Source organism: Melospiza georgiana, chromosome 1, assembly GCF_028018845.1.
Source record: "Melospiza georgiana isolate bMelGeo1 chromosome 1, bMelGeo1.pri, whole genome shotgun sequence".
NCBI classification, from domain to species: domain Eukaryota; kingdom Metazoa; phylum Chordata; class Aves; order Passeriformes; family Passerellidae; genus Melospiza; species Melospiza georgiana.
The window spans coordinates 77548218-78701650 of NC_080430.1; the positions used below are offsets into that span (position 1 = coordinate 77548218).

The 1153433-nt window shown below is 36.3% G+C and overlaps 1 protein-coding gene across 3 annotated transcripts; it reads left to right on the forward strand.

Moving 5' to 3' along the window:
- The first annotated feature begins 121240 nt into the window (after positions 1–121240).
- CDH12 (cadherin 12) lies at positions 121241–661042 on the forward strand. Of its 3 annotated transcripts, none has more exons than XM_058021180.1 (13): positions 121241–121460; positions 439789–439925; positions 505778–506193; positions 537729–538023; positions 584611–584730; positions 590468–590635; positions 609316–609503; positions 619594–619847; positions 642886–643022; positions 649662–649783; positions 650401–650518; positions 654806–655057; positions 658573–661042. In XM_058021180.1, the coding sequence occupies exons 3-13, from the start codon at positions 505963–505965 to the stop codon at positions 659067–659069; spliced, it is 2382 nt and encodes a 793-aa protein (XP_057877163.1). In that variant the 5' UTR covers positions 121241–121460; positions 439789–439925; positions 505778–505962; the 3' UTR covers positions 659070–661042. The 3 variants fall into 3 exon arrangements, with proteins under 3 accessions (XP_057877163.1, XP_057877172.1, XP_057877181.1); XM_058021198.1 differs by lacking the exons at positions 121241–121460; positions 439789–439925 and adding exons at positions 189491–189540; positions 236220–236368; XM_058021189.1 differs by lacking the exon at positions 439789–439925.
- Positions 661043–1153433: the final 492391 nt, after the last annotated feature.

A 1153433-nucleotide genomic window follows, 5' to 3' on the forward strand; every position in this document is an offset into this window, starting at 1 on the left:
AGGGTCCTCAGCACAAGAAAGACATGGACCTTTTGGAGTGAGTCCAGAGGAGGGCAAAGAAGAGAATGAGAGGGAAGAGTACCTCTCCTACAATAAAATGCTGATACTTTTTTTCTACGTCTTCTTTACTCCTTTCTTACATGCCTTAGATTCATCTGGGTCTGCTCCTATGTGTTTTCTAACATGTATTGTAAACTTTCCTTTCGTTAGTCTGCAGCTCCATGCTACATCTCAATAGATCCCTTTCTGGATGTTAGATGCTCTTAGGTATGAGTTCCCTTTGTTCTTTTTAAAACCAAGCCAATTTTGTCTAGCTCCAGTTTACATGTCTTTAACTGGCATGTGGAAAGTTGCTTACCATGAAGAAATCTCCTCTCCAGCCTGTGTCCCAGCTCTTCTCATTGCATGCCTGTGTTCCTCAGTGCTGCGTCCTGGATCTCCTGATATGAGGACACCTCCTGGTTTGAGCTTTCTGCTCTCACACCAGGCTTATTTTTCTCTATGCTGCAACATTACATTTGAGTCATAAGTATCTCATTGAAGCATAGTTGCCTGCTACTGTCATCTCTAGAACTATGATCACACCATGAAAACATCAACAAAACAAATTATCCACAGCTACCCCATGTCAATTAGAAAGAGGATTATTGCAGCTAAACCAAGAAAAACAAAGGTGCAGGCAGATGAAAATTTCAGACAGAGGTAGCCTGACAAGTTCTGAGACTTCCAAAGTCAGTAAAAATCTTGTGACCTGTTAATATCAATGACATTACTCTGTATTACAGGGCTACAGGGTCACAAAACTCAGGGTAAAGATACCATAAAAAGTCTGTTCTGGTAGATAATTGGAAATACTGTACTGTGTTGTCATCTAGTAGAGCACAATATAAAGTATATTTTCATTCCTTTTATGTACTGATGCAATGGTTATATAATTAGGTTTTTATATATATATATATTATATATATGTCTTATTTCACTTTGAAAATATTCATGGCTTGCTTTTATTTTGAATCTGCAGTCTTATTAATTCGATACTGAAGAGATAGTAATCTCTCTTTTGTTTTGTTGCTTTCTTTTTATTTGTGACATCAGTAATTGTGCTAGTGTGTTTTCATAGTATGTTATCATAGTATGTTCTATGGAAATATATTAAAGTAGGAAATTTATGCTACATTCATCTAATGCTTTACCACATGCCAGCCATACCCATTTGGAATATTTCTTCTTCTTTGCCTGTCTTTTGACAAGAATGACTGTTTCTATAAGTGAATACTGGTGTAGTGGAGTCTCAGAGGAGAAAGATGGTTTTGCTGTGCAAGAGGAGGCATGCAATGTGTTAAGGCTGACAAGAGAGCATGGGGCAGTGGCCTTGGTGAGATAGTACAGTCCCACATAACATATGTCAGAGAATGGAAAGATTGATGTTTCAAGACATTTTGGAATGCCTGTGTGTGTGTGGTAGGGGGTGGTGAGACAGTGCCCTGTCCCCCATGCCCCCCAGGCCGACAGTGTCTCTCAGCCATAGCACACTGGAGGCAGCCCCTTGATGCCTTTCTACTGGTCCTAAAATCATGAGCCAGACACACTTAGGTGATAAAAAGTGGTTACCTTTATAAGGATCCATATGGTGCACTGCTTGCTGGATGGAAAGCACTGAAGATGTATATGTAACATAAAATGGAGACAACTTCTGTATGTTTAGAAAATTAACACAGCTGACAAGAATCCCCATTTAGAGACATAAGTGATGAGGTGTTTTGTCCCTGGTTCTGCCCTCTTCTGCATTCCCCCTGCAGTTCCTCCTTAGATAGGAACTAAAGTTTCTTTATGAAAATATGTCTCAGAGAGCTGGTTTCAACCTTGGCTCCCAGAGAGCCTTACCTTGGACCCCCAAGGATTGGAGCTGCTTTTGCTTTTCTGTCTATTAATAGAGTAGGTAAGATGAGAGCTATGACTACAATAATAGGGTAGAGAGCTACAAATATATATGTAAGGAATATAGAGAATGCATAAAAGCACAAAGGCAAAAATCAATTCAGCATCACCCTCAGTGTTTCTAACCATGCCCTGGGTGTCTGAGAGACTGGAAGTTCCATCTGGGGAAAATTTCATAAGAGGCCAAGGGTTTTAGAGGGGTCACTGGGAGATAAGCATGTTGTTCTTTAACATTTCCTTCATCTTGGAGTTTTCTATCCGTTACATTGCTGGAACCCAGAAGCTAGTAGCTATATGTTTGTCTTCCTATATGTTTCTTGTACTTTCTCTCTTCCATCTCTAACACTCTCTTCATGGAATGTAACATCAAAGGGGTGAAAACAAAAGTTAGTTTACTAAGTTGAATGGGCCAAGTCCAATCAAGTGATAAATATTTTATGTTGTACTAAGTCTTTTGCCCGTCCCTTGATTTTTTGTATTTTCCCAGAAAAAACTTTTGTTTAGTTTTCACTTCTTGAGAATATCTGCTTGGAATCTCTCCCTTGTGGCTACTAAGAGCAGAGGAACCTCAGTTTAACCCATACATTTAAGTGTCCGGGGTATTACAACATGTAGTGACAGTAACCACAGTGGTTGTGTGACCAAAACACTGCTCAGCAGATGCAGGGTGCTGTGGTAGGGAAAAGCATCCCCTGAAAGATCCTGGCCTTTGTCTTCAAAGTCTGAGCATGCCTTCCTGCAGCAAGCCAATCCCCAGCCCAGGCTGAGCTTGGAGAGCCCTGTGGTGGCCTTGGGGCTCTGGCTGTTAGCTGAGAGAGGAAATACCATGATCCATCTAAAGGGACAGAAATGTATAAAATAAATTCACAATAAATACAAAAGTGTTTGTAGAGATCCTGATTTTGATGTAAGATATTTAGCTTCATGGCAAACAATTTGAAGCATTTAGCTGTGTAAACTTTTATCTTCCAACAATAATTGACTTCTTCAGGTTTTTCATAGCACTTAATCATAGGTTCCTCCTTTCCCATGTTCATTTCAAACTTGAAAAATGTGTTTACTTTTGTAATGAGTAAGTTGTATGAATGCTTATAATTTATGAATGATACAGCAGTATAGTGCTCTACATCCCAGGGTTAGTCTTATTTTTTCTAAAAAAAACCAGAAGCAACTTTTTTCAACATCCAGAAATTTTGGATTGATAGGTGGTTAAGGTGATTGCTGTAATTGCCCAAAGGAGTGCACAAAAAGAACTTCTTATGTCTTCAACTGAACACTTACAAACCATAAGCAAAATATAGCCACCATTTAGCTTTCTTTTCAATGTGAAAGTGATTGTGTGCTAATTCTTCTCTTTTTTCTCTTTTATTCTTTTATCTTGTTTTTATTTCTGGCTTTTCACATTTTATTTCATATTGAGTGATGTTTGAATCCAAGATAACATGCCATGTTAGAAGAGATTCTGATTTGGGAAAATTAACTCAAGTCATAGGCCAAATTTATTCAAACTTTTCAATTTAATTTTTTGAAATGTTTTAGAAACATCCTGCCACATTAGGTAACTTACAGTCTTCACTTTTTACATCCTTGATCAAATTATTTCAGAATATGGTTGACATTTAGATCATGTTCATTTTCTTATCTTTTTTCGTAAGTATTTAAGAATAGTACCTAACACATGCTGAATTATTGCAATAAAGTGAAATTTAAGATTCTTTTAGGATCTATTTATACTTGAAAACTAATGCTGTGAAGTCAGTTATTTTTAATCACTTTCCAAAGTTTTCATGAAAAGGATAGGACATTTGTTATTTAATAATGTATTTTTTTTAATTTAGTGTGCTATTAGTAGAAAATTAATTGCACCTAAATATTACTTGATGAAAGGGAACACTATCTCAGTTTTTGTCTTGCTCTTAATATTTCTTTCTCCTGGGCATTCTAATACTGCAAATATTATATATTCTTAATAGGTTCTTAGCTAGTTTGCTGAACATTGAAAATACCAATTTCCTAGTTTCAATGCATTTTTATCATTAGAATCAAAGCAGTAGCATGCAGCAGGATTTGTGTGAGACACAGCTCTACATCTAGTGTCCTGCATTGATGAATGGGGTCCTGTGTTTTATAAAAAAAAACATGTATGTCCTATGAAGTCAGACATATCACCCTCAATCTTACTATTACTGGTATAACTAATTCAGGTTACTCAATTATCTCAGTTTGTTCACCAGAAAAATTCCTATGTGAGGTGCTAGGAGAGATCGAATGGTTTGAAGGGTTGTCAGCATTAACTGTGGCCTTCATAGGAAAATGCATTTTATTTCATCATCCTTGCTACATGGAATGCAAGCTAATGTTATAAATTTGCATTCATCTCCTTGACCTTCCCTTGTACAGAGGAAATTGTGAGAAAAAATATCCCCAATACAACTAGTTTTTACTAGAGTTTTCCTGGCTGTTATTTGGAGTCCATAACAGAGGTAATTTTTTTCCCCTTTTTGCATATTCATTCATGTTCTTGGTGAAATGGCATTGCACTTAATTTACATTGGCTAATCAGAAGATTTTCACAGTTTTGACTACCGTGCATAATACAACAGGAAAGATACTTACCATATCTCTACTAAAAAGCCTGTAGCATGAGTTTAATCATGCTATTTAATTGCTAGGCTTAATTTGAAAATAATTGTTCACAGCAATTAAGTAAATGCCCCAATTTCATTAACAGACTTTCTAATTAGAAAGTACAACATAAAAGTGCTAATGTTGCTTCATTAGGCTTGAATTACGGGTCCTAATACTACTTTTTTTTACTGTCTATACGATTTCTCTCTGCAGTAGAATATCAGCCTAATAACTGGTACTAGATTAGTAACCAATTTCCTGTTGTAGCACAGTCATGTCCTAGCCAAATATGCAATATCTTATTACAAAGGAGACTCAAGTCTGTATTTTAAATTTTAAGTATAGTCTGAAATTTAAAGAACTCTGAGATATAGCAATGTGAGATAAAAATATGTAGGAATTAATTTCTTTGAAGAAGAATACAAGATTTTTTTCAAAATTTTATGTGCCAATATGTTTGCCACTTGCTATGTAAGAAACTATATATGAGAAATAAATGAGAAGTAAAAAAATAGTAAATGTGGCTGCTGATAATGTATAGTGATGACCAAAATAATTTGGACAATGTCACAAGATGTCATTATAGATGCCACATGACATGTCATCTTTAACTGTCAAGGCTCTTGTTTCTTTACATTATTGAGGAATCATTATAATATTTTTCTCTATTACTGTAAATTTGTGTAAGAAGGAAAAAGGATATTTCTATTTCAATCAGAAAGATTCCTTTTTTGCAAATAAAAAGTATCAGTATTCAGTAGCTTTATCATGCCATGGAGTGGAGAAAGGAAATTGTAAAGGAAAAAGTTTCACATAAAAGCAATAAGAAGAAATCTAAAAGACTGTAAAAATACTTAAAAGCACAAAATAGAATAGCCCTAGCTGTTTCTAAGTTACCTTCAAGTTTTCACTCAATTTCCTTTATTATTTCCCATACTGTCTCTTGCTTAAAATATAAGGATGATTAAATATAGGTTACTAAGAAAGACATATTGATATATTTCTTGTGAAATCCTGCCAACTGTCTTGTGTGCTGATCATTAGTAGCTGAATGTAGCATTGACAACATTTATGTAACTATGTATTTTAATATTTGTAAAAATATGCATATAGCTAGAGTTTGTGATTTTTTTAAAGTTTTGGATTGCAACATCTTGTCTCATTCATGCATGCATATGTATATACAAATTGTAAAGGTCATAAACAGGAAAAGAATAATTTTGACGTACTACTCTCCATCTAAAAATACAATATCCTGATTATGTGTACGGAATGTGGCAATGGAGAAAAAATTATAACTATGTGGAAATGTTGCAAATAGACCATGGTGTTCAAGTCATGGTTCAAGAGGAGATAGAGAGAATTTTCCCTACTGAAAGATGGAATCAAACTCTTCTTGTTACTGAAAGAGTGTTCAGCAAAAAATTAATGTCTTGGTCTGGATTGCCTCTCCAGGATATCCAGCCTGTGTTTTTGCCTAGGACCGGTGTAAGCCTGCACACATACCATAGTTGTGAGAGCAGGGAAGTCAATATTCACTGTTTAAAAATGCTAACAGAATTAGTTATGCGTGTGTGTGCATTTACACATATAGTTGCTGAAACAGGTTCACCCTGATTCAATAAAGCAGCAAAGCAGCGTATCTTCATTTCTTTCCTGATTGTCAAAACCCAGAAAAGTACTGCAGAATTTACTCTTACATTCTCTCTGGTGGTTCACTGTATTTAGCAAGATTTTTTTTTTTGAATAACCAAATGTAATGAGGACCACTTTAAGTAATGTCCTGCCTAGACAAGAGCTGATTTTATACAAGGACTATTTGTAACTGCAGTTTAGTTACATGTGATTCCAGCTTCCAGAAGTGCCAAAATAACCTGGATTTTAATTAATTACTAGAATGATATTCAACTTACTCTTACCTCTTCCAGGCTAAAGCAAGGAAAAATATACTCAGCACATACTAAAAGAAGTTTCCAATGCTGCAGTCCATCTTCTGTAACATACAAGAGTGAAAACAGAAAACTGCACGGTTTTTGCTTCTTATGCTGTTGAGTTTTAACACCTTTAACCTTTCTGGAGGTCTTAGAGTGCTGCTATTATTTTCTCTCTGTTTGCTGCTACCCATATCATGCAAGAAATTTCTTTTACAAACTCATCAGCCAGAGTTTTGTTTTATTCATGTCTTTAATGAAATTTTTGTATCATGACCGAAAACTTATGGTAATTAGCATAGCTGGAATTGTCTGTCTTTCAGCCCCCATTTCTTTTACTTACTCATTATTTCCTCATTTTGAATCTGTGAGAATATGGGTCTTACTGTGTCTCTGTAGTTGGTTTTTGATTGCAGCTAAGATTCTGTATAAACAGACACCTCTACAGCAACCCTCTCAGTGACCCCTACAGAACTAAAATTACAGTTCTTATCTCTCCTTTAGACAGTTTCCAAAGTTGTTTTCTCCCTTCTTCTCTTACCTCTGAGCCAATAGATTCTTTCTGACATTATTAAAATTAGTAGTATAAGGGGGAAGTTAGAGAATCAGGCCTTGCATCTGTGTACATCCACTCACATGTTGAGCTTAAATTGCTTTTTCTCCATATTTGTTGATTTTTTTCCTCCATGTTCAGTTAACATCATAAGATAAAATAAGCCAGATAGTATTTCAATTTCAAATGGAAATGTAGAGTTTAATGTTTTCCACTGGTTATGAATAAAAAAAGGAAAGAACCTTTTTTAAAAAATAGTGCTAATAGGATATTGTATAATATTTAAACATGTATTCATAGGAAATGGATCAGAATGTAATTGGCTTTTGCTACTTTACTTATTATTAGATTTCAATTTGGATGTCAGAAAGATATTTTATGATAACCATTTTTATTTTTTGTGTTATTTGTCATCTGTCTTATGACAAGTTCTTTATTTTTTCATCATTTAAATCTGATATTTCTAAATGAGAAATTTTGGACGGAATGAGACCATAGTAAAGTTTTGGAATGTTGCAAAGTTGATAACTTTAAAGGGTCTGTTTGAATAGGAATGAAAACTAAATTAAAGCAATGTAAGTTCTCCCAGGGAAATCCTATGTAGGTTTTCTCAGTGAAAAACTATTGAATACCAATATGTATAAAGGGGGGATTTTTATATGTGCTCCTATGTTAAATTGAAATTCAGCCAGCTCTCTTGGCTCTCACTTGTCTCTCATAATTATATCCCATGAAGTTCCTCCAAGTAGGTCTCTGGACAGTCCAAAGTCTGCTCTCATGAAATCTAGGATTGTGATCCTGGCTTTTGTCTTGCTCCCTTCTCTTGGGATTTCAAACTCCAGCATCTCACTGCTGTTAAAGCTGTCCCTGACCCTCACATCCTCAGCCAGTTCTTCATTGTTTGTCAGCGGGGTGTCAACTTTTCAATCATCTATGTCAAAATGTCGTCACCAGTGCTTGCATCAGGTATGGATTGTGCCCTGCTGCGTTGCCCCTTCAGCTGATCCTGAAGCAACAAAGCTGATTTGATTTCAGAATTATATGACATATTTTGGCAGTCTGAAAAAATTTGGGATTTTTTCATTTTCTTTCTTGTGGTGTACCATGGGAAGCATAAAGTGAGCCAGACAGATATGTGACTTTTCACTCACTTCATCAACAGCTCAGCAGGCAGGAGGTGCTACTTGCAAATTATGACTATAGGACCTGAAGGAAAAATATTCAGTGCCATTAAATGGTCGTGATATGAAGCAGTTAATGAGAACTCAATTGTGATGTCTTTGGTTGCCTTCACACTGGAAATTATCATTGTACTATCAAACAGTTTTTACAGCAGCTTCAGTAGATATTCGAGTAACTGACCTGGCAGTATCAATAGTAGCAGGATGTGAAGGACTTGCTCTTTATGAGTTTTAGATTAAGGGCTACTGGTATGAGAAAACTGCTGCAGACTTTGGTTATCCAGCAATTGCTCTGGAGAATCAAGATGACAGAGAGCTTACCTGAGATTCTTTCTCATGCATCAACAGCAAACCAGTATTGAAATTTCTATTCCACTGTTTATTAGCCTGCAGAAACATGATTTGACTTTACTACACAGCTTAATGTGCCTGAAATGATGAGAAAACCATTACTTTAAAAAAAAATTGCTGAGGGACAGATTACATAATTTGCCATGTGTCAGTTGTGCAGTACTTTATTCACATAGGTTTCCCAACTCTACACAAAGGAGGAAACCAGGTTCCTGTTTTTCATCCTTTCCTTCCTCAGTGTTTATAAACACTGTTTTCTCTGATCATGTATACACTGTGGAACTCATGTCTTTATATATATTTGATTTTTGTTTAGTCCTATAAGTATTAATGGTGTTGATACTCTGCAATTTTGGCTGATGAAATCTTACCCGGAGCATTAAACATTGTTCCAAATAATTACTTAATTGGCTGGGAAAAAAAAAAAAAAAGTCAAAATAATGTATTTAGAAGACATGGTGGCCTTTCCATGAACCACATCAGGTTGTTCTGCATAGTCTGTATCCTGAAGGAAATTTGAATATTATATTTTCCTCCTTACCCTCAAGATCGAAGGTGATGAGAAATCTGAGATCTCTCTGAAGCTTTTCCACGCACAGAACTTCAGGATAGGCCGCTGGATGTCACCCTCAAGATCCTACATGCTCAATTTATGGGTGCCAATATTCTTACCTTCAAGACTGGGTGCACTGTTCTTTTTTTTTATTACATAATAATGAACTTGCAAGGCCTGGTATTTCACATGTAGGGGATTTGGCTTTTTACACCCTGAAATAGAATCTTCTTATCACAATTCTTCAGTTTTAATAAATTCAATAAAAAAACTAAGTGCATCTTACAGGAAAATGTGAGTCATTCAAGATAGTATATTTTTAAAACAGAAACTGTTGAACAAATGATTATAGCATAAAGAAAACAAGTTTTGAAACCTGTTTTGCTTCTAAAGTTCCATCTTTTTGATTGATTGTGTAAATATGTAAGTGTGGCTTTCTGCATGGTTACTCTTCTAATGAGTAGATTGAGATACTGGTTTAAAATGACTCTAGGAGATGGATGATGGACCTCTAGAACTCCTTGCTCTTACGGATCAGTGTATTGAAAAATGATGGCAATAATGGTGTTCATTTAGCACTATCACTTTATGCCACTTTCAGTGTTTGTTTATGTAATGGTGATTTAAACAAGCTGGTTTCAATGGAATTTTTTTTTTGTGCTCTAAAATCTTTCCAAGTTGGGTTTTTGAGAGCTTTTCCTACCAAATCACATCAAGACTGCTCAGCCATCAGCTTCAGATCATTTAGATATTCTTCCCTGCTCTTTTTCAGACCAAAGAAACCCCTTCCAACCCTTCTTAGCCTGACTTTAAAATCTCCAAATATAACCTCTTTGCCTTCCTTATTTTCTTTCTATATGTGACAGGTGTTGGAAATCTACTAATGATTCTGTACTTCATGTTACCCTAGCAAATATGGCAGGCCTGTAAGAAGTACAGAGAAAAACCCCAGAAGTTATTGGGGTTTTTGGTTCAGTTTCCATGGAAACAAATATAGAAATAAATCATCAGTTTTGTGCTTCCTTTCTTCTGACTTCTTCCCACAAACCATATGAATTTTACCCCTCTTACTTCTGCATTTTGGTACCCTGCTTTGTCTAATGCCTGAGATAATTTTGTGGACCTTGCCTGGGGAGCTTGGCTGCAGAGCATCTTTGAGTGATGCAGAAGTGCACTCACTGCAGGGATCTTGGATGAGTAAGGACAGGGACTGCAGATCTGCAGGAGCATCTTATGTCAGAGGACTTGGAACTGATTTGTGAGGAGAAAAAGCAGAAAGTATATCAGAAAAAAGTGAGTATGTGTTAGCAGGATATAGAGAAATATTATGTTACAAGTACTATTGGACTGGTAGTACACCTGGGAGAGAGCAGCTCTATCATGTAAGAAGCAAAACAAAAAAACACTCTGCTTGAATCATTGTACAGCACACTGTCATGTAGAAAAAGATGTACTGAAAGTCCAGTTTTGCAATTATTTTCTTTAGAGTGATGAGCGTTAACATTGTTCTTCACGTCTTCTATCGCTGTTTCTGTGTTTATATATTTGTAGGCAACTGTATGCCATGACATATGCCCTAAATGTTTGTAGTTTAAATGATATTTATGCTATCTGATAAAGTGGCTACATAAAATGCTATCAACTATGTCTTATAAAACACCTCAATAAAAAGCTGTGGAATTTACCTCATACAGTGATGATACAATGCTACAAAGTTTACCTCATAAAGTCCTAGGAAACGGACAGCTAGGGCACTGACCAAACTGTGAAACAAATTAATTTGGATGGATTCTAGTTTTGCGGTACTCAAATATATTTATTTAGAAACTAGTATAATTCTGATCTCCCAGCTGGAAGAGAAAGAGGAAGGACAGCTCAAAGTCACCGTTTTGAGCACATTAAGAAAGAAAAGGCATGACAGGCTGCTTGTCTAGGAGTGAGCTGGACTAGGAACTATAAATAAATAGGCAAAGTCAGACAACACTATAAAACACATTGTTCTTGTGACAATATAAATCAGCTCCTCAGGCTGATGTAAATGCAGTTTATCCTGTCCAGGCAGGAGGAGAATAACCTTAAAAATACCAGCATGTATCAGCACATCATGGATATTTCATTAGGCAAAAAAACCAGGTTAGCCTGTTATACATTATTATTCATATTACACACAAACAGTAAAAAATAGGATTAACTTAACAGAAAGGACACCATCCAGTGTCTGTGTTTTGTAGCTTCCTTATAGTCTGTCTTCAGAATCTGAAGTCAAGAAAAAAATTGGGACTTCTAAGAGAGAACTAATTGTTAGAGTGATAATGGTCTTCTTGTCTGTGGGTTTTATTATTGCTCTGTGCACTCTCACAGAAAAGTAAAACTTGCTGATTGCATTCCTAGTCAAAATTTATCCTTGCTTCTTTTTCTATAGATATAAGCATCTCCCTTAGGTCCAAATTAATTGCTGTCTTCCAAGGAATTTTCTCTCCCTTGCTCTTGTTCCAGAGGTATCCTAGGTGTCACTCCTGTATGCTCTTCCATTCTAAGTGCCTTCATTATTCCAGCAGTGACTTACTAAGGTTTTCTAAATATTTTTCAGTCCCTGGAAATAAAGGTGACCCAGGATCTCTGGTGATCTCCAAGGAGTTGAGTGATGTATGGCATAAAACTCAATATTATCACTCATGCAGGGAAAAACTTCTCTGTTCACTTGATTTGAGCTAAATCAGGGTTGAAGCATTTATGAGCAACAAGTAGTTAATGAGTAACGAGAGAAGAACATCTTCAGGATTATTGCCAGCAATACAACAGATAGACCACAGTAATACATATTTAGGATGTGTTTGCAAAAGACCTACAGAATTGTAAATACACCTCAATACCTAATTTCTTCCAAACTGTGACATGCAGAAAGCACTGCAGACATGACCCCTGTGGTGGATATTAAACATAAAGTGGCCTTGATGTTACTTCATGTCGTGGTTCTGTGCATGACCCCTGGAGTGCTGAACACCTGTTGGAGCACCACAGGCCTGTAGAGAGTTTCTCATGCTAGTGGTTTGTTATATGCTTATTGTAATCACATAAGAATATGAAAACTGTACTATTATTTAAGCCTGTTAGTCAAAGTAAGGAAATTTCTTAACTGTCTGCATTAACGCTTTAATTAACCTTGTGCCAAAAAGCCTGTTAGTTTAAAGGCCTAACCTAGTCAGATTCCTCAGGCTTTGGAGATGCAGGAGGAAGTATGGCTTTGCAGCATTTTATACCAGAGGCAAAAGACTATAATATGTAGAGAACTAGAAAGCTTATATATCCTGAATATCCTGAAATACATCAAGTCCAATACCAAGAATGCATTTACATAATACTTAGATTTAATTTGATGATTGCCTGGGTTATCTTAGGAAGGCTTATACATTTTGTTTTCTGCTCATTGAATTTACTGTTTCAAAAGGAACAGCTTTAGGAAAGCTGGAGAATTAAATCCCTTTATCTGTCCACTGAATTAGTTCAACTGTGGGGACAGTTGTACTTATCTGTTGGATTTAAACCAAAAGCTATTCAACAGAGAAGGTGCTTCTGTCTGCTGAGACCACTGACAAGAATGCCAACAGGGATACAACTTTCTGAGCCAGTAACTTCAAAGAGAACTGTGCTTTCATTTCAGCACAAGTTAAGGATGTATAGCCAGCAATTTTGCAAAAATCTGTGCCTTGGCATTACTGTAAACCATCTTCTGCCAAATGTTGTCAACAGCAAAAAGGTTATAATGTGTAAGGGGTTCTTTAAGAAATAAAGCAATGTTTCTGGCACACTTTCCTACCCATAAATCTGAAAAAACCCTGCTTGCTTCCCTTGAGGGTCTTTATAAGACTAAGCTTCTAAACCTAGAAATACTGAATCTATGTACAACACCAAAAATCAACTGTCTGTCGGAAAAAAATACAGAATAGACTTATGCAAGCTCATAAACTCCATCAAACTGTCATCTGAAGATGAGGGAACATATGATAACAAAGAAATATGTGCATTATTTGTGGCAATATGGTGTGGAATTGCAGGCCTGCTAAAAAAATAGATGACATAGATTTAAGGCTGTCCACTTTGAATGAAAGATCAGATGATACTAGGCAATGAAATACGTCTGTGCAGTTAATTTCCTTAGCAGATGAAGTTCTTTATAATGCTGCTGCCCCCATGCTCTTGTTTCTTATTTGTTGTTTCTTTGATGATGGGCTGTGGAAAGGCTTTTGTGCTTGAAATCTTATGGTTTTTTCCCCCAACTGTATCAGTACGTCTATGTAAAAGATGCTTATCTTCCAGACAACCTTGTCTTTTGTATCACCATAATATTTAAATAATCTAGCAGCAATTTTTTGCCTGACACCATTGTGCCAGGCAAAAAACGGAAGCAAATCTGTGCCGTGAAGAGCAATTCTGTGGATATAGCAGTGATCTTATTCTGTGTGAAGATGTAAAATTCATTATTTGTTATTGTAAATGCTACCAACATCAGTCACTAAAATGCTGCATTCTCCATGGTCAACCTTTTTACCTTAGTTTCTTCTCTCCTCAAATGACATAAAATTTAAATCAAACCATCCATACAGGCTCTGTGCCTGCAATCTCAGGAGATGATCTATGCATGTGAAAAAAGTCAAGAGTTGAGATGCATAAGCAGGAGAGCAACAGTTTTGCTATATGCATACATGAGATGCTTTAAAAGTGCCAAATGAATATATGTAAAATATGATACATTTTTACACATTAAAATGTATTTTAAGCTATGAAACTATGCTCCAAGTGAACGCTGCACCTGAAAAAAAAATTAATAGTGCATTGAAAGAGATACAGTCTTGCTGTTAGTTTTCTTGTGTTTCTACATGACAAAAAGCCATAAATATTAATGTATAACAAAATTATGTTCCGTTGAGAAGTAGCAGAATATGTTTGACACATCGAAGGATGTGAACAAAAAGGAAATGGTAACAATTCACATTGCTTAATGTATGACTAATCATTTTTTATCCATCCTTTTATTTTCAGTAACTATAGATTCACAAATTCAGTATCAAACAACTTTTCATTATTTAATGAAAAAATTTTGAAAAGATAGGTTTTTAGATTAATGTGTCAGTTCTTTTATGAATAGAGAATGGCAAATTTCTTGGCCTACTATCTTATTTTAAGAAATTGCCTGGAGTCCAAATGGCCATCTCCTTGACTGCCATGTCAGCAGAGCATAGAGGATTCTGAAGCTCTAACACAAATTTGTAAGTGTAATGAAAGCAAATTTAACAGAATATAGCCTAAAAATCTCTAGTAGAGCAAATGTACAAGCGTAAGCACACTGTCAGTGGTTTCTGAAATGGCAGAAACTGAAATTTCAGTATGTGATTAAAGCCAGTTTGTTACCGTCAAAGACATCATTCAAGTTTCTGGATAAGTTTACTGGATATTACTTAGATAAATTCATTTATATAAACTCTAGTATCAAATTGGATCATAGTTTGTCTTATCTGAGAGTGAAGCCTATGTTCGGCCAGTGATTTAACTTTATGCCCCAGAAAATTTAAGTTAAACTGTACACACTTAGCATTGACTCACATCAATCAAACCACACTGCAACACTTCAGTATAAGAAAAGTCAATGACTTTTCAAGTTGCTGTGGGATTCAGACAGTAGTAAGTAATAAAAAGAATGCACATAAAAATAGTTATGTTGATTTTGGACAAAATACTGAAGTGTCATCTGTGAAATGTGGATCTTGTCAAATGCAAATTAGTTTTACTCAAATAGGGTGCCAGCATGTAAACAATAAAACTAAGGAAGCTACCAGGAATGCTAAACTGCTTAAATAACATGAAAAGCATTATATTTTTTGAGAACAAATTTTATTTCACTTCTACACCTGCTATGGTAAATAGGATTCCTGTGTTGTTTTTACAGGTGTTGGAAATTTAGGAGTGATGATTCCATAGGAACTGTTCTCAAGTTGCCCATGCTGTGCCACCTCACACACACCCACCCAAGCTGAGTGAGAAATGCCACATGACACTGGGCATTATGTGCCTGCGTGGCTCCTCTGTTGCACTTCTCAAGCTTCAGCATCATGGAAGACTCTAATTCTTACGTGGCCTTCTGTACTCCTGCTTTCACTCCTGGAGTGACATGACAGGGTGGAATTTGACTCATCATCCAGTGAAAGCTGTTGGATAGACAAAGCCAGAACCAAGGCATTAGTAAACCACAGGAGATTATGAAATAGTAAAAGCTGAAATAATTATAAATCATGGCTGATCCTGTGAGAAGCAATTAAGAAAATCAAAGCTGTCCTTAATCCATTACATTTAGTCACCCTGATATCAAATATACAGCAATAAACAAAAAGCAATGGTCTGTGCATCCTAGTTTGGAATGGAAGAGGCTAACAGAAAATACACAACATTAGATTTGTCCAAGTACTTGTGAGCTGACTGATCCCCAAATACCTGAAAGCATTTATTCCTGGTCTGAATGAAAGGTGGATTGTTGGAATCCATGAAGATCGAGGGTTTTTAGGAAATGGTTAAAAAAGTATAGGCCTCAGACTGAAGTTTTGTTAGCATTGCAGATATAGCAGAAAAGTTTCCCAAGCAAGCAGAAAAGTTTCCCAAGCAGTAGAGTATACCTGACAAATAACAATAGGCCTCTGTAGAATTGGCTTAAGGATGGCAACAAGGTTATTTAATGTATATCTTTAGAAGGGTAGCATGAATAGAGCTCTGTTCTTTGTCTCTTATGAACCAGTCTACGTGTGTTTTATAAGATTGCTTATAAATGATAGAATGCTTGTCAATATGTGTTGTTCTATGTGTGATTGGCTGAAATCTAGACTGAGATGGTTTTACGTCATTCTGTAATACCCCACCTTCTCTGACATTCCTTGTGGATCAGCGAGCTGTTAACATCCTGTCTCCATTGTCTAACAATGTCTTGAGACTGATGTGCTGAAAGTAAAAAATAGCTCTTCACTGGTCTGGTTTGTCCAGTGTTGTCCATATCTGGATGTAATTCCCGCAGCAAGTGGGTTCCTTTTTTAAGACGTGGGTTCCTGGCACAATCGGACATATATTTCCCATATATACCTGACCCCCGCAGTGGATCATGTTACATCACAGCCAGTCTGTGTTGTGGGAGATCCATCCTATTTGTCTGCACCCACACCCCAAACAGTCTAATCACCCAAAACTTCATCACTGTCATTCTTCTAAAGCCATTACAAGACTGCCAGAATTAGGAGGAGATAGTAAGTTTCTCCTTCTAGAAGAGAGAGAGAGATTTGGAAAGAAAAAGCACATACACAAGATATTGTTAAACAGGAAGATGTCAGTGATGTGCAAAGAAAAGCACTTAAGACAAAAGAAAATAATCTACCTGACATATACAGGAAGCTGAATGATTCTGAAGCCAGTAAGTTTTTCTAATTTTGAGGGAAACATCACTTTTATTTTTATTTTCATTTCAAGGAAATAAATTTAATATGGTCATCTAATATTTGAGTGAGGAATCCTGTTCAAAGAATTACAAACTTCCTTAGAAGTCACCATGAATGTAAAATTGAAGATCCAAGTCAAAGAAACACAGAATATACATATTTGGGTATGCAATATCTATAACAAAATTAATTATATATATGTATAAATTTTCATCAAGAAAGAACAGACAGCTAGGTCAAAACATGATATTGCCTGTGGGAAAGCAGAACATGTTGAGGGACCTAATAAAAGTGTTAGCAATAGTCTCTAAAGCTGCAAGCAATAGTCCCTTTATAGAGTCATTAATGGTGTTATAATTACTCAGAACAGTTTTTACAATACTTGTGTTCACTCAAATAAATAACAAACTAATGGATGTGGTGACTAATTTTTTGTAAAGTACTGAGCTGTAACATTAACTTCTAAAACCAAATATCAATCCTGATTTTCATCACGTACCCATTATTAAAACATTAAAGCATTAATAAAATGCTTTGTATGCATTTTATCTTTACCTTTTTTATGTTTAATTTGGAGCTCTTGCCCTGTTCTTTCACAGTGGGTGTCTGCACAAGTGGTTTAAGTACCTTTTGTCTTTTTTTTTCTGTCTTTTCTTCAGAAATGCCACCTGTGTTCATTGCTCTGTTTCATTCTGTAAGTTTCTCATACATCACCCCTTGTCTCTGCCTTTTCTCTACATTTCTTTGATCCTCTATTAATTTCTTTCAGAGCTAAATCCTGATTATGGAGTGCATTGATGCTTGGCTTGCATGTATCAAAAATTGAGGCTGCAGATGTGTCCGAATCTTGGTTTTCATTTGCTACAGTTTTTAAGGCACACCCATTTTTGTAGGCAGTACAAGTGGGAAGCAGGATACACAGATTTACATCCACTAGCCTTAGGCACTCCAGTCTAATATTGAATACACTACTGGATGTGAACCCATGAAATACAACCTTCAATATATACTCAGAGGAGAGACTGATGAACTTTCTCAGGAGGCTGCTGTGGAATTTGCACTATGGTTGTGACTCTAGTGGTGTACATACTTTATTTTAATGGAAAGAAAAGTTATGCTAGAAGAGGCTTCAGTTGCTGCATCCTCTGTAAAACATAGCAGATCATATACATTCAATTTGGCAGTGAAGTGGAAGGTAAGTAAAAAATGGCCAAAGGAGGGGTTTGGCTATCTGGGAGGTATGTAGCAGAGAAACAGCTAGGCCAACTCCTTTCTGTTGTGTTTATTAATTAATCTACCCCTGCACATAACCAAAAGAATAACATATCTTTGGAATAAAACACCACTTTAAACACCAGACAATTTACTGCATTTTAACTAGGAAACTCTAACCTCCCATATCCCATTTCTATTTCAGCTTGCAGAAACTGACAAATATCAGCAGTCAAGGCACCAATTGTTGCCTCATCTTTCACAGCAGTGCAGGGGAAGGTATTGATGCACAGCTGTGCCTTATCAGATATACTTAGGGAAATCAGGCCACTCCATAAGATGCTCCCTCAGGAAAGGAATAGGAGAATTTTTTGTTAATGAAGTGAAGGAGTCTTTTCTCTGGTAAGATGGGATTTTTTTGTTTGTTTTTGCAAGTGTTTGTGTGGTAACATTGTTAGGGTCTTGGTTTTTTGATCAGTCGATATTTATTGCCTGCCTCAATGAGGCAACCTATATTTCTGTTTTCAGTTTAAAATTTGGTTCAGTTGCAGAAAGCAGTGAGGGACAATGCATATTTGTGGTAGTCTGTTTTGTTGGGGTTTTTTTCATTGGTCAGCAAAGGAGACTAATAAAATTACTTGTCTTTAAAGGTCCTAAAATCTGTTTGTAGTCTGGTAGGTTAATAACTGAATGCAATTATGTGGTCCAAATAGTTCTCCTGGTGAAAAAGGATGTTTCTTGATTAAAAAAATAAAAATAAAAAAAACCCCCAGAAAACAAAACTACAACGTGCTTTAGGGAGTTGTGTAAGTTAAGCCTTTTGCTGGAAAAGAAGGTTATTTTATATTCAAAGGTATCAAAGATCTTAACTATAAGATCTAGATAGGTAGAGGAGGAAACTGGGCTTTTGCACGAGGTTGAACTTGTATCCCACGGATGGCGATGGATGTCTGAATTTCCTTTTAAGAACTACCAACTTCAACTTGCTCCAAAGCCTTATTTTTTCAAAAATGATTGTGTAAAATAGGAGATTCTTTCTAATATGTTTGTTTGTTATGTTGAAAAGTTGAAGCCCTTTCAATTGAAATTTATCTGTATGACAGTTATGACAACTTGTTTGGTGTTGTTTCTGGCACTGTTTAGTTTTATTATCAATTATGAGACTGAAGTACTACATGTAAGAGAAATGTTGGCTGATCTATACAACCAAATTCCTTAAAATTTTAAAGAAGAAAAAGTAAATGGGAGAAATTATTTTCTTTTTCTCTTTCTCTATGCAGTGTTTTTAGATAGTTGTTGCTCTCTATATTAAATTCTATGAAGTATATGCTAGAATTTCTAAGGGAAGGGTAGATACTCATAACATATTATCACTGACTGATCTACAGATTTTTTTTTTTTCTAAGAACTAGGGGGTTTGTTTGTTTTGGTCTTATTGTTGTTTTTTTTTTTTTTAATATGTCTAGATATCTATAAGGAATCAAAATTTTAGATTCTTTTCAGTATCTCCCTAGGCCTTGCTTGGATATATAACTGAAAAAATCTTCTTTTAGTCTCCTTTGTGTCCTAGGGAGATTAATCTCCTTGGTAAAAGGAGATAAAGTAGGGGTCTAAGGAGCTGGGAAGATTGCTTATATACAGTTGTAGCCATTTCCTTTGGTAAACTTGTTTGAAGTTACACCTCAGTTATATAGCGTAACGTGAGGTGCATCCTTTTCCCTTTTTTTATTTGCTCAATCTTTTTCTGGAGATGTATGAGATGTGTTGCCTTCCCATGTTGCTGTGGACCCCTTCAGCTGTGCAGTAGTGACTGCCCTAAATATAGCTGTTGCCTGGAAACCCCTTTATACTCGGGTAACACAGAAGAAAGCCTAAATTCCATCTGACATTGGTGTAATCATGTCTTCCCTGTGCTTGCACAAGAAAACTGAGAAAGAGTAGTGCTTAGAGTGTGTAATGTCTGTTATATTTGTACTGTCAATGGATTCTTCCTCACTGTGTGAGTAAATTGTAATAACTGTACACTTAATCTCCATCCACTTCCAATACCCTTGTTGAAACATCTTATTTCTATCTTTGATTTGTGTGGCCTGTGATAGTAGTTATTTTCCATTATGTATTTTTTTAAAGAAGCGGTACTGTATGCTTTCTTCTGACACTCAGGATATTTATGCTTTGCACTTTTTCTCTTGAAGCAGAAAAGGCATGAAGATGTATTTGAAGTTGTTTAGAGGGCAAGGTGGGAAATAATTGAAACAGTGCAAGCATTCTTCCTGCCTCAGCAATTCCCTTATGTGACCTTTAAAAAGGAAGAGTTTTCCTTTGCTATAGAACCCTGCCTAGAAACTGGTATAGAATGACAGGACACAATTATTACCTAATACAGTCTGTGATTTTAACATGATCGCTAAAAAAAAAATAAAAATTACTGTTTTACTGGACCATGATGGAAAATATTTTGCATGCAGTCTTTGGTGTCTTCTCTAAATGAACTGCTTAGAATGTTCGTTAGAATGAACTGTCTAAAATTTTCTTTCTGTTTGTTAATCAGCTTTTACATATAAATGGACTACTTACAGGTGCTTAACAAGTCTTTTTGCTTGTTGTATTGTTGTCAGAGGTATGCAGGGAATCATTTTAATGTCTTGATGTCAAAATGTCAAAGACATTTTAATGTCTTGATGTCTTTTGACTCTGAAGTGGCTGATATCTTCAGCAGAGAGGATTTTGCTGGTTGAATTGTAATGTTATTGCTTTATAAATAGAAAAAACAAAAAGTATGAAGGCCAGACACTTAAAAAGTTTGATTGAAAAATCAGCTGAAAGCAAGCATGGATACTCTGTCATAAACACAGCTAGACTGAATGCCTTTCAGAATTTTTTGTAAGGCATTTTTATGGTGTTTTTAGCAATATCAAAATTTTTACTGTTAAGTCTGGACTATCCAGGTCACAATCACTTTTGCTAGGTAAATAGATGGCCTATTTTCTGAAATTGTTAATGTAACTTCATAATGCATTTTTTATCAGGTATGTGGTTTTGTTGTGCTTTAGTTTTTTTTCCCCAGTGTGTTGGACCTGTACAGAGTACAAGCAACTCTTGTGAAGAGTGGCTTGTGTCATAGAGATCTGCAAAATAAAGTGAAAGCTTGACAGTTTTGTTAGTTTGCCATTTTTTGCTAATGAAACTGGAGCAACAGTATTAGGATTAATTATCCTATAAATAAATTTGAATTCCTGTCTTTGTCATAACTGCTTTTTGAAGATCATTGGAGATCCTCTAGAGTTGGGCCTAACTAATACATTAAAGGTGGAAATGAATGAGCTTAATTTCTGAGTTCCTCGAGTAGTTTTTTCAATACTTGAGAGTTGAGCTTAAATACAGTTTTGTGATTACCCTCTAGAGATTTTGCAAAAGTTCCTAGAAGCCCTTTTTTTTTTTTTTTTGTGTAATTGCTAGAAATGCAGAGAGTTTAGTTTTGCAAAAGAAATTTAATCCACCTTTTTGAAAAGATTGTTTTCATATGTAGTTTTTCCTTTAAGACTTCAGTGCCTGTTTGCTTATTTCAGTAAATACTGGTTTGTGAAATGTGTTATGAAATTACTGGCTATGCTACTTTACAGCCTGCGTAGCAAGCTGCAAATTTAAGATTTTTTTTTTTCCTTATTGCTGAACTATTCTGAAAACATGTCCTGATGCTAATACTGAACCTTTCAGAAAATGCAGCTTCAGTAATTTCCTTTTCATCAGTGCTTTTATTTCATTTGGGTCGGCACCCTTTTTTCACTTTAACATACTGCATTAGGGTTCTTCTTGGGAATTTTTTATCTGTTTAATGTGGGTCTTGAAGCAGGGATGAAAACACATCTCTTTCAAGGCAGTCATAGCAACACATCAAAAACAGCAGCAAAGGGAAGCACTCTAATATTTTTTCTCTATATAGCCCATATGCTATCAAGAGGCATTTGATGTATATGTGCCATCCTATGGAGACTAAAATTTTCTCAATATTGACAGAGCTTTGCAGCTATGACTAATGCAAAAGCCTGACTATTCTTACACAGTGCTAGCTATGATGGCACACTGTTTATTTGGGAGGAAATCCCTTATGTACAAATAAATATGATGTCTGGCACTGCAGGTCCCTTGGAATTAGTAGGGTTGAAGTTCTTTACTAAGGCACAATAAAACTGTTGAGGTAGAGTTTTCCAGGGCCTCTGTAGCCCTGTTTTTCTTTCTTTTCTGTCATGTTGTTAATCTCAGATTGCTGGTCTTGTGCTCTGTACCTGATAATGTTGTTGTGGCAGGTTCATGAGGCAAGTGACAGCCACTGATATAAAATTCATCTTTCCCCCCTCTAGTTTTTTGGGGGGTTTTTTGTGTGTGTTTTGTAGGTTTGAGTTTTTACTATTTTGTGCACGTGAGACTGGGCAATTAAAGATTAATGACTCATTTGCCCATTTGTGGTGGTGTCAGGGTATTTGGCTGAGGCCAGCAGGAGGTGAGTTTTGGATGTGTAATGGCCTAAGACAGAGGGTGAAGATACAGGGCAGCCTTTGATTCATTTACGAGGCAAATTCTGCAAGGTGAGATGGTCCCTCTTATCATGTCAATTGCCCTCCCTTCATGGGCTTTTTGACCTTGCACTTATGCAACTTTTTTCAGATTTATTTTAAATGTGTGGTTTTCTTTTCATTGATTGCCTGTTCCTTTAACACAGGCATGTTCTTGGGGTTTTTTTATTGCTAGTTTGCAGCTCTTTAAAAGGCAATAAACTAGTTATAGTAGCTTTTAGAGGATAAAAGAATGGTCAACATTTCTAGACATTAAGGCTAGTTGGGCAAATGAAAACAAAGGAGTTAAAAGTATTTAGACATAGGGATTATCCAAGTTTGCCATGTATTTCTTCAGGGCAAAAATGACTTACTGAGAGAGTATAAGAAGAAAATGCTAACCAGAAAATGAAGCACAGAAAATTTAATTATAGGTTAATGCTCTCCAATTGAAGCAAGAGCTGGAAGATCTAATGATGAGATGGAGTTGTGACTTCAAGGTTGCTCTTGAGAAGAAATATGGGAGGTTTGAAAGGGATATGACAAAGACAGCCTCCATGATCTGTAGGGTGTTGCATAACTTACTAAACAACTGTTTAGTATGTAAAGCACAAGATATAATTTTCTAAACTACTAGACATTTCAGGGAAAAAAAATCCTCATTAACCTTTTAGAAACTCTTGGAAGCTGTGGCAAATATGTACAGGCTTATATGAGGCCTCTTGCAATAGACATCTGGAAGTAGCCCTACAGTATTGGTTCATAATACTGCATACTAATTTCATTGATAGTCCATTGGTATCTTCATTAGCACTTTATTTACAGGTGGAGAGACTAATTTTTTTTCACAATTACTAAAAAATAGCAGAGCACATATCTGTAATTGGCCACTACTGATATATATTAAATGCATAGTGTTTTTCTGTGCATCTCATTCTACTAAATTTTTCCTTCCCTTTACAGTGATTTTTACTCAAAGCTCATCTTAGTGAATATTCACCTGAAACTATTGAGTAAAAAATTTCTGCTGAAGGAAGAGAGCATGCATTAAGCTATTGTTACTAGTCAGATTTAGAGGCTGCAGGTAGATGCCTGGAAAGAAAAAAATTAATTCTTGTCATGACTGTTTTGTCATCAAGATATGTTATTGGTTTTACTTCTCAGTCTGCAGGGAGAAAGGAATGCTACTTTAAAAGACTGCTTCTAGTACCTAGGTTAATACACCACACTGCTTCAATTGGAAGATCATATATATAAAGGTATAAATATTTTTTAAATGGTGCATTAATAAAATCACTGACTCCAATAACGAGCTGTTTTCTATTTCTACTTTCAGGTGGCTCCCATAAGGGGAATAATACAGCTTCAAATTACTCCAAAAAGGGAAGAGACTGATTAGTATAGAACACTATATATATGTATATAGGCTGGTTGGCTTACATTATTTAAACCCTCTGTTCTTCTGGAAATCTCAGTATTAAGGAGATAGTCAATATTTGAAGATGCTTTAGGGTCTATGTTTAGGTATCCATCTGAACAGCGTCACTTCTGTAAACAGCTCTTTGTGTTAGGGTGTCCTTAAGCAGTTAAAACTTATTGTTCAGGAAAATGGATTTCTCTTAGTCTGCTCAATCATCTATCCTAAAATGACTGTGCTGTCATTCTTTAGTATTAATCACTAGGTATCCTATAGAGCTGTGAATAGGTACCTTTTTGCTAGGTGAAATTTTGCTAGAATGAAATATGACTCTTGCCAGCGCTTGTAGGTCAGGGTTTTCTTCCCCTGCGCTGAAGATGAAAAATAAGAATAAATCTAAAATTGAGATTCTCTTCATGTGGTACAGAGGGTTTGCATTTTTGGCCTCTCTCTTTTCTTGCTTAAATTTTTATGAATACGTTTAAAAAATATCTGAATCTTTGGCTATATAAAAAGGATTTCATTTAGTCAGCTGGACATGCCAAACTCTTGTTGACATCTGAATTTTTTGCTTTGAGAAGTACTTTTTGGGGATTTTTTGTGTATGCCTACATTGATGTATTAAATAAGTCTATGGGTATGTCATGAGTACAACTGTACTGTGTCAGCTAGCCTTAATGCCAGAACACTAGAATCGTAGTCTTTAAAAATATAATTGCTGTTTCTAAATTGGCATTTGGGAGAAGTTTCTGAACATTTCCAATTCCTGAATTGTGCCCAAGAATAGTTTGGGAGAGCACTGTTTAATCCTGGCCAAAAACCATGCCAGACAGGACTGCTCTAACAATTAAAAGCACAGATAATTGAATTCCAATGCTGTGGAACACTTCCTAGTACTTCTAATGAAATAGTATATATCTAGCCAATATAATAAGCTAAAAAGTGTTTTAGTTTTGTACATTTCAATTTGTCAGTTAACTTCAGAATTGGCACTTATGGAGGTATACACAAACTGCCTTAATAAGGAAGCATGTTATGAGTTTAAGCTGCAGACAAAATAATTGACACAGCCTTGAACAGTTCAGTTCACTCATGTAGCTAATCAAGTAATGATTTTGTAAAATGGCATGTTTTCTTTGTTTTCATTTGTCTTTTATTTGTTTTCTGTTAATGTTCTGTTTCATTATATTAGACTATTTCAAATATCAGAGTGCTAAGAGTTGGAGAAAAGTACCTTTAGACTCAGGATTAACCAATGGTGAATATATTGCACATATAATCTTCCTGCTTAGTGGTCTTCTCCTCCTTTTGTTAAGGCTGTAGGTCTTTTGAGCATCTTCAGTGGGAGCAGAAACTGAAATCAGAACTTCTGTCTTTCAGCTACCAACATATGATAACATACCTCTTCTGTAAAATAGTGAGCAAGTGTTTCCCCACTGCTGTACAAACTTCAGGTGTTTATATAGCATGTGTTCATGTTCAGCCCTTGAATGTTCATCAATGTTTCTGGAGCACCTAATTGGTGCAATTATAGGAAGAATTTTATAGAAAAGAGTCAACTGCTGTAACTGGTACTCTGCTATCAAAAGGAATTTGTTAAAAAGTAGAAAACTTTTTAACCTTGCTGTGAGACTTCACTCATTTGTGCCAGAGAAGCTTGTCATCCCTGCTGTCCATATTATACAGACATTCAGTTTTCTGTTTTTAAGGAGAAAACATGAGATTATTGTTTTGAATTTTTCTGTATATTTGATATACCTCAGAGTCCCAAAATGGATGTGAAAAGCTGATGAACAAGAATGGTTAAATGCAGTATGCGCTGACTAAAATATGGCTTTCAATTACCTCTTCAGTGGATCATCAACTATGAGAGGCAGAATATTTTGAGGGAGAGTAGATTTATAGAGCAGTGGAAACATCAGCCATCAGTATAGTTTTCTAACAAAGGATTTCTGAAGTGATGAGAAACCACTTGGGGGAAAAAAAGAAAGACGAGAGAGAAAGGAAAGATTTAAGTGCAGTTTTATGAAAGATTTAAATATACTGTTACAAGAGGCAGTCAATCCCATTTCCAGTGTTAGCACCAGCACTCCTTGGTCTGACTGCAAGTTAGCTGTGTCAAATAAACAAAGCTGGAGCTGTTTCTCTTGACCAAAAGCAACTGTATTGTACTACCCCTTGGTAGTACTAGGAACCTTCTTTGCACAAGCAAGGAGATCTGAAAAAAATTAGATCATCAGTGAGCTTCAGGAAAGCTGGGAGCCTCTCTATACAGCAGCGATGCTGATTGGTTTGTCAAACTGCACTACTTTGGCATTGCTTTGAAAAATGTGGAATCTGCCTGAAACAGGTTGTTGCAGAGCTTTTTTTTTCTTTTATGTTTTGTTTTTAAGAAAGCAATTTAAAGACCCCTCAGACACTTTGAAAAAGTTATTTTTCATGAACAGATCAATCCATATATCTGGAGCAAGATCTTTCTATTACAGACTTATGTATGCCCTTGTTATGGATCAGCACATCCCTGGTTGCTATCAAGATGTTTTTAAGATTAAAACTGGATGGCTTGACCTCGGGACGCTTTTCTTCCGTTTTCCAAATGCATAGACGTTGCCTAACCACAGCTGACCTCCTCTCCAGACACAGATAGAAAGGTGAGGGAAGGGAAAACATTCTTAGAAAACAAGCAGAACTGCTCGACACCTAGGAGTCACAACATAATACTACATGAAAACTATATCAACAAATACCTGTAAGGAGTATTCAAGAAGATATTCACAGCAAGGGTCTGGAACAATACCTTCTAACCTGTCCCCTTAAATGGGTTGTAGCATTGCATCAACATCCTCTGGAGAAGTATAGAAACAGTCTAGAGAAATTACTTCAGGATTTCTGCATTTAAAATAGCTTATATGCAACTACAGGGGAAAAATATCCTGTTATTTTACAGGGGGCGGGTTTTTCTTTAGCAGAATTGGGCAGTCATTAGGATGCTCAAAATTCAACAAGCAGGAAACAGATGTCAAAGGAAATGGTATCCTTCAGCATTGTTGTTTTAAAACTTAATAATGCACGCAGTACTGAAAAAGTAAACTATTACATATTGGCAAGTAGTGCTGCAGTTTATTACTGTATCTCCTGTTTAAAACATGTTGGCAGTTTCCTAGTCAGACTTGGCAGTAAGATATTCCACGCTTCATGTGAAGCCTTCATTTTACCAGAGTAGAACATAATGATTTAAGGAGTTATGGCATTAAACATCACTGATTGTGAGATCATTTTAATAATTCTCTTTATATCATGGTAGGAAATATGTTAACTTTATTAATAACCTTATCTTGCATATCCATCCTGATAAGCTGACATTTTGTGCAAAGTAATTCATTTAAATACCCCATTTTCATTTTTTTCCTTTCTGGGTGTATTAGGTATAAAGTTTAAAATCATACTTGTAACAGTGGAGGTTGGCTCAATGAGAACTGCCTTTAAAATTCTGTTCATTTGTGACTTAATAGCATAATGGCTTTTTTCAGGTAACTCTATTTCTTCTTCCAGCAGTCAGTAGATGAGGATAAATAGACTGAAACCCCAACGGAATAAATTATCTTCAAATGAAATAATCATGTGTCAGAAGGATGAAGGGTAATGTCTTGATTTATAATGTGAATTCTTTCTGTTGGGGAGTGTGAGGTAACTGAAATATATATTTGATAGGCCAAGCTGTCTTTGATTTTTAGTGGTGTCATGGCTAACCCCAGCCAGCAACCAAGCACCATGCAGGTTCTCACCCAGTGGGATGGGCTAGAGAATAGGGAGAGCAAATGAAAACTCATGGTTTGAAATAAAGTCAGTTTAATAGGGAAATATAGTCAGTTTAATGGCTATGTGCCCGCAATCAAAGCAAACCAAGGAAATAATTCATCACTTCCAAGGGCAGGCAAGTGTTCACACACCTCCAGGAGATGGCTAACTCACTCTCTCCAGGAGAGCAGGGCTCCATCACATGTAGCAGTGGTGAGTTGTGAAGACAAAGGTCCTCACATCAAACATCCCCCTCCCTATTTCCCTCTTCTCCCAGCTTTATAAACTGGTCATGATGTCCTACTGTATGGAATATCTGTTTGGTCAGTTGGTGTCATCTGTCCCAGTTGAGTCCCTTTCCAACTCCTTCTGCACCCCCAGAGCCCTTGCCAGCAGGGCAGTACTAAAAGAAATTAAGACCTTGACATTGTGGAAGCCCTGCTCAGCAATAACATAAAATAAAAGAAATAAAAAACCAAAAAACAAAAACCCAAAAAAAACATTCCTGTCTTATCAACACTGTTTCCAACACTAACCCAAGACACAGCCCTGTGCTAGCTCTGATGAAGACAATTAATGCTACCCCAGTTCAAACAGGGACAAGTTGCTAGCTTTAGGTTCATTCAGACTTATTCTCTAGTATGAGAGTGTATTATCGTGTTTTTGCCTATAAATGCATTATCTGACAACCCCATGTGGAACAGGTCATATAAATGATATTGACTATTTTATCATCAATTTGAAATAACTGAGAAGCCATTCATTCTTCATTTTTTGAGTAATGAAGCATATTTAGGGTTTTACTTCAATAAGATTAGACTTAGAAGTGCCTATTTCTTTCCTTACAATTTTGGGCTTTGTTAAGGAAGGAAAGAGAACACAGAATAGTGTTTCATCACATCACACCTGTTAAAATGCATTGACTCTTTCAGAAATTTGTTCTTCATAGGATATGGAGTGGGTGGGGAACGCATGGGGAGTTGGAGGCACTTTCATGTAGGATAGTGCTTGACTGACATTTAATATAATACCTGATCCCAGTTTAAGCCTTCAGATTTATCATGCGTTGCGCTGCTACACCTGAAACAGCTTCTGGTTCTATTAAGAGCACAGATCCTGTGCTGTTTCTCTGGGAGCAGCAGGGAAATGGTGAATATATCTTGCTGGTTACAACAGCTCTTACAAGAGGAAAAATGTATCTCATCTTTGAAGCTTATAACAGTAAGATGTTTTTACATGCCAGTCTTGTCAGTTTTTCCCCCTGCAGAAGGAAATGAGTTTGGAGAAAATCATCCTTGCAGTGGAGACCAAAACAAGTATGTCTAAGGGGTAAAGAAGTGAAGTGAAAAGAAAGTGTGACAGAAGAATATCTCTTAAGTTGAAACATCTTGGCCTCCCCTCATATTACAATATTGCATTGTAACTGCAAGTGCTACAAGTATGACAAGTGATGCCATCCAAAATGTGACAGTAAAAACTTGCTCTGCAGTTGAAGCACCTCTAGACTTGTGTGTTCTTAAACAATGAAAGCTATTCATAGCATGTAAAAAATTCTCAAAATTGATTCAGTCATTCTTTCTTTCTGTTTTATTTTTTGAAGACTTCTCACGTGATAAATTAATCTAGGTACATTATTTATTCTTTGCAACATAGTTGCTGTGTTCTATGCTTTACCTGTCATATCTTTTTTGCAGCTTTAGGACGTACTTTGGAGAAAAGCAATTTGCTTTCCTATAGTCTATATAACCCAGTGGGATTAAAATTCCTACTGGTATTACTGCATGCTTGTAAAGTAGTAGGTGGAGGGGGCATGTGGAGAAAAAGTGAACTGTTTGCTACCAGAGGCCGGAGAGAATGCAGGAAGCCTGTTTTTGAGAAGGCTTTACTAATTCTTACTCCAGTTACCCGCTCATATGCTTGATTTTGAACTCAGCAGCAGAAGGAGGGGGCTGCAAAGACAGGAATAGGCTTTGTGAAGCAGCAGACCTTGCTAGAATGGCTGGTTGCTCTCCTCTTAGATGTAAGTTAAGGAGATGGTCTGCAGGCTTAGCAGCCTTCCCTTTTTATTCTTTCTTTTTTTTTTTTTTAATTTAAACAAAAAGAAAAAAAAAATTTAAATATACTTTAATCTGCAAATTGTAAGATTTGTCACATACGTTAGTCCATTTTCTATTCAAAGCACCATTGTGAAACAAAAAACTCCTGTGTACAAGTGGGTTTACATGTTAAAGTGCAAGGCCAGCAGGAGTTGAATTCTCAAGAGTACAGGCATCATTGCCTAGCACAGAACTGTCCTTAGCCAGATTAATCTCTCTTTTAATGTCTACTGGGGAGTTATTTGGGTCCTTAAAGTGAGTGACACTCTTCCTTAGGACAGAATTTGCATTAAGTATGCACATACAGGAATATATTCTGTTCTACTACAGAATCAGTTAGGTTGGGATAAAGTCCAACCTATGACCAAACACCATCTTGTCAACTGAATCAATGGATTAAGTGCCACATCCAGTCTTTCCTTAAATGCTTCCAGGGATGGTGACTCCACCACCTCCCTGGGCAGTCCATTCTAATGCCCAGTCACTATTTCTGTGAAGAATTTCTTCCTAATGTCCAACCTGGACCATCCCTGGTGCAGCTTAAGGCTGTGTCCTCTTGTCCTGTCACTGGTTACTTGGGAGAAGAGACCAGCCCCCACCTGGCTACACCTTCCTTTCAGGCCATTGTAGAGAGTGATGAAATCTTCCCGAGCCTCCTTTTCTCCAGGCTAAACAACTCCAGCTCCCTCAGCTGCCCCAAGCCCTTCACCAGCTTTGCTGCCCTTCTCTGGACATGCCCCAGCACCTCAATGTTCTTCCTTAATTAAGGGACTCAAAATTAGACACAGAATTCAACAGGCAGCCTCACTAGTACAAGGTGGTGATTGTTGCCTTCATCCCGTTGGCTGCACAATTTCTTATACAGGCCTGGATGCTCTTGGTTTTCTTGGCCACTGCTGGCTCATGAGTCCAGTAAATGTGCAATCTGTCTTCCTGCTATTTTGCAGTTTTAAGTAATGACCCAGACCTTTTCCCATTACTTTCATGGAATTATGCTTGGAAGTAAACTAATTTGTAAACTAATTTTGTTTCTGATTAGTTTTGTTTGTCTTTCCCATTCTTATCCAGTTAAGTTGATATATGTCAAAGTGCAAAATTCAATGCCAAATAATGTGTCATCAGTCTGGTAAGGTGGTGCAATTAGATTTGAACAAATTAACAGGACAGTAAAAAATTAGGAGGAAAATGAAATATACTACCTTTCACTTGAGACCAGTACTGGAGGCTTTGAGAATCAAAGGCAATCACACACTGACTTTAAGACCATCAACAAAGATGCACTTGGCTGTCTCCTGGAATTGCATTTTTAAATTTCTGAAATAGTTAACTAACTGGAGAAAGCAGTATTTATTAGCTGAGTAAAATTCATATAATAAATCTATAAACTTTATAGATTTTGAGAAACTGCATTGGTGCTTTATTTTGTGGAGTGGGTTTTATCTCTTTAAACTGAATGTGGATGTGAACTTACAACAACAAAAGGGGAAGAGACAAACCCAAAGGCATTAAAATATGAAATTCTATAATTTAATAAAACGCCTCAATGATGCCTACTTCTCCTGATGTGATGTGGCTGTCCTGGGCAACCAAGGACAACTGAGTTGCTTGTCCATTTTAGAAATTCCTCCCCTGCTCCCATCTATATTATGGTTGCATTTGAATCTGGGTTTGATATTTGTGTTTTTCATCTAGTTTAAATGTTACCTTTGAAGTTAGATGCTGTTTCTAATTGAATTTGCCTGATGCTCACCAATCATCCTTTGATAGCTTTTTGTCTTTATGGTAATAGGGGCCAGTGAGTGGGGAATGCTATTTTAACTTAAACCTAAGAACTGAAGAAAACCTGCAATCGTGAAGAAGAAATCTACAAATCTTGTATAAAAACTATTCTTCACTAGTTATGGTGCATCAAACAAAAAGAAATCTGAGAATGTTTCTTGTGTTACAAAGTGGAGAAGAAAGAAAAAATCAAGAAAAAAGTATTAGTCATAAGAATAGGAACAGGGAGACTTAGAAACACAAAGTGTAGCAGCCTTAGTGGGCGATCTCTCTATATTTTGCATAGAAAAGTTTCTGGTTCCAGTTTGGGTCATTATTCTTTATAACAAGCACTTACTTTAAAAAATAAGTCAGAAATTACGGGGAAGCTCTGTTTCTGTCATACTTTTGGCCTTACCATACATCTGTAGGGAAGCTCTACATACATGAGGAGGAGTTGAATGAAGGTGGCTAAATAACTTCAGAATAATCCAGAGGGGATTAATATGACAGCATTCAGCATTTTCCTAAACTTATTTCCTTGAGTGGCTGCTTGTCATGGGTTTTTAAACTTTATGTAGCTGGTCCAGCCTGGGATCTCGTTGTACTTTACTCTTGGGGAAATCCATGAGTCTTGCAAAACTTCTCAGTTTTTGCAACTCTAGAAAAATCTTTCCTGGGTGTCTTGCAGGGACTGCCTTCTCAAATCCCCTTGAGATGTTTCTTTATCAGGTAACTAGACATCTCTTGTAACACAGTGACAAGGCCGCCTCCAGCCTTCATGAACACAAGCAGCATCTGAAAAAAATTTTGGACGATGTTCATTGCATATGGAATGCATTCTGAAAATGTTAAGATACTCTTCTCATAAGATGATGTCTTTTATACCTCTTGTTATGCCTCTTATTCCAACCACTGAGAGAAAGAAATGTGCTCTATATAGTGCACTTGCCTTGTTTTGTTACTGTAGCTTTAAGATACTAAAACTTGACATTTAGTTTCTGAAATTAAATTGTTATTGATATCCAATCATAAGATTTAGTCTCTGAAGTAAAATTTTTATTGCTATCTAGTCATAAAACAACCCTTGAGCCATTCAGTTGAAAACTGACTGTGCAGTGCAGCTTTTGAATGCATCCTGTTCTTGCAGTGAAGTTTTAGTTTTATCCACAGAACACTTTTGAGGAAATATTTACTACATAATGCAATTCTTTACTATTTCAAACACATTAGTACAACAGATTTCTGTCACTTAGTTATATAATGCTTGAACAGTACCCTCATTAACAGCTCGAATGGGGAAATTAAATTATTTGACAATTGACTGTTCTTTCTAATGCAAGCATGATAAAATGTCTTGTGACAGCAATAATGCAACTTAAAAGTATTTCAATTGCAGTAGAAGCTTGCAAAAATGAGTTCTAGCACCTCATTTTTGTCAGAGAGTGACCAAAACTTCCCTTATTCTCTACCTTTAACTAGCTTTAAGCCTCTTGATTACTCTGTAAGTTGCTACTTTCTTCATTAAATATAAGAACTTAGATTTTTGTCTACTTTATATTCATAGTTCAATTAATCTGCTTTGTCCTGCCATGAAGGTAAGTTTATGAAATACTTAGCATTATCGTGAGAAAAGCTACTCAAGTACACAAACCAGAAATGTTTATAAAGTACAAAACCAAGAAAAACCAAGTCATTGCTTTGGATTTTTTAGTCTAAGAAAAGCTTGTTATAGTCTCAGAGAGGGAACAAGGAGGAGAGGAAAACAATGTTTATTAAATAGTGAAGGAAATATTTCTGTTCTTACTTTGTGGGAAGAAAATCTTAACTTTTGAATTGAGTAATTTACCTTTCCAGCTATCCAGGTGAATTCAACTATTTCCAGAGCTGTCATGCTCTGCTTGGTACAGAGACAGAAAATTCAAACAGAATTCTGTTGACCAAATAAGAAAGAAAAAGCATTGTATTATAGAAGGGAAAGATAGAAGAAGAAAACATTCTTACACAGGGTTCATCAATTTAATTTGATGCCTAGTCATTTCATGTGACTGTTTATTAATCTTGTTTGAAGTAATTTTAGGCCAAGTGAATGAAAGAGTTAAAAGAAGAAAAAACAAAAGCTACACTGTAAAGGCTAGCATTAACTGACTTTGAAAGGGAGAAAAGGTAAATACTATTTCATTGATGGGGAAAAGTGATAAGTGGTTACCAAAACAGATTAACAACAGACTGTGGTTACAAACAAAGACCTCAACTACAGTCCTTCCAAAAGGACAGACTGTCTTGTGCAGGGCAACAAGATTAAGTAAGGATGGTCAGCTTTGTGTGCCACCTACTATCTCCTAGGAACAGCATTATTAAAAACATTCTTGTATAGACTGTAGTCTATTTTCTGACAGCATCTTGAACTTGTAATATGGTCAAAATGCTAGTATCTAACATTCCCTTTTTTCCAGTCTGTGTATTGGCAGTAAACAACAATATCGCTCACATGTCCTATGAAAGATAAAAGGTATGTGGAAATGTAGTCAGATGAAGGTCCAGTATGGTGACTTACATGGGATGCCTGAATGCTGATAGCGCAAGTGACACTAACTAGTTTTTTATACTTCTGGCATTCACTTGATGCTCATTCAACACACAGTTAAGCAAAGTCAAGGTGTTTTCTAGTTCAGGTCTTAACTATTTGACAAGACTTAGCAGTGTCAAGATCTTCATGTTGGCTTTCAGATAAATTACACTTGATAGATTACTTGTAACTATAATCTGAGTTATTATAGAATTATTAAAATTAATAGGATATCTGTGTATAATAATATAATTATCAGTAATAATAATATAATTCATATTATAATAATACTATTATCTTAATATTATTGTCTAAGATAATAGGCTATTAAAACCCTCCAATAATTTTAAGTGAGAAATGTTTATTTGTATGTTTCACTACTATTACTGCTTGTATGCAACCCTTAAGAAGAGCTCAGGCATACAAGGCAACCATTCTGAGGTGACAAAAAGCTCAGTTAAAGCTACCTGTATGCATGCTTATATGGTAACATAACAGTTGCAAAACTACCCAAGCTCACTTTGCTTAGGTTCTGAAAAAAGGCTACTAACTCAAATTTCTTTCAACTGAAATGCATCTATTTAACATGAGAGAGGTAATTTATTGTATTGGAACTCATATTGCCAAAAAGAGGAAATAAAACCTTCTGTGATGAGTACTTATTTGTATAAACTGTCAAAATCTCCAAATACTTTGGTAATTTCAAGGAGTAAATAACAATGTATGTTACAGATAGATAGGGCGAAACAGAAAAATCTAGAAATCTTACTCATGCTTATCAGATTACATGGAAAAAATAATCTCTTTTTTTACAAATTTAAAAAGAAAAAGTTTAAGTTTTACTTTAGAATCTACTTTTTTAGCCTTTTGTCTTTTGATTAGTTCAGCTTTATTTTAGACAATTCTTGGTCCCACTAAGGTAACACATTACTTAGAATCATTACTTTGATACAACTACTGTTATATCCTTATAAAGCACTGAACATGCAGGAGATACAGAATTTTTGCATGGTTTTAGGTTTAATATCTTTGCCACTAACTTAGGAAAAGGATGATCTTAATTATATCACAAACAGGCTAGCAGGTACATATCTCACTTACCTTAACAAGTTATGGCTCTATAATGATCAATTAAGTAAATACAGTACCTTGAAATTTGAATTTGAAGGGAAAGCTCTAATTTTAGTGCTGGTGTTCCTCAATTATTAAACTCTTAAGCCCTAATTTTTAAAAAAAAATAATTTCTTAGGAGTTTTTTAATCTCTGAATACCTAAATAATCCCCAAGGATACATGTTTATCCTTGGACAGGTGGTTCATAGAATATTTTTTCTTTAGAGAATTGTGTCAATTTGTCAAAAAGTGAAATGGTAAAATTAAAACCAAATTCTTGCACTGCTTCTGAGACTGGATCCATTGAAGAGTATGTTGTAATAAGATCATGAACACTCTCTCTTAGCAAAATAAACACAAAAAATCCCCAAACCAACCAACCAAAACTCAAAAGAAACCCACAGAAACCCAAATACCAGATGTTAGCAGCTGAAAGATGAAATAATTAATGCATACGATCTTAATATTACCAAAGGAGAAAAAAAAAGATATTTTGACAACTTATAGGTGTCATCAATCTTATCCAGATCTGATTTTAAATATTAAGGTTTGAGAACTGATGCAAATTACAATTGTCTTATGCTTTCATTTCATCAGAGCTCTGCTAGAGGTTGGGGGTGACTGGATGCAGAATAAAATGTGATGTCACTGAACTGAGAAAGACTACATACTTGATAATTAAAAATGTTGAAATTGAAGTTACTGGGAAAAAAATAAGGTGCAAAACTTATGGGGAAATACATTAAAGCAGGAATTTAAAAGTTGCGTGAGTATAGGAAGTTAAATAAATGTTCAGGTGACAGCTATTCTAAAAAGCTCAATAATGGACCCCTAGCTGAGCCATAACCCAGGGATATCCTGCTGTTCTGGGGAAAAAAAGTTAATACTGTGTTCTGGTAAAAGTGAATCTACATTCTGTAAGGCCTTTTGAAATAATCCTGCTCTACAGAATACTGGGAGGATATTGGAGGATATTGGCTTCTGTCCAGTTCTGAGCTTTGCACAATTGGAGAAAGCTCAGAGGGGATAATAAGGGTGAGCATAGGTCAACTAAACATGGCTTACAACAAAAAATATGATTCAATAATGTTATTCTGCTTAAGATGATACTCTTAAACATGTAAAACACTGTTACAAAGAAAATTGGAATAATTCTTTTCCATGTCCATGAGAAGACAAAAGATAATTAATTCATGAAATGATAAGAAAGATTAAGGTTAGATATTTTAATTTTTTTTTTCAAAATGTGTAAGAAGGTAAGCACCGAAATAAATTGCTTCTAACTGTGGAAGAGAAGTAGATAAGCAGGTCACAGAAATTATGTAGATCAAAAAATTAACGTAAGGAAATAGACTTAAATGATAATGCAGCGTGTCTTTAAACCCGGTAATTTTGTGGTAAATGAGGAATAGGTGTGACAGTCCTTTAGCCTTAAATAATGGAAAAGCTTTCAATTATCTTCCTCTCACATTTGTGTCAAGGGTAGAGAATCCTGCACCCCTTTTTCTCTCCCTCTGTAGCTGCTTGTAACCTTCTCTGGCTGTTCCTCTCAATCTCGGATATTCCTTGCCTGTAACAAGGTAGCAGTCAGAATACTTCAGTCTTGCTCATGCTTTTCACCTTGGGATTCAGGCATAAGAAAGGCTATCCCTTTCTATCCCAGCAGAGAAATTACCCTTGGACGATCTCCACTGAAGGAGGTAAGGTGTTTTGTTTAGCTTTTTGTTCGCTTTTTCTCAATTATCATTTTATTTTCTCCTTGATCATGAAGTTAGGATGAATGTTCATTTATGGAAGTCATTCTTTTGATTCACCCAACTTTTTTGTTCACACACTATTAAATGTTTCCGTGACATGTTTTAAGGATTTCTGTGGTTTTTAACACCAGGCCAACATCTATATTGTCCTGAAACAGTTCTCTGCCAGTAATATTGTCCATCCTATTGATTTGATGAATTCAGCTGGAATGTGCAGAAGACAAGTGAGTTTCTAAAGCAGAAGACAGTATTTGTCAAAAGCTATATAGTTCAGGTGATCTAATTTACCTCCTGCTTTTCAAGAAATCTGATTGTGTTGACCAGACTGAGGTTAAAGCTTCTTTTCAATTGACATAGATATTGCGGGACTGTACCATGGAGCTGTATACCAGAAACACACAAGTCTTCATAAGATCTGTAGACCATTAAAGGTTTGATACATCTGCAATAGGAAGCAAATATTACACTTTCTAAAGATCTAAGAGCTCATATTTAACCAGTTACATAATCTGTTGCCTTTATGTAACAAAGACTCCAATTCTGTCACTGAAAGATACTGAATCATGTCTTATGTGCAAATATTTCTGCTGACTTTCTCACAGTTCCTTTGGTTTGTAAAATACACAGAAGCTGAGGTTCTCTTATGCCCTCTTGTCTTCCCCTACTTTTCATAACTTGATTCAGTTTGGCCACTTCAACCCATTAACTACTGCATGAATAATGAGCAAAATACTGTCTTTAATACATACTTACTGTGAAATGAGGTTTTCAAAAGGATGTTGACTTTCTAGGAGACTTGCAGTACATCACGGTATTTTTAGTCCCGAAATGAAGATATTCATGAGCAATCAGCATGATTACTGAGGATCTATGCTTATCTATTAAAGTATGTGAATGCTAGGACACTGGATTCCAGACGCTCTCTTAGTTCTCAAAAATATTTTCCCTCTGAATCTAACTTACATGCAGCTAAGTCCAAAAAATCAAAAAATGGTTTATAAATTTTAATTTTTATCTTAATGATCTTATCACAATTTTTTTTTTTTTAATTTAGTTAGAAAGTGGAGTTTTGGGGGTTTTGATTAGCTGGGAAGGCATTAGATTTATGTTCCCTGCTTTTTTATTTCTTGGAGAATACTACCACCAATTCTTGATTTTATATTGCCACTCGTATGTCCTTATTTGCAAGAGTAACATTTATATTCCAGGCAGTGTGTGGGATGTGCCGCTATTTGTAAACCAGTCTAATTAACTTATTCTCCAGCTTAAGTATCGCATTAAGTAAACAAAACCCAATTATCATCTGGTTGTAACAGAATTAATTTCACTCCTTTCATTGACTCCTCATCACTCCTTCATTGCTATGAAGGAAGAGCACTTGGTTTTCTTCCAGAATACAAAGATATTCCAGTAAAAATCAATCTCCTGAATTTTTTTTTAAATAAAATATTATTCAAGACCTTGGTAAATACATAATTCTGTGAAAAATACAACCTAAGCATTTTATTGCTTCTAACTTCAGCTACTTTCCTCCCAAGAGATGTGTAACTTCTTTACATTTAAGCAAAATGTGTGTCATAAATATTGAGATATAATTGTGAGCTTTAATAGTTAGGTTATTTGTACTGTGATTAATAACAGAGATCTCAATAATGCTTTTTTAGATGGCCTCTAAGAGATGCTTTTCTGTGTAGAAATTACAACATACTTGCATGCACCATACTTCAAAAACAGGTGTACTGGCTTTGCTTCAAAACCAATATTTCCTGTCTTTCCATTATGATTTTGCAGATGGCCAAAAAGTAAAATCCATTTGTAATTTTGTACAGTAAGAAATAGTTCTTTCTAGAATGTGAGCATAGGAAGAGAATATGGACTGAAATACAGACTTAATAGTGTTAGTGAAAGGGATCCATATTTTTCCCTGAAAGAATTTTTAAAATATTCTTAGATTTTCCCTTTATTCCTGGTCTGGAAACTGCAGACTAAGGCAGTTAAAAGTGACTTTCCATTTAGGAAGGAAGCATTAGTAGGTTGTTTCCTGAATGGCCTTACTAGTAGCTTGTACTGTAGACAATGAACTGCAACAGGAAAAACATTTCTGTATCTTGTGGTCTTTGTAAGCCCTCACATCTGCAGTTCTGAAGGATGCTCTAGAAAACTAGTGTGAATCTTTCTATTGCCAGTCTTGCACACTGTTGCAAAGCATTGAGAAAACATAGTTTTCAAAAAGTTATTCTGTTTATGGAATTGTTTTGTTGGTTTTTTGGTTGTTTTGATTTTTGTTTTTTGTTTTTTTTGGACAACATCTCTAAGAGCATCAACTTCAACTGTTAACCCAGAACTAAGTCCACTATTAAACTATGTTCCTAAGTGCCACATCTATGTGCCTTTAAAATACCTCCAGGAATGGTGACTCAACCACTTCTGGGGACAGGCTGTTCCCGTTGTGAACAACACTTTCCATGAAAAAAAATTTTTGTTATAACTAATCTAAACCTTCCCTGGTACAAATTGATGCTGCATCCCCTTGTCCTGTTTCTTGCAGCTTGGGAGAAGAGGCCAACACCCACCAGGCCACAACCTCCTTTCAGGTAGTTGGAGAGAGAGAGGAGGTTACCCCTCAAAAACTGTCAAAAACTTCTCATGATATATGAGATTTGTGAAATGCAATTGTACAATATTGCAGATAATTTTTGGTTGTTTTACTGGAATTCCTACTCTCTTGGGACTAATTGTTCAGCCAAAAAAGAGGGAATTAATATTACATAATTTATTTACCCGGAACAGCAAAGGAACAAAATAATCTTATTTATATTCCTTCTTCTCTGAAAGTGTCTCAGTCTTCCTTCTCCCTCCCTAAATCCCTTTCTTGAATTGTGTGAGTGCTTGAATGCAATCATGTCTGACAACTGGATATTTTATATAGAGGCATGTATGAAGCATAATCATTGGTGCACTTCAAACTTTCCAGTTTTGTATTTGCTGTTGCTTTTTTCTTATATCCAGGATATGTATACCTGCCTTCTCATTCTGTATATAACACTCAAATCATGTCCCTGCAATCTAATTGGCAACTTTTGCATCTCATTCTTTGACTGTGGTTAAGGTTATCAGAATAATTTACATATGGGAAAGGTTTGCTTTGCTTTGTTTTGGTAGGGTTTATTTTGTGTTTTCCTCCCCTTTGCTCTCCTCCCTTCCCTTCCCATCTTCCCCCTCCAGTAGGCTTAAGTTGTACTCTAAATATGCCTACATGGGTAAAAATCAGTTTGTGAAATTTCAGAATTCTGATCCCAGTGTGATCAGAATAGTCACACTGGGAAAAGACTTGTAATTAAGGAGGAAAAGTTTAGGAGGAAAGAAGAATCATGTTCATTGTGAACTGGATGATTGAAACACAAGAGTAAAGTATACATATTCATGCATAGCAATCAGTGACTGGCAGGGTAGGCATTTAAACCAAGATCTTCAGAGAATTGGAAGTCTCTCTCCTTTTACTTTTACAAATCATTAAACTGCACACAAAAATTCAAATGCAAATTTTATAATTTTTTCTAAACTGACAAATACGAATTCCTTATTGCTCATGAGTGATTTGATGGATGGTGTAGAGTTTGTTTTCTAACTATCCAATCATTAAAAGCAATTTTGGAAAAGAAAAACTATAATAATAGCACACTTTTTTGAGCAGGTGTTTCCTTGCAAATGTTGAAAATGCAAAGAGGTAGCAATTGCAGGTGGGAAATTATGGCTTGTTAGCACTGGTTAGGTAAGAAATGTCAAGTATACCTATGCAGAAACCTGAGCTATGTTTCTGAGATCATTCATTAAGAGCCTGATAAGAAGCTCTGATACCTACAAAAAAATCAGTGGTGACAGTAACCAATTTTAGACCAAAGCTGCTCCCTTTCTCTATACTCACAAAATTATTGTGTATCTGACTTGCAACATGGCCTGACAAGTAGGAAAGTATAATTTTGTTTTAAGCCTTTTTATAATCTATTAATGACATATTTGAGATCAAGAGGCTTTATCCCATCCTTTTTCAACAAATGAATTTTCAACTGAAGCTCATTTTGTGATGAAGTACTAGATAGCAAAGAATGAGATGTAATGTTGAGTATGAAATTTTCATCTCGCTGAATAATTTTTCCTAAATGCATTCCTTGAATATGCAGTGTTGTAACTGTATATTTTGGGCTATCTTTCAAGGGGTTTTTTGTACGATAAATGTAGTAAAAATAATTGAGTCTTATGAAATAAAATTCTTCATATTAAGCACTATCAAAGATAAGATCACTGATATAAGTTGTCTTTTTATGATACTTCCATGAGACCACCTATTTTTCTGTTGGTTAGTAGCAGGAATAAGCAACTACTAATTACTAGCAATTTCAAAAAATGCTATTTTAGGACTAAGAAGGATTTTGCATCAGCAGGTACCATTTTCTGCTAAAAATCCTAGGTGTTTTTTGAAAAAGATTGTGAACTGATTTTCAATCATGCATTATTTTATTAGCCTTTTGATGGAACTTCAGAACTTTAAAAAATTAGTTCCCAACAAATAATATTTTGAAATAGGTTTCAAAAACTTGCTCAGGCTGAACAAGGAATTTTAAGAATGGAAACATGTAAGTGGTAATAATAAAGCTTTTGATGCATGCCGCTGTTATCTTGAAATAAAGCCAATGTATAAACACTATTATACATAACACTACCGTAACAAATAAATTTACTAGTTTTTAGTTCAACTCTCTACTTGAAATTTACTCCCCGTGGCAAAATTAATGGTCCATGTTGTTTACCAGAAGAAAATGGTGTACTGATATTCTTCATGTAAAACAGAAGCTGAGGATCAGTAATCCCAAATTCAATTGCACACTGCCTAGTTTTTACTGGTAATGATCTAGCAATAATTCTTAAGTTGCTTGTACAGTTTTTAATGCTTCAGTTGAAGGAGAGTATGCTTTCCAGTGCTACATGCACTCTCTCTTAATCAGTACAAGCAACAATCAAAAGGAGCAGGGTTTTATCCTTCTTTAAAGTAAGGATTTGCTATTTTAATCAAAGAGGGAAATTGCCAGTACTAGAAAACCTTTTTTTTTGTAACTAAAGCACTCTGTCTTTAATTAAGAGGTGACCAGACTGTTGCAGGAGGAATGAAAAATTGGTTTAGCATGAAGGACTTAGGAGCCCTTGGTAGAAGAATTCAAGAGAATGCTCAGCTCTAGAAATAACACTGCTGTTAATGCCACCACCATCCAGCAAATCTGAGAAAAGGGCTCCTTTGCAAAAACCCTCTGAGAATACCGTGAAGGTGTCTAAAAATGGCCTAATGATTGGTTCATTGCCTTCTATAATTTCCTAAATAAGTATCATCTGTAGCATAATGGAAGTCTAAAGCACATAATACTAATTCTGATTATACAGAGAGTATAGGGAAAGTAGTGAGGATTTTTATAGCATGTTAGTGTGAGCATGCTACACTTAGGCTCTTATTTGTCTTTAATGTTTAAATTGGTTTTGGTTTAATGTTTAGAAAAAGCTTTTATTTGCATTACTCTTACTTTAGATTAACCTGAATGTTTTTAAAGATTTTTTTTAAAAAAAACAAGACATTGATAATATAAGGGTGTCGTGAATTTTTATCTTCAAAATTTTAAGCCAGACCACACTTTTCAAAGTGTGGTCTGGCTTAAAAGGATTTGAGGGGCAAACTTAATTCTGACTTCTTGTAACACTGAAGGCTTTTTTGTATGCAGTGAAATACTGGGCTATGCACTTGAACATCCAAGTCACAAGAGGAATATTATGCTCATAACAGATAATTGGTTAACAAAATTAAAAAGAAAAAAACTAATTTGCTAGTCATTCATCTAAATATATTTACTTTTTCATGAAGTATATGAATATGAAATTTGAAGATTGGACTATATCTTCAGGTACAAATCCTGTGTTATTTTTATTTTCCAAAGTGGACCATATTTCTTTTTCCTGACAATCATCTTTCTTTTGTCCTAATGAAGTCTGATATAATCATATTCAAAATGCCTAAAAACAGAAGAACTGCATCTCTGAATTGAACTTAGGGTTCATTCGCTGATTACTGCCTTCAGTAGTGCTCAACTAAGGACAAAAAACTTGTAATTGCAATTAGATAGGACATGGTGAATGAAGCCTGAATCGTCAGATATAGCAGCTCTTCTAATCTGCTTTGAATTATTAAGAGTACTTTGTCCTTTTTCAGTATCTACTCACTTTTTTGAAGTTCTGTGGCAATCATGGCTTTATTCTGCCATCCTGTGACAATGTGCAATAAGGTGGTCGTACAAGATGGTCATACATAGTGCAGGAGCAAATAGAAGAATGCAGTCAGTTATTCTAAATTTACCAGCCCTTAAGCTCAGAGGATACAGAAGTTCTTGTTCTACCAGAACTTGAACTTCTACCAGAAGTTCTTGTTATTTTACCATTGCTACACTACATTTGATTATTTTAATTTTCCCTTGCACAACCTCATGACATCCTTACATGACCTACTGGCATCCCTGTAGTCCCTTCTCCCTGAGGTGAAATCAGTGTTCAACCAGAGGAGTGAGGAAAGGTAATCTTCCATGTCATATATCCTAATCTCCCATGAGGCCTGTCCCAGAGAAGGCAGATCCAGACAGACAGATCTTTCTTGGATTCCTCCACCTACCCCCCAGAGCTCTGTCACTAAGAGAAGCTTCTCTACCTAAGAAACTCTTATTTCTTCCCTCTAGAAAGAAGAATTGGAGGGAAATGTTCTTATTTTTTCAGTTAAAGCAGCAGGATTTGAAAAATAATAAGTCATAAAGTGGTAAAAGCAGAGCAGTTAAACATTGTATTTTAGAGCCAAATTTAATACAGTTCATGTATCTCTGTTTCTTTTGTTTTCGATTGTCCTCCTCTTTCCATGGGGATAGCACAGGAGACTAGTCAGAAAAATACATTTCTTGTTTGACTGGCTTTGCCTTTACTTAAGAATGGGTTGCATAAATGTCCCCAGTGTTTGTAACTCCTTTGAAAGGGACATGGGAGAGATAACCTCCTGTTTAGGAGATCCATGGATGTTCTGCATTTGAGAACTTCTAGTTTTGGCCCAGCTTAACTAATGATTTCATTTCTCACAGAGATGTTGTGAGGAGGGAACTCAGGACACCTAGCATACTGAGAGTTCAGTATGGAGCAAGAATTGCAGGAAATTACATTTCTGCATATAAAAACAAGTTAGTGCTTCTTTATCAGTTAGCCACTTTTCTTTCCTGGAACTCCCAAAAATTTTTGTAGGTTATTTAATGCAAACTGTAATAGTACATTTGTCAGCCATGCAAACTCATATTCCAGGAGTCTCTTGGAGAAGCATATACCTGTGACAGTTTCAGGATTTTTAAATCATATTACTCAGTTATAATTATCCTGTGAAAAGCTGATGGAAGAGAAATAAATGGATACTATCTCTACCCCATTCTTAAAATTCATTGAAATGGAAAATATGTCCTTATAATATGTCACTTCTATAATTATTGTAGTCCTCAGCATAGTCAGTTGTGGTTGGAAGTTGTGATAGGGGGTTCTAAAGAGTTATACACCCGGATTTCACTTGGTATAGTTTTTGAGTGCTTGGATACTGGAGGAATGTTTGTAACTCTGAGATTCAAAGATTTTGACTGCACTAGGATTTTGTAGTCAATATTGAGTGTTTATCTACATTAGAAGTTCTGATTTAAATAATCAAACTCTCAGCTACCTGTAAACACTTAAGTAAGCTATGATGATAGAACATAATTTAATCTCATTTTAAGGAAAAAGTTCCCCAGTGTCAGCCTTATCTTTGCTTTTTAACTACTGTAATATTAATAATTTCCATTTTTGAGTAATCAAAAATGACTGGGCTGAATAAATGGCATTCTTAATTGGCTAATTAAAGAGTTCCTTAGTGAACAAAGTTTAAATATTGAAATTTACAGATTTTGAGATGTAAGAAGCAAATATTTTTATTTTTATTACTATGTTTAGTACCTCATTAGATAGGATCATTACTTAACTTTAATTTTTGAGGTAAACAAGACCTCATCAAGACACAAATGATACTAGAAACCTGGTGCAGTGAAAGAAGTTATTCCCTGTTGAATTATAGAGTTAATGAAGTATGAAAATGATGGCATTTAATATCTTAAATGAAAGCTGCTTTAGTGAATGCTTCAGCACTTTAAACTGGTAACATAATTTGATCTCACCTGGCTAATTCAATATCACAATACAGCTGCCAACTTTACAAACTCCAAGTTTTGGTACTGCTATCAGATTTAGAAGGAAAAAGATAATAGGACAACATGCAACAATAAATGTGATAGTTACAGATATTTCTAATCAGGACATTTTATGAGCTGTAATATTTATGCAGTTTAAAAAGACATTCATTAAAGCATACTGTAATATGACTACTACTTCAGTTAGAGAAATTTACCTAGTTGTATAGCTTTTCCATTTCTCTGATATTGATGAAATATTAAAGAAGGTGAAGTCTTCATACTTCTATATCCAAATAAATTGTCTTCCTAAAGGAAATGTATGATGGAGATTTTGGGAGGATTGCTAAACCCACAGTAAAAATTTCAAGAAAAATCAAAATAATGTTATAATTTTGGAACTTAATTTCATAATCTATCTCGACCTTGAAGGGGGCAGTATTTTTTTCTATGTAAAATATTCCATTACTTACTTTGGAGAGTAGATAAGTCTCATTCTACCAACCCTTAAACGTGACATGTTTTGAAGGAGTGGGTCCTGCCCTTGGCTCACAATCACCCCAGGCAGATCTGCAGGCTGGGGGCAGAGTGGTTGGAAATCTGCCCACTGGAAGAGGACATAGGGGTGCTGGATGTAATCCCACTGTGCCCAGATGTCCAAGAAGGCCAAAGACATCCTGGCCTGTATCAGCAACAGTGTGGCCAGCAGAATGAGGGCAGTGATTGTCCCCCTGCACTCAGCACTGGTGAAGCTGCACCTTGAGTTCAGTTTTGGGCACCTCACTTCAGGGAAGACATTGAGGTGCAGGAGCCTGTCCAGACAAGAGCAACAAAGCTGAAGGGTCTGGAGCAAAAGTCCTGTGAGGAGTGGCTGAGAGAGCTGGGATTGTGTAGCCTGGAAAAGAGGAGGCTCAGGGGAGACCTTTTTGCTCTCTCCAATTACATGAAAGGAGGTTGTAGAGATATGGGGGTCAGTCTTTTTTCCAGTGAAGCAAGTGACAGAACCAGAGGAAATGGCTTTAAGTTATACCAAGGGAGGTTTATATTAAATATTAGGAAAATTTTTTTCCGAGATTGTTGTCAAACCTTGATGCTAGCTGCTCAGAGAAGTGGTGGAATCACTGTCCCTGAAAGTGTTCAAAAAACATGTGGATATGACTCCTGGGACATGATTTGGTAGTGAAAATGGAAGTGCTAGCTTGATGGTTTAACTTGAGGATCTTGGAGGCCTTTTCCAACCCTAAGGATTCCATTATTCTTTATACTTCTTTTGTTTACTACAAGAGCACAGTATTATTGGGGGGAAAATTCTTTTTAAATCAGGTTTCTTTTGTTTGATGTTCATGCACTGAGATAGTGTTATAGATATTTATTAATAAAATCTAGTTGCTTGCAAGCCTCTTTAGACTTGCAAACAGAAAAGGCAAGTATGTACATTACGGAGATCATGGAGCCTGAGTAGCTTTGCATTTTTGACTAATATGAATATACACTTAGACATTTGCATGTGGCGGGGTAACTTTTAGCATCAAATTTACTGAAAAAAATGTAGCATAAGCACTGTTTCAAAATTAGGGGAAAATAGTAAATGCATGCATTAAAAATAGCTATCTTTCTCTGTTTCTCTATGCTAGAATAAGAAGAAAAGACCTAACACAGGGATGCTAAGAGCTCTAGCATATCTGTATCAGAATACATAATGGTAATTGTTTCCCACTCTGCAATTTCATAAATGTACAAATTTTGTTGGATCTCTTCCTTGTCCTTACCAAACTAATGGAACATGTTTTATCTCAGAGAGAAGGAGAAGTATATGTAAGACAATGGAGCATAAAAGTAGCATGCAGTCATGTTTGATTTGCTCATAATATTCATTGTATTTCCTACTTTATTATGTCTTAAATTGCTGAGATTTTACTCTTCTTTGACTTGTTACTTATAAAGGCTTAATGCTTCTTTTAAATGAAAACAGTAAATACTTAACAACACAAATCAATTTTTAGGGGAAAATTACAGAAGCAGCACATGTTACAGGAATTAAATGTCTAAAATCCAAGATATTGTCCTAAAAATTCTCAGGTTTAGTACAAAGAAAAGTAACTCTAAGAGGTAATTCTACAAAGGCATGTTTTTTCCAACTACATATATTGTTTCTAATTGCAGTCCAATTCAGAACTTCTCACAACTAGCTGTTAAAACTGTTTTTTCAGCAGTATTTCACACTTCATATTTTCTAATGCAATTAAACTTAACATGTTTACTTATCTTCCATGTGAAAAATAAAGCCACCCTCTGTTCTAATTGGAGCAGTAGAATGTGCTGCAGATACTCAGATTGGTTTTGTTCTGAGGGGAAAGACGCCTTAAAAGTTCTGTTTTCTTGCATAGTTACTTCACCTGCAGGAGTTAAGGTTAGATTTAGATGATTCATACTGTGTTCTGAATCTAGCTGAAACCAACAAAATTTTAGAAGCCTGCTTATATCTAATGCTTATATCTAATTTATAGGCAGAAAAACCAGTGTAGTCTGTTGGGGAACACAGTGAGGGGAAGTATCTTGTATGTTCAACTAAATATCAATATAAAGCTGAGAGCTTACATGTGGGAGATCTACCCAGCAAAGAGTCAAGCTGGAGTGAAGAGGGAGAAAGCAGTAGGTCTAGGGGAACACTGGTTGTGCTGCTGTCAATTAGTATGAATATCAGTGCACCAAGTGATGTTTTTGATCACTACAAAGGCATTTTTTTTTTTAAAAAAAGGCCTTTTAACTCTACATTTTAGTCTAGCAGACCTTTACGATGATCCCCTCATATTAATGAATCACATGTGCTTAGCTCTGAAATTTTTATCGTCTTTCCAACTATTAATATTCATCATGCTGGGCTTTATGGTTGTAGACCACATTGTTATTAATAAAACATTAATTGCAGATTGAACAGCAGGCACATTCTGTAGCAGTGCAGGGTATCGTAGTGTATGGAGGGAAAGAGTGGTCCTGACCCAGGGAAAACCCAGGCAGTGCTGAGACCTGCAAGGAAGTGGCAGCTCTCATGTGAGCGGCTGATGAGGTGTGCATGTGGGGGGCCAGGAGGAATGGTGTGACCCCCAATGCCCACAGAGAGCAGCCCTGGGGAGCACAAGGAGCAGAGTGGGCAAACAGGACCTGGCATGTCAGCCAGGTCATGGTTGGACAGCGTTCAGGCGGAAAGGGACCGGGGGATCTGGTGGACTGCTGGTTGAATATGAGCCAGCAGTGTGCCTTAGTGGCCAAGAAGGCCAATGGCATCCTGGCCTGCATTAGGAATTGTGTGGCCAGCAGGAGCAGGGAGGTCATCCTTCTCCTGTACTTGGCACTGCTGAGATCACACCTTGAGTGCTGTGTCCAGTCCTGGCCCCTCAGTTTGGGAACGACATTGAAATGCTTGAGCGTGTCCAGAGGAGAGCAATGAGGCCGGTGAGGGGCTTGGAACACAAGCCCTAAGAGGAATGTTTGAAGGAACTGGGGTTGTTTAGCCTGGAGAAGAGGAGGCTTAGAGGTGACCTTATTGCTCTCTACAGCTTCCTGGAGGGAGGTTGTAGACAGGTGGGGATCTGTCTCTTCCACCAGGCATCATCAGACAGAACCAGAGGATTCAGTCTCAAGCTACGTCAGGGATGGTATAGGTTGGATATTAGGAAAAAAAATTCACAAAAAGAATAATAAAGTACTGGAAAGCTCTTCCCAGGAAGGTGGTGGAATTGCCATGTCTGGATGTGTTTAAAAAATGACTGGCCGTGGCACTTGGTGCTATAGTCTAGTTGAGGTGTTAGGGCATAGGTTGGACTCGATGATCTTAGAGGTCTCTTCCAACCTCATTATTCTGTGGTCTGTTGGAGGTTCCTGGAATTCCTTAACAATAGCATCATACTCCATGTGATAGAGGAGCCAACAAGGAGAAGTGCTTTGCTGAACCCTGTTCTTACTAAGAGGTGCTATAGGGTATGTGCATCTGGTTACAGCTGCTGTAACCATCAAATTGCTGATTTCAAGGTACTGAAGGTTGTGAGGAGGGTGCACACCAAACTCTGTATACCCTGGGCTTTAGAAGAACAAACTTTGGCCTCTCCAGGAGTCTGCTTGGTAGAGTAGCATGGAATAAAGCCCTGGAGGGAAGAGGAGTCCAAGCAAGTTAGTTGATATTCAAGGATCACTTCCACCAAGTTCAGGAGTTATGCATCGCAACAAAGAGGAGGACAGACAAAATGACCAGGAGGTTAATGGAGGGAAAAGAGGTCTCCTGGACAAAAACAAGCACAAAGCAAGCATGGAAGCAGGGACAGACAGTCTGGGAGGAATATAAAGAGATTGCCTGGACAGACAGGGATCAGGTTAGGAAACCTAATGCCCTGATAGAATTAAACCTGACTACCGGTGTCAATGGCAAGAAGTAAAGGTCCTGTGGGTTATGTCTGTAATAAAATGAAGACTAGGGAAAATATGGCCCCACTTCATAAGGAAAAGAGAAATCTACTTTTCTGGGATTTGAAGAAGGTAGAAGTGCTCAACAAATTTTTTGTCTCAGTCTTTCCTGACAAGTGCTTCAGCTGTGCTGTCTGAGCCACACACACAGAAAGTAAAGGCAGGAACTGAGAGAGTGAAGAACCACCTGCTGTAGGAGAAGATCAGGTCTGAGACCAGCTAAGAAACAAGAGAGCGCACAAACCCATGGAACCTGATAAGACAAATCTGTGTGTCCTGAGGAAACTGCTGGAGAAAGTAGCTAAATTGCTATCCATATTTGAGAAGCCACAGCAGTTTGGTGGAGTTCCCAGTGCCTGGTGCCTGGTAGTTACCCCTTCAAAAATAGAGGATATTAGGATATTAACTCTCCAACAGTGAAGGTGGGCAGGCACTGGAATGTGTTGCCCAAGGAAGGTGTGGATGCCTTGTCCCTGGAGGTGTTCAAAACCATGTTGGACGGGATTTCATGCAACCTGGTCTAGTGGAAGGTGTCCCTGGCACAGGGTTATTACTAGGTGATACAAGCTCTCTTCCATATCAAACAATTCTATGCTTCAATGATTAAAAGATGGCTAAGACAAGAATCAGGAACTTTTAATAGCTGTGATTTGATGTAAGTAAAGGGAAACTGTGGCAAGGAATTTTTTTCTGGGTGGTGAAGGAAAGGCTAAAACACATTCCTTTGCTAATCATGAAGGCAGAGACTAACCAACTTTTAATTCTTCCTCTCCTCACCTGTTTGTTCATTTAATTTTTTTTTAACAGGGAAAAAGTGTTTTTCTTATGCTGTGACTTCAAGCTGCAATAAGCTATATAGAAGGGTTTTCTGGGTGATTTTACTTTCTTGATAGCAAAGACTTTTCAAACTTTATTCATGCATAATTTAAGGATTTCAGGAAACCTATTCAGTGCTTCTTTGGTAAAAAGGTACAATACAGAATAAAGCTAAATACAAAGTTCTTCTAAAGCTGATTTCCAGTATATCGTAAATACAACTCCATGAATGTTTTTGCAGTTGTCTTTATTTGATAGTTCCCTGAAATTATGTAGGCTAGCATAAGTGTTAAGTGTGGAGCATGTGTATGTCCTACTACAAATAGCTTATTGTTCAAATAGACAACTGTGGGAGGGGAAAGGAATAGTTTTTAGCTCACACATGGAAGGTATGACCAAGGTCTTAGAACAGGAGCTAGATATTGACTTGCATCTAGTTTTGCTTTGGAGTGTTCCCATTCATTTTATTGTTATGGTGACAGTTATTAAAACAATATATAACTTGACATTCCATTTGATCAGGGAAGCATAAGCTGACAGTATTTCATAACACTTTGTTTGCCTTATCAGCCACCTACAGATTTTTAAGGACTTAGTGACATGGTAAGTCTATTAACAGCTTTTTGCTTTAATTAACCTCTAATGGCTCACACATTAGTAGATGTAAAGCACAATCACAATTCAAGAGACGACTGACATCCTGTGACAGCATGGCTAATCAATAGAAAAGCAGCTGAGACAACACAGCTCTGGCACTGTAATAAACTCCCTCCTTTAGGTGTACAGGTTTCCCATAAACTGTTGAATTCCAGACTTTCACTTCTATTTCAAAGTAAACAAACCCAATTATATACATCTTGAATATTGACATTTCTTTTTGTAAAAAAATATCTGTTTTGAAGTTTTCTTTTGTATGATTCTTCTTGCACAGTTATAAAGATCACAATGGTATTTTGAAAAACTCCACACAAATAATCCATTCTAGTTTTAGTTCTGCATATGCATTTTAATAAATTTTTTGTATGAAACATTTTTGTTCTTGCAGTCATAAACTGGAAATATCTGAGTTTCTAGTCTAATACTAAAATGTGAAAAATAACAAACCTGATAAAAATATAATGAAGAGATTGCTTATATGAGAAAGCCATGACTTGTTTCTCTTTCAATCTGTCATCACCTTTTTACAGCTATTATCCTATCTTCATAGTTTTTTCTTTCTCTGACTTTGATTTTTTGGCTGAAGTGAAGGTTTTGGATATCTTGTGGTTGCTGTGACTTTGAATCATAAACACTTCAAAGTGGTTATAGGGGACCTAAATGAGACTTTGAAATGCTTCCTTCTTGTACTGCAACTTTGCTGTGATGTCTCCTTTCAGGAATGGGATAAAGGCTTGTTTTTAAAAGAAGTCTCTGAATGTTTATTGTTTCAGCTATAAATGAACTACTCAAATCCAGGCATGATGCTATGTCCAGCAGGGTTTGGATGTATCAGAGTAAACCTGACCTGTGTATTTACATAGAACCAGAGGCTGGCCCATCAGGTACCTCAATTTCTTTAAATGCTGTTTAGCAGAGGAAATGCTTAAGTGTAAGGGGCAGCATAAACAAGGCTTGATCGATGTGCTGGAATGCTTCCTAAAGTTTAGACAGAATTATGGAGGTTAAACCTAGAGTACCATATATTTGCCTTGTAAATACTCAGGAATAGAGATTACAAATAATTTAAAAACCTAACTTCCATTTAATTTCACTAGTGCGTGGACTCCAGAGTGCCATAACAACTGGAGCTTTGTAAAACCAGCTGCATTTAAAAATGGATCATGAAGGTGGCTGTGAATTCCTCTAATGCACAGAATTACCTGTTTAGATAAAACTCTGCTGTTTGCATGATTGAAGAAAAGAATGTCCTCTTTCATAAGAGAAAGATGAAAACGAGAGAGGACGGTAAGCCAGGGGAATGTTTTCTTCCATTTCAGTGTAGCTAATGAAGGCGAACAAAGTTAATAAAGATTAATATCCTTAAGCTTGAAAAATTGATTTTGATATCAGAGGCTGTGGATGTGTTCACTCATCAGAGTTTAGTAATCTAAATTCAGTATCTTAAAGCAGGATACCTATGCCCTTTCTAAAATGAATAGCTATGGAATAGCCTTTGAAATGGTTGAATGATCTGGAGAAGAAATCTCACACAGGCAAGACACCTATGCAATGTTATAAAGGACCTTAATTTTTTTTTTTGTGCTCTTATTTCAAGTGGTTAAAGCTGGCTGTGTATCCTTTCTTTCCAATATGTATTACATTCTGATCTCATATTATGTATGTTGGTCATATAACTGGAGCTGTGACTGTAATGAAATGATTCCTCCCCTGAGGAAAACACAAGACCTTCATCTCTTCTGTAGACATTAATCTTTGCTGTGTTATGCATGGCCACACTTTCTTCAAAGTGCACTCTGTTAGTGTACATCATTCAAAGCACTGCCAGGAATTAAGGGTACTCTTAAGCAAAGCACTTAATTCCTCTACTTCACTTACAGCTAGGGTAGTCCAAAAGAACAAATAAGATCATCTACCTCCTTAAACTGAGGGTAATAGGTGCCTTGGTTACTTGGAAGTTACTTTTAGTAATTTTAGAACTTGTTTGTCTCTGTGTTATTTGATCGTTGGAAGATGATTTGTTGTAGATTCTAAGTCAGCTGAGGATTAATTATCTATAAAGCATGAAAATTCAGATATGCTTATGAGAGAATGAAAAGTCATGAGAAAGTGAATAATTTTAATTTTTATTCTTGCTAGCTACATATTTCCCAGATCTCATATATTGAATGATAATTGTAATACTTAAAGGTTCATATGAAGGTTGCTGTGAAAAATTCAGCTCCTCTGGGAAAATAGTATGGGAATACTTATATTAGTAGTATATATACTTCTATAAATAGTATGGAAAAGTATATATTAATGTATGAACAGGATTTCATATGGAAATGGGTGTGTTTGGGATTTTCTGCATTTGTAAATTTGACTTTGCAAAGTCAAATTCCTTTAATATGTCATTTTGGGCAAAAGATTTCTTCACAATATGCAATAAAATGGGATAATAATATTTGAAGTACAAAGAAAGATTGCTTGTCTTTAAAACATGGAAGGAGAAGTGTTATTCAACTAGGCAGTGTATCCTTTGTTATTTCAAGTAGCAGGTTGAAAAAAAATAGGTGTTTTGAAAATTGCTGGTTTTATTCTCACACTCTAACTTCTAAATATATATTGAATAAATAACTTGACCTCCAAGTGCTGAAGTGTATAGATGTGTACAGGTTACCTAGAAGTATTTTAAGAAATATTGGTCTCCAAACATTTGGAAAAATATGTATTTGAAAGTAAGCAGTGAATGATATTATATAAAAAAATCAATACCTCAAACTCCACTTCTATACATTACTGTAATATTTTTCACATGTGAATATAAAAAGCTTTTATGAATCCTGTTTGCACTGCAGAATATCTAAATGAAGATTTTTGTTTCTACACAATTTAGAACTTGTGAGTACTGTTCTATGATAGTTTTTGCAGATAAAATCTATGGAATATTCTCCAGTAGGTATATGATTGGAATGTGGGGATTTTAGTGTTATGGTTTAGTTTAAGTTTGTAGGGGTGTTTTTCCCCCAGCAGATATAATTGTTTAGCAGTAAAAACTCTGTGTAATTCGTAAAATTATAGTAAGACTAAACCTTTTCTTTTCTTTTTTTTTTTTTTTTTTTTTTTATGAGGAAGGAGAATAGTTGGGATATATAAAGATTCAGGCCCAAGGATTAGTTTGAGTAGGAACAACCCACCTTTTACTATCTTACCCTACCTGGCATCTGAGCTAAGAAGATTAGCTCACAGAAAGCTAAATAGCCTAAGCTGATTAACACAATTTTGTAAACCTTTGTCTCAGCTTTATGGAGCTCTGATCATGAAAATACAATCTGTAGTCTGTATCAATATAGTATTTCCCTTCTCTAATTCCTTGTTTAGACTTGATATCTGAATACCAACCACTAAACAACATACCAGCAGGGAATTTGGGGACTGTGAGTCCCAGGATCGTGTTTCTTCACAGTTACAATTGTCCACAGTCTCTCAGTGATGTAACCAGGCACTTGTTACTATTGGTATTCCTACTTGGAATAGCATAGCACAACTTTAGCACTTAAGGATACTAAAATGGTGAAGGATCCTTATGAATAGAGAGCCCAGAACAAGTTGTATGAAGTGGATTTATTTAGTCCCCTGTAATTTTGACTTTTTCTTTGGCAATGGGGAAAAGATCACTAAATGCCTGTTAAAATAGCTTGTATTCTGGGCTGCAGATATGCTGTGCATCAGCCTGTTTGTTTTTTTTTGGGGGGGGGGGATTTAAAGTCTGCTAGAAATTGCCCTAGTGTTGGCTCAGAGATCAAACAAAAGAGGCATTACTCCCACTTCATGTTTCAAGACCTCATATGTTCAATCAATTTTTCCTTTCAGTTTATAGAAGCTTTTGGAACAGGGCTTTCTCTCTGTGTATCTGTAATTCTGTACATGTTTCATGTTCACAGGGTAGATTAGGCAGAAACCAAGTAATTTAGTTATCATTCAAACCATAGAGAATCACAGAATTGCAGGATCAATTAGGCTGGAAAGGATCTCTGAGTTCATCAAATCCAACCTATAACCAAACACCACCTTTTTCACTGGACCATGCACTAAATGCCACATCCAGCCATTCCTTGAACACCTTCAGGGATAGTGACTCCTCCACCTCCCTGGGTACGCAAGAGATCTAACCAGCCTTTCTGTAAAGAATTTCTTCCTAAAGAAAGATGGTCTTTGGGATCCATGATCTTTTGGAGTAGTCTCTCAAGTAGATGAGCTTCAGTCTTTGGATTGCTTGGTAAACATAAGCACGTGTATCATGGGTTTGCTCTTGTGCTAACTAAAAGAAATGAAACTTCAAAATTATTACTTTTTTTCTTTTTTTTAATGAGAAACTCTGGTCTACTTCATTATGATAATTAATCCTCTGATATCACATTAATTATTGGAACCAATGCTGAGGAAAGTGAAACAGTCATCAACAGGAAGTATTTAATTTACAAACCAGTGTACTGAATAATATCAATTTTACAACACTAAAAACACAAAGTAAAAGTGAATTATTAATATATAATCAATTTACTTTGTATTAAAAAAAAAATAAACAGTCATACAATGAAAAACATGAAAGGGACTAAACACTGTCCTGATAACAGACCATTACATTACTTCATTACTTCCATAGCCATTGAACACCTGCTTCATTTTTTCCTTTATTTTTTTTTTTCCTCAAACAATATGCCTGTATGTTATGGGTTTTTTTCTGTTAGTGGCATCTCTTCCACTGATGTAAAAAAATGTTGAACACTGGCTGGTAAGGAACCTGGTATCCATAGGAAAGGGATAAAGGTATTTTTCAAAAGCTCCCTCTGCTCAAGGCCAAATGGTGATAAAAGTTGCTCTTACTATTGAAACCTGATCATGTAAAAAATGCTATTGCTATGGAATCTGCTATATGGCTAAACTAACAAGCAATAATCTGCAAGAGTATTTATCTTTTTTTTTTTTTGATAATTTATGCTAGTGCATATTTTACAACTATTTATGGAAAGATGTCATCTTTTAATGGCATTAAAAGATATAGGTAATTATTATCTATAGTTTCCAAGTCAGAATGGAATTCTATTATAATAACTCCAGTAAACACAAATTATCCCTTTCTATTTTTAAAGCAAATTAGAATTTGGTATATTTAAGAAATGCAGTGACTTTAAAATGTGAAGAAACCAATCTCATTATCATGCTAGTCATGTTATCATTATTTTTCATGTTTTGGTAAGTATGTTACTGAAAATGCTCAATAAAAAAATGCAAACAAGATTACTAGTACTGCAAGCTGTTATATTTTGCTCTATTGCCATAGAAAGCTGCTGTGCCATTTTAATATGGCTTGGTGGTTGTAAGGTACAGAATGGTTGCTGAAATGGATAGTCCTTATATAAATGGCAGTGAAAACCAAATGCTTCTCCTTTATTCAGCTCTGGAACTAGCCTACAGAATTGCTTTAAATATTTGGATGGCTTTGTCAAGACTTAATGAATTCTGGCCATCATAAATCTCAGATGCCCTCCCCGAGTAAAACCCAAAATTATCAGAGTTTCATAGCTTAAACTGCCCTTGCCATATGGCGAGTGCAAATGTTTCTAAAGCAGCAAATGTTCTGTCAAGAGTTCCCAGTGATGTTTTGATTGGATTGCTCTATTATCTGAATAAGTCTGCCAAAAGAAAGCACCTGCACAATGAGAAGTGTGCAGAAGCTGCCAGTCTGTAGCAAGGGAAGGAAAGTGAAGCGTCTAGTGACAAGTTACCTATCATTAGAAGATGTGCTGGCTGCATAGGTTATAATAGATTCTACAGCACACCTGATCTCACAAAATGTCTCTCGCAAAAAAAGAAAGGAGGGGAGTGTGTGTGTGAAAGAGCTAACCTAGCTCCAGTAAACCTCGTCCCCTGAAGGTGCCAAGTCACAGCTTCATGTGCTGTAACAGCTCACAAAACAATGAACTCCTCTGTGGCTTCTTAGCCAGACCTTTCCAGAGAGGTTATCAAACAATAACTCCAGAGAGGTTAGATATGTTCCTTTTCCATATTCAGTTTTGCTTCAGTTCTAAGATGCCAATGCTGTATGCAGATTTTTATTCTCTTGGACAGTCTGGCCTGGAGCGTATTATTCACTTGTTATAATTGATAGCTGAATATGCAAATGCATTAAAGAACTGACAGAAGTAGAATTATTTTTTTCTCTTCTGAGAGGGAATACTTAATGAGATCCCTTTGCTATAGTCCACTTTTCTGGACTGTATTTCATCTTTAAGTTGATAAAAGTTATATTTTGCACCAAAAAAAGTTTCACATGAACATATGACAACTGTTATCTGTTATGTATGTAGGTTTACAGGTCATTACCATTTCTGTCACTGAGAAGGATATGTAGCTATCCTGCACCTGCTGTTCTTAACAAACAATAAAATTTAATCTTACCTAGTAGCCAGAAATGTGTGAAGTGTTACCAGGACATGATCTCTGTGCAAATCCCTTGACTCGGCCCTAGTACTGTAAATTTTGCTGTGTACTCTGTCATGGAACTGAGGGAAGAGAAGCGATGCAGAGAGGGAATTGTAGATCAGATCAAGGAAACAGAAATAGACTCTGTCAGGAAAAAAAACAAGGCAACTGGATGGTGGAAATAGGGTGGGGGTTGGGAGATTTTTCTTTCAGTAAGGTAGATTGGAGTTGAGTGAGAAAATCCGGGGGGAGGTGGGAAATGGAGGAAGATAGATGGCATTAACAGTTTTATGAAGACCTTTTGGGATAGATTTTTTTATTTTATCCCCACTGTAGAAATGGATCAATTCATCTGTTAATGGATTTTAAAATTCCAGTTTAAGGTCAATAAAATTTAATTGTCCTCCCAGACATACCTTTGCATATTGTAGTTCTAAATTTTTCCCATGGTAAAATTTCATCAAAAATTAAAGGGAGAACTGGAGTATAATAAAAGTGAGTTGCCTCAGTAAAATATTGTTTCAGTATTGTCTGATCTACCTCTCACAGGGCCAACGCAGCTGTTACACAGACACTGCATCAAATGTCAGTTGTGCACTGTCCAAATTCTAACTATGTAGATGTTTTGAAAGAATTATGTTCTAGACCATGCTGTTACAAACCTCATCAAACATGGCATCAGTCTTGGGACTTGCAATGTTTTAGCTCTCAGTAAAACATTCTGTTAAATAAGCTAGTTCAAAGTTCCTGGAGGATGTGTCTTACTCTTTAAAATTCCAACTTGGAATAAAAGCAAATGTGAAAAAAATTTATATTGTCTTTGGAGATCGGTTTGATAGAGGCAGAATGATCTCTGCTACCAGTATTTCCATAATTCATGGAGTGTTGAAGTGATATTCTCACTTTCCCTTTCCCAAAGTATGCTTGGGGTATTTAATGACAATCGATTTTGACTTTTCTTTATTCTACTCTGTGCATCCTTTCATAGTTCACCTGAGTATGAAGTTGACCAACTAGGAGAAAAAGCATAATGCTGTTTTGCAAAAGCTTTTTGCACATTCTCTCACCTCACCATCACTCCACATTTGCCTGATGGTTTTCTTCTTTTCTCTCTTAGTGTACTATTATCCAAACCAAATCACAATCCAATGCAAGATTGTTTATTCTCACATCAATGATGTATCCCATACACTATAATTATTTTCCACAAGCTTTTCTGCACCTTTAAAATTGTATTTTTTCCTCCATGGATGCTAGGTATGATTTAGGGTTTTCAGAGTGCTTAAGGCAGTAGAAATTAATATTTTGTGGGTTTTAACCTTACTTAATACTGGAATCCATAACTGTTTTCTTCCTCCTTTTTCATTATTGCCCTACTTAAAGTAGGGCATTTTGTAAAATAAAAAGGCTCAGAAAGAGGGAAAAAGAGTTCTGTGATTACAATGCCTTGGATGCTGCAAATATGCAAGCAGATCTCTAGAGACTATCTCTAAAGACTACACAGAGTACTTCTTAGTTATCACTGCATAATTCAATAATAATGATATGAATACAACGGGTCAGAATACTCATCCAAAAATACCCTACTAAGATTATCCCTTTTTCTGAAAGATCAATTTGAAAAGCAGCAAAATTAACAATGATGGAAGGAAATGCATTATATTATCTTTTAAAATTTGCTGTTCTTTAACTTTCAGGCATTTTTCGGAAGTTTTTCTTTAGTTACATGTGTTTGGGGACAGTGGAGAGAATGTATGCACCATGATCTGGAAGTACCCACATTATAAGAAAGAAAATGTCTGTGACAAGGTAAATGTATTAATTTATTTATATGGTAGTTTTGACATTTTCCATGAAGCAATAGAATTTAGCCACTGGGTTAATCAAACTGTATTTGTTTTTTTTAAATAAACTTGTATTTGTTTTTTTATTTTGTATGAATGGCCAGAGGTGAAAAATGTCTTGTTTTGCTTATACAGGGCTATTAATTTTAATGACATGGAATTAATGCTAAAACCAGTCTAGGTACAGAGGACTGTAACTCTTATAAGCCACTGCACTACAGACATTTCTTAATGTATGTTTTGAAGAGAAAAGCACTTAAAGCAAGTATTTTATAAATCAAAGGAAACACTTCACTCACAACTGTTGCTGGAGGATCCACAAAACTGGTACACCTGCATGACAAGCATGTACCCTAGCGATGCCAAAATAAGGAAGAAATCTAGGCACCTGGTGACTGGCCATTTTGTTGCTAGACTTAGACACATTCATCAACCAGCAGGTTTATATTGGATCCATTAAGTGTAAAAAAAAATATTTGGGGATGTTTATTCTAAAAATTGCAGACAACTTGCTGCACTTGTTTTTTTTGAGAGAACAATATTCAGACAAAGAAAAAGGTTATTTCATTCCCTCATGCTTTAATTCAATTATATCCTAAAACTCATTGTGTGCTTCAAAAATAAATTAACTTGAGATGTTATTCTGCTCTCCATCTGCTGCATTTCTTTAAATGTATTACTTCCACTCCTAGATCAGTTTAAGTGATTTTTTTCCTATCAAACCCATAAGCATATTTTCTTTTTTGTTTTTATTGCCTCTGTTCTAGAAATTGCCCCATAAACCATGTGACTCTCTAGTTTACTCTTTTTTCCCTTGCATGAAAAGCAGCCAGTAAAATGGAGCTAATGGCTGTTTTATGTCAATGCTGCTGTAGACTTTGTAACAGCATGCTTCATGTTTTCCATCTGTGGTCTGTGTCTCATTTGCAGAAGAGGCTGTGTGATTGTAGGGCAAATGATTAGAGTACGGTTGCATTTTTGCCCCTTGATGTTGAGAGGCAAAAGAGGCTACTTGAGATAAGCAGACCTTGGGTCATAATTCAGCTGGTTTCCTCACTCTTGGATGTTCCCTTCCAAAGCATTTCTGATTTAGTTTGATCAGCTGGTACAGATGCTCAAGATTTCCACTGTAGTTTTAGCCATGCTAAATAAAAGATGTAAAATGTCTTCATAGCAGAGTGTTTCCTGTCTGCTCTTCATGATGCATGTGCAGCTTTAAGAGCAGTGAAGGAGTAGAATAAACTTGTGCAGATTTCTCCCAAGTATTAAATGAATCTTGAATTAGTAGCATAGCTAAATGCTTATGGTTAACTAATAAATCACAATTATACCTGGTTAATAGGAGCTTGAGGAAAAACATTCACTGGTTACCAAACAGGGACTGGTCAGAAAAACTGCAGTACTTTTCCTAAGCATTTTAAATACTGTAAGATATAGTAGTATTGTGCAACTTTGAAATCTCTTCATACTTTTATATTCAAATTATTATACATGGAAATCAACCATGCTTTCATTGGATTAAGGGTAGCTGGTCTGAGACTTGTCCAGGAGGCCAAAGAAGTTGGTACAATTTCTTTAAATACATGATTTGAGGCTGGGCAAACCATTTATTCTTGCATTTATTTTTCTCTATGTAAAATACATGTAGTACTTGTGTACTTGGAAAACTTTTTATTATGTGCAATTTGCATTTTTAAAATTGCTTGGCATCCTTAGATGAAGATTTATTAAGAAATACAGAAATAAACAAATCTTCAAGATAGATATATGTGCAGTTGAACAGATGTCTGTCTTGATACCTTTATGCTGCTCTAATACTGCCTTCATAGAGACAAAAATTGAACATCTGTTGAGTTTTCAAATTATGTAGTGAAGCTGAGTATTCATATCATGCTGATAGGAATCCTAAAACCAAAAAAGACCAGTTTCATGCCACTGCTCCAGTATTTAGTACAATTAGTCTTGAGAAGTCCTATGTAATTGGTTTGTCTAACTGTGTTAGCTGAGGTATTGAGCTTTGAATAACTGATTCAAATCCTACCACCTTCCCAGTAAAGCCCATAACTTTTAGAAATCTGTTTCATATTTTTCACTGTTTGTTGTACATAGGTGTGCTGGTTTTGTCTAGGGTAGAATTCAATCCCATCACAGTAGCTGGTAGGGGCTGTATCTTGGATTTGTGTTGAAAACAGGGCTGATAACACAGCTTCCACTATAGCTGAGCAGGGTTTGCCCAGAGCCAAGAGCTTTTCTGGCCCTCATCCCACCCCCCTCCACCAGCGGGGAGACTGGGGGTGCCCATGAGGACAGAGAAGGGACAGAGAAGGCTGGGACAGCTGACCCTGCTGAGCAAAGGGATATCCCATACCATGTGGTGTCATGCTTAGCATAAGTATCAGGGGAAGAAGGAAGGGAGAGGACACATCTAGAGTGATGATATTTGTCTTCCCAAGTCATCACAACAGGGGATGGACCCCTGCTTTCCCAAAGATGGCTGAATACCTGCCTGAATACCACAGGAAGTGATGTTCCTTATTTTGCTTTGCTTGTGTGTGAAGGTTTTACCTTGCCTATTAAACTGTCTTTATCTCAGTCCACGAGACTTTTCCTATTTCCTCCCCCATTCCACAGGGAGAATGAGTGAGAGGCTGTGTGGGGCTTAGCTGCTTGCTGGGGTTAACCTATGACAATGGCTTATGAGATTCAGAGGTTTCTAGATGGGTTACAAAGGAGGCTGGGACACAAAGATTCTGTCTGAAACACATACACTATTCAAGTTTTCTTTAGTCTGTGTCTGTATTTTCTAAATCGGAGTGAGAACACTCTAACTGTAAAGGGCAGAAATCAAATCTGATTTGAATCACCTCTCTTTCGGCACAAGACTGTATATCCTAAGGGGTTATTCACCGTTTTTTTTTGTATCAACCAGACCAATTTTTCTGAGGAAGGAAGCTGCTATTGTCCTTTTCTCTTCTCACTTTGCCTGGGATGTTCTCTATATCGCTGGTATTTAATGAATCCCAAAGCATCCTCCCCAAAAGAGAAAATATTGGAAATTTTCAATCTTCTTTTGGGAAAGAAGGTTCCTTGTTGAAACAGAAAGTGAACTTAGAGGCTGCAGTAATTTTCTCCTAACAACACTTACGTTTCTCAAGGGAAATGACTTCCAGCCCAGAAGGTGAATACTGTAGGTAAGCAATGAAAACATTAGGAAATTACTTATTATCATCTTAGATTCTTATTTCTAAATAGCCACGTGTTTCATCATTAAAACTTTGTAATGATTTAGCTACTGTGTATGAGGAAGTGGTAAAAAAATAAGATATGTTAGCTGTCAGTGAGATGTAAGAAAAATATAGTAGCATAGAAAAAAATCCCTTCATCTTTAGTGATCAAGTGATTCAGTCCTCTGAAATATTAATCTAAGTATAATGGTGACCTTTAAAATAGTTTTATTTTATTCTAATCTATTTTCTAAGACTATATTTTTGAGTTTAGTGATGTATTTGTTGTTTCTAATTTTCATAAAATGTAAAAATGGACACATAAACCACTTTTTTCTTGATTTACTACACAGGCCACTAACTCAAATAACTAAGGTAGTTGAACCAAGGTATTTTTAGTTATTTCACTCTGTTTAGACTAACATCTGCCTTCTTCAAGGATTCTACTTCAAATCAAGTCCTAAGTAATTTCCCCTTCATCAATTTTTGCTTAAAAACTGCTTCCAAACCCTTCTCAAAAACAGCCTCTGAAGATGAAACTATTTCCTTTCCAAAGCTTCACTGCCAAAAATGTGATAATTCCCAGTATGTGTAATAAGAGATCAGTTTTTTGTAAAATAAAGGTAGATGTGAAATACTTCATAGTTAAAAGTTCTGTAAGTGAATAAGTTATCAATAAATGCTATTAAATTATTGCATTTTGCTAAGAAAATATATCAGCATTTCTAGATGTACTTTTGATACTGTGAAAATTAGGAACACAAAATTACTCCAGTTAACTGTTTCATATTCCATTACAACACATGGAAAAATACTAGTTTGTTCAATTATGCTAGTTATAGGTTTTCACAAATTGCAATATTCAATGACAGAAATCAATAAATAATGAGAAGGTATAGAAAAGTGTAAATAGTAAATTAGTTTTGCACTGCCAGAAATAAATGAGGACTGAAATATGATAAATTCTTATATTATTGAGGAAAACATGCAAGTCTGCAGGTGAATCAGCTGATCCAGTGACAGCAATGTGGATGAGAATTTTTAAACTGTATGATCTTAATAATTTTTACCCAATCTTGTCAGTTCTTTCTAGCCAGGAGATCTCACAGTATTTTACCAAGAGGTCAGTATATGTTTTTGTTTTGTGTGTTGGAAAAACTAAGGTACAAAGAATAATAACTGGATGTTCTGGGTACTCACCATGCCACAGTGGAGTGTCTACAATAGTGGAGTGGAAATACAGTTTGCATCTTGTGAGTCCTCTCTCTTGATTGAGTGGAAGGAAATAGTTGCTATGCTAAAATTTCAGAGCTTAATTCATGCTGTTGAGTAAACTTACTGATTCTACCAAAATTCAGAAGTACTTCACATTATTTGAGGCTGAGTTTCATGCAGTCGAACTACATGCCCGTAATTACGGGATTTGCATTAACTTATCTCCAATTATCCTTGATATTCATTGATCTATTTATACACATGTAAAAACTATTATGAGAAGTTACTATTAGGTCATTAAGGCAAAAACTTTACATCTCCAGCTTGACATTTAAAAGCCAGAGTTAGAAATTTAATGGCTCAGTATGATAGATTTGTATCCCAAGAAAAGCTCTGGTATCTGTGATGAGAAACTATGCTGGACCTTATTAGTGGTTTGTTTTGGTTTTTTTTTTAACACTCTCCTGAACCTAGATGTCTCATAATAATTAGGGAGCAGGTGTAAAACCAATTTTCACTCCATGTGCTTTTGGACCAGGTAGAAAACCAATTAATCTGATTCTAATAGACTGTAATGGGGAAAGTAAAATTTTAAGTGGTGGTCCAGACTTTCTGCAGAACTCAAAAATCATGGGAAATGTCTTGCAATTTTTTTATGCTTCTGTCTCTAGTTGAACATAAGAAAAAATTGTCTTGAAACAAAGTAAAAATAGTGGAAGACTAATCACCCATCCATTTTCCAGTGTTCAGTCCTAAATTATACTAAGAATCTGTGAAGGAGAATGAAAAACATTGTGTGTCCAAATTACCATCTCCAAGAAGCTGTGTGATGAAATCCAGATATAGGAAGTGGACAGCATCTTGCTGCAGTTAATCGAGAGCCACAGAAAGGAGTTGTAGAGGTGAGAAAGGAAGGAAAGGGTGAATCACTCCTAATTACTGAGATATCTTCCAGATGTCACCTCTCATAGGCACTTCCACTGGAGTAGTGGGGGGAGAAATGCAGCAGCTGAGATGCTATGAAACTGATGGAGCAACCACCATTAGCCATGGCAATTAAACTGTGGGAATGACATATTCCATCAAAAGTTATAGGTAGCTGGGATGGTACATAAGCACAATTAAGTTTTTCATAAAACAAGATCAAGAATGTCTCACAGACCATTTCTCCTACATGAGTAAACCAATATGATATTTTTAAAGTATTGTATGCCCTCTTTCCCCATCCCCCAGAAAGCAAATTTGCATTTTCACAGAATCAGAGTAGAAAAATACAAGTATCTTATTCTAAACAGACAAGTAATGTGCAATAATCATGCAAAGGAGAGCTTTTCATCCAGAGAATGAAATTCTTAGTAGCAGAGGTGATCAGAAAATCCCATGTTTATGAATCTTTAAGCAGCTGAAACCGATGGGATTAACACAGTGGTTTAATAGAGGATGAGAAGAGAGAACATAGGCAAAGAACTTTTCAAATCCTGGCAAACAGAATAATAAAAAGGCAGCAATTCATAGCTTGAGGAAATTGTATTGTGAAGAAATGATTTTCAAAGCTATCTGAATGGAAAACTTGTTCAACAAAATATCATTTCTCTAGTGCCAGTCTTAAGAGTGCTTAAATGGACTATTTTCCATTAACAGAGCTTATAGTTATTGTAACAGCAAAATAAACTGTAATTGTTGGCAGACGTAGGAATTTTAGAGATCTCTTGTGCCACCCTGCATTTCCCAATAACACACTGTTTTTCTTGGAAGTTGCACCACTTTCTGTACTGTAGGAATTAATAAGTCTCTCCATGGATGTTGAATGTTTTTAGCCTTTCTCTGCATAGTTTTGTGACCAAACCTGCCACACACCAGCAGATCTTGTCACTACCAAAGGACAAGAGCAAGTGAAGTCCATGTATCAGCAGGCATTTTGGGTTGCATCTGTGTGTAACATTTGAAGTTTAAATTTTCCATTGATTTTTTTCTTCCATCAGAAAATGAGAATTTTGTTGTTTTTATGTCACTGAAGAAATTTTAATTACTTTTCATGTCATTTTTTGTTTTATTGTAGCATTTTAATTTACATATAAAGGTCATACATTAATTCTCTAGACAACTCCTGTATGAAGCAATCATAAACACCATAAGGTATGACAGGAATGCCACCCCTGCCACAAAGAAATTAATTCAAGCCTACTGAAAGATATTACTATTAAAGCAAAACCCATTTGCAACAGGAGCTGCCAAAATGTCTGACATGCCCATTGTCAGTATCAACTTTTTGAACTAAATCAAACAACAAAGCATTTAGAACTCCATTTAGAGTCCTCTGTAAATGTTTTTTGACAAATCTTCTTCCCAATAAAAGGAAAAGTGTGGCTGAATTAAGTAGATATTCCTCTTAACATATGCAAACACAAATGGGCAGCATTAGTGGTGTTTGTTTTCTTAAGAAAAAGATAACTGAATATTTACTGGCTGTGAAAGTGAGCATGAGACAAAGCAAACAATCACAGAGTTACTGAAAGAGGAGTTACTGTAGAGTCTCTGTCACTGAGAAAAAAAAATTACCTGCAAGAAATGTATTTTTTTTCTTCTAAGGCATTTCTGTACAAAAGGATAAACACATATCTATGCAGATATGTAGATGGATAAATATATCTCATTTTCTATGACTAGAAACATGTATGAAAATTACTGTTTAAATAATCTCGTAGTAATTCTTAATTAAAACAGCTGTTCTGATTCCAAGAACATCTTCAAATAAACAATTGGAAGTATAAATATTTGTTTCTCTATATTTTCTTCCAATGCTGTGCATTTCATATCATTACATTTACTAGTGTCAAAATTGATGAAAGCTGATCATTGTGGAAATAGGCTATTAAAGGACATACACAATGAAAAAAGTATCTAAAATTTTAAAAATTATTTATTTAATTTATATACTAATTTCTTTGGCTTTAAAGGGGAGCAACCTTTGTTTTGGGTAATGACATAAACTGTGAATTCGATTTTGATCTCTGTTCCACACCTTTGTTCCCTAATGTTACAAACTACTGTGTAATCTAGGTCAAATTTGCTTTGAAGAATGGGTTTATCATCTTTCTTCAGTTTGTCTTGTTTATTTAAATTTTAGAAAAATATATTCTACTGCTTGCCTTTTGTTTTACAGTGGCACAATTCTTACACTAATACTCTAGTCCCAATGGGGGCTTTTAGATGCTGTTGGAATACAGATTCTTTTTTTTCTTGAAATTTATTCCATCATTCTCAAGAAAAAGCACTTTGAGATAAATTTAGATCTCTTCCTAGAAGAGTAACTATGGAGGTGCCTGTAAAATTAAAGTGAGTATATCATGGACTTTACTTGCTAATATAAATACCTGACTTTAATGGGTGCTTAAGTATTCATCAGTTCTTGGTGTTTTATCCTCAAACCACTCGACTTAGTGGGGTCTCACTGCAGCTTATTTGACAGCAGCAGAAATCTAATTCACTGAAGTCTAATTCTAAATTATTAACTAGTTTGTCAGCCTTATGGCAGATCTAACATCAACAGTGTTCTCTTTGATAACAGCAAGCAATGTAGGTTGAGTAGATTATAGTCATCAGCTAAACTGCATCCACAGCTATTCTGTTTTACCAAAACAGCATTAAAGTAGCTGAAGTGTATTCTCAAATATCTCTTTACCTCTTTAGTGCCAGTCCCTCATTTTTCTTCCACAGCCACAATATCCCTCATGAAGACACTGTGTGTTCCTTTTCAATGCTGTTAACATACACATTGCTATATCTGTCCTTTTCCTCTACCTCATCTGTTCTTATTTGACACACTGGCAGCTGTCTTGGGAAAGAAAGGAGAAAACACATTTCCTAAGGACTGGGAAGAGCTAAAGGTCTTTCATGGCTGTAGATATGCACTGGTGTGCTGGGAAGTGCTCAGGTGCTGGCCTGGATATGTTAGGGAGGTGGGCAAATGAAATTATTGTTCTGGAAATTGAACGCATTCAAGGCACTCCATGAGCCAGGTGACAATATGATATAATGTGGGAGTGAAGTAGCCAAACCTTATTTCTTTCTATATATACATTGTCACAAGCACAGGTTACATGTAAGCATACTTGGTAGTGTTTCTAAGTTCTAGACTACTTGGGAGGAAAAAACAAAGTGCTCAGTCAAGTTGAATGCAATGGAGAATTATTGAAAATAAATAGTCTTACTTATACAGTCATACTGGGCTTCTAGATATTTGTAATTTGTCTATCTTTAGAGAAATTACATGAAATTTCTGTTCCAAGAAATGTCCAAGTTTCCTTCTGAAGTGACTGCATCTCATTGCTCTTTACAGCACTGAAACAAACTGTCACTTTCCAAAAAATCCTGTCTCTTGCTTTTTCCCTGAGGAATAAAAGCTAGGAGATGTTTGAGCATCTTACACTGCTAGAAGTCGCAGTCACGTTGATAAGAGTGTGAGGTAGAAGCCATTTTGCAGCTGGATAGTCCTTTATGGAATTTCCGTTTTGGAAAACACTCGCAAGTCTCCAGTGTTGAACCTTCAAAACACAAGAGAAAAGAAGCTATTATTTAAAAAATAATTTTTAAAAAGTTAATTAAAATTTTAGAGAAACGTTCTGAAAGTTCTGAAATTTTCAGTGTACAGTTTTTAAGAGTTTATGTACTTTAGGGGGAACAGTCAAGGGAACTGCACAAAGCACTGCTTTTTCTATAGACTCTGTGTCGTATTTAAAGGATTTATCTGTAAATGGATACACTTTTCAGTGAAAATAGGTGTAAGATGAAATCTCCCCAGCCATCAAAAGAGGGACTGAGTCAGCATTGCTTTGTTTTATTACCTGAACAATACATCTACATATTTACTATATGGGATGTATTCATTGGTGCTCACTGTAGCACCATCAGTATTTCACATGTGGGTTTGGTTTACCTCAGCACCTACTTTACTATGAAACTGGATTCTCAGGCATTGGATTTCTACAGGTGCACGTGTGTGTGTGTGTGTAGTGGTTGTTCAAGAAAGGCTTTGTGGCCAGGGTGACCAAGGTGTGGTATTATTGTCACATGAATCTTCCCAAGAAGCAATTTGTGATTGGTTTTGTGTTCTTCATGGAAGATTGTTCTCAGAGGTTTTCCTTTTTGCTATTCAGTACTGAAAAATTATGAAGACACTTTTTTAAGACTAAACAAGCTTCTATCTCCAGAATGGATTTTTTTTTTTAAATTCATCTGAGTATTTTAATTTCATTTTTTTTCACCCCATGGAGTGACAAGTGACTTGTCATAACTCAGGAAACTGTAGTGTACTGGCACATGACTGCAAAGATAAAAAAAGTATATAATATCCTTTTGACAGAAAATATTGAAAGCTCTCATTAAAGATATCTGTTGATACATCAATCATGACATGTTGGTTTATGTAATTTGGCGTTATATAGCCACTTCTGTATAGTTTCCTATTTAATGATCAGGAAAGGATATTTTCCTGTATGTGCCTTCTATTGTATTGTGGCTGAATATTTCCTGCCTTTTTTTTTTACCTGAAGCTCCTTACATTTCTTGTTTCTAATTGGGAAAAAAAGAGTCTTTTGCATATAGAAGTGAAAAATTTCGTGATCTGTAATGTGTAAGGTTATTGACTTGATGCACATTTTGTCCTTATATTCTTGGCATAGGTATCTTTAACTTGACTATGTTCAGGGGACAAGAAGCATGGTTCTTGTGCCAGTAGATCCATGATGATCAATACTAATCTGCTGTTTGTCTACTTCTGCCCAGAGTGAGTGCTGTACCAAACAAAAACAGACTTGGTGGGGTAGAGGCCAACTCCCAGGGCAGCTCCATCAAAGCTGCTTACATGATAAGCATGATATTTCCATTCTTTAACAAAGGGTACAACACAGTCTTTTGCATTGCTGGTAGCAGGGTACGGCAGGTAAAGCTTCCCATAGGTGCTCAAAACATGTAAAAGGAATTAAAAATGAAAATAGCCTTAAAATGTGAGAGGATTCTTGTGTAATTGATGCTCATTTTGGACATGTGAATTAAAGTATTAAATTAGTTCTAAGGGCCAAAGGAAGGCGTTTCTAGTTTGCTAGCTCTAACAGTCAAATGACATAGTTTCCTTCCCAGAACTCTCTTTGGAAGGACTTTCTCTTTTTTAAATTTTATAAGAGACAATGAGACTATGTCATTGCTGTGGTGATCCTGTCTAATGAATGCTTTATGTCTCCCTGCCCAATTGGCCCTGCACAGCTGACATCAGGAGCCCGCTGTTTCTAAAGCAGAAATGCTGAATGCACACTGAACACCACAAGTGGGACAACTGTGAATGACAAATATGTTTCAGACACCTTTGTGTGTTTTCTTTTTGGCATGTGTAACATATACACTTCTCTAGTTTGTGCACACATCATGCGTTAAAAGTGATGTGAGCCCTGAGTACCACCAGTAATTTGTTACCACTTATGATGGTTGTGACAACAGAGCAGTTCTCCGTTCTTCTGCTGAGACCTCTGCCTTAGCTGCTTTCATTAATCATATTCCTGATGTCAGAAGCATGCCCACTGTTTCAAGCTGAGAAACCTAACTTTTCAGGAGGATGGTAGACAAGCTACTGCAGAGTGGGTATAACCTGCAGGAAGTGGTGCCCCTAGGCATACCACAGGAGAAGAAACAAATTATAAATATGTGATGACCCATCAGTCGCTGTATGTTAGTAGTGAAACCATCTGGGTCATCTCCTACAGGCATATTTCTGTTGTTTAGAAGCTGTGATCAGGGAGACAACACTCACTGGTGGGATGGGGCAGAAATCGGCACCTGACATGACAGTTAGCATTTAGGAAATATAAAGTGCACATGTGTGGATGTCTCCCTAAAGGTGCCTTGTTCTTGTTACAGAGCACAAGCTCACTTTCTTAGAGTTAATGCATTAATAAAGAGGCTGCCATCAGCAGCCTTTTAATATTTGTGCTCTTTCTAAAATAACAAAATAGAAAATAGAAGTGTCTGAATCCCACCTTTCATCTCACAGATGGGATCCACTTCCAGGTCCCACACTAGCTGTAGCACAAACTAGGAGGCTGACAAAGCAACCTCTGTGCCTGGAGATCTGCCCTGAAATGACAGAATATATTTGTAAATGTTAATAGAAAAAAACAAAAGCGCATTTTTCTCATATCATTTCTCATAGTCTTGTGTATAAAGTGATGAGTGTAGTGGTTTGTATTCTTGTAAGGAGATGTGCTGCTGCACCAGGATGAGGATTCATGGAACACTCATGTAATTGCAGCATACCAGAGGAGCACAGCCTTGTAACCCTCAGCACCTGATAGAGCAGCTGCATTTGGTTAGGCTCAGAAACTCACAAAAACTCATTGAGGTGTGAGTCAACACATGGGTTGAAGATACATGAAATAAGAAAGGTTTAAATAAATAAAAGGTAGATAGCAAATATTCACAAGACATAATTATCAGAGGATGTCATAATAGTGCTTAGCCTAACTCCTTAATCCTAGCCTTTTAGGTGAATTAGCTACTAAAAGATTGCTTTCTACTACTTAGATGGTGTTTACTGTTCTCTCAAAATTTAGGACTTTCATCTTCCTCAGAAGAGATGCTTAGTATTTTTAGAAACAGGTGATCAATGTCAGAGATCAAGACTAAGTTTTTTGTCATCAATAAATTCAGCTAAATGGTGGGAAAATAATTTTAAATTTAAATAGATTTGTAGTGATAATTGTTAATTTTATTTATTGTTTCAGACAATCATGTCCTTTCCTCATCCAGCCTCAGTTTCCTCTATGGCTTGAATTTTAGTTTCAAATCTTCAGTAAACTTTATTGACCTCTTAACCCTCCAATTAACTTTTTATCTTAAATGTCCTCTTTCCCTTCACATTCCTCAAAATCTGCATCTTAAGTGTTAAACTTTTAGCTGTGGATTTTAAATAAGCAGGTGCACTTGGTTTAAAGATTGAACAAATCATAGTCAGAAAACAGAGAATTTAAAAATTTTTAGATTCATGAAGCTGGAGTCAGCCAACTGGTCATTCTTATGACATTACTCCCTCAAAAGCCACACCCTGTCTTTATTTAAAGTTTGTTTCAATATGTTTTTCAGAGGTGAAAACTTTTTCCACAGACTTGGGGGTTTTTTTATGTTTTCTCAGGGAAGTTTTTACTTTTCTCCTGTTTGGAGCCAAGGTATGCTGACCAGGCAGGATTCTGCTGCCTGCCCTTTGTGACTATGGGACAGCAGCGTGTGCCTGTGCTCTGGTGCATGGCCACAGCTCCAAGCTGGCCACCCTGTGCCACAAGGAGAGCTCCTTGGGAAAGCTCATCCAGGCTTTTGCAGGGCAGTGGAAGATATGCAACAGCTGGTAATCACCCATGGAAATTGATAATTATCTAATTATCCTCTATCTGAGAACAGACTTGCTGTCTTCTTTTATTCTGAGGTATTATTTACACTCAAACCAGTCTTATATGTAGATGCTCTGATACTGTGAATGTTTTAAGATTTTTAGATGTAATTCCACAAAGAAAGAGATACATCAAGCTCTAATTCTACAAATTCAATTTTGTTCTTTCAGCCTGAATTTCTTCTAATCCAGCTGAAGTGAGAGAAAAAATTAGACTGTCACATTTTGCCTTCAGAGGGTCCCTCATTTTCATGGGATTAGCAGGTCAGTCCCTGTATGTGCCTTGCTTATTCTGCCACTTCATTAGACAATTCAATGCTGCAATATTATAGCAGGAGCAATTTGCACACTACATTTGAATTTTAAAATAAGTAGTTTTTGAATATTATCAGTGTTCCAGGAAGGAAGATGTTTAGAACTGTTTCATAGATAAGGGAAATGGATGACCTTATTAAAGTATTTGGCTCTAAACTTTAAAATTTTGTTACAGAAATGACCTATACTGTGTTTTACTGCAAAAATGAATATTTGTGGAAAATAAAAGTAGATCAAAAGAAGGAACTTAAAAATGAAACCCGTTTGAAGGTCTGCTGCATTTGCTGGTAGCATGAACTGCTTTGCTTACACATGCATATTTATCATTTTCTTCTCCAGAAGCCAAACACAAAGCAGAAAATTTCTTTTTATCTGATATCAGTGAAAGTGATAACCCTTACTGATATCACTCTGCTTTCTAAATGCAGTGTTTCTGCCCTATCCTTGTCTGAGATAACTGCCTATAACCAATATATGAATACAGAGTAACATTGATATTTTTCTTTCTTTGTAAGCATGCTTCCGTGAATATACAAACACAGACACATTATAAATATATATAGTCTATGCAGATGCAGAAAATGCAAGGTAAGATCCATTTCTAAGGGGGTTTTTTTAACATTTGCAAATCCTACAGCTATATTACCTAGCCTAATGTTCTCAGCAGATTCTGTGAAGAGATTCACACAATTTATGTAGTGTTTTGCATGCAGGAACTCTATAAAATTATGTAGGCATCTGTTCCTGCAGATGCTTTTGGAGACATGTTGAGCTCTTAGATTGAATGCAGTTACAGTATGCACACTCTAAAAATTATGAATGTGTTGAATCCTCTCCAGGTAGGAGCTAAAAATTGATGTTTCATTTGTTTCCTAAGTCCCACATATACATATATGTGTGTGTGTGAAGGCACATATAGAACACAGATTTAGTGACTTTTCAATGACTTCGGGTTTTGAGACAACAAATTAACATCCTTTTCATTGCTCTCTTAATGAATACTGGGCTGCTGACTTTTCCTTCTTGCATGAATAAAAATAGAACATAAAAAGAATTAAAATATCTGCCCCTTTTTCTAGCTTCAGGTAGATAGGAGCCTATCAAATACCAGGTGTTTTTGAAGCAGAAAGATACTGAATTTCTGCTGCTTTTTCAGTCCTCACAACAAGGTTTGTGTTCAGGCAGATGGGAAAGACGCTTTTTTTTTCAAACTCATTAATACTGTTGAAAATACTATCAGAATTTTAAACTATTGATAAGCTACTGTGGTTTTGGAACATTTTAGAATGCATAGTTGATAATACATCCCACTTGTAAAATCACAAGCCAACACTATTTCAGATTACAAACAAGAAAATAAAGTTAGGAGTTACAAGTATAGGCATTGATTTGAGGTGTAGAAATATTGTGCAACTTGGTAAAAAATAATAAATCCAAAAAGTGGGAAAAAATACAGGACTGAAAGGCATGAAGTTGAAATTAGATAGTGTGTTGACAGGGGATTTAAATATCACCTATATCAGGAAAAGTCAACTATGATTTTTAGCTGCTCTCACCAATGCCAAGAATTGGAGAAGCAATGAATTTTTCTTAAGCCTCAACACTTCTGCTGCAAATGCATTGTTGCCATATTTTTTTAAAGTATCTCACCAGAATGCTATTCATGAGATTAATGTTCTGAAAAGGGTAATGAAAGTTATTGGTAAGAAGAAAGAAAAATATCTGAAAGGAGAAAAACAAGAAACATGCAACATGGAGAAGTGTTTGACTTAATTTTAACAAGCTCATACATATATTAATTACCTGATTAATGATATAACAATACAATTAGCAGATGTAAATATTCAGATGTTAAATATTCAGATGTTTTAACAGTTGAGAAATTGTTTAATGTAATCTATCTTTTAGCATAGGAGTGTGTGTGCTTGGGATTTATAGTTTGACTTTTTCCTACCGAAATTCTGACTCTGTGGAAAGAACAACCTTCTAGGAGTTATTTGAAGCTTAATTTAATTTTATGCCATCATTCATTTTCTATTGCCATGTCATATTTTACTTTATATCTTCTCTATAGTGAACTGCCTATGAAATAACAGGTGGACGCCTTTATTCATCTTGAAAATTCCCTTCCAGGAGGAGAGATGAAAAATTATCTCCATTTGACAGGTGGAGAAATGGCACAAGACAAGGTAAAAATTGTTCAAAACATCCAGTGATTTTGAATCTTAATCTAAAATGACAAAAGCTTAATTTTTTCAAATAATTTACCATTTGACTAATATTTAGTAATTATTGAGCCACTTCTGTGATATTCATGGGTACTCACTAAGCTTTGTCAATCAATTCTGTATTTTGGTCATTTAATGAGATATAACATGAAAATGATGGTCATTTGTGAAAGGCTGTACCAGGAGAAAAGGTTGTTAACCATTGCACAGAAATTCTGAAAGAGAAGACAGCACCTACTTCCATGGGCTGAAGTGCAGCTGCTCACGGCTGTAATGCATTGTCTCTGTTTTGCAAGAGGCTTTTTTTCTGCATCCTTCCCACTGGAAATAAATACCTCAGTGTTCAGTCATTGGCTTGTTCCTTGAAGTGCCCAGTTCTATGTATAAAGCAAGAAAAATCTGAAGAGAATTGACTGTTCTAAGGAGAATGCCCATTAGAATTGGACAGGCAACTTTAATTCTTCTAAAATGTTGTGATCCCTGAGTTTGTTACCTTTTTCATACACGTTCTAAAAATAGTCAGGAAAATTATGCATTTTAAAACTTAGACCACAATTAGAACTGTGAAATATTTCTGAGATTGACAGATAAGTTTCCTGACTGGTGGGCAATACTCACAGATCACATTTTTTTTAGTTTGGGGTCAGATCTTTTTGTGTTTGGGAGTACTATTAACTGTAGTCTCTTTCTACCACCTCCTACACGTATTTTTGCAAGAAGGCAGGAGAGCACAGAGAGCCTGGGAGGGCAGGACCATTGCTCCTCTGGCAGCCTCAGCTGCGCCAGCAAGCAGGCAGGTCCTGTTCTCCAGAGGAATGAGCAAGGGCATGTCCCTGACAGACTGACAACTGTGTGTTAAAATTCAAACTAGTACAGCACCAGAAAATCAGCTGTGAACTAGCAAAACAACAATAAAAAGGGTAAATATCATTTCTTTACTGTAATTGTGGAAAAAGCTTCCTTTTTTGCTACTTTAAAAATTAATAGTAAAGTATTATATGATAAGGCAAATAGCTGCCATGGAAAGTTTTAGCCTTCATATATGAAGTTTAACAAAATTATAAGAATCTGTAAACAGATCCAAGTATTGGAAAATGGCATACAGGATTAAGTACAAGAGAGCTAATATTTATAAGTTGAGCAATGATCCAGAGATAGATTCTGCAGATGAAGTTGAAGTTTAAAAATTACAGAGGATGATATATCTATTCCTTTTCAAGAAAAGGAAGAATAATCATAAAATTATTTGGGTTGGACGTGACCTTAAAAATCAGGTTTCAACTCCCCTGACATGAGTAGAGACATCTTCCAGTAGACCAGGTTGCTCAAATACCATTGAACACTTCCAGGGATGGAGCATCTGGATCTTCTTTTGGCAACCTGCCCCAGTGCCTCATTACCCTCACAGCAAAGAATTTCCTCCTAATATCTAGTTTAAACCTATTTTAACCTATTCTCTTTTCATTTTCTCCCTGTGCTATCACTAAATGCACTTGTATATTTTGTAGGAAGATCTATTTTATATCAAGGCATATTTTGAGATTCAGTTACTGAGAAATGCCTCTGTCTCTGTCCAAATTAAAGAGCAAACAAGACCATATGCCAAAATCACTAACACAGATTTTTTTTTTTTTTTTACAACAAATGTGAGGTAGAGAGATATAAAGAATAAAAAAGAAAGAAGAGAAAGAGATCAAGTACAAGATAGTCAACACCTGTGGATCCAGTATTGTCTTGATGGTCTCTCTTCACTCTGGACTTCTTAGTGGTGGGGATCCTGAGGTTGTTGAAAACTTTTCACCCCTTATACATTTTAGCAAACAAAGGAATCAATGTTCATTGGCTACACAGTTCTCCTATTCTATTGGTTAAATTCTGCCTTTGCTTCTAGTGCTAACTAGTCCACAGGCTCAGTCTTTCTCTTCTTTGGTGGGTGTTTGAGTTGGTGGGTTGTGATCTTCCCCTGCCAGAATTACCTTGTATACAATCAGAGCTGATTCAGCACAGTTTCTAAGTTGGCTTTTCTTGTGGTTCATAAATTTTGTATTCTTTGTGTCGAATATCAGTGATGTGCTCTTCTCCCTCAATTTTGCTAACTTCCTGCTAGGTCTGAGAAGACACCCAGACAACAGTGCCCCCTTATCTTATCCCAAGTTCTCTCTGCGATGGCTTAACTTGCAGTCAAAGTTCTGGGTATCCATGCAGGAATATTTGGGGGTGCTTTGGTGTTCATTGGCTACAAATGCCATCTGTCCCATAACTTGGGATGCTCTTTGTCTGAGCAGTGATATGTGTACAAGCAGTTACTTCACACAGTTTGCCATAGTGGTAATTTCTACCCAGATGTGCTAACCAGGATGAGCTAGCCAGAGCTCACCTCTGTCAGGCCTGGGGTTCATGCCATTCTGCTTCTCCATTCTGTTCTTATCTCATGGCAAAGTCCTTCTGTGGCTTGAAGAGTGTTTGAGACAGGCACCTGTGTTCTTTAACTCCTTACAGTATAAGACACATTTTTGACCTTACAAGTGAGTCTGTAACACAAAGCTCATGATTCTTTTGTAATAAGCCAGTAACACATAAGGCCTTACAAAGAGTACACAGAGAAATTCAGCATTGTTCAGTCTTTCTTCTCATAAATTTCTAACACCTCCAGAAGTAATATCATTCTAAGTGACATTAGGAGTCTATTGCTGTCTCTGGGGCATAGCACATAGACTGGCTCGCCAGTTTTATATGCATCTGGAACTGCTTTGTTGTACTCATATTCATAATTCATCCAAAAAATGTTTTAAATACTAATATTGATTATTTGTCCAAATTTCTTCCGGGGACACTTTGAATGACTAATTTAGTACTCATCAGAAACATTCAAACTCCCTTGGCTTCTATTTTCTAATGCAAAACTTGTTTATTATGGACAAAGGGTTTCATTGTTATCTACTTTTCATGGAAGTCTAGAGGAACTTTAAGGCATTAAGGAAATAATAGGCAGAATTCTCTTCTGACTTGTGTCAATATAAACATGTTTCAGAAGTCCTATGATAATTTAAGCATTGCAAAGTTTTTTAACAGTGTCACGGCATGTCACTGAAACCTAATTGTGTATAGTGTATTCCCACATCTGCAATTATCTCATCTCACTGGCATGAAACTTCATTAATATAGAGTATCTCATGCTGTTGTGTTCTGAACAGCAAGCAGTGAGGGGGAGATTGCAGGCAAGACCCTGAAGCCTGAAGTTTGGCTCATTCATGGCAGTTTGTCAATTTCTCACCTAAAGGTTTTGTTCTGTTCATAGTGTGAGGTTATGACTGTCAAGAGAATTTCTGTAAAATGAAATTTTACTTTCTTCTACATGTCTCTGGAGCTGAAGAAAGATCAAGCCTGGCATATTTATAGCTCTGCATAAGAACATCTTTGGCCATCACTGTCAGCATTATGTAAAACTTGCATGGAGGAGCATGAAAAGACTATTAAAAAATAAAGTAGGCATAGTGTGGACACAGAAACCAGCAAAAACCCCTTAGTACACAAAACTACTCAGTGGTTTTCATTATGGTCTCTTAAAAATTCTGAGTTTATGTTGAACCAAGATGTCCATCCTATTTACTACCATTCATTGCATGGCAAGGTGGATTTTTTTTTTTTATACTTTGGCAATCAACAGAAGTTTTGAAATGTTGTGCCTATCATCACTCAAATATAATTATAATTTCACAAGGCTAACTCTTTGGTAAGAATTTTTTTGTGAATTGATAAAAATACATAATCTTTGGCCCACAGACCATATATTACTTGCATAAATTAATATTGCTTGTCCATATGTGCCAGAAATAATCTCATAATTTTTGCATGAAATGGTCAATGGTCACATATTCAAAAACATGGTTCTCCAGCACTGCAGCATTACATGCATGATTTGTGCAATAGAACAGTATTCACTGGCTTCTTGTTCCTCCCACACAGAGTAATGTCAATCTTCCTAAAGCAGAATTGTCTTATTTCATCTGTTAATCATAGCATTTGTCTTCTGAATTTTGGTATAATTTGATGATAATTGAAATCACTGTTACATTTTTCTTCCCCAAATTGTACTGGCATGCTACAGAGAATGATTGCAATGGATTTTCTCTTAAAATTTATCAAGGAGGGATAGGTAACATAATGCCTGACTTATGTGACTGCAAGATATTTCCTTGTTTTTCAGCTGTCAATTTTCCATGAAATTGAATTAATATATTTCTTCCAACTAACAAAATTGTAGTGATATTACACTGACTTTTATTGCCTAGAAGCAATGCATTAGATCTTTATCTGATTAGAGCATTCGCCACCTTATTGATTACATCAGTATTATCCTTCCGTGAGAGCTCTGTAAAAATCACCATCTTACAGAAATAGCCTATTAGCTATGGAAATTATTAGTATGCTGGCCACTGGCTGGCAGAGTCAGACTGTGCCCAAGTTAGTAAGGCTTCCTTTTATTTAGCCTTGTTCTCCTTTGTACTGTCAGAAAGTTCAAATAAGATACTTTTAACGAGATTCTTCAGAAACTCTGTCTTCTGTAAATTTGAATTGCCCTCTTGATCACATATAAGAGCATCTGACAGGCATAATAGAGATGCAACTCACAGTGTCACTTTTGATTATTTAAAATTTAAATTGAATTGTTCAAATATACTGTGAATAGTTGTGGATACCATTAGACATTTCTCTTATGGCTTTAGAAGTTTCAGTGTAGTGTATTCCTTTATTATATCTTTTCCAATTTAAGCTTCATAATTTTTTTAAATAACTTTTTCTATAATAGCATTTCTAAATAATCATTCAGGTCCATATAGAAAACATTCCTAAATACTGCTATTCTCCAAATCTTGAGTTTCAGCAATCTTACATGACAAGTGAACACTGCAAAAATCCTAGAAAATTATTTTGAGAGGAATCAAAGGAGAATACTTAAATAGATGTTCTGTAATCCTTGCAGTTAGTGACTCGGACTAGAAACCATATTTCAGAGCAAGGAAGCATAGGTCAGAGGATGTTGAGCTGTCACTTATGGGCATAAATATTCACAAAAATACTGATTTATTTTTAAACATAACAACAGGTTTGTCCTTAATACTTCTTTAGAAATGCATACTTTAGAACTCACAGAATCACTAAGATGAAGACTGCTGATGAAGCAAAATGATGTTTTGTACTTGAAGTAAAAACAACATAAACTTCAGCAATTATTCGAATTCATTCCACAAACCATGTATCACATAGCCCAAGTATTATATTGCAAACGTAATACTTCCAGCCAGTGCCCTAAAAATGTAACAATATTTTTATAAGCTTGTCCTCTTTCCAAAGAAAGCTAAACCAGAAATTTTAAAAGTATATAATAGATGGTCATTATTCTTTTGCTAGATTAAGGTTACTTAAAAAGCAAACAAGCAATTTGTTTCTTACCCTTTACAATTTAAGTAGGTAGGTCAGATGAAAAGTGAGATAGTAGTGTCACAGTAGATACTGCAATTATTCTCGCACCATGGTTGCTATTTACTTTTATTTGAAGATGAAGATGTTAAGGTAGGGAGCACAACACAAGAATAGGACAGTGAAGCAGCAGCATTAAAAATTTGAAGAAGGGGAGTCTGTAAACCGACACAGAATTGTGGAATTTTAGATCTAATTATTTTAGTAAGTTCTTCGTATAATTTATAAAAATGTGTTTCCTGCTTCAGTGGCAGTTTTATCTTATGCATCTGGAGGGCCTATGGTTTCCCTCAATGACCTTTGGATATTCAAACAGGGATAGTCAACAGTTTGGTGCTTCCCTTAGCAACTCTCAGTATAGCAGTAAATTTAAGAATTTGCTGATTCCCTTTCAATGCAATGAGTTTTCTTTACCTATTTTGTCTGTAGAGTATTTTGTGACATCCTGAGAGAAGCTCATAGGTTATACTTTCTCATTCCTACTTTTGTCAATATTCATCATTGTACAATCAATAATTTATCAGCTGCTTTCCTACAGCAACACAAAGTAAGTGACACAAAGCCAGCTCAAGAATATCTGTGTTATTCATGGCTCCCTCATTCACTTGCTTTTAGTGTCACATCTCAGCAGTGTCTTTATTTATGCAGTTATCATGCTGCTACTGTGGACCTTTGGCCCAAAGCTATGCTCTAAGTCACTGGTGCCCATTTTGCACAATCCATTTTACTAAGTGGATGCAATACATCCTGGGAGAGGTGCATTTCAGTGATGAGTAACAAGGCAGAATCTTAAAGGAAACAAAATCTTTTTGCTGTTTTGTTGTAAACAGTAGTTTTCAAAGTTGTGCATCAATTATTATTGATCTCATTGGGATGCTTTTATAGCAGTTGTTACCATGCTGCATGAATGGTCTGAAATGAGATCAAGGAAGAGTATTACCAGCATAGAAGAGCCATACCAACACTCCTTGCAGTAGGACTATGCCTTGCTCCTGGAGAGGAAGGTACTCCCACGGTGATTAAAGATTATTCTAATCATTATTTCTTAAACAGATTTAGAAATGAGGGCCCCTCTTTGGCTGAGCTTTCTCTTGGGCTGTATTTGCAAGTATTCAGAGAGCCAAGAGAAGTAATTCTTCCCCTCTGGCATCTATAAGACTGTGTCTGGAGTACCAGAGCTACTTTTGAGCTCCACAGAGCAGGATGGTCTGTGGCATGGTCACGGAAGGCAGCGGGGAAAGCTAATTTCTCTATAGAGGTGAGAGGGTACAGAAAAACCAGAATCAGCCCCCTCTAGGAGGTGCACAGCAGTAGCACATGAGGCAACAAAACCAACTTGACGTTAGGAAAGGTTGGTTAGATATTAAAGAAAAAGGAATTGACCCTGAGTGCGGTCCAACACTGGCACAGGTTGCCCATACCGGCTGTTAAATCTTTATCATGGACATATTCAAAACAAAACAATATAAAGTCCAAAACAACCTGATCTAAGTCGAGCTATTTAGAGCAGGAGGCTGGTCTGGGTGACCTTCTCAAGTACTTTTTAAAATGTAAGACTTAGATATCAATGACTCCATAAAAAACCCCAAATGACAGCCTAAAGGAATGCTTTACAATATGAAAGTGATAAAGAGAACACTACAAAATTTTATATCCAAATTGTCTAATCTGTGTAACAGATGCCAATATTTGGATCAGGAGGGAAAATATAAAACCATTAAAATATATAAAAGTATAATACCATACATGTTTACCAAAATGCTTGATTATTACCAAAGTAACTAAGGAAATAATATCACATATTTAGGGCACCTAAATTATGTTTATTGTAATTGTGCTTGTCATTGCAGTACATTTACATTGTAATTGATACTCTTGGCTTCAGGTGCTCTGTGGCTGCTCTGCTGGCATCATATTTTATCTTATTTGTCAACCACAGCTTGTAATGTATTATGACATGACATAAAGCTGTGCAACATAAAAAAGGGTGAAAAAAGGCAAATAATCCACACTGACATAATTTCTGTAGTGAAAAACAATTTTTTATTCTAATTCAAGCCTCAGAAAAAAATACATATCAATTGTAAATCACGACTTCTGTTAATGCAAATCTATTACCTCCTGAAAGAAAAATAAGGTTTCAGAGATACCATTTTTATTTTGTTATAAACATTATTTCTCTGGGTTTTATTATATAAGGAGATTAGATGTCCTACATAAAACACATTAAAAGTGCACTTCCAAAACTCTTTGTTTTAACAGATAATTTTAATTACTCTGCAAGTTTCTTTTCCATCACAACGGCTACTATGATAGTAGAAGATAAAATATATGTTAAATCCTAAAACTAGCAGATCAAGGCACACTAATTCGAGTGAAAATAAAGTCTGGAAAAATAATGGAATTGGAAACAGGTTCACTGAAGACAAAAAATATCCTTTGAAGAAATACTTTCAGTATTTTTCTTCTTATAATGTCCATGATATCATCTCCCATATGTTGATAAATTTTTCATCACATGCACATTTTCAAATAGAATTGCAATAAATGTTTTTTTGCTTACTTCTTAATAGACTATCCTCCATCTACTGCAGTTTGAAGCTTCATAGTTAGAGTTGCTACAGGATTTTAATTTTTTTCTGGAAAGATTGCATATATACCACTTCTAATAATTTTGTGAATGCACTATATTTTAAGGACTTTATTGACAAAAAATTTAATGCCTTTTTAAGTGTTGTGATGATAGATTTATTGTGCTTTCATAGAAACTAGCTCTTACATTCAAATGATAATCCTTCTGGTAATATAAGAATGACTGTCTCTGTAATACACATAATGTGCAATCAGTTGGTGGTTTGCATACCCAGTTTCATATGTGTAGATTTCTGTCTTTAAATACAGCTGTAGCAGTAGGCCAAAGGACACCTAAATACTTGGATTAGCTCAGACAATCTCAAACCACAATGGCAAAGAGTATCAGCAAGAGGAAGAAATTGTCAACTCTCTTCTCTGGATGACTTCATAATGCATGCAATGTAAAGTTACATGTATGAATGTTTAAATTGCTCTTTTATTCACAAATCAAGTATGGGCATAATGAAATTTTGGTATCATTCTATATAAGATTTTGAATTCAAGGATTTTGAATTCAAGGATTTTTTTTCTGAAATTAAAACTCAAACTAGTTCCATCAAATAACCCAGGTGATTGGCTAAGTAGAGAAGGTCTAAGATCTAAGATTTGTCTTAGATGGGTTTAAAGAATGATAATTTATGTTAGAAATTTTTATAAACTCGCTGTTCTTACTCTCCATTAAGCTTTCATGTTTATCTTTATAACCAATAGATGAGAAATTGTGTGGGGGGATAGAATATAAGAAAATAAAGATAGTGAAGGAGGTAATCTCACCCCTGAAGAGTTGCAGCTGTAGTAATTACCAAAGAATGGGAACAGGCCTGCCCTTAACAGGCCACAGCTGTGTTTAATATAAGGATGAGTGCTATAAAAAAGTGGGCTAGCTGGGTGAGGAGAGAGCTGGGGTTTGTTGGCTGTGCTCTGAGGAGGTGCCCATGAGAAATCCCCAAGAAGGTATGGAACTTTTGCAATAGGATGACAACAAAATTGAATCCTTTTATGGAGATCCAATATTTAGCAGTTGTATTTTCCATAATAAAATTTTGTACTTTGATTTAAGTGTGCTTCAAATATTTAGGACATTAAAACAAAAGTCATTGAGTTACCCTGGTACATTTATAGTGTCTACTGTATTCTTAATTGGACATGTCCTATACAAGATAGGTTCTAATAGCCTGGCATTACAAGCTTTTATATTTGTATTTTTGAAATGAATTATTTTTCATATGAAACAGGCTGGAAAATCTACCCTATATATTTTTTTTCTACTTTACTTTATTTTTCTGTCATAAAAATGCTTGATTACCTTTCTATAGCAAAAAAGCAGCTTAAAGGCAGGAAAGCTTTCCTCCACATTTCATTTAATGTTCTCTTAGAAACTTCTAAGAGATTGAAATACAGTGAAGGACAAAATTATGTCTATTTTTTCATTCATTAAAGGTTTTCTCTTCTAACTTATGTCCTGAGTTTTCTGGCTGGGATTTCAGCATATAAACTTGAATTTAGTAAACTCTGTTTCCTACAGTCTTGTGTCCCCTTGCCTGGAAGAGCCTGAGAGACTGGCTCGTTCCTGGTCAAGTTTGGGTAAAGCCTGGGGCCCATCGACTGAGCAGATATTCCATTCTCTAATTTAAAATGTCCATCCAGACAGACCAAAAAATTCCTTGGAGAGCTTTAGAGGCAAGACATCCATGTTGTTCTGGTCTTCCACCACAGGACCTTCTAATCATTTGCAGAGGCACAACTACAGTACAATTCCTCTTCTTTTAAGGTTTAGCCTTCAAAGAATCATCCTTCTGGAATGATCCTATTAGGTAATTTAGAAAGGAAGATAATGTTGCTTGTAAAAATGCTAGTGGGGAAAACTGAGACATTCCTAAAAATAATGCCAGAAATGAGAGGAATTTACAAGACTGATTCTAAAAGTAATTATTATTATCATAAGACAACTTTTTCTAAAGAAATAATAACTAAGGAGAAAAGCAGCAATGGAAATAAGGCAGATTCACCTCAGCTGGCTGCTGTGTGCCTGCTCAGCTGCTATCTCTGTCCTCCTCCTCAACAGGATGGGGACACACAAGATTTAAAAAACTCATGGGTCAGGAAAAAAGGCAGTATAATGAATGAAAGTAAAGGAAGGAAGAAACAAATCAGACCCAAAAGATTTTTTCTCCTTTTTTTCCACCAAAAGGCAGAGTCCAGCCACTTCCTAAAACCCGGGGACTGAGTATGTAATTCAGTTACTTTGGAAGACAAATCTCTCTATAACAAATGCCCCCTCCAGGCCTTCCTCTTTTCTCTCAGCTTGTATTAATGAACATTACATTATATGGTATGGAATATCCCAGGAAAAGCACTGCTTTGTACCCCTTTCTACCTGCCAATGCAGACAGCTCTATGAAACCTGCTATGGTGATCATTAACTCCATTCCAGACACGGTCAATACAGAATGTTTGGATATTTGGTGGTTATTCATTGTTTTTAGAGAAAAGGAGAGTGAGTCTAATACACCAGGATGTCAGCTTATGTATCAATCACTTTTACAAGTTCATTGCTCATGTAGGCAAATACAATCTTGCTTCATGTCTGTCCACTGAGTGCTGATACCTTATAATTTTATAACCAGTTTTATTTCATCGTGTTATTCTTCTCTCTCCATCCATTTTCAGTTTCCCTTTCTTAATAATGTAAAATAGTACAAGCTTATCACTGTCACTCTGAGGTTGATTAGTTCATCGTCCACCTTTCCTGTCATCTCTAATTTATAATCACAAATGTTGGTGTGGACTGCCAGTTTTTGCTGGCAGCTTCCCTCATGCTCCTCATTTAAGCACAACCAGGTTTTTATTTACTCTTTCCCATCATTGTGCCTAAAAAAAGGAGAGCAGACTAAATGTTTGTCTTTTCAAAAGTCTCCTTAAGTTTTTCTTGTGTTGTGTTGCTAATAATCTAAATGTTCTGTGCTCTTCTCTACTACAATTCTTCCTGTAGTTTCATTGTTTAAATTTCCTTTTAGACAATTCTCAGTGTTTGTGCAGCATGAAGCTCAATGGAGTTAGGGTCTCTGAAGAGGACCATATGTTATTCTGGTATTGTACTGATAAATGAAAACCCACATGATTCACAACCAAAGCGTGGTGATGAGTTGGAATTTTTTTCCTGTTTAACTAGCTGCAGCTAATTATTAGGAGCTTTAGACAGCTTTTAAATTAATGGATTTATAAATGAAATGAAAGGCAGCTTTTGCTATAATGATGAACGTTTACAGATTTGTAATAGAAATTATTAAAATAATAAAGACAGTTATAAGTACTCAGTGATTTTGTATTCAACTGAAATCAGAGGTAAGGAAAACGTTTTAAATAATAAATCATTCAGTGTACATTTTGTTCCTGCTTGTTTTGGCAGAGCTTGGTGCTACTGCCACACTGGCTTGCTTATACAAAATATATTATTTCACAGTGTGGTGTATGAGCAAGTAAGGAAGAGAATTTTGAAGTGATGGTTGTTTGGAATATTTATTTTTGCTAGTAAAATATTGCAAATTGGCTTTTCTGTCAAGATTTAAAACCTGCTATTAACAGCTGTATTCTTTCCACTGCTCATATACTGAGGGAATTTAGTTAGTTTGCATATTTTATAAACAGAAAGAAAAATAAAATAAAAAAGAAAATAAAATCAGGAAGCAGTCCATGTTTCTAGAGGCATTGCCAAAGGATTTGCTGCCTGAAGACAGTTTAAAAAACAAACTAACAAGCCAAAACAACTAATAAGCAAATAACAAACTTACACTGAGACATTTTAATCTCAGTATAACATAGCCATCATCAGCCTGAGGAATGCCGAGTGAGAGATTAAGTATGTTTACTAACTTGAGCTCTAATTAAAAAACTGTGTGACAAAAGAAATTAGGGAAAACATTTCTTATGAAAAAAATTCTTGAAATTAAATCCTAGCTGCTGACAGAACTTGGACTAAGAATAAAGCTGCGGAGTTAGATTTTATTCAATGTTGAAGACAGGCACATAGCAGTGTTCCAGTCTGTGGCAGATGCATAAAATCTATTAATTTAAATGAAAATACATATATAGATTTTGTCTTATACCCTACTCACCTCCAGCAGACATCTGTTTGGTTTTATGAAAACAAGTAATTTTTGAAGAAATACCTTTATGCACAGAAATGATTATGTTTGTTGTTGAAGTAATTGAAAAGGCAATTGAGGGCTTTCAGAAGACTATCAGCCTTTTAATGAGTCGAAAACCCATCTTTCACTAATAGGTTAGAATAATTAGCCTGATTTCTTAAAATCTGCTAAATTAAAAACATGCCAGTGAAATAATCAGAAGTGAGTTGATGGGAAGATGAAGGGTCTAAGTTCTTAGTGAAAGAATAATGATTTTTGGGGCACAGACGTCAGCTTTCCCTGTGCTTATTTCTCCCTGCAAGGGTGCAATTAGGTTACATCTGCCCCTACTTTAGTTGGACATTTGCAAGAGTCATTCTAGCCCATTGCAAAAATTGTTACAATGGCAACAATGTCATGGTATCAAATACTATTTCATGTATAAGGGTGTTAAATTCTATTGGGAAAGTTGCCTGAAGTACTTGCATCATTTTTTAGAACCTCATTTGAATGAGCATTTTAATTTCCCTCCCCAAATTCCAGTTATTTACTTATTTTCCAAAGACCGATGACTTATAAGCATGAAACATCCTGTAATCTGTTTCAGGAATGTTCCAGTCTTTTTGAATCTTTATGTCCTTCAGCAGCTTTCCCTTACTTTTTGAGAGTTTCTCTCTTTCTATATCTCACTGGTGTTTGATAGATTCAAGTAGGTGCACCCGGTGGTGGTGTACTTTTTCCTTAACATTCATTAGTTTCTATTTTCCTCAAATTCTATCATCACAGTACTTATAGTAGAGGCAATGTTAACAGGTTAACTTCATGGTTTATATGAAAAGATTTAATTTTCTTTGTTCAAAAGCAATGAATTTACAATGTTTCTTTGTCTCTTGATGTTTATATTATACCTTTTTGTTAATATTATTAAATTAATTGTAAATTTTATATATATATATAATTATATATATAGAACCACAAAAAAACCCCTCTAAAATTATTGAGTCCAGGTATTAACCTGGTTCTGCTGAGTTCACCACTGAACCATGCTCCCAAGTGCCCCATCCACACCCCTTTTGGACACTTCCAGGGATGGTGACTCAATCACTTCCCTGGGCAGCCTGTTCCAAGGCCTGATAACCTTTTATATGAAGAAATTTTTCTAATATGCAATCAAAACCTCCCTTGACGCAACCTAAGGCCATTTACTCTTTTCCTATCCCTTGTTACTTGTGAGAAAAGATTGACCTCTCCTCTTGCTACAGCCTGATTTCAGTTGTTGGCAAGCAAAAAGTTCCCTCCTGTGCTTTATTTTTCCCCAGACTGAACAACTCCAGCTCCCTCAGCTGTTCTTGCCAAGACCTGTACTCCAGACATCTCTGTGTGTTGGTGAAAGCACTGTACATTGATTGAAAAACTCACTGATATTGGTGTTATTAGATGAGGCACCAATTAGAATGGTAATTGTAACTAAAATAATTTGAAAATAAGCCTATGTTTGGGTTCATTTCAGAGCAGAACTTAACTACTTAATGAGTATTTTTGCTTCTCTTAGATAGCTTAGAAATACAATATTTAATACTTTAGACTTCGCCTAGACAGATTACTCAAAGAGTGGGTGAAAATACTATCTTTAACAAATAAGATTGTCAACTGTTCTATATTGATTTTAATGTGTCATTTTAAATATTACAATATTGTTAAATTTTAGGCAAAGATGTAGAGGAGAACCTATGCTCCTTAGGTGTAACCAGCGACACACCTTTAGACTCGGTTCATAAATTAATATTTTTTTTATTTATTCAGTCATTTTAAAAGCACCTATTGTTCTTGGAAGATTTAATAGTGGAAAAAAAAAAAAGCTGGAGTATGACTCCAGTGGTTCCATATTCTGAAAAGAAATAGAAACATGATCACAGGAAGGACAAGGAACATGCCTGCAACATTTTTCAGAATTTCAGCTTGTCTTGAAGGAGACAGGAATAAAATTATTAATGACATAGCAAGTCAAAAACATTCATTGTTTTGGAGACAGGAAAGACTAGGATTGGATAGACTTTTTTAGTATTCTTTGTGTCTTCTGCTTATGTTGGTTTTGGTAGAGTGGGGTCACAGAGGTGGCTCCTGTGAGAAGCTGTTGAAGCTTCCACCATGTCCAGCAGAGCCAATCCCTGATGGGTTTGAGTATGGACATGCTGCTCATCAGGGCTGGGCCAATTACAGATGGTGGTAACACCTCCATGAGAACAAATTTAAGGAGAAAATCAAAGCAAAGTTTGGTGCAGTATTAATTCCAGACAGAGAAGAAGAGGAGGTGAGACCATGTGGGGGAAACCACATGGAGACACCAAGGTCAGTGGAGAAGGAGGGACAGGAGGTGCTGGAGCTGAGGTTCCTCTGCAGGCTGTGGTGAGACCATGGGGAAGCAGCTGTGCCCTGCAGCCCGTGGGGATCCATGGGGGATGCAGAGATCCACCCACAGCCCGTGGGGATCCACGGGGGATGCAGAGATCCACCCACAGCCCGTGGGGAGGTGCCCATGCTGGAGCAATGGATGCCTGGAGGGGGCTGTGATCCAATGGGAGACCCAGTGGAGAGAGGGGGCCTGCTTCCAGGCTGGAGCAACCTGGTAATATAGGACTGTACCCTGTTGAAGGAGTGACCCATGCTGCAGCAGTTTGGGAGGAGTGTGCCCATGGGAGGGACTCACCTTTGCAGCAGGTGCAGTAGGGCTGCTGCTCCTGAGAGTGGAACCATGTGGGAGAAGAACTGTCTCTGTGGGAGGGACCCCGCGGTCTCACAGGGGAATGACTCCTCTCCTTGGGCAGCAGAGGAAAACCTCGGCTGATGAACTGACCAAAATCCCCACGCCCTGTCTCCTGTGCTGTCGGTGGGAAGGAGGGAGTAAAAAGGTGTTTTAGGGGCCTATTTTACTTCTCATTATCCTCCTCTGATTTTTTAGCAATAAATTCACATTTTACCTTTACCTGTTTTGCCCTTAGAGTGTTTTCTCCTGGTCCTTATCTCATGAACCCTTTGTTAATTTTTTCTCTCCTCTGCCCAACAGTGACGGGGAGGGTAAGTGAGTGACTTTTGTGGCTGACTGGTGTTTGGCCAGTGTCAAGCCATGACAGTTTTACTTTGAGTTATGCAGATGTTCGGGCTGTGTACACAAGTTCCTTTTTAACAATGAGGTGGAAAGCTGTTTGTTTTACATCATCCCAAATGTTTTATAGCTTGTGGAGGTTATTTAATGGTTGTTTGGAGTGCCAAACATAGTTTTTAATCCTGATTTCTTTGTTTGAAAGGTATATTCAATGAAACAATTTCCTTAAAGTCCAATCTTCTTCAGTCAATATCTACCTTCAAAAACACCTCACCTCTGAAATGAACTTAAAGATCATTCATTTGAAAGATCGGGTTATTTCACACACAGAGAACTGCTGGTGACTTTAATTTTGCCAACTGACATCTAATCCATATTACTGTTATTTTCTTTATAAGTGGCTGATAGGTGATACTTGAGGCTGAGCTGATAAGTAGTAATAGATCTTTATTGCATTTGAGAATTTACAGATATTCAAACTAAATTAATGTCTTAAGCTCTTCTTAATTTTCTACTATGACATTCAAGTTTTGAAGAGCGTTGTAGTTTGGATACATGACCAAATGTGAAAAAGATGGCAAATGTTAATATCCCAAGGTGGAAATAAAACTTTTTTCTTCCCATTTAAATATTACCATCTAACATTTTATGAAATATAATAGCCTATGGTGCCCAGGTGGCTTCCTCCCCTGGTATCTTGATTAAATATTTACTTTGTTTAAGAGTCAACATAGGACAGAAAATCTCAGAAAATGCATTTTTAAACATTCTCTAAAGGTTCATATTAAATAGGAATTTTAAACAGAACTCTGTAAAATGCATTTTATTTGCATTGGAAAAATATTTCACATCCTGTTTCTTGAAAATTTAGACAGTTGCACAAGCTTAGGTTTTAAATTATTCATTTCCAGATATTTGCTATGTAGAGACATAGAGGGGAAATTAAAAACACCAACCAAAAAAAAAAAACCAAAAACAAACAAAAAAGCCCAAAACAAACCCCAGATCCTGTTTCAGATGTCTTAAATGCCAATTAGCAGTTACAAATAAATTACATCAAGCACGGCTACATGAGTTCAGCATAATCCCATGAGAGAAAATAATTCTATTCACTTTGGATAGGGGCTCCAAGAAATCTGATTTTGCCCATGCTCATTGCATGGGCATAGGGCTACATGATCTTTAAAGGTCCTTTCCAGCCCAAAATATTTTATAATTCTATGATCTGCAATTTATTATTTTAAAAAATGACATGCAATTTTGGGGAAGGAATTTGTGCAAAGGAAGTCTACAAAAATGGGATATTATTGCAAAATTGCAGTGGTATTATATTAATCTACAGTAGTTTGTTCTTTTTGCTGAAATATTCCCAGAATGAGATGGTGTTTATAAATTCTAATGAATTTCAAAGAATGGAAGAAATTAAATATCCAACTTCATTTAAATAGGAAGTACAGGTATAAGTAAGACTTGTCAAAAGATAGAGAAGTTGTCTGTGGCTATGCCATAAGAGAAAACCTGTTCTTTCTCTGGAGGATTTGCTCAATAACTACTATCAAAATGCAGTCTTTCTTACTACTGTGGCAAAATAAAACACCAGCTGTAATCTGATGGCTTCATTTATTAGAGGTTATCATGTGACCTAATCTCTTTTCTGGAATAAGCAGAAGGCAAGATTTCCTTCTGCATGAATTTTATTTATACTGCTGTGATAAATAAAGAAGCGTGGTAGGAATCACACTGAAATAACCAGGTTTTTTTTCCACAGGCCTTAGAAGGATGATTTGATATTAAGATATATTTCCAGCATTTCACCACTGTCAGACCTATGCAAAGATTGTTAGTTTCCAAAGAAAGTATGAATGGACCTTAACCTCATGAGATTAGACATCTAAAATAATCTTGTTAGCCTTAATATTTTCTTTTTCTAGCATAAATTTCTGTCCCATTTTAAGATTATAAAAATTGGTAAAATACTGTTTGAGCTTCATCTTTAAAAATCAGATTCATTATAGATAGTTAAAAAAACCCACTCCAACATGATTCAAAACAGAAGAGCAAATTAAAATATCCATCATGAACCCATGAGGGAAGACATTTCATGTGAAGGAGGCAGAAGATAAAGCTTGGGAATATGCCTCAGGTGGGCACTATGTGTTCAGCACAGACTGTTTTGCCCATAGAGAAGAAAAAATTCCATTACTTTTTTTTTTAGCTGTATCACTGGTCTCTTACCAGTTAACAAAAACTGAAACAATGAAACAAGGCCCCCAAAACAAATAAACAAATGACCAAATAAACAAAAGATAAAATATAGTCAAAGTTCACTCTCAAGGAAATGATCAAATGATCCTATTCAATCGTGGCTCAGAAGCTGAGGTGAATCAAACCAGTAGGCAACTTCCAAGAATGATAGATCTTAGGGTTTTGCTTAACCAGCAAAAAATGTGATTAATAAAATCACAGTTGCTCTGTGAGCAGTTTTTAATGTCTGAAGACTGGTAAAATTGCTGAGATTAGGAAAGTAAAAAAAATTATTTATTTTTGACAAGTTAACATGAACTTTTACGGTCCAGTGCTATGCTTTGAAATATGTTTGCCAACAAGTCACTGTCACTTATTTCTCTTGCTGTTTTGAAAGTCCTGCTTTTAAAGCATTATTTCTAGTGCAATTCATATTTGTTCCGGTCTGGTGTATATATCTACAAAGTGCTGAGGGGAAAAATGTGTTTTTTGAACAACATCCAGAATCACACTTCCCAGACCAACAACAAAGACTTGTTTAGAGATAATTGAGATGCAAGATGCAAGAATTTTAATTATTCATCTGAAATAACCTGGTTTTTGTTTATTTCTTCTTTTATAGTAATTTCTTCCATATTCTTATTCATAGTTGATGCAATAATACTTTTAAAATTTATTTCATAGAATGTCCTGTCTTTTTTAAATGGAATGCTTATTATGTAATAAAATGTGCAAATAGATTTCATAGTTATAGATGTTTCTATTTTAATAGCCTGGCATCATTTTTTAATGGACTTTGCAAACCAGTCCTGTAGACAATTTCATTGAAGAGTTTCCTTTGTTGTAAAGAACTTGTTATATTAGTCATAGTTGTCTTTCTGTAAATGCAAAATGAATCTAAACATAAGAAAAAAATAGCAGCAGAAAAAAATTGAGGATGATTTTTTAGTCCAGTGGAACTACTGTTGCCATATTATGGAAACCTTTTTATGTTTGGAGGGGGTTTTGGTTTTTTGGTTTGGTCTGTTAGGGTATTTTTTGGTTCTTTTCTTGTTATTTTTTTGGTAGAAATGCAGACATTGAAATTGTGATAAACATGAAAATGCTTATGGAATTAATCTCGTGTGACAAAAGCAACTGGGACTATTAAAAAGACTGTATTTTTATTTGAGAAAAAACTACTTCAAGAATCAATTTGTAGTACAAAGCATAGAATATCCAAGTGTTTTTCCTCTTCTATCAGACAGTTAAAAAAAAAGAGAGAACAGAATCAAAACAAGGAGACCTTCAGTGTTGAAACAGGCAAACAAGCAGAAAGAATTTGGTAAATGAAATCATCTATACTAAAATCTATGCTGAGGTGTTGGTTACTACTGAGATTTAATTAACAACTCAGTACTGGGAGAAGAAGAAATTATACAGGCACAGAGATTTAACTAGGGAGGCTGAATCCTCAGCTACCTCAACCTTAAAAAAGATTCTTGTTTAGAGACAGAAAGATATTTTTTCTTTCCATGTTTGTTTTCAAAAAAGTAGCCAAACCACTGACAATAATTCCCAAAAAGATTGGAAATTAATTTTATTTTGGATTGCTATGCAAATTTTAGGAGTGTTTCCAAATGTATTTCAGCATGCTAAAGTTATAAACCTTAATAAAGGTTGCCGCCCCCACACAAATTTTCTGTATGTGTTATGGCTGTTTCATATTTGTGACAGAGTAGTGAGCTGATCTTTCTCTAGGTATAGACCCAGGAAAACCAGAAAACATGAAAAGTCATCCAATATAAAATCATAAATAAGTCTTCCTTATTTTTTAACACATTCAAAATTACCTTCAAATTTTTCACAAATGTTTCTTTCCCTTTTCTATTACTAGATGATGCTTATTGTTTAAACGTTTCCTCTTTATTGGACTATAGTATACTACTTGATCAATGAAAAGAAGATTATTGGTTACTTTGTATTTACTATTTTGATAAGTAAAGCTTATTAAAATTCTTCATTTACAGCCTTTAATTCTGAAATGCACATGATTTTAACTACAGGAAAAGCTAATTGGTAGCACAAGTACCTCCTTAAGTTTCTACAGTACTTTCATCCTCAAATCTCTGCATTGATTGTCTACAGATATGACATTAAATTAATTGTTGTTCAGTAGTCATCAAATTCTTTAGTCATAAAGATTGAGTTTGCTCTTAGACCTACTGCTGCCTTTAACTAGAATTCTCTCAGTTGTTCCCAAAGACAAGCAAGTGTTGAGTATCTGACACTTCTAGGACAAGAACTAGAAATTCTTGAGAATCTGAGATTTCTACCGTTTTCCATCTGTGAAGTCAATGGTTCTGAGTTCTTCAGGCTTGTGTTTAAATCCAACTGATGGGGTTTGATCCATTTGTTTTTAGCTACTGCCCTTACATTGCTGTAATCTGGTATGTAGGAAAAAGAAGCTGGATAAAGCCCAGCCACATAAAACTAGCAAAAGGAACAGGTTCAGAACCTTCATATCCAAAAATTAGTGGTCACATGCACCTTTTGAATGTGTCAATGATCCAATTTTGTCTGTGGTTTATGACCACATTTGTGGTTCAATGGAGCAGCTATTTAGATGGGAAAGAGTCTGGAGGTGGAAAAGGTGTCGACTTGTATTTTTTCATCAAAACATGCTCTAGGAGAAAGAGTATTTTTATGTATTTTTCTCATAGCATGATGATTCTAGCCCTATCACTGTGGTTATCTCCTCAGAAAAGTTGTTGCTGTCTGCAATTAATAGTTTAAACCCAGATATAGTTAAAAATCTTGATTAACCAACAGCACATCTATTTAAATCGTGTTTTGGTCTGACTTGTTGACCAGAAGGAAAACATTGGTTTTCAATGTGAATCTCCAATATCTTAGATTTTATAGTGTCTCATTGAAGATGCAATTTTTTTCTTGTCTGTATCCCTGCAGAGTCTAATTTCTTGGTCAGCCTGTATCTTTCAGAAAGTCATAAATTAATGTGTAGATACTGAGTTACCAATACTCAGTGTCATGATCATAGAAGTCCATGAGACTAGAGAAAAAGACATTTTGAATACCTGTATCTAGAGAATTCTGATTGCAACAAAATCTATATGAATAATATAATTTGATTCAGTATAAGTATAGAAATCCAGAGTTGTTTGGGACATCTGGATGCTTAGCACAACAGGCAATAAAATTAGCAGTTTCCTAACAAGGAGATTTTTAAATACTCATAGTAAAAAGTATAATTCCACAAAATATACATCAACAAAGCACAACTTTGAGGTTTATGTGCTTTGTTCCCTGAAAACTACTGTCCGTCAGTATTTAGAGCTAAAAGTGTCTGTTCACCTTGTAAGGTGTTATAAAAGTCCCTACTGCTTTTCTAAGTAAATTATTTCTCTGTAGCCTGAAGCTGCTAACAGTACCTGAAGAATTAATAATGGTTTTGGCACAGATCAGCTTGTATCCTGCCAGTTCTCTCTCCCACTGGGCACACACTCTAATACAGGACTTGTGACTCCAGTGGGGTTTATTGCACTTGCTTATGGTGAAGATGGTGGAAATCTTAAGTGCCTGGAGAAACAGGAGACCACTAAAAAAAGTGTTGCTGAAATAGAACAACAAAGGAAATGGAAATTTTCTGGACTCCATCAAAAAGCCCTTGGAAGAGTTGGGATTATCACGTACACCCTCTGTGCTCCACTGAGGAATTTCTTCTTCATTCCGTGAGAATCTGGCAAATTTAACTGATTTAACCTTCCTGAAATTTTAGACAGGAGTTTGAAAAATCAAAATAATAAAATCTAATGTTAATTAATAGATGACATTTGGTTAGCTGCCTGTTTATTAGTGTATTGAATAATCATCTTTCTAGTAGGTTTGAAAAGTCAGGTGATGTTCCAGTATGCTTAATGGGGCCAGGAAGGTTATGTTTTCTTCAGGCTTCCTTGTAAGAGTTCATGAAGCTGCTCTGGAGACTGGATTCAGAAGTTTTAGGAAAATTTGATTCATAAGGCTGAGCACTTTCTCATTATGATTGGTTTTACTTTTCTTTCCTGCTATGAAAATGAGGCCAGAGCAGGGTCCCATTACAGAAGTCACTAAGCAAACATATAATAAAATGCTAATCCCTGTCATAGAGACTGCACAATCTAAAAAATAGCCTGACATTTCAACAATGATAATATAAGGTATATAAGTGAAATTTTATTCTCATAGCAAAAGAGATATTTAAGCCTTAAGAAATGCATATGAGTATGAAAACAACTTGCCTTACAAATGAATATATTTTAAATTATAATTTAAATTAAAATTATAAAATTATGATAAATTAAAAATTATAATTTTAATAAAGTGGAATAATTTTGAAGTGATGGATTTTGTGTTAAAGCAAGATCTCAATTTTCTTAATATAAGAGGTAAATTTTTGCAAATATTATTTTTTTAGAGAACATTTTTTAAAAATTATGGAAACAATCAGATATTTTCCGTACAAAAACATGTTAAAATTCTCCCTTTGGGGAGATCTTACATAAACTTGGCACTAGGTTTTCACTCATTAGTTAAATTACTGTATTGCTAGTTCTAAGGATCAACCATATATTGAACCATGAAGAGTTTGTTTGATCACTACCTTCATTTCTGTGCTATCCAAACAGAAGTAATGAATTTTATTTTGCAAAAGCTGTTCTGACCCGGTTTGGACATGTCACCCTAACTTTAGTGATGCTACCAGAGTACCGGCAGACTGTTCAAGCTGCCAAGAAGGATCAGGTGAAGCGAAGGGTAACCCATGAAAGCGATGCTCACCCCCCAGCAGCGGTGTGCGCTGGCAGCAGGTGGTGCTGTACCTTTAAATTAAGGAGAACTGCAGCTCCCCCATCACATCTGCCTGCGTAGAAAAGTTCGGGTCAAGCTTCACCTGCCTTCCTTGGTAGGAAGGCACCTGAAACCTGAAGTGCATTTTTTGTTGTGTTTTGTTTTGTTTTAGCCGGTATAGATTCTTATAAATGTGTTTATATATATGGTAGATGCTATTTCTGGTTGGTTTTGTTTTTAGTTTAGAAGTTCTTGTGGGAGTTTTCCTCTTTGCGAGGCTTTACAGAGCTAGCAGTCAGGTGGTTAATGTTCCAGTTAGAATTAATCTTCTCAGATATGACGCTCTTCCTACAGAGGAGAAACCTCCTGGTTATTTATGTAATGCTTTAGAGCCTGAGGTGGATAAGGCATATGGAGCTGCCTACAGTGGAACAGCTCACATCTGTGACAGGTTTTACTTTGGTCATGATTGCTGTTTTTAAGTGCCTTGAATGCTTTTTGTGGGGGGTGTTTTTTTTGTGGTTTTTGGTTTATTTGGGCTTGGTTTTTGTTTGTTTGTTTTGGGGGTTTTGTTTGTTTTTTATGGTTGCTTTTGTTTTTTATGATTGTTCTTTTTTTGTTTGTTTGTTTGTTTTTGTTTTTTCAATGCCAGATATGCTGAAGGGCAAGCCAGGCACAGCCATATTTAATTTTCCTGGGGAAGTTGTGGGCTGCCCTCCTCAAACAAGTTGAACTCCCTCTCCAGCTGTATGGTTTAATTAAGGAATAGATCTGTAGATGGTGGTGCATTGTTTCAGTTCTCTGTGTAGAACTGAAGCTGAATTTAAATGTCTCTGACAGAAACAATCCAAGCAAGCAGTAAATTACAACAAATTACCACGTTCCTAGAGGATCTTGTGAAGATATCCCAGTGAATAGTTTTTTATATGAAATATAAACCAATTCATTTAACCTGTCCCAAGGGAGGGCTAATCAGATGCACAGAATGTTTTAAATCTCTTGAGATTTCTCCCTCCATAATACTTTTCAAATACAATGTTTCCTTTCTGTATTCATATAACTCCACTGGCAAAAAAAGAGGTTCAAATGGAATATCATATATGGGAAAAAGGGTCTACAGGCAGTCTCTGAAAGAGTTCATGGCTCTTGATGAGATCTAATATGCAAATTCTGTATCTCCTGTTAAAATATAGTGACTAAATTTATTAATTTCCCTATTGTGGAGTATTATGAATGATGAGACACAAAATGGACTTGCCAATTAAAATCCAGCTGAGCATTATAAGAGTATCACTACCACTGCATTGACTACACCTACAGAGATTCCTTTTGTATTTATTGAGACAAAAAAAAAAAGAGGTTAGTATTGCATCCTTTACATGCTGATGGTACCTAAAACAATTACCAAAGTAACCTACTGAATACCTATTTAAATACTTGCCTGCTAAAGCTAAATGAAAATCACAGTATTTATTGTATTCAATTTACACTCAAATGGATGCAAGGAAGAACATTACTGACAACCTAATTATCACTTAGAGCTGGATGTGTGATACACTTATTCTTGAAACTTAGGGACCTTTCAGTTCTATTGATAGAGAAGCAAAGTGATGAATTCTTTCAATAAAAGCAGTGGTTTATATTAGGGTTGAACTGCATACTGTATTATTATTGTTTTGCAGTTCAAACAAAAGAAATATTAATAAGAGATTGATCTAATTACTTTTAACATAAATGGAGAAAATAAAAGAGATTTCTTAGCATTTCTTTAGCTTTCTTATATATGCTAATTAAAAATATGTTTTGATTATATAACTGTTTTCAGGAATGCTGCTCGAGTTTTTTTCTTAGGTAGTGTTAAAAATTAGGACAAACCAAAATAAATACAACTTTTTTTTTTCTTTTTGCTGCACTGCATATAGCTAAGATTTAATTTGACATTTTTTATATGAGTCAATTAAGACCCTAGTGTTTCTCATCCTGTGAGATATGGTAGGTACTATCCAAGCAGCATGGGTTAGAATCTCATAAAGGATTTCATTGTTTTTAAAAGTTTCTCTTAAGCATACATTATTTGCATGCACTTCAATTCTTATTTAATTTTTAGATAAAATATATTTTCCTTTTTTTATTGCATCTGAATATGCATCATATTTGTTCAAAGTGAGTATTACTATGAAAATGTATATTCTATAAGGAAACATCCTGTGTTTCCTGATGCTAAATTCATAAATTTTGCAAAAGATCAATTTAAAAAAACCCCAACAAACAAACATGCAATATGCAAAATTCATTTGCCTCCTTTTAATAATGTTCTTTTCATCATATGCTGAATCTTGTTTAAAGTTAGACATTTACCTAACTCCTTCTTCAGGGCTGGTGTTGTATTAATCATCTTATAGGTGAAAATATTATTTCATTAAAATTTCAGAAAATATTTGGAATAATGTCATGCTTGCAGTAAATGTCACTGGAGTTCACTACAGCTCTTTTGGAACAAAGTTGGTACTGTCATTAGCAGGGAAACCCAGAAACAGCTTGTACAGCTTTAAAAGTATGCCTGTCTAGACAGCAGATGAATGGAGAAGAAATTCTTCCTGCATTGGCCTTGAGCAAACTCTACACAAAATCACAAGTACTTATATAAGCCAAGACTGCAGTGACCAGACAGGAGAACTTAAAATCCTCACTGTAGATTATATTTTATGCAATCATGACTTGATTACATGTTATAAATGAATGTATGTCATATGTGTTAGGTGCTCTGCTATAGTATAATGCATGGCTCATGGAAGCCCAATGTTAAAAATCTATACACAGAAAGAAATAACTCCACAGAAGGAGTAATGATAGTATTCTTTCATCTCTCACTGTGTGCCATGCTTGGCAGAAAAAATAAGCTGCAGGACAGAGCCATTAATCCAATCTTTGGTACACAGCAACATTTGGAGTGGTCCTGCAGGCTGACAAGAACTGTGAGCCTTCCCAGTGAAATCCTTGTACTTGCTTCCCCAAGGAAGTGTAGACCAGAAGGGTCAGTTCTTTGACAGGGAAGCCATCCTCTTCCTCCAGGGAATTTCTGACATCCTAAATAGGCTGTGAAACATGAGCAAAGAGACACAGAAAATCCCAACACTTGGTTCTGTCCTAAAGTCACCAAGAAAGAGAGCTGTTGGCTGATGGCTTTCACTTCCTGAGGGCAAGGGAGCTCTTGTTCAAATTTTCCCTCCCTTCCCCCTTCACTAGTGTGGAGGCAAATATTTCCTCTGGTGGATGTTTGCATTGCAGTCAAAATATGTCATGAATAGAGCTAAGTGCATATATCTGCACATTTAATTCATATATAGTATAGCTTAACCCATAGTGAAAGAGTTCAGAAAAATCACGTTACTTCCCTATTGTTGTAAGCTAAAAACATGCAGTGAATGTGAAAGGTAGCTCAGCAGATGCTTGGTAAGCCACAGTAACTTGATTCATTATCAATTCCCCGGGAAGCAAGGCCACAAATCGTATAAAGTTGCACAGGTTAAACTCTCAAGAGGTTTTCACAGATTCCTGGCATAATGTACTCGATATATGACTGTCAACATATCGACATTTGTGAGTTTTAGCTGAACTCTTTAAAAACAGCTTCAAAAGAGAAATTCTGCTCAAGATTTATTATTATAAATTACAAAGATGGTGCAGCAGATACTTGATGTATCAGAGTATGGGGTCAAACCTCAGGAATCAGGCAAGGAAGATGTAATCAACACCATCTCTAAGTGTTGGCATGGACTTGATAAAAACCTCGGGGGGAAGCAAGGAAAGATAGCAGCTTGAGCAGCTGTTTTCACAGTGTGCCAGCATAATGTCAATGGGAAGTAAAAACTGGACAGAGAGGATTGATCTTGTGCTGCTAGTGCAGAACCTGGAGAGGTTCCCCTAGGTCAGCACACACAGAGAACCTGGTGCCATTCCAAAAGCACTGCATTATGAGCTGTGAGGAAAAGCAATCAAGAATGGTGGTAAGGAGCTCAGTGCAGCAGCGATCTCACTGAGCCATCTCTGCCACTCAGCTCTGACTTGGGAAGATCAAAGACTGAATAGTGACATGCCTTAACTGGAGGAAGCTTAATACAAAGCACACATATATTCAGCCCTGTTAAGTCAGCCTCTCAATCCAAAGACAGAGGCAAAAAAAAGAGGCATTTTCAAGCACAGAATACTTCATGTTCTCCTGATGCCCAAGCTTACATAATTTTCCATTTGCACAGTTAATACAGAGGTAAAATATGTGGAATCTGCTTGTCACATGAAAAATTAAAAAGGGGGCAGCACACTGGGATGAGTTCTGTGTAGCTGATATTTTCCAGATTGTAGCAGAGGGTTAAATGATGTGTTTCTCCAAGAATCCCAGCAGTGACATAAGCCACTGACTGTCAAAATTTTCTTTGATCTATTCTCAATTGAAAAAATAATACTAACTTTAACATGTTCACCATGTCAGATATTGGACTTTTTTATACTCAGTCTGCTCTATTTTGAGGAATTTTTCCACACCTCACTGATTGGAAGATGGAAGAGTAAGCAAAACTTGGTCAGCAAGCAACAGTTTCCTGAGATTTCCATTTAGGTTCTGGACGTTTCTTAAATTCATTAAGTCATTCAGAGCAGTCACCCAAAAGTCACTTTAGGGAATCACATTGGCAAAAGGGAAAGTAAGGTTCATTATTGTCTTTATTAATAAAATAAATAAAACTTAAGAGGAATTAATGTTTGCAGCCTTTACAGAATAGGCACAAAATGAGGAGCGTTAATATAAAACTTTACGGAACAGTTAAAGAAAAATCATTAGTTTTGTTTCCTTTCCAAATCAGAAAATGTTCATGGTTATTACTTCTCATGGTATATAATATAAGGAACCTGGCAGTAAATTCAGGATAGTATACTTGGTTAATTTGTCGTGTTAATTTGAATTCATATGAAAAAAAAATTACATGTCTTTTTATCTGTCTTAACAACTAAGATTTCCTTTTACTAAGGAAGTAAATCTACATACCATTTTTCTCTGTAGTCTTTAATGAGCCTCAGACCTTAGAAGCAATTGGATTTTCTTCTACTAGACACCTTGCTTCTCTTGCCAATGTTAATAAAGCTCTTAATTTTATTTTATTTTTCTATTGGCAGGAAAAAGGTGAATAGGAGCTCTCAGTCACAGCCTTCTCCTCAAGATTTCTGTATTCCCAGCTTTCCCAGAACAGGCAGAGACAAGCTGGCAGTCAGCCTGGAGGAGGAGGAGGGGTTGACAGTCAGGGCACTTAGGCTCCAACAACTTGCCAGAGAAGTGCATGCCAATTTTACACTACCCTGCAGTGAGAAAATTAGTTGGATAAAAGCCTTTCAGACAGGCAACAGTCAAACTACTTTTTTTTTCCATTTGTACACCCAGTATGGGATTTTTCTAGAAATGATCCTCTCTCTTCTCATCTCACTGATTTTAAAAACATTATCTTTATCCCAATTTGCACCATCAAAAATACCTACAAAAAAACATGGAAGGAGAAACAGATGGAGGCAGATAGTGTTGGAGAGAAGACTGAAGGCTGAGTAGCTTTGTATGGTTAATTGGCTGGTTAATAACTCATATCACTTTACAGTATTACACAGCAGCTGGAAGATTCCTGTCGAGGTGGAGTTGGTTGAAGGAAGTGCTGCACAGGATTTCAGAGGTCCAGTGGACTTACAGAAAAAAAAAAAAAAAAGGTGCTGATTAGTAAAAATAAAGAATGTTTAGAGGAAGAACAGCCACATTGTGTATGTGATGGAATCTCTCATCTAACCTTATTATTTGCTAAAATATGTCAATTAATGGATTTGGTTAAACTTCAATATGTGTACTGCAACAATATAGGAAATGCAAAGAGCAGCTTTGGGGACCAGCAACTAGGCTGTAGGAAAGAAAAAATCATTCAGCAGCTGTGTGCCTAAATAGTATGGAAGAAGACACTGCGTCCTATCTTCTGTAATTGCTAGTTACAGAGCTTCTGGAATTTACAGACCACAGTGTGCTACTGCGGTTTCTTCCAAAGCAAGACCCTGAAGAAGTTTTAAATAAATGTTTACAGTTAATCATAAACTTGGAACATGTAGTGTAGTTGCATATACTTAGTTTGTCGCAATGAGGCAACATTTTGTGTTCATATTCCTTAAAGAACAGTGTAAGGACTCTGAGCTTCTTCAGCAGAAGTAGGCAAAAATTTTGTGTCCTTCATGCTTCTTCATGTGAGTGATAACAAGGATATTTCTGTAACTTCCATTATTGACTTTAAAATGTGATTCTGGATTGCATAAAAGTGGGGAAAAATCTAGCATTGATTTATTTCCAGGATATTACTGTTACTTGTGTATTTTGTTTAAACCACACTCCCTGCTCCTGGATTCAGTTTTCTGAGATTTTTTTTTGGATTCTTACATAGGTTGTTTTCTTGGAAAACATGATGCTGATTTTTTATTTATTTTTAGGCTCTGAAGTGTCCTGTAATCAATTGAAAATATGACTAAAATATGTCTTGAATTTTCATTTATGTTTGTTGGAGTTAATTTTATTTTAAGAAAGAAATCAGCTGAACTCCAAAGCCATGGTTGGTTTTTTTGTTGTTTTATTTTTTTTCATTACTCTTAAGACAGTCTTGAGATTTTGGAAGGAGAGCTGATACTGAATTCTTGTGGCTACTAGCACTGTGATAACAAATATGTGGCTACATTAGGAAAAAGAAAAATTCAAGCAGTGTGTCACGTTATTTAAACTGATTGTGGACGAGAGAATTTAAAATTTAGTTCTCGACTTTTTACAGAAGTATGTTGGATTTCATGCTAGTCAGAGACAGGAGGCTCAGATGAGAGACAGGATGGTACCTTTATACCTAAAAAATTATGAGGGGTGACACAGGGCTGGCTGCACTTGCTAAATAAACATTTGGCCTTTCTGAGGACTGGTCTGGTTGGGCATAAGCCAGTAAATTGCAGAGGTACTGGCACCACAACAGGCTCACAGAGGATTAAATGCTCACTGTTTCTTTGCTGTGAAGAATGTGGTGGTTATAACTTGGGCTAAGGAGAAGATGAGATACAACTTGTGGTTTTGGTATTAGATCACGGAAATAGCTAGTTTCTCCAGAACTCCTTACAGAAAACCATACACTGGACAGACTTTTTGCAAGTGAAGATATTCATTTATCACTAAGTTTTAAGAGCTGTGCCAATGTTCATCAATCAAAGATCTCCTTGACTAGGAAATATGGAAATAAAAGAAATCAAAATTCAGCCCTAAGCCACATCATGAGATCTCTCTGGGTATTACCTTTTGCTTTCTTCTCAGGTGTGGTTAATCACTTTCATGGTATTTCTTAACTGGACAAGTGAACTGTTGAAGAGGGAAAAAATGAAGAATAACAGTGTTGACTTATGGGATATAATGTTAAACTTTTACCAAATTTTATTAGATATTAATATTTTTAATTCTCAGAATAAGCAACCCCATCAAGTGCATAGTACAACCAAGAGGTCAGCTGGGCACAATTGTATAGTGGTGTTTCAGGGACTACCCCTGATGGGTGGATGGTGCTTAGCAAAAAGAGAGACTGAAGTGTTCTTGAGGAAAGAATAGAGGTGTGAACGTAATATTTGACATCTGACACCAAAAGACAGTTGTCTATATTAAAAGGTGAACCTTTTGCAAAGTTATGATTTCTCAAAGGAGCAAAGCCCCTCCTAAAGGTGTGACTTGAGTTTAAGTGAAGTGAACTTCAGAAGAGGATTTTTTGTTGCCATGTATATGTTTGCCCAAGGACATGAGAGGCAGACCAGGGCTGATGCAGCAGGTAAAGGATGTCCTTTTGCACTCTCAGCAGTCTGGCCAGGGGCCAGTCCTATTGCACTCTCCAATGGCCAGGGGCTACTATTCACATTGCAGCTACTGGTCCTGATTGCAACAGTTTTGGCAAAAGAACCTTTGTCCATATTTTGTTACAGCTCAGACATAAACCGCAGCTGCGTATCTCCCCTGTATCTATTTTTTTTTTTCATTTCACTCTTGAAATGCATATAACCCTGATAGAACAAAACTAGAATTTGGAAGAATCATTGGGGAAAGATCATAGGAATGTAGTTAAATCATAGTATCAAATTGTTCCAGCAAAATGGAGACTGTAAGTAAGGCCGTAACACAGGCTAAATGAGCTTATATTAGCAGTTGTATGGCCACCCTGTACTCCGCACGTGTGAGGTCACACTTCAAATCCTACATTCAATTTTGGGTCCCTCACTACAAGACAGACATTGAGGTGCTGGAGCCTGTACAACGAAGTGCAATGGAACTCGTGAAGGGTCTGGACCACAAATCTTATGAAGAGGAGCTGAGGGAGCTGTGCTTGTTCAGCCTGGAGAAAAGGAGACTCAGAGGAGATCTTATCACTCTCTACAACTGCCCGAGAGGAGGTTGTAGCCAGCTGGGAATCAGTCTCTTCTCCCCACTAACAAGCAACAGGACAAGAGGAAACAGCCTCAAGTGGCACCAGGAGAGGTTTAGACTGGATATTCAGGAAAAATTTCTTCACTGAAATGGTGCTCAAATAGTAGAACAGCTGCCCAGGGAAGTGCTGGAATCAACATCCCTGGAGGTATTTAAGAGATGTGTACACGTGTTTCAGTGGTGAACTTGGTAGTACTGGGTTAACAGTTGAACTCAATGATCCCAAAGGTTTTTTAAACCTAAATAGTTCTGCAATTCTATGTAATTTGTGTACAATTGTTTAGCAGACAAAGATCTAAACATATCTTTCTTCTCTATCTGAAATTATTCCTCTTCTGTTTGGCTGAGAAATTCACCTGATTTGGAAGCCGTAGCTATAAATCTATAGTATTGGCAGAAGCCTATTCATAAAACGTGGAGATTTCACTGTAAGTTCTGGAGGAAAGTCAATGTTGCAAAGTGAAGTGTAAAATTATTCCTGTCTCAGTGTTATTTTTGAGTCATATATCTCTGCCTTTTATGAACAGCAGGCATATTTGGAAGAATTATGTCTGAGTCATAAATCCCTATTTGCCTGGGACATGACTAATAGGTGTCTTTAACACAGTAAGATGATATTACTGTCTTAGCTTGCAATTTTTTTTAACCTCTGAAACACATACAACAGATGAAGTTTAAACAGTACAATGACATTAATCTATGGTCTGTCAGGATGTTGTTACTACCCTCCTTTTCTGGTCCATTGATTCCAGCCTGCAGATGCTGTAATTTATATGAGTCCCAAAATTTATTATTTCAATATTTAGCAAGCACAATCAGCATGGTTGCTTTCAGAACCTGCTGAGTGTGGTGGTCTGTGGGAGAAAAGGAGCGAGCAAGTCGAGGCAGGGAAGGAGGGAGGAGATCATTGTTCCTGCACTCCCTCACGCTGCGTCGGCTGAGCTGTGACCAGGGAAAACAAAAGTCTGTTTAAATGAATAATGTTGCGGGTCTTCCTCCTGTAGCAACCAGTGGGGGCCAGTCTGTTTGTAAGCCATTACCAAGCCCTTGTGTTTTGAATCGCTATGCATCTTAAATGCAAGAAAATAATCTTCAAGAGCTGGTTTCTGTCATCCTCAATGCCGGTAGAAAAGACAGAGAACAACTCTAACAACACAACTTAATATAAATATTTAATATTTGTGCATATCTCTGCTAGTCTAAAGGCTGCCAAGCATTGCATATGAATAGCTTCTGAATTTTATAGAAGAGCTTATTATTACAGTGGAAACAACACCACCTTCTCTTTATGCCTTTACTAGCTGCCTCCTTGCCATTATCACTATTATTAGCTTTTTATTTAACTATTGTAGGTTAGACTGTGCACTCCCGCATAGCATTGTGTGTGGTTACATAGTTGCCCCAAACTTATTCCCCTAAAAAGCCAATCTCTTCATGACTGTGTATATATGTACAATGAGTTACATGACACAGCGATAAATATTATATCACATAACAGGAATGAACAATACTTGGTGTTTCCTGAACATTCTCAATTGTTCCTGAAAGTGTGTTACCTGCAATATTAATTTCTCTTGACTGTGCAATGTGTAAATACTATCAAGAAGTTTTTGTGGGAAATTTAGATTTTTTTTTTTTTGAATACTGAAGTTTGCACTTCAATATTCCTGATATGTGATTTGTCCCTTAAATCACAATGCATTGAATTTGCTCAGTCAATTAGATGGCCTAAATTCCTAAAAGAAAATAACTGTTGAGGAATAATTAATGAGAAATATTATATAATACATCCTTAATATGAAAATTAATCAAAATTTATGCAGAAACTCACAAGCCCTTCAGAAATTATCAGCATTTTTTATAAATAAAATGGTAGCTGCCCAAGTGTTTACAAACAAATAACATGCCCTACCACTATTACGGGCCTAACTGATTATATGTGCTAAAGCATCAACAAATTATGGTTTATGCTGTTCAATCAATTCTAATTAATTCTAGATGTTCCTCAAGGGAGATTCTGTTCAAATGAACTGATTATTAGCAGCGATGAGAGCTGCATGGTGACAAATGTATCCTTTTCTAGAGTCTTCAGGAATGGGATAGCATTTGGTTGGAGATGAAATAAGGCAGTGTTTTGTGTATTTAAATATGACACATAAAAGAGATTTTCTTCTTCTGATAGGAAGGACCATGAGAGGCTTTGTGTGTTTATTTCTTCCCACACCCTTTTAGTTAGAAACAGAGTGCAAGATAATGCTGCAACCCCCTCAGCCAGAAAGTGACTGACTGTGTTTAGGATTCAGGTCGCCAGCACCTACCTCCAGATAAAGCATGCTGGTGGTTATTTAGTTTAGTACTGAGTAGGAGTTTATAGTTTTTACACTGAAGGATGACTTTGTGAGCTTTGGGCTCTGCTTGAAGAAGAAATGCCATCTTGAGGTACCAAAAAGTACACATTTAAAACAAACAGCTGAAATGACAGCAGCTGTTGCCCCCAGGCTGATCAAGCTGAGCACTGAAAAGGATGATTTTATCCCTGTGCTGTGAAGACTGTCACTTTCTGATGCAAACAACTAACATGCAGCATTTCTTCTTATAATTGCAGGCAACATGCCACAATTGAAAGAGAAACTGTGCTACTGCATCTGCCAGCCCTTGAAGGCTACAAGTGAGGACAGTGGCTCCAAAATTTAGACAATTACTTGAATTCCTTTTAATTTCATTAAGCTAAACTGTTTTAGTGGAAGAATCAAAAAAGAACAGCTGTGAGAAAACTGCAAGGACAAAGTTAATAATTTTTGCTTTGTCTCCAAAGTAAAAACTACCTTATTTTCCTTAATTTTAAATATCCATTTAGACATATTTGGAATGTGAATTTCTAGCTTCAGAGATCTAGCTTCCTCAGATACCATTGCTTATTGAGTGCAATTATCAAATATTCATCCAATTTCTTTGTGATTGAATTTTCTTCATTACTAAAATTTCATACTACTTTTCTACATCTGTAATGTCCCTTGTAATTATTCCATGTTCTTAGTGTTCTTTCTCACAGAATCCCACAGTTTACATATTTTTCAGATTTTTACAGAGCTTATAACTATTTTATGTCTTGTGAGGTCTGGAATGGGCTTTGGCAAAAGCATGGAGATAGAATTAATCAGTGATTGAAATGCACCTTCATCAGAAAGCCAGTTTCCTATGTTAAGAGAAATTAAACACCTGGAGTGACTGCAGATGTTCCTTCATGCTACTTTTAATCAAGGGCATTTGCTTAATACTAAAAATACCTTTTGAATAGACAGTGCTTGTCAAATATTTTCATTTTTAATTAAAAAGGTTGTTTTTGTTTCAGAAAGTAATAATTTCTGATCTCATTTCTGACCATACCTTGCACTCCACTTACCAAAGAACTCTCAGATTGTAGTCCCCATTCAGAACCAAAATGAGTTACAACCAAACTGTGTCATTGACTATGGAGATCAGAAACTTCACAACTAGGCTCCCAGACTGCTTGAAAACTTCCTTCAGGAAGTTTACTATTTTAATTGCATGTGTAATCACAAAGAAAAGCAACAAACAAAAATCTGGCTTAAATTTCTTAATGGAAATGGTAAGGAGCAGTGGAATGGAATGGAATGGAAATGGAAAAGAGCAGTCAAAATCAATGTATTCTGAAAGGTTTCTGAAGAACCACTGAAATATTCCAAGTGCTTTTTACAAGTTTAAAATGCAATCTCATTATCATACTACTGAGGTAACAAGAAAAAAATATTCAAATTCAAATGTTTGTGTTCAAGTGCAGAGAGAGCAAATAACTCTGCAGAGAATTTGAAAAAATTAACTTTTTGTTTTGACATATGCTGTGTATACTGTTGGCTCAGCAACCTGCAAGGGAGAGAAAAAAGAGGAAAAATATCCACCTTAGTTGAAGTGTGATTGTATATATATTACTGAGTAGGTGAGATATCATAATCTTGCCAACAGTAGCTCTCTGTTGGCAATGTAAGCACTGGGGTTTTTTTGACAGAAGCTTATACAGGACCAATGCACTAAAGAAACTACAAAGCTTTCTGCCTTACACATCATTAAAGATCTTCTTAAGATCTTGTGGTAGTCATGTAGGAATTGCAAGCGAAATGTAACTTTGATGTCAGATTTCTTTTTTGGCTGGTATATAAAATTATCATTTTGGGACCCATAAATATCACAGCAGAGCACTAAAGGAGAAAAGCTCTGAGTTCCCATAGAGTTTTGTTATAACATTCCTACTAATTCAAGTTGGTCAGTGAAAATTAACTCTGGAGACAGAGTTAATACCAGAAATACCATTTTGTCACAGTGGAAGAAATCAAATGCATTGTTTTAGTGAGGATTCAACTCCGAAACAAATTCCTCTGGAGGTTAACAGTGCCATGTAAGAGTACTCCCCTGCAGTAATTTAAGTGGAATACCTACAGACATGCACTTGATTGAGTTCAAATTACTGCTGTTTTATTCATTGATGATCAGGCCTGCTAAATCTACCATTGCTTTCTCTCCATAGGTTTTCTTTATAGTCAGTCAAATTTTATCAGAATATTTCTGCCTCACATCTCTAGCCAGCACGGAGCACGACATTTCTAAAGTTTTTTCTGTCATTTCTAGGATAGAAAGGTCTAGTCCCAGAATACTCCCTTTTATTTTTTATTTCTGAGAAGCTGGTGTCTTTTCACCTTCCTGAGAAAGTGGCAGTGAATACAGAGGAAAAGGTTTAGAACCTGGGTTGGAAGCTGAGTATTTTTCTGGCAATGGAGAGTTTTAGTAGTTTGAAAAAGCACTGATGCTTACCCAAATGAAAAGTTTCTGAAATTCTCCTTTGTTAGATTTATGTTTAAATCTTCTGTTTGTACATCCATTTATGGTGACTTACTACACATTGCAGTGGTGTGGATGGCTTATTTGTATCCATGATAGCTTCTTTAAAAGTTAGAGGCATATTTCTACTGGGAGTAATAAAACAAAACCAAAATCTGCTCAAGAGCTACTGCATTTCCTCTGTCTTTGAGATAAAGGATAGCTGATGGATATATAGTCCCTAGTGAGTTTTTACATGAGTCTTGGACTAGAATTTTAGCACAATCTAACCTCCTTCTGCAGAGAGACATAAGTCTTGCTGCTTTAGCTGCTGCTAGCAAGAAGAACACCCTCCATTATCACCAGCGTATTCCTAGATACAAATTTATTTGCCTTTATAGAGATGGTGTTAGTCATAAAAATCGTAGTAGACTTTTTTACTTTACTGTGTTCCTCTCCCAGTTCAGCAAAATGCATTGTGATCTCCCCAAATCAGTACGATTTCACTGATTAAACATATTTTTCACTAGAAGGATGTAGCTAAGAATTACCGGGAACCAGTTTTCCAAGATTTATCTCAGCTTCAAGCTTCATTAAAACACTAAGGATATAATGTCATTAGAATTTTATCTCGGACATCTAATTTAATCAGAATTATTTCTCACTCTATTTTTTCAGCTCTATAAACTTGACTTATGCAAGGTATTCTTAATGTTTTCCAGTTGCAGAACAATCAAAATCAAAGCTTTCTAAATGAAACAGAACTGGTGGAAATTCCTGTATTTTTAATGATACTCCTTTCCATTTATTATATTTTAGTTAATTTTATGCTTATTTTCTTTGCCAGTGTTTTTTGTTGTTGGTTGGTTTATTTTTTTTTTCTTTTTTTTTTTTTTTTTTGTTTTGTTGGCTTTTTTTTTTTTTTGTATTGAAAAGAGTCTCCCTGGTATGTATTTGAATAGGTAAAGTGCCAAAGCATATGAGAAATTAAAAATAAAATTATTGCCTTTTCCACCCAAGTAAATTTCCACAGTCTATACACAGTTTCTTAATTACTTACTAGTTTCAGTTTCTCAGGTATACTTATGCAATATTATAATTACCTGGCACTAGAAATTTAATACTTTATAGTAGTGTTTGCCTCTGTCTGCTCAGTTCTTCTCATTGCTTGAAGGCTATGTCTTGAAGAAAACTAGAATTAACCAAAAGTGAGTCGAAAGAAATAGATGATATTGAGACAGTCTGACTGTTCAGTTGGCAAAAGAAGGAAAACCAATTTTTCCCATGTTCAAAAATCAGGTGCTCTGTGATTTTCTCTGTAAAGCAACAACCTTCCCGGAAATAAATACATAAGATAGCAGATCCTTGCAAAAAGATGACTTGATACCACCAAGATACTTGATATCACCAAGATATTCAGCCAAATCTAAGAGTATCAAGTCTTACCTTTCTCTCAATAGCGGAACAATGTTCATATGTGAGGGGGATTACAAAATGAATTACACATACTGTAATTTCCTTCATCTTTATAACATCCTTTCTTACTCATTTCTGGGAGCAGGTACCAGACTTTAAGCAGTGTATTTTAATTACCACAGGTATCATAGGATTATAAAACAATATCTTTGCACCCTTTACTACCTTGTCTGTAAATTCTTTTCATTTCTGTCATGATAAAAGAAATCTGCAATAATTTCTTTATATATGTTCAATGTTCTGAAGCAGAACAACAAACCTGCATTTCTTAATATATTAAAATTCTCTTTAATGTTTTTACATAATAGAATTTCACCTCTCTTTGGAAGAGTGTCTATACATAGAATTAGACCTCAGGGGAAAAAACCTAACAAACTAGTGTGTATGTGGGGGGTGTAAATGAAAAAATAACTGTTTTATTCACAACTCTGTTTTGATTTTCATGACTCATCTACTTAAAAATGACATAAGGATGTTTCCTTTGGTCCTCATTGTGCTTGTTACATAAAAGGAAGAAGTGGTTAGGACACACTCTGTCCCAAACAGAGTCAACTTCTTTTGGTAGCAGTGGTACTATGTGTTGTCTGCTCAAAGTTCTTTTGAAACTGCAGTGTTGGAAAAAATTACAAATATTTCAAGATTTTAAACCTAAGTCTTAGACCACTATTTCAGTATTCTCTTTGTATAGAAAATTGTTCAAGAATACTTTTAATCGAAAATGGAATCAGAAAATGAACCATTTTCTAGTGTTTGAGACAAATATCAATCAGCTGGCCTCTTTTGTTTCTTTTGTGAGTGGAAAAAGAGCCAGAGGGAGGACAGAATACAACATTTCAGTAACTGAAAAAAAAAATCAGGTGTTTCTTTGATTTGTAAAGTCATATTTCTAAAGTTTGATTTCTAAGTTATATGTAAAATTAAGAGAATTATGTACTACTTTCTTATCTGTAGCTATTAATGGACCTTGCAATAATATTGTACAGACAGCTGTATTTTATGTTGCAACATGCACTTAGACCACATCTGTATAAGTCACTGGCCCAATTTTTGTTCCATCATATTTTTAGTCCAATTTCTATTAATGCTCTTGGAAGCTGGAGTAAGCAGTCTGAGTATATATACAAAATTAATGTGAACAGTACTGAAAATTTGTTGAAACAAATTCTGCAAAGCATTCAAAAATTTTAATATGTAAGTTTAGAGACAGCAATTTCCACATGCTACAAGATGCAATTAAATTTGAAAAAAAAGACAATAGTTTCCATTCATATTTTCAGTAATATTAATTTGCTTCTATTCTAAGACTGATAAATGTTCATTGTTTATTTTTGGCAGGGACTGTCAAGAATCATTTGTGCTTTTATTTCCCACTGACTACTTTTTTTCACCTAGTAGTAGCGGCCTGTTTTCAGTAAGATGGATGGATGCGCTGGCCTATGTACATCAACAGTAACCAAGGTGCAGAATCAAAGAAATAACTCCCAACTAATAGATGTGTTGTGGACTGCAAACATACGTTCTGTGAACATAGGGCTTGGAGATCCCTTGATGTTTCTCAGGCAACTTTGTGGAGAAAACTGGATGAAATACTACTGTGCTGTATACTATATTCACTTATCCAGAGGCCGATAAATCTTGCCACCTCCAAAAGCCTTAGGAGAAGAGGGTAATGAATATCGGGGTGATGTAAAGGTACACAGTAGAAACAAAAGGAAGGGCACTCTCTGGTTCCAACTGACTGATGTTAGAGCGCAAACTGGATGTGAGTAGACTAGAGGAAGCAGGAACTTATTGAATTGCTGCCCCTCAAAGAGAGCCAAAATATCCTCTAAGTATTTTTACTCTCTGTAAGCTCTAAGGCAAGACTTCATCCTTGTGTACGTATGCTCAGGCTCAATGGGTTTTGTCTAACTTGAGTTCCAGGAAAAACCTTCTGACTATTTGGTAATTATATGGCCCTTTTCAGTGCCCCAATACCTAGTGCTTCACTATGAAAAATATCCAATCTTCTCCCAGAATAGTTTCTATCTTAATGAAAGCGTCTGTATTCAAATTTCATGCATTAGTGTGAAAAAAACGTAAATGAGAGAATTTGTTAAAAGTTGCAAGAAACTTGTAAAAACAGTATGTTGATTTTTGAGGTCAGAACAATAATTGCATCCATTTTCATCAGTAGATATAAAAACACCTTAGATAGGTACATGCAAAATTCATGCTGCTCTTATTTGAGGATTTGCAAACAAGTACGTGATATGACTTTTTTAAGGTCTGCCATGTTGTTCCAGTTCAGTTATTTAACACTCATGTCTTTTTTGTTTATAGAAAGTATTCCCTCTTTTTTTCTTTCTTTATTATTTCCTTGTGAAAATAGTGCTGCTACTGCTATGAAGACTAATTTTAGATCTACATGTATAAAATTGTTATTCAAGTGTAATATACATGGGGTAAACGCTTGATGGAGATGAGTACATGGCACATAGAACACACTTGCAATCGCACCAAGACAGAAATGTAATTTTAAGAAGTATAAAGAATGGCTACTTATTTAGAAACGTGGGTAAGTTTATTGGGTTTCTTCAGAGAATCTTTGCCTGGATGTATCATCTAGATAAGTATATAAAATGACAACCTACTTTTATAAGTTGCCTTGGAAATTAAAATAACTGCAACAAAATATAACATTGTTTTAAAGATAATGTCTACTGCTTAGAAGAGGTATTGTATTGGGATTTAAGAGTTTCTGAGTTGCAGTAAAATAAATTTACCTCTCAGTGAAATAAATTCACTGTCTTGTTAGAGATGCAGTAAAATAAGAAATGTCTAAAAATGGATTATGTTAATATGTATGTATTTATAATTGCACTCCTGTGAAAAAGCTTGCAAAAACCTAAAGTTAGTGATAACAATTTATGGAGATATACTTATCCCCAGAGGAAACTGTGATAACTTGCTAGAACACAACAGTTTCAACAGTACTATGAAAATATGTAATGTAGAAAACTTACAATTTAGGAAATGTGGGTCAATAGAATACATTATTTAAAAGTAAAGTTTATACCAAAATTTAAAAAACTTAATTAAAAGTTAACTATTTTATGAACTACTGCCTGTGTACATTAGGGCTGATTTCCATTCTGTGATAACCACACATAGTTCTCATCTGTGCTACTGACATAACTTTGTATTTCTTCATAACTGCTATAGCCTTTGCTGTCCCTCTCATGATATTAATTAAATTCACACAGAGCCTGGTTTAGTTTGCATCAATCTGACATATTTCATACCTGTATGAGTTACCTCTATGGTTCTATTTGACTTACTTTTGTGAATGCTTTTGTGAATGCATCAAAACCTGACTCTTACTGAAAAGTGAGATGAGTAATCGTTTATTGATAATGTTGGTGGAGAGCAAAGCTAACTGAAATAGTAGGTAGGCCTTAAATGGGGATAAGCCACAAAAGAAGCATGCAAGAAGATTGTCCTGATGCTTTGTTTCATGTTTTCAGTAGGACAGGCAAAGTGTGACTCAGTGCTGGAATCACCAGCAAGGAAAACTATTCGGCTCGTGAAATCTGCTCTCCTGTTTTTAGCAGTCATGATGTCTGAAATACAAGAGTAAAAAAAAAAAAATCAACAAATCCACAGAACATGTTCTAAGAGGTAGCATCAATTGTAAAGTTGAAAAAACCCAGGTGACTACACATTTTATTAAAAGATTTACAAATTAAATGTGACACAGGTTATGCTTTGTGTCTAAAGGTACATCTTCCAATGGGTAGATAGACAAAAAGCACTACAATCTGCAGACATTGTGGGAAGTAGGCAGCTGGATGAGACAAAGATAGTGGCATAGACATTGGCAAACTGAAAGCTTTGTGTAAGGATGTAGTAAGAAATATGAGAAGCTCAAAATGCCTCATGCAAACACTATTGCACCTTATTGTTTTGTCTCTCATTTCCTGTGTTGACGATGACAATTAAACAGTCATGCCTGCACTGGTCTGTTCATAGTGTGCTGCTGCACTGATTGCATCTGAGAGTTCTCTCTTATGTTTTGTTTAAAGTGCAAGTTCTTTAGAGGAGGACTGATTATTGGGATAACAGCATGACAAAGAGAAGAATGGCATTGACCCTGAATAAAGACAGTACTCAAATTTGAAGGCATTACTTTTCTAATAATCCTCAGGATGTGCCTTACCAGCACAGAGCACAGCAGCTCTATTGTATCCAGTATTAAACATTTAATTTTAGGAAACAGGAAATCTGTTGAATAGAGAAGAGAGCAGAGTGAAAAGAATGCTCAGAATCTAGGAAGCAAAAATTCCTGTGAAGAGAGATGGAAGGAATGGGGATTGTTAGAGATGAGATATCTGTATTTCATATCTGCATGATGTGAAATATCATAGGAAAAAGGAAGAGAATAATACGCATTATGCTAAACCAGAGTATATGTAGAGCAAAACCCAGAGGACTTAAATTTCAACCAGGCAGTTTCATGTTAAGCACCTGGAAAATCTTTCACTTGTAAATGCAGCTGAAATGTGGAAGAGGCTAGTTGAGAGACTGTGAATTCTCTGTCCTCAGAGATTTCTAGGACAGATTAGACATCATCTAGAAATGACACCTGTGGTTTCTGACTCTGCTTGTGACCTTAGGGAGGGATTTCAAATACTGTCCTGCTCTCTTAGGATAATGCTGGATCTTTGGTTGGTTTCTCTAGGTGTCACTATAACAATCTGTATTTATAACTACAGTAAAACCAGAGGCCTGATGGCTGCATGGATAACAAGGTGGGAAATCACTTAAGAGGCAGGTTACCACTTTATTAATGTAATATGCTGGTTTAACTTCAGGGAGGTCTAACTGCAGAAGTTTCAGAAATTATGGAAGATACCACAGATTTCTAGTAAGTATACCCATAAAATTAAGCTTTCTCTTTGAATCTTGGCTAGAATAAGGTTGCCCAACAAAAAGAAACTCTCAATCAAAGACTGCTTGGCTGATCAATTTAAAATGTTCACAAGTGAAATCTGAGATCCCTTTTACCTATGTTGTGCAGCATGTGGGCTTTTAATCCTAGTTTTACATGTGTAAATGAATGAATTCTCCTCAGAAATGGCTAAATCTTGAATTCTACCATGCAAAAGTCAGGCAAATAAGTATGAGTTAGTTATCCTTATAAATGTGTTTCCATGATGCTGCAAGGCTAAAAATCTCAGACTTTGTTTTATATGGCATGGGAAATCTTTTAGACTCTGTAAAGGGTATTTGTCCAGCCTGCATTTTCTTAACAGAAATTTTTGAAAACTCCTAGGAGTAGCAAGAAAAAGAAGAAACTTGAGTTATCTGGACCAATATTAGAAGAATTTTTAGGGATACAGGGGCAATATGCAATCATATTTGCTTCTACTGGCATGCAAGTATTTTTTTCAAAAAAGGAGGAATTCCATTTCTTCTGGATGCATTTTCTTCCATGCTACATACACTTTCAACTTTAATAAGTATTCTCTCATAAATAAGTAGCTCTATCTCTCCTTTAGAGTGACACTAAGAAATGAGCTATTCATGCTTCAGTGTTTTCTAAAAAAATATTTTTAAAAACAAATGGAATTTTAAACCACACACATACTTCTTTATGACAGATAGCAAAATTGGAGTCTAAAATTAGCAATTTAACTTAGTGGCTTTGCAAGGACTTGCAAACTTCTTTGTAAATTATATTGGTCTGTTTTCTAGGGTTTATTTTGAACTTTTAATTGTCAAATTTTAAATCAAACTGTAAAGCTGAAGTAAAGATAGTTTAAAGTAAGCCTTTAAGTGTTTCTATAGTTTTGCAGCTAGTATGAGCTTTATTATTGGTATACTCCATTATAAGGGAATTACTACACTGAATGAACTTTTTATAACCACCTCTATATTATCCTTTAAGGAAGTGCAATAACAACATTTTCCTTGTCATCAGTTAATGGAATTGACAAACATTAAAATTATACTTGCTGATGATCTAGATTTAAATTATGGAACATCAACTCTTTTCCAGTCACTACACATGAAAACTGCAATGCTTGGAGGACACTTTCATGGCTTGTTCACATGGTGGACAAAATTATTTCATTTTTAAGTCCCTAGAAAGTATTTCAATGTCATGACGCCCACAGCTTTTCACACAACAAAGATAGGACTCTGTGTAAGAGGAGAACCTAGTGGCTTTGATAATCTGTACGAACAGCTCTTAGGGCATGAGTTTTTTCTGGTGAACTACCATCATTTTCACACACAATGCAGTAACTGACTGTTTTGGGGAAGCTGGACTTTGAGAAATAGCTCATGTATTAGTTCAAGTATACATCATACCTGGATGAGAGAGAGCTACAAGACTAGACTGCTGCAGGACTGGGAGGGCTGACCAGCTGTGGAGGACACCATTTCCCTACTATCAATATTAGAATCTTTCATCTTCATGGGCTTGGTGCTTACTGGGAGGAAAAGCCTTTAATTTAGTCATGCTCCTTTTTCCACATGATAGCTCCAATCTATTAACTCTGGAAAAAGAAATGCCCTTTTTTCATATTATCTAGTGCACAGAAAACCATGCAAGGAAAGCCAGTGTCCAAAAAGGAGACAGAGGAGTCCTGCAACTTTATTTGAATAAGGGGAGAGAGTCCATTGGGACACATGCCCGCGGGGTTTTCTCTTTTGAGGTTTCAGAGGGCCGCAGTCTCCTTTAATCCTAAACTCCTGTCCCTGTGTTGTCCTCTTCCTTTCCCCATCGGCTGAGGTACCAGGAAGGTACAGCCTTACCAAACCACCTACCACATATCCTTCCCTTAACCTACTATTTTACCCCCAAGTCCGTAAGTTCAGGCTTGTGCAGACCCCCTTGTTTGTTTCAGAAGCCAAGGTGTCTGTGCTCTGTAACAAACCTGCTGCTTGAAGTGATTGAGACACTAATGGCCATTTCAAGGACATTAACACCCATCCCTTCACCCTTAGAATTGTTTGTAAAGACATTAGCACACATCTTCCCTATCACTGGGAAATTGGTTTTAGCAAGTATCACAGCTACATGCAGTTTGATTTCCATTGTAATATGGTGTGTGGCATGGGCAGAGACAGACAATCTTAATTTGTCATAGCTTAGCCTAATATCTGTGGTTTTATGACTTTGTTTTGCTGGAAAGCTCACCAATCTCCTGCAACTGGATGGCAGTATGAGGTGTTCTCCACAATATAGCCAGTTATGCATATATGTGTGTGCATATAGGGATGCACAGTATGATCAATTTGGCAATGTCCCTTGTGCTTCTGAACTTTATGATGGTGTCCCCCAGATATACCATATATCTTTTATTTCTGCAGCACATATTCTGCCTACCTTTTACTCTCTACAAAATGTTCTTAGACTTGATCTGAGAAGCACACATGAGCAGATAAAGACTGATAAAGACTTTTTAGGGCTCCTCCAATGATAAACCGTGGATCAGGTGCATTTTTCATTTGCAGATACCACATTCAGAACTGGAACTACTTTGGGGAAGCAATTCCCTGAAAGGGAGCTCGAAGCAGTCCTGCAGCCACTACCAGAACAGCTCAGCACACTCTACTGTCTTCCACAAGTTATTCTTGGAGAAGAGAGCAGCTGAAACTGAGCCTAGAGGTCATACAAATTATCCTAACAGGCTGCAAGTCACCCATGAGGCAGAAGCTTAATGTCCTGAACTATGTCTTTGTAATGCAGAAAGTGTTCCATATTTTGACTGAGAGGAAGGCCTTACCTCATAGGTGATAGCTGCTTTGTGTTTCCCAGAGTAGCTAGGCCTGTTTCCCTATTTGACTAAAAATAATGAAATTGCTGACTGCCACATTAAAATGCAGGCATGTATCTGTAATTTATTTGCCTGCCTCTGTCAAATGAATATTATGTTATATATAGCACTGCACTTTTTTTCAACTAAATGGAGGGAAACCCAAGTGTGTTTTTACTAGGCAGGCTATTTAATTTGCAAGTACAAACTTAAGAATATTGAAATGCTATGAAGATTGTATTATCCACATGGAAGGGGAAGTGCTAATGTTACATGATTAACTTACCTCTGTGTATTTTAGTCAGGTTTGTTGAAAATTTAAGTCTTTTTAAAATGTTATATTTTTGTAGTCATTCATGTAGCATGCCTTTTACTTTAAGTCAGAAAAAAAGGTCTCAGGATTAATCTATTTTAAAACAGCTCTTGCCTTCATATATACATCAAGAAACAAACAAGAAGGTGGTGTATTTACTATGAGGGTCTAGAAATAAAGTTGTAGGGCTCTACAAGTAAAGTTATTTCTTCAAATGTAAAGCATTCAATGTCCTTGATAAAATGGTGAAGTCCTATCCACTAAATAAAATTCAGGACTGGCCAAAATAAAAATTTCTCTTCTCTAGGTATGTTATTGTTACTGTATATGCCATCTTTTTTCTTATTTGATTGAAGTATAGGCATATTTTTGGTCAGAAATATGGGGAGTTTATGGAGAAAAATTATGATGATGATGTCTGGATGATAGATTTGAGGGTTTTTTGGTTTTGGTGAGGGAGCAGTTTTTTGTGTGTTTTGTTTTGGTTTTTTTTTCCTTGTGTGTTTTGGTTTTTATTTGGGGGGTTGTGGTGTAGTTTTTTTGGGTTTTGATTTTTTTTGTTTTGTTTGTTTGTTTGGGTTTTGATGATTTTTTGTTTTTATTTGGTGGGTTTTATTTTGTTGATTTTTCTGTTTGTTTGTTTGTTTTGTTTTGGGGTGTTTTTTTTTTTTGTTTTTGGTCATGGGCTATATCTACTAGATTGCAAAAACATCATCCTCCCAGTCAGTCAATCAATCAGTCAGTTGATTGCCAGGTCAGGTGTTTTAGTTTTCTCACTGACTGTTACCCAGCTTAAAAGCGTTCAGGTGAGGATAGTTTGGAAAGTCAGAGGTTTTTTTAATGCAAAAATAAAAAATGAGATTATCGGGAGCTCCAAAAGCACAGGGTGGTTTTCAAGCAAGGGGTTAAAACTACTTTTCACAACTCAGAAATTTCAGATGCAGACGGTGTATTTTTGTGGGAGGGGGTTGCCGAAAGGGAATCCTCAATACCAATTGGCTGCTCTCTATCAGCCGCAGCTGAGCTCAGGCTGCTGCTCAAGTGCAGTATCGATCTGAAGGGTGAATGTGTCGGGAGCCTCAGAGAGCCATTCAGAGGCGTTCTGAGCAGGGAACCGACCTCTTCCAGTAAGCAAGTGGTTGCTACCTGCCTTTGCCGCCCGCGACATCCTCGGTGAATGAAGGGGAAGGCGAGAAAAGGCAGTGCTGCTGCTGCGGAGATTGAGCGAGCGGGCTGCTGCCGCTGCGGTCGCTGCTGCCGCCGCTCCGCCTGCTGCCGCTGCAGCTCCATGTAGCAGGTAAGGCGGCTTTTCCCGGGAAGGGGGAGAGCCCGGGATGGCCCCCCGGTGGCCGGGGCTGTGTGTGGGGCCCCCGGAGCCGGGCACCCAGGGACGGACGCTGCCTCGGCCGGAGGAGCGGCAGGGCCCCAGGCGAGGAGCCCGGCCGTGCGGATGGAGCAGCCTCCATTCCCTGCTCATCCCGGTCTGGAGCAGCAAAACTTCCCTAAGTTCCCAACAAAGTGTGCGAGCCCGCGGTGCCTGCGGGGAGAGGGAGCCGAGCAGGGGCAGGAAGGAGCCGCAGGTGCCCGGGCCGCCGTGCGGGGGTGCAGCGCTCCCAGGGCCGGGCAGCACCTGGGCGCCACAGAGGTGAGGGCGTGAGGGCGGGCGGGCGGGTGTGTGGGTGCCGGCACCGCGGCTCTGCTGAACGCTGGGCTCGCAGGAGGGAACGCAGCGTGCCAAACCGGGCACTCAGCTAAAAGGGAGAATAGCTGAGAGATGGTGTGAAACTCGTGGGACTGGAGATGTATGTGCCGTTTTTTATGTCCCCCTTTTTTTTTTTTTATTATCTATTTTTTGAGCGCTCAGTACTCTGTGTGTGTATGTGAAGACAGGGAGGCAGGGGGGGAATTTCTGCAGCGCTGACGTTTGAAGTAATAAGGTTTAATTACAGGAAAGAAGGTAAGGAATGTGCATTCGACTTGAAACAACTTTGAAAACACCTGAGCAGCCTCCCCCTTCAAACAAACAAACAAAAAAAGGCACTGCAGAAAAATTTTAATGGGGAGAAATAAAAATTTAGCCCTGGCACAAGGTTTTCAAATGCGAGCCATGATTTTTCTTTATAATGTTTCAAACTGATCTTCTATGAGTTAGTCATGTGATGAACAGTATGACATGCATAATCTTTATACAAACGTTTTAATAGTGGGGTTTGCTCTGAATTACAAATCATGCTGCAAGTGTGCCTGTGACAGCGATGTGTGAAGGTGCTTACCTTGAGTATTTCATGTGATTTTTGATGATAATGGCTATGTGGCTTTGGTATTTCAATTCTTAATATTCAGTCTAGAGTAAGGAGGAAACATAGTCTCTTGCCTTTTAAATACTCATTTCAAAGCATGCTATGGTGTAGTGGTGATGATGGACTTTTTGCAAATGTCTGTGTTTATTGAGTGATGGCTAACTGGGTTTTTTTCTGTATCTGCAAATATCTGTACAGAGCTAAATAGGATGCTGGATAGCATGAATGGTTGAGGTTATTGGTATTTCTTTCCCTATTTTCAAATCCAAATATAAATAGCAAAAACTGAACAATTCAAGAATACTAAGTAGGTCTTATTATAATGCACCTTTTGCTGTGTATGTGATTGCATTTCAGATTCAAAGTAAATCAGTATTAAGGTATTTCCATGAAACCGTGCTTTTATGAAATTAGCAAATTTGTCAGGACGTTTTTATTTCTGTCTTCTGAACATGTTAAACCTTTGATTGATGACAGTGTGTTTTCAAGAGGTTTCAAGGCTTCTTACAAAATACTTTGCCAGATATGAAAGCTGATGGTTGCATTGCAGAAGTCATAGGCAGTTAATTGCTAAACTGATTTGAGTGCTCAAGAGCATACCAGCATGCAGACCAAAGTCTTCCTACAAAACTGATCAAACTTGTTACCTGATGTTGCTCTTTTTGGAGATTGAGGCCCCTGTGGGAGACTGCAGAGGGAGCAGATTCTCCTTTGGGGAAGCAATAAACAAAATACTTTGTTTTGAAAAGACAGTTTTATAAGCAAATTTATTTTTTTCATTCTTGCATCTATCCCATAGATGACATTCATCCTTGAGTTTGTTTTATTTTAATTAATTTGTGCCTGTCCTGCCCCCCTCTCCCTCCAACCTGTTCTGAATGTCAGGTCTGTGGTATTTGTTTATCCACTGTTCTGGAGAGATCTCCCACAATTTTTATTCATCATACATAGACAGAATTCCCTTAAAGTGTTCAGTACTTTGTAATATTTTCTTCCAAATATATAAGAAGAAATAATATTTCAGTTGCAATGACATGCAATAGAAAGCAGGTAACAGAATAACAAATATAAAGGCTACAGGTGTCTCTCTAGATGCAGTTTCTCATTTTGCACCCATCAGTTGGAGATTTGTTCTTCTGAAGAAAAACATTACTTGTAATCAGTATTCAGCAGGAAAACATATGCTTATTTTGCTTTCTGTCAACCTTAAGTAACCCATTAGTTCAATAGTAGTGCTTGAGATGATTAAAAAAATGTATAGGTTAGCAAATTCCTAAATTTCTTTTCTGTGAGTGAGTTTTAGACTAACAGCTTTTTCAGTGTTCAAATTATTTTAAACACTTTTGTATAAGAGAATGTTTTAGAAATCATTGGCATTTGTGTAATAAGAAAATGCCATGATGTTTTTGTCTTTATCTAGATGCTACTATAACAGTATTATAAAGATTTGGTTGAAAATATTTCATTAAAGGCTGTAAAATTGTGCTTAAGTATTTAAGCAGTTATCACAGAATTAGAGAAGGGAGTAACTTACATGTAACTGTGCAAAGCATCATGATCAAATTTTTCAAATATTCTTATAATCACCCACAGCTCAGGTAAATCGCCTTTCATATGTTTAGAGGATCTGCTAGTCTCATATAAACTTTTCTAGACTATTCTGATGTGGACGTGCAGTGTGAAGCCTTACAGTAAAACAGAGCAGCTAAAGTCAGGCTGGAACATGTGCTGAAGCACATGTCTTTGTGTGATGAAGCACAGAGGCTCAGGGTGGGCGCACAGCCTGGTGCTGCCTGTAGGAGCCAGACTCCGGAGTACCTGGAGACACCTTCCCAAGGTGGGGAGCAGGGCTCTCCTTGCCGTGTGCCCTGCTGCGAAACTGGTAAAGCACTCATTGTTTCCTGTGCGATTTTAGACTGAGTCTTAGATTGTAACCAGAAAGATTATTTGCAGCACAGTTTTCTCATTAGGCATAATATCATAAACACCAGCTTTCTTGAGAGAGCCATCTGAAGGGAATTTCTGCACACACGTTTCTTCACAACTCTGCCTGCTCAGAGGGATCTTACCTCTTCCTCTGGAATGTATTGCTTTTACTTATGCTTTTAAAGATTGTGCATGTGCACATTGCAAGTCTTCTCCTTATTTTCTATCTATAATAAAGTTGTCTGAAACAACAAAGAAAAATAATATATTTCCAATTTGGTTATATTTATTTTAAAAGCTTTATTTTTGTAATATATTCTACTTCTGATTCCAACAACATGTATCAGTTTTAATATAAAAATATTCAAAATTTACTAAAATCTTTGCCTCTATTTCTCACGCTTCATTACCAGAAATTATTTACTAATATTGATACTTATGTTATTATTTAATAGTGTAAGTATTATACTGAATACTGTGTGAAATAATCTTGTGATGACAACTGGCATTTTGATTAAATTACAGCAGTTGTAGCATTCACAGTCATAAGGCTTTGAAAAATGATTGCATATACATATTGCTGTTGAGAATCTCTTCTTCTTTTAGGAATACCAAACTGTTTTCAGGATATTTTTCTTAGCATTGACCAACAGCGATGTGTGTCTGTGTGTGTGTGTACTGGACTATACGCATGTCCAGAAAAGGGCAACAAAACTAGCAAAGGGTCTGCAGCACAAGTTTTGTGAGGAGCAGCTGAGGGAGCAGAGGTTGTTTAGCCCAGATAAAAGGAACCCCAGGAGGGACCTTATCACTCTCTACAGCTGCCTGAAAGGAGGGTGCAACCTGCTGGGGTTGGTTTTTCTCCTAGTCAACAAGTGGTACAGGACAGAGAGAACAGCCTCTAGCTGCACCAGGGGAGGTTTAGATTGGATGTTAGGGAAAGTTTCTTCACTGGGGCCATGGTCAGACATTGAGATAGGCTGCCTGAGGAAGTGGTGGAATGGTCATCCCTGGATGAGTTCAAAAGGCATGTGGATGTGTTGCATTCTGACATGGTTTGGTAGTGAGCATGGCAGAACCATGTTAGAAGTTGGACTCAATGATTTTAGACCTCTCTTCCAACGTAAACAATTCCATTATAAACTATAAATTCAAAGTCAAATACAAGCAAATTGATGCTAGTTCTACTGGAGTTATTCAACAATTTTTGAAAGGTTGGAAAGGAAACACAATTCAATTTTAGTGTGAATTGTTTTAAGCAGTAAAAATCCTGATTTTTTCCCAGTATGTTGCTGAGTGGAACAGCATATTTTAATCTTATTTCCACATTGTCATTAATTTCTGAGAGCTTATGTATTTGAACCTGTATATTGAAGACTCCTAATAAAAAAAAAACCAAAAAAAAAAAACAGGAGAGAAACACAGAACAAAAAATAATTAAAGCTGATGCCAGAGTGTATTTGACTTTTCTTAATTTAACCAAGGTTTTCTATTCATGTGTTAAGAGAAAAAACTAATACCTTTGCAATTGCTCCCCTTCAAATCATATGTGTTTACCCACAGCATCAGTATCTTTGTTGGTTTCCAAGCTATCCATTTGCAAAGCTCTTTGAGGTATCTTGAGTGTGAAAATTGTTACGAAGCCAAGTGCTGTTCTCCTTTTAAGTGACTAATAAAAATGCCTCCACTTAAAGCATTTTATGTATACATCAGTTTATGTACACATACCCTTTAAATGAAGCAATTTTTATAAGACATTTTAAAATGTGAACATGATTTGAGTTTGTATAACACGTTGAGTTGAAGGCATTGCAAGGAATGAAGTATGGTTCAGGGTGGCAAAAAATAGACAAATGCTACTAAGAAGGTATGTTACATGAAGTGTTATGTTTTATAACTGCATTGTGAAAAGTATCATGTGATCTTTCCTTTTTCTTAGGTACTGTTCACTAAAGGAACTGGAATATAATGTCTGTTATAAGAGATGGCGCCTCTTTTCAGCTCTAGATTTCACTTTTAGAAAAGTCTTTGTGGAGGGAGGTTTATGGTCTGCTGTGGTACTCTGGTTTCTCTCAGCATATTCACTCCTACTGGACTGCATTTAGGAGCTGTATGATACAAGTGATTGTATCATAGCTGTGGAAATAAAGTTGGGTGTGTTTTCACATGCACGTTATTTTGTATTGTGATACTGTCAGATTTCACAGAGTAAATATAACAGTGTGCCTACTTCTCAAGGGAAAAATGAGGGTACAAGGGTACAGATTCTGTCATCCCTCATTAATACAATTTGCTGCTCAGAGACCTAAATTTCAGAAAGATAATTAAGTCTGTCTCGTTTTAGGATGCCACTTAAGAATCTGCCTCTTGTTAAGAGATAATTCCTTTACATGTCAGTATGGTTCTAAGAAGCTGTTTGCTAAAGTACTCTTTTTCCCTGAGACATAGTACAAGATATTAATCACCTCTCATCACTGAAAAGCTTACATTGCTATTGAATAAGACAGGGCTAAGATACACTATTTTGGCCTCTTTGTTTTAAAAGAACTTCTTTCCTAATTTCATTGTTCTTTATTGGTTTATCGTGGCTGATTTGTTTTCTTCTACTCAGTAAAACCAATTGTGAGGTACTCTGAAATTGCTACTTTGCTAAACTCCAGAAAGGAATTGCATTTCCTTGACAGATCAAGTCAACCTGTCATAGCTTGTTATATCTACCTCCTTTTTGAAATCTTGTAACAAATATTTTGCTTCCTTTTTTTTTTTTTTTTTGCTTTGTGTTTATTCTCTTCTTTGTCTTAGTGCATACATTCTTAATATCTACTATAAAATTTAGTTATAAACTGAATTTTGAGATGTCCTGACCACTGCTTCAGTGTAGACACTCCTGTTGCACTTACTGTTTTAATTCCCACTGTCAGTCAGGAAATGACAGATCTTTTTTTTCCCCCCAAACATCTGTCCTCTAGTAGCAGTCAGAGGTGGTAGACTGTGCAATGCCTTCACTCACAGAAGCAGTCTCTTTTTTCTGTTCTGTTCTGTACTTTGCATCTTTCTTATAAACCACTGAAAACTCTGGCAACAGCATGATAAACAATGGGATTTTTGTGGAATTAGAGATTAAGCTTGAAAACTACTTCAGCCATGGGAAAACACTTCAAAAAACAAAATGGGCCCCATGGATAATGTGTTAATGATCTGATGGATTGAACTGCATAATAAAAACTACTGATGGTAGATGGGGAAATAACACCAAGGTAGAAGAAGAGAAATAAAACCTATCTAAAGTTAAATGAAAGCTCTTTGCTTCAACTTTCCAGTCATTGATGGAAATAGCTCTAGTTCTGGTCCTTGTCAGGGAAATAAAGCTGCATGATTCACTGAAAAAGACAGCTCAATGAACAAGCATGACAGTCTTGATTCATCAAAATCTTTCCTGTTGCATTCCAGTAGTAATTATTTATTCCTATAGAAATTTGCTTTGAAGCTGGATTTTTGGCCAGGTTGATTCTCTAGCCTCTTTAGGAGCACAGAGCAGGAATAAATCTGGCTTAACCTTGGCTGCAGAATCCTTCAGTCAAAAAGCTTGTACTGTTCTGTGGCTGGCAAACAGCAGCCCTTTGGCCAGGCAGAGAGTTTGGCCTCTGTGCTCCTGCCCTGCTTATTGCATACCTGCTGGTCGGGCTTCTTCTGGGAGCTGCTGTTAATATGGTTGTAGGGAAGCCCTTAAACTAGTGCTCTTTAAAAGCTTTATCAATGACATAGACAGTGAAATCCAGTGTGCCATTAGCAAGTTTGCAGATGGCCCCAAGCTGAGTGACCCTGAAGGACAGGGTGCCGTCCAGGCAAGCTCAGGAAGTGACAACCTCATGTGGTTCAACAAGTCCGAGTGCAAGGTGCTGCACCAGGGTCGAGGCAATCCCAAACATGAGCACAGACGGAGCTGAGCTCATTGAAAGCAGCCTTGTGAGAAGGACCTGGGCTATGGGTAAGTGCAAAGCCCAGTGTCCATGTGCGCTTGCAGCCCAGACAGCCAAATGCATCGTGAGCTGCATTAAAAAGAAATGAGGCCAGCAGATTGAGGGAGGTGATTGTCCCTCACTACTCTGCTCTTGTGAGACCTCGTTTTGAAGTACTGTGTGCAGCTCGGGAGTCCTTAGTGCAGAAAACATGTAGACCTGTTGGAGTGGGTCCAGAGGAGGGCCACCAGGGATGATCAGAGGGCTGGAAAGTCTCTCCTACCCAGGCACACTGAGAGTTGGGGTTGCTCAGCCTGGAGAAGAGAAGGCTCCATGTAAACCTTTAGCAGCTTTTCAGTGCTTAAAGGGGGCTTATAAAAAGAGGGACAGCGACTGGGCAGATATTGATAGAGAAAGCAACTAAAGGAAATTTTAAACTAAAAGAAGAGGGATTTAAATTATATATTAGGAAGAAATTCTTTACCTTTGAGACTAGTGAGATGCTGGCACAGGTTGTCCAGGGAGACTGTGTGTGCCGTATCCTTCAGAGTGCTCAAGACTGGAATGGATGGGGCTTTGAGCAATCTGATCTAGTGGATGATATCCCTACCCATTGCAGGGGTTTTGGATCCAGATAATTTTTAAGGTTCCTCCCAATCTTAACCACTCCACATTTCTATGAAATACTGGTATTCATTCTCTTTTTACTTCTGATAGCATAGTAACTTGGTGATAGGAACAAAGACTAATTCTATTTATAAACAAGTATCAGTATAAAAGAAAAAACAAAAGAGAAAAAAAAAAACCAAAATGTTGCTAACATTGGATTCCAAAAGCTCATCCATATAAGTCAGGAGACAAGAATGAACTTTTCAGGACAATGCACCTGTTATTTCTACAGTGTGCAAGTCAAAAGAAAATGAATTAGGTGTCAGCATCATTTGTTTGGCTGTGACAGAGAGAGAGATGATCAAAGAGTAGGTTGCAGATTTTTTTGTCCTATATTCATAATGCTTGTCGTAAGCAGTTGTGTTGATTTCTATACATTCTTCCCTAATTTATTAGTTGCCCTTTTACACTGAGACAATGCACTTTCATTTTTTATTTAATTACTAGATCAAACAGAAATCAAGAACTTTTCAGTGGCCTGCATACAATCCTAACTAATCCTAATTTAAAAGTCTTCTACCTTCAAAAGTTGATATGCTGTTTATATTTTAGAGACAGTCATAGATCTCACCAGGGAGGTTCCAGAAACACAAGTGTAAGTCAGACTTCAAAGCTAGAGGAGGGTCTGATAGAGCAGCTTACTCCAGCATCTAACATTCTGCAAAGGCTGTGTGTGGTTCATGGGAATTTTGTTATTATGCACAGGAAAGGTGTTTCACTGGAATTTTTTTCCCATAGCTGTAGAGTGGGAGTGTAGAGTGAACTGAGTTGTTTAACATGAATATGAATCTCTGTCTTGAAGCTGTGACCAGAGAAAAAAATTACACAGTTATACTTGTCAGTAAAAGCAGCATGCCCCAGTGAATTTCAGCCCATCTGGGGGAAGTGTCAGAGGGTCTTGAGGAAGTCTGCAGGTAATGAGTATATAATTGAAGACTATCAAAAGAAAAGCGTGTCCCAACAAAGAATTTAGCTAAAAAAACAGTAATATATAGTAATTTATTCTGGTAAACCTTTAGAAATGTTACCAAAATTATTCTGTGTGAACGCCCTAGAATTCACAAAAAGTGCTACAACACACAGTCCCTTCAAACACCTTAAATATTCTCGGAACAGCTGTTTAACAGAGTCATATAGCAAATGGTCACAGATATTTTCAGTTTTTCAGGGTATAAGTGAAGAATGTGGGAGCTAATTATCAGTCCTCCCTAGAAGGAAATAGAAGTGTTTTCAAGTGATTACTTATTTATCACTGTTTATCAAGTTCTTTGGCATTTGCTCCTCCCAAGTTATCCATGCAGTACTTGGAGAGGATCTTCTCTTCCCAACTGTGAAGCCCATTCCTGCCTTTTTCAGGCAAAACTGGTTTGATAGTGTATAAAGATTTGATTAAAAGATTCTTTCATTTCCTTCCCTTATTGCAAAGAATTGCTATAAGAATATAGTTGTAAAAATAAAACTTTTTTTGTAAAGAGATATAGAATATGTGATTTAAACTTGATTTCAGGCGTATTTAGGGGGAAAATAATTCCTTCTCTTTTATGGTCCAGCAGTCTCAGAAGATGCCCATAGTTCCTTGTTGTGTCCATAACTGAATAAAGATGTCAGCGTACCATAAGAATAGGAGGGTCATGGGAGTCCTTGAAAGGTTTGTCTTAGCTGGTTTTGAAGCTCAGTCCTGTTATCTAAACTGAACACCGAAGAACTGGTATTAACACCTGGACTTCTGTCTATTTAAAATCCAGAGTTCCTAAAGTAGCAATTAATTGGCTTAATTCTGAATTGTGAATCTCTTTTCTGAAGGACAATCTTAATTTGTCATGTAGTGCTGATTCAGAACAACTGGAAGTGCATTAATTTTCTACATTCCCAAAGTCTTTACTCCTTGCATTATGGAAATTTGTGAAGGAAAAAAAAAAAGAAATCAAATTAGTGATTATTTTCTTTCTTCTTTAAGACAAAACTAAAATTAGGACACATAAGAATACCTTCCTGTATATGTGCAAATAAGTGTTTTATTCAAGTCTAAATCTTAGGTTTTCCCTTCACTGTTACCTATCCTTAAAAAACACACTTAGAACCTCAGTTGTACTTGGGCTGTATGCTCTAATAAAATATAAGACCTTGGAGCATTAACAAATCTCTCAGCTTTTAAATAGACTGTGACCTATTAATTTACAGGGCTACTTCAATAAAGCAATAGCTCACTTAGGTTAATGATGGATCATGGTGTGATTCGATTTGCAGAGTGCAGACTTGCCTATTATCCCCTAATGTTTGTATGGGTCATGTTATCACATCCAAATAATGATTCATGCCACCCCTTGTTCCTGGAGATATCACAGTGATTACAGGGAAGCTCAGCGTGCTAGTACATAAAGCCTTTAGGGTTCTGTTGGATGCTGTTGAATTATTATTTTTGGCTAGAGAATGATAAAGCAGGGAAGCCTCAGTCTTCTCTGTGACACCTTCCTCTTGTGATTCAATTGGCCATCTGGCTGAGCAGACGGGCTGGACATTTGCAGAAATCAGATCTGTCTCTCCCTGTCTTGTGCTTCTTTCTTTTTCCTTCATTTAGGTGAGGAAAGTTAGCTGGCCCTGACCTGCTGTGACAGATTATTTACAAGTCAAGTGCCTTATGACTTTCCCCGCTGTACCCCCCTCACAGCTTGAGTTTCTGACATGAAAATGGAGCAATTTCCAGCAGGAAGAAAACATCAATACTGTGTCCTGCTGTAGTTACCCACAGGAGAGGCTCAGGCTGGTAGGCACACTGAGAAGGGAATAAAAGGATATGTTTTCTAGTTGTGGATGCACTGTGAGTATCAACATAATTTCTTCTCCCAGTGTCGCCACATTGTTGTTTACACTGAAGAACTGTTGTCACTTAGGCATAGCAATTCAAAACAGTCTAAGGGATAGGATGAGAAGACGTTTTGGATGTGATTGTAAATGTTTGTACAGTGCTCTTAAGGTTTATTTTTACTTCCCATTTTTGGGGATGGTCTGGGTTTTCTCACCGTACCACTGTGTGCTGACTGGTTCTGCTGCTCACTGGTTCTGCTGCTGACAAACACTAAATCTTGATAAATGCTTCCAATAAAACTGCCATAAACCTCACTAGCTCTAAACTCTCCTAGACATAAACCACTCCTAGTTAATATATAGTACAGGTAAAACATGAATGGGTAGAGGAATAGTTGCCTTATAGTTGCCTACAAAGATATAAGGTCTATGGAAATTAAAAAGACGAACTTTGTTTTCTACCAAGTGCACATGCAACCTAGATACAGAAGAAATTGCCATAAGAAATAGTGCTGTCTTCAAATAAATTAATTTTCTGATAGCTGAATTTAAACATTCTCCAACAGCTTCTGTCACTAAGGAAATATAATAATTTCACTCAGTTAACATTTTTCCAAGGAAAGCCACTGAGTGAAAAAAATCTAACTTGAAAGTACCTGTTAACCACTTTCTCTGCTTCTACACTTCGGCAAACAGGCACATTCAACAGCATCAAGTAGTGATGAAATGCTTAAAAATATGCACTTTTTTAACCCATTTGACTTTTCCTCATCCACTCATAAAAATATTTCCTAAAGAGTTTGGATACTATAGAAGGAGTTTGTTGTTCAAATCAGGCATTAGAAATAGAATTGTGATTGAAATAATATTGCTGTGTTGACCTTTTTGGCATGGAATATGGTAAAAAGATAGGCACTTAAATTATTTAATATATTTGGCTCTCATTATGTAATATTTTTATTTTGTTTTAGAAGTATTATACAAGGACCTTCCCAGAAACAGTGCCAAGGATCTCAAAACTGTAAGCAGATTTCAAACCTAAATTAGGTTTCCCAGCTGCTTAGTGGTATATACTCACATTCAAATAGTGAAAAATGGCTTTTGAAATGTGTACTACATTAAAACTCTGAGAAGTTTTATGTATTTTAATTTTCTGAGTGTTGCAGCAAATTTCAGACTTGAAAGTCTCTTGTGATTGCTGCCTGAAGCATTTATAGAAAGAGATTTTCTTCCTTTTCCCTCCCCTTGCATCCACAGTATAATGATTTTTGAGGATCAATATTGTATTTCTGCATTTGGAAGCTTAAACTCATGCAATTTTATTTCTGTCCAATGTTTTCCTACTTAAGCATGTTGAGCTTATTGAAATTTGAAAGGATATTCAAACTCATCATTTCCAAAGACCAAAATCCAAGGTCATTCTCTCTCCTTCACAGATCCCATTTCCAGTGATAAATTTATCAAAAAAATCCTGGTGTTTTAGTCATATCTAAGAAATATATAGACTTAGTTTATAATCTGAATACAATGACCAATCCTTCAAGCTTAATGGACTAATAACAGGAAAGTGTGCTTTTTTGCAGGCAAGGCAAAGATTTTCACTTAAACTATAACCATAGGTGTAATTATTATTAACAATTTTAGTTTAATAATTTGACAACGGAGTGATTTTTTTGCAATCAAACAGAAAAACGCTTCAAGATTTCAAAGTCTGTGTTAATGCTGTTAGTTGTAGATTAAGCTGGCTGCCAGGTGAAATGCAAAAAACATAGGATTTTTATTTTTATCTTTATCATCAGTGCCTAAATTTAATGTGGCATATCTGTATCACTGTATTCTTATTTTCTTTACATTGAAAACAGCACAATGAAAACATGTCCTGAAACAAACTCCTGGTTCTATTATTTTTCATATAGACTAGTGGAATCTATCCCAGGAAAGAAGGAATTGTAAATGTCACCACTATGAAATATCTACATAGGAATTTGTGAACTTGTTTATTTTCTGTGTGAAAATGTAGATGTTTAAACGGTTATTATTTTTATTGTCATTGATATGATAGAATTAGGGTTCTTGTTCTCATGTCTTGATATTTTAAATGGGAAATGATCCTTAGAGAATTTAGGGCCACAATACCGTTTTGTTGCATTCTAGCTCTCAGGTAGGAGATGAGTACTCAGATTTTTTTGAGGCTTTAAGTTAAAATGTTATATAGAGACTGAACCCCAATAAGAAGAAGTGCAAAGCAAGAAATGATGCTTTTTATGTCAAGTGCAAAGTGGAAAGCTTTGCTTTGGAATCTGTCAAATATCTCTTGCCTGTGTCTTACCTAAATACCCACAGACATGTAGACTTACCCCTGTCAGGGGAAGCTCATTAAAACCCACTCTTAGACAGAACACCTGACAGGAAAAGAATCTTCCTCTCTCAGCTTCTCCTGGAAGTTTCTTTATGTCATGAGATTTTTCCTCTATGAAGAATAGACTTTTCAAACTTTTCTGGACTTAGTTTAGAATTATAACATTTCACTTTCTTGTCCAATTAATTTAAAATTACATGTGAAATGTTATTTCTGCCTGAGATATAATTTAGCAGTTCTGAGAAAAACTTGCTGTCATGGTATATTGGTAAAAGGAATGACTAAGAGAAAAAAAATGACATTATTTTGGAAATAATGGTGCTTTCCTGATGACCAGTATCATTGTATAATTTCAATTCAGTTTACTCATTTATTTATGTAATATGTGAGACTATTCAGCACTAATGCTGAAGGTAATATAAATTAATTTTTGTGGTTCAGCTTATTTTGATGCTAGGCATCTAATCCGGGTGCCCTATACTTCTATACTGTATGTGACAATTTCTTATTTTGAAACTTTTCTTCCCCTGTTAAAGTCACACAGTTGCAACAATAGATGTTGGCATAATGAGATTCTTATTTAAAAAAAAAAAAAAGGAAAATTAAGCCAGTGGAAACATAAAATCATGGTGATTTGAATGCTATCTAATATTAAGTAAATGTACAGATGTGTTTGTTAGCTTTCACATGTGGGGAAATAAGAGGAGAATTACTTTGTGAATTCTCAACAATGAGTCAGTGTTTTCAGCCTTGGGATGAGCTGTAGCAGCAGCCCTGGTCAAAACCTTCCTGAAAGAAATATTTTTCTTTTGAGAATTTGATTTGTAGCTGAAAAAATCATTTTGCGAACAGAATTTTCTTTCCTGGAGAAGGAAAAAAAGGAAATAAATAAATAGTGGAAGCAAAATATTCTGCCGACAGAGACGTAAAAACTGACAGCATTTAATTCAGGAACTTTGCATTGTGGCTATTGACATTGACATTGTGGCTATTGCCTCATGCTCCTGACTGAAAAGCTGAAATGCTCTTCCTGTGTCCCTCCATGTAATGCTTCAAGGCCTTGTCAGTCTTGTTCCCTAAGGAGAGTGTTGGTCTCTGGAACAGCATGGAGAAAACAGGGAGTAGGAGCAATGCCATTAAAAAAAAGAGTAGGACTGTAAATCTGAACTATCTCATATAAGATCAACAAAAATTACATTTTGTATTTTGGCCCCTCTTTTATCTAAAAAGAAAATGCCTTCATTTTGAAGATTCTTTAACTCTCTTATTTAATACTACCTTAGTTCACACTTTTGGTATAAGATTTAAGCCCCCAAAGTATATTTTATTTGTTGCTTGTGAGCTTAATAATGTGGAAAGTTGTGTTTATCCATCTTCTTTATAGAGGTTTTCACCTCTAGTTCATTCACCACTCACTTTATTCTATTGCTTCTTCACTCCACATCAAGACTTGGAGGAGTACAAGTGACACCACAGACTAAATTGTAGAAATTTAAGAGCTTGGAAGAATTATTAGGCCCTAGCTGTTGTCTGAAAACCTAAATGATTATTTTAACATCAAGGCTTGACCCTCTTCTACACTTAGTGAAAAGACTGCATGCTGTTTTGTCATTCTTGTAACAGCTAAGGCAGATTATTTTAATCTCTCCTTGAGGATATTTATCAGATAGATAGCTTAATGTTGGTACCTTATGATTTCTTGACAGCTGGCCATAAAACCTGATAAATGCTCCTGCCAACAAAACAACACGTGGGTTCCAAAAAAAAGTTTGTAATTTTTAATAAGGTAGATTATTTGATTGATGTGCAGTATGCATTCTAATTACAAAAATAAAAAAAATAAAAAAAACAGAGGAAGAGGAAATTTGTCACTTCCCCATTCATTATTCCCTAATTAGACTATAACTAATCAGAATTTATGATTGGGTAAAATAACCCCAGATTTAATTTACTGCACTGCCATTACAGACAGATAAAAAGAATCATGAATTATGTCTCACTGCCAAGACAGTATAAAAGAAGAAGGAAATTGGATAAACCTTGAACTATTGTAAACATGACTCTGTCTTGCAGTCTCTCAGATTAGTAATTTATTTCAGCAAGTGAAATGCTTCTCTTGTGAAATGACAGAGTATATTTTTTTAAATATGCAATATTTATATATATTCTGAATACCAGAGTAGTACGTGAGACCAGTGCATTTATTTTGGTTTTGCAGTACCAGTACTGCCTGTGAGACCAAAGCATTTTATTTTGTTTTTGGCTTGTGTAACAGCATTTTGCATACTTAACATCAAAATACATGAACTGGACCAAATGGGTGGTGATGATAAAATGGCTCTGACATTGTTACTGCTTTATTGTGGATCTGAAATGTAGAATGGAAACTTTCATTTAGATGTGTTTTTTCCATATGTCAGCTTTATTCTACCAGTCTGAGTTTGCTGTGGTGTCTGTTATGTGCTTCCACTACCTGCATTGCTGTCTCTGTTTTAATGTGTGTATATTAGGAGAAGACAGTAGGACAAAAAAGAGAGAGTAAATTTTCCTCATTACATTCTCATTTGTACTCGTTGTCTTGCATGGTGGTGTCAAAGTAACTTGTCTCTCCATGATATAGTCATGTGCATATAAAAACAATATATTTGTTTTCATATGGGAATCTGCTGAGTATACAGGCAAACACATCAGGTGCCTGTGGTACAAGGTATGGAAAATTCTGATTAGTCAAAGTTAGTTCTTTTTCTGAAGTAGTCATTGTTTTATGTGCCCAGTAGAGGAAAAGAGAGATAGAAAGAAAGATGTCAAAGCAGAAATTGGCACAATGGTTAGCAGTTAAGGAATACTTTTGGGCTGTAAGAAAATAAAGTTTAAATCCCTGTTTGCTTCAACTTTAACTCAGGTCTCATTTTAAGTAATTTTGCCTCCAAATTTTACAGCCTGAGTCTCTCCAAGGAAGTTATTTGAGTTTTTATAAAAGCTAAAAGATTATTGGTAGGGACAGGAATTGTAAATTAGTCAGTAGCACAGTGGGCAGAATACTTACCCACTCTTTCAGAGGCAGGTTGGGCTTCTGTTCTGAATCAATCCAAGCACAGGCTTCAAACCTTGGTCTCCCTAACTCAGATAAGTTGCCTTCTGCAATATTATTTGGTCTAAAATTTAGCTTGATGCTTTTTATAGATGATTCAATACTTCCTGTGAGGAGTGTTCCCACTTGAAATCTGAAAAAGTATATAAGTACAAAAGATACATGTTAACTACATTACTTCTTTCAACCTTTTTGGAGTTATAGTCTAGGGAATGTGTTTTGGCTGAATTTATTTTCTTGTAATTTTCTTTATTTTATATATTTTTCTTTATTTTATTTTATATCTTTTTCTTTATTTTATATCTTCATTCTCTTTATTTTCTTTTCAGATCCAAAATGCTTCAAAAATAAAGGCAGACAGTGAGACACTGTAATCTGATGGTTTGTAGTCCTTGAGTGCAAAAGCTCTCAAGGTCCTGGCTACAATTAAACAAAGTCATTGGAAATGCTGATGTCCTTGTAATCCAGCTGCACACACCAACAGCTGTTGTGACTCACTGTGGGCTCAGCAACAAGCCACGGGGTCATTTTTATTTCCTCTGATTCTATGTCTTGTAATTATGTAGGTGCAGTGCATAAGATTGAGTCATGTACGGGCGACCATTGGTTCTTACTGCTTTAAATAGCATATAAAAATGATCAGTTCAGTGGGCTGTCATTAACAAGAATCACTGAAAATGGCAGAAAACTGTGCACTTGTCTCAGTTTCTTCAGTAAGAGTTTTTTTTGCCTGTTTTTCCAGGCAGAGCTGGACCATGATGTGCAGGGCATCTTTTCTGTGTATGTGTGCACAAGCGAGATCTCAGCAGCCTGCTAGTCCTGCTGCTGATGTTCTTATTATCCCTTTTTCTTCTTTCTTCTAAGCTTTTGGTATTTTTTTTTTTTTTTTTTTTTGTTTTTTTTGGTTTGGTTTTTCTTGTTTTGTTTTGTTTTTTTTTTCTTTCTCTTGCATATTTCTTTTCTTCCATTAATTTCTACCTCCCTGGTCTTTCTGTATTTTCCCTTCTCTCATTGGAAAGAGGTAATGAAGTTCAGTAATGCTAGTGTATTAGATTTAAGGAACCTTCTGCTTCGTGCCAAGAAAGCTGGGTCACATCTGCAGCAAACAATAGTTCTCAAGTGCATCAGATACAGAGAAAGAAGCCTGAGGCTTCATGTAGCACAAAAAGAGCTGGAATATTTCTGTAGTGAACTTCATTTGCATCATGCCTCTACCTTAGTAGACATCTCCCATTTGATTGCATATCTATTTTTACTTCTGTACTTTGCAGCTATGCACAATTGCACCAAGGAATTGAGGATGTGAAGACACATCCAATCTCTATAAATATTTGTCTGTAATGACAAGAAAATATGTAAATAATTAATGAAAACTATGATGGACATCTATATCTATATAATATGGACTGATCTATGAGGAAATTATTTAAAGGATCAGCCTGGCAACTCCTAGATAAAGGTAATCAATACAACTGTATTTCTGCAAAAGTTCTGATAGCATTTTATTGTGCAAAGCTGAATCTTAATTCTGATTATTAAAGAATTATGAATTAGAATGTCTTCTTCATTACACAAGAAATATTTTCCGAATTATTTTTTCATTATTGAGGCATTTTAATGATTAGGCATCCAGCAAAAAAGAAATGGGACCGCCTATCTAGGCTAAGCCTAGACTCTTATGCTTTTGGAAAGATGCAAAATTATTTTTGTTATGTTCATGTACTTCAGGCACCTTCTGCTTGGCAAGACTTGGAATGAGGACTTTTACAATATGATTTCAAGAAAAATGGATGGAATTGAAATTTCCACATGGATTCATACATCTCAGCAATCTTTCAAGATGCCCAGTGTTTTATTTTTCAAGGAATTTAGCTTATTTCTGTCAAATATACAAGCTCTGGTTTTATTTTGCTTGTTGGGAATTTTGAATGCTTTCCAGGTGCTGCTGTGTCTCTTGAAAAACTAAAACAATAGCTTTGCAAGTGATGCCATCTGCCTGCATCCTTTGAAATATGTTAACTGAAAACAAGTAGCCTTGGAAAAGGATTAACTCTTTCAGTGCTGACCGTAGAGGCTGCAGCTGAACCCTTGATACTGCAGAAAGCCAGCCTGCAGCTGGGGCTGCAGAGCCACACAGGAGCTTCTCTGCTGTGCCACTGAGACCGTGACTGCCACAGCAGGTGGGCTCTAAGGAGCTCTGCGGCCTTCTCAGACAAGAAAATCTGTACCAAATAATGCGTAGCTAAAAATGGTTTCAGTAGGTTCAATGTTTCGTTGTTTCTTAGTTTAGTGAGGATTTGCACAGGTGAAAAAATGAATGCTGTGTCACATATTGCCAAACAGGATGAGACAAGAAAGTGTTAAATAGGAAAGATGGAAGAGAATGTAGTTTTGAGCACTTGGCCATGTGAATAGACACTGCACAGAAGTTAGTTGATGAGTTTAAAATTGCTAATTGAGTGGTCCAGTGGATACTTTAATTAAAATTTTTCCCCAAGGGAAACTATCCTTACTTAATTTTTCTACAAACCCTTTTTCTGAATGTGTCTTGCTCATCATATGGAATATATTAATACTTTGACCTGTACAATATTTTGTTTGCTCATATGGCTAACACCTATGGGCATTAACTTCAAATGTAAGGTTTTAGTGAGACAAAGTAGAGTAATTTTACTGATAATATCTTAAAAAAAAGCTTGGAAGTATTTTCCAAAATGTATTTGACTCTATATTATTTATTAAAAAAAATGTGTAAAACTTCATCTAATAGTTACACCTGCCATAATTACTTTTACAGTAATTACTTTTGGCATAATTAATTTTGCTGTTTATCCATATGATGAAAATCAGATTTTGCCCACTTTGAGTTTAATCAAAAGGCTGCAGCTGATTAACTTTCTTTTGTGGAGTTCTTCCACAATGGAATCCCCATGACACCAAACAAAAAAATAACTTATTGGTCAGCTGCCACTTACAATTTCTTCCTTTACACTGGCTTTTTCTGAAAATGGCTTTTTCTCCTTAGCCTGAGGCATAATCCTGAGACATGCACACAGTTAGGGATGATAAAGCTGCAGGACAGAGTAATCAACTCATATAGATGTAGTGACAAAGAAAATAGGTCCCCTGTGTTCTTTCTGTGGCTTGATTTTTGTTAAAAATCTTATTTACACACTGCAGGGGGTAAGTAAAGGATAAAACTATGCAAACATGCTGTCATGAGCATGGATGGATACAGATTCTACAAACACTGTGTGTATTAGAAAGCTAAAAGCATAGAAAAGCACAACATTGATACCATGATGAAATGGTCTGCATCCTAGGGGTTACACAATATATCATGTATTTGTATTTTGTAGATCATATTCTTCCTGAAAAGTGGCATAGCTGGCAGCATCCTAAATCGGGATTTGTGACAGTGTGCAGGTGAGAGTCTATGTAGAGCCTAAGAGTTCTGGGAAGGAGAGGTATCTTGGAGGACTCTGTCATAGTCATTAGCAGAAAGTACACTGCCCTAAATAGAGCAGATAAATGGTATTTTTTCAAGCAAGTGTGTGCATTTTATAATGTATTATTACATAATCTGTGCTTCTGAAAATACAGCAGATTTATTCTTTCAAGATGTCTTGTTTCTGACTCTTTCCCTGAATTTTTCTTCTCTTGGTGAATTGAAAGAGCATTGCTTTTATCCTCTGAGAACGAAACAGTCTGTTGTTGCAAGTATTCTTTCAGAAGTGAATGTCTTCCTCCAGCTTTAATGAGACCTGACTTAGTGACATCGAAGTTTTGAGAATGTATTTTCCGATACCTTTACATAGATAGAAGTACAATATTTACTTCCACCTTGCCTTGCTTAGCTGCGCACTTCATTCTCTCTAAATGCACTTTTCCCATGTTAACAGGTTTCTGTTTCTATTTCCCATTCAGTTTGTTCATTACATGTTGGATTTAATCAAATCATCTTACCTCCTAAAAAAAGCATTATCCCTTAGTTCTGTAAGAAGTTCATTTAAGACGAACTTACTCCCTCCTACTTGACTTGGTGGGCAACAACAGACAGAACAAGAGGACGCAGTCTCAAGCTGCGCCAAGGGAGATACAGGCTAGAATTAAGGAGGGAGTATTTTACAGAAAGAGTGGTCAAATACTGGAATCATCTACCCAGGGAGGTGGTGGAGTCACCATCCCTCAAAGAGTTTAAAAAAAGACTGGATGTGGCACTTGGTGCCATGATCTAGTTGAGGTGTTAGAACATGGGTTGGACTCAATGATCTTAAAGGTCTCTTCCAACCTAGAACTTCTGTGATTCTGTGACTTGCTCACGTTATATGTGGTAGAGTTATCCTCTTTGGAACAGAGTAGGGCTTTCATAGGTCATTAAATCTGTGTTGCCATAAAAACAGCTTTCTTTAGGAGGCTTTTTATTAGCTGTAGACAAACTGAAATTCTATCTTTGGTACCTGGTATCATATTTGGTATAATATTCTTCTGTCTATAAGGGGCCAAGTGCTGTGAAACAGAGAGGTAGCAGTGAAGCAGAGCTGATAGTGTGGCATCTAGGGAGTAACCAGGAGGTTTACTTCTGCAAGCATAATAATTTCAGTTAGCAAATACTGTACCACAGCTATCCTCAAAGCAGTATTTGCCTCTGTGTCCCTTGGAGCTTTATACCTAAAAGGGCAGCAGCAGAATAAAGACAGTCACAATAATGAACCAACAGTGAAAGTGCTACTTTTACAGAAGTTCCTGTTCCCTCAGCTCATGAGGGTGTGCAAGCCTCTCTGTGCTGGAAAAATGGAAAGAGGAGAAAATTTTCATTATTTTATTGTCCTTTGGGATCTTAAATTTGTATTCAAGCTGTCCTAATGGTTAAATTGCCTTGCTTTTTATAGCTATATTTTCATTATATATGAAAATATATATATATTATATATATTATATATATTTCATATATATATATTTATAGCTATATTTTCATTATATATATAATATTTTCATTATTTTATTGTCCTTTGGGATCTTAAATTTGTATTCAAGCTGTCCTAATGGTTAAATTGCCTTGCTGGGGTTTTTATAGCTGCATTGTTGACCATTTGAATTTCAATTCTCAATTATTAGGGAGCTTGTTATAGGGAGGACTGAGATGCATTTTACTCCTTTGAACATAATCTCTGCAAAGAAGAGGAACCTCTGTGTTCACTCAGTGCATTTGTGCAATATTGTTTCTCATAAAAAGACCTGTTTTATCAAGAAAAACCAGTAAACCAGTTAAAATAAAAAACATTTTAAGGCAATTTACCACACAATTACTATGAATTCCTTCTGTTTCTGGAGGAATGCTTTCTAAAAATTATCAGTCAGAAAGTAAAGATGTATAAAAGATAGTGGTAGCTGCTGTTAGCCTACAGACTATCAATATATTAGACAAAATAATTTTCTTACAGTGTAATTAACTATTACACATCTCTACAAGCAGATGAAATTTTTTGCATGGATTTATATGTCCTTGAATGTCTTCCTCATGCATTTCAGAGTGCTTTAAATGCAGTTAATTTGCAGTTTAAATATTCAGTTGTTTTTCAAGATCTGTGTTTGTTGATATGGGCTTAGTCTGTTATTGAGCATTTCAGAATTTAGGATTTGTGAATTGCCAAATTGAAGTAATAGAACTGGTGCTCAATTTGCCATAGAACTGTGATGGACTATACTGTTATTTGGGAAGAGAAGAAGTAAAATATGTCTGTCACTGCACTGGCAGATAAATGTAACCACTGCTCTGTGGTATTACAGAATCAGAAAAAAATATTTATCTCTGAAAGTCTTTTCTAGCATTACATGTTATTTCTGACTTCATTACATCACCTTACCCGAATTTCAGTTGCCTTGACATAAGTGCTCCTAAATGACCACTGAAGCTTAGCTTAAATAGAGGTCATGAAAGATTTATTAGAGGTTTTGAAAGCTTTTGTCTGAAAATACAGCTTTTGATTCTGTACTTATTTCCATCAGCTTTTCAGTAGTGTCACCTGATGGTTTTAAGCAAGTAAGTTTTTGAGTTTTGGCAGAGCAAATGAAAGCAAAACCAGTTTGAGGTCTTACTTTGCATCTAACTGGTTAAAAAATGAAAAATGAAAAATAAAAATCTTCATCAGGCAAGAGGGGCTGTGTTTTACTGTGCTGGCAATTCCCAGTATAAGAAGTTATTTCTCTTCTAATGATACATCATCCACTAGCACTACAGTAAAGCCCATAATCCACAAAGCAAAAAAGAGGACATAGAAAGAGGTTTTTTAGCTCAGTCTAAACCTGTCTTCTCTACAGAGATAACAAAGGTGAAATACAATGTCTATGTACACTTTCATTAAGATCTTAAAATACCTGAATGCCCATGTCTCAGTTATACCTCTTGCTTCCCTTGGTTCTCCTTAGAAAGGTGCTGAAGAAGAGGAGTAATAACCCTACAAAACTGTCTAAAACAGTTGGCATACAATTTTTCATGCAGGAACACGTCTCTAGACACTGACACCCATTGCTAAAGTGCAAAGGAATTTCAAGTGGCAGGTAGCATGTTGTGTGTTCATTTATCAATCCTAGTCTGCTGGGCTTTGGTTTATTAAAAATGTAACTTCAGAATTGGCTGCTGCTGAAAACTGCTACCAGTTTTACAACAACATCTCTGAACCACACTTTTTTTCTGTGTACACATTTGTAATATGCAAACTCTGAAAACTCACTTGATATAAATGTTCATTGTTCAGTAGTATTTTCAGTTTCTTGTATTTCCCCTATTGACCTATTCTATAGAAATTTAACTCAGTTTTTTCTTCACATTAAGTAATCTTTTTCCTGCTTTCCCAAAGATGTCTTATCAGTTTCTGAACTACATATAGCTACACTTCCTAATGTTTGATATGATATGTATTATTCAAGATGCACTCGTATATATTTATGTGTATATATGGGACAGGGACCAAGTGACCTGGGAGACCTCAGAGAAACTGAGGAGGGCTTATCCAGTAATGAGTAAGAAAATGAGCAAGGAAAGCAGAACAAATTGTTTCTTCAACTGAAGAAATTATTAGAGACGGTTTGGGGGCAACTGCACTAAGTTTTCACTGTCACAGATTCTTGGCAGTAGCTGTCCTAGTTTCAACAGAATGAAGTGTCTGAATTTATAGCTGGTGTGAAATTACGCTCTGGTATCAGCAAACAGAAATACTGAGTTCAGATCATTCCTAAGTGCTTCAAAATCTAGAGCTCTGAAATAGATGTTTAGGTATCTAATTTTAGGCAGTCTGATTTGAAAATGGACCTATTATTTGTATATGTTTTGAAGACCAGCTGACAATTTATCTCACCACTTTAAATCTCCAATATTTCAGACAGTTTCACATTGCTAGAAGGTATGATATTTGAAAGGCACTTTACTGTGTAGCAAAGCACTCATTCTTACTTCAATGAAAGCTGCAATAAATTTGATGGAAGTAAACAGATTTGAAATGTAATAGACTGACAGCTCACTAGTTATATCTGAAATATCTGACCATGAGCAGTCTAAATTTCAAACCAGTTTTTCAGTGTCAGAAAATGTATTTGGGTTTTAGCTGAAGGGCAACTAAATGGTTCCATTTCCTGCTCAGATCGAACTGTATTATTTTGTGGGACGACAAGGACAAGAATAAAATTTAGAACTAAATTAATTTTAGGATAAACAGCAATAATCAGTGATTGTTATTGAGTCATAATAAAAAATTAAAATTGTTGTCTCTCCAACTGCAACATTAAAGACTAGAACCCATCAAAATGGGTATTTTCAGTTTTAATAAATATACTAACACTGAGGCCACAAGAGCTGAATAAACTTGGGGCATTTTGGGAAACAGAGAACACACAGCTCACAAAAAATCAGTCATATTGCACAGGTTTGAAGAATTAATGTTAGATACTAGAGTTTCAATCAAATACTTTTATAGTGAAGATAAATCTAAATTTTAAAATTATAATAAATGTAAATTCTAAAAATATTTCCAAAAACACACATATTTTGAAATTGTTTCAATGTCAAGTTGACATTGCTTTTGTGTTTTTCCAAAAATTCAGCCTTTTGCACAACTGTAAAGAAACGATTAATACATGGCACCTTTAACAGCTGGGATTTTGTGTGTGTAAGACTTTTGTTATAAGGGATAGTGATATCAAATTTTGAAGTGGACTTTTCAGCAGCCTTTGAACTAGCAGGGCATTTACATATATGACCAGGTTGCTCAAATAAATTACCTCCCTTGCTGATTTGGTCTAGCAAAGCCTTTTCAGCTGTCCTAAGTTTTTGCACTTAGGTTGCTTTGTGATGAAGGTTTGGAGGAAAGGTGCATACAACTCTACAGCGAACTGAACCAAAGATTTTAATGTAATTCCACAACAAATTGCAGAGTTAGAGCTGATGTAATATTGCAAACAAAGCTCTTTAGAAGAGCTTTATGTAATAACTCTCTAATTGCATATATATATATATATATATGTGTGTGTATGTATGTTTAAAAGGAGTCATCTCATTAGGAAAAATCAATGGCATTTTAGAAGAATCCTATAAATGTCAAGGTAAAGGCAGTCTTGAGGAAACATTAATATCCTCTTAATGTTGCAGTCAAAAATTAAATTATCAGAATGGAAAATAATTAAAATTAGCTGATTGGTTTTGTGGATGTTTGAAGTGTGAATAGTATCAGCACTTTTGGCAGAGTGGCAAAACTGAGAAGATCTTTTCATTAGAAAAACAGTGTGGCATGGCGAAAATCCTTTCCTTTTGTGCCTACAAAGTTCTTTCTTATGTGCATAAAAAAAATAATCTTTCTTTTGGCATAAAATACTTGCAGTAAGACTGTATAGCTGGTCAGAAAATGCTGGTATGGTTTGGGTTTTTAATTTTTTCTTTTTTTCCCAAAAAAGCTGGAGTATACTCAACAGGGATTTTCTCAGGAGCCATTGTCAGCTGTAGCACAGCTTGCAAGTATTACAGTACAGGCTGTGTGTGGATGAATGTGAGAATAGAGTTATATGCAGGAACCAAAATGTTCACCTCTGATACACAAATCGCAGGCTGAAGTCTTGGTTCCAATTGGCAGAACAAGGATTTCAATTTGCATTGGAGTCTTGAAATAGAAGACTTGTGAGGGAGAAATGCAAACATCATAGACACAAGAGAGCATTTCTTTACAAGAGGTGGTATTTCAGTATTTTTAAAAGGTGGAAGAACATAAAATATTAAACAAGGCATTTACTTCCAAGCTCTGTGGTCACAGACCTTACAGTGTATAAAATAAACAAATTAAATCCTCTAGATAAATAAAGCAGACATTCACCTGTGTCTTCTGTGGCCCAGGTGACCAGTCTAACCACTGTGCCCCTAGCCATACAAGCACAAGAAAAAACCTTTTTGACAGGAAACAATGTATTGAATTTTCGGGAGAAAGCAGCATGACTGCAGAACATCCTGCTTGTTGCTTGTGTTGAGCAATGGGAGGAAACAAATGGCTGCTGTACATGCTTAGACAAAGCTGTCGGTCCTCTGTGGTTCTAAAGCAAAATATTTTGAATGAAAGTTCCTTGGATCCACTGATTTTTTTAATCCTTCCTCACTAGTGTTCTTAAAACCATTTTCTATTTAATTTCAATATTTTTAAAAATCTTGGAATTCCTGTGGAACATCCTGCATTTTGTTTAGTTGTACTCAGAGTTTCCATTTATCTCCTCCATGTACCATGTACTGATGTGAAACAGTTGTTCTAGGTTCAAATTGCTTTCCCGTATTAAGAAAAAAAAACCAATCAAACAACAACAACAACAAAAAAGCCTGGAAAAAAACCCCAGTGAAAACTGGTTTTTGTCTGATCTTAGTCATCAGTGGGTTGCAGATCTGTGCCAAATACCATTGAATTTGATGAGGTGACCTGCTTAAAGGTGCCATTATGGCATATTAGGACATAAATTTTTAAAACAGAAGAAAACTTACACAGATATTTAAGTAAGAATATTAACACACTTGAAATATCCAAATTAAAAAAAAAAAAAACCCACACTTTTATAATTGGTAAAAAAATATAGCCTAAAAAGAAATTTCCAGTAATTACTCTATGTACAGTCTTACTCATCCAGTGGACCTTGTTTAATTAATGCATTAATAATAAAGCTACACTTGGCTTTAACTTTTTACTTTTCTGCATTTTGGGCAGTCAATAATTGTACATCTAGTAGAATTATTGCTAATATTAGCTGCCTAGCATACTTTAAGAATAAAATAACCTGTTTTGTACTTGGACAAAAAACAGTGTTTGCCATTTGGTTATCTGTTTGAATCTGGAAGATTGAGGCAGTTTTTCACTTCTGCTATTTACTGCTAATAGTCTTTGATGGATACATAAATCAGGTGACACTATTTCAGCTTCCTAATTAGGGAACTGATGTTATTTAGGGGGAAAGATTGTAAAAAAAAAATCAGTAAATTCTTTATTTTGCATGTGTATGCACACATTATTCATGTCTTTGATGGGAACTTCTGTCAATGCTCATGCATTTCATGTAGAATTATTGTAAATAGGATTACAGAGAAGGGAAAACAAATCGTGTCCTGTCGTGTATGGAAAGTTTTTTAAGCAGAAATTTTCCATTTGATTTTCCTTTCTGGAAGAAAAAAAAAAAATCTCAAAATTTACAACTAGAAAACCTCACATCTGTCTCAGGGAACCCCTGGTGCAAAAATTGTTGAAGGGTGGGATGATATTATTGGGAAAAACCACTAGATGTTTGCCGTGTTCTTACACTCTTCCCCCAGGCACATTTTGTTGATCACTGGAAGAGACACTACACTGACATAGATGGATGTTTTATTTTGACCTAACTGTGTTATCCAAAGTGATGATTTCCAACATTTCCTAGTCCTCTATACGACAACTATATTATCCAACAACCTATCCTCTGTACGCATCTCAGCATGTCAGTGGCCTTCTCCAAAACTTGTCATGCTTGGATATTTTCATGAGATTGATTTAGAAATTCCTCATGAATGAAATATGCTATAAGATCACAAGAACCTGGAAATTAGATTAATATTTTGGAATAAAGTATGAATAAAGTTAAAACTGATCTAAGAAATAAAATTTATCTTCATACAATACCGAATTCAAACAAAAAATAGAAATATTTAATGGAAAAATTATCACTAAAACTCCTTTTTTTTCTGGGTGCAGAAGAAATTTTGAGTTGGTATTTATTTTCCCTTACAGTAGTTTGGATCATTGTCACTGGCAGCATTTAAACTTGCAAAAGATGGAAAACTGAAAGCTTCTAAGCAGCTTGTTCCTCAAGCCTTCTGAAAGTAATTTATCCTCCAACAAATATTGTGACAAAGGTAGTACTTTGGGGCCTTATGTTCAACAAGTCCAAATCAACATTCCAATCCTATGTGATATCTGAAATTCACAAAGGTTATCCTAAGAAAGCAAACTGTTGGAGGTTTATTGGGACTACTATAAAAAGCATTTAGAAGTTTTTTAACTTGTTGGGTTGGCTGTTTTTCTGTCTTCATCTTTTTGTGGACTGTTTCTTCTCTGTGCACCATCATAAATAATCTATTTAAAGTAGGTTTGTTAAGTTCTCCTAAGTTTTTTTTCTTTATTTTGAAATACTACATGATAAATAAAAATATTGTTGCTGCCACTGAGGACATCCTTGCTAACCAGAACTGGAGATGAAGTGCACTGAAATGTTTCAGTGCTAATTATGTTCGGAGTCTGGTTTTTGTAATAAGAGATTAAGTATCAATTTTTGTCTGACTTCTCAAGATACATGCCGCTGATAATGTCTGTGGATTAAGCTGGCAGGGCTTTTAATTCATCCTTAGATATGTGTTGTGCAGCATAATTTACATATTTTCTAATGTTTCAAATCTGCCATAGTGAAATAAAAATAAGTTTTAGTGTCTATTACCAAAAGACACTAAATTTAATAAAAATGTGGAAAAACATAAGTACTATAAAAATCCCTTTGTAGTGTAAGGGTATCTTTACTTTTAAAACCCAAGAAGGGCGTTTTTAAAGTTAGGATAAAATTGTGCATGGTTGTCTCAATACATTTCATTGGCAATACAGTGAAAAATAAGTTAAACTTTCAAATATTTATTACTTTAATTTTGTTTGGTTCCTTGCTTACAAATGTATGTGCCTTTCCTCCCTTCCTTCTGGAAACATCTGGATCATAGGTATTTATATTGTATCATATGATTGAGGTGCAATGAACAGTTATTGGGTTATAGGACTATTTTGAGCTAGGAAAAAACACTAAACTATTAGTAAAATATACATACATTTGCTGTTCTAGCCACACATGAAGTATGTATGTCCTGCTGTGGGAAGACATGAAAGTTGCATTAAAGAAGCATTTCTTCTCTGGTCTTAATATTTTCTTAATCTTGTAGTATTTTTTTGGACTTTGAGATTCATTTTAGGGACTTATGAAACCACTACGTCTTATGTTCAAGACTGGATTAAACCTGGTCTAGTTGAAGATGTCCCTGTCCATGGCAGGGGAATTGGGACTGGATCATCTTTAACGTCCTTTCCAACCCCTTAACATTCTATTATTCCATACTTCTGTGAAATTAAATTTATAGTTTGTATGGACTTCGCATGGAGTGCAATAAATGCAGATTACAGTGGAAATGTAGTATCAGAGTTTACCAAAGAAGTTTTTTCTGCAACTATTTTGAATGTAAGTTTGACAAAGATATTTTTAGACATCTGGACAGTGAAAAAACTGTAAGGAACAGTAACTTTTTTCTTTTTTTCTTTTTCATGCTGAAATGAAAACTAAATCTAATTATGTCCCCTTAATACTTGATTATGCACTGACCATTTATAATGCTTTCTAGAGAAACTATACACAATCTGGACTTATGTTAAAGGATCAAAAAATGAAGTATATACTGAATAATCAGATTTAATTAATTTAAAACTGATTCCAGTTGTCTATATGAAGAAATATCAAGGTGTCTGACATGATAAAATATTATCCCTTTAGGAAGGACTGTAGATTTACTCCTGGTTAGTGGGAGGCAATAGGCCCCACTTTAGCAGTGTTTTCAAAGATAATAAATACCATGGCTTCCTCCAAGGCAAAGTTCTGTTTGAATCATACTATTTTTTTTCTTTTTCTTTTTTCTTTTTTTTTTTTTTTTGGTTCTATTTTTGTCTTTTCTGGACCACTTACATTTACTATAAACTATTTTAGTTCTTTTTCTCTTTTTGTAATCTAAACTCCAGCTCCTGTGTTCCTTAAAAGTTCAAGCTTAACAATGGAAGCTATGGATAATGTGCTAATTATGCTGGTTCTTTTATTGTTTCTGGTTGAACTAGGGCATATGACATGAAAGGTCAATGATACCTAACTGAAACATTGATTAAAGTGCTGGAAATCATCTCTGGACAGAGATGTTCCCTCTTAAAAATCAAGAGAACAGGCTGTCATTAGGCTGTCCTGTTGCATTCTTGTATCGAACCATTTTTTAACCCTCTAGCACTTTAAAATAAATTATATAAGATTGAAATTTAGATTTAAGGAAACAAGTAGAGAGTTAGCTCTCTGACACTGTGTCTGGTCCACAAGCCATTTCGTATGCTGCAGTCAAAAAGAATTTTATGATCTCTTCAGCAAACAGAACTACCTGGACAAATATTGTTATATTGCAGTTTAGCACATTTACATGCTACAGAAATTGAATTTATGTCCTTTCCAATAGTCATAAATGTGATCACTTTTTCCCCCCAAGGATTCTGGGAAAATTATCTTGAGATCCTTGAGATCTCAAGGACTTGTTTCGTGTTTTTGGAAGGCAACTTATTAGTTTCATTAAAGATATCAGTATTCATTGAAGATTAGATATGGTCAAAAAATATGGCTATGTAAGTACCAGGAGAATCAAAGTAGATTTTTTTGTTTTTTTCTTTTTACTTTGGGGTTAAATTTATATGGAAGGATTATTTTACCATCTTTCTTCCCCTGAGAAACGGTATAGACCTAGAGATAATTTTAGAATTTCTTTTTAGAAGTTCATTGACTTTTTAAAAAATTCTTTTGGTTTCTAAGGGCTGCTTGGTTAGAATTCTGTATTTTTCAGTGATTTCTTCTTCCTTGCCCATTAACATTTACTGGTTTTTTATGTTCTTGGTTATTTTTATGCCTAGAATATATTCTGTAAATGACAATGTTGGAAGGCCACAAGGATATTATTTTATCATGTAATACTCTTCCTGATTGCTGTGTAATCTTTTTTACTATTTTGATAATTGTCTTCTTCAGTAACAGTCTCCGTTTTAATGTACAGTTCCTGCTTGTCTTCAAATGTAGAGTATGCTGAGTTTTTGATAGGAGGTAAACTACAGGTGTTTCAAATAGAATAATTTATGCTAGCTTATTAAAAAGTTTTTTGTGGGAAGTGGGCCAATGTATGAATAATTTCTGCTACAAAACCTTCCTGAGTCCATCATAAATCTCTGAGGAAGGCATGTTCTCATACATCTTAAATAGTCAAATCCTATAGAATATGGTTCTCTTAAATGACAGGAAGTTACAGAGTCCATCTCATTCTCTACCCTGCCTTGCAAAAACTAGATGGAGAGAGACTTTTTTGAACAACTTACAGGATACTTATTGTGACAGAAACATCGAGTCTGAGATGCTGGTAGAATAGCTGGCAGATTGTAGAAATCGTTACCATTCCACTGATAGTGTTAATAGCAAAATATCTGTCTTTTAGTGATTGTTAAAATCTTAAGCATTTTTTTGGGGGGAATGAGGTGACTATTATTTGTATTTTTAGTCATATTTTTTGGTTTCTTCCAGTTATTTAAATGTTTTTAAAAACCTTCATGTTATCCAGAAATGGCACCACAGTGTCTTCTCTCTTTTCAATAATTATTTTGAGGTATTTATACCAAATACAAAGTTAATTTTCTTCTCATCACTTCCTTACTCTTACCAAATACCAGTCATGAGTAGTAAAGCTGGTTTCACTGGTATCTTTAACCAATAATCATGAAGCTAACATTGATATATTTTCATTTGCTTATGCTCACCTGTCTGCCTGTCAGGTAGAAGTACATTCATACAGTCCATACAAGAGCTTTTTGGTAAAACTATTGCTAAGTTCAACTGGGTCTTCCACCAGGAAGGAGCGTTCCACAGGCAATGGTGCAGCATAGAAGCTCTTTAGGATAGGAACGAAGAGTGTCTGCCTCAGCTCAGATTTTCAGACAGCCTTCAGTAGAAAGCCTGAAGAGAAAGTATGAAATGAGAGAAAACTTCCATCACAAATCAAAATCAGCCTCAGTCTGGGCAAAACCTTGAGATGATGCGCTGACAAATACTATCTCTTCTTTCCTGTTACTTGCTAATACATCAGGAATTCTCAAGAAGTAGCACATGGATACCTGCTCCCCAGTGCTGCAACAGCTCCTTTAAAAGCTGGCCCCAAAAATAAGAAAGTGTCTCCCATGGCTATTGATGCCATCGGGAGACACCAATTGGCAGGTCTGATCTGAGTTCATACACAAACTGAAATGAAGGACTTCCTCAGATTAATTTTTATTTCCAATCAGGCATCATTCTTGATTTACAAATTCCTGGTTTGGATAGTTCTTGGTGGTATTTGGCCAGTGGATCCAGTGGCTATTTACTGCCATTATGGAAACCAGCATGTGTTTTATTTGCAGAATATATTCAGCTAACATTAGCTTACAGACATGTTTTTTTTTTGTTGTTGTTGTTGTGTTATCATCTTTTCATAATTTTTACCTGATAGAATGCAGTACAATATTCTTTCATAGTTTAAAGTGAGGAAGAAAAAGCTGCAAGTGCATCAGAGACCCAAGTCAGTAGTAAAATAAAGCAGTAAAATAAGAAAATCAGGTACAGTAGATTATCAGATGGTATGTGTGGTAACATTCGTTTAAGATTATTTCCTCTGAATGTCCTTAATTCTAAGCACATTTTTACACTGCAGCTATAAATATGGCAGTATTAGCTAAATTTATAAGATATTTTATTGAGAAGGGTAGAAGAGGGTTAAACTACTGTCTGAAACTACTGAAAATCAAAATGAAATTTGAAAACCAAAATAGATTAACAGATTTTGTTTTGGATTTGGCGAAAATAATTTTAGTTGCATCTTGTCCTTGACTGCCATAGACTAGAACGGTCAAAATAGAACATGTAAAGGATGACATTTTTAAAGAAGCTAAACCAAGAGAGACTCTTTGGACTTGAGGCATTGCTTCCTCTTCCCCTTCTCCAGAAACATAGGATAGAGTGTCTTAATATTGGCTGGTGCTTAGAAATATAAACAACATATATATGTTCGAAACCATCAAGCTGTGAAGTTACATCTTACATGAAAATGATCTTAGAGATTGTAAAATGTTAGCAATATTTTGTTTTCTTACCAGATGTGACACAGTCTGACATAGATCAGGGATACTGTAAACTCAAACCCATGAAATGCTGTGTCAAACATAAAATGAAATTCTTGGAATAATTTTAATTTCTAAAAATTAGTTTTGGTTGGTTTTTTGTTTTTTTACCAGATAAAAAATTCTTCCTTTATTCTGAAGTTGAAGTTAACTGCACAATAGTTATTTCCCAAATAGGTCATCAATACTTCATGCTGCTACATTATTCCCTTACTCTTCCCTCCCCAATCTCTCCAGTTAGTTACAGAGTCATTTTTCTGCATATGAAGCCACATGTAAGCTCTCTCTGGTGTTGTTCTTTGTCTAAGCTTTCTGTAATCTTAATTCATAAAATCCTCAGTGACTGTGCTTTGTTTGCTTTGCTTTGCTTTGCAGCTAGAGCATCTGCCATATCCAAGTGGCCTCATGCATAAGCCAGGGACAGAAGATACTCACTCTGGTCTCTCTCTCTCAGGCTTTGGTATTCATACAGCCCTGGTTATTATAGTTCAGTCTGTTTACACTCCCTAACGAATTCATGCAAAATTCCTTTGAGATACAGAGGATGTACTGCTGTTCCCTTTTTATAAGTGGCTGTTGAAGCACCACAAAAAAAACCAACTGTGATTCCTTTTGGAAAAGAATGAATTGTTGTTTCTTTTGCTTTATATGACATTCAACACTTAGATCTCTAAAATCAAGATTCAAATGTAACCCTAATTCCAACTGATCCCTAATGACTGGCTGGGAGGTTGTGTGACAGAGAAATTGATATGGCTGATGGCCCCATCTGGTGTGGTTAAACCCTGTAATCTGGATGACTTCAGCTCTGTCCTCATCAGGCTGCCTAGCTGGGACAAAATGTGAGTCATCAGCAGACAGAACTTCCTATTTGGCAAGATCTGCCCTGGCTTTAAATCATAGCTTTCTAGGCTGTGTATTTCCTTATGGACACCTCTCTTGTATTTTGACCTTCATCTTCTTGATGGACTGGGATCTGGCTCTTGAATGGTGACCATAGAAATTACTGGATCATAGCCAGATTTTCTTTTCCATATTTCCTCTTTTTGTTGTTGCTCTTTTTCAGATTTTTCTAGCAATGAAAAGCATTAGAATCTGAGTGAAATTCTCCTCATTAGTGCACAGGTGACTTAAGGAGATGTTTTACACTCTTCAAGAGATGTTTTATTAACTCTCCTAAATTTTGCAGAGTTGAACATTGAAATACTTTAAACATCTTGTATGTTTATCTTTCCCAAGATCAAATAGGAGTGTTTCAAATCATATTTCAAATTTGCCACCAAGATTTTTTCTTTTTGCTGTTTTATGGATCCATGCCTGAAATGCTGTACATGGAATAAAAACTACCAGTATATTAATTTTTCATTGCAAGAAAAGGATTCTTACAAGATGGTGCACTGAAAATAAATGACCTCTCTTGACAAACACACTCTCTGTGAGGTTCTGAAATGTATATCTATATTTTCACCTCAATTTCGCACTCCAATTTTGCTATCACTACCAATTAAGAGTGAATTAGGGTGAATTAGGCTGAATTGAATTAAGAGTGAATTAAGGTGAATTGAAATTGAGTAAAAAATAGTGTGGAAGTGTGAAAATATACATGGGTTTTGTAAAAATACTTCTGCTGTGAGAATCTGGTTCTTTAGCACACCTTATTTATCCTCTTTAATGCAGAAAAAAGGAAAGAAAGAAAATTTGAAGTTGTTTTAGAATGAATGGCAAATCTGAAGTTTTTGATGTTTCTTGTTTTGAAGTAAACAAAGCAAAATATATAATCAGGATTAGTATTAGCCACTTAATTTAGTTGAATTATAACTGGTTAGTTTTTAATTTATGTAAATTCATTTATTAATCTTAACACTGAAGAACTTTCCGGGGAGAAATTTCTTTTGAAAAGGGATTTATTATTTTATATGCTCAGTTCATCCTTACGCAGTACTAAGTACTCACTTTTATTTTGATACACAAGATCTGACTTTCATTCTCACTGTAATGAATTAATTTGTAGCAAGAATGAGAGAGGGTAAAAAATTATTTATCTGGGTGGCTGAAGGAAACCTGAGTAACTGTTTGCAGTAGGCAGAGTCCAGAGTGAAAGGATTGCTAGAGAGTTACATGGCTAAATGGGGAGGTGTTAGAATCCTGTGTGTGCTGTAGGGAAAGCAAGAAGGTTGCCATGGCTTGTTTAAGGCTTAGAGCCCACTTCGCTCTAAGCCTGAGGATCACATTCTTTTTTTCAGTAATAACAAGGGTTTAGATGTATTCAGTTTCTTTTCATGACTCTTACTCTACTTGTGAGCGAGCTCTCAAAATTGGATTTAGAATGTTCCGGCCCAATCTTTGCAGTTAAGCCAACAGTCTTCTTTAATCATCAAATAAAGCATAGAGTTATCAAATTCATACATAATTTATAGAGAATATCATTAGTTTAGCCAGACATATCTGTTTTCCTGTAGAGGATAATCTATCCTTTATATGAATTAAATTTTATTTCATATGAATAATGTTTTTTGTTGCTACATAGGGGCCTAGTTATTCAATTATCAAAGTTATTGAAGGAAATATTAAGGGCCTATTTGATATGATTAGGAAAAAGGAAAAAAAAAATCAGATTGTTCGGAGTTTTAATCAGTTTCAATGCCTTGCATTTGGTAGAGTTAATACAAGTAAAACATTGTAATGTTATGTTTCATGCACAGGTAAAATATCTCTTCTTGCATTTTCAGTGGCTTGCCCTTTTTCAAGCTTCTGCATGAGAACCCAAACTCTGCTAGAGGTCAGCCTGGTGCAGGAGATACCAGTAGATAAAGCAGATGGATGTATCTTACCTGAAATGAGGCATTATCTTTCCTGTTCATGTGTGTGTATTTATCTCCACGGTCATTATAGCTACTGCTAAAAGCAATGAATCTTTTCAGAGAAAATATCTAGCTGAGAAAAAAAGAGGGGAATGAGGAAAAAAAGAGGGGAATGAGAAAAAAACAGTGCCCCCACACCTGGAAATCTGCTTAAATAGTTGATGTCAGCAAAACAGTTTGGACATCTAAGTATCTGCTGCTCATTTAAAGCAATCACTAAAGAGTTTTACTGAATTTAGACTTCAGAAAGTGTAAGACAGCTCTTACCTGTGGTCTTTCACTTAGTTTTAGAAAATCAAGTTTTACTAGGAAAAGGTAAAGCTTTATGAAGCATTTCTGTGGAGTGTAATAATGCCAATAAGATGCTAATGTTTGTAGGACCTTTATTATCTTTGTAGATTTGGCAGAATTGTGGGTTTCTGAACAGGAAAAAAAAGTATCACTTATATGTATGCAAGAGCACAGAAGAGAAAACAATACCAGATGTAATTTTGAGAAATGAGATTTGCATAAGGTCTTGGTTCACAGTGTTTGCAGATGTTGTGGCAAGGGCAAAATAAATTATTTAGGCATGTCAAGGTGAGGAGAGAACCCACATTTATATCAAAATACTTGTCACAGTGGACAGAAAACCCAGCAAGGGAAAAGAAGGTTCCTTTTCAATGCAAGAGAGTCTAAGTATGAAAAAGAAGTACAATAATGGCTAAGGAAGGAAAAGGTACCAAAAAGAAGAAAATGCTTTTAAGTGAGTGGGGAACAGCTATAAAAATATAAAATCAAAAAAGTACAAGGGTTTTTAAAATTTATATTGGGAAATTGAAATTATAAAATATGATACTATGAAGAGAAAATGGGAATCTAACATGTTGAATTCAGAAGCAGTGTTAAAATACCAAGAAAAACCCCATGAAACTCTGAAAGCTTTAACCCTTGAATGAATACTATGAATACTGCTACTGCTACTAAAGGTAAGTTAATTTTTTAAAAAAGTCATCCAAATCATAAATGTTCCTTACTAATTTTGAAAACAAGGAATCTGAAACATCAGCAGACTGTAAATAAAATAGCCTTTAAAATGGGAGCTGGTCAGAAAATGACAAAACCAGTTCAGGATTGTAACATTACTCTGTTAAACTGTAGTGATCAAGAGAGTGGTAGATATTGAGATTTCACCCACTTAATGTTTTGTCCTTTCTCGAGGACACAAGAGTATAATTTCATTATCTCATAGTGCTGATTACTGGACTGATTAAAATTAGCCAGGATAGTCACAACTGAGACTTGTACTTGTTCAGCCTTGTATTGAGAACCTGTAAGGGTTCTCCAGGAGAATCTAAACTCAGTCTCTGTGTGGTGCAGGATTGTGAAAGCATTTGTGATGAGCTCAGGCTGCAGCTGGAAGCTTGATGTCTATTTTCAGTTTCCAGTCTTAGGTTATGTGTTTTATACACCTCCACCTAAACTAAATGTAACTTATAGAATCATAGAACTGCTGAGTTTAAAGGGGCCCACAAGGATCATCAGAGTCCAGCTTTTGGCCCTGCATAGGGCCATGCCCAAGAGTTACACCATGCACCTTGGAGTATTGCCCCAAAATGCTTCTTGAACAACCATGCTTGGTACTGTGGCCACTTTCCCGGGGAGCCTGTTCCAGTGCCCAAACACTCTCTGGGTGAATAAACCTTTTCCTGATACGCAACCTAAACCTCCCCTGACTCAGCTTCATGCCATTTTTTTGAGTCCAGTCATGAGTGAAGAGATCAGTGTCTGCCCCTCCTTTTCCCCTCACAAGGAAGTTGTAACTGCAATGAGGTCTCCCCTCAGTCTCCTCTCCAGGCTGAACAGACCAAGTGCCCTCAGACACTCCTCAAACAGCTTCCTCTCCATACCTTTCACCACTTCATTGCCCTAATTTGGATGCTCCCTTATAGTCTAATGTCTTTTTTATATTGTGACACCCAAAACTGCCCCCAGCACTGGAGGTGAGGATGCCCCAGCTCAGAGCAGAGCAGGACAATCCCCTCCCTTGCCCAGCTGGTGATGCTGTGCCTGATGCCCCAAGGACAGGGCTGGCCCTCCTGGCTGCCAGGGCACTGCTGGCTCATGTCCCACTTGACAGTGACCAGGACCCCAGGTCCCTTTCTGCAGCTGTTTTCCAGCCTCTCATTCTCCAGTCCATACTCACAGCCAGGTGCAGAATATGGAACTTGCTCCTGTTAAACTTGCTACAGTTGGTGATTGTCCATCTCTAATTTTTTTGAGGTCTCTCTGCCCCAAGGGAGGCTCTGTGTTTCATCATATCAACAATTGCAGAAATACAGTAAATATTTGGATAAAGTTTGAACCCATATAATTTGAGCAATTTAAAATGGTATTATATATATTCATGCATGAAAAAAATTGACAGAATGAAGGACAATAAATTTTAACAAAAGAATAGGCAGCGAGATATTGAAGTTTTAAAATTTTCTAGCCAAGAACTGCATAATATTTCAGTTTCATCTCAGTCTCCTACCCCTTTTAACTGAGAAGAAATGTATATTGACAGAAAAAAGGATTCATAGGTTAGCCTAGAGCAAAATGTTCTTATTTTTCAGAATCTTCCACTGCATTTGAGAAGATGGCCAGTAGTATGGTTTATATTTTTCTGACATCTCCACTTTTCTCTTTTGCCTAAAGCAGAGTGAAAGTGTAGGCAAGAAGGAACTGTAGAATCCGCCTTGCAAAAAATGCTGAAGGCTTGCTGCTCCTCAAAGGGGAATTTTTCAAAGGACAATTAAGAGTTTCTGACTCCCAACTAAAAACTTATTTAAATCCGAATCAAGATGTAACCTAGAAGTTTTGAGTCTTCTGTTTTAAGGATAGGAGAGCATTACTTAGTGGAGTGAAAGACTTCCACTTCTTTAAATAATTGAAGTTTCTTATTAGATAAAAGGAGCTGTGTTAAACAAGTCAGTTATACAATATTACTGACACATAGGAGAACTCAAAAGTGTGCTGATAAACATTACATCATGATTCACAGAAATTCGCATATTTTTTTCTTTACGGAATAGCTGTTTTCTTTCTTTAAAAAGATGTTAAATATTTTACATGAGCTGTGTGAATGAAACAGATGTACTGAGAGGATATGGAAGAATATTATAAAGAAATAATAACAAAAATTAAGTCTAGATTATTTTTTCATTATTGTGTTTAGGAGTTGTACATTTTTGGCATTTCAGACTTATGTCAGAATGTATTGCAAGATTTGCAAGGATGGGCATGGGGAAAATACTTCACATCTAGTTTCTAAAGGAGATTAAAATCTCTGTGCATACAAAAAATGTAACCCAAAACTTGTATAACAATACCAAGAACAGTGAATCTTATGTTCAATTTTCTTTTTACCACTCAAAGACCCTCACAGATTGCACTGTGAGTGCATTCAGTCAACTAATATGTGGAAATGATGTGACTTTTTTAACATTTAAGATAGTCTGTCAAAAGGGATTTGAGGTTTAAATTAAGAGATTCGATATTTATTGCTAGTGGAATTTTGTCTGAGGTATTCTAACTTTCTAACCAGAAAAAATACCCTGCAAGCTTTTCTGGACAGAATAAAAGTCTTGAGAAAAGTTTTTTTGAAGGATGTTATTTGCTTCAGGATGGTGCTTCCCCCACACTCAGCTGTGGGAAGTGCAGTACAGTTTACAAGATGTTCTTTCAGCTCAATTACCAACACAATTTGCTAGATGTTCCAGAGATTCTTCCCTCATTCAAGCATTTCCCTCATTCAAGAAAGATGAGTTCCTCATCTTTCTACTAGGATAAAAGGATGTGACTGCAAACCAAGACAAAAGAAAACATACAGATCCAGGAAGCACTGGATTTAGGCTCAGTACTTTAGGTATAACATGTTCAGTGAAATTGCAAACACTTGAGATACAGATGTAATTTCAATATATACTTTATTAGCACACTAAGTGGCAATACTCAGTATATTCAGCTTCTGTGAATAGCAGTTATAAAAATTTTGCTGAAGTTCGGATAAATTGAATATAAAAATGGTTTTGCTTTAGTACTGATGCTTATCATTTGTTTATTATGTTCTATTCCAGGAACTGGATGTAGTTCATTTATTCTATTTGTTTCCAAAATGAAGATATTTCACAAGACTATTATCTTACTGCATGAAGGAAATCAAAAAGCTTGATAGAACTAATATTAATCAGGCTACATCCTACCTAAATGTGTGCACGTCTATATGGGCATAATTTACACGTATATATAGTATACATATTTGTGTGCAGTATGTAAATTTGGTTGGAGATACATTTATACATATATTACATTTATCTTCAAGTGCAATAACTGTAGATGAGTGAATTGTGTAATAAAGGCTGTTTCTCTACCAAGTATTGACATGTAGATATTAAAGTACCTTCCTGGTTGTAAATTACTGTAATATTCCTAACTTTCAAAAAGGCTTGTTCTTTTCTCCTCACTGATGTACCACTTTCCTGCCTTAGGTAGGATTTATAGCCAAGAGTTGTAACTTTTCATTTTATAAATTTACTTGACCTAAGGTTGAGTGTCAGATTTACCAGTTATCTCTTTTACTTCTCTAGTAAAAAGTCCTTCCATCTTTGTGATCTTCTATTATCTGCTGGGAGATAAGAGGGAAGCCTTTGGGAGTTATGTTGCTTCAACTTTGTCAGTCCCTAATTAGTTATTTCTCATGCCCCTGTGAGCAGCATATCAAAGTTTTGTATTGCCAAGAGCCACAAGACAGAGTTCATACTGTGTAGCTAGCCAGAAGAGAAATATGCGGGCGCTCCTGAGAAAAGAGTTAACTATAACTATGGTTTCACAGAGCATGCCGTACTCAAGTGAGGCAGGACATGTGATTGGATTTTTCCAGGCACTAAGTGCAAGTATTTAGCCTACAGCCAGGAAATAGAGCAGTTTGGATATCAACAGCCATTGCTGGCTCAAATCCCTCACAGATGCATGTCTCAGTTTCCTTTTGCCCATACACCATCTTCCTTGACTGAATGGTGTCATCTTGGACACAGTTGGGCTGCCTGAGCTGCATGCAGTCAACAGCCACTGGGTATTCACATCTCACCTAATGTTATATAGATCAAAGGGAAAAATTATCTCTAGACCCAGCTTCTTTTTAAAGCAGTTGTATCTAGACCCAGCTTCTTCCCAACAGAGCAGTTGTATCTGGGAAGATTAAACATTGCTCCAACATGAAGTGTCGTCTCTAGCAAAAAGTGGCCAAAAGTTGTAGCCTAAAATAGTGTCAAATGAGGCCCACACATAGAATCAAACATGATGATTGAGGTTGGAAGACACTTCTGGAGAAATACCAGGACCAGTCTCCCCAGAGCAGGGCCAGTTGAAGCAAGTTGCTCAGGATTGTGTCTCATTGAGCTTTGAATATCTCCAGGAATGGAGACTTCAGAACCTCTCTGTGTCATCAGTCTCAGTGTTTGCTCATCCTCCTAGTATAAAAGCACATATGGCATATGCTTTTGTTTTGTGAAGGGGGTTTTTATTTTTGTGATTGTTTCTTTTTATGGTTTGAATGGGGCTTTTTCATATCATTTTATGCCCGTTGTCTGTTGCCCTGTGAACAGATATTACTGTAGAAAGTCTAGCTCTTTATTCTTAAGTCCTCCCATCAGCTATAAACAATGATAAGATCCTCCCGAGCCTTCTCTTCTCTGGGCTGAACAGTCCCAGCCCTCTTTTGGCTTCTCCTTCTATGTCAGATGCCCCAGTTCCTCAATCCTTTTCATGGTCTTTGCTGGACATGCCCTAGAAAATCCATATCTGTGTTGTACTGGGAAGCCCAAAACTGGATGCAATATTCTAGACATGTCTTGTCAGGGCTGGGCAGATGGAAAGGATCTTCTCCTTTGAGTTACCATCAAAGGTTTTCCATATACTGCCCAGATGCTGTTCATCTTTACTTTAAGCACACAGTTGTTAGTTCATGGTCAACTTGTTGTATTATGTGTTGTATTATATGTTGTCAGTAATGGAAAATGCGTGTAGAGGAATGAAACTATGTTGTATTCCCTCTACATGCAATTTCCATTACTGAACTTCATTGCCTTCCTGTCAGCCCACACCTTCAGCCTGCTGAGGCCCCTCTGAATGGAAGCACGATGCTCTGGTGTATCAAAAATTCCTCCCAGTTTTGTATCTTCTCCAAACTTGAATCCGTTGCCCAGGTCACTGATAAAAACATCATAGACAATTGTTTGTTGTGGTGTCAGCCCTTGGGGCACATCCTAGCTCCATCCTCAAGGTTCAGCTCACTGACTTCCTGACTATAAATTTAGTATTTTCAAAAGTATGTATGAATTTGTCTGTCATGAACTTTTCCTCACCTCACTTAAGCGAGGCACTTGCTAGCAGAGGTAACTTGCCTGGATGTCAGTGCTGCTCAGGATTTCAGACCTGTCAACAGAAAGCCACAGGAGGGTCACTAGAGTGCTTTCAATTCCCAACCGTCACATTATTTTTTCTAAGAGACGCTTGCTTATTGAACTTTTAAAATTCATATAGTGGCAGAACTCACGTAGTCACAGTTGGTAAATTTATTACAGTTTCTGCTTATAAAGTGAAAATGGGAGAGCTTAGACATTGTGAGATATCTTTTGGCAAGTACTGTCACAAATAGCAACTACGGTACTCATTTATAAGTACTGTTTAATTATAAGCTTTTTAAAATGATTGCACCCAAGTTATATAAAATTTGCATTTTTAATATACCAGTTATTAAGAAAATTGCCTCTGAAAATCAGAAAAAAATTTATAATAATTCACTAATTATAAAATAACTCAATTTGTGTTTAGCTGATGCTTTTTCCAAGAGACTGACAAATCAATAGAAATTGAAATCAGTTTGTTGGCTGAATCATTTTGAAGCTCAAATTTCAGCTAAATGGTCTAAGTGGAATTAAGTTTATCAGATTTTTAAAAGTTGATTGACGTGTGAGGGAAAAATCTATTACAGTAGTATAGTACTTGAACACTTTGCAATGTGTAAGAAGCACACAATTATCGATGATAAATATGGATGAATGTAATGGCTTGTGGTAATTATTTTTAAAATTTTGCCAGGGTTATCAAAACCAGAGTGATAGTAAGAAATTACAACTCTAAACATGAGTATAGACTGGTCAGCATTTTTCTATAATTTTTTTTTTAAATTTGAAAAAAAATTGTGCATCATTGTTTTTCTACATTTCCATCAGCTTTTTGTTTAATCAGTGAACACTTTTCAGAAACACAGCAACACTATCCTTTTATTATACACGTCTGGCTCCTGGACAGTCTAGCTTAAAAGTCTTTAAAAAAATATTGATAGCAAACCATTAATTTCACACACATGTTCCTAATTTCATGATATGACAGTGGTAATTTGGAATGCCTTTCTCATGGCAGTGATACACTGTATGCAACAATAACACAAATTTCTGTTCATTCACGATATCTCAACTTTCACCTTTTTTCAAATGATAGTAAATTAGATGGTTGGATCATGATATTCTGTGACCTAGAATGTGAGTCTGATCTGAGTTCAGCATTGAAAAGCTAGACTTGCCCATGCCTTTGAGACCAAATAGGGTAGCAAGTGATTTATTATCTTTTATGACTTGACTCCTGAAAAGCTGAGATAGACAAAAAAAAATCAAAATATACTTATTTATAGAAAAGGAAACAAAGTTTTTAGATAATAATTTTTCTGTTGTCAAAATCTTTGCTGTAGTAAACAAAATTTTACTTGTACATTTAGGAACACGTACTTGCAACAATAGCAAAGTGCTGAAATTCAACCAAGTGTGTTTAATTTGTCAGTTAATGTACAATTCAGGTGTGTTCTATGGCTGAGTGCTTTTACCACCTGATGTTTGTATTAATAGGCTAATAAAAAATGCCCTGGAATGTTTTAGTACTCTTACTGTATGTCTCTTTAAGCATCAATTAATTTATTTAAACTATGTTTTTAAAACATTTTTTCTCTTAAGATTATTTCGTTCTACATAAAATTAAAATCCCTCTAGCAGTGAAAGAATAAAATAGGAAACACACTTTTTTAATGTCAATAGTATTTTTTCATTCACTACATATTATTTTATAAAATATTTTAATTTGTATTCCCTTTCCTGTATTACATTTGAATCTTACTGTCTTTTTCCTATCCTTCAAGTGTAGCTCTGCTTTCTCCTTTCATTGCTTTTCCAATTCTTCGTATTTTTTTTTCACATTACAGCAAATGTTCTCTGCTGCACAATTTCTTAGTTATCTTTTGTTTTTACCAGCAACTGTAATTTTCATTATATTTTAAGCTACTGAATGGCTTAAGAGCTATCCTAAGCTTTTCAGAACCTCTAGGGTTTTTTTTGTTTGGCTTAATCAAAATGGCCTAAATAAAAATGGTAGTTATAGAAGGATGGAAATTTGTGCTGAATCTTATATAGACAACTGTTCTACTTGTGGTCTGTCAGGTCCCTCATGGGTTGAAGAGATGTGTTGGCTATTTTAAGCCCTCGCAGACCATATGAGCTGTGCCCTTTAAATTCTGTGAAAGTCAATGGTAAAAATGTATAATGTATCCGGAAAAATATTCCGCTTAGGAAATTGTTATGCAGCAGAATTCTAGTATGTTTGACCTTTTCCTTAGTTGTGTAGATGTCACCATACAAATATAATGAAGTGCAAGCTGCCAGCTACTTTAAACAAAGTAGTTATATGGAGTAAATTTTAATCATAGCATATTTCAAAGAAGCATTGGATTTTTTTTATCATTTCTATGGAATCATTGTCACTTAAAGTTAGACCATCCACTTTTTAAAAATAGTTTCTGTTGACTTCTTTTAGATAGATGCTATGCTGTCCCCTATGGATGTCAATCGAGGTATAAAATGAAAAATTAGTGTGTCTCTACATGTATGTCAGGAAAGTTCATGACTGCCATTTAAGAGTATAAAAGGCTTTTAAAGTCCAGCTACAATTTTAAGAGCTAGGTTGGGAGCTTCCACGTATCTTTCTATGGGAAATCAAAATGGCAAGTAAATCATTTCAACATGTCTGAAATGCTAATGAGAAGAGCAGCCAAGCTTCAAAGAAAATTGTCATCTAATTCTGGAGTCCACCAGTTACATCTTCTCTCAGTCAGCTCGACTGCTGAAAGGCCTGCCTTTCACCACAGAGGTAAATTAGCTCTCTCTGAAGTGCTACAGCCAGGTAGGAAGGGCACTTTCTCTTTGAAGTTTGACCACTAGCACTTCTTTCTTGAGGAGCTGAACTTCAAAGGGAATTATTGTTTCTCTTCTTTTTTGGATGTTGTATTCAGTTGTATATGAGACGCAGCTGCCCTATGTGTGTGGGGAGAAAAGCATTCTTTTAAACAATATTTCTGCAAACATATTAAATTTAAGTTTCAGATTGTTTTCTCTGTGATACAATAAGCTGAATAGTGGTTGGGAAGAGCTACTAGAGACTTAAAACTCTCTAATTAACAGAATTTTTAAGAATGGATAAGAAAGAGAGAAAATACCAAAATGGTATTTTTTCTTACTGGCATTCAATTTTATTTACAGTAGGGATCAACTCTGCCAAAGAAACCTCCAAATCCAATGACTGCTCATCTGGTTTAACTTTTGTACTTTACAGGATAATATTTAGGAGTTTGTTGTAGAAATGGTGGTTAGAAACACGTATGAAAATGTGAGAGCAAACTCCTGCTCTCAGCAAGATTATCACCAATAGATCACACCAGCTGTGGTTTGGTCTAATGAAGTCTTAGAAATGGCCAGTGATGGAAGCTATGCTGCTTCCCTAGGTTACCTGTTCTACAGCTGCTATAACCTCGAAATATCTAATTTGAAGCTCTCAGGCAGGTAATTTTAGCCGTTTCCCCTTTGACTTTGCGGTCTGCCACCTTTAGAAAAAGTTAGAACATTCCTTGAAGTGCTCTGATTTTCTCTTAAACTGCCCTTTGACCTTGGCTTCTCCAGATGAAATAAGCACATCTCCTTCAACTTCTCTTGAAGGTCATCACCTTTTTCAACTGTGGGCCCAAAAGTGGTCACAGTAGTCCAAGTTTGGGTCCATTGCCACTGAGTAGAGTGGTATAAATGGTCTGGTGGTCGCAGTCCTTATCATGGAATTAAACATGCTGGTTCGTTTATTTGTGACAAGCGAGCACTGCTGGATTATATTCAGTTTTGTGTCAATTGCAATACTCACTTTCTTTTCAGCTGGTTTCCATGGAGCAGTAAAGCTATCATAACTGCAGCTGGTCTGATTCATACCAAGCAGCCCCAGTAATATGCCACGGCAGTCAGAGAAGGCGTAGTTTGTCATTAATACAGCTATCTGGAACATTTCCATTTAGACAAAGCTTAAGTAATGCTGCTCATAAGCTCCACACTTTTCCTTTGCATGAGAGTGTTTCTTGCACATTAATAATATCCTGAAATTCGGAAGAATGAGCACCAGCTGTAATGATGGAAAGAGCACTAGAGTCTTCAAGACCTCATGAATTATCTTTAGAACTTTTTTCTCTCATGATTAAGCGCTTATAATCTAGACTTACAAGAAACGGACTTACATCCTTGAAATATTTAACAGTTTTGTATAGAATAGATGAGCTGTAAAATTACATGAAGTCTTTCACAATTGACCATTTTCAATTAACTTCAAGGAAGAATGTTAGGAGTAACTTAAATTTTTACTGCATGCTGTAGCAGTTAAGATCAATAGGGAACTCTCACTGACTTCAGTAGGTCTGGAGGGAAAGGTAGAACACTGATGCATACTGTTCCAAATGAAGAGTTGAATGGTGCAGCCCCAAGTCCCACCACTTCTTTCAAGAGTAATATGGTACAAAGTCAAAACAATCACAGCATATTTCAAATATTGAAATAGAATATAGCTAAACTGTGTTCTACAGTGACAAGGAGAGGCTTATAGCCGTGTTAAATTTTTTGCAGTCTCCAACATCAATTAAAAGTCCCATTAATCTCTGTTATTCTTGATCACACTTTCTTACCTGTGTGTTTCAGTTTCTGTTTGGTTTTACTTAATTGTAGTTAATTAATCATAATTTACGCAAGCATTTTTATCTTAGCCTACTTTTGAATATTATTGTTATGTATAGGAGAGACAGAAGTTGCATTGTTTGGCATCAGAATTATGCTTGAAATCTTTCATAGCAAAAGAGTCTAGTAAGATTTTCTGATAAAATTTTTTTAAAACTTGAAATTTATAATTTTTCTGTGCAAGGTTTTTGTTCTGTTATATTAATTCTAAATATGCCAGTATTGTAGAAAAAGGAACCTAGACAACAGAAGTAAACAAAATGTGCTGTAAGCCTGATCATTTTGCTATAGCATGAGTCAAATATTTTGCTTTGTTTTCATTCAGTGTTAGATTTTGTAGGCATTGTTTTATGACAGAGTGTTCTAGCTGACTGTGCTTCTGTACTTCTCTTATGGAGATATACTTGGTTCACTGAGGTGCTTGCTAAAACAGGAGTAGTTTCTTTTAGCAGTCTTCAGGTTTTCTTGTACATCATCCCTGTAAACAGAACTGTAGAATTTCTGGGTGAAAGGAAAAGATTCTGAATTCATATTTTCAGCTCCTGGAATGAATAATTTAAATTAAAGAGCGGATAGATCAAGCAACACAGTAGTTTGTTTAAAAAAAACAAACTGCAATTCATCAAATAAAAATATTATTTTCCCACCAGTATATAAGAAGAAGAAAACAGTGAAGATTTCTTTTCTGTTAGACAAAGCTGTAAAGATAAATCTTGGGAGATACGTATGAGATTTATCCAAGTTCTTGTAAAATTGTGGTAGGTAAGTCTTGGCTAACAGTCAGATCCCCACACAGCTGCTTTCTCACTCCCCCTATGAGGGGACAGAATAAAACAAGAAATCTTACAGATTAAGGCAGAGATAGGGAGATTGCTTACAGTTAGTGTACTATGGTAAAAAAGGCTCTATATGGTGGAAATTAATTTTTTGTCAATTTAAATAAATTTAAGTGGTGAGCAACAAAAGACAAAAAAAAAGTAACACCTTTCCTTACCTGCTTGTCATGCCTAACTTCACCTCTCCACTCCCAAGCCCTCTCCAAGCACGAGTGGAAGGTATGGGTGAAGAAGTAGTGCTACCTTCAATTTTTATTTTTTTTAGTCTTTCATGTCAGCTGTAGAAAACAGATGGTACCTGGTTTGACAATATGAGGGGTTTTTCCCAAATTATTTAAATATCAGATTGAACCTTTACCAACTAAATGCTTTGCATGATATAATCGACATTTTTTATTTTAACCTAAACCTAAATCATTCTGAACTACTAACCTGATTCTTCTGGAAGCTATTTACCAATTTATTCCTCAATTATCATGGAATGCTGCTGGAAAATATAAACTTTTTATATCGATATATACACTTACATCAGACTGATAATCTGATTTTTAATGATACGTTTTGACAATATTTTGAAGTTCTTCTTCATTACAGTGCATTTGATTGCTTCACCATTTCTGAAAGACGGGCACTGTTTTGAGATGTTTCCACTGAAAAATACTCAAAGGTAGATGAGTTTACTGTAAGTAATGTCAATTGACATTTTATTACCAGAGTGATATATTTTACCACTCTGTCAAGTGCTTTAGGAAATGAAGCAATGTAACGTAACAGAGATATTGCTTCAGAAAAGTCAGTTCTCTACAGTAGGTGGCTTGAAATGTGTGTGCCAAATAAAATGGAAAAACAAACCAGAACAAAACAACTCTTCGTAAGCCTGTGCTTCCCAGTATGAACTTTATAGTTGACACCCTGGGTTTTCATTGTCAGTAATCTTACATTGAAACAGTCTCAGTCTCATAACCCTGCAGTTGTTTTTCAGAAGCTCTCTCATTAATTCTTGCTTGAAGGCATATAATTAAAACCTCACAAGGTGTTTCTTGGTAAAAGATGAGTACCTTTTACACGAAGATGGAACACAAATCCCACTCTTAATACAATGGACCTTCTCACCTGGCCCTCTCATAAAACCAAGATGTTGCCAAGTAAATTGGCTGCGAGTGCTATCAGTGCCCTGCAGTGCTTTTGTTAATTATATTGCCATAGTGCCTGACACAGATAGCAATCTTTCCAAAAGAGCAGGAAGATTTAAAGAGGCAGAATTAATTAAAATTGATTTTTGCAGTCTGTCATGTTGAGCTCTGCTGGGAGAGTTTTCTTTCCCCTTCTCTCAGTAATTCCTACTGTAGTAGTACATGTAACAGGTAGTTGCCTCCCCTTGGATTACTAATTATGGTGAATGAATGGTTTTGTCTGATGTGATAGGTATAGTACAGTGCAGGATTAGAAGACATCAAAATTTACTTCATTTGAGTACCACCCAGAGAAAATACCTTTTTTTTCCCCAACTTTTGGGGTTCACTAAAACAGGGGAGTAAAACAAAAAATTCCAAGGTCAGAATTTTTTCAGTTGAGGTCATAATTTGGTTTAGTATGCCCAAAGATTCAAGGCTATAAACCTTTGTTGCAGATATGTTAAAAAATAGCAGTGGAAGGTGTGCAAGAATGAAAATATTCCAAAAATATACAGAGAAAGCCCATGTGAACAGTGAATTAATTTCCTGTGTATGAGGCTCATTATCAAGAAATATTGCTCAAGAATTCCTGAGCTCCTTTATCCAGTTCAAATTTTATATAGAATTCTTCTCATATTTAAAATATCAAAAAGTTGAGCATTTATAAATAACCTGAAAGAAAATGTCAGTTGTTTCTTTTATAGAAATTTGCCTGTCCTACTGGCAAATAATAGACATATGTGGGAAGAATTCATGTTCTTTAAGTATTTACATCAAGTCACTCCAAAATGCATTTTCAAGAACTTGCTTCTTTGAAAAATCCTTCAATTTTAGATTTAGTATATGGTTTGCAGCCAGTTTTTTCCAACCATGATCTATGTCTATAAAAGTATTTTTTAAATTTTGACAAGGATAGCTAGGGATAGGATGAAGACATAAACTATAAAGCCAAGCTTCTCCTTATATTAAACAATTTTTTCCAATGTTAGGGGAAAAAAAGTGTATTTAACATAAGTGCTAAAATGTATTATTAAAAAGGGGTCTATCAAGCAAGACCTGATACATTCAGTAGATTTTTTTAATCCTTTCCTGGACTTTTTTAACTGCAAAAGCTTTCCCTGGGTTTCTGGTGTTGATGTTGCAATTTTAAAATAATGTCTCAATCTATCATTTAAAAAGGATTGTAATTTGTATTTACTGTGAGATTTTGGATGGGTATTTAAAACAAAAAAATTGCTTTCATGCACCTATTTACTGAATCAAAGTTTGAAAAATGTATTTAAAGTGCCCACAATTGTTGAAAACTGACACAGAAACTGCTTGTGTTGCACTTTCTTAAATTCTTATAGTCTCTGACTGGATTAAAAACCAGGAAAGAATCAGGCCCGATATGCTTCAATTATTATTTCCATATCTAAATCTAACAAGCCTGCTGTTTCAATTGAAACTGGCTATTCATGAGCAGGATTTGCTTTATGTTGCATCACAGTTATAGAGATTCACCTGGGGGTAAGGGCAGAAGGGGAAATCTGTTGTAAGAATATGAAAAAGAGGCAGACACAGTAACAAATAAAGTAGAAAGAAGCTAGAAACTAAGCTAAATATGCAAATATAGCCAGTACATGCCAAGATGAGTATTTTGCCTGATGGATTTCTTTCATGACCATCTTTTGAGCCTGGCATTTCGACCAGCTTTTAGTCTATTTCACTCTCTGTTTATTTTGTCTGTACTTCATCCAACTAAGTCCAAAAAACCAGTTTGTTTATAAGGATGGTGCAGGAGAAACTGTTAAAATCGAAATTACTAAAGTGCAGATAAACCACTTTTTTCTCCTGAATTAGTATCCTGACAGAATAGTTTTCTATTACTCCTTTTAAGTAAATGATGCTATATAAAGTGTATCATGAGTGTTTAAGATAATGTTTAATCAGAAAAAACCTAGTGAAATTTATGGGTCAGACATTAAAATATAACTTGTAACAATAATATTAATTATTGGGATGCTTAGGATTTATCTTCATTTGCAGTGCAACTTTTTAACTGGCCTCAACCAGTCTCTGATGATTTCCAGTATATTCACTATCTCTTTAAGACTGATAAGCTTTATTGAAAAATTACATTTTAGAAGTCTTTTTTGAGACTAAAAAATCTGCTTTGAAAGTCTTTCAGTCATGTAGATAAGTGTGTGAAGTTGTCTGAAACAAAAGTTAAATTCCTGCTATAGCCTGATGAAGCCAATTAGAAATCTTGAACAGTAAGCTGAATGGAATAATGAATTAAAGCTCATAAGAAGATAAAAATACTTTTTACCATATAGAATAGTTGAAAAGAATTCACAGGACCATTACATTTGTAGTAGATTGGTTGTACAGAATGGCCAGTTACTGAAAACTTAAACAATGACAGTATTGAGATAATACAAATGCAATGTCCTCCTTTGATTCAGATTAAACTCTTTTGTAAGACAAGAGAATTTTTATTTTCATCAACCATTTTCCAGTGACAGATGGAATTATAACAAACCTTCTACCCAAATAACTGAATTGATGTGCAGTTAGAACTCAGCAGATGTAAATACTTTGATGGCAAAAGACTTTAAACCACAGACCTATGAAAATTGATTGTCTTGAACTTCTCTATTTGCTTAAAATATTTTTATCATGATGAATTAAAGTATTTTTTTAAGCAAAGACAATCTTATTGTTTAAATAGGGATTAGGAACACAGGTTTCACAGCAAGTTTGCTAATGACTAAGTGTTACTATATGTTATTTTTATCTAAAATACAGTGCTTTCAGGTGAAGGTAATTTCCAGGCTTCTGAGGAGCCCTTTAATTATTTCTCTTTTGAATTTCAGCAAGCAGATTGAGGCTAAAACAGTGGAAAAAATTTATTTTAAATTATCCTAACAAGAAGCTGCAAGCTATTCAAATAGAAAGGATTAAATCAGAAAATGAAAGCTGCACTATCTACCCAGTAATAGAGCAGTACAAAAAAATCAGTCAGTTTCTTACATTATATGAACCACTATTCCCCATTTAAAATCAGTTAAGTTACACTGATGTACATCATGTGGAAACTAGAATTTCTTTATTTTTAGGAAAATACCACTGAGATGCCTTTAGTAAATGACTGATACTTATATAGATCCCAGGTCAGCAGCAGTGTTTCAACAAACCTTGATAAGTTTGGAGAAACCTGTACTGTATTTCTTTGCTGACAGTTAGGAAAAAGCTAGGAAACAAACAGGAATGGAATAATGTCCTTAGAGTTTCAGGTAAGAGAAGCTATACTGGAATTTTCTGATTTCCTAGCAGACCTAGAAGCTGAATGCAAACCTAGTGAGTGACTTGGGAGAAATCAATTCTGACATCTATGCTTCAATTTTCCTTTCTGCCCTTGCCTCTCTTATTTGTTCATATTCATCTTTTTTGAACCTGCCTTATTCTGGGCAAGGAATTTTCAGTTGCAGTAATATGAAATAATTGCTGGGAAACAGAGATATTTGATTGCTCAAAGTGATCCTCAGAGGAGCATGTACAATGATCATGAACGCCCCTTTTCTAGGAATGGGGCATCCAAGATGAGGAAAGCAGCTTTAAAACCATAATCTTGGCTAAATGTACTCATCTATGTTTTTAAACAAATCACACATTTTTTTTAACATATACATGTATTAGAGACAAACAAGAAAAGAAAATATAATCCTAATGGTTCTAATATTCAATGACAGTCCAGACACATTGCTCCCTTCAGATTTAACAGATTTTCTAACTATGGACTAATGGTACCAAAGTGGAAAACAAGTAACAAACATTTATTTAAATGTTTTTTTTCTTAATGAGGAAAGAAATAAAAAACAAGACACAAAGAAGCAGAACAATTGTTCCATACTGAGATCTCTTAATCACAGTTTCTTATTAATATCTTTCAATTAAGGTTAGAATTACACCTGGGATATCTCATATCATATATGAGATATATCATCAATTAAATTAAGGTGCTACACATGTATTTATAAATTTTCTTCTGGACAAGATGACTTCCAGAGGTCCCTTCTAAGCTACACCATTCTGTGGTTGTATGATTCTTTGAAATATCCAATAAAATTCAAAATAACTAGGAGAGTTCCATTTAAGTATTAGGGGAATAGGGAGTCCTATTTAGTCCTATATGGAACCTTACAATGCAGTTAATTTACCATAACTCCATCCTGTGAAAACTAGTTCAGAAATCCTTCAATTCACTTTAAAAAGTTATCTTCAACACAATATCGACAACAACAAAAAAAGAAAAAAAATGTATTAAGCTCTCTGTATTCCAGGTTGAAACTTATTATTAATTTTAGCAAACAAAGTTTCAATTCTTAAACACCTCTTCATTAATATGCAGCATAACAACCTGGCACTTGAACAGAAGTTGTTAAGTGGTAAATACAATGACTTTGAGATTTGTGACAGGAAAAATTCAAGATTAGTCTTCTGCAATGCTTTTATTTGCATCCTTTCCCTAGTCATGGCAGTTTGTGCTCTGCTCCCTCACACATAAAACAAGCTAAAGTAGGGAGTTAAACACTCTTGAGTCATCAGTAACTCTGTCAAATTTTACTTTATCACTTATTAATATTGATGTTGGTGTGTTAACAAAGCTTTCAAGCAGTGCAAATATTGAGAACCATTAATGACAAAAGGATCATTAACAGTAACCAATCTGGGTTACTTGGAATTAGACCTACAAGAAATCTGAAAAGAAAAAATATTCAGAGATTTGAAAATGGAATAATTTTCTTTTCCTGTTTTGGTCTATGCGGTCTTTGAGAATTTACTCCTATGGCTTTTTTTCTTTAGGACAGACAGTAACCAGAATTGTAAAGGGCAATGGTCTGAAGTGCAGTTCACCATTATGGTTCTCAAAATCATTGCAGTTTCTCAAAAAGAGAAAAAGAGAACCCACAAAAGCTATCTAACTTTTAGATGCACTTTTATAACACCAAATAAAAATATATGAAGCATTAAATATTGTGGAACTTTAAAAGCTGGACTTCCAATTCTATGGAATGGACCTCACAGTGATACCAGCAAGGGGTATATACCTGGAAGATTTTCATGCCTGTATGCATTGAAGGAGAACTAAGATTTACCTTAAAGCAGTCTTATTCAATTAGCCTGAACTCTGTATTTAATGTAATGAACTACCAAAGACAAGAGCTATGTTTTTCCAGAATTACATCTGAGAGAAGTGTCTCCTACAATTGAATAAAAGCAAAGATGATTTTACAATACATAATATCTTTTTTTCCCCCCTCTTTATTAAAATTTTCTGCACATAGTTACACCAAATTGCCCTTCTGCAGACTTTGATATATGTGCTTATAAAGCCTGTTTTTCAGATTTCTTGTGTTTTAATAATATTTGGCAGTAGGGTAAGTACTTGTACTATGGATTCAGGCATTTTCAATTAATTCCTGAATATCTAAATGTATAATGACATAAATAGGAATCTGGTGAAAACTCAGGACTTCTTTTAACAAACTCTTTCCTGAGCTACATGACCAGGTCCACTAGTTCACACCTTGAAGCAGATTCAATGTCTCACAATCAAATTTTCCTTTGGGAAAGTCCACAGTCCAAGTCCACAGAAATAAATATGTATTTTTTAGTCCTTGTTAATCATTATTGAAGGTAATTTGCCGTGAGCTTTTGAGAGTGTTCTGCTTGAAGGCCATCTAAAATACTAATTTAGACCATTGGTCATTCACACTAAAGCTTAAACATGGAACTCCTTGAGTCCTTGAGTAGCTTACGAGGGTAGTGCTTTTCAGAGGCATCCCATGGAGTCCCAGAGGTGCCGCCACAGCTCTGGTGTGGGGCTACACAAAATATATTGGCTGCAACTCTCACAGTAGTCACCATGGTATTTTGTTTATGGCTCTGTGTTTAACTCTTCAGATATTCTGCAGATTGTATAGCATACACAAAGATTATGCTATGTAATCATTTGAAAGGGAAAGAAAACTACCCTGAGCAGCATTATTTGCATTGGTAGTCTGTCTTTCTGTCGTCCTCATCTGCTTCATTAAACACACAAAGTGATTTCCCTGACCAGCTGAATGTGAGGTGTCTTTGCTATCTCCAGCAGCACTCTGCAGTGTTTAAATGCTTAGCATTTTCCAGGATTTCACTCTTACTATTTACCTGAGTCTTGCTTCAATGAATAAAGAGAAGGTTGGTTAGAAGAGAGTATTCCCTGAATATTCTCTTAGAGACATGTCCCTGAATATTTCCCGAAATATTCTATTTTGATTCAGCAAAAATGACTATTCTTTTTCCAATAGTAGCATGGAAAATTTCTGAAACCAGCTTGAGTTTTAGTGCAAAGATGATTGTTTTCTTTAATTTCTAGATATGAGTATTAAGTATTCTGATTGTAAATACAAGAGGATCCATGTATGAAACAGTATTCTCAATGTCAATTTTGTTCTTGAGAGATACTAATTAAAATATTGTAAGTGATCACATTTAATTTTGTAAGAATTCCTATTGACTATATACATGGAATTTTTTACCTTTTGCCTTACCTTTTTAATGAAATAAGTGTTTATACTACTATGACTCATACTATTACATAAATATTGTTCAGTATATAGAGAGGACAATTTTTGCTACTTTTAAAGAATCTAAAATAATGTCACAGAGACTGTGTTACCTAAATGCTTTTTCTACGTTCTGAGGAAAGATTTAGCGCTTAATGAGGAGATGTTTTTAGTTTGTAAGTGATGTTTTAAAAGGTAAGTCACTGCATATTACAGAGTTTTTCTATTGCTTTGTCTTGTGTTTTGGAGTGATTGCTGAACATTTTCATTTTCCCTTTCCAAGTTTAAATAATTTGTGGCAGAAAATACAGCTGGCTGCTTGTACTGAAAAATGTTTTTAATTAGCTCTTAAAGTCCTCTTCTCTGAAGGGTGTTAGGATTCTCTCACAGATCAGTTGTTACTTTATTTCTCCCATCCATCTTCTTCAGGCATCATGACATTTTATGGTGCATTATTTTTTACACACCTTGAATTGAAGCTCTTAACCTGATCCTAGAAAGAGTATTTTTCACTGAAGAGGGAAAAAAAGGACTTTTGGTTTTGATCAGACAATCTCTGGGCCACCTGCCTTAGTGGTACATGATCAACTGCTGCGCCATACTTCTATTCAAGTCTGTGTCTAAAGAAAATGCCACATAGGCTTACATTTATTTAAAGAACTGACAAATTTTTTATTGGTGCCTGTTAATGAAAAGACAAGGTGACCTTATTATTTTCTTCTTTTAAAAATCTTTTTGTTGTTTTGGGACTGGGGCTACAGATAATTGCCATACTTCTTAACAGTCTCTAAAGACCAATTAACAACAGGGAGCCATGTACTCTGCCAGTCTGAGTTTCAATTAAATGTCTGCTCCAGGAGGAGCTAAACTAACACACAGCTATTGAGCAGCAGTTTCACTATTCATATAGCTGAGTCCACCACAGAGGACAAAGACTGCTGCTTCACGACAGATGGCCTAATGCTCTGGCAATTAATACATTTTTATGGCTTTTAAATCTTTCTGACCTTTTACTTTTCTGTCTGAATTAGTAGGGCACAGTTTTATTAGTAGAAAGGAAGTTTAGGAACATATTTATGTGACATCTTTTGAGAAACTGCTTTTTTTTTTAATGTAAAATATATTCTGTTGGCAAGACTTAGCAGCCCGATTTTTAATCATTCAGGAATGCAATGTGCTTATTCTGACTGTGGGGAAGGTGGCTATTTCTAGTGAGATCCTGTTGTTTTATTATAGCTGGGCTGCCAAGGAAGCTAGAGATTAGGGAACAGAAATAATTAGTAAATGTTATTAAGAACTCAGTGATGAACACACATGCAATGGAATTTCCATGCAATGGAATCCTTACTCTTCATGCCCTGGAGTTTTATGCTGGAAATACAGTTTTCCAAACAATAGAAACTTAAAAATCAAATCAACATTGCAGATATTACCATGTAAACATTCTTTCAAATTTCCAGCTACAGTTTAGAAGTGTCAGCAAATTTTTGTTAACTTATACAGTAAGATGGAATCTAAGAAAATGCATCAATTTAGCATTATCATAAATCATTCCAATATTATGAAATGCACCAGACTTTCACTCATTCGCTTGTTTCTTCCCCCCAAATATCATCCATAGAAAGTTAAAATAGTAACAATAGTAGTTAAAAAGGAGAATAATACATTTCTCTTAGGCATACTTTATCCTGTGTGGGGGGCCTGAATATATGCATTGCTATGGAGAGAGTCCCTGTTAAGATCTATGTATGTGGGTCCTAGTTACTCCAAACGAGGTACAGCTGCCAAGTCCTTAGTTGGGCAGCAGCTGTAGCTCGTGAAGGTAATTGGAATAAATAGGGGCGGGTCGAGAGCCCAGGAGGAGCACCTGAGAAGACACATGAAGGACTGTGCTGCAGAGAAGAACAGCTCGGTACAGTATGGGACTTGAGAAATATGAATACAACAGTAACCAGCAAAGCAACTGCAAAGCTTCCAGTAGAAAAAGAGCATCTCCCATTGAGAGTCACTGTTGTCCTGCCCCATGCCATTTGCACAGTGGAATTGGCAACCCAGCTATGCTGGGTTGCATTTCTCTCAGACGTTGCCCTGGTTTCTTTGAGGTCTCTGTGACTGCATGTCTTTGTGTTAAGTGGTGCTCAGAGGAGGTTTCAACTGGAGAGCTGGAGGGAATGGGAAGAACAAGCCAGAGAGCTGGGACTTTGGAATATCAGCCAGAGAACTGGGACTATAGAAGAAAGAACAGCTGAGAGCTGTGGCAGGCTGAGGGCTGGGACTGTATGTGTATTGTAATTGTATAATTGTCAAAAGAAAAGGGGGGAAATGTGGGGGGCCTGAATATATGCATTGTTATGGAGAGAGTCCCTGTTAAGATCTATGTATTGTAGGATCTATGTATTAAATAAGTGGGTCCTTATGGAGAGAGTCCCTGTTAAGATCTATGTATGTGGGTCCTACATAGATCCTGAGAAGACACATGGAGAACTGTGCTGCAGAGGGGAACAGCTTGGTACAGTATGGGACTTGAGAAATATGAAGACAACATGAATACAACAATCCTGACTCAGTTTTTCAATATGGCTAGAAAGAAATTGTAAGTTCTTGGTATTTGTGAAACAAACACGCACCTGAAACCACAGAAAAAATGATGAAAGATACAAATTATTGTGTGCCTGTCACATACTGAGAGTGCTTTTAAGCATTAATTAATTGCTACTCCTCTAATTTTTTAATAGAATAAGATTTGGACTAATTGTGTATACGCAAAATGCAATATTTCAATATGTCTTTATGTGACATCTTTTCACTCTTTCTATCAAATAGGCATCATCTGAACAATGAAATCAATTGAAAGAAAACAAAGAACACTTACAGTTATGCATTGACTTTATTTATAGACTGCAGAAATATTGCTAGTTTGTTTAAACTTATATTTGTGTTCTAAGGCAAAGTATTTTCATTTAAACCCATTTATTTGTTTGTGGTTTTCCCTAAAATCTAAGTATCAAGATGATCTGTAATGAATTTCCAGTACTAATTTATAAAAAGTTTTTGGTATTATTTGCCTACAGATAGCTTGAACAATGCACTTTTGCCAGTGCTAACAAGGAAGCAACCCTCAGAAAAAAGCAATTATAAACTTTTTTGTTCTATAAAGGATTATTTAGATTATAAAAGTCCACATATGTGTCTCCGCCTTGCCCCCCAGTACACACACATATTCTTAGAAATTAAGATTTTATTTCTCCACAGATTTATTGAAAATCTTAAAAGACTGAAGTGTTAAACTTTTTTCATCCAAATCAACCTCTTGGGGATGTCATAAGTAGTTGCTTCTAACATCAGCAGAAAATTAGACAACTTAGTCAAGCTTCTAGTTAAAGCAGCCATAAACTTTTGGAACTAGTCAGCTGACCAAACTCCATGTGCTCTGTGAAATTCACTGATTTTCATTGGTTATACTTTATAGCAAATTAAAGTTTCTCCACCTAAATTGCATGCAAAGTTTTTAATGACTGCATTTTTCTGTCCAAAAGTGTATCTACTTTCCATCTGTTACGGTATCTAGAAGTAAGATTCATTGTGATACTTCCTGGGGATATAATTATTTTCCAGTATTTTTTGTGTATGTGCACAATTTTCATTGTGCAGACAAGAATCTAGTAAGGTTTTGTCTTAGAAAAATAAAATTTAAAAGATCAGGGCTGAAAATTCTATTCTCCGTGTTTCTAAGATGGCCAAGGTGAACTCTGAATCTAGATTTATTCTTTTTAAAGAGTGTCAGACTATCACTCTTATTTTTTTTTAAGAGTGTCAAGGAGTTGACACTCCCATTGTTCTGTACTAAACATAGACACTAGTTATTTCTTGTAAGTGATCTAAATAAATGAATAAATAATTGAATTAATAAAGCCACCACAAAACCTTTAAAAGATTGACTAAAGAGACACAGTTGTTTTATCTCTATTTTGTTGGGTGTATATACAAGGCCCTCAGTTCTCAAGCAGGCCTTTTCTAAACTAATTAACCATTCACAAGGGAAAGAGGAGCAACAGATTAAAGATACCAGAAGCCTTTTTTTAATATATAGGAACAGATAAACTATGGGTGAATATTTGCCTATCTAGAGATAAATTGAAGGTTTACCAAGCAAACAAAACCTTAGAATTATGCCCACGGTTATGAAAAGGAGATTTATTTGGAAGTGGAAGAGGTTGATTTGTTGTCTTCAGAAACTTCAGGTATACTCTAAAACCTATAATTATTCCTGTCTTATAAGAAGTGGTTTTGATTTCAGTACACATCTTTACAAGTTAACGTACTGTTTTTAATATCTCATCCCATGTGAACAAACCTTTCTCTAATTTGGAAAAGTTTACTTTGCTCTTATGACTGTGGAAATGTATTGGTGTTGAATTTCCTTTCTTTTTTTTCTCTTCAGTATCCTAAGACAAGGAACCTGTAAATGGGTAGAAACTTTAAAGTTTTGTCTTTGAAATAGTGTTTTTCTATAGTTTCCATTAGTCTGCAGTGATAACTTTGTTCACATATGAGTCTGTTATCTCCATTTTACAAAGTAACTTCTAACCTTGGCTTTTATCTTTCATAGACTTTTGGTTTGGGAGATTTATGGGCATGTGAGAAACCATGTGAGAAATGTGCATTTTACTTTCCACCTAGGTATTTGCTGTTCCTAGCAAGTGATTATTGAATGGAAGAATTGAAAATCAGTTTTTATTAATAGCTTGGTTATAATTTTATTGCTCACAGAGCACTCCAAGCTGGCAGCACTCTAGAATGCTATCAGTTGCTTAGCTGGGTGTAAGTACAGGATCATTAAATCTATGCTTTTGATAGTCCTATTTATTGAAATTCCATCTCCACTTAGGTGTATGATACCTTTGGGACCAAGAGTTTATAACCATTCTCAAAGCTAGTTCAAGGTGTGTGAAGACCTACCTCTATAGTGCACGGCTCATATGGTTTGGTAGGATTTGATCTTCTTCACGCCTTCCTCTTTCAGTCTTCCTTCCTTATTTCTTGCAGCCTTCTTTGACACATCCCCTTTTCCCTTCCCTTCTCTTCAATCTCTAAAACAAACCACATCCGACACTGAACTTCTCACCATTTCCTGCTATCTGATTGAAATAAAATTATGTTATATCAATCTACAAACATGCTGTGAGGGAAGGTCTAAGGAACTGTAGATCTGTTGGTCTAACTGTAGCTCCTTGAAAAATTATGGAGATGATCCTGCTGGATACTAGTGTAAGTTGTTAATAGAATAATACAGTCATCATGCACAGTCAACACAGATTCAACACAGAGAGGGAAAGTCCTGTTTCAGTAATTTGATATCCTTCTAGGATAAGGTCACTCCCCTAGTGGATTACTGGAAAGTTGTGGATGCAGTTACCTGGATTTTAGTAAAGCTTTTGGTGCTGACCCTCACAGTGGCCTTTTGAACAAGTTGTCCAGCTGCGGGATGTGTGGGTTCACAGCACTCTGGGTGAAGAACTGGCTGAAGGGCAGAGCTCAGGGGGCTGTGGTGAGTGAAGTTATCTCTGACTGGTGACCAGTCACCAGCAGTGTTTCTCAGGGTGCAGTTCCAGAGCCAGTCCTGTCAATCTGTTTATCAATGATCTGGATGAACCTATGATGAGCTTGTTGATGATCCCAAATTGGAAGACTGGTAGGTGGTGTTGACTCTCTTGAATGACAGGAGGCCTTGCAGAGGGATCTAGATGGATTAGTCGTGCTTTGGGCTATGATTATTGGGATGAAATTTCAAACGTTCAAATACCATTGTTCAGCTTTGAGACAAATTTAAAAGACACTCTGCAGTGAGTAGTCTCCTCTAAAGGTTACAGTAATCCCTCTCCACCAACATAAAAATGAATGCTAAGGAAAGTTAAAAAAAAAAAACAAACCAAATGGTTTATTAACAACATGCTCACAGAACTCACCCTCTGCCCCACACTGTCACAGGAACAAAGCCCCAAATATGCCCAGAGAATGAGGCAAAGGTTAAAGAAATACCCCTGACATATGGTGTGAGAAGGTGCTGGTTTTTATGCTGAGGGAAGTGGAACTTCCATGGAAGAGTTTCAGCAGTAGGCAGAAACCTGGTGGCTCTCTGGCATTGACCTCACCATGGCACTCATGGTAAGCAAAAGAGCTGAGCTGGAGCCTCTTGATGTACTTTCTCCCTGGCTTGGCTGCCCAAGGCTTAGGGCTGGAATGGGGTGGCCCCACTCCCACTTCTCTAGTCTCGGACTAGCAGCAGTTCCATTCACCTTAGCTGAAAGATTGCTGCTGCACCTTCTCCCAGCCAGGGGAGGGAAATACTTTTTGCTTGGGCCAAGAAAACCAAGCAAAACTAAAACACCCTGCACCACAGAATGCCTGGGCCATGAGGTTTTGTAAAATGCTCTCCAAAAAGCCCAGAGCTGGCCATTTTCCCTGGCCCCAAACACATCCAGTCCCCGGCATTAAAGGTGTTCTGCCATTTTTTGAGCATAAAGCAGAGAATCTTGGAATGGACTAGCATCATAAATTGCTCCATACTGATGGCTCCATACAGAATATGGCTCCAACAGCCATATTCTGCACCTAGGATGGAGTTATGATGGGGAACAGTATAGGTGGAGAGAGGCTGGAGAGCAGTCCTGCAGGTAGGGATCTGGGGCTGCTGGTCAGTGTGAGCCAGCAGTGTGTGCCCTGGCAGTCCAGAGGGCAAACCACGTCCTGGGATGCATCAAACATAGCATCACCAGCCAGTCAAAAGAGGCGATTATCCCACTGTATTCAGTGTTGTTATGGCCCCAAAATATTGCGTGCAGTTCAGGACCTCACCATTAAAGAAGAATGTGAAGGTCCTTCAGTGTGTCCAGAGGACAACAAAGTTGGCCAGAGAGGTGGAAGGAATGTCCTGTGAAAAGCAGCTGAGGACTTTATGCTTGTCTAGTTTGGAGAGAAAAAGGCTGAGGGGGAGACTTCATTGTTCTCCACACCTCTTGAGGAAGGGAAATGGAAAGGAAAGTCCTGATCTCTTCTCCCTGCTGTTCAGTGGTAGGATGGAATGGGAAGGTTTCATAAATGCACCAGAAAAGGTTTAGAGTATACGCTAGAAAGCATCCCTTTACCGAGAGGGTAGTTAAACATTGGAACAGGCTTCTGGAGAGGTGGTTGATGCCTCATGACTGTCAGTGTTTAAGTATTTGGATTTGACAACTTGGTCAGCCCTGACATGGTCAGGCAGTTGGTCTAGATGATTGTTCTATGTTTATTCCAACTGATACAGTCTGTTCTGGTCTGTTCTGTTCTTACTCTGTGCATTTGTAGGGAGATTAATCTGAAAAATAAAACTGGCAAGTATTTAATTATGTATACAAACCCCTTTTACCTTAAAACACAAAGTGTTGAACAGATACATGCTTTTAAATAGCAGTGAACAAAATATCAACTTCACAGGAATATGAATATCCCAATTTTGAATTTGTTCCTACTCCAGTATTGTTTTTGAAGCTGCACTTGTTTAGAGGTTTGAAAATGTTAACACCATGATAAGCTCAAGTATTCAAACATCTGTTCAAAGCTTACAGATGGTCTTTTGTGTTATCTCTGGGCACTGTATAATTATATGTGACACTGTGCTTCTCAGGGAGGTGTTGCAATGCACAGATATATTACAATTGAAATGTTCCAAAGGGCTTTCCTTAATACTTATTATTATCTATTCCTCAGTGCATCCACCATAACCTCAAGACCAAAGATTATATTCTTGTACATTGATTTGTTCTTGTCATAGAATTCCTGCAGCTGGAAATGACTGTCTTTTTAGGTTAAAAATATCATAAAGCTTTCCTCCTCTTTCTGCATAATTTAATAGAAAAAACCCTCCTGATTTTGAGCTTTTCAAACCATGCTACAGAAAATTATGCCTTTGATATTTGCATAAAATGCATTAAATAAATATTAAAAAATTACTTTCTAGTAACATCAGCATAAACCTTTTGGTTCATGTTTGCTTCTTTATTATTGTTAGACTTTCAAGTTTCTCTCCTCAGTGAGAATGCCTCCTTTGTTCTTTCTCAAGTAGGTTAGCTGTCTTAGAAATGTTTCTTCTGTTTGACTCTCAGAATCTCCCTGGTTAACCTCACAGGATAAACATGAAAGGGTTAAATATCGCAATGTGAATCTGAAGTTGATTGAAGAACCATGTGGAATTTCTTATGGATGAGATTTTGTACACCTGAGTATTGAAGCAAAAAGGAAGAGAACTATCTTGAATTATTTATTCTCATAGATTCTAACAGCACCTTTTTTTTAAAAAAAAGGCTCTTTTCTTTTTGAATAAATAACTGATTCCCAAAGGTATGCCTGCTACAGTTGAATCATATTAATCCTAATATGAAGGACAGGAAGACATTTAAGCAACCAAAACACCATGCAATGTATGAGGGAGAAGTGGCAATATTGTAGACAATATCTGTAGAGGAAAAAAAAAAAGCTGCAAGATATTGCTAGAAGTGTACTATATATTTTATACTTTCAAATCTCTATGAGTAACTTGAATATTGTTAGGTTTTCTGTTTCTTAATACATCTTTGTGCTGCAACGAGCATGGAAGCACTGTTGTATTACTGCAATTCCACAGTAACTAAAACTGTTTTGTTTTGTTTGAATTGCTAATTAGAAGATCAGGATAATTAGATAACTGCTTCTGCTGTCTACAACAGGGCCTTGCAAATAGGTGTATAATCTGTTGTTGATCTACTCTTTTCATTCTCAGTATTTCTTGACACTTTAATCATCAGGATGAGAACTGAGTAGATTTTGTGTTCATTACTTATAAAGCTTGCTGCAACTTCATCGATGCAGAACTTTGCTCAGTTGAAAGCACAGGATAAGCAAATATTGGCCAAATTAAGATGTTCTTGCTATTTTCTGCTGAGTTTTCATTTAGTCCTTACCAAGAACTCCTTGTGTGAACTCTGAGTTTTTAGTCATATTTTAGAGCAGTTCAGCTCCATCGGAGCTATGTATAGTATTCATTGTAGAAGAATCATAAATTCACTAATTGAAACTGCTGTTTTCAGAAAAAAAAAAAAATATTTTCATTATATTTTTAAGTGTAAAGGTTTTTTCAGCTGTCTATATTCAGCAAAATAATTACCGCAGCTTTTCTTAATTCTAGTGACTTTGGTGATAACCTGGGTGTTCAAAACCAAAATAACAATTCAGCCTTCCAGTTCATTGTAAAGAAATACTTTTTCTTATTAAATGCTTTCCTTTTTAAATCATTTTCCTTTCTGTTCTCATTAGAACCATTACAATATAATGAATGAAAAAAAAAGGATAAAAAGTGCAGGATTTTCTGATGTTTTTAATTTGGTATTTAATGTCATTTACCTTTCAGAATGTGAATGACCATAAATGTGTATTTATGTCAAGCAACTGACGACATTAAAAGAAACCCCTCCATGCAAACCTATTAAGTGTATTTTTTCTTTAATATAGCCATGAAATGTGCAGGTAAGGGGAGCAATGCACACTGAGGTAAAAGTTACTTGTACAAGATTATTCTGGTAAAAACCCTCAGCATTTTGACTCAAAGGGCATAGTACTTTGAGGCATAATAGTTTTTCTTAATAATTTCTGTTCATCATGTATTTCTGTGGAGTTACATAAAGTTTTGCAGGATTTAAAAGTGGTGTTGACTTTCAGAATTGGGCTGCGTGAATGTTGGTCTTGTTTTTTTTACTTAAAATAAGCAAACTTCCATGACAAAAAGAAATTTTATTAATGTATTAGTTACTAATAATTACAGAGAGAAAATATACTAATTAAAAAAATGTTTTTCAGGCCATTGTAAAATATATTCCAAGAAAATAAACCAAACAAACAAGACAGTAAAACAAACAAATAGAGCACTGATTTTTGAAAACTATTTCTTACATTTATTGACTAAGGGAACTCAATTATCAGTAAAAGTCAAAGCACCAAGTAAAAGCCTTTAAATTTTATCCCACTTCCCTTGACAAGACAATATTTTCAATGGAAAATTGTAGAATCAAATCAGATTTTTATTAGAACTGATGGCATGTGAACATAATTTTTTTCTCCGGCATGCGTTTCTATCAATTTAGCTAGAAATTTGAACTTTATCATTATAGACAGGTCTCATGACCACAATTTATTCAGTTGCATCTTTTAACCAACTTCTGCAGCATGTTGTAAATGGTAATAAGCTAAAATACAAAGTCTTAATAAACCCAAATGCTGTTGCCTGGTTCCATATAGATACATTGCATCAATTATTTAAGAATGTAGTTCACTTTAAAAATGAGATTTTGAGATAGATATCCACAATTGTGCTGAGTTTCCACTCTGAGAACAATTTTTCTTCTCATGAAGTAGCTGACACCAGCCAGAAAAAGTTCTTTCTAGATGATCTTAAGTTATGTGGGACAACCTTGTTTTCCCTTCAGCCATAAGTTAAGCAGAAAAAACAGGGAGAAGAATGAGTTTGAAAAGCGACCAATTGACAGCCAGTTAAGGTTGAAACTTTTAAGCAGTTTAATGATTTAGGCAAATATTCAATCCTCATATCACAAACAAAATTAGACTACTCTATATCTTACCTGAAAAACAAAAATTACAAAATTCATGATCATGTGGAAATAGACCGCTTTCTGCAGAAATACCTAAACAAGGGAAAATACACAAGAAACATGGTAATAGAATAGACATAAAAATACCTGCAATGCATTGCAGAAATACCTTTGCAGAATACTTCATGCCTTTAGAGATTATCTGGAAGGGAGAATTAACTGTTTATCAATGAAATTGCACATCACACTAGGGTGGAATTGTTTGCATTAATCAAAAAAAAAAAGAGGAATAGGAAATTAAAGGGTATTCAAACATGAACAAAAACAAGATGAAAGTCATCCTGGGGAAGGAAACAGTGTAACCAAGGAAAACAAACAGCATGCTCACTGTCAGCTGGAAGGCAGTAACACCTGGAAGAACAAGGCTTACTGTCATCACAGGAGACACTACATTTCTGTGAGCACATCAGGAAAAATCAAAGGAAAGGCTAATGAATGTTAGGCTTTTTGAATAACAGAACATTAGTAATGACAGTAACAGACCGTTTAAATGTGGTCCAAGTGTGACCACATCCTGCCACATTACTTGGATTGATTAGTGTTATTTATGCAGTTATTCTAGCATAGTTCAATGAAATAATAAGGAAAGAAATAAATAAAAATAGAAGGCAGGCTTTTCATTGTAAACATAATTGCTCTTCTGCTTAAATGAGAATCTTTTATTTTTCCCCTAGAAGTAGTAAAATCTGCATCCCTTCAAACACTAAAACCCTTAAAATATCTCAGCAGATCAATCTTTCTCATCCCGAGAAGAGGGACTACTTAGTGGATGTTTTCCATTTCACATTTGGATATTTCTAAAAAGAGGACATAGTTACTTTGTCATACATATTTCAAGTCTGTCTTCATTCTGTACATCCATGTCTATGGAACAGCTAGGTTTCCAGCATCCTAAAGAAGTCATTTTCCTGTATTACTATGCCTCCACATCCACTATAGGAATCACCCAGCTGGCCAAGCAGTATGTCCATTGGCACAGTGACATATGACTGCAAGTAGGACTTATCTGGTTATTCTGTGACTGATGTTGTACACTAAAAGAATTCATAAAACCTGAAATGCTAAAAAACTTTTCCATTTCTGGCAGCACGCATTCTTCACTTTGTATCAACATTTATTTAAAGGCATTCTTCTAAATTGTAGCATTACAATGTCCTTTTGAGGATGAATATTGAATCTTTAGAATTGCTTCAAGCAATTTTTATGCACCACCTACAACTCATATTCAGGCCAAAGATGTGTGTCATGAAAGCTGAGTTTTAAATCACCTCTTCATAACTTGCATATCCCAAAGGCAGTTCTGGACTTCAATCTCTGCTCCTAACCATTTTAAACAAAAGAGAAATATTGGCACTTCTATATATGTGTGTGACTACACTTGGGCATGGAATTATTCAAAGAATAAAAGTCAGAGAGGACAAATATTCCAGCACTATAAGAATGAAAGCACACTCTTAGAATAGCAAAATGTAAGCAAGTTTAATTATCATTGCTACCAGTAGTCCTGCTGTAATACTGTTTTTTGCTTAACTTTTAAACTTTTCTTTGAAAAAAGAGCCTTCTACCCGTAAAGAAAGCATAATACAGTGACAAGTATTGCCCTGCGTGTCACACTTTAGACTGGTTGACTACCTGTAGTAGTAGACAATGGGTGTAGAAGAAAGTTGTTCTTATTTGGATACTTTCAGAGTGCTTTTCTGCTTTTTAGATAATTTGAAATAATTTTTATCAGTTTCTTTCAATTAGGAGTGATTAGTCATTAATAAATTGTTCTTAGAAAAAATAACTCCTCAGAAATATTAAAAAAAATAGATTTAGCTATAATATGTGGCATGGGGACTACTCTCTGTGACCCTGAACTAGCCTCCATGAATATAAGAAGGATAATGCCAGAGGCATTTTTAGTAGATTAGAGAATGACTATGCCTTGTATTGGTATGTTAGGGATATCTGCTTCTATGGACTTGTTTAGTGAATTGACACAGCTTTTCAACAGTGAGTTCTTTGATCTGATCCTGTGCAAATTGTCATCACTGCCATCTTTAAATTCTACCATGGATTTATGTAAAGATACTTAAAAATTTAGGGTGCAATTTAGATGTGCAGAATTATAATTTTAAATACAAGAAAAGGCAGAGAATTTTTCCTGGGGTGGATTGTAATGATCAGCAGTACTACACATAGTCAAAGCAGGAGAGAGAAACATATGGTCTTCCAGCTGTGGCAATACAGGTTGCTAAAGTCAGTAATAACTTAATAAAAAACTAAAATCTGTATGTTACATTGCACAGCTATTCACTATGCATGCAAGTATTTAGGGGCAGAATAACACATAGTTATCTGTTTAAACTCTAGGGGAAAGAATCTTCACGCTTAAATAAAAGAATACAATTTTGTCATGTGTTTATCATGCTCCCTCCTTCTTTTCAGACCTCCTGAAATTTTCTGAATGAGAAGGATGAGATGTTGCATTATTACCCCCCTACTCATCATAGTGCACAGGTAATTATCCTACTCAAATCACAGTTCCTGTAGCACTGATAATCCTTTTAACTCAGGATGGCACTGCTGAAAAAAAAAAAAAAAAGGAAGCCTCTTCAAGCCTTCAGCTTCATTAGGTCTTTGTGTTCTTTACACTTCAGTTTGTATTTCTTTTTAGGCATTTGAGATATCAAGAAACCATTTTCTCAAGAAACTCTCAAACCAGAGGACATCTTCATTATAAAGAAAAGGTGTGAGTTTCTGAGGAAAGGGCATATGGTCAGCTATGAAAAGACATATCTCATTATCTATCTAGTGAAATACTTCTTTGTCAGCCTCCTCCTGTGCCAGAGCTGCCCTGCAGTAGGATTCAGATGATTTATCAGCAAAAGTCAGACTAGAGCCAGAGTCCAGAGCAGCTTGCAGCACTGAAAGGACTGTGGTGGATGAGGGCAAGTTCAAGACCTAAGTTAACACAGATAAGAAACATAGCTGGGGACTTCCATCTCTGCAGACTTTGAATGAAAGCCAGATTCCAGACTATTTGATAGCACCTATAAGATATGTTAGTATTTTTAAAAAATATTAATTTATATAACATGTTGAAAGTGACTCCAACAGAAAATATGCCCAATATCTTAAGTTAATCAGTATCTAAATCAAAATTAGCTCTCCAGCCTCAGAGTTATCTAGCCTCAAGAAGAGGGAAAAAAAAATCAGTCTTAATTGTCATTTGTCATATGTTTGCATTTTATAGTAGGATGTGGTCATGATTTTCATATTCTAGAATAACAAAAGGTGTGAGTGGTCAAGTATAGTATGTCAAGTATCACAACTGAACAGAAAGTTCATAACAGGAAGATCTTATTTACAGTAAGATTCCTGTGTGCTGGAGCAGATTGCCCAGAGAGATTGTGGAGTCTCCCTCATTGGAGATATCCAGGAACCATCTGGACACAATCCTGTGCCACGTGCTCTAGGTTGACCCTGCTTGAGCAGGGAGGTTGGACCAGATGACCACTGTGTCCCCTTCCAGCCTGACTCACTCTGTGATTCTGTGAAAGTTTTCAGCAGTCATATATACAGTAAAGGTGAACAGTTGCCTGAGCATTTCAGAACATTGTTATCTGTGCCTTCTGCCAAACAGAGAGTTTAAAAAACCACACGGATTTTCTAAAGAAAAAAATTAAATTATTTTTAAAAACTAGTCCCAAATTATAAAATTACTTTAAAACTACCATGTGAAAAAACTTAAGCATTCATTCTAATTGGAAAACAGTACATCCTTGTGCTTTTTTTCCTTTTTCTTTTTGCTGTTCTTGTTTGTTTGCTTGCAGAAGAGAGTTGCTTGGGTATTTTTGTGGTTGGTTGGTTGGTTGTTTTCTTAGAACTTAAAAGTTAAGATATTTAGAAGGGCAAAACAGGTAATTTTGCCAGCAAATTGTTATATATTTAGAATAGTTTTCTGCAGCTGAGAATCTCCAATCTTAATTTGTGGTGCTATCTCAAGAGAAACAAACTGGTATTTCATCTTTAAATGTACTGAGCAATACAAAATAATATATTTTCCTATTTCTATTAATTTGTTGCTTTACTTTCATTTTCTTATCATACCAAAATGAGGTAGAGATTAAGGCAGTTCTTAGACTATGTAAAAGAAAACCCAGCTTGCTGAAGTGAATGCAATGTTTGCAATTTACATTAGATTGATTCTGTTTATCTCATGTAAGTTTATTTATAAATATACCTTAGCCTGGCTCTTTTTATCGTGATTGTAACTGAGAAAACTAAAAAGTGATTTTGTTTTTCTGAATGCTTACTTATCTAGTATGTTTGTGTCATTATCTGTTCATTACTCGGTTTGTGCAAAATTAATATGTAGAACTAGGTAAAACATTTTGTTTAGTGGTATATGTGGCATTAAACAAGTAGAATTATTTAATCAAAGCCAGAAGCAGGAGCGTGGGTTTGCAGAGCCCAGCAGCAGTGATTGCACATGGAATTGCGTCCACATACATCCAACAATATTCAATCCGTGTTCTTTGGACAGTTAAATTAGGAGCAATTATTATAATGCCTCCGATGAACATAAGGGATACCATCCCCATGGATGCATCATAACCAGCTCCTGGTTTGCATGGCTATCAAATTTCTGCTCTTCAAACAAATTTCAGTTCTGGATAACTCCTACTTTTATTGTAAAAGAGACTAACTGAAATGTTTTTCTGCATAATTTTATGAGTTAACTAAAAATATTGATGACTTTTTCTTTGTTTGTTTTGGTTCCTTTTGTTTTGCTTTGTTTTTTCTGGATTATAGCAAAACATTTTTACCATCTGAAATTTAATATGTTTTTATTTATTTCTTCATCTAGAGTTTTAAATAAGCTGCATGGATTAATTTAAACTAGGATAGGATGAATCTAATTGAAATTTCTTCTTGGGGGAATTAGTTTTGAATATAGCTCATACATTTTAAATCCTAAATTTTATTGTAAAATGCAGATAATTAATTTTAGTCTAAAGAGTTAATCAAAATAAAAACTGGATTTCTTAAACTTACCTTCTTAAAAGTTTAAGAAGTCACAAGGACTTCTTAAAAGTTCTTGTGAATATTTGTCAGTATATCATGATTCATATTCCTGAATCTGTCTCTTTAAACATATGTGGCATATTTTTTCATCCTGTAGAGTAAATCACAAAATTCCTGGGCAGAAATTACTTAGGAAAAAAATGCTTAATGAATATCTAGTACTTCTGAGCTTAAGCTTGAATAAAGATTTTTGATTTGCTTCTACAGAAACCAGAATTACCTAGACAAATAAATCTGTATTTGTATTCGAGTTCTGTGGATTCCATGGAAAGTAGAAATTCTATGGCAGATGTAACAGGAAAACAGGAAACATAACAGATTCCTAAACTAACAGTGCTTTTCATTCTTCCAAGTAAGGAATAGTTCAGTTTTCTCTAACATACTAGATGTGCTTTAATATTTAGTCTGATTGCCAGAATATATTGTATTAGTAAGGGCTTTTATTTGACAACAGGAATGACACCTTTCCCCCATGCCATTTTTTTAATATGTCATTATTTATAGTTTCTAAGGAAAGACTGGCACAAAGATATTTGCAGTGTCTAACAAGAGCTATGATAAAACAAGTATGAAAGAATTTTTTGATGTTTAAATGCCTTGCATTCTTACCACATCCCCAGCTGTTACAACAATTTTCTTAAAGAGAAAATTTAATAGAGAAACATTGTGTCACATGGTTATATTGTTTCAGCTACAGCTTTTTCAATGATATAATAACTTTTAAACAAAAAAGCTGAAAATCAGAAAGGCTTTTCATTTTTCTTATCTCATTATAAGATCCAGTTGTTGAATACACTTTATGCATTTCAAGATTTAATATTTTAGTTAGATTGGAACTCCAAATATCAAAACTTTCTCTTTTGCATTTCTTCTGTAAGAGAATGTTTCTAGCTTTCAATATTTCTTGGAAAGCCTAAGTAAAAACTTAGAGATAATTGATGAAAACTACCCATTTTGGCAGAGACCATATATTCTGAAACAATTCAGAAGTCCTTCCAAAGTTAGCTTTCTCTAGGAAGTTATGATTAAAACAAAATATTTCTTTTATTTCCAGCATTATGTCCCAATCATTTTAGCTGATAGAAAGAGAAGTGAAGTATGTGTGGCATGTAATTACAGGAGACTAATTGAGCTGTTTCTGAAAAGGGAACATATTTACCTGCTGAAAGTTAAAAAAAATACAAGAAGACAATGCACAATTGAGTGATGATGATAATAATGATAATAACATCATCTCTGATCTTTGTGTAAGCCCAGGAACAAATTAACCATGAATGACAGAGTGCAATGAATCCAAAGTAAATACCTTACATCCATTATTAGAAAAACCCCTTATCTGCTAAAATGTCTTTCTGACTTATCTGCTAAATGTCTTTCTGAATTATTAACCTTATCAATTATTAACCTTATCAAAAGACTTAGGTTTTTTTCTCTATTCACAATGTCTTTCCTACAATAATACTAATACTAAAAAGTGGAGAAGGAAATGGCTTTCCAATATTTACCACAGTGCAACAATAAGAGAAAATGTCATGGCAGTTTTAGGCAGGCTTAAAGCAAATAAATCAGGTTACATTTTAAAGACTAAAAGTAGCTCTGATTGCCCTGGAATGTTATCAAGACTAAAAGTATGTTTAGGATAGCCCTATAGCTGTGACCAATAACAAATGTCATCCAGACACAGTCTCATTTTCAGTCACATACTTAAATATTTAATTCTGTCTCTCAAAGAATTAACATTTTCTGTGCTTCCTCCTCTGCTCCTTCCTGCAGTGTCTGCTGCTCATCCTTCTCAGGATTTCAGGCTACACAGACCTTTAATACGGGCAATTACAGGCATTTTAATGTTCACATTATTCCAGTTTTGCTTTCTGCCTGGTTTCATTTAGCTCTTTTCCACCACTTGTGATCTCCATTAGAGCCTGAACATCTGTAACTTCCTTTGCCATAGTTAGATTCAGAATCTTCCTTCTCAATGAGTTCTTTCTTTCTTTCTTTCTTTCTTTCTTTCTTTCTTTCTTTCTTTCTTTCTTTCTTTCTTTCTTTCTTTCTTTCTTTCTTTCTTTCTTTCTTTCTTTCTTTCTTTCTTTCTTTCTTTCTTTCTTTCTTTCTTTCTTTCTTTCTTTCTTTCTTTCTTTCTTTCTTTCTTTCTTTCTTTCTTTCTTTCTTTCTTTCTTTCTTTCTTTCTTTCTTTCTTTCTTTCTTTCTTTCTTTCTTTCTTTCTTTCTTTCTTTCTTTCTTTCTTTCTTTCTTTCTTTCTTTCTTTCTTTCTCTCTCTCTCTCTCTCTCTCTCTCTCTCTCTTTCTCTTTCTCTTTCTCTTTCTCTCTCTTTCTCTCTCTTTCTTTCTCCCTTCCTGCCGGCCTGCCTTCCCTCCTTCCTTCCTTGCCTCTCTCCCTTGATCTCTTAGCCTTTTCTCCTAGCATGTGGAGAGGGCATTTGCATTCTTGCCTCTTTTCATTGTGGTGTTGAATGATCTGAAAGTGTTTTTGGTTGAGCTTTATCTCATCTCCTATATTTTGGGGTTAAGCTGTGAAAAGTCTGCGTAGCTGTGGCCTGTGGGAATTATAACAAGGGTATCCAAGGATGCCAGCTTAGTGGAACTGAATCTGAGGAGTTGCTAAAACACTGCAGTATTTTGAGGTTTGATTAGGCCCAGCAGTCCTTTGGTATCACAGGCACTGCCTTGGGACAGCTCAGGCAAAGTCATTTCAGGTTGTTTGCTGATCAGCAGCTGTGCAGTGGGACAGGGGCTGGGACAAGGGACAGCCACTGGCAGAATAGCAATCCAGTCAGAGAGGTGAGGCTGACAGAAGCTTCAATTGCAGCTCTCAGACAACATAAAATATAAGAAAAGGCTCTGGGGCTTTGTACGATTAGCAAAACCTGAGACAAATACCAAACAAATTTCATGTGCAGTAGAAGGTTATGTTTTTCTGATTTAACAGCTTGTTTTTGTCCTCTAAATTACCTTCTAAGTTATCTCAGCTCTTGTATAATAGGAAATATATACTCATGGAGAAATTAATCTGCAGCCTTTTGAGAGAAGAAAAGATTGTTTTCTGTGTTTCTATTTGTGAACGCTGAAGAAATTCTGGAGGCCAGGAAGTGCCATGTTTTTCTTTTTTAACAAGCAGTAATTAAAACCCTAGAATACAAGTTGTATTCAATGTTGTTAGTTTTGTGGGGGGGGTTTTTTTTTTGGTTTTTTTTTTTTTTTTTTTTTGGGGGGTCATTTCTGAGGGTATTAACAAGCATTAGAGTGATTTGAGTGCCTGGGGGAGAGGATTTTTTGTTTCCTACTAAATTTCAGGCTTTCTCTTTTTTGCTTCCTAAACCTATCATTTCTTTATCATTTCTTTCACTATGTTAAGTTGTCAGTTTTTCTAATATTTCAAAGCTTCAGCAATCAACACACACCCCACTGATGAAATCTTTGGAAAATGCATAGCATGTCCAGGCTTCAGAAACTCCAAACAAGATTCAGATGAATTTTAGCTGGATGTGGAGATAAAAGAAAGGGTTAAGACAGGACACAAAATGAAGAGCTATGGGATGAGGGGGAGAGAAAATGACAGTCTGCAGTGGGAAAAGATGCAAAACTTTTATAATTGTCAGAGACTTCTGAGAAAGGTTTTCACTGCTGGTATCTCATGAAAGAGGGTCATGGACAGTATTCCCTTTTCTCTGAAAATCAAGATCCTTGCTAAGGCCTATGAGGGAAGTGAACAACATGCACAGGACAGCTGTCCCACGCACTCTCAACCACTATCTCCCTTTATGAATTAGCACAGTACCCCTTATGTTTTGATAATTATGATTTATTTTCTCTTCCTTGTCTCCCCTTATGTTTTCCACACTTTGATTTACTTCTAGTGACTCTGCAGCCTTTTGCCTTTTCTAATAGAATTCTTCTGAATATCCTTTTTAAATACATTTTATAAAAAAACTTTTGTTCTTAGGGGTTTTCCTTTCCTTTCCCAGAAGTTGAAATTGAATATGATTATGATGCAGGTCTTCTAAACAACCAAATTTGTTCTGAGCCAAATAAAGTACTTTCCAAAATCAGCCAGCAGATCATTTCTCAGCCTGTCATTACTTTCACATCTGCTGCTGCTGATAGAATCTTCTGCATTGAAAATGTATGCTTGAGATGAGCGCTGCACACAAATGGCAGGACATAAGGAAATATAATGAATGTAAACGAACAATAAAACCCACTTTCAAATGCCATTTATGGGCTCAATCTTGCAGAGAATATAAAGGGCAATCTGTACTTCTGAGGGAGTGGTCTGGATCTTAGCAGACCAAGATCTGTAAGACTGCGACCTTCCCTTCAAAATTACTGTAAGAAAAAAATCTTCCTATTGCCAAGATAGAAGTCTGACAGAAGAGAGTAAAAGCATGCAGGCTTATTGTGATGTGAAAACACAGCTCTAGCCTACTAAAATTCAGTAATTCATTGGAAAGGTCAGCCACCTTCTGTTGACATTTCAAATGTCTTTTTTAATTTCTAAAATAGTAAAAAAAGTAAATTTTTGACTCTCAAACTGATTTTTGAACAAAATATAAATCAGTGGACAGGCCTGTCACTAAACCCAAAGATCTATAACAAATTTGAATTCTATCAAAAGTCCTAAATTGTATCTAATAATGTGTGGGCATTTCTTGTGGCAAAAGTAGAGTGGCACCATCATTGTATCATTCCCTGCTGGAAGGAGAGTGGGTCACTGTTCTGGACTATTTGTTTCTCTTCTGCAAGGCTGACATATCTCTGCTCATCTGCTTCCCATGCTGTATTTTTTTTAAATCTATTATATTCTTTACTGGGATGTCAAACCATGAATACAGCTTGTTTGTGTGTTTTTTGTCTCAGCACTAGTTGGTTCATAAATCATGATAATAACAGGCCTATCAATATTTTATTCTGTATTAGTTTTTCTGTCATAAGTCTTTGTTTCTGTCTGTGTTTAGTATTGCCAGAATTTGTTCTGATGATAATATAGTCCATTATTGCAGTCCTCTTCAGTCTTACTGTTTGTGAAATAAGTTTTAAGACAAAAGATTTACTAATATGTTAAGAAAATAAGCAGAGTATTATTTACCCAACAAATTCCATTGCTTTTTGGTGTTTTGCCAACTGATTTTTATGTGAGGCCAAGCTGCATTTTTTTTCAATATAAAGGTCTATAAAGACCACCATCTTTTTGTCCTATCTATATCTGAAAAATAAGACTTTTGATATCCTTATTTTTTTCAATTCCATGATAATAAATTACTTTTCTAAAATAATTTGCTGAATGGATTGGAGGTGCCAGTTATGTCTCATATACCATAGCTCTGATATTATTTCAGTTGATTTTCATCGCAATTTTTTGGATGTCAGACTTCTAGAAATAATTTCTTGAAAAGATCTCTAATGCCCATCCCCTCACTCCCTCCTTCTTCCCTCTCCCTTCCCTCTCCCCCAGTTACTAATTAGTCTGACTGAAGTCTAATTAATTCAGCAGCAAAATTTGGGCCCTTTTTTAATAAGACTATGAATGTGTCTGCTCAATAACTATGTGATGCTTTTAAGAGAAGTTCTCAGAATCAGAAGTTCTCTGCCTGTAGTGTAAGCAATTATTTATACGGGACTAAAACATTCATCAGGTTTAATTTATTGTCTGGCTGAAAAAAATTCCCATGCTACCATACAGTATTTATTCAAATGATAGAGTTCTATGTAGGCTACCTAAAAGATCCGTCAGGTTGAAGGAGGTGAGTGACAGAGCAATATCTTGAACCATGGAAATATGTGAAGGAGTGATACTGAACAAGTTGTTCTGTGAGCTCCATCCTTGGTTCTCTTCCTGAGCTGGTGACACCAGACAAGAAGGAATAATCTATTGACAAAGGGAGAAAGCTTCAGAAGCAATCTTTAGACTTTCATTTTCATTTATCTGTACTTGAGTTGGTGTATTGTTTCATTCCTTCAATATGTCATAAAGCCTATTTGGATGACTTGATAGACTTGTTTTCCATTTTTATCAATAACAGAAGGACTCATTTAGGAGTGGTGATACTTTGTTATCAAATTATAAGCAAAACAATGTTACTGGGTGGTCTAGATCCTCTATCCTGCCCCTCTTTGCTACTGAAAATTTAGAGATTCATTTAGAAGAAAAGACAGCAGGATTTAGCCTGAGTTTGTGGGCTTTAAATTGCAGTAAGCAAGTGTTAAAAGAACAAAACAAAAATAAGCTTTGGAAAAGAAATAAAGTCTCTCCAGAGGCAGTGATGGTATCTCTAATTAGTAACATTGGCCATGGCATTTATTTTTAGGGAAAGGCACATGCTGCTTTTATCCCTACTCAGCAGAATAAAAGTGAAGGAATCTAGGATTTTATTAGCCACTTATTGTAGCTCTTCATTATTTATGAAGACTAGCCATTTGATCATTGGAGGAATGTCAATAGGAGGAAAATATACCAGTGTGTAGCTGCTAGGGAATATCCTTCTCTTAGACCCCTTTATAAAGAACTGTGCATGAAGAATGTGTGCAAGCAACAGAAGAATGCACTCAGAAGATCCCAACAGTAAAAGGTTAGGCTACTATTTTAAGTGACTACTGTATGCTTTCTCATTTGAGCCTAAGAATTGCTGGAGATTTCCAATGCAAATTTGGCTTTCCTTTAAAGACAGTTTTACTTTGCTTATGCTCAAGATGGCTGAACTAAGTCTGCAGAGAGCATCTGAATTCTGGCATTCCCTGTCTTATCTATACCAAATTTAAAAACTTCTGATGTCCCAGTATGTTGTTGTGCATTAGTTCATATACAGAAAACAAAGCTTCCCTTCCTGCATTTGTCAGTCTAGGCTGTTACGTAAACTGACCTCTGAACAGGTTACCTATCACCAGGTAGCCAAGAGGGAATTTGGCTAACACGTTTTGCAGTTTAGGGTAACAGACTGACAGACTTTATGGATTTCTGCAAGAACATATGTACAGTTAATTACAGATGCTGTTTCTTGCACTTTCCCCTGACTCTAATCTAATCTTAGCTACCCTAACCTCTAACTGCTGTTTCTTCACATTTCCTCTACTGTTGCATTTCCATTTCTTACTAGGGTATTTTGTCCCCATTTGGCCTCCTAGTGCCTGCATTACAGCATGGGCAGCTCTGAGGAAAAATACACAGTGAAACAGGCTAGCATCTGGTTATTGTCCATATGTATTTATCAGATGGACTTCAATGTAAACAGTACTTGGAAAGTTTTTCTATATAGCTTTGCTGACAGACAGGAGGTGCTACTGCTGAAATACCATAAAACTGTCTTTTAGTATTATATTTTTTGGTATTTACACTTAGGAACTCTGTATTGTTATATATTGCCTGGTTGTATAATGAAATAGATTTGCCCCAGGAAGTTTGTTGTGTATGATGTGATTTATTCAGATTTTTAGACCTTTGATCTTTGAAGATAATGAAAGATAACATTCCAAACCTAGGATATCTAAATAAGATTCTCACTGCTTTGGCTTTGAACCTCACAATTTTACAATTAGAAGACCTGTAAGATTGTGCAGTCTTCCCATTCTGAGATCTGAATTTTATCAATCTTTTTAAATGCCTTGTTTCCTGTTAAAGCCATACTCTTGCCTGATTCATTACCAGTAGACATAGACTTTAATTTCTAAAACCAAAACTCAGAAGCGATTATGATCCTATACAAGGAACAACCTGAGGGAATAAACCACCGTATCATATAGGCTTGAAACCGCTTACCTGTACTCTCAATGTCTTTACTGCTTTGCTGGTGACATATTTTTCAAATAAAGCTACCTTTCTTCATGCTTGTATTTATAACCTCAATTCACATCTAAAATATTTTATGTTCCTTCTGCCATCTATTCCAACAAAAACATTTTCATGTAGTTCCAAGGGTAACAATATGGTACTAATCTCTTTGAGGAAAGGAAATGCTTTACAGACTCAAGTGGGATGCACAGATTGATGTACATCCCACTTCAGTCTGTAAAGCATTTCCTTTTCTGAAAACGCAACTGATTCAAAATAGATTCCAGTATTCAGAGGATTTACACCGACTAAAATTCTTTGTTCTTCCCCAGCTAGTGCTGCCTTCTAAACTTCTAGAAGTCTTTTAATAAGAAACAATCAAAACAACTTATATTTTTAAGAAGGGGAAAAAGACCTGGGGAGCTACAGGTGGTCAGTTCCACCTCTGTGCCTGGTGTGACCATTGATCAGATGCTCCTGGAAACTGTGCTAAAGCGTATGAAAAACAGTGCAGTGATTGCTGACAGCCAGAATGGCTTCACTAAGGGCAAACCATGCCTGAAAAATATGGTGGCCTTCAATAATGTCCGTTGTGATTACAAGGATTATGACATCCTTGTCTCTAAAATGGAGAGACAGAGAGTCGATGGGCAGACAAGTCACTGGATAAAGAATTGGCTGGATGGTGTCACACTCAAAATGTATTCAGTGGCTCCATGTCCAAGGGGAGACCAGGTATAAATGGCATCCTCAGGATTGCATAATGGCTCCAGTACTTTTTAATATCTTTTTTGGGGACGTGGACAGCAGGATTGAGTGCACTCTCAGTGAGCTTGTGGATGGCATCAAGCTGTGTGGTGTGGTCAGCATGCTGGAGGGAAGAGATGCTTGTCAGGCAGAGGGATCTTGAAAGGCTTTAGAGATGGGCCTGTGACAACCTCATGAATGTCAACATGGCCAAATGCAACGTCCTGCAGCTGGATCAGGACAGTCCCAAATATGGATACAGTATCTGGGCAGCAAGTGGATTGAGAGCGGCACCATAGAGAGGATGTGGGGTTTATTGGTGGATGAAAAGTTTGACATGAGCCTCAGTGTGTGCTTGCAACCCAGAGAGCCAACTGCATCTTAGGCTGCAACAAAAGCAGTGTGACCAGCAGGGTGTAGGAGGGGATTCTCCCCCTCCACTATTGAATCTGCCCTCAATAGACTCCACCTGGGGTGCTGCATGCAGCTCTGGGGTTGCTAACATGAAAAGGTCACCGACCTGTTGGAGAGAGTCCTGGGGAAAAGCCACAAGGATGATCAGATGGATGGAGCACTCCTCCTGTGAAGACAGGCTGAGAGACGAGAGAGTTGGGGTTGGGTAGCATGGAGAAGGTAAGGCTTCAGGGAGACCTTCTAGCATCCTTCCACTACCTAAAGGGGCTTACAAGAAATCTGGGAAAGGTTTTTTTACAAGGGCATGGAGTGATAGGGCAAGGGGTGATGGCTTTAACCTGAAAGAGGGTCAGTTTAGATTAGATATTATGAAGAAGTTCTTCACTGACAGAGGTTGCCTAGGGAAGTTGTGGATGTCCCATCCCTGTAAGTACTCAAGGACAGGTTGGATGGGGCTTTGAACAGCTTAACCCAGTAAAAGGATACCTACCCACAGCAGGAGGGACTGGAACAAATTATCCTTAAGGATCCTTCCAAGCCAGACTGTCTTTTGATTGGCTGATTTCATTGTTTGGCTAATTTGTTAACAAGTAGATACCTACTACAGATTTGAAATTCAATTTGGAAGAATAGTCATGTGTGTTAGACTTCCTAGTAATTGATAGTCTGTTTGAACTATTTAATAATAAGTAACAAAGCCCTTTAAAAACATACACATTGAAAGACAAATGAGTCATCTTTGCTCAATTGTTCTTTCCTAGCTGTGTTAACAAGCAGATGGTTATCCTGATGGTATAGCAGCAGCTTCTGTGTAGTTTTTTCAGCTGGAGGTACACCTGTGTATTTCACCTAGGGTTGAATATTGAATATGTATTTCACCACATTGAATGTATGCACATCTTATGTGAGCTTAATTTGGTCTAATTTAGTTCAATGTTCACAGAATCACGGAATCATTTAAGTTGGAAAAGACCTCTAAGATCATCAAGACCAACCTTTGACCGAACACATCAACTACACCACATCACTAAGCGCCACATCCAGTTATTTCTTGAACACTTACAGGATTGGTGACTCCACCACCTCTCAGGGGAGCTTTTCCCAATGCTGCAAAACCATTTCCATGAAGAAATTCTTCCTGATGCCTCTGGCACAGCTTGAAGTTATGTCAACTCACCCTATCACTAGTAGCCTGGGAGAAGGGACTGACCCCCACCTTGCTGCAGCCTCCTGTCAGGTACCTGTAAGGAGTGATAAGGCCACCCCTGAGCCTCCTCTTCTTCAGGTTGAACAACTCAAGCTCCCTGAACTCAGCTGTTCCTCATAGGGGTCACTCTCTAGACTCTTCACCAGCTCCATTGTCCTTCTCTGGACATGATCCAGCACCTCAGAGTCTGTCTTGCTGTGAGGAGCCCATAACTGGACACAGGACAGTGTGGACTGTGAAGTGTAGCTTTAGCAGTGCTGAGGACATGAGATCAATCACTGCCCTGGTCCTGCTGGTCCTGCTGGCCACACTATTGCTGATACAGAACAGGATGCCATTGGCCTTCTTGGCCACCTTGGGCACAGCTGGACCATGTTCAGCTGCTGTCAGCCAGCACCACCAGGTCCTTTTCCACTGGGCAGATTTCCAGTCACTCTTCTCACAGCCTTCAGCACTGCCTGGGATTGTTGTGACCCAAGTAAAGGACCTACCACTTCACCCTATTGAACCTCATCCCTTGGCCTCATTCTATCAATCCAGATCTGTTTGCAGAGCCTTCCTACTCTCCAGAAGATCAACCATCCCACCCAACTTAGTATTGTCTGCAAACTTGGTGAGGGTGTACTCAATCCCCTCATCCAGATGATCAGTAAAGATTTTAAACAGGACTGAGCCCAATACTGAGCCCTGAGGAACCCCAATAGCAACCTGACTCCAGATGAATGCAGTACCATTCACCACCACTCTCTTTTAACACGGTGAAGAGAGAACCTGTCCAAGCCATAGGCTGCCAGCTTTTCCAGGAGATTGCCATGGAAGACATTATCCAAGGCTTTGCTGAAGTCCAGGTATTGTTATTATGTTTACCTGAATTTCATTTTGGTTTTATATGGTTTGGTTTTCTTTGATCAGGGGCTAGCTTTCATTAAAAGAGGAGGAACATAAAGGCAATATCAGATTAATAACTGACTTGAAAGATGCTAAGATTAAGAAGAGAATGGAAAGAGGAACTGATTAGAAAGGGAAAAAGGAAATTAAGTCTGTGTTTTAGAGCTCAATAATGAATAAAGTAAGAAGTGCCAAAAGTCAGGTTTGCAGAGGAATTAAAATGAGAACCACTATTTCTCCAAATGTATTCATAAAATAAGATAAAAAAGGAAAGAAATAGTGAGACGGCTATGTAGTGGGGATTGGGCAGAAATTAAAGGAAATCCTTATTTGTCTTGATTTTCAGTAAAGATAATAACGGAGCTCATGGAATCAAACTAAAATGCCCCATGAGGCAGAACAAAAGCAAAATGAAAACATAAAACATAACCAAAAATAGGAAATTTCAAGGCAGATGAATCATAAAAAATTAACTCTGGAAAAGGTTTATTCTGCCTGGAGAATAAAGGGCTTCAGGAGAACCTAAAAACAGCCTCCTTGTACTTGTGTGGGTATACTGAGAAGACAGAGATGGGCTCTTTATAGAACTACACAGTCAGAGGAGAAGATCAACCTAGTCTGACTTCAGAGCTGACCCTGCTCTGAGCAGAGGGTGGGATTAGGGACCTCCTAGAGGTCCCTTCCAGCCTGAATGAAACAAAGTGAAAATATTGCCCCAATTTAACATGAGGCCTGAGAGAGCACAGTCACTGTCCCAGATTATGTATGACACTGAACAGAAGGAAGAAATGTTAAGAGAATTACTGTCTCAAGAGCAAATAAATATGCATACATTGACCTTGAGTCAGCTCAGTCTGGAGTGAAAAGATTTCTACCTGTTAGGGTCATGAAGATTCTGAAACTGCCTTCCAAATTGCAATAGTGAGGCCCAAGACAAAGCTTGTTTTGTCTTGGAACTTAATTCCTATATAGAAAGAATTATAGTATGTGTCTTCCTGCTATAGCATGTAACTCCAGTCTGTGTCTAGGCTGATCTTCATAAGACACATCTTTTTCCTAAGAAAACTCCTTTGTTGTGACCTACTCTTGAATACCCAGGGGTCTATAAAATTTGTTTTAAAAACTTGACGCAACAGACTTTTAACATCCTCCCTCTGTGGGCAATCAGTTGGAGATGTTATTAAGAGGTAAGCAGAAGAAATCCATGCATTCACCAAATAGAAAAAGAAATCTTGTTCTACCAGTCATCATTTGTTCACACTCATCATGCTCAGTTGAGTAGCTCTTTGAGATGCAGGGGCTATTGCTCCATTGTCGTTAGTGTTCAAGGATTCATTCCTATTTGGTTGTTGTTAAACAGGTTTGCATTAATGTCTTTCCTTTTTAATTGAAATTGAGTATAATAATTTTGAGAGTTCTTAATGAAATACTGTTGTGTTCTCTTCCTACTAATAGTAATGCTTTCTAGACTCTTAAATTCAGCTCTGCAAAACATAAAAGTTGTGTGTAAACACTTCTAGAGCTCTAGATCATTTAAAGCAAGAGTTTCAAAACTTGAAAAGATAAGGGGGGAGAGAGATTGAGAACAAATTTGAGTCTTTCTATAGAATTATTCTTTTCATATTTCTGTGGTGTACTTACATTTGGAGCAATTTTTTTAAAGAACAAACCTAAACCATCTGGTAGCATAATACTTGTTTAGTGCTTCATATCTATGTACTGGATGCACAGAAAAGCTTTGATTTACGCAATGTCTTTCTGAGGCAAATGAGATACACAATGCATAATTCATGGCTGTACATCTTGGCGTTGCATGGCAGTCTTGATTCTGATGTTAGAACCATTTTCTTTTTCAGAATATTGTGACTCTTTAGGAACATGATTACAGTTAAGTGCACTGATGAGTGTCAGATATAATGAGAGGTTGTATCTCTGTCTTATATCTCTGTTCTGAGTTTGGCGTTTCAGGGCAGCCACAAGCTGCAGGCCCTCATGCCAGTAATCCAGTAATGAAGCGTGGATGGGTGACGTAACCAGTATGCCTGCAGAAAAACAGTGAAATTTGAGAAGAGTTTGTTCCAATCTTTGGATAATTCTTTGCCCCAAAAAAAAAAAAAAAAAAAAAAAAAAAAAGCCTTAATTGAGGTAAAAAATCATAACTTTAAAGATTTTAGAAAGCCATTGCAGTTGTCGGCCATATTGCTTTATAGATGGGTTATGCACCTGCCTCATGCCACTCATTAACCCTTACATTTGCTTTAGTCTGAAAACTGATAGAGGACTTGGAAGGGTTGCAGAGATGCATTTTAGGACCTCTGTGGTTTGCACGTGAAGTGCTTCTTGTTTGGCAGATCAGTGGAGGGAATGATTCCCTTCAGGATGCTTTTGGGTTGATCCTAATACTAACTTCGGTGACTGTTGACATAACACTGAAGTTGTTGTCCCATCTGTTCAAAAAGTGTGATGTCCTTCACTGTGGAGGGAAGTTAATGTTTTCCCCACACACACATTTCTAGGACTATATATTTTCTCAGTGAATCTCATTGTAGTTCCAGTCTTGATTTCTCTCCTCTCTAGATTCTTCCTCATTATGTTGGTTTAACCCAGTGATAGAAACATCTTCTGTAACAAATGTTGTGTTTATGCATTCTCCTGGATTATTAATGGAGTTGTTTCATAAAATAAATTCAATCTCTGAGAAATGCAGTAGTCTAGCAGATTAATATCCAGACTCAACATATAGCAATGTCCTTCAAGGTCTTTTGTCATCAGCTGCAATGATATGGCTTTCATTACTTCCTAATTGTCCATAACATTTCCTTGTATTTCTCTCATTAGAGTTAGCTTTAAAAAGCAGCCTGGTGGCTGAGAGTGTCCAGAATCATCAGTAATCTAACCTTCTTCTGGAAGGTTGCACAATGACGACCCTGTAAATCCTTTATTTAAAATAAAGGAAATATGATACAAGCAGCAGTAAAGATGTTTTTGTCTCAGAGCTATTCCCACCTGCTAGATATGAACATCCTTGAGGGGCAATTCCCCAAGCCTATTTAGACTTTGGCTTCTCTTATGAAATTACTTCTAGGACTGCAAATTAGCTTGCTAATAATAGTGAGACAGACAACTTGCACATGAATTCATAAATACCTTTCCCACTTATTAATAAAAACCTTTGAAGCCATCAAAGTTAGAGAAGACATAACCTTGTGCTTTTAACATTAACATTTTTTTTGTATTAGCTTTTCACCATTTAATGTTGTACTCAAATCTTATTATATATCCTCCATATTTTCCATTTTTATTTGTGGTAATGCTTGGGACATATTTTTTTTCCTGTTTCTACAGCATTTAGAGAAATGAGTCTCAGGATGTTGGCTGGGATTTCTCTTCTAGTAGAAGAGATTTCACAGCATGCAATATATAATTACTTTTCTAAAACGCATCAAAGAAAAAAAAGTCTTACATTATATGGCAAATATGAAAGAATATACCCAAAAGGGACCATCTTTTTCATCCTCTTGCCTCAACTGTTCCTGACAGTTATTTCAAATCCTGGTAAATACCTCCAATGATGGAAATCTCACAGTCTCAATTTAATTTAGTGCTTAGCTGTCTTTACAGTTAAAAGTTTTACTAATGTATAATCAAACTTAAGGCTTCAATTTAAGCCTCTTACTCCATGTTCTATTCCCAGTAGACATTAACAACAAGTTATTCATTCCTTATGGGCAACATCCATGTAAATGTACAAGGCTGTGAATGCTGCTCTTACTGTAAGCCATCCAAAGTCCCCTCTCTCTTCATACACTGCTTTGTCTCTAATTGATCTCTTTCTCATCTAATGTTTATACATTTTGGGCAATGAAGAAATGGCCTCCTAAATTCCCTATATATGGCATTTCTACATTTGATAACTTAATTCACACCCTGATTCTAAACTCATAATTTTTATTATGAATATCTAAATCCTGAATTTGTAAAAATTTGTTGATAAAGCTTGAATGTCTTTGATTTTTTCACAATTCATTTTATGATTACTCTTCATGAGATGATGTTGTCTTGAAAGGAAATTCTAGTTGTACAATTCTGGAAGTCAAGCACCCTGAAATTACTTGGGTTAGCAAATGGATATATTAGCTATACTTGTGTACCTCCCATGCCACTGGTAGATTTATCTTTGTTTAATGAGATCAGCATCTTGAATAGAGTTTTTAAAAACCCTTTTTTAAACTTCAATTAACAACTTTATTTCTTCAATTAATGCTAAGTCAGCCACTATAATGAGAAGTGGGTATTTGTCAATAATTCTTAATTCTGTGCAGTGAACTATTAAATATTAATCTTTGTAAAACAGCTGCCTAATGTTGGTAGACATCCATGCCATTTATATTGTCCTTGTCCCTTGTCCAGGGCAATACCAACTGTGTACTAAGTTCACTTAAAAATTTATACTTTAATGGAGCATTAATACCTCTGCTTACAACCCACAAAATCTATAAATTTGAAATGTTTTTTCTTTCTTGGGACATTAATGAGGTGCATGGAATTAAGTAGATCAATCTGATCCTTCAGGTATGCAAAAAAGCAAGTGCAGTGATGCAACCCACTCAAAATTTAGAAAATCTATATTAAACCTGAATTTACCAAGTTTAATGCCTCACAGGTTTGTGGATGTTACTTGGTGCCCATGAAAGCACATGTGAATACTGAGTCCACTTTTAGGGTCCCAACACTGAAAATAGTGATGGACTTGAGTAAATTCATCTGGCTGGGATCTGGAGCCATTATCCCATGAGGAGGTGCTGAGGAACCAGGGTTTGTTCAGCCTGGAGGGGTGGCTCCAGGGTGCCCTGGAGCAATACCCACCACCTGCCCCAACACCTGTGAGAAGATGGAACTAGGTTCTTCACAGTACATAAGGTGAAAAAAGGGAGGATCAGGCCATAAGAGGGGTGGAAATCACCCTGAGGACAGTCCAGAAGGGGAGAACCTTCCCTAGAAATGTTGTTCAGTCTCCATCCTTGGAGTTTTTAAAGACAAAACCAGACAAATACCTGAGCAGCCTGACCTGACCCTGTGTCTGACCCTGTTCTGACATCCCTTTCATCCTGAATCACTATGTGAATACAAACTATAGATAATTTAGTCTCTGTATTTTTAAAACTTATTTGAAAATACTATGGAAATGCAATTGCTCAGTGTCAACTGTGCTTGTTTTTTTGCATTTACTTGTGGTTAAGTTTAAATAGTCCTTAGTACTGGTTTTGGGGGGTTTTTTGGATGATGATGCAATTACTTTTACAGTCTTCTTTAGAGATTAGTCAGATCGTTGGACATGTCAAAGAGTTCATTGCAGAATTTCAGCCCATTTCCTGAGGTAGTGAAAGATAAATTGTTAAAGCCATCATAAACAATTATATTTTCTCTCCATCTCAGGAGCTGCTTCTTCATATGATTCTGAAAAGCTCAGTTGCATGGGTTTTTTAGCAAATGGGTATCATTCATTTCTGTATACTTGAACTGATTAATTTGCAGAAGCCCTGACACATAAACCCTAAAGTTAACCAGACCTGTGAGAAGTGTTCTGTAAAACCATACTTTTGATGTTACTTACCAGATACTTCTGACAGTCTTGTCTTAATTTTCCGAGTTGTAAAACGAAAATCTAAATCCAGATAACATTAGGGAAATGTTGATATCAGTGTTTCACTTTCCCATGAAACTTTGAAGAAATAAAAAGACATGTGGAGTAAGTCTTCATTGGATGAGACAGGGACTTTGTGGAAAACAAATTTATATCACAATGTCATAGTGTGTGCAAAGTGGATAATAATCAACCTGTTCTAGTCATTTTTTGGGGGTTTTTTTTCAGTCAATATTTTTTAAGTAGTTTAGGATTCTTTATTATTGTTACAAAAAATTACTTGAGGCTTTACTAAGTTATGCAGTTTGATTAGAAATCCATTATATGATCTAAATGCAGGAGAACCTAATATAAATTTAGAAAACTGGTATTTGGATTGGACAAGAGAGACTTGTTTCATTGTCACAGCATTGAAAGAAAGTTTCCTAATAACCACACTCAAAACTCCTTTTTCCTTTGCAGTCTATTTTAGCTTCTTTCACATGAGTGGAGATTGAGGTAGTCATACCTCACTGATATCCATATCACTATTTTGCAAGTGAATTCATTGTATTGTCTTTCACTTCAATGCACATCTCATATATTTCTCCAGCAGAATACACAACTCTCTGTTAAGGAGAACAGCATAGCAAACTAAAGAAACCCACAGACAACAGAAGCCATCTCTAGTCACACACCACAGGTCATTATTAGTGTTGCTTTGCTATCATCTTGGTTTTCTCTGTCTTGTGTCTCCTCTTGGGTGGAGAGAGCACATCTGGCTATAAAACCAGAGTTTTTTTCTTTACTGAGGAAAACATTTCTATATTAGACATTCTTGTGATGTTTTTTCCCCTTGGTTATGAACTAAAAACCATCTGTCCAACAGTAGTGAGAGGCATGCTTGAAACAGTATCCTTGAGGGTACATAATTTGCAGAATGTTTTCTTCTAGAACAGGAAGTTTGCAGACTAGATATCTAGAATCTGCATATATATAATCTGCTATCCCTCCATTCTCTCATATCTAACACAAAACTGTTTAAATAATTAGTATAATTGACCTGTTCCCTGTTGCTTCATACTTTTGGTCAACTTGGTTTCATTTCTAGAAATGAGGGTTTTGAAATTCTGCAGCAGAATAATCGGACATTTTTTATGTTGTTTATATAAGCAAGCAGAAGTCAAACCCAGTGTCTCTTGACCTGGATATTCATCTTAGTAAATGTGTATTGAGACTGTGCTACCAGACAATCACAGTTGTACTTTAATTTTTCAAAGAAGTGTTGCCACCTTATGTAGCAGTCAAAACTCATTTTCAATCAGAAACTTGCTTTCTCTATATTTACAAAATCTGTGTCTAGCTTTAAACCAATGAGTAAGGCTATGCACTTAGTATATTTACATTATGTCACCTTGAATCTTTTCTCCCTGACAATTTAATGCAATCTGCTTTTCTGTTTCTTGTGGAAAGGAGTGCCATACCAATACATATCACTCAGTGATGGGTTTCTCTAGGCTGTTTACCCAGCAATAATATTCCCTCCAAAGTGCAATGCTAGTTTAACCTCTTTCCATTACTGAATTCACCAATTATCTAGGAAGCAATTCAGGGATAACATAAGGTATTAGGACTAATCTTGTTAATTTGAGTTTATGGAGATGTAAGTCAGAGGCCTGACCCTACGCTAATTTTGAGAATAAGTCATAGAAGTCAGACAGTTTGCGACTCATTAGGGTGCCTAGGCTGTAAAATGATCCCTTCTCAGTATTTCTTTGGGAACAACAACTCCCAAGGACAATTAATAGAGGTGGAATTCCTAGCCTTGTTCCTTCCTTTGCTGAAATAAGGGCTGATGCACAATATATAAACATTCATGTGAAAAGGCCGGATGAAGGAAAAACAAAGAAAAAGAGAAAACCTATAATGTGAGACTCTGGGAAGGGCACAGTCTTTAAGGCACATGTTCCTCTGAGGTTTTTCAGATGAGTCAAGAGATGATGTCAGCTGATAAACTGACATCTTCAGTTTTCATAACACTTTTCTAGTCCTATGCCAATAAAAGCTATTTAATAGTTGGCAGCATGAAGCTGAAAGTAATTTGTCCCAAAGATAGGGGAAGGGAAAGAAGTAAGCCAAATTAAAATGTGTTCTGCAACTGGTTTTGTAGTAGACTTTTTTAATAAATAAATTTACAAAACATATTTCAACATGTTTAACACTGTAGGAAAGTGTACAGCAAAAAAAATGAATAACAGGGGACTTTGTGAGGCATTTATTTGTCTTTCAGGACTTCTCTTCAGTTGTCTGAAATAATATAACTGAGATAATTCTAGTGCTTTCCTATGCAATTGAGATCAAATTACTAAGATGCCTTCTTTATTTCTGAAAATGTTACAAACCGGTAAAGATCATTTTCTGCTGACACCTTCCTATCTTTATTCTTCTTCATGATCTCACTCTCATTAATTAAAACTCTTTTATAATGGAATATCATTTCATAAGAATGGAAGATTCCATATTATCAGGAGAATATTTGTATTCTTTCATAGGGCTTCTATTTTCTTTGAAATTATAGTATCCCTTTTTATTATACCAATAATACCTATACTTTCGCATCTATGTTTAAGTTTATTTCTACTTAGCTAGAAATTATTGTTAAAAAAAATTGAAACTTTATGGAAGTATTATAATGTATATTGAAACCTTTTTAATCACACTGAAGACAAACCACTATCATAATTAGTCAGGTTAGTGTTATGCATGGAAGGTTCACAGTTTGTTCTTAGAGGAACAACCATTAATTTTATTTCCTCATGTTATACATGAATATATTTGTATATTTATAAAAAAAAAAAAATCAGAGATTGCTGTAATGGGAGTATCTAGAAGACTGATGCCATGACTTCAGCATGTCATCTCATCCACTTCCACAAAAGGGTTATTAATGTCATTGTCCAAATATCTCATCATCACCAACAGTCATGGGGCATCCACCACCACTACAGGAAGCCTGCTCCAATGTTGGACCTCCATCATGGTAAAGAGTTGTTTCATAACGTCCTTCTCCCCTAGTGCAGCTTTCCACACATCCTGTTACTGGATAGAGGATCTCAGTATTTCCCTCTCCTCCTTCCCTCTTCAGGAAGCTGTAAAGGGCAATGAAGTCACTCTTTGCCTCCTTCTCTCCAAACTAGACAAGCATAAGTCCTCAGCAGCTTCTCACAAGGTATTCTTTCCAGCCCTTTCGCCAGCTTTGTTAGCCTTTTGCAGGCACTTTCAGAGACCTTCATACCCTTTTTAAACTGGGGAGCCCAGAACTGCACACTGTACTTAGGGTGGGGCCACACCAACGCTGAATACAGTGGGATAATCGCCTCTTTTGCCTGGCTGGTGATGCTATGTTTGATGCACCCCAGGACGTGATTTGCCCTCTGGACTGCCAGGGTACACACTGCTGGCTCACACTGAGTTGCTGCTGATCAGCAGCCTCAGTTCCCTACCTGAAGAGCTGCTCTCCAGCCACTGTTCCCCATCATTTACACTCTTCCCCAGCATTTCTGTGTCCTAGTTCAGAGATTCAGAGTCCAGCATCTGAACAAGTCAAATTTCATTGCATTAATCATAGCCCAAAGCACCTATCTCTCTAGATCCCTCTGCAGGGCCTCCTGTCCCTCAAGACAGTCAATGGCACCTCCCAGTTTGGGATCATCAGCAAACCTTTTAATGGTGCATTCAACTCCTGCATCCAGATCACTGATAAACAGATTGAAAAGGTGTTCCTGCACCTGAGGAACACCACCTGTCACCACTCTTCAGTCAGTTCTTCTACCAACACTCTGTGAATCCACACATCCCACAGTTGGACAACTTGTTCAGAAGGCTGCTGTGAGGGTCAGTATCAAAAGCCTTATTAAAATCTGGTAAAACTACACCTATCACTTTCCCTTTTTTCTCTAGGGGGGTGACCTTATCCTAGGAGGATATCAAATTACTGAAACAGGACCTTCCCTCTATGAACCCATGTTGACTATACCTGGTGACTGCATTATTCTTTAAATAACTTCCATTAGTTCTCAGTATGATCTCTGTAATTTTTGAGTTTAGGAGTTGAGGTTAGAATTAATAGGTTGGTAGTTCCTTGGGTCTTTTATAATGCTCATCTTGTAAACTGGAATAGCATTGGCCAGCTTCCAGTCAGTAGGGACCTCTCCAGACTCCCAAAACCTTCTGTAGAGGATCAAGAATGGTCCTGCCATTACATCCTTCAGTAAACTGGGATGAATCCCCATGAACTTGTGAACTTTCAGAACATACATCTGGTCTCTTATGATTTCAATATCCACAAATATATCCAGTGACAAGTGGTATTCCTCAGAGGCTGGTATTGACATAGGCATTGGTTAATACCCAGAGGGCTTTGGAGGTGGCCTGTGTACTCAGGGAGATGATGTGCCTATTTGTATTCCCTTGTACTTATCCAGCTCTCTTTTGGTTAATTTGGATTATTTGGATGCCTCCTTTGGGCAGCTTCAATGACCTTTTGGTAGCCACATTGCATGTGAAATAATTTATATGATATTTTCTGTATTTGTTGGATATTTCTTCTCTGTTTTGTTGATCTAGAAGAATATTTTGCCTATCTCCCAGGGTTACATCCTGATAATGGCATGTAATGCATATTGTTGAGTCATTCATAGCTCTTCATTTTATCCGGTCCTGGTGCTCCCAAGGCTTATGCTGCCATCCCATGCCTCTACTCAAATCACATGGCTATGCTACTGTGCCCCTTCTTTCTGTACAGAGTAATTGCACACTATCATAGCTTACTGCTTTCCAGAAAGTTATTACAACAGGCATAACACGCAGTTTTTCAAAGCTGAGAAAAACTGAAGAGAATTAGGCAATAATAACCTGATTTGTGATAATTGCTAATAGAGCAAAACAAGTAGAAAGAAAGAACTTGGGAATTGTAAGGAAGGCCAGACAAACCAAGAGAAGCAGGTTGTGTTTCTGAGCTCTTGCAGGCCATTAATACAGCATTAATACATTCTTATCAGTGATGGGAATTTTTCTTGCTGAGGTACAGGGAAATGTGTTTCTTAGAAGATGGATTTAACTGCATGCTTGTAGCAGATTAACTACATAATCAATAGGGAAAATAGTTTGAACAATATATTTAATGCTAAATATTTGTATATAACAACTGACATATTAATGGAATCTGTACACTTTTTAGAAGGAAGAATGAAATGTTGGATATTGAAAACATTGACTTTTTTCTACTTTTATCCAACTACAAAATATAAAACCTGAAACATATTTTTGCTGGTGAACAGAGATGAGTTCCAAGGCTGGGTTCAGCTCTATGTGCAAACAGAATGATGGGAGAAGAGTTTGTTCCTGTTGTGGGATCCCAGACTAATAATGAACCCGACTGCTAGGAGTGCTTGTAAGAAAGATACCACAGAAGGTAACTGAGGCATGATAGCAATAAACTGGAAATGGTGCAAACTGAGTTTGTACATACAGATACACACCCCACATGTATATGTGTACACACACAAATATCTCTGTATACAAAACAGAAAGTCTTTCTTCTGAGACAAGTCCTATATCTTCCAGCCATTTGCCTCTGCCAAGGCACCATAAATCTATTTTTCTCAGGTAATGTGTTTATGTTTTTTCTTAGCTCCTCTGGTTAAAAACTACCAAATTTATGCATATTCACATATATTCATATATTCACACAATAATAGCTAAAAATTCACCGATTAAGACATATGTCTGTCGAGTCTATGTAGGTGGAAGTATAAGACACTTCCATATACAGAAAGTGTCATTTGACTAGCAGAGATGGTCCTTATGATAAGGACTAGAAGATTTATGTGTTAACATAACAGTGTTTTGTTGTCTTACAAGCCGAATGATTTGATACAATACGTTTGAATTTCAAAAGTCCAATACCTTAGGTTTCTAAGAAATATTACTAAGTCAAAAAAAAAAAAAAAAAAAACCAAAAAAACCCCAGAAAATCAGAAAACAAGAAAGATTACAAAATAACTTAAAAATAAATCCAGAATTTGAGCCAAGAACTAAATCAGTCTTTACAGAACCAAGGACTGTACCTATCTTTAGGTCTTTAAGAATAAAACTGTAGCTTTCTGTGAATCTAAAATACAAAACCCACACTTAAAAGACAGGTTGTCTCAGCAAAGAAAATATAGCTGTTTGCTAAGGCAGATAGTATCTGTTTCCTAAGATCCCATAAACTGTTCTTCCCAGCAAAGTACTTATGTATAAAAATTTACTGACTGTGTGATAATCAGTGAACTTCAAATGCTACAGGGTCTGAGGCTGATCATTTTATTGGTGGGTTGTGCAACAAATGAGACTTCCCACAAGGCCTTACTATTGCAGCAGTGTCTCCGTGCTTTGGTACAGCTGTCTAATTGAAGATTTTAATTTATAACAATACTTGGCCTTAACAGAACCCAGTTTTCTGAAATTTCTCATGTATCCAGAAATGATCCAAATTAATTTTTCATGTCAATGAACTACAGAATTGCCCCCAAGAGCTGCTGCTGTTGCTGGAGAGGAGGATTTGGGAAAGTAGGAAAAGGCAATTTCATATAATATTTTGAAATAGTCTCACATGGTAAAGTTGAGAAACATTCAGAAACACTGTACAGTAGCTGCAGGCCAGACTGGAAACTGAAGTGATGGGCTGGGTGTGAAGGGAGAAGGAATCAAAACTGGGAATTGGAGACAGAGGGGCAGGTGACTTCTTGGCTCAGCAGGTCAGGGCTTCCCACTGCCCTGGGATTTGTGTGGGGCTCCTGGGCAACTGAGAATGAGCAGAAAAAGGGAAAAAAAAAAGGGAAAAATAGAGGGAGCTTTTCCTCTGAGAGGTCAGTTGGAGTTTTCATCAAATTTAGATTGAGATTTTATCTGTTGCTGTGGTGTCTGCCCTCAGTCCATCCTCAGATGGACTCAGATCTTATCTCCTGTTTCCCATCTCATTATGGTAATACCGGACTATAAGGAAACAGCCTTAAATGATGTTCAGGAAAATGCCCTGCAGAATAAAGGGAAGAATTCAGGGAAATATGTATATATTCATGTATAAATTCAAAAGAATCTGAGAAAATTTTAGTCCTGAATATTTTCAGTTTTCTTTAGCATTGTGTGAAATTAATATTTTCTGAATACATTTATTGCTTTTGAAGACAGGGAATGTAGGAAACTGAAAGGAAGCCCCACTTCACCTTTCTTTCTCATTCTTCTTTGTCTGTTTCTCAAGAAAAGCAAATAGGGTGAAAATGAAAAGACCCGGAAAACAAACTTGTAATCCAAAATCACAATCTGAAATATTTGTGTTTCCTAAGAAAGTAATATTAGTACAAGTAAAATGCAAATTTTCATTTTAATTCAGAACACAAAATATTAACTCTAAAGTTATTACAGGCAGTAACTAACATATTCAAGCTTTGAAATTATTGTTATATTTTTTTTTTCTCAAAAAATTTTTCAAGGAGCCATATTCAAATCAGACATATAGAACTATAAATGAAAACATTCTCTTCTAAAAATTGTAGTGGAAGGTGAGGATAATTTTTTCATTTATATTTAGATTTGTGTTTTTATTTGTATTTATATACATGCCATTTACCTGTAGATAATTCAAATAACAGTGTAGTATAATAAATATTCCTATTCTGAAACATTGAGAATTTAGAAGGAAAAGGGAAGGAGATTTTAATTCCTTAGTCTTCAGCTTCATGTTGATAAAGGAAGACAAAATATTAGGTTTTATTATCCATACTGCTCAATTTCCTATTTACATTGTTCAGGAACTGGCAATTCAGCTAAGTAGTACTGCAGGTTTTGGTTTTTTGGTGCAGTGAACATTGGGATGTTGAGAAGTTGCTTGTTTCTGTGATTTTTTCCATGTTCAAATGAAATGCATGAATGGTAGAAGTTTATTTCAGTTTATTGCCTCTCTCTCACCTTACTAGATTACATTTGTGCTAACCAAAGTCGCTGTTTACACTTATTTAACAGTATTGACTGAAGTAACACTGAATCTCTTTCAGTGAGGGCTGATTTAGCTACAAATCACTGTTCCAGCCCCAAGATCATTCATCAGCCTCAGGCACTAGATCCATTATGTGGATATTCAGTATAGAGAAAATATTAACAGCTCCACAGAAGAAATGTTACCATCAGATTAGCTCTGACTCCCTGCTGGAGCAGCAAATTACTCTGAAGTAATAATTATAATACATTAGTAGAGGTTTAATTTCCAATAAGTGCTGTCTATTTAAGGGATGGCAATCTCTCCATACTTCACAGAACAATAGATCATGTTATCAGCAGGAAAAATCTACATGGAATTTAAAAAGAAAAAAAAAAAAAAAGAAAGACAATAAAAAATTCATTACAGTCTCCAAATTGAAAAAAAAAAAAAAGTCCACAGAACTTTCCTAGCTAGAGCTTTATGGAAAAAAATCCTATTAGTCTATTTGCAAAAAACTTTCCCGCAGTGAGTAAGCAAGGATACACATTTTACCTGTAAATAAGGCCTGATTATGCAAACTCCAGCCTTCATTTCAATAGTCATTTCTGGAACAGGCTGACATTTGGTTTAGGGTATATATAAAGCAAGAAGAAATAAAGGTGTGGTGTGCCTGAAGTATTTAGCTCAATTGAGCATAGCACATTGACTTTGATGGAGTTTACCATAGCTCAGAGTCTGGACTTCTGTCTATATCCTTAATCCTGGGTATGAAAGGATTTGATTAATTTGCACAGAGCCACTGCAAACCACGGAGTTTTTCTTGAGAATCAGTAACAGCAAAAAATTTTTGTGTGGTTATATTTTGTTAATTTCTTGTGCCTCTCTGCAGATATTCAACACTTAAAAACTTCAAGTCAGAAAGTCTGTGCTTAATGACATTTTAAGTCCATATGTTGGCATCCTAAGGAAATAAAATCAACTAATTCCATCCACATGGTGGCTTTGAAGTAGTCAGTGCAGCTCTGATCAATGCTATTGTCTAAAATCAGCAACTAGAAATTTAAAAACCCCTCAATATCTGATAACTATGGAGGTGTTCCTGGAATGACCTGTTGCAATGTATTGCCTTTCTGTACTCTGATTGTGAGGTTTTGGGGAGAAAGGGGGAATGGGAAAAACAAAGATGCTGGATTGCGAGGGAAGAGGGGCAACATGACTATCATGATGTGAGAATTAATGTATTTAGCTACAAGATATGACCTACTGTGCCTTTATTTGCAGGTATTGTATCCTGCTTTGCCATTTGAATCAGTTCCTTTGCACAGAAAAATAAAATAAAATTTCTGGGTCCTGGGGTGGAGTAAAGCTGATAAGAGTAAATACTACAGAATCCAGATAAATAACCTCACCTAGCTGTTCCATGGCTGCCACCTTTGCCTCAGATGGGATCAGAAATGATAATGGACACAATTTTTATTAACATGAGACAGATTTGCTGTCTTGGCAGAGGAATACATCTGCTTCTCTGAAGATGAGCAGACTGGCAAAAATTGTGACCCAAAATACATTTCTAGACAGGGAATCAAGGTAGAACAGCATTGAAAAAGCCACACTAGATGTACTCCCCTCCTCTCATTCTGTAACAAGAATGATCATTCTGACTTATCTCACTTTATTTTGAAATGAAAAAAAAAATTTAAAAAAATCAGCTTGTTATGTAGCAAAAATATCTGTAAGGACATTTGCTCAAACCCTATTTAGCTCAGGCTTGATTTTTCCTGTAGACCAAGCTGATTTTGAAGGTAAATCTGAGGCCTTCAGGATCAGTGAGTTCAGGAGCTTCTTCTCTTTCTATTGTATTGACATTTAATTTTTTTTAATGTTATCTAAATCTGATCGCATATTCTGAGAATTGCTCTCCATTTTCACTTAAACCTTGATTTATGGGTTTCTTTGTGGCTCCATTATAATTGTAAAGAGATTAATATCTTTTAATTCTGTAGATTTCTGATTTGATTTTTATCTCTCAAGAATATATACACTTGAAGGTTTTTCCTGTTCTCTTTTCTTTCCACTTTGAAAACATTTAAAGCCATATTGGCAAATACAGAATAAATACAAGCTGTGCTGTCTGGATATAAGCTTTTATAGCGGAATTAAAAATACAATGTTGAGATGATTTTGGGTTCAGATCACTTAAGTTTCAGAGTTTACATTACAGAAATGAATTAATTTTATTCAGAAAAGAAATAATTCTCAGTTCCACTGGTACAGCGATTTTTGAGATTTAAAAATAGTTGAGCATTCTAATTTCTTTGTGTACTGTCACCATTTCAAACTAGGCAATGAACTGGAAGAGACTATCACAATGTTTCAAGACATGCTGTTTTCTTTGTATATGTGATCAAATCAGAATTATTCTTTGAACTGCTTACACTCAAATTAATTCTTGTATCCTTTAATAGCCCTGTTACATTAGGAGAAATCCCTCAGCTTTAAAATGCTTATGTGAATCTCCAATATTGAGACAGGCTTAAAGCATCAAAACTGCATTCATTATGTCATACAGCCCCATGTAGGAACGAGGATACTTACACATAATTAGAGCTTCTGTGAATAGCTGAAATAGTAGAATAAACAGAAAATTCTATGAATTGAAAATAGAGATGGACAACCCTAGAAAATATTTCTTAAAATCTAGTACTTATGTAGCAGTCTGAAATATTTCTGCACCTCTGTCTTCCAGAATTAATCCATCACTTCTGATTTTCTTTGTAGCTATAAGTTTGACTCATTCAGTCAAAATAAATATAGATTTGTAGCTTATTTGTTTGATTACAAAGAGAGAGAACAAAACTATAAGAAGCTTTACTTCCTCTCCTGCAATAGTGGATAGCAACCAAATTCTGAATATTATGCACTTCAAATACTTGTAAAGAGAATTCTATTTACCTTCTTTTAAGTCTCACTCTTTTTCAATGCAAAATGATAAACTGTACAATCCCAGACATGCATATTATTATAAATGTGAGTGCAGGAGATAACCATACTCAAAAATGCATAGTATATAGCATATATAGATTTTTTAGCAAATCATCATTATTGCAAACTCTGAAACATGGAATTCATATAAGCTAATAGATTGCAAGTATTTTACTCTGTAACTTCAGGAAAACAGTATTTTATTTCTTTTATTAGTAGGTCTTTTTCTACCTGAATTCTATTGACAGAACTTAGGTACTGTTTGCATGAGTATGTGTTATGTTGAATCAATGCATGAAAACCAGGCATAATTCCTCGAGTGCAGGTGGGTCATGGTAAGTTCTTTACTGAGTCTCTTGCAGCTAGAATGGGATGATAGACCATAGTCCAAGAAGAATTTCATGTAAAAGAAAGTATTGGAAACAGTTGGCAAGATATGTTCTTATAATATTCTGAGTATTATTTTGAAAATTGTATCTTTATGGCCTTCCTCTTTTCTCCTTCTCTTTACTGAGAAAGGAAGAGAAAATAGAGAAAGAAAAAGAGGGAGAAAATAAACCCTCTTTCCCACTACACTCCTGACCTTCAAAGATTAGAGGAAAAAACCCCTTCTTGGTATCAAAGAATTGTTTTGTAAGCTTCCATTTCATTTTAGCTACAGAAAGCCTGTATGAAAAAAGGTGATTTTTGCTATCCCTGAAATTTAATATATCTTAACATTGAATCTCAAATCCCCATCACAAATAGAATTTGTTTTCAAGAATCTATACAGTTCTGTTCAGGGGAGTGGTAAAAAGTTTAAAAAATCAATTGCAGCTCCTAGGACTCTGAGTCTTGATTCCAAAGCTATTGATCTTATCTTGCAGTACACTCATCAGACTCACTACCTCAGCTGCTATTTTGGAGACTACAAGCTGAGTTTTATAGCTTACTGCACACTTGCACTGATTTAAGACAAATAGGCAGAACTGAGTATGAAAACTCTTGTGCTCACTTTTTATGCTGTCCTCAAAGTAAAGACAGGGGATTCTGGTCTTCTCAGTTTAATAGCATAATCAAAAAGATAATTAATTACAAGTTTATGGAAAACCAAAGCACTCTTTCCTTCAAACACCCTCCATCCTTTTCTCTGTCTCCTATAGGTGATAGTAAATAGCTTCCAGTCTGAACAGTATGCTGCCACGTTTTTCAGTATTTCATCTGCAGGCCCATAAAAATTTGTTTCTGTAGATTTCTGAAGCAGTTTTATGCAGAAATCCTATTAAATTTTCATTTTGCTAGAGAATACGTTCTGTAAATTGCAGGTGAAATTGCAAAAATAAGTTCCATACTTTTACACTCTCTTTGTTATTTATTCCAGATTAAATATCACTGGTAAAAATATGAGATTAGGTAAAGCTTACAAAGCTTACCAAAATTGAAGATAAAGAACATCTTTTGAAACTCACTTTTCATCTACTGAATACCAAAGAATGACATTGTTTTATTACTATTACTTAAAAATAGGATGATTTTCAAATTTGCAGGTTGAGGTTTCTTTTTCATTTTTACACTATATAAACATTAAGACCATCACATGATTCTAATGAAATCTGCTTATGAAATAGGTGTAAGCATGATAATGTATCATAAAGTATTGATTTACTTTCAATTGACTACCTCAAGTTCCAGGATCAGGAGATGCAACTTCAAGATATAAAAAAGTCCTACTCTACTATCACAAGCACAGTGTTCCAAAATACTTTGAGAAAACACTTCCAAAGAATCAAAATAGTTAGAAATCAAAACTAATATTATAAATTTGAAAAACAAAGATGTTTCAAGATGTTCGCTCTTATAAAAATAGCAGTTCACACAGGCATTGGTTTATCTAACTTTCAGACTCAAACTTTTTAAACTTCTCATGTTTATTAGCCCTTTGGTTTGAATTCATCTCTGTCTTCAGATGAAGACTATCTTCTGAAACCTTCCAGCATTTTTCATCCTTTCAAACTTTTAGAAGTACAGCAGACGCTGATTTCTCTTCAAGGTGATGATGTGAGAATAGACTTGCTGCCTGAACTGTTACAGACATTGGGAATTGTCATTCATTTCATCATTTTCTCCACTGAAAAGGGAAAAAAGCTATTTATGGACCCCAAGAGAGACTCAAGCATTTGAAGCAGAGAGATCTTTTAAAATTTTAATTAGTACTAAGCATCTTAATAAGAGGTTCAGCCACCACAGCACCAGGTAAACAATTAATCAATGTCAACTGTTGGAAAATTATGACTAGGCCTAGAGCAATTTATTTTTTGTCTCACTGACTTTGATATGGTCACCTATTTGCAAATTATAACACTTTACTAAAATTCCTTTGTTGCATTTTCTTACTATATTATATATGTCACTAGTTGTGACATTTTTTCATTTATATTACAAACCAGAGAAGACGATGACACCCATTTTTAAGGTACAAAAAGTCTAAATTTATTATACTTTTTTTTTTAAATCGAGTAGAACAAAACATTTTCCATGATAAATTACTGGTGAGCCTGTTAGTTGCAAAGAGATCAGATAAAGCTCCTCATCATGTTTGGTGGAACTTACCATTCATAAAATGCGAAGGTGCTCAGGGTCTTAATGATGACTTCAGAATCTAATGTGCACAAAGTGGACAAGAGCAAGAGCCCCAAACAGACTTTCTACTCACTTCTGATTGTCAGAGTAAAATGCTGTGTACCTCCTATTGAGGGAGAATTAGCTGTGGACTGTAAATTTGAGACCCAGTGGCAAGGTGTTCTACAGACTTCCAATTACCTAATCAATCTATTTGATCAAATTTATTTCTTGGGAGACAAAATTATTTGGTGATCCTTTGGATCGGTGCAGAGAAGAGAGATGAAAATAAAAAGTGAATGAGCATAACTTGTGAAAATCACACCCATACTCTAAAAGCCCTCATGAAGATGGAGTATAGACAGAGGGTATTTTCAGCTATTTGAAGAACAGCTGATGCGTCTTCTGATTCTGGAAGGGTATTACCTTGAGAGAGTTGTCGTGAAATGGAACATCAGTATTGGGCTGCTCATGGTGCCAATTTACTTAAACATCAGATGTCCTACAATATGGGGCTACTTAATACCCTTTCTAGGGTAGTTCTAGAGCAAATAGAAAGACTTAATCATCAAGAACTGTGAGCCTCATGGGAGCTCACAGAGCCATAAAATGTGCATGGACTAATCAGATGTTAAAAATATCTTAATTGGCATTGATTAGGATTGTACCTAATAAGTGTATTGTTCTTTAGAAACGAACTGTATTTTTTGTTGATGTGAGCATGGAAACCCAAACTGTCAAGAACTCTGCAATAAGTTCCAAATTGCCATTGTTTAATGCCAGCTGTCAACTAAGCTGCACACAGCCATTCCCTCACCCCCCTCAGTGGGATGTGGGAGAGAATCTGAGGAGTAAAAGTAGAAGAACTCCTGGGCTGAGGAGACAGTTCAAAACAGAAAGCAAAAGTTGCACACACAAAAGCAAAGCAAAACCAGGAATTAGTTCACTGCTTCGCATGGACAGGCAGGTCTTCAGCCATTGCCAGGAGAGCAGGGCCCCATCACATGTAACAGGGACTTGGGAATACACACACCATCACTCCAAATGTCCCCTCTCTTCCTCCTTTTTCCCCCTACTCTATTTACTGCACACGACATAAGACATGGAATATTCTTTTGGTCAGCTGTCCCAGATGTGTCCCCTCAGAACTTTTCATGCACCCCTGGCCTTCTCACTGGTGAGGCGCTGTGAAGAGCAGAAAAGGGGTTGACTCTGTGCAAGCCCTGCTCAGCAATGACAAAATCATCCCTGTCTTGTCAACACTATTACATAGCCTGGTTCTAGGTACTGAGAAGAAAATTAGTTCTATCCCACACACACAAAAAAAAAAAAAACAAAAACCAAAAAAACCCAAACAAACAAAAAAAAAAAAAAAAAAAAAAGAGCACACAAGCAAACTCTCTGTTTCTTGATTTATGCTCTTGGTTCATCCCCTTTAATAGCCACAAATAAAATTAGAGATATCATAGCAGAGTATATTTAAATGAAGCAGATTTGATAGATCTTCACTGTAATATATTACTCTGTTTAAAATATACATCTTTCTACACATACACAAAAACACATATATATGTATACTAAGGTTTTATTAAGGTAACTGGGCTTGTTAGAAGAATCAAAGAATCAAAGTCTGTTTTAACAGCAGAAGATATTATATCCTCAAGTCAGACACAATACCTGTGGTAAGATACACAGTGACCTTGAGTGAGACTGTATTTCATGCTTCTGTTATCCCATTTTACTCACTGTATTCATTATACATGTGATATAGCAATAACCTCTAGTAAGCATGGAATAATGTATTTTATTACATACTGTAAGTGCATTCATACCCACAAAGTGATATTCCATAATGTTTATTTAAGCTAAATAAATTTTTCCCCTTTGGGCAATTGAAAATGAGCTATTTTTAACAGATGTTGACATACCTGCTTTATATTTTCAGACCCTCTTATCTAAATTTTTCTATCTATATTTTCACACCCTCTATACTTGACTTCCATCTTACTGCAAAAATTTATTTTCTTTGTAAATAATTTCTTTTCTTTATAAGTTCTGATTTGGAGTTTTCCTGATCAAAAGTCAGTTTTCCTTAGTATAGTCTCCAGTCTAATCAAGGCAATTGAGTTTTTCCTTTTTAAACATTTTTTTTTGTTTTGTTTTTAATGTTACTTCATCTTCTCCCTCCAAAAAAAAGCTTATTTTTACTTTCCAAAAACTTTATCACTTTTTTTTTAATCTTAACTAACACCTTCTAAATAGACAACATCACAGAGAATACGGGAATACTGTTATGCTCCCAGGGACAATTTAAAGGGAAACTCCTTCTTGAATATCCTCTTTTTACTGAAAACTAGGTGGGGTAAGCATAGCTGAAAATTTCACTACTGAGTGTAGTGAATTAAAGCAGGACAGCTTATGTGATAGATAAGAGGAAATCAATTAGCCCTTGTCTCTTCATTAACCTGTATTGGGGAAACACCTGGGATCAATGTGAGAGGTTCTACTGTATGAGGAAGTGACAGGCAGGTGGTTTGGGTGGGATTGGATGTGATGGAACTATTTATGGGTGCTCCTGGGATAGTCCTTGTGTTGCTGAATTGTTTTATGGTAAGTTGTGGTTGAAGCAAGTTCTGTGTAATTGTTTCTAAAATCTTGTGTTGCAGAGCAATTGGGTTGGTAGGGGAATTTGGGATTATTTGCTGTCTGTGTGCTGAGGTTTTATTGAAGAGTTTCTTACTGGAGCAGTAACTTGGAACAACCAAAATGGTATTATTGAGCAGCATGATAGGACTTGGTTTTGTTTGGTATGCTTGTAGGGAGTATAAGAAGACTTTCTTGAGAATTTTGTTCTTCAAACTTTTGATTGAAGTCTCTGAGCAAAGAATATTTACAAGGCTCTGTGGTTTGTTTGTAGGAGTGGGTTGTTGTGTTTTTGGCATGAATTCTATTTAGATGTTTTTCTACTACTCACAACCTCTCTTCTCTTCTTTGATGTAATTCTTAGAGATTTAAAAATGGAGAGAAGGTTATAGGTGTGGGCCTTGGGTAATTACTACAATTTTCATGGATATGATATTTCAAAGGCTTTCAAAGGCTGTTTCCTTTTTTTAATACTTGCGCTATTGACTGCAGCTGTATGGACTTTACCTCTGTTCAACCTTATTTTTTTTTCATAAAGCCTGAACACCACACAGAGCATCAGTCCTAAAGGATGTTCCTGTTGAGGGCATTAATTGTTTGATGTTTTAGGAAACACTGTGTTAAAAAGCAACAAAAACAAAACAAACCCCAAACCAAAAAGCAAACAGCCCCCAAACTTTTATTTCAAATATTTCAATAAAATAATCATCAAAGCCTTGAGATGTAAGGATAGGGCTCAGATATCTGTACTTCTAAAGAGCTTGGATGAATTTCCTTTCATGAATGAGAATTCCACCAGATATTTTAGGTGTTTGATTAAATTTTATTGATCTCAAATGTAAGCATATGCTGAAGTAGCTTGATTACTAAAGCTTTATTAAAAAAAAAAAAAAACAAACCAAAAAACCAAAACTGTCCGACATTGGCAGTATTAATAGGATGATATTTGAAAAGCAAGCATGTATGTATCCATAGGTATAACGTGAATCGCTTCTTACATTCATGAAATATTCACTTCATTTCTTGGGCTTTTTGGCTTAGTTCTGGGAAATGTTTTTATGTTAGCCTAGTTGATACTTTGGAAAAAAATTTTAGTCCCTTCTGAAAACTCAGGCTTCTGTTTTATGCCTGGTTTCAGACTTCTCTGTGCCTCACAAAGAGGAACCGGTGTTCTGAAACTTTGGCATGCTGAGTGAGAAATGCGTTAGGGATTGTTTTAAGTTATTTTAAATTATTATTGTTTGTTTATTCTCAAGTTTCTTTGTGCCTTCATTACCTGCAGCAACATACCAAACCCAGTAATATTTTGAGATTTTTTTTTTGCTCTTCTTTTTATTAACTAATATTAAAAATTGCGATATAAATGAAATACGGATATGCTGTATTAGAAATGTTAGTATTTAATTTCAACTGATGAGCAAAAATGTGGCCATGTTACTATTTTCTCCTTTTTATTGCCTCTTTTTATTGCTAAAATTGCTGAGTTCATAAATACACATATCATGTGCAACTCTTGTTAACTAATTTGTTACTTTAGTTGTCAATTCATGTTGAAAGTTATGGACAGAACACAGTCCAGTTTCTATTCCTAGTAATTTTACCAACCAATATCAATCTGGAATGTTACTAGAAGAGAACATGCTCTCTCACAAGTGTGTTATATACAATTAATTAACGACAGCCTAGTCCTGAAGTGTAAGGAGCTCTTGCTGTATGCAGAAGAAGGATAGTTTTGACAGGAGACTGCCTTCTAGGAGGGATGGAGGGCCCAATGTACAGACTGGAGCCAGCTCCCAGGAAAGTCTGCTGTCTCCCAGGGGCTCGGATAAGGAACATCAATGGAAAACTCTCTAGTAAGGTCCTCTGATTACTATCTGTTATTGGCTGTTCAAGCTGGCAGCATTGAAATAACAAAGTTCAAGGGAAATCAAGAGACTTCGGGGCCCTGGGAGAATTGGTAGAGGTATAAGGAGCATGGATTGTGATTTTCAATTTTTTTCAGTACCAGCAGATAATAGGAATAGGCAGGTCCACTGCATCAATCTGTGGCTACAAGGTTGGTGTCAGCAAAAATGTTTTGTTTCCTGACCACAGGATTTTCTATTCAACACCTGGTCTACTGACACGTGACCAGATATGCCCTTCTCATAAGGTGAAAAGAATTCTAGCACAGGAGTAGCAGAGCTCATTGACAGAGGTTGAAAGTAGCTTGGAATGGGGGAAAGGGACAAACCTGGGTTGCCAGTGATAAGCAATGGGATGGTGTGCCAAAACTTGAAGAGATGAGTACTGATTGATGAGTACTCAGTATGTTTGAGGAGTAGTTGGCTACAAACAAGGTACCACACCTGAAATGTTTGTATACTAATGCACACAGCAAGTGGAAGCTTGAGGCTTTGGCCAGTCCAAGATTTGACATCATTGGTATAAGTGAAACCTGTGGGGATGAGTCCAGTGGCTGGAGTGCCCTTTTGGATGGTTACAGGCTCTTTAGGAGAGATAAGGCAGAAGAGGTGGAGGGGTGGCATTGTGTGCAACAGAGTGTTGGAATAAAGGGAGCTCACAGCTGGCAATGGCGCAGTTGAGAGCCTCTAGGTGAGAATCAAGAGGCAAACAAATAATGTGGGAGTCTACTATAGAATTCCTGGCCAGAACAGTGACACTGATGAATTATCCTATGAGGAACTAAGGAATACTTCCAAGGTGATTGCCTTTGCCTTTATGGGGAACTTCAACTTGCCAGAAATCAACTAGGAGCATCACAGAGCTGGTGCAGCCCAAGCCAGAATATTCTTAAAACACCTGAATGACAACTTTGTGCTGAGGAGGAGGAGGACCTAAGGGAGCTGACTCAGAAAGATACCCTCCTTGATCTGCTGCTAGTCAACAGAGGAGCTCCTGAGAGCAAGGTGGTAGTTTAACTACTAAAAGGATCTAAAATGATTGCTTTCTTTGCTTCCAACCAACTGTTAAGGCAGATATTATCAAATATGACTGGTTTTTTTTCCCCGTTGTTGTGTCGTTTTTTCTTCATCCTATGCCTTCTCTGTCTTTTTTTTTTTGTCTTTCAGAAGTAACATTTTCTGGCTAATGCTGGGTAATTAGAAGTATAGCAGTATAAGAATTTCTTTGCTTGTGTCAAATAATTTTTTTATATTCTTATGCTACATCTTAGTTTTGTTACTGAATGTTTGCTATCCTTGGAGTGTCTGATCCAATTATACAGTTAGCTGAGCTTTGATACAGACAGCTAAATTAGCATGTGATAAGAACCATGCTTTAGAATTGTTCATAAACAGATAAGTGTTTTGTTAAAGCTCTGCTGGATGTCATCCTTGTTGATTAATACCTGTAAAAGAATAATCATAAAGGAGTAATTAGTAAGGATAAGAGACATGATTTCATTAGATATCCTAAATTTTCATCTTATTAACAAACATCCCTGCTATTTTTATGTCAAAGAAAAAAGTCCAAAGAATAAGTACAGGTTTTATTGTGTTTTTTTGAACCTAGAAATATTGCTTTCAACAGGAGCCAGTCATACTTAAAAAATATTTTGTGAATGCAGATGTAATGAGTAGTTAATTAATAATTTATCTGGTCACCTAGCTGGCTAACCTAAATTTTAGACAACATTTATCAATCTTCATTTTCCATGGGCTTTGTGGCATTTCCTGCTGATTGACTTTCACGTTCAAGACCTGACTTTCACAGAGGGAGAGCCATTAAGAGCTTCTCCTGAGCATCTTGTAGTGCAATTCCAATGCATGCTCCAACATTAATCTGCTGCACTTACAGCTTCCTGTAATGTTGAAGCTTTAAGAATAGATAATTTCTTGTCAGAGTAAAAATACACAGTGCTTGGCCAATTTCTAAAGAACTCAGGAGTTTAAAGTTTTTGTGCTCTGTCTCAGCTTTTTTTTGTAACTACACAGCCTTAGAAGGTAGTATCAGTTTTTATAACTGTGTTTAAGCCTTTCAAATGAATTTTGGTTTTGTTTTTTTTTTTTTTTAGTTAATATATTCCAGAGAGATGCAAGAGGTGGGAGAGCAATTACTTATTTTTCTGTGTCACCTGCAATCAAATTCTTTGGGATGGTTTTGATGCATATCACGCTGTGATAGATTTGTAACACTTCCGAAATATTAGATTTTTAGATCATGCTGATGCTTATACATTTTCACTATCCTAGCATCTAGTTAGATCAGCTGCATCCTTAATTACTGTTGTACTGTGTGATGTTGCATAATCAGAATATAATGCTGCTACAGCTACAGGCCTTTCATTATTGTTGCTGGTGAATGACTGTATTCAGTTTTGTGTATTCCACTCCAGGGAATACAGCAGACATCCTTTTTACAGATTCTAAAGCCCTGTTAAAAACACTTGAATTTTCCTTCCATTCAGTTTGGGCTTTAACTGGTTCCATGTATAAGTTCAATAAGTTGCATATATAAGCACTGCATCAAACAAATTGCATAGAGCTTCTGATCCATTAACATGAATATGAACAATTTTGAAGAGTGTCTAGAATGCATTGAAAGTGCCAAGGTAATATTGATTTTTTTTTTTAAATATGCTTATTTACCCCATCAGGATTAGAGGAGGCTAAGTACAGGAATGCGAGATGTAAGAGAACAGTTCTCTTTGGTTTTATTTAATCAGCATTTTGGGTGAAGCTGCCAAACTTGTAGAAACCTTTGAGGCTCACTGAGCAATGACTGTGTCATATAAACAAGAGGTATTCTCCACACTTCTGTCAAACTGGGATGTGCAGCCTAAGAGAAGGCTCTGACCTATCCATCTTGCTTCTGTCCAATTAGTGCTCTGATATTATGGGTTTGTTTTGGGTGGGGGGATTAGACTTCACTCTCCTTATGAAGACTTACTTATTTTTTGTCTACCCCAAATTATTAAAAATTTAAAAAGTGAAGCAACTTCATATTTTGAAAGTAGACAGGAAAGAGAGTTAAATACCACTCTTTGGGTTGTGGGGGATCTTAAGGGATTGTTCCTAGGTGCCTTCAGCTACTACTGGAGGCTTTCAGGCCTGCTCTTTTTAGCTCCTCTGTCTGGTTGCCTCATGCAGAGTTTTGTAAACTTCTGATATGTGCTTCTCTCTTTACTCATCTCCCCACTTTTACTTGTGTAGTAAATGTTTCTTGGGTTTTTATGCTCTCAGAGGACATGAAGGCACTTAACCCCAGTCACTTAGTGTTGTACAGAAACAGAGCTGAGTAACAAGCCTTTGGAAATGCAGGATTAACTACTCTGTTTAAAAAATTCAAATTTCAATATTAAGAAAACAACAGTTTGCTGATGGTAAGGAGTGTATTATGGTCTGATACTGCAGAAGATTTGAATCATTAAAGTGAAATCAGTTCACTGGTTTATAAAAAAATGTACAAATGCTACTAAATTATACTAAATTATATATAAATTATAATATTTCCCAGAAAAATCAGTGTGGGTTTTAAAGAAAAAGAAAAATCTAGTTGCATGTACTGAAGTGAACCTTTTTTTTTAATATGAAATTTAGAAAGAATGGGAAACATGAGAGCTGACTACTCTTGTAGTAGATGGTTTCAGCTCAGTTGATTTTTCTTGTGGTATATGTCATTTCAGTTCATCTTTCCTTAGTCTTTTCATACATCTTGTTTCTAGATTGGAGCTTCCATTTGGAAGTTATTTGATAAGCTATAGTAAGTTGTAGGTTGTTTAAAGTTGTACTGCTTATGTATGAAGCATGATTGGTACAGTTCAAGTGTATTTACACAGTGTTGTGTTTAAATATTAGGTTTTGGGAAATAAAATATTCTCATTTGTTAAAAAAAAATACCACTGTAACCCTTTAAAGGAATTTCTCTTTTAATGGTTTTTGAAGCTACAGAACATTTTGTTTCCAGGATAATATCTGTATGGCAAAATAATTTTCTGTGAACACACATTAGTGAATTTGAGCTAAGTGTTTGGTTGAAAATGTCAGATTCTTTCTAACTGGAGTTTAAATCTACTTCTCTCCCTCCAGTGAACAAAAGAGATAAGAAAGTGATGTTTGCCATTAAAGCTCATTATTTGATCCCCTAGCTACTAATAGCAACAGCCAGGATAGCCAGTTTTTTTGTATGACCTCAATATCAGAAGTAACTAAATCTTTTACTTGAGGAAGAAACAAATTGGCTAATGGCTTATAAAATGATGAATGATGCTGAATTAATCATTTTATACTCATTTTTTATGTCTCGTGATGCAAGAATGAATGACAAAAAGAATAATAAAGCAGGAGGTAGAGAACAAACAGAAATATGTATTTATCACACAAAATGCAATTGAACTTTGGGAATCTTCTTGCCAGCAGTCAGCATGGTAAAGCAAAGTGTAACTTCCCAGACAGAATAGACAAACTCATGAGTTCTTCAAGAGATGCTAAACACCAAGGTGAAGACTCTAACTGCTTTAAAGAGTCCAGGAAATGTAGATTAACATATCTCAGAACAGTGTGTTCCCAAGTTTGTCTTCTCAAGCACACAGCATCCTTTGGCACAGCTGGGAGGTCATTCTTCCCCTGTACTCGGCACTGGTGAGGCCTCACCTGCAGTATTGGTCCAGTTCTGGGCCCCTCACTTTAGGAGGGACGTTGAGATGCTTGAGCGTGTCTAGAGGAGAGCAACGAGGCTGGTGAGGGGCTGGGAACACAAGCCATATGAAGAACGACTGAGGGAGCTGGGGGTGTTCAGCCTGGAGAAAAGGAGACTCAGGGGTGACCTTATCACTCTCTACAACTTCCTGAAGGGTGGCTGTGGTGAGCTGGGGGTCGGTCTCTTTCTCCGGGCAACAACAGACAGAACAAGAGGACACAGTCTCAAGCTGCGCCAAGGGAGATACAGGCTAGAATTAAGGAGGGAGTATTTTACAGAAAGAGTGGTCAAATACTGGAATCATCTACACAGGGAGGTGGTGGAGTCACCATCCCTCGAAGAGTTTAAAAAAAGACTGGATGTGGCACTTGGTGCCGTGATCTAGTTGAGGTGTTAGAACGTGGGTTGGACTCGATGATCTTAAAGGTCTCTTCCAACCTAGAATTTCTGTGATTCTGCTGGTTCCTTAGTCAGACTGGATGCATCCTACTCGGTCAAGTAAATCAAAATCCTTTCTGAGATTCCAGAATATGAATCAACTTACTGCAGAAGATAAACGCGGGGGGGGGGGGGGGGGGGGAATGGGGATAAGGGAGGAGCAAGAGTTTTTCCAAGAAACAAAACAAAAAACTACTACATGAATTCTGAAAGAGGTGAGCAGGTAGGGCAACTGGGGAAAAAAAAACAAACAAAAAAAAAACCAACCAAACAAACAAAAAAAAAAAAACAACCCAGACCTAAAATCCTCCAGTACTTGCTGAAGGCATCCAAGAGGCCAATATGCTTTGCCTAGAGGCAGAAATATACTGAGGGAATATATATAGAGAAAGAAAACATATAGGGGAAAAGTAGATTTGTGGATAACCCTGACAAGCTTCTGGCAATTGCTAATGAAGAGCCAGCACTCTAATTATTCTGTTTTGGTATTGATTTTTTATGTGTGTTCCTGGTGCTAATTGTTGACACAGATAGCTTGTTTAGTCTTAATTCAGTTCTAAGTTTGTTTGAACATACAGTATTGCTTTCCTTCCAGCATGGGTTAGTTTAGCTTTCCTGGCAAATTGTTTATTCTGGATATATTTGTCTTCATTTCATCAAAATTCTGATGTGCCTTGTATATCAAGACCTTCTTTGGAGCTAGATATGCCAGCTCCTTTCTCTTAAGTTTTCTTTTTTGCTGATCCCTGTGTCTGTCTTAGGGGCTTGTGCTCTTCTGCCTTTTCAGGTTGCTTGAGCATCTATTGGCTTCATTCAGAGGCCTTTCACTTCAATAAATTAAAAACTCAAGGGGAAAAGGAGGATAGCTGTGAGTCTTGTAAAATTAGAAACTTGAAGTAACTGAAAGAGGAGTAAGCAGACCTTCCCCAGCAGTACTCTTTGATCCCAAAGGTATCCAGATAGATGAAGCCTCAGTGACCTAAGAGCAGCAACAGATTTCACCTTGCTCAAGATCCTTGTGACTGTCTTGGCCAGAGCAGGAAAGAGGTTTGAGGAAGAGCTCCTGTAACTTGCTGAGGTCTTCATGAGTGACAATTTATGAATTGTGAAGTGCATCCTGATGAGCTCCGAAAGGAGAGCAGCATGCCAGTGAGTGCTGTGCAAAATGTCTGTGTCCAAGAGCACTGCCAAGGTGCCTGCACCTGGTTCTTGAGAAGCAGCAGGTACCAGAACCAAGCCTGACCTTCAGGGCTCCTCTGCTCTGCCACACTGTTTGCAAGGTGTCATCTGTGTTTGGTGGGAGACACAGGGAATGCTGACTTGTTAAATGTGTTTGTGGCTCCCCCCAACCCTCTGTCTGTAAGAATAGGCTGCCCAACATTACCTGAAGTTTCTACTTGTTGGCTGATGATTTCTCCAAATGTTATTAATTTTGTGATTTAGCACTTTGAAGAGTTACCCTTCTTACTTTCTCACTCCCCCCAGAAACTAATTACTCTGCTGCTTTCCTACTTTCCTTGGCGGATGTAGAAGGGAGAAACTATTCTGATGCCCAGACTGGCTGACAGTAGCAACATCTCCAGGTTACTTGAACCTTCTTTCTTCTTTGTTTTCTTGCACCAATCTCTCTCTGTAAGTTCTGGAAAAATACTTTTATTCCTGCTTCATAGCAGTATCTGTGAAAAGGAGAAATATCAAGATAGAGCCTGCTAAACTTTGATTTCTCTGAATGCCTAGTTTCTATATGTTCTATAGAGGCGTCATTTTAAATTTCATTTATGATTTTGAAGGTATCAGACCATTGTTCTGACATTTTTTTGTTATAATTGCCTGTACCAAATGTGCTCGAGCATTCCATTTGCATTCCTAATATCTGACAACCAAACTCATTAACTTGTCTGTGGAGAAGTCCAAGATTTATGCTAACAAAAAGGGAAAGAAAAATCACTGAGAAATTCAAGAATGGTTCTGGAGGTTTCTTATCCTCTGTTCACTGGGAACACAAGTTGTAATACTCATGTTACATTTCATGTACTATCATCTTGCTTGTTTTGTAACAGAAGCAGTGTAGTGGCACTGGGGAAATGTCATCCATTTGCTAGCTATTTCCGTTTCCAAATCATTGACTGCATAGACCCATGAGATTTTTCTGTTTAAAAATAGCTGTGGTTGTTTTGAGGAATAACTTTTAAACTTTATTTCCGATTGCTTAATTAGTTTCTAAATCAAGATATTTGCCCCTTAGAAAACTACCTAGCACACAGCTGGGGACATGAAGCTAAATAATTTATATCCTTATGTGTAATTACAAATAAATTAATATTCCTTTAGGAAAGATCTCATTATATTATTTTTGAAAACTGAAGTTAATTAAGCCCATTTTCATTTACTCCCTTTCCTTCCCCCTGCCGCCCCCCCCCCAGTTTTATGTGTGTTTGCTAAAAAGTACCTCTACTGGATTAAAGGAGTGAGATTTCTTTCTCCTCTACCCTTTTCCCCTTTACTGGAGCCATGCTGGCTTGAGTCTATCAAATCATATTTATCCAACTGTTCTGCCATCCTATCTTTAATAAGATTCTCTATCAGTTTACTCAGTAATAGGACAAATCTCACCAGGCTGTAAATTTTAGATTATTTTTTAGCAGCATTATTTAAAATTAGGTACTGCATTATTATTTTCTTCATTATTCATCAGCAATTTAAGTGCTTCTCTAAGGATGTTATGCAGATTTCTGTTTCAGCACTTTTTAAAATATTTTTTTGTTTGATGCTGCAGTTTGTTCTCAACCTTTTCTCAAGTACCACCCAATCTTTAATCCTCGTCTTCTGTAGATAAAACTTGTTTGTCTGATGTCAAGTCACTGGTTTTAAACTAGTGATTTGAAGAATAACATCTGCATCCATAAGGGATACTTCAGAAAGGAGTCTTTATTGACCAACATTTACATTTCCAGTGGAAGGCTCAGCATTTTATTGTGGAAACATTGTGAACACACACTTCAGTAAAGCCCTTTACAATAACTGGTTTGAGCAATTTCTCTCTTCTTCTGGTCTTTGCACTTTATAGCTAATTGTGCATTTAGAGTTTGCATTTCCATTTGGAAAAGAAAATGCAATGTGAATACAGTCAAAGATGAAATAGAAGGCAGTTAATTGCAAGGCCAAAATTTTCACACTTGTGCCCACATGGAGCAATGCAGATGATCTGATTTACTTAACTTTAGTCATATATAGCCTCATTTGTGTGCATAGTAGAAAAAAAATGCTTTAAATTGACTCACAAGCACTTTCACACTAGCCCCTTATTAAAATTTTATTTGAAATATAATTTTTACAAATTAATCTTGAAGCAATATTTTTATTAAAAGAAAAAGTGGGGGCATGTGTTCTGATAGAGTTAGTGTTTCAGCTTGGTTTCAACTGAAGTTGTTCTCACTGCTTTACCACAAATATGTTTTCATTGCTGCTTATGTTAAACTTAGCACACCTGTATCATGCACAGTCTTTTGCTGGAAATTAATGCCTTTTAACTTAATGGGTTTGCTTATGATACTTGATTTTGTATCAATCATATTCAGTTTAATTTGCATGTATAGAGCTAAACTTTTTAACACCATATTAATATGCAGTATCTGGATATTTGTGAGCAAGGGGATTAGCTGCAAAGTCAAAAGTAGCAGGAGGGGGATTACTTGTTTTTTATCTGTATATGGACCAGAAGGCTTGAATTTTAGGATTCCTTGCTATGTCCAAAATATGATGATAAATCAGAATATCTTTATTCTGTCCTCTGATTCTGGAGGAAAGGAAAAAAATATTTGGTCATGAGGAGTTCTGAATATTCTGCTGTGACAGGTAGATAGCTGCATGGCCACCAGATGCCTGCCCAGATGCTCTCTCACTCCCTCACTGGGAGAGATGCTGCCATGGAAGACTGTGGGTTTAAGCAGCGGGTGGAATCCCTTAGGCGTTACTATCAGGCAAAACAGATTTGACTGTGGGAGAAGCTGTATCACCATTTTAAATAGATCTGAGCTGTAAGGAACAAAGACAGAGTTTAGAACAACACTTTTCTTGCCCTGCCCTTTCCTGGGCTGAGCCTCACTCCAAGCTCTTTGATGCATCCTCAGGTGGCCCTGGTGCAGTGTGGGGGATTGGATTGTGGTCAGCCCAAAACAGCTCCTCTGCATCTCCTTTCTCCTCATACTTCTGCCTGCTCCACCTGGGTACCTTCCACTGCCTGGAGCTCCTCTTCCCTCTCTCCCCTTGGGATTTGGAGGTACAGTTCCCAGTCTCATTTGTTCTGGGTAAACTGAGTCATGTGTCTTAATATGTGGGGTTTTTTTGGTAGGGAGGATAACATTTCCTGCTTTCAGACATTGGTTTATATGATTTAGGGGCACTTTTACTGTAGTGAAGGAAGAAGCACTTGAATTCTTGCTTTCTGACACCACCTGTGTCGAGAACTGCATGCAAATAAAGAAGACGACTTCAGTTTCTAGACCTAAATTCTGCCCTTTGGGTGTTTCTTTTAATCTTTGTTTGTTTTGGTCAGGTTGTTGTTTTGGGCTTTTTATGAACTGTTGATCTGTTTTTAAACAACTCGCATTGCAATTATGCTGCTTTAAATTCAAGGTCTCTTCAATGAAAATGGTGTTTTTACTCTGTAGGTGATAAAACCTCTTTTCTTTCTTAAAAAAACCACTTTAGGACTAAAGAGCTTGTATCAAATTGCAATTAGAAAAGTAAAAACCTAGATGTAGCTTAATGAGTAAATGAAGAGTTGGATAATGGTTGTCCCTTGTAAGAGATTTTAATGTGGAAAATACTCTTTAATCATCTGATGATTATAGAAGAAGAGTGGTAATCTGTGCCACTTTGATGCCCTGGCAAGGTAATTTACTGTATTTTACTTTCTTGCTGTGAAACTGAATAGCCTCATTCTGTGCCCACACAGCAATCTGAAACATCTGGAGTCTGCTGTATTCAGAAGTCTTTTTTATTTTCAAGTGTTCATCCCAAATTGAGTGAATGGAGAGCGGGTGCTTTCTGCTGCTGATGCACAGAAACGTACAGGGCCGTGGATGTAGTTAGGTATAGCATTATTGCAAGGTACATTTTGTAAGCACTTTGCTTTTCAGAGAATCTTTATGCTTATTTCTGAAAGCTGTTTTTTTCTAGGAAGTGAGCCAAATGCTTCGACTGGCTGTCTCAAAATGAAAAGCAGCAGCCCCCACCAAACGCTTTTCTGGTGCCACAGTGAATGAACATGCCTTTAAAGCTAAAGGCTCTGAAGTGTTGTGGCACTTTCTTCACATAGTGAAATACATAAGGGGTTAAGCTTTTAGATTCTCCCTTCTGTATCTAAGTGACAAACTAAGGATGGGTGAAGAACCAGTCTGTGTGTGATCATCCCCCTGTTTGTTATAGAGGGAAAGGAAAGGAAAAGAGGCTTCTCACCTTTGCTCCACAAGAGTATCTTCTTAATATCTAGTATAAACCTACTCTCAGCTTAAAATACTATCCCTTTTTCTATGCTGCTGTGAAAAGTCCCTCTCCAGCTTTTTTGTAGGCCTTTTGAGTTACTGAAAGGCCACAGTTAGGTCACCCTGAACCTCTTCTCCAGGCTGAACCTCAGCTTTCTCAGCCTTCCTTCATAGGAGAGGTCTACAACCATCTTGACATCCCTCCACTAGACTAGCTCCAACAATCCCATGTCCTTCCAATGTTGGGGACCCCAGAGCTGATGCAGCACTGCAGGTGGGGTCTCACCAGAGCAGAGCAGAGGGACAGAATCCCTTCCTTGGCCCTGCTGCCCACACTGCTTTGGATGCAGCCCAGGACACGTTTGGCTTTCTGGGCTGGGAGTTCATATTGCCAGGTCGTGTCCTGCCTCTCATTCACTAACACCCCAAGGCCTTCTCATCAGGGCTGTTCTTGATCTGTTCATCCCCCTGCGTTGATAGTGGATTGTCTCAACCCAGATACACCACCTTGCACTTGGCTCTGTTAAATTTCATGATGTTCCCGTGATCCCACTTCTCAAGTTTGCCCAGGTCCCTCTGGATGGTGTCCCATCTGTCAGGTGTGTCAACTGCACCACTCAGCTTGGTGTTGGGTGCAAAACTGCTGAGGGTGCACTCCAACATGGTTATGATGAAAATGAGTTAAATATAAATATATGTATATATTTCTCACATTGTTTTCTAAGTATTTTCTGGCTGCTTTGTTATTTTTAAGGATTTCTTTAGTGTCAAGTCCTGTGTTATGATGTTATGACTCTTCTACTGCAAGTGGTTACTTTGTGTGTATAACACTATAATCTTATGGCTGCTAATTGTTCTTGTAGAATTCTTCTGGTAGAACCCATTAAAAAAAATTCCAAAGCAACCAAAACATCTAAGCCGTCTCTGTGTGTAAGAATATCTGTTACTAGGCTATCTGAAAACCTGTGAAGGACACTTTTATGTCATGATGACAAGATAAAGTTAACCTTTGAAAGACTGATCATATTTGTCATTAATGGAAGCCTAATTAGATGGTTATCATGTATGTAAAGTCAAAAGAAGCGCTCTGATTGCGTTTTTATTATTTAATTATCACAACTTCTTCTAGAATAGTACGTAGATGCTAGATTTTCTAAAACATTGTTTAAAAAAATAGGAAAAGAAGAAAAGTCAAAGCAGAGATTCCACAAAGTTATGGATTCAAACACCTGGGGTTTTATTGTGGGCTGGTTTTTTTCTTTTTTTCCCTCTCCTTTTGCCCTCTGTGCTTTAAAGAAAACAATGGCTGTGCAGAGTTTTGGTTGAAAAAGCAAAAGCTGTGTAATGAGAATACTATAGTAATCTTAGTGCAATTCCATTGTACTGCTGTGTCCGTGTCCCACTTTTCCAATAAATCATAATAACCAGCTGACAATGCAAATATCGCAGCATGTTGTCTGGGAAATATTCTGATTAGTTTGTAACTTGCAAAGGCTCCTCTCACTCTTGAGCAGTGAGTTTTTCTCTTATGGTTGCTATGTTTCCCTGATACTTTGTGTCATAAGAGATACTGAGATTGCAGCGGCCATAATTCTGGTTCAAAGGTGGTTGCAACAGATCAGATTTGTTGTGTTTCAGGGCTTTGGGGAGTATGCTGTTAATACAGAAGATTTTTTTTTTTTACCATCTTTTCTTACAGACTATCTATAACTAGATTTTTAAATCCCTGTATAGAGCTTTGATTTTAAATATCACACAAAGACAAAAATGTATATTAAAGCACTGTAGGAACATACAGTCTACATATGTTTGTAATGTGTCTGGAATTTTATAACTTCTGTAGAGGAAAAAACATTGTTAAATTTTAATTCTTTTATTTTTTTTCCTTTTATTTTTCTCACAGAAATAACAAGGTTCTTGCTCTCGAAAGTATGGATTTATATAATTTTTTTTAACTTAATATATTTTGTGTCTTACTGCTGTAATGATTTCTGTGTAATAAGTCATGGTGGTCTTTTCTGGGAATTTACTGTGTGCTGAAAGCCTGTATTCTCTGATGTAATGAAAATATGAGACTTTGACTCCAACATAAAGCTTGGAAATATGTGCTAGGGTTGTGGAAAAAATGAATAGAAAAGTTTAAAAGTATGCATCTAAAAAATCTATTTAAATAGATCTTTTCTGGTCTAAAAGTTTAACTAGAATTACAGTGTTTGAAGTTATCACAGCATCTTATAGGGTGACCACAGTGAAAGATCTACCAAAGCTTCTAGAATTGTTGTCCATTGTGAAAAACCTTAGATAAGACAAAGTAACCAGCTCATGTGGTCATGTTAATTTTCTGACCTCCTTCTCTTGAGGTGTTTAGTCTTATTATTGAAAACACACAAACATCAATTTTTTCAAAATAGTTTGTCCAGATAAACTTGTAGTATTTGTGTTCTTGCATACATCATTAGTATTTATTGCATATGTTTTGGCTAGGAATCCAGTTTAAGCATCTAGATTCTATTTCTCACTCTGCCACAAATTTCTCAAGCTGTCTTGAGTAAGTAATTTAACTTTCCTATAGCTCAATCTTCAATCTAATGTGATAGATTATCATTTAATAAATATTCTTCCCATTGTGAGAGAATACGCTCTGTAACTGTGCTTACTATGGGTTCCAAAATGTTTAGGAAGTGTGGAGTGTGGGATGGATCCACATGCCAGAGGTGGATGGGTAAAGAAGTAGTTATGTGCCCCAGTATGACAAATGAGTTCAAGCAAACAGCCTTTTCCCAGCATATATTTGAAATATTTGGAGAGTTCTGCTAGCTTCGTGTTAATTGTAGGCCCCTTGCAATGTTAACAGAGTAGGTTTTGGTTTTAGGGAAAAATATCAACTCTACTTGTTTTCAGAGGATTACAGTATCACCATCTGCTCATCATGAAAGAAATTTTAGCTTGTAAGTATTTACTTTGTAGAGGAAGACAAATTTCATAAAATTATGGAGGTGAAATATGGAGACACTACAAATTCACTGTATTGCAAACCATAGAGTCATAGAATAGTTTGGGTTGGAAGGGACCTTTAAAGATCATCTAGGCCAACCTCCTTGGCATAAGCAGGGACATTTTCAACTAGATAGGTTTTCTCAGTCTGACCCTGTCCAGTGGGGCACCTTCCACTTCTTTGGACAACCTATTTCAGTGTTTTACCAGCCTCATTATAAAAAAATTTCTTCTAATACTTACAGTGAATTTGTCCTCTTTTAGTTTAAAACCTTTACCCCATGTCTTTCCAAAGCAGGACCTGCTAAAAGTCTTACCATTATGCTATTTTCTTATGGAAGTGTACTTGGTTTTAAACATAAAAAGAGAATGGTTTTTGCTTCATTTATTAGAGTATAAATAAAAATTCCATTCCTGGGTAAATGTTTTTTTTTTTCTCCTACTTTTCTCAAGATGCATTCCTGGCAACAAACAGATAAAGTTATTAGAAAAATCTACAAAGAGCAACTGCTTCACTACCAAAATATAAAAAGAAATTCAGCAGAAAAAGCAATTTAATTGGGAGAGAGCTAGTGGGCAAAGAACTAGAAGGAAGGCCCCATGCTTCAAGATTTCTCTGAGGAAAGAATCTAAAAGAAAGCTAGGTTTTTTTAGAAAGAACCATGGGCACATCTGAACGTTTTAGATAAATGTTTTATTGGATGAATCCCATTCTAGTAGCATATGCTGGCAGCAGGGGTTACGACTGAACTACAGCAAATGCCAAGATTTAGTTAAATATGTTTCAGAATGGCTGGGCTGGACTCTAATTGCCTACTGTAAAAATAAGAAATTGTCATGTCTGGTGTTGTGGTTTAAACCCAGACAGCAGCTGAACACCACTCGCTCAGCCCCCAGCCTGGGGTGTGATGGGAGAGAGAATTGCAAGGGTCAAACTGAGAGCTCATGGGGTGAGACAGGGACAATTGAATAGGGAGAGAAAAAGCCATGCTCTCCTGGCTCTGGCCAGGCCAGAGTTAATTTGGGTTAAAGAAGGGGCAGAGCTAGGACATGGCAGCAATTCTATATCACTTCACATCATTCTCTGGGGATAAGAGAAGGGGCTCCCTCTGGGTTAGCGTAGCATGGTGGTGATTGGATCAGAGTCCATGGTGACAATTTTCATTCGGATTTCTTGCCTCTCTCTTTTACACTTTTGTTATTAATATTGTTGCTGTTAGTGTTCATTTTCTTGTCTCATTGCTGTTTCCAATAAATTGTATTTATCTCAACCCTTGAGCTGTACCTATTGTGCCTCCACTTCTCATCTCCAGCCCATTGTAGGGTGAGGGGAGGGGGAGTGGGTGAGTGCTGCATAGTTTCAGTGGGAACACTAAAATGGAGAATACTGTTCCTAAACCATGACGCACACATGAGCAAAACAAGTAATTCATTCCCTATTTCCTATGGGCAGGCAAGTGCTCAGCCATGATGCACAGAGCAGGGCCCCATCACTTACAACAGTGACTTGGGAAGACAAATCCCATCACTCTTCCCTTCTCCTCTGCTTTATCTATTAAGCATGGAATATCTCTCTGATCAGTTGGGATCAGCTGTCCTGGCTGTGTGCCCTCCCAACCTCTTATGCATCCCCCAGCCTCCTTGCTGCTGCTGTGAGAAGCAGAAAAGCCTTGGTGCTGTGTAAGCTCTGCTCAGCAGTAGTGAAAACATCCTGGTTATTGGCACTTTCCACCACAAAAACATAGCCCCATACCAGCTGCTGTGCAGAAAATTTTGCTCAATTGTAGCCCAAACCAGTATAGCTGCTGATACTGGAAGCAGCAGCATCTGGAATTTGTACATTCAACACAGCAGAGTATCCAAAAGGGTCATGGATAGGCAGCTCACCTGCTGCTCGCTGTAACATCTTGTGCTACTTCTTTGAAGGTTGGGTGCCCACCTGTATTTTTGCATCTCCTCTGAGTTTGTGGAGATGGGCCTGCGATGGGCAGATGCCTCCTGGGATGGATCTGAGTGCAGCTGAGTGCTCCCATTCCTGCCATTGCCTCTGAGCTCCCTTGTGGTTCCGGGGATTAGCTTTATCACACAACCTAGCAGTAATGAATGCAGCATAATGCCTTGTGAATAGCAGGCTGTGTTTGCTAGTTAGTTATAATGGAGGATTACTGTTATACAAGTTGCAATGTATGCAAGTCTCCAGAGAGGAAGATGTCCCAAATTGAAATAATTGTAAGTTAGATTGTTTTGCTGACAATATTATGTTGTTTGCCTTTTTCTTGTCCTTAAAATACTCTTCATAACTGATCCTTTTGACTTCTGGTTTTAATGATTTTTCTTCAGAATACTTCAGCAAACTGTAGATTGTCTTTCACAAATGAGTTTGTAAAGGGGAATTAAATTCACTTTGTTCTCTTTACTCTTCCATAGCTATCTGTAATGCTGGTTATTTACAAGGTTATGCTGTATTCTACCAATTGTTGAGTTATTCTGGCATGACATTGTTTCATGTAGAAGTTTTGCCTGGTATAAAGTCAGCAGGAAAACAAGTTTAGACAGTTCTGTGATTCAGAGCTTTAAAAGGATCAGTCTCCAGTGCACAAAACTGCCTGTCACTGTTGCAGCAAGATGAAGCTGAATGGGCCCTGAGAGAGAAGGATAAGTGCTCTTTATTGGGGAATCGAGACCCTTCGGTAAGGTGCCAACCAACTGGGAACACACAGCATGAGGATATATGCCCTGCAGATGTAACTCTTATTTTTGTGTTTTGTTTGATTTCAAAAATCAGTGACAGGGTGATAGGCAATGGAAAAGATTATAATTCAGTAAGTGCCCTTTTGGCTAATGTAATATTTAAAAAAAACAGAAAAAAGGAAAAGCTTCCAGAATCAGAGAAGCTAAAACAGTCAGCTGGTGTGCTATCCCAGGATTTTAGCTGTAGTCATTGACCTGAGTTCTCAGTTTGTCTGTTTGAGATGGGCATAAGAATTTATCTGCTGGTTGGTGAGTGTTTGGTTCCTTGTTGGTTATCTGCAAGGAAACACATGGTTTTTATAAGCAGGTAATGTAAAACAAAGGAAATACTCAAAAGTGCTTATGGGAAGGCCTTTATGAGTTGAGCTTGACTAATTATATTCAGCTGGTTGTGGGGAAGTAGAGATGTGAAGCTTTCACTGGTGGATGCCAGTCTCTGGAATATGTGTTTAAATAGGTTTGAGTATGTGGGGAACTGCCTTTTCTCAAACTCTACCTACATCTTATCATTGGTATGAGAAGCCATGGTGAAAATATTGATTAAAACCAGCTTGTAACTGAAGTAAATCCCTTCAGTAACTGTATTTGTCAGATCTCCCCTTCTATGAGGTGTTCAGGGGGTTTTAGAGGGAGGTAGAAGTGTTAAAACACAGCTACGTCTTACGCTATTTAAATCTGCACAGATGATAAAGATTTAGTACTTTCCAATCTTTTTTATAAACTCATGTCCACAAAAAGTTGGAGTCAGTGTAATTTTAACATTCATATATTCTGGTAGCTTCTTATTAATGGGTTTCTTTCAAACTATCTTAGAGCAATCCATCAACAAACAGGGATGAGAGGTAGTGATGGGTGTTGCAGAATGAGAATGTGAACAAAGAGCTCAATGTTCAGATGAAAGGATTTTTATGTAAGTATATCTCATTCAGGCTTAACTGCTTGAAAATTAGCCATTATTCCAGCATCTTCATAGGTTGACTTTTTAGCATTTTAGCTTATAATGGGCAATCTGTGACTACCCTTAAATGATCTAAAAAGGGGTCTGGGAGTTTGGCTGTGTATTTGATGTAATAGATGTATCAATGGCTACAGAGGTAACTGCTATTACCAGTTTAATGTGCAAATCCAGTGTTTTCAGACTCTCTGTTTGTAAGATTGCAGTGCTGTAATCTTACAAATATTAAAGTCGTAAGAATAAATTTAGACTTTGAAAACATCAGTTAGAAGAGCTGGATGGTGCCTTCTGAACAGGTTCCAGCCACTAGTGGTTTAAAAAAAAACTGGAATCTGCAAAATTTTTATAGCAGTTAGTTTTACAGAGAACATTATAATAATATTTATGTGACTTGTTAGAATTTTCTGAAAATTGTTAAAAATCCAAACAACTAAGTTTCCACAACTTAGTATCAAAGCCCCTTAAAATGCCTTCTTTTTTTTTCTTCCTCATATCTCATTAATTGTTTGAAAAAGTTTTCAGAGACTCACTTGATGATATCCCACCTATAATGAAAAAAGTGCTCTGTAGATAGAGGTGTCTTGAAGAGATCTCAAAAGGTCATATTGTCATTATCCCTACTTAATGAAAACAGGAGAGGAGCTTTGTTTGGGTATTTCAACAGCCACTTGCAGCATACATATGTTTTTTCTGTTGAAATCTTGGAATAACTACGTGCTGTAAGATGCAAAGTCCACTAATTAGTGTTAATAAACTTCAAAGACAGCAGCATAGGAAAGTGTGTGGTACAAATGTAATTACAAGCTGTTATGATAGTTTACAAAAATATGTACGTGCTTTATGTTGCTTTCTGCTTTGATTTTTCCGTGGAGGTTACAACAAATAAAATTGTCTCCAGAGATTTTCTCTTGCTGCTGAGAAAGCACATCTCATACTTACTATGCAGCTTTCTAATTCTCCACTGTTTCCTTTCCTTTGGGTATTAGCTTTTATCCTGTAAAAATGGGGGTTTAACATTCTGAGTCTTAAATGTTGGAACAGTTCTGCCTGCCACCTATTTTCCCCACTGTATTTTATGCACCAAGTGGTTTGTAACTCAGCATGGCTTGTGTTTCCAGCACTAGCTGGATTCCAGCACTTTCAGAAATAAGCTGTGCTCTGACTGTGAGCGACAGCTGCAGTTGTGCCACTGTTTGCTGCTTACAATGAATGTTGGGAAAATAGGAATATTCTTGCCTTCCCTGAGGTAAAAAAATGACTGGCAAATTGGTGTTGTGTTTGAATATGAAGCAGTCATACAAGTTCAGATCTCCCCATTTAGTAAGATTCGCATTAACAGTCCATGGAAATAACTCTTGCATTAATGTTAACAAAATTTAACTATGTAAAATACACAAGTCTTCAGTGCTAAGGAATGTACAGGATTGGACAGAACCATCTTTTATGATGTCCAGTTTTTCATAGCTGTAATTTTACATGTAAAATTTTCCCTATCATTATTATTGATGTATTCTGTTCAAAAAATTATTTATGCGAAAACATAGGTTTGGAATTCTAATATTCCAAAAATTTATTTTTCTGTTTACCTATGCAATTATTTAAATAGTTCTATTACCTGAGAAAAGAATAAATAATAATTGGAGTTTGTTTTGTTTTGTTTATTTTTGCCAAAGGAACAATTCCATGATGTGATAAGATACAGCTGGTCATGCTATCAGATATGTTGATGAGTGGCAAGTGATATTTAGATTTAGGACAAGGTTGTTTTCTTCTCTTAACCATTATCTGCCGCATGTCATAATGCCTTAGCCCATCTAGGACATGCCTGATGCTTGCCTTTTTTTTTTTTTTTTTTTTTTTTTTAATCTATGGAAAACCAGAATCTTATCTTGCAAGGCTTTTTTGATTTGGGTGTATTATGTCATTCTGGATGTACCCATCTCATTCTCTAGCTGTAGAATAAAAATGCCATTACCAGTAACTGAAAAAGGAAATACGAGTACGCTGTATTTTACAGAAGTATTGTTGAGAGCTGAATAAACAAAAAGCTGAATAAACTAGAATCACAAAGGGGTTTGGGTTGGAAGAGAATTATGGTCATCTAGTTCAACCCCTGACATGGGCAAGGACACCTGCCACTAGAGCAGGTTGCTCAAAGTTCTGCCTCAAACACATACAGAGGTGGGGCATCCACAAGTTCTCTGGTCCATTTCTGTCCTAGTGTCTCATGACTTTCATTGTGTAAAATTGAACATGTAAACAAAACCTAATAAAATACCCCAAAATTCCTAACAAACAAATTCCTTCCTTGTATCCTATCTAAATCTATCCAAAATATACCATCTTTCAGTTTAAAACTGTTGCCCCATGTCCTGTTTCTACTCTCTTCCAGTCTGTCCTGTAAGCCTTCATGCATTGAAAGGACACAATGAGGTCTCCCTGGAGCCTTCTCCAGGCTGAGCAACCCCAGCTCTCTCAGCCTGTTCTTGCAGGAGAGATGTTCCACCTGTCTGACCGGTAATAGATTTACAGTTACATTATGTGCTGAAGACTTTTCAAATTACTGTATTGAATGTTGAACAAAGACTCTAACTATACTTCATGTAAGTAATCCGGAGACTAAACAAGTGGATCCCAAAAAATGTCTTTATTATTTAAGCACATCTACATTGTGACAGACAAGAGTCGTTTTGCCTGTTGCTTTTGATGACTTTTTCAGCAGCATAAAATCTTTCTGAATTAAATTGCATTAATGATAATTTTATTTTTTAAATTATTATTCGGAAAAATAGATATCCTTATCAGGTTGCAAAATCAATTGGCAAGCGACAGAAATGGGTCTGCTGAGAAGATTGTTGTTAAAGTGGCACAAAGTACACATATATGCAAGTTCTTACAGCCTAGATTTGAACCTAGAAATCAGGCAAGCATATTAAAACAACACAGAAGTTGTGGATTTCCTGAAAAATGAGGATTTATTATATATAGTTGATTCAGAAAATTCATCCCATTTCAAGGTTGTGGATGATGCCAGCTAGAGAAATACAATTTTTGTTAGGATCCTGGGCTAAAATTGATAAATGCTTCTACTGCTGTTCAGGAAGCAATGGTTTTCCTTAGAACTCTTTAACAGTGATTTCAACTTTTGTTGTATAAGCCTTACTGGAGACTTAAGCAGGTACCTCTTTCTTATGCAGTTTTTATTTAACACTTTCTAAAATTCTCAGTAAAACCAAGATTTTGGGAAGTGCATTGACAGTGTTGACTGTCCAGTTACTAAGTTGCTATTCGTCCAACAGCATCAAGGAGGTACCATGAAGAGTCAATAATTCTAATCGGGGGCAACTAGAATTTTTTTCAAGTGAAGCCCTAGTATAAATTGATCTTCACATTCATTTAACAAATCTGTTTATAATGGTTTAAAATTGCATCATTAATGTGTTAACACATCATAATGGTCTGGTCTCTCTCCCTGTATTGCACTTAGCAATACTGTTTTTAAAAAAAAACCTGAATGTTCCAGAAAATTGATACCAAACTCCTGGGAACGATTACTGAGCAATGAATTATTGCAAGAAACCAGTTGATATGGCATGCTTCAACAAATTAATTTTGTGTTTTGCTGGAGATATATCTGCTTTCTTAAAGCTGTCTACCAAGCCTCCAAGCCTGAAAGGAAAAATTATCTTGGAAAAGAGTGATTTTTTTTTTTTCCTCTTCTTGATTGCTTTGTTTCCATTCAACTGTCTGTCGTCTGTAAGCATAATGAAAGGCAAACAAATGAAACCAGTGCATGACAGGAACTGAAACAGCGCTACCTGGAAAACTATTTGTAAACTGTTAGGAGTCCAAATTTTTTCATGTTTTCCATAAGCATACTGTAACTGTACATAAAGAAAACAATCCTGAGTTTCCAAGATGAAGGGATACCTAGAATAACAAATATTACATGCAATTAAGAAAAAGCTTTTGCTGGGAAAGAGGTAGATATGTCATAATGAGAAATCTATTCCAAGCATATATGATAAACTATGCGAGGTGAGAAGAAGTGTGTGTTTCATGGAAATTTGTGAGAAGTTTGAGCGCAAAAAGTAGTGCATGTATACACAAGAAAAGCATAAACCTGAATTGAAGATGGTACAAAGCCGAGCCTTAAGCTAATAAAGAGAATATATCTTTTTAAATAAAGTAGAAATTCCCTTGCACTTTCTTACTGCCTGATGCACCTATGACCACCATTTTTTTCCCTAATTTTCAATTTTTCCTTTGAAATGGGAATTTTTTTGGTGCATGTTCTGTAGTCACTACTGAGGCTGGATAGATGAGTTTGACTTCCGGACAAATCAGTGCTACTTCTCGCAAATTTATTTTGGTGTTTCACTGTTGTTATTTTATGACATCTCTGTCTACTTAGGATGAGTTGATAGCTAAAGCCTTAGGGAGCCTTACTGTCATCTGCCTTCTTGACATATTGCTTGCTCCTAAATTTCTTTGTTTTCACTATAAATGAGAATAAGGTAAATTTTTTCTCAATTTCAGCCCTGTAATAGAACATGGAAGAAATCAAATTTATTGTTTCTTATATTGGTAGACTTAGATAAGTCTGATCCCTTCTACTGCAGAAAAACCTTGTGTTGTAAAATGAAGCAATATGGTGATATCTTTTGTCCAATAGTAATGATATTTCTTATAAGTGAAGCATGCATGGTTAGACAACTTTACTTATTCAGTGTCCTTCTTATAGACTTTCCCTGTATAATGTCTTTTTCCCCCAGTTACCTTCTGGGATTGGTTTATTTCATCTGAGAGCTCTTGTAGCACATAACTTCGTGCTTTACAACCAGGGTTCCAAACCTTGTTTGCCTTCTGAGAAGATCCCTTCCTTGTTATTGATAAGGATGCCTGTTTGAAATTATAACTCAACGTAATCGGTTCCATTCCTATATCTGCTCATGGACTCATTCCATGCAGAATGAAGCCATTTTTTTCTTCTTTTTCCAAAAATCTAAAGAGAGTTAGATAAATTAATCTGGTATTGTAGTTGTACTAATATTTGTTCTGTTGAACTCCAGTCTAAATTGATGTCTACTTTTGTCTAACAGCAAAATTGCCTGTAACTGCTCATGACTCCATAGCTGAAAATGAACACCAAATTAGTATTGATGCTTTATTAGAATGTTCAAATTAGTTTTAATTTGAAGTGTGTATGTATGTGTCTTAGCATCACAGCATACTCTGAAATTTGAAAATGGAATAGACATCAAAAATAAAGATTGAATTGTTAATGAAAATTGGGCTTGTTTTCATTTTTAAAATTAATTGACTCGGTCTCCTGATTATAACTAATTGACTCGGTATTTTAGGCCTGAACTTCACGCCTGAGTATCACCCCTCTTCCTATGAACTTAATTAACCAACTTACTTTAATTACAGTACTGTAAACAGCCTGATAAAGTTCAAAAAATTCATTCCCTCAAAAATGGCGAAACAGTGTGTGCATACTACTATATTATTCTGTTATTGGTGGGAATAGACTTGAGTACATGCAACTGGGAAAAACCATGAAAGAGAATTAAGCCCATAGTAAAAACATCGTATGGAGTGGTGTGTTTGAACCCTGGCTAGTTTGTAACTGTGCATGTGGATGCATTTCAAATGCTAGTAGGCATGTCTGTCTACACATAGGTTTAAAGGAAAGGGTTAAACTAAAAGAAAAATCAACAAAATCCCTTTGTGTTTTAGCAGTGCTGCACTGGGAGCCGGTTGAGATTCCAGTCACATGTTCTGTTTCTCCTGAAGTTTTTCTTTTATTTTCTGCAGTTTTTAAACAGAGGCAGTTTGTAACCGGAGACTGCTGCCTGCTACGTCTTCAGATTAGTCAAGACAACCACCAAAATCAAAGGCTCTATTTCTGCTGAAAATATGTGTGTATAATTCTGCATTACAATCATAGAGTAATTGGGTTCAAAGGGGCCTTGGGAGGTCCCCTAGTCTGACTTCTTGCTCAAAGCAGGATCAACACAGAGTCAAGACCAGATCTTAAAAATCTTCAAGGATGGAAACTGCGCAACCTCTTTGGAGTACTTGTTCTACTGCCTAATTATCCCCACAGTGATTTCTCTGCTCCCCGCCACAAGTCCTTTCCCCCCTTATATCAAACTGCAATCTGTGTTTTTTACTTCATGTTCATTGTGTCTCATCTTCCAGCTCAGTGCAAAGAGCTCCTTCCCAAAGGGCAAGAGCTCAGCTTAGCCCTCCCTTGCTGAACTTGACTCAGTTATTCAACATCTGCTTTGTGCCCAGGGTCCAGAACTGGACACAGTATTCCAAATATTGTCTCACTAGCACTGACTAGGAGAGACTAATCCTCCCTCCAGCCTCCTGGCTGTGCTCCTGTTAGCGCACGGCAGGATGCCGCTGGCATTCCTTGCGGCCAGGACACCCTGCTAACTCAGGCTGAAATATAAACATCCCTGCTTGTCTCTTGGGAATATAAAGTTTGCCACGCAAGGCTGAATTTTTTTCTTTGGACTTCACCTGTGTGCAATATTTCAGATGAAAGTAGGAAGAGTCATGGGGTTCTAAATTGGAGCACAATAAATTCTCTGATCAATTCGCTGCCTGACGCATGGGTGTTCTGACTAATCTGTATATTGTTCTAAAACTGAAAAATCCCTTTTTGGCTATATGAGTGTTAGCATTGACTTTCACAGCTCCTTTACCAAGGACAAAATGATACTGGCTTGCATAAACGGAACCTTTAACTTTTTTCATCCTACAAAAAAATACACTTCGAACTTCTTTCTTCCACATGTATTTAATACAGTCAAAATATATCCTGAGGGTTTGGTTGTTTTTTGGTTTTTTTTTGTTTTTTTTTTTTTTGGGGGGGGGTGTTATTTAAAGAAAAAAAATAAAAAAGGTCACTCAGGCAAGTATCTAATTATTTATGTTGAATTGTACCTTTAAGGCATATGATGCATCTTCTTTTGAAGTAGTATTCATATTTGGAAATAGTTATTCATTTCAAATTGCCTCAAGCTGGTGGAAAGTTCCTCTAAGATTTAATCGAATTCAAGTTATTTGCTTTAGGAATCTGACAGAAAAATAGTTTATTCCTGACACATTTTTAATTGCTCTGCTATAAAGTAGAAAACAGTTCTCTTCACTAACTTTCTGTAGAATAAGCTAAAAAATTGTTCTATTTAAAGACCTTTTTTATAATAGATAAAATGAACAGAAAAGCTCTTTATGCTACTTTTCTGGCTGCTTGTCCCCTTTCAGGTTAGTACTGGTAATACATTTCATCTGTTATCATAAAAGAAAGTCAGCCAAAGGCAGAAGAAGTTTATATATTGTTTTGTGGCTTTTGTCCTATCAACTCAGCCAACATATACATCATGTCAATTGAATTTATCTTTGAAATGTCTTGAGCCCAAAACAAGGAGTGCAGTTATAATGAGAAATTTATAAGAGGTTATCTTTGAAATAAAAGATAAATTAATTACTCTAACAATTTATTATTCTAACAAATAGCTAAAGAATAAAATGTTATATGTATATCAACATTTTAATCAGAATTGCTTGTAGCTGTTGAGCCAAATATTCTGTTCATGAAGTTCAGTGATAACTGAAAGAAAAGACAGTAAATCTACTTGTGAAATCTTTCATTTTGCATTCAATTTCTTTTCATAAATCCCTACATTGATATCAACTTCTTTTGACAGTTGCACTTATATTAGCTTGTTTCATTCTTAGTAATTAAATTTAATTTTGACCTTCTTATGGTTCTTGTCTTTTGCCCACCAGTAATTGTAAATCATTAGGTGGTGGGAAAACTACTTGCAGAATTGTTATCCTTTCTCAAAAAGCTAACTGGTTTGTGCATAACTATGCTTAAGGGATAAATCTTGTCTGCCTTGGACTTCTGAACTAGCCAAAATTCATTCACAACAGATGCTGGTAATTTACTTTGCATCTTTAACTTCTACTTCTTCCTTTTTTCCATTTAACCTAAATGAGATGATTTTTTTAGAATTAGAGAGAGAAGTTAATAAGACATTTAACTTTTTATTATCTATTCTAATACTTTTTCTTTCATAGATTCCTAACTTTGAAATCCTCTCTAATTTTACTCTAGTTTGTCTGAAACTTTCAGTGTAGATGACCTGAAACTTGGTTTCAGGAGAAAGAAAAAAAAAAAAGGCAATATTGCTTTTTATCTGTATTTTACCATCTATACAGCCTTTTCTTTTATATAAATTAGTGATCTGCTTGAGTTTTTTTCTCTCACTCTGTCAAGGCTTTTATACTTCAGGCTTGGCTTCCTCCAGCCTATCTGTCTACCTTCATCTGTTGTAAAGAAACACTCATAAGGGAAACTTCAAGAGGAACTTGTGATAAAACATAGAATAAACGATCAAATTTCTCTGTGTAATCATGGTCTTATATAAAGGAACTGTTCATTGTGTACAGGATTTTCTTCCTTGCACCTTTGGTTGCTGCTCACATAAAACAATCCTGAAATACTCTACAACTTCTATAGAGGTGCAGCTAGTAATTAGCTGCTCTGGTCTGTAATGCAAGAGAACGCCTAAGTACATGGACCATAGTGGTAAACTTTAAGGTCAAGTAGATGGAAGGGGGAACTAAAGTCAAAATTATGGAACTGGTTTAGGCATATTACTTTTGGAACCAAGTTCAGCTACTATTGAGGCTTTAATGCTTTAGAAACTCTTCAAGGGTTTGCATTTTAAGAGGATTTTTAGTGTGGAGGGTTGTTGGTTGGTTTTTTTTTTTTTTTTGTTTTGTTTGTTTTTTTTTTTTTTTTTTTTTGGGGGGTTTTTTCCTTCCAAAAATAATTGGAATTTTTGTTGGTAAGTTTACGCTTTTGTTTATGAGAGATTCTTGCTAGTGCTAGTTGTGCTGTATCATGTTTCCTTGCAACTTCATGTGAGTTTTTAACCTAAGCAGTTGGGTGCCATTCATAGTCCTTATGGTCACTAATTAAATTAAAAGAGACAAAAAATTCAACACCTGATGACTGCTTCAGGATGTATATTTGTCAAGCACATAAGGTGGTTTTATGTGACTCTAAAACACTGCTTACAGTAGTTCCAATACAACCAAATTCTAATTTGGAAAATTTCCCAAGGCCAGGAATGGTGTCTAATGACTGCAATTAGAAAAAACACGTCAGTATTATACCAGTTACTCATGCTTATGTTATTTTCATCACTTGACTAATTTAATTTTTGTTTAACTTGTCTCCTCCTTTATCTGCAGCTATATATGTTTGCAGCTGAAAATCTTGTGCTGCATATGTTTGTTCTGACATGCTCCCTTGTCAGAGTCTGTCTGTGCTCAGCCTGGTGCCGGTTGCTGTTGCCAAGGCCCAGTTCTGCTCTGCTGTCCCTGACAGCCGACTGAAGTGATGGAGAAGCCAACATGCAGAGCTGTAGATGCCTATCCCTGTGGGAGGCTGAGCCATCCAAAACACTCTGACCAGCGCTACCTCTGTCCTTGCTGGAGTGCTGCGTGCTCACAGGTGTGATAACTAGCCACCTGGCAAGATATTTTCTTTCTTTACTATTAAATTACCAAAATAGCCCATTGCTATTAACACAATGCAGAGTTTTAAAGAAAGTTTCGTGAGCATGAACTGAAATCCAAAAATATCTGGATTGTATGACTCAAGAAACTGTAGTATTAGATTATTAATGTGTTTTGGGCTTCAGAACACTACAGTATTTTCACTTGCTTTAGCTTTTCAGGTAAGGAAAAGTTTTGAAAATCATGTGAATTAAAAGTCTTTTGGCAAAAAGAGACTAGCATACTTTTGGCTTTGTAAATCACTTGCCCTCTTAATTTGTATACTAATTAATACAATTGAAGGCTTATGTGGGAAACTTAGTATGATAGATAAAATTAAAGAGGAGTTTTTCAGCATATTTACTTGCTTATATAGGCAATATTGCCTACAGAATTATGAAGGATGTAGATCATGACATGGAATTCTATCATCTGTGAAAAAGTCATGGGAAATAAAGGAGTTCAGGGAACAATGAAGAAGTCAGTTTAAATTGTGTAATTATTGTCAACCTGCTAATAATTATGCAGAGACAAAAACATTGCCTTGTGAAGTGTAACAGTATGAATAAGTAATATTTCATCATCACAATAATAATAATAGATAAAAATGTATTGTATTTCCTGTTTGTGAAGTAATTGAGTAGCAGTAAACATGGGGCAAACTGATAACTGCTGGAATGAACACAAACAAATAGAAAATAATTACACCTTTTGTAGACAGAATTAAAACATTCCCGCTCCTGCATAATAATAGGAATTAAGATTAATCTAGATGTAGAAAAGAAATTCTGCTAATTTGCATGATCATCACCATGCCTGGTTTATTCAGGTACAGGTGCTGATAATATTCACAAGAACCTTACTAAAAATGTCTTTACACTGGTATTGTAATGTGCACACATACCATAGAATTTATATGCCTAATTCAAGCTGTGCACTAGGTAAAAGGAAAAGCCATATGTTTCATTTTGAAAGGAAAATCACATTCTGTGACATTTCCAGTGTATGCCTACATGCCTCATGACAACCCTGCAAAATTGTTGTGAAATATACAACTCAAAACCAAAATTTTATTGCAGGGTTATAAACATGAAGAAAACAAATTCTGTGATGTCTCACCATTTAAAAAGATTGTTTTAGAATGAGTGGAATTTTTCTGATGTATCAGTAAGTTGTATAAGTGTGCTTTTAGGCTTGGCAGAAATCAGGCGAGAGGTAAGTCAGTCTTCCAAATCCTGGGATCAGTATTCATCCAATAGACTTATTTTTTTTTTTACTGTTATGCAGAGCAGACTGTTGTTTTTGTTTTGATCTACTGAATATACCAGCCTTTTCTTGTGGATAGCTTCCAAGGAATATAGGTGAATTTTTATTCATAACAGCCAGTGAACACCAGCTTAAAAGAATCACCTTAGTTTCCTTTATTTCCTTATCATAAGAAGTAGCTTTAGTAAGCAATTTTGTGCTGTATGAAAACCAGAGAGTAAGCTGGGATTTTTTGGAGGTTTTTTTGGATGGTTCTCAAAAAGGGGTGATTACAGAATGTTGGAAGATACTGTGATAGAGTAATTATATGCATATCCTAAGTGGGTAAAAAAGCTCCTTGATGCTGGTATTTGTACCCTCAGCCTGGTCTATTATTCACAGTCAGACTTATAGTGCACAAAAAGCCCTGTAAATTACATCATTTCTGCTCACAGGTCCAATATTTTAAAGCCTATCCAAAGCCTGTCTTGGCATACATTAGGCAAGATACCTAACATACCTATGATGTGTTAATATAGCTAGAATATATTAAATTCAATGTCTGCCACATCTCTGAGCATGTTACTATGGATGACAATTTTCAACATTTTTACACTTTTTTTCCTAATAAGTGCTTTTCCATATTTTTCATGCTAGCTTCAATAAAAATGATCCTAAAGATAAGCTTTCATAAAAAATCTGAGTGGTTTATAGAACCTAGCCCATCAGTTCTTTTGTTAATGAAGAAAAATCCTGGTGTCTATCTTGATATGTTTAGCACATCAATGCTTTTAAACATGTGCATAATATATATGCAGCAGTTCAGAGTTTTTGGTTATTTTTGTGGCTGTACTGCAGAGCTGTACCATTTGAACAGAGTGTTACACAGCTTGGTTGACTGCAACCAGCTTTATTCTTCTTGTTGTAATTGGTGGTAAAAGGACGTGAAATATGTGTTTGGACTGACAGCAATGCAGAACTCTGGTTGTCACAACACTTGAGCACCTTTGTTGGTTGCTGTAGTGGTATTGGCATTTTTATGTTTTTGGAATATTGCTGAATAATTGTAGCCTGAATTACCAATGCAAAAAAGGATTTGTTGCACATCAGCTTTCCTAACTGGATTCTTAAGTGTGCACACATATTTATTGATATGTCAATTTTTAAATGTGAGAATATATGTGTATTATGTATTTATTAAACCAACATTTCATTTCCTGCATTTAAAATGCTAGATGTGCACCATTGTGCTTGCCGCCATTGCAGACACCTGACTTTTACTAGATAGATACTTTTTTTCCTGAATTTACAAGCTGAGGAAACAGGCAATTTCATAACTCTAGACAGTACATCTGTGCTGGATTAAATATTTTGCCAGTTGTGATAGATAATTTGTTTAAGCCTAAAGAAGTTCAGAGTAAAAAGGAAAATATTCTCTGAAGGAAAATATATAGAGAAGTAAAATGATTGAGTACCTAATAAAGGACTGCTAAATCTAGCTTTGCTTATAAGCACCCTCATCTTTTTCTCAAGTACTTTAATATGACTGGATTCCCTCTGCCAGAGTGTAGTACAGTTGGGATACAGGACAGTGCAATGGCTGCCTGTTGTATGCAACCACACAAATGCACAGCAAAAAATATAATTTGGCTATGCCAGATCATGGTCTTGTCATAAGGCAAGTGACCAATTTCAAACAAGGTGCTGTCCATACTCATACATATGTGCATATATCTTTATATATATATCTGTATATATCTGTATAAATATGTGCACGTCAACTTTTCCTCTGTGTGTTGCTCTCATACCATGATGACCAGTCCTGTGTCCCTTTTGCTTAGGTAAAACAAAAAGGGATTTTTGTGGACAAGGTTTCAAACCTTTTGGTGTTTCAAATAGGGAAACTGACCTCTCTATAAATTTCTTGGTCATTACTTGATACTAGTCATTATTAAAAATAGAAGGCTATTCAAATTTGTCTTCTGTAGTTTGGAATATGATCTGTACTTACAGTTAAAAAAAGCATAATTTGGGCAGTCTCTCCATCTGCTTACTAATTTGTGCATCTGTGGTCTTGTAGGGCATGAAATCTGTATGTTAATAGAGTGTGGCTTTGGTTTTCTGAAGTTTAGGAAATTGTACTTATTTCTGCAGCTGAATTACCAGTCTGTGCTGAAGTTCCTGAGTATACCAGTGAGAGCCTATGTCTGTATAAACTATATTGGTTTGAACTGGGCTTTTTTGTTCTCACCTTGCTCCTTTTTTAGCCAACATGGTTTCTTCTCTGCTGATCCATGGGAAGATGTGGATAACAAAGCTCTGGGCTTCCTATGGGAAAATTTCTTGTCTTGCATTTGCCATTTATGTGTGATTCCCCTCTCACCTGATGTTGGAAGCATAAATGTTCATGTCTAATATAAGTTATATATCTGAGCCTCCTCCTAAGTCATGTGTATTGCAGTAAGGACTCTCCCACCAGCCTTTCAGCAGGAAGACCTGTCCTTTTGGCTATGGTTCTCTGTTTCCAGACTAAGGACCTCTGGGGTCAGCTAAGGTGGAAAGCTGCACTGTTACAAGCCAGCTCAAGTCAGCCCCACTGACCTTGACTTCTCATGGAGCAAAGGCCCAGATGCAGCTATGCCAGCTGGCTGGATTTCTTGCTTCAGATGCCAACTGAGTGAACACCTGATTGTGAATTAAACCATCATGGTATTCCTGCTAAACCAGAGGGAGCAAGCAGCTAGCTTCTTACTGCCTTTCCTTCTAGTACCTTATGCCAATACAGCAGGAGAAATTTCTGCTACCAGGCACTGCAAGGACATAGAAGTGTCAGTAATTCTTTCAAAGTTGTAGTTTCTTAACTTTTTACTACTTCTTTTGAAATTGCATTTACGCAATTTTGCCACCTTTACCAGCTGCTGTCAAACCTAAACCTAGAAGGTTCTTCTTTGGGATATTTGGGTTTTTGCACGTTTCATCAGTTCCCCTTAGGTGCTTTGATCTGTTGTTTTAGAGCAGATAGCAAGACCAGGGTCTAAGGGGAGAAGGCTGTAAAAGGAAAAATGTTCTCAAGTGATGCTGCCTCTTATGTAGTACGTGAACAGCTTTTGTTAGTACCAGACATTTCTTCAAAGGATATTATTTGTCTCTGTCTAGTAGTGTTAGACAAAAAAAACTAGCAAAGAATTGATGATTAGGTGTCATGATATTTCTTGACTTCTGTGTTTCTTGTAGCTAGTGCTGTCTGTTCAGCCCAAGCCAAAGTGGCGACTATCCATTATTTTTCTTTTGCTACCTCCTCCTCCTGCAATTAATTATTGACTCTGCTTTGCTATAAGCCAGTTCATAATGAGTGTTAAGATTTTTGGAAATTATTTTAGGCTCTGTAAAAAGAAATAGCTAATTAAAATTACTAAATGGCGTTAAATTTCTGAAGATGTTATGTATTGGTGGTGAAATCTCCTACAAATGCAACCTTTCGGTCTAAGAAACCAACAGTGGTCCAAGCAATCACAAATTGGCTGTACAATACTAACAAAAAACTGAATCTACATATAGAGACCCCACTCATGTAAACGCCACCCCCAAAATGAAAATGTTGTATGTTGTTTATTGCATTCAATACATATGATTTCTTTGAGCCAAGAAATGTTAGGTGTATCCTTCAGAAAGCTCTTACAGTAAAATGTGGTTCTGTGATTACATCTCTAAGATAACAAACAAAACAAAACAATTTTTATCTAAAAATTATTTATCATTAGATTACTATAATTGGCCTTAAAAGCAGACTAAAGACCATGTAGGAACATTGTTGATGTTTCAAGAGGCTTAAAATTATATTTTGGAAGATGCAGTTTGGAGATGGTTTTCTCATTGTGTGGTAAGCAACTCTTACAATACAATAATTTATCCTTATAAATAAAACAAATGCAAGTTGGGGAGCTCAGTGTTAAAATCTGAAGTTGTCTTAAGGTGGTTGAGTCATCCCTATGTCATAGTACTGTAAAAAGAAGTTAGAGAAGTACTTGACAGACTTCTAAGCAGGAAAAACTAAAAATGTTAACATAGTTTATCCTCAAGTGGAGAATATTCCATGTGTAGTTTATTCTATTGTTTCAAAGGTTTATATTCCTTTTTCCTTTGTCTGCATTTCAATATTGCCTTTAAATTATTTTTTGAAATGAAAAAATACACAAAATAGATTTATTTTTGAATGGTTTGTGTACTGCTTTTGGTGACTGCATCTTGAAGTTGTTTTCCACTAGTAAATGTGTTCACTCGTTTAAAAAAATAATGAGAAATTTCAAAACAAACTTTGTGTAATGAACCAGTGCTTCTAAATTTTTGGTACACATTTAAATATGCTGATGTAGCTATTCTGAAGATGCATTGTTAGCTAAGGAAATGACCTATAATTCTGCTGTATTTGAGTTCAAGGACACCACAGCTGGAACACAGTACATAGACTAAAACAATATAAAAACAATTAATATCTTTTTTGTGGTTGCTCAGCCAAACTCTGAAGCCAGAGTAGGACCATGATTTCTGACACCACTAAATTTGTTAAACTAGTTTTTAGAAACTTCAGGAGGCACTCTTGCTGTTGGGAGAAAAACATTCAGGGCAGTTTTTTCTGAGGCATTACCTCCCTGGTACCTGTTAATTCCCTGAATCATTCTCTGACTTTAATGATAGCTTTATAACCCTGGAATTAATTTAGTAATTGATTCACATAACCTTCATTACAGTGTGAAGTAATGGAACTCTGATTGTACATGAGCCAGACTATAATCAGTGATGCATGCACTCTGGAAGAAAAATCCTGTCAGAAGTGAATGATCTTTATGGGCTGTAGATATTTAAAAGTACAAGATGACAACAAAAAAAATCCAAATAAATAATCAATATCTTCTTTAACTAATGGAAATCCAGTTTAAGAGAATTCTGTTGGGTCTGTATATATCAGGAAATTCAGCATAATTTTAATCATTTACTGGCTTTCCAATAGAGTCACAGTGTCTGTGTCTGTCAGTTTTCTGTGATAGCTTTTGAATATATTGGCCAGTTCATCTTTAATTTGTCAGGCAGTAGAAGCCTTCAGGCAGTGAAGGAGTTTTGGCAAGTGCTGTGAAATTCTGAGGTGGGAGAGGAGTCTGTGCCTCTGTCCATGCAGAGTGCAGCACTGCAGGAAGGGCAGCCCAATGGTCTGGCCCCTGGTGCCGTGCCCAAGGCAGACACTGCCGGGGCTTTGACATGGATCTGACTTCCATTTTAGCTGTCTAGCCAAAAATGGAAACAAGGAGTGGGAGGAAGCAAAATGCAAGGTTTTAGATGGCACAGAGGAAAAGGGGGAAAATAACACTGTGGGAAAGAGGTGAGGGGAAGTGAGGCACATGCTTGTAGTGAAAGAAGCTACTGCTGTATGGACAGAGGACCCTGCTTACTGAAATGTCCACACATTTTTAAGAAGACTTAAAGACACATTAATTTTTGATCTACTGCTCCATATAGAAAGATCAGGAAGCTTTATCACTAATTGTGTACAGAGACTGTATGTCAAATCTTGACCTGCATACATCAGGTATCTGCCCTATCTAATGCAAACTGAGATCGAAAAATAAGTTTTGTTTCTCGGAATACATGTGTAAAAATCGGTTGTTTATTGGAAAGAAGTTTGTAGAAAATGGATAACTGCTGACAGTTAATCCAAACTACAAGTTTTTTGTTATCTATTGTAGCTCTAGGAGATAAATAGGTAAGAAATTTACATCTGCCCTGGTTTTGACATTTTCAGCTATTCATTTGAATATCCTATAGGGTAAAAATCTATCTGTCTCTGTCTGTCCTTCCAACAGACCTAGGACGTGTTTTTGAAATGTGAGCAGGTGCTGGAGACAGTCTGAAAAAGTGTCTATATATCTATGTCTATCTATCTATCTATATATATATATAAACACTTGGACTGCTTGGGAGAATGAAAAGCAGTATAACTAATATATATTAGTCTGAATCTCACTAAAAAAAGGGTATTATTAAATAACAGAACTCCTTAAAGAATTTTTGGACCTGTTTGCTCCCAATAAAAGTAATGTCGAGAGAAAAAGAATTGCAAAGAAAAGTAAATCTGTTTGCAAAAACAAGTTTCTTTCCAATTTCTGATTGCATAGTACCTACAGAATCTGAATATTACTTATATATTCAATTACTTATACGTTAGATACTATATTTTGAAAGACTGGCAGCAGTCACCTTGACAGAAGAGGTTACAGTGACAGTGCTACTTTGTTGCCAGTAGCAACATCTGTGTTAAATGTGCTTTAATTAAGTTTGAATTTTGAAGTTTATGGCTGTCACAGTACTTGGTGACATTTTGTGAAAACGAGGTGGGAATATTAACACAGCTCATCAGCCAGGTAGCCTCTGCCCGCTGCTCTCTCTGCCAACTTGATGCTCCACATCCACTGTCCTCAAGAGAAAGGTGACATCCTGCTGGAAGACATCTAGTGGGAAAGGGTAGAAAATTCTGGGGTCACGTAATGTTGCATTCAGACACATAAGTCAGGTTCACTTAGATTAACTCCCTTCACGGGTTAACTCCAGTGTGTAACTCATGAACTTCTTTGAGTATAGAATCCAGTGAATTCATAGGGCTTCATCTTTTCCTACTACATTTGCAAAGTTACACATTGTTTAAATTGTCCTCTTACTACTGAGTTTAACCTGGCTCACTGTTTGAGACTCTCCTGGTTACTAGAAGCTCAAGTGGAAAAAGTAACAAGGATTTACAAAACCTACCAGGCAGAGAGAGGTTCCATTTTACCTGAAATCCACATTACTAATGACTATAGTGCAGATGCAATTGTGCTCAGAAAGGAGTGAGACTATGTAAAAGAACAAAGAAAATCCTCCTGTGATGAGCTGGCCATATCTCCCACTCCCTGCCTCCTTCCACCACTGGTGCAAGATGGTAGAGCCCCTGAAGGAAGGAAGAGTGGGATGAAGGTTTTTTTAAGATTCATTTTAATTCTCATTATCCTGCTCTAATTTTGATTGGTTATAAATTCAATTAATATCATCAAGTCTACTTTGCCTGTGACAGTAATTGATGAGTGATCTCTTCCTGTCCTCATTCATCTTTCTCATTCATCTTTCATTATAATTGTTTCCCTCTGCCCAGTTGCAGGGGTGAGTGATAGAGCACCTTTGGTGGTGGCTGAGCATCCAGGCAGGACCAAAGACTACACTTAGGCTATTTTATTATGTCCTGTTGCTGAGGAAAAGAAGCATGTTGGTAAACTAAAGTTGCATGCAGTGCTCTGTGGTTTTTTGATAGTGCTGGGGTTTTTTTCTCTTTTTTTTTTTTTTTTTTTTTTTTTTTCTGTTGTGTTGGGGTTTTTTGTTTTGTTTTGGTATTTTAGTGGGAGGTTTGTGAGAGGCAATTTTTCAGCTTTCGTCAGATAAGTATACAAGTGTCAGCAGTGCTGAATGAATGTGTGTACTTTAATGAAATACAAGACTGAAATGTTGAACTCTTCTGGATCCACTATTTGGATTCGATGTATACGTAAAAACTGTAATACTTGTGTATTTGGTTTTCATTTGATATATTGGCTTATTTGGGGTTTTAGGTGCATGAGACAAGTAAGATTAATAGGGTTCTTTCATGCAAATATGCAAAAAAATAGGAAAAAATTAGTGGAAATTCTATCTTGAAAATGGAGAAATACTCTTAATTATGTTATGTAAAGACCTTTCAATTTGCTACTTAATCTGTTTAACTGACTAACCTATCACTTTTTTTTCTATTCAATATAGTGCTCTTTTCTAAAGAGGGAAGTGAAGGTTGATGTTAGAGAATATTAGTGTAATTGTTATTATTTATGTGGTTTTTGGCAGTGAGACTTTTAGTATAAGGATGAGGCTGATTCAAACATTCACAGATGTGTCTCTGGTTTTGTTGGTTCTTTTCTGATACAAGTTGGATGAATATGTGAGATGAAGCATATTGATGAATAGTGCTGGAAGTTTGTATGCTTTGCCAATGTTGAAAAATATTAGCTATCTCTGCTAATTCTTTTGTTCTTTTACCACAGATCTTTTTATTTACAGCTTTTCTTCACTGAGGTAGATTTAAACCTCATTTTTGTTCACCCAATATATAACCAGTGAATTTCCTATGTTGCCACTACAAAACCATATGTATGTACAGACAGAAATTGTTCATATATAAATATTGTTCAACAATGCAATTCTTTATTGCCTATTGCCATTTTTCTGTAATAAATGCATTTTCTACACTTGAAATGCAGGACCAATTTTTTAATTGCTGTTATTGGTTCAGTGTAAAAATAACAGTTTTTAAAAAGCAGTCCAAATTAAAAATTGCATGTTGCATCTTTTTCTGTTCTCTGTGGAAGACGAAGAAGTTAATTTCCCTATTGATGTTTTTGATGCCATATTACTTAAGAAAATGAGCAGGAATATAAAAGCCTGTGTATAGATTTTGAAGGCATAATTGTGATGATCAAAACCTTATGGGAAAACAATTCTAAATGAACTTAAAATTCAATTTCTCAGGAAACAAAAGAGCTCTGAAAGCTCAGTGTCACTCTGAACAAAGCAATTCATTACCAGCCTGTTGAAACATCAGCTTTATTCTAATAGAAAACATGCACACAACCCATAATTGGGAGGTACTATTTGAAATAAATAGATATTTTTGTTTTAAAGCTGCCAAAATTATAGTAGATTCTAGTGTGAGTTATTAGTTTAATGGCTGAAATGCCTGCATCAAGCCCACGAAAGTTAATGTGAGTTGTCTTTGCCATGTGTATCACCAATTGGAACTGTGGCAAGATAAAACTCATTTCTTGCAGGTGCAAAGCTGGAGATCTGGGCAATGTGTTCCCAGGAGTGTTGGTGTTGGCCAGATCAGCAACAGAGTCTTTCAATTTGCCACACTTCTGAGCAGCTGTTACTCACAAGTGAAAAGCATTCACAAGGCTCCCTGCATCCATTCCCTTTACCTGCAGGCCAGAGGTGGCAGGTTTCTGTGTGCCTTATCAGCAGTTGTTTCACTGTGATATATGATAATGGGTTATCAATGAAATGGAAGTTAACCAGGCCAATAATCTATAGAAGGAAAACTTATTGCAATCACTGCAAGGACTGAATAATCAGTTGAAAGAAAAAACTCAAGTACTTGTTTTAAGGAGAGCCTCAATAACTGCTCACAGTGGAATTATTATTGTTTGACAAACAGTAAATATTGAACAGAACAAGTTATGCATCTATAAAATACCTGCATGCAAAAAGTATTTGTGTGAAGCTAAACAGTGTCGATTGCAACATGAATATAAATTGGCAGGAAACGATAAATACCACGTACAGCTGAGAATTGTGTTTCACTCTTTATGCACGTTACGAGAAGACCAGTGGACTTCTGGATTGATGGCAGTTCTCAAAACTAGAAAGGAGAGCTTGCCATCCCTTCTAAATGCCAGGCTGCCACTTTTTCTCTCCTGTTATCCGTAACACACCAGTGTACATACCCCTGACACACACACTGTGAATGGGGCTGGCTGTAAGAACATCCCTCCTGTTGTTCAGGTGTCCCAGACCCACAAACAGCCCTCACATAAGCCTGAACTGCACGTGTCGATCTTTTTCTTACCCACTGGCTAAACATGTTCAAACTTGCACACAAAATTCCCTCTGGTAGCTCTTCTTTGACCTACATTCACACTCATATCCAGTTGCAGATTTACAGCCTCTCCTATCTTCACTTCCTTGCTGCCTAGTTAAGTTTGAAATTTGCAAGCATCTTGCTGGAGCACACATGGAATAGACAACACGCTCCTGAAGGTGTAGTGAGTTTGGTGTAGGGATTAACAAGAAGACAGGAGGGACTGCTATGTTCAGGCACAAGACTTGCTCATGCCTGCATTCAGCCAGCTGCTTTCATTCCTGCTTCTGTCCTCCTTGCTGTGCCTGCTACCTCTGAGTCACCTTAATCCCTCTGGTTTTCATCCTATCTCCTCACAGATAAACAACTTGCCCCAATTGACTTTAAACCTTTAGGGCCATTTTTTACTAAAGACATTCTCCATTTTGTTATTTCTGGTGTTACCAAACGTAATCTCAGACTCATTGTAGCCTTATGATGTTTGCCAGAGCTCTGTTGGTTTACGAGAATCCCTAAAATGTTTCAGTGATCCCCATTGAGTTATTCATGTACCTGTTTCTCCCACTCCCACCCTCTTGAACCATTCAATGAAATGAATTTCAGCCCTTCCTCATGGCACCAGGTGAAAATCTTACTAATTTATTGACGAGGACTGTATTGTGTCCAGGAGATTCTCACACGATATTCGGGAGTTTCTCTCATCCTCCTCAGTAAGCTTAACCTTACTTCAGGTTTAAAAATAATTTCAGGTTTGAAAATTGATTGATTAGTTTATCAGCAAAGCTGATAAATGTTCCAGGTATTTCTGTAATTTTAGTTTGTGTGGGAAAAACAAAACAAAACAGTCTGAATTCACTTGCCTCCTTGATTTTGATAAATTCAAATGAAGTTATTATAAAATAGGTCAGGCCTTCAGGAAGCTTATAGTATATTTTCAGTAAACAAAGGAAAAATCATTCCTACTCTTTCTTTATAAAGCATTCCTACTCTTTCTTTATTCAACATCAGATGGAATTGAGAATTTCTGAAAGATACTTGAGAGTGGCCTCTGAAGATTTTACATCCGTCAGTAACTGGCAGATAATGTGACACTATTAAGAAAGACTCAAGCTCCTTAACTTTGTCACACAATAATGTCACCAATGTAATCCAAGTATAATGGCCCTCTATATGCCATAAACCTGGCCATTCTTCACAAGTACCTTGCCTTTCTGGAATATGAAGATGGGCACTGTCATACAGGTATAAAATATTGAAAAATTACATAAAAGTATATCATTATTTCACATGATCTACCGCTAATCCTTTCAAGTAACGATTCTCTCCTGCCACTTGTGTAGGCTCCATTTGATCTGATATTTTTTTATATCAGATCAAATGGAGCCTACACAAGTGAAATATGATCTTTCCCCAGTGTTCCTGGTACTGTTTTATGTTTTACTATTTTTTCTTGTTTTTATATTTTAATCAATCCGTGATGAAATTTAACAGTAAATGAAAAGGAATTATGTTGTAGTTAAGGAATATGAATGGCAGAACCATATCCTACTAATTTAGCACCATGTTTACCACTCTGTAGCTGGTAGAAAAATCAATAACTTACTGAGTTCACAAAGCAACCAGTAAACTATGATGTGTGACTCCTTGCATGGTGTGAGATTGTTCAGGCTGTGGCTTCTTCTTTAACAATGCAAAGCTTATTATTAAACATTGGAGCTATGAGCCCAGAAACAGTAATGCAGCATTTAACAGTGGGATTCTCATTAGACCTGAAGATAATAATTTCTCTCACTCAATATTAGCTGTCCTCAGCAATGATAGACTACACAGGATCCCTTCTAAGAGGAAAGACAATTTCAGTCTTCCACATTCATGGTGTTTATCACTTAAAAAGGAAAAAAAAAAAAAAAAAAGGGAAATTTTAGTTTAGTGGTTTAGTGATATTGATAATTCACAGTAGTAGAAAGGAAAATGAAATGGTAAATTCTGCCAATGTGAATATTATTCTTCTTTATTAATTCTCCATGCCTCATTTTAAGAGCTGTGGATTATATCAACAAAACTTGAAGAAAGCTGGTTACTATGAGCCTGAGTAGGCACAAGTGTAAAAAGAGTAAGCATCAAATTTTAAGAGCTGAAAGATCCTTTCACAATTCTTCTCTTTTGATTCTTGAAAGTGCAGTAGTGGAATTTATGTTTAAATGCTCACAGCCCTTTCCCTTTTGTGCAGAATAGTGAAAATGTTTTGTGGATGCCTCACCCTTGCAGTCAAAATACTGTGGACAAAAGAGAATGTACCATAGACCTGTACTGGCTTAATTGCAGTCAAAATAAAATCTACATGTGAAACGAAGTTATTATTAATCTATTTGCAATAATAATTATTGCAGTCCAAAATAATGCAGGGCAGCCTTATGAATACTGCATTGTAAAGTTATTACACATTAACTTGCTGGCACCTTACTTATGTTTGTCAGTGTCCAGTGCTCCCATGCCTCTTTGGGCTTCCTGTAGCAGAACAGTGCTGAGGTGCTGCAGGACATTGTCAGCAGCTGGGAGATGTTTGATGCTGGTGGTGACAGCCACGTGTTCCTTAGTTTGAGGGTCTGTGTTGGGGTTTTTTTATAATGGAGGGATTATATTTGAATCTCCTGAAAGGTTTGTGAATAATCCTTTTCAAAAACTTCTGTGTCTTAGAATCCATGAGAGTGGAGGAGAATTAAAAGGAGTTTGGAGGTACTGGAGATGGTAATCCCAGTGGCACTCACGAGTTGTGTGTGTATTTATTAGTTTTAAAAGCTCATTCTTTCATTAAGCATTTGTTTCTGTCCTATTTGCTGACAGAGAGTATGTTTTTTGAAGCTAATTATTTGGAGCTGGCCTTACAAAACCAAGCTTTCTTATTTAAAGGTTAGCTCTTATTTATGACTTGCTAACTTCATATATTTTATTAGAAGTAGAAAAGCCAAAGAAATTCTTGAATCGTTGCATAGTATCTCAATTAGGAGTTTGAAGAGGAATTTCTGTTATGCACTTTTCCCTTGAACCAGCTCTTGCTGAATTTCTTACGCAGTTTTAGTGAGACTACAGACTGGAGTTATAAAAAATTTGAAAAGGAGATTCAGAGAAAGGTACACCTATGGGTGGTAGTTCTTCTGAAAATTGGAAAGTAGGACATGGAGGGCTGTTTCCTACTTTTGTTCTTAAAAGAAGCTTCTTTGGGTCGTCGGTAGTGCAAAGGTCATCACACCTGATGATTTTAATTGTAAGGTTTGCTGTAGTTGTAGCTGTTTTTCTAAAACCCAGGCTTCTGATAAAAAGGAACAAATGAATCTTGGGTTTCCTTAAAAAAGAGCATTCTTCTGATGTCTGTAGTTTAGGAGAAAAGTTTGAAAATATGTTCTGTGTTGCAGAATTATAAAGATAATCTGAGAAGAAAGCCGTTACTCTTCTGCTTTCTTAAAAACACGGTCTCTTAGTAATCAGGCTGTATTGCATTCCTAGTTTGGAATTTCCTAATTGTGGTATCTCTGGAAAATTAAACTATTGCTTTCCTTTTTATAGAATTAGTGGGTGAAATAGCTTAATACTTGAAAAATATTTGCTTTCTATGTTAGATATTTTTTGCTTTTTGTTTTTTGTTTTGATTTGGGTTTTTTGTTTTGATTTGGGTTTTTTGTGGTTTTTTTTTCTGTTTTTCTTTTTTTAATTTTAGGACTGCAACTATATTAAGATATTGGCAACAAACATGCCTTTTAAAATATCCCTAAGTATTATCTATTTTTAACATTGACTTCTTCAGTTATATATGTTTATTTTTTTAAAGTAATTCTATGCCAACTTTAAATGTCTGTTTTCACACTGAAGAAGATGAATTTAATTTACCTTGCATCTCCTGCACTGGTATCATTATCCATGGAGTTGGACTGGGCCATGGTGTTCTAGGATACAATTCAAAGTTCACATTTTTGTGGACATGACTTTTATCAAATGTTAATTGCTGCTCTACATATTTTTGACAAGATCTGAATCTAGGATAATTTTTAAGTATATCTGCTGGCACTTTTTCTTTAAAATAAATGCACTGAAAATACTGAAAATCTTCCAGCTGAAGTTTAAAGAAGCATCAACTGGAACAAGGTGTATTTTTTTTGGAATGAGACTAAAATTCAGCTTTTGACATCTGGAAATCACAGGAGCTGGAATCACTGTCTCCCTGCTTATTTTGCTCTTCTAGAGCAGTTTGGGTTTTTCTTTTTCCATGGTGTGGCTCTCAAGTGATTTCCAGTTCTTCGCACATATACCTCTAGATCCAAAGTTATTCTAACTTTGTCTGCCTCCTCTGAAAACTTGGCAGTGCTCCCTGCCAAGGGACTATATGTTCCCTTTATCTCCTTAAGAGTTTCTCAGCATGCACGCTGTCTGCGAGTTCTTTCTGCGCTCTGATGCTGTTTCTGCCCATCACATCTTGCACTTCAGGAAGCTTTCTCAGATTTAGCATCCTCATTTGCTCTCAAAGCCATCTCTTCACCCATCCAGCATGTCTGCTTAACACAGCACGCAAGCACAACAGTTCTTGTGCTTCAAAGAAATGGAGTGTGCATTAGAAGATGGATGAACAAGCAAAAAAAAAAAAAAAAAAAAAGAAAAAGAAACCAAAAATCTTTATTAAGAACATGTGAAATGGACAATCAAATCCAAAGACTTGTTCATCATCACTCCCAGAGGTTAAAGGTAACCCTGTTAAACTGTAATGTGAATTGGCACAGCTTTCCCTCTCTAGCTAATCTGTGTAGGAAGTGTGGAGTTACATGACATGCTAATATCCTTTTGGATGAGATTAAAAAAAGCATCAGACGATACTGTTACAGGAAAAAATGTCCAGGGTAACATTTTTAGAAATGTTTTTAAGACTTACCTCATTTAATTTTGTTTTTTTTTTCTTCAAAACGAAGATGGTAAATGCTTTGGCTTCATAGGGCACTGTTCCTTCCTTGTTCAGCAAACCTAGCTTTACTGATGTAAGTACATCCTCCATTTATATATAAGTATTTTAAGAGAAACTTGGAAACAGGTTATGCCTGCTGGCAAGCATTGGCAAGTGTCTGACAGTTGTCTGAAAACACATGTACAGACTTGTGATGTTTTATGGCCTGTCATTATCTTCTCACTGCAGAGTATCTGTGCCATAACTCACTGAAGCCATGCTACATGGAATACAAATACTCAAGGAGGAACAATACAGTCTTTTAACAATATTTTCATTTAAAAAAACTATATGTTCAATGAAAATAATGTTATGATTTTTATGATTTTGAGAATTCAATCCTATCCTTCAGAAGAGAATATGGTAACTGGAAAGATTTTCTAGTCTTTCAGCATTGAAGCTTCTTATTTGTTCCTGATTTTCCATATATTCCACCTGCCTGTTGAAAAGGGTTGTTTCCAGTTGTTATGATTTCAGCCTGAGATGCATGTAGGTGATGTGTATATATCTGACCATGACCACATGTGGTCCACAAGACAGCTCCTGCTGCTCCATTTGCTAATTAGCTAGGGTGGGAAGCAGTGTTGGAAAGGCAGTGAGCATGGAGTTGTGCAGGGCATCTGCAGCTGCCCTGGCGCTTTCTTTGCCAGTTACAACACTGCTGTTGAGCATCAGTACAGCTGGGCCATGTGGGATCACCTCCTTGTTGTCTAGAGCCACTGCTCTAAGCAAAGCTCGTTAGTGGGGTGGTTGAGGAGAGGCAGGCTGAGCTCTGGGTGGGAGCTTGAGACAAGATGCTGTGAAGGGCCAGCCCTTTGGTTAACAAAGGGCATGTAGACCAGTCCCACCAGCAAGGAGAGAGGACACTCAGAGGTACAAGAGAAGCCAAGGACTCATCTGGAAGAGCACAGACTATGCTATGCCACTGTGACTGTGAGGGTATTAGAAATCCAGGGGTTCCTTTGTCAGGGGTCTCTCTTCAGAGGCACCAGTTTGGGCTGTTTATGTGTTACTGCACCATAAATAAGTGGCTTTATGGGAAGAGAGAGCTCAGGTTGTGCTAAAGGAAACCTAAGGTAAAACCAGTCATGAAACCTGGTCTAACTGTGTGAGGGAGGGATGTGTAGGGAGTTTAATGGGCACCCACCACTCACTGGACCTGTGAAGGGCTTTGGGTCCAGCAGTGAAAGTTTCTGGTGGTGGCAACATGACTGGCAGAGTGCCTTCTGAATGGTCACAGTGAGAAGCTTCCTTACCAGTGGTCACGTACCGTAGGTGCTGCTGTCCACATGGGCACTCTGACTTTGCAGCTGCCTTTGCGATACAGGCAAAGTAAAAATGAGATGTCCAAACAGACTGACCCAGCCGTCTTAGACAAAGACACAGGATGTCACACTTAAACTGGTGACTCCAGTGATTAGCACTGAAGCCAAGCTTTCCTGCTAAGAGGTATCCTAGCCCCCTGCTCACATCCTAAGTGCTTCTTAAAATTAACAAGCTTTGTAAGGTTAGACATCCAAGATAGGATTAGGTGTACCTTGCCTTTAGATGTTAATATAAATTACCATAAGAAAGCCAAGTCCCAAACTGAGATGCAATTAATTTTCATTTATAGAGATGGGTTTTTTTTGTTTGCTTTATCTTCATGAGAGGTTAAATACAGAACCTTCAGATGCAGTTTCTTTACACTTAGCTCAGATGCAAATCCTGAAGACTCACCAAAAACTCTTGTGAAAAGTGATTGTATTAAATGAGCTTTAAAGTTCTGCTGCTGCATATAGTTTGTAAGGTTTAGAGATATTTGCAAAAATGCATGCAGAGAAGATAAGAACTTGGAAATCCATTCAGGCATGTGGTTGCATGAGAAAAATGAGTGTGAAATTGAAGATTTCATTTGTACCAATTAGACTTTATTTTGTGTGTGTGTATTTCTACTTTCTGAATGGCTAGCTGAGTGTAATAAATTGAGTACACAGGTGCACACATAAGTGAGGGCCTGAATAGTTATGCTTTATAGAGCTGATTAAGACTTTAGATCATGTCAGAATGTAGATTTTCCTAAGTTGCAAAGACTTGAAACTATATTCCCTCCCTAGGTAAAGTACTTATCTTGCAAGTAATTATTTTTTATCCATGCACGTATGAACAGTAACTGGAAAATTACCTGTTATTGCCATGGAAATTCCACCCTACCGGATGATCCCAATCAAGTTACATAAAGAATTACTCATAAACGTTATCAGGAGGCAAACTGAACCAGCACAGTAATACGGCTCTAAAGAAGTTTCAGCAATTGGATTCATGTCAGATCTGTTATGTTTGGAACAGCAAGATGTTGCAGAACAGAAAATTAACTTTGGAACTTTGTGTTCCTGAATTATGAGATGATCTAATGTCTTCTACTCTGTCCAATTTTTTAATCTCTATTTACAGTGTAAAATCCACTCCAGGAAAGTGAAAACCTGTAAACCCTAATATTTTACACTGCTCTAACGGGAAAGTGTACAGAAGCATGAAATTCAAGCCACACTCTGTGATCCTCTGACTGTTGACATGTGATATATACATATTATAGCTGTCCACCCTTGGAGAATTCCAGCCAGGATTCATCATTTCATTCATTACTAACAAAGTTAGTAATTTTAAAATTTTAAACAATTCATCCTTTATCATCACAGCTTTTAATTTTCTCCATATTAATAATGTAATATTTAGTTTAGATGAATGATAAAATATTGCAGGATCAAGGCTTTACTTAAGCGCTGTAAAGCTAGTATATAGCCCCATATTTTGGGAACAGGCAGGTTTACACAGTGTGCTTCTGTTTTTACAAGGAGATAATTTTATATAAATGTCTCTTAAATGTATAAAAAGATTCTCAATACCACTTCATTTGTTTTCTGTAAGCTGTACAGTACCTTGCTGTTTTCAGGCTTTAAAAAAAACTCAAAGGGTTTGGTTGTTTTATAGTATTTTGCTTGGGTCTTTTTAAATTTTGTTTATTTGGAGTGGGGTTTTTTGTTTTGTTTGTTCTTTCGGTTGGTTTTTGGTTTTTAAATTAAAGAGAGAAATTTAGATTCAATCTTATGGAGACAGTTTATATTTGGCCAAGACATTGACAAGAGAATAGAAGTATAAATTTATATTGATGTACTTAATCATAAAAATTTTTCAGATACTTCTGTTTCTCTGACATTAGGAAAGAGCCTTAAGATTGGACTATGGCAGAAGAACATAAAGTTCTACATGTATGTGTAGTGTGACACTTCTGCCGATTGGTTTGATATGAAAATCAGAGTTTGGAATAATTTTGGAATAATGAACTATGTTATTGTTACACATAACATAGTTATAGAATGCTCAGCACTCTTTCATGGGATTTTTTTTAACTTCCATGTTTTTCTGTAGATAAATTTCCACCTCTCTGTTTCCAGTCTTGCTCGACTGTGGTGTTCAAGACAGATACTGTGAAGGCAGATGCTGTGTTGAAGTGTTGGGTACCTAAGATGACTCAGGATGGATCACAGCTAGTTGTGCCCAGTTTTTCCTGTGGGACTCCTCCTCCATTGGCCCAGGTTGTTGCTGCTGTAGTAGTTCCTCTAAAATACAACTCAAATTGAAGGTTATTTTTCCCTAAAATGAAATCTCTTTGAGATGCACACTTGATTTCCTCACCAAGTTCAGCAAGGTCCTCTGCAACCTCATGGAGGTTTGCCCAAGGAGCGATGCAGTTGATTCACAGCCCAGTCAGTGCCACGTGTGGACTGTGATGACAAAGTGTACAGGGGCTTTGCTTGGGCAGGGCCTGGCCATGTGGCCTCTAGTGCTAACAAGGTGCCTTCAGCGTTAATTCAAGACCTCCAAAAAGGGATAAAACTGTTAGCTTGGATGTGATTTTGCTATGCTCCTTTGAATGTGTTGGCAGATAAAACTTGTAGTACTTTTCTCTGTTTAGTGTATTCCTTGTCACTCCTTGTCAATTGTTGCCGCAAAATTCTTGCAGTAAAACAACTCTACAAAGACAGAGGTTTTTTTTCTTTGTAAGCAGTTAAAAATTCTTTAGTAGTAGTTTAGAATTCTTGAGAAGTAGTTTTCAAGGCTTAATGAACTCAATGGGAACATGCCCAGTCATGTGACCCAGACCACATATGTTTTACTCTTTTGATTACAGTGTTCTAAATCCCCCTGATAAGCTTCAACTTTAATTTACTATCTGTAAAACCAAACTTTAAAATATATGGGGTTTGTTTTCAAATTAAAGATTTTGGCTACTATCTTTTGGGTAATATGTTAGTAATAATACAAAATATGTTAGATATTTTGTATTAGTTCTGAGGAAGCATGCAAGCACGCCTTTAATTAGAGGGCATTTCTCCAGAGAGGGAGCCAAAAAATAAACTTTCATTCATGTATTTTGTTCAGAAAGAAGACACACTCAGAATCTTAAATTTTAGTATGTGCTCTGAAGATATGGGGGATTCTTTGCATATACCAAATACAAGCTGGATTCTTCAGTTTACTAATTTTAGCAAAACTCCTTGGAAGAATGACCCAGGTGGAATGGAGAAGTTGTTCAATGTAGATTGATGTATTTTCTTTATTTTATTGAAGTTTTGAAGAAGGAGAGAAGCAGCACTTGTAAATGTAGCAATTTCTGAGAACTTGTACACTAAGTTTTTAATTAGGTGTCAGTTTAATTTACAATGGTGTATGTAGAGACAGGTTTCTGCCAGAATTCTGCCAGAAAGCTGAAAGTGCTTTTGCCCAATTTTTGTCATCGTTCAACAACACCCAGTAGGTGGCACAAGTACACAAAGAATTTGTAAAATTCTTTTCTTGTCGGAGTTCTTTTATGTTTGATTGATTGATTTAAAGGATTCTAATTAAAATGCAATTATTTCACTTTTCTCTTTCTTTACAATGCTGTGCAACTTGTTATTATAATTTTTAGGTAACAGTTTGTATTTTGCATGATAGCAGGAAGTTAGTATTTTGGAACACATATCAACTGATGTCCTTTATCATAGCAAAAGCCCTCAAACCTTCATCAATGAGTAAGTCACACATGAGACTGATTTGAGACATGGGGAATGATGAGGATGTTTTCACTTCCACTTTCACTGTCATTTCATCTTTTGTAGCAAAATGTCTACATCTTGAGTACATATTTTTTTCTCATTGTCTTCCTTACAAAACTAAAGGTGTTTCCCTGAAAAAACTAAAGGGGTTAGTTTTCTATGAAAACTTACAAGGAAGCACAGAGGAAGGAATTTGGGTTATAATTTTATTTTCCAAGTAACTGGTCGTAGATGGAACACATTAATTATGAGGAACAGAGAAAAAGCTGTAGTGCCTTATTGCAAAGATACAGTCCAGACATGTTGTCTATCTACTGAATTAATATTTATCAGTTATTTGTGTAGTTGTCTGTTTCTTCTCAGATTACCAAAATAAGAAAAGGCAACTGTTATTTTACTATTATGCAATTTATAAAGTGTTGTGAAGAACAGTGCACTTTAAGACCAGCATGTCTCTACAACGTAAGTGCACCATATTTATATTGCATATTTAATGCTGTCCAGATCTACATACTTAAGAGATTTCTTTGCCTCAGAATATATCATTAGATCCCATTCTTCATGCACAGAGACATTTAGATATGGTAGCTGTAGCTCATCATTTTACATGAGGAAAGAGAGCCAATGTAGTTCTAAGGAAGCCCAGACATGATGAGAGAAAATAGATCTAAGAAGACTGCTGAAAAGCTATCCTTTAAATCCTTCTGTGAGAAGACTTTATCAATGGGTAAACTCCATGGGCTCCTGCTGTAGTTGGAAAACTTCAGAGAGGAGGCTGTACACGGAGCTTGTGCTGCCCCCCTGAGCAGCAAAGGCACAAGGACTACTCAGTTTACTCACAGCAGCAGGCTTGTAAAAACGTCTTGCTAAAACAGAACCCAATCTCAAGTATCATGTTGCTTGGCTTGTAAAAATGTGAAGACAGCTATCATACTGTTTTTAATTTACTCCCTTGGCCTGTAACTATGATAGTCTGTGTAACATTGTGTCAGTAGTGCTTCCTTTCAGAATACCAATTCACCATACCACTGTGGTGACAGTGGCTGCGGCTGCTGCGTTTTCCCATTCTTTTCTTTACTGGCATCTGAATGTCAAATGATGGGTTCCTTGGAAACCACAACTCACAATGTACCTGTATTTTAACTTACATTATTAGATAAGAGCTCCTGCTTTAAGAGTTAGTGCCAAAATATGATAAATTTTACAAATTATTATATGGTGTATTTTTTTGCTTTGTTGTTTGGTTCTTCTTTTGGAGAGCATTTGTTTGCTTCTGCAAGCGATGTAGCTCTTGTAGTAAGAAGAAACTATCTCCAGGTGATCCAAGAATCACATTGAAGGATTCTAAAGTTCAACTTTGATTTCTTGTTAATTTTGTTGTTAAAATAAGAAAACAGTGACAGAGTTGACTGCAATAGGTTTTCTCCGTAATTTTTATTTACCTTAAACTCCTAAAAAAATCTTCATTAAAGTAAGAAAATAGTGAGGTAGTGCTTGCATTAGCAGTTATAAACCTCAGCTTTACAAAAGTGAAACCATATGATAGCATCTAATAACTTTAATTTCTTCCATGCTGCCTGCTGTAATGATGGAATTAGTTCATAACTTGTCTATCCAAAAAAGGCCAAAAATAAAGTGCCTCTCTATCCAGAAAGGTATCCTGGTGGGATTTGTTTTGGTTTGGAGTTTGTTTCATGGTTGGTTTGAAATATCGTATATTTGAAATAGAAAGAAAAAGCAACATAGAATCTGAGAAGTGAAATAACATAAATCAATGGTTTGGTTTGCTTCTAGGATACTAATTCTATGTAATTTAATGTATTTTGTGTATGGGAAGACATTAATATGGTAAGAGTTCTTACAGTTATGAAATATAATTGAAAAATACTTTTAAAATTATGAAGTTTTACTTGAAGTGTTTTCTACACTCAAAGATTAATACCCCAATTAGAGAACATTTCAGTAAACTAACCTTGTTAAATTGATAATTTTGTAAAAAATGTGTGTAAATTGCTAGGTTATTTAAATTTATTTCAAAGTTATTTTTAATGCCTGTCTTGCAATGAATCCTAAAACTACTTGTTTTTTGCCAAGAGAATGTGGAGGAAAACTGTGTGATATGGCTTTTTATCCATCCTGATCAGTCTGTTGCCTTCTAGACCAAGGCAGGCGACCTGGTTCTGAGGTACAGCTCGACAGCCCTCTCTCTAGGGCCGTTCGGGCCAATGACATACGCAGACACCAATGTGGTGGACGGTCAAAAGGCGTTTATTACTTCTTCTCATGGGGTCTTATAGTCTTAGGGGTCTCTACGTCAAAAAAGGGGTTTGTCCTTCTTTCCTATGGTTAGCAGGGGATGGAAAAGTACTGGGTAAGGGATGGAAAGTTACTGGCTTCAGTGGGGCAACATTCCTATTGTTAGTGGGACCACATTCCTATGTTAATTTCTTATCTATGAGTACCTGAGGGTCTTATCTATGGGGAACCGAAGGTCCTAGCTTCCCGTGACATCGCGAAATCTTCCGCAGCGCCTCTTCCCTAGCTACCACATCTCCCCCTCCCTTTTCACAAATGAATGAGGTAGTCGTGTACATGGATACTGAATTGAGGTATAAAGTTGTGACTTGACAAGGGAAAGGGATTTTGGGAAACCTGAGTAAGCTTTTGCCAGACAAGTTTTGAAAATCTTGTGACTGGCAGTGTTCTTTGGTTGAATTCCCTGGTTGAATTCACAGCAGTTGTCGTCGCCCTATGAACAGGATGTTTGTCCGTTCCAGGCGGCTCTGAACGAATGAGACCAGCTTGTTCAGCAGGCATGGTCCGAAGGTGACTGTTAGAAACAGCATCGCCAATGGACCTATCAGGGCAGAAATCAGAGTGGTTAGCCAAGGTGATTGATTGAACCAGGACTCGTACCAGCTCTGTTGGGCCTCCCTGTCTTTCTGCCTCTGGGCCAGTCTGTTCCGGAGTTCTGCCATGGAGTCTCTCACGACTCCCGTGTGGTCTGCATAGAAACAGCACTCTTCTTTCAAGGCGGCACATAGGCCCCCTTGCTGCATGAACAGGAGGTCCAGGCCCCGCCTGTTCTGCAAGACCACTTCTGAGAGTGAGGAAACTGACTTCTCTAGATAGGAGATGGATTTCTCAATCCTCTGCAGGTCTTCGTCAATCGTTGCCTGCAGTTGTGACAGTCCTTGGTGCTGCGTCGCTAGGGCTGAGACACCCGTGGCCGTTCCTGCTGCTCCCAGGCCGAGCAGCATTGCAATAGTTATACCTGTCATTATTTCTCTTTTGTGGATCCGGCTGGGTCCCTCAAGAAGATGGTACATCTCTTCGTCTGAGTGGTACAAGACCCTAGGAACAATCAGAACTTGGACACAGAAGTCGTTAGAATCATTGAATTTGGGAAGGAACACACAAGGACTCACTCCGGATCGCTGGCAAACCCACATCCCCGATGCGGATGGGACTGCCCACTTATTGTTTTTCCTGTTCAGCCTGCCAATTTTGGTGCAGATGTTACCTCCCCGCTTAGCTAGGGTTGAATTGCCAAAGCATCTGCCTCGGCCTGTGACTTGACTCAGGGTGATTCCTTTGCGAGGGGTATCCCATCTGCACTGGTGAGGGGCGTCGGCTGTGGAATAACTGAAGGGAGTGTCTAAAGCGACTCCTTCGTAAAAGGGGGGTTTGACGTCGTAACAAAGCCAGCAGGATTCGGTTAGGTTAGGGTTGGATTCGTTCAGGGATACAAAGGTAGCCTCTAACATACGAAGGATTGGGTCTGCGTCTGACCCGGTTAAGCGACTCATCTGGAAGGTTTCCGCTTGACCGGTCGGGACATTGCTGACCCCTGTGGGTAAGGTTTTGGGGTAGGTTATGTTTCTCCCTTTCGGCATGCTTTTAATCACTTTGTTGGGTCCGACTGCTCGGGGTGTTGACGGCTGGAGCCTGATAATTTGCACGTTCACCCTCTCTTTTGACCCTTGAAGGACCACTGTCCATGTTCTGCCTGTGGCCCAGCTAGGGTGGTCTGGCTGCAGGACCGTCATGTTGTAATCAGTGCATGCCCGAAAGTTAGGGATTTTAATTTGGTTTCGATGGGGGTTTTCGCGAAAGAAGAAGGGTATTTTGCAGCCGTTGGGTGCCCAGGTGAACTGTAAGAATTTGTCTGGCTCTTGTGGGTCCCACCCAGGCCCCGACGGTCTGGCATCTGTAACTATGGTTTCGCAGCCCCAGTGCCCACAATATCCCCACCCTGGGTGATTGCAGTAGCTTTTCCCAGGGTTTGAAGCTGGGCACCAGTAGGATAGGTACGAGTGTTTGGCGTGTAGGGAATAGGGGTTTGCCCTTGGCTGTCCTGGAAACAGGTCGGTGATGCGGAGCACGAAGGATGGAGTGTTCGGTGTGGTGATTTCTCTGAGTGCTTTGCCACTACCAAGGTGTCGCATGACCCACCTGAAGGGCTGATGGGGGTAGTGGTCTGGGCTGGCTTGCCCTCTGGTGACAAGCCCCAACAGCAAAATCACACAGAAACACCCTTGGTGCTTGGGTCTCACCCGTGCGGGTCTCTCGGGTGCTGCCTGACGGCTTGGTGGTCTGTCACTTTCGTCTGGAACCGGGATGTACGCGTCACGAGGACGTCCCACGAGCAGGTCCTGTAAACAAAGACTCGCAATTCTCGTCAGTCTCATTCTGCTCGCTATGAAGGTCCGGTTTAATCGACTTAAGTGGACACCACCTGATTTTGCCGTCCTTTTTGACAGCTGCGTACCCTCTCCCCGTGAGCATCAGCCTCCAACCCCGTTCCCACTCGCCTAGTTCGTTTCTGATTACCACCTGTGGGCCCTCTTCTAGCGCTCGAGTGGCCCAATGTTTTTGGACGGGACTGTTTGTTTCGTCTCCCCTAGGGAATTGATTCAGTGCCAGCAAAGCGGTTGCCAGCATACGTGCCTGATCTCCTGGGGGAATGGCATTGGCAAAGCCCTCTGCTTTTGCCAATACTTCTATCTTGGTTTTCAGGGTCTGGTTTGCTCTCTCAACTATGGCTTGCCCGGTACTGTTGTGTGGGATGCCTTGCACTAACGTGATGCCCCATTTCGCAGCGAATTCCTGTACTTGTTTAGAGATGAAATTGGAGCCATTGTCCGTTTTGATCTGCTTGGGGATACCAAGCCAAGCCATGGCTGTCAGCCAGTGCTGAATTGTGTTTTTGGAGTTGGTTTTGGGGTGCTGTGTGGCTATGATCGTCCCGCTATAAGTGTCTACTGTCACTGCAAGCCATGCTCGGGGCTTCATCGGTTCGCACCAGGTGAAGTCTGACTGCCAGATTTCTGAGGGCTTGAGACCTCTCGGGTTGACTCCGTAGGTCCAAAGGGGTGACTTCTGGCAGTGAGGGCAGGTGGCTACCACATGTTTCGCGTCCGCTGTCAGGATTCCGCATCTCTTCGCCAGTGCTTTGACTCCGATGTGGAGCGACTCGTGCAGTTGACGAGCTCTTTGCAGGGTCCAAACGCCTTTCGCTGCGGCGTCCGCTTTATCGTTGCCGGTCTGGAAGTAGCCTTTGACTGGGTCATGGCTGTTGATGTGGATGACTGACACGGTGCCCTGTCGCGAGGAAAGTGCTTCTTCCAGCATTAGGGCTGCTGCTGATGTCGACACTCCTGGTCCTGCCATGGACAGGCAGAGCCTTGCCACGAATATAGAGTCCGTTACGATGTTGAGGTGTTCGTCTTGGAAGAGTCCGCACGCCAAAACCACTGCTGCTGCCTCCAGCTGTTGCACCGACAGTGTGGGGTCACACGCTTTGACGCAGTGCCATTGCTCTCCTGCCTGCCACACTGCTGCTGCGGTTGAAGTCGTGGAGGAAGCGTCTGTGAAGACCGTTGGTCCCGGCTGCGGTCTGTCCTTGACCTTCGGTGGCACGTCCACGTCGACTACGGTCAGCAGCTTCGTCCAGGGTGGCTTGGAGGAGTAGAAGATTTCTCCTCTGAAACCGGAGAGAGCAAGGGCCAGGTACTCTGATATTGTGGCTGACTCCGAGGTCGGCTGCTTGCGAAACGGAAGGTGGATGCTTGTCGGCTCTGTCCCTAGGTGTTTCAAGGCGAGTCTCCTGCCTTTCATGATGAGACTGGCGATGCATTCGATTCCCGGGGAAAATGCACGAGCGGGTCTTCCGAGGACCACCCATTGGATCGGTCGGGCCTTTTCAGCGAGTCCTTGAGCCAGTGCTCCCACTCCTCCCTTCGGTGTAAAGTGGACGTACAAGTCCAGTGGCATGGCTGGGTTCCACCTGGCAAGCGTGCCAGTGGACATCTGGTTTTCGATGAAGTCGAGGGAGCTCGTTGCTTGCGGTGTCAGCTCCTTGGGATCCCAGGGGTTCTTCCCTTTCAGGAGTTCGTACAGAGGGTGCATGACTTCGGGAGGAATCAGGACAACGTTGCGAAGCCACTGCAGCGATCCCACCAGGCGTTGCACGTCGTGGAGCGTCTTGACTTCTCGGTTGATCTTCATCTCGGGGGGTGTCACGTAGGAGCTTGTGATTCCTACTCCCAGGAAGGTCACGCAGGGTCCTCTCTTGATCTTTGCGCTCGCGATCTCGAAGCCGTTGGCCTGAAGGGTCTCTGTGATTGTGGTCACCAGGTCATCTACTTGGCTTGTTGATGGTGCTGCAACTAGGATGTCGTCCATGTACTGGATGATGGTTGCGGTGGGATTGGAGTGTCGGACCGGCGTCAGTGCTTTGTCCACGGTGATCTGGCATATGGTCGGGCTGTCGACTAGGCCTTGTGGAAGCACTCTCCATTGGAAGCGAAGGTTGGGCCACTCGCCGTTCCGAAACGCCACGGAAAAGGCAAATCGTTCTCTGTCCTCAGGGTGCAGGGGTATTGAAAAGAAGCAGTCCTTGATGTCCAGTACTGCACACGGCTGCCCTTCGGGGATGGCTGAATTCGCGGGTAGCAGTGTCTGGACTGGACCCAGGGGTCGGATCGTCTTGTTCACCTCTCTCAGGTCGTGGACGAGACGATAGCCTTGTCCGGACCTCTTGGGGATCACGAATACAGGGGTGTTCCATGGGCTGGTGGAGGGTTCTATGTGACCCTTTTGCAGTTCGCGGTCGACCAGTTCCAGCAAGGCTGCCATTCGAGGCTCTGTCAGGGGCCACTGCTCAACCCATACAGGGTCTGATGATTTCCAAGTCAATTTGATTGGCAGCGCAGGGTGCACGGCAGTGGCCCTTAGGATAAATTTGTGATCCGAAATCCTAGCAAGGAAAGAACATCCCTTCCCAACAGGGGTGGAGAATTTTGCAAAATGTAGGGGTAAATTGCTACTGTCTGCTCTGGTCCCTTTTTCGTGTGAAGTGTTATAGCCACCAGCTGGGTGCTTTTCCATGCCCGGGACTGCCCCCCCACTCCATTCACTGGAGGGACTTCTTTGATTTGCCAATGTCCGGGCCAGTGTGCTTGGGGAATAATCGTGCAGTCTGATCCCGTGTCCGCCCAGAACTGGAACCCTATGACGTGTGGATCTTGACTACCATAAAGGCGGCATGTCCCCCACACCATCAGGGGTTCCTTCCCTATTTTCATGACCAAGGCCACCCAGGGATCGCGCTCTGGGACGTCCCTTGCTGTTCCTGTGACTCCGGCGCGGCTTGTGGCGGTGGGGGATGCGAGGGTATTGAGGGCGGTGCTGCGCAACTCTGCCATTGTATTGCTGGGGGGGATGCAAAGTTGACTGCTCCCTGTGGGGGCATAGGGTATGAGGGTCCCCTGCCCCACTGGGGGTTGTTGTAGCTGGGCCGCTGCATGTTCCAGGTGGGAGGGGGCTGGATACGGCCTGGCTGCCCCCTCCCTCTCCCGTTTCCCTGAAACCTGGATCTGCATTCCTTAGCTAAATGCCCCTTCCTTCCGCACACCCAGCACGGCCCCCTACCTCCCCCTTGGCGTGGTGGAGCATCTGCTGATAGGCGCCTTGGCTGGGGGCAGTTTACTGCCAAGTGGCCTGCCTGGCCGCACTTAAGGCACGCCATCACACTGGTTATTGCGGTGTGAACTGCTGCTTGAATGGGAACTAGATGTTCCTCCTTTGCAACGTGTCTGATCATGGCAGCTACATTGGACCCCTGTGGCAGTGACCTTAAAATGTCTTTGGTGGCTGAGTTACATTGCTGGCGTAGGCAGTCTGCCAGCACGGGACCCTTCGCCTCTGGGGGTAACGCAGAGGAATCTAATGCAGCCTGAAGTTTGTCCACAAACTGAGTGAAACTTTCACTCTCACCCTGTTTTATGAGAGACCACGGGGATGGTTTAGCTACCACTTTCGAAGTGTCACGGATGGCTTCTCGGGCAGCTCGGGTGGTTGTCATGACCTCATGGGCACGCAAGCCCTCAGCCTGTTGCTGGGGGGTGATCATAGTGGGGTCTGTGCCCATTAGCCTCTGTATGCTGGAGCCGTGCAGTGGGTGGTCTGCCCCCGTTACCAAGGCTAGCTGTTTGAGGCAATTATCCTCCCATTCTTGTTTAAAAACGATCATCCCCGCACCATCAAATATCATTCTACACGTCTGCTTAATATCAAAGGGAAGCATATCGTCCCCACCAAAAAGGCCGTCAATGAGTGTGTGAACCATGGCAGAATTAATTCCCTTATCCGCAATCGCTTTAACAATTGCCTGCACATCTTTTGGATTAACCGGTGAATAAATCCTTTGGTTTCCGCCTGCCCCCCCCACACGAACCGGGAACACCAGAGTGGCAGACGGAGCCCATTCCGCGCAAGCCATTTTTATTTTCCGCCAGTTTGTAAGCGGGGTTCGGTTTTTCTCTGGTAACCCCTTCACCCATGCAGGAGCGTTGTGGCTAGTGACCTTACATGCCGCTGCTCTCTCTCTGTTAGGGCTAGAATCTGAGTCGGAATCCTCCGACCCTGTCTCGGGCTCCGAGCTCGCGTCTGAGTCCGAGCCGGAAGTTGAGTAAAGAGACGCTTCCGGGCTGCTCTGCCTTTTCCTCGGGCTCCGACCCCGCCCCTTCTTGCGGGGGTCGGGCCGTTCCCTCCCCCTGGGGTCCCCCCACCTCCTGCTGGGGGAGGTCCTTGCCCTACAAGGACTTAATTTGAATAAAGCGCTCTGATTGGTCTTACGCGCCTCCGCGGGGGCCGCCCCGTCCCCCCGCTCGCCCGCGCATGCGTTGTTCAGCGGGCTGACTGCGTTTCCGCCCCCCGCCTCCTCCTTTCCGCCCTGACCATGCGGTCCGGCGCCATTTTCAAACGCATATGGTGGGGGGGCGTTTCTATCGGTCCCTATGGGGTCCGACATTCTGGCCGCGTTCCGCGCCTCCTCCGCGAGCCCCCGCCAGAACACCCGCGTGTGCTCCCCCCCCTCCGATGGTGAGTCCGCTCCCTGAGGGGGATCCGGCGTTCGCGCCTCCGCGCGCCCGCCCGGGTCAAGCACCTCCGCGGTTTGTGTCGCCGCCCCCACCCCCAACTGCGGCACGGCTAATAAACAAGCTCGCGCGGCTTTCCAGGTTTCTTGCTCTTGTCGAGCTTTTTTCAGAGCCTGGACAACTCTGCCCCACGATTTTAGGGCTTTCCCTGAGCCCAAGGACATAGCGTCCTCCGCCAGGGCTTTTGTACAGTTATCCCACACGTCCGAATGTAGGACGTCCACGGGGCTTTCAATAGCCCCAAGATTAATCAATCTCGTCAATGCGAGAGTTAAATCCTTAAGTTTACATTCTATACCCCATTGCGCATGCATCTCTGTTACGACCTTCGCTATGGCTTCCATCGTCCAAGCTGGTCCGGGAGCGTCCTCCCCACTGCGATCAGTCCCGCTGTCGCAGTCGCCGTCCTCGTTCCAGGAGTGTCCCCGTTCCCCGGGCGCAAGCCGCTGTCCCGGGTTTCTGGCACCAAATGTTGCCTTCTAGACCAAGGCAGGCGACCTGGTTCTGAGGTACAGCTCGACAGCCCTCTCTCTAGGGCCGTTCGGGCCAATGACATACGCAGACACCAATGTGGTGGACGGTCAAAAGGCGTTTATTACTTCTTCTCATGGGGTCTTATAGTCTTAGGGGTCTCTACGTCAAAAAAGGGGTTTGTCCTTCTTTCCTATGGTTAGCAGGGGATGGAAAAGTACTGGGTAAGGGATGGAAAGTTACTGGCTTCAGTGGGGCAACATTCCTATTGTTAGTGGGACCACATTCCTATGTTAATTTCTTATCTATGAGTACCTGAGGGTCTTATCTATGGGGAACCGAAGGTCCTAGCTTCCCGTGACATCGCGAAATCTTCCGCAGCGCCTCTTCCCTAGCTACCACATCAGTCTTCCTAGAAATAGCTAGTTGTTTGGGTTTTTTACAGGCTCCAGGACAGTGTTTTTACCAGTTGCTATCAAATGCTTCAGATAAATCTTTTCCTGACATGAGGATTAATTACTGTTAAATTACATCTTATGAGAAAACAATAGTATTAAGTATTAAATTGACTATTTTGCCATCATACAGCATAATGTCCCACCTGACACTGCAGCTGCACAAAGCTTTGGCAGTTTTCTAAAATGTCTTATTTCCAGCCCTCAACCTTTGTTGTTTTGTTTTTTTTTTTCTTTTTTCTTTTTTTAATACTAGGATTAGAAACAGTTCAAATCTTAATTTTCAGCTCTTATTTTTGTATGTGTTTCTAGAACTCGTTGCTTTCCTGGATAGGCACTTTCAAAAAGAATCAATGTAGTCCTAGGGAAGGGTGGACTTAAAGGGGATCTTTTTCATGTCATCTTTCAGAGAGTGGTAGAACACATCTGAATGTAAATGTAAACATTAAGAAATGCCAAGCAGGTTTTACAGATAGTTTCATTTGACCTTTATCTGATGTGTACCTTAACTGGATGTTGTATGTAAACAGATACTTTTGAAGTTGAAATATTTAGTAGTCCATAGGACAATCTGATTTATAAGTTCCAAATATCTGAGGAAATGCCTATCAAATAGAATATATTTTTAAATAAGAAGTTTGTTTTAACCTAATTTTTTCAACTAGCTTCTCAAAGAAATAATGAATAAAATGAGTGAGTTCTGCCAATAATTGTCATATCAGTATGCTGAATAGGGTGGCTTTGTCACTTTACAGACAAACTAACTCAGATCAATATTACTCCAGAATTGTTGAGTGCAGATCTTTTCCTTTTTCTGGTGACCAACACTAGGAATTGCCTCAGGAGCAGTCTAATAACTGAGAACCCTCCTGTGGTGCCTGAATGCTGATGAGAGGAATATGGTGGAAGCACCATCCTCTTCCACCAATTGTGACTCTCAGTGGCCGCTATGTTACATCAATTTCATTCAACAGTATGGGATAAGCTTCAACTATTGCCAGGTTTTTCCTACTGTCCTCATTGTGAACTAAAAATAGGAGAAGAAATTGATTAAAATAATCAGAGTTAGATGAAATAGACTTATTGTAGCCAAATTAAACCTTTGCTAATGTGAAATAGATTTCACAGATGGCTATCAATTTCTTATTGAATGTGATTGTAGTAAATATGCCAAGAAAAACTCATATAGTCTATCAATGGCACTTCTAAAAAATTCTTTGACTAAAAATGAGTGAATGGAATTAAAAAAATAGTGTGTATATATATATATATATATATATATATATATATATATATATATATATATATAAAATATTCCAAGAAACATCTAGAGGTGTAGTGGGTTTTAGAGGAGGTTTTTGTTCCATCAAGTGATGACAAAATAATGATAGGTTTCTTTGATCGAAGCTGATTTCATTTGGCATGTATCATAGCGATGCAGTGACTTTCCATCCCTTCCCATCACTCATAACAGGAAATTAAGATCTACTAATAATACACTGAGACAAAATTACCATGGTTAGGTTGAAATCCAGCCCACTAATTTTGCTTTTTCTGACTGCAAAGTGGATGATGTATGTAAATTTGGCTACTTGGGAGCAAACATCCTGGCAGATTAGTAGACAGGATAGATCCTGAATCCTGGGAAGGTTTATAGTGAAATGCATATTAATAAAATGAGCAAGTGTTGCTTTTACTATTAACAGGTGAAGGAGAAGGGGATGTGTGTGTATGTTCCGTGGTTAGATTAGTACAAAGATTGCATAATCATACACTAAAAACAAGATTAAAAGACTGGTAGCTTAACTGAAGATAATAGAACTTGTGTTTGTCCTGCAATAAAAGTTACTAGTGAAGAAATCTAAGCTAATAGCTTTAAAATAACCTGAATGCATGAAGAAACACATGGCAGGTCACGTGCAGGAGGATTCTCAGTCACCAAGGATGGATCCCTGTAGGTCATGTATTTTGTAGCTAAGTTGCGTAGGGTACACACATATTCAATTACACATCTCTTTGGTATGAAAATTAGGGTTACACCTAGCCCCCAACTGGCTGTGGGAGTCAGAAATTTAAATGGGGTTCCCAGATAATCAGTAATTGTTTACTCTCTGTTGGCCAAAATGCAACCATTCATGGCTCATGTGTTCTCCATCATTAGTGAATTATGGAGTTGCTAGTCTCAGTGCCAAAGGTGTATTGCTCCTGCTTCCAATGTGTCTGAGAGTTTTGATTTGACAGAGCAGATTATGGGATAGTACAGAGAAGAGAAAGGAATCAAAAAGAGGGTTATTTTCCAGTTCTTTGTCTTGTCTCATAGCCATACTCTTGAAGATAAAAACATTAGAGGACCATCTCATCCTCTGCAATCATAGATGCTGTGAGCATTGGTAATGGGTGCATCACTCAGAGCTGAGAAGAAACCTGGGTCAGGAGCTGTATTTTAATAGAACTGCAAAGACATGCCTAGTGTTTCATTAAGCACTTCAGTTTGACTTCCTAGCTTCAGACAGTGCTGTTACTGACACTGATGCTTGCTCCAGTGAACTAGGGAAACAGAGAGAAGAGCGCAGTTTGTGTTTGTTTGTTCTATTGTTCCAGCTGGATTAAGATAAATTATTCTCATCTCAGTGACTTGCTGCAGACATAAAGGGTTGTGGTTCTTACTCTGTTGATAAACAAGAACATTGCCTCTGCTCCAAAACATCTTGTTTGTTTTTTCTCTTTTTTCTTTTTTTTTTTCTTTTTTTTTTTTTTTCCTTATGCATAATGTGTTCCTCCGATGTTTGGTAGTTAAGTGAATCATAAACTTTTCATGCTCTGCAGTGGGTACATTCATATGTAAAATTACTACTATGCTTGTCATGAAATTGTAATAGGACATAGCACTTATCACAGCTGTGGACTTTTTCCCAACCATCTGAATCTCCAGGTGTGCCCTTGAATTGACAATAACAAGGTGATATGCTACTGTTAGAACTTTACTGTTATTTTATGTCACTGTCTGGGAAAATAGTTTCGTAAGAAAGAGTTAATGTGGGTTCCTGTTCCTAACTTTTTTGCAAGATTCATATTTTTTACATGTTAGGAATTTTGCGTGAAAACATATAAATGCATAGATGCAAAAAAAAATATATGAAGGTTCATAAACTTTATGGATTAAAATGATAAATTTCAATAAAGTAATAAGATCTTTTATATTTCAGAATGATTAAAATATTCTATAAAACTGAAAGCAAAGATTTTATATTGTTGAGCATAGTTTCTGGCTGCTTAATCATTTGCGTCGGTGTAAATCATAATGACCTGTAATTAGAACACTCGAATTCCACTCTCTTTGCAAGAAAGGAATGAATGGCAAATATAACTTTTCTGCCTTATGGAAAATTCATATACATCTGGGGGTTTCTTAGTTTCAAACTCTGACTGCTCCCTCCCCCTGATCCCCCCAGCTCAGAATTCCATTATCTTTGTTTAGTATTTCTCAAAATAAAGGGCGAAATTCTTACACAGTTCATCAGCAGAAAGCCCTTTATTGCCACTGCATTTTTCATGTAGCTGGAGAAGGAACACAGACAAAAGGAGTCTGGGGTTACATTAGGACTACCTGTTCTCTCCCTGGTACATCTGTGTAGTTTTAGCTGTTGGCATTACAGCAAAATGGACTTCTGCTGCCACTTTTTCAGATGCTCCAGGGGACATTTGGGCTACTCAATGACTTCCAAATGCCATCACGTTGCTGGAATAATTTCACAGGACTTTATCTTCACAGGTGTTTTTTCAGCAACGTTCTATTTCATAAACACCAGAACAGAAGAAAGTAATTTGAAAGAACTAAGTGGATTTTGAAGTGTTCTTTGTTAGTTGATTTCTATTAGTCTGATTAGTATTGGATGTTTTTGGAGGGATTGTTGGGGTTTTTCTTTGTACTGAGAACTAATACTTTGGATGATGTGAAGTATTACTACTACTGATCCTGATTTTAAAATATTAAAATTACATGTTTATTGTTTCCACTTCACATTTGTAAAATTCCTATAATTAAAAAAAAATCTTAAGGAAATTACTAATAAAAGATCTTTTAATTTATAGCATAGACGTCTGGTTACTTACGCACAAACACCTTCTAGTGATATACTATTTTCTGATGGGAGAAGGGAAGAAACTGTTTTCTCTTATTTTTTCTTAAAAGTGGACATATTCATCTGTAATCTGACATTGTTTGCTGATGAACTATTGTTCTGCTATAGTTGCTATTCCTTCCCTTGAGGTTAAGAGAGTTTGCATTGTTGAGACCAGATTTAGGTGTTGAGTCTGCAGAGTTTTGATCCCTAGCTTGCCCACAGCCACCAGCTTTTGGATGAATCTAGGCCTAACCACAGAATTTTGTTACACAGCCTCCTCAAAATAAGATCTTGCCATACCTGCACATGCTGTTGTATGTAAAAAATGTGCCTTGCATTGGTATCTTGGCTTAGCATTTTCTGTAGATCACAGCATTTTTTGTTTTGCCTTAAGTTTCTACAATACTTACGCGTAAAGGGACTAATGCCTAAATCACATAAAACCTGAATCTCATAGAATGAATTGTGAATCACTAATACACAGTAAAGTGAATTTTCCTTGGGAATGTGGGATTTTGAGCTATGATAATTAGTGATGCATTTTTTCTTTTAAACAATATAATTTTGAGACTATAGAGGAGCCAGCTGAGCTGTTAAAATGGAAAATCTTTCAAGATTTTTACCCTTTCATTCATTTATAGTTATTTTTAGGGGAGAATATTTTGTCTTTAAAACTTGAAAATTACAGCTCTTATATCTGCAACTGTTTGCCCTTTTCTTGAGAAATAACTTCATAAATAAATTCACCAAAATATTTTACTCTCTTTGAAAATCTACTTGCCAAAAGCAACCACATAAAATTTTAAGCTGGCATGTCTGTTGTGGAAAGCCTTATAAAAAAGAAATGGAGCCTGGAACCCCCAGGAACAGTCATGACTGGTGAAGCTGTGCATGTAATGGGGGAATAAAGCACTATTAACACTGTCATTATGTTTAATAGAAGTGCTTAGATCAGTTCTTACCACAGAGATAAAAGAAAAAGAAATAACCTAGTATAAGACATAACTGATAACCACAATCTTTGAACAATGATTTTTTTTTTCAATTTTAAAATTGAAAAGCATAATTGTAAATTGTAAAATTGAAAAGCTGTTGTGCAGAAAAGTTAATTTTCAGCATTGGAGTCTAACCCAAGACAGAAAACATACTTTTTTGAACATTGAGAAAGGTTCAAGTGCACTGCTGGTGAAAACCCTGGGTTCTGATAATGTGAAAGAAAGACAGCGACTTCTGGGAAGTAAAAATAAAAGGCAGCGCACTGCAAAAAGCTGCTATGTTTGGTGATGGTTTGTGGAAGAAAGCAAGCAATTTTGGTTTCCTCAAGCTATAAAGTGACAGTAAAAATGATCTCAAATCCTGAGAGGTTTTCAAAACAGAAGATAAAGTCGCCTTTGTACAGGTGGGCTTAACTTATCTTCAGAGAGCTTGTCTCTGGACATGAGTAGACGCTGTATCATGGCTCCAGATGCCTAGCTGAAACTGAGGCAGGCTGCTTGTTCATTCAAACTTGTGCAGAATAGATCTGAGGAGGGTACAACATTGCATGGTCATCCCATTTTCAAAATGGGATATTTTCAATATTTCCTACTGTTAATTTAAAAATAAATTTCGGGGTGGATAGTATTTAAATGTGCTGCATAATGGCCACCTTATGAATTCAATTCGGATCTGTTGTGTTAGACTAATAAGACTAGAAAAAGCATGGTAATGTACTATATCAAATAAGAACATATGGCTTCATTACATTATATTTCTTTTAATGCTACTGCATTTTTACATTGCCCATGTGCTTAATGGAAATAGTGTTAGATTGATAGTAGAGGCAATGTTCCTTTTTTCCATTAATTTAGACTTCTAATATTTTTATAAAATAAATCAATTAAAGTTACTGGAAAAAAGAAAAAGTAACAATGAAAAACATGCTAAATATAAGAAAAAAACCCTATGTCATAAAAATCATTATGTAGTGGAAAGAAATTGTATTTGTACGTTTATGAGTCTGTGTAAGTAGGTTCTTACAGAGGGAATGGAGAGAAACTAAGAGAATACCCATTTGTTTTTCCACTTAGATAAATTATCTTTTTACAGCCATTAACCAAGTAGACATATGGTATGATTTCACAGAAGAATTTATGTATAGCAAATTATTCGCCAATTCCCTGTTGTTCCTGAAACAGGCATGCAGCACAAGTGTTGTGTGAGTGTTGTGTGAACTGTTCCAAAAGAAAAAGATGTAAAAATATTTTGAGAGTCCATGATGATTTATTCTAAGAAGTAAGCAATATATATTTAGAAGTAATCTTCAAATTCTTTTTTTTTTCTTTACTAGAACTTTAAAAAGAACATCTCATTTCTCTTGAGGCATGTGTATGATATAAAAGGACATGAGAAAGACCAAAAACTACCTAGAAAATCGCTGTACTTTTGATCTGGAGATAGCAATAAACTGGCTAGTATCACAAATAGTCTAGCATGATCTTAGATAATCCTGTCATGCTTATCCTTCTGCTAAATTATATCTTTATGGGGGAAGAAGATTAAGGCAGATAGACCAGAGTCCACAAGGCGGGTTTCAGAAGGCCAAGTATAGATTTTTCTATGTATCTCAAGAATTGTGTCAAAATTTTGACTGCCTAATGATAAGTCCAAATACTTTTAGATGCCATATTGCACTCTCGGTCTTTGAAACCACATGAAAACCTGTCTAGAAATTGAGACAAAATACAGATGTTTTAGAAACCATGAAATAAATTTAGTGTAGTGACAGAGTTCTTTATCTTAATTCCTAGACAAATCTTGAACAGTCAATATTTAATTTTTTAGTAATATTTATAGAAGAAATTTTATTATGGTTTTCTTGACTCATTTCTGTGAAGAAGGAGCTGTAGGATGGAAGTAAATGTCAGAGCCAAAGGCTTATTTGATTAAACTATGGCAACAGCATTAATCTTCAAAAGGAAAACAAGATAATAGGGGGGTCTGGATGGACCAGGAGATTGATAATTGGTTATAAAGCTTTTGACCTTTGAGCCGGTAGTTCAGATTCAAGCTAAGCCAGTAGTGACTGAAAATCATTACTCTCTGATAGCAGTGCAATTGCTGTGTGAAATGGGTGATTGGTTTCATTCCACTTTCTAGCAAACTGGTACTCATGTTGCAAAAATAGCTAGTGCCATTGTCAGGGGCTTAAAGAAGAAAAGGATGAGAAAGTTCTTTGCATGCTTATCTTAGGAAGTGTTTTGGGCAGGGAGGGATAGGAGAAGATGCAGTCCATCGGCACATTGAAAACATCAACACTGTGTCAAGGCTCTTGTTAAGGAATTAAAGCCATCTGTTTTGTCCACATGACACCTCTCATTGACCTCAGTAAAAGAGAAAATTTTGTACGTGATGCAACTCTGTACACCTTTATAAAAATATTTCTCATTCTCATGAATTGTTTTCACCATTTTTAGTATGAAAGAATGTGGGTTTTGGGGGTTTTTTTTGTTTCTTTTTGTCACTTGTAATTCACAGAAAAAACCTGTCATTTAAGTAATTTATGTGAATCTGTTTGACCTTGGAGCTGTGCTTGACCTGTTTTAAGTGAATGGATGACTCATACCTGAATTGAGTTGCTAAAGATTTGTAACTGCTTGTCTGTGTTGGGTTGTGTTCTTCCTCCTTAATTGGATGACCTGATGTTAATAATTAATGCCACCTGAAACCAGCACAATTCAATTCTGTAAGAAATCATTTCAGTTGCTGGCAATCTCAAAAACCACAGAGTCATATTAAAATGTTGGAGCATTACAAACTTGGTAGTTCTGGGTTAATGGCTGGACTTGATGATCTTAAAGGTCTTTTCTAACCTAAATAATTTTATGATTCGTCCTCCTGTTACTCTTCTAATTAAAAGTTATATATATCATTTCCTTCACTATGCATTATTTTTCATTCTTTTTAACTGTGGGGAATGGGGAAAAATTGCTCACTCAGGCACTCTTCTGACTTCCTTTAGGTTTGCCAGTTTGTCCAGTCTGATTTTTGAATCCTGAGCAAACCAGGAGGAATTCTCTTGCTTCAGCATTCTTGTATTCCCATGACTTTTATAGGATTTATGTTTAATTTAATTATGTGTCTACTCTTGCCTATTTCTCTATCACCTTTTCTTTTAAATGTCTTAAAATTTATAGTTTGACTGTTTAATGTGTATTGTCACTGCAAGCTATTTGGTTCCTTTTATTCCAAATATAGCCACCCTGCCTCACCTGGAACCCCTCCCAAATCCTCAGAATTTAAACTGTAATTAACCCCTGTCTCATTTTTTTGTAGCTAGTCCAACTAGTGGACTTGACTAGTAGGGATTTTTGTGTTGCATTTTGTTCCAGAGTAAAAAAAAAAAAATAAGAAAAAACATAGGAGAGGAAAAAAATAACATTGGACCATTTAAAACTCAAAGCTCATGTTGTTTTTGCAAAAATTACGTTAAAAGATGCTGATTCAGAGGTTGCTGCATTCTTCTATCCATGGAGAAAAAGCTGGTTTAGAAACCCACTGGACTGTTGTAGGGTTTTTGGAATCTTTTCAGATATGTCTTTGTAAAATACAAAGTGCTAAAAGGGCGAAGAAAAATGATAATTTTATAGCAAATGCTGTAGGTTGTTTTAGTGTAATGAGTGGTTCCAGACTGCCACAGCAATGTCAGGAAACAACCTCCATCTACTGCAGGCAGAAGAAACAGGGAAAACGCAGGGGTGGATGCAAAGAGTTACCCGGAAGTGCTGCAATTCATGAAAGCTTTATTACTGAATTCTGCCACAGGAATCCCAGAATTCAGCAAAAGAGTTAATGCTGCGTGTTTTATTATTGACTTGTCAATAAGTAAACATGAAAGCATTATTAGCTGTACATTGTTGCATAATTGTGTTGGAAGCATATTTATCAAATAAGCCCAGAAGGAAATGTTGTTCTTTACAAAATTGACTATTATGGTTTTGAAGAGTGTGTTTGACTGCCAAATATCTGTAAACACACTAGTGCAGTAAAACGAAAAACTAAGAATATTGAAAAGTAGAAGGAGAAGCGAGGCCTTTCAGTCTATAATTAAGTTCTTTCTGAATGACCTTGTGTGTGAGGAGTTTTTTGCCCGAAGACATTTATTTCTGGAGAAGAAATGTTGATATAAAGGGAATCTGAAAAAACCCCTAAAACATAGGGGTTGAACCCAGATGCCAGGTTCACAAAGGATGAATCATCACCGTCATTAGCAGTTGTGATCCACCTCTCCCCAGTGGGGGCAAGGGAGCACAGACAGAAAAGCGCTATGAAATTCAGTACCCCTGCTAAACAAAAGAGAGTAAGGGACCATAATTTCATGTAACAAAATTTAGGTGACTTCTAGTTAAATATTTTACTGTGAAAAATATCTGTAAATGAAAGTGACATTTCACCAAACATGTGCATTCTTTTTCACTTGATACTTTTTGTAGTTTCACAGATGATAATCCTGACAGCTTTAACTTTGTTTTGTAAATGTGTTCAAAATGTTCTCTGAATTTGATATGTTCCAAGGTACTCAATCGCACCATAGTTCCCAGTCAGTCTCCTCGGGTTAGATGATTATTGCAAACTGTATATTACAGTTTTCATGCTGTACTTTTCCTTCAACTAAGTAAACTAGATTATTTGCAGAAAAGATTTTTCAAATTTAATCAATGCAACTGAGAAAAAAATCAATAAGGTTTACAGAACCACTCCAGTCTTGATTTGCAGTAAGAGTCATTGGGATCTCTTTTTCATTGCCAATGTTTTTGGTAAGACGTGCCAAGCAATAAATAACTAGGGCTATATGCTGCATTTAACGAATATTTTTAAGGAGTTAGGAACTTGCTATGCTAACACCAAAAAGCTTGATTTTTTTCTCTTGGCTTTAATGAGGTTCTTTATTTATTTTTACATCAGCAGACTCTAGAGCCCTGCAATGTATGTAGTTCTGGGGATGCATGTTTCAGCTGCTCTTTTGAACTGATGTCAAGTGTTATTCATCCATTAAGTTAATATTGTTGCTATCATATCCAAGGACATGAAGAACTAACTGAGAAAGAGCAAGTTGTTTTGTTTACAACTTCTGTTTTCTCTTAGGGGTTTCTGCAATAAAAGGAGTTTGTACGGTGTTGGGATTCTTCTCCTTTTGGACTGCTTCTTTTTGTTTGTAAGTTTGGTTTCTGGCAGGTGTATTAAATTTTTAGTGTAAGGACCACAGGTAAATTCTTCAAAAGAAAAGGGAATGTGTTTGATTTAGTAGACTTGAAATAAATAATGTGATTCAAATCCTGTTTGCATTAGCAAGAAACTAAAAAAGATTTCTCCTGTTAAGTGGGTAGGTTTGTTTCTGGTGCTGCCTTCCTCACAAATATGGTCAATTTAAAGGGTGAAATAGAATCACCACATCCACGTGCAGCGAGTGTTTGAATAGCTATTGCACTGGAGTCAATAACTCCTACAGTAAGTTCATTGTCAGTGAATAGAATGCCTTGGGCATAAAAAAAATGTAGTTGAACGAAGTTATATATTTATAACTTTTATATATGCGGTTTATGTTGTTGTGTATTATTAGGTTTTCTTTTAATGTTTTCTTGAAGTATGAAGACTTGGGCTGTTGACGTGTTATGAATGTCTTATTCTCCTCTGCAGGCATAAATTCACCTGAAACTCCCAAGTTTGTACACTCTTAAAAGCTTCAATTTAATATAATCTAAAGGTTTGGCTCAGAGTGGGTGCTATGCCTCTCTCTAATAACCTCTTATCTTGGGTAAGGACACTGCCTGGGATATGAAAAAAGACAGAGAGAGTCACCAACTCAGCTGCTTGTCTTCCCTTGAGTTTTCATTTGTTTTATAGTTTTGTATCTGAATTCCATCTAACTCTAAATATCCCTCTAGTCTTGGATTTGGAATCTTATATATTTTAATTTCTTTTTTTCTCTTTCCCTCTTTTTATTTAGCTTTCTGTCCATCTGCATTTAAAAAAATCCATTATGCAAGCAACTAGACAATAAATAAAAGCAGCAAAGAATCTTCCAACTTTTCATCCCATTGAAGTAATTGAAAATATTTTCCAGTATTTTTTGTTTGCTTCCTCCCATCCCCATCATCTAAATATCAGCTTGAGGTTCAACTAACAATGTGTTTCAGAGCTGTAATAGGAGCCAGATCACAATGGGCCAGTTATAGAAGTTGCTTCTGTGAGTTGCAGAATTGCATTTAAGAGAAAAATTGCAATCTTGCCATATAGGATACTGATTTATACGATTATAGCAGTGAAAAAACTTGCTGTAAAACCATTGTGAAAAGAACAAATCATTATATGAGATGTCCCTAGCTCGTATTATCGCTACTCCATCCTTTTCAAAAAGGTCTTTGTATGTTTATTTTCATGCTGTGATGAATGATAGCTGACACAAAGGAAGCCCAGCCAAGGCAATGCATACAAATCAGAGCTGTAATATGATGTTCTGCAGTAATGCCTACTGGCAGTAAAATCCCCCAAGTTTTAGACAGCTATAAAGAATGTGAGTAGCTTAAATCTGAGTGTTTGCTCAGTGGGGTCCATCAGCTTCAAGGGACATCTGTGTCCTGCTCCTCACCTTGCCCTATTCAGTCAAGAGGCAAAAAAATGTGCTGTGTGGTGATCTGAAATATTTTTTTTATGCTAGATTGAATTTCTAATAACACATCATTGTGATTTGGCTTTTCTTCTTCCCGTTTTCATGAGGAACAATCATTAACAATGACAATTTAACATACATAATTTTGTATGTTTGTTACAGAGTTTAGTGACCCAGTCTGTTGAGGATTGTGGTGAATATGGCCAGCTAAGGGCTGAACTTTATTTGTATAAGGTCTTGGAAGATGTGGCATCATATTCACAGGCATCATTTTAAAAAGATGTCTCTGTCATCTCAAAGAAATCTGTAATAATTGTGATGACCTTACTATGTTCAACCTGGAATATTCACTTCTCAATTTTAAGTTGGTGAAGTTTTTCATTATATGTTTGCTTGCTGTTATTTATGTATTAAACAGAATTTAGTTTTAGGCCCGCTTAACTGAGCTCAAGAAATTGAGGATTATGATGATCTTTGCTGGCATATCTCAACAAAAATACTTGATGCAGTCTAGAGATATTTCACTGCTACAGACCAATTCACTATTTACAGAGAGCTGCATTGTATGCTACATTCTTCAGACTATTTCAATTTAAATGTAGATTGGAGAAAATAAAGGTACCTTTGCAGTCTATTCTGTACTTCTTAAAAGACAGAAACTAGTTTTCTCTCTGAGCTTTATTTTCATGATGCTTTTTTCCTTGTATTTGTATGGTATTATTTTTGCCAAATGGTATTTGTCTGCTTTCAAAGGCATGCCTTGGCAGAACCCTTTCACAGAAGTAAAAACCAGTGTCATAGACTTCCTCATGTTTATTAATACACTATTGTTTGCTTCAGTTGTTGCATATGGAGTGTACTGTAAACTGATCTTATTATATTCTGGACAGGAATTTAATGCTGGGAATGACCAAAAAAAAAATCAATTAGATATGAAGGTATGAATTTTATAACTTTAGCTATAATGTATTTTGAAGTAAAAGCCTAAATGAGTTTAAAGTACAGTCTCCAGAAGATGGCAAAGGTTGGGGAATTTTTTGGGGTTATAATTTTTTTTTAGTGATTTGGTCTGTTAATCTTGGTTAAAAATGTCTGGACCCTAGGTTTTTGGGTTTTTTGCTTGCTCAAGTCTGTCTTTGTTGTCTTTGGGACAAAGAGCACAAGGCAATTTTCAGTTATGCATCTTCTCTTACAAAACTCTGGGCTTCTGACTAGTCAAAAGAAATTAGGAAATTGAGATTATATCTCAGTAACTCTGACAAATAAATGAAAAGAACTTCTCTGATGTCAATGTGATCAGCACTTGCTATCTTGACTAGGCTTGCTGGAAATGTGCCAGAAGAGCTTAGGATGTGACTATCTTTCCTGCTTAGTAAAACGGTCTGATGACATATTTCCACGCACTTTGCCTTTAAAACATTATTTTTTTGACACTTGGATTGAAATTTAAATTGCATTTTTTTCAGGACACTCAGGTAGACAGTGTGGGAATACAATGAGAAGGATAATAGAGAGCAAGTAATGTAGAATTATTTTATAAAATTTTATTTGAAATTTAATGGCATCAGCACTGAGTAGACTGTCTTCTAAGAATGCCTGTGTGTGGACAAAGACAAATCTTGGCATGCTCAGTTTATGATTTGTTGTTGACAATGAGTTTGTATTCTCACTACATTTATTATGAAATAAAATTTTAAACTGCTTGATTATAAAATTAGGCACATAATTAAAAGTCTGACTCAGCTTTTCATATGGCTTACATAACCCTTTAAGTGTTTCATAAGTTTATATTGGTACATGCACATAAGTAGAGGTGTGGAAATCAACATATTAATGAATATGTAATAGAGAGCTAGTAGAATAACAAAAATATGTATTCACCTCATTCATAATGTGTCTAAGTGTTCATATGTTAGGTTTAGCTATGTATATTTTTGGAGGAGGAAAATAATCTCCAGGTTTGTGAATTGTGAACTTTGAAGAACTTCATGGAAAAAACACACATTATGTAGCTGCCTGCTCTGTCCTTCATAGCTCATTCCCTCCTCTTCTTTTTACTGTGGGTTTTTACAGTGGAACATCTTGGTTGAAAGTGAGCAGAGCAGGCAGTAATCAAGGTCATCATAGCATCACCCAGTCTGGAAAAACAAGAGTGATAAACAAGGGTAAAAAAAGCCTTTTGCTGCTATCAAAGAAATACTACAGCAGAGATCAGGAGGCAGCTTGATTGTGGGACAACAATCCATAATTTACTTTGCAGATGTCTCTGTAATTTAAGCAGCAGGCAGAACAACCGCACAGTTGTGGATGCTCTGGGGAAAGGATACCCAGAGCCTCGTAAATCATGGTAAGGATTAAAAGCAATGAACATTCATCTTCTTAACCTCATAGGGTGGTATTGCAAAGCCAAGGATTATAACTTACTGTGTGTGTAATCTTTCTTCGGGGATGGAGGGTGGGGAATTTTTTCAATGCTTCTCTCAATTAACAGTAACACTTTTTGAAAGGGGAAAAAAATTGTAAAGCGGATCTTTCAAGAATTTCTGCTATTAAAGGAATACTTAACATTTCCTGCAAAAGAGGGGAAAAAAAAATTGATTCCTGCAAAAGAAGGAAAAAAAATATTTTGTTTGTTTCTAATCCCTGCTCTGCTTTTAAAAGTTAGAATTTATAAATATGTTTTAAAACCTTGCCTAATAGATGCAAGACAAAAAAAAATACTAACCTTTCCCATTTTAAATTGGTGGACTCCTGAGCAACCCTTTGCCTTTGAATTGAATTTCCCTTTACCTTTGCTTGAATGCAGCTACTTTTTCAAGTATAAGTCTTCAACTCAAATATTCATGATGATTGAAGAACAACCTCACAATGAAAACACATAATATGCATGCAGTCTGCTAAATAAGCACCATAAAGCCTGAATTTATCTGTTAGGTTTGTAGATGTTGCCAGTATACCTGCAAATATATTTTGTCTACCAATGTATTGAAAATATTTTACTTACTCAGAATGCCAGTGTAGAGGGACTGAAAACATTTGTAAGAGAACTGAATGTATGTGATGTCAAATGGAGCCCCTTTCACAGCCCTGCAAACTAAGAAAATCAGGGAAGCAAGAGATTTTGGCTTTTGGTTTGGTTTTGGTTTTTTTTGGTTTTATTTTTTTTTTCTGATATGTGACTCAAAATTCTATGCATTTCTGTCAGGGAAAGAAATACAGTTATATAATGTTCAGCAGAGTTCTGTACTGCATGACTGACAATGCTGGTGATCAGTTTCATGTATTATGAACAAAAAAAATGCTTGAAACTTCAAAAGCTCTAATCCATTTCATAAGTAGCACAGTAAACTGAGAAATTAAGAGAGATGGAGAGAGACCTTTTACATGGACATGTACTGACAGGACAAGGGGGAATGGCATCAAACTGAAAGAGGCTTAGATTAGATATTAGGAAAAAAATAGCTTTACTGTGAGGGTGATGGGGCACTGGAACAAGTTGCTAGTAGAAGTTGTGGATTCCTTATCCCTGGAAGTGCTGAAATCAAGGTTGGATAGGCCCTGAGCAGCCTGGTCTAGTGAAAGGTGTCCATACTCATGGCAGAAGGATTAGAAAGAGATGTTCTCCAAGGTTCTTTCCAACCCAGGCTGTTCTATGATTCTGTAATCTAAAGGTGAAAGATAAAGTTGGACTACAATGTTATGTCTTGATGACTAAACAAAAAAAGAAAAAAAAAAAAGGTGTGTGTGCCATTTGAGTTTTCTTGATAATTCAAACCTTTGATTTGCCAACAGACAGGCAAACATGGCATTAGGATGTTTATATTCAGTCATTATTAAGAGAAAGTATTTTCTAGAGAGCACTTCCTGAGTACTGTCAGAAGATCACAATCAGGAGAATATTCGTTTGTCAACTGCTTCAGGCCAGACTGCTTGATAGCTGATTAAACAGTGCTGTAAAGTTTTACAGGCCCCCAATAAGAGTTTTTTCATCTCTTCAGGATAGCTGTTTCCTCTAATTAGCTTATAGAGATAGTACTGGAAATGTCTTCCTAGGTAGATTTTCTGTGGTGATTTTTCTTTTAATGCAATTATTTTCCTTTCTTAGCTTTTTTCCTGCTTTGATGAAATAAAAGTTCATTTATTTTCTAGTATTCCATTGGGATGTTTGATTACTCTAGAAATCAAGCCAATAAAACAGATGATGCAGGAAGAGAGAGTTTGCTTATCCATCTACCATGCTAGTCAGGAATGATGCAGTTGCTATGAAACTAAACACTGGCCTTGAATACTATTTGTAGATAAACTGTTTCCTTTCTCTCATTTCATGTAAACTTGAAAATTAGTTCTTTATGATAAAACTTCTTTTTCATACTATAAATATGTGCTACATGCACAGTTTCTTATCTTCATAAAACACATCATTGGAATGGGTCACAGATTGAGTTCATGATTCACAAGAACCATTAGAGTAAAACTATGAAGGAAACAGCTGTCTATTTAGTGAACTGGCAGAAACTGCTCTTTGTTTAGGAAGTTTAATTTGGCCCAATGTAAATGTCTTTGTTTTCTTTTTGATAAAGCCTTCTGTAATTTGTACTACGCATGACAGACATAGAACATGCTCTTTTGAGAAAGCAGGATGATTAGGTTACAAATGCATATCAGAGACATGTTTTTATAATCTCATGTTCCAACATATTCCCCTTTCAATGCCAGTTACTAATTTGGAATTCCTTAGATTTTAGTGCCAATTTGATATAATTTTAAAAAACATTAATTTTCTGAGCATGCATCAGAAACAAGCTGATTGAAAACAAGCTTCCAAGAATAAACCTGATGAAATGGTGAATTCAAAAATTAAAGTAGTAATCTAATCCAAGTTAATCAAGTTTTTTAGAAATTATGAATTTGTTTCTCATTATTGAAAGAGCTAAATTAAACTGGAAATATTCAATATCCTTATTCACCTGAAACAAATAATTAAAATGGCAAGTTGTTGTTGCAATGCCACAAAAATTTTTCAATGCTTTGTAAAATTTTAAAATTTTACAAGAAGAATGGAATATTTGGGGGATTATAAGTTTCCTTAGATATAAAAAAATAAAATTGCATAATCAAAAAATTGCTTGTAAGTAATTATTTTGTCTCTATTTTTGCCTATCCATTTTCTTGTGAAATCACACTGTCATCCATATCTCAGAAAAGATTGCTTGGTTAGCTACTTTGACAACATAGGCCTGTTGAATTTCTATTACAGTGACCAGGTGAAAACAGGAAATCTGTATTCCCCAGTGATGTAAAACAAAACAAAACAAGCAAAAAAATATCCTTAATTGCTTTCTTCTATCGACCATTCACCTGACCAAGCCAAAAATCTTTATTTGTTAAAACCTCTGCTGTAAAAGTTATATATGGAATCAATGTCACTATAACATAGTTCTAATCTTTATACATAATGCTTCTAGTTTGCTGGTAAGTGACCTCACTTATAACATTTTTCTTCAGATATGAGAGCTAAAAAATAAATTAAATTGTAGAAATTCACATATTTGAATAAATTATGTCAAAGATCTCTAATCTTATAGCCTTATGGAGAGAGGAAAAAACAGGTGCCTTAAATCCTGACTAAGAATTTTGGTAGTGTTTTGCTTTGTGTTTTAATCTGTTTTTAATCTAGATGTGTCAACAAAGAGAAAGCACAAAGTTGGTGGCAGAACTTTCTTTGTAATGAAAAGATATCTTATATTTGGTGTGAAAGTGTGTGGTCATAAGGATCTTGTTATGAGCTTTGACCTGGCTTTATTCGATATTATCATAAAGCTGATGGGTGATTAAATAGAAACCTGCATTTCTTATCAATTTTGTAAAGATATATTTGTAAATTTTGCAAAGATAAATTTACCGTCTACAAAGCTGATGGGAATTAAGAGTGTGTAGAGGCTAGACTCTGAATTCAAAATAACCATGAGGAGCAGAGAAGTAACCACTAAAATCTGTGGTGAAACTTAAAAAAATTGAATATCCTTGCATAAAAATCACCGGAGACAAAATACAGACTGAGGAAAAATTGATTCAGTAATGATTCAGGGGAAGGAAGGAAGGAAGAGAGGAGGGATTGCAAACTGAAGATAATGCTCTAAAATTTTTTCAGAATGGAACACGAAAGATTTGGGACATGATCTGGTGACTGAGGAAAAGCAAATTTTGCACACATCTTCCAAACAAGACCCAAAAGACAGTACAGGAAATTACTGTATAGACATCTCATATTGGTTTCTGAGGAAATAATGGAGTTCTGAAGCTCACATCTGGGCCCCTGAAGAATGCAGGGGTTGGGAACAGTCAGGCTCCCATTAATGCCTGGCCAACCTAATCACTTTCTGTTTCGTGAGCATGGAGAAAGAAATGGGTAATATTTGCCTTGACTTGTATAAGTTTTACATTGTTAAACATTATACTGTCAATGGTAGAAAACTAGATGGATAAAAAGCTGGTTGGATGGCTGAGACAAAAGCATAAATCATGTGCTGCTTGAAGGCCTGTGATAAATTAAATATGTGAGGGATCTAACCTGGACCAGCAGAGGTGGCATCTAGCCTGTAGTCATAGGGAAACAGAAAGGAGATTGAGGGAGCAGGATTATCCCTCTGCTGTTCAGAGCTTGTGAGACCTCATCTAGCTACTGCTTACAGTTTTGGGCTCCTCAGTAGAAGAAAGACGTCAATTAGCTGAATTGGGATTAGCAGATGATCCCCCAAGATGATCTCAGGAGGTGGAGAAGTTTTTCTTTGACGAGAGGATGGAGGATCAGGGCTTGTTCAGCCTGAGAAGAGATGGCTTTGGAAGAACTTGTCAGCAGCTTGCCCATGCCAGCAAGACAGTTAGCAAAAAGATGGATCTGGGCTCTTCATGGCCATGCATCAGAGAGAATGAAAGGCTACAGGTATAAAGTGAAACAAGTGAAGTTCAGACTGGATATATGGAAAGATCTTAAAAGTCATAGGACAGTCAAAGTGTGGAACAGTTTTTTCAGAGAGACCGTTTAGTCTCTCTGTTCTTGGACATATTCAAGACCAGACTGAATAAAACCCTGAGCATAGTGCTCTGACCTCACAGCTTACTACTGCTCTGAGTTGAAAATTGGACAAAAGATGTCCTGATGTCTCTTCAGCCTAAATAATTCTGTGATTCTATAAATAGTTTAGGAGAGGATTTTTCATCTCTATTCAGCTCCTGTAATACTTTTGTAGTGTTTTTGACATTATACTTTGAGATATCTGATTGGTTACAAAAACCATACTCATTGCATGAGGCAACCTTTGAACAAGTATGCCTTCAAAGTAAAGGGAAGATGGAAAAAATTAGATATCCTAATCTGCCATGATAAGTTCCTGAAAGAGGGAAGAATAACTTGTTTTTTCCCAGGACAAATCGGGCAAGAATTAAGCACTTTTAACTTTATAGCAAGAGAGATTTGGATTACATAGAATTAAAAATCTTATTATGGAAAATACCATTGAAATAGACTGTGTAGGAGAATCATGAATTCTTCATTATTAAAGGTATTTAGGAACATAAGCATCTGTCAGAAACAGTGATTTAGAGAGTAGAAAATGGAATATTTGAATATATTTTGTATTGTGCATTGAAGGCTATGCTGAAATGATTTTAAGCTTTCCTGACCTCAAGCCTCTATTGTTTGCAGTATAACTGGGAGGTAATATTTTAAAAAACCTTCAGACACTGAGTGTGTCAGGATTTCTTGAAAGACTGACTTAGCTGTCGGTTTCACTCCTTTTCTCTGTAAGATTTATGTCAAATCATGTTAAAATATAACAGTACATTTTTACACATGTCTATGTAAAAAACACCCAATCTTCTTAGAGTTTGGACTGCTGCAATTCAAGCATTCACAGCATGTATCCTTAAAAGCTTCTAATAAAATACTTATATAATGCTTTTTTTTTTCTGCACCTCGTTAAAAGAGTGAAAAGCAAGCCATTAAGCTGTTATCATCTTGCAAAGTTTAGATATCTGACCCAGGAACTAGTGATCCTATTTATTTCAGGTGTTTTGGAACCTCAACTGTTCATTTTCCACCACTCAGGCAGGCCAAGATAGCCTTGTCTGAAGTATGGCTTTCTGATGCTTCTTTTTCAGGTCCCTTTAAGTCTGTTTTATTGCTGGAACACAGTCAAGCTGGAGATGAGAATTAGGGTAGACTGCTAGTCTGCCTATATGGAGATGAGGGTGAAGACTCTAATTCTTGGAAGATTAAAGGCTTTAAGTGAAATGAATTGCAAAGGGAATAATCTCTTTCCTATATTGTCAAGGTTGATAACTACTCTAAAGGTCAAACCTCAGTTTTAGTCTAAAGGGTCTCTGAAGCAGACATATCATCTTATGCAAGGACTGACTCATGGACCAAGTAATTTTAGAACTGGATAAACAAAGGAAGAAAAATAAATTTTATTACAATGTGCCCTCTACGCTGTGTTTTTAAGGTGCCGTTTTGCTCCACAGTCCTGTTGCATTTTTTTTTTTTCAGCCATACCTCACAGACTCCATTAGGAACTAATTAGAAGCAAAAAAAAAACACAAACCCCCCCCCCCCCCCCCCTTCTCTTTAGTTGTAGACTATGTGAGTTACAGTGGTATTTCACCCAACTGGTCAGGTGAAAGAGAGAGAACAGGGGAAAAATAAAAGGTAAAATAAACTTTTAGTTCTGTTTGGCTTAATATTCCTTTGGATGGCATTGTGGTGTAGAATATATGTGAGCCGGAAGCACATCTGATATATCTTGGATGGTTTCTCTGTGAAAATGCAGGTTTGTACTAAGTAAACTGGCAAATATTTCCATGTTAATGGACAACTCCTGTTTCTTACCTTTGTAAATCATGATAATGCCTGTGGGCTTATTCCACGCACCTAATGTCTGATGACACTGGAAGAGAAATGTGTTCTGATTGACTTGTTTGCTCTTCAGAGTGTCAATAGTAGTGTTTAAAGTGGTGACTCTCATGAGATCTCATGAGTCTGAGGTTTTCCCTCCCCCCTGACAGTCTTACATGAATATTATCAGTAGGGAGAGCTCCACTAATTGCCTGATCTAATTGCCTGGAAGGGCATCCTTATTAGAAAAAACAAAAGATTTTCCATTTTTTTACTGAAGTCCTGGTATTCTCATCTGACATGCCCGATGTTGAGTTTATGCTATAATCACAGTTTGTGTATTTTTATTGCTCATTTGATTTAAGTTGAATTTTGCATTGATTTATTTATATTGATAAAGATAATAGTGGCTCCTGGAATTTTACTGCATTATATATTATTATATGAAATACTATAATAGTACAGGATACAATTATACAATTTATGAGCTTTGCAACCAAGGCTGGTGTGGTAGCATGTTAGAGAAAACTGAAAAGATTAACAACCCAGTAAGAATGTTAGTTTGGATTCATTCTGGTTGTTCTCTCACCTACCAAGACCTTTGACATCTGCAGTTCATTTTGTGTCCTGTAACTTATGGTATCAAGATCAGATGGGTGTGTTGACTTTACAAGCTAGACAAGTGGTGTACAATGAAATATCATCTGGGGCTCACCTAGCATCACCTGGTGATTTGTATAAGATCTTCTGTGCTGAACCTATAGGCACTTAATTTTGTAGTAAAGGTTTCCTCCTATTTTGACTTTTCCAGTAGGGTGGGTGTATGATTTTTTCCTAAAAATTGGCATTCTTGCCTCATGCTGAGGAAATGGTGTCCTCTCCGTTGCTACAGATACTTGAAAGAAGTGGAGAATAATCCGTCAGTGTGGTTTCAGGGTGTTGCTAATTAGAAGTACTTTCAGCTACTTCTTGGTTCTACCTCTCATTTCAAATGGAAGGCTCAAAGATGTGTTTAGAAAAGTTGGGAGTTTTTTGTTACTTTATAAAATTAAAAGAAAGAATATTGGAACTGTGTAATACCCTAGGTAGAAATATCTTGAACAAAACGTCAAGTTAGAGTTCATATCTTGAGTCTGGGAGAAGAGTGAAACATTAAAATTCAGAAGTTATATAAAATTTCAGACTAACAGATCAGAGTGGGAAATCTTGAGTGAATAAAAATTGTCACAGTAGAAGATTCATCTTTCTGGAGTCAGAGGCACTCACCAAGTAATGCAATGACTGATTATGAAATAAAGGAAAGATAATGAAATCCCAAAGTAGAATATAGAAGAGCCTACATTGATGTTCAGTTGATCCGAACACTTCCTTACCTGGATACAAGGAATGGATTAGGGAGGCACACAGAACAAGTAACAATATATAAAGTACCTTTTTGCCCCAGTCGTATTCTATCAGGAAAAAAAGATTTGTTCTGTGGCTGAAGAAGGAAATGGGCTAGAAAAGACAAATATTTAACTATATGAAAGTACTAATACTTTGAGGCAGTTCTATGCAAAATATAAGATAAGAAATAGAGTAAATGCCAGCTTTGCCTCCTTCTGGAGGCAACCAGCTGGATTGGTAAGAACATTAATTATTTTTTGTGAATAAATGTGGAAGCTTGATAAAAAATTTTGCATACTTACGTGATCAGCTGTTGGTATTAATAAATGTAGCAGACCTCTGTGGATGAAAAAGGAATATAACAGTGAAATATATGAAAGTGAGGCAAAAAGAATGCTTTATTCTAAACTTTAGCAAGGGAGGACTCCTTTTACAATATTATGTGTTTTTCTTACTAAAGTGTATTTCTGCTTTCATTACCCCCCAAAGCTGCCATGTACAGACCAGCTATAAGGTGCTTCAGTGCATCACTTACAGCTGAGTTTTTCATAAATGTTGATGTATTTCAATGCGTTTTTCCATAAATTCACTGCATTTTTAAAAGTTTTGTATGACAATCAATTCTGTTTATGGAAAATATTTTTTTCACCATGGACACGTGGCAGTGGAGATAACAAATTTGCAAAAGTTTTAAGAAATTGAGATGGCTATGATTTGAGAATAAGTGTCAGATTCTTTCATAATACTAGACATCTGAAGCATTTCTCTGAATCTCTCATAATCCCTAAACAAATGATCTGCATAAAACCTTTTTCTGAATTTCCCAGCTTTAAAGAGAGTCTCTGATTTTTTTTGAACACTTATTTTAAAGAAATTAATAATGAAATCAAGATAATTTTGTTTTCTGAACAAAAGCTTGTAGGATTACTGTGTGAAATCTCTTTCCCATCTCTTCTTTTTTTGCTATGATGTATTTTAGAAAAGTGGATGGGTAGGTGTCAGGGTAGAGCCAATATTTTAAAATATACAAATCTGTATTCAGGACTGAAAAATTGAAACATTTCCTATAATTCAAAGATACCTTTTAGCAGTTGGTTATAAAAAGAGTTGAAAAGTCTTCTTGTGTAAGGTTCAAGATCTCATATATGAGCCATGCATGGGAATTTTTTGTTATCCTTGAAGTGTTATCAGGTGACAGAAAGTTAAGTCATGATCTGTGTCATTAATCCTAGATATTATTATATTTTTATGTTGCTCTTTCACAGATGTTTTGCTGACAGCAATCCAGTTTTCTATAGTTGCATATTTTATTAATAAGAGTTTTGAGGTTTTTCTTATATGCGTAGTAGAAGTTTTTGTGGGATCTGTTACATTTACATGACTTTTTATACTTGTCCCTGATGAGCTGAAAAGCCACTACTACGCCAAGTATGATAGCTTTGTTACAATTACTGCTAAATAATGTAAAATAATCTCTAGTCAACCTATAAAGTGTAGAATTATTTTTTTCTTTTAGATGGATTTTTGACCATCATAGTTTTTTTCTGACCTATGTAAGGAGAGAAGCTAATGTACAGAAATTCATAAGTAATTCCTAGGTCATGATCATTACAATCTTTCTCAGTATGGGATGACAATAGGTTCAGAATATGAAGTCAGTATTTAGTGCCTGCTAAAATTTTAATGTCAATTCATTGACTTGTAAGTAGATTTAAATGCCATGAGTCTGACTATAGGAAATGCTCTTACTGAAAAAGAGTAGGCTTGGATTAGATCTCCTATAAGGAATCTTGGAAGTCAGGATTTCCTTTGCAATTAATTTAGTAAGAATTGGAGTAAGTAAATAAATGTGGCATCATGTGGTTTTAATTTACAGCTGAAAAAAATAACTTTTGTGTGACATGGTAAAATTGATTTATAGTCTGGCAGTGATTTCTAGTTTTTTGGTTTTATTATTCCTGTTGTGACCTCATTTTTTGTATTACAAGTACTATTTACTGTTTTTTTCAAATGGGCCATCCCTTTAATTTTCTGGATAGTCTTTTTTTCTCCAGAAACCTCATCCTCTAATAAGTTTAATGGGAAAACTGTCTTTTTTTTCTCTTCCATTCCATGACTCTGAAATTACATTCCACCTTTCCCTTAGTTGAAAAGCACCAAACAGCACAGCACAGAAAAAGCACGAGGTAAAATCTTGCCTTACCTAGTGCTCACTGAGCCTGAATGGAAATTTCAGGAATGGTTTAGTAATACTTCCATGCATGAGCTTCTAGACTTTACCAAAAGGAATTGAGTTTGTGTTACAAAACCATGATCTGCACACAATACTGAGAGTTTTCAGTAAAATATACTAGTGCCTTTGTAGAAGCAGCATTTTCTGTCAGTGTAATTGGGTTTTCTAACAACACTGTGCATGTATGGGTTACACCTACAGGCATCCAGGGTGTGTAGGAATGATAAAATTTTAAATATAATCTTATATTTAGTGTTTATTGTAGTACAGGCTTGGATTAATCTGTTTGCTTATGTTGGTTTGTCAGTGTGTTTTTTTGTGGGTTGTTTTTTCAATCACTACATTTATTCAGATATTCTACACCATATAAAAGTTTAAATAGCAATTATGCATATTGCTGAGTAGTAATTTACTTTTTTCTGGTTTTATGTGACAAAAATTTATGAGACTTTCTTTAAGAGTTCGGGGATCTCCCCACAGCAGTGTGTGGAGCTCTATTGTATAAGCAATAGAAAGAGGTAAATAAATGAAAAAACTGTAATTCTCAAGCCGTTATTTGATAATCAGTTCATTCTGAAATCAATGCAGTGAAAGCCTTTTAGGGAAAAGGGAATTCATTTTAATTTGGTTGTAAATTGGGGAAGTGCAGAGAGAGGTTTTGAGGATGGAAAGCCCCATCCTCTATGTTGATACTGGAAGAAATGTTTTTCATTATCACGTAATTTTATTCTGCAGTTCAGTGTGCATCATGACCTGGTTATGTGCTCTGGATTGAGATGAAAGAAGTCCCACTTAAATGATTAAATGTTAAATGATAAAAGACATCAAATTATAAGTGAACATATGCTGGGAAGGAGAAAAGCTAGTGGAATAAAAGGGGAAATATAACAGTTTGTCTCTTCTGAAATCTGTATGCTGTATTGCACAATAATAATTATAAATTGACAAAATCTTAGTGACATTTAGCAAAATGTGGAAGATGTGGAGTGGCTGTTAAAATGAGGAGGACTGCTGTGTGTTTATTGACACCTTTTAGGATAAGAGATCTTTGGTGGTCAAAATCTGGTCTCAAATAAATTACTTCTGCAGCTCACTGGTCCAGCTTAAGCATAAGGAGATTGCACAGAGTTGTGAAACTCTAGGAGTAAAATTATATCCAAATAATTGGTAATGGTAATAAAAGAATAAAAATTGAATTCTAATTTCTTTCCAATTTTGTGTGTTAGTATTTTCAGAAAAGATATTTTAAAAGTAGCCAGAACTACTGAGTATCTACAGTTACACAGACAAACTGAAGGTTTTTTTACTTTCTGAGATTTTTTTGATAATTCTTTTGAAATCTTAGAAAAAATCCACTCAATGCTCAAGTTCAGTTTTTTTACCAAACACTTTGTATTGCTTACCACATATTTCTTAGACTAGGGTTTAAAAGAACAGATCTCCATTGCTGTAAGGGCTTTGCTAGGTATTTCTACATTGCTCTGTTAATGGCTTGTCCTGGTTCCAGCTCAGATCAGCAGAAGAGGGCAAGGCCAAGACATTTTGTTATTCAATTACAGATTAGGTCATTGACAGGGACAGGGAGCAGCTTCCAGAAAAGAGGGTCATGCTTTTCCAGTGGAACAAGTGTGACTGTTGCAGCAGTGGGGTAATGCTGGTCCTGACCAGAGAGAGCAGCTTGGGTGGAATGGCTGTGGCCAGACTGGGCTTCTGCATCCTCCTTTTGTATAATTTTGTTATTAATGTTGATGCTGGTACTGATTACTTTCTTATCTCATTGCTGTTTCAAGTGAACTATTTTTATCTCAACCCGTGATCTTTACCTATTGTGCCTTCAGCTCTCCTCTTTCCACCCATGGAGAAAGAGGGCAGGAGAGAAGAAGAGTGTGAGTAGTATGTGGTTTTGGAGTCTTGGAGGTGGGGGAGCAATAAATTGAGGACTACCATTCCTAAGCCATGATATGTTTAAAGAAAATTAATTTAATGTGTAGATTATAAAATTCAACAACACTTGGAAGCTTCTCTTATATATATATATTGTCTATATATAAATGTAGAATTTGTATTTTATAACAATTGTATTTTCTATAGCCTGGGTATATGACATTCTGCTGGTTGAAACTGTCCGGACCAAAAAAAAAAAGTTAAATCCATTTTCACATGTGTTTTTTTGTGCAAACTCTTTATCTTTAACATTATATGTAGAGGCAACAGCATTACTGTTCTTTTTTGTGAGCCCAAATGAAAGCTGGTATCATTGCTATGCTTGTGTGAACTTCATTTTCTAAATGCGGGTACACTTCATCATCTTAAGGAGTCTTCAGATGAAGATTGACACTAAGTCATCTGGAGACTTTGAGGCTAATCCACATGAGTACAGAGGCATTCAGGAAACACTCTTTTTGATTGGGGCTATTTATGGGCTTAGGCTTGAATTTGAGGATGAGACTGCTTAACTCGAAAGATCTTCCCAAATGCTGTTTGTGTTTCTTACCTTTTTTTTTTCCCCACTTTTTGCTAGTTCTGTGTTTCCAAAAGGGAGATGGTAGCATTATTCACATTGCTGCAATGTGTCTGTGCATTGCACTGGTGTTTATAAAGGGAAATCAAAACTTTCCTACGTGGCTCTCGGAAGCACCTTTATTGACTTTGGCAGTCACTTCACATGGGGTTTAGTTGAGCATCTGCCACTGACACATCCTGTATTTTGGGTTTTTTTCCTATTCAATTCCAAGATCATTTGGCTTACTGCAATGATTCTCAGTTGCTTGTTTGTTGCCTAGTACGCTGTGCTCAGTCAAACATAATTTTAAACTGCTTTGGAAGCCTAGTTTCTATCTTGCTATAGGGACATATATTTGCATGACACCTTTTGTTTCCTTTGTTGCAGCTGGTTTTTATTATTGCCTCAAAGGAAGAAGTACACATAGGACATATTAGATCAAGAAGGATGGAAAACAAAGAACAGAGGTAAAAGAGTTTCAGGAGCAAAAGGGGAACTGAAGAAAAAGATAGAATAAGCAGTGAAAGCATGAGATTTTTTTGGGACATGTGCACACGAGTTGAGTTCAGAGAAAGGAAGACACATTCAACACTTGCCAAAGCATTTTGACTTTTATGTTTGGAAACATTCTACTCAAACAACTTCCAGCATGAAATCACACATTAATAAATGCTGAAAATGGGTGTAATAATCACATTGTTGCAAAATGTGACTCAAAGAGGGACCCTTAATTATTAGATAAGAAGTTTTTTCCTGTGAATTGGTATCTTAAAGTTGTTATCCCAGGTAGAAGGCTCAAACTAGTACATGAAGTAAAAAGACATTTTCCATCTCTTGTTTATTTGTAGGTGTCTGAATAACATGGCCTCAATTCTGTGGGTGGGAATAGGGATAGGTGTGAGTGTTTGTTATTGGACTTCAGCAAGGAAGTTTCTTTAAGTTTGCTACATTAGAGCTCTCTTTTGGTGCAGCAAATATGTGAGGTTTTGTTTCCTGGTTTTTGTTGGTTTGTTTTGGTGGGGTGTTTTTTTTTTTTTGTTTGCTTGTTTGGCTTTTTCCAAGAAGATCAGAGAGTGAGAGTTAAAATGGTAGATAAATTGGGCATTACATGACGATGTGGACATTTTCAATTTTTAATTGTAAGAGTAGAGAAAACACACTGAAAAGTAGATAATTTCAATGCATGTGTTTAGATATAATTCTGCTTGTTTTGAAGATGTTTTTTTCTCAAGCTACTGCCTTCTTTTGGAAAACTTAAAGCTTATAGTATTATTATGATTTTCTGCAAAACCAGTTGTGAAGACACAGGACCTATATTGAGATGTCAGATCAGGAAACAAATGTATTAAAATAAAAGTCCATGATTTATAGAATAGACTATGAATAGGATTTGATTCCCCTTTCTTCTGGTCCGTAAATAAGCATTAAAGAAACAAATTTTTGCTTATATTTCTAACAATTTCACCATGTGGAAACACACAGTCATACTGTACATCTATTATATATCACAGTTTCCTTATCTCTTGGGCTCTTTTTGTTACAAACATTTACTCCTTATTTTATTATTACAATCTCTGGTTTACATCTATCACTAAATAATTGTTTAGGAAAGAAGAGAGGTGTTTTTTTTATGTTTTTTGAAAGGACACATTTTAGCACTAATAAGTACATGATTTTGTTGTTCTTTTTTTCTGGAATTTCATAGAAACCATGTGCTTTCCACCTTGTCATTGAATATTCTTATTCATGGGAAACAGAATTCAGTGAGGTTTTATTCATAATCCTCTCAGGTAGCACTACAAGCTAAACACCCAACTAAAAAACTCCTAAACAAAAAACATAAACGAGAAAAAAACCCCAACCTTGGTGCAAAAGCATAATTTCCATTCCTCAGGCATTATGTATAAGAACAGACACTAAGCAGGAGTGCAGAATTTCAAAGCTATTGTAATAGCAGAAAAAATCCATTTGCTGTCTTTATCAGAGAAATTATTATTGTGATGTCTGTAATCAAATATTTTTCATATTCAAAATCATCTGTTCAGACCTGAATTCTTCCTTCTTGTGACTTTTCATATATTTACTTTATTTGAATTTCTATAGTACACTACAAAATATGTTTAGCATTGAGTTCTTTGAGCTTTTTTTCAAGGGAGCATTGTACTATTGCAGAGAGTTCTAAACCTATAATCTCCTGAAGAGCTGGAGGTAATGGCCAAAAAACACTCTAAATCACATTCTCTTCTTAAAAACCTAAAATAAATATTATGCACAAATAAAGTTTGATAATGATTAAGCATGGAATACAAAAGGTTGCAAGTTTTGTAACTTGTGCCATAAACCAGAGTTGGATTAATTGAGTTCAGAGGCTTAACACACAGTTGAAGGTCTTTTCTAGAAACTGGCAGTTCCTCAGTCTGAAGTAACTTGAATTGTGGAAGTTAATTTCCCTTCCTTACTGCAGAATTCTGATACATCCAGAGAAGGTTTTTCAAACTGTGCTTATCCCTTGAGAAAATATTTTGAAGACAAATAATGTCACCTGTACCTCCTCTGGAAATGAACACAAAGGTGAACCCATACTTGGGGAACTTCTTGTTACAGGCCTGTAATGAAAAAGCAGGATTTTCTCCCCTGGGGCATTTTTATTTTCTCTGTAGATCCAAGACATACTAAGCATAAACTGATTGTAACCTTTGGATAAAAAGCAACAAGGAATCAAAATTATTTCATATTGGATTTCATATCAGTGTCTTTACTAGAGGCCATATGTAGCTAATAATATGGGAAAGCTAAAGCCCACCTGGAGTTGAATGTTCCAGGGGATGTAGGAAGAAATATCCAATTTTACAAGTACATAAACAAAAGAAACACTAAGGAAAAGGTATTTGCTCACTTAGTTATTGAATATTTATATTGACAAGAAACAGGATTGGGCGCAGTTCCATAAAGAATTTTTTTGGGTAGTACAACAAACCAAAAACCTAAACAAAAAATCTTCCAAACTAAGAACATCAAAAGTGGGCCTGCTGCTGAATGCATCTGATAAACTGCAGACAAAGAATGTGGTAAAGGCAAAGATGTTTAATGCTTTTTCCTGCTCAGTCTTTACTGGTATGTCAGCATTCAGGAACTGTAAGAAACTAGGCATATATATAACTCCATGAAGCTTGATATGTGGCACTCACAAGCGCTGAGGGAGCTGGTTGATGTCACTGTGGAGCTGTGGTTATCTTTGAAAGGTCATGGCATTCAGGAGAGATCCTTGAACAATATAAGAGGACAAATATCATTCATATTCAAGAAAGCAAAGGCTAAAGATCTGGGAACTGCTACTGGTTGGTCTCACCTTAGTGCCTGGGAGGCCAGTGGAACAACTGATCCTGGAAACCATTTCTAAATGTGAATGAGAAGCAGGTGCTCAGGGGTAGTCAGTGTTAATTTATGTGAATGAGAAACCATGCTTAGCCACCTTGATAGTCTTCTACAATGAGGTGGCTGGCTTCGTAGATAAAGAGAGAGCACTAGATCTTTTTTTTTACCTGGACTTTAGTAAATTCTTTGACAATGTTTCCCATAGCATCCTTAGATAAAACTAAACATGGATTAGATAATTAGACAAAGAGATTGATTGACAATTGACTGAGTGACTTGTCCTAGAGGATGATGGTCAGTGACAAAAAGTCCAGTTAGAGACAAGTCACTAGTGCAGTAACTGAGGGGTCAAGGATGGAGCCAATACTGTTTAACATCTTCATTAATGAGATAGATAATTAGGCACAATGTGTGCTCAGATAGTTTCCAGACAATGAAAAAACTGTGAGAAGTAGCTGATCCATTGTTTGCATATTATTCACCAAGCTGAACTCAAGTTCAGTGGTGGGCAGAGATGAATCTCATGAAATTCAACAGTAGGAAATTCCAAGTTCTGCTGTTGGGGAGGAGTAACAAGGCACTGGTAGAACCTTGGGGTCATTAGGGACACCAAGCTCACCATGAGCCAGCCAGAGTGCCTGTATGGCAAAGGTCAGCGACAGCTTCTCAGGCTGCATGTAGAAAAATGTTGCCAGTAAAGGAAGGTGGTTCTTCTTCTTGGCACTGACCAGACCAACTCTGGGAGTGCTGGGTCCAGTTCTGGCTCCCCCAGTCCAAAAAAGATATAGACTTTACTAGAATATGTCCATTGAAGGGCCACAAAGATATAAAAGCAGCTAGAAGGAGAGGCTGAGAGACCTGGGACTGTTTAGCATGAAACAAAGAAGGCTCAAGGGGATCTTATAAATTTGGAAAAGTACCTGATAGAGAGGGAGTGAAGGAGAGCTCACGTCAGTGGTGCCCAGTGACAGGCTAAGAAGCAATGGATGTAAATTTGAAAATATGAAAACACATCTGAACACAAATTCCATGATTCTGTAAAAATGGCCATACAGACAAAGGAAAGAAATAGAAAATCCTTCCTATGTAGGTGCCATGATATCATAATGATATCATTATTGATTTAATTTAATTTGAAACAGCAGTCTTCTATTCACAGTGAATAAGAACTTACTGAGCTCTGATACAGTGTAAGACTAAAAGTCATTGACGTGACGAAGAACGACAATCTCTGTTTCATCATTCATTATTGTGGACAGTTTGTGACAATAATAAAAGATGAAGCCATTGCTCCATATACACATAGACAAAAGAGGAAAAGCTGAAATATGAATAACCCTATTTATGCTTCATAGTTTTCTTGCCACAGAAACCTCAATGCTTCAGTTAGTCCTGTACATAACAAGTCAAACCAAAGGTTTATCACTCTCTAGTCTTGTTAGGGTAGAGATCCTGTTGTCAGGAGCAGTCTAAAATGACTGATAGCAAGGGTAGTTTGTGTGCATCAAGCTGAATGATAAGTAGCATGTTGATGTAGTACATGGATATCATTAAATTAGTTGTAAGGCTGTTCTGCCCTGTTCATTTTTACTGCATACAAAACTAAAAACCTCAGTGGTGGTTACATAATATGGGATATATATTTTTCCTTGACTTTTTTCATAGAGTGTACATATAGGTCATAGTCATGAAAGAAATTCAGCTCTTTTTTTATAGCAGATAACTATCCAGAATTCCTTTACAACATTGCTTTTGCCACATCCTTCAAAGACAATTTTAACTTGAGGCTTCATTGAAGTAAAAATAAGGCCAAAAGTATTTTCACTTCTAATATTCAGTGCATAGGTTTTAGAAAACTTCCAAAGGATCTGAGAATCTAATGTAATCCTCAACAAATTATAAGGAAAGAATGAAAAAATGAAAGAATTGCAAGATGCGAGCTTAAGAATAAATCAGAATTAATTATGTGAACAACTGAATGAATTGACTAAATTTAAAGACACAATTATATGGCAAATTATGCTGAAAATTAAATTGCTCACTGAAATAGAAGCAGCTCCCTGGAGTCTGTGTATGTTGTGCAATAGTATCCTGAAAACCACCAATGTAAAATAGCTTTGTCTTACTCAATGGATTTATGTGAATGGAGAACCAGTTTGATTATTTTGCTGACTGAACGTCCAGTAATTTTTGTGGCTTGTCTCTTAGTACTGAAGTATCAACACACAGCTTCAGAAAAGAAGGATGGATCATTTGAAGGATTCTTGGCTAAGTTCAGATTAATTTGGTGAAACTCACTGTTAAAAGTCATCAGCATAAATGCCCAGGATGCCTTAACTTCTACTTTTCATGGCCCTGGTAAGCATGCACATTTCATATTGCATAGTGCTTTAAAGAAATAATAATAAAAAAAAAAGCCAATCAAGCTGGCAAATATTCTGAGATATAAAATCTTTTTGTACTCTGTAAGATTTAGTTTTAAACATTTTAAACACGTTTTAAAAACATGTTTATAGTTGAATTGAAAGAGTTTTTAAAGAAGAAATGCATCATAATTTGTGTCACTAAGTTGCCTGTTTCTTTCTATGGCTAATTTTTTGTTCTCTTTAATGTGTTTTAGTATGCAAAAATGCGTAGTATTTATTTGTATGTGTATCTGCATCTATGTATCTTCATTGTATAAAAATAAAGAAGGCAGAATTTAAAGACCACAAGATAGTTTTGATCTGTAAGTGTAACAAATAAGTTGAAAATAAAGCAAAATGGAAGTCTAATGATTTTGAAGTGGTGAGAAGAATGTAACTGAAGCAAAGTCTTGTTGATTGTTGTTATAAGAAGAAACAGAAGAAAAATAAATAATGAATAATGGGTAGAAAAAGCCTTTTGGAAAGAAAATGTTGTTTTGAGTTTCTAAGTGAGTATACTGTAAATATATATGAACAACAAATTTTAAAGTTGTTGAGCAGTAGCCGAGTTTTCCACTAGCACATAGTTCCCTGGTTATTTTAGGGTATTATATCTTATGAGGCTGTATCACAGAGGCTGGGGAACAGCAGATTCAATGTGGAAGGTTTAGTGTTCTAAAAGACAGAGTTCAGGGTTTTACAGAAAGGGAGACATCCCTTCAGAATATTCTGAATTGTTTTCCTCCTCCCACATAACATTTCTTTTGCTTTGGATATCACATCCTAGCTGTTCTTTTAGATAAGATAACAGAAAAGAAAAAAATAAAGCATAAGAAGGGCAGGCACATGGAAGACCTGTAGGAGGAAGGTCTACTGATGTTATAAAGACTGTCTGATACTGTAATGAATGATCAAAGGAGAGGGTGGCAAATTATCTTTTGGTGCTTTCAGGAGATGAGGTTTGTCAGAACAGACAAGATGATGGAACTCTTCCATCCCTACACAAAAGTTCTCTCTTTTTCATGTCAAGGCTCTAGAGGAAAGAAGTTCATGAGAGATCAAATAAAAATGATCAAAAAATAAAATTACTCAGAAATTTTAGTATTGCAGTAAGCAAGGATTGTAGTGTTTTGGGAACCATAGTTTGGATTTTAATTAATAATGAATGTGGGCACAGATCAGATGTAGCTATATCACTTGTCCTGTGTTTGAAAACTAATAGAATTACAATTGTAAGAGAGCTAAAAGTTTTGTTCCAAGTCTTGTGTAATTGGCAAATGGAAGCTGCTGAGATCTGTAATGCCCTTGAAAAAAATCCTGCTACAAAGCAACCTTTACTAGAGGCACTAAGGTAGGCATTATTAGTAAAAGTGGTGTGTAATTCTAGTGATTGAAGTGTGATCCTTGACAGTTTTTCTGCTCTGGTCTCCAGCTCTTCTTATCTGACATTAGCAAGCTGAGATAGGCTATGAGTCACTTTTAAAGAATGATTCAGAATTCAGATTCAAAATACATGGGCTCTGTTGCAGGGGTGAGTGACAAATCTATATCTGAAAATTCACTATAAGGACTTCATGACACCTAGGTAGGACAATTTGTTGACCTTACTCAAAAGTTGAAGTTTGGATGCATCTGATTATACCAGAGGAAGAATAAATTGACATAAGAATGGTGAGGAAGAAAAGCACTGAGTCCTAATTAAAAGAGTTCATTCTTTTGTAGCTCAATAGCTTGAAATATCCAAAATCTGCAGGTTTCATTTCACTGCCATTTGTTATTCTTGGCTAATAGGATTTCATAGCTCTTTACCCTTGCTTACTGTTCCTGTGTCTTTCAGATGAAGTCAGCACAGATTTGTGGTTGAGCCAGAAGAAAATTAATTAAATTCCATGAACAAACTTTTTCTAGCTTTGTTGTTTGAGGAGTTACAGATGACACTCTAGAAATAAGTTTTTTTCTTCTCTTATAGGAATTATTTTAGTCTTTTCAATCATTAGTATGACCTATATGAAATAAATTGCTGGGTAATAGTATAACTTTATGTAGTGACAGCAGCCATGGGTTTGCAATGAGTCAGCCATTTTGTAATGGTGTGGATTACTCTGTGTGTGTGGGATCTCAGCACCTCAGGACTGATGTGCAGAGTGACCGAGACCACCCTTGGGGGGCTCGGGAGTCCTGGAATGTTGCCAGAAGTGTCTGGTGGCTGGACTTTGATCCTACACAGGAGACGACACCTGTACGAGGATAGGAGGATTTCGCTGGGTGAATGGTGAAGGGATAAGTTAATTAAGGTGTAGAACACAGGGTTTAGGATTTCTGTACAGGGGGGTCTAAAGAAGTAAGATGGAGGAATTGGGGCGTGTCCTGTCCTTCTTCTTCTTCTTCTAGGCCTCCATCTTCTGTGGTGATGTTGGCACTTTGGGATTGGTTATTACTAGAAGTGCACCGGTTAATAAGGGTAGAAGGTATTGGGGAAAAATTATAAATATTGTATACGTAACTTTGGGTATAAAGATAAGTGACCGCCCCGGGGGCTCGCAGTGTGCCCATGGCTGGCTTGCTGTGCAGACCTCTGTTGGGCTGAAAGAAAATCTTTTAGATAAACAATTAATAAACACCGAGACCGAGAAAAGATCTGAAGCCTCTTCTCGTCCTTTGAAGCGCCGGGCTGTCCAAGGCCACCCCGGGCCTTTCCAGGCCACCTAAACAGCCAAGAAACCGACATGTGTGGATTAGGTGCTTTGCAATTCTGAAAAAAATTATGCTAATGCAACCAAATACATCAGTTTCTTTCCTGGGCTATAATCAAAGGAATCATAAATAAGAGGAATTCATAATACAACTTGGAGCTGAGCAAGGAGTTGCTGAGTTCCTTCCTATTTATATGCAACCTGCATAAAGGGGGTCATAGCAGAGATTATGGTCTTTCTCAGTTTTCTCTTCTTATATCAATATAAAGCTGGAAAGTTGTAGTTGTGAAAGCAACCTATGTCTCTTCAAATTATATTGGAGTCAACACTGGATGTTACCTTTGCAAGGAGTACCACATGTGAGAAAAGGTTCTGGTGCGTGGCACTTGATTCTATTTCAAACTTCTCTCTAGAATATTGTAGAGTGTTTTAATGTCACAGCTTGGGCTTAAATTCAAAATATTTACCTTTAAGTTTGTAGTGTAGTTGTTTCAATAGGTTAATATTTCCCTGAGTACTTAGATGTATATTTTGAATGCTAGAAAGAAGGCTAAGTGGTGCTCTGTATCAAAAATTGCTCTGCAACTGAAGCTGTGTAATGGCAGTGAAGTTACACACGTGCAAGATTGATGTTTCCTTTGTTGTGTGTTTTAGTGGTTTTATTTGTGTTTGGTTCTTTGGTTTTTTTTTTTTTTCTGGGGAGGAGGCTGGAGGTTGGAACTGAATGAATACAAAAGGGCACAACTTCTCTGATGCTGAGTTGTACAGATCTCCGGCAGGTCAAGTATCATTAAATTATTCTTGAAATTATTAAATAAATTAATTAAATTATTCCTGTCTCCTTGAAGTAGATTGATTTGAGGTCACATGAAGAGAAAAGAAGTTTGGGTTTCTGGTTTTAATTATGGGCAATTTAACCCATGTAAATATTTATGAAGAAGAATAATGTCCAGAGTGCTCATGTCATGTTTGTCTCAGAAGTAGTCTAAAAAAGCCTCTCCTACTGCAATTAACTTAGTATCTCTACAAACAAGTCATCACAAAAGTCAGAGTTTTTTAGGAAACATAAAGAAATGTAATATTTTGACAACACATCAAAAGACACAAGGTAGATGGCTTAATAAACAATAATGCAAATTATTTTGGGGACTAAAATACCTATGTCTTTAAAGCATCCTGTTAGACTGTAGGCTTTTATAGGACTGAAGCATTCTGGAAGTTTCTACCTCGTATCAAAATAATAAAAAAATACTGATTAGAGAAGTTTTTTATTCCATACAGGATAACTTCAGAAATTGCATCAACTTGTTTGTTTGGGAGGGTTATTGGATTGCACTTTTTTAGTTAATGGGTTTGACAGTACAAATGAATCTGTCATCTTGTCACTGAAAAAGGTCAAAGCAGGTAATGAAAACTGGGTTTCCCTGCAAACTGTCTTGGAACTTCTTGTGCCAGTCAAAGTGGTGCATGCATTTAATGAAAAATTAAAATTAATAATGACTATTATACTTTATAACTTTCCCTATGCTTAGTAAACAAAACCTAAAGTCACAGAAATACAATTCTGTGGTGTACATTTATTTCTGGGACCGAGGTTAATTTTCCCACAGTGATCTACAGTGTGTCCTACATACCTATATCCTCTATATCTATGTATCTTCATTCTTGCTAGCTTTTTTACTGATAATTTCTGCACCTCGTTGTTTACATAGGTTCACCTATTCAAGCATATATATAAACTTTATCTTCATGCCTTCTAAAAGTTTGAAATAGCAAGAGGAGATCTTTTTGGAACACTGGTCCATTAGCTATTGTTAATTAGGACATTTTTAAAGATTTTACTCATATATTGTCTGTGGTTTGAGTTGTGTGTCCACATAGTATTTCTTGGAAAAAAATCAAGTGGTGCAGATTATGCTGAAGTATTTGAGAATTACAAGTGTGACCAGCATACCTCTGAGCAGAGGCTTGGGTTTCTTCTTCTTTTTATTTAAAAAAAAAAACAATTGTATGAAAATCATCAGAATATGTAAAGGAGGTTTGGAAAAGCAAAGTCTATTCTGTTCTCATAATTATATGGACAACAAATAATGAACAACCCTAATGTAAAGCAAAGCCTGAAGTAAGTCTCAATACAGCAAGACACATATACCAAAGTCACCATGGTATTTATTGTTTCAGGCTCCCATCTTAAATTTTACCAAATCACTTCTGCCCTTTGAGTGGCATTCTCCTGGAATGCCCTGGTAAAAGCCTACCTGGCACAGATTGGGAAAGATAACCTGTATGGATTTTCTCAGTGCCTTTTCTAAATGGTATAGTCTCCTTGCTAAAAGTGATTTTACACTATTGAGAAAAGTCAGCAAAAGGAACTAAATTACAGGGAGCATTTCAGCCTTTAGTGACAGAACTATTTTCCATTGGGGACCTTCCTCTTTCTCAGAGTTAGTACCTGGAACAGATAAGTATTTAATTCTACTGCTAAGGTTGCAGTTAATAATACAGGTAATAATTACAGCAGTGAAGTTAATGATCTCATTTTGTGCAGTCCTAGATACTGTAAAATGCTGCTATAATCTGGATGCATCAGATACTTGGTAATAGAATTTCCTTAAGCTTCCCTTGGGTAGACAAAAAGAGAAACACAATATAAACTCCAAGTTTTAGTACAATACTTGTATTAGGATTATAAAAGTGATGTCTCATGGACAATAATGGTTTTCCATTTATATGTATAATTTCAGGCTAAGTATCTTCACAAATACTTGTTTCAGTCCTATTTAAAAAAAAAAACCAAACAAACAAAAAAACAAATAGAATTGAGATTAGTTATGCCAGTTTTTTTCAAAAATAGTGTCTTAATTTGGTTTTCTTTTTAGAGTGTACCATCTTTTAAAAAACTGTGTTTTGTCCCAAAAGGTAATTTTGACAATATTAATTACTCTCTTTTTGGTTTGGTTTGTTTGTTTGTTTTTATTGTTTTATCTGAATCTTATCATCAGGAACTCTCAGAAGGTCCCAAGCAATGTTCAAAGATCAATGCTGATATAGATAAATTTATGTAATCCTACATTATTTAGTTGTCCTAATATTAAAAAAAAAGTTGAAATCATGAGAAATGCCTGTCCTGACATGCACCAAAACTTTTGAATGTGATTCTTTGAGAGAAAAAAGGTAATTTGAAATAATGCAATTTCTGTATGGCTAAACAACACCAGAATCCTACCTATCTCAGTATGTTACTGCAAAACTCAAGCTTTCAGAACAGTGAATCTAGCTTAAATTAGCATGAGATTAAATTAAACACCAGAAGACAGAAAGCAAAATAATAAAATAGACATTGTAATACATATATATATATGTGTGTGTCAGTACATATGGTACACACTGTATATTAGATGTCATTATGTACATACACATATTTATATGATGTATATAATATATAATGTATATATTTTATATGTATGGGAAGGAAATTTAAACTTCTAAAATTTTTTTCCCAATTGATTCTTCAGAAATGCTTAAAAAAAATAACAAAATTTGATTGATAAAAGTAATCAGATGCCTTAATAAACTTTCTCAAGCTTATACTTACGCATTGTACTAAGTAGGGAAATATATTCTGCATTTTATGAGAGGGAAAGTAAAAATTAAAAAATTTTTAATTTTATCTTCACACTTTTATCTTATGTATGGTAAAAAAAAAATCTGTCCAAATGGATATATGCTAATATGCTATAGGCTTTCAGTTCAGTAAAGCAACTTTGTACCGGTTTAAATCCAACTGAAATGAATTATTTCAGTAATAAATAAATAAATAGACATTCTGTCTGTTAAACCATTCCTTCAAGTGCAGAGGCACCAGGCATGAGGAGAAGGAGCAGAAAGTTGAATTGAGCTGGTCAAGGGTAAACAGGTGGGCAGAAGTCGAACAGTTTCCCCTATAATCTTAAAATTTTATTCTGTACTCCTGTTTGAGCCATGTACCTATTCCCTCCAAAGTGAGAGGTCGAGGAGTAAATCAGTGCCTTCACCTGAAAATAACAGAATAAAAAGACAAGGGCAGAAAGGAAGACATTCAGTCTTAAGAATTGAAGAAAAAATATTTCTAGCACAGCTGGGCCTAGATTTCTATTAAAAGATTATATTTTCTTTTTTCCTTAAGAATTTTTAAATTACATTCTTCATTGTAGTAAGACAAGAATTTAGCCAATTACCAGAAATGCCAGATACATAGCAAACATTTTAGGTGGTCTCAGTTCAATTCCAGGTGGTCTCAGTTCATATATTAAAGTCTAATGCTTCTGTTCCTAATGATGATTGTCTGGGATAACTGAGACAACATGCATTAACCTGAGGTGCTGGTAGGTATGTGGGATTCCAGGGAATTTGTTGCTTTTTCTATAAAATCCTAAAGACGAGATTTTTTTGAGTTAGATTTGGTTTTTTTTTAATGTTCTGAAGGAATATTATGGCATAGGCATATTAATTTCAGGAAATGTGTTTGTTGGAAATGTCTTCCAGGAGTAGGTGAGAAAGAATTCCACGGATTTTTTTTACAAAGATTTAATAAACCTTATTATTTACTTGTACATATTTTCATGCACACGCACATATAATTGTGCCTACAGGATAGATCCAGGTTATTTATGTATATATAGGATACAATATTCCTGTTGTGCAAGGTGCAGGTGCCAGCAGGAGCAGTGAGGGTCTGTGGGGCTGTGACAAGGATCTGGTGCTGCCCCTTGCTCTGTACAAGCAGCTCCAGGACAAGGCCCAGGCTAAAGCAGAGAAGAGCATGAGGAGGAAGCAGCAACAGAGAGAAGCTCTTAAAACTGACTGCAGCCTCCAATTCCTCATCCCTCTAAGTTGCTCAGGGAGGAGGAGGTAGAGGAATTAAAAGTGCAGGAGTGAAGGTCAGCCTGGGGAGAAGCTGTAGGAGAGGAAGATATTTTTGATTTTGCTTTTGTTCCTCACCATTGAGTTGTGTAATATGGACAATACATTAAATTAATTTTCCCCAATTCAGGATGGTTTTGTGCATGATGGCAATTGACCAGCAATCTCCCTGTCTTTGTCTCAACCTATGAGTTCTTCTGTCTTATTTTGCCCCACTGTCCAGTTGAAGGGAGAGAGAGATTGGCTGGATGGGTGTCTGGTAACTTGCCAAATTCAACCCATCACATCTTTGTAATGAAAACTAGACATGAGAATAAAATATCAACCTGAGAAATCTTTCAAAGGCTTGTTTTAAAAGATTAATTTCAACAGCACATTGGAGATACATGGTTTGAGTGAAGATCCTAGGCCATCTATTGGCTGGCAAGCATCTTCCTGTCTTCTGGTTATCTCTGTGTACAATGAGCTACAGCAGAACTTGTCATTTTGTGGAAAACTAGAGCTGTCACAGCAGAATGAGGACCCACCTGGAATGATTGTGTCATAGTGACTCATGTCTTTGGATAATGCTTTTTCAGTGATACTGGAGTTATTTGACAGTTGAAGGAAGTCTTGTTCAGAAAAGGTGTGTTATTGTTATTGTTGTGGTTGTTGTTGTTGAGGCACCTTCAAATTAAATACTCATGTTGTCTTCCATCAACTCTGCTGCTGAATACATTGAGGAATAAGCAATAAGTTGTATATGCAGTCCCAACAAGGCTGTGGGTGATGAGGGAGTAGAAACTACTACTTTTTCATCTCTAAAATTATAGAGAGAACAGGAAAACTATAAAAGAACTTGTTCATACTCAGTAATTTTTTTCTTATAGTATACGACTAAAACCTCTGCAAGCAATCTTTCAAGTTGTTACTGATGAGCTCTTAAATATTTAAATATTGTATATTTGTTATAGTCTGTAACTATTTGGGAAGAAACAAACCTCCCCAAATACTTCAAGGATAAGCAGTTAAGTTATTCAATAAAATATTTGGTGGTTTTTATAATGATTAAGAACATAATGCATTCATTAATTATGCGATATTTTAATCAAAAGTAGTGCTGTATAGTGTGACAGCACTACTTTTGCACATACATTTTAACAAAAAATAAAAAGTCCCTGGCAGTAAAATCAGAGCTACACTAAGCAATTGGTTTCCCTTTTAAAATTTACGAGACTAATCTATGAACCTGCATGTTACAAATAAGACAAATGTTTCCTTTTTTTTATTTTTAATTCACGAGTAAACTTGGCAATAGATATCCAAGGCCCACTCCTGTTCACTCTTGTTATTGGATAAAATCTTACAGCTAGAAATAGAATAGAAAAAAGGAAACATACTCCCATTTTTTTTAAAGGAGAGAAAGGAAGATCCCAGGAAAACTGGTGAGCTTCATCTCTCTGTCTGGGAAAGTCATGGGACAGATACATCTAGAAGATGTGGTAAGGCACACAAAGGACAAGAAGATTATCTGAGACAGCCAGCACAGCTGTTGGAGTGACAGAAATGTTTGACAAGGGAAGATTGACCAAAGTCATCTATTTAGACTTCTGTAGGGCCTTTGATATGGTCCCACATGACATCATTATCTCCAAATGGGAGAGGCATGGATTTGAGCAGTGGGCCACTTGGTGCATAAGGAATTGGCTGCAGCCAAGGATGGATGCAGCCAGAGAGTTGTGGTCAGTGGGTGTATGTCCAGGTGGAGACCACTGACAGATTTGTTCTTCAGGGCACCTGCCTTGGCTCCAGTGTTCTTCCATATTTTCATTGGTTATACAGGTGATGAGATCATGTGCACCCTCAGCAGGTTTGCAGATGACACCAGGCTGAGTGGTGCAAGTTCACACACCTGGCAGATGGAACACCATCCAGAGGGACCTGGAAAACTTGAGAAGTGGGATCACGGGAACATCATGAGGCTCAACAAGGCCAAGTGCCAGGTGCTGCCCTTGATTTGGGGCAGTCCCAGACAGGAGTGCAGACTGGGAGAGGAAGCCATTGAGAGCAGCCTTGTGGAGAAGGACTTAAGGTTGGGCTGGATGAGAGGCTGGACACCAGCAATATGCACTTGCAGCCCAGAAAGCCAAACTTGCCCTGGGCTGAACCAAAAGCAGCATGGTCAGAAGGTCAGGGGAGATGATTCTGGCTTTGCTCTGGTGAGACCCCACCAGCTTCTTCATCCTGCTCTGGGGCCCCCAACATAAGAAGTACATGGACCCGTTGGAGCAAGTCTAGAGGGGGCTATGAAGATGAAGGGTGGGAACCTCTTCCATGAGGACAGACTGAGGCAGTTGAGGTTGTCTGGCATGCAAAAGAGCTGGCTATTGGAAAAGATTATAGCAACTTTTCAGAACTTTAAGGGGGCTTATAAAAAGGAGGGAGAACTTTTTATATGGGCAGATAGTGACAGATCAAAGGACAATGGTTGTAAAATTAGAGAGGGCAGATTTAGATTAGAAGTTAGGAAGAAATTCTTTACTGTCCTTTAGGAAAAAGTTCTTTTTAGAGTGGTGAAGCGCTGGAACAGGTTCCAGAGAGTGGTGGCTGACCCGCAGAAATGTTCAAGGCCAGGTTGGATGGGGCCCTGAGCAGCCTGAGTGTAGTAAATGGCATCCCTACCCATGTCAGAGTGTGGATTTGGGTGATCTCTAGAGTCCCTTGCAATCCAAACCATTCCATGGCTCTAGAAGATACACATTGGTGCTGATCCTAACCTATAGGACACTTAAGAAATATAGTAATAGTGGTGACAATGGGTAGCATAGAAAATGCAGGAACCTCTGAAACAGTAGTTTAATGAGTGCAAAACTTAGCAGAAAACTTGTCTGCAGAGAAGATAAATTATCCATTTTCATTAGAAAAAACATGAATCTTTGTAGACACCACACATTTTTCACTTGCAGACTCTAGCACAGTATGTGTACATCATATGCATGAAATATATATATTTGTATTTATATCTATACTTCATATATATAAGGAATTCAATCCGGTGAGCCTGTAGGTTCATTGGGTTGAAATATTTTAATTTCAGCTCACAAGGTACTGTTTAATTAGCCTGTTGACTCCATGAAAACTACTGGTGTTTGTGGAAGTATATCAGAGAATATTTTGTTTTCACAAAAAAAAAAAAAAAATTGAAAACAGAAATTATTTCAATGGAAATCAAGTAATACCTGAGAAATACTGATATTCAGAGATCTTTGGGGACAAAAATATTTAGCAATCATTTAGCAGAAACTTCATCACATTGTTAGATGTAATCTAGATGGTTATTTTGCAAGGTTGCTAAATCAAATTCTTAAAAAAACTTAACAGCTCATTAATATGTAGTTATTAAGTTTGACATTCATGATTAAAATATTTTAAAGGTAAAAGATTGTTGTTCTTTTTTCATAGAATTGCCATAACTCTGGCAGTCCTTCCAGTTTATTTTTATAGCAGGTGGTACTGTTACAGGATTTGTAATATAGTGATGAAAAGACATTCATGCTTTGAAATATACTTTGTAGGCAAAGTTGAAAATACAGAAAAAAGAACAGAAAAATAGAATACAGGAAGAAAAGGGGTTCTTTTACTTCAATCATACTATGAATATGCCAAGTGTTGGATGGGTTTTCTTTCCTTCCCATTGTTAAAAATCCCTAGAACTAATTAATCCTGTTTCAGTCAATGTCAAATGGACCTTTCTTTAGTTTGAGAAGCCCTGACATTACAATAAGGACCCTGGACAGGAGATATTGTTGTCTGAGCATTATGTTTAAGCTTATGCACCGCCTGGTGGCTTTGAGAGATGGTTCTGTGCCACATGAGTTACACCTGAGCAGCTGGTTCCCCAGGTCAGAGACAGTCCAGCTCTAAACAGCCACAATAACAGTGTAGAATGTGTCTGTGTGTCTGGCATCACTTGATAGAGAGGATAGATAAGATGAGCTCTTAATTCACACAGGGTTTAAGTCTAGTGCTTTCGCAAATATTTTCTTTTTTTCTGGAGCTCCTGTTATTTACAGGTGACATAATCATTCACTGACCTTTCCTCCTCCCCCTCAATCTCCTTTCCACAATTGCACATGTCCAAGATTGATTGAATTAATAATCTCAACCAGACTTATTCCACTAGTTTCTTATCTGTGAACCATTGTGTGGAATTGTGTTTTTTCACCCCAAGGTTATTATTCTCGCTGATTATTCTCTCAGTTTTTCAGTTCAGTATCTGGTTATATATAAGATATGCCCTATTTTCTTTCTTTATTATCTGGTAAGCAAGTAAGAGGACATGAATTACAGTTTTACCATGCAACAAGATCACCTAGAGCCACCACCTATCTTTTACATGTGCTAAGTAATCAACAGAAGGCCATGTGCAATACTGTCCTCAGTGAAACACACACAGAGAACTGTTGTTTTCTCTTCTCTAAGATTGTATTGAAAATGTCCTTCTGTGCTGGCAACATCATGCTATTTATTCCTCACAGTAAACCTAATTTTTCTCCCTCTTCTTGTCCTCCAGCCCCACTGTCTTTATTCCACCTTAGAGTATTTGTACCTAGTTTTCCTTCCACAACTCCAGACAAGGTGTGGTTTGGGTTTTTATTTTGGCTTGGTTTGATTTTTGGAACAGAAGCAAAGCATTTTTAAAAATAATTTCACAAAAACAAATATATCTTCTTCCCTAAGCACAGAAAAATTCTAAATAAAAATTGGAAAAACAATAGGATGAAATGTTCAAACATATTTCTCCAGCTTAGTCTGCATGAAGAGGGTGAACTAGTAAGACAAAGGTAAAGAGAGATAGAATGTGTTTGAAATAGACCTGTATATAAATCAGAAGTTACCAGAATATATTTGCAGGCCAGCTCTGTGGCAGATTCTAAAACAAGAAATAAACTCAAATTATCCTGCACATATTTTTCAGGGAAATCCATTGAAAATTTATTCAGAGAAGTGTAGAACCCAATCAATAATGACTCAATAATTTCAAAGACTTGATTTCTTTTATTCTCTCATTCTGGAATTTAATATTTTTAAAGTGTTCTTCATCCAGAGAGTTGGATTACAACTTACTTGTGCTTCGCATTCAGAATCTAAAGCATATTTCTTCAAATTTTAGGTGCACTTTTTTGTCTGCAATGAAAAAAGTGAACTCAGAACAAGTTTCACTGCAAAGCATTCATAGTTATTGCCTTCATATGTTTTATGCAGAGTTTGCTGACTGTTAAAATCTAAGGAAACATAGAAATGTATGAAAGATACTCTTCTGAGACAAATCATGGGGCCATATATTATTCTAACAGTTTATTTTTGGAGCCACAAACCATTTCAAAATAAGGCTATTAAATTTTTTATTACTTCCTTGCAATTTATTTCAAGATTGAAAGAAGATACATGATAAATTAGGTGTCATGCTGGTTTTGTATACACCAAACTTTAGTAAAATAAATAAAGATACAAACAAACAAACTGAACCGGTATACAACAAACCTTTTGCGCTGCAGGACTTTTTGATTGTTGGTTTGGATTTCTTTTAAATTAAAAATCAAATCTATCCTTGTAGCAAAAAACTTCTTCTGAACATTTGCAAGGTTAGTGTGACTTTTACTCTCCTGCATGGTGTCCCAGATACCACAAGTCCCAACACATGGGAACAAGACAGAGGGTAAATATAGAAGCAGTGCTCAGATGATGCCATTTACATGAGCTGCAGTGCCTCAGTAAAGACTCTAACAATACTATGACTTCCAGATAAAAAGGTATCAGCAAGAAGAGGAAAAGGGGGTACTTTTCCATTCTCTATTTTTTTTTATACCAGGAGACATTGTTGAGTGATTTTCCTGCCTAGTAACTTTTGAATAACCTTTGAATATGTGTAATATACCATTTTCTATTTTCAGTCGCCTTTAGCAAGAAGTGCTATTGAATAATGACTTATTTAGTTTGAGTATAGTTGCTACTACCTTTACTGGGGGCAAACAATAACATTTTATATAGATTTTTTTTTCCAATAGGGTATGGAAGAAAATAGATTTATTCCATTGCAGGATAATCTCCTGGATTTTTCATCTGCTCTTTTGCTCCCCACTCCTATCAGCATTTACATGTTTTGTACACCTTCTGATGAAACTCTGCAAACACCAACCTGATCCTCCTTATGTTAAACTAGAGTTCCTTGTTTTATTTGTGCAAGTAGATTTATTTTTGGTCATACACCTTTATTAATCTATAACATTTTTCACATCTCATTTTGTCATTCTGCTGTTTGGGCCCCTAAGAGCCTTAAACGATTCTTTGCAATTTTCCTTGTTCTCTTAAATATCTTCATCAGCAAACCAGCTCACCTTGCTTCTTGCCTCTTACCCAGGTAATTGATGGGGATATCAGACAACACAGGGCCAGAACCAGTTAGAACAGATGCTCTGGAGGGAGTCCACTGATGAAAAGCCCTATCACCACACCTCCATTATGCAAAATAGCTCTTTACATCCATGGTCCGAATTCATGTCTTGAAATGTAGCGGCTACCTTTTTTTATTAAAAGCCTGAGGTAAAGAAATTTATCTTAAAGTCTTTTGGAAATCTAAGGAAGACACAAGAACCTGGTCACTCTCATCCAAATGCGTTGAAAAGTTGAAAAGTCAGGTGACTCTACAAATTTTGCGACATCAGCTTCTGTAAAAGAAGGGACTGCTGTCCCTTCCAAACTACAATATTCACCCAGATGTTCACAATTTTTTTCCTTATTCTTTTTTCTTTATCTTTATAAATACGTATTAATAAGTCTGAAGTTGCTTAAATCCTTTTGTAAGAACTAGCATTCACATTTGCCTCCCTTCAGTCCAGAGCTATCAAGTAATTTTCCCTGGGAGGTTTTATATGATCATTAGCAGACATTTTTTTTTCTTTCCTTGAGTTCTTGTTAAGCTCTTAATTGAGTGTCATTGGATTCCTGTGATGGCTGTTTTGTGACTAGTATACGTTATTGAATATTTGTATTACATACCCTCTGAAGGCCAGCATATATATTTTGCATCCAGTTAATTACAGACCAAGGACAGAGATCCTTTCTAGCTTACACAACATTTTATAGGATTCCAGGGCTCAGTTACATCCAGTCAGTGATGCAGAGAATGATGTTGGGATAAAGTAGCCTCTTCCCATACACACAAAGCCCCCTAAACCTTTTTAAAGAGGGAAAAAAAATGCTAAGTTCTGCTCACTCATGTTATAATTGTAGCTCTCTAATATGTGTACTAGTTACTGTCAGTTATTTTTAATTGCATAAAAATTGGCATAATAGAAAACCAGTCTGAGAGTGTAGCTATAGCTAAGAGAGCTGCTGTTGGTGCGTGGGTAAGTTTGCTTTCTGTGCACTGTACCTTTTCTCGATGGAATCATTTATTGTATTCTGGTGTAATTTTCTGCCTTCAGGTGTAATTTAAGCAGTGAACATGTTTCTGTAGACACACACCCACACTATATAGATTTTTTTGTAGTTAAAGAGATGAGAAGCAGAGAATTAAGTGAAATGGTGGTATTGGATCCAACCCATTCTGCATTAAAATGTAAAAGAGAAATGAAATTGCTCTATCTCTTGTAAGTGGATTGTCTTCACAGTCTCATAAAGATGAAATCATTATTTTACTTGTACTCTGTGCAAAAAAGCATGAAAAAAAACCTGCAGGTGATTTCTGAGTCACAATAACAAAAAAAAAAAAAAAAAGAAAGAGAAGAAAAACTTTTGAATTTATTTAATAGTTTACTAAAACATCAATTTCCAAAATACAAAAATACAAAAACTATTGGTTTTATTAATTGAAATAATTGTGGGGATGGGGAGGAGAAATAAAGTTTACAACACTGACTAGCCAACAATAAACTTCTAACTTAGTGTCACTAGTGAGTTTTCTCACATGAGAAAAACTCAGGTTTTTCTGAAGATGACCTGTTTAGAAATAACAGAATTCCATAGGGTGTTGGATGATTTATCATCACATATAATTGTTCTGAATTACAGTTTTTAATTTCATTTATTCCATGACTTTAAGAATCAGTTTTTTAGAATTCATTTCATAACTAGATTTTTCACTCATTAAGCACAGAATGCTTAAATCTGGTAGCTCATTTCAGGTTCAAAGTACTCCATTTTGCAAGGCAGGCAGAGAGTGAATAGGTAAATCTCTCAGTAATCCTGAAGGCCAAGCTTGACACATTAATTATATAACAATTGATATAAAACTGCTGCGGGGGGCAGCTCTGAAAGGAGCAGCAAAATGGCTGTAACTAATATAAAGTAAAAATTAGAGCTCTAAAGCCCTTGAAGGAATACTTACTTTTTTCATGTGAGATCTTTTTTCAACATGAAACACTGTGACTTTTACCCTGTATATCCATATGCATGTATGTACATACATATACAGATACACATCATACATATACATAGTTATATACATATTTATCTATTTATTTAAAATTGAATACTTGCAGAAATCTTAAAGTGGAGGGAAAAATTTGGAAGGTGCAAAAAAATATTTTGACAGTACATAATTGTTCTCCCTCTGTATTAACCACATATGTGCTTCTGAAGTTGTACCAATTGAATATCATGTCCAAAGAGAGGCAGTGAGTTTATTAACCTCTATTGCATGAACATATGATTGCTTACAAGACTAACTAATATTTCTAGAAAGAAAAGAAGTAGAGTTAAAAATTAATTTCTATGGCAATCTGGAGCTTGATGACGTCTTTTAAAAGCCAGGAATTCTATTGAATAGTTTATAAAATTTAACCTATAATACTGAATTTTTAACTATTAAAGTTTTGTGTTGGGAGCTGTCCTTTTTGCCAGATTTGTACAGTGACAAGCAAAATGAAATTTGACTGAAATATCATTATCAAGAAATAACATAAGTGCAATAGGTATCCTTCTTGATCAACTGAGAAGTGTACGTGCTTCTTGTGTGCATGTAATTGTTTGGTAACTATACTTAAAATATACTTGTTCATCCTCTTGGAAAGATTTGCACAATAAAATGACTTCTATCGCAAATCCATTTGTTAGTATTATAAGGAGAACATTTCTACCATAATAGTTTATCTTTTTCTGTTTGTTCGTGTTCAGTGACAGAAAATGAGAATTTTACTTACAATTTTCTCAAGTAAAATTCTTAAATATGCATAAGTATTTTTAATAGAATGGATTAAATAATCAAGAATCAGTATAGTGCTTTGAACTTACTAAAATCCTATGGAAAATCAAGTTTTTAGGAACAGTTCATGGGCAGGACTTACGCAAAAAATACTGGTTCAGATTCAGAAATGCTGTGCTCTTTATCAAAACTTAGGGAGTTTGTGCCTACCTATATCTACTAAAATACTAGTCTAGAGTTTTATACATAGAGAAAAGATGAAGGAGAAAAATTGTCTTGCACTTTACAGCATTTAAAAAGAGACAAAAGTTGCTGACCACTCATACTTTTATCTGAAACATCTTCTCGTATATAGAAATAAGCTCAAAGATCAATACAAAGCATGTTAAACAGCTGATTTACCGTCTCTCTCTTTGTCATGGCTATTTTCCACAATGACTTTTATGTCCCTAAATACTAGATTGCCTTTAAAGCTATGGGTTTTTTTACACATATAAGAGGACAGAAAATAAAATGTCTTTTTAAATTGTCCAGGTACTAATTTTTCCTTTTGAAATGTTTTCTTTTCTCCTCTGCCATCTACCAGGACACTCAGAAGACAAATTGGATTTTAGGATTAAAGAAAAATGAAGGGTCAGAAATAATGCTGTGTGTGGAATCTGACTACTTGTGTAGCCCAAGCTGTGCAAACAAATCAGCAAATTTGAAGTCTTTGAAGAAAATAACACAACAAACACTGCCTGAGTATATAGTGTATCTAGTTGGCCAGCTCAATTATAAAGAACTATTGTGTGCCCAGCAAACACATAAGAACAAAAATGAAAATGCAATTCAGTGCTTTCTGGGTGGGTTGGTTTGTTTTACAAACAGGACATGTGGCTCACGGTGAGAGTGTTGGTTAACGCAGACCTCTGGCTTGGGGTCCAGTCGGGTAATTCTTTCCAACACAGCACACAAATGATAATGAAATATCGCATATAAAGCTGTGTATTGACAGCAAGGGCAATTCTCAAACCACCAAGAAAAGGCAGTTTCACTCCTCAAACCCAAGGGGCAAGAGGGGAGACACCATGTGGGACCAAACCTGGCAGGGGTGAAGGGAGGAGGTGCAGATGGCAACAGTGAATTAATTAAAAGACAAACTTGGGAAAACAGTGATCAAAGCAGCACTTTATCCACATCAAGAGACTTAGCTCTGAAAGACTACCCTAAACAGAATTTAAAACCTCTGACTGGAGAGTTATTTGGAAGTTCTGTTTAGCTACTGTTTAGATTTAGTGCTTTCACAATGCAATTACTGATAAACTAGAGTCTCTGCCAAATCAGTGTGTAACAAGTATGTCATTAGAAGTTTCAAAAAACCCAATCACTTTGTTCCTAGGCAAAGATGATTCATCTTCAAATGGTTGACAGTCTTGTTCAGCTGTTATAAGAGCAGCAAAAACTGACATGCTATAGCCACTTAATGCATAAGAAAAATTAATGCTTGTTTCTTTATAATAATTAATTTGATTAAACTTTTTATTGTTCTTAAAATCTATCACACGTTTCCTTTATCTATTTTATTAATTTCTGCTATCAATGGTTTTTTCTTTAGTTTTCACAACATACAGCAAGTGCTTATTTTTCATGATCTGTGATATCAGGCCATAATTCATTTCAAGCTGTGTTCCCAGTTAGTGAGTTGTTGGTTTATTTTCTGTTTAAAATTCAGAGAAGACTGAGGCCTAACGAAAATTTTGGTACTCAATCACAGGTTTATGTATTCAGGCTGTCTTTTTTTTAAACATAAATTCTTCAGGCACCATATTCTTTATAACTCATCTACCATGTTTTCAGCTATTTTGCATGCAGTATAACATGAGGTTTTTTTTCCCATAGGACTGTTTTTCCCTTAGTAGTTGCATAGTTGCTCTGCAGCAGCTTCTACAGTCTCTGTCATGGAAAAAGAATATGTACTTACACAGGTGTAGTGGGTTCATTTGGGGTTTGTGTTTTGTTTGTTTGTGGTGTGGGGTGTTTTTTTTTGGTTTGAGGTGTTTTGTTTGTTTGTTTGTTTTGGGGTTTTTTGTGAGATATGGCTGAAATTAGGAAATCCTTAATCCCTTTCATCATTTGCCGCATCAAATCACAGTGTGAGACTCATCTAATTCATCCTTTTGAAGGCACTCAGCCTCACCAGAATGTCAAAGTTCACACTGATCTTTTTTTGTGCCATACTGGTTTTATTTCCAACTTACTTAAAGGTAAACTTGTCTCATTTCCAGTTGTACCTCCAGTTGTACTGGTTTTGCACACATCTCTGCCTGTCTTCATGTACCCCCAGAAATCTCCAAAATAGACACTTTTAATTCTCTGACATGTAATGAAAGAAGAACTTAGCATTAAAAAAATAAAATCAGTATTTTTTCTTAGATGTTAGCAGTTACTAACTAAAATTAAAACCAAAATCTACAAACCTAAAGTACCAGTATATTATCACATACAAACAAGTCTTTAATTGGTCCTAAAAAAAAAATCTTCACTAGTATGTGAATCAGAACTAAGTTGTCCTAGAGGTAGGATCTAAGTACTATTATGTTATTAGTTAGGCCTGTTCACTGTGAGAAAAAGGACTTTCAGAATTTGACTTGATCAGGAAAGCAGTTGTGAGTTCTGCACTGGCATCATGCATTGTAAAATGGGAAGAAGTTATAGCAACCCAAAAAGAAAAAATACTTATGAAAACACATAATTAGTGTGAAATATCTAGTTAGGGTACACTTCTGCAAAAATTTCAAGCTTTAAAATGTGCTCCATTAAGAAACCTGATACAGTTTTTAAGAAAAGACTTATCCATTTTTTATTCTGACTAGGAAAAAGATGGACATTTGAAGTAAAGTTTAGATAACAAATAAAGTAACGTCGGCAAAATTGTTTAGAAGAGCCATTTTTGTTGTTTTTTGACACATGTGAACAAAAAAATAGGAAAAAACCCTCACAAATGCATCATCTCTTATTAGCTAAACTAGTAAATAGCAATGATTCAGTCACACCTGTTATTCTTTAGCATTATATTCAGTGGGAAAAGAAAAAGAACAAAGAAAAAAAAATTACTATCATGATTTCAAGACACAGCTCATCATCTGCAAAATTTTTATTCCCAAGTTCTAGAAGTTTGCAGGTGACAGTACTTACATTGGAAATGGCCTGAGAAGTGGATCTAGGCTATACTGTAAGGCAAACCAAAAGGGGTTGTTTAGTTTTTCCCAGAAGCAACAGCAAGAAGAGTGTCAAGATAAGTAAACCCAGCATTGTTCTCCCATTTCTCTTTGCCTTCAAGCACTATACCCGTTTCTGTAATTTACTGTCAATTCTGAAGACAGATAAAAATGAGGTACCATAGGTAAATATCACAATGATTCAGGTGGAGATACGGCAAAGACATTTTTTGCCCAAACATTGTTCCATTATTTTTACATCCAAATCTTTGAAACAGATATATTAAGTAGATAGACAATTTTATTTGAAGATAATAGGAAAAAAAATACTGTATATGCAACTGAGCTAAAATACAGCACTTCATGTTCTATGTCCTGTACACAACTGTTCTCCCTTGCAAATGAGGGACACATTTACTTTTTCCATTTCCCCAGCAAGTTATGGGAGTTTTTGGTTTGTTTTTTGGTTTTTGGGAGTTTTTGGTTTGTTTGTTTGGGTTTTTTTTTGTTTCTGTTTTGTTTTTGGTGTTGTTTTCTTTTTTTCTTCTTTTAAAGTTTTTGTGAGGTGGTTTTTTTTTAGTATTTCAAGGGAAATTCCTTAGGAAGGCATAACAATATGGAGTATTTATTGTTAACTTAAAATATTCTATTCTTTCTTCATGGTTTATATTACCCATAGAAAAGAGTCATTCCAAGCCTTACAAATCTTTCTAGAAAAATAGAGTGATCTTTCAAAATTTACTGTTGAACTAGTAAACAGCAAACTGGTGTTCATATTACTGTCGTTCATACTATGAACCTAATAGTAAAGCCTATTCTACTGTGTGGCAGGATACCAACTCCCTCAAGACTGCATCAGAAGCCAATCCTGATCATGAAAGAAGTCCATGACTTTTTCGGACAAAAAGTAGTTCCATTTGAGGGCACTCTATCATGATCTCTGTAGTTGTGTGTTTCGATGGGAGCAACCTGTGATTGGTGCCAACATAAGGAATGTCACAAAATGATAAGACATTTAAAATTTGAGATTCTTCTGATTAGAAATCAGTGTTTGGTTTAGGCATATGTTACATGTTTCACAGACACCAGTGGAGAGTGTTTAATATCAACCATTTCATAAATGATCCATTAGGGTCGGACTTCATGGTGACTCCTGGGAGAAGTTTGTGTTTATATCTTTGCCATTTACTCACTCAGCTTTCTATCCTGCTGGGAATTAAGAGCTGTAAATTCTCCAGACAGCTGTTTGTAGTTAATGAGAACATGAGATGACTGTGACAGGATGCTGGCAGCTGCAATTCTAACCTGTCCACTGCAGGAGGACCCCATCCTCTCTTTCAGAATGTCTCAGCTTTGACTGTGGGCTGACTGTTTTTAGGGGGAAAAGGGGGAATTGTGTTAAACCATGTTTATCATTGTTTTGTCATCAAACCCTTTCTAAAATTTGTGGGTTTTTTTGTAAATAGCATTTTTCCTCTTCCAGACTACTTTATGTCCCATACCAGAGCCATCTTCAGTCACCTTTATTGATAATTTGCTAGCTTCAGAGTGATATTTTTACTAATGATGAATTAAAGCACATCATCTTCCAAACAATTCCGAGCTGCAGAAAAGTTCATACTGAGAGCCAAATTTGAAGTGTGACATTTGTGGCTATTTCTTGAAGGGCCTGGCATTTCCTGTAGGACAAGCTGCTCTTTAGAGCCTAGCTGATAAATGTGACATCAGTCAATTAAAGAAAAAATAACAGAGATGTGTAATCACGGAAATTACAATGTAATCATGCAACCCAAAGTATTCTACATAAGAAAAATATTAACTATTAAAGTAAGAATTACATTCTGTGACAGAAACAATCAATTACACTCTGTGACAGAAGCAATCTAGTTTAGTATTAGATGTATAACTGTGTAAGAAAACATATTTTTTTCAAGTAACTGACATGTATTTAAAAGGAAAGAAGCAAGGATAAACCTGTTAACACCTTTCAAAAGTTTTTGAAGAAATAAATCAAACAGAGATCAAAGCCCACTGATGCTGGTGTCAAAACAGGATGAAATTATCCTTGTCAAAATAATGATGACACCATTTTTAGCTCTAGTTTTCCCATTTTATGCTTGTACTTATTTGTCCCTAGGATTTTATTAGCTTGTCTAATGGACCTTTTTCCTTAGTAATATTTGTGCCAAACCATCTACCTGTACATCAAAATTTCTCTGATTTTCTCATTAGAGGAATTAGGATTTTTCTTCATATTTCACTATGTAACAAATTTTCTTGGATCAGCCCCATGGGCAGGTTCAGTTGCAGAACTTACCAAACTGTTGTATAAATTATCTTTCTAATAGCTTTATACAGGTCATATTTCCTCTGGAATTTTAGCAGATCTTTCCTTTATTCAGGTACACCTGAGGCAAGTAGGGTATTCAATTAGTTCATTATACTATATGCAGGAATCATCTAGTTATCCTCTCTTAAATCCTTCCCATAGAGTTTAGAACACTCACTTTTTTTCCTCACTAAGTTTACATGTGTTCTTGATTTATACATATAGGATATAGCAAATGATATAGGCATATATGTGTCTCAAGTGCACCTAGTTTTCCTAAGAGTTTTAATTTCTTTGTAAAATGGCTTCCACTTAGAATTATTCTGTCAATGACTTTGTGTCATCTGAGTTATAAAAAATTCTTTTTTTCCAAATAGCTCATGTAAATATGCATAAATATGTGCAGAATATTGATTTTCATTTCCCCTGAAGTACCATATTAAAGTATTTCAAGTGAATTATTCTTCCTCTGCAAATACATTTTGTAGTCTATCAATGAGAACATACCAGTCTTGTCATAGGCTGAAACAGAGACAGGAAGCGCTGCCAGTGATATTATTTTTATTTTGGTATTTAGCCAAAATGGCTCTAGATACTTCGGGGAAGCTAAAAAGAGGAAAAATTGGTTTACATTTTCCTGTCCATTAAAGAATGAAGACATCAGCAATCTACATATCCTCCAAGCAGGAAATCTAAGAGACAAAGATGTCATTACAGGGTGCTGCTACTTTTATCAGAATTGCACTGTTCTTCATTTGAATTATTCCTTAATAATTAAAATAAAACAAGTACTCCTGCTTCTTTCCATAGGGATTTGAGAAGATCCATCAGGTTTCTTTATTTTAAGATAAAATATTTGTTGATGAAGATCAGCACAGATACTTGGATAGATTATTATTGATCCAGATCTATAGGTCAGCTGATGTGGATGTTATTTTCAGACTAGAGCTATGACAATGTCTCCAGTTTAAAGATCTTATAGACTGCATTAGAATGCAGGCTTCTAGCCTGGCATGGACTCAACAAATTCATTGATTCCTCATTGTCATTTAAAATGCAGTTCTAAGGTAAAAAAGTAATGATTTCTTTTGTCCTTACAAAGACTTATAAAGCCTTTGTAAAAAAAGGAAAAACAAAAAAAGCTCTAATCAGTCTATGCCATTTTTAGATGTATGCATTTTTGCTGCTTCCCCTCCAGAACTAGAACTGTAAGGTTGCTTTGCTTTGCTGTACCTTGTATCAATTGGTAAGCACAGGTCAAACATAAACATGTTAATTATTGATCTCCATGACAACTCTAAGCCTAAAATAGCTTATCAAATTGAGTAATCTCAGTAGGGATTTTTGACTGCATGTTGCAAAAACTGTGCATAGTGAGAAACAATATAGCCCCTCTATTATTAACTCAAGTGGAGGAAAACAAGTGTGAAACTGAATGCATTTACAGCAGATAAGAAAACTGTATTATTTACCAGTGTCTAATCAATCTTGTTTGATAACATAAAGTAAGGATTCCCAGCTCATTTAAAGAAAGATAACATCTGGTAGTTTTAGTCAACTGTGTAGATGGTACAACAATTGAAATGCTTGTCAAGTGCAACTCACTCTCAACAAGAGGTTCTGTCAATGGGCATAGAAGAAGATTTCCCTAATTAAGATTTCCCTAATTAAGACAATTTTCGTTTTCAATGTATTTTTTTCTATGTTTCATTGAATACAAAATTTAAAATTGCATTCTGAATTATAGTAAACAGTTGACTTCATAATAAATAGGATATGTCCCCCTTGATTTGCCAGAATTATATTGTTTTCCTGAATTGCTTTGACTTAACTAAAACTACTGATGTACCCAAAATATAATAAGCTGACATTTGAAAAAAAGGAGCTGTGCTAAAAGTGGGATGTTGAAAAGATGTATTCTTTAGGGATGGTAGCCAAATAGGTTCCAGTTTGCATTTTGCAATGTGACATTGCATGACAGTTTCTGTTGCTTTGTTAGATGCTGATAGAATATTTTCAGTTTTCAAAGCTACAGTTTGATCCAGTGACTTTGCTTAGTTTAAGAGCACTACACAATTTTTCATTTTTTTTAATAAGTACTTTTACTGTATTTATTCTTTCCCTGAAGCATTCAGGAAATTCCATTACCTTTTTCACTTTTCTAAAAGTCTTTAGTGAACTGGACTAGCCGATGTTTGTTGCAAATGAGGACACCTTAAATGTCTTGCTTCACCATTAAACTTTACAGAGCGTGAACAAAAGCTCCACCACGGTGTCAGTGACAGTTTGTTCCAAAAATGAATTTTTCACTGTAACTAGTCTGAAATATTTTTAATTGCAAAATATAATAAGAAGAAAGAAAAAAAAAAAGGTAGAGCCACACAGTCTTGTACATAATGGAATGAGCAAGCCTAGGAGGTGTTATTGATCACAATATTGCTTGCATCAAATTGTTTTGGCTCAGCCTGCCTTTAAAAGCAGTTGTCACATTGAGTTCTCATCTGTCTTTGTCACTTTTCTTCATTTCATTAAGGTACTGCCTGCAAGCTAAGGACAGGGTAAGAACACTGCAGTTTCATTCCTTTATTCCTTTAGAACCAACATCACTAACTCTTTGGTAGTGACATCCCACCAGTCTGTCATGCCCTGATTTTGGCATTGAACCTTCCATCTTGGAGGTATGGATCACAGAAAGCATCAAAATCCACTGTGAGTATTACAAGTTCCAGTGATGAATGCAAGTAAAGGAAAAAATTGCAATTTGCTATCTTCTATTTGCAACGCCTATTGCTTAAAAATATATGTAAATTCAGGCATCTTATGTACTTGGAATAGACAGATATTTAGAAACAGATGGTTGTCAATAAGTCAGATATTTCTTCACAAGTGATAACACCTGGTAAATTTTCTATTAATGCTCAATTGTCAGACATAGTTTGACAAATTTTGGCCTTTTGCCACATATCTATTAATGAATGTTGCTTTACATTCCTGTACAAGCCCTGTGAGGCACACAATTGTGCCATTAAGGCAAAAGGTTGAATGGAAAATATAATAGTTGCTTTCTAACAAAAGATCTTTACATTATAGTTTAGCAAATTAAAGACTGGGGATGCTTATATATTACAGTTCATCAAGTACTTTCAGACTGCAGGTTTTTTATGCAGAGTAGAATAACCATTTTGCTCTGCTTCTTTACTTAAAGAAGTCACTCTTATTGTAATTATGCAAATAGAACTTTGTTTCATTAAAGGTTAGGCATATATAGATATTATATATATAATAGATATATTAGACATTAGGCATAACTTTGTTTCATTAAAGGTTAGGCATATATAAATATTATATATATATATAATAGATATATTAGATGTTAGGCATATATATAGAACTTCTGGTAAGTATATTGCATGTTAATAAATATGTTGAAACATTACACCTTCAAGGACAGGAAGGAGTGCCAATGCAAATTTAAAGAGGCAGAACTATATGTAGATTTTTCCTATTCCTGAATTGTATAATGCTGTAAAGCCCAATCTTCATATATCCTTATTTATCATAATTAAATACAAAACTGATTTGCTGCCAATGCACCCATTTTCCCCTCTCCTGTTATCACCTCTTAACCAAACTGTTGCTCACCTTTGATTCTGCTCTAGCTCACTTGTCTCCTTTAATTCTCTTTCACTTAATGCCTGACAAAGACAATGAGGAATAAAACCATAAAAATGGTCACATAAACCATACTAGTGCTTGTTGAGACTGACAGGATTTGATCTCCTGGAGTCTTGTCTGTGATACAGAAAGGTGAAAAAACTGAGCCTGGTTATTTATTTTCTGACAAATGTTAGCAAAAAGTAATCATTTTATTACCTTTCCATGAAATTTCAGTTGAGTTTTAAGCAAGCAAAACTCTTTCTGAGTCAACTAACATGAAAGAGTGCAAATTTAAATCAAGTTTGGAGTTAATAATGAGCATGAATATAAATAACATTTTTAATGAATATTCCGGTTTTTGCTGTAACCACTTAATTGTTTCTAAGTCATAAGTGAATATTACCTTCAGCACTGAAACACTGAAACTTAAGAACTGTTACGGGAAGCACAGTAACAAGGACATGTGAAGCCATTATCACATCTGGGTCAAAGAAGGAAGAAATAGAAAGGCTTGGTGGGAATTACTTTGAGTGGGAAAGTATAATATTTTGTCATTAACTTGAGCCAGATCTGTTAATTATTCAGTTATGTTCATATCTTCTTTCATGTGAGAGTAACAACATTTTGATCTGTTTTCTTTCTGTGACATCCCTTTAAAAATAGACCTAGAATGTAGCCCATTTTTTTTTTGTCAAAAGAAGCTATTTTTTAAAAGCCATGCATAAATGCTGTTCTCTGATCCTAAATATTGAATTTCTAAGAGTGATCTTGTCATTGTCAGCAGTTTTCTGCCCACATCAGCCTATTTCCTGAATTTTCTTATATAAAACTAATAACCATGGTTTTCTGAATTAGTCCAACGGTGTTTGAAAGCTAGTGAGAAGAGATAATTCTTTATTTTCTCCACCTCTGTGTTTCTCTTGCAATTTCTTTTTTTAAATAAAAACTCACATGAAAAGGTTCATGATAGGACAATTAATCCTAGATCCTGATTTGGTGATGTGTATTTGATGTCCAGCTAGTGGAAAATAAAAGTTAGTTTTAATTTTAGTTTGCATTTCTATTTTAGACTAGAAGGCAGAAACAACTTATTTAACAGTGGACTTCAAAAGACTGTGCAATATGTAAATTGTTCAGGGATAAATCTTGGCACCAATGATGTCAAGAGCCAATTAGTCTTAACTTCTGCAATGATTAACTCCTTTTAAGCTATAATAAACAGTAATATTTATGGCATGCTGTGTAAAACTTTGCTGGAGCTGAATATGTGGATTCTGAGCTTTGGGAGGTGGTACTGCTGGCAATATTTTTCATCCCCTGGAAATCTTGCATCATGAGTGAAATTCCTAGTGGCTGAGAAAAGCACTGACATAAACACGGTGTGTCAGCATCAAGCCTGGTTTCTAGTTAAACTCTTAGTGTGAGTCAGTCAGAATGGACACTAAAGAGTTTTAATGATTTGTGCCACAGTTGCCTTCATCCTCTCTGATTGGGAAGAGATTGCTGCCTGCTTGTGTCAGAGAGTCCTGTCCCTGGAATGGCCATGACTATGTCACATGTATCTTAAAGACACTTTGTCTGGGTGAGCTCAAGCACAGAGTAGAAATCACGTATATGTGACCTGCAAATATGGCCTTGCATGCTCTGCATGCACTCAGTGCAGGCACATTCCCATATTCCCTACAGGCAGCAGGCCTCTCTATTCTGTCTCAATGAGTGGAGAAGAATCTGGATCAAGATGCTCTCACATGATTTTAAGCTTTGGTTTTAGTGAGGGAGGATAGCAGGACTCTTTGAAGGGGGTGGTTTGTGGGAGGAGAGAATGTAAGAAAATAAATATAGTGCAGAAGGCAGTCTCACCCCTGAGGAGTTGCAGCTGTACTAATCACCAAAGATTAGGAACAGGCCTGTCCTTAACAGGCCACAGTTGTGTCTAATAAGAATGAGTGCTATAAAAGTGAGTTACTAGGTGAGGAGAGAGTTGAAGTTTGTTGGCTGTGCTGAAGAAGAAGGAGTCAGTGCTATGAGGAACTGACCATGAGGAAATCACCAAGAAGGTATGGAACCTTTGTAATAAGATGACAAAAGTGGTTCTTGGCTGTGGAACTTATTTCTTTTTCTTCAGTTCAAAATTATGTCAGCGTGTTGCTTTTCAAAAAGAAACCATCTGTTTTTGTCTGTGAAGCAAGGATGTGCTGAAAGGAGTAAGGTCACTCACACAAGGACTTGGCATCCCATTGGCTCAATTTGGAAGTTGAAAATACAGCCGCTGATACCTTAGCTAGACAGAAAATTAGTACATGAGCCTAAATAAAATATTTGAGATTCATGTTTTAGCAAGGATTTTCTTAAAAAAAAAGAGGAAGCAATTTTCAAATTAGTTTAGGAGTTTTTTCATGTGTTGACATATCAAAAGAGTTTTACAATGTTGGTACATTGATAAAAAAATGTTATGGTCTTCTAACTATCATACAAACATTTTAGTTAAACGTAAAAACTGTTTCGAACATTGGTAGGGTTTTGTTTTTGTTTTGTTTTTTGCCCTTAAAGATTTGAGGGAATGAGGTTTAGAGAGACTGTCAAGGAGATCATAACTCTACAAAGTCTTAGTGGGAAGGAGTTCCACTTGTATTGGTGAAATCTTAAATTTGGTAATATAAGCTAATCATACATTATTTATATTATAATGTCACTCAAATGTGCATGTTTCTTAATGATTTTTTCCTAAATCTGCTGTATTTCTAAGAACTGGACATCTATTTACTATCTGACTGTGGGTGTCCACTGTATTTCAACAAGGACGAGCTAAGAAAAAAGTTCTTCTTCTACCCAAACCATAGCCTTTTATAAATTGCCTTCTTGCTTCATTAGGAGCAGATTAAAAAAATATGGGGGGAAAGGCTTAAAATCTGCATTTCTTTTATCCATGTGCTCAGCCCCTAATGCTCTGTCTGTGAACTCAGAAAACAAGTAGGTTCCTTCAAATTGCATCATTCTAAACATTTTCTGCTTTACTGATTACTAGAAGTATAAAATCCTTGTTTATCGTGGAGATTAGTCTGAAAGCAATGAAACCCAGTCATTCTCAAGGTCTGTGACTAAAGGACAGAGGCTATGGTATGAAAATATGTAATGCTGCATCTTCTAGTGTAAACAGGAATTAATCTTTGATGTATTGAGCATATTAATCATTATCCAAAGAGCAGTTCCACAGTAATGCAACTGGAAGAGGCCTAAAGAAAGGAGTCCATCTACCATTAAAGTGGTTATTGATTGAAGGTTAATGTTGTGTGTCTGGGAGATCACTCTCCATCCTTCTTTTAATCAAATAAGTTCAGAACTGAATGACTGACTGAACTGCTTGGCTAGCTGTTCATCTTATTCAATATGGGATATCAACATTGATTGTTTAAAGTAATCCAGTGGCTAAAATTATACAGCTCTATGTCAATTGGAAATAGTCATGTAGTCATGCTTGCCTACCAGTAAAAACTTGATACTTTTTTTACTTGGTTCACATTCAAGCTGTTAACATATATTGCTTATTCCACTCTAAAAAAAGGTTGCACCTTTTTCTTCCTCCCATTTAAAATACTCTCTTTTCCTTTTTTTTTGGTATTCTATTATATGGTATTGTGCATTTCTGTATGGTATTCATATGGAAGAGAATGATAAGGTTGGATAAATGCTCCTGAGGGATGGAGAGATGGAGGTAGCCTAGGGAGCGTGCTCTGAGATAGGAAGGTTCAGGTGATGTTGGGCTGCAGGCAGCAGCTATGCAGAGCCTTAGGGTAAATGCCAAGCCAAGCAGGGAGCACACAGTGCAGGAGGGATAGGAAGGCTGATAAAAACAAGCAATGGAAATAGAGCGAGGGTCCCAGAATGACAAAATCAAAACGTTTTCTTAGGACCACAGATTGTGCACAGATAGCTGCTCCAGTCAGAAAATGATTGAGTTGCTGAAATTACACTGGGGGGTGAAGTTGGGGCAGAACTTCCACTGCTTATGGCAGAGTGGGAAAGGTTTTCCTTTTCTCTTCTGTCTTACTAGTCAGTCAGAATTTTCTATGCTTTCAAAGTAGAAAGGGATGATGAAGAGCTAAAATCTAATCATGTAAATTAAATGGCTTAGTCCCTAAATGCTGAAGGATTACACAGGAGTTAACGTGGCATTTCAGAGCACATAAATGAAAAGTCCAATTAAAGTCTGCATAAAGTAGGTTGTGTAAATATCATACCAGTCTAGGACTTGACAGTGTCAACTTGTCAGCTGATATTTCCTTTGCTCTGGTATATTCTCAGTGGATTGACGATTCATTTCTCTGTTTTTTTAGTTTAGGCTTGACCTTTATTCTACAAGGGCCAAAATGAATTGTGGTGCAATCTTCTAGAAACATCAGTAGTGAATGTCTTGTGTAAAGAAACCCATACAAAGTGATTCAGAATGAGTATTTTGTTGTCATCTTTTTGTTGTGTGGTCTGAATTTGAGTTTTTAAGCTATATTATACTAAAGGCAGTGACAGTTTAAAAATTAAAAAAAAATAATTATCCTCTTATCCTTTGTGGCAGTAATAACTAGTCTGTATAATATGAATGTCATGTACTGTGTATCTTTTGAGGAGTTAAATTGTCGCAAGACATAATTCACAGAACACTAAGCATTATTCTGAGTAAAGAACCTATTTCTATTTACAAGGTAATGAAACCTTCTCTCAAATAATCAACAAGCTAATGAGACTTTCTGAATAACCCTCGACTATATGTTGGTTATTCTTGTAATTTAGATCAAACACTGCTGATAAATAAAGTAGAAAATCCTTAATTGAATGTAAACATTCAAACAAGAAAAGAGAGAATAAATTAGTTGAAGCCAGAAATGAAAAGGGCAAAGGAGATCTGAATGGAAGCTACTCCAGCCAAGATGATTGTGTAGGAGGCAGAAATGCACTGCATTAATGCCTATTGATTCAAGCACAATAAAGGTTCTCCTGAATTACTTGCTGAGCTATATAAAGACTTTCCAATGAACAAAGTAGCAAAATTTTTCCTTAAAAGTTTCTGAATTCAACATCATCTCTCATTTTCTGTACTTGCTTGCTTAAATATTTGGTGTCAGACATGAATTTATACTAACAGCCTCAGAGGTTCCTTTGCTTTCACATCACCTATAAAACAAGGTTTCCATGTTCTTCATGAGGGGGCAGCATTATAAAGATCAGCAAACTCTCCAAGTAATGTGTATGATATCTGAGTACATTTTCTAAGATAGATGCAAAACTATATAGAGTTTATAGAATGCTTTTTTTATTTCTATGCATCTATAATGTTGTGGGATCTCAGCACCTCAGGACTGATGTGCAGAGTGGCCGAGACCACCTTTGGGGGGCTCGGGAGTCCTGGAATGTTGTCAGAAGTGTCTGGTGGCTGGACTTTGATCCTACACAGGAGACGACACCTGTATGAGGATGGGAGGATTTCACTGGGTGAATGGTGAAGGGATAAGTTAATTAGAGTGTGAGACACAGGGTTTAAGATTTCTGTACGGGGGGGTCTAAAGAAGTAAGATGGAGGAATTGGGGCATGTCCTGTCCTTCTTCTTCTTCTTGGCCTCCATCTTCTGTGGTGATGTTGGCACTTTGGGATTGGTTATTACTAAAAGTGTACCGGTTAATAAGGGTAAAAGGTATTGGGGAAAAATGATAAATATTGTACACGTAATCTCGAGTATAAAGATAGGTGACCGCCCCGGGGGCTCTCAGTGTGCTCATGGCTGGCTTGCTGTGCAGACCTCTGTCGGGCCAAGAGAAAATCTTTTAGATAAACAATAAACACCAAGAAAAGATCTGAAGCCTCTTCTCGTCCTTTGAAGCGCGGGCTGTCCAAGGCCACCCCGGGCCTTTCCAGGTCACCTAAACAGCCGGGAAACCGACATAATGTAGTACAGGTTTTGAAGGAGAAAAAAAAAAAGAAAATTACATTTGAAAATATTGGACACTAACCTTGAAGCCCTGAGCTTGGCTACTCTCTTCTACATAACATCTCTAGGGACTGGCTTCCAGGGTTTCCTACTTTCCCACATGGCTTATATTTCACACTCCTTTCTCTTTCTGTCATTCCTCATATTCAGTACAGTTATGGATCACTCTGCCTGTCCTGCTTTTATGTGGGCACACTCAGAATGGAGAAAACAGTTATCCCGGCAAATGGCTGGTTGGTCCTGCAGCTGAATGTATGGGAGAACAGGGAGTACCACAAACTGAAGAGAAAATGTTTATGAAGATACCTAGAAACTATGGAATAAGAACATTTTTATGTAGATGTTATTAGTGTCACATGTTTATTTAGAAAAAAAAAAATAATCTCTTTACCAGTGTGATGACTTTGGTATAGGAATGTTTCATTAACAAATCTCATGAAATTAGAATATCAATTCATAGAAGAAATAGAAGAAAAGTCTATGGTTTGGTATTTTATTTTTCAATTTTAAAGGAAGTAGTAACTAGTTATTAACATACATTTGTTAACTACCTTTGTCAGTGTTTTTTTTCTGGAGAAAATTTCCCTCATATATAGCTTTAAAGCTAAGTTTCTTGTATTTTATACATGCAAGCTTCTGCCTGCTATGTGTATATATTTTGCACAATGATGTGTTACTCATTTCTCAAGACACTGGAGCATATTATACATCAAACCAAGGGTTTGGTCATTACCTTGATACATGAGATTCATTTTGCTGGTTGTGAATGTTATGGTTGCCACAGCTGTGAATCACAAACATATTTTAAACAAGAACATAAAAAGTTAATCTTTTTTTAATACAGTGGTGTTATCCTGTGGCCCCTTGTCTGCATCCTTAGCAGTCTCTCTTTAAACATGTGGTGCATGATAGTCAGTCAAGCAGAAATGAGATTAGTTTTCGTCAGCAAGTGTAATAGTATCTGTTCACAAACACTCAGGACAGGAAAGACATGAATCTGTTGGAATGGGTTCTGAGGGCCATGAAAATGATCCTCCTGTGAGGAAAGGCTGAAAGATTTGGAGTTGTTCAGCTTGGAGAAGAGAGAGCTCCACTAAGGCCTTGTAGCAACCCTTCAGTATATGAAGGGGGCTTATAAAAAAGATGGGAACAAATTTTTAACAGGGGCTGTTATGATAGGATAAGGGGTAATGGCTTTATCGGAAGGAAGTCTAGACTAAATAAAAAAAAAAAGGAAAACTGTTTTTACAATGAAAGTGGTGAAACACTGGAATAAGCTTGCTGGAGAAATTGTGGATGCCCCATCTCTGGAAATGTTGAAGACCAAGGTTAATGTTGCTTTAAGCAATGTGATCCAATTGAAGATGTTCCTGTTCGTTGCTGGGAAATTTGGACTAGATGACCTTCAAAAGTCCCTTCCAACCCAAAATATTCTATGATTCTATGATATAAAAATTTTTTTCAGCACATAATGAAAGCACTCTTCCTGCACGAGCCCTGTGCACAGACGGAGCTCTGGGCTGAAGGAAGTGCAGTTTCCAGATGAAGGATGGAGAACAAACACCATGAGACCCTGAGTCTTTGGCCTGTAAACTCTACTGCTGAATTTGAAACTGCCAAATTTTACTCTTTACTCTTTTACTATGAAAATAAACTCTCCATTTTGAAAAGTATTTAATTATGTGGAAAGATATTTCTGATGCATGGCAGCCCTTCTGAATCCTCTGTATGATACAGAGGCATTGGTCACAATCTCAGAAGCTGAGTTGTTGCCAAGGGGAAAATTATGAGTAGGTAATGACTCAGTACACCAATAGCTCACATACTTCCTGTACAGTCTTGGGAAAAAGTGGTTGTGAGAAGACAAAATAAGGAATGAAACTCAACATGTGATTAATATTATTTGTATTTTTGCTTTTCTGAGACAGTGAAAAATGTCCTGTTAGTAAGATCAAAAGCATTACAGAAATATCCACATTGATTTATTTACTGCAAAAAAGTCATTAGACAGGAAGAAAGAAGGGAATTTTTGGGGGCATGGGAAATTTGGTTTGGTGGAGAAGTTGCTGTTTGGGGTGGTTTTGTTTTGTGTTTTAGGAGATTTTGGTGGGTTTTTTTTTGCTTAATTTAGTTTTGGGGGTTTAGTCTTGGGTTTTGCTAATCTTCTCCTTTTTAAATTTTCATAGTTTAAACATAATTTGCTTTCATCTGTGATTCTCTCTCATCTATATCATCATTAAATTTATTGTTGCTGTGGTCTTCAGATTTGTTTTTACAAAAAAAAAGCTTTGTCAGCTCACACAAAGAAAGTACCAAGACCATGTACTGCATTATTAAAGAATTTTGTCTGAGAGGAAAAGGAGATACTATAATGCATGTTATACTACAGGGCTGTTTATCAAGAAAATTGGTAGAACATACAAGAGCCTGAACAATTTTATTTCGCTTTGAAATTAGCAGTACTTTAGTAAGAGTTTGGACAGGTGGATTTTGCCCAACCTATATTTTTATGTGGAAAAGACTTGATATGTATGGAGATGATGTTTATGCATTTATGGTGGTTTATGTCAAAAAGTAAAAAAGTTCCTTTTGCTACATCTGCCTATGTCTTTCAACGTGTGTTCTATTCTTCAACATCATTAATAACCTTCCTACTGTTAAGTTCCCTAATGGGTGGAATGGCATTTAGTTCTCTTCTAAGATTCTCAAGTGAAGTTTCTCTTCCAAAACCAAAATCTACAAGACTTTTGAAGACACAAGTGGAGTCAATATGTAAAGTCTTGGTAAGATTCCTAAATTTGCATAAAATAAGGATGTATGTAAGGACAGCATTTGAAATCCATTGAAGTTGGTAGGTTATTCAGCTAATTTGGACTCTGAAGTCAGTAAATATTTTGCTCAGATTTTAATACCTTGTTTACCTTTTTGTGAATTCTTTACTGAGTCTTATGGTTCCTGGTGCTTCTGGTCCCCTGAACTGGTTAGAAAGGAAAATAAAACCTGGAATCCTGCAGAAGGTGTTCAGTTTCTCGTAACAATAAATGTTCAGTTGACTAATTGTCTTTCTTTCACAAATGAATCGTGTTCTCTCCAGATGATTTTATGGCAGTGAGATGCCTAATGAAACAGAGTAAGAAATATACCCACAAAGGTTTGGAGGAGGAAGAGAATATGAACCATATTCTGTTTTAAAAATAAAGAAGCATTTGAAGTGTATCAGTAGGAACAGGCAAGAGAGAAAAATAGTACTGGATGAAAGTTGAGTTGCTAGGAAGTTACCTCTAAGTGTTAACACTAAACTTGTTTTTGCCTTAGTTGGATTCTTATTCTTTTTACTACTGTGCTTGGAATTGCCTTTACTGCTTGACATTAATTTGTCTCTACTATATTTTTGTTATATATTTCTACTAAGAGTACTGCAGAATTAATGGTATAGAGACCTTTAGTGAAACTACTTGTTAGAATCCTAAAATAAGTACAACATCTCACAGCCCATCACTTAAAATTCCTGTCTTGCCATATTAATGAGTCTCAGACAGCATTAATCACCAGGAGGACATGAGTCTCAAAAGCCCAAGTGCAACATAAAGGAGATGGACATTCATTTGAGTCTTAGAGCCCCATGAGACCTTACAAGTATAAACTTGGCTATAAATTAACAAGAAACTTTGCTTGTCCTCAGGCTATCTGAAATCTATGAAAAAGAGAAGTTTGTAGTGTGTTGAGAAAAAAAAAACAAACCAACACTCTAATGGATTGCCATTTGTTTAAAATCTGGCTATGGGACTGTGTCCTGTGTGCGTACTTTGCCTCGCTATGGGATGTAAGGTGAATTTAAGCCCACAGGCTATAGTTTTTCATAGGAAGTGAACCACGGTTCTACACTGCTCAATACTGACCAACATATATTAAAGTTACCTTGTGGGTTATTTAGAGGGAGATTAATAGATAACTATGCAAAACCTTTCCCTGAACATTAGTGAATTAGGATGTTCTGTTTTGTTTTTCTGCAGAATACAAGGAGTCTCAAACAGTCTATCACTTTCTCTTTTGGAAAATGGAAAAAAAAGCATTAGAAAGCAGACTGAAGGATTTGTCTGGAGTGCTCAGATAGTGCTCTAGTATAACCCTCAAGTACCCTTCAAATGTTGACAAGTTTCTTCCTAAAGATTAAACCATTGTTTAGTAATCACATAGTACTGAATTATCAAGGACCACCCAAAAGGAGAAGTCTTTTCAAAGCTGATGCTGTAAGATCAAAATGTATTAGCTTCTTTTTAAAATTTTTCTTCTGATGACTTTCTGTGCTTTTGTCCTCTGCCAGAAGCAAATCAGAAGCAATTCCAATTGACAGTAAATCGGATGGCATATCAATAAAGAGCAAAAGCACAAGAGGTTTCAGGTAAAAATAGATTGCTTCCATTCAGATAATTATCACTTGTCCATCAGAGCAAAACTTGCCCTACTTTTATGTTTCGTGAGTAGGACATTGGAATAGGACACTATTCCATTGACTTTTTCCTGCGTTTTGGGCAAGTCACTTCCTTATTATCATGAATTACAAATATAATTACACTTCCCTTTTAGAGATAGGTAAAGAGAAATTGCTATGTAGATGTTTTGTTTTATTTTTGGATTCTAACCTTAAAAGCTGCTTTGTGTTGTATGTAACTGATTACAAATCATGGGTAGTTTTATGGAAACTATCACAGAATTTTACCTAGAATCTAAAGCAGTTTGTATATATGAATGCAGAAATAGGTAGAAGATGGTTTGATTTTTCTGTCTTTCTTTTCCCTTGGATGACCAGTTGAATTGGTGAACCAGACAAAAAGGATCAACATCAGTGGAGGTCCTGTACATTACAGCTGGATCTCTAACAATGAGACTTCTGAAATTTCTTACATATTCTGTTTAAGGTACTGATTTGTAACTTGATTGTCTTAGGTTTGGCTTTGCTACACACATCTTGTATGACTTTTGACAAGTTGTTTGGTTAAAATGTGCATGTGTTACATGGTTTGCATTCATAAAATCGTGATATTAATTTTTATTTTTCTGTTTGTTGTACAACCCTTATAGTGCAACAGACAACACTGGTAAATAGGACACATGATTGTGAAGGACACTCTTCTGAATTGAAATAGGGCAAGTGAATATAATCACGAGATTTCAGGAACCTGGTTTCTACTAGATCATCAGGCAGGAGTGATTATAAAGTACTTCTCCCTGAAAAAAAGCATTCATACCAGAAAAAAAGCTACAGAATCTATTTTTCAGATTTCATAAAACTTTTCTTTTTAGAAAAATTTTTGTGGAAAATTTCACATGTTGGATTTTTTCTATACAGTTTATCTCTCACTAATTGAGGTATAGAAATTTAGAATATTAGTCAAGTTGTTCTGTAACTGGTTCTAGGTTTCTCTGCATTTTGATTAAGAAAAGCTTCTCTATAACCGTGAGTTCTTGAAAGATTTAAATAGAAAACCAAGAATGTCTTGTAGCGCAAGCATAAAATATTTCCTGTTGTGAATGTCCCTTAGACTCTACTAAAGAAGTTAAAAAGTAATTGCCCAGCAGTATCTGGGACTGTTGGTCCTAATGTAGTCAGAGGAGATCAGCATAAATCAGTTCTATGAATATTCTCTAGTGAAGAAAATTATTGCAAAATGAGTCTAAACTGCTGTCCTTTCCCTCAAAATACTCCAATAGCTAGCAAAAATCCACAACTCTGATAGTCTGGATTCCTGGGAAAGACATGTTTAAAGCTAAAAATAAAGAAAAAATGTAGATGCAGGATAATCTCTGTTTCCACATTAACACTCAGTATGGTTGACTAAGTAAAAAGTGGAGCTTCTCTTGCAATACTTAACACTGTTTATTCAAATAAACCTGTACAATATGTGAAGTGTACTCCATAATATAAAATACAGAAGAGATTTTTATGTTGTTCCTTTTGTATCCATCGCCTTCATAGTTTCTTTGGCCTTTGGTACACAGATTACCTTTTAAATGGCTGTCATTTGCCTTCTAATATGCTCTGATGCTTTGACTTTCTATTGTACTGTACAATTTTAAGTTGTGTAACACTAGTGAAAGTAATGGTGGTGTTGTCTCTGAGAATGGAAAAACTCAGTAGTAACTCATACACCAAGTCTTACCTTTTTCTCTGAAATTTTGTCCAGCTTGAACTGTGCATGGTAAAAGTTTGACCATCAAAATAAAACACAGATGTGGTAGAAGCCATTTCCAACATTTTGCGTTCTAGTAGTGAGGTTTTGACTTTTTTCCAATTCAAATGAGCACAGTTACTATTATTCTTTATTATCCAGACCAAAAAAAACCCCAAAACTGGTGAATCATAGCTTCATATCCTAGAGTGATATATAACACATATTGAATTTCATTTGTATGCTATATGCATATGTTTATTATGCTGAAAGCTGATTACCCAATTTCTTCTAAAGTCTTTGAAGATGCTGCGCCAGCCCTTCCTAAAGTTAGCAAGCATATTGTTTTTGACAGTACGGAGAGTTTGAGATTTCTGTATTAATTACTCTGTTTATATAAAAATGAGCTTTATAACATTTGTGTATTCCTATTAAATGTATTTTAGAAATTACAGAGTAATTACAGCAATTGCTTAAACTGCATGTGGTGTCTGATTTAATTTAATAAGATGCAGCTACATCATTTTTCACATCTCATAAAACTAAATATGTGAGACAGTGAAGTCATAATGAATGTTGTAACAGTATATAACACATAGAGTTCTAAAAACATTATTAATTTGCTGAATGGTAATTATTCATATGGTTAGGAAAAAATGGTGTATTTTTCTCCATATGTAATGTGTAAAGTATGTGAATTATTATTACTTCTCACTTTGTTACTTTATGCAAAGAACTGCATGTTACTTTTTTTCTCGCATGTAGGGCAGAGCCTTTACCAGTATCAGTCTGGTAATATTAGCTCTAGCCTGTGGTAATGCATTTTAGTAAGCCAAAAGGGATGGCCATTTATCAGACTTGACAAGTGGTGGCTGCATATTAACTTTCCTGTAATACAGACACTTTCCTGAATGTTTAAGTGCTGACGGTTTGAACATTACAGCTCACCAAATTTTAATTGATTTGAGGTTCCCTGATTCACTGACCTCTAAGTAAGTGCCAGAACATCCTGGGGTTTTATTTTCCTTTAGTTGTCTATGCAGATGAATCTACAGTCAAGTATTTGGTACTCTAATGTCCTATAGTTACCTCAGAAATGTATTTCCTGCTCAAATATGTAAAGCCTTCTCTGCACAAGAGACTCACAATCCATACATCCAGAAATACAGGTTTTAGCTGTGTGTGAAGTACAGGAAATGTAAACATTGCTTAGGAAGGGAAGTGCTTGAACAATGAGATATAATGTTTCTCAAGTCCTGTTTGCATGACTTAGAAGTGTACTTTTTACAGCTTGACGGTGTAAAATTATAGAATCTGGCAAGGATTTGAGCTAATTCTGCATAATTATTGCCAAAGTGTGACCGGCAGCCTGATCAATGTTTTCATTTTCCTCTCATGCTTTAGAGCCATAATTCAAGAGTTTGTCAGAGGGTCATGGAAACTTGCAGCTATGTCCTTTAGGTCCTGAACCAAGAAATTTTGTTTGAGTTTTTTGGGATTTTTTGTTGTGGTTTATTTTTTTTTTTTAAGCTTTCTGTTTTACATGCACAAAAATTCCCCAGATATTCTGGGAATTTTCAACTTCTTGCCTTTTTTTCCTCATTTTGATTTCAAGACATGTAGGCAGTCCTCCATTTAATTTCAAGGAGAAATGAAAATAAAAGCTCTTCTGTGCTCTGTGACCATATAGGAAGCATTGTAGTGATGAATACTTCCTACTGATCAAAAAATATGAGCAAAAAAGACATTGTTTTCTGTTTCAGAGTAATCACTCAAAAATTATGTGCTTTCTTCAAAGACACCAGTGAAAGATGAAAAAATCACAAAAAATAAATTAATGAATGTATATACATTTTCTTGTTGTATGTTATTTTCTTGTATGCCATCATTTGTGTTTGGAAAAGGCATTTTATATTATGTTTTCCATTTAAATTGCAGTGATCTGTAAGGTTTTCTCTGGAGCGTTCTTGACCTTGTTCTTCATGTGAAACACTTCAAGGTCAGTAATAGGCATTTGGGCAATAAATGGGGGTGCTAAATATTGCCATTTCATTCATCTAAGGAGCCAGGTAAAGGAAATACGGCAAATAATATATATTTTGCTTTGTATTCTTACTTAAGATATGATATAGTGGTTTTAGAAATTATTAGAAGAAACACAAGCAAACAAGAATAGATAAGAAGTACTCATTATATATGACTTTTCATTGCTACTTTCTGGAGAATGGTGCAGTCTTCTTCAGGTCTTCAAAGGATGAAATATTCCAAGGATGACAATATTCACAAAGACCAGCCAGTTACACAGAAAATTCTTACACTGATAAACAAGAAGTTATTATAATAGCGAGTACCCAAAATAAAACAAAACCGTAATTTAGAAATTTAGATATTCCTGCAGTGTATGAAACTTTTCCTAGCTGCATAAAAACTTTACTCAACAAAACTGCTTTAGTTATTTGTCTGCTTTGCCAGATACTCATGCTGTTTAATGATTTAGTGTATACTCATGACACTTATCATTAACAAAGCCAATCACTACAGAATATATATAAATATATATGCATACATATAATGGAATAGGCGAGCTGTTATATGCATTCGATATAGGAGAAAATACTTTCAGATTCTTCTTTTCATGTGTATTAATATACTTTGTCTTGAATTTTAGTGGATTTTGGCTTTTTTTTCTCCTGACAGCAACTGAGTGCTGTGTGTGCTGAGATTGTGTAGTAAAATTCACACAGGACTGGAGTAGTTCAATAGCCGACTTCATGATACTATAAGTCATAATTTAAGTCCATTTGATATTTACCTACTGGAGAAGGGTCCAAGGCAGGCAGTTTCATTTCTTGTCGTTCAGCAAGGGACTCGGGAATGAGTTGAATCTCTGTGAGGTGAGAGAAGTTGAACTTCTGTAATGGCTCACAACTGGAAAGTAAATAAGAACGATGTTCATTCTTATTAAAGTACTGCACACAGTGGTTTTTATGTTTTTATACACAATATATATCAAAGAGAAAAAGAAATAGGTGGTGGGGAAAAAATGCATATTTTATTGCAGCTAAAGGATTTTGCTGATTTTTCCCAACTGTTAGTGTGCTGGACAAATAATGCGAAAAACTCCGAGTATATAACTAAATATATGTTTAAAAATCTGTTTCAAATTCTCTCTTTTAAAGCTACCTAATCTAGCCCAATCCTAAAGACCATGTATTTTAACTAGGTTAATAAAATATATTCAAAAATAGAGTGAGTTCCAGGGATGTAAGCACAGGAGTATTTTTAATTACTCGTTTTAAATTTTTTTCTTACCCTATAGTAACCAATTTAATCTCTACATACTATATGATATGTACTATATGATATGTGTACATGTGCTTGTAATATACTGATAGTACTGTTTATAATTTTAATTTATACACTATATACTCTTATCGATACAAAACAGCTTCCATTTTGAGTGTGGAGATGTACTGGGACAAATCATCAGTTCCTTAATAAAGAAATTTTTGACAGTGAAGTGACTTTACGCTGAAAGTTTCCCTATGTATTTGGACAAATATCATTGCACTTTTTAATGACTCTTGAAAAGGTCTTTAAGTCACTGTCCAAGGTTCTAAAAGTCACTGACCAAATGATTGAATGGAAAAAATGTCAATGTTGCTGTCTTAGTTTTATTCTTTTTAATATGTGTGAAATAATTTTATTCTGTTTTTGAGAAAACAGATTGCCTAAATTTGTTTCATATGCTAGAAGTTCATAAAAGGAATCATTAACACTTTACTCTGAGAAAGATGATAACACTGAATTCAACTTTTCCAACAGGGATGCTATCCTGCTATATTTTTTGAAATAATTTAATGAGCTCCAGCACTATTTTTCAAACTGAGTTCAGATTCTGTTTCATCTGTGAAAGTTGGTAATTTGTGGTAACATAACAAATAAAGTTGTAAATAAATTGCATACCCCAGCTTTTCTTTTTGGTCATAACAATATCAAATACTGCACCAAGAGCAATGTCATATCTTAGCAGCCTGGATGTAAACATCCCAACAAGTTCCTTTTTGTCTGACCTTTCAGAAGCTGGTAGATTTCCTATACCTTTTTTATATACTTATAGAATATAAGTTTTAATATGTAGGGGAAAAAAAAACAAGGAAGAATTTAGTCTGCTCTCTGAAAACGAGGTTGAAAGGCTGTGATTTCTTTTTTTCCAACCTATAACTAGTCCAGAAATATCTTTCTCATACTCTTAAGGAAAAAAGGGGAAAAAATCACTAAAATTGAGAGTAAGCACAGTTTCATGCAAGTAACATTTTCTGAAGTTTCACGTGTGATAACTCTTCCTCCATAACTAAATCTCATTCCCTCATAGGGGATTGAAAAAGAAGAGCAATGAGGTCTCTTCTCTCACAGGACTGTGACAGTGCCTCAGGAAGTTGATGCACATTCTGATATGCACTTCTTGCTCTGCCCCTGATGTGCCTGCACACTAGAATGAGGGGAAGGGGACAGAGTGCACAGTTAGTGCTCATTTTGGTTAACCACCTTGTTCTGAGCCCCTTTCGAGGATGTCTTTATTCATTTGCAATCTGGTATGCACAACCTGATCCCTTTTTCTATTCTATTCCTCCCTCAGAGTATCTTCTAGGGGTCAGGCTGTTCCTTTCTGCTGGAATGGCTCTTCATGGCTAGAAGATTTTTCACAGAAAAACTGTTGGCGTTAGCTCTGCAGTGTTGCCAAAGATTAGGACACTGTGGGGAAAAAAAGGGTGTGATTTGAGATCTCACTGAATTGTTTAGATGCTGTTCAGCTTGCTGGGATACTCTTTTTTAGCTCCTTTTTAGAGATTAGATAATTCTACAGCACCATGCGTGATCTGGTAACAGATTTGCTGTTGGTAAACTCCAGATGTTTTATAGCACAGGAACAAAATTCTTTGTTAAGAAAAGAACATATTACTCAGCTAACATCCCTCAAGTAGGCTTCTTTGTTCTTCTCCATTTGTAAGTGGAGTGACCACATAATCTAAACCTCAACTCCTTCCTAGTCCCTGATTTTATAAATAATACTTAGTGTTAGGATTTAACATCATACATAGACCAGGAGCGATTTGTTTAGGCAATGGTCTGGAAAAAATCAAAATTTTATGTTTTTTACCATAAGAATAGAACTAGTCTCTAGGCTTGGGATGAAACGGTTCCACTGATGGTAGCTCTATTAGGCAGCAGTCTCACTCATTTTGTCTTCATCTGAATATAACACTGAATGTCAACATCCTGAGCTGAGATGGCAGCTTGACTTTGGGTGGGTAGACAATGTATTTTTCTACCAGAGTTTTTTTCTTGATGTTCAGCTACACCCTCAGAGAGAAGTTTTTGAAAAGCAAAGAAGAAAACATAAGGATTCTTGACTGTAGAGGTTAGGTTTGTTTTTATACTCTCAAAATGCTAGGAAGATGCATATGCTTTTAAAAATCATTACCTGTCAGGAGAAAAAAAATGCTCTTTTCATCTCTTTGTGTGAGCTACCTTTTTTTGTTTTGAGGTGTAGAATGATGCGACTAATGGAGAGCAAGGCAAGGTCTGGCATGGGTATTAAAGGCCATTTTTGTCATGGGTTAGCAGATGATAAGAATTATGACTGCACAGGGATAATTGTAAAACCTTGGTTTCTTTCTTACTCCTTTCCCCAAACTAATCACAGAATCTTATATTTTGTAATCTGCTTATGAGAAACAGTGCAAAAGCTGAAGCCAGTAAAGCAAAAAGCTTTAGCTTATCAATTTGACAATTTTCACTGTAGATGTACATGAAAAATTGAACTAGAACTCCCATGAAATATCTGTAATAATTGAACATAGTATCAAGAGACTATATGCTAGGTTGGTTTTTTGGTGAGTACCAGATAGGTAAATTGATTAATTATGGGTGTTTGTTGGCTTGTTTTTTGTTTTTTTTTTTTTTTTTTTTTTTTTACTTATGTTTACATCATTATTTCTATTTATATAATTTTTATAAACTTTTTGTTTTTCACATCCTCCTTATTTCCATAGGAGAAGAGCTGAGAGCATTTTTAAAGTGTGCCAAAGAAAGCAATAACAAAAAATGCAATTTCTTGTAGATGATTTCTTTCTTGTTGTTTTGTCATAGTTTTTCTAGAAGAAATAAAATTATTCTGCCTGAATATAATGGAGTTGATAAGTATATAGCATTTAATACAGCAATTGGGGGTTCAGGACAAGCAGTTAGAAAGCTTGAATAATGGAGCATCATTTCAGAATTAGATTGGGTAACTGGAAGTCAGAGTTGCTACACTTGTCTTTCTTGGAGATCCTGGATAAAATGCTTAAACTTGCTTAATTCTTAACAAACTAATTATTTATCAAAATGATACTTTGCTTTTTTGCTGACTATTGAGAGATGCATGTAATAATTTGAGATCGTAAGATGGAAGACTTCCCTCTTCCCTTTGCCCTTGCCTCCCCACAAGTTTATTCTCTCTCTCAAAAACTAGTGTTATTGTAGTGATTATTCTTGGATTTTTACATGCCTCAAAGAAATCTGATTTTAATGAAAACTTGATCCTTTTCTTAATCTTATTTTTTATAAATTCAGCCTGTGTTCCACCAAAAGTGCCTTGGCTCTAAAGGCTGGTTATTGGCAGCAGTGCTATTCATCATGTATATTTCAAACAGTCCATAACTAAGGTTATACTGGCTGCACTTGCACATGCTGATGGATGGCTGAACTGACCAGGTGTGGATTAGACATAATTTTGGAGGCTAAAAAAGGTAACAAACAGCTTTCAGTTAACAAATAAGTTATTAAAAGCATGATACCTGGCCTGAAAGCAGATCTTGCTATTGGAAGACAGAGGGGAAAACACAAGTGTTTTCCAGCGTGGTTCTTGTGCCTAAATTAAAGTGCTTGATGCACTCTTTGATCCCTTCTGTTAATTCACTTGGGTGTAAGAGCCTTGTCTGTAGTACATTCAACAATGTGGAAATCTACCAAAGTCAGCAAGATGAATATTACCTATTCCATTCCTAACACTGGACTCAGATGAATGAAGATAGATACAGACTTTACAGCTTCTGAGAAGGAAATAATTATTGTCTTGTCCAGAATCTGGACAGGATGCTGTCTTACTTTCTTACTTCGACTGTCTTTTTTTGCTTGGTGGTAACTGGTTAAATAGAATGAAAATACTTTGTAGCGATGGCTTATGTTCTTGATTTATTTTTTTTTTCCACAACTGGGAATTGTGAAAAGTTGTAGCTCTTGTAGGAATAAATGCAACTTGAGAAATAAGAGCAGCTCTGAAAAAGTCTATCTGCAAGATGTAACCTATTACAGATCCAGTTGCATCGCAAAAGTAAAATTCTTGATGGATCTATTCAAAACAGGTAAAGAAACATCTACTCTACCTGGGACATTGGAGAGGGCAAAGGTTCTAAACACTTTAAAATTTGATAAAATTTTGCGTTCTTTATTTAACAGTTTGGAATTTACTTGAGATTTACTTGGAATTTTTCACAAGTGAAAACAAGAAAGAACCTCACCTGATATTAGCTGGCATGATTTCACTGAAGGCAGACAACACAGTGCTTGAAGCAGCTGAGGAACTGACTACTGCATTCAGAATGGAGGCTGGTGTTTATTCTGCCACTTCATATAATTATTTATTTATTTAAATCTATGCAGCTCTATTACACTGCTTATTGGAACTAAAATGTGTAATTAATTTATTATCTAAAGTACTTTTTGGTCAAAGGGGGAAGGGGCTGCAATTTTCTGTGCAGATGGCAGAAGTACTGCTCTGTACAGTGGAATGGAGTGGAGTGTATCTATTAATCTCATCTAAAGAAGCAGACAGTGAAGAGCTTCAGTTCTGTGGCAGCCTAACCATTAACAGCATCCCAAACTTGATTTTATTTCTCTACTTTTTTGGACTGAAAACACTGGGGCTAAGATTTATGATGTCATTGTCGTCTCTGCCTTTCCTCTGTCTCATCTGTATTCTTTACAGAGTCTATAAACACGGGCTGTCAGCAAGCTAAACCTGTCAGATTTCCACTTCCCCCCTCCTCCGCCTGCTACTATGCTGCCCGCGGAGCAGCCCCGCACATCGCACCCTCACTGTGATTCTCATGATCACATCTCATTCATCACCGTGGCTCCAAAATCAGCTCAACACACTAGAAAAAAAGGTCAGGGATATGAAAGGAAAAGAGAAATAAACAAGTACCCAGCGGAAGCCGTTGAGCTACAGGAGACGTGGGAGGTAAGATCGGAGCCAAATTATCTGCCAGCAGCTGTACTGGGCATAAAGTACTTGCTATACAAGTTGTAAGTGTTTTAAACTGGAGGGTTATGTAGGGGTTTTCTGCAGCTCCTGGCTTATTTCACAGCACAGAAGCATAGGGAAAGGATAGAAAGCCTTAGTTAAAGGTGGGAAGGTGATAAAACTTTTTATAACTGGAGTAAAGATGACAGATTGGTTGCTGAGTGACTAGAAACCTGATAGCATGCAAGATTTGGGCTCGAGAGTTCAATAAACAGTGATGAAAGGACAGCTTCTTTTTTGACTTTCTGAGCAAAACTTTAAGGTGCTTTTGTTTTGGGATTGTGAGAATTTTGTAAGGATGAAAGAGAAATTATTTTGTATGAAGCAGTAAAATTCTTTTAAATGGGGTCTGTTTCTTCCTCTGGGATATGTTGTTCATCTAGTAAGGTAAAGTTTATTTTAAAATTATTCTGGCTTAGTGATACCTCTTCTCCATTCTCCTCACTACGACTTTGATCATTTATACTTAGCAGATTTTATTTTCTTGATCAGGATTTTTTTTTTTTGCCTTTATGCAATTATGTTTTTTTAATTTATCAATATTTTTCATCATAAACAGAAGTTGTTAATTCTTATTTGCATTTTGCAAATCTATATTTAAAATGCTAGTGTGATATCATGCCAGTAATTTCTTTCAAGTAAAAAATAGGAAAAAAAAGAGAAACTGCAGAACCTAACATAAATAACTTGTAAACTCTTTGGAAGAGGTTTTTTTCTCAGAAGTAGTATTAAACGTATCAGGATCTTAGTTTACTCTTTTATTTATGTATTCAATGTGATAGCCCCTGATAACATATTGCACAGGAAGTGCAAGTGATATTGGTCAAATAGTCAAGAATATAAATATCTATTTTGAGTAATAATGTCTCCTAACCTTTTTTGACATACTTCTGTCTGGCTCAAGTTGCAAGCTTGTTTTTATGTTTTATGTGTTATTCAAGATGAAAGAAAATTGATTATTTGATAATTCTCTTTGGAAAAAAAAAAAGGCAGAAGGCTCCTAGTGAAGTTATGAGGCAAATGATAAAACCATAAACATACAATGATTAAACAGAGAAAAGGAAATTTTATAGCAGATGGCTCCCATGATGTCATTAAATGCAATGCTTTGGATGCAACCTTCAAATCTGTTAGCCATGTGCCTCTGGCTCCTGCAAGGTGAGAAGGAATACTGCACTATTTATTTGCTCCATTTCTCATTCTTTTTGAAGCATATGCTATCTTGCCAAAGCTGAAGACAAAGTGCTGGAGTTTGTGGCTCGAAACACAATAGCACATCATAGAGAGTCGCTCATGGCAAGAATCTAGCAGCATTTGGGAAGAAACTTCCTTTAATTCAGAAATGGAACTTTTGCATTAAAATAGAATAGAGGACTTTAATATCGCTTACTTCTGTGCCAGAATTTGTGTTTTCTTCAGTAAATGTTACTGTTCTCAGTGTCCATTAGGAGGCTCTTTTCTCTGTGTTCATCATACTCCATGGAATGATGGAAATTCATCAGTTTTGAACAGAATGAACATCCTAGCTTTAGGGGATAGAGGAAGTTAAGATCTCCAAATCAGATAACTGCACTAACACATTGTATGCATTATTATGTATACATTATTATGTAGCAACTGAAAAAGACAAAAAGCTGAGCACATGGAGTATGGATATTCAGAAAAAAGTTAGAAGCTGAGCTAAGAATGGATAAATTCTAGATGAATGTGAACTGTGAGGAGTAAAATAAATTGTGGAGAATAAGAACCAGGAATTAAAGCATATTAGAAGAGACAAGCACATTTGTATTCCTACAATTTACTGTATACAAATGCAGCATTGTGACACTGCAGCATCTGTACTGACATGATTCATACTCCAAAATAAGAAAAAAAAAATCTGAACCTGCTAGAAATTTCAGACTTTTGAAAGAGGAGGTGTGAAAAACACCTAGCAATACACCTGTGAAAGAGGCTATAACTGAAGAACAATTAAGAAATAAATGGGAGTGGCTCTTTGTGGACTACATTGAACTGCAACAGTAACAGTGCTGGCATTGTGAAAATTATGATCCTACTAAAGGAAAATGAAATAGAGGATAAGATCAGGATAATAAAGTAAATTGCAGTAAGAAAATAGGATTATTTCAGAAAATAAAGGTATGAGAAATAGAGATCTTCTCTTGGAGTGTAACTTGTAAAAAAATTATAAAGAGTTTTTTATCTACCACATCACTGCAAATAAAATATAGATTGAGTGGAGGATGAAAGGAAGAGGAAGAACAGTCCAGAATCCAGTACTTCCCTCTTTACTCTTTAACTAGCTAGAAGTTGGCTTCTTCCCAGTATATCTTCTGGCATAAAATGAGATTGGTTTACACCTCATTTTCATCTGGTATTGAACAAAATAAGTGAAACAAAGATTACTTTGCACTGGGATATCAAATATTCTTTTATGTTTCTCTGCTAAAGTAAACTTGCAAATATTGAGCCTAGCAAACTGAGTCTGACAAGTACTTACAATTTGAAGTGATGTCTTAGAAAAATAAATGGGGTATCTCTCTTTTCCTTCTTCAATATATAGTGAAGTTTGCATTACATCATGTACTGCTGTCCAGATAGAAGCTACATTAAGCTGTGAAAAATTGTCTTAAACTGGTATATGAAATGCAGTAATTTTGAAATAATAAGACTGAGGACAGAAAGGCAATTTGGAAAGTGAGTGCTTTCAAGTGACTAATTCATTTCACCCAGCAAAAATTTGTGTTTGCATTCACCAACTAGTAAATATCAGGAATGTTATATGACAGAACTTGCCTACTCCTAGTTGCTTGCATTCAACAAAAATGGACTTGATTTGCCAGAGTGTAAATCAGATTCCTATAATGCAGATATATAGGGGTTGGGTTTTCTACTCCTATATTTCTTAAGGAGGATTGGTTTTGTTGCACAGACTTCATTATCCAAGCTTGCAGATCAGCTGGCTGCAATCGATAGTGTGCAGTCCAAGACAGATTTGCAAAATAAACAGAATTATACTTTCATTAAAGACTTCATTGTGACTGATAGAGTTCAGGTCTGTATATTGTGTATGACAGCTAAAATGCTTTCACTGCAGTCAAGCCAATGTTTGCAACATAAAAGGGTGTACCACTCTAAGGTTTGATGTGACCATTGACCCCTTTTTAATTTTGTGGCAATGTTTACTTCCCATTTGAAAAGGTCTTAAACATCACTTACTATATGGAATTAGGAAGAAAAACATTGAAACACATTCAGATTTCTCTTCAGAAAGTAGCTAGTCCTCTTATTTCTCAGATAGGAGACTCTTTCTGGCAGTTGTAACAACTTTGTTCTACTATTCAGAACCCTATGGGTTTTAATAAGACTGCTTGAAAATTTTAAGAGGGCATATCTGCATGCTTAAGGGGTTCTTAGTCTTGATCAGTAGTGCATAGGAAATCAAAGAGGGCTGTATTTTTACCACAATTTGTTCATTGGATGTTATCTATAATTCTATTTATTTAATAAGAATAGTCAAAACACTGAGTATATTTGAACATTGAATTTAGTTAGGACTTCTATTTTTCCCTTCAAAATTTCCATGATTCAAAAAGATTCTCAGTTCTCCTGTGTCTCTGTAATGAAAATTGCTGTCCAATATCATCAGGGAATGCATCCTCTGACTGTGCTGCTTCACTTTTTTTCCTGGGCTCCTGCATTGAGGGCAAACCAAACATTTAAACATGATTAACCTGTTTCAAACTTCGTGCATGGATGTCAATCAAGTTATTGTTTAGCAAAGAGTGTGTTCTTTTTATAGTTATGTTATTTTCTTAATGTTAATGTTTGTAATGGTTTGAAGTCATTCAAGAGTTACCAGGATACAGTATTGAATATAGTTTGTTTCCACTTTATTTCATCTAAGGATGTATAACAGTGCTGACCATTTCATTTTTTTCAGGATGTAGTCTGTAAATTTTTTTTTGCTCAAATACTATATCTAAAACAAACAAACTTTCTAAATAACCCAGGAAATAATTTGGATTGAAATAGAAAAGAGAATAAGTAAAGCAATTTTTTGAAAGGAGTCAGATAATTTATGGTTTGTCTTACAAGAATTATGTAAAACAGTTGGAATTCAGACTGCTCTCTACGTTGTGTTTTCTTCAATCCTGATACTGTATTTAGTATGTTCTTGGCATTCTGCTGTCCATTACAATAATGGAATATAATAAGATCTCTTTTTAAGTGCCCCAGGTGTAAAAGAAACTCGGGGTTTCTCAGGCAGCCACTGGAATTTAGTCAGCACTGAGATTATCTGCACCCTCGTGTGTAAGGGCTGTGTTTAAGTCCAGCCAGCAGCCAAGCCCTGCACATCCACTGGCTCACTCTCCTCAGTCCGGCTGGGGAGGAGAATGAGAAGGGTGGGAGTGAGAAAACTCTTGGACTGGGGTAAAGACAGTTTAACAGGGATAGCAAAAGTTGTGTACACAAGCATAACAAAGCTAGGAACTCATTTATCACTTCCTGATTTGTTCTCCACTTCCCATGTGCAGACAGGCGTTCATCCATCTCCAGGAGAGCAGGACTCCATCATATGTAATAGGGACTTGAAAGACAAATGGCATCACTCTGAAAATCCTCTGCTTCCTTCTTCTTCTCCAAACATGAAATCCTGAGCATGATGCCATGGGTGGAATGTCCCTTTGGTCAGCTGTCCTGACTCTGTCTCCTTCCAGTTCCTTGCTCACCCCCAGCCTCCTCACTGTTGGGGCAGAGTCTGAAGCAGAACAGACCTTGATGCTGAGCAAGCACAGCTCAGCAGGAAATAAACATCCCCATGTTATCAGTGCCATTTTCAGCACAAATCCAAGACATAATCCCATACTAGCTACTATGAAGATAATTGATTCTACCCCAGCTGAAATAATCAAAGTAACTTACCTTCTTACAAGGTCCAACTTAGTTACAACTCTCCAACCATGGGAAACCTTTTATCTTGTGCTATGGAGAAAACATAAAGATTAGGTGAATTTATTAGTCATTCAAAGGGAAAATCTCACCTGCTGTATGTCTTGGCTTGAAGCTTTTTGCAGTAAATATCCTGAGAAGCAGCATGACCACAATTTTTGGAGGCAATTTGTATACTTCCCCTTCCCTTTCATAAGGACTCTGAATCTTACGTGATGACAGTTGTATGCTCAGGAAAGGAGAATGTGTTCTTGTTAGTTTTCTCTACTCAAATATAGCTGAATGTGAATATTAACTCTTCTTGTGCATTTCAAAGGCAAGATGAAGAGAGAGATCTGATTTGATTCAACACTCTGCTAGCTGTGATTTGGATAAGAAAGTTTGTCTTTTATTTAAAAAATCACAAAAAACCCTGTCAGATCCAAATTAATTTATGGGTTTTGTTTTAATGATATATCGTGTTGAATGATTGATTGTTATTATGTTGATATGGAACCAACCTTACTACTACAATTTCCAGTGCATGTCTAGCCACAAAACAACTTGAATTTGTAAAACACAAAGCATTTACAAATCGCTTTTGTACTTAGTAACTTCTTTGTCATGTAACTGCTTTTTCCAATATTTCCTCAAAGTTCATTCATTATTATTTAGAACATAAGGGCTGTAAAATGCAACAATTTGGATATATCAGCTTATTTTAAATACCTTTTGTTCAATCTTCTGGTTTAAGAACCATCCCTAAGCATTATTTTAATTTTACTGAGCGAAGTGTTTTTTTACTTGCTGCAACCACATATTAGTATGTAAAAAAACAAGTAATAGTGCTAAAACCAGTAAAGACTCCCTAGTAGTATCTTGTAGTATTGCTCCTCCAGAACCATTCTGAAACAATAGATTAAAATAAAGTTCACCATTGTCCAAAATCCATTTCTTTGTTTGTATCCTCAGTGTTTCATTGGTGATAATTTGTTTCTGAAAAAAGTTTTTGCTGATTTTTCTTTTTTTAGTCTGGGTATCCTAAGTAAAGGCCACAAAAAAAATTGTACTCAAATATTGCAATATCAGTAGAAGCATTTCCTGATTTCATTTTAATTTTATTTCTACATAGAGGAGTTTGGGAATTAGCAGGGAAAATTCCCTTCCAAGAAATTTCTCCAATGTCATTTTTTTGATGATCAGCTGTTAATGACATAAAAGTCTAAAACAAGAAACATTAAAGTTAAACCTTAAAATTTTAGATTCTGTAACATGTTATAACTACCTAGAAGATAGTGCTAAGAGAAGCTGACAAAAGTAATAAATTTTCTCAGCTGGTGGTTTTTAGCATGTTTTGAAGAAGTTCAAGATAGGGGATATAATTCAATGCATTCCTTTGGAAAATTTAGATAATAATAATAAATTGTACTTTTGTTAGGGGGAAAAAAATGACACCACATTTATTTTAAACTGTTTCTATGGACGGAATAGCTGTTAAGAGTGCTTTAGACTAGAGGGACTGACATGAGAGATACCCCATTTATTTTTCTAAGACATCACTTCAAATTGTAAGTACTTGTCAGACTCAGTTTGCTAGGCTCAATATTTGTAGGATCTTATGAATAATGAATACATGTCTGGAAGAAATTCAGCTGGATTTTGGAGTTTAGACCAAGCTTCCATATATGGAAAAATCACTATTTTGCAATATGAAAAGAGAGTGTTTGACATATAAAGACAATATCAGGAGCAAATTTTTATAATTCCATTGGAACAAAAAGTCAAAAAAAAATTTAAATATTTTATTAAAATGATTTAAAATAATAACAAATTGAGTAAACTTGCTGCCTGTTTGCATTTTTAAATGCAATATATTCATGCATTTGGATTTTAGAAATGTATGTTTTTATTCCCTAAATTGACTTTCATTTTAATTGGATTACAGAATAGTATTATTTTAAATATACACTTTTTTTTCCATGTCCTTTCCCAAATATTTTCCAAAGTTTTCACGTCCTATAAAACCATACAAATAAATGTTTCTTTGCTGAGTAGTGTAATCTTATTTAAGGATTTCCTTAATTTGTGAGTTTTTTCTGGTTAACATCCTTTAACAGTCTTTATACTTGAGTCTGAATTTTCCCCTCATTAGACCAAGACAAATACAAATGAAAGCATTAGACATAGCCATTTTTACTATCAATGTTCAAATTAAAATCCTGTTAGGCTCAACCATTCTCTTGTTTCTTACTCCTGCTTCCAAACAGACGAATTTTGGGTTTCTCATCCTTTATTTATTTGTTCTTTTTCCCTTTTTCATCCTATACTAATCTTACAATAAATAACCCCAGCACTAAACCCAGGGTACACCAGTTTTATCTTTATTGGTGTTACAATCAGAAGCCTGGGTTTTATTTTAGATTTTTTTTTTCAGGAAAATGACCTACGTTATGTGTATTCATAAAAAATTAGTGAGTTACTCTGTTTAAGTCAGAAGAAAACACTTTTATATTTCTCAGCTGTTTTAATAATTGCTTTACCAGAGACAAGACTTAATCTTGGATTAAAAAAACATATGAGTTCAACTCTCCAATCTGTGAGAAAAATGAAGTTATTCTATATTCTGTGGGGAAAAGGGGAATTTTATTTCTTGCTTCATAAGGATACAGAGATATTAATAAAATATTAATTCCCTCCGGACTACAGGGCATGTAAATACTATCAGAAAATGAGGAATGGGCAGATAAATATCTATTGGTAGACCTAAATAATGTGCCTCTCATTCTCAAAAGCTCTTAGATAGTGAAATGCCCCATACTCACTGGAGTATGTCAAATAAAAACATACACATTTTTATCCAAGAAGGGTGTCTTGAACTTTGGTCTTGTGCTTTATAGTAATATAATGGAGAAATACTATAATCATCCTAATTTAAAAAAAAAAAAAAAGGCACATGAGATGCAGCAAATGTTGATGTGAAGAGGAGAATATTGCAAAGGCCTTGTGAAAGGAAGTAGAAAGATTAACCAGAAAATGCTCTCATGTTTTTACTGTCCAGCTGCGCTTACACCCCATGGATAGCAACTCAAGTTTCTGCACTGATTGGTTTATTTCTGCCCCTAGCTGCAAACCAGAAAATTATCCTCTTCAGGAGACTTCAGTGCCTTAATATAAATGAGCATGTGGGACTTGTACCTTGATGTCATACACTGGAAGGCTTGGGGTCCTCTGCTGCTGCCTCACCCCTCAGTTCCCCAGTTATGTCACAAAGAAGATGAAATTATGTATGAGCAGCAGAGTGGTGCTAAGAGGCGTTCTGTGTGTGGAGCTGGATAGGAACTGCTGAGGGAAACTGTTCAATGGGCACTTCTCAAATTTTCACAAGACTAACAAGAGAATTCGAGGTGAAGGGGTTGCTGATGTAAATATTTTTCAATATATGTTTTATTTCTTTCAATGAGCTCAAAACAATAAACAGGAGAAAAACCTAGGATTTTAGTATTTAGAGTATTTTTGGTCTATAACCAGTTTGTTAGCTTTGTAAGTGTATAAAAATTTTTAAAAATATCTGACTTCGTTAAATGCAAATCAAAATTCTTCAAGTTTTACATCATGAAAATGGCAGAGTTTTATTAAAGGTAGTTTTTAATATTTAATATCACTTGTCCTGCCATGAGAAAGCAGAGTGTAAGGAACTTAATCTTACAGAAATTGTTTTATTTGGGAGTCTTATGGTAAAGAAGTATTTGATCACAGTCTAAATCTAATCAAATTGTTCTTGATAAAGTTGAATATATTTATTTCCATGGAATTATATGCACGAGGCATTGTGAATCCTGGCTTTGATCCAATAGGTCACTGCTTTGGTAAGTGAGTAGCTTTTCAGCTTATCTCCAAATTTACTAAACGTTTTGCTTAATCAGGCGCACATACCTCTGCTTATAAATTATTAAATTAGAATTGATAGTGAAAGAAATCAATTCTTTATAGTGCAGATAATCTGTTCACAAACTCTGCATGATTATCCTAACTTTACCGCCATAACCATACCAAGTGAGTAATTTCTAAATACATCAACCTATTGTATCAGCATTTTCTAGTAATTGTAAGAAATAATGATTCATATTTCAGAATCACCACACTTTTTAACTCTGGAAAGTACATGGAGCCCTATTCTGACCTAGGGGATAAGTAATGATACACATGCTATTATAAAATGTGTACAATCCTTTTCTCCTAGCGTCTCTGTGTCCCTTCCCTGCATCTCTCCTTGACGATCATGCGCAGCTTACAAAGGATAGAGACCTGTCAGAAACTTGAGATCTCTGAAATTTTTAAATTTAATGCTTCTCCATATATTTACAGTTTTCTACATATATCTGTAGTGTAGTACACATACCATTAATCCAATAATTCATCGTGCTATGGCCGATCCATTCTAAATGCTCTCTGCATTGTCACAAACATTTCCTGCTGCACAGAACTGATGACTTACACTGTCTGACAACTTGCACTACAATTTCTGGAGGTACTAGAGTGGAATATATACAACGTTGGTCATGTTAATGTTCTTGAAATGATTGATAAGTTTTTAATTATAAATCAAATTTTAATTTAGTTACTCTGTTCAGCCAAGTACATCTTATGAAATTTAATGTATGTAATATTAATACATTATATAATTGAGTTTCCAGAGCTGGTAGATTTGGTTGCTTGAGAATGCAGAGTAGATATTTTCATAATTACTAGTTTTATGATTGGGAACTTAGTCATTAAAAGGAATGCAGGAAACTACCCTTTTAATGGTATTTCTTGTACTGGACTGGTGACATGATGAAAAGTTACTGTTTGAGGTCTTGATAGTCAATTTTTTTCAATCTGTGCCCCAGTCGTGATAGCACTGAAATATTACATTTTTCTGGAAGTATTGTGGTTCTCTCTCTTCTCTTAGGCACTGTGACTCATACTTAACCATACATATGGAAGGGTATGAGCAAAGACAATTAATAACAGCCAGTCAAGGACACCTCAATATTATTTTAATTTCCCTACTAAATATAGATAATGGATCATATTTTCTCAAATACACTTCTCAGGTTGAAAATACTTTGTGTTCATTCAGTTAGATTTCTATATTCAGTCCTCCCTGGGTTTAACAACATGCATGTGTTTTCATGGTTGGTAGATAGCATTTATCTCTGGCTTTCTGTGGAAGAATAGAAATTTTCAAGACTGCCATATATTGTGTTTATATTAAACTTTCTATTCTTCTCTTAAATTTCAAAAATTCCCAGAAAGCTCATGAGTTTGCAAGAGTTCATGTCTTCAGTAGTTTAGCCTGTGGTATATTTTAATTTTTAATGACGTTTGTACCCTGTTGGTCAAAGTAGCTGTAGGCAAGCCATTTCAATAAATACAATGTGTTGAATAGTATATGATAAATGAAAAATGAAGTTCTTTTGAAACAATTCCTATATGTTACAAAATATTGCAAAACACATGTGATTTGCATAAGTTGAATATGCTGCCTGGAGGTTTCAGTGCTTAATTAGAAATTATGATTAAAAGAAACTGAGTAGACAAATAGCGTCATGACTTTCCTTTGTGTTTATTCTTTGACTGTGAATTAAGGATCTCATGTTTTAAAAGACTTCTAACTGTAAAAATGTAGAGCAAAACTTTGTTGACCATAAATAAACATTTGGCATACTGTACTTTAGCACAAGTAATAAATTCAGAGTTCAAGGTAGGATAACAGTTCATCACCTTGGTAGTTAAATGGTGCTACCTCAGTAGCAGGGCAGGCAACAGAAGGAAATTTATACTTCAATTTTGAATAGTAAGGGAACTCTGCAGGATTAGATATGTTTTGTTTGAATAAAAATTTCTTCTGATCGTTTATCTACTAGGGGCAGTTTACTTTTTTTCGCAGGTTTCTCTTATTGATGCCTGACAGTATAGGGGCACTAATGGAGATGTGATATTTGGATTTTTAAAGAGATTACATCAATGCATGTTTTTCCACAGTGTTTTAAGTAACTCTGAGAATAATTACTTTGGTTCTATATACCTGTGGCTTTTAAAAGCTAATTTATGCATTTTAGGTGAATATTAATGAATAGCTCTTAATTTCATAGATGAATTCTTAGTTATTTCTTGTTTGACTACTGAAAATATAACAACTCTATTTTTGTTTCCTGCTTCTATTAGTTTGTAATCATTCAAGGTAATGATTAAAGGCTCAGACTCTCAGTCACCACTTCCGGTATTACTAGAAAAATTTCCACATACATATTATTCATAGGAAGCTGTATAGTTGGATAAAATATAGAAATGCATTTGGGCTGGAGAAAAATCGTGCTTCTTAATTTGCTTATAGGGATGCTGGTTCTCCAAGAACAGGAGATTAATAGTATGTCTTGCAACAGTGACATTAAAATTAATTTTATATCAAATTAAATTAGCACCATAGAGTCCTAATAATCCTAAATACTTCCTTGGACACTATTATTGGACAAAATGTACAACCCATAAGAGTTAATGTACCATTGATGATAAAGATGTAGCAGAAACTGTAAAAATTCTTCATCTATCCTTTCTCCTACTCTCATCTTCTACTCTTTTTTCCCTTATGTTTATACTAGTATTTGTAAAAACAGATGTTATCAACATGACACTGTAAAGTTGATAAAAATCCTGTTGGAGTAAAGGTTCAGAGAGTCAAATCTCAATTTCTAAATTGTTAAATACCTTTAGTATTCTTATGTTGGGATTCCTATTAGATACAAAGTTTTAGGGGAAATGATGGAAAATTAAAATTCATATCCTAATAATTTTTGAATGGAACTTTAAGGAGAAAATATACAGCTCTGCTTTTATAAGTAAACAAACATACAAGCTCATTTCTGGTTCTTAACTGTTCCTACCTCTCCTTTTTTTTATATATATATTTTTTTTTTCCTTAGTGATGCTCAATGCTGAAGTCTGACAGACATTTTGGGAAAGTGTGCAATAGAAAATGTGTAGCATAAGATATTGTGGCAAAGTAATTTTTTTAAAGCTGCTTCCAGACAGGGATAAATCTTTCTTCTTTCCAGGAGATTCCTTTTAGTGTATATTTTCAATATTGTTTGGATATTTTTGTTATTTTACTGTAAAATAAAGAAAGCAAGAGAGAATGTTTTCTATCAGGTGGGAAAATTCCACCTGGTAGGAGGCTTGTGTGTGCATGCATTTGTTTTTGGGGCCTGTGTAACAAATCTTTCCTTCTTAAAAACAAAATCACCTGGTTTTATTAATTTTTTTTTCCATTAGCAATTACCTATAGATTTCACATGCAAAATAGAAGAAAAAAAAAAGGCCATAAACCAGTAGTACTCTTTCTTTCCACAAAGCAACTCCCACTGTGTCTCAGACATATATTTTGAAAAATCCTCCTCTTTATGAGGTTCTCATTGCAGTGCCTATCTCAGCCCTGACTGAGTCTCACGGGGCAGGGCTGTGCACAGGATTCCAGAGTGCCATTTTTAGTGCCAGTTTGAAGGCAAGAGACTCTGGGCCATTCTTTGAAGTATCATTCAGTGACTGATGGGACTGGAGTAATTATTGAATTTATCATTCCCCAAACACTGAATACATTTGGAACCTCTAGTGCTGGTTTTATTAGAACAGAGACTAGAGGCATCAACTTTTAAAAGTACAGAGCTCAGATAATGACATAAAGCTAAGACAGGGTGTGGAAAGAAATTTCTCCTGCTTTTTTTGTCTTTTCAGAGTTCTCTTGTCTTCCAGTCTTGGTATCAGGCCAAGTTTTGAGGATAGATTTGCACAAATGAACATTGTTGATCCCTTGAAAGTGGCTAACTCCCATTTTGAATGTGTGTATGTTTGAAAATACCCTTTGATGATACCCTTTTCTTCACCATTGTATGCTCTCCCAAGGCAACACTTTTACTGTCCCGTGAGCCCCTTGCTTCTCTGCATACCAGAAAATATCTCTGGCACCTGGGCAATCCTTACCTTGCATGAAGGAATAGCCTCCTCTTCCTCAGAAGGTTCCTTCTTATCCAAGACAAAAAGCAACATCCATCTGCCTCCTGCCTGGATCTGGGCTTTTAAAGAAGTGGGGCATGGTGGTTCACAGTAACTATGTAAAGCAGAGTCCACTCTTGGCACCTTTTGAAATCAAAAGTCAGAGGTGCTCAGAAACAGGTTTGTGAGAAACAGGTTAGCTCAGTAGGTTTGTATTGTAACATGAATGGATAGGAGGGAAAGCTGTTATTCCATTATAATTTGGTCATTTAGTGAAGGGACATAATTTATGTTGCTACCTCTGTCTTTCTGAATGGAAAAGCTGTCTGCCTTTGTGCTTTCTAAATGGCATTTCAGGATGTTTGGACAGAAAATTACACTTGGTTGATGCTTTGCATGCTGCAGGTGTATGCAGTGCCTACACTGATGTCTTAAGTAGAGAGCAGTACCATTAAGAAGAGAGCTTGTAGAAGTTAGGTAACATTTCTGCTGCTGTTTAAGTTGTTTTCACTGGCCTCTGGGAGGCAAGTCTCACCAAGGTTTTCTAGGGAAGACTTTCTAGAGCCTAAAAAATTCCATGATTAGAAAGCAGCATTCACATAGCCTGTGCTGTTCCCTTCTTCAGACTCCTCCTTTTGATCTTCTGGGCCCCTGTCATGATGTAGCCTTGGGCATTGATTCCAAATGCAAAATGCTTGGTCTGACATTCCTGACATGTTCCAGAATGATTGCTAATTATATTGGATGTGGGCTGCCACTACTGTGCTGGTACTATGTTCCAGTTTCTGTCTCTCGTGCTCTTATTTGCTCCCTGTCTTTGCCTGAAATGAAAGGACTCATTTAGTTGAATGTATTTACCTGAAGAATTATGGTTTGGTCCCTTGGCTGGAAGGCTGGTTGGAGGCATTTGGCACAGAATCAGTTTCAGTGGATTGTGGCTGCCTGCTCTCATTGTGGGAGGTTGCCAGTTGTAGTTTATAGTCTGCGTGGAGCAGCTAATCTCTCTCTGGTGTAAAGGACAGAGCTGGGTCGCTGTACACTATACATTACATCTCCTGCCAGCTGGAATGATCGCTGAGCACACTGGAAGATTTTTTTTCCTAAAGTAAGGACTTCTCTGTAGTTTCTATATGTAGCTTTTTTCTTCTCTTGATTATCTCTTAGCAACAGGCTTGAAAAGTGTTAAGAAGATTAAATGAATAAATGAAAAAGGAGACTGGTGGGAATTCTTTTTAACTCGCTCCAGAATAGGACAGAACAAATGGAAACAGATGTAGCATTGATCTACATCTGACCATCATTGCATCCCACAACTAACCAATAAAGGATGGAACAATTGCAGATGTGCTCCATTGACATTTATCACAACTGTGTGGATGTAGAATTGTTTCGAAAGACATTGTGGGGAGGGAGGGGAAGAAAGAAAAGCCCCTCTGAGTCTTCTCCTTAGTTGATTATATATGAATTCAAAACAAAAATCAGAGCTGTGCCAAGTAAAATTTACATGAGGACAAGGTACACTATAGATTTAATATTTTTTTTTTCAATTTGAAATTGAAAAGGAAGCACTTAATGCAATGCTTTCAGGGTAGATTGAAATTAATCCATAATGTAAAAATAAGAAGAGCTAATGATATAGTGAAATTTAGCTCTTTTTCATGTTTCATTTTCCCATGGAATTTTTTATATAGATGAAAAGCAGTGAATTGCTAGTTTAGGTTCATGAACACTTGCAATAAAGTATAAGAATGGCTATACTGAGTCACATATCCTCATAATCTAATATTCTGTCTCAAATATCAAATATTATGATCAAATGTGAAGGCCACAGAGTGGTTGTGTACCTCTGGCACAGCGCAAATACTTTGTCCATTTCTGGGCACTCACTACAAGGACACTGAGGAGCTGAATCACATCCAGAGAAGATGTAGCAGGCTATTTGTCTCAGTGCAGGGAAGGCTGAGACTCTCAATACAAGAGTTCAGCAAGCTTTGTTTATTGCAAAGAGCATCAAACTATTATGCACAACAAGTAATAAGCTCATGAATATTCTGCAAGCCAAGCGACCTATTGGTTATGCTATATTACAGCATCCTGAGTGGGTCGCTGGAGGTGAGAGAGAGACGAGAATCTTGTTTCTTGATCAGAAGGCTGGATTTATTGATATATGATATATAATACATTATGACTATACTAAATAGAATAAAGAGAGAAGTTGCAGAGGCTTCCTAAGCTAAGAATAGAAAGAAAGAATCTATAACAAAGTTGTGTCCAGGGACTTTGTCCCCAGCTTGTTCCTGTGATTGGCCCTTAATTATAAACATGGGAACATGAACCAATCACAGGTCAAAATAGGTGCATCCTATTGCATTCCACAGCAGCTGATAACAATTGTTTACATTCTCATTCTGAGGCCCTTGCTTCCCAGAAAATGCAGAAATCTGAAAGAAAGGATTTCTTTGAAAAAATGTCTGCGACAATGCTATACTATCAATTCTTCTTCATTCTTTCAAGCTCACATTCTTTTTTCTCACATCTCTCTGTCTACTTATTATCATACCCAGCTATACCCAAAGACACAATATCTTGAAAGTGCAAGAACTCAGACTAGCTGAGTTCGATACTTTCCCAACCTTTAGTCACCTAACAAGCGAATGTCTACGTGACCTCTGTCATGTAGCCATTCCTCCACAAGAAGGGCAACAGAACTGGTGAAGGATTTGGAGCACAACTTTTATGAGGAGCAGCCGAGGGAGCTGGGAGTGTTTAGCCTGGAGAAAAGGAGGCTCAGGGGGAACCTCATCACACTACAACTGCCTGAAAGGAGGCTGTAGCCAGGTGAGGGTCAGTCTCTTTTTCCCATTAAGAAGCAATAGGACAAGAGGAAATTGCCTCAAATTGCCAGGGAGGTTTAGATTGGATATTAGAAAAAATAATCTCACCATAAGGGTTCTCAAGCATTGGACCACATTTGCCAGGGAAATGCTTGAGACACCTTAGTGTTGTTCAAAAGGCATGTAGATGTGACACTTAGATACATGGCGCAGTGGTGGACTTTGTATTGTTATCTTTAGAGTTAGGCTTGATGTTCTTAAAAGTCTTTTTTTAACCTCTATGATTCTATTGTATTTTTACAATATGTCCTTCCAGCCTTCCTCTATTGGCAAGTCATGGACTCTTGATATGGATGAACATCTTATCTGGATATTTAGCAACCTGCTGTGCATCAGTCTTCCATGACTTTTCCAAGTTTTCTCTTTTGAAATAAGCAATCAAATATGGTTTGGCAAGAAGCTTGACAATTCAGCCATTGGTTTTGATCCTGACTCCTCCTGGCTTATCTTACTATCCTCTATCTTGTTTTGAAACACTGTTTAACCCTGTCCACCTCTTTTTACTTTTTATTTTATTTTATAAAATTTTACCACATCTCCCAGCTTTTTTTTTTTTTTGCCAGGATGCAGAGATCAAATTCACTCAGGCATTCAGTGTAGGTAAGACACTCCATCCCTTTGTTCATCTCTAAGTTCCTGAGATGTAGAAGGAGAGAAGGGCTAGAACAGCATATGATATTGAAGAAGGAGATGTACCATGGATTTATACATTGGCACGGTTATATCAAAGCCAGGCATATTATCAAGACTACCTATATATTTCAGAGATCTCACAATAGGTTTGTGAGGGGATACAGGCCCAATTTTTCCTCTAGAGATACGTTCAGAACAGGATCCTGCTTCATCCATGTGAATTGAAAACTAGAAGGTTATGCTAAATATTCTGTTTTTGGGGAGGTCCAAAGAAGCTAGCCCTGGTTCCCAAAGAATAAAACCAAAAGCAAACAAGTGATTTTTAAGTGTGTATGTCTTTAAGCCTTTAGACTTAAAACCTGTCTATATATAAATGAAATAACATCAGTTGTGTGTAAACCATCTGTGAGTCCAATTATTGTTTCCTCATTTTGAAGATTTCATTTTCCAAACAGAAAAGAAAAAGACCGTCTGGCCCATGATAGAGAAATTATTCAATAGTAAGAATATTACAGTTAATATACAAAACAAATCTTTCATTTTGTTTAGCCATTGCCATAACTTGAATAATTTTACTGGGATATATGGTGGTGTGCTTTGTTTGAAGACCCGGGTCAATAAAAGCAAGCTAAGTTGAATTTGCAGCAGTAAAATTAGCATTAAAATACTATTTATTAATGCTTCTGCAAATACATTTTCTGACTGCAAAGAACAGGAAGACTTTGAGCCTACAGTGTATTTATTAGTTGCATGTGTAATTACAACCAAAAGTAGCGCAATTTAAAATTGTTGGAACAAATTCAATTAACTGGGAATTGCTTTGTTCGAAAGTGAGCTACTTGAACAGTTGACCGTGTATGGCTGGAGAAGACTACAATAAATCGTTCTTTCTAAGGAGGCCTTTCCAATGCAGCAAGTAAAGGGCTCAGTGTTCTTAACACGAGATGACAATCTAGTTCCTAAGTTGACAAGTAGGTAAAACAAAAGCTGAACAAAATCCTCTGCTTTCAGAAGATGATCTGAGAAAGGGTCAGTTAGAATGGAAAGCATTCTTCAAGCTTTTGAATAGACTTTTTCCATTCTACTCTTGTACATCCAGTGCTATATGTATTTGTGTTTTCTTTGCTTTCTTATTTCACTTTCAAAGCAAAATACTTCTTAAAAGTTGGTGGAAGCTACTTAGTATATTTAAGGGACCTTCTTTATTTCTGTTTATTACCTTTGATGTTAACTGACAAAAGTGCATGAACATGTTCACAGGTCCACTGTAGCATTGGTCATGTTCCTGTTCTTTCTGATGTCATATCTTGTTTTAGTTTTTAAATTATACCATACTTTGGATGAATATTGTTGTTCAGAGAATATCTTATACGAAAAAGACATCTCAGGTCAACAGGTTACCTTCCAAATGAGTAAAAGTATCTAGATGAGGAGCAATAAAAAGAACAGTTGATCAGAAGAAGCCAAAGCGATTTTCATGTAATTTTTAACATGACTGTCATGACTGCATTTTTTCAAAAGCCAAAGTCCATAACTGAGAAGTATATTGAAGTTCATGGAAATGTTTTGTTTACTTATTGACAATGAAAAAATTGCTTGATTTTAAGTTTGGATACAAGAGGATTCTAAATTCAGTAGTATACTTCAGCTGATCTCAAGGACTCAGCACAGGCTTAAAGGTTTTTCTTAGTTGCTTGCAAAAAAGAATAAAGCAAAAAGAACATAGAACAAGAATTTTTATAATAGTAATTAGACAAAGGGCCTGTCTTCACAAGTTAAATGCTAGGCTGCTAATTTATGAACCTTGCTAAGTTAGTAGCAGAGATTACTAAAACAGAACATTCAATGTATGATACATATTCAGCAAATTCATAAACAGCATATTCAACATGCTTCAATAAAGTACATCTTTAAAAATATAGTCTGTTGAAATCCCTAAAATCCTTAAAAGCAATTCACTTTCTAGCCAGAGATTAATAACACCATGATGTTATTTGTATTGTTACACTTCTTAATTAAGCAGCACACAATGAGTTTACACAGGCACTAAAAAATCCCTTCTTAAAAAGGTTTTATGAAACCATTTGTAAACATCCACAGCAAAGTAAAGCTCAGTTGGTCTATCAGCACAATATTAGCTCTATTTGCATGTCATAAAAATACAGGTACTCATTTAGTGGCACCTTATAACTTTCATAAAAGAACATGGGCAATATAATTAGAAAAGAAAGGACAACCACACTGTTGGGGATTTATCAGCACTGCAAAGTTACTGTGGCTGGTTGCTATGAGAAGCTTTAATTAACCATCAATCACACTGAACATTTAAATGATCACATGTGTATTGTGATGTACAACATGCAGAACTGCTTGAGGCATCACAAAAAAAACCTCTATAGAAACCAGTGTCAAATGTCCCATTTGTTATAATAACTGCTCTTTGACTACATTTATTATTTAAGGTAGGGATATGGAATTTATGAAGCCAACTGAGATTAAAATGTGAGGTACTTTCCAGGTTATGGAAATTCTGGAATGACTTTAAACCTTCAGTCTAAAATGATAGGTTTTATACTGGAAAACAAATTAGAAAGTCAATGAGAAATAAACCAGTAATAACTCTTTTTCTATTATCAGTATTTGTATTATTACTCAAAATAATTTTACCATTACTTCTTCTCATTTCCTAAGAGAAGGTGGAATGTTTGCAAAAAGAGCCTATCTAGGGAGGCAATAATCTGAAAGAAGGGATTGATTTATTAACCCTTACTATAATAGTTAGCTCACTGGCTTGGAATGTCTTGAAATGAAGATGATTTCATTGCTCTTTTAGTTTAGCATTCCAGATGATCTATTATTATAATTAATCTCTAACACTACTTCAATATTTTAGCTCTTAAAGGAGTTGAGATTCTAATACAGATCAAAGGTTTAATATTTGGGTATAGTATCTAACTTTAAACATCTGGGTAAGAATCCAGTTGGGTCTAGTTTAGTAGATTCCTGAAATTGATGGCCAAAGAAAGGGAAGTACTCTGAATTAATCTCTGCAATAAATACTGAAGGTTTTACACCTCTCTAACTTCATTAGGAGATTAGCCTGGTAAATTAGCCATCTAATTCAGGTGTTTGAAATGCAGTTAAATTAATAGTCCCTTAGCCTCCTATTTGGGTTGCTGTGTTACAAAGCCTGGCTGTGACAAAATTGGTTTTCCACACTTTCAGGTTTCTCAGAATGTTTCAAGGCTCTACCTAAGATACAACAATTGCACAAGAATAATGTACTCCTCATTCACAAGGAAGAAAACATGCCCAAGTTCTTAATTGCTGTTATGTGAAAAAGCCCATAAAGTGTCTTAAAATGTTTATAACACATGTCCTACCATTCTCGATGTTTCCATAGTTATTTTAGTAAGCTATTTTATAATTCTTTATTCTTCATTCTTACTGTTGCACAAATGTCTTCTAGGAGAGTAGAACCCTACTTGTTTCAGTCATCTTCTGCACTGTTTTGAAAACAGAAGATTAGGTTACTACTGATTTACTATCAAACATTTTTTAAGATAATGTTATGTCTATTGTGAGATGGCAATCTCAGGTATAATACTACTGCTAAGTGACTTGTCCATAAAATAAAATAAAATAATGGAAATATGACACCATGGCACACCATTTTTGTTATTGTTACATGTAAAAAAACCCACACATTTAGGCCTTCTAAATTCCTATGTCTGTCTGTTAAAATATAACTTTACATAGGAAAACTCTGAAATTTTCTTGCCATCCAGTATAAAAAATCTCAGAGAGAAACACCCTCTTGAGTGATGTACAGTGTTTACCTTGTCTGTAACTTGATGTTATTTTCCAGACTTGTATGTCTTGCCTTAGTTCAGAGAAACAGTTGACAATATGCAAAGCTGTATTGATTTCAGGTGTTGCTGAAGGTGAAGGATGACAAAATACAAATTTCAGCTCTATGCTCCGCACTCTATGTTCATCCTTATATTGTAACTTTAGAACTTATGAATTCCCCCAGCAACCACATTTAATATGATAAAATTTATGCTGAAATCAACAGGATTTTGCTGACAGCATCTAAGACCCTTGCTTATTTTGACATTTACCCATCATCTTTTTTATCTTTGTAGGATTTCCCTATTTACTTTTTTTTCTCTTTTATAATTTTTAGGTGTATTTTATCTTGAAAAATATGTTTACTTCTGATTCATTGAACTGATTTGTTGGTCATAGGAAAAGTTTAAAAAATAGCATTTTTACTGAGTATAGCTTTTATGCTAACACACTGTGAATTTGGTATTCAGTAGCAAAAGATTATGATATTTACAGATCTTATAGCATGTATTTTCTGAATTTGATAAGACTGGAACTCTGATATTTTGAAAGGTGGTGAAGGTGTACAGGCAGAATGGGGAATAGTTTCCAAGGAAAAACAGGAGGGTCAGTATTTAATATGGACAGAGAGGCTGATGAACTGGTAAACAGTTTAAAATATGACCCTGCATGGCCAGGTATGATGAAACAGTGTTTGTTCTGCCGAGCAGAAAGCAAGGAAATCATAATTTGGGCTTTTTTTCATCTTCTGAATTGATTTGATTCAGAAGCCAAATTGTAATTGACTGAATTTATTATTATCCAAGACAACAATAGCCTTTTGTTTTTGCTATTCTGCCAATTGCTCTTGGCTGCAGGTACAGAAGGGGTCAGAGGAGCCAGAGATGATTGCTCTGTGTTAAGGTTACTTTCCTTCAGGAAATTCTCAATAGGTATCTTAAGTCATCCATAAATTTCTTACATATGCTATATATTTCTTTCTGAACCTTTTCACATGGTTGGGGCTGTTAGAGCCCCATATGAAACAGACTGCAGCAGACATGACATTCAGACTATACACCATTATGTGCTGATTTTGGCTAGGGTAGAGTTAATTTTCTTCACTATTGCTGGCAAGGGTCTGTATTTTGGATTCGTGCTGAAAGCAAGATTGATGGTACAGCATCATTTTTTTATTGCTGAGTAGACCTTATTAAAGTCAAGGCCTTTTCTGCTTTTCTTACTGTCCTGCCAGTGAGTAAGAATTCTGAAGGGGACACAGCCAGGGCAGCTGATCCCAGCTGACCAAAGGGAGATCCTAGACTTCATGGCATCCATCATGCTTTGTATGTAAAGCTAGGGGAACAAGAAGGGAAGTGGGGAATGTTGAGGGTGATGGCAAATATCTTCACAAGTATCTGCTGTACATCAAGGAGCCTTACTTTTCCTGGAAATGGCCCGGCCAGGGAAGGGGTGAACTAATTCCTTGTTTTGCTTTGCTTGTGGGTGTGGTTCTTTCCTATGAATGTATCTTTATCTCAACCAATGAGTTCTCTGACTTTCCAATTCTCCTACCCATCTCACCAGAGGCAGGTGATCAGGGAGCTGTGTGGTGCTTTCTTGCCAACTGGAATTAAGCTACAACAAATTAAGGACCAGATGATTCATTAAAAAAATTAAAATTAACTCACACAACAACTACAAAGCTGCTTTTTCTTCATTAGGATTTTAACTAGTTTACTTGCAAAGCAAGAAACTCATTTTTTCTCCTCAGAGGGAAGACAAGGCTGCTAAGAATGACTATTTCATATCTTTCCTCCCCTATGCTGGCTCTTTGTGGTAATTTCAGAATGACCTTGCCCGACCCACAGAGCACAGAGATGTTACATGCCATACTCTGACTATAATTCTGTTTCTCCATGGATAATAGGTGTGAGTCTGCATGGCAGTTGCCTTCTCAGTGTCTGGTTATTTTTAGATTTGAGAATCTTTTAAGTTCTTTTAAAAAGTAGCAGATTTCCTGTAACTGTTCAGTCCATATGGTAAAATACATTATGCCTGATTATCAGGTGTTAAGGGTTTTGGTTTTTCTATTCAGTTCCAGTTTTATGGGCTAGAATATGCCTTTTCTACTTTACTTTTTTTTTTCCTACACAATTTTCCAGGTGAGTTGACTGGGTAAATAGAACTGCCTTAGAAGAGGTGGCCATGTTGTTGACCCTGGCCATCATTTCCCTAAAGAAATGTGCTTTTCCACTGATGTGTGCAGTTTGGAGTGTCGCTCCTTCCGGAGGATGAGTTTGGAATAGAAAGGTGAGAAAGAGGAGTGAAGCTTTTGACTGTTACTAATGAGCAGTAATGAAAGTTTACTTCTCTCATCATCTAGAAGCAGAACACTGCCTCCTGCCCAAATTGTCCACCGCAGACTCGTGTTCTTCTCCTTCTGAGAAGTGTGGTTTCAGACCTCCCTTGCCTGTGTGCAATTGTAGACTTGCACAGGAGATTATGTGGGAGAATAGGAGTGTTAGCTTCAGAACACATCCAGTACATGCTCAACACATGTGAGCAAACAGTTGGAGAGGAAGGAGACTTGTACCTTCACTTTGGTCTCCAGAAAACATGACTGGAACATTTCCATGGGCAGACTGTATCTTCTTATTCTTGCTAATTAAAGTCTACAGTTGAGCAATCAAGCTTTCTGTGCCTGGAGTGATTAATCTCCAGGACCAACAGAATAACATTTAAACCAGATCATAACACATCTATATCACCACTGTCGTCCTAATTCTTGTCTAAGTGTGATAGAACTGTCAGATTCATACTTTGTGTTAGTTTTGAATGGAAGGAAGCCAGAGGACACAGACTATGAACATCTCTGTATTTTTTCAGAGGATTACTTTCCAACTAATGCAACTTGAAATTAAATTTCTCAATTGGAAGTCTTATTAAGTAGTTGTACATAACTTGCAACTGTTTTATATAAGACAAACATTTTTAGGACAAAAAATTACTTACATAGTATTTGCTAATTAAATATTCCTATAAATAACAGCAAGAAAATTTTTACAGTATGCAGGACAGGATAAATTGAAACTTGCAATGGAATATTGATCTATAGCCAAATGAAAATCTTTTAAATGTAAAGCCTTCATTTAATTTAGGCAAAATCAAAAATAACATCAATGGGCGCGTTACAATTCTCCCAAGACCTTGTCCGGAAACATAATACAATTTTCATGCTGTCCAGTGATGGATCCAGTTAATGGAATAACCTTATAAACTTTAGTGTTCTAATTCATATTCAGGGGTAATATAAAAATCATCTGTCCTTCCCTTGGGCAGTAGAACATTAGGCTAACCTATTTCTTCAAGGCTCAATGTGCTGTGGTTGCTCTATCTGTCTGATGTATTGATTATTTTAAAATAAATGGTGTTATTTTAGGCATAGAAGATTTCTTTAGTAGATCTGCAATGTGTTAGAGACTGAAAACTGCAATGAAACTTAAAAAAACTAAGTCTATTCCAGAGATGTACCAGACCCAAAGAATAAAAAAAAATTATCCAAGGACTTCTCCCTAACAGATTTGTCACCTCCAGTGTTTCTTCATGTGGGGATGTCTAAATTAGAGTTCAAGTAGTCATACCCTTTATTTTCATTTAAGGAATGCTCTCACTTTTCCATAAAGTTTCCTTGCACTGTAATCCTTTATGAGTCAGTCTAATTTCTAAAACCCATGAAGAGTGTACATAAAATACGAATCTGAAAAACTTTTGATTTACTGATTTCAGCTTTCATGTGATTCACATTTGACACATTTATTAACATAGAAAAAAGTAAATTAAATTATCCTCTGGGTGGAGGTCTGAGGTGCACTTGGCCTAATGGGCTGCCTGAAAGGGTCAGCACTCGTGTCCTTAGCTCCAATCTTGGGCAGAGGGCGGCTGAACTCTGCAGCCTGTCAAGTAAGGTGGGGCTCAGCCGGGGGTTCTCACTAAAGGCTGTGGTAAAGCTCCAAGGAAACGAGCCCCAAAGATAATAATATTTTTATTAAATAGTCCTCCATCACTACACTGTCCTCCCAGAAATGCCAAGGCAAGTATACCCAGCTCAGGTTTAATAGAGGTAAGCAGACCTGTCATTCCTTACGCACAGACGTCAGTCTGGCTTATGTGCACTCCTACAGCTGTGATGGAGCAGGAAGAGACAGGCGTGGGAATTGGGCAGAATGAAAACCTTGAGTCAAGCCAAAACTCTTAGCTATCATACCTTATTTTGGAAGAAAAGCCATTAATTTTTAAATCAGAAATGACATTATTTTCAAGGAAGAATTTTGAAATAAGAGGGCTGAACTCAAGGAAGAAATGCAGGGAGCAATGAAATGCAGGCTATGGGGAATGGAGAGCTGCAATGTGAGACACGATACATAGTGCACTTGTATGGCAGTTAAGATAAAGCAATTTTCAGTCTTATAGTGAAGGGAAGTCCTCTGTGGAGTGTTCTATTTTATATGTTCATAAAGGAAAGTGCTGATGGCAGAAGAAAAGCTCTCTCTTTTTTCCTTCACCCAGCCTTCTCATACGACCTGGTGCATAGCTCAAACCAGAGGATTCTAAAGATCCAGAGGAAACTGTTGCTATTGAAGGGAGAGAAATGAGAGAAAATAAATGAAAGAGGAGGAGGATGATATGAGGCTTGTCAGTGAAGGGAGGGTTTTTTGCATACGAGGATTGCTCTGCAGTCACTTCTTTCCTAAGATCTGTGACATTTATGGGGAACCTCCAGCTGCTTGCAGATAAAATGTTTACTTATCCATATCTGAGTGTCAATGTATACTAATTTAGAAAAATTTCCCATCCTTTTCAATGAAGCTTTCTAAGAAACATTCAAAGAAAATATTTGCATGTGTATTGATTCGCTGGGATGATCCTTTGTTTCAGTTCACCTATAAGCCCAGCAGATTTGAAGCATGTTTCTTTTTAAACCAGTGAGTTTACAGTAGCCAGACACTCAGCAGTGCAGTAATGAGTGCTTTACTAGATATGTAATGCTCACAGCCTTTCAGGACCCTCAGGTTTTAATAGCTGCTGGTGCGTGTAGTGTATAAGATAAAGTATATGGTTATGATCTTGTGCATGTCTCAAATATGTGCCTCCTACCTTCATGCACAGTAAAACAGAGAGGAGAAAGGGAAGGTAATGACCTGGCAAGCTTTCCTTTGGGTGGCTAACAGAGAGGGCACTATCTAAAATCATAGGTTTAGAATTAGATGCCAGAACAATTTGTGCCTCCATCCTCAGATGACAGTCATCCTCATCCTGAAAATGCTTAATTTTGCATTCCCAAACCTGCAAAATATCTGTAGTTGTGCTTAAGCTTCTAAACTGAAGTTAGTAGGATCACTCATAGGCTTGAAAGGTTAGACTACTTATGAGATTTACTGGATTGAATAACCAGGGTTCATTACTTTGCAATGGGATAACCTTATAAATAACCTTATAAACCTTATAATGCAAGGACCTAATTATTCCTTGTTTTTCAGATGTGCTATATAATATCAACTTTCTGTTGATGCCAGCAAAAATAATCTATCTGACACTGGCCAATAATGTGTTAACTAGCCTGTCCCAGCTCTAGTGGTAAAGCTGAGATGGTTGGGCTTATTTACAGCCAGGATTGAATTCGTCCCTCCATAACCTTCTAAAGAGAATTAAAGGGCTATGAGAAATAATTAGCTGATGCCTACTATATTCTTTCAAGATGAAAAACACTAAGTGCTACTGTGGTTACAGTAACAATCCTTTCCTTTGAAAATGACTGCATGTAATCAAAATGTTAGAACCACAAACAGCACCATGGCAACTGAATTGTATTGGCAGAGAAAATACAAGTTGGTATGATGATAGGGGTTGCTGACATGGTCTTTGCCATCTCGTCTCAATTCTGTATCAGCTGCAAAATGCATGAAGCACAAGAGTAGTTATTTTTCCCTCTGCATTCCTAATAAAAATAATAATGACTGAGATGGAAAGAGAAGTCTAGTACTCAGTGTGCTCTGAAATTTTCTTATATGGAGTAGTTTGGGACTAAGCTTTGGGGCTCTGAGAAAATTATAGTCTAGAAAGATTAATTTTCCTGTTGCCAATTATCCTTCTTATTTTAAGTTTTCCTGAGACAAAGTGCATTTACAATGACATATCAACCGGGTTAGCATCATGGGCACTGTGGATTGATTAATGAGATTCTATTCTGATGTCCTGGCTCTGTTAGTTTTCTCTTTATGCACCTTCAGCTGTTGCTGAACCCCAAACACTGCCAGGAAATATTTATAGAAAAAAAATTTCTCACAAATATGAGAGATCTTTACAGCTTCAGAATTGTGGAGAATTTACCTTCACACCTGTCCTGGATTGATCCCAGCCAGCAAAAAAGCCCCACGCAATTGCTCACCCTCTCCTCCACCAGTGGGATTGGGAAAGAATTGGAAAAATAAGAGGTGAAAAATTGTGGGTTGACATTTTAATAGGAAAAGCAAAACCTGTGTGTGCAAGCAAGGCCATACAAGGATTTATGGATACAGTGCTTCCCAAAGGTAGGCACATGTTCAGACATCTCCAGGAAAGCAGGGTCCCCTGACATGTAATGGTGACTTAGGATGAGAAACATCATCCCTTCAAATGTATGATTTTTAGAATTTTCCTCTTTATTCTGTAAAGAAATTCATCATCTTGGTAGGATGGGAGAAAGATTTGTTGATTTGTTTGGGTTTTTTTTAAATTTAATATTTACATTATTATAGGTTATCCCCAGCCTAGCAAGCAAGAAGACCCTTACAAGTCTTTATACATTTTGCAATTCATAAAAGAAATGAGAGATGAAAGGGCTACACATTAATTTACAGATCACTAATCATAAGCAACAGCGATGTGATGTGTTGTCTTATATGCAGATAAATCTATTTCTAAGCATGAATGAACCTTGCATCCAGAACCCAAATCTGTGGTCAAATTTCACCTTTGCATATCTCAAGTTAGGAGTTATGTAGATGAGACAACACAGAGCTAATATTATTAGGTGCTTGCTGAATTATGATTTATTTTTGTTCATTTTGTCTTTTGAACAGATAAGGAAATTAAAGATGTAAAATCTAGCAAAGCCTGCCAAGGTTGGTATTTTGGTTGAATGGAGTTGGTATGTCAGAGGTACACATTGATAAAAGACATGAGCAAAAGATACTCTGTCTGGGAAACTTACTGAGATATGACCAGTGAAAGCTGGACAAATAACTGATCTTTTGATTCCTATTGTTTTCTCAACACTGGAAAAATTTGATGAAATCTGAGTAGAAGTCAAAATTTTCATTACCTGAAATGTCAAACACCTATATGCCAAACAAAATGTTTGTGTGGTTTCTTTTTTCTTTCTTTTTTTTTTTTTTTTAAGTCACAGCCAAATAGTTTTAGAGATTTGATCTGATATTTTTAAAACATATGTTGTTTTTTTTTTTTTAATTTAAAAAAATCCAAACAATGCAGATCTGTGTCACCTCTTGGAAATACTGCAGTTCTACTCTTAACTTTGAACTGATCAAATTAGCTGGCAAGTTATCTCCAATTTAATTTCCTTTCCCTGTTTTATGATGTCCAGATGGCTACAGAACATGTCCTGAATACTGTCAGTATTAAGACTTGTCAAGGAGCTGCATGGAGATCAGTGGCTGCTTCACTGGACTTTGTACAAAGTCTCACTGTTTGAGACTTTGCAGTCAGGGTGATTATGTTGGACAATGCACTAAACAAGCTATTTAAATACAATATTTTCCCAACAGCTCAACAAAATGCTTCTATATCAGTATACTCTGCTACCTCTCTTGAGATAGGTTTTGACAATCCTGAGAAAATTTCTGAGTTGTTGGTCACAGGGCAGAACTGGCCTGGAAATAGTAATCCCTATTAGGTAATATGGAATATTGTATTAGTGCAGGATTTATAAGTCCAGAACTTGTTATTTGATATCAAATGCTTCAGGCATGAAGGAGAGAGCCTGTGTATGCTTTGTGTAGGCATAGTTGGTGTCACTTCACTATCTTTTTTAGGTGATTAGTGTGCTATTGTTTCAACTAGGTTTTATTAAATTTCATTATAACCAAAATAAGTGTAGGGAGACATTATTTTGTGTTTCTCCTTCTGGGCAGTGTTAGATCTGCTTCTTGGTTTTTATCCTCTGTGTTCATAACCACAAAGCTGTCTGGAAAAATATAATAGTGCTTTTTCCTGGCAAAATTTTAGCCCCTTGTAGATTCTGCCTCAAGAAATATTTCTGGCCACATTACTACATGAGTGTGCAATTTTCTTGCATTAAAAATGTCTATGAAAAGTGTTAGCCTCGTAGCCACAGCTGAGGAGAGTCTTCACTCTCAGGATTTAGGGACAAAGACACGAAAAGGCTTCCATTTCCCCAAATTACAAACTTCATTTTACTGGAATTTTAATGAGTGTTTATGAACCATTCTACTATGCTGGATTTTCTCTAGGTCTTCACTGATTTAACTAAAGCTTACAGACCTCCCACCATGAAACGTGGCAAGAACGGGGATCAAAACCGTAATTTTCAGTTTCACTGTGTTTTTTTGTTTGTTTTGTATTGAAATGGTTGCTTGTCAGTGGTAGACAGAGTTTTTACAAAACTGTAATCTTATACAAATCTTCAAAGGGAAGTGATTCTCATTTTCAAAGACTTTAAATACCAGTTATTCCCAGGAAGTTCCAGTGTTCAAGAGCACTAAGTGTAGCATGACTAAGTCAAACCTGGACATGAAGCAATCATATGATTCACTGTAACAGTGCATAACAGCAGCTTAAAACCTTGGGTAGTCACTCAAACAAACAAGGAAGGAAATCTGATCCGAGTCTTCTCGACCTTTTTCTTATCTTAAATTTCATGTATAACTCCAAAGGAAACAATTTCTCTTTGTCTAATCAAACATTACTTCCCATGTTATAATCTCATTAATGCATCAGTTTTTATTTCCAAGAGCCACTTCTCTTCCTTCCTGATGTCAATCTTTAGTCTAGATATAAAGTGATGAGAGATTTTTATCTTTGCAACTTCTTTAACTGCACACTTCTCTGGACAGTCTGTCCCAATATCTGACAACCCTTTTGATGAAGAAATTTTTTCTAATATCCAGTCTAGATCTCCTCAGGTGTAACTTGAAGCCATTTCCTCTGGTCTTGTCACTCATTGCCAGGGAGAAGAGGTTGATCCCCACCTTGTTACACCCTCTTTCAGGCAGCTGTAGAAAGTGATAAGGTCTCCCCCGAGTCTCCTTTTTTCCAGGCTAAGCACTCCCATCTCTCTCAGCTGCACCATAATATTTCCCAGACCCTTCAGCAGCTCTGTTGTCCTTCTCTGGACATGTTCCAGCTCCTCCGTGTCTGTCTTTTAGTGAGGGGCCGAGTACTCAGAGCACAGAACTCGGGATGTCCTCCATGAGTGCTGAATACAGGGGGACAATCTCTGCCCTGGTCCTGCTGGCCACACCCTTGCTGATACAGGCCAGGATGCCACTGGCCTTTGTAGCCATCTGAGCACATGGATGAGATCCACACAGCTGTTGATCAGAACCCCCAGGTCCTTCTCTGTGGGCTCTCTGCAGTCACTCTGACCCCAGCCTGTAACACTGCAGGGAGTTGCTGTGACCCAGGAGCAGGACCCAGCACTTGGCCTCGTTAAACCTCTTGGAGTTGGCCTTGGCCTTTTGATTCAGCCTGTCCAGATCTCTCTGAAGAGCGTTCCTACCCTGCAGCAGATAAACACTCTTGCCCAGCTTGGTGTCACCTGCAGACTTACTGAGGATGCACTTGATACACTCACGTTGGTCATCAATTACAATATTTAACAGGACTGACTCCAGTACTGAGCCCTCAAGAAGACCACTTGTGAATGGCCAACAGCTGGATGTAACCCCATTCACCAGCTCTCTTCAGGCTCAGCCATCAAGCCAATTTTCTACTCAGCAAATAGAGGACTTGTCCCGAGCAGCCAGTTTCTCCAGGAGAATGCTGTGGGAGACAGTGTCACAGGATTTACTGAAGTCCAAGTAAAAAACATCCAGAGCTTTTTTTCTCATCCACTGAATGTGTCACCTTTTCATGAAAATAGATCAGGTCAAGCAGGACCTGTCTTTTCCAAACCCATGCTGAGTGGACTGAGCATGGCTGGTTGTCCTGCACATTCTGGCTTTTGTGGATTGGTGTCACATACGGTAACCTCAAGTCAACTGGGACCTCCCCAGTTAGCCAGGACTGCTGGTAAATGATGGAAAGTGGTTTGGCAACCTCCTCTGCCAACTCCATCAGGACTTTTGAATGGATCCCATCTGTTCCCATAGGCTTGTGCGTGTATAAGCAGGTTGCTGAACATTCCCCCTTAGGGAATTTCCTTTTCCTTCCCATCTCTGTCTTCCATCGCAGGGGGCTAAGAACAACTGTTCTTGCTGTCAAAGGCTGAGGCAAAGAAAGCATTCGTACCTCAGCCTTTTCCTTAATCTTTGTTACTATTTCCCTCTGTATTCAGTAAATGATGGAAATTCTCCTTAACCCTCCTTTTGTTGCTGATACATTTGTGAAAACATTTTTTACTCTCCTTTACAGCAATAATCAGATAAAGTTCTAGTTGGACTTTGGCCCTTCTGGTTTCCCCTCTGCAAAACCTCATGACATTCTTGTAGTTCTCCTGAGTAGGAAAAAATCTTTAATAATGCATGCATTTGCATAATGCTGTGGGATATGTATTGACCTCTGTTGGTTGCTGACATACATTTGAACATGGGAGGATTAATAATACAACTCCCTCTGCTCCACTGACATGTCTGTTCTGAACCTCAGAGGAGGCTGCTCTTTCTGTAATAAGGATTATTCATAACCCAGTTATATTGAACAGCCATATATTCTCAACCTGAAGTGCAGCTTATTAATCAACCATACAGTCCAGGAATTTCAACTAAAATATTAATGTAGTGTGTTATTCACTCAGGACAATTCATGTCACCACAACTGAACAGGTTCAATTGCTGCATCATAAATTCTGATTTTTAATAAAGTTGAACACCACATCAAGCTCACTGTTGTCATGCAGGATGCTGTCACCTTGTCAATGTTTTTTTTTTCCTTTGATTAATAGGCTCCAAGTTTCAAAGCATGATATTTTAGATTGCCTTTCTTTTATACCTTTACATCCTGTAGTGTGAAATCTGACATTTCAAAGGAACTTGAGTCTTCTAAATTCATTACCACCTATTCCTGACTAAAAATATTGTAAGACTGAGCAGAATATGATATGTAGTTTTTATTTAATATATATAAAATGTAAAATTGAATGTAATATTTTTATTTAATCATACACATATTCAAATAATACTAATATAATGGGTAGTAGTACTGAGCAATGGTCTATGGAGTGTGAAAAGACAAGTTTCTTTAGTGACTTGTTGTCATATTGCAGTGTGTTGCAGGAATCTAGAGCAGAATTACAGAATATAAAGAAAGACTCAAGATGTCAGAGATCAAGTAAACAGATAGTTCCTGTGAGTCTACGCACAATTTCTCCTACAGAGAAGCCCAAGAAAAGTACTGAAATAGTTTTATCTCTTGGGCTCTGAACTTATTTTATTGATGTTTCCCCAGTCACAAACAGAGCACCTACAGTGTGTGACCCAGGTATTCTTGCTTATGTGATATTATAAATATGGGTAATTCTTTCAGGCTTAGAAACCTAAAGGTGAACTACTAAAGAAGGGAGAGCGTCAGTATAGATATCCCAGTATATCAGATTATTTTATTTTGAAATACTGCTTATTCTGCAGAATGATTATCTTGTATTCCCCAGAGCTGATTTCTCCTTAGTTATTATACTGTCTGTGATCTGCATAGCAATATCCCACAGCCTTACTGAGATTTTTAGATCTAATCTAAGGTGCAGAATTAGGCTTTGTACACTTGTAGTCATTGAAGACTTTTTTGGCACTTAAAGAAAGGAAAGGCATCACCAGCAGAAAATTGCCTAGTTCTGCTAGCCACAGCCTATTCTGGGTACTTCACAGCATTACTTTTTAAAAGAAAACAGAATGACCAGACTGTCTGTCCTGTTAATGCCATAAAATTAGTAGTCAACTCTGTAACAAACACCATGTTTTCCCCAAATATAACTAATCACCAGTTAGGATAGGCAGACTATAGGCCTAATAGTATACAGGCTGTCCCTATACACTAGTAATTAAAATCTCTTATGCTTTAGTGGCAGTGCAACTTAAATTATAAAATTATTCCTTTTTTTGACCAATAGAAACAGATTGAAGAGAACTGCTTTGGAACATCTTGTAAGTCTGATTTGAGAATCTGTACTAAAAATTATCATATTATTTGGAAGATGAGTGTTGCTGTAGGTATTTATATATTGGGTGGGGGTAGAGAGGAGGGTTGATGTTCAATTAGTTGCATTAAGACATACTGAAAATATTTCTGAGTGGGAGCTTATTCAAAGATAATTGATAAATTGTAAGAAATACATTATTTGTTTTGGGTTGTTTTGGTTAAAACATTTATTTATAAATACGGTGCAAATAGTACTTGAGCCTCCACCTTACCCACATAAGAGACAACTGTGAGGAAATACGGATTTATTCAGCATATTTTAGTTTTAATAGATTGAAGCATTTTTAATTACGTGCTGGGAAGAGAAGTGTCTTCATCACATCAGCCTGCTGACTTTTACAAGAATTTTGTTTTTCATGGTACCTAAATTTGGCTTCAAGATAAGAGCAAATCAGCAGGGGCATTGACGTGATTTGAACCGTGTTAAAACAATCAAGACATTTCTTCCCAAAGAGGAATTGTGTTATGAACTCGTGCATTTATGACTGCTTTTATAGGATTGATTGGTTTCTTTGTACATCCCTTGGGCTCTGCCAGTTCATGGGAAGAGGAAGTTCCTCTCCAGAAACCTTTCCTCTGTTGTTCTTTTCTGTTATTTGTGTACTTTTAGAGTCTTTTTATTGTGTCAGTATCTCTAAATCTAGAAACTTGCCTTGAGTTCCCTTAGGGTAGATGTTGTTTGTATGTTGTTCTTTTCCCGCTATTTTCCCTGCTAAGGAACTTAAAAAGCCTTAGAAGAGAGAAGAAGCTAGGAAATGGGACAGTTAGATCATCAATTTACCATTTTTTTGGTATCAATTAACTTTCTGTAATTCCAGAGGGATGTGATTAAGCATTAGTTACTACCCTGGAAGCTGCAAAATCTTTGGTTCAGGGGCACATGGCACTTTTAATGTTTGCATAAAGGTAGTAATTTAAAAAGTAGTGGCCTCTTCATGTCATTAATCCTAGCCTGTGCAGACTGACTAGTCCTAGGGAATATACTGCCAGTAAACAAATCTACTCCTTAGGCATAATTCCCAGCAGTAAAGCTGGCATTTGGCCTGCATGAGTAGATTACTATGGATTGTTTCTATGAATTATGTCCTTTGGCATCTCAACCATATCTCTGGCAATACCCTCTTCATGACTTTTAAAATTCAGTCTGTACCTTCACTATGGACTTGACTTTCAGCAGAATGCTTGTAGTTCACCCCAAATCATTCCATGTCAGACCCACTTGCTGTAGTTGCAAACTTTGGTATTACAGTGACCTGAGGAGGTCGCTGGGGTGTGAGAAGGATGAGAATCTTGTTTGATGATCAGAAGGCTGGATTTATTGATATATGATATATAATACATTTTAACTATACTAATAAGAATAAGGAGAGAAGTCGCAGAGGCTTGCTAAGCTAAGAATAGAATAGAAAAGAATCTATCACCAAGTTCTGTGTCCAGGGACTCTGTCCCCAGCTTGCATCTGTGATTGGCCCTTATTTATAAACATGGGAACATGAACCAATCACAGATGCATCCTATTGCATTCCACAGCAGCTGATAACCATTGTTTACATTCTTCTTCTGGGGCCTTTGCTTCCCAGAAGATGGACAAATCCCAAAGAAAGGATTTCTGTGAAAAAATGTCTGCGACACTTTTGCAAAACTATCAGTCCATGAAGGAACATTTGTGACCTGGTGATTGAGTGTTTTGGCCTTGGAATGGAGGAAGAAAGCATGGTACTTAACACTTTAAGGATTTTTACTTATTGTTTCCATCATTCATCTGAAATGAGTTTCTGCCTGCACTGTATTATAATACCAATTACACAGCTATGTTTGGCATTTCTGATTTAAGTTTGAGGTTTTTTAAATTTTTAAATTTTTTTTCTCTGTTTTAAGACCTGTGTTACGAGTTTTTAAAATGTTTTGAGTGAACTGTGTCATTATGTTTTCAGGTGTTTTGAGCATTCTGTCAGACTTTTTGCTGCAATTTGGAGAAGCAGTTGAGCTGTCCCATCATTCAGCCAAACCTTTAAGCACATGCTTGAATTTAATTCATTTAAGAATGCATTAAGGTTGAGGATTTTTTTTCACTGCTTTGCTGAATTAATATTTTCATTTTTAAATACAGGCTTGGCTTCTGGTAGGGATCTTAGGTTATTTATAGTGATAGTAATAATGGTGGAATACTTTGAGAAACTTAATCAATCATGGTTTGGTTGGGCTAATTACTTCTAGACAAAAGAAAAGAGATTTTCCTCCACTCTGGCATCTCTAATAGACAGGAAAAATAAAAACAGGAGGAAAAATAGTATCATCTGTTATATATTTTTGTGAAACTGCCATTCAAAGAATATTAGCAATCTGTACAAATGACCAAGGAATCGTATAGAGCAATATAATTGATGCCTTAACCTTCACAATCTTCAGCCATGAAGATTGTTGTTCACTTTCCCTCACTGCTATTACATTGCTAAAAACAGTATATTCCCTTTTCCTTCATTAATTGATAGACACAAGTCCCTTTTGCAAACAGTATAATTAGTCTTTGACTAACTTGGTCAGATTTCCTGAAACTGTAAAGTCTGGAATGACTGATTATGGCTGCTAAATGTTAAAATCCAACCTTAGTCTTTAGCCTAATGAAAACCATCTCATCTTCATCAATCTCAAACATCATTGTCAAAATTCTCTCCCCAAGTGTCTGGATGGATGGAAGCTGCAGCTGGTGTCCGTCCTGCTCTTTACACTGACGTTTGTACTTTTCCATCTGGCTGAATGCCACCTGCTGCAAGGGCAGGAGGGCGGGATCGCCCATTTCTGAGCCGTGTCTCCCTGCCAGCAGAGGGTTATTAAATTAGGCAATCACTTCTGCTTAATGCTGGGTGGGATGATGTCAGCCCCCTGCACTCTCTCTCCCTCACTTCCCACTTCCTGGGGACAACAATCTTTACTGTCCCTGGGGAGGGAACAAAGGTTTTCAATCTGTTCCCTTTTTGCATTAGCTCCTGAATGCAATTATTAGAATCTGACATTTGTTTTGCTTCTTGACTGGGGCTATTATCCAGTGCAGACACTTTGTAGAAATATGAATAAGCATTTAATAATATATTTATATTTTAACACTCCTCCCTGCTCTATTGTGCTGAATTTTTCTCTCACTTGCTATGACCTGGTGCTAGCAAATTTCATGTTTTAAGGCATTAAACTTGGATCACTAAGAAAAGAGTCAGAATTCTAAAGTGTAATGGTGCTACAAGACTTTCCCTGCACTTTTTTTGTTTATGTCTTTTTTTGTTTTCCCTGAAGTCGGCTTGTATTGTTGATTTTACTGTGGTTATTCCAATTTTTAGAAATAGAATCAGTGTTTATTGCTGAGGTTACTCTTGCTTCACGAGTAGATAATTTTGTGCTCTCCTTGTTTATTAATTAAATGGATGTGTGGCTTTGTGACTTTTCTTGGTGTTCCCTGCTCTTTGCATAATTAATTTCATTTTGTGGGGGAAAAAAAGGCATATAAAAAGAATAAAAAGCAGAGGGATGCTGAACATCATCTGTGTCAGAAGCAAACAGACCTTCTCCTTTGTACCCTTTCTAAAAACTTTATAAAATCATAACTAGTATGTCAAACAACCATCCACTCAGAGATTTAATAAATGGCAACTCTCATATCCATATCAGATTACATATAATTTCCTGAAATGTGTAATATTTATGGAACCCTGAAATATTTACATGAATCTGGAAAATTGTCCTCTAAGCATGGTTATTAAAACAAAATTGGTTTCATTCAACACTCATATATTTCTGAGAGCCAACTGAAACCAAGTGCCATACTGCTGAATTTGAAGTCATTCCATTTGGTTTTAAGTGCACTGAAGATAAGATTGAGTCTGTCAGATCTTATTATAGGTGAAGAGCATAACTCAAATTATTGTTCTGCTGTGCTAGTCCTTAACTTTTTTACTTTATTTTTTTCTATTGACGTACTCTTCTATTCTCTCAAATATTTTATTTATGTAGCCCCTGTGTGTCATTTGTTAAGCAAACTTTATTAATTTTTTGTTAGTTTTAAAATCTGTTTTTTTTTCAGTAGAAATTATTTTACTGCCTAATGACCATTTAAACATTTCTGATAACAATACACACTTTATTTTTTTTCCCTCCACTTTCAATGGAGGGACATTCTTCAAGAATTCAGCTTCCTAATTATGTTTAAAATTTCTACTGATATGCCCTTCTATATTTAATTAACAATTAATTTTAAAATTCATTGATTTCTCATACCTCTCAATAGTCAGTAAATATTCTACACTCAGTCCACACCTTCCACCTAGAACACAATAGAAATGGACATCCTAAGGGAGTTGTTATTTGGGAATACACAACACCAAACTCTGACGGGTAGGTCCCCATTATTGGAGATTTTTTTCCCTTTGACTTCCCTTTGACTGAGATCCATATTATAGCTTAGTGTTTTGGGATAAAACAGCCTGTTGGACAATTCCTGCAGCATTTGAGATTCTTTTAATTTAAAGGATGTACCACCTTGGAAGGCTAGGCAAAGTTGAGTTCCTGTTGACTTACCAGTTTTGATGCTCTTAAAAAGGTATCTAAACTGTAGTTTCCCAATGGTAATTAGTTATATATAGTCTGTCTACTTGTTTACCATGAAAGTAATAATGCTGCTTTCAGCATTATTACATCCAGTGTACTTAATTAACATGGTCAACATATTTTTCATGTAAATAAATTGAGGCAGAAAAGAAGATAGGCAGGTTATTTAATTAGCCAGTTACATATTGTAGGAATAAAGTTACTATCTCTACAATAAAGGACCAGGATGTTAGAAAGCATTCTCAACTTTATTTAAATTTTCCTTTGCCTGAGCAATATCTAAGTTAAATATTTTTATTATTACTAGGCACAATCCTAATAAATGCTAAGTAAAAATATAGAGAAAGTGAAGCAAAACCATTTCTTTAAGTGAAGAATGGTGATCGAAACACTCTTGGCCAAATTTAAAGAGAGAAGATAAGTAGATGACTGAGATTAATATGAGGACTCAAAAGCTGAAAATCAGTGAATATCCATGTGTACAAATACATTCACACATCTCCTCATTCAAGACCATCAGGCACACAACTTTCCAGATTGACAGAGGCCAAGATAGGTGATAATTCAGCCACCTAATCAGCCAGTATAATTTTGTGTTTTGAGTTGGAATGAGGCAAAATGTGTTATTTCTACTAGATTAGGTCCACTGATCTTTCTTAAACACAGAGAGATTAGTTTTCAAGCATGTTTTAAAAGAGGAAATGAAATAAAGTTTTTAAAATACAGCAAAAGTGAAGATGAAGGATGGAACTTAATTCTGTATGGATAAACTGAAGGTAGCTTGGAAATGGAAGAACTATATGCAAATATTGAGTTGAAATAGGTCTGGGAGAAATACTATAGTAAAACAGAGCAGTTCAGTCAGTGCAGAATTAGCCATTATAATGCTCATTTTGATTTCAAGACAGAGCATGACTTGAAAAGTGTTTTTCCAGACCACACTACAGGTTACATTTTCAGCTAGTCTGGGGCATTTTATGTCTGATGACTTTATATCATAATTACATCTGTGAGGTAACACACAGGTGATTTTTACTTCTTAAATGGTATTGCACAAGAAGGTTGCACTGTTTAAAGGCTTAAGATGCCAGTTAATTCTCAGCATGATGCAAAATTTGTCCAAAGGCATGAAGTTACAGCCAAACCATCCTATTCAAATTTTTCCTAGAAGGAAAGTTGACCCTTTGAAGGACTCTTCACAAATTTTCTGTCAATACTAAAAGATAATAATATAGGTCAACTCTGTTTTAAAAGAGATATTTTCTCTTTCATGAAATAAAGATACAAAGCCTTGATATCTGTCAGTGACAATTGCTAAATTAGGTCAAGGATATTATTAAAACCATTGCAGTAGTACAAGGGCTCATCTTCCTAGCACTTCTGGAATATTGGTATGCATCAGTTTACAAAATTAGAAAATTACATTTGGAGCAAGGATTTATTTGACATCTACATTTGCACAACAGTGCTGTGTGCTAATAAAGGCTGAATAAAAATATCCTCATTTATTTTTCTAAATGTGTTCAAGATAAGCAGGAGTTCTAATGGAGATCCTGATGGGCCTATTGTCCACACAAAGTCTACAAGTGCAGCCTGAAGGATGAACCCATTTATACTTTTCTGAGAGTACAAAACCCAGCAAGCCCAGAGCTTTCCAGCCAGGTAGCATGCTGACAGTCAAGGGCAGCCTGGCCACAGCTGTGTGATTGGAACAAAAGCGTTGGAGCATTTTGTGCTAAAGCTTCCTTAGGAAAATTGCACCTTCACAGCAGGACAGACATAAAATACGGGTCAAGTCTTTAATTCATACAAGCCAGTGTTCTATAATGGAATTAGCCTTTAAATGAAGATGTCAGCTGCAGGGATTACAAGGTCCTCTATTATGCATATAAATAGATGTATGTATGTATGTATATGTATGTATACGTATATATTGCATGTTTATATGTATATATTTATATGTAAAATTGGCAATGTGCAGTTTAGATTGAGGGTTAAGTTTGTTCCAAATGAAAAGCCATAAAAATCCTGTTGCTGGCACACATGAGTACATGGCCAAAAGAGTTTAGCTTTAAACAGGTAAATCTCTGTTTTGATTTATACTTGCAGCGCTCAAAATGGCAGAATCAATTTGCTTGAAAATTGGTAAAACAAATTTGTTGTGGGCTATGACCTTGTATGTTGAACACCATCCCAGAAGGGTTTTTTTCTTTATGTCTGAATTATAAATCTTGGAAATGCAGTTTTTTTATTGCAGAAATATTGACAGAACTTTAACTATAATGGTGTGGCTATATTTCTTTAAAGAGTAGGTATGTATTTTACCAGTAGTTAACTAATATTTTTCAAATAGTAGTATATGTTTAAAGGGGAAGACAAATTTAAAATGTAGTGGGAAAAACCAATAAATCATTTATGTGAAGAATTAATGAAAGGGAAAAAACTACTATAGGAATGACCAAGGATGAAAATTGACAGCTGAAATTGCTAAAAGTGTTTGTGGAGATAATCAGACATGGACCCTCATGGGGTGCTATTTACCGTGTATTGCAAGACTCAGTTTTGTTAAGAGAATACAGGCACGAGATATATAAAATTATCAAAGGCAATAAAAGCAATTATTGTGACTGACTGCCACATGACTTAAAATAGCATCTGAGTGTAATATTATTGCATACTACATTGTATTTGTGCTTGAAAAAAAGCCTGTTAAACTTTTTTTGCAGGAAACATGGGCATTGCTATTTATGTCATGTAGCATACAGATACAAAGGTGTCTGATCCTGAATTATTTGCTTAGAGCAAATACTTGTTTTCACCTGTGGTGTGCTCGTTTAAGATTCAGCGATTTTATTGGACGTCATTTAGTTCAGATTTAAACACACTTGGACTAGTTGGAATTTATTTTTCATTCACGTCTTCATTCAATAACTCTTGTTCATTTTAAACTTAGGCTAAATTTCCTCGTACATAATTACTTAATGAAGTACCTTTGTGATGATCAGATAAATTCTCCACAAAATTTGGTACCAGCTGATGTCATTAAGAGCTGGTGTTGCCATAAAAAATGCAGTAAAATCATACCTTATTTCAATGGCCCTACATTTTAAATAAAATATGAAAACATGAGATTAGCATCTGCATTGAGGCTATTCCCTTTGGTAATGTCAAATCTGTAAGTTGGTAAGCATTCCAAGGCCATGATTTCATTGAGTCATATTTGCTATCTGAAAAGGGAAAGAGGACAAGTTAGAGGCTAACTTTCTTTCCCTGGAAATCTGAGACCAAATAAATTAATAGACTTTGTGGTTTTTCATCTCTTCAGGAGTGCTAGAAGATTATGAAGAATAAGGAACAAGCCAAAGATGCAACTGTGGTTACAGCTTTCTGTGTTAGCCACACCCTTAGTTATTGTGCAATCATAGGCTTGTCCTGAGTATAAGCTCCATATATTTTCAAGAAATAGAGTAGTTAAGATGAAAATTTAATAAAACTGACTTGTGTTTCAAGCTGGGCCCACTTTTGTTTTCTTTTGTTTTTGGTTTTTTTCCTAAACTATCTTTATCCAAAGTGGGTTAATTTTAAAATCTAAACATAAATCTGACCTCTTGGTTTATTTGAAGTATATGGACTTCTGAGGGAGTAAGTAATCAGAAAGCATACTGGATTAACTGTTCTGTGGATAGCCACAACTAGCTAACATTTGCAAAACACCCTCTCAATTGCATTTTTTTTCTGCTCTTTCCCCGCATCTGCACTTTCTTGATTCTAGTCAGATGAAATTGGATGGTCTGCCATAGTGGGAATCTCGCTGTATTTTTATTTCTGTCCATATTTCAGCAAATTCTGACCTGTTTAGCCTTCGGACCATACAAAATTCTACTCTAACATCTCACTCTTCTTTTTTTGGTGTCTCAAAGAAACTCAGCAAAACTGGTTTTCTTAGCCTTCCTGACACATTCTCATCCAATTGACTTCTTTCTCTTGAATAATTTCCTTTATTTTCAATTTCCATGGTCTTCTGGCCTTGCTATTGACCTTGTGCAGCAGAATACAAAGAGAATTCTTGAGCTTTTCCTGGCCTTAGTGACCATTAAATGTTGAAAATAGAACTTTTTCATCCTGAGTTGATAACATAGAAAACTAACAAATCTTTTAAATCACAGAGCTAAGGTTCCATTGGTCTGGGGAGCGAGGCATCCTGCAATATTTAGGTACAATCCTACAGCATCATCAGCTTCACTGAATTATCTGCTCGAGGGGGTTTGATGTGTTCTGTCAGCTCTGCAGCATATTGTGTGACTTGTTCTTTGGTGCAAATCTAATGGGGATTAATGGCAGCAAACTGAAGGTACTCAGGGCCCTGTTCACCCTAGTTTGACACGAGCAGCTCCCTGGAATGCTGAGGAAAGTGCTCCAGTTTAGGTTTGTCATAATGTCTTAGGTGACTCAGTAAGAAGAACCTGCTTTAGGGAACCAATATTACAGGACAATAAAAGGCCTTGCTACATGTGAAGGAACTTTGTATGTCTTTCTAGTGCCTAGTGAAATTCTGTCAAAATTTTGACCCCGTAATTCAAAAGTGTAATAATTTACTCTCTTTAGGAGACTGCCCTTCTCTGCAGATCCATAAGTTCCGTGTGGATAACCAGTTAGAAATCTCGGGCATTTTATTTCTTACCATTTTCACAGAAGTATAGCATCAAGAAATAGATCTTAATGAAAATTGATTTGAGGGAATGCTTCATTGTGAAAAAAATATTAAATTAGTTTTTTTCCTTCCCTTTTAGTGAACTGGGAAGCCTATTCTTCCAATTCAGAATGCAACAAGATACTTTCTTTAACTTCAGTAGGAACTCTTACTAGGAATGTAATTCCAGACTCTTAATTTTTAGGTCCTTGTATAAAGTGGACAGCAAACACTGTATCCCAAAACACAATGTGCTTTTCCTCCTTCCCTCTCTTCCAGTGTGGATTATTAACTTTAATTTACAAAGCTGGAATTCAGTTTTAACTCGCAAGTTCATTTGTCAGGGCTTTTGTAGATGTTCAGCACTAATTGTGTTAGTGCAGAAAAGAGTAATTCAAAATCACACATGATCTGTCATGTAAGAGTGAGAAAAACACCCCTTTGTGTATCCAAGTCTTATACCTGAATGCAGGGAGGTTCAACTGTTTAGCTAAAACAGAACCAGCTTCCTCTGAAAGTCAATTCTTATCTCCTACCAACTGCACACTGGTAAAGTCAAATTGATTGCAATAAGTTCTTTCATTGCAAAATTATACTCCTAATTATAAATATGGTGCTACTTCTCTGAAGATTTTATTTAATGTTCTTTATCACTCTGATGTTTCAGAAATCATCCCAAATTGATTGCAATAAGTTCTTTCATTGCAAAATTATACTCCTAATTATAAATATGGTGCTACTTCTCTGAAGATTTTATTTAATGTTCTTTATCACTCTGATGTTTCAGAAATCATCCCAAAAAGTTCACCATTATCATATGTTAAACTATATCAGCAGCTTGTAGAAAGGGAAAGCTTTTTCACTCTAGATGGCAAATCTGTGCTTTTTATCTATTTTAGTGCTTGCTTGACTGAACTTTATGACATTTGTAGTATTTGTTTTTCCTTTTTTCTGTGGTAAATTATTTTAGAGGTGTCTAGTGTGGAAATTATGAGGAAGGAAATGAATAGACACAGAGTTCAGAATGAATACTTTTTAGATATGTTACATTAAAGTACTACCCCCATGTTTATAGATCACAGTAAATTGTATAATCTTGATGTAGCATCAATATTTAAGAGAGTACCAAACAGTGTCACTTTGCTTCTGAAGCATGAGTTCTGACTTTTTCTGTACTAAAACATCTAACATGCATGAGTTATTGGATCATTTAAACATCTGGTCTCTACCTGTCTCTCTTTCAATTTTTTTTGTTTGTTTTATTTTGTGTGGTTCTGTTAATAAATGTACATTTGTGATTTTTGCAAACTTTTTCTTTTTGGAAAACATGTTTTTCATCAAAGCAAAATTCTTTTCATGCCGGCATATCTATTCTGATGCTTTTTGTGAATTCCAGGTAGTAGTGTTTTGATCAAAAAGAGAAATGCTTCATCCTCCTACTCTGTGGGAAATGCTAAATCAGGTTCTCTTTTCAATTGTTATTAGACATAATGATTCAATATCAAATTCTCTTATCAATTGATATTAGACATAATGATATGCTTTTAAAAAGAGACATTTTTATAATGATTCATCAAATTTTAAGTGACTCAAAAATGGTTTGCTATATGAATAGAATGGTCTAAACAGTCAGTGGGGGCAAGTGGGAGATTCTGACACCAAAATATTCCAAAGTAGCTGTAAGGGGGCTCTCATTTAGCATGTGAAAGACCAATGGATTGAGGGATCTGAAGCTGATGTTTGCCACACACAAGTATCCTCATCTTGCCTATAATGAAAACCCCTCTGACTCAATGTTTCATTCTTTTATATCTTCTTCTTTTTTCAGAAAGTCTTTTTTTTTTTTTTTTTTCATTTCAGGAAATATTTCATATTCTTGATACTGCAGGATGAGTTGTGTTACAATGAAAGATTTCAGGCACTTTAAAATGAAACACCTTCTTTAAATGTAATTTAAAACATTAATGTTAGAAGATATTAAATACATTTTACAGAATGTGGTTGGAAATTAGATACAGCTTTCATTTCTCATCTGTTCAATCTCCAAATTATATGTAAATACACTAACTGAACTCTGGTAAAACTTCGTCTTGCAGGAGAAGATGCCTCTAAGTCAAATAAGGAATAAGAGTAAAATTTATTTTGTCATGAGAAAGGAAATTGAACAATTGTCTAAGCCATGCTTTATTTCTTCACTTAGTGGGTGGCAATCCATGGCAATCCAGGTCATACTTATTTAAGAGACAAGGATCATCTCCTTTTTGTTTCTATGCTACGTGACACAGGTTGGCTAGGTCATCATCTAATGACCAACTAATCACCAACTTGGTTTGCTCACAGATAAATTATGTTCAGAGATATGCTGGATGAAACTTAAAGCATGTGAAGAGTAAGAATCCACTTTCTAATCTCAGCCTATGTGATCTTAGAGAAGACTGTAGTTGGTGAGATTTGTTCTGAGTACTTTCAGATCTCCTTGTTGATGCTTTTCCTTGCCAAGTTCCATTGTATTGAACTGCATGTCATGGTTTAATGATTTTGTTTAAGCTTAAGGAAACTAGATGGGTCTGCATGCAAGCAATGAAAAGGAGACATAAAAATAATGTTTTCTACAACATCTGCTTACACTATCTGGTCAGGTTTCCTAGTATTGGCTATTCAGGTGCTAAGAGAGGTTGAGACTTTGTGAAGGACTTTACTATGAAAAGTTTTATCATGGTGGTTTGATCTGAAGAAAAAGATAGGAAGCAGTTTAGCCTTTTTACTGATTCTTGAAATTTTTAGGAGCAGCTTAAGAAAGACTCTGGCAGTTTGGTGATTTGTATATCCTGACCCATTAACTATTTAACGGGCAAATGGATTTTGTTTGAATTGCTGAGGTGTGGATGCCTGTGTCAAATATCTTGGGAATAACCATCGTGTGGAAGAGATATCAGGCTTCTGTGGAAACCAGGAGGATTTGAGGTTCTGCTAAGAACTTATTTATGTGTGTGAATGCATGGAATATTCCTTACCGTTTGGCTCTGCTGCTCAGAAATACTGAACTTGCTAGGGTACAATTCCAAGCTAATGCAGAAAGCAAAAGTTAGACCTACGTACAAGAAGTATGAAATTAGCATCAATATAGATTTTCAGTTGTTAATGGAATAGAAAAGAATTAAAATTGCATCTGGTTGAAACAAATCTGTGAATCAAATATAATATTGTATTTTGAAAAAAAAAATTCAAGTATCAAAAACTAAAATTAAGCTGATTTATGAACAACATGCAAAGCCTATTTGTTACCCAATTTCTTAGAAAGCTCATTTTAGCATAATTTTTATGTTTCAATTTAAGTGAAACATTTTCTTTCAATTGCCAGAGTAGATTATAGGATGCTTGCATATTATTACTAAAGAATTCATGGTTCATAAGTACTTCAAATTTTATATTTCTACTTGAAGAAGCCTGACTGACTGTAGAATGAGTTATATTTTATATTCATCTGGTTGGTATATGAAGCTGGAATGCAACATGAAGAATAAAAATGTGAACAATTAAACTAGGCTTTTTAAATGTAGTAGTAAAGAGATAAATCCTGTTTGAAGTGTAAAAGTAGTGTAATTTATCTTGCAAGACTGGCATGTGAATAATTGCAACTCCCCATTTCCCTGTTGAAATAAATTCCACATACATATCACGCTGCTGTGCTCTGCAACTCAGCTCTTTTCCACACTTTCACCATCTAACAGTAACCAGCGCGCATCAATGTGCAGAAAAAAATTTGCCTTCAAAGCAAGTCATCCACACAAACAGCCTTCTTGGAAAGACTTAGAGGACGATTAGTTCCTTAGGCTATCTTCCTTTTTTAAAAGGTACAGAGAAGAATATATGATAGTCAGCAGCATGCATGAAAATTAAAAATAGTGAATTTGATTTATCTCAGCAAACAGATTAAGCAGTCTGTAAAAAGTATATTAAGTATATTCATTTGTAAACAGTAATTGAACTTTGAATTGATATCATTAAAATAGTATTTTTTCCATTAAAGCCAGAAGCCATGTGCAAATCTCCCAAAGATGCATTTTCTTCTTAGCATTATATCGTTATTGATTAATGAAAAGCAAAAAAGGAAAAGAAAAAAAACCCTTAAAACTCTCTTTGAACCCTAAGGAGCAGTTATGGTCAGAAAATTGATTGACTGTAAAAGAGTTGTTTTTATGATAGCTTGGAATAGAGCCTAATTACCTTGTTAGCTGAAGCAGACTCGTATTGTTTGCACGTACTCATATGGCACTCAGCACAAAGGATGTTATGCATCTTGCTTTGTTTTTTATTGTTATCTTAGATCATTTAATGAAGCTTCAGAGGGATCAGGTAAATAATGAAGCCATCAGAACTGAAATAGTAGTACCAGGCCGTGGGATAGCAACCACTTACCCGGGATCAGCAGTGTCTGAAGTAGCCAGCCTGGTCAGGGTATGTGCCAAGGACTCAGGTCACATAAAGCACTACAGCAGAATCCAGTAATCAATGTTTTTTTTAATTTCATTTAACTTTTAAACTATTTTTTTTTAGAGATTATTTCCTTATATGGTTTGTTTGTTTGTTATCACACTATGCTTTATTCTACCTGCAGTACTTCACAGTAATATTTTCTATAAAAAATGAACTGAAGTAATGGCATTGCACGTCCTAATGTTCATTGACTCCTATAACAGATACTGGAATTTCTAATTTGAAATGAGATTCATATTTTTTAAGAAGTCTGTATGCTAACTTGCAGCATTTGAACATGCCCTTTTGCTGAGAAATAAAAAAGCTAACTCAGTTAAAAAAAATATTTTGAAATAGAAGACATTCAATAGCATAGAATAATTTGCTATACAAATTATAGCCTTTGTCTTTTGAACTGGCTTATTTGCTCCAAAAAAAGAGCACTTTTTCAAAGTGCTTTGATGACCATTAAATTCCTTTTGAAAAACAAGGTTTCCATTCAAAGGTAGATTTTCAGCTCAGTTTCTTCCATTAATCTCTAAAAGGGGTTTTGTGTGAAATAATAGTTCTGTGATATGTCTGAAGTAGTTCTTGTTGCATTAACTGAGAGAATTTGGACTGTTCTTTTAGCATATTAAAATATTCATAATTCATTAATCAAACCTGAGTTATCTAAGAGCAACAAATTTTCAGGATGTGAATACATGTGGACTGGCCTGTTGTTGAACTAAAACTGGATTCTGATGTCCATATTCCAGCCCTGTAATAGCTTAATTGATCTTTTTTCTAGATAGTGTTCCTTGAAGTGACCAAAAGAGTTAGAAATTCAGAGCAAAACCCCACTAAATACTTTTAGTGTTTAATTCACAAATGAAGTTCCTCCTCAAATGATTCTTTTTTATACTTTTTAAATGGAAAAATAGAAACAGAACTATTTATTGTTGTTTGCATGCTATCAAAAGAAATTGAAATATATTCTTTGAAATTTCATATATACTGCTAGTTCTGAGAGTAAGGACTTCTAAAAGAGGGATTTTTTTAAAAAAAAAGAGTGAGCTTTTATGAAGTTCACTAACAGAAAGTAACCTGGATCCCAAGAAGCAAATGATTAAAAACTGATCAAGTGGTGGATTTAGTCAACAGTCTACAAGTTTTCTAAGTCAGAGAAAAATTCTTTAACCTCAAAAAGCAAATTACTGAGTCCAGAGCAAGATTCCATGTCATACACAGAGATCTATTTGTTCAATTATCCTAGGTTTTTTATGTGGAACCCTGTTCTTATTTCAGTTCCTTTGTCCTCTTCCTTGAACTGCATTAAAAAAAAAATTAAATATACATGAATGGTACAACCTGAAGAGTCATCTTTCTCTGTGTTGATCTGGTAGTTAATCAATCTCTGTGGGTCTTTATGGTCAATGTACACTGATGATCAGGCAGACTTTGTAAGAAAGCATCTCCATGTTTTCTGCAGTGGTAAGTTTCTAGACATGATGTACTGTGTTCCCACAGTGCTGAGAAGGACATGAAAGCTTTTGATTTCTGTTGGCCCAGGAAAAGAAATAAAAACCATCCATTTCTCCTCATCTTCTTTAAAATTAAAATTTAGGAAAATAAGAACTGTAGGCATGGGCTGTCTTTCACAAGATGGGACTGTGTCTCTACAGGATTTCAATACCCAAAATGCTGTAACAGTTTGTTTTCATTAAAAAAACATTCTGAATTGGAGAATGCTGGAACTCAACACATTATAGCAATTGTCAATTCCAGTGCATTTCATGACCCATTACCAAATTTTCAGTGTCTTAACATCCTCCATGAAGGACAACGGTGTTGCAATAAGAAAAATATAGTTGATTACATTAAGGGAAGATTTTTATTTTATTTATTTATTTAATTATTGCTTTCTTTATTTCTTCTTTGTACACTAAGACTACAGCTACTGTCCCTGTTCTCTCTTGTTCCCCTCTCTGCACCTCCCAGCTAGCTCGCCAAGACAGTGGTGTTAGATCTTGACAGCAAATAAATGAGATTTACTTGCTGTCAAATAAAAGCAAAAAAATAAAAGAAAAAGTAAAAAACCACAACGAAATAAAAGTACATGAGATTTAGCCATCAGCAGCCTCATGGGGCCTGGGGCTGGCCTGAGTGACCCTGGCTGCCCTGCTGTGTGTGGCTGAGTGACTCTCACTCCCTGGGCCATCAGTGGCGTGGGAATTGCCGAGGGAATGTGGGGGAATCGACTGGAGCAGACCGAAATCTGGGGAGGGAGAAACCCCTTTCATGAGCATGACAATTGCTGTAAGGCCCCTGGAGCCCACCCTCCCTTCTGTGCATTCTGCACGTCTGAGGTGCCCAGGAGCCATGGACAGGCAGAGAACAGGAGGGAGTAGGAAGGGTGTGAGCTTTACTGCAATTTCTACTGGATCATGATTGAAGGGGTTTTGCATTTGAGAGAGTGGACTGTCAAAACCATGAGCACATCCTCTGCACCAGCAGTGCTTTATTAGTACTGTGGGCACCACAACGGTTTTGCCCATGACAGTCTTCTGAGGGTAACCTTCTGAGTGGTGAAAAAGTGGGCAAACCCTTCAGTGATGCCAGGCCCAGTGACCTGCCTTCTGCAAACATGTCTCTGCAGATGACCAGACCGATCAGAGAAGACTAGAAAGGCAGAGCTTGTGTCAAGAGTGTTCGCTCTTGTGAAATTTTTCTTTATTTTATTTTGTTTTGCATTTATTTTATGTTATGTTATTTCATAAATGGTTCAGGAGGTGAAGGCTCCCCAAAAACACAAGGAGAAGGGAAGACAAAACTTTTTTGTCTTAGTTTTGTTGTCAGGCTACAAACTTCAGCTGCAAAAACGTTGGTTTGGAGAGGAAGTAGCAGAGGAACTGGTGTCTCATGTTGTTAGCCCAAAACCTGAGAAGGAGAAAGAAAAGAGGCAGCCCCTGAAGATGTGGGATCCAGGTCAAAATCTCAGAATTACTGCAATTTGGCTTCTGTCTCTGGTCAGAGTCTGAGGAGATCAGAGATCTCTGTTTTCTGTTATTTTTTGTGAACTGGTTGAATCCAGGTGTTTGATCTTCTTGGCATTTTTTTTTTTCTATGAACTGATGGAATGGGTAGAAGGCCAGACACACCTATAGGGATGGCAAGGAGGAGGAGAAGAGCCAATTCTCCCCCTCTCTTGACCCCACACTTGATCCCTGCTCTGCTGCTGCAGGAGTTCTCAAGGCTGAGCTCAGCTGAGTAAAGGGGTACCAAAGCCCTGGGTCTTGGCTTCCAGCATAGGGATTCTTGTGGGGAAACTGCAGAGCTTTCACTGGGAAAACTGGCATCCAAAAAGGAGAGAGAAGTAAAAAGACCACAGTTAAAAAAACAATACCATAGTAAATAGGAAAAGGGAAAAATGTACTTTAAACCACAGAAACAGTGTCTAAGTGCTCTCTATCCTTAAGTAGCTGTCAGTGAAGTGAGGCAGAGCTAACTGCATAAACCAGAATATAAACCTGTAAGGGATGATTGCAATTGATGCATTCACAAAGACACTTATTTTGAAAGGAAAGAATGAAAAGAGAAAAGTAAAAGTTTAAATACAAGTGCTTGGTGTTTTTTGTTTTTTTGTTTTTTTTTTTTTTTTAAGTTAAAATATCTAGTTTTATGGGTTTGCTCTAAAAAAATAGATGAAACCCGGGGGTAAGAAGTAAGGCTGTTTGATCACTGAACAGTTCCTTAAGCACACAAAGTAAAATGCTCTTACCTAGTAATAAAATCATTCATAAAAGATACTGCAAAATGTATTGTCAAAGCAGCAGTGGTGCTAATTAGCTGGAATATCACCAGAAAGTCCTCTAGAAGGAGATAATTTGATTGGGATTGACAAAGATAGCTATTTGCAGCAGTCTTGGTTGTAAGATTTTTGTTTGTTTATATGGTCTCTTATCCCTATATGTAGAAAAAAAAAGATGAATAACTAATTTCAGCTATGGGTATTGTTAGCTGTGTAATGCACAGCTATTATCTGTTTGAATTTTGATTTGATTTGGGTTTTTTATTACCATATCCCAATATAGGAAAAAACAAATAGGATAGTTTTCTCTTGAAGTCAGTTGCCATGGCTGAAGTTAAAAACATAAGAAAATAGGCACCTGATAAAAAGAGAATGTAGGCATAGTTTAAAGAGGTTTGGGTTTGTTTTTTTTTTTTTTTTCTGTATTAATTTGAATTAGAAGTGTTATTGCAAATAGACAAATACGTGTTTGTTAGGATCCTTACATGTAGGAAATTTTTTTTGCAATATGACCAGTTTGAATGTACCAACCCTGAGATAAGAGTGTAGAGTTCTATCTGCTCTTCCTGTGACCCAGTTTTATCTAGATTATAATAAGAGTGTTAATGCTGGACATCCCAAATCAGTCTGAAAGGAAAGCTCTGCCTGGATTTAGCTGAAAATCAGATCTATGTTTAAGTTAGCTATATGCAGAAACATGGTGGGTCACTTTGTGAGCTGCCTAGTTCTCATGAATGGATTTGCTAGAGAGCTGAAGTAGCTTTACATGCTCTGTTTTTACTGCCAGGGTTTGCATATATCTTGTTTGTATGATCAGTGTGAGCTTTGGCTTCAGAATCTTCTCTTACCTGAGGCTCTATTAAATGTTGCTCTGGTACATTCCATGAGCTGGGGGAAAGCAAAGAGTGCAATTTATGTGAAATTTAAATTGGTTTGAATTTCTACAAATCTCTGAACTTTGCTGTGGTCTTATGGATGGATCCATCTCTCCGCTCTCCTGAATTGAGTGAAGTTGTATTTTCCTTCTATACAGATACACAATATAACATACTGTATTCTATAAACTTTGTGTACACTTCTGTAAATTTTATTAACTGTTTTTTTACATAGCCAAAGTTCATGTTCCATATCTATCCTTTTGATCCCCTTCCATGAGTAAGATCTCCCATGGGCAGGTGGAAATTTTTATAAAAGATAAAAAGAGGCAACTATGCCTGTGACCATGTTGAAAGACCAGGAAGGGAAACAGATACTTGCACAGGTTATATAGACTTCTGTTACCAGAGGTGAATCTCAAAAAAACCCCAAAAAATCCAAATTACACTATTTGCATGTCATGATTTGTCCTTCTCCCACTCTGTTATTCAAACTTGGTCTGTTTGTAAAGATAACATTTTTGGGGGGGGAGTGGGGGTGGTTTTGAAGCAGTCCTCATTTGATTTTTGTTCACAGCAAATATCCAGGGCTCCATACCTTTAACTTAGTATGTAAAGGTGAAATTACTCAAGGGCTTGTTAAGTAATCCTTACTGCTCATTCTTCAGACTTGCGCATTTTCTTCGAATTCTCATCAGTGCTTGAATAGAATGACCGTGTACTTCATTCTCTAGACTTTGCAAGTGCTTTTAGAATAAAAGCCTACAAGAGCAAAAGGAACTACTGCATTTATTTAGGGGTTGGTTTTATCCTTTGCTTTTCCATAGCTCAGTTCCCCTAATATGTCTTCTTATTGAATCCTTTTAAGAAGCTCTGAAATATCCAAGGTAATCCTACATCTTGTATTTTGTCAAATCCAATTGATCATAGCGCTGATACTTTCATCTCTCCGTGTGAGCATCCTTGTAATGCTTTCCTTATACTCTTGTAGTTTTGTTTCAGAGGCACGATGGGTAAGATTTTAAATAGTTACTTTGAAACTTTTATCAGTTTGCAATCAGAGTAGAAATAAGACCGTATTTCATTGAGGAGGTTAACATGATCCCATAATTCTCATAATATGAATAATAAGGCTGACTGACATTGCAAGTAAAATGAAATAATGCACTTATTTTTATTGGATAAGTTTTGTTTTCAGTGTGACATTCAGACTTTTAGTTGCATCCCAAAGGGGAAGTTTTATATGCATGAAAAATTTTAAGGCTTTGCTGTTTATGGTTTAGGGGTTTGTTTTACATTTTCTCATTTTGGATGATTTTAGGAGCACTAAATTCCAGAATACAATTCTGCCCTTTGAGGGAAGTTTTGATCACCATAAGCACTCTGGTTAGTGGCCTAAAAATCATTACTTACTACTGGTTTATGATGCTTTTAGGTCTACTTTTATTTGAGAGATTACTTTCAAAGCATTAAAATATCTGGAGATTTATTAAGATTTTGGAGACAAATATTTTATTTTGATTGAAAAAATATATCATTTGAAAATGCTTTTGGCTCATTGCATCTAGAACAAAAAAAGATGTAAGCATGTAATTCAGTTGCCTTCTGAGTCTCTGAGATAGTCTTTCTTCTATCTATAGTACTGCATATGTAAATTATGAGTAAAATTCAGTCCTCACATTTGTTTCAATAGAGAGCTTTGCCAAGAGCAGAAGGATAAGATATACCCATGACAAGAAATCTATGTTGTATGTTCCTTGCTAAGTTTCTAAATTTGATTTTTACCTTTCCTTTCAGAGCAGAAAGGGTCTGAGCAGGTTCCTGTAGCAGGAAGCATCAGCTTTACCAGACTTTACATCAGCCCCAGACTCTCCATGTCTGGCTTTTAGGCAGGCATATGAATTAATTTTAAATGCATCAGGGACAGACTTTGGTTAGGAATCTTTCTCTGAATAGGGCATGTATCTCTGTAGATTGGAAAGATTATCTTTCATTCAACCTTTTTCCATATCTGCTCCATTTAAGATGCTGTAATTCAATAAATAAATAAATATATTTCAGTTGCATATGTGTTTATATATATAATATATATATAAGTTGCATATGTATATATATTTGTTGTATTATTTTGTGTTGTGCATAACAGTTGATTCTGTGGAGGTATGCAGTTATAATTGGTCTTTCAGGAAAATTTGTGACATTGACCACTGAGATTTAACTAGGATCAATTAGAATGAAGCTGTAATTGTACAATGGAGGGCAGCATATTCTTAAAGTTCACATCTGGTAAAATATTATTTCTTTTACACTAAAAATGTTTCTGTTTGGTTGATTTTTGTTTTTTCTTTTTTCTTTTTTTTTTCCCTCTGTGTCTTGATAAATATTTTAAACTAAGTTATCAGTAGGGAGGGGAATATCATCAAAGAAAAAGATCTCAGAAAGCTTAGTGAACTAATTTGCCTGACATTATGTGGAGGTTGTGGTTTAGAAATGGAGCTGTTGCTGTGAAACTACTGCTCTATACATATATCCCTAGGGACATACAGAGGGGAGGGTTTTTTCTATGAACTCTTAGAGGGATGCTCTCATGAATTTCCTGAAAACAATCAACAGGCTGTTGATGGTGTTTCCCACAGAAGATTGGCTATTTTGGCAGTCAGTGAACCTGAACAGGGTATCAGCTGTTCAAAGCGCAGCCTGACTCCAAAGCTGCAGTCTGAGGTGTTACTTTTAGACCAGCAGGGAGGAAAATGCTTTGAATATGGAATCCAGAGGATGATAGCAGTCAGTCCTACTAGTATTTCTTTTTCTTTTTTTTTTTTTCTTTTGCAGGAATCCTTTCTGTTAGTTGGAAGATTCTTGTCAAGAGTTAAATAAAGCTTCTTGAAATATCTGAGGTTTTTTTAATATTCTCATGAAAAGCAGTTTAATATTCTACAGAAAAGCTGTGTTTTTTAATATTCTCTGTTAATAAGATAACAAAATCAATGGAGACCACAATACAAAGCTATTTCTATATCACATAGACTCAACCATATAATTTTTAAAATTTTATTTTACTTTTAAAATTATATGGAATTCCTTTGTGAAATAATCATTAAGGTAAAAAAAAAAAAACAGCCAGATACAGAAAAATAGCTCACCCAAGTTATCAAGGAAGCCAATAGGAGGTCCAGGAACAAGATCTGTCTTTTTAGCATCTCATTCTAGAAATCTGGTCCTAAAAAAATAAATAATTCAATGTCACAGTGAGGAATTCTTTTTAAAAGAATCACTTTCTTCAGAAAAAACCCCAATTCTATTGGAATGAATTTGTCACTGAAGACTTTGAACATGCATATTGGTTTTCATTTAGAAAAATCTAAATTAATGTTGTAATCTGAGCAACTAATTTAAAAGAGCTCATTTAATTCTGTTCTCTCTTTTTATGTGGTATGTATGTATGTATGTATGAATGCTCCTGATTACTTGATCTTGGTTACATTTAGAAAAGGAAGGACATTAAAAATTTTGTTAAGCTTAAGATAGAAAAAAAAATAATACCAAGGTACACTTAAATAAAAGTGAAGTTTTCCATGTTAAGAAACTTCAGGATACTGTAGTTTGTTACATACTGAAATTTTGTTTCATGTTCCAGAAAATAGAACTTTCTTCCTCTTTGTTGGTAGAAAAGATAAATTTTGAAATGTAGATTTACTCTGCCACAGAAATTATTAGGTTTGCATAACTCTAATTCTGGTATGTCTGTTATTTTAGAAAGTAAAAGACTTTTGTGAAAGGAATCAATATACCCCCAGGAAGTTCCAAGGAGTTTCTAGAGTGAGGTGAAAGTATGTACTAAAAACGTGTTCTTCATTAAATATGATTCCCTTGAATTGTTTTGCGCTGAAATGTTTTCAACATAGATTATGCAAAATATTAGTTTTATCAGCAATTTTCCAGCTATAATGTAGTACTTAATTAAGGACTTACGGATGTCAAGGACAGGGCTGCAATCAACAAACTCTAAGCAATGCTTTTTTACAGGAAGTGATGTTCCCAAATAAGTAAGATGAGCAAATAGGGTTGGAACATTTGTTGGTGCAAACCCAGAAGCTGATCAAAAGTTCTGTGACAGCCATTATTTCAATGATGCATCTGGTTATTTCCTATCTCGGAGTAGTTAGCAAATAGTGAATATATCTTGGCTGCTGACACTTCATTGTATTCTTAACTCGCTTTGGATCACATCCAAAATCAATTGCTATCAATGGCAGTTTTCCGACCTATGTTAAGGAGAGTTGGATCTGGCTCTTAATGATCTAAAAAAGTTTTATTATTATCCATAATGCTGTCTGCTGCACTGAAACACTAAACGCTTTCAACATTTGCTGCTTTCTCTGTTTCATTGTGAGATTTGGCATCTCTATTGACTAATGGGATGGAAATCACTAATAATAAATAGCAGTTTATAAGTAACATTCTTTGAAAATGTCAAAACAAACAACAACAAAAAAACCACAAAGGAAATTGATCTTTTTAATAATTCCCCCTTAAATTACTAAGATGACTTGCTATCTATAAAATAGATTTTTGATGCATCAGGGGGGAAAAAATAACAAACAAGAACCAAAAACTCCCTTCTCATTCCACTGTGGAAATGAACTATTCTGGGAACTGGAGTCTCAATGGTATCTCTACACTTGGATGTATGGAAGACAAATGCAGGACTTGGTAGCCCTGAGCCATTGTATTTTGAGGATGTCTACTTCCAGAAAGACCAGTCATAACTGGAGATCATTAATGTAAAAAGTGCCTGAAAAGTGTAAAGAGCTCTTCAGCAGCTGAAGAATACATGCATGACATATGATGTGAATGATACAAACCGCTTGTTTTTCCTTTGTAATTTAAATGTCAGTCTTCTATTGTCTGGGAGATTTCTTATATTAAACACTCTGCAAATTGCTACTTACTACAAGGACTAGATTTTCAATCATGAAGGCTTGCATCTTTGTCTAGTGGTGGTGGCTTATATCTTCAAGATTGCTTATATGTTCAGAATCAAAATCTTTTGAATTTTTCTCTCTGTCTTCATGAGTAACACTAAGGCTTTAGATATGTGCCTGGCTGACAGCCTTGAAAGGCAGAGGGTTTTTTACATTTTGTTCTAAGTTTATGTAACATACATTCTCTGTAAAATCTTCCTTCTTCTTAACTTGAAATCTTGATAGGACATCAATAGGAGCAGTCCTCCTTCCAGATCTTGGTCACTATGGCCGTGTCTGTATCAAGAAGTGAAACCCACCAGGGTCATTATGACATTGGTGGTGAAACACTGGCACAGGATTTCCAGGAAAGTGGTAGATGCTCCATCCCTGGAAACACTTGAGGTCATAGCAGAGGGCTCTGAACATCCTGACTGATTTGAAGATGTGCCTGCCCATTGCAGGGGAGTTGGACCAAATGACCTTTAAATGTCCCTTCCAACTCAAACCATTCCATCATTCTGCGATTCTCTGGCACTGAGGCCAAAAAGCAAAGAGCAGAAATGTAAGTAAACTCTTTTAATTTCCAAAATAAGATGATTTTATATAAATTCCCTGTTGTTCTTTTCTACCTCACAACACATTCCCATGGGAATAACTTGCAAGGAAACACTGAGGCTGCATGTCTATCAGACACTGTTCTAAATTGTGGTATGAGTAACTGGGCCCAGTGCCCAGGAAAAGTCACAGGCACTGGGTAATTTAATAGCATCAGCATTTCTTTTGTGGTAGTGAAAAGTTAATTTCAGGTGTTTACTATATTTTTTTAAATTATAGGATTCCATTTAACATGAGGCTGGAAAACAGTGTCAGGACACTTCCCTGTCTGGATCTTCAGTGGACTCCAGCTACAGGTGTAACATGACAGAGAGCTCCTCTGTCTCCTCATCTAGAAGTAAAGATGCCAGATTGAAGCTGAGATCAATGTTAATACTAGGAGGAGCATCAAGGCAGTTGATTCCACCAAAGATGCAGCCTAACACAATTAAAGCAATGCCTAATAAAGTAAATTCTTGCTCCTGAGGCTACTTAGATGGGATATAAAAAACTATGCATGTCTTCATATGGAAGACTGAGCCATGGTAACTTCCAGCTCAGAGATGATGCTGCATCTCTTTACAAATGAATGAAAGCTAGCTCTGAACCCATTGTGTGAGATGCTGTAAGTGATGTAACTGCAGAACTACAGAGCTCAGTTTAGCGAGCTCCCCTCTTTGGCTGCTCTGTGAATTTCTCTTAACAATGTCAAAAAAGCAAAAGAAAACTTTGATGCTATTTGATAGATTATTGTGTTGTAGCAAATACAGACAATATAAAGTCAAATATTTTTGTATTATATGTACAGACTTTGTAGCATACACACATTTTTGGGGATTTGATTTCTGCAGAATTCTTTGAGAGATAAAATAACAAAACATCGCAGTAAAATTGCAAGACACTTGGCACAGACCTCCTATTTTCTGTAAGAAATAATGCTTTTGGAGTATGCTGAATAACTAAATTTGTGTCCAAGCATCTTGTCCTTGTTTTTAGTTATAATGCTGCTTCAAGACCTAAACTACTCCTGTGTTTGAATGCTTTATGCTTGCCACAGTGCTATTAAAAAATGTTATGCTGTTATCTCTTGCTGCTGCAGAAAGTAACAAATCTGCATGATGTAATTCAGGTATTGTCACTGGGCCACAATTGGGAGAATCTTCATGTTTACTCTTCTTCATCTAGCTCCTTGTGTTCTAACCCTGTTGTAGAAATGCCCTCCAAGAAATGCCTCCTTTAAAATATCTCTGTTCTGTGCATATATAAGCAACAAACTCTTTGCCTATATAGTATTAAGGATAGCAGCATTTTTAAATGTAGATTTCTGTGTGCTTTTTTGCAATTGACCTTACAGTAATATTTTCAGTAATTGTTGTATCCCTTTATTGGAACTTGCTTTGTTGGTATAAAATGCTCTTGTCAAAGAGCATTATTTATAGAACCAAAATCTGAGATCCTTCATTCTGTCAAAATCAACAATAAATGTGGCCTTCCCAGTGCCAAGTAAAGGGGAGGGATCAAGTTCTACCTGCTAGCAATACTTAATGTAAAACATCCCAGGATATTATTATTCATCCTGGCTGCAAAGGGCATATTGCTTGTTCATGTTTCCTTTGGGGTCCACCAGGATCCCCAGGCTCTTTCTGGCAAAGCTGGTTGCTACAAGCACACTTGGGGTTGTTCCTCCCCAGGCACAGAACTTGCACTTCCCTTGACTGAACCTTGCAGCATTCCTGCCTGCCCATTTCTCCAGCTGTCCCAGGTCCCTCTGGATGGCAGCATGACCCTCTGATGTATCAACCACTCCTTCCAATTTTGTGTCATTTATAAACTTGCTGACAGTAACAGTTCAGGACAGAACAGGAACGATGGCATTGATGAGGATTTGAGCCCAAACTGATCCCTGGGTACACAGCTAGTTACTGGCCTCCAGCTGGGCTTTGTGCCACTGCTCACCACCCTTTGGGCTGGCTATTTGTCAAGTTTCTGATCCTCCTCACCAGCTGCTCATCCAGCCCTCAGTCCAACATCTTCTCTGTGATGATCTTGTGGGGTCTTTTCTGAAGTCAAGGTAGACAATATCCACTGTTTTCCTCCCATCTGTCAAGCCAGTCATTTCACCATAGATGTCTATCAAGTTGATCAAGCATGACTTCCTCTTTTTAAATCCTTGTTGGCTGTACCTGATGACCTGCTTGTCCTTCGTATGCCTGGGAATGGAACACGGGGAATGGGAAGCCAAGTTATCAGTACTAAAGGGTTTAAATGCAGAGGTGATATTACATATCTGTTGCTTCACACATTGCACAGTGACAGATGGGGAGATTAGAGGTAGTTTTTAGTGGGAGGTGTTTTCTCTATTTTTAATTTACACCTAGTATGTGAATTAATTTATTTATTACAGTAAGAAGAAAAGTAAATTGCAACTGGAAATGGACATATGATTGAATTCCTTAAATTGAATTGAGGTGAGTTGTGTTAGCACAATGTGCCATTAACATTACAATCACTGTTGTGAGAATGAATTCATGTTGTTCCATACTCTGCTCTCATTATAACCTTTTTATTCCCACATAACCATACTGAATTGTTGTGGCGAACAATAATAATGTGCATTAATGCCAATTCCATCTCTCTTTAATTCCACTGACTTCATTTGTCCAGTGCCTCATGCTTACGGTGAAGGGCATAGAAAGATAAAATAGCATAGGTATGAGGTGAAAGTCTGACCTTATTTAAGTGAAGGGGAATTTAGCCATGGCTTTGTAGTTGAAATTTTTTCTGTTATTTTTCAGAGCAGTGCTGATATGAAGGGAAAAATCCTAAATGAAATCAAGTTGAAAACCATTTTGACATTTTCCTTTCTTAGGGATTAATAAATCAGACAAACTTTGCAATTATTTTTAAAATGAATTCTAAAAGAACCCCAAAATTAGTTTATTTTGATTTCAGTTTCTTAAATTGTTTATAATTAAAATTAAAATACAGAAAGGAGCAAAGTATCAATATATATAACTAATGAATAATATTAAGCTTGGACTATTTAAGATTCAAGTACACTTTTTATTTGTAAACTAAAAATCTCTAGGATGACAGCATTTAATTTATAAAATGACATAAAAAACCCATTAAGTTGGTCTTAGAAAAGGTAAAAGCTGACATAATGACAAACCAGGCATTTATATTCTGAGGCTGCTTTTTCTCATAGCTGGCATGGATAATTTGCTCAGAAAATAAGATATTGACAAGATATTTTTAAAACAGTTCTTCCCCTGTCTTTGCTAGCTGGCCTTGTCCATCTTTCTCCACTCTTGAGTAACAAAGAAATATGCCATGTGCCTCAGATTTTCCATACAGAGGCTCTGCATTATTTCTTTGCTGAATGTTGTTTAAAATATTCAGCAGGAGTTACTTGCCTTTAAATAAAACCCCAAAAAGCCTATCCCAATTGTGATATTTCTTTTCCCATTTATATATCATCCATTGGCAACAACAAATAATGAAGTTACACACCAGATTTCTTTCTTCTAACTATATGAAATTAAGGTCCATAGTATACCTAAAAGTGTCTGCAGTTCAAATTGCCATTCTATGTTTTAAATCAGTTTGTAGACGCTCATAAACTCTGTGTAACAAATAATTTTCATTTAAGTGTCTATTCAATAGTTATCTGACAGCCTATAGGTTAAATGTATTAAATGATAATTTATAGAAGTTGCACGGTATACTGAGTTGAGGAAAAGGTGTTTACAGTGTTCATTTGCTCTTACCTCAGCCCGTGGTGTTTCCCTTTTGAGTTTGCAACCCTCCTATGAACCCACCCTAGGGTGGAAGAGGGGAGGAGGGGAAGCAAGTGGGTGGCGAGTCTTGGAGGGAGGGCAGCACTAAACAGGGAGTCAGATTCCTAAACCATCTCAGTGAAAGGATGTTTGTGCAGTTTTATTCCTCATCCTCTACTCTTTGTCCCAGCCTGAATCACAGATGAAAAATGTTTACAAAATATTTACGAAATTATAAACATTTGGATAAGGCTACTTTGATAAAAAAAACCAAGGAAATGTTGTAAAAGCTTGACAGGGAAAGACAAAGCACTTACCAAAACATGTCTTTTCAGAAAAATAAGGTTTTTTTCTCTTTCCGTGTCTTCTAAAGTAAGCCTGTTGCCAGGAATAGTGGGATTATACTCAGCTAATATTGATTGGCTAAAATTTTGGTATCTGATCCTAATATACTGTCTATGATATTTTCATAATTGAAAGAGTAAGACTTGGATGCCAAACAAGAATGATAGATCTCATTTTGAAAAAGATGTGTGTTCAGATGGAAGAAAACTTACTGACATTCTAGTCTTATAATGGACTATCAGGTAACATAAATTAGAGTGCAAACTCAAATAAACCACATATGACAGCCCAGAGTTGCAATGATATTGCAAGGCATGCAGCTATGTTGCATTATTCTTTTAAATGTGACTTTTTCTTGTGAAAATGTTGAAATTCTGAAAACTAGTTTTAGTTGGGGTGTCGTATACCACCCTTGCTTCTTATGAATAATTCCATCTAGGTGTCCATGTGTGTCATGGTTTAACCCCAGCCAGCTCACTTCCCTACCACGTGGACTGGGAAGGAAATCAGAAGGGTAAAAGGCAGAGAACTCATGGGTTGAGGTAAAAACCCATGAAGGAACAGGGAAAGCAAAAGTCATGCACACAAGCATAGCAAGGCAAGGAATAAATTCACTGCTTCCCATGGGCAGGACAGTGTTCAGCCATCTCCAGGAGAGCAGGGCCCCATCAAGAAGAACAGTTACTTGGGAAGGCAAGTGCCATCCCTCCAAATATCCACTCCTTCCTCCTTCTTCCTCTCACTTTGCACACAGAGCATGTTGTCATATGGTCTGGAATATCCTTTCAGTCAGTTTGGGTCACCTGTCCTGGCTTTGTCTCCTCCCAGCCTCCCAAGCAGCCCCAGCTTCCCCACGAGCAGGGCAGTACGAAAAGCAGAAAAAGCTTTGGCTCCATGTGAGCCCTGCCCAGCAAAAACAAAAACATCTCTGTGCTGTCAACACTGTGTTCAGCACAAATCCAAAACACAGCTCTACACCAGGCACAGTGAAAAAAATGAACTCCAATCCAGCTGAAACCAGAACAATGTGTATATCACGTATTTTAGTAATGCATTATTAAGATGTTTCTCAAACTAATGATGTGAGTGTGTGTATATATTAGCAATGCCTTTTTAGCTTGTCTCTTACTTGCACAAATAAGAACAGTCTCTTGCAGAAATGTATGCAAGGTCTGGCCAGCAATCAACTGGGTCCCAAATTTCATGTAAATAATCTCACTTAGTTCACTGGAACCACTTTCTGTGAGAATGCAGTGAAAAAAAAAGTGGAAGCATGGGGCAGATTTCTTTAATGAAATTCAAGGGATACATCCTCTGTTATTCCTTTGGTTTCTCAAACTTACTGTTTGCTGGGCATGATATTGCAAAGAACATATTTGGGCAGCTCGCCTGCAGTTATTCACTGTGCCCTGCCATGCTGCTACTGGTATTTCAGCTAATTAGGACTAACTCAGATATGTCTGTGTGAGTTTCAACCATTCCCAGTCTGCTTGCTGTTGAGAATAAAATCATTCATATTTTCTGGAACATGAATATTTGTGTCTGATGTTTTACAAAATGTGATACTCATGAGCTTTGTGCTTTGAGACCTGCATGAAAAGATTGTTAATGTATATAATACCAAGTGGAAGTGAAGTGACTGGAAATATGCCTATTAGTATTGAGAATGAGGCATGGAAAGAGACAGCATTGTGCTACAAATTAAAGGGTGCAGACGTCATCACCGTTGCCATAGCTTTCCTGTGTGCTTCAAAAAACAGTTTGGAAAAAAGGTGCATACAAAAAAGGAGATGATTTTCTGTGTGAGCAAGTGTAAAGGATGAAGAATTGAGGTGAAGGTAGACGTAAAGAAAGGGAAAGCCCTACTCACTGAAAAAGCAGACAGCTACTTAGGCCACTTTCGCACGTATTTTAATTATTGGTAAAGTGATCAAAATATTGAGAAAAAAAGTTGGAATAACTATGTAAACTTACTTTTAGAAATTCTCAGTTGTAGTTAACATTGCCTTTGAATTTCTGTTGTGGTAAATCCATAGTTATACGCAGGATGTTTTCCTGGCCCATCATACTCATTATTTCCTTACTCTTTTGTTCCCTGATTTGGAAAAATGATTCAGGGTCTTGGACATGTGTTATGAGTGGATTTATCATTAATCACACATGTATATTTTTTTTAATTAGATAATAAATGATCCAAAGTACAGACACTTTATTTTTAGGCATTGGTTTGAATTCTAAACTTGTAATATATTTTATTCATGCAGAACTTTCTTTCTGAAAAAGTAGTGTTTTCAGAATTAATGGTCAATGATACAGTACAGTAAATTCCTCCATCATTATAACACACTTCTTGTGCAAGCTCTTACTTAGAGGTTGTTCCAAGACATGCATTTTACCACAGTTTACAAGGCAGTGGAGTTCTTTTTTATGAGTGTATGCCTGTATTTAATTATTTTCTAAAACAAATTAAGAATTTTCATCCTGGTATCATGTTCATGGAGATCAGGATTATTTATTATTAATACAGTGTTTTCTTCAACAAATTAATATTTTATTCTTAATATCATCATAAATAAGTAATTTGTGCCTTTTTATCATTAATGACATAGGAAAAATATGCTTTTGGTTGATTGCAAATGTGCTGCTGTGCAAATGTCAATGAGATAGAGAGAGTTTATTTTATGCCATTTTCTATAGTTTTAATTAAGCAATAAAAGAAGACATCCAAAATAATTACATACAGTTTCCTGCCTGAAGAATATAAAACTAAAGCCTATGCAAACAAAAAGACTGCTAAAGAAGGAAAACTGACACTCTCCTGCTTAGCCTAGAATAACCTTAGGTACTTTAAAATATTAGAATCAGCAACATTCAGAATGTATTAACAAATTTTAATTAAAGATGAGCTGATATGTAAAGCTAGTCCACTTGTAGTTCCCAACATCTAAGAACCATTTACCTTACCTTGATAACCACCCATTTAACTTACAGCATTGAACTACACAGAACTGCCTATTTTCTGACAAAAATTTAGGCTAAGTAAATAAATAAAAATAATTTTTAAAGAAACTTGGTTCCTAAAACAGTAATTAGGTTTCTATCAACAGCACTTTTGAGCTCCATCTTTGCTCAACAGCATCCAAATATAATTCTGGAGACGTGTAAATAAAATCCACCTCTTCTTTTTAACGCTGAAACATACTGAAGAAAGGCCACAAAATGTAGCTACAGTAGCCTCTGTGCACCCCAGGAGCACCTGGGAAGAAACTCAGGATATCTGGTCCGAACCTGTGACATTTTTATGTCCATTTCATAAACAAAACTTGTCTTCTCTGTATTCGGTGCACTTTGTTTTCTTTGCCACTTCTCCTATTTGCTGCAAGTCCTTTCTGCACAGCATTCTGAATTTTGGTGAGAGTGATCTGTAGCCTTACTCCAACAGGCTGACCTAAGCAAAGCAAACCTAACTAAACCTCACAGACAAAATGCAGCACTTGCTTGTCATGATATGCTCATGTAATCACTCAGCATCCTTCCCAAGAGTCCTGTACCTATGTATGAAATCTTTTATGAAAGTTTTGTGATCATTATATTTTTTTTTTGTAATAACATAAACCCGATTCTATCACAGGAGCTAACCAAAAATTTAATCACTGGATAAAATCACAGATTTAATAGCTTTATCCTGATTACAATGTACTGTAGGAGTTCTTCCCAGTCAATTTGCTTCTTACTGCTACAGAATTTTGAGGTCACAAGTGGTAAGTTGCTTGCTGTTGTCAGTGATTGGATTGGTAATCATGTGTATTGTCTGAAAAGCTTGCAAATGATGAAGCCATAAAATTGTGTTATTAATATCAAAATAGTGCAAATAGAGGCTTTTTTCCACCTTGTCATTCCCAGGAAATGTTTTCCTGAATATGCATCTTAAATAAAGTTTAAGGGAGAATTAATTTTATAAGGATATAGAACTCAGAGAGAGAGAAAGCAATTAGCTATACTTTCAAATTCTGGGAGAACAAAATATATTTTTTATTATTCTATTTTGAAATAATAACAGTTGTGGATCAAGTTCTTAGAGGTTGGGAAGCAGATAATTTTCCAACACACAGAATAGGTGTATCTGTTCTGTGTCTTGGAAATTATTTTCTTCCCAAGCTCTAAGCACCTGAAAAAGTGTAACTATTCTGTATCTGTAAAATGAAATTAAATTTTATTTTAATGGTATCTCCAGACAAGAGGATAGCTAGTGAGAGATATGCACAGGTTACAGGAGTAAGAGTTTCCTTCTTAGTGCTGAATTATACAGCACATATGCAGTCTTTGAAATTGTCAGGGACTTTTTTACATCCCCCCCTTGCTCCTCTTCATTCTCTTTGGGGCTTTCTGTACTCTTGGGTTGTTTATCCACTATTCAGTGAGCTACAGTATTATACAAAATGTCAATATCGACATACAGTGCAACTGAAACAAACATTTAACATATCAATGGAGCAGAAAGCAAAACTTCTCAGAGACAGGCAAAAGTCATCTCAGTTTGAAGTGATTGTATATTTTTTTTTTTACTTTATTCCTAGTTCCCAGTCTGTATGGAACATAAAGTTCATTGAATATTTGTGTAATCATTTTGATTTCAATATTTATGTGTACTGTACTTGCTAGATTCTAACACAATTAATAACCAGTCCCCAGGTTTTTTATCAGCTGTGGCACAGAGAAAAGTTTTTGCTCTGAGATAATTCACTTCCTGGATTTGGCTTGGATACCTCACCTTGCCAGTCACTGTCCTAAATTCCAGAGAATGATGTATCTCTTGCAGCCTTAAGGAAAAAGTCTCCCTGACAGCACTATCATAAAATAGTATTATCCCATGTTCTCCTGCAGTTCTTATGTAGAAATGTCTGTTTTCCTGGATCATTTGGGCTTGTAAACAAAGCAGAACTGAACTAAAACAAAGTGGAAAAAATGTAATTAAACAGAGGTTATTTGGAAAGCAGAAAGCCAAGATTCAAGGGGGAAGTTTATTTGCCTAGTTTTTTTCACTTACAGTTGGAATTCAATACGTGAGCTACATCTGGTCTTATAGAGAGCATACTTTCTTTTAGGACTCCCTAGCTGCAAAATGAACCAGGAATAGAAATCCTAATGTCACTAGCATTGGGCAGTCTTTGCATTTAGTTGATCCAATTTTGAGTACAGATAGACTCACATCAACTGAAATACCAAGTAAATTAGAATTTTATAGTTTCTTGACCCTTGTTTTTTTGCTCAAGATCACTTTTAAGATTTTTGCTAGTATCTAAGGACAGACTGATCCTGTTTTTAAAAAAAATTATAAAAGAGCAATAAGTTTTATTTTCAGTTCTCTTTTCTTAATGTAAAAAAAAAAAAATTTGTGGATCCTTTGGCAAACTGAGTGGCTGTATAATATCCAGTAGAACTAGCACTGCCATATCCCTGTATGTTGAATTCTTCACTGGAATTTCATGATTATTTGCTGAACAATCAACATAATTGTCCCATCTGCCTCCATTTCATTCTAGTTATAAGCATCTTTTCTCTTAGTCCTCTCCCTTTTTTCTGCTCTCCATGGCCTCAGGCAGGTCACTCACCCTCTCTGCTAATGCTCTTCCATCTGTAAAATGGGAGTAATGTGAGTTGTTGGAAAGATTAATTAGTGAATTAATATTTGTAAAGCTCTTGAAAGATGAGAAGCACTAGATAAAGGCTAAGTAGTGTAATTATTATTCTTAGAAGTGCCTTCATGAATAGGGGAAAAAAAAGATGCAGTGTTTCAGAAAACAGATTAATATCAGTATAGGTGGTTCTGGAGATAGATGAACATAAGCTTGTTGTCTTTGCTAGTAAAGAGACAAATTAACATGAATGAATATGTAGTTTTTATGGTTTTTACCCATTGTTTTTAACAGACAGTGTTAATATTAAACATTTTCACATCAATCACAAATTACAGCTTGAAAGCATGAGAGAAAATGCGACTGTGTATTTAGGCAGTGAGGCTCTGCATCTTTCAGCTTCCACATCCTTCTACTCCCATTCCATATATGCAAGTGTCCCTTAAACATGCTACTTATTACAGATGCAAATGGAACTGAGAGTAACTGAGAATAAATATTTTAAGGTAATATTGTACAGTCTCAACTTTGTATTGTGACTATGAGACCATCTCCTCTACCCCCCACCAAAAGGCAAGTAATTTCCTAGTGCTGTAATTAGGCCATCTTTCATTCCTCCATATTCATAAAAAGGGAAAAGAGAGGCTAATGACTCAAATGGGTATGATCACATAATGATACTTTCTGTCCAGAAAAGATATTATTATTAACCTGAACAATTTTTTAAAAATGTGTCATATGATTAATCTTTCATGTGTGGCTAGAGAATTCTATTTTGTTTAATCAGTGGAGGCCAAATTTTATTGCTTAGCCACTGTCTCAAACTAAGCCATCTTCAAAAGAGGTAACAAGTGGCTGTGCTTTGTGGAAGCATGTTCTCTTCCAAAAGGTTTCCAGAGAAGGATTGTGTTAAAGAAACTGTTCCAGCATGCTCTGTACTGCTTTTTGGCAGCAAACTGCAGTGATGTAGAAGTGTAAGATGCCACTGCTGAATTCTCTCTGCAGGATACAATGCCCAAGTTTATGACAGACCATGGTTTCTGCTTCCCTGAGTGAAGAGGCAGCAGCTGAGACTTGGCTTTTGCTTGGGCTGCCTGAGCTAAGGAGTTTTTAGCTCCGATCTCCTCCTGCCACCTTCAGTTTCCTGCTGGCTAGAACTGAGTGTCACATTTCATATTGTGATCTGAATCTCTGCCTTCTGAGATTTTAAATCGAAGGCATTAATAGATCCAACTAGAAATAATGACTACAGGATGGAAAAATTAAGAACACATCTTTGTATATTATTGCCTTTTCATTCTCTTTTCAGCTGATGATTTAAGGTAAACCTTCAGAAACCTGATAATCACAAAGGCTTATGAGACTTTTGAAGTTCAGGATGTAGTCAAAACAAGCAGGCAAATGGGAATTAACATGCAGGTCTGAAAAAGGAAGCACTGTTTTTTTCTGAATTTTTGCTGTAGGGAAGCAAACTCATGGCAGAGTAGTATGTAGCACATAATATGTATCATATGCCTGTAATAGAAGGTGTTGGAGGGAGTAATGATGTGAGTGGTAAAAACAAGAAGGAAACTCGACAGGGTTAGACCCTGCTAATCAGTGTCAGTGTCTTTGTACTAGATTGAAATCTTCATGTTCCTTGGTATCTAAAAATAAGATTTATATACAGTACAGACTTCAGCTTCTTTATGTCATGTAACTTATTACACAATTAGATGCAGTGCAATGCTTCTGGGAGTAATAATCTTGCCATTAGGCACATGGAAGGCACTAAATAACTTCTGTTCCTGATAACCTCTGAAGAAGCTGGGATGAGGGCCTGCCTTACCCTCCTGCTCACTGTCACCTTTACGTGCTAGCCTGAGTATTCCCACAGCAAATCTAACCAAGTGCTAGCCAGCATGGGCCCACATGAAAGGAGAGTGATGACCCCAAATAAGGGCTTGTCTGGCTGCTATTCACATCAGCCTACTCCTTCAGGGCTTGCACAATACTGCTGCAGGTACTCTTTATTTTATTTATTTTATTTTCAGCCTTCTTCCCTGTTACAAGGAAGTTGTCCTTCACAGTCAATGGGCTGGTGTCTGTCATCTGAGGGAAAACTTGTTTCAGACTATGAAGAATGAGACTGTATGAGGAATTAAAATGTTTCCAGTCATGCTTGGATTTTCGGATTTACGGATTTTCCAGCTCCTCCTGAATAGTAATTGAGGGAATGAAAAATAAAAGCAATTTTGGTAGCATTTGATTTCCTTTTCCTACATAAGACATTTTTTGTGTGTATATGGAAAAATGCATCTATTATTCTCCCTGTTATTTCCCTCTATACCCATCCATTCTAACACTGCCAAGAAAAGGCAGTATACTTCTCCTTATATGACTGGCAAAATAGAGAGCAAGAAAACAAGAAAGGAGGAATATTAAAAGAGATTGGAAATTTAAGAATAAAAAAAAACCAGAATAACTATGACTCTGGAATGGAAAAGCTGCAAAAGAGAAGAGCAATATCATATAAGAAAAGAGTCAAGGGTGAAATAAAAATTAAAACAAACAATAACAATCAAAAAAAGAAACAAATCAAAGTTCCCACTAGTCAGACAATGCAAGTGAGGATTGCTGGAAAGTTAATTAGTGTTTATACTTGTTACTATATTTTTCTGAGCTTTTCCAGAAATCAGTAGCATCTGAAAAAATCTCAGGCAGAGATGCTGTCACATCCTAAGATCATATTTTCTTTATTATTATAAAAGCCCTGTGGTTACCCTGAAAAATGGACAGATATGATGCTTTATGACACTGAAAATGTAGCCCTTAAAGTGTGCTAGATTTATAGTATTAGTCCAAGTAAGTAGCAGACAGGCTTCAGCCATAAAAATGCCAGGGAAAATCCCAAGACTAAATTGCAGTTCAGTTTTGTCCCCTTCAAGGGGACAAGCAACCCCTCCTTATTCAGAGAGACAGGAACAGGGAGGCTAATGGATGAGTGTAAGATATTTATGTGGTTACAAGCAGTACATTGCATCCCTGCACATGACTTGCTGCACTATCCTCTCCCCCTGTCCCTGCATGCTAAAGCAAGTTGATGGCAGAGGAGAGTGAGCACAGAGATTTTACTGGGAAGTTGTAAATTGCTGCTGGGGCAGATCATACCACAAATCACACTGTTCCCTTCACCTGAACAAGAAGGATGAGAGGGAGGAATTGTACTTTAGAAAGGATGTCCCTGAGTCATTCTGTTTCCCACACTGCTCCTGTGGTGCAAATTGCAGGGTGCTTCTATTTTTGCTGCTATGTCTAAAGTAGCTTTATAGCCCCCAGCAAAAAGACCCAGACCAGAAACTGCAAACTTTGCTGCAAAACCATGCTCTTAGTTACAACTGTTTAATTTCTTTTCCAGCTGAGCTGTATAGGTGTATTGCTGACAGAAATTTTCAGCAGAGATTACCTAACTTTATATTCAAGGTTTCCTTGGTCCTGTAGGGTACGTTCTAGTGGTCCTAAGGATCTCAATTCATATAGAAAGACACAACAAACAGACTAAACAGAATTTTGATTATATTATTTCACAGAAGTGTCTTTATAGTATGCATCTGTAAATGAAATAGTTTTGCAAGCATATATCACTTTTGAATAACTGTTCATTCTGTTTCCTTCTTTATAAATATACTCAACAATAATTTACTTGGCTCTTGAACATGAATGGCATTCCTCTGGGATACAAAGTTTATTTCTCTCAGATGGTAGTTAAACTCCAAAAGAGTGGTGGCCTGTTTCCATTTTACATCTTCTTTCTACATTCATTTTCTCTTTACTAGACCTGAACATATCCTTAAAAATATTATCCCTCTATATTTCCTTTCACTCACAGGGCTATGTACCCTCTTTACCTATATGTCCCCTACTCTTAAAAAGCATAATGTTCATAATTTTTTCCCAGAACTGAATTGTAGAGTATTTAACCACCACCTGCTTTTCCCCTCTCATTATTATTTTGGGACCATTCCACAATGTTATTAGGACACTCCAAAACTTTCATTTGTTTAGTCATTTTGTGGGCCTTTATTTGAATCTAGGGTTACCCATGCCTCCGAAATGTCTCAAACATTGTGAGAATATCTTAAGGGAAACATAGATCACCAACATTGAATTGTCTCAGCCTATAAGGCTGGCTTAATAAAAGCGAACAATGAAATTCAAACTGCACTTTACATAACAGAAGTGTCTTAAAGCAACATGCTGTGCTACTTTCCTTATATTCGGAAGTATGGCTTAAGTAAAAAGAGTGGTACTGATAATTATCGCTAAACTGGGAGTGAGAACAGTGATCAGATGACACAAAGCAGTTTGGATTTGTCTAAGCCCTTTGAGGTACCACAAGGGGAAGCCTGATGAAGTCAGTTTTCCACTAAGTATGACAAGGATTCAGCTGTCTCCTTCCATCCAGATCACATCTTTACCTTAACATCTAGAACATCTTGAACAAGATGCTGAATTAAAGCCCTGAATGCTCAAGATTAAACTCTTTGGTGCAGAGAAATTCCCCGTGTTGTCCGTACTCACTATGGCCAAGAATTTTGGAAAGAAACGATCCGTATCAAAAAATAAAATATTGGATGCTGTTACAGGAAGGGCGATCTTTGAAATCTGCTGTAGTATTCATTGAGGACCAATTGTTATGCTGTTACATGAGACCTCACTGATTTATAAATCTGCTGTACAATTCTACTTAGATCAATATAGCTGTGCTGATATAGGCCAGATGAGAGCTTGGAGTTGCCTTTGCTCTGCTGGTACTTTTGAAATTAATGAGGATGAGAGTAACATTTCAGAGCTACAGTGCATGGCAGTAAAGTATCACTGTGAGTTAACTTGTCTCATTGTCGATAGAGGCTGTGGGGAAAAACTGGTTGCCAAAATATGGAAAATATGGTTGTGAAAGATTGAATAGCTCAAATACTTTTCTGCAGAGCATTTTTAATGTCTTTAAGTGGTTTATTATTTCTGTTTTTCTCTGAAGAGATGAAGGATAAATATATTATTTAATCTTTTAATTATTTAATATATTATTTAATCTTTTCTATGTACTCTACTGGGTTTGCTGCTTTCCTAGAGTACTCACACACCTTATTTCTAGTTTCTGTGTTTCCAACCAAAATGAAACAGACAATATTTCTTTTTTGTTATTTACTTTTTAGAAAATAAGAAATTTTGCAGAAAATTAACACTCTAACTTCATTCTGTATTACATTTTTCTTCATTCATACCAAAGGATCTTTTTAAATGTAGAAGAAGAATAATTCTGTGTGTTGACATGGACATAGACACTGTTTGCTTCTACTCCTTTCTGTTCCTGAGAATCAACATAGCTGACGCGACAGACTCTGTGTGGGACTTGGGCCAGCAGGAAAGTTGTGACTGTATTAGCACTTTTCTTAGTGTTTCTCTATGGCCTTTTGTTCTGTATTGACTTTACATTGATGCATGATAAGGTATTGAGCTGAAGTAGTTTGCGTCTGCGAACCGAAGGTCTTTAGAAGAATATTAGGAAACTTATACTAGTACAGCTTTCTGCATTTATTTTGGCATTCAGTCTAAACAAATTATCAAGTTTGGAAATAGGGCTTTTTTAAATAGGCTACTCATCTTGAAAAAAAATCTTTTAGGGAAGCACAAATATCTAATGGCATTTGACAGTAAAAATACTATGGTTTATTCAATGATACTGTAAAAGTCTTTTAAATTTTGCTGCTAAATCATTAGTTGGACAGTGATTCTTTTCCCCATGAATAGTAACCTGTCTTGCCCATGAAAAAATGTTTTTGCTTTGCATTGAGGAACAATACTGAAGAGAGAAAGTATTATTGTGTAATTAATTTAGATTCTGTTATGATTTCAAAATACTCTCACACGTACATATTGATTCTTTCCTATAATCATGGCTTGGAGCAGTGAATTCAAAAGATTAATTAGAGATAACATAGAATTTTATTTTATTTTTTACTGCTTTAGTATACTGCCCCCTTTCTGTAAGAACGATGTGCTGAGAAGGGTGCCTAATTTTTTTAATCTCTATATGTTACTGTATAATTTCCTATTGAAAACAAGTTACTTTTCTAGTTCAGAAAAACCTCTGTCCCTTTATTAAGATGACTCATAGGAACTGAATTCAAAATTTTAAGTTATATTTAGGATTGGGAGTAGGACCCAAGGCGCCAGACTTTACTTCTGTTACTTAGACTGTAGCAAGATTCATGAGTGAGTCAAATCATTGTTTTCTTTTGTTAACACGAAATTTAAAATGCCAGTGTCATACCTAATAGTCCAAGACTACAGTAAGTCCCAGTTGTTTCTGCACAAACTGAAATCATGTTGTCACTTCAGTTTTTTTTCCTTCATGCTTCAGTCCCTTCTCTGGATCTGCTGTTATTTTTTCCCCAGACCTTTACTTGTGGTGAGAAGCAATTAAAATAATTCAGTTTTGTACAATGAACTTCTGATGAATGTTGGCCTTTAAACCTTAAAAAGACAATCAGACCATTGAATGTGAATGATTACCATTTAAATTATTAGAATAATTTTTTTTTAGTATAAAAATGTTGAAAGATGTTTGAAAAGTAATAAATGGAAAAGAATTCTTGTTATGGAGATCTCATAGGTTGGAACAGCAGTTTAAGAGAAGTGTTGAAATTTCTAGGGCTGGTGAGAGCTAAGATTCAATTAAACAAAGCAGCATGAATCCTGAAATTGGAAGCTTACAGAAGTGGCAAATAAATTGTCTTAATAAGGTCTTTTTCATATTTAATTTCTTTAATTGTATTTAAAATCATTAATAATACAATATGTGTCAGTGGATTGCATGTTTCATGAGGGATGCCATGTCAGAACAGATAAGACTGTAACCCTTGGGATGACTTCCACCCTTTCACTGGTACAAATGTATAGGTAAGGAGAAGAGCCTCTTTTTCTGTGGGGGTTGTAACAGGAAATCTTAGTCCTGACACATAAAACCCTTTATTCAGTAATGTGTTTATGTTTCATATTAACGTGCATAAAAGCCTTCTTATTTGATTAAATATTAGATTAATTATTACTGTTTTACCATTAGCCCCAGGGCAGGCATGAATCCCTGGGTGACAGGCATTCAAGAAATTACAAAAAAAAGTAACCCACATTCTAAAATCTTTGCTGTCTGAATATAAAATTTTTCCAATCTTATAATCCAGATTTTGCACATTGAGGCACTTTTCAGTGGAGAGTGGCACTTCCAGAGGAGGAACCTGAAAATTATATTGCTAACACTGCTAGGGTAGAAAAATTGATATGTTCCTACTGATTGTCTAGAAATATGGGGCACTTACATTTATTTCCTGTTTCTTAGGCATTAAAGCCAGAGTGAAAAATCTTTGTTTTCCATCTTGCTAAATAAATTGATGATTCAAACTTCCATGGTTACTTCTCTGTGATCTAAATCACATGATACTCTTTTCTCTGTAATAATGAGCTTTCTGATGTGAATGCCTTCAGAAAGTAAACATATAATCCATTTTCTCTGCCACTTAACAACTTTAAAATTGCTTTCATTACTGCTTTTCCTACTAAAACACAATTACACAAATTTACCAGAAAAATGTAAGAGTAGACCCAAAGTAAATAAATTTGATTAAGAATTTCAATATATGTTTATGACTAACTTTATTTCAGCATTCATAGAGTAACTTATGGTAACTACATATGAACTAGCATTGCTATTATAGGTTTTAAATCTTCTTCATTAGTTGTTATAAAAATATTGATTTCTATTTTATATTAGTGCTCCAGATCATCAATACTAAATATATTATTCTGTGAACATAATTATTCTGAGTCACAGGATGGTATTTCCATAGATAAATCTGAATGTAAAATGGAGTCAACTGCTCAGTGCCATAATTATCGTCCAAGCACAGGAAAACAGCAGATGAGAGCAGTCATAAAAGCTGACACACTTTGACTTGACTCATTTGACCATGCAAGCCTGAATACTTGGTACACTGAAGTCTAGTTTCCATAATACCCTTGAACCAAAAACAAGTAATGAATACACCTCATTCTTCTTTCACTCTGCCTTTTTTTTTATCCTGATGTAAATTTAAACTGTCATCTTTAATAGATTTATTTGTTTCAGTGCAAGTGAAAGGCAAATTAGATCCTTTAAATGCATTCCTTGTTGGGTTTTCCCCTCTGCTGTAAGAAAGGGAAGAACTTGCATTGCTCTATTGTTGTGCTTTTCTCCTGATTTATCTCCATGTTGAGAAGTCCTTTCTGTACTAATTTGAAATTCTTTCTCCACATTTTATTTAAATTGCCACATGCACTTGTTAAATAATTCTAATCTGCTTGGGTTTTGTTGCTCTTTTCTTTTTCTTTCCATGCTGACTGATTGCCATCTGGGGGCTAACATGAGCCCACCATACTAATTTCCCTTATTCTACCCATTAACTGCTATTGTCTCCGGGGTCAGAGACAAATGTATGGATCCACTTTATCTCTCAGCTTACAGAACATCTCACACAGTGAGCCTTGTATTACGAAATGGCTACATCAGCCTCTAATCACTCAGCTCTACCCCGCGTTGAATGCTGGTGTACCTTGAGAAACAGCACGCAACAGCACAATTGTTTAAGTCCTCAGATGGTTAACATTGTGCGTAACCTCCTCACAAATTACAGCCTCAGCTGCAGCACATCCATTAGTCTGGAAGAATGAAGATTCCCAAGCGGCCCTGGTGCCTTTCCCAATTCCCCTGCGACCCGCCAATCCTCTGAGCGCTTTCCCTGCATGTAGGGAGTGTTCCGAGCTAATCAGGTCAATGATCATCTCACGGCTCAGGGGACATGACAGGAGCCTGTCACAGCACTTACAGGATCCTCCAGACCTGAGCACGCCGGCTGAGAATCTCCCGCTAAGAAACATTGCTTTGGTGCCTCTTCTCTCACTCCCCACGAGCCTCTGAGGATTTCAGCTGATCTCTCTCTCTCTCTCCTCCAGACAGTGAGGAGTTCACTGAAAAAAAGGCAGAGCAGCATGCGGCTACCCGGAGGGTGTTGATTGAAACTTAGATTCTCCCCGATCGCTGTTGATTGGACTGATTCTCCAGCATTACCAGGGAAAAGATTTCAATTAAGGTAAGTGCTGCTTTGTCTGGCTGCCTGCATCGTGCCGAGTTTCTGCATGGAAAGTTGGAGCAGAGTGAAGCGCCAGCCTGCACTGCAGCAAGGGAGCCCGAGCCGGGGAGCGGGCTGGGGCAGCACCCGCGTCCCAGCCCGCAGCGCCCTCGGCACCGAGGCCACTTCCAGGCAGCATCCCACGAATGGCTGCACTTCTCTCCCACCCTGTGATTCTCTGAAGCTTGCAAAAAAACCCCCCCAAACCAACAAACAGAGAAGAAGGAAAAAAAAATTGTTAGAAGCATGCAGGAATGCGAGAAGGCAGGAGGAGGAAAGGCAAGTGCACTTTCCCTCCCTGTGTATGTATTTGAGGAAGCACAGCAGCTGGAAAGCAAAAGTACATTATGGTAAAACGTAATCCTGAATAAGGAGCATCATTCCCTCACCAGCAGGAACTCGTAGATGCAGGGCTTTAAAGTCCCGTGGCATTTAAATGAGACAGTAAGGGCTTCTTGAAATGTGAGTCAAAAATATGCATGCAGCTTTCCAGGCTGCCGTCAGACTGAAGACTGTGACTGGCATGTGGAAGGAATGTTATGCTTGGAGGGTGGTAGGATTTGGATAGTTGCTTTTGTGGGGTTAGCATTTCTCCTCTGTGTGGGGGGAAAAGAGTGAGTAGGGATGTTGTTTCAATACAAGTGGCCAGAAAATTAAATTGGTTGCTATGGGGTGAGAGCAGTGTTTGACCGAGGAGAGAGAGGATGCATTTTTTCATGGGCTGATAGAAAGTGAGACATATCAAAAGAAATAGACTGATGCTTGAAGATCTTTATCTGTAAGGAAATAAGACAGTAGATGAGGGAGGCTGTCTTGAAAGATTAAATGAGTAATAGGAAAGTGTCAGAGATTTTTACACAGCCTGGAGTTAGCTAGCTTTGTACCTATGGTCTGTCTACCCTGACATTTACAAAGTGAACTGACTTGGATAGTCTCAGTCTTTTCCATGCTTGATTACTGTGCTATCAGGGGATGTAATTAAGGAGTGTGCAAAGAGGCCAAACTTTTTAATACTGTAAGGGATGAAATTAAGATATGATGTGTGGAAAATGTCAGTTCTCTCTGTTGCCCTTAAAAGTTAACGCATTTTGTTTAAAACTCTACCATAAAAGAAAGAAAGCGTTAAGGGAAAGTTAAGTGATTTCAAATCTTCATAGCTTTGACAGATGCATAACTTTTAGGCAGTTTATAAAAGTGTGAATTTATTGCACTGGTTGTTTTCAGCCAATGGTGTTTATTGTTGTTATATATCCCTATTGTTGATTATTGTTTATTGTTGGAAATAGAATTCATAGCACTATATCCTGCATTAAAAACTCAGCTAATCAATATGGACATATACTTCTCAAGCCTCTGCCCTGCTCCACTCCTCCTCTCCACATCACCACCTGCCCCTCTGCCCCCCCACCTTGCTCCCAAAAGAAAAGGAAAACAAAAGAAAAAAAAAGAACAATTCCAGCAAATGTTGGTTACCTGCAGGTTACTTACTCCATTAACCTTTTCAGTGAAAAAGACCAAGTTGTCCTCCTTGCAAACACATTAGCATAGGGGGAAATGACCTGAGGTTTTAGGGGGGTGTTTGAAGAATACTGACAGTTTTAACTGTCAATCTCTATATTCTCCTTGCAAATTATTTTGGAAAGTAGTATTTTTTATTATACTGTTGTCAAGGAAAGGAAGCTGGTTTTGGAAGTAGTTACATGCACTGATCCTCATTTTGGTGTAGCATATGGTTCACTTCATTTTTCATGTTATGTTTATATGACATTTACTAAATGCCTGAGTGCTTCCTCCACCCAGAGATGCAAGTCTTGACCAGGGTAGAAGTATTTCAATGCACATATAAGAATGCACTGTATATGTCTTCACTTTTTTTCTTTCACAACTAATCAGTGTGTTTTCAACGTAGTATTCATTCATATACATCAGAGTATTCGTTATTAAAAAAGTCAAAACACAGTAACTTAATGCACTGCAAGGAAAAAAAAATCAAGCATAAACCAGTTGCAGTTGGAGACATCCAAGTTAGATACAAATAGCAGGAAGTTCCCTTCCAGTCTTTCACAAGGTCTGACTACAAACATTGTTTGACATGATGGCTTTGTTCTCCCTTTGTTTTACAAAGCTGTTGCTGTAAGTAAAAAATAAATAAATCACACTTTCATGGCAATATGTCTGTGCCTTCTAAACAAGTCTTACAAATACATCTCTGTTATTATTTTACAAGATCACATGTTCTATCTGCTTGTAAGTGAAGTGCTTACTTTCCAGTGTGCCAGCCTCAGAGATTTTATGACATGAAAGTTTACCAAACACAGGGAAATGCTTGCTTTTCTCATCTTTTGATAAAAACCAATAGTAATTCTATAATTACCTCCTGATCTTTTCTGCTGGTGGGTTGCAAGCCTCTTCATACATAGTAATGATCCTAAAAGTGACCTCAGCAATATGGGGATGTAATATTCCTCTCATTAAGAAAATAAATTGGGGCATCTGACTTACTGAAGCTTTTCAGACTTGTTAAACACAGACAGATTACACAGGAAGGCAGTATAGCCTAGTTCCCTCTCTTGAAGTTGGTTTTTTTACTCTAAGGCTGTATCAAATACTGTTAAATATATATCTGTATCAAATACTGTTAAATATATATCTATATGCAGAGTTCAACTTTATTTCAAATACTTCAAGTTCTTTGAATGAGGTCGGTGTTAATTTTTTTTGCCTCAAGCTAAGTCTCCTTATTACTGACAGCAGAGTACGATTACTATCTAGCCCAACTCCATTGAAAATCAGTGTTGGATACTATTGCTTTAATGTTTTATGAGCTTTTTAGGGAGATTCATTAAAATGAGGCTTGGAAATGGGTAAAGAAAAGGGAGTTCTATGAAAACTGACATGAAACCAACAACAAACCAGTGAGGAACAGTCCTGGGATAGCGACATGTGAAAGAGGAAACAGCTTTTAATGACTATAGTTCATAATCCAGATAATGTAAAAGAGATCTAATATACTAAATTATATATAATTTCAAGAGTATGGGGTGACAGTGAGTTAGAACAAACTTCAGGGGTTAATGAGTTTCCATAGTTTCCCTTCTCTAGAGATATATGCAGAAATTGCTTTACCTGAAAAGGAGACTTTTTAACCCTGCGATATTTACATGTTATGAAGCTGACACCAGCTTTCCTAGCAAGACCATTGTGTCCCACCAGACTCTTGTTATCTCTCTTTCATTGTTGTTTTCATAATCTATTTCCTGGACACTTGTTCTTGCACCTCAGGGTAACATCTTCCTCTTTCTAAAGTCTCATTTTCTTCCTGATGATACATGTTTACCTTTATTCTTTTCCTCTTAGCATCCTTTCCTTCTCTTCACCTACCATGATTCTTCTCCTTTCTTTGATGCTGCAGGGACATCACTTTTTACACTGGGGCCATCTGTGTAATTTTTGCATTTTTAGTTGAAACAAAAGCCCCACTGACGATGCTTCAGTGCTCACAAGAATGGGACAACGACTCAACCATCTCTTCATCCTCCTTTTCTCTAGCTTTTAATGGGTTTTGATTGTACAATCTTTGTGTCAGGGGCTGTATCTCACTGTACAGTAAGTAGCTAGAACAGTAAAATGCCGTTCTGCTTTCAGCTTTGGAGCTTGTGTGTGTCTAGACTGCAGAAATCTCCTGCTCTTCACTGGTTCATAAAAACAATTCAAAGTTTAAGTCATCTGCCTCAGTATGATATTGTTTTTGCAAAAGCATACATTACAGTTAAAAATAAGCAGAGATTAAAATGAATATATTATTCTTTTAAATGAGTAACTTTGAGCATATTTTCAGTGGTTGCTATTTTCAAGCCTCAGCGAAAGCTGCATCTCCTAATAAGTTCATATAGAGGCTAATCTAGTCTTTGCTACTACTTCTTCCTGGCTTCTCTTTTTATTGTGGCTTGTCATAGGTAAGATAACATAGCATGTTAAAGAATGACTTTCAAGCACTATCTACTTTTGTATTAACAGAACCTTTCACAAAGGCCCAATTGTTTTGTAGAGGTGTAACTTACTGGCATGTGTCACAGAATGTTTGTTCAGGTAATTATTTTGTAGCAAATCTTTGAGGATTGTCCCTCTTTTGGGAGAGACAAAGCTTCGATCTGCTTCTTTTTTGAACCTTCTAGCCTGGTGGTTTGAGTGGGGAAAAATATTTCCAGGTAGAAAAATTCTACTTTGAAATGAAATAAACACCTACCTAACCACATTGATTACTGGAATTTGTATTTAGCAGAGGTCAGCTTTCACAATGCTGATCTTGCAATGGATTGTTTAAAGATTCTCTTCTAACCACCAGATGGGAACTAAGAGAGTTTACATTATGAGACTTGGTCAGGTTACTTTAAGAGCAGCTGTGGTTCAGTTTCTGTTGACTTTATCACTTCAGATTTTAGGGTGAGGGGTCTTCCTGTAAAGATCAGATTTGCTGACGTACACCAGACAGTCCTGGGCTGAAGTACCATCTTTCTGCTGCAGATGTCTCAGCTGTCAATACTTTTTAAGACAATGACTGTTGGTTGGGATATGTATGATGTAAGCTTTATTTACTGTCCTGTGTTGCAGCAGAGTGGGATTTGGGGTCTGTGGGTGCTGAAGTCCATCTCTGTTGTACTGAATAGCCCAGACCTGGAACCACAGCTGAGATGTGGGAAACCTTTATGGAGATATTCATAACAAAGTAGATGTCTGAGATTAAAAATAAGAAATTGTTGAAGAAAAATTCTGTCTACCACATAAGTTTAAAAGTTTTGTATTTAGGTACCAGAATTATGTGTTCTGTTAGCTTTCAGAGTACAGTATATTTGGAACAGTCTCCAAAACTGATGATAAATACTCAGTTAAATGACTTGGATGAATAGTTTTTGTTTCCCCGTTTAGGCCAGATTTATTATTCTTTTAATGCATTAATTTACTCACTGACTGCATTAATCCTTTGTCCAGCACACCAAATACACTTACAAAATACCATAGTGACTGACTTGATTAGTAAAATGTTTGAAACATTTTTTTTCCCACTAAAGATAAATAGGCAAGCAAACCCATTCTTTTTCAGAAAGCATACATGACTTTTGACATTTCTTGATCAACAATGTACTCTTGCATGGATCCCATCATGCAGCTTTTTGAACTGGCTCATTTGATCTAGAGTCTATAAGCATTAGGTAGGCTCCTGGCTGCTGTTCTCTGAAGGCTGCCAGCAGGTGCTAAGTGTAGTTGTAAATGCAGACACACATTTGCCAAACACTTGTCTGTGGCCATTTATTCATTTCACCAAAATTTTGGTTTGTTTGTGGAGTTCAAATACTGCCCACAGGACTTGGCTTGAAATGGAGACCTAGGTCCTGACTTCCTTTTCCTTGTTTGTTTGTAGTCCCCTTGGACCATCTAGTTAGTTGGTTAGTTATTCTGCAGCATTTCTGTATGTGGAGCTGAGGTGATAGTTTAAGCAGCTCTCTTAAAAGCCAAGTATGAAGATCCAAAGTACATTCATTAAGAACCTCCTTGGCATTTTATCCTCCAGTATACTGGCTCTGTGTGTTACACATTTTCATAGATCTGCTTTATACTAAGTTTAATGCATAATCTAAAAAAAAAAAAAAGACTCAATTACATTGTTCATTTTTCCTATTTAAGAAAATGCTGAAAATAAAAACAATATTATTAAATGGAAAAATTAATTACAGATTTATAAGAATACTTATAGCATGAAGAAAAGTTAGAAACTAGTATTTCTTTACTAGATTTTCATTTTCTTGAACTGTCTGAGCAGAATTTTACACAATACTTCTGCTAGGAAGTATTTGATGATGAAGCCATTCTGCCAAATCTGAGTTCATTCAAATTTATTGCAACAAGCTTTCTATAAAATCTCTTCTAGTTCAAGTAATATTTCATTCATTAAACTGGAGTAATAATTATATAACAAAATGAAAAGCCATTGTCTTTCTGTTTAGGAGCCTTGTATGTTTGCTTGTTAAGTGTCTTTTCAATTCTCTCTAAAATATTAATAGTATTCATGGTACATGTTTGCCATAATATTAAATATATAACTATATATGTTAAAAAGTTTCATTTACTGTCACAAGGAGCACTTTTTATGCCTTTATTCCTTTACTATTACTATAAATAGTAATAATTTTGGGCATAATTAACATATCCAGTGTAGATCCATCTCACTGTAACTCCAAACAGATGTTACAGAATTCCTGATTTACACTGTTAAAAGAAGGAAAAAAGTATCTCTAGGCCTTTCAATAAAGGTTCTGACTGATGAGCAGACCTCTCAGTAGAGCTGTGTTTCATATTTTCATAATGAAATAGCCTGCTAGTTTTTGGTTTGTTGTTTTTAAAATCTGACCTCCTATATAGTGACACTCAGATTTTCTATAAACCAGAGCTTTTTGTAATTTGGCCCTTCCTCCTCTGAACTACTACTTGAAAGAGAATGTGTCAAAAAAATAAAGTGAGAAAACGTGATACACATGGCTTCTACTTGAATGGATACAAATGAGTAAATACAGAGTGTGAGTGGTGGTGTTGAAAAGGTAAGTGCTGATAAGGAAAACACTCAAATTATTTTGAGTGCTAATTTGATAATTAAAATGCTTTTTAAAGAGCATCACTTGACTCTGATGTTATTGTTATTCAGTGTAAAATTGCTATCCCATTTTTTGGTCCTCACTGCATATAAATCTAATAAAATTTTCAGACACTATTACTTTCTTCTGCATTTGTCCTTATGTCTCCTCATCTCATCCCTATCGTCTTCTTTTTATTATTATTTGTAAACGTCCTTTGTTAATGTGCAGAATGCATAAGCAATTATTTCAGGTGCATCAATGGACTTCAATCCCACTCTGCATTACCCATCAGATGCAGCACATAGCAATTGCCTGTCATTCTTTCTCACCCTGAGAGCCAAAATTTATCTGTCAAGGGCATGTTTGTGTTCCAGCAGCCAAGGATGTCAGTAATCCTAGGCTAGGCAGACAAGATACTATGTATGGCAGGATGGAGCAGAGTCACCAGGACAAGCAATTGGATGATTTTAATAGTTAAAGAGTGAAAAAAAACCAAATGAAAAACACCCACAGAAATACCATCCCAAAAACCTCACAGGAAATATTACAAAGTAGCCAATTTTTTTTGTTTATTTAATTCCGTTTGGGATATTTTTGGTCTGGTAGAAGTATTTTTCTCCAAGCCTGTTATTTAAACTGGGTGGGTTTGTTTGTTTATTTGGTTTGACTTTTTTTTTTTTTCCTGGAACTGCCCGGAGCATTATCTTTCAACAAACAGTGGGCATTTTTTGCAAATGTTTTCTAAAGGTCAGTTTTTTTTAATCAACTCACTTTTTCTGTAATAATTGTATGACATTTTTTGCCCTATTTGTGATCAAAGAGCATGAATACTTCAAATAGAAGTATTTGCAGGGGGTTGCTGAACAACCAGAATTATCATTCCCTTCTCATTACCTAGTGGCTATACAATCCTTTTTGTGGTACACACCTAGGGGTGCTAATTCAGGTAAAAATAGCAAGGTGCGATGTTTAAATTTTGTCTTGAGTGGAAGGCCTCACAACTATTTCTAAATGTGTCTTCTGTCCAGTCAAGGCATGAACACAGTTCATGTTCACGTACCTATTGACAGATGATGATTTTACCAACAGCCGAGATTTAATAAATCTAACTTGATATAATCTCACTTATTTGATAAAGAGCAGCTGGAGCTGGTTACCATGCACCCTACCTCAGTTGTTCCTGATAGTGCAGGTTCTACCAGCCAAAACACAAGTGGATCTACCTAAAATGGTTTGAATGCAGTGTTTAGGTGTATCAGATGTCTTTTCCTACCAGCTGTTCTTTAGGTTCTCTTTGGACAAGTATCATGGTAGAGACATCGTTTATTATAATTTCAAAACATACTTTGTGGTGTTTGGGGTCATTCTTAGACTCTCTGCCTCTTTGTGCCTGTATGTCTTGTGCAAAAATGATTAAGGAAGTAGAGGTATTTTGCCATCTAAAATTTTAAAAGATACAAGTGCTGGAGGTTATATCTATGTGTGCTATGCAGCTTACCTGATCATCTTGTTTTCAGATTTTAATTTTGAAGAAAAATGGTCTGATACTACTGATTTCCACAGTTAAACTAGCCATTTTAGGAGTCCTTCTTCTGAAGTCTGTGATAGGATACCTCCCCCTCCCCAGTAAAAAGAAACAACAGTGTTTGTTTTGGAAAATGTTGCCTTCATAACTCTTTAGCTCTAATCTCCTAGAAAATTGTCTTTCTTGCAAAGAAACAAAACTTGGGTCAAATGGGTGTAGTTTTCATGGGATATGTGGATATATTTTTTTTAAAGTGCGCTTCATAAGGCATAAATATGATGTTTTAAATAGCTTGTCAGGAAAAAGAACTGATTTTTAATGCAGATCTATGAAAGAGATGATTTTTAGTAGCATCAATACCCCAGAAGGCAAACATCTGAAAGGGCAAAGAGCACCATAACACCAAGATGAATGTTGTGAGTAGGATGGAAGGTAAAATATATACAAGTAAATAGAGAAACAGTTCCTGTAAAAAAAAAGAAAGTATTAGTAATCAAAATTATTGTTCTATTTTCTAGTTTATTTGCAAATCCCTAATAAGACATTGAGGTTTTTTTTAATATTAAATTTTTTTTTCTCTTTAACAAGTTTCAAAATGTTTTTAAATCTTTGTTTTTTATTCTGAAAATAATTAGGAATATAAATGAAATAGGTAATATGTATTTTCTTTATTATGCAAAATTCTACTCTATTGCTCTATTACTGAAGCAAAACACAGCCCCAGAAGTGAAAAATAATTCTAAGTAATCATTTGAAATACGACTTTATAATTCTTTATGAGAGTATATCCCATGTATGTTGGCTTAAATTGTAAAAATTCTGAAGCTCTCTGTGAAACCAACTGTTATTACCAACTGATTTGGCAATCATTTGCAAAGGTTTTGTAATTGGATAACCCTATTCATCCCTCTTTGAGGCATTAAACTATGTTTTATGGAGGGTATTGTTAAAGGAGCTCTGCTCTGGTACTATAACCTGGCTTTAATTTCATTAAAAATCTTATGTATCATGTTTACCGACCCCACAAGTGAAAGAAATTTTAGAGTATGCTCAGTACATTGCCACATATATAAAAACTTACAGAAATATCTGGCAAACTCTGGTTTACAGAGCAGGTAAAATTCAGAGGAGTCCACATGGATGGAAAATGAATTTAACTTTCTGTCATTTCATCAGGAGCTGGATCAGGCTATGGCTGTGAAGCACACTGGATATGATTGATAGAATTAGAAAATCTAACTGAGCGGGTAGGTTTGATCAGCACTCATGAGAGCTTTGAAGTTTCATGGAATGTCTAAACAGAGTCTTAGAACAATTAGAACAATACTGTACCCTGATGTCTGGGATTGAAGTGTCATTCAGTGGCTAGGATGTTGAGTAATAGACAAGATCCTGCTTCAGTCATTAAACCTAAGTGCCAAGTGTGTGACAGTGCAGCATCTCTGACTGAGATTAGGTGAGAATGTGATTACCCATGTGATGCCATCAAGAGCTGCTGAGCTTTTTGTCTTGGACAAATTGAAGTTTATAAGTACTTTTGGCGGGTTGAACTTGGCTGGATTCCAAGTGCCCTCCAAATCACACTATTACTCCCCAGCTGGACAGTGAAGAGAAAATAAGATAAAAAACAACTTGTGGGTTGAGATAAGGCAGTTTGCTAAAGCAAAAGTGAAAGTTTGCATGTGCACAACAAAAGAAAAATTTTATTCTCTACTTCCCATCAGCAAGTGATGTTCAGGCCACTTTCAATGTAGCAGTTGCTCTGGAAAGAAAATACTGTAAATTACAAAGGCCCCCCCTTCCTCCTCCTTTCTTTAGCTTTTATATCTGAGCAGATGCCATGCGGTATGGAATATCCCTTTGGTTATTTTGAGTCAGCTGGCCTGGTTGTGTGCCATCCCAGGATCTTGTCCACCCCCAGCCCCTTGATGTAGTGAATGCTGAGAGACAGCAGTACCCAAAGCTCGGGTGTGTTACCAACACCTTTCCAGCTACCAATGCAGAGCACAGCACTGGGATGGCTGCTGTGGGAAAATGAACTGTGGCTCAGCTAGACTTGATACAGTACTGAAATTATTGTTATTCTCTGCCAAAACTCCTTTGCCTTTAAACAAAACAAAACAAAAGATTAAATAAAAAAAGACAAACTTGGTTTGTCTCATATTCCCCATATGTGCTGCCCACAAAAGGATCTGTTTCCAGCTTTTGGAGAGTTGTCCATCTGCCCAACATAAAAGTCGAGAGACTGTTTCCTTTTTTCATGTATCCCAACCCAGCAAACCATGATTAGTGGGTTAATATACTAACCATGGCTTTCTGGGACTCATGTTTCCCTCCACAGGTCCTTAGGATCATTTTCCCTTTCCTGTTCCTAAGAAGTAATGAGTCACTGTCTCAGACCTAACTCATGTTTTCACAAGAGATTGGCTTGTGATCACAAATTGCCATAATGTCAGACACTAATTCCAGGGATTATCATAGGCATAAATAGGAGCATTCTTAGTTTGGATTAAGGATTTGGTGGGGGAAGAGGGATTGAGGCTATAGATCTTCCTGAATATGGAAGCAGTATATTTGTTTTCAATAACAGTGGTAGACAGTAATTACAGCCTTTGCTCATTCTCCTGCCTCAGGGGAACTGAACTGCTGATGGCTTAGGGGAGGCTGAGCTGCCACTGGCTGCTACTATTTAACACTTAGGGTCACTTGAAACAGTTTGTGAACTACTTCTCCTTCCTTTGTATTGTTTCTTTGATTTTCCTGATGAATATGTTCCTGAAATGGCCTTTAAAGCAAGTTCAGATATCTGTGCAAATAATATCTTCTAAACACTTGAAGGAGACCAGCAAACATAAATCATTAGTTCAAGAGAGCCTGTCTCCACCAAATTTTCCCTCCTCCCATTACTGGATGCACTTGATTAAAGAGCAGTTAATATGTACTTTTAAATTATTATTTTTATTAATATTCCCACGCAGCTATAATGTTTCTTCTCTATTGTTCTCAGTCTTCCTAATGCCAAAGAATGAAAATTTAACCAGTGTTGGTTTTTACTATCAAGAACAATAGAGTTCCTATTGTGTGCATGTGTCAGTAAATGTGTCTGAAAAAAGGAAGTGGCATTTCTGTGAGTAGGCACATACATGAGCAACTTGGTTTTGTATATTACTGTCAGAGAATTGTTTAAAGTTAGTGCAATGGGATGTTGGCATATTCATCCAGTCTTTACACACTTTGTATGCCCCTCGGGCTCTGATTAGACATTACATTATGATTTTCAATTTTTAATTGTTCATTTCCTGTTATTTCTTCTCTCTAAAATCAGATGATCCACTACTCTTTCCAAATATTACTGTTGCCATTTTCCCAGGACAGGCAGGCTTCCTACTTAAAAGATTCCTCCTTTCCTTTCCCATTCCTGTGCTTGACAGTTACCCCTCAGCACCCACTTTAGAACAGACACCAAGTCAAAGGAATAAAAGAGGATATGTCAGATCAACTCATCTTAAAGATCTTTTGTATTACACTCTATCCAAGTGTGTTCACAAAGTCTTCTTAAAAATCTTTGTTCATTCTTGTACGTGGTTTCTCTTCCTGTGTGGCTGTTATAAAGAGCAATAATATATATGTACATATATATCTTTATATTATATATATTTACCCATATAATGGGTAAATAGAATGAAAGAAAAAAGAACAGTCTAATTGCATACTATAATTCTTTTAAATCAGGGTGAAACCAGCCCTTTAAAATGTCTTTAGTATTATTGGCAAAGTGTGATTTTATTCCACTGTCTAGAAGGCTGATGGATTTACAGGACCCAAAGAAATAAGAGCTTTGTAGAATAGTCCAAAAGAGAATGTAGTGGTACAATAGAAGGATTAATTGTGAAAGTAATCATGTTAGTGTTCTAATTATTCAAATCTTAATTACAACTATGCTGGCCCAATTAGTTCAAAACACAAGGCTAATGTTAGGGTTGGGTGGATACTCAGCATCTGTGCATAAGTAAGAGGCATCTGTTGCCAAGTGGTGGAGCGATAGAAAGCATCAACTCACCAGCTGTGAAGTCAACAAAGCTCTTAAAAAGTAAATTTGAGCCAACACAATGATTTAGTACCCTTGGGAGCCTGTAAATCTTATCACACATGTATACTTTAGCTAGTTGTTGTCACCTAGTGGGACTGAAATCTAGAGCAACTATGCATATTTAAGTCTTTATCTGCTTTTTAAACAATGCTCTGCCTGACAGGGATCTGCAATCTGACAGTGACATTTTTGCCTGACAGTGGTGCAGTGGTGTTTTATTGTTTTGGTTTTTTCTTTTTTTCCTTTAACAATCTAGAGAGCAAAATATTGTTAAGCTGTTCAGAATATGCATTGCCTGAACATTTTCCAGCATTTTCCAAGTACTAGATACAGATAAAAGAATAGAAAAAAGTGAAACATTAAGAGGAATATCTTGTTTAAAAAGTGTTGTCTTTTCTTTCCTGGTACCAGTTTTGTAGGAAGATGTTAAATATCCATTGTACCTTGTACTTTGTTTATTGCTATCAATTCCAGAAAGACAGGATTTTTATGATTCTGACTATTGATACTGATCTTAGTAATTTCTAGTATTGCCTACAGAGACTAGGGATATTAATAGTGTTGCTAACTTTACAATGGTATGTTTAATATTTATGCATTATTAACATTTAATGGTAACGTGTAAACTTTACTGAAAGATAATCAATTGGCAGCAAGAACAAGAGAAGAAAGTGAGCATTAAAACTTAAGATAGAATTATATTGAACACTAATGCATTCACTTATGACCTACTTCTGAATGTTATAGATCCTTTGTCAGTGACTTCATTTGCATTACTTTCAAGTTTTTATTTATTCACATATCACAAAATACAGATGGAGGAATGTTTAGATTCATTGTAGTCTGATAATGTTGTTAATTTACATGAAATTCATAGAGGTTTTTATTCTACTGCAGTGCAATGGAAGATAATCTCAACTTTCAAGATTGCCTTCACAAGAATTTTCAATTACATTAAAATAAAATTAAACTGAGTTATAGAACATTTCAATGATTCTGGTTTTCTTCATTTGCAAATTGTGAGAAGAGAAGGGTTTTTATTTCCTTCCTGTTTGAGCCAATATCTTTTAAGGGATGGTTTGTGCTTTAATATAGAGACTTTTGCTTTAAAAAAAATTTTTAAAAAAGCCTATGCCTGTATGGCAATGCTTGATCTATTCTATTAAAGCAGCAATCTGGCTGGACCACAAAAGCCAAGCAACTCAACCTGCTTGTGTAAAAATATCTATAAATAAACACAACTACTTCTGAAGAGATGTAATGAAGTGTAAACTTTATTGGTTGTAAACTGAGCACTTAGATGAGTTGGAAAGCATTTTTTAAACTCACAATTTATTTAGGTGTTTTGACATCTGCATAGTCACAAAACAAATTCAGCAGTTTTTCACATTATACTGAAATCTGTGTATAATTGTGTGTGCAGTGATGTAATGAAACAGAAAGTAGTACTACATTACATTTAGCTCAGGTTAGCTGACAAATTTTGCTTGTGATTATGAGACTTCATCAGAAGCTCCTGGAAGCTCTAATGCTGCCACCTCCACCAAGGAGCCACATGTGCCACGTGTCTAACTATAGTATTGCTGTAAATGGGAAGGAGGAGCATAGTGAGACACACAACCATTGATTGCATGTGCTCAGGTGCTTTGGATTTCAGCTTCCTGTTGCATTTGTGGCTATATTTCACCTGCAAAATGTTCTTTCCTTTTAAATCATATTGACAATGTAAATAGCATGTGTATACTTTAACTAAACAACTTACCGATTCAAGTGGGTTGCCTCAGCTGTAAGGAATGAACTCAGAAGTGATAAAGCATGGCACTGCTTCAGTGAAATGGAATAAGAAATCATCTTGACAGAGCTTAGATCTTGGTCTGAGCTGTTGAATGGGTTTGGTTGTGGGATTTATTATTTCCCTCCCCCCGCCGGCCCCTTTCCTTTCAAGGTCAATGTTCCTTATTTTTTGTGGAGCACATTTCACATGCCAGTACCAAAAGAAATGCAGCCTGGCTGGGTTAGTGCTTTTGGGGTCAAAGTGGATTCCTGAATGCAAGGAAACAGCACCTGAGAAGTAGTGTTCACAGACACCTCATGAAGACAAACAGTGACTGTACATCAGATGGTCAGGCTAAGTATTTTAACTAGGGGCATGTTATGAAGGATTTTGAAAGTAAATATTTTAGTCTATAAGTAAAGGAAGTACTCTCTCTTTTGTTTAACTCAACTGCAAGGAATTAAAAGAGAGTGGAAGTGCTGTGATCATAGAATGTTCTCTTTTTTCTGAAAACCAATTCATGTTTATTGGGTCCACGGGCATCTTTAAAATAGCAAATTTAGGAAATAAAAATTAGAAATAATACCTTTTTCTTTTTGTTCATTTCCTATCCTATCATTTACTGTTTCAGGAAACACTGTAATAGTGAGCAGCAATGATTCTTTTGAAAATTACTTTTGCCTATGATAAGAACGTAATACTAAAATGTCTAATCTGTGATATTGCAGATGACTGTAGAGTGTGTGTAAGACTGGTTCATCTTTTTTGAAGCTCTTTTGGGTCATGAAAGAAGCAAATCTATGCTCCTTTAATCACAGAGGGAGATAATGCTTCCTTTGCCTCTTCCATTCTACATGATGAAACAATGGTAAAGCATCAGTATCATGTAAATGAGACTAGAATAACTTTATCTAACCCTTGACACAGTACAACTGTTTGTGACATATACATTTACATAAATACCACATTTGTGGGTAAAAATTGTGACAAGTTAGAGCTTGTCTCAAAATCAAACTCCTATATTCAATGGATGTCAACTCTTAGATTTTCCTTTGTGATAAAATACTGAATTTTACCTAAAACTAATGTGGTGCAATAGAGTAGACAGAGAATTTAGTCTGACAGGATCATTTCAGTAAGATGGTATTTCTTTAAATAATTTCTGCCAAAGCCAAAGGATCCCTCTCTCATAATTTTATTCTATTATATTCAAATTGTCATTTTTTGTAAGGCTTTCTTTCTGAAGACCATTTGGGTGACATTAGCAGTTGAAGTTTGAAAATGCACCTTGAAACTTCATGCAGCATACAAACTCCTATCAATATATCATGTGTCAAACATACCAACTAAATCAAGTAACTTCAGTCAGGTTATTCCATAATGTTATAAGTTTCCATAAGAACAGCTAATGTCAGTATCTGTCTGGTAGAATCACATCAGCATTTTCTGTTGCTTCAAATTGAATTGTTATGGTAAGGTAAGTGAAAGAAATTATAAAATGTCATATGCTTGGGTGTCTAGACATTCTGTTTAAAAGCATCACTAAAAGCTTTTCACACTGAGGTCAGTGACACATGCTGGGATGATTCCTTAAATAAGTTTCATCAAGTGTACTAACTTAAGAGTAGCTATTTATTTTAAATTATACCATTAAAAAAGATTATCAGATTTTGATTCAGTGTAACTTTTGTAATATTGATTTCAGTGATACTGGATGAAGATCTGATAGGTATTAGGATGAAGATCTTAAAGGTATTAGGAGGCTGTGTACTTTCTTTGTTTATGACAATTGTCTTGTACTGTTTTGTAGCTGAGTTTTTCCACTGAAAATCTTGAGACGTGAGCATACTAGTACAGGAAGAGTACGATGATAAAGACGGCTTGAAGCTTTTAATGTAAAAGAAAATTTTCCTGGGAAGAAAAAATATTCTGACCATAGCAGAGACACGTGCTTCTATTTAAAATGGTGTTGACTGCTTTATGTCAATTAACTTCAACTTCTACAGTGTGCAATCACTAAGAAGAAACTGTTTTATAATGTCTTGCACAATAGTTCAGTATCTGTTTAATTCTCATGTAATTTGTATGAAAATAGAGAAAGTGGTCAGAAAACAAAGTCAAAGTGAGGTGATGATTTATCTGTTAGACAACGATGAAGACAATGTATGTCGTCCTGTATGCCATGCCCCTGCAAAGATTCTCTGTACTATTGCTTTACTGAGCTGAATTTTTTTTTTCTTCAGACTACTTCAGGACAGGAATAAGTCAGACATGAGATAGCATTAATCCAGTTTTACAGAGGAAGAAAATTGCAGTCCTTATTCTCTTTGAGACTCATTTTATTCCAGAAGACATGTGGATGCAGGCACTATTCTTTCCTGTATAAAAATCAAGATCTGAATATGGTATGAAGTACGCTGATAAATTTTTTTATACTCCTATAACTTTTAATACATTAAGTCAAGACTCTCCATCCTCTCTGTACAACTACAGCTGCTCTAAGTTTAATAACTTGATTGGAATTCATTATATGTGAAGCTGTTACAGCACGAGACCTTTTTGAACCTTTTAAGGACTTGTATAACTGTAACATACTGGACATCAATCTGTTTATTCCACAATTCCTATAAACATCAATTTTTGCAATTTAATGTGAAAAAATAGTTTAGTGATACTGCAAATCAAATTATTTTTATAATGCTTGTGGTGATCATTTGCCATAACCTTTTCTGTGTTGTTGTTAATCCAAGTCCTTATCATTTATAGTACCTCTTCAGTTTCTAGCTTCACCTACTTGCCTAGAGTAAGTTCAAAATAAATTCCAGAGAATTCCTACTGCTAGTTCTAACTTCCCCACACTCACAAGGATTCTGTTTGAATTGTAAACTGAACATGAGAACTGTATCATCAGCTGGATTTTTTTTTCTGTGTATTTAGGACTAATTCAAGTCCCAGTGATGTGAACCTGAATTTTCTTATTGACTTTCCAATAAGGTGGAGGCAGTGCTTCTAACTCTGGTTCTTTAATGCCTAGTGCAGTAACTAGGAAGAAATAAAGTATATCTCAGTTATTAATCATATTCAACCAACTCAATGAGCATTAACCATACCCAACTCAACGCCAGAGTTGGAGTAATTGCAAATGTATCACTCAAGAGAGAAGTGATAGTAATTGCAGCTCATGGTTCCCCCTTTCATAATGAAAAAGAAACAAATTCTTAAATTATTAAAATTGGCAAATAAATTAGCATTATTCATCCCTTATTTTTATATGAAATTCTAGAAAAAATTAGTGGTCACCATAATAGAGACAGTGAAGTAATCAAAATACAAACCCATATCCCTTTATACTACTTTAAGTCCTTTTCTTAATGTTAGACCCTCCAAACTTGAATAATGTTTCCTTATTTTGATATGACAGCAACTTGCTGTCATCCTGATAATTCTTGTCAGTAATTAAGTTCTTTCTTGATGAGAATGAGAGGGAAATAGAAGAGCAAGTTTTTTCATGAAATTGCTCTGTATGTCACTTCCATGCTCACAGCTTAAACTTTGTCTTGCAGGTAGCCAGAAGATGATTCCCACTTAAACACAAGAGTAGAGTTGAATAGAAAAAAAAAAAAAAAAAAAAAAAGAGAAAATGAGAAGAGTTAGGTAGTCTTTTAGTTGTCAGTTTTAGTAGTAAGCAAATGTGAATTTCCTTAGTGCACTTAACTTGAAAAAATCAAATTTAAAGTTGACACCATGGTTCTCTATTCCTTAAGGAATATAAAATACCGAGCTCTTTGAAGTTACAGGCACTATCTGCCTGTCAGTCAATAGCAGTGAAGTTTCAATGATCTTTGTGTACTTTAAAGAGGTATATTTGAAGAGCATCTGATAACAGAATTCACTCCTTATGTCACACTTTAATTTGCAAGGCCATTGCCAAAAGTGAAAACATAAAAGTCTGAAGCCTATCCTATGAAAGGGGTGATGATCCAATTCACATTTGGAAAGGAAAACAACGCAGTTATACAAGCTGGTCCCATAATGGCTCTAACTTTACTCAAGGCATGTGCTGTAGTCCCATGTCTTCTTCAAGAGGCATACAAAGGAAATCAAAAATCATTATGTTTCTTTTATTCACCAGTTATGTGTTATGCTAAGGCGAATACATTAATTGTTGTTCGGCATATTCTCAAGGGAGCAGACAGAAGATCAGATCTATATCCCAAACTTTGATTGGGAAATTCTAGGTTCTCATAAGCAAAACGTTAAGAGACAAAATTAGGTCTCAGTCTTGCTGAAACATGTAGTACCAGTTGCCTGTATAGTTTTGGAATGCTTCCTCTGGAAGAGAGTAGAAAGAAAAAGTTTATTCCTGTGTGAAAAATGCTATAAAATTTCTTCCAACTGCCTTTTGAAATTGAAAATTCAGGAACTTAAAGCTTTCCAGAGCTTAATGGGGAGTTTCTGTCAAAGGTATCTCAAAATGGGAGAGGCAGGACCACGGAGATTTGCAGAGATGATGTGCACTATGAAAAGTATGGACTACACTCCTCACCTTGCCTAAAGATAGAGTTGAGCATTTGGAGTCTAAGGTGGGCCTTTGAGACAAACTTCAATTGCAACCCAAATTTTAGGTTGGCCAAGCGTTCCACAATCTTCTATTTCACTTTTCCAATTCCTGAATTTGGAAGATTTTTTTGGCATAGAAGTGTAGCTGCATAGAAGAGCTAGCCAAGAACATATCCCTGCCTTTCCAAAGCAAGACAAAATACATGAGCTTATAAGAAAAGGAACATTTGCCTATGTACCTCAAATGAGAGTTCATTTTATTTTTTTTTATGTGTGTAAGGAAATTCACAAGGTGCAGGGCTTTGTGAAATAAGTTGACACATTTAACCAACAAAAAGGGCATGTTACATTTGGTTTCATGAACATTTGAATATCTGTGGGTTGCTGGTAATTCATCAACCCTGTAACACAATTTTAAAATTGTGATTGTCAAAGGTATTATGTCCAAATACAGACTTATGTCAAGGGATAAAACATATTCAAGTAGACAAAATATTAAGTGAAAATGTTCTTTAAAAGACTAACATTTAATTTCAGTTTGCCTGAAATATGTTGTCTGAGTTTCTTTTTGTATTTAATTTGCATTTTGGGCTTTAAAAAACATTAAACTGTCATGGTGAGAGCTGTAGATTTGAGACTACTAAAGAGACTTTTTTCCAAAAATGTGAAAATAAGTAGTATAATATCCATCATCAGGTAGGCATCAAGAAATTATGCAAGTAGAAATGATAGAATTATTTAGGTTGGAAAAGACTTTTAAGATCATCAAGCCCAACTACAAACCTTATACTGCCACTGAATCATGGACCAAAGTGCTACACCTACATGTCTTTTAAACACCTCCAGTGATGGTGACTCCATCATTTTCCTGGGTAGCCTGTTCCAGTGCTCAACAGCACTTTCCATCAAGAAATTTTTCCTGATATCTAAACAAACTTTCTTCTGATGCAACTTGAAGCCATTGTTACTTGGAAGAAGATATCAACCCTCATCTCACAACAACCCCCTTCAGATAGTAGAAAGGACTGGTAAGTTCTCCTCAGAGCCTCCTTCTCCCGCAGGGTAAACAACCCCCAGCCCTGTCAGCCGCTCTTCACAGGTTTGTGTTCCAGGCCCTTCCCCAGCTCCATTGCCCTTCCGAGGACATGCTGTGAGGGTCCCAGAACAGAACACAGGATTTGAGGCGTGGCCTTACCTTGTGAGTACAGGGGGACAATCACTGCCCTGCTCCTGCTGGCCACACCATTGCTGATGCAGGCCAGGATGCCACTGGCCTTCTTGGCCCCCTGGGCACAACTGGATAAGGTTCCCCTGGTGGTCAGTGAGCACTCCCAGGTACTTTCCTGCTGGGCTGCTTTCCAGCTGCACCCAGCCTGTAGTGCTATAGTGCTGCAGGAAGTTGTTGTGACCCAAATGCAGGACCCTGCACTTGGCCTTGTTGAAGCTCATACAAGTGACCTTGTCCCATTGATCCTGCCTGTCCAGATCCCTCTGCAGAGCCGTCCAGCAGATCAACACTGCTTCCCAAGTTTGTGTCACCTGCAAATGACTGAGGGGGCACTCAATCCTCTAGTCCATGTTCTTGATGAAGACATTAAACAGGACTAACCCCAAAACTGAGCCCTCAGGAATCCTACTAGTGATCGGGCCGCTAGCTGGATGTAAACATTTTTCAGTCTCAGCTATCCAGCCAATTTTCTACCCAGCAAACTGTGGACCTGTCCATGTCATGAATAGCCGGTTTCTCCAGAGGAATGCTGTGGGAGACAGTGTCAAAGGATTTACTGAAGTCCAGGTAGAAAACATCCTTTCCCTCACCCACTTAAGGGTGTTCAATTGCCATGGAAAGGAAATCTACTTGGTCAAGCAGGGCCTGCATTTTCTAAACCCACGCTGACTAGGCCTGAACATCTGGTTGTTTTGTACATGTCATGTGATAATGTTCAAGATTATTTGCTCCATTCCTTTTAATGACACTGAAGTCACACTGGCAGGTTTGTAGTTCCCCAGATCCTCTTTCCCACCCTTTTTATAGATGACCATCACACTGGTCCACTAGGACCTCCCCAGTTAACCAAGATGATGATGGAAAGTGGTTTAGTGAGCACTTCTGCCAGCTTCTTAAGTACTCTTGGGTGGATTCCGCCCAGCTCCTTAGACTGTGTGTGACTAAGTGCTATAGCAGGTCACTGACCATTTCCCATGTGTTATGGGGGCTTCATTCTGCTCCCCATGCCTGTTTTCCCGCTCAGGGGGCTGGGCACCCAAAGGTACCAGGTCTTGCCATAAAAACTGAGGCAAAGAAGTACCATTAAGTACCTTGGACATTTACTCAACTTTTGTCATTATATTTCCTCTTCCATCCAACAAACAATGGAGATTCTCTTTAGACCTCCTTTTATTGCTGATGTGTTGAGAGAAACATTTTTAATTTTATTAGCAGTGGCCAGATTTAAGTTCTAAGTGGGTTTTTGACTTTTCTGATTTTCTCCCTGAACAACATCACAATATCCTTTTAGTCCTCCAGAATTCCCTGCCCCTTTTTCCAGAGGTCATAAACCTAGAATTTTACACATTTATGTGTGTGGTTAATCAAGAGCTATGGTGAGCAGTTGCCTGGATCAGGAATTTCTAGCAGAGGTATGATAGGAGTTGGTAGCAATTAAGCTACAATTCACTGTCAAGCTTTATTATGTTGTGATGGAAGAGTCTGATTTTCCATTTAGTATCAACAAATCTTTGTGTTGGTATGATTGTATGTGTGTAACTGCTTGAATAGCAAATGCAATTAAGAACATCTACTGGTGTACAGATTGGAAGGTAGTAATGCATTAGAATTGAGAAATCATAGATCACTAAGACTTGAAACTGTTCTAATGTAAATTTTGATTTTCTTTTTCATCAGGAGTTATTATTTCTTTATTTCATCCACATTACCTTTAAATGAAATGCATTCAGGTTTTTTTATATCTGACATTCCTGGGGTTATTTTCATAGTTGTTCCTAAACTACTACTTCTGCTTGCTTTTGTAAGATATTAAGGTTCTTTAACCAAAAAGACTTCCAAGCCTATTTAAGCATGTGGCTACTACGGATGAGCACAGTAAGTCTACTGACACGCTTAATTTAAAACCACACTTAAGTGATTTGCTAGTAAAAAGTATGTGAGCATATGGAGCTGTATAGTCTTCCAGTTCACAATTTCAATATGAAACTGCTCTGAAAAAAGTGTGTTCCATGTTAACAGAAAAAGAAAAGGTATAAAAATATTTCCTTTTCTGCCTTGGGCCATCACAGCACGACTCCAACAGGTGGTGAGTAGCTGTGTCCTTCTCTAAAGTCTGTTTCATAACTCTAAGCACTAGATAGCTCTTTGTATCAATACTTTTTATTTGCTGTTTTTGTATTTTTCATTTCAAAAGTCATCGTAAAGTTAGCCTGTGTAAAATAGCTGCAAAATTCAAGACAAAATTGGCCGAAGTCATAAATCAAAGATTGGCATGATTTCTGATATTTTAAATTATTTTCTGTAGAAAGCAGCAGTTGGAAAAAAGGACAATGAACATGCAGAATTTCATACAAAATTTTGAGTAAGAATTCAGACAGGTGTTTGTTTTTTTTTTTTTACCAAACTGACTGAATTTAACCTAATTTACTCAAGACCATATTAAATCTCTGTACCCAAATGCATTGCTAGATTGAATGAGAAGTTGTGAGGTTTTTTGTACACTGGAAACAAATTCCTACATCTGTGATTTTTGAGGGGCATATTAGTTACTCAGTCATAAGTTTCTGGAAATGATTGAAAAGGATCCAGGACACAGAAGGTTTTAAACTCTTTTTTTACGCATTAGCGTTGGGAAGTGTTCTTTTGTCTCAGTGCCCTGTGATAACATGTCTGTGACCCTCAAGTCTGTTCCAGGCCCTCATGCCCTACTTTAAATTTCAGTAAACATTGATTTTTGCAGAGGTGCTTCCAGCTACCTAAAGACAAAGTCCTAAATTTCAACTTTAGTTTATAAGCATACATAAGGGAAAGGAAAAGGAAAGGGAAAAGGAAAGGGAAAAAGAAAGGAAAGGGAAAAGGAAAGGAAAAGTCTTTTGCATCAGGTACAAGAACTGCTCGGTCGATTTTTTCATGTATATCCAATTTATCTACCTAAGCTATGGTGATTAAGGCATCTATATAAATTGATGGAAAAGGAAAATCAGTTTCTTCACAGAATTTATGAAACTATAATTGTTAGTTTTACCCTGATGTGAATTCTCTTTGGAGAGGCTGTATATGTTTATGAACTTTTTTGGTGCCATGTTTTGCACTCAATGAGTATTTTTTTTCCTCATTAAATTTTTGCAATTGAATTGCTTGTTAATTTTAAGATATGCAATTGAATTTGAACTAATTATTTTTTCCTTTTTAATTTTTTAAAATTTATTTTTATTTTCATCAAGCAACTGCACTATCTTTATTGTCTAAATATTTTAATGCAATTATGGCTTAATTTAATTACAGAGGGATGGTCACAACCATAGGTTATTTACAGTAGTGTAAATAAAACAGATTAAGAGGAAAGTACAGGTAAAATTTCATGGATTATTACCCACAAGTACTTTGTAAAAACTTTTTTTAAGTCTTTGTTACAATGAGAGTGAACGACCTTTTGAGGGTTGTTCATAAAGGTTGAGAATAAATAAATTACTGACAATATGAGGACCTTCTTGACAAGAGCTTTCAAAAAGTATAAAAAGAAATGTTATATTTGAAGTTTTTATATGAAGTGAGAGAGCACAATCCAAACCAAGTTCTTTGGAAAGGGACAATCTTTTTAAAGCAGTGGCTATTGGATTTCATTCAAACTGTCCCCCGCGACAGTAAAGTAGCATCTTTTAGATTTATTCTAAAATAAATAAGAGAGGAGAGAGTTTTTCTGATATCTGTCTCTCTTAACAGTTCTACAAAATGAAGGAGCAAGCTAGAAAAAAAATACTCATTCTCTGTGTAGAATTTTCTGCTTAATAGGTCTGGAATTACACACCTGATCAGCAACATTGAAAGTTCCCTTGGATTTTTCTGTCTACCTTTACTTATGCTGAACAGAATAGGAACTTCATTTTTACCTTTCAGTAATGCTAAATCCTCCAATAACTCAACTAAAAGATGATGATAAGGTAATTCACCCTGTGAATTACTGAGGTAGTAGAGAGGTTAGGTTATTTAATCTAGGGGCTGTTGTTGGTGGTGAAGTTTTCACTCCAATGAAGCCTCATTTTAATGGGTTTTATTGGAGGTCTGTTTTAACTGTCCAGGGAACTAAAAATGATGAGATTCCTTTCACTGACTATAGAGATACCATGTAAATAAATAAAATTTGAAGATTCAGCTCAAATACCATAGTATGTATCTTGGATACTACATTTCTAAGTTGGGAAGGTTGCTTGAATGTTGTGCAGATGTGCTGAATTTGATGTGGAACACAGATTGGCCTGGGGAAGAGAACAAAATCATGTTAGAAATTACTTTGAGACCATGAGGTTAATTTATTTGTGCATATATATATTTTTTGGCTATTATCAGAGATAGAGTTTATAAACCTTTCAAATATGTAACATGATATCCAGCTGGGATCAGTTTAAGATTTGAAATTTGAGTTTATTCCCAGTCAAGATAAACCATTACTATTATAATTTATTGTTATAAATTATTAAGTAACTAACTATGTAGTTACTTTTTAGTAAATACACTCTGCAGCTTGCTTTCCCTCAGACGCTAAAATTCATTAAAATAAGTCATTATCTTATAAATATTACATGAATTTAGGTAGCAGCAAAATGTTATTCACTTAGAAAATGCCTATAACAATCTTTTATTTTCATACTTTTGTACATATGTATTAAAAATAATGTGGTAATAATTTACCAAACATCATCTTTGATAAAAATACTTCACTCTCCAGTTTTCTCTTCTCTATCCATACTCTGCAATATGTTTTGAAATTAGTTAATCCACAGATATCTCAGAGGCATTTCTCTTATTACTTGCATTCAAGTTTCAATGTCAGTAACAGTATTGACTTCCAAAAACTCTTTTCACTTGAAGAAATCAGTAGTCCAGTGTGTTTCCTGCCTTAAAAACATTTATTCTTTACCAAGATGAAAAAGGTACTCCAGTAGTGTATTTCTGTTTCTCATCTTGCTTATTATGGTGAAATGCGTATTTGGAATAAATAAACAAGTGAAGTTTATATATAAGAGGAAAATGCACTCTCTTTTGTGCTAATTGCCCTTATAAAGCATTTTTTGTCACATGCTCATGATTCCTTTCATAAATTCTCCTAAGTCTGCATCTAAATTGTAGATCTCCAAGGGTTTGGCAATTTACATGTACACAGCATAGAGTGAATGCCTACATGTGCATTTATGTAATTTCTCTCTCTCCTCTTCCCCACTGAGATATTGAGTGTGATGCAAAATATTAGAATTAAATACTCCAGTTTTCTGGGTGGTCACCTTACTTTTCCATCAGTTATACTAAAAATAACATCTCTTGAAATGGAAGCATTTTGTATTTGTGTCAGCTACTGGTTATGTTCTTCTGGCCTCATGTGGAATTTAGTAGGAAAAGCTGTGTGTTCTTTGTGGAAATAAGGCAGGAAAAACAGAACATGAGGATATTTTTAGAACTTTTCATATATTTTTAGTTGATTCTCTATGTTTCAGGCTGAGTACTTACAGGGAGTAGTACAAGGTGTAGTACAAGATTACACTAGACCTTCATTCAGGATGATCTTTACAGGTTACTCACGGTTTCACACAGAACTTCATAAAGCACAATAGCTGAAACCTCTTGGAAACTGAATGTTACATTTGTCAAATAGAAGGTTTGAGCACCAATAATTTGAAACCTTAAGGAAAGATTAACAAAATGACCTAAAGGCAATTACGGATCATCATCTTCCAAATAGATCTGCACTAGTGGTCTCTTTAATAGGTACATTTATAGAGGTGAAGTTTCTTGTCCTTTACCCACATGTATATGTCTTCAGTTTGGGGACATATCCTGTATTTTATCTTGGGGAAAAAAAAAAGCTACCACATTTATCTGTCTTTGCATTTTCTCATGAAACAAACAATGCCTTCACAATTCTGTGTCTCTGAAACTAATCTGATCTTCAGAAAGTGGGATTGATGAGAGTTAGGAAAATGATTATCAGTAAAAGATGAAGCAGTAGAAAGATTGTGTATTTAACATAAAAGTTGTTTTTTGTTTTTGAGACTGAAAGTCATTTTCAAATGAGGGGCAGAGTATCATAAGTTTTTCTCTGAGCAGGTCTTTGGTCTCACCTTGTATTTTGTGTTTTAGGGTTGTATTTTTTGGCATGCATTTTAATATTTTTCCTTGATGGTTGTTTTGTTTGAATAAACATGTTTACTGAGGTTATTATCCTCCTGCTGTGAGGATAGGAGGTAATATAGATTTTGAATATTCACAAGGAACATAAGTTTACTGACCTGTGTTTAATGATCAAGAGCAATGATTTATTATATCAGACCTTAATGATGGCTGTTAAGGGGTTTTTAATTGTAGGGATTCAATGCAAAATCATGCTTCTGGCATTCACCAGTCGCTCTCTGTCCTGGTTTGCTTTTGTGAGGTCACTCAATGTCACTGTGGCTCCCCTTCTCGCTGGGACAAAGTACCCTGAGAATAATATTCCTGGCTAATCTTCTGACATGCTTATGTTTCATATATTCTCAGCATATACAGGCACTCCTGGAATATGAAGCAAGACCCTCAAAACATGTTGACTCACCAACCACACAAGCATGCTGAAAAATTATGCATTAGCTTACACTGATTAAAATTGGTCTTGTCTGAACAAATTAAGGGGTCTGCTCTCTCATCCATATGCATGGCTAGTTCTCATTAATGCTAATAGAGACTATGAGCATACATGGATGGGAGAACACACCTATGAGGCTAACTGTACACTTTCAGTTTGGTTTATTTCTGCAACAGCCATAAAACACTTCAGTGTTAAGTATTTCAATAATTTAGAGAAAGATCAAAGGGGAGAAAGCTCAATATTGTGCCTTTTCTTGTACATTACTGTGGTAAATAAATAAAACAATACGCCTTATCTCTGTAAGTTGAGGGACAAGTAGTTATTTTTACCTGCTACTGGCTTTTTATAGTCCCTATTAGCAAATTCAGATTTCTGCCTAAAAACACAGATGCCTGTGTTTTTAGGCAGAAATAAAGAAAAAAACAAAATAATTTGTCCAAAAATGTTTCATCCTCCCAAAACACTGAAAAATTGATGTATATTTGTTACAATATGGTTATTAAACTTTTTAAAGAGATGCCTCTGCCCGAATTAAGGTGCAAACAACACCATGTGCTGAAGTCAAAAGTATGGATGTTATTTAACAGTATAAATGAGGGAGAGAGAGAATGAGATATAAAGAAATAGAAAAAAGAGTTGGAGTGGGGGGTGAGAAGGAGAGTGACAGAGACAGATTAAATAGAAAATATCACCACTCCCATTGATTGTCTTCTCCCAGGCTTCTGAGTGGCGAGGGTCCTGCAAAACACACAGTTCTGTGGAATAATATAGGTTCAGGCCAGGTGAGAATGTCCAGGTACCTTCCCCGACAGGGGGGCAGGGGCCAAGTTTGACGCTGTCTCTTGCAAGAGATTGTGGGTCTGCAGCATCACTTTGTGTCCCGTGCAACGCTCCAGTTCAAGGCCTCAGCAATGGGGAGAAGTTCAGGGGGTCTTTGTTGGGCTGTGACGCCTCCTCAGCTGCCTCTCACGTGAACGTTCCATGGATTGGGGTGGGGGGCTGGGGTTTACAGCTGAGACAATTTGTGTAAGGGAGGGTAGGTGTTCACTGCCTCTCACCTGAGGTTATGCTACATATCCAAAAACTCTCTCCCCATACCCCTTGTCCCTGAAGCCAGCCAGAACTGGTATCTTTCTTGATACATTCTTCTCCCTCGGCCTTATGTATTCCTCCCTAAATCTGAGCTAAATGGACAATAGTGTCACCTTTATCTTATCTCAAATTCCATTGGGCAGTTTAATTCACAGTCTAAAATTCCAGGCCAGAGGCATATTCAGGGAGGGATGGGCTTTGGTGGTCACACCTTCTCTACACAATTTTACCATAATGGGCAAACAGGTCCTTCATAACAGTGTTTAAGCAATTAACAGTAATTAAAGTCTCTCACAATATTAAATCTACTATTATCATCTTCAAAATTTTACAATTACAATTTATTTATCGTAAATACCATTTACTGTATTTGGTCATGTTCTTGCGCTTCATGCAGCATATCAGCTGTAATGAAGAATTCCCATGAATTAGTCCATTCATATTCTGTTAAGTGTTCTCACAACATATTTTGTCAAGGCATTTTAAATATTTGAATAATACTGTAAAAATAGTGTTGTGCTATCAGACAGTAGGAGATTAATTAGCATTCTTTACAGTCTGAGCTACACTGGGATAGAAGAAGCGCACATTACAAGGTCTGGTGCCTCAAGGGATTTTGTTCTCTGCATACAAGGGCTTTAAAACAGCCCCACTGTGAGGGGCTGGTTTGGATCTTTAATTGTAAGGATTGCCAAGTAAAAATTAATTGATTCATGATTACTAAAACACACCAGTCAGAGTTTTGGCAATGCTTATATCTTTAGCTGCTTTCATAAAGCTCACAATCTATTCTGGGCTGTAAATTCCTTGATGCAATATTGCAAAAAAATTGCTAAATTCATCTCTTTTCTTCTCAATTCGAAGAGACTTTGTGCATACTACTGACTATCTAAGCCTCAGATTCTAGTGGTAAAATAAGTCACTGGATATGATGGAGGATTGCAAAACTGACAATTTTAGATAATTGTCGTGGGTGAGGTAGACACAGGAACAGAACCACACTGCTTAATGACATATAATATAAAACGTATTTGTAGGTAGAATGGGACCACTGTGCAAGGATGTCCTCCATGAAAGGCTGCTGTTGTTGCTGCTTGTTGCTTTCTAGCACAGCTGACTGGTGTAGGTAACCAGTGTTTTAATTAGTGACATCACAATTTCCTTTTACTTTCTCCATAGCTGTAGCCATCTGGACATTGATACATAGGTTACTGTCACCTCCTGGCTTCCTGCTCCGAAATGTGTTACCAGGGCACAAATTTGTTCTTATTCTTTATTTCTTTTCTCTGCATACCTAATCATCAGAGCAGGCCAGGTGTAGCCCACAGCTTTGAGAGATGCCTCTGCATAGAAGCAGTTTGTCTTTGGTTTGATTTTAAAGCACATACCAGAGTCATGTAACAGTTCAATCTGGGCACTAGGCAAATTCAGTCAAGGTCTTAGTCATTCCAGTGGTGTTGTGGTGGTTTTACATCAGGTGGAAATTAAATTACAAATAAGCTACTTGCCTTCCCCTCTGCCCCTTCCAGTACGAGAGGGACAAAGGCAGAGACTGGGAGATGAGATAACAATTTACTGAAAACAAAAAGCAGTGGAATAAGAAACACACAGTAACAGCAGCAATAGTATTAACAAAAGTGTACAAAAAGAGAAGGTGCTTTTTCCTCCCAAAATACCCATAAACTTAGTTCTGTCTGCCTGCCAGGACAAATACAAGATGGTGGCTGTTCCCGTGCTGCCGGCTGGCCCTGTCCCAAAGCCCAAGGCAATGGAAAACAACAATGGCCAAACCCCTGCAAACTGCACCAACTGTGTCATGCTTGCCACTGCTCTGCTGCTCAGGCTCCTCTGGGGCTGTGCCTACACACCACGCTGGCTCTACCGGGCTCAGCCACACAGCCGTGTCTTGGAGGAAAAGGAGGGGATGGATGGAGGCAGCAGAGGATGGGGTTGACTGGGCTGATGCTGACAACCTTCCCACTGGAGAGAGGGAAGCAAAATGGCAGAACTTCCCGGATGTGCTCACCTTTTCTTACCCCCTCTCTTCAACCAGGGCAGGTGCTTTCAGATAGGTTTTACCCTTTAGCAAAAGGTTTTACCCTTTGAAAATTACCATTCTTTGCGAACTTGGTCTGGACTTGCTGATGAGGGAGGGGCGCTTTTAATCTGCTTCTGATCATAAAGATGCACAAAGAAGAATTCTTCACTTGCCTGCTTCTTTTAACTTAGTCTAGCTTGTAACTTGAAACAATATAATTTGTTACACACCAGAATCATACAGACAATTTTGAAAGACTTGGGATTTTGAGTTCTTAATTAACGTGATGAACAGAGTTTTGTTTTTTTTATCTTACATTAATCTACAAAGACATCAACTCCCATGAATTAACAGAAGTAATAATGTCTTTGAGAAGAAATGGAGGCTTTGAAGCAGAGTTTTGTTCAGTAGAGTGCTTCAAGGTCACTGGTGGAGGTCACTCTTGATCTTAATAATTTTAAAAACTGAAATTAAAACCCTTGTGCAGTAAGAGGCAAATAACACAGATTTGAAATATAGTAAATAATTTCTTCCATAGTACATGATCCAGAAATAAAGCAGTTACTTTTCTATAGAAGTTTAGAATGTGTTCTGCCAGACGAAAGACAAAGAAAAATCCATTACTTTGATGGAATATGAATATTCTGTTGAATAATATTTTAGTTAGGGGGAAAAAAAAGAGTAAAATTGCAGGTTTTGTAATGAATGTTTCCTGCAAATATGTCAGACCTATTTGCAGCTTAGACCAGATGTCTCTGAAGCAATTCAGGTTTATCAAGGACTAGAATGACACAGAGTAAGTGACAGAGTTTGTTTTACAAGGTCAGCCAGTCCCTGGCTTTTGAGGCACAGGAAGGAGGTTACCAACGTAATTAAGGCATAAAAATTAAAACCAACATTAATTACTTAGGAAGAAGAGGAGACACTAAGTGCTTCCATTTGCTTTGTGCATGCGTTCTCTGGTGCTGAACTCCCATGTGTGGGACACACCATCTTCTGTCTCAGGGACATCTCAGGAGTGCTTCCTCTGATTTAACTTGCCTGATGGGCTGTCAACATGTTCCCTCAGTTCCTATGTCTGGGCTGGTTTTAGCTCGATCCAACTCTTTACTCTCATGTTCCTGAAGGTTGCTTCTAGCCAGCCTCTGCAGATTTCCACTAGTGTTTACAGAAAGAGTATGGTAGAGCTGGTTTGGTCTGGGAAATACAGGACAGGAGAGAATTAAAGCTGAGTTGGGGAGTAAATACACGTTTAGTACCTTTCTAATGCCAAAAAAAAACCCCAAAAAACAAACTAAAGAAAAAATCCTGAACTAAACAAACCAAAATGAACATAATGTTTTATTTTTCCTTCTGATTATACAGTCTTTTCCTCCTATTCTAATTATCTTCTTAAACATTTGCCTGTATATTGTGGAAAACTGTCTTCCAGGAATTTATATCAGGCAAAATTGTGAACGTGCTGTAGATTCTAGAGAAATTAATTCCAATCTAACCATTCATATAATTTGGTAAAACTACTTCACTTAATTTTATCTCCTACAACAAATATGCATGCTTCATTAATTGACCAAAATGAATTAATGACAGAAATGTAGCTTTTGCAATTTTTCTTTAATAAGGAGAAAACAAGGACAAACAAAACCAGAATGAGAGTAGCTCATGTGGGAGATTGTAAATTGATTTTCTTTTGAGATAGATAAAAAGGATTCTATTTCTGTTCAGTGCTGGCTTATTTGAGTATTTGTGCTGGTTCAAGAACCTGCTGCTAACAAGATGAGTTACAGAATGCTTTGTAGTCATTCTTGTGCATCCATAGTAATGTGAAATACCATTGAAGAATATGAAGAATTCAAGAATACAACATTTGTGGTTGGTTTGTTAAAAAGAAGATGGATATATAGATCAATGTGAAAACTTGTGACAGACAATAATTTGCTTATACTTTTAAATGACGGAAGGACCTTAGAAAGTCAGGAGAGAGGGCTTTAAGTTTAGGGTTTTTTAAACTTTTTTTCTCTGGTTTATATTGCCTGCAATGGTTTAGGTTAAATGGAAATTTTATCATGTCCTAATCTTACACTAATGCTATAATTACCATTTTGTAGTGCAATCCATAAATTCCTTCTGGTCACATAGAAGAAGATAAGCATCTGTCTTCTTACAGGAAGTACAAAAAATACATTCATATAAACTTCTTTTGTGGAATTAGATCATTTTGTTATAATACTTCTGAAGATGTCATTTTTTGTGCACTGTAAGCCAGCTTTTTCCTCTCTGTTATGCTTAGGCAAAGCAAGTTTTTTCATAGATGTGGTTAAGGTTAGAGGTTTTCATTAGCAGCTGAATTTCCTGCTGCTTCACTGATGGTAATAGGATGAGCTTTTTAAATGGTAAGGTTATTTTTCATTCAGTACTATTCCCTTAGTTCCTTATAAAAAAAAAAAATCCCACAAAAATACCACTGAGAAGAATAATTCAGCTTGTGATTGGCACACAGTCTAGAAGCCAATATATCTTTCTTCTCCTTGGTCTAAAAGGTCCTCTATTGTAAGGATGTCATTTGTCATACCCAGTTCTTTTTAAGTAATACAATTTGGACTGTGTACATTTCGTTACTTAAGTATTTATAAATGAGGTAGTCAGTAATTTTGTTCTTTAATGCTGCATTTGGAAAAGGTGGACAAGACAACTTTAGTGTACTGGAATGTTTTATGAAGTTTTAAAGGGAATGTGAAATCTTCATTGGAAGTTCAAAGCTGTATTATGTTATAATGAACATAAATTTTTGAAAGAGATAATGCAGAATCTTCACAATAACATTATGGACAATTTCAGAGATTCATAATTGACTCATTGGTTCAAATAGCTAAATTCTAGCTTTAACTTACATTGATTGGTGGTCAGAAAAATTAAGCAACCAGCAGGAAAATTTCTACTTACATAGGAATTTTCTTTTCCCTGGTTCCAGAAAGAGAGAAAAGGAGATAAAATTTTCGGTTTTCATCAGCTATTGTCTTGAATTGTGTTGGTTTCTTAGAAAATGCAAAAAATTTTGCAATTTTTTTTTTTATTTCTTGTTACTGTTTGATTTTATAGATGTAATGGCTTATTTGAAGTGATGTTCCACAGGTGAGGGTTTCAGATCACACAAGTATAGTGGCAAAAGTGGAAAGTGTGGCAAAATTTGTTGGCAAGGTTCACTCTACTACTTCCTAGATTGTTAAAGCACACAGAGCAAAATCAGTAAAATCTAAAATCAACCAAAAATAATCTGTGTGGAGGCTTGGGATGGAAAAAGCGGAAGAATACAAAATTATGAGGATAAAAAAAAAATAAGAGAAACTCTCCTGTTGAGTAACTATGCTGAGAGCTGATCTCCTTGTCAAATATAGCGCCAGACTTGACAAATGGTTCAGGCCTGGAGGTTTTAAGAACACATAAACTCTACAGCACTTAATTGATAGCCTAATTTAAACAATTTTACCAAAGATTCTATCAAATTTACTGTAGCATATTAATAACTCACTTCTAGGCCTTACTTATGTATCTAATATATTTAAGAATCTAAGAGAGCAACATTCACATTTGGTAAGCCATTTTCACACTCATAGACACACAGAGCTAAAGGAATATGTACAAGACATATACCTGTGAAAAATTCCCATTGAATTCAGTAAGGTACTTGTGTTGGATGCCTTTGCATATTCCCAGTGGTCAGAGTTGAGTCTTGAGGAGGGGGGGATATCAGCCAAGGCTCTGTCATCATTGCTGGGTGATCCTCTAGTTACAGCAACCTTGAGACTTGGCTGGTGCTGAGAGGCATCCCGCTCAGAGGGAGATTTCTGGTCACAGCCCGCTGTGGTCCAGGAGAGCTCAGAGGGGCTCACTTAGGACTGCTGTTTATAGGGCCACAATCAACAACAGCAACAGTGTCTATCAAACCAATAAACCAAACCCAGAGAGATTTGAGTAGGAGGGTGGCCATACAGCCCCTCTGGATGTTTCTCTGTTGGTTTGGAAGTGTCTGAAAGCCCCCACTCTCCAGGCCTGCTGTGCCCTTGTCATCAGCTGCTGCTCCTGCCACCGCAGGAGTCTGACTTGTTCCAGATGGGAGCAGAGCTGTGGCAGGTTTTTGCTTTTGGAGCATCATTCTGCTCCTCGAGTGCACCTTTCTGTGCTGGGTCTGGCTCAAATCAAGCTCCTGGCTTGAAGAGGGGGCTGACATAGAAGCACATTGCTGAATCAGAGGCTTAGCATGCTGATGGATGTCACTTCATCATAACTGCATTCTACAAAACTTCCTCTGTCACTTTCAGTTTGTTAATTCATTACTATAGTCCTCTTCCAAATATCTGTTATACCTTATATTTCAGTGATGGAAGTATGTGTCTGAAGAGTGATAACGTTAAGAATGGCCAGTTTCTTGGGACATAGATGCCATAGATCAAAGCTGAGCTTTCACTGTAAATCTAAGGGAAATTAAATTTTCAATGACTTATTGCTCTGTTTTCAACTCCAAATACTCAAGCAGGATTTCAAATTAATCTGTTCCAGCATTCATGCAGTCAAACGATTGCAAAATACAAGAGCACAAATTTAATCTCTAGAAAAGATTTTTGTTGTTATGTGATTTTATTTTTTAATTCATTTAGATGTCAGAATTTTAAGACAAAAGGCTTTTATTTTGTTTTGTAATGAAGCAACTGAAAAAGCAACACTATCTTTTGGTTGAAGGCAAAGTCTGTTTCACCAACAAAGCCTAGTAACAAGGGAAGGTAGGGAATTTAAATGGTACTTTATCCAACAGAACAAAAAAAGAAAAATCCCAGTTTCCTGAGCCTTGGTAACTAATAAGACTTAGGTAATGGTGTTAGACTACTTCAATGTACACAATAAAATAAACTTAAAAGTTGAAGTATAATGAAAATATCAAGTTAGCAGTAGTTCTGAAACATAATTACAGGAGGGTCTGAAATTTGTTTGATACAAAAATGTAAAAAGAAAATCAGCTGTAAAAAATCAACACCATAGGGCAAAAAACCCCAGAAATTATCAAAATGCTTTTGTGCTTCACTTTTTCAGGAAGAGACAGTTGTAATATGTATAATTTGAAGGGGAATAGTCAGTCTGATGAGTTTAAATAGTTTTTAATGATGTTAAGAGCTTTAATTTGAATTCTTAATACTAATTTCCGTTTTGCTCCATTGGTTAGTGCTGCATGAACTATTCTGTGTGCTTTCTGTCTCTGATAAAGGTTTTTTGCTCTTTCTCAGAAGTTTCATTTTTATGTTGAAGAGTGGGTGTTCCACCAGAGCAGCATTTTCTTGTGAAAGAAATAGTTATCAGCACTATTCACATCAATAATGACAACCTCCATACAGGAATTCGTGTCAGATGCAAGCCAGAGATCCACAGCCCTGGGAAGAATGAGTGACAGTTGACTTTCAGTTTTAGGACTGGCTAGACAGTTCTCTAGAGCTCTCTCTTCTGAGAGAGCTGTGTACAGCCAGAAAGAGCAGTAGTGATGACAAAGTGAAGCCTAATTAAAGCCACTGCTGTCAACAATTCAACCCTACCAGGACATTTTCTCTATTTCTTTTAAAGTTAGAGGTCTCACCTGAGTGAAGCTAACCATTGGGTTATATGTGTTAGGTGCATTTGATTCTCATTATTCTCAAACTATTTCTATGATATAGGGATACATGTGTCATATATAAATACAGTATTAAATATATGCACAGTCTTCAAAGTGATGTTTAGATTGTGGTTTTGGTGACCTAGAAAGTGCTGCAAAATAAGGCTTCCTATAAATGTGAAGCAGAACAGTTAGAGTGCAGGAGATCCAGGATTTTTGAAGTCCTCCTAATGTGCCCCCTATCTTCTGTCCCTCCAAAATACAGTGAGATTGATGGAAACATACTGTATTTCAAGGGCTGAAAGTAAATTTTTGGAGCTTCTTGTAGGAGAGGTGAAACAATTTGTGTGTGAATTTTGAGTCCCTTTTACTAACTGAAAGTTTCAGTCTCATAATTTTTTTTTTCCCTATAGTCTATTTCATTTATCAGCCAAGAGTGTGAGAGAATATCAGAAGCCACTCATATTCCTTTCTGACAGAAGTGAAATAAGACATGATTCTGGCAATTACAGCTGAGTAAGCAAAACATTCTGAAATGTGATGATTTTTATTAAACTGCTGTTTTTATGAAATCTTGTTATATAAAGGTAGATTCACAAACTTTTTGTTTTGTTTTGTTTTGTTTTTAAATCTGAGCTCAGTTTCCATCACACAGCCAGAACCCAAACTATAGAAGTCTGGAGATGCATAGCACTTTGAAGGCTGATTAAGAGCGCTGGAAATGTAATGGCGACTAAATGAAGTGCTGCTCATTTTTAGATTAAATGTAATGAGCTCTGTTTCTGTCCTTCTCATCCCTTTTCAATGTCTATTTTTTGTTGTATTCACTTTGGAAGAAAATTTGGGTCTTAAGGAGTTCAAAGAGGGTAAGAGTTTTACACACTGTATTAGCTAGTTGCTGCAGATCTAATTAACTAGAAATTAGCTACCCACTGATTTGATATCAGCCAGAGCTTTACCTTAATGTCTTAATAGGACAACTGTGCTGCACATGCATAGATGCTTTTGTTTAACATTGCTGTCAAAAGAGATCATCTCTTAGAACAGAACTTGTATTAGTTTCTGAGCATGAGAGGTAATAGTGAAAACTCATGTTGTATCCTGGCTGTTTGCGAAGCTTTCTCTTGGTATGGGCACAACTTAGAATTTACAGCCTACAGACCCAATTGTTTTGCTTAAACATTATGTTACCTTCAAAATTTAATTAAATATCTCATAAATATAAAAGCATATATCAACTTCCTAATAACTTCTGAAATTAGCATTCACATCCACGTGTATATTTTAATGTCCTTCCCATTAACGTGCTCTACAAAATGTAAGTAATGACATAACATTTATTTTTTTCAACCAATGGATTCTGAGGCGTTCATGCTTTATGCTCACTTCATCTCCTCAACAGCATTTCTCTACATTATTGTATATAATGGGAAGTCCCCTATATTTGTTAAGGCTATAAAGCAAAGCAATAATTCCCCCTGTATGCACAGACATGTCCAAAAGGTGTTGTCTATGACCCTCTTTACTCAGTGGCCCCTTAGCCATTAGGAGTGTTGGCTGCTTTGCCATGGTCTTTTGTTCTTATGGCCTTTTCTTCTATGTCTTCCTTTGTTTCTTGCCTCTCCTATGGCAGCAACATATCTGTCATGTGGCAGGTTCAGTTTTGGTTGCTGAGTGGCATTGTGTATATTTAATTATACTGTGTCATTTTGTTCAATTTTTGGGCATGCAGTCACATAAGCAGATACATCATCTGTATATCCATATGTGAGGGACATGTAAACTTGATTTTTTTTGTCTTATAAAGTTGTTTTTTTCATCAAGTAAAAGATCGGGAATTATTTCTCTGAACATTAGCACAAGAGGCTATGTGGCTTCCCGAACCATATAATGGATTGTATATGAGAACTTTTGGAGCTGAATCTAACATGGATGAAGAAGAAAACACTGGAAAATTTTAAAAATAAAAGTTTAAAAAAAAACCTGAAAGAATAATTCAGCTCATGATTGTATAATTCAGTAGTGTATATCAAAGAAATCAAAAAACTCAATTTGAAATTTTAAACTTCTTATTAAATTAATGTGTAATTACATCCAGAGTTGCAGCTTTTTTGTTTAAAATAAAAACAAACAAAAAACACCTTCCTATCAATGTGTACTCACAAACATTTTCAGACATGGTCTAGCTAGTCATAAATCATCTGATTTATGATCTGTAATTTATGGACTGATACAAAACTAGGTCACTTTTCAAGATGTGTAATATTATGGTGGAATAATATTTGAGAGAAATACCATGCTATGATATTGACTGCTTAAAACCCAGAGATTCCAACCACAGAAAAATTAGATAAAACATGAACATGTGGAAATCTGTGTTCTTCTCCATTTGCATCTGATTTTGCACAGGTCACTTAAACTAGAAATGTGAAAAATAATGAAAAGTAGAAACTACATATGATAAATTATTTGAATGTGTGTTACTGTTGCATCTCAATAGATTAAAGGTATTATTGCAAAAACACTATTAGCCTGACCTTTTCTGAGGTAGAAGACAACTCTTATATGAAGTTGCTTTTGAATGTCCTTGAGTCAGTCTGATGTGAGCAGATCTACTGCAGAACTTTTAAAATGAGATATTTGGTTCTGTTCTTAAATATATGACTTCAAGGCCCAAAGGGGCTGGGATGGATTAATGACAATTTAAATGAATCCATAACTAGATGGAACAGGCACAAAAAAAAAAAAAAAAAAAAAAAAAGCCAAGGTCTTTGATTTGCTATCTAAACTTATTAAATACATGTGCCAGAATGCTCTGCTTGGACTTGAAAATATTCCTATCACTTGTTCCTTGTTCGTTCCTACAGCTGTTTTGCATAGGGTCTGGCTATATGCCCCACACCATAAGATCTGTTATATTTTTTTAAAAAGGTGAAAATTCTGAAACCAGAAAACAGAATTCAGGACACTGCCAACAAGCCAAAACAAGATACATGAGGCATAAGTATGAACATCGTTCAAAACTGGAAATAATAAATCTCTAGCATTTGGTCTACGGATATGAGTAAATGCAAGCCTGTCTGGTAAACAAAGTAAGCACTGTAATACCTTGCTGCTTTGTAAAGGTTAATGGCATTTAGGGTCTGGAAAAAAGGAAATACATTGACAAGATATAATTTCTGTTGAGCTGCAACTCGTGATGAATATTACATCTAAAAAGGAACAGATTATCTACATAGGGAAAGCACTTATTAATTTTAGACTGGGCACTTCTACATCAGAAACAATGAAATAGTTACCAAGCAGGTGACAAGGGAACAATAAGGTAAAATTAATCATGTGTAGTGGCAATTTTACCCATATTATTTAAGTATTTGAACTACATGTGTAGGTCAATTAAGTAGAGAAAGAGTGATGGCTTGTAATATTGTCTTGGTAAAATACCTGGGCTGTGAAAAGACTGTTCTTATTACATTTTAGGAGATATCAGGCACTCCATAGCTCAGAGTCAGAGAAAAACTCCAACCTTACCTAAAACTTATGTAACTACAAGGTTCCTCTTTTCCTCGGGAAAATTGATATTCCATACTTTTTTAATTTTAATATGACCAGAAGACATAAATTAAGTACAAAATCAACCACTAAATTAACTGTACCCCAAAACAAAATTATGATCAAATTCTTTCCATATATAGAGAGAAAAGTAATAAAGGAATGAGAATAAGGAGGATCTTTTTTGGTAAGAATGAAATTGTAGTAGGAACACTTTTACAGTGCTTTTTTTAAAGCAAAAAATAATCTCTGATTATATCTTGGCTTGTCTTTGGCATCTGATATATTTTCTGGGAAAGATTATTTTGATATCATAGAATCATAGAACGGCTTGGATTAGAAGGGGTCTGGAAGATCATCTTGTTCCAAACCCCTTGTCATGCACAGGGACACTTTCTACTAGACCAGGTTGTGCAGAGCCTCATCAACCTGACCTTGAACATTTACATGGATGTGTGATATAAAAAGAGCAAATTGGACATTTATTCTGAGGGAAAGAGACAAATGAAGGACAATGACTAGAGATTCTGAGCAGCACTGGGAAGAGCTAAAAATTTAGACCATAAGAAACACAAAAAGGGAAAATAATAAATAGGAAAATATTAACTAGGGAGAATGGAGGAGAAAATAATAATGGAAATAGTAACTAAAACAAATGTAAAAATGTATGTAAAGATCTCTAAGTCCATCTTGCCCATCTTGAGAATATGTTTTTTAGCAGTGTAGGGGTACAACACATCCCCAGTTTGGCATATACAAGGAAAATACCTCCCTTCCCCTCTCCCCTTTTTTTTTTTTTTTTTGTTTTGGTTTGGTTTTTTTTTGTTTTTTTTACTATTTAAGATACAAAAAATGTAACTTCCATTTCTTAGAGAAAATGAAGGAGTTTCTATTAGAGCAGTGAGGCCCTAAAATACTTTTATAGGAAGCAAACCTCTAGATTTGTCTACTGATTCTTCCAGGTAGGATATTGGTATACATATTTTGCCTGTTACTTTGGAGTTACAGCATTGAAGAAAACTTCTGCTTTGGTAATTAAAATGTGAGCAAAAGCTGAAAAGAAACATTTTCAAAGCAAGAAAGGTGAAAAAGAAAGGTGTTTCAACAATGATCACGAGAATGTATAGAAATATTATTTTATAAAAGGATATTAAGTATTGCTGAAATTGACTGTTATTGACCTTTCCACTAGTAGCTTGGTGAAAAGATCTTTCAGAGTATGAGATTTTGCACAAATCATAGCGACCACTCTTTCCAACACTTTAGATGTTCATGGAGGAAAGACAGGAGATTCATGATAGACGTTATTCAGTATAGTGCAATCCAGCATCCACTGGGCATGAGACACTGCAGGGTGCAGTTAAGTCATTAGAACCTGCTAATTTATACACATTTCAAGTTACCCTATATGTCACTGTTACTGCAAACTAAGGTTTTAAACAAAGGCAGCAGACTTGTGACTCTGTCATAAAAACATACTTTCTAAGGTTGCATAAAGGTTACTTGACTTTGGGAAAAAAAAGTTTGACCTATTTATATGAACCTCAGCTGCACAAGGAAGTATAACAAGCTGTAAAAGCCCATTGCATAGGCCAACAGTGTAAGCTATAGATTACAGAGCCTAAAGTGTTAGTAAATCAAATAATGCCTCTCCCTCAGCAAGTAACAATCCTTCCTTCCAAAATAATAGTGACTGTCTTAAATTTGTAAAAAAAAATATTCCTTGTCAACTTACTGGAAACCTTTTCACGTCCATTCATGATTCAGAAGAATCACTCTGAAATGTAACTCATAAAAGACCAGGTTCAGGCTTTTCTTTATCTTACAAGCAGAGAATCAAAGTGTAAAAAGAAATCTGGCAATCTGCAAAGGAGAGCCTTGCAGAGTTTTCAGCTGCTGTCCTGTCATATACTGAATTAGCAAAATAACATATTGCCAATAAAACTGAAATAATCGCATTCTAGGACAGCATGAGCAATATGAGGAAAGATGTAGTGCATTTGTTGGACTCTGTCTTCTGCTGGTAATGGAAAGTGTGTTGCTGGCTGACTCCTAATTTACAAAAAAAAAAAAAAAAAAAAGCATTAACTGGTTATATTTTATCATAATATTTAATATAATATGACCTTAATTTAACATCTGTTCTGGGCATGCCCAGTTAGATAACAATGTGTTATAAAAATCTCATTGCTTTGAAAGGCTGATGAGAAGAAGACAGGAAATGAATGCTCAAAATTAATCACCACCTTCTTAATCTGAAAAAATTTCTCTCATTCTCTGTGTTGGTTGAACTCCAGGCAGAAACCAAGCACCACAGAGCTGCTCATGCACACTCCCCACAGCAGGAGGGCGAGAGGGGAGTTGGAAGGGTAAATGCAAGAAATTCCTGGGTTTGGATTAGAACAACTTAATAATTGCAACAATAATAATAACAAAAACCCCCAAAACCTTTAATTTCAATTTAAAAAGTAATAAAAAGAGGCAAATAAAGCCCAAGAAAGACAAGTGATGGAAATGAAAACATTTGCTCACCACCAACTGACCAATGCTCACCCTGTCCCTGAGCAGCAGCCTTATGGGACACCTTCCCCTTCATATATTTCTGATCATGATGCTGTATGGTCTGGAATATCCTTTTGGTCAGTTTGAATCAGCTGTCCTGGCTGTTTCCACTCTCAAATTCTTGTGCACCTCCACCTATTTGCTGTTGGGATGGTGTGAGAAGCAGAAAAGGCCTTGGCTCTGAGCACTGATCAGCAGCCACCAAGACATCTCTGAGCTATCAACACTGTTTCCAGCACAAATCCAAGCCATAGTCCCATACTAGCTATTATGGAGAAAAATTACTTCAGCCCAATCAAAACTATTACTGTGATATTTTCCTTTTAGTAATTTAGGGATGAAAAAACTATTTTGACACTTCAGTGTAAGGTTTGATGCAGTGAAGTATTGAAGGGCTTGTATAAAAGATTAAAAATTGTCAGCAGGCTTCTGTGGGAATGAGTAATCAGCAGAATTCATGCAAAAAATAAAGTTACAATGATCTGCAGCATGCACAAATGGAGGCAAAAGATCCTGATCTGCTTATCATTGTACAGGTTTTATACAGTTTTAGTCATTAGGAGATGCTGACAATGGCTTAGAAAAAGACACTGAAGATCAGTCACCAGAGAATGACTAATTACCACTATGTTTTATCTTAATAGTAGCAATGAGCTACATCAAAATGTTTTTTAATTGTGTTTTTAATATAGAGAAAAAAGTACAAAATTAGTAGTGTTTATTGATTGTATATAACAATAAAATGTATCAGTGGTTCACCAAGGGAAGAGAGGAGATGGCTGTTCTCTCTGACTGAGTAAAATAATGTTAATTGGTCACTCAAGCACAGGATATAACAAACAAACATATCTAAGGAAGCAGAAAAGTACTTATTTTACACAAAAAGCAGAGTCAGCAGATTTTCTCTGTATGTACTCAAGAAATTAATTTTTTGAGAAAAACGATGATGCTGCCTGGGTGCATTGGGAGATTTGATGGGGGAACATGGCTACAGGAATTTAACATTTTGCAAAAATGTAATGATTTTTGGTGGAGGCAGTAAAGCAGAGGTTCTCTACAAGGGTACTGTCTGGGGTATAAAGTAGGGAAAAGATTAGAAATGCTTCTGCCATCTTACGTGCAAGAGCATACCAGCTATATCTGATTTTGAGAGGAGGAGAAAGAACATTCTTCCTTAACCTTAGCTAAATAGCTCACGTTCCTCTTGTGAGCACATTAAAAGTGTTAGAGTTGAAGAAAGAGAAAAAAATGGATAGAGGGGGAAATATGCATTTCACTTTAACTTGAATTCAGTTAAGATTATTTTTAAATGCATTGATAACTTGATTGACACTTAGATATTAGGAACATAAGAATAGGAGGAACCTAAATGTTATATCTCCAGCAGTGTTTGGAGCAACCAAAATTATGAGTTTTCATTTCATCTCCATAGATTATGCACCATAAAGAGCAGAAAAACAGGTGTGAAAACCAAGAAGCCTCCTATGGTGCCTACAAATCATTTTGATTTTTCTTTCAGCTGTATATACGTCCTAATGATTATCATGTTATTGGTAGTAGGAATACGCAGAGTAAAAGGTCAGCTTAAGTGCAGACAGTTTGTAAATTGAATAAGAAAACCAAATTTTGGTTAATATGTAGAAGACAAATTCAAATTGATGCTCACTATCATGGATAAGTAACACTAAAAAATATGATCAATTTATCTTGAAAATAATTGTACATTTCTGCAAGGCAGTGTAGAGCAAAAGAGCAGCATATATTAAGCAAAAGCAGAAAATTGCATGCAGTGCTATTAAGATGTAATTGTTATAAACAAAGGTTTTACAGAGAATATTCACCACTCTCTGTAGGAGAGAGATCAATAGTATTCATGAGACAGTGCACTTGAGTAATCAAATTTCTTATTCTTTTTTACACAGAATAACTTCCCTTTGAGCACTACACAATTTAGATCAGCCACAAATTATAAGTCAGCAAATAAATTGGTGTATGTTTTCCAAAGATTGAAATCAACCTGAAAAATTGTAATGGCATATAGCTTTTCTTTTTTTTTATTCCTTTTAATTTTCTTTTTTTTTTTTCTTTTTTCTTTTTTCTTTTCTTTTCTTTTCTTTTTCTTTTTTTTTTTTTTTTTTTCTTTCCCCTTGATGGCTTTCCTTCATTAAAACCTCATTGTTTTGGGCTCTCATGGAGCACACTGAAACTGATTGTGTTTTGGATGCTCTCTTTTTGATTAACTATGGGCATTCAAGTTTACATGTGTGATGGATTATGAAGGCAAATGCACGTTGCACGCTCTGTGAGTGTGACTTGCTGCAACATGAAGGCATCGACAAGCCAGTCTTAAAAGAGTAATCTTGGAAGCTGAGGAGAGCACTTGCTGTGCCAGGTCATGTAGCTTTTAAGTAACACAGAAATCTATTCAATGAATTTTGTATTCTCAGAATGCAGTTTTTAAAAGTGACATAACCTTTTAGATAAGAGCCATTTGGCATTTCAGTCTATCACTTATAGCCAAGAAGGACTGAGCCAATGTTGAAGACACATGGTTGGATTCAGTTCAAACCCTAGCTCTGTTTGCTTCAGTGGATTTTTTCAGATCCCTTTGCTCTATATTCATTTCCCTCTTTGTGAAATACAGTTGCTGTTATTCATATTCTGTGAGAATCTATCAAGATGTTATATTCATTAGTGCCTAGAAAGTCATGTGTTACACTCTGAAGAGTTTATTTATACGATAAATGTGGATGTATAAATGAACAGTCCTAGTATATACACTACTCATTATTACTTGGATCACTATTTAGTCTTTTTTTTTGGTCTTTCATAATCTTTAGAAGATTATGAAATCAATGTTTTATCTAGTAAATACACTTTAATGTTTAAAAGGTTTTATGTGCTTTTTGTTCACCACCATCAAATAGTGCTATAAATAAACATACTGCTACATTAAAACACTTTATTCCTTCTTAGTTCTGCAAGAGTAGGGGTTTTTTTGTGAGGTTATTTTTTTTCCCCAAACAAGATGGAAAAAAAATTGAAAAACAATTTTTATTGCATTGTAATGTATATTTCTCTTGGTTTTCTTGCAACAAAGGTTGCAAGAACTGTGTCAGTTTGTCAGTTTTTCAGTTTTTGGGTTTGTTTTTTGGCTTTTGGGGTTTTATTTAGCATTCAGGATTAAAGTTAAGGAAAATGGTAGGAAAATATATATTAACATTGTAGCTGTAAATCTTTAAGTAGAATTTCACTTGTGTCATTATTTTCTGAAGTTGTATGCTAAGTGTGTTAGATGCTGGGGACCTATAAATGAAATTAGGATTATAAAGGAAAGTGTTTCCTTCACAATGGAAGCTCTGCCAAAAAATAATATATGACAAATGTTGTTGACCTGTTTTTAAAGAATAGCATTTTGAGGAGACGCATGAAAGGACATTATACCATACAGAAAAGAAATGTTAGCAAACTCAACTTCTGAAACATTGAAAAGTGTTACATACATCTCCTTCCAATGCAAAACTCAATGGAGTGTTATCGAGTTTTGTTTCCTCAGCTGTAAACAGATAGCAGAAAAATTCTCCTTTATTATACTTGTAGTGGATGCAGAAGGCCATAGTATTAAGGTCAAAGAATGAAGTTGCCTTGTTACTGACAAGGGTTTTTAGAAGAGGAACATTTTTACCTTTTCTGACTTCCTTCTTCCCTTCCCTTCTTCATTTTTTCTTGTCTTTTCCCTGGTTGACTCTAAAGCTCAGAAAAGATGGTTTCCAGTGCTTCAGCTTCTGCACTGAAAAATAATTTTGTGGAGTGAGAGAGCACATGCTTTTGAACAGACAAATGAACAGAACCAACAGCACCACCAGGAAAAATGGTCCATAATGACCATTGAATGTCATGCTGTTTACCCAGGGCAATGTGTGCTCACATCCCACTGTGCTTTGCAGCTGCTCTGAATAGAAGAAACACTGACTGTCCTAAAATATGTTATCTACAGTGACCATATGCAGCAAAGGAGTCACAGAAAATTTAGGCTTTGTAAGAAGTGCTCCCAGAATTGCAACTACAGTATATCCTAGAAGTAAATTTTCCCCAATTTCTTGATTAAATTATTGAAATTTGCCCCACTGAGTGTGTATAATGCTTTTTGAATCTTTGTAGTATAAGAATGAGGAAAGTCAAGTATCAGTTTTTCCGGACATTAGGGATTTGAGTTCATTTCAGGTGGAACTGATGTATACTGATTCTTTTTTTTTTTTTAAGCTTCCCTGCAAGCCACATTTTCTTCTTCTGAAATGCCATTTTGTAATGCCTGCAGGTCCTGTGAGCACAAAGGTTTGTTTTTCCATCCATATCATTGCTCTAAAATACATACCAGAAAAGTGGAAAGAAAAGTGAAAACTATTTTTTGAACTTTTTCAAACATTATTTTCACAAATCTTTAGCCTCTCTTCTATTTTTTTCACCTGATCAGCTTTAGCAAAATAAAAGGGAGCCAGAAGACTCAGAGAAATTACTTATACATCGACATGTTGTTCATTTCATACCTTATGCAGATGTAAAAAAATTTAGACTTTTCACTAACACCCAGCCCTCTCTATTTTTTTTTTTTTTAATGCTTTGTTTTCCTTTTTCTTTTTGTCTCTTGGTTTGGTTTTGGTTGTTTTTGTTGTTGCTGTTGTTGTTGTTCTGTTTTTTTTTTTGTTTGGTTGTTTTTTTTGGTGAGGGGAGGGATGCTTCTGCAGGCTGTGTGAATGCTGCACTTTTCAGCTGTGTGTTTCTGGGCTCTTTAATAAACCTGGACTTGCTTTAATAAGCAGATTTTTGTGTCAATTACATTGATATAAATCTGCAACAGTGCCTTGCTTGTCTTTAGTGCTTGTCTAGGTGTCTATCTGTGTATCTGAAATACAGAATCTTTTTTTTTTTTTTAATTTTAAGATCTGATCACTGATTAGGAGAAAATGGCTTGTTAACCCCTGCAGGAAGATTTGCTGCATCCCAAATTTTTTGTTTTGTGCTTGCCTAACAATGAAGTGTCAAGTCTATTGCTGTTTATAAAGTTAAATGTTGGTACAAAAAAAAAAGCAACAATACACCAGAAAAAAAAAAAAAAGCAAAATAAACATTTACTAACTGTTTGTCTCATTCCCCACATTAATTTTATTTTCTTTCAAGTTCCAAATTGTCTGTGCAAAAAGCCTCCTTGAAAGGATTCTGTTTCAAGCAATGTCATAACCCACCCAGGCTGTTAAAGTGACACACAAGACTTTCCTCACCCTTTTTCTTCCTCTCTGAAGTATTTTAGGGTGGAAGAGAAAGTGTTTAGATCCTCCGGGTGATTTCTGCTCAGCCAAGCTAATCCCATTATCCGTTAGTCATGTTTACATCAGGCTAACAGCTAATAACTCATGTGGAACTCTGTAACCATCTTTAATCTTGTTCTCCATCCAGGAGCCTGGCTTTCTCAGATTATTAATGGTGACGGGTGAGTGTCCTGTCAGGCCTCTGCTCCTGGAATGGCAAAGCCACACAAGGTCAGCCCTTTCAGACCAGCTCTCTGGGGTGACATGTGGTAATCACAGGTACCCCTCCTCCTAAGGAAAAGAGCTGATTATCTCATACAGGGTATCAAAATAGTCATTGTTCTCACACAACTCATTAAAGAGTTGATTTCTCCCTTCTGGAAAAGTTGGAGGTAGATGTAGAGAGAATTGTGACTGACCAAGTCTACTGTCAGCTTGGTGGCAGGTTGTTTGTATCCAAGCGAGTCTTTTTTGTAGTGCAGTGATCTTACAGAAGATTTCAGAATCCCAGTAGGCTTAAAGATGCCAAAGGATGTCCTCAGAATTAAACAAACCATGGAAGACATACTGTGAAGAAATTACTTTTTAATTATTTTCTGACTCACTTAAACAATTCAGTATACCAACAGTATTATAGAGCAATAATTATTTTGCATTAATTTGTCAAAAGGTTTAGGTATGAGTACTTGAAGGTGTGTAGTTACTATAATTTTCATGCATGTTTTTGTAGGCAGCAAAAAAACCCTTGGTGTCAATATAATAAGGTCAAATCACAGTTTTAACCTTAGACTCTATAGGATGAGTGAAGCTGAAATAGGATGAAGAACTTGTTTAAGCTGTTTCTATTCAAGAGGACAAATCTGCTCTATTGTTGCAATCAGAATGAGCAAGTGTAAGCACGTCAGGCTAAGTGATCATGCTTTTCATCCCAGACCGTGCTCAAGAAGCCTTTGTCTATTGTATAAAGATGATGTGCAAGTATCCTGCCAAGCTTCAGTTTGTGAAAAGTAAATGAGGGCAAGAGCAGACCTTGATAAGGAACCTGCAATTTATGCAGCCCTGAAATGCTAAACATTCTTAGTGGGATGTTACTGCTTCTGTGATTAAAAAAAAAAAAACAACCCAAAAAACAACAAAACCAAAACCGACCAAAAACCAACCAAACAAACACCCCAACCTTTCACCAAAATTATTTGATCATGTAAGTATGTCAGGAGTGGAAAATATCTTAGGATGTACTCTGCTCTGCAAGAGTCTCCTTTATTCATCCCTATGTAAAATCCTTCAGGTTGAAATAGACAGCCAAATCCTCATCTTAACAGATATCATATCTTCAAGAAGATAATGCTTAATTGAATAAATGGGAAAATACAGGGGTGTCATGGGATCTGTGAAATTGTGGATTGTCTCTTGATGAGAACGGAAAGCAATCTGCTAACTCATTTAAAATTTGACTGCATCACCTTATTCTAAAGAAAAATTAAAACATGTATATGAATAGGTATAGTAAACTTTAAAAATTTGCAGATATTTGATTTGAACATTTAAACATAAAATCTGTTTTCTTATATAAATAAATACAAAATCTTTCTTCCCCTTCTTATTTCAAAACTATACACAGTCTCATAGCATCAGAGTCACAAAATGTTTTGGATTGGGAGACTAAAAATTATCCAATTCATACTGCTTGCCATGTGCCACTAGACTGACCTGTCCAACCTGGCCTTGAACAATTCCAGGAATGGGGCATCCACAATGTCTCTCGGAAACCTCTGCTAATGCCTTTGAATAAAGAAATTCTTCCTAATATCCAATCTAATTTTCACCTCTTTTTCTTTAAAATCTTTCCCCCTTGTCCTGTCTGCCAATGTAAAAAGTTGTTCTATATCTTTCCTATAAGGTCCCTTTAAATAATGGAGGGCTATTAATAAGGTGTCTCTGGAGCCTTCTCTTCTCCAGTCTGAAGAACTCTAGCTCTCTCAGCCTGTATTCATAGGAGAGATCAGAAGGCTCCAGCCTTCTGATCATCTTCATGGCTTCCTCTGGACTCTCTCCAGCAGGTCTATCTATGCCCTCTTTGTGCTGGGGACCCCGCATCTGGATGCAGCACTCCAGGGGTGGTCTCAGCAGAGCAGAGGGGCAGAATGAGCTCCTTTGCCTTGCTGGCCACACTGCAGGATTTCTGGGCTTTCTGGGCTGCAGGCACACACTATTGGCTCGTGTCCACCTTTTTGTCCACAAGAACCTCTAAGTCCTTCTCTGAAGGCCTGCTTTCGATTAGTTATTTTTCAGTCATTTCTGGGACTGCCCTGACCCAGCTGTGGCACCTTGCACTTGGCCTTGTTGAACCCTGTGAGTTTCTCATCATCAAAGTTCTCTAATTTGGTCAATTCCCTCTGGATGGCATCCCATTCTTCAGCTGTGTCAACTGCATCACTCAGCTTGGTTTCATCTGCCAGCTTGCTGAGGGTGTGTTTGATCTCACTGTCTATGTCATTGATGAAGATATAAAAGAATATCAGTCTTAAGACAGAGTGTTTTTTTTTTTTTTTTACAGAATGAAATGTAATTGGTTTAACGTAATTATCTCTGTTACTTCCCTTTCCTGAGTCAAAAGCACCAGAGTATTGGGAGCAGTGGTTTGGTAAGAGAGAAGTCTTAATTGATTTTGTGGCCTTTGACTCAAAGCAAGGACTTTCTGTTCCTTTCTGTAATGGGGAAAGGTGGGAGGGGAACACAAGTGACAAAAGTGGCTGAAGAAAGGGAAGCCAATCTTACAGATCCCATGGAGGTTGGTTTGCACGCACTGAGAGTTTGAGCAGGGGCAGGAGCACGGGCCTGCTAGGAAACTTTGTGTTGACAAAAGGATGGAAATTCATGCAAATAAGTCTTTCTTGTCATGGCTTAGCATTTGATAGATGAAAATTATGCTGATTTTGTAGAATTAAACTGTCATTTTATGGAAAGAATTATTTAGAACTGCTGGGTTATAAAATTTGATCATGTGCACATAAGTAAAGTGACTTTAAAATATTTACCTCTGAGTCCTTGCTCTTCCTGCTGTTTTCCAGGAACGCTGGGGCCTCCTTTGCATAAATCTTCCTGTGCCTCAATTTTCCCTGCTTATAACTGCCGGATTTCGGTAGTCTCCAACTTATAAGGTCATTGCCCATCATAGGGACATAGATTTTACCTCTCTGCTAATATGAAATGTTAAACCACCTGGGCAGACTTCTGGCTTGTGTTTTATGTTGAAAATTACTTTTATAGTTTCCTGTGTCTGCTTTACAGGATGGACCCTTTTAATCTTCTCTTTTTCTCTTCTGTTTATACCTCCAAAAACTGATATCTCCTATTGGAATGTATTCCATTTAATTTATGACAGCAGTGGTTTCAGGATACAGGGCTATTGCTGTACTTAGGTTTATTTCCTTTTTTTTTTAGTTGATGTTTTTTGTTCAAAAAGATTTGCAGAGCTTCTTTTATTAAAGGGCAATGGAAAACAATTGCTATCCAACTCTACAACATACTCTTTTTATGAGAAGCCTTACCTTAGAATGCTTTATTGAATGGAAAACAGGCTTTTTTTGTTTTTTTTTCTTTTCTATTTAGGAAACCTTTTTTTAACAAACTTTGTTTTACAATTGTTCTTGATTTTAAATTAGGATTCATCTAAAAAACTGGCAATTCCAAAAGGGAAGGAATCTGCATTTCAATTTTTTTCCTTTAATTACCAATAAAGTGCAATTTACAAATAGATGACATTTCAAAATAGCATATGAAATTAAATGAAATTGTATTTTTAATATTTTTTAAATTTTGAAGTCAATAGACTTTGTTAATTATTGAATATTTTAATTTCCATTTTTTCTGATTCTAAGTGATATTTTATGTCTGAAAATACTTTGAAAAAGTCTGAAATGAAAAGAAGTTTTCAAAAATGTTTCCTCATTTCTAAAATATTTTTCTTTAGTTTCACCTGATTTGACTTAGTTTAGCCAACTATAATATTTCTGATACTAGTTTTTCACATAAGCTATCAGTCATATTCACCTTTTATTAAACAATGGAAATGCAATTTAGATATAAAAGTTTAAAAAAGAAAGAGCTTCCCATCTTGCAAGGTTTCCTACTTCATATAATCCTAATCTAAATCTAATACCATTATTTTTTGAGTCTGTGCATGCCTCTTCTTTTTTGACTGTTTCCTATAATCTAAAAGAGAAAAATAAAGCAGTATCAGACGAGTAAATGTCACGGAAGGGTGTATGAAAAGATTAGACATTTTAAATGGTTGTTTGTCTTTTCAACTTCTGTCATGTTTTCTTTTGCATTTTCTCATCTTCTTAAAGTCTCAGTAAGTGTCCGATTCTATTTTTCACAGCTTGAAAGTTTTCTGGCCTTCTTAGTTGTGCTGTACTTTTTGAGTGATGCAGTGAGATTTGGTAAACAAGGACTATTTCTCTTATTAAATCCTTACTTTGAAAGAAAGCAAAATGTGTTCCAGCATCTCTTGTGTTTACAATTTATCCATTTAGTCTCACGTTTTCATTATGCTATTTCTGCTGCATTGCCCTCTGTAACCTCAAGAAGCTTTTGGGACACAAATAGGATTCATTTTATTTCCTTTGTAAAATTTAAATCTATAGTTTCAGTTTTGACTAGAGAAAATTTATAAATAAAGTGTGGAATGTAAAAGTGCAAAAGTGCTGCACTAAATGCTTTTAATTTGAAAAATAAATGTCACTGGTACACAGTCAAAATTAGAAAATGCATTTGAATTTTGTGAAGGGAGGTTATACTCTTTGGGATAATGCATTATATTTGGAAATTTTTTTTCAGCAGAAGAATATATTTAATTTGCTTTTTTTCACTTCTAAGCACTGGACCACTGCCCTTTGTAGAAAATGGAAGATATACCAAATGCCTACTTTTTTTTCTTTTTTTACTGGCAAACAGCAACTTTCTTGGAGCCCATACAATATGGGAAAGGTAACAGCCCCTTAAAAACATTTGAGGAAGACATATTAGTGGCAGTGTCCTTCAGGAATGCTTTTTCTTTAGGAAAACTAGGTGTGGAAAGGATTTTTTGCATTGTATTGGAAGATTAATTCATGTTATTCAGCAGAAAATATATTTGGTGTTTTTCTGCAAATTTACCACTCTTAGGCATGCCTGTAATGAATAAACTTTCATTTTTCTTTGGTATATTAGCATATCTCTGTGTGTCTTACTATTTATGCATGTATACACATAGAATACATGAATAGAATATAAAATAAAGGGCTATTTGCTGTCCTGATCTTTTGGCCTGCAGACCAAAGCAAATGTAGTTGTCATGAAAGCTTTGTTTTGGTATCATAAGAATGACTGAAAATTATATTACTTTTGAAATAAGTTGAAGAAACTTAGAGACCTGAGAGTTTTACCTTGATTTCCTAGGAGAAGAAAAAAATCAATAGGAGACATTGCAATAGTTGGTTTTGGCTTTGCTCTGAGAAAAATTTACTTCTTTTTATTTGTTTTTTAGGTGTTTAAATGCTTAATCTTTGCAAAACAAAAGGGATGTGTGGGAGATGAAACTTTGTTGCCTGTCATAAGTGGAAAGACAGTTAAAATCTTAGATTTGCTGCAAATTCTTGAAAAAACGAGTGCTCTTCAAAATCAGATTGGTAACAGTTTGGTCTCTCTGTTTCAGAGATCACATCAAATAGGAGACACGTGAACTAAGTCGTCGAGGATGCTGTAATTTTTTCCATTACTCCCACAAGGAAACAAATTCTGAGTTTTAACTTGGCATGTAATCCAACTTCCTATACAAATTGATCATGAAAGGATATATGGTGCCCTATGCTAATATGTATCCAAAGCTTGCACTAGTTTTCAGAGCACTCAGCACACATGACCTCTGAAGCACACTTCTTTAATTCATGTGTCTAACTAAAAACTCAATGTCTTGTTTTAACATGCTGTTACGTTTTAATGACAAAGTCTCATCTCCTCTCTCTTCCCTTTGCTCTCTTCTAAATACTGTTTCTAAAATTGGTGAAGAGAAAAAACAACAGCAAAGAGAGTGAGATGGGGAAGGTGATTAATTAGTGAGCAATAAAGGGGTGACTTGATTGATGTGTTGACCTGCTGGAATGCTGCTGCAGTATCTTGTTCCTAATTTTTGTAACTTGAGCCAGTATGACAACTGGGATGTTGCACAGTTGCTGACACTCATCTGTGGATTTAGGGGCAATTAGAAATTCCCTGCACCTCATCTGCAGGTTTTCTTACGTAACTGTAGTGTGATTATTTCTCAGTAATAGCAAAATATTAAAGTCTTTGTAACCTGTCTGAAAACTCTCATTTGCAAAACTATTATTCAGCTTGTTTCTGAACAAGGGCTGAGTATATCAGTCTTTTTCATTGATTAGCTGAGAGCCATTTCAGCTACCTTATTAAGAAATAATCAGAACAATTCTTTCTGCTCTGATTGCATGCGGCTGCCCAACCAGGCTGCCAACTATTGCTGCAGATGCTAACTAGTTAAATATTTAATTATAATTAGTGATGCTTGAATACCATAATGATGGCTATCACAGGTAACAGAGAATTACAGCCTTTTTTACTGAGCTAGGAAGAGCCTTCAGAGGGCATAGTACTTTATGGTTTTGGGGGTTATGTATCCTAGAGAATGAGTAGCTCATTCTGTGCTAATGACAAATCTGAATCTTGGAACCTTGTTATTCCTTCTTGTTTCCTTTGGGGACATTATATTTGTTTCTGCACCTTCCATTTTTATGCAAATAAATTCTGTAGAAACCTCAAACAAAAGTAGAAGGATAGCCCCCTTCTTCAGCAATATCAAAACATAGTTAAGGGTCTCAAGTTTGTGATCTTAGTGCTAGTCCAGGTTTTGGACTGCTAAAAAGAGATTCTATTTCACACACATCAGGTGAGAGGTGTGGCTCTGATGGGCTCCTGTCTGGTTTCTCTCTTCCTTTGGTCCTCACCTGAAATTCTGTCTCTTGGTCTGAACTGGCAGGTGAATAGGTGGAAACACATCTGGTGGTTTAGCAGATCATGAGAAACAGAAGAGTTGCAAGTGGTGAATCAATGGAAAATTCTCAGTCACAGGAGTTTGCTGCATTATGCTTTGTCTGAAAAAACAAAGGAGTAGTAAAGCCAATAGTGACTTTTTATATAATCTATAAAGTACAACTTTATTCCATTTCCAAGTTGCAGGGTTTGGGTTTAAATGCTATTTATTGCCACAAACCATGTAACAATATGTATGTGTATCAAAAAGGGATAAAACCAAAGAATTGGTTTTGTTCTTTTTGAAATGGAAGATAAGACTCTTTCTGGGAATAAAACTCTCCCAGGAATTGCAAAAGCTCTAACATCAGAGAGAGTTTTACCTAAAGTGAGGTAAAGTTATAAAAGCATTTCAGTTGGAATTTGCATAACCAATAAGATTTTCCTGTCTTTTATATCATCAATTGCTTTTAATATCTTATAAAACTCTTCAAAGCAAATACTTGATCTTATGGTGAATTAATTATTCTCTTTATATATCTGAATGATCTGTCATAATATGATGAGAATTGTTTTTACTATTTCTGTTAAAGAAATATAGGAAACAGTAAATTTTTAAAGTGTTAGAGATAGAAAGAAATTAATTTACAGATGTATTTTTTAAAGCTTGCTGTGCAAACTGAGTTGTCATTACTTATATATGAAAATTTTCCAGGTAAAAGTTGTCACTGAACAAGATTTTTTTCATTAAAAAGCCAAAAATTTTGTTCATTATGTTTATGGTAAAGTGTGACCCCTTACCATTAAAATTTATATCTTCATTCAAAAAATCATCAGTATAAATATTTTAGATGTCATAGGTGAGCTCCTCTTTTTGTCCACTACATTAAAATGTTGTCTTTCAAACAACTTTTATTTAGTGTATTTAATATGGGTTGAGTATCAACATGTGTATTGCTATTTGCTTGCAATTCTTTAGAGTACAGAATATGACTTGTTTCTTGAAAGCGTTTTAAGGGTTTCAACAGGCATTTCAATTCCACACTGTTTCTGAAAAATCAGAGTACTTTATTTAGGAACACATAATACATACCTGTATTTTGGGTTTCCATGTTAACAAATGTAGAAACTAATAAAAATAATAAGAGACTCCGTCATTTATAAGGAAGAAATTGGGAATTTAATTGAAAAATTGACAATAATCTTCTCTAAAAGTCCTTGGGACTTTCAAAGGTTCCTTTCCTAGAGGGAAGTGAAGAGGGTTTGAAAAATAATTGGGCTTATTTTGGCTCACTTACTGTCTTAGTGTAAACAACAAAAGCTATCTTCATGAAGAGACTTGTTCATAGTGCTTGTGGTTGAGGCTTTGAAATTCCAGGAAAACAGGACGTACCTGCTGTTAATGTATAGACCAAAGAAGATTTGCTCTCAGTGATGGAGGACCAGGTTGGGAGCACTTAAGCAATCAGGACATGCACAAATCCTAAGGCATCAACTTCACCTAGATCCTCAGGAAAATTATCAAGCCCTTTAAAGCCTGGAAACAATTTCAAAATACATGAAGGACAAGAAGGCAGCTGAGAGAAGTCAGTATAGATTTACAAAGGAGAAATCATGCTTAACCAACCTGCTAGCTTTCTCTAATGAGGCAATTGGCTTGGTGAGTGAAGGGAGTGTAGTGAATGTAGTCTTTAAAACAGCTTTTCACATTGGCTGCAAAACAATCTCATAGAGAAACTGGTGAAGTTAGGTGGACAGTGAAGAGGATCAAAAACTTGAAGAATGGCCAGGCCACTGAAACAGGTCACCCAGTGGGGTTGTGTAGTCTCCATCTGTAGAAAAACTTGTCTTGCCTATGTAGCTACAGCTGCTTCTTGTAGCTGACCCAGACTGAGCTGGGGATTTGGACGAGATGAACTCCAGAAGTCTCATTAAATCTCAGCCTTTCTGTGTTTCTGTGATTCTGCAGTTAGAGGAGCCACACAGTGGATCACACTCTGCCACAGATCAGAGGTTGCATGGAGGGAAACACCTTTTTTTTCCCACCAAATTCCTTGGTGAAAAAGCCTTCCTAAGCCTTCCTTGCAGCTTAGTCTTAGGCCCAGTACTCCGTTTATACCAGGACAAAACGTGTGTCTCTGGGCTGTGTCCTCTAGTAAGGTTAATTCACTAGTCTTAGGGAAATATTTGATTTAGGTTACTCCAGACTAAAAGTGTCAATCTTTCTACCTTGAGACCTGAAGGCATTTTTTTAGTACTACAGGACAGTGCCCTTAGTGATTACAATATGTCTGATTGATTGGCTGCAATCTATAATACTGCAGGTATGACATTATCCTCTTGCCATAATGCTGATCTTTCTGGGTTCAGCTGAGGTGCAATTTCATCAGGACTATTTCAGCACTTCATTTCACTGAGCTTAACCTTAAAAAGACACTATTGATTTCCTATCTAAACCACAGTTTTGCAGACTGAAATAACTAGACAAATTTATGTTTATTATAAAAAAATAAAATATGCAATATATGCAATAAACAAGCTGCTCATTACATGTCTTGAGGTAAGTTACATAAATCATAAACCATCTAGCCACTATACAGTTGCATTTTTACTGTAGCATGGAAGAAGCTCAGACCAAACTAAAGGAAAAACCTTGCTTAAGTTGCAAACAAAAAAGAAAAAGTAACCACTACCTTTCCTAAAGAATGAGGATGTTGACTGTAATAGTTTATGAAAATATGTGTTTTGTTTTAATTAATACTCATTTAATTATTGAAGCCATTCAAAGCAGGGTGTTAAGGGTGAAACATAGTAAGATGAAATGGTTTCTATTCTAAGTTAAATCAGTGCTAACTGAAAATGGTTTATGACTATGGAAATTTGTTTTAAAAAAAAGGGCTTTTGAAATTGTAAGCTTACAAGAATTGATGAGATTTTGCATTTCATATTTAAATTTGTCTATTTCCTGTGTTTTCTTTGAATCTGTGGGATTGGGCATGTATGTATGTATGAACAATGGAAGAGACCAAAAATAATATTTGCCTTTAATTTCTTTAATTGTAGCAGATAAGTTTGTAAATGACACTATGAAAATATATTCACACCAGTTAATGAAGATCCAAGACGTGTACCAAATGGGAAAAAAAAGTACCAATAATTTATGTTGTTGAGTGTGAGTGTTACACAGATGACAAGACATGTTTCTTTTCTATACACTATTTTCTTGTCCTTTTAATTTGAAATTTAGAAAGGCAGGGAAGAATCTAAAAGGAAAATTATTTTCATTAGTAAGATTTGCATTTATTTCTCTAGACAAGACAGACAGAGCTGCAGTAGTGAGTGTCACTTTATTTCCTAGTGCACCACCTAATCTATTGTCTGTGCTTGCCGTAATTGCTGAAATTCACAGCAGGCACCTGTTACAGAATTACTCAATTCATTACTCTTGAATTTGGGAAATGAGCAATCGTACACAAGAGACATGAGGATCTATTCAGGTGAAAGTGAGGCACAAATATTATCTAATCTTCTTTTAGAAATTGTACACAAAATGTCTCCTGGCTGCTTTTAGTTAGCATCTCTGAGTTTAATCACTGACTTAGTTTGGGAGCACTTCCACATTGACTGGCAAGTAGAGGGTTTTACTTGAGTGAAAGGTTTCTTGAAGATAGACACAGCTATTCACACATAACTTTGATACTTGGCAAGTCTTCATGAAACAAATCCAGTTTTTAAAAATAAAATACAAATGAGGATTACTTTGGCTGAAGTTATTTGTAGATGGCTTTATTCTCTAGTTAGAGTAGCAGTTGCTCATCTAACTAGAGCCTGCCTTAGTTGCTCTAATGACCTTATATTCCTATGCAGTTATGCTGGGCAAAACAAACAAAACTTTTAAAGAATCAAAATAGAAGCCCTAACATTACTATTTCTGATATTTTAAAATCCATGAAAGTTTTGGTTTTGTTTCTTTTTTTTTTTCCTCATTCCTCGATGATCAGAAAAGAATCATAGTCTTACCAGTAAATATAGCTAGGGTGAAAACAAGCCAAAATAAGTTGTGAAGACATAAATTACCAAGCATAAGAGTTATTTTTTGTTTAGCATTGAAGAAAGTCCAGAATAAAGTGGGTGACTCCAGAGTGCTGAGAGATCTGAGGTGATATTCTCATAGGTCAGAAAACTGATGGGTTATCTCTCACTCCTGTTGTGTCTGGGACTGCCTGTTAAAATTCACAAGATTAATGGCTACAAACCTGTTGGGCACAACTGCTGTCTGTCATGTTTTCCAGAGGATGGTATCGTCCTCTGAAATTGTATAATTCAGTGCTGTTAGAACAATTCTATTAACCTTTCAGAAGACTGAAAGTCTAAAAGTGGGACTATGGATTTCCATATCTACTACAGAAAGAAATATTGGGAATGAAATACCTTTTGATTCTATGTTGATGGAGACAAGGACATTTAAATCTACTTTATAGAAATTGCAATAATGGGCAAGAGGAGATCCATTTTTCAATATTAAATGTCTGAAGTTATACATCAAGTTGGTATTAAGCAAGAATTGCACCACCATATACACAACACCCAAATAAATGCCTGCAAGATCTCATTTCAAAATTTCTATCTTTGGGTTAGTTTTGTAATTTAGCTTAATTTTTTAGTCCTTCTGACACCAGAAACTATAATAAATAGTTTCAAATTTCTTATAATCAGGTTCTGACCAATAGCAGAAAATTTTTTAATAATGACATCTTAACTAAAGTATGTTTGCAATCTGATAGAATTTTTGGCAGGTTCAGAAAAAAAGAAATATCCCAGGATTAAGAAAATAACGTTAAAGAGTACACTAAAATATGCTCTCATCCATTTCAATATCTCATGTTACATATAAAATTATAAATATATTTGAGCTGCAGCCTCACATTTGTCAATTATTTCTTTACATATATTGCTAATGTGTTGAAATGTTTTGATTTATTTCCCTTTCCCTCCTTTCCCCCATCTCATATATTTATTCAAAAAGTGTGGAATGACAGTAGAATGAAGGATTGTTTCCTGATTGTCCATGCTTTAGCATTGGCATTGACAGATTCCTAGCAGAAATGAAAATGTTTGTAATTTATCAAAAATAAAGGTTCTAGATCATTGACAAAGTAGGACTTTTCCTGACCACAGGACTTTTCTAAGTCAAACATGCCACACGACAGAATAAAAATGAAATTGATGACACTGCTTCATCATCTGACCATATCTGTAAAGGAAACTTTGTTCTTTTCGGAGCCAGTTTGTTTCTTTCTTTTAGCTGATGACTAAACTCTAGAGTTGCATTAAGCATTTACAGAGTAGTACTGGCCTGAATTTGAATCTCAGCAAAATATACATTATTAACCTAGAGTGAAAGTGAAGTTTCTTTTTACCTGAGTTAACTTTGAATAGTTCAATGAGCCATGGAGACTTGTGCATTTACTGATGTAGTTACACTTTATAATGAAAGTTCCAATCTTTTTTTTTTTTTTTTTTTTTTTAACAATTATTTCCCTCATATTCTTACGCATGTTTGTGAATTTAAAAGTGATAATTTCCCTGGTAGAGGATGATGGCTCAGTCATAAATTATGTCCTGTAAATATTACTAATGATGACAAAATTGACACAATATGTGTAAATAGTTGCATGCACAACCAGTTAATTATTTTGCATTCAGAATATTTTTACATCGCACTTCTTCATTAGTTTTTCTATAAGCTTCAGCATTGTAAAACTACACCATTTTTGGAAGTTTGTAGCATTTGATTTTGTTATTTTACCAAACTCCCTAAAGTCATCACTTTTTTATACACTAGAAAGCCAATTATTAAAGCATATCTGTGAAGCTATAATAATTTTATTATTGCAAGGCTTAGAAATGCCAGACATAATTAGACTCTTCTCCAATGTTAGACATTTTATAAATGTGTTTACTGGGTATTGATAGAATATATCACACATTTTTTGTGCTGTAATATATCTTTGTGGCAGCCTTCCCGTGAATGTGCTTACAAGGACAATTGCACTCAAAGGTGGAGGACATCATTCTCATCTCACTTTGGTTTTATGCCAGTTAAAACTCAATAGAGTAGTCCAGATTCATAGATGATGTTACTCTGTAGGCACAACTCTCATCAGAATTGATCTCTTAACTAGTATACAAAATACATCTCTGCACAGGACAATCGAATAGGGAGAGGAAGTGGCTTTGGCAGTCAAATCCAAAAATCAGAGCCTTAACCAAACTGATATTATTCTTGTCAAGTTTATTATATTATTCTTGTCAAGCAAAATATTAGACATTAAATAGTAGGATTTGGGGGCTTTTGTAATAGAATTTAACAAAAGCGAGCTAAAATCACTTTATTGCAGGAGAAATGCTTCCATCTATTTGTTGTGTAGTAGTCTACAGAGTATAATTCTTGTCTGTATGATGACATACATCTTCCAGAAATACCAAGATTTAGATTCCATATGTGTATTTTCTTCATATATTTCTCACATTCAATCAGAATGCTCTTATCACTTATCTACAGAATATTTGGGAATAGCTTAGGTGATTTTGGCTTCTGTTCCCTCTCTCAATCAGCAATTTCATATAAACAACTTCTGAAGTAATGGGACTGAGATTCAGATTTTCAGCCTTGTGAGGATTCAATCCAAACAGCCAGAGAGCCAGCCTAGGCTTCTGTCCTGTTTTTGGCTGGGACAGAGTTAATTCTCTTCACAGTTGCTGGTATGGGGCAGTGGTTTTGGCTTTGTGCTGGAAACAGCATTGATAGCACAGGCATATTTTATTGATCACTGATCTGTGCTCACACAGAGTAAAAGACATTTACTGTACACCAGCACACATGTGGGGATGCACAAGAATCTGGGAGGAGACACAGCCAGGAGAGCTGACCCCAAAGGACCAAAGAAATATTCCATACCATATGGAGTAATGCACACATAACTTAGGGGGAAGGTTGGGAGCTGCTGCTTGGGGACTGGCTGGGTATCGATTCACTGCTGGTGCCCAATTATTTTCATTTGTATTTATTGGACTTCACTTCTCTCACTCAATTATTTTACTTTTCATAGCAATATGATTATTATTGTTATTAATATTTTTAATATTTTAATGATATTACAGATTTTAAACTGTTCTTATCTGAACCCACAAGTTTTTCCACTTTTATTCTTCCAGTTCTCTTGCCCCCATCCACCTGGCTGAGGGAGTGAGTGAGCAGCTGTGTGGTGCTTGGTTGCTGACAGATGTTAAACTAGGACAATTTATACAGTTTATTGAATCCCACACAAAGGGAGGTAAAGGAATAAGTGGTTTGGATGATGTTAAGACTCCAGCAGGTAGAAACACTGATATTATTTTTTCCCCATGACAGCTACCTGGCATGGATTCCAGATGTTATTCTTGCCAAGTTGTTATAGTAGCTGCAGAGGTGGGACCTGCTTAATCTGTTAAAAATTTTTTGACTTGTGGGATGTGCAGATTGAGAATTAAAGTCTTTTCTAGTTTGTGACTGTTTACTTGTAATCTCTCTCCTAATGTCTCTTTTGATACTACCAAGTTGTTCCCACACTAACTAAAAAGACCAGGCGAAAAAGGAAGAATTGCTTTATTTACAAAGTATCTAGATAGGTTGTGAAGCTCAGGAAAGTCAAACTCAAAAAGAAATATGGTAATTTACAGTCTAATCTAATGGGATTTGTTTAATTAACTAACTTTGAGGATATCCACCCAACTGATTTGTCTAGACTCAGAGAAAGATTTATCATATCCTTTTACTTGTTCTTTAACCAGAAGATATGTCATCTCAAATACTTAAGGAGTTAATTGTAATAGATACAAAAACCATGGACTTGTTTTTCCTGCTGCTTTATTTTCTTATTGCAAGGTATTGCAGAGAAACAAGATTACATGGTCAGCTGTTACAGCATATCCATAGTTGCAGATGTTATCTGACTTTCCTGCTGGCATGATCAACCATTTTACAGCTTTGACAAGATTTTTCAAACCTCTTTATGCATAGGAAGATGGTTGCTCTACATTAGCTCTTATTTCACAGAAGCTAAAGCATTTTCTGTGCTGATAGATTTATGGTAAAGGTGGCTGCAGAAATGTTCCCACCATCAGCACATAATGGATACTTTGTCAGTAGGCAATTTGCCTCCATTCATGGAGGTTCAATTACCAGCCTTGCTGGACTGATGACAATTTTGAGTGCATCATGGAGCTTTAGTGTTTCCTGCTTGTCTGTGTGTGACAGCAATGCATCTGTGGTCTGATGCAAGTAGATACATCATGCAGGCCTGCACTGGTTTTGGCTGGGATAGAATTAATTTTCTTCATAATAGCCAAGCATGAGGCTGTGCTGTGAATTTCCCTGAAAACAGTGTAGATAGTGTGGGGATGTTTTAGTTATTGTTGAGCACTGCTTACCTAGTCACAGCCTTTTCTGCAGCTCATCCCAGTTCACCAGTGAAGAGGCTGTGTGTGCACAAGAAGCTGGGAGGGGAGACAGCCAGGACAGCTGATCCAAGCTGACTAAAGGAATATTCCAGACCATATGGCATCACGGACAGCATATAGAGCTGGCCGGCAGGGTAGAAGAAGAAGAAAAGTTGGAATGCTAGAAGTGATGGCATTTTCCTTCCCAAGACACCACTATGTATTTTGGAGCTCTGCTTATCTGAGGATGACGGAAAATCTGCCTGCCAATGGGAAGGGAGAAAATGAACTTATTTCCTTTCCTTGCATTTGCAGCTTTTGCTTTATCTATCAAACTGTCTTTAGTTCAACCCATGAGTATCCTCACTTTTATCTTTTTGATTCTCTTCTTCACTGGGCATGAGTGAGTGAGCAGCTGGGTGGGGCTGAGTTGCTGGCTGGCATTAAACCATGACAAGATCAAAGATCATTTAAAGTTTTTTTTCAAATACTTCTCTACGTGAGGCCTTATGTGCATACGAGTGATTGCAGAGGATCTATGACTGTTCTCTCTACAAGGGATAACCTTTGCCAAGCGTGGTGAGGTGATTTGTGTCTGCAGTACCAGTGATAAAGGGTTGTTGCAGCAGCAATGGCATGCATCAGTTTTGTATTCCAAAAGCATTTCTTTGCTCAGGCTGTTTAGATTAATGGCAGTATAGCCCACGTCAGAATCAAAATTCTTGCAGGAGCACCATTTATACTGTATTTTGTCATTCCCAATAAATAATTTTAGTAGTGATATTTTATTCATCATTTGCATTTCATGAGTTTCTAAGCCTGCAGATTGGGGGACACAGTAAATATGATCAAGATTTCTTAATAATTGTGCATTAACAGACTGTCCATGCTTGCTTTTGGGTCATTTACTTCCCTTTATCAAACTGGGGAAATGAATAAACATAATCACAGGTTATAAAAGCATATGTGGGGCTAAATTCATACAGGGTATCCCTTTGTATCTCTATGGGTTAATTAGATCATGCATAATGCGACTTAAATCCTTACAAGATTATTTGAAGAAATGAGTAGCAAGAGCTAATATTGAAAAAAACCCCAAGATCTAAGAAAAATATGACCATCTGTACTTCTGTAATATATAGGAAAGAGATGCAACGAGGGTGCATGTCTGTTCACAACTATCTCACTGGATAAGTATTCCTTTATGAGCATCACTGGAAATAATACCCTAAATTTTTAGGAAATATAGTGCCTTCCTTATGGTTAATTGTTCTGAGTGGATTTTTAAATCCTTTTCTCCTACTTGTCTTAGGAGTTTTCTGATCAAATGTACATAAGGGACCAATGAGTATTTGACAATATAAAAGCACTAAGACAGGTTTTGACACAGCTTAAAAAGAAAATGCAAAACAATAAGAACAGACTTAAAGAATAAGACATATATATTAGCCTTTGAATACCTGTACAAGTTCCAATGGTGCTCTAAAGTATATTCTATCAGACAAAGCCTCCTGCAAAGCCAGCAATGAATTGTGGAGAAGAAGAAGCTACTGGGGGAGAACCTTCAGCCTCAGTTTCCTACGGCACAAATGTCACAGAACAGCAAGCTGGAGTGATTCTTTCAAGGGCCAAAGTATGAGAGTTTCAATTATTTGCCTTGCTGAGGTTTAAATTAAAAAATAGAAGAAAAAATAAAAGATTAAAAAAAGAAAAAATGAAAGAAATTCTTCACATTGAACTCTTTCGCAGCTGATGAGGGCATCTGTGCTACAATCCTGTACTGCAACATCCATTAGCCTCCCATTTTTTCTCTGACCCTCCCATTCATCATCTTTTTGAAGCTGTAGGAAATGAAGCAAGCACTGGCATTGCTCTTTCCTGACTCTGCAGTAGGCATTCTGGGAGGCTGTCTGGGATACCAATGGAGAAGAGGTTAAAGTGCTCTGTGTCTTGCACTTGGTTACTAACCTTCCAGCCGAGGGGGAATTGCTCTCCTTTCATTGAAGCCTTTCAATCTCTTTGCATTACTTTTGGTGCTGTATAACATTTTAAAAGCTCCCTGACTGACAGACATGGCCGGAGGCAGAGCTCTGCTGGGAGAACTGCAATGTACAGAGTCTTCTGAACAAAGAGAAGTGGTATGGCAATTAAATTGACTACAACAAGATTTTGGCATTTCTGAAGCACTGCAGACTATCCCACCCCTTTTTTTTTTAATATTTTTTTCCACCTCCCATCTATATCTGGGCAATTCAAAAGGATATGTTGAGTTGATCGGTTTTAATTTTTGCTATGTTTCATGATTATTATGATTTTGCCATAAAAACAAGGCATGCACTCTGCAACCCTGGATCAGGAGAGGCAAAAAAGTTTGGAAATCTTGGAACAGAATTATGGATGAAAACCACATGTGAACTGTTCAGTAAAAAATAAATTCATACCAAATATATTGAATGGAGATCTCTGTTGTGGTTGGCTCATGTCTTAAGGTTCCTTTGCTGGAATAAAATTCATAGATTGCAAATGATTGTGCAAGTAAGAAGTTTGTACTCATTGCACAAAATATTATCCTGCTGTAGATGATAAACATTGAAATGTCATGAACATAACTTAGAAAAACTTTTATTTAAAGGATTCTGAGCAGACAGGAGTTCTTTCCTCATCTTTTATCCTTTCTGAAGTTAGAATTAAAACACTCAGTAGATACCTTTCACCAGGTTTTTTACTTTTTTACTAAGACCTCAAACATAGCCTTTCAAATCAGAACAGAAAATTTCACCCTAAATTTAGCATAGGAAGTGCAGTTATTCTTCTAGGGTGTTTTTGTTTTTTTCTTTTTTAAGACTTCCAGGTTCCTGATTATAAATCCTTTCTATTTAAATATATCAGCATGCACCCAACAAATAGGAATTTCTATGCTATTTATTGTTATGGATAGTAATAATATTATTCATAAGGGAAATACAACCTCTGGCAGTATGTGAAAAGGAAAAATATATATGGTTAAGTAATTTATTATTCTTCTTTTTTGAGGTCCATATAATGTCATTGCTTTTTAAGCAGAACTCTATTGATTTCCTAGAAACCTATGCTTAAAAATCAATGACACAATATGACTCTAACAAAGTGGTGATGTCCATAGTGCTATAAATTGTATTTTGTTTTTAAAATGTAAAATGCATCTATCTTAAGTCCTACAGACAGTTATTTTTTTTTTTATACCTGGCAACAAGAACACTGCAGAGAAGACTTGAAGAGGCTTTTGTGGCAGAGAAAGTGAGCAAAAGTTCTTGCTCTTTCACAGGGTGAAAGAGTGGATCCCCTGTTCTCCAGTATTTTGTTTGTAAATCTTTTTTGAGTAAAATATTTTTGAGTAAAATTTGAGTAAAGCTAAAAAAAAATGAGTAAACATTTTTGATATCACTGATGGGAAACTGTTTCATAACTGATCCTAAAACAAAGGCTACAGCCCTGTCTCAGACAGACACAAAGGTAATGCTAAGCAGAGAAGAATGAGGTAATAACTAAACAATGTTCTAGATCAGCTTAGTGCTACAATGAAAATAGAAATCTCTTTTAAACTGTGATTCTTAATATTTTTCTCTGTCTCTAGAAACTAACTAGGTGTGAGAATTTTGATGAATGCTTCAGTGTAATCCTATGTAATTTGATGTTGCATGTAAATCTCTTTTATAGGTCCCTATAGATGGAATTTATTGCGGCAAATACCTTGTCATCAGGAGGATTAATGCCTGCATTAGCATTTCTGCAATAAAATCAGAAGCTAAGTGGTGAAGGCCACAGACACCTCAAACCTGGATTCCTGTGCTCGGCATTAAGTGCTGGAGTTTTTATTACTTGCGGTAGGGAAGCCATTGCCAATGCTCACAAGGAACTGCTTATCCCTCCTTCTCTGGGTCCTGTTCGATGGAGGTCTCCTAACACCACTGCACCCACAAGCACAAGAGATTTTGGAAGCACAGCCAAGAGAAAATGTTGTCCCAGTGCCAGGGAGGAGATCATCTGCCCAGCGAGTCAAACGAGGCTGGGTGTGGAATCAATTTTTTGTGCTGGAGGAGTACATGGGCTCTGAACCTCAGTATGTGGGAAAGGTAATTTTTTACTATTTCTTTGAAAGTTCAAATGATACAGAGAATATAATGTATTATAAATGTTATATAATGTACCTGTTTTTGGTGGGACAGATCTACCGGCAGTAGTTCCCTTTGCTCATTCCTTTTACCATCCAGCCTGTCCTGTAGCCACTATATACTTTCTGTTTTTGTATGTTTATTTCCCTATTCTTGCTTTTCATATTAAACAAATACAACAGAAACAACAATAATATAAGAAAAAACAAAATAAGAGAGTTCTGATATAAATCTGTATTTCACCACTAATTTTAATTGAAACGACTGTGATAGCATATTTGAGTTTTAGCAACATTGTACTGATATCAAGCGATAAGATATAAATTTTAAGTCTTATGACCATAGTGAACAATTATTCCTGTGATTGATATTATTATTCCAAGTCCATTTTCAGCTAATGAAGACACATCATTTTTGGTCTCTTGTCTTATGTCTTAGAACCATTTACTTTTATTTCTGATTTTTCAGATTGTTTTCAAGTATTTCTAATATGTTTTATTGCTTCATAATTCAAAGTCCTGCACTACAGCTTTTATACTGTGTGTAGACATGCACAATCATACCTGCAGAGAATTTTTGCAATTCCCTCTCTCATTGTATGTCCACTGTTTCTGTAAGAGGGGGTAAGTAATTGACATAAAACTGTTTGATGGTTGTGGGGGTGGTGAATTTAGACTTTTTAGATAGGAAAGCTGCAAAGAATACCTGAAGAAAATCTTAGCAGAGTGTATAATTGGATGCTATGTATAATTTTAAGTAAAGGACTTTACTCAGTGAAAATAACAAGTCAGGAATTTCTTTCCTGAGTCCCTAAATACTACTTCCCTAGACAGCAAGGTTTCAAATTCACCTACTGTAAAAATGAGTCATCATGTGTCAGTTTTTACTTTAATACTATTGTGAACTTTTTTTTTAAATATACAAGTGGAAAATCTTTTTTTTCCCCTAAATATAAATAAATCAACAGAAAATTAATTTTTTCTCCTACTCTTCCAGAAAAATATCCTGAGGATGTGGAAATAAAACACAATATTTTTTAGCACAGCAGCCAAAAATGTACTTGGATATTGCACGTGAAGACATTTGTGTTAAGCCCTAAAATGTATTGGTCAAAGCAATTTGCAAAGCAGTGTGTTTGTATCACAAAGTTAATACAGTGAGTAAGTCTGAAGAAAGGGGGACCATATAATGGAAAAAAATCATATTTGTGATATCCAGTGGGCAAAAGTTGCACTTTGTTTAAGACATACCTTTGTTCTGGCACCTCACTGAAGATGCCAGCAAGGACTCTCATCACATTTGGTGCTGCAGCACAATCAATGTGACTGCTGCGCCTTTAATGTCAAAAGACAGATTTTACTGATGCATCACTATACTTTCATTAGTCTTTATTCCTTTGTGTAAGTTTTTTTTGGTAGTCATTTAGGGTCAGTTCTAGACTGCCAAAAAATGTAACTTTTGCACAAAATTGACTATTGTCAAGGTACTAATGAGTCAGCTTCTTCCTTTGTCCTGTTTTTGCTCCACTGACATTAACCTTATAAGCAACTTTAAAATGGAATATTTTCATTAAGACTAACACTTATTACAGATTCATTTGGAATATTTTTATCTCTTAAGACTTTTTGGAACTGTTACAAATTGTGCAACACTTTTCAAGTATGAGGAAAGCCAAAAAGTCAAACCCCTTTTTATATGTCAAAACATCTGCTTCTAGAGGAGAGCAATTAAATCTAGGTAACAACTTTCCTCAGCAATGTTTATTTTGATGTTTATCACAATTTGTTTTATCTATATTAACTGTTTCCTTTATCTGAAAAAACCCAACAAACCCTGCCAGTCTTTCTATGTCATAATTGCCAAATCTCCTACAAAAAAAAAGAACACAAACAAATAAACAAAACCAAGATGGAGATGTTGGTGTTTTCCCCTTATTTTCCACAAAACTCTCAATGCAGGTATAACACTGAGAGAGAGAAGTTCCTTCTAGAAATTGTGCTTTTAAATAGCAAAAGCAAAACTTCACATAAATTCAAACCATTGTCAGCATACTAAAATATATCCAACAGTCACTAATGAGTATCTTTAGATCACATGCAATTTTTTAAAATCACATAAAATTTTTAAGATGTTAAATGCGGTGGAGTTCTGGATTGATTGCAGAAATAAATCTGCAGAATCAAACGACTCAGCAAAATTACATCTTTATTCCAATAGCATTTATTTTCACTTTAATTATTTTTATAATGTTTCTGTTGTATATTTTAAAGTAGTAATAAGTATATTATAAAGTGTAGGATGTTTCATGTGACCTGAAATCACAAGGGTTTTATCTTCTTCTAGCCATGCTATCAGGACACCTGTGCATCGTCATTTATATTACTTGTTATAGAACTATTGCACTAATAATGTCCAGTAATTTATAAATAGGATTTTAATGTATCTATTAAATCAGCTGACAGTTGAGGGTGACTAGCTAATTTTGCATCCCTTTTGTAAGAGAACACCGATTTACAGAAATAATGTATTCTATTATCAGCCAGGGTATGTAATTCCTTTCATGTCTGTTTTTAAATGACAATCTCAAGGAATGTCAGGTTGCAAATCAAAATACAGTTTACAAACTGATGGGGATTAGTTTAGCTTACAGGTGGTGATTTTGAAATAGTGGCTGAAGCTTACACATTAAAAGCATTTAACTTGTTTATTAAAGTTTGGGAATCTGCTCGCATAATCTGGAAGAAGAATAAAAATCCATTAGATTAATAACAAAGGATAACCTTCTTTGCTCAACGTTCATTAAGCAGATCTAGTCTAAAAAGTAAAATTAATGTATGATATTACCATGCAACCCATGAAAATGGACAGGGTGCTGGGAGTAAAATAAGGCTTGCTCATTTACTCTGCAGTGCTTTACTTGTTTTCCTGGTACTTGGAAACTCCAGAAAGCAGGCAAAAACAGCAGGTGCAGATGAAGACAAAAATTTTATGCTTATTTTTTTGTGTCAGTGAATGGTGGCAGAAATCACCAGAGGATCAAGTCCTTGAGCATAAAAAAGTTCCAGCACAGTTTACACCCACAAACAAGGCAGCAGTTTTAATTGCCCTTATGCAAGGGTAGCTGAAGGGGGTGCAGCCCCACCAGCACTACAAATATGTCCATCGCCTTTCTTTATTGATGTGTTTCAACAGTGACATACAGAGGCAGCAAAATAAAATGAAAGTTCAAGAGAACAACATGGTCAAGACAATACTAGCAAAGGTTTTGGTTGTGCTGCATGAGGCATTTTCCCTTTATATGTCTTTGCATTCCTAGTGTGTAAATGCATCTTATCTTTCTTGTGTTGCACACCTGCACAATTGCTTTCAGTGAGAATTTTTTTGCCGTATGTCCTCAAGTTTGCAGAGACAGGCATATGGTATTTGTACTGGATGCAGACTGTACTGAGTGCATAGGAAAAGATTGCACAGTCCTCTTCAGTGTAGTGGACATTTCTCTTCTATTTTCCAGTGTAGCAAAGATAGAAAAAAAAAAAAAAAAAAACAAAACCAAACAAAAACCCAAAGAAAATAATTAAAAAAAAAAAAAAACAACAAAAGAACAACAAAAGTAAAAACCACAAAAAACCCCCAAAGCCCCCAACCAACCAACAAAAAAGTCCAACAAAAATCCCAGAACCTCAGTTTACCAGATATTTTTCTGCCAATTAATAACCTATGTATTACAAGTTTGTTGTTTAAACCTCTGTCAAATTAATGCATGCTCACTCACAAACAACTACAGATCTTTTTTGTTAAGAAAAGGATGCTGAAAAATTTAATACTCACGACTGTTCTATGGCAGTGCAGGGTAATGTAACAATATGGTATTTTTCATCTGACTCTGTCCTGAGAAAACCTCATCATCTTCAAAGGTTTGCCCATATATCAAGGCAGAAAGAGTGCTGATTTGGAGGAAGCAGAGCTCTACATCTATGAGTAGAACAGCATGCTTTTTCAAAACCTTATCATTTATCTTCTGCATCTGAAATATAAGCATAGAATTTATTTATGCACTTTTTAGTAGATAATTTTTAATATGATGGAATTAATGTTGACCACCTTCCATTAGGCTTAAATCAACAGGTACTTCTGAATACATGTTCTCTTTTTACAGTTATTTTCCCTCTTGGGTGAGTGTCTGCATGACAGGGCAGTCTGTAAAGGAAATTATGCACTGCTTTATTTGAATCTGTTCAGACAAACAATTTTACAGACCAGTGGCTGTCATTTTGGCATTATTCATAAGCACTGAGTTAACTTGAAAGAAAAACTAAAATTTAAGGAAAAGAAATACGTGCAGTGAATTTGAAAACTCCTGCCCTTTGAAGGGAAAAATCCACTTAAATCTGTTCATAAATGTACCCAGATTAAACTCACCTTTTAAAATTGTATTTCCACTAGATTTCTAGTAATATGATCACAATAATATTTCATTTAAAGTTGTCAAAATATTTTTTTGTAATTTATCAGATTCCATTCCCAAAACAGAACTTACAATATTAGAGATAGCTGTGTATTATTTCCATTAGACATTTGCACAGTGCCATCATCAAGGAGATGAAAATTGTTTCAGGGAATGCTGCTAGTAATGTATTAATTGACTCCCATGATGCAGGACATCAGAGTTACTCATTCTGTGTGATTTTAATATGAAAGATATGCTATGTATAAGAATGAGCTTGTTCAGTACATCGAACATATACTCACCTCTCTCTGCTGACATCAAAGTGAAATCTTGTTGGGCCCTAATGGTCTTTAGATAGTAATTTAAAGAGCAATCAGGCATGATCATATTAACCTGGCTTACTAAATTGGCTTATGGAGTTTATGCCGTGCACATACTCAAGAAAAAGCACTGTCACAATTTATAACAGACAAGGAAACTGATGAGGAGAAAATAAATGGTAAAAAAGGTGTAAGAGGAATCAGAACTGGTATCAGAATTCTGTATTACTTTTCTTGCTCTGTTGAGCTGAGACCTTTGTCTCTCCCACTTATGTCTGTCTGGTGAAAAAAGTGATGACTTTAAAAGCTTTGCATCCTGTATATTGCATAGAGTATGTGAGACACAAAGTAATTTTGACACTTGCACATGAAAGTGTGAGAAGGAAATGGAACCATGGAAACACAAAACCCCCATGAGCGAGCCAGACTTGCATTTAATGTTTACTCCTGGAAACTAACCTTTTTACAAGGTGTACAAAGACATGCAGCAGAGATGAACAACTTGCAACAGAATGTTTATTATTGATCTAGTGGCTTCACTTTGTTTATTGATTTGCTTCAGTAGCTCATAGCAGGTAAATTAGGAGCGTAGTAGTAGTAAGATCTCTTGCCTGTGGTCCTTACATTGATGAAAATTATATGAGGTATTTGAAGCTAGGAAAAAAAAAAGGAAGGACTAGGTTTTCACTGATTGCGTGAGAGAGGAAAAAGAGTGAGATCAGGGCAAGGCAAGAGCAAAATAAAAGGGAAGGATCAACTTCTTGAGCTGTCACCCACATTTTAGAGGATGTAAAATGTTGAGGTTATTGTTCTGAACAGCTAAGGAGGTCACAGAGTGAAATATTTCAAACTCTAAAATTTAACAGGCTGTGCTATGCAAGGATTCAGTGATCCCTGTAGAAGATCCAGAGGCTGTGGAAATGGTCCTGTTAGAATAAATGACTGAGTCTCACAAGACCTCCCAACACAGCTGAGTGTAGGGTGCTAATGGTGCTTGCGTGTCTGAAATTTGTGTTGCCAACATAGGTGGAGAAACACAAATGAGCTTGTAGAAATTAAACTGCTAAAGAAAAATCTTACACGTATTCTAGTTTTATTTGGAATGCTTCTGTATAAATGGCTTCACTTGGGCAGAAAGTTTATTTAAACAGGAAAATACGGGAAAAGATACTTTAAAAAATATTTAGAAATTCTTCAAAGGACTTGAGGAGAACTGACAAATCAAAACATTTTGTCCTCCTTTAATCCAAGAAAATGTGAAGATTTTTTTTTCTTTTTGATCTAAATATGGAGTTTGGCTGAGAATTTCTGATTCACCTGGTAGACATACTGTTGTTGATAGTCAGATCAGACATGGGCATGTATTCTGTATGTCAGCAATGCAAGCTGAATTTATAATTAGTGAAACATTAGACCATCAATTAAAACTCAGCTGGGATCATGAGACCTTCTTTCTGGAAAATCATCAGAATGCCAAGTAATAAATTAAATAGAATTTGCCAAACAGCAAAATGTGGGAAAGTATTAAATACCTGGAACCATTCCTGTATCTGGCTAATTATGTGTAAACTGAAATAACAAGATGGTTCAGAAATTGAATAAAATTTGTGATTACTGCGACATACAAGATGTTTAAAAAAAATGAGATACTATAATGCCTCAAATGTGCTACAAAAGTATAAATTTTCAGCAGGAAAACAAGAAATAATAGAAATATTAAGGAACTGCTAAGTGACAGGAGACTAGATTAAAACTCAGGATTTCATATCTATGAGATGGATAACTTTTTTCACAATAGGGACTTTTTTATTTCCTTTGCTCATTGTAGTGGGATGCAGATTTGGCATTAAAACAGTAATTGGGAAAGAAAATTAAACTGCAACTTTTAGAAATATAAATAATTTATAATTCTACTTAAATAATTGTGAAAATATGCATATTTATATAATTTGGATATTTATACAGTTTTCAATGAGAAGCGGAACTGTGGAAATGGACGTGGGGGTCCTGGTCACTGTCAAGTCGGACATGAGCCAGCAGTGCCCTGGCAGCCAGGAGGGCCAGCCCTGTCCTGGGGGCATCAGGCACAGCATCACAGCTGGGCAAGGGAGGGGATTGTCCTGCTCTGCTCTGAGCTGGGGCGGCCTCACAGCAGTTTTGGGTGCCACAAGGTAAGAAAGACATTAAATTATTAGGGAATATCCAAAGAAAGGCCACGAGGAAGGTGAAGACCTTGAGTAGAGGAACGAGGAGCAGCTGAGGACACTGGGTCTTTTCAGCCTCCTCCTGGACAAGAGGAGACTTGACGGGAGACCCCATTGCAGTTAAAAGTTCCTCATGAGGGGAAGAGGAGGGGCAGGCACTGATCTCTTCTCTCTGGTGACCAGTGACAGGGCCCAAGGGAATGGCCTGAGGTTGTGTCAGGAGAGCTTTAGGCTGTAAATCAGGAAAGCGTTCTTCACCCAGAGGGTGTTTAGGCACTTGAACAGGCTGCCCAGGGAAGTGGTCACAGCATCAGCCTGACAGAGCTCAAGGAGGATTTGGCCAGTGCTCTCAGGCACATGGTGTGACCCTTGAAGCTGTTCTGTGCAGGCAAGGACTCAAAGTTCCTTGTGGGTCCCTTCCAATTCAGAATATGCTGTGATTCTGTGATTAATTTTTCTCTATAAAATGCATGTTTGAAAACATAACATGAAAAATCACCATGAAAAATCAAAATTCAAAGCCAAAGTATGAGCATGAAACAGAATGCAACAAAATTAAAACCTAAATTCATTTTTTCAAACAAAATTAAAAATATCCTGAAACAACCCTCCCCACAAAAAACTAACCAGCAAAACCCAAAGAAACCCACAAACAAGCAAGCAAACAAAAAACAAAAAAAAACCCTCCATAAAACAAACTCAAAACCCCACCGCTAGAATCAATCATTATTAAAACATGCTTAATAAGAAAAAGAAAGAATAATTTCCTATCAGCTGTCCAGCACCACCATATAGGAGAAACTAGCAAATTAAAAGGTTATCTCATCTTCAGTCACTGCAGTTAACATCCTTGTGTGCAAGTCATAAACAGAAATGATTGGGATTGGCAGTCTTGTCAAGTGCTGCCATTACATAAAATAGTTTGTGATTTAGGGGCCTAAAAATGTTTTAACAGCAGATGTCCTAAAGTGAAAAACCCCCTGCTCTTCTGATGGTGATATATGAAACCACAATTTCTGTTATGTGGCATAGAAAGCAGTGGACTTGGAGCAAATATTGGCTTTATGGCAATGACTGTTTCCCTCCCTCCCAGCAACGCCTCATGTCCCACAGGCTCTACATGACCTGTCTCTCTTCTCCCTCTAGAGACAGACATTCCCTAATCCTTCTTTCTGTCTCCCTGTATCTGATATCCACTGTGGTGCATAAGTTACAATCAACTTATTTCTTGCATAGGATCTGTTATATATCCTATTAAATTCTGAGGAATTAACAGAGTTAACAACAGCTTAGAACTCCACAGCTTCTCTTCCTGATTCAAATAGACCTTGTGTACCCAAAATCTTGCTTATATTTTCTACACGAGTTAGTGAAATGAATTGTCTTTCATAAATGAGCCTAACCTTTATTACATAATAATTATTTCATAAAACAGAGTAGATTACATATTTTTCTAGCCAGGAAAAAATGCAGAAAACTCAACATGAAAAGTCATAAAAGGTCTTAACAAAGAAAGTGGAATGGGACAAGATTAAAACTGAGGACTTAATACATAAAAATAACCAAATATTTATTAGATGCCCCGTAGTGGTTAATAATTTTGTAACAGGAACACTATCGTATAGTTTTCTCCCTGTTATCACTTACTTATCATTTAGTCAATCTAAATGGAGATTATAAAATCCCAAATAATCCAAATGCCTTGTAGAGGCATTTGCAGACTCTTAGAAATAGATGATGCTGTTTCTAAGGGAGGAAGATGATATAAAGCATAAAAACATTCTGGTGCAAAATTAGCCTTTTCCTTCCAGTATTTTTTTAAAAAACTCCAAAATAACTCTAAGATGATTTCCTTGATGTAGTTCACTGTGCAGTACCAGATGCATGTGTTCTATGACTGCTGCATGGCAGTGATACATGTGCCCTATGGGCAGGAGAGGGTGACTAAGGAGAAAGGTGATTATATCCACACTGCTGGGTGACATGTCCCTCGCCCTCCCAGCCCAGGGGCTGATCTCACAAAAAGTGAAAAAGGGAGGAGAAAAGCTGAAAGATATACTAATGAGAGAATACAATGTCCACTAACATTGCCACATACTAAAATTAAAACTACATTAGTTTTAATTTGCAATAACTAGATAAATTTAATTTTCCCCTGGAGAAGATTGTGTTTCATAAATGCATAAATACATAAATACAATGGCTTTTGTCTAAATAGCTGTGTGCAGTAGTTATTCTTGTATTTATAATAAGGGAAAAAGGTGTGTAAAGAACAAAGAAAACTTGCAAAAGAATTTCTGTCTTGTAGCATCAGTTGTAATTATAAAAATTATTATCTTGTGTGCATTGTATTTATTTTAGCTGTCAGTCCCTGAACATGTAAGTTAGAGTTGTTATTGATTCTGTTATCAATGATTGATAGTGTTATGCCATTAAAACCTTGCTACTCCTTGCTAAAAAAATAGATTTCCAGTAATAGATGGATCATTCACTCCTATTTTTGTGAAAAGTCTTAATTGACCACTGAAAAAACATTACTATGTTTCATCCTGAACACTATGATTCAGCATCAGTAAGGATTTGGCTGGGGCCTATGTTGTTTAATGTCATCATAAATTGTCTTGGAAAGTGTGAGAGTATCCCGGGAAGTGTTTGCTTTTCAAATTAAGCTACTAAAAACAAAAGCTAGATGGAAAAAAATGGGAAAAACATTATGAAACAGAACTAAAATAAGACACGAAATCTGATGGAAAGCAGTACATACTGTGGGAGGAGGGAAATAATTCCAGTTTCATTAATAAATTGTTGTTCTCTGTGGAAATGATAATCTCTCTCAAATGGGATCTTGTTTCATGATAGCTGTATGCACATTTGTGTAGTGTGCGTTGAGTGCCAAAAAAAGCAAATGGGATGTTAGAAATTTTTAGCAGCAGCTGAAGGAAATAGATGTCATTAATATAGCTTTGTATCTAAATTTCTGGTGAGCCTGTAGTCTCAGAGAGCATGTGTCCCAAAGAACTTGGAAAAGTACAGACAAGGACAAAAGGTTTATCAGGACTTTTGGATTGACTCATCAGTGAGGAATAACTGAGCAAGATAAGTTCACTTAGCCTGGAAAAGAAACAAAGAGAAGGAGATAGGAAAGGTCTCAAAAATGTCTAGAACATAGGGGTGAGACTAAAGGAAGGAGATTCCTGCCTTCACCAATGCAAGATGTGTGGGGCACAAATGAAGCCAACAGGTTGCCCATTCAGAGCAAAGAAAAGGAAGTGATTCTTCACAAAATGAATCAATCCAAATTAGGTAGCTCCATGCCACAGGCTGCTCTAGAGATAACAGATTTTTTCATGTTAATGATAAAAGAATGAAGAAATTAATAAAAAATCAGTTTCCCAAGGCTAGTAACTGTAGTCACCACCAATATCCCTGAACCACTGGATACTTGGCAATTATGTGGTGATCTGTGACCCTCACCTTTGCCAGAGGCGGAGTTCTGGGTTGGAGGCCACGTGCACCCAGTGCAGCATGCTGGGTGGTCCAAGGGTTGTAACAGACGTGCTCCTCCACCTAGAATAAAATAGCAATAAGTGTTTGTATTAGTCATTAGTTTCCAAAAGTGACTAATTTAACTTTGTTGCATGCGGTTTGGAGAGTTTAATGGGCAGGGAATTTCATCAAGTAAGAAACCAGTTCTAAACAGAAAAAATACATTTTATTAAATAGCATTTCTTCTAGTGAAAAATATAAACATTTGTCTTTATATGTAAAATGCAAACATCTGCAGTACTTCATGTGGCAATTTACTGATATTTTTTCTTGATTTGGATGTATTAGTAATAATGTTAGGTTCATAAAACATAAGACAGTAGTCCAGGTCACTATTACAAACGTAATGCCAAGAAAAATGTCTGGTTAACAAGAGGCTTGCGATGTTGTTGCAAATCCTCGTCTCTTTCAGTATCTCATACTGCCAGCCATTCCACCCAAACTGCTTCTTTAGTTTTCTAGTCCATGTCACTGGCAGAGGATTGTCCTTAAAACACCCTTAAAAAAAGCTGAGCCTCTTCAGACCCCTTACAAATCTCCCTGAGGATTTATTCCATCTGAAGCTGAGCTAAGCACAAAACACATTTGTTATGCTGAGGATGCAGCCCACACACTCAGCTGGTGATTTGGTTTCCTCTCTGAGTTTGAAAGGGAACTAGCTCAGCCTATGCTCAGGTCAGCTTGGGAATGTGGGGGGACTTGATCAGGTGCAGGGAAACCTCCCAGGCAAGCTCATCACCCCCATCCAGCATGAATGTGACAACCCTTGAACCACAGTGGTACCCACACTCAAACTCAAACATGCTTGCAAAAGACACACAGATACAAAGCACAAATATTCCTGTATGTCTTCTTGCTGGGATATTATTACCCTCTTATGCAAATCTTATGGCATTCTTATAAAAGACAGTAGGTGATTTAAATTATACTTTACAATCTGCTTCATGAAAATAAAATGACCTCTTTAAAGGGATGAGAGTTGCGATCATGTCTTGTTATTCTGACTGCCTGATAAGCTGAAAATCAAGAAGTAAATGAAAGGATTTTTTTTTATTACACCTTCTTCATTACTTCTGTGGAAAAATTCCTTGTTCATCTTGCAAGCTTAAAAACCTTCGGAGTTCTGTATATGTTTGCATATAGTCTTCATGTACAAAATTCCACATAGACTGAGGGAGAGCAAGTGTTTTATGTGCTGGTTGAATAAGAATTTAGGTCTGTCAGGAAGGTGTACACCAGCCTTTTGGGTTTTATTTAATTTTTGGGTCTTCAAAAACCCTTTTTTGGTTTTCAGTTCAAGTTGTCCTTTAAATAAGATTAAGGTGAGACAAGATGAGAGAATTTTCTGTTCCAATGTCCTAGAGGATAATGTAAATAAATGAGTTTTAATTAGCAAATCTTTTTCTATGTCACTGTGGCAGTAGGTAAATTGTAGTCTCCGATGATTATTCTATACCATTCAGCAGAGGTTGTTCTATTTAATTTTTTTCTCATAGCACTGGTTTTCAGGAGTGATGTCTGAGTAAGATGTTGATCACAGATGATTCTGAATTTTTTATGTTTTCTTGTACCTTGGTGTCAGTGTAAAATTACTACTTTGAAGAGAGTACAGTTTTTTAGTGTTTCATAATGCAGGATCCAAAGGTATTTTCTTGAGTGTGTCGTGTTGTAGATTTGGATAGTCAACAAGAGGTATTGTGTCAAAACCCATCAGCCTATAAATATGTATATATTATTGCTGATGTGAATTAAGGATTATAATGAAAGAGTGAGATAGGACAATTTAATTGGTGTGACAATGTTGTTTGTTTTTACTATGAGAATTGAAGCATAAACTTCAAGAAGAAAGCTAAGGAAAAAAGCCTCCTTGACATTATTAGTGCAGTATATATTTTCTAGAAACTAAAAGTACTTCAGCACTGTCATATAAGCCAGTTAATAGCTCTTGCTTGTCAAATCCAGCTGTATCAGCCCAGCAGCAGGTAACTGCTTCTAGTTCAATTGATGCCAGTATTGGAGTCCAAGAAAATAATCAATGAGTGTTTGCAGAATTAGGAGATTCCTATGCAAGCCAAATGAATTCTGGCAGACAGCATTTGTGCAGATTAGGAATCATTATATAAAACTTCAGAATCTGACCAGTACAACTGAAATTTTTTTTTTCAGTTGCTGTAGTATTTTTAAAAAGTAAAATATTTTCTTATTTTGAGTGATTTATATGCTAATAAACTAATTTGATATTATCAGGAAGTTAAAAGGCAATAACAAGTGTATGATTAATATTAGAAACAAGAACTTGAGCTGTTTTTTTTTTGTATAGTGAAATACAGAGTCAAAAATAAGTAATTCTTTCATTTGGATGCAAACAAGATTGGGTTTGGTTCTTTTTATGTACTATTTTATTTACTCTATTCACCATTTTGACATGTTTATTGCACTGTCATATCTGAAAGCTATTGTAAGGCCTGGCTCAGAAGTGCACTTGATCATTCCTTTTTCAGCAAGCTGAGTCTCCTGCCAGGTGAGTCTGGTAGCAAATATAGCATGACTTTATTACCCAGGGTAGTAAAACTAGATATGCTAAAAATGCTAAAAAATAAAAACTAAAAATGCTAAAAACTAAAAAATAAATTAATGTCTAACCTATCATTTTGTTTTGGAGCAACACATTTTAGAAAGAAATTTAATTGATCCTACAAAAAAAAAAAATTGCTCTGTCCTCTTTGCTGATTAGCCTGTCTATAAAGTAGAGTGATTGAAAGACATGCTTTTATGGGCCTCATCACTTAGGCATCTGAACATTTTAGTCACTATCCTTGTAGTGGCTCTATGAGGCAAGAAAGTAGCAGCTCTCCTACCTAAGTAGGGAGTCGAAGCACAGGAAGACTGAATTATCTGCTTGAATAATTTACAAATGAAATTGATACCTTAAAAACTAGAGAGTCAATCCTTCTGGTTTTTCTAATTTTTGTTAAATGTGGGGCTTTTTATATAAATAAAGCTTTATAGTTTGATATTGTCTGGATTGATAAGTAGGCTGTTGTGTCTCTGTTGAAGGACACAGCTACAGGGAGCTGGGCAGATCTGCCTACCTGGAAATTAAATAAAGGATCACTGATTAAATTTTCCTACATCCAGCACTGCAGTGCTCTTTAGATTAAATAGTTAGCTTCCAAGTCCATTCCCAGTCTTGACATTAATAATGTCAAATTTGTAACTGCAAGGTAGAAAGTGAGGTAAAGTAAGCTCAAGGGGAAGAGGGAAGGGGATTAAAGGTCAGTGCTGTTAAGTCCTCATGAGCCCACAGTATTCATGGATCATCAGAATAGATGACAAAATTATGAAAATAACTGGCAAAACAGGCAGCTAAGAGGCTTGTGTTTCTAACAGTCTGTCTGCCTTGTGCTTTATGGGTATTCACTTGTGTTCCTTGCAATAGATTGTTAACATGTTTCTTTGGGGAGCCCAGCCCCAGAGACTGATTCTGAAGTAATGGCTTCCTCGGTGTATTAAATAATTCTGACAGGCTGCTCATTTTCTTTAATTATCTCCAAGTATTAGTGGTTAAAAACTTGTAAAAAGTAATGGTATAAGTAATTGGCCTATTGGCATTACTTTTCCTATAGGCTATACAAGATAATAGGTTCTGAATTTGATCACATTTTATGCATGGTACAGATAATTTTTTATTATTGGTAAAAATATAAAATGATATTTTTTGAGAGAAAAAAAGCATGTGAAATCATTCGGCCTAATATCTAGGACAGGAACCAAAGGTTCTTTTATTCTGTGTGTTTGTGGGGAGTCTACTCTCATGTTTGTTGGTGGTGTACAAGTCCATATCATGAGTTTAAAAAGGTAGAAATTATTTGCTCCACTAATTTATCTCCAGTATTACTTTCCAATAATGTAACTCAAACTGTAGGAAAAAAGTAAATTACAAAGATAAATATGAGTAAATTTATTCAAGCACTTTTCAAAGCCATTGATATTGTTTCATGACAATGTCTAAAAACACTCTGAAAGTCATTCTTAGTCTTAATGTTCATTAATGTTATACACTAAAGGAGAAGGTGAGCATAAAACAATGCCTACAAAGAAAATAAAGACATTTTTTCTAAATGTTGTCAATACCCCACACATTTTGACTAAATTTATTAAGAAAAAAACATTTTCGGAAATTGTTTTTCAGATTCAGGGATTTTTAAGTAAATTTTCATTTTATCCTGTTAAATTCCAGTCCACTTTATACCACCACAAAATTTATGATCAGCTAAGGAGAGCTCTATGTCTTTACTTAAAGATACCATGCAGACATAAAGTTCACTTCCATTTTGGGCTCTGTCCAAAAAATAAATGGGACCTTTCTTTAAAAATTCTTTTTGATTATTTCAAAATTAAAATACTATACTTCCTAAATTCTGAAGCACAGCTGTGTTTCAGAATCATTACCAGATTGCTGGCAGATCTCCATGAGTGTTTTCATTCTGAATTAAAGGGCACTTTTGAGGCAAATCTTTTAATCATTCAGACTTACTGTAGTTTTGTTCACATCAAGAGAGGTCTTGGAGAGTACAAACAAGATCACTTCTTGGTAAAAAAAGCTGAGAGGATGCACTACATGAATTGGCACTTAGTCCACTGAACCAGATGAGATTTTGTTCGCAGCAGAGAACCCTGAGGTGCATTTATTGCCTGCATCATTCCTCTCCATCAGCTGCCCCGTTCTACAGAGCACTCTCACTGGTTCACGTTACCTGCCAACACAGGTACAGCTTGTGTCTAATAAAAAATAGATACAGAGACACTACCCAGGGCTAGGTGAGTCCTGGCATATTTAGTCAGCCATCTTTCCCTAAATTTTGGTTAAATTTTCCAGTATTTTTAGGATGACCTACTGAGCAGAAGAGATTTATACTGCTAATGTACTAAGGTGGGGAAGAAAGTAAGCAAAATAATAGCATAACACATGAGCATATAATCTCAATTTTAGAGTCACTTCTAGTGATATTTATATTTATGGTCCTTACATGCTAGAATATGTAAAAAATTCAAGTTTGTAGTGTATATCTTTCATGACTTACAATCCTTGGAAAATCTGAGCACTAAAAATAAGTCTTTACATTGTTTGTGTAAAATGCTATTGATTTAGAAGAAATTAACTTCTAAGTTTGCTGCTGCATGTCTGTGTCTATGTGTCTGTGTGTCATCTGTAAGTAAAAGTTACATTTATCCAAGTTATCTTTTATGATTAGTTCTTATCTGTGTTGGAACATGTTCACCCATTACTATTCATGTTGCGAAAAAACATATCAAGAGCAATAAGAATGATGAGATAGGTCAAATTTATGTTGAAGTCACCAAGATATTTCAATTTGAATAAATTTTTACTTGCTCTAAATGATTGTTAAGACAAAGAATGAAACAGGCAATGCAAAGTTAGAAGAATTGTGCCAGAAAAATGAAAAATTATTGTTATATTTAGTTTATAATACATGTTGTATGTAAACAGATTTTTTTACCACAATAATGAAAGATAAAATGAAATATATTTCAATTATTTTAATTAAATTGAAAGATAAGTAGAATAGTCCAACTGAAATCTGTATTTTTCAAGATAAAGATTTTCTTGTAAAAATGATACAAGGTGTTATGAAGAAGAGAAGTAATTTTTAAATACTTGTTTATACTCTTATCATTATTTTTATTTCTCTGAAGGCTAGTACTTCTGAATATGTGCTCCTGAAAATATTCATGGTAATATTTTCTAAACTAGGAAAATTAATATTTAAAAACATTTTTTATATATAAAAGATATGAGAAGGATATATACATAATTCACAATCCGTGATAGAGAAATCTTGTATGTAGAACACAGTCTAAAATGCCATCTGTTTTTTTCCTTTAAGGTTCTCATGAAATGTGTATTTTTAAAATACTTGGCTATGTAAAATTCATTTGCCCTTTCTTTTGGAAACATTTGTTAACTGTTTTGCAACATCCATTAGTAATGCATGCAGTTTGCACCTTTGATCACAGTCTTCTCTTTTTTTCTTCCTCTTTTTTTTTTTTTCATTTTTCTCTTCCATGTTAATCAGGAAAAGAACTGCTCTAAAACAAGCATATGGACAATCTGTGGGTGTCTGTTTGTGTGTGTAAAACCTGCACTTGGGGAAGCTTCATTTAATTATTTACTTTTGAGCTAGTAAATGATCCAAATTTTGTTCTCATGGGTCCTCTGGTTTTGCAGTCTTGACCTTTAATGGTTTTGTCCTTAAACCTTTGTCAAACTGACCCAGGTTTATATGGAAGGAGAACAAGTTGCTGTAGTTGGTGTTCTCTGTAGAGCTGATGTTTCTCTATTCTCTCTCCCTCTCTCTCTCTCACTAACTCAGCTGGAGTTACTAAGATCAATAACTTCTTAGGTGCTCCTAGCTGAAGTTCTATAAAATTAGACTATTCTTCTTCATTTCTCTGACATCTGAGGTTTTATGGTTTGAATGAAAAGCAAACTTCACACTCATCTACAACTATTGTGCTGGAAGGCAGCTGAACGATTGAGTACTGCCATTAAAGTCAGTATACTTTCCCTGAATTCTGTTTAAAAGTTGTACCATTGGGCTTCTTTGTACCATTCTATTCCTTTGTCTGTTTCCCTTCCTCTAAGTAGGGCTGATAATGCTCTCTGAAAATTGATGTACAGTTATCATCTGTAGCTCTTACATGAACATGGTTTTGTAGAACCTGAACATCATTAACTTTCCTTTGTCAAAGTCTGTAATACCACTGGGACTCAGCGTGTCGCTACACAAATCCCATATACACCCTGCAGTGCTGATATGTGCTGCTAATTTGCTGTTGCCATGACTAGTTTATTATTTTGCCAGTTCACAGGGAAAAGTGCTTTTCCATTCTTTTCACAGCTGGCAGTACTGCTCAGCCAGGCAATGTAGGAGTTCTTGTGTGCTAAGTAGAGAAAGAGCTGGTATCTGGAATGGCATTGGCACATATACCTTTCCTGTGGGACACAGGTAGGTGTAACAGCAGGATCAGCCTACAAAATGTAGTCAGTAATGCTGGGAAAACCGTGGCTTACTTTTCCTTTGGGAAGTCTTGCCCTTTTGGGAAGTCATTTGGAAGCACCTTACAACCTTCCATTAATGATTCTGGTGCATTTATGTTGCTGTGCTGAGGAGGGATGTTAGAAAGTTGCACTGCACTCATGGGGAGCAATATCCTTCACCTGATGCCTCTCTTTTATAACCTCTTTATGGACAAGCATGTATCTGTTCTTAGCTGTGCTTTGTACAGCCCAGCCTGGCTGAAGCACCTTTTCATCTGCCTGTCAAAGTCATGACATCCACAGATCACAGGCAAGTTGGAGAACTACTCTGAATGTATTTTTTTTCTGTCTTCCAAAAATATTTCTTGCTGTTCCTTCTTAAAATTGAAAACAGTGCTTGTTGAGTGCAAACTTGCTTAAATTCTTAAACGGAAGAATTTTTGCGAACAAGCTAATCAGCATGAAATCAGATTTATTTATGTACTGAAGAGACACCTTCAGATTGTCCCATCCTTTTTTCTTCTCAAATATAGCTTCAATTTCACATTAATTTCACACTTAAGAAAGAATTTGTACATGTTTATCTCACAGGGACAAAATTTGAGTTCTTACAAAAAAAAATAAAAAATCCAAAGAATCCCATATTCCACTGGTGCTGGTAACGAAGGAGTCATACAAGACCCAAAATTATTTCTAGGGGTCCACAGTACTAAACCAGACCACAAAATAGATGCTTCAGGAAATCAGAAATGCTACACTGCTACTAGTGGTACAGTGCAGCTGGTATATCAAAATATGAAGAAAGTATCTAACTTATGCTCCAGGTACTAGCTGTTCCGTTAATGGAAACACCACTACTTGGTAGTATTACTTAAAATAAACTAATTTTAAGAATATTTTCATTTTATGTGATATTGGTACTAAAATGTCTTGTAATCAAGCTAAGCTCAGTCTAACCAAGCTATTAAGTTAATGACTAGCAAAGAAATCTTGATGTATTTATGAATTTTAAAATATTCATTGGTGTTTCTTACTACGTTTATGTATTTTAAAATAATATTTATAGTAAATTTGGTATTCAATTGAATTTTTAGAGAACAGCATTATCCTGATATGGTTGTAAGTGTGCTGGGACATAGATTATTCATGATTTTATAGCATGAAATTTCGTTGTGACAGGTGTTTGGCATCCCAAAACACCAATTCGTGTTTCCAGAAAATGTATCATTAAGATGAAAAATATGTACATTTAAGGCACACATATAGCAAATCAAAAGCTTGGTCTTGGTTAATTTTTTTTTTTCTGTCTGTGCTATATGATTTTTTCAAAGAAAATTTTGCAGCACTCAAAACAAGGCCAGCTGGATGCCAACAAGAGATGAATCTATTCTGAAAGCTTAAAAAGGCTCACTACAGGTGAATGCTGTATTCTTCTCATTCTGCTAAGCCAGCCTCTCAAAATACTTAAAGGATGCGGCTCTAAGCTGGATCTCACAGCAGCTCGAGGATGGCTATTTCCCTGTGCAGATGTGGAAGGTCGGGGTGGGAAGGTTGGAGGCTCTGTGCACAAAACCTTTTTTTCTTCTTATTGAGTCAAATAAGACTCTATTACTTAAAAACCTTATTCCTTTAATACAATCAGCTCTGTGGGGCGCATGGCTGCTGTAAATAGACCTGTGCCCTACTGTGGATATGGGCTTTGGCAGTTACATGTTATTCCCACTAAATAAATAAAGTGCAGTTATACAGAATACATCCTTGCATGGCTTTCCAAGGATGGCTTGCAGACTGTCTGTTTAGGGCTTGTACCTGCTATGTTCCTGCAGTCAGTCACACACTATGATCATAGTTTGGTAGTTAGAGCTTGCTCCTGAATGAGATAGGGAAATACAACTTGCCTCAATACTAGAGTGAATTACTTTAAACAATACTTACAAGAGAATATGCTCATAAGGTAGTTTTCACCTTGCATCTATTCTGATTCATTAAATCAATACTGCAGAAGACAAATCATCATCAGATATCCTTGAAAGAAATGAGATTTTCTGACAAACAACTTTTCACTGAAAATAAATATTTTATTATTCAATTTTTAATAGAATTAAAAATGCTAAATTTCAACAGATTTGGTAATTTTAATACCTAGAGTATTTTTCCCTGAAAATGTGGAAGCAACAGAAATAACTACTGATTCCTGGTTTACTCAATTTTGACAAATTCATTAGTAAATAACTGCAATTACCTGTTCATTCTATACATATGTCTTTTAGGCATAATCAAAAATTAACATCACTAGGTTATATATTTTCTTGAAGTGCCTTATTCACCATAGAGATTTTCTATTATTCAATAAGTAAAATATTTACAGTCTCTTTGAAGAGGCACATACACTTTCCACAGTCCTGGTTTCTACATTTGGGAAGTGTCATACGATGATGAAATCTGTAAAAACTTAAAGGCAGACAACAAAAGAAAGATGATGTTTGATGCTCAGAAGGTCTACAGCCAGTGAATATATTATTATTTAATAGATAAGTCTATTCTTATGTTCAAAAAGGGCATGTGTCATTTATCACAGGAATATTTTTAGGAAAATTGCTAAAATTGGTTCCCTTTGTGAATATCACTTCCTTGATCATAATTAACAGCTGCTTCAAATGCAGGTGAATTTAGCTACCAATAGCTGCAATGTTTGTCAGTGAAAGGAGCCTGACTGCTGCAAACATTTATGAATGTATAAAAGCCCTGCCACATCACAAGCAACTCCCACACCACTGAAAGGATTTCGCAGTAATTTCTGTCTAACAAAGGCTAGTGTTAAATTGCAAAAGCATTTTTTTGATAAAGTTTATCCTACTCCTGAATCTTGAAACAATCACATATTACTATTTGAAGTATTTGAAATTCTGGAAAATGAAAAAGGAGGGCTGGGAGGGATAGGGAAAGAGATGATGAATGATTTCCACACAAGAAAAAAAAAAAAACTTTTGTTGTTTCCATTTTGAGATCTTTAGTATGGTAAAACTTAAAGGTGAAAAGAAAATTTCCCTAAGTGCATGAACTTAAACAATAGAAAATGTTTACTCTCAGTCTGCAGGAGAGAACCCTGCCAATACTCTGTAGGAGACTTCTCTGCTAGTTCTTGTAAGGCCTTAATTATTACTGGATAAAATTGGAGACAACAGGAGTTTTCCACTGGATTTCTTAAGTCCAAGATTTAGGCTTTATGGACACAGTTACACTTCCCTGGACCCTGGAGAGATTTTGTCCTTGTTAACTGATTTTCCCAGGACTTCTAGAAGAATTAAATACAAGATAGGAACAAATTAACATCCCGGTTCTTTCAATGAGCAGTTTTGTCTGAAAAATGGAATATAAACTCATCCAGAAACAATTTTTCTACTTCACTTCCTGCTTCTTCCAAGTAGTCTGTAGGAATAACCTTCCCACCCTCTTGTCTTTGGGGTAAAATGAGTCTGTGCTCTTTTCTTCCTTCTCCACTCCCAATAGCAGCAGCAGACATGGTTGTTCTTCCATCTCATCAGTATAAAACACAAGTACAGCCACAGATACAGAAAACAGATATCTTACATCAGCCATACAGTAATTTTTGTTCCAAATTATAAAGCTTTCTAGTTTTTTTAATCTATTGTATTGTACTCTCAATGGTTTCTTAGGAATATTTGACTTTATCCATTAAATACATGAGTAAATCTTGAAAGTGATTGCTGTAGCTAGCATGTAACTGTATGTAAACTCAACATGTTTTTCTTAAAATTGAATTGAGAAAATCCAGCAGAGACAATCATATTCAGATTTATAATTAAACTGCTCTATTTGAGCAGAAATTATGTAACCTTGAGCTGTGAAAGATATTTTTCTTTTGCTTGTTAGTACATAGGTGTGACATTTTTATTAAAAAGAAGGCATACCAATGTTCTTACACATTGTAGTTTAACGATATCTGAAATATTATTGTATCCATAACTTAGAATATATACAAGATTTCTGGGATTTGATTCACTTCTGTATAGGTCCACATAAATGCTGCTTGTTTTAAGCAATCCAAGCCTGAAGAACAAACTCTATCTGATGCTTTACCTGTGTCTTAAGAACCTACTTTTCTCCCATGCAAATGTTGATTAGTTAAAAGAACTCACTAAAATAAAATATTTACCTATTTTTGCAAAACCTCAAACCTTAAAAAAAAGCCAATAAAACCTGTGTCATAAGCTTTCCTATGCTACTTCTGGAACCTGAGGAAAATCAACACTGCTGTGTGATAATACAGCCTTTAAAAATATTGTTCTGAGGAAATCTTGATGCCAGAACATTATTCAGGGGGTGTGCTTTCTTGGAATTGATGCACAGGGCACAGAAGAGCCCTTTCAGTTTCTTTGCTGTACCTCATATTCCGTGCACATTAAGCATTATTTGTTCATGCTGGATTATTTTGCAATATTTTTGTGTGTCTTGTAATGTGAATGCTTGCCTGAATTTTTTTGGGCCAGCTTAAGACAAAAAGATTAAAAATTCAAAATGTGTCATATTTCACTCATAAAATTCTGTCCCTGAAAATTCTTTAAAATTATCTCTCTAATATATGTGTTATTTTTTTTCACCTCTATGATGGAACTCTTTTTTTCCTGTTTATGAAAGAGAACTGGTCAAACAGTTTATGATAGTATGCCTTGTCACAGTGATAGACAGGCTGAGGTAAAATCTTTCTAATCTGTCATTCCCTACCTCTTCTAGTATATCATTATCAAACAAAAAGAGACACCTTAACTGACAGAGCTTTACAGAAAGTGTGATTTCTGGAACAAGTTTTTTGTATTTAACTTAACATGAAATTTAAATACATGAGGAAGGAAGATTTTAACATTCATTTGCTAGGTGGTCAATAAAGAAAAATATTTGAAAAAAACAAAGAAAAATGAATTAAGGGATGGATAAAAATGAAGAAAGCTTCATCAGTGCCAGCAGAATTTAGTAGACCTTTACTCTAAACCCTTCCAAGTTCCATCTAGAGTTAAAGGGCACACTGATATAAATCAGAAAATAGCAGAAGGTGTAGAAGCTAAATAAGGTTCCAATCAGTATAAAACTAAGCATAAGCTTTTATAATCAGTTTATAATCTTTTAACTTTACAAATGCAATGGATTTAAACTGATTCTCATTCAACACACATTTCTAGGCATGTGTTTCCTACAGTTTTAGTCTTTCTTTGTATGTTTTAATTTCAAGAACCTATTACTTTTTGTTTATGACAGAGTGACTTTTTTAAGTACTTAAAAGTTGTGTATTTATCAGTATTGTTTTTATTATTATTTCTATTATTATCTTGGGCACAGAAAAAATTCAAAAATTCAGCTTATTAGGCTAATGGGCAAGGCAATGAGAGTGTGTATAATAATGTGTCCTTCCGTGCCTCTGCATATCATAAAATTGTGACTTCCTGAAGTAGAATAAACCTAGTTTAGGAAGCCTAATTGGACTTCTAGGAATGGTACTGAGCCCTTGGCTTTACAGAGAAGCTATCCCTGGATATTTTGCACAGCTGATTCAAGAAGGCAGTCAGGCTTGGGATACGCTCTGTGTGGTCACACACACCATTTATGTGACTGTGGAGGTCAGCTAACCCCTAACTAGGGTTTTCTGTGTTAGGGATTGATGAACAGTAGGAGATAACTACTTTGTGACTACTTTAGATATGTATGACTGCATAGCTGGAGATGTATTTCTTCTCCTAGCTGCAGCTGTGGTATGGAAATGTATGCTGCCTCACATCTACCATCTCTCATACAGGTTGTTCCCTCCTCAGAAGAGCAACTCCAGCAGGAAATTTGAGTTTTCCATAATTAATTTGAAAGAACCAGGCTTACAAAAGTCAGCTATTCAATTCCTCTAACTAGATGGGACAGTCTGATATGAAGAAATTTAGGAGAATTCAATTAGCTCCAGATGTTTATGGTGGAGAAATGAATACCACCAAGAAAAGTAGTGGGAAGCTGCTCAGAGTCAAGATCTCTTCCAGCAGCCTGGCAGTTGTCAACAGGCAGCTGTCTTTTTGTCTGTCACTTCAGAAACTGAATGGCACACCCCACACTTTCTTCCCTATCACACAAGATATTCCTGCTAGCACTGGTAGGACAACTCCTGTGAGAGAAAAAAAAATCGCATGCAACTGACTGGCTGTAGCTAGAGCTTCCATCATAAATTAAATCTCAAAAAAAACCACCAAGTCCATAATGTCATAACTGTTAGGTGAGATGAGGAATAAAGCATGTGTCCTCTGATGATAATGGTATTTATTATGTGTAGAAAAGTCCAAGTAACTTACCAGGATTTTATACCTTGCAGCTTAAAAGATCTATTGACAATAATTCTACAGAAACCGGATCACGTTCACACACGCTAGAAAGAAAACAGATTTTGTAATTTCAGGAGCATAAACAACTTATTCTAAACTGAAAATTTCTAACCTTGCCAACAGCTTCATTTCAGTGACAGTGCAGTATAAACTTTCTGCTTATTCTTAACTTTCTGAACTGTGGTTATCTGGCAATCTGCAGAGAGACTATCTTCATAAACATAAGTAGACAGTCATTAGAAATTATAAACTTTCCTTTAATAGGTGTCTTCGAAATTTTGAGTTAGATTTTAAAAAAAATTCACATAAAGATTTCTTAAGTTTCTAGTGTCTATTTTTATTGTATTTATTCATACAGCATAATTAATATTTTCATGCACTGGTCTTTTATATGTGTTGTAGAAGAGATACAGCAGGCAACACAGTGCAAAATAATGTTTTACTGTCAGTATGTATTATCTAGAGACATGCAGCTCTTTTTGATATTCTGATAGTGATTCCTCTTTCAAAAAAGATACTACAATCACTACCTCAAAAGATCACCACTGCTTCATAATTACAATTTTAATTGATTACAGCAATGCTATTGGACATTTTGCTGATCTTTCACAATTAAAAAGCAAGAGTTAGAATTCGATTTCCATGCTGTTTTGTCTTCATGTAGTTTTTGAAATCAGTGAATAAGTGTTGTCTTGAAGAGGAATAGGATCTCCTACCTAAGGCTGGGATGATTTTTTTCCCCAGAGCCCTGTTTGTGGCAAATTCCCTTCCCTCATTTCTGAGTTTTGGACATCAATATTATCCTCTGTTTTAACCCCAGGGACTCCAGCCAGGCATGGCTACACATGAGGGAGTAGCAGTGCTTTCACAGGTGTAGATCAAAGCAGGCCTACTGGTGCCAACTCAAATGCATCCATTAGTAACAGGAGATGTCTTCCTTCAACCCAGAATATTATTTACCCCCAGTTTTGGGTGCACAGTAGTGGAAAGAAATTCTGCGTCTATGTGTGAGGATACATGGCACAGCTTCACTTTTCCCATGTGATGCATTAAGGGTTTTGGATTGTGAGGGTTCAACTTTAAATCCCCTCCTCAGTTCCTGTAAAATACTTTGAAAAATTCAAAAAATTAGAAAAATTTAATAATATGGTAGAATCTTTTACACCGAGCTGTCATCAGAAGTTGCACACTACAATGTAGCTTATAATCCTTCGAAAGGATATATGAAATTGAGCTGGATAAAAAAAAAAATTGGAAGTTGATAAATTTCCTCAAATTTTGACTCCTGTTGCTGTCTAACGGCCAATACTGGAATTTGTTGTTGGAACCTGTGATTATGCTGTTACTTGACAATGACTATACGCAGAGACCTCAACAGATTGAAGTTCATATCAGCTGTCACCATTCTGCAGAACATTTCTCTACAATGACAATCAACCTAACTGAACTTAAACCTATCAACATGTGTACACAGACCACATTGTAACATGGAGTTATATGAGATCAGTAACAATAATTTTATTTTAAAGCTTACTTTTTATGTTGATTCTTGCATTAAAGTTGAAGAGGGCAGAGCAAAACACTGTGTTTCAATATGCATCAGGTCCAGTTGAAATGGTGATGCAGAAATAATCGTCAGAAATCTATGCAACTTGTAACTTATGTGTATAATTACTTGTATAATTAAATTATATTAAGACATTGTTGAGAAATTTTTATTCTTTTAGTGTTTTACTAGTGCATAGCATTTTTCATTGACCAATATTTTTATATATATGGCATTCCATTAAAGGAATATTGTGAGTTTTTTCACTGTGACTATAGAAGTGTCAATTCTTGGAAGCAGATATTTTGCTAAACATTAAAAAAGAAGACAAAGAAATAGAACACTAAGAAAATTAATCATGATGATGAGATGCACAGCTTACTAATTCAAATAAAATTTTTAAATTTTTTGCATAAATGTGTACACACAAACACATACACGCCCTTTGACATTTTTAATTATTTAATTTTATTAATATTAGTTATTGTTTGAAATTCTCATAGTGCTCAGAAAGCCAGCTCACAGATAGAAGTCTCTTATAAAAGACTTCTACAAAGTTAGTAAAAAACACACCTCTTCCTAGTTCAAATAATTTTCAGCTTTGAAAATTGTTCTTTTCCAAATAACCTTTAAATAAAACATTATTTTCTCCTTTTATTCACCTTTCTTTTACCTCATAATTTTGCCATTGGACTCAGCTATCTTAAAGGTCTTTTTTATCCTCAAGGATTCTCTGATTCTGTGATTTTAGTTGCTCCTTGTTTCCAGATACCTACTGTCATTCATCTGACCCATTTGCAGTAGTGTCCTAACCCTTCTCAGCACAAGCTTTAGTCTGCATGACTAATTCATGTTAACTTATTATTTAGAAGATGCCCTAGGTAATCCAAACTTTTAGGATCAGGAAACATTTTCTCTGATTGTGTTGAGAGCAGATTTGACCTCGTCCCTAAATGTCCTCTGCAGTGGTGAGTGTGTGTGTGAGTGTGTGTGATGGAGAGGGAAAGAAATAAAAGCTATTTTATTGGATTTGATTAGCAACAAAACACTGTTTTGTTTTGAGTTTTTTTTTTCTTTTTAGTTTCTCCATGTTCTGAATTAAAGTCTCTGGCACCCCCCTACCCCTTTGTATCTTAGGAAAATTTTCAAGATTTATGTATTTTTAGATGGAAGGAATAAGTATATTTGTGTGAAAGCATTACATTAGATTCTAATTATCAGGTTTTAAAAGAAGCTTTGCAATCTGTGTAGACCATAGAACTCTTGCCAAGAGAAAATATGTGTAGAATAATTATATTTTAAAAGGGCAGCCTTCCAAATAGAAAGTCTCCAGACTCATTTACACCCTCCTCTCTTGTAGTGGGTATCCTTGTTCCAACAGACCCCTCTTCAGTAGAGATCTGCCAAAATGGGTCTGCTTGGGTCTATGTTAACTGCACTAAAATGGCCTTTTTTCCTTTCCTCAGTTCAGGCCATCATTCTGTATTTTCAGTTTTAGGTATTATTGGAGCTGAATGGATGTTCTAGTTTCTCAAATAGTTTTCTTTGCACACCTTATCCATGACATTACAGGATCTGGTGGCTACAGAATGAATGGTGAAGGAAGAGAATATAATGGAGAAAAGTCCTAAAATATAGGACTTTATAAAGAAAAATTATGTAAAGATACAGATGTGGGATGTATAATTAACACTGTTGTGCAGGCAAGGAATGGTTAATAGCCTGGAACATTTACCATTTTTTTAGACCAAATAAGCACGCAATATAGCATTTAAACTGGTTTACTAGTAACAAATAAATGGGACAGTGATTTTTTTTCCAGCCTGTGAAATTGGCAGTGGAATAAGATGTAGAATCTCAGAGTGTATCATAGGGTAAATATATCAGTTTAGGGGTTTTAAACATTCCTGGAAATTTGGGAAATGCAGAAAGGGAAGTTGTCAACTCATACAACAACTTTCCAATATCTGCATTGCTCTGAAATTAAGATCACAGCAATCCTGGCAGATGTCATAGCCCTTGTTCTGCTGTGATTTGTGAGGATACAGTGATTGCTTCATTCTAAAGTAGACTATTTTGCAAATTTTTAAGCATCTTTTACTTCCAATTTCTTTACTTAAGTATGTGAATTTAGATAATTACCTTTCAAAATTATTGTATTAATAGAAGTCATAGAAGTATTTAAGGAAAGAGAAGGTGAATAGTTGAGCATCAGATGAATAGGATACAGAAGAGAAAATCAGCACCACAGGACACTGAGGAACAAAAATACATCTGATCCATACTCCTGCAATGCTCAATTTACTTAGGAGTGTATACCCATTCTTGATGTACATTACCTTATGCATTTACTGGTCTTTTATGTGGTTTGAAATTATTTGTGCAGGTGTATGAATTCTTGAAGTGACACAGAGCTGATAACATTGAGTTATTGAAGTAGTAAGATCTTAATTTATTGCTAAAATAGAAACAATCATACTTCTCGCTAGAAACTGTCAGAAGAATTGAATAAATAATTCCTCCCAGATGTGCTAGTAGAGAGTTGTTATCAACTTTTCATCCTCTTTGAAGCAAACTAGCATTCAGCTTATTACAGGCTGAAGCAGATTGCTAGATCACATGGATTTGTAGACTGATTCAGTCTGGCATCTGGTACTGGATATGATTCAAAAACACTGCCATAATTTCTGCATAGATTTATGCAATGTATCTTACAATAGTCTCCATCTTATTATTCATATTTTTTTTAATCAGTCATTTCCTTTGCCATATGTGTTATTGTTTGTACACATTAGCAAGAATTATTGAATGATATGTCTTTTTCTGCCATCATGGAAAAACATTCATGAATTTCTGCACTAACATAATTTTACTGCAAGAAATTATTAGTTTTACACTTGGTGTAGATTTGCCCAAAGATCTGACACTAAACTGTGTGTAGAATACAAGTGTAGATTTCAAAAAAGACAGAAACGAATCCCTCATATTTCCAAGCCTCTGCTGCATTTTTAATATTCAAGATTTATAGAGAAAGCATAAAATTAAGACAGCCCGTATGAATACAATCATTTGTGCAACCTTGTTGCAGTAAATTCAGGTGATTCTGGAATGTAAACACCTTGTAGTGGGGGAAGTAGGTAATATCTGAGCACTTGTTCTCTTGCCCTTTAATTTTACTGAAATAATGGAAGACGAAGAATTAGAAAATAAGTGCGAGCAAGAAGGTGAAATGGGATAGAAACCCAAAATTGCTGTGGACACAGTGTCAGAAAAACTAGTCTCTCACAAATCTTCTGTTTTTCAGCACAAAAAATAAATGTCTTTTCTTCCAGTGCAATACAGCTTGTAGCACATAAATCAAGACACAGTAGCAAGCACTTATTCTTTAGCCTAAACTGCTTTCTGGAAAATTTCAGGCATTGAAAGTCAGGATTATTTCCTAGTGTTGTGTAAGTACAGCTAATGCTAGCTTCTTACTCTTCATCTTTGCATCTGAATGTAAGTTTCACATTCCCTTTATTGTTGGAGAATTTAGTTAATTTTAAATTAATCAATCAGCTATTCCTCTGCAGTAATTTGACACTGTGCAATGTTGAATTGACCCACAAATTGCATAGCTTGGTGAGGGTTACAAATAAGCATGCATTTGCACATTGCCCTGCAGTGTCATCTAGGAAACTTATGTCAAAATCAGCAAATTTGGTGAACAAATACAACGTGACACATCCCAGCTACTGCTGGAATAGGCAGTAGAGCATGGCAGCTCTGCTGGAATAGGTGGAATGGTTCCTAGGTTGTAGTAGCTGAGTGATCCTTGTGAAGCCCAGTGAATACAGCTGCAACCATAGAATTGCTATTCCTACCAGTTGTAAACCTTTTTTTCTCCAATACATTTTGGAAAAAAAGCCTTTGTTTAGCCTAGTCTTTGTATTTCAGTCTTCCTTTGTTTTGGGAGCCCTTGCTTTTCCTGCTTTGTCTCCAGCTAGGAGAAGCAACTATAATTGATTCTCTCTAATATAATCCAAGGGCTCAGATAAGACATGCAATACAGCCTGATTTGTTAGTAGCTGAACACAAAACTTACAGCTGGCAATCAGAAACACACTCAACCATCTCAGCTTTAGTGCCAAATCCAATGACAGGAGATGGGAGTAATCTTGTCATGCTTCCCTGTTTACAAATTCCTGTCTCATAATTGCATTATTTTCCTCTGTGATATTGTGACTTCCAGGAGTATGCATCAAAGTAGTCTTCACAATGAAGCCCAAAAATTTTATTTAATATAGGGATACTGCTAAAACAGTTTTCTGGTTCCCTTTAAATTTCTGGCATTTTTTTTTTCTTCAACCTTTCTCATCATCATTTTGATTCTTTTTTTCCTCTTGATGTGTGTCTGTAAGCCTCTAAATGATAATTGAAGGAAAATACCAAGTTTTTACAAAGCAGAGTGTAATGAAACAGCAGGAAGTTTTGAGCCATTTAATTTAAAATAAGGAGGAAGAAAATTGACATTAATTATCTCAGACTACATTATCTTTTCATTTTGCAAGCAAGGAAATATTTAACACCTTGGAAGCAAAACACGTTAGTTTGGACTGGAGAGACAATTTAAAATCACATGTGGGGGGCAGCTAGATGAAAGATCAGAAATTAATATATTCACCGAGCAAGAGTGATGAGATGAAAAAGTAGGCAAAGAGGAGACTAAGCTTGTGTTCACTCTGTGCCACAAACCACGACCTCTTCCACAGTCACAAGGACCTCTTTTCAATTTCAAGTCAATAGCTATAAATGTTAGTAATTGCCTTTAACTCTTTTCTGTAGCTTAGCTTCTTGCCCCATTACCAGAAACCATTTAGTTTCTCAGTAATTCATTTTCTACATAATCTCCTTTCACATCCCATGTTTCCTCTATTGTGTTTCACCTTGGGCAGTACATCATGTAAATAAAGTCTATATCCATAATCCCTTTACAATTCAGCTTAAGAGAATTCACTCTTGAAAACTCCATTCTAACCAGTGGCCATTATAGAAGATGTTTTTAGTCCTCATTAGATGGGAAAAGTCTACGAATATTTTGAAAGCTATTTCAGCATCAGTGATATAACCTTGTGTATCTTTTCAAAGCTTTTAGATGTATTTAAAGGATGGGTATGGAGCAGGTAAAGGATCTGGAAAGAAGTTCATCATACTGTAGTTGGATTTAAAAGAATCCTGTATTTAAAATAATGTTTAAGGCCACTTTATTGTAGGATAGACACTGATTAAAGGGACAAAAACATCCAAGAAGTTAAATTCAAGTTTTTTATTTTATTTTTAAATTATATCTTGAGATTAATCAGAGTAATAGCCAGAAAAAAAGTGTATATTGGTGTTTAAGGCAGAAAATATTGAGTTGTGTACTCTTTCAAAATGAGCAAGAAACTTCTATATTCACAGTCTGCAGTCTGATTATCTCAGAAAAGACAAAAGTAAGGGATCAAGTATTTGTGTAAAAGGCAGTATTTTTACTTCTGTTTAGCATTTACTGTAATCATGAGGTGTATATTTTCTTTTTTTTAACCAAGTTTGACTTTGCTTTTCAGATGCCATCAAACTCTTGCTCTTGAAATAATTAGATACTTCCCTTTTTCTTCTCTGAAAACCAAATGCCTATGAAAGCTTTTGACACTCTCTCATGTCATCTCACATTTGTTTGATGTGGCTACAGGTGATTTTACATACTTGGTCTTAAATTTCAGTTTATAACAAATGTGAAGCCCTGCTTCATTGCAGTTTTAGGCACTGAACTGCAGCAAGTCTGTGCTGTACTAGATAGGAGTAAAAGTCTTGCATAACATACTACCCACAAGTTTTCCATGCAATTAGTGGCAGTTAAAGGCTTAAGAAATTGGTTCTTCCAAAGTCTTTTATCACATTAAAAAAAAGAATTGCTGTGTAGCCTAAGAATAGCCATTAATTTTTTTGTCCTCTATTTTGCTCTTTTTCTTCTCCAGCTTCATTCTGACTTGGACAAGGGAGTGGGCAGTGTTAAATATACCCTTTCAGGAGATGGTGCTGGCACAGTTTTCACCATTGATGAGACCACGGGAGACATTCATGCCATAAGGAGCCTAGATCGAGAAGAAAAACCCTTCTACACACTCCGGGCTCAGGCTGTGGATGTTGACACCAAGAAACCACTCGAGCCTGAATCAGAGTTCATCATCAAAGTGCAGGACATTAATGACAATGAGCCAAAGTTTCTGGATGGGCCTTATGTTGCCAGTGTCCCAGAAATGTCTCCAGTGGGTGAGTAAGAAGCTGCAAATTCTTGATAACTAATTGTGTATTACTTAATCGCCTCAGTGTACTTTTCTTGCTGAGAGAGGGAGGAAATGAAAAAAAAACACAACTTCTAAAACTTAGTATTAGAAATGTTTCTAATATTCTGTGCCTAGATGTACACAGATTACAATTTTGTTTTAGCTTTGTTTGCTTATTTCGAAACTTATTCTTCTGCAATATGAGTACCTGTGATGTTAAGTTTCTGAGGGTAGGATGAGTCAAAAAACAAAAGATATTCAAGGAAGGTATGATAAGGTCCAGAGGGTCTCTAACCCCAAACCTGTTATGTAACATGATGTGATGCATTCCCCTCTCTTCCTAGTTTACATTTGTTGTTTGCTGGAAAAAATTATATTGCCCGTTTGCTGCAAAGTATCTTGTCATTTAAACGGTTTTGTCTTTGTGGCTCAAACTCCTACAGCACTTGCATGATCTCCTAATTATGCAATAGAGGGCAATTCTTTATTCAAGTCCTGTTTTACTCTGCATGCTCAGAGTAACTACTGCCCTTGCCTTGGTCACACTGCAAGAAAGAGAGTCTGCAAGAGTGGCTCAAGTTGTCAGAAGCCTAATGTCCAAAGAAATCTTTAGTGCATCAGACTCCTAAGTTTAAAAAAAAAAAATAAGAAGATTGCCTGGGAACATGGTAAGTTTTCAAAAACCTAGTGTATAGAGGACAGAGTAATTTTCTTTTCAGAGAAAGGTGGACTGAAGTGATGATAGTGAAGTACTGGAATAGGTTTTTGCTTGAAGAATTTTCACAACACGATAGATATTTGCCAGGAATGACATAAAGAGCATGGATCCTGCTTTGGGGCAGGAGAATAGGCTAAATGGGCCCTTTTGGTCTCTTCCTGATGGCTGATTCTCCAGTGGTCCTGAGCAGTGTGTTTGTAACACAAGCGCAGTGCTTGTGTCCTGCTGCCAGATGGCATTTTGGGTTTCCCTGCAGGCACCAGAAATTAATTTGTTCTGGGCTGGGAGTAATTTAACTTCCCAGTGCTAGTTCCAGCCTATTGCCCTTCTCTCTCCTAAACTGCATTTTCCCAGTACTTCACAAGCCAGTACCAGCCCTTTAGTACTCCTGTAGTTGTTAACACTTTTGGAAGTTTTCTGACTTTGAAGTGGCAGAGGGATACTGTTCCCCTTCAGCTATGCACCGCAGATGTTGATACTTTTAAAGACAATCTGGGAGGCGACTAGCTGTCTACACAAGCATTGTGTACTACACAGAATTAATGAGGTATTATTTTAAATTTTGTGGTAAGGAGCAGTAAAATGCTATAGAATGTGATAAAATGTGATGTGAGTAGACATGATCATGTTATTCTCATAGAAGTGTTGAGAAGCATTCACTATATTCACCTACAGGACTCTGTAGATTCACAATCTAGTGCACTATTGTTTCCCCTAATGAGATGCATAACAATATTACTGACAGTTGTATCATGTATAGATGAAAACCATTTGTTACATTTTGACACCTGTGTCTGTGACAAATTCAGAATAACATTTCTCACCAGTGAGCGTACGCTTAGTGAAATTGTGTTTAAAACCTTATCAGAAAGAAAAAATGAAAATCAGTGATGGTGTTAGTACAGCAGAACACAGTGCCTTCATTCATTCCCTTACTCTATTGTTCTACCCCATCTTTCTTTGTTATTTATGTAAATATGTGTGTGAAGCAGGAGATTAAATGCTAACAGAGCTTTTACTTCATATGAAATACTCTTCAAGGTGTGCCATATACTGGCAGCTTTTACATGGATGAGGAGTTGCATGACTAAATGAGATACAACTGGCATGCATGCAGCATTTTAAAAGAAATGCCTTTCAATTTATCCTCCTTTAGAAAAAAATAAGTAGATGCCATGGCAAAAAATAGATATCCTTGGTCTTCTCTTTATTCGGTCACGTTCATTATGTATATTCCTCTATAAAAAAAATAAAAGATGGATGAAAATTGATCAGAAAAGGCAAGACAAGGAAAGAGTTCCCTAAATTGAAGTCTAAACTTCAATTGGTGGCTACTAAAGCAGATAAGAATTTTTGCTGTTAGGTTGTCTTGCAGCTAAAATATCCAGAAATGCCTTGTCCTCTGTAGTGTGTCAGGAGATTGTGCCTTCTCTGATGTAGGTCTTGCTATTCTCTTGTTCTCTTTATCTGTTTTTCCTTCCTTATGCAAGCACTGATTTCTCAGAGGATCTAAAACTACTCCTTTCTATCATCAGTACCATTTAGTTGCACCTTTGGAAATGCTTAGACCTACCAGTGCCTGAGGCTGACACTGAAAATCACTTTGATTTTTCAGCTGGTGCAGCATATGGTTGTCTTGGCTTAGGAAAAAACCCAGATCCCAGATAAACTCTTACTCTCTCTTTTTTTTTTTAACATTTTCATTTTCTAGTTGCTACTTTTTAAATACCAAATGTTCCAAATTTCACTTACTATAGTTTTACAACACTATTGATTATAAACTGCACTCATGCACATATTTCTTGGGAAATTGTGGGAAATTCACTGAAATACTACATTTTTTACCCTTACTAGTCTCTTATGTGAGCCTGACAAGTTTTTGTGACTAGTGACTTGCAGTCTTTTATTGTTTCATGACATTTGCATGCAAAGGCTTACCCAGTTTGGTACTTTATCCCAACGTTATTGGTAATATTATTAGTAACGGTACTTTCTAGAAATTGCCATGGCTACATGGTTCTCGGTTTTATAATGTCTCTCGACTTCCTAATAATTGCTATTGCTGAACCTGGGATGGCTGAAATAATGCCATAGCACTCACTTCTGGAATCAGGGTTGCAGTTACAGTGTTATAATAAAATTGTACATCAACTAGACCTTAGTAATATTTTACTGGAAAAAGTGCAAAAGAAAAAGAAAATAGGTGGCATTCTCAAGTTCTGTTTTTCTGCACAGAGGTATTACTTAGATATACCTGTCATAGCCTTGTTTTTCACAGTAGATTTTAGAACTTTTGTTACTTTCCATGCATGTTGAAGGTGGAAGTTTTCTTTTGCACTTCAAATCTACATTGAGGGCAGATTGAATTTTCTTCTGCAGTTTCTATACTCTAGTGTTGGTTTGTTTTTCCTTTTAATCAATATCACTCATTAAAGGAGATAATGGTAGTGAATATCTTTTCATTATTTTCTGAAAATATAGTTTTAGGACTGCTATTTTTAGTTACTGGCGCCTTCCTTACCAGGAGCCAAATTCTTTCATACACTCTTATGGAAAAAAGTTAGAAGAATATTTACCCAATACAAGTTGGGATGCAAACCTCTTTCATGCCAAAGCTTTACTGGACAGCCAACCTTGCTCTTTCCATACATGCACTGTAATCTGTTCTTGTATGATGAAGAGGAAAGTCAATCACAGCCAGAAACAAGAAAGATCTTCTCTTGAAAAGCCCCTTGGGTTACCAACTGTTGTAGCATGCAGGCTGCTGTACCCATCTGTGATTTCCAGTGCTTCTGATAGCTCCAAAGTGGGCACAGGCTTCCACACTGTAGTGGAAGGATATCAGTGCCTCCAAAGTTGACATTGTATTGCTCACATGATAAATGGGGTGCATAATACTGTATGGTGAAGATTTTATTTTTAAAGGACTATTTGATTTTTTTTATTTTTTATTATTTTTAAAAAATATTTTACAAACTATTTTAAATTCCCTGCAGAAAAACTCAGCAGATGGAGTCAAATTACAATGCAGAACTAATATTTTAAGAACATAGATTGCTATGCTGTTATCTTATGCTCAGTAAGAGACTTATAAAAGCTTAAGAGCTGAACTCCTAATGTCGGTTTTGGGGTTTTATTTTGGTCTTTTTTATTTTATTTTCTGACATTGAATTGCTTTTATCGATATCTTTATTTGAAAATATTTTCTTGGTTTAATGTCGGTTCCCAAATGTAGAATGAAACAGAAATTTGGATTTATTTATGAGAACTGAAAAGGGTGCCCTAATATCTCCATTTGTAAGTTTGTAATAGCAAAACATGTTCTCCTTAAGTATAGTTTAATCAACTGTGTTGTTGCTTCTGGCAGCTGTGCCAGCTTCTGTTGCAATATAGTTGACGTAAGCATGCAAATATAGCTGAGTTTAAACCAAGGTTATCCCCTTATTAAAGCTATCAGTCCAGATGACTGAGAATGGGGGCAAAGCAGCATTAAGCACACATTCAAGGAAAGATATTATTATATATATATTTTATATATTTATACATAAAAACATGCACAGAAATGCATTTGCTTCCCTATGCATTTCTTTCACTGAATATGCTGATTTTAACAGCAAATTTATAACCTCTACTGTCACAGTCTCCTAATTGTTTTCTAAGGTCTTTGCATTATTCTTCTATGCTTATACATAGACCAGCTAGGGCTGTACTAAACCCCTCAATTCCATAATATACAGATACCATATGTTCTTTCCTACACAATTTCACTTCATACTTTTCCACTACATTAACTCTTTATTGATTAGACTCTACAAACTCCAGATGACCATAGCAGACTAAAATGGTCAATGATACTAGAAAGTTGATATCAGGTCATTTTTATTGTGTTCCTCAGTGTTGCAAAGCAGCTTCCTGAAGAGTCTTATGGATTTGCTTCCCATGGTACTGTCAGTGTGAAAATAGTCTCTATAAATTTTCTAGCAGTTTTCCTTCTGGAGTGAATACTTAATTGGCTTTTATTTAAACACTGGCTTATATAATGGAGCATATGTTTAATATATCCATCTATGTAGTTACATGTGCAAGAATTGCAATATGTAGAAAACTACCCGGGTGAACCTGCACTCTGGTTTGGCTAAGCTTAGCACTGTGTGCCTGAGTTTGGCCTGAAGCTTACAGTGCGCAGGGGCTGGGGAAGGAAGGACTATAAGGCACAGGAGCAAAGGCTGAACGAGCCTGCCTTTGATATAGATTCCTAGCTGTTGGCGATATATTTTTAAGGGTTTCCAAAAGCTTACCCAGGCTGGTGCGGAAGATATTACTTTGGGAATCCATTGAGACTAGAAGTACTTTTGAGTGGCATTATGCATGCTCATGAACAGATAACTGACAGCATAATCTGTCTGCAGTCATTGTCTGCAGCCCTCCAGCTCCAGCCTGATCTCCAGGTGGCTTTTCTTGTGTTATAAAGTCCTTAGAGAAAATTATGGGAATTGGATGTCATATTCAAGATACAAACATCTTGAATATATTTTATTTTTTTCCAGTTTCCTTGTTGAATTATTCCTATTGATTATTTTCCTTTTTCTTGTCTGCTGTTGATCATTGAGAAGAAAACTTTGGAGGATTTACCATAGTGATCCCAAGATCAAGAGTTAATAGGTGATGGAGCTACAACCCACCTCTGCAGAAGTACTGATAAGTTACTTTTTCTGAAGCTTCTTTGTGTTTCTCCATGTGAAGTTCCGTTTTCTCAGTTTCATGCTATGTTAAGATTCCCCTGTAGCACTTTGCAGCAAAGCTTTCATTTTGTCAAGCTGTCACCTGTTCATATATTCTCTTTTACTGGCAACCTATGAGTTCAGATCCAAGAGAGATGCCAGTGGCAACCCTCTCTCACATAAAGACTGGCAATTTATTCCCACTGTTTTAGATCTTTTTTTATTTGGATTATATAAGGAAAAGCTGTTGTATCTAAAACTTCCTTTTTTTCTTTTTTTTTTTTAAGAGTCTTTGCTTTGGTACCTTGCTGAAAACTTTTTTGAAATTTAGATATTCTTAATATATGCCAGCAATCTTGAGCTAAATTCTCACTGGTGTACCCAACAGTTTTAATAGGTTTAGTGAAGAACAACTTCACAAAACTGTACTGAATTTGAGCTTACAGGATGATATCCATATGTCCTCTAATTTGATACTTTATTAAAGTGTACAAATTTTATCCACCAGTTGGGTCAGACCTGGTGCCCTGGGTCATTTGAACTATGTTTCAGAAAAATTCATGTTCCATCATTATTTTTCCACACTCTTTCCTGGGGCTATGTCAGGTGGCAGATGATTCATTGCAATTGATGGTTCAGTGGTTTCTCACTAAGAACAACTTTTTTTTAATTACAGCTCTTTTCTTTCTGATTCTCTTTTTGTTTTAATTTTGAAAAGATGCACCTACTGCACTTATCATCAGCATAACTTTTTTTGCCACTGTGTAGGAAAGTGAGTTTTAAGGAAGGAGCAGAGGCGAAGGCAGGTTAGGGCTGCTCAGCTTTTTCTCAAAGAGTGTTTTCCCTTTTTACAGGACATTGCATAAAACATAAAACAAAAACATATTAAAAAAAAACCAAAAAACAAACCAAAACTGAGATATTGTGAGGATATTACAAGTTGTCAGTGAAAGTTTTTGAAACAAAAGTGTTTCTTTATGATAGACCGCTGGGCAACTAGGCAGCTTCAATTATGGGGCAGGGAGGAGGCAGGAAAAAAATTAGATCAAAAGAGAGTGAGAAAGGGCAGAAAATCAAGTCCGGATTAGTTAAAGGATAATGGGTTCTGCCATACTGTGAGTTTCCTTTCATTTACCCTGGCTGTTGGATATTGTCAGTGAAACTTAAGACATTTGGCAAGTGCTATGAGGTGGGACACTCTATGTAAAATGAATGCTGCGAAACACAGGACTATGCAAACGTGAACAGCAAAATTCTCAGCAAAGCTAAGAAGTTTTGGATGTTAAAAAGAGACACTGGATACCTATTTTCCGCTAGCTGTTTTTACAGTCCCAAAATGTCAGTATTAGTGCTGAAACCATTTAAAAGCATTTGATTCTTTCCTCACATATATCTAAGCCTACACTGGATATTTTCTACCACAACTTCAGCGAGGCTTTCAACACTGTCTCTCATGATATCCTCAAAGGCAAACTCAGGAGATGGGAATTTGTTAAGTGTACAGTGAAGTGGATTAAGAACTGGCTGAAAGGCATATCCCAGAGGGCTACAATCAGTGGCACAGGTTCTAGTTGGAGGCCTGTAATTAGTGGTGTCCACCAAGGTTCAGTACTGGGTCCAATACTGTTTAACTTCTTAGGGACTTAGACGAAGGGGCAGGGGCCTCCTCAGCAAGTTCACTGATGGCACAAAGCTGTGAGGACTGGCCAATACCCCAGAGGGCTGTGCAGCCCCTCAGAGGGACCCTGGCAGGGTGGAGAGAAGGGCAGAGAACTTCCTGAGATTCAACAAAGGCAAGTGCAGGGTCCTGCAATTGGGGAAAAAAAAACCCTCATGCACCAGCAAAGGCTGGGGGATGAACTGCTGGAAAGCAGCTCTGTGGAGAAGGACCTGGGAGCCCTGGTGGACAACAAGCTCTCCAAGAGCCAGAAGTGTGTCCTTGTGACCAAGAAGGCCAGAGGTATCCTGGGGTGCATTAGGAAGAGCGTAGCCTGCAGATTGAGGGAGGTGTTTCTGTTCGTGGGGAGGCACAGCTGGAGTGCTGTCTCCAGATCTGGGCTCCTCAGTTCAACAGAGACATGGAGCAGGTCCAGTATAGAGTAAAATAGAGGATTATGGGACCCGAGCATCTCTGTTATGAGGGAAGGCTGAGGGAGATCTTCCTGTTCAGCCTTGAGGAGAAAGAGCAGAGAAGGGACCTGATCAATGTTGGTAGGCAGCGTGTCATGAGGATGGAGCCAGCCTCTCTCTGTTGGGGCCAGGTAGTAGGGCAAGAGGCAACAGGCAGAAATGGATGCACAGAAAGCCCCACCCAAACATGAGGTGACCAAGCGCTGCAACAGATTGTCCAGAGAGGTTGTGGAGTCTCCCTTACTCAAGAACCATCTGGACACAGTTGTGTGAAATGTGCTCTAGGATGACCCTGCTCGAGCAGGGAGCTTGGACCAAATGGCTCACTGTGGTCTTCTCCAACCTTACCCATTCTTTGATTCTCTATGTGATTGTTTTTAAATGTATGTGGGCAAAGCTAAGAACCTGTGTCACAGCAGTTAAAACCACTCTGTTTCCACACACCTGACTTTACTGAAGTTCAGAAGTATAAATCAAATAATATATTTTATTGCACACATCTTTTGATACAACCTAACCTTTTTTAGGTGTCTGAGCAATAATTTAATTATTAAAATTAGGCTATTGGGTTATTTTTAAATCTACATTCTAAATTTTTTTGGTAGTTTCAGTGATATTGAGTATTAGTTCTTTTAGTAGTATATAAGGAGAAGCTTAATAATTATTCATGCAATCTTGCTGTTTGCATAAACACCTTTAGGTTCAAGATATATTGTATTGAAATTGTTGAGATTATGGGTTAATTTTTGTTTGTTAATTACACAGCTGATGAGGAAAAGAAATTGGCATATTTAAGTGTAGTATTGAAAAATGTAGAAATTGTTTTTATGTGGGCACCTAATATCTGTAAACATAAAACCCGTTGTACTGATAGTTGCTTTAGTAGCCACAGATCAGCTGTAAATGATAAAAATTAGCAAGAAGTTGCTTTTTTCTTACCACAAAATTACTCTGGACATTAAATAGCTTTTTGCTAAGAGACGTTGTTTTGGCCACCAAGTGGATTTAAACATTAAACATATTTTAGAAGTATTACTCTTCTCAGCCACTGAGCGACTGTAAACATTAAATATGTTTTATAAAAGCTGCTTTTCAAGCTACTGCCTGCATGGCTATGAATATAAATTTTGTTTAAAGTTACTTTTAGCCACTGAACTATCTCTTTTTTTTGTTATGCACTCAGTTCTATTTATAACTTTTCAGAGGAAAAACAAGTGCAAGGTTTCACTGGCACAAGGCAGCTCTTCATTTATGACAAGTAATCATGTCCTACCCATCTTCTCATAAAAACACTGCAGGTGATAATAACAAGCCAAATTTTAAAAGGATTTTAATGGATATTTTGCATGAAAAGTGAGTGCATATCCAGTGTTCTAGTCACCCATATTTGTGTTTTACTCTGCAGCAAAACAAAACAATAAAAGCAGACATGACTGATATTCTGTACTAAAAAATCTTAGAAGTCTAAGAAATCAGTCAGTGATGGATTGTGTGAATCAATCAAGTCATCATCAGCCCTAGAGGAGGGCAAAAGGGAATGCAAAATATTCTCAGGATTACTAAGCAAATGGGAGTCACTAAACCAAATATGATTAAAGGCTTTAATTCTGTGTGCAGAAATTCTGTGTGGCAAATTAGATGTAATCCTAGGAAGGCCTCGAGTGATAAGCAAAGTGTTCACAAGAATTTGGCTTAACAAGAACTAAGAGAAAAATCACTGATCAAAAACATATTGTTAAGGACAAATTATTCTCTGTTTAGAGAATCCCATAAGGCCTAAAGTCTACAGCAAAGACACTGCAGATAAAAATAATACCTTAGGAAAAGAAAATCTACATAAACCAGAGGTCTAAAAATATCTGCAGACGAGGAGCAGCATATACAAAAGTATCTTTAAATGGAATGTCAGCCAATTAGTAGGTGTATCTGTCTGCCAACCTTGGATTTAATGAGTGCTAGGTACTTAACAGCTCTCCTTGTTTGTAGTAAGGAACAGCACAGATTGGCAATCCAGTCCAATATCTGTCATGCACACTGTAGGTTTTTCCCAGCTAAGGAACCTTTACAGATCTTGTGGGAACAGGAATCTGCCATCCCTCCAGCCTTTTCTCAACAAGGACCCTGATAGAGCTGACTGAAACCTTTCCTCAAGAGATATTTTACTAAGTTTCTGTACAACTGAAAGGTGAAAAGATGTAATTCTCTTAAAACTTTTTATGAAAAACCAGATGACTGCCTAGTGAGCCATTCCACAGGTTAGGTGGTGACTAGAAAATTAAACAGGTGGTTGCTGTATTAGTAAAGGAGCATTTTTATATCACCCTGACAAGCCAAGCACTGGCTGGCGTGGAACCCCTAGATAAGGCAGCATTCTCTGAAGCTTGGAACATGGTACATTTCCCTGTTCCCTGACTTCTCTTCCATGTAGTAGATGACAAGACAGGCTGTCATGCTTTCCAGACAAGCTTGCAAGCTAAACAGGTCATAACTAAGTAGGAATAAGACCAGTGGAAATGAAAGAAACTGTTCTCTTGCTAAACACTCGGCAGTGCCAGTATTGTTTTCTGGAGTGTGATTTTAATTTTTTTTTTCCTGGAATGATGCAGGATGAAGTGAAAATCCAAAACTATCTGAAATATCACAGTAAAGTAAAATTTCACTGTCTAGACATCCTTACTTGCCAGATATGTCTGAGCACCTTTTGTGCAGAAGCCAGCAGTAAATGTGAGATCATTGAGGATTAGAGAGGCAAAGACTGGAAATAGAAGGGGAGTTGACTTCAGGCAGGTGTGAAAGTAAAGAATGACAGCAGAGAAAGAGGAAAAATCTTTATAGACTGTTCAACTTTCATTTCAAGAGCTTCTGGAGAGAAATCAACACCTTTAATACTGCCTTTGACTTGATTTAGGTTGACACTGCTAAAAAGACAGCTATTATTTCTGTTAACAAAACCTCAGAGCGGTTCTTTTATTTTCATAAAAAGCTTAAAGTGTGTTAATGCATAGGCACTCAAGGTATCAGTATTCTTCTTACTTATCAGTACAAGCCAGCTTGTACAGTAACACCTACGGAGTTCTTGAAGGAACAAGGAAACAGCAAGGAATAGGCAAGAGGACCTCCAACCAAAGGATTACATGATGCACCATTCTGCACCAGGATTGATGGAGAATGTTGCTGCTGGAACTCTCAGAGGTGTAATTGCAGTGAATCATTCACATCTTGGTACATATTGTTAACAACAGATTATTTTCTCTTGAAACAGTTTGTTGACTGCTTGTCATCCCACTGAGGCTGGCATGATGCTTTGGGAATAGATATTCTAGATATTTGGTGAGGGATAATGTGAATCCTAACAGAAAATCCAATAAAAATCTGGTCAAGAAACCTACAGCTGGAGATCATTTCTTCAATAATATCTTTCATTTTCCATCTGTGTTTATTGCTGTTAGTACAGCAAGCGTCAATTTTTTCATTTGTTGTGATCCAAAAGAGTATTCCAGCTTATCTGAAATGTAAGATAATTATGCAGCTAAGATTCCCATTTTGTAGAAACATCACCTTAGAAACCTATCTGTCCTCTAATATCTGTAAATTTCCAGAACTAGAGCCTGGGAGAAGGTTAAATACACATTTAGGGAGATTATAATGTCACAGCCTATTTGAGACTAAGTTTTACCCTAGCACAATTTACTACTTCTCTATCTCTTAAAAAGGATTATTGATTGGGATCACATACATGTCAAATATTTTTCTAATCCTGATCTTGTTAGGTGTAGTGACTGTGCATTGCCTAAATTGCTCATGTCATTCTACAAAACATTTTCTTTTCCTATTTTTCACATTTGTGACTTTCAGTCGGGAAGATAAAAATTGTATAATAACAGATGATGTAGGTATAGTCCTACCCACTGAATGCATCTCTATCAAACCACATCTTTTTGTCTCCCTTCTAAATGAAAGAGATAAAATCTTTAAAGTTCTATGTGGAAAACTTTTCATGTCTCAATCACTTACTGCTTGCCTCTGAGTCCCGTTAGTTTTGCTGTCCTTTTAGCGATAAGGCAGCAGTAATCAATATTTTCAACAGCCTTGAGAGAATTCAGATGAGAAAGATGCCTGAAGGGCAGGTTCAAGTGCTCAAGCCTACAATTTATGGTCTTGCAGGAGATGATACCGACACAGATGCTCAAATTATCAGCCCTACTTGCTACTTCTCTGCTTCAGTAGCTCCAAATTCATCCACTTTTTCTTGTTGCTTTCACTCCATATCACCTTTGCCTGAACACAAACCACTTTCAGACAGTTTTCAACAGATGCTTGATAGTCCTGGGATTCCTTCATGATTTTTTCCACACGATTCTGAATGAATCCTTTGTTCACAAGTTTTAAGTCCTAAATAAATATTAATCACTGAGCATAATTCAGTGAGGCATAGCACCTTGTTGTTCAAACAGTGGATGATCCTGTGTGCCTTCCAAAGATCATGCAGTTGCTGATATAGCTGGGGGGGGAGGGAGAAATCATTTTTGGTTGAGTAGTAAAAATAGATTTATTATGATGTATTAAAGCACTGTTTTTGATAGTTTTGTTTGCAGTAGGGAGTTGCAGTAAGGGAGGGAGGACTCAGCATTTGTGGAGGGAGAGGCAGTGAGTGAACAAATGTAAACGGATGTTTTTATTTCACACAACCCAGATTCTGACACTGCTGTACTAGGAATTGTTGCTACATAAAGTGTTGGATAATCAGTTCCCACATCAGCTTTTCTTTATAAGAAATAAGCAAAAGCAAATTCTAGCTTTTCCTTCTGAAGAAAATCTTACATAAATGACCTGAGAGGTGCCAAGATGTCAGAGTATCTGCCTGAATCAAAAGATCGTAGCAAGGCATCAGCTCCTTAAATTCCAAAATCCATATGGAGCTAGTAATTGAACTGGCAAGCTGTAAAGAAGGAATCCTCTCTTTGGGCCACTGCACAGCAATAAGAGATCTTTGAAAGGCTGATTTAAAGGAAAGATAAGGGATGAGAATTGCACCAGCACATCCTACTGATTTACTGTAGAGATGGGGTTGTGGCAGCTCAGTAATACCTCTACTGCAATGTGGATGCTTTATATTTTAGCCACCGTGATCGATTTACTTTGGTTAGCACAGGGGGACAGTAACAGTGATGACAGGACAGGTTTTATGGCAGCATAGTACAAGAGACTTTGGGATACTAACTCACCAGCTTCCTTGCAGGAATGTCCTGATGGTTCATTTCCAGTGCTGCTGTTGCTTACCCTGCCTATATTAAAGACAACATGAGGCTGCACCTCTCACACTGCAAATACGTTCTGTGATTTGAGTATTGACCTTCTTGTGGACACAGTGTGTATCATGCTGGTACTGCTTTTATCATAGGAGAGATTTTAGACTCTTTTGTAGGGTCTTGTTCATGGAAGATTTTCATCAGCACATTCTCAGGACAGATTTTTAAAGGTAACTTGGTAACTTGGAGAGTTTTACATGCATCTTGTGGGTATTTTTTGTTCCTTGATATGACTAAGTGTAGGGCATATAAATGGTTTTGAAAAGCCTAGTCAGTCTTTAGATTCCTAAATATCTTTTAATAGCTTGAGCTGTACCACTAAGTTCCTCAAGCCATACTGAGAATCCTTATCTATAGACATCTAACTTTTGCTGACCTACATTGCAAATATGAGTCAACATGTCCTCAAACTTTGGATTGGTACTTGGAGCAATGTCTCTGGGGCCCATTTAGATCAGACACAAATCAAATGCAGCACTACTACAGTAAGTGAGGGCATGCCATTGAGGCTTAGACACCCACATGCATTTATTTGTCTGATTCCACATGAAATATCTTGGAACCTGCCTGAATCTGTAAAAAAAGTAAGATTCCATGATTTTTTTTCTGTGGGTACCTGAAATGTCATCTTAGACTGTCCCCAATCTGCTTGCACATAGAAGCATCTGAACTTTACACTGCTGAGCAGCTAGAAGCCAATTAAAGCCTAAGCACTGTCAGAAATCATAAAGTAGATATACCTAATTCTCTTTCGGAAGCCAGTTGGTGACATTTTCAGAGTTCAGAGTTATATCCCATGCAAAATGTGGCTGCAGGAGAGGTTATATGTTTTTCATTTCTCAGTGAGGTAGGTAGAAAACTCACACAAGATGCTGCAGATGCAGATTTAATACTTTCCTTTTTTTGAATACCCCCTCCCTATGTTTTAACCACCAGAGTCTTTGTAGTTTTTCTTCCTTCTCCCTTTTTTTTGGGCCTGATAAATATTTAATGATCCTATATAAAACAGATCAGCTTCCTCCTTTTTTTTTTAAGTTTTTGAGTGATGCTCTTGGGAAACCTTTCACTTAGGAGGTAGGAAATAAGCATTCAACCAACATATAACAGGAGAATGACTTAAAAAAATCTGTAGCTTATGTATCCACTGAGCAGTCAGGGGGGCAACATCATCTGCTTCCTCATTTTATCACCATAAGCTTTCTTCAAACTCTTGACACAGAAAAGGGTTAAAATTTTTATCCCCAGTAAATAATTTCTGAGAAAGAAGATATCTAGGATACAGCTTTTCTCATTGGTATTTCTTGCAGCACCTTTTCACTAATAAGCTTGCTTGCATGGATCTCTTTGTTAGGCATCTAAATAACACCAAAGAGAAAAAACTGCGTCTGAGCTTATTGCAGTTTGCAGTGGCTCGTTTTTATTATTCATGCCCTCAGTATTGTTGTGCATAAAAGCACCATGTAATGTCACAGCTCTGCTTTATAGATGTAGTCTTGAAGTTGGTGAAAACTGTGAAGAAATATTCATTGCAGAGCTTGACTCTTAATGCTTATTTGGTACCAGAAGTGAAAAAACAGACAGGACGTGTGTGCAAGGGAACTGGGGGAAATTACCTTAGAAACAGTATGTCTTTTAAAATAAGTTTGGGAAGGTGTAAGGAAAAAGAAATGTTGATGAATACAAAAGAAAAAAGCAGGAAAAAGTTAGTAAAGCAGGTGAATAATAGGAAAAAATATTAATGCTCATTAAAAAAATGTGAGCAGGATTATTTTAGGGAGTTGATAACCATGATGTCTGTTTTTATGTATGGAGCAAGGACTGTGCATGAACTATTTAAAATTAGGATCTGGGTTTTTTTGTTTGTTTTTTATTGGTTGCTTGTTTTTTCTGGGTTTTGGTTTTGTCTATTTTTTTTTTTTTTTTTAGTTTTGGTCTTGTTTTTGTTCTTAAGTTATTTTGATTTATTTGGGATTAGGATAGAATTTTCCTTTGCAATTTTTACAACTCTCGATCTTTGGACAAAATCAATAACTTGGATTGTATTTTATTTAGAAATTTTAAGGAGAACACAAGATTCCTTGAACACTGAATACAATAAAATTTTATATAGTCAATATGTAGACCTAGATTTGATTTTTAACAGTTGTAGATTCATTTCTAAAATCTTAACACAACAAACATTGAGTAAATATTTTCCTCTGAAATGTAGAATTCTTTTTTTATTGATATCTAGGCCATATTTAGGTGCATTTAATTTTAGCTCTGGTATTTCATAAGTTCAAAATTTTATGAATATCAAGGCTTGCTTACCTCACAGGTTTTAGAATTCATGAATAAACATAAAAATATTGGGGAGTTGAATAAAAAGGCAAATTTCTAGAATAGAGTCCTCACCTAAGAAGCATCAAACTACACATCAGCCCAGACAGCACAACAGTCAGATATGATCTGCCTTTACTATTTTAACATTTTAATTATCTTAAATTGTTTGATTTTTTCTTTTTTTCTTCCTTTTCTTTTCTTTTTTTTTTTTTTTGGCCAATGGTGCCAACTTAAGCATTGTTTTTTATCTGTTCTCCAGAGACAAGTGATTTTGATAATCAAAATAGAGAGAGAAATGCAAATCGAGGGGAAAAATCCCAGAGTAGGCTCAGAATAACTCTAATGAGTAAATGATTTAAACTCCTATCTGGTAAGAATTGTAGAGTTTTTACCTTAATAATTTTAACTCTGTGAAATACAGAGTCAGGCCTGTTTGTATCACCCTTAACTAGAATTTTCTGTATCCTAGCTCTGGTATGCAAATATTGGAATATTTGCATTTATGCATTTAGGTATGGTCACAATATATTTAAGTGTTGTTCTGGTCTTTTTTGTCTTGTGTCTTATTTAATCAACATAATGCATTGAAATAAAATCGAGGCATTAAAGAAGCCATCAAATAGGAAATAAGGGTTAAGAATTAAAATTATAAAAGAATGCTTGCTGCACCCTTGCTACAGAGACAGTTAAGCATCATTGTTTGATTTTATTCCTTTTCCCAAAGTCCAGGTATTTTAATTAAGAAGTCATCGCTTCTCAACACATTTATTTATAAAACTAACAGACTACCATTTAAATAATTACAAAGTATGTATATATACTTGAATCACATCAGGAGAAGGATATGTTGTAGAGGTGATGACTCAGTACTCCCAAATAAGAGAAAGTCTTCTCAAAGAAGAATTGTTGTAAGACTTGTAAAAAAATTTGTCAGTCCATAATGCAGTGACAGCAGAGGAAGGCAAACAAATATTTTCTGCTAACATTTTACAGCAATTAGGAAATAAGGCAAATAAAGAATGTTTGGGATTAGATTTTTCCTCAGAGCTCTCTGATTATCAGATATGGACCTGAATTTTGAGTTATCAATAAGGAACAGTACATGATGAAGGAATGAGCATGGAGAAAGGAAATGAAACTGTGTATTGTGTTACCATATATCCTTCAATTATTCCATAATAAGTCCGAATTACTTACTATAAAATATAATTATTGAATCCCACTGGCTTCAGTACCTTGTTAAGTTTTCTTTAAATGAAAGTGGTGTGCTGAGTAGTTGCATTCTTAAAGCTTGCAGTCAGGCTTTCATTCACATTTTAGATTATACAAGGCTATGCTTACCAAAGATATTTGGGCCATGGAGCAATGCAATAGGATTCATAAGTGGAAGTCCTGACTTGGCCTGGTATTTGTCATTTTACCCAGGGATAATCCTCAATGAAGAAAGAATAACTTCTACTGCTACTGTTTGATCAGTGTAAGCTTTTTACAGTACTCAAATGACAGGGAAGGGGAGAAGGATAAGCTACCCTGGGTGGCAGGGAGAACTCAGGACAGTGAGGATGAAGCCAGGAGAAATCCCAGAAAAAGACATCTTGAAGCCTTCCTGCAGGTGGGTTTCAGGGCTCAGCTCCTGCTGACAGAATTCCTCTGATGAAACATCTGGGAAAGTGAGATGTTTTGAGCATGCCCTATTTCTGTGCTAGGGCGGGGATACGGCGTTGGTGAGGATTGTGTAGATGTGGAGTGAGACTCTCTTGAAGCCTTTCTGAGTGGTGATTTTCAGTGCTGCCTTCTAAATACTCAAATAACGAGGCAAAAATTAAGAGTTTTGGGTGTTTTCTTTGACATAGCCCAGAGTTAATGAGCCCCTGTATTTCTGATATTGTGCACATATCTGTCTCCAGCACATTTCTGCTCCCTCAGGTGGTGACGGTCAGATGTAGGTACAGGACCATGGCAGCCATCCTTTCTGACTGGGGTCAGCTTCACAGCTCACACACACTTGTTTTTCTCTTCACACATTGTGCTAACAAATACTTAATCCCTGCCATAAAGTTTATCTGATAAAAAATAAAAAAATACAGTCTTCACTGTTAGAAATACCTTAATATTTATTGTCAGGAAGATAAACGCCTTTAAAATCTGATCTGTACTGAATGCTCACCGATACTGTACTCTCTCTTCTCCAAACTAGACAAATAAAGTGCCATATTGAATTATTTCTCTAATGTGGGAGGGGGAAAAAATGAGGTCCCTGCTTGTTTGATTTTTTTTCCCATAGATTCCTGAACTACACACAGTTAACATTGCATTCCAATTTGCAGAACAACAAATATTGTACACTGAAGATGTAGTGGGATTAGTTAATATTGTCCATGAAAAATTTCAGGTATTTTCATTCAAAAGAAAAATGGACAGAATTTAGGTTTCATGGTAAAACAATCTCAGAGTTGAAGATCTGCAACCTATTCTCACATGCAAAAATAGGTAACTCAAGTTCTTAGGTAGATTTATGTATCTGAGCATCTCAGAACCTCACTTTTCTCCTCAGTGTTTTTTCCCCCCTAATCTCCCATCTCTATTTAGGGACTTCCTTCTGGCAATGATGTAATACTGCAATATGAGAAATGGAGGCAAGCCAGAACTCCCAGGCCCATATTAATCTGTTTATTTATTTTGTTTGCTATTTCATGTTTTGTTTTTCCAGTTCAACATGAGACATATTAGCAAATACATTGTTTCTGTTATTTACCTATGAGTGGAAAAAAATTCCCCTTTTCTGAAATATCTCACCTTTGTTTTAGAAGGAATAGGAATTTTCCAATACAGAGAATTTTGTGAGACTAGCACATTTAAAATCAAGAGGAGTACTCCATAAAGTGGTATATTCTGAAAATACAATTGAAGAAGTTATGAAAATTGTATCTTTCACTAGGCTGATGAATTCCCATGATCTTTTATTTCTACAGATGTTCGCATCAGTTCTATTTTTCCACTGTATTTGTAAAATAGTTCTACTTTTGAGTAAATTCACAAGCATTCCTACAGATTTTATGCCCCAAATCTGCGAAACAGTGTATCATTTAATCTTAAACTTAATTTCAAGCATATTGAAATACTTTAGATATAAAGCACGCAGCTTTTAAACTGCTTTTGTGTAGTGAGTCCATTGTGTATGTAGACTAGCAGATGATCTACGCTGCTACACGCTCACTAAATGAAGAATACAGAGGAAAATTCTGCTAGAAGAATTTAAGATACCAGGAAAAAATATAAGAATGTCAGGCATTGGATGAGAGTTTTATCTTAAGGCATATTTTCTCACCTGTACTTTAGTACAGTGGCGATATACAACATTCAGTGCTGGTTTGGGGTTTTTTTTTTTTTTTTTTTTTTTGTTTTTTTTTTTTTTTTGGCCAGAGGCCATAAAAAAAACTAATGACTTTTAAAGATTTTTTTTTTTCATACACTTGTTGGGTTCTTTTTTTAAGAACATGCTCACTGTGCCATTCTTTTACATTTCTACAAGAGGAAACATCATGTCACACCTTGGAAATGTCCAATCTATTTGCTTTTGCCACTGGTCCCTTTCATTAAGCAGATCTTTAACTTGTGAGCAGAAATTTCACTTTCCATTCTTGTCCATTTTTTGTCTGTGGAACCACACTGACATAGAATTTTCTTGCTTCACAAATCCATGCTTATGTTTTGAAGTACAGTTGCTGTTGCCCTGGAGAACCATCAGGATCGAATTTTATTGGGGAGTCAGCGATGTATGGAAAAACTATTTGCCTTTATTTTAATATTTATTTTAATATTATTTTTAGCGACATGCAAATTAAGAGTTTTGACACACAAGTAGTCTGTACTGGTAGGTGCTTCTTCTTAGTTCATGGACCTGAAAAGTTAAGACCACCTAAAAAAATTACAATCAAAGATTAAAATTTTGAAACCCAAATAATTTGACCTTTCGTGATATTATTTCAAAGATAATTGTGGTAAAGTTGTTCAGCACAAATAGAGACATATCTTTGATTAAGATGAGCCTCAGTTATTTAATTATTTTTCTATATCCAAAATTAAAACAGCGTTTAGTATTATGTTCCTGGGGGGAGGGGGGAACCATTGAAAAACATTGAAAAGATTTTTTAAAATATGAAATGTTTATAACTAAAGTTTTCACTGAAGATCTATTATCTTTTGCCACATGGCTATTGCAAACTTCTGTGTGGATTCAGTTGGGCACTAACAAAGGGAACTGAGATCAGCTTGGGGTCTGCATGATTGTCTTGTGCATATCAAGATGATTTTAACAGTGGAGGTCCCATCATGTCAGCATGCAAGAGGAATGTAGTTGCAGATCTTTCAACATATTTAAAATTTTCATAAATATTAAATGTTTCCAGATTTTGAAGGTTTTGCATAGACATATCCTAGTACTTCTATCTTCTCTCATGTGACAAATATCAGCATAGGTTTATTTTCTTCTAGAAGAGGTTTAACACTACATTCTTTACAACACACACCTTGAGTATTTCAAAAGAATAAGCAGAACTAGGTCATGTTCAGGTCACTTCCTATTCCATCTTTCCACCTCTGATCCCAGCTGGCTTAATCCATTCTTGTGCTTGTCATTAGACTGTTGAGGTCTGAGCACCCTGATGACACTGGATGGGTACACTGCACAGTCAGAGCTGGGGCTACTGATCTCTAATCGTCCTCAAATTTACTACAGTGGCTTTCACTTATGTGCATTTTTATTAAGCTAACAGGAAGAACTTGATAAATCATCTTTTTATGCTTGAAAACCCCACTGAGCCTTTAAAAGCTAGGTGATAAAGCTGAGAAACTGTATTAAATTCTAACAAAAATTAGAATAAAGGAGGAATATATTTTTGTGCCTAAGAATACAATTTATATTGCTATTGCTGTAAGTGAAAACATCCTTAATGTTTGCTGTCCTATGTGGATTTTTTTACACTATTCAGATGAGCTCTGGGAAAATTATAATCATAGAATGCAGAAGATTTAAGTAAGATCAAGTGAGTGATTGTCTGGCCAAGGAAATGGAAGATGCCCATTTACAGAGGACCTTATTCATTTGTCCACATGTGGTGTAAGCCCCAAAGGCGAGTATCTAGAGGTGTCTATTCACATCTGGCTCCAGGCACTAGAAAAGCAGAGGCCAAAGATCAGGAGTGTTTGAGAGCTGCTAGGCTTTGGAGGGTCTCACAGTCACGTACCTCCCTGAAGCTGCTCCTGCTGCTGTGCAAAGTGGAGGTGATCTGGAGTGAAGACTCCGAGACACACAACTTCGCCTGAAAAACCCAGGAAAGGACAGGAATTTCTTATGCAACATAGCTGAAATGGCTCATGGAGAAGGCATAACCTTTATGATATAATATGCCTGTTATTGTTTGTGTTTTTTAAAGCATGGCTCTATTTTAACAAGATGGCAGAGCTGATGGTGGCTCTTCTGAGGGCAGCACAGAAGGGGTCCAGAGAGCTCTGTGGCTGGCCCTGTGCCCTGAGCCATGAGCCAAGTCATGACATGTACACGGCTGTATCAAGTGAGGCTCCACCAGAACCCAGGTCTTTCTTCCCTGTTGCATGTTCTACATAGTGAACCATTAGGATCAGTGGCGATATCAAAAGAAGCTCTCTGACAAACAGCAATTTTACATAAATGCATCTCCAGTACAAGGGAAGTTGCTTCAGTTATCCAGAGTTATCTTGAGGTATCTAAAGATTCAGTTTGCAGAATACTATTGCTAGGCAAGTGTGATGTTTTTGCAGGGGAAAAAAAAAAACTAGAGAAAGGGGAAATTAACTTTGCTTCTCCTGATGTTATACTGCAATTTCTTTAACACCTGAAAGATATCTTTAAGATTTTTTGGCTAGAGTGTGGGAAATTAAACAGAGAAGATCTGTGTTAAATTTCAGCTGAAGATGATTTGAAATTGAAGTGATATTAAAACCTAAAAAGAATCTTTTAAAAAATGGGGGGGGAAAATGCTGCTTCAAGGAAAAGGAAAAAAAAAAAAAAGGAGCAAAACATTCATATTGCATCAGTCTAAACTGTGATGCATCAGAAGCATCAGTATGGGATGGCATGTATTTACTACATCTCAGTGTGCTGTTGCAATGTCTTTGTACTTGCTGCTCTGTGTAATCATCACTCCCTGTTGGATTCCATGTAAATTCCAAGTGCAAGCAATACTTATTACTTCTGGAAGCATTTCACTCTACAAAACTACTGCACAAAGTGATACAATATTCCCATTGCTCAGTGGTCCCCTTTTTCTTGCAGCCTTATCTTTCAGCCCTCAGGGACTGAAGCTGCATCTGCTGTGGAGCTGTTTCTGTAATAGCTCTCTGAGAGCCTATTCCAGGTAGGCTGTAATTAGACACACCCAGATGGTGGGCACCAAGCAGATGTCCTGCCAGCTTGGGGTGGATATGGAAGAAAGTTTTCTCTTGGCTCCCCGTAGTTTGTCTTTCTCATGTTTTTTTCTCCTCAGTTTTTCCTCACAGTGAGCATTTGAAATGTTTGCTCACCGTTTCTAACATATGAGGAAAACGTAGGCACAGTAATTTAAGGTACTAAACGTTCACGGTGTTTGGTGTAGGCTGAAGCCTAGACATATTGAACTCATGTTACCCACACGCTGTCATGAGCGAAACTGCTCAGTGGTGCTTTGATACACAATGTTTATCAGCAATTAAGATTTTATTCTTGGAAACTAATTAACAATTATGTTAATACTGCCAGAGACATAAATAAGCACTCTCAATCATGTCTGTGTAGCCAGCCTTGCAGATGAAATGAATTCAGCTAGCTGGAATAGAGTCTGATATTTTCAGTCACATGAGTCACATAAGAAGCCAATCTCCAAAGTACAAAACAGTTATTTTCTGACAGCTTTTTTCACAGTAGAACTGTACTTTAAATGTTTAGCCATCTCTGACATTGAAAAGGTTTTGAGGCAGAATATTTACTTACCCAGCAATTTGACCATCATGTTCACAGTGCTGTGTTTCATGCTCCATTTGCCATAAATGTTGACGTGTTTTTCACAGTATCTGGGGCAATGACAATTTTAATTAAAAAGTTCCCGTATTATTCCTTCACCTTTCTAAATGTTATCACATACAGAACAACTAAAAAAAAAAAAAAAAAAAAAAAAAAAAACAAAAAAAAACTCAAGTGGATTTGCAATAGTGTTCTGTAATTACTTATGTTTCAAGAGATTTAACAAATCAATCCTCAGATATCCCCTCTCTATCATATGGTCTTTTTTTCTAAATACGAGTATTTAATTTATTAAAAAGCAATTATCACAAAATGCCTGTGCATCTGACAATATGATAGAAAAGTTTGTAAAATACATACTTAGGAACTTGTGCTGGTTTTGGCTGGGGTAGAATTAATTTTATTCACAGGGACTGGTATGGGGTTGTGCTTTGGATTTGTGCTGAACATAGGGTTGATAATAGTTTCTGAGAATTTTTTGGTTTTTTTATTGATGAGCAAGAGCAAAAGATTTTTTTATTATGGCTGAGCAGGACTTACACAGAGCTAAGTCTTTTTCTGCTTTTTACACTGCCACACTGCTGAGGGAGCTGGGGGTGCTTGGGAGGCTGGGAGAAGACACAGCCATGACAGGTGAGCCAAACTGACCAAAAGGATGTACCAAACCATAAGAAATCATGCTCAGTATATAAATTTCAGGGAAGAAGGAGGTAGTGGGTGAACATCTGCAGTGATGGTGTTTGTCTTCTAAAATCACCGTTCTGTGTCATGGAGTCATTGTGTCATCTCCCTGCTCTCCTGGAGATGGCTGAACACCTGTCTGTCCTTGGGGAACAGTGAATTAATTCCTTGTTTATCTTTGCTTGTGTGCATGGCTTTTGCTTTCCCTATTAAACTGTCTTTATCTCAGCCCATGGCTTTTCTACCTTTTGTTCTTATGATTCTCTCGCCAGTTCTCCTGGTAGGGGAGTGAGGGTGTGGCTGTGTAGGATTTGGTGGCTGACTGGGGTTAAGCCACAACAGTCCATTTTGGACAATAACAAAAATCTTTCTCTGTATTGTCAACCCTGTGCACAGCACAAAGCCAAAACATAGCCTCATACTGGGACAAAAATTAAATCTACCCCAGCCAGCCAAAACCAGCACAGAACTGAAGATAAATTTGAAGCATGGAAGGCTGCCTTTGTGAATCAGAATGCTTTTCTTGAGGAGATTTTGAAAACAGCTTTAAAAACTTCCCTATCAAGAAGCACAACTAAAGTGTGTTTTCATCATTATTTTGGGGATATTTGCATAATATTCTATTTTCACAATCCATGTTCTTGCATACAGCCATTTAAAAAGCTGCAACTAACTATGTTTAACGCAACTAACTATGTTGTGTTTAGTTATACTTTAAAATTTGGTAAAGACAAACCAATTCATTGAAAAATAAATATTCTTCAAAACACTTCTAGAAGCAATCCATCAAAGATGTTCTGCATCTTTGCAGAACATCTTTATTTTCCAGTCTTTCTGAGAAATCATAAGGAGAAGTGTTTTGCAGGTTTTCCTGGCCAAATGCAGACTTTTAGAAGCCTTCTTGAAAGAGTCTTCCCTAACAGGCTTTCAAATTCAATTTTAGAGATTAAACACATCTAGAAAAAAAATAGGAATAACTTTCAGACTCCCAAGCCTCTACCCAACTGAAATTAGAACTCCAAAATTCTTGAATTGCACCCATGACTAGTGAAAATGAATTATTATACACAGTTACGATATATACAGTGAAAAGCTTTTAATCTTGACATCCACTGAAGCCAGGTCAGTGATGCTAACCACTGAAAATACAGTTTAATGAAATTAATAAACATGGATAACTGGCAATGGTTCAAAATATTCTGGAGAGCCAATGCAATTGTCTTCTGATAGCATTTTCTGAAACGTGTGTTAAACGCCATTATCAGGCAATTGCTGCAAAAAATAATTACATTAATTGAGAATGCTGCCGTGTCTCAAAAGTACCATCCCCATATTTGAGCAAGCAGAAATAATGGCATATTAAGTCCTTATCTGGTTTAGTAGCAAAACATCTGTCTTGGCTTGGACATTTACTGCAGGCTGCTCAAGCCAAGCTGGAGAACACTGCACTGGGTTCAGGTGCGGAGAGCTCACAGCCACCTGAGCAACTTGGCTGCACAAAATCTGACCTGGACAAGATGGTGAGTGCAGGTATGGCAGTACGTGTCAGTGAGCACCTAAGGATGCCACATCTCCTGATTACAGGGCACAAGAGCAGACAAAGAGCTCTGCTGCTCATACTATTCATGTTGTACATGCTGTTAACCTTGTCAGCAAGTGGCAGCAACATGGTGCAGTAGTTGTTTGACTTTGGTATAAGACAATCTCAAGAAACTAGTATGGACATTAAAAGTAACAAAAAAAACCAGTATGCTCTCTTCCTGGGATAGTTTATCTTGCCATTGTAAATTTTTTGCTTTTTCAAACCAATCAAGCTCTTTTTCATCTCAGTGCAGCAAGACATTAAATAAGAAGACCTAACTAGGTAATTTTAGATAGCTTAGTTCAGGGGTAGAGGAGGTTGTGATGCAATGCATGTAATTTCTCTGCATCACTGCTTCTACTGTTATTTCTACTGTTGGTGTGATACTCCTTTTTGTGTTTTAGCTGACCTTCTGTCTCTCTGCTCTTTGAGTACTTAGTACCTTCCAAAAATAGCAATAGTGTAAACTTAAAAGCCAGCATGGTCCTTATAAATGTAATTATAACTAAACATAATTTTCCCTTTGTCTTTTAAATGAAACTGGTGAAATGTACATAGTCATTGATCTTAAATGACTGTTAGCTCACAAAATCAGAGGAAAAGAGAATATTCACCATAAGCCTTAGTTATGTCTATGTTATTAAATTATCTTTGCTAGTCAGCCTATTATTTTGTGCTCTGAGTCCTTTCTCTTCCTGCCTTTCCTTTCATTCTTATCTGCTTTCCCTGAGAGTAAGTTCTATATCTGATTAAACGGTAATTAGTGACTTCAGTGGGGCTGCATGTGTGTAACTGAGAATAGAATTTTGCCTAAAGAATTTTTAAAATCAAATATGTAATAATTAAAGGAAAGTGAAGTGGTGAATGGTTTTTAATATGATGACCTAAAAATCCAAGTAATTGACAGCAAGTTTTCTGAAGAAAAAGAAGAAAAAGAAAAAAAATCTTTTCTAAGCATGTGAAGTAAGGGAAGGAAAGGACACAGCACATATCATGTTTGGTAAGTTGTCCTTCCATATTTAATTTAAATTTTATAAAAATCAGATATGTACATATTAAAGAGCAAGTAAAAATGAATTCAAGTGCAGAAGTACATCTTTAAATTTAATGCAAAATTAAACTCAGATTCCTCTAATTGCTTTTCTCTTTTTCAATTAAACCTTACAGCATATTCATCATATAATTATTTTACTGCAATATTTAAGTAGATGATTCTTATCATTTTGAGTGACTGCAGAGGGCTAGGATAAGAGAAATGACCTGCCTGGGTTCTGAAAAGATATTTGGAAAGACATCTTTCATTTAGTTAGCTCTTTGACAGGTAGCCAGCTGCCTGAAAGTTGCATTCCTGTGTTGCTTGGGGGGCCATTGCAGGTGGCACATGACAAAGCCCACAGAGAAAGAGCAGAGGACAGAATCTGGGTATACCAGAGCAGTGGGTGCACCAGGTTTCAGCCATGGCTGTAGCACTCCTCATTCTCTGTGGCCCTGACGAGCTGTCTGATTTTCTGTCCCAGAGTGGCTCTGTAATAAGGTGCTGATAACCATCCGTCAGCAGTCCCAGAGGTTTATCCCTGGAAAGTGAATGGGAGTAGTGGGGAATTGCATCTAGGTAGATACATACTGAAAAGTAGGACAAAGGTCTTCCCAGCCTTTCTGTGGTCTTGATATCTCTTAGAGAGGCTTTTCTTTTTCTTAGGGTAAAAAAGGATGGAAGTTTGTTGTTAAATATAATTACATGAAGGTGTGATTTGGTAAGTCTTTCTTGTACACTATACAGTGACATATACCTATAACTTGCCAAAGAGAAATCACTAGCTTTGTATCCTTTACACCAAGCAAAATACAGCAAACATGCTAGCAGTCAGTTGTGGAAATAACTGCATGAGCTTTGGCGTTATCAAACCATGAGTCCAGAGAAACTGCAATAAATTATGTAGAGTAGAACTTCTGACTTTTTGTTTGGAAAAGAGGTATTGCTTCTGTAGAAAAAAAACCAAAATTTTATCAAAGGAAAAAAGTCTTTAAGTTTCTTATTGTATTATCATTCAATTAAATTAGTTTTGTGCAAATACGGACAAATCACACTGCATTCACAAATGTGGGAGCATACTTTACAAAATTTGTTGGAGCAAGAATTGATTTCTAGTGCTGCTGCCTCTAAACAGTGGTATTTGTAATTTTTATCTTAGGAAAAACTCATGGTTAAAGGCCTTATGTGGATTAATAAAGTATGTTCAATTCCTACGTTTCATATGTACGGAACGAAGGATTTGAAATCTCATCATTTGCATGCTTCTGTTTCCTAGCTAAGCTCAGTTCTGATCAGAAATGTTTTTCTACATACTGTGTGGGTTACATACTAATTACAGGAACACACCTGCCATTTTCAGTTCTTTCCTTTTGTGATCTTCCACACAGCCTAGAAATGTGCACTTCCAGCCCAGAAGGCCAACCATGTCTTGGGCTGCATCCAAAACAGGGCAAGGGATGGGATTCTGCCCCTCTCCTCTGCTCTGGTGAGATCCCACCTGCAGTGTTGCATCCAGCTCTGGGGTCCCAGCACAGAAAGGACATGGACCTACTGGAGCACGTCCAGGGAGGGCCATGACAATGATGATCAGAGGGCTGGATCGCCTCTCCTATAAAGACAGGCGGAGAGAGTTGGGGTTGTTCAGTCCAGAGTAGAGAAGGCTCTGGGGAGACCATAGAGAACCTTCCAGTGCCTAAAAGGAGCCTGCAAGAAAGCTGGAGAGGGACTTTTCACAAGGGCATGAAGTCACCGGACAAGAGCTAATGGCTTTAGACTTAAAGAGGGTAGAATTAGATTGGATATTAAGAAATGCAGAAGAAATTCTTTACTGTGAGGCTGGTAAGACACTGGAACAGGTTGCCAAGAGGAGTTGTGGATGCCTCATCCCTGGAAGTTTCAGGGTTCGATGGGACTTTGAGCAATCTGGTCTAGTGAAAGGTGTCCATGCCCGCAGCAGGGCTGTTGGAACTAGATGGTCTTTAAGGTCCCTTCCAACTCAAACCATTCTATCATTCTATAAGGAAATCTGCCTCACTGTAACATAGCTTAAAGTAAAAAGCTATTACATAGTTTCTTATAGAGAAGTGCACAAATATTTTATTACCAGGGGATGAGGGCAGAAAAAAGGCTAAATTATTATGTTTGTTTCAATATTTTCTTGTAATGATTGGAATACTAATGCATCTTTTAGTGCATTCTAACCAAGAAATGAAAGAGATGAAAAATGAGATACCATTAGGATGATGTCTTTCTAATGGTCATATATTGTTAAATTCAGTTAAGAACATAAAGTGTATAAACCCTGGAGAGAGAAGAGTTCAAATAAACATATAATTTCAGACACACTTGCAATGACATTGAAAGACTTACCTGTTAAAGTGAGTCCTGCCCCACACCATTAGTAGAGGGTGTATAGAGTCCTTAGCCTGTGGGGTTTGCTGTCAGAAAAATTCCTTGGTGATTTGTGCAACAGTCTATAAACATAATTCATTAGTCACTGTCGATAACATCATAAAGTCTAAAAATGGCAGAAATAGTTTTCTTTTATTGCTTTATTTTGGCTTAAACCCCTGAATTTTTGTGTATTTAAGGAACTTAGGATGAAGACCTGCTTATCTTGACACAAGGGCACTGGTGTACCTGAAACAAAGTATGTCCCACAGTTACAGAGTCTGGCTCAGAATATCACACTGAAGTTAATGTCTTGAGTCAAACTATCTGACATCTTTCATTTCTTCTTTGTTGACAAAGGGCTTACTGCAAGGGTGCTTCTGCTTAACCTTTCTTGCACTGCCGCTGTTCTTCAGTTAGATGCATTCCCCCACTGAAAATAAGGAATAATGAAAACAAGTCAGCCTTTGCAACAGAGTCTAGGGGCAATTTCAGTGAAGGTAAATAAAAAAAAAAAATATTCATCTGTGTATATATATATGTATATATATGTGTGTATGTGTATAAATAAATAAATAAATAAATAAATATTATATATATATATATTCTTTGAATGCATTCTTACACTGTGAGACATGGAAAAGAACCACAGTCAATAAGAACAAGCATGCTAGAGGTAGAAGTCAGATTCTGTTGAATTTGGATTAGTGCCATAGCACCTATATCAAGTTTTTAACACCACTGAGCTCCTGTGTCATTTTAGTTTGATTTCACGAGATGAGTTGTTCTAGGAGTGTACTAATGCAATCCATTGTGGAAACTAGCACTGGACTTAACAAATTAGCCAAGTTCAGCAGATTTGGCTAGATCCCCAGATAGCTAGAAACTAGCATAGCTTACCTTTCTCATTAAACATATTTCTTTTAGGAAATAAAATTTGAAGTGATAATCAATCTTCCTTTTCCTGACTAGGGAATTATTACCCTAAAAAAAGCTAAGAAACTATTACAGAATGCATTTTCTAGCAATTGTATGATTCACTATTAACAGTCTTGGCACTGTGTAGTTTTACATGCAAGCCTGTTATTACCATCATCAGTTTATGAAAGCCAAGCAAACCCAAAACCCAAGAAAGGAGGACTTGATAGAATATGGAATTCTGATAATTATATATGTGAAAAGTTTTAACTTTATCAGGTCAGTAACAAATACCTGTGTATACACACACATACACACACACACACACACACATGGAGAAGCAAATGTATTTGCTCTATTATGGCCACAGATCCAATTTGTAAGCATTTATATATGCAAAATTAGGATGTCAAAGTCTGGAGATAACTTTAAATACATTTAGTTCAATGAAAGATACATAGAAAACTAAATAAACAGAGAACCAATCAAAAGAAAGTGAAAGCTAAGGTGTCCTGTGAATGAATCAGGCAGAGAACATGCTCATAAAGGTAAGAGTTCTGCCAAAATCGATTAGTGTTGTCCTGAGTAAAGTTTGAGAGACTGCAAGTTTAAATGGGAAAGTAATTTTGAGCAAGAAGGCACTTTGATTCCTCAGAGGAGTCTGCTTTCAGGGCTTTCCAGAGTTGTGATGAAAATGAAACTGGACATCATAGATGCTTTTTCTTTTTGGCTCAATATATGAATTTATTGCATTAAATAGAGAAACATTTGTGTTGGATTCACTTAGAGTTTGTATGCATTGGTGCAAAATCCCTGGGCATGCACTGTGAGAAGCAGCTTTGCTCCCAGGGCTGCCTGAGCTCATTAGCACATGTCTGTGCGGAGACTGACATGTCCTGTATCTCAGGTGAATGGATGAACATTGTTATGCCTGTGTGGCTTTTAGCCCTGTGTTGGCACACAGCCATGTAGGAAAGTGTCCAGAATTAGCACCAAACCATTTAGTCTATGTCTGATCACTTTTTAGCTTGTGCTTTATCAGTAAGTACAGTGTTTATATCTAGATAAGTGCCTTGTTTCTCAGGCACCTCAAAATTTCTTGCTGATTCATCCAGATATGTTTGGTCTACTGTCATTTCTGTGCTGAGAACAGTAATGACAGGCAGCCTGTGGAATGGGTAGAGGGAGTCACTTCTGGGGAATGGAGACAGAAAAGACCCCCTCTCTGACAAATGCTTCATTAAGCCTGATGAAAAAAATAATGTATTTTCATTAAGGGTTGACCAGGTAAGGGTGTAGGACCCTGTGCAATGGTCTACTGTTGTACTTAAATGAAGGATCAGGCAAAACTAAATACTACCTAAGATATGGTATGAAGATAGAAAGAGGGTAAGATTCTTGTTAAAATGAAAATTTGGAATTGTATTTGCTATTTAAGGCCCAAGATTGATAATAGAACAATAGATGTAAATATATTTATTCTCTGAGAAGAAATGCTATTAATTTGAAATGGCCATTTAAAATAAATCAGAAAAACCTGTGCATTTATTTAATGGATAGACTCAGCTCCAGCTCATTTCAAATCTAGAGATCAAAATTACTAGAAGAATAATTAAATATATTAGCCAATGGTAAAGCATTCTGAGCAGTTTTGGAAGACAGACATGGGTTGCTTCCTACTGAGGGAAAAAGCAGGGGAGTGAGGTAGAAATTTTTGCTTTTCCTTTTACTTTTTTTATTTTCTGTGACAGCAAGCAAGTTTTACATCAGCTGCAGGATCACAAGAGTTGGTGAGGTTGGAGGAGACCACAGTGGGCCATCTGGTCCAACCTCCCAGCTCAAGCAGGGTCATCCTAGAGCACCTGGCACAGGATTGCATTCAGAGAGTTCTGGAATATCTCCACTGAGGGAGATTCCACAACCCCTCTGGGCAATCTGCTCTGGTGCTTGGTCACCTCATGTTCAGGTGGAACTTTCTGTGTATCTGTTTCTGCCTGTTTCCTCTTGTGCTGGCTCCGTCCTGTAGACACCCTTCCTCCAGATACTCTTAGGTATTAATCATGCCCCAACTCAGTTGTCTTTCTCCAGACTAAACAAGTTCAGCTCTCTCAGCCTTTCCTGAGGTTCCCCAATCCCTGAATCATTTTTGTCACCCTCTGCTGGACCTGCTCAGGAGCTCCATGTCTTTGTTGTACTGAGGAGCCCAGAATGGGACAGCGCTCCATATGTGGCCTCACCAGGGCTGAGCAGAGGGGCAGGATCCTGAGGTGCACTAGGAAGAGCATAGCCTCCCTCGACCTGCAGGCTCTGCTCCTCCTAGAGTACCCCAGGATCCCACTGGCCTTCTTGGCCACAAGAACAGCTTGCTGGCTCATGGACAGCTTGCTGTCAAACAGGACGCCCAGGTCCCTCTCTGCAGTGCTGCTTCCCAGCCCTCAGCTTGTTCTAGTCCATTGGTTTAATCCTTCCCAGGTGCCTGTGTTGAATTTTAGAAGGTTCTTATCTACCCATCTCTCCAGCCTGTCACGGTCCTTCTGAAGGGCTGCAGAGCACTCTGCAGTATTGGCCACTCCTCCCAGCTTTCTGCTTTATTCTTCTCAGTAAAAAAACAAACCCAAAACCAAAACTGAACACTCTGCTACTGAATAAAACATTGGGTCATCTCTACCCACCTACCCTTTCTTGAGAAACAGGTGCTATGACAACTTTAGGTCTTTAAATAAAAATCAGCATAACACTCATAAATGCATAGGACAATGATCAAATGGTAAAAAGGATATATTGATTATTAAATATTATCTATGAATAAGAAATTGAAAGTTTTCTTGGACCAAATTCCTCATCTGGCTAGGTGAATGGCACCATCTGGTGGATCTATATTTTGGAAAATATTTCCTGGAAAATGAAGTCATAACTTAGATGCTGTTCTTCTACTCTCAAAACAGAATATATTGCAAGAAGTGCTAAAAGTTAAATAAGATGCGAAGAAATGTAACAGTTATTAAAAACATAATTTTCACCGTTGTTCATTTTGGAAAATTACCATTATATTTTGCACAATAAATGCCATGTGAGTAATAAAGAGAACAAAGAAAATGAGTCAAAACCAATTTATTGTTTACTTGAACTCTCTGTTCAAAGCTATGAGCATCTATTAAAGAACCTATTATATAAATCTGTGAAATAGTTTTCTGAACATGGTAATGGAGTACAGGAAATTCAAATAATATATAGATTTGGGGAGTTTTTTGGGGGACACAAATGGCCTCATTTACTCTTTCATTACATTACAACTCAGTTGATTTGAGGATTTTTGTAGCAGTAGTTCTTGCTTTTCGAATACAATCGCAGTCACTGATAAAGGCATTCTGTTAGTTACCAGAGCACTGGAAATCTCAATTATCCAGTCAGATGTTCCCATGCAGGCAACACAGGTGACCTTTATCTGTGGGAATCTTTCACTACAGCATGTGCTGGCACCTTCTGCCCGAGGTATTTGCCCTGCTGCATTGCACTACTTGTAACTTTTCAGGTAACTGGATGAACTGGATACAATCCCAGATTTTATTTCTGACTAAGATTATGGAGTCTATTGGATCCCCTGCTCATGCATGGCTGTCCATGAGAAGAATATTTAAGAAACATATAATATTCATTTATAGTGAGGAGGAAAATATTGCAGGTGACTTTTCAAAAAAATTTGCAATTATCCTAAATAAACAAATAATACACAAGGCAATGTAAAATAATAAGTATAACCAAGCAGAGTCTTTCTTTGTGTGGCCTCAACCACCATCTGATGTGTGCTTAAGAGTTTTCAGTGAGAAATTCTTAGAATTACTTAAGGACAATAATTTTCAGCTGCAAAATTCAGTTACCATTGGGAACTCTAGTAGTCCCAAGCATGTAATAGAAACATATTGAAAGTGACAAAGAAAAATTAATTAGACATTTTTACAAAACGGTCAAAGAGCGCATTCCTTTATTCAGTGTGGCCTTCACATGCCTACTGAATTTTAAGAAAATAAGACTGTATTCTGCATTATATTTAGCTGCAATAAAAAAGAAATGAATGAATGTTTTCTCCACTATCTTCCTATACATTTATCCTCAACTAGTCTCCATTAACATTAATTACTATTAATTTTCTTTTAGTTTTTAACTTTTGATGATTAAAAAAAAATCACAGCAGTCTTCAGAGTAAGAAAAATGAGTACATTAAAACCCAGAAAATCATAAATGGCCTGATACTGCTTAGATTTCTCATTAAGGTATCCATATTGTTTAATTATTATATTTTTTTTCAGTATTTTAACATGAAGCCTCTTGTTGGTAGTAGATACAATGGGGCCAGGAAAAAACTTGTTGTGATGCAGTGTGAAATATTTCCCTTGCAATACATTTCCAGAAAATACAATGTCACATTTATTCATCCCATAGTTGATTTAAAAGATTGAAACTTGTCAAAAATAGTTATTTTGAATATAATTTTATTTTATTTTATAAAATAAAATGGAAAAGAATATGAAAACAAGAGAAGTAGGCTGGTTAGTGTGGAGGAATGAAAAATTACTGAAGGTACTGCATCCAGAAGCATAGGTTTTTGAGGGTTTCTGTTTGTTGTTTTTTTTTTCTTTTTCTGTAAAGACAAATCTAGGGAAAACAGAAGCTGCCTCAGGAACATTTTATCAAGCTAGACTTGGGCAAGGTTCAAGAGTGAAAGACCCAGAGGAGAAAGAAGCAGGGGCACAAGGGAGATGGTTGCATAACAGGCACAATAGGGTACCTGTCAGCAAAAATGGGGAGGGTAAGAAAATGTAGTAAGTAACTATGGGAAACCGCAGTGTAGACTGGATGAATTTCCTCTGTGCAGCTCACTAGATGGAGGCTATGGGAATGGAAATAGGAACATGGCTGGAAATTGCAAAAGGTATGAGTCTTCTCAGCAGCCAAGGAGAAGAGCTGCTGTCAGTCCAGGAAGAGCATCACTGTTCTCTAAAGAAATATTAGTTCTAGCAGCTCAGTGGATGACTTGGCATTTTTATTGATTTTGCTTTTAGATGATAACTTGTCCTATGACTAGAAATCTTAATAAATTTGAGAGGAAATTTGAGAACTTACTACTTTCAGATGCTGGAATTTGGAGCACCTCAATGTGCCTTAGCAGATACCTCTGCTCCACTTCATCTAAATGGTTTCAGAGTTGTAGAAAAATTAAAGTACAAAACTGACCAACCAACCAAGCTAAAAGAAACAGAAAACCCCATCAAAACCGAACAAAACCAAACAAACCAATTAAAAACAAAAAAACCTAACCAACCAACCAAAAAAAAAAAAAAAAAAAACAAACCAAAAAACCAAGAAAACCACAAAAAACCCAAAAACAAACAAAAAGTTATTTTGCGGCAGGAATAGGAGATTATTCAACTGGACTGCAGTATCATTATTTTATTTGCTGTAGATCTTTAGCAGTTAATAAACCAAAAATGAATGCTAAAGACAACTGCTGTCTTATGCCTGAGGCTTGCTACTAATTTTATCCCGTTGGAATAATTTGGATCTCATTTCTGGGATCAGTTAAGTTGACAAATATGATTGTGGCTCTTGGGGAAGAAAATTATGTCAAAAATGTTTATATTTGGGAAATAAATGATAATTTATTAAAAGCTGGGCGGTTTTGTCTCCTCTAGCATCTGTAACACATAGGTTGAAGTACATTTCTAAAAACTTTTGAAATTTTTCTGTGCATTAGGTTTCAAGTGAATTAGCTGAAACTTTCAAATTAATTATGTAAAAGAATCTTGGCTGCCATGTTTTCATAAGTACTGACATCTTCAAACTGTTCTAGTAAGTTAGAGAAATATAATAAGAAACATAAGATTATGAATTATTTGGAATCTAAACACCTCTTTTTTTGAAGATTTTAATGTCTCTTTGCAAGGGGGAGAAAAATATTTCGGATTTCTCGTATTTATCTGAGATAGTTGACACAAGGTTTTGTATTTTAAGAGTTCCTACAGAGTTCAATCACATACTGTGGATACAGAATGCATTCTCAGTTAGTGATTTGAAGAAAGGAGTACTTGAAGACTCATTCAGGCAATGCTTTGAGTCAGTATTTCCAACAGAAAGGCTGCTCAAAACCAACTGATAGCTCACAAAGTCAATTATGAAAATTTAATTTCTATCCATTTTCTCTGGATAATTATCAACCTGATGGGAAACATCTGGTTTGATATAGACTGATAGAGCTGGATAGATTTTGAATTTCAAAACACCAGGAGTATCTAAACACATGGTCCTTTGCTATCTAAGGTAAAGACAAGTATGTTGTTTATTTTAGGATGAATAGCATCTCAGCCTTCTGAAACAGAATTTTAAAATGAGAAGTTCTGCTTAAAATGAGCTGAAATAGTCTTAATTGGCTAAAAGATAGGGGTAACAATTACACTTTGCCAGAAGACACACTTTTTGACTAGCTTTGAGAACATTTTTTTTGTCATCCATGGCTAAACAAGAACTGTTGTAGGTGGAGGTGTGAACTTACCTCTGGCACACAGGGAAGAGTGGCACATACATGAATAGAGCCTTTAATGTCATCTGCAATAACCCCAGGACCACTGGCTGGCTCTTCATCTGATCTGGCATCATTCCAGTTAGAAGCTTTGCAGCCACAACCCACACTGTCTGTGTGACACAGACTATCCCATGAGGGTTCAGGCCTCTTTTTAGATAACAGATGAATTAAAATTTAATTGGTAACTGCTCATATTTTGGGATGGGCAGGTACATTAACTTTTAGAGTGTTGATATTGAGTTTCAGGTGCCTGAAGTTCAACAGTAGAACTTCAGTACCCACAATTAGGACACACGGATGAAAACAATATTAATTTTAAAATAGAGCAATCTTAGAGTTATTGTCTTCTCTAAACAGAGGAGGTGGTGATTTTGTCCCATACTTCAAACCTTCTTCTTCACCATATTCTCCATCATATTTCTTGCTGCAACATTTCCTTGAATCTCTCTTAGGAGGTAAAAACTGAGTCACAAAAGGCAGGAATGATACTGAAGTCAATTTTGTGTCAGTGAAGCGTTCACTCACTGAAAATTCAATTCAAGCTTGCCAATTTGCAAGTTAGCCAATTATGCATACATAAAAATGTGTCAGGGAAAAATTTTAATGCAGTAGTCCAATTTATGTAGAAGACTCAATTTCTTTTTGTTTCTCTACCAGCAGGGGTCTTTTTCTACCTATCATAGATAAATGTATATCTTTCAAGCTCACTTGATAATACTGTTTCATGTTTCTGAAAACACAGAGTTCCATTGATCAGGAGTGCTCATACAGAAGAAACTGAGATGGAACAAAATGAAAGAAAGAGTAACATTGTGTGAGTCAGGAAACTGTTTTAGAAAACAGGTGTATACCCTTGTGAATGATTAAATGAAACATTAAAGTATATGAGCAGTTGCATGTACAAAATTTTCCAGAAAGATGGGCAGTACAAATTTGAACTTCCTCAGGCAAAAAAAAATTATCTGAACTGAGAACTTCCACAGCATACCCGAGTGTCTTCCACTCTTAATGCAAGCCTGGAAACAAAAGCTTTCTTATTCTTGCCTGTTTACCATGCTCAAAACTGAAATGCTTTTCATGTAGTGACTAGCATTATGCTAATTTAAACTCACATTTTTTTCTTCAGGTTTTTTTTTGTTCCAAAAGTCACACTGTCTTTCAGTTTTTAACAAATTGACCAAAAAGAATATTGGGTATTTGCATAGCCACAGGTTGCAAGATGTTTTCTTTTATCATAAAATATTTTGTCTCATAAAATATTGTTCAAAATAAGCAATATTGTAATTCTGTCAGTTCTTGAGATCGTTTTTTGACTGCTTCTTGACTGTAGTACATAATTCTTTCAAATATGTGATTTTGAGGGATTTGAAAAATAAGATGCGCTGCTTCATGCCTTACTTTGGGATGGTGTGGTATTCTGCATATTGCTACATTTCCAAATTATGTATATTATTATGTCATGATCAATGATGCAACAGAAGACATCTCTATTACCATCCCACTACAGAGCACCAGAACTCACTGCACATTAAACAGTTTTAGAACAGTATCTACCACTGAGGGTCTGAAGGTTCCTGTTTTCATTTTATCATGGAGAAACTAAGAACCAGTAAGATATTTTGTCGAGTAACAGTCTGGTATTGAATGAAGAACAGGACCAGATCTCTGTTACCATCTTCTGCTTCAGTCTTTCCTCATGCTGAGAAAAACTCTGCATGCAGCATCCTGAAACTGAGTCGTGCTTAGTAAGGCAGAAAAAAAGGAAAAGCATGTTTCTGTGACCTTTTGGCAAAGAACATCTTCCCAGTTATGCCTGAGAAGTGCATTCCTCCGGTGAAACACTGACATCTGCTTTGGCTCAATGGACTTTTCCTAACAAAACTGGATGTAAATTCCCACTCTGGCAGCACACAGTCCAGAAACTTGCCTACTGAGAAGGATGCTTGAGGTTTTGTTTACTAGGACTGTATTATCAAAGCATTATATTGATCCAAACGATGAAGTAAATGCAACATTTGTTTTAATGTTCAGGTCAACAAAAAATCAGACTGGTACACTAGAAGGTTTTAAAATGATTTTGTGGAAAAAATATCAAAACCTAATGCAAGCACATAAAAAGGAGGGAGTTTTCACACTAATATAAGATATTTGAGACAGGAGAGTCATGCTCAGCTTTAAGTGTGTATATTTAAAACTTCCATATGTGTAATATGACCTTGGGGTTTGAATTCCTTCTCTCTCCTAATCATGAAAGTTCTCTTTTCAGTGCCATGAAATTAGCCAAATATGTGTAGTTGTACTATGATAGCCTTTTATATCTTCAGGTAAAACTTTTTAGATTTTTGCTAATTAAGTTGCAACTGTTCCTGATGAGAAATAATAATGATACTTAGTTAATGCTATAGTGTCTAAAGGCTCTGAAAAGAATGTGATGTCATACTTGGCAGCAGCATGATGCAATAGGAACAGGGCTGTGTGATGGAACAGTGTGTGATGAGAATTTGGCATCCAGAGCATTTCAAACCCTCATGGTTTCCAAAAAGGTCTTATCAACTACCTATTAACAGTAGCACTGAATCAAGTGCACATGTACCTTCCATCTTAGTTTTAACCCAAAATAATCCAGTTCACACGCTGAAAGTGCGTACTGAGGGCAAGGGAAAGATCTGCTTCAATAGTGCTCTCCTGAACCAAATTAAAGCCTTCTATCATAGCCATAAGAACAAGGATACAACAGTTCTCTGAGGGGAGGGAAATCTTCATGCAGTAGAAGTCATCAAAAAGCTAGGGCAGAAGGAATTTCAGGTTCACTTAATGCATTTCCATGAGGATCACCACATCTATGTCGTTCCTAATGCATCTGCTCCCGAGAACTTCCAAAGATAGTGATGCTACAATCCCTCTAGTGAAAGAACAAAGGGGAATTAATTATGTGCTTGCCATTAACATGAGGGCTTTATTTAAAGTCTTTCCACTCGTAAGCTTAATGCCTGCATGATTTTCTGTTGCCAGTTGTTTGTTCCTACTCTCTCTCAAGAGTCTCTGCTGCATGGATGATTCAGTTGCATGTTCAAAGTCCACCAACTGCTGTGGATTATTAAGGCAATATGAAGCTGACCTGAGTTTGTGTCTTTATAAGTCACTGGGTCATTCCTACAGCAGGGATGGGATTTCTGAGAGGGAACTCAAAGCTCAGATGAGGAGTCACTACAGTCAGCTCTATTCAAGCTCTCTCTATTCATCCATCACCAACCTCTGATGCCCTTCAGTTCCTTGTATTGTTCTTGTAGGAAAGGAAATTAGATCATTAGCTTTGTTTAAGGAATAATTTGTCCAGTTCTTGTGGTGAAAGTAAGAGGCACTTGGAAATTGTATGTTTCATGGTGTAATTTGGTCATGGGTAGGAATCAAACCAGGGCTTACACAGTGGCTTATTATCCTCAGTGTTTTCAGATGCTGAAATTCTTCCCTCCTTTTTTTTTTTTCTAAATACCATTTTTGATGGAGGATGTGCCTGATATCACCTAAAGTAACAATCCCTCTTTTGCCATTTCTCTTATTCTTGCAAAGGAGTTTGCATGAGGGGAACCTCTCATCGAGCCTGAAGATATCCATGTTGTTCCATGTCCTGAAGCCTCTATAGTTGTACCCCCATGGTGGGTATGTGGGGTTACACTCTCTTCTCACCACAGAAGGTTAGTGTAGCTGGATACTGATGTAGAAAGCTGCATAGAATAGTATTGACATTATGAATTAAGTCACCAAATGGATCAGATTGCACTTTAAATTTTAATGCAAATGTATAGGGTAAAATTCTGTGAATTCTTCAGTACTTTGATCTTCAAGTAGCAGGAGAGTCTTCAAAGCAATATTCTGACTAAATAATCAAAGTCAGCAACTTTCACAGTGAATCTCATTGCATACTTGTTTGTGTAGAAGTCACTGATGTATTCTGAAGTTCTTTTTGCTTGTTATCGTGACTCTGCCTAATCCAAAATTGCCCTCGGCATATTTGTAGATTTTGAGTAGGAAAAAGTGATAAATAAAAAAAAAAGAAAAAAAAAGAAGAAAAAATGTTCATGAAGATGACTCTGCATCCTTACTGAGAGATTTAACAACATTATTTTAAGTAGGTAGGAAGAAGGAAGAAATTTGATACAGGCAATACAAACTTTAGAACTTTAGAAGTGCTCAGTCATCAACATCTCCAAATGTCTTTTCCTTGAAATGTTACCACATAAGTATGTAATTCTGTTGCAAATTGTTGAGACTAAGTGCATGAGCCTAAATATAACTGTGGAAATTGCCTTGATAAACTTCTTTATTCCATTCAAAATTTAAAATATTTTTTCACCAAATACTGGTTTAGAAATTAACTTTGCTTAGCTAAAGATACCTGGGTGAACATATAATTAAATTATTTCTAAACAAGTCCAATATCTGGCAAAAAATATTGAAACAATCCAGCCTCCATATAGCATTAGAACATTTACTGAGATTCAAAACCAGGTCTCTTTAGCTGACATTCATTGTGAATGACATTTATTTCACAGTAACTTTTTTCTTGTATCCCCTGTAAAGCTCAAGTTTTCTTATTACTACATTCTGAATAAATCATTTGACATTTGAAGAACTGATGTGTGAAAATCCAGCTCATGAAAACTTCAAATCATGAAATAGTGGAAGGAACACTGTGACTTGCTTTCTCCTGAGTTCTTTATGTGATGGCCACCATTTCTGGCATACTTTATTTTGGGGGCAAGAGGGCTTGAAGGCTGTCAGGAGGAGTGTCACAATTTTACGTTCTTTGTCACACATTAAGAATCTCCAGGAGCTCTTCCATGAGACAAGTGAATGCTTAAAAATTCTTTATCTATTACTTTTTTATCTGGCATGAGAAGAATCTATGTTGTTGAAAGGGCAGGCAGCTGATATTAACAATTCCTGTCCAGGTAAATATTGTAACAACCAGCAGGGTGCATCAGCTTGGATCACTTCCATCAGTGTATTGCTTTCCTTGCTCAAATTGGACTTAATAGTTAGTATTTTATTTGAACATTTATGTCTGAAAAAATATTTTAATCACACAGAAACAACTTTGCAGATTAATAAATTAATAGGAACTCTTTATGCTGTTAGGGTTAACTCTTTTTTCTTAAAGCCTTTGAGATATCAGTGCATTGAGTAAGGCTAAAATTCATTATTTTGCAATTCCATTGAAGAAGGTATTTCCCACAACATGTCCAATTTCCAACGGTGCTTTTGAAAAAGCTGTCTGGTTAAGACATAGCATTTGTTATCATAAAGGTGCTAATACAACTTAAACTACCTCTCTGAAAAACATAAACTAAGGCAGCAAAACCATGCTTTTATCAGCACAGAAACATCTACAGTGGGAGATTTTCCAGCACAGCTATCATGATAGAAAGTGTACTGGTTATTTTTATCTCACCTAACATAGCCATAAAGGTATACTGGCACACTCAAGTCCCTGTTGAGTCATAGCCTGAAAACTAATCAAGTTGTCAAGATGATAAAAGCAGAAGTCAAAGCTAATTTTTTCTATTTGCTAAATTTCATATATATATGAGAAGAACTTCTGTCATATTGGTAAGAGGAAAAAAATCTTGAAAACAGAAAGGAAAAATCACTCTCCAGAGGTGAATTTCTCAAACAGATGGATGTTAAGCTTAGTGTTTGCTAATTGGTTCCTCTGCCATTCTCCTTATGCATAATTTCCAGCAGTTACTTTACCAGGCCACTCCTTTATGTGCATATTGGGTTTAGACTATTAGTTGCTATTGCAAGCTCCTAATTTTCTTCAGAATTGTAACCTCTGTAAACATTATCACAGCCTTGAGACTGTGTAAGCCACTGAATGTCTTTATAAATAAATGAATAGCCTAAATTAATAAAAATAAATAAATTAAATAAATATTCAGTGAATAACAGTCACTATTAGCTTAGCCACACTGAGTTGCTTAACTCTTGCTGACCCCAACAGATGATGATACCAAGAGATAAAAAAAAAGGTGAAAGAAATAATTGCTTTTCTTATTTCTCAGCTAAACAATTAGCTAAAACTACCACAGTAGGCTTCCCCTGTTTTCCCTCATCATCCATGAGGGATGACCAGCAGGAAAAAAAATTAAAAAGCCAGCTTCCATGGATTGTTGCCAATATAAGTTAAATGTTATTCTAGACATACAAGAAATATGCTTGATTATGCACTAAATGCTGAGATTTGCAGCAGCTGCTTTTAGCTACCAGCACAGCAGAACTATTAGCAAAAGGCTTGCCATTCTTCGTCAATTACAAAAGGGAATGGCAGTATTGCTTTTGTGGCCATGGCCGCTTCTGACATCTGAGAGAAATATATATGTTCAGTGGGATGTCTGGAATGCAAAACAGGAATAAAGTGTGCTTCCCTGATTGTGTCTAGTGTTCAAGATATTGATGGAGCCAGCAAGCTTGTGTTATTATCGGGGCTGCACAGCCATGAATACAGAAACTGGAAACTGACTTTTCCAAGTAAAATATGTCTTCTTCACATTACTTTTGTGGGAGTCAGCGTCCGGAGTATATATTCAAAACTTATTACTGGTAATTTTTCTATAGGAGATAAGCCCCAAAAGGGCAATGTCAGCATCTCTTTTTACAAATGCCCGTGTCTTCTGAGCACTGGAGTTTTGCTGAAACTACTGGTGGCAGGTCAGGGGAATATTTATTGAGGCACGAAATCTCCTGATCTGAATTGCAATGTAGTGCTGCAGTGAGCCATAAATTCACTTCTTTTTTTTCTTAAACTTAAAAAAACCCCCAAGCCCACAACTATGAAATCTGTTGATTAGGTTTTTACTTGAATTCTGATAAGAAGATGGATGTTGTTTGGGTTGCCATGGTGCTATTTTTGAAATTGTTTAGAAATAATATTGCACAAAGTAGTTAGTTTCTATGCCAGCAGCTGTGCTCTTCCTTCACCCTTCCCAAAAAAAAATATTTTCACAATCATCTAATTTCTTTCAAAAGTACTACATAATGCATGTGGAAGAGGAGAGGTTGTGCAACAAGATGATGACAGTTCTTTTGACTGTACAAGCAAATCATATCTTTACTCACCATGAAGTAGATGAAACTACCTTTGGTACTCCACTACAAAAAGTAATTCCATGAAAATTCACATACAGTGTCACATACTCATTTCCTACTAAAAAAAGACAGGAAAAAGGTGAACAAGAAAAATGGCAAAATCAGAGCCCTGAATTACAAAGGAGGAGAGTTGAGGTAGGAATCTGCATGACAGTATCACCAAAGCAGTGATATCTTTGTATTGATGAAATTACAAAACCAGGCAGGATGAGGGCCTGAGTCACGTGCTTTGACTGAACCTCTGATCACTGTGGAGTGGAGAGAGACTCCAGACAGAGCCTATGGGACATTTGAAGTCCTGTGATATAATATTTTCAGCATCACTTCCTTTCTCAGTCTTTAAAACTTACTGCTCCCATCCAGCCTTCTCTTGCCTCTTCAAAGCCTTGAAGTAGGCCACCCTCATTTCCTGTGTAAAACAACACACTGCTACCACCTAACTGAATTTTGGCATTTGTAACCAAACTTAATGGGATTTGCAGGCATAGTGTAAGCTGTTCTTAACAGAAAAATGCATAACATATCACCATCTCCTTTCCAGTTTGTCTTTGCAATTCTATTGAATGAGCATTTTTTATTGGGGGGGGAATCATGTCTAAATAAGTCTGCTCCTTTATTCTCATAGCATTGAATAATCTCATTTTCCTTTATAATGAAATAACCATTTTAACTAGTCCCAGTCGAGTTTTGTGTATTCTTTGTCATGCTCTCCAGGTCAACAAACTAAACATAAAAAAACCTCAGATTTCATGCTTGATTACTTTGAATGACAGAAATAACTCCACAGAGAGCAAGATATCCCACCCCAACTACACTTTGGAAAAGACAGAATTTGTTTCCATGTTGAAATAATAAAAAGGATCGATATTTTAGTCTTTTATAATGGGGAAAAAACCCAAAACAGAAAAGATAATCAATGAATCAAATACTTTGTTTCAAAATTTGGGAGGGTCTAAACTTTAAAATAATTCTTTAAACAAATGTTGACATTCATAAGCAATTTGCATTAGAATATTTTGAAATTTCTTTTTAGTACAGTTTGGATGAAAAGAGATTCCATAAATATTGGTCTTCTTTCAAAGATTCTTTTAGTTTTTGCAAAATAACATTTTTACCAATGACAGACTGTCAGAAAAACAAGAAGGTAATTGTTCTAGAAGTCAAATCAATATTTCATAAACATTTCTGTTATGGTAAAAACTCCGATGTCCTACAGTTCCTTAATGTTATCCTGACATAAACAACAAGGCTTTTTTATTAGTGCTATTTCTGTCAGTTTTGCCAACAAGTTATAGATCTTAGGGTCCATTCTATTAGCGCTTATTGATGAGTCTCCTTTATTTTTAGCTAGAGTAAAATTCAGGTGAGCATGCTTGCTGTGATTTACAGTATGTTAGTTTTCAATACCGCTTATATTTTTTCAAAGAAAACACAATCTTTAAAATTCCATACCATTTCTTGAGCTGTGTGAATGGTTTAACATTATTTTTTTCCTCTTTCTAAAACATAAATAACTAAAGCACATAATTAATTTTTTCTGCATTTTATAATACCATACATCAAATATGTGTTGCTTGCACATGAAAAATTTAAAATATAAATATAATATTTAATAATATTTAAATATAAGGTATTTTCCTAAAAAGCAGCATTGTATCTTTTTTGCTCATTACATTACTCCATGTAGTAATGTAAGTATGTATTTTAATTGAAATGTCATGAAGTACAGTTAATGTGATCCTTCATCACTACATTTGTGCATTAAAGATTTACAGCTGTAGTGCCCTGCATTATTGCCTGGAAAAACATAATTTGATTTTTGAATCTACTTTTAAAAATACGTTGGTTTCATGCTTTGCAAGAAAATAGAAAGCTTGTCAGATACAAAGAAAAATGCTTGATAATACTGAAAAGATGAGAAACCAATTTCAGAAAATCCGTTTAGAACATTAAGTATGCATTTAAATAAGTAAATGACTGGAGGCATATTAGAAAAATACAAACCAACATGCCAATTCTCTCATAAAATATATAAACTTTACATATTATCTGTTAGGTTAAAAGATCTGACAGGTAGGTTAATACAGGTGAAAATGCTGTTAATTCAAAATGGAATGTTTTTCATATTCAGTGCCAGGTATTTATCAGACTCTGTATGTTTCCCTTAATAATACTTGTAAATTAACTTTTTTTCCTTCTTTTGTGTAAGAATGTTTGACTGCCTGGATCATGTAGCTAGGAATATCTACACGAATAATCAGTATGTGCAGGAATCATCAAGCACCTCAATCAGTGACAGAATTTTCAGGCACTTTGATGTCCAGTGTCTGTTTTCTTCAGATTGCATCATCACATTTTTGAGTGAGAAGATATAGATTTGGATTCAGCTGCGGTGTTTATTTTCATTGATTCACTTATTTGCTAACATTTTCTTTGTTTTAGAAGTTAATCTTAATGAGTCTTGCTGTCAGCCTAAGAACATGATGCACCAATTAACTTTAAAAAATGATTGCTAATCAAAGAACACTTATATTTTTGTGTTTTCCTCAGGAGATAGATATTCCTCTTGGAATCACTTTTCATTCTCTATTACTCAAAAACCATAACAGGAGAAGTCTGATGCTGCCATCATGCCACAAGTGTTTTTACAATGCTAGTACCAAACCTCTCAGCACCACTGTCAGTCATCGCTGTCATATGAAGAGATTACATTGGCTGAACACTGAAAAAATTGTCCTTCAAACAGTTAACCTTCACTTTTACTTTCCTCCCAAAGTCTCAGGACATTTCACAAGGAACATCTCTCAGTGAGGTACTCCCAGAACAAAACTTCGACAAATCCATTGAGGTCCATTTCCAACTCTGAACATTTTTTAAAACTTGTCATTTTCCATTGCAAAAAAGCAGCAATCTTTAAGCTCTTGCAGTATTCCATGGATATTTTTGAAAAAATATCAAATGAGCTCCAAATGCTCAATGCTGCTTAAAACAGGAATGATGGAGATAATGCACATCACTGTGCTGTTCCTTGTGAAGGCAATCCTCACTTGAAATCCGCACTGAAAATTCCAACACTGAATTGCACAGAAGATCATAGGAAACAATTATTCAAAGCTGATGGAAAAGCCTAACAATGTGGCCATTTTTTGCTGCAGTTTATAGTTTGAAAACTATTTTAATTATGGGGCAGGGAGGAAATGCAAGTAAATAGATTAGCAAACAGCGGGAGGAACAAGAAATTTCTATGGACTTTTGTTATTTGCAGAAAATTTTCTGATTTAATGTGCATTTCATTTTTGCTCCATTGGTCCATTTTAGGTTGCAATGTAAAGAAAACTGCATTAGGTCTGGTCTACAGTTATGGCTGAAGACAAAGTGACAAAAATGCTTCCTCCACATTATTTCTAATTCTTACTGAGCTGTATTGGAAGGGCAAGGGTAGTCATGTCTGGATTTTAAAGACAACTACCTGAACTAAACACCTAATTTCATACTCTAAAGAATATGAATTCCAACTTTAGGAGACTGCAGTGCAGTTCTTTAATGTACTTAGAGCTTGGTTCGTTTGATCTTACTGAAGATTCAGGAGTTGATTGACCAAATACTTGTTTTAAAGGCAACTCCTATGTTTTACTTTCATGGTTGTCTACTTTTTCCCAAAGTTGTGGGGTATAATCCTTTTTCAAAATTTAATATTGAGTTTTCCCAAACCTCCATTCTGTATGCGTTATGTAAAAGGTTTTTGCAAAAAATCATAAACTATTTATAAGTATCTTCTGATGTCAGTATCTTTATAAATATCTTCTTTCTCTTTCTTCCCCTTTATGCCTCAGCTATTACCTAGATGGCTGCTAGCATGGAGTGAAGAATTAACAGTTTTATTCTCAGTTTTTTTCCAGTGGAACAAGAATTGTAACAGAATCCACTAGCAACTAGACTAATATGTCTGAAATATCCCTGATCATTGATATGTTACAAAAATGTGATTACCTTTGTTTCTTTGCAGGAGCATATGTGCTTCAAGTAAAGGCGACAGATGCTGATGATCCCACTTATGGAAACAGTGCTAGAGTGGTTTACAGCATTCTTCAGGGGCAACCATATTTCTCCATTGATCCCAAGACAGGTAAATAGTTTATCAACAACAGTGGGAGATTTAAGCTTTGGATTTTTTCATTCATGTGGACAGTATCAATGAATAAATATGGATCTGGTTGATATGGCCAAAATCCAGAAGAGCAATTTCCCACATGATTCATTTTTGAGTATTGACTAGTTTTTCATGAATTACAATGCGTTGTAGAAAGAAAAGAAACATGCTCATCCAACCAGTACTGGAATATCTAAAATATGTCTACATTGAATGATTATTTTTTCAATGCTTTACTATTTCCCCATTTCCCTAAGATCAAGCTTTGTCTTCTACATGTATCCTTTTTTTTTTTTTTTCCCTGATTGAGTATTTTTACTTGGGTCTTCTCAGCATTTTTACTTGCTGAACATACAGACAGAAATTCTCCAGCAATTATTGTTTTGTTATATTGAACTAATTTGAGACTGTGGAACAGCTAATTGTCTCCTTCCCTCTGCTTTTCCTGGGGCATATTATCTTTGGGGTTACTGGATGTGTGAGCAGAAAAACATAGTATCTTTAAAGAGACTGAAGTATTTGGGAGGTTGGTGGACATGTTAATTGGGCATCTTGTCCTATATTTCTAAATGTCATTCTTGATTCTATATTTAGTAATTCGGTTGAGGAAGCGATAGCGTACATGGTGAATGACACACATTGTGGCATCCTGAGTGTGCTATAGGGAAAGCTATCCATATGCTCCTTTCAGCAAATAGTTCCACCTTCCAATGTAGACTGTCAGATTCAGGGCCTTTAGCCCTGATGGTGGAGCTTTGTAAGGCTGTGAGCGCAGCATCTCCATTGTACACATTCCTTTGTTCCATGCTCCATTTAGCAGGAGATCATACTGCAATTTGCAGTGAGCAATTTTACTTTTCAAACTGAAATAGGACTTCTTCGGGTGTCTGGGGAAAAAAAAAGTAGTTGCCTTTATACTTAATTTTTCATTTCAGTTTTGTAAAGAATCAGTGTAAATTCAGTGGCAAGAAAAACCTTCACTGGAGCCAAAATTGGAGTTTTAGTACAAGTTTCACAAGAAAAAATAAGAGTAGTTAGTGGTACGTGGAAGAAGAACTATTTTCTCATGGCACTTTGAATGACTGTATCATATGTTCTCATCTGTTACTCAATAGTGAGACAACCATAGGTGATGGTCTGCACCTTACAAGCCCTGGAACATCATACAAACCTGGCTATTACCTTAAATGAATTACTCATGTGCTAAAAGAACAGACACAGCTGCAGAGGAAGATTGGTGAAACAGTAGCCCAGTGTAGTTTAAAATCCTATACCAGAAAAAAAACATATAGATTTATGGTTCTACAAGCATCAATAATATGCTGTAACATGCCTTACATTAGGAAGTTCACATTATGAGAATTACTCATGGGTCTAGCAGTGACTTTAGAGGTAAGCAGTGTGTGATTAACACTGCACAGGATGATGCTTAACGATTTGTTCTAAAATCCAGAAGTCAAGGGCAGTACCACAGATCTGATCTTTCATAGTCTTTATTTTATAACTGAGGAGTTTATACGGTAGTTTTTCATTGGAGAGTTTTACTGCCAGAAATCTGTCCTGAGTGCTTTTGGCAGGAAAGGGGAAGAAAGCCATTTCGGTACAATGACAAACCCAGAGCTGCCAGCAGATGAATAAGCATTTTTTGTGTTGTTTGATGGCTTGTTTTGCCATCTCTTGCATTCCAGAAACAATTTTGAGACATAATCTTGTAGTTATTTAAAGAACCCAAGAACATCTATACTAAGTTTCTGCCCTGTGTCATGTTTCCCAAAGTGATAGCTTGCTTAGTTCTAGTGAGGGATGAAGAGTAAGTGTTTAGTGATGTACCCCTGGAATACTCTTCTAGCTTTGAAAGAACTTGTCCTTGAAAAGTTCCTGGGTGACTAGCAGGGTCAAAGTAACTGAAAATCTGAAAGTATTTCTCCTTCACAAGTTTTCCACTTCCCAGTAGATTTGACTTGTCCAGGAGTACAGTAGCTGCATACCCACTGTCTCTGTACATTCCCTTTCTTACGAAAGTGTCCATTTTCACCCTTTTTTCTGATATGTTTTTTAGATCAACATTCTTATTTATGGCTAGATGTTACCAAGTTTTGTTAGACTTTGCATTCTAGTCCATCTTCTGACTTCAGTAATATTATTGAAATCCAAAGTGGTATCAGCAGGAGTATTGATGTTAATATTTACGCAGGAGGTTTTTCTTGGAACCTATGTTTTCTCTTACACAAAAGTGGATGATCTGCTGAATTACAGGTCAATATCTTTGGAAAGCAAATCTTCTGCCCCAAGTCCCATACATACTATTTGGAGTTTTCAACAATCTCATGGAGACCATATTTTTCTACGCATTTGATATTGATGACATCTGAAAAGACAAAAAAGAAAATCAAAGTTATTCAGTTCTGCAGTTGAACAATATTGTAAAATCTTAAGGTAAAAAGATTTACAAAAACTCGGAACATAATCACAAGCACATAAGGCCTCTACATTTTAATAACCCTTTGATTTAAATTTAGATATTCTTCGCAATGCTGAAGTTGAAATACCAGCATTTGTAGCCCTTTCCTTCCCATGGATCCTTAGCTCTACTTTTTTCTTCTATTTTGCTGGTAAGATAACTCCAATTCACATTTTTCCTGTCCATATGAACTGATTTTGGAAGAAATAATGTTTCTCAGTATTTTGTCTAAGCCTTTGAAACAGAGTAGGCAGAAAAAAGAAAATTGCCCATGAATTGCAAGACATAAAAAAATATTTTCATAGATGTTTTTCTTTTCTAAAGGTTTTTTTTCCCAGAAAAATATATAGAATGACCTTACACATCCAGACAGGAATAAATAGTGGGTGATTTGGACCTTTACTAGTGGAGTGATTGCCCATTCTTCATTCTATGAAAAAACCCTGCAACATTTCTGAGAAAGTCACTTAGTTGTACCCAGAACACCTGTATCAACCAGATAAACTGCATTTCTCTCTTCACAACCTGCTGCGTGCCCATGCTCAGTTTTTTCTGTCATGTTTTTCTGTCACCTTTTTGAACTTCAGCAAAGCTTTTGATACCATATCTCACAGGATCCTTCTGGACAAAATGTCCAGCACACAGCTGGGTAAACAGCACATCATGTCATGGGTGAGCAGCTGGCTCACAGGTCAGGCACAAAGGGTTGCAGTGAATGGGGTGCCCTGAGTGATGGGGTGATCAGAGTGGTGACCTGGCACTAGTGGGGCTCTGCACAGATACATCCTCACCACAGCGTTCTTCAACATCCTCATAAATTATTTGGACACAGGACTGCAAGGAACACTATGTAAGTTTGCTGATAACACTAAATTGGGAGGAGCTGTCGACTCGCTTGGGGGCAGGGAGGTCCTGCAGATTTTTGACAAAACAGAGAGCTGGGCAGTCACTGAACATATGAAGCTTAACAAAGTACCAGATTCTGCAGTCTATACCATGGTTGTGTATAGACTGAGGAATGAGGGGCTGGAAAGCAGCACTGTGGGAAGGAACCTGGATGTCCTGGACAATGGCCAATTGAATCTGAGTCATTGTGTCCTGTCAGCCAGGAGGGCCAACCATCTCCTGAGGGAATCAGGCACAGCATCGACATCTGGGCAAGGGAGGGGATTGTCCCTCTCTGCTCTACACTGGGGCAGCCTCACCTCGAGTGCTGGGGGCAGTTTTGGGTGCCATAATATAAAAAAGACCCATGTGAGCTCTCAGAGAGAAGGGCCTTGAGGGGAAGCCATATGAAGAGCAGCTGAGGTCAGTTGGTCTGTTCAGCCTGGAGGAGGCTGATTGGAAGTCTCATTGTGGTCTTGAACATTCTCACGAGTGGAAGAGGAGGGGCAGGTACAGATCTCTCTCATGACCAGTGGCAGGACTTGAGGAAATGTCATAAAGCTGAGTCAGGGAAGGTTTAAGTTGGATATCAGAGAAAGGTTATTCACCCAGAGGGTGGTTGGGCACTGGAACAGCTTCCCAGGGAAGTGGTCACAGCTTCAGCATGACAGAGTTCATTGAGCATTTATACAAACACTCTGAGGAACTTGGTGTGTCCTGCACAGAGACAGGAGTTGCACTCAATGATCCTGATGGGTGGCTATCAATTTAGCATATTCTCATTCTGTAATCCTTATATTTCATTTTGTTAGTATGACACAGGAGGCCTTTCATTCCCATAGGTCTTTTCCCCTTGGAATGAACATACCAAGGATGTTGTAAAATGCTGCAGAACATATAGCCTCGACAATGCCAAATTAAGCAATAATTAAGATTAAGAGATTCAAGAGGAAACCTGTAAAGTTCATCCTATTTGCAAAAATATTAATTTTCTGAATCTCATTAATATTAACAAATTTTTGCAGTTTTATAATTAAAGATTTCAGTTTGGAGAAAACTGCGTGCAGTATGTCATCCTGAGGCAGGAAAATGGTGATTTCTAATATTGTCATTATCATCATGTTACAGGTGGAAAGAAACTGTTACCGTGTTCAATTCAATGGGAATTATTAATAAGTTCCAGAAATAGCAGATTTAGGTCAATGTTATTTCTAGACTCTGAAAAAGTATTATAAGCTAATGGTTCCTATTCTGGCTTGTTAAGGCAGCAGTGGTTAGCTGCTATAAAGATAAGAATGGTCCTAAAGTTAGTTTCTTGCCATTCCATACCCATTTTAATACCTGGTAAAACCTGCTTTTGACATCAAATTGTTTAATACTAGAAAATAATACTTTCTAAACCAATAATAACCAGGAAGGCCATACTTCCAGTTGGTTTTTTTTTCAATTTTGCATGTTATCTGCACCAATGTGCAGCTAGACATTTTTTGATAACTGTTGATGAATAAATAGCATTTTGGAATGCTAGTTATATTTGTAAAATTTTGAGGAAGGCATGTATTTCCTACTACACATTTGATTTCAAGAAAAAGCCTTTAGTACCCCAAACTTTTTAGTTTTATACAATCTCATTGGTTAATCTGTGTGTTCAGATTAACCAATGAGATTGTATAAAGGGACCTCTCTCTTTCTCTCTCTTTTCTCTCTCCAAGTCTTCCTTTAATTCTATATATTTTAGCATATCTGAAGGGAGATTATGGCATATCTGCTTAGATAGCAGCTATCCAAAATCACTGAAGACTAAAGTCATGTCTTACAGTGATATTTAATTCCTTTTTTAAAAGGAAATTCCTCAAATTTTCACTCTCATATAGAGAAAGAAAACTTTCTCTAGGAAAGGAAGAGTCTTCTAATAAAGACCTCCTTTTGTACAGAGGAACATTGTCTTGTCCTACAGTAAATTGCATTTATTGTCAAGTGTATGGTTGGAAACAACTGAAGATGCAGGCTCTGCAATGCAATGCCGCCTCATTCTAAATTGCCTTACTCTGTACAAGGCAGTGCTCCTCAACCCTGATATGGCAAACCTATGATCACAACATTCACATCCCTAGTGAAAATGCATAATTCTCTTTCATCCATTCACATCTGATTGAAAAGGTAAAACAGTCATTTAGAGTGGTTGAATAGCTGACAAACACACTTTCAAAAAGCCTGAGAGATTTTTGTGTTTTCATGTGACCTCCTCTCATCAAACCATTCAGAAGAATTCTATACCTGGTTCAAGAAATCCAATATTAATTTGTAAGAGTAGACAATCACAGCCCTTTGTTTATTTGCTCCTTTTCTTTTTCATTCTTCTCATAGGTGTAATAAGAACAGCTTTGCCAAACATGGACAGAGAAGTGAAAGAGCAATATCAAGTTCTAATCCAAGCCAAGGACATGGGAGGACAGCTGGGAGGACTAGCTGGTACTACCACTGTAAACATTACTCTCACGGATGTCAACGACAACCCACCCAGATTTCCTAAGAGTATGTAATATTCCAAAGCACTGATTTTCAAATAAGTATGACTAAAAGTATTAATCTGGAAAAGCCCTGTAGATAAGAAGATGAGATCCTGGAAAAAGAACAGTATATGATGAAAAAAATCAGACATCCTGTTTTCTAAAAATAATATAAAGCTGACTTTGAAAGTTTGAGTTAAATGTTTAAGAGTATATACACCATCATTCCACAAAACCTGCCTGAGCCTGAGTTAATTTCATTTGCACTATAAAATTTATTTGGGAAATACTATTTTGTCAAGAGAAACTGAATGAACTCCTTCAAATTACAAAAAGTTATAACCTGAGACTTCCAGGTACCAAAGGCAGAGCTAGCTCATGCTAAGCATTACTGTTATATTCAGGAACAGATTTTTATATGTCTTGGCTCAGAAGGTTATATCTGTCCCTGAAAACACTTACCGCCTCCAAACAGTGATCATTTACTGATAATTTATGTTTCACATCAGTTAGTTTAAATGAAGCTTTTCAGAAGTATGCTAATTTAAAGAGTTTTATAGTCTGTGTATGATTAGGAGGATTGTCATATTCTTGTCTCCATAAATTTACTGAAGTTTAGTATATTCTGTACCCTCAAAATGCAGAAACCAATCAAGCATATATCTTGATAACTATAATTATTAGCTGCTAAAAAATTGCTAGTAAGGCTAATTCATATTAGAATATATTGCATGAATCTGCAGTAAGATCATGGCAGCTTTTTACTTTGCATCTCTTTCTTCCCTATGAATTGAAATCCCACTATATGTATCATGAATACTCCATAGGTAGAAAACCACATCTGCAACTGTGAAGTTTTCGCTCATAAAAATTCTACTTCTTTTACTCAGTCTGAAAATAAATTGTGCTTTTGCAGGCATGTAAGAAAAATCATGTTATGAGAAGAATCCATTTGGTCATTCCTTCTGTCTCTTACACTTGTGTCTAGATGGTATCCACAAAACAGGCCAAGCAATACTTCCTAAGACTTCCTTACTATCTAATTGTATTTAGTTCTAATGGTGTCTTTGTATTTACAACACTTGATGTATTTTTCTTGCAGCAATTTGCCCCATTGCTTTGAAATTTATGTTAAATTTCAGAGTCCACATGCTCTGTCAGAGCATGTATATATATATATATATATAAAATATAACTAAGAGCCCCCCCTTTTTTGTTTTTAATCCATCTTTATATAATTGCCTGCATGTTAACCTCTTCAAAGAATTCAGAAAGCAACACAAAATATCAACTTTATTTAGAGAAGCTGTGTTGATTTCTCTTTTTTCAGAATGGGAAATTTTCTCTGAATTGAGTAAATCTGTTCCTACTGATTTGCCTACTGTTTTGCCTGTACATGTCAGTCATATCCATCCTTATCTCCTCTGGACTCCCTGGAGAACTTTTGGGGGAAAAAATTTTTGGGGGAAAAAATCAGTGTTATTTTATACCTCCAAGTGTTCTTGTGCCACAGTGGTTTGAAGCAAAATATTGCACATCATAATAGTTCCCTTCTTTCATTCTTCAGGCTCTTGGGCATGTAACAGCTAATCCAAATGATTTGTTACTGTTGTGTCTGTTTGTTCCTCAACTGCTTCTATAGCTAATTTAACCTTCTCCTGAGCCCCCTATAAAGTTCTAGGGTAGAAAAAATATCCCAAGTTTTCCTATACTAACAATAAAGAAAAAAACATAGTAGGTTTTACATTTGTGATATTTTCTTTTCTGAGCACTTCTGTATCTCAGTTTTGGGCTGGCTTTACACAGTTCCTCTCAGGCTTTTGCCTCCAGATATCTTAAAAGACAATTATTATTAGCTTGTTTGCTGAGATTTATTCAAACTCATTTTTCATCTTCTTTATTGTGGTTTTATAGGTAAAGCAGGTTTATGGTTCTTTCTATTGTCCTCTCTGAGACACAACTTCATTTTTTTGAAAGATGTGTTCTGTCTTTTATTAACTATGTTGTTTGCCCTTACAGATTTTCCTTTTAATGGATATGTGCATTTGCTGTGGGTCTTCTAAATGATATCCCTAGATAGCATCCACACCACCCGTAGTGATTTAACAATCTCAGCTATCTCATTCAGAATTTCTATTGTAATATGCCTCAGTTTTATTTATTTCCACTTTCTTCTTATTATTTATTTAACTGAATACAACCATCTTGTAATTCTAGTTTTTATTGCTCCTGCACAAGTTTTGCATTTAAACTAATTATAGTTGTTGTAAAGTGTAGAATAACTAGGGAACTTTTCCTGAATAGCTTATGTTAATACTGTCCTCTTTTTTAAGTCTTAGTTGACAAAGATTCCTTTCACAACCATCATTATTCCTCCATGGACAAAGTCTGCAGTGACTTTCCTGCATACTTTGCTCCTTGATACTATGCTGCCTGACTGATTTTCTTCTTTCCCACAGATATTGAACACAGGTATAATGTTGATATTCTTCCTTAGGATTAAGCATCAAAGTTGCCTATACTAGGTAACTAGGTCCCATTTTAACCCTTGGCTTTATATTATGGTTTTCTTTTCCCCCTTAATGGTCCCTAGTTTGATTCTGCATGAACTACCACTTCTGAATTTCTTACTGGGCTGTCATCTTCTTTTGTAGCATTCTCCAGTGAAGAATGCAGAATTCTCATTACTTCATCCTTTGTCTGAACTGCATACTTGTGCATTTTTTTTCCTAATGTTGTGCTTTCCAACACCTTAAAATTCTCCTGAACCTTTCACTAGGTACCACAATGGTGATAGAAAAGTTTTTAAGCTTTCATAAGGCTATTTTTCTCATGGCCAAAATGAATTTCACAATTTCTCCTATTCTTTAACAAGTGCTCCAACATTCTAATATTGTGACTCACTTCTCCTCACCCCTTTTTCTCAGCCAGGCATTTGTTTAAAGCTCTACCTTTCAATCTTTTTCTCCTGATTGTACATGGTGAGACTAGTTCAAACTATGCTACTATGAACGTCCTTATCTTCAGGTTTCGTTTGCTAGCCTGAACTTCAATCCTAAGACTTTTTTTATTTTATCAGACCTCACATGATATCTCCTTTAGTTTCATGACATGCTGTCTAAGCACCTGTGGGATGCTCCAAACCTGATCAATAAACAAATCATCCCAGAGGGCCTCTTTATACCATCATTCTTTCTGCTTTCAGCCTCAGTGCTTGTTAAACTGCCCACAATTGCAGTTTGCTCCTTCCTTTCAGCTGGAACCTCTGTTGTTTGAAGGGTGCCATGGGTACAACAGAAAACAATGAAACTGTCTGGGGACTGAAAACTCAGTTCATTGACAAGCTTCATGTGCCCAATGCTCACTCCCATTCTGGTTTTTAGTTGTATATTTTACTTCCTTTGTTGTTAGGGGCCTTAGTATTTTATATTTTGTTGTATGATTTCATCTACTGTGGTGTGCAAAAAAGCACATTTTTTGCATAATGTCAGATGGTTTTCATGACACAGGGAAACCATGGAATATATCATCCTGTTTGAAGAAAATAGCCTCCAGGTCTCATTTAATGCATGAATTGCAGTTATGACATCTTTGCCCAGTTGTTGCTATGAAGAAGCAAAATAAATCACTCACAAGAGACCAAAACCAAGCTTGTCCTGTACTTTGCATGCTAGTAAGGTTGAAAACCTTTTCTTTCTATTATATCAAACGTCAAAAAAGACAAATTACAGCAGTGATGCTCAACAAAACAAATGAGAATAAGATTGGAAGTTTGTGTTGATATCAAAAATTACAAACACTTAAAATGGCTTACAAGCTAAAATGTCAGTGTGGAGACTCCAGTGTATTGGTCAAGCCTATTGGGTTTTTTTGCATGTGTTACAGGCAACAGTCTTGATTGATGGGGATTTACTTAGCTAGCCCTCTTTGCTTATCCAGCATGAGATAGTGTGGATAAGGCCTGTGTAGTGTGCCTGAAAATCACAGAGATACCAGGCTAATTACAGCTAAACAAAATAAATAAGTGAGAAAAAGTGGAGTATTAATCATATTTCAAAAACAACAACTGTGTTTTTCATGTTTTTTCCTTGAAAGCATTGCAATGATTTGGAGTAATTACCTGCCAGGAAATGGGGGTGCCATTTGCTTGACTACCATAGCTAAAAGGACACTTGGGAAGAATTTTAGTTTTGTGAAAATTAAGCCTTTAAAATCCAGTCTGTGAAGGTGCCAAGTTCAGTCCTGGCAAGAGTCAGGACCACTGGGTGCTGCTGGGACTGAGACCTCCAATATTCCATTGCTCCAACAAAGCCAGGAGGTGCAGACTGGTAAAAGGGACACAAACTGCTGCAGGGTTAATGTTTTTGTGTCACATAATCAGGACCACAGTTTTGCAAAGGACTTATGCCAAATAAGTCATGCTATAGATCACCTAACATTTCACAGGATAAAGTTTAAATTTATTTTCTGAACTTAGTAAAGCTGGAGGAAAAAAAAAATATTTCACAGCAGAAGAGCAGAAGTAGGAGAACATATATTATTAATATTTGGAAGGAGCTACATTGATAAATAATACATTACAAGCTTGCAGAAAAAAAGTATCACCTTCGTCTTATTGAGGGTCCTTTAAGGAGACAGGCAGGTTTGGATGGGTTATCAGCATCCAGTGATGAAAAACCACTCACTATCCTGCTGAACACAGAATTTTTTATTTAGAACCTGTGCTTTTGAACATATTCAGTGGGGAACTCCCACCTTGCATGTCTCCTAGTAATGAGGAGTGCAACAGAGAGGAAACCTCTAAACATAGATTTCTGTCAGAGTTGTTTGACCTGCAGGTATCTGTTGGCCCACATTTCAGAAAACTGACACTTCAATAAACTGATATTTTCTTTAAAACTAGTAGAAAAAAGTTAATCTGAATGATTTTATTAGTAAAAATTTATTTCCAGAAGTATTTTCTTTCTTCCCTGGCTCTTCATCAGTACAGCAGCTTTCTGCGTTGCTGTGCATTTTTCATTGTTAAAGATAGACCATTTTTGTAAATATTAAAATACATATTTCATATCAAAGTTTTATTTTTACCAAAACAAGAGGAAAAAAATAAGGCAATGGCTGAAAAGGTAAGTACTTTTCCTATCATAACAAAATGTTTGAGTAATTGAAAAAAATTTGGTATAACACAGCAGTGCCTTTGAGCAGAGAGGAGTGGACAAAAGCTGTGTACATGTAGGCATGCATCCTGGTCCACAAGGGAACTGATGGCTTTTCTCTCTCAGCTACTTATGTACATGATAGCTGGCTGAGTAAAAACATATTTAAGCACATAATTCCTGAAAGCTAATGGGCTAACCCTTAACTCATCAAGCAGAGGACCAGTCTGAGACAGCTGCCAGGACAGCAGTGGCTTGTTTCCAATTCTTAAAATAAGCTTCAAGAAAAAATGGATGGATTATATTTATTTCAACATTTAAATGACAAAAAGCTGCATAATAAGTTGTTATAAATTATGCTTTATGGAATCAAACTAATTAAGTGAAGTGGTGGATTCATACTTTGTAAATTTATAATGCTTCAGTTTCCCAGTCTCTTTCTTTTGTTCACTGCTGACAGAGTGAGTGTGAAAACAATTTACAGATATAAACTCTTATATGCTGAGCATTAAAAGCACACGAGAATCATTTTAGTCAAAGGAATAATATGTCTTTTTATTTTAATATGACAAAAATATGCTATTAGAGAATAAGGCCCTGACAAAAAAAATGCAGTTGAATTTTAAAGTTTATACACTATTTATTCTGATATTAGCACATAAAATATTTCAAGTGTCTTTTTAAGTCAGTAATGTTTGGTTTCTTTTTAGGGTGTGTATTTTTTAATGTGTCACCTCCCGAACTTGCTTTTCTGCAACTCAAAAGAACTATTTAGCTAAAGTTATATTTTATCATATCATTTACAGCTAACAGAAGTCAGTTTTGTGAGAGAATGTTTAAAAGCTTTTTCTAACAGAAGAGAAATTAAGGTTTGAACCCAATATTTGAATTTTGTCTACTTGTGCATGTCTTTGCTTTAAAAAAAAATGCATCTCTGATGGCCAGAAACCAATATCTCAGGGTGGGTGTGCAACCACATTTAAAATATTCAGACAGCTGTAGAGCAAGGCCTAGACATCACAAGGGCCTTTTTTTTTTTTTGCTGTCATTGGTCTTTCCAAGAGCAACTCAGTGAAATCCATCAAGATAGTTTGCATAAAAGAACACGGCAAATTTGCAGAAATGCTAACATGTTTGGAAACAGAAACACGACTATTCATCTTTCTGGTGGGTGACACCTAAACAAGGTTGAAGGCTCATTCCTACAACCTTGCGTATCATTCCATACTGTAGGAGTTTGCAGGTAATTGGATTTGGATTTCACCCATGGCCAGTACAGTGTATTCCATAGAATATATTAAATCCTCTATTTGAGACAGCAGAGGAAACAGTAATCTTAGAGAAAAAAGTTCATAAAATAGACAATTCAGAAGCAAACAGAAGAACACCTTTCATTTATGCAATTCCAGGAATTTCAGCATAAGTGAAAAGGACTTTTGCAAACATAAACAAACCCTTTATTCTCTTAGTTATTTAACCTTGGCATGGCAGTTGAATGATCTATTAACTGGATGATCTATTATATAGACACAGTATGTATTATATATTAGGAATAGGCTTTGCATATTATTACCCTTTAGATTGCATCTTTTTTTCTGCGATTATTTATTGGTTTGTAGTTTATTTTAATAGGCTTACCATCAAATACTACAATCTATAGAAATATTTAAAAAGAAAGAACAACCAAGTGCTGAACCAGAAATAGCCTGCATATATGAACATATGCATACACACTTTTTAGACTGAATATACTTATCATAGTTACTTATTTATATGTGTTATTGGAAGCTTAGTGCATCACAGAAATTGCACATGCATTAATTGTCCCAAGTTTTACTACATTAAAGCTGGTCAGTTTTTAACTCAGTAAACTAAATGTGTCTGATTCCATTCAAGTGACTTTGAACAAGTCTAGTTCAGATTACATTGAAAAACTGGTTTAGAAGCAGAGTGCAAGGAAGAGGTCTTCTGGTCCACAAGAGGTAAAAAGGAAAATATTTGAATCCATTGCTTTGGATGAGTGGCATATGAAAGACAATGGTATCTACTTTTAAAGATTTCAGAATAATGCAACACAAATCCAACCAGTAACGCTTTAGAAATTTATAGAAAAAAATCATGTGATTAATAAAATATTCTGTTCCCTAATCTAAAAATATTAAATAATGAAAGCATAGATTTGATTTAAAAATAAGTGAGGGAGATTTATTCCATCCTTCTTGGACAATATAGAACTAGCAAACTTAGTTACTTTTCTTTAGCTAGAAAATTTACTCAGGATTAAGGTTCAGATCTGCCTAATTAAACATTTTAACAAGTTTGCATGAGTTTCTGGGAAATTGTTCTACTCCCTGTAATTTAGATATGGAAACACGGCTTCTCTCAGTATTTCTGTAAAAGTTATGCTTTATATACAGCACTTGCATCTGAGAATGAAAATGAGTCCATCTTTCATTGATTAAAGAATTTGCCTGGCAGACAAGATGCCCTAATTCAGTTCCAGCAACTAATTACTTATGTTACACCAATTGGGAGATACCTGCACAGGACAGGTGGACAGATTCATTGCAGACTAGCCTGCAGGCAGAGATTAGTTGTGAGACTGAGCCAGAATCTGCTTTGATTCAGAAGAGGAGGGAAGGTCAAATCCTGGTTTTCTCTATCTTTAATTTTCTAATGTCTATGCCATAAGACATAAAAGGAAAAAACCACCAGCTTGATCCTGTTAATCAAGCTTACATTGTTTAATGTCAGAAAATTTTATGCAATTCTGATTTTCACTTACCTGTGAGTTTTGAGTAAATTAAAGCATCATTTTTGAGTTAAGCATGTGCTTTAACCAATCATTTCAAAGAGTGATGGAAGATAGGAATGCAAAGGCTCCAGAAATGGGCTCATACAATCACAAGCCAATCAGGAAAACAGCACCTATTTTGGATTGCAATACCTTTGACTCACTGCTGCTTCAGCATCAGTAAAACTACAGTCAAATCAGTACGATATTAAATACCAGCTGACCAGTATTTTCACAGGGCTCTTACAGGAATCAGAGGAGAACCAAAGGTAGCTCCTCTTTAATCCAGGTTCCTTCTAAGTCTCACACCCCTGTACTATTTGCATTTGTTCCTCACCTGTTTCATCCTTCTTTGGACTCTCTTTCCTCCTCATCCTGTATATCTTTATTTTCAACACTCACCCTTGTCTCCACTGTCCTGTGTGAGACATATATTTATCCTTGATCTCATTTTCATTGTATAACTAGATTGTGGCCCTGTCCTCCTTCAACTCCACAAGTAGTTTTTTTTTCTTTCCCAATGGTACCACTGCAAAAAGAATTTATACTTTGCTAAGTCACTCCCAGCTCTGCATTTCTCTATATTTGCCATACTGAAATCATGAGTCTTCACCATCCCAGATAAACTCTTTACATCTTCATGTTACTTGTTTTGGCCACCACCCTATCAAACAGCTCAGTGACCCTATCCTTGTGTTTCTATTTCACTCACTTGACTTACATACTTGACAGGTAGTCATAAAAAAGCCTCTGTATTTTTCTTTTCCCTTCACCACCATTTAATCAGTGAAATTATGGGCATTTTTACATAGACTAAAAGAAGATATACAATGGCTTATTGCATTTTGCTTTTAAAAGCAAAAGATGGACATGAGACTATCTGGGAAAGTTCCTGAAGTTTTACGTTGTCTGTACTGTTAGTCTTTGAACAGTCCAGGGCACAATTTTGACCAACACTAAGTAAAGCTTTCTCAGAGAAATTTAGGGCATTTGGAGAAATTAGTACAGGTCAGGAACTATTTTCTACAGTCACTTTCCATGAAATTGACCTATTTTGGTGTGGGTAAAAGAATTTAATAACATGGAATTAGGCCATTTATATTGGCTGGCTTCTGGGCCACAGAGTATGACTGGTACATAAAATTTCTTTGGATATTTGTAACAGTTTTGAGCCTATGCTTTGTAATGAAGGCCATGCAGCCCTCTTTGGGTCGCAGTACCCCACAGTTAAGTAGCCTTCTATCATTATTTGTGTGAGGCCAACATAAAGGAGTTAAAATTTAACCTCTATAAAAATTTCTATTGACACTTACGCCAACTTTTTCTTAATTTTTTTCTTATTTCTGTTCATATCAGAATTCTTCATGCACTTTTAGTAAGAGCTGGTTTTCCCCCCAAGGTGCATGTAACCTTAGTAAAAACTCCCTGGAAACTTCTTCTCTTTTTCGTAGCTGTCACTGTTGCAAGTTCTTAATCATAAAGCATCTTGAGGAGTGAATCATTTTATTCAGACTGAATAACTGAATCCCAGCCAAAGCATGCTAATTGGAAGAAAACTGAGAAATAAACTGGAGGGGGAGATATTCAATTACCACAGATTCTCAAAACACTAAGTGTTTAGCAAATTCTTTGTCTGCTGCACTTATATTGTTTTTTAACTTTCTCAAGAATGCATAAGTAGCAAAGGTTATCTGAGGACTGTTTGGAGTACACATTGAATGAAACAAAAAACCTCTTTAAAGGTCTAAGCTGATAGAGACTGAACCCTTAGCTCCAAAGCAGAGCATAAGCCCAGATATAGCTGTTTCTTTAAACTACCCCATAGCCAATGAAAAATATAGGTAATTTCTCACTGGCTGAAGCAGCATGCTGTGATTGCACTGTAAACAATAGTTCAAGAAATACAAATGAGCACAATAGTGATTAGAAGTTAAATATTATCTATTTGTCATAACATTCTGTTGTTAATTCATTTCCCTTATCATCTCTAAGCAGTAATTGATCCTTAATGGAAAGATTAGGTAAATTGTTTTAAACACTATAATTATCATCATAGTAGATTATTATCATTAATAACGGTATTTTACATCTGCTACCTTATGTAGAGAAGGTAAAAAGAAATACAGTTCATAGAAATTCAACAACCTTTGGCAGGAATCATGTCATTCATTCCACTACCATGTGTTTTCTGTGAGGAGTGATGAAGAAATTATTCATTCAAAACACAGAGAATATTTAGATTGGATGCATGAAATTACTCTCAGTAACCTTGGTATGTCTTGAAAGCCCCATGCATCTCCGCCTACTCTGATACTGAAAAGGAGCTAAGGCTACAGATTTAGCAGCATGGGGTTGCCTTGCAATGCTTTGAGAATTGGTTCCAAAGTGACTCACTGACAACAGTGCCACTTGCTGTGTCACTTTCAGTTTTGGCAGCATCTGCCTTTTTCCCTGAGGTCTTCCATCTAAGTAAGAAATCAACATATCCTTTCTGCTTCCAACCATGGTGAGCTTACTTTCTGAAAATTTAGAGACCACAGGGCAACATAAAGTGAAGCAGACCGTATGTAATTATCTAATTATAATCACAACAGTTTAGGCTCATGATTTTCAAGAATATCAAAGAACTGCAGTTGTATGCAGAATTTCAGCAGTGCTCCACTCCTTGTAAAAGCATTAAATGGGATGCCCAAGTGCTTGCAACAATCCACACGTTCCTAATGACAGCAGTAGGAGCTGAGCTGAAGATACCAAGCAGTTTCTAACTGTCTTCCGTGAATCCAAAATATGTCTTCCGTATATTTGCAGAGAGAAAGCTGCAAAATAAAAAGAAAGTAATAGAAATATTCTAGAGTATATTTTTAAAGTTTTGTCTTGAATTCATGACAATTATTTTATTCTTGGTGTCTTCTATGGAAAATTTGTTGAATTTATAAATGTGATTGTCCAGTGCTCACAAGAGAAAGGCCTGTAATTAAGCCTTCATGACTTTTGCATTTTATTGCAAAATGAGCAGTATTTATAAGGAGAGCTTACTTAAAAGACTTAAATTGTAAAACATAAGCATCACTTGTGATAAGCTGAGTGTACTTGCTATAAAAGTATAAGAGAAGACAAATGCAAAATACACAATTGCTATCCCATTATATTATTATTTTCCTATCTATATCACACACTAAATCACAAGCAATTAAGGAAACTTCAGAGAGTAAACCAAAACTTGAAACAAAGTATAGTAAACTATTATAAACATGTACTTGATCATTTCACAATTTCATCTTTAGAAGTAATAATTTTTGGCCTCATCCTGTGCCCTCATGGGGAAGAAAAGTAATATGGAGTTCAGGGGAAAAAAATGCATGAAATATAATTAATGAGTGTGTAAAAATCAAGTCTTCACAAGGAGTTTTATGAGTAATACAGATGTTGAGAGTGCTTTGTTTAGGTGATTTTAGGTATACAACTGAGGTTTGACGTGGAGGACTTCAGAATAGAACCTAATTTCCTTAGTCAATGGAGAGAAAAATTATTCTTCCAATACAGATGATTTAGAGCACCTGGCTTAGATCCTAAAGTAAATGGTTTGACCATATTCTTAAGAGAGAATGAATTGTAGTAAAAGTTGTGTTATTATATCTTGTGCAAGAGTGATAAAGACAATATGAAAAGGCCCCGGCAAGATATTTAAGAAGCAGGGATGTTAAGCAGAGCATTACAAACTCTTTGTCCCATCCTTGAAAATGTACTTTTTATCATGTTAATGTTTCACATGTATCCTTCAATTTAAATTTTATAGAGGGAACAAGTGTATTGATTTACTTCATGGTGACGGTATGATCACTGGAATATTACCAACCAACCTACCTGATAAATGCCAATTACATGCTGCCTGGAATTCTGAAAATAGAAAGACATCTTCTCCTGAAAACTTTTTTCTATCTATAAGACATGTTACACCTTGATAATTCTTTATAACTACTATATAATTTACTTACAAAATAATTGATTCAAGCTTTTAGACTATACCCTCCAAAAACTATTTCTCTCATTGGATTATTTTGTTTGGTAATAATTTCTAATTAGTAGACTGGATATTAGCAGAACAATTCTTCATTGGTTATGATACATAATGAAGCTGATCATGTGGAACTGGTTTTCCACATAAGCCTTCAGAGTTACAGAAAGCTACACTAACATGTGAATGCATTGGCAAAGTCAAATTTTTCACAAAAAGAGGAAGTGATAAAGGTGGCATCTTTCGTATACAACAATAACATCAGGATTAAAGCAGTTACTGAGGAATTGATTATTTCTCCTCAGCCTGCTGGAACATGGAAACTCCATATTGTCTAGAAGAAACTCTTTATAAACTTGAGGAATTTACAGAACCTAGTATTTTCTTCCCCTCTTGGTAAAACTATAAACCATACAAAGATGATTTTAAGATCTTCAAAGATTAAGTATCCTTGCCTCACACATGTGAGTGTGCATGGCTCAAAAGAACTGCTTCTATAATTATTTATACATTATGTTGTTAAATAGAGTACTCTCTGTTGGAAAAAGTATTCTTTATGCAAAAACCACACACTTTGAAGGCAAAAGCTGTGGGTTTGATTATCTTGAGATAATAAAAATGAACTGGAATTTCCCATTTCCTGAACCCTTGCTCCAACAAGTAGGTTGTTCATGTCTGTGGAATTATTCTCTGGAGTGGGTAGGTCTATTTTTAGAAAGCTATATGACAGTAACACCTTATCAGTAGGAAAAAAAAAGGCAAATTATTATACTGAATATTTCAGTATATAAAAATTATACCAGCATAATTAAAATATTTTTTTTCCTTTGGGAAGGTGGAAGGAGGATGGCTTCAAAAGCACAGTCTGCTAACTCACCTCAGGGGGTGATTGAGGGTTGGCTCAGGAGCCAGATAGGGCTGGCTCAGGAGCTGCCAGCTCTGGGGAAGAACCATCATGTGGATAACCCTAAACTAGGGTAGGATCAAACTCAAAATGGTTTTTGTTTCTGCTCATTTTCCCTTGAAGTACTAGTGACCCTTGAACATACACAATCTCTGCAGCATGGGAAGGTGCATTTTTCTAGGTGTGGACTTTGGAATCCACAGAGGAGAACCAGAAAATTTTAAGCATGGTTATGTTATATCTAATGAGGCCATAAACCCTTACTCAGAGAAGTGGGTTATAGACTGGAAGGATTCTTTCCATAAGTGAAGTTTTACAAGCCCATCCCAGATCATGTGTGACCTGCATCAGACACACGGTGACACAGCCTGGCTTTTTTTCCCCACACAATGTCCCAGCCCCTCTGCAGGGCACAGAGCCACATCCAGGAAAGGAATTAATGCATCTCACTGCTGTGCTAAATCACATCTCCCTGGTTTTAGGAGCATATGCATCAGATGCTGCTATTTATTAGGATTAGCTGTAGCTGATGTAGAAGGTTTTATATATTGAGTGTATGTATTTATGTTAGACTTTCCTTTGCCTATTATATTGTAGCTAAAACACCAGTGAGAAAATATGAACTGTTGCCTTATGATTTTTCCTAAACAGACATAAATCAGTCTCTTTATAGCCTGGATAGGGATAAAAATTAAAATGCCTTGATAATTTAATTTAAAAAATAGTATTACAATACACTGTCTGGTGGGTTTGGGTTTTGTTGTTTGGTTTTTGTGTTGCTGTTTTCTTTTTTGTTTTTGTTGGTTTGGGGGTTTTTTGGCTTTTTTTTTTGTTTTATTTTTTTTTGTTGTTGTTGTTGGGTTTTTTTGTTTTTGTTTTTTTGCTTGTCTGATTTTTTTGTTTGTTTTATTTTGTGGTTTTGTTTGTGTATTTCTATTTTGTTTGTTTTGGTGTTTTGTTTTTCTCCTGAAGAAACGTTAAAGATTTAGAAGAAAGAGAGAATAATTATTTTACTTCAGTCTTTTTGCCTTTAAGAATCATGCTATTGTGCTCCACTGCAATGCAATAATTTGGCAACTGCCAGAAGGCTGAAAGAAGTAGAGACAAAGAAAAATCAGGAGAGGATAATCTTGCACAGTACAAGTATGGTGACAGATTAGGAAAAAATATTAGAATATCATTTACAGATGTTTGATTGAAGGCCATTAGTCATTTAGCTTAAGTCCTTGGATGCCAACATGGGTTATTTCTTAATGGTTGTTTTGCTGATAAGAAGTAATGATGGTTTTTATGTGCTATTCCTATCAGATCTGAAAAGCTTTCTGGTAAATGATGGTGTAAACTTCAAGAGTGGAGAAACAACAACAAAAAAACCCCTCTTTTTAAGTGAAAAACAAACAAAAAAGCACCTAACATCTTCGTAAGTAAAAATCAAACCCCAGAACAGCTTTTGAGCCTTAAAAACTAAAACTAATCTAATCATGTCAGAGGAACTGTAAATGTGTGCTGCATTTCAGTCAATATGACTGATTACCTGTCACTTACTCAGCTCTTATTTCTTCCCACTGTGTGCTTTGGAACCATCTTTGTTTTAGAAACTCAGAGGCAGTGTGTATGAATTGTTAGCTAACCTCTGCCTCATTTTCCTGAATGATTTTGGGACTATGCAATTAGCCCTGTCAGTTATTTCAGCTTAAAAGCTTCAACAGCGTCATCACTCATTTATTTTTTTCATCCTCACTGATGCCACTCAACATGGAAGAAAAATTCCTAACCAAGCAATAAAACAATATTTATTGCTACCAGCTTTCCTATACATGAAAATATCCTGACTTGCATGCAATACATGTGACTAAAATCAGCAAAGTGGGGAGCTAGTTTCAGAGTCCAGTTTGTACTGCAGTATGAGGAAAATCAGGGCTTTCTCCTTTAGTACATCCCAAAAGACAGAAACAAACTCAGAAAACCCATTTAAAAGAGATTTATGCAAGTAGAAGAAAGATTTTTGTTGGCAGAGAAGTCACATCAACAAAATTTGACAGAACTGTTAGAGCAGCATAACCAGCTGCTGCATAAGTTTGTCTGAAGTGCTTGTTCCATCATTCCTGGAAGCTGAAGAGAACAAGGTTTTCAGGACCTTTTGGAGTAAAAGGCTATTACTCAGGCCTGTTTCAATATATCTCTATAGCAAATGGAGGCAGTAGTGTATACAGGCAAAATGGACAATAAAAAGTGAATAATGCTAAGCTGTCACAGCAAGTCCACAGCAAGAAGTAATGTCTGCTGGAAACAGAAAAATGAAAATCTACAAAGCTGTCTTTCTATCTCATTTGATGTATAGCATATATTGATCATTTCAAATGTCCTCCCTACAAAAACTGAGCCTTTCTGAGTTCAAGAAGCGTTTGGACAACACTCTCAGGCACATGGTGTGTGGCTCTCAGGGAATCCTGTGCAGGGTCAGGCATTGCAGTCAGTGCTCCTGTTGGGTATCTTCCAGCTCAACATATTTGGTGATTCTAGGATTCTCTTATTTGAGGGTGGGGAGGAAGGGAATGAGGCTTTCATGCTATATTTTATATTCTGTCAAAGTTTTTCTGTAGCTGGCAGCAATATACATGATTTGTTTTCATTTATTTTATTCTGAAAGTAAGTTGTCACAGTAGAACAGTTAACAGCTTCCATGTGCTGTGAAGATAATATCACAGGAGGACAAGGGCATTGTAATTACATACTATGTCTTCAGAAATATGACTCTTGCAAGGTTGAAGACTGCTTCAGAGTTTCAAATTAGTCTGGATGACCCCATCTTTATTGTTGTTGGATTTCTGGAAATGATGAAATGCCAAGTCATTGAAAATAACTGATAAAAACCTAAACAATGAGAAATTAGTAATTTAGTCTTTCTTTCACTCCATCTAAGTCCCATATGCATTTCAGCCAGGTGCAGTATTTTATAGGGAAATGTCTCTTTTAATGAATCTGAGTGATCTTCAGATCACAAAAAGAGATCAAGCTGTCAAAGATGGAAAAATCTATGATCATACACTCTTCCATTTCATTTTCACTAAAATTGTGGCTGTAAACAGCAATGGCTACAGCAATGATTTCTGTAATCCGATATAAGAGCCTGTAAAGGACTGGGACATCAGGGCTAGGACTATGTTGTGGAAACTTAATATAGGATTCAAGTGCAGATAAAGGCCTTTTGGTCTCTTTTCTTCATAATTTGCATAGCAGAAACCCATTAATACATGTGTTTGTAAATGGCTTTAAATAATAGGAGGATTTCTGACTGTATGATGAATAGCATATCAAAATTTTATTCTTTAGTCAGAATCACTGAAGTACATCTGAGACATAGCTGAGAATATCTTGTCATGACACCATTTTGTGTCATAATAATCCTTTCCTGCTGTTAGAAAGACATTAAGAACACTTCCTTTAGTATGTTCCTTTGGAAAGAAAAATAGTGAAATGATAATTGCTCAGTCTTTAATAGTTCAGTCAATGGGTAGTACAAACGTGTACACTGTGATGTCCAGAAGTAAATGCTGGCACAAGCTGACTTAACTCATGGGGTAAAAAGGCAAATTTTGCCTTCTGGTATACTTTGCATACTGTTGGCCAGAGGGCGGAAGCAAACAGAATGGATTTTTTCAGAGGCAATCAAACAGACAATTATAGAGGTACCATAGCTCAAATTACTAGCTCACAAAACAGTAAGCCCGCTCCTAATCCAGCAGTGCTAATGTCATTTTGTTCCTCACCTGAAAATATTGTGAAGCTGAAAAGCTGGCACAGCATGCACTGTAAGGAGATAACGACAGGGAACATTGTCTGCTGTTTAATTCAGTGGCTGAATGTGAAAGTCATCTGTCCTGCTGTTACATAATATACAGCTTTTCAAAGCCTCATTTTGTGATGTGTGGCTGAACCACTGCTGGGTGGAAATCTCTGAGACATACCCTTAACTTGCCTCCCAAGAGTCACAGGAGCCTGTCCTGCTATGCTGTTGAAAAAGAGGTGCAAATTTCCCCCTACATGTCACATGTAGCAGAACCCAGCGGCCGCTGCCGATGTTTTCTGAAGGGGCTGCTCTGTGAGAGCTGTGGAACATTGACCCAGGAAAACAAGATGGACCGAGAGAAATAAAATGATGGGGCTAGCTTTGTTGAGAGACAGGATGAAGTGAAACAAACATCCTGGGCTCAAAACCAGCTCCAAATGTAGCCAGCAATTTTGACAGCAGAGACTGCTACATGAAGAAAGGTGAGCTCTGCCTGCCCACTGTAAACACTGATCATGGAGGTGCTCACTGGCAGCTGAGCAAAGTAACAACTTGTTATAGATGGATAATGAGATGATTGGCTCTCAGAATTAAAAGATAACTATGGTGTGAATATTAATAAAAGCTTTATGGATGTATAGTTATGTAGTTGTAGTTGAGATGCCCTCTGTTCTCCCCATAGTTCCCTTTTCACCCCCTGCGTTGTGACCATCAGACAGCCGGGGTTGTCTAGGACGGGTAGAAAGAAGGTGTGCACATGTGTCCCTTGCATGGGGCAGCTGGGAATGGAAAAGCTTAGGGTGTTGCTTAGGGGGTGCAGCATGGCAACACCTGACCTCCAACCAAGTTACAAGAAAGCATTCTCCACCCATAAATGGCAAAGAAGAGCTGACTGACAGACCTTAGGAAGGGCCAGGGCTGCAACCCTGCATGCAACCCCCCATGGGTATAAAAGACTGAGCATCCATCTTGAAGATGAACTGGCCCTGTGGTATGCACAAAGGGCAGTTCCCAGTGCTGCAGCTTTTTCCTGATGTAGTCCTTCACTGGATTTTTTGTTAAGGTTTAATAAACCTTTTTTAAATTTTCAAAGTGAGAAGTTGTTTCTCACAAACTCCTGCGAGAGGCGCAGCTAAACAAGGAATACAGACACTTCAGGAGCAGTGAAATAGGTCAGGGCACCATGTTACAAGCCCAGGCCTGCTGCTACTGCTGTTGCTAAAATCAAGGCTGCTGCAAAGCACTTTGGACTTTTACATTTAGCTCTATTATGTCTAGCATTTTCCAACATGGTTGTTCACCTGAATGAAACCATTTTCTCCTTACATGTCAGCAGCAATACTTATTTTAAAAGTGTGTAATATTTTTTGTGGTTTGTTTTCATTTTTTTTATTATAGCTTGTAATAAATAATCTGAAAGCAAGAGTGTTCTAAGCTAAAAATTGTTTAGCTCTGAAATTTTTGTAAGAGCACCCTCTGGTGGTTCATGCCTGAACAATACTCTATATATCCTGAAAGGAGTTGCACACTTATTTATAGTATTGAATTTTAAAGAAATGGGTGAAAACTTTTTCCACTGAATTCTTCCTTTCAATCAATGTGAAAGTCATAAATATATTTTCAAAAAAAAAAAACACAAAACAAAATAAAAACAAGCAAAATCAAATTCAATCAAAACAAGAAATAAAACAAACGGAGGAAAGTGTTTAAAAACATGTACTATCTAATTGTACTATTGTCTATAAGTACAATTTAATTCAAGAGAGTCAATCACATGTGAAAAGTTAGAGAGTTAGAGATAGAAATATAGATAGATATCTCAAGATATATAAATGCTAATTTACAGTTACAATGGACAAAATCTAGAATCTAGGGGAAGTCAATAGATAAAACAGGAATATATTTTTCAAAACCTTTGGTGTTTTCATCCCCTAATTTTGATTAGATTACTTAGATATTTTTTTTTCTCAGGCTCTATGATTTTAATCAGAAATATCTGTTTTAATTACCAAGAAATCCCAAGAATGACTGTCTACCACTTTGTCACAGGTATCTTCCATTTGAAAGTACCTGAGACCTCTCACGTTGGTTCTGCTATTGGACGGATCAGAGCTGTGGACCCTGATTTTGGGAAAAACGCAGAAATTGAGTACAACATAGTTCCAGGAGATGGAGGAAACTTGTTTGACATCACGACAGACGAGTACACCCAGGAAGGAGTCATTAAACTGAAAAAGGTATGTGGCACCAATGGGTGGATGTGCCTATGACTCAAGTGGTAAACCAGGTAAGGGAATGAAACATTTTGCACTTTCATGCCATAAATAGCTCACAGTAGTAGTGCTACGTAAGTAGTTTATATGTCCATTTGAATCCACGGTTGTGATCTTCATTTTAAAAGGCATTGCAGTTTAGACTTTCATTTCACATACAATTAGGTGTGATGTTTCATAAATAATGTCATGGTGAAGAAGTTATTCTAATCTCTGTCCAGAAAGTACAATTTCTCTTGCTTGAGAAGTTTTCTACCTAAAACCATGAAAAAACATTTTTGTTCAGATCATAGAATGAAAGAGTTATATTTTATGTTACATGGAATGTAATATATTTTGACTTAGAGGCACTTTATTTTGAAAATTTTGACTTTGTGTTTGCTATTTTGATAATGAATATTGTTAAGTACTAAGGTGAACACAGTTTTTATTCAGGGTAGAAGAGTCCCAAACGGCAAATAGCCATATCCTACTTCCAAACTTGTGATAGTGTTCCAAGTAGCTCGTTATAAGATACTCGAGCAGGAAAACACACTACATCTCAGTCACTGATGTTGCTTTAGTACACTAGAATGAGTTCACAATTACTGAATTCATGAATTTCAAAGATGGAAAGGGCACTTTTCATTTAGAATTTAGTGATTAAAGCACTCAGTAGGAGAAATCGACACAGGGAGTTTCACATTTTACCAGTTATTATTTTCTGAGCCAGGCATTTACATATACACCAATGATCAACTTGTTCAGTAGAAAGAAGTCTGAACCATGGGTCATTTTGGAAGGCACAGTTATGTTTTATACACAGCTCAGGCTTGTGGGTGTAAATTTTGTAAAATAACCAAATTATTAGCTGAACACTTTACAAGGGTCTGGGAAGGAAAGAGTTCTGGACATGTATATTAGGATAAGCTTTAGGAAAAGTGAAGCTTTAATTCTAAGAAAATTTAGAATGTTGCTGCTTAACTTTCCTTGCCTCTGACTATTGATCTATACTTGCATTATATCCATTCTAATAATGGAAATCCTGGCTTCAACCTCCTGACCTGGGAAATAGTAAATTATCCATGGATGCATTAAAGAACAAGATGATGTCAAGTCACTGACTCTTCTTCTACTTTTAATGACATAAAATGGAAGCCACTATACTCGCAGGAAGTAATTTGTCGATGAGACACAAACTCTTTGACCTCTTAACACCCCCCTTCTTCTCTGACTAAAGGTTTGAGTGTTCTGTTTCCTCCTAATGGGAATTTGTAGACTTAGTTTCATTTAAAAACACCCTTCTGGTCACCTTTTTCCCTCCATGCAGATGACTCAAAAATGGGTCCATCTGGAGCTGTCAGGCTGAGCAGCTGCATACCCCTCCATATGCACTGCCAGTTGGAAAATGCAGTAAGTAGGAACCATTAAAAAATTATTATTTCATCATCAAAAGCAGGTTTTTGATAGAATTATAGAATTCAGTTCTCCTTGTCCTAAGCCTCCTCTGTGCTTCCTTTTTTTTTTTTTTTTTTTTCATACACAACAATAGAATATTCCATACTCGTGGTTAAGTGTATTTACTACCCACTGCTGGTTATCCAGGTTGGCAGTGATGATGTTGATAAGAAGGGTGCCAGGGTAATTAAAAAGGAAATTCAAGGCTCTGGGTCAATTGGTTGGTGAAAATCTGCTCAGTTCCTTCTTACTGAAGGAACTGAGCAGAGCACTGCCTGAACTCCTGATGAACACTGCAGCAGTGCAGGCAGCGCTCTGCTCAGTTCCTTCAGTAGCAGAGATGAATGATGAAAGGAACAGGAAAATCCATGCTACCAATAAGTGGTTTAAGGGCTCATGACATCCACACAATTTTGAGATTTTGATCATAGCGTAACTTTTAAAGCACCAGGACTGCTAAAGTCAGATGGACTCATGTTGCAGACATCTTTTATGAAAAACCCTTTCTTGGGATTTTTCCTTCTGAGAAGCTGCAGTTTCAGCAACAAAATGTAAACAATGGTTGTCTGCTGCTGTGGAATGCAACAGGTCCACCTGTGATTGGCCCATCTTGGATGTTTATAATTAATGGCCAATCAAGGACAGAGCTATCTTGGACAGAGTCCGAGAGAGCTACCTTTGTTATAATTCTTTTCTTTTCTATTCTATTCTTAGCTAGCCTTCTGAGGAAACCTTTCCTTCTAATTCTTTTTAGTATAGTTTTAATGTAATGGATATATATCATAAAATAATAAATCAAGCCTTCTGATCATGGAGTCAACATTCTCGTCTCTCCCTTTACCTGAAAACCCCTGTGACCACCATCCCAGGGCTCCATCTATCTAACAAGGGCAAAAGGATTTTAGCCCATGAGTTGACTGATTGAGAAGCCTTTAAACTAGGTGTGAAGGGGGAAGGGGATGAAACCAGGCTCTTCAGAGATAAGCCTAAGGGTGGTAAGTCTGAGTCGAGGGTGAAATCAGTCCAGCTGAAGTGCATGTACACTAATGTTGGATAGGCAAGGAGCTGGAAGCCATGACACAGAAGGAAAGCTATGCCATAGTCACCATCACAGAAACGTGATGGGATGACTCACACAACTGGGGCGCTGCAATGGATGGTCACAGGCTTTTCAAAGGGATGGGAGAGGAAGGAGAGGTGGTGGGATGACTCTGTGCATTGGGGAGTCTCTTGACAAGATAGAATTTGAGATCAGTGGTGATGAGGTTGAGTGCCTAAAGGGTAAGGATCTGGGGGAAAGCCAACAAGGCACACATCCTGGTGGGAGTTTGTTATAGGCCGCCCAACCAGGATGAAGTGGTGGATAAATTATTCTGTGAGCAGCTGGAGGATGTTTGAAGATCACCAGGCAGGGATGGGGCTCTGCTAGCTCTTCTGCTTACAGATAGAGAAGGGTTGGTGGGAGATGTGGTGGTCAGAGGCTGTCTGGGGTACAGTGATCACAGAGTTTTCAATGTTTGATGAAACAAGGAGGGGTCCACACTGGACTTCTAGAAGGCAAGCTTCTTCCTCTTCAGGATGCTGATCAGATAGTACCTTGGGAAACAGCCCTTAAAAACAAAGGGGTCCAGGAAGGAAAGATATGCCTCAAGAAAACAATCTTGAAGGTGCAGGAGCAGGCCATCCCTATGAGACAAAAGACAAGCTACAGGGAAAAAAAAAAAAAAAACACAACAAAATGACCTGTCTGGACAGGGAATTTTGAAGAAACTAAGGAAAAAAAAGAGGCTATATAATCTTTGGAAAAGTGGGCAAGCAACTCAGGAAATGTTTAAGGATGTTATTAGGGCATGCAGAAAGAAAATTAGAGAGATGAAATAAAAAATAAAATTGACACAACCTGATTTGACCTTGTGAAATTATGCAAATATTTAAGTATGTATTGAAGTCTTTTTAAAAATGAAAGTGGGTAAATTAATAAGACCAACACATTCAATTAAGAATTATAAATAATAAACAGTGAAAGCCGCTAATAAAAAGTGCTATGTGCTTTAAAAACAGGTTCACAATTTCTTCTCTATTATAGCATATTCTGTAAGCATGTGCTGTAAGTGCTGCAGCAATTCAGTTCTGAGCCACTTCAAAACCATTTATAAAATTTGCTTTTATTTTCCCTGAAAAATTTCTTGCAGGCAGAAACTGTCCATCACAGCACAGATGCTTTTTGCTCTGTTATTATGCAGAAAAACATTGAGAGATTTCTATATCAAAATTGATAAAAAATGGAGCCTTCCTGGACTACCTTTATTTTTGGTGGAAAATACATTTGATGAGAAAAAAATTGCACAGAGTAAACTGTTCCTTTTAGCACACTAAGTGTGTTGACAGATGCAGAAGGCCATTCTCTGCTTCAGGGGTGCCATTCTCTGCTTTGGAAATTGGTAAGAACAGCTACAGCTAGACAAGTTGCAGATCTTGGATAATCTGTTTTGGTTGCTCGTTTATTTTTTTGGGGTTTTTTTGTGCCATGATCCTGTATAAGTCTGATTGCTGCTACTCTTGTGCTAATTACATGTATTAAAAATGAGATGGCTTTTCTTATGTTCTGCTAAATAAACCATCCAAATGCCATCTAGCACCAATGTGTGGTTAGTACTGTAATTTTTTTTCTCCCAAAATAAAAAATAAAGGAAAATAATATCACTTGAAAAAAGGGGAGGGAAACTTGGCTTAAGGGTAGTGCTGTATGCAGGTCTCTGTAGACAGTCAGAAATATTGCTATATTAGGAATAGAATTATCATTCCCTCCCTTGTCTAGTATTGTTTAATAAAGTACACTATATTTATACTATATATACTATTTAATAAAGTATACTATAAAGTATACTATATATAAAATACTAAATTTGGTATTTAGATAGAATCTTCTATTGTACCTGAATCTTCAGCAAACTACAGTGGGTATAAGCTGTAAGAAACATGGTGACAGAAGGGGCCATCTCCTTCATGCCAGAGTATATTGGCCTCAGATGCATGAGTTCCAGGCAAGGGACTGATTTTGAAATCTTTATTGAACATGCACAACAGTAAAGGAAAATAGAAGGTTCCAACCTTCTCTGAAAAGTTGTCACTAAATTTATTAAACCAAGGATGAGTTTATACAATAACCCCATTTTTGTGCAGAAGTCTTTTAGTTAGCTCAGCATGTGCTAATCCAGAAACTGAGTAGGGTTCAGGCACTGAACTTGTTCTGCTTGAAGACATTGCTTTACTAATTTGTGCAGTGTTTCATTGAAACCTTGGAAAACAACTCTTTCTAAGCTCCACCTGTTGTGATCCAACACTGCTCCATTACACTCGGTCAACTTCTCCACATGGTTCAGTGGAAATTCAGAGGACAAACACATCTTGTTTTCTGTAAGTTGTGCACCATGACTAAAACTCACTGATCAGATGGCAAAGCTGTGGCCATGAAATCTCAGCATGCCATAGCATTGCCCAGTGAGAAACAGTAACTTTAGTGATGATAAAATAGAAGAAATTGTGAGACAATGAACAGAACCAGAAGCTGCAGGAAAGTATTAGGAGTGTGTGCTTGCTTTTAACCTCAGAAGGCACTTTTTAGAAGCCTTTAATGCAGTCAGTAAATAGTGCTTTGACTGTGGGCTTAGTTCAGTTGTGTTGCCCATGGGACAGCCCAAGTACATAGCTCTGGGATGTTGCTGTAATGTAAGAGCAGTCTGAGAACACCTGTGCCACACAAGAGTGAGCCTAAGGCAGACTCCCAATGTCCTTCAGTGAGAACTGGTTTTACTACCAAAACTGTACAGATTTCTCATCATGAGCCACCCCACCCATTCTTTCTCCAAAGGCAGGGAATTAACTCTGCAAGTGTGAGCACAGGCCCTGTCTGCCCGTAATCATAACTCGTGGGTTTGTGGGAGTGCAAATAGTGGTTGTGCATTTTGAGGACGAAGAGCAAGTGGTGTTAAGTCCTTCAGTACAGGCAGAAATTAGTGAGCTGTGTGCAGATACAGGCACAAAGAACAACAGGAAAAGTAAGGAAGAGGAGACCTTCGGTCTTCGTAGTTTGTGGATAGAGCTGGTTGGTTTGGTTTCCCCTGGAAAAACAACACCTTCAAAAATGCGTGAGACAATTGAAAGCAGCAAACAACTGAATCCCTGACACTGGTCAGCTTCTCCCCTTCTCCAGATACAAATCAGACATATATTTTGTCCACTTGCCATCAAATCTCAAAATACTCACTACAGATCTCAGTTTTTATTGTGCTTTCTCAAATCTAACTAATGAATACTCGTGGTTGATCTAGAGCCTACTTTACAAAACCTGCTCTGTAATACCACTTGTTTCCTTATGCTATTTAGAATCCAGTGTAGAAATCCAGTTACTGAAATTTAACTGCTCATCCGGAAGTTGTGTCAATGCACAACAAATTGCCTTATGCCAATATTTAACAAAATGCATAGGTGCTCAACCCATTCGAAGGGGAAATTGTTTCCAGCTTTTGAGGGCAGCACATATGACCCAGAGCTATTCTGCAATTGCACAATGCTAGTATGAAGTCAAGCCTAAGTTATTATGCACTTCCTGTCAACCTAGTCCTACTATTCGTAACTATCCATATGTCCTGGGGCTTAAAATCTCATCCAAAAATACAGCTTTTCCATCATTTTAGGTGAAATTATCTATCAGAAATAATACTCTCTTATGTGAGAGAATATTTCTTATGTGTAGATATCTATGGATAAAAAGCAGAAATTTCTGGAGTTTCCAGTCCTGTCGCTTTGTGAAGCAGAACAAACTGACAGGGTAATTCTTTTTTCCCCCTTTGTTGTGCTTATCATTAGAATTCATTATATCTTTTGGACCATTTTTTTCCTTTCAGTTCTTTAATTATTTCTCTCTTTCCCACTATAGCAGCATTTCTTAACTTCTGCCTTGAATGTTGAAAACAGCAATATTTCAAAATATGTTTATTTCTAAAACAGACCTGTTTTTGTGCTGTCCTAGTCATACTAAATAAGTCCATTAATGGTGCTTACAGAGTTGCAAGGTAAAGTGATTTGTCAGTATGTATTTGATTTGGGGATTTGTAGAATGGCTTTGCTGTGCACAGGTGTGTATATGCTGATAGCACTTTACTAGGCAACTATATAGAGCAGCTTGTAACCTCAACATAGGAAAAAGCAGATGAGGACAAGTTGAGGGGGCCCAATACATCTGTTCTGTCAGTGGTATGTAGGATATCAATTAGAAATACTGCAGTTCTTTAATAGTTCACAGTTAATAAGGCATCACCTTACTGTTGGCAAAAATACTGGTTACTGCACCAAAAAAAAAAAAGCAAAATAAAATCCTTATTCAAATTTACCTTCTGTATGTAATTACTTTTATAGATGAAATATATATTTCTTTTGCTTATTAAAAACATCTATGAAGTAATTCCATTAAAATCTGATTAATTAAAAAAACATTTAAGGAACCTTATAGGACTGGTTTGGAGTTTTTTGTATGATACAAGCATTCTACTGTGTTTGTTTCCTTAGCAGCATTCCAGATTGAAAATAAAAGTGGAACTGAGCGCTCTCAGACAGCTATTATATAACAGCAAGACACAGTGATGTGGTTGGTTTTTTTGTTTGTTTGTTGGGTTTGTTTGGTCTTTGTTTTTTGGTTTAGTAACAAAAACTGGTACAATATTGTGTGGACCACTCATTAACTTGACTGATTTTAGTGATATCTACTAAAAATTAAAAATAATCTAAAATGTTTTTTAAACCAAAAATCAAAAAAATCCAAAAAGTTTTGCCTGAGACCTAAGCAGACATTCCATTCTACTGTTTTCAGGCAGACTCTTGACAATTCAGAGCAATGCCAAAATCTTAAACTGTCAATGCTATCTATATGACTTAACTGTTCAAATATGGGAAAACCAGAACTGATCAGGAGATTGTAGCATGCAATCCCCATACACACAAGACAATAAAACTATACTCTTGTTACGTGGTATGTGTTGTATAAAGTATTTTTCTATTTAAGTTCTAGGTTTACCACTTGCAGCATTTCCCAATTCTCCATACATTTCAGCTGTGGTTTAGCCTCACTTAGGCAAAAGGTCAATTTCTGCTATTTTGTGGGAGTCTGTCACTGATTTCCTTCTCTCATGATGGCTCATCACTTCCAGCCTGTCTCTTCTTATTTTGACTGCCATCTGTGCTTTGCACTGGCTGCATAAACTCTAACTATATTTATCATCAGACCCATAGAAGGACCGAAAGAGAGGATGAGTTCTCTGAGATTACAGTGGAAAAACATTATCCCTTCTTGGGATCACACTGTAGGACCACACTGTCTTTTTCAAAATATACATTACTATTTCCCCATAATGCTGGGGGTAGAAAAATAATGCAGCCACTTTTCCTGCTCCCTGGGTATCTGTGCAGTGGAATATGCCAGTCTGAACATACCAATGGACAGAACTGTTTGAAATCTTCCTGCTTTCTGCTCCCCTTGCATCATGAAATGCTGTGACTGGGCACTAGCCATGCACCATGATCTGGTATAAGTGTTTGAAGAGTAATTTGGTGAAAGACAGCCTGCAAAGACTGCATGAATTATGGCTCTTTCCATTCATAATTCTCTTTGCAAATATACTGATGCTCTACAGGAGCCAATCTGAAAAGTTTTAATGCAATTTTGGTGGTATGAAAGATACCTACAAGGTATTACCCAGAATTACTACCTATGTGGGAGCTTATATTTCTTAGTTTCTTTGTCTTAATCATTTATCTCTAGTTTAACCCCTGACTTTTTCTTCGCCAGACTAAGTCCTTAAACTTCATATTTCTTCTTTTATTATGTTTTTTTTAAATGTGTTACCAGTTGATATAAATATTTGCAGAAGAGTTGTCTTGGTTTTTTTTGGTTTGTTTTTTTTTTTTTGGGTAAAATTATTTTGGCAATGCATAACAGGTGTGTATGAGTAGTATAGAAAATGAAAATATTTGTGGCAGCAATTTGGATAATGGACCAACTTGTCTGTTTTTAGTGAAGGCAATATCTTAGGATTTCACAACTGGGACGTGAGATCTACCAGACTTAATTTTGTCTGTTTCTTCTCAGGATCAGTTTCTTCTTCTTTCTGTCAGTCCAGACACAAAGGTACAGCACATACTGGCTTTTCTGGTAATTTTGTCTGTAGGAGGATGGTTGTGTTTGGTAGTGAATTACTTTCAAGTGTGATTATTTCTATGGCATTAAAATTTATATGGATAATTTTAAGTCCCCAGCTCAAAGAAAAAAAATAAAAAGACTTAGCATTTAGTCTATTTAAATGACAAAGTCTTTTATAAGGATTTATAATCATTATGATTCAGCTAATGCAAGTCAAGGTAACTCAATTGATTTTAATGGAGCTATTTCAATTTACACAAGTCATCTTGCCAATTATGTCCTGTTGTGACAAGGACAGAAAACTGAAGAATTTAAATCTATCCTGGCTGTGACAACTGTCTGAAAACACTGGGGGAAAAAAAACAGACATTGAAATATTCTTGTTCATACACATGTGAACGTATTCTTTTTTTGTTCGTTCCTGATAGCAAATTTCCAGCTTAACAATTATAGACAGAAACCACTAGGTGCCAGTGTTACCCAGACATCAGGAAAAGGCTTTGTTAGAAACGTTAAAAACAACATGAAAGCCAATGCAGATAAACCCTTTAAATGAAAATGAAGCTTCTGCACCTTTTCAACTAAATAAGATTGTATTGAGGGTTTTGAGATGATTACTTTTCTAGAAGCAAAGGCACTGAATTGATATGCCTTGACAGAAACCTACATCAAACCAACCTTAATTTGCAGGATACATTCTGTCAAAACCCCACATAACTACACAAAATCTGCTGTGTCATCTTCAAGACCTTATGAATTACACCTAGGATCATAAGACAGAGCCAAAGTCTGCATTTTGCAAAGTACATGCAGATCAAACATATGGCATGAATAGCAGTTCACTGCTACGATCGACATTTTACAAGAAAACTTCTTTCAGATCAAATTAGAATTCACATTCCAAGTTGTACCTGAAGTTTGGTTTGACTCATTAGTATATATCAGAGTTTTCATTTGGGCTCATCTTCATCACTGTCATGGTCTTCTGAAAGCCTTTCCTGCTAAAAAAACCAGGAAATCTTCTACTTAAGGAGCTGGATCCACTAGAGACCGTTGATTGCCGGTGCATAGGAGCTGCAAATGCAAATCTCTGACTAACCTTCACTCAGCTCATTTGCAAGAGATGAATCTCACTCATTTAACTTCAGACATCTACACCGTAACTGTTTACATCCATGCCAGTCATCCTGATTTTTTTGATGTAGAGAAGCGGTAATTTCCTGACTGTGATTCATCTGGCCTATTTCAAAATTCACCTTAGCATAAGATGAACTGCAAAACAAACTTAAATGATTGATTAGCTCAGGAGATGAATTTTACACAAAAGGCATCTTAAGTTTTGTCAGATTAATCCAACCAAAGTGATTTTTCAATGCCTAATTTTTAGTCAAATCTAATGTTTTGCTTCTGTTCTTTCTACAGCCATTAGACTTTGAAACAAAGAAGGCATACACCTTTAAGGTGGAGGCCTCCAATCTCCATCTTGACCATCGATTTCACTCAGTGGGTCCATTCAAAGATACTGCCACTGTGAAGATAAATGTCTTGGACATGGATGAGCCTCCAGTGTTCAGCAAGCCCATGTACACGATGGAAGTCTATGAGGATACACCTGTGGGGACCATTATAGGTGCAGTGACAGCACAAGACCTTGATGCTGGCAGCAGCTCAGTTAGGTAAGAGAGCTTTTCCTCCTTTAGTAACTCTGACAACCCAAAGTGTTGCTGACAGTTGGGTGCATGCACTGGCAAAGAATTTAGTATGAAGATATAAAATATACCTAGTCTGTCACTGTAACAGGTAACTGATGCTCTGAACAAAATATTGGAAGGAGGTGCTCGTTTGGGTGAATTATCATAAAGTGCTCATAGCTTCTTATCATACTGATCATGTAACTTACCACACACTAACATGACTTCAGAGATGCTGTGCTAAGACTAAGGAACAGCATGGTGCCTGGGTGTCACAACCCACTGGTAGAGGATGTGATATTTGCTGTAAAATCTCTTTCAGTCTGAACAAAAACACATGTCAGGAACTCTCATGCTATTATTGTACCATCACTTTGATTCACAAGGTGTTGGCTAACAAACCCTTAAATTCTTAAATGTTCTTCCAAAAGAGTGGTGACCCTTAATTTTGAACAATCCACTTCAATAGGTTCTCAACTCCCACAAGCTCCTCAAACTGTGCTGGAGGATGCCACAACACACCTCCAGAGAGACTGAGGGGGCCCAATCCCTGACTTTTATAGTTAACCTGGTCCACGCCTCTTATGTAAAGGAGATTTTTCACACTGTTTGTTGGCACATGCACAGCCAGCATTTCTGCACGGAATGAGTTGGCAGGTAGAAGCTGTGAATGAGCCTCAAGGTGGAGCAGGAAGTTGGGTGAGAACAGCTCAGCCCCACCTCTGCAGGATCCTCTCCTCTGATCACACCTTTCCTGTAGCAAAGCTCAGAAAGTTTGAGACGAAATGTGCTTAGGTCTGGTCCTCTACACTGGATCTTGCACAAATATATCTCCAAAGTACAGTAATGAGAAAGTTTGTTTTACTTGCTATATCTGTATGAGTTAGACCCCAATGGGTGACAAAACTGCCCCTTTCACCACTTACTCCCTATGTCTTGCAAAGAACAAATGTTCTCATATACAATCATCACATGTCTTGGCTGAGGCTATGGGGACTTGATTGTGACCAACATGGCTGTGTTCAGCACAAGGAACTCCTGCCAGGCAAGCCTCTCATTTATTGCTATAGTTTATTTTAATGATATAAAAAGGAGGGGGAATCTGGTATACAAATGTAATATATTGATTTTGAGAACCTATTTACAGCCACATTAAAAAGATTAAAGTGAACCAGAGTCATAAGGAAGCTCCTTAAAGCTTAGACACAGTCTAAGATGTAGGCAGTTGTTAACACATACTTCCACTACCAATTTGTGCTGGGCCTGCCTGACTGCAGGAAACATTTTTATCCCCAGATTTTCATAAGAAATATTAAAGACACAGTGCATGTCATCAGTCTTTAAATATTAATGTTTATCAAATGGGACTTTGACAGAACAGGAAATGCCACTAGTGTCTACCGAGTGCATGCATTTTCATGCATATTTGATTACAAATTGAATTTGGACTTCTTAAATCCATGCTTAATAACTATGTGTATTTTGACGCAGTACTTATACTCTCAAAACATACAATAAGCATGTTAGTTGTAATCATATGTATAAATTTAACATATAACAGTGACTGTAGCTCCTGCTTTGTCAAGTCACTGTTAATTTTTGCCTAAAACTTTTACTATTTCTGTTTGTTTCACTTTTTTAATATAATCTTCATTTTTTAAAAATATAGAAATGCAATTGTCTATGATTCTGTGACCCATTCCTTCTCTGACAAAGGATCAAAACCTTCACTAACAAAGACTCAAATCTGAACCTTTTTCCCTGGTGGTAGCCTATGAAAATAGCCCCAGTGATGTCAAAATTCTGTTGAAAACCATACTCTCTTGCAACCAGATAGAAAGCCTTTAATCACATTGTTGAGCAGTTTTTCATATGACAGTGAAATCATTTGGATGTATAACCACTCTTCAGTGAGATTTTTTTGTCTCACAAATGCTCCTAGGAGACTCAAGTGCTTTTTACTCATTCTGTATTTGCAACTACACAAGAAAAATAATTGTCTCTCGATGGTTTGTCCACGTGCTGTGTTCACTGGAATATTGAATCCTAAGCCATTTTATAACATCCACATCTACGTTGTTTAGCCCTGAACTCACTACTTAAGTGTCCAAATGCCCATCTACATTAATACATTAAGTTAATACCCCTACATTTTATGCTCTTCCTGGTGACCCCTTACACCAACAAGCTGCGTAAGTCTTCCCAGGGTCAGGTTTTTGAGTGGATTCAGCTGGTTCATGCCCACAGAAAAGCATGAAGTATGTCCCAGAATGTTCTGGTGTTGTTGAGTGGCGTGACTTTTGGGCACCTGTGCATCTATGTGAGTTACATTCAGGGTCATATCTTCATCAGGGTCATAACCTGTGCAGCAATTTCCTGCCCCAGTACAGCAGTCCAGATGGGTTTGCCCCTGTGTTGCCAGTTAGTCTTCTGCCATTGCTGCAGCCACCACCTCAGGACATTGAACACCATCCACGAGTCAGTGCAGAGATAGAATACAGGCCTTGTTTCTTATTCAGAAATCTCTAGGGCTAGTTGGATGGCTTTCACTTCTGCAAAGAGGCTCTCCTCCCACAGCAGTCATTGTGTAGGACTCCACACAGCAGCTTTCCACCTCCAGTGGTTTCCTACCATGCAGAAAGATCCAGCAGTAAATAGAGCATGGCCTCTTTTGTTTTGGGACAACTTGTTATATGATGCTGCTTCTTGGGCACTTTGAGCCACCTTCCTCCATATAGTCATTGTGCAAAGGGCATCCTCTGGATCTTTAGGGACTGTCTTGTGGTGATTTTATAATGATTCTTTATTTCATAATTGTCTGCTTATGCCCATTAAAAGCTGGGGTTTTTCTTATTTTGCTTTTTTTTTTCCTTGAACTCTTCCTGCTTTTTTTTCCTCTTTTTTCCTTTTTTTTTCTTTTTTTTTCTGACCCACGTGGGGAGCTGGTGGGGAGGCCTTCCCAGACTTGAGACCTCAAAGCAGCTAAACCAACAGCAGAAAGGACACTTAAACTCACCAGCTTCTCCTTCTGCAAGAAAGAGAATAACATCAGAAAAATTCCAGTCTATTCTACCCGAGTAGCTACGCTAATTCCTGTTCCTCCCCTTCCCTGATACCATCTTTGCTTCATGGCTATGCTCTCTCGTGGGGGGTTGGGGTCAAGTTTTTGAAATTTCAGTATCTAGCATTTATTCAGTCCTTTTCTGTGCCTTGCAGGCACTCTTTTGGTTTTTTCCTTTGTTAATAAACTGTTTTGGATTTTTTTGCACTTTGACCCACTAGGATTTATTTCTCTCATTGGCAAGCAGGATTATCAAAGTCCTTTTCTTTGGAGAAAATGCTCATTCCGGGGCATTTTATCCTAAATTTTGTCCCTAAACCTAGACAAGGACATTATCACTTTTTACTGTACTATAAAGCACTTCCAGGACTTCTAATTCTCTCAAGTACTGGATACCTTCATCTGCAGTGATCCACCTTCCTGGCGAATTCACAAGGTCTTCCTTAAATGGACTTCATGCCCTCATGCTTTAGAGAGGCCATCTCTAGGCCTAGAGACTGCAAATTGCTCCTTCTTTTCCAATTCCTCCTTCAATTTCCCCATCTCTAGCAAGGGATTTTTGCTGTTGTGGCCTCATGACCTTCTAATTGTTGACTGTCAGCCTTGTTATCCCAGCATCACCTGGCTGGCGACTGTAGTCTTTCCACAAGTCTCAAAGTTCTGATGAGGTCAAGGAACAGGTAACTTCAGGTTCCTATTTGATTTGCCTCACTCCTTCAAATTTTTTTCTTGAATGACCAGCTTTTTCATCTGACCTCTCCTCTCCTGATTGTCCTCCTTCTCCTCCTCCTTCTTTTCCTCTTCCTACCTTTCTTATCAATTATATGAACCTGTAGCTTCCCTCATCTGTTATTTTGTTTTCACTACTGGTGCAGGTACTGTAGTTGCTGTGGTTTGAGGCCCTGTGTCAGCCATAGTGTCCTCAAATGCAGTTTGGGTTCCTGCCTCAACTACAGACCTCTGTGAGGACTGAACAGCGGCACGGCACGCACAGGTCCAGCCCCAGCACAGGGCAGGCAGCTGCTGGCTTTCACTGGGGTGGGCAAGGCACCCTTCCATCACTGATGGGTCAGTTTGCCAGGGTTGGGCACGTGTTCAGGTGTAAAGTCACAGGCAACTGGAGGTAATCACCACCCTAGGAACCTGCCCAAATTCTTCCACACACCCTACCACCCAGGAACTGGATGCCTCAGGGCACATTTCAATGTCTCCATACTTAAAGTTTGCTTTCTCTAACATCAGGATGACATCAGATTCCACAAATCCCATAGTGCGCCAGTAGTATTCCTTAATACTATTAACAGTATTAAGCAGCTTAAATAAGGATGAGCAATGTCCATGGGAGCCTGTATTATAAAGTCATTCACATCAATTTTGGGCAGGGAGAGGGAGATGTATTTCCTCATCATCCACAGAAGATAGCTCCCCCTGCATAACAAGGCTACCATGTCAGGGCAAAGCACAGAGCTATTGCTTGTGTTAACACATTCCCAGCAAACTCAGCAAAACAGAGACATATGGAGCACAGCTGACAAACCCCATGTCCCACAAAGGAGCTTGCTACTAGATAGCTGCTCTTACTATAGCATGCAATATGGATAGATAGATAGATAGATAGATAGATAGATAGATAGATAGATAGATAGATAGATAGATAGATAGATAGACAGACAATCAGACAGTCGGAGAGAGAGAGAGATAGAACTGCCTTTGTGTCTCTCCGTGGGCAATAAAAAGGACTGTGGTGGGTTGACCTTGGAGACATGCCACATGCCCACCAAGCCACTTTATCACTCCCCTTCCAGCTGGACGGGGAGAGAAAATAGGATGGAAAACAACTCGATAAGGCAATTTACTAAAGTAAGAATGGAACTTTGTGCATGCATAAGTGAAGAGAAAAAGAAAGGTTTATTCTTTACTTCCCATCAGCAAGGGATGTTAAGCCACTGCCCAGGACACAGGAGTTCAACGCACATAGTAGTTTCTCTGGAAGGCAAACATATTTACAATAACAAATGCCCTCCTTTGCTCCTCCTTTCCTTAGCTTTTATATCTGGGCTGATGTCATACGGTATGGTCTATCCCTTTTGTTAATTTAGGTGGCGTAGTTGTGTCCCCTCCCAGGATCTTGGGAAATGTTGGAGACACTGAATGGATGGTGTACCAGAGCTGTTGAACAGCAGACAAAACACTGGTGTGTTATCAACACCTTTCCAGGTACCAATGCAGAGCACAACACTGTGAAGTCTGCTATTGGAAAATGAATTCCATCTCAACCAGACCCAATACACCAATGTATAAGTATTCAATATTCTGTAAGTTTTATATACTCTAAATGAAAAACAAGAAAACAAACAACAACAAAACAAGATCATAATTTAGAAAAGTGTGAGTTTGAAGGTGCTAAATATGTTTGCAAGTCCTTATTGTATCTTAACCAATAACCTTATTGTATCTTATTGTATCCTTTTTTATCTTAACCTCTGTAAGCTGCTTAAAATCTAGATGAAATCATAGATCTAAAGAATGACTTCATAAATTTCATCATATTGCAAAAGAGTCCAAGAAACTTCTGAGTAAATATGCACTCTAAACAAATGGGGAAAAGCAAGTCATGCTCTTTGAAGACACAGCCATACAAAGTACCAGATAGTACTGGTAGTACTACAACTACTGGCTGTAGTTTCTCCACAGATTCATTCATTTTCTGTGAAATGTTTTTCCTGGAATTGTTTGCCCATTAAGAAGTCCGTAACAGAAAAAAGAAACAGTCAACATTCTGTCAAACAATAAAGACTGGGATAAAATCTGCACTGCATGCAACAGAAGGCAAAACTCCAGAGAGCAATGCAAGCTAGAGCAGCTCCCATGAAAAGAAACAATATTTGTTCCAGCAACTAAATCCATGTTATCAGACAAAAATTTTATATCTGCTATGTTAGACACATCAGGAAGGGGGAGATAACGACTAAGGATGAAAACTGGATTCAGCTGTTAAAGAAAATATTTTGCTGGAGGACATTGAAAATGGCGACGGTTATATTATTTTTCTCTTTTCTTCTGTTACTGGTATCAAAATTTTAGACAAGTAAGAAAACTTAAAAGACTTGTTTTGTAGAAAGGTATTTGCTAGAGATGTTGGAGTGCAAGGGCACAGAGCATACACTTAGAAATGAACAGGAAATTCAGCACAAGGGGAAAAAGAGCTGCAGATATTCAACACCTGCAAGGGTGACTGGCTTTGCAGCTGCTTTGGAACATTACCCCAGTGCACCTAATTTTCAAACTGTGTTAAATCTGGAGCTTATGTGTCTCAAGTGATCTGTTTGTCTATTCCCATTTCATCCATAGTGCTTCAAGAAACATGTTAATATCAAGACCTATGTACATTTTGGCCATTAAAAATCCCAAAACACTTGCAAAAACAACTCTGATCTCATTTTCTTCTCAGACTCCTCTAGTTTATGACAATTTGAAGATGACTGGGAGGAAAAAATGCTGCTGTCCTGTAATATTTTGCGAGGTCTGTAATTTGTAACTATGCAAGTTTTTGGTAAAGACCCTTGTACTTCTGGAACAAGGGGTTTTAGGACTTCCTATAAGTCACTGTTTTATGTGTCCATACTGCATGAATGTTATAGACAAAGCTGTCAAAATAACAAGAAATCTGAAATGAAGGGGAAGACTGAATTACCTTCAGTACCTCCTAGTGAGCTCTGTCTAACAGTGTGTGAGAAGTTCAACAACTTTGCACTGACACGTCTGAAGTTGTCAGATTTCCATGAAGATGATCTTCCAGCATAACGTATAATGGGATTATTGTCCCTGATGTGAATCCCAGACAACTCTAATTAACAATGGGTTTCATATTCTGTGCCAAAACACTGTCCTTCAGGTCTTCTCTGCTTGACTCAGGAGTTTTGCCTTATGAACCAAAAGAACCAAGCAAAGCAGGAAAGCTGCATCTTCTTTACTAATTCCAGAGTCATGAAACTGAAATTTTAAAGTAAAAAGTCATGTACTATCCATAGGTCAGTCCTGTCCTCAGTATCTATGGGATAAGACTGTATTCCCCGCATCTGCTTTCAAAGGAAAACCTTTTTTTTTTTTTTAACTAGTTCACAATAGACTTTTATGAATAGTTTCTGTTTTCCTAGAAAAAATACTTTGTCATGTTAAGATCAAGAAAATAAAGATTTCTTCCAGAATCCTAGAACACCATACCTTAATGTGCAAGCACCAAGAAGAATTAAAGTATGTAAGAGCTTGAGTTTTCAGTCCCATAATTCTTCCAATCTTTTTGTGCTTGCATTTTTTGAATTAAATTATTCTTCAAAAAGAAAAGTCCCACCCTGTGACATTAAAATGCCTCTTACAGTTTCATACATATATAGGAAATCTGGGACATCTAGTTCCAGCACCTCAAGTGTCTTCATTTAATAACAGATTAAGTGACAGCCATTTTTCTGTGTATGGTATCATGATGGAGAGAAACAAGTCAGTTTTGTACAGATAAGAGATGTTGACACTCATGAATTTTGGTTCCTTTTCAGCTGCTCTGGTTGTTCTGCACACTTCTTGCTCTGTTGCCTCCTGTCAGTTTCTGTTGCAATTTTAGCTATATTCCATCCTTTGCACACCCCACTTTCAAAACTTCTAGTCCAAGTTCTAATTTATCCAAACTATTTAATTAAAATCCTGCAGAACTAATTCTCAGTTTCTGCTGCAGATGCATTGGTATGGCTTTCTGTCCTCCTACTAGCCCAGTGTTTTCTTATATCTCTTATGCTCTGTCTAATAGTAGTCTCCTACTCCACAGTCTTTCTTTCTCCCATGGCTGGTTTCTGTATTTTTACTGCTGAACCATCTCCCATTAGCTTCATGGGAGTGCTGCTCTATCCTCTTCTTTTCTTCTGCTGAGAACAGATACCTTTTTTGATCTCAGTGTCTTGATGTATTTATTTCACTTTGTTGCAGCTACTTTATCTTCTTTTGAAAACTACGGAAACTGTTTCCCTCCAACATTTTCTCTGAATCCCAAGGAATATCTTTAGCAAATATGTTATCAACATGCTTCATGGGGTCAGTGGTTGGAGACAGGGACAACACACCAAAGCTCCATGTGACAAACAGCCTCCAGTTTATTCCTCCAGCTCCTTTTATAGGAGCTCAGTTACACATGTGATTCGTTGAGGCCTCAGCCCCATCCAGCTCTCTGGCCAGTGACACATCTGCATTGAGAACTGGATGACATCGGCAGAGAGCCTCTGTGTAGACTGAATCCAACCTATCCTTGCTCACCCGGGGACTCCAATGCCACAACTCACCCTTTCAGTTATAGTAAAAAATGTAATTGATGAGCCTACTTGAATAAGGCTTTTTCACTCCACAGGTAGTGGAGTACCTTGTGTATCATTTGAGCTGTGATGCTCCCATCCGGAAGCTGTCAACTAAAACTATTAGCATTGCAATCTTTTTAGGTTAGCATGCCACAAGCTTAATGCCTAAAAGTTACAAAATTACAACTTAACACTACAAACAATAATAATTCAACTCAAAACCATTTCAATGATAACCATACATATTTCTGCCACTGATGTTCTCTAAATATTTGCCTCCTGGAGCTTGAGTAAGTTGATGGACTGAATGCCTCCCTATTGACAATCTCTTTCCTCTGATGAGCCCCTGGCTTGCCAGGTCATGCTATGATTTTTATCAAAAAACATGAGAAAAACATGAGAATATGAGAATACTTAAGACCTTTGAGATGAGTCTATATCCACCCCTCTTTTCCCCTTTTCTTAGTTCTAATAACCATAATAGGAGTACAACATATACCTTAGAACAAAATCAATAAGGTGAAACTTACAATTGCTTATGTGCTTTACCATCACCCAGGGTCTGCCATTGCTGAGGGGTCTCTTTCTCCCAGTGAGGACTTGGAGGGCTTCTTCCAGAAGCCTCCATATTTATCTCAAAGTAAAGCTTTTGCAAAGCCAATTTAGCTAACACAGAAATACCTGGTTTTGATAACTTTCCCTGCCAGACAAAGCCATAGCCTGCCCAGGGCTATGACTTAGCCTGGAAGGGTCTTATGGAACACCTTTCTCACCAGTTAAGGCCACAGCTTGGCCAGAGCTGAGACTAGACTGGATGGGCTTCCCCATCACATCTTTAAAAGTAATCCCTCAGTTATATCCCACAGAATAGTTGGCTTTGTTGTTTAGCTAAATTATGATATTATAAAAAAACTATAAAGAACTATAATTAAGTGCTTATATAAACAAATGTCTTTAAAACTTATAAACAATTATAACTAATACACACACAGACAAATGTCACTATTTGCCCTCTCGTTACAAACAAACCTATTTAAAACCATAAACACACATAATCTTTAGTATTACAAAACAGAGATAGCAAAAGTGAAATCACTTTGCCATATGTTTTATGTGTCAGTTTAACCTTAACATATGTAGATGTTGCAGTCTTCCCTTTTGAGGAAGGAGCTATTAAACTAGCTCGACCTTTTCTTTTATTATCAGCTTATTAGAGTATGTAGAAAGTATGTAGTATGAAAGACCTTGATAGGCATCTTTTGCAGATTTTTGTGTCTCTCCCTCATTACTTTTGCTGCCACACCTCTGTAGAGAAAGGTTCAGAGAGGCTGTAGCAGTGTCTAGGACCTGGCACCTTTGTGCTAGTGGTGTTTCATTAGGGCTCTCCCCTGTAGGGCAACAGCAAGCAGGCATGGCCATCTGTAGCCATGATATTTTCCGAAAAATCCTTTCCTTAGGATTTTTCCTCCTGAGAAGCTGAGAGGCCTCAGGAACAAAATGTAAACAATGATTATCTGCTGCTGTGGAATGCAACAGGTGGTTCTGTGATTGGTCTCATAGGGTTGTTTCAAATTAATGGCCAGTGCCAGTCCAGTTAGCTCAGACTCTCTGTCCAAGGCACAAGCCTTTGTTCTTCATTCTTAGCTAGCCTTCTAATGAAATCCTTTCTTCTATTCTTTTAGTATAGTTTTAATATAATATATATAATAAAATAATAAATCAAGCCTTCTGAAGCATGGAGTCAGATCCTCATCTCTTCCCTCTTCCTTGGACCCCTGTGAACACTGTCACAGCCATCAGAGGCTGAATCGGGATGGTGCCACACTTCCTGGAGACATGGCTATACTCAGCAAAGGTGTTTCTTTGGAGCAAGCTCATTAGGTCTCAGGAGGGGGCAGACCTGGCATTTCCATGGTGATGAGAGGGGTGGGCTGCTCCAGATGGCCACAGGCCTGTTGGGCCCCCTGCAGGGGCTTTTCCCATGCCCTGACCGGTGTAGGAGAAGGTTTCCCAGGAGTACCTCCTTTCCCCCCTGGAGTGGCAATTTTCAGCACAGTTGGGGTTTCTTCAGAGTGCTGTGTTGGGCTCTGGAGCTTTTGGGTCACTGTTTGGGATGCTGGCGCTGGGGCTGCTGGTGTCCCGCTGAACCCACTGAGAGAGTGGCCTGCCTTTTGCTGCTGTGAGTTGGCTGTGCCATGTGGCTGGCACCACAAGGTTCAACTGGAAGGTTCAACTGGTACCACTCCCACAGCACTACGCTACCACACACCTCTCCCCACCATTCTCTTGTAGGGGTTTTACCCCAGCTTTCTTGGCAAAAGGGAGGGACCCCAGCCCCTCCTTCCCAGCCCCCCACACCTGTGTGGTATACCAACACATACTGTGTTTATTATCCATGTGTTCCATGGGGTCAGTTGTTGGAGACAGAAACAATACTCACACACACCAAAGCTCCATGTGACAAACAGCCTCCAGCTTATTCCTCCAGCTCCTTTTATAGGAGCCCCAATTACACATGTGATTGGTGGTGGCCTTAGCCCCATCCAGCTCTCTGGCCAGTGCTACATCTGCATTTAGAACTGGATAACATTGGCTGAGAGTCCCTGTGTAGATGGAATCCAACCTATCCTTGCTCACCCAGGGGCTCCAATGCCACATTTAGCAGACAAATCTGCTCTTTCCTCACTATTCTCTCCTTCCCATTCTCATTTGGCTCACTGAACACCAAGCTACTATAAATCAACAAGATCTCCATCTACCTACCTTCCAGCAATGCTGGGTATGATATAGGGCAATTAACTCCTACTTCTGGATCCCACTGCTCCCTACTTTCTGACTCTTCCTTTGTTCTGTTTTCTAGATCCCAAACTTCATGAACTCAAGCAATCACATCCTTTGCTCCACCGCCCTTTTCCTGTAAGATTTTCCCCTATGGTTCCATGTACTGCTCTGTCATTCTCTAGGTTTGAATGACCTGTCTTCCTCCCCAGCAACTGGGTTGTTTTAAGGAACTGCACAAAAAAGTGACTTCTCTTGAAACAGAAGGCAGAAAAGTCTTTATCTTCTGTGTAAAAATTGTTCATCAAAAGGAACTGATTTCTAGCAGCACAGTCTCTACACCTGAAACAAAGTGTGAATAACAAATTATTGTGTCAATCCTCTTCATGGTAGTTTAAATTATTGCATTTTATTTTACATTTGCGATGGATTAGGTGCATGCAGACAATTATCACAGCTCAGCTGGTATCAGTTGTATGTGGCTCAGTTGTATCAATTCAGGGTCTGTGGTACCTTGATTCAGTGATTGGCTTGGAGCTACTACGAGGAGAAACTACCAAAAAGGTGTGAATTTGTCTTAACCTTAATCTTAAATCTATCTACTCAAGGCTGCAGCGATCACACATGATCAGTGGGGAAGGTAAATGTAGTCACTCATTAGCCCTCTGTGATGCTGCAGCAGGTTCACTGGAAGCAGATGGAGTTGTGCGTTAAAAATCCTTCTTTGCAATTTTGGGACACATGCAGACTGACATTTTGATCTGTGTGGGTTTTCTCGAGACTGGCAGGAACACGGAGCAAAGGTAAGTACTTTTTGGCACAAGTCAGAAAGACTGTGCTAGTGAAAAATCAGACTTTGCCGCATAAAGGACTGGTTGGATTCATTTGACTTGTATACATTTTCATAGATCAACTCCTGGATGCACTTGAAGTGTGAAATATTACTTCCTAAGTCCGGCAAGTCAAAAGCAACTGAAAACAAAGTCTAAAATTGAGAGACTTTTATTTACAGGCAGTCATTCATCAACTTACTGAAGCCTGTGAAAAACAGCAAGTGATCTTCTGTTGGCATATGCAGTCATATTACGCTATAAAATGTCACTCAGGAGACTGAACTGAAATAGATGTGTAGACCCAAGAAGTTTATGGACTACAGCTCTCAATGGCCTGTTTGTGAAAGAAGTGGATGCTGAAAATAAAGACGTATGCATTCAGATTCAAGGGAAAGAACAACTTTGCAAGGAAAGCTTTTCAATTAATTCAGAACAGCTAAGTAGCCAAAGTGAAGGAAAAGGAACAATATGATCATAAAAGTTCATAATAGTTTCTGGTTTCTTTCACAGCACTTGTACCACCTGGTGATATGATTTTGAAAAGCCAGTTCTTATCCCAGAGGCACAAACTGTAATTTTACCTCAAATAATAGTCTTCCTGATTTTTCATCAAGAACTGTTATTTCAAATTTCTTCAGGAACAGATTTCTCAAGGATCCTAGAAAGCAATTGTGAGAATAAAACAGAGCTTTAATGGCTACAGCCATTATCAAATCACCTCAATTGGTGAACCTCTCAGGGCTTGAAAGAGAATTATGAGGGCTAAGGAATTAAAACTATGTCTAAGAAAAACCTATGTGCTACGGGGAAGTGTGTTAGTTGGTAATCTGCACTTTGGTACACCAAGTCGACCATGAAGCTATCTCGTTAGTATAGAATAAGAAATAAGCTTCCCAGTATTTTTCATTTAAGGGCTTTCATCTACAAGGATAACTGTAGCCTGGTCAGATTCCAAGTCTTTTCCTTCTGAATTTTTCCTTTAGGTCTGTTTGTAAGCATTGACTATACTTTCCTCTCCTAAAATACTTAAGGTTTATTATTATGTTTAAATAGTTATTGCATACAGAGTTTCTTATATATTTTGCACTTTGTATATTGTTTGCAGTGTAAGTAATAAAGCTTAAACAACAGGGGTTTTGAGAGTTTTAGACTTCTTGAGATCTCTGTGTTTTGAAGTTTCAGTCATATTCTGACTGTAGATACAAACAGATCTCAGATATTTCTACTTTTACTGTCTCCTAATTCTGGGCTTCTCAGTGCAAGAAAGACAGGGACATACTGCAGGGAATCCAGCAAAAGAAGGTGATGAAGGAACTGGCCTATTCTTTCTGTGAGGAAAGGCTGAGAGAGCTGGGAGTGTTCAATTCAGGGAAGAGAAGTCTCGAGAGGGTCTTAACAGTTATAAAAACACATAGTGCACATAGGAGCATCTAAAAGGAGGGTGAAAAGAGGATGGAGGCAACTTCTCAGTGGTGTCCAGGGGCAGGAAAAGAGGCAGTGGGCACAAAGTGAAGCACAGGTTTCCTCTGAATATCAGGAACAGGAAACACTTCTTGCTGTGAGGTTGACCAAGCACTGACACAGATTCCTCAAGAAGGTGGTGGAGTGTCTGTGGAAATATTAAAAAAATACCCAAAAACTGTTGGAGTTGGTCCTGGGTGAATGTCTCTTTGTGTCCCTGCTTGAACAGATGGCTTGGACCAGATGACCTCTAGAGGTCCAACCTCCACCCTTCTCTGATGCTGTGACATCCATCTTTAATAAGCTGGAATAGAATCTGTGGAAAATAAATGCAGAGAATCATCTATGATGGCTGAAAAACTGCTGTCAGCGTTCATTGAAATAGTAAGAATACAGAGCTATAGCAACAGATTATTTTAGAAAATAAATCTTAAAATATTGTGAAGGAAACACAGTACAGAAATTCGGCCCCGATAGGAGGAGAGAGGAACCAATTTTAGAAGTAAATGATGAAACCTGATGTTGCTCAGGTCAGACCATCAGCATGCAAATGGGAACAAGGAGGAGATGCTTATCCAGCAACTTTTGCCTGGCGTCCTCATGAAATTTATAAAACCTTTGAAAAGGTTACTTCATACTTATACTGACCTCTGTAGATTCTGCATTCCTTGATATATCAGAGGCTTGGGGAGGAGAAATGAAAGAGGAAAATGCAGCAGCTCTGCAGCATCAGAGCTGTTCTGAATAATCTCTTATTTTATAAGCACTTCACCAAATCAGCTTCAAAGCAGCACAAAGAAGCCTCCAGTTCTTGATTTCACTGTTTCCCCTTGAAGATCCAGCTGAAAATCTGAGTCCCAAGTGATGATCTAAGCAAGCAATAAATCTTTTACTGTGTGCTGCAGTTTTCTCTAGAGTCAGCATGGTTATTTTATTTGCTTTTCCTTTTATTATCTCAGCATCAGCATTTTACTTCAGCTTTTTAAATGGATAAAAATATAAGATATTTGTTCAGTTTTTGGTTCCCAAAGATATAGAACAGAGCTAATGTTTATGTATTTACATGATGCAAAATAAAACAATCAAAGATTATTTATATTGGATATATGCCAGTGGGCCAGCTCTCCTTTATTGTATTTATGATATTTAATGCCTTAGCACTTTATCAGAAGACAAAGCATTCCAGGCCAGGCATGGGACAGCAGCCCGGGAGTCACCTCTGTCTTATCCTTTTGGGTTTCTGTCAGATGCACCCAAGTGCAAAATAAAGCTTAGGCGTCTACTGAGACTGACTATCTGATGGAGTCACAGCATCTGCTTTAACCCTCTCAACTTTCTTAAGGGTTGGAGGTATTCATTCAGGTTTACTTGCTCCATCTTTCTATACTCACTCTGTCCATTAGTAGAGATACTCATACACATCCAGACACTCATTCCAGCATGCTCTTTCCACACCTAAAACCAGCCAAGCAAGAGCCCTTGTCTTCTTCACCACGCATGAGATGTGCCCCTGGTGCCTGGGTCCCTTGGTGGATGCAGGGGGTGGGTTCTCCTGCTATGGGCTGGATGAAAGGGGAAAGAACAGAGCACGGGCAGCAGGGCAAAGGGCAAATGCACACCTTTCAAAATCGGGGTGAAATGGTGTTCAGGGTCTATAATGTGTAGTACTGGTATAGAAAGTGCTCTACTGCTTTCCCACAGTAGCAGGATTGACTGCTAAGCCAGGAGTGAGGGTGTTAAGTCCAACATGCCTTCTACTACTGCTCACAGTCCAAAAATGGAGACTTAATTAAATTGCAGGACAAAGCTTTCCCTCTGCCTGGCTGTCTTGCAGTTCTGCCTGCTCAATGAAGCAGGAAAAATGATGTTGAGACTGAATGAAAACAATGCTTTTTCCAAATGACAACAGCTTTTGATAAGATACTCAGCTGGTAATGAGAAATGCAGAGCAGACAGTGGAGCTGACTGGAGGGTCAGATAAGCAAATGAACAAAACCTTTTAAAGGCAGAAGGAAGAGAAATCACAGGAAGTTGTAGACAGGCAGAATTGCCAGTTTGAAAGGGTTGATAACAGAACTGCTGCACATTTTAATTCCTATATTACCTACCATGTTTTACTAAAATTCCTATGTAAGATTTATGAGGCTTATGAAAAGTTTAACAGCTTCCTTCGCTTCACTCTGACCCGTCATTAGTTTGGCTGTCTGCAGCCACTGCTTTCCTGTCAATTAATTTGGCATAATGGTTGATCTTCTCCAAAGGAGAAAAATGTAATTTATTTGCGGTGATACTACTCATTCCAGACCAAGTAAGATAATGACTCCTAACATCACTAAACCTTCTACCTCCTGATTAAAATCACAGAAGTAGGGAGCCATGTATAAGGACTGTGAACCCAGTCAAGTAATATTCCAAAGACTCAAACAGTTTTTTTTTTCTCGTGGTAGATCAAGGGTTACATGAAAGACATGCAAATGATAAGCATGGAACAATGTCAGGAAGCTTTCATACCTTCACCCAGGGTGTAACAATCTCTTTGTCCTTCTCTTAACATCACCACCACCTCATGGGCTGTAGACAACACTCATTGTGGGAAGGCTGAAGTACAGATCACAGGACAGCATTCTGAGAAATTATACTGCTGAACTCCTTTGGAAGGGGATACAAAGACAGAACTTATTTAGCTTCTGTCAAACTAATTCCAGAATTCTCTGGTTTTTAAGCTAAAATATTTTAACTAATGCAAACTATCCTTCCTAAAAGACTAGATACATTACTGCACTGGGATCTTCAAAAGCACTCAGCCTGGACTATCACAAAAGCTTTTCCTCAGTGCATTATACATTTGAAAATCTCTGCAAAATCATGTAGGATTATGGCTTTTTGTGTGAAATGCTGAATGAAAAACATAGTTAAACTGACAGAAATATTTTAGTATGTCAGTAAACTTGAGGGTGCATTTTTTTTTAGGTGTGTCAAGTGTGATGTTCTATAAAGACAATTCTGCCACTTCCACAGCATCAAACACACAGGCATCTCTAGTTTTTGACACCCTGGAACAAAGTAATGCTTCTGAAAATGTTCAGTGTATGCTCCCCTTGTTGGTTTTGTGTTATTATATGACAGTAAAGTTGACCAACTACATTGGCTGCTCATTTTTGGTTGCATTTTATTATGCAAACTTAGCATCACACCTCAGGTGGTTTTTGACATAAGTTCTGCAAGCACAGCTGAGCAATGACCCATTTGTGACACTAGTGAGGTCACAAAGCAGCTGAAACCAAAATACATTTTTACGAACTCTCCCTTTTTGTTTGAAAAGGAAATTGCATTTGAGAGAACACCAGGATAATGCTGATTCAAAGCAGGAAGGGAGGTCAGGATAGGACATAGCTACTTAACCTGGAACAGTAGCAGAAGCCCTCTGTGACTCTGCTGAGTGCACACTTCAGATAGAACTGGGTTTTCTCCATTGATGACTTTTTGTTTGCTTGTTTGTTTGCTTGTTTATTATTATTTATCCTCCATTTCTAGTATTCCTTCGAAAAAGAAAAGAAAAACAAAACCAACATATTTGAGACTGTTATGTATTGGCATGGGTAGGGTTCTTCTATGATCTACTTGGCATCCATGAGATTACTAAAGGGAAATGATGAAGGGATATGATCTGACAGCAGACCAGTCAAATTTTCCTTTGCTTTGGTCTCTGATGCCTCAGCGGTGTTCTGAAGATATTCTGCAAAGGTACAGAAAATTTCTGCTGCCATTAAGGGAGATGGCTCAATAAATTATTTAAAACATATAAACAAAAATAATACCCCACAACCTAGTGGAACAGCATCTGCTACGTAAGAACCAACTCAAGACAGGTGTGAATATATCAGATGATGGTTTTATGTGAAAATAGGTAAATTTGATTGCATTTACTTCCTTCAAGCAGAATACCACAATATTAAACCCAGAGTATTAAAACTGGGAGTTCTGCAAAAGAGAAGTCCTATCTATTTTCATTATACTAAGAAATTTATTTCTTAGAATATTTTATATTAACAGAGTCTTTGTAAGTATATAACAAGTAAGTATATAACAAGTTTTATATAACAAGTACTTTTTTATAACAAGCACTTTAATTTTTTAAAATATCTAATATTTTACATATATAATAGTTTGCATGCCTACAACAAAACAGCTATTGGGTTGTATAGTGTAAAGGGCAGTATAAATTATTGCAGTTGTATTGCAATTTTATTAGTGCAGGACAGCATGAATAATATGCAAACCTGCCTGCTACTGTCGAGCAAGCAGTACATGACATTTTACTTCATACTACCATATTACAGAGGAGAAAAAAGATGCTTTAGCATTTCTGCTCCTGTAACACTGTGTGAAACAACATTTTCAAGTTAATAGAAAACCACAATAAACTAAGTCTAGGGTAATTTTTAAGTCAAAAGGAGATATGGAAAAGAAAATAAATTAATGTAATTCTGAGTCAAGTGCTGTAGCCCTGAGAAAGACTGGTAATTTCACAATCCTATTTAGTCATAAATACTCAGATGACTGTATCATTTAGCATAAGAAAATAAAATGTTTTGTTAAATTTCTTTAGACCTGTTTGAACGCAATGACTTCCTTAGGCATGCATGGGTTACAGCAACAAGCAGAAATCTGTCGTTGTTGAGAGTTTCCAGAGCAGACGAATGCTTGGCAGACCGTGCTGATGAATTCTTGCAGCTGATGAGCGTCTGTGCCCTTGTGATGCGGGAGCTCACACAGAACATCTGACTCCTCCAGCAACCTTTGTTCAATGGGTGGCTGGGACTCTGACAGCAGGGACTGATGGACTTTTGTACCTCTTTTTTTCCAATAGATAAAAGGTGCTCAGCAATTGGAAAAGCTTATGCTGGAGTATTCGATTCAATATTTTTACGCTGGGGACTCATTTTGAAAATTCTTGATTGCACTTCTAGCAAAATCATTGAAATCACCCCTCTGTGTTAACTGGACTGGAAGATACTTCCAGTAATCTGCTGAAGAGTTTAGCACTTACATTTGAGAAGAGCAATAAAGTTCTAACATAGAGTTTCTCATATTTATGCATGTAAATATGATAACAAGATTTGTTTGAGTTTTACACAATGATAACTCAGTGAATGGATTTAGAATTGCAGGAAGTAAATTTTAGTGGCAAGATGGGATTTTGGAGATCACATAGCTTGTATCCTTCAACACATTTCATTCTCTAGCTTTTTAAATTCTTTCAGGCTTGACTTGAAGTCAAACTTAAAGTGAATGCTTTTTAAACAATTTAAGGTCATATACACAAATAGTAATCTATCACATTACAGTAAATTTTTATTTCACCCCATACCTGTCTTTGCAATATTTTTCTTAAAAATAGCCTGCATTCTAAGTCACTAGGTACTAGAGTATGCAATGTGCTCCACATCAGCAAAGGGTGAGTTGAGACAAATTAAAGTTATTTTTGTAAAGCTCCTCTATCACCTGGTTATTTCTCTTTCTCAAACTAAAAACAAATCAACAGGAATTTTTAAGGAAATGTTTATTGAGCACAAAGTCACAATGATCAGAAGCCATTAACCTTCAAATGCCTAATTTTGGTTATGCTGATCTTATACTGCCACTACCTTTTTATCTTTCACTTTATCTATCATCTGTGCTTTAGTGCTCTTTAAGGTCAATCCTTGAGTTTTACCTCTGGCATTTGGCTTTAATCCTCCCAGCGTAGCTTTAAAGCAGTTTTCTCTTCCTCTAAAACGCACACACTTTGGATGTCTTACCTTGCTCATTTCCTGGCTTAAATTACATGACCATAGTATCAAGAACATTTTCCATGATAGGCAGGAGAAATCTTCCCCTCCACGTTTTTAAGACCAAAAATTACATCCCGAGTCCTAAGCTTCACAGCCTCCTTAGCATCCTGCCACCTCCCATCCCTTCAGAGCAAGTTGTCACACGGGTTTCTCCAGCAGCCCAGGAGAGCTGTCCAGTTCTTTTATTCATGGCATAACAGTCTGAAGGCACTGCAGTTGTCTGCTTGATGGCTCAGAGTCGCTGTTATCCTCACAAGGATGACCTGCTGTCACTCATCTATTCAATAGCACTCCATCAAGCACTACCACCTTCTGTGCTGCGGCAGAAATCAACTCAGCCTTCCTTGTTGTCCTCCTCTCTTTGAATGGAGGTGAGCCCTCTTCCATGGGAGTGTTCTGAGGGACATGCAGCATCACTGTCTAGCCAGGGGGATTGGAGGTCCTAAGAGGTTATCTTGGACTCTGGGTGAGTTTTTTAGGCTTGAATCTTATAAGTTTATAAACTGAATGTTTTCATTCTCTCTCTTCTGTCCTACATGATGTCCACATGCAGCTATTCTTGAGAAAACCCAGACAGTGTTAGCAAAGATATACCTGTCCACACATTCCCTGCCTTCAACAATATAACCTGGAATATACTTCTCTGCTGGAAAGAGTATTCAGCGAAACATATATGTCAAAATTTCTTCACTGACAGTGAATATGAATGATATCAATGTCTGGTACTGAGAGCTGCGAGGCAGGGCTGTACAGGGACATCTGAAAAATAATTCTGCTTTGTCCTATATCAACAAGTTCTCCCTAACTTTTCAAGGAAGGAAATGCCTTTTAGGATTAGTGCATTTATCCATGGTCTGTCTTGCAGGGACTTTGAGCAGTCAAATAAACCAACCTCAGTTGCTTCAAACTGCTAGACCATGACTGGAAGATCTAGACAGCTGTCCTAATAGCAGTATTTCAACAGTGTTCCTCTGCGTATCCCAATCTCACAAGAAATGTCAGGCTTTATGTCCTAGATATCTGCGTTCATCTCTGGAAAGTTACTGACTTTTCTGGTTGGAGACATTTTTCCCATTTCTTCTCTTCTTCAAAGCATCTCTTCCATGTTAAGGACAGAGCTCAGGCTATGCAGTTAGCCTTAGAAAGAGATTAGGTGTTGCTGTCCTATTTACAGAAAAATCACACCTTGAGCATCAGTGTGTGAAAGAGCAATTTCTGCCTATAAAAGAAAATTACATTTTCTTAGGGTTTTTGTCAAAAGTAACCTCCCCTTGGATTGTCCCAAAAAATTTCCATTTCAGACCAGATAGGTGGGGTCCCATCCCACTTTTCTTAAACTTTATAGACTTACTGATATACCTGGGAGAAGTTCTGTGTCCAGAAGATCTGCTTGTGAGAGGATTTTCTGCTAGGTATGTTTTCTTGGGTACTATACATGGAGAAGGAATAAAAGGAGGAAGAATGGATGCTTGTTTGCAGGTTTTCCTGTTTATTTATCTCTTTTAGACAGTATATCTCCAACAATTCTTCCTATACCTCTCCCTTTGGTGGTCTAATTAGATATGTAGACTATTAAAATGAGAGCAGCTGAAACAACAGCCTGATTTAATTCAATTCCCACTTCCATGGAAGCCATGAGGAATTGTGCCAGAAGTACCAGCAGGAGTAATGCTATCCCTGCAGTGCCTACTGTGGAGTTTGATGCTGTTGGTGCTTATGCTCAGGAATAGGCACACTGGGCCTGTGCATGAAGTTACCACCTGTGGGAATGCTTCCAGACAGAGTATCAGACTCTGATCCTGCAAATATTCATGCCTGAACTTCTCTTCAAACACAACTGTGTTCATACCTAATATATTCTCTGTACTTTCAAAGCCCCCAGTGAAGGAGGCCATCCCCTACATGCTGCTTTGAATTAAGGCCTGTATTTTTTCCCCTGGCTCATGCTGCAATGTGCAGGGTACTCAGACAATGTCAATCTTCCTAAGGGGAAATAAAGGAAAAGTTACTTTCTCATGCTTTGAACTCATTTATTTGTGTGTTGCTGCATATTTAATTTTGGAAGAAATTATAATTTATTAAACATGCAAAGCCTGACAGAGTAATTTTGCTGTTCCTGAGAGAGTATCTTAGGATAATGATATTTCTAATAAATGGTTTATATATTTTTCATAATTTTAATGTCAAGAAAATTTTGAACAGAGAGATTGAAATTGCAATATGTGTAGATAATAATATCCTATTCAAGAAAACGTGACTGTTCAACTGTGTAAAAGGATACATGCTGCCTTTAGCAAACCATTTCTGAGGCTTTTTAATTAAAGCTGTAAACTGGTAATGATGCCTGTCAATTGATGAAGTAACCTTTTTCATCTACAGATAGGAATATTTTTGTGATTTTGAACAAAATGTCTCCAAATGAGCATATCACCTTCTTTGTGGCTTTTTTACTCTTCAAGTCTTCCAGAGTTATTGGCATTCTTAGTACCAAGTGGAAATATTTTCTTTGTGAATATGACATATATGCCTTTCTACCATTAGTTCCTTCTACAGAAGTAAATATAGTGTTTACTCCGTTCCCTTTATATTAAATACATAAATAACTCTAATTAGAGAAGGAAAAAGCAGATTTATTCCTATTCTCACTGGTTTACATGAAATTAGGTGCCATAGGAGTGGTTCTCTAGGCTTTATAATCTTCTGAATGTACTTGTTGAGTGCCATTTTGTTCTTATTGCCTACTGCTCACAAATGGCTTTCTCAATTTAATCGTGCCTAGTTTTTGAGAAGCACTATAAAGGTATGAAGAGACTAACAATGAAAAGGAAATTAGTAGCTGGAGGCAATTGCATCAGAAAAAATATTATTCTGTTATCACTACAAACAGTAGCATCAAATGTTAAAATAGACTTTCAAATTAATTAGCATCTAAGGGAAATGGGTTTGGGATAGTTATCACATTGCTTTTAAGCAGCTGTATTACCAGGTAGATCTCTGCTTTTTATTCCTCACTAGAGAAAATAAGAAATAAGTAAACATTTCTAGTTTTAAATCTGTTCTATGTTCCTACTTCTTGACAAATAAGGGCTCAGGAAAACAAAACAAAATAAAGCAAAACAATGGTATTTCCCTGTTCCACACAGGTCCAGTGAAAGGTGCCTATTCTTCACAAAGGCAAAGTGCTATTTATTGATCCTATATATGTGGGGGAATAAACATACTCTTCTCCATCTCCCTTGCTGTTACTCTGACAAAATCCTTTGGGACACCTCTTTGTGAGGCTATGTCCAGCCCACTGCAGCTAAAAATGGATGCAAAGAGACCAGATCTGGCACAGTCTTCATCACCATTCATCACTTCAAGCCCTATTTCACATAGTTTTTCTCTTTTTCCCTCTTAGCCTGTATAGTGCTTCCAAAGTGGCTGATATAAGTAGTCAGGGTCACAGAAGATGTGCATCAACTTCTTGGGACTTCAAGGTTTTCAAATAATCTGAACACCAGGAGTACTAAACCTTTTATTATATCCCATTTCCCCTTGAGCATTCGAACCCAGCAAAAAAAGAAATAAACAAATCATTCTTTATTGTCTTCTTCCTGCAAGGATGGTAATAGCTGTGAAGAGAAAAATAACAAAACTTGAGGCAGGTGCACTGCTGCTATGATAAATGAGTAATCTTTGCACATTTGCATCTACTTTAATATTTTTCACATACAGATACTTCATGGATTGGAAGAATGATGTGGACAGCTACTTTACAATAGATGCCACTGAAGGAACCATTGCTACTAATGAATTACTGGACAGAGAAAGCACAGCACAATACAATTTGTCTATAATTGCAAGTAAAGTTAGTAAGTATGACACAAACTGAATTAATATGCTAATATGGTATTTTTCTCAGAATATAATGATCAGGTATAAATATAATGTGAAGACTACTTGAATTGCCAAGTGTTTATTTAAGAAGGTTCAATGAATATCATTTTCCCAGACTCATGAGGATAATTGTGAAGTTCAATCAGCCCTGTTTAGTAAGGTTTTGCTAGCAGATCTCATGTAACCACAGTTCCCTTAGAAGCTGAAAAATATTTTGTCATCATGGAGCTGTATGGGTGCCTTCCAGTTCTGATTTCTGATTTTCTCAGTCACTTCATATGAAATTAAGTTAGTCAAATAACAGGTCTGTCAATGTGTTTTTTGAAGGCAGAAAAATGTAAAGAGTCATTTTATACTCAGATAAAAAGTACACTAAAATTAAATCAAGATTTAATGCCTTAAATCTGTGTGCTGCATCTCTGCTCTTATCTCTTCTCTCTGCCCAAAATTTTATGCCTAACCCCTTCTTTTCTTTTCCTGTGTGATTTGTGGTGGGATAATTTCATTTCTTGTCTTTATGTCTTCTCCATAGCCTTTTTTTTACTAAGTCATTTCTTCCACTATATTATGTGCCTGCAACTTTCTTCATTGCTATCCATGTGTGTGGCATTTCTCATTCATTTTCTTGTCAAACTCTAACTCTCATGGGTGTATCTCATGCTTTGAATACAAATCTTTTGGTCACTTAGCAGTTGTGCAAAGGACACAGAATTCTTTCTGTTGACATCAATACGCTGTAGAAGAGGGTCACGCTGTATTTCTTATTCATTCTATGTTGTTTATGTGTCAGAAAAGGCAAGTTTCTGTAGAAAATAGCATGTTTTCCTCAATGTATTGTTTGGCTGAGTCTTCAAAAATTAATACATGCTACTAACTAGAAGTAGGAGATTTGGAAAGCAGAGATGGTAAATATTATTTCAGATAAAAAACCCCCCGAATTCTCAGTTAGAGTTATCTCAAAAAGAACAATGGGCTCACTCCTGGGAACCTGAAAATATAAAGAGAGCACCGGTCAAATGAACGATTGAATTTTATCCCTAGATGGAAAAGACACTAACAGAGAAGCCTAAGCTGTCAGAAGTGGTTGAGTCCGTGGAGATATATGTGCAGGTATATGCTCACAGAAAAAAACAGCAGAAATGTAATTTTTTTCCAGAGAAACTGAAAGGCAGGCAGATGCAGAAAGAAGGTCTCATCATTGTCTATGTTTCAGTAAAGCTCAACTATTTAGGCTTAGTAGTGGGCAAAGGACATTTGAGATTTCTAATTTTTTTCCTGCAGCAAGGGAAAGAGTTTTCATAAACTTAATTTAAATCTGTTTATTATTCCCAATAGTAACTAAAGATGTCTAAAACCCTGAAATTTATTTGTCCATGGACACATATATATAATACTATGACATTTATGCCGAGCTGTAGCAAATAGTATATATTTTGATATCCCAAGTTTTATCAATTGCTATACTAAGAAACTGCAGCTAAAACATATCTGTGCTTTATTGCAGCATATCCCAAAATATTTATATATTGACCATTATCTATAATGGTAAAAATTGCCATATCTCTACTATACTAGTAACTGGCAAAATTTGGGAGGATTCGGGCTATAGTAACTGTCAAAACATTATGTGCAATTGTCTGACTAAGAGCGTAGAAATAAGGGTGGAGGATTGAGGGATGACACACTGCACAAAAGCAAAATATAATTGTTAGAGAGAAAAAAAAATGAAAAAGATTGAAGGAAAATTGCTATATTTGAAGAAATATTGATATAAAAAATTGTTGTCCAGTGCTGACATAGAAACTAAAACTGTCATCCCTTATCACAGGAAAAACACACTGAGAAGTGCCTTGACACATACATGACTATTTTAAAAAGTGGCCCAGTATTGAAATTAGCTGCATAAACTTTCTTCAGAAAAGAACAGACAGTATTGTTATTGAAATATTTTCCTGGTGACTTTATCTCTGTATAAGGACATATGTGTGCGTATATATACATATGTATATATATATATATATATATATATATATATATATATATATATATATATATAAAATATGTCTTTATAAAATAAGAATAAATAAGTAGACTCATAGCTAGTAACAGATTAAGTTATTTTAAAAATGTAATTGCTAAAATTTTGTTTTCTCATTGTGAGAGGATAGCAACAACAACAACACCTCCCACACTTTTTAGGCACATCCTAATGGTCATTCTGTAAACTAACTTTTCTTGAATTGTCCCTAAATGGAAATGTTTTTAAGCAGAAGATGGATGATTGTTCTGCAGGCATGCTGAGAAGGCAGCTGAATGTAGAACATCCCTAATCCATTCATAGATATAAAGTTCAGGTTTTGTATAGGACAAAGTGGTTGAGCAGGTGGAGGATGTTTCAGACTCACATTTTTTTCCCCCATTTCACTTCCCAATTCCTTTGTGCTTTTTTTCATTACATGACTATATTTCATTTTAGCTTGTTGTTTTGTTTCTTAATAATTTGAATAAATCAATACCCTAGTAGTCTGCATGGTTGCTGTTTCTGAACATTTTTTGATGCCACAGAACCTATCCAAACTAAGAAATTAAACATGACTGTCATTCATTTCAAGGACAAAGGCCAGCTGGCATGAAGTAGCTTATTTCTATGCCTTCTTACCTTCCAGAGTCCCCACATGTAAAGTGATCCTTTAAGAGCAGTCCCTGCCCTTACTAATTCCCAGCACATACATGTGAATTGTCCACAAGATCACTGGTTGCTGTGGGCCAAAACTGTACCAAGAGCTGCCATAAGAGCATACTGGCATAAAAAACCACAGTCCAGTTTTCAAAATTCCTCCATATGCTGCCTAATTACCTAGTATAGAAGTGCTTTTTCTCCATTTTACAGAAGAGGAGATGGATAAAATGCATAAGAACTTACTTCTGCTTTCCTATCCTCAAGGCATAATGTAAGGATAAAAATGAAGTTATAATCCTTCCTGTCCAAACCATCTTCCTAACTCAGCTATGCCTAGTTCCAAATTTTTAGAATGTTAAAGAAATCTCACCCTAAATCACAAGATGGAGTTGATCTTCTCCTGCGTACCATAACTGGGATTAAAGAATCTGAACTTCTCCTCAATAGTCAGTATCTATTTTCTCAGATACTTTGGATTTTCACAAGTTCATTATTCAAAGAATGTTACATGTTTTCTACTGCTGTAATGGCTTTGAACCATTAAGATGCTGACAAATGATGGTAATCAAGCAAAAAAAGGAAGCAGGATGGTCATTGTTTTACAGACAGGAAAAACAAGGGAAAATAAAGTCAACTAATTAATTAAGTTGATAAAAGAAATTAATGAAGCTAATTAATTTTTCTATATCTTACAGGCAGAATTGAAACATGAAATCAGTTTCTTAATTTCTAGGTTCATGTTTTAGCCATTTTCTCTTTTCATCTGTGTAATCTGGGTTTAAAAGGCATAAGCAGATGTTTTTAGTGACTCAGTGGTACCAGTATATACGTCACAATTGTGTTCACAGGGTTCATGAAGACTTGAATTTGAGCGAAACATCAACCAAAAAGCACAGAAAATGGAGATCAAGTCTGCAAAGTAGTATTTTAAATGCAATTCTTCATGCTTGCTCACATCAAGTATTACAGGTCTTTGGTATTGCATATGAATTCAAAGCTGTACACAATCTTCTTGCAGTCTTCATTTATATATACAAGGAGTTAAAGTGATGACAGTGCAAACCAGAGAAAAAATCACGTAAACAGAATGAAAACTTGAAATAGGTTCATCTTAGGCTCTGGTAATTCTGTTTACTCTCATGTCTGCCTTTTCCACACCATTTGTGCAAATTCTAGTTTACTGGAATACTTAGAAGATTTTGGCCTCCAATATATCCTTCAAGGAACGAGAGAGAATAAATCAGATACCATCAGTGAGAAATAAATGTAAAAAGTATACTCATATTCCAGAGCATGCTATCCTGTTGTGATTTTGAGGAGGGAAAAACATCAAATCCTTTTGTTGATTTGAAAAATATAGGTCACATACTACCTAAATTGTTGCAAAAGGTAGAAAAAAGTAATTTATACAAGCTACTTTACAAAAATATGACCTAAAAACTTCCTAAAGAAACTGACATATCTAACAGAAATTATCAAAACCATCTGATATTTTCACGTACATGATGCATAAATTTTAAATACATTCAAAAATTTTATTGGAAAGGCACAGTGAACGTATTTATAAAAGGAAATGGATACCTATGCCTGTATTGTGGTGGCAATGTATGATCTCTAATCTGTTTGAAGAATATGTCCTGAACCCCCATTTATCAGTGTTGCACCTTAAAATGAACACAGACACACAAAAACATCTAAAGCAAAGCCTGAGTTACTCCATGTGGGTTGCTGTGTCCTTTTCAGTGAGCACTGCTAGGAGGGAAGTCAAATTGTTTCCCCCAGTAGCTGTGTGAATTTGACCTGTTCAGGGGTTTTCTGATCTCTCTATAGAGGTCTTGCCCTCTACTGAATAAAATTACTTCTTAATTTTTTTTTTTTAATTTCCCATTATACAAAGGAATCAATTCAACTGTGAACAAGTGATCTAGATTTCTTTCAGCTCTTCAGGCACCTAAAGAATGAGTGCACAATTCCTAGTTGCTAGACCAAACTCTGTCTTTGATTGTAGTGCACAATTCACTCCTCCACAGAGACATTCTGCACGGAGGGATGATGCTGAATTGAAAATGAACAAGAATTCAAAGAGAGGTCTTTATATATTTTCTCCGATAAATATTAAATATTTTGCTATTAAATAGGGACTACAAATGTGTGATCTGGGTAGTGCATTTTCGTCATCTTCTAGGTTCCAAGATGTGTTTATAGATTGGTCAGTTTATCTACTTCTTGTAAATAGGTAAAAAAAAGTTCATCTTGCAGCTAGTCCTGTGTAACTAGGAAATAACTGGGGAATACCTTTGGTTTTAACCGAGGCCCCCTGAAACTACTACTGCATTTAGTAGTTCCTAAGAATAAGGAAGAAAGCATGCAATTTTTTTTTGTTTTTTACGGTGACAATGTGAAGAGACTTTGCCCTTTGCTGTGTTAGTGATAAACAAATGAAATGCCAAGGATGATACAAGTTGCAAAGCAAGTGCCCAATACAAATAATTTGAAAGGTCCATTGAGAGCCATAAAGATGATCAGAGGGTTGGAGCATGTCTCCTATGAATACAGGCTGAGACAATGGAGCTTTTACAGCCTGGAGAAGAGCACACTCTGGGGTGACCTAATTGTGTCCTTCCAGTACCTGAAGGGAGCCTACAAGAAAGCTGGAGTTTTGACAGCAGCATGTAGTGACAGGATGAGGGGAAATGGCTTCAAACTGAAAGACAGTGGATTTGGATTGGATACGAGGTAGAAATTTGCTACAGTGAGGGTGCTGAGCCACTGGCACATGGGTTGAGGAATCAGTTGTGGGCGCCCCATCTCTGGAAGTGTTCAAGACCAAGTTGGAAGAGAGCTTGAGCAATCTGGTCTAGTGGAAGGTGTCTCTGTATGTGGCAAGGGACTTGGAACTAGATGATCTTTAAAGTTCCTTCCCACCCAAGCCATTCTATGATTCTATGAATTATTCCTGAAGATTCAAGACAGCTCCTCTTGTACTAGAACATGATCTCACGTTGTCAGTCCTACAACAACCTGATTTATAGCATAGATTTTTTCCATAGTTAACTGTTTCTGCCACTCAAGTGGAAAATGATAAAATAATCATAGTTTTGATTCACCAACTATACTATTTTTCACATATTTGCTATTTTGCAGGAGGTGTCAGCATAAAGTAAAAGAGAACATGATGTGCTTTGTATTGTACTAGGGTCTCTGTTTTGTCAGACATTGCACTTGCAAGTAAACTTGTTTATAAAATGCATCGAGTGACTGATGAAAATTATCTATAGAGGAAGGACAGTGGAAAGAAATGTGGTGTGTATTTTTGTTTAACATTTCTTTTGCACAAAAGTATTTGCTGCCTGCAAGCACTTTTGCAGTTAAAGAAATACCTTTCAGGATATGGGCAAATATTTGAATGCTAGCTGTGAGTGTTCCACTGCTAAATTTAACACTGACTCTGGCTGGCAGCAAGATTTTCTTTTTTCATATCTTTCTCTCTTATTTGTCTTTTAAATTGGTATGCTCTGCTTTCCTCCTTAATATCTTGAAGATTTGAAAAATGGCTAGGCAATAAATAATGATTTTCTGCATTTAGTTGTGGAAAACAGAATTCAGTTTTAATCACTGGAAGTGTTTTCCACAGGCTTAATGAAAAGTGTTCAGAGAAAAATTTGCATGCTTAATAACAAGTTCAACTTCACTTTTTTTCCATTTATGCTCTAAACATAATCACCCTGACTGATTCCTTAACCCATGAAGAGTAATGGATCAAATTCTGGTACAAATTGATAAGAAGTTTGGTTCTGTTTTCTTAGTTCAAATCAGAAATAAATGGAAGTCAAGGGCTTTTGGGAGCCACAGTACTGAGATCACAAGTTTATGTCAGTTTATGAGACTGGTGATGACAACAAATGTAATGTTTTTCTTCTAAAATTATTTATAGGTAACCCACTATTAACCAGCAAAGTCAATGTTATAATAAATGTTTTGGATGTCAACGAGTTTCCACCTGAAATTTCAGTTCCCTATGAGACATCTGTATGTGAAAATGCCAAGCCAGGACAGGTATTTCAAATTTGTGATGCTTACTCTTTTGCTTTTTCTTTCCTTATTATTTATAGAAGTAGAAATTTCTGGGTTTAAAAATTATATCATGGGCAGAATTCTTCTACAAACAAAATGTCTGTGTTGGAAATACATATTGGAATTCTGTTTGTTGACTTTTATGGTCAGTTTGCAGTCTATTTTTTTTTAAATTTCTCCAATTGTATGGGCCTTAGCCACCCTTTATTGTGCATTTAATAGCTATGAGAGGAGAAAGAATCCCTTTTCTAAAGGGATTTGAAAGGGTTGTAACTGTGACAGGAGTAGTAGCAGATGAAGTGAAGCATAACCATTCAACCAAAAGCCATCAGCAGCATTTTATTATAAACAATAAATAATAAATACTGTGAATATACAGTAAATGTTTCTGATTTTTATCAGATATGTCAAAGCAAGACCTGAGTTCTCTGGTGGTTATGGAATTCAGACTTCTTGCCTCCATTGTGCAGTGTTTTAAAGGAATGACAGTAATCCAACAAGATCTCACTTTCAACACTTTTGTTTGATTTTCACTTTGCACTTCTACAAAACTGCTTCTTTTGGAAGAGTGAACTGATTCTGAATTAATCTGGTTTCAGGTGATACAGACCATCACTGCAGCAGATAAAGATTTGTCACCAGCTGGGCAAAGGTTTTCCTTCAAACTGTCATCTGAGGCTTCCAACAACCCAAACTTCACAGTCCATGACTACAGAAGTAAGTTGGTTACCCATAACTCTCTTTCAGAGCAGCAGGCTGTAGTTACAATGACAAATATGTTTACTTTCAATTGCAGTTGTGTCTGCAGAACCTAACATTTTTCTTTGACATTTCTAATTGCTAAACTATCTGGGATTTATATTAATATAAATTCAGGTCTTGCACCTTTTCTTATTTTTAGGGGCAGGAATTGTCAGAACACCAAAGGCTGAGATTTCCCTACAGGCCTTCAAAAACACTGCTACCTGTTTTATTTTCTTCCTTTTATCATTCAGTATCTCAGGAAGAATCCATATGCCAATGAAGGTATACCTTTAAACAAGGCACTATTGCTGTCTTGTTTAAATACTATGATTTTGCTAACCATTTTCAAAGTACCCAGATATTGTGCTTTCTTGAGGATATGTAATCCTGCAGAAGAGTGAGTTCTAAATATCTACAGAGCTGCTGAGGTACAACATCCTTAATAACTTGTAATTTGTACAACTGACATCCCTGATTTTTCTTCAAATTTTTGTCATAACTGAATATCCTTTTTTCTACTTTTTAACTTGAATTCTTTTGTTAGATGGCAAAAAAAAAAAAAACACAATTTTTTTTTCTACTGTAAGGATCTTCAAGGATGTAGTCTTGTGAACAGACACAGCTAAACCAAAACTGTAGTAAATTTTCATCACTAACTACTTTATTCAAATAAGAAAAAAAGAAGTATTTAAGCTATTAGATGATCTTTAAATTTAAATTACACTTCAAAGAAAGAACATCTAAAGCCATTCAACAAAGTTCAAAAACATTCGACTGTGCAGGTTATAAATATCACTATCTAAAAAAGTGCATAATTCTTAATTTTTTAATTGCTGTTTTCAATTTGAATTTGAGGTTACATAGTTCATAAGGTAAAGGTTCCTTTCTTGTGAATTAAGTGACCCAAGCCCTTAAAAGTGCTAGAAATGAATAATACACCAATTGAAATAATTATGAAGGCCTTTTTCTCAACCTTTTAAAAATGCATTTAAATTATGTATACGGTCCACATAAGTTTTGAAGCCATGCACTATTGACATTGTTATGTAATAGAAAACTAAAGCCAACTACATAAGGTAACCACTATTAATCCTGAAGAAACTTCAGGAAGAAATAAATTTGAAAAAACAAACTGTGCCTCTTTTCTCTTTATGTATAGCTCTCCTATGAGGCTGATACAATGAAAATGGTTTATTCTGAAACTAAATAGTGACTTTTATCTTTGTGTGTCATAGGTAGTTAAAAAGACTGAACTGGTGAGCCAAGAACTTCACTTAAGGTTTCTTAAATAGAGAATATAGTGAAACCATTCATAATATTGTAGACATGAATAATAGTATCTTATAAAACCAAAACTATGTAGATCTAACTCATTTTATCAAATGGCATTCAAACAGTTTTCTTGAGACAGAGAGCTCAATGAATATGAAGGATGACTTTACAACAGATCCACGTTCCCTTACTTCTGTTCTTGGAAGATTAGGGCATTACTTTGCTCTGGAACATATTTTAAGGCCCATATGGGTAGAATCTTCACAATTATATAGTCTTAGAACATAAATACTATGTATTTCTAAATACCTTTAATTTATTTTTTTTATAAATATTTCTTTAAAGTAAGAGCTTTAACTTATTTTTTTTTCATCTCTGTTTCTTCAAATATCCTTTAACTTCAACAAGGATTATGTTTTTGTTTTTGTTTTTGTTTTTTTAATAATAATTACAAACTTCTGCTTTAAAAAGAAGTCTTCTCAGGTAATTTTAACAGATTTAATTCATCAAAATAATTTTTAAATTTAGTAAGTCTATACGATAATTAGAGCTTTTGTAAAAAGCATGTGAGGTTGGTGAGGAAATTGTTCAAATATTATTAGATAATTAAATTTCCCTGTTTAAACCAGTAATGTTGATACTGAAATGATTTGGATCTCAGTAATCTGTTAATGAAGTTTCATTACTGTATAAAAACAAATGCAATATTCTGATAAAAAGTGGAAACCACCAAGATATAAAATTTTAAAAGCATTTCTTAACACTTAAAAACAAAAAATATAAAAAAGAAGTATGCAATTTGTTACAATGTAAGGAACAAAAAAAGCCATAAAAACCTTTTTTTTTCATTATTGATGATTTGCAAAGATATTAGGAAAAAAATCTGTCCAAACAAAAACCCTGTCTTGTAATTTCATCCGCCTTTTGTTGGCCAAAAAAGGTGGAAAACGGTCTGTTCAATTTAGAGGTGTAGTAACACAACCTTATTTTCACTGGAGAAACCTTTTAAAGACAAATTCCATTTTCTTTTAAGTTAGAAATTATGTTAGTAACAAGCAGGTACATTGTGAAAGCAATTTTTTTCTATTTTTTGAGGACACAGTGTTGTTCACTGCAGTACAATTAGCGCTTTTACAAGTAAAGGTGGAATTTAAAATTTTTAAATATATCAAGAAGCACTAATCCCTGTGCTATTCTATACAACTGAAAATCATGGGTGGTCTGATACCTCAGCAGGTGTAACTTCAGCCGGTATTCTTGTGCTGCACCCAAGAGAAGCCAGGCCCTGAACTTCGGAATATAACTAAATGAGTTGTGGAGTGAGACAGAAGCTCAAGGTTGCCTTTTAGCAGCACTGAGACCAATCCACTGTGTTAATTGTTAATAGAAGTGATGCCCTGGCAGAGCTGGAGCTCTTCCAAAGGGAGTGCAAATGCTTTGCTTTGCTGGCCTCACTCTGCTCTCTGGAGGGCAGATTCCATGTGGAGTACACTCCATTGCTCATGCGACAGACAGAATTTCCTTTTCTCACACATAGCCTATAAATTAATTTATTGCCAACAGATTGAAGAACCAGAAGCTATCTCAGCTTCTCTAGACTCTCCTGTGTAGAGTTCAAACACCTACCTGTGCCCATATTTTCAAAAGAACTATGAACAATTGAAAGGGGTCATAAAATAGCAACAAAAACTGTTCAAAACCAAGGAGATAAGAGGTTTATCTGATTGATTCTTCTCAAAGGGGGATGGAAAGTCATTTTGTTGCATTGTAAGCTTTTAAAGTGATCTTCAGTGTTTCAATTAGAAGAAAAAATAAAAGAATATGAATCATTCTAATAATAGAAATATGGAAAAAATAATAGAAATAAGATTTAACTGAATGTCTTCAAATTAGTTCCTTAAATTTTTATACAGTGCAAGTGATTATAGAGAGAAATAAAAAGCTGAAGATGGAAGCTGTTTTGATTCAAACTATTCTGAGATATTTTTTCCTTTTCAAAACTAAGTGTAACTGAACTTGACCTGTCCATGTTTGAGTTTGATGAAAAGGAGGTGTCTGAAGTATTTTTTTAAGCTATGCACCTTCTCAATGGCATCTAATCATAACATATCTAATTTTGGATATTTAGGGTTCCATCTAATTGTCCTTAATCAGAACTCCATACCAGTATTTGAATGTGAAATTCAGCACCCTTAATCCTTTTACCTTGTATCAAACCTCTGAGGCATGAAAACCATCATGTGACATCTTGTAAAAAATATAATTAAAAATATATGTGAGATGGAAAAATGGTAATTGCAGCAGTTTACTTTCATTTAGTTCTTTCATCTCATTAATTCCCTGTCAAATTAATTTTAGTTTTGTTTTTAATGTATATATTTTCATCTTTACATCAATTGCTTGCTACTTCGATTCAGAAAAGCATCAATAACTGACTGTGAAGCAACAACAAAGTCTAGAAGTGGATTAATTGATGGAAACTGTACTGAATTTTTAGTACTCACTTAATTTCTCTAGTTATTTTTAATGGGGAAGGAAGGCTGAAATGATTGCATATTGTCCAGGTGGTTTTTTTTTTTATTTTTAAGGAAATTAGGTTGTTGACTCAGACATGATTCTAAATTCATACCAAATCAAAATCCTTTGGACCACAGGCTTAGAATATAAGGAGTTTAGGTGAAAAAACTGAAAAGTCTTCAGAAGCACGCTTTTAATGGTTTTTTGGTTTTTTTTTTTTAATTATTTTTGTCTTCTTTGAAATTTCAGCTGTTAAAAGGTTTACAAGAAAAGGAAAATTGTTTCAGGCTCTGAAAAAAATAACTGTACCAGTCAGAATACCATGCCTTCTGTAATGGCAAAGCAAGGCAATTATGCAATGCTTGTAATTCACCAAGGTTCAAATATGAAATACCAGCCTATTATTGAAGGTGATATAGGCTAAAGTTAAGTATGCATTTAAACCCTGCTAATGACTGTCATGTTTTACAGACAACACAGCTGGGATTGAAACCAGGAGAAATGGCTACAGCAGAAGGCAGCAAGAGCTGTACTTTCTTCCGATAGTAATTGAAGACAGCAGTTACCCTGTCCAGAGCAGCACAAACACTCTGACCATCCGTGTTTGCAGATGTGATTCTGATGGCACCATCCAGTCCTGCAATGTGGAGGCAATCTTCTTACCAGTCGGCCTCAGCACAGGAGCTTTGATTGCAATCTTGTTGTGTATTGTTATACTTCTAGGTTAGTTCTCGTGAAACCCTGCAAAGTGCTTTACTGTGATTATTCACTAGCTTCCCCTAGTTTTTAACAAAAGCCATAGAAAATGTGCGGCAGTTTATTTCTAGAAGAATACCCCAAAACACTGCTCATGACCATGAATCTGCTAATCCATGCTATATCACTTATTACATTAGTTTTCAGAGGAACCCAAATCATAATTTTTTCTCTGAAATTATTTTCAATATCTTTATTAAAAGATCCATTTTTTAGATTATTACTGAGGTAGACAAGTCCTACTGACAGTAACAGCAGTAAGAACATAGTAAGAGCTTTTATTTAATTCTTCATGCTCACTTAAGCAAAAGGAGAATGAAGAAATGGAAGAGGAGAAAGCAATTGTAACAGACTGTTACTGGCCACATCTATTTAAAGCTTCACAGGAAGCTTTTTGATTTTAGGCAGGCATTGATTTCATAAGGTGGCGTTATTATTTGTTCTAACTTATATTTATGTACTGTCTTATTAACAGCCTATCCAAAGTGCATCTTACTTGGAATATAGCCTGAAGCAACTGCTAATGAAATAAAATCAACTTTAAAGCTTATACAGGCACCATGTGGGCTTCAGAAATCAGACTCAGTCTTACAGATGTTGGCCTATGCCTTGTTTTGATACTAATGGCTTCCAAGGTCACGTGATAGTCTAATGTATACCCAAAAATAGATCCTGACACGGAATATATAACATGTGAATACCTCATTACATTTGGATGATGTAGGTGCCACTTAAGTAAATTACTAAAGACTCAGGGTTGCATAAATAGCTTCTGAGTAATAGTGGGTATAAGTCAGGATTTCTGCTCTGTGTCAAAATGTAATGTTGTGAGAAAAAATATTATTTCACATCAGAACAAGAATGGCCAATGGTCACTCTTCCCATAGAGTAGCAATTAAATTCACAAATATACTCATTCTGAAGAATTTAAAACAAAACCAAAAACTAAGTAAACCAAATAACTTACGTGAATATTTTGAAGCAAGAAGAATGCTGTCTCCTTTGACACAATTCCAGTTAGAGCAGGGTGAATACCCCACAACATCTCTGTGCAAAATATTCTACTGCTTGACATCCTGGTGATAAAGAAACCTTTTATTTCTAACATTTTAATGGACTTTTCCACATTTCATTTTGTGCCCATTGCCTCTTCTCCTGTGACAGGACACCCCTCAGAAAAGCCTGGCTCTGTTTACTTCCATCCATCAGGTATTTATGCACATTGGTAAGATTCCTCTGTGCCTTCTCCAAAAGGAGAAGACCTGGCTCTCTTAGTCTCTGCTTGTGTGGCAGATGGTCCCATCCCTTAGTCATCTTTGTGGGCCTACATTGGCCTCACTTCAGGGAGTCCATGTCCATCTTTTAGTGAGGAGCCCAGAACTGGGCCCGGAACTCCAACCCTGCATAAGCAGAGGTGAGCAGAGGGCAATGACCATCTCACTAGACTTGCTAGCAGTGTTTCTCCTAATGCAGTCCCAAATGCTGTTGATCTTCTTTGATAGAAGGGCATGTTGATGGCTCATGGTGAGCTTGTTGTCCACCAGGATTGCAGGGCCTCATCCATCAAGTTGCTTTCTGGTCAGCTGGCCAACAGCATCTTCAGTAGGCAATCACTCCTCTCTGTGTGTGGGACTTGGAATTTCTATTTGTTGAACATCATCGAGTTCCTTTTGGCCCACTCCCTTAGCCTGATGAGATCCCTTTGAACAGTGGCAAAACCACTCTTTTTTATTGCCTGAAAATTTGCTGAGGGTGCACTCAATCCCACCATCCAGGCTATTTATGAAAGTATCAAACAAAAGTAGTCCCAGTACCAAATCCTGTGCTATTTTATTAAAGACTGGCCTCAATCTGGTCTTTGAAATATTGTTCAAAACCTTTAGAGTCTGGCAGTTTGGCAGCTTTGCAATCCACCTCACCATCTGCTTGGATAGTCCTCACTTTCAGGTTTTCTGAGAAGATTGTTATGAAAGACAATATCAAAAGCTTTGCTAGATTTAGGATAATATTATTGCACTTTTCTCCCTTCATCAACCAGTCACCTTATTGTAGAAGGCTATCAAGTGAGTTAAGCACAATTTCATCTTCATAAATCCATCCCTGTTACTCTTATGCCCCTTCTTATTTTCCAGAATTATTTTCTCCATAATTTTCCTAAAAATCAAGGTGAGACTGGCTGCTCTAGTTCCCTAACTCATTCTACTTGCCCTACTTGAAGACAGGAGTGACACTTGCTGCAGTTGTCAGAAACCTTTCCCAGTCACCATGACCTTTCAGAAATTATCACAAATAGCCTCACAACGATAGCAGCCACCTTCCTCATCATTCATATCTGTATCTCACCATATCCCATGCTCTTGTGCTTCCAGTTTGTTCAAGTATTTTCTGACCTGATCCTCTTCCACCAAGGATTAGGTCTTCTTTCTTCCTTCTGGTCTCAGAGACATGAAATTACTGAAGGAGAACTTTACAAAAAAAAAAAAGTCAAAGAAGTTGCTGGCTAGGTTGGGCTTTTCCATGTCATTTGGCAACAGCTCCCCTGCCCCATTCAGCAATGGGCCCACCTTTACCTTTCTACCCTTTCTTTCTGTCTTACTTGTACTAGCCCTTCTTGCTGCCTTTTGTGTCCCTCCTGAGACAGCACCATGTGGGCTTTGTCTTTCCTTACCTCATTCCTGCGTGTTCAGACTAGCACTGCATATTCCTCCTGGCTCACCTGTCGCTGTTTTCAACTCTTAGATGCCTCTTTTTTATCACTGAGTTTAAATAAGAGCTTCTTATTCATCAATGCAGGCTTTCTGCTGCCTTTTCTTGATTTCCTGCTCCTCAGTTTGGATCATTATTGAGTTTGGAGGACATGATACTTGAAAACCAACCAGCTCTCCTAGACCCTTCTTCTTCCCAGAACCTTATAATAAGTAATTTTTTGAAGCAGATCCCTGAAGAGCTGAAGTGTACTGTATAAAAAGATACAGTAGGATTTTTTTTCTGTATTCCAAAAATTCAAAATTTGAAATTATTCAAATTATTTGTTATTCAAAATTCAATTTCTTTTTTCTGTAATACTCTTTGGGTTGGGGTTTCGGTTTAGTTTTTTATTCTTGTCTTCAAAGTGCAAATTTAGGGTTCTTTTCTCTATTTTTCTATGCAAAATATTTTTTTAAATATTTTTAAATGTCTCTCTGAACTAAAAACCTGAAGTCCTTTTCAATTCAATTAGTTTGTAGAGCAGGCCAGCAGGAAACTTATTTGATACTTCCTCCAGCAATTCCTCCAGTACAGCAATCACTTAGGAAAGTTAGATTCGTATGTCAAAGAGCATATAATTTTTCATTGGCTACAGCACTGCTAAGCACTGCTCTTTTCTAAGGACAAAAGTCCCTTTGATTGCTTGTGGCTTTCAAAGAAAGATATAATGATGTGTCGTCAGACTATCAAATTATTTCTCTGCATGTCTTAACTTCAGTTGTCTCTCATTACAGTTATTGTAGTACTGTATGTAGCACTACGGAGGCAGAAGAAGAAAGACACCCTGATGACCTCTAAAGAAGACATCAGAGATAATGTTATCCATTATGATGATGAAGGAGGTGGAGAAGAGGACACCCAGGCTTTTGACATAGGTGCCCTGAGGAATCCCAAAGTGATTGAAGATAATAAAATGCGCAGGGACATAAAACCAGACACCTTGCGTTTTACGCGCCACAGACCACCAGCAGAAGATAACACAGACATAAGAGATTTCATTAATCAAAGGCTGCAGGAAAATGATGTAGATCCATCTGCACCCCCTTATGACTCCTTGGCAACGTATGCTTATGAAGGAAATGGATCTGTTGCAGAGTCTCTCAGCTCTATAGACTCCCTCACAACAGAGGCAGATCAGGATTATGACTATCTGAGTGATTGGGGACCTCGCTTTAAGATCTTGGCAGATATGTTTGGAGAAGAAAGTTATAACCCTGACAAAGTCACTTAAGTACAACTACAACAGTGAAACAAAAAGAAAAGCAAACCAACAGCAAAATTAAAAGATAAACCTAAGCTTTATATAAGACACAATTACTTTGATTATAAAAGACAGCAATTGTTTCCAGCAAGTTACTACATTTATCATACCGTCAGCTTTGGTTTGATTTGAGAAAGAATGATAAATCCTGTAATATACACAGGTTTTTGTTGTTGTTATTTTGTTACTCTGGAATTACACTGAGACAAGCTCAGGCCTACAAGGTGCAGTTTACTGACCTGACTTAGAAAGAAGGTAGCTTTCTGGCATCATGGTGGAAGAGTGGTAGCTTTTTCGTAATTCCACTAAAGTGCCTATTGAAACTTTTATCATTTAAGTGGTAAGCTGTCTGCTGTGATGGTGTTACAAAACTGAATGGTAAATCAAACATGAACTTTAAGACAAGAAGCAATAGCAACATGCTGACTTCTTTTAGAAAAAAAATGGAGATCACTTCCTGGAGTATCTAATGACTAGAACTGTGGGGGAGGAGGGGGGTGTGTACATTGTGTTTGGGGGTTATGTTTGTTGTTTTTTTTAAAAAAAACCCAATATGTCAAGACATCATATTTCCTCTTCCAAAGTTACACTGAGAATTTAAATTTAAAATGCTATTGCTCACTTTGAAGATGTAAAGCCCAAATTAAAAAGGAAAAGATCTTAACTTACATCGGTGAATATTTAAAATGTTCATAAGAATACTACATTTTTCCAAAATAATAAAAGGATGAAAGCAGCTATTCCTTGATGTGAAGGAAATTTCCCTTGTTTCTCCCGCTTCTTTTGAAATGAGACTATTATTAGAACATAAAAATGGAGAGGGTTTTTAAAGACTATTACTGTATTTTCAGTACAAAGACACCTCTTCCATTATAAGTATCACTAAAGAAATACATGTAAATAACTCCACACCACTCTTCTTTGCATTTAGATTGTTACTCTGTAGTCACCATAAGCATATATATTATAAATATAGCTATTTTTCCATTGATGATCTGCTACAGTTCAGCATATTTCCATATTTAACTGCCACACCCACAGGAAACATTTGAGAAAAACTTTTGAGGTTGGACATTTTCTTAATTTTGTTCTTGACAAAATTTAAACAGAAGCAGAATAAATATATAAACCAGCACTTTTGTTTACTCTTTATGTACATACGCATGCCTAAATGTAGCTGTGCAGATGGCAGAAGTTCAGATAGGCACAAGGCATTATGTCCTGGAAAATGTCTTGCAAAACTATTTTATGTAACTTTTTTCTGATGATCTAAGGCATAGACATTTTGTAAGACAATGGTTTATGGCTCCCAAAGTGCATATATCCTTTTATTCTCCTCCCAAAGTCTCTGCAGTGCTATACAATCTGTTTGAGCTCTACTCATGATTAATGGCACTGCCAAGGTCAGCCTGAGTCTCTCTTGAACCAGAAGTCTTTTGTTCACCTCAGGTCTATAGCTTACCTTTTGTACAGCTAAAGAATTAATAACTATCAGATATACTTAGCTCACACATCTGATATTAACGTGCGTAAGTTTCCCTTTACCCTCTGGGGGAAATGTAAATGTATTTCAACATTATATAACTTATTCTCTCAATAAGACTTGGAAACACATTATAGATGAGTTTTGGATCATTCAGTACAATTGGACAGGGCTGCATCAAAAGCACAATTGGCATAGCTTCTACCAGCAGTGTGCTGAGGAAGAGACACAGCCAATGGCAACAAGGAAACGTGGGTTTTATTGTTTTCAGGAAAGTTATCCTGCATTTCCTAAAGACAGACTAAATCAATAAAAGCTCTCTCCTTACGGGTCAGGAAAGCAGAGGAAGTGATGGAGCTCATTTGACAGCACAGAAGTTTTCATGTTGAAGATTGTTTTAAATTTTCACACATCTTGACAGTATATCAAAACCAACTTCATGCTGCACAATGGGCCTAAAACAGAACACTGGATAAAAGAAGAAATATTTATATTTTCTACTACTCACAACTGAGACTTGATTAATGCAAGAGTCACAACTAATGAGCAAAGCTTCCTCATGTAGCATGTGCATGGCAATGCTTCCTACCCTGTTGTCACAACTAAAACATACCTTTGACTCTGATCATTTCCAGATGTGCAGTCTGAAAATGCACATCTGTAGCCAAACTCTAGCCAAGCCCTGCTCTTAGCAACTGTGTTTGTCCTTTGCATGCCTTTCACTAGAAAAATCACCACAAGTGAGGGCAGTGTTTGACTTTTTTGACACCATGAGGCATGTTTGGTCCTGAGGAAATTCTCTGTATTTGTAGCTCATACTGGCTGAACATTAGTTACCTTGAATAGGCAGGCATTTGTTTCTAAGTTGGACAGTCTATATGTGAGCCTGACTTCCAAAATGGGCAGACAGAAAACATAATCTTCAACATGCTGCTACACACAATCTGTATGTGACAGTGAGTGGCTGTATGTTAAATCAATACCAAAATTTAATATCAAGTGAATTTTTTTTACATTTAGCTATTTGTAGCTGAGATGTTGCTATCACATACTTAATACACATCCAGGAAGATTTTAGAAAAAAAAAATGCAATTACTTACAAGAGTGCCTTTAAAATAAATAAATAAAATATTTGAAGAACATTTTTGAAGAGTGATCAAACACTTTTAGCATACTAGGGGTATTTTTCGTAAGCAATTCTGTAGAACTAATTAAATTAATTGCTTTTCATTTATTCATAACCTAGGATTGAGGAAATTTGTGTTTAATACCATGTTCTTTCACTCCCTTTCTAGAAGATATTCGTCAGGTTTTTAACATCTTAGTTTTTAAATGATAATTAAAGAAATATGAAATATACAGGAATTAAAATATGTCAAGGCATCTGAGATGATATGAAGTCAGTAGAATTAGGGAGCCCCACTGCACGTGTAAATTGTATTAGTTAATTTCTTCTGGTTTTACACACTATGTCTTAAAACATACCTTGCAGAGTCAAGATGTTTAAGTGGATGTCTCTCTTTCCGTCAAAACCGCAAAAACTATCAGTGTCAAGAAGCTAAGAAAATGTACAAAAGGCACAGAATTCAGAGAATGTTTTTGTTTTAATTTCCAAAAATAGGGTACTAGTGCATACACATTTAACATCGTCTCATATGTCCCCACAGTGCATCCCCTGCAAATCACAACTTTCTGTAAAACACTTTCTGCATATGAAGTAATTTAAATACTTCACTGGCACAAAAAAAAAAAAAAAATACATTTTTTTAGGTCAAATATTGATGACATACACTATTGGTGCTGAAATAAAGCATTCAGCTAAGAGTGGAAGTATCTAAGGAAAGCCAACTATTAAATCATAGATGTACAGAATTGAAGACAAATGTGTAACACAACATCTGAAAGGAATTTCAGGGAAGAAGGAAAAAAAATCTTCCCTGCCCTCTCAAGAAAACTGATAATGTCAATACTTAGGGAAGTTCATACAATTTCTCTGTGGAGTCAGAATATAAAAGATTATTAATATTTGGGTTTAAGACCTCTACCACACAAATCTGAAATTACTGCTATTCTTGTAACACAGATCTGCAGAAATGACTGAGTCAAAGAACAAGGATTGAGAAAGCAATGGCAGTAGATTATGTCTCCTGCACAAAGATATGGTTGGATATTTTATACTTTAATTATTTTTACTTATCTTATATATTGGCTAAATTTCACTGTTAGAAATACAATCACATATAGTACAGATTTACTCTAGGTTTTGGAAATGGAGTTCATTATAAAGCAAAGACCAATAAATGACTCAATAGTTTACTAATAATATTGTTCTAGAGATTGCCTTCAAAATATTCTTGCCTTGACAATAAGATTTCCATATCCTTATTTGATACTGCTAAAAATTTGGTTCTGCAGATGATATATTCATACTAGGTTTACCTCCATTATTGATATGAGAGTTAAGACTGTGTTGCTATGGAATAACAGATCTCTACTGAATGAATACAGGAATAAAAGGTAATAATTTGCTGGGTTAAAGGCATATAATATTACATTAGTGACTGTATTTTACTTGTTGAGATTTGGGGTTGTACTGTTTTTGCAGTTATATTATTACTTTTATTATTATGAATGTTATTAACATAGACATTCAAATCCTGTGTGTATAAAAACATATTTGAGCTTTGAAAAAGTTAATGAAAGTAAATAATGAAATGACCCCCAATAACAACCCTACTGAGGTGACATTTAAGTGTGAATGAAAATCAAATTTTATATTACACTCATTCACAACCTTTTTGTAATGGAAAATCTATAATAACCTGAATCCTTTTCTGTTCTTATTTAAATCAAGTATTAGATAAGTAGTCAGAAGACCAGCAGCCATTGCTATTTTGAGCAAAACTAAGAAAATTACCTGGAGCTTTTTGGTGGGACTTTGGAATGTTTTTTAACCTATTTATTTAATTAATAGGCTTCTTTTTTTCAACTTTATTTTTCAACTAAAATTCTCAGGTATTTTTTTTTTTAATCTTACTTTCATGCCTGTTTTTCCAATTAAGTTGCTTCCCAGGACTCAGGGAAATCTTGTCAATGTGTATAAATACCTGACGGATGGAAGTAAACAAGGTGGAGCAAGGTGTTCCTAGTGGTGCCCAGTGACAGGACAAGTGTTAATGAACTTAAATTGAAATGCATGAAATTCCATTAAAATGCGAGAAAGAGGTTGCTTTTATTGTCAGGCGGTTAAACAGTTGATCATGTTGCTCAGAGAAGTTTTCAGGTATCCAGCCTTGGAGATCTTCAAAACCCAACTGGATTTTTTTCCTGAGAGACCTGCTGTAATTGACCCTGCTATAGGCAGGGAGGCTGGACTAGATAATCTCCAGAGGTATCTTCCAGCCTCATCCATTTTGTGACTTGTGATAAAATCACACTTGGACTCCTCAGCTCGAGTAAGCTCAATAGCACTTGGTGCCTAACTACCTAAGCAGAGTAGAACATAGAATGACACAATGGTTGGTGTTGGAAAGGGACCTTAAAGATCTTAGCTCCAACCCCCTGACATGGGCAGGGACACCTCCCACTAGATCAGGTTTCCCAAAGCTCCATCCATAGTAACTATGATTTGTTTCAGTGAGACAGCTGAGGCAGGAGTGAAGAAATAGAATAGCAATCTGTACAGTTACTAGCAATGAGGATAGGGTGGAGAGGGATAAATTACTTACTGCAATCTCCAGTACAAGATGTGAGGGGTATCACATGAAACAAGTAGATGTAAGGGTGAAATTTAAAAAAAAAAAAAAAAAGATGTGGTTCTTCATGTAATGACTAGCTGAGAGAGTCATGGAGGCTCAGAGTTTAGACAGGTTGAAAAAGAGGCTTAACAAAAATCCTGAAAAACTGATAGTTTGTGGGTTACTTAATACACAGGAATCATATCTGGCTGAGTGTCTTCTTGAATGGCATCTGGTAAGTAATATAACATGGTTGGTTTCTTGGTGTTTTGCGGGGCTCTCAGCTTCTGCCAGTGCTGGGTAAAGTTTACTGCCCAAGTTTGACTAACTTATTTTCCTATTATGATTTTATTGTAAATTTACTTGATCTTCATATCAACATTCCTTCAGTTCTAATTTTCCAGATCACATAGATAAAAAGTTTTTTCCTATTTATTACATACCATATGCTTATATGCATGTATATTTTGTTATTTCCCTCAGATTTTAACCATTGTAATTTATGTATTTCCTTCAATACTGCACACCTTACATAGACCTTACCCTTTTATGTCTTTAACAGGGACACTAACACTGCTGTTAGGGCTGATGACACAGTTTGGCTTAGTCTATATTAAAAAAAAAACAAAACAAAACAAAAAACAACAATAACAAAAAAAAAAAAACAACCCACAAAAAAAACCCCCATTGCTGCATAAAGAAGATAACCTCTACAATACATGTCCTCTTTTGCATGTGTTTCATTTGTTAGCTGTCTTGAATACATCCCTGTGTTCCAAGAACACCTGAAAAAGAGAGAGGAAAATGAAGTGACTGACTAGAAATGGGGCCAGTATTAGTCCACTATTCTAGAAGGCAGACTACTGCTCTTCTGCTATGTGTTGTAATGTTAGAAGTGATTTATTGATTTCAAATGTTGAATACTCTGCATTTACATTCAAATGTATGTTTTTCTACTGTATGCCTCCATAAAAAAGGACAATTCAAGAAGCATACACAAAAAGGTGTATGGTGAGGAAATGTAATCAAATTAAGAGGGGTCACAAATAAATATGCCTTGAAAGCTTGTCTTATATTATTTGGTCATATGACTGCAGTAAATAGTTATATTTTTAATTTTGTCCTTGGAGTTCATTTTGTCAGAGCAGTAAGTGAGGTCAGAGGATATATTTAATATTATTCGAATGCTCCCATTGCCTTCACCCCCTGCTGCTTTAGGTTGTTTGGGTTACTTTGAAATTGCATCTTTATCCCCCTGTGTATTCATTATGTTCCCAGTTGTGTGTCTTGCTGCATAAATGACTACAGCTGAAGCTTCACACTAGAAGTATCTGACGAAAAAGTATAGAATGCAGGAGGACAGGTGTAGAACTGTACTTTGGGTTTGCATAAGATGTTTCAGAACGAACAAACATCAAATTAATGTTCTGCCAACTTACATAGGCAAAAATCAGACAATGAGTGTGAAAAAGAAAAAAACTAACTGCAATAACAAAACTTGTAGAGGATTTTCTCCTGTTCTACCTCAGTATGTAAAAACACATCCTCTCTGTTAAGGGATGGAGACACAAAGAGTAGGAGATGAAAGACTCTAGAGTTGTTATGTCCTCCTTTTTTTTATGGCTATTTGTATTTAGTATCCTTTTGCATCTATAAATAAGAAGCTAACATTTCTTAGCTCAATTGTGTTTTTAGTCTTAAATTAAGAAAAATATATTCTATGAAATGAAGGAGAATTTGTCAGTGACAAATGAACCAGAAATGCTTCAAATACAGTAAAGCAAGATATTAATCTTCATTTCATAAAAGATGAAATTTGAGCACAAAAATTCAGTTCATCTTTTTCAGGTTTGAAGAATTTAACTCACCAATGAATAGTTATTGCTTCTAGGAATGCTGTCCCACAGTTGGTAAGTGCTACATTTTTCTTTCTAGGACTAATTTTTATGATTGCAATTCTGTTTATTTAAATTAAAATTTTATATCACATACATTAGGGGTTTTTTGCTTGATCCAAATGATATGATTGAAATTGCTTAATATGATATGTAGCAAGGGACTACAGTAAGTAACATCAGAAAAACGATTTAATGAAGCAATTTGCTGACCAGAGATGTTAAAAGACAAGATACTGATGTCTGAATTGCTGCCTATCTGTAGATAGTGCTTTGTTACCCAAGCTGAAAGCAGTGCTTGAGTTCTTTCTTGATGGTTATGGAGAGGAGCATGCTCTCTCATGGCTCAGATTTAATGAAACAGTGTTTTGACTTGACAACTCCTTTGGGTAATTGCTCTAGAAAGCTGTTGCCATGAGCAGAGCGAGATCCCCATTTAAAACACTCAGCAGCAGAGAAAATTTAAATATGTGGGAAAATCTAAGTGGGACTATTCTTCACATTGAAATGATCTTCAAGGGACTGTAAGGCACAACACTTTCCTTATAAAATGGCCTCCACTGCTCTTCTGTAGTTCAGAGACCATGCATGCATTTACACATAGCATTGCAGGATTAAATAAAACAGCGTAACATGGATCAAAATTATGTTGCAAACCAAAATTGTTCTCTCCCTTTTGTTTGAAGTCTCTGAGCTGACCAGGCTCCATCATGCATCTTATTTTTTCTCTACACAAAAATCCTGTGAAGGATTAGCCCCAGTCAGTACCTAAGAACCATATAGCCACTCACTCACTCCCCTCCCCAATGGGTTTGGGGACAGAATAGGCAGAGAAAGTCAGATAACTCATGAAACAAGTTAAAGACAGTTTAAAAAGTGAAGGAAAGAGAAAAGCATGAAAAAACCCACATACCAAGACCAAGTGATGAACACATCTCCTCCCCCTACATGTACACCAATGCTCAGGCAGTCCAAAAACAAGGACTGCCTCCAAGAAAAATCTTCCCTCCAGCTTTATTGCTGAGCACAACACTATATGGTATGTAATATCCCTTTGGCCAGCTGGAGTAATCTGGTCTGTGTCTCCTCCCAAAATCTTGTGCATCCCCAGCCTCCTCACTGGAGTGGCAGAGTGGGGAAAGTAAAACCTTGACTGTTCAGCAATAGCCAGAAGATTTGTGTTTATCAGTGCTGCCTTGCTCTCAGGTGCAAAGGCTTGCTATGAGGAAAGCTAACTCCATCCCAGCTAGACTCAGCACAGCCTCCAAAGGGGTGGTGAAGAGCAACTAATCTGAAACTTCTCACAGACACCTACATAGTATATATGACTTCATTTATACACAATTGAAAACATGCCCTGCAGAGTATTTTTCCCTCTAAGATTGTACCAGGTTCTCAGATGAGAAATTGTCAATAGGTTTTCTTTATAACCAGGGTAAGTTTTCTGTGAAGAATTTTCAGGTAGGGTAGAAAACCAGTGACAATGCTAACATATCTACATTCTGCTGAAAGGCAGGACGAAATTCTCCCTTTTCTAAATTGTCAGTTGCAATCCTATTTGCCACAGCCTTGGTGTATCACACAGGCTGCAAAAGTCACTTGCAGAAATCAATCAAAACAGAAGAAAAAACTAAACTTGCCAATGACAAAAAACTCTGTTCTCTCCCATGCAGTAGCTCAACAGTTAAAGTATGCACACAAAATTGAAGAGCCCAGTTTTAAAGCACTACAAAGATTGCAGCAAGTAAAGTATCTTGCTTCTCTCATAGTGTATTCAGGTCACTATCTGCTGAAACAATATAAACTTTGTGTGCAAAGGAGTAGATAATTTAGCAGGTCAAGACCATAAAACATAACCCACATGCTCCGTAGGAAAAGTTAGGCTCACAAGCAACACACTGTTCCCTCTGGATTCTTCTCTCACAGCTAATACTTGCCCTTTACAATCTCAAATCCCTGGCAAACTATTCTTCTCTGTGTGGAGAAATAATGACATTTCATTCATTGTATTTCTTCCAGGAATTTTTCTTCCTTCATCATGAAGATTGAACTGTCTCTTCTGTAAGAGGATTGGACTCAATTAACCATGAATAAGTACTGGCTGGCCTTTGGATGTTTCTTAGGACTGGGACTGAAAATGCTCCAGATGATAAGGACAGTAAAACAGACCAGCACAGGCTTGGGAAAGCAGATAAAGGATGAAACTGAAGGAAACAGGATGCCAGCTCAGCTCTGCAAGGCTGACAAAGCAGGAGTCATACAAAACAACAGCACTGATCTTACTCAAGGACTGGGGTCAGTGAATGACCACCTCAAATATTATGATGCCAGACACTAAAGATCACCAAAGAAGACTCCAACAGACCACACAAGGACTTCTGACAAGGAGTGCAACTATGTACAATAAATTAATACATATACATCAAGTAAGAGGGCGTGAATAATGAATATGTAATCAGGTGTGCATGATAAAAACTCCATTCAGCTGATGCTGGGGTGCTCAGTTGGGGAAAGAATCCCCAGATTGGCAAATGAACTGCAATAAGGAATGCTCAATTTCTAATATGCGAAACGGTGTTATAAAGTTGCTTCTGGCTGATTTTGTATCACAGAAAGATCTGGCCAGGTGCATTCTCATTCCCCCTCAGTTTTGGTCTCATACATTGGCTGCTCTGGTTCACCTAGACACAGCTAATCTTGAAGTATCAAGTTGAATTTTCTCTGGCTTAGAGTTGCTTTCTGGAACTATCCATTAATAGAAAGTAGAAAAGTTTTTCTGAGTGTGCAACAGCTCTTCTTTTTGTCTGTTCTGCACTTGCTGAATCTGCAATATTGAATGTAACTGAAGAACTTTGTTCTACTTGTGAAACGAGAAAAAACTTGTAAAAGAGACTAAGGCACATAATAATTATTAAAAATATGCAGAGGAAACTCTCCTGCCTTTCTCCTGCTATGCTCAGATACCAAGATCTTGAGAAGTAAAATTTAGAACAAAAGGTATATCCATGAAAAATCTACAGAAAAAGAGTAAGCAATTTTATTGAGATATTAGAACACTATTTTCACTCTATCTGATGGGACATATGGATATTCTACATAACTACTTAAAGATTCAAACATTTTTAAACAATAAAACTTAATGATTTTTTAATATATTTTTTGCCAGGTAACGTGTTTTGAATATTTGAGATTGGATGTCTTGGTTTTTTTTACAGTACTGTAACACCTTGAACTCTAATGGAAATAATCCTGAATTGCAGTCACACAAGACTTGTAAATTAAAATAATGGCTATTATGAGTTGAAAAGTGTGTTCTGGTGTATGGAACAAGTTTACACTGAAAACATGTATATTTTATTATGTTAGTTATTATTTTTTATTCATTAAATTTCATTTAAAAATTTTATAGAAGTGTCGTAGATTAGTTTGGCAACTCTAAGCACTAGAACAGGAAATACGTTTTCAACAGGAAATGAGTTTAAAACTAATACATGAAACTTCCTCAACTATGGCTTTAAAGCATTTCAGAAAGTTTTAGTATGATACACAGAACAAATAGTAGAGAAGACACTGAAACAAAGGAGGTACAGCTAAATAGGAACAAAATTGACACTAACTTTTTTTTAACAGTCTACTTCTTTCCAAAAAAATCCCATTAAAAAGAGAAAAGTGTGATGAAAATTTTAAAGAGTATTGTGTAACCAAACAATAACACCCATTTTCTAACCCCAGATTTCCTACATTGAAACTTTTTTTTGCACTTTACAGTTCACTAGGCTGATACTTTTACTACACAAGAAATAATTTATGTATTTGGATGTGGCTGTATCTAATTTTATTTTTTTAAGTTGTATTTGAATGATTTGTTGATGCTTTTACTTCTACACAGTCATCAAGAAGTTATTTTAAATAATATTTTATCAAATAAATTCTAAACTACTAAGAATAAAACCAAATGTTCACCATTTTCAATAGGTATTATAAACAGTGAAAGTAATTTTTAAAATTATTAATATATTTAATACATTGATTTCTAAGCATATGAAGGAACTTAAGAAAATGAGTTCATCATCAATCTGGCAACTCTAATAGGATGAATGATTCCAGTATAGAGATACAGATAGAGATTACTCAGTTTGCTTCAGAATCAACAGTTCTGTATTGGAAAAAAACTCTGAAAATAAAGTTAAAAATATTGAGAAGGAATTTGCAAAGACTTATAGCCTTTTGTGGTTTAAAGCCTCTGTTAACACCACAGAGGAATCTGACACTAAATATTTTCACCGGAGTCAGGCACAACATTTTCCATCCTACAATGCCTGACTGGCTGAGTCAGCATGACTGACTGAAGAATGTTATACGGCTAAGAAATTATGGTAGTGGCATACAAACAGGTTGGAAAATAAACACAGGTGCAGCATTAATATACAGCTGGAGTTAGTTTCATGTTCTGACCTTAGCTCCAGCTTATTTCACTAACCTATTTCACTAAGTCTCCTTACCAGAATTATTTCCACTTTTACAGAAAATTGGACAATGAATCATTTGGATACCAAAGTTCTTGTGACCTATAGACAGTGATATGTCATCAGTTCTAGAAGAGGTGGCCACATATCTCCTGAATTACTATTATATTGATCTGTTCTGAAGTGTTAGTAGGATTATCTCTCTTCTGGTACTCCTGATCATTTAGAGGGTATTACAAAATCATGCTCTCTCAGATATACGTTCCACAGCCCAAAACATATCATTTATTTCTTGCCTGTCCACTAACTCACATTTTTGGCAACAATTTGCTGAAGCACTCACAATAGTCCTGCAACCCTTATGAATCTTGATGTATAATCAATATTCTTCTTACCATCATTTTGTGGTGTACTCCACCCATGCTATAACTACTCACATCATTGAGATCCCCTTCTGCTCTAATTGTTCCAGCTGCACTCTAGCCTTTGCCTCCCTCCCCTTGCTTGACAGGCTCTGTCTTAGAGGAAGAATGTTTACAGGTGTTTCAGTGGTACTGAAAAACTGCTGAAGAGGACTTCCCTGGAGCAGAACACAAATACACATCTGAAAAACACTAGCTGCTGATAATCCAGCAGCCTTTCTGTCTTGGAACAGGTAGCTGTATGCCTGTGCTTGTAATGCAGTGTGGCAGATATGCAGTCCTTTCCCCAGAAAAATGGTGGGATGCAGTTAGAGATGTTTTATGACACACACTTACAGTAAGCACAAAAGGAGTACTTTGCTGCAAGGACTTGATTCCTTCACTCAACAGAACATCTGAGAAGAACTTTCTAAAGTACCCCAGCATGTGCAAGGAAACAGTAGTGTAAGCAAAACCTCAAACTGCTCTCTGTCTGAAAGACTGGATTCTGGTTCTGATCAGTGGGAGCTGGGATTTTATGGTTAGGGGAAGGATACTGCAGCAGAGATGTCTGTCATTCTGCTCTACTTGCGCTGTTTGAGCATCAGTGTCACAGTCATTTGGTAAAAATGCTTACACTAACATTTAGAAAAATAAAAAAAGCAATGATCAACTTCTCTATCAGCATAAAAATGGAATAGTAATCTATCAGGGTAACAATGAAATAAGAGGGTAACCACTTGATCTGTTTCTTTGCCTATGTGAAATAGGATCAGCACTAAGATTTCAGAAAATGGAACTATCCTGGTTGACAACTGCTGAGTGCCATGTCAAACCATAGAGCTGGTAGGTTTTACTATCTTAATTTGTAACAAATGTTTTCCATTTCGAGGAACTTGTCTCAATTTTGACAGAAATTGTGACTCATTTCATTGTGTGTAGTTATGAAATACTCTGTTTAGTTCAAACTAATAGGACTGCAGGCCATGCATGCTTATTAATCTGATTTCTATGAATTTCTATTGCTGTTTAAGTTCATCCTTTGTTAATTGTTTTAAGTAGAACAATAGAAAGTAAAAATACAGAAATATGAAATGTATACTCCTGTAATTTCGGCTAAGATTGTACTGATAAGGCAATAGATAGTGGGGGGGGTTCTCTTGGCTCAGATTACCTAAAGTTTCCATAAATGTGTGAATTTATAAAGCAATGAAACAATTATAAGAACCAGGGTATTCATGTTTTGTAATCAATGTGACAGAAAAAGCAGCTGTGAAAATGAACAGCAAAGTGGGTCAAAAGAAGAAAGAGTACTCAAAAGAAAAAAATATTACTAAAGCAGTGCACCAGAGGAAAACTTTCCATATTCCATACCTTAGGAGAAAAGGAGAATAGTTTTGTTTCAGAACTATGATACAGTTCCTCTCATCCATAGTGTGAAGAAAACAGGCTACATAAATCTGCTTTGGGATTCCAAAGTAATGCTGGGAGCTCCCACTGAAAGCCGTTGAACTTTCCTCATGGCAGGAGAGTGCCATCAGCTCTGGCCAGTGATTTCTAAAGGATTGCAGCGATGGACTTTCTACCATCTCTGCTATGATCTTCTTAAAATTTATCTGGGAAAAGCAAAAGGAAGGAGGAGAATAAAGAAGCCACTGCGGCATTTTCCCTTCTGTCGACGGCTCACACAACCCTCCCTTGGAGTCTGGGCCTTTGCTGCCCTCATGTGGCTCCGAGCCTTAGGAGTCCTCCCAAGGCAGGAAAGGGGGCCTCGCTGTGTTCACACCGGGTAAGTGTACCTTTGTTACAGTATATGCAAAATCTGCAGCATCCGATGGGATGGAGCTGCACTTAGAAACAGTATATGCACATAAAGAAACAAATTACACCAGGTAGTATTGGCGATTCCTATTTGAGTCCTTATTAATATTTGTTTAGACATATTTCCATAGTATAGCATGCATGTTTAATGAGTTTTCATTTCATTTTTTATGTGCTTATTATTTCATAAAAATAGCATTGGATGTTGTCAATTAATTTTCAAGTAGTAAAGCTGATTGCTACTAACAAAATTTTCTAATGTGATTTAAGAAATGAATATAAAAATGGCAGTCACTGCAGATATATATATAGATATAAATATGTATAAATATACATAGATTATTATACACTAGCTTCAGAGATAATAGCTCCTTCTATAATAAATTGTTTCAGCTTGCCCAAAACTCCACAGAAACAAGAATAAAAAGATTTGACAATCAAACACTAGCTAACCAAAATCAACAGGCTCGGATCTCTTTTCAAGAGTACCACTGACTGCGCGGAAAAGCTTGAATCCACCAGAACAACACATCCTGATGAATATTGACACAGTAGAGGGCTTTGTGCACTTCAAAAGCATAAATTAGTAGCAAGTATCCAGCAATGGCTCTCCATAGTTCCTGTATTTAGTGTAATGTTTCTCTTGCTAAGTGGTTGCAAATTTATTAAGAGCAATAAACTGGATTCAGCTAAGAAAAAGCGTTGAACATTCCAAGTCAGGAAGACTTGTGACAACTTGCAGATGAGCCAGATTTAACTGAACACTTACTGGGTTTGCAGGGACAGGTTTTGGCAGTGAGGGCAGTCCAGTTGTAGTTTCAATGAGAAGCCGCTAGAAACATCCCCATTCCTGACTGAGGCAATGGGCACTGGGTCTGAGGCAGACCCACTGCTGGCCAGGGCTGAGCCCATCAGCGGTGGTGGCAGCACCTCTGGGAAAGTGTATCCAAGAAGGGAACGAGTTACTGCACTGCTGCAACAGCAGCCAGGGAGGCGTGAGAGCACCTGAGAGGAACAGCCTTGCAGACACCAAGGTCAGTGAAGACAGAGGTGGAAGACCTGCTCCAGGCACTAAAGCAGAGATTCCTCTGCAGCCCATGGGGGAACACAGATCCGTCTGCAGCCCATGGAGGACCCCGTGTCAGAGCAGATGGATGTCTGAGGGAGGCTGTGATGCGGTGGGAAGCCTGTGCTGGAGCAGGCTCCTGGTAGGAGCTGTGACCCAGGGGAGAGGAGAGCCTGTAGTGCAGCAGATTTGCTGACAGGAGTTGTGGCCCTGTGGGGGACGTGCACTGGAGCAGGCTGTTCATGAAGAACTGCACCTCATGGAAAGGAACCCCTGCTAGGGCAGTTCATGAAGATCTGAAGCCCTTGGGAAGGACCCCAGTCTGAGGCAGGTGAAGAGTGAGGAGTCCCTCCCCCTGAGAAGGAAGGAGCAGCAGAGAGAACATGCGATGGACTGACCACAGTCGTCATTCCCTGTCCCCCTGCCCCTCTGTGGGAGGCAAAGCACAGAATTCAGGAATGAAGTTAACCCTTGGAAGAAGGGAGAGGGGAATTTATTTATTTATTTATTTTTTTAAGTTTTAGGTTCATTTCTCATTCCTGCACTGGTTTGATTGATAATAAACTCAATAATTTTCCAATCAAGTCTCTCTTCAAATCAAGTCTCTTTTGCCCCTTACTGCAATTGGTGAATAATCTCTCTCAATTCTTCTCTCTCCCCTTTCCAGCTAGGGAAGGGAGTGATAGAATGGCTTTGATGGGTTCTTGGTGTCCATCCAGGCTAAAATCACCACAATTACTTAAAGCACACAATTCAGTTTAGAGTTACAACCACCACAGTTCTTTGAGTTAGAACTGGTTTTCTATACAGACATAGAGACCACAGACTTCTACTTAAAAATGACAATGCAATTGATGGACAGGTATCTTAATTCTTTGTTCTGAATAGCAGGAACTTTCCAATATTATGTTTTCTAAATATAAAAGGAAACTTTTGTTAATTTGGAAAAGGGCAAAATGTTTGATTTTAAAGGAAAGGAAAACAAAAAATATAGGAAGAAATTATTTTACAGAGATACTGTCTATAAAGTGACTTCAAACAGTCTGTCTCTCCCAGTTAGCCCCCTCTTTCACTTTTTTGCTATTTAAATGAATGGTTTTGGATGTTTTAAAAAATATTGTATAAGCCTAATGAATCAATATGTGAAGACATTCAAAATGTCCTCAAATCATTACTATGTAATGCTGAAAAGAATAGCATTTTTTGAGTTCTGTGAAATGGGCATAGAAACAGTTAAAATTCTGTGTATTCTGTATATGTTTGCACTGGAAAATTGAATTACATCAAAGCTCCTACTAAAGAAATATGAATATGAAGAAATTACAAGAGAAAGAATTAAAATATTTACATTAGCAATATTGATAGTTTTTAATGAACAACCTTATATTATTTACCTTGCACCTTAAAGATTTGTATATACAATTGAACTTAAACTAGCAGTGAGTCACTGCCAAATATGTTTTCACTGCTTCTTGAAAAGCAGCTAGGAAAAGCCATCCAATGTTACTTGCTCTGTAATTTTTTTATTATGAATAAACAAAGCATCTAGTCTAAGCAGTTTTGATGCATTTAAAAAAAAATCCCTAAAATCATAATCAAACGATTTTTGTAAATGTAAAACTTTGCAGCAACACGGTGTCTGCTGTCCTTATGGGATTTTGTAGATGTCCATGAGCTTCGTTTGAGCACCCTCTGCTCTGGCCAAAGTCCATGAGAATGTTATTGGTTTTGACTCATTATGGATTTGAGCTTAAGAACACTGTGTAAGAATTTATCTGGGAAGCAATGAAAAGTCAATGCATGTATCAGTGCATAGGGGTTTTTTTGTACTTTCTAACAGGAACTCAAATTACCAGGCAGATATAACCTTCTCCACCTCTGACTTCCAACTGGGCCATTTTATGTAGCTGCTAATAGTATGTGTCAATAGTTGGTACTGAGAAGGATAGAGATGGCTGCCTTTGGCTGCTCCTACTGAAACAATAATGATTTATAAGAGAAAAGAAAAAAAGCTTTTGAAAACTTTCATTTTGGCTTGATTTTGTAAAGTGCTTTCACACAAACTTCTTAGGCATATCAGTAATCTCTTCAGTTCTCTGAGACAAAGTCCTGTTGTTAAAGGCAGGAATTTGTCTGTACTGGACTGAGGCCATGAATGGATGGCAAACATAGATCAAAATGACCTTTCTCAACTCTCACAAATTTTAATTGTTTTCCATTTACCCTACTGATAAGTTTGGTTCTATTTAAGAAGTCCCACTGACTACTGTGAGACTATGCACAATAGACCAGCAATCAGCAGCTCCCTGTGGGAAGAGGAGCTTTTGACAGATTTCACTGTGTTAGAAAATCTCTCCTGCTGCCTGTTTTAACATGAAGGACATGGAACTATAAGGATTACCAGCCTGAATTGAAACACAAAGATTTTTTTTTGAAAACTCTAGGCAGAAAGAATCCAGTTGAACAAACCAGCTGGAGTTTTCATCATTCTGCAAGCAATTATCAATGGGTACATGTCTTCTGCAACAGAAACTACTATGTGTGAAAAAAAAGAATATTCTATTTGCTGCACCATAGGAAATACTTAAAAATTGTAAAAGAACTATGGTAGATATGTTATAAAGCTGCATTCATTTAAGTATTTCTATCTTTTTCTCCTTCTTGTTAAAGAACAGTTTCATTCCCTATCTCAGAAATTAGTCAATCTGCAATAAAAGTGTTTCTCAGTAGAAAACGAGATCATCAGTATGTCTAAATGATGAATAAAGAATAATGACCTGTAGATTTAAAAGCATAGAAAAGAAAATGGACATGTGAGAAAAGGGATGTATTTAATTACACATAATGCTTTCCTCTATGTTCTGCTTCTCAGGATGATTTGGTCTTCTTTCCTATTCTGAAGTGTTGGAATACTCCAGTTACTAATGCAACTTCATTTTAGTCCAGCTATTTTCATTGATTATGGTGGGAAAGTGAATAGGTGGTTATCTTAGGTGTCACAGTTCAGTATTTTAAATTAAGTGGAATAATTCTACATTTCTGGGAATATTTTCAAAGATTCATTAGTACCAAAATAGCAACACCTAAAAGAAATGTCAATTGCCTTAATCTCTCTTAAATTTTCTGTCTGCTGCAATTTCCTCATATGTGTGATAGAAATATTTCCACTAGTGCTCAGAGTACTTTTAATTATTTTTCAATTACTGGTATGAGTATGCACAGAGCCCACCACCATGAGAGCCCATCAGACAGCCTAAGTTCTACAGCAGTAACCATGAAATTCAGACAATCTAGTCTATAAAGAAAATCTCTCAGACACTTTTTCTCCTTTCAAACTGAGAAAAATAACACCATCCTACTTCAGAGGAAGGAGGAAAAATACATTAATTTTTAGGAAGTGCTTACCTTTTAAAATGAAACAAAGAGAAACTGCCCATCTTTAGTGGAAGTATATTTTTGAAATCTATTTCTCCTTAGCTTTTCCTGATCATCAATTACTATTTTTCAATAAAAGTTATAAAATTAATTATTTAAACAAATAAAAAATACGGAATGAAAATAAGTATTGTCAAATTTAAGAAAAATAGCATCTGTATTAAAATTATTTTTTGGAATGGTTAATCACAAATTAATTACTCTCTGCCTTTCCTGCAGGCTGTCAACATTCATATAAACAGCCTTTTTTTACCCCAGATTTTTCAGATAAATTTTTAAGGCAAGCAAGCAAAAAATTACATTTTCAAGCAACTGAAATACTTATTTTTAAAAGCAAGGTTCCTACAACATCAACAGGCTATTTGGCTCCACATGAAAGCAAAAAGTAGATGTGTATTTACACATTGAAAAAACATAAAATGCTTGTTTTGATGAATCCAGGAAAGAATATAACATATGTCTGATGGCCTTAATCTGGGCTGGCATGTTTACTGCACAGTTATACCAAAATATACCAGTCTAGGTAAGCTTTCATAATCTCATATTTCTACCTACTGCCAAAAAAAAAAACATTTTCAAAAGCAGATTACAAAGCTACTGATTTTAAATATTCTTCTGAAGAAAGACACAAGGCTACAGTTACAAAATGTAGTTACATTGAAGTTTGTCTAAGAAAGAGAGCTTCAGCTTTCAGCATTTTTACAAGAATGGGAAAGAGGATATACTTTTGCTTGTAGTTTGTATTTCATTTGTCTAAGCTCATTAATTAGATAAACCTTTTTTCTCTTCATTAAGTGTTAACTCAATCACGTGTCTATACAATTACTCACTTAAATATGTAGATCTTTACCAGAAAAATGTTAGCAGTGAGAAATAGATAAAAAAAACTGCATTATTTTCAATTCCTTTAACATACTTTTAATAAGTGTTATGAATTTAAAATGTGAACATCAGTAGAGGAAAAGGTGAAAGTGTTTCAACTTTCAGAAACAATTCAGCAGTAGTTAATCACAGTCACAATATATTTGAGAGGAAATGTAAGATGTATGTGGAAGGTAAGAAGTTCCTTTAGCTGAGTTTAAGGCTCATTTGTTGGTTTAATCTGCATATGGAAATTACCTGTATATTTTAGATAGAAACCCATTTCTTGGTTTATAGTGAAGTAACGGAGACTGGGCGGTGTACATTCTCTGGTACAGTTTCATTAAGGTGCTTGTAGAGGTGCCTGAGAGGCATGCAGGTAGTACTAGCAATATTAGGTCTTTGATGATGTAACTAAATAACCATTATAATTAAAAAAGAAAAAGGAAGAAAAGAAAAAAAGGAAAAAAATCAGCAAGGTGGAACCTTTGATTTAAGGAGAGGCATTCAGGCATTTGCTTACTCTGTCCTACAGGAGCAGCTTAGAAATTATTTAAAGTGGCTCTATTGATAATTTTTTTTAGGTTATTGAAGGAAAAAATATGATTTTGGAGTGTTCCTACCATTACTAAGTTGTGCTTTATTATTTATTTATCTGAGAACTACAGGCAAAAAATTAAACCAAAGCATCTTTAGCTGCTACTTTCTACTCTCTCCTCTTCATGCTACCTTTCCTCATGAGTCAGCTCCCAGCCTAGGTTCAGGACAATCTTTTCAAGATCTCCCATTCTGAATTACATTTTTGGAGAATTTTACAAAGCAGTGTCTTACCTTTCCCCAGGGTAAGTGTTTGGGGACTATAAATAAAGAGTACGTATGTAGGCCTTTCTCAGGTTTTTGCAATCTGTTTGAAGAGCCTATGGAGATACCTGACAGCTGATAAAGCCAGCTTTTTGGAATATTCAACCTTATGACAGGGACCATGACACTTGATGGCAAGCCTGAAGAATGACAGGTACTTTTTTCTCCCTTGTCCTCAGACTCCTATTAGCAATTTTCAAACATATCACTAAGGGCATTTTACAAGGATGTAAAGTCCTTAGCGAATGTCTTATACTGCTTCTAATAAAGCACTGTGAAAGGTGGTAGTCCCAAGTAAACTATCCCATTACTTCAGAGAACTGACCTTTAAGCAAGAACTCCAGTTATCTGACAAAATAAAAGATAAAAATTCTGATATGTGTAGATGTAAAGTTCTATCCACAAAGAAAGTTTTCATTTTGTTGTAGTCAACATTTAAACCAATAATTATTCATTTTACTATTAAAACATCAGAGAAACGTAATTGGATGTTTGTTCAACTAATAACCCAAGGCAACGTATTTAAGCTGAAGAATGCAGCACTCAGTTATTCTCAATTATTTTTGATAGAAGAAGCAGGAGTCATTCACCTCTGCCAGAATGAACAGACTTCCTGAGGGAAAGATGCTGAGAAAAATAACATCTTAGAGGTGTGTAGATACACAGCCCCATAACAGAAGACCTAATCCCATTTACCAGCTAACCTTCATCTGCAGTTATTGATTTGGCAGGTGGGATGCACTGTGTTATTCCTTTAGGGATTTATCAGCCTTGTCCCAGCAATAATATGGTAAACTTCACTTGATAAGGTGATGAATAATGAAGAACGTCACACCAAGACATTCAGCAAACCTGAAGGGAGAAAAATGTAAACTCAACACGACTTTCACATTTACAGAATGTTCATCTAAACAATTAATTGAAAAAGGTAATGATTCTGCTCAAACATAGTTATCTTGGCACTTACTGCCTGCTTTAGTTTTCATAATTCTTAAGATAGAATTTGGCACAGATTCTTAACCAAGTAAAGCAAGAGGAAAGAAAACTTCCCTGTTCTCTGACAGCTCTGAAAATTATTCTCCTCTGAAATTGGTTGGAATAATTTAAAATTTTATAAGAGTTGTTTGACATCAATAATAATTAATTCAGGAAAGAAACCTGAAAACTTTTATATGCTTCATTTAGGTTACTGAATTTTCAACAATATATTACAGATAAATTACATTTTCTAAACAAAAATTCTTATTTAGGGAGAAGGTAAAACATAAATTTAATGACAAAGTCAACTTTTTAAACCATTTGAAAACAATGGTTTCCAACTGAAAACTGAATTGAGAACTGTCAAATATTTGGTTTCAGCAAATATATTCTAGGATAACCAAAACATGTAAACGAATCTGGCAGGGGAGGGCAAAGGGACCTTCCCCCAATATCTAAAACAGATCTAACTAGGAGTTAGTAAACAATACATGTGCTGAAGTTATGTGAAATATTTTAGACTAGAAACTTAACTGAGTAGCAGATTAATCCTTCAAGATACTGTGGGAATTGTGGAGAAGAGCAAGTGTCCCTGCAGACATCCCATGGTGAGCAGCGGGGTTTGCACCAGCTACAGTGGGAAATGAAACCCTGCAAACATTTCCTTTCACAAACCATGGAAATGAAAGAAACACATATCAGTAATGGATGGAAAAGGTCATTCTGTTTCCTACTCTCCTTGTGCACTCCCAGCTGGAAACTAATCCTCACACTGCTGTTTGCTCACTCTAACATGGTGGGACGGGAGACCGAACTGAAAAGGTAAAAGAGAGAAAACTCCTGGGTTTTCTCAGGAGATTTTTTCTCGCCTTTTATCAGGGAAAGCAAAAGCTGCACACACAAACAGAGAAAAACAGGGAATTAATCCACTCCTTCCCATGGGAAGGCAGGTGTTCAGCCCTCCTCAGGAGGGCAGGGCCCCATCCTGTGTAACAGTGACTTGGGAAGAGAAAGTCCATCACTTCAAAGGCCTCTCTTTCCTTCTTTGTTCCCCTATGTTTATATGCTGAGAAGGATGCCATATGACCTGAAATATCCTTTTGTCAGATGAGATCAGCTATCCCCACTGTGTGCCCTCTCAGCTCCTTGTGCACCCCCAGCCTCCTCGCTGGTGGGTGGTGTGATGGGCAGAAAAGGACTCGGTGCTGTGTAATCCCTGCTCAGCAATAATGAGAACATGCCTGTGCCAGGCATGAAGCACACTGTTTCCCGCACAAATCCAAAACAGAATCCCATACAAGATATTATGAAGAAAATACACTCCATCTTGGCAAAGATCTGCACCCATTTAAGGGAAATGTTCTCCTTAAATACAGCATTCATGAATCACCTCATGACAATTAATCAGTTTCTATTTTATTGCCTTTAAAAACCACCAAAAAACCCCTCAATTCTGACAATACTCCAATGAGGCATTTATTAACTTAAGGCTTCTGTCATCATTTTGTCCTCAAGACAGATGATGTCTGGAAAGGGGTATTTAAAACTAGAAAAAATACAAGCAAGAAAACTGATTTTTCTCATTCTCCTGGGACACAACAGCAAGTACAGGAGAAAGTAAAAATGTCAGATCAGGGTATCAGTCACTTTGGAGTACTATTCTAATTGCTTGAGAGATCATGTATGGGGACGAGACAATAGGCAGGCCACCTCTGGATATGTGGATACATCTGGAGACAAATGAATTGGGGAAAACAGAGCCACTTACTCTTTACTACTGCAAATTCAGCACCAGACTGCATTCTAAGTTATGATGCAACAAGTGGACAATGGAGACACATTGGTTCTCTATAAGCTGTTTTCTAGACTGCCTCTGTGAAAAATTATTATTTTTTTTATTCCCATCCAAAAATGTTAAAGCAGTAAGAGTTACATGATGAGATGACTCTATGCAGAAATTGTCTTAAGGCAACAATTTTCAATACCGTTTCTCAGGTGGATAAAACTGCCAACTGAAGTACCAAGATTTTGTGTCCATACAAATTTATGTAGTTTCATAACAATTTATCGTTTCAACAATAATAGCAATGACAGCCTGAAGCCAAACAAGTCTTTCCCTCATGACTGACTTCAATCTGAATACTTCATTTATGTGACACAATTTGCTATGAAAACTACTGTTCTGACATTACAAACAAAATCACCTTTATTATTTTTATAGATTATTTAGCAGAAAAGAGTATATGGCACACTCATTCTGAAATATCACTTTGCTGCCAGACAATGATACATACAACTATCTGGCTAGCTTTGTGTAGTACTTCATAACCAAGCCAGTCTGTGTCTTTATTACATAAAGAACTTGCAAGTTAAATTCCAGATGACACCTTTTTATTTTATTTTATCATTGCTACCAAAACCAGTTTTATGTTTTACGGTCGCATTAAGGATAATGTAATAAAACACTGCTTCTGACCAAAACCCAGAACCTTTTCCTCACATGCTCTGCATCTCATCTGAAGGCCACAGTACTCAAGACAGTTTCATCAGATTATACTTTTAATTCCTTCAAAACTAAGAAATGTAGCTACATTGATTTATATCTACAATAAATTATGCAATTTTCTTAACTACACTGCTATTAAGGAAGAAAGAGCCTCTAGCGTTAAGATTATAAAATTATTTTGGAAGGTAAAGCTGCGCAAATAACTGATTGTGTGGATATGTCTGATTGTGTGGATATGTCACCAAAAACAATGAAAAAATATTAGTATTTAAGGCCCATAAAAAGAAAGGATTTCTTATTTATATTCATCTTATCCCCTCAAATCATAATTCTTAAACACTGTCCATTGGAGCTAAAAATAGAAAATTTTGTTTTGTTTTCTTCTTGTTGGGCCTTTTGTGGGGGGGGAGCATTGCTTATTTCAGTTATTGGGTTTTGTTTGTTTATTTTTAATGTAATCAGATCTTGGGGTAAGACTTGAAAGAGGAAGTTGAAACATCAAATTGAAGCATTTTGGGGTTTCACGCACATACAGAAACTCACTCTGATCTTTTACTTCTTCCCATCATTCTTCTCCCTGTCCTCATCACAGATTGCTCAGTGAGCCAGGCCATAACTCAAGGAGTGAACTTTATCCCACATCCAAATCTTGGGATGTAAAGGCAAGTAAAACAAATCAATTCCATAACCTTCGGGGTTTTTCTTTTATTTTTGTTTTTGTTTATTCCATAATTATTCCCATTAAAGTTGCCACAAGTGCATGACTGCATGCACAGGCATGCAGTCAGAGCATCTCACCCTTCTTCCACCATCCTGCTAAAGGCAGCTTTCTGAACAGCTGTTGTATCAGTGCACCAAATCTGCAGCCAGAAATAGAATGAAGAAGCAGGTCTGTATGCAGGATCTATATAAGAATGCAAGGTCCAAAAGACAAAAGTATTGTGGAAGAAAAAGAAGATAAATAGAAAAGGGATAATCTATCCATAAAATAGCTGAGGGAAGAAAGATGCACTGAACATTAATTTGTAAAGTTATAAATATATTCTGTCTCAAATTCAGCAGGTTTATGACTTTCTGGTTTTTTCCCATCAGCTTTCAACCCTTCTTTTTCCCCAAGCCACATTTGAGTGTGTAGCACGTTAAGAACTCTAAGTACAAGAATTTTTTATAGCCATTAATATTTTTTGCACACTAGGTGTGCAACATTAGCAAATGTTGCACCATTAAAGGTTTTCTAAAAAGTGTATAAATCAAAAGGAAAAAATGGCTTTGAAACATTTAAATTCTCATAACTGAACTATACTGTTTTCTGAGAACTGAAGGACTGAAGGATCATTGTACAGGATCTTTTCTATAAAGTAATCAAAAATTGTACTTTATAAAGTCTATAATACATTTGTACTCTAGCTACAGACTTGTACTCTGGCCTGTGGTGAATCCTGAACCCTGTTCACATAATTGGCTATGACAGCAAGGTCAATTTGTGGTATTTGTGTTTAAAGCATAATATAAAAGTTAGTGTAGAAGTCACATCCCAGCAAGAAATGTTCTAGCATTTTTTCTTGTACAACATTCACCAGTATTTGCAGGGGTTCTATTTGCAGGGCTGTCTTCTGAAGTGTTACATAAGTCTCATCCAGTGAGTTAGAAAGGGTAGACCCCCTTCTTTTGCTTAGCACTTCCCTTCCACTTGGCTCTTCCAGGAAGCAAGGAAAAGCAAGGGAAAGCACCAACAATGATCCCCCACAAACCAGTGGGCCTTTCAAACTGAAAGCAGACAAATGGGGAGGTAACTACCACATCTGCCTGCACAAGAAGCAATAAAGAACACAATAGGTAGGTCTAGGTCATGCCAAACAATGTATTCAGTGGTGGCTTTAAAACTAGTGCTGCTCTGAATCACTATAAGTAGTGGGTTTTTGGTTTTTTTTCCTCTGAGTACTCTCCATCCCAAGCCTTCTGGGCATGCAATGATTTGTCTATTGTTTGTCTATTGAGCTTAACCAAATATACCTTCAGTTTCGTTTCCTCATCCTCATTGGTGCATATTGCAGTGAGAGCTCATTGCCTGAAGAAGACTTTTCATAAATATTTCTCGGCTAAGAAGAGAATTTGTCACCATCACATATTCTGAAAAATCCCTTTGCCCAGAATTCTTCTCCTGGGAAGCTGAGAAGCCTCAGAGAAAAACAATACTATCTCATTTGCTTCTCATGTGTTTTGCTGCTTTGGAATGTGTTTGGACATTGTTTACCAACAGGTGCATGTTTCATTGGTTTCATGTGAATTGTTTTCACTTAATGACCAATCACCGTCCAGCTGTGTCAGGACTCTGGCGAGAGTCACGAGTTTTTCATTATTATCTTTTTAGTCTTTTGTCTATATCCGTTCTCTATTCTTTAGTATAGGTTAGTATAACATTCTTTTATATAATATAGATCATAAAATAATAAATTAGCCTTCTAAGAACATGGAATCAGATTCATTCATTCCTCCCTCAGACAGGGGTCTCAGAAAATACCAGAAGACTTTCTTGTTAGAACATTTATAAGTTCCTTGCAAATTTCATTTCTAAATGAAAGAAGAAACAAAAGAGCTTGTTTTGCCTTTCTATGAGTTTGTCTAATTCCATTGACTTTTCAAGAAGAATACCTGGTAAGAACTGGCCTATTTCAGGAGGCAAAAGATTAAAATCAATCTACTTATTAAATCATTAGAAACTCAGCCAGAGAGTAGTGAAAGAATACTGTGAGAGAAAAAAGCAGAAAGTCCATTCGAGCAAATTTTGTCAAATATACTTCACCACCTCTTCTATGTTTAAAATTGTCACCAAGTTATCCAATACTGCACACTATCCTCAAGTGTTATTTATGTTTCCATATTACCGCGCCTGAGTGGGTCGCAGTTGGTGATAGAGAGACGGTGAATCTTGTTTCTTGAATCAGAAGGCTGGATTTATTAAGATATTATATATAATACATTATGACTATGCTAATAGAATATAGAGAGAGGTTTGCAGAGCAGCTAGGCTAGGCTAAGAATAGATAGAAAGAATCTATAACAAAGTTGTGTTCAAGGACTGAGTCCCCTGGCTTGCACTGGTGATTGGCCCTTAATTATAAACATAGGAAATGAGCCAATCAAGGTGTCCCTGTTGCATTCCACAGCATCTGATAATAATTGTTTACCTTGTCTTCTGAGGCCTCTGGCCTCCAGAAGATGCAGAAATCCGAAAGAAAGGATTTCTGTGAAGAAATGTCTGCGACATTTCCATTCCTGAGTAAAGAGATTTTAGCATTGTCCTGTAACACAGTGCATGAGTTGCTACATCTGGTGAAAATAGAAGACAGCATTTTTATCAGAAGAACAAGGGAATTTACACATTTACTTTTACTCTTCCACTGTATGAAAGCAATCCAAGTGGGTGCCCACTTGGCAAACATCCATGCATTTCTAGACACTCTGTTTTGAAAAGTAATAATACAATCTGATCTTGAGAATGGTTGAAATGTTTTTTAGGTGAATGCTTTTTGTTTTAATATAATGCATCTTTGAAAACAAGCAACAAAAAAACCCCACATTTCTCCCTTTCACCAAAGGATTTACTAATTCCCTATGAAAAAGTTTAAAATATGTTTGCATTTTTCTATTCAGTTTATTTCTCACTTTTATATTGATAGTTGAGAAATCTAGTTTCTGCCTCTCCCACTGCGTCAGGATTTGAACCTCTGATTTAAATGGATCCTCATCTTTATATTAACCCTTCCAAACACGTGGGTGAAATGCATGGCTACTTAGGATTTGAGAGCATACTTTAATATTGACCTCATCACCTCAACAAATTTTCAGCTCAGAATATTTTTTTCTTTCTGGAGGAGATCAAAACCCCCTTCTTTAGGCTAAATTGTACTTATCCACAAAGCTCACCTAAAAAAGTATCTTCCAGCCTTAGTTTCAATAAATAACACCATTGCGCAGATACTCTTTTATTAGTTTGCCCAGTAATTCCAAAATGATGTACCAGCAGGATACTGGGCCCAGGCTCTTCCTCTTTTCTGTAAATTGACTAATGATTCTGGTGAGACACTAAACAAATCCCTACAGTGTAGTAGATGCTTGCAGACATAAAGCCTTTTCTGCTCCATAAAGGAGGATGTGATTCCACGCAGCCTGCAGCATATGCTGTCCTGAAGTGACACTGTGGAGCCATTTGTGCACAGAAAGAAGTATGAATCTGTCTAAATGACTGTTATTAAAAGTACAATGTTGTTTTATGAAAACAGTAGTTGCACTCCACATGAAAACAGCTCCTAAGAACAGAAAAAAAAAATAAAAGCAATGGAGACTAGTAATGGGGTGAAAAATACTCTTTCTCTCTTAACTATGTAAAGCCAAATTATCCTATCACAATAAAAACATGATGCTATTTGAAATAAGTATGCAGCTTCAAAGTTATCTTACATCTGTAGACTAGTTTTACCTCACAATTAAGACTACACAGATTCTGCCTTCTTTTCTCATCTAATGTCAATTTGCATTGAAAAAGAAACAAAACAAAAACCCCTTGAGTATTTAAAATCACAACAATGAGTCTTTAACTTTGTTTCCTCATGCAAAATGAAAGCTTTGACCATACTATCCCACATAATAAATGCTCTAGTTTGCTTCTGCCAACAGGACAATTTCCTGGCACCATACAGAGTTTCTTAGGCAGGAATTCACTTCTACACATCCTCCTCACTCTAATAATTAAAAGATGCTCTATTAAATGTTTGCAACCTGCATTTTGTTCCTGCCAGAAATTAATTTTCCATCTTTCTCTTGTCAGTCATCACATAAACATAAACTGGTCATCCACCAGGCATCCAAAATTTGTTGTTCTCAAATGAATTTGCCCCAAATTAACTGTATGGAACTGCACCTGGAATTCACTTTTTGCCAAAAATGCACTGTTTGTGTTTTCTCGGAAGCAAGTGCAAATTGCGTAGAAGAACTTTCTCTTAGGACTTTCAGCTTGTGCAACTGGAGAAAACCTTTGTGAGATTTATCTTAATAAAAATGTATTTATAATATGAATAAACAATTACCATATTCTAAGTACAGTACAAAAACACAGAAGTGTAATCTCATTCTGCAGCACACACTGTATTAGTGATTCAGCTTGTTTTCTGTGGTAGAGAACTCAGAAGGCAGTGAGCAATATAAATAACCTAATCTCCCAGTATCCATTGACCTTTATTTGTCCTAGTAGGAACAACTGTATGGAGAAGAGAAAAAAAAGTGTGCCTTTCCAAAGGCAGAGTATGCAAATGTCAAGAGAAAAAAAGACCAATAAGATTCTGCAGGAAAAATATGCAATCAGAAATGATATTTGGAAACATCAGTCTGATCCATCATTTGTAACTGTGGACACAAATTGTTTGATTACACCACGGAAAGGTTTTGTTCCAGAGAACACACTGAAGTAGACAATGCAAATTATAATGAAAGACTACAAATATTGTAATGAAACAAAATGAATGGTTACAAATTCCTAAAAACAAAAATCTAGTGGCACACTATTGGAAAGGGAAAAACATTTTTTAGAATGTATGACACATAGTTGTGTCATATGATTTCGCAACTTTGTCTTAATTGTTCCTGGCAGGACTATTTTTTTTTTTTTTTTAAGGATTGTCCACAGTTCTGACAGTACAAATCAATGTTGTACTTGATATAACAAATTTATAAAAATAATTAATATATGTTGGTATTTATTTACACAAAATTGCAGAACAATTTAGGGTGAAAGGGACTTCTTGAGGTAACCTAGTCAAATGCTGCTGCTCAAGCAGGGTCAGCTACAGCAGGTTTTCCAAATTTTTTGTCCAAGCAAGTTTTCAGTATCTCCAGGACAGAGATGCCATAAAAATTCTGGGAAACATGATCTACTGTTACCTGAGACTTTGATCTATTTCTCACAAAATCAGAATCACCGAATGGGCCAGTTTGAATGGAATCACAGGGGGTCATCTGGTCCAATCTACCTGCTCCACCAGGGTGATCCTAGAGCACATGGCACAGGATTTTGTCCAGATGGTTCTTAAATAACTCCAGTGAAGGAGGGTCCACAAACTCTCTGGGCAATCTGATCCAGTGCTTGCTCACACACGCAGTAAAGAAATTCTTCCTCATCGCCAGGAGGAAATTCCTGTGCATCAGTTTCTGCCCATTGCCTTGTGTCCTATTGCTTGGCACCACCAAGAAGAGCCTGACTTCATTCTCTTGACAGCTTGACAGCTTTGTACACCTTGTTTTCTTGCTGCCTTCCCAGACCCAATATAACTGACAAACTTCACGTAACTTTATTCTACTCTCAATATAATGTTTATAACATCAATGAGTATCACCAACAGGGTTTTAGTCTACATTGTTTTATATGTATGTTGCAAAAAAATTCACAGTTTGAAAGAATCTAGCTTCACTATGAGCAAATCGTGACTGAACTGTATAAAGATATTTTACAGTACTTCTTTGCACTATATGTAAAAAAGCACAGAAAATTGGGTGGGAAACCTTGGAACTCTAATTTCACTCATGGAAATATATTTGCCTGTATATTAGAACAAGATCTAGCCATCACTGAAATTCTGTACATACAAATCTATCTTGGGAAACCTAAAAATAAATTTATCTCCTGCTTTTTAAGGCTCTACAAAAATGTCTTTTTTTCTCTTCCAACCCTTTGTTTTTTGCATTAAACAGAACTCTATTTTATTGTACTATCATTTATCATTTGTGGAGATTATATGGAAGAATAGCACAATAGAATCATAAGAGGCTGGTACACAAGTTATATTCTGTAAACAGCTGTATAATTGTTATCTTCAAACAATTGTGACAATTTTAAGTGTCTGAGCTAGTCTTTCTGAGCACTACAACTGAAGTTCTCTCTGGTAATTTTTATGAAATGGCATAAAGGCACTTGTAGTTTCCTCATCCAGGTATTATATGTAATTTCCCACTTACTCTATGTTTTCTTTTGTTTAAATCTGCTGAAAACACAAGAATAAGTGGAAACAATACTGAACATCTTTGACAACCTTCCATAAGAAAGAAATAAAATAGAAAAGAGGCAGGAAGAGGATAATATGCTGACAGGCAACCAAAGTCTCATGCATCTCTTTTGTTCTCTGATGAACACAAAAACAGGAACAAGAAGAAACTCTTCTGGCATTCAGAAAAGCCATGAAAAACTCAAGCCATTTTTTGTAAGGCACAGAAAGAAGAAATGACGCAAGCAATTTTTTCAATCATTTATTATAAAAGATAAGTACTTCAATGTAATTAGGTAATCTTTTCAATGCAAGAGAATGGGCTTATCTTGTGCAGTGAAAGGGTACCAAGGCTTGGTACCAGCTGATGTAAGGGCTACAGGATTTGATATTTTGAAAGAGAGTGCTAATGTTGCAGACTCTTTTATTAACAACTGACATTTCCAGGGGTTCCACTAAGCCACTTTTCACACTGTTTTCTCATGGCTAATACAGCAAGAATCTTTGAATGCGTTTCATTACAGCACTAAACTCACATTTCTCTCATCCATGTATCTTCATTTGTTTCAGGGCTTATGATCTCTCTTGCCCATCCGTTGGTCTAAGTAGACTACTGGTAAGAAGTGTATCTGTATACTTTTTGGTTATTTTTCTCTGAGATCTCTGATTCTTGCTGGTATGCTTGTACAAATGAGGTTCTGCAGAATAAAATGTGAAAGGAAGACGAGTTTTATAAATTTTATCGTTCTAACACTGATAATTTCATAAAATACATATTTTAATAAAGAGCAGCATTTTTGAAATCATGATGGATGAACTGTGGATCACAAGCAAGACTTGTGACTCTCTAAGGGCTTCCTAGGACATGTCATGAGACACGAGTGGAAAAGATTTCAAGTAGTTAATACTCATTCCACTATTTAAGCACAAGGATTAAAAAATTTTATTATTCAAAAAATAAACTATATTTAATAATATTATAAATATTATTTCAATACAGAATCAAGTTCTTTTCAGTTATACCTCCACTGTGATATCCTACTTTTCCTTTTTGCCAGAAAACTGCAAAGTGAATTTTACCGAAGATATAAACACCATAGAATTTAAAAGTGAAGATGATGGGTTTTGCAATGTTATTATAGGCTCCCCAAGCATGCAAATACATGTTAAGTCAAAAATCCCTTATCAGAGTACTTTAGAAGGTCTTGTTGTCAAGGACACATATTAAATCAGGAACCCAAAGTCACATCCAGCTGACAGTACTGCCAGTAAATCTGGAATTTATCTGTTCAATAGCTGGAGGTAACTCTGCTGTTATGCCTTCTCATTCCACAGCAGCATCTGGCACTATAATATACCCTATGTCTGGGTTCTGCTTGTTTTAAACTTCATGGTACTTTTCCACTTGTAAACAACCACTTCATATTATTCATCCTGCATTTGAACTAGAACAACCCTTCAGTTATCAAACTTAAATAGAATATTTCCCTGACTTCAAAGAAGCCACCATTTTCTCACTCTGAGAAATTAATGAGTAGAAATTGTTTTTGGTTTTGATTTCCTAGGCAAGATAATGAATCAGAATGGAAAATACCATTTAGAAAAATCTTTAAAGGAATTAATCTTTCATGCTCAATAACATGAAATAAAGTGTAAATACCTGTAACAGAGAAGAAATAAAAAATACAGATTCTCATCAGTGAATGAGGAGGCCCTTGTTTTTCTCAGTCATTGCACATGGGAAGCATGCTGTGAGCTGCTAATTAGGAACCTGAGACTTCAAAAGCAAGTGAGAACAAGCCGATTATCAAACCAAACTTGTTTCCACGCATTAACTGAGCATTCTCTTGATGAAAGAAGTTCAGTTTTGTTGATACACCTGGTGGATTTTTATCTTTTCGTTAGGATTATTTCCATATATGTACAAATTCAAAGTTTAATTTATACTCTTTTGGGAATAAAAGCAGCAGTGCCATACAATTTTCAGTTGCTGATCCTGGCTGGACATCAGATGTCCACCAAAAGTGTTTTATTACTCTCCTCACCAGCTAGACAGACGAGAAAAAGTATAACAAAAGACCTATGGGCTGAGATAAGGACAGGGCAAGATCACTCACCAATTACTGCCATAGGTAACGTAGACTTGATTTGGGGAAATGAATGAAATTTATAACCAATCAAATCAGAGTAGGATAATGCAAAATAAAATCAAAATTTTAAAATGCCTTCTCCTCGTACGTCCTTTCTTCCCAGATTTAACTATATTCTCTGATTTTCTACCTTCTCTCCCACAGAGGCACAGCAAGTTTTGGTCCGGTCATCATACATTGTCTCTGCCACTCTTTCCTGCTTAGAGGGAGAGAACTCTTCCCCTGTTCCAGCTTGGGGTATCCACAGTGGGAGAGTGTTCCATGAACTTCTCCCATGTGAGTTCTTCCTGTGTGCTAAAGTTTTCCACAAACTACAGCAGTGTTGGTCCCTTCCAAGGACACAGTCCTTCAGACATGGTGTAGTCTCATATGGACACCCCACCGGATCACGAGTCCTGCTTTAAAACCTGCTTCAGCATGGGCTCCTGTCTCCATGAGTCCATAGATCCTGCCAGGAGCCTGATTCAATGGGTATTCATACACGGTCACAGTTTTCTTTGAGCATTCACCTTTTCTGGCTTGGCATCTTCCGCAGGCTGCAGGAGGATCTCTGCTCCCATGGACCTCCATTAGCTGCAGGGGCACAGCTGCCTCATTTCCTCCAAAGGCTGCAGGAGAATCTCAGCTCTGCTGCCTGAAGCACCTCTTACCCATCCTCTTCCACTGCCATTGATATCTGTGGAGTTATTTATCCCACATATTTTTACTCCTCTGGCATCACTTGCACAGTTTTTGTCCTCTTCTAAAACATACTATCCCAGCATCGCCACCATTATTTCCCACGGGCTCGGCCTTGGCCAGTGGTGGGTCCATCCTGGAGCAGGCTGGCATTGGCCCTGTCAGACAAGGGGAAGTTTCCAGCGCCTTCTCACAGAGCCATCCCTGTAGCCCCTCTGCTACTCAAACCTGACCACACAAACCCAGTACATGGGTCCATTGAAATTACGGGGCAATACTAGGCCTTGGCTCTGGACCCCAAAGTATTAGATCTGTGCAGAACTGCAATGCTCTGTTTTTCGCAGATGTAGCACCTTTTCTGAGGATAAGTTTAGCATCAGTGTACCAGCCAAATACCTCATAAGACTCTGTTTATCAGTTTATCAGTTCTGCAACATATGCTTACCAAAATATTAAAAGTATATTCTGCTACTTATGGAAAACTGAGTAGTTTCCCCATGACAATGTAAATTTCAGCAGCATTTAGTTATTATCTATTTTTTAATCCTCATAACTTGTAAAAAACATGTAAAAAGCAATGGAAACCAATGGAATAAATTTAGACACACATATTTGCTGAGCATTCCTGGCTTTGCAATAAAGTTGCTAATTTGGTGGTCGCCTAATTTGTCTGGCAATGTATCAGTTTCTAAATGGTAATAAATTCAAGGCTGTAATTGACTTTTCTCCGCTACACAAATCTGTAAAACTACTTCAAAGTGCTTTAGCTAGATGATAAAACTCAAAAATGAGAAAGCTGTGCCCATCTAATAAGTTCTCAAAGGCTCATAAGGTTTATCTACAGGTTCCTAGAAAATACATGTTCAATTTTTGTGGAAATGATTTTTACTTGCATTCCCCAAGGTCAGTAAAACTCTTAGAATGCAATTGCAGAGTATAAATGCAATACTTTGAGCAACTTTCCATTATGCTGATTCACATTTCAAAATTTACATTCCACCTTCCCAGCAAAATAAGTGACAGGATATACCAGAGGTTAAGCGTGAAGTTAACTACAAAATGACAATTATGGTTATAAAAAGGGAGGCATGCATCTGATTTGTAGAGGTCAAGTCATGATTTGTGTGGGCATCTCAAGTGGCAGCTGAGGCTCTACATTGCTCCCATAGGAACACACCTTTCTGCCCTATTTTTAGAGATTCTGATAAGTCTGAAACTGACGTGGATATCTTTTATACATTTAAAATTTCTTCCTCCAATTTAATTTAAAAGGATATTAATATTTACAAACTGATTTAAAAAGTCTTGGCAGGAAATGTCAGCATTAACGAACTTTCTCCAAATGATGAGGGTAGCGTTCTCTCAAAAATGTAAGGACAAAAAGTTTTGTGAGAAAGTACCTTAATTTTCCAAATAATTTCCTTCCTTAATATAGTGCATCATTATAAAAATTTGTCTTTCATTGTAAAATTCAAAGAAATAGTAATTAAGCTTATGCAGGGTACAATACCAGAATGTGTTAAACCCCAAACTAACCTCATCAAATTCCTCACACTCAGAGCAAGAAAATTCCTCTGTTTCCAAGAGAACCTGTTTGTGAATATCAAGTAGTCAAACTGGTTGCCAATTCCTTGATATACTATGATACAATAGCTTGGTTTTTTGGTAGAGGTTTGTTTCAACAACAAATGGATATCCGCCTAGGATACTGGGTAGCATTTAAATATAATTCTCCCGACTGTGCTAGTCTATCAGATACTTCCGCTACTTTTTTACAGCGAACTGTTGCTCTGTATGCAGCAACATTGAAAAGCATGATGCAATTTATACAAAAAATCTATAAGTCTGGAAGATACCATTGCCATGCTAATCTGTAACCACCAATTAAAGATAAACTTCACAAGATGCTACTAAGCTATCAGCTAATCAAGTTGTTCAGACTATGAATCAGAGAATTTTTTTTTTTAATCATAGTGCTTTCAGTTATTCTCTTCACTACTCCACAAAGTTTTTCTTATGATGTCAGGATGAGTTTAAGGCTTTATTTTGCCTGTAGTTTGTAGTGTTCCTGTGCCTGCATTACTGGAGAGTTAACAATAATTTAAGTATCATACTAGAGCAATCATAAGCTATCTTTGCAACTAAAATCAGAATTAAAATATGCTTGAAGAAAAACTGCAGTACATCTCAGGACCACACCGATTATACCTTTGAAAATTCCTGTCTTTTGAGCAAGGTTAATCTAAGATTTAAAATCCTAACCTCCAAATCCTGAGAAAGTCAATGACTAAACTGCCGCTCTAGTGTCACCTCTAGAGAGACACTAAGGGGAGACAATTAATTGCTACTTACTTTCAAGCCTGGGAATCATGGAAATCTTACCAATAAATCAAGTTACAAAGACTTTCTCACTGAACAGAAAGTAAAGAGAAATCAATAATATGATCCTTCAACTGTGAGACTTAAAGAGACTGCAAGTTTAATTGTTGTGAATAAAATTAAAGGATTGTAGGTGTTAGAGAAACTTAAATATCTTTATTTTTGTGTCCAAAATTATCTCTCAGAGGATCTCAATAATAAGAGCCTTTAACGTAAATACTATGTTTTAGTGATCGTAGTAAAATATGACCTTTTAAAACCACTTCAATGGTTAACTACCCTCATCAAAAGGGGCATTAGACCTTTCCCACTTTTTATTTCCCTTCTAAGTTTTACAAAGAGCAAATCACATTGGAGTCTTAATAGGATATTAAACTCAATGCTTCTTTTAAATAATAAATACAATTTTCCATCTATCCTTGTCTTCTGGTTTCCTTTCATCAATGGAAAAATATTTAAATTTAAATTTTAAAAAATTCTCTTAAGTTTTTTTTTTGTTGTTGTTAGTGTTGTTGTTTTAGTGGGTTTTCAAAAAAATTATTTGGTTAAGTGGAAAATTGTTGCATTAAGATTCTAGAAATTTGGCAGAAAATAAACTCCCCTTGTGTTCCATCTGGTCCTCAGAGATTAGATGTGCTGAATGTGGCTGGGCTTAATTTCCAATTGGAACCAATTTGGAATCACAACTTTGGTTGTGTTCAGTAGGACCCCAGGTGCATATAGTGGGTTACACTATAAGTCTGGTCTCATTCACAATTACAAATTCACAAATAGTGCAATTTACTGAAGAAAGGGATTATAAATTCTTTTAGTTTGCCATTGATAAATTCAGCAGACCTGAAAAGTAAAAGTGTAGCACTATGTTTTCCTGGGTATAACCTGCTGCAGCTGGAGATGCAAATCTTATAAAAGAGGCACCCCTATTTTGTGAAGGAAAGAGTTATTTGCCAGCAGCAAATAACTAATGTTTTGAACATAATTATGTCCATTTAAATCTTATGCAGTGTATTAGAGCTCTTATAAGAAATTTCTGACACAACTACATAATCTTAATTTACAGTTAAAACTTTAGGAAAATGTGGAGATAATGGAAAGAAGAACAAGAGAGAAATGCTCACAACTGCTTTGCAAAGCAAAAGAGAACTGGACAGCTTGAGCTGGTAGAAAAATGAGAGAAGGAAAAGAACAAAATAGGAAAAACCTTTTCTTGGGTATGTTGGATAGGGACAGATCAGGTCTCAGTGCCTGCTACTGGAAAAAATTCCCTGCATGACCTTAAAATTGATTGATCCTGAGGAGGTCATCTGACTTCTATAGTGAATGAGTTATGGTCAGTTTTTAGACCAAGATCTCAGTTTCTGACATGTCACTTTCCTGCTTTTCAGATCTCTGGGATTTCCCTGTTCATTTTTGTGTTTCATTGGATCTTACCCCTTTATACCACATCTCAGGTAGTAATTGGTCCTTATTGTAATGTGGGAAGGATAAAGTACTGCAAAAGGTGAGCCATACTCATTCAAACTCTCTACCATAATAGAGATAAGAAAAGATATTACATTCTAATATTTCTGTCCCTAATTTCTTGCTAAAAATTTGAAAATGTTTTAATCTTATCCTTTCTGGTCATAGCAAAAGAGAGTTGCATAATAACAGACATAAACAAAACCAAGCCAGATAAGGTTTTGCTAGTTTTTCCCTCAGATTTTGCTTCTGCTATACTTATGACATTGACACATAAATAGTGCTTATGATGAGAAACTGGTTAGACCAAAATCAGGTGGAAAATTAAAAGAAAGAGGCTTGTTATGAATTCAATGTGTCATCTTTGTCATCTTTTTTTCTCTCCATTTCTGAATGCCTCAAAATCACCTCTTGGTGTTTTGATTTTTTTTGTCTTTTTGCTGTTCTTTTCGTATTAACCTCCCCATGTTTTCCAGAAAGAGTAAAAAATCTTTTTTTTTCTGTGCTGATTTTTTTTTCTACTCTGTTTCCAAACTTCTCCAATGCTAAAAGGAAGAAAAACATGGAAGACTAATCCTGATAAAAGGTGCAACAGTACCTCCCTCATTCAGAAAAAGTAAAAACCTCTAAATTTTAAAACTCTTATTTCCTCTCTGCTTAGGGGAAAATATTAAAATGGTTTCCAAATGGTTTCCTGATAATTAGGTTTTATAAAAAATTGAAAGACAATATATAGTGAATATTTTAGCAATTATTCAGACCAGGAACATCTGCAGGAGTTTTAGAACACTGTTTTTAAGTGAAGAAAAAGCATTTTTGATGAACATTGACTGTATTGATCTAATATGAAGTGGATCAATATTCCATTTCATTTCTAAGTTTTAATTTTAATTACATTTTGTTCTCTGACATTTCAAAGTTATTCCGAGCTAGTGTCCTTTCTTTGTGCAGCATAATAAGTTTAAGTATATTATAATAATCAGCATATTATTCTGAATTACTAAGAGGGCCTAATTTTATAGTGGGCATGAACACAGGCTTGAATAACCAAGAAAGTATGGTTAAAAACATGCTGCTTTAAACTGGGGAAAACCAAAAATCAAAAAACAAAGCCAAAAAATCTCTGACAGCCAGTATCCTACTGACATCTATGTTGTTGTTTCCAAAAAAAATGAACTTGGTATCAATGAAATGAAACTCATGCTGCAAAACACTGACAAAAAGGTTGCACCTTCTGGCATAAACTGATGTAAACTTCATACTCTTACAGAGGAAAATAACCTGACAGCTTGTCAAAGGTGTTGTTTTTACCACCCTGTTGCCTTTGCCCCTCTTGAGTTTAATCTCAGGCTGTTTGCAGATGTACTGCTTCTAGAAATGCAAAGAATGCTGGTGCCAGGAAGTGGCTTCATTTATCTTATGATACTGGTACATGTTTTAAGATTGTTTGATAATTACAATAATTTCTGTATTTATTTCCAAATCAGGTCTCCTGAAGATTGACTACGGACCCATGCCTATATGGGCCACCAAAGAATATCACAGATACTTCGAGCTATGTCTCAGGGATGAGCACAGAGTTCACAGCACTGCTTTGAACCCAGAATACAGAACATTTCCATTAGCCAGGGCAGGGAGAGTTAGTAAGTCTGTCTCAAGATAAATTAGCTCAGGCTCAGCACCATGCACTCGCAGATTCTTTGGAATGCTGTGTGAACAATAGATTTTCTCTTTTTATCAGAGAGAAAGTAACAGTGAAACATGAAAGACCAAAGTGAACCAACTGTTCTTACATGAGCACCAGTATGACCTGCTAATCACAGGTCACATATGATTTGACATGAGAGAATGCCTTAATAAAAAAAAAGCCCAAATATCCTGACACTTGAATAGGACCCCAAAAAATTGTGAAGCATCAATAATGAAAAAAGAACTGGAACACTGAAAAACATTGGCAGACTTGTATGTCTCAGAAATGAGATGTTTAGGAGGAGAAAAAAATAAGTCCAGAAAGATGCCACAACATATTTCAGCTGTGTCCTGGAAATGGATGACTAAGTGTACAGAATTTCCAGGTACCTGTTTACAGAGTAGATATACCCTCTGAAAATCTGAAGAATGAATGCATACACAGATTTTTCCTAATTTTTATTCCAACATCTCATTTAGTTGCCTCTAGTAAAAGCCATTCCTTCTCTCTGGAAGGCTTGTCCATCTTTTGTGAGTACATAAATGACAGTACCAAGCAAAACAGCAGTAGCACGGGCACAAAGCAGACTAAATCTGGATATGTACACATAGCTCAACAACCCAAAGTGAGAGATTCCAAAAGATTCTCTTCAGGGAATATAGGATGAGGACTAGGACTGAATTTGTAAAATGCAGACTGATTAATTTGTGTAATGGTATATATCTTCTTTCTGCAAAAGCAGCAAACTGAATTTTATGGCACAAAGATGGAGAGAGTCTGTTATACAACACGCTGCAGAAACATCTTTTCCAGGATCAAACACATGGATGCACTTGCATGCCTTGAACAGATCACTCAACTCAGATGCTTCTGTTTTCTGGGAAAGGTATCACGTCTAAATTTTCATGGAAGTCTTTCAATTTAGAAGATGACAAAACCCCAGTCTATCTCCATTTTTTATAGATAACAACCAGCATCCAGACAAAATCTCTGTAAAGCAGTTTAATAAAAATGTAGAGGACATAGCTTTATTTCTCCCAAAAATAGAAATAGAGCTTTACATTACAATCACTATCAGTATTTAATCTACTTTCATGAATTCACAGTATCGTCTTCTTTCTGCTGAATTTTAGATAAAGAGCCTCACATCTCAGTCATATCTGCTTCAAAATGGAGAAGACAAAGATATTTTATTCTAATTCATTGCTTTAAGTGAGCCATATATTATACTCCAAAAGAGTCTAGACCTGTCTGGCCTCAGTTAATCTTCCTCCTACTAGCCCAAAAGCAAAAGGATGAACCCAGAGAGACTTCTACCACTCCAAATATAGCATAAATGGTGGTAATGTCCTTGCACTGTAGTACAGCACTGTCAACAGTTTTAGTCTCAAATACTACTAAAGTAGATGCATCAATCTTGTTTGCTTAGGAAAAAAAATATTCCAGGAGTGATAAACTAGTCACTAAGACAAAACTTTGTTACACCAGCGCTTTGGATATACTTTGTCTAGGGATTGATAGTCCTTGCGTCATTCAGCATGTGATTAGTTTGGGAGTTAGTTTTGTATTTACACGACTGCAATTGCACAGTAAATCTACTGTCCAGATTGCACTAAGTTACTAATGCATTTCAGTAAATTGTTAATACTGTAGTACTGATCTGTAAGAGTCATAGCTCTGTATAAAAGCAATAACAACAGTGTATTTTACCATAGCAGATAACCCACTCAGACTTAGTTCTATTGCAGCACGACAGAAGGCCAGAGGCTAAGATTTATATGTTAGAGAAATAAAGGAATTTGTGCAAAAAAAAAATTTTACTTCATTTGGAGGTGTCTAATTGCTTTAGATATTTTCTGTCGCTTATGAGAGACTGAATCAGTCAGATTTGACATTTTATTGTGAATAACTGTGTTTATAGGAAGGCTGCTTTATGTCAACAAAGTAGTAAACGAGCATTCTTGTCATCTAAGGTATAAGGCCAGATTCAATCCCCTGGTAGTGATAGTATAGAATAAGGATTGTGGAAAACTCTGGAGTATCCTTTCAGCTGACAGGGAAAAGTATAAGCTAGGAAAAAAACACTGAATATATATTAGTGAAGGACAGCATGATACAGCCATGCATCCCTACACTGATGCATGTGTAGAACCTTCATATCTTGTTTAGAATAATTATACTCTAAGTCAGTGCATATTGCTTATCCACAGTTCTAAAAGATATTTGTTGTATAAATAAAATGCACCACATGAAAGGAGTACTGAGTATAGAACAGGATCCTCACGTTACTGCAGGAAATCACATTTTATTACAACACTTGGCTGGGATGTTAGAGGTGGTGTTGCTGACTGAGGAGTTATACAAATGAACAGCACATCCTCCATATATTTGTAGAATCGCACAAGTTGAGCCTGCAGAGATGAAAGCTATGTTTCCAGCTCTGTTGTGGGTTTGCTCATACTATCCTTGGTAATTTGTGTGATTTCTCTGCCTCCCTGATAAGGTGCATTACATGGAAGATCATGAGCTGCTGCTCATGTACTTCTCTTTCTACTGCATGAAAAGGACAGAATGTTATTGATGTTAAATAATGTATGGGTTTCAAGAATTTTGAAACACTTAATAGGTTTAAGCATGATCATTCAAAATATATATCTATTAGAAAATATTTTAATGGCAGATTTAGAAAGATCAAAAGGAAAAGATTTTATCTTTTTTCCATGATTCTGCAGGTTTTTTCTGTGATAAAAGAGAAATATTTCAATACCGAAGTATCTAAATTTACAGTTATTGTACTTTTTCACAAAAAGAGTTATTCGTAAATGACAATATGATTTACAATATCTCACACTTGCATATTCCTGTGTGTGACTGCTAGTTCCTTTCATCTAGTGAAGAATGGGGATAAATATTACCTGTAATTAAGTTTTCTCTGATCAGAAGTTGTGAAGCAGATAATTGAATTTTTTTCTTCCATCCTTCAGATTATGGGATGGTTCATCAATCCTTGCACTACTCTTGTACAGTGGCTCTAATTATGAATATGAATGTGATATAGAGATTGACTGGAAGAACAGAGAGACCTCCATTTAGGTAACACTATGAGTAAATTAAAATCATTATGACCCTGAAAAATACTAGGAATATTTTGACTCATAGATTCATCCAAAGTCATTCAGTACTCTGTCATACAGAAATTATTATTTCACAAAATTCTCATGTAACTTATGTAATTTTTCATACCATAATAAGCTATAATAGAAATTAAAATATCTTTTTTTTTCCAAATTGCAATGGCAGCAGTCTGAAACAGACCTCCAAATCTCTGAGAGACTCTTTAGCAGAAATCAATAATATGGTATAACCCAGCAACTTTGTTGCACTGCAGGTGCAAACGGAGTAACTTGGAGTCAACTCAAGTGTGTTTACTTAAGAATTGGTATGGCTAAGAGCTAAATTTCAAAAGAACTAAAGGAGAAAATTCCCAATTACCTCTCACTTTTAATAAGTTAAGCAACACTTTATGAATTATCATTTCAGTAAAAAAAAAAAATCAAATTTAGTGGCTAAAAAATGCAGGTATTCATGTATCAAACACACATATTCATGAATAAGTGCATGTACATGTATAAACAGAAAGTTTACCTTTTCCTACTTACATGTGTGACTTCTGGAGTCACTTAATTTGCTCATGCTTAGTCATCACTCAAAGTAGAAAGCAGCAGAATGCAGGCAAACAGATATATATCTGACAAAGAATTAACCTGAAATCAAACCCCTTTGTATGAGCAAACGATGAAATATCACAGAACCATTGGATATTCTGAATTGGAGGGAAAACTTTAAATTAGCTTATTTATAATTAGCTAATTAGCCAAATTGAAGCAAGGGCTCATCACTAAAATATTTTGGTAGTGTATGCATCACTTCAAATTATTACCAAACTGAAATTATGCTTTTTGGATCAGATGCAGTGCAAAATTACTTCTTTATTTGAGACCATTGCTCATGGGTTATTAAAATGGACATAAGTATAGCTTCTTCTGATCTTGAAAGTTTTACAGAAGAATGCCATAGTAAATTCCACCCAAACAATCAAATATCTGACATAAACCAAAAATAAGATTATTTTTCTTTGTCATTTGATCCACAATTGTTTTTAAAAAACTTTGCAGAAGGAAATCTATACTGAAAATAGTGCAAATCACTCAGACTTAGAATAGCTAAAGTATGAAATAATTATTAGTTATCTTTTATAATGTTCATTGTTTAAGCTCACTAGTCTAACAGTTACAGTCAGTTAATATCCTCTCAGCTGAAATCTTTCAGGTCTTGCTAAGATTTTAGAATGATTCATAATAAACTGAATTGAATGAATAATTAAACAGCTATCATTACTTCCTTTATTCAGGATATTAATTGTGGTCAGAAGGTCACTTAGGGCACAGCTACTAGACTATGTATGGATTAAACAGAAAGAATTGAAAAATATGCTTTGATAGCCTAATAGATATGTAATACCTGGAAAGTAATAATTGTGGAAAACCTTAAATTATTCCTATGAAAGTTTTTTGAAACAAATCATGTTATTCATGAGTCACATTGAGCCCAGATGTTCAACCAGGAATCCTTTCATCCTAATGTTTGCTGGAAGCACATTAGTGTTGAGCACATATATCCAGGAGATATGCAGAGTGTCCTGACAATATGTTCTGAACATATGTCTTGACATATGTGACCTATAAACCAAAATCAGGAGATCCTCTTCTGAACTGGATAATCCCAAAGGAAGAAGAACTGGTCAAGTTGTGAAAGCAAGCAGCAAATATCAACAGAAGTGATGAAGAACTTAAAGCCCTAAAAGAAGGTAGCAACACAAACAGTGGAGCAGCATCCATCGGAATGATCGAGAACTGAAGCTTTACAGAAAACTACACTTTAACAGTGTTTTAGGCCTTTTGCTGTTTCAGTGTTCTACTTCCACTCCCCACTGTCCTATTTATATTTTAAGGCTAGATTAGAAAAAGATTACCCCTCCTCTAACTAACTGAGATATCGACATACACTTGAACAAAAGTTTGTCAACTTTGTGCAGAAAAAAGCCCAAACCATTTTCTTTTACTCCAAAATGTGGAGTCCTGTAGTTAGAATACTCATCTGAGTTATGAAAGACTCATCAGCTTGCATGAATGCTGTCACACAGAAAGCCAAGCTTTAAAAGGAAAGTCCTCATGCTACTCCCATAACCCACTGGGATTTCTAGATTACTGCTGTAGTCTCTCCCTCATATGTGTCTACTTTGTGCTAAAATTATTCACAGAATCCAGCAGAGATGACAGGGGTGGCTGAAGGGCCTGACGGTAAGGTAATGACGTGACACTAGAGCAAGGACGCTGTAAATACTAAGTACCTGAAGCATAGACTTCAGTACTTAGCTATCAATTGACTGTTCTGCAAAGGGGTTTTTCAGTTATCTGTGATTTTGATTTTATCTTTTTCTATGATTCTGCATAGAATCCCAGGAATATCTCTCAGGTTAAATTCTGTTCAAAGCAGATTAAGTTTGTGAAAAGCCGTTCTGAGCCCAACTAACTGAAACTGGTATCTAACTTACTTGAGAATGGAGTTCACATAACTATGGAAAAGAAGATTCTAGGTCTTGAAAAGTTTGGGAGGCAAGTGTGTGTGTGTTTTGTATTTTTTGTCTGCTGTTATTATTTTTTTAAGAAAGCATCCACAAGGTGATCTCTCTAATCTTGAACCAAAAATAACATTTAAAATAATGGCTTTGCTTCAGATCTAGGGACACCTCAGAATAGTACTTGCGTACTTAAAGTTAAAAAGGTGCTTTTTTTGGTGGATCAAACTCAAAATAGTTAAATTTCACACTTTCAGAAGTATGCAGAATGTCCTCCATAGGTACTAGTTGCCATTATGGGAATGTGACATAGGATTTTTTTGCAAAATTATTTTCAATACATGTCAGTGTTATAGACCATGTTATAGACATGACTGTCTACATTTTTACTAACTAAATAAATGTTAATTATTTGCCTACAGCTTTAATTTTCTTTTCAGTAAATTAACACAGCCTTCAAGTTTTTGTTGCTTCTATAAAATGAATGTGGTTCAAATTATGTATTACATCCTCCTTTTCTAGAACACAAGATTATTGAGGTTAAGAACAGAATCTATTTTATAGTATGTTTGAAAATCACACAGGCCATAAGGATGCCTATAGAAGAAAGCTAAGAGAAGTAAATATAGCATTTCAGAAAATATTAAGGAAAAAATAGTGAGTGTTGACATGAATACTATGTTAAGTAAATGCTCTTCATAACTAGAAAAATTATAAAAGAATTTTTAGTTTTTATTTTGAGGAAAATTACTCAAAAATACTAGACAATACTATTTTATGTAAATAGAATGCTTGTGGACTTATAATTCCTTTTAAGTCAATAGAATATGAGTGGTAATTAATAAAGGTGCTATTTTAATCATTATATTCTTTTAAACTGAGATAACAATATTAAAAATAATTCAGACCTTACATAAATTTATGCTTGATATATAATTTATTATGAAATTCATTCTATTATAGAAAATACATGGGTATTCTGTATCCCAACAGAAATAAATCTGTACAACAATAAAGTCTAATATGTAGGATAATTCCAAAAGAATGAATAAATGTTTAAATATGCAAAATTACTCAGTCTGTGTATCCCAATTGTAAAGGGAATTTTAATATTTTGTGATCTTGATTATGATAATAATATAACTAACCATATATTGTATTTGTTTCCAGAGAGTCCATCAACAGCTCATCAAAATGATCGCTTTCTGCATAGACTTGCCTTGATCCATTTTATGTGGTCCTTGAACCTTAATCTAAAATGTTAACAAGATGATTTTGTCTTCCACAGAACTTATTTATGCACAATGCAGGATCAGCTAACTAATAAAGAGTTATGAGCTCACAGTATAGTTACAAATGCTCCTGCTTTCTGTTTTGATTCTCTAGAAGACTGTATCCTTGAAGATAGAACAAGATAGTGTGATTTAGTGACAACCAGAAAAACTAAACCTTTTTGTTCATCTGCAAAAACACAAATCTCTTTTTGCAAATGTTAAAAGACATTTTATGTGAGATTTATCTAAAGAGTCAACCTGGATGACTGCAACACCTGGACTTTAAAATGAACTGCGTAACACAAGTGTCAGTGCAACAGAGATGAGATGCAAACGACAAAGCATGATCCTGGCATGAGATCTGCTGGAAAATCAGACAACAAACAAAAGATAAAATGGTGCCCAGGGGATACAAACTAAAAGTTTCCAGAATACAAAACAAGTCATACAAATAGAAAATAAATTTAAATAAAAGGTAGTGTAGGAAACTGAAAACTGATGCTAAATTTTATTTATATTACACAACTTTTAGTTTTTCTTTTCTTTTTTTTTTTTTTTTGGAGGGGAGGTTTTGCTGTTAATGTATTTGTTGGGTTTTTTTGTTCTTGTCAACTAGCAATTAGTGATTTTGAATTAGCAACTGCTGTATAACTCATTGCCCTGGTTTAGGGTAGATTTGGGAGAAAACCTCCAAAGGAGAGCCCCCCCAGAAAGCAAACCCACACGGCATCTCCCCACAACCGGTTCGGGAAGGTTTCCTCGGAGACGAGCGGAAAGAAAGCCTGTTTATTTACCAGGCACAGCACACCCCAGCACACAGAATGAACAATACTGGACAACACCACTTTTCACTGCTCTGAAAAAGATGACAAATTCAGAATGTCTCTCTTGGGGGTGGCCGCTCTGTTATCAATCTCTCTGGCACTGGGGCAGCTGCTGCAGCCACAAGGTGCAAACTCTCAGCGCTCCCAGGTCCCAGTCCGGAACAGGCTCAAGTAGGTCCAAAAAAGGGAAAGAAGAAACAGTCCAGGAAAAATTTGAACTGCTTAGCTAAACTAACTAATGAGCAGAAGCAAAAATCAAGAGCAAAGTAGAAGCAAGAGCAAGAGCAAAGTAAAAAGCCAAGCAAAAAGCAGAAGCATCATTATGTAGGGCCCCATCTCTGTGTCCTGCCAGCTGTGGGGGAGCGGCTGATAGCAAAACCAAAACAAAACTTTCACTCTTCAGAGCCAGTCTTGAAGGCACAGAACATAATATCCAGCAGAAACAGAACACACGAATGGGAATACAAGCATCATAATGTCACCCTAGGACACTCATTGGCAATGATTAAAACCTATTAAAAAGCAACAGTTTTAATGCCACTGTACATACATTCACTCTGTGGCACAAAACCACGGGAACTGTTCCCCCTATACATACAGAACATGAATATCTCTCTTTTGAACAATTTCTGAATTATGATAATGCTATCAATGCAAAATAATTTCCATTTATCACTGAGTCTTCAAGGTTTTACAACACTGTGCATTAGGATTGAAGATTGACCAAAAATCAGTACACTAGACATTACATCAGATGTAAATGTGTAACCTTACAATCAAAAGGATAAATTTTAAGAAAACATGACAATGAGTAAAACTGTACATATTCAAATTTTTTGTGTGCTTATTCAAATCTAGTATTTTGCAACTGTGAAGATTTTTCATTACTGTGCCCTAGTTTACAGAATTTTTAGTTACACATTTCCCTTTAACAAACTGTGTTGCAGAAATAAGCTTATTTATATCATGCAGAATCATAGTCATGTCATGCAAGAAACAGTTCTTGCCTTCATTAGGCAATATTCATTTATTCCTAGAACAAAAAAAACAAATCCAAAATTTAGACTAATAACAAAACCCTCTGTTACATTTTAAAAACCACAGATCTTAATACTAAAATTGTGTAAGTGTGGTGTTTTCATTGCACTACACAGTGTGATGCCCCTGCTAGAACACGAGAAGTGAGAACGCAGACACCAGTTCAGTATAATGGAAATGTTGCATCAGAGGAGCTATGTGATCATTGAAAGAGCAAAGTCATCTCACTTTTTGCTTGTCTTGTGAAGCCAGAAGGAAAGTAAGAACAAGAAATCAATAACAGGTTATTTAAATATAAATGAAGGTACATATCCCAGCTTTGCATCTACAGTGAGTGGTGCAAGGATAGAACATTTAGAAAAGAGCCCACCAGCATAGCATTTGTCTTTAGGACATGAAGAGCTGATGAAGCTTCAGGTGACTAATTCAAAGTCTTATAAATACTGTCCTGAAAGCTCCATGTGTAAAACAGATTAAGTACTGTATTATAAAAGTACATTATCAGCTTCACGGCTGCAGTTGCAATGAGGGATTTTTTCACAGCTACCACAGATTTTTTTTACATAACTCCTCACAAGTGCTTGCTAAGAGCTAAGAATGCTTTTGTTTGGCATAAAGCATGCCTAACTGCTTGGATAACCTAGAGATCATGAACAATTGTCACTTGCTGGGAAGGTGAAAGAAAGATGGAAAGAGAGGTTTCATGTTCTAAATATTTTTGGTGATTAACATAGATATCTTTGACTTCTGCTAAAATATAACCTTCTGTGTTTAATTCTAGGGCCTCAATAACCCTTTTTTTTTTCTGCTCACTTCCTACTAAACCTTTAAAATTTACTGAATTCACTTGAGAACAGTCCAGTCCTCCAATGCATATGCACATGCTTCAAACAATTTTCCATCCTCACACAAATATCTAGAAACTATGAGGAGTTTTGAATGACTGATTTACTTCACTGCTTTTTTGAAAAAGCAGCAAGTCAATAGTGAGATGTTGATAAGCTATAAGTGAAGTCATTTTTTGGTACTCTCATCCCTGGAATCTAACTCTCATGTCTCCAAGTGATTTTTTATAAATGTCCAAAAGCAATTGCTTTCCTCGGTTAGGAGACTTTTATTCATTACCTCTCTCTAAAACAAAACCATGAAAAATCAGCAGAGCTATTCAGGTTAGCAGTACCATTCATCCCCATCAAAATATGCACTTAACTGAACACACCATGTTACATCTGAAGAGACTGTCAGATCTAATGAAAACATTCAGCTAAATCACCATGACAGTCTGCTGCCAGTCCTAGGATGGCATAGACTCAAACTTGCATGGAGAAGGATCAAGCTCTACACCATATATTTTAAACTCTATGTCTACCCACTTATGTATTTTTCCAATGAGTTCTAACAGATGGAAATCTCATTTGAAAATGCTTCAATATTAAGAGAAAGTTTCCCAAATGCTGACCGTGTAAACAGCAATTTGATCAATGCCAAAATTTTCCACTGGAATAAAAAAAGTTTGAAGTACTCAAAACTAGAAGTAGAAAGTAGAAGGAAAAAGAAAAAAAAACATGTTTTCAAAAAGGATTAAAATTTCTAAAAAACTTTATTTTACTCAAAATAATATTTTGGTTTAAATCTTGGCAAGAAAAATTGACCAACTCTAATCTCCTGAAAACTTTTGTTTTGTATAGATTTTTCACATAATCAAAGAGGTCCTCCAGCAAAGTAGTTTTTTTTTAGTATGGTTCTTTGCCTGTCCAGTTGAGGAGGGGAAGCAATAGCAGAGCTTGGTTAGCACCACTTGTCCAGCAAAGGTCAACATCTAAGTAATGGGCATTGAAAACTTCAAGAAGCATAGATACTCCTCCTCACACTATTTCAACATGTCTAAAGGGCAATTAATTGGGTAGAAGATACAGGCCTTAGATGATAAATGTGAGCTAGATTATGAGTTTGTATCACAGGCATCAGAAGAGGGAAAAGATACCTTTCAAATGCCACTATAAAGAAACATTTTTACATGCACTGAGTTGGTGGGGACCTCACCTAAGGCCTTGGAAAATATCTCAGTTTCATGTCAGTGGATGACAGCCAAAATTCCTCTAGCAGTATCCGATCAGTAATCCTTCTTTAGTAATAAGAAATTTGAAAATACAGTCATTAAACATACTCTTCTTCTGAGAAAATATTGCTTTTATGAACAAAAGCACAGTCTTAATAATCACTCTGTCATAGCCACAACCATCTGTCCAAACATATAAACTGAAAATACATCTGTTTAGATAGAGGTGCTTGTCTTGTTTTTCTCCATCCTCCAGTATACACAGATAAGGTTGGTGAAAACATGCTGCAATATGAGAGTCACTGGAGCCATTGCAAAGTTTGCTAATGCTGGGAGTTCAGGAGCCCTAAAAAGAGTTACCTTTTTTATTTCTAAGGCCATATTACAGTATGGGGAATTTTTAGGATCAGTATACTTTCAAGAATTAGTATAAAAGTTTGTTCAGGCACATTTTAAGTATGCATAAATGGAATAAGAAAAGCAATGACTGACAAATAAATTTGGTTATAATCCATGGAAACAGAATTATAGTCATATTTCATTATTTATAAAGTTTACTACACCTCAGAAAACAAACAAAAAAATGAATTATATTTTATAAAAGCGCCATCAGTCAGCAATAAGACCTAGGCCTCCCAAATTTCAACATAATACGTTATCAATAGGAACTGATTCTCATAGCAAAAAAAATCATTCAAAGCAGTTCAGTGGCAGATTCTCAAATAATGTAATATTTTATCTCCCTTCAGACCAAGCTGCATCTCTAACAATGTAGTTGCACATTTTTATTCACAACTACAAAAAGAGCCAGGCCTTCCTCCAAAACTTAATGCCTTAATGCATAAATCATAATATACTATACAAATCCTGAATAAGATATTTGGGGGAAAAAAAGAAAAATATTTGATTTATTGTGTCTGAAATTACACTCAGTAGTCCTTGGCAAACAATGAATAATTATGTAAGTACTCATCCCAAAACACTGAAACTGGAAATATCTACATATAGTCAGTTAGGTTTAATGCTGGTTTTCATCCGCTGAAATCTTAGATATTTGCATCATTTTCTTGTCAATCCTTCATAGATTTTGGGAACTTTATGGATGTGATTTTTTTTTTTTATTAGAAGTCCATCAGGTGTCACTGACATTTTTTCATAAAAATCCTTTCTTTAGGATTTTCCCTCTTCTGGGAAGCTGAGGCCCCAGAAAAAGAATGTAAGCAATTGTTATCTGCTGCTGTGAAATGCAACAGGTGCACCTGTGATTGGCCCATGTTCCATGTTTACAATTAAGGGCCAATCACAGGACCAAGGTCTCTGGGACGGATTCACAGAGAGCTCCCTTGTTTTTGGATTCCTATTCTATTCTGGGCATAGCAGCTTCTGAACTTTTCTCTCTATTCCTTTTAGTATAGTCATAATGTATTATATATCATAAATTAATAAATCCAACCTTCTGATCATAAAGCCAAGATTCTTGTCTATCTCTCTCACCCTGAGGAACACTTGCAGAGCCCTGCAACAATCAGGCAGTATTTGTTGTGTTTACCTTGCACTGATTATTTCTGTAAAAGAACTAATGGTGATATGATGGATCAATTTTTTCTCTTTCACTCTTTTGATCAACATGCCAGAAGCAGGAGCTTTAACTGGTATATTTTAATAGCTTTAAATAAGTATTTGCTATGTCACAATGTTTCTGGAGCTTTATTTTTTTATGATGAAAGGTAGAATGTTTCATTCTTCTTTCCTTGCAAATCCTTCAAAAGATTAACTCTGATTTCTCCTTTGTTCATCTCTGTTCATATAAAAATACAGATATAAATATGTATAAATATATATATTCATATATAAATGCAAAGGCTGCAAGAATAAAAGAGGCAGAAACCGATGACCATACCAAGTAAATGGTAAAGCTGCCAAAATCAATTTAACCTCAAATGTTGTGAAAAATAAATAAGATCTAGAAATAATTTTTCCTTCCATAAATCTTCTAGTTTGTACAGAAAAGAATAACATGTTCTGCTAGGTTCTTGCAGGAATCCTACTGGAAATAAAATGTTATATTTTTAATGAGAATTGACAAGACTTATGACATCAATCACTTTCAGGCAAAATTTACTAACAGTCTGCTATCTGAATAGTTTGATTTTTAGCTATACTAACATAGTCTTAGTTTTCGTTATCCTGAGCTGGCTGATAGATCTCAGCTTTGGTTCAGTCAGTTTTCCTATTAAATCACACGAGCCACAGTCTGAGGGCTCTCTCTTAACCAGTTAGCACCCCCCACACTGTCAGCTTTTAAGAACACTTCCTAACTATCTAAACGCAGAACCTTGAGTTTTAGCTTATATTTCTTTTTTAAGCATTTTTGTATGATTTTTCTTTGAAGAAAATAGAAGGTGCTCTTAGACAGAAGGGAGCAAGGGCAGCGTACAAGTCAGTCTTCATATGGAAACGGGCAAATCCAACCCTGACCTTTTGAAACAATAATGAGCTGCTTAGCTCTACTCAGTCTACACCTGACTATATTTTCAATTATTCCCTCTAAACTTCTCCCTGATACTTGACTTCATTCCTGTCTATAATAGCCTTCATTGAAAGCGTTGTCAAGGGAAGTGGTTGAGTCACCATTCCTGCAGGTACTTAAAATACATGTGGATGTAGCACCTAAAGACGTAGTTTAGTTTTGGGCTGACAGCGCTGAGTCAATGGTTGGACTTAAGGGTGATCTTAAAGATACTTTCCAAACTGAAGAATCTTCTGATTCTAATTTTATGGTAATAGCTTCACTCTTTGTATGTTTTGGTGAATAAAATAATGTAATAAGCATGAAGTAGTCAGATGCAGTGATGATCAGGGTAATGTTAAAACATAAATAAAGGGGATTTATTTGGCCTCTATTTGGGATAATGAACACTTGCCAACATAAGCCATTCATATTTTTATAAACTCTTATGTAAAACAGACCTTTCATCTACTACTGTTATACATAACAGCAGAAATAAAACCCCTCATAGTAGACTTGATGTACTAAAACTCACAGACTGCAGTTAAGAAACTCAAGTAGAAATCTCAAACAGCAGAGGAAAAAGAGTAATTTGGAATTCTGTATCAGTTTATATTTTAATTGACCCCTTTAGATGAGAGAAACATTAGAAAACCACAGTACCACAATATTCTTGAGAAAGAACCGTACCTCAGAGAGGGCTAGTCTACATTATTCATCAGTGAATCCTGCATCAAATATTAGGCAAGCTTAAATATGAAGCAGTTTTATTAGTTAAGTCAATTAAGCTAAATGAAATTTTCTTATATGCAAGATTATGAAGTGATTTGAGATTCTTTCTTAAAACAATAGAGAATATTTTGAGTAAAAGCAATAAGATTTTTAAAGACACTTTATTTTTATTCAATGTTATGAAAGATTCTGTGCAGTATCTCTGACAAGGTGAACACTCAGAATTCAAACACAGGGAAGTAAGAACTTCACAACCCCTTAACCTTGTAAGAGGAGAAAGTTAAAAAGAAGGAATTGAAAATCAAAGAGCTATTAAAAATAATCCTGACAGAATTAAACTAGATTTCTTCTCTGATTTAAATAGAAACTTGAAGAAACAGCAGATCAGCACCGTTGAAGGAAAAAAAAAAATTCCAAAGATAGGAAATGTGCATAACCAGGACTGATATTAGAAACTCTAAATTTTTCACACTTTCCTTGAGAAATCTGATAGTGTCACAATAGGTAATGTTTTATAATCCTAGGTCAAGAGGGAATTATAAGCAACAGAATACTTGGAACTTAAACGGTTGAATATAAAATGGACTGGATGAGAAGGGCTTAGGGGTGCTGGTGAGTGAAAGGCAGAACATGAGCCTGAGGTGTTATTGCTCCCAGGAAGCCAACCATACACATCTCAGAAGAGTGGCCAGAGGGTGGAAGGATGTGATTCTCCCCTCTACTCCACTCTGGTGAGATCCCACGTAGAGCAGTGTGCCCAGTCATGAGGCCCTTAACACAAGGATACATGAACCTTCTGGAGAGGGTTCAGATGAGGGCCACAAAAATGATCAGAGGGCTGGAGCACCTCTTATTTGAGGACAGGCTGGGAGAGATGGGGTTGTTTAGCCTGGAGAAAGAAAAGGCTCCAGGGAGACCTCATTGTGGCCTTTCAGTTCTTGAAGGAGCCCTACAAAAAAGATGGGGACAAACTTCTGAGCAGGGTTTGTTGCAAAAGGACAGAAGTTAATGGCTTGAAACTGAGGGAAGATAGACGTAGATAAGGTATAAGAATGAAAATTTTTTTATGATGAGGATGTTGAAATGCTGGAACAGATTTTCCAGAGGGATGGTCAATGCCCAATCCCTGGATATGTACAAGGCTGGGTTGGACGGAGCTCTGAGCAACTTGATCTAATTGAAGATGTGGCTGCTGATTGCAGGATGGGGTGGAACTGGACGGTCCTTAAGGCACCTTCCAACACAAATCATTCTATGATTCTATGACTGGGCTGAAGGGATGGAGTTCTGGGGCTGACTTTCTTTGCAGCAATCTCTGCACTCTGCATTTGTTGTCAATAGGCTGCGGGTAACATATCCAGCTATTGCTGAGCTGTGCTTGCACTTCCTCACCTGCTCGAAGTGAGTAGCTGGGGATACACAGGAGGTTGGAAGGGGACATCACTGGGGTGGCTGACCAGAGGCATGGTGTGCACACTACAACTCATCTTCTGCCCAGGCCGGCCCCAGTGCAGGACACGGCTGAGCCCCTGAGCCCCAGGGAACGCCTGGGCAAGGGAGGGCAAAACGCTGCCCGGCAGCCAGGGCTGAGCCAGGGGAAGCGAGCGAGAAACAGCCCTGCGAGCCCCGAGGGGACAGCGGGAGCAGGGCCGGGGGCAGGAGAGACCCGGCAGGGATGGCCCTGCGGCCTGCGAGAGAGCCCGGCCCGGCTGGGCCGGCCCTGCGGTTCGTGGGAAGGCTCAACACCAGAGATGGGGAACATTTTCTGAAAGACTGCAGACTGGGGAAAACCTGCACTGGAGCAAGTTTATCCTGAACTATTGCAGCCTCTGGAAAGGTCTCCCACTGGAGCTGGGTAAAGTGGGAGGTGAAAGGAGCAACAGAAAGCTGTGACCACAGACCCCCATTCCCAGGAACACCTTGGAGGAAAGGAAGTGGAGAAATTGGGAATGAAGGTTCAAGGTGAAGGTGATCTTTGAAAGTAAAATTGACAGATAAAGGGAAAGTATTTGTGTGGGGAGGTTTGTCTCTGTTTCTCACAATCTTATTCTTATTTTCCATGGGCAATAAATGAAATTGATCTTGCACAAGTGGAGTCAGTTTTGCTGTCACTGTTTGTGACACTAATGGATCTGCCTGTCTTTGTCTTGACCCAGAAGATTTTCCACCCTGTTTACTCCCTCTCTCCTAGTGAGGATGGGGAATGAGAGCATGGCTGTGTGGATGTCTGGCAAGCAGGCGTGGTCAACCAGAAAGACAAGCCCAGATTGCTGTAGATGACACAATCTGAGAACAAAATAGACCTGAATATCCTGTTACATGTTTGGCTGGCACGTATCAAGACAGTGATGTGTGATCAGCATTTCAAGGAGAATAAAAAACAGGAAAAGTGAGAATTGTGATACTATTCCCCCTGTGAAAGACATCAGAAGTACAATACAGCCACTAGAAAAAGAATTAAAGATCCACTTTGTTTCTTCTGTCTGCATGCAATTCAGGTGGTTTCCTCTCATTCTCATCAATGCAATCTCTCTGGTTTATGTTGTACTGCACAAGTGTAATTTGCAACCTTATCCAAGCACAGCATACTTTTTGCATATTGTATTGCAAAATATTGTTGGTACTCTCCTTAAATCAAAATATGCTCAAAAACATGCCCTTCAGTTTTACCTATCCCTCCACCAACTGATTTTTGGATTTTATGGTTAATAGGAGCACACTGTTCATATGCAGAATGGTAGAAAGTCATCTATTCCAGATATGTAGATGTTTTTCTTCAACGCACTAGCAAAGACAGGTATAACTGTGATTGTATTCAAGCACCATTTATAGAATACAATATTGCTACAATGAACTACCCAATATTCCCAAAAGTGTAATCTTCAGAGATTGTTAATTGACCTTAACCAAAACATATGCATAACCTTAACAATAATTTTTTCAAATACCTTGAATATTTCTTCCTATATTAAGTAGTGGTGCAATTAAAAAAAAGGATTTTGGAGTTAACATTTTTCCTCATTTAGTTTAACTAAAAGAGCTTCTTTCTATCTGTAATGATTCTTCTTAGCAATTTAATACTAATGCATACATATTATCTTCTGCCTTTCATCAGCTGAAAATGTCATCACTGAAGTAAATATTTTTTGACCATTAGCTCATTTTAAGCATTTGATCTCGTCTTTTCTTTTAAATAAAAAATGCAAAGGGATGAGTCATCTCCTAATGCTCTGAAGCAGCAGGGGGAGCTTTCAGCTTGTTTAGAACTCCACAGTGTTTTTAATTTATCATTCAGGAAAGTGTAACTGAGCTGAAATGCATTGTAGAATATATTTTTAGAAAGATTAAACGATTTTTGATTGTATTCCCAGGGTCAACACCATACCCAGTCAATAAATGTGCAAGAAAAAACCCAACAAAACAGATCCACACACCACACACACAAAAAGCCAACCCTGCTTACTTTTTTCACTGGCAGTTTGGTCTTCTGGGAAAGAGTCAAGAGTTCAAGTCCCTTTATTATGACACTTGTGTTACAGTTGGATGCATTCAGCACATCACAAAGGTGTTTCAATGGTCATAAAGCATTTAACAACAGACTGAAACGTGTAAAACTGGTTGTACTCCAGCTGATATACAAAGGGACATGACCACATGAGTCAAAAAAACTGCAACAGATTGCTAGTTTCTAAAAAAATTGTTTCTGATTCTTAGTATAGTAACTGCCTTTCCAGGTAGTTTCTACAGAAATCTGCTAAGCATACATTTAGGTTCTTTGTAAACAAGGTATTTATGTATTTATTAATTACTTTCAATTGACCTCTTCCAGCATTGGTGCATAATAATGTACGTTCTGGTACCATGCATTTTTCCTTATGTATTTAGCATTAGAATGTGATATTGAAACACTAAAGAATAGAGACGAAAAATCTGAAAACACAACATTCATCAATAATTTGTAATTTCCACTTACAGTTGCAGTGCACCATCACACAAGTTAGTCAAACCCACAGAAGTTGCACTTAACTATGTTCATTTATTTGCATCTTGACTAGCAAGTGAAATTGGACATGTGCAGCCACATTCCTGACCTTAGAAACTAAGGTTCCTGACCTTAGAAACTTTTGGCAAGATATCCTTTTATTTTCCTCTTGTATTCAATTAAGTGTTTTAATTATTTCTTTCAGGGAATTTGTACTTATTTTAGGGAGACATCTAGAAAAAATCCTATCTGTATCAGCTTTCTGTTCACTTTTACTTATTTTGGTCTTTGAACAGTAATATTTTCATCCTGTTGTAGCCCGCACTTCTGCAACATCGTATAATTTCATATTCCTTATTTTATTAATTTTTAAAAATTTAAACAATTAAATCTGAGTTCACTTTCAAGAGTTTCAAGAAATATACTTAAAATTAGTCAATTCAGGAAGTCCAATGTACTTTTTTTACATCCTTGGTTGGTGCAACTACTCATAACTTCATGCCTATAAAACAGCTAAATCAGGTCTCTGAGGAGTAAAACTCAAACGACTCTCTCTTCAGTCAAGAGAGCAAAGACAGACTCCATGTTTCTAAATGTCTCAATTTTTACTTCTTTTTTCATACCTCTTCCCTGTTAGAGCCATTTTCTTCCAGATATATGTGCCAGGTGTGCTAAATCATTTGACTGTATCACCTCAATCTGTGTGCTGTGTACTTCATAATATCTATTAAAATATTCCTGCCTCATGTGCGCATCATTCTGTTTATCACCGTATTCCAGTTCTCCTTCAATTCTGGCTCTCAACTCCAATATTTTATCTTCTTCATCCAGCCTTCCTTCCACCTTAATTAAAATTTACAGTAGGAAACAAAGCGTATATCAGTATTACTTAAGGAAGACAAACTGATTTAATCAGCACATATATCTTTGTTGTTATCATTACACTGGAATATATTCATGTTTATTAATAGATCATATATTACTAGATGGGCAAAGTAAAACTGAAAAAGAACTGTTATCCAACTATTAAGTATTTTTTATTCATATCTTGGTATTAAGTTCCACAGTCACTAACACATGAATAATTTCAGACTCCCAGATCTTCTGTTAAAATAGCTGTCATAGGGTGAGCAGGCAGCTTGAAATGAACAGTTAGGATTAACTTTAACACCATTGACAGAACAAAAATCTGGTTTGCTCTGACATCCTTTTAAGTCATGTCAGGACTTTGTACATCCCAGAATTGCTTGCCTTGTTTATTTTTTTATGTCATGTGTTCTGTCTTTAACTTTTAGACACACGATTAATACTAATGTTAAAAATTCATGTTCTCATGTGCTATAAAGTCCAAGCCCTTTGATTTCTACTGAAAGTACTGACAGTGATTGGAAAATGACTGTTAGTCAAGAAGAAGCACTCAAAATAAATATTTTTTACACTTTGTAATTATAAGCAAATTATTTAAATTCTTTGGTCTCCAATAAATAAAACATTTTCTCTTAAAGATTTGCAGTTGTTGAAATGATAAAATCTGTAGGAGAAGGAAAATATGCAGAGGAATATTATTAAACATAATGTGGGGCAAAGATCTGCAGTACAGAAAATCTCTGATTTCCCTGAATAAAATGAAATTTAATGATTTACAAAGTTATAATGATTGATGTCTCGGGCTTCCTGACTTTTGCAAGGACTTTTGAAATGACTCATTGAAATTAGGATTTTCAATAAACTACAATCATAAATCAGTTTGTTAGCGTACTGTTCCAAGAAGACAGAAAGCACAGTGAGCCATTTGGAAAAAATGCAATGACACTTCACTTTGTTCTTTTTTTCCAAATGTTCTGTATGATGTCTAACACATTCAAATGCTCAGAAAACAGATTATTCATACTAGAGGAGAACATGTAGGGCAGAAGATCTATCAGTTTATGTCATATAGCATGGAAGTTTTTCACCATGCTGACAAGAAAATATTAGTTGTTTAAAAGGCCACATATCTAAATTAGATACAAACAGATTGAGACACATCCAATAAGTTTCTCCAAGGACAGTGGAAAAATATATAAAAATTTATTCACCGTCCAATGAGTGTAACAAACATAAACAGGGAGGAGGGACTATGATGTAGCCAGACACCTACAAATGCAATAGTATAAGCTTCAAAAAGTATCTTTCAAGGCCTCCCAGTACAATACAGTATAGAAGAACCAATGCACAGAAGGTTTGTCTAACCGCCAGGAATGTTAAAAGACTAAGCTAAACTTTGATGCAGATGAAGCAAACCAAGGGCATGATTTTGGACTTTCATGCCTTGTGCAAATGCTCCAGAGGGTAAGCTGTTACTGTACCTGTGAAGAACTTCACAATGAAGATTAGGAGCATTCTATGTATTTCATGTAGGATTTATAAAATTAATTTCAGAGCTACAGGGGGGAACAAAAAAAAAAAAAACTCTTCCCTACTTTGGTAATAGTTTAATGAAACCAGTGTTCTGAAAAAATATTCATAAAGCTGACAGTCAGTGCTCTACGGGTCTCCTTTCATGTCTATAAAATGCATACCCTGAAGAAACCTCCATTTACAAAAAGAAAATAAAAGCTTCTGAACTTACAGAAAAGGGCTTGCTCTAGGACTTGCAATAGAATTTAAGCAGAACACATTACTGCTTTTACAGAGAAGTCAAGTACTGAACAACAACAATAACAACATAAGAATGTGAACAGTGTGTGGCTGAACTTAAGCTTCTTGAATTAACTAATCTCCCATCCTTTAAAGGGATAAATAGAAAACAAAATGCAAAGTGTGAAAATGGTGTACTCAATATGAAAATACCGAGAGAACAGATGTGTGTTAAAACTGCACTTTGGTTCACCTTTCCTTGCATTGGCAAGGCTTAGGCATATAAACTAAGTGCCCTTTCTTCCCATGGGAAGAAAAAGTATTCATAACTACTGGGGTGGGTTTGTTTGTTTGTTTTTGTGAATAGTTAGGAGAATCTACTGTTGTAAGAGCCAGAAAAACAGAAACAGAAGTTTCTAAACCTTTTAACCAGAACTTCTATGGCTAAGGCTACCTATTGCCTTCCTACAGGCAAAAGGAAGATTTATCACTTAGACTTATTAAAGAAATTGCAATGCAAAATCAGCTAAGGCAGAAATAAAAGCAGGCAAATGGGCTGTTTACATAAAAAAATTTTATATTATTTCTGCACAATCTTACACACCTTATACAGTTCCACCAGCCCAGGATCATTAATATAGGCTCAAGCAGCTCAACAGCAAAAGGCACCTCTCCAAGTTTCTAGAGAGTTTCCAAATACCCTCAGGGTGGAGGTACTTCACATTTTGGAAGCAGATTGGCTTAGCATTTATCTAGAATAAAAAGAAAACCTCAGACAACTGAATAATCCATTTGATCCCTCAGGTTGCTCTCAATACAAAATGCAGTTTAGTGAATGAATTACACAGCCCCATGGAAGCTTACACTCTGATACAAAAACAGAGGTTATCTTTATTGAAGTGATTGCTGTTATATTACTCAAGGGCATATATAATGTGATTAAATCTTTCTTCAGAGTATCAGGTACTTCTGCATCATGAATGTCATTATTTATTGTATTCAGAGATTAAAACAAGGCACAATATTTTGTGAAATATTGGTTTCAGACTTATTTATAAGAGCAATAGGTGCTTATTACAATTTTATTATATTACAATTATTTTCTGGAGAAAAAGCTACTTGCTTAACTTAATATCTAGTACCTTGTCATTTGCATAATTGGTAACCCCCACCTGGATAAGCATACTTCTACTTTTTGGAAAAAAATTCAGATTTTTTTCACTTGAAAGTTTTGTGGCAGCATTTTCCAGCACGTTTCAAGGGAGTTGAAGTTAAAAGGAAAGAAATGTTGCAATTCACAAAATCTCAAATAATTTTCTCTAGGCAACATTATCTCTCTCACATACACACACATCCCCCCATACACACATGCGTACACATGCAAGAAATTTGAAAGTATTTGAAGAAAGCATTTGATTACAGCTGTTGAACCCAATACTATTTTTTGTTTCTCTAAGGCAATAAACCTAATCATAAGACATGTTTTCATGCATACAGAGTCCCAACAGTAAAAAAAGAAACTTGTTTAGTAGTGGTAGATAAGAGCAAAATCTTACAGTTTAAGAATTTCTATGGGCTCATCCCTATTTTAACAGTTTAAAATTATGATTTCTCATATTTTGAACATTCACTATGATTAAATAAAATCCTCCTCATCTTTTGAAGGTTTTTATTCTCATATCAAAATTCAAATCAACATTCCATTTTGAATTTTTGTTTTAGATTTTAAGTACATGGGTTGATAACCACATATAATAAAACTTGACATGTTTTTCAAAGTGTATTCATTTCAGTAGAAACATGATTTTTTGTCAGAATACCTCTCAGACAGCAGAGTTTTTCTCTGTAAGGTGTGCAAAGTACCTAAGTGGTAGCATATCAAAGACAGTCTTCTAAGTGATACTATTTTTTTCTCTAGTTATATGTGAAGTATACATATTCTACCTACACACAGAATTTTTTTACATTTATCATATTTCATCATTCACAGAAATAGACATCCCTACATCAGTTTTGAATATTAAAGACCTGCATTTCAGGTGGAGTATACTAAATGCAGACAATAGTCTTCTCTGATAATTTCTCTAAAGGGATGTCAAAAAAATCAACTGAAAAACATGCATAATGATCAATTAGCTGTTAGTAACAACTGCTATAAAAAATAATCTTGAAAGCCCATCCTTTTTTCACATGCCATATTTTTTCCAAAATTTCAGACACCAAGAAGAGGAGGACCTATTTCATATTAAGCAACTTGCTCCTAAGACTTATGACTTAAAAAGGGTAAAACTCTGGAATAACAGTGCTGTCATACAACAGACAATTAGAACCACAGTTTTATAAATCACAAGAAACTAGAGATGTACCCCAGAGTATGGGGTCCAATTCTGTTTAACACCTTTATTTATGATCCTGATGGGCCAGAGCAAACACTCAGTAAGTTTTCAGATGTCTGGGATGTGTGGCTGACACGTCAGAGTGTTGTGCTGCTATCCAGGAGGTATCTTGAACCTGGAGAAAATGGGTGACAGGAACCCCATGAAGTTCAGCTAGGGAAAGAGCTAAGACCTGTACCCGGTAAGGAGTAACCCCTTGTGCCAGAATAAGCTACAGGCAGGTTGTCTGGAAAGCTGAAGCGCAGAACAGAACTTGGGGATCCTGGTGGACTCTAAGCTGAGCATTAGTCAGCAGCACTCACTCAAAGAAAAAGTGCCCAACCATATCCCTTTCTGAGGCAAGAAAAGTATTGACCACCAGGGTAAGGGTCAGTCTTGTCTCCCAAATGAAAAGAGATAGGACAAGAGGCAAAGGCCTCCCGTTTTACCAGGGAAGGTTTGGACTGGATATTGGGAAAAACTACTTTACTGGAAGGGCTGCCAAACATTAGAGTGTCTTGCCCAGGGAACTGGAGGAGTCACCATCCCTGAAGGTATTTATGAGATGGGTAAATGTAGATTTCAGGGAGGACATGATTTAGTGGTGCACTTGACAGTATTGGGTTAATGGCTGGACTTGGCAATCTTCAGGGTCTTTTCCAACCTCCATAATTCTGTGGTTCTATCTGGACTGAAGTTCCAGTGGCAACACAGAACACAACATCAGTTTGCATGAAATTATGCTTCAGTTAAAGAGCACACAGATAGTGACAGGGACATATGTTTGGCAAGGATAAGACATTTAAGGGTGTATTGCAGGACTATAGGAAAAAGCTATCTATGGATATCAACAAAGGAATGCAATAAAAAATCCTAAAAAACAACCCATAACAATTTTATGTGGGAACTCTCTGGCATAATGAGATAAACAGAACAAATGAAAATTTCCTTCATTTACCAGAAACCAGATGTTACAATAGCTCAGTAAACTTCAATGTTAGAGAGAAAATTGGCATAATACATCCATTTATTAGTAAGCATCAAAAATGCAAATTATGCACTATTTAGTAAATTGAATTTCCTTTAGCAGTATGATATATTTTAAGTTAACCTTACGGACTGAACACTAGCAGAACTTGCTCATAAAAATCCTAACAAGGCCAGCTTAGTTGAGAACACCAGCATATTATTTCTCTTCACACACTAACATATTTCACAGTGAAGTAATAAATACTTTCTCTCAAGAATATGAGCTATTAAAGGAAATATTATCCTCTTTATTTTCAGTTCTGGGTCCTCTTTCAGCATTCCTACTCACTGTGCTTGTGGAAGAAATGTTAGTGAGCAAGACTATAAAAGTGAAATTGTCTTCAACTTTTCCTTAAACCAGGCAAACCAGGATGACTTCCAGCTACTAAAGCAGCACCAGATTAAAATGCTGACACATTAAAACATTAATATAATTCTTTATGTTTGTGTTAGTGAATCACTTTTAAAGATTATGACTTAAATTTGTTAGGAGCTCCTCTTCACCAAACTTGCTTTTGTTGTCTCCTCTCTAATAAATCTTAAAATCCATAGAAAATGGAAGTCATAAGAGGCAAAGAAAGATAAAGATCTGGAATACTCATGCTAGGACAAGTTTCTCTTATAACAAAAGCACTTCAGAAATATCCACTGGTGCCATACATCCTGTGATGCTTTGCTCTTCACTCCACATGCCATGATCCCAACCTGAGCTTTATTGCCGATAAGTCTACCTAAATGTTAACCACCAGTTCCAGTGGCTACCATGGATGTGTCTGATCCTTTTGACTGTAGCTCTCATTGTGCATTTGGAGGAGACAGATAACAACTCAAGAGCCAAGAGCTAATGTCAGCAACACAAGTACCTAACAGTAGCCCTGGTCAATGATTTGACTCAAGCTAAGTTTGGAAGAAATTAACATCTATAGTCAGTATGCAAATATGACTTTAAGTCAATTGTTTTATCTTATAAATACTGGACAGCCCAGGGCCTGCTGAGCTCTCCTGCATGGCAGTGGGCTATGTGCCAGGATCTCCCCTTGGGTAGAGAAGCTTCTCAAGGTTACTTCTTTAGAATGAAATATTCCTTAACACAGCAGATCCTTGGTGTTTAATTCATATTGAAATCTTTGCTGACAAGTATGATTTATTGTGCGTATATAATTCATTACACATAAAGCACTGACCAAGTTTGGGACTAAATCTGGATCCAGCTGCACCTAAACTCCACTCTTAGGAAGAGTTAAGAACATAAGGATATCCTTTCTGAAACTCAGAACTCTGTGGGAGGGTTTCTCTGACAGTTTTGTCTGACCCGGTTCTCTGTGCAGTAAATAGTCAAGAGTGCCTTGTTATCAAATCTTGTTCAAGCACTGTACTATTTACTATCAAAATTTGTTAAATTGCTGTTTTCTATCAATGAACATATTGCTACTTATCTCTTAAGAATGAAGTGTGTCACTCCATCCACCACACACCCCCAAAGGCCAATTTAATGATGTATAAGATGTATATTAACCATTTTGATTTTCTTCAGTTGGAGATAATGAACTCTCTTCCATTTAATGACTGCTGGCACTTCTATGCCTTGTAATCCCTAGCTTCAAGAAGCCATCTCATTATCTGTTATGGAACACAAATGCTTGAAAAACAGCAGCTTTTATTCTTACAGCACGTGTGCAGAATAATTAAAATAGATTCTTTAACCACTCCAGCATTACTTTAAGGAAGAGCTATTATTAGTAATCCCAGGCAAGAGATGCAGGGCTTATCCCATGATTAAGTCAGATTTATTGGACAGAGGGTAAGTGACATTATAATTTAAGAGATGAATTTTAAGTAATGTCTGCATTGAAAACTCCTGAACATAAAATAACCCCAAGGGCATAACATAAGGGGAATAATAAAAGCATATATTCACAGCAACATATTTAAGCTCATTTTCTGCTGTATTGCATTATTGGCTCACTGTAGCTGAAACATTGCAAGAAATTTATTTGAGTGCTCATTGAAATATTCTATTTGCCTTTTGTATGATACAAAAAGGTCACCGTTGCCTTCTAACACCTTTTGTGTAATCTAGATTTTCTCCTGATCTGAAAGGTTTCTGAAGTGAAAAAATTTTGCTGCTTCCAGTCATTACAGAAGATGTAATTCCCTGATGATTGCAATTTCACATTTTACAGATATCATTGTAGTCAATAGGAAAAATTAGAATATTTTGGGGACAATTCAGCACAAAATTATTACTCCACAAAAATCCCACATACACTTTAAAGGCTCTACAAAGTAACTGCTAGGCCAATTTAGCCTACCTGTGGCTAAGGGAACATCTTTTCAGCGATCTCAGTCATTTCTGGGAATGAGGTTTATAAGTCTGATGTGCTTCCTTCAGAGAACTATTAACACTGTTCAACACAAAATTTAGAGGATGAAGGAAAAGAGTAATTTAAGGTGCCTTGTGCTGTAAGGATGAGTGGGGCACCAGGACCTCAGGCTATGCAGTGAAAACCAGATTCTCTGATAAAAAGAAATATTTTAAATATCTACAGTAATACAGTCATGATAGAGAGTTTGGTTGTTTCATTGCTTTTTCAGCCAAAATCAAATATTTTACATATTGAGTTATGCATTTTGTAACCATTTCATATGGTTACATGAATTTTTCCTGATGAACCAATTCAGGATTGTCATATTTAGGGTTTCAGCAGAAAATGTAGAGTCTCAAAACCAGAGTGTTTTCTGTAGCAATACTAACTACGTTAACACATCTTTTACTGGAAGTCTACCTTCTTGATTTTCCTTTTAAATGCCACACACTTGCAAAGCATTCAGCCTACAGTCAGTGACATATTCAAGTGTCAGGATTTGCCACTAGGTAAGAGCTTCCACAGGCTGGCAGATCAAAGCTGCTCTAAGAATAGTTTAATAGTTTTCACTGGAGACTAAACTGCATCATTTAGTTCTATAACTTAATAGGTAATGTCTTGTAAGACTTGGCCTTGAGGTGCTTGAATCTCTAGTTCCTCAGTATTCCAAATTAGGGAAAGTTGAAAACTCACCCAAAATTCTGAGAGATTGCTAAGCCAGAAATTCCATTATTCCCTGAACCAAATATACTTCTTCAAGAAAAAGTGATTTGTTTTTTTTTATCAGATACCACAGACTGAAAAAAGAAATAGAGGATAGGTATCCAAGAGTAAGTTTATAAAGCAAGTTGGTGCTTGTAATACCCTTGACTACCAGAGATAGAACTTGCAATTTGAAGCTGAGACAGATGCTTTTGAAATGTTATGTTCAGAATCTTAACATTCTTTCAGTAATGCAAAGTAATTCTTCCTTCACTGATCATTTTTACATATGGGAATTTATCCTTGCCACAACTACAAAGCTTTTAGTACTTCATGGATGAGCACACAGCACTACTGACACAGTTCTTGCGATGAATTATCCAAAAGAAATCATCACAAAGTGCTCTTGGATAACTATTAATATTACATATCCTTCTTTACCCATTTTCTCCAGGCACATTCTATGTGGTTCTCCCGAACAGTTCACATTTTTACTCATACAAAAAACCTCTCAAAAACTTTTCTCAGTTCTTTAAAAAAAAGTTATATTTTTTCCTTTCCTGATAAAGCTTTAAAACTGCTTAGTTTTTTCTCTCATAGGTGTCACTTGTATTAATTTTATACTTTTTCAGAGTAATTTACAGAATAAAATTTACAATAATGTTTCATTGAAGTAGCAAGCTTTGCAGTCTGCGGGAGATCATAGCACACTGTGCTGGAACACAGGAAAGGCAGAGATATTTCCTACTCAGCCAGGAATAAAAAACAATAAATCCAACCCTATTTAATGTGGACCATGCATACTATAGCATTAGTACCCCCTATTTTCTTTAAAAATGGTTGAGTTTTCCATTCACAGATTCAACAGGTATCAGCTTCCTTTTCTTCTAAATGCCTTATCCCATATATATGAGCAAATATTTCTGTTTAGGGTCTAGCAGTGTAATGATGAAAAATATGTGTGCATCAAAGGAACAGAGTGAAATCAGTCTCATTTCAGGCACTCATTTCTAATATTGGTAGAAACTAGCTGCTGAGTCCCAGGCAGAGCAACCTCTTACTCCAATGTTGTTGAGAAGGGCTCTAAGAGGGAACAACTGTGTAATATCACAGTTCTGCTGGTCAACTGCAACTGGCCAATCAATTTTGTCACACAAAATTGAGATAAAAAACAAAGTCACAATCACATAAAGACTATTAAGCATATAATCTACATGCAGATTTATTTTAAGTGTTTCCTCTTGAATTTTTAACTTATCTTCAGGCTCCATGGAACTCTCCTAAATTGCAATTAAAGCACTCGCTCAGATCCCATCCAGTACCTGAGAAATGTTCCCAAGAAAGCAAGGCCAGTGAATATTTAATTTTAAAAGCATTTTTATTTCTAGAAGGTTACATCCAGATTCATCTAAGAGGACCATTGTGCTGATGCCTTTTAAAATCATAACTTCCCATAACCAACAGTGTAAGCATATACCACTGTGGTTAGCAAAAGTTTCAAGAGATATATGAAAAATGAAATAGAAATTATTTGAATATATTATCAATATTATCATAAGAATACATTTGAATATGTAGGTCACCATTCTGAAATGCCATGAACATGTTAGGAACAAATATCTCTTAATAAATATAAGATTATTCCATAGTTAATACTTATAAATGCTATCACAGAACTTCAAAACACATCAATATGCTAAAAATACTTCACAAGAAACACTGTGATCCCAACCACTCCAATCCCCCAAAACATATTAGGAAAAAAATGTATGTGAAGACCTACTCAAAATTGGTCTAGATTTCACTCCTTTGTAGGAAAAATTGTGATTTTCTCCTTTGAAAATGCTGAGATCGTGATCCCTGTACAAATATTTAATCTTAAAATTATTTATTCTTTAAGTTTACAAAACATAACACCTTAATGATATATTAACAATATGCCATAGCATTGTGCAAAATTGTTTTGGAATTTTTTATCTTAAAAGAGTAGAATTTATTAATGAATACACCTGCTAAAATGCAAAGAATTTGGTTTGAATTTTTAAACATAGTTCATAGTGTGACCCTGAAATCAGCCCAGTTGGTCAGAGCATGGTGCTGATAATGCCAAAATCATGGCTTTGATTCCCTTAAGGGACATTCAGTTCTTCTTTTTAATAGAATAAAGTTATTAAAAAGACCAGAGCATAAAAAAAAAGAAACATGCAAAAAAATAAATAAAAGAAAAAAAAATTTTTTTGCTTTCATTTTCACAAGGATTACAATTTAGGAGCCTAGGCAAAATGAAAAAAAAAAAAGGAAAAAAATCCCCTGCTGGTGTGAAGCACCAGGGTTGCTGACTGTCAATCTTACCACACACAGCAAACAGGATGCAGTTGGCTAATTATATATTCCCCTGACCATCTTCCATATCTGGTTTTACAGAGACAAAATAAGCATATATGTCTATTAGGACATGACAGTGTTCATTTGGGATTTTTTCTGCTGACCTGAATCACTAATTTTATTCTAGACTTTTTAATTTTATCCTTTATTATTTATTCTTCTTAAAAAGCTCTAGCTCCATTTAGGTGCAGGAGAGAGTCTAGTGCATTGTAGTAAGAGTCTGTATCTAAAGAAGCATTGGGCAAACACTTATGAAATCATTCCAATTTTAGCGGTTTTAATACATAATTTAGCATTAAGTATCTTCATCCAAATTCTCAATTAACAGTGCTGTGCCTAAAAACTGTATTCTTTAGTACATATGCAAAATTTAGTGAAGACTGAGCATTCATACTAGAACTATGTAAGGACAGAGGACTAGTTCAGCTGCCTTACTAAAGAACAAATTGCAACTTTGAAACACAAATCTAAAAAAAATAATTTTGTAGCATAGACAAGCAATTCTCAAAGCTGTCACTAAAATCATACAAAAAGACTGAACAGATAATGGTAAAGACTTTGTGATAGTAAACAATCTTGCTCATGTCAATACATTAATTCAAACCCCATGGTCCCATAAGCACTGGCCTGTGAGACCATCTTAACTCTACCAGAAGCCTTAGACCTGTAAAGTGTTTCTATTTCTCATATAGAAAATTCATATGCCATGGACTCTGCTCTAAGGAATAGCATTCTCTGTTCACAGAAAATAGAAATTTCCAAACACATCCCTGTAAAATGCTTTTTCTAGTACTCCTGTGAGCCATGTGGAAACTTGAATTAACACATGCATGCTGTACACAGCACATAGAGGAGTAAGCGCATACAGCCTTTATGAAATTGTTAGGATTTGAATCATGTGGGGAATTTTAAATAACTGCCTCCATGAAATTTGTAAAGTTCAGGGTTAATTCTATGAAATTAATAAAACCTGCACAGAAAATTTTGCTGAAGTAAGTACTTTAGACTCTAAACATTACAAATCCAAACATTTACATATGTAAAAATAAAGTGTTCTATTGTTATTCAAACCAATTTTGTCTTATTGAACTACTTTTTGTACTGTCAGTGAGTGAAATGTCTGGATTTTTTCTCCCTTAACCATAGAACATGATGGAAACCAGAATAACACTGTGAAAATCTGCATAGTCGACTTCAACTGGTATTTATTCCCAGTATTTCAAGGAGGCAAAAGTTAGGATAGACATAAAACTTGGAAAAGCAACAAATTTTTTCCATTCCTCATGTGATTTTTACTATCCAGTCTGTTTTAAATCTGCTACCAACTTCTGATAGAATACTTTGTGCTGTCAGAATCTATAAAAAGAGAATAATAATAATAAAAGAAGACCACTAATGCTGTAGCATAAAATTGAGGCTTTTTAATTCAGTGTCTGCAGAACAAAACAGCATCCTACTTTATGTGCAAAGCTCAAATATGGTTACTAACTTGTTGCATCTGAATTACTTTCTGATTTGCATGAATTCACATCAGTTTGTTACACTCAAAGCATTTTCAAGAGCAAGTCCTTCTGCAGCACAGACACAATGGTAAGGGTTTCTTCTTTGTCATGTTTTGCATCATTTTAAATATATTAATGTGGCCTACCTTACTGTTTTTCCTCCCAATGGTTTGCAACTCCCCAATGCACTCAGATTTACTAAAGTCTGTGTTGCTTATGTTGTTTACTTGCCCTTTCTTCACATTTTTATCCCTAAAACTGGTTTTGCCCACCTTCCAAGGCAACATTCTGCTGCTGAACAACTGCTGGGCATGTACCAGTTTTTTTGTAGCCCTGTGCCTATCACTCTCACCTTTACATTGTAGGCTTCTGCTGTCACCCCATAACTGTATCCCTATACTCTGCATTTTGTTCTTAGGCTATATATTTTTAATTATTTTATGCAGAAAAATTACTTGTTATTGTGGCCTAGTAGTTACCAACGTGTAATAGCAATTACTGTTGTTTCACACAGCAGTACAAGGCTAAACAAAATATCACACCAAGAGAGGCAGCAGTTGCCTGATCATTGCACAGCTGGTGTTACAGCTAAACAAGCTGAAACAGGTCCATGAACAGGCCAATCCCAGGTAAAGCCTGGCAGGTCCGAAGGCTGACGTGATCAGTATAACTGGCACTAAGCCTCTTACCAGCAATGGCAACAACATAATTCCTAAGCTGGACAGGGCTGCACTGCAAACAAGCAAAACCTTCTGGGAGCAGGGAAAATCCAAGCCTATGGAGTTCATTCTTCTGCTAACAAAGACCTACACAGGTGTGGTTGCAAATGCAAGGTCTTTGATTCATTATGTCTACTAGAAAAGGGATGCTGTATACCAATAAATAGATGTAAATATGCCAATGCAACAACTCTCAAAGAAGGGCAGAGATGATAAATGTCAAGAGTGAGAGGTGTTGTGTATCTGTAAATTCCTCACACTGTTTGGATAAGGCATAGGCTGCTTTATGACACCCTGAAATCTCTCAAAAGTCCCTGTCGGTTGTCCATGAAGCAGAAGCAGAATCAATTAAAGGCTGCCAAATAGCAATTAGAGAGCCCAAATAAAATTATCATTAGGCAGTTTTTCTTTCCTCCTCTGAATAACTTTTCAAGATCATTTGGTCCTCTGCCCTGACAATGGACTTAGGGTTAAGAAATACACTTAGAATAGAATGAACTTGCAAAAATACGCAACTCAAGTTATTGTTTTGAGATTTGAGTTATATATGATTGTCAGTAATGTATTTTAGCCACAGTATAGGATGAAATGTTTAGTGATTTCTCCTCCCCCTTACACACACACTCATCAGAGAATAGCACTTAAGAGGTCAACATGTACCTGTACTGAGAAAAAAAAACAAAATATGAACAAAAAATTCTAATCCATTATTTATATAACCGTACTGTTGTCAAACTAGCATTTTTAGTGAATTTACACATCATCACCCAAAACTCACAGATGTCCTGTGTCTGCTTAATACCTTTGAGTTTAGTGTGGCTCTGTTGCCAATTTAGGGACTCTAAACATGGGCAGGGCGCCTAATTTAGATAGGCTACATTGTTGATTCTGAACAGGGTAAAAGGTGGAAGCTTTTCCAGAAATTAAACACACAGATTCTCAAAAGTTAACACTATTGATACATTTTAGAACACCAAAAAAAACCAAAAAAACAAAACAAAAAAAAAAAAAAAAACATAAAACCCCACACCAGTTTGTTGGCTACAAGTTACTTAGTTCTCTTAAAATTAGTATGTCACCCTTTATTTGTTAAATAATTTTCTTGCATCTCATACCAATTAGGCCAGATGATCAATCTTTCTCTCCTTTTTGAGTTGGTGGGTTTCCTGAGTCAGTGGTCCATGAGTCAGTGGTTGCAATCTCTCACTGCCAGACTCCAGAGGCCATGAAATGGCACCTATCCCCTGCATTAGACAGGTGTGACCCTCTTTCACAACCACTTTGTCATTCTCTCTAAGTCCCTGGGCAAATTGCTAACTGTTTCTGATTCTCGTGATGTCAGCACCAATATCTTTTTCAATTAATTTCCTCAATGAGTTTGTCTGCTTAACTCATCACTCCTGAAGTCCTCTATGAAAATCAGTATAATTTTTTCTATTGTCTAGTCTTCTGGAAGTGAATTCATTCAAGGGAGATGTTATGCATATTGTAGGCAGCAGTTCAAGAATTTTGTTTCAATTTTTTTTGTGTGCGTATTTTTTGTAAATATATTGGTCAATGTATCTTAAAGAACTGTTGGCCTTGTGATTCATGTAAATTAAACCTACAGGTGGAAGTACCATATCAGACCCTCCATGCAATCTAAGTGGGATAAATAAACACACTTTACATGTAAATGTATTGATACTCTAATTAAAATATTAAACTAATAAATGATCAATATAGTAAAAAAGATACTTGTTAACTTTACAAGAAAATAATCAGATTTTCAAACTATTTTTCTCAACAACAAGACTAGAATTCTCCTATATACAGATTTCACTGTATCCAACTTTCCCTGTTGTTATGATCCCCAACCTTACACTCCTCAAGAACAGATGTGGGTATTACTGTGGTGAATTGTCAATAATCTGAATTCTTCACTGGTGTGGGCATGCTCATACAGCCCACTGTTGGCAAATAGACTGAAAGCAACCTGGCCAGGATTAGAACAAGTGTACACAGTATGTGCATACAGATCAAATACACGAAGCTCAGCAGCGTGCCTGCCCAAAGCTGATTGCATTAAATATCATGGCTGGGAACCAAGTGACTCTGGAGGTGTTAATGGCAAGAAAAACATCAGCCAGTGTAAATGGTAAATAGGAAAATTCTACCATATTTTGGAAATAAATGAAAAGTTCACCAAAGAAATACAGAAGAAACGAGATTTTTGTAACAAAAGAGAGGTAGATACCCTAGAATAGGAACAGCAGTGCCCATCCTTGCTGGCACTATAAACTTTTGCCCTTGCTAAAGAGGATGACCTCCCCATAGGAAGCCATGAGCAGCTAGTATTCAGACTGTGCCCAAGCATGTTTATAATTTTGGGCATTCACTTGCAGAGACATGATCATCAACAATTTATAAGTGCTTAGGATTCTGCCTTGTCTGTTGTACAACATATCTTATAATCCCAAATGGATAAATCAAAGACAGATGGTTAACACAAATCCATAATAAATATATCAATAGCTTTGATTCTAGTATAAGACTAATCTAAGTGAATGAAGCTGTTTTCCCCTTGTAATAATTGGCAAATTTGGTAAATTGATAACAAATATTATTCCCTCTGCATCCTATGGACTAATTTTATGTACTCCGGAACATGCACTGTGCCTGGTTTTAGTTCTACTGGTCTGCAATTCTGTGTTATATCTGAACTTAATGTATATGACATGTTTTACATATGCTAAATAGCTATTCTGTGTTTCCTTTGTTAGTTCTGAAACCAGTTTTCCCAGTTCAGCATTGCATGTGTTTAGTGGCCAGTAGTTGACAATTGATCATTTATTTTCTCAAAGATCTTTACATGCAGCTTCACCATGTGCCCACATGTTCTTTCTATCAGCCCACACCCATAAGCCTCTGAATTGCATTTTTATTTTATCATCATCTACTGTCCATTCCATGCATAAAAACTATCTACCATTGCTACCTATTACAGCCTCCTGGTGGAGTCACAGCCCCAACACCAGCTATTAGCAGTGCCAAGTGCCTGCTTTCTGTTTTTGTCTTTCTCTGGGATACTGCATACAGTATCCCAGACTCCAGTCCAATTGCAAAGATTCCACACTTTAAGTTGCCTACTTTTTTCTTTTTCTTTTTTTTTTCATTTCCCCTTTTCAAAACTGCCTTGTAACAGATTATGCTGCTGTCATGAAGTGACCCTCATAGGAAGAAAACTCTATGAAAGGCTGTTTCTCCTATTGCTATTTCCCCATGAGCATGACTGCTCATGCCTGAGCAGCTGGATCCAGCAGCATGGCATGCATTAATCTAGGCAGCAATGGACCTTGCTTAGAGACTGATAAACACACTGATTTTGCTGTTCTTTGCGTATTATGCTATAATGAATCCCCATACCACCTTCTCCGGGAGGTCACAAATCTGGGGACTTTTGCTGCTCTGCTACTATGTTTTTAAGAGAGAAATATGCACAAATCCTGCAAGCACAAATGCTCAAATTACTAACATTTTCCTGCATTATTGTTTTTCAGAATTTTCTTGCAATTGAAATTTTTTTGTCTTCATCTCCTGACTTCTCAAATACTATTATTTTAATTTGTTCTCATGTTTTATAACAATTTTCAGTCCAGTGATATTATGCCTTTAAGCTGAGTTTGCTTTAGTTTCTCCTGGTATTAAAACATATCAAGATTTCATTACCATATTTCCTTCTGATTTTCATGCTATTTGAAGCATTAATAATTTAGCTTTTTCAAAATATGACCTATTTTCCTAATGTAGACAAGCCTATAACATTAGCTCTCTATGAAGAAAAATAAGTGGATTCTGTTATGCAAATGGTTAGCAAATGAAAAAGAGGATTGAGTTTCTCTGCAGTATGACTTTCATTTCTAAGAAGTTATAAAAGATAAAGTATAATGGAAATATGAGGGAGAATAATGAGAGGAGCCTTTATAAAGGGAAAGGCTGTCTGAGCTATCTACCAATTCTTTGGAGAAGTCAGCACACACAGAGATAAGCAACACAGCAATCCATCCAAAAGGCATCTCTTTTTACAAAATCTCTGCAGCTGATGTTTGAAGTCTGGCACCACTATGGCCTTTTAAACAAACTATAGAAATCATGCCCGATCTACAGATTGTTATGCAGCTTATAATTAAAATGCAGCTCATCTTTGTCTCCTTCCTTCCTTCCTTCCTTCCTTCCTTCCTTCCTTCCTTCCTTCCTTCCTTCCTTCCTTCCTTCCTTCCTTCCTTCCTTCCTTCCTTCCTTCCTTCCTTCCTTCCTTCCTTCCTTCCTTCCTTCCTTCCTTCCTTCCTTCCTTCCTTCCTTCCTTCCTTCCTTCCTTCCTTCCTTCCTTCCTTCCTTCCTTCCTTCCTTCCTTCCTTCCTTCCTTCCTTCCTTCCTTCCTTCCACCACTTCCTTCCTTCCTTCCTTCCTTCCTTCCTTCCTTCCTTCCTTCCTTCCTTCCTTCCTTCCTTCCTTCCTTCCTTCCTTCCGCCACTTCCGCCACTTCCGCCACTTCCGCCACTTCCGCCACTTCCGCCACTTCCGCCACTTCCGCCACTTCCTTCCGCCACTTCCTTCCTTGTGCCACTTCCTTCCTTCCGCCACTTCCTTCCTTCCGCCACTTCCTTCCTTCCTTCTGCCACTTCCTTCCGCCACTTCCTTCCTTCCGCCACTTCCTTCCTTCCTTCTGCCACTTCCTTCCGCCACTTCCTTCCTTCCGCCACTTCCTTCCTTCCGCCACTTCCTTCCTTCCTTCTGCCACTTCCTTCCTTCCGCCACTTCCTTCCGCCACTTCCTTCCGGCACTATTTATTTTGGCGATTCCTATCAAGGGAAAAAGGTTATCTGTATTTTAACTTTTGTTAATTGTCATTGTTCAAGGGGTAGAGATGTAAGTCAGTGCAAATAGCTTCAAAATATTATCAGACTGCTTTTCATCAGTGCTCAAGAGGATGCTCAAAAAGGCTGAGGGGATGGGGAGGGAGACTGAATGGGCTCACATTCCTTAGCCTTTCCCACAGCCAAGGAAGGAAACTACACATTCAAGAGAGAACATTTCCATATTACCATATATTAGGAACAAAGATTATCAAATGAAGTTCAACTGCAGTCAAAAAAGGTAATTAGAATTATATAAGTTACTAGAAAAGGTATAAATTCAAAACTGTAATGTGCATAAATTCATATTAGTAATGTCCTATGTTTTGAATATTGCAGTTATGATCCTTAGCCTCAAAAGAAGGTAAGATAAAAGATTTTTTTGATTATTGGATACTTGTGAATAAAGAAAAGACATGACTGATGGGGTATCTGACCGCCTACCCAAAAATTATCCATAGCCCGGTCATACCACTTCATGTTGATCAGTTTCTTGCTGTGTTTTTCTAGCCTACTCTAAGTCAAGATAAACACCATACTCACTGAAGTAACTTGCTCAAAATTCTATCTTGATGTGGCCAAATGCCAGATGATTTAACAAAAATTTCTAGATCTCTGGCAATACGTACAGTGGTTTAAATTCTACCACTGATTGGGAAGTTAGAAAAAAAACAAACAATGGAATGCTAAACTCTTGCAGTTGCTGGGTCTCCACTATGATCCCCTTATGTGACAATGTGAGGAAACATATTGGATTAACCCAATACAATGTTTCTTACATCAGCATAATTTTATGGAAGGACTAAACCCAGATGCTTAATTAGGGTTCATACAAAAATCTAAAGTCTCAGCTAAGCACTATCTTATTCTATTCTATAAATCAGATAATAGCTTGTTGGATAACTACAAAGGGCCACATTGACATAAGCTGCTATTTAAAGGTCAAAAACTGTTGGCAAAATATTTGTTTTGCATGCTGCCATGTGATGTTGATGTTCTAAACAGAGCTTACTAATACCAGGTGGCCACAAATTATCTTGAAAAGTTTATTCCCTAGCAGAGGGAATAAACATCTGAAACCCAACGGCAGATCAATAGCAGAAATTGCAGGACTTAAATGAGTATGCATAGTTTTAAACTGGAGTATAATTGTTTTATTGTGTGGCTGCCAGTTGCTTATCTTTGAAACTTAAAATTAAAACACTGAGATAAAATAATAAAAAATGTCCAGAGAGTATGCAAAAAGGATGGAAATTACCTCTGTAAAGGAAACTAGGGAAAATGTATATCCTTGTCTGGAAGTATTACAAATCCTAGATATTTTTGTTACTAGAATGTTCCCAAATGAGGGTGGAAGAATCATGCTGACATTAGGAATAAGGACAAGTAACTGGAAGTTGTCTTAGAATTTGTATCCTTAGGATGTAGATTACTACAATCACATGAAAGATTTCAAAGCTGTCTGTACTAAATTTACTCTGGTAGGTTGACATTTGTTCAATGATTAGCCTTAGGTTCTCTACACTGAAATATAGTGACAGAAGGAAGTTTAAAATGAGTACAATAGTCGTGCCAGAGGCATCCCCTGATCTTTCCTAGTGCTTCCTGTCTCTTCAAAATGGGCTGATTAAAAAAGCAAAGGATAGGGATACATCATCTCTCCTTACCTTCTGACTTCACCTCAAAGATAGCACCACAATGCTCTCCAACATGGGCAATGACCAATATCAGCTCCCTTTGTAGAGATGCATAGTGTTACTTTTGCTGTACTGAAATCCCAATCCCAGAATGCATAGTCATCCGTGTATAACTTAAAAAGGGTACAAAATTCTGTCCCTTCACCCAATCCCGCAGCCCCCACTTCTCTGATCCTTGTGCTTTGCTTCCTCTCTGACTGTTGGTAACTCTCTCAGAGGAAGAGGTGATGCAGAAGTACCACACCTTTGCCAGGAGCTTTGCTGAACCCTACTGTCTTCCTTTTGAAAGCAAATAGGCAGGAAGAAAATATCTAAAACCTCTACAATGACACAAGGCTGTCATTTTTATTAAATTCTTATAACATAAGCAGTCTCTCTGCCAAGACTTAACAGTCTTATATATTAGATTGTACAACTCCCATTTTTGTCAGAAATATGCAATAAAAAGTGAACAAAATCAAACTCTTGACTTAGTTTATATAAAAGATCAGATTTTTAAAAGACCTGGATGCTTACAGTGGTTTTGTGGTTTTGTTAGCTTGTTCATTTTAGTAACACATGAAAAGGAACAAGAGAAAAAAAGCATTGTGAACATATAAGACATAATCATCCAAAATATTTTTGTACAGTTTTTATTTAAAATAATCTTAGAAGAAAATTCTTCAGTATTTTTATCCAGTAAAAAATACACTACAACATTAATGTCCATTTAGGCTTTTTGTTAATAACAATACTCCTGCTACTTTTTCCAGCTCTTTCCAGATGCTTCTGCATACCAAAAGTAACTATGCGAACCCATCATTTTAATGAGAGGAAGGGACACAAAATACACATCTTTGAAAGGGTACATGAGAGCTACACTCAGTGGCATTCAGATCTCTGATTTCCTATACCCATATATAAGCAAACTGTAAGTAAATTATAAGGTACTATTAATTTACTAACAAACAAGAAATACGCATTGCTGTAATACCTCAAGATCTTGGCAATACAGTGTAAGTATTTTCTTTTGCCTGCTCAATGCTTGGAGAAGTAACAAAATGAATTAAATGTTGCCTAGAGTCTTCATTTTCCCAAACCCATCACAAATTCTGGCTTCTGCTGTTGTCTTAAAATCCCCTGGGAACAAAGGAGAAAAGCTCCAATAACCAATTTATTAATTTCTGGTGAAATACCATCTTTGAATGTTTTGCCTTGTCTGTCTTGTATTTTATATTTTATATTGTTTAAACATTCAATTTTCCAACAGCATAAAAATTATCAAATACTCCTGACTGCAGATGATATATTTGTATAAAATGTCTTAAACAGGCAGAACTGGTTTATAGAGCCAGTTACTATAGCAGGGCCTGCCACAGGGCTGTGATTTGGGAGGCAGACACAAATGGAAAGCAAGCAGCCAAGAACAGAGCTAGTTCTCATCACAGGTAGGTTACTTTGCTTCCTATCTTTTACAGAAATGCAAATTCTTCTTCTCTACATTTTTAACTGGATTTGAATATTAAGAAAAATTAGTTTTTACAGTACAGAACTGCAGCTTTTCCCTTATTCCAGGTGTTTTTCATCAAAAAAAAGAGAAAATAATCATACTGATTGTAAAAATCCTTGAAGAAATGGTATCAGGTCTAATACACTAAAAAAAGAAAAGAGAAAAATAACAGTGACACACATACATGAAATCCATTCCTATTCAACATAGTATTTAAATTTCTTCTTAAATCCTCTTCTAAATTAGGTATTATAATATGGCTAAGTATCAGCAGTGCGTCATGACTATCCTGTTGTACCCTGCAAGAAAAAAATATTTTCAATTTTTGTCTATTTTTAATTTAATTTAATTTTATATTTTGAGAAGATTAAGAAAGAGAAAGCTCAAACAAAGTTTAAGAAAAACAATAAAGGTAGAGATAATAAAATGATGAAGTAAATAAAATGCAGTTTTAGAGCTCTACAATTTTTATCACTTTTACTTTCATACTTTTGTTTCATTTATATTCCAAGACCTAGATAAAAAACTGACACTGTTTCACCCTGTTATCAAAGAAAAGTTATATTCCATTAGGAAACTGTTCAACATTTTATGGAATTAAGCTCTGTATTTATAAAAAATGTCTCCAGTTATACACTACTAATATAACCGTACTCCAAAACTCTCTCGAAGCATGATACCAGTAATGAATTTTCTCCTGGAAAAACTGATGAATTAAATGTGAGGCTGTAAACAGAAATTACATTAATCCATCTTGTAGCTCACAGTAATGTAAATTTCCTAACCTTCTCGTTCATATTGCTACAAACATGTCATTAATCTGTTACGCCATGAACTTCTGTTCTTTTTACTGCATAAGAGCAGTGGAGTAGATAAACTATGGGCAGTGTATCAAGAGGAAGGAGCAAATTATAGTTTTGACACTTACTAAGTGACTTCCCCATTTTCTTTCTATGTATTTCTTCTGCAAGTTATCATTTAGGTACTAACACTTCCATTACAATTTCAAATGGGCTTTTACTCTGTATAGAACTTGTGGACATGAAATAAATTATCTGTTTCTTTGTTCAGTATGGCTGCATGAAAGTGCTGTTCCCTGTTTTTTGCTGGTGCTTTAAATTCTGGAAGAGGAACTTATCCAACATACTTCTTCCCTAACACTGTGATCATGAGACTGCTAAAGGAGTGAAAAAAAAATGTACTTACAAAGATTTATCTGAATAATAACAAAATTTATAAGAAATCTCGGTGACAAAGCCACTCAAAAGGCTATTAGACTTTGCACAGCATGTTTTTATAATTTAATCTCCAACAAGTAAATGTAAAAATAACATGTCTTATGTCTGTCTATCGGGTTTGCATGGGCAAGATTTGAGAGCAGAGGGGGAACTACAGGGGTGGCTTCTATAAGAAGCTGCTGGGAGCTTCCTCCATGCACAGCAAAGCCAGACCCTGGCAGCTCCAACGATGGGCATGCCACTGGCCAAGGCTGGGCCAATTAGAAAATCTAGTAACTCTGTAATAATATATTTAAGAAGAAAGAAAAAAACCCAAGGAATTGTTTCACAGTTACAATTACAGCCAGAGAAAGCAGTGAGAATATGTGAGAAGGACAGCTCTGCAGACACCAAGGTCAGTGCAGAAGGAGGGGCAGGAGGTGTTCCCGGTGCCAGAGCTGAGATTCCCCTGCAGCCCATGGTGCAGACCACAGTGAAACAGCTGTGCCCCTGCAGCCCATGGAGTTTCATGAGGGAAGCAGAGATCCACCTGAAGCCCTTGGAGGATACCTAGACCAGAGCCGATGGATGCCTGAGAGAAGACTGTGACCCTGTGGGAGGCCCATGGAGAAAGGAGCCCATGCCACAGCTGCTTGTACTTGAAGGACTGCACCCCAGGGAAGAATAAAGTGAAAAAATCTTAATCTTTCCAATGAAGTGTAAGATTTTCAACAACTTTCTCTTTACCAATATAGCTAACAATTTATTGTAAAACAGTAATGGTGTGCAGCTGTAATACTTTGAATATTGATGTATTTCCTCAGCAATATAAAAAAGTCTATCATTCTTTTGTTCTAGACACACTAAAAAGAGAAAACAAAATCATGTGCTATTGCCTCTGCTAGTGCCACACTTTGCTTTCCTAGAAGACGTTTATGTGTATCTAAATTACTACAGTTTAAAGTCTCCCTTCAGGTCATTCCATTACTTTTTTCCAGAAATATTTGACACTCACACATTTTTTTATTGGCAAATTAACTACCTTTTTTCCTGAATTTAGTCTAAATTTCAATCTCTCTAATTTCTTACCTGATATACTTACTTTAATTTCTTACTCACCTCATAGTACCACAGCTGTTATTCTTTGGATCCTTTACCTCTGCACTCTTTAAATAACATAAAAGTCTAATCTTAGCAGATCTAACCTCCACTTTTGTAATTTAATTTAAATTGTTTCCTAACAAACACTTCTCCACTCTTCCAATTTTTCTTGGTCTTTTCTGAAATGTTTTGGAAGTCCTCAACAAAAAATTCCAGATGTTCTATGTCAGAAAAGATTGCTAATCTGAAATTCTTTCACTTTACTTAACATGATCTGGCAACCATAAGAGAAATATTTTTTTTAAAATCTTCCTTTTACATGCTAGCATAGATTTTTGTCAGAAAGACATGCTAGTTTTAATCCATATTGCCATCATTCAATCTAGAACAGGAAATAAAAGTTCAATTTAAAATCCTGATAATATTTCAAATGCAGTCTCATTGTAAGCATAAAATCCAGTTCAGGTTTCATGCTTCATATGTCAGATGTAAAAGACACTGAGAGATTTTATCTCTCAATTTTATTAAAAAAATAATTGAGAGATAAGTACATATACTCAACAAATTTTTCAGCATTTCTACCTTTGAGTCTCTCTCAAAGCTAATTGAAGCTGACAACTTCATTAAAAAATGCTTTCATTTGGGGCAGGGAAAATATTTGGGTTTTTTTCTTAACTATTTGCAACACAACATGAGACAATTAATTGACAGTATTTTCCATGGTGTAAGATCTGATTTAGAAACAAGTACGCAAGGTAATATATCCATCCTTGTCAATAACTAATTTAATGAGGAAACTCTGAAAATTTTTTTTAAAGAGCTTGCATGATATTTAATGACCTAATCACTTAAAAAACAACAACAACAACAACAAAAAAGAAATTAAAAAGATTACTTGGGTTTTAGAAATGTGTTCATTTCATAGAAATTGGTTTTCTGCAAAACATTGCCAACCTAACACATACAAGACTCTTTTTAAAATCAATCTGCATCTGTCTGAAGACCTGGACATTCTCATATCCTGGTTGGGTAACTCACTCTATTTGCTTTTGCAGAGTCTTCTGTAAAAACATATTCACTGACTAATTTCTCTACCTCAAATTAACATCAGTCTTATCAAAATCATGTGGAAGTTTTTTTCTACTTTTTGTACAACAAATTCCTCTTGAGTACATTCTTATTTGTCAAGTATGCTTTGAAATTTGAAATATGGCTCAGATATTTTATTTTTTCCTAAAATTCCTTTTCCCCCACTGAAAGTAAAAGAAAATAATGTAAAATTATTAAGCCAGAAATAGTTATCCCTAAGAAACTAATAGAGCCTTAACAAAGTATTAGTTTCCTATTTTAAAATCTGGCCAATCAACTTGTATCTTAAAAGCATATCTCCAAAATTTTAACTGAGCTTCCTCATGGCAGTGTCCTTGAGCTCTAAGAGAATTTTTCAGGATCTGACTCTCTCTTTTCTGTAAAGTATTTTTCTGTCCAATATAACTCTTCACAAATCCAAAGTTAAGTTTTATTATTTTATTTTCAGTTACTCTGAATATTAGAACGGATAATCAGCACCCTTATAAAAGGTGGCCAAGTTCCACATTTACAATCTCAAGGTAGCATGGAATCAGTAAAAAATACTGTCCTTAAGTTAATCAGTGCTTAGAGAAATGGATTTTGTAGCTTTCTTTCCAGTATGAAATCTGTACCAAAAAAAAAGCTTGTTACTGGCCCCAGAACTCTGGAGCTTCCGCTACCGCAGTAGGACCTTGCACATGGCAATGCTCCCAGCCAAATTGTTAATGTACTGACCAATCTGGCAGCTGTCACACAGATCTGAATCAAATAGAAACATGCATCATGAGGCGAATCCCAAAGTAGACCTTAATTATTTCTAGCACCATCGATTAGGACTGCCTGACAGGGGTGTTAATTACATGCTAGGTTTCTAGAAATTAATGCTTGACCTTCTGCATCAAGTTTTTTGCCATATGCTGAATTTTTGTAATCATTTCATTTTAGCCACTTTTTGAGAATAGAACAACAACAAAAAAATTGTTGCACATGTTATTTTATTGGGGTTTTTCCTCCCTGCATCTCCATCCATAAGCTCAGCAGTTCAGCTATTTTCAATCCAGTGTGTATGTTTGACATAGCAAGTTGCACAACCTTGGGTCAGGTTTACCACCAAAACTCTTAGGCTTTGAAAAATGACATATAAGAAATTGCATAACCTGGAGTCATGGAATGTAAGAAAAGTAAAACAGAGATGAGTAACAGCTGAGAGATTCAGGAGGAGAAGTACAGGTATGAAAGAGCAGACAATAGTAAGTAAAACAAAAACTGGAACAGTGAAACTACACAGCCGAGCATTGATTGACATTGAACACTGGTCCATTCCAGGAAGCAACACAGGCCAGTTCTTCCTGATCTGAGATTGATGGGCCAAAAAAGGCTCATCATGAGCATATTAATGGGCATATTAACCAGGCAGAGCTGAAGAACTCATTAGTTGATGATGATCTGCTCTATGAATAGCCAATGTGTAATTGCTTGCTTCTCTTTAGCTATATGTGTCCTCTTTACAGAATTTCCTTTATAAGTCAAAAGTTACCCAGTATAAAATAACTGAAAGAGAGAAGGTTGCACTGCAGCAGACTCATTCATTGGAACAAGCTCACTAAATCAGAAAACATGAAATTTTTCAGGTTTTCTCACTTCTAATAAAAAGTCACAGGGCACATTTTTGGCCTTACTGACTATACAAAATAAGAGAAACTTTGATAGCACTGGTTGAAGACCCACAGATGGATAGAGATCATCATTAGAGTCCTAACGTTAAGTGTAGTGTATTTGTGCCATTCTCACATTCTAAAAACCTCATAAATTTTCCAACATTTGGGAAGGTGTGTATAGCAAGACTAAGATCTCAGCAGAATGTTTGAATATGTTGTCAAAATTGTCTTGTTACTGGGTGTAAAATGAGGCTTTGATCATCTATTTGGAGATTGTCATCAATGTACTTAAATAAAAAGTTGAGTGGAACATGACTGCTCCTAACTTGAACATTTTGTTCTCTGATGTTTACTCTATTAACACTGTATGTTTTTTACCAAAACCCCTCAAAGCAAAGACAACAACAAAAACAAAAAAACAAACAGAAATCCAACAATGTTTAGATTTCTCTCTTTGAATGTTGTAATTTGTTCTTTTTGTATTTAAGGTTTAGAAAGGTTTTGATGATGCAAGAAATAAGGATAGAAAAAGTGGAAATATCTTTTTAATTCTGGAAGCTCTGTGCTGCTCTGAATCATCAAAGAGTGCATTTCAGTGTTAACAATTTTAAAAGCAGTGCGGTAATCTTGAGCACTTCCCTGCTATATTATTACAATGTGCATTCTGTTTAAAGTTTAATTTTAAAAATAATTGTCCCTTATTAAAATCTCCCACATTACATTACTGCTGGTCATGCAGAAAATTACTTTGCTTCAGGAGACGAAACCATTCAATAAAATAATTTCTGTTCTATAGATGAAAGAAAATTGGTATAATCAGTGAAAAATCTTGGAAGTGCTTTGTTTACTAAACTGAGCTGCAAGCATCAAGAAGAAGATTTAGTGCTTGTCACTCTCATGCACTTTTCACTACTTTCTTGAAACTAGGAAGTCATCTCCCAGTTCCTTCTGGCATTGTTTATGTAGCATGGTCTGAATGAAATGTACATTTCATTCAGACCTTGCTACATATAAATAAACATTTTATAAGTGGCAGAACTATCAAAACTCTTGGAAAAAGTGAATGCAATGATCCCATTTACAATAATAATTTTCTATACTTCCATTTATGCATTTTTTTCAGAAGATAGTGAGTTGACAGTACAGAAAAATTTGGGCAAAAGTAGATTAGTTTTCTTCTCTTTTCTTCCTACAGGTTTGCTCAAAAGAAGAAAGAGCATGAAACACATCTTAGGGCAGAAAATGAAAAATTTTAAAGATAATTTCTGAATTTTTAATAATCTATCAGTCTTAGATTTTTTGTAGCGTTAGCAGTAAATGCATCAGTAGAAACACTAATAAGATGTAAACTGAAAATGAGAATACTATTATGTAAGAGATGTTTCTTTTATCCAAGAGAAAGCAATTTTTATTATGGCAAGGCTGAAGTTTCCTTTTATTCTTATTTATTCTTATCCTATTCTACCATAAAAAGGCTAGAATTCTCCATGTACCTATCCCTTCCCTACACTGACATCCTTCAGAAGCTGGAGGAGAATTTGGTTGGAACTATGGAAGGCTTAGTGAACCAAGACCCTGTGTATTCTGTAACAAATGCCTGGTTTGGACAGGCAGGTGTGTTTGCGCTGTGAAATGATTAAACAAGCCATGTACCAAACATCAGCACTGAGGCTGCTCCTCCAGGGCTGTAGAGCAGGAGCAGCAGATGCTGACAGTACAAGCCAGGCTGTCCCTAACAGGGTGCAGCCCAGCAGGACCCAAGCAGGGCTGGGCTGGGGCTGGCAATCCCCTGGATGGCAATCCCAGGCAAGGTGAGGGGATCAGTCAGGGCTGGGGTCAACCCAGGGAGTTTGCTCAGAGAGAGCAGAATTTAAGACTGAACACAGGGACAACCACAACTCAGCACGAGGTGTGATGGGGTGTCCCAGCCTGACAAGCCTGAGCCCAAACAGAGCTCCTGGACCTGGCAGAAGACACCTGGGAAGAGACGCCAGTGAGGCTGGTCAGGGCAAGGAAGGCCTGTTGGTGGAACCCAGATTGTGGCACCAGCAGAAGGAACTGGCTAGGATGGATGTGCTGGAATTAAGACCTCACATTCAGTTCTCAGAGTATGTTTTTACTGGCTAATGAGAGCAATATTGCAGGACCACGCCTAATTAACATTTTTGTCAGTCCCTTGGAGAAATTGTCAGAGCTCACTCTCAAAGATTACAGACGACACCAAATGCAAGGAAGCTGGTCAGTGACTCTAGACTGTTCATACATATCTAATCAACCTGGAGGAACAGGTCAGCAGGAAATGTGAGAAATTTGGCAAGGCAAAAGAGGCACTTGTGCAAGGGTATAGGTAGGTGCCTGTCTGGCTGGGAGCCACTTTCAAAATACCTGCCAAGTCTCTTGTGGGTTTGGTTTGTTTTGCTTTGTTTGTAATCCCCATAGCTTCATCCAAGGCTACTTAATTATAAATAGGAAGAACATCAGCTGCCTGATGATTGATTAAAAGATTTAATTTATACTATGTGGATTGCTGAACAGATATTATAGCCACTGACAATATAGTGGATTTCTTAAGCCTTGGAATAAAATTCCCTGCAGAAAGCAAAAATACTCCTTCAGGAAGATTTGGGAAGAATTTCAGATTTTATGGTTTGTGTAACTATAACTTTTCCTTTACCTCAGCACTTTTAGCCTTTTCGTTTCCATTGCTGCTAACTAAGGAAAAACTACTGGTGAATTATGGACTGATTGCACAGAGGTGATATGTGAGCAAGCAAGGTACCTACCTACTTTGATCCACTGGCAAAGTTAATTTGTATCGAACTGCCTTTCAGATGTATTACTGCTTCCAAATATGCATACTGAAAGGTGAGACCATTAAATAGGTTATTACACAAAGGTAAGTTGTAGTAACCCCTCTAAGACATTTAAGTGTGGGATTGGCAATAAAAAGTAATGATAAATTCTAGTTTTAATGGATCTTGAAGAATATGTTCCAATAAAATTTTAAGGGCTCAGTAAAATGTGATACCTATCCCTCAGTAAAATACAGCTAGGCCTTCTGCATTAGTGCATAATGGTAGAAGGTTTTAGTAATTTCAAAGGAAAGTTAATATTTTATATGAATATTTAAATACTTGACACATTATTAGAAAGATTGAAACCAAAATCTCATATTATTAAGTGACTGTTTAGTTGATTCCATTAGAATTTTACTCATTTGTGGTGGTTCTAAAAGTCATTCTTAATTTGGCCCTTGCTAGAGGTCTAAACCAATCTTTCAAAGAAATACGTCACCACTTCGTCTATGTGTTTTCATCATTCATTTCACACTTATATTTGCTACTTAGTGAGAATGATTACTTACTGAGAGCTCAGTTCATCTCTTCGGGTCATTAAACATTTGTCGTTCTTACAATGATCAGCAAATGATAATTTATCATCGCACAATGGACAGGGCATTTCTATACTGGATAATAAGGTACATGTTTGTTCTTGCTAAAAATTATGTTCAGGACTGCATAAATTAGTCAAAACTATTCTAAAAGAAAATCATATTTTTCACAAATGAGACTCATAAACTGCGGACTTTTTTTTCTCATTCACAAAACCCCCCACAGTATTTTAAAAATATATTGAGGGTTTTAAATTAAAAGTATAAATTAACATAATAAGAGTCTTAGTAGGTAACTACTTGTTACCGCCTAAATATGGTTGCCAAAGTTGCAATTCAGATTTTTACTTTTTGAAGGAGGTTATAAATCCACATTATTTCCAATGGAATTAATATTGATTGTACTTGGACATATTAGTTCATTCCTGTAATTACAGTCACTCTCATAAGTAATTGGTCTAGCAAGGCTTCCAAAACACATCCTAGAAAGGAAAAAAGAGTTAGATTTTTGTGAAACACTGTTAAGCTCCTAATGCACTAAGTTGAAACAAGAACTAGCTATTATTAGCAGCAAGTTGAATTACTTACATTTTCAGATAGGTCAAAATTTTAAAAGCACTCCATACCAATGTGGTCAAAGACAAAAACTTTCATGTTTTCTATGAATCAAAATCCCTACAGAAGCAGAAACATCTGTTCCTTGTAAGATGAGACTGTCCAAAACTGACCTTAGTTTTATCAGTTTGTTGCTGGTCAGCACTAAGCAGCAGTAAAGGACCTGGTAAAAATCATGCTATTTTTAGTCTGAGAAGGTCACGGCTCAAATCCATTCCTGCAGGTCACAAAAATACTGAAAAAGAAGGTATTTCCTGAGTATTTCCTGAATGGAAGCTTTTCTTGAAATAAGTGAATGCTGATAGCATGACTTCAAAAATCTTATATAAGATTTTCAGTATTTGCCTGCCAAACTTTGTGGTAGATATTTATATAAATTTTTTAATCAGAATTATAGCTCTATAATGACATGTTCCATAATAGAAAAGCTGTTGTTTAAGTGGGGCACAGGAATTTCCATTCTCTCCACAGATTAGAATTATCTACACTTAAAAAAGAATATGTACAAAAGGATATTAGGGACTGACTTTTTACTAATGTAATCTGAGCTATGCAGAACCCCCAGACATCTTTATAAGATTTCTTATGTAGAAAAGAAAAATAAGGGAGAACTAGGAAAAGGAATTTTGTGTTACTGACTGACACAAGAATGAGCAAATTTGCCTATGATTTTCTTGATTCGTTGTCTTAGAGAAATCTAGGAACAAGGGTATGGAAAACAACTAGTTCATTACTGTGTGTAACTATTTTAACATTTTTTTTCTAACTATTGATTTTCAAGATTTGTAAAATATATAATCAATCAATCTGTGAATCTTCTTAATTATTCTGAGTGATCCATATGTTTCCTCCATTTTTCATACAGAACAGAAAGTGCCTGCATAGCAGAGCCTGTGTTGAAGAACTAAAAAAAAAATAAAATCCAAAGCATTTAGAAGTCATGCTGAAAGGCTAAAACTATGTAAAACTTTGCACTTTAGTGTGCTCAGAAAATTGATACAGTATATGATACTATCTGTTGTTCCATTTAAAATTAGGAGCTTCTAGCTATAGATCACCAAAACTCATTTTCCAGAAAACTAACAAAATACAGTTTGACAGATTGATTTTTGTTAACAGTTAAAAGGTATTGCACACACTGACGTGAACTGATTTCAGGTTTTTTTAAAGTTTCTTACAAAAAGAACTACATCATCACTTTTTATCTCCTGACATATGGATATCAAAAGATTTATGCAATTTGATAATGTCAAAGATTTTAACAGGCAGAATACAGTTTCTGGCTCAATCTGATTTTTTTTAAGAATATGTAAATAACAATAAGAAAAAAAATAGCAGGAAGTGAAAACTACTTCTGGAGGTAAAAAATAGCACATGAATATGATCACTGTCGTACATCCAAATTCTTCCCTGTATAATTTTGATCACCTACTCCTCACCCCTCCCAGGGAGGAACCAAGTGTCATGCAGTTGTTTAAAAAGATTTGACATTTTTTAAGGGCATGGTGACATTTTTCAAAAATACGTTTTTACTAAATATTAATATATTTTTCATAGGTTTAAAATCAGAACTTTTTCTTATTTAAGAATAAGAGTCATTAAGAGAACTACCAAGAATTCCACCACTGTCAAATGTATGTTTGAAATCAAATTTTTTCAGGGAGATCAGGTCCTGAGCCACAACATTTCTCAGTGTGACAGACACTGGTGAGACTGAATTATTTTGTAAGTAATACAGCATGTAGAACATAAACTTACAAATCTTGAAAGTCTGTGGTTTTAGAAAAAATATAAGTAATAAAAAATTCCTGACCCCCACCTCTCCCTGAGTACAAACAATCTCACAATTCTTTTTTAATCTTTAATGATGAAGGTAGTTGAAAGTCTTAAAAGTCATTACATAAATTAAAACACCTTTGCTTATCTATGGAATCATAGAGTAATTTAGAGGAGAAAAACACTTAAGGTCCTTGAGTCCAGCCATAAGCCTAATAATACTACGAAGTTCCCCACTGAAACCTGTTCCATCCTTTAAATATCACTGTGGGTGGTGACTCAACCACTTCCCTGGGCAGCTTGCCCCAAAGGCTGATACCACAGGTACCTTTCCAACCACTCCGTTCCCAGCCCGCAGTACTGTGTGGGGTTGGTGCCACCCAGGTGCAGGACCCAGCCCGCGGCCTCATTGAACCTCACACCCTTGGCCTTGGTCCATCTATCCAGCCTGTCCAGATCCCTCTTAGGAGTCTTCCTACCCTCTGCCCTACGTTACACCAAGTACCACTATTACCTTTTCTGTGCTCAGCCTCAGTTTTCAGTTTTTTTCTCATCCCTGCTAGTCACTAGAAAAAAAACAACTAAAATATCATATTTACTAGTAGGTCAATGAAAGTCATCAGTATTATCAGTGTTGCTTCAGTTCAAATCATCATATCCTTCAATAAATCCCACAAAGCAGGGACTGAAAGGATTGTGCTATTGCCTTAAAAAGGGTAAAATGGGAGTGATTTATGGGGATTGATTACATTTGCCTTTATACTTTCTCCAGAGGCAAACCATTGTACAAGTCAATCTTCATTCTTTAAAATATCACTAGAAAATAGGTCATGCTTTTATTATATTAGTATATGTATCAGGCTGTTAACATGCATGTTGACGTGTGCATGAATAGTGTTAATATCAAACTTATTCTAGTTTGTGAAACATAACACTGGATTGAAGCAATTAAAAAAAAAAAGGTGTTATTAAAAAACCAAATTTAATATTCACTTTGTTTTCACTGTGAAAACATTCCCTGAAGAAAATTGTTATGAAGGAACTAAGTATAGGAAGGTAATTTCTTAAAAAAGTGTCATGAGCTGATCATCTATACTTGATTGCAAGCGTGATGATATCCTTATGGACACAGAGACATTATTAACTTCTTGTAAAATTTTAAATCCAAATTGTTAATTCAGGTAAATACTTGTATAGGAGTTCAAGCATAATAATACCCCATCTGGATTTACATTTCTGTCTAAAGTAAATTTAGTATATTTTGAATAGAAACAGCAATGTGCTGGTTTAATGCAGTTTAAGTAATTTGTAAGAATTAAATTCACATTGATTTGATTTCTCTGAATGTTCTTATTTATAAAATTATTGAAGGAAGGACTGGCAATCTTAATGATAAGAAGGTTGTTTTTCAAGGTTCCTAACATAGGGAAAACATCCTGCAGAAGGAAGCACTACTTCTGGAAACTATCATTATCATTTTAAGTTATCTTCTCTGATCTGTAAGAGTCTGCTTACAAAAATAGAACCACATTAAAGTAAGTAACATTTCCCAACATTTAAGTAAGATTAATTCAGCTAAATAACATGTACACAACAATGGCTCTCTTAAAGTCATTAGCCTCCCACTGACTTTCTGTGTAGAAATATAATCAAAGCTTAAGGGAAAACTAATTCACTGCAGCTACTTTGTGTAAAACCAGAATTATCTCAAGCTACAGCAATAAAAAATTTCTGCTCTGTAAAAGTATAGGTGGGAGAAAAAAGATGAAGGAATTTAAACTAATTAGCCTGTGTAAAGGTTAGGTCTACTGCTTAGAGCAGCGATAAAATTTTGGCTCTTAGGTAAGCAAACAAGGTTGTCATAACTGTTTTATACTTGTTCTCTTTCTTACTCTGAAACATGGGAACAATAAATACTGAACTGCCATATTGGCAGAGATAAGACAACAAACAACTCTCAGTAATATCCACTTATTATTGCAAAAGAGAAAGAGAATGAAGGCTGTTCTAACCTTATAAAGTGTTTTAATGTAACCACAAACTGTTCTCAATGTACTAGGTATTCAAATTCCCAAATGGGAAATATTTTGCAAAATGAGCTCACTGCCCTACACTGAAACAAAGGATTTCTATTGTGGAGGTACCACTGACCCAGCTTTAGGCTAGGGACATGTTGCACACCTTGATTAAAACAGTATTTAATTAATTCCATCAGCTACGTGTGGACACAATAATAGGAGATTAGAAATCAGATGATTTCAATGTTTTGAATGTGGTTATGTCTAGGAGAATTCATCAGATATTTAGGAATACAGAAGTAAAAAGTAACAAACAAAGATGGGGCAAAGTCTAAGGTACCTGTTAAATAGATTTAGTTCTAAAAAGCCAGTGAAATACCTTTTTTTAACCTTCTCCAAATACATGTCTACTGAACATATGAGAATATCTTCCCACTAAATGAAGTCCAAAGTCACAATTATAATTAGACTAAAGAGAGCAGGAAAGCCTGAGGATATTATCAGCATCCAAAGGAACTTCAATCAGCAAGAAGTGTGTTAAATAAAATCTGTATGCTTATTCACAGACTCAAAGAGGGAAAAAAAATCAATAACCTATATGGTATTAAAGCTGGTATTTAAGTTGATGCTGCTGCATGTGTTTAAACACTGAAGAAGAGTAAAATTAAGAATCTAAATCCTTATAACAGAAGTGTTTTCAGCTTGCTGCACCAGACAGGAAACCTCACCCTTACCACATGATGGGTTGTGACCACAACATTTGCCTTTGCATTCTTGTGCTATTTCTGATACAGCTCTTGGTGAGACTTAAATGTTGAAAAGGTTAGTCTTTAAGACCTTACTTTTTAGAAACACTCTAGATATACACTATTTCGAGGTAGATTAAATATTTTTTTCATTCTATATGACAAAAAAAAAACCCCTCAGATTTTAATAAAGTATTCAATAATATTAACAAGACAAAAAAAAAATCACTCACACTCAAGCATTGGAAAAGACAAAATAATATCTCCTGCCTGTCTGTACCAGCAATTCCCATCGCCTACTGATCTACTTCTTTCTAAATCCACTAAGATTTTCATTGGGTCTTCTGGACAGTCCCATCAGAACCCAATACTTAGTAGGAACAAAGATGACTTTTACCAAGTGAGAGAAAGACTATTCACTCCCAGAATTTAAGAACTGTAGTAGAGATTGCCACCAAGAACAAATCGCTTAAATAATGGACCTATTAGCAGTACTTTTGTTTCCTTCCTGAAGGGTTCCCTTCCTGAAGGGATATAAAACCTGCCTGATTTTAGAACATTTCTAAATTCAGTGTGTTTCTGCTCCTACTCAATTGATTAATGCCACTGTTTTATTATCTGGACTAATCCTTTCCTAAAGTCCCTGACTTTTTAGCACCACTACTTGCAAATTTAGATGTAACAAACAATCTCATCAAGGACTTCTTCTACAAAGAAGCCTTTCAACTATTATCAAAAGACTAAAAATCTAAGCAAAATAATTAATTTCCTAGCAGAATTTTCATATGGTTTCTGTAGGTCTGTACAGCCCTAACATTTCCTGATCACTTAGAATTTGCATCCCTTTCATATCACTTTTTTCATTGTTTAGATAGTGCTAACTTAAATAATTAATATTGGATAAATCTCAGCTCTATCTGCTGATGATTAACTGCAATCAGAAGGCTTGTGATTGTCACATACAAAAAACTACTTACACAGAATTTGGAGCTTAAAGTCCATGATATTTAGCAGCCTCTTTTCAATTTGAAAAATAGAACAAAAGAAAACCAAATGAGCCACAAATAAAAACAAAACAACAACAGCACAGACACATACGCACACACACAAAAAAACCCCAACAAAACAAAAAACCAAAACCCAACAAACAAACAAATCACAACCAACCAAAAACAACAAAATCCCAAACCAAACTATTACAGCATCCTGAGTGGGTTGTTGAGGGTGAGAGAGAGACGAGAATCTTGTTTCTTGATCAGAAGGCTGGATTTATTGATATATGATATATAATACATTATAACTATACTAAATAGAATAAAGAGAGAAGTTGCAGAGGCTTGCTAGCTAAGCTAAGAATAGAAAGAAAGAATCCATAACAAAGTCGTGTCCAGGGACTCAGTCCCCAGCTTGTTTCTGTGATTGGCCTTTAATCATAAACATGTGCTTGTTTATAACATGAGACCAATTAGGTGCATCCTATTGCATTTCACAGCAGCTGATAACAATTGTTTACATTCTCTTCTGAGGCCTCTGCCTTCCAGAAGACGCAGAAATCTGAAAGAAAGGATTTCTGTGAAAAAATGTCTGCGACACCAAACCATAAGGTTATGGAAGAAATCTGGGAACCTTATATGTAATTTTAAGTTTCACATTTAGCATTGGCTGTGCCAAGACTATGTCCTGCTCAGTACAATGACTATTTCACATTTCTAATGGAGAAAACTGTGCCTTGTGCTGTATAGGGGTCAAAGCAGCCCCACTAATAGAAATGTATCTTGCAGGACTATATACTGCAGCTCCTCCTTTGCAGTTGTCAATGACATTAAGCATACTCAGGCCTTATTACTTTTATTCTGGAAAGCTCTAAAGGTAAACTCCAGCAGCAAATAACCAGCCACTCAGTTGGGGTGAATTAAGAATCTCTCATCCTTCTCTAAAATATTGTCATTCTTTGGAATGATGAGAATAAATTGTCCAGCTGTCTGTTTTGCATGTGTCAAGGAAGAAAGTATCCCATACACCTTCCTCTCTGTACTCAGAGCTGAGCTGAACAGAATTCTTAAGAAAACCTCTTAAAAAAGCAAAAAGCAGAGACGAGATCAGGAAATAATGCATTGGGAACAAATGAAGAAGAAACCCTACACAAACAGACAAAACTCTTATACAGGCATAATAATGTTATCCGCAAAGCATTTCTGAGTCTTTATATTCCTCAATTAATATAAACTTCCCAAAATATTGAGGAAATAAGTGCTTGCAAATTGTTGACCTAAATCATGCTCATAACATTACAAATCTTGAGTAGTGAAAAGTTTTCATTAGGATGCAAACCTCCATGCAAAAAGGAATAGAAATTATACTATATTTTCTTGTCACACTGAAAAAACACCATTTCTGTTTCAAAAATGGTAAAATGGAAAAGTAATTCCTAATGCACAGGAAGGAGCATTGGGATTACATTACATTCTATCACATTATTAAATGAACTAGCCTTAGAAAAAAGTTATTAACGAGCAAGATACACTTAAAAATGAAACCTTTTTTTAAGATACCTTTACACCAAATGCTTCTCCAAACCAGAAAATATTATTCAAGACCAGTATTTTCTTGTTAATTGTAAATATATGTGGCTAAATTTTCATTTGTGTTCCAGCAAGACCTGTATTTCAACTGGGGATGGGGGGTGGAAAATGGGAAAATTTTTAGGAAGTGGTTTGTTTTGAATCTGTTCAGATTTCATTGTAAACTGCACAAAGAATCTTCCTTATTCTGCGATTAGCAGTATGTCTGGGCTGCCAGGAGGGCCAAGTGTGTCCTGAAGGGCATCAGGCACAGCATTGCCTGATGGGCAAGGGAGGGGATTGTTCTGCTCTGCTCTGCACTGGGGCAGCCTCACCTCCTATGTCTGTATGAAGTTTTGGGTGCCACCATAAAAAAGTATATTAAGCTGTTGGAGAGCATCCAAAAAAAGGGTAATGACAGTGCTGAAGGGCCTTGAGGGGAAGCTGTATGAGGAGCAGCTGAGGTCACTTGGTCTGTTCAGCCTTGAGAAGAGACTGAGGGGAGACCACATTGGAATCTACAATTTCCTCATGAGGTGAAAAGGAGGGACAGGCAATGATCTCTTCTATGTGTTGACCTGAGGGAATGTCCTAAGTCAGGGGACATTTATGTTGGGTATTAGGAAAAGGTTCACCATGAAGTGGTGGCTGGGTACTGGAACAGGCTCCCAAGGAAGTGGTCACAGTTCCAAATCTTACAGAGCTCAAGAGGGCTTTGGACAATGCTCTCCTACTCATGATATAATTCTCAGAGATGGTCCCGGTTCAGGTTATTAACTGAAAATAATTACATGGATGGTGTCTGGGTTGAGATCGTCAGCAAGGCATCTATGTACACTAAGGAGGATCTTTTCCTTCTGGGAGAAACATTTTTGCTGCCAAAACAGAACTGAGGGGATACCTCAGAACAGCTCTCACACGACTCATCTTTCTTTAATCCATCAAGTTCCTGCTGCAAGGTATTCTAAGCCAACAAATTGTTTCGCTCAGTGTATAGTGATGTCTAATATATGAGGGGAATTGTTATTAATGAGATTATTATGCTTAGCAGTTCTCACACAACACACTGATCATTTAATTCATTCTGAAAAGAGAAAGCATAAGCTATAGAACTGTCAAAATATGTGCCATGCCTGCTGAATTGATGAAGTACTGAATAAAAAAGGAACCTGCCTCTGAATCTTTATCAGGTTGTATTCTCTAATAAACTGTGACACGGGATATAAGACTCCTCTCTGTGCTGTTTCTCTGAATCACTTACAGCAATAATAAATGGGTCAAACATAGTGAACACTGTTCATGAGTAGTAATGGACCCAGAGCAGAGAATAGAGAGTAATACCCAGGTATCTCATTATGTTTGTATCTCAGATACATGGTAAGAGGGCAGAAGAGAGAAGTTAGGGATTTTATAATCCTGGTTCACCTGGCTTTCACATTCCCTTCTCTTCCTAGACAAGAAAAGATCAAAGAAGAACATTAAAGGGAATATGTCAGGGGCAAGTCTGCCTTGATTTTACAAGGGAGGGTAGATACTTGACTATTGGTTGGGAAGTCTCACTGCATGACAATACTGCAATGAAATTAAACTCTTTCCACAAGTCTGAAGACAAAAACAGTATAAGAAAGTGCACCAGAGAGAGGATGGCTAGAAGGGATTCAGGAAGGCATGGTGAGTAAGGCTATCTCCAAAGACAAGAGGAGCTAAGACGACTCCTTCAGACTCCCTAGCCTCTGACATTCAGCTGGAAATCACAGTAAATTTAATCCTAGTGTTTGGTTTCATTTTAGAGTGACATTAAATATGTAAATCCAATGTGGCTGTGGAAAATACGGTGCTTTAATATCTTGAAAATTGCAGATTAAGTTTGTGTGACTTAAAGAGAAAACATTGAAGAGCATCACTGGAAACATGAACAGAAACAAAGATACCAGCTGCAAGCCAAGCTGCTTTCTAAACCACACCATGGTATTATTTACCTAAACTTAACTGATTTTTTGGAAAAACAAATGAGAGCACAAAGAAATGTCCAGTCTCATAAACACTGACATTAGTGAGTTCTACTGTGGACTGTTGACTGATCTTCAGACTACTACATTTTCCATACGGTTGCCTACATAGTAGATACAGAGACCTCCATTTAACTTTTGAAGTATATAAACTCTGAGGGGAAAAAATAAAGATGATAATATAAAATATTCTTTCTCTTTCATCTCAAGTTATTCTGTGTAGTTTAGACAACACATTATTTGTAAAGTTTGTAAAAAAAGTTTTGAGATATATATGTATGCCTAGAAAAAAGTCAATTTAGATTTACTGCAGCTTTAACAACTCCCAAACAACAATCTGTATGAGTGTCTAATATTATGCTCTCTCTTCTCTTTTATACAATTATTCTTCCTCAAAGTATCTACAGTGTGTGTTTATAAATGGCATGTTAAGCCATAAAGTTTACTGAATTTAGTACTTTATGCTCTTACACACTTCAGTAGCTTTAATGTATCCCAGATTTACAGAGCTGCACTCTTTTTTAAATGTCTTTTTTTTCTTTTTGCAAAACTATAAAATCTTTTAATAGGTCGTAGAGTATTGTATGTTTCAGTAGCTACAGTTTAAAATATTTTTTCTAAGCATTATATTTCAGTGAGACCTTCAAAATCAGTAATTTTTTTCCCAGATAGATCTCTTAATAATTATTTTTTATATAAATTGTTTTAGATCTCATTCAGCCAAGTTCAAACTGGTATAGTGCTTTGTTTCACAGTGCTTTGTTTCACATTGCACCAAATGCTTATTTATTGTGACCTTATATTTTGTTAACACTTATCACCAATATCTCTAAATGCTTTACTCTGTGTGCACCTTTGCTGGCCTTTGTAGTTTTGCTGCAAATGTTTGGTTTATCTGTTCTTAATCTTAAAATACTTATTTAAGCTTTTTACCTGAAAAGGGTACTAAAAGTGTATTTAATATTTTCCTGTATGCTTGCCAGTTTGCTAAAGCTACCGATAACCCAGTGTTAAAAAGTTTTCTAAGTCCATAAAGCAGAAGACTGTATCTGAAAGTGTTTGTAATTCTCTATTAGTATTCTCTGTTCTCTATATAGTAATTTCTCTATTCCTAAGTCCACAGTGTAATGCAAAGTAGAAGCTCCAGACTGCTGATTGGTGTACCTGCCATGTACACCAACACTCCTAGCTGAATCCATATGCCTCCTTACAGATACATCTACCTCAAGAGATTAGAGCAGGTGAAGACTATTCCTAATTTCAGGATAAATAATTTGAAATTCAAGGTAATTTCTCAGTACTTCTAAACTATAACTAGTGTCATGTAGTGTGTAAAGTCATCCCTGATGCCAGGAACCAATGAAACATTAACAATGGCCTCAGGAGCTGTCATCTCACTGCACTCTCCTGGAAACTGCTTACAAGAGGCTAAGTAAGCATCAGTGCACTGATGTCATTGGGGCTACCTCCTAAGAAACCTTGTGACACTTAAAGTAATCTATCTGTGCCATAGAGCATTTCAAAATATGTTTTTCGACTTGATGGCTCCCCATACCGATTGTTGAAAAAATGACTTCTTAAATCTACAAAAATCCACCTTATGTTCTCATGTAAAAGTAGCTGAATAAACCATATTATTACTCCCTTTTTAAAGCAGATTTACTCTCAAAGATTTGGTCTGGATGTTAACCTGACAAAACCAAATTATTACTGACCTGATCTAATAAGTTGTAAGCAATTAAAAGACTAATTGTGAAGCAGTCTACTCTGTCAGTATTCTCAACTCACATTTAAAGAATTCATATACAAAAATTGTAACCTGAGAAACAGTTACATTGACAGAATCATAACATATGAATACAGTGCCATAATCTGGGTAACCATTGCACTGCAGAATTCCTCTGGTTGTGAGAAGAAACAAGCCATGAGTTACTTACATACTCATATTATGTACACAGAGAAGATTCAGGGACATGTGCAGCAGTGAACCCACTGTAGCCAATTGGCTCCCCAGAATAATTCAGGAATCACACTTCCATGAAGAAAGTTAGAAGCCACTCTTCCAATAACATCCAGATATCAGAAAATCCTGTAAGACATAGAAATATATTACAATTTGACATAACTATAAAGAACTTACAGTATACATGGTAATTTTTTTCCTCAGCCAAAAGGAGTTTTCTTCTTTTCTACCTGCTTAATTTAAAGTAAATAGAATTATTATTATTATTAAACCACTACTCAATATATAATAAATTGAGAAAGGCAGTAGGAAGGAGAGGATTATGTGATCATTAATATATTTCCTTAGGATCTGTATTTCCTAAACTTAAATAAAAACATATTTTGCAAGCATGAAAAGACATCTGTTGAGCTAAACTTATGCAGTGAAATAAAAGCAGTAGATTGCTGTTTTTAGGTGTGACAATCTAATAAAAGGATTTTTTTTATAGAATCCAAATTCGGAAAAAAATCAAATATGCTTATAAGGCTTTTCAAGGTTTTGAAATCCTTACTGAAGCATGGTAAATTAAAGGTATGAGATATGCTTTTTGAGTACCAACAACCTATGCTTAAAGATGGTATTTGGCTATTATTCCTTAAGCAAATTCTTCCAGCTACAACACCTCAAGTGCTTCTTGAAGGAATATCTTTAGGGTCTGGTGACATAAATAAATGGTAGCTGCTCGAGTTACATTTACACATAATTTCTGGACAAAAATTTTAAAAAGGGAATTTAAGTTCATACCAAATTCTTTTCTGTGGATATTAAAAATAAGTAAAGAAAAAAAGAGGTATTTTCTCTACATAATATAAGAATTCTTGGGATGTTTTGCTCTATAAAATTGAAAGACCTATGTAGTATCTGAACAAGTAATGAATTTTCATTGGAATTTCTATCTACAATATTGATGCCTTGAGTTTTAGATTTTGCATTTTTCAGATCCTGTACTGCATTCATGTATAACTCTGAACTTCCTATGGAGTCTCTTCACAGTTTAGTCAGACAAAACAATCCTTTCTCAGATGGAACCAAGGTCATCTCAGCCTCAGGCCAGAAAAGTATAAACAAAAATGAATTAGAGGGGAGCGCAAAGTGGGGGAATGTGACAATTAATCCTTGATAGGCAAATAGACCAAACTCATGTCTGTCCAAAAAACTGATGACCATCATCCATCTTGGGTGCAGCCTGTGCAAAGCTCCTACATTGCCCAAGATGCGTCCTTTGAAGGCCTTTCAAGAAATAGCTACTTTATTTTCTAACTCAGTCTAGCCTCTGTTCCAGGTAGCCTCTCCAAGGCATCAGTATAAACGACGAATTACAATTACTATAGCCAGAGGTGTGTGGAATTAATTTCTATTTTCTTGTTTTGTATTCTGAAAATAATGTTTGCAGTGTATGGCAGGTTATGAACTATTTTATCACAGTTCTGGTTGCATTCTTTTGTTCTCATCAGTTTCATGAAAATATTGTTTTTCATGCTGCTTTTTGTCTAACTTAAAAATTTCTTTTAACTTAGCTTTGCTATGCATGGTGAAATTGAATTTAAAAGCATGAAGCATGTAGGTGAGACTATGGAAAATAACCAGTAAACTTGGTGGAATTTTATTTCAATGGATTTTCTGCCAGCTAACCATGAAAACAAAAGTTATCAAGGCCAGAGAGAATTTTAGTTTATCGTTTTTTTCCACAAGATGAAATAATGTGATATGTTAGTTCTGTCAACTGCTTTTTCATCTATTCACTTTCATCTACTCACATTTATTAACACAGGTGTTTATATGACTTCAGTTCCTTGAATGAACCATTTTTATTGCAACTTTTATTATGAGTCATGTGCCTAAATTCCTATTTCCTTCTGTAATGTTCATTACTGATGAGCTCATATTGCTGATCTTTTCCTCATCCGAAATTCAGTGTATCTTCACGGTTCTTTTTGTGATGCATATCTTATTCCAGTTTCAATAACCTTCACAGCTTGCTAAGCCACAAGTTTTATCTTCCAATATTTTAATTATGTATAGTTCATTGTGTCTTTAAACAGAAAGTTTTGAACTTTAAATGGTGTGACTCAATGGAGAAAAGACTGTTATGATAGACAAAAAATTTTGGAACATTACTTTATATACAGGAATACAATTAAGAGTAATATAGAGAGTAACAACATGAATTAATTTACACACAGTCATAAATATAGATTAGATATAGATACAAATATGTGAGATATATATGTATATAAATATATATATGTGTGTGTGTATAAAGGGCAAGAGCCATATTGATCAGGTGATTAGAATTGCACCTTCATCCTCAAGACAGCAAATATCCTTAAACATATTGTTATTCACCCAATAACAATAGCTTTATAATCCCTTGCAAAGAGAAAGATCATCATGAGATGGTCACTCTGTATAGGCCCTTAGAGCACTACGTTCTTACAGCAATGAATAAGAATGCTATTTCCTTAGGACAGGCACTAGTTTTGAGCAGCCCTTTAAGTGCTCAGTGTCCCCCTTCACTTTGTGGTGAGAAGGGCTGTTGGAGTGGTGTCACTACAGTGATCCCACTGCAGCACATCACTGCTGGCTTTTGCAATCAAGGTGAGGTGCTGGGCCAGGTGTGGTCAGACTACCATATGTCGACACATAATTAAAACAAATTTCAAATATTTTCTTAAAATATACACTGAGCTTCATCTTTTCTAAATCACATGAAGGGACAAAAAGTTCCTCTTTCACATTTCTCAACAAAAAGGGAAAGAATTGATGTTACTCCAAGGTTATATGATTTCAGAATTTCATTTTTGTTATAAAAATACACAATAAAGCAGTTATTACTTTATCTTGAAGGGATGTCAGGGAAATGTTCTTATGATATTTACACAGGTCTTCATTAGACAGAACAGTTCCTTTTTGTGGCTTCTTTCCCTTTTGAACCTTTCAACAACACAGTTTTTCTTGCAAAAAGAATCATGCTAAGTGACATTCAAGTTTGTACAACTTTTACAGGGCACCCATGAGATGATAACAAATTTGCAGAAAAGCAGTAGCAGCACCTTATAGACTGTTTTGCATACAACTGACTTTTGGGAAAGCAGATATTTCAAATAGGTGAGTGCTTTAGCTTCTAATATTCACACAAATTATCCACTTTTAGGAAGAGGCGTAATCTTCAGATTATTTTTTAACCTCCTAATGTGAATGTTTCACAAGTTTTAAGACTTTTTTGCCATGTTGTAAATGTGATATCCAACTCAAAAGGCTACCTAGTCACTTCCTCACTGAGGGCACAGTTGTGCCCTGTAAATTTACAGTCTCAGACCTGTACATTGTCACTGATGCTGTCTGGGAGCTGCTCCTTGGGCACTCCCACAGTACTGCTCTCTCTTTCTCAAAAGCACGGGCTTCTCTCCAGCAAAACCTCCTCAAATACTGAATATTGCAGAGACTTCTGACCTCAATGCCTCTGGGCTCCCTTACCCTCCTTTGGTTCCAATGGCCCTCACATAGCCTGGCCAGACCTGTGACTGCCAAAAAGGGGAAAGATACAGATTCCCCTAAGACAAGGGTTAAATGGGTGCTGTCTGCCACAGGACCAAAACTGCAGGGCTGTCTGTAGTACCTGAGGGATGAGAGCTGGGAATAGGATCAGGTAGCTTTTGCTTAATCTGCTCATCCTTTTGCATTAGTGCTGCTGTGCCACTAGTGTGATTTATAAGTAATAGTGCTTGTCAAAAGGAAATTGCTGTGGTTTCTGCCCATGCATAACTTGTCAAAATTAAATACACACTTTGCACTAGGGATACTGTCACCTCTGCTGCACCTCATTAAGCAAATTGAATTCATAAAATTTTAAATACTGTTGGGCCTGAGCTTGCCTCAACCACAAAATTCAAGTCACCAAATAACTCTAATTATCCTCTTGCACTTGGGATATTTTTTGCTGGGTGTTTATTTCAGAGCTCATCCGTGTCACTGCGTAACACATGAGTGTTTAACACACATGACTGCCTTTGGTGTGGGGCATACTGCTGCCTTTGCTCTCACCCCATGAGAGCTGCAAACCTGGTTGTGAATATGCCAAGGAGCTGCACATGTGCAGCTTTGCACCTGGAAGCAACAGCTTCTTTGAACTAAAGCCAGAGCTGCACAAAAATCAAGGTGCCAAATCAGCTAAATGCACTGGTCTGGTGGAGTGAAGGTAACAGTGGTGCCCATGGAGAATTCTCCATACTTAAGGAAAAATTGTTTATGTGCAATATATTTAGATATAGACATAAGTGATATAGATATAGACATAAATAGATGAATACAGGACATAGCTAGATAAAGATATAGATACATACAGATAAGTATCCTTAGTCTATCCTAAAAAATATAATTTCAATTTACAAATCTTATTTGTAAAAAGGTAATCTTTCATATATTTTGACATTCCAACGTGAAACTGTCCGGACGAACAGCACTGTACTAGTATGCTTAGAAAATCAGGGTAGTTTAGAATAAGAAAAGAAACATGGAATCATGCATGCATATAAAATCAGCTAGTGGGAAATCTCATGCTAAATATGTTAAAGACATAAGTTATGATGCTGGTTTGTGTAGACATTAAACAACATGTTTATCATGGTAGCCTTTTTCCTTCATAAAGTGATTGCTATAGAAAATAAAGGTAGGGAAATCAACTCTACTCAAACCAATACCAGCATAAATGGCCAAAAAGAGAAATATAGGAAATTGCATATAAAAAAATGAAAAACTTATTTTACTGTGAGAGTAATCAGGTTCCTCAGCTAGGTTTTTCAGCTCTTACCCCTAGAAATATTCAACACTTGTCTAGATATTGTGTGGGACAAACTCTTCTAGTCAGAGCTTCTTGAGGAGGGTGACTGGCAAAGATTGATAACAACTAACTAGAGAAGACAAGTGGAAAGCTTTCAGGAGGCCCAAAATGAGCTCCCAAGATACTATGATTTAGGCTTTTATTTTTATAAAACTGGTACTGTTTGACCTAAGTTTTATCTTATTTCCGTCTATTCTCATATCCTTTCTCCACTGGAAGCAGAAAAGATCTTCTTCTAGAAATTTGTTTAAAGAAAAAATTCCTAAGGTACAAGTGTCACAGTTGAACAAGGTTCTCCCTCGTTCCCAAAGGATAAAATCTATAAGAACGAGGTCAAATCACTTCAATATTTTTTGTATTAAGATCACTTAATTTGACTTCCTAAGTCCTATGCTCAAGGCACTGAGTAGGCAAATTACTAAACTGGAGTAAATTTATAGGCTTGCCTTTGAGAAATTGTAATAACTAGAAATAATAATTACCAGAAGTAGTCAGCCAGGTCACCTTTAAACATTTCCTGTGGTCATTTCCACAGTCAGCATTTGATGAATGTGAATTCATTGACCCTAAGGTAATTACCCAATCATTATTAGACAACAAAATTAACTTCAGTAATAAATACCAATCAATACGATCACTAATGCAGTATGGCTCACATTAATGATCCAGCATTCAGACTAGAGTTTGCTTAATATCCAGGTCCAATAATCCTGTGTCCAATGTCTCTGTGCTTCAGAAAACCATATTCTTAAAAGGATGCTTAAAGTAAACATCTGTTTCTTCAAATGCAGTCCTTTGTACATGACATATTAGATTTTCCCACTTTGCATTTGCATCTCAAAATGTGTATTGGTAAGTGTCCAACAGTGGAAATTACGAGGACATGAGCAAGCAGGTTTAAAATTCAGTACACATTCGCAATTACTCTCAAGTTCCCTTCTGACATCATTCTGTGGCTAGAGAGTGTAATTTATGATATTTCAGACTTCATCAAATCAATAGAACTACCGACTAATGCATAAAGACAACTAACCATGTCATACAAGACTTCTTGAACAACCTGTTTTTATAAGTTGCAAAAAAAGACCTTCTCATGCAGAACATTTGCTGGTTTATCACTAAGATATGCTTCATATAACTTGACATTCTTGAATGAAGCTGAGCTTTCTTTCCCCATGAAATTTCTTCAAACTGAAATACAGTTGGCACCATGCTTCTTCTACCTGAATGCTCCAAGGGCTGCAAAGATATCCCCTCTTGGCTCTAGAAAATGTTAAGCTATTTTAGATACATAGACTTCATGGGATTTTATATTTATATGGTCAAAATGTTGTGAATAGCTAATGGAATTTTACTTAATAAGACTGAGGGTAATTGTCAATAGAGTGTAAAATCTTGTTATCTAAAGTATTCCTTATGTCCTTTAAATTATGTTAAAGATATTGTACACATGTAGCTTATATAACCAAATTCTTGATTATGAAAACTTATTTTCTTATGTATACATTTTCTATATAATTTTCCTTATATTCAGCATTTTCTAGTTTAAAATTTTAAAGTATTTTTATAAAAAAAAATTATAAAATGTATAAAGTAATGAGCCATCATTTGAATCAAAAAGTTTGTTTTTAATTTTAATTTGCATCATTACTCCTAACACAAATCTATCTGAAAATACTACTAAAGGAACTCTCAGTTTATGCTGTGTTCTTTAAATTTAATTATTAAAGTTTGGATTTTAATCTTTTATTTTAAAACACCACACAATATTTCTCTATTTCTCTTACATGTATGTCCTTAATATTACTATTCCATGATATTAATGTTTTCAGAATAACCATGACTGTGTGGATGCTTTCAGAAGGAGGGATTTCTATTCAAATGGAAAATCTTTGATAATGATCATGTTAAATTTGAAAAACTTCCAAAATAGGAAGTGCTTTAAATATGCTTGCCAGAAAACACATGCATAAAAAATAGATTTCTTTCATTTCCCCAGCCACAGAGTACAAACACTAAGAAAATTAGCAGCCTTTAATACAAACAACAAAACAATAACTTAAAAAATATTTTAAGGGGAAAGATATGAGTTTTGGTGTTTTTTTTTTTTTTCAGAAGCTCTATCAAATTATTTCTATTTTAATTAACTGTGCTTATATTTTAATTAATTGTGCTAATGAAAATGATAAGTTCATTTTCATTCTCTATTTCAAAATATTCTCTTAAATTGCATTCTGAATCATAGTTCACTTAGCCTCAGAAAATATATTTCAATAAAAGCTATTGAAATATAAGGTAATTTCTATATTCCTTTAATAACTTTTCAGGCCTCATTTATGCTGTTTATTTACTACATTGATACATTTATTGCATACATACATTTATTACCTCATCAGGCCTACCTGAAGTGATAATTGCCTTCCAAATCTATAAAAAAAGCCATTTGAGGAAAATCATTTCTGTTTTTTTCTAGACAGAAGTCCCTCTGTTAGTGAAAATGCACAACCAATCAGATGCTGGACTAGAAAAAAAAAAAAAGAATCTGTTACCCAGTTGCATTTTCTTGAAGATAAATGCCTGTATTTGTGGGGTTCCCAGATGAAGGCAGGAATGATGAATCTGACTCCATGTTCTCAGAAGGCTAATTTATTATTCTATGATAATATATAATATTAAAGAATACTAAACTAAACTATACTAAAGACTACAGAAAGTATACTTACAGAAGGCTAAAAAGGTAATGAAAACTCATGACTCCTTCCAGAGTCCTGACACAGCTTGACCGTGATTGGTCATTAAGTCAAAATAATTCACATGAAACCAATGAAACAATCACCTGTGGGTCAACAATCTCCAAACACATTCCAACGCACCAAAACACAGGAGAAGCAAATCAGGTAATATCGTTTTCCTTTTTCTCTGAGGCTTCTCAGCTTCCCAGGAGAAGAATTCTGGGCAAAGGGATTTTTCTAGACAATACGATGGTGACAATAAATTTCTACTCCAGGGCCCTTTGTTCCTTTGGCAGGCAGCTACGGGGCTGGAAGTCAGCATGCCAAGGACAGGGATAAGTGGCATATGGGTCACCAGTGCCACAGGAGGCACCTGGCAGGGCAGCTGCACATTGCAGCAGCAGCACAGCACCATCCCTGGTGGGCCTTGGGGGATGTCTGGGGAGGCTCCTTCATGCAGGGACAACATTGTGCTATTCCCAAACCAGAGACACATGGATTCCCCAGAGGCGGCTCTTGTGAGCCTCAGCAGAGCGAGGAAGAGCTCACCACCTGGAGACGGCGATGCCATGGCTGCAGGTGCTGCATCACCACTGCCAGCTCGCTGAGGACTGCTCGGACACTACAGCCAGCGCTGCGGCAGGAAACCACCTCTCTTCTCAACAGGAGGCATGAGTGAGCGGTGCCCACATCCCCAGAGGGATGGAATTTTAGTAATCAGCAGAACAGTGAGAAAGGGACTCAGAAATAGCTAGCAGCCAGAGGAACTACAGGCATGGGGAACACGACGCTTGGATGAGCTCCTGGGGGCACTCTGAAGGACGTGCTCTGTTCCCAGGGTTGTCAGTGTAAAATAGGAATATGACTGAGGTTAGAAACGTCAGAGATTTTGAGCTAAGCTGCTATGAGTTCAAGTAAGACTCATTATTTTTGCACTATATTGTATTTGCGAAGGAAATGCTTTAATAGAGCTTAATAACCAAGGTGTTCTAATGGTTTCATAAAATATCAAATATAAAATATATCTCCTTTAACAAAAATATTTTCTCAGTACTGATATTTTTTCTTCATTTGTAATCTGTACCTTTCCAGACACAAAACAGTGAAAAGTGTCTTGTTTCTGTAATCACCTGTGAAAGTAAAATAACTATTATTTTTAATTGTGAAGGATATTACAGAATTTCCAAAATTTTAAAATACTGTTGGTTTAAATCATTTTTACATAGATAAAAAAAAATTATGTTTTGTTATACTGTGAAAATTTACTAACCACTGTTAAAGACAAGATGAAAGCATCTTACAAGAATGTGTAATATAAACATTTTGAAATAGTGAGTTTAAGTTTGAAACAGAAGCTGTACTCATAATTTCCAATGTGTTTCTAATTGTATTTTTTATACAGTAAACATCACTCTAAACAGCAATGTGGTATATTATCCCCATTATCCCCAAAATGAATCAGTTGCAAACTGCAGCTAAGTTAAAATAGGAGCAGGATAGCTTGTGGTAATATTAAAAAGTGCATTTTGGTTTTTTGAAAGATGTCTTGTTCAGGTGGGGTTTTTCATTGCTAGAATAAGTGATATGATTATTCTGGAGGCAGAAGTTAACTTCTCTCAGTGAAGTGCTTGGTTAACTTGCACTAACCCACTAATTTCTACCACCAATAGCATGAGGTAAATATAATATGTTTCACCTGGATTATGCTCGCTAGGAATAACACTGTTTCTTCCTCACCACAGATTATTTTTTTTTAAAGTTCATCTCCCACCTTTCATTTTCAAGTTGCAAAATCCCCAAATATAACCCCCAACTCTCCACAGTTTATTTAGCAAACTGCAATGATGGTTAAATAGCACCATTAAGATATCTTTGTACACCCAGACCAACCCCAGATACAATTTAACATGAATTTTCTCCCTATTCAGTTGCACATCAGCCTATTTGTTAACGAAGATGATCTTATTGCTCTGGTTCTTCTGCTGTGTCCCAATAGGCTTAAAAGAGCCTATATCCATTATGTTTACTTGAGATCTATTTTATCTGATTAGTACAATCTCTTGCCCTCAGTCAGAAACAGAGAATAAACTGACTCTGGTACAAATACTGAAGGACAGTACAGACAAAAAGAAAAATAGACCTGTCTGGTGGAATCTGTAATCCTGCCATCAGTATAGAGCTAAGATGCCAGAATGCATGTACAGAGGCCAGGATTTTCCTATCCAAACAGCCATAAAATAAATTAATTTAAGGTCATGGTATTGGATTCATAAATACTAGGCAGTAATCCATTTCCTAAGGCTACAACAGGCTTCCTGTGAGACTGTGATAAAGCCGTTTGTTTCATAGATTTGGGAATGCATTCCCAGACATGGCCACAAATTTTTTCCTAACAATAGCACATACAATGAAGCAAATTGCTTAAAGGTAGGCCTAAAGTATTAAAATACTTTACTGAATCAAGATTTTGAACCTGCAGTTTCTCAAATGAAGGCAGCTTTTTTTCTCCCTCTACCAGGTCTCCACAGACTTGTTATCTATATGCCCAGTTTTTCTTGTGTGAAAAATCTCCATTAGATAAATCATTTAGCACAATTAATCCTTAGCTTATTTGGGTTGTACTTGTCTTCCAGAAAAAAAAAAAAAAAGGTTTACCTTTTCCATTCTTTATAATACAGTGAACTTGATCTCGTTAAAAAAATGGCAGATATACCATTAAATTTTGTTAAAAGACTCTCTCCCAAACTCTTATGTAGCCTCTGAGATAGAAGGGAACCAGTGAGGAGTAAGTTAGAGGGTAAAGAAGTAATAATATCATTGTTTCTGACAGAGAAGTCTGAATTCAATGTGGGAACAGACACAAGCAAAAAATCTATTTTATAGCATCCCTTGCAGTAATAAAAATTGCTGTTTGAGGCTACCTTCTGAGATACTGCTAAAATTATTTGCTTTGATCTTTGAAGGTTGTTTCTGCACAGATATATATATACACACACATACAATATTGTCTTGTACTGGAGGACAAAGAAATAAAAGAACATAAAAAGACTTTGAAGTTTAAATCCTATATCTTGAATTCAAAACCACTATTCATTTTCCCAGCAAAGAACTGTCTTAAAAAAACCCCAATGATACCAGACACCCCTCTTTTTTTTCAGGAATATTAAAGGAATAATGAATTGAACAGATATTTTATACTCAGTAAGTAGTTCAGACAAATAAGAAATTACCTAAACTTTAAAGATAGTTTGATTAGGCTATTAAAAAAGAAATCATCACACTGAAATATCTCATCCATGAAACTGAGCATAAAAATTATTTTGAAATTATTCTAGGAGGAAAATGATTTTTTTTCCAGTGACTTGATGTTAAATTACCTCATGTTTGGTTTCAGCATGGTGGCAAGACTGCAAAAGAAATGCAGGGATTTTTTTTTTTTAATGTTTGTTAATTATCTTAAAATAGTCAAAGGTGTTTATTTCCTGGGAATGTCAGAAAGAACAGTCTGAGTCTGCCCACAACAGCAATTTTTCTTTCTGATCTGCAGCCTCCAGCCCTGCCAGACCATCCCATATGTAGGGCAGATTTCAATACTTTTGTCTGCTGTTGTTTTGCCAGGTAAATCTGGGCAGGCTGCCTGCAAGGTAGGTTATGCAGATGGTTGGTAGACACAAAATATTAGGTGCCAGCATTCATGGCACTCCAAAACTACAGTTTAGAAAGTAGAAGTAACAAAAATACAGAAAAATCACAAAGCACTGGTCTAGGTGCCCTAGTGAAATTACTGGTTTCATAGCAGAAACGTGGTAAGAAATAGACTCAGCACTGCATAATTACTGCTGCTGTGATCCCAGTGGGAGCACAGTTCCCCAAGAGAACTTAGGAGAATTAAAGGTATGCTAAGTGTAATCTCTGAACAAGGCCTTCCTGTGGGTTATACATTTGTTATCTCCTTGAAAGGGCATGTTTGTCAGCACCACAACTGCCACCACATTGGTGGGTCTGAGCATTCAGCATTCCAGTCCTCAGCCTGAGAAGGCTCTTCTACCTGCTCCTTCCAGCCCTTCTTGGTGCACACAACATGCCCCAGTCACTCTTGACAAAAACATGGCAGCTGTGTCTCCATTTCCTACAATTTCCAAAGAGCAGAAAGAGTTGGACTGTCCCAGATGAAGGATGAGCCAGGAGATAAAGATGGCCAGACAAGGCCATCATCTCCACCAGTGGGTAACATCCCTAATCATGTAAGGCAGTCAGGAACAAGTATTGGAGGGCAGCAAGAGCACATCAAGAGCAGGCAACAAATCAGGACTGGGGTCAATCCAGAGAGGCCAGTCAGGAGCAAGGTAACATGGGGCCAAGAGGCAGGACTGGAGTTACAAGTGTGAGGGATCCACCCAGAAAAGAGGGCTGGAGTCAGGCTGCTAACAGTACAGAATCAAAGCCATGCCAAGAAGTAGAGCATGGACCAGACTGGAGACAGGAACACCTGCAGCTGAGCCCGGGGAAGGGCTGGAGACCCAGGGCTGCTCTGAAGACTCCTGGGCTCACTGGTGGAGGGTGTAGGTGGTGGTACCAAGTGAGGTTGGGCAGGGTTATTATGACCTATTAGTGTCCCCAGGGCACTGGCAGCAACACCAAAGTGGCTAGGAAAATCATCCAAGAAGATGAAAGTCATCTCAACAACTGGGGTACTATCTTAAGCATTGTTGCATATTTCTTCAGAATAGCGGCTATATATTTCTTCAGAGTGGTAGATCAGCTTTAGTTTTGTTGTTCCTTATTAAATCTATGACCTTTACAAAAATAGAAAGCACTCCCCAGTAATAAAGACATTTGTTAGGGCTGAAGGGGGATTAACTCTTCTTTCTAAATCCAGTCACAGTTTCAATCAATTAACATAAAGCCTCAGGTATTTTAGTCTGAAACAAGATATGGCTTAGACCTCACCTGGGCAAAAAATAATCTGTTTTGTCTTGACCTTGCCCACTCAGAATTCACACTGCAGACAAGGACGTTCTGTGCCATGTGACCCTTCCCCCCACACAAGTTCACATGGACCTGTGTGAATTCTTTAGTCCACAAAGACCAAGATTCAGACCTCAATTACCCCCACAACCTACTCCTAGTTCTGGGACCAGTGCCCTGGAATCGAGGCTATGTGTAGCCATCTACAGAGTGTAAGTCAGGAGTTTTTCCTCACTCCACTGGAGAGTTTAGATGTAGAGAAAGAGAGATAAGCAAGGAAATTTCCTCCATATCTAAGTTTGCTCCACTGTAAGTACCCAGTATTTTCTAAAACTAAGGAAAATTTATTGAAGGAAATTTAACAAAACCTGGCATTCTATAATGTGCTTTGCAAAATTTTAAAGGATTTACTTCATGACCACAAATTCAAATAAATTTGTATGCATATGTTATTAGATAGTATTAGTTTCAATTTACTTGATGTTTTCCATACATCTCGGTGTGTTACAAAGTCACATAGAAACTGTTAATCTGCCCTCCTGACTACCTTTAAACTAAAGCTTTTTTTGCATTTGGACAGCAGCCTGTGCTAAATTTGTCTGCATTCAGTAACATGACAGTATCTACAGTCTGAGTTAGTACCTTGGCTTTATGATCTGAATTGCATAAGCAGTAGTCAATTTTTTATGGTTTTCTTGATTACATCTTTCCATTTCACACTTAATATAACATTGCTATAACGGGTCACATTGCACCATCCAGAGCCATTTTTTTCAAACTATTTGCAGAATAGAGCACTGCATCTGTTCCTATGCAGTTGGCATTTGGATGTTCTGGCAATAGAAGAGTGTATCTCTTGCTGCTTGCATCTGTATTGCTTAAGAGAAAAAAAAGCCTGCTAATGCAGATGAAATCTCTAGGCATGTAGGTATCTAAATGAAATAAATATCAACATTTTTGATTTAAATAAAGACTAGATTCTGGCAAAAAACTATAATGGAAACAGCAGGTTCCCATGACAAAATTGCAATAAAAAAACACATCAGACCCAAATGTCAGGTAGCATTTCAGCAAACATAAAAAAGGCAACACTAGATTCTGTCTCTGAAACACCAAGTTTTCTGTGTATAATATCTACAGAATTCAAATTTGATTTCAATTTTGGCTGTAAGTCTGTTTTGGCTTAAGAGTCCTGTATTATTGATTACCCAGACCATCAAGTGTAGCTTCTACACCTTGACTGGATGACTCGAGCTTTTGAAGCAGGACAGTAACAAAGTATGAGTTCTGAATACTAATAAAAGTTTTTTAAAAGTAAGTCTTCAGATGAATATTTTTTTACAGTATTCACACAATTTTTGAGACTCAGATGCATTTTGGCAGTAAATATGCATCCAGCATCCACCATGTGCCATAGCCCAGCAGCTGCCTGCAGGCCAGCCAGGTCCATGCCTTTCAGCTGCCCTCATAGAGGTTTTTTTTGCAGCTTCTGAACTGCTATCACTCATCCAAGATACATCTTGTCTTTTTTTGAGCTGCTTGTTACTTTTCAGTTTCTGTCCTCAAGTTTTTGTGGTTCCTGATGTTTCTAGAATGTGTTCTTCTTTGTGTTTATAAAAGAGAGGAAGTTTATATCTCACTGGCTTGTCCAACCTTTCCCAGTACCCAACAGAGCAAACAGTGTTCCTGTTCAGCATGTATTGCTCTCACATCTCAGATTTTGAAGGAGTACACCCTTCTTTTGTGTAAGGATGATCTCAAATTAGAAATACAGAAACATATCTGTAAAAAAGTAATACTCAAGACCTATAGACTGCCTACTGTCCTGACCCTTTTGTATGTTTGTGTAGAATGTGTGTGAATGGGCAATAGAAGCAGATAATCAGCAAAAGATATGCTGGTGTGTTTTTTAGTTCTTACTGAATATGGTTTTGTATGAAGATGACATGAAGCTTTGAAGCTTTATGAAGCAAGTCATGTCTGCACACCAAATTGAAAACATTTTCTTTTGATACTACAGTCCCTTCCATATCATGTTGTGGTGAGTACAAGCTTTAAAATTTGGCATCTGTTACGTTTCTTAATGACTTAAGCAAAAGACAAATTCTTCACTGCACTTTCCATAAGCACAGGTGGAGAAAACTTATAAAATACAAATCACTCTGTTTTTCAAATGTAATAGAAGGGAATATCTTATAGTGGACATATGGAAAATTGCAGATATATTATGAAGTTATGCTGCATTGCAGTAGTGCACAGCAACAACAAAATGGGAATAAACATGAAAAACCCTAGGATCTTTACAAAATGCATGTATAAAGAAAGAAAAATCTAGAGCAGCCAGGGGTTAAAAATACAGTTTTCCTAAACTTTGGGCTTAGATTTAAACAGATTTTTGCCATTAGATTTTACGTAAGTTGAATAAGTAACCTCGTTTCTCAAAACCACCAGCTGTCGTTTGGATATTTACATCCCATTTCTGGATTTTGCAGTTTTTAGCTCCTACTGAGGCCAGTAAAAAATAGAAGAACTGTGATGCCTTTTAACTGTTTTAGATTCTACATCTATGAAAGTGACATATAGTGACAGACTGTGAGGGCTTAAACTACCTCTCAGAAATGTGTCTAGTGGGTGTCATTGTACTGAATTCACCAGAATTGGTGGGTATACAGTCAGTATGAGGTGGGGATCAGCTCCTCAAAAGATGTGACTCAAAATTTGTTCCAAGCATTGCTCAGATTTGTGTATGCTTTTCTAAGGTCAGGTCAGAGTTAAGCCTGAAGACAAAACTGAGGGAAATTTTTCCTCTTGGTACAAATCTGTTTCAGATACTAAACACATTTCATGCTTGACATTTCCACTGACATAGATAAGAGACTTGCACACAGTGCAAGTATAGAATTAGCAACATGGATCCCTGCTGATGAAAGAAGAGATGAACAACAACAGTCAAAACCAAGGCTCCTGCAGCAGATGTGAAGGGTAAGGTTCTAAGTCTGCCAGGAACTTCTGATCTTTCTTTTGCAAAACTTAAATTTCAGTGAATTTTCTCTAAACTCTGCAGACATGCTGTTTATCTTATATCTCTTTTAATTCTCTTTCTATTCTCTACATGGTCTTAACTCTTATATGTAATCTTGTTTACCCTTGTAGCTTACCCAGTTTTTCCCCATTCAGTTGTTTACCTACCAATTAAAGTTAGAATGAGAATATATTAACCCATTTTCTGCTGCTAGATTAGTCATTCTATGTCTTCATATTTGGATTAAAAGCCCATTGATGAGTAGAGTACCATCTTCTGGGTTGAAACAGTGCCTATTATTATTCTAGCCCTCATCTCTTATATTTTTATGTTGATATGTCATTTGATATAATACCAATATATTTAATCATAGCCTAAATCAAATAAAATGGAAGATTTCTAGTAATTTTCAAGTTTATTCTCTGAAATAATATATCCACAAAGCATGTGAATAGGCATACATACGTTGTATGTTTCACAAATTTCAGTACAAAATTTCTGTTTTGCTTAAAGTAAGGACTGAAAATATCTCGATGAAAAAGAATGTACACAACTCTTCTCCTTTTCTGAGAAAACCAATTTTCAAGCACAGTGTAAATACATTTATATGGTAAGCATATTTGTTCAGTAAATCATAAACATTCACAATCTATTAAATAAGAAAAGACTGTGAAACTTGTGCTTTGAATCCATTTTACATGATGTTTTTCAGTCTTTCCTGTTTCCTCAACCATTAATCTCCTCAAGCTATTAAAAGCATATTAAAATCATAATCAAATAAATGTCATTAATGTGTTTACAGGTGACTCAGAAAAAGAGTGGCAAAAAGACATGCTGTAATGCAATTCTTCTAACATAACACCTGTTTACAGTTGAAATCAATGTCTTCCACTGGCCAATCAATACCACCTCAGTCTGTTTATCACTACTTGTAAGCCTTTTCAATAATTCTAATTTTAAAGAGTCATTGCTGAAATTGTATAGCCATTGATTGTTTAAAGGTTGCAGATGGCATGAACAAATTGAATTTTGGATTCAATTAAACCTGTTGAAAAATTGCAAATCACCTTTGCTTAAGAAAGTTTCGCATCAGTCTTTCAGACGAAATCAACTCACATAGATCCAGTGCAACCACAGTGTGTCTGTTAATGCAGTTCAGTGGCGGATCAATGCAGGGTAAGCTGCAAGCTACAGAGCGGGTTGTACCCTAACCCAAGGTTGAAACAGTTTTCTCATTTTCCCTTGACCTGAGCAGGGGCTGTAATAGACAAACCTGGATACCATTGTATATTTTATGTTTCTATATACCTGTTGTTATGGTTTGGGCCTGGCAAAGCCAGAGCCCCCATGAGTATACCTCCTCCCTGAGGTCTGCTGTGAGATGTGAGCAGGAAATAAGCAAAGCAGGCTCCTGCTAAAGGAAAAAGGAAAAAAAAACTTTATTAACTAAACTACAGAAGACTAAACTACAAAAGAAAAAGGAAAAAAACCACAAGGAAAATGAAAACTACACAGAAACACTTCCCCCTCCTCCTCCAGATCCCAGTACAATTCATTTCCCAAAATTATCCACACTCGGTCTGGCACCACCCTTTAGAAAACCAAATCTTCAGCTCATGAAGAGTAGACGGAGTCCTTCCTTGTACCACGGACTTCTTTTCACAATTAGCACCGCCCGGAGTCCTGCTATCTCGTGACATCTCCTTTCCATGCCAAGGTGCTCTCACCACCAGGCATGGGATGGGGCAGAGGCCTGCTTTCAGGGTGGGCCTTTTAAGGATGCCTCGTCTCGTTCCAAGCAGAGCACACTCTCATCTCTGGGACCTTTGTCCCCCCCATTTCTTCTATACCCCCTAGAGGGGTCTCGACACCAAACTCTCCTGGCTCCGAGCCTCCGCTTCCCCCTGCAATGCAGCCTCTGTATCACCAGGAAACAGTCCATGGATCTACAACAAAAGAGTCCAGCAAAGTTGCCACTCCATCTTCCCCCATTCCTTCAACATTTCTCCTTCTCTTTGCCAGATCCCCTTACTGGCCTGTTTCTTCCTTCATCTTCCACTCTTATCCCTTTCCTAGGAAAGGTAATGTTCCGTGAAGTTCTCACTATCCACAAGAGTTAAAAGCTCTCCCAGGCCGCTGGGCTGCTCGCCCCCCCCCCCCCCCCTTCTCCTCCCAGCCGTGCTGCCGACACATGATATCAAGTTTCAAGGTAACAGCACAGGCTGCATTCTCTCCGTCTCCAAAAAGGGGGGGGGGGGAATAAACAGGTCGCTCGATGCTCTCCCACCCTTCCACCGAATCCGGGCCTACCGCAGATGGGCCACGTGGCTTTCCCCTCCCCAGCCCAGCAGCAACTGGGCCGGGGCAGGGAGACCCAACCCTTCCCGCCGGAAATCCCAAGAGGGCTCTGAAGGACAAGAGCCCTGCTTTTAACTCCTTGGGTTTGTAGTCTCAAGAGGCAGATACAATGCCCCACTGGTCAAACCAGGTGCTCATCTTAAAATCCGAACACCCATTGGTGACTACAGCAAAAACAACATATCCCAGATGTCCCATTTCTGGTCAAACCACGACACCTGTTTATATCAGTTATCTTATCTGATAGAACCATACACCATAGAGCCTGATCATACACCATAGAGCCTGATCAGTTATCTTATCTGATAGAACCATACACCATAGAGCCTGATCAGATAAATGACAGCTTGCATCTGTAACCTCCAGACCCACAGTAAAAGAATCTTAGGTGAATATAATGTCTAGTTATTTCAAAACAATGGCTTAGTGTCAGGTGTGATCATGCTGCAGCCTCTCAGCAAAATGTTCATGGTGAGATATTTTTCAAAGACAACTGGCCACTTACGTTGGTGTCTCAGAAACAGAGACCTTCAAAAGTGTTCAGCCTTTTATTGAAAATCTGGCCCCTGCATTAGCTGTAATAGATAGCAGAGTTCAGGTTCACAATGTCACAGCAAAAAAGAATTAGATGAGAAATTGTCACTGTGTCTTCTCTAAGGCCATCTACAAGTAACTTATCACTGTCAATTTTTCTGCACCAGAAAGATGAACTTGATATATACCGAAGAGAAAATGAAATGCTTAAAATGGCAGCTGTCCACTATCTGAGCAATTACTATAATTCATTCATTAATAACTTTAACTCTGTAAGTGCATTTGTTTCTAGGACTTTGATACAGACATTTTTTTCTGGCCAAATTCTAGAAATAGTGATACAATCCATATAGTTTATTTGTATCTCCTAAGATAATTAATCATAATATATTGAAGCATCTTCCTTTTTCTCCTTTGTTCTCTTCTCTTTTGGGAACCACAGATATCTCTGGTTTGTTGATTTGCATTTATTTTCACTCAGCTTTCTGCATTGCAGACAAATTTAAGTGGAAGTGTCACTTGTTTTGCTCATTGGTCCTGCATGCAGTTAAAGATAGAAGGCAATCAATAAAAAAACCTTTGTTAGCTTTCCCAAATTGAAGTAAAGAGCCCATTTTTTATGTACATGCTTATAAGCAAACCTCTGGTGAATCCATCCTCCTGAGTTGTGTTGATTTTAGATATTTTTGCAAGTCACTAAAATTTAAAACAAAGCTATCTTAACTTATAAGCAATGGTCCTATATGGCAACTTGAATGCCCAAAATACAGACTTTTAAATCTTGTGTTTTATTGATAAGGACTTTGCCTGTTTGGAACTGAAATTTGCAAAAATGGAATGACAGTGAATATCTGTATGTGCCACAGCTTTTGATCAGTGCTATCAAGTTTTTTCTTAACAGTGAAATTAGAAATGAGCCAGTTTTATGTGCAAGTAAAAGCTGTGTTCTGTTGAGATTTTTCTGACCATCTAGCTTACACTATCTATAAATTAGTAATGTTTTTTGAATGTCTTGAATAATTCTAAAGACGGTGATGGAATTAGGAAAACCCAACCAACTGTTCTCAGTATTCCCATCATGGTTAAAGCTTCTGCTGAAAAGACAAACGAAAGCACAAGCCACATCAGAGATTCCTTAAATGGCTGAAACACAGCAAAAAGAATGACTCTGTTAAAGCAGCTAAATGGCTCTTACTACAGTAACTAATTCTGTTTGTAAAAATTGCATTGGAGACACTGAGTAATCTCTGCTCTATCAACAGGTTAACTTGGACACAGCTATTCTGCATCTTTTCACCTTACAGGATCTTTATTCCACCTATGGCAATAGACACTCATGCAAGAAAGGATTAAAGCAGATATATGGATGCTTTGTTGCCAAAGACGTTAGAAGGCTTACATCTTAGAGAAGAATTTGTTACAACTGAAACCTGAAGATATTGATACCTCCTTCCCTGGAGGTGTCAATATTGAAAATTGAAAAATGCAAAGCATCATACAAGGCCTTTAGTAACAAGAGTAAAGTGTTTTTATAATCACAACACCAGTAGAAATGGAACTAAGTAAACCTTATACCCTGAGCACCTCTAAATTTGTGCTTTACAGCATCTGAATTTTCTGTGTGGACCTCCTGCCTAAAATGTACTTGAGTTTTACTACAGAAATATTTCAAACTAATGAAAAACTACAGGATCTGAAATTTAACTAAAACTAAGGTAATAGGCCATCCATATAATACATAACCTATGAAAATCTTCATGTTTACCTCAGTATGTTCTTCAACCTTATATGAATTTGTACAAAGTGTCATATATGGGAACACACATTGAACTTTTATGTAGTAGGAACAGCAGCTTTAGGGAGTAAAAACATAAAAATTTAAAGCACTAAGATGAATTTAAATGCCCATGTATCAATTCCATTTAAGTTTAATTAAAAATATGTAATTTTTCCTGTTGAAAGTAAAAGTCAAGCGCATAACATTTCCTAGAACAAATACAACTGCCACCTTTCATTATATGCAGCAGGTCTGAAATGCATTTTAGCCCTGTTCCTTGGCAATACTTTCCAGTATGTCAACTCAACAAACCTGATTTAAGCTGAGTAATAGCTGGTTTCATGTCATTCTGTGTCCACTTTAAGGCTTCTGTGTAAGTCTGTCTCTATCTGCTTCCAGGGGTAGAACTGGGTCTCACAACTTCATAGACATATTTAGCCACTAAAAAAAAAGGAAACAGAGAAGGGAACAATAATTTTGAAAATTAGTTTCAGACTTCTGAAATTTTGAAAATTAGTTTCAGACTTCTTTCCTAACTATTAATATTGATGCCAATTGATGTGTTTATCTGTATTTCTGAAGGAGCACCTCTTTTTCTGCCTGTTCAATATGAGATTTTTCACAGAGACCAGAATCTCACCAGCTTAATGTTTTACTCAACTTTTTTTTTTTGTGCAGTCAAGTATTTTTTTTTATATTCTTCTAACATAAAAATAATTTGTTGCTAAATAAAACCTCATTTCACTCTGTAAGCTTGCTATGAAAGAAATGTCTCAACTCTGCTTGTCAGACATATTGAAAAGTAACAACATCTGGTCCTCAGTATTTTCATACAAAGTGTATGTTTGTATACAAAGATCAGGATCTTATTTTGTTTAAAGTCTAAGCTAAACATGAATAGGAAATTACTTAGCAAACAGGAGCTCTAGATCAATGTTGTAGAATTTAAGATTATAAGCTCTGCTGTCAAGATCCACAGTGCAAATTTAGATGCCATCCCCAGTGAGAAATATTTATGCAAATACACATTTCATCAAGTAAAATGCCTCAAATTGAATTTGAAGACAGGGAGACGTTTACTCTCTTCCCTTTTTGTGTGTAGAAGAGAAAATGCAATGCAAGGAATTAGAGTGATTTATAAAGCACTGCTTTGCACAAGGGGCTAAGATTTCCCATTAACTGCAAGCAAGGCACATAAAAATGTGTAAAGACTCAGCACAATTAAATTTTTTCTTTTTTCTTTTTTCTTTTTTTTTTTTTTTTTTTTTGTTTTGTTTTGTTTTGTTTGAAATAATCCAGTCAATACATTATTGGCCAAGGAAGGGAAGATAATTTAAGTCATAATCAAAGAAAAGTAAAACCAAAGGCACAAAATTTGCTGGTTTTAATGATTTTTTTTTTCCAAAAGAAGCTATCTATTTCCAAAGTTCGCAAATCCAGGTATACGGAGTATTTGGATAAATTTCCATTCAAATCACTTCCAACAGAAACAGTTTACACAATTATTAACTTTATTAGGATAATACATTTGCAGATACCAACTGAAATGGAGTTGAATATTTTCTGAAGAGCTGTTGCCTGCCGTTTGCAGCTTCTTGTCCACTAGGAGACACCATTGCTCCACAGAGCTGGAAGATGAGGTGGTGGCAGTAAATTATCGGAGGTAATACACGTTAACAGTCGCTCTTATCTTCCAGGTCATTCTCCACTGTTCATAAAATTTATATTGACCCAGATGAAGTTTGCTTTTCTCTTCCAGGCATGCAGGAAATGCATGAGCTAGCACTTTCCACAGTCCAAACTTGAAAAAAACAAATTTAAAATAAAAAAGGAGGAAAAATTGGAATCAGGAATACTTGGTGAGAGAGTAAAAGGGAAATTGTTTTGTAATATTTAGGGAGAAAAAATCAAAATTTTAGAAGAAATAATTGAAATTTAAAATACATTAAAAAGATTGAAGTTTAAAATACATTAACATTTTCATGTCTTAGTGTATTTCAAGACACAAACCTTCAAGGATGAAACTGAAGAGAAGATTGCAACTTGAAGATTATGAGATTTTTCTCCTTTGTGTGATAATATTCTATTTCAAGAATTTGCCCCATATCAAGGAGTTGAGTTCAACATTTTCTCTTCCATCAGAAAGATTACGTATATTTGTACATGTACATAAAATAGGTGTATGTATGCAATATGTACACATTCATACCCTATATAAAACATTAAAATATTTGTTAAGAGTTTATTTGCACTAAGTCTTTAGGAGGACATAAGAAAGGGAAGGATGTTCCTTTAGTTATCAGCTAACCAAAGGCAAGAGTTAGTTCTTTGTAATTTTGGAACACAGCTGTATTTTCTAATTCAAAAATTTTGTAATAATATGCGTACAAATACACAATTAAAAAAAAAATAAATACTACATGCAAGCTTTCTTATTATTTAATTTGTTAAGATTTTTCAGGGTGACTTAAAGTTATATTTAATTTGTTGTCTTTTTAAGATGGATTCCATAGCTGTATAATCAAACTTTATGCATTTCATTATCTATGATCTAGATATTTTAATTTCGAAACTGCAAATAGCAAAAGTAATTAACAAATAAGCTCTTATTTAAAACTAAAATTCGATTTGAAAGTGTCAAACAATGTACTCTTCATTAAATGAAGGAAAATCCAATAACTGATAAAAGTAGGTTTTAACACATTTACTTGGTCATTTAGATCAAAACCTCTAGGCCATAACATTGGCTGGTGTAAATCAGTGGAGTTTGAAAGAATTCCATAGTTAGGCTTTTTTGTAGTAGATAAATATTTATACCCTTTAATGTTGTTAAGTAGATCTTGTTTATTAAAAAATTATTGTCTTTGATACTGCTTAAGGCAGTTCTAAACTAAAGAAAGTCCTAGTGGAATTTTCAGCATTACAAAAGAAAATTGAGAGATTCTTCTTGACACTTGAAATATCTTGAAATACTCATGTGTCAGCTACCAAGAAAAAAAGCTAGTAATATTTATTATTTTTAATAGAACTGAGTATACAGAAGTAAAATAAGTAATTATTTGAGATAGCTATGATCACATTTTGAAAAAAATAATATCCAGCCATCTCTGGGAATTTATTCACAACAACTATAATGCTATTAAAAATGAGTCTGTTTTCTAGAATACTGCAGCAAAAAGTCCCAAGAGGAAGACATTGCCTACCTAGAAAATTGTTTTTGTGTGAGATCAATCTATTCCATCCAGCAAGTGTTTCAGATTTGCTTTCCCAACATCTATGAAAACCTACAAATTCAGGAGAAAAAGATTTGAAATGTTAACAGGGAAAATAGCAACAAAATAGAGAAAATTACTCTAGACAATTTCAGGTAGGAATTACAGGTCTGATGCAGAAATTGGTTAAGGAAATTACGTGGCCTACTGGATGAAGTGGTGACAATAGACCACTTAGGTTTCAGAATTCTGTGAAAAAAATAATATTAACACAAGGGTAGAACAAAACAGAGACAAAAAATTTTATGGCTTATCAACTTTTTGGTATTTTGCCATGCACTTGAAATGATAGTGTCCAGAATGGAACCATTTCCTAACAATCCACAGTTACCATTTATAGTTATTAAATAATTTTATGTAGATATATATATGTATTTATTTTACATTTAAGTCATGCAGGGAAGAAAGCCAAATTCTTTGTGATTCACTTCACTTTTCTTAGAAGTGTATTTTCTGAGAAATAGCCATTCTGAAGTGATAATGTCTCATTCAGTGTCTTGGTCTTAAATAAAATTGATCAGATAATATATAAGATAAATAGCGGTAATAAAGGTGCGTGACTTTTAGGTTTAGAAGCTGAAATGCTGATCCCTATTTATCTTTGCTAGTGACTGCAGACTATTCTTTTAGGTATCTCGTGATAGGCAAATTAAGCAATTTTAGAGGACACAATAACCTTCTGCAGTCTTTGGCTAGGGCACAGATATTGAACAAACAATTACCTTTAGGGCTAGAGCACATCCTTCAAATATTGTACTCAGTTTCATGGTACCTGAATATGGTCTTTGTTGTGCAGCAATAAAAGTTCTAAAGACAGGAAAGTAAGTTAGGTGCTATTGTAATTTCTCAGAATGCTGTTAAAACAATTAAAGACCATCCTTTTTCTGCTTTGCCTGCTTGTTTTTCTGGCAGCTGTCTTGACTGTGCTTGGATATGCAGGATGTCTTGTCTGATTCCTCCGTTTGTAAATGTTTGGATCCAAAAGGTCTGAGCTCCCGTATAACTGAAGAGAGTCCCTGCAGTTTCTCACACTTGATCCAGCTCTTATTTGGATTATCTTCTATGTTCTTTAGCTCCCACAACTAGATAACTTACAGAGCACTGTATAAAGTCATTACCTCTCTTGCCTTTTGACAAAATAAAAGACTAAGTTCATGAATTTGTTTTATGTGCTACTGATATGTCTCAGTCAAAAGCACAACTTGTCTTTTACTCCACATCCACATGAATGAAAAAAATGGGTTGTCCTTCATTTTTGCATGTTTGTGCTCTCTTTTTACTTTTCTATATATTTGCACAGATAAAAAAAATATTTTGCTGAAGGGAAAATTTCATAAAAGCAAAATGAATCTTTTTTTTCCTAAATGAACCTGCATATCTTTGTTTATCACTTCTCAAAGGAAAGTTACATGTCATGGAGAAAGTGAAATAATAGGATATATAAGCAATGCAATGAGCTATGTGTAAAAGAGGTTGGAGAATATCTTACCCAAAGACAGTTAAAGGTCTGAGATGGGGGATGTTACAAAAGTGAAGAGAGGCTATTAAGCAAAACAAACTAGACAAACTAGACTGGGAATATCTCTTAACTGATAACTCATTAACTCCTGAGTAATTCATTTGCAAAGTCGACTATAAAACTTGACAAGATTTCTTATGTAATTTGATATTTAAAAAGTCCTCAAGAATATACGATGTCAAAAAAAAGTGCTGGATTCTTTGCTCTTAGAATGAAATGAAGCCCCAGATATTTGAGAATAGATTAAGAAGTATATGGAAACAGATAGTTATTCTTTTTAGTCCTATTACATTTCCTTTTGTATCCATTGTTTGGAAGTGAAGCATGATAGATTTTATTATCTATCAATACATATTAGACATATTTTTTTGTGATGATCAAATTTACCTACTCGCATCAATAAGTTTTAGAAATATGTCATTTTGTGGAACATTATTCGTCATTCCTCAAAACCCAAATGATTCCCACTGTAAATAAAGTTAATATCAAAGATATTTATCCACCCCTACCTCCCCTTGCTTGACTAGTCTACAGGATAGTGTGCCTCACACACACAAAAGTGATCCCAAAAATCCTTAGTTATCTAACTTATCTAATACCACATCTATATATTTGTGTGCAATCCTTCTGCTGTAAGGACAAGACCTTCAGTACTCACTAGATATATTTTTTTACGAAACAAGTGGTGACAGAAGCAGTAGATTATGTTATTCTGAACAGAGTATACCCAGAGAACAAACTTCTGTGTATTAATTCTCTCTTTGCCCTTGTTTGAGTTTCTCAATACTGTTAGCAGCTATTGTCAGAGATTGAGTACACTTTTCCCTGCTTCCCTAATATCTGCAGCAAAAGCACATCACAATGCTTGGTTAAATTTGCCATCTGTAATTCCAGAACCTCAGGTATATCTGAGCCAACTAACTGCAATTCACAATAATGATTTAATATGTCATAATTTTCAGCATTCAAGCATTCGTTTTCACTTGGAAATGCAGAGGATGAGATTCATAATGGCACTGAAATTTCCTGCTAAATTTCCCATCTGGCGATGCTCTCTCACTACCACTACAAAATTCTGTGTTTCCATCCATTTGCAGCTGTAGCTCCTTCCCCTGTGGGATCAAAGTTGCACCTGGCTAAGCAGCCTTTCTGAAAATGCTACAAATAGTGCAATATGTCATTCTAAATGGTGACAACTCCTTTTGGATTTGGAGGTAACAGCGGGCAGCCCATAACTTGCTGGCACACCCTACACAAGACAGCAAATCAGAATATTTCAATTCAATTGAAGTAGACTTATTGATTTGCTAAAGGCCACAGAACAGATCCATTTTGAAGGGGAGAAATCATCTTTAGTGGCATCCATAGGCCAATAATGCAACTTAAAGCAGCTGTTCTTAAGCTGTATTAAAGCCAGGACAAGCCCTCCTAATTAGGCAGCTCCTTCTCTGCCTAATGCCTGTGCAGTGCAGATATGCACTTCAGGAATGAAAAGAGCTGCTGTTCTTCATGCTTTGAGGGATGACTGAATCAACAGCTTGACAATTGCTGGAAGCATTTGAATGCATCTTGCTTCTTGGTTTATGATGAAGGCTTTTTTGTGACTGCTTTTTTGTGACTGCTACTTATAAAAATCAGCTGTGGAGGCTGCTGGACAGAACAGCAGGCACAGCCCCAGGAGACCAAGATTCTACTTCTTGTCCTTGCCAGTGGCTTGCTGGGAAACCCTGCAGAAGTCATTCCCTGCCCCTAGCAGAATTCTCCCTTCTCTACAGCTTAGTTCTTCTAAAAATACACCATTGAAAATCTTTCCTTCATTCAGCCCACATTTCATTTAAACCCATTAGCCTCAGAATCCCAACACTGAAGAGTGCTGAAAATGACAAAACAGAATTAAATCACAGTTGAAGATAAAACTGGAAAAAGGAAGCTGTAACTCTCTTTACTGAGGGTTGTTGCATATCACCTTGGGACTATTTCCACTATTCGTGCCAGACAGAGAGATATTTATTTTGTTTTGACTGTTTGGTTTAACATTTTATGTCTGAAGTCTCAGAAGAAGAAATTGCTGGAGACAATTTCATCTCTGGAAAAGGCTCACAAGGACTCTATAGCTGCTTCCAGGCAATATGCTTGGCAATTAATTACTGAATGCAATACCTCCAGATTTCCCAGGTCACAGTTACAGGTAAAAGCTGTTGGAACCTGCTGCCAAAGTAGTGAAACTAGGGACAAAATGAGTCTGCTAAAGAGTCCATGCTATTCCAAGTCGTAGCACTTGAATGTAACTTAGGTGATAATGGGTCTGACTGGGGGCCTTTTGCTGCAGTTTTAGTTCTCTTATCTCCTTTTTCCCTTGAAGGCCTGCTAAAAATGGTAAAAGCTGTCATGCTGTTTGATTTCATCTTCCCTGAAAATGTTTTTAGTCTTCCACAAAGTAAAATGGACCCAACACATGAGATTTTATCTCCTTAGTAAACATGGAAGATGTGTTAAAATTTGGCTTTGCTTGATCTACACTTAAATGGTCACAGTTATTAAGTTATTAATTGATATTTCTTTTGTTTTGCAAGGACTTCCAGTCCTTCATGTGTTTATATATAAAAATGTGTGGGAATGGTCACACTTCATGCACATGCATTCAGAAACTCTTAAAATTCCATAGCCTCCATAAAACTCTGAAAACTCCTTAAAACCCTGAAAACAAATGGATTATCAACTCTGGCCTTCAACTAAACCAATTTTATCAAAAGAAAGAAGGATATCAACTGTCAGGGTCCCAGCACTCCTCACCATCTGGGGCTCTGAGCCCCGATTCCCCTAGCACAGCCCAGCCAGGCCACCCTCTGTGGGGGATCCAGGCTGCAGCTGCCAGGCAGGAGCACACCCACAACACTTCCATCACCCTCTGGCTGATGCTTTTCTCACAGTGAAGGCAGAACAAATCCCACCAGGTTAAAATCTGGTTTACGGGCCAGGACACATGGGGTGTGTGCATCTCCTGTGTCTGCTGGCTGGCCTTGTGAGGGATCCTTCAGTAAGATGCCTTGGGATCTCCACATACCCTTGGCTCTGACCAGACAGAAAATATGCTTTGTGTGCCTGAGGCAGCAAAGAAAGCAAGAGGATTAGCAAATCACTGTGACAGTTTTGAGCTTGTGCTAAGAGAAATGATTACTTAACTTATCTATCTCTAAGACAAGGGGAACAAAAACCGTATTCCTTTTGAGTTCAGAACATCCATTGGAAACCACTGCACAAAACAAAAGCTGCCTTTAAATTACTATTTTATATAAAATGAAGGAAGAGCAAATACATGTTGCCCTGTGTTTTATGGCCAGGTCAGAATTACTGAAGCAGTTACAGGATACACAGAAAGTCCGTAAGAGACTGTAAGGCCCCAAAAATCTCACTCAACAAGACTTAAAAGTTTTTTGTGCACTCTTAGTTAAAAGCACAGGAGAAAAACTGATAAGATGTTCTTAAGAGGTCAAAACAACAAAAAGAACTTTATTGGCAACTTCGGAAAATCAAAGAACTTTCATAAAAGGTGTTAAGCAACATTCTGTCAATATAAAACACTTCCCACAGTTTTAACTTGTCCCATTCAACCCCACAAAACCTAAGCCAGTCTTTTTAAATTTTTTTTTAATTACACAAAAAATTTTGCAAAGAGGGAATTAGAAGAAAGTGAAATGGACTAGGTATAGAAAAGAGCAAATATAGCTACCACTCTTGCTGTAGAAATGTTCAAGCTGATGGAAATTCCAAGAGGAAGTCGGGTCAAGATGTTCTTTCTGCATGTTTGGCCTTAAATACCCCTTGGCTTTCCTGGGTGCTTCTCCTAGGTGGGAATTCCTGTCATTTAGCTACTCAGGAGCTGGGTTAGGGGCTCCAGAGGAAGGTGTAGAGCATTGCATCAATGTGGCAGGGAGTGACAGCCACTGCATGGTGGGGATCAGGCTTTAGTGATGGGAGGTGTGGAGCAGCACAAGGCCTCACCTGTCCCTCCCCTTCCCTCAAACTCTCACCCCAAAATGTCTCAAGGCAGTCTCCCCAGTCTCTTACACAGCCACAGCCTGAATTTTTCCACAGCTTATACACCACACTTGAATGAATTGTTTCAGATACATTCATATTTTTGTAATAATAGATTTGCATTCCTGAGATCGAAATATAAAGGTGCGTGAGAAAGATTCAAATGCTCTAAAACTTGGGGATGTATCTAGTAAAACTGAGCCATCCCAAAGAGAACAATTTTAGAGCGTAAGAGATTAGTGTTTTTTTGAAAACAGATTTGACCACAGCATATGAAGTTATGATCAATGTTAATTTGTGACAACAGTGTTTAATGAGACTAATTTATGTGATAATGATATACACATTCATAGAATAGGTAGCACATGTGCTTGTCCTTTCCTTACTCCTTTTTGGATGTTCAAATAAATCCATTCATGGAGGAAATTTCTAGGCTAGGCTGACCCTTTGACAGAACAGGTAGGATTGTAGTAGTGATTTATTACAGTTTTAATACACACAGTGGCTTTATTAGGGTATTTACTGCAGTCTTTGTAGCAGTTTTTCTTAGAAGAGTTGGTTCATTACTGGAAATATTTGAACAGCTGAAAAAAATGAATGTACAAGAAATAGAAAAAGGCTATGTATTTTTCCATATCTGTTTATAATCAGGCAAGAGCTGAATATTTAATTTCAGGTATGAATATTTTTTACAGATTTTTAACAAACTGATAATAGCATGAATGACCGAAAAACCTATAAATATTTTTTTCTTTTCCACCCTTGGAGAAGGGAAAAATATCCACTCTTTTCACTCAGACTACTTGGAAAGACTGAGAGACTTGTTAGCACATGCTGGGATTTGTGCACTTAAGCTCTGAAAGGAGAGAAAAATCAATTAGCAGGAGAATGTGTAACTTTTTTGTCACTTTCAGGTATAAAAGTTTAAAAAGAATATAACCTCTGACATTGGAGTATACTTCAAAGGCCAAACTTGTGGATTCTGTGAGATATGGCTGGAAGGACAGAAAGTTCTACTGAATGATTTACTGGCTGTCTGCCATACTCTGAATTGCTGTCTGTCAATGCCGCATGTGGCACCTTTCAGATAGCATATTCTTTCAAGCAAGTCTATAAAGGTGGCAGATATCAAGAGTGTGAAAGAGTGCTTTTGTTAATGCTCTAGAGTATTTGCATTGACAGCTAGAAAAAGAGAAAACTCTTAGTCATTGTTTCTGTAGGTAGCAACACAAAATGATCACATTCCCTTCACTCATAACCAGCTGTGATTTGTATTTTGAATCTAGGAAATCCATATATTTATGTCCCTCAGTGATAAAAATAATTTAAGTTTCCTACCATGCAAACTGAATTATGGACTTGCAAGTCTCTTCTCGTGAAAGAGGTTTTAATTCTAATTCTTGATTTCTATCTGTGTTAAAGATTGTGTTTTCAATCCTTTTCACCATAGACCTACAAGTTATAAAATTAATTTATGGTCTTGGAAAGAAAGGGAAATAGCAGTAGTTCAAAAGAATTAGATGCTGTCTGAAACACAATAATGTGCCTACAACTTCTCTCTCCATGTTATTCCCTACTCAGGGCTTATCACACTTACACTATTTTTAAATAGCATTTTATGACACATACGGTCGACCTAAAAGACAAATTAGAATTTAAATGTTCTCTAAATGTTTTATTCTAAAGAGAAATGTCTCTTTACTAAACATAATAGATGTCTGTATCTCCATTACAGGCCCTATACATTGCCAAGTTTTAAATGAGAAACTTGACTCACACAGGAAAAATCTTTGTACTGTAGGCCATCACTGTATTTTACTATGTCCATCATCTTAGACAGTAGTTGAAATATGTGCATATTTATGTAAATTGGGGGGTGGGAGGAAGCAGAAAAGAGGATTGGGAAAATGAAGTAAAGTAAATAAAAAAAAACACTTATAGAAGTAAAGCCAGAGTCACTGTTAAATAAAAATTAGAAAGAGGACGATAAAACTCTCTTCTTAAACCTTTTTAAATGAACCTGAAACCAGTAATATACACATAATTTAGCCAGTGTAACTAACTGGGGCTACCATGCTTCCGTCATCCTTTCCTGTCTTTTCCCTATTCATCACAATGGTATGCATCATTCCTGCACCCAGGCACCTGCAGAGATCTCTGCAAGAGTGAGAGGTTACATCCCTGAATCTTCCAGGGCTGAAACTCTCCAGTGCATGCTGTGGAACACAGCTCACTCCTGACTGAGGCCACTGGATCCACCATCACGTATCTAGCTTGAAAGGAAATGCTTAGTGCATTAAAGCAAATGAGAATCCACACTGTTGTTAAAGTGCAGACATAAATATTTTTTAATCTAATCCTGTTAAAGCAGCTAGCAGTGATATATTGTAATGTGGCAATAGTTTCTGAATAGTTTTCTGTGAGCAGCAATACCAGAAGTGTATGCATTTGCAAAATAAGTTCAGACTGCTTTCCTTTTCATCGGTTGCTGACTGGGTAGTTTGGGTATTCTTTTGATTGTTCAATATTTAAATAATAATTTTTATTTCTTATTTCTTTTCATGATACTAACACACCTCTTCCCAGGAACCAAGGGGATTGGATAAACAAGGTTGGCTGCCTGCAGCCTTCTGGGTTATTTTGTTAGAGAGTACAGTATCATCCTCTTGGCAGCACGTGTTCCATTCATTCATTTCCACTATCAGTGCTTGAACTTTGCCTGAAGGATGGTTTAGGTGATATAATTGAAAAAAATCATTAACGTTGTAAAAGAAGAATAATAAAAAATGCTGATGGATTAAGAAGAACAAAAATCAGTCCCTCACATCACATAGAGAAATGTATGTTAATTTATGTAATTATTAATTAATTTATGTAACATATGTTAATTTAGGTCATCATCGGAATTATCTCATGTAGCCATCCATACCTGATGTAGTGTTAAAGAATAAATAAGTAATATGTCACTGTCTACAAAGAGAGAACATAAGCCTAGACTTTCTAATTTTCTGGGCTGTCCCAGACTAGCTCCTACAGCTATGTCACTGTCATTAATCCAGAGACAAATTAAAGAATGTCATAAAGGTGAATTTCAGTCCTGAGAGTAAATATATGCTGTGCTGGGATGAGAACATGTGGCATTGATCCAGGAACTGGCTGTGGAAGTCACTGGGCAGCAGCACAACTACCCAGATTTCTTTAGTAGAACAAGTCTAGCTCTTAGATTCCTCTTGGCCCCTTAGGATGATTTTGTCTTTGCTACAAAATCATGTTTTCATATATTCTTTAGAAATTTACATTACAGCTAAAGGTCAGTGGTATTTTGGCTACACAGTTTGTCATAAAGGTGTTATGATATTAAACCATTAGAAAATAGCCTTGGGAATCGCAGAGATGGGAACAGCAAAAATGTAATTGGTACATATGGAATGTGTGCAACAGTCTGCACATATTAAAGCTAACTGTTATTTGCTTTGCTTCAATATTAGATTTGTGTGTATTTCCTTAGCTCTTGAAATGGACAAAACTGATCAGGTAATATCATTTAATAACAAATTGTTATTACTACTCATATAAAAAATCCGGTTCATAAAATCCTGAGGCAAAGCTTTTGATTCTGTTCTTGGTAAAAGTCAAACAAGTAGATATACATGGGAGTTATAAAAGAGAAAAAAAAGTGAAATAAATAATGACCTGGGAAATTAGTGAAGATCATTGAGTATATGAAATACATTACTGAAAATAAGCAGGTTATTCTAGTAGTTTTTTGTTTAAACAGTATATTAATTACTAAGTAATTAATTGAGACTATTTTTCATATTATTAATAGTATTATTATGGAGAGCTATATTCAGGAAGAGCTTTGTTTAACCATATTCTGTTTGAATAGCCTGGTAATTTACCACTGGCTTAAATTGTATCCACTGGGTGAAATAGCACATGGTCTATCAATAGGGACCATGCTACATAGTCCCATTTTGTCCAGTTTTCAGAGTCTGATTGTATATAAATATGAAATATTTCTGTAACAAGAGTGCAATATCTTTTCTGAATCTGTTTTTGGTTGGGTTTTTTTTTGTTTGTTTGTTTTTTACACATTGTACAGAAAATCTATGCAAAAACGAAAAAAAATCACTGTCAGAGGGGCATTATGTGTACAGTCATTGTAAATAGACTGGGAAAGTAAATTCATTATCAGCTTTTGAAAAACAACCAACCTTTTAGAAGTAGCAAGCAAATGTAATAATGAAAATGGAAGAAAGATTAAGTAGCAACCATAATCCCATTTCTTCTTTTTATTTATTTAAGACATTTTGTTGTGTTCAGAATTTGAAATGTCTGGCTGTATTTATAATGGGTTCTATTTTGCTATAAAGTTCTTCCAAATACCAGTCAGCTTCATGTTTTTATACATTGCCAAAAAGAGAAACTGTATTTGGCTCTTAATATAATTTTTTCCTGGGAAGTAATGTGTCTTGAGTGTTCCTCATTTAAGAAGCTGTCCATGTAACTCACAGCTGTGGCTCCACAGATTAAATTCGGTGATTGCTATTTAAAAAGCAGTCTTATCCTATGAAGCTGTCCTAAAGTTAGCTACAACAGCCTATTTCAACCCATGAAAAAAAACTAACAAGGTTTTCAGAACTGTTGCATACTCGTATCTTTCATTTATTTCTAAAGAGCCTGCAGGTGCCCTGAATTGAAAGTAATCATACATATGGTTAAATATGATTAGGAATAGAAACAGAAAAATAAAAAATATCTGAAAACTGTTTGTAGCGGGTTTATTGTAGATGGGTTTCAGGTGCCCAATAAGCTGCTCTATCATTCCCCCCCTCAACTGGCCAGGGGAGAGAAAATACAGCCAAAGTCTCATGGGTTCAGATAAGGAGAGAAAATACAGTCAAAGGCTCGTGGGTCCAGATAAGAACAGGGAGAGATCATACAGAATCGTCATGTTGTCACCACATTGTCATGGTCAAAAGAGAATTGATTTAGGAAAATTATGTAAATTTATTGCCAATAAAATCAGAGTATGGTAATGAGAAATAAAAGAATTCTTAAACCATCTGCCCCCACCCCTCCTTTCTTCTTGGGCTCAATTTCACCCTCCCCAATGTTTCTCCCTCTGACTGCACTGGGGCACAGGGAATGGGTCCTGCACATGTGGTGGCTCTTGGGGATGGGGCAGTGCAGGGCTGGGAGTTGGGCTCAATGAACCTTGTGGGTCCTTCCAAACCAGCACGTTCTGTGATCCATCACACGTCTCCGCTGCTCCTTCCTCCTCACACTCTTCCCCTGCTCCAGCTTGGGATCCATCCACATGAGACAATCCTCCAGGATCTTCAGCGTGGGTCCTTCCCACAGCTTACGTTTCTTCACAAAATTTTCCAGAGTGGGATCCTTCCACAAGGTGCAGCCCTTCAGGAAGGGGCTGCTCCAGTGTGAGTCCCACACAGGGTCACAAGTGCCCCCCGGGAACCTGCTCCAGTGTGAGCTCCTCTCTCCACAGGGCCACAACCTCCTCAAGACACAGATGACCCTTTTGTCTGCCAGGGCACACTGCTGCTTCATATTTGACTTGCTTGAAGATTAACAAATTAGAATTATGTACAAAATTAATACATTGAATTTTAAAAATGAAGAGAGAATTGTGCTGAAGAACCGTAAAGCTGAAAAGAATGTTGTTTTATGCTGCAAAAGTCTTTAATTTTTGCTTTACTGTTTGAGAATATATCAACTCCTTCTGTACAGAAAATCTGTCATATACAATTGTGATTATAAATGGCTATCTTAGTTTTCAATTTGAAGCAGTTATCTTCAACAAAAATCCTCCAAAAATTTTCATTTTCATACAATCTGCAGAGTATATCAGAACAAAAATTGCATTACTTTAGTTTTAGCAAAGCACTGTATGTATAAAGTAAACATTACAAAACTGGATCTGTCAGCTAAAATAATGTAATACATGCAAACACTTATATACGTGTATTAGGTAAATAACAAAAGTGACTAAACTTTTGAAGTGGTTTTCCCTAAGGGATATGGAAAAAAATTAAAAGTCACTTTTTTTTTCTTTTATTTTTTTCCCCACAGTGGAATCTCTAGTTTTCTTCTCAGCTATGAATTAATTTAGGCTTTAACTTAGAAGTTTCTCTTGGATCTTGCAAGAGGCCCTTGCAATAAATTACAACTCAATTTCAAAGCAGCTATTTAAAAGAAAATCCAATAGAAAATTGATGTAGTGATATAACACAAATGTAACTAAACTCATTCAGAGCTCTTAATTTTCTATTGGTCTAGATATTTGAAATTTATTTTGCTATCCCCTTTTTTTTCCCTCCCAAATTGGCATTTAAAGGATAGATTAAAATTTTTATTGCTTATATAGCAAAGATTAACATCCAACAAAATATCATTAACAATTCCTGCAGTATGACAAGAGCACCTCAAAAAAATGTCACATCCAACATGGGCAAGTCAATGAGATTTTTTCTCTCAGTATGTGTATTTTAAGGGCATGGACACTCTGCAAATGGATAGAAATGGAAGATGATGATTCATTTCCACGAGTTCTTACTATGTGTCTCAGTCCTGTAGTGAGATATAGTAAAATGAATGGGTGAGGAAAAGAAAATTATTTGATTCTGAGGTGAGAAAAGTTGCTATATTTCCAATGAAATAATTTATGTGAAGTAAAATTTCTGTCTGATGTCCCTACCTTTGAAACCATTGATATAGAATTAAAATTATAAATCCTGCCTTCCTTATAAATAGTTCCACTCTGTTGGATGCCAGCTGAGCAAAAGAACTTGGACTTGCTCCATAAATTGTGTGTGAGTGTCTACACTGACAGTCAATTCATGTCTTTGTCTTGAGACACTTCAGTCCTTACATAAATATAAAATTTCAACTCATTTCAGTTAAGCCAACTGTGTATCTCAGTGCTTTGAGGAATCAAAAGCTCATAAGAAGTTCTCTGTTTTTTTCAGTACGATTTTTTAATGAATAGCTTTGGTAATTTTATGTCTACAAACTTGGAGTTGTGCAAATCCAGTGATTTTTATAAAGCTTTCTAAAAATATTCTGGAGCATCATTTGTAATTGGAATTCACTGTAAGAAGAAAATAATCTAAATGCTTTGAACTCTTAGCATAATGTTCATTATATAGAAGTTTTAGCTGCTCATCTACTGTATGATGTAATTCCCTGCATGAAATTTTGCTTCTTGATCTCCACAACTTAAGCTCATTGGTTTGTTTCAAATATAGAGATCCTAAGGACTACAGCTGTCTGAAATATTAAACTCCTTATTTATAAATGCTGGAAGAGCAAAATAATGATTTTAATAACAGTTCAAGGCATCTAATTTTTATCTTTGCCAGAGTGAATAAAATAAGTAACAAATGGCCACAGTCCCATATCCACAAAAACTGAATCAGCACTGTGGGGTGATCATCAAATAAACTGTCAGCTGTAGCCACAAAAATTGGGGATAGTGTAGGTGTGTATAACCACAGTAATAAAGCTGAGTAACACACAACTACCAACAATTATACATTTAAAACTAAACAGGCATTTTTGGGCCCTTGATGTAACTTTTTCTGAATTGCTTTAAGCAGCTCAGGAAAAAACTTGATAGGAATAGGCTGAAAAAGATGAAGATCAGTGTATCTGTGTATGATGGAGTTTTGTTTTCCAACCACATTTTTTAAAGAGTAGGGAATTTAAGAAAAGGTTTAGTGGTATTAGAAAGCATGTATTGGAATAAATTGTGAGGTTTGTGTAGTGTTCTTTTAAATTCAGACGTTTCACAGATAATGAAAGAGAATAATTCGTGGTGGTGTCTGCTCTAAAGGACTCATGGAATTGGATGTGGGAACAAGCAGAATCAGAAGTAGCTACACAAATCTGCTTGCTGTTAAAAAACCCAAATGTGTGGAGTCATGCTCTAAAAAATGTCATAGGCAGCTGAGCTCCCTGTTTGCATATTCACAAGCATGTGAAACAGGGAGCACACATCGTTATCCACCTCACGGTATCCACTGCTTTGAAATATACAGTGCAGAACATTATTGTGCTGTTTACTATGGAGGTAATAAAAGTCAAACACTCTGCTTTCAAATTACCTCTAAAAGACACAACATCTCAATATTTTATCTGAATGTCTGATAAATGTTTCTTCAGCAATGTGATGCACACTCTTTCATAAACATGCAATAAAATGCCCATACTATGAGAATATGAATTATTCAAAACATTTTTATTCCATTTGATAACAAAAAGTAACATCTTGAAAGCATCTAAAATTAAGAAGCTTCTTTAAACAGGAAGAGGATACTTTGACAGTTTTGTAATATTGGCTAGAAAACAAAAAGAAGTGGATTTTATTTTTTTACAAAACTATAGCTAGAAAATTCCAGGTCAGCTTTCTACACACTCAGGAATAAACAGAATAAAACGAGACAGTTCTACTTTAAGTAAAATCAGCTGAATTATCTCATTAAAATAATCAATTATTGAGTGTACATTCTTCTAAGTAAGCATTTTAGTGGGAATGAGTCACTAGTTTGTGCTTCTATTATCAACTCTAGGTAAGCTCCAAGTCAAAATGCATCTTATTGGCATTTACTAATTACACAGAAGCAAAAACCACATGCCACTTTTTAGATAGCAGATTTATGTTATTTTTCTCCCTTGGGAAAACAATTCATGTGTTTACAGTGAAGAGAAAATCTAAGGTTACAATTTAACACACTTTTTATGTCAGGAAACTGGTATCTCCACAAAAAGAAGTAATCCATGTCTTCACGCAGTTGCAGCCCTTTATATGCAGTCTAACTATTGTTCTGTGGTCAAACAGTGAATTTATGCTCAAATAAATTTTTAGATAAAAAATAATAAATTTTTAGATAAATCCAAAAATACTTATGTATAATCCTTCTCTTTGTGTATAGATTTATAAATGTATATATATTTAAATGTCAGTTTTAGAACTAAACATCCCACAGCTTTGTTTATTGCTCAGGCAGCACAGAGTCCTATGTAGTGCTAAAGCAGAAATGAGCATTAAGAACCACAGAGGAGGGAAGTGAAAGTGTTGACTTAAACAATTTTAGTTTGTAGATCAAACTGTGGGAAACACAGACTATTGAAAAATGTATGAGACAACAATTTCTGACAAACTAATGTCTAACCGATGACATTAATATATAAAAATGAAGAACAATTAACTCAAGTGCTCTAAATAAATAGTAGTCTTACTTTTTTCATAAAATAATTTGAATTTTATTCAAACTGATATTAAGCAAAGTAGGACTTTTAGTGAGTGGATTAAATTGATTGCTCCTAGGTGGAAGCATCTATAAGATTTTCTGACTGGTAGATTTTACCTCAGTTATATATTTCTCATGGAATCAAAAAAAAGGACAGGTTTTCTTACTTTTTTCATCTGTAAATGACTTGACAATTGAGTTTAATTAATTGAATAAACTGAAATCAAGAGAATACTTTCTGCATATAAAACAGAGGCTAAAGTTTCTCATTGTTATTTGACACAGTGAATGTGCTTAGGCAGCGACATTCAGCAAGGGGTTTGCCTTCAAAATTTCAGAAGCATGTACTGGAAATAAAAGACAATTGATCTTGTTCCATTTTCATTGGAACTATGGTTGGTTAATGACTTTTTCCTAGCCTCTTACATTATCATTTATCACAGCAACATGGGCAAAAAATACATTTATTTTGTGGTCTGAATGTGAGCATCAAGTCAAAGCAATGTGATTTTTCATAATTATGAGCAGGTAAAATTAGTCTGATTTTCATTTTAGACAATTTTAGACTCCACATGTCATTTTTATCTCTGTTTAAGTCATGTTTGCTTCTGATAAATTTAATAAGAACTGTGTTTGCTTTAATCAGTTTTGCATTCAGCCCACTGTGCCCAGACTTGATTTCAGAATACAAGAATTAAGCTATGTTCTTAAGTGTTAATGACAGGCAGACCTAGAGTTTTGTACATGTGGATGGACATAGTTTTCAAAATTAGGACCAAAATAAAAACACCAGAAAAGTTCTAATTTCCAATAGTTTGAATTCTGACTTCTGCAGGGCTGAAGTTCTTGCAGATTTTTGGGAACTTTGAAGGTGTGAGAACTTGGCTGAGAGGAGGAACCTTTGCCTGTTACAAAGCATACTGATACCCTGGTTTGTAACATCACAATAGGAAAAAACAAGGTGACAAGGAGGGCAATGTTTGAGAGAGACAACTACTATGTAATTCAAGAGGGTTTTTTTCATTGTGTTTATTTGATAATCTTGCTTGTCCTTGATATGTTAGAGAAAACTAAAGACAATGTCAGCTTTTCCCTGTGCTGCACCATTACTGAACACTTCCACGAGGAGAAACTCCAGGGATGTGACAGCTTTGCCTGATGTGTTTTACTGGAGGTTCATGGAGGGAGCTGGCTTTGGAAACCATTTCAGAGGTGATTAAGAGCCATTTTGACTCTCTCCAGGAAGTAAATGAATAAATGTTTGTGACTCTTGGGAAGAAGGCTTGAAGTATTAACTTGGTAACGAAGGTCAGTCCAGACAGGCAAAATACATTCATTAGCAGACATTTTCAAAGAGAAGTTAAAAAATTCCAAGTGAATCAATGAGGCAAAATGCCTGTATTTCAGTCATATCACCAGTCAGCTTCAAAGGTGCAGACTCACATGGTGGTCCAGTGAAAAGTAGTGAGTGTAAAAAATTAACACTAAACACCAAATAGCAAAACATGATACCGTGCAGAACACGTAGGAAACACATAAAAACATACAGATGCCATTCACTGAGCAGAGGGTTGTACCATGTGTTTCATCATTTATTGACACCCTCTGCAATAGTGCAAAATATTTCAACCCACTTCCTATCATCTTCTGGGACCCTGAGCTTACCTCATAGAGCACTGGAGATTTACCCCCATTAAGGTGGCTGGGCTAGGGGGACCTGGGAGGGCTTGCCAGTGCTGGAATCAGAGGCCGTGCTGAAGGACTTATACCACGCCTTTTTCCAGATGCAGGTGCCCCAGTGCTGGTGACAGCAGCAGCAGCAACAGCACAGAGGGTCGTGCCAGGATGGACCATGTGTGGATCAGCTGGGGCTCTCCTTCACTGGACACAGACAGTCCTGGTGGCTCCAGGTGCCTTCACTGGCTGACGCCTGAGGGAGTAGAAACCCTCTTTGCACAGGACCCAGGTTAGCACAGCAAACAGAAGTAGAGAGAAAACTTTTCATACTGAAACAAATGGTTCTGAATCTCAGGGACAGTTCACTCCACACTGGAAAAAACCCAGATTTTCCTTATCAGGAATAGTATTTCTGAACTAGATTTTAGAGTGTTTCTTGACTTTGCCTTATGTTGAAATAAAGGATCATATTTTAACAACAGAATATGGGCAAAGAGAAATTGAATGCCCTAATTCAAACAGCTGTGAAATACAGTCCTTGCATGGTGCAAGTTGATGAATCTATTGGTACCTGGGGCTCTGACCTCTGAGCAGACCTGCAATGCTGAGGGCTGCAATGCTGAGTGCTGGGAAGACCAGCCTTACTCTCAGCTGTGCAACCATTTAATGATTCAGACAAAATAAAGGAAATAAAAGAAATAAAATAAACTTGTAATATTAGCTTGAATAATTTTAAAGGTTTTCAAAAAGTGAAAAGAGCAACTGTATGATTTTACAGATTGCCCTTCCTTTGTTTCCAAAAACTTTCACTTCAGAATGCAATATGAATGAGAGATTATAAAATAAATAATATACAAGAAATTGTTTTTCCCTTCTAGAAATTACATGTACTAGTCCAGAAAACTGGGTTTAAGTCAGTTATTTAAAATTAGAATTTAATTTCTATTGTTAAAAAGAAAACCTTCTTGGACAAAATCAGGAAAACAGTGAAGACAAGAAGTTGTGTTATCTTAAAAAAAAATATAGAACAAAAAAATCAAGAGTGGTTTAATCTCAATCAAAGAGAACAGCAAGACAAATATTAAAATAAGTTAGAAATTGAAATTCATCTACAATGCAACAAGTTTATATGCAAAATCATCATTAGAAACACATTATTAATTTAGCTAATAATTAATGTCTATATTGCATAAGTTGTTTCTATTGGAGAATATTGATACTTATTTATTGTAATAATCTTATTTAAAATAGCTACTAAAAGGAGATTTCAAATAAAATCTTTGACAAGTTTTTGTACCATTACTCAGACTCAGTGATATAGTTCTGCTGGTTCATACAGTATTCCATTTCGAGTCATCACAGAAATAAGGATATCACAGTTTAGCACTTATCAAGAATAAACAACTTTAACATGCACGGCTTGATAGTATGTGATACCTTCTGTAACCTAATCCAGAATTCAGTTTTCTCCTGGAACACCTGGGTTTGTTTTTTAGTTTTTGTGGGGGGTTTTTTGCTCATTCTGTTGTTTGATTGGATTTCTATTTGGGGATTTGTTTTGTTTTGTTTTGTTTTAATATATAAATACATACCTCTCTCTCTTCTTCAGTAGTGACAGATACTTACCTTAGGCCTGATTCTGAAAATATGTAATGCAGAATTTTCAAGCTTCAGTCTTTTAATTTTCATTGTATCCTAGGATCCTGTTTCTGTCTAATATGCAATTTTGATAGCTATACTTGTTATTCTCCAGAAAGCTTCATGTATTTTTAAACTGCAAATATTTTTAAATATGGGTACAATTGCTAGTTTAGCCTTTCCTATTTCTTTACCCTGAAATAGTTTTATTGCATTGAGATTGCTGTACCTTAACACTTTCTTAAGAACCAGGTATTGATGCTACATTCCTGTTTTGTGTTGGAGGAGGCTGAGGGACAGGCAAAGCAAGCATCACTGATGTCTCAAATTTCTCCTATTTCCTGCCTCTTGCCTTTCTTTATTAGTGAGAAGCTTCATGAAATGAATTCTGAAAATATTATTTTTAAAGGTTTCCTGATCAATTACACTCACCAAACTGTAGTCAAACCATTAATGCATGGATTAGAATCCTTTTTTTTCCTGTGCAAAGCCACATTAATTTTACAAATACTACAGGCACTTGAAAGACTAAGCTCCAGTTTTTGACTTTTAGTATTTATTTCGTCTTTCCTTTTGTTTAACATTTATTCCCACTACATGCCTTATTCTTCCTTACTATCAGGAATATTGATTGCAGATGAGAACACAATAGCAAAAAATATTTTGCTTGGCAAGGTTAATATCTACAACCTGTGATCGAAAACAAATTATTTAATTAGAATATTCTTTATCTTTGCATTGAAATGGAAAACATTGACAAACAATACAGTAGAAAGAGTCTGTAAAAAATTTCATTTTTACCTTTCAAACTGTTGCTTTTTAGCGCTGTTCCATGGAAGGGCATGAACATAACACCAGGGCTGAGAACAAAAGGCAGTTGGAATAAAACTGAAGGGGATGTAAGAGGTGGCTCACAATTCTAATATATTGACTTGTTTATTAAAAATCTGCCAGTATTTTAAAACTTTTCATCTTCACCAGTGTTCACAACAAAAATTATGTCATGTGCTACATAGACAGTAAATGATGGGTGAGCATTAGGGTTGGGCAGATTAGTGCTCTGTGGTCAAAATTATTCAGATTTCTGGTCTCCACGCAATGGATGGAAACAATGCGTAGGGATCACAGCAGCTGCCACCAGAAGTGGTGCTGTGTGAAACACACACCAGGCTGACATCTCCCCAGGTGTGGGGGTGCATGCCCCTGCACTGCTTCATGCCCAGGGCTGCTGCACGACCTCAGCAGCTCTAAATGGTCCCTGACCTTCGTGTAGGGGGCTGGCAGGTGAGTGGCCCTTGGCCATTCCAGGAACTCTTGCATGGCTTAGGTGGGAGTGCACTGACCACACACCGTGGATACCTGTTGACATATCAAGAGGGTGAAAAAGTAATCACCTGACACCCTTGGAACATTTCTCACCCAAAGTGTTACCCAAATGGAATGGTTTGTCCTTTTGAACAACCAAATGTAACCCAAATGGAATGGTTTGTCCTTTTGAATATTTTCAGTAACTAACCCAGATTACAGCCAGGACAGAGTTTCAAAAACAAGGGGATAAGTGTGTCTGTGTGTGTATGTGTGATACTCTGAACCTTGTGAGTCAAAGTGATGGTTTCTCTTACCCTTTGTACCTTAATTACAAAGACAGTGGGATTTGTGTTTTAAAGGCTTGAAATATGTGTTACTCTTGTTCTACTAAAGCAACATAGAGAATTTGGCTGGAAAATAATGAGCAAACAACTGGAAAAAACCCAAACTGAGGTTAAGAATCCAATAGTTTCAACTTATTTGTATTTAGTCTTTCATATCAAGCTGGAAAAAAAGCTTCTTGTATTGTTTAGTTCTAGTTTCTTGATGCTTTGCCTTTTTTTACTTGAATTACTATTCTTATTTTTATGCTCTCTACATTTCTGGTTCAACTCCTAACTCAGATGACTGTCATGAGAGCATAAAATGTATCAACTCCCTGTGGAATGGATTGTTGCCACCTATGCAATGTTTAGTGATAATTTCTGTTCAATCATTTTATTGTTTTCAGCCTCACTGAATGCTTGCCCTTTGCACATTGAGTAGAACTAGAATGGCACCATCTTATGTAACTAGAATCTTCTGTTTAAGACCCAGGACCTCCCTTTCTACAGAGTGATAAGCAGAAATAGCACAACTGCTTTGTCAACAGTTTAAAGTAAAAAGACCGCCACATTTTAGAATATATTCTTTATCAGAGAATTCTTGCAGTGTATCAAGTAATGGAATTATAAACTCTATTTCCCTACTATTCCAAATGCACTCTATTAAAAAAAAAAAAAAAAAAAAAAAAGAAAGAAAAGCTTCATATCTCAAAAGAATTTGGTGCTTGAAGATTGGATTTGGAATGTGTTCTTTGAGTTTTTAAGCCTATCTGTCCTCTGAGATGTAGCTTGTGGACTGAAGGACATTCATTCTTTATCACAGAAGTAAAGATGAAATGAATTTGAGGGACCAAAGGTCACAAAATATTGCTGAGTGGCAGCTAGGTTCTGGAGGTTATTAGTAGAGGGTTTGTGAAGTTGCCACCAGTATCCACCTCCTCCTGCAAGGAGACTTCAAAGGACAATGCCTCCTTTCCCTGTAGTCTGCCTTGTATTCATAAGTACTGAAGACAGAGCTGAACAGCACTGTATTGAGCTTTAAGCTAATCATGTGAAGCTGTCAAGTAGTTCATATTTCTTAACACTGTGATCGGATAGACAAAACTGAGATCAATAAATAAGAAAAGCAGCAAGGAAAAAACTCCACAGTTCTGAAATTTTTGGAGATAGGATAACTGGAGCATAACTCACTTTCTGGTCAAACAAGCATAATCCTTTCCTCTTCACATGGTATTTTATAGGCTATATTGTTACTAAAGCTTGTTGTATTGAAGATAAGGTATTTCATGGCTTGTCGGAGTCTGGGGTTTTTAAAGTATGTATTGAAATTAAAGGAATTTGGGGACTTTTAATCTGAACACTTAACAGATACATGTCTTGAAAATTCTCAGGGTTTTTCGTCTCTTTGTCCAGAATGCACAGGTTTGTTTTTTTTTTTTTCTTTTTCGTTACAAGCTGTGATACTGTACACAGCATGTCACGCAAGAAGAGGAGGAGCTTTGACCACATGGCAGAGCCAATGAGCCAATGTTGTAGCTCAATCCTACTGCTGGGAAATATAGATTCCTGCTAGATTTCTCTGAGCAGTCCAGGATAGAGACCTTCCTACTGCTCTGTGATCCCACCGATGCACCAGGTCACAGAAACAATATTCATTAAGCTTGGAAAAGACTTCCAAGACCATGGAGTCCGACCTTTGACCCAACACCAGCATGTCCTTTTGACCACAGCTATAATTGCCACATCCAGTCATTTCTTGAATGCTTAAAAGGATGCTGACACCACCACTTTCTGTTGAAGCATGTTCCAAAGCCTGACCACCCTTTCAATGAGGAAGTTCTTCCTGATGTCCAAACTGAAGCTCTCCTTGTGCACTTGGAGGCCATTTTTTCTTGTCCTGTCAGTAGTTGCCTGGGAGAAGAAGCTGATCCCCCCCTGATTGCAACCTCCTTTCAGGCAGTTTTAGACACCAATAAGGTTAACAGCTGAGCCTCTTCTTCTCCAGATGAAACAACTCCAGTCCCCTTATCCACTCCTCATAGGCCTTGCACTCTGGACCCTTCACCACCTTCACTGTCCTTCTCTGGACACACTCCAGCACCTCAATATCTTTCTTGTAGTAAAGGGTCCAGTACTGAACACAGGACTCAAGGTGTGCCCTCACCAGTGCCAAGTACAGGGGGACAATCACTGCCCTGCTCCTGCTGGCCACACCATTGCTGATACAGGCCAGGATGTCATTGGCCTTCTTGGCCACCTGGGCAGAGCTGGATCATGTGCAACTGCTGTCAACAAACATCCCCAAGTCCTTTTATTCTAGGCAGATTTCCAGTCATTTTTTTCCTCAGCCTGGAGACAATATTAAAGGTTTTATTGAAGCCCAGGTAGACAATATCCACAGTCTTTCCCGCACCCACTAGGTGAGCCACATGGTTATAAAAAGAGATCAGGTTTTTAAGCAGAATCTGCCTTTCCTAAATCCATGATGGCTGAGCCTGATGCCCTCATTATCCTGCATGTGCCATGTGATCATACTTAAAATAATCTATTCCACAACCAGATCTGCAGGAAACACTATTCATCTCTCTTTGGTATAGGTGGTAACAGTTACCATACCTCCTAATCCCTCTTTTCTGGGTAGAGGCCTTGTGGTTTAGGAAGGAAAATCCCAAGCACAGCATGAAAGAGTGACCTGGTCAGAGTTCTGGCTCTGTTAATTTTGTGTATGTCACAAAGAAAAGTCTCTGTTTTGTGCACCTCTGTCTTTGTAAAATAAGAACGAGAACAGCTTTCTCTGCATTCTGCCTTAAGATGTGTGAAAAAGGAAGCTTAAATCAGCACTACTGGGTCACCAGTAACTAAAACTGTGATTTGCATGGGTGCGCTTTTCAAGAGGGCAGTTTTCTTGTCTTAACTGCATTAGGATGATATCCATGAATTTCCTTGCTAATGTAGGGGAGTGCCAATGTGCAGAATACAGTTTACTTTACTGTTTGGGGTAGAATCTTTCTGAGTAGGTGCAGTTCCAGAACATGAGGCTCACACCAGCTTACGTGACAAAAAAGGCCTGTGTGGCTGCTGGGAACGTGACATTCAAAATTCATCATCCTCCTTTCATTCCATCAACAAAATCATTACTGCAAAGCTCATGATTCAGGCCCAAATCCTTCACACTTAATTTTAAGAATTTGAGGTGTCCAAAATGCTGACTTTGAGTCAGAAGAGAGAAGCAGGAGCTTCCAAAATCAATTTCAGTCTGCTTAATATACAAATTAATAGGCTTACCCTCCTCCTCTTGGTGAGATGAAGTAAGGCACAAACCTGGGCATGTTCGGCATTCTTTTGATGAATATATAATGCAGAAAAATATATATTTGTCTTTAGACTGTATTAGATGGCTACAAGAAGTAATTCCTAATACAATGGTAATATGATTCTAAACTGCTCTAACACTATAATATTTTTATTTACACGCAAGTATTTTTTTCCAAATTATGAGCATGAATCATACAGGAAATTATGCAAAATAGAATAAATTATGCAAATAGCATTCTTTGAAGTTTTGAATTAAGTGCTATGCTCTGGAGTATACAGCACACACACTGAATGCTTGATGGCAGTAAAGTATTTTATGTTTAGAATAAATTCCAACAATGTTAGTTTATGTTGATCCTTTCTGACCATCAGAAAATTGCTGATCTTCGGTAAGTCATTACCTCTGTTCTGTTTTGAAAATCCAGTCACATGGGATCAACCAAAAAAATCTCATAATTAGGACTTGTCATTAGTCTCAAAACTGGAGCACATTACGTGAGCATAGTCATGTTGCTGACAATGGCAGGAAGAGAATTCTCAGTCATCAGATTACCTTTGAAACGAGACTATTTCGATTGGGCAATGCAACAATCGAAAGACCTATTGATCGCGTTGCTGGCGTTCCCAGGAACTTGTACAGTCCACTTTCCGAGACACAGAATACTGCAATCGCAAATATGCTATAGGGCGAAACCAAAAATAAGCGAAGAACCATTGGACGGGATCACAGTGTTCACGGATGGCTCGGGGAAGACACACAAGTCAGTGATCACGTGGAGAGACTCAACGACAGGGGATTGGGAATCTGACGTGAGGATGGTTCAGGGCTCTCCACAGATTGTGGAGTTGGCAGCCGTTGTCCGAGCATTTCAGTTGTTCGAACAACCTCTCAATCTGGTGACAGACTCCGCATATGTTGCGGGCGTGGTCAAGAGATTGGAAGGTTCGCTCTTGAAAGAAGTCAGTAATGAAGTTTTATACTCATATCTGACAAGCTTGAAAATACTGCTAGACAGCAGGGAGAGAAAGTATTTCATCACACACATTAGAGCGCACACAACACTTCCGGGGTTTTTAGCGGAAGGGAATGCTCGGGCGGACAGGTTGACAATGCCCATTTCGCAAACACTGCCAGACATTTTTGAGCAGGCAAGATTGAGTCATGCGTTCTTTCATCAGAACGCGCAAGGGCTAATGGAATCCTTTCGTCTCACAAAGAGTCAGGCGAGGGAAATCATTAGTGCCTGTCCAGACTGTCAGCTTGTGCAGCCACCTTCCTCTACCGGAGCCATCAATCCGCGGGGGCTGCAAAGTCTTCAGCTGTGGCAAGCTGATGTCACGAAGTATCCATCTTTTGGGAGGCTCAAAAATGTTCATGTTTCTGTGGATACATTCTCAGGGGCAGTCTTTGCTTCAGCACATGCAGGGGAAACAGCAGACCATGCTTGCCGACATTTCCTGCAAGCATTTGCAGCGTTAGGTGTGCCTCAAGAGATAAAAACAGATAATGGGCCAACGTATACAGGCAGGGTGCTTGACAGATTCTTGAAGAGGTGGGGTGTCAGACACACGTTTGGTATTCCACATTCGCCCACAAGTCAGGCGATCATTGAAAGAACACATCACACCCTGAAATCCCTTCTGGACAGACAAAGAAGGGGTGAGCCAGAGGCAACACCTCACATGAGATTAAACAAGGCACTGTATGTGTTGAATTTCCTAAATAGCTCATCCTCAGAACCCAATCCACCGATCATGAGACATTTCTCAAACAGCACACAGGCAAAGCTAAGGGAAAATCCTTTAGTTTTGATCAGAAACCCAGAGACAGGACAAATAGAAGGTCCTTTCAAGCTAATCACTTGGGGCAAGGGTTTCGCTTGTATCTCCACAGATCGAGGTCTAAAGTGGGTGTCGGCGCGGCACGTGAAGCCATTCCGAACGCGAGAACACGAGAACGTTGATCCAAGGAACAAAGAGACGAGTACTCAGACGGAGGTCGAGACTCAGACTGCACAGAACGATTCAAAAGAAAAATAAGAAGAGGCTAAAGACTTTGGGGGAATTTTTCTCTAGAGTCTTGAATGAAAAATAGAACGATAATTTCACGCAGAAGCGGAATTATGGGCTTCATGATGCTTATGTGCATCATTCTTTCATTCATTGCAGTAAGCAATGGGGGTAATTTACCTATTACACAACCAAGACAAAACGTATGGGAGACTTTGGCTCAGGCAGCAAATTTAGATAGTATTTGCCTGACACATTCAAGGCCAGGAAAACCATTTTCAGCATGCATGGTTGGATTGCCAGTGGATGAATGGCCAGTTCCAGGGCACTCCGCAGTTAACATTTCACAGGTCATTAAAGATCCTGAGAAAGAGTGGTGTGCTTGGACACGTCTACTTCCTGTGGCTTCTACAGAACCTCAGGAATTGGAGATTTTTGGGTCCATGACAATGGAACTCTGCATGCAGTTTGAGGCTCCAAATGTCACTAAGGTGAAAACTGTCGATTTGACTCCCGTTCATGAATTCTATAAAAATGCGTCAGCATGGTGTAAATATACAGAAAAAACTACCAAAGGATCGGTCCAAGTTCCAGTGCAATTGCCACGGGGTTTGTTTTTAATTTGCGGTGACAGAATTTGGCACGGCATTCCTGTTAATGCCACGGGAGGTCCATGCAGCATTGGGGAAATTTCAATGCTATCGCCTGATTTGAACATGTTAAGGGAAAGAAATCGCAGAGAAAAAAGATCAATACAGCAATATGCGGCAGATTGCAATGATAAAATATTTTCTTGGGACAAGAAAGCGAGTATTGCTACAGCAATCTTCTCACCTCAAGCAGCATCAGGGGTGGCCTTGACTCAAATCGACCGCATGGGTTGTTGGTTAAGCAAACATGCACGGTCTGTGTCTGTCGCATTGGATGACATGTTAAAAGACATCAGTGGTGTAAGGCAGGCGACTCTTCAAAACAGAGCGGCGATCGATTATCTATTGCTCGCTCATGGACATGGTTGTGAAGAGTTTGAAGGGATGTGCTGCATGAATCTCTCAGATCATTCAAGGTCAATTCATGAAAGTATCAAAAATATAAAAGACAGCATAAATAAGCTTGGTGAGATCACAGGATCATGGATCGATCAGCTGGTAGACTTCTTTGACATCTCTCCCATTTGGAGAGGAATTTTAAGAATAGGGTTCTATGTTTTAATAGTTCTCCTAGTCCTCATACTTGTTATCCCATGCATATTTGCATGTTTAAAACACGCTATGAATCGGATAGCGAAAGAAATTTTCCTAGTGCAAACAGAAGGGGGAGATGTGGGATCTCAGCACCTCAGGATGAGGGTGCAGAGCAACCAAGACCACCCTTGGGGGGCTCGGGAGTCCTGGAATGTTGCCAGAAGTGTCTGGTGGCTGGACTTTGATCCTACACAGGAGATAACATCTGTATGAGGATGGGAGGATTTCACTGGGGTGAATGGTGAAGGGATAAGTTAGTTAGAGTATAATACACAGGGTTTAGAATTTCTGTACAGGGGGGTCTAGAGAAGTAAGATGGAGGAATTGGGGCGTGTCCTGTCCTTCTTCTTCTTCTTCTTGGCCTCCATCTTCTGTGGTGATGTTGGCACTTTGGGATTGGTCTTTACTAAAAGTGCACCGGTTAATAAGAATAGAAGGTATTGGGGAAAAATCATAAATATTGTACACGTAACCTTAGGTATAAAGATAAGTGACCGCCCTGGGGACTCGCAGTGTGCCCATGGCTGACATGCTGAGCAGACCTCTGTTGGGCTGAAAGAAAATCTTTTAGATAAACAATTAATAAACACTGAGACCGAAGCAAGATCAGAAGTCTCTCCTCGTCCTTTGAAGCGCCGGGCTGCCCAAGGTCACTCTGGGCCTTTCCAGGCCACCTAAACAGCCGAGAAACCGACACAAAACCACCAGAGAAACTGCATGAAAGAAACTTCACTACCCCAAACTGCACATATTAGAGGACTTTGAAGATCCCATCATAAGCTGATTGGTAATTTCTCCGTGTCTGTGATAAAAAAGTTGTACTGTCAGTTTTTTGGTAAAAGGTGGAAGTTTCAAGTATGATCCCTGTGTTATTTCAGGTTTACCTTTTTCAGCAGATGGCAGCCATCACTCAAACTAAAGTTAAAATTAATATGCACAATCTCTTGTAAACAAAAAGAGGAAGGGAAGTAATTTTTCATTTCTATATTTCTATAGTATGTTTCTACAGTGTTTTGGTAAATTAATATTATTTGAATATACATAATAGAGCAACTAATTTCTTTATTTATTCCTTGGGACTAAAAATAACAAATGTTCTTCCAAAAAATCAAACCAGACTTTTGACTCATTAGGCTGATTTTACTTTACTATGCATTGCTTGTTAAGAGGAACAGAACTCCACCTTTATACAAAACTAAGAATTTCTGGTTGTATTTCACAGAGAAGCCAACATCGGTCAGCATAAGCTAGTGCTGAAAGAGAAAAAAAGCTTACAACAATGGGTGGGGTAATGGTTGCTCTACACTGCCAAAATTCTTGATTTCAAAGACCCCTCACTATGTAAAAGAAACACAGGAGGTTATGTTTCTCTCAGAATTACAGGATTATTACTCTGATAAGAATTTATTTAATGCATCATGCTCTAAACATCTGATCAGCTGTGACACATCATCTATAAAAGACTTATCTACATTTTAGATCCTAGAAGCAAAGTATATTTCAAGTGCTGTCTGAAAGGAAATTTTTTTAATCCCTCCTAGTGTCAAATGCTGGCAAGCAGTCACAGAATGCTATGTCAAAGTCTGGGCATTCAATTTGCTCAGGTATTTAAGAGAGTTCTATGTCAGCAAAAATTTAAATGGAAGTAAAATACTCCTCAGGCAGATGGGCAGTACCTTTCACCAAGCAGATGCTAAATGGCCACTTTAACACAGTCAACTTTCCTCTCTTACTGTGAAAAAGGTACTGAGAAGGATTTCTGCAATGAAATAAAGAAATGACCTGGCCATTAAAGACTAAGAGGTCACTGCAGAGAAAAAGAAAAATGGGAGTCAAAACACACTGAAAACCCTGTCCTTTCTAACATCTCTATCCCCACATCTGCTCCCCCACCATATTGTATTGTGTCCTCCCCTCTCTCTCCCATCTCTGAGAGGTTTTTCTTGAAAAACCTGAGTTCTTATACTTTTTTTCACTCTGCAGTTGTTTATTTAAGAGACATAAATATACTGAAGAGTATTCCTTAAAGTCAGAAGCACCAGCACACATCAAACCTGTCATTACCTCAGCATGATTTACTTTTTTCTTGTGCTCTTAATTAAAAATGGGTAAAAGGTTGTAACCATAGACTCAATTTTTTTACATACTTTGTAAAGTGTGGCTGTGAAATTACACTCTCCTGTACATATGAATGTGCAGAGCGTTCTTCCTGAAATGCAAACTAAACATTTCCAAATGGAGGGAGAAATGGAGAGAAAGGAAAATTATTTGGATTCTGAAAAACTATTCTTATTCCTCTCCCATCATTGTCTGAATCTGAAGAGTATTATCAAGTATAATGCAAAATGAGTTCCCCTCCGAACCTCAACTCAGTTGTGTGAAGAAAATCTGATGGCTAATGGCTTCAAAATAACTAGTCTTTTCTTATAAAGACTGTGAAAAATCTATTATATTTCAAATCAATGCTTATATGACAAAATAAAATTTTAAAGCTAGCTGAACCATTAATAATAATAAAAAAATTGTATTTCATGTCCTTATTAAACCTATGTAGAGGCTTCTATCTATACAAATGTGTGTTGGGTATTTTGAATTTGTTGAGCTGTTACTGTTTTTGTAGTGAAAAAGGGAATGTGGAAACTCCAAAAAATGGATTCTAAGATGCTCTAGAAGTGCCCAGTTCCTAACAGCATTGTTCCAGTATGAAGAAGAACCTTCTGGTAAACAGTAATTACCATTAAAACATTTTTCACAAGGAAAGCACAATGTAGCAAAGAGAGCACTTTCATATTGTGCTGCACCAGAAGCTCAGATGGGTTTGATAATTATCTGTCTGCAACTGCATCACTGCTCTATTGTAAGCCTGCTTTCAGGGACAGCTACAGTTCATGCCACTTATCACTCTCACAGACTTCCCCAGGCACTCTTAAAAATTTGTTATTATAGACAAAATCTAAGCTGCCTGAAACACTCTGTGGTTACAGACTAGTTTTACTGATTTATGAAAGGTAAAGTCAGAAGTCATAATTACTCAGTATTTGCATGTGTTCGCATTTTGAGTATGCATTCACGGCACGAGAAAAGCAGAGAAATGTTAGGAGCAGCTTCCAGATAGTTCCAGTGGGAACAACACAGGGTGGAAGCACCGTGCATCTCAAAAAGCTGAATGTGTGGAATTCAGGCAGGGTACAAACCAAAGAGACTACAACATGGCTGCTAAGGTCTCACCAGTTGAGCTCCCCATACCTAATTTTTTTCTGAGCTCTTACCATCTGTGTTTACTCCATCCATCCTTTCCTGTTGCTATAGGTGAAGCATTGAGAGAAAAAATATTCATTTGCTCACTACAGTAAGAATGGCAGACAAGATGGAAGTAACTAGAAACAGCTCATTTGTCTGTTTTCTCAGTAGATGCCACAGTTACTCTTTGTGTCACATTGTACCCACCAAAAACTCAAAATTTTCTACTGTTTGGGGTCTGAAGGGATGTCTCACATTGAGGTAAATCAGAAGAAATGAAATATGTGTTGCCATGAGTAGAAGGTGATGCAAATCTGGTCTCTACATGCCCATAAATGGGCATATCTGAGTCAGCATCCAAGTAGCACTCATTATTTTCAACTTGTTAAAGCAAGGATACAGACATCTGACAAACATGTTTTATTCTGTGTATTTGGTATGATTTAGAGAAGTGCATCCTTCTCAAAAAATTATCATTCTCCTGTCATATGTGAACACACCTTCTACAGACATGGCTTCTTGCTCTGCACAATTGGTCCCCCAGAGCAGACAGTTAATAGTGCAGGTTGTATGGAAAGTTCTTCTGAGCTGATCTCTTGGTGTCTATTTTGTATTTTCCCAACGGTTTTATATGTATCAGTATTGGTTTTCCAGGACCAGACTTCTTAATATTTCTACTCTAATTCTCAAATAGGCAGTGCAATGTTTAAAGGAAGCTATTACTGTAGAGCAGAGGAAATGTTCACGCTTGATTCCAGTTAGTATTGCAATGGTACAAAATGCCAGCAAGGTAAGCTGCTGAAGGACAGCCAGAATATTCATCTTTTAATGGTCTTTATATTAGCTCAACAGAGGGCTAGCAAAATCATCTTAATCTTTGTCATTCTGCTTAATATTTGCCATTTCATAAATTTCTGAGAATAGTTGAGAATAAAGTCAAAATATTTCCTGAGCTCTGTGGCTTTATAACAATTAATAGAAAGGCTATAGAAATCTCTATTAAAAGGCTGACAGTTATTTTTTGTAATAGCATTGACTTATCTCCACATTATTCAACCTAGGCAGGAGAAATATCAGATAAAAAATACCAGTTATGTTTTGGACAATTTGATCTCTGTGAAACTATAACTCATTCTGAAATCTTGAATACAACCTATCTATAAATGTGATTCTTCCCAATACAATGTTTTCAGCTATGGACACAAAGGTAAATTAATTTAAGTATCAATGAAACACTATGTTTATAAAACTTTGTTCTCTTGAAGGAGAAAATATGACAAAGTAACAGAAAAGGTATCATGAACTTGTCTTGCAAACTGCTGGAAAGTACAGCAGTTGATCTGCTTTGAATATGTCATATGCTTTGAAAGGCAAAAGCTGACCCCCAAAATAAGACAAGGTGCATACAAGACAATAGAATAATAAAAGGATATCTGACCAAAATATTTAAGAGCTAACATGTTGGCTGCAATAGATCTGACACTGAAATGAACCTGTAACTATGCAGAGCTTTTTTTCCCCACAGAACTGGGAAATGGGCGAAGATCAGAGAAGCTGAATTTTTTTGAGGCAATTGAGGGAACACTACTTTTTTGGGAAAATGTGCAATGGAAATGGTCTACAGCAGTGATAGCTAATGTTTCCAAGGATGAATGGATTCCCTTTTTTTTGTCATAAACTACCCAGATATAAGTTTATATTTTCTCCCAAGCTCTGGCATGTGTAGCTTTGTTGATTTATAACATTGTCACTCTTGCTGTCTGCCCTTCCTCCACATTGGAAATTCATCACAGCAGTTTTGGTGGACTCAAACTGTGCTGGCTTTCCCACCACTGCATCTTGCAGTAAATACATTCACCTGAGCCATGCTCTTTGTCAGTTTAAGCTAGTGCTGTGCACAGTGAACTATAACAGAAGTAAATGTGTTGCCTTAAAACTCCATCCTCAGCATTTTCTGCTGTTTCACTGTTGTGTGAGCTAAGAATTAGCACATTTGATTTTCCTGCTACAACTAAGGGGCACAGTGGTAGGTCATGGCAACATCATAAAGTCTGCAACTCTGCAGAGCAAGTCAGAAAAATTCCTCTTGTGAGATGCAGCAGCTGGAGGTCCAGATATCTTAAGACAAGCTGTGTGGGTTCACACCTGCATTTCAAACTGTCCTTCATTTTTAAACCCTTTTTTTTTTCTTCCACCAGTACTTGTCATTTCATATCTAACTATGAAAAATCATTTGTGATCTCATTTTATTTTTAACTAAAGGAAAGGTACATTATTATTTATACCTATTACTCCTATTAAAATCTATTTATTTATTCATGTTTACTTCTGCTGGAGCAGTTGACCACTACAAAGATTTTAGAATCTGATCTTTTATTGGTTGTTGCTGATAAATAAGTTAAAGCTGAATTCAGCAGCATGTACTGATATTTGTGTTCACTCAAAAACATTTACAGCTCCAAAATATTTTTATGTGAATTGAATCAGTTAGTATAAATTCATCAGCTATAGCCTCACATTGAGTGTCTTAAAAAGGAAAAATATTCCCTTTTCTAGTAACAATGCAGCTGAAGTTTAACAGCCTAATCTGTATCTGTTCTAGCTGCTGTAATTATTATAAGCATGTATTTTCTCAGCTTTTCAACGTTCTTCATTTTTAGTTCTACAACTCAAAATTTTTAATTTCAGGTCCCTCAATATATTTACTTGATTATATTTTCTGTGATTTTTTTTTCTTTTACTATATTTTAAAAAAGGTCAATTTGTTTTCTGAACTCAGCTGCATAACCAGAAGTGTCTTCTACCGTTTCCTTTTCTTTCCCATTGTATATGGAAAATCTATTCCTGTTCCTTTCAATCCTTTCTATTAGTGTATCATTTTAGTGATGATACTATTCTCTTTCTATTCCTCTGAGTATCAAGTTTTCTGTATTTTTCGGTTTGGTTGGTTTTGCCCTCTACAAAATCTGTGGCAATATAATTGACATGGCTCAGACTTTTCCCATTTTTTTCCCATGTTTACATATAATCCAAGAATTACACACTTTTGAAACCTTCTCAAGATGCAGATCTTGTTTTGTCACCTAAACACTAGCACATTTATGAATTAAAAAGATATTAAACCCATTTCTATTGTATTAAAGGATTGCAAATTACTTCATTGGGATCCTAGAAAAATCCAAGGTAATATTTTTCTCAAGTCTACCAGGTTGTCCTTTAGAATATGGAAGGGGGTAAAGGTAAAGAGTAAGAGTATATGGCATTTCTAGTTAGAGACTACTTTTCTAATTTGTTGATAATTAAGCCACATTTTGAAACAACTGGCAGACCTGCAATTAAATTTCTCATTCTTGCTTTGATGAGCAAGAAATTCTGGCCTGCTATGACAATAAAATAACAAAACACACTACTGGATGAACAGTCCAACCATAAGAGAAAATTGAAAATTAGAGCTGACAACAATACATTAAACAATGAAACTACAGGCGAGTGATCACACATAAAAGCCAATTAATTAAAAACAAATTGCGCATAGCATTTAAGTTCTGTTATACATTTTCAATATGGTTCAATGACATTCTTGAATCAAGCATGAAGTAGCTTTTTATTTTATTTATTATAACAACAGGCCAAAATGACTTCTTCCTCTTGTAGCAGTACTGTACATTGCAAAGTAAGACAAAAGGCGAGATAAATTAAGTAACTGAATCTCATAATGAAGAAAATCAATTTCTACTGCCTGATAAATCAAAGCAAATTCGAAGTCAATAGACTGATCCAACATTTATGGCAGAACAAAGCAGAACCTTGTTTTCTCCTTTCACTCAAATACCAACTGAAGCATAGGGCATTTCAAGGAGTTTAATGACTAACTAGATTTTATGGCACTTTACATACCTACAGCTTCTCTCACTAGTTATCAATCCCCAGGAAATTATCTGTGCTTCAGTCACAAATGTTTATGAATGAATTTTGAACAGTTTTAGCAGTTTTAAACGTAAGAGATGATGTCTTAATGAAAAGTATTTGAGTCTATAAAACATTTTTATTCCCTTGGTATATTAGGTTTGCATGGCAGTATTTGACGACTAATCTCCCCTGGTTCTTATCTCAGCTAAGGAACCCTTTGTTACATTTTGTTGTTTGCACACCCCTGTACACTGTTCAGTGGTACAGGGGTGTGCAAATAATTTTTTTCTATATAATACCCCCAATAATTCCTGAATGACAAATAACTATGCAAAAATTCAGTTTGTTATTGAACATCACCCATGTAACCTCATCCTATTTCCTGCAGTATGATTTTTACCATGTGTTTCTTGATTTTCCTTTCTTTACAGTTGAAGAATAATAAAAAAAAGTTTTGTTCACTAGATAAATTAAATAATTGGTACTAGGCTTTAGATCACAAGCATGCTAATTTCATAGAAGGAATAGATAAGATAAGCATTATTGAATCTGATGTATAAAAATAGTAGGATAGGATGCAAGAAACAGGGAATGTTTTAGCTTTAGATTTTTTTTTTTATAAAAGAGCAGTCTAAGGAGAGAAAAGTCAATGAGACGTGTAGGAAAATCAGGGTTGTTGTTTTCTGGAGTTTTTTTGCAAGAGACATGGTAAGTATTTTCTGGCAGCATTGGCTTTATGAGCCTGTTATGTGTGTCTTCAGGCAGCATAACAAGGAAATTAATATTAGCAGGGTGGTGTAGGAGTTTACATTTATACAGAAAGAACACTGATTCTTTTCACTCTGCATCTACCATGTTGAAGGAACAGTGAAGAATAGGCAATGGAGAACATCAGTATTAAAAACCACTTAAAAATAACCTTATCTTAATTAAGAAAAGAATAAAAATATCAGAAAGAAATTTAATCTACTCAGAGAGAAATATCTAACTGAAAAGAGGCCTAAGCTGATCTGAATCTGGAGGTTTCTCTATGGGGCGCAGTGTGCACTATTGCATTGATTTATATTGTGTCAAGGGTAAGGCCTACTGGTTCTGATCTGAAAGAGCTATCCTCATACCCATATTCCCAGGAATTGGAAACATGGTGTTTCTTAGCCCCTTACTTTTTATCTTAGATTTGAATGCTTTCCTTGCCCGGAGTTCAGTACTCTTCAAGAGACAAGGTTTTACTGCCTTTGAAAAAAAACACATGCACCAATATTTAGGCTACTGGACTAGAACTTGGGAGGTGAGAATCCTTTGCTCTGCTGCGCAGACTCAATTCAGAGCGTGTTTTCCTGGTTATTCTATTTGAACTGCAAACCTTTGGGGCAAGCAGTCTTTCACAACATGTGTGTATTTATCCATTAGTTGTCCTAAGGAGCCTCTGAGCCTTATATGGATCTCTGTGTAAGTAAAATAATAATAGGAATATTTTTAGATGTGCATTATCCTAAATTATAGTTGCACAACTTAAATAAGAGCTTTAGTGACTGTGCTTTGGTTTAGGTCTAACAAGCTTGCATAAATTGACAAAAGATAATGCAATTCATAAACATTTAGGTTCTTCTTCAGAATTTCCGCTGCTTTGCCTCAAAAAGTACAAAAAACCTGTCAACTTAATATTCAGGTAGCAATGGATTGTCTTTTTTAACATACTACTCTTTAAATAGGTATTCATTTGTGAGGGCCCTAAGGTTTTTATGAAATATATTCGTGTATAATGCATGGAGAGTACATTCATTTATAAGGTCAGTATTTTTTTGCTTTTTCTCTTTAAGGCTTTAGACATATTAATTTTAAAGTTTCTGTCTTAGTTATTAATTTATGTATATTAGGGACTATTCTTAACAACTGTCTTTACAAATCTTTGCTTTCTGTAAAAATATGTTCATCTGAGGGGACTCCACACACTGACAAAATACATTACAAATAATATTTGATTTATGATAGTCCCAGGAACCTGAGCTTGGACTACTACTTTGCTGCACAGACAAAGATGAGTAAAACAAATTACCCGATTTCAGAAGTGCATGTAGTTCTTGTTGTACTGTGGCGCTGTGGCCAGCAAGGCTGCACTTTTTATCTCCAAACATCACCTGCTGATTTTTAGCTGACCTTTCAGCAGAATATCTGAGAAACAGCATGTACAGGTCCCAGTCACCCTGTCCATTGCACTGTAGCTTGACAAATCACAACCCAGTTGCAGCTAGACAGAAACTTGGCATGCTTTATCACCCTGAGAGACGTGAGCCTCTCTGTAGGTCCTGATGTATTCCAACCAGAAATACTCGAGCCAACTGTTTGCTATAGTATGAGCAAGAACATGATCAACAATGAAAGCTGGCAATTTGCAGTCATTTTTCAATGAATAAATATAGAATTTTAAAGAAACTCAATCTGCCACTTCTCTACATCTAATTTTTACTACTGAGAATGCCTCGCAGCTGAGGAAATAGCACATTCTGCAACAGAGCTAATATGCAAAAAACTGAATGCAGAATTATGCAGAAGAACCCGAATAAATGAGGTATTTCAGAGCTGAAAGCACTAGTTTCATTCATGTTTCAAGCTTGAACTAGATTTCTCTTCTGCCATGTGAATAACTTGTTAATGTGTACTGTGAATAACCTAAGAAAATCTGTTAGAGAATGAGAAAGACTACATTACACAACTTATAATAAAATTCCAATTTGTTTATTGATACTTGCTTTGTTTCCCTCCAACCTTCTTTCTAATATATAAACACTTCTTTATATATTGACATTTCTCTATCACCTCATTTTGTGTTTTACAAGTATTTCAACTTCCTTTTCCTAGCCTTAAACAACCCCCTAAATTATCAAGACAACTCATCATCACCAGTTTTTTGTTAACTGTTTTTGATCAAAGGCAAATTATTTATATTGAACAGAGTAAAGATAACAGAGAGGTCTCTTTGCAGTCTGAAGACAGTGAGTAATTCAACTTGTTCTGAATTTTCAAAGCTAAATACGTAAAGAGTCAATCTAATAGACTAAAAGTTTAAAGAAATGTTTTTGTTCCAAAGAATGAAAAGGGAGCTCATAGGACAGTCGTAACCCTTTCAGGATGGCCACAAATAACACAAAACGCTTTCTTTTATTTGAGTGCCTATGAATATTAAGGTATAAAAATTTTTATATCATTCTTGGCTGAAAAAAAAAATAGGTCAGACCTAATTAAATGTCCTAAAACTAAAACTTTATTTTCACTCTCTTGGGAGAAGGACCTCAAGAAATTATCTGAAGCTCTACCTCATCCGGGCCAGTCTAGTCATACTTTGGCAGCACTACAGATGCATCTACAATCGCTGTTCTCTTCTGCAAACTGGAATGTGGGAGTCCCCGTGCCTGACACATACATTGTCCTTGATTCATGTTCCACTTGCTTTACCTGATGATACTTAGAGTGGATGGGAACTTACCAGCTGAATTGTAGAGAAATTTGCTGACAGGAAACTTGACCTACTGTCACTACAGGAAACTGCTGAGGGCAGAAAGAGCTTAACTAGAACAGAATACATGAATACATTATCTTTTGACAGCTCTTCACACTTCAGTCTCAAAAAAAATTGCTGTCATTAGAAATGGAAATTAAAGGTAGTCTTTTGTTTTGAAAATACATTTTGGAAAAGAAAAAAGGACTGAAATATCAAAGACATGTTTACTTATGAATGAATCACACTTATACCCATAAATACTTTGGAGACCAGTCATAATCCAGGGATATACCAAGTCTTACTTTGATTTTCAGTTAGCCGTGTCCTTCACCTCATTTCCTCTCAACAGTCTGCATGTTGGCAGTATATTTTGTATTTTGGAACTACAGGTGTCAGAAGGTGCTGGTGGAAGGCTCACCACCAAGAAAAAGGGTGTGTCATTCAGAGGGCATCAAAAGGGGGCTGTGCCTGGCTGTGTAATCAGGGGCAGATAGAGGTCATATTTTGTTGTTGAGAGGTGAAATGGGATGTGTGAAAACATGTGTGGAGTCTACGCTGAACCTATTTCAATAACAGCTCCAAGTGTGAAAAAAAACAAAGACAATGCATTTAAATTTGAGTTTCACTTGAATTTACAAGAACTCTAGTTTCAATGCCCGGAAGGTGCATTGAACTGATACCAAAGAAACAAATCTGTCCCAGAGGTGAATTGGGTTCTTAAATATCTTGTATATAAATCTTGGCAATATATGTCACATCCACAATAAGTATATTCTGAAATTCTCCCAAACAAAGCAGAATTGACTATACCAAAAGGCAAAATTAAATCCTAATACCAGTGAAACATGGTTTGCTTACATGTGCCTTTCTAGGAAGAGAGAAATCCATTGTGACAGCAAGGGAATTTTTATGTCCTTTGAGGCAACCACCTCATTTCAATGAGCATCTGGAAAACATTCAAATTAAGCTAAGTGTACTTGTGGCTTAGTCGTGAATCTGCATATGAATTACACAGAAATCTATCAAAGAACTAGATTGCATAATTGTTTTCAAATTGCTACAGCCTAAACAACTTTCCAATTTTAAGTTCATATAACATTTAAAATAAGTTTCGGTACCTTTCATTTTTAATTAAAATTGTGCAACTTTCTTCATCCCTTATTGTAATAATTATAAATAGAATAGAATAGAATTAATAAAATAATTTGGATAAGTTGGAACTTTTTTTAACAGTAACGATAAGTGAAAACTACCCTGTAGTATTGCACTGTGTCCTATTTTCTTTTGATTATTTTGGTTTACATGTGTTCTTTTTGAGATAATTGAGATATAATTTTTTCCCTTTTTTTTATTATTCTATTAAGCTAAAATATACTAACATAATGTAAGGAAATGTATAAGCTAAATCTCAGGAAATTATTCATGAAAGGATGTCAGCAATCTTTGGAACATTCTGTATTTAAACGTGGCAGAAGTCCATTCAAAATTTATGAGAGAAATATATAATATAAAGCATTTGAGATACGCTTTAATATATATTTGAAAAAAAAACAAACAAAACATGAATTGGCAAAGCAACAACTCAAATGTGACTTAGCTAGTGTTTCTCTCTCCAGTTATCTCCAATGCTATGCAAGGGGTCACTATACAGCTGAAGAACACTCTTGCTACGTTTTCATGATTTCCAGTCAGTAAACAAACCTACTGTGTAGTCTATCTAGTCAAAGGCTTGGAATTTTACCATAACTTTCAGATTTGTATTGTCCTCTCTACTGCATTATGCCTCTTTTGATATAAATATATAAATTTCCCCATTTCAGTCATGTTACTCACCAATTATAAGGATTTTGACATATTTTGCTATCAGGAAAATACAGACTTTTCCATCCCTGAAAAAATTTCAAGTTCAGTATGAATTTGAAAGTATGGATAAGCTGATGCTTCAAAACATAAGGTGACAAGGAAGATGAAGAGGACTTAGAAAATTTTCCATAGTAGGAAAGAGTCCAATCTGACAGATGGGGTGACCAGCCTAAATTCTCAACTATGAAATTTCATTATCACTTTCTTACATGCACAATATTCAGTGTAACTACAGATAATAAATTTATTCATTGCTTTTATAAATCCATCCACACTTCTGCATTCAAGCTTACTGTCTTCTCTGATAGCACATTCAAAGACCAAGCACACACTTGCTGAAGAAATAATTCGTTTAACCTCAGCTATGGTTATGCATTTTTTCTTTTACCCCAGTGGTCCGTAATTCTTATTTGTATTGTCTTAAATACCTTTGTAGTCTTTTAGAAAATTCATATCTAAGGAAATATTAAAAGGTCTTCCAGATAGAAATGCTTTCTCTGACAAATGCTTAATGCTGGCTTTGGCTCTATTGTTGTTCAACTTCAAGCCTTAAGGCCTTTCAACACTAATATTTGTGCATGTTTCTGTTTCCTTTAGATAAGATAAATCAAAGAGCTGACACAATTTCAAATTGACAGATAAAAATTAATTGTATATATTGACAAGCTAAACTGAGCTATTAAAAGTCTGACATTATAGGCCTTCTACTCCATTAGAAAAAATATTTGTCCAGAAAATTAATTACTTTAAATCTTCTCCTTTGTGTATAATTCTGGCAGTAAAATACACTCAGAGACACAATTAAAAAAGGATCGCAACTGGATATCCAACATATAGCCCAAGATATGGAGCTCCTCTAATTAATTGTTTCTGTTGTTATAAAGCTCACATATAAGTTGAGATGCTTTAATTTATCTGAGTTTTCAAATATTTAATTACTTGCATATCAGAACTTTTCAACATATTTCTGAAGTTTCCTTCCTTCAGGTTATGTGTTGGAGTTTTTTGTTTTTGTTTTAGACCCAATTATATTTTATGCCAATGAAAAAACTGTCTTCTTTGTCAGAAATCTCCAAATGTTTTTTCATACGGGGTTTTCCACCACTTTTTTCTCCTTGGAAAAGGTGCAATGGACACGAGTGCAGCAGATTCACTTTTCTTGCACTGATCTGACCTCTCATGCATACATTCATTAAGGTTTTATAAAGTCTCTTACTGATACCTAAGCAAGAGACTGTCATTATCAATACTGTTGCAGTAAGATCCAGAATATCCATCACACTTCAAGCCACAAAGAGATATTCTGGGTGCTTGCACAGGTGAGAAGTGCATCCTCAAAGCTGAACCTTGCTATTGCCAGGTGCTCATTCTGCAACATAAATTTTCTCTGTGAATGCTAACTCATGATACCGGCCTACCTCTAAATGAAAATAACTGCCAGTGTACAAGTACGAAAGGTGGATGGGATAATGCAGACATTTGGACAAGATTAGATTATAAAAATGGAGAATCAGTGGAAATTGCAATGATTTAGACTTCAAGGAAATATTTAAAAATAAAACTCATTGGACAAAGGAACTGCGGAAAACGCTTGGAACAAAGATGTAAAATCAGAGACTTCAAAAAGAGTAGAAACATAAGGCAAAATAATATTCACCTTGGATTAAGGGAAATACAATTTAATAATGTTAATCCACTGTCTAAATAATGATGGATGAAGAATTGGTTTTGAATATTATATTATACATTTTTTGTATACTACGATTCTTTAGGAATAGTCCAGTACAAGTGTGAAAACTAAACACAGGAATACTTCAGAGATACTCTTCCTCTAGGGCTCTTCTTACTTTACTACAGATATGTTGTTGTATTATGAGTATCAGAGTATCTCTCCAAGACAGACATTTTGCAAGTTCCAAAGAAAACAGCACACTTCAGAGAGCTCAAATTACTAAATTGCCCAGAAAAACGAAAGCTTTAAGCAGTGAGTCTAATCTGAAATGTCTGCAACACCATTATAGTGCCAGGAATTTCTGTGAAGCCCTGCTACACCTGTTGTTTCTCTGCCAACTGCATGTTTCTTTGCTAACAGAAGGATAAGAGAGCAGACAAAAACAGTTTCAAACAATGGGATGGCATTCAGAAGACCTCATTTTAATTCCAAGTGCTCTAACCAATTTCCTATCTTATTTAGACTAAGTACATAATCCTTCTGAGTGTGCTCATAATGGTGCTTTTGTGAATTCTTTGTAACAGTAAATATCCTTTGCTATGTTTATATACCTACATACTATATTCATGGTATTATCTAGAGTAGTACATTCACAGCATGGCTGCTATGAAATTAAAGCTTAGTGACAGAGGAAGCAATTATGGTCTAGCAATTAGGACAAGCAGGAAATTTAGAGTAAATTAAGATGGCAAAACAGGGACAGAATATGAGAAACGGATTGTTTGTAATGAGAATGATAGCCGTGAAAAAAAAATTCCTTGTGTTCTAAGGTCTTAATTGTAGTAATTCTCTGAACACACAAGAAAATAGACTTGCACTGAGGGCATCCTGTATGACCAAAAGGTCTTTCCCAAATTCATTAGATGCATTGCAACATTAATTACATTCCATAAATAAAAGAGGAATGTATCTCATACTGTTGTTAGGAGGGAAACCAAAATTATTAAAATACCTTTTTCAGACTATTTACGATGTATCAAGAAAAAGATTTTTTAACTGAAGTTTATTACAAAGCCACCTGAGAGATTCAGTTGCTCCAGTCTCTGTTAAAATTAAATCTAGTAGGCAGCTTTGAAAGTCATAACTTAGCACCAAAAACAAAGAGCTGTCAATGTACAAAGACACTTGCAAGTAAAAACCATATGTTGACTCGGCAGGACATCCTAAAATTAACCAGGCATCTTGGTTTCTATTATATTATATCAAAGAAACAAAAGTTTAGAATTTGTATTGTTTCTAAAAAGGCGGATTCATTAAATTCAGATCATCTCCATCTGGAGATCATTACAGTCATTGGGATTATTCAAGCTGAAACTGCTTTAATTTAGTAACTTTTTTTGCACCAGAGCTTGCTCTTTTGTCTAACCCATGAAGTACAGAATATTAAGATACAGAAGGTTTAAAGATGTCTCTACAGAATGCTAGTACTGAACAAAATGTATGTCCATATATATACACACATAATCTTGTTCTATATGTTTCTTCAAAATGAGTGTAGTCAGGGAAAAATATGTTTTTCCAAAACCCAATTAAAAAATGTAATCTGGAATGCTCATTTTCATTCAAGCTATACAAGATGAATTGAAATGCTGGATTTTCTTATGTGATTCAAATGGGTAGGAAAGAATCTTCCCATAACCTCCAGCAAAATTCTGATCTTAAGAGTTAGAATATCCTAAATGCATACAAAGGTAATAAAAGCAGGATATTCAATAATTCTTTTGATTTTAGGGACCAGTCTTTATATGCAGGTAGATATTGCAAACATAAGATCAGATAAACACTTTGTTTACAATATTATTATGGAAAGTCTTACAAAATCCTACAAAGTGTGCCAAGGACTCCAGTTTTACTGATCCCTTATTGCAGTAATTGGCAATTCCCTGCTTCTTCAGCTATCTTTCTCGGTTTCTCTGCATTTTACGTTTCACAATTAATGATATACACAGAAGTAGATAAGATTAGGAAGATGATTTGCCTCTGGGCAGGTAATTCCATAACTGCTTATTATGTGTGCTCATTCCCTGAAGCAGCTGGTATTGACTGCTGACAGAAATAGCACATTGAATTAGCAGATCAGTGGTTTGACCTGTAATGGCAATTCCAATTGTCCTTTGCTGCCATGAGCACAAAAGTTTAATCAAAATGGATGTAAATTAGCTCAGACATCTGAAAATTGAGGCACATTATACAAACTGCATACAGAAAAAAAAATCTTCTAATGCAATTTTTCCAAATTTCATCTTTAGAGCAAAGATAGGAACAATTAAGAATCTAGATTTTCTGAGTAATCTCTCACAGGGAAAATTCATGTCTTACTGCCCATCCAGCTCCACCAAGAACTTTATCAGTTCTTGCCCCAGTGCTGCCCTCTTTCATTCCTCCCTCAAGAAAATTGCTTCCAGTGATCTGAAGAAATCTATATTTCCTATTTTCTCCAGTCACCTGGAGAAATCCTAAGTAGGAGCTATGTTTTTGCAGGATCATGAGAATATTTCTTCTGACCTAGAAAGGCCCATTAACACTGAAACATTATGTTTGGAAGAACAGCCAGGGAATAACAGATATTCTACTTATGACTACTTCAATAAAAGTATTAGAGTGTGTCTGGATGAGTGCAAAACCAAGTAATTTTGGCGGATCTAAATCCATCTACGCATTGGCCTAAGCTTTTATGAAGAGCAGGTTTTATTTAAGTACATAAGATGTAAATGAAGTGTAGTGTTATTTCATCACTTAACACACTTTTAAAATTAATTTGTACACTATTAATACAGACATTACAGTTAAAGCAAAATCCTAGAAATTAAATCACCTTTATAAGAAGCTAAGCTAAAAAACCTTGCAAGTTTTATCCAAAATAAGAATTCTGGGTTTATTCTCTTGATTATGCTCAGTTCTATAAGGGAATCCAACAAAGTAATCAGACTTCCTTAAGAGCAGATGTACTGAGACCGTAAGATATCTCAAAGTCATGAAACACTTCATAAATAAGTTTAAGAATACACTTCTTTTAACAAGTATTTCATCAGGGCATTGGTAAGGCAGTGGTCATAATTTAACTAAATTTATGATTAACAGTGGAAGTACTAGTTAACTGATTACATTCTAGCAGCTCTCCTCACTACTCCCCCTTCAGTTTTTGTTTCTTAGTTAACTTTCATGAAGGGCAGCTCAGGTATACTTTTTTTACTGTGTACTTGATTCCTTTTTCACCAACAATATAATTTCAAGTGTTGAAGTTTATATTAATATGTTCGGACTTTTTTAAAGTTTTACCATGGAGACAAAAGAAGAAATGTAGGTGTTTTTTTTTGCTGTATATCTTTGTCTCATTTTCTACAATTAAATGTTTCATTCTGTTGACCTTAAAGCTTAATCATGTTCTCATTATTTTCAAGGAGATTGAAAATAATTTCTGGGATATGCAAGAGGTGAAAAAGGAGGTTCTTGTCTTTATATTACTGTACCTTTCTTACAGTATTTCCTTCAGAAAATTAGTTTCATACTTTATAATACTGATATAATTTAGGATCATTTCATTGAGTTGGGGATAAAATAAGATTTGCTATTAAAATCGAGCCCCTGAATTTTGCTGATGGGAAAAGAGGCAATTTTGTGTTATGCTGCGTGAACACGTGCAAAGCAGATGTCTAATTTCTAGTTTCCTCCAATAACTCCAGAAGTGATAGGAGCCTAAACCAGGTGTGCTTAAATAGTATCTGAAGATGAGAATAGGAGATAAAATTTCCAATTGCTAGTCTGAAACTGGTTTTGGTTTACAGGCACTGTTTTAGTATGTTTGAGTGACATTACACTTACAAATTGAGGAAACGCTACATTTGTAATAGTGTAGAGAAGTGTAGGCCAGCAACATCTGAATCTGCCTACAGAGATGTCATGCTGAGTTAAAGCAATGTTTTCCTGCTCTGGAGTGATGGAGCTTGATTTAGACTGGAGTAAAGCAAACAACAACAAAAGATGTCTCATCACATAAAGGGAGAATAAAAGGAACTGTGGAAGGACTTGCTGTGTTTTAAAAGGTGGTGTATTGTTTTTCAGAACCACATGCAGTTTTCCAACAGCTGGAAAATAAAAACTGTTAGCAAAGCTGCTGGAGATGGCAGAAAGGGATGGCAAAGTGCAGATAGCAGAGCAATTCAAGGCTACTGGAAGAAGTTTGTGTGGGGAGAGGCTGTAAGGGATACTTAGCAGGACCTTGCAGGACAGATGATGGAGAGAAAGATTCCCTTAAGTTTGTCAGGGGAGGACAGGTGGTAGATGAGAGGAGAGCAAGAAGCAACTGACAGAACTGGGTCAAAACAACCTGAGAAGCCAGACATGCTGCTTAAGCCCAGGAAATCTTGGGTTAATTTTCCTAGCTTATTATGATCTAGCTAGTTTATGGCCTGAGCTAATGCTTTAATAGCAACCTGCTTGACTTTTAATTCAGCTCTTGTTGCTGTCCATCCAGAATCTGCAGAAGTATTAGATGCCTGAGTTCTGCTAGTAGCTATTAAGAAGTACAAATAGAAATATCCAAAATTGTAGCTATGGCTACTTTAAAAGCCTAGGATTCCTCGAAGTCTTGTTCTGGCAGGGAAAAACAGACCAAAAGTTTCCTTATGCGAATTCATCAGTACCATTTGCAAGACAAGGACCTGTCTTTTATGCACAGTGCATAACCATCTGAAATACCTAAGCTGAAACCACACTACTTTTTGAATGTGAAGCAGTTTAAATCTGCATCTGTGTGGCATTGAGAAGTACTACCAATTAGCTGCATCCCATTGCACAATTATTCATTTTCCCAGACACAATTTGATATGCCAGCTTGGACTATTTTGGGAAAGTGCACCTGGTTTTCTACGCTATCTTAGGTAATTTTAACAGTAAATTTTGCTGAAGATAATGTTTTCTTGAATTTTATTCTATCTTATCTGAAATTAGCAAGAAGTGTGGAACAATAAGAGTAGAGCCTGACAGCTGTTGCTGGGGCCACAGTGTTTGTATCAACTCTATTGCAGGCAGCTTTGCTCTGCAGGCCCAGTCAGGTCCTGCAGTCCCAGTGGTTGGTATCAGCATGACCTGCCTTTCTTGAGCACATCTCTGCTTCAGCTTTGTCTGAAAACAATTCAGTTCAGCCGCCTCAGGGCTCCTCCATGACATCAGATGTTAGCTGGCACAACCAAGAAATATTCTTCTAAATCAGACTCACAATACAACTCAAAATGATAACATAGGTCCATCTTTATATACTAAAGCACTTCTGGGTTAGTCCTCTGTGGTTGTAGATATCCTTCTAGTACCACTGATGCCTTAGGATTTTATGAGCAATACTACCTGCTTGGAAAATAAACTAAATTTATTTTTGTTGTTGAGAAGGTTTGCATGAAAAAAGACACCTTTTTACAGTTCTGAATTTTAGCACCAAAAATGTGGCAATAATCAGTTCCATTAATAAATACTGGCTCATAAATTCAGCATTCAGGTTTCAGTGACAAAGATGCTACTATAATTTGTGCAATATAGCAGCTATACGCCTGACCATGACTTCACTTTGAAAGTGAGCAAAACACGGCTGACTAGTCTGTTAGAGGATTTTCTACAATGATCAGTGAAGTAAATGAGGCCCTCTGCAGTGGGTTGACCCTGACTGGATGCCAGGCACTCACTAAAGCTGCTCTGTGCTTCCTCTCCACCACTGGACAGCTTTTGTTTTTTTTAATACTCTCTCTTGTTCTTCAGTGGGGAGAGTGAGTAGGCAACTAGGTGGGTACTTAGCTATTGATTGGGGTCAACACTCCTGAGGGGGAGGAGAGGAAAAAAATATATTTTGCTGAAAAAATTTAGGCTTGCAAACTGACTCTCTGTAAAATGAATTTCCTCAGACACTCTTTGTACTGCTTAACACTACAGAGGAACAGATACCTACAGGGGATGCAAGCCTATAGTCTAGGGCTAGAACCTGGCCTGAGGGAAAATTGCACAGTAGCTGTTTACTGGTCAGAAAGTAAAAGGAGCTTTTAATACAATGTCAGAAACAACAGTAGAGAAGATGTCTCACTGTTTACCCAAAAGGGAAGTTAATTCAAAATGAAAATAAAATACATAAAAGAGGCAGCTGTCTCTGAGCGCACCACCATGCAGTATATAAAGGAACCCTCTGTGAGCAATCCTGCCTGCATTCAGGAGTGCAGATAACTGCTGAAAAAAGCCTTCAAGGAAAGGAGCAACACCACCTCTGACTAAACACCATGGCAGAAAAAGAGACTGAGGGGTAGAATTGCTTTTAATTAAAATGCCCAGAATCACTATGCAAAATATGAAGGAAAGCATTATTTCTCTGTGCTTTGCCTTTACATAAACATAAAAGCCACAAAAGTAAACAAACAGACAAGAATGAAAACCAAGAGCAAAACAGATATTGGATACCTATTTTTTAAATGCTGGGAAATTGACTCGGAAGACAAAACATTTTGAAAATATGGTTTGACTCTGGAGCTTCTCAAGTTACACTGGGGTAATTTTAGAGCAAATGCATTGCTACAGATAGAAATTTATTCCTCCCCTGACTCTCCTTGTAGTCTTAGCTGCAGGATCACTTGGGAATGAAAATCCTTAGTATGTTGATGGGTTCAGAAGCTGCACATAATAATGCCAACCAAAGTTGTCTTATAGGTGAGGAAATACACATAATTATAGAAAACCCCTTAAAACTTGGGATTTGACAATGTTTTACAAAGTTGCCTGTTCCTTCTAATTTTCCCTGTCTGGAGAATAGTGCTTCCCTCCATTCCCACAATCCCACACCTTAGATAAGCAACAAGCTGCAAACAATGAGTATTAAGGGCTCAGGAACGCAGCAAATTTCCCCTTTAGAACTCATACATGCAACAAATGAGGACGGCAAATCTCTTTAGCCCTGCATAATATTAATTTTGACAGTCAGAAAGATATTTCTGTATGAAAAAGTATGAGTATATCTGTCTTCTAAATCAAATTTCCAGACTGGGGCCACAGTGTACTAAATAGAACTTTGCATTGATCTTCAATCTGTTTCTACAAATTTCTGAACAAAGCCCCTTTTTAAGCTATTCATTTTGATAGTTCTGGTTCTATAGACATAAAGACCCCTGCCTTGTCCATATTTTTGAGAAGCAGCTTAAAGCATTCTCCTGTCTCCATATCCTGGTTTGTAACTTTTTATCTTTTGAAATTCAGCATGATAATTAGACTTACTTTTGTTAGTTCATCCATTTAATTTAATTTAAACTGAAATCAACTTAATCCAGATCAATCCAAAGTTATTATTAATATCATTTGTTCTCTCAGCTTTGCCTAGATCAGTATTATATGTTATTTTCAGTAGTATTTATCTTTCTCACAAAATTAAGGATAGTTTTATCCCGTGGCAGCCAGAGTAAAAGTTGAAAAATCCATTTTAATATTAAGTTTTCATAAATACTTCTGATTAACTGTGTGGCAACTCATATTATGACCGGCCTCATTGATATGAAGCAGGAGTCAAGCTGGAATTCTCAGGTGATTTTTCCACATTCTTCTTATGAGAAGACCCTGAATATCAAATATATTTACAAATATATGCAAAGTCTGCCCCAAAGTGAAAAAGTAATTAGTCCTAACAGGTCAATTCTCCTAACAGTCATTCTCCATCCTGAGTTTTGAAGGATGAAGTGAAAAAAAAAATATATTGTGCATGTAGCCTGAAGCTTTCTTATTCTTTTTAGTTTTACATTGCACACAGTTAATGCCAAAATCACACTTGCTGTAATAGAAATTGGAGTTGGGAAATAAAAGCAAAAAACTCATAAAATAAAACTGTCCCAGTTTTAGGACCATGTTTGACTCAAAGAGTGCAGATAAAAAGTGGTAGAGTAATAATGATGAATTTTACTTTGACAAGTCTTGTTTCCCCCTTACATTTATGAAATGGGGGACAAAGAAAAATAACCTACTTGATTTGGGCCTTAAGTTCTTCAGTTTCAGTTTGTTACTAAAAATAAAATAAAAAAATATTTTCCTGTGGAAAGGGAAACCTTGAAAGACTTTTTCTGAAGAGGGTACTGAACAAGGGACTAACTGGTTTTTGCAAAACACAAGAAAACACAATAAAACACAACAAAACAAGACAAAACAAAACAAAACAGTGCCACAAGTTTCCACATGACTGCTTTGATGAAGGATTTTGAGTTTGCTGATAAAACTGTCAAATTTCAAGTTTTAAGAGACTCACCAACAATATTTTCTTTGAACAAAAATATTCTAGAGTGAACATCTGCAATCATTTGTCAATGTCTCCGTGACTCTTAAGGAGTCCCACAGAAGTAGTTTCCATGTGAACAGGACAGTGATGCCTGCTCACAGACTATGAAATCCAATCTCAATTTTGCAGTTATTAAGATTATTAATAACCTGCAATATTTTATTATACAGCAACAGATGTTGCAATCAAATAATTTTCCTATATAGAAAATACAATTATTTATCCTTCATAAATATGATAAATGTAACCATGTTACAAAGTGCAGCTATTCACTTGTTTCTGAAGAACAACACGACATGCAATGAAGATGGAAACAATGTGGTACAATAGAAGGAAAAAATAACCTCTGTAGAGAACTTTTGGTTGATACTGCAGAAAATTGTTCAGGGTTTGAAAGGAACTGGTTCAAGACCAGCAGCACAAGCATTGGAATAGATACAGATCTCTGTCCCTTCTCATGAGCTAAACCTAAAATATTTTTTTCGAGAAAAAGAACAAATTTTTCTCATAAATTCACCAGACTTGATCTTATGTGCACAGATCTGGAGGACACAGCTCATGCTGAATTAAGTACAAATCTGTGCAGCTAAAGCAAACTACCAAAGTCAGTTAAATTTTGCTGGGCTAGACAATAGGAACAAAATCTGCCCTGTGAGCTAAGTTCCCATATACAAGTGTATTTTTCAGCAAGTGTTATGCATCATGGGCATCCATATGGCTTCAAACAGATTCTAAAAGACATCTGCACTTTAACAGAAATAGAAGCATCATGTAAGAATAATTCATAAAATCAGATTTTGTCAGAAAGTTTTGGCTTATGCAATCAATTATATCTCTATTTAGAACAATTTTTGTGAGATGTATGTCTTGTGAGATAATGCTACACCATAACCAGTTTAAAAAACAAACAAACAATTTATTTAGAAAACCTGCAAATTAAGGATTTTATCCCTGAAGTAATACCAGGGCATCTTGTCAAGATCAAAGTTACACAAGTATTTCTGGGCAGACTGTGCTTCTAATAGATCACAAATCACCAACAGGAATACATTTTGATCTAAAATTCACATGGAGAATACTCAGCAATATTGCACTCTTCAACAATAGTGGCCACTGAGAAAATTCTCCTTCTCTTGAGTAAAGCCATGGTTCTAATTGTGCTTTAAATTCCATTTGTTTCATTAATTGCTAGATATAAAAAGGATATAGGTTATAAGTTTATGTCAAAGAAAGGGTTTACATGTATGTATATGCACACACATAAGGACAGTCATGCCTATGTACACATACATAAACACCTGCTTTTGAAGGTATCAACAAATCTCCACCAGCGCAGGACATTTACTGATCAACTTTTTTATCGACTGAGAGGAGCACAAACCAAATGTATTAATTTACAGAAACGCAGAAAAACAGAAGCTAATTCAAAATATGAAACTCTGATGTCATGTGAACCTGAATTTCATGCTTCATCAAACACTTGCAACATTTCCAGCTGACTGCTGCAGAAGAATCAAAGACAAAATTTTTCCCTCTTTTTAGTTCAGCCATGCTATAGAGGACTTCAGATTGTTATTTACAGCCCTGATTCAGAATGTGATTTTTAGACTGATGTTTCAAACTTCATTGCTTTTTGTTTTTTAATTTTCTCACAAAATATGCTGTGACCTGGAAGGAAGCCATAGAAAGTTCTACTTAGGAGCCAATGAACTGACAAGAGAGGACAAATTATGTTTATGGATTCCCACAGGGCTATGAATAAAATGGTTCATCACCCACACAGATTTCTTCTACTTAGAGATTTAAAGTACATCATTCTCAAAGGGCATACAGATACAGACAATCACCAAATCCCATGGGACTAAATGCAAATCATAATCCCAATATATGAGCTGTCAAAGACCACTAGAGAGTGCATTTCAATCATCTTGGCAGTTATAGTACATTGAATCAATATAGCACATGGCATTATTACTCAGGCATGTGCATTACTATTCAGTAAAACAACAAAATGTCAAGGAAAGATACTAAAAGGTAGCAATAGTTCTGGATATCACAGGCTGTTAAAATTCCAATTATGTGAAAATCAGAAAAGGCACTTTTTTTCCATTTAGTAAATTATTACATTTACAAAAAGAACTGCAACATTAGCTCCCAATTTTCCTAACCACATTTAAAAAAATACATGATAAAGGATAAAAGTTTAGGTAGATAAAAAAAAGGTTTAGATAGATAAAAGTTTTCTTTCTGTAATACTAACCTAAGACATATAATCTTATTCACAGTAAAGTTAATTAAAATTCATGAACAACATAAACCAACTTATAAATATGACTATAGTCTTTGAGATATTTAACCACTCTGGAGGAAAAAACCCTACAGCAATCCAATAACAAACAACTCTATATAAACCTGTCATGTAAAGACTGTGGTTCCACATCTTGTCCTGCATTGGTGAATAGACCTGAAAAGACTTTGGCAATAAGTTGTTACTAAGTACTCTGAAAAAGACTGGAATTCTTTCAATACATGTATGATTGTGAATCTTGTTTAAAAATACGCACAAAACCCCACTTCACACAAGTTATATTAACTCTCCCATTGATTGAATTATTTTAGTATGTTTACAGATTTCTTCTTATTTTTCATCCATACTGTGCCCCCTGAATTAATTATCAGTTTTGATCTTTAAGTGGTACTCTAAGTGCTATCAGTGAAACACGATAGTGTCTTCCTTGTTGAAGCCCCTGATTAAAATCAGGAAATGTTCATCTGTGTCTGATAATTTTTTTCTTTATCTCATTTTAGCTACCTCAAGCATTCTAGAAGACCTTTGTCTTCACCTAGAATTCCAGATTATACTCAGTGTATTATAAATGGGATTCAGTGTGATTCCCGTGTACTATTTTTACCATAGCTAGTTGAGTCACAGTTCACAACTAGTCAACCTTAGAAGGGGCAAATAACTGTTAGACAATTCTACTCTGCATAGCAAGATTTCATTTCTTATTTAGATTTTTTTTTTCTTGAATTCCCATGTGAGGCTTTTCTTACTAAGACTTTTTCCTCCCTATGCTATATTAGGTAAACAGGTATTCAAAAACTCACAGAAACATTTCTCCTTAGGATTATGCTAATATTATGCTGCCCTTCAAACACACATATCACACACAAAAGAATTTTCTTACAAGCTTAAAATGCTTCAGTGATAGTCTTTGGTGCAGTTATGTTCCTAAAATCACATATGGTCTTCAGAGTTTCAATAACTTGAATTCCAGAATTTTAAGTAAAAATAATGTAGGTGTTTAAAGTCACTAATTTAAAAACAACTTCATAAATGCCACATGCATACATGCGCATTCGAATGAATTCGAATGAAGAAGATTTCAGCATATATTCAAGTTCAGATCTACAACTAAATTAATAAGATTTTTACAATTATGTAATTGGACTGTCTTCATAACCCAGCACTTGCTTCCTCTACCCTTAATATTTAGCACTTCTGGAAGTGGATACTGAAGTTTTCAACTTGGCTGTACAAGACTATCATGCAGAAGATCTTCAGGTCAGCCAGAAAGAAAGGACCTACAGTGTACTAAATTTTCCATAACATTTTGAAGCAGGAAAGAAAAAAACAAAAGGACTAAAGGTAATAGAGTAATTTGATTCCTTCTAGCATGGTTGACAGCATGGATATGAGCAGTTTAAAAACTCTTCCAAAAGCCATTAAATGAGACAACAAGTACTTGCTTCTATTTCCTAGGCAATTATTTTGTATGTGACTGCATGTCATTTTGGTGATCAGGTGACTATTAAACTGATAGGGTAATTTAAATTTAGGGCAACTTTGGCAGTGCTTCATCATGTTTCTACTAAAAGCTCCCTGTGCACAAAAAAAAAACTCTGTGGTGAAGAGGAACTACAAACAAAGGTGGTTGTCTCCTGGTTCTTTTCTCATCTCCATCTCATTTTCAAATCTTAAAATGCAGTAGAGTAGTGATCATCAAGTCAACCTTTTCCTGAGGTTCTTTATTATTGGTAAAATGCAGAAATTTGCTTTTGTTGACTAAGATTCAACTGCTAAAACTTTGAAATGGCTGCAATACATGAAAAATATCTTTATTAAAGATACTTTTTAAAGTTTCTAATTTTTTTTAAGGTTTTCAATTAATTTTAGGGAATTCTTCTCACATTTCTGACAAATAGGATGTTTGGAATGGTAAAATATAGTCCTTATATGGCTGAAAGTGCAAGAAGAGTGGGAAATTAGTACAGTTTTTTTAAAAATAGATAAATGTGTATGTGTGTATTAATGATGAGGATGCACACTGTAAGGACACTGTGATACCTGATTGACCCTGACACCTAATAGGTCAATGCATACTTAAATAAGTACATAAAATTATTATACTATGTCAAATTAACAAATGCCTTCACCCAAGTTTCCTTCATGATTTTTTCATCTGTAGGTAAATATATACACATCTGAAGCTGGACTACATGTCTGAAAACTGTTTTCAGATCAAGTCCTAATTAAGTCTCACAAAACTTGCCACTGAATCTTGCTAAATTGCTGTCACATTTGCCACTGAACTTTATTAATTTGGTAATTTTTAAAATAAATTATGTTATTGTTTACCTCTCAAAAATGAAGTGCATCACTTTTTTCATGGCACTGAGTTACTTTGCATAGCTGTAATTGTAGTTTTTAACTCTCATTTCTCTTTAGCTGGAAAACATGTCATAAATCTACCTGGAAACAAGGTCACTTCAACACTTCTTCCTCAGTTAACAAAAAACAATAACATTTTATAGTGTAAAAAAACCCATTCAATTGTAAAATAAAAGTTACTTTCTTTTCTTGGTAGAAGATGAACACAAAGAAAAACCAAGACAGGTAAAGTTTTGCTTGTAGGAAAGATTGTTTCTCAGTTAAAATTCTTCTCAGCCATATTTTATATGTCATACTTGAATATTTATAGCATAGATTAGTCCATGTAGGAGTCAGCTACTAACATTTTTTTTCCCTTTTGATTTTTCATGCATTCATTTATTTGTAGTCATTTCTGGAAATACTCTGTGACACTTTTTGTCAGTGTTAAGTGGTTTGCCTTATCTATACAGAGCACAATGAACCACATTGAGGAGGGCTTTAGAGTTTTGTCCTTGACAGTCCAGGTAGAAATCTCATCAGTGGATTCTTTAACTGTACACAGCACAAAAGTGATTGAAAGATCATAACATTTTCAACAAATACAAGTATTCCTGTTGTCACAAATCTCTGTGCTTCCTTACACTGTATTTCCACCCTACATCTTGTCGCCACAACTTGTCTGTTCATGGTTAGGTTTAGACTGTGGGGCCCTTTGGTAAACAAAGTATATTGAAGAGAACATGTTTATTGTATCCCTCTGACTATAAAATAATCTCAATCAGATTTTTGTTTGCAAAAATCCTCCAAAAAATCTTTTTCTATTAATTCTTAAATAAAAATATACATATTGGTCTATACATATTGTAGATACATTTATAAAGTTTATTGGACTATGTTTTAAAAGCTTTTTCCTGAAACACAAATTTTCACAATTAGCTCTTCCAAAAAAATTACCATTTAATTGAAATAGTTCAAATAAAGATTTAAGACAAAGGGTTTTTTTATCATAAGCCACCACAAAATTATTGTACAATGAGAAAAAATAAAATTTAAAAATTCAGGGCTTTTGAAGCTTTCATGCCATTTCAACTGATGTCTTTGATCTGGATTTTGTGATTAATAAGTAATTTAGAGAAAAATTTATTTAAGTAGGGTGTAAATCTACAAAATAATTAAAACTGTTTTAAAAATAAAGCTGTCTGCCATCAAGCCTTATAGAAAAAATATTTAAAGAATTCAGTGGTTTAAAGAGACCTGCAGATGGCATAAAAACACTGAGAAGGATGAAAGACACTGTTCTAGAAGCTAGGAAGGAATTATTTACATATGGTTCTTGGAAATATAACTGAAGGTAAGAATGAAAGCAAATCATTCAGAGGTTTTCTGCCTTTCTGATGCCATTAGAAAATAATGACACAGAGATGTAGTTCTCTGCACATGGCAGTGAGAGAGGATGTTCAATAAGCAATAATTTCTGTGAAAAATTCTTTTCATATTAAAAAAATATACATAAATTTTTTTATTACCCAGTTCGATAATTATTTAAACATAAAGCATAACAACAGAAGCAAAACTCCTTTTCTATGAGCTACAGTGAGAAAGCCACAAATCCTGGCTTGTCTGAGATCTATTTGGTCCTACATGCTTTGAAAGATATTAGGCATTTGCATTTCTAACACCACAGTTGTAGTGAATTTGAAAGTCTTCTCCAGCCCCTACTTTATTGCCAAATTGACCGCTGAGTCCATGAAAAGGAGCCAGGAAACACTGAATTTTAGGTCATTCACAGGTCAGGGTTTCTTACTGTAAGGTTGCTAAGTCTGAAGCATTCGTATATTTATTCCAAGGAAACATTCAGTAATGGATTGGTCAACATGTAACAATAAAAGTTAGAGTTTCTGGCCTTATTTTCACTGGACAATCAGGCAGAGAACTGTCATGTAGCCTAAATGCTAAATGCTGGCTCTGTGTAACGTTTCAATGTTGTAAAAAAATATTTCTTTCCTGAAATATAGTTTTATCACAAAAGTCTAGAGCCCTCAGCTTTTTCATGTATTGATGGTTAAATTAATGTCAAAATTATAGCAAATACATCATGCATTCAATACAATACAACAAATTCCCCCTCTGATAAAACACAGTACTGAGTTTTCCCAATCCTTTTTTCTTCTCTTCCATTTCACCTTCAGCAGCAGCAGAAGGTGAAAACAAGCTGAGTAAGACTGACAATACTAAAGAACATGTTTCAGGCTTTTTGAGGTGTACAGATGGTGATCAGGATGATGAGAATCTATATAAAATGGATTGAGCATTTCAGTTCATTCACAGTAACTCTACCATCACAAATGAATCTTTAGAACTCTCCAAGAATATGATTCATAAGGTAAGGTTGTGACAGGCTGTAAGTCTTTATCAGTGACTATTCTATCTGCTCTCTTTTAGATCTGTGACTCACAAAAGCCTAGAAGATTTGAGATGAAAGAGGTTAGCTCAACAAATCAGTAAATTTCTTCTGCTCCAGTGTAGGATCAGCTGTATCTCAAAAGTGCTTGTGAGATATTTGTCTAACATCTCTATAATAATGTCTAAAAGGAAGGGATTCCCAGTCCCTTAACAAATCTGTTACAGTCTGTCTTTGCCATTAAAAAGCTATTATTAATGTCAGGTCTAAATCTCTTCTGTTGCAGTGTAAGCCCATCATGACTTTTCCCAGAGGATGTGAAGAAGAGTTTATTCTCTTATTTTTTTCAGTAGCTTCTTGTTGTTGAAATCTCTTAGTAAGGTGTATTAGGCTTGCGTGGCCAGCTTTTGGTAGTGGGGGGCTACAGAGGTGGCTTTTGTGAGAAGCTGCTGGAAGCTTCCTCTATGTCCAGCAGAGACAATGCCAACTACCTCCAGGAGAGATGTGCCCTGGTCAAGGCCAGGTCAGTCAGAAATGGTGGTAACATCTCTGTGGTAACATCTTTAAGAGGAAAGAAAAACAAAATGTGGTTGTGCAGTTGTAATTGCTGCCAGAGAAGAGTGGGGTGAGAATATATGAGAGGGACATCACTGCACACACCAAGGTCAGTGGAGAAGGAGGGAGAGGAGGTGGTCCAGGCACTGGAGCTGAGATTCCCCTACAGCCTGTGGTGCAGACCATGACACAGTTGTGCCCCTGCAGCCCATGGAGGTCAATGGAGATGCAGGGATCCACCTGCAGCCCACGGAAGAGACTCATGCCAGAACAGGGAAATGCTTAAGGAGAGACTCTGACTCTGTGGGAGGCCTCTGCTGGAGCAGGCTCCTGGCAGGGACGTGCTGACCTGCGGACAGAAGAGCCCACTCTCGAGCAAGTTTTCCTGTTAGGACTTGTGACCCTGCAGGGTCTCATTCTGGAGCAGCCTGTGCCTGAGGGACTGCATCCTGTGGGATGGACTCACACTGGAGCTGGGGAAGGATTCTTTTCCCTGAGCAGCAGCAGAAACAACTGTCCATTATCCCTGTTCCTTGTCTTCCTGTGCTGCTGGGTAGGAGGAGGTAGACCTGGGAAGGAGGAAGGCGTGGGGGTAAGGTGCTCTCAAGGTCTTATTTTACTTCTCATTATTCTGCTCTGATTTTGGTAATAAAAATATTCAAGCAGTATCTTTATTTCAAGCCAGGTTTTGCCTGTGGTGTCCTTTGGTGATTGATCTCTCTCTGCTCGTATCTCAACCCATCAACCCTCCATTACATGTTCTCTCCCTTGTCCAGCTGTGGAGGGGAGTGATGGGATTTGGTGGAGGCCTGGAATCCAGAGAGGGTCAACCCATTACACCTGGTCCAGCCCTTTATCTCCTTTCCTTTACCTTAACCACACACCCACTACAAACTTCTGTAATATTGGATGCTATATAGCTCTTACTATTTTGTACTTTTATTAGAGACAGAATCTCCTCAAGTACTAGTTTGTAAGAGAACAGCAATCCAAGTTGATCTTGGCAGATTTTAAGAGCAAACTAAACTGCTAGAACCTCAAATTCTTGGAGGGTGTTAGCCTACAATGTTGCAGCTACAAAATTATATAGGAGAACTAATTTTTGAGGTTGTAGCCAGGCAGAGAGCTGCAAACATCTCTGCATCTTCTCTGCCTGTGCTCAGAGGTGGCTGGAAACTGTTCAACCATACTGCCATGGCTCATGATCTGGGGCTCTGACTCAGCACGGCATGCTGCCTTTATTGCACCACTCCAGGTTACAAACAGCTTGCATCAGCTTGTCTTGGAGCAGGAATAACAGAGCTGCACGGCCATGTGCACCTGTACACAAAGATATATAGAGATATTTTGGGGCAATATCTCCATCTTTAAGAGCTGCAGTCGGTGGAATGAACCTCAGTCTCCCCTGGGACGACAAGATGCTCTTTTATTGCAAATAGCCAAGTGTGCACAAGATATGATAATAGTCATACCCATACCCATATTCCTAGATAGCCTATGCACATGTGCATAATTTTAGATAGGTTTTGCTTACATGTCTATGTTTCAGCTGTATGTAAAAAAATGTGCCCATTGCTGAGCCAGACACAGCACTACTCACACTCAAGGTGTGCATTTTTAGATAGTGTCATAGGAATGACTCATTAATGTCAATAATATGGATTTAGGACTCTATTATGTTGAAAGGAAAAAATCACCTTTAAAAGAAAACTGACTTTGATCCTTATCTTTTATATCACTATGCCAGTAAGCCTCAGTGCAGAGCAAAATAAGACATAATTTTTTACTTTAAAAAAGCTTTTGATACATTGTTATTATCAAGTTTTGAGAGATGCTTCAGCCCAAATTAAGGTGCAAATGAGACCATATGTTAAAGCCAATAGTACAGATTTTATGTAGCAGTAAATGTGAGAGAAAAAGAGATAAAAGGAAATAGCCACCTGCTATGGTGGTTTGTCTTATGGCAAGTTCCTTCTGTGCCCCTAAGAGTTTTTGAGGCAACTGTGGTCTTTAAGTCTCTCACATATTTTAAATGTGATCTTTATTACACAGTCTATAATATTTTATGATTAATAATCTCCAATGTTCAAGGAATTGATATGGCACATTGTATGAAGGTAGGATTTCCACTAAATTCAGTTATACAGTAACCTGAAGTCCAAAAACATTTGGAAGAGCAGTGTAGCTTATATAAGTATGATCCTGTGGTTAGATGACCCTGATTGGATGCCAGGTGCCTCCCTCAAAGTAATTATATCCAACTGGAATGGGCAAAGAAAATACAGCAAAAGGTTTGTGAATTGGGATAAAGGACAGGGAGAGTGCTCATCAATTACTGTCAGAGAAAAAACAGACTGGATTTGGGAAAATTAATTTAATTAATTGAAAATCAAAATCAGAGCATCATAAGGAGAAGTAAAACAAATGTTAAAAACACTTTACCACCTCCCTCCTTTCTTGGTCTACCTCCTCCCACCCAGTGGTGCGGGGAGATGGGGGGAATGGCGTAATGGTGAGTTCATCATATGTTGTTCCTGATGCTGCTCAGGGAGAGGAGTCCATACCCCACTCCAACGTGGAGCCCTCACCACAGGAGACAGTTCTCCAACAACTTCTCCAGCCTAAATCCTTCCCACAGTTCTTCATAAACTGCTCCAGCTTGGACCAGGGTGCAGTCCTTCAGACACTGCTTTCTCCATTTGCTGTAGGTGGATCTCTGCATCCCCATGGTCCTCTGAGAGAGAGCGCAGCCACTTCATCATGGTCTGCACCACAGGCTGCAGAGGAATCTCAGCTGGACCACCTGGAGCACCTCCTGCCCCTCTTTCTCCACTGACCTTGGTGTGTGCAGAAGTCGCTTCTCTCTCATATTCTCACTCCTCTAGTGTCTGAGAACAATTACATCTGTGCAATGATTTTTTATTTCCTTCAAAAATGTGTTATCGCAGAGGCACTACCTTCCCTAACTGGCAGAGCCTTGGGAAGTTAGAGAAGTTATGGACCTGTCCTGGAGACAGATTGGATTGTCTCTGTCAGACGGAGGAAGTTTCTGGCAGCTTTTCATAGAAGCCACCCCTGTTGCCGCCACTACCAAAATCTGGCCACGTTAATCAAATAAAGATACAGACAAAAAGGTTGTCAAAATTTGGCAGTATTCATGAGCCCCACGATCTCTTCTGTAGTGAAACATGTTCTATCTCTATAGTGCTGTTTTACCATGAGAAACATCTTCAGAAAACATGCTTTCCTTTTCCTGTTTCTCATTCTTTTGACACCAGATGGCACCGCAATATATAACCATTGTAATCATCCCAATTAATTTTGATTTATTTTGATTTTGATTTCAGCGGAAGAAAATCTTCATTAATCAGTTTGCATACTAAAGCTGTGTCATCAAAAGGCTTACTAACCCTCTTGCTCAATTTCAGTCTTCCAAGCAAGCAGCTCTTACAGTACCAGGGACTACCTTAGTCTTTTCATTATCAACATTCAAACTACAGTGAAGCATTACCATCAGTTTTGTTCACCTCTTTCAGTTTCACTGGGCTTTTTCTAAACACACTTGCTCACTGATCAAGAAGGGGAAAAATGTCAGATTTGGGAATTATGGATCTAGTCCACTTGCTGTGGAACCAAAATCCATAGCCATAAAATGAGAAAGTACCTTGAAGTCCTAAAAGACCCTCACTTACCACCTTCCAGCTCATGTGCTGTAAGCAGAACCTGAGCTGATCATCAAGGGGAAGATATAGCACAGCTCTTAAATCTGAGAAAAGGTATTTCTATTTTCTTTACCACTTCCTGATCATTTTACAACCCTAGCAGTCACTCAAAACAATGGATCTTTCTTCAGCATATCTTGTAGGTTTTTCCCTGATTCCCTTCCACCCACTCTTCATGAAAGCGTAGCCAAGTATTATGTGAGAAACATTGTTATGCAGGAAAGAGGAATTTCTGAATGTTAACAGAAACACTTAAATCGCTTCTCTTAATGGCTCCAGAGAATTATATAAGCAGTCATTTTTGTTTAGACCAGTGGCTGAATGACTATCTCTATGCATCATGCATAAGATAAAATTTCTTCGAGAAACCAATGTAATCATCCTGGGAGATCAGAATCATATCAGTATATTTAACATGAAGTCTGCTGAAATAAAATACAGAAGAATCACAGAATTGTAGAATTGTTTAAGTTGAGAATGACATATAAGATCATTGTGTCCAAGAATTAACTCAACACTTCAATTCCACCACTAATCCATCTCCATAATTGTCATGTAAATGTCTTTTAAACACTTCCAGAGATGGTGACTGCAGCACTCGTATGGGCAGTCTCTTCTAATGGTTGAAATGGATTTTCAAAGCAAATCTATTAATAGCTTTAAGGACATCAACAGTGTTTTCAATCAGAGATAATTATTTCAGCACCAAAAAAGCTGTTATGATGAGTCAGAAAATCTATGTTGCAAAGGAGAACTGAAAAGATGTTAAACAGCTTTTGTTTTGTTTTGTGTTAGGTAGGCTGAAAATTGCTAACTTCTGGTCATGCATTAAGAAAGACTTAAGGGCTTCTAGTGCCTAAATGAGGCTTTGCAAAGGTCAAATATAGTTTACCTTCTTGAGTATGGCCTAGCTTTGAATAAGTTTCTAAGAATAAGTTCTCTGGAGTGTAAAAAATCTATAGAGGAGCCATTCAAAACACTATCTATTTTTGAGCTATAAACCATTGATATTTGGGCTTAAAGCCTGAATTTAAATTTTAACATTTTGGAATAATTAATTTCTTAATAGTTGCAGATTATGATAGGAGTGAAACATAAAGTTTCTTTACAAAACAGATGCCCACAGACAAGATTTATGACCTGTCATTTAGGGGTGTTTTTTTTTCTGTTTGTTTTTTTTTTTTCCTTTTCCAATTTGCTCCAATGGAGTTCAGAGATTTTCACCAAAACAAGTTTCTCACATACCAGATGCTTGTAAATCCAGAGCAGGTGTGTGTATGTGTTGATTTATGCCTCTGTGAAATATGTGGGCAACAGAGGGGAAAGAATGATACAACACAAAAAAGCCAAATGGCCCCATGTAGAAACACAAGTCCTATTCTTTTCTATGCCTTTCCAGTTATGAGAAGAAATTAAAATAAGTTTTCTTTCTCTTAGACACATGAGAAATATTGTTGTGCTTCCACTGACTTTTGTACCCATTTCTTAGACTGAACTTTTCCTCCTTGGGAAAATTTATTGTTCTACATCACTTTGTAAATCTGTGTACACAGCTGAAAGAAAAAGTTATTAATCTTTACTCAGGAGAGGTCTCATCTGAAATCGGATCCTTCACAACATTTTTGCATAACGAGTCATAAAATATTTTAATTTTAACTTGTTTTAACACTTCAGATTACAGAAAACAGAGTGTGAATGTTTGAATGCTAGAGGAACTGGAGCTTTGTATAGTTCCTGTAGTATTGCCTGAAGACCTTTATAATAGTGGTTTAGGAAAATAAAGTTTCATAAAAGTTCCTAAGACCATAATGCTCTCATTATTTTACTGAATTAGGGAAGATTTTAGAAAAAAGGCTACGCCCCTCCAAAAACCCCAAAATCAAAAAAACCCACCTAAATTCCTAAATACTTAAAGCAGCTTATGTAACGATATATTTATTTCTGTATTTTATATGCAAGAAAACCTTTTGCATGATTTTTAAATTACCTTCTCTCTCATCCTATTTATGTGTATCTATTAGATGGTGTATTTTAACAGTGCAAGAGGAGCTGCTATGTGTGTGATCAAATTTCATTTTAGACTGAAATTATATTATGGAAATTGGCACACATTAATCTCCTGTTAGTGTGGCTGTCCACTACACAATATAACAAAAAGACACTGCTTTTTTATGGCTTGCAGGGGTCTTTCCTACCCCGGGGCTATGCTTGACCTTGGTCTTGATGAACCCTATAATGTCCCTACTGTCCATTTCCTACAGCCTGTCTAGACCTCTCCAGCTGGCACATTGTCCTCAAGAGTGTTACCTGGTCATTCTCCCAAAGTTTAGAGTCATCTGCAAACTAAAAGAGACAGTTATTCATCACCTCTTTCAGTCTACTGAAAAATAATTTTGAGTTATTTTTGGTAATTTAAAAATTTTTAAAATTTTAAATTATAAAAAAATTAAATTCTTATAATTAAGATTTAATTATTAAAATTATTAAAAGGACAGAGTCCCAGGACAGATTTTTGTTGTAGTCTGCTTGACACCAGGCTTCAATTAGAATACACCTTACCAAGTACACCTCTACACACCTGATCATCATTTTTCACCTGTCCATAGTATCTGAACTGGGATACAGGAATACAGTGACAGAAAATGCCAAAAACTTTGCTGTAGTCTAAATAAAAAACGGCCACAATTTTCTCTGACCCACATATTTCAGCATTTGATGGCAGAAGGGAATCAGTCTGGTCAGACATGCTTTGCCCTTCAGTGAATTCAAGCCTTCTGGTTCCAATCATCTCCTGTGTATGCCCAAAAATGGGGCCCGTGAGGACTTCCTCCAGCATCAAAGTCAGACAACCATGGGTTGTTTTTTTTCTTTTTGGAGATGGGTGTGGCATTTCTTTACCTTTATCCAGTTGTTGGTACTTTCTCCTGAACTCCACGACAGCTTATCAATGACAAGAGAAAGCATCTTTGAAAGGATGCTGGCCATCTTTTTCAGCACCTTGGACGGAGCCTGTTGGGTCTTTAGGATTTTTGTGGATCAAACCACTCAGCAGTGGGTCTGTATACTTTCATTGTTCTACCTCCCTTCCACACAAGTATGCAAGATGTAAGGTAGATGCAAGGTGAGTCTCTGGAATGAGGGGGATGTAGGAGTGGGGTTTTATTTGGAGGGGGAAATAAGGGTGGTTTTTTTTGCTTGCTGTTTCACATATTTTTAAAATTTTTTTATTAAGCAGTATCTCAAGGACCTTTAACCTGTTGATCCAACAAAGGCTACTCACTTCTGTCATTTGCTATATAATTGAAATGGAGAAAGAAAAAGGGGACATAAAACAAAAAAAAAAAAAAAAAAAAACAAAAAAACAAGAAAAAGGAAAAGAAACAAGACAAAAATCTGTAGACACATAACAAAAGGAGAAAGAAGTAGAAGAGTGATCATGCCAAACTATTTTGCAAGAGCATGGTGGGAGAAGATCACAGAGCTGCAGTCATCCACCAGGCTTTGATAAAAGAAGAGACTAGAAAAAAAACAGAGAGGTTGAAAAATGACTGAATGTAAGGCACAATCACTTCAGCCATCCTGAGTCTGATAATTCTGTCCTGCCGTGCTGTTTGAAAACGGCTGACAACAACAGCAGTGCCTGTCAGTCTCTTTGCTGGCTCAGAGGTTTGAATCTGTTTTCTTTCCTCAAAACCTAAAGAACCACAAAAGATACATAAAATAAAATGAGGAACCACCAGGCTTGGGTACAGTCAAGTGACAAAAACACAAACTTCCAGGAAAAATTTGCAGTAGCATTGAGAAAAAAAATTCAAAAAAAAGAAATATAGACTAAAACCAGTAAAGATGAATATTCCTCTTAGCACATGCAGGTATATCAACTTCAGGATTAACAGGAGGCCTAATCAGAGCTTTTCAGCATTTGACACTTGGGCACACATACATATAGATGCTTAAAATTACCTTGCATTCCTGCAATGGTAACTCTAAAGGTGAAAAAGGGGTTCCCAATGACTCTGTCACCAAAACATCTGTAGAAGCAGATGCAGAGTTGGTGCTGTTCTATATACCCTTTCCTATATTAATTCCTCTTATCACACAGAAGATGGTCTATGTCTGTCAGATCTTGCATGGTAGAACAATCCTGGCAATGAGTGATCACCTTGGGAAAAAGAAATATAGGTATTCTGATGAATTGGGAATGAGAATCTATGTCCACATAAGCCAGAATGTACTGACATTTTAAAGTTCAAAATGGATATATTTTTTAGGAAAATATGGTTTACTATGTGCCATGAAAAAAATTGGGAATTACCTAAATCTTTGGCATAATGACTTATTTCAAGTAGAGTAAAATGGGTAGTCTATGCATGAGAAAAGAAAGGAAATTAGACAGTTAAAAAAATAGTAATATTTAAAAGGTATGTCACCCTTCTTTTTCTGGAGTAAAAATTGGGTACAATCTTAGTAAGTATATCCTCGATTTTAGAACAGACGTTTTAATCAGGATCACTTGTTTTTAGTACATAACAACTTACCTGCTATTGCTTTCTCCAAATAATCCTCCCGTTGTACACTTACTCAAGAGGAACCATTTCTTTGTGCTTATAATGACCTGCTCTATTAGAAAAGTTGATTCAAACAAAAAACTCCAAAACTGCTAGTTGATGCAAATATTAACATTACATTGAGAATATAAAATATGCGATAAGTGCAACCAATTAACAAGGTGATTTATTTCAAACTTTTTTGCTATATTTTACAATGATGTGAAAGAAAAGAAAAAAAAACCACAAAGTCCTTTAAATATGAGTTTAAAAATTTGTGGAGATTTCTTAGCCAGTATTGTTTAATAAAAGGCTTATTTGCATGAAAAGTGTCAAATATCAAGAATTGTGAAGTCTTTAACTACTTTGCTTGTTATAACAATGATTACTCTTGCCATATTGCATTGCACAAGTCCAAACTTGTTTAAAAGCAAGCAGTTAGAGTTTTTGTTAGTAATTTCATCCAAAGCAAAAGAATAAAAAAGCTTTAAGAGCTAAGACTATTAAGAGTCTAAGAGCAGTTATACCTTGATTGTCACTTTCCATCCTAGCTGGCATTTTATTTAATCCCTTTGTCCTTCCCAAGATGTGACTTTGTAATTTCTTTTATAATTGGTCCAAGAGATTGTCCTAAAGTGATGTAAAATAGGAAAAGAATCATTAATATCTAATGAACTACAATGGTTCATACCCATTGAAGAGTGTCTAACAGCACTCATTTTGTGAGAAGTCCAGATACAGAAGTAATTATTCAAGTATATTTCAAATTTATTCAGCTAAAAGCATCAGACTGTTACATTTTTCCACTCATATGCTGGAGTATATTTAATGAAACCAATGCTATTACTCTGCTCATCTCAGCAGTGACTGAGACCTTCTGTGGTACAGAATACTGTATGTACAACTGGCTGCAACTTACTGTTTTTCTTTGCCTTGGTAGGCTACCCCCTGTAAAAGGGACTGAAATTGGGTAAGGTAGTTTATATCTCTCACAAAAAGCACCTGTTATTCTGAATTCCATAGGAAGGCTGCTGGGTGCATCTACAACAGAACAAATGATTTTTAAAGAGTCAATAGATATTCATTCTCATAGTGAATTCTGTTTACAAACCAAGTGTTTGCAAGTAAACTAGCCTGATCAGAAATTCTGTAAATCATTAAAAACCACTGCCAGCCAACCCTGGTTGGTTTTAATTTCCCTGACTTCAAAATATATCTTTCTTATATTTAAGTTCAGGAACATTGCCCTGAGACAATTTTGATATTGAGGTAAAACTAATCTTTAACTTTGAAACTAAAAGCACATCCAACTAGAAGATGAAATGAGGTCAAGTAGTTGTAAATTATCAAAAGTAAACAATTTCATTATCCCCTAAAATACTGTTCATTTGTTCAATGTTGAATAAATTTTGTTTCTACTGAGATAAAGTTTGGAAAACACTTTTGAGAAGAACCCCTCAGAAATATCAAAAATGCTCACAAGACAGAAAATTTGTTGCCTGTGTAGTTGAGTCACACAAACACTGCTCTTAAATCACTAAATAAATAGTAGAAAATAAATTTGCAGATCAAATATTTTTCTGATGTAAAATGACAGACTCATTCTGAAAGCATAGTGTCATATTCGGAACCCACTTATTAGATATTCTTTTTAAAAACACTATCCTACATAGATTCTTCTATGATTTTCATTAAATCTTTACAATCTTCTGCTTTATTCTTATCATCAAACTTGGCACAAATTATACATTCTTTGATGAGTGGCAAAATCACAGGGACAAAGACTGATGAAGTCCCGTGTTATGGACTATAGGTAATTGTTTTCATGAATGTATTATACAGTAATGGAGTGAAGTTTGCAGTCACATAGCTGTATAATAAAGTAGTGTCATTTACAGTAGTAGTCCTCAAACTTTGCAGAAATCTATAAGGCCTCAGGATGAAGGTTTGCCATTTTAATCTGCCTTAATTATTCTTTACTTGTCTGCAACTTGATTTTACTTGATTTAGCTATGACAGCAATTTCTCCTGTTGACTAGATGCCTATAGTTAATTTGTTTTGCTTTTATTTATCTTTGTATGGTATGATGACATTTTTATAGAGGCAGAAGGAATTCAGCAAACAGAATTTGCTCTCTGTAGAAGAAATTTTGCATCCTTAACAATGAAGTGCAGAGAAATATTTGGCATTATAGCTGGTCTCCACTCAGAAGCTGAAATACAGTATGTGGTACAGGATTGGGAAGAGGATTGGGAAGAGGAAAGATGAGGTGCGGGCTTGCAACAGGGACACCATGACTATAGACAACCTTCCAGTGGTTGGTTAAAACATGCAGAGCTGAAATGGGGCAAAGCTGGTTGTTTGGGTATCAGGACAAAGAGGTAGGATCAAACATACATAAAAGCCATAGGTCAAATATGGATATTATCCATATTTGGTCAATATACAAATACCAAATTTGGATTTAACATGGACTTGTGGAACAATGAAATGTAAAAGCAGGTTATCAAATGTGTAAATAACCTCAATGGATGTCAAAGGTGGAAGAAGATACAACAGGCCTCGACATCATATTTCTCCCCATGGAGGTCTCCAGATACTGAATACTTAGATTAAATTCTCCAAATGTGTGGAATCCAGATCCAGTGTTGCCATGACATAAAGATTAAAGACTTCTTTTATCAGAGTAAATCAGAGTATTGTCCAAAGCTCTAAAATGAATTTGCCCGCCGGTATTAAAAAACACCACGAAGCTGTGGTGATCGCTACAAAGCTCTGTCGTGTTCCAAGCCCATTTAATTTGCCATCTTCAAATCAGAGAAATATGTTTTACCTCTAAGAATAGAAGTAAATAATCCAAAGCCCATAAAAGGAATGTACAGTCTTGATTCATAATTCTTTCCTTGAGAAGTAGATGAGAGATGAAATAAACAGCATGGTAGTGATGTCAGACACAAAGAACTCAAAGGGATATTCCAAGATCCTGCAGTCACAGGACTGTTGAAGATGCAATAAAGCCATTGTCTGAAATAAACCACTTCTGTTTGTGGTGAGACAAGCTAAACCAAGATTAGTTCTTGCAAGCTTCAAATCTAAGTTGAAATTATATTAAGTTTTGGCACCTATGCAAGAAAAGTGTAAGCCCATTACTTGGTCCATGTTTTAGAAATTAAATTTAGGAGTGCAGATGACACACCTATTTAGGTAATAGAGATGGACAATTCTTTATTTCTTTAGTCCAGATTTAGATATGACATGACTTTATTTTCTTTCTATTTGGTATAATTCCTGATTTTAAATATCTCTCAGACAAGATTATTCGTGTCCTTACCAGCCAGTTAAGTGGTCGTTAGGGCAGGATCCCAAGTTTTTAATTAGCCTGGACTTCAGAAACCAAGGGCATAAAGACAAAATATTTTAATTCAGCAAAAATCCAAAAACTGTTTTACAGAAAGTGTGCTATTTATAGGGAAAATAATTGGATAATTATTATGGAAGATTAGATATTATTTAACCCAAACAGTTAATATTCTTTTTCTTGTTGTTGTTGTTGCTGTTGTTGTGTTTTTTCTATATTTAAGTAATACTGACAAAAAAGGGAGCTGGTAACTTTTTTTATGTGAAATATTTACATTTGTAGTAGGCATTCATTACAAAATGTGTGACAACTTCCTCCAAAACATATCTTTCTCACGGAAAGTGAGGTTGGCAGAAAACAAAGAAAGATAATAAGATGATCTGCCTATCAGACTGAGTTTTTTCTCATAATGACTCCAAATTTTGTGAAAATAATTCCCCCAGTTGCCTGGCTTTTTCTTCATTTTCACAGACATTATAAACTGTTTGTTTGATTTGTTGTCATAACAAAGTTAAGCAAATGGTTTTTGATCCTCTTAAAATCTATGCCACAGTAGCATTATTAGCAATAAGCATTAAAGTAGGCATCTTTTCTGTGAATCTTGAATGGAGAAAAAAAAACATACCCTACGATCAGTCAAAGTATATTTAAAATTGTAGTGGACACCTTTGTTCACTTCTGAATAGCAGTTGGCTCTGTGTGCACTGCAGGTGCCATCTCAGCTCAGAGCTGCCTCTCACACGCTGTCAGGGACATGCTCATGAGCCAAACAAAGTTAGCTGCCAACTTGGTGCTCAGGAAACAAGCGTGACTCTCTGTTCTCTGCATTTCTCACAGTGACAGTTGTACACTGTTGTAGTCACAGGGGTCTGGCATGAGAGGAAAACAACATTTTGACTGCTAGAGGCCAAGATGTTTTGTGCAAACTAACACTGACAACAGTTGTAAAAAGAAAATACTTTTCCCTCAATCCAGGTAAGCTAATAATGTGTGCAAATTTATTTTTTATCAGTCAGTCTTGTCCTAAGCCATGAAAGCCAGGTCCTTATACATTTCTAATACTGTAATTTTCTCTCTGAGCTTAGCCAAGCATTTCTTGAATCAGTATTAAGAGCTGATATAAAATAATCATAATAATATCAAACAAATAATGAAACAAATGAAAGGGGTAATGTTACCCACATGTAATTGGCAGTTCAATAAGCTAGTGATGACTCAGTGAGATACACATCAGTTATGGAGTAATGCTGAACACCAGTACAGACTAATTTCATAGTGTCCCTGCAGGGATATGCTCCCTTTGTATCCACACTGTGCTGTGTAATTCAGTGAAAATTTGTTATTGGTTTCAACAGGATTAAAATGGGATCAAACCCATTTTGTACACAAATTTTTGTACATTCTCATGGCAGGAAATCTTTTTTTTTTTTTTTTTTTTTTGTTTTGTTTTGTTTTTTGTTTTTTTTTGTTTTGAGGATCCAAGAACAAGACCATGAAAAGATCCTCAGACTTGAAGTACAACCTAGTACTACTCAAAAATGAGATACTTCAGGAACACTCATTTTTATATTCACAACCACTATTCCACTTAAACATATGACTCTGAGGACATCTACAGACTTGTGTGCATTTAAATGTTAACATTATTTCATACTTCCTCTCCAAGGACTCAATCTCCTCACCTCAATCCCAGCTCCAAGTTTCCTGTGAAGTGTGGTAGACTCCAGAATTTAGGCTGTCATAGATTAATAATTCTCCACACAATAACTTTCTGCTATGCCTAAAAGGAGTTCAAGATGCATCTCAAAAAAGGCTATGATGCCTGTGATGAGAAGAGACTTGAAACTACTTGGCTTTACATAGAATAAATATTTATTTGATGGATTGAGAGGGTTAGAGACCTAAGTGATGCAGACTGTTTAGTCTTGTGATGGGACAAGGAGCTGGGTTGTTGCCTTTGCTCCAATACATTTTCAATTATTTTACATTTGATAGCCCCTAAACCTTTGTGTTAACCCTATATCAAATAGTTAGTCAAGCAAGTCAAGCAAGATGTGAACACTCATGAGCGAGGCTTCATTGCGAGGCTTCAAAGTCATGATCCTTTTCACAACTTTTATCTAGGCAAATGACCTTAAATAATTTTAAATATGCTGTATCTGGAAAATGGGGTGCCAGCAGCTCTTGAAGAGTCAAAATTTTGGTCTTTCATAAAATCTTTCTCCTGACAAACAGGGCTTTTATTTTTTACAAAAGCTAATTTATATTTGGAAAGCATATAATGCTCATGTATGAAAAGGTTTCAGCAGCACAATGGTGCTCAACAGATGTTCTACAGTATTCTGGCAGCCCAAAACTCTGTGCATGTTAGTAAGTAACTGCCTGATATAGTCTGTCATAGTGAATTTACTTACCCTGAGAGTTTGTCATATTACTAAGAATGAACTTAGGCAAGATGAAAGTATTAAAGAAAATGTGTTTCCAAAACCATTATGATAACACAGTAAGAGTTAAAAATATATTATTAAGATTTACATTTAAAATTTAATCTATGTAGACTGTCTCTAAGTTTTTGAGGCTATACTACTAGCTCTAGAAGTCATAAAAAAGGTGTAGTGTCCTGAATAGTTCTGAATATTTCCTATTCTTATAGTGAAAGAACACTACTTCACAGAGCGTCTCTGAAAAGCCCCTAACTAATCCCCCAAAACAATGACATACCATAACTCATTTGTTCTTCCTGAGGGATAGGGAAAAGCAGACCTGTGATGGAGCAGTGATGCAACACATGGTAGTGCAGGGCATTCTGTGATTTTTCCTTTCTGGTCTGGTCTGGTCTGGTCTGGTCTGATCTGGTCTCCTCTCCTTTCCTCAAGACCTCTTAAGATTTAATTTTTTTTTGTTTTAATCAGACTTATCCCAGTGCCTGGCCTGAGACTGTTTTCCTCCACATACAAGCCACATAGAATATGGTAGTATTACTCTGAAAATTAGATGGCATGAGAAATATTTATTTACAAGCTTCTTTCAATATTTTGCATGTTTGGCTTCTGGAAGGCCTTATATGAAGACTTAAAATAAACCCTGATGTGACAAATGTTGACTGCATTGCTAGATCTGGGAAAATCTCTCTGGGCCAGGAGGTGTTTACAACAGAAAGAAGAGAAGGTATTCTCACCTATTCTTTGAGAGTAAATTACCAGTAGGAATAACAACAAAATAGATTAATTCCATGCCTACTCAGGGGAGGGATAGTAAGTAGTTACACATTCTTCATAATCAGATGACAAAACATTCAAACTATTGAATAAAAACAATCCAAGCCAGAGCATTACAAGTGAAATAATATTTCCTTTAGAAAACAAAACAACAATCAAACTTCAAGTGTGAATTCCAGGAGATGTGTAGGCTCTGATTCCCCAGAAGACAGCAGCCTTCCCTTAAGGCTGTGAGAAATAACTAAGTGGCAGGAAATAATAAGATTTAAGACATATTAGTTTCCACAAGATTTATCATCAACTGCTACTCCCAATCAGAGCTCTTGCACTCATGAATCTCACTCCAAGATATTACACACATTGTGCAGTACCTTGCTCACAACTAGGGTAAAAGTAATCTACAACTTTGAAGCTGCTGCAAAAGTTTGTAATATCTTTTATGATTTTATCCCTACATAGTTGGCACCATGAGACTGCAAAACCAAGGATTGTGAACTGTTCTTGTGATTTTTGAGATGTAGCATTCAGAAGGCCTTTCTTCTTTGATTAATTAAAGAAAAAAACAAATTGAAGAGAGAGAGAGAGAGAGAGAGAGAGAAAGAAAGAAAGAAAGAAAGAAAGAAAGAAAGAAAGAAAGAAAGAAAGAAAGAAAGAAAGAAAGAAAGAAAGAAAGAAAGAAAGAAAGAAAGAAAATATTAAAGAAACTCAGTTCAACTAGCAGAGGAACAAATTTACTCTATCCCAAGACATCACAAAATGTCTTTCATGATTACTTCACCTCTCAGTGCCATCAAGCATTCATTTTCATGCCAAAGTAAGAAAACCTCAAGCCACTCAAGAGTGACTGCACAGAAGGACAGAGATCTGTTATATCCAAAATCTGATAATTTTTTTACGCATTCAAATCTCCAGACTTACAGTCATTTGAACAAAATGGTGACTGATACTGACAGCAGCTCATTCATCCAAATTGTGCTCAGTGATATGAATCAGTGATTCTCGACCCTGCTAAGCTGGAAAGCTCTAATCAGTAAATTGCCAAAATCTGGAGCTGATTTAAGACAGGAAAATTCCCTTTCTTTTCATGTGCACTACTGCTAGAATCTGAGTGAATCTGAATAAGCTTAGAGGTATTATTTGTGTAATGTTGGTATGCTTAGGTCACAAATTTGTACTGCAAACTTGCTAGTGTATCATTGTGGTTTTGTGATTTTTTTAACATCGGCAGGATAAAGTGGTTGCTGATCAGTAAAAAAGGCGAAAGATTTTGTGAGTTCACTACTTCTTGCAGGCAACAGCCTGTATGAGCAAAGCATTGCAAGGAGTACAGAGGAACTTGGTTCTCTAGGGATTCAGTCTCTGGTGATCAGGAAAAACTATTTTTATTTTACATCTGAAATTCAAAATTTCATATTCATGTTTCATGCTACTACATGTATAATCTGATCATGAATTCCAAGATTCATGTTTGCTGCTTATGTAGGTGCTAGAGTTAAAAATCTCCCTGAATGTGACCACAAAACTGATCATGAAGTCCCATACAGAAGTTTCAACTCTCTCTCTTTCACTTACAGTATGGGAAAAGGTAACAAGAATTTTAAATATACATTTCATTAGAACATGTAGTGACATACACTGCATCTTATTCCAAAGGAAATATATCAATGCTCAGTGGGGAAAATAAAAATTGAATATTTGAAAACAAGTTCTCCAGTGATTTTTTAAAGGAGTAGACATTTTTGTCAGTCCCTCTTTTCAAGTTCTTTATTTATTATCATTCCACACTGACTCCTGTAAAGCAAGGGGAGCTGTTTCTTTCTCACATCTCAGGCTAGGCTTGTGGTCAGCCCTGTACAGCAATCAAGCAGCACTGCGAAGGAAACAAACCACTGTAAGATACCATTTTGTACAGTATGAAACATGAACCCCTATCTTAAAATTATGTTCTTTCTTATCATTTCAGACAGCAACATTGTCCTATCCTGGGCTACATCTAAAGCAGCATAGCCAGCAGGGCAAGGGAGGGGATTCTGCCTCTCTGCTCTGCTCTGCTATGGTGAGACCCCACCTGGAGTGCTGCCTCCAGCTCTGGGAACCTTAACACAGGAAGGACACTGATCTGGAATGAGTCCAGAGGAGGGACATCAACTTGATTAGAGTGATGGAGCACCCCTCCTAAGAAGACAGGCTAAGACGGTTGGGATTGCTCAGCCTGGAGAAGAAAATGTTTCAGGGTAACCGAATTATGGCCTTCCTGTACTTGGAGGGAGTCTACCAGAAGGATAGAGAGAGACTATTTATGAGACCATGTAATGACAGAACAGGTGTGAATGGTTTCAAATTGAGAAAGCAGGTTTTGATTAGATGTAAAGAAAATAATTTTTAGAGTGAGAGTGTTGATGCACTGGAACAGCTTGCCCAGAGAAGCTGTGAATGCCTCATGCCTGAAAGTGTTAAAGGCAAGCTTGGATAGATCTTTGAACAACCTGATCTGGTAGAAGGTGTCCCTGCCCAAGGGGAATGGGGTTGGCGCTAGATGATTTAAGATTCCTTCCAAGCTGAAGTGTTCTAAGATTCTCCATGACATGAAGAATCCATTTACATAAAAATTCCACAAGAAAGGATGTAGTTGACAGTGTTCTAATAGCTGAGGAATGGTTACGATAAACCTTTTTATTGTTAATCTTGGTTCCCTAGGACTAAAAATATTATTGCACTGCAGTGGATTCTCAAGTTACAAAATTATTTAAATTTTTTTACCATGAAACAATATAAAAATTACGTGGTTAAATCTATTAGCATTTTAACTTGGAAAGTTAATAGTTCCGTAAATATGAGGAGAGATTTGTGTGATTCTCAGAGATGAAGTTTTAAGTGCAAAACACAAGAAAGAATGTGTAGAAAACAAAAACCATCCCTTTATCCATAGTTTGTTCTTTCTCTTTCAGCGTTATATGTGGGAAGGGACAAAACCAGGTTTTCCAGTGATAGGTAGTGGGATGGTGTGCTAAACCTTGAGGAAACAAGTGCTGATAAGATTCCTCATCCTGCTCTAGCAGGTGTCAGCTACCACAAACCCCATCTGAAATGTTTCTGTACCAATGCACAAATGAGGAGCACGCAAGAGGAACTTGGAACCTTGGCCCTGCCTCAGAGATTTGAGATCATTGACATAAGCAAAACCTGGTCCTGTGCCTGGACTGTATGGAGGCTGTGGTGCACAATGGCATGATTGAGAACCTCTGGTTAGGGATTAAGGGACTAGCAACTAGTCTGGATGTCATTGTGGGAGTCTACTGTAGACCACATATTCAGGATGGTGATACTGATTAATTATTCTTTGAGGAACTAAGGGACACCCCTAAATGAACAGCCCTCGTCCTTAAGGAAGACTTCAGCTCGCCAGAAATTAACTGGGAACAGCACAAAACTGACACAAACAGTTACAGAAGGTTCCTAAAACACCTAGATGATAACTTCACAGTACAGGTACTAAGGGAGCCAACTTGGAAAGACGGATTCCTTGATTTGTTGCTTGTTAAGGTGTCATGAGGGAAATGGTGATTGGTAGCCATCTTGGCCACAGCAACCACAAAGCAATTGAGTTTAAATATCTTCTGACAAGAGGAAAAGTGTCACCATTACTCCAGCTCTGGAAAAGAGGAGATCAGACCTCAGACTGATCAGGGAACTAGTGAGTAAAGTCCCCCACAAAACTTTTCTGAAGCTGGAAGGGCCTCTCAGTGCTGATTATATTTTAAGCACCACCTCCTAATGACACAGGGGCAGGCAGTTCCAAAATGTCAGAAGTTAAGCAAGAAAGGCAGAAGGCTGTCTTGGCTGAGCACAGACCTTCTTTTGGATATAAGGCAAAAAAAGGAGGTGTATGCCCAACAGGACAAAGGTGAAGTGAAATGGAAGGAAGACACAGATGCTTCTTGCCATTATGTGGACAAAATTAACGTGCTCAAAGCTCGGCTGGAGCTGCAGCTGGCCAAAACTGTGGGGGACCATAAAAAGATGGGTTTTTTTATATACATTAATGGCAAAATGCAGTGCAGAAATAACATTGGCCTGTTAGAGGATGGAGATGGTCGCTTCACAAACATGGACATAGACAAGACAGAGTTATTAAATTCTTTCTTTGCTTCTGTTTTCAACAGCAGTGATGGACCAAGGTGGTGCCAAGCCTTGAGCTGGAGGACCATGGTTGTGAGAATGATGAACATGCAGTTGACATAAATGTTGTGTCATTGGGATCTGCTTTTCCTGCTGTATCCCTGTCAGTCTCTAGGGCCTAAATGGGCCCCTCCAAGGCTTCATAAAGAGTTCTCTGATGATATAATGAGGCCTCTCTTAATGATTATTTTATGGTCTTGACAATCTGGAGAGGTCTCTGCTGACTGGAAATGCTTTCATCAGAAGATCTAGCAATGGTTGTTGGAGACACAAGTGTTTTCCGTAGTCTGATTGGTGTTTCTCAGGGCGAGTACAGAAAAGCAATAATAAAAAATCCTGTTTTCATTTCTATCAATATAGAGTTTTTAGTTTTCCACATATATCTTCTGTGCATTTACCCTTATTTATGAAAAAGCAAGTCAGAACATAGTGTTTTAAGGAACTTTGACTTAACATGGGGCTTCTCCCTCCCTGTGCATTTATTTTGGTTTGTATTTAAAGAGAAAGAAATCAATTTTTGCAATCATTTTTAATATCAGTACTTGAGAGAAAATTTTGCATGTAAAGGGTATTGACATGTCAAAGATCAATTTAAAACAGTGCCCTAGAACCAAGCCAGTCAACAGTGCCTCTCTGCCTCAAGAGTATGAAGGTGGAACTTCACAAAAACACGGAATTTAGTCTTATTCCTGAGCTTAAGTACAGAACATTGATTGAGCAACAGAAATGGTTTAATAATACTTGACAAGAACCAATGAAAAGCTGAAGGAGCAAGAGCAAGCAGAAGTCATTGTAGTTAATGATTATGGATTTAAATTATTTAGAAACGACACAGATTTAAAAAAAAATAAACAGCTTTCCTTTTTGTTAGCAATTTTCAAATAAATGTTTTCAAAAGCTTATAATAACCTATAGTGTATTCACCAGTTTGAGGTAAATTTCACTACTATTGATTAGCTTACAAATGTAAAAATTTTCTAACAAACCCCATAAAGCTCGGTATTTCAGAGACACACATAGAAAAAAGAAACAGATATCCTAAAACCTTTGTGTTTTGTCTAAATTTCCCTTGAAGTCAAAGATTTAATTAAGGCCTGACATTCGTTAAGAAAATAAACTGAATTCAGTGGGAACTCAGATTGTTCAAACTCTCTGAAAAATCAAGTACTTACCAATCTGAGTATATTTAAAGTGAATATTTCAGAAGGAGGTATCCCACTCTTTTCTCCACCTCAGTGGTTTGCAGACTTGATTCTCAGACTCTCTGTTTCCCAAAATGTGAAGAGGCCACATTGCTATAATACTAAGATGTGGAACATCTCTAGCTATTTTTCTGGTGAGCTACAAAAACCTGTCCACAAAAGAACTTGGCCAAGAGCTTTAGACTTATGAAATCCTTGGAAGCTAGTAATTTCAAGTTTATTTCTCTGCAGGGTTGCTCTGCAAACAACACAGAATTCTCTGCCTGTGTTGATTGCAGAAGAATATACATGTGGTTAGCTCTTCATATGTTAAGTCAGGAGTACTCATTACTAGGGATGAATATTGGCAAAGTGATATTTTTTGTCTTCTTGCTTTGTTGATTTAAACATTTTTGTCCTGGTTCCAGCCAGGACAGGGTTAGTTTTTGCAGTAGACAGGAGGAGACATGGGTAGGACATGGATATTATTCCACACCACCTCATGTCATTGCTGGGAGTTTCTTCTATGGGGAAGGGCTTTTTTCCAGTCAGTGGTGTGGCTGTGGGTGGGCTGTGAACTCTGCAGTGAGCATCTTGCACGTGAATCACTCTTTGTACGCTTTTATTATTAATATTGTTGCTCTTACTGTTTTTTTTTTTTTCTTATCTCATTGCTATTTCCAGAAAATTGTACTTATCCCAGCATGTGATGTTTTCTGTTTGCACCTCCAGTTCTGCTCTCCATCCTGCAATGGTGAGGGGGGTTGAAAAAAAGGGAAAAGAGCAGTGCATGGTTTCAGTTGGAGCACTAAATTGGAGAATACCATTCCTAAACCAAAACAATTATTTAAAAGGATTGTCAACAAGAAATATAAAACCATTTATATAGACATTGTAGTATGTGCATTCTTTAAAGAGTACAGCTGTTCTTACAAACCCTCATAAATATCAGATGTAAAAGGTATATAAAGCAAAAGCCTCTGCATAAAAAAAAAAATAAAAATAAGCCAGAGATACCCCACAGCAACCAATCCAGATGTTTGAAATTTGTGTAAACATTCCTGATGAATTCTTACATCAGTATTCAACCAGCTATCTTCCAGTTCAAGAAACCAGATTTAGTAATAGTTTTTTTTTTTTTCCAATTTTGAAAAACACCAGGAGACAGTAAATTGATCAGCATTTTGTTCAAGGACACTGTCTTTTAACATAGTTCCCTAGCAAGTGATCACTGCATAAATCTACTGACCAAAATGTAATTTGATTAGAATTTTGTTGCACTATCACAATGTAAAAAAGGAAAAGAAAAAGAAAGGAGGGGAAATCATCCGGAACATGATAAGAAGAATTGCTGAGCAGAACCCTTCTTCTCCCAGATGTAAGCAAATATGTAGCAAGCCACTTTTAGTAATGCTGGAAAGAAGAAAGAATATGATGATAATGACATGGCCTGCAGTTTTTTGTTAATGGATACATCTATCAACTATCAAAATGAGAAGTATTTCAGTCACCATAACAATGACTGTTTTTGTTTATGGCAAAATTTGGGAGAAAACCTCTAAAGGGGTTCCTCTAGAAAGCAAATTTGAGTGGCTCCTCCCCAGACTGGTTTGGAAAATTATTTCCTTGGAGAAAAGTGGAAAAAAATTGTTTATTTAACAGCGAAAACATTCACCAGCACAAAGAACCCCAATAAGCAATACTAAACAATAAAACCTCTTGCCTCTCTGAAGAGATGACAAACTCAGCAAGTCCCCTTCATGGGCTTGGCCCACTCAGTCTTTTATCAGTCCATCCATTGCAGGAAATGCCATGGCCCAGGCCCAGCTCAGTGAACCACAGGTGGGAGCTGCAGGTGCTCTTCTGGTGTTTCGTCCAGAGCAGGTTTGAACAGGTCCAAAGGAAAGAAAAAACCACAGTCCACAGAATTTTTCTCCCTCATCTAGTTAGAAGCTAACTAAAAGCAAAGCAGAGCTCTGTCCTGCTGTCTGTCTGTCTGTCTGCAGACAGCACAGTCCAGGAGAGGAAGTGGGGGAGCAAGGCAGCTTCTGATAACAAACTCCACACTTCTTATCTCCCCAGCTTTGCTCTCACAGCCAGTCTTAAAGGTGCAAATCTTATTTCTGGGCTAAACATGTGCATGGGGATACAAGCATCACAAAGTCACCCCAGGACAGTGAGTTACTGGCATATTTAAACAGCAGACAGAGGATGGTAAGGAACAGCTGCATAGCACCTGCTAATCCCTGCAGTGAATTGTGATGATATCAAATGAAGAAAAAACCATTAGCCTGATCACAGGATGTTTTTTCAAGATTATTAACAGTATTATCATGAATATCTATGAGTTAATTTTAAAGACGAAATGCAGGGTACCTTTTTTGACAAGGACTTTTCTGCATAAAACTACATTCAGGCCAAACTTTCATTTTCTTTTGCTACATCTGCAAAGCATTAATGTATTGTATAAAAAGAGAACCAATGCACATTTAAAATTAAATATGTACCTAGGTTATTATCACAAAAGATTACCTTGGATGTAGCCCTTCTCAGCAACCCCAGCACTTTCTGAAGCATAGATCTTTTTGCATGTATCCACAGAAATAGAGCTACTTAGGAGCTGCCCAGCTTATGAAAGCAACTTGCACAGCCAGATGGTGCTTATGTCTGAGATTTCAAAATTTATGGCAAATGTTGATGAAAATACCACAGCTGTTGCATGCTCATACAAACTGAGCCTTGACTGGGAACTGTCATGTTGTACATCATAATATCCCTGGAAAGCAGAGCACTTTCACGAGCTCTTTGTAGAGAAGGGTTTTTTATGTGTCAAAGGTAGAGAACTTATAAGGAGAAGGGAGAATAAAATTACAATGTGTTCAAACTTAAATTTGGCAGAGAAAGTTTCTGGGAAGTCAGCAAGTGTCTGGAGACAGAACAATGCATGCAAAAGTCAGCAGACAACATCACTGAACATTCAGTCCCTCAATTCAGAGGTCACATATTGAAGTGCTACCTAACTGACTGTGTGTGGGAATATAGGGAATGACGTTCAAATTGATTAAAAGTGATTTCAGCAAGGGCATTAAATAATTATAAGCCTATGTGAAGACACAAAGATAGAAACAGAATAAAAGAAGCCATTTCACAAATGTTTTGAGAAGTCATGACCTTTTCTTAGTTAGGCAGAACATTATGGTTTGCTAGTGAAAAACAGTCTAATCTGTTTTTCTGACTGAATCTCAAACACAACAGGGTCCTCAGTAGGATAAAGTTAAAAAATTATACGTGTTAATGTTCACTGAATTTTGAGTGACAAACTATATTAACATTAATGTTAACAAACAAGTTTATTTGACAGCTGACCCAGTTGCTAACTTAGTATTTACAGTGGGGTCTCTCAGAATGAACTAAGTGTTTCTGTTTCACCTGTATAAGGGTGCTCCAAGATGCAATGCTTTAGAGAGTCATTTCCTCATAATGGATTTCAGGAAAAGCGAAGAAGAAGTTTTCATTTTAAGTATTTTCATGATGGACCTTCATAGCACATTACCATAATAGGGTGACTATTTAAGTCAGATCAAGAATTCCTGGAAGTGCATGGATTGAAGACTGACAAAAATAATGATTAATCATTTGCAAATATATAAGGAGCTTTCAAGTTATGTAATCCGTATTTAGTGTCTTTCTTGTATATAAGCATGGTAAGTACCAACACATGTATTTTTCCTTAGAAGCTTGTTACTGCACTGACTCTGCGCTCACTGCAGAAGCCAGCCACTAATAATGTAAATTTCCTGGGCATAAGAGCTCCCTTTTCTGCCAGCACTGGCACAGTTGTTTGAAATGCATTGAAGTTAAATGCTTTTGTGAACTCTCAGCATCTCAGTATTCTATCTGGAAGCAGCAAAGTTTGCAAACACTTCTCAAATCAATGGCTGGTCTACAGTGGACCACAGAAGCAACAAACTGGGTCCATGTGGTGCGCAGTACAGTCAGCAACACATACAAGTTTTGCTGGACAATCTTTGAAAAAACTTTAAACCAGCATCGGGAAATATGGAAGAGAATGACAAAACCTCTCTTTGAAGTTGAAAATTTCCACCCTTAGCATTATAGAGAGAAAAAAAAAAAAAAAAAAAGAGAAGCATAAAATATATTGAAGTTTAAAATGCTTAAGGAGAAAGGCTCCAGCTGAGATTTACTTTGATAACTATCTGGTAATGTCATCAAAACAACAGACAACAGTTTTGAGATTTGAGGGTTTTTCTGAGAATGTGTTGTAAGAAATAGAGCTCCCATACTCTTCCCTTTTTTTTTTTCTCTAACCATGTATGACTTTAGCATATTTAAAACCTAAAACTGTTACATGTGAAAGACAGATCCAGAATCTGCACTGTATACTTACACAGGAATGTTAGGTGTTCATGTTTTACGCAGGCAATTTAGATCAATTCTCTCTAATACAACTCAACATAAAAAGAGAAGGTTAGAGGGAATAAGCAGTTATTTCAGATACCTTCTTCCTAAAGGGATATTTCATATGCCAACATAACCATGTTTTATCTATTTTCTTCCAAAAATAGGACAACACTGAAGCTCAGAGAAATCCTACTTTTCTCAATTGAGCATTTACTTAGGTTTGTATGCCTCAGGATTTTTAAACCCTTGTACATCTAAGCTGTTCCCCTAATGCTCTTCATCTCCTAATTTTACAAAAAAACTTTTACATTCTACAGGCTTACATATTTTAATACTTTGACATTTACTGATGGCTGAAGACAGTTTCTCTTTTTTCCTCCCCATTCACAGCTATTGCACAACCTCTTTTCCCCCTCAACATTCAAAATACTTCTCTCTTTACTCCATATTTCCTTCTCAACTCGTGCACTCCAGCATTAAGTGCAGGATAGGATTGTATTTAACACTTTGAAACCATCTCTGGGTGTCTAGGGGAGGGAAAGTTTGATCCTGAAATCTTTCCTGAGGTACTAGCAAATCAAGCTGTAGATTAGGATACGAAAACTTTTGTCTTAGATTCTGAAGCATTGAGAATCTTTCCACATAATTGACTTCTAAACATATCATCATCACATCAGTTCTTTAGCACAGCAGAATCCTCAACATTGTGTATAAGCAGATGATTTGCTCCCACTCCTATTTTAAGAGTACTCTTGCATGAACAGGAAATTTCCTCAAAAAGAAGAGACTGCGAACACCATTCTTAATCTGTGTGTACCATGTAATGAATACAGGAGGCAACAGAGTATTTTCACTATCTAATATTTTAATAATTTTCTAATCTTGGAAGTATCTCTCTAGCTTGAGTCAGATTTCCCTTGTTTAGGCAAGACACACATACAGAATTCAAATTTGAGCAGAATTTAAATTTTTACTGTCCATATTAAGTAAATATGCAGGCTACAAATAATTCTTCATGGAATTACACCATTACTACTTTTATGTACTCATTTCAATTTTAGAGATATCAACTAAATAGCAAACTCAAAGCCTGCTGCTCTCTTGACTCCTCCTATTTGTTCTTCCATGTGAAATTTAAACCTGTCATTTCTTGCAATGTTGTATTTTTTCAGTTCTTCACAGATATTAGCTGAAAGCTCATATAGACTTCTAAAGAGTTCATATTGCTGTTTGATTGAAAGAACATCCCTAGTTCTTCCTGCTGTCCATGTTTTTCCAGTGCACATGAACACAGTAAAATATTTTTTAAAAGTTTGTCGTCTATTAGCTGAAGTGTTGTGTAATGTAAAGGGCAGACACCTACGCTAACTCAGAAAATGATGTAATATTGAATTTCCAGTCCTGAGTTTTTAGTACTCATTAAAAGCCACAAAACAAAGAAGTGCAAAGACCATACAAAATAGCTGTCAGAGTGATACATAGTTAAAAGGGTGTGGTTGATTGTTGTTTCTTAAACTGAGGAAGTAAATAAAACTCACAAGAAGGTCTACTCTTTAGTTGTTTACAAGAGTGCAGAGACAGAAGGTGGGATAAAGATAGTCCCAATTTTATGCCTAGTCATGTTCAAGTTTTTTCTGTAGATTACACTGTATTGAAACAGTATATGGGCGTAGAATTTATACATGAATATATAACTTCATGCTGTCTGTAGATCTGCTAATTGATTCTTCCATCTACAAATCAAAACAAATTTGTTATTACTATATACACTACACCTGTATTAAGAGGGTACTTCAAATTACACACTGTTAAAACTAGTAATTGGCCTTCTCCACTTGAGAATGCTATTTCAATTTAATTTAAATAATTTTAAACATCTCTTAGTTTAGTTTTACTACATAACATATTCCAGTTCAAACTGTCTTCTCTAGGGCCAGAAACAGAAAAACATCGTGACTAATAGTCTGTAGTTTATCTTCTTAGGCAAGTTTCTGCACAAAAAGCATTTGTTATTTCTAGACTAAAATACACTCTTTAAACTGCTGCTCTATCCTAGGTGGAGGTATTGCTTAAACTAGGTCTAAAGTAGGGTTATTTGCTCTTTGCTGGTTGCCATGTCATACATCATTTAGTGACATTTACAAAACTGTCTGGAAGGTAAGACCAAAAGGAATTTTTAGCCATTTTGGTCAGGATTTATTTTTATCCATATGAGTCAGGGTTTATTATTTTATAATAAAAAAATAGCATTTTTTAAACCCACATTTAGGCTATGTCCAAGATGCTTTAGCCACTGAAATGAGCTGGCTTAAATTTACATTTTGAGACTTTAAGTTATATAAACAAAACTCAGGTTTGAAGCAAATTCTGCAATTAAGGCTTCTAGTTTTTATAAGGTAATTTACATATTAAAGAAAATGCATTATTTCATGTATGCAAATATAAAAATCAATGCTATAGATATCAATATTAAATCTAAAGGATTTTAGCACCCTTTTTTTTTCTGTTATCCTACCTATTTCTACTTTTTTTCTATTATATTTCCTACTTTTTTTCTTTATGCTAATCTTGTATTCCATGCAAACATCCTTGCCACCTTACACATTTTTACTGCAGTTGTCCTCAGTGAAAAGATGGATAAGTCAGATTCTTGTCTGGGGGGACTGAGAGTGAGAATAATTTATTTTTTTTTTCTGAGCAAAATAAAAAGATATTTGTATGTGTAGTGAGAGGTGGAAGTGGGGGTATTGGAGCAAGAACTTGAACCATAAAAGGGATGCCAAATTCTCTTCTGAAAAAGATAAGCTTCCTGCCAAGCCTATAAAATTCTGTTCAATATAAGTTTCTGAAATATCACACATTAGCTGCAAAGTTCTCAAGATCTCAAAAGGTGGCAGCTGAACAGAGTATGCTCTGTCCCTTTGCAACTCCTATCTGCAATTTTGCAGGGTGAGGAGCATCCCCACTGAATGAAATGAGTGTTCTTTCTCCAGCACAGCATGATGACTTTGAAATTTCAGGTATAATTTACCTGGAAAGGCTGTTTCAAATTCTTTAAACCCATAAACAAGGCCTAAGGCCCATAAACAAGAACTAAGATATGGGGCTTACATGGGATAAGTGAGATCAAGACTGATAAAGAGAAACATGAAAAAAAAAAAAAAAACAAAAACAAAAAACAACAACAAAAAAAAAAAAAAAAAAAAAAAAAAAAAACTTGGAAACTCCTTTATATGAGAAAGTAGTTAGGAGTTAGGGGAAAAAAGAACATTAGGTAGACAAGAAGGCAGAGGTTGATTGGCAGAAGGCTTGTCCACAACAGAGTACATGCTCATCAAGAGATTGAGTCTATAAACTTGTCTCATGAAGCCTTAGCATACTCCTGCAGTGCTTAAAAAGTCAGACATTAAGTCTCTGACCCACTACAGTGGATGACAAAAAAACTTTGTCCAGAATTACTTTAATTCTGAAAAAAAAAAAAAAAACAAACAACAAACCAAAAGCCCTTTAAATCCATCCACTAAACAAACTGATGGCAAATATTGCTAACAAAGGCTTTCACACTGCTACAGAATAATTGCTGTGTGCCAGCACAGTCAACAGACCCTTTCTCCTGATTTTTGCCTACTGAATTTAAAACTTACAGATTATGGGTACTTAAGAGGTCCTTCAATAACTTTTGAAATGACTGCTAATTGCTACCATAAATGAGAGTTAGATTTTTTCCAGAGGTAAACTTGGAAGGATGAAATGAAAACCAGAAAAATTCCAAAAATTTCTCAACAGCCTCTAATATTCCTGAATAAAACTACTTAAAATTAACGGTCAGTCCTAGTTAACACTTGGATGGTAGGACAGCCTACAATGAGAACCAGGTTACCCACAGTTAAAATAATTACAATTAAGGGACAGCAAGATTAAAAAATCTTGATCAGGACAAACAAGGCTCAGTCCTGGATCAAATGCAAGTTGAGGTCAATCTTAAAACTTATGTTGGAACCAAAAAATTGCATACATGATTAAGTAAGTACGTCTGTCTAATCTATCTATCTATCTATCTATCTATCTATCTATCTATCTATCTATCTATCTATCTATCTATGTTCCTGTTCCACCTAGAGCCCATCAATGGGAAGACAAAATTCTTGGTTTCTTCATTAGGATATAGGATTAGCAGAATTTTTGTAACAGCTGTAGAGGCTCTAAACAAATGAATAAATTATAGATAGTGTCATAGAAATTTTTCATCCTTGACTAAATAGGTGGATGAAAACTGAGATGCCACATACTGAAAGCTTACCCAGTAAAGAGTTTTTTACTTCTTGTACATATTATACAACAATCTGTATTTGAACCATCACATAATAACTTTTGCCAAAGGCAAATTTCCTTGGTACTTTGAGTGTCCAACAGAGGAATTTAAACACTTTTCTTTCAACAGTTTTCTTTGGGTGGTACTACTATACACATGGAATCTTTAAAGAGTCCTGAAAAATACTTTTTATTAGAAAAAACTGCCTTTATTTCTTTTTCTATCCACAGAAGGCAAAAAGTAAATTTTGATGAAATACCTATTCAAATTGAATGGTAATAATCTTAAGGCATATAGCTGGTATTCCCTTGCACTTCATGCATTCAAAATGGTGAAATTTTCAGTCCATTTGAATTCCATATTCAAAGATATGGCTTGTTAAATATTGTTCCTTATGCCAGTGGCATTTTGTGGACTTTGAAGCTGCTTTTTGAAAGACACTCCTTTCCAATTAAACAGAAGATCAAGAACAAAAAAGGATAGGTGTAGATCACTGTACTAGAAAATTAAATGTAAATCTGCTTCTAATACTGACTATAAAGTGAGAGGAAAATCTGACAGCGGATGAAGCTCTTCATAAATACTATGGCTATCTTTAAATTTGCTAAGAAAGCATGCAAATCCATGAAATGCTACAGCTCAAACCTAGAGTTTTACAATTTTAAAAATTAAATGCAGTTTGAAGTAAACTATTGTGGTGGAATTCTCTTATTAAAAATCCCTGAGTAATACTATATATAAAAAGTAAAATAGTAAAACATCAAAGTAAAAAATATTGGAGAGTACTAAGAAATTTTTTTATCTCTCACATACTCTTTTCCTTTTTATGACTACTGAGCTGCAAAACCTCTGCTCTGCTCAGTTCTCTTTTTAGTGCACACAGTTTTAATCTGCAGTTGTGTATCCTCAAAATTACTGCTTATAGTTAGAAAGCATAACTAATTCATCCTTCCTTTCATTGTAGAAAGACCAAACAGAGGTCTGCAGGGAAGATTTTTCATTTTACCTTCCTGCTGGACATGCAGTAGCCTACTTCTAGCTCCTGCTTGTATAGCCATCTTTTCCAAATATTTTCTTCTGTATGCCTTTTCAACAAGGAGAGAAGAACTTAAGAAATAAAACACCAAAAACCCTCAAATCACCAAAACCAACCCAAAGAATTAATAATTAATAATAATTATAATTAGAGAAGTTAAATGTCTTCTGTTGCAATATCTTTGCATGTTGCTTCTGCCTTGATAGTTTGTGACACTTTGACAAAATTGTATATTAAATTGACATAGATCATGGGGGATAGTGGATTGCTTGGCATCTGCAATGAAATGTAGATGAGGAGGAAGGAAATCAGATCTACAGCTTCAATTAATTTTTGTTTGCTATTCAACTGAAGGAAAAGCTGATATAGTTTCTGGTTTGCAAAGTAAAAGTTAAACTGTGTACAACTTAGAGAGCAGAAGTTGCCCTTTTTTTCTTATGTGGCCTACGAAATGAATAATATTATCAGTCTTAATGATGATATTAAGAAATTATTTACCTTATAACTGCTTACAGTTTTTGTAAGTATGAATGATGATTTTTAATTTGCTGGTAGTGGTATGGTTCTTCTTTAAAATTTTTAGAAATAAGGCTCCCTAGAAACATCTTAAAGTTTTCTAAAATTTGTCATAATTTGCAGATATTTTAATCTAATGTTTTATAAAACTTCTGTAGGCAAAAATATTGCAATAGGCTTGCATAGTTCTAGAATTTTGAAGCACTAGGAATCCAGATGCTATTAGATGAATAATTTTATTTTAAATAGCTGATTTTTTAATCAGGTTAAAAAAAAATTGTTCTGAGCAAAAATGGACTATGACGTGTTTTGTGTGCCTTGAAAAAGAAGCCAAGTCAAATGCACACATGCTCTTTGCCCCAGAAAGATTTCTTTTGCATAAAAAATATACTGCAAAAACAGCTGCATCCCCAAACTGCTGGATTTGTTACACAGACAAGAATTTGGAGATCATGCATCAGGAGTGTGACTGTTTTCTGAAATCCTGCTTAGATTTTGGCTGACATGCAGCCTGTGCTAAGGGCTGAGGTAAGTCAGGAGCAGTACCACTATATCAAAGTGGGGGCAAAGTGCAGTCAGGACCATGGCAGGAAGGGCAAAAGGTGATGAGGCAGTCACCATCACCGGTGCTTGCTGTCTCCAGCAGCTGTAATCCTGTCTACTGGGTCTCTGACAGTTTCTCCAGAATCTGCTGACTAAAGCAGAAGGTATAGATCAAACTTCCAAGCTGGAAAATATATCGGCTTACCCAAAAGAGTTTTTGAAGCAGATCCAGCAGCAACTTGAATGCTAAAGGTTTTGCGCTTCCCAGTGCGTCACAGGGAGCACCCATATTATGATGTGGGAGGAAGGATGAGCTACCCTCAGCTTGGTGGCTATTTTTTTCTTCATAGGTATACCAGCTGCAGGTTAGAGAATATCTGTTTTAAAAATATCATGAGTTAGGTGATTAGTCGGTGAATTTAGATATCAGACAACACTGTACAAAAGGAATTGATGTTGTGTTTTAGATGTTGTATTTTGTTTTCTTTGCAAGTGAGCCCAAAAAATGAAGTTTAATTCACAGAGAACATTGTCCTAGGAAGCTGAGAGATCCAAATAGATCATGACACCATTGCCCATTACTTATGATGAGCTGCAACATGACCGGAGTTAATTACCTAAAAAACCCCCAAAAAACAACAAAAACCCCCCACAAACAAACACCCAAACAACAATTCAGCTGAAAATGTAAAGTGCAAATTTTGCTTACCACTCATTTTCAAGGGTGTTTCAGTTTGACTGGAAGTAATCCTCCTCCAGTACAAAATTTCTAAGCATTAAATAATTATGGTCAGATGAAAGATATTTACACCCAACAGATGAACAAAAACAATATAAAAAGAAAGAGAAAATTTCAATTGAAATACCGCCTGTGAATCTGTTATTAAACAATATGACATGCTATATAGGAATAAGTGACGTTATGGGGAATAAGCCTTGCAGGATAGGTTCAACACTGAGAGTACTGGACAAGCAAATAAAATATCATATGTGTTTTCATTTTGCATACCATGTAGATTTTGCCTATTGAGGATACATATTAAAGTGTTCTGAAATAAAGAATAATGCTTTTAATAATGTACTTATGCAGTTTTTCAATTCATTAATCCCTTAACAGGAACATTTCTTCATATTAAAACATCTCAAAAGATGCATTTTTCGCATGTAATTCTAAGAATATATGCATGCCTTATTTTGTGTAATTTCATTAAAATTCTGCTTAATTTGTTTTCCTTGTTCATTATTAAGGAATGATGACTCATAGGAAGCAATGGATTATACAAATGGAACGGACATCCAGTGCAATTTGAGACCTATAATTTAATCATTATTTTTAGCTGTAGTAGACTCCTGTCCCTTTTTGTAATGAGATAGATATTCAACTGAACTGTGTAAATTTGGTGAATTATGTCATTCTGAGTTTCCAGTATTAGTTTACTTAAGAAATAGTAATTTATATTGCCTTTGACTTTTACTGACTTCGTGTTAAAATCTTCCACATTAATTTTAGCATTTAGGTTTATAGGACAGTAATTACCAGATGTGCACTTTTCCCTTTGGCATAATATTGACCTAATATTGAATGTTAATGAAGTGTGCTATGAAATAAAGAAAAAAAAGGAAAAAGAAAAGGAGTTATTTAAAGTAGAATGACACAGTATTTGTCTTTCTACATGTTCTATTTGACCAAGGCGGATTTTTCTTTTTCCAATAATTATTACATTCCAGTGGTGTTGACTGGCCCTGGCTGAAGACTCCTCCTGCCTCTGCATTTGGCTCTTCCCCTCACTGCTGTGCATTGGAGATACACCTCTGGAGATCTCTCTTACAGTTCTGCTCTCCAGCTATCTCAGCTGAGTGTCTGGCCGTACAACAACGAGCACAGGGTGCTAAACTGAGCACAAAGAGTAAGTCGACCAGGGCAGAGAGCTGGCAGATCAATTAGAGATAGGAAGAGTAAGAGTTAGAGGCAAGGAAATCCAGAGAGGACAAAAGAGAAACAAAGACAGAAATGTATTTTAATATGGGATGAAGAGGGCAGACTTTTCTCCAGGTAATTCCTTCTCTATGCCCACACAGAAACATTTGTAGCGCATCTCCTTTCTACCCTGTTTTTCTGGGCTGCTGCATAGATTTTCTTAATGCTGACTTCTCAATTCACAATAATTTTCTACAGCTATAAAATAAAATTAGTCTAGAAAAGACTTTGAAAGATGACTAGAGAACAATTTGACTCTTCAAAAAGCCCACAAAATCAATTATAGAAAGTGTTGATTCAAAGATACAACTTTTTTTTTTTTCAGTGCGATAAAATGTCTGTGCATGTTGGAATGGGAACCATTTTAATGAAGGATGGATGCTGTGGTAAGCAGTTGCCTCAGGTAGTGATGAATCAGCATAGAAACCAGATACATTTTTAATGATATTTTACATTTCCCGATCTATTTCTAAGACTGACGGTGGAAGATATTAATCCTACAAGAACAATGCAAAAAACAGAATGAGAGCTGATTCTCAAACCAGCTGAGTCTTCTCAAACCAGTTGTTTCCTTGTACTTGCGCATATAAAGAGTTTATACTCTTTTAGTGTGTTTTGAAGGAGCTGTTTCCCACAATGAAATATGACTTTTTTATTACTAAGAGTAATAGCAGGTTGGCTTCTTAGCATGGTATTGGAATTTAAGCTCCATCCTGGACACAGACATAGATTTTGCTTGGGCTGAAATCTTGCATACAAGACAGAGATGATTTCTGTTTTGAAAACAGAAATTTTGAGCTGAACAAGAGATATTGTACACAATTTATTTTGCAGACCTAAAAATTTGATCTTTTAGCCAATACAGTGTATCAAGCATGCAGAGGGCCTTTGCACAGCATGGATCCAAAGATGAGTTTTGTCTCATTTGCAGCAATTTAAACAGAATATCTATAGAAGTCAGAAACAGGTATGACTGCATTAACTTCTACCACAGAATCTTTTAGCCAAAAGTAGTTAAGCAGTGAAGGTACACTAAAAATTTTTGGAAATTCATCTCTTGATAGCCTCTGAGTTCCTTAATTTCTCACTGCTCAGAAAAAAAATCGCAGCTAAATAAACACATAAATTTCACCACAAAGACAAGATCAACTTGGCAGACTTTAGGGGCAGACCATTTCTTTCATTCAGCCATTGGATACCAGCAGAGGTCACTGAGAACAAGATGTCCTGTTGCTGGTCAGGAGGCATAATTTTTACGCAACATCTCCATTGCAACATCTCCATTGATTTTTAAGCTCATACACATGGTAGGAGTCCAAATATTACTGGAGAGTTAACCATGCAGATCAGGATGAAAAGAGATGGTGCACTGGGATATATCATTTGAAGACAGTTGGGACTATTCAGTGATAATGACGCTCAGATTAATTAATTATATCTACAGTATAGTAAAACATGAATACTTCCCTTTTGCTTTTCCTCCCAACAACTATTATGAAGCACAACCAACAAGTATACATCTGTCCAGAAGGAATAAACTTTAGCAATTGTGCATTTATCCTACACTAAAATTTATAAAGTTGTTTCTCTCCCCTTTATAACTAATCCTGTCAAATATAACACTGGCCAATATTGTTGGCCATTCATAGTTTGTAAGTATCTCTTCTATACTGTATCATTACAAGTTAAATTAACTTTAAAAAGAATAATCATTATTTGAAAGAGCAAGAATTGAAAGAAGGCAACAGATAAATTTTTAGATTCAATTCAAGCAATGATGTGAAATCCCTGAAGCTGTAGTGTAAGTGAAAGTTCATGGTGATCTTGATCTCAAAAATACATATAATCATTGTAATGAGTGATAATATGACTTCTAAATGCCATGAGGTCTGAGTCTTTGTTGCCCCTCCAACAGTTGGAATAACTGAACTATTTGAAGGATAGCTCTTGAAACATAGAAGGTACACACTTCAACTCAGTTAAAAAAAAAACCAAAAAAAAATCTGGGAATAGACAGCCACTTCTTGCTTATTTATTATAACTGAACTCTCTCTAGGGCTGTGAGTAGACATATAAGCAGTTAATCATCTCTTAGGCACTTTATAAACATTACATTTTTTTTCTTCATAGTACCCAAGGGTTTCAGCTATCCTAATTTATTTTAGGAGTCATATTCTGAGAACTTCCTAGAGGATTATATTATTCAAACCCCCATGTTTACACTATGAGTGCAACTTAATTTGCAGGAAAATCAACAGTAATATTCTGGGTGCACAGCCGTCTAGAAATTATTGGATATTGAATGGATAACAGAAAAATGGATGCAGACATAAAACAAGGATTGGCTGAAGACTGCTGCAGAGATGAAGAAGAGATGACAATGTACATGTGTTTGGCTGATGGTTGATGCAACTTCTGCTTTACTGTTTTACACTAGATATTCAGAATCTGGGATAAACTCTTTCCTGTGGGTTTCCTGCATGACACAAATTATTACATACATGGTACCAGCTAGGCTGGCACTGCACAAAGTATAATAAAAGAGTTCATTGCAATTCACTTTCTGAAGAGTTCACCTTTGTGGAGAAAAAAAAAAAAAAAAAGGGAAGGAATTAAAGGAAGTTCATACATTTTGAAATGCCTTTATTACCAACAAGTAGGATTAAAAAACATCAAAACCCCCTAAACAAACAGCAATTTAACCCAATAACTAATCACAGTCTGCAGTGCAGACTTTTCTGTCCAATTACAAAATACCACCCAAACCCATGAAGAAGAAGGTGAAGAAGAAGGACCAGCCTCCAACCTAAAACCTCCATCTTGCTCTATTTATATTACTTATATTTTTATTATAATATTCTATTACTAATATTATTCATATTATTTATATTCTAAAACCCTTTCCGTCCTGTGGAAAACATTGTCCATCCTATGATATTACACACTTCTGATCAAACTACACACACCCATAATCCCAGTGCTACCAATCTATTTTGGAAGCCTTCTCCATGGCCGTAGGTTAAATGCTCTGTTGGGGGTCAGAGTGTGTCAGCACAGAAAGTCTAAAATTCTCAGCATCCAGAATTCTAACAGGCACCAAATTTCTTAGAGTTCAAGGAGCATCTGGTCAGTGCTCTTGGTCATATTATATAGTTTATATAGTTTATATAGTTCTGAGAGGAGCAGAATTCTATGATTCTAGGATTATGCAAGGAAAAAAGGAAATTCCCTCAGCCACTACCAGACCAAAAACCCCCAAAACAACATTCTATCTGAAATCACAAACAAAACAAAACAAAAAAAACAAAACAAAACAAAACAAAACAAAACAAAAAAAAAAAAAAATTACCTGGGGCAAAATGTCTGATGTTTTGAAATTGAGGAAAAGAGAAGTTGATACTTTTTTTTTTTTTAATTTACAGAGATTAGCTTATTTATCTTATGGCAGAAAGCAACATTTCAGATATAAAAGGGCTATAGGAGATGGAATTAGGAAGATGCACAGCTAGAAATGTTAGTCTTTAGAGAATATAATTTTTTTTTGCTTCATCCCTTGTATTGCTATACGGTTGAGGACTTTCCCTAACACTCAATCACATATTAAGCACATGGAAAGAGCAGTTTTATCTCAGCTTTTAAGATGATAAAAGACAAATATCCATCTGATCTCCACCACAAGAGAGACCCACAGTCAAACATACCTTTACCATAAATGTCCTACCTTCCTCTGTAGTCATTTACCTCCTTGAACAGAAAAATTCAGCTGCAAATCTCTTGTCTAACCATTGCATATTGTTGAGAAAGTTAATAGTGAATTTGTGAAGAAAGCCTTCTGGGAATTAAAATCTCATCTCTCACTTCTGAAACAGGTTTTAATAAAGCTCAGAAAAAAACAAGCACTTGGTGATCATATGCAAAGTTTTTCATAGAATTTGCAAGTGTGCCAGAAAGATGCTAGCAAACTTTCCAAACACTAAAAATCTTTCAAAATCAAAGAAAGAAAAAACTCAAACAAACAGAAAACATTGTTGTCTTCCCTAAGAAATAAAAAACCAATCACAGCATTGAGAAATATTCTAGATACCCCTTTTCTCTCCATCAGGAGCAGTAGCTTGGAATAAACAGCTAATTTTTCTTCCCTGTATCTTGCCAATTCTGCAACTTTCTGTACTTCCTGATAACAGACCTTTACCCTCTACACTTCCATTTTTCTTTCTGGACTGAACAGGGTAAATCCTTCCAGTTTTATCTTATAAAATAAAGATATCTTTCTCTGTTCACCTAAAAATTGGGTGCCTTTTTTTTTTTTTTTTTTACTCATTTATATATTGCTTTCTTTTTTTCTTGAATATGACTAAACAGAGTTACAGAGAATATTTCACTGGGGTTTTTTTGGGTTTTTTTTCAAAAGAAGAGCTTTGGTAATCTTTAGTAGATCTAATACATAATCATAGGCATTACACACTGCCTTCTATGTTCTACACTCCAAACACACAGAACCTTAATCTATTTATTAACATTTTGCAGCTTTAATAAATAGTTATCAGTTTATTTGTAACCTCTCATTCAACCAGGTCAACAGTGTGAGACATGATTAAATAATTAATGTTAAGTTTTTCAAGTATTATCATTGGTCTTCAAATTCTCTGGCTAAATTCATGGAGAAAGAGGAGGACTACATCTCTGAAAATTTTGATGCTCCTCTTTGCAAAATCAAGCAGTTATTACCTCTGTGTGTTCCCCTAAATTCTGAAGCAGAGTAACTAAAATCAACTTTGTGTCTCAAAGGAGGGTGCAGTACATAAATACTCAGGTTTCAAAGGGTGCTCTTAAAAAAAATAAAGTCAGCTTTTTACTGTTTTCTGATGGTAATAACCAAGATAATGAGTGCACAAAAGACTTTTTCAGAGGAAATGTTACACTTCTGGCCTGTTGTCACTTCAGACATCCTCCTGAAGTGTATGAGGCAAGATCCTCATATTAACAAAGCTGATGATAACTTCAGGCATTTCAGAGGGGAGGCATAGCTTACTATGACTTCCTGCTGAGGATTTCAGCCCTTGATTAGGACTGACAGATGACATCAGTGGAATAGTAATTATACTTAATAAAACTGTTAAGCTTCTAAATGGAAATTTCTACAGTTTATGCACTTCAGTCTGCACTGTGAGGCCTTGACCTAAAGACTCAAAATCAGGTATAGCCTTTACATTACAAGCACTCTTATAAATTGCATACATACATACCTAAGATTGCACTGTTTGTGTGGTGGCTGAATTGGCAACATAAAAAGTAATTGCTTGCTTGCAGTAGCACAGCAATCATGAAAAAACCCCCACAATTTGCTAAGAAATTATATCTGTTTTGACTTGTTATATCCTGAAAAGATGGAAAATAATAGCCAGAAGTGAGAACAAGAACTGGACTTGTACAGGGGCAACAAAACCATTCTTTCCAGCCATCCATTTTAATAAAGGCATTGGAACAAGTTTAATTTTAGTCCCATTATGGAATAAATACACAATTTTGGAACCTCAAAGCTCCATGAAATTAATCTGTCACATTCTCAAGGTCTCTCTAGTACGTGGCATTTTTTGAAATCTGGTCCTTTCTTTTTGCCTTAAAGAGACAGGTTGTAAAAATTGAAAACTGTGACACATGATAACCAGTAACACCCTAGAGAGATTTTGCATGTATTTGCATAACTTTGCTCCCTTTAAAAGCAATGATGCAAACAGGAAGCAGACCCCTTGTTATTTACACATTTTAAAGCCACCAACATACATTTGTTTTTGACTTTTTTTCAATTAGCCTAATCTCCTACAAACCTATTTGTAATAATCAGTATTTACTGCCATGACACATATGGGCATGAGTGGAACTAATCATCTGCAGGCTGTCCCTGCTGCTGAGCTGAACAAACAAGCTGTTCAAGACTTCTTCCTGCAAACATTTCGGCTTCATAAATCAATGGGAACCTAATGTAACATTTTCCTTCTTTATTTATTTTTTTTCCCAGAGACTACACTGAGATTCACAAGCTCATTTCTGAATGTCACCCAAAAAAGGAAAAAAAGAAAGACATGGACCCAAAGCAGACAGTAATGAACAAGCATGCTAGTCCAACTGCAGCTTTAATCTATAAAATTAATATTATGTGTTCTGGTGCCTGCACCTGTGACAGATGGCCAACAGAGAAGAAAGCTATCCCTATCAGAACTGCCGAGTTCTGAAATCCCAATGCACAAACCACAGATGGCACTGGCAGAACAGTTCAAAGAAGTAGAGATCCAGAAATAGACTTTTCCTTTTCTGTGTTGCACTCCTAAAATGTGTGGGCACTATTTGCAAATTACCTAAAAGCAAACACATCTTTGGGTTAAAGCAACTTGTCAGCCTTCATTAATATAAATGTTAGATAGTAGGTCAGGGGCATGCCAAGCCAATAGACTGATCAATTCTTTTTACATTTCAGTGCTCAGAATTTCCATTGACTCCAGGGAAGGATTGCAGCTCACAGACTCTGAACATTTTTGTGCCACACACAAGCAATCAAGGTACTGCTTTGCTCTCCAGGTAAATGATCAGACTTGGAAATCTATTTATTTTTGAAAAAATGTCACTATATGTGTGTGGATACAGGTTCCCTGATCAAATTTTGAAGCCTTGAATGCTACAGAAATATTTGGAGAACTTCAAGTGATTGTTCTATTTCACCTTTGTGTGTGAGTCTGAGCCTCTAGATCCCAACACAGATATGTCAAATGAAGCCCAGGCCCTACATCTGTAGAGGTAAATAAAAAGGGCACTTGTTGCCTGAGAGAAAAGACATCATAGTAGCAGGATTTAAATACATTGAATTTTTAGTATATGATTAGAAAATTACTACTTTAAAACAGCCAAAACACTCCTAGCTCCATATATGCAGTATCTGCCCTTTGACCCACCATAAAAATTTGAGTGTAAGAGGATAAATTATTATAAACACAAATCTAAATAAAAGGTGTTGTTGGCAGGACTACCTCATCAAAAAGTTAGAAAAATCAAACACAGCCGAATTCCTATGAATTTCAGGAGAGCAGCCAGAGATTTAAGCCTGTGTCAGTATGGAGGTGGGTATTTAATTGTGTCCTGAGTGCAGAAACAGTGTTTCTCCCAAGTGATCAAAAAGAGATTTAACAAGTGGGCTTTTTTTTAATGTTTCCATCAGATATGAAAGAAAGAAGATGGGTATGAAACAGCATGAAAGGGTAGAAAACACCAATTTAAAAAAAAAAAAAAAGAACAAAAAAACAAATTTAGCTTGTATGTCCTAAGTGTAAGAGTCTAGGGCTATTGCTTCCATGGGATTGCTGATCTATGCAGAGCAAAGAGTACAAGGAGGACAGGAGGGACATAGGGAGGGGGGAAAGGAGGGAGAGAAGGAAAAGTTCTTCCTCAGCTCAAGGAGGATCTCCCATCCTTTGAGCAGTGTGTGAGGTGGCTGTAAATGCAGATCTCAGCTGGAAAATAATTTGCATGCTTTCCTGACAGTGAGTGAAGGAATGAAGACAGAGAGAGGGAGCCCATGGCTTTGAAATTGCTGTGGGACTTGTGTCTGTTCTCCTTCCTTCATCAGTTGCAGAGGAAGCCTCAAGAGATTAAGACAAGGTCAATTGCTGCTGATTTTGTTTCCCAACCACACAATACCAGTCCAAGTCTAGCTTATATTAATTAATTTGTCTGTACATTCAAATCTTCCACTGTAGACAGCAGTTTACTGTGCCAGTGGCATATAATCAATATAGAAAGGCAAGGTTGCAGAAAGAAATAAGTTCTTGGGAGAAGCAAGGACCAATTGCTTGTGATGCTTTGGACAATAGGAAAAATTGGAAAAAAATAGAAGCACACAAGTAAGGGAACAGAGTGTGAGCTAATAGATAATAACTCCTTTAAGACAAGAACAAAGCTGCAAAATGTTAATGCCTATTGGAGTGGTCTCCACTGCATACAAATATGAAGATTAAATGCACTCTATTACATGGCAGTCTGTGACAGTAACCAGCAAAGAGTTGATAATTAAAACATTAAAAAGCCATCAGCTACTAAGGACAATCCCAGCTGAAATGAACACCACTGAAATGACAACACTGTTCACAAAACAAATCAATGCACTTTAAGCTTTACAGCTGGATTAATGCAAGTAGAAAGGAGGCTGGATTAAAAAAATGTAATTAACTGCTGCTTTATTTCACTAATCCTAGATATGCACTCTTCCACAGGATGCTAAGGAACACTCACAGCATCATCTTGACAATTGTTATTCCCCTATTAGGTGGCAGCCCTACTTTGGACAATAGCAGCATATCATTTTCCTATTCTGAGGGTCTAATTAAAGAGAGGGGAGAGGAAAAAGGAAGGGGAATTTTCAGAGAGCCAGGAAATACATCCTAAACAAAAAATTCAGAAAAAAGGAAAAAATGCATATAGCTGAGTGTACACTTACTTAAAAAATCCAAACTAACCCCAGCAGAAAACAGCCAAATAAGAGACTGTAGTTTTGTTTTCTAGATGACAATTTAGACACTCTAGATTTAGAGTGCTTCTTCCTATCTAACAGTTGTAATTCTATATTGAAATTCCCCCCAGACCCTTTACATCATCCAACTGATAGAAAATCATGATTTAAAAATAAATCTCTCTTAAATTTTATATGCCTCCTTATTTCATGTTGTTTAGTTATGCTTGTTACTTTACCTGTGTTGATTGCAAATGTAATCCCTTAACAGAGAGAGAAAGTGCACTTGGGAAAGTCTGTGTTTGTTAAAAATAAAGTATTTAATGGAAGAATTTAATGAAAAATTCTGCTTTTCAAACAGCTTTTTAAAAGCAATAATTCCTAAATGATTCTGTAAAGGCTTTCTCTGACAAGTCGTAGCCAAAAAGTTTACTTTGGTTCTGGTTTTTGTTCAAAACATGTCTGGCATCTGGAAAGCACAAGACTTTGACAATGAAATTTAGTTTTAATCTTCTTGTTGATTCAAAGCACATCAACCATCATAAAATGATGAGTTTGTTCCAATAAACAATCAAAAATGAAATTGCGAAATATATCTGCCTCTCCACATGAAACTTTCTAATAAAATACACACAACCGAGGAGCAAAAACCCCAGGTTTCAAAGTAAGCTTCAGGCAGACTCTGTCTTAGAAAAGAGATAGGCATTTGTACACAAATTATTATTAACATGTGGGAACAAATTTGAAGGGTGTCTTTGAAACTATTAAAAAATGCACTTTCTTCATCTTAAAAATTCCATTAAGGAGTTTTTGGTTCATACACTCATATAGTTTTTCTGTTACTTTTACGTACTTCTATTTTTGTAGATTATATTGTCATTTTTAATAACAAAAGCAACCTTCTTTATGGATTATAAATTGTCACCTCGATATCACTTTATCATTAATCCTGTATGAATAACAGTTTGTCCTGAACAACAAGTAGTAGGACAAACAAGCTAGTATGAAGATTATGAAAGATAAATACTAATGCATTAACAGCTGGCTGCATTCTTGAAAAGGCTTAGCCCAAATTCTTGAGAAATGTTAAAGGATATTACCAATATAACGTCCAAGTGTCAAACCCTTCCAAGCGGTTTGAGACAGGAATATCTGAACTGATTGTTAATTGGTCCCTGAACCCCCAGCTTTCAACCAAATTAATACAGCTTATTTTGAATATTAATGTAAGGCAAAACTGGCTTTCCTCAAAAACAGGGCATAGTAATTGCAGTAGCTTGAGAGCTCAGCACCGGTTCAGAGAGTTGAGTTTTCCAAAGGGAACGATAATGCCTGACGCAGGCTCTGGAGCTATGAGGCCGCTGGCCAGGCTCCTGTTGTTTACTGTGACGCTGTTGGTGTTCATCACACTGTTGCCATCTCCTTCCCACTATAGGTGCCAGAGGGGAAGCACCATGGTAGGCACCACTGCTTCAACTCAGATGGCATTTCTAGCATTTTCATAATAACCATTTTTTGCCTTTTCCATTACAGCCCAGTTCCCATGGCATTGCATCCCTGTAAGGATATAAGCATTTATCTTTAAATTTAATTGTTAAATATATTGAAGGCTCTGCTTCAAAGTGGCACACTCTAAAAACTGAAAATTATCCAGCATGTAATTTTTTATGTTAAAATGAATACATTAACAGAAGAGTTTCTATTTTTCTACAAATGTAGAGGTTTAATAAGTAATAGAAGTGCAATTTTAAACAACAGACCTTTATCAGTGAATTACAGATTGTATATGCATTTCAAGAGAAAGTCAAGATGGGAATAATTTTGTGGTTTCCTATTAATGCGTTTTATGCTTGGTAAAATTAATTTCATTTGCTGCACAAGCTTGGTAAAATTAATTTCATTTGCTGCACAAGCTTTAAAAAATAAAAACAAAAGCCTAGTAAATGTGGTAAAATAATTTCTAGAAGCCTTTGGCTCTCAAATTATTAAGGATTCATATCTCTTTTCTGTTCCCAAGAGACCAAACTAAACAAAAATATGTCAAATAGAGAGCATTATAACATTTGCTTAAAAGATAACAACTCTTTAGCTTCTTCAACTAGTCTACTGGAAAAGCAGGAACAATGTCATAATGGGAGGGACACAGAAAAAATACACACTTGACGTGTTAAAAGAGCATAGCCTTTCAAAATGTAATGCACTTAATGCAGATAACAGACAAATGTTTCAAATAATTTAAAAAATTAGATAGACCTTCTCAAGGTGTTACTTAATTATAGAATTTTTTTATTTCATTTTCAAGGTGTATATATGCCTGTTATATCTACTTCTTGTACTAGATTTTTTAGAGCAGGAATGGAATATTTGTTTTGATTTGTTCAATGCATAGGATTAGGAGGTCAATATGTGACATAATTTCTAGCTAATACAAGTTAATCTTATCTGAGATCTAACCACTTGCTAGCATCTCCAAATGTCAGTCATCATTTATGCAAAATCCCTGGGAATATAATACCATAAATATTGCTTGCATTAGTGAAGTTGAAGTTTCTGCTTTATTTAATAAGGAAATGGAAAGTTCAGAGCTTAAGAAAGTGAAACTTTTCTCATCAGCAATGGAGTGATGTAAGACTAGAATAATGAATGACTTAACTGTCCAGTGGTTGTTAATGCTCCACAAAAATTGGCTTGGGAAGAAAAAAATTACTTACAGGACATTGATACCCTTTTTATAAAGTAAAACCCTTTTATATTATTAACTATATTATTAACTTTATTATCCCAGCATCCTACTTCCAAGGAAAGTTACCATATTAATATGAATAAACAACAATTTTATTAAAATTGCCAAGAATTATAGAACTTCCTAATACATTTTGATTTTGCAGTTTTACTGTCTGTCCTATCTAACAGCAGTAAATGAAGTGCTGAACTTAACCCCTTCATTTCTTCATCTGCTGCAGGCTGAGTTTGCTTTAAATTTCCTCATGTAGCATGTCAAAGGAAAGGTTTTGTCATCTGAGCCCAACAAAGATGACTTTTTCACCTGTGCCCTTTGGTCAGGCAGTCCATAATAAATTCTCACCACAATGTTGCCCTTGTTGCTTTGTTCTCTACTTCTGACCCCAACACCCTCAATAGGTTTGTCACCTGTTTGGATAGCTAAAAAGCTCCATACATCTGAGCTGCTCCTTAGTGCGCTGGCAATCCCATCTCCTTTTCCCTGTTCCCTGTCTTTCCTAAGAAGCTTGTACCCAGACATCAATCCACCACAGCCCTTCAGACACACAGGCTGCCCCATCTCACTTCCTGCAACCACATCTTAGTTTTTCAGTCACACACACCACATGTGGTCCTCCTGCTGGCTTAGCAGGCTGTGTGCATTTGTGTGCAGGAACTTCAGAACTGCCTTTTGACACTTGTTTCATCCTTTCCAAAAGCCCTTTTACTCCCATTGCAGTGTCCCATTTCATTTACCTGCAAGCTGTCCTCATCATTCTCAGTGTATTTGATTTAATATTCTCTACAACACACAAGCAAGACTGGGGCAAAGATGCTTTTAGGCCATTACTGTCTAGTGAGTTCCATCTCTTGCTGGCAGTTCTCATTCCTCAAGGAAAGACCTATGGTTAAAAAAGCCAAGACATCACCCATGACACCAGGCAGTTGCTATCTCACCTATCCATTCCTACTTGAGTCCTGTTTCTTCAGTGGGACAACTGAGAAACACTACTTGGCAATCCATGTACTTATCTTTGTCTCCAGGCTACTGTAGCTATTTCTTCCCAGATCTCCCTCAGAAGGGACTCACATGGACAAAATGAACTGGAGCCTCAGATTTGGGAAGCCCTTGGCAGTCCCGCCAGAACACTCCTTCCGCCCTAGTCTGGGATATTGCAAACAGCAAACCTCATGACAAGCAAGTGTGCCTTAGGACCTCTGGTTCCCTTGGACTTCTTTTGCCAAGCTAAAGTAGATACGGTATCTCTGATTTTCAGCAATAGTTTTTGGAGTTTTTTTCCTTGTATAATTCACCTTGTACCTTAAAAAGCTTGGCTTCTCTCATGATAAACTTCTGTCAATGATACCCTTTTTCTCTGCAGGTACACAAAGGTCTGCTCTCCCTGGCACATGAGCAATCATGTTGCAGGGGAAGTTTGTAATAGTCTCCCAGAACTGATAGGTCACAGGATAGAGTTCAATAAGTTACAATATGTAGTTTACCAAAGGTAGAGAAAAAAAATCAGCACATTGTTTCTCAGAATGCATATTTCAAGAAAGCAGGAAACTCACAGTTGATGATAAGGGAAAACTAACATATAGTATTGTAGCAAAATGCCTCCTAAACTAAGATAAACTCTCCTTATCCATGCAACTCCAAAAGAATCAACATGAAGAAATACCAAAACAGCTATTCACAGTTTTCTGTTATTTTTTTTCTTTTTAGTTTTTTTGTTTTCAAAACCAGTTAAAGATTCATATCTGAATTGCTTACAAAGATGATCAGTAGTAATACATTATTTCTAAGTTTTGCTACATTATTTCATAGTTTTTTGATGGTTAAGGAATAGTACTCCCCATTTTAGTTCTCCCTGCAAGGCTCTTGCTTGCTACCTCTTGCCATCTTCATCCCCTCCACCTCGCCTCAGCCCTTGAGTGGCCTGAGAGGTGAATTGATGCCAAAAAAGACAAAGATGATGGGTTGAGATAACAAGGTAAGATATAATTTACTGGGAAAAAGCAATAAGATAAGAAAAGGAAGAGCAATGGCAATGATATTAAGAACAAAAGTGAAGGAGAAGGTGATTCAGGAAGAATGCTGCTTCCCAAATCCCCCTTCCCTGCACCTGACAATGACCTGAACTGGAAAAGAATAACCTCCCCATTTTAGCCATGCCCCCTCCTGACTACTGCAAAAATTAACCCTAAAATCAGGACAATAGTAAAATGCCTAAATACCATTTTAAAAAACAGATTATTTTAAAAATTTTTAAAGAGGAATCTCCACCTGTTACTTCAAACACTCAGCTCTCCAGTTTAAGGTGGAATAAATGTCCTGGCCATGATACCTCGAAAGGACAAAACCTTTAAAGCAGTCTAGTTTTTCACTCTAGTTTAAGGACATACATTTAGACTCTGTTTCTCCTACATTTAGCTTAAAATTATTCTTCCACTAGAAAGCTTTCTGACAAAAGCACTAATTACATAGTCTTTCTTGCCTACAAGCTTATTATTTCTGGGAAATCTTAAACCACAGGGGTATCACAGTCCTCCCCCAAGCACAAATTTTCCACAAACTGAGTAATGGCATGTCTATTATGATACAGTCACTCACATGCCTTTCAAAAGATTGCAAAAATTCAGATAAAATTCATCAGAGTTTCCTTCCTAAGAGAAAAAGGAATCAATCATCATTCACAAAACTTTAATAATAATTCTTAATGAAAACCATTAATCCAAGCATATAATTAGTGGAAGTAATATAAATGAAAAATTTTTAACAACATGAGGAATAAAGACTGCAATAGTGAAAAGTTATACACAATGCTTTCAAAATAAGCTAGTTTCTTAATAAATAGTTATTCTTCCCCCCCCCCCCCCCCTTTTAAAAATCTTTCTGTTTAAAAGAGTAAGTGATAGAAAGAGCCAAGTCTACTAGCATTTTCTGGTTAAAAATTTCCAAGATAGAAGAGACAGACCAACAATAAATTCTGTGAGAAAGCAGGTTGGAGAGACCCATTCTCATTAGATCAGTTGGCTATAACGCTGGGAGGAGATCCTTGTGACATCCTGTCCTGCACCAGTTAGTTACACAAAACCAGAGACTATTGGGAATTGTGTGGTACTCCTCAGTCCTTGTGTTGCAGGCATCCTCAGCATGAGATTCCCAAAAGCACACTGAAACAGCCTGGACATGTTGGTTTCACAAGAAAATAAAAATATTAATTTCATCTAATGGTGAAGAGCCCAGATTCCATCCCATATGGAAATGACCTGGAATCATTCAAGGACTGGCATTTCTATCCCATCATGTAGTCTCAGGTGCTACAGCTCTCAATATATCTTATAGCCTATATGAATAAATAAACCCAAAAAACTAAACATGTTTTTACTTAGTAATTTCATTTGTTGGGTACTTGCAGTGTGTAAAGCTTGATGAGGCTGAAGAACTTTTATTTGAGATAAATTGTCCATAGAAAAGCTGTATAAATTATGTAGAACAAAATAAACACAATTGCTGTATGTCAAAAAGGTAAGTGGAAAATCTTTCTAGCAGCTGGAGTTGGATTTTTTTTTCTTTTTTTTTCTGCCAATAAAGAGAAATTTCATTACTTTTCATGTAACTTAGGGGTTTTTTTTGACCCATAAGAACACTTTCTTTTGAAAGCTCTTGAATGTGATTCACTATCATGATGAAAGAAACAATATTTTTCAAGATTTCATGGAACACATTAAAGTTCTTGTAAAATTTCTTGTAAAGAATTTTTAAGGGAAATAATAGTAATAAATCAAATACAAACAAAATCAAATATTTCAAGAATTTGGTTTCATTCACAACCATGTTGCATCTATGTTACTCATTTGACTTCAGTAAAGTGTGCAATTTCTGATCTAGGCAGGTAAATAGATAGAGAAAATGAGGCTTTCTAAGACTTTCATATTTATTTTTCTCATTTAGAGAGTTCTACACAGACTTCACTGTTTTTGAAAATGCTCAATACTTTAAAAATAATTATTTTCTACATAAAGTTCCTCTGTGAACCATCTATCATGAATGTCTTCCAGTTTTCAAAATCAGAAACAACATTATGCTGACCTACCCGGGGAAAAATGACATTTTTAATAGGTTATATAAAACTTTCAACTGATACAGAGAAATTCAACTGATAATTAAGTAAATTAAAAACACCTGATGCTTCATAATTTGCAGTCATTGGTGTTAAATAATTACACAAGGAAGAAAATGTTTTGGCTTTTTATGCAGTCACACAATAATTAGAGAGATTAATGGCACTAAGTGCATTTTGCAAGCATTGAGCCATTTCTGAAAACACTTGTAGCATGAAATACAATACAGCCTAAAGACTGAAGTGTACTTGGAAGACAATTACTTTAGCTCCTAAACAATCCAATATGATTTTGCTCAAGCAGTAGTGTCTGAAAAGGAGCATACATTACGTTTGTTTTGTGCTTTAAGCTGTTTTTTTTTTTCCTGTTTCTGTCACTTCTATTTTTCATCAGTAGGAAGCATGCTAAGTTTGGATGAAATATCTGCTCTTTCAATGTAAATGATAGATATAATAAGATTACTTCGCTCAAAGCTTGAATCATGACAGGACCTTTGTCCTATATAGCTTCACATAAGTGAGTCAAGGTGCATATTATATGCATGATCAAAAAGCAGAAAGTCTGACATTTGAAGGTCAGATCAGAGAGGGCAATAACTAAAAGGAAATTATTATGCATTCTTTTACCATAGGAAAAGGGAAGTAATAAAGGTTATGTGGGAACAAAACTTTCCACCAGATTAATAATAAACTCTTATAATTACATCGAGAATTATATTACAAGAATCAAAGCACCTCAAAACCCCAATACAGTTGCTGTGAACCATTCCTGTATTGCCTTATATTTAAAATTGATCTCATGCAATCTCAAGATGTGTATTTATATATATTAACATAAAGCACTGGGGAATGTGAAAATCTCCATGGACACACTTTTGTGCTTAGATTGTACTTGGAGACATTTTCCTAAAATACAATAAAACATGTAGAAATTACTGAGGTCTATACCAAGAAAAAATAGCATAAGTAAGCAATCTGATAATGGATATTTTTAAAGGAATGTGAGAAAGTGGCCACATAAAATGTGTAGCTTTACTCCATGAATACTCTGTGGGAATTACTTACTGGTGCAATGAACTGGATAAGCCATAAGTCAAGAGCAGGCACTGCAATTGAGCTACTCTTTTTTCCTGATTTTGTGATGACAAATGGCCGACTGGAAAGAAACTATAAAGGACCCAATTAGAGAAAAGTTGTTGATGTGAAAACCATGGAAAAAAGGAGTCTGAATTTACCCTCGAAGAGGCAAAGCCTTTGGAAAGAAAAGCTAAGCAGCTCTGTGACAAAATACCCCAGTTATTGCCATGCTGAAGAACACAAACCCCTTTGTCCAGGTTTACACAGCTGCACGAGTCCATACTGATACAATTCTCTGCATCAGAAGCTCCACCTTTGAAGGTGGAATACAAACTAAACTCATTCCAGTGCACAAAATCTGACAGGTAACTGTAGGTAGTGAGCTGCATCTTAAAATTTCAAACAGAATAATGTCACACAGAAAAAGTTTATAGTCATTTTAAGACACAAAGTAGTCTGTGTGCTGCAAATATGTCTGTTCAAAATATTTATGCTGAAAATTTTATAAAAATAATTTTCATTAATCAATTGTGCTGTTGATGAAAAACATTAGAAAAAAGTCCCAAATTTAAAGCTTAAAGGGAGGGTTTTGTCAGAAAATTTTATACCCTTTCTCTCCTCCAAGAACTTCCTAAATCCTGATCTCCACAATATTTTATCAGAAGTTATGATGATAATAATTCAGATAAAGCAGCAGACATCAGCATAGGGACTTCATCCCACCATCCTCTTCTGAACACTTCTTTATCAAAGTTCTAAATTGTGATATGGAAGCTGTTTTTTCTAAATAAAGTTTTGAATCCCACTGATAATTTTTGCTTCTTCTCTCCTTTACTACACCAGCAAGATAAAAAAGAAATATTAATCTTTCTATGTTAAGGAAACACAGAGACTTGCCTAAACAAATAAGAGGTCATGAACTCTCTAACAATGAAGGAGGTTTCTTTCCGCTTTATCTATGTTTTTATATTCTTTGTATGAGAATGTACATAAGCTGTCTTTGGTAAGTAAAGAAGACCTTGCCTTCCTTAAACATTCAAAAAGCCTCCCACATAATTTATGATGGTAATATATTCTGCAAGGTCTTCCTTTGTTGATGAATATGACAGTTAATGGAAACAAGCTTTTAGAGGCTTTTTTACAGTGTACTATTTCTTAGTGAAAGTCAACTGAGTTTAATAAAATTTCTTTTAAAAAATAGGTTTAGGATGAAGTTCTGATGGAGAATATTTTTTTCCTATTATTTAAGCAAAGCTAGCACCTTTTACATGTCTCTTGCATGATGTGTCAATATAATATTACTACCTGGAGAAACATCAGAAAACAATGAAGACATTGTATATGTTTCACAGCTTTAAAATGCTTCTAACCAGATTTGAAGTTTAAAAGTATATCTATGAGCTATAGTGGTGCTACAGAAACATCTTGGAGTCATGAATTTTCCTATCAATATAATTTTAAATAAAAATTACAATTAGGAATATAAATATGACATTAAGTTGATCAATTAAGCAGAAACATCCCACTAGTAGACATACTAAGAAAAACAGAACGTTTCCTTAAGAAAAAAACCCTGTAGATTAAAAGCAGATCTTAAAAGGGTAAAAATCAAGGTATTGAAATATATGTTTTGAATGGTATTGCCAATAAAATTCAAGGAAATCTGTGATTTTTTGACCATCTAACACATCAAGCCCATAAATCATCATGTTTGCTTTTCTCCTATTGCTTTATTTTCATTTCTCCATTTCAGTCCTGCTCCTGCCACTAAGGGCTAAGTACAGAATGTATAATATGGGGCTTTGGACTTTTGGTAATCTTAGTCAGGTTAGGTAGGCAATTCTCTTGGGGTTGTTAGTAGGCATCTCTGACCAGATGGTGGCTTTTTGTTGTGTCTGTGTTTGCAGAGAAGCTGATTCCAAAGTAAATAGAGAGAGACATCCTGATTCCCTTGTGGCTTCAAATCATAGTATAAAACTGTACTTTCTGGTGAGACAGCTTTTGTTCCTGTTCATACAAAAATGCACTATTGCCCATAAGTACCACATTATCATTCTAGTCTTAAGATAATGTCGAAGACTTTCCCATCTGATTCATAGTTAAATTCAGCTGAAGTCCTTTCATCTAGGACAATTCCACTCAGGATGTAAATTGTGGATGAAGTTCTGCAAACCTACCTGTACAACAGGAATACTAAAAAATCTGAGTACAAAGCTGTCAAACAATAACCTAAATGCAGGCATTGAGAGCTATAAATAACTTGCTGTGGGAAGTGCACAGGTGAAAACAAAAAGTTACAATGATTCACAGTGGTGACTCAAGCTATAATATAAACCTATAGTAATATCTGAGGTACAGAATATAATTCTTAAAATGTTCAACTCCCACTGATATTCACATAAATAAAAACGCACCGTTCCCAGCACTATTGACAGACCTGACCACACTGCCTTCAAATCAAGGCAAAAAATTTTACTATTTTGCTCATAGATCTTAATATAAAGGGCAACATGCTCCAAACTTGGTGATAGAATTTCCTGATGGGGTAGAATTCTCTTAAATAAAGGCTGTAAAAGTTTTATTTCAGCATTCTTCAAATACACCCAGAGGGGATGTAGAGGATTAATGAAGTTCAGATATCTATGCTTGTAAGAGCAGATGTTGCTTCTCATACTTGGAAAATCAGAAGTTTTTATGCCAGGTAATAGGATTTTTCCTTTAAAGAGAGTGTCCTAAAACCGCAATCCGTGAAAAATCCTGGAACATAGTACTCCAAAGAGACTGGGCACTATATCTGTGCTTTATGCACACCAGCTGGTGGATTTGCTCAGTTATAAAGATTTCAAGGAACAAATGGGAGGACACACACAGCTTTACATTCTGGAGCATTCCCAAAGACATTTTTAATCCAGTGGGATATAAACTTCATGGTTCTTCTCCGGGAGCTGCATAGTTTGCTTTGAGATAGACAAAGTCTGAAAACATCCTAGTGCAAGTCTACAGCTTTCTTTAGCAGATCAGAGCATCAGGCTAGATGTTAATCAGAAGCATCCATCACTGCTGGCTTCCTGAAACAACAATGCTCTAAACATCTATCTGAATAGAGAATGTTGTTGCCAGTTTTCCAGGCTGATCCTAGCTTATATTTATGTATTATCTCACATTCTCACCATTGTTTCTCAGTCAGCATACAAAGCTAAGAGATAAACAAAGGTGAAAGACTTCAGCCCTTGGGAGATGGCACTAAAATATTTGCTTTCCTACTTATGAATCTGTGTGAAAATTTTGCATATTTCCCTTCTCTTTTGCAATTGTTATTCAAGCCGTTGAGGGGAATTGAGACAGACAGCTGCAAAGGCATAAACTTAGGAAAGGTGAAGGTTATTGAGGAGCACTGAAGAAAGCTGTCTTCACTGTAAGCAAGCTAGAATAGGAGGAGTTAAATCTTGCAGTTAGTCTTCAGGATATTTACATATTGACTTGGGAATTTACACTGAACACAGAGTCCTGAATTTTGACAGAAATTGTTTTGAGAGGGTTTAATGATCACCCTTAGAAGAATAGTAGAATATGAAGTGAGATATATTCAGACATTCATGGAAATCAGATGGCATTTCAGGGCCAGGCATATGTCAAGGTGGTTTCTATTCTTAGAATCTCATGAAAGTTGAATTTTTATTGAATATAGAAATGTCTTTTCTGGGTTTTATTTGTTTTAGCAGCAATAGAAACTTGAATATCCCATTGAACTCATTACATAAATCAACTTTCTACACTGCATATCAGTTCAAGAGATTTTATTTGAAACACCCTCAAATCCAGTGATTGCTTCACAACAGAATGCTATAAAATAACAGACATCTATTTTACCCACATGCTGCAGTGCTTGTCATCCTGCCATGTCTTTTAACTCCCATGACTGAACTGTTCTGTTTTTAAGGCAATGATTTGGAGCGTGGCATTTTTAACACTATGCCAAAAATTGCTTTTCCCTCATATTTGTTGCTGAGTTTCAAGGATAACAGAAATATTCTATGAATTTTCCATGCTGAGTTTTGCCAGTGAACTGCACCATAATTATCAAATACATGGGAACATTCACAGCTCTTTGTGACTCTGCTTCAGTCTTAGGTGATCTCAGAAATGAAATGATGCGCAGCCTCTCTACCTTGTTTTGGTTTTTAACCAGAGAATTCCTAATTTAAAGAGCATTGACTGGTTCTAACAACATGCACTGAACAAAGCTGTAGCATTGTGCTTCATCCATGAAGAAAACTTATATGTTTTTGTCTTCCTTGTAATTTTATTTTTCATTCTTAATGAAGGTGTGTGAAAGCAAACATGTAAACACCTCTATATTTTAATTTATTTTCAGTAAAAGTCTCTTTGCTTACTCCACGTTTAATTACACAGAACTCACTGATTAAAAGAAACCCCACTGTCTTATTTCTGTCACTTTGATATATTACTCCAATTTCAGCACAAGATTTCTTCTGGCTCACACTTTTGGTTAGTGTTTTCATAAATACCTTCCTTAGGCAATTCATTCTATTAGGAATGTGTATGACATTGGAAAAATCTTTTTTCCCTTCAGACTAGAGTTGCTATGATTTATGGACCTGATCTTGTCCTGTAAAGTAGATAAAAAAGTCCCTTTTGAACTAGATTCACCATAATGTTATTCTAGATTTTCTGAAGAAGTGACTCTATTACATGGAAACTGCTTATGAAAAAACTGCTATAGTCCTATAGCTACCAAGGTAAAGTAAACAAAGGTCTAAATTTTCACCATATTATTCCTATTTCCTAGGGATTTTTTTTGTTGTTTTAGATGAATGTTCTTAATTTTCATTTTTTTTTTTATCTTGAGCAAATTACATTGTGTACATTATGGATATGTACTCTAAAAAGGACTAAACCAAGTCTCAGATAATATAAAAGAAGTCTTACATACAATATTATAGCTAATAGTAAATGTTTACTGTAACAGAAAATTCACACAGATATTTGCTCCCACTTTGAAATTTAAAAAAGGAAGAATTAAAGTTAAGATTCAAAATATTAAAAAATATTTTTTCTGTATCTTCTGATCGCTATCTCCTTGCTTCCTTTGTTTCTTTTTCCAGCTCTCATAGAATCACAGAATCATAGAATAAATCAGCTCAGAAGAGATTTGCAGAGATCCTCACATCCAGTCTTTTATGCAGAATAGTCAACACTGAATGGAGCCAATTGCTTAGGAGGGCTGTAAAAACCTCCAAGGAGAGATATTCTGCAGTATCTCTCTGAACGACACGTGCTAATGCTCAATTATGCACAAGGTGGACAAATTACTTTCCCCTTATGTCAATTCAGATCCTCATAGACAGTTTAAATTAAGGACATCTGACAATGTCTCATTCTTTTTGGGGAGTAATTCTTCTACTAGCTCTATATGTGGGCAGCTCTGTGATTTTGCTTTGGTTTGTGTTTGGTGGGTTGGTTTAATGTGCTATGTCCCAACACTGCATGGTGATTTAGAGTCCAGAATTTAAACCAGAATTAAAATAGGTGCAAGATATAAACAAAAAACTAGCAGAAAAAAATACAAGTAAGGTGATGAATGCTTCCAAGGGGCCCACTGAATCCTCAAATTCAGAGACACCTCCAGGATTTTCAGGAGTGTAGAAAAGCTGAATTCTTTCAGATGAGGAATGATAAATTCTGGCGGAGGAATGTCACTTTACCATCTCCTGGTACTCAATCCCACATGACAAATGCTGTATGGCTTATATGACAACCACAACAGAAAAATTCAGTTGTCCCATAGCTGTCCTGCAGTTATAATGTGGCTGAGTGTCAGGGCTGTGCCTGCGTGCACGCACAGTGGATTTAGTCATGAGTTCCCTGGGTGGTCCAGGAGCTCCACTGCTCCTCCTTCTGCGCAGACGAACCAAAGGACTGTCTGGAGAGATAGGTTTAAATGAACTCCTTCCATCTTCATGCTGTCCACCTTGGACTGTTATGGAGTTGGAGATTCTCCCAGGTAGTTCATGCTGTGCCTGAACAAATTGTTCAACATAATCTGCATGCTTCAATTATCAATTATCAATCTGAATGGAGAATCTAATCTGTTTATCCCAAAGACTCCCCAAGGGGGTTGCTGTTATAAAACAGACTAGGTTGTAGATAAGTAAGATACTCTCAATAGTCAGTTGAGAGTGTTCCTGAAAATTCAGAATATTCAGATAGGTCAGAGTTTTGCTTTATGAACTCCTTCTCAGAGAGGAGCCCAGGTGTGGCTGCATCCAACCTTAGCCCCACACTTTGCCAAAGGTTTATGTCTAAAGGATTATACAGATATAATTGAATTTTTACACAACTAGTCCATCCAAAGGATGTAAAACCTGATATATTTATATAAATACAAACATTTATTATGACAGTGAATAAACAAAAATACTTAATCACAATTATTTATTAAACAGTATAGGAGCTATAACTACTATTATAGATAGTACATGCCTTCTAAACCATATTGAAGCAATTATATTAAAGCAATTGTTTAAAAGCTATCAATACCAATTATTAAATACAGATTGATGTTACTCTAACCCACTACTGTGGGCAAATTTCTTTTGCTCAGACACCTTGAGAGGGTGTCCCTATTCAAGAAAGAAATCTTGACACACACCCCAAGAAGGGGTATGGTATAAGACCCTGTTGTTAAAAAGTGGGATTTTTTATTATATACTTTGTAGTAAAAACTGAATGGCTGTCAGCCACATGTCTCCAGGTCATCTGTGTCAGCTCAGCGGGTTTAGATAAGTTAACATCAATATCACTTGTTTGTTCCTTTTCCTGGGTATTTTAGCAGTTCAACCAGATCTTCACCTGACTGTCAGGATGTTTAACTTTGGAATTGATGAGTCAAATTGGTTTCAGCACTCTTCAACACCAAAAATACATGATGCCCTCTCTTCCATTCGTCACTGGTAGATTTGACAATAGAGAGGACACTGTTTGAGTTGGTTTACCCCATTCTAGGTAGAGCATCCTGCTACAGGTACCCAAGATGAAAGTTGGCATAGAACAAAGACGAGCAATTTATACTAACAAAATCACTTAGAGAAATATTTTACACTAGACTACTATCTACAGACCAAGTCAATTGCTTGTTATGGCTATGCTTGGAGACTGATATCTTAGCACAGTTACAAAATTTGAAGGGAAATTTTGATTTTTTCTTTAATTTTCCCTCCATTCAGTGATTCTCAGGCATTCTCAGAAATCACATTGATCTGGAAGGCTACAGCAGCCCTTGATCTATAACAGAAACATTCATTACAGTCTGATTTTGTTCATGTTTCTTGAAACAACTGCTTCACCACACACGTTCACAACAGCTGGGATATACAAATCATAAATAATTGCATTGTCAGTAACATATCACCATCTAGCATAACTGATTACATTCCAGTTTGGAAAGGGGTGGGGGGGATATTTACATGTACAAATAACTTCCAAGAGGATTGAAATGTGGATGATATGATACTGGAAAAAATTGTCACTCCATACAGTTGGAAGACTCTTTTTAAAGCTTCTGAACTGGAACGTTGAAAAACACAGATGATTTATAGTTTACTTTCTGACAAGATAAAAGCAATCAGTATTGAGTAAAGCTATAATATATTTGATAAGACTACTAAATTATGCAGATACAGATATTTAGAAACATAATAAAGAAATTTAGGTTGTATTGACATGTTGTTTTCCATTATTAAGCTGAGCTACTCAAAATAATGTTACAAGCAATATAATGTACCTGACAAAAGAGGTTTACATATTAGTTAAAAAGTTTTCTGATAAATGATGCACACTACAAGAATCTGTTCAAGAAAAATTTGGAATATTAAAGAGAAGTTTACTTGTTATAGACAGGAATATATCTTATCAACTAATTTTTCAATATTGCATAATGAAAAAGAATTCATCCACATATTTTTCTAATACTGAGCTGGGAACAGAGCTTTTTTCCTCTCTTTTTGGATGTCTATGTTGGAGGAAAATCCATTTCATTATCCTTTTTCATTCCCCCCCCCCCATCCATAACTGTTGAAATTTAGATAAGATGTGCACATTTCTTGTTTGACTGGAATCAACTAAAAGAAAATAGGAAATAGCAAAAAAATTTTAGGTTATGGTAGAAAGAAAAGAAGCTTCATTGGAGGAGTTTTGGTTATTTGACTTAATACAAATTTTCTATGATAGGAAAGAAAAATCATGTGCTAGTCAATATGACCTGAGAATGCAATGATGGACATGTAAAATTTGCGTCCTAAGAGAAAATATTCAACTATATCTAGAGAATCAAGAAAACACAGGTCAATGACATTTTCTAATTTTCAGTGCTTAACTGCAATCAGTATTTGTAAATACTGCTAAAAGAGGTGAGTTTTTAATATCCTTTTACAAGTTCTGAAGTTGTTATGGAGAAAATATGATTCTTTTCCCAGTCAGGCTTGTGATTCATCAGCAGGATTGAACTTTTACATTTTTTCCTGTGGACCTGATGATGGAATCTGATAGCCTTAGCTGGTTGTTACCCTCCCTGTGAACCAGCAAGAGAGGAAATGACTGCAAGAGCTTCTTGACAAGAAAATAAAGCAGATCAAGTCCTGATTATTATTTACCCTTAGTAAGGCAACCATGAAGCCAGAAGATCAATCTGATGCTATCTAGAATCAGTGTATTGATTAGGACTGTAAAAGCACCATAACCCAGTAAGAGCCTCATGCTCACTGCATCACTGGACTTGTGTGGCAATAATTACATAGAGGAAGAAGTACCACAGAATTTACCTTTTCTTCTTAAGAGCCATTATTGCCCAAAACATATATTTTAACAACTGGTATTTTTTTGGTTAACTTTAGAAATAATTACATAAGTGATAAAGTTTTCTTTCCAATGACACAGAAAGAAATAACTTGCTGAAAATAATCCAAATTACTTTGCAAAACAAAACTTTCAATTAAGCTAAAATTAAATGACTCTTCTGGTGTAAGAATAAAGATTGATCAGACTTTGCTACCCAACTGCTTATACATCCAGCAGGCTCTTTTCTTGAAATAAGAAAATAAATTTTCATAAACATCACAATTAAATCAGTTCCCTAAAAGCCTCTTACCATCAGACCATCTAATATATGCAGTTTTAGGCAACTCAAACATATCAGGACCATTTCAGTAGTGAGGAAGAGTGTACTCCAGCAGTCATTGATTTGCAGTCATTCTCCCCAAGCTTGAATTTGCCTTTCTGTTCCATCCAAAAAGCTGGTATCTAAGTCCATCTGTTTCTTGTCCTGGATCCACATGAAAGCCTTCTGCTCAACTTCATCAAATTACTTAATTTCATGCCTACTGTTTTTATTTTTATAATTTTAAAATTTTCTTGCAAACAAGAAAGTTTTTGACCCCATGTTCAGCTCTTTCGACCCAAAATCACAAGTGTTTTTGTTTTGGAGTGTAGCTCAGTTTAGCTTCAATCCTAAGAAAACTCAGAACGTTTTACAGAAGCCAGCACCAGATTTTTTTTCTGGCCTTTATTAACACCAATTATTCTTCTTTTAGTCTTCTTGCCTTAGAGGACAGGTACCAGCTAATTAGTCACATCCCACAAGCTCACTCTCTCTCGCTCTCTTTCCCATGCAGTTCATGGCAAAACTATGACTGAATCATATGACCAAATTTTTATTTTGATGATGGATCTCTGTGACAGCCAGATGATTAATATTTCACTGTAACAGCATAAAAATTGAGGACGTTTAGTCTGTCAGTGTGTGACATAGCTCTAGATATCCTTTTATTTGCACAATGACAAAATTATTGACTTGAGACCAGATGCTTCGTAATAGGGAAATGAAATGTCATTTATTGCAAATACTAACAAGATAAGGGAATTAAAGTTTATTGTGTAGCAGAGCATTAACTTTTGAAATATTCTAAATCCAACTGCTTCTCTGATGAGTTACATTTTCACATGGAACAAAAATGATAAGTATATTCAACATGGACAAATAAATATATCTGTTAGAGATTAACCAGAATATTATGCTAGGAAGACCAAAACCCTGACCACATAGTTTGAAATCACATTCACTTACACTTACCCCTCTCTGGTATTGTCCGGCCTACAGCATCCTGCTGTATTGTTCTGCATGGGAATTTGGGGATTGGTAGGGAAAGGAGAGAAAAAGAAGGGATATTACCATTACTTTCTTTTTGGTGCTCCCTCAGTTATTAATTAAAAAAAAAAAGTCCATGTAATCCTGCTTCCTCAAAAAAAGATGAACAAACATGATATGGTTTCCAGTGCTACTTTTCCAGACAGGCCTGTGACTTTAGGAATCTCATTCTTTATTAGTCCCCACTTAGCACAAATTACTTTCTCTTTTTCCTTCTTCTTATTCTTTTTCTTCATGTATACATTCAGTAAAACATGTCAATAAATTTCACTCCTCAGAAATCATTCTCTCTCACCTCATGAGAAGCTTTTGCTCCAGCTTGATTTACCCACTATTTTACTCCATGTGCTGTTTCATTGCTTCTCTCATTTAGCCTAAATGTAAGATGTATGGCAACCTATCACCATTAATATGATCTGAAATAACTTACAGGCTGAAAAGAGTAAAAAGAGGTCAACTGTTCAGTCAAGTGGATGCTGTGAGTCGAGTTCCTCCAGTAGGAATGGGAGTAGTAATTCCAGCTGTGAATTCTTTTGAGAGTCTAAAACAAATATTGAAACTACCAAGTTTATTCAGCTATGCCATAACTAAAGGACTAGAAAAGTCTCTCAATGCCCACACTTAGCTGTGAGATTCAGCAGCATCATGATTCAAAACACATACACACACACTAACATATACCTTGCATCTCAATCTCATTTCCTTCTGAGGAAAAAAATCCATCCAAAAATCATATCATTAAATAATGTTGCTTTTCTGTTATAAACCTCATTTAGTTACACATTTGACAAGAGACAGAGCATAGCATAAAGAGTTTGCCCTGCAGTCTTTGTCTTGACAAGTTAATTTCCATTATTTCTGCTATTTTTATCTTCTAACAGTATGCCAGTTGTGGTTCACTGCGACTATCATAACAAATACTAGTTGTGCTAGAGTTTTTACATGGATATAAGTAGCTGCTTTTAGTATGTGGTTATGAAAATATTCCAGAGTGTCTTTTAGTTTACATGTAACAGATAACTGCATAGAAATAATTTTAAAAAGTGAAAGAATTTAATTAAATAAATAAAGAAATGACTACAACAGCAATTTGAAATCTTGAGTATCCTGTCTATAACTTACCAAAGTAGCCATGACAATAAAAATTACTCCAGATACTCCTGAACTTTTTCAAATTACCTTCTGTATTTTCAATTAAAAAATCTGGATATGAAATTAAAAATCTTTTCTACATAATATCTACTATTGCTTGGTAAGATGTGTTTGCACATGTGACACCTTGCAAATTTTCTGTAGATTTGTATTAAGGGAAAAAATAAAGATGTGGATATTTTTGAAGATATTCCAAGGTCAATGCATATTTAATCCATTCTGACATGGGAAAAATATAGAATAAAATACTACATACATTGTATACTATATAGTAGCATAAACACAATAAAGGCTAAGATGAGAAAATCAGTATACAAAATACTCCTTACAACATCCAATATCTTCACCTCTGCAAGGACACAAGGGAGCAATAAAACCTGATCTTTCATCTTTCACTGAAAAAAGCCACCTTGGAGGATTGAAGAAAAGTATTCCCTTTCACTTGAATCCTTCTAAACTGAACTAGATGTGAGGGGTTTAATTGTTTACCGGAGTACTTTCTTAGGCTGTAAGTAGTGATGTTTTGCTTTCAGTGCTCACACTCTCATTGTGGTATTTCAGCCGAGAAGCACTGAATTTTCCTTCTGAAAGCTAATCTGTTAGACAGAAGGAAGAGAAAGAGGCACAAGAAGGCAGGGGAGCAAAAGAGGTTTACAATCACAGCTGTAAGCCGTGGTGGCTTCCGAGGCCAGACATGGGTGAGTTTCACTCTGAGTCCATAATGAGCTGAAGCAGGTGCCTCCCAAAGAGAAGGGGTGGTAGCTCTGTGAAAGGCAAGGTTTTCCCTTGCCTACAACAATATGAACTCAGGAAGATGCAGGACGCAGAAATCTCTACTTTTTTTTCTGAATTTGTTCACAGTGGGACCCCCACAGCATATGTCCATCATAGCCCATTTTTCATTCAAACTTGTGTCATATTATAAGGCATGACTATTCACCAGCTTTCAACATCCAAATAAATACTTTTTAAATTAAATTTTTATCCGGAATAAAAACTCACAAATCACAACATTTAGTCTATTCTTATTCAGAATGTGTGCTTTAATTATGCCTTAAGATGTTACCTTATAGAGATGCTTTACCTTGATCCAAAACTGTGTCTTATTCTGAATGGATAGGGGATATTTTACTCTCTTATTCACATGTGCTTTTGTTTTCAAATGAGACAAAATGTTAGTGTGGCAGTTTACTCCCCAGTATCCATCACATTTCTCGGATTATTCATTTTTACGTATCTTCATTTTCCTTAATGACAAATTCTGACATGTTCTGGCATGTTCCACAGGGAACACCTTTATGGCTTCGGGTGCCTGTTAAAAGCTATCCTCTCCCAACAACTGGTAGCTGGCAGAATGAGCAGTGCAGATGATGCTGCTTATTCTATAAAAGAGGCATGCTGAGAACCATTTTCTATCATCTCCAAGGCTTCTAAAGACAACAATATGCAGGGTAACTCACATAATTATAGGCCATCCCTTTCATCAATAACAGTGTAAGAATTCAGGCTGCTCTCCTCACTCTTCTTATCACAATTTGTCTAGAAATTGTTTGCTTCTAATAATAATGCTCTTATGGACCCCTGTACCTCCCCATGAAGGTAACAAAGTAAAGTGATTTCTATATACCTAACAATCTTCACACAGACCACCAGCTTTGTCACAATACACAAATCTTGCTCTAAACACGCATTTGGCTCATTTCCTTATAATCCAGTAATAAGACAGTCAGAAACCCATCCCTGCACCCTCTCACTTACCTTGTCTTGTCCACACTGCTGAATCACAGGACATTTGCAACATGCTTCAGCAATCTGGCAGGAGAGAAGGCGGGAGGCAGCAATCTGAAGAGTGTGAGGGAGCTCCGTAGCTATAGAAAGGTACATATTTGTACATTTCATTGGAAGATGAGACTGAGATAGATGTGCTTCTGAATACAGGGCAATTTGGCAACTTTGGCTTTTCTCTTCTAGTGCCCACAACCTATAGCCCAAAATGCACTTATTCATCACCTCTGATTTATGAACTGTTACCATATATTGGTAAAGATTAAAAATAGGATTCAAGTGCTGAATATGAAAAGCATTTTGAGTTTTCTAAGCCTTGTGAACAAGACTGACTTTCTGAATCCAAGATTCTTCAGCATAAGCGACAGGTAGCCCAATGAAATTAACTCGGATTGCTGTTCATGGATGTTGGTAAATACATCATTACAGTGGAACTGTAATGACCTAAGAGATCCTTTAAAAATGGTTATAGGGATTTTAAACTAAGTCTAAAAATATTATACAAAGATGTTACATATGACATCATATGAACTGTGACCTTTTAATTTTCTTGATTTTAAGTCCTTTTGATAAAGTATCAACATTCTTAGAATCACATTTATGTTAGCAGATGCTTACATTGCTATCATCTCACTTTGCAATGATTCAGGTCCCCAGTTTATGTCATATGGAATATATGCAAGTAAGCAAGACTAAGTTGTTTTAATTAAAAATATATTATTACTACTAAATTTTGTGTACCATAGTATGTCTCACAGATAGTAAAAAGGATAAGTAGTGCCAGTCCCACTGGCACTAAGAGAGTTCATGCTTCAAGAGATTAAAACCTTACTCTGCAGAGTTAAAAATGAAAGAACTCCCTTTCCAAATATGTAGAGAACAGAAAGAGTGTAAGAGGTTTTATCAACATCTCACTGTGAGTACTGAGTATAACCTAGACTATTGAGGAATTCCTCTTAATTAAGTACAGTTTCTGAAATATTGTAGTAAGAATTCTACCTATCAAAAATATTGATACAGATGTTTAAATTTTATGGGTTTAGATTTTGTTTTCAATTTTAATTTTTTGTTTTAAATTTGACATTTCTCTAACATAGAAGAAAAAATAATTATACAAAATAGTTTTATAACAGTCTAATTGTATAATGCACTTGCTTTCTGAGGTCATGAAGTAATTAAGCTTTTCTGAGACAACCAGCAGACTGGAAACAATCTTTCTTCAAATTACTTCTTGACTGTCAGGACACTAATTGTCTTCCTTAAAAATTTGCTCAAAACCTAAAAAGTTAGAAATAAACTCAAGGAACTGGTCTCACTATTTCTAAGGATGAAATGACTTCTGATTCATTGCCTGTTCTATAACCAATAAATGGAAGTTCACAGCATGAATAAAGGGAGAACCAGAGCCACAAAACTGAGTTATTTGACTTACAGAGAAGTTAATGAATACTTAATAAAACCTGAGTGAGCCACTTGAAGTCAAAAAAAGAGAAGGGAATAATGGTATTTGAATCCTGTTTCATAGGTAGGATCAAAACAGATGACACAAACGAACTTGCTGTCCTGCTTTATTTGTTCTATACAAATGTGATGGTGCATTTTTCAGCACATATGCATCAAATTTAAATTCCAGTATTTTCATACAAAAAAAAAATTCCATAGATTACTCTTTTTATTTAAAAAAATGCTTTCTCAGCTTTTACTTTGTATAATTCACATATACAACAGTCATATGCCTTTGATCCCATAAAGTTGTCCCTAAAGCAATGTTCTTTCACTCAGTGCAAGAGCAAGTGCAAGAGCAAGTCAATGCACTGATTCAAGACATTTGATTTTATTATAATTCTTCAGAATAGGCTGACAGGCATGTAACAAAAGCTGTCACCCCTTTTAAAAAAGAAAAGCACAGCCTTTTACACAAAAAAAAGGTAACAAAGGATGATATTGTAAAAGGTGGTTTGTCACTCATGATTCTATAACTAAAATCTTAATGCGCGTGTGGAGGTCCTGTTGCAGTCCATTATACTATCATTTACATATGTAAATTTCCCCATGAGTATGCCTTTTAGTCATCTTAGGTAATCTGAAGTATGATTTTCATCCTATTAGCTACAACTAAGTTATTAATTAACCTTGTACTCTATTAGAGTTTCTGCTTGAATCTGTTTAAACAAGTGGTTGTCAAACAAAAAACAATTTATAGCATTCTCTTTCTCAAGACTCTTTCATTCTGTTCCTGGGGACCCCTCATTGCTCCATTACTCCAGCATTCCTTTATGATGATTTTATTGCTGCTTTAGAGTTACTGAGAATGTTTTTTTAAATTCATCTGATGTGAGTAATGCTGGGAATTCCAAGAAACCAAAAATTTTGTTTAAGCTCATCCTAACAGAAAAATTAATCAAAATGCATTATATAGAATTTAAGGTACTGAATAATTTCTAGTAGACCCCATTTGTTTTGAATACACTCATTGTCCAGGAATAATGTCTCATTTGGGCTTTTGTTAGAGTTTAGTTTCTGAAATTTCTGTGCATAAAAGACCATGATTTTCCTGGAATTACCAGGTAGCGTTTTAAAGAAGCTTAACAAAGACATCAGCCTCAGACACAGCTTCACAACAGAATTTAGCAAATACTACGTTTCAAGGAAATGTTTGCTATTGTGCTGTAAATGGGACTCAGTATCTTCTTAAATTAGTAGTTATTAAAATTCTTGCCTGTGTCTTGCCTGTGCTAGAACTTGTGGTAAAAAACAATGTAATTGGTATAATGAAATATGCACAGTAAAGAAAAACTGACAGCAAATTCTGGATCATGTGGCATTGTTAATTGAAGGTATTGTATGGTTTTCTCTTTCAGAAGGCACCACTGTCTCTCATATGCATGCTTTAAATAAAACAAGTGGTAACAAAAGCTAGAGAAAGATGAAAGAGAAAAACTTAGAACTCAAAAAGAACACAAACTGTCAAAATAAGATACTCTGAAGCATCCTGTAAGTAGGTTCCCAAGTTGCCTTGAAACACACTGTACTGAAATTAAAACCATTTTTATATCCTAGTCGTGAAGGTCACTCTTTGCCATAACATAATTTAGGGATGCAATATCTCTACGTAACAGACTTCACCACTTGCTCCTGGGTGTACTGTCTTCTGGCATAACATAGGGGTCTGATATGTGCTCAGCACTGTCAGGAAGTCAGTTCTGGGTTGCAAGAGGAAAGAGGACATCTAGACAAGACTGGTGTGCTCCTCGCTGGCTGAGAGTGCACCTGTCTTCTGTCAGGTATTGCAGATGCACCTGTAGTGCCGCAGCATCACTTTCTAGATCCTACAAAATCCTGTACATGACGGCTCAGCTGATCCCTCTTTCACCCTACTGTCCTCAGTGCCCTGTAATCCAGTGCCCAGCTATGATTCTGGCATTACTGGTACCAAAGCACCTGTGGGGTTCTCATTCAATTGCTCAGGGGAAACTAAATAAGGAGCCAATTTAAAAAAACATACATCAATCATACCAGCAACACTTGAGAACAATGAGACCTAATGGTTTTAAAGCTTAAGTTTTTTGGTACAAGGAAAATTTGGGAAATTAAAGGTAAACTTCACAAATTAATGTAGGAGTTCTGTGATAAAGTTTCAGACATTTTCAGATGAGTTGCTTTTGAATTCTTATTAAGAATGAAATCTAACAAATTTCTATCCTTAAAAACGGAATTATAAAAATATTTTCCTTATTACCCATCTGTGTTGCAAATTTTAAGATAGTAACATTTCACAGTAAAATAGCAGAGTGAGAGAATAACTACTCCTGAACTCAATTGCATTTTTCAGTATTTTACACAGAGATGTTACACAGAGATGGAGAGACTACCCCAGTCTTAGGGAGCCTCAATGTCTGAAATGAAGTAATTTCTCTTTCCATTCCTTCACAAATAACATGCATAAAGGTACATGAGTTTTCCTCAGCTGTCTCAATCATGATTCCTTTGCAGATTTACAACCTATTTTTATAAACTGTCACAAAATTAATCATTTCCCACCCATGTGCAGTTTTCTTTATTTCCCACCAGCCTACCCTATGCCTTCACTTTTGTATTCTCTTCTAGCTTCTTTTGTTGATCTCCCTTTTGTTTTACATTGCTTTTTATAACTCTTCAAAGGCCTCCCTCCCATTGTCCCTTGCTCATACCTTGCTCTGCTGAAAAATCTGCAGCAGCAAGACTTTTTTTGAAAAAGTGACAAGAAATGCTGCTGATTCAGTGCAGAAAAGACGTGATACAATGAGAGCAGTGGGTGGTTTTGCAGCTTGTGTCAAAATATGGGTTGGCCTTAGTTTTCTTGCAAATTTGTTTAAATGACTGGGTTTGACTCTTTGTATCAGGAGAAGCCAAGCTCAGAAAAAAGTTTTTGATGGTTTGGGAGAATTTTTGTCTATCTACAGTTCTGCATTTTTCTCATAGTACTCTTCCAAAATATCCTCTCCCCTGAAGTTGAAGATAGCTGCATACTTTGAGGACTGGCTTCTCCACACCAAATATTTTTGAAGGTTTTCTTAATTTACATAGATTTGCTACTGTTTCACATAGCAATCAAATAATGAATGAGTTACAATCTTTCTATAAAGGCAATGTCCACTTTGAAAGAAAAAAATCAACCCACAAACAAAAAGCAAACAAACAAACAAACAAAACCCAAAAAAGCCCCCACCCCAACAAAATAGCAATTCCATAAATGAAAAAATCATAATGGGCTGGGTTTTTTGAAATGACACTGCAGCAGAAACTTCATGTGAACATCCATTATTCCTTCATGGAGTAGATTCCCACACTTCATTTTTATTGGGCAATGCATTCTATCAGTCCTATGCACATTGTTACACCTCACTTGCTGTAATTGGAAGTACATTTGGACAGTCATATCCCTCACTAGCCATCTTTCTTTTTTTTATTCCTGAAATAGTCATGGGAAGGAACACTGAAGAACAAAAGAAAGATGTTTCTCATACACATCCAGCCCCTGTATCAATATTTTGAGATACTGGAAAGGAATAGAGGAAACAAAACTATCACATTTCTGGGCTCAGAATTCAACATCACAAATTATTTAAACAGAAGGAGTACCTATAGAGAATATTAATATGAATTGAAGAATTCTTGGAGTGTTTTAAACAATCCAATAAGAGACACACCTACTGGAAGAAAATCCTCTAGGTTCTGAATACATGCAAAAGATTTTTAGGCATAAAATCTTCAGTTAATATAAATACCAAGTTCTAAGCTAAACTCTTCTTCAACTACATTAAATGTCTGAAGAACCACAAAAAAAATGTCAGAGTTACAATTCACCACAGACAAGTTACTGGGCATGACAGTGATTGTACACCTTCCTAAACCATGGCAAATGCAGTGTTCCTAGGGGAGAAATTCGTGATGAAAGAGCATTACCATAGATAGTTCTGTTTCCCAGTAGGTGAGTGTGTGTGTTTGAACTGTTCTCAAGTTTTAGGTGAAATAGATTGTGTAAAATACCTTACTGATCTGAGCAATATTTATTTTCATCTTGGTTTACATCAGGTAGGATGCATTTAAATGATTATTATATAAGGTCACATTTTTAATAAAAGTGTCTAAACTGAATTTTATTGGTCTCACTAGGAAATTTCTCTTATGTAAACAAAACTCAGTGCCTTTCTGTTTCCTTCTTGGCCAGCAGCACATTGAAAACAAAATACAAATGAACAGAAATCACTTGTAAGCTTCATTCTTTCATAATCGGTGATTATATTTCATGGTCTGAGTGCAAAAGTTCATATGAGACTTCCTGTCTGACCCTGTTTCAATTTTTTGAAACCAATTCTTTTCATATAGGGGAAGAATTGTCTGCTATGTGTATAATGACTGTTGTTTCCAGCATTTTCTAATGCCTGCTATCTAACATTGGTGTTATGAGAATCCTACTTTGATCTTGGCTGCACTGTAGGAAGCTGAAAATCAGAAGCTGAAATCTAGCCCTAAGGAAGCATGTTTTTTATTATGAACACGATCAGCATCAGATCCTGCTTTGCCAGTCCTTTTTTAACTTGGTCAGAAGTATGATGAAAGAAAACAAAGCCAGCATGTTTTAGACTCTTTCTTAATTCATAGTATGCATAATATCTTTTCTCCTTGCCAGTGATGATTCATTCTCATGTGAAATTCACGATTTAGAAATATAAATATAAATGTATTGTCATGGTTTCAAATAACCTCATTAGTTTGGCAGTTTAGTTACAAATAACAGTTCTAATCCTCATAAGAGCAATCTAACAGTTTATTTCACAGGAGGTAATGACCATACCCCAACAAAATATCTTTTTCACAATAATAAGAGGTATGAAAAAAGTATTTAATTATTTTTATTTCAGAGTGTATTTTACCTCATTCCTTGCAATGTATTTGTTGTATGTATATGTGGGTGACCTTTGTTTTCTTGCTTTCTATTAAATTATTCAGTTTAGAAAATCCTATATCTACTTTTTTTTTTTTTTTAATATAAAAGTTAACAAGCAGGGATTTTAAACAAGCAGGATGTTTTTAATGATTGGTAATTTCAGTCTGTGGGTGTACGAGCTACAGTTGAAAAGTACCAGTACATAGAAGATAAAGTGATTATCCCAGATTTAGTTTGAGACTTAGATATCTAAATCAGAGAGGAAAAAAAAAGAAGGAACATTTATGAGAGCAAGGCTTTAGAGAAGAAAGAGGTTGAAGAAGAGAAGAGGAGGAAAGAACTGGCTACTAATAAAGAAAGTAGAAAACAAAATAGTCCAAAATGTTCCTCTTTGTTACATCTTTGCAGCATAGTTAGGCATAAAATGTGAGAACACAGAGTGAAACACATTGGCTGAAGAATGAGACTCTGGGTTTATTATGCAACTTTTAATTTATCATATTAAACTGCATTTCAGTGGGACCTTCACTTTGTTCCCTTGAAATGTCTTGTCCTGCCAGAATAGTTACCACTCAAAATACAGTGTTCATTTAACTTCTCATGCACATACTCTACACTTTGTAGCTAAGATAATGGCACCAAAGTATTTAATTTTTACTGTAACTGTTTCAGTATAAAATAAGGCTTCTATTTATTTTCTCTCATAACATCAATGGAAAGGTTTCACATTCATTTCAGAGATTTTTCATACACTTATTCTCACTCAAGTACTTTTGAGTGTCTGCTATTTCAGAGAACAAGTACTTTGTCCTTGCACAGAAACACTGTACTTGTAGGTGACAATATACCAATGTACTTTAATCAGCAATAAGTAGCTGTTAAAACCTGAATCTTACTAGACATCTTACTGTATTTTGACCTTTTTTAAAAGAAATCTCTTTTTTGGAAATTCCTCTGAATAATTTTAATAAATAACCTCATGGCCAAAGTAAATAATCCAGCGTTAGCATAAGAACTGCTTCCCATTATAATATAGATAACAAGAAAACAGTTCAGTAGGGGAAAAGTTCCCTAAATGATTTTACCACTTTGTGACAGCACAGTGCCCCAGTTTTCCCAGTGTCTGCAGTACAAGGCTGATGATCTCCCTAGTCTTTCAAAGTAACAATGAACCAGTAACTCTGGATGAAGCTCTGGGGATTCTGAGTATTTAATTCATGTTCTCCTTTTCACATACCTCTTGTTCTGACAATGTATGACACAAAGTGTGAGAATGTCTATCTCCCTCCTGAACAAGAAACAAGAAGCTAAGAAATCAGCATTTTCTTCTGTTATTTCTGCTTCTGTCAGGCAATGAGAACACCAAAATAGAGTCAATTAAGCATATCAAAACAGCAAATGTAAACATTTGGGAACATTTCCCTTTGATTACTTTATTTCACTTTGCCACACTGATGCTCTTTCCTGACATTTATGCTTTGCAAGATGTTATAGAACAATTATATTGCAAATGTATCTTCCATCAGATTAATGTTACAGCTTTTATTCTTATATACCCTTAAAAATGTCTTAATTTCTTAATTGCATTTTTTCTTATTTTCTCTTACTAAAACACCCTAGTTGAACTCTCCAATTGCACAATTTTAAGAAAAATCAAGATGAAATTTAATAAAATCTTGTTCTATTAAAGATGATACGCAAGAGTGTATTTATTCCCCTCTTCACTAGGGGCTGGAATTTGAATATAAGAAACCTTTCTGTTCCAATATTCAGTGATGCTGGGAAACACAGAAGACTGACCAAGACCTAAAAAAAGTGTTGCTAATCGTAGCACTGATCAAAAAATTTGCAAAGCATGCTGCCAAAAAGATATCATATGAATGTAGCTAGTAATGGACTCTATTATATGTTTTGTATTTCAGTAATGTTCCTTCCTAGAATGTATCACTAGTCAAGGACCATCACTTAAAAACTAATGGTTTACTAATATGTTGCTGAGTTTAGGAAGAATTGCTTTTTCAGGGTGAAGAGATTCTGAAATGTTATTTCTTCCTCTTTTTACTGTAATAAACATGTGCTGTGCTAGTTTTTCAGTAGATAGAAGTTTAAATTCATGTAGCATGCCATATTGTCACCCTGGCAATCTTCAAAATATAGAGGTGAGTTTCAGAAGAAGTAAACAAAATGAATGTTTTCATTAGAACTGGGAAATATCCACAAGGGAAGCCTCAAGGGATCTCCAAGGCTTTATCTTACAGTGTTACATAGCCAGATACACATTTAAAAATCTATTTCTCCACAAAATGTGTTGCAGTGCCTAGACAGGTTGAGTTTGTACATATACCTGTGCTGTTTCCAATGAAAACTAAATATACCACAACTTTGAAAATGAGAAACAGAAGTAACTTCTGTCCTGTTATTTTCTGATCATTTTTGATGCAATCTTTTCAATGCAAGGACTTTTTCTCATCCAGTGTGCCTTATGCTTCAGCTCACTTTTTTTAGAAGCTCATGGCATGTGATGGCTTGGATTTACTGTCTGCAGCTCTGGATTCATAAAATGGGAAGAAAGTGTTCTTGTTATCATGTCCATAAGAATCCATGGAATGCCATAATATAGAGAATTCTCTTCTGAGAACATTTTACATATGAAGATATTGTCCTTGTGAAAGATTTGTTTCGTTAAAAGATATATTTTACAACAGTGTTGTATAGTAAAGGAAGAAAAACTCAAAAAAAATTAAACATAGGCTGTTGGAACAACCTCTAGATTAAGTAATTCTATCCAGGATCAGGACTAAACCAGCCTCTTTGTATTGGGGTAAAATATCTTCACATACTTCAGATTTATCTATTATTTTGGAGTGAGAATGGGAAAACTAGCTTTTCAGCTGTGTGCTGCAGATGACCTATCTAGATTCAGATAAGAATTGTGATAGATAGTAAAAAGATGGAAAAATATTTTGGTATGTGTAATTTGAGCAGGATGATTATAAAATAAAATATAAACCAAAGAAATATAGCTATTATAGCCAAAATAAATTAAAAAAAATTATCCAGTAGAAACAGAAATTGAAACATGTGGAGAGGTCCTGAGGGCTGACATTCCCTTAAAAAATATTAAAAAGGAAAAACTCTATATAACTAAATTATAAAAGTTTAAAGTTCAAAAGATGAGTCAGGAAAGAGAAAAAATATTTCATTAAGCTGACCTCATTTTCCAAGAGAAGCAGTAAAATAAGTGCTGCTGTTCCAACTGCCTAGAACAATACTGAAAAACATCTCTCAAAGACTAACATTGATATGACTAATGCTCTGAGCTAGAGGACTGATGCAAAGAGCTTTCTGCAAAATATTTTTATAAACTTTAAAACTAATTTACCGTTTAGTTGTGTTTGCTTTTTTTTGGTTTTTTTCCCAGTAGCATTCCACAAAAGGCACTTCAATTTCCAAAATGTGATAGGAAGACAGAAGTCTTACAAAATCATGTTAGTAATAGTTCCTTCATCATACCACAGCAGAACCTTCAAGTTTTTCTCCACATTGAGAGTCATCTCCCTCACATTATTTAAAGCAAATAACTAATCATTAAAACAGATGAAGAAAATAAATTAATGTAGAGATTTACACTAGGAAAATGGGGCCAGTCTAAAAAATTTTAAAGGGTAGAAAAAATGATTGATGAGAACTTCAAAGTATTGTTACTGCTGTCAGCCACCAGCCAATGAATGGCACACATGAAAGAAGAGCCGGAGATATTTTCCACCAAGTAAGATGTACAAAACACCCAAAAAAAAGCAAAAAACAAAACAAAACAAAACAAAACAAAAAAAAAAAAAAAAAAAAAAAAAAAAACAAAAAAAAACAAAAAAAAACCCAGATTTAAAAACTTGAAATTTTCACTGTTGACTCCTCCTTTAAGAGTCCAGTGTTTGAGTGTTTGAGGCAGTGTTGACTTTGATACTCTACTTTCACCCAGTTCAAGGCTTCTGTGCACCAGAGAGCCTGGGTGCTTCTGTGTATTGCTTCTCTTGGATTTACACCACTTGGTTGTCTGCACTGGAAAAACAGCAACTTGATAAGTCCAGGATGTCTGTGGTGGGCCTTTGATTTCTAGATATAAATAAAGCACTCTGTTAAAAATGAGTACTGAGAGTATGCTGTTCTTAGTAGATATGCAAAGGTCTAAAAATAGAAAAAGATGGATATACTGGTGATGTGAGTTGTAATAAAGAGTGATTCTCCATCTCTGTACTTCCAGGTGAATTTTAATTTATGCAATTAAATATGATTAGCTTATCTGGCATCAGGACATGTATAAATAATCTATAATTAGTTCAGAGAATGCATGTGATTTGCACAGACTAGAATTTGTAACAGACTAGTCTTTGGCTCCCAAAGAAAAAATCATCTCAGTCAAGACTGTCAATGAAATAAGACAGCACATGAGTCAAAAGGCAAAATTCAGGAACTCATGGCAGAGTGTCTGTGACATCTAAGCTTTGAGGAAGGTTTCAGGGAGGTATTTGGCATAAAAAGTCAGGTCAGTTGTGGATTTATTGTTACAGAGATCTATATTTCCTCACAAACAGAAGATATCTTTAGTTTAAGCATGAAGATACCAGCACACATGCACACATACAAACACACATACTCCCAATCACAGAGAGAAGGTCAAAAAGCAAGTTTAGAAAGTAAAGATAAAGCTTCAAGAACTTTAAATTTTATCAGAAATGTTATCAGAAAATATATATATTCTTTTGTAAGACAATTTTGGAGACTACAACAATTACTTAAATATTAAGCTACTTATGATATTTAGTAATCAAGAGTACTTCATGGCCTTTGGTATAAATGGAGACTAGTCCCAGACAGCAAAAAATCTTATATTCATTGTTCAAATTCAGTGTTCCTTAAAGCAGTCAGGTGATGAATATAAATAGGATGTCAGTATAAGTGGTTTTATTTTTGAAGGATTTTTGTGTTTGTTAATTTATTTCTTTATTTTGAAATATTGCCAGCCTGTGTCTCCCAGTCTTGCACATCCTTAACATTCCCTTTCTACCCCCCAAGAAAATGGTGGGTTTTGCATTCCTAAGTTCTGAATCAGAACCAAAGATTTTGCCCAGGGAAAAATTTTGTGGAAATTGGAAATTTTTTGCAAATAGTTGCAATTTCGTTTGAATAGTAAGATAAGTTCTTGTGGTATTTTTTTAATAGTCCTAAGAAAAATTCCTATCAGCCTTCCTGATGTAGATATTTTCTGCAGCTAAATTAATTATGGAGACTTTGATTATTTTGTAGGAATTTCCACAAGCATTTTGTACATACATTGTAGCTTACTCAATTTTGCTGTATGTTTTCTTTATTGTTTTTCATCATATGAAAAGTTTGAGAGTTCATATACTAAATCTTATATGAAAATTACTTGGTAACTTTTTTTTTTTTCAGGAAGAACATTGAAATCTCCCATTAATTCTTATTCATTACATAAAAAGATCAAATTCCACAGGATTAGAAACCATTGATATTACATCAGAGTTTGAAAGCTATGCAAGCACTAGGCAAGATAGGAGTTCTTTCTCCCAAAAATTTGACATTTGAGATCTTAATCATTACAAATTTTGGGGTTTTTGAGTAGTGGTAGGAAGAAGAAAACCTGAAAATCATTAAAATAGATTTTAAAGGAAAAAAAAATGCTCATTTGGAAACATCAAAACAATTTTATACAAACTTTTCTACATTTCTTTTGAAATTCATATTTTCTCCCCTGTCATTTTTTAGTAATTTACTAACAGGTTATGCATATTTACTATGGCAACTAGGAAAAAATGATAAAGTTGACTAAAAAAATAGCTTGTTTTTTGGCAGGGTTTTTCACTTTTCAAAGTTAGTACCAGAAATAATTTGGTTCCATTTGAACTAATTTTGACATAGTTTTGCAGTTCAACCATCAACTTGTAAAAGAGATTCATTATTCTTCCAGCTTTACTTTGAACTTTAGGAACAAGATAACAAACAAAATGGTTTTTAGATGGTTCAGCATTTAAAACAGCAAAAGTGTGTTGTGAGCTACATTTTTTAAAATATAAATATTGAAGAGATATTGATGAGTGCTCAGGGCTAATAAAGGAGTAGTGGTGTTGCAGCTCAAACTTTACTTCAGATGCTCTCATTCTAGGTAACACTGTGGAGTTTTCCCCCGTAAAAACTGGGTAAAAACTATAGGAAAGACAATAGAGGAAATGGGAGTCCTTTTAATTAATTTACTTCTATGAGTGGTAGCTGTGATAGGTGTTTGAATTTTGATTTTAGATGCAATTTCTCCTGGCCATAACAGTAGAGTTAAATAATTTTATTTTTAAAGTCTACCTTAATGATTAATTCTTTTAAAGATACAAAAATTGGAAATGCTAGGGACAGTTTGTATGATTTCTAAATATGTTTTCAACAGATGTCATATTAGCAATGTCTATATCATAATCCTGGGGAAAATATTTTGAATTAGTAATGATTTTGAAAAGAGTAGGTTGCACTCTGAAGTTCACTTTTGAAATTTCATTACTGCTAATAAAAAGAACTTTTGACATTTTGAAATTGGATAACTTTGCTAAAGAGCTGATGAAGTGGTTGGCAATGACATGACTTCAGAATGCAAACACTAAATATAAAAATGGCCAGAGATTTCAGCTGATATAAAATTTTAGAGTCTTTGGTCACTATCAAATATTGTGTGCATTTTGGTGTTTTTTTAAAAATTTCATTATCTATTCTCAAAAAACTGCATTTAAAGAAATGTCTGAGCACTAATGAGCTGATGGGCATTGATACTTCCACTGACAGACTTGCATGAGTTCACTGAGGTTCAAGACATCACACCCATGCAACTGAATGCAGAATCCAGTGGGTAAGTTTTTTATTATACTGCATTTAGATGCAAATTACTCAATTTCATCTTGAATAAAATCATGTTTAAATGGATGGCAGTACTTTAGAGCTACTGACTATAACATTCGCTACATTGGAAAAGGATGCATTTGACATCCATTAAATTGTGTTACACTGTCATTTGAATGGACATTTTAAGTATTCACTGCATAAAATAAAAGGCAATGAAACAGTGCTTAGATGCCAAAGATATATAATGTCATTCTTCAGACTATCTCTGTATCCAGTGAGAACTAAAATTCTGTTTTAATCGTATTAGCCATTAAAATGTACACTTTCCTCTATGGAAGAGTGAAAGCTTTATTACTTTGCCGAGCAGAGCTTTGCAAACACATATGCCTATACAGTATGCTGAAGTCCACTAAAATATGTCTTTCCTTGGGACTCAGATGTTCATGAGGTCTCTGTGGTCAAAAAAACAGAGGGAAAACTCATGTCAGTCAGTCGAGGTACAGGTTTAATGGACTGTTGTTAAATTTTTTTTGGCTTTGTGGTCATCATAATGTCTGAGTAGAATAATAATAATGATGATACCTATTTTAAGCCAAAAGATCAATTTTCTCATAATTAATAATAGGTAGGACCATATAATGAAAATGGCAAATAGAAGTACTATCCCATTCATTTAAAGCAAGAACATAATAACATGAGAAAAAATTATGGACATAGGTCTGAGAAAGAATGACTTTGGTTATTTACCTGGCAGAATTAGAAATACTAAAATTAAATGGATTATGCCCAAGAATTATTAGGGTTTTAACTAACAATATCAACTACCTCCAGGAAAACAGGGTCCCACAGCATGCAACCACTACTTGGGAAGACAAACACCATCATTCCAAACATTCCTGCCTTCTTCCTTCTTCTTCCCACTTTATACACTGAGCATGGCGTCACATGTTCTGGAATATGCCTTTGGTCATTTCGGGTCACCAGTCCTGGCTGTGTCTCCTCCCAGCCTCCCATGGACCCCCAGCTTCCTCACAATTGTGGAAGTACAGAAATCAGACAAGGCTTTGGTTCTGTGTGAGCCCTGCTCAGGAATAGCAAAAACATCTCTCTATTATCAACTCTGTGTTCAGCACAAATCTAAAACTTAGACCCACACCAGCCACTGTGAAGAAAATTGATTCTATCTCCGCAAAAAACAGCACTCCATGCAAAGCAGATAATTAATTCCTTGTTTTGCTTTGCTTGTGTGCAGAGCTTTTGCTTTCCCCATTGACAGTCTTTGTCTCAACATAGTTTTCTTCCTTTTACCCTCAGATTCTTTCCCCCATCTCAGCAGAAGGAACTGAGTGAGCAGCTGCATGGGGCTCAGCTGCCAGCAGAGATTAAGCCATGACCAGTAGTGAATTTAAAACATTCCATTTTCACTCTCATCTGGATCTAAGAGAAATTTTGAAGTCTGCTGTGAAAAAAAGTCTGTACTCTGCAAATTACTTGTTACCACATGGTCAGTGAGAAACAGTGTAATTTTCACTCTTGCAGGTTTAAATATTTGATTATTTTTCTTTCCAATATTTCCTGCCACCTCCTGTGAATGTCTCTTTTTCTAACCCCTATCAGAGATTTTGCAAACTTTTTTTAAGGTGCATAAGAGGGAAATAACAGTAGGAAAAGATGGAAAATTCCAACCATTTAAGCTGTAGTAACTTTAATACCATTGTTGCATTTCAAGCTTTCCTTGCTCAGCCACTTCTCCAGAAACATGCCTCAGCTCAGCAGCACATTTACTGTTACCTAAGTAAAGAAATAGCTTTAGTCAGACATCTGAAAGGTGGCTACAATGTCAGAAAGTGGCAACAGGCAGTTTTCCTTCAAAGGCTAAATAAACCCAGGTGTCTAAGGGTTGTAACCTCCTGGATAACAACACCTACCATCGCCTCCCACCAAGGTAATGTGAAGATTCACCACCACAAATGCTCTGTTGCAGTAAATAATATCCATTTCTCCAAGCAGCAGATAAAGATATGATCTTCATGCTCACCAGGTCTGACTGAGTAGAGCATTAACTTTCCCAACACATGATGATTCCTTTATTTTCCTCAGGCCTCTAGAGCCCTGATACTCATCTCCTTCTTTATAGAAGTTATCAGTGAACTTGATTCCCTCCAAAACAGACCCCTATTTCACTCAGGGCATCTATGGCCACTGCCTTTGAAGGGTCACTTAGTGTCTGCTGAACACAAGTTTGGGAAAATTGCCATATTTTCTTTCTGTGTTGGCTTATAAAGGCTATTTTTGTTAAATCCTTTTATGCAACACTAAAATTCCACTTATATGTTGTGTCACTGCTGTCCACCATCTCCCACACTTCTTCCCTGTTATTCCTTTATTCCTACACAAGTAAGAATAACTTCAACACAAACTCAACCAATTCAGGTTAGTCTGTCTGCTCTGATTACAATTTGATCTGACAAAATATGTATGCACACATCTGAGCTGTCTGATGAGGTTCTTTCATTGGCACTGAACACTTTAGACATGATTCACCTCATAATAAAGTAGACAGATAAAATAGGACAGATGAATCTGTCAGTAAAATGTCTAATTTTCTGCAGAGAAAAAAGTATTTTTAGGTAACAATTGGCGACTTAATTTCAGTAAACAGAAATTCTACTTTTCTGCTTTCATTAGGTTTTTCTTTTCATTATGATCTGTGTCCCATTAATGCCTACATTGTGTTAAGCATACCCACATCAGCCCAAAAGATTAGAGTGTAGCATATCTTGTAATTAAATCAGTTATGCTGCTATGCATAAAGACATCCATGAAACTACTGTGTTCCTCTTAGTCCCTGGGCCTAAATGCCAGAGAGGATAAAGCATCTAATATCAAAACTATTTAAGTGGGTCTTATACAATCCTCCCACACAGAATGTCATCCAGGAGAGTTTTTTCCTTCTCCTCCCAAGAAAAGGCTTTTATTGTAGGTTGTTAAAAAGAAAAAAACCCAAAAAAAAACCCCCAAAAAAAAAACAAAAAACAAAACAAAAAACAAAACAAAAAACAAAACAAAAACAAAACAAAACAAAGAACCACCAAAAAACCCCAAAAACAACACAAAAAGAAAAAAAAAAAACAAAACAAAACAAAAAAACCCCAAAACGATACAACCCAAACAGAAGAAAACAAACCACAAACAAACAAAACAACAACAACAATGCTCCCACAGGTAGTTCAGACCAATTAATTATTAAATCATGGCAATATTCTTCCTATGGTCTTAGAAGTCTTTTTAGAAGTTTGTGACTTCAGAAAAATAAACAGAAGCCTGCATTGTACATTGGGAATGCATAGTTTTGGTTTGTTTGTATTCTTTTAATTTTTGAAAATAATAAACTGTGATAATTCTTTTAGAAGAACTTGGTTACTGCATATTTTATGATGGTGGCTTTAGATTTTCAAAAATCCTATGAATCATGTATGGAAAACTCTAAGAAATCACCCTGGAAATTAAGTGTAAAATAAAAGTGGAATTATTTGAGTTCTGGTCATATACAGTTTCAGCAGAAAATCTCAGCCCTTGTCACTGGTGGAAAAAATGTTACCAGGCTAGAAGTTATGCTGCTTTTTAATGAAATATCTTCTTTTCCTAATTTTGTTATAATCCATTTCAATAGCAGGCTATAGTTGTGTCCAGGACGTATTTCTACAATGCCTGGTAATGATGTCTCTGTACACTTTGCTTTGTACACTTTGCTAATGAGTTGTGAGTGTTTTGGTGGTTTGTTTGTTTGTAATGCAGAATTCAGCTGAGTTTTGTATGTGACCTGAATGTGCATTACTGGAATTTGGACAGAGAAGTTACCAAGCAGATCACTTAAACTTTAAAAAACAAAAAATTCTGCTTGCTTAGCTTTCTCAATTTATATCTGCTGAGTAAGAGTTTTCACATGGATTATTACTGTGCTCAAGAGCAAAGAAAACAGACTCTTTGTACTATACTCTTGTTCAATGTCCATTTTGGTGTTATGCTTGAGACAGAGAATGCAACAGTCCTTATTAAAGCACTTTTTGAAAAGGCTTCAAAGGCCTCTTTTCAAGATTGAAAGAATTTGAATTGAAAGAAAAGGCCTCTCTTCAATATTGCATGTGTTTGAGATGTACTTTAAATCAGGACTAATGTGTGCTTATTGTGTTTCACACAACAATTTTGTTTGAATTTCATTCCACAAATGATGTAGTAGGATTCCTAAAGATCCAGGTACATTTTTCTTATTATTTTTATCCTCTGGTTCTGTTATTACTCTTTTTAAAATTAATTTCTCCATACTCCTCCTATCCTGAATGGCTCTAGTGGCTCCTAGTATTTATTTATTTATTTATGTTTTCTAAGTCTTCTGAATTGTTTTCTCTACCTTTGTAACTAAGAAATACTTGGATCATTGTCTCTTAACTAAAAGAAGAAAAAGAAAAAAGAGAAAGACAATGCAATTATCATATCTAGTAGGTTGAGAAAAATATTTTCCATTTTAGAGATATTGAGGAAAGAGATAAGAAAGAGCAGTGCCTTGTCTGGCTTCTACTGCAGTCAACCTCTGGATGCGTTCAAGCTGCTCATATTCCATGTAGGTAGGAAAGGTCCGAGAAGGGAAGATATGAGGAAGGAAAGGATGGCAGGATAAACTGAAAGCTCAGTTACCTGTGTGATTTCTAACACAGAGGTCCAGACATTGTACCAGAAGCCTTTTATTATCCTAAGTACATGGAAAGTGACCCATCCTTTAAAGTCCTGACACATAATTTCAAAAACCTGTGATTGAAAACATCAAAACTGATTCTGCATAGGGTTTAAAGCTTCCAAAGAGCAAATATTAAGCACTGAAAGAAACAAACCAGATATATTATATATGTATGTGAAATAGGTTTCTAACATCTTTATGTTAAAATCAGGAAACCCGAATAAAATTCAGATAGAAAGGAAAAGGAGAGGAAAAGATTTGATGAATATGCAAGATGTATTAATCACAACCTCAGAACAACCATAGAGCTTATATGAAATGGAGAAGGATATATTTTATTAATTAACAAAAATTGTATTCAAATAAGAAGGACATATATCAAAATGGAGGTTGAACTCCTAAGAACATGGTTTTCCTCTGTCTTTTTTCTTTTCTGCAAAGAGCTTTGATCATATGAACAAACATAAAACTTAGACTTGAAATTTTTTGTGCGATTAATGCAGTAAAGATGAGCGATCTCTACATATGACTCCAAAATCAATCTTTTTTTTTCTCTAAACAGCAGTATTTAACACTAGAGCTAAGGCAGAGTAACAGAAACCTGTGTATGTGAATTTCATATCCAAACTGGAATAAAAACTGCAAGTGCTTATCCTGGGAAAATTAGCGGAAGATAATGAAGATAAGTTTAAAAAAGACAGTCTCCAGAGCCCTGGAAAAAATGGCACATTAAATGACAAATATCTCCAGCAAACATTTTAAGCAAATATATTCAATAGGGAATTATATTCTAGTAGCAGACAGAAAAGAAAATAATATTATCATAAGTGTAAAGGGAATGCAGGGAACTAAAAGCCTCAAAACATGCCAGGTTTCACCTAAAAACTTGGAGTATCTTTAAATATATTTTTAAGAGTAAAAATAAAAAATGCAAATAGACTTACTATAGACAGAATATCTGGCACCAATTTGAAATCTTTGCATTATTTCATTTTTATATAAAAGATTTTATAGGCAGGAATAAAAGTATGCATTGGGGGATTTTTGTGGCCTTCAGCAAATCTTTGGCATATTAATACAGAGAACGTTAATGGCTAAACCAGAAATAAAATGGATTACTTCACAAATGAGGCAATGACTACAAAATAATTAGAACCTTAATATCAGAAAAGATGCCTGAATAATTTTCTTTCAGTAGTCCCATATTTTCTGGACAGCTTTTTACTTTAGAAGGGTTCTAAAGATAAAGTTCACTGGAAAGCCATTCACTGTTCACTTGGAGGAAATATTTTTTCTTAGCATAGAAACAATCACAGAAGACAAAATTTACTGTATCGCTGCTTCAAATCCTCCTGGGGTTATGATTTCAGGAAATGTTGGTTGTTTGTGGTTTGTTTTAAAAATATATATGCAGAAGATAAATGTTAGAGAGGAAAAAAGCCAAAGGGCAACCATCCCTTGTGCATTTCCTATTGAAAAAAATTATGTCACTTTGTTCTTGGCATTATCGCCAAGAGTGAAGAAATTGCTAGGAAAAAACGTGCAGTGTTTTACAATTTCTTTTTAGTGTGTTTTCTCTTGCAAAGCTGCTTGTTAGGAAATACCTCTAAAACGAGACAAAACTATAAAAGAACATAAAGCTATTTGATCAGCTTGTTCATATCATAGAACTGCTGCAATAACTTGCAAATTCCAAGAGATACAATTCCAGTTCCTGACCAGAACTAGAAGTGAAAACTAGATGGAAACAAGGAAATTGAGCTAACAGATCATTTATTTTGAAGTCAGTTCTTAAAGGAGAAAAGAATATTCTCCAGCAAATCTTCAGATGACATGTCCCATGTAATGTTATTTTTAGCAAGTTTGCTTGAGTTTTCTTCCTGGGGAAATAAAAATATTCTCTTTCTTTTTTTAAAAAAGAAGGATGTGTTGAATATAAGCAATAAAGTTTTAATTAAGAAAGGTTACACTACTACTTTTGAAAAACTTTAAAAGCTTCAAAACAAAAGCTATACTCTATATATGTATGATAATGTCAAGATTTTCTAAGAACGTTGTTAATGATGGTATCTTAGGGAATATATACAGTTAAGAGATTTTGAAGAAACTTTTCAAAATAACAAATGTTTCATTAAATCAAGTTTTTGCATGGTATTTATTCATAAATAAGAATATACCATTCTAATAGGGGTGCACCTTATAGATTGTATCATACACGAAATCTCAATATTAAAATTCCACTCTATAAAGTTAATGAATATTGGAATAATGTTTTCATCTTCTAATTTTTCTCTTTTTTAATAAACAAAAGGACATTTGAATATAAAGAAGCTTAGCTTCAAAATTATTTATTAATGAAACTTTGAATTTTTTTTCCAATAGTGTTAAGCACATTATTGTCTAAAATAATGTTTAATTGAAGAAATGTTCTGTAGTGATCATTTTAAAGGGGACAATCACTAGAGTATTTTGTTTTTAAATTAAATTACACTAGTATAACAATGTTGGCCCATACATATACTACACAAGTAGTAATAATCAGATATAGTAGTAAGACAGCACAGCTCTACTGAAGCCAATAATGCATCTTTATATGTCAATAATGTCATGTCCACATGCACTGAGGCCAACTTCATCCCTGTATATTTACCACAGCCATAATGAAATATAAAGTAAATATTGTATTGTTATAGTGATGATGTACCAAAAGCCTTTGCATATCAGTTGACACTGGGAATAAACAAAATTAGTTATTTCAGAAGCACAAAGTTCTCCTGTTACTGGGTTTATAAATTATATATCAAAGGTAACCCTAAGGTTGCACAGCTCACCTTGACTGAGCCCTTTTACTGGGTCTCTAATTACATGACCAGTGCAACAGATCCACCCAGTCTGAGCAAGTGCCTGGTGCTGTGGGTCAGTCCTCACTGACAGGCAATCCTGACTGAAATCAGCCCAGCTGTGCAAACCATGAGAGTTACACCAGTCTGCCTCTTCTCAGGAACTAAGGAACTTAAGTTGTGTCTTATCAGCAGCCAACAACAGGAACTCAAGCTGGAGCTGAAACTCCTACAGCTGTACCCCTGGACACACACCAAAGTGGGAAGGTTGACTACCAGTTAATCACCTTCATGCTACAAAATCTGCAGCCTTTGTGAACTCAGCAGGCTATCCCACGTGGCAGCAGGCTGCATGCTGGTGGACTCCCCATTGATGAGGAACTCTCTCAAGGCTGCCCCTTGAGACTGAAAGATGCTTTACCTAACATCTGATATCTATAATGAAGAACGTGACAATTTGCATTAGGCCTAAATGTAGATTATATGTTACTGGTATTTTTACATAGCCAGAGATAAACTTAACTATTAGAAGTGAAGGAAGTAGTACTTTGACAGCTGTCCAAATCATTGTCTGTCATCATCGAGTTACTGCCTAAATTATGATTTAAATAATTGTCATATTTTTGTTAAATCATTGTTTGGCTAAAAATCAATAATTGCACAACCACCATTTGACTTCCTTTCAGCCATTGATTCAATAACCTCTGATCATAGCTTGGTAATTAGTAAGACCCTTCTAATAAACCTAACAACTATGACTTCTCTTGATAATTCAGCTGTGCTCACATAGAAGTTTATGCACAGAATCCTTGCCACAAGCTGGAGCAGGAGGGAGGGTAGCCTAGGAAAAGCCAAGGGAATTGTAAAGAACATGACTTTTATCTGCTAGACCTGTGTTGAATTTCTTAATAAGGTCAGCACATGGTGTAGCTAATATGGATTAGAAAGAGAGTCAGGAGAATGGACACTATTTTACTGCTTCTAGTGATGTTCTCAGCTTGCTTCTTTGTGGCAATACCATTAAAAGAGTGGCGCTATGCTTCTGCCGCCAATAAACTGATGGACATGAAGTTATGTGTTGTCTGTGCAAAACTGGTGACAAAAATCGTAATACTGTTTGTGCCTTTTAATAAGTGGCCCAGAGTGGATGGCTGAGGAAGGAAAAAGGAAAAATTATTACAATCAATGACCTTTATTGATAGAGGTAATAAAATTGGCTTTATTACTAACAATAAATTACTAGCAATAAATCCAGCTCTTTAAAACAAAATAAATACACATTAGTTAGATTTGAAGATCATGCCTTTATACAGCTATAAATACTTACTCTGTGGTATCTTAAACTCCAGACTAATAAGAAGCCTCACTAAAAAAACTGGTAATGCTGGATAATATAATTCCTGTACCATACACTTCTGTCTGTAAATGATGAACACATGATTCTAATTAGTTGCTCAGCAAATGAGTAAGTCTCTGACTACCTGCTTAGAAAGTCCACATCTCCCTGTGTTGGGAGATCACTCATTGCAACCACACAAAACACTATACCCCCATGTATATTTGTGTCATTCTTAGACTTGAGGTATCTGTATATTCAGATACATTGGAAAGCTAAACTCCTAAACATTGTTCCAGTTGAATCATTGAATCATTTTGTGTATTCACTAGGAGACCAACAACTTCATTGTCCTACATTCAAACCTTTTTACATGTAACCACTCTTCTCTCAAGTGAATGCATACCTGCACAGCCTTGGATGGAAGTGCTGTCTGGCAGGGAGGCTGTCTTTAGTGTCATACACTGAACCATCCCTGCAGAGCTAGATCCCAGGTATCTCTCCTCCCACACACTGAATACCTGATATTAAATAGAGAAGAGTGAGCCCTCAGCTCCTCTCCTCCTGCCTTGAGGCTGCAAGAAACTCTGTATCCTAATTCAGAAGAATGAGGAAGAGGATAGCAGGCACCATGTGCTGCTTTTCCTTTCCTGTGTCTGTCTGTATGATGTAGATGTAATCCTGAACTTAATCCTGACCACAAGCCTATGGCCAGAGTGAGGGCCCCAGCTGTATTAAGTCAGGGCTGCAGGAAGAAGGGCTCCAATGAGTACCACCTGATGCCACCCTGGGTCACAATTACAGTTTCTTGGAGCTTAACTCAAATGACAGAGATGGAGAGGAGCAAGGAGAGCAAAAAGAGTATGCTCAAGCAGGTTTAAAACTTTCTCCAGGCTGAGCACTTTGTTGCTGGGGTTAACTCCAACTGTCAAGGGACATCCTTGACTGACAGATGCAGAAAGAAGATCACAGACCTGAATTTAAAGGTCATGGAAAAGTCCTCCAAAATTTGTGTCAAAGCTGACTAAGTAGTTTCAGTTGAAATTATGAATATAAAATACTTTTAAATTTTACTTTTACTAATTCTGACATATTTTGTGATGTAGCATGTACCATAAAACAGAATAAATGAAAACTGCAAAATATTTTCCAGTTTCTTATGTGTGAATATTAGTAATACTGTGTATGAAATACCTCAGGATAACATACCACAAGGAAAGGGCTGAACCAGGAGCTTTCACAAGGTAAATGCAACAACAACTAAACTAGGAGGAGAAATAGAAGAAGTATTTTCAGGTTTGAATTTGTACCTCCAAATGAAACGAAGTTTTGATATACTATATGAATGAATCAGCATCATGCTATTGCATATTAAGGCTTTGTGGATTTAGATTTATTTCCTGTGCTTTCACAACAATGGATGGACAACTTATATATTATATGAGCTGGAAAGAAGGCCTTCAGAAAATGGTTGTTTAGGTACATTGAGACAGAAAATTCAAGTTCATTTTTTAATGAATATTAAGTTTCTCATCTGTCAGAAATTTTTCTACATCTGAAATTATAGATTAATTATCCTTCTCTAGTGAAACAAATATTTAAATAATCCATACAACATGGCTCATTCAAACTTCATGGTTCCTTCTCTGTTTTATGAAATGTTTTTGCATTTCTCTTTCTCCAGGGATCTTAGGCTATACACATTTACACAGTAAAAAAACCTTTTTTTGTTTTTTCCAGCTCTTTCTCATTTATTTATACCCTCCAGTAAATACATTTTTCATGTGAAGGTTTTTGTGTGTAGTCTGTAATGAGAGATTTTAACTATAGGAGTGCCTGGCTAACCTGGATGTAACACATCAGCTTGGATAGCAGTGAAAGCTGTGCATTTCAAATCAATAAAGTTGCCTCAAAAGAGTAGATGCTAAGTGCATTTTGGCTCTGAAACTCCCAAACTATTTGCATATATGATCTAAATATACCGCTATGCAAAAAATTCTTACTTTAGACCGTTAAAACTGTATTTTGGAGTCACATTCTTATATGTAATCAAAGTTTCTACTAAGCTGACAATGGCCACATGGGACTTCAGATTCTAAATAGCAACCCATACCTATATTCAAGCAAATTTCTTCTGTGGAAAGGAAATCCAGTAACATCACTAGACAGTGGTATAAAAGAACAGCAGACTCCTATAGAAGACAATGGCAAGATAATGGCTCTGAATTTCCTTTCTAGAGAAATTCATCTCTTCCTACTGAATCCGTATGAGCTCAAGGGAAAATCAATATTCAAAGGAAGAAATTAAGATGTGTATACCCTTCAGTTCTAACTGTTCAGAACTGTCACTACTGTACTTAAAACTCTGTAAAGCCTATGAGTGGTATTTTTCTTCTGTGGGCAATCTGTGTGCAAATTACTAACAAACTTATAAATTAGTCTTTAGCTGTTTTATGAAATAGTAACTGATTCCACCTCTGAAATTCACATTAGTAGTGGGTGAATTTGGAGAGGAATCAAATACAGGCAGAAAGATTTTTCAAGTGCCTCGGAAAGGAGTGACATTGACAGAATTCTTTTTGTGATACTATTCCTATCACCTGCAAGAATATGCTTATATTATATATTATCTTATTAAAAAAAGGTCACTGTCAGTTTGACATATGGTTAGCAAAAACATTTGTCACATTAAGGCAAACCTAATTTGGAAAACCAAATTCTTTACAATTTCAGTGAGAGTTGCTTATTTATACTGGGGAATATGATTCCTCAACTCTTCATGGCTCATGTTTTAGCATTTTTCTGTGTGAAAACAATAAATGAATAGAACAAGAGAAGTTAAGAATGACAGTCTGAGACTGAGGTCAGAGTCTACTTTCACTGCTTTGCTCTTATATATAACCAATGTTAATATAGATTTGTGTCTTATATACATAATTTTCCCATGAAACTGTCCAGCTTTCTTTTTTTTTTGTCAATATAAAGCTTCCTAAATCTTCATTCAGATACTAAAAAGAAATCAAAATCCACAAACAAGATAAAACAAAACCAAACACCACAATAACAATAACAGAAAAAAGGAGGTTGAATTGCCATAATCATTGACTTATGAAGTCTCCTTGGATGTTTTATTTATGTCTTTATTTTGGATTCACAGAAAATTTTGGAATTTTACAATTCAATTGCTTCTGTTTAGAATCATGAGTGTTGGGAAGACATTTCTTCAATCTCCAAAACCTGATTAATATTTTAATAACTAGATTGTTTTTTCAACAAAAAGAGACCAATAAACATAAGTCCCACTTATTTTTTTGTTTGTTTTTGAAAAAATTATTGAATAGTAAATAAGTAGTCATATTAGTGAGGTATAGAGAAATTCAGTCTACTGGACATATTTTCTCAAGGTTTGGGAAAGAGTTTTCCACTAAAGATAAAAGAGGAAGAATTTTTTTCTTCCTCTACTACCCTTCCAGGGAGCAGGACAATGAATCACAAACTTTACTCCTCTTTGTAAGATGAGGTGTGCAAATATTGCTTATGTTCATAACAAGATGGAACCTTTTCTGAAACTCACCCTGCTCACTCACTTGGCTTTTCAAATTATATCTCATGAAATTTTTCCCTAAACAGTTAATGTTTTTTGGCTTTTCTTATAGCTGTTTTTTTTATTTCCACTGGAAACTTTGTCAGAGGTGTTCACTTTCATGTACTTCTGACAGAGCTACCTTGATCTCTGAGAAAAGTAAAGTTTCACTTTTATATCACCAGGAACTTGAAGACATTGTAAAAAGTGAGCTTAGTACTTTTAATGATTAATACACTGGAAGTCAGAAAACATTAAAAAGCCAAAAAATAAAGAGAAGGTCATTAGTTTATTAAGTTCTTCCTTAAAGACTTTGAACTAAAAACTAGAAAGATATACTAAAGAAATGAAGTGTTGTACACCTTTTACAGACACAAATTGGAGGCTGAGTTTGCAGACTAAACACCAAATACTGGCTCCTGAATCAATCCTTTAGTCCAGATACAAGAACAGTGGAAAGCAGAAAGGCACGATTCATGGACACTGAGACTTAAGAAATACCTGCTATATTCTGATTACCTGTAAGAGACAATTTCTGATTGCTAGAAACATGTTGTGCTGTTTTGTGTTTTGTATTTCAACAACTGAATAGAGCAGTGCTTTAAAATGAGGGAAGTTGAAGGTATTACAGAGGTAATACTAAAAAATCACAATTTTAAAATTAATTACCTGAGCTCTCTTCCAATCTTCTTCTGACCTTAGTAATAAATTCATATAACCTTTAAAGGCTTGCTTTATTTGTGTAAACACAACACAAACAAAATATTTGTTTCATAAAAAATATTTACATTCATTTTGAAATACAAACATTCAATAAATGAACGAGAAAGATCCTTGTTTCCTTCTGTTATCTGCCATATTTATAAGAAATTTTTTTGTGTGTTTGTATCAAAAGTCCTTTTTCTGAAGTCAGTCAACAAGCAATTTTTATTCTTTTCTACCTCCACAGTTTGTAATAAAAGAAAATACATACAGGCATTTCTTAAGGGAAAAAATCCTGAGGGAGCAAATAGAAATAAAATACCAGATAAGTTATACCAGAAAAAGTTTAATCAAAAATATGTCCGGAAGATAACTTTATTTACCAATTTTTTTATTTACCAAACTTCTTTCTTGACATACATGATAAGCATACAGAACTCAAAAACATTTCTTATGTTGCATTAGATTTGTTGAAAAGTCTTCATTATAAATCAGAATTTAAATAAGCTTATAATTATAGCCAACAAATCTGAGGTGAATAATGGTAATCTGCAAATTCTTAATAAAAAAAAAAGCTATGTCTTAAATAATTTTCTTACACCATTCAAGAAAGTAAGTCTTAAGGTAACTTTAGTAATAAATCAGGCTTGAAATATTACCTTCTACACCTGTTTCAGTCAGTGCTTGTTAATGATGAACCTCAGGACGAATATTTTTATAAACAGACATTAGGCTTTTTTTGACATCTTGTTAACTCAAAGTGCTAGCATGCTACATAAAATATACACATTTCAAGCATCTAAAGTCATATTTTGTTCAGAATTTCTCTGAAAAAAACCCTTTTCTTTCCAACGCATCTGCAGAGGAGCCAGAAGTGCCTCCTTGTGGAGAGCAGGGCATTGGGACAGGTGATGGAGCCTCTGTCCTGAGGACTTCCCAGCACAGCCAAGCAACATCCTGCCTATGGTGCCCACCTGGACTTGGAGGATAGCTCCAAGATAGCTGCAATAGATATGGACTTGAAATTTAGCATGGAGATTTCTTGTGAACTATAGGTAGAAATGAAGACATAAGTACCTTTTAAGTTTTAGAAAATCAATATTCTTTGGAAGAAAGCTGTCCCTCTCAGTTTAATTCTAAGACTGACACTGAAGAGAGTATTTATTATTTTGTTACCTTTTTATTATCCTACTGAAAATTGAATTGTCAAGCAGAAAATACATGTACATCTTTTCAGAGCATATAGAAAATATTTAGAACAAGAGGTTTAAATATATCTTATCTAGAAAACTTCCAAAGATACCTAAAACATTAAGGTAGCTGTAGTCCTAGATGGGTACATAGGTGCCAAACTGTCCTGATTCCAGACATTAGAATCTAGCTCGAAATGTGCATTAATACTTTTTGTAGAGCATCTGCTTTCCTGATTCATTAGAACAAAACAGGTTTACATCGGCTCTAGATCTTATTCTTCATAATTCCATGTAGCATATTTTCTGAACGAAAAATGGACTCTGGGGAGGTGGCTTCTGCAATTGTTACAAAGTGAATTGATTCTGAAAGACTTTAGCTGCTGGCTAGTTGTTTTATTCTGGAAATCAATCTTAGTTAATGAAGAATGTTAATGAAAAAAATACCAAAGAGTTCTGTTCTCTCGGATCAGATCTATGAACTCTCCATCTGGCTCAGTTTGAGCTATTGAAACAGGTTAGTTCCCTGCCCGAGGTGTGAGCTTCATGAAAGGGGAGACAATCAATTACTTCACATGCAGAGTCCAGAAACCTTCATCACTTTAGCTTGAATTCCTTATCTAACCAGAAGCAGTTATAAACAAGGTCACTAATTGATATAACCCTGTCATTCAGGTTCAGAAGTGAATTGACCTTTATTCCTACAAGAACAAAAAAATCTCTGCTTACATGCAGTGAAGTGTTGCATCATTCTGTTTGTATTTCAGGCAATAAAATAGGCTATTGTACAATGGATCAGAGAATCTTCATGAAGATTAGAGGATTTTTAGGCGTGTTGGAAATAAAAACAATTGCAGAAGTCATAAAGAAAAGACATTAGTAGAACTAAGACCCTTGCAGAGGCCTAAAATTTCATTGTGAGAAGAAAATATCACTGTTTGTTTCATAAACTATATAAAAAAAATTAGAGAGACTAAATTGAATTGAACACAAAGATGAAACAATACCATAATAGAGTGTTGTTGAAGACTGCAGGATTGCAGTTTGAAACTGAGAAAGAAAATTCAGTGCAAGAGAATTTTGCTGCATAAAACAAAAGAAAACTACTTTTCCTGGCCATAATTCTTTCTTAAAATCCTTAATTTACCTTGGATGTGTATAGGAAGAGCTCATTTTTATAATCACTTTTTGATGCCATCCATTTGGAATCCTTCCAGCTCTGTCATTTTGTTTGGCTATAGCCTGCCTTAACCAGTTAAATTTCAAACAAAATCACTAGTCTGAGCTTGCAAGGCAGCAAAAGTGATGCTTTATGCAACTCATTTGAGTAGATTTCTATACATTCCAAGTGTGATATACTGAAAATGCAATTTATATTCTATTTCTAGCAATAGGCAAATGTTCATATCTACTGTTATCCCTTCTGAAGATACAGCTTCAGACATATGTAACATCTGTAATACACTTCATCATCTTCCCTGACCTAAAAGAAAACTTAAAGGCTTAACATTAACTAAAAGTAACTGAGAAGGTTTACCCTACAAAATTTGTCACAGGGTAAAGTTAGAAATATAGAGGGAGGTCAATAACAAGGAAAGCTTTTTCACAGTTTCCAAGTTCTAATGCTTAAATTGCTATCTCTTCAAAAGGTTTAAAACAATTGGTTGTTCCTTGCCATGCTATCAGGGCAAAGGATAAGTGGCAGATAACTGTGAAACCTACAGCTCTAGGCCAATATCATCAATATTGTAAAAGAGAAATTCCTAGTAATAGAGACATAAGATGAGTGTCTTCACAGGAAAAAAATTACCAGGAGCAGCTCCAAAGCTCTGAGATTACACTGTATATGTCTGGCTGTGACATGCGAACACAGTTCAAGAAAGCAAAGAAATAAAGATCTCTCAGTAAGATAGATGAGGAATTTATTTAAAAACTTTAAAATGCAAGGTCAAGGTTGTTAATTAGAACAGTATTCCACAGGTAAGCTCCATACACGGTATGTGTGAGGCTGAAGATCCAAAGACTACTTTTCCCACTACAGTGTGAGCTGTCCAAAATGCAACACAGCACAGAGTAGTCAGAGGTGGGAAGGTGAATACAGAGTTTTTATACTGATTTAACTATTTCACATTGTTCACATCTCAGGCATTGAAAAACAGCATCGCAGTCTTAGAATAACCATATTTCAAAGTACCTTTACAGCACATATATGCATAATATGTATTGTCACATAGCAGAACAAGGATTAATCTGTATATATTGGTGGAACACAACTGTTAAGAACAACTAAGATTAATATTTTGAAGTTATCAACAAATCAACATTATTTTTGTTGTCATTTAGTATTGTTTGGGTTCTTTCTGACCAAATTTGACAAGTTATTTTGCTTTTAAAGTCATAATTTATTATTAATATAATATTATGTAAATTATAGTATTATAATATATTATAATTTTATATAGATTTCCCCTTCTTTCCCTTTGTCCCTTAGACTCAAAGAGTAATCAAACTTCAGCAAAAAATCCCCCAACATTTGTAAAATCATATGCCAACAGAGTATTTAGTATTGGAAAACCCATAGGATGTCTTTTTGAGTTGAAGGATGTCTAAGAAGCAGGAGAAATATCTCTTACTATGATGCTAAAATTTAAATTTTAACAAATTTTCTTTCACATATGCATACATTTCTCTCACAGAGAGAAAGGTAGAAGGGTTAAGATGGTCCCCACTACTGCAGACTGATGGAAAAGAAAGAGTTTACATGTTTGAATATACACACTTACTCAGTGTATTTATCTTCTCATACAGCAAGGTCGCCAAAAACAAAATGAAAGTTGAGTTAATAATGGCCAATATTACTTTAGTCCAGCTATCCCTATACTTGACATTCAGTAGCTAAATTCTTTCAGAGGGTTGTATAAGTGTTTACAACTTTAATTACTTCAAGCTGCCAAATTATGGCTAGCAAAATATAAATTCTTATCATATTTACTTGAATCTTTACTATATTTCAGCAAAATCCTCAAGTTTTATCAAAAAATTGTTTCTCAGACCTTATTTATTTAGAAAATCGATCAATCTGGAAAATGTATAATATGTTATTTCTGTTAATAAACCAATATTTTTGCCATGTTATAGGTCATGTATATGACCTATATTACTTCCTTACAAGGAAGTAATCTTTTAGGAAAATAAATTTTACTCTGTCAACAAGAACTAATTCTTCCTCCAATTCGATACATGAATGAATACAATATAGTTGAAATCAAGACCAGACTTTGATTTAACCACATATATTGAAGCTTAATGTCCTGTTAAAATTATTGTAATCTGCATCTCAAAACAAAATGAGCTCATAGGTAAAGCTTTCAAACTCCAACACCAGCAAAATATCAAGAATTTTTTTTTCTCTAGAAAGAGAGTAGCTAGCTCACCTGCTAGTCAGAAAGTCTGAGAACCTCACTCCAGTGTCTAAAATAAGCAGAACTGGAAAAAAAAGCTGAAATGAACTCTGATATTACCAGATACCTTTGTTAGTGTTTGCTTCAGATATAATTTATAATGACAAAAAGCTCTTGCAAGTGCTTGACAAAAAGAAATCTGAATCAGCTCTTTTAAAAATACATGTATCATCACTTCCCCATGTCCAATAAAGACATAGGCTTTCCTACCAAAAAAAAAAAAAAAAAATTAAGTATAAAAAGGAATGTTACTGAGTTTCTGACAAAAGCAAATGACTGCCTTTAGCTCAGATGTTGTCAGTGTGTCTGTATTAGCTATGTGATTTCCTCAGGTTTAATCTATCTAGAAGCATTGAGATACATATATATGTTTTGATGTAGTCGACATTTATGCTAAGATCTATTCTATTTGCCCTCTACATTTACAATTATAATTAATTTTTCCTTAGCAGGCACCTAAACTTTATATCTTGAGCAATCTTCAAAGGCAAATGTCTGCTCACTCCAGCTTTAGAAGTGAGTTTTCGTTCTCAGTTTCTTTGCTTTGATGAGATGATACTTTACACAAATTTCAGCTCAAAAACAAGGTTAGCAAAAGTAATTACTAATACTTTTTCATCAAAAAAACCGAACAACAACAACCCTGTATTCTTATATTTATGTAGGTTTTTCTTTATGTCTACAGTCATGTACAAAGAACACACACTGATCTGAGGACTCCAAGAAAGAAGAGCAGTCTTTAATATTTGAGATCACTGGCCCGTTACCTGAAAAACATATGCTTTGTTTGAACAGTCCTATGACTCATCAAAGCCTTTCTTTTCCATGAAAAAGATTTTTTTTTTTTACATAATATAATATTTTTCTGTGCAACCATTTGCCCAATTCTTGTCTTCACAATTTTCTCAAAAACCTTAGCAGCTTTTCTCAAAAAAGCTGAGGAGATCGATATATTCTAATTACACTAAAGTAATTATTACACAATACATGTCTAGTTAGTTACTTTAAGCTTAGTTCTGTCTAGTCCTTTTACAGAGTTATAGTTAAATAATTTGTGATCAGGTCAATATCACTATGTCACTAGCTTAATTCCCACAAAATTGTTTAAGATAAACACATATAAGAAAATGAACACAAATAAACAGAAATCTGTGCTTTCTTCCTTGTCCTAATAAAGTAAAATGTTTAAGAAAAATATGGATAAGACGGTAAGCTCCTTCAGTCTTCTTTTTCAATAACTTCTCTGATTTGCAGGACCTTCTCTGACCTATTTGATTCTGCTTATCCTCCTCACATAGTTGACACATTGATATGTTAACACCTGTCTTCAGGCTGCATTATCCAGTCTTTAGATTTCAAAAGAGAATATACTCGGATATTTTCTATGCTACCCTTAAAACAGAAATGTGTTCTTCTCAACATTTGGAATGGGAGATTTTGCTAAATAAATTTTGTGAATTACTTAACTTGCATCCCATATCCTGTAGCACGTGAACTTACCATGGAACATGGATCTCACAGCAGATTTAATCAGAGAGATGGTGTTTCAACAGACAGGATGCAGAAATCATAAGCAAAGAGAAGGAGATTGCTTCACATTTCTGAAGGTTGCCAGGTGAATTTGGATCTGGGTTACTACGGGTCTTGTTGCTGTATTCACTTTCTTCCTTGATTTTTCCTGAATTTAAATAGGCACTTTCCACCTCTTGCTTATCATCTTTATTTAAGTAAATTTCATTTATCTTTTAGGCACATTAATACTTTATCCTATGGCAACTGGAAATGTTAACAAATAGACAGATCATTCGATCTTGATTTCAGTACTGTTATCTTTCTGTGTGCATTAAGCCACAGCTGCACTCTGCAATGCCAGCAAAACCAGAGATTCTCTGTTACTTAGCTGCCATTCATGCTTGAAATGCTGAGCTACCAGACATCATCTCCTCTCTGCTGATCAAGGCCAAAGGAAGACTTTCTAAATCCTTGCTTTCCTCCTAGAATTCTTTTTGCTGCCCTGCTCTCTGCCCTGCTCACCCATCTGCCTTTGGCAGCACACGTTGATAGGACAAGGGTGTGGACTTGTGGGCAGAATGCACAGGACCACATGAGGTTTCAAGATTACCCTGCTTTTTGTCACTGACTGCTACTTCTCAAAACGAGCAATCCTGACCCCTATTCAGCTGTGTTTGAAATCACGCTGGATAAACCTCTTTAGATTTTTTTTTCTATTTTTTTTCTCTACACATAAGCTGACAGCTAAAAAGACCCATTTGTAGGTATAATCCTAGCAGAAACTCCCTTTTATTATTCCATTCAGCTACACTCAAGCATATAATAATTCCTCCTCCATAAAGTACCTGTACATGCTTTGGTCTGGTATTCACCCGTTACTAATAGCTGTACAATCTTATTTTGTTTATGACAGAATATGGTCTTGGTTTTTATGCTTCCGTATTATGCAAATAAATACATGTAATCTCTCTACCTTGTAGACTGAATACAAATTATTTCCCTGTCCTTGAATTCAATAAATGTTTTAAAGAGCTTTTAAGAAGACATATCACATAGATATTCATAGCAAAGAAAAAAAACATTTAAAATCTAATATCTTAATAATGTAGACATATGTCCTTCTTCTTACTTATATCTCCTGTCTCAAAGTTGCTTATTTTAAATGTCTGAGGGAATAGATTATCTGAGCTTTGAAGGAATGAAGCTATTTCTTCCTCTATGTTTTATTTATAATCATACTTTCTTTTTTCTTGTTTACTTCTTTATAAGCAGCATTTTGTCTTCACTAGAAATACTCAAATGAATCAAGAGCATGAGAACATTTGCATTTTTAATTGCACATTTTCCTGCACAGTAATTCAGATAATAAAGCCTCCTCCTAGGAGAACCACTGCAACTGGACTAGCTGCTTAATTCTTAATGACCATTTTTAAATTAAGCATGCAGCATCCAAAATGATAGCAGCCTCAAAACCAGTTAAACTGTGTGTTTGCCTCATTCCAATAAAGGAAGTTGAGACTAATGGTCATACCCTTTATTCTGATTGTTCTTCAAGAGCCCACTGCAGCCTTGGTGCTCCATCCCCCTTATCTTTCAACCTGGTGTTAGCACTGATTTATACCTAAATCATTGCCACTGACAATTCATCCAGATAATTTCAATTTGCTGCTAATCAAATAACCATTAGTGTGAAGTGACATGCACTTTCATGATGGATGCAGTGATTTAAATGTGGGAAGCAGGGAACGGGGAGAACATAAATACCCATAAGTATTGGCTCATGCAGCTCCAAGGTCACTTAGAAGCAGACAGATTCAGTGATTGGGTGACAGTAGCAAGGAGTAGAAAATTAAGCAAAATAATACACATAGTGGAGTTTAGAGAGTACTGTGACACTTTTCCTGTAGTCCTGCCAGGAAGCAACAAGGGCAGGTTGCCCTGTAGAAGGCAAGTCAGGAGTTGAGCATCACAAGGCAGCACAGGCAGCAGTCTCCCTGAAATGGAGCCAGGAAAAAAAGCCAGTAAGCCAGGGTCCAGATTAGGCCCAGTGATGGTAGCCAGGATCAGCCAAGAGTCCAGCAAACACCCATCAAGTCCATAGCCAGGAAAAAGGACCAAGGTAACCAGAAAACCAAGTCATCAAGATGGGATGAAGGCTGGGACAAGGGGGGAACAAGATGGGGCACAGATGGAACATCATTGAGTCCATAGACTAGCTCAGATGAGGATTAAGTACAGGAGCCTCTGATCTTGGTCACTGCCCCAAGCACAGGTGGGAGCTGCTGCTAAGGTTTCTTCTGACTGCTCCTTCACAAGAGGCCTTTTCAGTGAGATGGCCTCCAAAAATCAGCTAAACTCATACAGGCGAGAAGGGAACCATACTCTCAAATACACATCAAAAATCGCAGAACTGCATGAAGTATAAGATCACAGAGAAAGAATACTCATTTCCATATCTTTTCAGGTTTTGTAGGCAACAGGTACATTAATCAAAATATAAAGGCCAAACAGACTTTTCTAAAAGTGGTGCTTTGCTGTAGTAAAGTCAACAAGTTTTGTGCAATGCACTCCATGCAAATAAAAGGTGCAACAGATGAGCATCTGCATATTTACCTGTTTTGAATAAGGCAATAGCATTTTTCTATTGATGTAAAACTGTCAGATTTAAATTTGTGTAAAACAAAATAAACAGCAAAAATACAGCAATAGACATTCCTCTCCATATAAACTCATCTTGTTAACTGAGACTAGGCAGTTATTTATCATATCTCCAGAAGATTTTAACTCAATATTTAAAGAAATGTTTGTATTTGAGACAGCAACAAAACTCCTACTGAATATATTAAAAAATAAAGGTTAAACTTTTAAACAGGTGCTATAGTAGGAGTGTTCTAAACAGGAGTACTGGAATAGCTAAAAGCAAGATCTGCTCCAAAGTTATCCACAAAGTATTCTGAATTGCAGCAGAACTTTTTTCTCTATATAAAGCAAAGCTTTGTTACAAATTATGAAGGTGTGACTACAGTGGACATTTTTGCATACAGAGGAAACAGATGTTTTCGTGGAAGAAAACACTTCAAGTTCCATCTCAACATTCAACCCAAAGAAACCCCTAATGCTATATACAGTTTTACCTGGAATGAAAGTCGAGTCAGAGATATGCTGAGGTAATGCTTTTTCATTCTCCTGGGCAGTGAACTGTTCACGAAATATAGAGACTAAAACTACATGACGTTTCTTGTCTAATTCCCTAAATATTAATGTTTAAATATGCAGATAAGCTGAATTTCATCTTTCACTTGAGTTTAGGAAACAGCACAGTTTTGATTTAATCAATGTGGGAAGCCAGGGCACAGGGAATATTTCTCTCTCTGCTCTGGGGTGTTCTGATCCCCAGAGAAACACTGCCTTTAACCTTCACCCATGGAGAGGGCTTCCAAGGCTTCAAGAAAGGCTGGAGTGTACCAAAGTGTGAAATAGATAATAGAGTATGGTATGTCACTTGGGTGAGAAATTTAGGTTTTGGGATGTTTAGTATGGTGTAGATAAGAAGCACGATGGAGGAATTTGGGTGTAGTCCCTGTCTTCTTCATCTGCTCCATTTTCTGCAGTGTTGGTGACACAGGGTGATTGGTAAAGGAAAACACAGTGCAGAAGTTATGTGGACAGTCAAGAGATAAGTTATTGGTAGATAAGCAGAAATAATGTATGTTTTAAGAGTTAATTGGACAAGACAATTTTAAAACACCTTGAAACTGTACATTTTGGGGCCATATTGCAGTGTTTTTCCAGCATGCTGAGCCTAGTGTGGACAGTATGCAAAATTTTAGATAACAATAAACAAGAAGCTGGAAATCAAAAAAGTGTCATGCATCTCCTTTTTTCTGGCACAGAACTGCTACAGGAGGGTTTCTCCCATTCTGTACAGGGTCCAACGTAAAACAAATATCCATAAATTATGTTGTGGAAAATGAAAAAAAAAAATTTGTCTTCAAAGCGACACCTTTTATTCAGTATCTACATATTTGAAGTAATTTGTCCTTCCAAACATAGTGTTGTAAATTCTTCTTTCACTTTTTCATGCATTATTGGGAAGAAAAAAATCTATGGCAGAGAAAGAAAGATAACATCAACTTCTTCTGACCTGCACAAAGATTCATAAGGGGGATTACTTATGAAAATTTAAAGCTTCAACAGCATCATTTTTTGAGTGACACTGTAAACCATCTGTGTTTTTTGAAATTGTTCTATATAAAAGAGGGAAAAACATATCTATCATAACTAGGAGTGGCAAAAAATTAAATAATAACAAAACTAACCCCAGAGCAATGCAGGATTTTCTGCTTTCACATTGCAGCACACTGAAATTTTATATTTTTAGAAGAAAGTGGATATTCCTTTTATAACAATATTCTATTATGTGTCCTCTTAGTGTTGTGTTTATTTACATCACAACCTTTGTTTTTTAATCTAAAACTCCTTCACTGAGAGCTCAAACCTTCTGAAAGTTCTTTATCCTCAGTCATATCTTAGCCCTGCTTTAGTAGCAGTGCTCAACCATTTGTGGCAGATATCCTGCAGAATCTTTATTAAGCCCATCTGTTCATATCTCCCCCTTTATGAGAAGTCATTGGTTTTATAAAGTCGTTGTTGGGATGAAGATAAACCAAAACTGAATGAAATCAAGTTATTTTTTAAATACATACTATTTTTTTCCTCATGATACTGAATTTTTCTGTTAACAATTATAAAGAATCATTTTTTTAAAAACAAAATTAACTACATACAAATTATATATATAAGGTAGTTTTCTTCAGCAACATGGTGTATAGAAAAGTATATTACAATATTTGGTGTTTCATTTTTTTTGTTTTTGTTGGTTTGGGGTTTTTTTGGTTTTTTTGGGGTTTTTTTTTTTTGTTTTTGTTTGGTGGGGTTTTTTTTGTGTTTCGTTTTTTTTTTTTTTTTTGCTGTTGCTAAATTCTAACATATTTTATGTAGTCTTGCAAATAATAAATTTGTAAATACAGTTACCAAAATTAAGTAATATTACTGAATTAAGAGTCACACATGCTCCGTAAGTACAGATGGAAATTTCTGACCTTCTAAAATCAGATAAATGAAAAAATGTTCCCATTGTTACTGTTCATAAAAAGTGTTGTGGCTGTAAGGCCAAACTTTGTTTTCTTATTTAGCACTTTCAAGTTTTCAAGCAAACAAAATACAGTATATTCTACATAAGTAAATTGCAGCAAGGATTAGAAGGATTTTTATGATTCAAGCTATGCACCTCATCTCTATTTTATGCACCAGCAATGACTCAATTCTGGAAAATAATGCACATGCTTACTCCTATTAATATATATAAAGTTCACAGTAGGATTAAATTATTCATTACAGTTCTAAATTTGTAGGGTCAGCTAAATCCTAGTAACCAAAAAAGTCGTAGAATACAAAACATCTTATGAAAGGAGCATAAAGTGCAAATATCAAAAACAGAAAGGTACTAAAAAAAAAAAAATGACAAAAGGAGCAGTCCATGAACAGCAAGCAGCATAAGGATAATTTTAGAAATGCAGCATTGTTTGACAAATTCTAAAAATGAATGTCAAGAAAATTCGTCCTAAAAATATCAAAACCTTTAATGTATAGTTCCCACTCTCAGAAAATTGAAAGATAGAGCTGAAAGTAGGAGAAAAGTAGCAGCTGAGAAACTGTCCTGAGTCTTCACTAGTGAAACCTGGGGAATAATGTGAAGCACTGCTCTTGAGCAAACATTGACACCTGATACTAAGAAATTAGGAGGAGCCAGTGTTAGTTAATATGAAAATATTATCAACAAATACACAGATTGTTTAAATAAAATCTTGTCAGGAAGAGCAAAGGCGCAGAAATACAATATGTAAATCTGCACATTTAATAAGTAAGTTTGGATGCAAAATTTCCTTTTTAACTGATGTTTCCTTTTTAACTGATAACACAAAAGCATGCCACTTTTGGTGTGCCATAGTATGCTGTGGCAAATGCCACTGGGGAGTGGATCATAGTCTAACAAAAAGAAGACAGGTTGTGAGATGATCAAAATTACCCAGAACATTGGAAGAAAAGTCATTTGTGAAGCCAGAAATATGACAAGATACTGGCTGGTACAAGCCGAATTTCTCTGCAGTCTTCTGTCCCTTGAACTAATATAGAATAGCAATAAAAAAGGGGATGGAGAGAAGCTGTTGTCAGAACCACACAGGAAATGCAAGGGGTTTGTCAACACAGTCCCAAACAAAAGTCAAAGCAGCAGGCTGCTCTGACAAGATGGAGGAGTGTCCCAAGAACCGAAATGATCCTGTTTTCCCGGAGAGGAAATAATTATTTACATGTTTTAGAGAAAAAAATATATTCAAGAAATACCTTTGATGAAATCTAAAATTGTGTAAAACCAGAAATGTGAATGAGCAGTGTAAGACATGCAAGAATAATATATAAATGCTTTAGATTTAGGTCTGCTGTAATACCTGCTTTGGGCAAGGTGTCCATGTGCTTCAGTTTCCAGATGTGTTTTGCACTCTGGTCAAATAAAAAGATGATTTGTTTATAAAAAGACTATAAATAATAGCAGTAGTGGTATTTAACATTACAGTGTATGACAACTGGAAAGAAAGACTGTGAAAATAAGAATTAGAATGTTACCTACCCTTAGGAATAACTTCTCAGACTTATCACTTTATGAGATTTAAACCTGGTTCATTTCTAATACTGAAATTGTTGATTCAAACTTCAGAAGGAAAACCAGATTTTTCTCGCTTGCTAACCTTCCTTAAGCTGGTGTTTACAGAAATGCTAGAGGCAAACATCTTCTTGGTACTCTTAGGTTTTAAAGTGGGCTGCAGCTCCAAGCAAATGCTGTGTGTGATCCACTTTCTGCTTAGATCAGACCCCAGTCTGAAGTTTACTAACTGCATTGATAATTAAACATTAGCATTTTCACCACGTGCCATGAAATCAATTGATTTGTTATCTCTGCAGGTCTATCTGATAGTGAAGCTGAGCCCCTTTTAAGTGTTGGAGTGATGTTGGTGTAGGATTAGCTAAGCAGCGAGCGGGTGCTGCAAAGGCGTGCCCGGAGAGACGGGAGCAGCAGCAGCAGCAGCGAGTTCATCACGAGGCAGAACTTACTGGGGCTGCGGAAGAGTCAAGGTCAGGACACAAAGAGAGAAATCCATGCAAGGAGAGATTACTTCCCGGGGCTATTCCTTTCTTTGCAGATTGCAAAAATTCTTTATAGGTGTAGCTCTGGGGATTTATATACAGAAGACTTTTCATTTACTTTCTTTTTTTTTTTTTTTTTTTTGCTTCTGCCAGAGCTCCACATTCAAATGAAAAACTTTAGCAGTACAGAATGGATTAATACAGGATTACAAGAAGAAGATTATTTTTCTGGGTCCTCTCATCTCTTTTTTTTTATAATGTATATCCCAATATTACATTGCACATATTCAAAATGACTCCTTTATGCAGAGCCATATGTTAAAATAGCTGTCAAAAGAAAGTAATTTTTTAAAATTAGCTGAGATTTGTGAAGAATTCTAAGAAGATTTACCTAGACTATAAAGAATGTTAACAGGGCTATTCATTAAAACTCCAGAATAATTTAGGATTTAAATGTGTCCTTACATCGTGCACACTTTCTATTTGGCTTTTAGATCCAGTATTACCTGACATTATATTTCTTTCTTTTCTTTCTTCAGATACTTCATGCCCTCTGACATTTTTGTGTAATAGAAATTCCAACACAAAATATCACGGAGTCTCCCTGCTCCTTTTATCCTAAGAACATTATTTCTCTAAGCTTTTCCAGTCACAAACATTTGGTAATCTGAAAGTTCTGATTTTGCTCCTACTGAGGTTCATTGAAAAACTTCAAATAACAGTCAAACAAGCTTTTCAGCTCTCTGGAAAGCCTTTAATCCAGAATATTTTTAAAAGGAAAATCTCCTGTGTTCTTGAAAAAAGTAAAATAAAAGCAACTTTCACAGAGTTGAGTCTCACAAAAATGTTACAAATGGTGAAATAATTCTGCTGCTTTGCATGTTTTAATTCTCTTAAACATAACAAATTGTGAATTCTGGTTTTTACCCAAGACATGCAGTAAGTCTCACAACAATAATGGCTATTGTTGCAGTCTGGTTAGATTAGTTTCTCTCTACAAAGAACTGGGCTGAGACCCTTGTCCTTACTCTCCTGTGCTCTACTCCCCTGTGATACCAGTCTGAACACTGGTATCCAAAAGTTATTCTTTCTTCTTTTTTATCTTCCTGTTTTGCCTGATGAATTGCTAAATTTAAAAATCAAACATACTGCTTTTTGCTTGATCCTCCAGAGAGAGTAAAATCTAAGAACTCAAAAAGAGAGATAAATATCAAACTCTAATATAAGATTTATTTGCATAAAATAATCTTTTCTACTTCTCTAAGTACAAACAACAGAAATTTGCTAAACCCTGGCATAGGTTATACCCAATTTTTCTTTCTCACTTCTGGGCAGAAGAGCTATTAATGTAGATATTTTCTGTGGTAACATAATCAGTCAATTTTCATGGTATCATAGAATCATTAAATGTTTTTTGTTGGATGGGACCTTTTAAGGTCCCTATTTTGAGATCACCTATTTTGAGAACCCCTAACATGACATGGGACACCTTCTACTACACCAAGTTGCTCAGAGCCCCACCTAACCTGGCCTTGAACATTTCCAGAAATGGGGAATCCACAGCTGCTCTGGGCCACCTATTCCTGTGTCTCACCACCCTTACAGTAAGGAATTTCTTCCTAATATCTAACCTAAACCTGTACTCATTCAGTCTGAAGCCATTCCCTTCTGCCCTGTCACTACATGCTCTTGTAAAAGTCTCTCTCTCTCTCTCTGCCTTGTGGGCTCTCTTCAGTACTGCTTAGTACTGAATTACGTCACCCCAATTAGGTCACAATTAGGTCACCCCAAAGCCTTCTCTTCTTTATAAAGGAAAGAATAAATAATCAGTCACAGAAATAAAGGTTTTATGGAAAGCTCCTGACATTCATTTTGATAATCCAGACCATGAAAGAGAAGTGCAAAGCTGAAGGTCAGCAGTAAAAAAAATGTAGAGAAGTACATTCACTCATGTAACTACTGCATGCCATGCACCTCTGCATCATGCAAGTATGAGGATAAAAAAACATTTCTTTTTGTGTTAGAGAAATTTAGGGAGAACACAAAAATACCCCCTAATATTTTCTCTGAAATCAGCTCTTGCAAATTTCCTTCTGGCTCTTACCATTATTCTGCCAGTTTTCACTCTGACCTTCTCAAACCTGAGCCCATCAGTCAGGGATCCTGCCAAAGATGCTGCATGAGAGGGGACAAGTTCTCTTCTTACACAAACTGCTCCATGTCCAGAAATAGAGAAAAATATTTTCAATGGCTCCCCAACATTAGAGAGTAATCTTAGGGATTATGAGAAGCCCTTATGTGCTGCACATTGCCCATGTTCCTCTAACTCCAGTTTGTTGCACCACTGCAGAGCAGGAGAAGAGGAGTTGTGACTCATCCACCTCACCTTTCCAGAGATAAAAAATAAATGTAGCATGTATAAGCAAGGCCATTTAGTCTGCACTTCATTTTTCTGAAATGAAATTTATTTTAAAAGCCTTTTACCAGGAATAATATGAAAACAGTAGCTAAACAAGCAAGCAGCATTAAGGAGTCAATAATTCAATTAATCAGCCTCTGTAAAAAGTCAAATATACCAATAATTTATGCACCTACTGAAATGTGCAAGGTCAGGTATTAGTCATATATAAAATGTTGAACCCTATCTGTTACATTTCACATTAGCTCCTGGCACTCTATATCACATTAAGTATAAATAATATCATATACAAGAGCCCCAGGCATGATTCAAAATGTAAGAGGGCAAAACCTGCATGTAGGGATCTCAATTCCCAGATTCCTCCTCTTTCCCAGCAGCAAGAAAGTTGCTTCTCTACTGCTATGTCCTTAGGTGTTTAAATGATTAGTTGTTTATTTATTTTCACTGACCTAAATGATTCTTTAAAAAGGTGTCTATCTGCCTCCCCTGGGATTTCAAATCTAGGCAGTTGACTGGAAGAGTATTGCAATTTTCCTATTGGATTAACTCCTTCTATCAGCAGACTTATATTTTTGGATGTTTCTGAGCAGATAGAACCCATCTTTTATAATTGGTAGAGTGTAAGCCTCTACTGACTTCCCTGTCACCTCTGTTTGCACAGAGATTAGACCTGTGCTTCCTTTATTTCAGGCTCTGCAAATTCAAGCAGAAGCAGATGCTTCATTTCACCTATCTAATCTTGGCTCACAGTTTTCTCTTCACAAAACATTCTCTTGGGATAGAGAATGTTTCACTTGAGAAGCTTTGGATACTTCGGTCTATCAAAATTTTTTGCAGTTAATAAAAAAGAGTATTTGGAATGAAAAATACTTCTGTACAACAAAGTTTCTTGCAGAGCTCATTTTAGAGTGGGTTATTCTAACTGGATAGACAGAAAAAGCCTCATGGGTAATAGATGTGAGGAAAGAGACTGTTGGGGTTCGAAGTTAAGATTTCCAATTCTTTCACCAAAACTGCTGAACAAATTTGACCTGTGGCTCAAACACATAAAGAACATAAAAGTTTGGGGGTTAGCTGTAGCTGTTCTATTTATCCTGCAAACATCAGGCTGGGAAATAGGTCAAATCATTTTACTCTGTTCTTTTTCACTACTGTTCCTCAGTTCTGAGGCAAGGGAGATTCTTCAAGGAATAAGAGCAATTCTGTCTTTCACCTTTCAATGCATGATATCCAGACAGAGATTTATTAATGGCTAACAGTAACTGGTCATGTTAATGATGGCAGCTGAGCTTGCTAGGATCTGAACTAAAAGCAACAAGTAATTTCAAAGATACTGAATAGAGGAACTTAACATTTACACTCAAAATTTTATCTCTTATGTTAGATTAAAAAAAAATACAGTAAAATAAATTAAAGCCATATTATTGAAAGTGTACATTGTATTAATGATGACATGAGAAAGACTGATGTGAATCATACTTAATTCACCTCAGCCTATTGCATGGTCCACACTTGGATATTTAAACCAGGGAAATGGAAAGGTTTATCTCCTCTTACTAAAATCCCGACGAAAGACTTCTTGACAGGTATTTCAGGCTTTTAAAAACAATAACAACAACAACAACAACAACAAACAAACCAAACCAAACCAAACCAAACCGAACCAAACCAAACCAAACCAAACCAAACCAAACCAAACCAAACAAAACCAAACCAAACCAAACCAAACCAAACCAAACCAAACCAAACCAAACAAACGCAAAACCTGCCTGCCTCCACAGATTAGAGAGATTTTACTGCTCCAACAGCATTCTGCTTCAGGGAGCACTGGACACAACAAACCAAGTATATAGCTCAATGTATTTGTTTTCAGCGTAATGATCAGTCTCATTCCTCTTCCTCTATTTACTGTTATTGTATAGCATTAGAAATGTATGTGCTTGTGCAAGAACAAGACTGCAGTTTGTCTAATTTACTCAAATATACTCCAGATTGTGTTTTTTTAATTCAAAGTTATTTTAGACATTTTTACTCTGAAAATACCCTTTTTAATATCTTAGGCTCAGTCCATCATACATATGCAATATTTTACTCCACATGTACTGAAACCAATGGGACCAGCAACAAAAAAGAAATTGAGCAGAGCTGGCCTAGTTTGGACCTTGTACAATCAGACTAAATATTTGCTTTACTGAAAACAGAAAGACAACGGGCTCTGCATTCAATTTAGTCAGCCTTAAAACAGTGCAATCTGTCTGGATTCGTCTAGACTGTATATGTTTTCTTTCCTTTTTCCAGTGTCTTCTCACTCCATTTTCATTCCTTTCTTCTCCTTATGAGTGGTTTCAAGACAGCACTGTAATTAAAACCATATTTTAAAAACTTGACTCTACTTAAGATTTCAAAATATCTATTTTTCATCCCATAAGGATAATTTTACCTTCCATCTCCCCCAGAAACTTCAGGTTTATTTTTCTTTATTTTTTAGTGTTTTCCTTTTCTAGTAATAACTTTTCCACATTCTCATTTCCCCCTTCACATTATATCCTCAAATTATCTAGACACAGATCCTTTCCTTACTTTTTCCTATGCTAACAAAACATAATGTCACTGCAATTGCTGTGCACATAGTCCTTGCCAAATAATTATCATTCCCAGAGGAATTTGTGAATCCCAACAGACAAAACTGAGTATTGCATGAATCATGATAAGAAAAGAGATTTACCAAGACTGGTCTAAAATGAAGGTGCATTATTTGTGCACTGCATCTTAAGAAATGAAACCAGAACCAAAAAGTGTATGCAGAAAAAAGAAAGAGTTTTGTAATGGTAAATTTAACCATTTCAGAGCAAGATAATTATGTTGTAATTTTGCTGATGGATTTCAGTGCAATCTTTTCAGGTAATCTGCCCACAGTACTCTCAAAAAGAACACATAATCCTGTGGCTCAGGTAGTCTCACTTCTCTGTGGGAACCAGATGCCTCTCTGCTCAAGCAGCCGTGATTGTGATACCTCCTTATTATCATACCTCATTTAATATTGGCTAGACCAGTGGTTTTGTTCAGTGATTTGGGGGAGTAGTCAGTTTGTCATAGAACTACTCATTTTTCTTAAAACTTGTCAGTGCTCTAAAGTTTGCCTCTGCATATTTAAACTATTTGTAAATATGAGAAAGATTTTAATGTTCACAGTTATGCACAGAAGAACAAGACTCATTCTTTCAGCTGTTGCTCTAAGCAGTACAGAGAAATTTATAGGAAGATATGATGGTCTATTTTAATGTTTTCATTCTACGTAGAAGCTGAATCCTTCCAAGAGAAGTGTAGACTTTCAAAGGTTGCCACGCAAACAACAGTTAGAAATTCCTCTAAGCTTCAGTAACATGTAACAAAAGACTTTTACTATGTTCCTTGCTTGAGCAAGAGTTCCTCCTAGACCATCACAGCCTTTTATCTGCCTATGTTGAATGGCAGAATTTGGAAAATTGCACAGAATGTCTAATGCATATACTGAAGCCCTTATTTAGGTACAGGTTCTCAGCATAGCCATGCAAAAGAAATTGAAATATTTCTAACTTATTGCTATTTTCTAAGCCCTATGGCAGTGGAGCTATGCAGGTCCATGCACTGGTTAGGAACTTGTGGTGCCAGAGAAAGTACCAATGGCTCTTCTAGCACGTTCCATACTCTTCAGGTTGATGCTATGTACAAACTATTCTCCTGAAACCTCACACTCTTGCTCAAACAAATTCCAATAATCTAAAAGAAGAGTTTTATTTTATCTTCATGGATATGCTGTCTGGCTGGGAATCAAAATACAATTAGATCTATTATTCATTCACAATAGCAGCTATTAGATCTTTCATGCTGCTGCAGTTCTTAAAAAACAAGTTTAGGAGGGAATAGTGATATAAAACATAATTGAAAATTTACTTCTTGTGGAGATATTCCCAAAACACTCATATAGATTTTGGATTTTTTAATGATATATTCTACTCAACAGAGGAGTAAGCTAATGCTTATATCCTAAAGCTGACTAGCTATTTCTTTTCTCTCATTCTGGTGATATAGATAACTGGGCAAGTGGAAAAGACACAATTGCAGGAGACATATTTCTTTGTCTCTGTTTTTAGATATTGTTCTTTTACCCAGACAGCTTTATATGTATTGGAATTTAGATCTAACATCAAAAATTGGATGGATATATAAATTCTCAGGATGAACAATTTCATGCTTATTTTCCAGGATATTCATATGCTCTACTCTGGGTGAAAAAATAGCTTGAAGAAAATATTCTTCTATGATGTAGGTTGATTTCTTTCTCTATCCAATACAAATAGTGAAAGCATCTTGAAGGCAACTATATTAAGGTTCCCATAAGAAAGGACAATGAAAATGAACTTTCTAAAAACATCTTTTCATTGCCATATAGATGCACTAACATCTGTGAAAATTCAGTATACTAGCTTATTAATGTAGTGTGTTGGTTTAAGAAAATACAAACCAATTATTTATTTCAAAGACAGAATTACTTGTTATAAAGAACAAGAGTAATAACATCAATAATCTTAGGATGATAGAATAATATTTTTTCCTCATTTAGTCTGTGACGCCTCAGGACCCCATCTTGATGCCTTTCTTGACCCTACAATGTGCCTGTATTTTAAAAATGGCTAGCAGAAGGGAAAGGGAAACTGGGAAAGCAGAGGCAGAAGTGACCTCTGCACTCCAGACAAATTATATGCCCTAAGGTGTGATTGTCCATGGCACAAGTTCTTGCTTAGAGTGAAAAGGAATAAAAAAAAATAAATTGAGTGAAGTGTTTTTCTCTCATTCAAAACTATTGTATAATATTAAAAAACCCCCAAACCTCTGATGCTCTGAGTGCATATTCACTGTTTCAATATTGTCAATGATGTAGTTTTGATTTAGACTGTATAAAAGATCCAGTCTCTCAATAGGATACTAATAGGAACAATTGTTCCTCATTTCACTAGAAACATCTCTTTTCATTTCTATTCACACCAAGCAGGACCGCCTGCTGTGGAGCATGACTTACTGTGAATGGAAAACAACTTATTTTGTAGTCCTCTGGTTTGTTTTATGTATTGGTGTAAAAGAGTGATGGAGTTGTTTTCTCCATGTGTGCTCCCTTCCACTTTATGAAGTACATCCCATGACATCAAAAATGATGAAGTTAGTGCTCCCTCATGTGCAAGTGTTAGGACTCTTCTGGCATGCAAAGGGAACAGGGGTAAGGAGGAAAAAAATGAAGTTTTCTTTCTTCCTGTTTTTTTTTTTTCTTTGTGAATTCCAATGCCAGTTATAGGCATACTTCATCTCAAAGAGATTTGAAGTTAGAATTCATTTATTGGCATCCTAAAGACAGAATTCCTATCCGAAGTACCATAGTTTTTGTCCAACATTCTTCTTGACTGAACCCAAATATTATCTCTGGTAATTCTGACTCCCAATCTCAGTTCTTTTTGTGTTGGCTCTGGTGATATCAGAAATTCAAGGAAAGGATAGACAAGATGAAACCACATGGAACTCTAAATTACAAGGTAACAACAGTGAAATTGCCAGAATCTTTAGAGCAAACTAGTCTACTAGAGCAAAAGGAAATTTCTGAAACTAGGCTGTCTTAGACACAGGAGGTCTAAAATCTGAAGTTTATAAAAGTTAGCAAATAATAGTTCTTTCACGATACACTACAGTATGCATAAAAGTAAACAGAAACAAACTGAACTTTTTAGATTCCTGCAAGTCTCCTGTAGGACAACATAGCTACATAGAAAATAATTCAAAATATTAGCCCAAATTTAAATTTCTGACAGAATCACAAAATCTTGGGATAGGTAATGTTGGAAGGGACCCTTGGAAGTCATCTAGTCCAACCTTCCTGCTCAAGCCATCTACCTTGCAGCACATCATATCACATCACCCAGAATTTTGTCCAGACTGCTTTTGAATATCTCTGAGAACCAGACTCCACAACCTCTTGGGAGGTTGTTTCAGTGTTCTGTCACCTTCTCATTAAACAAGTTCTTCCTTAATTCAGGTAGAATTCCCTGTTCATCAGCTTCTCCCCATTTCCTCTCATCTTATTGCTCAGCAGCACTGAGAAGAATCCAGTTCCATCCTCTTGACATCTGTCTTTCCAATACTTGCATGCATTGATAAGATCCCCTCTCAATCTTCTCTAGGCTAAACAGTCCAGCTCCCTCAGCTTTTCCTCATAAGAGAGGGACTCCAGTCCCTTAATTATCTTTGTGGACTTCTGCTGGACTTGTTCCAGGAGCTCCATGACTCTCTTGCACTGAGGAGCCTAGAACTGGACGCAGCATGCCAGGCGTGGCCTCACTCAAGCTGAGAAAAAGTATAGGAACACCTCCCTCAGTCTGCTGGGAATGCTGTTCTCAATGCACCCCAGGATACCCATTGACCTTCTTGGCCACCAGGACACATTGCTGGTTCATGGAAAACTTGTCCATCAGGGCACCCAGGGCTCCCAGCAGTTCTGCACAGAACTGCTTTCCAGCAGATCAACCCTTAGGCTGTCCGGGTCCACAGGGTTATTCCTCCTGAGGGGCAGGATGCTGGGTATGCCCTTGTTGCATTTCAGAATGTTCTTCTCTGTCCATCTCTCCACCCTGCCAAGGTCCCTCTGAGGGGCTGCACAGCCCTCTGGGGTATTGGCCACTCCTCACAGCTTTGTGCCACCAATGAGCTTGCTGAGCAGGCTGATGCCCCTTCATCCAAGTCATTGGTGAAGAAGTTAGACAATATTGGGCCCAATATTGAGCCTTGGGGAACACCACTAGTGACAGATCTCAAACCAGACTCCATGGCACTGATCGCAGCTCTCTGAGGTATGACCCCTCTGATAATTCTCAATCACTGTCTACTTCACTGTCCAATTATCCAGCCCACGCTTCCTGAGTTTACATAGGAGGATATTGTGAGAGATGCTGAAGTTGAGGTAGACAACATTCACTGCTCTCCCCTCATCTATCCAGCTGGCTGTCCCATCATAGGAGGCAATAAGATTGGCTAAGCATGATTTCATTTTGAGCCCTCCATTACTACTCCTGATGATATTGTCTTCCATGCACTTCAAGATGACCTCTAGGATTAGCTGCTCCATCACTTTTCCAGAGATTGAGAAGAGGCGGAAAGGCTGGTAGTTCCCCAGATCCTCATTCTTGTCTTTTTTGTATATTGGGGTGACATTTATTCTCTTTTAGTCCGCAGGCACATCTCCACATCACCATGACCTTGTGAAGATGATTGAGAGTGACCAATGACATCCATACTGGGTACCGACCTTTTCATTGTGAGGAGCAAATAATACAAATTGGTATAAACATTCCTGATAGAATACTGTGAGAAAATATGAAATGTATTTATTGAATTAAGAGAGTAATAGAGAAGTGTAGCCAGAACCATGTCTTTCTCAGTGCAAGCAAATCTTCAGCACATCAGACCAACACACAGTTTTCATCATCTCTAGTAGCACAACCTTTTGGCAGTCCTGATTTTAGACAGACAGTCTGCCACAACCATAAAAGAATGGAACTATGCAAAAATCACTTATTCTAAATGTGCATTCCTAAATGTTGTGAATTATAGATTATTTTATTTTACTAAATTTCAAACAGGAAAACACTTTAATATCCAAGTTCAAATCAGGAAAGTATGTCATTTTAGAGAAAGAAATATATAAATACAATTTCAAAATAAAATTTCTATTTGGAATAACTATTTCTATGTAATATAGATATTTAGATCCAAATATTTATAGAAACATGGTTCTTATCAATTAATTTCCTGACTTTTAGGAAACATACCCACTCTGCAAAGCACAATTAAAGTAATGCTATTGTACACTATGGTATAATTTCAGGTTAGCCTCAGCACAAGGCAGTTTTTTGTGCTTAAGAATTTGAAGATGATGAAGCATCTCAGATACCTCTTGGGCACATTATTATTCTGAAGTGTAATTTATCTTCCATTCTGTGGCACCCCACGTCTCCACAAATAATATCTTCCCCAAAGACTGTTCTAATGTTCACTGCTCCATTTCTCCACATCCATGTGTCTAAAAGTAAGTGGTAAGGAAAGTCATCATCAACACAGATTTTTCTGTCTTATATTTGAGATATATTCCAGATAGATTGTATAAATCCAGGATGCACAGAAGAAAAATACACTTGCTTTTGAAATCCTGGCAGAATCTGGGTCTTTAATATTCTGACAGGATGATTCAAGACAGAGAGTGCTGACCAAAAATGTTCCAATGCAAAGGTTCTGCTGGTTAAGATAAGTGAGCCAGCAAAACCAGACACAGGAGGTGACCAAGTATATCAAGTAGGACTTGCTTTATTCATTTAGGAGTCTTTATATTTAAATCAGTGAACTATCACAAACTTTTGAATGAATAGCTTTTAGTTTGCTAAATTCAGTAACCAGTCTTTGTTATTTCAGTTGTTTTGACCTGAAATGACATAAGAAAATGTCTGGCAATTTTTCAGTGGAACTTAATGACTCCATATTCAGGGATTTTAATAGACCAGGGAAAAGTAGAAGTTAATATTTCTACAAACACTAAGTGAAATAACACCTACTAAGTTCTCATAAGAATACAAAATTAGATAGCGGTTTGATTTTTTTTTTAAACATAAGATTACTTATTGAGTCAGGTGCCGGAATGTATAAAAAAGACCTTTTAAAATTGAAAAAAACAATGTTATGACTTCTCCTTAGCTAATATAGTGTACTTAATGCCTAGTTTCAATGACTCCTTGGACATAGCCTTCCCTGTACAATCAGTTCTTTTTGTTTAGCCTATATTCCTCTCAAAAACACGGCAGCCTATCATTGCACAGTGTGCTCAATCCTTCACTGCACACTTGGGCACAAGTGGATGCTTACAGACTAATATGAACTGCATGCTACATCAAAGCACAAGATCAAGTTCTGATGAATGAGCCAGTGCAGAGCCTGGTACTTTAACCCCAGCGAGGGTTCTCTTCAGGCAGCAATTTCACAGGAAAAATGAATTGATGAATCTTGCTTGAATTTAAATCCAGAGGCCACAGACTTAGATCTTGCCATTTTCTAGGAGGCCTTTCAATGCAATAACTAAGTAAAAATTATAACTGTTGGTCAGAGAAAGTAGGAGAAATTTGTTTGATCTCAACCTGTACCTCTGTCTTCAGTTCTCCCAAATGAAATAGATATTAGCAGCAAACCATCTAGACACCACACTCTAAAGCATCTAACTTGCAGAACAGAAGAACATTTGCATTGAAAACTATTATGCTTCAGTAGAACATATCCAGACATTTTTTTTATTTTTGGGGAAATAACCTGAGAATCCACTTTGTACCAATTTTTGAGTTAGAATTTTATGCTAGGGTTATTCAGTCAACAGCTTAAGGATGAAAGATATAGGCTAAAAGTAGAGTCTACATTCAAACAGTGGCAACTGAAGAGAAATGAAGTATAATGCTGATTTTTTTCATCAGAATTTGTGGTCCACTGCACTCAGCTGCTGTCAAAGATGGAGCATGTATTAAAATGCATATATGTAAATATTCAGAGTAAACATGGCTCTTCATGCACACAGAAGTCACCTGATATACTTAGTGCGCGCAGGAGCAGAGTCTTAATCACTTAAACATTGAGACATAAACTAAATTTCCAACTTGATAATTTACAGAATTAGCTTGGTTTCTTTGGCAGGCAGGCAAAGATGGTTTCTGTCAGTTCACAGAGAGGTCAGCAGTATTGATTTTGGCATGGGTTGCAAAGTAGATTATACAAATATTTTATTGCCTATTATCCAGTAAAAAACTTGGAATAAAATCTGAGTACACAGCTTGTTTACAAAGATAATAATTCTTTTTTTACATAGTTACCTTGTGCAATAAAACTTTCAGTACAATTCGGATAATGTTTTCCTAGTAAACCATGATCAAATAAAATAGAGATATAAATAAATCTTCAGTCTATATAGCAGTCTGTGTGTTTGGCTAGAGGACCGAGACAGCAGGAGGATATAACTTTATTAGTACATTATTATACATTACTATTTGTGGTCTGCACACACAAAACCATTAATACATAATAAAGTTTTTTTGTTTTGATGCAATTTTGAGACACAAAATAGCTCATTTGAAATTACCCAGTATATATTATTATAAACAAAAGGTAGCAATAGAAGCTATGCAAACCTACCTGATTTATATAAAAGAAATACTAAGGTGAATTTTATTTATTTTATATTTGATTTAAAGTAAGTAAGACAAGAGCTGCTTAAGCTCATGAATTTACTAAATCACATCATACAGTTCCTTTGGAAATTTTCCTTTTATTTAGGAAATGTTTATGGTAAGGATTAGTTTCACAATGTAGACAAATTACCTGGTGTCCCTTAGATAACAAGATTAAGATCAAATCTCCTTTTCTAGTAACAATATATTGATTTTAACTACTGAAGACCAGAAGAAAGAGCTTTCTACCAACTCACATTCTACTGATAACAGAAGACTATGTGAAGAGCATGTGAAACACTGCAATGAGAAAACTCACTTGAAGGTGCAAATCTACCACAGCTAAAATGTCTAGCTAAATGACAGGTAGCATTTAATTATCACAAAAGTGCTAGTTGTTACGCAAGATAACTGCAAAAAGCAAATTTTCATTTTTATTTTTTTTTTTTAAGATGCAGGGATTTCCATTTCCACACTATTTATGTAATTCTGCACCACAAGTACCTAGGAAGGTAAAATCCTTATACTACGAGCAAGTTAATACAAAATGCATTGATTCAAATTAACAGGTAGGAGAAAAAGACTGCTTTACTTTTCTTCCCAGTAGAAAAGTCCTTGCTACGTAGCCCCCAGTGAAAAGACAGAATGCAGAGAGTGGGTGTATTAGTTACACTTCATAAGGACAGATTTGACTCTGTACCTACTGGCACAATGATAAAGCCACAGCTGTTACAACTTATTCAAAAATCAATTCCTTGTTACAGGCTTTTTACAATTCTCCTAGAAGTGACTTGAAGAGATTTGCTAATCTCACTGCAGGTGCAAAAAGTACTGGCAACTATTCACATAGTCTACAAATGATAACCAATAAATCACTTATTACAGTAGCAATAATATCCTCTACTCTACTGAGATATAATAGTTGCACTTATTAATAGATAGAGGAACCATAATCACTATAAAGAGGAGAATAGTATATAGTACTCATTTGAGCAGACTCACAAACTTTAAAAAAATCAGCTCTTATTTTAAAGCTTAGGGAGAAACTCAAGAAAGGAATGTGTCAGGTGTTACACATTACCTACCTGCTTTAAAAATAAAAAATAAGTTTATTAAGAATATGTATATAATTTTGGGAAACCCTTAGGTTTGGCATATTTGTGTCTTAAGAGAGAACTTCAGCAATGATAAGGTGATAAGAAATATCGAACTGGTAAGCCAATGCTAAGTTAAAAATCATAAAATTAGAAGTGGAAATTTAAATCCTGCACATTTTCCCCTTTGCATATTTACACAAATCTTTTTCTACTTCCTAGGAATTCCTATATTTAGACATATTTAGAAAATATGTGGTTGAGTGGACTCTTCTATTTTTTTCCTTCCCCTCTCCTCCTTCTTTTTAATAGAATAATAAAATCACAGAACAGTTTGGGCTGGAAGGGACATTTAAAAGTCATCTAGTCCAGCTTGCCTGATGTGAAGAGGGACATCTTCAACTTTATGGGGTTGCCCAGAGTCCCATCCAACTGGACCTTGAATGATTCCAGGGATGGAGCATCTCTGAGCTACCTGTTATCATGTTTCATAACCCTCATTGCAAAAAAATGCACTCATATTTAATCAGCTCAAGTACATCTATCCTCCTTCAGTTTGAAACCATTACTCCTTGTCCTGGATGAGGAACACTGTGGCCATGGTAATTAGAAAGAAGACTGAAAGTAAATCAAACATCATAAAACTATAAATATTTTGACTTGAAGTGATTAGCGCAAGCTGCAGAAAGGATTACTTGAAAACTTCACAAAAGAGATCAATGGAGAACCAAAGTTGCAGCTCAAGTCTTTGCTGCTTCTCAGGTGGAGCTTTGGGAATGCACTGTGGAAGAGATACCAAGTACAGTCTGAATGCCAAATAAAGTCAAAATAAACCATTGCTGTGTGGGGTTGCAGCTGGGACCAGGGGAAGAATTTGAAAGAATGCTAAAATTTCAAAGCTGAACAGCAGAACATAAATCCCTAGAAAAAGAATGTGTCAATTGAAAGAGAAACATCGAGGAAAAGCATAAACCTTCTGTTATTAGGAGCATAACTCTGTAAGAAATTTCAGCCAGCAAATTAACTCTACCTCCAGATGAAAACAATGATGAGGCCAAAGGGAAATAGCTGAGACAGCTGTTTGCCAGCACATTGAGTTTGGCATTGTTAAACAACTTCTTTCAAAGATATCTGTGAAAGATATGAAACCATTCACTGAAGTCATAACAGGAAAACAAAACAAGACCATTTGTAACTGGGATAGAGCTGGATGAAAGAATTAACTCTTTAGAAGGGGCAGAATCAAAATAAAAGTGGTGGTTCAGTACGGTGTACTCATCCAAATGACTGATTAAATAAAGATAATATTCCCCAATAATTTTTAAAAGCCCACAATTTTTTGGGGAAGACTTCTCAGGAGTATGCTAATACTTCTTCTGCATCAGGGCTGGAAAATGTTTAATTTGGTTTTGTAATTTATGTGAGATATATAAAGTAGTGTTGTTTTTATGCTTCCTACTGATTTCTTAGTATTTCTTTTCCAAACTGCATCAACTCACAATAGTAATTCTCAGGCATGCTTTGATATAAATAATAAATAAATTCCTAAGTCAATTCACCTGTGCTGCCCTGGTAAACACTCAAGATGTTGCAAAGAGAAGCACTCACCTTTTGGTCGAGAAATCTCAAGATAATGAATTTTGTTTCAAATTGACACCAAAGAAATAAACAGATAAAAACCTAAGGAACTGAGTTTATTAGTATGGCAGACAGAAAAATTAGGAGGATGATAAATAAAGTCAACAGAAGAATAGAAAGGTTTGAATGTGGAGGTAGAAGTACTGAATTTAAATAGAAATACAGTATCTGGAGTCTTCACAAAGAAAAGAGAAAATTGAAAGGAGGACAGTCTGCTCGGACAAGTAAACAGAAAAGCCAGAACTTTACAAATGAAAATATAGATAAAGGATCAATGAGTTACACAAATCAAAGTCCGAAATGCAAATATCCATAAGCACATTTGAACATCAGTTTTGTAAGGAATTTAAAATAACATAAAATCAGTTATCCAGAGGTAGGGTAAACAAAGTGACTGCATCAGTTGTAGAAGCAAGCTTTCATTGTAAAAACTGAAGGGAATTAAAATCCATAACTGGGATATTTATAGATTTCTGGTATCAAATATTCAATTAATAATTCATGTAGAGGTTGTAAACAAAGACTAACAAATAGAAAGTTTACTACTCTTCTTACTGTTAGAAGTATGTATGGGGGGTAAAAAAGGAAAGAAAAATCCGTCAACTACTACAATCCTCCTTGACTACTGTTCAGAAACCACTCAGAAAGGGAATTACAATGAAAAAGTAATTGTACATGGAGGGAAGTGAACTAAAATCAACATTTTTTCAAACATGAAAACGTACCTTTTTTGTTTTATCACTCTTGTCAGACAATTGAAATTCATCCATGTTAATTTATCTAAATTTAAGCAGAATCTCTGATGGAAATGCCTCGTGGGAAGTTACTTTTTAATTCATAAAAGGTCAGGTTTAGAACTGACTTACAGCAATAAATTCTACATAAACAGAAAAATAACAACAGGAAAAACCTCCAAACCCACCAAAAACCCCCAACAACAGAAAAAAAGACTTACGTTGAAAGGTAGGTTATCGCACGAGAGATGCCAAAGATATTCTTTAATAACAAACCTGGATACTGATCCCATTTATTATTTTCACTGGTGACAGCAATATGAGGAATTTTAGTAAGTTTCAGAGGCAGTTTCTGAGACAGTATCACTACTGAAGGCTGCATTACAGTCCTTCAGGAGTAATTAGATTTCTCTGTAGATAAAACCGAAAAAACATACAAACAAAAAAAAAAAAACAAACTCACACGAAAAAAATCCCAAACCTCCAACAGAAAATTTAATGTACTTGGAGTCTCAGAAGAAATATGCATGTCCTAAGACGAGAAAGGCAGTATTGGTTGATTCTGCTATTGCAGGTGATTATCATGACTGAAAGATACCCCAATTAATTTCTAACATGCAAGAATTGAGAGGCATTCAGCAATGGGGATCTAGGTGTACTTATCTACAAAGCACTGAAAAAGCCTCCTGGATAATACTTTCCAGACATCTGATAGATATTTAAAAATACAAGGTTTATTTAAAGTAGGTTGGTGTGGAGAAGAGTTTCTAGGATTATTTGAGTAAAAACATGCCATTAAAACAGTCTCATTTTTCATGTTAGGAATACAAAAGCTGTAATGACATTCAGTTACTGGCCAGGATATGAGATCTATTTATGTTACTTAGGAGAACCAAGCTTTTTTGTATTCAGTAGGAGCCAGGTCCTCCTGCTCACTGTAGCTGTAATTATCTTATTCAAAAAGCTCCACTGAGAATCTTCTTGGGTGATAATGTAACATACCATTGTTAGTGTGGTTAGATGGGGTATTAGTAGTATTATAACCATCAGAGGTTAATCACTTTGAGATTGGATTTGACAAGTTCATGAAGAGTAAAGAAGAGTAAAGGGAGATTTTGAGACTAAGTAACTAATCTTCCAGCATGAAATTTTAAGAAAATGAATCATTGGTATATTTAAGATGGCAGTGGATTATTGTGTATTGTGGGTTTGTATCTAGTAGGCTCTAAGCCTCCATGGTTCCCAAGTAATCCTGAGAAGTTCTTGACATGACAGACAAACATGTAGAAAAGGAGAAACTGTGCAGACACAAAAGCTGGGAAATATTCCAAGCCCTTGCCTTCCCTTTCAGATCAGCAGCAGCATTGCAGTGGGAAATGTCCTTGTGTGTGATTGTCCAGTTCACACGAGAGCGGACACACCTGAATGGTTCTTACTGTGGATGGAGGAGTCTCTGTCTGCACAAAGCTGCTGAGGTACTCACAGGAAAGAAAAATGTCTCAGTAGCCCTAAAGATGTATGCGTGCCTGGAAGATGTGGGAGAAATTTCAAATCCTATATCAATGCAATAATATCAGTCATTTGATACAAGGAAGAAAATCCATATCAAACTCAGGATAGTGATTGATTCTTTACAAAAAGATTATTTGCAGTCACAAAAGCAGAATCTCTATTTACCAATACCTTCAGTATTTCCTCTTGTGCATTCTCTTCTGTCATTTATTTAAAATAAACTTACATAAATAATACAATTCATAACAGTATCAGAGAAAAAAAAAATAAATTCTGAATTATTCACTTCATGTCATTACATGGCCCAGAATCTGTTTCACATTAACACAATACTGTCCATGCTATGATTTTAGGGTGACTTTTCATGGTTTTTCTAGAAATTCAGGCTCTGAAGTCATGCGGCAATGATCATAAAATATAAGGATGACAGAAAAAACTCCCTTAACTTTTAACGGTGAACCTAAGCATGTACAAGTTATTACTTCTGCTGGTTGCTGATCTGCTCTTGAACAATACAGGCATGCAAAATATAACACCTGATCTGTATAACAACATGAACTTAAATTAAAATAAAATTAAATTAAAATTAAATTAAATTAAAAACTCTATTCAGTTTATCCATAATGTAGTTCTAAACTGACTCATTAGCTCAAGTTGAAAAAAAGTAAATTAAAATTAATTGTACAAATCAGCTTAAAAATAATAGTGAAACACGACAGAGTCAACCTTAATTCTGCCTCACATATTTGACTACAGTCACTACTGAATGGGAATGAAAGCAAAGGTTTTTATATCAAAAAAGTGAAACACACCCCAAAATTTCAGAAATGCACAGAATACAGGATGCATATAAATCATGTGTTCAAAGCTCAAATTTTAAGTCTCAAATGATAGAAGCCTATAGGTTTCTCCATAGTTACGTTTGACCTATATGCACATCACTGGCTGAATGTACATTGGACCTCAAATTTCACCAGCATTTTAGGAGGCATTTTTACAAAGGATTCTGGGACACATTCTTATGGAGGAGAATAGCTCTATTTCTCTTAGCCTCCAATTTTACACTCAGCAGAAGGTACAAAGTTTCAAAATAATTTTAATGGTGTAATTATTTTAAAATATTTTGTTCATCAAGACATCTTCTGCTGCTCTAAAAAAACATAGCAGTGAATTTCCTAATGCCAAAGTGTTTTGTCAGTGAGTATTTTAGATAGTTTCACACCTTCTCTCCACTTTTTACTCTAGCTGTAAAAAACCCCTGAACATTGAATGTTTCCCAAAATAAGATATTGATACTGCTAACATAAGAGCAGAATAAAAAAGTAAGCTTAGGATAAGTTTTGAGGTACGTTTGTAGGAAAAAGGTTAATGTCTATTGGTATCACAGAATCACAAAATTTGTGAGGGTGGAAGGGAGCTCTTGAGATCACTCGGGGCAACGCCTTGTGTTCAAGAAGGGACACCTAGACCTGGCTGATCAGGATCATATTCAGGTGGATTTTCAATGCCTCTAGGGAGAGAATCTCCGCTATGTTGTAGTGCGTTTTTAAGTTTCTCTTGTGTTCCCCCATTTTATGTATCATTCCCCTTTTGTCCTGGTAAAATGGTTCTTCCCTCACCAGTTTTCCCACCACAGCTCTCCTGACAGTTATGTTACTATGGTTACCCCTGCCCCCTTCAGTTGTCAATCGCTCAAGTTATGTAACTTCCCCTCCCTTATTTTACCATATAAGTAAGCTTTTCCTCCTCCCTGGGCTCAGTCAGTCACCCCCCACTCCTCCCACCTTTCGAGATCCTTCTTCTCTTTGGGGGATGTAATTGGCTGGGGTCCTGGGGCTCCTCTCTAACCTTGTGTTTATTGGATATGTTTGCATGTCAGTTATGTTGTGCATCTCCCTGTATGTTTTCCTATTTGCTAGCAAGGTTTCCCTCCTTTCTCCGCCCCTTGCCTTTAAAACCTCGCCTCTCCCCTTGCTCGAGGCCATTTTGCTGGTCGGTGCCCTCCCTCCGTTGGTGCCTGCCATCCTTCAATAAACCGACGTTAACCCCCAGCAAGTGGTCTCTCCCTTTCCTCGTCTCGTCCAGCGCATATAATCCAGTCCACGATTCGGCCCAGCCCGAGGCCACGGCGCCAAGGGGGGCTGACCTCAGATGCAGCGGAGGTGTCGGCCGTCTCCCCTCTAGCTAGCCGGACTTGGAGCCGCATACGCGTTCGCGCACCACTACCTCTCTGGGTAACCTGTGCAGTGCTCACTGACCACCAGTATGAAAGTGTGTCCTGATGCTCAGAGGAAACCTTCAGTGTCTCAGTTTGTGCCCACTTCCTCTGGTCCTGCCACTGGGCACCTCAGGAAAGAGCCCTGCTCAGTCTTCTTTGTGCCCTCCCTTCAAGTATTTGTATACATTAATAAGATCCCCATGAGCCTTCTCTTCTCCAGGCTGTACAGTCTCAGCTCTGAGTCTTTATCATGGGAGAGATGCTGCAGTCCTTTAATCATTTTGCAGCCTTTTGCTGGACTTTCTCCAGTATGTCCATGTTCTTCCTGTTCTGAAGCGCCCAGAACTGGACACAGCCTTCCAGATGTGATCTTTCCAGCGGTGTGTAGAAGGGAAGGATCTCCTCCCTCAGCCTGCTGGCAATACTCTGTCTAATGCAGTGCAGGGTACCATTGTGGCAAGGGCATATTACCAGCTCCAGGACCCCCAGGTCCTTCTCTCTGACAAGAAGCTTTACAGATGGGCTGTCTCCAGTGTCTACTGATGTGCAGGGTTGTTCTTCCCCCAGGCTGACCTTCATGTGGTTCCTTCCACCCAATTTCTCCAGTTTGTCCAGGTCTGCCTGGATGTGATCACAACCTGCAGCCTGTTAGCCACTCCTCCCAGTCTTGTGTCATCAACAACTGGCTGAGGATACACTCTGCACCAGCATCCAGACCAGTAACAAAGACATTAAGCAGGACTGGACACAGCCTTGACTTCTGAGCCCGTTCTGGCCTGTCCTTCCTAAAGGTCCTGTATCACTCCATTCAACACTCTCATTGTGGGAGTCACCCCACCACACCACCATGATCCCATCAAGACTGTTGCCTTGCTGCTGGTGTTACCAGGATTCCTTGAGTGTGGATCACATTTGTGTCAGGCATTGAACACTGTCTACTGGGTAAGGTGTTCACTTGAAGGAAAAAACAAAAGCCAGGATAAATAAATAAAAAAAAATCCACAAAAACCATTACTATATCTCATGACTGTTTATTTCAGAGAGGATAGCTACAAGTAGCATCCCAAAGCAGGAAAACTTGCACCTGAATGAAGAAAATCTGAGTACACAAATTTTTCTTTCTTAAAGCAGAGGCTTTGTACAAAATCACTGTCCATAAAACAGCCAGCATGTAGCAAATGGCTACCATGAAACTTTAAAATCATCATCTTCATTGTGACATTAAACTCTAAATCCATATATGTGTCACAAACCCCTAATTTCACTTTACAGTAACTCAGAGCTCAGTTCAGCCTCTTCTTACACCTACTAATAGTTTATGATTTATGCTTTTTGGTCTACCCCTTTACACCATAATCAAAGATGATAAAAGGATTATAATGAACATTTGCAGATGTTTCTCTGCCTAGAAATGCTTCTTTTTGAACAGATTTCTACAACATCTCTCTTCCTTTTGCAAGCACTTAGAAATCAGTGCTGGGTCAAAGTCTGAGTTTCATTTTTATCCTTTGGGAACTTTATAGAATATTAAATCTCTAATTCCCATTTGAGTCAAGTACTATAAAATAAAAGAAAGCTCAGAAGGAGCCTGTAGCCTCTTATTTTCCCTTTCCCTTCCCTTCCTTGCAATTTTTTTGATTAACAACTTTATTCAGACTATGAAAAAAAGAGAAAATACCATAGTTAATGCTTGTCAACAAAATGACTGAATTTTGTGTAAATCACTGGTGTATTACATCATTCTATATGAGAGAAAGTGATGTCAGTAAATATGAAGCAGACTTCCTGATATAAATTGATGGTGTAAGATTTACTTTCTTAATTGCCATTAAAATTAACCAAAATGAAGTTTCACAAGGCACCTTTGTTTGAAACCAGTAATGTCTGTGTTCTGGCTTATCTATTCTAAGTAATTTAAAGGTCATTGTGACTGGAATCAGATTGCCAGCCTATCTGTTTGTTTTGGTTTTTTTTTTTTCCTTACCTGATTATGATATTGAATATACAAGCACTAGGATTTTGGAGAAGTCTTTTGAGAGGTCTTTTGTGGAAAAATAACTGAGGGTAAAAAGAGACCTGTACAACAATTATAGTTGCTACTCCCTAGATGGAACATGGTCAACATATCTGACCTCCCCCTCACAATACAATCTAAGCACAACTAAACAGAGGGTAGAATGGAGTGGAAACACCATGTCCAGACTCTGTTGAAACCCTTGCAGAGGAGGGAATTCAGTGGTACCTTTCAGCTGATAAGCTGCACAGCAGCTAAAACCCAGGGGAGATAAAAGGAAATGTCCTGCTGCTGAATCAGCAACTGTGGTGAAATCATTGTCCTTGGAGTGATGCATGTCTCCATTCCAGGGTGATCTCAGATACCATTCTGAGATACCCACCCCCAAGGTACAGCTATCCCTCACTGAGGGATATGTATGACTAAAGTAACTCAAGCTCCCCCTAAACATAAGTAAAGAGTATAAAAGTAAATTAAGAATGGGCTGAACCTGTGTTTTCCCCCATGGGAACAAGAGCAGTACTATTTGTGTGCTGAATGATTATCTTGTGCTAGCTTTTCTTAGGGATTAGATCTTGTTACTTCTTCACTTTAAATATGTTGTTGCAGTCAGGTACTGGGAAAAATACTATCATCAGTACTATCATCATCAGGTACTATCATCATCAGTCTTTGAACCTTAGCCTGTCACAATTTTATTAATTGCGTTATTCTGTAAAATGTTAATGTGAGTCCTTCAAGAATGCTGACTGTCTCTGGCAGTGGGTAAAGATGTGGAGACCCAGGAGGAAATCCCAATAGGGGATCTCTCTGTTTGGAGTGTGACCCTGAACAAGTCGCTCGAACTGCTCTCCAATCCAGCTAATTGCTCAGTGAAGGCTCCCCATAACAGGGCATTGACAGACTGGTGGGGCAGAAGGGTCTCAGATTTCATGGGGCTCTGGCAGACTAATCAAACATGAAGGTTTTAAGCAAATCTCCCATTTATACATAATATTTTGAAAAAAACCCAAAAACTTTAAACTGAAAGTTTTTGTTAGCTTTTCACTCCCGACCTTCTGTAGAATTCTGGCTATTTGCTTTGGTGCTTGTTGGTTCATTAGATACTTATGATCTTATGAGGATTCGTGCATCCATTACTATTCTTTCAAGCACTGAGCATCATTTTTCACACCTTTTGTGACAATAGCTCAAAATAAAAAAAACCCATACAACTCTGTGGTTTAATTACTTACCAATATAACCTAATGACTTTTACAACTGTATAGTTTTTGTTGATTTTGAATAACAAGGTTACAGTTAGGTATTAGTTCCTGAGAACCCATGAAGTATACACCCCAATTATGTGTTTCATGTCTTTCAGGATTTGATGTTTCCTTTTTTTTTTTTTCTTCCAAAGTAATAGAAAAAAATGTTCTGAAATTAGGCCAGTGTTGGAGTAGTAAAAATCCAATATATGTGTTGCTACAGCTCGCTGTTCATCTTTGTGGAAGTGGATAAAAATCAACTTTTTGCTTCCTTGCATACAGCAGCTGTTAGAGCCATCTTTCATTAGACAATAGCACTGGATGCTGAAAGCTATTCCCTTACTCTGGGTTTCTGTACACATGCAAATAAAAATGCTCTCCCCCACAAGGTCATATTCTCTATATAACTGCAGAGGCCAGCTTTTCATAGCATTATATAATAGGGAGGTGCTTTCTCAAATATTATCATTCGATGGTTCAGTGCAGCACTTTCATAACACACACCTTAATGTAGCATGTAAAGTGTAATAGACCATTACTGCGTTCAGACATATCTCCAGATCAGTGATCAGCTAAGACCTGAAATAGAAAGAGAGGCTGTTCAAATAGCTACAACCTGCTAGTCTCTCTGCAGCTACAAAACATGCAGTTTCTCAATTCTTTCCTTTCAGAAAAGAATTGTCATCTGGAAAAACAAAATGAATAAACATTTTTCCAATGCTCATTTTTACCCTGTCAGATATGACAGCAGGAGAGGATTTTGAGGTGTTGAATTTTTGTTTATTTGTTTGTTCATTGGATTGGTTTAAATTAAAGTGCATGCATCTATGCTGTTTACAAAGATTTGTGCATCTCCTGGTTTCCTTCACCTCATCAAATGGGAGTATGAATGATTATCAGGAAGTTGATTTTAAATAACTTTGGTGAGATAGCATTTTCTTTTTTTATCAGGAGGCTTATGCACAAAGATACCTGCAAGATAAAGATTTTTTTATGGGGACAGTGAACTTGCATAATGTTGATAATCAAATCTAGTCACGCTTTTTTCTCAATTCACAAATCACAGTGATGGAAAATAAGATCAAATGTATAAATGAAAATAATAATGAGGAATAAAACAATATATGAATAATTCATAGTCTAAATACAACACAAAAGGGAAATAAAGCTGGGAGGAATGGCCAGTACCCCAGAGGGCTGTGCAGCCTTTCAGAAGGACCTCAAGAGGTTGGAGAGATGAGCAGAGAATAACTTTTTGAAATTCAACAAAAGAAAGTGCAGGATTCTGCCCCTGAGGAATAAGAACCCCATGAACCAGGACAGGCTGAGGGCTGGAAGGCAGCTCTGCAGGGAGGGCCCTGGGGGTCCTTGTGGACAACAAGCTGTCCATGAGCCAGAAGTGTGTTCCTCTTGCTAGAAAGACCAATGGTATCCTGGGATGCATCAGGAATAATATTGCCAACAGGCTGAGGGAGGTGATCCTGCCCCTCTGCTCAGCCCTGGTGAGCCCACATCTGGAGTGCTCTGTCCATTTCTGGGCTCCTCAGTACAAAATAGACATGGAGCTCTGGAGAAAGCCCAGCCAAGGATAACAAAAATGAGCCTTTTCAGTCTTGAGAAGTGATGACTGAGAGGAGGTCTCATCAGTGTAAATTAGTGTCTGAAGGGAGGCTGTCAACAAGATGGAGCCAGATTCTTCTAAGTGATGCTGAGCAATGGGAAGGAAACAGGCAGAAACAGGCACAGAATCTTCCACACATGAGCAAGAACTTCTTTACTGTGCAGCTCTCTGCTCCTAGAGTGTGGAGTCTCCCTCACCAGAGGTATTCAAGAACCACCAGGACATAATTCTGTTCAATGTGCTCTAGGATGGTTGCACCTGCCCAGGGAGGCTGCACCAGAGGACTGACTGTGGTCCCTTACGACTTTACTCATTCTATGTGAAATAAAGTTATTTTCTACCAGCTCTTTTAAGCTGGTAGAAAATTAGAATTCTCATGCTGATGGATACACTTTGAAAATTTTTAAAAGAATAATATGTCAGCATACCACTTTATTGGCATTATGTATCTTTTAATACTGTAAAATAATAAACACATTAAATAGTTTAGGAAATTATAATATTCATTTGAAATGTTTCTGGGCTTTTGGTAGTAAACAGGAAAACCTGAAAAAATATAGAAAAATAGAATAAAGGATTAAAAGGTCAAATTCAATTCTTAAAGATCATCTTTAAGAAGATGAGCTTAAAGATCATCTAGTCCCCTCTAACTGTGACATATCCTAAGGCATTCAGGTGACACAATCTTATTCTTGCTAAACTTGAAAAAGTTGTGGAAAGAAAAAAGCCAAAAGGTAGGAAAGGATAGAATAGATACCTCAAATATTAATTCTAAAATTGTTCACTTCATCATTCAAAGTCCTGAGTCTTCTATGCTGTATATGAATATGACTTACAGTAATTTAAATAATGCATATACTTTTTAAAAAATATCATAGGGAGAAAAAATTGGTTCAAACTTTTTATTTTTAATAAGAGAATCCAGTACAGCAAAAAAATTTGGTTTGGCAAGAAAGAATGGTTTCACACTAGGGAAGTTGTAAGAAAACTGCACAGACTGAGAAAAAAAAAAAGGTAATTCATGACATGCAACTTAGGTATGTGTGCACTTTCCTGGATGTGATTTCCACAGTATGCAGTACCACAACTTTTTGAGAGCTTTTAATCCTGTGAAGGACTACAGAGCCTACCACAACTCTCTGTAAACTAAACTATACTCTAAACCTCTTTGGAATTACTTGAAACTATTCACTTGAGACAGAGTATGCTCCAGTGAAAACTAGCTGAAGTTAGTATCATTCATTTGAAAAGCACGAGAAGTTGAGACTCTGTGGTATATTGGTAGGAAATTAAATACACAGAATGTATAGCTATAAGAATACTCATGCCATGCATAATGTTTTAGTAAGCACAACACAAACTGAAAGATAAAGAGGAGAATTCTGCATTCTGTATCTCCCTGATCTGAATGATCAACTGCAAGCTCAAGCAGATAATCTCTGGGAACAATTGATAGTGTCTATAAAATAGCTAGATAACTAATTTAGTAAAATACTTCAACTATATTGTCAACTAGAAGTCACTAAATATATCTTATAGTCATTGAATTACCTTCTGGGATAGCCAGAAGAACTCCCAGGTTTTGAATAATACCAGCAAAGACACAGGAGATGTTTTTAGCAGTGGTATAGTGTCTTTGCAAATCTGCAAGAGAGACAACTGCAGGAGTTGTATCCTGGGATTGGTCAATTTCTGATTATTTCAAAATATCCCCAAGTCACTATCCAAAAATGTATGAAGTGAAAGCTATTTGCTCAGAGAAGATTTTAGGCTTTTAGGTTTTACATTCCCTCTGAAATAAGACATCAAGAATTACACATACAGAAACTAAGCAATCGCCTCAGGGGTCTGAACTCTAATCTTCCTTCCACTATATTTTTCCACCTTTCCTTTCCCCCTTCTTCATTTGCAGGGAAGCTCATAATGGATATGGGATAGGGCACAAAACTTGTCTCACAACAAAAAATCCCATCTATTTTACAATTGCTGCAAAGTTATCTATACACCTTGAAAAATTAGTGGAAAGAATGTAAAGAAAGTTACAACAGATATTAAATTCATTTGAATATGCACATATTTAAAACGCAGGAAGAGTTGTCAGAGCTATCTGCAAGATTGAAGTGTTGTCTTAAGCATCTCCTGCTATATACGTATCAAAGTGGTTCTGGTATCTCAAGTTACACCTAAGAAACATTTTTTATTCTATTTCAAATATGTTTGTCTAATCAGGTTTTTTAACTTCATACATCACTCAGAAAATCACCCACTGAGACACTCCTGAAGGTGATGTGAGGAAAAAGTGTGTATTAAAGTGAAATTCTCAAGACAAAACTGCATTGAATCTTCTAAAATTATATGTTACTTGAAATATTCAATTTTTTTTATTATTATAATGAATTATCAGGAACTGCAATGACTGGTACATTTGAAACCATCTTTCCCTGAATGCAAACTATATTGTGAAAACTGTAGGGTGCTTTTTTGGGTAAATCTAATTTCTACCAACTGCATATTTTTCTCATTTTTTGTGACCCTCAAATTTAGGATAAAAGCCCTCAGTAGCCTAGGATTAACTAATATTTCTTCCCTCCAGCACTTTCAACATTAGATGAAAATTATTTCATAGCCAGAAAGGAGACCAGGTATTTCTTAGAATTTCTCAGATTCCTTCTATACCATCATAAATATATAATACCAAAATATATAATTAATATATATTATAAATATATATCAGGTAGCTAAAAGTTGTCATGTTTTATATGTACATCAGCTAAAGTCAGATCATCATTCTAATTTCGCTGAGCTGAGTATCCACTGCAGTGAGCAATAGGTCATCCTCTTACTCATTTTTGTATTGCACAGTAGAACTCAGATTAAATCCAATGTAGCATAAATTCAAACTGGTGGAGTCTGCATAGTCCAGTGAACTGGGAAAATACAACCACTGATTCCTATAGCAACACTGCTCCGTTTTCATGGCATCATGGACTAATTGTACCTTCCACTCCTGGTTAAAAAAATAAGGCCCAACATAACGGAGATTGGAACTCCAAATTACAAATGCAGTTCGTGCCAAGAGTTCAGAGCTTGAGTCCATTGCATGGTATGATAAAGCAAAGATATGCTCCACTGTAGGAGTACAAACCTACAGGGAGACAAGATTCAGGAAACAGCTGTTCCAAAAAAGATATATTTAGGCTATAAACTATATAGGAAGAATACCTTTCACAACCCCATTAAAGACTCATGTGAAAGAAAAGTGTTCTTTATTAAAATCTTCATAGTCATAAATCATTTCCTTACAAACTGAATGAAAAGTATGACATTTTAGTATGACATTTTGTAATCCTTTAACTTAAAAACATTAGGACTGTGGAAAAAAAACATATATAAAATCAAAAACTATTTTTCAGGTTTTTTTTACTGATTGGTCTCTATTCAACTTTTAGAAGCAACTATTTTCTTTTTTTTATTGAAATAACTCTCTTCACTAAGAGATTTCAATAGAAAATAACCTTGTTAAAACTGTTTTGCTTTTCAGCTTGCTCCCTTTAATTAAACTGCACATTCCAGGAGAAAATGCAGCTACTTTCTGAATATTAATTATAATTCCCTTGAAGTCTCTTAGGTCATTAAAATATGATTAGCTAAAGGCTTTTCCTAGGTGGAATGAATAATAAACTTCAAATATCCAGATCCATTTCAAGTCTACAATGATTATCTTGTTGGGATTCAGTTAATGAGAAAAATCCATCTCTGTTGGTTCAGTGACATGGATGAATATTTCAATTCCCAAAGATGCACAGCATGACTAACATAAATCACAACACCTGGAGTATCAAGTTAGCAGCCTCACACTGAAGGGTCTGAAAACTACTAAGAAGGAGACAAGTATTCCTGCTGAGTGTATTACCTAAAGTCTCCTCTTCCTTAATTATTTTTATCAGATTACTGTAAGTCAGCCCTTTGCTGAGGCTTATTAAAAAATGAATCCTGTTTCCACAATAAATTTGTTTTACCAACTTGTAATAAATGGATACATGAAAGCATCTGCATTTTTTTTTCATTTCATCGTAAATGTAAACAGGAATCAGATAAATCTGTCCAGGAAGTGTGATATGTGACATTTCGTCGCTTCTTTAATATTTCCAAATGCTCCTTCTGGGGGTTAGCCATAGTTCCAATTAGAAAGTAATGTTGCAATCATCATTATCAATCTGTATGAGGTTTTAAAGGACATATTTGCATAGTTATATTCTGTTGTGGTGTGCTGTAATGTCCCATTTTGGCCTTCCAGGTCACTTTCCCAGGTGTGCCTGTACCTCTCTCCCTTCCCCCTTGCCCCCATGCTGAGTGAGTCCTGTCAATCAGGCCTAACATTCCAGCAAGGTGTCGTGTGGTTGGTCAAGTTCAAAGGATGCCCCTATGCCCAGAGGTCATTGGCCTTTCTGGGTGTCATCTTCCCCTGAGACCCTGCCCCTCTCACCTGGTTGGTGGCTCACCTGTACCTCCCCTCCCCCTGTCCCTGAGCTTAATAAGGTGATCAGACCATGTGGCCAAAATTCTGTTGGAGCAGTTGCTCACGTTCAGACCTCTGTAACCATGGAATAAACCTCTGGACATTAAACCCTCCAGCAGAATCCTCTCCTTTTTCTCTTCACCATCGCCTGAAGCTATTCCTCCTGAGGTAAACGGGGTTCCTAACAAGCCTGGACTTGTTCAGTGCCCAGCTGCAACCACCAGCAAGCCAAAGTATCTCTGGGGTGATACACCGCAGTTGCTGCCTTTGGCCCAGCAGCGAGGGTCAGACTGGCCCAGGCACAACCTAACTGGTAATATTGGGAGCTTTATTCCAATAATATTCAATTAACACCATCAGGAAATGGGGCAATATTATATCACCCACTATGTAGGGAAACCTTCCACCCAGGAATGGTCTGAAACCATCTCACCATCATGAAAATTCAACGACAGCAACACTTGTGACAAGTTGCATTAGGTGATGACTCCTAGGAAAGTCTAGAGCAAGGAAGATTTAGCCCCAGGCATCCAGTATCCAATTAAAGTATGTTTGAACAAACTGGAGGTAACAGGGCTGTGGGAGAATGCCCCCCTAGTCCTGAGAGTTGGCTGATGTCACTGTGAGGCTACTCTCAGATGTGGTGTAAATGTTCTGAAAACTGGGGGACATAGCCAGAGACAGGGAGAAAGCAAATGTCACAGCCATCAGCAGGAAGGTAAAAAAAAAAAAAAAAAAATTCAGGGAATCACTGGCCAGTAGGCCTCTCCTCCACCCCTGTATAGGTGGTGGAGTAAGCAGCATGTCTGGAAATGGAATAGCTTTCAGTACTAAGTACAGGAGAATGGATTTACAAAGGAAAAACCATGATTAACCACCTGATAGCCTTCTTTGATGACAGAACTAGACCAGTGGAATAAAGGAGAGCAGCGGATATAATATATGCTGATTTTAGCAAAACTTTCAGTAAAATCTCCCATAACATCCTCACAGACAAACTGATTAAGTTCATACCAGAAAAATGGAGAGCAAGGAGGGGGGACTGACTGCTCTCTAAACTTCTGGGCTCAAAGGATTTTGTCAAATGGCATACGATTCATCTGGAAGCCAGTAACTAGTGGTGTCACTAGGCATTGATATGGCACCTATTATTGTCTAACTTCTTCATAATGACCCAAATGATAGGCCAGAAGGCACCCTCAGCAATTTTGATGATGATAAAAATAACTGGGAAGAATAGCACCAGGTGGGTGTGCTGCCACTCAGAGGAACCTCAACAGGCTGGAGAAATGCGCTGACTGGAACCTCACACAGTTAACAAACAGATGTGCAGTGACCTGGTGACAAAACACTACAGGCTGGGTCTGACTGGTTGGAAAGCAAGCCTGCAGAAAGAGATCTGGATTTCGTGGTGGACACTGAGCAGAACATGATCTGATGATATCCCTTTGCAACAAAGACCATCAATAGCATCCATCCTTCACTCCATCGATGGGAGTATCATCAGCAGGCTGAGGGAGGTGAACCCTTCTCTCTGCTCAGCCCTTGGGAGACACATCTTAAACCCTGTGTTATTGTGTTATGGTCTGGATAGCCTTGAGGGGCTATCTAGAACAGAGGCTAGACAGTGTTAAAGGAGTAAAGTATGTATTTATTAAAAAGGCCTTCAAATGATACATTTTGGGCAGTACAAGAGCCTGGCCAGGGCTACACCCAAGACTGACGCTGGGTCACAAGTTTTCACACTTTTATATGCTTTGGTCCATTTACATATTGGGGTTAATTGTCCAATTACGGCTTCACGTTATGAAGTCCCATCCTCCCAATTTGCTCTCCTCAATTTGCTGTTGTTTACACTTTTTGGGCCTGAGGCTGCAACAGTGTCTTTGGTTCCTGGGCTGGAAAAGGATTGTTTTGTCTAACTAAACTGTGAAGAGGACTTGCTAAAACTTTATATGAAGTTCAGAGTTATATACTAATGCAGTACAGACTCTGGAAAATATGAAAGCTAAAACTTAAGGCATAATGGGTACCTCTGAACAAAAGGGTCGTAGCACAGTTACTGGCATAAGCGCAGCAAATGACCAATGCCAATGATTAGAAAACTCTCATTTTTTTCATGTGAAGGAAGATTGAGAGAACTGGGACTCTTCAGCCTGAAGGAGCAGAGCATCAATGGAATCTGATCATTGTGTATAAGTATAACAAAGGAATAAAGATGGCAGAGTCAGACTCTTCTCAGTGATGCCTAGGAGAACACCAGTGTGTAATCAACATTATTCAAATTTTAAACCCTAACGCCACAGCACTTTACCTACTACTCTAAAAAAAAGGAACTCTGTCCCAGTTGAAAACAGCACAATGAGCAAGCAGCAGTGGGTACAAAATGAAATACACAAAATTCCACTTAACTGTTGGAAAAAAATTTTTTTTTTTTTTTTTAACTCTGAAGTGGTCAAACATAAGAAGGATAATGTGCAGTCTTTTATTTTCTCTTAAGTCGGGCAAAACCTAACAAGAAAAAGTCTCAAGTAACTGCAGCAACTAGGTGACCTGTAGATGTTCCTTCAAATTTCAATGACTGCCTGATGGGATTCATCTAATCACTTCATAAACACAGAGACAACTTTCTCACTGCAAAACTGTCAGATGATTAATTATTCCCCCACCCTTGTAACAAAAAAAAGTTGCATGATATTCTGGCATAATATTTGTATTATTAAATAAATAGGGTATTACAATGGCTACATAATTTGATTATCTATTTTAAAGAAATTCTATCATGATCCTCTTCTTCAGAAAACTTCTAGACAATAATTCAATTAGGCTTTAAAAAGCCCAACATTTTTCATGGTTGCAGATAACAGATATAAAGTATATAAAGCAGACATTAGCAAAGTAAATAGTAATTAATCTTACATTTCTGCCATATTTATTTTGAATAGCTACAGGGGTAGGTAAAGATCAGACCTAGCTGATAATCATTATATTGTTCTTGGTTGAGTTCCGCCATTGAGCATGTGCACACACACACAGAGCAATGTTATTTAAGTTTCAGGTAATTATAGCCTGAAACAGTCTGAGAAACAGCAACTACATACAGGTAATTAAATCTTCAACAGCGTACCATTACAACTGTAGGTGGTTAGTGCAGGGCTGCAGAAAGTAGAAAGAAAGGAGTCCGATCAACAGATAGGCAGATGCAGACGTGAAACACACTTATGTACTAATGTATACAATAAATACATATATTGTCTATGTCTTCAGACTGAAACACGAGGAATGAGAATCCATCTATATACAAAATAACTCTCAGAATGAAAGTCAGCTGCCTTTTACTTCCTTTTTGTACTTTCTTATACCTTTAATCATTCTATTAAAGGTATAAGAAATTACTTAATCATTCTTTTAACAGCAAAGAGCATCTAATTGAATCTACTCATATAACTTACTTATTTCAATGCTAAAAAGAAGGGCTAGTAAGTGACTGCACTATTAAAGACAAAATAAAGTTCTGATATAATTATTATGCATAGAAGAGCTAATAGTTGTTTAGAGGTTTTTTAAAATTGGAATAATAAATGAGGAAGTCAGAAGAAAACTTAATTTGGCCAAAATCATGTAAGAAACATAGGGAAAAAAACTACACAGTGATAAATTATGACACATCTCAGAAAATAAAGCAACAAAATACTACAGAATATTGAAAAATTGTACTTTTTTCAAAACTGCAAATGAAAGACTTGCTTTTCTTCATTATAAACAGTAATTATGAGCTAGAATCTGACAGTGTACTCTCTATTACTGTTATGCTGAGTAATATTTTATTTTAAAAGCTGTCTCACTGACATAAGAAGCTTCATGATATTAAAAAGGTGTTACCAAAATGAGGATGATAATTAGTAGTCAAGAATATTTGATTGTTTTCTAAAGACTCTTAATGTCCTTTTTTTATCTTACTATGAAAGTATCTACTCAAAAACCTATGACCCCTTAACAATATAGCACACGTCTCTGGAGCTTGCATGACACATAAAATGTGCTGCAGTACTTTCTATTGATAAAATATGATACTTTCAAGCTCTGTTCATATCTAGTTTTATCTTTCTCAGTAGCTGTCTGAAATACCAAGAACAAGAATGGGAAAGATAGTATACTTACAATTCAGTCTGACATCATAGCAGGACAAAAACAATTAACAAGTGAATTTAGTAGCTGAGGTCTACAGGGTTTGTGTGCATGTTGCATAGTGCCATTCAAGTGCTGGTTAACACAAAAAGGAGTCATCTGTGTTGGCTTCTCTTTCTGGAAAAGACAGTAATTTGACTTGTCTTCAGCTGTACCATAAAATTTGATCCAAATTCTATGAAAGTTTTTATAGAATCAGAGAGCAAATGGCAGATTCCTTGCTTTTAATAATAAATGTTCTGGTCTAAAATCCTGACATAGGACATTGTGTGTGAAATCAAGGCATGGCAGGATACAGAACTGGTAGGATGTAACTGTGTGCTTAGCAAAGCTGATGTACTTGCCACTGATTTCTCTGGGGGTCAGGATGTCATTCTCAGCCAGGGAACAGTAGAATGGAATGGCATGATAATTTACACAGACACTGCTAGAGGGGTGGTAAATGAAGAGGTATGAAAAGACTAGTCAGGATTAACAGAGAAATCTAAATTACAAGCAATGGTGGCTAACTGGAACAAATGTGAAAAGAAAGGCATCTAATGCTTATGATGTTAGATGTGTAATTAAAGTTCTATCTTCAAATGGTTAAGAGAGCAGGAGGAAGATCAATACCAGTGGTGGTAAAGATCAACTACCAGTGTTGAAGCATAACACTCAACTTCAATTTCTTTACTGTAAATGCTGTTGTTCAGTTTAGACAATTTAAGCGAGAATGAGAAAAATGCTATCTTCATCTTACTGAAAATTTCACAAACGAGATTTCTTCAAAGAAATGTCTCAAACTAACAGTAAACTCTAACAGTGTCCATGGGAACTGCAGCTGGACAACAGTAAGCCCATGCAAAATGTATATGTGTGTGTTTATCAAACATATACATACCCATGTGTTATTTACATAACCTATTGTTTAAACGCCTACAAAATATACATTTAAAGTAGATATAAATAAAATCTTCTAGAAATCTGTCAAAAGAAACCCAAGACTGTTGGACACTATGCTGCTTAACAAGGAAGGGTTCTTGCAATAAAATTAAAAGTCAAGTAATGAGTCATCTGATCACCTTAAAATGAAAATTAGTGATATCTGTGTAAAGAAAAACGCAGAGTGTTTTTTGAGTGATAATACAGGAAAGACCCACCCCCCAAAAAACCCCAAAATACTAACAAGAGTGCCAACAGATTATTGAAAGAGCTAGGAAGTCAGAAATATTATTTTATACTTAGCACCGAAGAAGTAACAAAACTGAAAAGGATGAGATGCATACTAGAAACTGGTGATGACAGTGTTGCTCACAGCAGACAAACATAAAATCTGACTGCCAGTGCAAATGCAAGTGTGGAGTATGACTTTCTGAGAGACTGCTAAAGTGCCTTCCTTAAATAATCTTTACAAGTCCACACAGTGTGTTCTCCTTAGTTTACAGTCTCTGCTGCATTCTAACTTTCTGTTACTTCTTCCTACATGGGTTTCTATCTACTTCAACCTTTCTTCTCATGAAAAGAGAAGTAAAAAAAGCTATATGATTTTTTTTCTAGCAGCTAATCTAAGCAGAACAGTAATTTTTTCAGCTTGCTCACATGGCAACAAATCCAACCACCCATGAGCCGGTTGGAAGCCGACGTTACTGGAATCAGGGTTTTCCCACAGCTGGCCATTTAGAAGATAGTAACATCAAATCTTTAAAAGCAAGGAGTCAGTTACAGTCTGCCTCCCTCAGCCTAATCACTTGGATTTAAAGGAAACTGGGGAGCAAGAAATCCTTCTGTTTTGGATGCCTAACTGAAGGGAAGCTGAAGGGACAGGGGTTGCTCCCCAAATTCTCCAAATTAGGTAATTGTTAGTTGCAAAATTCTTTGTCAGTTGAATTAAATAAACTTGCCAGCAAATGTTAAATGCTTAAGATTAAAGTCATCAAGACTGTCATTGCTTGTACACAACACATAGTCTGATAGGAACAAAAATGTTGCCTGCTTTAGAGAGCAGCTGTATGTCTTCCTTGTTTACAACTCTACTGCGGCATGCCAGATTAATCCAAACTTCCATTTCTGTATCTCTAATTTTGCAAGAAAACTCCTGGATAGACAGGTATTTATGTGCCTGATTTGCAGACTCCTGTAACACACATATAAGCCCTTCTGCTGACAGCAGTATCAGCAAGATTTATGTAGGTAGCTACCATACAGATTTAGGAGTCTGCCTGCACACATTGCACAGTACAGTCAAAGCCAGGCATATATTTAGACAACATATTGGTCGTACAGATAAGTGGGGAAAAGTATATTATTTCAGAAAGTTTGATCCTGAATGTCAGTATTTCAAGCAGCAATATCATAGACTATTAACATATCTACAGAATTCTCATTATTATAAAAAACCCCCACATCTCCATGAATACTATTTATTATTATTATTATTATTATTATTATTATTATTATTATTATTATTATTATTATTATTATTATTATTATTATTATTATTATTATTTTGAAACATTCATACAGCCTATTAACTTTGCATGATCTTTGAATGAGATTGCAGAAGGACAAAGCCCTTTCCTGAAATATTTTAAAATTCAAATAAGGCAAAGATGAGTAAGGATATGCATAGAACAGGGAAAAAATGAAAACAAAAAAGAAAAATAAGGAAAAAATAAAGAGATTTAGAAACTATGAATATTTTAGGGACAAAAACCTGTTAATATATTTCATTGCGCAGAGTGACTTAGAGTAAGACATGAGATATGGCACAGGAGGAGAAAATCGACTGTAAGAAAGCAGAAAGTAGTGGATTGGTGATCAAAAAAAGACTTTTAGAAAGTGTTTAAAAAGGGAGCAGTAAAAATACTGAAAAATATTCTCTGAATACACAAATCAACCAGAAAAACAAAAAAATCAATCAGCCTCAAAAGTTTATCCTAAAAATTAAAAGCAAATAAAGTACTGAGAATTTCCAATGCCTCTTCAACTGCTACAAGAACCTGTCTTTGGAAGGCTGATTCTTTCCCCCCATAGATACTTTCCTAAGATTACCATTCCCCAAACAAGTAAACTGCACCATATATATATAATGTGATATTTCAGAGACCCTTCTTTGAGAAAACACCTTCTCAGACAGTCCTGGTACCACATAAACTGCTTTTTACTGACTCAGTTTTCACTGGAAATGCCATTCTGTGCTTCCCCCAGTCATCTGACTAGAGCCAGATGTTTGGGAGAAAAAAAGGACTCAAACAAACTTTACCTGGACTGTACAGAACATTTCCTGTGTCAAGTCTGGGAAGTAAAAATGAGAGAAGTTGTCCAGTACAATCACAAAATAGAGATATTCTGAGCAAGAATATTTGTCATGCTACTGTAATTCTTCAGAATAATATAGAAGACAATAGATTTACTTCTCTAGCCTGATGCAATGGGGCAAATTACTCAAAAATCATATGTCACAAAAGGATAAAGGGTGTCAGGATTTGAGCAACCATTTATTGTAGAGAACAAAGGCCTTAGAAATCCCTTCTTTTTTGGCTTAATGTAAATTTTTGCTGCTCTGTCTGGTTTACCATGGTACACAATTTAAAAACAACTACAAAGGTTGTCCACAGTGAGAATGTGCCTCGGTAGAGAAGACATTGGAGTAGTCCTGGAAGAGCAGAGATGACACACATGCACACAAGTTCAGGTTTATTGCAATGAATCACATTTCTACCAAAGAGGGGACAGAGTTGAGTGACTCAGGTTAGCACTGATACTTTTCATAGTAGTCAATGTAAAGACAAACTTTGAAATATGTTCTTTTCAATGTGATAAAGATTTCACCTACCACTCAAAAAGAATGCAGAAAACAATTTTACAATACCCACCTGAAAAGCCCTCCTGTCATTAATTTTCGTGGGTTTTCAAAAAGCCACTTCCACTGCTTAGCAGAGCTGTTACTTATGGAAATATCACAGTGGTTTAAGATTTTCTAAAATTTTCTTAAGGTGCAGCACAATTTCAAATATCCTCTAGAACTCAGCACATTTCTTAAACCTCACTGAAGCATGTGCTTGCTTCCATTTTCCACTGTCCCTCACCTGAGTTTGTTGTTTCAGCCTGCACCCACCCAAATGAGTTTTCATTTGAAGGCTAAATGTTATGTCCTGTACCAGATGCCATCAGAGGGAGATGCTGCATGAAGAGCTTAATTTATACAAATTCAGGGGATTTTGAGGATTCCAGTGAACTTGCTGACTAACCCTGTCATTGGTAGGTCCTTCTGAAGCGTGCACAGCTAAGGACAAGCCCACTGCACTGTGCAGCATGTTCAGTCGAGGTGTCCAGCGGGAATCGTATACTCCTATAAAGAGAAAGCTCCCCAGGTATATCAGTCTGGTCTCAGACACCTCAATTTCTAAACCTGACATTTGCTACATATTCTCAGGGAGGGTCCACTCCCACAATAGTGCTTTCATGGGCACAGAGGGCTCAGAAGACTGGAAAAGAACAGAATGTTATGGGCCTCATGTGCCAAAATACCATTCTGAATCCCACTCCGAACACTAGTTGTAGGGGAAAAAGAGAAAGGCTCCTACAAGGACCACATCCAATACACTAATCAAGAAAGTAAAAAAGCAATACATGTGTGCTTTTTTCTGGTACATGGCAAAAGTACTTGATGAAAAGTTGATTTCTTTTCTGTTAGAAAGGAAGATGGATAGCTGTTGGTTTGAGGTATCAGAAAAGGATTCTCCTTTCAAAAGATGGGCTATATTTTCAACAGAGATAATAAATATTTTTGGTAGTAATGGACCTTGATTTTTCCTGGTTTCCCAAAATACATAATTGCCCAAATTTGGACCTCAAGTAAATAGCTTGTTCAGCCTCTTCAGTGTTCTATATTCACAAAAGCTTATGCATACTAGCATGCACCTAACTATGACTTCTAAACCTTTGCCTTTAAAACATTCTGCTTGCCACTGAGTTTGCATAGAGTCCACATGTGATGTTCAAACACCAGAAACCAGTGATTTCTACTTGGATTTCTCTGATTATGGCCTCCACTAGAGGGAGAAATGGTCATACAAGGCCTTCTGAAACATAATTGCCTTTTCACCACACTGAGCATGAAGAGGCTGATAAATCTGGTCATGGAACAACTCCACGAGCATCTAATTGCCCTGCAGAATACTGCAGAATTAGAGTAGCATTCCTTAGTCATCATCTTCACTACTTCTGAGGAAGTGGCTTACCTAATATATTCTAGATATGCGTATTGCATCTTGACATGCAGCAAAATGGTTTGTGTGAAGTTTTTATTTCTCATCTTAAAAGTGAAAATAATTAATATAGAAAGAATTTCCAGCTAAACAAGATGAAAATTACTGAAAAGCAGATGGATTTTTCTCTTACCTAGGACTCAAAAATCACAGTTCATTTTTTCCTCCCTGAATATATATTTATTAGTGGCATGCGTAGGTGGACTATTATGCCAAGAATTCTATAGTTGAGGAGAAGATATAATAACTTCTTAAAAGTGAATATACTTCCAGGATATTTTTAGCATGTTACATCCCCGTAATTTCACAGAAGAAATTTTATACAGGTAGTCTAGAACTCTGAGCTGCTAGAATACAAAACTAATAGGATACTGAGTTGTAGTAGAATATTATTTAGGATCTCCAGTAAACAGTTTATACAGTCCATTAATTCATTTAATTATATTAAAAGGTATAAAAATATTTTTGTAAGGAAGGTTTTAAATTTTTTAATAAGTTCTTTTTAATGCTAAAAATTTAAAAATGGCAAATATGCATAAAACAGAAAGAAATTTTATTAGCATAAAATAGACAGCCATCATGGTCCAGAATAGTCTAGGCACGTAACACAAAGTTCTCTCTTATTAATGACAGGAATTATAGGTCCTAACACCAACAAGGACTCTGAGTTTTATCCTGATTGACCTTCTGCAAAGAAGAATCTAGTCCTCATATTTCTGCATTTACTGTCTAATGTCTATCTGCTACTTCCCCAAGACCAATCAAAAATGTGAAGATTTTTTTATATGCCTCTATGTTTTCTTTTTTGTTCAGATGATATGATTTGTTCCTAAGACACATACAGGTGATGTAAATTGAAGGCTCCAAATTTAGCCTTTCAGTTATATAACCTTCACAACACTTCATTTTGAGGAGTGAATAAATAACATAATTTTTTCCATTGTAAGTAGTGATGCCAAGCAAGTACCAGCAAGTCAGTAATCTATAGCAGTCATTAACATAAGAATCTTGGTAAATTTACTTAGAAGTATATATAAAGTATAAATAAGTCATACTGTATACATCCCTGGTGGATCCTTGCTCAGAACATATATTCCATAGTACTTAACAGTGCTGCCTGCTATAAAATATGTGTGCCTTGCTGTTCCTGACAGATGTATCTTAAAACCTCTAGGCACAGAGAGAAAAAGCTATTTCTTACATCCAACGATACCCTGTGACTCTTTCAGGCTTTCTACAACCCACAGGATTTTAACTTATTTCCCCATGCCCTGCCAGCTCCACAAAGCCCTGAGCTGTTATCAGCAGCTGCTGGACCACATTCCTGATGCCCCTGTTCCCTGAACATCCATCTGGTTCATATGGCAGTAGCCGTGGTGGGCACCTGGAGCTGATAGGTTGTTCCTTCAAACAGCATCTACAGAAATTCAGCATGTCTTTAAATGGGCAATACCTTGCTTTTAACTTAAGTCATCCACTTAAAAATAACTAATATGAAATGTAACAAGCATTTTTCTATGACATCCACATCAATTAAAATATATAAACGTGCATAAAGGATACAATGAAGGAATGAAAGCAGAACTATACCTAAAATATTAACTCCTGAGTTACCTCAAAACCACCTTCCTGTGCCTCATTCAGCTACCTTGCTGTGTTCCCTCTTTCTCCTCCTTTCTTCTGAAAATGTGGTAAAATGTTTCAAGCTTTGTACCAGCTATAGCTGCCACAAAGCCTGTCAGAAAGCTCAGCCATAGGGAAAAAAAAAAAAAAAAAAGCATCTCCTGGAGCACCACCCTTAGAGGACACCTCCAGTGATACTGGTGTCCTTCAATTGTCTTATGGTGGAGAATGTTAACTCCTGTGGTAAATATTCCCTTCAAGATTATTTTGAGACCATCCTCGCAGGCTTCATCTTCCATCTGCAATTCTTTTTCAGCCTCATGCTTATTCAAGGAGAGTTCAGTCAATCCCTTGGTTAAACAAAGACTGTTTTCTATCCTTAGGAAAAACTGTTGAGGACTGAAGTAGAAGAAACTTTTGCCACACCTTCCCTCAGCTTCAAGAAGCCTGAAGGAGAGTATGCTGAGGAGTGAAGAGGCCTATTCTTGACAATTAGTCAAGGAAAAGAAAGCTAAGCTGGAAGGATCAATGAGCAAGCCTAAAGCATAATTTATTTGCATGTCATGTAATATTTGAGAGGCATTTTGTTTAGGAGGGTACACAAGTTGTGAGTTTACAGTAATATACAGTTCTGAAATACAGGAATACCTGGAATAATTGTAAAGGCAATATTTGTTAATAGCATACAGTGTTGCAACAGAAAGGCTATAAACAAAAATGCAAGATGTAAGAAGAAAATTCTGACTTTAAGAATTGCTTGTCAAGCAAGAGCTATAGTGCTAGGCCATATGGTGCTGTTCCATAGGATGGTGACTGGGAGGGAGCTGCTGATGGTGTTCGAGGTTTTACCAAACAGCATCCAGGCCAACTGTTCATCATTCTGTGTCACCTCCAATCCCACAGCCACAATAGGCTGAGGGTGGGCAGGAGTCTGTGAGGGGACACTGCTGGGACAAGTGACTGAACTGAGCACAGAGATCTGCCTCACACCATGCATCATCATGCTCAACAATAACTGTGAGTTATTCCAAAGGAGCCGCTGCTCAGAGCATAGCTGGGCATCCTCCTGCTGGTGATGAGGGATTGCATTAGCATAAATTGGAGTTTGATTTGGGGTTTTCTTCCACCTTTTTTTTTTTTTCTTTTCTTCATACCCTTGCTGCCTCCTTCACTCATTAAACTATAGTGACTCACAAGGTTTTCTTGATGATCTTCAAATTCTCTCCCTTACATTGTGATGGGATGGCTGCTGAGTGCTCAGCTGCTGCCTGAGGTCAAACCACCGCACCAGGAAAGCTCTGAAGTTGGCTAGAATGGCTGGTGTATAATATGAAGTGAGAAAATAGCACTCTGAAGCACATCTAGCAAGAGAAATGCTAGATGTAGAAAGCAGAGGGAGAAGAGAGCAGGAGGGCGGGGGAGAGGCTGTGTGAAGCATGTCTAAAGGGATGAGAAGCAGAGCAATGGGTAGTGCAGAACAGCAAGAACAGGGGTTGGCAGCGTGAGACACAACAAAATCTGAACCAGGTGAGATCAATGCACCTACTCAGCTTAAATGCAGCCTTACCCCCCATCAAGGCTTCAAAAACCTAGAACAGCGATTGTCTGTTATTACAGGAGAAAAAATCCAACAAGCTGACCTAGCAGCTCCTTCCTCTGAAGAAAACATGGGAAAATATTATTGGTCTAGTTTTATATTAAGTACTGTGCTTACTGTTTCTGACCTTTTTTATTTCCATTTAATAAAAATGTGCTCGTCAGCCATTTTATTTACTTTTCATAGCTGCATAATATACTTCACTGTATAAAGCATTTTTCACTGCAAATTGCATTCTAAATCAATCTTTGTATCAAAAAATATGCAGGACTCAAACTCCTTAATTAAATAATTCTGTGTAGTTCTTTAAAGATGAAGAGAAGAATACAACATTAATTACTTTTTTTTTTTTCTGTCTTCTGACTGATCTCCATCCTCTTTCATTTGGGTATACCATGAAAGTGACCTTTGTAGAAAAGATACTGTACTAGTATCATCTTCACCCTTCTTTGTCAATATGCTAAGCTGCAAGAGCTAATCAACTTAATGCATTTCACATTATCGTTCAAGTGGGGTGTTTTTTACAACAATGGCATGTTCATACAAAGAAACTGTATTTTCTTATACAATGATAAAATGAAATCTGTCAGTACAGTAAAAGAATCACTGCCATTCTTAGCCTAAAAAGCCCCAAAATAAAGCAGCAAAAATTGGAAAACCTTATGAAAAGACATCAGAAAATTTTCTCCTAGGATTGTTGCAAGACACCTAGACTCAGAAGGTTTGGTATGGGAACATTCAAGAATCTCATTAAAAGTGTCTACTTATATGGATGACTATAGGTCATGCTATCTAAAGTGACCAAAAAGTACACCAAAAAGGAAGAAAAGTATTCAAGTCTGATCCAAATGTGAGTGGCACCTTAACATAGTAGACCAATGTACCATTTTTTGGCCAGGATGAACAGACATCACCCAGAATTAAATAACATCTTTAGGAAGAAACAAGGAATTTTTTAACCAAGCTCCTCAATAAGACAAAACTCGGTGAATGTTATTTGACCACAAAGTAATTCAATTCAAGATTTCTTCAGAATTTAGACAAAAATTGTGTCAAAATTAACAGAAAGCCATGCCTCTTTATTAGCTGTAACATTCTAGTGCCCAAGGGAAGTGCTTGTTTTGTTTATTTCAGTCCTGGAATCTGTGATGTATTTATTAAAAAACACCAAAAACAACAACAAAAAAACCGCACAAAAACAAAACAAAACAAAAAAAAACAAAAAAAACCCAAAAAAACCAAAACAACACCAAAAACCCTTGTGTCTAGCAAGCAAAGCTCTTCTAGAAGACCTATACCTGCCAAGACCATATCAATTCTAGAGGAAAAATTCTATTTAGAATGCTGAGTGCAATTCTGTCACACATGTTAATCTTTCTCAAATTCATATTGACATAAATGAATTAAAGAAACTTGGCTTGATTAACCATACCAAAGGCTAAGATGGAATGGAAGACTTCCCTGCAAATAAATCAGGATGCAAATACTGGGGAGAAAGAGATAATTCAGCTAAACAAGGAGGCTGGCAGAAGAACAAGGGCTGAATAAATCAAGCTGGTGACTAGAAGAAAGCTCCCAATCATTTGTGATGTAAGGGTCTAAAACAGCTTCTCAAGAGGCACAGTGGAACATAAGCCAACCAGTGCTAACAAGCTTGGTCATTTATTGAATTACAGTATATGAACCCTACGCAGTGTGTCTGTACACTTCACAGAACAGGTCCATCTTGCTCCCTGCTCATACAGGTAGGATTAAATCTTTGTCTGAGAATGTCCAGGTTTTCTCTTGTCTGATGTACTGATTTTTTGAGATAGAAGTAATTTTCTTTGTAGCACCTGCTATTGTGCTACTCTTTGGACTTGTTTTGATACCACAGGGATGTTTTAGCCATTACTGTGCAGTATTTACACAGTGCCAAGGTCTTTTCTGCTTCAGATACTCTGCCAGTGAGCGCACTGGAATGACAAGAAATCAGGAGGGAGCACAGCCAGGACAGCTGACTCCCACTCACCAAAGCGGGAAGCTCCCTACATATGGCATCATGCTCAGCACGCAAAGCTGGAGGAAGGAAGAAGGGTGGGATGTTTGGAGTAATGGCAGCAATTTTCCCAAGTCACTGTCATACATGGTTGAGGTGGCCAAACACCTGCTTGCTGCTAGCAACTTATTTTGATCTGCTTGTAAGCACATATGTTTTTGGTTTTTTTTCCCCTCTATTTAAGGATGATTATCAACTCACTTTGCCCCTCCAATTCTTTCCCCCATCCTACTGATCAGGGAAAGAAAAGTGATGCTTAGTTGCTTGCAGGAGTTAACTCAGAGCCTCTGCTCACTGGCTGAGCCTTTGTTATATATTCCCAAATAGTGTACTCTAGGGCTGGCTTGGAAAGGAAAGGATACAAAACCAAAAATTAAATACAACAAATAAAGAGCTAAGCATGCCTTCCACAAACCAATCAACAATGCTTTAATGTGCACATCCATTATGATGAAAATTTTGAGATTTAATATTACAAAATCTTCTCACTTGCCTGCCACAGCTTCTCATTCCACTCAATTAAAACTCCGATATTTACTGTGTAGAATGATGCCCCAGGCTACTTTCACCAACAAGAAAACTACCAGAATCCATAGGGAATCCAGCAACAGACCCTCATTTTTTAAGGGAAACCTCCTAAGACACCCAACAAGCTTAATAAATAGAAGCACCCACTATCTCCCCATGTAGAAATCTTAGCAGAAAGTGCCCAGAAAAAGCCAAGGTATTCTTTCCTATTTTAGCTATTTCAGTTGTGTGGGGACTTATCATTTGTCATTATTTACAGAATAAAGGCCATACCCCAGTGTATCATGCAAAACCCATGTGAGCATTCTCCTTCCAGCCTGCTGATCTTGCTCTAGCTGGCCTATCACATGTAGACTATTAATAAAATAGAACTAGTTTTAGCTCACAATACCAAAAAGAAAAGGGAAACATAATTTTTCACTGGTATTACAAACCTTGTACAGAAAGCAATAGCCTAAGTTACCTATTTCCAGTGTTTTAGTCTGTACTACTTCTGAGCACAACTTGAAAAATGGTTCTGTTTATTTTATCTTATCACATTAGCCTGGTATTACTTTTTGCTCATAACCATTCAGACATGTTTGGCATTTAACATATGCTATTTTGGAAAAGATTCTAATCTGTTAAATAAGTTTTAGGCTTATCTGAAAAGGCATTTTTCTTGCATACAGCTATCTGCAGATAGTGTGATGGAAGATTAAAAAAAATCAGTATCCCTCCCTTCCCTACAAGCAGCTCCCTCTCTACTAATCTTAGTTGTTACAAGCAAGGATGTCAGAGACCTGGCATACAGGTTTTTAAACCAAATTGACAATTTTCTTTTAGTGCTTTTAGGTAATTATATTTTAAATTTATGTGAGAATACTGATAAATGAGCAACTGAACTGTAAATTACAGTTCCAACATTTTTTTTTCAGAACAGGAAAGCTCTTCCTTTGAAGGCGAAAGGAAAAAAGAAGTGAAAGAAAAAAGCCTGGGGATATTGTGACCATCTTCAGCAGCAGGCAGCCCCAATACTTTTAGCAATTAAGCTTGTCAGAATTCCTTCTCACAAACTCCTGCTGCTCTAGCAGCAGCAAGTGCCAGCAGGCAGCTGTGTTCCCAGAGACTGCAAACATAAAGCCAGCAGAAGACAACTTGGTAGTTCCTTGTGGAAGATGAAGAAAGCCAGACAGATGAACTCCCTAATAAACTTCTGTGAATTAAGAGCTGCAGGGAGTTTAAGCTTTTATGCTTTTATTTGCATAATGACCAGCATAAGTTCTCATGTCACAAAAGGAAATGGACTTTCCTGCCTGAGGCCCCCACACTACTCCATCACTTAAGCAGCACAGTCTGATAAAATCATCATGCCTTTATAAAACAGCTGCCTTGTAAGGAGTACAGGAGAATTCAGCATTAAGAACAGGGGGACTCACTTAGCAAGAGATTTACTAAGGTGTGAATCAGACTAGTGAAGTTCTTTAGTAATTAGATAATAAAACATCAAAAATCGACCTGAGCTCTATTTATCCAGTAAATTATTTAACTCACCCAAAGCACAATCAGCTTAAGAGAAACATCTCCAACTATACTAAGAACATGGGTACAGAAATGGTTTTGGTCAGCATATTAGAATCATAGAATGATTTGGGCTGGAGGTGACCCTAAGGACTAGTTCCAACCCCCGCTATAGTCAGGGATCGCTTCCAGTAGATCAGATTGCTCAGGATACAATCCTACCTAGTCTTGAACTCTTCCAGGAATGATGTGTCCAAAACTTCCCTGAGCAACCTGTTCCAGTGCCCCACCACCCTGACTGCAAACAGTCACACCACATAAGCTTGTCATGTTCCAGATATGTGATCATGTTCCTGGCAAGGGAAAAAGGCCTGAGGTTGTCTTTATGCTCTGTGTACCAGAGGGGATTATCCTCCCTCACCCTTCCATTCCTCTGGCCCCTTCAATTATTTTTTCTGTAATTAGAATTTGACAGATAGAATTAAAGAGATGCAGTGTAGTGGATTCTCAAAACAAGCATCATGGCTACCTGTGTCATAACCATCATCCTTCTTCATGATACATTATCCTGTATAATAGCTGATAAATGTATGAGTTTAATCTGTTTCAGTTTAAGTAGTATGATTTTCAACATACTACTTAACTGTGTGACTGAAATATTTTATTATTTTCTCCAAGAGGGGGGATGGATGCATTGCTTTCTTTTCTTTTAAATCTTTATTTTTAATCAAGTGATATGGCTCTGTTAGCCTTTGGGCGTGGGGGTGTAAATCCCTCTCTCTGCCATTGAGATCAACTGTTCTAAGCTTCCTATTTGCATCAAGAAGTCACAGAAAATTTCTCTTTCTTTCTCATGAATCATGTTAGCAAAAGCCAGTGAATAGCTATCTTAAATATCCTTGAGGTGGAGGGGATGAACAGTTCTTGAGAACATGGAGTGTACTCCAGGTGTGGAGTGTACAGATGTGTAGGAACATAAATGTGGGAGGTAACAATGAAATGCTGCAAGCCAAGGGGTCCTTCAGACAGTCCTGAGGGTGTAAAGGCAGTGGCCAAACAAAACATCTCACTTACCTGTAATAAGTCTAGGCATTCCTTTAAGGATAGGAATAAAGCTTGCAGTCCCTGCAAGATGGAGGGCTCACAGCCAAGTCCGCTCACTGTTCAATCAGCAAACGCAAATCAGAAATTCTTTATTATCAGAACAGCCAAGTATTTACAATGTATGGGTCTTGGCAAAACACCCTGTGCTCAAGCTGAAATAAAATGAATGCTTGTTCTTCTGGAAACTGCAGTTAATTAACCAGAGATTCATTCCACCTGGCTTGCACTATTCATGGCACTTACACAGAAGATCAGTCTATAGAAACTAAATCTCAACTAAAGTGGATTTAAGCTTATAAAGTATTTTTCTTAATGTTCAAGTATAACTATGCCTCCCCTTTATTTCAGCATGGATTTTGTCTGATGCCACAAAATTAGGTTTGGATGCACATCTCCCCACAAGTCAGCAAGGAACAACATTATTTTCAGTTTATAAGGCAGAAGTAATTTCCTGAATGAGGGGGAAGTCGAGAGTGGGGAGGGGGGAAGTTACTTAAAGGAAGCCTGAAAATTGAATGGAGAGTAAATGTGTTATTTCTTGAGACAAAAATAACTATCGTTGAAATTCATGCCTAAGTGAAGTTTCTAAACATCAGAAAGGATAATAATATATGCTGTAGAAACCCTATGATCAGAGTTTTCAGGTATAACAGATTTGCCCACTAGGAAGCATCCATCAAAGAAGCTTTAATGATCTAAATGTCACTGTAGAGCAAAGAAACTACAGGAATGTTCTTTTATTATGCCTGGAACAGCAACACTTATACCAGCAATATTTAGAAAAGAATATGAAGAAAGAGAAAGCAGCCATGCTCTGTAACAAAATCAAGTAAATCAAATATTATTGACTCAACAGGATCCTTTTACCTGTATCAGGTGGGATTTGGGTTTTAGGTTTTTCCCTTTTTCTTTTTTTTTTTTTTTTTTTTTGCAAGAACATGTACTTTACTAGTTGCTGTCAAAAAAAAAATGAATGTGCTGAATGTTTTTCATCTTTGCAAGGATAGTTCAGGTAATATCATTTTGCTTTATTTTAGTCCTTATTAATAGGAATGGAGATACCAAGTGAATTATTTAACACTGAATTAATATTGCAAATAGAAGTATGCAAAATATAAAAAAGTTAGGTATTATTACTAATATGAACCATTTCTTTTATATTGTTGAGATCAACCAGATCATTGCCTCATTGTCCCCTAAGTGATGCCTAGGTTTTGCCAAATGAGGAGTTGGAAGGGTGAAATCAGTCCCTCCTAACTCATGTGCTTAAAAATTCAATTTACTTCATTTACTTTATAAGTAGGTATTAGTATGGACAAAAAATGAAATGTCTCTTCATCTTGTAAAATACTATAATTTGCAGACATTTAGCTACAGTAGATGAATATCTAAAATTTTCCCCTGTTTTGTTCTGCAATAATTTACTGAAGCTGGAGGAAACCAAGAATTAGAGCCCAAAGCCAAGCATCGAAAGAACAATAAAGAAACTGAAAACAGTTAAGTAGCTAATCCATTAAAGAATTTCCTCATTTCCTCTTTTTCTTAAATTAACATGAAGTAGAGGCCAAAAATACTGAGTTCACTTAAATTTTTTATAAAATTAATATAATTTGCTTTATTTAAATATTCTTTAAAATATTTAGTAGGAAAACATATATGTATTCCACCCTGCTATGAAAATAGTTGTCCTAAATCTGAAATACAAGTTTTGAGCAAGTATTCTTTGCAGCTGTTTAGAGTAAGTCTTGTGATTGAAAAAATTCAAAGATAAAAATGATGCCATCAAGGAAGCTTTAAATATTTTCTTTTTGCTGGTCAAGAATACTTTTAATAAGAACTAAAATAAAAGGAGAAAATTATCATTCTTTTAAAGGAATTTAATGATAATTTGTCTTGATTACACTTCTGTTATCCTGCAAGCAAGATCCTAAATTCAGAAAACATACCATATCCTTAATAGAACTACAATAGAGGTAGTGAAGAAATAAGATGACAATTTTTTGTGTTTCACTAAATATACCAAGTTTACTAGGTTTAAATTTTCACACAACATTTAAATTGTACTGAATTATGAAGGATAGAATATCTTCATATTATTTAACCTTATGTCCAAATGCTAGATAATTTCGTTAAATTCGTCTGCCTTCTGTAACCCACACTGAAACTTATCAATAGACAACTGAAACTGTATTATGTAAGATAAACATAGATTAAGATACTAACACTCTGCAAGTTGTGGAGCTCCTCTGGATAGTGAGACAGCTTATCTGAGAAATTCTGAATAAGTCATGATTGCCATGGGCTAAGACTAGACACCAGCCCTAAGCAAGTGGCTTTAATTTCCCATATTAAACATGAATTTTGTACATGCTTTCTTTTTTTCTCTCTTTCTTACTTTATTCTAAGACAGTTCCCCATTTTAGCTGGTTTTCTTCCAATTAAAGGTGTGAAAAAACTAATTATAAGCTCATCAACACATAGAAATGACATGAACTTCTATACATTTCTTCTCAATAGTTGAAAAAAGCCACACACCAAGGAATTGCATCAATTCAACTCTCTTAAATCAGTATAAGTGAATTATATTGATTTAGTTTAATTCTCTAACAAGCTAAATTAATGCATTCTAATTCAGAATAACCTGAGTTTTACCTATTCAACAACTTCAATTTAGAAGGAAATTTACTAAAATTCAATTCAGTTTGTTTATGTATGTAGAAAAAGTCTATGGGGAAGCATATGCTGGATAGCCTTAGGAAATAGCATCATATATTTCTATTCCAACATGGTATGCAGCACCTATTCCAGAAGCTCAAAAGTTCAAATAAGACATTCTACCAGTACGTAATAATTTTTAATTCTTTTCTTACCATATTATCGCAACACACAAAATGCATGTGTGTGAGGAGATATCTTTTGGTGTATTAAAAAAGAAAAAAGTGGTTTTGGCCATGAAATATAGATTGTCAATATCAGTAAGGGCTGAATACAAAGTACAAAAATAATGCATGAAAGCATGAAAAAAGAAGGAATAATTAGGTAGAATCATAGAACTGTAGAATATGCTGATTTGGAAGGGATCCATAAGAACCACGGAGTCCAACTCCAAATGCACCTGATACTACAGAAAACAGGCTTCGGATATTTTGCCCTCATTTAATTTTACTGCCAAGGACCAGGTTCTGTTAAACCATTCTAGCAAAAGTTAAAACCTGAATGCAGTACTGTTCAAGAAATGAATTCATTCTTAGCATCTGAATTATTGCTGGACATTGCTTTAAGGTTGCTTTACACTTTTTTCCACTGTTTCCCATGGAACACTTTCAAGGTGAGGTGTATTACTTCAAAATAATGGCGGCAGGATTCATCCTGATTTGGCTAAAGAGGAAATTCAGATATGTATTTCTATTATTTTAATGAAGTGACTCAGCAGGATTTCATTTTTTCCAACAATTAGGAAAATAAAATTACAAATGTATACAACACTGGTCAGTCCTCCCTATGAAAAACAAAATGTTTTTCCATCCACAGAGCAAAGAGGTTTCGCTAATTTTGTTATTTCTCAGCTCAGCTAAAAATAAAATTAAATAAATATGTGCCAATTTCAAAGTTATTCTATTATAAATGCCCAAGATATTCTTTCATTCACCCTTTTGTTATTTTTCTTTTCATTTTTGCCTGAAAGAACTGTCCAGTTTACATCTGTAGAATTAGAGAAACATGTTGAGCACTTATTACCTTAAGAATTTTCCATCCTTCAAAATATACTTTAAAAATTTAGAAGAAGGGCCCAGTGTTTTGTAGTTTTCCTAATTGTTTTTGTCTGTTGTTTTCTAAGAAATATTCTCACTCAATCACCTTCATCCTCTGAAGGAAAGACAAAGAGATTCTGTTATTCCAGAAAAGCTTTATAGAGAATTTATTTAATCTTCATTGTTTAAACACAGATTAAATTTATTGGCTTCCTATAATGATATAGTAGAATTTGAACAAATTGACAAAAATGCACGTGCTTCCAGAACCACTTGGATGTTTTCAAAAGAAGAGGTTGTACATCTGCAGAATTCCAGCTTATGTCTGTGTTTCACGTACGTATGCAAACTCTGACTTTTGAGTCATAAAATTTTTTTGCAGTTTCAAATTCTTTCAAAACTTTGCTGAAGTCTGGGAATATGCATGCAGCTGCACATTCCCAGCATCTTCTAAGAGTTCTGTGTGATTCATACCAAAGATATACATTCTAAGAGAAGAAGTGTTATTTAAGAGCCCTAAAAATTTATTCGCATTTTAATGGATGCTTGGCAAGCTTTAAAGTAAAATTTGGTTATAAAAATAATTTAAGAAACCTACATGCAAAAATATGCTTATCATTATTCTCACCAATAAGTTTCTAAATTCAGTGATGCTGTTTAAATTTAAAATTTTAAAAGCCCCAAATCCCCATATTCACATCTATTCCTGGGGTACCCAACTTTCTTTCAAGAGAAAGGACAACATATTTGTCATAGAAAACTGTCAGTGCATGACAGATCATATGCCACAAATAGTAGTGGGACTTCTTTGAAATTATGGCCTTGCTGAATACTTAGAATATGTTTAAGCATATGCAGAAATCTGTGTTAAATATATTAAGCTTAAATATAGCTTCCAAAAATAAAGGATTTATTTTGACACTTTGATTAACAGTTTTAAATAGAAAGAAATAATACTCAAATGTGCCCCACACATTTCCACATATCAGAGAAGATATTCCTCAATATAAACAATTTATAAAATGGTCTCTCAATATGCCATTGTTTTTTGTTTATGAGAGGCTTGGATGATTTACTCTGGTTTTCCTGGGGGAGGGATGTGATGGCTTTGTTGAAATGAGTGCTCTTCTGTCAGGAATATATTTGTGTTTCTTTATTACTGAATGTAGAATAAAAAGCCTCTTATAGTCCTGCAGAATCAGTAAACAGAACATAGATCACTACAAATACAGAATGGGTTGTACATGACTTGATGTCCCATCCTCCAAACTCTTACTTATGAGATTGAAACAATAATTTTCAAAATATTGCAGATAAGACATACAGTGATGTGTTCAGGCACAAAGGCACAGGAGACTCTTGTGCTAATTTAAGGCAAAGCAATGCCCAATGGTCAATTAGAAAGTTTTATTGATGGCAAAAATTATTTAAACCTTAAATATTACGGTAGTTTGAATGGCCCATGGTGGCAATGACTTAAACTTTCCTGAGCAGAAGGGAAATTCCAACTTTTCTGACTAACTTTTCGTAACAGCACATGACAACAAATTCTGATCAGCCCATAGTAGCAGTGTTTTATACTTTTAAACTTATGCCAGGCTGAACAACCCACCACAGAAGCAATATAGATTTGTAAGGAGAGGAAGAGAAGAAGAATGAAAGATAAGAAAATAGAGGAAAAGATCAGGATCACTAGGCAGAGTTCCAGAGACATCTCTGGTTCATTTCCTTTGGATGGTGGGTGAACACCCAGCCCCTCTCACTTGTGCTATTTATAGGTTAGCCCTTGCATATGCACAATTTGTTATTTTTGTACTTTTCAGAAGTAGACAGGGGGAGTCTTTTGTTTTCAATCCCACTCTCTCTGTCAGACACGCAAGTGCAATGCTGTCTCAAACTTGAGTTACGAGATAGTTGTTATCCAGGAGAAGGAAGCTGGTCCCAGAAAAATGCTATCCTGCCTCTGCAAGACACTCTTTGGGTCTTATCTCATTGGCATGGTAACATTCCTTTTCTTTTCTGCCAAGTGTTTGAAATATTTACTCTTTCAGATTTTTAGTCTCTCAAGCAAACATTCCCAAATTGTTTGCAGGGGGAGAAATCTCCAAAGCAGTTCAGAGCATAATTCCCTGAAGCAAGAGTTGCTACAACATTTCATGTAATTTACCTATCTCCATTTTTAAACCACTTCTAGCTATCAGTAACTGGCAAAAACCCCCAATTGCCAGTAGCAATTTGTCTGGAAAACGCACCTTTATTACTCTTTTATCCAATTTGAGAATTATCTGATTTATTTGGCATTAAGTTACTGAAACTTTCACAGGAAAAGCCGTGACCATGCACTGCTGTCATGAATTTTCATTGTAGCAGTGCATGCTATATTTGGGGACAAGTAAAAAAGGAAATTTTAAGTTATAGCAAAAAGGAGACCAGAAATAAGGATTGTGACCTCACCAACAGGGACACAGGCAAAGTAAGGCAGTTTAATGCTTTCTTCACCTCAGTCTTCAGCACTAATGATAGGCTATCAATACCCCCTGCAAAAAACAACAACAAAACAAATCTCCACATCCACCACAAAAAAAAACAACCAAATCAAAATAATCTATTAAAACTCAAGGGTATTATCCAATTTACCTATATTTTAATTTTTTTGCAATTATTTTCTGTACTAAAATCAGTGAATGGAAGGGAATAAGATACAGCACATTTTTTTTAATGGTTTCTGCTACTTAAGTGATGCTCAGCATCATTTGTTTAAAAGTTTATGACAAGACTCTCCTCTCCTCCACCTGCTGGATTTGGGGGTTTTGGGTGGTTTGGTTCGGTTTTGGTTTTGTTTGTTTTGGTTTTGGTTCTCTGTGTTTTCTTGGATTTCGTTTGGTGACTTTTTTGCATTTCTGAAAAGGACTTTTCTTAAAAAGTGATCATGCTTTGCAATAAGTACATTGTGTATAATGTGTTTTGCCCAGCTGCAGCAGTGTGCAGAGCATTGTAGAGGATGACAGCATGTTTCAGATCACTCTGACTCCTTGAGACAAAGTGTAAATCTAGATATTGTATGAGTTCCCACTTTGGACATCAGAATCCAGAAATGTCCACAGAAACCTGGCAACCACAAATGTAAAGTGGTAAATATGCCCAGAACGATTTGACATCCTTGCATAAGTGCATGGCTTTGCGTGTGCAAGCATTTTTTTGTCATTACATTGATTTTGCCTCTATCTGAAAAAGTGTTATTTTTTTACGTTGTCTCCATTCAGCAAGTATCAGAGGATCCAACTTAAGGCACAGATGGGCAATATAAGAAAATATTTATCATGAAACAGAAAACACACTTTTCTATACAGAATTTGCCCAATTTAGTTTGAAAGTAGATTCAAGATATCCGCTTAGGATTTTGTAAAGAGTTTTTTATGCAATTATTTGCTCTCCAGCCTACAAGAAATTTTCAGCTGAGGAGTAATACTGTGATGGTAGGATTCCAACTAGCAGTGTTACACAGTGGCAATGCTTCCTTTATGACCTCACCAGTTCTTGCTGAAGGTAAACCACTGCAGAGGGATCTGGACAGGCTGGATTGACGGGCCAAGCCCAGTGGTATGCTGTTCAACAAGGCCAAGTGCCAAGTGCAAGTTGTAGCCTGTACTTTGGCTACAACAATCCCAGGCAGTGCTACGGACTGGGGACAGAGGGGCTGGAAAGTGGTCCAATGGAAAAGGACCTGGGAATGCTGGTCAACACCAGCTGAACATGAGCCAGCCAGCCCAGGTGGCCAAGAAGGCCAAATGCATCCTGGCCTGTATCAGCAGTAGTGTGCCCAGAAGGACAGGGCTGTGATTTTCCCTCTTTACTCAGCACTCATGAGGCCACACCTCAAATCCTGTGTTCACTTCTGGGTTCCTCAAGATGCACTTGGAAGAAGAAAGAGTACATATGACAAAGGGACACTTTTTAGGGTCTATAATGGAGGACATCTGCAGGCAAATCTGACAATGTGAAGTGCTTTTGGGAGGGGTTTTTCAGGTATTGAGGGTATTTTGAGGGACGTTTGTACTGGGGTTTTTTATGCCTACTGCACCATCTCACAGCTTCAGATTACAAAAATCCAAAAATCCTACATTAGAAAGAAAAACTCTGTAACACTGCAAATAATAATTATAAAAATTCTGTTTATAAAGTATTTCAAGTCTAACTATCTGCCCTTAGGTTAAAACTCAAGAAGTATCAAACTCCAACAAGAAGTTATTACAAAGGAATCTTGGAGTGTGACAGAGGATACTTTTTTCAAAAAGTCTGCTGGCAAACTAGAACAAAATCATTATGAAAAGAATAACTAAAGGGCTGAAGAACATGCTTTATAGTCTTTCCGGAGCTCAATCTATTTAATATGTCAGAAAGAATAAAAAGATAATTCATTTACAAGTGGGAAAAGCCTCCAAGGGAAAAGTTTGGTTGCAGAGGGTTAGTACAAAAGAGTTTATTAAACCCAACAGCTGAAAAGTGAAGCTAAACAAGCCCATTATTCAACAATGCAAAGCAGATATTTTGATATTTAGGAGCATCAGGGATACTTGAACATTGCCTAATGATTTTTTTTCTAGTACAGAGAATCAATAGATAATTTTTAGTAATACTAAGATTTCTGAGGCTTCTATCTAGTAAATCCACAAATGCAAAAAGAGCAGACCAAGTTAAATGTACATCTGTCACTGTGATCTGTTGCTCTACTGTTGTGTGATTTTGTACTTCACAGTAATGACACCTAAAGAACATTTGGAAGTAGCATAGCTGCCATGCGTGATAACGCATTTGGTTGATGATAGGTTACATAGAATTATACAAACAACACAGCTCAGTCAGTATTGCCCTCCTTCTCCCACCATTTAGGGATGCACCTTCTTAGTGCCCTTCTTCTGATGGGAATTTCCTTTGGACCATGAGCACAAAGAAGCAACACACTTATTCTATGTACACAGGCTTTTAACAGAGTGCCAGGGGAAAGATGTCGCTCCTCTTTTCTTTGTCTCACAGAGGATAAAATTGGATCCAGACTTTTTTTAAAAGTACTCATTTGTGCTGGATTTACCTGACAAGGTGCCATCAGCAGCACTGGAAGGTCTGCAGGGGCTGTCCCTCAGTGGGACACCCAAGCACAGATGATCCTAGCGGCGCCAGTGTCCCCAGTGCAGGGCATGGATGGTTGTGCCCCTCAGCCACAGGCAGGTGCCTCACCCCAGATTGCAATTAAGGATTTAAAGAGCTAAAGCAATACGTAGCAATTAACATAAAATTCAAGATACATTGTACTGGAATGCTATGCAGTATGAAAAAGTGAGATACCTAAATTTATCCCTAAATTTAGAATACTTCATCATTCCTTGCTTGGCTACCTTCAGTTAGCAATGCTGCCCATCAAAATGGTTCTAAGGACATTCACCAAATAAGAGAGAAAGCCTGACCTGTAAAGTCTTGATCATACTCTTTCTGTAGCTTTCTGCAGTGCCCCTACAGTAGGCTAGTTATCAAAAAAAGGAAGGGACAATTTTGACATTTATCTTCATTTTCCTGTTTTGTGCAGCTAATAGCTCCTATTGTACATCAAACTTAGACAGACATAGAAAATACAACAAAAAAGCTGCAAAGTTTTTGTGACATCCGGGGAGCAAGTGCACTGCTATCCTTAAAAGATTTGATTGGCATGGTCTGAGATGTGCTTAAATATTGTAATGAAAGTTTGATATTCACATGGAATTACTGAAAAGGAATTGTAAAAGAGAATCTAGAGGAACAAAGCATTACAATATGTTGTTACATATCATTGGGCTGAAATTACAGCAATCAATGTGTTTGGGAGCTCGTCATTTAACAGCAATAAAAACATGAAGTTAGTAAACTGTCTTCACAGAATGTTAAGTGAAAGGGAGAATATGAGCTGTAGGGAAAAGTATTTGATCTAAAGGTAAGAAGAGTAATTTCTGGTACAGGTAGACTCACCTCAGCTCCAACTGGCATGGCTCCATCACAGACTCCATAGACCATGGGTGACAAACACATGGCTTTGAATGTGTCCATTCCGTAGGCACATTTAAAAGTAGAAAGATGCAAGCACTGGATGGGATTCAGAGAAAGTCAGCTGGCTGATCTGCATGGGTGAAAATTCACACTTACATATAAACATTCTTTTCATAAGGTCTTTCACCACTTGCTAGGCTATTTAAATGAAAACAGTAGACTAAACTAAAATTCTCTTCCTTGTACTTTGCAAATAACATTCCATATAATAAGAAGAATATCCCATGGAAAGACTTATCATCTATTACTTGAAATGTCCGTTAGGAAAGAGGAATTCAATCCCTTCACAACCAGCTTTTCATCTGAGTCAGTGAATTTAGGCAGCTTTTCCTTTTTTCCTGTATCATGTTTTTCCTTTTCCCCTGTACCATGCTATGGTGTTTCTTCACAGCAATATTTTATAAAGAAATACAGTAGTTATATACACTCACCTTCAGATAACCTGGTTCAAACAAAGTAAGATGTCTGTTACTAATTTTTTGCAATGGCTGTATTTAGTCCCTGCCGTTGATGGAGGTGGTGAAATGAATATTGATTTCGTACTTGTTACACAGATAGTTCCAGGAAAACATCACAGGCATGCAAAATAATTTTCTGCTTCTGATTTTTAAAATTATTTTTTATTTTTTTTAAATTCAAGTCCTACTGACATCATTGGCACCTGGGACTTCACAGGGAGAATTAAACTGCAAGGGAAGAAGCAGTACTTATGGAAAAATGTGTGCAACTATACAAGAGAGCTCTGCATAAAGCAGAAGTTGATATTGAGGAAAAACAGATAAAAGGATAACATATTGGACCTAAATATTACATACTCATTATAAAAAAAAAAATCTGGAAATCCCAATAGTGAAGTAATCAACAAGGAGCAAAGCCCTTGAAGTGAAATATTCTTTCACAAATCATGACAGGTCCCTTTCACTAAGTTGATTTACAGCACAGAACTAACAAAGAACCATAATAATCTGAAAAGCAAGCCAGTCATTCAATTTAAAAATAAGCCACAGGTTTACTAGAAACACAAAAGACTTCTGACAGTCTTTTAAATAGCTACAAGGAGAGCTTTGCTTGTCAGAAAATGAAAATCAGAAAGTGAAAATGAAAAAAAAAAGCCCTTGAATCTTTAGCAAATTATTTTGAAAAAAGCCAGTTTCTGGATTTAGTAAAAGTTTTTCCCTGCTTCAGTTTATGACAGGAAGACTACTTTTAAAGTAAAAAAATAAGCTTTGGAGACCATTTAAGTCAATAACTGAGATGAAAGTTAACATATTTTAAATAATTAAATATGACAAAAATAAATTCCACCCTAAGTATATTGGGTATATGGATTTCTACTTTTAGTCATTTTGCAAAGATATGTCACACTTGCAATATCATTAAAAACCAGGAGTATAATAACAAATCTTAAATTTTCTAAGGAAAATATTTAAGCATCTGATTCATCACTGAAGGAAAAAAAGAGAATCTCAGACAAGTTTGCTGAAAAGATTTTAAAATCTTACTGATTAGGAAGATTGTGTGTATGTGGAATAAATTTAAGTTAGTGACTTTTCACAATGCTAAAATTGTTGAGTGCACCTACAAGATGCGTCCAAAGTGTACTTCTACAAAAATATATTTTTTTATATCAATAGCATCTGCCACAGTTACCGTTGGAGTACTTGACAGGCACAAAATCTTCATCTATGTGGAAAATAATTACATCTAATTCTACTAATTCTTCATGGATTTGAAACAATCAGATTCTGTCTTCATTCCCCTTAATGAAGACTGCCTAAAAGAACAGTGAACAGCTACTTATGATTCCGAAAGATATATTCTGTTTACATGTACACAGAAAAGCAGCTCTTTTCTCAGTTCTTTCCTAAATATTAATTCCATATAAAATATATTACATGTTTTTTAGCTCAGTCTTTGCCTCTGTCCAAGCAAAGTAAATTCCTGCCCCTCTGTTACATCAAAAGGGGAGATTTACACAAACTCTTCATATTTATTAGTCTGTCAGAACCCCTGGAAGGCTGAGACCCTTCTGCCCAGTCAATCTGTCAGCATCCTATTATGGGGCACCTTCACTGAGTGGTTCACTGGATTGGAGGGCAGCTTGACCAACTTTTTCAGGGTCACAATCCAACCAGATGAGATCCCCTACTGGTTCTCCACACCTTTACCTACTGCCAGCGACTGTCAGTGCTCTTGAAGGACTCACATTTCACAGAATGAAACTCAATAAAACTGTGATGAGTTAAGGTTAAAGGATTGCTATGATCATGTCTGACTTCTAAAATATGTTCAAAGCAATTTATTAATTCAAAGCACTACGCAGACAAGATCTAATCCCCTCAAAATCAAGTGTGAGATCATCATTCAGCATTTACCGAGCGTATATTTTACCCAACAGGCCTCTCAACCAGAGAAAAGACAGGATTAGCCTGTTGACTGATCCCAAAGGTTACAATGGAGCCTTCTCCAACTCTTCCCCATTCCTAATTCACTTTTATACTCTTTATTTTTGTTTAGTAGGAGCTTGAGTTACTTTATTCATCCATCTTACTCAGTGCAGGGTCATTGTACCTTGGGGTGTGTATCTCAGGATAATACCTGAGGTAACCTTAGGATGAGAATACGCACCAGTCCAAGGAAAGTGATTTCACTACAGCTGCAGATTCAGCAGCAGAGCATTTTCCTTTATCTCCCTTGGTTTTCAGCAGTGTGAAGTTTATCAAATATGAAGCACACTGAGTTCTCTCCTCCGCAGGGGTTTCAACAGAGCTTTGTGGTGTCTCCACTCCACTCCACTCTTCATCTAGTCTCCTTTAGTATTATTTGTGGGAGGCTGGGCATGTTGACTGTGTTGCATCCAGAGAGTAGCAATCATGTTTTCCCCAGTAATTTCCGTACCATTGTCTTTTTTTACCCTCATCTTCCCACGCCCTCCAAGACAAAGTCTACATAAGATAAAGAGGATACTTCCATTGCTGGATTGAGCCACCAGCAGGATTCCACTAAAATCTGGTTCCTACAGCATCTATATATATCTCTACTATGGTGTTCCAGCAGGTTTTACACAGCCAAGCTCTCTATTTGGGGCATATGTGGGATCTAGAAGAGATTGACACACTGTACTGCTAATTGTTCAAAATTTTTCTGTCTCTCAGAAAAAAATTTTTAGAAAGTAAGGTGGAAATTTGGTTTATTTTTTGTCCAAAAAAGTCTATTTTGGATTTTTGCCTATTGGAATTTTATATGCTATTCTCAGAAAAAATGCACTAATAGTAAAAGTGTGAGATTGAATAATACCTTTGTTGCTATTACTCATTTCATACATCATTTAATACTGACATAGATTCCCAAAAGCCAAATTGTATTGCATTTGAAAAAGGAATTGTTAGTTTAGGAGGTATAAGCCTAATTATTTACCAAGGATGGAATTATGAGAAAAAAATTTTCATTATAGATTCATGATAAAGTGTCAGAAAGGGCTAACTTACCCTCCCTCCAATCCTAAAATGACAAACAGTAAAAAGGTGTTTTCTGTTTACAGCCTCAGAAATATGAATAGTTTTAAGTGTAACATTAAAGAGTTAAGGCATTAGCATAAACATACAGATAAACCTCCATTTTCTATTATTGCTATCATTTTAAACCAAAATAATTTTTTAAAAAAATCTAAACCAAACATTTTGTGGAAGAAGAGTTTGGCATAGTATGAACTTATATATCCTTTGAGTTCCCAACATCAAAAATGCAATATTTTTCTGTGTAGTTTCTGTTCAGCCCTAGGGTAACCTCTGCTTTACACTGAAGGAGAAAAAGATTTATACCATCTTTTCTCCATCATGCTCTCCACTAGCAAAGGCAGAGAGAGTTGATTATCCCTCAGTTGATTATCATGTTCCTCTTTGAAACTGAGAAAGAAGAACACAATAAAACGGAGATATATTAATCGAAGGAAGGTGGAAAATTGGTATTTAGGGAGAAGAAAGCAACTATAAACAAAACCAACACAGCCATAATGAGCTAGACATCAAAAAAACCCAAAAATCAAAAGAACAAAAAAAAATTGAAAAACCAACTGACAGATATTACCACAATATAAGCATACATTCATATAGTAGATTTTCACTATCTGACAACCCATGTGTACTCATAGCAAGAATATCTTTTTCCCCCTGAGTCAGTATAGTCCAGACTGGCAGTGTTAAGTAACATCAGAAAGAAATAGCTGCAGAAAAAATGGCATCCTTACACTTGGGAATGCACCAAGCATATTCTAGGGAAGCATATTTAAATGCATAAAACCAATAGAGCGCAAACCCACCTGGACATCAATTGGTATGTTTCTTTATCCCACTCCCTCAGAAATCAGAGGTTTTTCATTTGATCAAATATATAATTTTATTCATCCTTTATTTGGAATAAATATTTTTTCCCAAAAACCCCACTTGTGCAAAGTTAGCAAATCAATTTTTGTAACTCACGAGCATGCATTTTTCTTCTATAAAATTCAAATATTTCTGTTTAAAAATGACAGCATGAAATTCCATGAAAGTTCCAGTTTGCATGCTCCATGTTAAATGATGAAATCCTTACAGCTACCTTCAGATATCCTGATGCATAAAAAGTTGAGGTATGGTGCAGAATTTGTACAAGTATTCTTAGAAAACGTCTAGGCAGACACGATGTACCAGGAAGCTGCTTTCTTCCTTTACAGAAGAGTTTTATACTAGATATAAAATGGTATCTGATATCTCTTCATTTAAATAGTGCTCTTCATTTAAGTACTGCTAAATTAGTGGGGGAAAAACAAAAAAAAAAAAAAAAAAAAAACCAAACAAAAAAACCACAAAACACCCAACAACAAACAAACCACCCCAAAACAAAACAAAAAAAACTCAAAATACCACAAGACCAAGTAGCTCAGATTTCCTCCTACTAATATTGATGGCCACCATGAACTCCAGCTAGGAAAGTATTGTGTCCATTAGTAAGTTGAAAACTTTTTCAAAACATGAATTTTATAAAAGACCTTTTTCTCCAGACTGGTAATTTAAAGTCAATAGGCATATCTGGGATTTCTGAAGAACTATACCATCAGATGTGCGAAGCCTTCCCACCTTACTAACCCTTCTCTCTCTACTGCTTAAAAAAAAAGTCTTCCCGGCTTTATATCTGCAGATTATAAGTTTCTTTTTTTCTTCCTGCATGAGAGCATTAAAGACACCTATTTATCTATGCACCCTAGGGAAAATCAGCTTGCCACAAATGGTGGTTTATAAGATTACATAACAGTACTTGCTTTAGGCTCTTTAATAGCTTTAAAACCCACTATGAAGCCTTTTGAATTTCACAGAGTGCCTTTAAAGAGAGAACATTTTTTCCCCCTTGGAAAACACTGCATTATTTAGCAGCATAAAACACAACTTTTGAAAGCACTGGGTATCTTTGTTTACTATCTCTAAGACCCGGTGACTTGTGGAATTAATGGTGAAAAAATATGGAAGAGGGAGAGGGAGAAGGAGAGGGAAGGGAAGGGAAGGGAAGGGAAGGGAAGGGAAGGGAAGGGAAGGGAAGGGAAGGGAAGGGAAGGGAAGGGAAGGGAAGGGAAGGGAAGGGAAGGGAAGGGAAGGGAAGGGAAGGGAAGGGAAGGGAAGGGAAGGGAAGGGAAGGGAAGGGAAGGGAAGGGAAGGGAAGGGAAGGGAAGGGAAGGGAAGGGAAGGGAAGGGAAGGGAAGGGAAGGGAAGGGAAGGGAAGGGAAGGGAAGGGAAGGGAAGGGAAGGGAAGGGAAGGGAAGGGAAGGGAAGGGAAGGGAAGGGATTAAATTAATTACATGTGAAGATATACCGGAGATTCATGCAGAGATATCTCATCAAAAAATCTCTGAAAAAATTACCAATGAGGCCTCCCCTTTGTGGATTTTATAAAAATGATCCACTGTAATTTTTGTCTGCTACGTCCTGAAAATGAACAAGTTAGCATCACTATACATTTTAGAAATATTTTGATCCTTTCTTTACACAGTCATCAGAAGTAAGTTAGAGAAGTATAAATACTGTTTTCTACTTAAGCAAATAAAATAATCTATATTGATATCTGAAACCTTAAAATTGATATCTGAAACCAGAGACTAATCCATAAGGCCTTCAGGTTCTTTTTTTAATATCCCAAGATATGGGTCCGTTTAGAGGCCAAATGTGTGAACACCCTTCTCTCTCCAAAACTTTATTATCTTTTGCTGTTGTCAATCACTATTACACAAAATGTGTTCTTAAATGCAGTAATGATGAAGTTGAAAACCATTCTTGAAACATATTCAGCCACTAACACTGTGGGATGGAAATGTTACAGACTGCAAATTACTTAGACAATTTCAAGGTTCAGATAAAAAAAAGGTTCATGAGATAAAATAAAGAATTCATATGTAAAAAAATCCATAAACTGTTACAGGTTGTGAAGAATGAATAAAGAAATTCAACGTGTATGCATTTGAAGAATATAGTTTAGTGTATTTGCTTACCATATGGCTAGAAAAACCAATATGAAATCTAGTCTTTCACCTCTGTCTAAAGAGAGCTTTTGATTTCAATATTTTGTTCATATAGTAAACATGGAATTGTGATGTATGTTACAATCTACATGATGTATGTGCAAGATATATGTAAAGTGTACCATTATATTTAAATCATTATACTCTGAATTTTGCGGACTATGTTAAAATTTACAATGAGTGATTGACAAGTATTTTTACTTTTTCCACTAAACATCATCCTTTCCCCTACTTTCCACACTTTTTTACTTTTTTCACTCATCTCAGTCTGAGGATGTCAAGTTCCCTGGTAGACTAAGACAGGCACTAAGACCCATTGGTTTCTTTTTTTTAAACCCAGAGCATATGTGAATATACTCTTTTTTTCCAGCTTTTTTTTTTTTTTTTTTTTGGTCCTAAAATAATAATGTGACATTTTATGGCCATTTTATTGACTAGTTATTCCAAAGAAGTTACTGTATATCATTCCCAGAAGCAATAAATTTGGAGTACCCTGTCCTGAATCATGTTTTTCTTAAACGCAATTTTAGGTAGACAAAAATTATATTTTATAAGTCACTCCATTAAACTTGAGGTTGCTGTAAGTTTTGGTTACTTCATAAATCCTCAAGCACTCAAAGCCTTTTAAAAAGTATACCCTTAAATTCAGTTCTTATCCTGAACATGATAGGGGCTTGGTAGAAAATTTCAAATCTGTTTCAGGCTTTATTTGCATTGCCTTCTAATTTCAAATTGAGCCCTAAATTAGCTGACCATTTGATTGTAATATTGCGAAAAACTTTCCCATTTTTAAGTCATTTACAAGTAACCCAGAGATATAATTCTTATAATTAAATCTTCTAGCTGAACACCATTGCTTTTTGAGGAGAAGGCTTGCCTGTCCAAATATAAGGAGGTTTGGGAATATGAACCTCTGCCGAGAGCCATCCACCTACATGTCAGGAGCAAGCTCCTGTTCCAAGCAAAGAAACCTGACAGCAATCTTTCTGCTATCAAACATGCCATTTTCAAACTGGATCATGAGTCATCTGCAGTTTTTGAGAGCTTTTAATATAAGTATTGTCAACTGAAATATTATCTGTATTGCATTGAACACCATTTTGCATGGAAGCTACAGGGAGGATGATTAGCTTCTTCAGATTTTTCTTTTAATGATAAGCAGTTAGAATTAAAAGCTGCTGCCTTTGTCATTGTGAAAATGGACATTTTCACCATTCTGCCAGCTTTTCATTGCAATGGTATTTTCTAATAGGGTAATAACTAGAAACTCCTATCTGGTATTTCCTTTCGATAGCAAAGCTCATTTTTAACTTATTATCAGAAGGCCTTTTGAGCAACTTCTACTAATGTAATCTTTCTATGTATTATTTTTTCATTCCTTTCTGCTCATGTTTCATCATACAGAAAACTCCCAATGCTGACAAAAATAATGGCTCATATAGTTGCAGGTTAAACTGGGATTTTTCTATTGGGTCTAATGTCCTATTCTATTATAAGTGAAGGAAAAAAATGTACAATTACTGACCACATTCATCATTATGAGAAAATTGCCCTTATATCTTACCGTTCTCATTAGGGATATGCTTGGTAAAACTTACATAGTTATTTGTGGTTAATTTGTGCAATTTCATTAACTGTATTTGTGCTGATAACATAAAATTGAGGGAGTTCATACACCAGAAGATTGCACTGGCATCCGGTTCATACACCAGAAGATTTTGTTGGCATCCAGAAGGACATGGTCAGGCTGAAGAAATGGGCTGACAGGAAGCACATGAAATTCAACAAAGGAGAGTATGGAATCTGTACCTGGGAAGGAACAAACCCATCCACCGGTAGATGCTAAGGGATTATACAGCTAGGGTAGATGCTAAGGGATATACAGCTAGAAAGCATCTTAGCAGAAAATTCCTGGTGGACACTCAAGTTGAATGCAAGTCAGTAATATGCTGTTGTGTCAAAGAAGGCTGACAGTGTCATCAGCTGCATGAGTAGAAGTGCTGCCAGAAGACTGAGGGATGGGATAATTCCCTTCTACTCAGCACTGGTGGGGAAGTGTCTAGTTCTGGGCTCCTCAGCTCCTCAGCACCAGAGGGACATGGACTGATACAGCAAAGAGCCAGGAAGGTGATGGTCGGAAACATTTCCCATTTGAAGAGAGTCTGAATGAGTTGGGACTGTCGAGCCTGGAGAAGAGATGTCTCTGGAGGGATCTTCTCACTGTATGTCAGTGAAGCAAGGGCAGAAATGGAACTGAATCAGGCTATTTTCAGTGGTGCCCAGGATCTGAATCAGCAGTAATAAATTGAAACACAGGAGGTTCCTCATGAACATCAGGAGACACCTTGTTATTGTGCAGATATTGGGAACCCTGACACAGTTTTCCCAGGCAGGCTGTGAAGACTCCATCTTTGAAGAGTGACTGGACTGTCAGTCAAAAGATGTCTGGACATGATCCTAGGTATCCAGGTATTTGTAACTCTGCTTGAGCAGGAAGAGATTGGACCAGATAACCCTCAGTGTTCCCTTCCAAACACAACTATTCTACAATTTCGTTTGGAGATAGGAGATCAGTGAATGTTTTTTGTCTAGATTTTGAGAGCAAACATATTACTCTTAAGAGAGATTTAACATTATAAATGATGATTAATTGCCAGTGACTAGAAGCTATCAGCTTATTAAAAATTTTCACCAGTCAATAAATTAGTATATAAGCATCATTGCATTTAATTTTATTCCAAATACCTATCAGCTTTCACTAAATATTATCCTGAACTTTCTTCATTATTATAAATAAAAAAATATAAATAAAACTAATATAATTTACAAGGCTTTCCATAAGATTTGATGCATATAGCAATAGGATAGATTCTTTTGTAGATGTTTACTTGGTTTTCTTCAGTGTAAAGATGGACAGTTCAACTACATGGAGGCATTTTTATTTGGTCATATGTTTGACCAGATATCAGATTATAAATTATGTAAACCAGAATATATCCAGTACAGAACTTGATTTTAATCTTAAAATTCCCTTATTTTAATCTATTAACAACCTTACTATATGCTTATTTGACCCTAGGCACAGTGGATGTCAGCTATTTGTACAAACTAACAGCTATTGAGCCCTTTAGTTTAGCCCAGAACCTGTCTTCAGAAACAAGAGTGACGTGGATTGCCGCAGCGCTGTCCTTTCCAAAGCAAGACCTTTTCTCATGGCTTTTTTTTTTCAGTTTCACAAGAACAAATCCCAGAGCCCAGCAGCACAAAGCAGCAGGGCTTTGCTCTCCTGGGCACACACGTGCTGTTCAGGGACAGCAACACACAGAAGGCCTTGCTGTGGGAATTCTTATACTCAGGTTAGGCTAACTGGAACACTCTGATCTCCAGCTAATTAGCTCAGATAAGCCTTCAATGGAGAAATTCCCTTTGTAGATACTCACACCATCAATGCCTTCCAAGCACTTTTTATATTTCCTCTCTGGGTCTAATGGGTATTGGATGGCCGATGGTCACAAAACTAATTCTGACTGCTGAGAATGAAACATCGCAGAACATAAAAATGTGAATGGAATTGCATGAGGGAACAGAGTCTGAATGGAAAAAATAATGTCAAAAACATTAGCTGTTCACCTCTGGCTACCAAGAAGGACAGAATACATGAACAGAGGAAGAAGAAAATTCACTTCAAAGAATGGAGGGGCCAGGAAATACCTGCCCAGAGCATTCCAAAATATTATATAGGTGGTAGAAAAAAATTGCTTTCTGTCCTAAGATAAGGCAAGAATATTCTAAGGAAGATACTGGAAAATGTCTGTTACCTATGTAATCTTTTAGGGTTGAAACCCTCCCACTGTTCTTTGAGCCATATTAGATTATTTGCAAGTAAAAACCCACAGCAATGAAGCTTTTAATTCAATTTTGTATCAGAGTTTTTCTCTTCCCTTAAAATAAAAAAAAAGATGAAAAAGGAAACTGGCTCTGTGAGAGATATTATGGGCACTGCTTTTCTTTCAGAGGCATCCTATTTTCTCTTGGTAACCTTGGTTTCCATTTATCACATCAAGTGGAGAGAGATAGGACTCCTGGCATTTACCTAGGGAATACATTGTGTCATATTATATTGGGGTGACCCTGACTGGAGGGCAGGTACCCTCCAAAGCTGCTCTATCACTCCCCTTCTTAGCTGACCAGGGAATAAAAATATAACAAAAAGCTCAGGGGTGAAGATAGACAGGGAGAGATCATTTAAAAGCTACTGTGACAGGAGAAACAGATTCAACTTGAGGAAATTAGTTTGACTTATCACCAATCAAATCAGAGGAGAATAATGAGAAATAAACCCACATCTTAAAAGCATCTTCTGCCCACTGCTCCATCATTTCTGGGCTTACCTCACTCCCGAATCCGTTACCTCCTCCCACTGTAACTGATGTCAGGGAATGGAGGCTGCAGCCATTTCAAAATGCATGGTCTCAGCCTGACCTTATTCCTCAGAAGGAGACCTCTGCACACTCTTGCCCTGCTCTGCCATGGGGTGTCTCCTATGGGAGCTCTCCATGAACTTATGGAATGTGAGTGCTTCCAGTGGGCTGCAGTTCTTCACAAAGTGCTACAGCCTGCCTTAGAACATGCTACTTTCAGGAATATGCTACTCCAGAGTGGGTTACTCTTTCCACAGAGCCTCAGGTCCTGCCAGAAGCCTGCTCCAGCATGGGATTCCCATAGGATCACAGCCTACTCTGGGCATACCTACCTCCTACAGTGTGGGGACCACCATGGGCTGCAGGTGGATCTCTGCTCAACCATGGACCTCCATGACTCATAGGTGGACAGCTTTCCACCCCATGAGCTGCAGGTCCATCTCTGCTTTAGCACTCAGAGAACCTCCTCCCCCTCCTTCTTCATGACCTTGGTGCATGTAAGGCTGTTCCTCTCGCTCCTCTCTCCCAGCTGCTGATGTGCAGTACAGTTTTTTTATCCCTTCTTAAAAAGCCTTTATCCCAAAGGTGTTACCGCCGTCTCTGATGGGCTTTGCTTTGGCCAGCAGAAGGTCTGTCTTGGAGCTGCCTGACATGGGTTTTGTGGGACATAGGGGAAGTTTCCAGTAGTTTCTCACAGAAGGCACACCTGTAGTCCCCACCACTACCAAAATCTGGCCATGCAAACCCAATAGACAGACCCATGTGGCAGTCACTTGCAAGCACACTGTCCTCTCATTATTCAATTTCCATGCAGGTTAAAATCTGTACAGACTGTCTCCTCAATGAGAAATGTATTTGGTCATATGAGCTTGGACCCTTCAGCCAGGAGGCTCAGATGTGCTAAAGAAATGAGATCTCTACTAAATCTCACTCTACATAAAAGCTGTTGTTGTGAAAAATGAACTTGCTTGTATTGGCCAAATATATATAGTTTCCATTATACAAATTAAAATCCGCTGCTGTCTGACGCCAAATATTTTGTTGGTTTTGTGGGAAGTTTGTGCTTACCTTGACCTTATCTGATGATTTATTCTAATAAAAAGAGGTAATTCTCTGCCTTTCATTTCAAGCTCTAGAATGATGCTGTGTTTTCTGTTCACATCTTGCTTGTAGATACATTCTCAAAAAAAAAAAAATTCAATCAGGTCATACTCAATTTTCAGTACTGTTTGTTTTCTGCTTGCTTACTCATCTACCATGTATTGCCCTTGATGACTTTGCAGATTTAGAGGTACTATGGCAGGATTCTTGGCAATTACACAATAAGGTTTGTGACCCCTTTTGTCAACATATTATGGAGTGAGATGCTGTAGTGATTTAATACACTTAAATGTGAGTAGTGGAAATTTAAGGAAACAACCACGAAACCTTAATCCAAAACACAGATCTTCTGTTTTAATATACTACTTGGAGCTAGTTATTTTATCTTGCAGTACATTCTCCACCCCCTATTAGAACACTAATTCAGAAAGATAAAGCCAGCAAATAACAACACAGTGGTTATTTTGAAGACATGAACACCTGCTTTAAAATCAGTCTCATACATCTCAATTGCCTGGAATGACATCAGTTTTGATTAGTGCATATAGTCAAGGATGAGTTAGTTTAAGCTTTATTATGAGCATTTTAGTGTCTGGTAGAGAAATGAGACTAATTCTCCATTTTGAAGGACAGATTTTATTTCCACAGCACTCAGATGCAGAAACAGATTGCTATTTGATGAACACAGCCAGATTAGTTAGGAGGGAGAATGCAACCTGAATGCGAGAACAGCACTGCCACGGTTTCACACTGCAATACTGAGCCTTTGAAGTGATCATGCACTCATTCTGAGCCTCCTGAAAGGAGAAGCTGCATGTTGTCACTGAAGAATGGGATTGCCATACTGAACAAGCATGTATTACTGTTCTAATTTAATGGAGATGTAAAAAGAAAAAATCCTTAACACATTGCAATGTTTTATATATTGCGATCTGCTTCCTGAATATTGGCAAAACATGGCACAACACAGAAGCTGATCTCGATAGACCTTGACTGCATTATTGGAGGCTTATACCTCTATTAGTAATGGCAATAGAAACTCCTCAGGCAAAGTTCTGCATTACTGAGGTTAATGGAAATTTTGTCACTGTATTCAACTGGACCAGGATTGCACCGCCAAAATTAAAGCCAAAAATAAGAATTCTATCTTCAATCACAATTGCTACAATGAATATCCTTGTCATGTGTTTGGTATCAGAGCATTGATGAAGGAATTCTTCAAATTTTAAATTGTCAATGACTGCTAAAATTCTGCTAAAAAAAAAAAATTAGAAATTAAGGCATTTTTCTTTTCAGGAAGTTATGCAAATGAGTTAAAAAAACAAGGATGTTGGGCAGTCTGTTTTACTGCAGAATTCCAATTACTTTTTCAGGAAAGAACTCCATGGACAGAAACAGTCTGTACTGCCCTTTTTATCAATGGTTAGGGATTGTTTAATTCCTACACAAATAAATGCAAAAGGAAAATGCAGCAAATATGGCAGAGAATCTGACTTGTTTTTCACTCTTCCATAAAGCAGGACTGGATTCCTAAGAAAAAAACTCCAAAGTACAAAACCAGATTTAGACATTTCAGATCAGATCTGGAAATGCTGCCTGATGGTTCTCAAAGGGCAACACAGTTCCTTCCACCTGACCACAATTCAGCTGGGTATGGGATTTGTAGGGGGTAAGCCTTTTAAATCTGCAAATACATCTCCAATTTGTTCTTCTGCTGATTATTTCTCTAGGGGAAAAATGTGACCACTGCTGAAGTAAGCATTAAAGCTGATGTTAATAGTATAATTTCAGTACTGTTCTGGATCCAGAGGCAGTTACTGATTTGTGTTATCACCAACTGAGCAATTCTATTAACCTTTACACCCAGATTTCTGCATAAAGTAATACCAACACAGTAGAGGGTAAACTAAGGGAAGTTGAATTTGTAGAACACCGTTCTAGGCATTGTCAGAAAAAATTCTCAGGGCTTAAAAAATTTCAGAAAAAAAGTGCATTTTAGCATCATATGCACTTTGTTCTGCTTCCCTGTATTTTTCGATTTTGCTTTAGTGTCCACCCCGCTTTCCCCAACAGCTATCATTAAAAAGCAAGATCTCTACTTAGCTAGAGATTTAAGCATATAGAGAAATATGAATGTTTGGCTTTTTTTTTTTTTTCTGCAAAGATTTGTTTAACGAGATGTTCAGTTTCATCACTAATGAACAAATCTCACATTTAAATCTTTCTAATACTCCAAACTCGCACTCAAATCTGAAGGAAAGTGAGTGAGAAGAGCCCAATAGTTAAATTTCAAGCTTTTAACCAAAAAGAAATTCCTGTCCACTTTGAAGTATATAGTGAGCAAATTAGAGGATACTTTCCACACTTAAGCAAATTAAAAACCTAAAAGTGATGTAGAATTGCTGAGGAAGTGGCAGTTCTTTACTAATTACTGTGTGAAAAATCTGACCATTTTATACCCTGCTGCCATGTTAATCCTGGAGAGAAAGATGTATATATATTACAAATCGTTACTTTATTCTAACATATATTTATATAGATTGATTTTTCTTTATTTTCATGCTGTAGCACTGTTGTGAGCTAACCCCAACAGACCACTGAGCTCCATTCTGCTGCTCACTCAAACTGGTTTAGGAAGAGAATGGGAAGGATTACAGTGAGAAACTTGTACATTGAGATTAAAACAGTTTTATACAAAAGCTGCACACAGAAGCAAAGCAACATAAGAAATTAATGCACTTATTCCTGATGTCTGGCAGGAGTTTGGTGATCCCCATGAAAACAGGGCTCCATCACTAGTAATGTTACCTGGGAAGACACATGCTGTAATTCTATGAGTGTGCCATGCTCCTCTTTCCACAGATTTTATTTCTGAGCATGACATCGTATGATGTGAAATATCCCTTTGCTCAGTTGAGGTCAGCTGTCCTGTTCATGTCCTTTCACAGCTTCTTGTGCATGCTCTGCTTGCTGGTGGGGCACTGAGAGCTGCCAGGTGAGAAACAGAAGTGGCCTTGACACCATTTAAGCACTTCTCATAGTATTTGCATTCCTATGTTAATGGTACTGTTTAAACCACAAATCCAAAACATGGAACAATTGCAGGTACTACGAGGCAAATTGAAGTAAATTAACTCTATTCCAGGCAAGCCTAGCACAAGCCCCTGGGCTATTACAGAAAATTTTTAAACTTCCACCAAAATGTTCCAGAGTAGTTAAACAGACACTCAGTATTGACAGAGGAACCATGTAAAAGGTTAAAAGATAGATCCTGGCTGTTTAATTGGTTAGTAATTCAATTTGCTTTTGCTGCAGCCATCAGCAATCAGGATACTTCAGGGTATGTCAGTCTATCCTACTCCTACTGCTATGGAATACTCTCTAAACTGCTCTGGGATGTAGGACATCAACAGCAAACCAGCTCAGTCCTTTAGTCTACCTACAAAGTCACACTGCTGCCTCCCTGGCTGCATGTAATTATTTGGTTCTTAATTCTCTGCTGGAATTTGTAGTCTCCATAATAATGTGACTATGAAAGGATTGGGGGATGATTTGTTTGTTAGAGCTGTAGGAAGAACAGGTATTGTTAACAGTCCCCTCCTGTTGTCTGCAAATTCTGCCTGCAGGAGAGGAAGGAAACATGGAAAGGGACTGTTTTTGCTACTGTCTGGCAATCTTCAACTCATTCTTTCTTTATACGATGTTTATGCCCCTCAAAACAAAAGAATAAAAGAAACCTGGCTGCAAACTGAAGTGCACACTTAGGGAAAGAAGAACACACTCCCAGGATTATTTCACTCAGAGGAATAAAATTATTTATTGCTTTCTTACATTTGATGCAATGCAGTTGAAAGGCAGCAATTCATTTACAAGGTGAAATGCATGTAGTATTTATTCTGATCAGCAGTAGTAACAAGTTCTTTATAGAATAAACTAATCTGTGAGAAATAAAAATGCAACGTGAAGAATGGGATGACAGCAGTGACTTTGAAAGACAGGCACAAAGAGCCAGGTCTGTAAACAACCATCCAAGGACAAAGTACCAGTGGCTAAAGGCATGAATCCTTGAGAGCTAGAGATTGTTTGGGATGTAAAAGTCAAACAAAGTGATAACCAAGGAAGGAAAACAATATTCATTCATCCATCCATCCATCCATCCATCCATCCATCCATCCATCCATCCATCCATTCATTCAAACATGAGAATTGAACCAGCTCAGCTAAAAAGGGAGGTCTTTTTACCTGACCAAAGATTTAAACCATTGTGACCCAATATTTAAACCACTGGGGTGATTTACCGTGCCAGGGGACCTCCCTCTTGCACACTCAGGCAGCACAGACACCAACAGCCAGGCAGGGATTGCGGCTCCTTCATGCTGAGCTACGGCTGCCTGTATCTATACCACAGCTTCCCCAAAGCAGGAAAAGCAATGACAGCCATTAGGAAAAAGCATAGGACTGAGTGGAATTCTCTGTCCTCCAATGGGTTGAACATTGCATTTTAACTTAGTTTAGGTCTGGGATGCAGCGAAGTGGAATACTTTTCTCTTGTACTTCACAAGAGCACAGGTGACCCTAAAGGTCACTCCTCTTGTACTTATTAGCTACCAATCCCTCTAAAAAAGATGGTTGGGGGGCAGAACTTCTCTCTCTAAGCCCTTGAGACAATCTTCAACATCCAGATAAATAATTTCACTTGTACTTGATAAGATTTCAAAATATAAGTAATACTATGAAAAAACTGTTTTTGGCTTAATTTACTGCAAGAGATAGTCTGGTACTATACAGATATTACCTCATCCTGAGATACTTAGCACCAGGTCATTATTAAGTGAAGGGAGAAAACTGGATTTCTTCAACCCTGCAGACTATGATAAGGCTTACTAAATTAAAAAAAAAAAAAAAAAAAAACACACAAAAAAAAAAAACCAGAAGAAAAAGTAGAAACACAACCAGTGGAAACATATACATTCACACTGAGTTCTATGAGTTTATTTCAGCTGTGACTTTGTACAATACCTGGCAGCTCTCATGCCATTGCATAAACATGAACTACAAAAGTGTGCATGGGGAAAAAATAGAAATAGAGTTTATTATCTTAAATTGTTGTGCAAAGACATAAATCTCTTGATAGCTGACTTCCCACACCTTCATCATTATTTTTGCTTCTCTTTCCACATGAATGGCCAATGCTTTCAGCCAGAGCTTTGATTGAGCAGACAGGACAGAAGTACATCTCTTAAGCTCACATCCCAGGAGCATCAATATATTTTTTTTTAAAGCTACATTCAAACTGCCTCTCAGTTTTTACTTCCATATGCCAATTAAAATATTATAACTGTTTAAAAGCTGGGTGTAGTGAGGGGCTACTAATTTTATATTTTTTAGTATTGCACAATTTTCCAGATGGTTTCTTGTATGAGAAAAGGGTTTCGATAAAGTCTCTTTCACAAAGAGCACCTGAAGTTTTTAAATAGACTTGATAACCAAATTTTAATAAAACACATGATAGACAACGGCAATTATCAAATATGACGTGGTTAAAATGTTATTTCATGAGGAAATGTAAGACAGAGTGGAATGAAAAGACCAACCTAACAGATCTGATTGCCGAGGACTTTCTATTTATGAAATAATTCCAGTACTTTAATAAAGCAATGTGAAATATTCATAGAAACATCCTCACTGCATGCATGTAATAGTCAGATAAAACATGCCCATAAATGTGGGGTTTTTTCCTTGTTTGCTCTTATTCCCATGCTTTTGATATGATTTCAAAACATAACTAGAAATTTAAGTTAGGAAAATAAATAACTAAAAGTCTGAAAACATAGGAAAATCACAGCCTTTTTGATGGAATTTCCTCCAACTTTTGCTTAATTCCTTCTTTTCTTGCTTTAAGATAATCAATATTGTCTCCTACATCTATTCTAAAACATCTCTTCACCTAGGTATAACTCAAAAGGATAAGTTAATAAAACAAATTTAAAGAACAGCAAAGTAGCTAAAGAATTTTTGGATTTGCTCTATCATTGGTAGGCATTTTGTCTGTTCTAATCTTTACTATTTTTGCTGGTTGATTCTGTAGTGCAAATATGCATTCCTTGGTACCACAATAAATTGTAATGTTGTGGCAAGTTGTGTAGTCAGGATATCCCTCATAACTTGCTCCAAATCTTATCCTATTTCAATCTACACAAAGAAAAATGGAGCTAAAAATAAGAAAAAAGTCTTCCTTTTTAACTATCTAGAATGATGCAACTTAAATATCTGTTTAACATATTCAAATCCAATTCTACTCCGCAATTTGTAGATTTTATTATAGTTGGAGTAGTTTAAAAGTACCTAATTGACACTCAGAATCTGGGGGTTTGGGCTTCATGTGTATAAAGGTGGTGGGTTTTTGCAAGAGAAATCAGTTTATCCCTGCCATGCTTTCGAAATCTTTACCATTCTAACTCTGTCTTAAGTCCCACAATTTCAACAAGTGAATTATCACAGCTACATACCTCCTGCAAATAACCATTATAGGAAAGGATTGCCTCTTGCTGCTTTGTTTTCTTACTTCAAAGTCACTGCCTGTGGGTATTTTAGTTGCTGCAAGAGCAGAGGAGGAAAAATACACAATTCCATAGAGAAAAGTCATAGAAAAAAGAGCTTAGATGACAAGTATCCAACTGTAAATTTGGGGCTGAGGAGTCCTTTATTCAAATGCAAATAAACAAATAAATCTTTACTGATGGGACACCAGTTCTTTTGATAATGTGTTTCTGTTCTTGCTTACTTGAGAAGCTATTTCCAGAATTCAATTTGAGGTGATCAAGTTACCATCATAATTATTTTCTATATAACATATAGAAGTTAATAATTCCTCTATAAATAAATACTCATCAGCAGAAAAAATAGAAGTGAACTACAGCCCTGAAGTGGACAATTTACAGGCAATGGCATTACTTAGTACAGTACCACTGACTAGCAACTTTCAAAGCTAAGAGGATTTGCTTGCAACCATTCGACATGGTCTGATTTTGGGTACTACCATATGAATGCATCCCCATTCTAACAGCTGGAATGATACTGCATTTCTAAGAAAATAAACTACTTGGTGAAAAGAACTGTGTCAGCTATTGCGGATGTCTGCACAAGAATTAAATCTCCAAGTTTTTTTTTTGTTTGAGTTTTTGGGTAAGCATTTTAAGAATAATTATGTCATGCTTTGGAATTTTCCTGTAAAATTCTCATTTAGGCAAAATACAAACCTCATACTGAAAATTGTCACAGAAGTGTTTTCCAAATTTTAAGTTAGTGTTGGCTGATAACGATACCTCAATCAACATCAAAAATTCAAACTGCAGACTTAGAAAGATTAAAATATTGGGTATATACAGATCAGTGATCACATAATATGGATATCTCACCAGTGATCTGATGGTTCCAACTCCACATATTTTTGATGTTAATTCAGAATAACCTCATGGGTGTTCAGAAATAACTCAATATTAGCTTTAAACAGAGCATCAAGTTTAAAAGCAAAATGTAAGACGCCTATAAATGTCTGAATCTCGAGTAAAAGTTGATGTCCAACTTTATCAGTTAACACATAAAGAATTTCTGGGATCTTTACTTGAAAGGTGTTAAGAAAACCATGGATTAATTTCAGAAGCAAGCTGGAAGAATTGGCAATTATTTGAAACAGCTAATATCTGGTAAGACCGCAATAAAAATCTGTCCATTTTTGTAAAGATGTTCTCCCAGCCTAAATTTACATGTGATTACTTCAATAGAGGACCACATAACTGAACAGATGAAGACATAATGAAACACAGCAACAGAAAGCTACTATACAAAAGTACATAAATTTCACTCAGAATCACTAGGATGGAAGAGACCGACAAGATCATCGAGTCCAACCCAGCCTTAACACCTCAACTAAACCACGGCACAGAGTACCACATGCAATCTTTTTTTAAACACATTCAGGGATGGTGACTCCACCACCTTCCCGGGCAGACCATTCCAGTACTTTATCACTTTTTCTGTAAAAACTTTTTCTTAACATCCAGCTTAAATTTCCCTTGGTGGATCTTGGGATTGGGTCCTCTGGTTCTGTCAGTTGTTGTCTGGAGAAAAAGACCAAATCCCACCTGGCAACAGCCACCCTTCAGGAAGTTGTAGAGAGTGATAAGGTCACCCCTGAGTCTCCTTTTCTCCAGGCTGAACAACCCCAGCTCCCTCAGTCGTTCTTCATACGGCTTGTGCTCCAAGCCCCTCACCAGCCTTGTTGCCTCCTCTGGACGTGCTCCAGCCTCTCAATGTCCTTCCCAAACTGAGGGGCCAGGACTGGACACAGCACTCAAGGTGTGGCCTCACCAGTGCCGAGTACAGTGGAATCATGACCTCCCTGCTCCTGCTGGTCACACTATTCCCGATACAGGCCAGGATGCCCTTGGCCTTCTTGGCCCCTAGGGCACACTGCTGGCTCATGTTCAGCTGGCTGTCACCAGTGCCCCCAGGTCCCTTTCTACCTGGGCACTGTCCAGCCACACCATCCCCAGCCTATAACATTGCAGGGGATTATTGTGTCCAAAACGCAGGACTCAGCACTCGGACTTAACTTCATCTTATTGGACTCTGCCCATCCATCCAACCATTCCAGGTCTCTCTGCAGAGTCCTCCTACCTTCCAGTGGATCAACACACGCTCCCAACTTGGTGTAGTCTGCAAATTTGCTAATGACAATACCCTCATCCATGTAATTAATGATACCCTTATCCATGTCATCTTTTTGTCTTTGCAGGTTACAACAAATCCTTGGAGGTATTTACCTGGAGTTTTGTGGATTCTCTGGTACTGCAAGCCCAAGACGGAGCATGTTTCAGAAACACAGGCCCTACCTTCATGTGGCCAAAAACATATAAAATCCAGAGGCTCCCTTATGCTCTACCATTTTGTAGACTATTCAGTCTCTTTTTCTGCAAAATTAAGAACTAAGTCATTTTAACTGGACAAGCAATCTTTTGAGGACATGTTTATTTGTGAGTTTCCTAACGCTTTTTGCCTGCGATAAATGGCATAAGGTCATACTATTCCTAAGCACATTTAGGTATTTGCTGAATCTTATATTTATTTTCTTTTGAAATGCAGTGCTACCCTCTGCAGTTGCAAACCAGCTAGGTAATATTCACATTAAACCTTAGACTTTCATCATCAGAAGTGCTATCAAAGCATGGATTTTTATATTGTTCAGAATCTGCACAAGAAGGAGTGAAGGTTTACTTTTCTGTTAAGAAGAAGATTCAAATATGGCAGTTAAGACACTGGTATTTACAATGCTTTTAGAAATATGATGATCTGGATTCCTTTCCTCCTCCAACTCCCCACCCTTCCAACCCCCCCCCCCCCCAAAAAAAAGCAAGCCGCAGTGAATTCTAAACAGTGAATTTAGTTCTCTCGTGTACAAATCATTCAGACCACACAAAACTCAAAATTATAATAAAACCAAAGATTAAAATCAAAAGAACAAAAGATCTCTGAAATAAGCTCATTTATAAAAGGTCTGGCATACTCTTCTGCTAAAATGTCTAAATTATATATAAATTTTAAAATGTTGGCCTTAAGACATTTTATTTTTACTAAATTTGGAGGTTTACAGAAAAGTTCAATAACTGAAAGTGATTTGAGAGAAAACCAGATCCAATTTCACATTTCTGATTATTTTTGCCTGTGTATTAGAAATCTGCATCTCCTTAAAAGCAGTCACAACTCTTTTCAGTTGGTCAGCTGAAAACAAATGTGTTTAAATGAGATTATAGGTGTTAAAAGGGTCAGAATATGCTAGAAGAGTTGGATAACTAAAAACTTGTGTAATATGAATCATGGCTGAATGTAATATTCTTTCAGACTAAATACACTGACCTTGTGTAATGTAGTATATACTGGGTAAATATATTTTAAGTAGAGAAGAAATATGCTGCCATATCTCCAAAGGGATATGGAAATAATTCAAAAAGAAATTATTGAAAGAGAAAAGGAAATAATTTTAAAATATAGGTTGCTATATACCCCTTCAAATGCTGATCAAGTGATCTGTATGAAATAACTTCAAAAAAAGCACCTACTAGCCCTCTGTTCAAGTTGTATCCCAAGCCTTGTTAACCTTTTGTGAGAGCTGCAAACAATCCATTTTCCCTGGTTCAAGCCGGAATGCCAGAAACTAATCCTAATAAGGAAATTCTCAGAAGCCCTCAGCTTTCTCTGGTGTTTCATCTTCAGAAACATGAGGAGATGTAAGTGGCATCTGTAACCATCCAACATCTAATTAAACAGATATAAGTCTATTAGAACTTATGTGACATGCTAATTTATTAGAAAATTAATAGAAGCAGCTCTAGAGAGCTGTGGCCAGATATATCACTATTTGACGAAAAATCTACACCAAGTGCCTTTTGCACTAGTACTAAAGACACATATTGCAGTTTAAAAAAAGATAACAGAAATAAAAGAATGAGATTATGGTAGAAAGTAGCTGTTACCTCCTTGAAAAGCAGAGGCTAAAGAGAAAAGCATATTCACAAAAAAGATGTGGAAGAAAAAGTAAAGCACATTTCTCTCCTCACCTTTATAGATTTTAATTTGTTCTTGCAATATTTTTACAATAAACCTATATGCAATTTAACAAATATCTTGGACAAGGAAGTTCTCAACAGCAGAAACATCAATAAATTAGATGTTTTCATTGAAATAAAACACTGAGAAATACTAAAGCCAAGCCAGTTCTTATTATATCTCTCCATATAAAACCTAAAATTCTGATTTTAATCAGCATATGAATGCACAAACTCTAAATAGTACAGGTAAAATTTACATGACAATCGATATCCTCTAAAATAAAGTCTTGTGAGATAGAAAGTGTTAATTTCAATATTTCTTTTTTTCTATTTTTTTTCTGCATCCTTTGAGAAATTTTAAGAGAAGTGTCAGTATTCTGATGTGAAATTTCTGTTGCAACCTGGAATTTATACTTACAAGGCAGTAGGAACATATGAAGTAATGCAGTAACAGTATTAAATGTTAAAACTGCTAAATATAAATAAAACTTCTAAAAGATAATTTTGTGATATTCAAATTTATTACTGCACTAGCACTTAGTCCACTTAGTCTCATAAGTATTTGCAAACATTTTTAACAAAAGAAAGTCATTACAGTCCCTTAACCAGTGCTTTACACTCACAGCAAAAGTCTGCATAAAGAGCCATGCGTATCACTGGCTGTTGGACTGTGTTTTAACCCTGCTGATTAAAGCACATAGAAGCAAGTTTTGCTGGCTCACCAGCAAAAATGCAAAACTCTTTGCTGATGCATTCCCCAAAGCCCAAAGGGAATGCTGGTAGCACTTTAGGCATAATGCTTTAACATCCACCCATGAACATGATAGGAATCCCTTGCACCACAAATTATGATTATTTATACACAATAAGAACTAAATCTACAACACTTAGGCATTCCATATAGAGACTCCAGATTTCTTGCTTTAAACAGCACTAGAAGTAACAAAGTTCTGTAGACAATGCAGGAACATAAGTGAACAAAATACATGTAAGAGACATATTGTCCTCTAGGAAGTCTGAATTTTGCATCTGTGCCCTAGAAAGAGCTTTCTTTTCTATGGAATTTTTTGCCCTTTCCCAACCTAGAAATGAAAATCAAGATAATTTCAGTAAGGAGACAATATAAAAGAGGATCTTTAACAAAGGCCTTCAGGGGCCGTTACGGAAAGATGTCCACAAAAGCCCACCTCCTCCTGGGGTGAGTACATTTTTAAGTACAGTTTTATAAAATGTATATTATTACGTTTCTAGGAAATTAGCATAATAGATAAAAAGCACTAATTAGGAGGACAAGCAGTGATGCGATTCCCCCCAGGTCAAGCTCCTTCTCTGGAGGCCCCCTCAGCACCAGCTGTACTTTGTCCATGAAATGTGTCTATCTCAAAGAGTTGTTCTTGGCCTTGGCTCCCAGGAAGAACCAAGATAGCACTGGGACCTTGTAGTCCCCAGGGCTTGGAGCTCTTGAATTTGCTAGGTCTTTCTGCCTAGGGAAAGGCCATGGAAAATTGCAGGGAAAACTAGCAACTAATACAATAGGCTACAGAGCTATAAATATATGTGCAAAGAATACAGGGATCATATAATAGAAAAAAAGGCAAAACCCAAAATGGCATCAGCATGACTTAAGGACATGAAGTCGATTAAAGTCTTGAAGCCTCTGTCATACAGGGAAAGGCTGAGAGATCTGGGACTGCTTAGCATCTGAAAGAGAAGGCTGAAGAAGGATTTCTGTGTATTTATACACTCCGGAATGGAGAGAGACTGATTTGTCTCATTGGTACCCAGTGAAAGGACAAGATGTAACAGACACAAACTGAAATAATAGAGAACTGCATCTAAAAACAAAAGAATAAAAAGAAAGAAACACCTTTTTTCATGATGATGATCAAATACTGGAACATGTTTCCCCGAGAACTTGTGCCATCACCACCCTTAGAGATATTAAAAACCCGAGTAGACAAATTTCTGAACAACTGACTCTAGCTGACCCTTCCTGGGACTGAGGGAAAGATTAGATGAGATGTCCTCCAGAGATTGCTGCACACCTCAGCTGTTTTGTGACTTTGCAAAATGTGTTTGAAGGTGTTCCCAGAGGAGCAACTCAAAAAGGAAAAACAAACTAAAAATTTTAGTTGCAGAAGGCTGGTATAATAATATTATACTTTTCTGTATTTTTCTGTCAAAAATATTTTCAATATGCTCTAAAATATGCTTTATAAATATTTCATAATACAAAAAGGTATTACTTTGGTCATTATCACAATTGTGTTGGGAGAAAGAGCTGGCTAGTCACATTTTTATGTACCTTCTTAAATTATAGAACCACCATCTATGTAACTGTACAGAAATACAGCTCAGCAATGAAGAAAACAATGTTTGTTTCTTTTGATAATCCAAAAAGGTATTTGAAAAGGTCTAGCCAGTTCACTGGGAAAAGTAAGGCAAAATGAAATTACATTTCTACTTTTGTTTGTACATGGAAAAAGTAAAAATGTCACTTTGGCTAAGTTAAAAATGATTTCCCGTATTGTAAAAAATATTATCAAACCAGAAGAATAAAAAAAAGGTCAAGTTCATGACTGGATGCTTCACTGCATCTGTTTCCACATGGACTTGCCATTTTATTGAAAATATCAAGCACATAGATCAAGGGTCCATAGAAGTGAATTATTAGACCTGATAAGAAAAAAAAAAAATCTTTAAAAGTTTGAAGGTTGTTTCAGTGCAGGTTAATTGTATCATTACCCATGAAAAAGGGCAACAATAGCTCAAGAATTTTCCCCTCAAAAAGCATTATTGAGAGTACAGAACTAAAAGGTGACTTGAAAGCCACTAAGTCATATAGAGAAATACTTAAAAAAACAATAATAAAATCGAGTTGCTTCAAATATAACAGTTGTTTATAAATATCAACCCTTTGGCTTGGGATGTTTAATTAGTGTATTCAGATCTCATTAGATTTTGCTTCTTTGGCTTTTTTTCCAGGCAATATGGCCTGAAGTCAGAGTAAATTAAGTACACTGAGTGCCCCATGAGATTGGGCTCATAATTATTTCTCACCTTAACATCATCTAGTTCAGTTCAAAACAACTAAAACACGGGAAAGAGAAGAACATGTTTTAAACAGTCCCATTTGAATGCATTAGAAGTTTTTTATGGGTGCACCCAAAGCGTCAAGCACCTGGCTCACAAGTTGTCAATAACATATGCTCACTATGCACTGTATCAGAAGCTCAATTTGAGATAAGGTAGAAAAAAGAAAATGTAGTTAAGGGCTTTTGTGTATACAAAGCCTCAAACTATCCAAATATTTAACAATTCTGGAACTTAGGGAAAATAAAGCTGTGTTTCACCTGCCTTTTTGTTTTGTAGGTTTATTTTGGGGGGAGTATTTTTATCATTATAGTACTACTACTAGTATTAATATTGGTACATTTTAGTATTAGTATGTATTAGTATTAGTATTGATTAGTATTAACATTAGCTGCAGCAAGTTATCATACAGCACAGAATTTAGTAAAATCTAAATGCATATTAAGGAAGTTTTAATTATGCATTTCTTCTTCCCAGGTCACTAGATCTTCTAAGTAGTGCTTTGTGCATGTCTTACCCTTTTGGTAGACAAATGATGTTAGAGTATTTTTTATAGCGTTAGTTGTTGTGTAGCATGTTCTGCTACAGCCACTAATAATTTAAATACATTTTATATTCCTTTTTTCCTTCAAAAAATATACATCTAACACAAAATGCTTGGGATACTACTGATATTGAACATTAATAGAAAATATTAACCTTGTGTATTTTAGAACAGAAGACCATAAACCTTGAGTTTGTGTCATGAAAAGCACCTCAAAACACTATTCCACTCCAAGTTATTCTAAATGGGAACGGATATGTCTCTTGGGAAAAAAAGGGCCAAAAGTGCAAAAGGATGCCCACTTAAACAAGATGCATGAACAACACCAGGACATGAGGCTGAACTTTAATTCATCTCTTAAGTTGTCTCTAAAATAGATATATCTACATCAGATATTGTGCTTGGAAAAGGAGTAGAAGAAATGTACTGTTTTAGATGCTACCATTTATTCTGTGCAAGGACATCCTAGTCAAATTGCTACCAATCAAATGCTGCTCTCTGTTGCTGCTTTTCAAGATAGCACAGAGAGCCACCCTACATCATCACACACCAGCACAGGCTGTACCTGAGGTCCACAAAACAGCATCTAAAGTCTAGCAGTAAGATTTTTCCCATCCCAACAGTTTTTCCCAGTTAATGGAGAACACCTGACTTGCTAAATCTTACCTTGAAAACCTGAATAAAAATGTGGCAAATATAACTACTTTACAGGAACAGAATAGAGGGGGGTTTTATTCCTGGGTTTCTCTTAATGGGGAAAAAAAACACGGGAAAAACTAAGTTCCTTCTCCACAAACAGAATATAATTTTAGTTTCGGGTAACTTGTCAAGAGAATTTCAGATGCAACTCATGCCTGTATCAATCACAGAAGCATGGGCCTTGATGACAGAAGTTTGCATTGCTGAAATATTTAAAGTAGGATAAGAAGGACTAAATAGTGAGAGATTAAGATCCACTAAATTCATCAGGAATTTAAGGCAGAACAGTTTGCAGGACCAACTCACCACACTTCACATGAATTGCAAGTGTCAATGACAATATTATTGGTCACCTTTGCCTCTTCTCCAGTTGAGAAGGGTCACCACAGGGGAAGGATGCACTAATGCACAACTTTAGGTGATTAATAGACACTTATTATTTCTGGCTCATAAGGTTTCAGCAGCAAAGTACAAAGACCTAATGGTCACACAGTTTTGCTAAAGTTGCTGAGCTGGAAAGCTGCCAGCCTGGAGAGCCGATGATAAACAATTAACAGAACCTTTATTTAATGAGCAGTATAAAATTAGAAAGAAAAAAAAAAACAGTGGCAAAACATAAACACACACCTTCACAGAACAAAGCTGTAAGCAAGCTTAGGCCATGCAATTGGAAAGGTCTGTTGAAGGATTAGCAAACCAAGGTCAGAGCACTAACCGGTTTCTCCTGTGCATGCACGTGGGTACACACATACACACATAATTAGTAGTATGATGTTGCTTACCAAAAATGAGGGAAGTGCTTCCATGAGACCCTCTTAAATGAGTGAGATGAAAAAACCAAGGGAGAGCATACAGAAACCATTTTGAAAAGACAAATAATAGCTTTGTTTGACACTATATACAATTCCTTCTGTATACCACACTGCAGAAAATGTAACAGCTTTTTATTGTAGAAAACATAACTTGGTGAGGAAGGGAGAAGTGAAATTCTTCATCATTATTTTGTCTTTCCCTAAAGAATCAATGAAAAAATCTTAAAAATCTTGCCTATCATTTAAGCTAGAAGTTTGCCAGCATATTTTCTGAGGAAAACTCCAATACTCACCCAAAACTAGCAGAAAACTCTTAATAAACAGCACAGAGTTTATCCCAACTTTACTAGTTTCTGTCAAAATATATGATATATTTCCTATATTACAGAGACTAGTGCATGTACAGAAAATTACTTAGATTTCACTTTTATCTCTGTCAACATTAATCACTAATGTCTCTGTATAAATCAATAATGGACTGATATTAGCATCAAAATTTCTCCTCAGGTTGTAAGATGCAAAGTTTTGTTGCAAAAAAAACCCTTTTTTTAGGATAGAAATAAAAAGATGCAAAAAATAAGTTACATGACCCTATTAAAAAGAAAAATCGATGATGAGATTAAGACTCTGAAATATTTTAACTCAAATATTGTTCATAAAGTCTTTTTACTGATAGCACTAACAATTTAACCTTTACTTCAGAGTATCACTCCAGAATAAATGCTCTAATGTTTTTATATATACATAAAAAATGAAGCAACACAAGTTTTCTTGAATTCAACTGTAAAATATCAGATGGATGGACCTTTTCATGACATAAACCCCAAAACTAATTGAGACAACTAAAACTATACTTTGGAATCAAGTGAAAAGAAAATTAGGATTTTTCTTGTTTCACATGTAAAACTCTAAGCTTGTTTTGAATTTCAATTTTTCTGTGAGCTGCAACCTATGCAGAGTTAATAATGAACCTTAAGATTTAATTCTAAATACATTTTTTACTATGAAAAGGTATAAAATAAATACAAATTACATGGCTAAATTAATTATGAATTATGTAACAGGAAAAAAAAACACAACAAAGAAAACAGAAACAAAACAAATAAAATCAGGATAAATTGAAGAAGAAGATTAGTGGATTTATTTGTACTGCTTTGAAGGAATAGTTCCTGGTCCAGGCTGGAGGCCAAACTTATCATCCATTCACATCAGCACCCAGGCAGGAGAAAAGGCAGAGCTGAATTTAATATGGTAATCATGGAATGGAGACACGAGCATGATCCCTATGGATGTACACTCTGCACTGGGGAGCTTGACAACCTGAGCCAGGTCCAGCACAGCCACCTATATGGTAGCACTATTTTACATCAAATAAAAAAACAGGCTTGGGTTAGGCCTTACAAGTACTAGGCCCTTTATGGCTTGCTGTAAAGGGAGATGGGATTTCTAGGTGAGTCAGACTCAACCTGGGTCAGGTCCTCAGCAGAATTAACTAAAAAGTAAAAAAAAACACCATAGAAAATATTAATATATAAGTTACTATTCATTTACTCATCTCTGAATAACAAGTATCTTTAACAAGTACCTTTAGTGATAATAACAAGTTTTCTGTATTTATAGACAAACAGCACTCCATAAATATTCAATTTTACTGCTTAGCATGTAACCCTGGTTCATATACAATATATGTAGAAGTCTTGTAATCACTAGACTATTTGACAGTCAAAAATGTTCAGAGAAACAGTTATTTACCCATTTAAATGCAAGTAGCTAAACCCTTCTACATTTAATTCTTTTCCTCCTTCCAACATGTGAATAAAAGAACAAAAATAATTGGTTCATTCCAGTGCTAACTGGAGAGTCAGATCATATTTACTGGCAATAAAAATATTTTTAGTAACATTTTTCCATCACAAATTAACAGTAAGAGATTCCCAGTCTCTTACAATAGGAGAGCAATTCAGTAAGAGACCGCCAGTATCAAAATTTCATAATTAAGATAAATTAAGATAGCTTTTGCTGTATGGCATCCAGAAAACTGCCTCCTTCACCAGTGACACCACAAGGAGTTGTACAGCCTCCTTTAGGCTCCTAGGAAGCCAAAAGGGGGTACTTGAAGGTAACTTGAAAGAATTTGGTACTTTTAAGTTATCTGAGAAGTCAGCTTGAAAGTACCAAATCCACCAAAGCTCAAAATGTCCTTTTAGATAAACTAAGGGATGTCCATTCCTAGGCACCATTCAGCCATCTCCTGAATTTGAATTTAAACTGAAAACGTCCCTTCAAGAATTTTGGAAAAAAAATTGGTTTTTTTTATGAAGCAATATAGACTATTTCACAAGAGTTTATAGAAAGTATTGCCTATGAAGTGACCAGTTAGTTGGGTTGGTGCAAAGGAGAATGACATTTCTGTGACGAAACAGGGAGCACAGCCTGCAAAGTGCAGCAGCACTATGCTCCCTAGTGTGTTAGACATTAATATATTTGAACATGATATATGATTGTACAAACACTATGTCCTTTGATACCCATCACAAGAGACTACTGTGAAATAGAGGTGTTTTCTTAAATAATTAATTTTATTTCAGTCTAAATGAAACAATATTTAACTTGAGACAAAATTCTCAAAGACTATCTTCTCCTTTTGTTTTTTCCCCAGTTTTTGAATGTAGTGAAACAAACAATTTAAAACAGCCAAAGTCTGTAACGTTAGAGACAAAGAAAGGAAAATAACCTGCATTTTTAAAAAAGAATATTTTTGTATTTGGTAATAGCATCAAAAATATCTTATATTTTCAGGAGCAAGGGATAAAGTTCTGAGTTGTTCTTTTAAAGAAATTTGCAATTTAATAGCCTCTATACTAAGAAAGAAATATCAATGCAGCATAAAATACCTACTAATAGTTCTATTCTTCTTGTTAATCTCTTGCCTTAAATCAACTCCCTGTCTTCCAAGACACTACTGTTTTACTGTAAATACAAAATATATGCAATAAACAGTGTGGTTTATGGCACTGGGTTACAGGCTTCTAAGTTTTCTGATGAGCCAATAAATAATACAAAGGTTGTTATTTTTCACAATCTGAAAATCCAGTTAAAGCAATAATTCAAACCAAACAAATAACACTAATTTTCCAAGATTAATATCTTTCATTCTTCTAACATGAATAGTTGTTTTCTAATTGCATAGCAACTAGCACAATTAAAATAATACTATTTGAAATACTGAGTTAGTTTCTTCCACTACTTCTTCTACTTCTTCAGTCTGCAACTGAAAAATTGAGGAAAGAAATGCTGGAACTCATAGTGCTCACGAAAACAAAGATTTTCAACAAACGTTTTTGGATTAATGTTGCTCAAAATTTTGATTTTATGGAAATTTATGCATTTAGACAGAAGACTATCCAATATGTTCCCATATAACTTAGCTTTTACCCATTTAAAAGGATTTAGTTTCAAGTTTGAGCTACATATTATACAAATGAACCAAGCCATGACATAGTATGGAATTAAACCAAATATTCTCAATTTTTCCTAGGAAAGTAAATTCCCTCCCTCATTATGATATCAAGTACATATAATCTTCTTTTCAATTTGTCAGACAAAAGGTGAAATACTATTCTGTGAAGAAATATGTAAAAGTATTTTTTAAAAATATGTAAAAGGCAAAATGCAGTTCTGTGAAGAAAATAAAAAAAGGACTTCCACTTCTGCATAAGAGTAAAATGATCAGGTAGTATATGTCATTTTCCCCTAAGTGAACGTGCTGCTGTGATGGGTATGATCACAGAAGCTGTGAAGGTGGAGTGTGGCCTCCACAGAATCCTTTATTTTCCCTTCCACTCCCAGTGCAGACTTGCTTTACAGAATTGACTGCTACGGAAAGAAAGGACCAATCGATGAGCTGATTTCAGTCATTCCCATACTTGAGAAAACTTTCATGTCTTCCACCTGTAATTTTAACCTCTTTTTTTATGTTCTTCTCATAGAACTTGGCAACTGCACTGTCATTAGAAAATGATGTATTAGATACTTTGGGATATGGGACTTGATTCACAGTAAAGAAGTCTCTCTTGGAGAGCTGTACCTGTCATAAGAGTCCAGTCACTACCACAAACTTTCAAGAAAAATTTAATTACTCTTGTAATATATGGAAAGACCTAAAATAAATGTGGCTAGTGGATTTATTTCTACTTAAAATTTCTGATTAATTTTTTGATGCTGGTTTTTTTTTTTTTTTGCTGTTTACAGAAAAGAATTTTGAGTGATTTAAATGCTTGATTAATCTGAGGAAATACATATTAATATTTATCAAAAGCTGAAAGCCAAGGAAAGAGAGCTGAAGTTTCTGGAGGACTACTTTATTCAGTGGTCTCACTGTGCGCTGCATCACTGAAAAGTAAACTATTTTAATGTAGTTTATCAGAAGATCAAAGGCAAATTTGCATCAAATAAAAAATTTCAAAACATAGTGCTATGTTTTGAAAAACCATACAAAACCTTCTTTCTTTTAGCACCTTCTGAACTGGCACTTAAGCAACCATCAGAAACAATACATTTAGAGGTTTCCAAATGTGACTGGACATGATGAAACTTTACAGTCAGTTTACAATGTAGGCCTCAAAAGATTTAGTACATATTAAAAAAAAAATCTGCAAAGCTTAATAACATTGATCAAATAAGAAAAGAAAGCTATCATTGGATTGGACATTACTTCCATTAAATCTAAGTATATTTGACAAAGATCCATTTGTCATGCATACCTAGATTTAGTGGAAAAAGTCTTCACAAAATTTAAAAAAATCTTAATAGTCTTAATAGTATTGAAGAGCAGTGTTAGTTTGATGGAAACATATTATCCCCTCATTTTTCAGTTCTCCAGTGTGTAGTCATTAGCAGCAGACTTTTGCATTCTTAATCTCCTAGTTCCTCAATTAGTCATCAAAATTTCCTGCCCAATTTACTTCCTATGCTGACTCTTCCTATTTATTTAACTAAATTTCTTTCCTGATATAAATTCTGTCAAAGAAATGCTCCTACAGCATTTGCCTCCAAAAGAATTGAGTAAAATTTTCAGTAGTAACTGCATATCAGATAGCATGAATGAGTTTCTGAAAATAAACAATCTATGATATTGCTGTAGCTGAAAAAACTTCAAAAATGAAAATCTTATCTTCCTGATATTAAGAAAAGAGTTTGAATGTTTGCAGTTGGTGGTTTATTTGTTTGTGTATAGGTGTTTATTATGACACAGGAATGCACAAAATCATTCATACCTCAAAAAATCATAGTGCTTCTACAACACATGAAGAAAAATTTTTAAAATTGCGCTTTGAAGAGTTTGGTTTAGGTATTGTATTTAATCTTCTAAAAGGAACCTTGTCATAATTCTGTTAAAGCTACTAAGATAATTTTCAAAAATAGGATAAAAATTACAAAGATTATATATTGAAAAGGTTAAGTTAAAGCTTCTTTTGGATTTCAGTAAATTTTTCTGTACTGTCTCGCACAGTATCCTTCTGGACAAAATATTATAGTAAATGGCTTTAAATCAGGTTGGCCACAAGTGGGGTTCTACAGGGCTCCACTTTAGGGCCAGATCTCTTCAATATCTCAATCTGCAGTGGTCACAGCACCAGCCTGACCGAGTTCAAGGAGCATTTGGACAACACTGTGAGGCACATTGTACGATCTTTGGGTTGTCCTGCGCAGAGCCAGGAGTTGTACTCTGATCTCCATGGATTTCTTTCAACTCAGAATATTCAATTATTCTATATTGGATTATGAGTTACATGTGAACTCTGTAAAAAAAAAGCCCATTGATGAATATATTTTGGGCCAAATTAAAAATTTGTGGCTCTGTTGAGAAACGCTGAGAAAGTTTGTTTCCTCTTTTCAATTGTTCTAATGTAGGTTTGCTATAGCCTTGTGGTCTTGCTCATAACAAGCATTCATTTCATATTCACCATGACACTCTGAAGAAAAGATCAACAAAACAACTAAACAGATTTTTAGCTCCTCAGCATTCTGAACAACCATCTCTAATTTTTCATCCTTTTTTTTTCATATTAGCGCATAGTAAGATAATATTTGTAGTGATAAACTATCCTTGTGTAGGATTGCTTTTGTGATTATAAAAAACTTCAGCATTTTATCACTAATAACAGTGATTTATTGTTTTCAGTACTCTGTGGGTGAAGCAATTCATGTAACAACCCTAATGTCATTCCCCATTGTTTTAATTTAATCAGCTGTAAAATAGAAATAATAAATTATGTTGTCTTGTAGGTTATAAGATTATGTTTGTCCAACAGTCCATGAAAAATTCTAAGCAATGTTCTTACTTTTCATTAACCATATACCACACTTATATTGTTAAATATTAATCCAGGGTACCAAACCTCTATTTGCTTTACTCTGCAAGAAACTAGTTACAGCTCTATGAAATTTTATATTAAATTATACAAAATTTAAACAGCTACAGTTAATGCAAACAGAACTTGAATGTTAAACAATTTCCTATTCCTTATTCTGAAAAGAGTTTGTAGTCCTAAATTTCATTTGGATTGCTAATTTGCTAGTTGGAGATAGCATGTTGCTTTGCTCTGCTTTCCTCCTTATTTTCCTAGCATTCCAAGAACAATGAGAGAAGGAAGAGAAAGACAGAATGCTTGAATACTTGTAAACCAATGAACATCTAACATGTCAAATCCATTGATATTAACAACCTTTTTGTCTTAGGAATGATGGCCATCCACCTTACAGTAGTCACTAAGGAGTAGTTACTAAATCAGGAACCTTGCTAATACTATAGCTTATAGCTACAAGAGGACAAAGAATTAAAAAAAAAAAAAAAAAAGAAAAGAAAAAAACGACCAAAAAACAGAACATTTTTTACAAGAGAAATATGATTAGGCAAACTCTATAAAGCATTACCAAAATTCTGTAAAAATTCATATTACTTTTAAATGGTAGATATTCAGAGGCTGACAAGTTACATTCTAACAGCATCACCCACTTAAGAGAGACCTTTAATTTTCCTCTCTTCGTTTTTTTGGGATAGTATTTATATTTTCATTCCAAGTTTAGCTACAGCACTTCACTCACCTGTTTATCACATTTTACACCTTGCCAGTATTTCCCAATAAGTCCTTTGACCAGTTTTTCTAACTTCCATATTTCATCTTCTGATTCAAAACCCCTTCTCCTCCCAAAGGCAACAGCCTAAACTGTGTTTCCATGATAGAAACAATCACAGCACTAACATTATGATGAAAACAATGCAATAAGGCAAGAGAGGGACAGATTTTGTTAATCATATACTTTGATATCTGGTGTATGTTTACAGCAAGACAAGTTATAATGAGCCCTTGCTGAACTACCTAAGATGACCTTCTTTCCTCCATATGGATGACTATTTCTTATAAATCTAACTTAAGATAATTAGCAGATATTTCCTTTCCTTTGAAGGAAAAATCCAATGGGTACCGAGGGCTTGCTATAGGTTCAAATATTTGGTAGATGAGGCTACACAGGCTAAATCTATTTTCAGGTCACCCAAATACAGTGAGTGGAGACTTATGTCTGTAGAAATGACAATGCCTGTTGAAAACCATTCCTGCACTCCCAGGCTATTTAAAAAATTTTGGATTAAAGTTTGTTGCATCATGTCTGTGAGATGCATCATGTCATCTCACAGTACTGTATCTGCTTAAACTAAACAGTTGACCAGAACATAGAAAATTACTCCTCAATTAAATGTGGTAACCATATATTTTTAGTTACACTTCTTCTACACTGTAGAAGTAAAATATTATATCTAATAGATGTATTTCATAAATTTTCATACGGTCAGCTATAAATTTCAAAACTGCTTGATAATCTTGTTCAAATGAACTGTGAACAACAAAAAATATCCCCCACAGAGGACCATGAAGTTAAATCAAGTGTATCACAAGAAAAAGTCTGTATTCATCTTCATTCACTTTTATGTTAAGGTGACTTAGATGTCATGATTATTTTGATTTAATTAAAGCAGAGAAAAATGTGGCCTAAAACTATACACAAGTTCTTATTCCATAGCCTGGAAAGGCTTCCTCATGGTATCGTATTTTCCCTATATGGTGTAAATATTTAAAGTTATCAAAGATCTACTCACACTACAGCAGTAGAGTTTAGATTTTTTATGTAAAGGAAACTTATTGATGCTCTGTGATGAATTTATTATTCTGAGTCAATAATGAGGGAGGTCTGGTAAAGTTTGGTTTCTATCATACACAAGAACTCTAAATTATTTCCTTGGACTTATATCAAATGAAAACAGCAAGAACTGCAATATTATATACAGAATCCTTTTGTTAATAGAGAAACCCGAATAATTTTTAAAAGATCTAGTGTCATATCTATGATGACATCTCCTATAATTTTGTGAATGTCATTATATCTTTTATGTTAAATAAAGAGCTTTCATACTATGCTCTGACTACTCAGAGTTTCAGTAGAAACTCAAATCCAGTTATATATTAAAAATATTTTTATAATTATTATGAAGTCATATTTAGTTTTATGAAGCTCAGGATAAAAGGGAAAATATGTAGTGTATTCTTGAAAGTGAAATTAATATTCCAGGTTCATTAAAGGTCAGAGGGACTATATTAACACCTTTCACGATACAGACTACTGTACTACTTCATCAAAGAGAACACTTTCTTTCACTTGTTTGGCTTCAGCAGCCACTTTAACATTTCTTATCATACCCATAAATCGGAAGTGAATTGTTTATCTCGACAAGTTAATTGTCTTATCATAGACTTTAATACTGAACTGTGCATATCAAGGAAAAGGAAAAGGATGGTTTGTATCTCTGAAGACATGAAAAAAAAAAAGACAAAACTTTGAATCTTCTTGAAATTACAACATTAATTAATAAAAAATTTTTGGGTCCTGCAGGTCCTTTACATTGCATTAAGAAAATAATACTGCTTCTTCAAGTGAGATGTTAAGCTGTCCAGACCATGTAATAGTAGCTGAGGCCCTTCAATTTTTCTGGTAAGATATTTGAAAAATAAAATAACTATGTTTATTCTTTTCTATAATTTAGAAAAAATTATTTGGGATATACCTTTTCAAAGCAATACAGTTCCACAAGGAAATACAGAATAACTGCCTATATTTCACATATTGCTGTGATTCTTTATTGCAGCTTCCTTCCTTGAATGTTACAATTTATTTTGTTTTGAATAACCACTCTATGAGGTATTTGAAAGCAAATTTCTACCATTCAGGAATGCATGTCAAGCAAACAAACAAATAAACAAACGCTACAAACAATGTAGTTTGCCATGCTCTAGTATCTTTTAGTCCCAGGCATCAATGATATGAACACCCTTCTAAAATAAGCTGTCAGGATCCATTTAAATACCATCAGTAATAGGATTTCTTAACTAGAAAATAAGTGACCTTTTTTCATTTTCAAATTTTACTATGCAGATCTTCCTCACAGCCTCTAAGTATCATATAAAAAGATGGGTTATTTCCTTTACGCAAGAGACTACATCCTCCTTTTCAGTCTCCAACTCTACCAAGCTCCAGATGCCATTTGTAAGACACAGATAGGCTTCTATCCCATGAGTTCAACTAGAAAAGAGACTGTCATAGGCCCTGGCTTCCTGGGATAGATCCCTTAACTTTATTCTAATACACTACTGTCCTTCAAGGTATTGAAGAACTTTCCAAATCCTTCTGAGTTAAGGGAAGCCGTTAACCCAGAAAATAGTTACTACTGCTATACTAGAATGACTACTGCTCACCTCTAGTAATACAACTGAAAACCAAATAGTTTTGTAATGATTTTTAATGACTAGATAGAGCCCTTTGAAAATTTCACATACACAGACAAAACTTTATATATACATATACACTCCTCCTTGGCTACTGTTTGCGAATCCCTTGAAAGCATGCTGTGAAATAAAGGGTGAAGAACACTCATATAGACTTCCAAGTTGTTGTACGTGACTTGTGAATAGTGTGCACTGTATCTGGGATTTTGCTCTTGTAGTTGGAACTTTTATTTTGCAGGTTTTGAAAATTTGGGAGGAAACTACACACCTTGGATTTTGTTAATACAACTGTGTTTGCTAAGCGGCTTAACAAGCATATGCTGGGTATAGTTACATTCCCATCAGGAAATGTAAAACACTATTTAAAACAGTGAAATTACCATAATTGAAAGAACACAGATGCTCTTTAATAATGTAGTAGATTGCTCCCTCAATGGAAATGCTCATTAATTCTATTTTAAGACAGTGTGATTCACCTGCATGTCAGACAATTATCATTGAAAGCTAGGTTAGCAGAAAGGTTACATATTTAGATTTGATGACTCCATCACAGAACATGAAATATTTTCCATTTGAGAGCAATATGACTACTCATTTGCTTCTCCCATATAATGTAATTTATAAGCAGGGAGAAAAAAAATGTCAGAAACATTAAATTTATCTTTCCAAAAAAAAAAAAAAAAAAAAAAAAAGGCAAAACCACTTCTTAGGTCAGATTAACTTCAGAAACATATAATACCTAATACAGTATCATCTGCAACCTGAAGGAGAAGGTTATGATCCTCACAAAGAGATTTTCAATATCGAAAACTGAGTTGCATCAGCAGCAGCAATAGGTAAGCATTGCTAAATTGCTGCAAACTTGAGGAACACAAGTAGTGTGCAGTGAGCACCATACAGGGATAGAACAACAATGAAGATTGTCACCAAGGTCATCCATGCTATTTTGCATAGGTTTACTGTCTTTCTCTTCAGTATTCAAGATTCTTTAGCAGACCCTAATGCAACATGGTGTAAGTCCCTGTTTCAACATTGTTTAAGCAATTACTAAATTTCTGACAGAGGTATCATTTGATTTGTGTACCTTTTATCTTATATATGATTTTCATATCCATATTAAAAAGGTAACTCCTTAGTTGCTGTCTTACAGAAATTTGTGAAAACTCCACAGGCAAACTTCTGAAGTCATTGGAAGGGATAGTTCAAGCTCATTCATTGCTCACTGACATGACCAAGCATTTTTCAAATGCTAAATAATTTTTTCTAACTAACTTGATTTTACTTTTTTATATTTCTGCTTCATGAAAGGAGTATCTTAAGTCTACTTATAATATGCAGATATGTGCAAAACACTTAACAAGCAGTAATTAATCAATTCACATGCTCACACGCTCTTTGTTGTAATCTAATAAAGCAAATTAACAGAAGAAACAGAATTTTTCTAAGTTTGTTTTGGCAATTTTAAAATAATTTTAAAATAAATTTTAAATATACTTTAAAATGTCTTTTTTGTACATGTAGATATACAGAGCCCTGGACTTAAACCTGTTCACAACTTACTTTATGTCTATTACAAAATGCCAAAGATGAATGGGATGTCTCCACACAGCAAGGAGAGTAAGACTCCTTCATCTGCTATTTCAGCATCATAGGTGTATGTAATACTGTACTTATCAAACCTTGCCTTAAACACTCCTAGAGAAGGGGCTCAAGATGTCTCAAAATAGCATCTCAGATTCCCACATTTATAAGGACATTTAGTGACAAGATCAAGAGGAATGGCTTAAACTGAAAGAGAGATTTAGATTAAACATTAGGAAGAAATTCTTCATTTTGAGGGTGGTTAGGCACTGATGTAGATTTCCCAGAGCAGTTGTTGTTGCTGTCTCCCTAGAAGTGCTCAAGGACAGATTGGACAGGACCTGTTCTAGTGGAAGATGTCCCAGCCCATGGCAGAGGCATTAGAACTAAGTGATAGTTAAGGCCTCTTCAAATCTAAACTATTCTATGATTCCCATATGTCAGTTCAACAAAGGCAGATTTATATGAGTTTATGCTTTTCTCTCCTAGACTACTGTTCCTTGCTGGTGTCCAAATGAAAGTAACTATCTCTTGAAGGTCAGACATTTGATCCACTCCCACAGATTACTTTCCCAGCATCTTCATGAATCCAGGATAATCCAGAGATTATTCAAGAAATAAAAACTTGTTTTGTTGAGCTGTCATTATTTATCTTCTCCTTTAACTGATATTGGCCTTTGTGAACCTAAGAAAAGAACCAAGCACTTTGTGAATGGAGCAAGAATATGCTTTCTGCATAGGTCAGTCTAATACGGAGTCTAATTCAACCATGAAAAGATTTGCTATAGAAACTCAATGATGTGTTAAACTGGTTTATGACAGTAAGTGCTCCCTTTAATTTTTCTTTTTTATAAAAGAGTACTTTTATTCAGAGGTTTCATTACATCACAAGGTTAATGCTATACTTAAAAGGCATAATCTATCCAGATTTAATATATGTGAGAAGATCAAAAACACAGCACAGTTCCACCACATTACCCTTTCAGACAAAATTAAAAGTAAAATTCAAGATGAAGTTTGACATATTCAGGAGCTGTAACTTTATTGATTTCATGAATAACTGGAAGTAGGACTTCAGAAAGTTATTGATAAGAGATTAATTTATTTTATTTTAATCATTGCAGTAGTACACTAAAACCAAAAGAATAATAAAACATAAATATCTTCTCTTTACACAGCAAAACCAAACAGGTAAGAAAATGGAATGGACCTCTTTTATGCTTTCATAATCACATTCAAGAATTTTTAATAACTTATAGTGACTGAATATATCTGTGTCATTTCTATGTTTGAAAAATCCACTCGAACAAAGTAAAGAGAAAAATAGGAAATATAAAGAAAAAGAGGAAAAATTATTTCTCTAGCAAAATATAGATATTTGCTAAGATCTACTGAAGAAAGGAGATGTAGGAAAATGTAAAAAAATTCAGTGAAAACCAAGTCAGATTCAAACCCCAGAACACAACCACAAATTCCTGAAGAGCAGTAATATCAAAGAACAAAACCTTACACAAAATCCCAAGACAGTTTCATTGGCTTCTAAAGGTGTGTATTATGTCCGTGTTAAGGTTGGAGAAACAGCAGTTCTGTGCATGAAAACATAATATTTATCCAAAGTATATCAATAAATAAAACACTTCAAAAGTATAGGACATTTTTAAACTGAAATAAATATGAGAATTAAATGAAATTATTCAAATAAAAACACAAATTCTGAAAAGATTGTGTCATTATCATTCGTGGTGTAGAAATGGAGTATAGACTGATGTGCCTGTAATGATTGTCTTTTTTATGCCTCCTAGTCTATTAAATATAAGATGCAAATCAAAGGGTGACTGAGTCAATTATTCTAGTATTCAGAACAAAAAAATAGCTGTTTTCTGTTTCTTTTAGTGATCATGAATAGTCTAAGCATATTTTGCTAAAGGAAAGTGGAACTAGAGAATGTGGTATTACTCTAGGAAAAGGAAGTTATCTCTAAAGCTGCTCAAATATAATGGAGCGTTAACAACCAGTGCATAGGCCATTTTTTAATGTATAGCTTTTCACAACACCATATCTAAATCAAAAAAGGGTACAAAAGCCCAATAAACCCAAACCACAGGAAACCCTCCTCTGAAATAAAGAAACATTCTTGTAGCTTTTACTGCACTTAGCATTTCAAGATAAAAAACTAAAACTATTCAGAATCTTGGTAAATCTTTGTAGCTTGAAATCTCTTTTTGAGCTTATTCCACTCTAGAAACAACATATTCAGAATCCACATGTAGTTATGATAGCCAGAAATAATTCTCTTTCTCTAGCAGCGGAAAGAAAGGATGTTGGGGGAAACAACAACAACAACAGCAACGAAACAACAACAACAACAGCAACAAAACAACAACAACAGCAACAACAACAACAAAGTATCCCCAACTTTCAAGCAAACACATTTTTTTCCTTGAGCCTCATGGGTGAAATTCCCCCTCGCCATCATCTAGATGTGCAAATGGTGAGGATCAAGGACAGACTAGTTCTTTAGTACTACTTTGGTCTATGGGACCTAGGAAGTATCAGGCAACTTTAATTAAAAATCCAAAATTTTTTTCTGAACACAATACTATTGATGACCACAAAACAATATATAAATGCCCCCCAAATAAGCACATAAATGAAAAATCGGTACTGAACTAAAAGATCATAATGTTGTATTTAAAAAACAACCAAACTAAAAAAATGTTTGATTTTTTTTTCTAAAATGAAGTATAAATCACATCTGATAGTCATCTGTCTAATTCTGATGCAGTCATTAATACTAGAAAAATTAACAGAAATAGTAAGAATTCTTTCACCCCAATCCTGCTTTAGTAAAGTACATATAAAATGTAGCAGTGGATATTAGGAAGAAGCTGAAATATCTTTTGTTCTGTTTATTACATGCATTTGGATATATTGGATTAATTTTAAATTTCCTTGTTTGTTAAAAATGCTCTCACTTTATTAGTGTCGCTAATTTGAAAAGCAGCCACAAATGTGAAGGCCCAGCTGGGTTCTCAAAAAAAAAAAATCCTCAAAACCCTGAGAAGCTGGTCTTTCAGAAAAAGCATCTCTCTTTATGAAAATGAATTTTACAATATCACAACCTTGTATATTCATTAAAAAAACATTTCTCTGTTTCTTGACAAAAACTTTTTCTGTACAAGAAACACCACAAGATTCAGCAGAGATAAAGCCACAGGCTTAATATCTCACAGAGATATTAAACTGTGTCATAATTAAGATTCCTTAATAATATTGGTAACTCAAAATGAAACATGATAATGCTAGTTACAGGTTTTTCTTTATAAAGAATTATTTTTCAGCAGAATTCTGCAATATCCGACAGAACTTTACCCCTGCAGACTTCTTGCATCTGCATCTCCAGGAAATTTTACTTTGTTGTTTACTCAATGTAGTTTGACACTAAAGGTCTATTAAAAAAAAAAATAAATCCAGCAAATAGCTAATTATATGCATCTGTGTATTTTTCAGCGTTACACTTCTGTCAAGACTACTAACAACAGATCAGCTTCAGACCTCCATTATCTACTATATGTCTACTGTTCCTGAAAGTTACAGTTTCAGGCTGTTTGTTTCAAGAGCAAGGTTAGCAGCTCTCATCTCCTCAGCTATGGAATGGCTAAACATTGTGGTGGTTGGGCAGTCAAGTTCTTCAGATTAAACAGAAAGCTTACCTACTTATGAAACACCAAGCTCTGCTAAAATTAATAGTGAAACTAAATAAATGGATTGTGCAAGAACTCTATGCCAATAGATTTCTAGCACCCCAGGGTATACACCAGAATATAGTGTAGCCCTTTTGGATGCATGGTAGCTACTAGAAAAAAATGCATTTAAGATTAGATTGCTTATTTATCAGTTCTCTACTATGTGTTCATTTTTCAAATAGCAATTATTTGCAAACTTAAAATGGAGAATTACAGAAAAGTGAGTTTAAATTGAACTGCATGGAAAAAAAATAAGTTAATTCACTGCTTTAAGCAAAACCTAGATCTCTAAATATCTTAGCTTCTTCTGTCATATACCACAGACTATTAATTCTTACCACAACTATTAATTCTTCTTTCTCCCCATGTATGCAAGAGAACACAAAGATGTCATGTGAAAACCCTCTCTGCAAATAAATGCCCTCTTCAATTTTAGAAAGACTGTCAAGAAAAGATGAGCTAAAATGTGAATTATAACTAAGTGATGACAAATTCAAATAGAAATAGCAAGGCATGATGATCGCTGTATTGTGTGAATTAGATGATTTGACAGTATTGAGAACAAAAAGAAGTACAATTATGCATAAGCAAAAAATGTGAAAAATCTACACAGTGCTTCTTCAAGTTATCTTCAAAAACCTTCAGACTATCAAAAATATTTCACTATTATTAATTGAAAAATTCAGTTATGCCACTATCTGTTAGTCACTGTTACTTAACAAAAAACCCCAATAGATCTTTAACTATTTTAAAATATATAAGAAAAGAACATAGAAGGAGTCATCCTACTACAATGACAATTCCAAATAATGCTCAGTGTCTCTTTCTGTGAATTTTTAAGAGGAATCATGGAAGAGAAATGCAAAGAAAGATGTTGGAAAAGAAAGATGCTTTTAGAGAGAGGCAAGGAAGCCTACAATGAATAAAATACTTGAGCATGCCAATATTTTAAGGCAGATACTTATACCAGGTTTCTCAGAATTTCCTCCAAAACCATGTTAGGTACATGCTATATGGGTATATGAGTTTTACTAAGTAGACAGATAAAAACATGTTATTAAAAGTTTAATGTAATATATACTGTGAACTGTGCAAAAACTTTACAAACTGTTAGTGTACATGGTTAGCCTTTAAAGATTGATTGTCAAATTATATAAATGATAATTAGTCAGTCTACTAATTCTTTTCTCTTCCAAAGACTTTTTCTACCCTTCTTTATAATGATCAGCTTCAAAGGAGAATTAGGATCAAAGGAGGTGCCAGTATGGATGCTCTTGTGGTAGGAGATAGATACAGAACAACTTTCAGCATAACATGTCTTTTTTAAAACTATTTAAGAAGATTTCTAAATCATAGAGCCAGATTCTTAGGATGGATTTTCATCTTTCTGCAATCTATTGGAAGGACAACACAGCTAGAACCAAGTAGTTGAGTTGTTGGGGAGGTGTCAGGGATAATTCCTTGATACAAGCAGCGCAGGGCAAATGCACGATGGGTCTGCTGTTCACTGACAGGGATGGACTGTTTCGGAACATAATAATCAGAGGCAGCTTGGTCTGTGGTGACTGTGAAATGGAAAAGTTCAAGACCCCCAGGGGAGGGATGAGAAGGTGGCAAGTACCGCACTATAGATTCAGGGCTCTAGAAGTGAAAAATTTGGCATAATAAAGAAATTGGTATGAGTGACCCTAAGAGAGGCAGCTCTGGAGGGGAAAAGAGATTGTAAAAGCTGATGAATCTTTAAGAGAAACCTATTAATTCAAGATTGGTCCCTCAAAGTAATCAGGAAAAGAAACAGATTAGCAGATCAGTTTAACAAGGAACTCATGACTGTGTCCCAAAGCAAAAGCTCCAGTCCACAGAATGGAGAAGCAGGAACAGTTTACAAGGGAGACTATTGCTCAGACAAGCAGGGACAGTGTGAGGAAATACAAGGATCACCTAGAGTTGACACTTGCAAGTGATGTCAAACACAACTAGAGCTTCAAATGCTCTATTAACAGGAAAAACCTGTCAAGAGAAAACCTGGCTGTATTATTCTATGGGACATTTGGCTCAAGTGAGAGCAGACAAAAACAAGGCTGAATTACTTGCTTTGCTTGCAATGGTAGCCTGCCCATACCTGTGTGCTGGTTACTGAGATGATGGAAGTTGCCTCTTCATATCCTCACCTGGTAGAAGCACATGAATCATGGCAGGTAAAGTGTGGACATAAGGAAAAAAAATTCACCTTAGGAAAATGGAGTGGTTGACCAGAGAGGCTGTGTAGTCTCTCTCCTTTGAGGTTTTCAAGACTCCACTGCATAAAGTCCTGAGCAATATCATCTGACTTTGTAGCAGGCCCAGTTTTGCATGGGAAGTTGGACTAGAGAACTCTTGAATCCTTTCCAGCCTAAATTGTTCTGCAACTATCTTATAGGAAGAGATAAGTTTGATGAAGACTTTACAACACAACAAATAGAACATAACAGTGCAAATAAAACTACTTTCATTATTTTAAAACTTTGTGTGTGCATTGCTAGATGAAAGGAGTTCTGATCAGCTCCACAGCTGGGAAAAAAATGAAATCTGAAGATTATGAGCTCTAAAGATATACCTTTCAAAGTAATTTCTGAGTTTAAATGGGAGAAAGTGAATAATTGCACATAATGTTTAGAGTTGTGGTAAACATTTTTTAAAGTTCAATAGATACAAGAAATAGCTTATGAACAACTTAAATGAGGTGAACACAGTTTTTATAATAGATCTCTTTTTCAATCAGAGATTGAAATCACCAAAGCACCTACTTCCTCAAACAGATGTAATTTTTCTCATACTAAAGCTAAAAATCAATCAATGACTATAAAACCTGACCTAGATAAATCATTCTTTTCTTCTCCCTGAAGACACTGTACAGCATACATAGTATTGTGCCAATTGAGAAATTTAACAGTATGATAAACAGCACTAAAACCTTTCTATGCCTTTAGGCAAAGCTGTAAATATCAGGCTTAAAAAGCACTGATAGTGAGCTGTTAGGAGCATCTAAATAATTTTTACTAATAACATCAATTTGTAAAAGAAGTGCTAGAATGAAAGTGATGAAAGTCTCAATGAAACTGGCCAGAATTCCTTGCACAATATTAATGGCAAAGTACTCCAGAAGAAAAGAAGAAAATGAAAAATAGGCAAAAAAGGTAAAATAAAGTATCACAGAGGAAATAATTTATTAAATCTTACTGAAGATAATAATTCTATATATAAACATCATAGAAACATAGGAAAAACATCTGTAGTTGAAAGAAAATTCATCAAAAGCAGAGTGAGCCAAGTGTATATCGCTTGAAGAATACTTTGGAGCATATATTCAAGAGCCAGGTAGGAGCTGTGTATAGTGCATGATGTTACTCTGTGGATTTGCCAAAGGAAGGAAAGGATTGATGGAAGAAATACTAGGCAAGGCATCTGATGCCTGTGTTTTTAGAAATTACAACCTTCAAGTTTCAGCATCAGTTATTCATACATTGTATGTTTACAGGCAATATTTTAACATTTAAACATTAAATAAACATTTTCAAATCCTAGGAATTCTAACTGCCTGTCGGGAGAGAAAAAGAACAAGCAAGCTATCCAGGTTTGTGATTTCTCTGCTCTATTGTAACATGACAAGTAAGCTCACCTGGAACAGAGAGAGCAGCAGCAGAAATACAAGTGAATAGGTAAATGTAAAGTGAAGCACAAGGGAAGTGTGCATATGCAAGTGATGTACGCATGAAATGATGAGCCCTGAGCTGACTAGGTGGGCACTGTGGGATTTTCACAGCTCTGTTCAATCAGCAGCTCTCTGCTCAGTACTCAGTAGTAGTCAAAAACCCAAAGAGAAATTATTAGGAAAGGCACAACGAATGAAACAGAAACATTATTATGCTTCTTTTTAAGTCCTTCAAAGTAAGATCTGGTAAGACAGGAAAAGGTCCAGAGCATGTTGGTAAGAATGTTCAGTGGCACTGGATTATTCCCACATGAAAAGCAACAGATTGGCTTGGCATCTTCAAAAGACTCTTGTCTCTTGAAAAGAGAGATAGAGATAACAGAGGACCATAAAATCAAAGAGACATAGACACTGTAGACATGAAGAAATTGCACACTGTCTCTTCCAATATAAGAACTGGGAGCATAAAATGAAACTAGTATAAGCCAGTTTCAAAACAAAGGAGGCAGTGGCTCAGGTAAAGCAAGAGTGCCACAAGATGTTGCAAATGCTGAGTTTACAGAGCCTCCGGGGTAAACTGGAGGCTGGTTACATTACATGGAAGCAAAACACTGTGAAACCACATTTGGTTCACAATGTCCTGTGAGAAAAAACTACTTCAAAATTGAAAACAGTTAAAATGAAAACCCTTATTTGCCCTGTCCTTATTATTAGACATTTGATCTATAAGCTCTGGCTGGCATGGGTCAGTAGGACAGATAAATCTTTGGTCTGACCCACAACAATCTTTTTTCTCTTATAATAATGCCCTTTTCTGAACCTTAGGTAATGCATCTCCTTTGTGCTCTTAAATTGTAGTCAAACAAAATCAACATTGACAAATCAAAGTTCATATTACATCTGCCATGTCAAAATTTCTTCTCTGTACCTTGCATTAATGAAATGAAACAAGAAATCCCCCTATATCCACAGGACAAAAGTTACTGTTTTACTAGATACACTGCCTAATGAGTGTGAGATTGACAGAGTATACTTTTTGAACCTTTAATTTTTTCTTACTCAAACACAATGGAATCCCATTTTACTATATAATATGCATATACATACTAAAGGATAATTCCTTATGTGAAAAGGTTTGCCAGCTGGAAGGAGTCATGCGGCAGGTGTGGGTAAGTACATAAGAGAAATGTCTATGTGCATAGACATAGAAAACACATAGAGAACACAGGGTCTAAACTATTACAAAGCAGATGAGCTAATCAAGCTGAAACTGTCTCTAGATGCAACTTCAAGCCATTGTGGCAAATAAAGAGATCTTTTTTATTTTCTTTCTTCTCCCCAAGAGGTGTATGAGGTTACTCTATGAGGAATTTTATACAAATTCATCTATCTATGGCTTCTAAAGGTTACTTCATCATGAAGATCACAGCAGGAGCTAATTTTCTTATCTGTGGCAAATATATTTCTTTATTATAACAGTATGTTTCCTGAACCCATTCAATCCATGCTAAAGACAGTCAAATCCCAGACTATCTTTTTTCCTATGTAGGCTATGCAGACCACATAAAGTAAAATCTGAATCTAAGTGCATTCATTCTCAGCAGATTTTTCTCTATCTGCCCCCAAAAAGGATGGAGAGTAGAGTTTGAGAATATAAAGAGAGTCAAGATTTTTCCCACACAATGAATGTGTGGTCTCTATACATTATTTATTTTCAGATCACCCATTTCAGATAATGGGTGATCTGAAAATAAATAGTGTACAGAGACCACATATTCATTGTTTTTACAGCTTTGTTTGCAGTTTTCTTAGTGCAGAGAGTGCACAAACGTGCATTGTGTGTTTGGGATGAACGAGAATGACAGAACGGTTCGGGGTGGGAGGGACTTCTGGAGATCCTCCTGTCAAACCACTCATGCAAGGCAGTTTTACCTAGAGCAAGTTGCACAGGATTGCATCCAGATGGGTGGATGCAAACACCTACAAAGAAGGACATTCCTCAACCTCTCTGGGCAGCCTGTGCCCCTATTCTGTCATCCTCATAGTAAATAAGCTATTCCTCATATTCAGATGGATCTTTTTGTGTTTCAGTTCTGCCCATTGTTCTTTTGTACTGTCTCTGGGTGCCATGTAAGTGAGTTACAACATACACAGTGTTTCAGAAATGTCTTTGTGACTTTGATTAAAAAAGATACTTTAGTTGTTGGAAATCGAATTTCAAGGTACATGGCTAATTTGATCTGAGTTATTGATCTGTCAGATACATGGAATCTTACCTTAAATAAAGACCATTACTGATACACGCAGTGGAAGGGGAAGTTTACTACCACGAAGATAAACTAAATTGCACTATGGTTGACTGAGATCAAATTGAATATCCATTTGAGGATTCAGTTTAAAGGGATGCCTACTTTTGCATGGGCATGGTTAACCAGAGTCTCAACAAAAGCAGAAAGGAAGGAGTTCGGGGAAAAAAAAGGCATAAACATCTGTCACAAGGTATTTTTTGATAACTTCTAACCAAAGTCTGACCTGCAAACATTTTTAGCTGGTTTTCCTATGGAAAAATTGAACTATTTGCCAAAAACACTGGCATCTCACACAATTTATGTTCCTAGCAACTGCATGCAACCAGGAAACCTGGAAGAAAAGAGAGGATATACAGCTGCTTATATTCAGAAGACAGCTGAACTCATATGCCAGTTTTCTTCAGGCATCAAATACCCAGTCAAGAAAGAACAGAATTGCCCCAGAACATGTTTAGTACAGCCTGACACCTTATCAGACATCAGGATAACAAATCATGCTTGATTTCTATAGGATAATAGTGGGTCTAAGAAACCTCATCAATAGAGTTTTTAACTTATAGATGTTCTTTCTCATGTTCTGAAGTTCTTGTTATAAAATTATAAAATCCTGATAAAAAACAGTTCTGTCATTAAAATCTTAGGGTAAGTAAATATCTTTAACCCTGAAGAAAAATAGGAGGCAAGAATATTTTCCCTTCCCAAAGATGTTTTATCTCCGTCAGTGCTGACTATTAAAAAAAAAGTGGATAAATATACTTAAGGGTTGACAGGGACTTTCCAAGAAGAATATCATCACAGTCCTGTTTTTTTTCTATTACACTGCATGATGTGGTGCTATGAAGAGTTAGCTGAGAAACGTTAAGACATCCTTCCTCAGGCATCAGAAGTTATACAACAGTATAGCTATGCTTGTGTGGAGATCTGCACAGTAACTCACCATGTTTCTGTATGTTTCTTGGCTGTATGCAGCTGGTGACTGGAAGGAGTATCGGCCTTAGAAGGTTATTGACCCTACTATCCACCAGGGAGTATTTCCCAACTGTTTGGAAAGGAAGAAAATACCCACTGATGTCCAATGGCTTTCACAATTTTGTGAGATGTAGGAATTGCCTCATTCATTAGTACATTATGTTGGCACATCTTTCCAAAGGTGTTTATAGTTCTCAGGGAACTGGCGCACAGAAACCTGAAGACAAGGGCCTTACCATGTTATAAAGGAATTCCTTTTAAACCTCAAATGAAAAAATGTGCTTAATTTGATGTCATTCCACCTGTAAAGGTCTCTTCCAAGCCAAACTATTGTGTGATTCTATGATGAACACACAGCATTTACCTTATCCTTTTCCTGGTTTTTGTATTGTTTTATTTGTGTTTTTTATCTGTTTGCTTGTTTTCATATCTGAATTCAAAAGAAACAGTTTGTATTAAGAGCATCTAAGCAGATATTAAATTCTGAAGACCTATCATAAGTTAATTAACATATCACCTATTTAAGTCTACCAGCTCACCTTTGATCCTATTGAGCAAAACAGAATTATTTCCTTAAATAAAAAAGAGAGTCATAAAATGCAGAGTTTTATATAACCTAAGAGAGCATACCAATTATAACCTCTCTGAATTAAGTATTCCATGTCAAATAGAAAGAAAAACTGTAATTTTTCTATTTAAATTAAAAGAACCATGGAAACAAGACAAGATAACACTGAAAAAGGTTTTTATTCTGCTTACAGAGAAGGATGAAAAATATCTAGGATACCAAATACAATGAAAGCAAAACAGGGGAGAAAAAATGCATAGGTAATCTTAATGAATTACAGAGTAGAGAAATACACCTTGAGAGATCATCCAACTCATACACTTCCCCAAGCTATGATCAGTGAGAAAAATAAGAGAAAAATCACTTCAAAATTTCTGAAAACAATCTTGAATTAACAAATCTGTTTGCCAAAAGACAAAACTATCAATATTATTAGTTCTGAGAGAACAAACAGGAAAGCTGAAGAAGAAAAGTGTGACAAAGATTTTTGTAAATGTGATTTTTCCCATCATCTGGAACTAATATCTTATTTTTGGCATTGTCTGATTGGATTTCAAGTATAAGTGAAATAGCATGTCAGAGCACTGATTGGAAAGCTATTTCTTTTTTCTTTTTTCCTTGTGCACTGTGCAGGTAGGAATATTTGATTTCATACATCATTTGCAAATTGCTATGGGGATTCCAGAAAGACAATTTGACTTCACAAAATTGATGAAGGAAAAAAACAAAACAAAACAAAAGAAACTACTGATGGTTTTGTATCTGTTGCTTTTGGAAGCTACATGCCTGGGACTTTGACAAACTGGGCATTGCTAATGATTCATTGTCACAGTGCTACGGTGAATAGAAGCTGAAGCTCCTTTTAACCCTTAAGGAACTTGGTTTTTTATAACTTGTAAATTTATTCATCAGAATGAATAAATTATTTACATTTTACGTGGTTTTTTTTACTGGCCTCCCTTAATAACACCAAAAAAAGGAACACTACAAACTTTACAATCTAATTAAGCTTTTCAATAAAAATATTCAAGCACCAAAACCTAAGGAAGAGCACAGTACAGGGAATAAGGAAACAAACAACTGCAAAGGGGATGATGATGTGCAACTACTGCTGCGTCAGGCATGGTGAACTGGTTTGCACAGCACTGTACCAGTGCTCATGTCAAAGGGGACACACTAATCACACTTTGATTTTTAATAATTTTAACAGAGCTACATCAGATCTTAATTGAGAAGGAACTTGTAAGATCATCTGAGTTGTTACATGCACAAGACCTGGAATCTAACCCAGTTATATTTTGTTTGAATTGTAGTGATCATCATTTAGCACACTAAATGAAACAGACTTCCATTAAATAGTCTGTGAACTACAAAGCAATCATTCACAATTCAAAAGAGCAAAAATGATAGGCATCCTAAATCAAAAAATATTACATAAGCATTTGAAAAATGTTACATAAAAGTTTCTGCGCACTAAAAATACTGAGAGAATTTTTTTAAAACTAAGAGAAAAATATTATTTTGTATAGAAGCATGTGTGTTTTTACCACTTCATTATATAATTACTAATCTGTGATCTATATTAATCTGCAAAAATTATAAAATAATTTAATACAAATTGAATATTTAATAGATGTCAGCCCCTTCAACTTTAAGTTGAATGGATAAATTTTAAAGCTAATAAAGCCATAGAGAGGGGTACCAGTGGTGATCATCATCAAGTTCCTATTCTGCTTCCAGCTCAGAGGAAGCTGGTATTGTCCTGCTGGGTGACAGGAGGCAGATATACCTGATGAGCAAGATGGTCCTGAGGCTGCTATTTCTCCCTCCCACCAAGATGAGGAAGGAATTTCCATTTTACACACCCCTGGGGAAGCCCATTGTAGGGACCTGAACAACCACAGTTATCATGTGGATTAGCCAGAATAAAGGAAGGATTCCTTTCTATAAGACACACAGACTACTCCACAGCCTCCATGGAACAGGGTCAGATAACCTGAGGGTTAACATCATAACCAGCTCCGACACACCGTGCCTCAGTCTCAGCAGGCAGCATTCAAGACTTACTTCAGTGAAAAAAAAGAAGCTGAGCAACAAGGAACTCATGTGTGAACAACTGGGGCTGAACCTCCACTGAAGATCTTGCCAGATTAACCAGTTTCACTGCTCAGCAGAGGGACAGCACAGATGCTTCCTGCTTACTCTGACCACACTTCCTTTCCCATCCCTATTAAATCTATGTTTTGGCTAGAAAATTATCTTGGAGTTAAAAAAAAAAAAAAGAAACAACAACAACAACAACAAAAAAAAAACATTCTTCGTCACTTACTGGTTAAAATGTATGCCTGGATTTTCAACACATACAACTGTAATTGAAGAGATGGGTCCTACTACATTGCCTGTGTTCAGTACCTGCAAATCAACAGGTATAACACCATCGAACTTTAGAGAGAAAATTGGGAGTGTAGCATTGTCTAACCATGTGTACTTAAGTCCAAAAACCAATCTTGACATAAAAATAGCAACATTTGAATACCTCTATTAAAACCTTTCAAAATACCTACAAGAAATTAATAATTCTATAAAAGATGAAGTAAAACATTCAGATATCTGTTATGGAAGTTAATGCAAACCTGAGGATATATCAAATATGTCAGAAGAAAATATCGCATTACTCCTTAAAAGTGATATAATTTATATATTTTGAATTTGCACACTACCTTGGAAATGCTTACAAAATTACTGCATATAAAGATACTCATCATGATATATATGCATTAGCAATAATATTTACAATTAATTTTTGATCCTGGAAATTAACAAAAAATATGAGTGAAAGAATGCCACTCATTCTTGCTGCATAAGCACTTAATTAACAAATACATTAAAAAAAATGAAAAAAAAAAAAAAGAAAAAAAAGATAGACAAACATCCCCCAGGCTTCAGATATCAAAGAAAGCATCATTGTTCAGTTTTGATTTCTCCAATGCAACACTCTTCAGAGTGCTAGAAGGTAAAGCTGCTGGGATAATACATGTCCTCACTCATCATTTTACAAACTTTCTGTTAAGTCACAGGATAACAGAAAACTAAACAAATCCCGGCAAAAACAAAAAGGCAGTGTCCACATTCATTTTGCTTCCCCCACCATCAATCCTTTGCCTAAAAATCTCTTACATGAGCAAGAATAGTTAGGTGGAGGGAGTATGTATCGGGTCTGAGTGGCCAGGTTTTGGTAACAGGAGAGCAGCAGTGGTGATTTCTCTGAGAAGCTGCCAGAAGCTTCCGACATTTCCAACAGGCCTAATGCCAGCCAGCTCCAGGGTGGACCTGCTGCTGGCCAAGACTATGCGCATCAGTGATGGTGGTACCAAGCCTAGGATAAAATATTTCATAAAGCAGGGAAAAAACTGCACAAGAACATTTGCAGCTGGAGAGGGGAAACTGCGACCCTGAGAGAAAACAATGCTTGAGCTGGCTTCTGAAAAGACTTGTGGACCTGAGGGTAGAGGAGTCAGTGATGGAGGAGGTTTTATGATAGGACTTGTGACCCTACAGGAGATTCCCACTGGAGCAGGTGAGGAATGTGAGGAGGAAACATGGCAGAGACAGCATGTGGAGTGGTTACAACCCCCATTTCCCCACCGCCTGGCAAGGACATAGAGAAAATCTGGAGTAAAGTTAAGTTTGGGAAGAAAGGAAGGGAGGGTGGGGGGAAGGTGTTCCAAGATTCAGGTTTATTTCTCATTATCCTACTGTCATTTCATTTGCAATAATTTTGTCTGCGTCAAGTCTGTTTTGCCCATGATGGTGATGAGATCTCTCCCTGTCTATTTCATTCTCCAGGACTTTTGTCATATCTTCTTCCCTCTGACAAGTGAGACGGGGAGAGATAGAGCAGCTTGTTGGACATCTGACTCCAGCCAAGGTGAACCTACCACAGAGTGAAACCTTAGTTCCAGTTTTAATTACAGGCTAATGTGACTGGAATAAATCCTTCATATGAATCTTAAATTTGCATTTCCAGGAATAAATGCTTGATATACATAAGAACTCAAGCAATATCTGTTACAGGCTAGTACCACACCAATTCCCAAAGCTCAGCAACAGAGAAAAAGGGATGTTCAGCTTCACAAGTCACCTCAACGAGGTATCAAGCATGCTTTCCACTTCAAAGGATGACAGAACCAAGAACTAAATTAAAATGAAAGCACAATCCACCCATGCATATCCGTTCACACCTGCAATACTTTCCTTCAGACTAAGCAGAAGCAGCAGCTCCCACCCCTGACTAGCAGAGCAAACAACAAAACACCTTAATGCTCAGTAGACCTGACTGGCACCTGAAATGTCAACACAAAACTTTCCGAGAAGAACAAATCTAAGAAAACAATAAAAATGCTTGAGGACCCCACCAGAATATTAGCACAGAAACAGGCTATTTTAGGCCAACCAAATGAGCAAAATTAAGTCAAACCATATGCCAGGTGACCTATCTCAAAATAGGTAAGGATATAAACAGGCAGAAAATACTGAATAAATAATTGGTCTCCCTTCTTAGCACAAATAAAAGCTGTTAAATCTTGATACTACATCATAGCCTTAATTGCACCTATACTCAAAGACTAAACAGGAGACACAAATGATAGTCCAGTTTTGACTCCTTGGGGAAATTGGATGGACTTTTGTAGTATTTGCATCTTTAGTATTTTTACAGTCAATCAGACTAGACACAAGAAATTTCAATTACCAAGAAATTCTGTTGTTTTACCTTGGATCTTATACTGAATCATAAAATCAGATATTATATGAAATTTATCAATAATCTAAGTTTCAGAAAAAGTGTTTTATATGAATACGTCTATCTGCGCTAATTAAATATTTTTATTAGATTTATACCACAGTACATAAACCAGGTAGCAATAATTATTAAAATAAATGCCTGTAAAAATAATTTCACAATGTAACATTGAAATGCCTGTAGTACTTCTTTTTTTAAAATTTCTACCTTTTCAATTCTGTTCTCTGCTGCACAAAAAACATCAACAAACTAACCAACCAACCAACCGACCATCTCCAAGCCAAAACAAACAAAAAAATAGCCCCCATAGAAAGCCCAACAGATTTTAATATTTTTTAAATTTGCATATTGCTGGATAACTTACCAATCTTACCAATGACAGGCAAGAAATGTTAGTGTATTAAAAATATTTTTTAAACAGAAGCTCTTGAATTTAGAATTTCAGGGAAAATATTACTGAGTTACAGCTCAATGTTTGACACTGATATTATTAATGAAAAAGTATAAAAAGACTTTTGTCTGAATGCAATGTTATTTTGGATACATTCAACTCTGAATATGGCTTTAATTAAATAATTTCTGGTAATTTTAAATAATAACCTTTATATAAGAGAGCATGACTCATCAGTCAGAACAACAATCATTATTTTTTCAAACTCTCATCTTAATGGTTATGAAAAACAGTTGTAAAATTTAGGATTTCACTTTACTTCATGTATATTTTTATTAATTTTAGATTAGATTAAATTCTTACAGAACTCTGAGGATTAAATACAAAAGCATGAATGATGGAGAAAGCAAAAAATGATTTTTTAGACCTTTACCAGCAGAACTTACTAAACAAAACAATATGTTTGAAGGAATAATTTTATTTAAATAAAAAAATTATTAAAATTTTTATATTGTTCTGAATTACCAGTGCTTCATAATGACTTTCTAAACCACTGTGTTATTTAAAAGAGCCTCTTGTTTAAAATTAAAAATGCTGTCATGTCTTTGAATAAACAAAGAAAAAGAAGGAAAAAGATTAAATAAACTAACAAAACTTCTCTCCCTAGCAAATCCATACTTCCCTGACTGTTTCTTTTAATTGGTTCTATTTATGTTGCATTTCCTGCCTCCTTCTGTATGCTGAACTTTAAAAGTTTGCAAACAAGGTTTACTTTACTCAACGTTCATCAGAGTTCTTACTCAGATGTTTTGCAATCTTATTGGGTTTGAGTAGGATTATGAAGAAAGACTTCAATACACACAAAATGAAAAATGAAGACCTCAGAACAGTCTTTGTTTTTCATGGGAAGCCCAAATTAAAATTTGTCACTACATTTATTAGGAAATTGAAATAGGTAATAACAATGGTTTCTGTACTATATTTAAATGTAGTTATCTGGTAATTCAGATTACCAGAATTGTTAAAAGATGCAAAACACAGCCAGATAATTGCATTGGCTTTTCTGCATGCAATCTTTGACAGAGAAGCTAGCTGGAAAAAAAAAAAAAAAGTTTGGTTGCCTTAGAGGGCCTAATAATTTACAGAAGTTTATGATCAACAATTTTCAAAACCATTTCCAAAGGTTTATTCTCACTGCCCACTTCACATCCTATGTAGAAAATTAACTGTACATTTCAAATCAGAGTTCAATACTCAAAGCACTCTGAATAGCCAATGAGTTTATATATGTTTAGTTTGTTTTAAAATCACTCAATTTATTTTGGATGCCAGAAAGTAAAAACTACATTAGGAAAAGTTCTGTAATTGTTTCAGTCTTGCCCCAAATCTTTGCTTATTTTTAGGAGCCCCAATGTACTGTGGCTGCCAGTTCCAATGTCAGACGAAACAATACAAGAAGAGCTGTTTTGTTTACTGCAAATGTTACTCCTATTAGTTAAAAATGATAGCTAAGCTCACATCAGAAGAGAGAGGGCATGATCATTCCTTTCTACTCTTCCCAAGTAACTCATATGAAAACCCAATAAACCTCTTGGTTATATTCTTTCTGAGACATAATTTTTCAAGACTGAAGAGTCTTGAAAAGAGTAGCCTAGTCTAGTGTAGCCTGCTTATTTCTCAGGTGTAAATTTTTTCCATATCTTTTATTACCACTCTTGTACGTCCCTAAATTTTCTCATTTTGCTCTCAATCTAAAGGAAAACTGTACAAAGTTTACATCCTTCAGAAAAGCATGCAATTATACAATGGTTTGATTATTTTCTTCGCTCTGATCCCTACTGCCTTCCTAATAAACCCTAACAATTTTTTGGTGACTGTCAGTGATGAGGCAGTTTACATTTCTGAGGCCCCCTCCTTTGTAATTGGAATGTACCATCTGGCTACAATGACTGCATATCTAGTTTAAATGGAAGTTTAAGATTTGTCCACTCCCTTTGCCAGCAGTATCACTTCACATTTATCTACATTGAATCCCATGCTATTAGCTGGTAACTTACTCTTGTAAGACTTTGTACAATTCATCACAGTTGGTCCTTGTCGTACAACCAAGGTTTAATTTTAGTCAGATTCGCAAAAGTCTTCTCCCGCACACAGAAGTTCCAATGTACTTCACATAACCTATGGGATATGGTGTTATTCACAGAGTCCTTCAGCATCAAAAACACCATAGGTATCCAGTCTCATGTAGTTTAGAAAGCACACATTAACTTATAAAAAGTCTTCATAGAGTTAGTGGAGTGGAGAGAGTATTCAAATGTTTTGATCTATTTGTATTTGGGAAGAACCTCAAGAACTCAAGAAATGACAAAGTTTTCAATCCCCTGCATGGTGTATAAATTGGATTAGACCTTATCTAACCATACTGTTATTTATAAAAGTTTTTATTTTCATATATGCAATATATTCCGTAACTGCTGGTAATAAATTGCACATTAGGTGGCTAGTGGCATGATGAGTCATGGTATTTGTACTTGGGATTGTCATGGAATATCAGATTGGAATAGCTATTCAGTGTTCTTGTAGGGATTTCTTGCCTATTCTATTTTCATGTAGTTTCCCTTTTTGAAACTGAGCAGAGATGCAGTGATTTCTGATTGAATCTGCAGGGACATTGAATATAAACTCCTCATGCTTTTTTTATTGTGGAGAGGCTGTATAACTGAAAACTTCAGACCTGTTGAAGTCTTTGCTTAAGGATACAGAACTTCTGTCATTTCAGCATCAACAGATACCTCCATGCTGAGCAATTGTCTCTTTCAGCATGGCTGGCTGTAGTCAGTGTTCATAAATTAATATATATGCCAGTCAAGATTCAAAATCAAAAGCCCCAGCTCTTAAATTAAACAAGGTGCACCTCTATTGTATAGGCTTTCTGTAGAATAGAGGAATTTCCAGTCTCTGAAGAATGTGAATTCCTGCTTAGTCCCCTTCAAAACCAGACGCTAAAAAATCTGCCTTCCTCAGGATTTCCAAAACAACACTGACTATTATGAGAACTTAAGAGAATGATACTACAGGTGTCCTGGTCTTCAAGTGTCTTCCTTAAAAGCTCACATTGTGCTTCCATAATAAAATGACTTGTCAAATGAATTGTAGAGAAGGGGAAGAGCTATGGATGGCAACTCTCTTGACAGTAACAAGGCTTTCAACATTCCCACATTAAGGTTTGGATGGTTGAACTGTTAGATGAACAAATGAAAAGTGAATGATTAGAATCAGAGGATCCAATGTTTTGTACACCAGCTGGAAGTTTGGAACAAGTGAAATTCCACTTTGTAGTATACTGGGTTCTGCACTGAATCCAAAGGATTTGACCAAGATTAAGCATAATTCACTGCAATTGGCCAAGTCTGGCAAACCTGCTCTCTTAATGAATGCCAAAAAGGGGAAAAGAGAATACAAAAGGAAGAAACTTGCTTGGCAATTTAAGTAAGTGTCGTCATACCTGCTTTTCTTAGATCTTTTTCTCTTACCATTTAATTATTTGAATTTTGTTTACTTTTCTATGACTGTCATTTTCACTCATGATGCTACCTATTATTTCCTCTTTCTCATTTGAATCTTTCCTCACTCTATTGCTTTCTAGGAGAAAAGGTATAATTTCAACCCTTCTTTAAAATTTCAATTAAATTTCAATAAAGTAGGTAGAAAAATAACTCTCTAGCAACATAATCAATATATGACATCTTGTACTAAAATCATGCAGTTCAATCACTTTGAAAAAAATCTGCTTTGCTTTTTATTGTTGGAATATTTGATTTGATTATCATTTTTTATGGCCTGACTGTTCAGATTTATTGATAATTTAATTATCTTGTTGCTTATAAATAATTATATTGATAACACTTAAATTGTGGCAATCTTCTACTATAGAGAGACTCAGTTATCTCAGTAGCACTGGACTGAATGAGAGGAAGTTCTTTCTGCACAAGAATGAAACTCTAGTTTTAAAATTTTCTGATTTGAAAATATGTGTTCTTACTTCTGTAAATTTCTACTAGCTACAGTCACATTTTAAAATGTAAATAGACATTATGAAAAAGAGATATTGTAAGATTTTCAAGGATTTTAAAACACTGTAGAATGCTTTACTGAAACCTTCTACTGTCTGGGTATTTTTCCATGGCACATTCTAAATATCCCTTTTGAGTTTTACACTGTTTTAGGGACCAAGCACACAGCTGTACTTACTTGTCAGTTTGATGCTGCCCTGTTTGACAGGTTATCTGTCTTCTTTTCTGATAAAAATGTTCACAACAAAGTACCTACAAGGCATTCACCAAAGTCTTTTTGGTAAGTTAAAACTCCCAGACTAGTAAAGCAGACCTTTATGAATTATTTTACATACTGCTGCATTTGTTTGTTGAACCTCCCCCACTTTCCCCAGCTGTTAATCACATCCACTTTCCAGTTTGCTATATTACTAATAAATCATGTTTAGTTTTAGCTGCTACAAAGTAGGTAGTAATATGTAGCTATTGTACAAGGTCCCTCTGTAATTTCAAGCTGTGGTAAAGAACTCAATTCAGCAGCACTTACAGTTTCAAAATAAACCTGCACAGTACAGCAGAGATTAGTTATCATATCTTGTGTTATGTAAGAGAAGTATTTTAATAGTATTAGAAACACAACTTTTTTATGCTTCAATCTTTTAGATTATCTGGATGCCATACTACATTGAAAAAAGTTACAGAAAATGTGGATGATTAAAGGAAAAAATTAAAATCATTTTACTGGTGGACTCCAGATATGGCAGCATTACAGAATAAAGTGCTCTTGGTCACAAGAACACAAACAGAAACAGATTCTCTCTCACTGAAATGCAGTGTCACAACAGGGAAGTAGAATCAAGTATTTCTCCTATTACATGTTTGAATCACATACTCTCCAGTGTGAATGGAGTGACTATCACCAGCAGCTCTCTCACACGTGCATCCTGAGTCCTCTGGGCTTACTTTATAAAACAGGGATTTGTCAATAGCCAGCTGCAAACAGTTTTGGTGCAACCATTCCCAGAAGCATTCTTAGTGCAAATAGCCTAAAGACCCATCTAACCTCCTAGCAGGAATTTCCCTTCAGCTACAGCTCCCTTGGGAGGCCGAGCAATTGGAGCAGACTCAGAGCACGACTGGCAGCAAATTGCAGACCCTTGGGAGTCACCCTTCCCACACCTCTAAGTTTTTGGAAGGTCCTCCTACTACCTTACAGCCACTTTTTGATTTTTGAGTCAGATTTTCAAGTGAAATTTTGTGTAAGAAAGGATAGAATTTCTAGAACTGTGGACACACCCTTTTTTTTGTTTGGTTGGTTTGGTTATTTTCTCACTAACATACACTTGCTGAGAAAAATTCCTTTTGGTTTGGCAAATTCCTTAAGGTTTGGCAAATCCATTACTAGCTAAATGTGAAGTTTTATACTTATATGAAAAGTTAACTAAATAGATTTTGATTAATTCTATTTAAATGAAAAACTGAAACCATCTATATTAGGATAATATATTTAAAAAAAATAATTCATCCTGAAATTTTTTATGTTTGATATCATTTAAGTTTTAAGGGCAACAATGAAATGGATATTTGAAAGAAGTTCAATATTTTATTTCAAGTAGAAAATTAACACTTTCCCCTCCAATTTGTTCATGCACTGTGAAAAACTTTTGGTTTTCATCTAGAAATCCCAATACTTTTTCTCTTCCACTACATTCTTTATATATACTTCATATATATATACTACATATATATACTTCATACATATATACTTCACCCTTTGAATGAAAAAAAAAAACTATTGCTGCATATCTTTACCTACATATAAAGTGTCACAGCCTAGCACTCCATATTTCAAGAAATGAGTAAGTTAAAATCTCCCCCTGTTCTGTCATGTCCTCCACAGCAGGGCTGTTACACAACCAGCCTTTCACAGCTGAAACAGTTTGTCTCCTTTCTCTACAAAGGCACACTCTACTTACAATACATATCGTAAAAGTAATGCTGCTGGCTGCAGTGTTCATGAATAAAACAGTCAAAAGCACATATGCTGTTAGCATCAGAGACTGATTATCTATTGTGTAGGAGCACAACGAAGTAATCAAATAAAAATTATATTGGCCCTGACAAACTTTCTTAAAAATAAAGTCTGCATAAGTTTTGATGATGGTTCTTAATCATATCCATTTCATTGTGAACAATTAGACACATATTATGGTGCAACGAACAGACTATATAAAGAATTTCTGTTGCTGAAGACAACATGGGAACTTCTAAGGCCTTGCTAAGAGTATTGCATTTATTTTAAATAATATTTTTAAAAGCAATTATAACAGACTGTTTTATCATCTGCTTACATACCCAGGTTGGGGAGTTTTTTTGACATTCCCCTAGATTCCTTGAAAGTTTTTTTTTAAGTGTTGTCCTTATAAATAAAAAAAAGGCTAAGTAAAAGTTGTTGTTATGAAAGAGTATGCTAAATGTTTTTTTCCTTTGCACTGTCTTAGCAGTTTAGAAATCTAATTGAAACTTCAGCTGGAAGTTCTTTGTTCTACTCAGTAATCACCACTCTCAAATATAAAATATTATATTTTTAAAATTCTGTAGACCTTTATATCAGTGGAAAAGAATTTGCACGAAGTTTTCATTAATAAATGCAATTTAGAATGTTCACACTTTGAATGCATCTAGGCTTAGTTGATCCAATAGCACAGAAAATGCAATATCCCTACTCTGCATTTTAGAAGCTCAATCAATATCTTTTTAGTTGCATATAATGGCACTCTATTTCTTTATCCATTAGCAGAATAAAGGAGAAATCTAATATATGTCTAGATTAGTGATGAAACTTCTTCTGAAATAACCATGATAAAAAAAAACTTGCAATGTTTGTATTTTTTCTTCAATGTTTTCTATCTCCCAAAGTAATTTTCTTCAAGAGACATTATAGAACTCTACATTAATCTTGCTGGTTTTAGTCTTCATTTATTAAAGTAGCACATACTGTTACTCAGCAGCTCAACTTGCATGAATGTGTTCATACCTCTGCACCTAGGTAAGGATTTCTAATTTATAATATGGTTTTGCACATTGCTACCAAGTCAGAGACAGATTTAGCTTTATGAAAGTGATTACCACTTTTAAACTGTTGTATATAAGCTATGGTTATCTTCAAAATAACTCCAGGTCCACCTCTATATTTTAAAGATAAGGAAGGAAGAAATAAGGAATTACAGAGGTTTTCTCCACATCCCACAGAAAACCATGTCAGACCACATAACACATTCGGTTCTCTTCCATCCCAACTTACAACCAGACTTCCTGTTACTGCTGCAAATAAAACTGTAAGGTTTTGAGAAGAAAAGTTCTTTAAGGTCTGGAATATAGCCCTGCTAACACTTGGAAACAAATACTCACATACAAAACAAGCAAAGTCAGAGGGAAAACAAAGTGAAAAAGGAAAAAAACGCAAGCCTAAAAATTTAATTTAGAAAGGAACATTTTCAGAAAAAAATATTCAGTCTGTAAAATCAAGCCAAACAAGATTGAAAAATCTTAGCTTAATCAAGCGCTTTTCCACAAATGAAATTCAAACCAGAACAAACTGCCTCATCCTCAGAAGACACAGATGGCAGATGATCCTCAGGCTGGAGCATCTCTTATAAAGCTCATGGAGAAACTCCTGCTAACTCACAGCTTCTTACAGAGAATGCTTCTGTTGAGCCTTGCTGTACAGATGAGATGTCAAGCTTTGCTGTTCCAGGTCAGATGCAGGAGGAAAGCACACTGATGCACTTGGGAAACATTCCTGTTCTGCCCTGAATTCAGGCTAGAATTTTGGGCAATATGCCTACAATCTTCAGCTTCTCTTCAAGTGATGCAGAGCTTTTGCTATGCTTCACCTCAGGACAATGCTGGATAAGAAGCTTCCCTTAAACAAATATTAAAAACTGAATATTTTTAGATGAGAAAGTAAAAATAAGTATATAGAGCAAATATGATGATATATGTAACACATATTAAACTTTACAAGCTGGTAACACTGTTTTTTATAACACACTATTAGGATTAATGAGATTTACTAACATAAATATCTGAAACCAACAAAATACCATTATTAAAATCAAGATACATTTCTGAACTCTTTTCCTAGCTTTCTTTCATCCTATTAATGAAAGACATGTAGGTCCCAGCTGTGTTTGTATTTGCAAGGTTTAAAAATGCAGGGTTTTTTAAATCAGGCTTTCTTCAGCCCACTGCTTAATCCCTAGCACTGCTGAACATGAACAAATAAATTAATGAGTTAAGAGGCACTCAATCACTATTAGAACACACTGACTATGCAAAACTGAGATGAAAAATATCAAGTTTTTTCTATTAGGTTAAAACTTAAAATCTGAGAGGACTCATTTCTCTAAGGATTAAATTGTATTGAATGTACACACAAAAGTTTCAGCAATGAGGTGATAGAGGTTCTAAATGCAGTTCTTTCCAGGGTATGTCATTGACAATAACAAACATAACTGACAACAATTACATAAGTTATTCTAACCAGGCAAATGCTAATGGCTAACTAATAGCTGAAAATACAGTTTATTACAATTATGAGGTACATAATATTTTTCAAAATTTCAAATGTAGACAATCAAGATGACTGTCAGATTTAGAGAATAAAACAATTCACTGAGAATATTCAAGAGGCTTCAAATTCTAATTGCAATTTTGCATTCTTTTCTGTTTACTAATTTACCCCCAAGGGTTCTGAAATAAAACTGAATAGTTATAATAAAATTGCAAACCCGATTCATAAAATTTCTCTTCAATGTACCATACAGCAATATAGTAAATTGCTAGCATGTAGTATGCCACACCATAACTTAAAATATAGATTTAGGGGTGAGAGAAGAAATGAAGTCAATTTCATGGACTAATTGAACTCAAAAAAGGATGGTACTGTGAAAAGCATTGTGGAGGTACTCACCAGTAAGTTTGAATCTTACAAAAGATGTCTTGCAGGAATAATAAATACAGGAATACTGTATACAAAGAAAAGTATGACAGGAAAAAAAGTATCCATAAGTGTAAAGGCTATGCTTACCAGGAAGGATATGCAAGTGCTGCTAAGGAAGAGGATCCCAAAGTGTGAATTCTAGTTAATCATAAGACTCTTTTGATGAAGACAACAGAATGGTGTTCTGTAACATTGCATTGGATGAACAGGATTGAAATATTGCTTAGAGAACAAACAGAAAAGCCATATTTCTTTAACCTAGAAGAAGGGAAGAACTTGATCCTGAGGAACTTTAACTAAGAGAAATTCCTAGCAGAAATGTCTTTCATAGACTTTACCAGATCAACATGATAAACAGTTTTTTCATATTAAAAAGGGTTCCTTTCTAATCAGGAAGAGCAATTGTCTAATTCCAAGAAACATCAACATCCTGGAACTTGGATGACGATCATTGGAATTCTAGTGAAGTGTTCTGCTGGTGTCACAAATGAATGCAGTCAAAAAGATATTCACCTGTTACAGACTTAGACATTTATGCCAGTGTTTAACAAACTGAACAATCAGATCATTTCCATGCTTTAAATTACCTACTAGACTGATTTTCAAGAGCAATACATGTTGACAGTGCATAGTTCCTACTCATTATCAATCATTATCAATATACATTCGAAGCAACAATCCATTCCAAATGCATTTTAGATTCAGAAAATATATAATGCTCCTTTATGGACTCTGATGTGAAGAGTGTGATTTCAGTGATAGCATCACCTATTGGGTTCAGGACATTTGTCCATGCATCATTTTATTGGAGTCTGCAATAGCTGATTTGCTCTGTTCAAGAGGTAGATTTGGATGATGGATTATCTGGCCCACACACCAACTCTAAAGAGTGGCTCTTCAGCTGAAAAATAAGGGGATAGCTCATGCACTGCTCCAGTAACAGACAACAATAGTATTAATTCTCACGAATACTTGAAATTGCAATGTCTGGAGGAAAGGTGGGTTACATCTCCCTGACCATCCCAAGTTTCTGAATACTACCAGCATTTGATTGCCAAGTCTTCACAATAAAGACACCTTGGGAAACACATTCTAACTGAGCTCCCTGCCCAAGTATGGATGAATGGGAGATGAGCCTGTGACTGGAGGAAATTCCATGAAAGGACATATTTTCTATACACTGTTCAGGTCTTTTCTTCCAGTGTATAGACTTATGCATGGATTTGCATCTCTAGGGAGCAAACATATAACTAGATAACGTCTACGTAGCACCAGATTTGAATATCAACTTCCTGCACCAGTGGGTGATGAGAATGGATACTCTCATATCAACAAGAAACAAAAGGTGGTTTTGTCAATATATGGTGGCTGTTGTATAGAGAGGAAATGAGTCTGATCAAAATCCTTGCTGCTGTAGACTTCGATAGTACTCTTAGGAATTCTATCTGCTGACCATGCTAGATGCTGGAGAACAGAGAATTCCTGTGGTTTTGTTTGTGCAAGTAACTGGAGAAAAAAAAAACCCAAAGAGTCATCCTTTACCAGTCAGTCACCAAGACATGGACCTGACAGTTAGGAATCAGAGCCTTTACCAGTGTATCAATTTATTCAGGCATTTTTCACATCCTGCAGCAAAACTCTGCTATCAAGTTATACACTGGCCAGCCAGTCCAACAAAATCAGGAAAAGACCATCTCCACCTCTTCTCATAATGGGCAAATCCCATGTTAGCCAAATTGCTATCTGCAGGCTGACTGCCTTTTCCTTGGTATCTCATAGATTCTTATTTTCTCTTGAATCCTTGAGCTGCTGTCACCATCTCAGAAATTTCATTTCTGCATTCTCCCTTTTATTGTCATACATGGCTTTAGCTCATGTCCTTTCTCATTCCTTAGCAACAGACTTCATAATAAAATTGAATCAAGATCACACCACTGTGTTGTGCCAAATGAGGTCTGAAGTGACAGGAGGAAGGTTACAGCTTGCTGTCACTGCAACTGGGGATGTCATTGAACAACTGCTCATTAAATACATTCAGTGCCATGTGAAAAGAAAACCAAAGGCCAGAAGCAAGAATGGATAATGATCCTGGGCTATTGTGAATCTAAGCCATTTAGAGTACAAAGAACTGGTAAAGACTGGGAAAAAAGCTTCAGATAGAGAAATGAGAATCAGCCTTTTTTTTTCTTGAACAAGAGGACTATCTCCACCAAGTCAGTATGCTGCAACTGAATTTTTCAGAACATGTGGTTCAGGTTGGTCAAATCTAAAAGTGTTCTGTAATAACAGAAAGTAACTAACATAAGACTTAAAATACTGTTATGGACTGCTCTTTGGAAAAAAGCCCATCCCCACTCATCTTAAAAATTAGTTACTGGAATCCTAATTTATTAGTGAATTAGAGAACTCCAGATCTAATTATAGAGGAAGAAAATATCAAAGAAAATAATGCTATGCTATAAAAAAATTGATACAATTAATATTAATATTGTTTAAACTATTCACATTTCCCAATAACTGCATCTTTTTAGTGTTATAGTCATTCCTCTGCTCTCCAGACCCTAAGGCTGATGTCTTCAGTCGGGAAGACTGAAGTCTGGGCTATAGGGAAAGTAAAGCAAAAACACAGTATTTCTTTCATCCTTTCCTGGGAAGTTAAAGTTTATTTATCATATTGATGGCTTCTTCCTCCTCACTCTGGATCTATTTGGAGTAATGTTATGTATTTCCTGATGCATTTTACGCCTTGTTTTCTTCACTGTTGGCAAGTCCGTGTTGCGCTGAAATTTTGCAGTGCCTCCGTTTGTGTACCCTACCCTCACAGCGACTGAAGCTGGGGAAGTTTGGTGATGTGTATGGAGAAAGTACATGGGAAACTGATTTTCTTGTCTGGCCCAGTATGAATTTTGTTGCATTCTCAGTAGGTTGGAGTGGGTAGCCTGTGTGTGAACTCAAAAAAGCTTCACGAGATGAGCTGTTTCTAGAAGCCACTCCTAACAGGAAGCTGTTTGTAAGAGATATAGTTTAGTCCAATGTACAGTTCTGATGAAAGAAACAACACAAAGAAAAAAATCTGGAGTATCTGTTCTGCAAAATGACCAGAAAGGCAGAGTCTGCCCAAACTGTGAGGATAGATCAAGCTGACAAGAAAAAAATATGATAGCAATAATTGCTATAAGTCTCCAGGGCTCAATAAGGAAACTGGTCAGAGATTTAGAACTGACTTATGAAGACAGAAGTTAAAACATTTATCATAGCAAATTTCATTTTGTTTGACAGTCAGAAGCAAATATGAAATGTGGAAATGTTAAGAGATAGGACATAATATACTGTCTTCATTTTCCAGGAGAGTATGCCCAGGAATTCAGTCTTTCTTGGTTTTAGTGATAGGGACACAGAGGTACATTTTTTAATAACACTTCAAAGTTTAAGAATCTTTGCATTTAATAATAATTGCAGCTTTAGTTGTATGAAATGTTGGCCAAAGCATACGTATTGTCTTCAGGCCGTTCAAATGAGAAATTGATTTAGAGGATGAGATGTACTCTTCACATGTTACAAAGTTTCCATATTAAGACGGTGTGTTACATCAAAATCAGGAAAAATACATAAGCGTATAATTTTAGTAAAAGACTTAAACAGAATTTATAAAACATGCTTTACTGAATAAAAGGTTTAATTTGATTCATGATATGATTAATAAAGCAAATTTGTGAATTAAATGCCTGTAAATATCATGCTGACTAAAATTTCTTTGAAAAGCTTGGTAAAAGATCCATTTATATTGAACAAAAAACCCCAAAATAAAAACAACCCAGCCACATAAAAAGTGATACTTATATGATGTTGTAATTTAAGAGGTAATCTAAAACCAAGGCAAAACACAAAAACAGCACAATAATAAAGGGATATGAGAATGTTAGAAATTAAGGAAGAGAGTGAAAAAAAAATCACTGGAAAAATTAATAAACAATGAGAAAAAAAGGGCGTGCTCTCCTCTATATATAAAAAACAATCACTGGGGAAACAGAGAAGGAAATCCAGGCATAACTGAGATGCAGTGGAAGTAGGCTTTGAAACCATCTTTTTTACTGGGAAACTAAAATGCTAAGGGGTTACAAAATAGATTCCAATAAATTATTTTAACATTGGAAAGATAAGAAAAGACAGAAAGGTGAGAGTGGGGCAAATACTGAAATTAATCTGAGAGATAATAATGCAAGAGCTGGTTCTGTAGCAGAGCAAAAGAAGAATATTGAAGTTTGATATATAATCAGTGGGAGAATTCTGGGAATGATACATCCTTATACATTTATGTAAAATATGTACATTTTGAGAACATAGCAGTGACATCACAATAAATAGCAGATACTTAGACCGAACTATTAATGATCTTAGAACAAGGGGAACATGTGTGAATAAATTTGCCTATAGCTCTATTAATTCCCCAATCAGGAGACCTGAAATATTGTGTTCCGCTTTGGTATCAAACATTGAAAAAGAGATAGGAGCAGTCTTGAGAGGGTCCAGAGAAGGGCACTAGAGATAATCAAAGGTCTGGGAAACACACCTTATGAGGAAAGACTGTGAGAACTTGATTTGTACAACCTGAAAAAAGAAGGTTTAGGAAATCCTTCATAGCATGTACCAGTGTTGAAAGAGTAGCTAGAGAAGAGATGGAGACTCCCTTTTGACAAGAAGTCACGGGTACAAGTTACTCCTGCGATGATTCTAGCAGACAAAAAAGGAAAATTTTTTCACAAGGAGACAATAATCCATTGCAATAATCTTCCCGGGGAAGTGGTGGATTCCCCAATGAAGAACTTTGGGGGATTTAGCTGGGCCATCTTGTCTAGATCATGCTCTCGCCAAGAAAGGTTGGACCACCTTATCCCTGAAGTCCCCTTCCAGCTGATACTCTATGATTCTAAGATAATAGAGTCCTATTCACACTTAAACAAACAAAAATAAAATCTACTTATATTTCTTGGCAGGATAATTCATTACACTGGATAATAATGTACACCAGTTAACATTTTAAAATGTCAAGCACATCTGTTTAATTGCATTAGTACCTTTGCAGATAGGAATATATAATTTTGACCTTCTGAATGGTCACATTAATGGTTAAGACAAATCTACCTATATCAAGTAACCTAGAATATTTGTTGCAAAGTTCAAAATACTTTGAATCAATTCATGCAAGATTAGATAAGGACATGCAAAGGGCAGAAGGAAGACACAGAACTGCATATTCAGCTAAATGTTGATTACCAGATATAGAAGTTTCCATCTGAATTTGAGATCACAAAAAAGCATTTATCTGTTGTGTCAAAAGTCTACATGCAAGCATAAATCCAAATTTAAGCTGAAACCAAAACTGTTATAAAGAAATATGTGTCAGTAATCTAGAGAGAATAGAGAATAAAAAAATTGTTTCTCACATTAATTGCATATTTATGTCATGAAGGTAAAGAGGCTTTAGTTATTAATTATTGTATTGGACAATGTTTTACCTACATTACAGATTTGATAACCATAGTAACAGTTACAGACAATATCTAGAAAATTACAAAACAATATCAAAAGTAGTCCTTTAGACATCAATAAACATGAAGTACAGTATTATTTCAAAATTCAAAATGTTTTCAGAAAAAAACTGAGAGTTGACATATGAAAACTTTATCCTGGGAAGGGAAAACTTCAATTTAAACAATTTGCTGTACAACAGAAGACAATTCCAGCAGGAAAATATTTTTTTAGATAATTGTTATGTCAAGTGATATGGAATGGGACATTTAAAAATTTATCATTAAAATTTATGGAAAAAAAAATCATTTTGTAAATACTATTCCCCAAACATGGAAGCGCCCTGTCATAAAAAAAAAAAAAAAAAAAAAAAAAAAGGAAAAAAAAAAAAGCAAAGCTTTTACAATAAGCATACTTCTGGGAAAAAATAAGTGGAAAATTAATGCTGATTTATAAAGTGAATTATCATATGACACTATTAATAAAAGAAGCTAACAACACTTATTCATATCGATTTGGATAAAACAAAATCTTGGAAGATGTAATCTCTGTGAAATTACTTTGACCTCCAATGCTTTTAGCTAATCTACATGGACAGATTAATTTTAGAAACATGTACTTAGTAATGGAAGAGCATAAAATCTAACTTTATGACTGCAATTCTAATTTTGAGTAACTAACTGCACACTTGTGGTAGGTTGACCTTAGCTGGAGGCCAGGTGCCAACCAAGCAGCTCAATCACTCCCCCATCTCAGCTGAACAGGGGAGAGAAAATAAAATGAAAAAGTCTCCTAGTTTCTGATAAGGCAATTTACCAAAGCACAAGCAAAGAAAAACCGCAAAAATTTTGTTTTCCACTTCCCACCAGGAAATGATGTCCAGCCACTGGCTGGCTGGAAAGCAGGGATCCAGCAAGCATAGTGTTTGCTCTGGAAGGCAAACATTGTAATAGCAAATGCCCTCTTTTCCTTAACATTTTATCTCTGAGTTGATGCCATAGGGTATGGAATATCTATTTCATTAATCTGGGTCATCTGGCCTGGTTCTGTCCCCTGCCAGGATCTTGTTCACCTCCAGACCACTAATTGGGATGGGGAGGAGAGGCTGGGGTGTGTGCGAATGTTGAAGCTACTTTTTCACTCAACTTCTAAATGTTTCCTGAACTGCAAACAGAAGAATTGTAAAAATGGGAGAAAAGTTCCTGAAATGAAGCTTCTTACAATAAGATGTGGTTATCTGGAAAACCTACAAAAGAGTTCAGAAGGATTTTTCCCTGGATTCCATGTAATTTTTTGGTCTCAGGATCTCAGGGTCTAGGTATGAGCTCTTAAATGTTCTGGATCTCACATAGTATGGAGACTTATTCTGGGCTGTATGACCTTATCTGAACACTTAACACACAAGCACATTTCTGGGTGCTGCTTAAACTGGAAGAAAGGCTGTGTTCACTTAATTATGGAAAGTTTTGTGTAAAGAGAGTTATTATATTTGCTGAGAAGCATTCCTTCTGGTAGAATCAGTAAGCCATCTAAATACACTGTATCAGCAATTTTTTTACTGGAAGTGCGATTTTCTACAAAAAGGTAACACTGTTGATATCAGATACAGAAACCTCTTTGTGGATGTTGCTGTAGATGAGATAGAAACATTTTATTAAATGACATTGCTGGAACTTTTAAACCTTCCAATCAAAGTTATTCCTAATATTTTTCCAGTGTTTAACCTCTGGGGTATTATAAACACTATATTGTCACAGCATATGTCACAGCACATGTTGCAGTAACACCATACAACTTGCTACAATTCCTACGTTAAATGGGACCATAAATATTGTTTCAGCTGAGTAGTAAAGCAGAGTCAATGATACTGGTCATTGTATTGACCTTATTTCATTGCATCTCATGTTCAATCTGTTGATCATATTACCACAGCCATTTCAAAACTATGGTTTAGGTTTTTCTTTTCATTTTTAGTATGATTTATTGGAATTACAGCATAATAAATTTAGTTTAGTCTCTGAATTCCATTAACACACTATTTATTCTCACTAGTGAATGACCAAAATATTAAATTAAATATTTAATAGTCTCAAACTGAACAGATCTCCCTTAAAAAATGAATAGGCCCTCAGCAGATCTCTCCCATAAAAAAGAGGCTTTCAGAAGTATTTCTTGTTCCTACTATATGTACAGATTTTTTGTTCCTACTATATATCCAAATTCATATATTTCAAAGAAAATAGTGAATGTGAATAGTGAAAATGTGAAATAGTGAAAATGAAATAGAACTCTTTTAATTGAAAACAAATATATTTACAATCCATTTATAGAAGAATGATTGCAGAAACTTAATGATTAATTTATTTGGATTATAAATCTATTTTAACTTTCATTTTGCACAATTTCGGGTATTTCAAGAGACTGGATATTAAGAACAAGGAAGTAAAGTACTAAGCAACTGTATTTACTTGCCTGGTCATAGTAGCTCTCCATAGGCATCTCTCACCTAAATTCTTTTATTTATTTTCTTGATATCTTTATTTTAGATTATTAGGGATTATACTAAGCAATTTTTCCATCTTCATTAAGCCTTCTGTATTCACATAGTTATGTGAGATTCCTTTTCTTCCTGAAAGGTTCTGAAAGTAATTTTCCAGGTTTTGTCAAATCATTCTGTTATTAAAATCAAGGGTGTCAATTATCAGTAGCCATTGAAATATAGTTAACAGAAAGCAGTCCTTTTATCCTTTTTTTCTTCCTAAATATCACTTTTATCTATCAGGCCACTATATCTTACTAACTCCCTTAAGCCTTTTAGATGTCACTCTGCTCTTTTGTTTCCCTTCCAACATCTGTACATGCCACACTGGAGAACTGCAATTATTTGTCTGATATTTTCCCATATTTCATGTAAAAGTGCAAAGCAACTACTTAAGAAGGAAAAAACCTAAGGAGTTCTTGTTTGTTTCTTTTAGAGAGACTCAGACTATCCTACCCATTGCTCTGAAATCCCCTCTGTTGATGTATCAGAAAGCCAAGTCCTGCCTAGGGCTGGTTCTGTGATCCCAGCAGTACAACATGTAGGCCTTACTCCCTAGAATTATAAGTTGCATGAATGATTTTATGGTGGCAACTCAACTCTGATATGATCCTTTTTCCTGAAACTGAATCTCCTTACACTGCTATATTATGTATGCTCAGAGCTTTTTGAGCCTGAAAAATTACAAAATTAAGGTGGTTTTTTATTTACTAGTAACTTTCTTTGTTCTACAGTCTACCCTACATAGGGAAGGCTAATTTCCTTCCCTGCATCATAAAGGAATCATTCTGAATAAGCTCATTTGTACTTTTCCTTAGCTTGAAATATAAGGAGCCATATATCACCAGCCATAAAATATCAGGCAACAGCAAGGGCAGGCGGCTTCTGGGAGCGACAAGGAGTTAAGCATGGCAAGGCAGGCAGAGGCAGTAGTCACACTGACAATTTATGATCTTTCAGCTAATGAAAAATAAAGGCCTGAAGCAACCATCTCAATTTCTTTGCCTGCAAATTGCACTTCTGTGTAATTTTGGGGCTTAGAATATATAAGGAAAGGAGGCAAAATTTTAGTTCCAGAAGGATGGAGTGATTAAAAATGTAAAACACAAGACTTTCAAGCAGAAGTAGGTTTAAAACTTTCCATTCAATAAAACCGACACACTTTTGTCTTATGATGTAACCCATCATGTTCTTTTTAGGAGGAATCTAAATCTTTTAAGTGAGATTCATATACTGAATAAAGCTACTATTTTGTCTTATATTCTAAGATAAAAAGCACAGTTGAAGCTATGTGTTGTTCACATAGAAATGAACAGTACAAGTATTATTTATGTGGTCTGTTGTATTTCTTCTAGCACAATCTATGCTTGTATATTTATCCTCTTTTCTTCTCTTGCATATCAGTTGTACTTCTGCTGTTTTCAAAACATTCATATTCCATCTCATACAATGTCTTTGGATTTTTGTTTTGTTTAGGTTTTATTACATTGCTCTATTTCAATTTGTCCAGACACAAGTCAAAAAAACCCCTTTCAACAGACTCTCCCTGATCCTTCATTTTGTCTAGAGGGAGGCTGGATGGCTGTGTGAACTAGAGTTTTCCATCCAAACCTTTATTTAAATTCTGTCTGCTCTTCCCTAGACATTTGCATATATGCATTGACACTGTTGCAAAAGAAAACACACTAAATCAATCTACCAAATTCATTCATTGCGTTGTCTTTGTGCATGCACCATGTATCTCAAAGTTCTGAGCAGAAAATTCCATTAGAAGGGAAGAAAACAGTCAAATATATTTGAACTTTCTCTGGAGTATCCATGTCAGTTTGCATGCTACTCTTTTCCTCTGGTTAAAGAGTTTTGCTCTCTGACATTCCACTCCCTTACTTTTCACCAGTGATTTAATGATGGAGCTGTTCTCAAAGTCTGATGCATTACCGGTATGATATGTCACAGTCTGGTGTGTTAACTAAACATGCATTTCTAATCTCATTCTGCTGACATAAGTAAAAACATGGGGCAACAAAATCATTTGCAGTACCCAGTAGAATTTTTGTTCGTACATATATATATGCATATACACACACACACACACACTCTTATGTTCTGTCTTATTTTAAGAGTTCACATGGCAGAAATTCTTCATGCTATTTCACACCAAGATATTCTAGTGCCTTCTTGTATTAATACTTCCTTGTGTTGTAAATGTTTTACACAGACTAAGGCTTCATTCTTGCAGAGGACACTGAGGGGAGACCTCATTGTTGTCACAGCCTCCTTACGAGGGAAGCAGAGGGGTGAGTGCTGTTTCTCTCTGATCACCTGTGATAGGAATGGCATAAAGCTGTCAGGGAAGGTCTAGGTTGAATACTAGGAAAAAGTTCTTCACTTGAAGGGTGGTCAAACACATGAAACAGGCTCCGCAGGGAAGTGATCAATAGCACCAAACACGACAGAGTTCAAGTGTTTGGGCAACGATCTCAGGTACATGGTGTGATTCTTGGGGAGATGCAGGGGCACAAGCCAGACTCAATGGTCCTCCTCATATTAATGACCTAGACCTATGCTGTGGTACACAAGAACACAGATGTTTTCCCCATTAATACACATCTCAGGGTCCCAGTGTGCAGTCAATACAATTGTTACTCCTCTCTAAGTGCTATAATGTTCAGTGTTATGCCACTTGTACTGTCATAAACATTCATGTTCCTTAGTTCTTCCTAGCTGATACTATTATTTCCCTGCTTCCTTAAAACTGCTTACCTTTTTGCCTGCTGCAGGTATCTTTAGCCCATTTCTACTTTTTCTATTGTGATGATTTTAAACAGAAAATACATTTCCCAAGGAGAAGTTTAAAAAACACATTTAGCAAGACCTTTCCCTATTATTTTCCATTTAAGTGCAAACTCTTGTTGTCTCATATAGGCAGTTCTTCAAACTGGCATTCACACAGCAATTGAGTAAGTAATAATTCCTCACTTTAATCCACTACATTTTATTTGACACTATACCAGGTGTTTTATAAATTATGGGATTTCCTGTGTTTAATGTAGCTTGGTCAAAACCAGAAGAAGCAACAGAAGAGGAGAATCTGAAATTATGTCTCTGGCATATTTGATTTGTACCATTTCCTTCCAAATCCTTTCAAATTTGAGGTTGAATCTATATGCTTCAGCCAATCCAGTAACATCCTAACAGTGCAGAATTGTGGTAAAAAATCTATAATGTCTTATCCTACTTCAATATGAATGCATCCTGTATCTTACACTAAACACAAGATTAAAAGAAAAACACCTTCAAATATTAATCCCCCTTTCTAATGGAAAAATAAATAAATATTTTCCATTTAGTTGATCCAGGCTTTTAAAATAGTCCTCTGTATGAATTTTGTTATCCTTTGATGCTTAGTTCCTTTTAGTATCTTCTTAGTGTTGTGTAATTGACCAAAGGAAGCATAAAAGCGAGTCACTGCACTGACTAAAAAAATTTCTGCAGGTAACGCAGTTCAATTTCTTTCCGTGTTATCATTATTGTCAGTATTAATCTATGCCAGCAAAATGCATAAGATTCATTTTCTTATTTTCACTTCAGGAGGCAGTGAAGACATATTGAATATTCAGAATTTAACCTTTTATGTAGTCCATTTCAGCTTAATGCACCAACAAACAAAACTGATATTGATGCACTTAATCATTGCCAATGCTATTTTTACCTAGTTTTCATGTATTAACTTTTTGAAAAAACTTGTTGATTCTTACAGTTGGAGTTCACTCTTTCCTTCAAGAGCAGCTCTACAGTCACAAACAAACGCAACAAAAATGCTGAAGTTGTATGTGGGCAAGTTTGACCTGTAGGTAAATTGATGTGCTGGTTTTGCATTAATGGATGTTTGGTGAGGAGGAAAGGAGCCAGCCATGGAGGTGATGTTCTAAGAGAAGCTGCTAAGAGCTTCCTTCATGCCTGGTAAAGCCAATAGCTGACTGGCTCAGAGAACAGGCATGCTGATAAGCCAGTTAAAGAGCTGAACACACCTCTGTGACCTCCACATTTTCAAATGAAGAAGGCCAGGAAAGCTCTCTTGCTTTCTGACCTCTGAAGAGAGAAGTTCCCCCCATCTCCCTTCCCAGCCTGGTGGCCGGGTTGGGGAGCAGAGGCCGCAGGGCCCCGGCTGAGGCAGGGCCGGGCCATGGACATAAACATCTTGCCAACACTGAGCCCTTCCCTGCTGCCAGCCCAGGACTAATTGGGGTATGCCAGTCCCTGGGAGCAGCTCTGGGTTGGGCTGGGCCACAGTGAGGACTGCTGAGATCCCAGCTACTTCTTCCGCCTCCCACAGCATGGCCACTGAAAAATCCTCCACTGTAAACATCTCTGACTGCCCAGCAGGGATCACACAGCCTTGCACAGGCCCGGGTGAGATATTAACTCTCTTACTGTACCGATGTGACTTGTAGACCTTCAATCCTCTCTCTTGTGAGAGAAAAGGACAGTGAAGACACGTAGAAGACAATATGAAGACACCAAGGTCAATAAAGGAGTCAAATCCCAGATGGGAGGAGAATGATGAGATGCCTTAGTCTTGGGCTGAAAATCATTTGTAAGGCCATGGTGAAGGACTATGACACAATGGAATATCCCTGCAATTAATAAAAAAAAGCCATGGGGGTGAGTTCAAACTGCCTTTGCCTTCAGCAAAGGCACCTATGCTGAAGCATAGCAGATGTTGAAGTAGTTATGATCCAAATAAGAAGTTTGAACAGAGAGAGAAATAAGAGTGATGAAGACCCTTTGTCCCCAGGGAAGGAAGAAGATGACCTCTGTTCCCAGAGATGAAGATGATCTCAGAGATAGATGATGAGAAATCTTACTTCTGAAAAGCTCATCCTTAAAATTCTACCCCATTAGCCAAAGAGTGAGACCTCAAAAACCATTTTTGTGGGGAAAGCTGTAAGTCAAGATGTTCCTATAGAGAACAGATATCCATCTCCCGGACAGCTGATCGACTAGATCATTGAGCCACAAGAGAACTGTTTCTTGTGGAGAAGTCTCCATGGAATTGAAAGAGAGACTCCTCTCCCTAAGTGAACTGAAAAAAGACTGTTCTAAAGGTGGTAAACTGAAAATCCCAAGTTTTCTCTCTTTACCTTGTCAGTGAGAGAGAAAATAAGGTTTGGGGGAAGGAGAAGTGTTCTGAAGGTTTTATTCTGATTCTTACTATTCTTTCTTTTAGTTCTGTTAATGAAATTTTCTTAATACCCTTTCAAGTTTTGAGCCTGCTTTGCTCTTTTCCTAATCTGATCTCACAGCAGAAAATGAGTAAATATATTCTAGTGGATGCACTGGTGTTTAGACATCAATAAACCCACTTCATAAATTGGTCCATTGGCTGGGAAAGCTCAGATTGGAAAAGCAAAACCACTACAAATAATTGGTGTTTCTGCCCAGTTTAAAACTGAAACCACCACAACTGAAAACTCCAAGTAGAAAGAATGCCAAATCTCCATAAACTGCTCATTTTACTTAGTGAAAATTTAAATATACATAGCATGCCCAAAATACTTCCATTAGTTTTCTCTGGGAAAAATCAGCATCCCTTGTACCTTCCCATTAGTCATGAAACAGATCATAAGGAAAAAAAATGCCTTTTGGCATTAATCTATTCTCCTTTGTTATCTGGACAGAGTAAGGACGCAGGTTAGCCTTCAGTCTGCCATCCCTGATGCTCAGTACAAACAAAATAATTTTCTGAATATAATTTTATGGATGTCACATTAGAAATAGGTTTTTAGACTTGACAATGTACAGGCAGTTAATGTTCAAGAAATTTCTCTCTTTATTTTCTGCTCCAAATTAAGTTACTATAACTCCGTTTTCTCTAAATCCACACAATTTTCACTTATTCTGCCTCTCGTCCCAGAGGCTGTACACCTAGATAAGGAAAAAAATCCATAAATAAATCTTGATGACTGCTGTTGACTAACATTCAACTCAATTCCTTTAGCTGTATTTTCTGCACTTGACACAAACTATCCTTCTTATCATACATTATGTTCAATATGTAGATAATTTCTCAGAAAATCTTTTTACTTCCTTTTGTTCTACTCTTTTCACTTGCTGTTGGATGCTACCAACATGAATAGCTTTAGATTTTGAAATATTTTTATTTTATATTTGCTCCTTTACAGAACTTTGATGTATGTTACTTTGCAGTCTGTTCATTCTTTAAATACTTTCTGCGAGTGTTTATAACAGCTTACACCAGGTTCAAAAGTCACTATTTGAACATATCTGTTTAGTAAAGCTACTGCCAATGCTCACATTTGCAGAAGACAGCTTGATATAGCTAATTATAACAATCTAGCTTCTTACTTCTAGTAAACCTTTGACAAAGGACTCTATGCTAAAATTAATACTCATTCTTTTGAAGGTTAGATTAGGCCAAGGGATACTTTAATGTATCAATATACATTAAAATATATAAATCTTTTATAAATATAGACTTCTATAAAGAAGTCTATAAAATAAAATAGACTATATATAAAATATATATCTTCTATAAAATCTATACAATATAAATATAAATTCTATAAAATATAGACTACATTTTTCTCTCTCCCTGAGATTTACTTCTGAATACTTTTCCAAAAACATTTCCAGAGACCTTGACAAGATTTTCTCTTTTTAAACCCATGTTGGTGGCTGATGATATCATTCCCAATTCTTCTTCAAATACCTGGTCTTAGTATCATATGGATTGTAAGCCTTCTCTGATATTGAAGTCCTCACTCCATAATTAAAAAGAAAGACCTTTTGCATTTCACCCTTTTTTTCCCCAAATAGAACTCCCAGTAGGTTATAGATTAAAAAAAAAAAAATGAATTTGCTCTATGGTACATTGTATTAAAATCTTCAATAACTAAACTACATACTTAAATATTGAACATGTTTTAATGCTAAAATGCTGACATAATAATTAGAATTTAAATGTCAGTGAGTGGGACCCCTTCACATGGGAGGGAGGATGAGATGGAAGCCATGAGTGATCCCAGCTCACCAGCACAACACCTGAAAGCTGTGAGCAGGGCAAGGTGACAGGCTGCACTGTCTGTCCCAGACAAATTGAAACACTCAACTGAGTTCAGAGCCCACCTGGTGAATCTAGTCAGGAGATGGGGCCAGAAACATAATTGGAAACATGATTGGAAACTATTCATCCAGAGACAGAGCTTGAGAAAGCACACCTCCAGCACGTTTCTGAGAAGGACGCGGCATCTGGCCTGAAATGGGGTCCTGGACCCTCAGTCAGAATCCAAGGGACACTACTCAGGATAGTTAATATGGCACGGTGCCGTCTGGGTCCTGACACTTAACTAAGAGACTCTTTCAATTTTTTGTATTTATTATCGGTATTGTGACCTAAATGTTCTACCATTCCGAGTTCAGTTAAGATTTACATTCAAGAAAAGCTTAAACTTAATAAATCTTGGGTGCTAGAACAAGATTTTGGAACTATAAATGCAAAAAGAAATAAAATACAGACATGCAAGTACAAGGGTTTCACATGATCTTATTCATCAAAGGTTCCTGAACTGGAAGTTTTCATGTAGATTTCTAATGCATTCTCTGCTATTGAAGTTCTTAGCCAACAAATAGAATGTAATGACATTAATTTATGCCAGTATCAAGCTGAGCATTTGTAATGCCATTTCAATTGTCTTTACAACTTGAACGTTTTCTTTTCTCCACTAAAAATCTCCAGTTTCATCTTATGATTATAGTTTCTCTTTTAGTTGATTTTTTTAAACTCATCAGAGAAATATCCAAAATTTTATTCAACTTATGCAACAACCATTCTGACTATTTTTTTGTGGTCTTAGCTTTTCATTTTCTTAAAATACATTCATCTTGTAAGTTTTGTATCACTTGGGACTTTGCATGCAGTCTAGAAAGCCATTATAAAAGATTTGTATTTGGATTTTCTTGTTTGTTTTGTTATGTTCTGTTTTTTCCCCTCTTCCCACTCTCTCCACCTTCCTTTCCCCTAGAAAAAACACAGGCATACTTTTGTATAAAAGAAGTAATTTGACATAGTTTTGAAACTTAGCATTTTGAAAATATCTACAAGCGCTATTTATTTAATTGATGTGATGGTAGTTTTATTTTTATAGCTGCTCATTTATATTTTTTTCCTGAGATCTATCTGAATAAAAATGTCACAATGGAAACAGTGTAGAAATTATTTTGATTACCAGCTTTTCAGATTACTGTAGATATCAGGAGGCAAGGATCAGAGGATCAAGTAGCTGTGTAGCTTTGTCTCTACAAAGCTTCCAAGCTATCCTGTGTCATCATTTCTAGATATGTGTAGAAGTGAGTGAGGCATCTGGAAAGTATTTTTTTCTAAAGAGATGGTTTAATATTAGGCATATAATCTCTGCATACGTACTTGAATAAACAAAGGCAGACTTTCGAAGGACTCTTAGATAGTTACTTCTCTCAGCTGCACAATTCTGTGCAAACACTGGGGAAAACAGGGAGACCTCTGTACTTAAGTACATGAAGGTACACTTCACGTGGGAGTAGAGCGAAATTTTTAAGTACAGTATCTCAAAAATGTATTTAAGAAAAGAAGGGGGAATAAGAGCATGCATCTGGCATACTCACACCATTACCAGAGTTCTGTGACCAGCTAGGAGTCTTTCTCTTGCTAACTTACACCTATTCTCAACCTTGAATAATATTGGTCCAATAAAACCTTTACTCACTAATTTAAATGAATAAGCTTCTTTTTTTCGGTCAAATGTCACAATTATGAAGTCTTTGATATCATTGGAGAACTGTCATATACCATCTCCATCGAAAAAGAAACAAAGGGACATGGACAAATAAGTTAAATTAAAAGTGTATTATTTAGTAATTAATGGTGTACCACTGTATGATTCAATTGCATCTCATCCAAAACCTTTTATTTCTAACAATAAAATTCCATAAAATAGTTAAATTTCTGCTGCTTTTCATGGACCTATGTTATCTTCCTAGGAAATGATTCATTTCATGATAAGAGTTTGCAGAATAATACACTCCTCTATGACTTACAAGCACAAGATTGACTAAAATAAAAGAAAAAATTAATTTTCTGCTACACTTAATAACGTGTACTCTCAACTCTTCACCTGCACATTAACTTTGCAACATATATACACACTTAACAGAAATGAATATTTTAAACTCTAAATCAGATCAGGCCCTGTGATTTAACCACAATTGAATTTAAAACTTCTGCTAGGGAAGTTGTAGGAAAGTACAAAGCCTCAAAAGAGTTTAGATATTTCTAAACTGTATTTAGATATTTCTAAACTGTATTTATGAGAGAACCATATTTGGTTCTCTCAAAGGGAATATTTAAAATACATGTCTCCTTTATGGTCTTTTCTCAGAAATGATTCATCAGTGAGAAAGTATGAGCTGGGAGGAACAACAAGATTTTGGCAGCAGAATGCTTTCATTAGTCACAAATGTGCTCCTCATTTAAGACTGCTTGCCACCAAAGGGATCCTCATGATCACACCACAACACTTTAATTTCTTTATCACCTGGTGACCGAGCATACAGACAGTCTAGCAGATGCATGTGCACAAAGACGAGCCAAAAACTCAGCACCCACGTCAAGGTGAAGTATTTCATGTGGAGTCTGTATCCAGCTACATCAGATGCAGGCTTGTGATAAATTACAGCCTCAACATGTTTAGGATTATTACAGAATAAAATTAGTTTAATTCCCAACAATTCTAATAATTTAGAACTCTAGGTTTTTTAACAGTTCCTAAGGAAGGGAGAAATTCACACACCTATCCAGTTGTCATAAGAGCCTTCTGCAGATATGGAGACCTTCTCATTTGAAAAGAAATTTAAGTGCAAAAATCTAAGAGGCATAAGTAATTTGATACCCATAAAAATATTGTGAAACTAACAGATGTAGCAAAACTCTGTGAAGGATCCAACAAGAGGGAAAGATGAGTTTGTTTTAACACAAAACATTCACTTACACTCACACTGTTACACCACCATCAACCACCAAAATAATTGAGTCCAAGTAGTCCAGCCTACAGCACTGAAACATATATCCTGTGGTCCAGTAATGATTAAAAACTAGTTATAACAAGTGACAAGAGATATCCACTTCTGCTTATCCAGGTACCATCAAAATCCAAACATTCCTGAAATTTTGTCTATCTGATGATTGTACAACTAGACATATCCCTTCTTTCTCCATTCATATCAATTTAACAAATTTCTCTTTCTCTTCTATTACAAATCTCTACTTATAACAGTGATACCTGATATTTTAGAATTGTGATGTGCTTATCATGGTCCTAAATACCACAGCATGAAATCCACATTATTCTGACAGTTGCTCGATCTCACCTTAGAATATAGGTGTTTTCAGAATTTTGTGTTCTGTACAGCTGATGGCCTGACCTGTTTTTTCAGAATCACTAAAATTTTTAAAATATTATTTTATTTTGTGATCGATTTAGAATAGATTTAGAATTATAAAAAGCTCTTGCTTCTGATAGGCAGTCCTAAGCATTGTCATTAAAGGATTAAAAGCAATTAGACTGTCATGTAGTTCATAATGGAATCATAAAAATACATGATAAAAAGAGTGCCAGTCAGATTATATAGACTGACATATAAATTAAACAAACTCTGTGATCATTTGAGCTCAAAAGAGTGTTTGGTGGTTATGCTACTACACAGAATTTATGAAAATAAGTAACTGCACCTATTCCAAGAAAACCTACATGTACATTATGAAACAAGCAGTTCACTGAAGCTAACCATGTTGTGAATAGTTTCTAAAACCTTCCTGGAGAATCCTGGTACACATAAAATTTTGAATTCATAAAAATGAGAGGGAAAATAACCACACAACAGCAGTAACAACATGAATTTTACTTCCATGAGCCGATGACATTACTGACATGAACGTCAGCAGTGAGGTAGCCAATCTTTCAAGAAACCAGCAAAAATGTATATGTGCATTTTCTTTTGAAGCTGTCAGAGAGATCTGCGCAGCCATAGTGTGATGGTATGACCGCAAAAGGAGCCTCCAAGTGCAAGTGACTTAAAATACCAAGTCCTATAATTTTGTTCAAAGCCAATCCTTATACTTAGAACAAATGCACTCTTAGTGTCCTAGCATTCATGCATTATGGCATTAGCTTCATAAACCAGCAGTACAAGGTTGCTGAGGATTTTTGCTTTAAACAATTTTTGTACAGAAATCAAAAAGGAAGCATTTTAAGGTATTAAATTGTTAGACTAACTTCTGCATTTGATAGTGGCATGAGCACTCATCTCCAGTAGGCTAAAGGGTTCTGCTGCTTGAATGGCTTCTAGTGAAACAGAAAGTTGTAAATCTCTGGCTGTAATACATGTTACTGTGCACATTTCAAGATGCTTGATTCCTCCCTAAAGACTGCTGGTTGAATGATAAAGCAGCCACAGCTCAGGCAGGTAGTGCAGGTAGTGCATTACAGTAAATGCCAAAGTAGAATAATGAACAGAGCTATTAAACACAGTGTTGTTGGAATGTAGCTTGGCTGAGACTCATTCGGTATTCTGTATGAACTACAGAAATACACATATTGTGGTATAAAAATTGCTCTGAATAGACCACTGTGTAAATGCAATCCATTAACACTGCCTGCAAGAGGGTTTATTGCAAGCAATTTATTTTAAAATAATAACGTAAAAAACATCCATTAGACTCTTGTTAACTTTTGACTATATTACTGTTGATAACCTTCACTTGTAACTAAGTATAACAGTTATTTCCTTTACCATTTTCATTATTTTTTAATTTATTCATGCATGGTTACAAGGGATCCGAGAAATGTAGTATAGCTCAATTCTTGATCTTTCTTTATTTTTTCACAAAATTTCAGAGCCAGAAAAACCCCAAATTCGGAAATAGTTTCAACAAACATTTCTTTCTAGGTGTATAAACAAGCCCTTCCAGGCTCTATACTTGTAACTGCTACAGTTTGTCTGTCAGCAAGAAGCATTAGCTTCTGCTTTGTACTGCATTAAATTGCAGATTGTACGAAGCTTATCTATTTCACCAGACAGTTCACAGAGGTTCTCTTTGGATAAAAAAAAAATGAGTGGTTATAAAGAATATATTGTCAACCTCTTTTTACATTGTACTCCTAGTTTAAACTTCATGAACATGTTTGTAGGTTCACTCTTCCTTCTCCCAAGACAATTATCTTCCTTTAATTTTTTTTTTTTTAAGTTAGAAAAAGTTGCACAATGGAAGTGATGGGGTCATCTAGAAAGCCTAAATCACCTACACTAAGCTGTTTTGGGGGCAAAACCTGGTTCACATATACTTGAGCTACAAATGGGATTATTGAGGTTCTGTGACCAACAACATTCTTGTTTTAACAAACTCTAGTCATGTAGAAGAGACACGGATCAGCCAACAATGTTCAATGAATGTCTGCAATTGTTTTGAAAAGATTTTGTCTTGGTTTCCACTGGGATAGAGTTAATTTTCTTCTTAGTAGCTGATGCAGTGCTGTGTTCTGGATTTAGTGCAAAAGCAATGCCGATAACACGCTGATGTTTCAGTTGTTGCTGAGTACTCCTTACCCTAATTCAAGGACTTCTCAGTGTCTCAGGCTCTGCCAGGGAGCAGATGCACAGGAGAGAGCATGGCCAGGACAGCTGAACTGGACTGGCCAAAGGGATATTCCATGCCACAGCATGTCATGCACAGTAGATAAACTGGGGAGAGTTGGCCAGAATCTGCTGATTTCTGCCTGGAGATGGGCTGGGCATTGTTCAATGGGTAGTGAGCAATTGTACTGTGAATTTCTTATTTCTTTGTGGTTTATTTCTCCCTTTATCTCTCTCTCTCTCTCCCCATTTCATTGCAATTTTTGTTACTTTTATTGTTATTGTTGTTGCTGCTTTTATTGTTAATATTATTTTCATTATCATTGTTGTTGGTGTGATATTTTATAAAGTTTCAATTATTAAACTGGTTTTATCTCAACCCATGAGGTTTACTTTTTCCTTCTATTTTCCTTCCCACTAGGGGTGAGGGTGGGGAGAATAAGAGTCTGTGCAATACTTAGGTGTTGGCTGGGTTGAAACCATGACAGATTTCCACAATAGAATATTGCAAAATCTATTAAAAAAAACCTCAACAAACTTTCAAAACCATAATTAAAAGCTCACATAAAAATCTCACACATTTAAAAAATGCAAATATTTTCAAACTGAAATAGATTGTTTTTCTGTTAACAGGAAGAAATTTTTAACATGTTTAATAGGAAAAATTATTATTATGTAAATTGTTAATAACCAATAATGAAATACTGAGTTTGTAAAAGGCTACTTTTGAATGACAGAAACATGACCATATCTATAGCATTAACTTTATCTTAGACAAAAACTAACAGGGCCTACATATTACAAACATTGACCTACTTCAAATTTTTCAGAATAGGTCTTCAGTTATTTCAGTGTTCTGTCATTCTCATACAGAAAATTCTGAAAGAGATTATATGACATTTATTTCGATGGGAGGAATGTTGCCCTCCATTTGATGGATTTGCACTCTCCCCTACCCCACATCTGAGGTAACAGACTGTAATTTAGTCACAGTAAGGTGCTAGGAGAAATGAAAAATTCCCCTACAACTTTGTTTCACGACAAAATTGCACTAAGTGTTCTCTGATTCTAACAGAGACAAGTTTGGTCATAAAACCACTTAAATAACAAAGGGAAAAAATATGTTATTCAGCTTTTTTTGCATTTCTTATAGCAGTGAGGAAGTCATTCATCTCTGCTGAGATAATAAAATTTAGCTATGTGTCACAATGTATGTGATATTCCATAAATGAAAGCAATGCAGAAGATAAAATCTCCAGATACTCACTTTTTAATTCAATGTTCAGTCTGTAGATTGCCCAGGAGGCGAATACTGCGTTGCAGTCTGAAGATGGATCCTTCTGCAGGATACCCAGAGGTCTAAGGAACATTAAAATCTAAATGAGCACAGTTTGAATATATAAGCACAGAAATACAAACTGGAAAAGATTACCAGGAGCTATTTGCCTCTTTAATGCTGTTGAAAGCCAAACTGATGAATTAGGTGAAGCTGACTTCTGGAAAACTGATGAGAAAATTGCACTGGCAGTAGAAATGACAATTCCCACCATACTTATTAAAAGAAGAAGTTTCAATCAAAGTTACTTAAACATGCATACATAAATATATGATATCTGCAATCTTAAAATTTTTAGTAGACCTTGGTTTTTGTTTTTTAGGTTGTTTTTTTTTTTTTTTTTTTTATTTTAGTTCCTTGTAATTTTCAATGATGCCAAACTATACCCAAAAAATATGTTGGATATTAGTATTACTGAATGAAGTCTGCTTCCAGTAGTTAAATAATTCTTTACAATGCTCACTAAGTCACTGGGTTTTTTCCTGTTGATGGAAAATATTCTGTAAATGTTTTTAGTTTTTCTAAGCAAGTACACAGTCATGACACAATGGGCAGCAAAGCAAATCTTGGATAGGTAGAATTTCAGTTTATTTTCAGATTAGGTAACTTTCAAGTACCATTTAGCATTACTGGATACAGGCAAATTGGTTTTATTTTTGAAAACAAAATCGCTGTATCCCCTTCAGTAAAACACTGTTAGAGTCTCACCTCATAACTAAATAAAGATTGGCTATGTAAATGGTGATTTCATTTGAAGTACACGGTTTTAACTCCTCTTTGTCACTCAAACAGCTGCCTTAGTAGATATGAAGGCAGACATAGGTAAATAATAAGCTAATTCGTATGATAGTTGCATTTGACCTAAATCTACTTAGAAATGCTTGCAATTTTTCAATGTTCTCATTTATAAATTTTAAAGTTGCCAATCACGATTTATGTTACATTTACAATATATTATTTTTTGTTTTCATTAATTTGCAAAGATTAATATCTGAAGTCTGCTATTTGCCAAAGGCAGCTAAGAAAGCAACATAAATTAGAACTCTTTCTCGGCTATTTAAGCAAAGCTCTATTATCTGAAGTAGTCTCATTTTCATGGTAACAGGAACCAATAGTGGTAGTCATGTCCCATTGCTACATATCAAGTATTATTATATTATATCTTTGAGGTATAATGAAACCCACACACTGAAAATTAATATACTGTGAGGTGTAATTTTAATGGAATGAATAAATAAATATAAATTCTTAGTAAGAAAATTTTATTCCCTTGATCTTGATTCATTTCCAAAGAATTTCAAAAGTTTTTATGATTTCAGTAATATCCTGAAAAAGATTAACTACAGAAAAGAACTTCAAATATCTGTGAGCATTTTGGCATATGTATTATATGTAATGGGGAAAAAAATCAGCTGCTTTACTGATGTAATCTATCAAAACCTCAAAAATCTATTATTTTCAACAGTTTTTAAGAATAAAACAAATCAATAAATTACCATTACCCAGAAAAGGGACTGGTTTCTTGCAGTAGGATATTAAGATAGTGATTCAGTTCCCCTCTTTTGAAACCTAATATAGGCCACACCAAACAAGCTATTACTGAGAATACATTTCACTGTGACAGCCTTTTCAAAGTATAATTTGGTATAATTTAGTTTGTGCATTCCCACATCCTCTCTTTACTCAACATTTTACCTTACCTACACACCTCATTCCTTTTTACTTTGGTTAAGCCTTCCATTTATTTTTTGATTTCTCTAATTTCTTACTTCTTTTCCAACATTGCAAAGAATCACTAATGCAATATTTGATTTATTATTCAAACATTACATTTCCTGTTTCTATAAGGTCTTTCTTACTCTCTGTACTCAGCAAGTCTTAGAAAACCCCTATTTGAAGTCCTATTCATCCATCTCCAACTCACTTGCACACACTATTGTCCCCAGGCATATAGGTGGTCTCATGATGTCAGAATTTGAGGTGAAATTAAAACAATTTACATGGGAAATACACAAGGCAAAGAAACAGGACTTATTTACATTGTTTTATATCACAACTGTCCCTTCTGATATTAGTACTGTCAGATAAAGAAAGGCGTACTTCAAATCCAGTATGCAAAATCTTATTTGACAAATCAGCACATTCTATACAGCACATTTACTTTCCCTTTATTTCAATGTAATCAGGGCACTTTATGATGGCGATTAACAAGTGCTATTTTTAGCAGTTTTTTTTATTTTTCTAGATTTCTCCGTTACACTACAACTTTGAGCATGATATTGGTTTGCTTACAGAGAATAAGGCAGATTTGTGAAGGCAAATATGTCTCTGCTACAACACATCTAGAGGCAGACTGCAGCAAGGGCTACCTCTCTCCTGAGCCTCATGCAAACTCTTCAAGGACCTGATGTATTTGAAAGATCCAACCTATAAATCCCCTTTTAACACACCAAATTGGTAAGGCTACCTAGACACTTGATATACATATGTTTTTATAGCTGATGCTTCCCTTTTCTGGGAAGTAACCTGTCTGCAAGACTGCAAAAAGCCAGGGAGCAATAGAACACTCTCACTTGGTGGGCACCAAAACAGTGATCCAAATAAGAAAAGAAAATAAAACAGTAAGACAAAAGAAGGAAAGTGCTTTTTAGGCATTTGAAATGAGCTATTTTTCAGGCAGAACAGCATATTGATGTGCTCCTCTCAGTAAGCATGACAACAAATATTTACTCTTGTTTAAAAATGTGCCAATGGCATTCCATACTGGCATTGATGAAGGAGAACTTCAGTGGGTATGGATTGACATGTGGACCCGTACTAAATAAAGACAGGTTAAACTTGTCCACATAAAATGCATTATAAGGCTTGGAAATGTAACAACAGCAGTTTTAAATAGTCAGTGAATGAAGACATTCAAAAGAGCATGTCCACATCCTACTCACGCAAGATATGCAGAGCGCAGCACAGAGGGCACTTGCTTTGAAATTTAGACTTAGCCTTTATAAGAGAGCCCATGGAGTCATTATTTGGACTCATTAGCTTCCTCATCTAACAGATATTCTCTTGTATCTTTTCCCAGAAGAGCTCCTTTGAACACATAGAGTAAGATGGCAACAATACAGAGCACTGGACAAGTTTCAAGAGTTATACCAACCTGTGTAAGGAATACACATTCTGTGCTCTGTAACCTATGTCTGTGTCTGATTTTTGGTCTGTGCAGTGAAGGAGCATGCTGTTATATGTGCCCAATGAAACTTGTGTGTCCTGGATGACCAGAAGGTTTTCTTTATATTACTTTTCAAAACAGGCACACATAACTTAACTGTCATGGACAATTTCCTTCACATTTCATTATCTCCTGCAACCTCCAAATCACTGAAAGTCACATTTCACTGACTACTCTAGGTCTACTAATAGGTTGTCAAAATAAATACAGTAACAAAAACAAAAGTCAGACTCTGTTTATGCATCTTTTTAGAAATAATAAAATACAAAAAAAGCCCCAAATCTGTAAAGTCTTAAAAACAGACCTTATTTTAAAAGTTACAGATGAAATTATTTTCTTTCAATACACTTGCAATATACTTCAGTGCAATGCCTGATTTTCTGCAATGGACTGTCTATTTAATACTATCAATTAAGTGCAATGTGTCTTCAAACTTTCCTTCTTGAAACAACCTGGTCTCTATGCCATGGCATCCTGTAAACGTCCACCTGAGTGGAGGTTTACAGGAGTGCGTGTCTCACCTGAAGCGAGACACTGAGTGTCTCACCTGAAGTGCAGTCTTCTGCCAAATAAGAACACTCCTCTATTGTTGTTTTGTAGGCCTCAAACAAAACTTTTCTGTGTGTCCACTTTGAAAGAACAAGTAGTTTAAAGGGCAAAATTGAAACTCTTGAAATCTCAAGTTCTATACATTGTGCTAGCAAACTTTGAAAAAATCAGTCGACAAGGAATTTTTGGCTTCAAAGTCCATAAACCATGGAAGACACACTGTTTCCAGAGAAGAATAAAAAATAGGGAGATAAATCCTGTACATACTGAGATTCCAGACCAGTGCAGAACTTCTGAGAAACTGTACGTACAAAAGTCTCTAAGTGTGGGACTATCCAAAATCATGGAATCATAGAAAGGTTTTGGTTGGAAGGGACCTTAAAGATGAGCAAGTTCCAAAGCATTTGCCATGGGCAAAGAGAGTTTTCACCAGGCCAAGTTGCTCAAAGACCTCCCCAGCCTGACTTTGAACATTTCCAGGAATGGGGCATCCACAATCTCTGTGGGCAACACGTTCTAGTTGTCGCCATCCTCACAGGAAAGAATTTCTTACTAATATCAGACATAAACCTACCCCTTTTTATCTATCAGATAAAATACATTCCCCTTGTCCTATCACTACATGCTCTTGTAAAATGTCCTGCTCCACCATTCTTGTAGGCTCTTTTGGTGCTAGAAAGTTCTATAAGGCCTCCCCAGAGCCTTCTCTTCTCCAGGCTGTAAACCCCAACTGTCTTAGCCTACGCTCACAGGACAGGTGGTACAGACCTTTGTTCATCTTTGTGCCTCTCTTCTGGATGCACTCCAACAGGTCCATGGCCGCATATTTTGGCCCCCAGAGCTGGATGCAGCGCTCCAGGTCTCACAAGAGCAGAGTACAGGGGTAGAATCACCTCCATCGACCTGCTGGCCATGCTTCCTTTAATGCAGCCTAGTTGCAGTTGGCTTTCTGGGCTTCAAGTGAATATTGCTTACTCATGTACAGCTTTTCATCTATGAGATTGCCCTAGTCCTTCTGCACAGGGCTGCTCTCAATCCATTCTCTGTTCAGAACGTGTCAGGTACAACAGAGCATCTGCCCCAGGAACTCCTTTATCACCTGTGTCAGGAAAATCCTCACAAGGCCCAAAGGCTTACAAACACAAGGTTATTTCCATTTTTTTTCTGAAGAAGGTCTCATACATCTCTTCCTAATCAGGTGATTTTACACCCTTATACATTAGTCTAGCCTTTAATTCTGACCTACCAGTTCTTTTCTGACTCATCACCAGTTGCCAGGGAGAGCCCCATACACTCCAGCTTATCCCTCACCCAAACAGCAACCAAAGTTCAGAAAGCTGTGCACAAATCCATATTTATATATATATAACACAAAAACATCTGCATTATTCTGAAAAAAAGTTAATTTTTGCATACAGGCTTCAATCAATAAAAAGTTTAGAGCATAACCCATTAATTGATACTTTTGCATTGAATATACTTTCATAATGAATAATTCCTGAATGAAATACCTAATAAAAAGTCTTTCACTGAATAAGAATGCTCATAAAAAAGAGTAAATACAAGTAAAAGTCTCATTGTTCTTGCCAACAGTGAATATAATTCTAAAAACAATTTCAATGGCTTCTAAACTACTGCACAAATGGCTCTACACTGAGAGCTTTTGTAATATTTGTAGCAGGTAGAACAACTATTCTTTCTGCACCATGAAACACTATTCAAAGCTAGTTTTCCTGCTTTGCTGGTTTTGACAAGCAGGCCATGAAAGAGATTTGCAAGACAATACACAAAATCAGGGAACTGCGGAGTTATTTCAGTATCCCTAATTACAATGCAGAGTTGGAAAGGCAAGGACTGGCGATGCTTTTCTTCACAGAACTCAACTATCTATCAGCTAAAAAAAAGCCTTATTATAGCAAAAGTCAACTGGATAATTACAAGTACCTTCAACACCTGAATAGTAAAATATCTCATGTGTATTTCATATGAAAAGTATACTCTATCATGCTGTTATTTCTGGTAAATCCATACAAGAAAATAAAGTCTAAATTTCATATCAAAGGATTGCTCTAAATCATGAAAACACATTGAAGCTGATATAATGCATGGGAACTTGGTGAAGTCTGATGAGAAGTCCAAGCATTGAAAGCAGTTCGGCACACATTTCTTAAAGGAAAAAACCTAAAAGTTGCTCAGTTGTACACCTTAACAGCCAAACATATTCCCGTTGTGCATGCTCATAACAGCATTATGAAAAGCTTTTATGTTTAGCTATTGCTCCAGGTAGGCCTGTGAACATCCCAAGAGATGATACATTCTTCATGGCTGTGGAGAGCAGACAGCTGTGAAATACTTTCTGTACAGCACAAATCATTGCACAAGTCTGGGTAGCTGTATTGGAGCTATGTTGGAGCAAATCTAATGACTGTCTGTGAGCTCCATTTTTGCTGCCTAGTCTTTTGCCATGAATTTGGGAAAGGAAGTAGGCAAAGCACAGCAGTGCAAGTTTCGAAACAAAGTGGTTGAACAAAAGTCAGAAAAATTGCACTGTAAAGTTTCAGAGAGCCATACAGAGCAACAGGATTACAGTTATCCTGAAATGAGTGATAGCCTCCAGCCAGGCTTTATAGTGAATGCACAAATTTGTTTTCATATTTGTGAGGAATAATAGTAGGTTCAGAAGATGACATTATTATTACTACATTCCCTGCTGTACTCCAAGGTAATGTACAATTTATACATAAACATCACTTTTCAAAAGACACACTGCTAAGTCATTATCAATAGAATTGAAGGTTTGAACAATCTTCAGAAATAAACCAATAAATAGTTTCTGGAAAAAAAATAATTACTGTTTTTTGCTAATTTGAAAAGCTGATTCTGATGCTACTTATCGTGCGATTTTTCCCACTGCATGGCTATCAATGAACAACAAAGGAGAGGAGACACTGAAAACATGAGTGTGGACAGGTGGACTTAGGTAAAGCTGAATCTCTCCCACTAGGCTTGCCTTCTTTATGAAAGGAAGAAAGAATAAATTTTATATAAATATAAAATAAACTTTATCTCTAAAATCTGTAAAAATTTTCTTGTGCTTATTCTTTTTCCTCCTTGGCAGTGTCATGAGTTCTTGAAGTATAAACACAGCACCACAGGAAAGCAGAAAGCTATTAATTCCACACTACCATTTGTAAAATGGTTTTTAGAGTACTTAAAAACAGATCATACTTTTTCCTTCATCAGAGTGAAGAAACCTATAGTAAAATTGTTTTAAGCAAAAAAGATCAAGGAGTTGATTCGGGCCAAGCTTTTGCAAATTCAAGGAGAAAGCAGAAAAGACCTAAAGAAAAAAATCCTTTGTTCCTTAATTCTTGAAGATATAGCAAACCCCAGTCACTGGCTACTGAACAGCTGGTTTAGGAAAATTCTCCTTCCACATCCTTCAGACATGTATTATCCCAGTTACTTCTTTTTGCAGTAAGAAAGATGATTAAGAAAGAGAGACATTAATGTTGTAGTATTCACAACAGTCTGGAACAATTACTGACCTCTTTTAATTTTGAAATGCTGCTACCTTCAATCTCTACAGCATAAGTCCACAAAGTTTTCTTATACTTATTTGACAGAGAAAACTAATGGGATGTATGCAGACCTTCTTCAGGGTTTCTCTATCCACAGAAAATGCTGAATTGAAGTACTTTTCAATTTGACACAATATTTTCATTGTTTTTTAATGCATAAAATAGCAAGAGAATAACTAACTCTATAAGAAAAGAAAACCTTCAGACTGTGCACTCAGCCTGGGCTTTATTGTTCCAGCTTCTGTTTCTATAACAGTGAGACAGAATGTTTCCCACGCAGGAAAGAAGAGTGGGTATGTGAGGTGGGTCAACCTTGGCTGGAAGCCAGGTGCACACTAAACTATTAAAAAATTCTTTCTCGTCAACTGAAAAGGGAAAATATGATTAAAGGCTTGTGCATTGAGTTAAGGACAGGGAGCGTTCACTCACCAATTACTGTCATGGGCAAAGCTGACTCTACTTGGGGAAATTAATTGAATTTATCAGCAATCAAATCAGAGCAGGATAACAGAAATATAAATAGATCTTAAAACACATTCCATCCGCCCCTCTCTTCTCAGGCCCAGTTTCCCTCTTGAATCTCTCTACCTCCTTTTCTCAAGAGGTGTAAGGGGGCAGGGAATGGGGGCTGCAGTCAGTTCATCACACATTGCCTTGCCCTCTTCCCTCCGATGGGAGAGAGTCTGCTCCAGTGTGGATCCCTTCCACAGGGTGCAGCCCTTCAGGAATAGAATGCTCCAGTGTGGGTCCCCCACAGGTCCTGCAGGAACACCTGTGATAGCATGAGCTCCTCTCCACAGGGTCACAGGTCCTGACATGAGCCTGGTGAAGCACAAGCTTTCCACAGGTCCACGGTGTCTTTCAGGCACTTGCACCTGCTTCTGTGTGGAGTCTTTCATGGGCTGCAGGTGGATCTCTGCTCCCTCAGGGACCTTCATGGGCTGCAGGGGCACGGCTGCCTCACCAGGGTCAGCACCATGTGCTGCAGGAGAATCTCCATTCTGGTGGCTGGAGCACCTTCTCCCCTCCTTCTCCACTGGTCTGGGTGTCTGCAGAGCTATTCCTCCCACATATTGTCACTCTTCCAGCTGCTGTTGTGCAGATTTTTTCCCCCCTTCTTAAATCACAGAGGGGCTGCTAGCATCACTGATGTGCCGGGTCTGTCATGGAATCGGCTGGAACTGGACATGGGAAGCTTTTGGCATCTTCTCATAGAAGCCACCCCTGTACCCATCCACTATCAAAACCTTGCCATGCAAGCCCAATACAGTACAAATCATTATTGTGGAAAAAAGTTTGATCCTGAATGTCTTACCTTATGTCCAAATTATGCAGTCACCATGGAGAGTTAGGACTTTGCCATTCTATAGTCCCTGGTAACCTATCATGTGCCTGAACTCTCTAAGACTGAACAGGTTAATTCATGTCCCTGTGTCTCTCCTTGTTTTATGAACAAGCACATATGGAAATGTAGAGAAAATATCTCCATTCTTTCAAACTGTCTGTGTATAACAAATATTTGAAGCAATAACATTAATTTTTAAAGTACTAGCTTGAGAAAAGTTACAAACATTTTAGAAAATTTCAGCTTTCATTCTTTGCAATTGTAGATAAACATCTGAAATGTATTTTGGTTTTGTTCCTTTAAATTTGGTTTGAAGAACCTCTATTTAAATATCCTGACTAAAGAGAAAAGTGTGCCAAGCTATGCTGAGAAAGCACTGATTGTCCAATATTCACTGCTTCTAACTTATGCACGCTACAAAATCGAGTCTACTTCATTCTAGTAGAATGTTAATGACAACTGCTATAGCTGCAGAGATGTTGAGGTTGAATGGCTTGTTGCAGGATTCAAATCCTCTACAGCAGTCAGCTGTACTGACAGAACTATCCCTTACTTTATAAAACTGATGAGCTATAGAAGTCTGGCAAATATTTTTTTTTTTATTTATCTATATATTAAAAGTATACTACTTTTGTTGAGTTTTATCTGCTGTACAGAAGAAAAGTTTAAAGTTCCTCTAATTTATTAAGGTACCATCCCTTGTACCAGCATTTTACTGCTGTTTCTACAATGGTCAGGATTGTGAAGTAAGATAATATATATATTTTTTTAGCTAGCCCGAAAATGCTGCTTGAAAGCCATTTAGTTAAATGATCCCACATCACCCCCACAGCATCCTTCTGGAGAAACTGCCTGCTCATATATTAGAGGTGCATGTTCTTCAGTGGGTTAAAAATCTGACTGGATGGCCAGGCCCAGTGTAATGCTTGTTAAAAGTTAAACTCATTGGTGGCCAGTTACAAGAGGTGTTACCTAGGGCTCAGTATTGGGGCCATTCCCACCTAATATCTTTATCAATTAACTGAAGGAGAGCATCAAGTGCACCCTCTAAGATATGAACAGCTAAAAAATACAAGAATTTACAGCTGCCCTATTTCAAAATTATCATGTTAATATTAACCTCTTGAAATAGCTCAAAATAACCCTTTGGACACAACTGAAAGTGTTAGACCCTTTCATTTTATATATGCATAATTTTCAACATAATTATCTTAAGTTGAATGAAAGTACAAATGTCACACACACAAGCTGAATTAAAGAACAGAACACACAGTTAAGAATGCTACTTGAGATTATTTTTCTAAAATATGGGCTTTAAACACTTGAGACTTTAAATTATTTTGCTTTTTTACTGTAAAAATAAAAGTAGGTATATCTGTAAGTCTGGTAACAGCCTAAGGACAGAATTATTTTCTTTTTCTCTCTGCTTCTTGAGTCTGTAACAGAAGAACAAGATACCACAGAAAAGACTGAAATCTGTGTGAAAACAGACTATATAAAATAGCACAGAATAAAATGTACAATTGCTTAACAGGAAGCCTTATTTCAGAAAATTTATTAAGAAAACCACCAGAGCTTTTTGTTAGTCTCATGAGATGTCATTTATGACTGAAGAGCAAAGATACAGATGGAATCCCATTTTACTGGAACAAAACAATGTCACCTATACAATTTTTGTGGCTTAACCCCAACGAGAAAACAAACCCCATGGAGCTGTTTGCTCACTCTCCCTCCACCTGTGTGAGGGAAAGAATCAGAAGGATACAGATGAGCAAACTTGTGAGCTGAACTAAAGACAGTTTAAATAGTAAAGCAAAAGCCACAAACACAAGCATAGCGAAGTGATGAATTTATTCACCCTTTCCCATAGGCAGGTGTGTGTTCAGCCATCTCCAGGAGAGCAGGGTCCATTACACACAGCCGTAACTTGGGAAGGCAAACATCATCACATATCCCACACTTTCTTCCTCTCCCCCAGCTTTATATACTGAACATGACAGGTCTGCAATAACCCTTGGGTCAGTTGGGGTTAGGTGTCCTGCCCATGTCCCCTCTCAGATTGTTGTTCACTGTCCAGGTTTAGAGCAAATTTGGGGAAGAATCCCCCACAGGAGCTCCGGTGGGAAAAGCAGATCCAGTCGGCCCCTCCCCACAACTGGTCCGGGAGGAAAAAAAAATACCTCCTTGGAGAAAGGTGGAAAAAACCTGTTTATTACTCAATAAAACCAAAACAATATCAAACAATGAGACCCCTTGCCACTCTAAAAGAGATGACAAACTGAGAAAACCCCGGGTTGAAGCTCAGCTCACTCAGTCTCTGATCAGTTCCTCCGGTGCTGGAATTGTCGCAGGCCAGGCCTGGCCCGGTGGGCCACAGCTGCAGCTGCCGGTGCTCTCCTGGGTGTTCAGGCCAGAGCAGGTTCAAGAGGTCCAAAGAAAAGGGAAAAAAAAAAACAGTCCAGGGAACTTCTTTGCCTCAGCTAGCTAAAACTAACTAAAAGCAAAGGAGAGCTCTGTCCCGCTCTCTGTTCATCCACAGAAAACACAATCAGGAGCAGGAATGTGGAGGAGGAGTGCAGTGTCTGAAAACAAACTGCACGCTTCTTCTCTCCCCCTTCACTCTCTGGAACACTCTTAAAGGTGCAAAACTTATTATTCAACATAAACAGAATGATACGATTGGGGATGAAAGCATCATATAGTCAACCCAGGACATTCACACTAAACTTCCTCACTGGCAGGATAGTACAAGAAACAGAAAAGGCCTTGATTCCGTGTAAGCCCTGCTCTGCAATAATAAAAACATACCTTTGTTATTGACCCTATTTCCAGCAAAAATTCAAAACATGTCCCCCTTCTAGCTACTATGAAGAAAACTAACTCCATTCCAGTGAAAACCAGCACAACAATGTAAAGCATTATGAGAGCATTACCTACTTATCTTTTGAAGTCATAAAATCACAGGATGGTTTGGATTGGAAGGGGCATTAAAGATCATTTAATTCCAACTCCCCTGCCATGGGCAGGGATACCTTTCACTAGACCAGGTTGCTCTGAGCCCCATCTGAACCACTCTTGAAATTTCAGGTATGGATCAACCACCACTTTTCTGGGCAGTGTGCCAAGTTCTACTGCTTTTGGTACAATGGATTATTTTAAAACATTTGGGTACAAGTTATTCATTTGTAGTGGTCAGATCATAGAAATGCATTTTTTCCACTGAAGGGACAGATTGCAATATTTAAAATAAATTTCAAAACTAATAAGCTTATTACTTTTAAACATATTAACAAATATAATTTCAAAGACTTTAGTAAAAATTAAAGCACACAGTACTGTTAGAATGTGAAGTTTAAACGTTCAATCATTATAAGGATCAAAATCCTTCATCGAAGTAAATATTTGGTTTTTGCAAGTCTCTACATAAAAAAGAGTATGGAAGCATAAGGAATCACTCTTTCAAAACATAAAGAGCTGGGAACAATGTTGAGCTATTTCCCAACTCTCCTGTTGTCCAGCTGCTTATTTATATGGCATGAATTTTAAAGGGCTTAATAAATATATATTATTGTAAGAGATAAAGAAAGAGTACTTCTCTTTTTGTAAAGGCACAGTAAAATATATCAACATTGTTTGCCTCTCTCTTCAGATCTTTAAGGAAAAAAACACTGCAACTTACTCTTGTCTGAAATTCTGCAATTGCATCTCAAGAATTTCAACCACAATTACATTGACAGAGGCTTTGTTTACATTTTCAAAATACAGGGAGATTCATAATTATACAGTTCTCAAATTTTAAATGACAAAAGAAACTTGACTGGAGACTTTTGTGTGACTGCCATTTTTGATACATCTCTCAAGAAGAAGCAAGCCCCCACCAACATTCTTAAGGAATCATTCAAGTTGCAAAGAAGCATTTGAACATCAATAATAAAGCCAAGTCTGTCGCTCCAGCTGAGAACAAAGCTTTTCAAGCTTCAGAACTGCCACAAGGACACAGTTCTTTTGAGGAGCAAATCCAAAGTGGCACTCAAGATTATATGTCTCCTGTGGGACAGTGGTGATTGCTATGCCTTTATTTTCCCCCTGTATTTTTCTCTCCTTCATCTTGCTGGGATGATGCACTTATAAAGTTGGTGGTTTTGTTTTTTTTTTATTTTCATGTCTCATTGGGAATAGGAAATCATGGGCATTTTTTTCCCCTTCCCTCTCTCTCTCCACAAATTGAAGCTAACTCACATAGGCTTTTTTTGTGTTTGAAGAGATTTTTATTTTAACTCAAAAACCCTGACCAAGTAGAACTGATACCCTTGGGCAGAATGAGTTTTTTCATATGTAAAGGCAACAAGTTATTTTATCTGTTTAAAGAACAAGGTTGTGTATAGGTTAAGAGTAACAATGTCGCAAGAATAAGCATGAAGTGTGCACTTCCCCTCAGAAAAAAAATGCATAAGAATATCCAAAGACTGTGATTAAATTATGTTCTTTAGCTGCATGGCTAGCCACAGCATGCAATAGGGAAAAAATAGCAACATTGTGGGTGAATTTAATCTCTTACATGATTCTTTTGGCTTCAGTCATGTTACAGCACAATAAATTAATCTGACTCCTCAGCAATCACTAATATCTCTAATGTAATTTCCTAGGTGAATCTTTTTTAAGATTCACCTAGGAAATAAATTCAGACAAATGTACAATAATTTCACACCTAACCTGCATGGCAAGAATTACTGTAAATTGGACCTTTTTTTAAATGAAAAAATTATTGAGAAGGAAACAGAATGGGGTAAAACTACTTTACAGGCTACTTGCTCAGACATAACAGAAGTCTGACTGCGTCTCACAGGTGCATGCCAAATCCCACCCTTAGCAACTATTCCACCAAATTCAGCAGAACTTTTCTGGTTCACATTAGTCAGAGACTTCATCTCTCTCTTCACTTATTTATCTACATTTTCTATTACACTCAGTTGGAAACAAGTGGAAAAGGACTATTTTGCCAGTCATTAATTTTACAGTAAGAAGAAATTTCAGCTGCAAGTGATTAATAGAAGGAATGAGCCAGAGTTGACATGCAACACTTTTAAATATAACAGTAGTTGTGAACATACATAATCACAAAAATGAAACCAGATTCATTATTTTCTATTGAGGCTTGAAAGTTGCTAAAATGTATGAAGGAAATCCTTTTGGTTATTCCCCCCATTCATATCATCCTAAGCGTGTAATTGGGACATATAAGGTCTCCATTTATATGCAAGATAAATGCAGATGTTTTCTTCACTGCTCATGCTTTCAGCAGCAAAAAAACACCACACCACTTAAAATCAAAAAAAGAGAGGGAAGGAGGGAAGGAGGGAAGGAAAGTTACCACATGTGGTTTCTTAAAATTTAGGCCTATCAATACTTTTGAAACTGAAGCTGAAATTTTTGAAGACCCTCTGTCCTCAGTGTTTTAATAATCTTATAATTTAATCTATATTTTCCAACCCAAGAGTTGCTGTCATTTGTTTAACTTCTTATTCCTGGCACATACGAACAATGCAGAGTAACTTAATAAAAGTAACAGAGGTACCCTAAATGTTCACCAAGTGCCACACTTCTCAGGTTCTTTCTTTGGAGGACTAGGGCCCTGGGAATGGATCAATTACATTTTCACCACATTGAAGTTGATTTTCTTTCAACATGTTTCTTTCAAGTTTTATCCCTTTCTTGCTGCTGGACATTCTGTCTCTGTGCAAGCCTGTGTCAGCCGGCAGACTTCTATTCAGGCTGTTAAACACTTAGAATTTCTATCACTTTTCTTGTCCACATTTGTAGCCCCTACAAGAAGATAAAGTTCACATAGGCCCTAATTTAAGGGCATCTAAGAGCACATGACACCCTTTTCCTTCAATAGCTCTGTGAGTTACCAGATTTGGAGCTTTTCTACTTTGGAGCCAGTGAGATGATTGCCCAAATAAGGAGCTTCTCATGGTAGACTCTGCTTACGAGTGAGTAACAAGAAAAACAAGAAGACATCTAAGGTTTTCATCCTGTAATAGCATAGCTGGAATATTCATGCAGTTGCCCCACTCTAAAGCTTTCAAGCCTTAGTAGACTTCAACGATCCTTAGTGTGAATTTGAATATGAGGGTGCCCACAAAAGAGGGGGCTGTAGAGGCACCTTTTGTGATACATTTTATGTTTCTGGATACTTGGAGAGCTGAAAGTCAGTCTAGGGATCTCCTGTTTCACAAAATACATGGCAACACATTCCAGGACTTCATTCTGTTTTATTGCTGATTTTATGGCTATGGCCAACTTTATAGTTTAAATTCATTTGGCAAGCTGTAACACTGCTGCTTTTGATTAATTTATTCAGGGAAGAAAGGGTCCCTAAACAATCTGTCCTTACACTGTACAGTCATCGATCCCACTTGTAATCTCCTTAAGTTGTCTCTTTATTCAGTTATTCATACTTAATTCTCAGCAGATTCTGTTGACAGGCACTCTTCCATGCTCATCAAGTTCATGAGCCCTCTTAATCTGCACACATGTTTAATATGAACTTTGAGACATTTCATAGGCTTGGGGTTATTCATTATTGAAACATGGAGTTAATTGGGCAGATCTTCGCAAATGCACAGGAGACAGGAGGGATAACAATTGCAAAACTGAGAATTACCCTTCTTGCTGATCCTTTTGTTATCTATTCTTCAGCAGGTAACAACGAATCCCATTTATTATGTGTGTTTCTAAGATTTCTACAGTTTCTGCAGTTGTAACTTAAGAGTTTACTTCACTTCGTTTTACAGAAATTCTTACCTTCTATATGGCGACATTTTCCTCTGTTACTAACATACTCAAAAATGCTCTTCTTAAACCACTAATATCAGTTTGCAAAAAATGACATTTTAAGATAATACACCATGATGTTGCAAATGTGGGGATTTTTAATAGTCCTCCCTGTTTACTTGAACCCACCCAAAATAGAAGAACAACTTGTTCTGTGAAAGATGTTACTCAGAAGCACTTCTTCTAGAATCCATTCTCAAACATATACTTCATTTTGCTTTATACTTCCCCACGAGGTAGTTCTCTCATGATAAATTTTGCAGCTAGAAGCTGAAGGTAATTAAAGGCTATACATCTATTTTCTATTGTAAACTGTGACTTTTCAGATGCCATAAATAAATACAGGTTTATACTTTTGGGTTTTGCCTTTTTTTTCTTTTATGTGTTCTTTTATATTCTTCACACATATATGTGCAGCTCTTTAGCCTATTGTATTACTGACTAGTTTTCTCAGTAATTTTCCATGGTCTTACCTGGGCATAAAGACCAAGCAAATTGCAGAGCTCCAAGCCTCAGGGCCTACAAGGCCCCAGTGCTATCTTGGCTCTTCCTGGGATAAAAAGGCCAAGAAATGTAACTCAATCAAAAGGGATCATGAAGAAATGTAACTCAATCAAAAGGGATCATGATTAAATTTAGATTGTTAAAAAAATTCTTTGTGTATTCTCTGCAAAGTAAGTTCTAGCACACAGTAAAAATTCATTTCTCAAAATAAAAATATCAAAGAGAAATGCTTGATGAGTCTGTTTGAAATCAAACCAGGAGTCACAGATTAAAAGGTCAGCTGCCTTGTCTGTTTTTAAATGTCTCAAGCAAGAAGAATTCAGTATTATTGCTTAGGAGATAAGTACATTGTCATTCAAACCTTTTCTTATTAACTCTAACTGTAATCTTATTTCATAATCCTTTAATTATAAAACTTACAGTCAACAAGGCAATGCCATGCATGTATAACATCCTTCTTAGAGACATTAGGGATCAATATTCCTTAATCCAGTGCCACCCCAGAGTGATTAATTATAACCACGTCTGTGTTCTGTCAAGAGCCAGTGGTAGGTACACATATTTATCCCATTTATAAACTAAGTAAACTTACCAGACTGATATAGAATGAAAGGCTTCATGCAAGTTTAAGACACATTTCCCACTGTGAGGTAATCTCCCAGTGGGAAAGAAGAAAGGCATTTCAGGATGGAAGCTCAGTGTTAGCCTAGTAAATTGAGTAACTGGCTCCTTCTGTAACAAAGATGAATCTGCATTCTTAAGAGAAACTATTTATAACACGTCTGTCTCTTACAGTAGGACAGAAAAGATTAAACTTCAGAAGGAAATGTTCTCTTGAAGTTCTGAAAGAATTCACAGGGGGACTGGTAGCATGAACTAACATGTTTTATTGAACAAGAATAAGCTGAGCCAATCCTAGAAATCAGAAAAGTTAACTGAGGGCAAATTGCAAGCATTATTAGCCAGGATATCTGGTAGAAACAGTCTGTCTGGTAGAAATAGTTGGAAGAAGACTGAGACTTCCAAGTAAACTGCAACAAATGGGAACTAAGGTTTAAGGTTTGCACCCACACTAGACTATGGAATCTGCACCAACATGGAAATGTGTTCCAAAATCAAGCTAATATCAGGTATCCACTACAGTTACGTGGAGATCATTGTCAAAATGATCAGAAGAACAATAAAACCAGGTGTGAAAGTGTAGCATTAATCCCAGGAGGATATCACAGTTTACATGAGTCACAGTAAGAGTGGCGTGTGACACATTAAAATTCTGTGATACTCAGGCTTTCCAACTTTTCCAACTTTTAAGAGTGCAAACAGTAGGATGGAGGGGCAGTGAAATAAAATGTTCTAATATAGTCAATTCAATAGTTTAATGAAATCTTCTAAGAAAACAGGTCACAACTAATTTTGAAAAAGTTGAACTTTATTGACTTGTTTACTAATATTGTCCTTCGTCTTACTTAAAAAAAAAATCTTTCTTCAAATATAAAATAGTCAATCCACTTGACAAAGGCTGTAAAAGTCACCCAGGGACTAAGATGCTCACACACTCCATATCGTACTATTTCTAGCATTTCAAGTGTCATAGTGCACATACTCTATGCTGTCATTTTAATATGAATTTATAACAGTTCTTGTCAAACTAGAAGATATTTGAAGAGCAGGAACCATCTTTTTTGGTATCGCAGAGTAGTGCAAACATTCTCAGTGGGTTCCTTTAAGCACAAACATAGTACAAGCAGTATCAAGGGATTTTTACACTATTAATAACTATTCACAGAAACAATTCCCTACCTGAAACAAAACCAGCCATTTAAACTAAAGAAGAAAAAAGGAAAATTGTGAAACTGTATTTAAAAGCTTAAGCATTTTAAGAGAAATTAAGCTTCATATATCCCTATTCACATTTCTTTTTTGAGTGGTTTCAAAATATCACTTTCAGTTAGTAAATCAAAATTTTAAGCAATTCTTCCTTTAGTGCCTTGTTGCCTTTTTCCAACCTGGAAATCAAACTCAAGATAATTTTAGTAAGAAGGTAATATAAAAGGGGGTCTTTCATTTGAAGGCCTTCAGGGACAGTTATGGAAAGATGTCCACAAAAGCCCATTGCCTCCAGGGAATATATTTTTACAGTTTTTATGAAATTAGCATAATTGATAAAAAACACCAATTATGAGGACAAGTGGTGATGCAAGCCCACTGGAGCTCCCTCTCAGCACTAGCTTTACTTTGTCCACGAAATGTATCATGAAGAGTTGTTCTTGGCCTTTTTATCCCAGGAAGAGCCAAGATAGTGCTGGGGCCTTATAGACCCCAGCACCCTTGTAGACCCTGAGGCTTGGAGCTCTGGAATTTACTTGGTCTTTCTGCCTAGGGAAAGACCATGGAAAATTACAGTGAAAACTAGTCAGTAATACAATAGGCTAAAGAGCTACACATAGATGTGTGAAGAATACAGAGAATATATAAAAAGAAAAAAAGACAAAAAACAAATGACATCAGTCTCTATTCTGAATGCTAAATCTAGAGATTAACTAACTCAAAATATTTCTATGTTCACAATGGTAAAGGTTAGCATGTTCCTATTGCATGAGTCTAGAGAATTTGAAAATAAGCACCACATTCTTTTCCTCCTCCCTTGGCATCTGTTCAAGGCCAGTCACAATAAGTTGCATGAGGATTTGGCTTGGCACTGTAGAGTCAATTGAAGGTTATGGTTGGTTGCTTTATCTAATTGGGAGATTTACAAAAATGTTGCAATTTTTTATCAAAATTATTAACCCACAAAATCGTTGGCATTTCAAAAATTTATCTTTGACTTTCAAGGTCGATATGAACGAAAGACTGGGGTTTCTTTTACTGCCAATATGCATATGCAATTGAGTTTTAATGAGCTCAATTTCTTTCTTAAGCAAGAGAGGAATCAAAAAATAATTTACTGGTTTCATTTATCTTTATAAGATTGTCCATTCAAACTTCAATTTGATGTGTCTTATGAATGTATGTCTAAATAAATACATCAAAGGGCAGAAATCCTTATGAAGAGAATTAAAGAAGATATACTATCCTTCCTCAGCTAAGAACTTAATGTGCCATTTTTAGTGTTAAGTTTTACATGTGCATGACAAAAGCTGCAGTTTATGAAATGGGAACCTCCTCACTTTATGGACTTGCTGACTTCCCATTTCTAAAAGACATGGTGATGAAGACAGGAGGTTTTAGCAAGCAAATGAACAAATTAAAACATCATCAGCCAGCTTCCAATTATGTTAAGGCTTGGACACAGAAAACTACTGCTGGCTTCCTCTCACCTTTCAAATTGAACCACAATCATCTGACTTTGGAATCTGAATCGGATAACAGAAAGACAAGGGTCCAGAAATTCAGCTTAAATAACCCTGAGTTTTGACAGGCCAAACTCCTTTTTTTGGGTTGCACACCATATGTTCTCTTGAATTATAAACTGAATACTTTTTTATGAGTGTCGTATAGCAGTGTAAACAAATGTTGGAAACAATACCCTTAACAGTTCTAATATTGGGAAGGGGAATCATTATGAGGTGCCAGATGACCAACACATATGTAGGGACGACGTGAATGACCACTCAGATTATGTCTGTTCTAGATGATATAAAACATAACTTAGACAAAACAAAGATATACTACAAAGACCACTGGGACTAGATTAATTTTTTAGTTCAGAGTGCTCATGGATTTAAATAAGTCACCTAATTTTTTCATGAAATTCAGGCTGTCCTGGATAAGAAGGGTTTATAATTCTGTCTCTTTTCATGAAGAGCTTTGAAATAAGTCAGATGTAGAAAACCTCTACATTCTATAACTTAAATGCTTTTTCTTCCATCATTTTGATCACTTCCCTGACCTCACTTTTAGCTAATCAGAATATTCTGCAGCAAGAAGCTGCACAGTTTCTTTAAACATTTTGTAAAGAAACACTTATTTTCTCTGGTATGTATGTTTTCTCCTGCTTTTTCTAAGATTCCCTTACTGTCATACTGAAAGTCACAATGGGGTTGGGATTTTTTTAACAAGATACATAGATGGAGATGTATTGTCTCCAAACACGAAACAGATGGTCAGTAAAGAGGAAAATCTCTTTTGCATCAGGATGGAAGCAGATTGTTTTAGTAAATGCATGAGAAATTTGCTGCCACTGAAGTCTGTCTCATGGGCTCTGCTGCATGAAAACAGAACTCCAAGTTATTTGAGACCTACTGAAACTATCATAGGAAGAAATAACTATTGTCACATGGTTTTTAAATCAAACTACTTAGTGTGAGTAGCTAATTCACGAGATTAGTTGTGCCCTGAGTAAGATTTCAATTGCTTTGATGAAACCATGGGTAAAAACTATCCAACATCCAGATTTTTTTCCTCCTGCCCCATTGCACCTATACCCAACATCTGACAGCTTATCCCTATATCACACAACCCTCCCCCCACAGGATGTTTCAGTCTTCACATTCATACACACTCAAATTTGTATATTTAGTGTCCTCCAAAACTAAAGATCTTTAATCTGGATTTCACCAAGGGAAGAATTTTCCTCTGGCTCAGAGTAAACTTGTACTGAAGCAAATATAGAAATTCATATAACATAGCAATTACTGTATATTCAGAAATGTGCACATTATGGAATAAAGCTATAGTTCTGGACTTAGATTGGGACGTCAGTGCAAGCTGATCTTTGCTAATATATCACATGTCAAATAAACCTTAAGGTCACAATTTTTAAGACAGAGCATGTATGACTTCAAAATTTCCTACTATACCCATTTCTTGAAGTGTCCTTGTAAAATAACCAAACAACCATGCTCTTTTCATCCTGCCTTTCTTTTTTTTTTTTAATGAAATTAATGATATGGTATCAGTAAGAGACAGGATGGGTACCTGATTTAAACTGACTTCCTGCAATTTACACAGGACATAAAAAATAAAATACAGAAGAATTTTTGATCTGGCAATATCAGATAAAAATCCAAAGACATCAGGAATGAATATCTAGCTGATAGATTCAGTGTCTACACTGCAGAAAGCTGCCCAAACTACTTTTTGAGACAAATGTCTCATAACATATTCAGTCGGACCAAGAAAACATCCCAAAGAGATTAATTACTTTTTAATTATTTGTATATGCAGATCCTATAAAGAGAATCCAGACATTTCAGTTGTGAATATCTATGCTGCACCTCACTGAAGTTCCTGCATCTTACTTGGAAGGGAAACATGTCAAAACAAACCCTCTAACAAACCTGATATCCACAAGAACAATTAGAATTTGAAGTAAGATTATTGGGAAGAGCAGGATACCAACGGCACTATTTATTTGTGTTGCTGGTAGAGAGCTACAGACTGAAATTATGATTTCCTGTGCTGAATACAGTGGTAATATTATTCTTCATTCTTCCCTAAATTCCAAAAGTAGAGTCCTTGTATAGGCAAAGTGTACCTCTGATGCCTCCGACTCCAAAAACCTACTGCTAGTATGGTTGATTCACCCACAGCCTAAGAGTTCACAGTCCTTAATACAGGTTGGTGCCAATAATCACTGGCAATAACATTTACCGTGTCTCCTGACTTGCAAAGTTCTGTTCCACTGAACTCAGCAGCATTTACTGTATCAAGGGCGCTTTTTGTCCTTTGTTTCAACCCTTTGCCCCGACCCTTCCCTTGCTGACAGCAATGGAGTCTTTCCATCATGTCACATTCCTTTTTCCCTTACTTTATACAGCCTGCAGTGGAGGCTCTGGACAGTCACACTGCAGGACCCTCTGTGCCAAAAGCCCAGCCTCAGGGTTTTGGTTCCCAGTGTATAATCCCTTTATTCAGCTCAGCCCTGAGACCAGCAGAACAGACATCCTCCCATGTTTCTTTTTTTCATTCCTAGTCTCCCCTACAACTGTATCAGGCTTTCTGCCCTTTCACAGAAAAACCTGCCAGAAAGACCAAACACCTGGACTCAGAAAGGTCACAAAAGAGAACTGGAAGCAGAGATCTCTGATCTCTTCAGACTATGACCAGACACTGAAACTTTATTGCAGCAACCCTGGGCCTTTTACATGGTTCCCACTTCTCAGTTGACTTCAGGGCTGTCACTTCTTTCTCTTGCTACGATTTGTTTCAACTCTGTCAACACTTTTCCTGATTCCTCTCCATACCAATGTTTGCCCAGTTGGACTTGCATTCTGACCAAAAGATTAAAGCAGAAGCTGCTTCTACATTTTCCTCAGGTTTTCAATCTGAGGCTTCAAACCACATGCACAAAAAAACATTAAATCATATTGATGTTTTTAACACTCCTGTTTTTACACACAATGACATTCAGTGCATTGTTGTACTTGTAAGTTATCCTAATTTTCAATTGAACTGGAACCCAACAAAAATATGGTAGAATTAATCAAATAAATCCTAGTAAAGTGATATAAATTACTACTTATAATTTACAATTTGTATGCAGTCAACAAGGAAAATTAATAATTATTTATCAAATTTGATTAGATGCCTCATAGCTGTAATTAAAGGTAAGTGTTTTGGATTTTAAATTTGTACTCATGTTAATTTTAAGAATCATCTATCAAGGAGGATATAAGTTGGCCTGTGAACTTCGAATATTCTCCAGGGTTTTCCTGAAGATAGGAAATTTTTCTTGAGATTGTGGCTCAGATCACCTCCCCCATCTATCTGTTTTACAGTAAATGGACATGCATACTTAATTTGGGTGTTAAACCAAAAAAATTCTTTGTGAATTAAGCTCAGCATGCAGTTCAGCCCCACAGAGCTGCTCACTCATTTCCCACAGTGGCATTGGAGATAAGGGGAAAAATAGCAATGAGAAAATTTATGGATTGAGACAAAGACACTTTAGTAGGGAAAGCAAAAGCCATGCACAAACCAAGCAAAATGAGGCATTCATCCAGCACTTCCCATTAGCAGGTAGGTGTTCAGCTATTCCAAGGAACATCAGGCTTCATCAAGCCGAGGAAGTCTAACACCATCACTCAGAAGGGGACACAGCTGGGACAGCTGACCCCAACTGACCCAAGGGATATTCCATGCTATATGACATCATAGGCAGCACATGCAGCTGAGGCAACATTCTAAGTCCTTGTACATCCCCAGACTACTTGCTGGTGGGATGGGGGGAGAAGGAGGAAAGCACCGCAGCAATGCCTAAAACTTCCCTGTATTATCAAAGCTGCTTTGGTAACAAATCCAAAACACAGAACCAGATAAGCTGCTATGAAAAACATTTACTCTTACCGCAGCCATAAACCAGCAGAGCATTTAACCAAGTTATTTTACCTAGTATTATTCAGGACTTGCAGCAGACCTAGGCTCTTTTGGAAGAGTCTCCAGAACTCTGTCTGGATAACTTTGGCATCTCAAGTGACGCCAGGTATCTGTCACCAGGCAATAAATAAGTTAAGTTACAGGCACTTAATCATTAGAGTTTACAGCACAGCACTCTATCCAGCTCATGTGATTTGATTTTTAAGAACCACTGAATACATGCCTAGCATAAGTGCTTATGAAAATCAGCATGAGTCCTATCCTACAAATGTAACAGCCTTTTCCAGACTGGAAGTGTAGCTTCAACAGTTTATTTAAAAAATTACATGCACTTTACTCCTTGGTTCAAAGAGTACTAACATTTTTGCAAGTGCTTTTAATTATGAGATTTTTGTAAACAGTGACTTTAAAAATGTAATGTGAAATTTGCCCAACTTGATGAAAGCAATTAAAAAATCCCTTATAGCAGTCATCAGCTTAGGTTTTTAATTGTGTAGAAAGCTTCTTTTCTTCAGAGATAATTATACAGAGCTACTTTGAAAAAATAGTAATGGAATTGAAAACCTACTTCAGATCTGCAACCAAATTTTGCAGTGTTCTAAGTCATGCCACTGTAAATCTCTGAACAGAATTGGCAGCCTTACTCTCTCATGCTTAGCTTATCACATCTATATAATGGGAAATTGATAGTGTCAACACAATGGCAATTAATGCCTATACTCATGTTGGAACAGAAAGCAATGGATTTACTTTAGGACAGCACTGAATGACCAGACTAGCATGCAGAAATCATGCCAACATGTTCACACTATTTCTGGAATTTAATGTGACATCCATACCATTGCCCTGAACTCTATGGATGAAGCAACGCACGCACCAGTGGTTCAGACAGCTTTATGCCATATTCAGTTCTTCACCTAAGAAGCCCAGGTTGTCAAAACAGGGTTGATCAGCACAGCTAGGTTAACTGGAAATACTGACTGATGCAATGAAAAACTAGAACAGATATCACTAAACTGTTATGATTTAGAGTGACACACCACTTTATGTCAAAATGTATATGTGTGTGTAAAAGTGTATATACAGCTAAACTATAGATCAAAGTACAAATGTTCCATGAACAACATTCACAGCCATGATCATAAAAGCTTGTCATCAGAAGTTACCTTAAGCTCAGTCCAGATTTTATGCAAATTTCCTTGAAGTAACTGCCACAGAAACAAAAAGTTTCAGAGTATAGCAGAGAACAGCATTGGTCCCCATGCCAAGTCAACCTGCTTACACCTTAGATAATAACATTCAATCATTCAGAGATGGCATTCAGATCCCATCCCTGGAGTACACAAGCTGTGAACCAGTTTGATGTCATGCACAAACTTGATAAAGGTGAATTTTCTCGCCTTGTCTAGAGTATTGATGAAAACATGAAACAAGATAGCTCTCAAGTTAAAACTCAGAGGAGCTCCACTTGCAACTAACCTCCAGCTAGAATACACACTGTTAACCCCTTTCCTTCAGATTTATCCACAGAGCCAGCACTCTACCAAGCTACTAATCCACCCTTCTACACTGTAACATCCCTCTCTGAAACACAGAGATGCTCTGATGCTCTGATGAACAGGGTTAAAAGCCTTTGCAGTCCTGGAAGAAAAAAAAAAACGCTACTCTGATATCCATAAACTCATTTGCAAACACTAAACTTGTATTAAAGAGTAGTCAGGTTAGTGAAGATTTATTTACCCTTGGGAAACTCATGCATACCCACCACTTTCACATGGCCAGTATGTGTTTTACTCACACAATAGTTTTACAAGGGTGAAGTGTGGCTCATCAGCCCCTCCCTGGAGTTCCATTGACATTCCCACTCACTCTTTAAAACAAGTGCAAAGTCTCTCTGTCTGTTTCCAGTCATCAAGGGCTTCTCCTGGTTCCATGACCAGCTGTAGATGATAGCAAACAGCATCACAATGACACAAGTTATGTCTGTGACTTTCTCATTAATAGTCTTAGGTCCTCTGCAGTCTCTCTGCCACACCAAAAACATGGACTTTAACTTTCTGTGACGGTATATCTGCTGAGCAGCTAAATGCTTCAGCTCCCATCAAATGAGGATCTCCATCTTGGTGCTGATAGTCTATTAAGGTCCAGCTCTCCCATAGATCCTCCTTAGGAGAGGTTGTTCCTAAATATGGCTACTGTGGTGCAGTATCCATGTCTATAAGATCAGATCTGACATCAGAGAAGCCTTTCTCTTACTCCAGAAAATCAGCAGCTTCAAGCCTGTCTCATCTTGCAGATCTCCATCCATGAGTCACTCAAACATAGCCTCTCTATATACCTTTCCTTCTCTAGGAAAAGATCTTCCCAATGGGGGAAGAACTTAGGCTTTTCTGTCTGTAAAGTTTCTATGAAGCCTCAGTTGACCCTGGTTTTTCCTTTCTAATAGCACACAGCCTGCTCATCTGCCCCCTGTAATATTTCACAGAATCATATAGTCACTTTTAAGATAGTCCTACTCTCAGTCTTTCAGGTAATAGTAGAGAGCAATAAGGTCTTCCCTGAGCCTCCTTCACTCCACGATAAACAACTCCAGTTCTGTCTGCTGCTCCTGAAGAGACTTACCCCCTAGACCCTTCACAAGTTCCATCGCCCTTCTCTGGACACACTCCAGCACCTCACTCTTTCTTGCTGTGAGGGGCCCAGAACTGAACACAGGATTTGAAACGCATCCTTACCAGTACGGATACAGGGGGAAAATCACTGCCCTGGTCCTACTGGCTACAGTACTGCTGATAGAGGCCAGGGTGCCTTTGGTCTTCTTGGCCACCTGGGCATGTTGGCTCATGTTCAGCTGGCTGTTGACCAGCGCCTCCAAGTCTTTTTCTTGCTGGTCACCTTTCCAGCCTCTCTTTCCCAAGCTTGGGGTTGTCATGACCCAAGTGGGGGACAAATTTCCACCCAACAATGCAGAGCTTTTACCACCACTCATTCCCTGCAAGTGAGACTGCTGTGTTCCTCAGGCAGTCCTAGCTGCTCCAGATCCATGATTCTCATCTGGGTCAGAGCCTCTGATGTGCCTAGGTATCATTCCCAGACAGGATACCATGCTCTCTGGAGCATCACCACCTGAACTCCTACATAGTCTGGAGCAGACTCCAGATGCTGCTGCCTGTTGTCTCTGGGTGTTCATACCAGCCAGGTTGAGAGCCTCTACCTGCCATACACCTGTAGGCTCATTTCACACAGCAACCCAACAATCAGAAAACAGCCAAAAAATCAAGCACTCACCAATTATGACAGAGATAACACCAATAAGAGATAAAATCTGTCAGGTCCAAGTGATGGATTTGCACCTAGGTTGGAGCAACACTGTACATATTTACAGACTGGGAGAGGAGTGGCTGGAGGGCAGCCCTGCAGAAAGGGATCTGGGCATGCTGGTCAGCAGTACTTCAGTGTGAGATAGCAGTGTGCTCTGTCAGTCCAGAAGGAAATTTCCATAGGATAAATCACCACAGGGGGAACTTAAGATAAGCACGTCTCTCCTCCCACCTCACATTTACTGTTAAATAAAATCCATGTTATTGACTTAGGCATGTGGTCTCATTTGCACCTTAATTCAGGCAAAGGCATGTCTCACTAATCTAGTCATACACACAGGAAGCATCCTACCCTTTCTAAAGCAATGGTCAGCCTTTCTTTCAGTCAGCACTTGGAGTGAGTTAGAATTCAATAAAATTTTCTGAATTCAAGTGTTTTGAGGTAACAGCTTACTGTTTGACCTACTTTCTTCAAAATAGTTCAGATACACATTCTGCATTCACAGGAACATTTTAGGTCCACTACTGGCAAGATATTGAACATTGCCTAAGGTCTCTGTTGAGCTCTGACCTTTCTAATTATTCATTCAAAAATGAATGCATCAAAATCTATAGCAAAGGTCTACTAAGGCAGACCCATAGGAAATCCAATCCATTTCTTTCTGTAAGGACTTTATGAGAGCTGTCAGATGGAACTGTAGATGCCACGGGAATGTATGAAACTTATGTGCCATTCACAAATAAGATATAAATGCAGTTGTGCAGGTTTTGGAAGAGATAATTTTCTTCAGAAGTAGCTAATATGAGTCTATGCTTTGGATTTGTGCTGGAAACAAGGTTGATAATGCACAGATTTCCAATATTGTTGAGTAGTGTTTGCACAGAATCTTTTCTGCATCTTATGCTGCCCTGACAGTGAGGAGGCCAGGGGTGCACAGGAAGGTGGAAGGAGACAAATCTGGGACACCTGAACTCAAGTGACCCAAGGGATATTCCACACTACGTGGTATCATGCTCGGCATATAAATTTGGGGGAAGAAGAAGGAAAGGGGACATTTGAAGTGATGGCTTTTGTCTTCCCAAGTCACTGCTACACATGATGGAGCTCTGATAACTTTTCTGGCTGAACACCTCCCTGCCCATGGGTAGTTGTGAAGGAATTCCTTGTTTTTTCTTGTTTTGCTTTGTTTGTGTGTGTGGCTTTTGCTTTACTTATTAAACATTAGTCATTATCTCAACTCACAAGTTCTCTCACTTTTACCCTTTTGATGCTTTTCTGCATTCAACCCAGGGAGAATTTTATTTCTAAAATGTATGCAATTATGTAATTCTCTTTCTTTCCTCTGTCATCTATGAGATTGTCTGTCTCTTTAAAGCTTTAAACTCTCAGGGTAAGGCATGTCTCCAAGTATAACTAGATTAGATGACAGAATTTCCATCATTAGTTAAGACTTAGTCACTATCTTGATGGAACTAATTATGCATGCACACCCACAGTTACAAAGAATCAGTGCTTCGTTGCCAAGAGTGGGATAGCCACCGACTTCAGTTACTTCAGCATAAAGTGCTCACTACACTAAAAATAGTTCATATTAAAAATATTTACTCCAATTTCCATCTTATAATGTAAATGTACTGAGACATTCAGCTTGTTAACATTACGTTGTCACTGTAAGTAGTTCTCACTAGCTAACACCATCTGCTTATGCCCAAATATTTTCCTTCCATTCAGGCTAGTTGAAAGTAACAGTAAAAACAGTCTGGTAGGGAAAAGAAATTTGCTAAATGTGCTGATACATACATATATCAAGACAAGCCAGTTTTTAATACTGCTTTACTCCATAGCCAAAATTTACGCTGTTACTTTTGAAATTCAACAGAGGGAAAAGTGAAGAAGATCTTGTGAAGATCTGGAACAAAAAAGGAAAAGGAATAATTTTCATTTACTGACATATAGAAGTGTTAAGATCCTGATTCCAATTACTTTAAAAGAAATCTTAGAGAAAGTAGAGAGTAATTACTACAGCAAGTAGCACACACTCATAGGCTTCTTCTGTGTTAGCAACATTGTTCTGGGTTAGCAACATTCTGTTATGTTTCAGACCTTATATTCCATGAATTGAAATGAAAGTAACTTTCTTGAGTAATTTTTCTATTTATCTCAATGACACTATTAATATTTTATAATTCTTTATCGAACATTATATTCTCATTCATTTAGAAATACTATTCCAAGTGATCCCTATTCACTGTTCAGCTTTTGTTCCTGACACCAACTATCTTCTCTTTTCTAGTCATTATTTTCATGAAATAATAGACAAAAAAACAATAACCAGAAGATTGTCTCCAGGAAGGCAAACTAGCTATGCTGGCATTTAAATCTACTTTTATTTGGCAGGGGAAGCACTTATAAATGCTTCTTTAAAACTATTTACATCAAGACTCTTAATATATCACTGAAGGAAGGACCAGAATCTCCCTCTGGAACCATATAGACCCCAATAAAGTCTTTTCACTTGGCTTTGTTATCTGTATCGATTTCTGATCTTGCATTCAGCCTAGAAGACAAACAGCCTCAGTAGCCAGCAGCTCTTTATATCAGTTGCTCTCTTACAAAGTGTCTTTTCCAACTGGAGCCAGGAAAATTCTTTCACCTGTAGTTTACTCAGAGGAACCTATGCAGAGGTAGATAATAGCAACAAATATAAAAAAATTATAGAAACCTTATAGAAGAAAGTACGTGCTGTGACTAGACAATTTTCAGAGATATGGCTTGGGATTTATAGGCCAGATGGTGATGGAATATTCTTCTTAAGCATTTTTCTCTCACTCATGTATTGTTGAGTTGGTGGCAATAAGGAAAGCTATGGTGAAATGACCTTTCCATGTTGCAGCACTGATCACTAGCTCACCAGTTACTTTCCAATAAACAAGGGGTTTTATACTTTTCTCCCATAAACTGACTTTTCTACCGGTTCTAGTCTCAGTGCTTTCTACTAAGCTTAGGAAGAATATCTCCATTTAATTTAATAAGCATTGGATTATCTTACTCTTGTATGTAACTTGGTAAATTTGTACTCAGAAATTTGTATTTCTGAGTTGAAAATGCTGACATTGAGGAAAGAAATAAAAATTCAGTTTTAAATTAAAAGAACATCATTTGAATATCTCATCACACCCTGGTGTTAAATATGGCTTTCTTTAAGCATATCTAAATTACGGAGGTGTTTACAGTGGTATGCTTTGGCATAAAGCAACACCATGTGAGCAAGTCAAATTAAACAACTACTCAAATAAACATATTCTAATTCTGGTGTATAAAAACATGATAGTTGCAAATGATAAGATCAAAAAAATAATGATTTTTTTCATCAGAAAATATATCTTGCATTCTCTCCCTAATTAAAGTTTTATATATAGAAATATATAGTAGTTCTGTGTGACTGAAGATGACATTAGTCAATGCTGCAATTTTTGAAAAAAACAAAACCAAGACACCAAGAGCTTTGGAAAGAATTTCTCCTAAAGAAAAAAAGAAAAAAAAACCAAACACATAAGCACACATTTAGATACATGCATGTCTTTAGATATCTATACTTATTTGCATCTCAGCTGAATATCTATTGGGAACACGAAAACTGACTTTTTTTGCTGCTCATTTTCTAGTTTTCATACATTAGAATAAACAACTGGAAGTGTTTCTAATGGGAGTTTGATCTGCTGATAGCAAAGGATATGGAAAAATATATGGCAGTTTCCCAATTTCCAGCTGATAAAGAGATCACTTTTTTTTAAAGAGGTTTACAATGAGTTTCAAGAAACAAAGCTATCAAATAAAAAAATAGGCTACAAAGTGACAAGATGTAAAATATATGACTGTTCTCAACAATTGTATTTATTGACTGACTCACAAAATATGTGGGAACAATTTATCAAATATCTTGGAGACCAGAATGATTTCTATGCAATGCTTTGGTTTAAAAAACTATTTTCTTCACAGAAAAGCTATTTTTGGCATGTCATTCTAAATTCCTGTAACACTGCTTGAAGACATTTTAAAACACATTTCTATTTTACCTGAAAATATTGCAGCATTGTAGCAAAAAATGGATCTTGACAACTTCCGTTTATAAACAGAGATTTCTTGTCAGAAACTTTTATAACATTGTTACAACCCAAAGAAGATGAGAAACCCAGCTTTGACCCAAGACATTATTTAATAAGTAGTACTGCATCAAAAACGTGAGATCAAATTTTGAGCTGTCCCATGAGACTCAGATGATATGTTATGAAGATCATTTTTAGAACAGAGGTAGAGGTTATGTTCACCACTTACATCCTTCTTCTCCTAGACCCATGATTCACTGCAGATCTTCTGGAGGTTTTGAACAATTCAAGGTATTAATTCTTTGAGAACAGCATAATAAGGAGAAAATCCATGTTTTTATACTTGAAGGGTAATTAGTGATTTAATTCTTCCCAGGTGTCCAGCTAGCCAATTTTTACAAGGCTGCACAAGGGGAAAAGCTTTCTTGCCCTAGAAGGTGATAATTTTGTGATATGAAGCGTGAACTTTCCTTTAGTAAATTTGTGATGTTAGGCATCAAGTCTATCCATCACAGGCTGATATACATATACTACAAAGTAAATTTTCTCCTTTCCCTCCCCAGCTGTCCATTTGTTTCAACATCCTTTGTTCTTTTCTGATGCATGAAAATGTAAAGGATTTGCCAAAGCCAATCATTATAAACATAGTAATTCTGCATGTCTAAGTTAGTCGCCTCTGATTTTTTTGATTTTGTGCTATCTAATGATGCTAAATTCTATCTAAAACTTTAGTTAAAAAATTATTTCCAATTCTCTGGGTCATGCCACATTTTAAAACTGATACTTAAAAGTGAGGGAATAATTAGGTACATTACTGATCAAGTAATTGTGTCTGAAAGAAAGAAACACATGGCTAGAAATAACGATTTTGTGGTTTTTAAATGACCCTAGATAATTCTGTTTTCTCTGTAGGAGTAGAAAAAATGCAGATATATTCCCAGGCAAAAAGTTTATCTGTTAGATAAAAGTGATATTGAAAAGTTAGAGACTTTAGAAAAGTTTTGACAATAATAAAAGCATAACCAGATACATTACACAAAATTTTCAAGGCATGTAATACTAAATGATTTCTGTTCCAACTCAAGCCACTGACCATAGGACAGGAGTAAAGTTATGCCATAACTGAGTGTTCAAGGAAAAGGAAAATGGGGGAAAAGGAAAATGGGGAATAAAGGGAATGGGAATGGGGAAGGGAAGGGAAGGGAAGGGAAGGGAAGGGAAGGGAAGGGAAGGGAAGGGAAGGGAAGGGAAGGGAAGGGAAGGGAAGGGAAGGGAAGGGAAGGGAAGGGAAGGGAAGGGAAGGGAAGGGAAGGGAAGGGAAGGGAAGGGAAGGGAAGGGAAGGGAAGGGAAGGGAAGGGAAGGGAAGGGAAGGGAAGGGAAGGGAAGGGAAGGGAAGGGAAGGGAAGGGAAGGGAAGGGAAGGGAAGGGAAGGGAAGGGAAGGGAAGGGAAGGGAAGGGAAGGGAAGGGAAGGGAAGGGAAGGGAAGGGAAGGGAAGGGAAGGGAAGGGAAGGAAAGGAAAGGAAAGGAAAGGAAAGGAAAGGAAAGGAAAGGAAAGGAAAGGAAAGGAAAGGAAAGGAAAGGAAAGGAAAGGAAAGGAAAGGAAAGGAAAGGAAAGGAAAGGAAAGGAAAGGAAAGGAAAGGAAAGGAAAGGAAAGGAAAGGAAAGGAAAGGAAAGGAAAGGAAGACATTTAAGAGGCATAGACTTTCTTTAAAGCAGTAAATTCTACACATTCATTTCACTGTATTCAACACATAATCAGATTTCCTTTTTCATTCAATCAAGGAAGGTTCATGAGAGCAAATTTAAGCAAGGTCATACTATATGATACTGGAAAGCAGAAAAAGATTACAGGGTCAGAGTCTCAACTGAGTTTAAATGCATTCTAAAATTTCAAGGTAAATAGGTCTTTATTACTTTATATCAGCTGGTGATCTATAGCCTTATTTTTTATGTTTATCCATATCAACAGTACTTCTTTGTTCTCTCTGAAGAAAAAAGAAAAATAAAGTAAAAGTCTGAGCCTTACAAGAGCAGATATTTGACATTATTGGCGGCAATTTATTCTGTTACTCAAAGCATCCCACTGAAATATTTCAGCCATCAGGTAATTTACACACTGAATTAGCTAACAATCATCTTTGCAAGTAGAAACTTGTTCTATATTCAGAGTTCAAAGGAAAGACAGAAATATGTAGTTACTGTGGACAGCGTGCAAGGCTGAAGTAATCCAAGTTAAGATTTGCTTCACATCAATCTAGTCTTTCTAAATTACTGAAGCTCTATCTCAAACTCCTGACAGCCTCAAAGAAATATAAAAGAACCAGGTATCTAGCTCTTTCTTATATTAGAGTATTGTTAAAGAAGAAAGGAAAAATTACAGCAGCAATCATACGTATAAAATCATCAGTTCACAGTTTCCAAGAGAGTATGAAACCATTTTTTTCTGTAAAGAAAAAAAAAAAATAGAGCATTTTTATAGCACAAATTTTCACAAAAGGACAGGTTTTCCCTTCAAATAGGATAGACCCTAATGTGCAATGTAAAAAGGTAGAAACTTTTCTGCTTCAGCAAAATGCAAGTATGCTGTGAGATGCAGAATCTGAGCCAGAATCTTTGGCAAAATAAAATTACAGATATTTCAAGAGACAACAAGTGCTCAGCATCCATTTACACGCAAGGATATGCACTGGAGAGTCATGAGCCATATTTTTTCACCATAGAAAAGCATGATCACCCTCAGTGTGTAGGACTGCACCTTTCATGGAACCTGCACAGTAGCCAAGGGCACGCAAAATAAACTCCAGCAGAAACAAGCATCAGAACTCATCTGGGCTTCTCTGCAGCAAAGACACTTGGAACTCAAATACAACATGGTTAATGTTCCAGCAGGTTGGAAAGAAAAACAAAACTCCTGCAGATCTCAGGGTTTAATTTCTTACACCAGTATTCAGTTTCAGCACACACATTTTAAGCAATATCATAAAAATATCTGATGAGGCTAAGGCCTGTAATAAAAAGTGCATACTAAATTTCACTTCTACCAGTGGATGTTCAGAAAAAATCATCTGCGAATCTGGACTGAAGTTCTTCCTAACCCCAAATCTGTAATATCCAAAATCTGTAATTGAACACACACTTTAACCTAGCATTTATTTCACAGCCTTTTTTGTAGGAAGTAAAATTATGCTTCCTAATTTATAAGATGCAATTCAGCTTTTGCAAATAAAATAGCAACAAGTGCAGAATGGTAGATGAGGCAATTATTTAGCCAATTTAAAAATTTTAGGCTTTTTTTTTTTTTACTTTCTTAAGTAACTGAAAGTTAGAATATTTAGCATATAAGTAATCAATGCTGCTGTTAATATTTCAGATATAAGTCTTTTCTGTAGCAGAGGGGGACTGCACCATCTGTGTATAAGCTTGACATTAATTGTTAGTACAACCAACATTAAAGTAGATTATCCAGACTTATAAATTATAATAAATTCAAATAAAATTGAATTTAAATAAAATTGAAGTCAGACTTTTCATGTCCTCTTTTTCCCACTAGCTAATAAAGCACAAAATGTTTCCTACAGAATGAAATACTCTTTTTTAAACACACTGTTCACAAGCATATTCAGGAAATTCAGTGTGCCATTGGTCCATATAATCCCTCCTTGATAATAGCCAATGATAATGACAGTATTTCAGGGACAATGGATTTTGTTCCAGGCTATGAGGTAGATTATTATAAATCCTTTTAATAAAATCAACATTTCAAAGGCATTTAAGAAAAAAACACCAAAAACCACGAGATTTTTTGAGTTTCCAAGTATAATGCTATTACTTTTCCATGGTGATAAAAAAATAATAAATAAATTTTATTTATGAGGCTGAGGCTTTGCTTTTGCTAGTAAAGTGCACCTGGCCAGGTCCTAAATTTGAGTGCTGACACATGTTTGCATATATTTTTCTATGCCTTGGCATGGAACACACCAAATGAGCACCTGCCCAGACAACACTTGTACAAAGACTGGGGAATGGCATGGGCTAGGGGCTCTTGAAGCAGCCTCCATGGAGGACATTACCTGATTTTCTAAGGGAAGTGAGCTAAACTCTGAAGCCAGCATTATGATTTCCCTGAAAATAAGTTGTTTAGAAAGGCTCCACAAAGCCACCACTCCTCAGTGTGGCTCACTAGGAGCAAGGTCAGTCTCAGTTAAGAGAGGGAAGAAGAAATTGATCGAAGGAGGAGGAAAGAAATCTTTCTTACTGCAAGTAGATCAAACATGTTTTCTTCTTTCTTTTGTTTTCTACCTATATCAGATATTTGTATCTTCTGCCTGATTTTATATGCTGTCAACAACATTTTGAGTTAGGTTCGTCCAAGAATGATTTAAGATGCCTGGTTAGTATCAATACATTTCTTCCTCAAAGGCATGCCAAATGTACTAAGGAATATTTTACTGTCCCAAAGAGCTAAAGCTTCCTATAATTCAAAGCGTCCAAAGGGTAGCTGAATTTAAGCTGAATAGGACAGGCGAAGAGGAGATGGCTCTGGGGCTAAGGGAAGCAGACACAGCAGGTTTTGCAACACAGAAAGAACTTTGTTATCAATAAGATACGAGGGTGCACATATGAACCCAAAATAATGCATCACAGAAAGGGGGCACACCAAAATGGTAGCATGTTCCCTGCTGCCAGGAGCAGAAAATAAATTTTACACAATTTCATTTACTAACAGAATTGTAGCCTCAGTAAAGTGAAAAAAACATTGAAATATCTGGCTAAACACATATATCTATTGAATTACAAAGAGTATTTAGTCAGCCTCAAAATTAAAGCCCTTAAATCAAATTAAAATATCAGGTATCATGCTAGTCAATTTTTGGATTATATTATTAAGTCACTATATTCAATACATTTCATTTCTCATTTTTTCATTAGTAATATTCAAATATGGATAGAAATATTTAATACTAATGCCTGTATGGTAAATATTTTCCACTGAATTTGTAAAACTGGGCTGAGAAATATTTTAAATTTTGAGTAGAGCATAAGATAAGCTCTATTTTGAAAATGTGTGGACTTCCTCTTGCTAATGTCAGTAGACTCAAGCAATCCATTTTAATCTATATTGACCTCTAGAAAAATGAGATATAATGTAACATCCTCAAATATTTGAAAAGGAAATTTTAAATGGGTCATAAAGTAAAAAGTAGTTTTAGTATAAGGGAAAGATTTTCAGAGGCACAATGGGCATTAGAACACTTGTTATGTTGGAAAAGAAATGAAATTTAGCAAAATATTTAATTATAGTGAGTTGTGTGTGAACTGCTTTGTTAAAAAGTAGTTTTGTAGCCGTTGAAAGTGTGTGTTGGGTTTTGTGTGTAACCTAGCAGTTAGTCTTAGGGATTTAATAAATAATTAAAGTAGTGCAGGAAAGTAAGAATGCTTACCTGTCTGGAGGCAGCATACAATGCTCTTAGAATAAGCAGAGGATTAATGATCTTGTTTGTGAACCAAGGAATGTATCATAAGGGGTCTGTGACCAGGCAAGGGGAACGGGAAACTGTTTCTTGGAGACTTTGTTGTGAATCGCATGTATAAGAGGGAAGCACCCATACGTGAATTTGGGGGCTGGGATTTTGGGACGTGAGTCCCCCAGTTCCCCGGGCCCTTAATAAAGCACCCACAAAACTTATCCGAGTTTTGTGTCATCTATCAATCGGGCAACAGTTACCTCCATGTACCTCCACCACTTAAATTAATATATCTTCCCAAGTCTATGGAGATCAGAGCTTATTTATATTATTTGGGGACTGCAGTTTGTGTCAATGACAGATCACTCAACAAATGCCTGATTGATAAGCCTAATTTTCTAATACAGCGTAAATACTATTTTCTTTGAATAATAGTCTAGGTCAAGGACTGAAACTACAAATGAGCCAAAGTCTGCAATCTCACCACACCTAGTCTATAAAAGCAAAGCTACGTAACAAGCAAAGTCATCCAGAAAGACTGAACCTTTGATTTACCATGTTGTTAGAAAGAGAACAGCAAATGAGCATAAGGAGTGGGAGAAAAGAAATATTTTATGATGTATCCTTAGAGTAAGTGAGGTTAAGAGGGCCTGGATTCATTCTTCCACTAAGCAGTCTCCCTGCACCTCCCAAGGACAGGGGTGCACATGACTGCTCTGTGGCTATACTTCTAGGCTGTCAAAAAGCCAGGATTCCCTGGTTGCCTGGAGAACAGAGTCTGTGGGAACATGCCATGGCTCTTTCTGTCCCTCATGAAAACTCCTTCAGAAGTCACTGGCTGTAACTGGGTCACTGTGCCATTTTCAGTATTACTATTCTGAAATCTATCCCCCCCAGGTGTCTCCAACAAGACCTTTTCTTTGGTCCCAACAATTTCCTGCTTAGTACTTTTGCATAGGTTCACAAATGGAGTAACTCTCACATTTTTCTTATGTCATCAAACTTCCAATCTCATGCTCAGTTTATGAAGGTCTGTCAGGTGCGGTTTCCTCTGGTGTAAGGGTAAGGAGCTGCACTGAGATTGTGTTGTTGTTTGTATCAGTTACTAATTCAGAAAAATGTCTCATCACAGTATTGTCAGTATTGTCAATATTCTCAGAAAAAGAAAAAAAAAAAAAAAAGTAACTACCATGTTCTTCCAGAGTGTTCAGATTAGTGTCCAGGTAGAATCAGTATCTAAATTAGCTCACACCTCAGTCTTTTCCTGTCTACCTCCTGGAAGGTTACCGACAGTATTACATTTTCTAGCTCAATAAAATGGCAGAACTGCTCTCCCAAAACTCTAAACATTCTTTCTGTACCTAGGGATAATGTAATGTTGTTTCTTTCATATTTATGGGCATCGAGTTTACTGTAGTGCACTTGAACTAATAGGAAACTTCATCCATTGTAAAATGTTACCAATAAATGGATTGTCATGTAACTGACACAGCCCAGGTGTAAAAATGAGTTATAATTTCATATACTGCAATTCAAGCATCAATGTCTATTTTTACAATCTCTGTGTGATGTGAATTATTATTGTAATCACTTGGTCTTTAGCTATATTTAGCTAGGAATTGAAACAACATAGGTGTCTCATCTCTAGCCCATCTAGGCAACTACTGATTCATTTATATATTGTATCATTGGATTAAGTTAAAAATAAAAGCATTTGAACTAATTATTTATCCAGACGTTAAAAATCAACAGTAAATTAAAATTGACAAAAATGTCAAACCACTTTAAAGTACAGATTACAAATGAGAAGTGATGGATGATTGCAAGATTCTGAAACAATACTTTAATGAGAACAGGATTAGATCTTACTGAAGAATGTAAAAATACTGACTTTGTTTTTAAGCAAGTTCTTTTGACAATAAAAGGTAATAGATCAAAGGCAAATGATTCAGAAATTATTCAATCTGTCACGGCACGAAGTTGCTTCAATGCAACATATTCACAAACTGCAGTAAATCTTCCTGTTTTAATTGGAACTCGAATCACCTTGACCTTTCCTAGCACAGAGCAGAGTGCCCCTCTGAACCAACAGCAGCATCTGCATCCTCATTCCATTTTAATCAGAGCTCAATTTGGATTTCTCTGTCTCGGCAATCAGTGCATTGCAGAGCAAGGAAACTGCAGAAATAAATGAGATGTTGCCTTGTTCCAGTTGATTAAAACATGATTCAAGGTGACTTTTAGGTGACACTACAAGTTGTCAGAGCAGCAATGTACTTTTCTTTATGATGAAAAAAAATGTGAGGGATGTTTATTTCCCCTATCTGAGATAAGTGACAGAATTGAAATGAGAGCATTGGTGTCTCCATGAAAATATATCAGTGCTTAAAGAATCCTATTATTAGACACAGTGGAAACTACATCTTGGATAAGCCTCCCATACTGTGGGTAATTATCACAAGCCAGAATGCTAATTGCTTTTCGATCTGCTCTGTGCCTCCAATGAGTCTTGTTGAGGGCTACTGGGGCTGTGCCAGACACTAACACTTAATGAGACCAAGTTTATCAAAGTACAGCATCAGCTATTACCAAGTGAAGAACAGGAAAAATAGGCCTTAAAATGAAAAGAGGGGGAAAAAACCAGATGAAACTGTGGGACAACAAGAAGAATTAAACTATAAACATTTTACTTAAAATTTCTTTTCTGGTGTTAAGTAATTATGTCTTCATCACAGATAAAAAAGATATAAGTTTATGAGTCATGGTTTTGTTACTTGAAAAGGTGAGTACTGTATTTTAAAAAATTTGCTTGATATAGAAGAGAAATTAGGAATTTATAAAGCATTTTTCCTTTTAGTTCTGACTAGTATGATTAAGAACAATTAAGAGAGGGTGTCTATATATATTTTTTCACTTTCTTGTGAAAAGCAACCAAAAAAATAAATTGGAAACCATATTCTGAGTAATACACCATGTCTTTGATGGTAGATTTCAGTTTATACTCTGAGACTCCAGAAAATATGTAGGATGGGCAATGAGCGTTTTCCAGAAAGCCAACCCCTGAAAAAATTACAGTTTGGAAGAAATGTGGAAACATTTCCACATTTCTCTCTTTTATAATATTTTTTATCCTATAATTGGATCTTTTTCATGAACTCAGGAACTAGGTAGGCAATTACCACAGTAAGCATTCAAGGTATCATTAAAACATGGTAAGATGTATTGACTGCTTTAAGGACACAAGAGTGAAGTCACTGAAGTTCTACTGAAAATCTTCAGGAAAGGGAATAAAAAACCCCAGCATCAGTGTTTGTGATGTAATGATTTCTTCTTATCATCTCTAAATTAGAGAATAGAAAAACAGGTGAAACAAGGTGTGCACCTCTAAAGCAGAGAAATAAGTGTTTGACTTCAGTTTTGCAAAAACATGTCAGTTCCTAGTGCTGACAGTTTCAAGTGCAGAGGTCAAAAGAGCAGCAGCAGAGAGCACCAGTTAGACCAGTAAGTTAAGGACCTCAACAGCAGTGACACAGGTCACAGCAGCTGTGAAGATGAAAGCAAATCTGAGTAGATAAAGTGAGCAGTATCACAAAACTGTAGATTTCAGCATTTGTGCATGTGTGTATATTCACTCACCTTCATAGAAAACATTTTGCTATTATTGTTGCTATTTAAGAGTAAGTCAGACTACTGAAAAATAATTATTTTAAACCTGCTCTTCACACACTCTAGCCCTACCAGTTCACACAAGCTGATGAAGTCAAGCTAGTCTATTGCTAATAGGCTACTTTGAGTCTTCTTCTCTCAGTACTTCAAAAGAAAAACTTTTAAGAGTCTATTCAAGAAAAACAGAACACAGATTTACATATAAGAAATACACATTTGATTCTTCATCTGGTTGAATTCTGTTTCTCTTGTAATCATAATAATTATTACATGGTATTATAGTCCCTGATCTCTGCCTCTCATAATAGGTGTAAGCTTTACTTCTAATAAGGATTTTTAATACCTGAATCATTCCCTTAACCTTACATTACTCCATCTCTAGGGCAATCTCATCTTCCCTCAGAAAAAGTGACCTACTTCCAAGATAAAGCCTAACAATTGGGTTATTCAGTGACAATACTGCTTTTCTTTTCTCTTGATTTTCCTGAGAACAGTCTATTTGTCTTAAAACTGCCTTGCCCTAATTTAATAAAATTTTTAGTCAAGTAAATTCTTGACAGCTTTTCTTAATATCAAGTATTATTGCAAATAAGATAAATATGCCTCAGCAGTGGCTATAACACTATTCTCTCAATTCTCAGTACAATCAGTCGACAAAAATATTTCATTTCATACATCATTTACCACTTCTATAGGAATTGCAGAAGATACTGCAAATGAATTCTAAAGTGAAAGTTTAGAAGCAGCAGTGGATGCATGATGTATGTGTAAGATTACCTTCTACCAGTTCTTTCCACCTCTCCTCATCATGATCCATACACATTGGAATTAAACTTTGGGATGAAAACTACAGAAAAGCATAGAAAAGAGAATGAAAACAGACATAAAAGATAGCTATGTGGTAGATCTTTGTCATCTGTATGGACCAACTCTTATTCATGAGATCATGACAGTAACTGAGTAATTTTCTGTCCCCATTTTATTACTGTATGAAATAGAACAGAACACTAGTATAACTGTAAGATGACAGAGAAACCTTAAAAGTCAGGCAACACATTGCAACAGGAATCTCAGAAGCTCAGAAGGTCTCTTCCCAAGGAAATAGTCTCATGTCAGCTCCTTCTGCTTTGTAGCTCTCTAGATGTGCTGACCATGTTACCAGGGAGAGATGATGAATCTGCTCATAATGGAAACCAGTCAAAAAAAAAAAAACTAAACAGTTTTTTCCAACTGTCCTATGTTCCTCTCCTATTTTACAAGCAAAATTTTAAACAGAAATGAGCCTGTGTTTAAGCCTGTGTTTGAGGTTGTTTGTTTGCTTGGTGGGGAGGGGTTGTTTGTTGGTTTTGCTTTTTTTTGTTTTGTTTTTATTTTTGTTTTTGTGGAAGGTTATACTTTTTAAAACATATATCAAGTGATAATTATCTGGGAAAATTAAAATTCTGCTGGATTCTGAAGGCATATTTTATTTTATTAGACCTTTGTCTTTGAGATGCTTATATTATCACCTAACAATTATAGCAGGTTTTTGTTGGTTTTGGGTTTTGAGGGTTTGGGCTTTTTGACACATAGACAACATTTGGGCTATTCTATCCTTTTGTTAGTTATGGTAGAAGCTCTGGCTTGTGCTGTGGACTACTGTACAAATATAGGCAGCTCAGCCCCACCCAGCTGCTCATTCACTGCCTCTCAGTGGGATGGGAAAGGAATGGAAAGGGTGGAAAAATTCTCAGCTTGAGATAAACACAGTTTATCACAGGTTAACATCTTTAAGAATACAAAGAAAGCTTTATCAACTTATCTCTTTTTGGTTACCTGCTAAATATTATATATTATTATGATCCTTTGCTTAAGGAAGACCATGATTTTAGAATCAGAGTTTGAACGCTGTTTTGGTGACCAAATCTAACAGATTCAATTTGAATTCAGTATTAAGGGGCCACATAGCCCACTGCAGTTAATTAGAGTAGTTCAGTGTATTTCAACAGGGCTTTATATCCCTAACTAATATCGTGGAATTCTTTGTCCATGAACTCATAACATCTCAAGTTACATCCAAATATGTATTCCACATAATAAAAAAATTAAAAAGTAAGAAATTAAGAAATAAAATGGACAAGCATAAACAATGATCAAGGTTAAATGATTAGAGAAGTGAAGGTCAAAGTAAGATAGCACAACATTGAACTTTATAGGTCATGAAATCGTTGCTGCTTTCAGAAATGATAACATTTTGAAATGGAAGATTGTATCTCTTTTTACACTTTGCTTTTTTAATTCTCTCCAGTGTCCAAGTTTACAAAGGTTAGATGCCAGTATAATGTAGAATAAGACCATCTGTGACTGATTTTGAAAGGTTACTGAGAGGGAAATCGGATGCGTGAGAAGCCTCAGGGAATGCAGCTGACTCCTATTGTTTTCTAATAGATCTGATATTCCAAGGAAAGACAAAATTACTGAATTCTTGTTTGGATTCTCAGACAACACATCAGGATACCTAAGTAGTCAAATTAGAACATATTTTACTACCTTCTTCCCCCTAATATTGTGACAAATTGTTGTCAAAATCTGATGCTTGTCAGAGATGTTGTAAGCACTAGCTGCATATCAAATGCAAAATCAAACAAATAATGTGCATTTATTCTTTACAACCACTAAAAGCTGTTCAACCTTCACAAGTTCTGCTTGATAAAATAGACAGACTATTTCAGTAGAGAAGAAAGGCCAAAATTAACATTCATTACATTATTTCTGCAATTTTCTACCCATCTATCATCAGGTCACACCAATAATCAGGGTTAACCTGAGGAAAAGAAAATGTTATCCAGTCTGAAATGGCACAGTCTAGTCCTATAAAGGGCTTTGAATATTAAAGGGAGAATTCTCTCCAGGGTCTATGAGAGACACCAAAGCATAGGAAAAAGAACTTTAAATACCATAGTAAGCCTACTTGTGAAAAAAAATGGGGATGTGATGTTTCTACCCAGCAGTTTCCTAAGAATATATATTATTTAATAGGTATGAATCAAAGAAATCAGTATGTTTGTACTTCAGGAGTCTAATATTGTGCAATGCTAGTCAGGATTGGGAGAAAATTTTCAGATGAATAATTTCTTTGTCCAAAGTGAAATTCATGTGAACTGTTTCTGAGAGAGCGATTTACTCACAGAAGAAATAGAGATGTATAATATTTGCAAATCGTACATATCATTTGGGTCAATTCAGATAATCTGTGTGACTTAAAGAAAAGCAAAAAAAAGTTTGGTTTTTTTTTTTATTTCAGCCACCAAGCCAACCATCTATCTATACAAGCACATTCTAAAATCTATTAAGAACAGATATCAAAAAACATTGTGCAGTCTAGACTAGCAGCATGCAATCACCATATAGAAACAGGAGGGTTTTGATGTAGTGGTCTTGTGTCAAATTGCTTCTTCCCTTCAAATACCATGATCTTAACCTTGCCCTGCATTCAGTTTTGGCGAAATTTCAGATTCTAGTATGACATTGTGAAAACTGGGATGAGATATACACTTGGTCTAAGGGACAAACAGGAATGCCATCTGCACAGAAAGCCAAGGAACCTTATCTCTCAATAGTTTTCTATAAAACAGGAATAATAAACAGGAAGAAGACTGACTTCAAGAAACAGAAATACTGCCCACAATGAAATATTCTGCTCCTTTGTGCAAGTTCTTGCAGAGAGATCACAGATAATTTTGAAACTCATATTTTTTTAAGTTTAAAAAATGTTTTCTTTGTATCATCTTTTCTCCTCATAAGGAAAAACATGTTTTAGTAGAAATTTGAAATAGAGAAACATTTAATGATAATTATTGAATTTGATATACAATAAAAAGTGTTAGCTTTAAATCTCAAGTATCAATTTGACAGGAAAAAATGTTATGGTACTTCTGGAATCCAGATAAATGTTAACTTCTTGATCTAAATTACCTTTTCATAACTTATACAAATTTTCATAATTACTTAGATCTACATTTGTATCTATTCTGGACATCTAATAGTCTAGATAGGTTATGTCAAGCTCCTCTTGTCAAGTTCCTCTTAAAATGGTACCAAAATGCTTCTTGCAAATAGTTCAGAAGAGAATAAAATCTCTAGATGTTTCATTCCCAATCTTTATAAGTAATTATCTACATAAACCATTTTTAATTATTTTATATAATGCATGATTTTGAAAAAAGCAGGAACATATTGTTATTATCTTCTATTAGATAAGGAACTTAAAAAGTATAAAAATAAAGTTGCGCTCTATTTTCATGCAGTTTCTTTTATCAAAATAACCATATTTGGGTTTTCACTTTCTCTCTGCCATTTCAGCAACAAACTGTTTTACTTACAGTTATTTTGGCATTTTATTTTAGCTCAGAGGAAGATAAGCATGCTGAAGGGTGAAGACATAATTCATTTGTCCTCCTGAAAGCTGAACTGCCTCCACAGTTACAAAATCAGAAAGCAGGCAACTGGAATTAAAAGAGCAGGCAACTGAATCCCTGGTTTCTCTGACTCCTTCAAACATATTGTGAGTAGCTTCTCTGCTTGTGTTGAGAAATTCTTTGAATTTGAACACATTTTCTAAGCAGGTTACTTGGTGAGATTAAATAAAACTCAAGTCAGCTAATTGTTTCTCAGTCAGACTTGAAGTAAACCAGCTAGTAAGGCATTTTGTTAAGCTGGCTAATCATACAGACAGGCTGTAGCAAGTAGCAATCTTAACAGTAGTGCATGAAGAATTATCATAATAAGGTAAAAAGGAACAACCACTTTGGCTTTTATAACAACATTTTTTTAAAAGAGTCTTTTTTCAGTAATGTGTATGGTAGATAAGTCATAAACAGGTGTCCAGATAGCACATGGCTAAGTTGTACCATCTTAAGCGGGTCATAGAAAGCTTTTTTGGGGGGGGTAAGAGTTTGGAATCCATCTCTTTCTTGGATCTGTGCTGATGTAAAGAGAGAGTAAAAAATGAAATAAAGTATGCTTCAGCACAATGTACCAGTATAGAAGATTTGCATTTCTACTGAGACATAATTTTTATAATTGTTCAGTACAGAATTCCAGGACATACTGCCAAAGCTTGGACCATTGTAAAACCAAGCTGGATTCAAGCCCGAATGCTACAGAAAGTTCAAATCACAGAAAAAAGCATTAGTCTTACATCTGGAGGACCTGTGACTCTATATTCCAGATGCTAAAGAACTTTAATGGGTTAAGTTATTAAACTGCTGCACCTGAGCAATACATTTTCCCTGCAATAATATGAATCATGAGCTGCAGACATCTTTCTTAACTTGCCTTTTTCTACAAATTCTAAAGCATATTTTTGGTTTGCCAAAACCAAAAAGAAAGTATGCTTCTGCTAAAGGACTTGATGATTAAATTTATCAGATTCTGGCATATGAGATCAGAATTTCAGAGGCATAGCTTTTAATACATATCTCATTTTTTACATTGAACATGCCATTAAGAAACAAAGCAGAGAAATTTTCCCCTTTGTTTTTAAAAAGAGGTAATGATTTTATTTGTTATGAACTGCCCAGTAGAGACGTGAAATTTTGAGAATCTAGTGAAAACATGTTTGGGCCCTTGAGATCCCCTGCCATTTATTCAGTTTAAGGGTGTAGTAGTAGGGAAGAATGTATGAGGAAAGAAAAAAGCATTCATGAAAAGAGCACTTACACTAAAAATTATGTACTAAAGATACAAGATATACTGCACTTCAGGTGTTTTCTGGAATCACAGGCAGAAGAGAAGCAGTAACCACTAAGGCCACCTATTTGAAAGAAATAAAGACCAAAAGTATAAACTCACCAACTCTGTCTTCCCAGAGGTAAGAAATGCTATTCCCAACAATACAGTGACTTGAAAGGGGATATTGCTATCACAGCCAAGAGGTGCAGTGGTCACATACACGTGTGTATACAAAGCATACATTACTCCAGGGTTCTCACTAGCTAAATATTACTTGGTTTTCTTTTCCTCACCAATAATCAGAAAAAATAAGTGGGAAGACTTATTAGCACACTGAACAAAAGGAGTTTTACCTGATACCATATAGTTACATTATATTGTACAAATTAGTCTAAATTTTGTTTGCTGCTATGCCAGGTTTTTTTCATTAACCTGTTCATCTCAATTTAATTATTTATTTTTGTTGTGATGTAAACACATGGAGGACTGAGGATAAACAGAACTGAAGATAATTGCATCCATAAGTCTAACTTTCAAGGCACCTGCATGTTGGTAAGGGGGTCATTAGATGTGTTGAACATGTATGTAAGAGAGACAACAGAAGAACTTAATCTACAGAAGTATTGGTTAGGATTTAATTTTAGTTAGGTTTATTCTGCTTATTTGGAAAAGGTTTATGCAGATCTTAATTGTGCAGGTCCCTGTTTTAAATTTTTCAAGTAATTAAAAAGCTGCCATGACCTGAGATGAACACTGCCTAGTGTTCATCTTCTCATAGACTAAATGAACAACTTCAATTAATGCAGTTACGTAAAAAATGAGGATAAGAAATGACATTAACATGCAAAGCTATTATTTTTTTTATTTAGCTATTCCACAGCTGCAAACAACGATGTGGTGATGTGCTGTGAAGCTGAAGAAACGACAGAACAAGAGGACGCAGTCTCAAGCTGCGCCAAGGGAGAATTACAGGCTAGAATTAAGGAGGAAGTATTTTACAGAAAGAGTGGTCAAATACTGGAATCATCTACCCAGGGAGGTAGTGGAGTCACCATCCCTCGAAGAGTTTAAAAAAAGACTGGATGTGGCACTTGGTGCCATGTTCTAGTTGAGCTGTTAGAACATGGGTTGGACTTGATGATCTTAAAGGTCTCTTCCAACCTAGAATTTCTGTGATTCTGTGATTCTGTGAAACCTCTACAATTCATTGACAGTAATTTACTGAATAGTTCAGAGAGCTAGTTTTTTTTTTGTTGTTGTTATTAGTTAGGATTTTTTAGGCATGGTTTATGAACTTATTGACTTCTTCTGACAGTTAAAGAAAGGGACATGTCTATGCCTTCATTTGATGATGATTATAAATAAAGTTGCAGAGACTGGATTCAATCTAAAGGTCCTCAGACATACTTAATAGTTGTGTGAGAGCTCTTAGGTTGTTCCTATGTCATAACACGCATATTCATAAGAAAAATAAAAACATTTTATTATACAAAAGGCTTCTTTTTTGTAACTAGTATTGTTTCTTTGAAGCAAAATTCAGGGAATTCACAAAAATGGATAGTGTGAATAGAAGTAGTAGAGAGAAGGATGGTTTTATATCTATTTTTAGTAATTATTCAAGAATGAAAGCCTGAAATATTCATCCTTCATTTAGAGCTTGTCTTGTCTTAACCTCAGCTGGCAGCTCAGGTTAACCCCAAATTGCAACTCATGAACTCAACCCTGGTAGGATGTGGAAGTGAAGTGGAAGAGTAACAGTGAGAAAACTGGTGGATGGAGATAAAGACATTGTGATAGGAAAAATAAAAGCCAAGTGCACAAGGAAAGCAGAGCAAGGAATTGACTCATCAGGCAGGCCTTCAGCCATCCATGGGAGAGCAGGGAGCCATCACACTTGAAACGATCACTTGGGAAATAAATGTCATCCCTTTGGACAACCCTCCTACTGCTACAAGCTGTCCCCAGTGGTGACAGCAACCCAGATTTTTATTAATAGATCCCTTGGGGTGGATTAAAGTGAAATGATACTGAATGATCAGTATTTGTACATACATATATATATGGAGGGTTTATTCTAGAACAATTTAGTTGCAATGGAAAGTAGTTATGTAGCCTTTTGGTTACTATTATCTATAGCAATATAGCAATATGAAGTATAAAATATTACCTAGGAAAATGTATAAGGAAGAGAAAGAAAGGATATGAGTGGAAAGAAACATAATCACCATTGATCTTCTGATGAGACTTGATTGTTGCAGCTTAGTTTTCCCTTGGTGAAAGTGGCAGTCCATCAGGACTGGGGTAGGAACCACACAAAATACAAACTTTGGCAAGTTAAATTACACTCAGGCTAAGTTGGGAACAGTCTGGTACCTCCTCTAGGAGTGAGAAGCTTTCAGTCCTCTGGTGCAAGGCCTCAGAAATGAGTCTGGAGGTGCTTTGGGGACCTTTGATGGTTTTTGACTCCTTCTAAAACACAGCAGCTGCCTCTCATGTCCGTGTAGTTGAGGCAGTTATGCCCCATCAGACCTTCCCTAGAGACAGGAGTGGGGAATTTCACCACTGAGTTCTGTGAGGGAGGACAGGTAGCATGATAAGAGGCACCATCTTGACTTGCAGGATTTGCTTCTCACGTGCCTCAAAGCCTGCCTTGTAGCCTCCAGTCAGCACCAGTTCCGCTCCTCAGTCCACAGGCAGACTGGCCATTACACACCCAAAAACTCGCCTCCCCCCCCGGGAGGTTTAAACCTGGCCTCAGCAAATCACCCTGGTGCCTCCACAAATGGGCAAATGTTTTGAGACATTAAACTTCAGAAACTCTTGTGTTCCTCTATCTCCTCACTGTGGGTGTGTGAAAAGCAGAAATGCTGTGTAAGCCCAGCTCAGCAACAACTCAAACATCCCTAGGTTATCAATGCTGTTTTGGTCACAAATCCAAAACAGAGCTCCATAGTAGCTGCTATGAAGAAAAGTAGTTCTCATCACAGCCAAAACCAATAGACAACTTCACTACAAATGGATTTTTATTAACATCAAGTCATGCAAATTTAAATATCTTTATAAAAATACAGTGGTAGACACGTATAAGATATTTTAAAGGTCCTGAAGTAAAAAGTAAGTCTCGTAAATTAAAAATGTATTATGCATTGTTCTAAAGTCAATCCATCAGTATCAAACTTTAGGAATTTTTTCCCAGCTATGCTACACTGATAACTACAAAATGCTAAAAAGAATTGCCTAACATGAGTATTATGAAGAAAATAGAAGTTGTACTAAAAACCCCAAACAGTTAAAATAATGAAGATAATAAAACATGTAAAATATATGAACTGAATCTGAACTGAACTACACTGGCAAATTCATGTTTTTCTCTAGCTACTGAAGGTTTCTTAATAAGGTACATTAAACTGAAAACTAGAACTAATAAACACCAAGTTGATAAGTCCACCTTAAGAAGAGAGATACTGGGTGAAGAGCACATACAAAAATACTTTAAAAAATAATTTTATGAAGTCAAGCTAATTCCTGTGCACTTTTTTTCATATTGTAATAGGTCATTGTCAAATGTAATATATTTTTAATATTCTACAAGGTCAGCAGCATGCCTTGTACTTATTGTTACTATTTCTTTGTGCTGCTTAAAAATTTGCATCCATAGAATTCAGCATCCATGAGGGGCTCTTATTATAGGACTTTTGAATACATTACCCTTCTCTGTTGTAATTAATCTTTTAATTGCCTGTTCCTACTTCAGCAGAAAGAGTCGGCCAATTAATGCAGATGCACATGTCTATGTGCACTGTCTGTGCCTCCTGATAGGATTCCTTTTGGTACTGCACTTCACGAAAACAATCTTAGTGATTCCTTTTTAGAGTTTACAATACCTTCATCAAAATACATGATTTTCAGTAGGAAGGCTGCTCAATTTGTTATAGTAAAACTTGATAATTTTCTCTTATGAGAGAAGAAGAAGTTAGTTCCTCATTCTATTTGTGGTCTAGCTCCTTGTACTCAATACACACTCAACATGCATTCTTCTTGCAGTTCTAGATACCTGAGGCATTAAAATCAAGGACTGCAGTGATCACTTTTTGTTACCTGTGATGTAGAGAAGTTATTTTCTAAGGAATGTGTATCTGAACCAGTATAAAAACTATCATTACTAAACACCAGGTGGTTGCATTGACTCAAATTCAACCTGGAAGCAACAACCTATTTGAACAACATAGCAGCAAAAGATCATCTGACAAAAGGGTATGGTCTCCATTGAAATGCACATTTAAGGTGTGTGATAAGAAAAAGTGTGACTAAATGTTACCCATCAAATTTGAAATCAGCTTTCAGATCTGTAAAAATCTGCAGTAAGTGCTCGAAAGCAAACTGAAAAAAAAGCTCTAAGACCAAGTTCACAAAACTAGGTGACAAAGAAAGAGAAGTATTCAAATTGAAAAATGCAGTAGTTGTTGTATGCAAACTTTTTTGTAGCATTTTAATTTACTTATCAATTATGGGATTAAGGTATTAATTTTCAGTCACCAATTTGAAATGTGCTTGATGGTTTTATTCAAAGTCAATTGGAAATAGGAATTCTCAACAAGTGAAATATTAATAGTGTTTTTAAAAATAGAAGCAATGTAGAAAAAGAGAAGGCAAAAGAGTTTGTTAAAAGATTTCCACCATGATTCTGGAAAACTCTGATAATCATTGAAACTAAGCAAAACAGGGATACATTGAAATCAAAAAGTTTCAGTACCAGAAGAATAAGTATATGATTTTGGCAACTACTTTAATAGTTTAAGGTGAGATTATAGAAGAAATATAAAGAATTTGTGTTCTAGCTAGTAAATGTTGCTACTAAGAATGCAATAGACCCATTTTTATCAAATGGGGAGTTAAACAGAAGCAGAGAATTTTGAAAAATTAAAAATTTTGCCTTCCAGTCCTATAATTCTGCCAGCTTTTATATTGTTCTCTTTTTACTAAAAGACTATTCATAAAAAAAAAACAACAACAACAACAACAACAAAAAAAAAACTCACATAAAGAGCTTTTATATCAACAGCATCAAGTAATTTCAGTAAAAAAGACAAGCAAATAAAGAATTTGATTGGTTTGTTAGAAAGCAACTCTCTTTTAGTTGAGCTCAGACAAAACAATCTTCTGATTACCATTCATGAAGATATAAGATTGGATGTGAGACTTTTTGTGGCAGTACTTTCAAGCATTTCTTTTCTTTCTGGAGGAGAAACAAGTCCTCATTACCTTCAGCTAGTTATGACCAATGGCAGTTTAAATTCATGCTAACATTTACAGATGGTCAACTGGCATACTTGCCCAGCTGTGTTTTCCAAATACACTTCCGAATTCCACATTACCTAACTTTATACTGGGAACAATGAACCACCAAGGAAGCCATATGAAGTGCATGAAAAATGGGTCTGTTTTCCCTTTCCATATTTTAGACAGTCTAAATGTACAGATTACTGTGATATTGATGCAGCAAAGACAAAAATAAGAAATATATGTCAAGGTTTCATGACTTGAGGTATACTTTGGTAGTGTGTCTATTTTCATCTAGTACAGTATTTTTAGGTATTATAAATAAATATGACCTGTCAGCCATTAAGTCTGACTTAGAGACTGTGACATATGGCTGTTATACATACACAGTCCCTTGGATTCTTACAAAACCTGACTAAGGTCAAGGAACCCTGTGCCTTCCCTCTCTCATTTATATTTTATGATTCAGGAACAAGATTAAGTCCTCCAGACAGCTATTACAGAGCTACACAGTGGATGGATATGTTTCAGATTATGATCTATCAGGGTCAAAAAGTGGTGTAACTCACCACATTTTGACACAATTGCCTTCACAGAAACTTCAATTATTAAGAAACAGCATAAGACAGCTTAGTTTCACTTCAGAAATACCTAGTACTTGAAAAGATATTCACATCCTTTTTTCCACAGGTTGTGATCATAGGATTAGTAATGCTTTTATCAATTCTCTAAGTAGCACGCAATTAATATATTCTGACATATTCATCATGTGCATATTTTTATTGACATGACTAAGAGCTATTTTAATTTTCATTATATTTCTTAGCCAAAGGCAAAATTAGGTCCTTTGCCAGTTTTCATTCTATCTGTGCTAAAAATGAAATTCTATACATGGAAAGGAAAATAATAAAAAGAAAGTACCATTGACAAATGTGAACTGAATTGTGAGATATGTTCTTTGTTGTCTTATAGAATCTCTAACACAAAAATAATGAGATCATCTCTGGCCTGGGGCTTGGATCCTAAAGCCTATGCTGCCACAGGACTTTATGAACTTTTACAGTCTCATCAAAATCAATAGTAGTATTCATGAGATGAAAGTTATTTGCATGCTTAGGTCTTTTCAAAGTCAATGCTTTTATTATTTGGATTCAGGCTCAAAGTTTTTAGTGACCAACTTTGTCAGTAGCTCACTGAAAGAGTAACAGAAAAATTATGCCTGTCATGCTGAGTTCAAGAAAAAATCCTTTCTTCTTTTCACCTTCACTTCATCTTCTGTGTGCTTTGAATATATCAACAGCCTGATACAACAAATCAGCACACCAGTGGTTTATGAAATTTTTTAAAGTATGCTTAAATCAGCATTCAGCAAGTATAGATTTATTTTCTATTATTGTAACATTGGTTTATGGCTGTTGAAGTGCAAAAATGTCACAGATTTTATATGTAAATCATGCAAAAGCACAAAAGTAATACAAATAAAGGAGCTAGTGTGATGAAGACATCTAGGGTTCACATAACAGACAGACATTTAGGAACTTCAATTAAACAAGAGATGAAGGATGTAGAACAGAGATCATCTGTTAATAGGACCAACACTGAAATGCACAGAAATCACCTCACTCTGATCTTTGCAGCTCAGCAACAGCCAGCACCAAGATGCAGCAACTGGATAAAGCAAAACCAGAAATATCTCCCTGACCCCTTTTTAGAGAGTCAGCAGTAGAAGAGCTCTTACAGAAGCACCAGTGAAATGACAATGTCTATTTGTCTGGTTTTTTTTACTTCCTACAGATGAAAATAGGCTGTTGCTCTTACATATCTCTTCTGTAACAAGAACTTGAGAGCCTGGTGCTCCTGTGTTCTTCAGCTAGGAGCTTCAGACGAGATACAAGGAAGATAAGAAAGCCAGTCGCTCTACTTTTTTAAGAACTTAGTCCAGATGAGACCTTACAAGGTGTCAATTCGATCAGGTTGCTCAAAGCTCCATCCATCTTAGCCTTGAACACTTCCACAGATAGAGAACCCCCAACATCTCTGGGAAACTTGTTCCAGTGCCTCACCACCCTCACAGTGAATAATTTCCTTCCAATATCTCATCTAAACCTACAGTCTTTCAGTTTAAGGACATTCCTCCTTGCCGTATCACTACATGCCCTTGTTGAAAGTCTCTCTCCAGATCTCTTGTAGACAATGTAGGTAACATAAAGCTGCTATAAGGTCTCATTTCTCCATGTAGAAGAACCCCAACTCAGCTTGTCTTCATAGGAGAGATGCTCCAGATGTCTGATCAGTGTCTCTCCTCTGGACTTTCTCCAACAGGTCCATCTCCTCCTTATGTTGGGGGCCCCAGAGCCAGATACAGTACTCCAGGTGGTTTCATGAGTTCTGAATAAAAGAGGAGAATAACTTCCTTCAACCCTTCTGCTGGATATACCTTGCTCACAATTTTATTAAAAATACTCATTAAAAATGTTGACATTTAATCCTTAGAGATAAAAATAAATACAGCTATGAGAGTATTATTGTATTTTTAAAACTTACCTGCCTGACTTGGATGAATTCCTTTTGCAGGTAAAAATCATGGGTATGTGTATTTCCATGCTTAACAAAACTGGGATAATATTATCAGTACTAAATTTCTTTAATAGCAAACAAGAAATACCATAAATTTTAATGAGCACATCCTCCCTCTCAGAAAACCCCAGAGGAATACACACAAGGACAGTATATGCAATGTACTTACAAATAGCAAAACTGTAGATTCTGAAGTTTCCAAAGGTGATATGAGGGTTATACATCTGAGAGTACTATTAGAGGGGGTTTTTTATCTCAGTTCTTTAGGAAAGGTGAATAGCAAAATTGAAAGAGCAACTGAATGGAGTAAATCCAAAGCATTTCAGAATATTAATTGAGATTATCATTTGCACAAATAAAGATGCAGAATAGCTTTAACTTCTATTTTGATTCATGCTGTAAATTTTTTTTCAGATTTTATTAAATCTTGGCTTTCAATAAAAACATTGTGTATCTAAACTCCAAAACCTTCATTCTCATTAACTGAATCTTCAGACACACACTCTATTTAGCCACTTTTCACCACCTTACATAAACTCTTAAGCTATATATTACATTTACTACCACAATAAGTCAACTGAATTTTCTTTTGAAGGCTTTCTTTTTCTCTATATTTTTTTAATACGGATTTTTTTTCTTTGCAAACCTTTCTGCTACATAGTTTTCATCTCCATTTTTCCTTCTCCAAAACCCAGGAGCATTATCAGGAAGTAAAAAGAGCATACAACCATTTGGTTTTGATAATAAAAATGCTCAGGGGAAGTACTGCCACAGTGCTCCCAGATGGCTCCAAACTGAAGGACCTTCTAACACTGCCTGCTTATATGTGGGGCATATGTACAAAATAGGCACAGTGAAGTATATGAAGTTGAAAGGGCAAAGAAGATTATACAGGAAGAGGTGAGAGAAGAAAATCCTCTTAGGAGAGGAAGACTTGGAATATTAGCTACACAGACTTTAATAAGACTTCTGAAGCCATTTCCCACAGCATTCTCTTGGACAAGCTGGCTGCTCATGGCAGAGTCATTGCTGAGTAAAAACCTGGCTGGATGGCCAGGCTTAAAGAGTGCTGGTGAAAGAGGTTAAATCCATCTGGTGGCTGGTCACCACTGGTGTTTCCCAAGGCTCAGTATTTGTTCCAGTCCTGTTTAGCATCTTTGTGAATGATCTGGACCAGGGGATCAAGTGCACCCTTGGTGAGTTTGCAGACAACACTAGACTGGGCAGGAGTTTTAATCTGCTGGAAGCTAAGAAGGCTCTGGACAGGCTGGATTAATGGGACAAGGCCAGTGGTTAGAGGTTCAATAAGGTCAAGTGTCAGGTCCTGCACTTCAATCTCAACAATCCCATGGATCCAATTTCAGTTGTGTAGAAGTTTTGAAGCTACACAGACTGCTCAGTTATTCTCATCCTTGGACTGACTAGTTCAATATATAGCCATCAGAAGCCAGTAGAATTTTCCTTTTTATTTTCAGTTCACACAGGTTTGTCACAAAGTGTGGCTCCATTTTCAGTGTTTCTATTCAGAATGTAGCCTTAAGTTATTCTTTCTACAATTTGCTCAAATTGAAGTAGCTGCTATTTATGCCTCTCTTGTATCCAAATCAAGTCATTCTCATGTCAAACAGATGGAGAAATATTCTCTTAACACTTGCTAAATTTCACTGCACCATGTAGATGCGCTTCAACAATACAGGAAAAAAAATTTTTGCGAAATTTTGTTTCCTCAAACATGACTGGGGCTAACTGCAGTTTCTCTTTATTCTCAGAACGTTTTAACATTACACAACTATGGAAAGGCTGCATCTAATTCCAGTTCTGAAAATTAAGGAGTTGTGCATTGGTGCCTCAATGGCTGATTAAAACCATGTCCTCACTGTTCCAACAGGAGATCCCTGATTTCCTGTTTTAATCTCTGTCCTGGGGTGACTGTGATGCTGAATTGTATCCCCATTTGTCTGTTTAGCCCAGAAATAAGTTCTACACCTTTAAAACTGGATCCAACAGCAAAGGGAGGAGGAAGCGGTGGCACGCAATTTTGTGTGTGCAGAAACTTCATTTTTACTCCCTTGAATTCCTTTTCTCTTGGTGTGCATTGTTTTCAGCACAGACATGGGAGAGAGCTCTCCTTTGCTTTTAGTTAGTTTTTTTAACTAGCTGAGGCAGAAAAGTTCCCTAGACTGTGGTTTTTTATTCTTCTTGGACTGCTCAGTCCTGCTCTGGACTGAAAACAGAAAAACACCAGGAGCTCATATCTGTTGCCCACCCCGGCCCAGGATGTAGCATTTTCCAGAGCATGAGGGACTGATAAGACAAAGAGCGAGTCAAACTACAGCCCATGACAAGGACTTTCTGAATTTGCCATTTCTTCAGAACAGCGAGAGGTTTTATTTGTTAATACTTTTCATTTTTCCATGTTTGTGAGTACTTTGTTTGTTAAATATACAGTTTTATCTTACTTTTCTTGAAAGAGGTTTACCTCCCAAACTGAATGGGAGAAGGGCTTCTTGACTTTGCTTTGTAGAAAAGATCACTTCAGAAGTTTCCTAACAAAATTTTCCCTAAACCAGGACACTCTCAAAAGTATTCCAAGCTTTTCACTGTGAGTTCTAGATACAAGACACCCAGTAAATATAATATCTCCACAGTCACTTCTTCACACATGGGAAACCAACAACAGTGTTTTGTTTAACTTTCACTAATAGCAGTAACTATTATTCCATGGCAAAATGAAATATATAAATTGCAAAGGGAGTTGTCCTTGAGAAAAACTGAAGTTCTTCATTCTCCCAAACATGAACAACTAATTGTAGATATGTGAAGGACATGGTTTTCTTTGGAAGGCTCAACTTCCTCAATATTTAGCTCTGTCTTCAGGACTGTATTACTGAACCACCTTTCCATAAAGTATTAAAATCCTGAAGTTGCCCAGTTTCATTGAGGCCTCATGCCCTTATTTTCTGTAGAACTCAAGTATGGCAGGGAGTGCCAACTAACATAGTAGAGTAACCAAGATTCTGACACTACTTGCCAAAGTTTTCACAGCTGTCCAGGTAAAAAAACATGTATATCCCACAGATTTGGTCAAAACCAAGCACTCAAAACCAGACAGAGTGGCAATAAAATGTGAGAGTAATATCCATATTCCTACCTCTAGATGTACTTTGATCAAGTGCATGCAGTCATACCTCTATTCCGTGGCTGGGTGAAGCAGATATTGTGACCTATTACTGACTGAAATAAAGGAGGTGATCTATAAATAAAGGTGTAGAAATCTACTTCTGATTTTGACAACATCCTCTTTAAGACACCCCTTTGTTTTTCTCTAGGAGAGACAACATTTTTGGCTCTGAAAGGAAAAAAAACTTTAAAGTACATAAAATTATCAGTTGTGTTCAAATTACTCCTTTCTCAGAGGTTCATAGGCCAAATGTTCACAAGTCTTCCAAATGTTATGAAGGAGAAAACTCAATTCAAGAAATAGGAGAAATACTATGTAACTTTCTTGAAGGAATTGCATCTAATCAGGCACAAAATAACCACAATTCAATGCTCTTTGAAATCGAGTTGGTCAGTTCCGAGTTCCAAGGTTAAAGACATTTGACAATGCCTTATATGAATGAAGCTGAGCAATAAATAAAGTAATAGGCTCAGTCAAAATGTATGGGTAGATAATTGGTGATATTTTTAGGAAAAAATATCTCACTGCAGAAAGAGAGGAAACACTAAATCAACAGTTTGAAAGAACTGTACAGTAACCACGATTAAGAAGAGAATTAGCATACACAGATACACTTGACTTTGCTTGGCTGGTGATAATATCATGCTTTCAATGGCTCATGTCTTACTGGAATTATGTGGTTTTAACAATATAATTATAACTGGTTTCATAATTAACTGCTGTGCATTAGAGAAATCTAAGATTTTGTGTGCGGCACCTTCCCAAAAGTCTGTTCAGAAAACAGAATTAGGTTTGGAAGGGATACTGAATATACTTAAAACAAAACTAGTTATTTTAGTAGGTTGTATAGTAGGAAACCTTTTTTAAATGAAATATCAAGGCCTCTGGCTAGATACAGAAGAAATGGAACATAAATGAATTTAAGTCTTGAAACAAAAAAGAGTACCCTTGTTAAACATTAGTACTGGATATCTGTGGAAGAAACTGTGTTATAAACAATCAAAAATTTCTCGTATAGCAAAGAATTGATTGGCAAATGCAATTTAGCAGATTTGTGGTGAGAAAACATTGCATTCATTGCTATTGGAACTTTTTACGGTTATATGACTGGGACAAGGAAAAAAATATAAGACATTAAACCTCTGGAAACTGGTACTGTGCATAGGCTGAAGGGTTTTTTCTTATGTCTACCTAAAAGCCTAGAATAACAAAACCGATAGGATCTCAGCAAGATTGAGAAGCAGTATTCAGAGAAAGGAGGCAAAACCCCACTTGCATGTAACACTCACCATTCTTAATCTCAAACTGAAAACAAAGCATATGAGCAACGTCTTTGAATTGCAGGCTTGTCCTGTGTTTTGCCTACATGCAACATAAGCATGTATAAAACCTATAGAATCTCAGATTTTTGCAGCCAAAGCAAAAAGGGACTTAAGGAATCACTACAATACCAGGTGAATATATTCTTCAGAAATATAAAGAAGATAACCTCATGGCAAGCTCATCAAGTTGTGACAGGAATAGCATTCCTAAGAGAACACAACTTGTTAAAATGTACTCAGTAGTCTTGAAAATTCAAGCATATCAAACTGGGCACACAGCACAATACAAAATAATTTGATCTAATTCTCTGTATGTGACTAGAAATGTGAGTCTATAATGTTTTTTGGATTTTTTTCAAATTTCTGAGGAGAAAAAAACCATATAAAATTATTCAAACTGCAAAATACTGTATTGAAGCAGGAACAATCAACTGCATGATTATAGGATAAGGAACAATATCCTAGGATGCAGCTGTTCAGGAAAGAGAAGCTATGAATGAAAGCAAGACATGAGATCAACTGAAACCAGTACTGCCTCAGTGTTCTAACCAAGATAGATGCAACACTGGGAAAATAAACAGTACTGTATCTCATTCAATCCTCAGGTATAATACTTTGAATACTTTTGAAATCTAAATTTTGAGTAAGATAAACCTGTTTGAAAAGCATCAATAGACTAATGTTTCCCAGAACTGCCACTGAAGGAAAACTGAATGAAGTAGCCTTTTGCAGTGAAGACTGTGGTGGACATGCAGCAGAAAACACATTCACATTCAGATATGGGCATGGCTGCTGACGAGAGAAAAGGAAGAATACACATTCAGAGTGCACTAACATCAGATCATACAGATCATACAGACTTGCATGTACTGGTACCCAAAACCCTTTTATCGAAGTGCTTCTAGAAATTGATAAACCATAGTTCAAACTGATTTTCACATCAGGTAACAACGCAGTTGTGGTGAATGGTCTTGAAAGTGGCTTGCTGACTGGATGCCATAGTCCACCTGAGTGTATCCATACCCATGTTTCAAAAACTCTACCTATAATATCTAGGATTTCCAAAGTAATTATAGCTGTGCACCAGCTAGGATGTTTACTCACCTACCTAAAATTTCAGTATGTGGGGGCATTATTTGTTTTTCTGAAAGGTTTTAAAACATCTGTAAGAAATAGGAGAATTAACATGCCAAATTTAAAGTGTACCTTTACCATTCTTGTTGCTATGATAGTCAGCCTCAGGAAAATGATGCGTTGCAAATCAGAATTAAGAGAATCATCCCTGTGAAGCCACAAGATGTTTTTACCTGGAATTTCTGCCTTTTAGATTTAATCCTGAAAAAAAAAGGAAGGATATGATAGAGTACAGCATGAGCCGTAGAGAAAAAATTACTCATCAACAATATTGATACTGAGGAAAAAGGTAAAAGAACTGTATAAACTTGAGGGAAGCATAACCAAAGTTATTTGGACAGAACATTGGAAAATGTATAAAATATATGAAATGAGCCCTAGGCTTCTGTTGAGACCAATCTAAATAGAAATCTGCCTAGTCATTTAAGGATAGACATGACAGTGTAGCCCTTACCTTTTCCTTTTCTAACAAGGGAATATCATTTCTAAAGGTCAAAATGTACTATAATTCTAGTCTTCATGCTGAAAGAAAAGGTAACCACTCTTGTGCAGTCCCCAAAATCAGCCTTTTTTTTTCAGCAGTTTGCTGTCTGTTTTATCTGGTTAACAGAAGAGACAAAGACTATTGTAAAGATCAATAAATGGGAAGGTGTTGAAAGATGAACAAAGTAGTGTAGCTGAGTAGCCCACAAGAGATGGCAATGACACTGCCAGTAAGAGACCACAAGCTTTTTGTCAGGCTCATGGCCCTCAGGTGGTGTCAGGATGCACTTGAACTCATCTTGGTATGTCTGTAGCCAAGTCTTTGCTTTTCTAAATGTAACAGCAGTCATTAAACCAGTGCTTCATTAATATACCCTTCTATACTTCTGTCAGAACTCAGGACATTCCTCCGACTGCCCTGGAGGGCTCGAGACCCTGGCAGGAGGCTCAGAGACCTTGGCACGGAGTCAAAGAGAGCTGTGCCTTTGATCTTAGCCCATGGAAATATTTACCAACTTTGTGTGATGATTTACAGGCCACAAGGGTTTGAGTAGAATATAGTTAATTTTCCACAGGGTGAAAAAGTAGAATTTGGGGGATTTAGAATGGGGGCTCAAGAGGCAAGTTGGAGGAATCTGGGCATGTCCTCATCCTCGTCCTCATCCTCATCCTCCTCCTTCTTCTTCTTCTTCTTCTTCTTCTTGTCCTCCTTCTTCTGCTGTAATGGTGACACTTTTGGATTGGTTTACAGTAGAGACAGACTGTCTAACATAGATGATAGGTGTTGGAATCCATAAAATTAGAGGGCTTTTGGGAAATGGTTAAAATGGTTAAAAAAGTATAGGCCTCAGACTGAAGTTTTCTTAGCATTGCAGATATAGCAGAAAAGTTTCCCAAGCAAGCAGAAAAGTTTCCCAAGCAGTAGAGTATACGTGACAAATAACAATAGGCCTCTGTAGAATTGGCTTTAGGATGGCAACAAGGTTATTTAATGTATATCTTTAGAAGGTTAGCATGAATAGAACTCTGTTCTTTGTCTCTTATGAACCAGTCTTTGTTTTAACTACCATTACGTGTGTTTTATAAGATTGGATAGAATGCTTGTCAATATGTGTTGTTCTATGTATGATTGGCTGAAATCTAGACTGAGATGGTTTTATGTCATTCTGTAATACCCCACCTTCTCTGACATTCTCTGTGGATCAGCGAGCTGTTAACATCCTGTGTCCATTGTAACAATGTTTTGAGACTGATGTGCAAATAATAAAAAAAGGCTCTTCACTGGTCTGGTTTGTCCAGTGTTGTCCATATCTGGACGTTTTGCCGCGGCAAGTGGGTTCCTTTTTTAAAACGTGGGTTCCTGGCACAATTGGACCTCTATCTACCCTTCCCCCGCAATAATAGGTACTGGAAAATTATTGTAAATAAAGTACATGTAGTTCTTAGTATATAAAACTAAAACCGCTCCAAGGGCGATCAGTGTGCCATGAACCGACCTGTCAGACCTCAGTGGGTTGGAGAAAGAATGTATTAGATAACAGAAAATAAACAACCTTGAAAACCAGAGCCGAAGAATCTTGACTTCTTTGGTCTCAGGGCTGGGAAAAAAGACTTTTTAATACCTCAGGAACCATTTCAGCAACACAAAACCCAAGATACTTCTAGCTTTTTGCTGACTTTATGAATTATGTTTTGGTTATTGGTTCATGTACAACTAACTATAGTAACAAATGTTGAGGCAGCCCTGGTGGGGGCTCCAACATGGTTCCCCACCAAAAATTTCTCCCAGAACATTTGCACAATTAGTCCTATCACCATTAGACAGGTGCTAAACCTCACAATTGCACCAAACCTGGCCCTGAGCCCAGACTGCAAAACCCATGGAAGGTGGAGAGAAGAGGTTGTTGCTCAGGGTGTGACAATAGCTTAATTAAACGGTGTAGAATGAAATCTCTATTATGACCCTAGAATTTAATGCAAGACAGATAAACACAGGAGACTCAATGGCTGTTAACAAGCCATTAATGGTCCTTCACTGCTCATTAAAGGAATGTAATCATGGGAGTAGGCAAAAACAGTTTCCAGCAAACCTCCCAAATGTACTCAGCATCTCTGTAAGACACCCTGCTCCTGGTGAAGGAGTCTGGATGCTGATGGATCACTACTAATGATCATCTTTACACAGTTATAGGGAGAAAGAAAAGTACACTAATGTCTGCCACAACGTTCATATCACTATTTTGTTGGAGGTTAGGACTTTTTCCAGGTTTTTTACCCTTTTATTTCTCAGGGAATTTTCTTCCATTTGTTGCCTAAGAGATTCGAAGAACCAATACTTAAGAGACAAAAGTGGCCAAGGTGGTGGGAAGGGGTGGAGCTGGCTGCACTATTTTGGCTGGGGATTTTTTTCTTGGGAAGGGTAGAGATACTATGAGATTTTGACTGGGTGGGTAGGAGGGCTGATCTCGGTTCCTCTCTCTCTGTCTCTCTCAGGACTGAGAAGGAGATGGTGCTGTTGCTGTGGGAGAATTCTCTCCCACTGTGAAGTTCAGCCCTTTTACTGCTTCTCCCACTGTGAGTGAGGCTTTGCTTGTAAGAGCGGTCATTGAACTGGGACTTTTTGGATCACCTGCTTGCACTGTAAAGGACCCTCACTATTTACTTCGATGTCCCAGGGGAGAACCTGGGACCCCGACACCTGACCCCCTCCCAGGGAGTGTCTACCAGCTGTTTGCATGGCTGCTGCAAATCCCTGATGTTTCCTGCCTCTGCTTTAGGTTTTTTGCTATACTTCAACCTGATATCCCATGTCTGCCCGATCCCTCGCGGCTCCTGATATGGCTGTGGAACTTCTCCAACATTTTGTTTGCCATCCCAGGATCTTCTCCCCTATGCCATTCTGTCCTCTGCTCCAAGGTTCCCGCTACAGTCCATTTCACCATACAGAGGGGCACCGGGACCAGCTGTCCCTGTGGGTTTCTAACAGAAGCCACTTTTCCATCTCTTCCGCTGGCACCCCACCATTGTCCATGCGAGAGAGATGGCTGAACTTGTGCCACAGCGCCCCTGCAGCTGTGGAGGAATCATCACACCCATCCTGCCCACCGGGAGCCACCAGCGCCCCTGCCAGCTGTGACTGGAACTGCACCAACAGGGAGAGTGCCTGTGGACGAGAGAAGGCTGGGGCTGGGTTTGTGTTCTCTTTGTTGCTGCTGCCATTGCTGTTTGTTTGCTGATGAGGTCCCTGGTGTTGAGATGACCCCAAGATGTGACCCCAAGAGATGACCCCATCCCCAAGACAAAAGAAGAAGATGGGATTCCCTGGCTCTCACTCTCAAGGTTGTTTATTTGCTCTTATCTAATACATTGTCTTTCTGACTCACTGAGGTCTGTCTGGCAGGTCAGGTTGAGGCACAATAACTGCCTTCAGGGTGTTGTTATCTTTTTATACTAAAAACTATGTGTACTTTATTTACACTAATTTTCCAATACCTATCACCTATGTTAGACAGTTTGTCTCTACCCTAAATCAATCCAGAAAGTGTCACCACCACAGCAGAAGATGGAGGATAAGAAGAAGAAGGAGAAAGACAGAATACTTCCAGATTCGTCCATCTTGCTCTTGAACCCTCATTCTAAAAATCACAAAATTCTATTTTTCCACCCTGTAATAAATTCACTATCATTCTATTCAAACCTTTGTTGCTTGTAACTCTTCACACTAAGTTGGTAATTGTTTCCATGGGCTAAGATCGAAGGCACAGATGTCTTTGACTCTGCCAAGGTCTCTGAGCTTTTTGTCAGGATCTCGAGTCCTCCAGGGCAGTCAGAGCAATGTCCTGGGTTCTGACAGTTTGCCATGTATAGATAATAGTAAAGGACTGTTATTCATTTTCCCATGATCTTTGACTGAAAGCCCTTTAATTTCAAAGTTATAATAATGTGGAGGGAAGGGAGTCACACGTCCATTCCAAGGGAGATTCACACCTTCCTTGGCAGGCCTATGTCTTTTAAATCAAGACATATATACAGAGGTTTTTTTTTTTTTTGAGAAATATATAGAATCCAAGCCTGTACAACATGTAGATATATTGTTTACAGTAGATTATAAATCCACTATTAGCTTGCTATTCTAATTTTCACTAAGTATTGTTCCCATTTCAGTCACATTTTGCTACATGACTAATATTCCCTCTTTGGTACTTACAATAATTACTTTTGAGAGAAAATACCAGAAGGAGGTTGTAAAAAAGCTAGATGAAAACACAACAATACTTTATCACTTTTCTTCAAAAAAAAATTCTGAGACAGGGTCTTCAGAGTTAGACAAGATTGAAAGTAAATATTCTAAGCCCCTTCAGGCCTGTGATAGCATTCAGTAATTGAGAAATACCAACATTTTGCTTACAATACTCCATTGTGCCTCACAGTTTTGGCAGGTAGGTGAGGTACTTAGGTAAAGAACTGGAGCTTTAAGTAAAGTAGTCAGGATTTTAAATTAAATACGACTGTACAAATATCAATTCCATTGATAATTTTGCTTTGAAAAGCTACCTGAACAATTTTTTCTTATGCATATTTCAAACTTAAATAATAAAAACTCTGCATAAGGCGCCTGAAATTTTCCTTCTGAGAAATATGCAGACTCATAACTTAATCATTATTTCTCTTTTTTCATTACTTACATAGTCTAACTAATTCTTTCTCATTGAAACATGAAAATAGTGGAAATAGCACATCTCTCAGCTGTTACAATAGAGAATAGCTAATCAGAACTTAATATGTTGTTGTTAGCACAGAGTTGGAAAAAATGTAAATATTTGTTCAGTAAATCACTGCACTTGACATAATGAGACATTCAAGACATTGCAACAGAGATAATTGTGCAAAAGCTGTTATTTTTTAAACATTTTTTCTAGTCTGCACTTACCCTCCCAAAAAAAGTGGCTCTTTCCTTTTTTAGCACTGTCACAAAAAGTTGCAAAGTACCTCAGGACAGAATTCTTGAGATGTCATGCATGAGTTTCTTCACTAAAATGTAGTATTTCTATCTTAGTTACTATTGTATACCCAAATGTTCTCAATAGTAAAACAAATTATTTCCTGAGAGCTGGGTTTGATATAATGCAAGTTAGAAATGGAGTACATTATCAGAAGTACATGATCAAAAGAATATTCATATTGCAGTAAATTATTTACTTGATATAAGACATGACTGTTTCCTGCTATTCATGTAACTGACAAAGAGTTCTTTACTTTCATCATCATTCTTCAAGCATAAGGCTCTAAAAAAAGCTCTGTTCACACATTTCTTTCCAAAAAAACCGGGTAAAAGCATTCTATGTAAACTAAGATTTGTAAATAGTCAACAGAGAAGTGAAGAATAAATTCAGTTGATGTAAAATTATAAGGAGCTTGTGGAGACTAATATAATAGCTGCATCTTGAAGAAAACCATAATATTTTTACCCTGCACAGACATTGTACTTTGTTTTTATTACATCTTACTATTACTAAAACTAAAATTTGCAGGTTTTAAATATTTATATTAAATATTCAATGCATTCATCTTAGATAAACACCCCACCCCCACAACTCTGTCTCTTTTTCCAGTACCGAGACTAAAAATCTTCACAAATCACACACTTTATCAAATAGGCAAATCCTTTCCTAATATCAAATATTCACAGTTATTCCTTTTAAGAATAATGATGTTTGTAATTTACATCAAATAAACCTCTGAATTGTGACATTTGTCCAAGAAAGGAAATGAGATTAGAATCTCACAGATTGGAAGGGACTTCCAGAATTCCTGTTGTCCAAGACATTGCTAAAAGTCAGACCAGTCAGAGCAGGTGGTTCGGAGCTATGTTCAGTTGAATTTTAAAGATCTCAAAACCTCCTGAGGTACTTGTTCCACTATTTGAGCATCCTCATGGTAAAAAAAATTCCTTACACCAAGCAGATCTAGCCTCCTTTTGCAACCTTTATTTTTTATATCTCATCCCTCTACTGTGAACATACACAGAAAATCTGACCCTGTATTCAATGTGGTCTTTCAACAGAATTGTAGTCAGACTTAAAATTTCCTCCTCATTTTCAGTTCTTTAAATTGGACAAATCCATTTTTCTCAGTCTCTAATTTCACGTCATACTACAGCCCACTACCGTATTTGGGGCCCTCTTCTTGACCCACCCCAGAACATGACTGTATTTCTTGCCCTGAGAAGTCCAAATCAAACAGACCACACCAGAGGGCATGTCACAGGTGAGAGAGATGCTGAACTCATGGCCATGCTTTTCAGACCATTCTGTGAGCAGGACTCAAGAAAGAGTGGGGCCAGAGCCTGTCTGTGAAGAGTAGTGTCAGAACTGCAGGCTTCAGAATTATTCAAATGTCAGTCATTCAGCATGGAAGATTGCCCAGGACAAGATGCCTAGACATGAGACACTGCAGTAATTAACTTCTGTGAGGAACACCAGGTGAAAGATGTCTATCCCATGTTTGTTAATTTCAGTAAACCTGGACACTGCCTGCCTCTGCCTTCAAAAATTCACTGTTTAGCATTGACTTTGAATAAGTTAAGCATTTTATCTTCCATGCATGGAGTATCTAAAAGGACTTGATCAGAGGGTATTAGACTCCTACACTGCTTCTCACTTCAATTTGTGGGTCTCTGCCAGGTGCAGTTCTGTACCACTCTAATGGTAAGTTATTTGCAGGAGGAGCAGCATGTGCATCATAAAGCTGTAACTGGTCACAGACTGTTGCCCATGCCTTTTCCTGCTTCTGGTATTGACTTTCATGAGCTTTAGCTAATGATTTCATTGCAGAGGTGGGTACCTGTGATGTGGTTTTGGAAAGTTCTATTAGAGGGCAGCAAGAGTGAGGTTGCACTTCAAAGAATGACAAGGCAGGAGCCAACTCTGACAGCACAGTCAATACCCTCCCTGCCAGGGCATTGTCTTGTAGCCTCTAAAGAAGGATAAGTAATGTCAGATGGCAAAAACAACAGGTTCCAACCACAGCCCTGTGATCGTCAACCAAAGGCAAGGTCAACAATTCAGGATTGAGGTTAATCCATGAAAGTTCAGTGACTGCTCAGGGAGGGCTGGAGACATGATCAGACCATGGTACAACTAGAGTATAATTCAGGCTGTGCCTGATTACTCTGACCTGAATTGGGACAAAGTCTTTTAATTAATTACTTTTTTTTCAAAAGAGACCAGGAATCCATCCTCTTAAAGCCTGATCTTTATCCCTGAGCAGAAATCAAATGGATGGAGGAATAGGCTTTGCATGATATGAATATTTATGATAACATGTTTATTTGTACTGATGATTTCTGGTAATAAATTCTTCATACTACTTTTATTTTCATTTTAGGCTATGTTGTCTTTTAAAAGACTAGTGGATGTTTGTAAACACATTCTGTACATCCATACTATGGCACAAGCTAAGTCCACAACAGAAGATAGAGACAACTAACCATTGCAGAACATGAGGAATAAGATGCTGGAAAGTAGTGCTGTGGAAAGGGACCTGGGCGTCCTGGTCAACAGAAAGCTAAACATGAGCCAGCAGTGCCCTGGCAGCCAGGAGGGCCAGCCCTGTCCTTGGGGCATCAGGCACAGCATCACCAGCTGGGCAAGGGAGGGGATTGTCCTGCTCTGCTCTGAGCTGGGGCGGCCTCACCTCGAGTGCTGGGGGCAGGTTTGGGTGCCACAGTGTAAGAAAGACATTGAGCCGTTAGAGAGTCCAAAGGAGGGCAACAAAGATGGTGAAGAGTGTAGAAGGGAAGCTGTATGAGGTGCAGCTAAGGTCACCTGGTCTGTTCAGCCTGGAGAAGAGGAGACTAAGGGGGGATCTCACTGCAGTCAACAATTTCCTTCTGAGGGTAAGAGGAGGGGCAGACTCTGAACTCCTCTCTGTGTTGACCAGGACCTGAGGGAATGGCCTGAAGTTGTTTCAGGGAAAGTTTAGGTTGGATACTAGGAAGTTCTTCACCCCCAGGGGTGTTTGGGCACTGGAACAGGCTGCCCAGGGAAGTGGTCACAGCGCCAAACCCGACAGAGCTCAAGGAGCATTTGGGCAATGCTGTCAGGCACATGATGATATATTTGGGTAGCCTTGTAAAGGTCCAGAAGTTGGACTCAATGATCCTTGCAAGTCTCTTGCTAATCAGCATACTCTGTGATTCTGTAATAAAGATGCCTATCTCCCAAACAGGTAATTTCTTGTCATAGTAAGGCACATTATATTTGACCTTATTGTCCTTGGCATTTCTTACAACATGGGTCCACCAACAAATTAAACTGTAACACAGTTTTTAGATATAATTAGTGACAGAATATTGAATTCATATCTAAGAGGACTTGAAATCAGCTAATAGCAGTAAGAGCATCTATGTGAAGTGTACTGAATGGAGCCTCTCCTTGACCTGAGATTTCAGTTCTATAAAACATTTTATAAAGACAGATACTCAGTATTGCACAAAGTCCCTCTAAAACAGATGAGGCTCAGCCCTCCAATCCATGCAGAGCTTGAGTCTTCTCCTTTTGCCAGAGGGAACAAAAGCAGACACACAAGACTGAGAAATTGCACACTGCTAGTGTGCAAAAGGTATCATTGCTTTTTATTTATAGATGTTAAACCTTTCATTTTCACATCTCTTTTTGATCAAACTTTTTTCTATTTTTTCCCTTTTTTCCTTTTTTTTTGTTGACAAGAAGTGGATGAAGAGGAAAATGTTTTCCTGTTAACAGCCAAAAGTCAAACTCAGCCTGAAAAACCATACCTGCTACTCAACAAAAGAAAATAAATTTTCAGCTCACAGAGAACAAATATCAGCAGACAATATGACATCCTATTAGGAAGCAAGCAATACAAGACAAGATATGAAAGTAAAACACACAGCACCTACAAAAGTTTAGGTTTAGTGATAAACTTAGAACAACTTGGACCTTCATAACTGAGCCAACCCACCAAAAAATCATGACAGAGCTTGTGGAACTAGGTTCATTACTTTTAGCTGAAATTATCATCACTTATAACTGAAAACTTTTTAAAATGTACATCTCCAGTTTTATCAGACAGAAAAAAATAATAGAATTGAAAATTACTCTGCTGTGACGTCATATGCTACATCCTACCTTTTATCCTCACTGACCACTGGATTTCCTGAATATTCTCCTTTCTTTTCAAAGTCTGACTATGCCAAGATCCTATTCTTCAGAGCAAACTCTCTCCCACAACGAGTTACATTGTGGGCTATTGATCAGATTTTCCAGCCATCTCTGCACAAAACATATGCACAATAAAAGCAGTCTGTCCTAACCCAACAACAGTGCTTTCTTAGCTCATATCTGCAAGCAGAACTTAAATATTAGGCAATAACATTATGGAGAAGGAAAAGATGGAGAAATCTCAGCCACAGACTTTTAGCAGAATATAATATTGTAAGCTATAAGGCATGTTGCTTCTGCTCTCTAAGCAACAGGCTAAAAGAAACATTTTTGTTGGCTTTTTTTAGC

Excerpts from the sequence above, each read along its gene's own strand:
- CDH12 (XM_058021180.1), top strand. The coding sequence starts at position 505,963 with ATGCTCACAAGGAACTGCTTATCCCTCCTTCTCTGGGTCCTGTTCGAT. Across the intron at positions 609,504-619,593 it reads GAGTCATTAAACTGAAAAAG|CCATTAGACTTTGAAACAAA; the intron begins GTATGTGGCACC and ends TTCTTTCTACAG. Across the intron at positions 649,784-650,400 it reads AAAATGCCAAGCCAGGACAG|GTGATACAGACCATCACTGC; the intron begins GTATTTCAAATT and ends ATCTGGTTTCAG.